Source organism: Periplaneta americana, chromosome 13 (assembly GCF_040183065.1).
Source record: "Periplaneta americana isolate PAMFEO1 chromosome 13, P.americana_PAMFEO1_priV1, whole genome shotgun sequence".
NCBI lineage: Eukaryota > Metazoa > Arthropoda > Insecta > Blattodea > Blattidae > Periplaneta > Periplaneta americana.
The window spans coordinates 28,902,932-30,056,364 of NC_091129.1; the positions used below are offsets into that span (position 1 = coordinate 28,902,932).

At 35.6% G+C, this 1,153,433-nt stretch overlaps 3 protein-coding genes and 2 long non-coding RNA genes across 10 annotated transcripts; 3 read left to right on the forward strand and 2 right to left on the reverse strand.

The window, feature by feature from the left end:
* Nucleotides 1-100,843: 100,843 nt before the first annotated feature.
* On the reverse strand, nucleotides 100,844-859,538 carry galene. 5 transcript variants are annotated; one of them, XM_069842980.1, is made up of 7 exons: nucleotides 859,477-859,538; nucleotides 785,520-785,592; nucleotides 469,798-470,044; nucleotides 193,797-194,025; nucleotides 162,640-162,765; nucleotides 109,217-109,335; nucleotides 100,844-102,085 (listed from the first exon to the last, which is right to left on the reverse strand). In XM_069842980.1, the coding sequence occupies exons 3-7, from the start codon at nucleotides 469,922-469,924 to the stop codon at nucleotides 101,193-101,195; spliced, it is 1,494 nt and encodes a 497-aa protein (XP_069699081.1). In that variant the 5' UTR covers nucleotides 469,925-470,044; nucleotides 785,520-785,592; nucleotides 859,477-859,538; the 3' UTR covers nucleotides 100,844-101,192. The 5 variants fall into 5 exon arrangements, with proteins under 5 accessions (XP_069699081.1, XP_069699082.1, XP_069699079.1 ...); XM_069842981.1 differs by lacking the exons at nucleotides 785,520-785,592; nucleotides 859,477-859,538 and adding an exon at nucleotides 533,316-533,580; XM_069842978.1 differs by lacking the exons at nucleotides 785,520-785,592; nucleotides 859,477-859,538 and adding an exon at nucleotides 493,093-494,056 and having other exon boundaries at nucleotides 100,844-102,082.
* On the forward strand, nucleotides 347,468-457,264 carry LOC138711774 (proline-rich proteoglycan 2-like). Its single transcript, XM_069842976.1, has 4 exons — nucleotides 347,468-347,602; nucleotides 396,302-396,485; nucleotides 410,913-411,288; nucleotides 456,472-457,264. The coding sequence occupies exons 1-4, from the start codon at nucleotides 347,587-347,589 to the stop codon at nucleotides 456,844-456,846; spliced, it is 951 nt and encodes a 316-aa protein (XP_069699077.1). The 5' UTR covers nucleotides 347,468-347,586; the 3' UTR covers nucleotides 456,847-457,264.
* LOC138711778 (CD2 antigen cytoplasmic tail-binding protein 2 homolog) lies at nucleotides 534,472-578,625 on the forward strand. Of its 2 annotated transcripts, XM_069842984.1 has the most exons (7): nucleotides 534,472-534,949; nucleotides 535,137-535,300; nucleotides 543,211-543,376; nucleotides 552,082-552,260; nucleotides 558,455-558,665; nucleotides 561,876-562,085; nucleotides 564,723-578,625. In XM_069842984.1, the coding sequence occupies exons 1-6, from the start codon at nucleotides 534,793-534,795 to the stop codon at nucleotides 562,055-562,057; spliced, it is 1,059 nt and encodes a 352-aa protein (XP_069699085.1). In that variant the 5' UTR covers nucleotides 534,472-534,792; the 3' UTR covers nucleotides 562,058-562,085; nucleotides 564,723-578,625. The 2 variants fall into 2 exon arrangements, with proteins under 2 accessions (XP_069699085.1, XP_069699084.1); XM_069842983.1 differs by having other exon boundaries at nucleotides 534,473-534,949; nucleotides 561,876-578,625.
* Nucleotides 592,234-601,659, forward strand: LOC138711776 (uncharacterized). The gene is made up of 2 exons (XR_011335450.1): nucleotides 592,234-597,013; nucleotides 599,886-601,659. It is a non-coding gene; the product is annotated as an uncharacterized lncRNA (long non-coding RNA).
* LOC138711775 (uncharacterized) lies at nucleotides 610,586-615,773 on the reverse strand. Its single transcript, XR_011335449.1, has 4 exons — nucleotides 615,243-615,773; nucleotides 614,886-615,136; nucleotides 614,064-614,623; nucleotides 610,586-613,820 (listed from the first exon to the last, which is right to left on the reverse strand). It is a non-coding gene; the product is annotated as an uncharacterized lncRNA (long non-coding RNA).
* Nucleotides 859,539-1,153,433: the final 293,895 nt, after the last annotated feature.

A 1,153,433-nucleotide genomic window follows, 5' to 3' on the forward strand; every position in this document is an offset into this window, starting at 1 on the left:
ATAAATATGTAGCTAAAAATGGCAAAGCATATAGATAAATATCTAATAACTAAAATATATGTAGCTAAAATCTAAGCTTTATTAAATGTATTTTTGCACACGATAAGAAAACAGAACTGAAAAAATTACAGGTCCACATGTGATCCAACCTCATTTAATTATTGTTTGGAGGCACAATTAATAATTAAGTATTTTTCCATATTTTCTGCGGTCATCGATTGCCTTCTGTCTGTTAGAATGTTTTTATAAATGAAAAACGACCTCTCAACTTCACACGAAGTAACTGGAGCGTATTTCAGATGAGGAATTATACTCGGAACAATCTCCTCGGGGAACTGAACACACTTACCTTTAAGTATTTTGCGTAAAGTGGAGAAAATTGTGTGTCCTGGGTTCTTTTTCAATACATCATTAAAATATCTTACTAAAACAGACTCACAAATACTCCCTAGCTCGTTAACAACACTGCTACAAATTCTGATCAGTGTTGCCAACAGTTGTTCATATAATCCCGCTAGGTGGCTTTCGAAAACCCGTGATTTTCTATTAAATATATCTAGATTTTAATGTGCACTTATTATTATTATTCAATAAAAATAATATTAATAATAATAATAATAATAATAATAACAATAACAATAATTGTCAATATAGAGCTTCCATCCGCCAATATAACGACATCCGCCCACCAATGCAATGTAACGAATATTGCACACTTTTATCATTGCCATTGTGGCGCTATAAAGCAATTTTGAACACTTTTATCCAGCCACAATATATTTCAATTATTCTTATTGCATTATAGCCTACATGTTACCGTTAAAACCCGAAATCCGACAAAACCAGTTTCAACTAGTAAAACTAGTTTTAAAAATGCAGATAGAAAGTGAATTTTCGTAAGTTCTAGAATCAATAACAGGATACGTTTGGTTTGTTTAGTTCTTTTTTTAGGGTTTTACCAAACAAAAACCTATCTATCTATCTATCTATCTATCTATATTTGCTTAAACTAATTTTTACTAGTTGAAACTGGTTTTCACGGATTTCGGGTTTTAACGGTAACATATATACGGAATTATCACTTCATTGACACATCCATTATTTCACAAAACATACACTGAACGAATTAAATATAATTATGAAAGCCGTCAATAATGGTAATATGAATTTCATTTTAGAAACTTTAAAGATTAAAAACCGCTAGTTTTCCCGCTAAGCGGGATAATATAATTTTACCCGCGAGACGGTTATCCAAAAAAGCTACATTTAGCAGGAAAACCGCTGAATTGGCAACACTGATTCTGATGCTTTCAGGAACAAGAAAGGAAAACGTTTGAAACGAGTCATTGTTGGCGCCAACGAATTCATACTAATAGCGTTCAAATCATGTTTTGTTTCTTGCTACGGTATTGGATAATTCAATATAAACCCAAAATAAACTGAGAAATTATTATTATTATTATTATTATTATTTATATATTCTGTAATAATGTTAATATGTAAAATTATGTAGTATGGAGTGAAATATGTAATATTATACTAAATATACAATTCTGTGGCCGGGAGGAAAAAGTCTTAAGTAAATTTTTTGTCAAAATGAGATTTTTCTATATTCTGAAAGCGGAAACAATTCTCTACAATCTGGTAAAACGGTTAAAGTCAAATAAGACACCTGACTGGCTTTATAGAGCGTTACCAAATGTCCTAAGTACTTTTAGAATCGAGCACACACAGAATAAAGGACTTAAGAATATTTAATACTTTATTCCTTACAAATCATCACATGTTTACTTTCCATTCTTCCCTGTTAAAAAGATCTAAGTTGTATTTTAGCCATTTTATCACATACTGATGCCCTTTCCTTTTAAAACTGTAAGCACCAGGATAAACAGTTCTATAATTGTTTAAGACCCATTTTTAATTCCTAATGATTTACATTTCTCATTTATGTAGACATGAAAAAGATCTTATGTTTAAATAGTCTCTTCTACTCAGTTTGGTTTCTAGTGTTAAAAGGGCTTAAGTGCGGCTATTTTTGGAAATAATCAAGGAAAGTGTTAAATGAGCAACATTACCTATTTTAGAAGAAATATAAACAAATAATATCCAGGAAAAACCTCATAATTAAAAAACTCTATAATTGACACCAATTTCAATCTTTTTACTGCTCTCCTGAAAAGTATAAAATGTTTATTTAAGACCTTTTTCCTCCCGGCCACAGAATTTATGGACAAGATTCTTACATGTGTATCTCACCAACATTTGTCTTTTATTCGTTCATAAATATGTAGCATTAAAATATGTATTTACATAAAATCTTGGCTCTAGTCATAACATTAATTTATTATTGTTACATTGTTTTTCGTTTGTTTTTTCCTTCGTTTTTCTATGTCGTGAGCGAGATTCATGAGATTAGATTTTATCACAGAAAGTTACCACAAAAGGAAGGCGGTCAATTGAGAAGATTGAAGAATGCTGGGTTTGCAAAGAAAGATCTGCCCTGTGGCAGAAAACTATGAGTGAAAAAATTAGTTATTTTTCATAAACAGTGTTCCCAACGAAATATAAAAGTAACTGATTTAATAAGCATATAGTACACACTTTGGAGTACGAGTTAGTATACCTGACTGTGAAATGAGCGGACCTGCATTTAAATCCTGGTTGGGATAAATTGTTTAGTTGAGGTTTTCCGGGGTTTAGCCTCAACGTCCCATTAAGAGCAAATATTCGGTACTGGTCCCTGGACTCATTTCGTTTTCATTATCGCTTTCATCTCGTTTAAACGCAGTTGATAAGCGTCGTAAAACAATCAATTGAAAGTATGCCTACAAATTAGTTGATGAACTTTCGTTTTCTTAATTGCACGTAAAAGGCATTACTCACAACTCGAAAGTAAAATATTCGCCTTAATTTTGAAACTGTGCAGTATACCAGCTCAAGTCTATTGCAGAATGATTCCAGTGGAGAGGCATGTCTAGGGATATTACCTGTAAAGAATTTCTGTTGAGCAACACATTCTGTATATTTTATCATTTTTATAGTCCGAATCAGCTTACTTAATACCCTAAGAGTGAAACCTAACCATTTTCCCTCTATTACTACATATGCTAGTGGATTATAGTGATTTTCTAGATGTCAAGTTGAATTTTCTTTTACCAACTTTGTTTAGAATTTCGAGTAGCCACCGGCGTAGCTCAGTCGGTTAAGGCGCTTGCGCTTGCGCTCGGGCGCGGGTTCGATTCCCGCTTGTGCTATTATCTGGCTGAGTTTTTTTCCGAGGGTCTTCCCAAACCGTAAGGCAAAAACCAGGTAATCTATGGCGAATCTGGGCCTCATCTCGCCAAATACCATATCGCTATCACCAATCTCGTCGATGATAAATAACTAGTAGTTGATATAGCGTCGTTAAATAAGCCACTAAAAAATTCGAGTACGGACAACTGGCAGTTATTTTCTAAATGTTATGTTGGCACCAATAATTTCGATTTGTAGTAAATACAACTGATGAAATGGAAGTAATTAGCTCCTGAAATTTGAAAGAAATTAATAATTAATTAGCAATACCGATATTAATATTAATATAATAATCCAGTTGCGTTGCGTTGTGATTTCAATGCAGCACTATTTTCAGGTAAGTATAATTAAATAAGACCTACTTGAATTGAAACATGCATGTGGCTAACGGATGGAAATATATTTCTTACTGTTCAGATTTTTATTAAAATTCTCGAGAGGAAATAACACAGTCAAAGTATTCTGTTTTCAGAATTCGTACTAATCTTTTCACGTGATTAAAAAAAATACATTTTTAGGTTAGGTCTCATGAATCGTAAACTGTTTAGTCAAAGTAGTGAATTTCATGTCATACGAAGTAAATTTTAATATTAAGTCATAGTAATCTACTAATTATCAAATTAATGCGCGAGAAGTCCAGGAGGAAAATGTACTCTCTCACAAATTATTGTACCATTTTGAAAACGCTTCCCAAGATAAAGATGAGATGTAGTAAGTAAGTAAATAAGCAAGACATTCATATTGTTGTTGTTATAATTACCTATTTTTTATTATTGTTATTATTTCAGTACATGATTTATCTGACTTTACACTCTTTGGTGATTTCTGGCATTATTTGGCAACATTGAAGAGACATTCAAATTAGTCTTTTAGAAATTATTGTGATCCTCACAGTCATTTTTACATTCAGGTAAATCAGCCAAAAGAAAAAAAAAGGAAGGATAGTATATATTCGGTCAGACAGAATTTTATCCCACGTTTTAAAGTAAGAAAAATCGGAATTTATAAATTGGTATTAATACTAAAATATAAAGTCGTTCAAATGAAATTCGTCCATTGCTAATAGAAACAAAGAAATTAAATTTATTGCTTAACACTCTCCACGGTTGTTTGCACACTTCTCCCACTGCACTGTGACACTAGATGCCGGATGTCAGCTTCACAGAATCCCTGTGACTTGGAGGTGAACTAGTGTTTGGCAGCATTTTGTAACGCTTCGATGAAAGTCTGAATCCCTTTAGGCTTTTCTTTAAATCTCTAAATATATGGAAATCGCATGGGGATAAGTCTGAACTGTATGGGAGGTGTGGTAGTGTACCATCTCCTATTAACATTTTCAGTGCTACAGCTTACACGTATTCACAAAATAAGTGGTTAATATGATATACCTGTTTTTCAAGAAGTGGTTATAATATTTATGTTATCAGAAAAGGAGTTTACTGTTAATACTTGCTGTGACTGAACAACTCCAATGACGATGGACAAATAAAATGACAATACTGAAAAGGCGTTTGACAGAGTGGATTGGAATAAACTGATGAGGATCCTAAAACAAATTGGCGTGGATCGGAAAGAGAGAAGACAGTTCAGTAATCTTTATATGAAACAACGAGTGAAAGTCAGGATAGGAGAAGAAATGTCAGAAGGAAGAGAAATAGGGAGACGTGTACGACAAGGATGCCCTTTATCACTTAACCTGTTCAACATCTACTTGGAGCATTTATTGAAGAACATGGCAAGAGTGATAGTAGCAGGAAGCAGAATAAAGTGTGTACGATTTGATATGGCAATATTAGCAGAAGACGAGATGATACTAAGTGATATGCTACTGAGCTAAATGATAGTAGTTAACAGTATGGAATGAAGATTAATGCAAATAAGACGAAGAGCATGGTCATAGGAAGAATCGTAAAGAAGGTAAACTTTCAAATTCTAAATGAGGCAGTAGAGCAAGTGGACAGCTTCAAATACTTGGGGTGTACTATAAGCAGTAACATGAGCTGCTGCTAAGAAGTCAAAAGGAGGACAGCAATGGAAAAGGAAACTTTTAATAGTAAAAGGAGCATCTTCTACGGACCTCTGGAAAAAGAACTGAGGAAGGGACTAGTAAAGTGCTTTGTGTGAAGTGTGGCATTGTATGGGCCAGGAACATGGATATTACGACGAAATGAAGAGAAACGAATAGAAGCATTTGAAATGCGGATATGGGGAATAATGGAGCATGTGAAGTGGACAGACAGAATAAGAAATGAAGTTGTGTTGGAAAGAGTGGATGAAGAAAGAATGATGCTGAAACTGATCAGAAAGAGAAAAAGGAATAGGGTGGGTCACTGGCTGAAAAGAAACTGCCTACTGAAGGATACACTGGAAGGAATGGAGAAGATTTCGTTGCAGAAGAAGATATTAGATGATAGACGACATTAAGATATTATATGGATCATATGTGGAGACAAAGAGGAAGGCAGAAAATAGGAAAGACTGGAGAATGCTGAGTTTGCAGTCAAAGACCTGCCCTTGAGTATAACACTATGAATGAATAAAGTCAATAACTTATAGGCCTAACCGTTATAAATAATCTCGGTTTAATGGAATTGATTAATCTATTTCAAGCTTAAAACTCATTGAATCAATAATTATGGAAAAATATGCTATAGTCGCGACGCTGTTATTCCCGGCGTGACTCCTCCTCTTTGCTTACGTCTTAGGAAGTCAAGGCTCTATAAAGGCTAGGTAGGTATTATCGTTCGCCATTTTTGTTCTTTCGTTGCCGAGCTACCAGACGAGGGATCTATTTGCCACACCGTTAAACATTATCATGTCGTAGCTCCTATGATAATAAATCAAACGCACTGTAATTCAGCAAATAATTGAGCGGCAAATAACGTCCTCGTGTGCTTTCTGCGAACGCCAACGAAAGAGCCAAAATGGCGGGCGATTATATATTATTTATCCAGCCTTAGGAAATGTTTTACATCTTCATCAACGAATCACAAGACGCACACGTTTAAATGTAGCCGACCTGCAACGTGATTGGCTGCCGGAAATTAGAGCGACGGGACTATAACTGTTTGTTTAATCATTCTTGTTTACTTTTCTTCGTAAGAGAGAGGAATTTCGTTTCTTGAGGTTACTGTTTACTATGTTATCGAAGTTGATCTAATTCTTGTATATTCAAGAAATACATTGTTGTTAACCCAGCGATCTGAGACAAAGCAAGATGGAAAGTAACAACGGATTTTCATAATACGAAACAGTGTTGCCAACTCAGAATTCCATTTACCGCTGCACAAGCTTAAAAAAACCGCTAAACTCTAGTTAAAAAATCCAGACTCTTTATTTACCCAGCTGCGAAATTTGAAAAGCAAACTATACAATTTTAGGAATTCTGTATAAATATAGACTAAATTATGGAAAGTGTGTATCACTTTGTAGGCTCTATGTTCTATGCAAAGTCGTCATCCTCGTACAGGAGGGATGCCTGCAACTCACAAGATGATTCTTTTTCATTACCCGACTTGCATGCAACCATTGTACCTAAACAGAATAAATATAGCCTAGCCTACTCGTGTCGTGTTTATTATGGAAATATTTTTGTGATAAGATAACGTTTTAAATTATTATTATCATTATTATTATTATTATTATTATTATTATTATTATTATTATTATTATTATTATTATCAGAAATCAATAGTGTTGCCGACTGTCAATTTCTTCAGGATGACATTAATTCCATTACCAATTGGTCAGTTGATAACGGGATGATGATTAATGAATTCATAACTTACGTAATATCATTTTCAAGGAAAACCTCTACACTAAAATATAATTAACTATCATCTAAAAAATTGTATTAATTAACAGAAAAGATTGTATTAGAGACCTCGGTGTATTAATTGACAATAAATTATATTTTCACAACCACATTGATTATATTTTTTAACCATGCAATAAGAATGTTAGGAATAATTCGGTCAATTACTTATTCTTTTTCAACACCTGACTCTCTTTTAATATTATACTATACATTAGTGAGATCGAAACTCGAATATGCATCTGTAGTTTGGAACTCTATTACTAGTACTGATTCGGCAAAACTGGAAAGTATTCAAAGGAAATTTTTTTTCATTATGTTCGTACAGATTCCTGCCTAATAACTCTGGGTATAACTATGATAAAAAATGCAAGCACTTTAAATGTCGATGCCTGTATGCCAGACGTCATGATCTCGATTACTTATTCTTATGTAAGGTCCTTAAAGGCGACATTAATTGTCAATCTTTCTTAAACAGTGTCAGCCTTCGTTTTCCTATGAAGGACATGAGACATCACAAACTCTTCTATATTAGAAATTCTAAATCTTCCTGGCCGGTCTCCAGATGTATTAAACATGCTAACTTACATGTAGGCGATTTCGATCAATTCAGTGTATAGAAGTATTAGAATATGGCGATGTCTTTGCTAATATTATTAGCATAATCCTTATACACAAATTGGTAGTACGAATCAACTCCTTTCCCTAATAATTTATAGTTTTAATTCTTGTAAATTAATTATTGTAATCTATGTTCTTTATTTTGTTGTTAACTCAAGTATTTAATTTGTACCATACTTAATTACTGGCTTTTAAGGAACCCGGAGTTTCATTGCCGCCCTCACATAAGCCCGCCATTGGTCCCTATCCCGAGCAAGATTAATCCAGTCTCTACCATCATATCCCACCTCCCTCAAATCCATTTTAATATTATATTCCCACCTACGTCTCGGCCTCCCCAAAGTCCTTTTTCCCTCCGGCCTCCCAACTAACACTCTATATGCATTTCTGGAATCGCCCATACGTGCTATATGTCCTGCCCAGCTCAAACGTCTGGATTTTATGTTCCTAATTATGTCAGGTGAAGAATACAATGCGTGCAGCTCTGCGTTGTGTAACTTTCTCCATTCTCCTGTAACTTCATCCCTCTTAGCCCCAAATATTTTCCTAAGAACCTTATTCTCAAATACCCTTAATCTCTGTTCCTCTCTCAAAGTGAGAGTCCAAGTTTCACAACCATACAGAAAAACCGGTAATATAACTGTTTTATAAATTCTAACTTCCAGATTTTTTGACAGAAGACATAGTTGTTCATTTTAATGTATTAATTGTATCACTGTGCTGGACTTTTATTGGCCAATGGCTGTTGTCCAGCACATAAATAAATAAATATATATATAAATAAATAAATAAATAAATAAGTAACTAAGTAACTAAATAAATAAATACATAAATAAATAAATAAATACATAAATAAATACATACATAAGTAAATAAATACATAAGTAAATAAATACATAAGTAAATAAATACATAAGTAAATAAATACATAAGTAAATAAATACATAAATACATAAATAAATACATAAATAAGTAAGTACATAAATAAATAAATAAGTACATAAATACATAAGTACATAAATAAATACATAAATAAATAAATACATAAATAAATACATAAATAAATACATAAATAAATAAATAAGTAAATAAATAAGTAAGTAAATAAATAAATAAGTAAATAAACAAATAAATAAATAAATAAGTAAATAAGTAATTAAGCAATTAAGAAAATAATTAAATAAATAAATAATTAAATAATTAAATAGATAAATAAATAATTAAATAAGAAAAAATAAGTAAATAAGTAAATAAATAAGTAAATAAATACATAATTAAATAAATAATTAAAAATAAATAAATAATTAAATAAATAATTAAATAAATAATTAAACAAATAAATAAATAAATTATAAGTTACCTATTTCCTGAAGTTTGTACATCTTGGGCAATACATAAGTGCAACAACATTTTTCAAATCTTCTCAGTCCTTCTCGAATGGTTAAAATTGCATTTACTATAGGATTTTTGCATCCTGTTCCTGTGCTGATTTCTTACAAGATTCATTTAGCTAAATAGCCTCTCAGTCTCTGCAATTGATAATGGTAGGAAAGAAAATGCCTTTCTCTGGAAGGATGGTCATACTGTACATGCATTAATGAAAATCGCAACCTTTAATATGAAATGAACACTAATAAGATTTAAAATTAAAAACAAATCTAATATTTTTAGTCATCTGGAAATTGAAATAACACTCACCTCTGCCCAGAAGCTTGTAGTGTTGAAAACATTGTTTGTGTTTATCCCTCTCAGCATGGGCAAGTAAATCTGAATGTTTTGCACTCAACATCATCTTACACCATATACACCGAGCTTTCGAACTATCACCGGAAATTTCTTCCACCCAATCTTTCAACACAGTATGTTTTTTCCACACATTTCTAAACTTTTGTACGTATAGATTTTACGTGGCATATTTCTTCAAAACTGAATGAAGTAGATGAAGAATATGGTCTCCACAGACCATGTACACCGGCCACGGAAGCCTATGCCAACAGGTGAAGAATATACTGTACACTTCGGAAATAATCACATCCACAATCACAACATTCGGTTCGACATCTGATTCACACTGAGCTGGAGACGTGCTTGCCAACAATGAGTCTGTTATTAGGTTTTAAGTATGTCTTTGTTACATAAACTGTAAATTATAAATTAAAAAATATATTATCATATATCGTAAAAGAAAATAATAGTTCAGTTCATTATCTATTTTTATAATTAATTAGATCAATTCACTTACAAAAACAATTAATAAATTTCATTAGATTTAGAGTTTAACGAATGCGGCATATTTGTACAACAATGCATGAGACAGGAATTAGACGTGGTTGTACCAAATGGAGTTAACATAAAACGTTGATATTTTATACTGGCACAATGAAAATCTGTGATAATGCCATACTAAACTCTGGTTTATGATTAACTAATAATTGTTGTCCGCAAGTACATATAAAAACAATTATAACATCTTTACAGAAAAACTGAAATCATCTCCCTCTGTTGGAATCATAAAAAAAATAATAATAAATAGCTAGCCGCCTAAGGTAAAATTCTGTAGCTGACCATAGTCCTGAAAACACCAGATTTATCTACAAAACCTCTGACTTGGCAACACTGATACCAGGGCATTCGATAAGTAATAGCAACAATGCTTAAATCAGTGCTCCTAGCGGTGACCATTGAAATCTTGTACTATGTACTATCGCCGCGCTCTCACGGTTAACATGTCGGCATCATACAATAACATGCGGTGTGCTTTTAAAACATAATTTTGACGACCGATTGTTGCTCTGTAGGTTTTACTCTAAGCATCACGTTGTCACGTCTACTTCCTCGATAAGAATAAGCACTAGTTTGTTATATTGGTAAATGGCTATTATTATTATTATTATTATTATTATTATTATTATTATTATTATTTCATATACGAGTACGTTGACATTCTTAACTCTTAATAATAACTCTTTAATAATAATTTTTAATCACATACCTTAATGTTCGTCCTCAGCACAAGAAATTGCAACCTCGGTTTTAGTCCACGTGGACTAGACAAGTAGATGTCATTTAATAATGGAAGCAGCTTATTGGTTGCAATATTGAAATTGAGGCGAGTGATTGGAGCGGCGACATAAGAAATTAAAAACAATAATACAATTAAATTTCAAAGACCTGCCGAATGTTATGCACGAGGCCGCTCAAAGACCTGCCGAATGTTAACCATGAGAGCGCGGCGACAATAATAGAGCAACGATTGTTTCATACATTGCATTATTGAAAGCCTAGGAACAGTGTTGCCATATTTAGCGATAAGTCGCTAAATCTAGGGAATTTTGAATCAGTCTTTGTAAATACGATTACCGACTTTTCTGCTTATTTTTATATTCTTACACTTTTTCTTTCTTCTAAGTTTTTTCTTTTTTTTTTAGTTGGTTATTTAACGACGCTGTATCAACTACTAGGTTATTTAGCGTCGATGAGATTGGTGACAGCGAGATGAGACCGAGGATTCGCCATAGATTACTTACTTACTTACAAATGGCTTTTAAGGAACCCGAAGGTTCATTGCCGCCCTCACATAAGCCCGCCAGCGGTCCCTATCCTGTGCAAGATTAATCCAGTCTCTATCATCATACCCCACCTCCCTCAAATCCATTTTAACATTATCCTCCCATCTACGTCTCGGCCTCCCTAAAGGTATTTTTCCCTCCGGTCTCCCAACTAACACTCTATATGCATTTCTGGATTCGCCCATACGTGCTACATGCCCTGCCCATCTCAAACGTCTCGATTTTATGTTCCTAATTATGTCAGGTGAAGAATACAATGCGTGCAGTTCTGTGTTGTGTAACTTTCTCCATTCTCCTGTAACTTCATCCCGCTTAGCCCCAAATATTTTCCTTAGCACCTTATTCTCAAACACCCTGAACCTATGTTCCTCTCTCAGAGTGAGAGTCCAAGTTTCACAACCATACAGAACAACCGGTAATATAACTGTTTTATAAATTCTAACTTTCAGATTTTTGGACAGCAGACTGGATGATAAGAGCTTCTCAACCGAATAATAACACGCATTTCCCATATTTATTCTGCGTTTAATTTCCTCCCGAGTGTCATTTATATTTGTTACTGTTGCTCCAAGATATTTGAATTTTTCCACCTCTTTACCTGGCATTTACCTTACGGTTGGGAAAAACCTCGGAAAAAACCCAACTAGGTAATCAGCCCAAGCGGGCATCGAACCCGCGCCCGAAAGCAACTTCAGACCGGCAGGCAAGCGCCTTAACCGACTGAGCCACGCCAGTGGCTTTTCTTTTAAGTTAAAACATTCAACTGAAGTCATGCACTTCTTAGTTTTAGAAGAGGCAAGGGTGCATGTTGAGTAGTCTAATGATTCATACGTGAAAGCCCTGATCTCGTATATTAGTGGTAAGTGCTCAGGGTTGAAAGATGCTGATTCAGATTCTCACGGGCTAGGTCTCTGTCTCAATGCTACTGCTCCAACACTGATAAACGGTGGCAACTTTGATTGACACGTGACGAGTCGTGAACTCTAGATAATTCTTGGTTCTTCCCCTCAACGTGGAGATTTCCACTCCGAACCGACCCGAAGCAAATGAGTTTTGGAATTTTGGGCCGACAGTACGTTTGAAGCAAATGATACTGTAGTTTTTGCTGGTTTTAATATATAAGATTTAAAAAGTGTTAGATATCACAAAAAAAAAATGTGGTCAAACGCTTGAGTAAAATTTTCCACACTTACAATTTGCCAGAAAGCGTAGTGTCAGTGATTGGATCAAGTGCAGTGTATTCACAATCAGCTGTTCCCACACCTTCCACCTCAACATCACAGCCGTCAACAATACAACCAGACTCCGCAGAAGAGGATCATGACAAGGAAATTATATTTTCCTCCGCATATGTATGTTTTTCTTATTTTTATTTAGTGATATTTATTTTAGCGACATTTCTGGGGATTTTTTAACAAACTTTGGAGAGATTTAGCTAATTTTGTTGAAAAGTTAGTGAGATTGTAGGGCGATATCTTGGCAACAGTGCCTAAGAAAGCCATATTTTGTAGTAAACAATACAGTCCTAAAGTTACGAAGAATGATGCTTTATAAATATCCAAGTTGCAAGAGAAAAACATGCAACTCAGTGATATTGATATGTTAAGTTTATTGCCGTCTTTTTTAGCTTACCTTAATACACTTTGACTTTCAATCAAAAAGTTTGTGTAAACAAAATAAATAATTTTATTAACAAGTTATTCTTTCATCTTAATCATAATATTATTTACAATCATAATAATAATAATAATAATAGCGACACCACTATAAAAAGGAAACAAAAAGTGAAAAATGAGAAAAAACTATCCAATAATAATAGATATTATTATCATGAATGTTTTATGAAATTATTTTACTGGCGAACTTTTATACAATAGTACAGGGACATCATTTTATTTTTACTTCAATTTTTATTGTACCTGAGTTTTTGAATGTAGTTCACTCCCACCCCTTCTACTAATGAAGTTCCAACTCCACACAGAGCCAAGACAGCAGATGGTAAGCAGTACTGAGTTACTGAGTATAGTACGTTCCAGAAATATGTTCGCGTTTTCCAGTGACGAAAGAGCTTTCAATATTGAATCATATTTTCGCACAGGTACTGTCGTCCGTTTGCATACGTGGCATCTCGATTTCCCCCACCTGCTTCTGTTCGCTCCTCTGTAAAGTCTAGTAGCAGGGCTGTCTTAGCTCTTTTCTGAAAACATTAATTTCTCTTAGGAATTGGGCGTTTACGTAATATTATACAGCTGCTTAATTTAACTTAAATAAAAGGGCCTCATTAAGTAATTAACTGTCACGTGATTTCCTCCCTTTCTACAATCATGCGGCATAACCACTTGGACGGACAGTAGATAGCATGTCTGAGTAATTTTATATTTTCGGGTCGGGCAGAAGTGAAGATTGAATTTACAGTACGTAGAGTAAGTATAGAAATATTTCAACATGAGTTACTAGTACGAAGGACGAAACTGGCAATTGGAATTAGATGCAATAGTCTATAGTGCGATAATATGCACACAAGAACTGAAACCTGTATCGAAATGAACGGCCACCATTTTAAAAATTGTGTTTAAATATTCATATTATGATAATTTTTCAATTTAACTTAGTTCTCTATATTGTACGCTAATGTGCTGTAGACAGTATAATATACACCTCATAATGAATACGTTCGCATGGATAACTCACTTCGTGAGTAAAAACACTTATTCTTAATATTGTACTGCACTTTCATCAAAGAAAAACCTAATGAAATTTATCAAACTCAAAATCGCGATATTTCCTAGTTTACGTAAATGGATGAACTACTTTTCTTCCTTCCTATACCTAGTAGAGTGATTTGTGTTTTACGCCAGTATCATCGAACTCCAGTCTTGGAGGGGGGAGCAAGCGGTGTTTCCGGTTCTCTAAAGATATAGACAGGTTAATATTAAAAATGTTAGTAAAAATAAAATGATGTCCCTGTACATTATGCAACGAGCCTATAATGAAGGTAATTAAGAAGCGAGTATGGATATTTATGAAACAAACGCAAGCGAGTTTCATAATTTTCATACGAGTTTCTTAATTACCATTATAGGCGAGTTTCATACGACTTTTTATGCTCGACCACATTTCTAACTTCATATTATTAATTTTCTTTGTATGTGACCTTGGCCAATGTCCCGTATGTTGTGAGATGTGCGCAGACGCGAGAGTATTGATTTTTTCCTAGGAACAGATGTTCACATTGACCTTGCTAGGCCATAAGAACCTACAGAGATAACATTAAAATTAAATTAGACATTGAAAAACGAGATGACAAATTGAATTTATTTGAATATTATTTACAATTAACGCTAATTATTATAGTAACAGAACATAACCTTCTGGACAGTATTGGATTTCCAGCCTCCGTGACTTTTCGCTAATTCTCTTTCGATTGCATATCCGAGAATAATCGATACTTGTGGTTTTATAACGGTATAAAGCTGACCTGTCATTGGCTGAACAGTTGTAACCTGAGTCGTCATTGGCTGAAAGACCGGACCTTTAATGAGTAGGTGTACTTTAATGACATGCATTAAAGGTCTGCTACCTGGTGTATAATTACTACATTTCGGCATGGTCGAGCATAAATAATTTTAAAGTCTGGTGAGGTTACAGTTCGTAACTTCATCAGCACTTAGCGTTGCTTATTGACGAACACATTGTTCTGTCCAGCGTATAGGGAATTATAAGTATGGACATTTCGCGTCAGTACTTTTGATGTAGCAGAACTGATTTCGATGACCTTCATACCAGCTTGAGGGTGAGATTCTTCTTTTTCCTTAGAGTTGGCGCTGACATCACACCAGCTACCAGTCGACCAGTGTTGCCGATTTAGCGGTTTTCCCGCTAGATCTGGAGTTTTTCAGTGTTAGTTTAGCGGGAAAAGTATGAAAATTTGTATTGCTGATATAGGGATTTGGAGGGTATTTTTAGAACTCACAGCGGGAAAATAATCTCATTATACATTGACAATATAGCAATTTAACGATTTCTGCAATGTTTCTTAGCGGATTTTTAAAAACTCAGTTGGCAACACTGCAGTCGACACAGCGGAATCTAACAGATATACAATTAATACATCTACGTACATTATGTACTCAAATAAAATAAATTGGACCGATGAAATAATAAATCCGTCATTAACTGTAATGTCTAGACCAGGCCTGCACAAGGTTTGCGCTCTCCGAGCCGGCTCACAGCTCATGAGCGGAATGCAGATATTGGTTGCGCTCTGTATAAGGGTGGACTGCAAGAAGGGGTGATCTCGTTCAAAATATACACAAGGGGTGCTATTCATAGACATTTCGCAGCACGCGCTACGAGGGCACTAAGCTAGCCCCGGCTATCCACTGGTTACTAGTACAGAATTCAAATCATATCCTATCGCTAACACTGGTTTATGAATACGAAAAACGCTGATCAACCACCGGAAGCCCGCGCTAAAAATGTCTATGAATACGGCCCAAGGTGTTCATGAAATGAATTCCCGTTCAGTGTTTACAAAACTATCTTGGACTATTATTAATTAATAAAGAAATATTTATTTTACAGAAGTAATAGGAATTCTATAGCTACTTAAATTTGCAATATCATTTTGTTATATTTTTATTTATCAGTACATGAGATTTTATGCTGCTGGCAGCTGAAAGGAAGAGTAGCCTACTGATCGTAATGAAACATCAGTTACAGATGTTCGATGTCTGCCTTTATTAAAGTTGATTATAGAAAACAGTTGCTCACGAATATAAATGTTGAGCCAAAGATAGTAATCATTTTCACAGTCAGCCTGTGTAGTCGTGGATATTATTGCTAATGTTTAGTCTTGTAAAACTCAACCAGACAAGTAGTATTATTCAAACGGTCTTTAGCCCTTAGCTCACATTGAAGATAAATAAGTTCAAGCTGTAAATCGTTAATTGTTAAATTTTGTTTTATTTAACGACGCTCGCAACTGCCGAAGTTATATCAGCGTCGCCTGTGTGCCGGAATTTTGAGCCTGTCGCATTTAAGCACACTTAAATATTATGTATGACACTGTTTCAATTGGTGTTGAAGGAATTTATTATGACAACTTTAAACTTCTTTTCATTTAAGACAAGATCTTGGAACCTAGAATTAAATTCATTTTGTCAATTAATATTTGAACATAATAGTTTAACATGGCTTCATCACGAGCAGTTTCTGTCGTTCGAAAGTGAGCCATATTGACTTTCCGAAACTGACTTACGAAAAGTGTAAGTTTACAACTGAAATCCCGTAATTTATTCAACACATCAACAATGAGCTGGCCTTTTCCCTGAAGAGAGGTATTTATAAATTGTTAAAGATTAATAAATTCTAACGTACCCTACCTCATGTAATAATGAAACTTTCAACTCCTTAACCATTCTACTGCGATCTTCACCAACAAAACCACCGTATCTCTTTGTGTGGACTAGTAATGACGCATTATATTATGTTTTCCTATTTCTTTCAAAATTTTGTGGCTGATAAATATTGACTCCAGGTGCTGTGAAACAATAAGCATTGTCCCATGCAATATTGAAAGAATTTGCCTGATGATCACTTTTCCGTCTTTTAGATTCCCCCATTACGGGGGAATCTAAAAGACGGCCAGCTCATTGTTTGCCGTAGATAGGCAAAGCGAAATAACTACTGATAATACACATTACACCAGATAGCTGCGTGGACTATCCTCTACCTACAGCAGGCATACGTCATTCCGACGTAACTTCCCGGCGAGCTGTTTTGACGGCTCTCCCGCTCGATGAGCGCCGTTTGTGCAGGCCTGGTCTAGACTCTAGAGCTCCTTTATAATGAGAGTTGAGACACTGACTTCATCAACAATTAAATTATGTAATGATTTCGTCGCCTGAATGCAAGAACTAGGTAACTTGATTTTTCATATTTTGTGACATCGCCTATTTACTTATTTATTGCACTAAGGAATATGTCTCGTTTTCTTTTACCTATTTGTTATATTGGAAAATAGATGTCGCTGGTATCGTTCGATCAGTTACCTAGTTCTTGCATTACATTTTGTACGATTTTTGATATGCTATAAAAGAGGTAACTAAAAAACGCAAATTTCGAGTTACCTCGTTCTTGCATTCAGGCGACGATTTGATAGCGCTGAATGTGGAAAAACAAAACTCCTATGAGAAGTAAAACCATATGCCTATTTTATTGTATACAATATAATTTATTGTATATAAAACATAAAAAATTGTTATTACAACTAGTTTTTCACTGAGAAATAAGGAAAAGCTATTAACTTGAATTTATTTAAAGCAAAGCCATTACTGCATTATGCAGTAAGGTAGACGATGTTTGGTTCCTGTGTCTCAACTCATATTCAATCATTATCGAGGAACTCTTACGTGTGCTCGATTACACTAACCTCTAGCGTTTGAAAGTGGAACTAAACGCCGGCGCACAGAAAAACAAAACAGAAAAATTCGCTCACTGTCCATTCTATATAATCCCTATTCGCTGGTCAGAGTATCAGAGTATGACAAAATAATACTTAATTACATTAACACAAACAGCCATTAGTTTAATTATGTGGTTTTGTGCAAGAAACTCCTACATACTTGTTGTGAGAAAATCGAAGTTAAAGAAAATTATAAACATTATACACAATGGTAGTGCTGTTCAGTATGTTGTCATCTCTCTTGTAGCTCTGACGTGGACACTATATGAGAGTAATATGCTCCTAAAATTTTGACATGCATTTTAGTTACACTCTGTATTTATATCCAATGTAGCAATAATTATTTTCTTTAATTGCATATTTCTCTCTCTGCGTACATCTTACCAAAAGCAAAAGTATTTTCGTTTCACTTACTATTTCTTCGTTCTCTGTATTCAATGTTTATAATCCTCAATTAACATCATAAAAATTACAATTTGTCTGTTTTAAATCTACTTTTAAGCGCTACTAATACTTAAACTACAAATATTTATTCATTTAGTGTTCTGCACAAAGACAGGTCTTTGACTGCAAACCCAGCTTTCTTCAGTCTTTCCTATTTTCTGCCTTCCTCTTCGTTTCTTCATATGACCCATACATCTTATTGTCGTCTATGATCTGATATATTCTTCTACACCGAACTCTTTTCCCGTTCACCATTCCTTCTAGTACATCCTTCAGTAGATACTTTCTTCTCGAGTGACTCAACCAATTTCTTTTTCTCTTTTTGACCAGTTTCAGCATCATTCTTTCTTCACCCACTTTTTCCAACACAGCTTCATTTCTTATTCTGTCTGTCAACTTCACACGTTCCATTCTTCTCCGTATCCGCATTTCGAATGCTTCTATTCGCTTCTCTTCACTTCGTCGTAATGTCCATGTTTCTGCCACATAAAATGCCACCCTCCATACAAAGAACTCCATTAGTCTCTTCCTTAGTTCTTTTTTTTCCAGAGATTTGCAGAAGATGTTACTTTTTCTATTAAAAACTTCCTTCGCCATTGCTATCCTCCTTTTCTCTTCCTGGCTGCAGTTCATGTTACTGCTTACAGTACACCCCAAGTATTTGAAGCTGTCCACTTGCTCTACTGCCTCATTTAGAATTCGTACGTTTATCTTCTGTATTTCTCTTCCTATGACCATATTCGTCTTATTTGCACTTATCTTCATCCCATACTGCTCACAGCTGTCATTTAGCTCCAGTAGCATATTCTTTAGTATCACTTCCTCTTCTGCTAATATCGCCATATCATCAGCAAATCTCCGACTATAATGCCTACCATGTTCTGAAAACAGTTCTTTAATAAGTAGATGTTGAACAGAGTTGGTGATAAAGGCCATCCTTGACGTACTCCTCTCGCAATTTCACTTCCTCCTGACATTTCTTCTCCTATCCTGACTAACTCGTTGTTTCATATATAGATTACCGAAAAGTTTTCCCTCTTTCCAACCCACACCAATTTTCTTTAGGATCCCCATCAGTTTATTCCAATGCACTGTATCAAAAGCCTTTCCTAGTTCCACAAATACTACATACACTTCTTAATTCTTCTCTAGGTATCTTCCACCGATTGTCCGTAGCAGTCCAATTGCATCTCTCGTACCTTTTCCCTTCCTGAAGTCAAACTGCTCTTCTTCCAACTGTTCTTCCAATCATGAGAATGTATTGAGATTAGGCAGCAGTTGTTATTCTCTGCGTTCCTATAGAGCGGTGTAGCACAAACCATTTCTACGCCGACCCAAACTTTTGGCCATTCTCCAAGCATCTTAACTTTAAGTAGAGCTATAATACCTCTGCCTAATGTATCGTGAATGTAATCAATGTGATTTATAAAAGATTTTTTCCTTCTTTCCCTTTTTTTTTCGTTACGACCCTTTAGCTTGATTGCATTTTAGTGTATATTATTAATATAATAAAAATATACATAAGAGTTTCCTCCGGAAGAGAAAACAATAGCGGTTATAACGTAAAGTGGGAAATGGCCCAGACTTCTTTACTACTTTCTGAACAGCAAGTTTTGCATATCAGGATAGCTTTAGAACCAAGCAAACACGCCAAGAGTAAAAACATTCAGAACGTTAAGTTAAAATAGAGTAGTAGGTATATGAAATATAAAGGAGAAGGTATCAGTATTAAATGTTTCCTTTTTACGATGATTTTTTTTAGAAGAATATAATAATTCTTCCCAAGTTTTGGTTCTATCATCAGAATCAGAGGTCTGCATCGAACGTTTTCGCTCGAGCGCCACGTACTTCATAGCATAATCCGATAGGTAGCGCACATGTATTTTTTTAGTAGGTTATTTTACGACGCTTTATCAACATCTTAGGTTATTTAGCGTCTGAATGAGATGAAGGTGATAATGCCGGTGAAATGAGTCCGGGGTCCAGCACCGAAAGTTACCCAGCATTTGCTCATATTGGGTTGAGGGAAAACCCCGGAAAAAACCTCAACCAGGTAACTTGCCCCGACCGGGAATCGAACCCGGGCCACCTGGTTTCGCAGCCAGACGCGCTGACCGTTACTCCACAGGTGTGGACAGCGCACATGTATGATGGGTAAAATTGTCACGAGCGATAAATCCTCGAACGGTATAAGCCGAGCGTTCTTGTTACAGTCATGAACTATGTAGTAACATCATAGATGTTTATCATTTCAAAACTTTGCAGTGTTTAACTAACCTCTCCATAGTACAACTACAAAACTTGCTTTAAAATGTAATATAAATGTTGTAGTTAAATGTTTTTTTTTTTCCCCCCCACACAGGAGTGATTTTGTTTTTGCCACATCTGATAGATGTTATTGGATGTAAATGTAATTATTATAAACGGAGAACACAATCACGGTAATGCAAGAACTGTATCCAGTTTTCTAGTAATAATAATAATAATAATAATAATAATAATAATAATAATAATAATTAGTGTATCAATTTTTGCATCTGTAACAGTTGTGCAGCATGATTATTCGTTTTATTATATTTTCTGTGACGTTATCTCTGTACTAATATTGTTATTAATCTACTGCTATATCAATAATATTTTGTAAAACGTTTCTACATTGTCGCAGTATATAGACGGAACACTATGTATGGACCTATCATATTATATATGTGGTAAATCAAATATTGAATAATTATTAATTAGCAATAATAACTGTATATCGAAGTTTTTCATACTATTTTATTTATAACTTCATGTTCCTGTTTTGGTACGGTCCATTGACTGTTCCATTAAACGTTTGTCATAAACGCAGAAAATAAAGCCTTATGTTTACCGTGTGAGCAAAACATATGTGTATCTTATCTGTCGCCTTCCATACAAGATAAGACATGTCGGTGAGATGACCTTGTACTGTGCTTCTATTTATTACGAGCATATCACGACCGATCGTATCTCACTCGAGGGTGCGATACGACCGATCGTATCTCACTCGAGGGTGCGACACTCGACCGAGTTCAAGCGAGCGATTTAACTTCAATGCAGCACTCTGGTCAGAATATTTTCACTCGAGACCTGGAAAGATCAGTTAATTTGTTAGATTTTGTTTTTTTTTTCTATTTATTTATTTGTTTATTTATTTATATTTATCAATCCAACCAATAATTCAACCTCCAACCTATCCACCTGTAGGCGGAGTTATGGGGGCAACTGCCCCCAAATTTGTCTGAACTCTTTTTTTTCTATTAACATTAGAAAAGATTGAATTCAAAAGGTTTTTCTTGCTTTTGTTTATGATTAAGTTTCTGTGCTTAAATAGACGAATTAATGTCTTCAGATCATGTGTCTGGACTATAATATTTATTTTAAATTTCTGAATGTATAAGAATTTCTATACTTAATTTGGAAATGGAAGTACTGTAATATTTCTTTTGTAACAGCCTGTACTCATGTGTTAGAAATCTGTAGGTGTTCAGGCCGCCACTTGGAGAAATATGAATAACATACTGCACAACAATTCAGAAAAAAGAAAAGTGATCCTGGTATAATGTGTAAATTTGAAGACAACAGATTAAGTAAAATAATTATAATTTGTATTTCATATGATATCTTCAGAAGGGTAAGCTTCAGATAAAAAAAATTTGTTAGCACTGTTACATAGTAATATTTATGTATACATGTGTTTGTGTATGAGAGAAAAATTGACATTGTTTTAAGTTATGCCCTATTATAATTTGTAGTACGAGTAGATCTATAGTTCAAGCCCTATTCAATTCGGTCCGAAACATCGCGGATTTGGATGTAACACTGTAAGAAATATACCCTCCGAAAATATCTTTATTAAATGATCATATGAGCCATTCAGAGCAGAAGTGGTGTATGTCAAAAATGGGTAATGAGCGTTAAAGTAAACATCCTCTAAAATACAGCGCAAAGTAGTAGTACCGTAGAAGAGGGTAAAGTCGATCAAAATTTTGCAATTTTTTATGATATTGAGGTTATGCAATGGAGCGAAGTTCCTCAGAAAATAACATTTTGTCGTCATATCCTTCACTTATGAAGGCACCTTACAAGAAGTGAATTACAATCTATCAAATACTGACTTTATTAGTTGACTTGTGATCGAAATTACCTGCTTATATAGGACAAATTCGATCACCATTGAACTTTTAGTTTAAGATCGATTTTAAAATATTGCGGAGTAAAGTCGATCACTGTTTATGTTTTTAAGAAGAAAATTAAGTGTATTACATGTATCTTATTTGTTATGAGGGGTGTAGAAAACAATAATAATCTACAATATATCTGTAGTGCTCGGGAAAAGTGACACAAGTCAGTTTTCACAAACATTTTTTGATAATTTATTGACAACTTACGGAACATCTACTCGCTTGGGAAAAAAATACATAAGTATTCCTCCCATTACAATAATTCATACGGAAAAAAATCAAATCGACATAAACCAGTGTAAGTTGTCAATAAATTATCAAAGAAGGTTTGTGAAAACTGACTCATGTCACTTTTCCCGAGCACTGCAGATATGGCTATAGGAATATATAGAGTATATTTTCTTACCGTGATCATAAAATTCGATACAATTAGGCCTATAGGTCTCCACTGTATAAACGTGACTATGATTGCAAACTTATAAAACATAAAAACACATTTTAATACTTCACATACCAACAAACAAAGATTTAAGAATTCAAAATTTACATTGAAATACCACACTTCAATTATAATCTAAAATGCAATTCAACATTGCTTATGTTTATGTCACATGTTATTCGAAATCTTCCCCTCCTCATGTCAATTTAGAAACTACGTTTTTCCCATCGTCAGGTACGGAGGGGTGTACAAAATATGTTCCTTCGGCAGTGCTTCTCTTACGCAAGAAATTCAGCACAATTTCGTCTTCCTCTTTTCCCACTATCCCATCAATACTATACTATGACACTTTTCTGTTTATTTATTGTTAGTTGGAGGTATTTCGGTGAAAAAATTTATTCTTCCTGCTGGTCCTATCTGCTTCGAGTAGATCGATGACATGATCGACTTAACCTTACAAAGGTACAAGTTTTCTTCAAATAATAAGTTTCAATACTAACATTTACGAACTGTAAAACTATTATTTCAGGATACAATCTCAACGAAAAGTACTTACGTATACTTCCTGTCTCCTTTCACTGCTGACGATAATTTAGAGTTTGTAAAACTTTGTTTTCATTCAAGAGAAAAAGTTGAGAATAACAATTATCACTTCAACGGTAATTAGTGTTCCCATTGTTGGCATCCGCAGGCTTTTTGTTGTCCCTCTCGCTTACATTTGCAATGTCAGGCAATTAAGTCAGCGTAACAAAATTTTAACAAGTAACTGAGAGAATATATAATTTTCAATAAAAATCGCAAATGATCGATTATACACTCACTGATTGACTTTAACCCAGTGGCGGCTGATTGACTGAGGCAAATGGGGCCGGGCCTCAGTCACTTGGCTTAACTGAAATCAAATTTTGTTTTTTATGTAATGTATTAGTTATTTGAATGAAACATATATCTCTGTAGAAGCATTTAAAACTTTGTGATGTAGATAGACCTGTTTTGCAGTAAAATTTGTTCCTGAGGCCAGGATCGCTTGTGCCGGGTCTGCTTGTGAATTTCCGTGTGTCTTCCCGGGCTTTTGAGGTTGCGCTTAAAACGTTGTAACTGAGGCACAATTCGTCTGGCCTGGTCAGGTTTCACTCCTCTCAACCAAGGGCTGGCCTCAAGGGTAGAGTGGGGTGGGAATAGGGTAACTTGTCTTCTTAAATAGGCCATAAATAACCAAATTTCCAGCTCTTTGGCAGGCAGAGACACACACTATTCTCTCCTCTAATGACTTAAGCGAAGGTGTTGTACTATTGTACTTCGTGTAGTGAATCTGGGCCAATGTTGTAATGTATTTCGGGAAAATATAAACAGAAACAAATGTCAGAAATAATGCTGGTGTAGTTAATTCATTGTTAGAGTGTTCTTTTTCGAGAAGAAATAATATTGAAAGAAAGGAAGTTTTAAATAAAGAGAGAGCCGACCGAGATACCTACGACATCGCCGACAATTTTTCTGACAGATAATCTTAAAACGCGAGTTTCTATTGCATCCTGATATGGGCAACATAGATGGTTAAGTGGTAACGTGGTGCAAAATAAACTTCTTTGTTGGCCTTGTTCGTTGCTGTCAAGGGAAAAAATAAAAAGAAAAGAAAGAAAGGGGAATTTCAACACATAATATGGGTTGCCTCCTCACACTGAAACAATCACTGAAACTCGCAGCATAACAGCTTATTTGGTGAGTGAAATTATTATTTTTCATTACAAGTAATAATAGACTAGTAATAATAATAATAGTAATAATAATAATACAGTAATAATAATATTAATAATATAATAACAATAATAATTAATATCATAAATAAATATTTTCTATCGGAGGCACTTAAACTAGTTGCATCTGGCCTCACCGAGGATTTCGATCACCGGCCACTACTGCTTTAACCCACTTTTACGATACTCGGTGGATAATACGAAGGATGTATTAACTGCCACTTTGCGGTGTATTTTACAGAATTTTTACTTTAAACCTCATTACACAATTTTGACTTACACCACTTTTGCTATGAACGGTTCATATTCCGGTATACTGTACCAAGGTCAAGCTATAACGGGGGGAGGAGGTAAATGTCCACCATAAACTTGTATCGGGGTTCTATGGTTTTTCTTTGCCTGCCCCCTCCCCCAAAGAAATCGTTCTCTCTCCGCCTATGCACCCACCCACCTGAGGGAAGAAGACCTTTGGGGAGGCCGAGACGTAGATGAGAGGATAATATTATAATGGTTTTGAGGAAGGTGGGATATGATAAAAGGGACTGGATTAATCTTGCAAATCTTGCTTTCAGGCAAAGCTCCTTGCGAAGCAGATTTGAACAAATTTTTCCTTGAAATTATTGGATTAATTTTGCAAATCTTGCTTTCAGGCAAAGCTCCTTGCGAAGCAGATTTGAACAAATTTTTCCTTGAAATTATTGGATCAATCTTGCAAATCTTGCTTTCAGGTAAAATTCCTTGCGAAGCAGATTTGAACAAATTTTTCCTTGATATTATTGGATCAATCTTGCAAATCTTGCTTTCAGGTAAAGCTCCTTGCGAAGCACATTTCAACAAACTTTTCCTTGAAATTATTGAATTAATCTTGCTCAGCATAGGATCCGGTAGCGGGCTTGTGTGAGAGCGGCAATGAATCTCCGGGTCACTTAAAACCCATTTGTAAGTAGGGTAAGTAAGGTTCCTTATGGAAATATTAAATCCCTATGTCTTACAACCAGAAAAACATACGGTACTTTCACCCGTATTATTATTTGCAGTTCACTGTACGATGAAAGCATACTTTATTTTGTGTAATTTCCTAAATGTAATCAATAAGGATGCTTTCTGCAAATCTAGTCTTTCAGGTAAAGCTCCCTGTAAAGCAGATTTGAATAATTTCAAGGGAAAAATAGTTCCGGGGCCGGGTATCGATCCCGGGACCTCTGGTTGAACGTACCAGCGCTCTACCACTGAGCTACCCGGGAACTCCACCCGACAACGTCTCAACTTTTCCCTTCATATCCACACAACTCGCGTGGGCTGACGAAACGCCATAGACCCACAACGAGTGCACACAATCTTTGTGTGACTTGGAATTGTGGTTTTCTGTTAACGTACACAGTTGAGACGTTGTCGGGTGGAGTTCCCGGGTAGCTCAGTGGTAGAGCGCTGGTACGTTCAACCAGAGGTCCCGGGATCGATACCCGGCCCCGGAACAATTTTTCCCTTGAAATTATTCAAATCTGCTTTACAGGGAGCTTTACCTGAAAGACTAGATTTGCATAATATATACGTTACTGTGTACGTTAACAGAAAACCACAATTCCAAGTCACACAGAGATTGTGTGCACTCGTTGTGGGTCTCTGGCATTTCGTCAGCCCACGCGAGTTGTGTGGATATAAAGGGAAAAGTTGAGACGTTGTCGGATGGAGTTCCCGGGTAGCTCAGTGGTAGAGCGCTGGTACGTTCAACCAGAGGTCCCGGGATCGATACCCGGCCCCGGAACTATTTTTCCCTTGAAATTATTCAAGGATGCTTTCTGTTCTCTCTTGAAGGGTGTACACCATTTTAAAATAATTTAATATACAAACACAACTATTACATGAAATGTTCAATAGTCTTTGTAGCTTTATTCTCTTCAGCTATAATCAACAATAACAACAATCCAGGTTGCCAGGCGACGTTAGAAAACAAAATATGCGAAAACAAATTAACGAGGTGTATAAACAATTGAATATTCTTTCAAATTTAAGTATCACGAAATAAGGATGTCATTTTAAATTTAAAAGTGGGGGTGACTGAGGGTAAGGGGTGAAAACTAATATTCAATTAAGACTGGTTTTAAACTTCCCCCTCAGTACCTAAATTGAGGTGTTCTTTTTTTTTTTAATTAAATCCTATTTAAATTATATAGTTATTTAGACTCACAAGTTTTGAAATGAACGCTCTATATATCCATTCAGAAGCAGTTTTAATGTTAGTACCCATCTTGTAAATATTGATCGTGTAGATAAACGAACTGTGGTTACAGAGATGATAACAAAAACTGTACATTGTTATTTTCCATTTTTCACTGTAGCAACTTTATTTTTGTTAATTTCATAATGAGTGTCCACTTGTTGGATATTCGGAAAATTGGATTCGGGGAAGTGGATTCTGAAAAATATCCATTCGGATTATTGGATTCAAGATATGTTCAGAAACGGCTGTGTCATTATTATTAATTAATACAGGACGTTGTGTAAAAAATTTGCCGCCCTGTTACACTCTTGTATGTTGTTAATTATTTTTATATAGGAACTGCGATTATTTTGCATTTGAAAATATTTCTTTCTTTTTTATCATTAAATTTTTTATCGTTCTTTTACCGCCCTTGACTTTATTCTGAATAGTAATGTGGATTATAAAATATAATATATAAGATGCAGATATAATTTATTACTGAAAAAGATGCCCTAATTTGCCGAACGCAGACGTAGCAGTTTCAGTTCTTCATTGCATCGTACTTCCTCATATACGGAAAAGGAAAGACGTAAATTGCGGACTGGTTTTAACGGTTGCCTCGCGTCTTCGCATAACATCTTCATCTTCTATTTGTTTTTAAAAATAAGAATAGTTCGAGGGTAACCTAATATGCAGAATGAATTTATATCTCTGAAGGCACGGGGGAGCTCGTCTCTGCTGTAATGTAAGAAAACAAAATATCCCTCACCGAATGTGTACTTCAGGATCAAAGACGACTTGAATTAGATTCCACAGAGCTGGTATGTATTATAATGCACAATGTGTGTCGTATATAATACGGTAAAATATCTACAGTAAAGGTACTCGAGCAGAATCTACCCAGAATTTGCACGAGGCCAGACACATGTATACATCAAGCGGTCAACGGCTGTGTTTCAACGAAAAGTCCCGACTTACAATTATGACCCAAAAATAACCCCAGATGATAGTGTTTTTTTGTTCTAGACGTGTTTCACACATTAAAGTCTCCTAAAAGAAAAGGTGCAAACGACTTACTGTCATTTAGGGTAACTTTTATACCGCCAATGTCACTTTATAATAATAATAATAATAATAATAATAATAATAATAAAAGCCGTAAATCCGCAGTGGGGCAAGGCCTCCTGCTTGGGCAGGGGTGGCTCAAGTCTTGACCATCAGAAGAGCCGACCTGATGGTCTATTTGCATTCCTAGTTCTTTGTCCACAATTTTACTAGCACTGGTTGTTGCTCCCGCTCAAAGTTGGTTAACTGCGTCCTTCCACCGTGTTCTTTGGCGTCCTATTCTGGTCCACAGTCCTCCTAGCTGCAACTTTAAGTCGTCCCCCCATCTGGTTCTCGGTCGTCCACGGTTTCTCCAGCCAATTCTTGGATCCCACAGTGTCGCCGTGTGTGCCCATCTGGTAGGTTGCATTCGTACCACGTGTCCTCCCCAGCGCCATTTCGTCCTATTAGCGAGTGTGACCACGTCCTCTATGCCGCTTCGTCACCGTACTTCTTCGTTTCTGATTCTGTCCTTCAGGCTTATTCCAAGTATTTTCCTTTCCATTCTTCTTTGGCATCTTCCTAATTTTAATGCCTAATGTAACTTTATACCTGTTCCCAATTTTACTAATTTAATTTCACATTTTGTAAGTGTGATGTCTTTGGACCGAGCCCATCTCCATAACCTATAATCCCTATGCTTTGCTTTTTATCTATTACGTCCAGTCCCTGAAGATCCACGTGGTTAAATATTGCATTTTGTTTATAGTAGCTAGTTTATGAATGATTTTCAACTTTATATTGTAAGTAGTGGTGTCGATCGATCAAAATATTTAATCGATTAACGATTTAAAGCATAAGGTATAAAACGTTGTATACAGAGTGTTAAAAAAGTTATCCAATATTTTAGGAGGTGATAGTATGCATCAGAACAAGAAAATAATGTCTAATGCTTTCTGAGATCTGAACACTTGTTCATAGGAGGTGCTCAATGTGACGTCCATTCCTGGCAATGCATTCCTCTGCCCCTCGGCGTAAGGAATCACGCACTCTTTGAAATTTGTTTTAATACGTTAATAAGAAAGTCCTGATAACGATCCCCAGTTAATCTCTGTGGTAGCACGTATGGCCCTATTAATCTATCGCCAAGAACGCCTGCCCATTAGTTGATTGACAATCGGTGCTGATGCTTTGTTTCTTCAAATGCATAGGGAGTTTCATCAGTCCACACATGCTGATTACGAAAATTCACAACACCATTATCTGCTGAACCCCGCTCATATCCCCAACCAGACTTTTGTTTTCAGTATTCCTTGCGACGCTTCAGTATTTCATGCCAAGGGTGTCAACTAGGGTATGATTGTCTGGTAGTGAGCTGTATTGTAGGGCAGAGAAATGCATTGCCATGAATGGACGTCACATTGAGCACCTTCTATGAACAAGTGTTCAGATCTCAGAAAGTATGTGTTGTAGAATCCATGTTTATTAGACATTATTTTCTTGTTTTGATGCATACTATCACCTCCTAAAATATTGGATACTTCTTTTAATACCCTGTATATGTATATAGTGTATCGTTGTATTACGAAACAGTACTATTTAAGTTACAGTATTTACTAACATTTTTTATGTAGGCTTATAATTTATTGTGTCAGTTCTCAGGAGATTTTTGAGACAAACAAAAATAAAAGAAGTGCGGAGACTCACCTAGTTCATACTGCTTCATCCATGATTGTAAACATGTGAGTGCATTCACATGCTCCGAATTAAGTGCCGCACTTTTCCACGATCGTTCAATTTAAATCCAAACGTTTCACCGAGTTTACTTCTCAAAATCTTATAGGCATATGATATAATTGAGTTTTCACTTTTTTCACAGACCACAGAAATCTGATTTTTTCTTTAGCAAACTAAACACACAAGCTTCATCTAGAAACTCAGTAAAGAAACTGCAACAGAACAGCAGACTGGCCCCTATTGTAATCGAGTTACAACATTTTAGAAGGAGAAGAAGATAGTTACTCTCTCACTTGCACATAGTGTAGCCATGGCTAAGGGATGAGGAGGGCGAATTCCAGAACATTATGTATTTCATACGTTAGGAAAACGAGCTGACAAACTTAATAAGGGTTTCGCATTGTGTTTCAATAGGGGTAGACCAGATCACTGTCCTCATATCTTAATCTCTTTCTGAATTATTTGTGCAAAGATCTGCCCTATGCTACCTGCTTTGCAGTTACAAAATAACATTATTATCGTATTTGAAGTAAGAAATTTCTGAGAGACGAATATGGTCCGAATTTTTACTCTGTGTTTGCATTAACAAAATAATAATTAATATCAAGAGCAACCGATTAATTTTAATTGACTCGATTATTCGATTAAATATTTTTGATCGATTATTTTTACAATAAAAATTGATCCATTAATCGATCAGATCAATCGATTTAATCCCACAGCACTAATTGTAAGTATATAATTTTATCTTACCATTACAATTCTTCTAAATGTTAATGCTTATCCTCTATTCTTTAAAATATGGTAATAACACCTCGTAACATACATAATCCTGTATCTTGTAAGTTATAAAATTAATCAGACAGTGCTGTTTTGATTGGATTTTAGGGTTACTTTGTACTGTTATAAAGTTGCATGATAACATTAATTCTAGTATAATTATTTTAATTTGATTATAAATAAACATAATTATTTGTTTATTAAATAACATGAGACAATTATTACATAAAATTAGTATAAATGTAACTACTAGTGACACACTAAGTTTATACTAAGAATTATTTGTTTTAACAAGTCCCGCATAGTTGGCTTTTTAATTAAATTTCTTCGATCGTGTTTATTCAACTATTGTTCTAATCTTTACACTCATTTTGGATTTCCATATGCATTGAAATTCTCAGACGGCAAGAGGTCAAAATGATTCTCAAGAGGAAGAAAGTATGCAATGAAGGTAAGATATTCCAGTGAAACGCTATAACAGGCATTAACAAATACTGGAAAACTTGGTCAACAAGAAACTGCAACGTTTATATTTCATCTCAAGACAAACACTAGTGAATAAATTTAAAAATAATGTTGCGAGGTCATATGTTTTCCAGAGAATATTGATGCACTGTGCTATGATGACTTTGTAATAGTCTCATATAAAGGATCATTATCCCCTGATAGGCCTACAGTCAATGACATTGAACTGCATGGTCCCATTTCCAGACACAAAGTCAGTTATAGGGCAAAGGAGGGAATGCGTTGGATGTGGCCTGACCGGATTGAAGTAATAAGGAAAGTTAATAAGTTGATAAATAAAAGGGACACGTATGAATCGATTATGTTAAGACTGTGAAGAATTTGATCAGCGACTTAAAAATGACATATGAAATATGTAAGTAATAAATAAAAATGTTGTTTATATTTTTCTTTTGTAGTGCTAGTAGCCTTTATTTTATTGTTATAACTAGGCTTCGTATTCCAGCTACCTAAAGACTGAAGTTAAAGACACATTGGGTACATAGTATGCCGAACACAGGTAATGCAACGGATAAGGATATAAACAAACAGTTCGTCCATACATCTTGATTACACAACTTTTAACACTATCACTTCGGAATATGTATCTCAACAGACAAACAAATACAACCACACAGGCGTATACAAACTCAAATGTAACACCTCAACAACTTCTACATAGGACAGACAGGCAGATCGTTTCAAACACGTTACAAAGAACACATCACAGCCATAACAAAATTATAAAACACCTCCACATATGCAGAACACATCACAAATGCTAACCACACCCACAGAGACATCAACACAGACATGGAAATACTACACATCCAATCAAAAAGCCAGAAACTAAACACACTAGAACAATACAAAATATACAGACACACAAAAACACACCCCAACGAAATTCTCAACACACAACTCAACTTCAAAACACACACACTCTTTGACTCTACACTATACTACAAGAACACACCCTCACAGGAACAAGAGGCGCCAAGACCAACAACGACCAGTTCTGAAGATGATCCATAAATAGGTCAAAACATGTAAACGAAATACGTTGAAATTTAACACAGGAAAGTCTTACCATACATATTCCGAAACAGATCGTCGTTGCGTGTCCGTGGAGTACAGTCAACTCCGGACATTCTAAAGCTATACTAGTAAACACATGTTTGAGCCGTGATGTTCATTTTCGTCGTGATCTTTGCAGTGAATAATAACGTGCATTCGTAAGTTACGGAACTTGAACATATGCGGATGTCGCTAGAAATGATTTTATACTGCAAAACATTCTTTCAATAGCACATGACGTTATTGGTGTATGATGTAGTACAAGATATTCCTGTTGTCTGATATTTTTTCATGTTGCATTAGGACATTGCATGTCGTTCATCACTGAAAACCCACCAATTTTACATGTATTTTTCTAGAAATTCCTTAAAATGTAGATTATTTAATTCATTAATTGGAATGTTGGCACTGAACAACATGGTAGGCTACACAAATCCATGCTAAACGTCGAGTTAATATCTTCATAATTTTCAGATTTTAACGGTACTGGTTCTTTTTGATTACGTGCAACACACTCTCTGTACCCTTTTGGTATTGCAGTGTCTTTCAGTGCACTGTTTTTGTCACTTTTACGTTTATTTTACACAATTTATATGTAACGTTGTACAGTATATATTGCCAGTGAAAATATAGTTCAAATATCCTCAACTATGCCCTGCAATATTACACGCTTGAGCGTCTTACCCAAGGCATTTTACCTCTGCAATGAACCTTCAATCAGCAACAAAAATGTAGTTATATAAATAATACGACTAGTAAGAGCAGTAATCGATAAGACTACTCACTATGATTGCGTCCCGATTTTGACTTTCTAGAGAAAGAGGGCAGAGGATGCGTAACTATTTTGTACACGAACGTACTTATACCTGCGCTGTGACGTCACACATACTTCGAATGAGGCAACTTCATTCCAGTTTATAGGTAGCTGGAATACGAAACCTAGTTATAATAAATATACTACGTTTTCAATAAACTTTTTTTTCTGTGATTTCGTATGAAATAAAATGTCATGCATTTTTCATTGTACTGTCAGAAGTTACCTTGAATTTGAAGGAAAATAGAGAGATCTGAATTTAATGGGGAAACACATTATGTGGTACAAAGTTTCCCAATTATCCGAGTAACTTTGTACTATCATTAAATATCAAATTTCAGCTATTTAAAATATTATTTTTGTATTTATTATGTCTCAAACAGCAAACGAGTAGTTTTTTTTAATAATTTACTTTTAAGCATCATTTTTAATATACTCTATTTCAGGTAAATATAAAAAATATGACAAGTGGTACAAAGTTACCCCAAATGACTGTATATTATTCTGTGTATTATTTCGAATAAAATATTACGATTTTAAATATTCTCAAGCTTGTACGGAAAAAAAAAAAAACATTTCTATCTCCATCGTGTTGTTTACCTATCACAGAATCATTGAAATAATTAATTTCTTGAGTCTGAGCGATATTTCCTACTGTATATGATTTTTCCCGATTTTGCCGACATCTCAAAACCAAATCTTTAAACCATTCCCAGAAGACATGCGCCACGAACTCACTTATTTTCTCAATTTTTTTTTATCACAACATCAAGTGTTTACTTCGGACGTTGTATTGTGGTATATACCTGAGAAATATACGAGGGCTGCTTGAAAAATTCTTAGCATGACATATATATTAAAGTAGGATTATTCTCAAACAATATTTATTTCTCAACATAATCTCTCCTGAGATTCACACACTAGGTTCACCAGTCCTGTAATGTTGCTTACCCTCTTCGTACACAGTTTCCTCGAGATCTGCAAAAATTCCTTCTGCTGCTACGTTGACCTCTTCATTTGACGAAAATTTATGCCCAGCCAAGTGAATTTTCAACTTTGGGAAAAGAAAGAAATCTGAGGGTATGAGATGTGGTGAGTATGCAGCAACAATTCGAACCTTAGTTCATGTAGTTTAGCAACCGCCATTACAGACGTGTGATCAGGTGCATTTTCGTGATGAAACAACACACTCTTCCTCGCCATATCCGGCCTCTTCTCGCGAATTTTCTCTTCCACTTTCTGCAAGATATTTGAATAAAATTCTCCTATTATTGTCCTCCCCTTTGTTAGAGAATGAGTCACGGTTATCTCATTTGAATGCAAGAACACGGACGCCATGACTTTTCTAGACAATTGAACAGATTTTGCTTTCTTTGGAGGCAGAGATTCACTGGGCCTCCATTGTTTCGACTGCTGTTTTGTCTCTGGTATGTAGTAATGGATCCAGGTTTCATCAGTGGTCGCAAAGAGTCTCAAAATTTTGGGCGTATTTTTTTTCGAATCGAGACACAAATCTCTTAAAATTTGACATCGTCGTGCATTTGTTCCGGTGTTAAACGCGGAACCAATCTTCTGGATACATTGGACACACCCAAGACACTAACATGTGACGCACCCTTTCAGATGAGATACGCATAACCTCGCTAATTTTCCACAGTTTCAGACAACGGTCATTCAACATCATATCGTGGATTTTTTCTACGATTTCTTCACTTGTTGCTGTTATTGGACGTCCACTGCAGGGATAGTCTTCCACACTCTCTGGACCATGTTTAAATAGTATCGTCCATTTTTTCACAGTCGAAAACGCTGGAACGTACCTCCCCAGTGTAACATTCATATCTGTTTTAATTTCTGTTGGACTCATTTCCTTTCCTTTAAGAAATATTTAATGGCAGCATGAAGCTCGAAATTTTCCATTTTTTCCAATTTGTCGGTCAAAATATAGTCAACAGAAAATTACAATTGAATAACATCAAATGGCCAATAATAATGGCGGTATTGGTGTCACGTTTTCAATGTCATCTATGTGTCAGGCCACGAACTTTTCAAACGTACCTCGTAGCGTCAGTGGAATTGGTGTTATCGAAGTGGTATTAGGCAAGATCACATAAAAGATTCATCATTGCATTACCTGATATTCGTCTTACAGAAGGAAAACCTAGCAATATACCCAATTAGATAATTAACCGAAAAGAGAATCGAACCTACGCCCGAGCGAAAGTCCCAATTAGCGGGCAAGCACGCCTACCGCCCACGTCAGTGGTTATTTCTAACATAAATGCAACAAAATTGTAAGGTAGAGTGTGAAATATTCTTGCAAGGGATGTATTAAAATATATCTTAATTAAATAAATATATGCCACTTTATACTAGCCGTTCCCAATATCCAAGCTGTACGATTGTCATCATCCTTCATTGTTTGTCTTCTACAGCCTGATTTATTTCTTTCTTCGTTGATCGCTATAACCTATCACTCTTGCTTCGCCACAGGTGAGGTGCCACTCAGTAGCATAGAGCACTGGCCTATCTTCCTATCATCATGAGCAGCATGTGATCAAACCATGTTGGGCACTAATGTTTAATGATATATTACTACATCCTTCTCTAGACCTCGGCCTGACTTAGCTTTTCTAGGGTTGGACGGCGTGCTTTTGCCCTTTCTGCGCCTTACATACGCGAAAATCGTCCAAGTCACCACGATAATGACCTGGGTGGCATTGGTGAATCCGATACTGAAAGATGAGCCATCCTACCTCAGCCCTGACAGAGCCGGTTTTCATCTTCAGATGAACAGCCTGATAAACCCCAGGGCTCGGAGGCCCAACAATGTGTTTTAACTCACTGGTTACATAATTAAACATATATTTTGTTAAAAGATAAATAATGAAGGATTCTTATAGTATTTTTTGCTGATTTCAAATCTGTTTTAAAAATTGTTCTATCACCGAGGATTTTTGAGTAATTGTGTGAAATATAGTTGAAACTTTTCTAGTATTGATACCTTGTGACATTTTACCTAAAATCATATTTACCTAAAATGTGTCTGAATAGATTTTGGGCTATACTTGGCTTAAGTAACATCTACTTTGAGTGCCCAGCAGTAGTATGCCAAAATATTTGGACTCCATTTTTTCTGGCATCTCCTTTCCATTTCAGAAAAATTCTGATGAAAACGCTTTCCACGTTAGTCATTCACTACCCGAAAGTTTTGAGGACAGAAAAATTAGGTGAGAATCCAAGAAGTTATTTTGAGAGACATATTACATCCCATGACGTTATAGTTCTGAATCAGCTCGTTGACAAGATTTAGATTTTAGATTTAGATTTTATTTAATAATAATATATACATAAAAACGCTACATAAAAATACCCCGAAAGAGCAAAGCTCGTGTTCGGGGACAGTTCCGTTACATAGATACACATACTTTGTAGACAAAATACTTAATAAAAAAAGCGCACATAAGGATGATAATAAAGTTAGTAAAATAATAATACTATTAATAACTGAGTGAAAAAAGACGATGTTGAGATTGATGGATTAATATTAAATTATTATTAGTAGTATAATTAGTGCAGGTCATGTTGATATAGTAACCAAGATAAAATAGAAAAATACACTTAGGATAGAAATAAACTTGTTTTACAATACATGGTACATAATATAAATACAGGGAAGTCTGTCATATAAATTTTTAAATTCTAGATCTGAAAATTTCATTCCTTAAAGTAGTCAATTCTGGATGAAATTTTATTATCAAATTATATAGACGTGGACCATAATTTGTACTGTGTAGTAAAGCAGCAGATGTGAAACATTTAGGTTCAACTAAATTAAGAATTTAATTTCGTCTTGTATTATGATCATGTGGCTGAGCTACAAATTTCATTCTATTTTTATGATAGCATTTCATTAAAGAGTATTTATAAATTTGGTCAATTCTAAAAACATTCAATTCGGAATGGATCAAATTTGTAGGATAATCCAGTCGCATTTTCAAACAAATTTTGATTATAAGTTTTTGCAACATAATTAGAGGAAAAAGAGCAGTTTTTGTAATGCCTCCCCATCCAGTTATACCATATTGGATAACAGATTCAACTATAGCCAAATAAACCAAACGTAATACATAATACATGAGTACGCAAGTAATGGCGAAGGTTTACAAATTTGTAAATTGTTTTACGTATACTGTTACATAAAAAAGTGATTTGTCTAAAAGTAATCTCCTGATCTGTGGTTCCTAGAAAGTAACAGTCTTTTTAATGATTCCCGGCATATCATTGGAACTGGAAAAGCATATGACGGAATTCTTTTCGCCAACCAGTTAATAGAATTACATGGATCACAACAGATATAAGAGCCCAGATCTTGCCCTCACCTATTTTGCAATCAAAAGAACACTCGTAAGCTCTTTTAACTAGTGTAGTAAAATTCGCCTGTTTGCTTTCAAAGTTAACTAACTACAAACGTAACAAAAGTGGTTTATGTGATTTTGCGCAATATTTCGAGGTATATTTCACTTTATAAGATACTTTTACCAGAATATATATATATATATATATATATATATATATATATATATATATTATATATAGCAATAAAAATAAATCAATTTTTCTAAAATTACAAAACATTTTCTAAAATTACAAAAAAAAAAAAAAAAATGCTGGGTGGTACAAAAATTCTCACTTCATTTCTGGAATCAGCAGATAAAGTCGCATAAGAAACAGCAGAGATTTTACATATAACAAAATCATTGTCGACCAATGTTATTGCAGATTATTATAGATGAAATGAGGGATTTTAATTTGATTTATATATCTTCTCACCATTCATGAGCTGCCACAAGGGACAAAGAGTACTTAAACATAGAAATTTTTACAAGTTCATGAAAAACCATTAATTTTGTTTTAACAATGAAATTCTTACAAGTACAGAGCTGCAAATAATTTTTTTTGAGATTAGTGGAAATATGCCTATTTTTAGAAAGGTAAGTGTTACAAAAAAGTAAAGAATGCTACTGAGAGTGTCGGTGCAATGACAATCTAAAAACAGGATTAAAATAATAACATACACAATTAGATAAAAAAGGAATACTTGCTTCTCAGTGAATAACTTAATTAAATCTCTAAATGGTTGTAAAATACCCCCCAAAAATATCACATTTTAGAAAACCGAGAAAAAACCTCTCCAGCGTCTCCTTCATAAAGCACAAATTCCATCTAGACCTGACCTGGGATTGAACACGGAACACCTAAATAGAATACCAGCGCTTTAACGTTAGACGCACAGATGCAGCTCTCCTGCAGACCTACCCTTTTCCTCATATCTCTTTTACTATCTCTATCGATTCTTGAAACTGAAGCGATGCACTGAAGGAAGTCCATTTTCTTCTCTCTTAGTTATTCCCCATCCTACGTTTCATACCTCAGAGTCCTGAGACATTTTTTGTTTCACTTTTAAAGTTCAATATAATACTACACTAAAAAAAAGGCACGGAAATGAGGAAAAATGCTGAAAAAATTCTGCAGATTACAGTTGGGGCACAAATGCAGGTATTTTACACTATATAGTTCGAGTTCTGCACATACATCTGCAGGAAATCAGGAGCAGTCGGAGTCTAAAATCTTTTAAGTACACTCTACTTAGAAATGTTTTTAATGAACAGAACTAGACTCTTGCGGAAGTTTCTAAATAGTCTTAAATGAACAAGTTGTTATTTTTTTCCGCCTCTCTCTTCTTCTTTGCTTTTTCTTCCTTTTTTTTCATTTATTATCTTGATATAGGCCTATTACTTAATCATTTGTATTTGTATGCCATTTACTACGACTTTGCTAATCAACATTTTATGTCTTGTAACCCACATGTATTTTCCTATTAGTATATTAACTGTATAATAGGCCTATATCTGAAGTGAATTAATCGTCGAATTTATCTCGAGCATTGTAGGTCTTATAAATTGTGTGTGTGTGTGTGAGTGTGTGTGTGTATATTCCCCTTATGTTATGTAACTGATTTTGATTATGTGTAATTTTATACTTTATTTTATATATTATGTAACCGATCTTGACTATTTGTAATTTTATATTATGTAACTGATCTTGACTATTGTAATTTTCTACTATATATTATGTAATTTCTAAGATATTTTCTTTTGTGTTGTTTTGTAATCTAATTTTGTATTTCATGTATATCATTGAAACCTGGTAGAGTGGAAGAGAAGGCCTTATGGCCTTAACTCTGCCAGGCAAAATAAAACTACTACTTCTACTACTACTACTACTACTACTACTACTACATCTCATATATCATAATTTTTATTTACCCTTATACATACTTACTAGCAAAAAATTGTAAAAGGAAATGATGTTTTAAAGTGTTATTAATCTATATTGTCGGCCACCGGTGTAGCTCAGTCGGCTAAGGCACTTGCCTGCTGTTACGGAGTTACGATCGGGCGCGGCTTCGATTACCGCTTGGAGCCATTACCTGATTGGGTTTTTTCCAAGGTTTTTACCAACCGTAAGGCAAATGGCAAGTAAACTATGGCAAATCCTCTGCCTCATCTAGCTATAACCAATTCCATCGACGCCAAATAATCTCGTAGTTGATACAGCATCATTAAATAACCAAGTAAAAATCATTATATCCATTATAAATATATTATTATTGTAATTATTATTATTATTATTATTATTATTATTATTATTATTATTTATCCTCCGAAGAGTTGGAAAAATTCAAATATCTTGGAGCAACAGTAACATATATAAATAACACTCGGGAGGAAATTAAACGCAGAATAATTATAGGAAATGCCTGTTTTTATTCGGTTGAGAAGCTTTTATCATCTAGTCTGCTGTCAAAAAATCTGAAAGTTAAAATTTATAAAACAGTTATATTACCGGTTGTTCTGTATGGCTGTGAAACATGGACTCTCACTTTGAGAGAGGAACAGACATTAAGGATGTTTGAGAATAAGTTTCTTAGGAAAATATTTGGGGCTAAGAGTGATAAGGTTACAGGAGAATGGAGAAAGTTACACAACGCAGAACTGCACGCATTGTATTCTTCACCTACATAATTAGGAACATTAAATCCAGACGTTTGAGATGGGCAGGGCATGTAGCACGTATGGGCGAATCCAGAAATGCATATAGAGTGTTAGTTGGGAGGCCGGAGGGAAAAAGACCTTTGGGGAGGACGAGACGTAGAGGGAGGATAATATTAAAATGGATTTGAGGGAGGTGGGCTATGATGGTAGAGACTGGATTAATCTTGCTCAGGATAGGGACCAATGGCGGGCTTATGTGAGGGCGGCAATAAACCTCCGGGTTCCTTAAAAGCCAGTAAGTAAGTATTATTATTATTATTATTATTATTATTATTATTATTATTATTATTCACACATAGTTATGGGGTAAAAATTTCAAGAGGAGATTTTACTTCACTTTGACCTGAAGTATAGTACTATATACTTCAATGTTTCACACCTCTAATCAATTATATTCATCAGTAAATGTATGCCATATAATTATTGTAACATAAAGTTCATACAGTTGAGATGTCTCTCAAATCTTTTTAACATTAAAATGTAACGTTTTCTGTGCACTTCGAAAGTATTTCCTACGGTGCCTTGGCATTGAGTTCCTGGTCGCCATGTTCATTTACAAATAGTTGAAACACGTTTTCCTATGATTGAATCGATCTTCTTGCGCGTTCTGTAAATTCCAAGAGATGTCAGGAGCTTGACAAGTACGATTCCATCTAGTGGCAAATTTGAAACTAAATATATGTATAAAGATAGTATACTATACTGCAGGATCCAGGAGGTTAATAATACAGATTCTACACCAATAACTAAACAGGGAGGTAAGTTCTACGATTAACTTATATTAACGAAATATACATCAAAATCTATGCTATTAAATAATATAATTAAATTATAATTCAGCATATTATGAAGTACCTACTAGCAAACCAGACAGGAGGAACTTGAGGACGTCGATTACCTTACATTACTTTGTGTAACATGAGATCCTCATCTTCGCAATTCATTTATAGTGTTGTTCAAGGGCTGGTCTTTCACTGCAAACCAAGAATTTTTTCAATTTTTCCTATTTTCCGACTTCCTCTAAGCCTCAGCATACGATTTATGTATCTGCTGTCTATTATCCGATAACTTCTTCTGCCCCAAACCTTTCTCCCGTTCACCATTCCTTCCAGTGCATCTTTCACTAGGTTATTTCTTCTTGTTACAGTTACCATCCAATTTCCTTTTCTCTTCCTGATATGATTCAGAATTATTATTTCTTCACCTATTTCTTCTAGCACAGCTTCGTTTTTTATTCTCTGTGTCCATTCATTTCCTGACTTCTTTTTTCAAAGTCCGCAGAAGATGCTTCTTTTTCCATTAACAAATTCCTTTGTCATTGCTATATTCTATTTCACTTCTTGGCAGCAGCTCATGTTATTACTTACAGTGTAGCTGTCCACTTGTTCCGCCAACTCATTTCGAATTCGCAAGTTCTTCATTATACTTTCTTCCGATAATCATGACCTTCGTCCGACTTTATTTGAAATGCATCAAAGAATAGCTCCCTAAAATTAATGACCTTACTTATGGTTGACTCTATATACGTCCATGTATTTTTTTCCGCTATAGCCCATTCTGTTTCATCTGAGTTTCTTTAAAGTTGTATTGTTGTCCTAAAAACATGAAAAATGATTTCATATCAAACATACTTTACTAAATATTATATTACTGTTCTACAAACTACAGCAGTTTCAGATTATACCGAATCCGCGTTCCCTCGTGAATTTTCAGGCCGACATTGCTTTCATCTTCGAGGATTGTGTTCATCGTATCTTCTTCTTTTAAGAATTCTGAAAATAGGCAATTTTTAGTATCGGTATTCTTTACTCGCTTTGTCGTTAAGGCTTAAGATTCACTTAAAATAAGATATAACCAGCAGACAATAATGGTCTCACACATTATGCTTATGAAAGTGATATGCATTTTTAATGACTTGACTGCAATCTAAACTGGAATGTTGTATACAGGACATCGTTTCGTTCATATATTTCAACTTTTTAAAATGAAGAATATTTATGTATGTATTTATTCACACTACAAATGGGTATATACCCGGTGGCAGTGGTAACTAATTACACTCAATAATGACAATTAATAATAAACTAATAAAAAATGAATAATAAATAATATTGTTAACTAATAATAATAATAATAATAATAATAATAATAATGATAATCCTAGATTAAATGAAGCACGATCACTTAAAATAACATTTAAATTAAATCTAATTTGTATCTTAACCCTGAGTTCGAACTAAGAACACGAGTGTGATAGGTGCATACCTGCACAAGTAATTTTCGGCACTACACTTATTCCGCTCTCAACTCACTCACTGCACTGATTCTATCCTGATTTCACTAACACTTCGAAACCATTTCACTGTTCAAATACTTTGCACAGCCACTATGAACTATAGAACTTCGCTGACACAAACCCACTTCACTTACACAATAGACTTCACTGACACTACACATTTCACACTTCACTGACAACATACTTCGTCACTGCTAGAACACTTCAAATAACAAAACATCAATTACACTTTTTAAATAGTGTGCATAATATACTACCGTCTATTAGTAAAGTCCTTAAGGCTATTTTTAAATACATTTTGGTTATTGGTAAAGCCTTTAGTAAGTCTGCAGGTACACTAGATATCTCATTCAAACTTCCTTTGTTTTATTTACACTTCTGCAAATCACTTTAGGGTCTTGTGATGCTTCAGGTGCTGAACATCCGTCTGTTAGCGGTAGCATTAAAATTGAGTAGTCCTGTTCAGAATTCTCCACGCAACTGCTAAATGAGGAATTGTGTCACTGGAAATCGTGAACTGAGAACAACAGTGGTCCAAGCAACAATAAAAAGAAAGAGAGGACTTTTCACTCGCTATAATTCATTAGAACTCTGTACGGAATTAATTTAATATGGCTTTAGACCGGTAAAACCCTCTAACTTTATTCTAGAATGTTAAGAGCTCGTTCACAAAGTAAACATAATAGTCTGTTAACATCATTGCTAATTATTGGGATCGATTTTGAGAAGTCAACTGTTTGTTGTTTCCAAGACGACATGCTTTCGTTTTAAATGAGGAAGAGAGGAATGGTAGGTAATTTAGAAGAGAAGTATCTACGACTTTTCCACTTCCGAAGTAGTACACAAAAAGAAATACAGTATTTCGAAGGTTAGGTATATTTTCGTATTCAGGTGAAAAAAGAAAGATGAGAAAATGTACAGACTATCCAGCTGAAGACCAGGTAAAACCTAACTGAGAAACGTTGCAACTGTTATACAGTGTGTTAATTAAGTATGGAATATTGCTATTATCTCTTTATATATTAATTTTATGAAAAAAATACCAAAAAACAAAAGTTGTTGAAGATACCTAACTAAAAATAATGGCTATGATCTCACAAAAATATTGATTCATTTACAGGGTGTGTCAAAAAATAACACGTTTTGAAATGGCAGCCTACATTAAATTTTACATATTTGAAGTCTCCATTCAATTTTACATACAAATAGAAGTTTGACCCAGCATAAATGATGAATACTCTCTTGTAAATGTTATGGTTCTTTCAAATGCTTTAATAATGTAACACAAAACAAATGAGCGCCTTCATATGGAGTAGACCATGAAACAAACAAAACAATAACATAACTGTTTCAGATAATGTTTAAAATTATAACAAATGTTCAAAAAGAGAATAATTCACAGCCAAACAATGCCCCAGTCTACCACGAAAGCAATCCAAAAACAGTTTCAAGAGTGATCAGTTTCATCTCATTACTTTAATTATTTTAGATCTTCAATACTGTTCGGTTTATCACGATACTCCCCTGGACTTTAAGTAATCCCATAATGAACAGTTTTAAACTCAGGAATGAAAAGGAGTCATTGTCGATTTATGTTATTCTTTTGTTTGTTTCATGGCCTACTCCATATGAATACACGCATTTATTTTGTGTTACATATCAAAGCAATTGAAATAACCACAATTTTAAACATACCGGTACTCTGATACAGTTATGTTATTGTTTTGTTTGTTTCATGGCCTACTCCATATGAATACACACATTTATTTTGTGTTACATATCAAAGCAATTGAAAGAACCATAATTTTAAACATTCTCAGAAACATATTATTGTTTTGTTTGTTTTACGGCCTACTCCATTATGAATACACACATTTATCTTGTGCTACATTATCAAAGCATTTGAAAGAACCATAACATTTACAAGAGAGTATTCATCATTTATACTGAGTCAACTTTTATTTGTATGTAAAATTGAATGGAAGTTTCAAATATGTAAAATTTAATATAGAGTGCCATGTAAAAAAGTGTTACTTTTTTGCCACACTCTGTACTTGAATCAATACTATTGTGAGACCACAGCCATATGTTTTAGTTAGATATTTCCAACAACTTTTGTTTTTGGTATTTTTTCATAAAATAAATATATAAAGAGTTATTAGCAATATTCCATATTTAATTAACACACTGTGTACTCTCCAAACAATTGAATCTATGAGTCCTACAGTTCCAAAACTGTGTCTTTTCTACATTTGATGTTTTTTCACAAACAAGAAGACCACTTTTCCCTTTTTATGTTAAAATAGGAATTGTTTCACCCTTTAAAATAAATATTTTATTATATACAAGTTAGGAACAGAAACTGAGTATATTACTTTGTTCAGTTAGATATTTATTTAAACGTTAAAATTGGAAAAGGCAAGTTTTGGAAACAACATAGTTGGAAAAGGCATGATTCCGAGCAACACAAAAATCTTCAATATAAATTAAATATTGTATTACAAGACTCCAAATCAAAGGAGTTTAAGGTGAATGATTAGTAAAAAACTGAAAGCTTACTAAGAAACTCAAAATAATCTCACAATTTATTATAAAGTCAATGTAAATTAAATTTTTATTACACTTCAAATCAAAAGTTATACTTTACTAATGAAGTAGCTTAAGGTCAATGATTAGTAAAAAACTGACAGCTTACTAAAAGTATTCAAAATACTCTCATAATATTTTCAAATGTTCTCAAGCACAATGAACTGATTCAGAGTCTGGTTCACCACAACAGTGAACATCTGATTCAACATTCTGGACTTCATCAGCACGATTTGCATTCATTAGGTTCATGTAGGAAGATAATCTGGCCTCATTTTTCCATCCATTGATCAAATGTTTTGTTAGATGGTTGTTAACATCATTTAATTTTGCTTATTGAATGATGTTCCCCTTGTGAATAACTTGAGGCAGAATATATAAAAAATGTTGTGACCCTTTTTGACAACACTTCTAAATATTATTTTTAGTATTTCTTACGTTTTCGGAGGACCACGAGTATAATCTTCTGGTACGCACTGCTGAAATTCGCTTGTCTATTACGAAAAATCGTTCTTCACATTTCTTATGAAATTGTAGTCATATTATCCTGACGTCCTTCCAGAAGGACGCACTTTTCTGCAAAACCTAGGAAGGTTATTTACTAAAAACACATACTTATCCATTACTAAGGATCACTAGGAACAATATACACACTATCTTTCGAAATTTCTAACAAAAAAAAATAATAATTTAGGAACATCTTGGTTAAATTGAGTGGGAGAAGATTTTTTTGGATCATTTTGTGACAATATATTGTGTATTGATCATAGAGTGCATTAGTGTACATATCTGAATTTTCGATTTTTCGGGATAAAACACGTTTTGGAACTAAAGGACTTATATCCAAGTAATACTCATTCTGCAGTACGGTTTTATTTACATTCTGTCATGGGTCGAGTACTACTCCGCTTCTTCTGTTAATCTGTTTTTAAAAGCTACACAGACGAGGCAGCAAGTTACAAATGAATAAGCGACTAATGTTTTTAATGAAGCGCCTGAAGCTATCACCGTTAGATGACATTATCCAGGTGTCAAGACGATCGATGTGCGCACAGGCGAAACAAAGAACCAGCTGTTCCAAGATGGCGGCACTCTGCACGAGTGTACCATTGTCGAGCAGCGCTACGTCGAGCGATTTTTCTGGACAAAAGTTCTGGCAGCAAAGGATATTCATAAAGAAATGCTACCCGTGTATAGTGAGCAATGTCTGTCACGTCAAGCTGTCTATAATTGGGTGCATGTGTTCTTTGAAGGGTGGACAAGTATCGAGCTCAGAGTCGGTTGGGCAGTGGAGATTGTCGCGACGGCAAATATGCAACAGGTTCAAGATTTTCTTTTTAATTCGGAGGATGGCTCGAAGATTAGCACCTCAACTTGAGCTAATTAAGTTGTGGGATGATTATTGGAGTTCTTAGGACGCATTCCCGCAAGTAGGTACTGTCGGTGACCCAGGAGAAGACGAGAGCGGACTGAGGAGGAAGGGATATGAACAGATAACGTAAGACAACACGAGCAATATTTGTACTGCAGTAAGCGGAAACATTAGGTCTCCTTCTCTTCAACTTAGCTTTAATTTCCATACTCATTGTTACTCATGTTTCCTGCACGAGTAATAACCTGGCTACTGGGATGCTTATCTGGGCGATGTTTATAATAATCAACAGCGATAGTCAAGAAGGTCACATTGATTTCTTTCCGTTCGTCTTCTCCTGAGTAACGGACAGTACATGATTCACTGCTTGGTTCCATCTTATCGATTCAGTTACAGCATCCAGGTCTGACGGACTCCGCGAGGAAGGAACGCCCTCCGTCCCTCCGCTCATGTCCTGCCGCCTCCTCAGATCGAGGCCATCTGTTCGCAATATCCTGCTGCAATCAGTGTTGCCACTGATCAAAAATAAAATGTACCAGATCTCACAGAATATAGTTTAAGATTACACACAGAATAAATGTAATAAAAAGTGGAATAGAATTAAACGAAAATGTGAGCATGGTAAAGATTGTTGTAACTGTAATTGATATTGATTTACGTAATTAATATGTCAAGTGTGTTTACATGTATGATGCAAGATGTAATAAATGGTACTCTAATAACTTGCTGACAAGAATGTAGCAAGAATTGAAACAGACCTATCTACGTACTGAAAAAAACCGATTCAGCTATTGCAGTCTGCCAGCTAAATGTCAACAACTGCTAACCTGGATGCGGTATGATGACACGGAATGTTAACATGCATAAGTGAACCTATAACTAAACATAAATATGAAAGTTATAGCATAGATTTACCTAGATTATTGAAGTAAAAAAGAATAATTGATTTTAAAAAATGTTTATGGTTGAAAATTGTCAAAAGTAGCAGATAAATAAGTTTTAAAATTTTAATGGTTATCACGATTGGTTTAAACTTGCACTAAAACCAGACGTAAGTGCAAGTTTGAACCAATAAATTACCGAGACTTGCGATAGATTAATTAGTTTAGGAAATTGTACATTTATTATATGTAACTACTTTTTGTACAATCATAGATTACTTTTAATTATTAACTTAGTAGTACTTTTGTGAAATGGTAACAAATCTATATATTTTAAAAGAAAATTGTACCAAATTCTACCAAACTAGGCTATACTTTTTTTCGTTTAATGTACCAAATTTACAAATCTCTTGAATTCGCCCAACAAATTATAAATTCTAAGAAAACGTTAAAAAAATTGAAGAAAACATAATATTTCTCTGTCCCTTTACTATATTTAGAGCAATACGGGTTCAATTTTTTTACATATACCCATTATTGTCCCATGGTGACTTCGATTAATTACATCATCCCGTCAACAATGTAAACATATTTCATGATAACAATAAAGAAGAGTATTGAAGAAAAGGAAAAATTTAATTTTAAAACCAACTAATTTATATTTCCAATTACAGTGGTGCACCCACCGGGAACTAAGGATGCCTAAACCCCACCAAAAAAAAAAAAAAAAAAAAGGATGGACGAAGGAAGGGAGAAAAAGAGAGTTTGACGCTTCTTTATCTATTATTGTGAAAACTGACACTTGTGTGATCTTTGAATAATGTATGTGAATGGGCTTCTTACAATATACTTTTGATTAAAAGCTCGAACTTTCGTTGATGTTCGAAGTTCTGTAACTTTTATTATTATTATTATTATTATTATTATTATTATTATTATTATCTACCAAAGTACATATGATATTTCAATGCAGAAATTCTGCGTCATCATATGATGATGGAAGAGTGGAACAGAGAAACATTCTCTCCGGCACCGGGATTTGAACACGGGTTTTCAGCTCTACGTGCTGACGCTTTATCCACTAAGCGACACCGGATTCCCATCCCGATGTCGGATCGAATCCTCTCAGTTTAAGTTCCACCTCTTGGGTTCCCTCTAGTGGCCTACCCTCATGCACTGCGTCATAGATGTATGACAGTTGGCACAATGTCCACACATGTGCAGAGGTGCATTCGTTATGAGTGACTAACTGGCCAGGATCCGACGGAATATATATTTATTACTTACTTACAAATGGCTTTCAAGGAACCCGAAGGTTCATTGCCGCCCTCTCATAAGCCCGCCATCGGTCCCTATCCTGAGCAAGATTAATCCATTCTCTATCATCACTCCCCACCTCCCTCAAATCCATTTTAATATTATCCTCTCATCTACGTCTCGGCCTCCCTAAAGATCTTTTTCCCTCCGGTCTCCCAACTAACACTCTATATGCATTTCTGGATTCGCCCATACGTGCTACATGCCCTGCCCATCGCAAACGTCTGGATTTAATGTTCTTAATTATGTTAGGTGAAGAGTACAATGCGTGCAGTTCTGTGTTGTGTAACTTTCTCCATTCTCCTGTAACTTCATCCCGCTTAGCTCCAAATATTTTCCTAAGAACCTTATTCTCAAACACCTTCAACCTATGTTCCTCTCTCAGAGTGAGAGTCCAAGTTTCACAACCATACAGAAGAACCGGTAATATAACTGTTTTATAAATTCTAACTTTCAGATTTTTGGACAGCAAACTGGATGATAAGAGCTTCTCAACCGAATAATAACAGGCATTTCCCATATTTATTCCGCGTTTAATTTCCTCCCGAGTGTCATTTATATTTGTTACTGTTGCTCCAAGATATTTGAATTTTTCCACCTCTTCGAAGGATAAATCTCCAATTTTTATATTTCCATTTCGTGCAATATTCTGATCACAAGACATAATCATATACTTTGTCTTTTCGGGATTTACTTCCAAACCGATCGCTTTACTAGCTTCAAGTAAAATTTCCGTGTTTTCCCTAATCGTTTGTGTATTTTCTCCTAACATATTCACGTCATCTGCATAGACAAGAAGCTGAAGAATATATGATATACTGAAAATAATTACTTTGTGATTTAGACCAAAACTGTAGTCTTGCGGACTTATTGCCAATTTTTAAAACCACTATTATACGCAACACTTTGCGGCATTTCAATTATCTATCTGATTAACTTTAATTAATCAATTTATTTGAGAAAGAAATAGAGCCGTAAGAAAGCTAAATAGCCTGTAGAAGTTTACTCTGCTGCAGACAAGATCGGATGAGTTATGTCTTGTTATTCTGTTGATAATTTTGTTAGCACTCTTCGATTATCTGACAGGCGGTTGTTGGGAGTGCACTTTGTTTCTCAGTGCTTGTCGATGAGGCGCAGAAGGAATGATGGATCTTCCAATCTGTCACACGTTAATGTGTGTGTCCTTGTAAGTCCACAACATGCCATTAACTAAATACTGAATCAAAGTAATTGCAGCAACTGAACACATGTGAACGAGTAAAGTGTTTCATGCTTTCTGAGCATTTAGGTAAACAAACTCAGTATCCTGAAACATAAAGATTATTTATACCATGGAATTAAAGGAAACTATCACAATCTAGTCAAAAATAGGCCTCTTAGGATCGATATTGGTAGAGATGGCCGATATTTCACAAATCGATATATTGTCACAGGTATTTTTTGTCACAGATAAACCTGTGACTGATGACGCGAAATATCTGTGATAAAATATCTCTATCGAAATCTGCTCCGTATTCAGTACTCTGTGACTGATATATCACTACAGTAGTGATCGATTCAGTACTCTTATCTCTTAGGACAGTGAGTCGGTGACGTTCTCATAACTTTTTCCTCTACGTCGTGGGTTTGCGCATGCGCATGATACAGTAACAGCAATCGGTCGGTGATATTTGGTTATTTTTTACGTGATATTTTGTTCAATATTGCTTTTTGCAAAGTGATGATTTGTTGCAAAGTTATTAGCGGCATTATAATAATATAATCATGAGTCTGACATTTTCTTTTCATAGTTAGTCTATATATAAGTTTTATAAATATTTTATGTATTCCCCGAGATCTTTACATTTTCATATAACTGTGAATTTATATTAACTTACGAGTTTTCAGTTATACTATTAATTACAAACAGAATAGTGTTGTGTTGAGAATTTCATTTGGATGTCTTTTTATGTGTCTGTATATTTCGTATTGTTCTAGCGTGTTTAGTTTCTGGCTTTTTGGTTGTATGTGTAGAATTTCCATGTATGTGTTGATGTCTCTTTAGGTGTAGCATTTGTGATGTGTTCTGTATATGTGGAAGCGTTTTTCAACACACAACTCAATTTCAGAACACACTCTCTTTGACTTCACATTACACTACACAAACATACCCCCAAATGAAACAAAACAAAAGGCGCCAAGACCAGCAACAACCAGTTCTGATGATGGCCAATAGCAGGCTGAAACATGTTAACAAGGTAATATAAAATTTAACACAATAAAGACAAATAATACGTTTTCCGAAGTGATATAGTGTTAAAAGTTGTGTAATCAAGATGTACAAAAACTTAAATCTAACTATATTTCCTACTCCAATTCCATATATACAGTGACACCTTGCTAAAACGTACCCTGTATAAAAAGGAAACCTTCACAAACGAAAAATAAATTTGGGAACGGAATGATTTCCTATGTAAAATAATACTTTAAAAAGGAAAACTGCCTAGCGTGAAAACGGAATCATTTTTGGACACCATTTAGGTAAAAAAAAAAAAACTGACTAAAACGGATAATTTTAAGTGTAACTGTTGCTAAATTCTTTCAAACCACTTTCAATTTTGCGATAATACTGTACGAAGAATAACAAATTTTTTTGTGTTACTGTACATGCAATGATCTGGAAGACTTTCGCTATTCTTTGTCAGACGTTGGGGGTGAAGCTTCTTTAACCATGTCACTATTCTGTGCTTATTGCCGAGGACCCGGGCAGGTTACTCACCTCCTGTACCGTTAATTCTTCCAATCCTCTTGCATTTTCTTTCATTTATTCTCAGTTTTGTGCTAACAAGCCAATGCAGTAATAAAGGATAGTGCGAGTACAGTAAAACTGTGAATAATTGTAGTGTAGTATCAATTTAATTTCACATTTCCGTTTATTTATTCTGAGTTTTGTATTAATGTGCCAATACAGTGTTAAATAACAGTGCGAATAAAGTAAAATTGTAAGATTTAATAAAAAAAGCCTAGATGACCTATTTTATCATGGAAGAGTGGCTTCATAATTTTAATGGAGCAGTGAAATGTTAAGGTCGTAAGGTAATACTATTTTTAGACAATGCTACCTGCCCTCCAAGGTAGGGCTGGGGACGGAGCGGTTCGGTTCGGAGCAGTTACTGTGACGTCATTACTCGGTTAATCCGAGTACAGTACCGAGTACAAATTTGTGGCGGCAGATTTAAAATTTAGATAGATTGAGTCGATTTTAGAAGGTACTTTGAAAGTGAAACCAAGCGTGTTTTAAAAGCGTTGTAGTAAAACGCTTTCGCTTTGCCAATTGACAAAAAAAAGTGCTTCTCTTCATTGCAAAATGGCGGTTGCAAATTTTATTTGTGTGATTACAACTATTTGCGGAGTTATTTTATATGAAAGGCCTATTTAACCTTCAGTGTCATTATATATGACAGACGAAATAAAATTGATACAGTAATTTATAATACTAATTAACATGTGAGGTAAACGTTCAACGCTGCAGTTAAGTAAAAAAGAAGATGGAAAGAAACGGGCTCCATAAAGCGCTGCCTGAAGCACTTAAAATAACACACAGAATTATTTACTATTATGAAAAGTGGATAAAATAATCAATAAAACGTGGAATCTTAAACTGAAGAACATAATGTTTATTTATTTTATAACATTACTAGCCTTCCATACGACCATACTCTCTTTGGTGATGAGTAATATTATTGATAAATTAAAATAATTAGGTAACATAATTCGTAGAAATAAATACAAATAAAATGATGACTGATGAGGTAACACAAATCCAATAAACACAAATAGAAAAAATATAAATCAATTCATTTTTTAACATATTTCAATATTAATCAAATACTATAATAATAATAATAATAATAATAATAATAATAATATTAATAATAATAATAATAATATTATTATTATTATTATTATTATTATTATTATTATTATTATGTACACTAATATGTTCTGACTGTCAGTGTTCATTAGGCTCACTTGACAGGTCATGTGGAGTAACGGTCAGCGCGTCTGGCCGCGAAACCAGGTGGCCCGGATTCGATTCCCGGTCGGGACAAGTTACCTGGTTGAGGTTTTTCCCGGGGTTTTCCCTCAACCTAATATGAGAAAATTCTGGGTAACTTTCGGTGTTGGACCCCGGACTCATTTCACCGACATTATCACCTTCATCTCATTCAGACGCTAAATAACCTTAGATGTTGATAAAGCGTCGTAAAATAAGCTACTAAAAAAATTGGGTAATTTCATAGAAGACGGGCACCTGGTTGGATGTACTAAGTATTACCAACTTTTTTACTTTAGAGTTAAATGTTAGTGATTTTTAGTGACTTTTATATGTTAGTTCTAGATTTTTATACGAGGTGTCGCATTGATGATGTTCCAATTTGATTGGTTATAGTTGTCATTTGTTCTAGAATTTTCGTTAATTTTGAATGGGTAATGACGTTGTCAATTGTTCTTGGTTGTTTGACGTGAGTGGTGTTATACTGTTTTGCTGGCTAAAGCTATTGGAAGTTTGTCATTTTATGATTTTCCTTCGATTTGATTGGTTATAGCTGTCATGTGTTCTAGAATTTTCGTTAATTTTGAATGGATAATGACGTCAGTAAGTTGTTCTTGGTTGTTTGACGTGAGTGGTGTTATATTGTGTCTGATGGGTAAAGCTATTGAAAGTTTGTCATTTTATGATATCTGTGAAACATGTGTGAACATACACTGGTGTCCATAATTCTGGAAACTTTTTGTTTTTGTACTGAATTATTATAACTTCTGCATTGATTCACAGATTTATACAATTGAAAATGTTACTCGTGATTGATTCGTTAATTATGGGGTTATAATAAAGGTATTATATTTAATCATGAATATTTTAACAATAAATAATCATTACTATGTGGAAGATTATGTTCTTGTCCTTTAAGATCTAAATATTAATTTCAGATTACATTATAATTTCCCATTATTTACTGCAATAGAAACTAGTCCATTGTTGATTTTAAGATTATTGTTGATCGGTAGAAGCATTGTTGAGCACTGTTAGCATAAAATGTGGACATTATTAGTGTGTTTCTATCATTTTTCTGACTTAATATTTCGTTAGGTTAACACCTGATTGCTTTACAACAAACTTTATTGATCATTTTATCACAATGGCTGCACGAAAGTACTGGGCATCTTCTAGGGCAGTCACACTTCGAGAGGAAGGCTACACAATCAAGGAAATTGCAAGAAAACTTGGTAATGGTGCTACATTGTTTGGCGTCCAGAAGGTATGGCACATGTACAAATCTAAAAAATCTTGTAAAACAACGCCTAGGACTGGTAGAAAAGCTAAAGTAAGTCCAAGAGATGTGAGGCAGATTAGTCGATTAGCATTGAAAGATAGAAGGAAATCTTCTAAAGAGATACAGAAAGTTCTACGTAGCAGTGGACTTAGTATTTCTGCGAGGACTATTCGATGAGACACTCAGGATTCAAAGCTTCTCCATTTAGGCGACGAACGTATTTGACTCCATCACTTTCAAATATAGAAATTCTTGTTTCTTCGCTACATATCACTTTCGCCCAGTAATCATTGGTCCATGATTGATGATTTTTGCACCAATTTACACGATTTTCTCGTTGCCCTTTGTTGAAAATGGCTTTTTTCTGGGTGCTCTTGCTTTCAGTTTATTGTCAAATAACTTCCTTCGAACATTCTTTGCAGAAATACTAAGTCAATTGCTATGTAGAACTTTCTGTATCTCTTGAGAAGATTTCCTTCGATCTTTCAATGCTAATCAACAAATCTGTCTCACATCTCTTGGACTTACTTTAGGTTATCTACCAGTCCTAAATGTTGTTTTACAAGATTTTGTGAATTTGTACTTCTGCCATATCTTCTGGACGCCAGACACTGTAGCACCACTATAAAGTTTTCTTGCAATTTCCTTGAATGTGTAGCCTTCCTCTCGAAGTGTGACTGCCCTAGAGGGTGTCCAGTCCTTTCGTGGAGCCATTGTGATAAAATGATCAATAAAGTTTGTTGTAAAGCAATCAGGTGTTAACCTAACGAAATCAAGTCAGAAAAATGATAGAAACAGACTAATAATGTCCACATTTTATGCTAACAGTGCTCAACAATGCTTCTACCGATCAACAATAATCTTAAAATCAACAATGGACTAGTTTCTATTGCAGTAAATAATGGGAAATTGTAATGAAATCTGAAATTAATATCTAGATCTTAAACGACAAGAACATAATTTCCCACATAGTAATGATTATTTATTGTTAAAATATTCAGGATTAAATATAATACTTTATTATAACTCCATAATTAACGAATCAATCACGGGTAACATTTTCAATTGTATAAATCTGTGAATCAGTGCAGAAGTTATAATAATTCAGTACAAAAACAAAAAGTTTCCAGAATTATGGCCACCAGTGTAGAACAGAGTATTAAATTTTATGTCGATTTTGGTTCAGTTCTTTCGCTGGTGAATAAAAATTGTGTCGATTGTTGACGAGAAAACTGTTCCTGTGATTCCAAGGAATTGTTCATTGAATTTTCCGTACAAGTTAAGGTGTAATAAGAGTTCAAAGAGAATTTCATTTTGTGTAAATACATGGTTTAGTTATGTGAAGTTGACTGTACGACAAAGTGGTGGTTTAGTTCTTTGTTGGCTGCATGCTTTAAGTTTAGATTGCCTTGAAGCCTGTGTCATAATGCAAGTGAAGTGGTTGTCTTTGAAGACGTCAATGAGGATTGAATTTTGTTTGATTAGGTGATAAATTATTGTTTTGTGTTTTAGTGATTTGTGGGGGTAAAGTTCGGACGAAAACTGCCAGAAAAGTACTAACAACTATGAAGTTCAAATGCCACCAAACACCATAAAAATCAAAGATGAAAAATTAAACATATTTTCATTTTTCGAAGGGCTTTTTCTTCCTTAAAAATATGAATATATGTTTGATTTTCCATCTTTGATTTTATAATGTTTGGTGACATTTGAACTTCATAGTTGGCAGAACGTTTTGGTAGTTTTCGTCAGCCATGTTGGATTTTGCCCGTCTTCTAGGAAATTACCAAAAATTGACAGGTCATATAATAAGATGAACTCCTCTTCAGTACTAGGTAGAGTTTCAGCCCGCCTTGGGGATAAGGAAATAATTTGTCCTGCAGCAGAAAATATTTTAAGTACAATGGTGCCTACGTTGTTGTCTGCTAGAGCTAAGTGAACCTTGAACGTTTGAATTGACCGGTAACGGCTACGGTTAACCGAGTAGCTTCGGTGCTCCGCTGCCAAGCACATAAACCGATAGAACCGAGTTACTCAACAGTTCTACTCGCTCCGTCCCCAGCTATAATCCAAGGGTTGATTTGTCTAACGTTAAGTTAATCTATTTTCCATCAAACACAACTTCAGTTACACAACCGATGGATCAGGGCGCAATTTACACTCTGAATTAAAACAGGACGCGAAGGAAATCCTACAACGTTCCCTTCAAAAAAAAAAAAAAAAAAAGTCGCGGCAATGCACTTTTAAAAATGTGGGGGCCAAGAAACTAGGGCGCAGAGAGAGGAGGCAGAGAGGGGGAGAGAGAGAGAGAGAGAGAGAGGCTGCAATTACGTACGTTAATAACATTATGAAAATAAAATTCACTTTGCACTTTATTTCAAATTAATTCTTCATTGTGTTCTTCCTACAGTGAGCATAATGCAGTAGTTTATTCTTAGTTTTGCCAAAACTCAACCCTTTGTAAAATGATAACCTGTGAAAACGGAAAAAAAAATCTGGAACTATCGCGTTTCGTTTTAGGGAGGTTTCAGTGCATTTCATTCTTTCAAATGTGTTAATATTAAGATTGGTTTAATTTTTAGGTGAGGGAGTATACCTGGTAAGGTTTATCTTGTCTCAGTAGCAATAAAACCAAGTCCCTTCAAATGAGGGTGGAGATTATAGGAGGGTTGTAAATTTTCAGCATTCCTTTCAAAACCCTGTTATTGTACAGGCTGCCGGAACTCAGTTTCTTAAAAGACAAGCTCAGTGACGGAACTACACAATACGAAGAGAGATATTTTGTTATTTTATTTTGCGCTACAGAATGTATCAATTGGTCCCTTCCGCCACTGCATGGATGGACGGCATCCCCATTGCCATAACAATACAGACGAAGTAAGACATATCTCCTTTCTCTCTCTTTTCACAGTGAGACAAGATACATCACACAGACTCTAACAATGACTTGTATTGTGCAAAATTGGAGAACTGGTGAAAATTTGAGAAGATCGGTACAAAAACCAATGCTAATCATAAATACTAAATTTCTGGAATTTATTACGTTAAATATGTTATAAAATAATGATATTATATTGTCATAAAAATATTGAGATTAGACCTCATTATTTTTTAAGTATAAAATTGGCGACATGGACTACAACAGCACCAAGATTTGGCGACTTTAGGTAAAATAAATCTGGCAACCCTGCCTCGGTGATGTCTACATCAGTAGATTCATTTCCTCTTTCGTCGTCATCCTCATCGTTCCAGAGCACATCATCTTCGCTGCCATCCAAATCATTTGAAATGCAGCATTTCTTAAATGCTTTTAGAATCATTCAAACGCTCTATTCAATAGCAGGCAAACGAATAAATACCGGTAAATAAATAACTGTAACGAAGTCTAGAATCGCAACAATGCGTTATAACGTAACAAACGATGAAATATTTGAATGAAGTTACCGGCGAACTAGGTACGGAACGGAATTGCACTCGAATGTAATGCGCCATCGAATCTAATGCGCACCCCAATTTTGAATACTACATTTGGACAAAAAAATGTGCGCATTAGAGTCGCGTAAATACGGTATTTCTAACGAGCTGTGCATAAATTATGACGAAACCCAGAAATTATTTTACTGTAAGCAATTCTGTTCTCTGTCAAGATACTTGTTATCAATTTAGACAGTAACTTATTTCGCACTTCACATACTGATCCTATGTCACTGAATTTTTTTGTTTATACCAAATGTCAATGCATCATTACTGTTATTGAACGATGTGGATTATACCAAAAGTCTAATAATTGTAAAGATGAGAGACAACATTAAGATATACAGATGATTCAGACCACAAGTAACAGCCATTTATTTCGGAAACTAAGGCATTAAAATTTTCAAGACAAATATATATACTGAAGAACATGTGAACTTTCACTTGAGCTCTATTTCATCAATCAGCCTTAACAGGAAGTAGGGTCAGTGGCGTATTACTTTAAAATTTCAAATGGGAGTCGAGGTCAAATATGATACCACTTGATAGAACTCTTCAAAACAAACAACTTTCATAGGAAACGTTTTTATCAATTCCTATTTTTCAATGAAAAAAACGTACGAAAAGACAATGGCTGATTAAGACCACGCGTACCGTAAGTGGTTTATTTCGGAAACTACAGCATTAAAATTTTCCGAGACAAAAATATTTGTAACTGTATTAATTGTCTTGTTTACATTTTCATTGTAACATTTCTCAATACTGATGGCATTGTCTTTTCGCACCTTTTCTTACTGAAAGGGTAGGAATTGATAAAAACATTTCCTATGAAAGTTATTTGTTTTGAGGCACTCTATCAAATGGTACCTTATTTGATCCCGACTCCCATTTGAAATTTTAAAGTAATACGCCACTGACCCTACTTCCTGTTAAGGCTGATTGATCAAATCAAGCTCAAGGGAAAGTTCACATGTATTTTAGTTACAAACATTTTTGTCTCGAAAATTTTAATACTCTTAGTTTCCGAAATAAATGACTTACGGGTGGTATGAATCACCCTGTATAGATTGTATGCTGAGACGAAGAGCAAGGCAGGAACTAGGAAAGAGCAGAGAATGCTGGGTTTGCAGTGAATGACCTGAACTCGATCAGAAAACTATGAATGAATGATAAATGGGTATAAACGAGTGAATTTCTTTATCTCTGTCAGGAATGTAATCAGATTCCTCTATATTTTAAGGTTGAAATGACACTGAATATACCTAATTATTATGAGTAACTATTTAATTGTGGTCGCTCTTCGAGGAATTACCTGATATAATTCCTTTCACGAACACAATGAAATGTTTCAAAACACTGCATAGTGGAGCAATCGAACCAAGGACCTAGGAACGCATTTACATGCGTAATCCGGCTCCGTGGTTATTACATTAGTTGGTACAATATTCAGCCTGCGAATCGATATTACGCATGTCGCTCTCTAGCGATGTACAATGGCAATTGACGGAACTGCCCGCCTCTCTCGAGACAATCTCTGGGCATAGCAACAACAAATCACCCGAAGCCATCTCCTCGATAGATGGTCGACAGCTTCACTCGATTATATCGCTATGGTTTCGACAAGGTAAATTTCAATTTAAATCTTCTCTCGAACTGCGGTTTAAAATGGCCACCCATTTCTCTATTTTTATTCCACAAGCTGCGTCCTTAAAGTAGATGGTGCTGTTGATGATGGTGATGCTAATAGTAATAATAATAATAATAATAATAATAATAATAATAATAATAATAATAATTCCGGAGGATAACTGTGTTACGTTGCAACCTTTGCAAAGGACAACTACTATGTGCTACTAAAGTATTGAAATTATGTCTCCATTTAATTTCTCCGTTGCTAACAATAAAAACAAAACATAACTACAAGAATCTCAATCAAAGAATCAGCTGAATATCACTTCACGTGAAAGCCACATACAGTGTGATTGACGAAGTTCTCCCCCGGTTTACGGAGATGATTCCTGAGGTTTTTGGAATAAAAACGTAAGTAAATTAGTGTTGTGGGAAGTAATCGATTAATCGATCAATTTCTGTTGTAAGATTAATCGATCAAACATATTTAATCGAATAATCGGTTGTAGTTGGTATTAATTTTTATTTTGTTAATACAGACGTGGACAAATTATTAGCAAAATTGAAGATTTTTATTACATATTTTTACAAAATATGATTCTTCAGCTTAGACTACAATTGATATTTTTGCGTATTTCTAAATTAGTAGCAAAATTGAAGATTTGTATTAAATATTTTTTTTACAAAATTTGACTCTTCAATTTGGACTACATTTGATATTTTTGCATATTTACAAATTATTAGCAAAACTGAAGATTTTTATTATATATTTTTACAAAATTTGACTCTTCAATTTGGAATACAGTTACCATTTTGGATATTTCCAAATTATTAGCAAAACTGAGGATTTTTATTTTATATTTTTACAAAATGTGACTCTTAAATTTAAACTGCAGTTGACATTTTTTGCATATTTACAAATTATTAGCAAAGTATGAAGATTTTTATTATATATTTTTACAAAATTTGACTCTTCAATTTAAACTACAGTGGACATTTTTGCATATTTCTATCTATTGTAATGATAGAAATATGCAAAATTATCAACTGTAGTCTAAATTGAAAAGTCAAATTTAGTAAACAGAATTTTCATAAAAATCGTCAATTTTGTTAATAATTTGTCCACGTCTGTACTAAGTCAAACTAAAAATTCCGACAATATTTCTCTCTCGGAAAGTGCTTACTTAACTAACTGTATAACAGGTAGCGTAGGAAAAATCTTTGCACAAACACTTCAGAAAGAGATGGAGATATGTGGACAGTGACCTAGTCTATTTCTATTGAAAGTTGAAACACAATGCGAAACCCTCATTAAGTTTTATAGTTTTCCAAGAAAACTTCCATCTTGTTGTCAGCTCATCTTCCTAGCATATGAAATACATACTTTTCTGGGATTCGTCTCCCTCATCTCTTATAAAATAGCCATGTCTACACTGTGTGCAAGTGAGAGCGTTATATTCTTCTTTTTCCAAAATCTAGTAATTCGGATTACAATAGAGGCCAGTCTTCTATTTCGACCGCTGTGCTTGCAGTTTCTGTACTGAGTTTGTATATGAAGGTAGTGTGTTTAGTTTGATAAAGAAAAAAAGTTTTCTGTGATCTGTAAAAAGTGTAAACTCCATTATGTCCAGGCTTCGAGACTTGGGACCCGATACAATAAGTTTACTGTGCATATAGTATAGGTTGTTGACTTGCTGCAGGTAGTGAAAGGTAGAGATGTGTTGAGGTAACAACTTGCTGTTTAGAATAGAGTACGGTAGTATGGGGGAACACACACACACATGTACAGCTGTCAAAAGAAAAAGTGGCCGCTCTCCTGGAACAAAGTTCCCTTCGGGTATCTTCGCTATAATTCGGAGACAGGCGATGTTACATGTTGTTGGACCACGTTGCCTGATATCTACAGTTATAATTGAAGTATTCTCTCTGTGATTCGATAGCGTAATGGTAGCATTCAGGCCTCTTATTCATGAGGTCCTGCGTTCGACTACAACCTCGTGCTTTTTATGTTCTTTTTTGTTATGTTTTTGAGAGAGACAAACTATACATAATGGCTCCTTTCTCTTTTACGATTACTTTAGTAATTAACATCAGGTTCATTAATATATTATGCCATGACTTTATCATTATGATATTGTGGCTGCAAATGGAAAGAAAAAAGATTTTATTCTCAATAAAAATATCTTTCGTGGCATAAACATAACAAACTTACTGGCGTCGGCCTTAAAACATTCGAACAATTAAGCGTTCAAAAAACAAAACAAAAAGCCACAATTCAATATTTAGTCTATCTTCCTCTTATCTCGATCATCTTGCAGTCGAGTGGGCATGGAATTGACTAGTCTTTGCAAATAGCGACTGTTCTTAGACACGATATTCCAGGCATTCTGAACATACACACATAAATGTTCTGTCCATGGGCAGGTCTTTCATTGCAAACCCAGCAATCTCCAATCTTTCCTATTTTCTGCCTTCCTCTTAGTCTCCGCATATGATCCACATATCCTAATGTCTTCTATTATTCTTTTCAACCAGAGACCCAACCAATTCCTTTTTCTCTTTCTAATCAGTTTCAGCATCATTCTTTCTTCACTCACTTTTTCAAACACAATTTTATTTGTTATTCTGTCTGTCCACTTCACACGCACCGTTTTTCACCACATCCACATTTCAAATGCTTCAATTCGTTTCTCTTCATTTCGTCGTAATGTCCATGTTCCTTCCCCATACAGTGCCACACTCCACACAAAGCACTTCACTAGTCTCTTCCTTAGTTCTTTTTCCAGAGGTCCGCAGAATATCCTTCTTCTTCTTCTATTAAAAGCTTCCTTTGTTCATGTTTGCAGTTTTTCTTGGGAAGGATAGGCCTAAATGCGGTAACATCCCGTTGCTTTCCGCACACCACTATCTCTTTCGCATCTTATTAAATTCCAGGGGACCCAATCTTGGAGATGAGGAGAGTGGATTTGACTAATTGGGCCCTCCGGACTTCACCGAAAGTCACGGCAAGGGTTAAATATTAATTCTATAAGGATGTTTGACCCGATCAGAGACCGGGAAATCTCAATTAGCCTTTGCCCCCCGCATCCTGGACTAGCTTTTACGAATCATCAGAAAATCTTAGAGTGTGATTGGGCCAATTTTTCCGAAAATGTTTCCACACTTTTGCCCTCGTAGCTCAGCGGACGAACGTCGGAATTTAGGTGTCAACGTCTCAGGTTCAATTCCTCGTTACTCATTTTCATTTTGTTGTGGTTCAAGATAGTATAATGTAATAATACAAAAAGGAAAACTAATACCAGTATTATGCAACTGGATTTTTCCAAACCTAATATTAAATTTATGTTATTTATATCGCTAAAGAACGATTACAATATAAATAACTAGAATATTATTTATACAGTATCACTAAAGAACGATAACAGAATATAAATGATAAATATCGGTTTGTTTAATTAATATAAGATATTATATAATACTTACTGAATTATCTAAATAAAATAACCTATTTTACAAAGAAGGATGGTTATTTGTGTTATAATAATTACTTACATAAAATACAGATTATTTATATTGCGAAAGAACAATAACAATATAAATAACTTGAATATTATTTTATAACGCTAATAAAGGAAAACAGAATATAAATGATAACTTGAATATTATCTATATCGCTAAAGAACGATAACAATATAAAAAACGTGAATATTATTCATATCGGAATTTCACAGATTTATTACAGATATATTTAAGAAATTGTAGAAGAATAGTAATTAGTAACAGTGTCCTATTTATTCTTCTTGGAGCCAAATTTGTAACTTTTAAAAGTGTGGTTACTATGTTGAAGTGTATGTGTTGTAACGGATGCTTGATTTGTTATGTATGTGAGTCAGTTATGTGATGCTTGATGTCGTCGCAATGTCGTAATTATAGTTTGATTGTGTTTGTATGACTATTGTGTATTAATTTATGATGTATGGTACGGAAGGCTGCGTATTTGTGTTATAGAAGTGTTACGTATGTGTGTTGTTAATGTTTTTGTATGTTTCAAATTGATACCTGATATTTATTTTGCATTCGCAATGCCTAATTTACGGTTTGTTTATGTTTAGTTTACATCGCGTAAGCTAATTTAATTTTCTTTTCTATTTCTCTTTATGCTTATCTTTTTTGTGTATGAAACTATAGCCCTAACATACATATGTAAAATAGGGCTAACCACCATTGGAGATACAATAATAAAAATTGTTATTCATATCGTTATAAAACGATAACAGAATACAAATGATGACTTGAATTTTATTCATATCTCTAAAGAACGATAACAAAATATAAATAACGTGATATCCATAAAGAACGATAACTGAATATAAATGATAATTTGAATATCATTTACATCGCTAAAGAACGATTAAAAAATAAAATGAAAACTTGAAGAAGGCCCGAACCCACAAGCTTTGAATCACTAAACAAGCACTCTACCGCTGGCCTACGAGGCGCAGACATGGAACGCTTTCATAGTTCGGGAACTGCTTGTACAAGCACATGCATCGTGTAACATCGCCGCGACCCGAAGTGGACTTTGAAAATATTCGCTGTTCACGAGTGCGGCCACTTTTTTTTTTTTTACAGCTGTACATTCTGAAAGTAAGTATACGTTACACAATGAAAATGTCAAAAGAATGTGAAAAGCATTTATTCTCCTGTCTTTTATAAAAATTTTTGTTTAATTATACATAGTGTTAATGGTGGAAATGAACATGTGGAAATTTTAATTTTTTCGTTTATCCTATTGGTTGTCTTTAGGAAGTGCAGTTACAGTACCGAATTGCATTGTACTACAAGATACATTTTCAGTGCCTCAAACTTAAATATTTTCCGCTTATCTGCCAAACACAGTTTGTACTGTGAAAAGCTGCGCTATGCGTCGCATGACGTGATAGGAGCAAAACGAAGAAACCTAACATCATTGCAATCTCTAAGAGACAGTCCTTTATTCTCGGGTGACTCTATGTCCACTAATTTACTGTTTATATTACACAAAGTTTCATATCCGTTATTTTTACATAAAATTGATTTCCACTTCTGTTTTACACATTCCGTTACCGGTGTACTTGGTGTCTCAATATATCTGTATAATTTTCTCAACTATTTTGAGGGCTTCCGGCATCTCTTGCTGTGACTTTTCTAACCGTGTAGTAGTGTCAGACACAGTTTGAAAATAGGTTTGTATGAAAACCAGATTATTCGTCAGAACCTACAAATCCAGAGCGTTTTCCTTTGCGTATTTGTTGTCATTAATTCTACAGTACCCCCACCCACTGTACGCTTTACCACTATAGTCAATACGCCGTTATGCGCATTTCCCACTGAACTGCTCTATTGGGTCCGAAGCGTCGAAGCCTGATTATGTCATAAGAGAATTTGAGAGGTAAACTAGGTGAAACGTTTGGATTTAAATTGAACGAACTTGGAGAAGTGCTTGACAAAAAAAAAAAAAAAAAAAAAAAAAAAAAAAAAAAAAAAAAAAAAAAAGGTTTTCGTGTTTAGTGATGCAGGAAACATTGTTCCTAAACGTAGAGCGGCATTTAATTCGGAGCATGTGAATGCACTCACATGTTTAAAATCATGGATGAAGCAGTATTAACTAGGTGAGTCTTCATACTTTTTGTTATTTATTTATGTCTCAAAAATTCCCGGAGAAATTGACACAATAAATTATAAGCCTCATAAAAAATTATATTGCTAGGTAATTAAAATAGTTGTTTTGTAGTATAACTATACAATATATACATATATACAACATTTGATAATTATGCTTATCACCGAACACATATTAAATTTAACAATAATTATGTATTACAGTATATTAAAACATTTTTTCAACTCTATCAAAACTCGTTTAATCTATCGATTAAATTCAAATAGTTAATCGATTAAATATTTTGATCGATCGACAGCAGTGAAATAAATTAATAGCACCACATTCATAATTACGTAGTTACGGTAATTGGAAAATGGCAGAAAAAAAGACTGTATTGTACGATTTCACTAAGAGGAATGCAGAAAAAATAATTGAAATGCAAACAATTGATTTTTTATGTATTAGTCTCCTTCGTTTAGAGTGCATTTAAATCACACTTTCGAAAATGACTCCCTGAAACTCAAGGCAACGGTCCGCGCATGTGTGAACCGCACGTGTAGCATTTCGCAGCTTCACACGTTTGTTCCTTATTGTCGCCGCGGCATCCAGAATGCGTTGAAGCAACTCTTCGCGTGTTTGTACCTTAACCTGATACACGATGTCTTTCATCCACTCCCAGATGCACGTACACATAGTTATGGCAACAAACATGCCTAGCGCTCCATACACGATGTCTTTCATCCACCCCCAGATGCACGTACACATAGTTATGGCAACAAACATGCCTAGCGTTCCATACACGATGTCTTTCATCCACTCCCAGATGCACAAACACATAGTTATGGCAACAAACATGCCTAGCGCTCCATACACGATGTCTTTCATCCACTCCCAGATGCACGTGCACATAATTATGGCAACAAACATGCCTAGCGCTCCTTTCACTATGACGCGTTTTGAAAATATGTTCTAACTCTGTAATTATAAATGTGATCCCATTAATTTCATTATATTTTTCGTTCCAAATAACCTCAGGAATCACCTCCATAAACCAACGGAGATCTTCGTGAATCACCCTGTATATATACACAGTAGCTCTGTTTCCACTACACATTAACATCAATTTCCACTGTCGCGCGAGGTCTTCAACCAGGCCCTATATTCTCGATTTCATTTCACTTCCGACATGCGCAGTTTTTTTAATGAATTCTTGCACTCTCAACCACCCCACTTAGCGCATTTCGATAGTATTTTTCTCCGAATTATTTGGGCATATGTGATATGTTTACTACTTCACTCACAAACTAGATCCCATGGACTCTCACTTTGAGAGAGGAACAGCGATTAAGGGTATTTGAGAATAAGGTTCTTATAAAAATATTTGGTTCTAACAAGCAAACGTTCTGATGGGGGCAGATAAAAATGTTAATTTTTTTTTTTTCATCATGTTAATAATGTCAAAAGAAGTGCTTATACAAATTTTGGCCACTCGACCGCAATTACGAGGGCCTTAAAAATTAACTTTGCCAGGGCCGTTAACAGAAAAAGAACACAATTTCATTGGACAAATTTATTGGAAGATACACAGCAATTATTGAGCTATTTTTCAACATATTTTCCATCGGAATTGAGGTATTTCTCATATCATGGGATGGACAGAGAGAGGTCAAACGCTGGTTCCGACCTGAGGCGGCTGACTTCTACGACACAAAAATTTGTCTTATTGTATGAGAAATGTCTCAATTCCAGTGGGGAATATGTTCAAAATAGCGCAACAACTACTGTATCTGTTTCAATAAATTTTTCCATGCAATTGTGCTTTTTTCTATAAACAGCCCCAGGGAAAATCACTTTCTGGACGGCATTGTAATTGCGGTCGAGTGGGCAAAATTTGCATAAGCGATTCTCTTGACATTATTAACATGGTGGAAGAAAAAAAAAATAAATTTTTTATCTGCCCCCATCAGAACGTTTGCTTGTAAGAGGGATGAAGTTACAGGAAAATGGAGAAAGTTACACAACGCAGAACTGCATGCATTGTATTCTTCACCTGACATAATTAGGAACATTAAATCTAGACGTTTGAGATGGGCAGGGCATATAGCACGTATGGACGAATCCAGAAATGCATATAAAGTGTTAATTGGGAGACCGGAGGGAAAAATACCTTTGGGGAGGCCGAGACATAGATGGGAGTATGATATTAAAATGGATTTGAGGGAGTTGGGATGCGATGCTAGAGACTGGATTAATCTTGCACAGAATGGGGACCGATGGCGGGCTTATGTGAGGGCGTAAATGAGCCTGCGGGTTTCTTAAAAGCCATTTGTAAGTAAGTAAGTATGAATGTTTTAATACATCTTGCATAAAATAGTTTATACAGGGATATCATTTTATTTTTACTAACATTTTTAATATCAACCTGGCTATATCTTTGGATTAAAGGTCTAGAACCGGAAACACCGCTTGCTCCCCCTGCCAAGACTGGAGTTCGATGATAATGGCGTAATATACACTCAAATCACTTTACTAGGTATAGGAGGGAAGAAAAGTAGTTCATCCATTTACGTAAACTAGGAAATATCGCAATTTTGAGTTTGATAATTTTCATTATTTTTTTGTTTAATCAAAATACAGTACTGTATTAATACTTAGTCTTTTTACTCACGAATTGAGCTATACATTCGGACGTATTCATTATGCAGTGTATATTATACTGTTACAGAACATTACCGTACAATATAGATAGTGGAGTTAAATTGAAAAATAATCATAATATGGATATTTAAACGCATTTTTTAAAATGGTGGCTGTTCATTTCGATACAGGCTTCAGTTCTTTTGTGCATATTATCACAATATAGACCAATTCCAATTACCAGTTTCGTCCTTCGTACTAGTAACTCATGTTGAAATAATTCTGTACCTACTCTATAAAAGAGTACCTTACGTACTGTAAATTTAATCTTCACTTCTGCCCGATCGGAAAAGATAAAATTACTCAGAAATGCTATCTACTGTCCGTTCAAGTGGTTTTGTCTCAGGGTCGTAGAAAGGTAGGGAAATCACGTGACAATTAATTACTTAACGAGGCCCTTTTATTTAAGTTATTTTAAATAGTTTTATAATATTATGTAGACGTCCAATTCCTAACAAAAATTAAAGTTTTCAGAAAAGAGTTAAGACAGCCCAGCTAACTAGACTTTACAGAGGGGCGAACAGAAGAAGGTGGGGGAAATCGGGATGCGACGTAAGCAAACGGACGACAGTACCTGTACGAAAATATGATTCCATATTGAAAGCTCTTGCGTCACTGGAAAACGCGAACATTTTTCTGGAACGCACTATACTCACTAACTCAGTACTGCATACGCGGCCTCGGTTCTGTGTGGGGGACGCTTGGAGTTTACTAGTAGAGGGGTGGGAGTGAAGTACATTCTAACACTCCGGTACAATAAAAATTGAAATAAAAATAAAATGACCCTGTACAAAAAAACCTATTTATTTCCGGTATGGCATAGTTGCGCCCCGTGGTCAATTGGGAGGCCTAGGCATGGCATAATTTCGTCTCGAAGAAATCAGGTAGCAGATGGGACATGGCATAGTTGCGCCCCGAAGAAATCAGGTAGCAGATGGGACATGGCATAGTTGCACCCCGAAGAAATGAGGTAGCAGAATGGACATGGCAAATTGCGCCCCGAAGTAATCAGGTAGCAGATGGGACATGGTATAGTTGCGCCCCGAAGAAATCAGGTAGCAGATGGGACATGGCATAGTTGCGCTCCGAAGAAATCAGGTAGCAGATGGGACATGGCATAGTTGCGCCCCGAAAAAATCAGGTAGCAGATGGGACATGGCATAGTTGCGCCCCGAAGAAATCAGGTAGCAAATGGGACATGGCATAGTTGCGCCCCGAAAAAATCAGGTAGCAGATGGGACATGGCATAGTTGCGCCCCGAAGAAATCAGGTAGCAGATGGGACATGGCATAGTTGCGCCCCGAAGAAATCAGGTAGCAGATGGGACATGGCATAGTTGCGCCCCGAAGAAATCAGGTAGCAGATGGGACATGGTATAGTTGCGCCCCGAAGAAATCAGGTAGCAGATGGGACATGGCATAGTTACGCCCCGAAGAAATCAGGTAGCAGATGGGACATGGCATAGTTGCGCCCCGAAGAAATCAGGTAGCAGATAGGACATGGCATAGTTGCGCCCCGAAGAAATCAGGTAGCAGATGGACATGGTATAGTTGCGCCCCGATGAGCATAGTACACACGAAAGTGATTGTCATAAAATAAATAAATTACTTAAAAATATTACAGTGATAGCATTGAAATCAGGTAGGCCTAGCGTATGATCAATTTTGCTATTTAAAATAACACTTTTTTATTGATCACACACAATAAATGAACTGCATTCTTTGTTTCTACATCGATATCTAAACCCTACGGTGCAGAGTTCAAAAATTGAAACTTATAACCATCACCATCACCCTTTTCACTAAACTTAACATTCATTTTAAATTAACCTCACTATACGCCACAGACGGTGTGAAAATCACTAATAAAATATCAAGATTGCTAAGGCCCCATATTCCAACTGCTCACTCATTTGAATATGCCAGTTAATAAAGTACTGCCAACTTCATGGTGTTCATTTTAACGGTAGGCTATCGATAATCACTGCATAAACAGTAGAAAAACAGTTAATAAAGTACTGCCAACTTCATGGTGTTCAATTTAACGGTAGGCTATCGATAATCACTGCGTAAACAGTAGAAAAACAGTTAATAAAATACTGCCAACTTCATGGTGTTCATTTTAACGGTATCGATAATGAATATAAATCGAATAAGAAATCAATAAGGTTGGTTGATTACGAGGCTCGAGTTTCCGTAGTGTCTTTTTCTCTACCTATTTCATCGGGGCGCAACTATGCCATGACCTTTTCTCTACCTGAAGGGAACGGGGCGCAACTATGCCCACAAAACAGGGACCCTTTTTTATATGCTGCATTTTATCTGACCGTGTGGTGCAACCAGGACGAATGGAAGAAATAGTGTACGCACTTCTGTGCTTTCCCATTGTCGGTGGCGGACCTGACAACTAGTGGCGCTTCGATCGCTACGATCCATCTGTTGTCTGAAGTCAGATACCTCGAAAATATATTTCTCGCGTAATTACCTGCACAATGTTTAGACCTATTACAGGAATGTAATAGGTCTAAACATTGTGCAGCTCTCACCCAAATCAAAGACTATCGATCAGGTAGGAACGTCAGTTTTTTAAACCATCCCTCCCAAGCTGTATATGACGTACTTATTCAAACAGAATTGAAAATTAAAGAAAAGATTAGCTCAGCAAGTGCAATGTGGGATGAGATCTATCTTGACGCTCTTTCGATCCAGTCTTCGGGAGCAGGTTGTTGCAGAGAACACATCATCGATATTATTACGAAATTAGTCTACCACTATTTCAAGTGCCGATACTTCTTCAGCACAAAGTAAATCCGAAGACTTTTACAAGCTCGTAAATCCGTCAAGTCATCTAGCAAACTCTCAAAGGTAGCAGGCAACTAATCATGGTGAGTAATTTAATTCATTTATAGGCACGTAAAATATCATTCAACTCTTTATTTACTAGCATTTCGTAGGTTTTTCTGTCCCTGAATTCGCATCTTGTTACGAAAATATTATTTAAAAACTGAACGTATAATTGCTTTCACAACGTTTCAGATCCCATTGTATTTTCTGTTACGAACGATCATAATAGTAATACCTGTTAGAATACTATTAATTATGAATAAGAGACTATAAACGTATTTCTTAAGTTACGAATAGCCGGGTTAAATGGAAGAAATTTACTTTTCAAAAAGGACTACTTTCAGCGTAACAAGTCTGTGAATTCCTAGCAGAGTCCGTGCACATCCACGGACTCTGGCGCTTAGCAGTAACAGCGCCGCATTGCGGCGGATCCGTGTAAACTCACAGAGTGCGTACACTATTTTTTCTATTCGTCCTGGTGCAACTATGCCCTGACAATGGTCAATGGCCAATATCTCGAAACAGGTTTTTGGCGCTTGGTCTCTTATTGCGTAACTTCGTCCAATTGTCGAGTAATGGTACAGAGAAATTTTGATTCATGAATTTACTCCACAAGGGTTCACAAAGCGATATTGAATTCTACTTGGTAGAGGGTACATCTTGCTAGAAGGCAGCTGTGCATTTCTCCAGTAAGATCAGACGTACTCCTCTCCGTCTCTACCATACCTAAGCGTATCATAATACTTCGCCCTGTTCTAGTTGATGATGGTCTCTGGGATGAACGCTGGGACCTGTTATTAGCACGGGGACTTGGGCTTGGAACAGTCTTGCTCCCCCCCCCCCCAACCACGACACAGACGCGACAAAAGGGAGCATAAAGGGAACAAGAAACTATAATGTAATAAGTGAAAATATGTCACATGCACTCGGCTGTATGGACCACCAAACTGTACACAATTTAATTTCTAAAGCTTCATTTACTGATGAATTTTAACTGTATGACGAAGGAAAAATAATTGTTTAGTATTTCTGAGTTACACGGGAAAATATTATTTTAATAGATTTTGAAAATATAAATAAACCCGTAGTAAAGTGACCAAACAACACTGTATGCGTATTTAAAGCAAAGAAGCAAGCATTTAATTGTTGCAAATTTTCAATTCTCACTTCAGAAAATGTTACTTTCGTGTAAGAATTTCTTATTGCGAGATGGCCCTATTTAAAAAGGGCATAAATTAGCGTTTAATCTGTAAAACAACAACAGTAACAAATACAAATGACACTCGGGACGAAATTAAACGCACAATAAATATGGGAAATGCGTGTTATCATTCGGTTGAGAAGCTTTTATCATCCAGTCTGCTCTCAAAAAATCTGAAAGTTAGAATTTATAAAACAGTTATATTACCGGTTCTTCTGTATGGTCGTGAAACTTGGACTCTCACTCTGAGAGAGGAACATAGGTTAACGGTGTTTGAGAATAAGGTGCTTAGGAAAATATTTGGGGCTAAGCGGGATGAAGTTACAGGAGAATGGAGAAAGTTACACAACGCAGAACTGCACGCATTGTATTCTTCACCTGACATAATTAGGAACATTAAATCCAGACGTTTGAGATGGGCAGGGCATGTAGCACGTATGGGCGAATCCAGAAATGCATATAGAGTGTTAGTTGGGAGGCCGGAGGGAAAAAGACCTTTAGGGAGGCCGAGACGTAGATGGGAGGATAATATTAAAATGGATTTGAGGGAGGTGGGGTATGATGATAGAGACTGGATTGATCTTGCACAGGATAGGGACCGATGGCGGGCTTATATGAGGGTGGCAATGAACCTTCGGGTTCCTTAAAAGCCATTTGTAAGTAAATAATCTGGAAAACGACTACACAAAACCGTCACGATACTGTAATATCAGGATTTCTGTTATAACAATGTCATCACGATATAAATACAAATTCAAATATTTAACTGCCAAATTCTTCTCACTATAATTCTGTTCATGGGGGATTTAAAATGCCGGAACACACTAAACAAGGAGCACAATACCTTCTTATTGCACAACAATACCATACTTTGTTATTTCGAGGATCACAAAAGTATTTGTATTCCCATTCGTCTTTGTAATGTATCTTTTTACTTTGCAGTGGGACATGATTCCACCACTGATACTCGCAGACTTGTTGTGACAGAGTAGTCCCGATTTGGACGGAAACAGATATAGGGATGAGTAGTCTGCTAGCTAGCAGTGGGAGGGGTTCAATTATGATTGAGGGGAAGGGAACACACTGTGCTACTCTTCCCCATCGCGTAATAGAACACACAAATATGTATTTAAACTAATATTAACTCTTTGCTAAAGTAGCCACTTTCAATTAGTAGGCTAGCGGTGTCAAAGAGGACGGAAGCTTTGTAGTTTGAATAATTTTAATTATGTCGCGCTGTCCATTGTCGTCAAGTCTTTTGAAGGCCGCTCCAATACTCCACGGGGAATGTATATATAAACCAGAGTAACAAATTTTAGCAGTGTGTCTTGTTCCATGTTATATTAATATATAGCAGCAACAAACAAGACGTGAAAACGTCGCATTTTCATTTTATTATCGGTGCATGCAATGAAGACCTACAAATCTTAGAAGGAATGCCGCTGCCTAATAATTAAACGAGGCTACTATACATATATCTACTGATGTAATTGTTTTCGTAATTTTACTAACAATATAAGCAGTATAACGCAAATAAAATAATAAAATAATTTTTTTTTCTGGAAAAACTATCAAGTTTTGACCCTATGTTGTATGGACATTTTTGATTCTGTAGACTTCCTCGACGACTGTTAAAAGGACGGCACTTATACCCCTTACACCCTGTACTTAATATACTTCCATACATAAAATTACTTATTTTTACAACATTGCGCACATTTTGCATTTTTTTGTGATTGCGAAAATCTACCATATCTAGTTATGGATAAAATTAATAAATGAGTGTGTCTTTTTAACAAGTGCCAGTACCTGAAAACTAGATTTGTATAATTACACGTTACTGTTCGTTAACAGAAAACCACAAATTCAAGTCACACAGAAAGTGTGCACTCAATGTTGAGTCTCTGATGTCTTGTGAACCCATTTGAGGTATGTGGATAAAGAGGGAATAATTGAGCGATGTCCTGGTTAGAGTTCCTGGGTAACTCAGGCGATAGAGAGTTGGCGCACTTAGCCAAAGAACTCTGGTTCGATGTCCGGCCCCGGAACAATTTTTCCGTTGAAATTATTTAAATGCTGTACCCTTACAGCTTTGACTTCTCTAATTAAAAAATAATCACCAGTAAATAAGTAGAAAAGAAATAAAACGAGTGCTTTCTGTCCCTATTTTCAACTTCATAAAGTTTTCTTACGAAGTGGAGTAGAACAGGAAAGAACACCTGTTGCAAACAAGAGCGGTAAATCTATTATTAGAAACACATTAATTTAACGATCCTCCAGTTTGATTACGTCGTCGCCTGCTTTATTCTTAGACGAAGGACAATGATATAACCACACACCGAGTATTGTGGTGCAGAGATATGCTGCGTCGGCGTCAAAAGAATCTCTTTGACTTTGACTTCATGAAGAAGACCTTCTTGTACCGTTACAGCTTCATATAAAGGTTCCATCTTTAATAATTCCCTCCATCGTTTTATATATGTTCATAATCAAAAAGATCAGGAATTGTTTCAGATCAGGTTTACCTAATTGAAGATTTCGTGGTATTACCACAGTCTACTATACAGGGTGTTTAAAAATACGGGGCATAATTTCAGGTATGTATTTCCCACGTGTAGACAATCAAAATAGTTCATTACAACATGTGTCCGGAAATGCTTTATTTCCGAGTTATGGCCTTCACAACATTGAAATTCACCGGAACTTTTTTCTTTCCGGAGGTCGTTGCCGTCAAAGGAGACATTAAGAGGGCACTCTTACAGTTCATTCCGAGGCGAAGGTTACATTCAGTGTTGTGTAGGCGTTAGACTGTGCGACATGTATTCAAATCAAACAGACTTACGGGGCAGGCATACACAAACTTCCTGGAAAACGCCATACCTCATGTTTTATAAGACACTCCACTGATCAATCGTCAACACATTCACTTCTTGCATGATGGCGCTCCTGCACACTTCAGTCGTAAGGCTCGCCGGTACTTGGATCGAAGGTTTCCTGATCGATGGATAGGTAGAGGTGGCTCAATTGCTTAGCCTCCACGCTCACCTGATCTGAACCCTCTCGATTTCTACTTGTGGGGGCCATTTAAAATCATTGGTTTATTCGTCTCCGTTGTCTGATTTGGAATCCCTTCGGAATCGAATTGTGGCATGTTCTGAGGACATACGCAATACTCCTGGAGTTTGGGATCGTGTTCGCAGGTCAATGAGACATCGATGTGAGGTCTGTATTCAAGCAGGAGGTGGACATTTTGAACATCTTCTGTAATGACAACGACCTGCGGAAAGAAAAACGTTTCGGTGAATTTCAATGTTGTGAAGGCCATAACTCGGAAATGAAGCGTTTCCGGACACATGTTGTAATGGACTATTTTGATTGTCTACATGTGGGAAATACATACCTGAAATTATGCCCCGTATTTTTGAAACATCCTGTATACAGGCAAGAAGCTTGAGTTTTGAGGGTGCTAGAAAAAACAGACTGTGCCGGCATTATTTCGCATTTTCTGTAATGAGGCGATATTAGCGATCGTAGTGGTGAGCAGCTATCTAATGTTTGCATATTTATTACGTATTGAGCTTCGTGACTGTATATACTAGACTGTGGTATTAATTAGAAACTGTTCCGCTAGATCAGCGATGTCAAGGTCAAAGCACGTACTTGACTCTGCGTGAGATCAAGCGCTGACTCTGCAATGAATCTATTCAGCAAGCAGCAGCGGTGAACAAGAAGGGGTGCGCAAAATGAGCTCTATTGGCCTCTACTGCCAGGTGAGTGAAACTGCTTCTATTAGGCAGTCGATAACATGTCATTCTCATAAAAGACAACAAGAAATCAAAGCATGTTTTGCAGCAGGTGCCTCAGTAATAAATACAATTAATTATAAAATAGTACAATAAATAATAAACATAGACTAGCCTTAACTTACACAGTTGCAGATAATTAGTATCTAATTAATTGTTATATGGGCTGTTCGATCTCAAATCGAACGAAATATAGAGAAAATTGACCTTGCAATTTTTAAATAAAATGAAACTTTTCTGTCCGTAGACAACTGTGATACAATGCTTTGTGCAAAGTTTGAGGCATCAGAACTTCATAGTGTTTAAATTAAAAATATTTTAATTTATCGTATGTTCATAAAATTAGCAATTTTAAACTGTTGTGGCTCCGAAACCCTTTCACGCAATGATCAAAATCATGGTTTATTTTGATGCTGAAAAGTTAAAGTTTATATTGACATGTAAACAGTTTTTCTTACTTTTTATGGAAATGGAGAAATTTAGATTTTTCTTAATTAAGACACCTTTGCCCACGAAAAAAAAATTATATATTTTTTTAAAATATATGGTTAGATTCCGCATTGAAAGCACAAATAAACACGTATTTTTTACTAGTGCAACGTTAATAAGAAAGTATTGAAAAATCAAATAAAGAAAATAAATAGTACGCGCGTGAACTAACCAGCTGACTGTGAAGGCAAGCGAGGCCAGGAGACAAACACGTGATGTTTCGTCTAGTAGCGCATAGCTGGGCTAGCTTTATCACAGGTTTTCATAAACAGGAGTAAAATGACTCCCACCGCTCGCTTATCTTCATCTCTCGGTCAGTGCGTGCTGTGTTGTGCCTTTCAAGTCTAGGCGTGTGAAAATAATTTATTTAATACCCTCGAAACTTATTGCCATGACACTAAGCAAACAATGCCGAATCCTTCTTAATAATGCTAGGTTTTTTCTCAATATTTTTTTACATTTTTACAAATGGGCAAAAAGCCTAAAAGTAAGTAAAATCAGATCATCTGTCACTCTGTATACAATAAAAATAAGGATTACTTCTTAACATAACCTACCAAATGTCAGCTTCAAAATGAGCTCTGTTAAATGTTCTGCAGTAAATGGTTCCAGAGTTCTGAGCGCTGAAAGAGACTTGTTTTTCTAAAATACGCTAAACTTGTCGCTCAACAATACGAAAACCGTTTGACTTTCGATAGTATATTTTTGCAAATGCACTCTCCTCAGCACCTTGTATAAATAGGGAAAAAATTAGAGTATAAAAAAATGCGAGTATTTTTACTGATCGATTTCATATGGAATAGCCCATATGATTAGGCCTATGTAATTATGCAATTATTAGTACATAAACATTGCTGTTGTGTTTCAAATTAATATAAAAGTAAACTAAATCATATAACATTCTGCATCTGTAAAAATTAAATAATAGGCTTACAACAAATAATAAAAATTATTATCTTTAACTTATGCAGTTTAAATAATGAGGCCTATCTAATTAATTATTATATAATCATGCACTTATTCTTCTCATTTTCTATTACTATTATTATTATTAGCCTATTATTATTATTATTATTATTATTATTATTAGATAACGTGTTACACTCACACAAAAAGTCAACAAAAAATCAAAGCATGTTTTGCAGCAGATATCTCTCTAATAAATAAAATTAATTATAAAATACTTCAATAAACGACAAATCTAGACTCTCCTTAACTTATACAATTTGTGATAATTATTAAGTCTATATAATATATTATTATAATTAAAGAATGTAATTATGACTACATAAGCGTGCTCCTGTGTTTATACTTAGACAAATGTAAAAGAAATCGCAAGACATTCTATAGACTATTTCTAAAAATTATTTAATAGGCCTAAAATAAATAAACATATATTACGTTTAACTTACGAGTTTTAAATAATAAAGTCTATCTCATTAATTGTTCTGTAATTGTTATATGTTCATTTACATATTATATGTAGGCCTACACAACACTTATAGAAATAATTTAGATTCCTGACTTCTCGCCTTAGGGTACGTACACTTTGGAGCGACGATAAACGATAAAAGAAGCAGCGATGCTATATCAGAGAGAATTGAAGCATGCATTGTCATTGAGGTGTGCATATTGGAGTAACGATAAAAGCGAAGATACACGATAAAAGCGACGAAAAAGAAAATTACCATTTTCTTCGCTCTTGTCATTTATATGATCTCTGATTAAGATAATATTAATCTGTACAATCACCGGTGGTTATCAATATAACCAAATATTAATCGTTTTATTATTATTTCGGCATATTAAATTAATTATTGTAGATATTGGCAAATTGATCAGTTGTGTATTTATTCGTCATATGTTATGTGATCACAAGAACCAATCACAACACAACGAATTTATACTATCTTTGGGATGAGAAACGGGTTTAATTTTGTACGTATTTAACGTATATTAACCTAGAACTTAGCAGCTGATATTTCCTATATATCTTATTTCATTAAGTGGATGCATAGGATATCTTCTACTGATAAATCAAAATGTTCGCTTCCCGCGTCCTCGTTGCTCCGATATGAACACTTGATTCTTTGATAGTACCAAAGCGTCGCTAGGTCGTTTCTTTTATCGTTTATCGTTGTTCCAACGTGTACGTACCCTAATTCAGAATCGCTCTTCCTGCTTTTAGCCAACACCAATCTTCTTAGTATGTCCGGCGAAACGTTGTTTCCTGCAGCAATACTTAGCATTATCCGCATATTATCACCTGATAATCCTGATCTCAATCTTGGTTTTGTGATGTTCATAAGAGAGAAAAATTGCTCACGTACATACGTACTGGAAATATAGAAATCATTTGCACCGCAAATTTTCGTACTCCTGGATATATTTCGGGATTTAAAGCTTTATAAAATCTGAGAAGATCTTGATATTTGAAGAGTCCAGTCAGCCTGAAAATTTACTGTACGACTTCGTCCGCTCCATCGTCAATATGTAATGTACAACCCTTGTGTTCACCAGTGACTTGTACCTGCGTGCCCTACGTGCTCTGGATAGCGCAAACGGGCGATGAGGCACGCCTGCCCTCTCATTGACATCACTGCGCTAGAATGAAATGCTACTTTAAAACTGCCATGGCCGGTTACGTTTAGAATGTCAACCTCTTTAACAAGTACTTATATACTGTACAGTAATTTCTTTTATGCTCGACCATGCCGAAATGTAGTAATTATACACCTGGTAGCAGACCTTTAATGGACCTCATTAAAGTACACCTACTCATTAAAGGTCAGGTCTTTCAGCCAATGACGACTCAGGTTACAACTGTTCAGCCAATGACAGGTCACCTTTGTACCGTTATAAAACCGCAAGTATCGATTATTCTCGGATATGCAATCGAAAGAGAATTAGCGAAAAGTCACGGAGGCTGGAAATCCAACTGTCGCAGAAGGTTATGTTCTGTTACTATAATAATTAGCTTTAATTGTAAATAATATTCAAATAAATTCAATTTGTCATCTCGTTTTTCAATGTCGAATTCAATAATCAAAGTTATAAAATTATCAAGTTTAACGGGACTATGTCAAGGTCAATGACATTATTGTTCCTCGGAAAAAAATCAATACTTTCGCGTCTGCGCACATCTCACAATTCACGACCTAGAACAAGGTCACTTCCGATCTTGTCAGTTACAAATGAAATGTATACATCTGAATACCGTAATTTCAAGTTAGAAATATGGTCGAGCATAAAAAGTCGTATGAAACTCGCCTATAATGGTAATTAAGAAGCTCGTATGAAAATTATGAAACTCGCTTGCGCTCGTTTCATAAATATCCATACTCGATTCTTAATTACTATCATTATAGGCTCGTTGCATAATGTACTATAATGCACTAACACTGCTGTAAATAAAGATAGTATTATAAAAGATTTCCAGGGCATATCTGCAATTTTTTCACATCTGAAGAGCCAGCTTATTGCACTTTCGTTCCGAAACATATATATGAAGGGTTCATAACCAGAGTGGACCAAGTCCATCTGGAATAGTTCTGAGATATTGAGTCTTAAAATTCCTGGCTCACGCTTAGCAACCTTCACCTACCATAGGAAATGCTGCCCTCTGTGGAGTAACAAATGAGTTATGGACTTTGTTTGTTATGGCAATGAATAAATCAAAGTTTTCTTCATCCGAGATTGTATTAATCCACAAACTGATCACTGGTGGACTGGGTCCATTCTGGTTGTGATCCCCTCATATACAGGATGTTTCTGAGGTGGTGTTACAAACTTTCAGGGATGATGGCGAAGGGCACATGTATCAATTTGAGATAAGGAATCCTGGTCTGGAAATGAACGAGTCGAAAGTTACAAGTAAAAATAGTTGTGTGGAAATTTAATAATTTTATTCCTCTGTACACTTTATTTGTGTATTTATCTGTACATCTTACACATAATGTATTCATCTGACGTTGTTTACGTTGTCTACTTACAGTATTCCATTCAGTGCTCTGTCTAATGGATGGGGACAGGAAACTACACTAAAGCAATGCAGATAGCGTAATGTGTAACGGACATGGTCGGTCCTGATATGCACGTCTGTAGACAGCAGTGTATGTGTACAAGTTGCAGTGTCCAGTCGATCATTCCTAGTGAAATGGAGGAGTACACGAGAGCGGAATAAGCAGACCTGATTTTCGAATACGGATGAGCCAATGGGAACAATAGACAAGCTCACAGATCGTATCAGGACACGTACCCACGTAGGAGACATCTGGCCCATACCATCTTTCTGAGACTGTTCCAAAGATTAAGGGAAGGAGGGCACGAGATGCCAAATTACAATTCCATTTCCACACAACTATTTTTGATTATAACTTTCGACTCAGTCATTTCCGGACCATGGTTCCTTATCTCAAATTGATACATGTGCCCTTTGCCATCATCCCTGAACCTTTGTAACACCACCTCGGAAACACCCTGTATATATAATTCTGTATTACAATAAAATATTGTCCACATCTGTGGAGTAACGGTTAGCGCGTCTGGCCGCGGAACCAGGTGGCCCGGGTTCGATTCCCATATCTGCAATTTTTTCACATCTGCCCCGGTCGGGGCAAGTTATCTGGTTGAGGTTTTTTCCGTGGTTTTCTCTCGATCAAATATGAGCAAATGCTGGGTAACTTTCGCTGGTGGACCCCGGACTATTTTTATCGGCATTATCAACTTCATCTAATTCAGACGCTAAATAACCTAAGTTGTTGATAAGCGTCATACAATAACCTACTAAAAATTAATAACATATTAATTGACTTATAATCTGTCTTGAAAATGTATTATTGTACTATCTCATCATTACAAATATTCCGCTAGATGACAGTAGTGTGCTATAATTGTGTGTTCTCTTGTTACCAGTTGAACTATGTGGACGATTACTAGTTGATTCAGTTTCTTTTTAATAAAAACAGTTGCCTTCCACTTCAATTATCAATATATATTAAACAATCACTGATTCGTGACTATCCGTAATCTCATACAGCAGAAGCTATAACTTAACCTAAATAATATTAACAAGATAAGTGATAGATAAGTTTTAATTAAGAAAGATGAAATAAACATTCATCATTTTGAAAGATACAATTATTGAAAGTACATTTGTGGCAAACGAAGAAAAATATGCTACAGAGATGATCAAAAATAAATGCTAGGGAGGTGATGAAAATTCTAGGACAAGCAGCCATGAGTGGTTGAAACACGTAGTTCCGTACAGTTTTATTGGTCAAAAGCAGTACAACGTAGTAAAAGTGTAATACTCATGTAATCTATACTTCTTCCGATGATGAATAAATTCAGATTTATAAACAGTTTTATCTAGAGAAAATCAAAACTCGAGTGGAATTTAATTGACTATTATACGATTAGAAGAAATAAAGTACATCTATACAATAAAATATTAATTGACTTATTGAAGTTCTATTTCACTAATGTTAGCTTCACCAAAAAGTTTGAAAGGAGCCGCCATTTTCATTTGACTATCTGCGGTAATGACAATCGTATAGCATGTTTTATAATACCGTTAATATTTTGCAGTTCGAAATGTTTGCAAACAAAGAAACAAATGGTAGGGAGGTGATAAAAACAGAAAAAAGTATAAAAAGATTAGAAGAAATAAAGTACTCTAGTACAAAAATATAGACACTAATTGACTTACTAAAATTCTGTTTCATTAATGTTAGGTTCACGAAAACGTTTGAGCGGAGCCACCATTTTCATTTGACTATCTATGCGGGAAACAAATGACGATCGCAAAGCAAGTTTTATATTACCGGTAACGTAAACAATTTGCATTTTGAAATGTTGATAAAAGAAAAACAAATGCTAGGAAAGTGATAAAAATAGACAAATGCAGTCGACCTGGTTGGCAAGTTGGTATAGCGCTGGCCTTCTATGCCCAAGGTTGCGGGTTCGATCCCGGGCCAGGTCGATGGCATTTAAGTGTGCTTAAATGCGACAGGCTCATGTCAGTAGATTTACTGGCATGTAAAAGAACTCCTGCGGGACAAAATTCCGGCACATCCGGCGACGCTGATATAACCTCTGCAGTTGCGAGCGTCGTTAAATAAAACATAACATTTAACATTTAGACAAATGCTAGGGAAGTGGTAAAACTGTAGCAATAAGCAGCTGTGATTGGCTGAAACACGTCCTTTCGTACCGTTTTATTTGTAAAAAGTAGTATGACGTAGTAAAAGTGTAATAACATAATCGTTGTAGAAGAATATTTCGAGAAAGAATTAATGCTAAAGTGGAAACTTCAGTGCAGTTAGATCAAAGATTTAGGATGAGTCATGAGAAACTTGTCGTTTAGTCAACTGTCCGAAGGCAGGTCTGAACCTCACAAGGCTCCACTTATGAGACAACTAGGCCACGAGATAATGGGGTAGATTGGCCATTTTCTTTACCCCCCCCTCTATTGCATATATCGCCGACCAGCTACATATTACACAAATCATACTTCAGATGTATACGAACAATATTGTTTTTCTTCTGACACATATCGTCAAGTGAGATGTACTGCCTGAGAAATAGATGTACAAATCAGCTAGAACCTCAATCAGAGGTTAATGAGAAACTTAACTGCTATTAAATTATAATATAGATATCGTACCGTATTTTATTTATTATTCATCCTATATACAGGTTATATACTGATGAAAGATATGAGCCGTTCAGAGCAAAAGTGGCGTAAGTTAAGCAAAATTGGGTAATGAGGTTTAAAGTAAAAATTCTGCAAAATACAGCGCAAAGTAGCAATTAATATGTCCCTTTTGCGGGTCTATATGATTGTATGATACCGGTAGTGTGTTTATGAGAATATATGTTGGCTAGATTGGAGAATGGGGTGATGGCATGTGGTCGACGTATGTGAGAAGGTTAGTGGGTTAGTTGAGGTGATATCTCAGTGACACGAGGTCGACTTATGTGAGAAGGTTAGTGGGTTAGTTGAGGTGAAATCTCAGTGACATTGAGGTCAACTTATGTGAGAAGGTTAGTGGGTTAGTTGAGGTGATATCTCAGTGACATGAGGTCGACGTATGTGAGAAGGTTAGTGGGTTAGTTGAGGTGAAATCTCAGTGACATTGAGGTCAACTTATGTGAGAAAATTAGTGGGTTAGTTGAGGTGATATCTCAGTGAGTTTTATTTACTCGTCGTGTTGATTTATGTCGGCCATGTTGTGACGTCAGAATCGTTTGTCAAACTTGACGAAAATTAAGCGATTTCCTATAAAAAAGAATCCCCTTTTTGCTATCCACCGACTACTAATAGTTTAAATAAATTGAATATTAATTGCTACTTTGCGCTGTATTTTACAGAATGTTTATTTCAACCCTCATTGCCCATTCTTCACTTACACCACTTTAGTTCTGAACGGCTCATTTGTCAAAGTATGATGATACCTACACAGACATATAAAACATTCATTTACATGATATATTAATACACTGGCAGATCTAAAGAAAATGATGGGAGATGTTTGAGTTAAAAGAAATCCATAGTTATTATTACCTACACTATATTCAGTTGAGAGTTGAAACGGTTAATTTCTGTATTACTGGTACTTTAGAAAATCTAACAAATTCTTACATTTCGGGATATGCAGTTTGTATCAAATCCTTATTTTTCACCTCAGTAACTAAACTTTAAACTAACAATTTTCTTTAAACCTCAAAACCTTTTAATTAAACCAGTCTTACAATGTTGAAGATCAAACAAGCTAAATATACATTTTTTAGCAACACTAAACTCACACCGAGAATTTGTTTTAACAATAACCCCAAGATTAAAATTCAATTATTTAATATCATTCATCTCTTATACAGGGACATCATTTTATTTTTACTTCAATTTTTATTGTACCTGAGTTTTTTAATGTACTTCACTCCCACCCCTTCTACTAATGAAGTTCAACCGTCCTCCACACAGATCCAAGACCGCATATACAGTCACACTAGTCTTACGGTCATAGTAAACAGTACGTTCCAAAAATATGTTCGCCTTTTCCAGTGACGGAAGAGCTTTCAATATTGCATCATTTTCCATTTGCCTACGTCGCATCCCGGTTTCCCCCATCTGCTTCTATTCGCCTCTCTGTAAATGCTAGTGGCTGGGCTGTCTTAGCTCTTTCCTGAGAACATTAATTTCTGTTAGGAATTGGACGTCTACATAATATTATAACCATACAATTGTTTAAAATAACTTAAATGAAAGGGCCTCGTTAAGTAATTAATTGTCACGTGATTTCCTCACTTTCTACGACGCTGCGACGTAACTCACGTAACCACCTGGACGGACAGTAGGTAGCATGTCTGAGTAATTTTATCTTTTCGGATTGGACAGAAGTGAAGATTGAATTTACAGTACGTAAGGTCTCTTTTATAGAGTAGTTACAGAATTATTTCAACACGAGTTACTGATACGAAGTACGAACCTGGTAATTGGAATTACGTACAATAGTCTATAGTGCGATAATATCACATTAGAACTGAAGCCTGTATCGAAATGAACGGCCACCATTTTCAAAAATGTGTTTAAATATCCATATTATGATTATTTTTCAATTTAATTTCATTCTCTATAGTGTATGGTAATGTGCTGTATACAGTATAATATACACTGCATAATGAATACCTCCTCGTGAGTAAAAACACTCATCGTTAATACTGTACTGTATTTTCATTAAACAAAAACCTAATGAAAATTATCAAACTCAAAATCGCGATATTTCCTAGTTTACGTAAATGGATTAACTACTTTTCTTCCCTCCTATACCTAGTAAAGTGATTTGTTTGTATATTACGCCAGTATCATCAAACTCTAGTCGTGGACGGGGGTAGCAAACGGTGTTTCCGGTTCTTAATCGTTGATCCAAATGTATAGCAAGGTTAATATTAGAAATGTTAGTAAAAATAAAATGATGTCTCTGTACCTATATACATTAAGCTCTTGATCTTTATTACTCTGCTAGAATAAATCACAACCTTAACTAATCATTGCAGCGTATAGATTTTCGATGTGGATTCGTTTTAGCCCACAAAATCTTTAAGTGCCACTGCTGATCTCCGAAAAGGAAAAGAAAAACATCATTTTTTTTTTTTAAATTTTAATAACTTCACCAATGGTACCAATATATGCCAAACTAAAAACTCGCTGGGCTATAATTTAATTACTTTTAGAGGAAAACACAAGTATAGTTATCCAGTTTACCTCCACATCATAGGTTGAGATATAGGCCTATGGTTCCCGAACAAGGAAACCAGGCCTTTCCGGTCGCAGCTGATGTCTCCGGCTCTAGTCAACAACACACTGATGCTAACTGCTCCATACAGCTGACGGCCGAAAGGGCCATATGCGCATGCGCGGAGAAACGAAAAACAGGTTCAGAATTTCCCACATCGAAAATCCTTTTTCTGAACGCACACACTGTAAGATTATAAAGATACACCACTCACAGAGTCATTACATCTGGCCGAATAACAAGAAAAATACCTCACTCATACACATATCGTTACAGTGTTCAGTTTTTGTTTACATTATGTGGAATGCCCCTGAGCTCGAGTATGTAATTTACTCTTTCTGGGGACTGCTAGAGTGTTTTTATATTTAAAAAATAAATATGTATTTTTGTTCTGGCAATAAATTTGACATTCTATGTTGTTTTGCGTTCATGGCTAATGAAAGTGTTATTGATATAACTTCAGCAATGACTTTTATGTAAACCACAGCCTACTGTATACAGGATGTAAGGGGTATAAGTGCCGTCCTTTTCACAGTCGTCGAGTACGGTCTACAGGATCAAAAAATGCCCATACAACATAGGGTCAAAACTTGATAGTTTACCCAGAAAAAAATATTTCTTTTCTTATTTAATTTGCGTCATATTGCTTATATCGTTAGTAAAATTACGAAAACAATTACATCAGTAGATATATCTAGCAAAGAGTTACTATTAGTTTAAATAAACATTTGTGTGTTCTATTACGTTTTAGTGTAATTAAATAAAATGCATGCTTAAATTTGTTAATATTCTGGCGTGAGAGACATGGCAACATGTTCAGTAGGCAGTACTCTGCAAAGATACAGGGACATCATTTTATTTTACTTCAATTTTTATTGTACCTGCGTTTCTAAATGTACTTCACTCCCACCCCTTTCACTAATGTCCTTGCTAACGTCAGTCACACAAACTTACGGCAGTGAAATAAACAGTACAGAGTACAGTGTGTTTCAGAAATATGTTACATTTTCTATAGAAGAAAAAGCTTATATTATTGAAGGTTATTTTCACATAGGTATGGTGTGTAGCATAACTGAATTTATCTGTGTGGACTGAGCACAATTGAAGATTAGAGTTACCGAAAGTACGGTACCCTATAATATGGTACGGTACTTAACAGCATTATTTAAACAAGAATTTTGTTTTACTGTTTGTAGGTATGAAGGACGATGATGGAAGCTGGAATTACAATATAACCGAATGTGACCAACAGTTTTTTTTTTTTTTATAATTTCCTGATTATATCATTACGGAATATTTTCGTAGAAATGTAATTAATCTGGTAGATAAATTTAGAGCAACAGAGTGTACAGAAATGAAGAATAGTGTGAGATGGCCAACAAAGGTGACAGAAGATGTTGTGGAAGATGCTAGAGAAAGGATACAGCGAGGTCCTAATAAGTCGGTCAAGAAGTTAGCTGTAGAAATTTGGGTTTCTTACGGAAGTGCTCACAAAATTCTCAGGAATAAATTAGGTTAGTAATATGCTGAATAAAGTAGACATTACATAATGTATATAACCGCCTGAAGACTTGAGTTTGTGAAAAAAAAATTGTTACTATTCTACTGTTTTTTTTTTTGATAAAATACTGTAATGACCAAACTGAAAATCATAATACTATATTTCCCTGTAACATAAATGGATACACTACTTTTCTCTCCTCCTATAGCTAGTAAAATGATTTGTTTACATATTGCACTAGCAACTCCAAACTCCTGTAATGGAAGGGGGATAACAGTGTTTCCGAGTATAGCCAGGTTAATGTTAAAAATGTTAGTAAAAATAAAGTGATGTCCCTGTATAAGTGCCATTCAGCTGAGTTTGTTTCCTGTCCATAGCTCTATTGCCGAGCGGATTGCAGTTCAGTACAGGGTATTCGATAAACAACTTACAAGTTTAGGAATATCGTATGTTATTAATTTATGGAGAAAGTCGTCGTAAGTCAATTGAGGCAAAGAGGATGTACCGTCAACGTTTACCTCAAAAAAGATTACTTAATCGGCGAAATTTTGTACCAGTTTCTCAACGATTTTTAGAAACTAGGAGTCTCTTACTCCGTTTCCAAAATCACACAACCAGAAATTTGTTTCAAAATGATACTGCTTAACGGAAGCGGGAGAGATTAAAATGTTGCATTAGAAAAAAAATCGTTCGATTTTGTGCAGAAAACCATTATTGTTTATTTTTAGACGTATCATAAAAAATGGAGCAATATTGTTACATAAAATGTAAATTTACTATAATGTTCTATTAATGAGATTGAAAGTTTGTATTTGCTGCTCGTTTTTTATGTAAATAAGGACTCCGTGTGGCTTCTTCTTGTGGGAGTTTGTGAAGGATATTGTCTATGTGCCTCCGCTCACTGCTGATCTCCAGGAACTTCGCCACCGGAGTACAGCTGCCGTGGCTCTAGTCAACCGTGATATACTGGAGCGTGTATGAGACGAGATGGATTACCGCATGGTTGTGTGCCGTATTAGCAAAGGTGGAACTTGGAGAGTTTCTCTTTATTGTAGTGTAAAGTAATCTGTTGTTCGTTGTGTAATTTAGTAGTTAAGAATTTCTTAAATGTTTCACGTACTTATGCATTGCCCTGTATTATAAATCTGCTGTATATACAGGGACATCATTTTATTTTTACATCAATTTTTATTGTACCTGAGTTTTTTAATGTACTTCACTCCCATCCCTTCTACTAATGAAGTTCAACCGTCCTCCACACAGATCCAAGTCATAGTAGCCTTACCGTCACAGTACGTTCCAAAAATATGTTCGCGTTTTCCAATGACGAAAGAGCTTTCAATATTGCATCATTTTCGCAAAGGTACTGTCGTCCATTTGCCTTCGTCGCATTCCGGTTTTCCCCACCAGCTTCTATTCGCCTCTCGGTAAAGACTAGTGGCTGGGCTGTCTTAGCTCTTTTCTGAGAACATTAATTTCTGTTAGGAATTGGACATATACGTAATATTATACCCATACAACTGTTTAAAATAACTTAAATAAAAGGGCCTCGTTAAGTAATTAACAGTCACGTAATTTCCCTCCTTTCTACGATCCTGCGAGATAATCTCTTGGACGGACAAGAGATAGAATGTCTGAGTAATTTTATCTTTTCGGATCGAGCAGAAGTGAAGACTGAATTTACAGTACGTAAGGTACTCTTTTATAGAGTAGGTACAGAATTATTTCAACATGAGTTAGGCCTACTAGTACAAAGGACGAAACTGGTAATTGGAATTAGATACATTAATCGAAATGAACCGCCACCATTTTGAAAAATGTGTTTAAATATCCATATTATGATTATTTTTCAATTTAACTTCATTCTCTATAGTGTACGCTAATGTGCTATAGACACTCTAATATACACTGCACAATGAATACGTCCGTATGGACAGCTCAGTTCGTGAGTAAAAACACTCATTGTTAATACAGCACTGTATTTTGATTAAACAGAAACGTAATGAAAATTATCAAACTCAAAAGCTTGATATTTCATAGTTTACGCAAATGGATGAATTACTTTTCTTCCCTCCTATACCTAGTAAAGTGATTTGTTTGTATATTACGCCATCGAACTCCAGTCATGGAAGGGGTTAGCAGCCGTTGATTCAAAGGTATAGGCAGGTTAATATCAGAAATGTTAGTAAAAATAAAATGATGTCCCTGTATTAAATCTGTGAACGTGAACATTTATTTTGTGTCCTATTATGACTGATTGTTTACATGTTAAGGCAAGGAATAATAAATCTCCCATTTCCCTCGATCTGTCGTCCGTGAGTTCGGAACTTACTGCGTTTCTGTACCTCGAATCGACGTCTGATAATGACTACAATTACCGATTTATTATTTATTTATTCATTACCTTATTTGTTTATATGTATTAATTGATTAAGTTATTGTCTTTCGAAAATACAATAATTATTTCCAGTGTCTACGCTCATTATTCATTACACGAAATACTAAAGTACTTAATTCGTGGATTTGCTGAAGATAAGAACGCCTAATTAGCAAATCATAAAAAAATGGAACTTTATCTTTGTTGATTTTTTTATCACAGAAGAAAAACGATTTGCTTCCTTGATTCTCACCTCGGGATGAGTCATGCTTAATTAAAGAGAGTTAACACTCCACTTCGCCGTCTACTTGTCAGAATTAAGTACTTAATTAAAACTGCCTCTCTATATTCAGAGGAATTCGTATAAAACTGAACTTTTTCTTTTTTCCAATATTTTTCAGTATGTACACTGGAGTATTTTTGTTATAAAATTCTGTTTAATGTGAGAACATTACACAAGAACAAGATAATGAAGTCTCTCTCTCTCTCAAAAAAAAACATATCAGCTAGCCGAGCACTGTTAGCCAAACAGCTAGAGTGACTGCTTTCTACGCTTCTAGCCCGGGTTCGATCGTCTCCATGGTGAGTAGCAGACAACGTTACAGAGCAGGTCTTTTTCAAATAATTTAGTGCTGTGAATTATTCTTGAAGAAGGACGCTAGGGTGAATGGTAATCAAGTCAACTATCCACCACTGAATAAAAAAACACATGTAAGTCAAGTTTCCACACTCCTTTAATGAAATGTACACTACCGGTCAAAAGTTTTTTCGATCCACTACGAAAACAACTATAGCCTATACTTTATTTCAATGTACAAACAAATCGGAAAAACTAAATAGGTCAACAAAATAAATATGTTCTCTCTCTAGCATTATGATATGATAGAATATTCAAAATTAAATCCCTGTTTTAACCACAAATCTATAGTTGTGATAGATGATTGAAAACTTTTGACCTGTATTGTATGTCGTTGGTTATAAAGCTAGAAGAATATTTTAAGGATGTACTATGACAAAATGGATAGCTCCAGCGACTTTAGACACAAAGTTCAAGCAATAAAGTTACTCACTCAGAATACTTACTTACTTACAAGTGGCTTTTAAGGAACCCGGAGGTTCATTGCCGGTCTCACATAAGCCCGCCATCGGTCCCTATCCTGAGCAAGATTAATCCAGTTTCTATCATCATATCCCAACTCATTCAAATACATTTTATTATTATCCTCCTATCTAAGTCTCGGGCTTCCCAAAGGTCTTTTTCCCTCAGGTCTTCCAACTAACACTCTATATCCATTTCTGGATTCGCACATACATGCTACATGTCCCGCCCATTTCAATCGTCTGGATTTAAAGTTCCTAATTATGACAGGTGAAGAATACATGTTTTGTAACTTTCTCCATTCTCCTGTAACTTCATCCCTCTCTCAGAATACAGTATTATTAAAGATAGAGTTCCCCAGTGATCGATTTTAGATCCAACTATTGTTTCTAGGTTATATTAATGATTTAGCTTGAACTATAATTATTTTATAACTGGTAATCCCATTTGCAGATAATATAATTAAGATTCCATAAGTAAACAACATGATCACAAAAGCAAAGGTCATATTATTGACCCAACCATCAGGTTTGAAAGTCATCAGTCCCAGTCCTTAGAAGTCCATCAAGAAAAGCACAGCATTTATACATCTACCATTTCATATTATAAAGAAAAATACGAACTCGACGATATAAAGGTAGTGGCTAGAGGAACAATTCCAGGTTTCCTAGCAAAATTTTGAAAATCTCTTTCCCTCCCAACATCTATTTTAAAAGAAATAAGTATTGCCACTATCAGGGGTTCCTTACAAATTTTTAAAAACCATTGCTTTTATTTATCTTAATTATTGAACTTTTGAGGATTTTTTCACTGTTGTAAACTTTGTCTTTAAATGAACATTGTATTTAATGCATTATATAAATTTATTATTATCTCGTATGCTTTGTCTACTGGCAACCTCAAAATTTGAAGAAAGAAAAAAATAGAATAAAATAAACACTTTTATTACAGTGTTGAATATTATATAACGAATGAATGGATAAATGGCTTAGATTATAGAGAAAATAACCTTACATTTAATGTTGATAATAGCAATTTTCAGTATTATGTTTGAAATGTTTGTCAGTGACGAAACAAGAAATATGAAAAAAAAAAAAAAAAAAAAAACAGGATAATTTCTTCTTACGTTAAACACGAGGGCGAAGAATTTATAAATAGGTCTAAATCTTTAAGCATAAATAATGTAAATGAAAACAATTCTTTCACATCAATTTACTGCTTCCTTTAAGACGGTTGTGACTTTACAGGAAAACATTAATGACTCGTGGTGATCAATATGTTAAGTCATAATTTCTAAGTCTAACGTTATATTCAATCCTGAACAGATGGAAAAACTATTTCGGGCAACTACTAAATATACATAGGCCAAATAGAAATGATCGGGACGAAATTCAAATACAAACTGCTGATCTATTTATACCCGAACCCACACTTTCTGAAGTCGAAATTGCGATAGAAAATCTGAAAAAGTACAAGTCTCCAGGTATTGATCAAATTCCAGCAGAATTAATACAAGAGGGTGGAAGGGCATTATCTAGCGAAATTTATAAACTTGTACTTGCAATTTGGGAAAAGGAAATTGTACCAGAACAATGGAAGGAGTCCATAATCGTACCTATTTTTAAGTAGGGGGACAAGACTAACTCTAGTAACTTTCGAGGAATATCACTTTTGTTGACGTCTTACAAAATTTTGTCGAATATCCTTTTGAGAAGATTAACTCCATATGTAGATGAAATTATTGGGGATCATCAGTGTGGTTTTAGGCGTAATAGATCAACTATTTATCAGTTTGTTTGTATTCGACAGATATTGGAGAAAAAATGGGAGTATAAGGGTACAATACATCAGTTATTCATAGATTTCAAAAAGGCATATGACTCGGTTAAGAGAGAAGTTTTATATAATATTCTTATTGAATTTGGTATTCCCAAGAAACTAGTTCGATTAATTAAAATGTGTCTTAGTGAAACTTACAGCAGAGTTCGTATAGGCCAGTTCTATCTGATGCTTTTCCAATTCACTGCGGGCTAAAGCAGGGAGATGCACTATCACCTTTACTTTTTAACTTCGCTCTAGAATATGCCATTAGAAAAGTTCAGGATAACACAGAGGGTTTGAAATTGAACGGGTTACATCAGCTTCTTGTCTATGCGGATGACGTGAATATGTTAGGAGAAAATCCACAAACGATTAGGCAAAACGTGGAAATTCTAGTTGAAGCAAGTAAAGCGATAGGGTTGGAAATAAATCCCGAAAAGACTAAGTATATGATTATGTCTCGTGACCAGAATATTGTACGAAATGGAACTATAAAAATTGGAGATTTATCCTTCGAAGAGGTGGAAAAATTCAAATATCTTGGAGCAACAGTAACAAATATAAATGACACTCGGGAGGAAATTAAACGGAGAATAAATATGGGAAATGCCTGTTATTATTCGGTTGAGAAGCTTTTGTCATCTAGTCTTCTGTCAAAAATCTGAAAGTTAGAATTTATAAAATAGTTATATTACCGGTTGTTCTGTATGGTTCTGAAACTTGGACTCTCACTTTGAGAGAGGAACAGATATTAAGGGTGTTTGAGAATAAGGTTCTTAGGAAAATATTTGGGGCTAAGAGAGATAAAGTTACACAACAGAGAGCTGCACGCATTGTATACTTCACCTGACATAATTAGGAACATAAAATCTAGACGTTTGAGATGGGCAGGGCATGTAGCACATATGGGCGATTCCAGAAATGCATATAGAGTGTTAGTTGGGAGGCCGGAGGGAAAAAGACCTTTGGGGAGGCCGAGTCGTAGGTGGGAAGATAATATTAAAATGGATTTGACGGAGGTGGGATATGATGGTAGAGACTAGATTAATCTTGCTCAGGATAGGGACCGATGGCGGGCTTATGTGAGGGCGGAAATGAACCTTCGTGTTCCTTAAAAGCCAGTAAGTAAGTAACGTTATATTATTGAAAATGGTTAAGTTATAATTAAAGTAAATTAATATTATTAATTTTTTTTCATCATTTCAGATTTTGGTAATAATATTGCATGCTCTGGCATCTTCATCTAATTCTGGTTCCTCCTGAAATATTTTTCCGTATAATTAGAAATCTATCGACTATTTCTATGTATTATTCATTTTTTTTATCTGATCTTGAACAACCTTTCACAGTCCTTACAAAATGTAATTTCTGCCATCTTTATGAATTTTCGCAGAGTCCAACGTCTCTACCTATTATTCATTACATCACAAATACCATTATTAAATGCCATTCACTTTTCCTCCTTTCACAGTTCCTCCAATAATGCAGCATATTCCCTTGAAATTGTTTTATATTAGTTAATTATATAGAATATCCCAGATCGCCCATTAATCCATGCTTATGAAGTGAGTTTTATCATACCTACCTATGTGAATCTACGTAAAGATTAATTTTTGGTCCTACAGAATATATCTGTTGTGGTAACAATTTATATTAGAGAAAAATTCGCTCCGTCGCCGGGGATCGATCAATTCACAGCACCGAATCGAATCCCTCTCCTCCAGTGTTTTTCCCTTTGTGGCCTGACTCCAAGTTCGACATGTATGTTGACATTTATATTAAGCCAACTGCCATTATACAAGGAGCGCACTCAATTGAGTGACTTGGTGGCCGGGATCCCACACTAATATGCACTATTGCTCGATGAATCTACGTAAAAATTAATTTTTGATCTTACAGAATATATCTGTTATGGTAACAATTTATATTAGAGAAGAAAAATTCGCTCCGACGCCAGGGATCGAACCTGGGTCCCTGATTCTCTAACCATTGATCTAAATGTCAACAACATACATGACGAACTTGGAGTCGGGCCACAAAGGGAAAAACACTGGAGGAAAGGGATTCGATACGGCGCTGTGGATTGGACTTCGGCGTAGCTCAATAGTTAAAGCGCTTGGTATGTAGAACCCAGGACCCGGGTCCGATCCCCGGCGCCGTAGCGAATTTTTCTCCTCTAATATCAATTGTGAGCTCACGTGGTCTCGGACACCGTATATATCACGTCACTTTGGATCCAAAACTTCCTCAAGCTCGTAGATTTCATTTATCGAGTGTATTTATTATTAGAAAATATAAACTTACCTCCTTTGTGAAGTTTGCAAGTGTTCATCTAGGCCAGTGATGTCAAAGCAAGCGCATTTTTCTGACCTTGACTTCGTGCGCGGGCATCAAGCGCTAAGTATGGAAAGAGGAAGGGTTGTGTATATGAATATGCAACCTGTTGGATTAAGAAAACAGTGGTGCTCAAACTTCAAACGGAAAGCGAAATTTTATGTCGTTATTTTTATATGGCTTCTTTAATATTATCTGTATTGTCTGTAAAACAGAAGTACTAACACTGATATCTTAATATTGCACTTGTGTTTTAAATCTTAATAACATAATAGAGAGTTAAGAAGGAATATCCACTTAAATTCCATAGTAGTATAAATGATACTGTATTAAGTGGATGAAACCCATCATTCATAAACAAAGCGATATTCCAAAGAAAGAGATTGAGTATGATATGATAAGTTGGAATTTATATTGATGGTATCTTTAGTCTTACAAAAGTAATCAATAAACAAATCAAAACAATATTACAGTACAAAGCAAAGTTACCTAGGTATTGTATCTGTTTTAAGTGTAACTAATATTACATAACAAAACTCTTATCGCATTATGCTTTTAAGGTGATATTGGTGAGCAACTTCCTATCATCAGAATATTAAATTATTTTCTCGAAATCTGCTGAAGCTATAGAGCTGACATTTTTACAACACATGGGCACGTATCTTTTGCTTATGATGTAACAGTAGTTGCTTTGTTAATTCATTTCCTTACAAACAATTTCCATGCGAATATTTTCAAAATTTTCAATACACTATCTTCAGTAATACGTATTTACGGTGTATTAGATTTACGAAAACATTCTGTAAGGCTACTAAATAAATAGGCCTATGCCTGAAAATTTCACTTTTCTATACGAAGAGTTGAGAAAATATTTCTTTTGGATAAAAAAATCAAACTTGTGAAAAATGAGCATTAAAATTAAAACTTACATTCTTATAATGCAGTTATACTTCTCAGACAAATCTAAAAATTAACATGGATACAGTTTTAATAAGTTATCTTCCCTTTATCAATTAAATCAGTGCTGGCCATCCCTGAATATAGCTCGACCAAGCGGCATATACTACCTCTTTCGTCTGTCTCTTTCCTTTCCGCTGTAAAGCGCTCAGGCTGACCTAGGCTCTAAAGCGCGCGCTTGCTCCTGTGGGCATCAATTGACATGCCTGATCTAGGCCACATCATATAGTCAGTCGATTTGGTGATTAGAAAATGCGATACAATTTGGCTGAAATGGGGAAGGGGAAGGAAATAACAGAACAGTTTTCATTTGTAAAATATATACAGTATGTATAACACCTTTATAAATAACATATATTTCCATATCCAAAGATAATAAAGTTACTAAGCAACAAGAGAACTCTCAATGTTTGAGCAATAGACAATTGAAACTATGTTCTGATTACGACTTCTGTAATGATTCCTTATCCATTATTGTAGTTATACATCGTTTAAGTGATAATTGATTTCATGACAGAATATTAGCATAGGAATCTTCATCCGTAAAGTCTGAAATTAATACAATAAAGGAACTGTTATATTTAGTGATCAAAGCCCGAAAATAGGCCTATGTAAACCTTCAGTCTTCAGTAACGTTTGATCGTGAGAAACAATAAAATCGGACAGAGCTTAAGAATTCTTTTCAAAAAGCACTATTCGGACTATTGATGTTTTTGTTCCTTCACTGAGCAGGCCTCTTTCAGAATCTTCAGGCACATTCTTCATTACTTACGAAACCATCTCAATTTCTTTTTGTGATTGTCCCATGTATGTTTACTATAATAAAAATAGGGTGTCCTTCTTGAGGCAGTAACCTTTTTCCTCTTTAATTCTGTATGCTCGACTATGCCGAAATGTAGTAATTATACACCTGGTAGCAGCCCTTTAATGGACCTCATTAAAGCACACCTATTCATTAAATTTCAGGTGTTCCACCAATCAGAAAATACCACTGTAGCAATATGAAAGCGCAAGTATCGATTATTCTCGGATATGCGATCGAAAGACAACAATAAATCAATAAATCACCTATATTTGAAATAAAGTCAGTTCTGTTACTATAATAATTAGCGTTAATTGTAAATAATATTCAAATAAATTCAATTTGTCATCTCGTTTTTCAATGTCAAGTTCAATGTCGACATTTGTTTCTCGGAAAAAATCAATACTTTCGCGTCTGTGCACATCTCACAATTTACGAGGTATTGCACAATGTCAGTTCCGCTCCTCAGTCAGATAAGAATAACATGAATACTTACGAATAATTTCAAGTTAGAAGTATGGTCGAGCATAAAAAGTCGTATGAAACTTGACTATAATGGTAATTAAGACGCTCGTATGAAAATTATGAACTCGCTAGCGCTCGTTTCATAAACATACTCGCGTCTTAATTAGTACCATTATAGACTCGTTGCATAATGTACTATTATGTTTCACAATCAAAATAACAGTCGAAAACTCTATATTAATTAAAAGTTTTCTACTTGATAAGAGAGGTTATCGCAAGTCGTCTTCCTGTTACACGATTTCATCGTTCTAGGAAGATGATTGACTTATGTGCAAGCGAATACCTTATTTTCTTCGTGTCAAATGATCGCCAGGTTCTGACAAATAAGCTTTGAAAATCTACCAAAGTCATCCCCCGTTCTCATTCTGTCGATTCAGGAACAGACTACGAACTTGAACAGCCTATGTTCAAGTCGAGTTGAAAGTGGATTTTTCAGACAGTTATAAAGTTCAGTACAGCAACGGGTTCGCTGAATTTGTTACATAAGGAGATATCATGACTTTCACAAAGATGAAAGGAGAAGCATGGTGCTGAACTCTTCATTCTTTCTAGTACTGCGGTAAAGAAGGAGCGAAAGCTCGCTGGGATACGGTGATTGTTAATTGATTAATTCACTTTTACATATTATGTAAACCAATTCATGGATTAACTTGCGTTACCAGAGAGGACAATGATGAATTCAGGTCGATATTTCTCGACCAAGTAGGTGTGAAGTACTACTTTTGTTCAACTTGACAGGCGTTGAGACTTCAGCTACAGTCTTATATCGCTGGAAGACTTCCAGTTCTCTTTTTCTTCGTTGTCCTTCACAATACCCAGCTTCTTGGCGATAAATTTGATGTTGTTGACAACTTTTCTTTTTACGAGATTGAAGCTCATCGCCAGCAAAGCTATTCCAAAGAAAAGATAAAGTGAACACAGCGGTCTGCTCACGGCAGCATCCTTAATATGTACGCTCTTTGCAGTAACAAATAAACCAGTTCTTGGATTAACTCGCGTTACTTGAGATCACAATAAATTCAGGTCGATTTACTGGGTCGAATAATTACTGCATATGTATAGTTTGACAAGCGCTCATACTTTAGTTATAGTAAAATAATTTCCTTGCATCGCGTCCTCTTCTTCTTCGTCATCCTTAACAATACTGAGCCTTTTGGCGACGGATTTCATGTTGCTGATCACTTCTTGCACGAAATTGAAACTCATCGTCAGCAAAGTTATTCAAAATAAAAGGGAACTGTAGCATCCTCATTCAAGATGTTCTTTGCAGGTACAAAGAGAGGAGTTCATGGACTGATTTGCGTTACCAGAGTTCGCAACGATGGGTTCATGTCGATTTTCAGGGTGAAAAATTGATGCATCTGTACAATTTTACAGGCATCGAAATTTGGTTACAGTAAACTAATTTTCCTTGCATCACTGAACGATTTTCAGTCTTCGCTTTCTTCATCGTCCTTAACAATACCAAGCCTCTTAGCGACGAATCTGATATTGTAGAATACTTCTTCTTGTACGAAATTGAAAGTCATCGCCAGGAGAAGATGAAGGGAAAACAGCGTTATGCTTATGGCAGTATCTTAATTCTCCACGCGCTTTGCAGGAACAAAGAAACCAGTTCATGAATGAACTTATCTTATCTGATATGACAACAATGAATTTATACCGATTTACTGGTTCGATTACTGCATTTGTACAAACAGCCAATGTAAAATATTTTCCCTCGCATCGCTGAACAATTTTTATTTCTCTTCTTCGTCATTCTCAACAATACAGAGTCTCTTAGCGACGGACTTGATGTTGTTGATCACTTCTTCTTGTACGAGATTAAAACTCATTGCCAGCAAAGCTATTCCAAATAGGAGATAAAGGGGACATAGCAGAATGCTAACTGCAGTACCCTTATTCTGTACGCGCTTTGCAAGAACAAAGAAACCCCTTCTTGGATGAATTTGCCTTATCTGAAATTTAATTACAACGATGAATTCAAGTCGATTTACTGGGTCTATTACTGCATTTGTACAAATAGGTATACAGACTTTAGCCAATATAAAATATTTTCCCTTGCATCGCTGAACGATTTTACGTTCTCGTTTCTTCGTAATTCTTAACAATACCTAGAGTCTTAGCGACGGATTTGATGTTGCTGATCTCTTCTTCTTGTACGACATTGAAGCTCATCGCCAGCAAAACTAGGGGAGATGCTAACTGTAGCATTCTTATTGTGTACGCACTTTGAAAGATCAAAGGAATCAGTTCGTGAATGAATTTGTCTTGCCTGAAATTTAGAATTCAAGTCGCTTTACTGGTCGATTATGCATTTTGTCAAGAAGGCTTAGAGATTTTAGCCAATGTAAAATAGTTTCCCTTGCATCGCTGAACGATTTTCAGTCCTCGTCTTCTTCGTCATCCTTAACAATACCGAGCCTCTTAGCGATGGACTTGATGTTGTTGATCACTTCTTCTTGTACAAGATTGAAACTCATCGCCAGCAAAACTATCCCAAACAGGAGATAAAGGGAACACAGCGCTAACTGTAGCATTCTTGTTGTGTACGCAATTTGCAAGCACAAAGAAATCAGTTCGTGAATGAATTTGCCTTACCATAAATTTAGAATTCAAGTCTATTTACAGATCGATTATGCATTTGGACAAGGAGGCATAACGATTTTAGCCAATATAAAATATTTTCCCTTGCATGGCTGAACAATTTTCTTCGTTTTCTTCGTCATTCTTAACAATACCGAGCCTCTTAGCGGCGGACTTGTTGTTGTTGATCACTTCTTCTTGTATGAGATTGAAATTCATCGCCAGCAAAGCTATTCCAAAGACAAGATAAAGCGAACTTTGCAGTATGCTAACTGTAGTACCCTTATTCCGTACGCGATTTGCAAGAACAAAGAAACCAGTTCGTTGATGAATTTGCCTTACCTGAAATTTAGAGTTCAAGTCGATTTACTGGTCGATTATGCATTTTGACAAGTAGGCAAAGAGACTTTAGCCTATGTAACGTATTTTCCCTTGCATCGCTGAATGATTTTCAGTCCTCGTCTTCTTCGTCATCTTTAACAATACCGAGCCTCTTAGCGACGGACTTGATGTTGTTGATCACTTCTTCTTGTACAAGATTGAAACTCATCGCCAGCAAAACTATTCCAAATAGGAGATAAAGGGAACACAGCGCTATAGTACTCACTGTGGCATCCTTATTCTGTACGCACTTTGCAAGAACAAAGAAACCAGTTCGTGGATGAATTTTCCTTACTTGAAATTTAGAATTCAAGTCGATTTACTGGTCGATTATGCATTTTGACAAGAAGGCATAGAGATTTTAGCCAATGTAAAATAGTTTCCCTTGCATCGCTGAACGATTTTCAGTCCTCGTCTTCTTCGTCATCTTTAACAATACCGAGCCTCTTAGCGACGGACTTGATGTTGTTGATCACTTCTTCTTGTACGAGATTGAAACTCATCGCCAGCAAAGCTATTCCAAATAGGAGATAAAGGGAACACAGCGCTATACTCACAGTAGCATCCTTATTCTGTACGCGCTTTGCAAGAGCAAAGAAGGTCTTGGGTGAATTTGCCTTATCTGAAACTTAATTACAACGATGAATTCAAGTCGATTTACTGGGTCGATTATGCATTTTGACAAGTAGGCATAGAGACTTTAGCCTATGTAACGTATTTTCCTTTGCATCGCTGAATGATTTTCAGTCCTCGTCTTCTTCGTCATCTTTAACAATACCGAGCCTCTTAGCGACGGACTTGATGTTGTTGATCACTTCTTCTTGTACAAGATTGAAACTCATCGCCAGCAAAACTATTCCAAATAGGAGATAAAGGGAACACAGCGCTATAGTACTCACTGTGGCATCCTTATTCTGTACGCACTTTGCAAGAACAAAGAAACCAGTTCGTGGATGAATTTTCCTTACTTGAAATTTAGAATTCAAGTCGATTTACTGGTCGATTATGCATTTTGCCAAGAAGGCATAGAGATTTTAGCCAATGTAAAATAGTTTCCCTTGCATCGCTGAACGATTTTCAGTCCTCGTCTTCTTCGTCATCTTTGACAATACCGAGCCTCTTAGCGACGGACTTGATGTTGTTGATCACTTCTTCTTGTACGAGATTGAAACTCATCGCCAGCAAAGCTATTCCGAATAGGAGATAAAGGGAACACAGCGCTATACTCACAGTAGCATCCTTATTCTGTACGCGCTTTGCAAGAGCAAAGAAGGTCTTGGATGAATTTGCCTTATCTGAAACTTAATTACAACGATGAATTCAAGTCGATTTACTGGGTCGATTATGCATTTTGACAAGTAGGCATAGAGACTTTAGCCTATGTAACGTATTTTCCTTTGCATCGCTGAATGATTTTCAGTCCTCGTCTTCTTCGTCATCTTTAACAATACCGAGCCTCTTAGCGACGGACTTGATGTTGTTGATCACTTCTTCTTGTTCGAGATTGAAACTAATCGCCAGCAAAGCTATTTCAAATAGGAGATAAAGGGAACACAGCGCTATACTCACAGTAGCATCCTTATTCTGTACGCGCTTTGCAAGTACAAAGAAACCAGTTCGTGGATGAATTTTCCCTGCCTGAAATTTAGAATTCAAGTCGCTTTACTGGTCGATTATGCATTTTGACAAGCAGGAATAGAGACTCTAGCCAATATAAAATATTTTTCCCTTGCATCGCTGAACGATTTTCAGTCCTCATCTTCTTCGTCATCCTTAACAATACCGAGCCTCTTAGCGACGGACTTGATGTTGTTGATCACTTCTTCTTGTACGAGATTGAAACTCATCGCCAGCAAAGCTATTTCAAATAGGAGATAAAGGGAACACAGCGCTATACTCACAGTAGCATCCTTATTCTGTACGCGCTTTGCAAGTACAAAGAAACCAGTTCGTGGATGAATTTTCCCTGCCTGAAATTTAGAATTCAAGTCGCTTTACTGGTCGATTATGCATTTTGACAAGCAGGAATAGAGACTCTAGCCAATATAAAATATTTTTCCCTTGCATCGCTGAACGATTTTCAGTCCTCATCTTCTTCGTCATCCTTAACAATACCGAGCCTCTTAGCGACGGACTTGATGTTGTTGATCACTTCTTCTTGTACGAGATTGAAACTCATCGCCAGCAAAGCTATTCCAAATAGGAGATAAAGAGAACACAGCGCTATACTCACAGTAGCATCCTTATTCTGTACGCGCTTTGCAGGTACAAAGTCTCCGAATCCGATAGTCGTCAAGGTAATGAAACAGAAGTACGCCGAGTCGAGGAACTCCCATTTCTCCCACTGCATGAAGAGCACGGCGCCGCAGAAGATGTACGTGACGACAAGGAACACACAGAGCCAGATGGGCACAGGCTTGGACCGGCTGGGCTGCATACTACCGGCGTCGTCGTATTCGTAGTCGTAGTAGTCGACGAAGTCGTCGTAGTCCGCGTCCTCCCGCAGCCTGGACAGCCTGGACGTCTTCGACTGCCGCTGGGACTGCTGGCTTCTCATTGCGAAGCCCATGGGCGACATGATCCTGGTCCTGCTCGGCGAGGGCTGATGTGCCATGGCCAGCTGCTCGCCGCCGCGGTACCGCTGCTGCCCGCTACCAGAGTACGACGGCGGGTAGCTGCCACCGCCACCACCGCCGCCGCCTCTGCTCCGAATGCTGCTCTTCAAGGAGTCTCTGGTCTGCGCCATGGGCGAGGGCGGGATTGGTGGAGGTGAGGGGACATCCACCGCCAAATGGTGTTGGCGAGCCGCTTCTTTCTCCGTCTTGGTCGCAGTCGTGGCGGAGTTGGAGCGTCTGGGAGCAGTCTGGCTGCTCCTCTGCTCGCGCTCGATGGCGTACTTGTTGGACAGCACGGGCGCCGTCGAGGCATCTATTCCTTGCAGGAGGTCTTCGCCTCCCCCAGCGCCGACACCTGCTATTAAATTTCTGCCTTTGTTAGAATGTACATTGCTACAATAATTGAGTACCTCCGTGGAATAAGGTTGGATGTACAACACTTGGACAATTTTTCAAGAGAAGAAGAAAAACTAATTTTGGGCATGAAAACATATATGTCAATAAAAAATTGAAGTAATATATCTTGCAGTCAAAAATATACTTACTTGATAATAAAAAATTTTCTCCATGGTAATGTATTTAAAATGTAATATATTATCAAACTTCCAGTGAAACAAGGTTGGATGTCATACATAGTCCTATTATAGCCTTATAAAAATATAATTGTGGAAGACTGTTTGGACGTAACAAATAAGACATATTTCTACAGGAGTTTCATTTCAAAACTTACCAATCTAAATAACTAATTATTGAAATTGAATTCAATTTAAACAAAAAACACGTCAATTTAGATATTGAGGGGGAAGTCTGAAACTAGGCTTAATTGCATTTCAGATTTAACCCACCACCCGCAGTCTCCCAACTTTGAAATTTCAAATGGAATTCCTACATTTTTATACTTAAATATTGTATTGTATTGTATTTATTAACATTCCATGGTATTCATACATTGCTTCACAACTAGAATATGGAACAAGTCAAAAAACTTAATACTATTATAAAGTCTTAATTTATAGTCATAGTCTAGATGAAATATATACAGAAGAGATCTACAATATAATCTACTAGTACAACACAAAGTTTTAGTATCAATTTCATGAAGCGTTATTGAATGTCATGAATTCACCTACAGAATAGAAGGCGTGAGAAATTAGGTAGCCTACTTCTTTAATTTGGCCCTAAATAATCTTATGTTTTGAGTTTCATTTTTTATATCGATAGGGAGGCTATTATAAATTTTTGTGCGAGATCGTGCGTATTTGCTTGTTTTCCGCACAGAACCAATACGCGGTAAATGTGAAATACCACATTCAGTAATCCCAAAGTAACACACATAACAATTTCCTTCTTCTTACCGCTTAAGTGCGACATTCATTTTATTGCTGTAGGATTTTAACATATTATTTTTAGAGACTTTTAACATAGTAATAATTATAAATTGGAAACTTACCACTGCAATTTCACCTAAATTGCAATGTTAATTATTGTTTTTAAATATTTGCAAAAATTAAGTAAAGTCTACTACTCCACGAAACTTATTGCATTCCTGATACAAGCAACATTAAGGAAGCCGTGAAAAAATCAACAAGATTCCAGATGCCGATGTTATTACTGTAATATGTTATATAAATAATATTGTTAAAATATTAAAATGAAAAATAAATCATTACATAACCTTACCGTTTGTTTTAAGTTCGCATTTATAGACTGGGGAAAAAAAAGACAGACGTATATCACGGCCTGCTGGAGTATAGTAAACACAGAAAACATTTTATAGCAACAATGTTGAAGGAAGATATTTTGGTTTTCCGAAGTTGCCGTCATTAAACAGAAACCAACATGGAGATTTCATTGCAACTAATTAGAAATTCGTCTTTCAGTATGTAATAAACGATCTTCGCACAAAATAATGTACGATACACGAGCGGTATGTTTGTTTTCATGTTCTCGGAAATTAAAAAAGCTCAACTACGTTTCGCTTTTTCAATCTTTTCCTCGAACATGAAAACGTCAACATACCGCTCTTGTAACGTATATTACTATTACTGCTATATAACGCACTCCTTTTAAATGAAAGAGCATTCAAGTGTTTACACACCTTATTCATTTGTTTTTGCATCTTTTGTTTTCTATCGTCGCCTGGCAACCTGTATTTTTGTTCTTATCAGTTGATTGTAGGGTAATTTCCTAAATTTAATCAATAAGGATGATTTATGTTGTCTCTTGAAGGGTATACACCATTTTAAATACACAAACACAACTATACATGAAATGCTCAATAAGTTTTTGTAGCTTTATTCTCTTCAGCTCTAATCAACTATAACAAGAATCCAGGTTGCCAGCGACTATAGAAAACAAAAGATGCAAAAAGAAATTAATGAGGTGTATAAACAATTGAATACTCTTTTATATTTAAGTATAAAAATATAGGGGTGCCATTTGAAATTTCAAATTGGGAGTGGCTGGGGTTGGGAGGTGAAATCTAAAATGCAATTAAGCCTGGTTTCAAACTTCTCCCTCAATATCAAAATGTATGTATTTCTTGTTTAAATTGAATTCAATTTAAATAATTAGTTATTTAGACTGGGAAGTTTTGAAATGAAAGCCTTGTATATAATTTCAGAACATCATATTATAGAATGTTTGACTTAATGTTAGGAAACATAACAAAATTTAAGGACTGAAGACTTATATAACGTACAGAGCTTAACAAGCAGACCGAAAGCAAACACAAGAACAATTTCCTTTATAGAAAAATTCCTGTGTTCTAATTAGAATCGAACCGGGGACTTCATGAACTGTACCCAGAAGCTCTGACCACTAGATCACGAGGCTGGTCAGTAGCTGAATATTTCAAACTTGTGTAATTTTGCAATGGATATTGATATAAATTTGAAGAGTAGGTAACAACCAACGTTTTTCTGCGTACCTACCTCAAATGAAGGTCTTTTCTCTTGGACGATATTTCCATTCCGATTAGAATCTTCCTTGTACAGGGTGCGTCAGAAAGAACGGATGGATTTCACATGGCAAGAAAATTGTAAAGATTCATCAAATCAAAAATTTATTGTTATCAACATATTCACCAATACATGCAATTTATTTATGGAAAACAACATTATCCATATGATGTCCTTGGCTTTCAATACAGGCATCGAGGCGTTTTCTGATGTTCGCCATCACTTTCACAGTCATAGCTGGTGCAATTGCCACGATTTCTTCACGAATCGCTGTCTTCAGTTCGTCCAGTGTATGTGATCGATGTTTACAAACTTACGCCTTCAAATGGTCCCAAAGAAAGAAGTCGCAGGGCGCGAGATCTTACCGTAGCCTCGGACAATCTCAGTGCAATAGAATTTCGTCCAGGTGATTTCTTCTTTAATGTTGAACCTGTGATACGAAATGAAGCCACCCACCGCAAAATTGTATTCCGAGTTGGAATCCTAGCGTGACATCCGATGTCGAAATGAGTCCTGAGAGGCGATCACAGACTCTTCATTTTTCAAAAATGTCTCTACGATGAAAGCACGTTGTGCACCAGACCAACATCATATTCTCAACTGAAACTGCATTCTATGGCTGACCCAACAGTCGTGGTCCCCCTCACTATATCTCTCTCTCCTCGTTGCGTATCGATAGTTTGAAATCCATCCGTTCTTTCTGACGCACCCTTTATTATCTTTCAATTCGTCAAAATTCAGCCTATGTTTTCTGCACGAATTTATGTTTTTAAAAGCTGATGGTGCCAGCTTAGAACAAGAAGCCTCAGTCATCTTCTATAACATACAACATTCTTCCAGAGAAGCCAATATTTATATCAAAAATGACTATGATTCAAAACGAAATTTCTCTTAGATTATTTGTTATCTAGTAGAGGGACTAGCATTCAACGTTATTCAACTGAGAACTCGCTATAGTCAAAATTGTTACATCCAATCTTTTTCCACGAAGGTACTCAATTAAGTATACCGTCAGGAAGCTAGAAAGTCTCTCCATAAGAAGGAAATTATTCACTGTAACAACTCATCGTTTAAACCAAATTGATCCTGTTTGTAGCCGAACGTAACTGATAATTTCAATGCATTTTAATACACTCTGATTTTGATTGTTTTCTAGTCTTACAATATTTCCAGCAGTGGAGTGATTTCGTCACAAGTGGTATTCTATATTTTCATTATATTCATGAATAACACTAGTAAAATATTGTCTCATACATATACTTTAATTTTGTCCAATTGTTTATAATACCTCACTATATTACTTTTTTAATTGTTTGGAAACCGATGTAACCGTGAATTAAATTGGAAATCACATTAGCCTACAATTGAAGATTTTGATTATATTTCACTAATTTACATAATTAAAATAAAAGTAACTTAGAAACTAGCAGTCCGATTGAACTCAGAATTTTCATACACCTCAAACAGTTAAAGAATGGAATAAATTGGGTTAAAATTATAAAAACATCAAGACTCAGTACTTGTGTCCCTTAAAATGTTTCGAAATGTTGACGAACTAGAAATTTCGACATATGGTTGTAAAATCTGAAATATATTTGATAAAACTTTTAAATGACATCGTCCATATTCCTCAAATGTTAGAATTAACAAGGCTGATGAGTGATGATCAGACAGAGCATTTTCGTTCAGAAATAAGTTAGAAAAGTTATCGCTTAGTATATCCTGGAGTTTTAGGGTTCAACTTCGGACACTAAATGCTTACGTCAGGACGCTAGAAAGGTATAACTTAGTTCGGTACATAATAATAATAATAATAATAATAATAATAATAATAAAAACAATGGAGCATGACAATAATTGTAAGTGGGATTGCTACTAAATTGAAATGGTCTACCCAGCTACTTTATAAGCATATAAACGCACTAACATTGCGAAAGTAGCACTGTACAAAATATTAGCGCTACATATGACAGAAAATATAATTAGATGATAATAATACTGAACTAGTATATATAATAATATATATTATAGAAAATAATAGTAAACATTGTTCACATTAACTGTAACTATTCTAAAGGAACAATTTTGGGACCTATTTTATGTCTAATATATGTTAATGATCTGCTAAATATAAATTTAGAAAAATTTAATGGATCTTTATATTCATATGCGGATGATACAGTAGTTATTTTCAGTGGTTTTTCTTGGCAGGAAGCATATAGAAATGCTAATATAGGTGCTAACATTGTTAAAAAATTGCTTAATTCCAACTTCCTTTCTTTAAATATATCTAAATCAACTTTAGTACCTTTTTCGTTAACAGCTGCCAGTGTTCAAAATTTAAAATTTAGCGATAAATATAGACTAATAATACACAGTGAAAATTGTTTAGATCCCAAAAGTTGTAAATGTCCACCTTTGAAAGAAGCCACGTATTCATTATTCAGTCTATCATTCAATATGGTATAACTGTTTGGGGTGGAAGTACAAAAATTAATCTTAGTCCGTTAAATTTACTACAAAACGAATAATTAAAATTTGTTGGAAGAAACGTTTCGATTATCCAACTAAATTAATTTATTCTGAATTTAATGTATTTAATATTGAACAAATTTATAAGTATACGCTGTTAAAATGTTATCATAAAAATCGTAATAAGTTTGTATTACAGACACACAATTATGACACAAGACGAAATATTAATTCAACATTAGTAGAACCTAAATGTCTCACATCTGCTGCTCTAAAGCATAGCATAAATTTTGGCCCTCGGTTGTACAATGCTTTAACTAAATTACACCCAGAACTTCTAACATGTAACCCACTAACATATAACAAGAAAATTAGAAATGTGTTAATATCTTCAATTTGATTAAATAAATTTATAGCCTATGTGTATGAATTAATCAACCTATATTATATTTGTATTCTATAATTTTGAAATATATAGTAGTCCTACTTTTCACGTGCGAAATTATTCTTCTCTAGTGTTAATACTATATTATATAATTCCATTGCCGCTGTAATTAAATTTTAGTTCCTATTTTATTTTACTTATTATTATTATTATTATTATTATTATTATTATTATTATTATTACTATTATTATTATTATTATTTATTTTAATATTATATCTGAACTGCGACCGAGCACGAGCGCTGCTCATTCGGTCTCAAATTTTGTTAATACTACTGTATCTTCTTTTTATATTGCTTGTATTATTTTATTTCTATTTCTCTTGTTTGTTTTGTAATTATATTCTTTATTCTGTATATTTAAATTTAAATAAATAAATAAAAAATAAAAAAATAAACTCCGTTACGATTAACAACAATATACAGTATGTTTCCAATGTGGTGTTACAAACTTTCAGGGATGATGGCGAAAGGAACATGTATCAATTTGAGATAAGGGACCTTGGTTCGGAAATGACTGAGTCGAAAGTTATAAGCAAAAATAGTTGTGTGGAAATGGAATTGTAATTTGGTACCACGTGCCCTCCTTCCCTTAAACTTTGGAACAGTAGTGGAAAGATGGTATGGGCCGGATGTCTCCTACGTGGGTACTTGTCCCGATACAATCTGTCAGCTTGTCTACTGTTCTCATTGGCTCATCCGTATTCGAAAATCTGGTCTGCTTATTCCGCTCTCGTGTAATCCTCCATTTCACTAGGACTGATCGACTGGACACTGCAACTTGTACACAAACACTGCTGTCTACAGACGTGCATATCAGGACCGACCATGTCCGTTACACATTACGCTATCTACATTGCTTTAGTGTAGTTTCCCGTCCCCATCCCTCAGACAGCGCACTGAATGTAATACTGTAAGTAGATAACATAAACAACGTCAGATGAATACAGTATGTGTAAGCTGTACAGATAAATACACATAAATAAGATGTACAGAAGAATAAAATTATTTCATTTCCACAGAACTATTTTTGCTTTTAACTTTCGACTCGGTCATTTCCGGACCAGGGTTCCTTATCTGAAATTGATACATGTGCCCTTCGCCATCATCCCTGAAAGTTTGTAACACCACCTCGGAAACACCCTGTATAAGTTATTCAGAAAGCCAGTAAAAATTTGTTTAAGCTAAGAAAATGTTCTTTCTACGTCACATGACGTTACAGAGACAAAATAATAGTAACAAAAGTCAATATAAAAATTACCAATACTTACATTTTACACAATATATACAAATAATTCATTTATCAAAACCTAACACGTTGCAGTGAACGAACACACATATTCTGTGGTTATGAAATGCAAATATTTCCTGAACATCATATAAAATTTGTTTAAACTAAGAGAATGTTTTTTCTACGTCATATGACGTTAGAAGGGCTTATTTATTGTTATTTAATGATCCCATGCGTACCTGCTTGCAATTCTATCCTGCTTATGCATCCACGTGACGTAATAGATGTACCAGAAGAAACTACTCGATCCGCTGTGCGTTTGGGAACAGAAATGCTCTGCCTTGTGCTGACTGATATCGTATTATGCAACTTAATAACCCACCTCGTTCAAGGGCGGCACCGCCACCTGACGACACCTGCAGAACTGTGTCCGAGAAGCGGGAGTGTTGCGATGCCCTGTTGCTCATCATCCCCAATTCGCGATCGCCATCATCGTAGTATCTGTACATAAGACAAGGCTTCATTATTATTTCCTATCCTCTTCCGTTGTGTTTTGTATATGGGTTTTAGGTTTAGGTTAAGGCATTCTTGTGCCCAAATCATGAAGGAGGGTGCAAGTATTGGAGATAATGTATCAAAGTACAAAGAAATCCTATTGTACAGGGACGCGTGCCAAGACTGCAGCCATCCAGAGGCTAGCAGAGGATCCGTCCGGAAACGTGTTTGTCTTGGCGAGAGGAGTAGGAGTTAGTACAAGGGAAGCTTGGAATAGAAACTTTGAGATGGCCATTCTGTCTTTATCCTCACTCTGCTCAATAGGCGTAACGCGGCCGGAGAATATAGGCCTATCAATTATTGATTCTCTTTAAAAGAGATGTCGTAACAGGCTTTCCACAATAACACTTTCTGAAGAAGGAATTAAAGCCTTCGGAAGCATAATTATTATTAGTACTAGCCGTATCCGTGAGCTCCGCTGCACCCGTTAGAAATAAATATAAAGAAATTACATAATTAAAATAGGACGTTTGATCCAGGGAACATTCGTGTTTGATAGAAGGATAAATCGTTTAATATGTTACTTAATTTAAATTGCATCCAAATAATTAAAATGCGATCATTTTGGTCCAGAGACACTCATTTGGTGCAATGACAATTCCTTTAACATGTTTCTTAATTTTTATTACATGCAACCATTGTTTAATGAATATTGACATCATTTAGATTTAATGTGTATACTTTATTTTACTCGCTATATGTTTCCATTGAATTATGGTAATAACTTAATTTTAACCCTTGTATTCTACGTATTCAGTAAATGGAGCTTGGCCCACTATAGTTCTGAACCCTTCAAATAACTTAAATAACTTATATTATATTATATTATATTATATTATATTATATTATATTATATTATATTATATTATATTATATTATATTATATTATATTATATAAAAAGTGTCTTCATAACGGATGTACTCCGAAAAGTAAGTTTTTAATTTGTTGTGGGGCTCTTGAATCTCAGGAGGAACAACTTTTACAACAGCGCAACATAATCTGCTTGGCTCATTACCCAATTTTTTTGCATTGCATTTAATGCATATGTATTTTAACACGATTCAATTGAGCATAGATAAAATTTGGATTATAAAATACGGTAATGGAATGCTAAGCTAACATACTATTACTGCGTACTAAATCAATATACTCTCGTTGTTCGTTAATTCTCTGAGATTAGAATGAATGTGTACATAAACATTAATTTAAGAAATACTGGAAACGAATATATAGAATAGCCTATCAAGTTTTCTGTGCATAAGAAGCTATTTTAATCTTACCTGTCCTCAATTCACTCAGAAGTTACTGTAATAACATTATAGCATTATGTCCATCTAGAGAAACTACAATTTTCAATGGTGAAATAATAATTAATTATACAAATCGGTTAATTTAGCTTCCCATATTACTTCATACAAACACAGAAACATTCTCTGTAGGCTATGTTTCATAGCTTCCGATTGTTGTGTCCAAGGCCCCTTATAGACGAAGTCATTTGTTTTTTAATTCATTACACGGCTTTAGATGGCAGTTAATTTAATTTTAAAACTCATTTATCTCATTAAATATCAGTCCTATCAAAATTTTGCAAAGAATAAAACTTATCGGAAATTATTGTTAAAGAAACTTTTGTTATGTAACATTTTTCACAAAAATCAATAATAAGCGAGATATTTCGATTTATTTAATTCAGGTCCCCTTATAACCCCCCCCCCTTTTAAATAATGTATTTTGAATGCCATATAGCCTAAAATCTAAGTTATAACCAACTTAATTTATATTCCAATTTTCATCGAAATCCGTTCAGCCATTATCGCGTGAAAAGGTAACAAACATACAGACAGAGAGACAGACAGACAGACACACAAACAAAAATTTCAAAAAAGCGATTTTCGGTTTCAGGGTGGTTAATTATATATGTTAGGACCAATTATTTTTGGAAAATCGAAAATTACCAGAAAAATTTCGGCTACAGATTTATTATTAGTATAGATTATTATATTATTATTATTATTATTATTATTATTATTATTATTATTATTATATCTCCAATGGGGGTAGCCCTATTTTACATATGTATGTTAGGGCTATAGTTTTACACAAAAAAAGCATAAAGACAAATGGAAGAGAAAAAATAAATTAGCTTTCACAATGTAAACAAAACATAAACAATCCGTAATTTAGATATTGCGATTGCAAAGCAAAAATCAGGCATCAATTTGAGACATACAGAAAAGCTGTTACAATACACATACGTAATACTTCTTAAAAGCCGTTCTCTATAACACAAAAATGCAGCTTTCCGTAACATACATCATAAATTAATACACAATAGTCAAAGAACACAATCAAACTATAATTAAGACACTGCGACGACATCAAGCATCCCATAACTATGACTCACATACACAACAAATCAAGCATCCGCTACCACACATACGAGTACACTTCAACATAGTAACCACACTTTTAAAAGTTACAAATTTGGCTCCAAGAAGAATAAATAGGACACTGTTACTAATTACTGTTATTTCTACAAGGTCTTAAACACATCTGTAATAAATCTGTGAAATTCCTTTATGCAACATTGCTTCAGAAGAACTTTTGTTATTGGTGGTGAGAAAGTTGTGTCTCACATGCTAAGATGGGTTCCTAGCCGGTATCTCTTGCGTTCTTGTAGCGGGCACTCAAATAACAGGTGGTCGACAGTTTGTGTGGGGTGTTCACATGGACATGAAGAGCCGTTTGGGTTGTCAATTTTGAAACGTTCAAAATATGAATTAAATTTTCCGTATCCAGTCATGAATTGCGTGAATATGTATGATGGTTCATAATTCTTTACGGTTAGTCTATCTTTAACTGTGGGAAAATATACTGATTTTGTGATTTGGTCGGAAGCACAATTCAACACAAACTAGAAGCGTATCAGAAAATATCGTAACTGAACTCGTACTAAGTTTATGTTTTTTTTATACTACAGTAATATTTACGCGTTAAGTTTATGATTTGTTGATACTAATATTTACGCGTTAAGTTTATGATTTGTTGATACTAATATTTACGCGTTAAGTTTATGATTTGTTGATACTAATATTTACGCGTTAGTTTATGATTTGTTGATACTAATATTTACGCGTTAGTTTATGATTTGTTGATACTAATATTTACGCGTTAAGTTTATGATTTGTTGATACTAATATTTACGCGTTAAGTTTATGATTTGTTGATACTAATATTTACGCGTTAAGTTTATGATTTGTTGATACTAATATTTACGCGTTAAGTTTATGATTTGTTGATACTAATATTTACGCGTTAAGTTTATGATTTGTTGATACTAATATTTACGCGTTAGTTTATGATTTGTTGATACTAATATTTACGCGTTAGTTTATGATTTGTTGATACTAATATTTACGCGTTAAGTTTATGATTTGTTGATACTAATATTTACGCGTTAGTTTATGATTTGTTGATACTAATATTTACGCGTTAGTTTATGATTTGTTGATACTAATATTTACGCGTTAAGTTTATGATTTGTTGATACTAATATTTACGCGTTAAGTTTATGATTTGTTGATACTAATATTTACGCGTTAAGTTTATGATTTGTTGATACTAATATTTACGCGTTAAGTTTATGATTTGTTGATACTAATATTTACGCGTTAGTTTATGATTTGTTGATACTAATATTTACGGGTTAGTTTATGATTTGTTGATACTAATATTTACGCGTTAGTTTATGATTTGTTGATACTAATATTTACGCGTTAGTTTATGATTTGTTGATACTAATATTTACGCGTTAGTTTATGATTTGTTGATACTAATATTTACGCGTTAGTTTATGATTTGTTGATACTAATATTTACGCGTTAAGTTTATGATTTGTTGATACTAATATTTACGCGTTAGTTTATGATTTGTTGATACTAATATTTACGGGTTAGTTTATGATTTGTTGATACTAATATTTACGCGTTAAGTTTATGATTTGTTGATACTAATATTTACGCGTTAGTTTATGATTTGTTGATACTAATATTTACGGGTTAGTTTATGATTTGTTGATACTAATATTTACGCGTTAGTTTATGATTTGTTGATACTAATATTTACGCGTTAGTTTATGATTTGTTGATACTAATATTTACGCGTTAAGTTTATGATTTGTTGATACTAATATTTACGCGTTAAGTTTATGATTTGTTGATACTAATATTTACGCGTTAAGTTTATGATTTGTTGATACTAATATTTACGCGTTAGTTTATGATTTGTTGATACTAATATTTACGCGTTAAGTTTATGATTTGTTGATACTAATATTTACGCGTTAAGTTTATGATTTGTTGATATTAATATGTACGCGTTAAGTTTATAAGATCATGAATGAAGAACAGTATTATGCCTGTTTAGCTACAATTAGTTCAATTATTACATAAGCATTTTACTGAAAGAGAAACACATGTGGGTTAAATCGTGGATTGCAAAACGTGATAAGAGAGGTATCCATCAAAATTTATTTAAAGAGCTACAACGCGAGGACTTGGAAAGTTATACAAATTATTATAAATTATTAATTAATATTATATTATACAAATTATTTATTTACAACATTTAATTTCCTTCTCACTCCGATATCAGAATTTTTGTGATAGCAACAGTCCAGTTATATTTGCGTTATGCCATATTTGTTTCAAGGTATAGAAATCTTTTATCTAAGATAACAAGATGCACTTACATTTTATAAAATATCTTTTATCAAAGATATTTTTATAAAAGAAACTCCATTACACTGTCAGTCATATATTTTATAAAAGATCTTTGTCAAAACGCTTTTATAGTGTAATAGCAGCCCAGGAAGTTTAAATAAGAGGTTTTTTGCCACTACGTCTTCTTGGAGGTTCAGAAGCGATTTTTATACACGCTTGCTCCCTATGCCAGTATTGTCTCAGTATTACAGTTTTAAATAAATTAAATTAAAATATTCTACGTGTCCAAGAATATATTTTCTGAGATTTAACTTTGAGAAATGTTAAGTATCTTGAAAATTATGAGCTAAAAATATTATTACGTAAATAAAATTGTCAATAAATTCATATCTGATATTTAAAAATGTCTACTAGCCTGGATATCATGGATTTCTCAACCTTGAAATACTGTACGTGAATCAGGGTCCGTATGAAAAAAGTAATAAACTTCATATATTAAAATGAAATAGATTGCCACTTTACAGAGTGATTAATTATTCCTGAGGGTTGAATGTTTCACTTATTGAATACTGCTTACAAGACTGTTAACACTGGTCTACAGTGATATTGCTACTGAACAAAAACAAGTGTACCAACTCTAATTATTTGAGTGTGATGATTACAGATGTGAAATCCGTTTTTTTCTGTTACATCAAAATTTTAAAATATCATTTTTAAGTTTTATATTTGAATTCACATTAGGAAAGTTCAGGATAAGAGGCAGGGTTTGGAATTGAACGGGTTACATCAGCTTCTTGTCTATGCGGATGACGTGAATATGTTAGGAGAAAATCCACAAACGATTAGGGAAAACACGGGAATTTTACTGGAAGCAAGTAAAGCGATCGGTTTGGAAGTAAATCCCGAAAAGACTAAGTATATGATTATGTCTCGTGACCAGAATATTGTACGAAATGGAAATATAAAAATTGGAGATTCATCCTTCGAAGGGGTGGAAAAATTCAGATATCTTGGAGCAACAGTAACAAATATAAATGACACTCGGGAGGAAAGTAAACGCAGAATAAATATGGGAAATGCGTGTTATTATTCGGGTGAGAAGCTTTTATCATCTAGTCTGCTGTCAAAAAATCTGAAAGTTAGAATTTATAAAACATTTATATTACCAGTTGTTCTGTATGGTTGTGAAACTTAGACTCTCACTCTGAGAGAGGAACATGGGTTAAGGGTGTTTGAGAATAAGGTTCTTAGGAAAATATTTGGGGCTAAGCGGGATGAAGTTACAGGAGAAAGTTACACAACGCAGAGCTGCACGCATTGTATTCTTCACCTGACATAATTAGGAACATTAAATCCAGACGTTTGAGATGGGCAGGACATGTAGCACGTATGGGCGAATCCAGAAATGCATATAGAGTGTTAGTTGGGAGACCGGAGGGTAAAAGACCTTTGGGGAGGCCGAGACGTAGATGGGAGGATAATATTAAAATGGATTTGAGGGAGGTGGGATATGATTATAGAGACTGGATTAATCTTTCACAGGATAGGGACCGATGGCGGGCTTATGTGAGAGTGGCAATGAACCTTCGGGTTCCTTAAAAGCCATTTGTAAGTAAGTAAGTATACATATAGATCCATTTCATTTATTTCATTGTGATTTTACTAGTTAACAAAAACAAGTGTACCAACCCTAATTTAAGTGTGCTGATTACAGATCTTAGGTCCGGTTTTTTCTATCACGTCACAGTTTTAAAATTACAATATTTTTAATTTTTTAAAACAAGGTGCTTGTTGACGAAAAGAAGATATTTCTTGTATCTCTTCACATTAAAATTGACCCCATGAAAAACTTTGTGCGGACTCTAAATCATGATAGTGAAAGCTTTAAGTATCTGAAGGAGAAGTTTGGAAGAGTGAAAATTGATGCATAATTGAAGGCAGGAATTTTCATTGGGCCAGAGATCCGACAATTAATGTGTGACACTACGTTCAGGTCAAAACTGAGTGCTTTTGAATTCGAAGCTTGGGACACATTTGTACTAGTTTCAACTAGGTTTTTAGGAAATTATCGATCTGATAATTATGCTGAGCTAGTATATAACATATATATTATTTAATGTACCGAAGTACATATATTTCCATGCAGATATTCTGCGTCATCATACGATGAAAGAGTAATGGAACGGAGAAAAACTCTCTCTCCGGCGCCGGGATTTGAACCCGGGTTTTCAGCTCTACGTGCTGATGCTTTATCCACTAAGCCACACCGGATACCCACCCCGGCGTCGGACGGCGCTTATTCCGTCGGATCACGGCCAACTAGTCACTCATAACGAGTGCACCTCAGCACATGTGTGGACTTCAGTCCTACGTTCATAGACATCCATAACGTAGTGCAGAGGGCGGCCACTAGAGGGAACCCAAGAGTTGGAACTTAATCTGAGACGATTCTGTCCGACGCCCGATTGGGTGTCCGGTGTGGCTTAGTGGATAAACCATCAGCACGTAGAGCTGAAAACCCGGGTTGAAATTCCGGCGCCGGAGAGAATTTTTCTCCGTTCCATTACTCTTTCATCGTAGTATATAACATACTTAGAGCATTTCAGAATATAGGTTGTTGCATTTCTTTAAAAATGCACTTTCTTCATTCACACCTTGACTTTTTCCATCAAATCTCGGCACTGTAAGTGATGAACATGGTGACTGTTTCCATCAGGACATATCAACGATGGAATCCAGGTACCAGTGTCAATACGGTTCAAGTATTGTTGGGATTTCTGCTAGTGTCTACAGCAATCAACCACATGCCAATATAAGCGGAAAATCAAAGGTCTCAAGCACTTCTAACAGAATTTTTAGTGCTTACTATATATTTTAAGTGTATATCTTCTTATAAATGTATTTAAAATAATATAATATAACAATTTGCCAAAAAATATGAAGAGTCCACTGCAAGAATGATGGATGTCATTTGGAATACATTTTTCAGGAGAAGCAATTGAAAGTTTGAAATGCTTAGCGCTCAAAGCTTAACTTTGATGTTCCGATCATTACTGGACAATGACTATCAGTGTTAATGCTATATAACTCTGTATGTACATTCTATATGTCTTAAGCTATGCATTGACAGTCTTGGTTCATTTTCGACAAGAAAGTGACATCCATCATTCTTGCAGTGGACTTTCCATATAAAACTAGGTTCAATTTACATGTCTGACTTTACGGTACAGGTATGTACAGAATAGTAAGATTTAGAATTAATGTTACAGTCCCTCAAGTGAAAAACCTGACGTGCTATGATAAATCTGATTGCGCATCAATTTCAGTATAAGGTTCCTGAGTAGCAGATAATTTTTTTTTGTAGACCAGTGTAATTCCTCCTATCTAATTGCTCGTGTTCCTTAGCTACCAATATGAGAGACATTTTTCCGCAATTACTTCCGAAATTCTCCCGAAAATGAGAGTGTACTAATTAATTTAGCCTACATGTCCCATTCAGAATGTATCTCGTTAATTAAAAATTGTATTTTCAGATGAAATATTTCTGAGAAACAATAAAGTGTTAACCATTTGTCGAGTTACGGAATTATATTACGGTTTCTCGGAATCGTGTGAAATTCTGAAAAGTAAAGGCAGTATTAATTGATTCAATTACGAGAGGGAAATTATTGAGAGAATTAATAAAAGCCGATTGCGATCAATTCTGTTGTAAAGGTTTTGTAACATCGCTTAATAATTGTATTTTACGTATTTCTCTTCCGACAATACTTTCTGTAATCAAGGATATCGTTAGACGTGTTTTTTAACGGTAGTACTTTCAAATTATGTCACGGGTAGTGAGTGGATGATATAGTTTGTATGTATCTAATCTAATAAATTGTACAGCTCAGTTTCTTTTATCTGTACACTGTCACAGAGATAACTTAGTTGCCTTACGAACATGAACTTTCTTAACCCGATCCATAACATCTAGCGCAGTTATGGCCAAACGGAGAACAAGTAAAACTCGTCGAACTCCGGTTCGAGTCTTGGAAACTACGCCCCCATGGATTGATTGACATGTTTACTATACTGAATGTTGTACGACCCGGAGCGTCTTGTAGGAGGACAGATAGCCTAAAGTTTAACAGTGGAAACGTAACGTTTTGACATACTTCCTCCGTTCCAAAATATGGCATAGTAACTAACAAAACAAGTTTGATTATTGAGCATGCGCGAACGAAATGTTTCGCGGTGTGGAATTCTGTTCAGTAGTGAAGGGATTATCAGACAGTGCAGTTGTGAATGTTTCTAATCTTCCGCAGTGCAGCAAACTATAATATTTCAATAGTTCATTATGAACAGAAATCAAATGGGTACCTGCTGTGGTGTTCCTGTTGCAGAAAATGTAACACCAACCCAGTCAATTTTGAATAGAATATCTAAGCCTCAACAGTCGTACAAAAACAGGTTGTAATTTACTGAAGTATTTATGTTATTTTGCCTCTCTCAAAACAATGTTTGTTTTTTTCTTTTATTAATTGAATCAGGAATTTGCAAAAGAGACCAAGTCCATATTTTTTGCAAATTGAGTTTATACCCGTTTCTGGCTCTCCATACACTCTTACTGGATTACTTCTCATGGAACCAATTCCTACAAAATGTACACATTTAAATTGTGTATCAACATGCTTTGGACTGTCATACATCCAGATCCATACAAAAAGTTTTTTTGTTGTTTTCTTAAAATTTACTTTTTCGGACTTTGTCCCTTTTGAAAATTCCTGATTCAATTTGACATCACACACAATGAAATATACCTGCCCGTACAGCAATTGCCAACCTGCTAAGAAACCGAGGATGGGAAGTACATGAGGAGATTCATTGTGTGTCCGAAGATGATTCTCACAGAAGAGTCGATATAATTGCCATCAATAGAAGAACCCAGAAAGCGATGGTCTTAGACCCTACGATTTGCTTTGAACGAGACACGAAGATAAATATGACAAGCAAGCTAAATATGTACCTTGTCTTCCATACCTCGGTGAAAAATATGGCATTTCGCTTTACAACTGGGATGTTACAGGCTTACTATTTGGAGTGAGGGCTTGTTTACCAAAATGTATATGTAATATCCTTAAATCTTTTAAAATTCCCTTTTATGAGGTTCAGAAGATCGTAATGGAAATTCTGAAGGCCTCTCTTCAAATTCTACACTATCATATATATGTTAACACGTAAATTTTTGTTTTAATGTACCTACAAATCGAATCATTATTTTGCTCGTTTCATTTCCATTTATCTTTTATGTTTGTTAATTCCGGATCCCAGTGGTCAACCTCACTTGAGGACGGATGATTTGAAATAAATCTTAGTAGTTTTGTTTTTCTTATGTTAATTTATCATAGAAATAAGTATAGGCCTATAGAGGATGTATTAAAGTTACATTATATTACTGAGAACTTTAACAAATGTATACCATATTTCGGAACAATTAATGACATCTATCTATACCATATTTTAGAACAGAGACAGTATTAAATTATTCTTATTAAAGGCCATGTCACATCACCTTATAGACGAATATTATGCATTATGTGTCCTTAAAACAATACAAAATAAACTAAGTTAGTCATAAAAGGAAGAAACAAAGATATTTTTCCATACCTAAGGCTTTTTAGCTTTCGTAGTCCCCCAAGTAATTGCATAGCTTCCCAGAATAATACGAGTAGGTACTCTTTTTTTTTCTTGCTTGCAAAACCTCCTTAGAGAGAGAGACATACTGTAATGCCAACATAATTACTGTTTCACCACAGTCTAGTATATACAGTCACGAAGCTTGAGTTGTGAGGTTGCTAGGAACAGTAGACTGTGCTGGTACTATTTCGCATTGTCTGTAATGAGGCGATATTAGCGATCCTAGTGGTTAGCAACTATCTATGGATGCATATTTACTACATATTGAGCTTCGTGACTGTATATACTGGACTGTGGTTTCACACTAAATTTATTTAGGTTACTTTCGACATTACATACTTCAAATACAGTCTTCTGCCATGTTAACAATACGTTGCCAAATTCTTGAAAGATGGAGGACTCCATCTGCAGCAGCATTTCTGAATATCTCTCTCACTGATGAAACTAAAGCTCTTCGATGTCAACTCTTGATTGAAAACTACTGTCTCGGCTTCCATCCATCTTGCAATAGTTCGATATGGTAGAACTTCTCTCCTACAAGCTTCCTGTGTTGCTATGAAGTCCTAAGTTGTATGTTTTTCTATTGCAACTGGGATTTTTATGAAGCACCTTTGTTCATATCTTTAGAGCTGTATTGTTTACTATAAATCAGAAACAGTCGCTGTGTTTAGAAAATAAGGTTACGTCGAGACTTTCAATAATGCAAATTTATTAAAAAAATCGCTGTTCTATTACATACTAAAGATTTCATTGGTCACGGCTAGGAGCAGTGATTTACAGCATTGTTGCTCTTATCGAATGCCCTGGTATTCGTTATGTCTGATTATATTTGCAGATATGTTACCCGTCTACAAAATGACACTTTCGCCAAAACCATAAACCTATGTACTAATTTTGTGGGCTTGGACTATACAGGGTGTTTCAAAAACAGAGGGCATAATTTCAGGTATGCATTTCCCATATGTAGTTAATACAAAAAGGTCATTACAACATGTGTCCGGAAATGCTTCGTTTCCGAGTCATGGCCTTGAAAATAGTGATATTCACCTGAACGTTTTTCTTCCCCCGGGTAGTTGCCTTTACAGTAGATCTTCAAAATATCCACCTTCTGCTTGAATACAGGCCTCACACCGATGTCTCATGGCTCTGCGAACACGATCCCATATTTCAGGAGTAGCCTATTGCATATTTCCTCACAACCTGCCACAATTCGATTCTCAAGGGATTCCATGTCAGGTACCGGAGAAGAATACACCAAAGATATTAAATGGCCCTACAAGTAGAAACCCATAGAGTTCAAATCAGGTGAGCGTGGAGGCCAAGCAATTGGGCCACCTCTAACTATCCAACAATTAGGATACTTCTCCTGGTACAAACGACGAGCCAGCATTGCCTTCCGCCTTACCGTGCATGAAGTGCACATTTTCCACCTCCTGATTTGAGTACATGTCGCACAGTACAAAGTCAAACACAACACTCGATGTACCCTTCGCCTCGGAATTAAATGTCAGAGTGTCCTCTGTTAATACCTTCTGTCATGGCATCTACCTGCGGGAAGAAAAACTTTCCGGTGAATATCAATGTTTTGAAGGCTATAACTTGGAAACCAAGCAATTCCGGACACATGTTGTAATGAACTTTTTGTATTGTCTACATATGGGGAATACATATCTGAAATTTTGCTCTCTATTTTTAAATACCCTGTATAAACAACTTTTTAAATCAATATACCAGAATCTATGTAGTTTCAGTATAAAAATTGCATCAATATTTGGCTCCATGAAGTTTCTTTTTCGCAGATGAAGCTGGCTAAACCAAAATCGAGATCCAGACTTACAAACGAAAATTTTAAGGATCAGCTCACAGTTGCAATGACATATTATTCCAGGTTTCACATCCTCGTAGCTAAACTTGCGGGATGACGATGGGTAATTAGATAAATTTGATGGATTTCTTTCTTCGTAATCTATTTCCCTACAGCAGCCGTGGCCAAAATGTGACTCACGAGCACATTGTGGCTCGCAATGCATTTCTCTTGCTTCCTACCTCCCACAACCCCCACTCTCTCACTCACTGAAGTCAAACTCCGTTCCATTTGTATTTGTCTCTGACCTGCGAAGCGTATCGTCGCAATGCCTCTCTCGAAACCATATACTTACTTACTGGCTTTCAAGGAACCCGGAGGTTCATTGCCTCCCTCACATAAGCCTACAAGTTTCAAGTAGAATGGGAGAACGCATTTTTTGCTGCCAATATGATGGGAATATTAAATGTATGATTTGTTCACAAGTATTACGAGGAAAACGGTTGTATAACATAAAACGGCATTATACTAAATGTTACTGATGAAACATTAAAAGGTTAACTGTTATTATTATTATTATTATTATTATTATTATTATCATCATCATCATCATTATTATCATCTCTGTACGTCGATCATTTTTCAGCAGGTGTACGAATAATGCGGTTAGCTCTTCAATTTAAACTCACAGATTTACAATATGATTTTAAATGAAAGCTAGATGTAAAGACTTGACAAATGTAGAACTTTTCAAATCTTTGCCAAAAAATAAATATCCGAAGCTTCGTTCTTTCGCTAGCTCTTTTGAAGCCATGTTCGCTACAACTTACGTTTGTGAAAAATTAATTTCAACAATGAAAATAGTAAAAAACAAAATTTAGATCACGACTGACAAATACTTTCGTGATCAACTATGACTGGTAGTAAGTGACATAATTCCTGATTTTGAAACTCTGTCGCAGAGACATTCTGAAGACAGGTAATTTTAGATTGTGATAATGTTTTCTTGTTCATTTCTTTCTTCGTTACAAGTACTAAACATTAGTTGTAGCCTTGTACTGTATAAAATTATATTTAAGTGCTTGACGTAAGGAAAATGAAAATCCGTTAATAAGTCAGACAGTTGCTTCACTTCCGCTTCGGGTGTCCGCCTCCCTCCATAGGTGCTATGCATGTTGCAGGTTACACAGTGGCTTGGCGCACTATTACATTTTCGTCACGGTTGCGCTATAGCATATTACTTTGAATTTGTTTCGTATATTGTAATAAATAGTTTGAAAATTTGTAGTTTAAAATGTGTATGTCACATGGTATATAATACTTTGCAGTTCACAGAATACACACTGGAATATATACGGGGATTATTAAAATACACAGTTGCAATGTACATTCTTCGACACAAAAATTACCGAACTGTAGCGTGAATTTCTTTAGTCTACTTTCAACAGCGCCTCGTTCACAGTACTAGGGGATGAATGTTATTTTGTACCTAATTTACCCCTTTGTCTTTGTTCTAAGCTACTTATAACACTTAATGTATAAACAGACAGAAAGAACACATACAAAGAAATCAAAGAAAAAACAGAGCGGAATCTTGCACTCATAACTTCTCTTTTACTATGCCGACACTTCATCTCTAGATCAGCGTTTTTCAACCTTTCTCAACACATGGCATACTAAAGGTATAATTTAAAATCCAGCTGCACACTCACTTCCCAACACAAGGGACGGGAAATTTTGAAGGTTTTAGGAGGGAATATGTTTACTGAATGTTAACTTTTGCCGCGTTCGCTCAAAGTTGAAATTGTGAGCTACTTCTTCTATTGCTCTTCCCACTTTTACTTTTCTAATTTTTGCTACAGCAACCTTTACTATTTTCATTTTCTCGAGGCACACGGTTGGGGAATGGCTGCTCCAGAATGTAGGTATTGAGGTAACAGTTACGTGTTCCTAATACTAATTTGAAACATTGATAATAAATTATTGGAACATTTGTTCACGTATGAAACCAAACTCTCACAAAAACACAAGAATTTTTCCAGTGAGGACTTAGCCTATGTCTGTCGATCATTATTTGTATCTAAAATGATATTTTTAAGCGCCTATAGCTGCCGATCTTCACTCGTATCTAAAATGATACGTTTAAGCCTGTGACTGCCGATCATTAATTTTTTTATCCGTGTCGCTACAGCCCATGAAGGGCCAAGGCCGACCAGCCGGCTGCTGGCCTCACGTCCACATGCCGAAGCAGAGGTGGATGATCATCCAACCAGAATGGAGGTATCGTGTGGTTAGCACGATGATTCCTCAGCCGTAGTATCTGGTTGGCGAAACCGGATTTTCGGTACCTATCGTAGCTCCCTAAGTGCATCACGGTGTTGGATGGACACCGGTCCCATACACTGGAAGAAATTTCATGAGAAAATTTCTTCCACCATAAGAACTCGAACCAGTGCGCATTGTGTAACACAAGTCCTAGGCAGTATGCCTTAGACCACGACGTCACGGCGCGGGACAGTGCCAATCGTTATTTGCATTTAAATTGAAACCATTAAGCCTGTAGCTACCGACTTGTGTCATTTTCCCGAGCACTACAGAAATACAGATTTTTTTCACATATAATTAATTTAGTCTAATAATTTGTCCACGCCTCTATGATAACTCCAGCGAAAATAAGGAGACATAATATCGTGTTATTGTGTTTGTGTTGTGTCAAAATTTTGAATTGTTAATGAAATGTCACACTTCATATCTCGATGACAGAATCAGGGTTTATCCCATTTTATTCTCACAGTGTGATAACGCGAAGGAAAAATCAAAAGATGGAGTACGATTTCGTGGCCGTACCACTCGTGTATGCATTTCTTCCAAGCAAAAACCAAACTCTTTTATGCAAATTGTCTTGTGCCAAATTTTAAACGCTACCAGAATATTCAGAATCGCAATCATATATCCGAAAATACTTCTGTGCGACTTTTAAACGGCTGTCATTAATACAGAAAATTTTAAGTCAAGGCGTGCACAGACGTCTAAAGTCAGAGAGTCTGCAGGAGGCGTACAATGGTAAAGAGAACCGAGAAGTAAAGGGAATTTGTTCATTTGGAGGATGTTAGGGACGTTTTGATGTGTTTACAGATGTAGCACCAGACAATGTGTTAATCGTTTTAGAGTGCTTCGGTCTCAATTTATATTGCAGATCAGCGGGGTAGAGACAGAAGACTTGCCAAACCTTCACGTTTCCCTTCGCCCTTTGACTTTCTGGAGTCAGTACAATGCGAATTGGAAAATAATCACCACATTAGCAATTAGTGCTGCTCATGATTAGGTTTTCTCCGGAGGGTTGTTTGCGCGCTTTCAATTGGAGACCTCCGGTTACCTCCGATTGATGCCGCGCAGGTTGTATATGTGCTGTGGCGCAGACATACACTTTCCGCTGAGCTTTCCTTTAATCGGATCAGGCAGTGATTCGAGTCCGCTGACGTCCACGTATCTTTTAAGATAAGTTGTAATTTGTTGTTGTTTATTCTTTCTTTTATGTTAATCTCTCTCTCTCTTTCTTCGGCTTTTTTTTTCTTGTTTTTCTTGAAGTTCTACGTTAGCGGACAGATTTTTTTCTAGTTTTGAAATTCATAGTATATGCGGAAAGGCATATTAATTTTATGTCATTGATCAAATTAATAACATTCAATCTAACTGCAAAATTAACGCAGAAGTAAAGCTATTCAGTAGCTAATGTAAACATTTATACTTTAATTCTCCTAGAAACTCTCGTTTAATCGCAAACAGATTTTGTCAAGTTTCATTCTAATCGGTTTAGTTTAACGTGAAATATATTAAGGGAGCTTCAGAATGGAACAAAAGAAACGTGGGCTATCAATGGGATAAAGTTTACTGTCCAACATAATTTATTCAGATTCTCCACCGGACAGGATTGTGATTATTGTGTTAAAGGGTGTCAGTATTTGAACTGCGTCCTCTAAAACGCGCCACTCTTTCTCTGTAATAAAAATATAAGCGGATACCAACTTAAGGATAATTGTAATTATATTATTACCACGTGTTTCTTTAGTTTCATTCAGAAACTCAATATTTTAATCCAAACAGCAAAATATAACTCAAGTCGTCTTGTAAATATTTCATATGATTTTTACTGCCTCGAAAGTTACGTTTTAGAGAAATTTCAAGACTTTTTCCTATACTGTGGGCCTTTGGGAACAATAGCACTAAAACAATTTAAAAAGAAATCGTATCAAATGTTTTGCATAATTGTTTTCATCAAGTTCGCGATTATGCTATCGCTTCAAATGGTCTAACAAATTCGAAGTTCCACCACTCTTAGAGTAAATTCGCCCACAAAGTTTACAGAATACGACTTTATTTTTATCTTCAACTAAATTAAAGAATTTCCATGCGACGGATATTTCACTCACAACTACCGTCAGTCCGTACGCGCCGGTCGTCCTAGAGCTAACTGTCGCTTCGCTCCGAACCCCCGCAACCCTCCGTATGTCCCCTGTTCCACCTACGGTAGTACCGGAGATCACCGGTGGAGAGCTTTATTCCTCCGCGGTAGTAGTCACTCCGATGAGCAGCACTGCTAGCAATATAAGAGAGGGATGGCATAACCGTTTTGAAATTCTCGTAGGAAAACATCATCCGAATTTTTATTTCTTCATATTCAATTGGGGTTATCATTTTTCTGGAATTTGTCGTTCGGTGGAAAAGATCTTCGGGGAATGGTAATCGGGAAATCGGTTTCAGGGAAATGTCCATTCTGATGATTGGCTTCGGGTATATGTTCGGGAATCGTATGGGAGTCTGTCATATAAATTTCGCTACACAACAATTAAGTGCCGATAGAAAACTGCAAGTATTATGATTAATGCCCTTAATGATATAGATCTCCAGTCTTTGTAGGAATATACAGTAATGCAGCCAGTTTTTCACACGTGAGTCAGAAAGTTATATTTTAAAATCTCAAATAACACCGAAATTATTTTTCTTTTGTGGGAAATGACACAAAAAAAATCAATTTTCAGAGACATCATTGAGATAGGTCATACTTTTATTTTATTAAAGATCTGTTTGCCCTTAGAAGTTCTATAGTACTAATGATGGGACAAAAAGTACAACAGCAACAACAACAATAACAATTATTTATTTATTTACTTCCCTATTTATTTATTTATTTATTTATTTAATTACTTACTCCCTTATTTATTCATTTTTATTTATTTATTTATTTATTTATTTATTCATTCATTCATTCATTCATTCATTTATTTATTTATTTATTTATTTATTTATTCTCAGTGAAACGTACAGCAGAGTTCGTATAGGCAAGTTTCTGTCAGTTGCTTTACCAATTCACTGTGGGCTAAAGCAAGGAGATACACTATCACCTTTACTTTTTAACTTCGCTCTAAAATATGCCATTCGGAAAGTTCAGGATAACAGACAGGGCTTGGAATTGAACGGGTTACATCAGCTTCTTGTCTATGCGAATGACGTGAATATGATAGGAGAAAATCCACAAACGATTAGGGAAAACACGGAAATTTTACTTGAAGCAAGTAAAGTGATAAGTTTGGAAGTAAATCCCGAAAAGACAAAGTATATGATTATTTCTCGTGAACACAATATTGTACGCAATGGAAATATAAAAATTGGAGATTTATCTTTCGAAGAGGTGGAAAACTTAAAATATCTTGGAGCAACAGTAACAAATGTAAATGACACTCGGGAGGAAATTAAACACAGAAATGCCTGTTATTATTAGGTTGAGAAGCTTTTATCATCCAGTCTGCTGTCAAAAAACTGAAAGTTAGAATTTATAAAACAGTTATATTACCGGTTGTTCTTTATCTTGTGAAATTTGGACTCTCACTTTGAGAGAGGAACATAGGTGAAGTGTGTTTGAGAATAAGGTGCTTAGGAAAATATTTGGGGCTAAGAGAGATGAAGTTACACGAGAATGGAGAAAGTTACACAACGCAGAACTGCACGCATTGCATTCTTCACCTGATATAATTAGGAACATTAAATCCAAACGTTTGAGATGGGCAGGGCATGTAGCACGTATGGGCGAATCCAGAAATGCATATAGAGTGTTAGTTGTGAGGCCTGAGGGAAAAATACCTTTGGGAAGGCCGAGACGTAGATGGGAGGATAATATTAAAATGGATTTGAGGGAGGTGGAATATGATGAGAGAGACTGGATTAATCTTGCACAGGATAGGGACCAACGGCGGGCTTATGTGAGGGCGGCAATGAATCTGCGGGTTCCTTAAAAGCCATTTGTAATTAAGTAACGATGTAGACCTCCAGTCTTTGTAGGAATATACAGTAATGCGGTCTGTTTTGCACACGAGAGTCAAAAAGTTTTATTTTAAAATCTCAAATAACACCGAAATTACTTTTCTTTAGTGGGAAATAACACCAAAATATATCAATTTTCAGAGATACCATTGTGAGTGACAGGTCATATTTTTTATTTTATTAAATATCTGTTTGCCCTTAGACGTTCTATAGTACTAATGATGGTGACAACTAGAGGTGAACAAAACTTACTCCCGCTCTCGGTCGCTGTGTTCGTTGCATTTGTCTTTCGAGTCTCGTCTCGTCATTCTCGTGCGCTTCGAGTCTCGCTCATCACTCTCGAAATAGCATTTGGTCGGCATGGAAAGATTTCGTAACTTTGAATAACATATATCATTGAAATAAATAGAGTTATAAATGTTTAAATGAGACAAAAAGACAAAACAGAATAGTATCTGTTATCAAAATGTACTGGTTCTATTATATTATTTTACCTATGGTTATATAAATATAAAAAAAAATTCTCAAATAAATTTGCATTTGTAAGAAACATAAAAAATAACGTTAATATCTTTTTACTTGAGATTGCACACTTGATCTCAAACATATGAAAAAAAAATTCTAGGCTTTTAATAAGGGCCTAGTAATTAAATAAAGACTGGGGAACGGATTATTATACACTGAAAGGTAGAGATGATGTTTCAAATAGGCTACTTGATTGTTTATACATATATATAACAGTTGTCAAAATAGATCAAAGTTCAATCAGGTATAAACAACTGTGCGATTCAAGGCCGCTTGACGTTCGGGACTTCAGGAGTGATCCATCTCGATGTCTCGAAACACAAGGAGTCTTTACGTCAACGATGCGACGTATAGAACATTGTCGTGCGGTTTTTCGGCTTTGCGGGCGCTCTTAGTCTTGTTTTCTCGATCGTTGTTCATCTCTAGTGACATTTACAACAATAAATTTATTTATTTATTTATTTATCTATCTATTTATTTATTTATATTTATGTTCTTGTAAATTACAGACCAACACATTAGTAAAATAAAAGAAATAATACAAATGTTATTAATATGTTAAATCTTAAATTTTTATACATACTTTATTCATCGTAAAATAGGAACCCTACATGCTACAACGCATTTCCTTATTGAGAACCGAACCTTCTTATTCTGGCCAATTTTTTTTAACAATTAAAACATAATTTATAATTTGTCGGGTAGCTTCTAGAAAATTTTGAAATTTACAAACACATTTTCTGTACAACTATAGAGGCCGAAATACAGGTCACCCCGTCTACCGACTCTGTGAAACATGCGCCAACTTGTTTCACTCGCTATAACGTTGACAACGTCACGCTTGGTCATTATTGGTGCTCGCGAAATGTGATATTTCAACTTCATAGTAGTCAAAATGGCTCCATGAGACGTTAAGATAATGGTTACAACGTGTTCATGGAAAGCAATTGACATACAAGTCGGAAAATACGCCTTAAATCTCATTAACATAAGACCAGAACGAATTCATGGGACCTCATTAGTTTCGACAAAAGGAGTTCATGTGACAACACTTTCATAGCCTACAGATAAAAAATTAATGTATGCATGTATGTATTTATTCACACTGCAAATGGGTATATACCCGGTGGCAGTGGTAACTAATTACACTCAATAATGACAATTAATAATAAACAACTAATAAAAACATTAATAATAAATAATAATGTTAACTAATAATAATAATAATAATAATAATAATAATAATAATAATGAGCATCCTAGATTAAATGAAGCACTATCATTTAAAACAACATTTAAAGTAAATCTAATATTATCTTAACCCTAAGTTCGAACTAAGAGTCCACACCTGTGGAGTCACGATCAGCGCGTCTGGCCGCAAAACCAGGTGGCCCGGGTTCGATTCCCGGTTGGGACAAGTTACCTGGTTGAGGTTTTTTCCGGGGTTTTCCCTCAACTCAATATGGGCAAATGCTGGGTAACTTTCGGTGTTGGACCCCGGACTCATTTCACCGGCATTATCACCTTCATCTCATTCAGACGCTAAATAACCTTAGATGTTGATAAAGCGTCGTAAAATAACCTACTAAAATAAAAAAATGGAACTAAGACCCACGAGTGTGATGTGTTCATACCTGCACAAGTACCTTTCAGCACTACACTCATTTCGCTGACAACTCACTCACTGCACTGATTCTATCCTGATTTCACTAACCCTTCAAAACCATTTCACTGTTCAACTACTTTGCACAGCCACTTCACTGACACAAACACACTTCACTTACACAATAGACTTCACTGACACTACACACTTCACTGACACAACACACTTCCTCACTGATACAACACTTCAAATAACAAAACATCAATTATACCCTTTAAATAGTGTGTGTAATATACTACCGTCTATTAGTAAAGTCCTTAAGCCTATTTTTAAATACATTTTTGGTTATTTGTAAAGCCTTTAGTAAGTCTGCAGGTAAAGCATTCCAGTCCCTGATAGTACGATTGAGAAAAGAAAACTTCTGTCTTGTTTCCCTCAATTTATATGAGTGGTCTTGCCTTGAAGGGTAATTTGATGGCTGCAACCTATTTTATATTTCGCTCCAGGCAGGTTCACCTCTGTATGTTTTGATTTTTTTTATTTTATTTGGTTATTTTACGACGCTGTATCAACATCTAGGTTATTTAGCGTCTGAATGATATGAAGGTGATAATGCCGGTGAAATGAGTCCGGGGTCCAGCACCGAAAGTTACCCAGCATTTGCTCTATTGGGTTGAGGGAAACCCCCGGAAAAAACCTCAACCAGGTAACTTGCCCCGACCGGGACGTATGTTTTGAACATTGCGCATAATCGAATTCGCGTTCTCCGGTCAGTGAGTGTGTCCCATTTTAATGGTGAATTATTACGACAACACTTGAGAGCCCGTTTTTAAATGTGTGGAATTAATTTAAATAATGCCCTTTTTGACACAATGGTAAAATGGCTGTTTCACACGTCAGAATTAGAATTTCCTTTTCGACATGAATAAAGATTTTCATGGAGAAGCAGGCGCAAAGAAGTGATGTTGGTACACGTTCAAAAATATAATAAACTGTACGCTAACGCAAGATAACCTGCAATTGCCTGTGCATGACTGATTGTATTTGCGTTGTTGATTCGTCTAACAGACCCACAATATAATTACCCCAGCTCTGGCATTTCACTTATTTGGTATTTCGAATTGCTCACTACTAAGCGAATTACAATCAGCCGTGGTATTCATACCGATCATACTCGTGAGATAATTGAGCTCCCCTGGAGACAATTATTATGTGGGAATTAACACTAGGAACAAACCGACTTATTTTATAGGTCGTTCTTTTATTTTATTACTTGTGCTGTGATTTATTCTGCAGTATAGTATAATAAGTCATTATCTTCACTTTGAACAACTATGACTAGGTTAATGTTCTGGCTTCTTCATCTCTTTCTCGGAAATCTAGTCTCATTTCTTCTTATCTGCAATTGAGCGGTTTAGTTGCAAACTAAGCTAAGTGACATTTTGATGATTACGAGCGTTATAGGGCTTTTTGGTCCACTACGTTTTGTCCCCCCCTTTTTTTAGTCCACTGTTACATTTGTCTATTTCATGATTTGTCCATTATGTTTCCGTCCACTGACAATTTCGTCCACTATGGCAAAAAAAATAGATGACATGAAACGTATTTCATTTGATAAAAATGTAATTTATTTCAATTTAGATGTGTTGCTGAATGTACATACTATTTAGTATTTAGTATTTATTTAACCTGGTAGAGATAAGGCAGTCAGGCCTTCTCTGCCCCTTTACCAAGGGATTAGAACTATAATATGAACAATAAAATTACAATTATATTAAATTTACAATTACAATTACAATACATACTGTTTGTATTATAAACATGATTAGTAATCATTTCCTTCCTGAAGAACTTCAGGAGGATCAATTTTTCTTCTATAATTCATTGATGTCAACGAGAGAGCAAGCGTGCCTCATCGCCCGTATGTTCTGTTCAGAGCACGTACGGCACGCAGGTACAAGTCACTGGTGAACTCAGGTTTGTACATTACACATTGAGGAAGAAGTCCTTCAGTAAGTTTTACGCTGACTGGACTCCTGACTTCTTGTGAATGAAAGAGGCGAAAATGTTCTTTGTCTGATATATGGATAGCATTTAGTTACGAAGAGGAACAATGTGAAACGCCTGAAATTATTAATTGATGTACATAATGATGTATTGAAAATTTGTTGTTTTATTGACATTAAATAGTAATAAATACATGTTTAGATGTACTGTAGAGGTTCTTCCTCGCTGCATTGCATTTAAGTTTACAGAATAAATTACAAAAAGTGTGGATGTTAATAGAATAGACTCGTTATGAATTCTGTCTAAAAATTGTAAAGATATGTCATCTGTAGATTTTCAGCCCTTACCATCGTGATGTCCTTTGGTTAAGTCGAGGAAAAGTTCTCTCCAGGTTCTTTGATTTGCGTGAACAGAGTCAAGTTGGAAGTTCGCTTTGCCTGGAAATATATCCAGGGTACGAATATTTGCGGCGCAAATTATTGATATATTTGGCAGTAAGCACGTATGTGAGCAATTTTCCTCACTTATGAACCTCACAAAACCAAGACTAATACCAAGATTATCAGAAGATGATAAGCCTGCTATGCTACGTCATGCTGCAGGAAACATAATTTCGCCGGACATAAGAAGGTTGGTGTCGGAAAAAAAAATAATAATAAAAACAAGAAAAAACACTTCTGTATTATTCGAAAAGTCAGGAATTTAAATTTGTTTATAGAAATGTGTTGTTCGTAAAATAAGCATATTATTAAGTGCGTAACAGTTACATAGCAATTAATTAGGTAGGCCTCATTATCTAAACCCTCTAAGATAAAAATATACTATATTTATTATTTGTTGCAATCCTATTATTTCATTTTTCCGAATACACAATGTCCTGTAATTTCTTTCACTTTTGTATTGGTAAGTTTAAAACAGAAAAACAGCGTTTTATACTAGTTGGATTATTAGATAATTATATAAAAATTAATTATATTCTAGTTATTATTTCAAACTATATAAGTTAAGGAGAATCTATGTTTATTATTTACTGTAGCCTAGTATTTTATAATTCATTTGATTTATTAGAGAGGTACACTCTACAAAACATGTTCTGGTTTCTTCTTGTCTTGTATGAATGTAACACGTAATCTATTATTTAAAAACAGTTTAATTCATCTTGCAGTGACAGGCCAATAGAGTTCACTTTGCTCACCCCTTCTTATTCTCTGCTGCTGCCTACAGGATAGATTCATTGCAAGCATGAGCACTTGATCACACGCAGAACCGTCCACGTGCTCTTGACCTTGACATCGCTGATCTATATGAAATTCTTCTCAGATATGTTTCGATATATTCTTGTAATCCTTCTTACCCTGTAACCATTTCCCTGGTGCATTCATGATTATTGATATATATATCTGACTTAATGGTGCACAGACTCGCATGTGTCCTCCCAAAAATTGAGTAATCACCTGCTCATTTGATTCCTGTTCATCCAGTAAAACTTCCAAATGCTGGGATGATGAACAACCATGAGTTTTTTTTTTTAATTTACTATGCCAACCTTCGACGGCATTGTTAGTTCTCTGTTCGCCACTCAAGACTGCTTCGTACACATTCCAAGTTTCCGGTGGAAATCTTGCATTGCGCTTTCCTTCTTTCTTTTCCACGAATCCCTCTCACATAAACGCTTTCTACGAATTCTGTAACTTCTTCAATCTCTTCTGTTGCTCTTACTGCCACAAAAACAAATATTTCGAAAACATCTTGTTTTACCAGCAGAAAATGAACATAAAGATTTAGGTATATTATTTAGGAGTAAATTTACATTTCATAGTCATAATAATAACATTATAAGTTTTTCCTATAAAAGTTTAGGTTTTGTTATGAGAAATTCTTGTAAATTTAAAGTCAAAACTATAATAATTTTGTATAATTCCATTGTTCGATCTAAATCAGAGTATGTTGCTGTTACCTGGAACCCAGTTACTAACAAATATATTCTGTTACTAGAAAAAATTCAAAATAAATTTCTAAAATGGTTATATTACAGACTTTATAATGATTATCCTACCTATGAGAATTATGCTACAATGCTTCAACACTTCCGTTTTACTAGTTTGCAAATTCGACGAAATTGTCAATCTTTAAACTTTCTTTTTAAAATTATTAACAATAAGTTGGACTGTGTTGGTTTATTTTATTATATAACATTATATGCACCTAAGCTTAAAACGAAATTTCGAAATTTATTTTACACACCGAAGACAAATACTGAATCCCAAAAAATTCCCCAGTCTTCCAAATGTTACAGTTATACAATAAATTACAGCCTCATCCGAATGTTGATATTTTCAATATGAATTTCTCTAGATACAGAATTATTTGTTATCGTATTTTACAGAATATTGTTTTTAGTTAATTTAAAGCTACTTTCACACCTTATTTCAATTTCTCTTTTTTTTTTCTTTCTCTTATTTCTATTTTGTTTCAGTTTTTATTAAGTGTATGTTTCCTTTTCCTTGTTTATGTTTTATAAATTAATTTGTTAGTCGTGAACATTGTAATTGGGCTTTGCCTGTTACGTTGAACAACAAATAAATAAATAAATAAATAAATAAATAAATAAATAAATAAAAATAAAGGTGCAAATGGTAGTCCAAAAAACATTGCGGCATCTCGACGACAATCACTACCTGCTGATGGACAAAAGGTTATGGACATAACAGGTGTGGACAAAATATATGAATGGACGTAAATTGTATGGACCAATCGGCTATTGGACAAGAGAACGTGGACGAAAGGTAATGAACGAAAGAAATTGTGGACAGTGACGAAAGGCCTGCAAAGCATTACGAGATATCCAAGTTTAAACATTAAACGTTTATTACACAATCTGGAATTTTTTAATGACCTCTTCTAACCATGTAATGGGACATTGATGCGTGTTTTCTGAACATACCTTGAACGAGTAATTAAAATTATTCCTTTACAGTATATTTTGCACTGTTATTTTACTTACATTACTTTGATATAAATTTTTATGTGTGATAATATTTCTATTTGATTAAAACTCTGATAATAATAATAATAATAATAATAATAATAATAATAATAATAATAATGCTTTTCCTATTCACTGTGGGCTAAAGCAAGGAGGTGCACTATCACCTTTACTTTTTAACTTTGCTCTAGAGTATGCCATTAGGAAAGTCTAGGATAACAGACAGGGTTGAATTGAACGGGTTACATCAGCTGCTTGTCTATGCGGATGACGTGAATTTGTTAGGAGAAAATCCACAAACGATTATGGAAAACACGGGAATTTTACTTGAAGCAAGTAAAGAGATAGGTTTGGAAGTAAATCCCGAAAAGATACAGTATATGATTATGTCTCGTGACCAGAATATTGTACGAAATGGAAATATAAAAATTGGAAATTTATCTTTCGAAGAGGTGGAGAAGTTAAAATATCTTGGAGCAATAGTAACAAATATAAATGATACCCGGGAGGAAATTAAACACAGAATAAATATGGGAAATGCCTGGTAATTATTCGGTTGAGAAGCTTCTATCATCCAGTCTGCTGTCAAAAAATCTGAAAGTTAGAATTTATAAAACATTTATATTACCGGTTGTTCTGTATGGTTGTGAAACTTGGACTGTCACTTTGAGAGAGGAACGGAGATTAAGACTGTTTGAGAATAAGGTGTTTAGGAAAATATTTGGGGCTAAGAGGGATGAAGTTACAGGAGAATGGAGAAAGTTACACAACACAGAATTGCACGCATTGTATTCTTCACCTGACATAATTAGGAACGTTAAATCCAGACGTTTGAGATGGGCAGGGCATGTAGCACGTATGGGCGAATCCAGAAATGTATATAGAGTGTTAGTCGGGAGACCGGAGGGAAAAAGACCTTTGGGGAGGCGGAGACGTAGATGGGAAGATAATATTAAAATGGATTTGAGGGAGGTAGGATATGATGGTAGAGACTGGATTAATCTTGCTCAGGATAGGGACCAATGGCGGGCTTATGTGAGGGCGGCAATGAACCTGCAGGTTCCTTAAAAGCCAGTAAGTAAGTAAGTAAGTAAGTAAGTAATAATAATAATAATAATAATAATAATAATAATAATAATAATAATAATAATACTGGAAAAGTTTACAATATCAATTTTATTACAGCATTAAGTCGTATAGTGTATTTAATAAAATGTGGCTACTTACAGCTTCTACCAAAAGTTTAGGGACACACCTTCAAAAGTTACGACTTTATATTTATGTAAAATCCCCTGATCTGCAGAAAGGGAACAAATTCCTGTGAAAAATGAAGCTTTTATTTTAAACCCAATCTGTCTATATTTCCAACTGTTGATTATTTGTTAGGAAACAAATTAATTACTCTAGAATGAATATTCTTATGTCAATGAATTTTGGGGTAGGGTTAGACATGTTTGAAATGTTTCTTGTGCAATTGGACCGTGATTAGCAATAGTGATCCAAGCGCCAAAAACCTGTTTCGAGATATTGGTAATTGAAATAAATTTGCTTTTTTTTATAAAATATTTTATGCAAGAAGTATTATAATATTCATACTATTACAAAAAAAATAGCACAAATAATATCGAAAAAAGGCTAACCGATTTTTAATAACAGACGAGCAGTTGAATGAATATTTCAAAGCAAAATAAATAAATGAATTTTGTGCAATAAAGAAAATTTTGCTTATACGAGTAAATAGCAGAAAAATTCATATATCCCATTCCTGATTTTTTCCGAGTTAAATTAACCTGCCAACAACAGATTTGTGCTAGTATCTCTATCATTTTCAAATTGTCGGTTGGTCTATTATTGCGTAACTCCGTCCAATTGTCACTTTTCATTTTAAAAATTTGTGACAGCTCGTTAATGCATTGTAATCCAGATTTTTTCTTTCTGTTATTCAGGAAAAATTGCCAGTTTCTAAAATTCTCGGTAAATTGGTTAGTAAGCGCCACTGCTACTTACGTCATAACATTGTGAGTTGGTAAAAACTTGTAAATGAGCTTATTCTTTGCATTTTTAATAAACAGTTGTGGAGTTTGTTACAAGTATAGAAAGGTTAGATTTATTCCTTGAAGAAAAAAGTAAAAATGGGTCGAAATTCAGTGAGTATGGACATGAAGTGATAGATTACTGTAATGTGGAAGAATGACTTCAGATAATATCTAGCTCTATCCCAAAATCCATTGATGTAAGTACAGCCATTCTGGAGTAATTATTTTTTTTCCTACAAAAACGTCACACATCAGATGCTCTTCTTTGTCACTGTTATCAGCTTGCATCATTTACCGCTGATAGCGCCACATACAAACATTGTTGCCACTAATTACTGAATAACCCATGTATTTTCCATCAATGATTTTTAATTCTTTAACTATTCCATACAGATATTTAAAAACTATTTGATTAAGCTAATGTTCCTAAATTAAGCAAGGAGTAATTGCGGGTCTGAATAGGATAAGACTGCCTCTTATCTTATATGAAGTAGAATATAGTGAGGGTCACATAAGAACAGTTCCTAAACAGCAAATATTGCTGTCTTGTCAGTGTTGCCATCTGTTACCAAATATCACACGATCCTACGTACTAAATGACTTATTTACTTACCGTACTTTATGTTGGAAGGTTATTCTAAATAATTAAATAATTTGTAACATATTTTCGTATGTAAACTATACGAGAAAGGGATTAACATGTCAAGTATTTTGTCTCTCAATAATTCATTGGTTTGACTAAACAATTGACTCAGTAAAAATGTATTTTGTTGACCACATGAAATTATTAACTCCGAAAACTTACCTGACTATAGTCTTGAATTATAACCACAACGCTACACATAAAATAACTATTATGTATTAATATTAATACTGATATCAATTAATTATTAGTATGTTCAAATTTCACTAGCTTCCAGTAATTGGCTCAGAAATCTAGTACAATTTCAATTTCATGGAACTCCAGTACCGACAAATATTGTCGATATTTGTATCAGCTTCCAACATACCAGTTACAAAATCACTACCATTTGTAGTATTTGTTAGTATCGAAATCCGAAACGAAGCTGGCAAAAGAAAATTAAACCTGCAAACTAGAAAATCACCACAATCCACTAGCATATGTAGTAATGGGGGAAAAATGGTTAGGTCAAATACCTTACTACAATAATACCGGACAGCTGTATACTAGCAGCATTGGCGTGAGTGCGAAATATCGGGGATCTGACATCTAGCGGAGCGGGATGGAATTACGTCCACATATACAAATATTAACATAGCGGGATTCGGACTATTGTTTAAAACGTGAGTTACAAATGTGGAATAATATATGAAACACTTAAGAAACTTTGAATAATATTTAATGTAAAATTACTATCGTATATCAAAGCTGCATAGGCCCTATTATGAGAAATATTGTATACCTCACATTACTTTCTTTAATTAATTGTTACATATTTTCTCTTTGCTTTAGTGAGACAAAATCAATTCTGACATTAAGAATGAATTTACAATAATGCTTTATATACGCATTGCTGATAGCTGCAAAGATAAAATTGATAGTAATCTGATGCTTGTAATAACTAGTAAAGGCATGTGGACAACAATAAAACTTAATTTGATAAAGCCTTAAAATTTCCAATACCGTACATTTTAACTTTTATTCATTTATTAGGTCTAAATAAAAAAGCTAATTTGTATTTTTCTATCAACACAAAGACGAAGGCATTAGGCCTACTAAAGAATGGTGTTGACTCACGTTTTATGATCCCTCGGAAATCGAAAATACGATTTGGAGCAATTTGTAATGCTGTAATTTTGTAGCAATTATAAGCAGCACATATACACCCTGATATTTTAACACAGCACTAATTAATAAAACTATTAAGGGGAGAGGATGGTATTTTTCAAAACTTTTTTCCTATTTGGTGTAAATTATTAATTTTTTGTATGTAGAGAACTCATAGCTGTGGCAACACAACCAAATAAAAATATTAAAAAATAAAAAATTATTTGGGGGCCAAATTTGAAAAAAAAAATACCCAATGCAGGATTGTACTAAAACCGAAATATCTAAACCGTTTTTTAAGATAGATTCGAACAGTTTTTGCAATGTATTTGCAAAAGTATGTTCTACAAACTGTCTGTAACAGAATTTTGATATTGGTCCCTACGTTTGTAAAATAAACAATTAAAATTTAATAACAATTTTCTGATTTCCTTTCTTGCAAACAAACGGACGTATTTTTAAAATGAAATTATTTAACAAAATTCTGTTACAGAGAAAAGTTTCCTAATAGTCTAAAGAATGTGTGTTCTAAGTTTCATGCATGTATATTTAACAGTTCAGAAATTATATCAATTTTGTCTGGCAATGTAGCAAAAAGAAATGAAGTTACTGGAAACCGATAAAAGCGGGCGTGTGATTTAAAAATCCATAGCGCAGGAAGTTTAAAAATGACGTCTCAACATCCGATAAGGGCACAAATACCCACTAAATATTATGCAATGCATTCCACACATGTCAAAGGGTATTTTAAAGAAAAAAAAAATTGAAAATTTAATTTACCGGAAAAAGCAATAAAACTATGCGAGTGATTTAAAAATCCATAATGCAGGAAGTTTAAAAATGGCGATCAACACATATCACAGAGTATTTTAAAGAATATATATATTTTTTTAATTTAGTCATTTTTCATTAAAAATACCATCCTCTCCCCTTAACTAGCCCAGCAACAATATACATTGCAGTTGATTACAGCTTGTTTCACGAGTATCACCACATCGGCCGCCTAGGTAGCAGCACCAGCGTCGTTCGCACGTAAAATTGCTAGCTGTCCAGTAATATTATAGTAAGGTATTTGGTTAGGTTTCACCCTCAGGGTATGAAGTAAGCTGACCCGAACTATATATTACAGTAGATCAAAGATAAGCTTATTACTTCTTAATCTGATATAAACTCATCTGATGTCTTTTGTTTAACGATACATTGCCCTCGACTAGGTTTGAAGCCGCGTAACCTGCATCATAGCACAAGTACGATAACCATTAGATCACCAAATCGGATGGGAGGAGGCGAGCTGTGCCGTAAAGACCCAGTAGCGTTTAACTTCGCTAGTACCAGAATAGCTAAAGGAAATATCAATTGAGAGTAACTCAGCGTGGGGTTAATGCTGGGCTGTAGCGATGTCAGTGATGAAGCGCCTAACAACAGGAGATCTTCTTGAAGAGATGAATATCCATCGACATCTCAACTAAGACCTCATACCGAGAAGCTGAGTTAAAATTCGTATGTGTATATGCCGCATGTAAACAGTCATAAATTCTACAAAAGTCTGACATCGAATTACAGAAGCCATAAAATACATTCCATGGAGAATATCAGACATCAAGTTATAAGAAAAGAATTGAATCTATTAGCACAGTCTACTATATACAGTCGCGAAGCTCAATATGTAGTAAAAATGCAAACATGGGTAGTTGCCCATCACTAGGATCGCTACTATCGCCGCATCAACACAGATCTCTCTCCTAGCAGACGACAAAATATGTTACACTTTCGTTGTCGTGTTCTTTTGGAAATATTAACACCTTCCTTCCATTATTGGAATATTAAATGCATAAAGTTCATTTATTATTTTAATGAAGTATATTAAATTCCACCATAAACTCGAAGATACCTGCAAGAAATAGGTTAATATTATTTTTGTTTGTGCAAAACGAACTGAAATTTACTATAATCGCTTCACTCATTCAAGATTATAGCGATAATTAACTATGAAACCAATAAATATTAATTTGCATTCCCTTTACAACAATAATATAACAACAATAATGGAAATATGAATTAATGGGAGTAACTTACGTGTACCGGTACTTGTAGTGCAGGCTTACTTAGTTAACAAAGTGGGATGAAGTTAAGTAATAATAATCACACCAAAATTGGAAATAAAACGTGATCAATAAATTTTATTGTAACAGACTTACTTTTTCCACATCTCTAGTAAAGTAACAAATAAAAATAACAACAAAATTAACAGCTATAATTAAAACCATATCCTTTGAAAAAAAAGTAGGCCTAAGTTGTCTGAAAATGTACAATTATTCAAGGAATCAGCTGATGCAGACATAAAATTAGTGCAAAGCTTTTGTTTCTCAGCTGCAGGTAATAACAGAACAGGATTTTTTGAAACGTAAAATAAAGTTGGAACTGCATTCCAGATTAATTTATTTTTGTTTTCATTCATAGATTGTGTGTTTTCGAAATGTAGAGAGCAAAACTTTGTATTATTATAAAGATATGCTTCATTCTTTGTCATTAGATCTTCCCTCCTGCTGTTTATTAACCACTATTTGCATCTAGAAGTAAAATAAGAAATAGATGTTCGGATATTATAAATGTAGGCCTAATAATATACTATAATAGGATAATCCATCAATAAACACTATAACCCTACTCTTTATAATAGTATGTACTTTTTAAAGTATCATAATCAACTACAAATTCGTCATTTATACGTAATTTTTACATTTTTAATGTAGGCGAGATATTAGGTATGTTTTATAAACTCATCTTTCTGAATCTTTCGGAAATCGGAAAAAGGATAACTCTGGCCTCTTTTTCTTACTGTTGCTACAATTTATAGCACTACAAACGTCTCCTCCTTGTTCCATATTATTATTCAAATTATTGTATTTTAGCCATTAACATTTTCATTATAACCAATAACGAACATTTCACAATTCATACCACTTTTCTTCACAAGCATCAATGTGAAATACGCAACGAGCTAGCACTCGATGGAAATACGACACAGTCCACTCCTAAGTCCAAAGTCGACCGTGAACAGTCTATTGTTTCTAGTTGCTAACCGCTTGGAGCGCTTTATCGCGAGATTTGCAAAAAAATCTCCTCAAGCTTCGCGACTGTATATAGCAGACTGTGCTATTAGTTTAAACCAGGGGTTCTCAACCAGTGTGTCGTGCAGCCCCATGGAGTGTGTCGCGAAATTTTGGAATTTAAAAATAAATTTTATGCCATCCAGAAAGTCTCATTACAACGTATTTTGTGCTTTTTTTATTTACAAGGAAGTCTTTGATATGGTACATTTTATTTTGAGAGAGATTTTACAAATGAAAAGTGAAACACCTGCAACAAAGGTTAGTAATTCGTTTCATCTCCCCACCTAGTAATAATAATCAGAGTCTAGAATCGTTAGAAGAACAGATAGTGCGATTATTTTATCGCAAGTGCTATATTTAGATTTTTATGGACAAATTTTTAATTCAAAAAACACAATCTGAATTAAGTTCTGGGTTAGATGACAGCAGTGCTAATTCAAATAATGTGAGCGAAAATTCCCTTCAGGGTTCTAAAAAACGTACTGTGTTTCGTAAATATTATAGTGATGAATACTTGCAACATGGTTTTACTTGGCGTGGAGATTAATATAAACAAAATCCCGAGTGTCTCATATGCGGAAATGTTTTGTCAACGCAGTCTATGGTGCCGAATAAACCAAAAAGACATTTAAAACTATCGTTTTCAACGTCATACTTATGAGAATCAGCATTTTCTACCATGAAAATAGTGAACTCTAAACAAAGTAACAGACTGCTGCATCTTGAAGAGGATTTATGTGTTGACCTGTCAATCATAATGCCACTTTTAGAGAAACTCTATGCAACCCATCAAGCGCAGACGTCACATTGCTTTAAATAGGTGCATTTCCAAAAACGATAATAAAAATCTTTTATCGGATACACAGCATAGACAGGTTGTGATTTTTTACACATACATTAGTTTTTTTTTTTCTAATGCCACTCAAGTTTTTTTTTTTTTAGATTGCGTTTTAAAATAGATCTATTTACAATACTGGATGTCCGACATTACATAGAAATTGTTATAAGTGCTCTTTTCTAATGGAACGCTCTGGAACGGCATTCTGGTACCTTTTTGTTCCTTTTTCATCTTGGAACCGAAATAAGTGTCAATAACTAAATTTTTAATATTATTTTTCTTTGAATTACGCTTAGACCTCGAAAGTCTTAGGTTGCAAACGACAAAATTTCCATGCAGTGAACAGTAAAGATTGGTTCACAATAAACCGGGAACGGAAATGACAACGAGAACGGAAATATTGTTAAAGTAAATGCATTTAAATGAGAGCATTCACAATTAACATTCACGTTCCCGTTACCGGGCTCCGGTAAGCTTCTCGTTCATTATGAATGCTCGCATTTAAATACATTTATTTTAACAATACTTCCGTTTTCGTTCTCGTTGTCATTTCCATTCCCGGTTTATTGTGAACCAGCCTTAACCATCTCCCCGTCCGCTATAAAATATTCTACATAGAGTTCCACCACCTTTTTCTCCACCTTTGTTATTATTATATCACTATTTTTAATAAAAAGAAATAAGTATGTCGCGATATCTTGGGTGTTCAGTAAAGTGTATCGTCAGTCAAAAAAGGTTGGGAACCACTGGTTTGAACGAATGCATTAATAATAATAATAATAATAATAATAATAATAATAATAATAATAATAATAATTTATTTAACCTGGCAGAGTTAAGGCCATACGGCCTTCTCTAAAACTCAACCAGTTGTAAAAACGTTACAAAAAATACTACAAATTTACAAAGTACACTACAATTTTACACACAAAACTGAATAAGATAATAATAATAAAATGTAAACAAAAGTAAGTAGAAATCAGACATAATATATAACATACAGAAAGAAAGAAAGAAAAAAAGCATAATAAAATGTGAACAGTAGGTCAAAATAAATGAGACGTACAAAGTATAAACAAATAAGACAATTATTGATAATAATAATAATAATAATAATAGTAATAATAATAATGATAAAAATAATAATAATAATAATAATAATAATAATAATAATAATAATAAAATAGTGCAATACAAAGCATACAATGAATACAATATTTTTAAGTACACACAGTAAGGAAAATTATGATTATATATAGCTCAACCTATCACATTATAGATATACCATTATCGGAAAATGTGAAAACAAAAATATAAAATAAGTTAAATATCACTAGAACATTTAAAAAAATGTGAATACGTGGAAACATGCAATACAACACTTGTCATAATAGTAAGTTAGTTTGGCAACTCGTCATAGATAATTTTCTAACTTGGATTTGAAAGATTTCAATGGCATTGAGAATAATGTGAGGTGAGATATATTGTGATTGAAAATATCAAGAGACAGATCATTAAAATTTAATAGAAACAAACGTGCGGATATTAACCGTCCAAGGTGAGTGAGGGCCTGGGAGATGAGCGCGACACTTTTTCTGTTTACGAATCATACCGTCCTGCAGGCGGTAGAGTCAGACTATGGAAAACCAAATACTAACGCAACGTCATATGATGCGACCACACGGCGTATTTGTCTGGATTTTATGACATCTTTTTGCATGGCCACTAGACCGCAATTACGAAGACCGTCCAAAAAACTAAATTTCCTGAAGCCGTTCATAGAAAGAAAACATAATGTCGTAGAAAAATTCATTGGGCTAGATACAGCAATGTTGAGCTATGTTTTAACATATTCCCCACCGGAACTGACGCATTTGTCATACGATGAAATACACTTTTATATTCCTGCCTCGTAGAAGTCTGCCGCCTGGAATCGGAACCAGTGTGTGACAGCCGTCTGCACCTCTCTGTCGATCTCGCGGTATAACAAATGTCTCAATTGTGATGGGGAATACGTTTAAAAATAGCGCCATTGCTGCATCTGTTATAATAAATCTTTCTATGAAATTGTGTTTTCTTTCTGTAAACGGCCTGAGAAAAACTTACTTCCCGGGTGGCCCTCGTAATTGGGATCGAGTGGCCAAAATTTGCATAAGCACTTGTTTTGGCTTAATTAACAAGGTGGAAGAAAAAAAATAACTTTCTTTTTATCTTTCCCCCATGAGAATGTTTGCTTGTCAGCAAAATGCACTGTCACCAAAAATTTTACTTGATTAGTAATGAATTGTGAGGTTTGTAATTTTATATCTACAAGATCATGCCTAAAATATAGTCTGATCTGTTTGGGTAAGGATAATATTAATTTATTATTATAAAGCTATTGTGACAGTATGAAAAATGTCTTGCTGGTTGTATTACGATTAAAAGATGGGAGTTTCCATATATGACAATCAACAATGCATAATCGTAAAGAACAAATCAAAATCGTAGATGATTAAAATGGTTACTACAAATTAACAACGGGCACAATGTGTTCTTTGGTATGCTAAATTAGAGGGCGCTAAAAGGGTTAAAGGGAATTTCGATGTGAGTATGGTGTGCGTAATGTACCTAAATATGATTCCATGAAGTTGTGGTATCGAATATTTGTAGAAACAGATTCTTTGTTAAAAAAAACCTGCAGAAGGTCGCAGTCGAAACCCAGTACGAGAAGCAGCTATCTCTTGGCTTGGTCCCCAAACTCCCTAGATCTAACTCCTTCTGACTTCTTCCTGTAGGTTTTCTTAAAGACATTGTCTATTCACAGAAACCCAGGAACATTGATGGTCAGAGAGTAAAAATTACTCACGCTTTCCAACAAATCACCCCTCTTATGTTACAACGGACATGGGCTGAATTGCATCAGCGTTATGAGTTGTGCAGGGTGTATGTATGTGTATGTATTTATTCACACTGCAAATGGGTATATACCCGGTGGCAGTGGTAACTAATTACACTCAATTATGACAATTAATAATAAACACAACTAATAAAAATACAATAATTAATAATAATGTTAAATAATAATAATAATAATAATAATAATAATAATAATAATAATAATAATAATAATGATCATACTAAATTAAATGAAGCACGATCACTTAAAATAACATTTAAAGTAAATCTAATTTGTATCTTAATCATAAGTTCGAACCAAGACACACGAGTGTGACAGGTTCATACCTGCACAAGTACCTTTCGGCACTACACTTATTTCGCTGTCAACTCACTCACTGCACTGATTCTATCCTGATTTCACTAACACTTCAAAAACATTTCACTGTTCAAATACTTTGCACGGCCACTTCATTGATATCAATACACTTCACTTACCCAATAGACTTCATTGACACTACACACTTCACACTTCACTGACACAACACACTTCCTCAATGATAGAACACTTCAAATAACAATATATCAATTACACCCTTGAAATAGTGTGTATAATGTACTACTGTCTATTAGTAAAGTCCTTAAGCCTATTTTTAAATACATTTTTTGTTATTGGTAAAGCCTTTAGTAAGTCTGCAGGTAAAGCATTCCAGTCCCTGATAGTACGATTGAGAAAAAAAAAACTTTCCAGTGTCCGTCCTCTGTCTCCTTTCCCTCAATTTATATGAGTGATTGTTCCTTGAAGAGTAATTTGGCGGCTGCAACCTATTTTTTATTTCTCTCCAGGCAGGCTCACCTCTGTCTGTTTTGAACAGTGCGCATAATCGAACTCGCGTTCTCCGGTCCTTGAGTGTGTCCCATTTTAATGATGAATTATTACGACAACACTTGAGAGCCCGTTTTTTTTTTAAATCTTTTCCAGTGTCTTAATATGTTATAATATGTAAGGATCCCAACATGCAGCACCATATTCCATTACTGGACGAACTAGCGCAATGTTGAGCTCTGAGGACTCTCCCATGTTTCAGTGTTGTATGCACAAAGTTTCATCAAATAAAGTTCAGTAGTAAATGTTTTACGGTGTTTTTGTTTTATGCATACCCAAACGGATCACCCTGTATTTATGAATTTATTTCTTACGATATTTTCATTTGCCATTGCAAACAATTCTGCGCTTAAAACATCACCATCTCTCTGGCGTGAGACGTGAACAGTCAATCATTTTATCTTCAGTGATGGCTGCAGTTATTGCGCTCAACTGTACACCAGCCAGAATGAAACGTAATTTTAAATACACTAGCTTCTCTCCTATGTACGAATATCATCGATATATCGATTATTAGACAATGAAGCATAATTGTTCCGTAGTTTGAGAGAGAACTAGATTGCAGTACAAAGCCGCCGCACAGGGTGAGGCTCTGTTAATCACATCTCCGCTCGTATCTCTCCAGAATCCAATTAGCAGTTAAAAATTGTACCAAACTTCACTGATTGTTCTTTTCGCAGGGCTTTAACCCTCGCTAGCTGTAAGCGATAAACAATTAAGCGGAACCGGGGATGTCCTACATATATTGTATGTACAAAATATAAATAATACAAATCCATTGTTAATGTTAGAAGGTCTCTACTCTGGTTCAAATAGTAGCGCTTTTAGCTATAGGGAAGCTAACGAGCAGGGAAGTAACAACTCTATCTCCATCCCATAATCACTGGTTGAGAGTCCCTTTTCTTGTGTTTGTATTTTACTATCACAGGTGGTAGTTTTCACATTCTGACTACATGTTTAAAGAGTTTTGGTACTTACAAATGACTTACTTACTGGTATACTTGCGGCGGCACTAGGGTAACAGGTACAATTTATAAAACTGTTAATGTGACACAATTTTAAACTGTTAATGTGACACAATTTTAAACTGTTAATGTGACAACAATTTTAAACTGTTAATGTGACAACAATTTTAAACTGTTAATGTGACACAATTTTAAACTGTTAATGTGACACAATTTTAAACTGTTAATGTGACAACAATTTTAAACTGTTAATGTGACAACAATTTTAAACTGTTAATGTGACACAATTTTAAACTGTTAATGTGACACAATTTTAAACTGTTAATGTGACAACAATTTTAAACTGTTAATGTGACACAATTTTAAACTGTTAATGTGACACAATTTTAAACTGTTAATGTGACAACAATTTTAAACTGTTAATGTGACACAATTTTAAACTGTTAATGTGACACAATTTTAAACTGTTAATGTGACAACAATTTTAAACTGTTAATGTGACAACAATTTTAAACTGTTAATGTGACACAATTTTAAACTGTTAATGTGACACAATTTTAAACTGTTAATGTGACAACAATTTTAAACTGTTAATGTGACACAATTTTAAACTGTTAATGTGACACAATTTTAAACTGTTAATGTGACACAATTTTAAACTGTTAATGTGACACAATTTTAAACTATTAATGTGACAACAATTTTAAACTGTTAATGTGACAACAATTTTAAACTGTTAACGTGACAACAATTTTAAACTGTTAATGTGACAACAATTTAAACTGTTAATGTGACAATAATTTTAAACAGTTAACATAAAAACATATGGATTTGTGGGAAGTGGGATATGTTGGTAGGGACCAAAGACGTTATATAGTATACTAGACTCACACAGAGCGCTGGTGTGCTGTCCAAAATTGAAACCAGTCTGCGCATGTTTACGCCGCCATGCTACTGGTAGAAATAGAGCGGTAAACACGATTGTCTTACTTGTCCATTGTTTTGTCTCGGGTGTTTTTAGTGAACAGTGTAAAAGTAATGGCGATAGAATTTTGAAAGATGATATATGATGATATATTATCGCCGCTCTCTCATGGTTAACATGTCGGCATCATACAATAACGTGCGGTGTGCTTTTAAAACATAATTTTGCAGACCGATTGTTGCTCTGTAGGTTTCACACTAAGCGTCACTTTGTCACGTCTACTTTCTCGATAAGAATAAGCACTATATAGTTTGTTATATTGTTAAATTATTATTATTATTATTATTATTATTATTATTATTATTATTATCATTATTATTATTAATATTATTATTATTTCATATACGAGTACGTTGGCTTTCTTAACTCTTAATAATAACTCTTTAATAATAATTTTTAATCACATACCTTAATGTTCGTCCTCAGCACAAGATATTGCAACCTCGGTTTTAGTCCACGTGGATTAGACAAGTGACTGTCATTTAATAATGGAAGCAGCTTATTGGTTGCATTATTGAAATTGAGGCGAGTGATTGGAGCTGCGACACAAGAAATTGAAAACAATAATAAATTTCAAAGACGAGCCGAATATTATGCATGAGGACTCTCAAAGACCTGCCGAATATTAACCATGAGAGCGCGGCGATAATACCATCCCTGTTTAATTTTCCAAGCCATTTGCAAAAGGTACGATATAATATTATCTCTGTTGTTACAATATCAATATCATTAAAAATCAATCAGTAGTTCACGACAATAAAGAATACTTAATTGTTAGTACAGGGATATCAGACTGTAGAGAAATCCCATTGAGTGAATTATTTAGACTTACACATCAGATGTTAAAACATTAGTGGAAAGATAACTTTTTGTTTTTATTATGTAAATGAATTTATCTGCAAGATAATAAACTTTCATTCAAGATCCATATATGGATAAATAAATAGACAGATAATAAATAAATAAATAGCTATAATAGCTAAGCCTTGTTTGTGAACTTATGATTCAGAGTTCACCTATAAATAACTCTTTTACATTTTGCCGGATATATTTTATTAACAAAAGCAAATTTGATTGATATTACATATGTGCGTAAAAATTATGTACCAACACTCTGCAAGCAATGATAATATATATATATATATATATATATATATATATATATATATATATATTTTATTTACTTAAAATAACAATACAACATGTAAAAATCCACACATAAAAAGTATGCGGTTTTTTTATCTTGCACAAACTGATTGTTTAGATTTTGGGTCTTCACGTTACCTGTTGTTTGCAATGTATTAGGTACCGGTACTTTTTATAATTGATAGCATTACCTTATTAATTGAAGAATGAATTCAATGTAATTTGGCTACCTTCGCACATTATATTTTGCAAGATTACCTATGTCCTCTGGTCTAGAAGTACCGGTAATATAATTTTCGATTCTCTAAAACTTAACAACAGGTCTATACTGATTATCACATATTTATTTCACTTAAGAATTTGATTATAATAAGAACTTGTGTAATCAAGGTGCATATATTTATGTCTTGTGATCTAAGAGTAATGTATGTTAATATAATTTTAGATTCTCTGAAACCTAACAAATTGCTGATTATCGTAAAATTATACAATCTATAATGTGTATTGTGTAGGCCTATTTATGGATGTATGAGTATGTTTTCTACAAATTGCTGCGTACGTATTTTCTTTTCTTTAATGTTCTAACGCATATCAATGAACCTTTGAATACGTTTATTTCGTCCTAATTTTACGTTAAACGTCGAAAATGGCCATAATCTGTCAATTTTAGATGATCACAGCGTTAAATTGCGTGATTTACGTTCTGCTATTATGCGTCTGCTCTCCAACAATATGGTGGCAAGCGCAGCGTTCAATTTGCCCCGGTTTCCTCGTTTCGCGCAGCCGAGACTGTAGGGGCTTGGTAGGGACTGGATCAATCTTGCTCAGGATAAGGACCGATGGCGGGATTATGAAAGGGCGTAATGAACCTCCGAGTTCCTTAAAAGCCATTTGTAAGTAAGTTTGTAAATGTGACAACAATTTTAAACTGTTAATGTGATAATGTTAAACCGTTAATGTGACAACAATTGTGAATTGTTAACGTGACAATAATACCGTAAAGTGTTATTGTGACATCAATTTTTAACTATTTATGTGACAACTTTTAAACTATTAATGTGACAACAATTTTAAACTATTTACGAGACAACAATTTTAAACTGTTAATATGGCAACAATTTTTAACTGGACAACAATTTTAAACTGTTAATGTGACAACAATTTAAACTGTTAATGTGACAATAATTTTAAACAGTTAATATAAAAACATATGGATTTCAGGGAAGTGGGATATGTTGGTAGGGACTGGATTAATCTTGCTCAGGGTAAGGACCGATGGCGGGATTATGAAAGGGCGTAATGAACCTCCGAGTTCCTTAAAAGCCATTTGTAAGTAAGTATGTAAATGTGACAAGAATTTTAAACTGTTACTGTGATAATGTTAAACCGTTAATGTGACAACAATTGTGAATTGTTAACGTGACAATAATACCGTAAAGTGTTATTGTGACAACAATTTTAAACTCTTTATGTGACAACTTTTAAACTATTAATGTGACAACAATTTTAAACTATTTAAGAAACAACAATTTTAAACTGTTAATATGGCAGCAATTTTTAACTGGACAACAATTTTAAACTGTTAATGTGACAACAATTTAAACTGTTAATGTGACAATAATTTTAAACAGTTAATATAAAAACATATGGATTTCAGGGAAGTGGGATATGTTGGTAGGGACTGGATTAATCTTGCTCAGGATAAGGACCGATGGCGGGATTATGAAAGGGCGTAATGAACCTCCGAGTTCCTTAAAAGCCATTTGTAAGTAAGTATGTAAATGTGACAACAATTTTAAACTGTTAATGTGATAATGTTAAACCGTTAATGTGACAACAATTGTGAATTGTTAACGTGACAATAATACCGTAAAGTGTTATTGTGACATCAATTTTAAACTCTTTATGTGACAACTTTTAAACTATTAATGTGACAACAATTTTAAACTATTTACGAGACAACAATTTTAAACTGTTAATATGGCAACAATTTTTAACTGGACAACAATTTTAAACTGTTAATGTGACAACAATTTAAACTGTTAATGTGACAATAATTTTAAACCATTGATGTAACAATAATACTGTAAAGTGTTAATGTGACAACAATTTTAAACTGTTAATGTGACAACAATTTTAAACTGTTAATATAAAGTGTTAATGTGACAACAATTTTAAACTGTTAATATGACGGTAATTTTGAACTGTTAATGTAACAATAATACTGTAAAGTGTTAATGTGACAACAATTTTAAACTGTTAATGTAACAATAATACTGTAAAGTGTTAATGTGACAACAATTTTGAACTATTAATATGACAGTAATTTTAAACTGTTAATATAACAATAATACTGTAAAGTGTTAATGTGACAACAATTTTAAACTGTTAATATGACAATAATTTTAAACTGTTAATGTAACAATAATACTGTAAAGTGTTAATGTGACAACAATTTTAAACTGTTAATGTGACAACAATATTGTAAAGTGTTAATGTGACAACGATTTTAAACTGTTAATGTGACAACAATTTTAAACCGTTTATGTGACAACAATTTTAGACTTAATGTGACAACAATTTTAAACTGTTAATGTGACAAAATTTTTCAACTGTTAATGTGAGAACATTTTTAAATCGTTAATGTGGCAATAATTTTACGCCATTTCTTGATTAATCAAATGAAATTGTCATTTTGTCGTTCTCCAACCGCATTCCGCCACAACACACACACAATTAGTGTTCACATGCGAAATCTTCACATAAGTAGTTTTAAGTACCAGTATATAATACCTTCAAGCATAGAAACTGTGCACTTAACTGCGGAATCCCGGCCAAACAAGTCACTCAGCTGAGTGCGCTCCTAATATATTGGCAGTTGACATTGGACATATACGTCAACATATATGCCTAACTTGGAGTCAGACCACAAAGGGAAATAGTGAAGGAGGAGAATTCGGTCCGGTGCTGTGGATTGAATTCGGCGTAGCTCAGTGGTCAGAGCGCTTGGTACGTAGAACCAAGGACCCGGGTTCGATTCCCGGCGTCGGAGCGAATTTTTCTCCTCAAATATTAATAGAAAGTACCTGCCTATAAATACTATATCTTAGGAACATTCAAAGGAAAAATGCAGAAAAAATTCACATAAATTATCCCGAGAGAACTGAGAAATAACGTCCCTCAAAATAGCATTTCCATAAATCATAGGAATAATTTTACAATTAAATATCAGAAATCTTTATAAAGAAATGCTGGCAACATCTCCTTACTAAATTTTTGTGAATAAATGACGTACTAAATAATAGAAAAATTGAACTACCATGCCACTGTTTTATTTATCTTATACCACATCAAAATAGGTGTCCAAATTTTGCACATAATTTTCGTTTATATGCCGTAACCAAATCATATAACAGGAATCAAATGTATAAGAAGATAACATGTGTCCATTAACTGCACAGTTTATTTAATTCGCATAACTGTACCAGCTCTTCTACACTTAAGGGGAGAGGATGGTATTTTTTTTAACTTTTTTCCTATTTGGTGTAAAATATTAATTTTTTGTATGTAGAGAGCTCATAGCTGTGGCAACTCAACCAAATAAAAATATTTTGAAAAAAAAATATTTGGGGGCCCAAATTTGAAAAAAGTACCTAATGCAGGATTGTACTAAAACCGATATATCTAAAACGTTTTTAAAGATAGATTCAAACAGTTTTTTGCAATGTATTTGCAAACTGTCTGTAACGGAATTTTGATATTAGTCCCTACGTTTGTAAATTAAACAATTAAAATTTAATAACAATTTTCTTGCAAACAAACGGACGTATTTTTTAAATAAAATCAATTAAGAGAATTGTGTTACAGGGAAAAGTTTCCTAATAGTCTAAAGAATGTGTCTTCTAAATTTCATGCATGTATCTTTAATAGTTCAGAAATTATATCCATTTTTGTCTGGCAATGTAGCAAAAAAAAATGAAGTTACTGGAAACCGATAAAAGCAGGCGTGTGATTTAAAAATCCATAGCGCAGGAAGTTTAAAAATGACGTCTCAACATCCGATAAGGGCACAAATACTCACAAAATGTTATTCAATGCATTCCGCATATATCAAAGAGTATTTTAAGGAAAGATTTTTTTTTTTTTTTTTTGGAAATTTAATTTACCGGAAACAACAATAAAAGTGGGCGAGTGATTTAAAAATCCATAACGCAGGAAGTTTAAAAATGGCGACTCAACATCCGATAAGGGCACAAATACCCACAAAATGTTATGCTATGCATTCCACACATATCACAGGGTATTTTAAAGATTTTTTTGTTTTGTAAATTTACTCATTTTTCACCAAAAAATACCATCCTCTCCCCTTAACCAGTGCAATGTTGTTTCACAATGGATCTCAATCACTTTTGGCGTGTATGTATGTATGCCTTCAAAGACAGAGTGTGCCGTCAGATTGGTGCAAAGACTCCAGATGGTAGTGATCTTCCTCTTGACTGTTACATGGCGATCAACGTCCTTCACTTGGAATTGGGTATCTATTGTTTATGAAAACAGTCAGCAGTGTGAGGTGAACAGGATGTTGTGATACTACGACACCGTAAAAATAAACCGTGAAGGCAAGAAACACAGTATACTGTACTATATTCCATATCCTGTTTACATTTCCGGGACTAGGCAAAATCTATTTCAATTAAAGCTTCATCCATTGGTAACTCAATTACATGGAACAACAGCACCACCATTATTTATGGGTTGATCCCATGCGAACGTTTCTCAGCTAATGAACGAGTTCTTTGACGCTAGATTGACCTATAAGAATCGAATTACCACTGATAGTTAAAAGTATGGTGCTCAAAATTAATAAGTGATCATTTTTTTCCTTCTACGTTCATTTGTATCGTCTCTGTTCCGATGCATCAGCAATCAAGCAATTACGTGGGACTCACAGTCAGTCTCAACTTGCAACAATAATTAATTACAATAATTTCACAATTAATTACTATAAGTAAAAATGTTTACAATAACATTAAACATGTTGAAAATTATAGATTAGCAATGATAAAAGAGTTTAAAATAAAGTGTTGTTATAATCTCAAATATTCAGTTGTTTTTATTCCAAGGAGCCTTCCATTCTTATCATCTCTGCTTCGATTCGGCTGTTTTTTTTTGGATCTTAATAGTTAAAATAGGCAGCAAAAAGGCAATGAAACGTAAAAAGAAGGAACAATAATCTTTGATAAAGACATTATAAATTCTAAAAAGGCATAATGTATTTTAGCAATAAATTTAAATTATATCAACACAACTCAAATTTACTTCCTAGGTGACACCTGTTGACTTATACAGGGACATCACTTTATTTTCACTAACATTTTTAACATTAACCTGGCTATACTCGGAAACACTGTTACCACCCTTCCATTACAGGAGTTTAGAGTTGCTAGTGCAATATGTAAACAAATCATTTTACTAGCTATAGGAGGAGAGAAAAGTAGTGTATCCATTTATGTTACAGGGAAATATAGTATTACGATTTTCAGTTTGGTCATTACTTTACAGTATTGTATCAAAAAATAGTAGAATAGTAACATTTTTTTTCACAAACTCAACTCTTCAGGCGGTTATATTCATTATGTAATGTCTACTTTATTCAGCATATTACTAACCTAATTTATTCCTGAGAATTTTGCGAGCACTTCCGTAAGAAACCCCAAATTCTACAGCTAACTTCTTGACCGACTTATTAGGACCTCGCTGCATCCTTTCTCTAGCATCTTCTACAGCACCTTTGTTGGCCATCTTACACTTTTCTTCCTTTCTGTACACTCTGTTTGCTCTAAATTTATCTACCAGATCAATGACATTTCTTCGAAAATATTCCGTAATGATATAATCAGGAAATTGTGAAAAAAACTGTTGTTCACATTCGGTTATATTGTAATTCCAGTTTCTATCATCGTCCTTCATACCTACAAACAGTAAAACAAAACTCTTGTTTAAATAATGCTGTTAAGTACCGTACCATATTATAGGGTACCGTACTTTCGGTAACTCTAATCTTCACTTGTGCTCAGTCCACACAGATAAATTCAGTTATGCTACACACCATACCTGTGTGAAAATAAACTTCAATAATATAAGCTTTTTCTTCTATAGAAAATGCAACAAAATTCTGAAACGCACTGTACTCTGTACTGTTTATTTCACTGCTAGCAACAGCGGCCGTAAGTTTGTGTGACTGACGTTAGCAAGGACATTAGTGAAAGGGGTGGGAGTCAAGTACATTTAGAAACGCACGTACAATAAAAATTGAAGTAAAAATAAAATGATGTCCCTGTATAATACTTTTTTTCGTGATTAATTGCCTTTTCACAGACCTTATATAACAAAACTGTTCCATCGGTTGAAAACACATGGGAACCAAACTTACTAACGTAAGCATGAAGTATACTTTGCAATGGTTTACTGAAGTTAGTAGAGATGGGTAAAAAATAACACAACAGTTATTTTGGAACTGTTCCGGTCTCGGAACTGTTGCAAAAATGAACAGTAAGTCGGAACCTCCTGTTCCGAAATAACAGTGTTCCGACTCCGAGCTGCTCACTTGCCCAGCTGTTGCGGGCTCGCACTACCGTGTTGCACAAGGTATGTTCCGACTCCGAGATAACAGTCGGAACGTCGGAGCTTGTTCCGATGATCCAACGACAGCTGCAGTTACACTGTTCTCGTTGTTCTTTATGTTGTACTTGGAACTTCGTTGGATGAAGTTGGTACTTGAAACTCTCACGTGTTTGGAGGGGGGCGCATGGAAATTGAAATCCTTGCGGTGGCGCGAACTTTAATATCAACATTTGTAAGACTGGCCAATCATCTGTAATGTTATAGTAAGTATTTAATAATCTGTAATATTCATTCCCGCTTTATGGTTTATTTCACCATTAGTTGACTAATTCTGTTTTATAAACATTCTACAAAGTCATAAAGTACGCATACTATTATTAATTCATTCATCAGCTGATTCTATACAAAGGTTAAAGTCGTAAATGGTAATGAGTGGTTTAGTTACAATGTCTGTATGTCGTTTGTTGAGGTTAAGTCTGACAAGCACAAGTTTTTGTGCTATCTTCTCTGTTATCAAAGAACGACAAAAATGTTGTAGCATTATTTGTTGGAAATTACCCATATAAGTACTGATTTGGAGAGCGAGGTTTAATGCGAAGTTTAAATTACACTTTGGTAAAGATGCGATTCCAACATTTTACTAACCCACTGCGGGGTTTCCAGGTTTCAGTACTGCCAATATATATCTTTTTTATTTATGAAATTGTAATATTTATTATTATTATTATTATCATTATTATTATAACTGTGCATTAAAAAAAGTAAAAATAAAAATTAACGATTTGTTTTTTTTTTATTGTGTAATAGAGAGAACAGAAATTACATACCATATGTTTTAAATGTTATGTTATTTTTTTTTAGTTGGCTACCATGTCTTTATAACTTTATGTACGAAAACAAAGTGTTGTATTCTGTCCTTGTAGTCAACAGCTGTTTAATTACTAACATTAAGTTTTTGAGTTCTGTCCGCATGCACAGCAATTTTCCAAAATCGATTCGAATGTGCATAGCAGTGCCATCTATAGATAAGAATATGTACTATGTCATGCCTATGAGTGCTCCAGTGTGAGCTGCATGGTGAAGAGGGAGGGTACTGTACCGTTCGTTTGAACGACTCAACGACTCCGACTCATCACCACTGGTGACTGTTATTTCGGAACTGTTATTTGGAACATAGTATTTTTTCGGAACCGGAACCGTCGGAACTGTTCCGGGAAAAGAACAACTTCGCCCATCACTAGAAGTTAGGCATTCTAGCTAACTGATCTTATAGACCTATTGTCACCCGACGATAACAGACTATTACTCACTCTAATTTCTTTATTCTACAATAATAAACACGTATAGCAAAAAATTGTAACAGTAAGATTTGAAAACATGAAAGTAAACAATTGAAAATGTTACTTAACAACTTCTATGAGAACGAGCTTAATATTTAAAATTATAAAGTTGATTGTTGGTATCGTGAAGACATGACAATATTATATTCGTAACTGTGGATTGTCGACCATTATTCATATTACACCAATATTATTAAAGCACGATTATTATCAGATTAAGCACCGAAATAAATTACTTTTATCTACTATTAGCTGGGAACACCCAGCATTGCCCGGGGTTTCATTTTTGCTTTTATTTTTAATTAAATTGGTTTCTAGACTTGTCGGAAATCTCGGAAACTCAACTTTAGACAACCTCGTGATTCTTTACATAGCGTCACTTACATGAATTAATTAATGCCTACCAGGGTAGAGATGGCCGATATTTCACAAACCGATATTTTGTCACGGGTATTTTTTTGTCACATATAAACCTGTGACTGATGACGCGAAATATCTGTGACAAAACATCGCTTGCGAAATCTGCTCCCTATTCAGTACTCTGTCACCGTTGCAACGTCTGTGACTGATATTTTCTCCTCTACGTCGTGGGTTTGCGCATGCGCATGATACAATAACAGCAATCGGGCGGTGGTATTTGATTATTTTTTCATGATATTTTGTTCAATATTATTTTTTTCGAAGTGATGATGTGTTGCAAAGTTATTAGTGGCATTTGACATTTTGTTTTCATATTTTAGTCTGTATATATGTTTATAAATATTTTATGTATTCCCCGAGATCTTTACATTTTCATATTAAGCTTACTGTCAATTTATATTAATTTGTAAGTATTTTCCACTCAATTAAAACCGAACGAGACAAAACTGGCTAATATGATGGGCAACTTATTTGGCTAAACTAACCTTGAGGTAGTTTCCTTTGTATTCCCCTTATACACCTTGCATATACGAATCTGCGACAGGTCAGGTTTGGTTGGTTTAAGCTTTTATTATGCCTAGACATATACGATCAACGACTAAACTAGCGTTGGGGTAGTTCCCTTCGTACTCCGCATATACGCATCTGTGACAGGTTAGGTTTGGTTAGTTTAGGCTTTGTTATGCCTTGGATATACGATCAACTGTATCTCCACAAAAAATCAAATTCAACGATTTTCACTTCCGAAATCACCGAAACTACTTCAGCGCTAGTTTAACCCGAGCAACTGTCTCTCCACAAAAAAAAAATCCTTATAAATGCAAAGATTTTCACATCCGAAATCGCCGAAACTGCTTCAGCGCTAGTTTCACCTCTTACTATAAATGATATAGTGATTACACGATTTAAATAATAATACCATTGGTTACCAATACTTTATCTTGTGTAAAATTCTGTCTGAACAACTGTTTTGTTTTGTAATTATTTTCCATTGTTTTTCCGAATACTTATATTTCGTTAATTTTTATTCTGTCTCAGTATTAAAATGTTAATGCACGACTTAAAATAATTTATCCATTACATTATATATAATAAAAAGGATCAATTTTTAAAACGATTAGGATAATCACATAACTTCAATTTCTCCATACCCAACTACATTAAAAAAATTATCAACTGATTCCATATCTACAATCAACTACGATATAACCTCTTCGTATATGATGTTAACTTTTTACATGTTACTGTTGAGTTAGATTAGTATTTATTTGTTAATGGTACATGTACATAATTTATTTGTTGGATTTTCCCATATAAACCACTGATGTGTGGCGTGTATAGTGACATCGTATTCACATTGCACTGCTCTTCAATATTTCTTGTTAGTTTTTATCGGTGTGACAAAATATCGGTGTAATTCATGCATATTGTGCTTGCTTATCGATATAAAATATCGGTGTGACAAAATCACCGATAAAAGTCACAGATATTTAATTGTCACAGTCACAGTTGTCACAGATACTTGAAAATATCGTTTAAGCTCAACTCTATACCAGGGTTAACTCAATTTAAAACAGCTGTTGTAGATCAGGCACCGAGAAGAAAACTTTGCATCATGAGTCTTGCGTTTAACTGTTTTTTAAATTGAATTATGCTTTTTTTTATTTAATCTGGCGTAGTTAAGGCCACTAGATCATCTCTTCTACATCACCAGAAATAAAATAAAATAATAGAAAAAATCAAACTATAAACAAAGTAAAACCAACGAAAATATATACACGCTACAGTTACACGAACTTTTAGCATTGTCTTGAAGTTCAGCAAAACAAAAACACACCTCTTGATACTTACACATCCACTTAGCGTTGACCCAAAGTACTACAGATCTTACATTTCATCTCTGGTGGTCAATGACTGTTAAATTTCAAGTGGCTTATCTTATTCGTGGGCATTAAAACCTTTCACCCACCTCTTTTCCTCCCCCCCGCAAATGTGACCTTACACAGAGGCAGAGATAAAATGATATAAGACCTGCACATTGATGTGAAGCTGTCCTGACACACATTTCACGTAATTTCATGACTATGTGTGCTTTCATTTGAACTTCAGAGAGAGAGCTGACGATAAGTAGGGAATTCCCGGTGTACCCTATTTGGGGAAGTTTACGGTTGTTCGACGACAACGATGCTTCCAATACTGCTGTATTACGATGAGCAGCATTAGTTTTCACTTTCATGATTTCCTAAAATTAAGATTACAGTATAACTCCAATTATCCGTCAACCTATAACTGATCCTTGGACAACTTTCCTCTCGCTCTTTTGTTTTCTTACTTTCTTTATCTATTTATTTATTTTTACTCTTGAACAAAAAATGAAGTAATGTACATTGTTAGTATATTGTGTGTGTGTGTGTGTGTGTGTGTGTATATATATATATATATATATATATATATATATATATATATTGAGAGTGAATTATTACAAGTTTTTAACGTTACACACTAGACCTATATAGTAGAAAAGCTGCCGCTAACGGCTAGGTAACAGTTACTTGTCGGGTGGGGGTTGTTTCTCTCAACTTGTAAAATGTAAGTAGTGGCCTGTCAGAGGGATTGTTTCTCCAACTTGTAAAGTAGTCTTATTCAAAGGAATGACTCCCCAAGAATTTACAATTACAAATCCGTACACCATTCATTTGTTCTACTACTCGAGTGGCCGTACTCTATTACTTCTATGTGAAAAGTCTTCCACGGATGCCGAAAGAAAACGAGCTAAATATTTTAAAAGTACAAATAATTTAGCACTTTTGGAAGGGAGAAACTGTGGCTTATCTCGTATCAAAATACGAGATTTGTGTTACAATTATGAGCGATTTAATAAGAAAGCAATGATAAATTGTATAAAGAAAGTGAATCAAGAACACGAAACTTTCTTATTTCTATATTTCAGCATACATATCACAAGCAGTTTTCTTGGTCCTTAGAAACTTATCATTGGCAACTAAGACATAAATTAGTGAATTTCTGATCCGGTGATGGACGTCTTCAAGAAAACAAGTACCGATTGGAAAGACAGGAGACTGTTTAGTAACCTACATATGAAACGAGTCAAAGCCAGGATAGGAGAAGAAATGTCTCACGAAAGAGAAATAGGGAGAGGAGTACGACAAGAATGTCCTCTATCATCTACCCTGTTCAACATCTACTTGGAGTATTTAGTAAAGAACTGTTTTCAGAACATGGGAGGGGTAAAAGTAGGAGGAAGCAGAATAAACTGCATAAGATTTGCTGATGATATAGCGTTGTTAATAGAAGAGGAGACGATACTAAGGGACATGCTACTGGAGCTAAATGACAGCTGTGAGCAGTGTGGGATGAAGATGAATGCAAACAAGACGAAGATCGTGGTTGTCGCAAGAAAAATAAAGAAGGTAAACTTGCGAATTCTAAATGAGGCAGTAGAACAGCTTCAAATACTTGAGTTGTACTATAAGCAATAACATGAGCTGCAGCCAGAAAGTCAAAAGAAGGACAGCAATGGCAAAGGAAGCTTTTAATATAAAAAGAAGCATCTTCTGCGGACCTCTGGAAAAATAACTAAGAAAGAGACTAGTCAAGTGCTCTATGTGGAGTGTGGCATTGTATGGAGCAGAAACATGAAAATTACGACGAAATGAAGAGAAACGAATAGAAGCATTTGAAATGTGGATATGGAGATGTAAAGTGTGAAGTGGACAGAAAGAATAAGAAATGAAGTTGTGTTGGAAAGAGTGGGTAAAGAAAGAATGATGCTGCAACTGATCAGAAAGAGTAAAATAAATTGGCTGAGTCACTGGTTGAGAAGAAACTGCCTTCTGAAGTGTGCACTGGAAGAAATAGTGAACGGGAGAAGAGTTCGGGGCAGAAAAAAATATCAGATAATGGACATTAGGATATGTGGATCATATGCGAAGACTAAGAGGAAGGCAGAAAATAGGAAAGATTGAAGAATGCTGGGTTTGCAATGAAAGACCTGCCCATGGGCAGAACACGTATGTATGTACCTAGCATGAATTGGCTGGGTCACTGGCTGAGAAGAAAATGCATACTGAAGGACGCACCTGAAGGAATGGTGAACGGGAGAAGGGTTCGGGGCAGAAGAAGATATCAAATAATAGATGACATTAAGATAATATGGATCCTATGAGGAGACTATGAGGAAGGCAGAAAATAGGAAAGACTGGAGACTACTGGGTTTGCAGTGAAAGACCTGCCCTCGGGCAGAACACTATGAATGAATGAATACCTACACAATACTACGAAGGAAATTACAAAATTGGAAGAAATATGTAATTAATTTATGAAAAAATTGTATGGTAAGGATAATCCGATTTTTCGATTAACCGTTCCGTCCATCCCCTTCTTTAATACGGGTAATAGAGGTTCTACTGATATAAAGAACTTACACGGTATACGGCACTTAAAATATAACATTTAAACATATTTTCTGTATCTATTTTTTTGTTCTCAAAAATTGACACACAGAAGTAAACAGTGATGTATTACAAAAGGCACAGTCTTGAAGGTTCTGGGCTGGGGTAGGATCCATACCTGCAGTCAGTGTCCGAGTACGAGGATCGACACTCCGATAGCCCGATAGCACTGTCAGCGGACCTCTGCGACGTCCGGGCAGATCTGCGAAACGAAGCGGTTCTCGATCTTCCAGAATATCTTCCTCTGAGGAGAAACACCAACAACCACACATAAGATGGTGCCTGCTTCACATTATTCACATCCATTGTGTTTTGTCAAGAAGAATTGAGGAGCGTTTTTTCAAAAACCAATAATTGAGATTTTTATATTTTTGTATAGTTTCGACAGCTGCCTTTCTAATGGCGAGATTGTAAAACGATGTTCCACACGCTTACAAGCTGCTGAATACTAAAAGTTTTTGCAAACTCCGATATCTGCAAATAAAGTGTTATAGCAAAATCCGATATCTGATATTGTTAAGGGGAGAGGACGATATTTTTTGGTGAAAAATGAGTAAATTTTCGAAATTGTTTTTTTCTTTAGAATACTCTGTGATATGTGTGGAATGCATTGCATAACATTTTGTGGGTATTTGTGTCCTTAGCGGATGTTGAGACGCCATTTTTAAATTTTCTGCGCTATGGATTTTTAAATCACACGTTCCTTTTTATTGTTGTTTCCGGTAAATTAAATTTAAAAAAAGAATTCTTTAAAATACTCTTTGATATGTGTGGAATGCATTGCATAACATTTTGTGGGTATTTGTGCCCTTATAGGATGCTGAGACGCCAATTTTAAACTTCCTGCGCTATGGACTCTTAAATCACACGCCCCCTTTATCATTGTTTCCGGTAACTTCATTTCTTTGCTACATTGTCAGACAAAAATGGATATAATGTCTCAACTATTAAAGATATACGCATGAAATTTAGAACACACATTCTTTAGACTATTAGGAAACTTTACTCTATAACAGAATTTTGTTAATTGATTTCATTTTTAAAATATGTCAGTTTGTTTGCGAAAAAGAAAATAAAAAAAGTGTTTTTAAATTTTAATTGCTTATTTTAAAAACGTAGAGACTAATATCAAAATTCTGTTACAGGTAGTTTGTAGAGCATGCTTTTGCACGTACATTACAAAATACTGTTTGAATCTGTGTTTAAAAATGGTTCAGATACATCGGTTTTAGTAAAATCCTGCATTGACTATATTTTTTTCAAATCTGGGCCCCCTATTTTTTTTTTCAAAATATTTATATTTGGTTGAGTTGCTACAGTTATGAACTCACTACATACAAACTATTAATGTTTTACACCAAATAGGAAAGAAGTTAAAAAAATACTATCCTCTCCCCTTAAAGCATTTGGAGCTATTTTTTACGTCTTGGAAACACTGACTGCTTGCGATTTGTTAGTGTTTGTCGAGATGAGGCCGAGGATTCGCCACAGATTACCTGACATTTGCCATGCAGGTGGATAAGATACCCGTTTTATTTGCAAAATGTTAAATATTTAGAGCTGAAAGATCCATGATCCACTCTTGTAACAAAACTACCATTTAATGCGAGAAATGTTTCCAGCGAAAAAGAGGTACCAGTAATAAATTCTATGACATTTTACAAAGTAGGTTGATGATTGTACCATAAAAATGTATTTTGATATTTAAAAAAGACCACCGCCACTGTTGTTCATGCTAGAACGCTGCGCTTATAAGAGAGGAAGCCCGGGTTCAAATCCTGCTCTACTCTTACAAGCAAACATTCTGATGGAGGCAGATAAAAATGTTATTTTTTTTTTCCTTTCACTATGTTAATAATATCAAAAGAAGTGCTTATACAAATTTTGGCCAATCGACCGCAATAACGAGGATCGTAAAAAAATAAGTTTGCCAGAAGCCGTTAAAAAATAGAATTTCTTTTGAAAAATTTATTGGAACAGACACAGCAATTGAAGACCTCCCTCAAAGAACGTTGTATATCAACGGCTTTTGCATATGATATACAACGTTCTTTGAGGGAGGTCTTCAATTGTTGAGCTATTTTTAAATATATTCCCCACTGGATTTGAGACATTTGTGAAGGGATCGACAGAGAGGTGCAGACGGCTGTCAAACGCTGGTTCCGATCCCAGGCGGCTGACTTCTACGACACAAGGATACAAAAATTGATCCCAATGTATGACAAATGTCTCAATTCCAGTGGGGGATATGTTGACAAATAGCGCAACAATTGCTGTATCTGTTTCAAAAAAAATTTCCATGCAATTACGCTTTTATCTGTAAACGGAACCAGGAAAAATCACTTTCTGGACGGACTCGTAATTGCGGTGGAGTGGCTAAAATAATATATATGATATGCGTAAATCACTTCATGATTTAAGACGGCGCTTATTCCGTCGGATCCCGGCCAACTAGTCACTCATAACGAGTGCACCTCAGCACATGTGTGGACTTCAGTCCTACGTTCATAGACATCTATGACGTAGTGCAGAGAGCGGCCACTAGAGGGAACCCAAGAGTTGGAACTTAAACTGAGACGATTCTTCCGACGCCGGGGTGAGTATCCGGTGTGGCTTAGTGGATAAAGCATCAGCACGTAGAGCTGAAAACCCGGGTTCAAATCCCGGCGCCGGAGAGAATTTTTCTCCGTTCCATTACTGTTTCATCGTATGATGACGCAGAAAATCTGCATGGAAATATCATATGTACTTCGGTACATTAAAATAATATATATATATTTTTAACATGGTTGAAGAAAAAAAATTAACTTTTTTATCTGCCCCCTTCAGAATATTTGCTTGTTAGGTTATAACTTGTGTTAGGCAAGTTAGTGGTCAAGGTAACACAGGGATTTTCTTCCGGGTATTCCTGTATCCTTGTGACATCGAATAATTCTCAATCATTAATTACGAATGTAATGTAGACCTATAACCTGTGGTGCACTCTGGATAGTGTCTGATGAACTAAATGGTCTACGCTTCGCGACATTAGCGACATCGGTTAGTAGTCGGAAGAAATAACGACAACTTTTTTTCGGGGTACTCCCGTTTTTCTGTATCATTCCACCAACATTCTCCATCTACCCCTCATTTCTTATGTCATCTGCAATGAGTCCTCAACGAACAACGGGACGATTTAGAAGTGTGGTGACTCAACTCCTGCAATTATAACGAAGTGAGAAAGTTAACCAGAAGAGTGGAAGAAATTTAGTGGAATAGAATTGAACGTAATGGATACAGTAAGCATAAGAGCGAACACCGTTGAATTAAATATGAAGATAGAGACATTACAGGAGGAAAATAGTAAGCTGAAATAACACATTATGCAACGAGCCTATAATGGTAGTAATTAAGACGCGAGTATATTTCTTTATGAAACGAGCGCAAGCGAGTTTCATAACTTTCATACGAGCGTCTTAATTACCATTATAGACAAGTTTCATACGACTTTTTATGCTCGACCATATTTCTAACTTGAAATTATTCATAAGTTTTCATGTTATGGTTATGTAAGTGACGAACGGAACTGACCTGAATTGTGAGATGTGCGCAGACGCGAAAGTATTGATTTTTTCCGAGGCACGAATATCATTGACCTTGATATAACGTAGAGAACATTAGTCTTGATATAACCTGAAAATTGATTTAGAATTGAAAAACGAGATGACAAATTGAATTTATTTGAATATTATTTACAATTAACGCTAATTATTATAGTAACAGAACATAACCTTCTGCGACAGTATTGGATTTCCAGCCTCCGTGACGTTTCACTAATTGTCTTTCGATTGTATATCCGAGAATAATCGATACTTGCGGGTTTATAACAGTACAAAGGTGATTTTTCATTGGCTGAACAACTGAATTATAATGAATAGGTGTACTTTAATGAGGTGCATTAAATGGCTACTACCAGGTGTATAATTACTACATTTCGGCATGGTCGAGTATAAAGAAAATTAAAATACTTGGAAGACGAAAAACGGAAGAGATACTTGATATTCTTTAGCATAGAAGAAAAAGGAAAGGAAGAGTCATGGGAAAGTTACGAAGTGATTGTGAATATGTGTTGGCAATGGTTAGGATTAGACATTGGGAATGGACAAGTGAAGGATGTTTTCAGGACAGAGAGAGAAAATAAAAATATACGTATATTGGTGAAGTTCGTGAAAGTAATGACAAAGGAAAAGATTTTGGGAGAAAGAAAATTACTAAAAGATACAAACATTAATTTAGGAAATGACTTCGAATACGAAGTGAGATGTAGAAGAAAGATTTTGGTACCCTTTTGTAGGTGTCGAGATGAAATGGATATTATGCTGGGCTATATAAAAATAAACTCAAAATTAATGCAGATTTTTTTCTGGAAAGTATAAACCGGACAGAAATAGGAGACAATGTAAATAAATAAAACAGAAGGGACCTGATAGACAAGATAAGAGACGTAGTGAAGAAATATTCAATGGCAGAAATAGTTGAAACAGATGGAGATGGAAGGTCAAGAATACAAGAGACTTCTGAAGTGGATAAATAGCTAGACACAGGAGATTCCGGAAATTCCATAGGCGCGAGGCCAAAAACCCCAGCTTGCGTGACAAATAACGTAATAAGCGGAGGGAGTGACGGCAGGAAAAGAGTGGAATTATTAGTTTCGATACTTGGAGGAAATCATTGATGACGTCATCCCAAGGCCTAGCAAGAGGAGAGGGGAGCGAAGACAACGAGATGGCAAAAGACAGTGGAAATTTCTGCACATCAAGCAAATTAAACAAAAGCAATATAGGTCAGCAGGTGAAGAGTAAAGAGAAGGCCGGGAAAGAAGATAAAGTGAAAAGAAGAGATGAATAGACTACACCTTTTCCAGTTGCATTTCGGAACACATCAATTGTATTTAAGAAATTATCAAATGTATTTCAGATTAGTCAATTTGATTTCGGAAATTATCAATTGTATTTCAGATTTGTCAATTGTATTTCAGATGTTATCAAATGTATTTCAGATTTGTCAATTGTATTTCAGATGCTATCAATTGTATTTCAGATTTGTCAATTCAATTTCAGATAGTATCAATTGTATTTCAGATTTGTCAATTCATTTTCAGATAGTATCAATTGTATTTCAGATTTGTCAATTGTATTTCGGATGTTATCAATTGCATTTCCGATTTGTCAATTCAATTTCAGATAGTATCAATTGTATTTCAGATTTGTCGATTCATTTTCAGATAGTATCAATTGTATTTAAGAGTTGTCAATTGTATTTCAGATGTTATCAAATATATTTCAGATTTGTCAATTGTATTTCACATGTTATCAATTGTATTTCAGATTTGTCAATTCAATTTCAGATAGTATCAATTGTATTTCAGATTTGTCAATTCAATTTCAGATATTATCAATTGTATTTCAGATTTGTCAATTCAATTTCAGATATTATCAATTGTATTTCAGATTTGTCAATTCAATTTCAGATAGTAAGGTATCAATTGTATTTCAGATTTTTCAATTCATTTTCAGATAGTATCAATTGTATTTCAGATTTGTCAATTGTATTTCAGACGTTATCAAACGTATTTCAGATGTTATCAATTGTATTTTAGATTTGCCAATTCAATTTCAGATAGTATCAATTGTATTTCAGATTTTCAATTCAATTTCAGATAGTATCAATTGTATTTCAGATTTGTCAATTGTATTTCAGACGTTATCAAACGTATTTCAGATGTTATCAATTGTATTTTAGATTTGCCAATTCAATTTCAGATAGTATCAATTGTATTTCAGATTTTCAATTCAATTTCAGATAGTATCAATTGTATTTCAGATTTGTCAATTGTATTTCAGATGTTATCAAATATATTTCAGAAAATAAGCAATGCATTTAAGATTACATAGTCACTTTTATTTCACAAAATAACAAATGTAGGCCTACTTGAGATTTTAACATTCATTTAAAAAAATTGAAAATGGATTTAAAAAATCCTCAACTTTATTGCATTTTAGCTTCCGACAGGCATATTCTCCATAGCTAAAGCTGCAGCTTCATGAATTGTACTGTGTTGCACTGCACGAGCACAATCACCGCCAACAATTTTACTCTCTACAGTAGGTAAATTAGCCTGCAACACCAGGAGCTATGACGTCAGGAATTCTGAGATGGGATTTTATGTACGTCTTCACTTTACACCAAATGATCTCGATTGGATTTAACATTGGAGAATAAGGTGCCAACCATAACTTCTGAAATACAAATGATAGTATCTAAAATACAATTGACAAATCTGAAATATAAATGATATTCTCTGAAATACAATTGATATGATCTGAAACTGAACTGACTAATCTGAAATAAAAATGATACTATCTGAAATTAAATTGACAAATCTGAAATACAATTGATGTTTTCTGAAATACAATTGATACTGTCTGAAATTCAATTCACAACTTTGAAATACAAATAACAAATCGGAAACACAATTGATATTTTCTGAAATACAACCGGAAAAGATGTAGAAAAAGTACAGATAATGAGAGGCAAACGGGATCAAATGTCTAATAGTAAAGAAAAATCAATGTACAATGTAGGAAAATGGTGTGTATGTGGTGAATAAGTGGCAAAGGATATTGAAAAGAAAAAGGATGGAGTGTAGTTGGAAAGAAAGAATGAGAAAATCATAATGTTATAAATAATGGAAAGTGTAAGAATAGAGTGTAAAGGTAATAAATTAAATAGTGAAGTGATGTAAGAAGTAAAGTGGACTAGAGCAGGAACTAACCATGATACATGCCAGAAAGGACTAACAATTAGGAAAGAAAGAAATGTAGTATCAGGTGGGATAGAGAAAAATATGTTTCAATTATTATTTTATGTAGGCCTAATATGAGTAAAACGTGACGATTTTCCCAGTCCGATAAGTGGCCTGAGTGACATTAGTGAATCCTATGCTGAAATGTGAGCCATCCTGTGTCAGCTCCTGAAAGAGCCAGGGAGAAGAGAGCAAGTGACAGGATACTCTTCCAGTTGTCATTTTTTTAGTGTTAGAATTTTCGCCGTAGAAATCTGAAACTGCAACTTCGATTTCACACATCGACTTGAAGTCTTCTTAATGCCTTTAATTTCCGGTTCCGACTAAGCATTTAAAAAGTCCCATATCTCTTCAATATGTCACAAAATTGTTGAGAAATAATTTCTGCCTGAAGTCTATAATCTTTCTCTATCTTCCCAAATATCCGATCGGGAGACGTATAACTGTTACCAGGAACAGGAAATGTGTAAGATACCTTGTTAACATTTTTTTTCCCCACAAAATAAATACTTCAGTACCCCCACGTCGTAGGATTCTTGTTCTGACTTGCATAGTTGCCAGAAAACGGTTGGATATTATCTTTCTGAACTCCCTTCAGGCCACCGGTGTGGCTCAGTCGGTTAAGGCGCTTGCCTACCGGTCTGAACTTGCGTGCGGGCGTGGGTTCGATTACCTGGTTGGTTTTTTTCCGAGGCTTTTCCCAACCATAACGTGAATGCCAGGTAATCTATGGCGAATTCTCGGCCTCATCTCACTATCACCAATCCCATCGACACTAAATAACCGAGTAGTTGATACAGCGTCGTTAAATGACAATCTAAAGAAACTCCCTTAAGAGGCAAAACTTCTTCAGTGTGCTGAAGGAAATGTAGAGCACCAGGGTCCTCCTTTCAGACTGCGTCTCAAGCCTAACTTAGCTGTGTAGTTATCGCATTTGGGGGGGAAATCCATAAATTTCCCTTGAAAATAATCACAATGTTTTCCTTTACAACGAAAGAACAGACGTCTTAAAGATGCTGGATTCGATATTCACAATAGCGAAAAAAATGTTAAAAATGTTTACATCTTTCAAGTCTAGAAGAAAAAAAATATCAAACTATATTTGAAGCAAATATCGGTTTCTGAAAAAACGCTCCACAATTGGGACCTTCGATACTTCTCATTCCTGTGGGGAAAACACAAAATATAATTGCACATTTAGTGGATTAATTGGTCATATGTCAAGCATGACTCAACGTTACCTGTTAGGACAAAAACGGACAAACACAAGCCAACAGATATACAAATTGTTTCGAAAACATTGTAAGAAAACATCCAGGTATTCCGAATCTCACCGCACCGGTGGACAACAATGACGTCACGCTGCAGCGAAATAGGAACAAAACTGCAGGAAGGATCGATGGCTGTCATGGCGACTGTATAAGTTGTTGTCTGTGCTACACTAGCAAAATTTTGCGAAATTTCCGTACTGCCATCTCGTTCAAAGAAAAGAGAGCATAAACAATTTATTTCTTGAACCGGTAGTAATAACTGGTCCGTTGACATGTTCGCTCATAAGCCATTAACATATTGTTTTTACGTTGTGCTCATTACAAACAATACAGCAGAACACACCGCCATGACACAACAGTGCACGATGTCATTCGTCTGCTAATTCCCGCCCTATACAAGAAACAATCAGATTCTCTGATGGAGACTCCCACCACCTCTGCAAGCTGATGGCACCGGTGCGACACCGGTGGAGTATCAGTGACTCCATCGGTGAAATTCGGAATACCGTGATGCCATCAGATTGCTCAGCGCTGAGATTCGGAATACGCTCTTCGTGAGGTTGCACAGCAGAGCATTTGGAGCCGATGTCTCCTTACAAAGCTACGTCATTGTAAAAATGCCACAGGTAACTTTTGTAGATAGTTAAGTTGCTGTATTCGTGCAGGAAACAAAGAGCAAGCAATAGTGTAGGCGGGGATTGGGCACATTTGAGCTGTTGTAGTAGGAAAAATAAGGATAAATACAAACTCCACAAACAATATACAAGAAAAATTACCAATCGTTTCAATAATTTAATAATAATATTGGTCTTGTGAACAAAATATTATACCTGGTAAGGTTTATCTTGTCTCAGTAGCAATAAAACCAAGTCCCTTCAAATGAGGGTGGAGATTATAGGAGGGTTGTAAATTTTCAGGATTTCTTTCAAAACTTTGTTATTGTACAGGCTTCCGGAACTCAGTTTCTTGAAAGACAAGCTCAGTGACGGAACTATACAGTATGAAGAGAGATATTTTGTTACTTTATTTTGCGCTACAGAATATATCAACTAGTACCTTCCGCCACTGGCATTGCTTCACTCCCCCCATCGCAATAACAACAGAGACGAGGTAAGACATATCTCCTTTCTCTCTCTTTTCACAGTGAGACAAGATTAATCACACAGACTTTAGGAATATCTTATAAAATTTCAGAGAAAAGATAACATATTTTCATTAATTCCCCATGCGTCAACAGTAAAGCTAACATGTTCGTTTGTTAACCATAGTTGTAGTCTATGTTGACAGTGCACTTTGAAAACATCATCATTGCCCGTTCCACCTTCAGGCCAATAAGTAGTGGAACGGCGACAGGAGAAGAGCTCAACACAGTGAGTTGCTTATATTTAATTTTTTATCAACTGAGATACTTAAAATGTGTTTCAAATTGGAAACGTTGTACATCATTTTATGCAATTTATGAAACGTAATTGTGTAACTTCAGAGTGAATATTCTATTTGACACAATATCACCAATCATATACACATCCACCACGAACGCACTATAAAAAGAAACCAGAAACAGTAATCTGAAGATAGTCATTAACTAAAGTAAACTAGAAGCATAATTTCAAATTAAGAAACTTCTTTATATAACAAATCCCTATCACCACGACATGGCGCGTACTCACGTTGTGGATAGAGGAGACGGCCTCCAGATATGGAGGGTAGCTGCGAATATATTGAATAAGCAGTCGTGGACAGCCGATGAGGGGTGGTCCTCCAGCTTGGGGGTTAGGTAAAGGCTAACAACCTACCAGTGTAAAAAACAGCTTGTTACGAAACCCCCCAAAAAATAAAAAAAAATTACAGTAAAGGGTACAGTACATCAGTTATTCGTAGATTCCAAAAAGGCATATGACTCAATTCAGAGAGACATTTATATAATATTCTTATCGAATGTCAAGATTATTGGTAAAACTATAAACGATAGAGAATACGAAATCTCAAGACAGGAGGTTTTTAGTAATATAACGAACTTGGATTCATTAAGGTATTATAGAGAAATAAATACTTTTTGGGAACAGGAAGAGTATGTCAGATTAAACACAAGAGAAGTGAGAATAGAATTAGCCTGGTGGAGATCAGGTATATGGAGACTCAAAAATAGAAGATATAATGTGGGTAAGGATATTTGAAGGGTTCAGAGCCATAGTGGGCCAAGCGCCATTTATTAAAAACGGAGAAAACAAGAGGTGAAATTAAGTGATTACCATAATATAACGAAACATATAGAAAGTAAGATAAAGTATGCACATTGAAATTAAACGATATGTCAGTCTTCATTAAATTATGGTACTTACTTAACCTTAACCCTTGCTTTCTCCGTTTTTAATAAATGGCGCTTGGTCCACTATTGCTCTGAACCCTTCATTTGTCCCCTATGTGGGTGTTTGGAAGACGCAATACATACAACCTACTATTAAAATGCACAGCGACCATTGACCTCAGAATTAGTGGAATCGATAATAATTTTTTTTAAGATAAACGAGAAAATAGCCTTCACAAAACTAAGTGGGTCGTTAAACACTAACAAGCGTAATAACTTAAATAGAATTTGTCTTGAAATTGGATAGAAAAAAAGATAAAAGAACTAGTTGAAGAGAGATTATAATGTGACAGAATCCTTGACTCTACAAAGGCTATCAGTTAAGGAGTAACAAAATTAGTAACTTGTTAAATAGTTTAGTTACTTACTTACAAATGGCTTTTAAGGAACCCCTCACATAAGCCCGCCATTGGTCCCTATCCTGCGCAAGATTAATCCAGTCTTTATCAACATATCCCACCTCCCTCAAATCCATTTTAATATTATCCTCCCATCTACTTCTCGGCCTCCCCAAAGATCTTTTTCCCTCCGGTCTTCCAACTAACACTCTATATGAATTTCTGGATTCGCCCATACGTGCTACATGCCCTACCCATCTCAAATGTCTGGATTTAATGTTCCTAATGATGTCAGGTGAAGAATACAATGCGTGCAGTTCTGCATTGTGAAACTTCCTCCATTCTCCTGTAACTTCATCCCTCTTAGACCCAAATATTTTCCTAAGAACCTTATTCTCAAACAGCCTTTATCTCTCTTTCTCTCTCAGAGTGAGAGTCCAAGTTTCACAACCATACAGAACAATCGGTAATTAACTGTTTTATAAATTCTAACTTTCAGATTTTTTGACAGCAGACTAGATGGCAAAAGCTTCTCAACCGAATAATAACAGGCATTTCCCATATTTATTCTGCGTTTAATTTCCTCTCGAGTGTCATTTATATTTGTTACTGTTGCTCCAAGATATTTGAATTTTTCCACCTCTTCGAAGGATAGATCTCCAATTTTTATATTTCCATTTCGTACAATATTCTCGTCATGAGACATAACATATACTTTGTCTTTTCGGGATTTACTTCCAAACCGATCGCTTTACTTGCTTCAAGTAAAATTTCCGCATTTTCCCTAATCATTTGTGGATTTTCTCCCAACATATTCACGTTATCCGCATAGACAAGAAGCTGATGTAACCCGTTCAATTCCAAACCCTGTCTGTTATCCTGGACTTTCCTAATGGCATATTCTAGAGCGAAGTTTAGTAAACAAGAGAAAAGATGAAATAGAATAATAATAGTAAAACATTTAGGAAAGGTAAATATAGTGAAGTGAGTTTATAATGGTTTTATAAAAATAATTTATTTATTTATTTATTTATTTATTTATTTATTTATTTATTTATTTATTTATTTATTTACTTATTTATTTATTTATTTACTTATTTACTTATTTATTTATTTATTTATATATTTATTTATTTATTTATTTATTTATTTATTTATTTACTATTAATATTTGTGTGCTGAACAACAGCCAGAGGCCAATTATAGTTCAGCACAATACACAAACAGAAGATACAAAGGTGAAAAAACAAATAAATAATATCTTAAATAACAAAAACATACATAAATAAAATAGATAACAAGAACAGTAAATACTAATAATCAAAACGAAACTATACCTTAAAAGGATCTAAATTGTGCCCATGCAAATTGGCATATTTTATGCATCTAAAGACTGGAGAAAGTGATTTAGAATTTCTGTTATAAAAAATTTTTTGAAATCTTAAACCTTTTGTAGGAATACGAAGGCTGATGTTGTTTATGATAGAGTCACAATCAATATCACCCTTGATAACTTTGCAAAGAAATTGATAATCAAGATTTTGACGTCTAGAATAAAGGCTACAACAGTTAAAATATTTACACGTAATCTCATAGTTAAAGTCAGAGGAATTGGGTATAAATCGAAAAGCACATAAGGAAATAAATTTTCTTTGAATATTTTCCAATTTAACCGAATCTGTTGAAGTAATGGAATTCCAGGCTACAGATGCATATTCAAGTTTAGATCGAACCAAAGTAAAGTATAGAATTAATAGTGACTCTGGAGTAGAAAAGGAATAAGTTATAGACCTTATTAAACCAAGTATTCTTATTGAATGATTATAAATATATTGAACATGATCGTGAAAGTATAATGATCTTTAATAGAATTTTTCCTAATAATACAGACGTTGTTAAGAGAATAGTTAAATTTTATGGAAGTAGTTTTTCGTGAGTACGAAATGACAAAAGTTTTTGTTTCATTAATTTTCATTCCATTATTGCCAGACCAAAGTTCAATAGAGTTAATATCATTTTGAAGAGTTTGGCAATCGGCAGGACTATTTATTGAGCGAAAGATTTTGAGATCATTAGCAAATAACAGGTAGTTTGAACTTATTCTTTTACATATGTCATCTATAAATAATAAAAATAATAGAGGGCCCAATGTAGATCCTTGGGGAACTCCACATAAACAATTAAATGGGTCCGAGAGAGAATCACCTAGACGAACACAACATTGTCTATTAGTTAAATAGTTTTCAAACCAGCTCACATAGTTAGAAGAGAGACCAAAGTTTTCTAATTTATTTATCAAAATATTGTGAGGTACAACATCAAACGCTTTGCTAAAGTCGATGTAGATTGAGTCAATTTGATCTTGCGTTTCAACAACCGGCATAACAAGATTAAGATAATAATAATTATAATAATAATAATTATTATTATTATTTGTTATTTTATATGATTAACTTAATATTACTGAATTCGTGTTGTGTTGTATAGTATAGTACGCTAGATATACAATATTAAATTAAGAAGTAGTTCATACGCAAGTACTTTTGAAACTATTATGTTATACTTACTTTGTATTTGATATGGGAATGACAGATTTAAACTGCAATGCATCAAATCCGCCATGTGCAGACAAGATTCATGAGAAATAAATAATAATAATAATAATAATAATAATAATAATAATAATAATAATAATAATAATGATGATGATGATGATGATGATGATACATACGAAGAGTTGGGCCACTTTAAAAACAATAAATTTCATAAGTTAATGTGTTTACTAAGTTACGTTTAAGTGTTATAAGTCCATAGGTAGGAAGTTCGTAACAAACCAGTAGATTTCAGTTGAGTACAGCGAGGAGTATAGATGTCACCCGCGCCTCACCCTGCTCCCGCTCGCTACAGACGATACACAGTATGTTCACATAAACAACGCATAGTGGCATTCTGTAATAAGATGTATTTCATGAAAATATTTATAACTTAAAACTTTAGGTACGAAAACATACTTCATGTTATAAGACATTGCATGTTGAATATTTTGTTGAAATGTTACACTTTCTGCCTAGAAATCTCTTTTCCACAAGCAATAATAATTATTTCGTGTAATATTCATCTTGATGTTCCTAGTAACGTATATTTCAAAAACGTCGTACGCCTCGGAAAATAGTACGATTTTTACCCACTATGTTCGATATATTTATTGATGCAACTATTATTGCCAATAAGCTTATACCAACATTGAGTGTTCGTTTTATGCCCGTAACAGACTTGAAGAGTTTTCGCTAGCGAGAAATGTGTTGCGAGAGAGGCGAAGAGCCTTCCTCCACACACTTGGCGAGTTCTCGCTATCACAGATCACACCTCGCTATGATCATCTATTCACTGCCTTCATGCAAAGAGCATTTTTCTGAATATAGTAATCACTCGTTGGGGGAAATATTATAGGTTATGTATTTACGTATATTGTTGTACTTAAATATATAACCTGTAAGTATATTGTCGTACTTTACAAATTACGTACGAACGCTATGTTGAATCTGAGTATTCAGATGATGAGGAAATGGAGTTACATGAACATATTTTGTTAATGAAAAGAAAACGTAGGCCTAAAATTAAAGCCAGAAATATCTGAAAATCACATTGTATCTCACGAACATAAGGGCGAGTTTTTGACACTGGTTTCGATTTGAATGATGATACGTTTAGGCGTTATTTTAGGTTGAACGGACCTCAGTTTTTTGCTATTCATGATATGATAGAGGATTCTTTGCTATGTTCTGATTAAAATTATGTTAACTGTTAAGACATATAGGTACGTTATTTCAAATGTTTAATTAATACTATTAAATCTCATCAAAATAAAATATAGCCCTATTTATTTTCAGATAATCTGATATTTGTCTCCAGATTTCTTCTTTAAGTTTCGTGTTTTCATAGTTTTCATCCCGTGTATCATATAAATAGGCCTACGGGTGACATCGTACAAGTTCGATAAGTTTCTGACTCCAATTATGAGCCATCTTTCCTCATTTTCAAATAAAAACAATATAATTCATCGCCACCTGTGATATCTTTTTCTACATTCAATCGTCATAAAGAGTATAAATGTCAAACATATATCATAAATGTGTCAAGAAAATTCGCTGAGCTACCGAGTCCAGCGAGAAACTCGCGCGAGGTTTTTGCCTCGAGCGAGAATCTCTTCCAGTGTGCGGACGTCCATTTAATAATAATAATAATAATAATAATAATTATTATTATTATTATTATTATTATTATTTATTTAACCTGACAGAGTTAAGGCCATATAGCCTTCTCCAACACTCAACCAGGAGTAAAACTGCGTTACAAAAAACACTACAAATTTACAAAGTAAACTACAATTTTACACACAAAACTGAATAAGATAATAATAATAATAATAATAATAATAATAATAATAAAATGGAAACAACGAGTAAGTAGAAATCAGACATAATGTATAACATACAGAAAGGAAAAAGCATAATCAAATGTGAACAGCAGGTCAAAATAAATGAGACATACAAAGCATAAAAAAGTAAGAAAATTATTGATAATAATAATAATAATAATAATAATAATAATAATAATAATAATAATAACAGTAGTAATAAAATAGTGCAGTACAAAGCATACAATGAATACAATATTTTTAAGTAGGCCTACACACAGTAAGGAAAACTATGATTATATGTAGCTCAACTTATTACATTATAGATATACCATTATCGGAAAATATGAAAACAAAAATATAAAATAAGTTAAATATCGCTAGAACATAAAAAATGTAAATACGTGGAAACATGCAATACAACACTTGTCATAATAGTAAGTTAGTTTGACAACTCGTCATAAGGTAATTTTCTAACTTGGATTTAAAAGATTTCAATGTTCGGCAGCCCTTGACTTCAGGCGGCAGAGAGTTCCAGTGACGAGAGGTAGCAACAGTGAAAGATGAGGAATACAGAGATCATGTGTGAAGTGGAATTTCTAGCGTGTTATCGCGTTGTGATCGAGTATTAATATTATGATAGCGAGAGAAAGTTTGAAAACTAGCGAATAAATGATAGGGAGATGAAGTGTGCATAATTCGATATAAGAGAGAAAGTGAGTGCAGATTTCTCCTCTCATATAACCTGAGCCATGATAACTTCTCGAAAGAAGGTGAGATATGATCATAGTATCGAACATTACAAATGAAGCGGACGCACGCGTTATGAACACGCTGTAGTTTCTGAGGGGAATCAATCCTGAAATCACTGAACAAAACGTTGCAATAATCGAAGTGAGGCAGAATAAGTGTCTGTACCAGCGTCTGTTTTAATTTAGATGGATAATGATACAATCTTTTTAGTGAATGGAGAACAGAGAATGCCTTCTTAGATGTATATTTAATATGCGTATCCCAATTGAGATTAGATTCGAAATGCACTCCGAGATTTTTTACGTTAGAGTAATTTGAATCCATGTTTTACCAATCTTTGAATTTTCTCGCAACACTTTTCTCGCTAGCGAAAAACTCTTCAAGTGTGTTACGGGCCTTAGAACGTATTTCTGCAATTCCCCAACATTAACAAGTAGGCTAACTTCCTTATTATATCAGAATGGCACAAGTTCCTCGCCTAAGAAAGCACGGAATGAATTCAAGAGAATAAATATACCAAGAATCGTGCATACAAAACAAATCTCTATTCCCCATTCGAAATAAAACTCATTTCTGTTGATTTGAAGCTATAAATGCTGTCACAGGAGCTGCTATAGTGAATGTTTAATCACAATCTTATGTTTAAATATTTAAATTGCAGCAACCACTCTCATAGACTCAGACTGTATTCAGGTGTTGATAAGTCGTAGAATTTGGTTTCATTGTCTTGAGCGAGACTAAAAATTGTTAACAAGACCTTATTGTATGAAACACAGTAGAACACGGTTCTTGCAGCGAAACAACCTGCTCTTTATGATGTTTCAAATTCAGTCTTTCCTTGTCTTGACTACCTCGATTATAAAGACCATAGTTTGCACCACCATAATCGCCACTATTCTGCTGTGTCTGGCATTCTCTCAGAGATCTTTGTTGTGCAACGATGTTTATTTTCCTTGTCTTCAGTTCCCTGTTTCTCCAAGCTTCAAAGCTTCAATTGCACATTGTTACTGTTCTAGATTCAGAAACTTCAATTCTGGCATTTAGCGTCTTCGAATGAAATATTAACTCCGATTTACCAAATGAATGGTTCAGAGCCATAGTGGGCCAAGCGCCATTTATTAAAACAGGGAAAGCTAGAGTTAAAGTTAAGTGAATATCATAGTATAATGAAGACTGACATATAATTTAATTTTAATGTGTATACTTTATATTACTTTCTATTTGTTTCCATTGAATTATGGTAATAACTTCATTTTAACCCTTGTTTTCTACGAGTTTAGTAAATGGCGCTTGGCCCGCTATGGTTCTGAACCCTTCAAATATCCATTATTTATTGCTTAGGCCTGAAATACATTGGCGATATTTTGCTGTCGAGATGAGAAGCAAAATGCGGTCAGGTTGCAGTTCTTCCGACATCTTTTTTGACTGCATACTACCGTCCATCTCGACTGTATTTGCAGTTTTGCTGACCGTATCGTGTCGTCCATTTCGATTGAAATTTCATTATTTGTATGGAGTTTGAAGATGAAGCCTGTTATTGGTCCTTTTGAAAAGAAGGAAGAGGCGTAGGAAAATTAGAAAGTTTTCGGTACATCCAATTTTACAGAACAGAAGTCCATATAGTCACTTCTATAATTTGTTTTCAGGATTTTGACAGTATGATAACAGATTTTTAACTGTTTTAGGGTGTCAGTTGCTTCTTTTGATGTATTCGTTATCATTTTAAGAGACAAAATTCAACACCAAGACACACCGTTGAGAATAATTCCGTCCTATACTGAAATAAGATTATATAATAATAATAATAATAATAATAACAATAATAATAATAATAATAATAATAATAATAATAATAATAAATTATAATAATTATAATACTAAATTATTCTTATTATTATTATTATTATTATTAGTGTTATTATTATTCATTTATACTGGCAGAGTTAAGGCCATCGGGCCTTATCTTACAGTCTACAACAGCGATGCCACGCTTACTAATAATTTCGAGCGCGAGCTTTTTTAAACTCTCTCCATAAACGCGGAGCTTTTCTGCCCGAGACACAAGGGTGCACAGCACATACAGTAGAACCCCGATTATCAATCACCCTATTAACCGATTGGTGGATTAACCGTCTGTCTTTCTCTTGTTTTTTTTCCTACAGAAATACAGGGACATCATTTTATTTTCACCAACATTTTTAACATTAACCTGGCTATACTCGGAAACTCTGTTACCCCCCTTCCATTACAGGAGTTTGGTGTTACTAGTGCAATATGTAAACAAATCATTTTACTAGCTATAGGATGAGAGAAAAGTATTGTATCCATTTATGTTACAGGGAAATACAGTATTACGATTTTCAGTTTGATCCTTACTTTTACAGTATTTTATTAAAAACAGTAGAATAGTAACAATTTTTTTCTCACAAACTCAACCCTTCAAGCGGTTATATTCATTATGTAATGTCTACTTTATTCAGCATATTACTACCCTAATTTATTCCTGAGAATTTTGTGAGCACTTCCGTAAGAAACCGCAATTTCTACATTTAACTTCTTGACCGACTTATTAGGACCTCGCTGCATCCTTTCTCTAGCATCTTCTACAGCATTCTTCTGTCACCTTTGTTGGGCATATTACACTTTTCTTCCTTTCTGTACACTCTGTTGCTCTAAATTTATCTATCAGATTAATGACATTTCTACTAAAATATTCCGTAATGATATAATCAGGAAATTGTGAAAATAACTGTTGTTCACATTCGGTTATATTGTAATTCCAGTTTCCATCATCGTCCTTCATACCTACAAACAGTAAAACAAATCTCTTGTTTAAATAATGATGTTAAGTACCGTACCATATTACAGAGTACCGTACTTTCGGTAACTCTAATCTTCACTTGTGCTCAGTTCACACAAATAAATTCAGTTATGCTACACACGATACCTGTGTGAAAATAAACTTCAATAATATAAGCTCTTTCTTGTATAGAAAATGCAACATATTTCTGAAACACACTGTACTCTCTACTGTTTATTTCACTGCTAGCAACAGCGGCCGTAAGTTTGTTTGACTGACGTTAGCAAGGACATTAGTGAAAGGGGTGAGAGTCAAGTACATTTAGAAACGCAGGTACAATAAAAATTGAAGTAAAAATAAAATGATGTCCCTGTATATGAAGTACTGTACATTGTATTAGCACGTTATTATTATTATTTTTTTTTGGTAGAGTGTGTTATTACAAGCCTTTTTTCCTTACACAGTATGGTATATTATTCGAATTGTCGTACTGTATAATTTCTATATGAAATGTTTTCTACTGGTGTCAGAAAACACTCATTGTGCTAAGAATCGAAAAGAAATTGAGTGATTTGGGGAAAGATAAACCGTGGTTCATCTCATCAGAATACTAGATCGGAGTGTAGAAAGCACTGTTCTCCAACCAGGAGATTAACCGTGAAAGGAATGTGCTTACTATTGCGTCATCTATTGGAGCGAAGTGGATAGATAATATTACCGTTATAACGTTGGTTTAAAAACCATGCGCCTTCCTGCATATATTATTTCCTGTATGGAGGGATTAAAATACCAGAAAATTAACAGTGATCTAATTTTGTAACTAGGGTAGTATAAATATGTGTGTATCAATGTTATCGTTTGTGCTGTGAGAGCTAGCCAATGGAGATGCGTGTATGAACGTGTGTGACCTTATGACACCAACATTCATTCACAGCATTGTCCCACTGCGTCTCATTCCCCTGAGTCTTTCTCCTGGTTGGAATACAGCATGTAAATCTACAACACGAGACCTCCAAGGCTGATATCTTTCCACAGACAACCATTGCAAGAAGTTTTCTTGGCCCTTAAAAACCCGTCGTTGATAACCAGGCTTAAATTAGTGAAGTTTTGATCCGCTATCTAGCGTGTTAACCGCAACACCGGCAAAACCACGAAGGTAAATACAAAAGTGTAAATATTATTCACTAAATTTACGAAAATCTTTTATGGCAGGGTTTATCCGATTTTTTCGATTAACCGTTCAGCCCACTCCCTTCAGTACCACGGATAATAGAGGTTCTACTGTACAACTTTGCACACCATGACAGATCGCAAGTGAGATTAAAATACAGATTTTAATGATAAGGAGAAGGTTTAGTTTTTATATAATGAACATGGCGGTGAAGTAATTTATGTGTGCTGATATAGTAAATTTAGGGACATGAGACTCAGGACTTATTTTCAAGGGATATTATGATGAAACTTATTTCTTCGAACTATGAGCGTATTCCGAATCTCACCGGTGAGCAATCCGATGGCATCACGTTGTTACGAATTCCACCGATGACGTCATTGATGCTCCACCGGTGTCGCACCGGTGCCATCAACTTGCAGAGGTAGACAGCGTATTCCGAATCTCACCGGTCCGGTGGCATCAATGACGTCACGTTGCAACAAAATTAACACAAAAACTGCTGGAAGAATCGATGCTGTCATGGCGACTGTGTAAGTGGTTATTTGTGCTACGCTAGCAAAATTTTGCGAAATTTCCGTACTGCCATCTCATTCAAATAAAAGAGATCATAAACAACTTATTTCTTGAACCGGTAGTAATAACTGGTCCGTTGACATGTTCGCTCATAAGCCATTAACATGTTTTTATGTTGTGCTCATTACAAACAATGCAGCAGAACTAAAGCAGAACACTCCGCCATGACACAACAGTGCACGATGTCATTCGTCTGCTAATTCCCACCCTATACAAAAACCAATCAGATTCACTGATGGCGGCTGATGGAGACTGCCACCACCTCTGCAAGCTGATGGCACCGGTGCGACACCGGTGGAGCATCAATGACGTCATCGGTGGAATTCGGAACACCGTGATGCCATCGGATTGCTCACCGGTGAGATTCGGAATACGCTCAGTGGCAGTCTCCATCAGCCGCCATCAGTGAATCTGATTGGTTCTTGTATAGGGCGGGAATTAGCAGACGAATGACATCGTGCACTGTTGTGTCACGGCGGTGTGTTCCGCTGTATTGTTTGTAATGAGCACAACGTAAAAACAATGTGTTATTGGATTATGAGCGAACATGTCAACGGACCAGTTATTACTACCGGTTCAAGAAATAAATTGTTTATGCTCTCTTTTCTTTGAACGAGATAGCAGTACGAAAATTTCGCAAAATTTTGCTAGCGTAGCACAGACAACAACTTGTACATTCGCCATGACAGCCATCGATCCTTCCAGCAGTTTTGTTCCTTATTTCGCTGCAACGTGGCGTCATTGATGCCACCAGACCGGTGAGATTCGGAATACGCTGAATGCGTGCCTTGTTACTGTCACTGTTACAACTATGTATTTGATTTTAGGATTAACGTGCCGAGGTTGTAGATCTCTTTGTCATTATTGAGTTTCCCGCCACCCACTGTGAGACATGGCTCTACATTACTCCAAAATGATGGTTACTAATCGAGTAACCATGTCCACCGCTGTAGAGTCCGGTTTCAAATCCTGGTTGGGGTAAGTTACAACTTAAAGGGTTTTTTTCCGAGGCTTTCCCTCAATGTATTAAAGCAAAATTATTGTTGATTAACTTCCGGCGTTCGACCTTAAATTCATTTCGTCATCATAATTACTAGAGTGCGTGGCTCGGCACCCTTATATTCTAGGTTAAGTATGACTGGAGTGTTCTGTGGCGAGTATATTGAATTTCGAGGTAAACAAGACACGGACCATGGACCACCGCATAGACGTATAGTGTTGAGTATAAGAAATGCCTCGATACAATAAACCATACATTTCGTACTTATGTATAGACCATTCTATATTTCGTGAAACTTGTATGCGCGTCAGGGGGAGAAGAAAGTGGACTGAGAAATTTTATCCTCGCTACGCTTCTACTTGTAGCAAGCTACCTCACTTACCCTCACTACAAGGTTCTTAATGTAAGCTACGGCACACACAAGTATTTGGTTTCACGAGATAACCAATGACCTATATCTAGTTCATACGATCTTCGATTTCTTAGCGGTGTCAATATCATCTTCATATTAAGGAATTACATTGTACAGCTATGTACTATGTACATACGTAGATTGTTAAGAGAAAAACTTGTGCTTTATCATTTAGAGCAGTCGTCGTCAGCACTCGCTGAAATGGGTAGAGTGCATGGAGGGTAAGGAACTCTGCTCCATCGTGCACAAGGGATAGAGAGACAGCAGCGACGACTGCACGCTAGGGCCGTGTCTTTCCGCGGGTAAGTGACGCTAGCCCGAGCGTGCAGTGTTTTGATGACCGCTGATTTAGAGTATTTAGACAATTTTTATAATGCGAGAAGCTTCTTTCGGAAACGCATGAAGTGAATGGAGTGTAAGTAAAAAATTCCACATTGTAATTTGCGATTTTGTTCTTTCACAAAAGTACACAACAATGCGTAAGACTAATTTTTTTAATAACACTGTGAAATCTGTCCCGCACCTTATCAATATATCGTTGGCTAAGAAGTAAATTTGTAGTTTAATCAAATTACTGTTCTACAAATTGCTTTTTTTTTTCCAAAATAGAACAAATTTTCTGCTTTGCAAGATCTACACCAGAATAAATAAATAAATAAATAAATAAATGCATGGATGGATGGATGGATGGATGGATGGATGGATGGATGGATGGATGGATGGATGAATGAATGAATAAATAAATAAATAAATACATAAATAAATAAATAAATAAATAAATAAATAAATAAATAAATCTTCTACTCCAGGGCAAAATACGTGGGTGGACCGGAACGTAACGCACAATAATTTTTTTTTCTGCGTTGGTATTGCGGCTGGGACGTTGACATTTCACTGTGATATAGTTCGAAGTTTTCACTAAGGACACAATTTGTTTTGCATGTGCAGCTCTAGCGAGAGAAGCGTCAACTAAGCAACATTGATGGCGTGCATGTTACTGTCAACTTGTAAACAGCAGCGAAATATTGTGCGAAATTGTGAGCTAAAGGACATAACTCGACCGAAATTCATAAGTACATGTGTGGCGTGTACGGGGAAGACTGTATGAACCGTAACAACATCTCCAGGTGATGCGCATTCTGCGCAGATGGCCGTGAGAACCTTTGTGATTCGCCACGTTCCGGGCGGCCGGTAACAGCTGCAACCCAGCGGAATGTCACAGGCATTGAGGCGGCAATTTTGAACGACCGGCGGATCCAACTGCGAACCTTATCTTAGCAATTCAACATTTCATACGGCGCGGAGTACGATATCGTGCTTGAAATGTCATAAAGTTAGTGCCAGCTGGGTGCCTAAGAACCTGACAGACGACCACAAGGGCCTGAGAATGATGACATGCTTGGACCACTTAAGGCGTTATGCTGCAGAACGGCATGACTTTCTAAAAGGAATTGTCACTGGTGATGAGTTCTGGGCGTACCACTACACTCCCGAAAAAAGAAGACCTCTATGGAATGGAAACATGCTGCTTCCCCAGCAAATAAAAATTTCAAAGTGACGCAATCTGCTAAGAAAGTGCTTGTAACAGTGTTCTCGGATATGTATGGTGTTTTGTTGGTGGATTTTTGCTAAACTTGCAACCACTGTAAATACTGCAGCCTACATTCCTCTCTATCCCTAGCCATTCTTCTCAGTTCCCCAATTCCTTTCCCTCTTTTCCTTGCGAACATTCGAATATTATCCATAATATATCGTCCTTGGTCTTCTCTTTCCGCTTCTTCCTTCCGTCATAGCCTCCATTACTTACTTCGGCAATGTTTTTTCAACAAGTTTTACTGCAAACCCAAGCGAATAACCAGTGCACGAACGATCTGCTCACAAGTTTAACCGCCGACATGCCCAAAGAAAAAAGTGTCAGAAAAGATTTACTGAACAAATAGGTTTCTGAAGAAAAATGTTTTTCTATTAATGGGAAAATCGTCTTCTGTACGAAATGATTAAACATATAAAGTGTATTTTTACTGCATATATTTCAATTTTTAATGCACATTTTGAGTTTTTTTAGTGAATAAAGTTCCATGGTCTTATTATTAACCTACCTAATGTAACGATATAACGTAGATACAATCTGCACGGTGAACTTCTGGTAAGTTCTAAGGTGATAAAATGATATGCCACTTTATTCAAGAAGTGGGACCCTTGAGTTGATTATGAATAAATAATCAAAGCATTCAATGTTGAAAAAGAGTATCTTGTAATTAATTTGGTTCTTACGTAAAATAGCGGTTTTATTTGTTAGAGACAAAATATGTAAAGCATATGCGTTTTACATGATACGGTTAGCCAATCGAGTTGCGTAACGCTAATCGATATTAGCGATATGCGTATGTATGCGTTGGATTTGTTTAAATGGGAATCACATCAGAGTCCGACAAACTATTGGTACTTTATCACTGTACTTTTCGTTTACACGGATATACCTTGTAATTTATATACGTTTAGTGTGTTGTGATTAAATAAATGTGCACATTTCCTAACACAGGCATAAAGTTGTGAGAGTGATCGAATAGCGAATTTGTTTAGGTTTCGATACAATACCGCTATTACTTATACCGTTACATTTGTATAACTTCGTGGCTTGGTTCTAAAATGGCCAATGTCAAAAATGGTAGTTTTGAGATAAATGGCTTTCAAGTTTTACTTTTTAGTTAGATAAAATTCTGAAGCTAAAAATGTGTTCTGAATTACACAGTTGCTTCGTACAGATTTTTTTTTTCGATTTTTAACTACAAAATTACATTCTCTTACGCATTTATCACAACATTTCTTACAAATCACGACACTCTTGTAAATTCTTTATGACACTAGGCCTACATTAGGGTGCATAATTAAACTTCAAAGAATCAAGATCCTAATGTCGTATGATTTGTAACAATTTTTGTGATAATTGCGTAAGAATTATGTCTTTTTAGTACAAAGCAATTAACAACACATGTTTAGCTTCAGAACACTAGCCAATTAAATAAATAATCCTTCTGAATAGTTCATTCTCTATTTGTAATATCTTTTTACCCGTAAAACTAAAGAAAAAGGGTATTTTGCTAACAAATTCAAGTTAATATAACTTTGAAAATATTGCGATTAGGACAAATGTTTATATGACATTTTTTGCTCAGAATATCTTCGGAAATAAGCTCCATAAGTAATGGTAAATTCTCATGAATCACCCTATATAAGAGAAATGTATATTATATTATACCCCAATTTTATAGAGAACCCTATTTTACCTGAGATAGATATGTTAGGGTTATAGCAGAAATTTTGGACCCAAAATATATAATACATTAATTAGAGCTTACCCTGAGCTAAGTACACTTAACACACATAGATTTAAGAAACAAATCAGATAAATTATTTAATTGTTTAAGCTAATTGAGTTAAAAATTGTTACTCTAATATTCATGTACTTCTGTATTTTCTATTTGTATATAGACCCTGTTATTACATGCTGTATGTATTTTACCATTTATTAATGTGATTGTGCTCAATGAACTCTCGTAATTTTGTGATATATTTTGTATAACTGATCTGAACTGCGCCCGAGCACGAGCTTCTGCTCTTTCGGGCTGCAATGCCTAATGTAGCTCAAGTGTATAGAATTAATAAATATTATTATTATTATTATTATTACTATTATTAATATTATTAAATACATAATAATAATAATAATAATAATTATTATTATTATTATTATTATTATTATTATTATTATTATTATTATATCATATTGATTAATGAAGTCTCCTATTGAATTAATCTTACGTTTCAATTATGGATTTAATACAATTTTACAAATCTTAATTCAGCAAATCTCTACAAAGTTTTATAATTTATACACATGAATGAATGAAATGCAATGAGATGAAATTAAATATTAAAATACAATCTTATATTTCAATTAACAAGTTTCATGAAATGTATACTATATTATAACCTAAGCAAATAACTAATCCTAATATTCACTAGAATATAGTTTAAATTTCTATGGGTTGATATCTCTGAAGACGTTACACAGTTTTCCGTTAAATAATGTTGTTACAAGCAGTTTCTAAATTTTATACAACACATTTATCGTGAATCTATTTTAGATTATTATCCTAATTTATTTCTATCAACTGTTAATTTAAATATTTATAGCAAAATATATAAGAAAAAACTATAGAAAATAATAATAATAATAATAATAATAATAATAATAATAATTCAGTGGATATATACAAATTGTATCATGTGTTCAGATTAGAACTTTTGTGAACGTAATTTACATATCTCATAAAATCTTGATAACAGCATTAACAGCATTTATTTCGGAACACTTGTATTGGTGGGTAGTACTTGGTGTCGCACCTGTCTAACCGACAAACTAGTTCAAGACGTTGCAGTTCAAATTTGTGACACTCAAATAAATGTTGGACTGTTTGCAGGGAGTCATCACATGCACAAATATTTCCACCTTCTGTTTCTATCTTGAACCTTTCGAAATAGCTACCAAACTTGCCATGTCCAGATATTTTTTTTTATTTTATTGGGTTATTTTACGACGCTGTATCAACATCTAGGTTATTTAGCGTCTGAATGATATGAAGGTGATAATGCCGGTGAAATGAGTCCGGAGTCCAGCACCGAAAGTTACCCAGCATATGCTCGTTCCATGTCCAGATAAGATGCCATATTATAATGTATGTAATTTTGTGTATACAAATATATGAATATCTCAATTCTAAACACTAGTTCAAATACTAATTAATATTGTAAATTTTAAAATGCAACAATTTACCACAGCAATAATCATAAATTATTGAAAAAGTTAAATTTGCAGTTTAATTTATTTTATTTTTTATTACACCTGCGAATTTTCAACGATTTAGCGAGACCAATGAGCATTTTTTTTTTGCTGTTTTGTGTCCGTTAGCTTATTAATACTGTGATGAATTAAAGTGATAGCCAACCGGAGAGAAAAAGTTGCAGACGGTTCCTCTGTTTCGTTTCAAGCCCAGCCATAGCAGAAAATACAGTTTCACAATACAATAGCGTTGATTATTTTTATGCAAATAACACCGTTTTACTTTGTGGTTGAAAAACTGGTATAATAATAATTCAAATAATGGACTTAGATTAATAAAGAAATGGTTTGACATAAATTATCTTTCTATACAGTACCAAGAAATAAACTTTGAGAAGTTTTGAGGAAGAACAATATAAATAAAAAATTAATTGCCGTCATAAGAGAAACATATAATGATAAAGGATCTTATATTAAAATTGGAAAAACCTTTTCACAACAAATAGAAACCTCCAAAGGGTTGAGGCAAGGCTGCAGCTTACTACCAATACTGTTCAATATATACATCGAACAGGTATGGACACAAATCTGTCAAGGAATGGGAATAAAAATAGAAGATAAATTCCTATTTAATTTACAATTTGCAGACGATCAAGTAGTGATTCCCCAAGATCTTTTAGATTTAGAATTTATGGTCAAAAGATTAAACAAATTTTATGAATGCTGGGGTCTTTCTATAAATTATAAGAAGACAGAATATTTGGCCATTAATACTAAAAGTAGTGATAATATTGTTACAGATGATGAAATTGAAATTAAACAGGTTAACCAGACAAATACCTATGTACAATTATAACTAAAACAGAAGGTATTGGCGAAGAGGAAATAAAAAACCGAAATGAACAAAATAAAAAAATTATAACATGTTTAAATTCTATATGGTGGGATAAACATCTTTGGAAGGATACCAAAAACTATATTGGCAAAATGTTAGTTGAAGCTGTATTAAACTAAGTGAAGTGAAACATGGGTAACGGATTCATATTATAGAAAAAGAATTTTGGCCGTAGAAATGGATTATTTGAGACGAAGTACTAGAGTCTCCCGCTTGGACCACATTAAAAATGAAGAAATTAGGCATAGAATTGATGCTGAAGAGACAGTGTTAATTAGAACAGAAAATAAGAGTTTGAAGTGGTTTGGGCGAAGATAGATGGCCTAAACAAATTTACCAGTGGAAACCTCCAGGCAGAAGAGGAAGAGGTAGACCAAAAAGAACTTGGGACAACGAAGTAATGGAAGTCATGCACAAGAGGGAGTTGAGGACTGAAGACGCACAAGACAAAGGCTTTGGAGGATTGGCACAGGAAGACGACAGTAGCTGTAGAATCTTGAATATATATCAACGAAAATAAAACCATAATTATTCCATTTCCATTACATGAAAAATATAACAAACCTCCTACATCTATATTAAGTATTAAATTACATAACTCTAATTGTTGCCTTATACAGTGTAAATGTCCGATTATTAAGATGTCCTCTGAAATTAAATATTTAGGCATAATTTTAGACAGTGATTTAAAATGGAACCAACACATTAATTACTTTTATAATAAATTACTCAATACAATATATTATTTTGTTTTATTGAGGAATTACTTGTCAATAAGTTTATTACGCACAATATACTTAACTTTATTTCAATTGGTAATTACGTATGGAATTATAGGATGGGGTAGCTTATTGAAAACCAATTTTAATTCACTTTATTTATTATAGAAGAAAATAATTAAAATAAGACTTCATAAGCCCATTGATTTTCCATCTCAAAAATTGTTTTTAGACTTTAATGTTCTTAAAACAAGACAAATTTAATATATTGTATTAATAATATTCATACATAAAAATCGAAATAATTTTGAATTGTATTCTCAAACCAAAATGCAACACTGCTACAGTATTTAATCATTGTAGTAATTTAGGCTAAAGAATATATTATAACAAATTTATATTTAAATATCGTATCTTGTCAATTCTAATAGTTCTAGTATTCAATTAAAAAGTTATGCATGGATTTTATAAATAATGAAAAATTGTAAATTTAAATTTATGTATTCTTATTGTGTAGTAGACATAAGACAAATTGCATTATATACTTCTTAATTTAAATTCAGGAATCCGCCCCTGAACACGAGTTCTACTCTTTCAGGGGTGAGTTAAAGTTTTATCTGTTTACATGTTATTTTATGTTGCAATTATTAGCAAAATAAATACATAAAATAAAATAAACAAAGAAATGTTTGGGAAAACAAAGAAATCTGATTGCTATGTCATGCAAGTTTGGATAGAGACAATCTACAGGGTGTTTCCGAGGTGATGTTACAAACGTTCAGGGATGATGGCGAAGGGCAATTTGAGATAAGCAACCATGGTCCGGAAATGACTGAGTCGAAAGTTATTAGCAAAAATAGTTGTGTGGAAATGGAATTGTAATTTGGCACCACGTGCCCTCCTTCCTTTAAATTTTGGAACAGTCGTGGAAAGATGGTATGGGCCGGATGTCTCCTACGTGGGTACTAGGCCTGATACAATCTGTGAGCTTGTCTACTGTTCCTATTGGCTCATCCGTATTCGAAAATCAGGTCTGCTTATTCCGCTCTCGTGTAATCCTCCACTTCACTAGGACTGATCGACTGGACACTGCAACGTATACACATACACTGCTGTCTACAGACGTGCATATCAGGACCGACCATGTCTGTTACACATTACGCTATCTCTATTGCTTTAGTGTAGTTTCCTGTCCCCACCCTCAGACAGCGCACTGAATGGAATACTGTAAGTAGACAACGTAAACAACGTCAGATGAATACAGTATGTGTAAGATGTACAGATAAATACACATAAATAAGGTGTACAGAGGAATAAAATTATTTCATTTCCACAGAACTATTTTTGCTTGTAACTTTCGACTCGGCCATTTCCGGACCAGGGTTCCTTATCTCAAATTTATACATGTGCCCATCGCCGTCATCCCTGAAAGTTTGTAACACCACCTCGGAAACATCCTGTATATCTGTGCTTTTCAACAGAATTACGAAAATTATTTTCCTTAGAATATTTCCGGTATAAAATATTTTTTTCGTGAAAAATGTTTAGAAAAGTAAAACGACAAATTCCAGGAGAATATCTCACGGGTCGGTATAAATGATGTTATGGCCTAGTCTGGCGGTTGAGAAACACTGGCTTAACGGGTAAGTTCCTTCTCGACTGTACGACAGTCTAATATATACAGTCACGAAGCTCAATACGTAGTAAATATGCATCCATAGATAGTTGCTAACCACTAGGTTCGCTACTATCGCCTCATTACAGACAATGCGAAATAGTACCTGCACTGTCTATTGTTCCTAGTACCCTCACAAACTCAAGCTTCGTGTCATCCTCTGAGGAATTTAGTGCTGAGAGGAATGCGGTTCCGACTAGTCTAGCGCGGTACTGGAGTGGGAGGGAACAGTGACAGCGGCAGTCTGGAAGGAAGTACAATCATACTGAGAACATTCGCCCAATTTACGAGAGCAGTTTGCCTATTAGTATTCTAACGTATTTTTGGCGAGATAGAGATACAACCATTCGTACTTACGTGTTCAGAGAAGGAAAGTATTGTAGAAAATTTTATTTATTTACTTTTTATTTATTTATTCATTGATTCATTCATGCATTTATTTATTTATTTATTTATTTATTTATTTATTTATTTGTTCTGGTGAAGTTAAGACCATCACACCACCAGAAATACAAATACAATAAAATAAATAAAAAGAAAAATCATAATAAAACTACAATAATATAAATGAAAAGAAGAATCATACTATAAAATTTAGTGATTAGTAGAATTCAATTAAATTTGTAAAGTAATCAATTTAAATATACTCTACTTCTGAACTCACTTGAAAAGTAAAACTACTTGATTTGTATTTTAAGATATCACCATCACATGATTTTCGCATGACATGATGGGTATCTGTTTTTCACGATACCAATCACACATATTCTAAAATTCCAATAGAATAAATAAAAAACTTGTCCATAGTATGTTTCCTTAAAAATGACTTGTAACGGTGAAATATTTAATATGAATAATTCATATAATATTAACATAGCTAATATCAGGGAGAAGTTTGAGCAAAAATTGCAACAATATATTTAATATGTTAATAATAAAACCATATAGGCCTTGGTAAACAATATGTATATGACATATTCACACACTACTACAAACTGAAGACTGTATATTTTTGGACGATTAATACTTCCCACTCCGCTCGGCTCGGCTTAGCTGTAGCAACAAAAGAATCTACCTGCAACCCCCCCCCCCGCACCGATGGCAAGAATACCTCAGGTCCCAGCGCTAAGCTCGTCGGAGGAAGACAGTATATACTAGACTGTGACTGTACTGTTACAAAATCGTAAGCTCACCCAGACTGTCGGACTGTTCCGCGAATGCTGCGGCCCCTCCTGGAGAGTCCTCTCTTGGGCTTCCTGGTGCACACGTAGCAGCAAACCCGCCAGTACAGGAAGCGGAAGGACTGCGCCATGATGTCGCCAATGTTGGAGAGGCACAGCAGCATCAGTGGGATGCCCAGGATGGCATAGAAGATGGTCACCACTTTCCCCCATTGCGTCTTAGGAGCGATGTGCCCGTATCCTGCAAGAACCATAACAGACTGTAAGGATCTTGGTATTTCCGTATGGCACTAAAACTAATTAAAACAAAGCCATCTCTCCTTCTCTTTTTTCTCGGCTTCACATAACGGGATGGTACACTTTCACGCGATCTAGTAACAAACACACGATAGATCTACTGTCACAGAGTCGGTACAAACTCATGTCTCCACGTAAAGCAACACAGAACGTAATAATATCGATTAAAGTCGAACATTTGTGCTCAAGATTGTATTCGAACTTATGACCTTAGTTTATTAAGAAATCTTAAAATAAACAATCAGGTCAAATTTTTATAATGTTCATACTTAATTATTATAATATTACTAAATACATTTGCTTGAAGACGCAATGATAAAATATAGTTAACTTCACTATGGTGTTTCCAAAACTACTTCCGTCCTGAGAAATGGAGCCTTTAGCACGTTACCATGGCAACCATTCAATTCAACCAATCACAAGAGACTCGTAACCATGGTAGCGGGACGGTGTTGCCATGTCTATGTTTACAAGTTGCACGCGCATATAATGTCCGGGATAACTTTGAGTTGGCTGGTTAGTGCGTGCGTTGTGTGAATAAAAAATATTTATTGTTGTTTTAGTGTATCGATAATTATTGTTTAAATTACATTAAACGTATTACCTTCGTTGTCATTGGTGGAGTGTGGGACTAGTGTGTGTTTTCTAGTTTCTGCGAGAGTTTCTAAACAGGTGACTTGTGAAATGTCGGAAGGAAGGAAAGGCAGACGGAGAACAAAAAATATTGTACAACGTGCCCCGTTATCATGTGTATGTACATTAAGAGAGTATTTTGAGAGGGAAAGAGATAATGGCGAGTCTATTTTACCTTTGGTGCAAGTCGTAATGAGAACTGCTGCTTGTGTTAAAATGAATAAGAGCACTGTTATCGATATTGGAAAAGAAAAAGGCCGTGTAGATGAATATTACGCAGGTCCTCAGGACTTGAAACTCCGGGGAAAAGGGAAAAGTGGAGAAAAGTGTAACAAATATAAATGTTTTCCAGCAAGACGCTTTTCTAACAATATTATAAGAACGAATACTGGCGCTCATAAAACTAAAGGAATACCGGTGCTGCTGCTAAAAATAATAAAAATAATAATGTACACTAAATAGTATTCAACAAATTGATATCAAAGTATACGTTCATGTCAGCTCTTCGTTACTGCACTCTATCGGCAGCGCCCTCGCTTACACGTAAGATGGACAACATGAAAACAATGCTCCCTCTACTCTGTAAGATGTCAAGTCGGAAGTAGTTTTGCTCACACCATAGTTGAACTCGTTTCAAAGCTTCAGTAACATTGTGCATTGTAATAATAAAGTTATGTTAAATTACTAAAATTTAAATAACTAGTGGAGATATTCTCGTATGACAAATATATATCACTGATGTAAATTGAAAAGTTAATGTAATTCACAATATTTATAATTAATTAGAAGAAAATGTTTATGTTGATACAATGATTGAATTAAAATTTAATTTATTTTAAAAGCATATGAATTGAACAAAATATTTAAAATTATGAAATTATAATTTGTTAGATAAATAGTGAAGTGCTGGTCAAACTATGAAAAAACAAAGACACATTAAAATTTCGTCAAAATGGTAGAACTTTTAATGACAGATATATCGGGCAGTCGGCCTGGGTAGCGTAGTCGGTATAGCGTTGGCCTTCTATGCTCGAGGTTGCCAGTTCGATCCCGGCCCAGGTTTATGGCATTTAAGTGTGTTTAAATGCGATAGGCTCATGTCAGTAGATTTACTGGCATGTAAAAGAATTATTACTGGACAAAACTGCGGCACACCGGCGACGCTGATATAACCTCTGCAGTTGCGAGCGTCGTTAAATAAACCATTATTTTTTTTTTTAATTTGTACCATGGGTGCAGGTGTACCTCAGGTTTCAGTTCTTAGACATTTACTTTTTACGATGTACATAAATGACATCACAATCTATTAAATATTCAGACACATCCTATTTGCTGACGACTGTAGGTAAATCTGCCTCATAATAGCGCATATAAACAAATTTGTTAAGCGAAATGGTTGCTATAGAGGACAGAAAAGCTTTGTTTTTATGTGAATATGCAACGCATTACCGAACAAAGTTTGGTGCAGATCCACCCAATGGGCCTACAATCCGTAAATGGTACACTGGTTTTAAGGCAAGATTCTTCGCAAGCGAGTTGGGATTTCATCTATACCGACTACAGTAGCAGCAAGCCCTAAAACCAGGGGACAAAATGCTACGAAGAAATTTCTGTATAAGTATGCAGACTTTAATTGAAAATGATGATGAATTTACTCGTTCCGTGGTGTTTTCTGACGAAGCCACTTTTCATCTTTCTTGTAAGGTGAACAGATATAACTTCAGAATCTAGGGATCGGAAAATCCGCGTACCTACGTGGAACTAGACTATAGGCTTGTTGTGTTCCGTGTTACCAAGGGGGACACATTGAACATCTTTAAGGTAAGGAACTAAACGCTTTGAGTTTTTATTTCCATTAGTACTATTTTCATACACCTCAGATTAATAGAACGTGAATTACATGTGTTCTAAACCAGAAAGCTCTTTTGTAGGTGCCCTGTTCAGGCAGGAATGGTGTCAGTTAATTCGAACCTGAGGAAATACACCGGGTCTTCTGAAAGTTAATTGATCTTATAAAAGTATTAATGTGTTTATTATCTGTAGTAATGTCACGAGAGGTCTGAGATTTATCTGAGAAATCTCAGACCACGAGTGACATTTATTAGGACTATTTCGTGAATAAAATAAAAAATGTAAATAATATATCCCAAAAATTCCTTAATAATCGTATATTTACGAATGTAATGTTATTAATTGTATATTTACGAATAAGTAATCTATTCGGACAATGTGAAGTTGAAATAGATGAATATCGATTACTGCAATAAAGAAATTCGATGTTATTATTCAGTAATGCCAATTGCGAAAAGCGAAATATAGGTTTAACAATGTTAATTACAAGTACTGCACTTTTCTCTTATTATTATTTATAACATAAATACATTTTCATTATCTGCTGAAATCATAATATAATTCTAAATCTTATAATATAATTACAGTAACCTAATTAATACATTCATTAAATCAACAATTGTTGAAAAAGCAGTTCTCATATGTGAATGAAGGAATGTAATTTTTTCAGATAGTCTACAATGGACATGGAATTAGAAGATGAAGATGTAGATGTGGAAGTAGAATTTGGCACTTAATTTAGTACTTAATTGTTACATTACACACTACACCGAGAACTAAGAACTGTGTTGGGTTATGTATTCACAGCGAGACATGTTGCTACACAGTGAAGCCATCTCTGTATAGATAGGCCTAATTAAAACACGAATTTTATTACGCCATACGGAAGGCAGTTTGATCCAAAACCTTGTAGGCCTATATATTACTATAGAAGGTCTTAGGGTTTGTTATGCGATGATGTTACATAAATTTTAACATCTGATTTTCTATTAGTTGTTTAATTTCATTCACAAAATACAAATCTTATAGGCTATAAATATAGGTTAAGTTACCTGTGGGAGTAGGACCAATGTCAGCTGTGCCTTATTTCGACCGTTACTCGTGCTACAGGAAAGCACTTTTTATAGCTCGACAAACGCATTCTCGCTGTAGTGTGTAACGGAACTGAAGCTGCATCTACACAGTTCAATATTCCTATCGCGTATGCGTGCAATCTGGGAAAAATATTGAAAGACTCAAGTTTAAAGGATACGTTCAATTAAGGTGCATGAAGATTTTGTGTCTACATGGTGCGCCGTTTTGGACGTAGTCTTCACTGCGTAAATATATTAATTAATATTGAATATCAATCTTGCATTCATTGCTTTAAAGTTGAAAGAGAAGTTTAACCGTGTATTCTTAATGTATTCATGATCATCAATTTACGGGGAAACAGTTGGAGGCAAAGATTAAACAAAAGAACGACCATGCGATAAATTGATTCAGATAAATCTAGCTGCAAAAATTATCGCAAAGAGTGACTGTGATTGGTTGGAATTCAAAATTTAATTACACTTCATTGGTCGAAAATAGAAGGACGTCATATAAACGAAATAGTCAGTATGGGTCATATTCATAGACATTTCGCAGCACGCGCTACGAGCGTACTAAGCTAGCCCCGGCTATCCACTGGTTACTTGTACAGAATTCAAATCATATCCTATCGCTAATACTGGTTTATGAATACGAAAAACGCTGATCATCCATCAGAAACCCGCGCTAAAAATGTCTATGAATACGGCCCTATAATTTTTAATATCCAGCTATCTTCTACTGCATTATACTTTCCTCATATTTTTTAATTGATAATAATTTATGAATGTAATCAGAATTTTCAAAAATCTATTTTGTCAAGTCAGAACCCACTCTGCATTGGAACAGAACCTATTTTAGGTTAATTTAAGAATTTTGGATACTAAAAATCCGAGATCTGGTAAGAAATACAGTAATGTTCGCGGATAACCACCAATGAGGTGCTGTTTCATTCTAAGACTTCAAGAAACTGATTATACCACACCTCAACCTGTCCTCATTTCGTTCGGAAATCCCCTGATCTCCTTTAAACGTTAGTCACAGCCAAGTTTCACTGATATGAGTCAAATAATGTTACATAACGACCACCAAATGCAGTGGCTGTGGGATAAGTGGCGTGTGTTATAAGTAGATGCGCATAATAGCGGAATTCTCTATGGTGACACACTGAGCAAATCAGCTGCATTGTGTGCCATGGATGGCCTTTTGTGGGAACACAATTAGTAAATGGGCTAATGCGCGGACAAGAATGGTATATATCAACCCCTCTGTGTTGCACTGATGTAATTATGGTACATCCTGCTGCATTTTGATTACGCTGCATATATAAACCTCCCAAGAGAGCGTTTGAAACCAGATTTTAATTTTTAAATTTATAATGCACACAAGGTAAATTGCCGGTTAAGGTCATCGGTTGGTCGTTTAGAGAAACACGGTTTAATTGCTCCGGTGATTGATTTAATATGACGGTTAACAAAGCCGAGTGAGATTCCATACTGTAACAAATCCTAATTAAAAATCAGAATTTAATATCGTTCATTTTATTTTATTTCGAGGACGCTTTACCCTCATGAGAGTTCATATATATGACTTTTTTATCTGATATTACCTATTTTATCGCATAAACCCATCCACTTATAATTTTATCGTATATTTTCCTCCACTCAAAGGACAATGAAATACCTTTCAATCAGTTCGTACTGGAAAGTTTCTACGACATTTATTTTGCATCTCGTAACTTTTCGAGCGTGAAGGCGTAAGGTCAATGATCTGCTATCAATAGACCTAAAGTACAGGGACATCATTTTATATTTATTTCAATTTTTATTGTACCCGAATTTTTTAATGTACTTCACTCCCACCCCTCTAGTAGTAAACTTCCAACCGTCCTCCACACAGAACCAAGGCCGCGTATACAGTGAAAGTCGCCTTACGGTCATAGTAAACAGTACTGAGTTAGTGAGTATAGTACGTTCCAGAAATATGTTCGCGTTTTCCAGTGACTAAAGAGCTTTCAATATTGAATCATATTTTCGCACAGCTACTGTCGTCCGTTTGCCTACGTCGCATCCTCGTTTCTCCCACCCGCTTCTGCTCGCTCCTCTGTAAAGGTTAGTGGCTGGGCTGTGTTAGGTCTTTTCTAAAAACATTAATTTATGTTAGGAATTGGACGTCTACGTAATATTATACAATTGTTTCAAATAACTTAAATAAAAGGGCCTCGTTAAGTAATTAATTATCACGTGATTTCTCCCCTTCTACGACCCTTCGACAAAACCACATGGACGGACAGTAGATAGCATGTCCGAGTAATTTTATTTTTTCGGATCGGGCAGAAGTGAAGATTGAATTTACTGTACGTAAGGTAATCTTTTATAGAGTATGTACACAATTATTTCAACATGAGTTACTAGTAAGAAGGAAGAAACTGGTAATTGGAATTAGGTACAATACTCTATAGTGCGGTAATGTGCACAAAAGAACTGAAGTATGTATCTAAATAACGGCCACCATTTTGAAAAATGTGTTTAATTACCCATATTATGACTATTTTTCAATTTAACTTCATTCACGCTAATATGCTGTAGACAGTATAATATACACTGCATCATGAATGCGTCCAAATGGATAATTCAATTCGTAAGTAAAAACACATCTGTTAATAGAGTACTGTATTTTGATTAAACAAAAATATAATGAAAAATCTGTATATCATCATTTTGTTTCTTCTGTCAGTAGAGATGTATACAAATATTATGGTTAATTGAATCACTTAGCTGATGACAAATTTTTTCAACGAGAAGAAAAAGTAAATAAACAGAGACCCAAAGATCACAACTAACTTTAACGAATCAAATTTATTCACAGTCAACACAAACAGTGCTCATGCCACTAATTATTACATTGGTCACATTTTATCCAGTCGCAGTCAGAAGGTTCCGTATACTCTTCAGAACGCAGAGGACAAGCAATGATGTTCGCCTCGTTAAAAACCTGCGCAATGGGTCTTTTGTTTCACCTCTAGCTAGTCTTTCCTTTATGAACTCCACAATTACTTCCTTAAAAATCAACTTTCTATCGGATTTTCTTTTATATTTCGCCATTGCCCCCTAATTCTTGCAACTCCACTGCAATTTAAAAAAGAAAATCATCTAAGATTCGAATAAATAGGACATAATTAAATGAAATATTAAAATACTATAATCATTTACTTACTTACTGGCTTTTAAGGAACCCGGAGGTTCATTGCCGCCCTCACATAAGCCCGCCATTGGTCCCTATCCTGAGCAAGATTAATCCAGTCTCTATCATCATATCCCACCTCCCTCAAATCCATTTTAATATTATCCTCCCATCTACGTCTCGGCCTCCCCAAAGGTCTTTTTCCCTCCGACCTCCCAACTAACACTCTATATGCATTTCTGGATTCTCCCATACGTGCTACATGCCCTTCCCATCTCAAACGTCTGGATTTAATGTTCCTTATTATGTCAGGTGAAGAATACAATGAATGCAGTTCTGCGTTGTGTAACTTTCTCTATTCTCCTGTAACTTCATTCCTTTTGGCCCCAAACATTTTCCTAAGCACCTTATTCTCAAACACCCTTAACCTAGTATGTTCCTCTCTCAAAGTGAGAGTCCAAGTTTCACAACCATAAAGAACAACCGGTAATATAACTGTTTTACAAATTTTAACTTTCAGATTTGTTGACAGCAGACTGGATGATAAAAGCTTCTCAACCGAATAATAACAAGCATTTCCCATATTTATTCTATCTTTGATTTCCTCCCGAGTATCATTTATATTTGTGTCGTGACAGTGCCGTGTATAGTTCCTGGGGTAGCTCAGCCGGAAGAGCGTTCGCGCGCTAAGCGAAGGGTCCCGGGATCGATACCCGGTCCCGGAACAATTTTTCCTTGAAATTACTCAAACCTGCTTTACAGGGAGCTACTACCTGAAAGCCAGATTTGTATTATATTTGTTACTGTTGCTCCCAGGTACTTGAATTTTTCCACCTCTTCAAAAGATAAATTTCCAATTTTTACATTTCCATTTCGTACAATATTCTCGTCACGAGAAATAATCATATACTTTGTCTTTTCGGGATTTACTTCCAAACCTATCTCTTTACTTCCTTCAAGTAAAATATCCGTGTTTTCCCTAATCGTTTGTGAATTTTATAATCATTTTAACTAATATAAAATAAACAAATGTAACTCCAAACATTATCTCTATAAAAATGAGTCGCACTGTAGCTGCTTTCGAGTCTACGCATGCGAACTCTTGGGCTCGTACTCTTAGCCACTAGCGTAATATTTTACAATTGGCAGTACTGATTCGTGGCTACTCACATCTTGGAGTGGTAGTTCATGCTTTAGTAACAACAGTACCCAGCCGTATTTTAATGTATGATGGAACTGATAACTATTCACCTGTTACCATAGTAACATGAACATTAACAACATTCAGATCAAAGATCGCAGAGGACAAAAATAGATCTCTTACCTTTAAAACAACTATACAAAACTACGAGCGATTCACACTACATCCAACTTGTTTTCCTTCCCTCAAACAACATATGGACAGTCAGTTTTGCCAACATCGAAACTACCATAAAATATTCGGAGGCTGCGTACTCTTGCCCTACTTTCCCCTATCTTTACTTTTAGTTAATCTTTGTTTTTTATTCTGGATCCTAGTGGTCAGCCTTAAATGTCGGCTAGATGTCCCACTTGTAGGATAAATGAAAGAACTGTGAGATATACAGGGACATCATTTTATTTTTACTTGCATTTTTATTGCACCTGCGTTTCTGAATGTACTTCACTCTCACCCCTTCACTAATGTCCTTGCTCCCGTCAGACACACAAACTTACGGCCGCTGTTGCATTCAAAGTCTTCAAGCAGTGAAGTAAACACTGCAGTGTATAGTGTGTTTCAGAAATATGATTGCGTTTTCTATAGAAGAAAGAACCTATATTAATAATATCGTACTAAAAATTATATTCAAGAAACGATAAATTCAATTTCAGAGAATATGCTTCAAAATGTTTTTAAAAATATCCGTAAAGAATTGAAGCCAGCATTGTAATGAACGGCAACCATTTTCAGCAACTTGTTTAAAAAATTCAGATTAGCTTATTTTGAATTGAGGTGGCTAGAAGCAAAGGAATGCTAGTGACATTTGACATGAGTTAAGTGCATCCAGTGTAAGCTAAAGTATCTAAAAATTTTAGTGGCAAAGGGATATTTTAATCGCATCACACATTAAAATTTAAATAAAAATTTTACCGATTTTACGAAAGCTTAAATATTTAAATCCCATTTTCTCAAAAGTAACTTAAGTGCACTTACAGCCCTTTACTTATGACCCCCTCAATTTAAATGCACTCTCTATATTGTATGTTAACACCAATAATTAATATGCTAAATAAAGTAGACATTACATAACGAACATATCCGCCTGAAAAGTTGAGTTTTTGAAAAAGAAAATGCTACTACTCTACTGTATTTTGATAAATTCCGTAAAAGTGATGATCAAACTGAAAATCGTAATATCGTATTTTCCTACAACATAAATGGATACACTACTTTTCTCTCCTCCTATACCTAGTAAAATGATTTGTTTACATATTGCACTAGGAACATCAAACTCCTGTAATGGAAGGGGGCAACAGTGTTTCCGAGTATAGCCAGGTTAATGTTAAAAATGTTGGTAAAAATAAAGTGATGTCCCTGTATAATTCCGCTTATTTCAGTATTATTGATTCAGTTTCTGTAGAGGATTACACTGTCATGTTGTCAACCGAATTTTGTGGCAGCATGGATATAATAAATACGTTGTGAGCGATCTTCGTTTTATAGCATGAAAGGAAATGCTAGTCATTTAGCTAACCTCAAACATCGGAAGCAAGACTCAATGTTGATTAATTGAACCTCTGTTTCCTTGAAACCCCTGGCCTTATACTCTTACCACGGTTACATAATATCAAATAAGGAATTGTTCACACGAGTGCTGGGAAGGACAAGGAAACACAGAGACTCACGTTATATTTACAGTTTCCAATTCATGGAATTTTCTGGACATTTCCGGGTTTGTGTTGCCAAGCATTTAGGTATAACATTAATCGTAAGAATTATTTACGTTACAGAGATGGAACGAGAGAATACAGAGCGTCCTAAATTGATGTATACACATTTTGAAACACTATTTCTCAGCAAAGAGATTAGACAGAAATACAATTTTTGCGGGTTTGTATTCCTTAAGCCCGTACAAGTTCAAAATGGACCACTTCCGCCACAGTACACTCCCAACAACGACGTAAAACAGAGCGACATCAGCGAATAGGGATTATAAAGAATGGACACTGAGCGAATTTTCCTGTGTTTTGTTTCTCTGTGCGCCAGCGGTTAGTTCCACTTTCAAGCGCTAGAGGTAGTGTAATCGAGCATACGCTAAGATAATAATTGAGAATAGAGTTGAGGCACAGGATCCAAACATCGCCTACCTTATTGCATAATTCAGTAACGCTTTGCTTCAAATAAATTCAAGTTAACAGCTTTTCCTTGTTTCTCAGTGACAAACTAGTTGTAATAATAATATTTTATATTTCAGATATAATACATTATATTATAAAATAATATAATACATTATCAAATTAAGTATCGAATTCATTTAATATTTGTATATAATATAATATAGGTATATGGTTTTACTTCTCGTAAGAGTTTTGTTTTTCCATTTTCAGCGCTATCAAATCATTACATATTTTAATTGTTGTTGGGGTCAACGTCTCAACTCTCATTATAAAGGAACTCTAGAGTCTAGACATTGCAGTTAATGAAGGATTTATAATTTTATGGATCCAATTTATTTTGAGTTCATAATGCACCTAGATGTATTAATTGTGTGTGTTATATTTCCGCTGTGTCGACTGCTAGCTGGTGTGATGTCAGCGCCAACTCTAGGGAGAAAGCAGAATCTGACGTTCTAGCTGGCTTGAAGGTCATTGAAATCAGTCCGGCTACATCAAAGGTACCGACGCGAAGTGTCCATTCTTTATAATCCCTATTCGCTGGCAACATACCAACTGGATTATAGCTAATGAAATATCATTGCAGGCATGTTCCATCTAAACTCTCAGTTCCTCCAGTGTTTGTGGTTTTGTGGCGTACACTGTGTCCTTTAGAGCTCCCCATAGGTAAAGGTCTGGAGGCGTTAAATCCGGATATCGAGGCGGGAAATCCGCAGCACTTCCTCTTCGTCCTATCCATCTCTGAGTCTTTCTCATTCAGTGCGTGGACAAGTCCATTTTTTCATTTTTCAGCTCGCAAAATTCGATGAACACTGAATTTATTGGTATCAGTCTCACGAGAACATTGCCTCATTGACTTCTTTGGGGATTGTGCAATAGCCTGCATGACTGCATCAATATTCTCGCTATCAGTGGAACTTCTCTTTCTTCCGCACCGTCCTTTCAACACATCTTGTACCGTTTCGTCGACTTACTTGTCTCGTATTCTTGTCATAGTTAACCTTATTGGTAGTAATGTTCAAAATTCAACCTTCCAACGTCGTTGAACCTCATCAACATTCTCCACTTTCCAATAACAGTTCAGTATCAACTTACGTTCATCGAACGATAATTGCACCGCCATGTTTGTCCATAAACTGATGAACATGTGCCCATGCTTTCCACTGCCTTCTGAATCATAAACCGAAAAAATCGTATTTCTATCGCATTACTTTGCTGTGAACTAGTGTTTTAAAAAGTGTATACATCAATTTGGGACACTCTGTATATAAATGTTACGTCGCAAATTAAATGAAATTGTATTAGATTACTTGGTATTTTCCGCTTTATAATGATAATAATAATAATAATAATAATAATAATAATAATAATAATAATGATAATAAAAAGAAGAAAGTTAGAATTTATAAAACAGTTATATTACCGGTTGTTTTTTATGGTTGTGAAACTTGGACTCTCACTTTGAGAGAGGAACAGAGATTAAGGGTGTTTGAGAATAAGGTGCTTAGGAAAATATTTGGGGCTAAGAGGAATGAAGTTACAGGAGAATGGAGAAAGTTACACAACACAGAACTGCACGCATTGTATTCTTCACCCGACATAATTAGGAACATTAAATCCAACCGTTTTAGATGGGCAGGGCATGTAGCACGTATGGGCGAATCCAGAAATGCATATAGAGTGTTTGTTGGGAGGCCGGAGGGAAAAAGACCTTTGGGGATGCCGAGACGTAGATGGGAGGATAATATTAAAATGGATTTGAGAGAGGTGGGATATGATGATAGAGACTGGATTAATCTTGCTCAGGATAGGGACCAATGGCGGGCTTATGTGAGGGCGGCAATGAACCTCCGGGTTCCTTAACAGCCAGTAAGTAATTATTATTATTATTATTATTGTAGAAGTCTAGCATATAATAGCTAGTACTTTAATTTCGTAATTACTAATAGTTCGAAGTGTTGTAAATTGCGTACTGGTAGTCATTTTAATTTCCATTTTTTCACTGAACGTGTCCAAAGTTGAAAACAAAAAACTGAGTGGTCAAAGCCGGGAGCTGGTGGCTAATGTATTACAGTTTATGAAGAACGAAGCAGATCGTGGTAACTTCAGTATTCCTGTCGCTAAATCACAAGAGAGGACAGCGGCTGCAACAGGCATATAAGAGAGAACGGTGCGTGTGATAAAACAAGAACTATCCGCAATTGAGAAAGGAGAAGCCAGTTCGTTCACAACACCAGATAAAAGTCGCGAACGTTGTAATACTTACGAACTTGAAGGAATAGCAAGACAGTGGTGGTGAGGATGGAGTTGAACATTTGCAATAATCCTGAAAGGAGACGTAGAGGTATGCTTCACTGCAATTTATTTATTTGGTAGACCTACAAGGAGTAATTTTCATATCGCTAAAACCATAATAATGCTTCGTAAGATTGAGCTCTTATAGAGTTAACATCAAAATAATTGTAGGGTTAAGCATTTGGGCGACCTTTTTTTCACAAACTAGTAGAACCGCTGCTTTCCCTCTTCCCCTGTACCGCAGACTATGACGTCGCCCACCGGCAGAGATAAAATTCGAGATCTGTACGACGGGAATCGAACATGGGCTCACAGGATTGTAAGTCCAGCGCTCTATAGCTACTAAAGGTAAAAATAACTGAAGTTTTCTAATGGGCGCCCGTACATAGTAGCCCACAGGGTGTTGTATTTTTGATCACTGAGAATAAATGAAAACGAAGAACACTGTGTAGGTCACCGTGCTTGAAACCTACTATACAGTATCCAAATGTTGATGAAGTGATATAATTCCTAGGACGTATGCAAATATTAGTCCAGGACAGCGCCTAATATTGGTTCATGCAGGATGTGAAATAGGATTCAATCTGGATGCGTGCAATGTTATTTCACTACATGTTATTATACTCACTCTAAATGTCATTTCAGAAAATACTACAGAGCTGTCCGCTAGATTCCCGACTCATGATCGCGACTCTAATGCTCCTGTTACTTGCTCGGAGCAAAGCCGATAGCCCGGATATTTAAGCATTTATAACAGAAAAAATATGCAGGCAAAAACAAGCAATAAAAACGTACAAAAAAGGGCACAATAATCTTTTAAAAAGGCATAAAATATTTTAGCAATAAATTTAAATTATATCAACATAATTCACATATTGACTTCGTAGGTGATATATGTTGACTTACAAAATACCTTCTTTTTTTTTCGTGATTAACTGTCTTTTCACAAACCTTACATAACAAAATTGTTCCATCGGTTGAAAACATATGGGCACCAAATTCACTAACGTAAGTATGAAATTTAATTTTCAATGGTTTACTGAATTTAGGCATTCTAGCTAACCGATCTTATACCTTCTGTCACCCGACAATAACTGACTGTTCCTCACTCAAATTTCTTTCTCATACAATAATAAACACGCGCAGCACAAAATAACAGATGGATTTGAAAATATGAAAGCAAACAATTGGAAATACTACGTGACAACTTCTATGAGAACGAGCTTAATATTTAAAATTATAAAGCTGATTATTGGCATCGTGAAGACATGACAATATTTGTAACTGTGGATTGCCGATCATTATTCATATTACACCAATAGTATTAAACAACGATTATTAGCAGATTAAACACCGAAATAAATTACTTTTATTTGCTATTGTTAGTAAAGTTAGTCATTGTTTCAAATATTTAAATGTCATACACATTACTTACTTACTTATTGGCTTTTAAGGAACCCGGAGGTTCATTGCCGTCCTCACATAAGCCCGCCATTGGTCCCTATCCTGAGCAAGATTAATCCAGTCTCTATCATCATATCCCACCTCCCTCAAATTCATTTTAATATTATCCTCCCATCTACGTCTCGGCCTCCCCAAAGGTATTTTTCCCTCCGGCCTCCCAACTAACACTCTATATGCATTTCTGGATTCGCCCATACGTGCTACATGCCCTGCCCATCTCAAACCTCTGGATTTAATGTTCCTAATTATGTCAAGTGAAGAATACAATGCGTGCAGTTCTGTGTTGTGTTACTTTCTCCATTCCCTGTAACTTCATCCCTCTTAGCTCCAAATATTTTCCTAAGCACCTTAATCTCAAACACCCTTAACCCATTTTGCTCTCTCAATGTGAGAGTCCAAGTTTCACAACCATAAAGAACACATTACTTACTTACAAACGGCTTTTAAGGAATCCGAAGGTTCATTGCCGCCCTCACATAAGCCCGCCATCGGTCCCTATCCTGTGCAAGATTAATCCACTCTCTATCATCATACCCCACCTCCCTCAAATCCATTTTAATATTCTCCTCCCATCTACGTCTCGGCCTCCCCAAAGGTCTTTTTCCCTCCGGCCTCCTATATGCCTTTCTGGATTCACCCTTAAAGAACACATTACATTACAATTAATTAGAAAATTGCAAATAAACAAGAAATATTGCTTTAAAATGAAGAAAGGCATTTATTAATAAGAAACACCTTAAAATGGGAAAAATAGGCAAAATAATATTTGGCCGTATGACTTTGATTATTTCAAATCCCATTTATATCTATGCAAATAATGATTTACTTCCACCCAGTTGAAAAGGGATTTTTCTAAAAATCCAGGCTCTAATTTTTTATTATTATTATAACTACAACTACAACCATTACCACCACCACCACTACCACTACTACAACAACAACCATTATCACTACAACCACCACCACCACTACTATCATCAGCATGCTAAATTGTCATTTCCTCAATTCAAGAAAGCTGCAAGCATTATGTTTAATATCATGTGCTTATGTTGTCTCTGTGGCCTGTATTTACTGTTTCAAGTTTAGTGTCCAATGTAAATAGTGCGAGTAGCGACCTCATCTTCGGGAATCAGTGTTGCCAAGTCAGCGGTTTTGTAGCTAAATCTGGTGTTTTCAGGACTATGGTCAGCTACAGAATTTTACCGTCAGCGGCTAGCTATTTATTTGGCGTTTTTTGATGATTCTGGCAGAGGGAGACGATATTTTAAAATGTTTTTTTTTCTGTAAAAATGTTATAATTGTTTTTATATGTACTTGCGGACAATAATATTAGTTAATCATAAACCTGAGATTAATTTCGATTTCGTGCAACCATGTCCATTTCCTGCCTCATCCATTGTTGTTGTACAAATAATGGTATCCCACATTCGTTAAACTCTTAGTCTAATCATATATGCATTGCTTTTGTAAATTAATTGATATATTTAATCATAGAGAGTAGATAATGAACTGAATTATTATTTTCATTTATAACATATTATGATTCATTCATTCATTCATACAGTGTTCTGCCCATGAGGTCTTTCACTGCAAACCCAGCATTCTCCAGTCTTTCCTACTCTATACCTTCCTCTTAGTCTTCTCATATGATCCATATATATTAATGTCGTCTTATATTATATATTATTTAATTTATCATTCCGCATTATAGTTTATGTAACACAGACATATTTAAAACTTAAAACCAGACTCATTTTTGGCAGGCACGTCTCCAGCTTAGTGTGAAATCAGACTTCGAACGGACTGGTGTGATTGTGAATGTGAAGTGTCCAGTATATTATACTTGATCTACTTCATTCAATTTTGAATAAGCATGCCACGTAAACTCCATATGCTCAAAAGTTTACAGATGTGTGAAAAAACATACTGTGTTGGAAGAAGTTGCCGGTGATAGTTGGAAAGCTCGATGTAAATGGTGTAAGGTGAGATTGAATGCAAGATATTCAGATTTAATTGTCCATACGATTTTACATAGAACATAGAGCCTACGAAGTGATACACACTTTCCATAATTTAGTCTACATTTTTATAAAATTCTCCAGTTCCTAAAATTGTATAGCTTGTATTTCAAATTGGGAAGTGATGTGTTAAGAAAAATCTGGAGTTTTTCAACTACAGTTCAGCGGTTTTTTTAAGCTTGTGCAGCGGTAAATGGAATTCTGAGTTGGCAACACCGTCGGGAATCTATTCGCCCCTTTCGGATAATAGGCCTATAATACTGACATCATAGTAACAATAAAAATGGCGTATTTTTAGTACGTTACCAAGTTATATACTCTAATAAATTATTTCATACCTCATTCAGAGTTGTCGCTTTGATTTTCAGAAGACTTTTCGACAGCTTAAACAACATTACAATGACATGGTACATACGGAGTCGTTGTGGAAGATAGATCTGAGCTTCTGAACTGTTTTCAATGCCTTTAACGTGATGTACGTAAGGAAATATTGCTTAATTTTTTGTCTTTATTGAATTAATTCGTGAACAGACCTACTGCAGTTATTTCCGCAGTCAACTCAGTGATGTTTCAACAGGCAATAAGCTGATTATTTTAACTAAGCTATATAAAGTTCAAACATTGTGCAAAATTTTCGTTGTCTGTTTCCTCAACTCACTACCCTATCCGATCGCCATATGAGCGTTCATAGCTTTTAACTGTTGAGAGTGCCGGATAATAGAACATTCTCAGAATTGGGGCGTTCAGGGCAATAAGGGAGAACCAACATCGGTCAGGATTTTTTTTGTTGTTAGAAAACTGATAGCAGTGAGCATTCATGGTCATGTGTAGAGACCGGATCTTTGACAGAATATATATATATATATATATATATATATATATATATATTATATACTGGACAAATTATTAGACTAAATTAATTATATGTGCAACAAAGCTGTATTTATCGGCAGAAATTATAAACAAAAATGTATTTTGCACAGAAATAATGAACAGAAAATTAAATCTGGAGGTTACTAATATTTTGTGAACATTCACTTATTCTTTATTAACACGTTGATTTTTGTCAGGGATGCTGGAAACCAAAGTTTGACACTTTCTTTGAATATCAGCATCATTTAGCCAGATATCAGACAGTCCTTAAATGAGTCCATGTTTTGTTGTAAGCCTCTTTTTTGTTCACTTTCTTCTTCGGTATAGATCACAGATTTTCAATTTCGTTCACGTCCGGTCTTCTTGCAGGCCATAGGAGAACAGACTGTTGAATATCTTCTGCAGTATATAATTAAAACACCAGTAACACCAACACAGCCAGACAAAATATACTTAACCACTGGAAAAATATACCAGAAGATGTAAATAATCATATTTACAACAATAGAGACTCTGTGAATTATACTGATAGTTGATATATGACGAATTATATTGTGTTTCCAAGAAAAACGTTTTAGTCTAATAATTTGTCCACGTCTGTATATATATATATATATATACTGTATGGAAGTAAATCATTATTTTCATAGATAGAAATGTGATTTGTGGTAAATCAAAGTGATAGGGCCAATTTTTATTTTGTCTATTTTGCCTTTTTAAGTTGTTTCTTACTAATTCAATAATAAATGCCTTTTTTGTCATTTTAAAGCAATATCTCTTCTCTATTTACAATTTTCTAATTAATTGTAATGTAATGTGTACGAAATTTAAATATATGAAACAGTGACTCACTTTACTAACAATAGTAAATAAATGTAATTTATTTCGGTCCTTAATCTGCTAATAATCGTACTTCAATACTATTGGACTGGTGTAATATGAATAATGATCGACAATCCACAGTTACAAATATAATATTGTCATGTCTTCACGATACCAACAATCGGTTTTATAATTTTAAATATTAAGCCAGTTGTCATAGAAGTTGTCACGTATTATAGTCCCGTCGCACTAATTTCCGGCAGCCAATCGCGTTGCAGGTTGACTACATTTAAACGTGTGCGTCTTGTGATTCGCTGATGAAGACGTTATTCATTTCTTAACCCTTTCTTACCTATAGATACCATATGGCAATAATTAACTTTATAGCATTTATATACTTATGTGTTACATATGAAGGTAAATTTTGCTGGATAACTTCTATTTCAATATATTTTCATCAATATAGCTTTGTTTCAAATGTTGCCGCTCCCGTAACTTGGTCACTGAATTGGTCCTAATACAGCTATTCGTTTCAACATGGATTGCTTGTAAATTTAATTTGGGTTAGAAAGGGTTAAAGACCATGTATGGTGGGTCCCTATCACCACGGCATGGCGCGTCCTCAGGTTGCGGATAGAGGAGACGGCCTCAGATATGGAGGGTAGCTGCGAATATATTGAATAAGCAGTCGTGGACAGCCGATAAGGGGTGGTCCTCCAGCTTGGGGGTTGGGCGAAGGGCTAACAACCCATCACCGTAAAAAAACAGCTTGTTACGAATTCCTACAGTAAGCCTCGGAATAGGACTGATTCTCTGGCACGACCACAGCAAAGGAATAAGGTTTTGAGATTTGGCACTTGGAACGTAACTAGTCTTTATAGAACAGGAGGGGTAACATTAGTAGCAAAAGAACTAGCTAGATATAGAATAGACTTCGTAGGAGTACAAGAGGTTAGGTTAGATGGGAATGGCATATCACAAATAGGAGATTACTTGTTGTATTATGGGGAAGGAAACAATAATCACCAATTAGGAACAGGATTCTTTGTACATAAAAGAATAAAATCAGCAGTAAAAAAGGTCGAATTTATCAGTGACAGGTTATCATATTTAGTACTTAAGGGTAGATGGTGCGACATCATAGTTATAAATGCTCACGCCCCTACAGAAGAGAAAGACGACTATATAAAGGATAGCTTCTATGAGGAATTGGAACATACTTTTGATCAGTTCCCTAGATATCATATGAAAATTTTATTGGGGGATTTCAACGCTAAAGTAGGACGGGAGGATATTTTTAGACCAACTATTGGAAAAGAGAGCCTACACGCAATTAGTAGTGACAATGGAGTTAGATTAGTCAACTTTGCCACATCGAAAAATTTAATTGTCAAAAGTACAACATTCCCCCATAAGGATATACATAAATATACTTGGACTTCTCCAGATGGATTGACACACAACCAAATAGATCACATCTTGATAGATAAACGGAGACATACTAGTATAGTAGATATTCGAACTTTCAGGGGTGCAGACTGTAATTCTGACCATTATTTGGTGATTGGAGAATTAAGAGAAAGATTATCAGTAGCCAAGCGAGTAGAGCAACAAGTTAATATTAGTAAATTCAATATTTTGAAATTACAGGACGAGGAAGCTAAGCAAAATTATCAGGTCGAAATTTCGAATAGGTTTGCCACTTTAGAAAGTTCCGACGAAGTTGAGAAGGAATTAGATGTTAATAGCGTGTGGGAAAATATCAGAGATAGTATCAAAATTGCAGCTGAGCAGAGCATAGCTTATTATGAAACTAAGAAAAAGAAACCGTGGTTTGATGAAGATTGTTGCATGGTAGTAGAAAGAAGGAAACAGGCAAAATTGAAATTCTTACAGGATCCAGTTGAGGAGAAGAGAGATAATTATTTCAATGAAAGACGGGAAGCAAGTCGTACACTTAGGAATAAAAAGAGAGGTTACTTGAAGGAAAAACTGAATGAGGTAGAAACAAATAGTAAGAATAAAAACATTCGAGATTTATATAAGGGTATAAAGGAATTTAAGAACGGATATCAGCCAAGGGTAAACGTGATCAAGGATGAGAATGGTGACTTGCTTGCAGACTTTCCATCAATCCTAAACAGATGGAAAAACTATTTTGCGCAACTACTAAATGTACATAGGCCAAATAGAAATGATCGGGACGAAATTGAAATACAAACTGCTGAGCCATTTATACCCGAACCCACGCTTTCACAAGTCGAAATTGCGATAGAAAATCTGAAAAAGTACAAGTCTCCAGGTATCGATCAAATTCCAGCAGAATTAATACAAGAGGGTGGAAGTGCATTATATAGCGAAATTTATAAACTTGTACTTGCTATTTGGGAAAAGGAAATTGTACCAGAACAATGGAAGGAGTCCATAATTGTACCTATTTTTAAAAAGGGGGACAAAACCAACTGTGGTAACTTTCGAGGAATATCACTTTTGTTGACGTCGTACAAAATTTTGTCCAATATTCTTTTGAGGAGATTAACTCCGTACGTAGATGAAATTATTGGGGATCATCAGTGCGGTTTTCGGCGTAATAGATCGACTATTGATCAGATTTTTTGTATTCGGCAGATAATGGAGAAAAAATGGGAGTATAAGGGTACAGTACATCAGTTATTCATAGATTTCAAAAAGGCTTATGACTCGGTTAAGAGGGAAGTATTATATGATATTCTTATTGAATTTGGTATTCCCAAGAAACTAGTTCGATTAATTAAAATGTGTCTCAGTGAAACATACAGCAGAGTCCGTATAGGTCAGTTTCTATCTGATGCTTTTCCAATTCACTGCGGGCTAAAGCAGGGAGATGCACTATCACCTTTACTTTTTAACTTCGCTTTAGAATATGCCATTAGGAAAGTTCAGGATAACAGGCAGGGTTTGGAATTGAACGGGCTACATCAGCTTCTTGTCTATGCAGATGACGTGAATATGTTAGGAGAAAATACACAAACGGTTAGGGAAAACACGGAAATTTTACTTGAAGCAAGTAAAGCGATCGGTTTGGAAGTAAATCCCGAAAAGACAAAGTATATGATTATGTCTCGTGACGGGAGTATTGTACGAAATGGAAATATAAATATTGGAGATTTATCCTTCGAAGAGGTGGAAAAATTCAAATATCTTGGAGCAACAGTAACAAATATAAATGACACTCGGGAGGAAATTAAACGCAGAATAAATATGGGAAATGCGTGTTATTATTCGGTTGAGAAGCTCTTATCATCCAGTCTGCTGTCCAAAAATCTGAAAGTTAGAATTTATAAAACAGTTATATTACCGGTTCTTCTATATGGCTGTGAAACTTGGACTCTCACTCTGAGAGAGGAACATAGGTTAAGGGTGTTTGAGAATAAGGTGCTTAGGAAAATATTTGGGGCTAAGCGGGATGAAGTTACAGGAGAATGGAGAAAGTTACACAACACAGAACTGCACGCATTGTATTCTTCACCTGACATAATTAGGAACTTGAAATCCAGACGTTTGAGATGGGCAGGGCATGTAGCACGTATGAGCGAATCCAGAAATGCATATAGAGTGTTAGTTGGGAGACCGGAGGGAAAAAGACCTTTAGGGAGGCCGAGACGTAGATGGGAGGATAATATTAAAATGGATTTGAGGGAGGTGGAGTATGATGATAGAGACTGGCTTAATCTTGCACAGGATAGGGACCGATGGCGGGCTTATGTGAGGGCGGCAATGAACCTTCGGGTTCCTTAAAAGCCATTTGTAAGTAAGTAAGTAAGTAAGGGTTAAGGCTCGATAAATACTTAATATAATCGCCCGCCATTTTGGCTCTTTCGTTAGCATTCGCAGAAAGCACACGAGGACGTTATTTGCCGCTCAATTATTTGCTGAATTATAGTGCGTTTGATTTATTATCATAGGAGCTACGACATGATAATGTTTAACGGTGTGGCAAATAGATTCCTCGTATGGTAGCTCGGCAACGAAAGAACAAAAATGGCGAACGATACTACCTACCTAGACTTTATAGAACCTTCACTTCCTAAGACGTAAGCAAAGAGGAGGAGTCACGCCAGGAATAACAGCGTAGCGACTATAGCATTTTCAATGAAAGGTTCAGAATCATAGTGGGCCAAGCGCTATTTACTAAAACCGTAGAAAACAAGGGTTAAAATGAAGTTATTACCATAATTAAATGGAAACATATAGCAAGCATTGTCGCCGCGCTCTCATGGTTAACATTCGGCAGGTATTTGAAATTAAATGTTATTATTGTTTTCAATTTCTTGTGTCGCCGCTGCAATCACTCGCCTCAATTTCAATATTGCAACCAATAAGCTGCTTCTATTATTAAATAACACCTACTTGTCTAATCCACGTGGAATAAAAACCGAGGTTGCAATGTCTTGTGCTGAGGACGAACATTAAGGTATGTGATTAAAAATTATTATTAAAGGGTTATTATTAAGAGTTAAGAATTTCAACATATTCTTATATATAGTAATAATAATAATAATAATAATAATAGCCATTTAACAATATAACAAACTAGTGCTTATTCTTATCGAGGAAGTAGACGTGAAAACGTGACGCTTAGAGTGAAACCTACAGAGCAACAATCGGTCGGCAAAATTATGTTTTAAAATCACTGTATGACGTCGACATGTTAAGCATGAAGTCGCGGCGATAATTATAATATAAAGTATATACATTAAAACTCAATGATGTGTCATATTCATTAAACTATGGCATTCACTTAACTTTAAGCCTTGCTTTCTCCGTTTTTAATAATGGCGCTTGGCCCACATGGCTCTGAACCGTTCAAGTGTTTGCTTTCATATTTTCAAACTTTACTGTTACAATTTTGTGCTGCACGTTTTTATTATTGTAGGAGAAAGCAATTTGAGTGAGGAACAGTCAGTTATTGTCAGGTGACAGAAGGTGTAAGATCGGTTAGCTAGAATGCCTAAATTCAGTAAACATTGAAAAGTAAACTTCATGCTTACGTTAGTGAATTTCGTGCCCATGTGTTCTAAACCGATGGAAGAGTTTTATTTATTTATTTATTTTATGTCGCTTTAACTTAGGAAGTCATATCGCGACAATACATAAACAATTTTTACAGTTTACATAGAGTTTACTGTATTAAAATAATCATTTTAGATACATTTGTAAATGTTGACAGCTTTTAGAAATTTAATTAAGTTTGAACTGAATGATGGGTTGTTTAGAACTGTTGATAAGTCTGTTGGTATATGGAATTGATCTCGATGAAGGTGATATAGTGGACATTCAGAAATTAAATGGCGTACAGAGATCCTACGGTGGCAATTGGTGCATGTTGGAGAAAGAGGGAAGAGTTTTGTTATGTAAGGTTTGTGAAAAAAACAGTTAATCACGAAATAAAAAGTATTTTAAAAGTCAAGATGTGTCAACTACGAAGTAGAAATGTGAGTTATTTTGATCTAATTTAAATTTATTGCTAAATATAGTATGCTTTTTTAAAACTCATAATACCTTTTTGAAAATTTATTGTGCCATTATTCCTTTTTATTGCCTTTTTAGACTGCTTATTTAACTGTCATAAATGCCTAAACATCCCCCGGGCTCTACTCATGAGTATATTTCGTGGATTTCTCCCTTCTTTCTCATAAATCAAGTAAGCTTTGAAAAAAAAAAATGAATGACGCGACTATGCTTTCAGAATATCGTATTCCCCATTTAGCCACGCGCCCCTACTAGTCCCTACTTTTCTAACCCAAGGTCACATCCTTCAGTGTTTGGCGCTGTTTCTATAAATGATGTAATAGGGTGACCACACGTCCTCATTTCTACGTGTCTGTCCTCCGTCCGCGAACAAATGTTTAATTTTCCAAAATTCCTCTTTTTTTTATACCTTGATGTTTCACAGTTTGTAATGGGTGCCATAACAACACTCTTAGCTCTTTTCGATGTATGGCATTAAGTTGGCATTGCTGTTGTTTTCATAAAGTCGAAAAATATCGATAACAACACAGATTGAATCCCTATACTGTACAGCTGTCAAAAAAAAAAAAGTGGCTGCACTCGTGAACAGCGAATATTTTCAAAGTCCACTTCGGGTCGCGGCGATGTTACACGATGCATGTGCTTGTACAAGCAGTTCCGGAACTATGAATGTGTTCCATATATGCTTCTCGCAGACCAGCGGTAGAGTGCTTGTTTAATGATCCAAAGGTTCTGGGTTCGGCCTTCTTCAAGTTTTCATTTTATTTTTAATCGTTCTTTAGCGATGTAAATGATATTCAAATTATCATTTATATCCAGTTATCGTTCTTGATGGATATCACGTTATTTATATTTTGTTATCGTTCTTTAGAGATATGAATAAAATTCAAGTCATCATTTGTATTCTGTTATCGTTTTATAACGATATGAATAATAATTATTACTATTGTAGCTACAGTATCTCCAATGGGGGTTAGCCCTATTTTACATATGTATGTTAGGACTATAGTTTTATACACAAAAAAGATAAGCATGAAGAGAGATGGAAAAGAAAATTAAATTAGCTTACGCGATGTAAACAAAACATAAACAATCCGTAAATTAGGCATTGCGATTGCAAAACAAATATTAGTTATCAATTTGAAACATACAAAAACATTAACAACACACATACGTAACACTTCTATAACACAAATATGCAGCTTTCCGTACCATACATCATAAATTAATACACAATAGTCACACAGACACAATCAAACTATCATTGCGACGACATCAAGCATCCCATAACTGACTCACATACATAACAAATCAAGCATCCGTTGCAACACATACACTTCAACATAGTAACCACACTTTTAAAAGTTACAAATTTGGCTCCAAGAAGAATAAATAGGACACTGTTACTAATTACTATTCTTCTACCATTTCTTAAATACATCTGTAATAAATCTGTGAAATTCCGATATGAATAATATTCACGTTTTTATATTGTTATCGTTCTTTAGCGATACAAATAATATTTAAGTTATCATTTATATTGTTTTCCTTCATTAGCATTATAAAATAATATTCAAGTTATTTATATTGTTATTGTTTCTTCGCAATATAAATAATGTGTATTTTATGTAAGTAATTATTATAACACAAATAAACATCTTTCTTTGTAAAATGGGTTATTTTATTTAGATAATTAAATACGTATTTTATAATATCTTATATTAATTAAACAAACCGATATTTATCATTTATATTGTGTTATAGTTCTTTAGTGGTACTGTATAAATAATATTCAAGTTATTTATATTGTACCCGTTCTTTAGCGATATAAATAACATAAATTTAATATTAGGTTTGGAAAAATCCAGTTGCATAATACTGCTATTAGTTTTTCTTTTTGTATTATTACATTATACTATCTTGAACCACAATAAAATGAAAAGGAGTAACGAGGAATTGAACCTGAGACGTTGACATCTAAATTCCGACGTTCGTCCGCTGAGCTACGAGGGCAAAAGTGTGGAAACATTTTCGGAAAAATTGGCCCAATCACACTCTAAGATTTTCTGATGATTCGTAGAAGCTAGTCCAGGATTCGGGGGGCAAAGGCTAATTGAGATTTCCCGATCTCTGATAGGGTCAAACATCCTGATAGAATTAATATTTAACCCTTGCCGTGACTTTCGGTGAAGTCCGGAGGGCCCAATTAGTCAAATCCACTCTCCTCATCTCCACGCTTGGGCCCCCTGGAATTTAATAAGATGCGAAAGAGATAGTGGTGTGCGGAAAGCAACGGAATGTTACCGCATTTAGGTCTATCCTTCCCAAGAAAACTGCAAACATGAACAAAGGAAGCTTTTAATAGAAGAAGAAGGATCTTCTGCGGACCTCTGGAAAAAGAACTATGGAAGAGACTAGTGAAGTGCTTTGTGTGGAGTGTGGCATTGTATGGGGAAGGAACATGGACATTACGACGAAATGAAGAGAAACGAAATGAAGCATTTGAAATGTGGATGTGGAGAAGAACGGTGCGTGTGAAGTGGACAGATAGAATAAGAAATAAAATTGTGTTTGAAAAAGTGTGTGAAGAAAGAATGATGCTGAAACTGATTAGAAAGATAAAAAGTAATTGGGTGGGTCTTTGGTTGAAAAGAATAATAGACGACATTAGGATATGTGGATCATATGCGGAGAGTAAGAGGAAGGCAGAAAATAGGAAAGATTGGAGATTGCTGGGTTTGCAATGAAAGACCTGCCCATGGACTGAACACTTATGTATGTATGTTCAGAATGCCTGGAATATCGTGTCTAAAAACAGTCGCTATTTGCAAAGACTAGTCAATTCCATGCCCACTCGACTGCAAGATGATCGAGATAAGAGGAAGATAGACTAAATATTGAATTGTGACTTTTTGTTTTGTTTTTTGAACGCTTAATTGTTTCAATGTTTTAAGGCCGACGTCAGTAAATTTGTTTTGTTTATGCCACGAAAGATATTTTTATTGAGAATAAAATCTTTTTTCTTTCCATTTGCAGCCACAATATCATAATGATAAAGTCATGGCATAATATATTAATGAACCTGATGTTAATTACTAAAATAATCGTAAAAGAGAAAGGAGCCATTATGTATAGTTTGTCTCTCTCAAAAACAGAACAAAAAAGAACATAAAAAGCACGTGGTTGTAGTCGAACGCAGGACCTCATGAATAAGAGGCCTGAACGCTACGATTATGCTATCGATAACACACAGAATACTTCAATTATAACTGTAGATATCAGGCAACGTGGTCCAACAACATGTAACATCGCCTGTCTCCGAATTGTAGCGAAGATACCCGAAGGGAAGTTTGTTTCAGGAGAGCGGCCACTTCAGCTGTACATTGTGGTTTGAAGTTGGCAATTCTTACTTATTCTTACTTCTTCTTTGAATCTTAATATACTTCTATAATTAATCAAAGTCGAGACGAATGAATACTATCAACTAATGCACATTGTGCATTACTCTTATTTATAATTATTATTTATTAATTCTTACTTGTTTCCTTTCCGGTTCTCTTATGTTAAGCTACCGACCTACCGCTTGAAACACGTGGCGTTGTATTATCGCCGCGCTCTCATGGTTAACATGTCGGCATCATACAAACACGTGCGGTGTGCTTTTAAAACATAATTTTGCCGACCGATTGTTGCTCTGTAGGTTTCACTCTAAGGCAGAGCGTCCATTGGAACGACAAGCGACAGCAACACGACACAGATTTGATGCTTTGAGCGTGTATGTTCTTATAAAGGTTGCGTCAGAAAGAACGGATGGATTTCACAGGGCAAGAAAATTGTAAGGATTCATCAAATCAAAAATTTATTGTTATTAACAGATTCACCAATACATGCAGTTTATTTACGGTATACAACATCATCCATATGGTGTCCTTGGCTTTCGATACAGGCATCGAGGCGTTTTCTGAAGTTCGCCGTAACTTTCACAGTCATAGTTGGTGGGATTGCAGCAATTTCTTCACGAATCGCCGTCTTCAGTTCGTCCAGTGTATGTGGTTACTTACGCCTTCAAGTGGTCCCAAAGAAAGTACTCGCAGGGCGCGAGATCTTATCGTAACCTCGACAATCTCAGTGCAATAGCATGTTTGCGGGCTGATGGTTGAGGTGGCAGGACAACCTACTGCCTGTCTCCACATTTGCAGGAGTACACGTCCAGGTGATTTCTTCTTTAATGTTGAACCTGTGATACGAAATGAAGCCGCCCGAGTTGGAATCCTAGCGTAACGTCCGATGTCGAAATGAGTCCTGAGTGACGATCAGAGACTCTTCATTTTTCAAAAATGACTCTGCGATGAAAGCACGTTGTACACCAGACCAACACCATGTTCTCAACTGAAACTGCATTCTCTCGCTGATCCAACAGTCGTGGTCCCCCTCACTCTATCCCTCCCCTCGCTGCGTATTGATAGTTTGAAATCCATCCGTTCTTTCTGACGCACCCTGTATAACCCATAATATGAAATGAACGGAAGCCCACTCATCTGATCAGACAACAACTCCACACTATCTGTGTTGTGTTGTGTTGTGTCGCTCACAGTGCTGCATGCTCCACTTTTTGTTGTATCAGTTGTGAGTTGATAATACAAGGGTTAAGATGAGAGTCGATCCTGATTCCAATATAGCCTTTATTGAACTTATTAAAGATTTGCCATGTCTTTTGATACTAAATCTATTTTTCGGATTGAAAAATAATAAACCTATTGCAAAATCATTTTATCTTATTTACACAGAATAATTTACCGCTCAATATTATAACAGGGCGAAATATAAAGGTATACTAATAACCTTTGCTCACTTTCCGCTATCTGGAGCTCGGATTTCACACACTATCTCACTCCCATGTGTCGCAATCAGCTCTAGAATATGACTGCTTTCCATTGACTAGCTAAAGAATGTATAAAGGATTCTGTATCAGCACAAAATGACAAAATGTTAGGAGTGTCCGTAAATAGAACCTGTCAGGTAATTGGCCCCTCTACCCTATAAACATATTGTAAACACATGTTTACTTTGATGTGGACGAGAAACGAACAATTATTATTTATCTGATGTATAAATATATAGGCCTATTTACTTCATAGTTATCAGAAGACTTTCTTCAGCATTGACTGAAATCCTGAAGTTAGTGTTCTTTTTATAAATTGCAGATCCAACTTTCTGTACCAACAGATTAAATGTTTCTCTAGTCATTCTGTAAAATATTTTAAATCTTTCTGGGTATATATTTAATTCTTTGAACAGATTAAAAGCACCGCGTTGTTCTAAATTAGCGTGCCAAAAAGGATGCACCCAGAATCGTCTCCTATGTTTTCTGTCACTGCAATTTGATATTAGCTAAATTAACTAGATTGAGAACGTCCTCATCCTCCGACGACATGTTGTATGAATGAATCAGTCCAGTGAGTGCCAGGTCACTTTGCTGTCATGTTGCTATCATAGTTCGTGTTGGATCAGTGTTTTTATCGTATCACCATCATATTAGTGGGCTCTCTGCCTAAGCGTCACGTTCTCACGTCTACTTCCTGGATAAGAATAAGCACTAGTTTGTTATATTGTTAAATGGCTATTATTATTATTATTATTATTATTATTATTATTTCATTTACGAGTACGCTGACTTTTTAACTCTTAATAATAATTTTTAATCACATACCTTAATGTTCGTCCTCAGCACAAGACATTGCAACCTCGGTTTTAGTCCACGTGGATTAGACAAGTAGGTGTCATTTTATAATGGAAGCAGCTTATTGGTTGCAATATTGAAATTGAGGCGAGTGATTGGAGCGGCGACATAAGAAATTGAAAACAATAATGCAATAAAATTTCAAAAACCTGCCGAATGTTATGCACGAGGCCGCTCAAAGACTGCCGAATGTTAACCATGAGAGCGCGGCGATAATACTGTTTATGTTAATGTTACAGTTATCATTTTGAATGATACATTCCTGTATAACAAAATGCCTAAAAGGAAATGTAAATTTACTGATACACTGAAGAATATTCGAGTTTTAACTTGGACGTAATGAATTCGAGGCATATTGTAGAATTTGCCTAGTAGGAACATTGTTATCCGTAGCGAATCATGGTAAGCTAAGTAAGTATTGTGTAAGTTTATATCAATCAATTTAGGGCATTTCAAAACCTAAGAGGTTTTTAGCCTCATTCACGATATATCGCCATTCGTCTCTGTTCTCTGCATCTTCTTGTCGTCCTCCCACTGTATAAAAATTATCTATCATATACTTGGTCCTGCCAACGGAGACGAGGTCTACCAAGAGGTCTCGTACATCTTGGAGAATAGTCGAAAGCTTTTCGTAGAAGAGAGTCTTCATCACGCCGTAGAACGTGTCGAAGCCAACGTAGTCTTCGACTTTTTATTAAGGCTATTATGTCCGGATCTTTATAAATATCCCTTTGTTCCCTGTTGTTCAAAATTCTCCATATGTTAATTTCTTGAATGTGACGAAAAATCTTCCTCAAGATTTTGTTGTCAAAAGTAAAAAGGGAGATTTTATCGTTTTTTTTTGTTTTTTTTTTGTTAATATCCAAGTTTCACAGCAATGTAGAGGAGTTGGTAGGATTATTGTTTTATAGCATCTTAATTTTGATAATCTAGAAAGGAGTTTGGAACTAAGCAATTTATGAAGGAAGTAGTAACACTTATTTGCCGTAAGTTTATATTTTAAGTCTAAATTATTTAATCGCTAAGGTGCTCATGAATTTTGAGTACTTATGTTTATAAATTGAAAAAACTACGCAATACGCACATTAAAAATTTTTCCAAGTTCTCCTTTCTGAGTGTGAGCATGCGCGGTATTTTAAGAAGTCCAACTATAAATGATTGGAATGACCTATCTGCAGCGGTTTTTGAGGGCTGTCTTTCCTTAAGGAGATTAAAATAACTTGAAAGGTTGTGTATGAAATGTAATTTAAAATCAATCTCTTAAAAAACCTAAGTTCAACGATGAAAACAGACACAAGCAATAAGTTCAAAATTTTGAAGTCCTTGATGGACGATTGAATATTAATTATCAGATGATCAAATTCCGTGAAAACTGGAAGTTTTGCTAATACTGAATAGAAATTATATTTCTTCAATCCAAAACACACTATAAAGCCACTGCAAATTCAGACTAGTTTTAGCTAGTTTTTTTTAAACAAAATTATTTCCATTGCTCGTAGAATTTTATATTATTATAAGAAAATAGTTTGAGTTTCCCTCTAGAATTCGTTCCACAGTCGTTTTTCTGATCTCCAGACGTATTGACACATTGACATTAAACAGAGTGTTTCAGAATAATAGCGAAAATGTTTCAGAAATGACTCAGGGAATATACACAAATACTTAGAAATAGGGAATTCATATTTACAGGCATCTGATTTTTATATTACACTGCAAAAACAGTAGTCATACCACCGTCAGGTAGGCCTATACGTATCTACGGCAGTTCTTTGAACTCAGTTTATCACCACTTCTGGACTATATTCTACTGAGGATACGTCAGAATATGTAATTTCGGGGCAATATGGAGGTTCACTGTGCTTTAACCTGAAGTGAACATTTTCCTAAATGTAATGTTTCCTTGTAGCTGGATTGATAGAGGAGGTACTACATCCTGGTCGACACGTTCGCCAGACTTGATACTTTTTCTGTGAGGACATTTCTAAGCCTTTTTGTACAGGACTCCAGCAAATACAGAAAGAACCTAATGGCCAGAATTATCGATGCATTTGACGATATTTGCGATATGCTAAGCATTTTTTAAAGAACTCGTCAGCCGCTGCAATGGCGCTGTCAACTGCGTTTTGAAGCTAACGATCGGAATTTTAACTGCTTTCATTAACAATCTGTCCACCCTGAAGCATGTAAATTATGTTCTAATAAAGGTTCAACGTTCGATAATTTCTCATTCCAGTCATTTACAACACATGTCAACTGATGCTGCAAAGCGATAATTATAACGTACGTACGCAATGATTGCAGGGGAATTCCAATTTATTGTCGATAGCATAAATATTTTTACTATCCTGTAGCATAAAAACTAACAGTTAATGGATATAGGCCTACATTCCCTATGTTAAAATATTTGTATAGGTTTACTGGAGAATTTCTGAAAAATTTTCGGTGACATTCTGATTCACCTTGTACGTTTCACATTAACAGCCAAACTTGCCACAAACTTCTGACAAATGCTCAAACTCTGTGAGTAAATTCTGTGATGTTGTGAGTAGGAAGGCACAGGAAAACTGCTGGAAAATTCCGTTCACATTCGTAATAATATTAAATAATTGTGATACGAGATTGCAGAGACTATTACAATTTTACTGCGTCATACTAGTTTTGACCAATAAAACGGTACGGAATGACGTATTTCAACCATTCATGACTACTTATCCTATAATTTTTATTACCTTCCTAGCATTTCATTTTATCACCTCCCTAGCATTTGTTTCTTTTTATTACCTCACTAGTATTTGTTCCTTAGTTTACCAACATTGTACTTTCAATAACTGTACCTTTTAAATTGATTCATGTTTATTTCATCATCCTTAATTAAAACTTTTCTATCATTTATCTTATTCATATTATTTAGTTTATGTTATAGCTTCTGCTGTATGAGATTATGGATAGTCACGAATCAGAGATCGTTTAATATATATTGATAACAGAAGTGGAATTAAACTGAAACAACAAAGCCTTCTTGACTAGTAATCGTCCATAGAGTTCATTAAAGATTGTATAGTTGGCAGAACTAATAACAAGAGAACAGCTCATCACAACACACTACTGCCATCTAGCGGAATATTTGTAATAATGAGATGGTAAAATAATACATTTTCAAGACAATTTAGGAGGCACTTTAATAAGTCAATTAGTATTTTATTGTATTAGAGTACTTTTTTTCTTAGGCCTATAATCTTTGTATACTTTCTTCTAATCGTGTAATAGTCAATTAAATCCCATTCGAATTTTGATTTTCTCTAGATAAATCTAAACCTCTAGTGTGATTACTGTAGATAAAATTCTTGTATAATTTAGTAATTAGTAAAATCTGATTAGTTTTGTATTACATTTAAATAACTGCTTTTGGACAATCTTGTTAAGGTCCCAACTTAATCTTTACATAAAAAATTTAATTTGTTCTGTAAAGAGATAATTCCAGATTTGTGAAATTTAACGAAGATCTCAGAAATCTCAATTACTCTAACTTTGAAAAACATTTAAGTACCAAGTTCAGCATTTAATGGAAAGCAGTAAATACAGATAAAGAGTTCTGGTCTAATACAACAGATCAAACCTCAAGGTGTCTGTAGCTTCTGCTACGATCCTTTAGAAGTAACACCTCTATATTCTTATATATTCTTATTATTTATTTATTTATTTATTTAATCTGACAGGATTAAGGCCATAAGACCTTCTCTTTCATCCTACTAGATAGCACCATAAATATAAAAAATACAAACACTGATAAAAATTAAACAAAATTAAAGTAAAGCCCTATAATGGGGTTTTGCCTATCACGTATGAAAAATAAATAGCTATAATGATTTGAAGAACTGCCATATACATAAATCAAGTAGGCCTCATCTTTGAAATTGTTTATACAGTAAATAAAATCAAACAGCACTATTTTGTTCATATTCACAATTTAAGATCAACTCATTTCAAATCTCATGTAGAGACTTACAGCGTATTCCGAATCTCACCGGACCGGTGGACAACAATGATGTCACGCTGCAGCGAAATAGGAACAAAAGTGTTGGAAGGATCGATGGCTGTCATGGCGACTGTATAAGTTGTTGTCTGTGCTACGCTACCAAAATTTTGCGAAATTTCCGTACTGCCATCTAGTTCAAAGAAAATAGAGCATAAACCATTTATTTCCTGAACCGGTAGTAATAATTGGTCCGTTGACATGTTCGCTCATAAGCCATTAACATATTGTTTTTACGTTGTGCTCATTACAAACAATACAGCAGAACTAAAGCAGAACACACCGCCATGACACAACAGTGCACGATGTCATTTGTCTGCTAATTCCCGCCCTATACAAGAACCAATCAGATTCACTGATGGCGGCTGATGGAGACTGCCACCACCTCTGCAAGTTGATGGCACCGGTGCGACACCAGTGGAGCATCAGTCACGCCATCGGTGAAATTAGGAACACCGTGATGCCATCGGATTGCTCAGCGCTGAGATTCGGAATACGCTCTTAATTTTTCAACAACGCTTTCTCTTCATATGGAAGTTCTGTCTTCTATGTTGCAGCTCCACATTGTCTGTTTTCAAAGACCAACAGTAGTCAGCCATCATCACTTCATCCCACCTGCCTTGATATCGCTTTTCTATTTCTTTCATGTCTTGATGAACAGTTTCTCCGTGTTCTTCGCTCTGATCTCCAAGACAATCAGCGAAGAAGTCTAGACAATGTCTTTCATACTCTTTTTGTTATGACCGTCGACTTTCACTACATAAAAATAGCAATCATTGACATGGTTTTCTTGCTCTCTTCATACCGTTCGAATGACGAATGGTTAAAGATTTCTACATCCCTTGTGTTCAGTTCTCAACTTGCAACGCATGTATGACACACAGCATTTGTCTTGGTCTCCTAATTTTATGCCAAAATAAGATAGGTAGGTTTTTTGACAAATGAGGTTATGTTCTCTCTCCGACTTTTGAGAGTGAGAGAGTCGCAGATGTAACAAAAACACGTTAGGGTCACTTACACATGATCTTCTTGATGATGTCATCATTAAACCGATATTAAATCATCCGATAACGTTTACACACAAAACATTTCACTTTAAAATTATTATCAAATGATGTAATGCTTCTTGTACTTTTAGACAAATCGAGAAGTATCGGTTGTTTCACTGTCGACCGTGTTCAACCACTTACGATAGATTATATCGATTGCAGTATAAGATTACGCGCGAAATTTAAATATAGTGCACTTAAGAAATTACATAAAAAATGAGGCTGACGAAGACTGATTTCATTTTCTCAGAGAGAATCAAAAAGTCATTCAAAATTACCCTTCGCCATGTAAAGCGACTAAACATGGCAATCCTGTGTAATAGTAATAGAATCGGTAGTAGTACTATCGGCATTAGTAGTGATAGTTACAACACTGATAGTAGTGACAGTATAACAATAGTTGCAGCAATAACAATAGTAGTAATGGTGGTAGCAGCAGTATCAATACTAGTAATAATAATAATAATAATAATAATAATAGTAATAACAATAACAATAATAATAATAGCAGTAATAATATCATCAGTAGTCCTAATTATAATAGCAATAGCAGTAGTAGTAATAATTGCAGTATTAGTAGTAGTAGTAGTACTAATATTAGTAGTAATACGTAATAGAAGCGACAATAGTAATAGTAATAGTCGAAAAATTCAGATATCTTAGAGCAACAGTAACAAATATAAATAACACTCGGGAGGAAATTAAACGCAGAATAAATATGGGAAATGCTTGTTATTATTCGGTTGAGAACCTTTTGTCATTTAGTCTGCTGTCAAAAAATCTGGAAATTAGAATTTATAAAACAGTTATATTACCGGTTGTTCTGTATGGCTTTGAAACTTGGACTCTCACTTTGAGAGAGGAACAGAGATTAAGGGTGTTCGAGATTAAGGTTCTTAGGAAAATATTTGGGGCTAAGAGGAATGAAGTTACAGGAGAATGAAGAAAGTTACACAACGCAGAACTGCACGCATTGCATGCTTCACCTGACATAATTAGGAACATTAAATCCAGACGTTTACGATGGGCTGGGCATGTAGCACGTATGAGCGAATCCAGAAATGCATCTAGAGTGGTAGCTAGGAAACCGGAGGGAAAAGACCTTTGGGGAGGCCGAGACGTAGATGGGAGGATAATATTGAAATGGATGTGAGGGAGGTGGGATGTGATGATAGAGACTGGATTAATCTTGCACAGGATAGGGACCGATGGCGGGCTTATGTGAGGGCGGCAAAAACCTCCGGGTTCTTTAAAAGCCAGTAAGTAAGTAAGGAATAGTAACAGCAGCTGTAGTAATAGTAGCAGTAGCCCTTACAGAACTTTCCGTCCAACAAACTTTGTCCATAGAGTTTATCGTCCAATACGACAAAGTAACTCTGGACGAAATGTACCATTGGACGAAAAACGTTGGACGAAATGTCCGCTAACAGTAGTAGTAGTAGTGGCAGTAGTAATAGCAGTAGTAGTAGTAGTAGCAGTACCAGTAGCAGTAGTACCAGCAGCAGTAGTAGTAGCAGTAGTAGTAATAGTAGTAGTACCAGGAGCAGTAGCAGTAGTAGTAGTAGCAGTAGTAGTAGTAGTAGTAGTAGTAGTAGTACCAGCATCAGTAGTAGTAGTAGTACCAGCATCAGTAGTAGTAGTAGTACCAGCAGTAGTAGTAGTAGTAATAGCAGTAGTACCAGCAGCAGTAGTAGTAGCAATAGTAGTAGTAGTACCAGCAGCAGTAGTAGTAGTAATAGCAGTAGTACCAGCAGCAGTAGTAGTAGTAGTAGTAGTAGTAGTAGCAGCAGTAGTAGTAGTAGTAGTAGTAGCAGCAGTAGTAGTAGTAGTAGTAGTAGCAGCAGTAGTAGTAGTAGTAGCAGCAGTAGTAGTAGTAGTAGTAGTAGCAGCAGTAGCAGTAGTAGTAGTAGCAGCAGTAGTAGTAGTAGTACCAGCAGCAGTAGTAGTAGTAATAGCAGTAGTACCAGCAGCAGTAGTAGTAGTAGCAGTAGTAGTAGTAGTAGTAGTAGTAGTAGTACCAGCAGCAGTAGTAGTAGTAGTAGTAGTAGCAGTAGTAGTAGTAACAGCAGCAGTAGTAGTAGTAGTAGCAGCAGTAGTAGTAGTAGTAGTAGTAGCAGTAGTAGTAGTAGTACCAGCAGCAGTAGTAGTAATAGCAGTAGTACCAGTAGTAGTAGTAGTAGTAGCAGTAGTAGTAGTACCAGCAGCAGTAGTAGTAATAGCAGTAGTAGTAGTAGTAGTAGCAGTAGTAGTAGTAGTAGTAGCAGTAGTAGTAGTAGTAGCAGCAGCAGCAGTAGTAGTAGTAGTAGTAGTAGCAGTAGTAGTAGTAGTAGTACCAGCAGCAGTAGTAGTAGTAATAGCAGTAGTACCAGTAGTAGTAGTAGTAGTAGCAGCAGTAGTAGTACCAGCAGCAGTAGTAGTAGTAGTAGTAGTAGTAGTAGCAGTAGTAGTAGTAGTACCAGCAGCAGTAGTAGTAGTAGTAGTAGCAGCAGTAGTAGTAGTAGTAGTAGCAGCAGTGGTAGTAGTAGTAATAGCAGTAGTACCAGCAGCAGTAGTAGTAGTAGCAGTAGTAGTAGTAGTAGTAGTAGTAGTAGCAGTAGTAGTAGTAGTACCAGCAGCAGTAGTAGTACCAGCAGCAGTAGTAGCAGTAGTAGTAGTAGTAGTAGTAGTAGTAGTAGTACCAGCAGCAGCAGTAGTAGTAGTAGTACCAGCAGCAGTAGTAGTAGTAGCAGTAGTAGTAGTAGTAGTAGTAGTAGTAGCAGTAGTAGTAGTAGTACCAGCAGCAGTAGTAGTACCAGCAGCAGTAGTAGTAGTAGCAGTAGTAGTAGTAGTAGTAGTAGTAGTAGTAGTAGTAGTAGCAGTAGTAGTAGTAGTACCAGCAGCAGTAGTAGTACCAGCAGCAGTAGTAGTAGTAGCAGTAGTAGTAGTAGTAGTAGTAGTAGTAGTAGTAGTAGTAGCAGTAGTAGTAGTAGTACCAGCAGCAGTAGTAGTACCAGCAGCAGTAGTAGTAGTAGCAGTAGTAGTAGTAGTAGTAGTAGTAGTAGTAGTAGTACCAGCAGCAGCAGTAGTAGTAGTAGTACCAGCAGCAGTAGTAGTAGCAGTAGCAGTAGTAGTCGTAGCAGCAGCATTTTGGTGACAGGATATTGGCACTAACACATGAACTTTAATAATAATGAGGCTTGATGACGCAATAGAATTTTGTTTGGCCGCACTGGTCGGTCGCATCACCGAGGCAGTTCCGCTACGTTTCAGCTAGCCATTGTTTATAGGCTGTCAGAACAGAATAGCTACGGGTGGATGAATCGCGGTGCACCTGCTGCCATGGTTACCACGGAGCAGTGAACACGGCAGCTATACTTAAACTCGGGCGAGCAGGATTATCTAAGGAGGAAAAATGGGGTCAAGGAAATATCTCAAGATGCAGACATTCGTGGTAACAAAGGAAGAAGAAACAGAATCTTGAGCAACCAACGGTTCAACTGTGGGTGAGATGGCTACGTCTCCTGAGAGGAAGAATCACCTTGTGTAATTAATGAAATGGACGTGATCGTCACGGGTGGTTATTTCGGGCGTGGGGCCAGAGTCATCCTCGTTCCACATACCTCACGTCACGCACGAATGTCAGCCACGTGTTTGGCGGTAACAATGAATCGATTGTTTGTGGTTTTTTAAATTTCTTTTCCCACACAATAAACTCAACTTCTAACAGAGGCGTTCAATGGCGCCAACTTTTGCAAACATTGAGTGTGTTTAAACACGAGTTACAAGTTAAAATAAGTAAATTAATTTCATAACTAATAATAATAATAATAATAATAATAATAATAATAATAATAATAATAATTGGACCACAAAACTCTTGCAATCATAAAAGAGACATTGACACAAAAACAAATTCTAAGGTTAAGTTTATGGGGGAAATTTCAGAATCTTTCGAAGTAAAAACAGGACTAAGACAAGAAGATGGACTCTCTTCATTACTTTTCAACAATGTACTTGAAATAGTAATATGCGTTACAAGAGCGGTATGTTGAAGTTTTCTTGTTCGAGGAAAAGTTTGAAAAAGCGAAACGTAGTTGAGCTTTTTTAATTTCCGAGAATTGAAAGAAAACATACCGCTCGTGTATCGTACATTATTTTGTGCGAAGATCGTTTATTACATACCTGAAAGAGGAATTTCTAATTAGTTGCAATGAAATCTCCATCTTGGTTTCTGTTCAATGACGGCAAATTTGCAAAACAAATATAACTATCTTCAACATTGTTGCCTTAAAATGTTTTCTGTGTTTACTATACTCCAGCAGGCCGTGATATACGTTTGTCTTTTTTTTCCCCCCAGTCTATAAATGCGAACTTAAAACAAACGGCTTCCTTAATGTTACATGCATCACGAATTCAGCAACTTTAGTGGAGTTGTAGAGTTTACTTAATTTTTGCAAATATTTAAAAACAATAATTAACAGTGCAATTTAGGTGAAATTGCAGTGGTAAGTTTCCAATTTATAATTATTACTATATTGAACGTCTCCAAAAATAATATGTTAAAAGCCTAAAGCAGTAAAATCAATATGTCACTTAAGCGGTAAGAAGAGGGAAATTGTTATGTGTGTTAGGTTGGGAATACTAAATGTGGAATTTTAGTCTTACCGCGGATTGGTTTTGTGCGGAAACCAAGCAAATAACTTACGCACGATCTCGCACAAAAGTAATACAAGAGTTGCGTAAATAAAAACAATCCTCAAAATTAATCAACCCATCATATAATGCAGAGGAAAATTAAAGATATAGGGCCATATTCATAGACATTTTTAGCGCGGGCTTCCGGTGGATGATCAGCTTTTTCGTATTCATAAACCAGTGTTAGCGATAGGATATGATCTGAATTCTGTACTAGTAACCAGTGGATAGCCGGGGCTAGTTTAGTACGCTCGTAGCGCGTGCTGCGAAATGTCTATGAATAGCACCCTAATTGCCTAGCATTTTCAGACGACTTAGCAATGTTACCTCATGACATCGTAACAGCTGAAAAACAGATTGAACTGTAAAAGAAAAAAAAACGCCAAAGAATAAATCGCGGAGAAAATCGGTCTCCAGATATCCTTCGAAAAAATAGAATATATTAACTGGAAGCACCGAAGTACATAAACAAAATATGGTAAAATTAAACGGCTCCCACAATGTAAAATCCTCGACGAAATTATTAGGAAAATGAAGTTGTAACAAAAACGAACGAAATTAGGTGCCAAAAAATGGAGACAGCATTTCGGCTCACTGATAATATTTACAATAAAAAGTACATATCCAAACATACAAAATTTCATTTGAACAAGTAGCAATTACAGAAGGGATCGAGAGATGAAGAAGATACCAAGATAAGAAGACAAGATTCTACAAGAACCGGAAGGGATGAAGTAACATTAGGGACACCGAATAGAGGTTTGTCAGTAGGAAGAAGTAAGGGACAGAAAACTTATAACTTAAGAGGTTGGTGCATGAGTGGCATGAGTGACAAAACGTAAGAAAGTGACAAAGTGAAAAGAGTGATAGTGACAGAAAAGACGGTAAGGCAAGGGAATAATAGTGAAAAAGGATAAGATACAAGTAATAACCAGAGAGCGATAATAAGTAAGTAGTGATACAAATATAATAAAGAAAGTGGGAATGGAAAGGGAATGAAACGGTAGAAACTACTTCGTCTGAAAATATACAGATTAGATTAATGGGAATAAGTGGTTAGTGAATGTTAGTGATTCAAGTGAATAAATAAGTTAACAACTATGGAAGAGTTCAACTAATATAAACAATGTTCGGACCAATTAATAAGAGATTGAGAGAAGTCATTATTTAGTTAAATGAGATTAGTAAGAATAAGATAGATAACTAGGAAAGGGAAGGGCAAATATAAGAAGAAGGGAGGGAAACAGAGGTGAGGGACGTGATAGAAAAGTGATCAGGGTCATTTATATGTAATAGCCGGAGGTTTAGAAAAAGCGTAAGGAGAAATTCATGTATCCAAGGGAGTGATGGCACTGTATACAGAAATGTGAAGAGCCATCACGACCGATGTAAGCTGGTGGAATATCATATCATATCATATCATATCATATCATATCATATCATATCATATCATATCATATCATATCATATCATATCATATCATATATCGTATCATATATCATATCATATCGTATCATATATCATATCATATCATACCATACCATACCATACCACATCATATCATATCATATATCATATCATATCATATATCATATCATATATCATATCATATCATACCACATGATATCATATCATATCATATCATATATCATACCATACCATACCACATCATATATCATATCATATCATACCATACCACATCATATATAATATCATATCATATAATATATCATATATCATATCATATCATATATCATATCATATCATACCATACCATACCACATCATATCATATATCATATCATATCATATATCATATCATATCATATCATACCATACCACATCATATATCATATCATATCATACCATACCACATCATATATAATATCATATCATATAATATATCATATATCATATCATATATCATATCATATCATACCATACCATACCACATCATATCATATATCATATCATATCATACCATACCATACCACATCATATGATATCATATATCATATCATATATCATATCATATCATACCATATCATATCATACCATACCACATCATATATCTATCATATCATATCATATCATATCATACCATACCACATCATATATAATATCATATCATATAATATATCATATATAATATCATATCATATAATATATCATATATCATACCATATCATATATCATATCATATATCATATCATATCATATCATATCATATCATATCATATCATATATCATTTGAACAAGTACGGGCTTAAGAAATACAAAACCGCAAAAATCGTATTTCTGTCTCATCTCGTTGCTTAGAAATAGTGTTTCAAAATGCATATACATCAATTTGGGACACTCTGTATATTATATTTGTTTAATTCTGTGCTACTTCTTTATTGGTTTCGTGCTCGACGCTGAAATCTGATGAAATTATTTAATGACTATAATACAAAACATGCTTCTAAAGCTTGATTATTAAAAACAGAATTGTAATAGTGGCATGAAGTGATATCTGAAAGGAGCGCCCACCGTAAAGCAGGAGGCATTGCACGCCACTGTATTAGACTAGAGACTAAAGAATTTGGCATTTACTTTCGAAATAATTGCCGATAAAAATTTTGTGTATTGCGTTTTATGGCGAATTAAACATATCATCTAAAAATTTCGAATAACTGAAGAAAAGTTTTCTATGTTGAAACGACAGAAATATTTTTTATCTCTTGTTTGTTCTATGACGATAAAATGAACGGGTTATTCCATATGAAATCGATCAATAAAAAACCTCGCATTTTTTAATACTCTAATTTTTCCCTATTTATACAAGGTGCTGAGGACAGTGCACTTTCAAAAATTTACTATCGAAAGTCAAACGGTTTTCGTATTACTGAGCGACAAATTTAGCTTATTTTATAAAAACAAGCCTCTTTCAGCGCTCAGAACTCTGGAGCCATTTACTGCAGAACATTGAACGAGAGCTTATTTTGAAGCTGACATTTCGTAGGTTATGTTAAGAAGTAATCCTTATTTTTATTATATACAGAGAGACAGATAATCTGATTTTACTTACTTTTAGGCTTTTTGTCAATTCGTAAAAATGTAAAAACATTGAGAAAAAAAACCTTGCATTATTAAGAGGAATTCGGCATTGTTTGCTTAGTGGCTCGGCAATAAGTTTCGAGGGTATTAAATAAATTATTTTCACACGCCTAGACTTGAACGGCGCAGTACCGCACGCACTGGCCGAGAGCTGAAGATAAGCGAGCGTTGGGCGTCATTTTACTCCTTTGTTTATGAAAACTTGTGATAAAGCTAGCCCAGCTATGCGCTACTAGACGAAACATCACGTGTTTGTCTCCTGGCCTTGGTTGTCTCGGCTATCTCCCGCCTCACAGTCAGCTGGTTACTTCACGCGCGTACTATTTATTTTCTTTATTTGATATTTTCAATACTTTCTTATCAACGGTGCAACAGTAAAAAATATGTGTGTATTTGTACTTTCAATGCGGAATCTAACCATATATTTTAAAAATATTTTTTCGTGGTCAAAGGCGTCTTAATGAAGAAAAATCTAAATTTCTCCATTTCCATAAAAAGTATGAAAATCTGTTTACATGTCAATATAAACTTTAACTTCTCAGCATCAAAATAAACCATGATTTTGATCATTGGGTGAAAGGGTTTCGGAGCCACAACAGTTCAAAGTTACTATTTTTATGAAAATACGATAAATTTAAATATTTTAAATTTCAACATTATGAAGTTCTTATGCCTCAAACTTTGCACAAGGCATTGTATCACAGTTGTCAACAGACATAAAAAGTTTCACTGTATTTAAAAATTGCAAGGTCAATTTTCTCTTTATTTCGGTCGATTTGAGATGGAATAGCCCGAACATTCAATTGACGCTTTTGTTTTAGTCTGAAACATGTTCTTTATTATAGGATCGATGTTTGGACGCTGAAACTCGTTTCTCCCAAACCATCCTTACATTATATAACTTTCGCAATATTAATATAACACTAGTCAACAAGGTTTTTGTCACAAGGGTGAAAATGATCATTTTAGATCAATTTTTGTGTGCTGATAGTGGATCTAAACTTGAAAATTTTCCATCACGCACTATTTAAGAGGAAAATTGGAAATTGTAAAAAAAGAAGAATGAATTTACTAAAGAACTCGGGTATCGAACTATTGACTTTATTTAAACGGTCACACAGTATATTCATACGTTTTATAACTTATTGTTGCTCAGAATATATTAGAAGTGTATTTTAAGGACTAGATTCTTTCAAATATGTGAGTCTGCATTAATAAGGCGCGTAGTGGGTTATATATATATATCTGTATAACGTTATTGCTTTATGGCGCTAGACCAAGAGAAAGCACTGAGAGGGTGGGCTTTTAGATTGAAATAGATTGCATTTTAGGATTAGTTGAAAATTGTTTGAGCTTGTGACAAGTTGTGTCGCTGGTTTTAAGTGTTTATCTTCGCGTTAATTTACGCTTTCTGAGAATGAAAAAATCTCGTCGTGCATGTGTAACTTCGCCGGACAGATTTTGTTACGTATGTGGAGAATTTACGGCAAAATCCCAACGTCGGCCTTTATCAGATAAGTTGAAACAAGCATATTATTACTATTTCGAAAGTAATGTGTGTGATGAGGACAAATCATGGGCTCCCATGTGTGCTGCATAACATGTTACTCAAAACTGATAAAATGGATGAATGGAGAGAAGAATCGAAGTATGCCGTTTGCAGTTCCAATGATCTGGCGTGAACCGACAGGCCATGCAGGAGACTTCTGTTTAACAAAGATTACGGGATTTTCAAAGAAAACAAGATCTAAAATTGAATATCCTAATGTTCAATCTGCAATAAGACCTGTACCACATGGACCAAAACTCCCTATTCCTAATCCACTTTTGCAATTGGAGGAATAGGTTCTTCTAATATTACAAACAGATGACTTGGCTCAACCATCAACAGGATCTGATCCGTCCTGTAGTCCAAAACATCATAAAGAACCCCATTTAATACAACAATGTGAACTGAACGACTTAATAAAACATCTTAATATCACTAAACAACAAGCTGAGATTTTAGGGTCTAGATTGCAACAATGGAACCCGCTAGCACCAGATACTAGAATTTCATTGTACAGGAAGAGACATGAACGGTTTTCGAAGTATTTTATAATGAAAAAATCTATGTGCGCGTGTGTAAATATAGACGGCTTAATGGAAGAACTAGGATTTCAGCACATCCCAGAGGAATGGAGCTTATTTATAGATTCTTCCAAAATAAGTTTAAAAGCAGTGTCAATGCACAATGGAAACACTAAACCATCAATTCCAGTGGGGTATTCAGTGGATATGAAGGAAACTTATACAAATTTGTCAGTGTTACTAGATGCAATCCAATATAAAACATACTGCTGGAAACTCTGCGGAGATTTGAAAATTGTCGCCTTATTGCTCGGACTTCAGGGTGGATTCACAAAATACTCGTACTGTTGCTTTCTCTGTTTATGGGGTAGTAGAGCGACTGAAAAACACTATATAGTGAAAGGCTGGCATCCCAGAGAAAGCTATGTCCCAGGAGAACATAATATCAAGTACAGTATGTCTTTTTAGTAAAACCGGAAAAAGTACTGCTTCCTCCTTTACATATCAAGCTTGCTTTAATGAAGAATTTCGTTAAAGCTATTGATAAAAATAGAGAAGGTTTTGCATATGTAAGGAATATGTTTCCGAAACTCAGTGAAGCTAAAGTGAAAGAGGGAATTTTTGTTGTCCCTCAATTTAGGAAACTTTTGAAAGATAAGAGCTTCGAAAAAAAAATTAAGTGTTGAGGAACTAGAAGCTTGGAATGCCCTTTGAAGTGTTTTAGTGGGTTTTTAGGTAATAATAAAGTTGACAATTGCCAACAGCTTGTGCAAGAACTCCTGCATAGTTACAAGAAGCTTGGTCATCAAATGTCTTTGAAAATACATTTCCTACATTCCCATCTCGACTTTTACCCGAAGATCTTAGGAGCTGTAAGCGATAAAAAAGGGGAAAGATTCCATTAAGATATACACAGGATGGAACAACAACATCAAGGAAGGTGGGATTCTAGTATGAATTGGGACTACTGTTGGTTTTTGTTCAGAGAAGGTGACTCAAACTACAAGAGGAAAAAATAACTCTAAATAACTAAATATATTTTTTTTTAAATTTAGCTTGAAGTCTGTATATGGTTGTTTACTTAAGTGTAGGGCTTCTAAGTTATTTGATTTGAGATTTTAATCAATTTAATTTATAAATCTTAAAAAATTATAGTTCATTTGATCCAGTTTTAAATTAATAAAGTAAAAGCTTATTTTGAAGGAAAAAAAAGGAATACAATGCTACTTTTTCTTATTGTAATTATTATTTATGCAGCGTTATTATTTTTCTGTGAAACGTCAGTATATTTTGTATATAAATTTTGTATCTTAGGAATTTATTTATTATCACTGTTGTAATTACGTGTTTTGAAATGCACGAAAACGTTTTTTTTAATGAAAATACTTCCCTTCTGTCACACAAAAATGTTACGTGTTACAGATTTTTCACTGCGATTTTCGTAATCAGCAGGGTCGATTTAGTAAAAATCAGCTGATTTCATTTCTGTGACAGACAAAAAGTTAAAATTTGTTGACTAGTGTAATTATTCGTACTAGATACATAAATACCTTCAAGTGCAAACACTCCCTTTCAGATATGCACTGCAACTGTAATGGTGAGACACATTTTCACAACAGAAACTTGGAAAGATTTCTCCCAGAACTAGAAAATAACAATTACGTCTCAAACCCACACATCCCTGTAAGTGTTCCTGATCTTTGAGAACATTAGGTAGAAAGGGTGAGCTGTTAAGTCCTTTTGTTAGACAATGGAATATGTGCTTTAAATCCAGTTTTGCAATGCAAAGATATATGGACGCGTTTGTCAATATCAAAAATGATATATGACAATCGGAATAATTTTGTTCCAATTTTTTTTTTTTTTTTTTTTTTTTTGCAAAAACGAATTATTTCTCTACTAAACATCTTTACTGCGAAAATCTCCGGTAAAATATTGGTATTTACCCTAATATTTCATATATATTTATACAAGAAAATACATTCTGTTCTAAGTCACGATTTATCAAGTTTATCGTTAATGCGAAAACCTGTGACCTCTAATTTACGACCATCGATTGGCGGATGAGGCATACTTGCAGGTGCGAAATGTTTTCTGCAACAGGGAGCGTATTATATCGAGTTCTTTAGGTGGCAATACAATTTGGCTTTTATCCTCCATTAATATGAACACCCTTCAGCCTATCTCTCTCAACAACAAAACAATTCCTTTCAATGCTACTTTAAAAAACCTCGGTATCTATTTCGACTCTAATATGAACTGGAATACGTAAATCAGATATATCTGTAGAAAAGTTTTCTCTATCATGCATTCTTTGAAACGCCTGAAAAATTTCCTTCCTACTAAACTCAAATTCTAGTACAGACCCTTGTAATGCCTCACTTTGACTATTGTGATGTTTTATATAGTGACCTAAGTGCTGAACTTTCTCAAAAACTTCAACGTGTACATAATGTCTGCGTCCGATTTATTTTCAATATCCGCCGACATGATCATATATATATCGGAATATTTTCTACGACTCTCCTGGCTCCGCTTGCAAGATCGACGTTTAGTACATTCTCTTTGCCTGCTATATCGAATTATACATGATTCCACACCCAACTACCTCGCCTCTCGGTTTACTCTCCTAGCTTCACATCATAATCGTAATACACGTTCACAGCACAATCTGTTGCTATCAATACCACGTCATCAGACATCTCTGTACTCAAGTTCTTTCTCAATAGCCACGGTCCGCTCATGGAATTCGCTGCCGCTGGAAATCAGGGGTAGTCTTAGTCCTCAGTTGTTTAAAATTAGGTTGTTTAGAAATATTTTAAATGCAAAGAATTAATTTTTAGGTATAATTTTAATTTATTATTATTATTATTAATATTATTATTATTATTATTATTATTATTATTATTATTTTACACAGTCATTACTTTATTTTTCCATTAACACTTATATCTAGGTAATTGTCATTGTCTCAATGTAACACGTGCTGTGCTGATTATACTAATTCTGCTATTCCTTTAGTTGTGAGATTATATTCATATGTATTGATTCTTTTTTTTTAAGTTAATACTGTATACTAGAATGTATTTTCCTGTTTTTGATTATGTATTCAGTCTCTTTTCTCATTATATATTTTTTATTATTGTTATTTTAAAGTTAATACTGATTGTGTATATGTATTCAATCTCTCTTTTTTACTTATTTGTGTTTTTTATTATTTTTAATTTAATATTTGTATACCGGTATGTATATTTCTGTATGTGATTTGATCCTGATTGAGTGGAAGAGAAGGCCTGATGGCCTTAACTCTGCCAGGGAAAATAAAACTATTATTATTATTATTATTATTATTATTATTATTATTATTATTATTATTATTATTATTATTTGGAGGAACATAAAAACCATTAATAATTTATTTAAACTCAAGGACCATGAAAGTATGAAATATTATGAAGTAGTTTCTAATAGTAGCAAGAACTGTAAATATATAGCAAATACAGAAAAGATAAGAAAATTATCTGTAAATTTGTAGACGAACGAATAGGAAGTACCTAGTCGATCCAAGAGAATGCACAGTTGCGGCCGAGTGCCATAGGACAACATATCAAATTAAAATAATCACATTGCTCCAACTCTGGAATAATTTATCTTTTAAAATGCAGTGGGACCTGATTTTAAATATTTAATACCTGATTTTCTGATTTAAGTTAATGTCAAAATTTCAAATTCAAAATTTATTCAACGTCACATCTACTAAGAGTTCCCTAGAGGACGCTTCTAAATTCATTTAGAATGGGGGTTTTGTACCGCTAATCCTAGTAATGCACCCAAAACTTACAGCTCCTAGAAAGAGCGGATTCCAGTCTTTTCAAGTCATTAAGGACTGGTTTAAGAGACTATAAGAAATTATATATAATTTAAAGGGAGATTGTTATAAATAAGATCAGAATTATTTTATATAGTAAACGTTTAAGTTCGTATATAAACCAATGGTCTCACTAAATAAATGGAAATCTTTCGTACTCCTAAATCGGTTTCCATACACAAATCAACAGACATATTAGGCACTCGATTAAATAAAGAAAAATGGATAGAAACTTGGAGACTAGAACGAACATAGGCCTAAGCGGAAGACTTTAATATATACTTGTTTTTTTGAAAGATGGAACATGACAGGAGCGTTTCGATCGGAAAAACAACTGAATGTCGCATAGCGTGGTAGGCCTGTTGCTATGGTAACAACAGTTGAGTTGCCAAAATTAAGTTTCCACGTGGTGAGTGCTTAATAGCCCTCTTGGCGACATTTATTGTGCACACAATGTTAGCATTAGTACGTTTCGTCTTTGATTCTCTGTCGATTTTTGTATTGTTTTCTTATGTTCGCGTCAATTGTCAATGAATGTTTTAACGTCAGGCATCTTAACGTCAATAGCTGGCTTCCATCAGCTGGCAGCATGGTAGTCCATAATGGCAACATGGCACTGTAGTTCCAAGCTCGGCCGCTTAAGTGTTATATCCCATCTTTCAAAAGAACAAGTATAGTTGTTATTATGACTATTTCGGTCATGTCGCATGAATATGAGAATCAAAGCCAACCATCAACTGAAATCTTGTCGAAACAAATATCTTGGCAACTGATGCGCACTTGTTTAATGTCTTTTCGTACCAGATGTTCAGATGTTAAATATTTTCAATGATACATTATAAGTGGACAGTGGATGCGGGATGATTTATCGTTGAATGTAGGTGCACATTTACTATAAGTTATGTTACATATTTTTTCATTCAGACCATTGGCGCACAGGTTTTAAAGTAAACAGACGACGTCAACATGCTACTGTATCTCTGTACAGTCAGGAGGAAAAGAAAAATAACGTACTGTAGTAGTGTAGCGCATACCTTGCAAGTTCAGTCCTCGTCATCATTGATGCAATTACCAGCGTTGCGGTAAACGACGATATATTCTCGTAAGTTTTCGAAGTTAAATTGTCTTCGCCTATCGCTTAAACAGTTTTTGTATCGAGAGAATTTCTGAAGAAAACCTCTAAAACGGGGATCACTCAATTCCTTTAGAGGAATATGTGTACTGAGCATTATGTTGCACGTGTCGTTAGACACACACAATTAAATGATGATGATGATGGTGGTGGTGGTGGTGGTGGTTCCTCAGATTTCATTTCAACGCAGTTCCTGTGCGACGTATTGTTGCAATGTTTCTCTATAGCCTGAGTTGTTCTGGTTTTTATTTCAATTTTACATATATTACACACGATATTGTCTTCGTTAATACATAAAATGTCACTCTCATACTTCTTAATTGCATTTCGTATCTCTAAGCGAATTTAACGTTTTGACTTCTACATTATGAATGGATCAGCACTACACTATTCAATTCGTACTAAATACTTGAGCAGGATAACACAACTGCACGCATTGCGTTGCAATGTGGACCGGGGTTCCTTCGTTATGTAAGCTGCTGTACTCACCAGGTACACAAAAGACGGACGGCGCGGCACGTGCCATATACCCCGATACGAAACAACTTCACTTTTCCTTAAGTCATCCCACATCCACTGTCTAATTATAAGTAGTATTCTAGTTACATTGGTTTCATTTAGTATCCCGTGATAATGGTGATGACCAAAGCTCGGAACTTGGGGACTTGTGTGTCGTGTGCATGGTAAGGTTACAGGTACAACGCATACAAAGCTCACGCTGTAAGCGCTCAAGGACAGTCGTATGTACTAAGAAAGTGGTCACATCTACGCACGAGGAAACTGTGTCATGTTGAAGCCAATGACAATCAGAGAATTACAAATAAACGGTCTGTTAGAGGAATTAGAAAATACGTGTTATTCGAATGGGTATTATAGAAGTTTGAAAATACATTTTTTAAATGTCAGGTACAGAATTTCGTGGAGAAATTCGGAGGAGATACATTATCTTCTACGAATGGAGAGTTTATATTTTATAAGTTGTGCCACACACAAACTAAAGGCTGGAAACGGCATTCATTGAAAGAAATTGCAGGCCCTTAAATTGGTGGAAAATTTGTCCATAGCCATGGATCAAGTCGTAGAGGGATCTACCTTAGTAGTGACACACAAATTGAAAACTATTTTCGAGAAAAATTTAGGATATACTTATCTTTCTCAGATACGAGATCAGCTAGCAACAGCTGAAAGTCGAACAAAATAGTGACAGTTAAAACATTTATTTTAAGTTTGCTCGCGTCATTTCATGTGACGTGGAAATAGTTTTTCTCGTTTCAAATCATGTTTAAATCACTGACGAAGAAGTTATGGGTTCGAAAATCTTCGAATGTAAGTAGTCATACACTGTAATATAATGTACAGAGCAGAATTTGATATATTGCTGATGTTTATTTTTATTATATATATGCTATAAAATTACGTGTTTCAACCTACCACAATACTATCAATATGTCGCTTCAGCCAAAAACCACTTTTACAGCAGACCAGACAGTACCTCCGTACTGGAAGCGGGAGTTTGTTAACATTGAAGTCCGTCGCTTAGCCACGTGCAAAGACACAAGTCCCCAAGTTCCGAGCTTTGGTGATGACCAGAGCTAGGAAGATGGTACCGGAACTGTTACATGAGCTTAGACTATATCTCCACCGAATGAAAAGTAACAGCGCAGCTCTCAATGCCAATGAATCAGAAAGACAAAGATGTACAGGAGGATGGTAACAAAACTTGTGCTCCAATCAGCCTTAGAACAAGAAAACAATACACGAATAATATAAAAAACTATAATTTGTAATTATAAACTTCGTAAATCCCAATCTAAAATAATTCACCCATACATATAAATATAGCATACAGAATTCTCGCCCGAAAGTGGGTCGCACCTTTAAAAAGTTTGGAAACCACAGTTCTAGACAGAGCCACGACATTTCGAGGGATGGTATTACATGATCAGAGCGGCGAATATTGCAGACGAAACGGACGCACATATTGTGAACACGTTGCAATCTCTGTACCAATGTAACGCTTATGTCAGTAAAGAGAATACCACAGACATGAAAGTGAAGTATCACGAGTGTTTGCACTAAAATATTTTTCAGGGAAAAGGGTAGAAAATTATTTAATCGCCTAAACGAGTGGATTAGTGATAACACTTTCTTTGAATCTGAATGTTTCAATTTAAACAATCCATATATATATATATATGTAATCGAGGAGACGGCCTCCAGATATGGAGAGTAGCTGTGAATATATCGGATAAGCAGTCGCCTACAGCCGATGAGTGGTCCTCCAGCTTGGGGGTTGGGCGAAGGGCTAACAACCCATCACCGTATAAAAACAGCTTGTTACGAAACCTTCAAATAACGGATGACGTGAATATGTTAGGAGAAAATCCACATACGATTAGGGAAAACACGGGAATTTTACTTGAAGCAAGTAAAGAGATAGGTTTGGAAGTAAATCCCGAAAAGACAAAGTATATGATTATGTCTATTGACTAGAATATTGTACGAAATGGAAATATCAAAATTGGAAATTTATCCTTTGAAGAGGTGGAAAAATTCAAATATCTTGGAGCAACAGTAACAAATATAAATTACACTCGGGAGGAAATTAAACACAGAATAAATATTGGAAATACCTGTTATTATTCGGTTGAGAAGCTTTTATCATCCAGTCTGCTATCAAAAAATCTGAAAGTTAGAATTTATAAAACAGTTATACTGCTGGTTGTTCTTTATGGTTGTGAAACTTGGACTCTCACTTTGAGAGAGAAACATAGGTTAAGGGTGTTTGAGAATAAGGTGCTTAGGAAAATATTTCGGGCTAAGAGGGATGAAGTTACAGGAGAATGGAGAAAGTTACACAACAGAGAACTGCACGCATTGTATTCTTCACCTGGCATAATTAGGAACATTAAATCCAGACGTTTGAGATGGGCAGGGCATGTAGCACGTGTGGGGGAATCCAGAAATGCATATAGAGTGTTAATTGGGAGTCCGGAGGGAAAAAGACCTTTGGGGAGGCCGAGACGTAGATGGGAAGATAATATTAAAATGGATTTGAGGGAGGTGGGATATGATAATATAGACTGGATTAATCTTACTCAGGATAGGGACCAATGGCGGGCGTATGTGAGGGCGGCAATGAACCTCCGGGTTCCTTAAAAGCCAGTAAGTAAGTATATGTATATGTATGTTTTTACGGTTCCACTGAGCGGAATTTCGGTGTCATTTATATATTTTAATGGGATGATTTGGTATGATAATAGAGTTTAACATAGGCCTACGTGGATGTTCCACAATAAACTATTGACGAAAACGGTCGTGTATTCCCTGAACAATAATGAACGCAGTTCCAATAGACTTCAATCATCTACTCTCGGCTTACGTAATGTCGTTAAATATTGCACGCACGATACTTGGTGATTCCGTGAGCAAACATGTCTTATGAGATTATCAGCCGTGTTTGCCTCTATGTGCATGTGGGTTCCGCTCTATTACACATGCGTGAGCCGATATGGATCAAATTAATTAATGTTCATCAAGATAACCTCAATGGTGCATCTCCTCTCCCTTAAATGTAAATACTATATCGTATCCCGCGCGTGTTGCCAATAATCTGCCGTGGTATGCGAAACGGCTTAAGGGGAAGCATTGACGTTAGTTGGTGAGTGCGAACATTGCCTGTAGCATGAGGGCTTATTCATTGCCAAAGTGATGTTCCATCTAATTAACTCGGCTGAAGATATGGCGTCATAACAGCCCCAAGTCACGGAAGAATAGAATCCACTATAAACGTTCAATCTCAGTTGGCCGAATACTGGTTAAGACGACCATGGACCCGAGTTCAATTCCCAGTGATGGCGAAGTTGTATTTATGGTAGACAAACCATAGTTGTGATGCTTTTCCTCGAAGCTCTTTCGTTTTTCTCTCTTCATAGGGATGGCGTTTATCGGTTAACCGGTCATTTTTAAATTAATTTAACCTAAAGGAAGTTAATCGATAAAAAATAACCGGTTAAACGGTTATTTCCGATTATTATTTTTTTTTTTAATTTTAAAGTCAGCAAATTAGTCAGGAAAACAAACTGAGAGGTTATTTGCTTTAGAAATCAAAGAACAATTTGCAATTAACTATAAACTAAGCAGAGGATAGATAAAAAACGTCGTTAAATGCTGAAAGTCATCAATGAAGTCCTTAAACAAAATACAACAAATGAATAAATAAATAAGAGGTTATGAAATTGCATTTAGTTGATCACTTCACTCACATTAGCGTTTGAGTAAAAAATAGCGCAAATTAAATAAAGTAACCACGTTCAATTAGTAGGCTAGCGGTGTCAAAGAGGACGGAAGCTTTGTAGTCTCAATAATTTTAATTATGTCGCTGTCCATTGTCGTCGCTAAGTCTTTTGAAGGCCGCTCCAATACTCCACGCGGAGTTGCAAATTTTAGCAGTGTGTCTTGTTCTAGTTCACAGTGAAAATTAATTATATTACAGTTCAGTGTATAATAAAAATGTGGAGGCCGTGAGAAGCGAGTGAAGTGTCGGAACCGATAACCATGAACGTCAATAACGACGATGGTTATAATAATAATAATAATAATAATAATAATAATAATAATAATAATAATAATAATAGTAATAAATCAGAGTTAAATAACAATTCAAATTCAAAAGCTAGACCAAAATTATGTAAGCAGTGTCAAACGTTTGTGTGCAATGCTCACACGCATGTTCTGAAAAACAATTTAGATCAAGGAAAAATTTCGGACACATCTAAAATTCTTAAATTAAATATAAATACTGTAAGTAAAATTGTAAAAAAAGGGACCTAAGACACCTAAAAAGCGTGGACACAAAGTCACAAAATTTAATAGAGTAGATGGTTTTACGTGTGGTTACATTCGCCGTGAAATATATACTTCTTACAATAAGGGCCAATCCTTAACAATAAAATAATTATTACAAAAAGTCAAACTTTCCGGTTTTCCTTATGGAGAAACATTTAATTATTTCTTTAAATAATTAATTTAAAATAAATAATCTAAATAATATAAATAATCTTCAAATTAACTCATGCTTTGAGCAATTAAGCCTAGCCCATATCCATGTTATATTAATATATAGCAGCAACAAACAAGACGTGACAACGTCGCATTTTCATTTTGTTATCGGTGCATGCAATAAAGACCTACAAATCTTAAAAGGAATGCCGCTGCCTAATAATTAAACGAGGCAACTTTAATTTGTAGGTACATTATAACTTTAATTATCATACACTTCGACGGACAATCTATTCTCGTATAACCAATAATACTGAAGTCAACATTTTTCGCCGAATGGGCAGAGAACATCTACGACAATGTCCATTCTTGAAGTCCACTGGTGAAAGTGATCGTTACTGGGAAGCTAGAGACCTAATGGGAAAATTATATAAAAATATAGATAACCTGCACCATTAGAAAAAAGAATTCTCGCTCTTTGAAATGCTCCAATACCCGCAGATATACGGGGTTATTCATAAGTCAGTGAAACATTTTAAAGTTTAATAACAAATAAAGTACGCAACATGTCACGGTAATTGATATGCCGATAGAGAGAGAAACTCTCCAAATTTTTTTTAATAAGAAAAGCCCGCTCTTAGTTGCCATGATTTATCGCTAGATGGCAGTAGTTATCAATAATGGAAAATGACGTTTAATAAACGTGAGCAATCGTTTTGTGTGTTGGAATATGCAAGCACCTCGTCAACGATTTGAAGTAGACGGTTGCGCTGACTTACTCATCGCGGCGAAGCAACTTTTCATCTCTCCGGAAAAGTGAATCGGCACAATGTTTGCATATGGGGAACTGAAATTTCCCGCGCAGTCATAAAGCATGTGTGAGACTCACCTGAGGTGAATGTCTTCTGTGTGATTTCGAAAGAGAAGGTGTATGGGCCATTGCTTTTGTAGAGCCCACCGTCACTGGGATGATTTACTTGGACATGTTACAAAACTGGCTGATGCCTCAGCTGAATGAAGACAGCAATGATTACATCTCTCAAGAAGATGGATGTCCCTGTCACTATCACAACAACGTGCGAGAGTACTTTAATAAAAATTTTCCACACAGGACGAAATGATGACGTTACTGAAGTGGCCACAACGATCCCCGGATTTAACTCCGTGTTTTTTCTTGTGGGGGTTTGTGAAGGATATTGTTTATGTGCCTCCGCTCACCTCTGATCTCCAGGAACTTCGCCACTGGATTACAGCTGCCGTGGCTCTGGTCAACCGTGATATGCTGGAACTGTATGAGCGAGATTGATTACCGCATGGATGTATGCCATATTAGCAAAGGTGGAAATATTGAGCATCTGTGAGGTGTGTAACGAAACTTGGAGAGTTTCTCTTTATTCTAGTGTAAAGTAATTTTTTATTCATTGTATAGTTTATTAGCTACGAATTTTTTTATTGTTTCTCGGATTTATGAATAGCCCTGTATTATAGAAATAATTTGTTCTCGTCATTGTTACGAATTTATGAATAGCCCTGTATTATAGAAATAATTCGTTCTCGTCATTGTTACGAATTTATGTTAAGCCCTGTATTATAGAAATAATTTGTTCTCGTCATTGTTACGAATTTATGTTAAGCCCTGTATTATAGAAATAATTTGTTCTCGTCATTGTTACGAATTTATGTTAAGCCCTGTATTATAGAAATAATTCGTTCTCGTCATTGTTACGAATTTATGTTAAGCCCTGTATTATAGAAATAATCTGTTCTCGTCATTGTTACGAATTTATGAATAGCCCTGTATTATAGAAATAATTTGTTCTCGTCATTGTTACGAATTTATGAATTGCCCTGTATTATAGAAATAATCTGTTCTCGTCATTGTTACGAATTTATGAATAGCCCTGTATTATAGAAATAATTTGTTCTCGTCATTGTTACGAATTTATGAATAGCCCTGTATTATAGAAATAATTTGTTCTCGTCATTGTTACGAATTTATGAATAGCCCTGTATTATAGAAATAATTTGTTCTCGTCATTGTTACGAATTTATGAATAGCCCTGTATTATAGAAATAATTTGTTGTCGTCATTGTTACGAATTTATGAATAGCTCTGTATTATAGAAATAATATGTTCTCGTCATTGTTACGAATTTATGAATAGCCCTGTATTATAGAAATAATTTGTTCTCGTCATTGTTACGAATATTACTGTAATTCTCATATGTAATTTAGTAATGACTCATTCAAAATTACAAAATAAAAGATAAACTAAATAAATAAATAAATAAATAAATAAATAAATAAATAAATAAATAAAGGATTAATCACAAGAAAAATAAAAAATGTCTCAATGCCTAGGCCTATATCTAAGTTAAAAAAATATTCATTTCATTCTATTTCATATTTGAGTTGAAAATAATTTTGTTTTCAGTTCTACTATGTTATCTAGTTTCTTATCGAATTTATATGAAAAAGAATTCGTGAAGCGAGCGGAGAAAAATTATCTCCGGCACCGGGACCCGAATCCGGGTTTTCAGCGCTACCAGCTGACTCTTTATCCACTAAGCCTCACCGGGTTCCAGTTCCGATAACGTATTGAATCCTCTCAGTTTTAAGTTCCACCTCTTAGATTTCCCTTTAGTGGCCTACCCCCATGCACTGTGTCACAGATGTATGACAGTGGCACAATGTCCAACACACTTTGTGTACTTCGGTACATCACAATAATACTATCGAATTTAGTTGGTTACAGTTTTCTGCACATCCATTAAGATATTTTGTATGTACTTAAAATTATGTTGTAATTTCCATGTAAAGGGAATTCATACGCAAAACATGCAAAACTTGTAAAAACACTCATGATGGCGGTGGAATTTAGTAATCAATCCTAAGCTAATAACAGCAAAAATATGATTTCTAAATACTTGCTCAAGAAACCAATAGTTTCGTAATGAGAATATACGAAACAGGCAAAATAACCAAGGTGATTGGAAATTAGAAGGAGAAATGGATGGGACGATAACAAAATAATACATTATAATCCGAGGCACTACATGCCATGAAGGATCATAACCGACCAGCCGGCTGCTGGCGTCACGCCCACATGCCGAAGCAGAGGTGGACGATCATCCAACCAGAATGAAGGTGTCGTGTGGTTAGCACGATGATCCCCCCAGCCGTTATAGCTGGTTTTCGTAACCGGATTTCGCTACCTATCGTAGCTCCCCAAGTGCATCACGATCCTGGGTGAGCACCGGTCCCATACGATGGCCGAAATTTCATGAGAAAATTTCTTTCCCCATGAGGACTCGAAACAGTGCGCATTTCGTAACTCGAGTCCTAGGCAGGATGCCTTAGACCACGACGCCACGGCGCGGGACACGATAACAAAATAGGGAAAACAATAGATTTCCAATACTAGCATACGGATAAATGCAAATCTGATGTGAAGAGAATTAGAACCTGTATTACAGTACGATGGCTCATATTTCATTATATTCATATTATAATCATTACATCCACTCTTAAAACCTCTACAGTTATAAAAATTCGACAGGTGTTTAGCTTTATTAAGATGCATTATCTTTATGTAGAACTGTGTGTTAGTGGTGGGAGAAATACAACTAGCATAGTAAAGAGATACAGGGGCATGGGTGATACAAAGAAAAAATGGGAAGACAGCGAGAACAAGGGGAAAGCAAGAAGAACAAGAAAAAACAAGAAAGACAAGAGAAATATAAAGAGAACAAGGGAAAGAAAATAAAAACAAGGAGAAGAGGAGAAAACAAGGGGACGAGAAAAACGAAAACATAAGAGAAACAACACGAAGGCAAGGGGAACAAAGAGAATACAATAAATAGAATGGGAATAGAAGAACAAGAAAAAGAGAAGAACAAGCGGAATACCAGTTGAAAAAAGAGAATACGAGAAAAAAGGGAGATACAAGGAGAACGGGAAGACAAGAACAACTGGAAGGCAAGTAGAACAAGGAAAAGACAAGAAGAATTTAAAAAGAATAAGGGGAATACAAGAAAACCGAAGAGAAGACAAGGAGGAAAAACGAAGGGCAAGGAAAGACAATGGCATCAACAGTAATACAAAGAGAAGAATGGAAATCATTACAAGAAAAACAAGAGGAATAAAAAGAGAATGGTAACAGAAAAAGAATAACACGAAGACAATAAGGACAAGCGGACAATAAAATCAAGGAAAAAACGAGGAAATCAAGTCCAATACATGAAGAACAACGGGAATACAAGGAGAACGGAAATAAAAGAACAGCAGCCCGAAGGGAAGAAGACAAAAAACAAGAGGAATACAGAAAGAACAAGGGAACAATAAGGAGATCAAGAGGAAAGACCAAGGAACAAGAGGAAAGCGAATAAAGAATCGGGAATACAAGGAGAACAACGGAGATAGAAGAAAAGCAAAGAAAATACAAGGGGAATGGGAAGGCGAAAGGAACATCGCGAAGACAAAGAGAAAAACAAGGTAATTAAGAGGAATGCAAAAGAAAAAGTATAAAGGGAAGAAAAAAGGAGAACAGGAGAGGTGCAAAGAAACAACAGGAATACAAAGAGACCAATGCGAATAAAAGAAAAACAAGGGGAATGTAAGGAGAAGGAAAAGACAAGAAGAACGCGAAGACAATAAGAGCAAGGGAAAAACAAGGATATCAAGGGGAACACATGAAGAGCAACGGGACAATAAGAACTAAAGGAAGACAAGGAGAACTATAGATCTAAGAACACAATAAGAACAAGGGGAAAGCACGAATAATAAAAATACAAGCCGAACAACGGGAATTCAAAAATAATCAAGAAGAATACAAGAAGAATGGAAAGAGCAGAAGAGCACCACAGAGAACAAGGGGAGCAATTGATATTAGAGGAGAAATATTCGTTCCGGCGGCGGGGATCGAACCCGGGTCCTTGGATCTACGTACCAAGCGCTCTAACCATTGAGCTACGCCGAAGTTCAATCCACAGCACCGGATCAAATCCCTCTCCTACAGTGTTTTTCCCTTTGTGCCCTGACTCTAAGTTCGACTTGTATGTTCATATTTATATTAGTCAACTGTCATTATAAAAGAAGCGCACTCAGTTAAGTGACTTGGTGGTCGGGATTACACAGTATATGCACTGTTGGGGAAAGAATCTACGTAAAGGTTAATTTCTCCTCTAACATCAATTGTTACCAGAACAGATGTATTCTGCAGAACCAAAAAATTAATCTTTACGCAGAAATAAGGGGAAGACAAGAAAATCAAGGGAAATACAGGGGGAACTGGAAGACAGAAGAACAACACGAAAGAAAAGAGAACTACGTGAATATAAGAAAAACAAGGGGAATACAAGAAAAACAAGAAAAATACAAGGAGAAGTGAAAGACAAGAATAAAAAACGTGAAAGAAAAAAGAACATGGGGAACACAAGAAAAACAAAGAGAATACACTGAGAGTTGTAAGAGACAAGAAACAACGCGAAAGAAAGGAAAACTAGAAGACAAGAAGAACAACGCGAAAGAAAGAACAAGGGGGATACAAGAAAAACAAACCAAATATAAGAAGAACTGGGAGACAAAAAGAACAACGCGAAAGAAAGGAGCCCAGTGGGAATATTGGAAAACAAAGGAAATACATGAAAACTAGAAGATTAAAAGAACACGAAAGAAAGGAGAACAGGGAGAATACTAGAGAAACAAGTGAAGTAGAAGGAGAACTGGTAGACAAGAAGAACAGCACGAAAAAAGGAAAACAATATAATACAAGAAAAACACGCGGAATACTAGGAGAACGAGGTGAAAAGAAGAAGAGCAAAAGGAAGGTAAAGGAACAAGAAGAATATATGAAGACACGGAGAAGGGGAAAATAAGTAGGCCTACAAGAGCAAGTCGATTAAAAAAGGGAAATACAATTAGAATAACGGAAATACAACAAAAACAAGGGGAAAATAGAAGATAAAGGATGAGTGGAGCGGAGAAAAATTATTTCCGGCACCGTGACTCGAACCCGGGGAGAATTTTTCTCCGCTCCAGTCATTCTTCATCATATGATAATGCAGAATTCCTGCACAGAAATTTCATATGTACTTCGGGATATCACAATAATATGATATGCGTAAAATAATCACTTCGTGATTTAAGACGGCGCTCATTCCTTCGGATTCCGTCCACTTAGTCACTCATAATGAGTGCACCTCTGCACATAGTGTGTTGGACATTGTGCCACTGTCACACATCTGTGACACAGTGCATGAGGGTTGGCCACTAAAGGGAAACTAAGAGGTGGAACTTAAACTGAGAGGATTCAATCCTGCATCGCAACTGGAATTCAGTGTGGCTTAGTAGACAAAGCGTCAGCACGTAGAGCTGAAAACCCTGGTTCAAGTATCGGTGCCGGAGAGAATTTTTCTCTTCTCCACCCATTCTTTATCATATGATTTTTATTTATTTTAGTTGGTTATTTAACGACGCTGTATCAACTACTAGGTTATTTAGCGTCGAATCATCATATGATAATGCAGAATTTCTGCACGGAAATTTCATATGTACTTCGGTATATCATAATAATAGGAAAATAGAAGGACAAAAGGAATGGCACGAAGGTAAAGAGAACAAAAAAAAATTGATATAAGAGGAATACGAGAGAGGGAAGAGAAGGAAAATGAAGAGAATACAAGGAGATTAATGAAAAATGAAGGAGAACAAGGGGATAACAAGGAGAACTAGAGAAAGAGGAGAGCAAAGAAAATACAAAGAGAACAAGGAGGAGAGAAGAGGAAGAAGAAGAGAAAAAAGAGACCACGTAAAAGACAAGAATAACAAAGGAAACACAAGGATATTAAGGCCAATATAAGGAGAACAAGGGGAATACAAGGAGAGAAAAAAGGATACAAGAAGAACAACAGAAAAACAGAGATATCAATGAGAATAGGAGGAGTTGGAGGAAAGAACAAAAACAAAGAAAATAAGTAATAAAAATGAACTGAAGAGAACAAGGGCAATACAAGGAGAAGAAGGGGAACACCTGGTGAAGACATGGCGAACAAAGAGGGGGATTTCAGATTTACGCAGCATTTTTTTTTTCATAGTTCTATGTCAAATAGGATGATAATTCCTACTCAGCTTGTCTCAAGGTCGTTCCTTGAGGCAACAGAGAACAATAAATAACGAGACTGAATAAATCTTTAATCCTACAGGGAGGAGACCCACTTCCACTTTCCTATATTGAATCGAACCCGGGTCTTCAGCATCTGTTGTCATCAACGTGACCGTCCCAATCACAGAGAAGGACATAATTACGTGTAATACCGTATTTATGTTTGTTAATTACTAATTACAAATGTAATTAGATATTATGCTTCCCAATTAGTTACAGAGGTGCATATACGAGTATTAATCAGTTGAGAGAATGGAATATATTAATATTATCCATATAATTATTTGTATTCAGTCATTGGATGTGAAGAAATATATTTACCATTTCCGGTAAACAAATCTGAAGTTTCAGCGGAGTAGGCCTACTGATTAATATTCTTGATGTCATCTTATCATCGCGTAGCTTTGATCGAATGGATTTGAAACATATTTCAGCTGCTCTGTTCTCTGATCGGAATTCCAGTATTTTCTGAATTAAGGGGGATGAGTAGTGATGCCTGTGCGATAAAAAAATTTCAGTACAAAAGCTTACTTCAATATTTCTTGGTTTTTAGTGCTCAGAACGGAATAAAATTTTCCACACTTATACAATCAATCATTCTAAATTCAGTGGTATGCATGTATGTATGTATGTATACATACATGTATGTGCGTCAGCCGTGTCGAAAATGTGACTCACGAGCACACTGTGGCTCGCAATGATAGTTGTGCATTTCTCTCACTTCCTGCCTTCCCCAACCCTCACCCTCTCACTCACTGGAATCAAACTTCGTTCCATTTTCTTATTTGTCTCTCACCTACGAATGAGGTATCGTCCAATGTCTCTCTCGATACCAATGTACCTCCACAAAAACGAAAGTTTCAAGGAGGATGGGAGGACGCATTTTTCTGTTGCCAATATGATGAGAATATGAAATGTATGATTTGTTCACAAGTATTACGAGGAAACGGTTGTACGTGGTACAGTCATTAAGTTCTAATACTGAGCGCATAGTGGCGTTGTGGTGCACTATAGCGCATAGGTGACGCCATGGTATGATACCTTGTCAGTTAGTCTCTCGACCCAACAAGAGACAGTTGAGTGCATGCACTGTAAGCAGAACTACGGTCTTTGTTGTGACGGTGATTTGAATGCGCACGTCGGAACCCGAGATATCACAGTTCGAGCAACGGGAAAACATCAAGTTCTGCCAGAAATTAGGCAAAACTGCTGCCGAAACGTTTCAAATGATGCAGCAAGTTTACGGTGAGGACGCAGTGAGTCGCAGTGTTGTGTTTAGGTGGCACCGACGTTTTTTGCAAGGAAGAGACAGTTTGGAAGATGATGTGCGTACTGGTCGGCCACAAACTGAACGCAAGATCCAAGAAGTTGCAACGTTCCGCGTGCTAACCGCTCCCAATCGGTAGACATATCGCAGCAACAGTAGGGGTCAGCCATGGTACTTGTTACAAAATTCTGTCTGATGACCTGAACATGTCTCGTGTTACCCAGCACAGTGTGCCACGAATCTTGTCGCAAGACCAACGTGATGATCGCATGACGATTTGTGGTGACCTCATCAGTAGTGCTGACGATGATCCGACGTTTCTCAACAGGATAATAACTGGAGACGAAACTTGGTGTTTCCTTTACGATCCGCAACAGAAACGACAATCCGCCACCTGGAAAACGCCGTTATCACCACGACAGAAAAAACCGCGACAAGACAGGTCAAAAGGCAAGGTGATGCTTGAACTGTTTTTTGATTCAAATGGAATTGTTCACATGGAATTCATCCCAGAAGGTGCAACTGTGAACAAAACCCGTTACAAAGAGATCCTTGGCCGTTTACAAGATTCAATTCGCCGTAAGCGACCTGAGCTATGCGTACAAAGAATTGGCTATTGCTACATGACAACGCCCCTGCACATCGCTCTGTCCTTTTCCAAGAGGAACTTGCAAGACAACAGGTGACAGTTCTTCTACACCCTCCGTACTCACTTGATCTCGCACCATGCAATTAGTTTTCTCTTTCCTCGCATGAAAGCAACCCTACGTGGGCGTAGATTTCATTCTTCCGAAGAGGTCATGACTGCCACAAGAGAAGTCATACGGGACCTTCCTGCCAACATCTTTCAACGGTGCTTCCAGCAGCTAAACCAACGTTGGCAAACGTGCATAACGGCCAACGGAGACTATTTTGAGGGAGGATGTGGTTCTGTTTAAATGTACGCCGTGTTATGCGGCATCTTGTGATACATCCAGATTCTTGTCGAAGCCTACCCTCCAGGAGTCAAGTCTTAGAACTTAATGACTGTACCACGTATAACATCAAACAGCATTATACTACATGAAGTATTATTATTATTATTATTATTATTATTATTATTATTATTATTATTATTATTATCTCTGTACGTCGATCCTTTTTCAGCAGATGTACGAATAATGCCGTTAGATCTTCAATTAAAACTCTCTTATTTACAATGTGATGTTAAATGAAAGCTAGATGAAAGGACATAACAAATGTTGAACTTTTCAAATCTTTGCCAAAAAATAAATATCCGAAGCTTCGTTGTTTCGCTTGTTCTGTTGAAACCATGTTCGCTACAACTTATGTTTGTGAAAAATTATTTTCAACAATGAAAATAGTAAAAATCAAATTTAGATCACGACTGACAGACAAATACCTTCGTGATCAACTACGACTGGCAGTAAGTGACATAATTCCTGATTTTGAAACTGTTGCAGAGACAATCTGAAGACAATTAATAGGTTGTGATAATGTGTCCTATGTTTTTTGTTCATTTCTTTCTTCGTTACGTGTACTAAACATTAGTTAGTAACCTGATACTGTATAAAATTATATTTAAGTGCTTGACTAAGGAAAATGAAAATCCGTTAATAAGTCAGACAGTTGCTTCACTTCCCCTTCGGGTGTCCGCCTCCCTCCATAGGTGCTATGCACGTTGCAGGTTACACAGTGGCTCGGCGCACGATGACATTTTCGCCACGGCTGATGTACGTTATGTAGACTGTGTATGGGAGAACGTCACTACAACCTGCGCTACAACCTTATAGATCTATTACGCTTAGAGTACACTCTAGCTAGGCGCATTCCCAACCGACATCAACTGAATATAGGCTACTAAGGTTCGCTAAGTATCAAGGTTTCGGATGGCCACTTCACTCAATCCTAGACCAGCTCTGCAGGACGCCGGCAGTGTTGCCATACCTACTGATTTAGCAGGAGATATCCTGTTTTTCCATTGAATCTACTGCTCTACTGATTTTTGTGTCAAAAGTCCGAATTTCTCCTGCCTTTTTGGCATGCTGCAGCGACCTAGTTTTATGCCCGGATTTTCAACTCATTACTTTAGTACACATAGGGCTATATCACAGTCTACTATATACAGTCGCGAAGCTTGAGGTGTTTTTTTGCAAATCTCGTGACAAAGCGCTCCAAGCGGTTAACAACTAGAAACAATAGACTGTCCATGGTCGACTTTGGACTGTGTCGTATTTCTATCGAGTGCTAGCTCGTTGCGTATTTCACATTGATGCTTGTGAAATGTTCGTTATTGGTTGTAATGAAAATGTTAATGGCTAAAATATAATAATTGGAATAATAATATGGGACAAGGAGGAGACGTTTGTAGTGCTATAAATTGTAGCAACAGTAAGAGAAAGAGGCCAGAGTTATCCCTTTCCGATTTCCGAAAGATTCAGAAATTTTCCTGAGTTTCCACAAGAATGACGTGCAGAAACAAAACTCTTAATTTTGAAGTTCTTTGTGACTGTTAGAATACATTATATCCTTAAACTTCACAATGAAATGTTTTAGTCTAACCGAAAGGACATTAGATACCGGTTAAAGTTCTGTCACTTAGGCTGCTAAATTTCCAGAGAAATAAAAGGTTAGGTCTACTTTTCAGAGGATATATTTTTAATTGTAGCTATTAATTTTGTTATTATTTTATGTGTTATTTTACTAAAGACGTAGAAAAATTAAGTTTGTTTTAATGAAATTTATTGATCACGTTTTATTTTCAATTCTGGTGGGATTATTATTGGTTAGGCCTATTTTTTTCAAAGGATATGTTTTTAATTATAGCTGTTAATTTTGTTGTTATTTTTATTTGTTGCTTTACTAGAGACGTAGAAAAGTCTGTTACAATAAAATTTATTGATCACGTTTTATTTCCAATTCTGGTGTGATTATTATTGCTTAACCTCATCCCACTTTGTTAACTACGTAAGCCTACACTACAAGTACCGGTACACGTAAGTTACTCCATTAATTCATATTTCCATTATTATTGTTGTAAAGGGAAATGCAAATTGATATTTATTGGTTTCATAGTTAATTATCGCTATAATCTTGAATGAGTGAAGCTATTATAGTAAATTTCAGTTCGTTTTGCACAAACAAAAATTATATTACTTATTTCTTGCAGGTATCTTCGAGTTTATGGTGGAATTTAATATACTTAATTAAAATAGTAAATTTACTTTGCATTTAATATTTCAATAATGGAAGGAAGGTGTTAATTTTTCCAAAAGAACACGACAACGAAAGTGTAACATATTTTGTCGTCTGCTAGGAGAGAGATCTGCGATGATGAGGCGATAGTAGCGATCCTAGTGGTGGGCAACTACCCATGCTTGCATTTTTACTACATATTGAGCTTCGCGACTGTATATAGTAGACTGTGGCTATATTATGTCATCATGTCTTATTTTTGCATCTCATACACAAGTCAGTTTTCATTTGTCTCCCTGCTCATATCGCGTCGCCACAATGATGCTTACAAGAAACAAGGAGTCGGCTCTCGCCTGGAGTCCAGCGGCGGATTAAGCAGCACAGAAGCAGATAAAGACCATGTTTTATACACATGGCTCAGAGTTATGGGTTTCTTCAATCCACTCGATAGTCTAAACATAATTACAGATCGATAGAGAACGAATGTTTGAAACCTTAAGGTACGGTCACACGTCGCTACTTTTGCAGCGCTGCAGTACAAAAAACTGCGCAACTCTTGTACTGCGACGTGTGAACAACGGTGCAACCCGAAAAGTAGCGGCTGCCGAACCTGCTGCCCGCTACTTTTCCATGCTGCGCGCAACTTAAAAGTAGCGACGTGTGAACAGGGTTCTCAGGTTTGCAGCCGCAGCATTTTTGATATCGGTTTTGTTGAAACTTTTGCTGCGGTTGCAACCAGTGTTACCACCCAAATGTGTCAATGATACTTTTATTGTTTGGATATATTTTAATGTTAAATGTGATAAAAATAAATTATTTGTAACAGTTATTAAATACACAACACAGTCTGAGCATAATTGGTGACGACATAATTCATTTTTTAAATTTTCCATAGCGTAGTTCCAAACAGGAGGGTTGCTAACATTGATTACGTGAATATACTGTTGGTTATCATTTAAGTATGTTGGCGTTTTTAAAAGCTTTATAGTAAAAATAATGTCAATTTCTGAATACGAGATACGACAGAAAAGCAAATAATAGATAGGAAGCTTTCGCATGAGTTTCTTAATAATGCGAACATAACCACAAAATGTATATTGAGAAGTCAACACGGAGATGGAACCTGCAGCATGACTGCGGCTGCAAAAGTAGCGCCTTGTGTGTGAACAGACTCGCAACCTCCAGTTGCAACTTTTGCAGCACTCGGGTTGCGCAGCACGAAAAGTAGCGTGCAGCGCGCTACTTTTGGCTTACGTGTGAACACGACACGCAACTTTTGCAGCTGCATTACAAAAGTAGCGCTGCAAAAGTAGCGACGTGTGACCGTACCTTTACCACGAAAGGATGCAAAACCCTCTTCCTCACTCACACACATACACAAGTATATAATCTTCATGCAACGCAAGCATGTGACAACTGTCGTCAATTTGCAAAAGGAGACATTTCGGAAATAAAGTGTTGGAAAATCGCAAAACTATAAGTTAAATTAAAATGTTCATAATTTTTTTTTTCTAATTAGATCACTATGGATACATACATTCAGGATCCATGAACATTTTAATATTTTAAGTTTATGATTTTTTGTAGGGATTTTCCAACACTTTGTTATTTTGGACGTATCCCCTTTTGCAAATCGACGACAAAATTAAGTTATTTCATTACTGTTTTGAGGACTCGGGGAACAGAAGAGGAACGAAACTTATTCAGTATAGTGAAGTTTGTTTCTGGTTGTGTGCACGTGAAACAGTGAGAGAGTGAAGTGTAGGTAATGGCATTTTTGTGTTACATATCGTGCACAGTGATCTTTGAAATGAGTGAAAGTGTCCCAGCAGGAAAAAAAAAAGTAAATACTCCCAGAATATTATAAATCAGAGTGGGAAAATGGTGAACAGTTTAAAGGATAGTTATGTAAAAGCAAGAAAGGGGATAATTTTTCGTCTGTTATAGTCGCAGCTAATGCAGTACTGTATTTAATATCACCTTTAAAATAAATCTTTCGTGAATACATGCAAAATTCCAGATTTAATGCGAAACATTGTCAATAAGACATTACTGTGTAAAAACAAAATTGCATGACTTTGATATGTACGCTGAGTAGAGATAACAGTTTATTATATTTAGCAAAATTGTTCCATTTCATTGGTTAGGGAAATGCTATATAGTAATACAACAGTATCATCTTTCTTACAGTACACTGTTTTGTAATTAATATTATAATACAAAGAGGAAATTCATGTTTAATTAATCTACTGTAATCTCCTGTTTTTTTCGATGATTTTCTCCTGATTTTCGTGAGTAGGTCGTGGCAACACTGGACGCCGGTAGCCAGCCGGTGTTCTGGGAATGATTGGAATGGACATACTGTATGAAGGAATGGCATTGATGTCTAAAGTGAAGAATCTCTACAGTCGAGCCGTTCTTATTTTCGGCAGCAAATCACACGACAGCTTCTGGTCAGCTGACACGCTGCTTCACTGGCAGTGGTTGTCGTCAAGGTTATGCAGACGACATACCGCTTCCCGCTCACGGTGGATGTTACTGCGTTGTCAAGTCTACCCTTGTACTCTTAGCGAAGTTTTAGCACATGTCTAGTCTTAAACATCGAACGAAAAATTATTTCCTACGATAAATAACTAGTAATATATGAATACATAATATTATATATTATTGTTATTGTTGATCCTAGCATCCCAGGACACAGAAGACTTACCATGTTGTGCTATAATTGGTTTTTCCGAGCATTTGAAGTAACGATGTTCGTAAATACAGAAACAATATTAGAAATTACTAAAATGGGAGAAAGCTGTAAAATATAATAAATAAACATTTTTATGTGAATGAATAAGTAAAACCACACAACCTGTAAATTAAGTAAAATATGTTAGTATTAAAAATTTTGTCATGATAAGTCATCGCTACATAAAAAAATTACACGAAGAACCTTGCCTAACGGTATTGTTCAATTTAGAGATGCTACTCCTAGATCGCTACAATCATTGTTAGTACCTGCCGCCGCCATAGTTCTCAGTTTATTTTCTTCTTTGCCGGATTGTCCGTACTTCTCTGTCGTTATTTGAGAAACCGTGAACTTGTTCGCACCACACGCATCAGCTGTTCTTTGCACCACTTGCATTAAAGGCAATAAACTACTCTTATTTTAAGTTCATTTTCGAAATAATCTCTAACGCTAAGAATCATTTCTCTGCTTTGCGAATTGCTGGTCTTCCGACTCCTCCGCGGCATTGTGATGCTGAAAACTCAGCGATAACAACAATACCGACTGATTGTTCGACAACCAGCTATTAGAACTGCGTCCGTTCACTATTGGCTTGACAGAGATTTAGCAACACCGCTATTGCCTACCTTCTTCGCGCCAAAAGTCGAGAAGGCGTGGCCACGCCGGAAATAAGAACGGCGCGACTGTAGAAAAGCTCCAACTGCGATCTTGTCCTCCAAATGTGTGAGTAAGGATTTTTCGAAGGAATAAACCAGGGCTACCGGGACTCTAATGCGGACACGCAGAAAGGTCTGACGACATAGTCACCGCAGAGACATACATGCATACATACAGTACTTTATACTCTATTTCGAATGGAACAGAAAACTCTGACGCAAAGGCGCACAGGTTCGTACCCGTGTCGAGATCTGAACTAATGTGAGATCAAAGAACCCCCGTCGTTCGCTCACAGCACGACGGAATGCATGCTGTCTGCTGACGGCATACTGCCAGCAAGCGTTGTTGTTGGGAAACAAGACTAGGCATCACTCAGACCAGCAGCCAACAACACCGAGCAGTGGCGTGCGACTAAAACTGTTGAGTGTGCCTATTAACATAAGGAATTTCATATTTATCTCCTAACATAATCTATACTAATAATAAATCTGTAGCCGAAATTTTTCTGGTAATTTTCGATTTTCCAAAAATAATTGGTCCTAACATATATAATTAACCACCCTGAAACCGAAAATCGCTTTTTTGAAATTTTTGTTTGTATGTCTGTCTGTATGTTTGTTACCTTTTCACGCGATAATGGCTTAACCGATTTCGATGAAAATTGGAATATAAATTAAGTTCGTTGTAACTTAGATTATAGGCTATATGGCATTCAAAATACATTATTTAAAAGGGGGGTTATAAGGGGGCCTGAATTAAATAAATCGAAATATCTCGCTTATTATTGATTTTTGTGAAATATGTTACATAACAAAAGTTTCCTTAAAAATAATTTCTGATAAGTTTTATTCTTTGAAAAACTTTGATAGGACTGATATTTAATGAGATAAATGAGTTTTAAAATTAAAATAACTGCCATCTAAGGCGGTGTATTGACATAAAAAACAAATGACTTCGTCTATAAGGGGCCTTGGACACAACAATCGAAAGCTATGAAACATAGCCTACAGACAATGTTTCTGTGCTTGTATGAAGTAATATCAGAAGCTAAATTAACCGATTTGTATAATTATAGGTTATAGGTTATTCTGTATATTCATTTCCTGTATTTCTTAAAATAATGTTTATGAACATATTCATTTTTATCTCAGAGAATTAACGAACAACGAGAGTGTATTGATTTAGTATGCAGTAATAGTACGTTAGCTTAGCAATCCATTATTTTATATTTCAAATTTTAACTATGCTCAATTGAATCGAGTTAAAATACATAAAATACATATGCAATAAATGCAATGCAAAAAAATTGGGTAATGAGCCAAGCAGATTATGTTGCGCTGTTGTAAAAGTTGTTCCTCCTGAGATTCAAGAGCTCCCACAACAAATTAAAAACTTTCTAATTCGAGTACATCCGTTATCAACACACTTTTTCATAATATAATATAATATAATATAATATAATATAATATAACATAATATAATATAATATAACATAATAATAAATCTGTAGCCAAAATTTTTCTGTTAATTTTCGCTTTTCCAAAAATAATTGGTAATAACAATTAAGAAACATGTTAAAGGAATTGTCATTGCACCAAATGAGTGGTCTCTGGACCAAAATGATCGCGTTTTAATATTTTAAATACAATTTAAATTAAGTAACATATTAAACGATTTATCCTTCTATCAAACACGAATGTTCCCTGGTTCAAATGTCCTATTTTAATTATGTAATTACTTTATATTTATTTCTAACGGGTGCAGCGGAGCGCACGGGTACGGCTAGTTGTTAATAAACACTTCTCTTCTCCGCTGTGGAGTAACGGATAGCACATCTGGCCGCAAAACGAGCGGATTCGGTTTCAAATCCTATTTGGGACAACTCCTGCTTGAGTTTCCTCCGAGGTTTTCCCTCAACCAATTGAAGCAGAATTGCTGGGTAACTTTCGGCGTTGGACCTCGAATTCATTTTACCATCACAATTACATTATCCCTCTTTTATCATCATCTCCGTTTCTTTCCTTGGTTTCGGGCTTGCTCCGATGTAGAGTCACTTGTGAGTCGCCGTCGAACTTGCCCCGTGGATATGTGGTCAGCCGTTGGTGGTATGACGTCATGTGCTGTCAAAGGAACCATTTCGTCCTTCAAATGTATTATGAGAGACAACAGAAAAACTTCTCAGTCTAGAATCTTGAAAAGTAATTGGTCATATCGTCGCTTAAGAACCAATACCGCGTAACTGACATTTTTGGTCAAAACTGTTTTTTTGCACAGATGGTACCTCCACTGTCGTCTGCATGCATTGACAAGCGCGGGAATTTGATTGCATGAATGGCCTGCGTGCGAAGGAGGGGGGTACAATACCGCGTAACTGAAGTCACGAGAGGTCTGTAGGAAATACTGCATATCTGACAACAGATATTACGTCTACTCCCTGCGCGCCCTCAGTACGGAAGCTGGTTCTCGTTACTGCTTTGTAAAATTGTGTCAGCAGTGTGTAATATTCTGAGAAGATTAAAGAAGTATTCAGTTTCAATTATTTAAAAGGTAAATATAATATAATTATTTCACTAATGTCAATTGAATGTTAGTTGAGCTGAATTGCCGCAGAATCTCCAAGTTCATTCACTGAAATATAGTACATTTAATATTTTATTATTATATAGGCCTACAAATACAAGAAAAGAAATGGACAATGAATCAGACGACAGTCAGTTTAGCGAGAACGAAATCCTATCTGTGCTATGTTCTGCATTCAAGACGGGAGAAACTTCTGTGAAGATTAACAAAGGTATGGCATAAGAAGTATCACAGTTATTAAACGTTTATTTTTCTTCAGTTACGGAATCATAACAGCAAACTTAATTTAAGTACTTAATATAAATAATCATGAATGGGCCGCTAAAATAATTTGCGCTACATTTAGTGGTGCTGAGCTTGGTTCCTTCCATTTCCTCCGGTAGGAGGAAGATCTAAATTGATGATAATATTTACTACACATGTTTTTAAGCCATTTATATCACATTTATAAACACTAGTAATCTCACCTTATTCGTAGGTGTACTGCCTGATAATTCAAATGCAAAAGAAAACCGTCCTTCTGGAAATGGGCTGCTGCAGATCAGGGATTATCCGTCCAGTGTTACCGGTAATGTTATGATCGTATTATGCAGTCTGGTATGATTTAAAGCAACGCTATTAAAATAATACAGCTAGAAATAGGATAGGACAGAAACTGAAGACAATACCATGTCAATGAGGGATCTACACCAAATTTCGGAAGCGTCTTCATATGTAGACGACCCCGAAGAATTTGTGAGTGCTACTTATTCTACATCTTTACATTCGTCAGAAAAAGGTAAAGAGAAGAATCTACAAGCGTTTCATGGAAATTTGACAGAAAAGAAAAATAAGTTCAAAGCCACAAAAGGGTAAGTGGAAGAAAATGAAAAATAGAAAACTTAGAATAGAACAGGCAGCTTATCTTAGCTACAAGAGATCGAAAGATGGCAAAGTAACACATGATACGAAAAGAGATGCAAGGAATTTGGGGCCAGAGTGCAGTTATAAAATGTGCCAAAATTCGAAAGTAATGGGCTGTAATTTAATTTATAATGAGAGAAGACATCTTTCAGGCATTCTGGAAATCTATGACTTGGGAACAGAGGACCGTTTACGTATCAAATCTACGAAAAGACCTGACAGTACAAATTCTGAATCGAGAAGAAAGAGAACATTTGTCTACAACCTAAAAGTTGATGAGAAAAAAATTCAGATTTGCAAAAAGATGTTTCTGTGTACATGGGGAATTAAAGAATGAACTGTGCAATATTGGTTAGCTAATAGTACTGATGGCGTCCCTTCAGTAAAAAAAAAGTCATGTTCTCGTGCAAAAGCACAGAACAAAATGGCATTAGTAGCCTGCCTAAATTACAGTCACATTATTGTATATAGAACCGATTGTGCCATAGTTTTTATGATTGTATTCCACACTAGGGTTACTCAAGGATTAGTTTTTGTGATTTCAGCATAGGCCTATAATTATTTCTTTATTGTGTTTAACGAATACTGTGCCTGAAAAATTATCATCATTATTATATTTTTATATGATTTCCTTTTCATTATTCGCAAGTCAGTCAAGTCCATTGTCAATAATAATAATAATAATAATAATAATAATAATAATAATAATAATAATATTATTATTAATTATTTTATTATAAAATTATATTTGTCAGCAACGTTTTAGCAACAATTCTACTTATCTATTCATATACGTAGTGTGAAAATAAAGTACCTGGTATCAGATTGTCATTATTATTATTATTATTATTATTATTATTATTATTATTATTATTATTATTATTATTATTATTATAACAACAATAAACATTGAACTGTGTCTTCTTTTTCCTTTCCCATAGTTTCAGCATTTGATTGACTAAGAATGCAGCAATCATTGTCTGGAACGTAATCTAGTGCTGATTCAAGCTACAGCCTACCGACCTTGACCTCAAGTCAGATGGTAGGACAACAATTCAGATAACACATTGACATATACAAGAGCACGAATAATATTTCCAGAAGGCAGTTTTCACGCAAAGAAAACGCTTGTCAACATGTGTCCTGAAGCTGCTAAAGTTGCCTCACAATACCGCGTAACTAACAAAATGTAGTCAACGGCAGAGTTCCAATACCGCGTAAGTGACATGGCCAAATGTCTACGACCATGATCATCCATTTTCACTCAGTTACAAATTAGTTATGCTATTTCATAGCCATACACCACTTTTCAAGACTATTGCGTTATTTTTATGGTTTTATTCGGTTTTTTCCTTCTCCTGTAAAATTTACATTTTGTCAGTTACGCGGTATTGGTTCTTAAGCGACGATATATTGCAACCAAGAACAGTACTACCACAGTTTAGTATATACAGTTGCGAAGTTCAATACTTACTAAATATGCAACCATAGATAGTTGTTCATCACCAGGATCGCTACTATCGCCTCATCACAGACTCTTTCCCCAGCAGAAGATAAAATGTATTGTACTTTCGATATCGTATTCTTTTGAAAAAAATAACACCTTCCTTCCACTATTGAAATACGAAATACATAAGGTTTATATATTATTTTCATAAAGTATATATTATATTTTATAAACTCACCTTCCTGGATCTTTCGGAAGAAGGATAACTCTGACCTCTTTTTCTTAGAATTTATATTGCTACAAACGTCTCCTTGTCCCATATTAGTATTGAAATGATTGTATTTTAGCCATTTACAGTTATTACAATCGATAACGAACATTTCACAGTTTACGCAACTTTTCACAACAATGCGAAATACGGCACGGTCAATGCCTTTTCGATCTAGACCAGGCTGTAATATATGTTCGGGTTTTCTATTTCAGTGTATGGAGCTCAGTGAATTATCATATTATAACTTTATTGCATATCATAGCTAACTTTTATTTAGTGTAATGTGTCCATAAGTTCCCTTTACTTCTTGTTGCATAATAGCCTATGTGGAAGAAATAATTACAAAACTGTGTTATTTTAATGTGAAGAGAATTTTACATGTTAACATAATCTATTCGCATCAACATTTTAAGTTTAGAATGGAAGCTATTTTGAGGTTTAATAAAAAAGAATTTATATTGTGATTTAATATAGCACATCTACCTTCCTTAATAAAGACAGAAAATTTATCATACCACTGCTATGAAATTAGTGTACGTACGATTGTTACTTCGTCTCCTAGGTAGTAGATAAATACAATAATTCAATACTCAATTGTAGTATTAAAATACAGACAAATTGAATGTGCGGAGTATCATACATGACATTATGTTTAATTATAATGTATAATTGCGAGTTTAGGAATATAAGATATAGTAAACATAACCTATAATATTTCCATATGAATAGCAGGGCATTCGAGACCACTAAAATTAGACAGAGAGGGGCAATGGGATAGTAAACATAACCTATAATTTCAACATATCTAAATATCCGTGAGGTGCAACTGAAAATTATTGAATCGTGCATAAATGAATGTACAAGAATTTCGCAATATTTAATCGAAATAAAGGCAAGTATTACACATATGAACAACGTAATTTTCACACCAATAATAATATTTCATCTTAACTCGCAAGTGATTTTTGTCTGAAGCGTCTCATAATCATTGTTTTAAATTTTATTAATTCAATTACACTATATTTTAGAGAAATATATATGTTACTCTTTATGCATTCCAACTAATTTATATGGTTGAAACGCCGCCCTTCGTGATCAGGTTAAGCCAGTTACTTGGTCTGCCTTACGACACAGTCTATTGTTCCTAGTACTCACAGCGCTCCAAGCGTCTAGCAACCATCGCGAGATTTGCAAAAAATCATCCCAAGCTTCGCAACTGTACATACTAAACTGTGGTACTACTAAATAATGCTGTTTTGTTTGTTTATTAGTTACTTTATAAAATAATTATATACAAAATCACTGCAATTAAAGAAGAATGCCCATCATTCCAAAGAGACTAAGTGCAAAAAACAATTTTCTGAAACATTGATTAAAAACATACTGCCAAAATAATACATGTTGAGAGACCTCAGGCACCATTTTTGGCGCACGACTGAGTCACTTGCAGCTTAGTTACGACAGAGCCCATCGTATGGTTGAATAAAATTAATATTGAAAAAATTTCACATAAGTCTAAAAAAAACAGGCTCTTTGAAAACATAGATCTTCAATTGCTTTGTCTTAAATTCTTCTTGCTCTTACTTTTTGTCCGTTTCTCCTTATTTATATTATTGATCTATTAATTAATTATTATTAATTTGTTTAATGTTTCACTTATTTATTGAATTAGTTATTATTTTATTTGTTTATTTATATATTTAGTTATATATTAAGTTAATAATATATTTATTTATTCAGTTATATATTTAATTACTTAGAGTCCTCCAAAATCTTTATCCAGGTCCATGACTTTTTATTTCAAAAGATTATACAATTTTTGAGGAGTATTTAGTGGAAACTATGTAATGTGAGATCGGCACTACACGGATCCTTCACTTAAGGTAATAAAGTACCTAATATTATCAACAGACTAACGTTAATATCAAGTTCTTGATCGTACGTCGGTTATGCCTTAACCAATGTATAGCCTACATCATGACCATGGATGGGCAACTCGTGCTCCCAAAGTTCTAAAATACTTTGAAAGAGGGAAAGGCAGACGGAGCCAGCCGCAGCAGTTACAAGTTGTTTGTAGTTTCGCTGCAAAAGCCACGGTGCGCTCTGGCGGCTCATGCAAGTGGTCGTGATATCTACTCCATGATTTGAATTTCAGAATGACGCATAGTACAATAATTATAGTAATTTTAGACAGACTGTACCTGAACACATAACAAACTTATATTATTTCCTAGCTTTGTAAATTAGTTTAGTACTGGAATCACAAACTGAATACAACCTTTTCAAGAGACAACAAATATAGCTGCAACACTTATTTATTATTACATAATTGTTAATATTTCTTATTATATGTCTTATTTGAAACGTAGAACGCTAGAATTTACAAGTGTTTATACATTAAAGAGTATTCCTCTGTTCTCAGAAAGGTAATAGTCTGTATTCGCAAACAATAACAAATTCAAGGAAGTATTTTTTACATGTCACGGCAGATGAAATAAGCTTACTCCTGAGCTCTTTCTTTACTTTGAGAGTTTTTACATTTCTTTCTTGTATTAAACTCTGCCTCAAGCACATATGGAAGGAAAGAGTATATTTGGAAATTCTACTTAAGCAACATTACGAACAGTTCGATTCCTGATTTTGCTGGAATCTGAGTGGCGTGCTGTTCTGTAGATTTATTAATTCAAGCTATAAATTTTCAGGATTTTCTATCGGCGTAAGCCAAAAATAATTCAGAAAAATTTCGATTCCTTGTCAATTGTCACGGTTTCTCCAAACTTAGCAGTGAATTATGCTGTAGGTCTTGAAGTAGGGTTTTATATTTGATAAGAAGATTTTCTTATCATTCTTCAAGATAGTTTATAGTCAAAGAAAGTGAAGTTGTCTATGTTCTACATGATACTACCACATTTCAAATTTATCCATAAATGTTCTTAGCTAGTCGATTATATATCGTGCAATTCTGTAACTCGCACGCACAACGTGCTAATGATATTTGATATCAGTCTCACCTTGTTGATATCTCATTTTTACCTTTAGCTGCTCTAAATCAGATGCAGACAGTATTTCTTTACTAAAACCTTCACTGTTTATTTGTAACATAAAATTTCATGCGTAAGAAAGTGTAATAAAATACAAGCTTTACCTCTCTTCTTAATAAAAAAAAATCTCTTTTTACTCGTAACTAAAGGGAAATTATGTGGGAATTATATTGGTTTTCACTTAAAACGAGCCGCCACTTACTGCAGACGCGATCGAAATTGTGTCTTGAAAGAACCGCACACAGACAGTACAGCTAGTACAGAGTCCGTTCTACCTGCATTGAGATTGTGTTGACACTTTGAGAGCACGAGTTACCCACCCATGATCATGACCGATCCGATTTTACCACGTACCTTAAAACTGGACCTACATTAGGAAAATTTGAAGCAGAATGGAGATGCTTAGATTGAAGTTGGTGGCATTTTCTTCATTGCTTAATATTTCTCCGTTCGTAACTATCAGTAGGTCCTACATTTAAGCATCGTTCATTTTATTTTAAGTACTTCGTAAATCGTAAGGCGATTAGAGAAGTCAAGTACTCAGTAACTGTTATCTTTTACTACTTTATTTTATGGCATCTTCGACCCCTTTTGAAACCCATTCGACTCAAAACATCAGTGAATTGAGAACCCGTTTTACTCAGCTGACATACCGCATTTGTGGCCAGATTCCACTCAAACGAATCAATGAGAATTCCACTTCCTGCGTCTGCCAAGGAGAAACTTTCGGTGCGTTATGTAAGAGCAAAAGTATGTTACAACAAAGTGAAGAGGAGAATGCACGGATGTAGAAGAATGATAGGCTGCTAGAAGTGGAATGAACATAATACCTCTGACAGAAAGTGAGTGTTAACACGTCTATCAACTGTGAGGCAATTTCTTGACAGTTTGATATGAAAACAGGGCAAAATCCGACAGTAATAAGAACACGCACGATCTTTCAAATTCAACTGTAGTAGTTACACTGTGTCATTTATCATCTGTATCATCATAATCACAGTTACCAAGTTTTGGATTTATAATTCAATGGTTGGGCCGAATAACGGTCTACATCAGTGATGTCAAAGCAAGCGCATTTTTCTGACCTTGACGTCGTGCGCGGGCATCAAGCGCTAAGTATGGAAAGAGGAAGGGTTGTGTATATGAATAAGCAGCCTGTTGGACTAAGAAAACAGTGGTGTACAAACTTCAAACGGGACGTGAAATTTTATGTCGTTATTGTTATATGGCTTCTTTCTGTTTGATATCTATATTGTCTGTAAAACAAAAGTATTAACACCAATTTATTAACATTGCAGTTGTGTTTTAAACGTTAATAATATAATAAAGAGTTAAAAAGGAATATTCACATGAATTCCATAATAGTAAAACCATACTGTACTAAATGGATGAAACACATCATTCGTAAAGAAAGTGATATCCAAAAGAAAGAGATTGAGTATGACATAATAAGTTTGAATTGATATTGATGGTATCTTTAGCCTTGTAAATGTAATCAATAAATCAATTAAAACAATATTATAGTACAAAGCAAAGTTACCTAGGTACTGTAAATGTTTTAATTGTAACTAATATTCCATAACAAAACTCTTATCGCATTATGCTTTTAAGGTGATAATGGTGCGTCACTTCCTATCACCAGAATATTAAATTATTTTCTCAAAATCTGCTGAAGGTATAGAGCTAACGTTTTTGCCACACATGAGCACATATCTTTTGTTTATAATGTAACAGTAGTTGCTTTGTCAGTTCATTTCCTTACAAACATTTTTCATGCGAATATTTTCAAAATGTTCAATACCCTACCGCGAGTAATACGTATTTACGATATATTAGATTTACGAAAACATTCTTTCAGTACCTGTAAGGCTACTAAATAAACATACATTAAAATTTAACTTTTTTGTAAAAAAGTTAAGAAATTATTTCTTTTGAATAAAAAGCAAACTTATGAAAAATGAGCATTAAAATTAAAACTTACATTCTTATAATGCACTTATACTTCTCAGACAAATCTAAAAATTAACATGGATACAGTTTTAATAAGTTCTCTTTCCTTCATTCATTGAATCATTGCTGCTCATCCCTGTATATAGCTCGACCAAGCGGCATATACTCCCTCTTTCTTCTGTCTCTTTCCTTTCAGCTGTAAAGCGCCCAGGCTCTCCTGAGCTCTAAAGCGCGCGCTTGCGCCTATGGGCATCAGTTGACATGACTGGTCTATGTTACAATCTGCTAACTGTGCAGGAGGAACGAAAATGTTACATCACAATTCCGCTCATAAATTTACTATCGGACGGGCAACATAGACCGTTATTCCATCAATATGTTTTGTACACTAAGCGAAGTATACGATTGTATGTTATTGAAAGTCTTATTACACATCATAGTTGTTTATAACATTTTTAACTTCATAGAAATGTTACTGGGGAATACAGCCAGTGAACAGTTCTATACAATCAGAATATTATGTAAAATATAGAAATTCAATAAAAAAATTAAATTACGAACAAAATGATTATGGCATTTATTTTTAAATGTTATATATTACTATGAATTAAAACCATGTAATTTATTAAAATTATACTCAACATCATATTATGAATAAACATACACTATTGATGAAATCATAACACTGTTATTAGAAAATAACTGCAGAATTGAGATGTAGAGAAACGATTAAATTAATGAAAGTTGTTACAATAACAAATGAATAAAGAAAATTAAATATTACAGTTGAGAAATTGTTAAGGGATAGAATTTGAACCCCTGTCCCGAATATTCAGTATCCATCCCAACAAATGGCTTACCCGTTAAATATACATTCTATTCATAATGAAGACAATAACAATCACAGTTTTTAAATGCTGGCTATAACAGAGTAATACATTTTAAGCAGCTACTTTCTGACTCATCAAGAGCAATTGTCAGCATTTCTTACAAGAATTTATACAAATCTGTTCCTGAAACGAAATACTTTGATAACATTCTAAGATAAACTACAGTGGCAAAATACAATATAGATGAACACTAGGTAAAGTGTAAATTAAAATATAACTAATAAAATACTGCAAGAAAAACTGACAGGAACTTATAATACTTGGGGGATTTTTCGCACTAACTTGCGACTTGCTCTTCCTTGTTGTATAACCTAACCACTACCTCTCAGCGACTTTCGTGACACATCTTTCCACTTATTAATATTAATTTGTGTGGATCCTTTTTTTTTTAGATTTAATTAACCGGTCAATATCTACCATACAAATCGTCACTGTCTTGCAGTCGTCCATTTTACGTAATAGATCACCGAAACCTGATACACAGATTCAAGTACCCAGTATTCGTAAAGAGAACAAACTCCCGTGCAATAACTCCCGATACGATGTAAACAAATGGATACGCTAGAAGTGACTAGTGACGTAGACCGTTTTATCAACAAGAAATTCATGGTTGTAACTCGTGTAGAAGCGCCTCTGATACAGATATTGAAAAACAATTTTTGTGACAGCTGTGTAAGACTATACGGAACATTATTCCATTAAGAAATCGGTTTTGAAAAATTGTAACATAGACTGTTATTCGGCCCAACGCGTCAATTGCAAGTTTCGACGACTCACTTTCCATTACCGTTGGTCATAATTTTATTTTTTGCACAAATAGAGAAAATATAAACTATACAAAAAGCATAGCTATAATTAATTACCGAACACGAGAATGCTCTTTCAGCATTCACTGCAATTTAATGTGCGTATTTGCATTTGAAGGAGGTCGCGATAGCATCTCGGTTAAGGCGTAACGCTGCGAGCAGGAAGTTTGATGGTTCGATTCCCGATAGGGTCATGGATTATTCCATTCATGTAATCCTTCCAGCAGCACTATGGTCCTGGGACAGAGTGCTGCATTGGAGTCAAATCGCTCGCTTGAACTCGGTCGAGTGTCGCATCCTCGAGTGAGATACGATCGGTCGTGATACGCTCGTAATAAATAGAAGCACAGTACAAGGTCATCTCACCGACATGTCTTATCTTGTATGGAAGGCGACAGATAAGATACACATGTGTTTTGCTCACATGGTAAAAATAAGGCTTTATTTTCTGCGTTTATGACAAAGTTTAATGGAACAGTCAATGGAACGTACCAAAATAGGAACATTATTATTACTGTAAAACTTGATACAGTTCTTGCATTATCGTGATTGTGTTCTCCGTTTAAAATAATTACATTTACATCCAATAACATCTATCAGATGTGGCAAAAACAAAATCACTCCTGTGTGGGGGAAAAAAAAAACATTTACCTACAACATTTATATTACATTTTAAAGCAAGTTTTGTAGTTGTACTATGGAGAGGTTAGTTAAACACTGCAAAATTTTGAAATGATAAACATCTATGATGTTACTACACAGTTCATCATTGTAACAAGAACGAATGTCTAACGCTCGGCTTATACCGTTCGAGGATTTATCGCTCGCGACAATTTTACCTATCATGCATGTGCGCTACCTATCGGATTATGCTATGAACTACTTGGTGTTCGAGCAAAAACGTCCGATGTACACCTCTGTCCTGGGATCTACTCAGTCTCTAATGGAAATGAGTACCAAGGGCTCGTAGGACTGGATCCCTACTGCTATTAAATGTTGATTATCTGTAAAGGTAGGAGCCTGAACTTCTCACCACCCTCTGGAGCATTTGGCGTGTCATGGGGTTGACTTTACCTTTTATTATTTTTTCTTGGTTATTCAACGACGCTGAATCAACTACGAGATTATTTAGTATCGATGGGGTTGGTGATAGTGAGATGATACTTGGCGAGATGATTCGCCATAGATTACCTGACTTTTCCTTATGGTTGGATAAAACCTCGGAAAAAATCGAACCAGGTAATCAGCCCAAGCGGGAATCGAACCCTTGCCCGATCGCACCTCTGGATCGGCAGATAAGCGCCTTACCCGACTGAGCTACGCCAGTGACTTTTATTTTTATTTGAATAAATTATTATTATTATTATTATTATTATTATTATTATTATTATTATTATTATTATTATTATTATTATTATTATTATTACACTGTATATTTCAAGTAACATTACTGTTTGTCGTCTCGAAAATATTTTGTGTCATTATTTTGAAAACAGCCAGTGGAAACCTGGTTGAATAAATTCGTATACTATTTTTACAGTCGCGCTCAAACCTCCTGACATATCGTGAGCGCCAGTAACATGCGAGCGCGATTTTGTCACAGGTACTCTCTCCATCTCTGTCTCTCAGTGGAAGTAGTTTTAAAACTGTGGAGCGCGACCTTTTATCCGAGATAGGTTTGATAGAGAGATGCAGAAAGTAATATAATATATATTATTATTATTATTATTATTATTATTATTATTATTATTGTTATTATTATTATTAGACTTCGTGGAATTGCTACGAGAATCGCAAGGTTTACTGCGCACGCGGTATAGACTGTATGAGAAGAGGGCGTGCAAAGGATGGAGTATGCCTCTGATGCAAACAGTGAGCAGTATACTGCGGTTACAATAAAACCTGTATCCTGCATTCAAGAAATATAATGAATGATCATTGAAGTAGGAAATGTCTAAATAATTATTTTATACTAAGATATATTAACTCTTAAAATTTAATGTAAGATACTCACATCATCCTTGAATATGTGCATTGCAGTGAAGAGTTACGTACATTTTGAGTGACTGCAAAGTAACCTCCTCCGATGGTCACTTAAACAGTTTTTATTTTGAGAAAATGTACGTTCAACATCACACGATGTAATAGGTGCATATTTGAAAAACGGAAAGTCACTAATTTTTAGTACACCAACTTCAGATATCTTGTCGTGACCTGATATTACATCATTTATAGTACGAAGTTGTGAATAGGCAGAATTTTTAGCAATAATGTTTCTCAACTTACATTTCATTTTTTGTGAAATTAGTGAATTGCTATTTTGGATAACGGTTTGTGATACTTTATCCACTATATTAAGGGCTTCTGAGAGTTGTAGTTTAGACGATTCTAACAGGATGACGCTTCTGGACACGATTTTAAAATAAGAATAAATGAATTGAATATCTTCCAATAGCTGTTCAGAAGGCAATGATTTTACAACTGCAACAGCGGAACTGTCTGTGCTACCCAATGCATCAATTACCTCCATTCTTTTTCCGTAATGTTCTGCATAATAATTAACAGCATCCAACATGTTTCCCAACGGGTCAAGACTGGCTGCGGGGGTAAGGGTATTCCAGGGGCAATTATTTGGAACAGCAACACTCTCAGTGTAATATGTTTGATTGAATTCTTGTCTGCACTGAACAAATGTTAGGCTTTGACTATTCCAACCACAGTAATGCAAAAACAAGTGCTTACATAGATATACATTAGCTGTAGCTGCTCTATCTATTTGGACCGGTCACAACTCTTAACATGAACTGCTTATACTACGAGACCGGGCGGTCGCTCACCTCCTCTATACTACCGTACATCGGCAACCTGATTCCATGCTGCGTATGGCAATTCAACGAAGTCTAATTATTATTATTATTATTATTATTATTATTATTATTATTATTATTATTATTATTATTATTATCGGATTGCAACGAATGAAATTAAAAGTCACAAAATATATAAAAATTAGTAGAGTCAGACGTAAATAATCTTACTCGCTGAGTTTATATCAGTTTTTGTAATAGTTTTACCATTATTGGAGTTAATAAAGTTGTCGAATGACACAAAGGCGCAGTGTGATGAAATAAACTGAATGATAGGCTTAATTTCTGTACAAATCAATTGACATGGCCCTAAATAGCTTTATGTCCAAGCTGTCAAAGCATATTCTTGCAACAATAGCGGTTACTACATGACTGCACATTTCATATAATATAATGTTTTTATACAATATCCCGTTTGTTGCGCTCAAGTCCCTCACAATACGCTATTTTTGTGGAACATTTTCGATGTAAATTTCAGCAATATACTGTAACATTCTGACCACTGACTGGGCATTTTTTCTGGTCAATTTGTTGTCTTTTTAGTGTATTGAAGTGTGTGTGAGTGTGATTAAAATAAATGTTATACGAAAAGCGCTTTCTGTATCGGAAAAATTGGAAATTTTACGAAAGTAAGATGAAAACAGTAGGCCTACTCCTAATCAGAAACAACTCTGATTCATTAGGAATCCGATCATCGACATTAAGGTCGATAATAAAAAATCGCGACTCAATCACTGCAGCTGCGACGTCGGGAGGATGTAAGCACAGGAAAGTGAAGTGTGGTGAACATGAGGACTTGGAGAACACGCACACGGCAAACAACTATAAATTACTTTTTATTGTTTTCGAAAGAATTAAGTACAGAACATATTGTAATAGTAATATGCGTTACAAGAGCGGTATGTTGAAGTTTTCATGTTCGAGGAAAAGTTTGAAAAAGCGAAATGTAGTTGAGCTTTTTTAATTTCCGAGAATTGAAAGAAAACATACCGCTCATGTATCGTACATTATTTTGTGCGAAGATCGCTTATTACATACCTGAAAGAGGAATTTCTAATTAGTCCCAATGAAATCTCCATCTTGGTTTCTGTTCAATGACGGCAAATTTGCAAAACATAAATATCTATCTTCAACACTGTTGCTTTAAAATGTTTTCTGTGTTTACTATACTCCAGCAGGCCGTGATATACGTCTGTCTTTTTTTTCCCCCCAGTCTATAAATGCGAACTTAAAACAGACTGTGAGGTTATGTAACTTGTTGATTTTTTCACGGCTTCCTTAATGTTACTTGCATCATGAATGCAGTAACTTTAGTGGAGTAGTAGAGTTTTCTTAATTTTTGCAAATATTTAAAAACAATAATTAACAGTGCAATTTAGGTGAAATTGCAGTGGTAAGTTTCCAATTTATAATTATTACTATATTGAACGTCTCTAAAAATAATATGTTAAAAGCCTAAAGCAGTAAAATCAATATGACACTTAATCGGTAAGAAGAGGGAAATTGTTATGTGTGTTAGGTTGGGAATACTGAATGTGGAATTTTATACTTTCCGCGGATTGGTTTTGTGCGGAAACCAAGCAAATACGCACGATCTCGCACAAATATATTTGACGTGCAGTACAGTAATTATATAATTGAATAAAACTGTATTACCTTTCATGAATAATTTATTTCAATAAAGAAAAAAAATGCTAATAGAAACTATATATAAGTCAAAATTAGTATACCCGCCTAATACGCGGTTTACACGGAATCCCTTGAACAACGTCTTATCGGGGTTTTAATGTATTAACCCATAAAATTGGAACCACTGGGGATAGAAATGTGATTTTTGTTTCTGTGTGTTCAGAAAACACTAAACATTCATCACATATATACATGCAGGGTCCCTACAACATACCAATTCTATGAGCGCACTAGTTATTTGATCTTGAGACTTTCTAAGCGGCGAGTCTGCGTGCCCATATTTTGCAACGCAGCGCTGCTGCTATTGGCTATCCTCGATGAGCCAACACATCTGTAAACGTCAGGAGGTTTGAGCGCGACTGTAGACCTATAGCGTCTGTAACTTGTGATTAATGAAAACAGTGTTGGTGTGGGTTTCACAGGTATATATCCTTTCCTATTACAACATTTTTACTGTTTCTTCGTATTTATAAGCATCATCTACATAAATCAAGAGAAACACTGCACGTGTCACATATTACGAGAGGCATATTTTATGAAGAGCGTTTCGAGATGCAGAAGCAGGGAAACCATAGAATCTCTATTTACAATTTTGAGCTGATGCTTACATCTTTCGGTCTGTTACGATGCTGTTGTTGATGATACTGCTGCTGCTGATGATGATGAATGATGATGATGATAATAATAATAATAGTAGTAATAATAATAGTAGTAGTAATAATAATAATAATAATAATAATAATAATAATAATAATAATAATAATAATAAAGTCGGTAATCGTTTATGCAGAGAATTTAATACAACAAAGGGATTATTACAAGGATTTTATATATCACCATTACTTTTTAATATAGGTCTACAGAGTTTTCCATTTATCTTGTGCACATATTATAACTTTTTTGTTTGGATAAGTATTGGAATTTTTGTTTTTGAACGTTATGTTACAACGAGGGGTTAACATGGGTATGGAGATTTCGTGCTTGTAACTACATTATGGTACAAGATACACATGACATCATCAATTTTTCAAATAGCACTACTTACTTTAATCATGTTACATTGATTACACACATTAAGACGAGTTCAAAAATGCATCACAATGTCACCTTCCTAATCAATAACAACAACAAAACGAAACAAAAACGTACTTCCAATGTGATAATGTTATGCTTTGAGAGTCACAGAAGATGTTCCAAATGGTGGCATTCGCATGAATGCACATTCGAAGGCGTTCCCCGAAAGATCGAATGAGTGCCGGGCATATTGCTGGCAGAATGGACACACAAGCCTGTCTAATCTGTTGCTGCATGTCGTCTGGTGTTGTCAGAATGTTCTGGTACATACTGTCCTTTACAGTTCCCCACAGGAAGAAGTCGAGTGGCGACAAGTCCGGAGAACGTGCAGGCCACTACGTGGATTGTGGCGTAGACAGTTGTTTTGGTTTGTTTACATGTTAAGACAGCAAACACACAACACACGACGTGTACGGACGTTAGTCGTCTTTCGTTTTATGTAAGTTAATGCACAAGATGAATGGGGCACCACAACAAACTGCACATTCTGATGGCATTTATTTTCCATTTTGTTGTTGTTATTGATTGAGAAGGTGGTATTGTGATACATTTTTGAACTCGTCTTAATGTGTGTAATCAAGGTAACATGATTAAAGTATGTAGTTCTATTTTAAAAATTGATGGCGTCACGTGTCTCTTGTACCATAATGTAGTTACATGCATCAAATCTCTACATTCATGTTAGCCCCTCGCTCTAACATAACTCTCAAAAATAAAAATTTCAATACCTATCCTTGTTATTCCCAACTATAATGTGTTTATTTATGTACAATAAAGTTTACTTCAATTAAAAAAAATACCTATCCAAACAAAAAAGTTATAATAGGTGCACAAGATAAAAGGGACAGCCTGCATATAAAAGTTATTCCAAAGTAAGTTTCCATTTTGAAATGATAATAAGTTTGTCAAATTTTAGATTCTACAAAATAAAAACACTAATTTCTTCGTAAAGTAATGGGATTTTATTAAAAAACAAAAAATTAAATATGATCACCACCGTGTTGTTCAACAAGAAATAGTCTTTCTTCTATGCTATAAACGGTATTGTTACAAGGATGTCGTATACCACCATCACTTTTTAATATATATACAGGGACATCATTTTATTCATACTAACATTTTTAATATTAACTTGGCTATACTTCTGGATCAACGCCGTTTGCTATTCCCTTCCACGACTGGAGTTCGATGATGCTGGCGTAGAATACAAACAAATCACTTTACTAGGTATAGGAGGGAAGAAAAGTAGTTCATCCATTTACGTAAACTAGGAAATATCGCAATTTTGAGTTTGATAATTCTCATTAGATTTTTGTTTAATCAAAAAAATACAGTACAGTATTAACAATGCGTGTTTTTACTCACGAACTGAGCTGTCCGTGGACGTATTCATTATGCAGTGTATATTATACTGTCTACAGCACATTAGCGTACAATATAGAGAATGAAGTTAAATTGAAAAATAATCATAATATGGATATTTAAACACATTTTTAAAATGGTGGCCGTTCATTTCGATACAGGCTTCAGTACTTTCATGTATATTATTGCACTATAGACTATTGTACCTAATCCCAATTACCAGTTTCGTTCTTCGTACTAGTAACTCATGTTGAAATAATTCTGTACCTACTCTATAAAAGAGTGCCTTACGTACTGTAAATTCAATCTTCACTTCTGCCCGACCCTCACAGATAAAATTACTCAGACATACTATCTGCTGTCCGTCCAAGTGGTTATGTCGTAGGGTCGTAGAAAGGGAGGAAATCAAGTGACAGTTGATTACTTAACGAGCCTCTTTTATTTAAGCTATTTTAAACAGTTGTATAATATTACGTAGACGTCCAATTCCTAACAGAAATTAATGTTCTCAGAAAAGAACTAAGACAGCCCAGCCACTACCTGGCGAATAAAAGCTGGTGCGGGAAACCGGGATACGACGTAGGCAAATGGACGACAGTACCTGTGTGAAAATGATTCAATATTGAAAATTCTTTCGTCACTGGAAAAAGCGAACATATTTTTGGAACGTACTGTTTACTATGACCGTAAGGCTACTATGACTGTATATGCGGTCTTGGATCCGTGTACAGGACGGTTGAACTTCATTAGTAGAAGGAGTGGGAGTGAAATAAATTAAAAAACTCAGGTACAATAAAAATTGAAGTAAAAATAAAATGATGTCCTCGTATAAAGGTTATTCAAAAGTAAGTTCCCATTTTGAAATGGTAATAAGTTTGTCAAATATTTAGATTCCACAAAAATAAAAATATGAATTTGTTTTTTAAAGAAATGGAATTTTATTAAAACAGGAAAAAATTAAATATGATCACCACTGTATTGTTCAATAAGTAATAGTCTTTGTTCTTTGCCATAAACAGCATTAGTAAGCACATTCCTAGGGATGTTTTCAATGGCATCCGATATTGACTGTTTCAGTTGCTCACGTGTAGTAGGTCTACTAAGAAATACCTTTTCTTTCAGGTAACCCCATAACCAGTAGTCACAGCAATGATAATATGTTGATGACGATATAAAATAAAAGTATATTGATTAATTCCTTAACTTTAATGGTTAGACATTTATTTCCACTAACTTCTACTTCTCTGTAAAGAGCCTTGAATTTGAACGGGTTGACGATCAAAGCATGAGTAAGGATAAGGATTTGTACATCAGATGATAATCATCAGACAGTTAGAAGGTTGAGGATGGAACTATGGGAACTCCCACACAAAGAGATACCCTTGGATTGGGTTACTCTGCCATTGCCACCAAATGGTCTGTATCGGCAACCTTTTCTATATAAAACATTAAATAAACATTGTTCAAAATTTCCCATACCCCATATGACCTTTCCATTTATCACACACTGTGTCAGGATAATATATTTTAATTTAAAACAAAATGAAACGATAGGTGAGGCGAGGTGACCGTGACACGGTTTCAACGGCGTGGGTCACCGGACATGTCAATGAAATGGACAGGAAGGCTGGAGCACCGATAGCCGAGACCCAAGTTCACTGCTAGTCAGTCATCGAGACGCTTTGATTATAGCTTTGATCCATCGAGTGACAGTTCAGCTTTGAATGTGACAAGGTTTTCGCAAACAATGAAATGTTTCTAAACGCGGAACTGTGGATTCACACAAAACAACGCCATATTGACAGCCTAACATGTATTCCCAAATACCTAGCTGTAACGCTTCATCTCTTCTATGTATGCATTGCGAGTAATTTTATGGCTGTCGCCGTCTCCCGCTTCTCAACTTCCAGGTACTCCGGTTTTGGAAACTGCACACTTTGATCCGGAAACTGCACACCGCTTTTCGAGGGGCCCACTAATCTTACCCGGATACTGCACACTCATTCACGAGGGTTTTCCTAATCCTACCCGGAAACTGCACAATTTACAAAATATGTTTCTTTTGCATTTGGCTGACTTTACATTGAAACTTCGGTTACTTCCTTCAGGGCTTTCCAGATTAATAATATAGGGGAGAATCGGGTAGTATCGGACATCGGGTAAAATCGGACAGAGAGTTTCTTTCATCTACCACACGATGATAGTACCTGATTGACATGGTTACATTTCTGTGATGTCGCATAGAGAAACGTAACCACGTCATTCAGGTACTACCATATGGTGGTAGATGAAAGAAACGCACTGTCCGTTACTACCCGACTCTCCCCTAAGTCTCAGTTTGTATGTCTAAAAGTTGATCCACGAATTTATACAATGAAAGATTACTGCTGTAAAAATTGAAATTAAAATGCTTGTGAAATGATTCACAGCCATTTGTGGTGCGAGAGGTCGATGCAGTCGGGGCTGCCCCTACAGTAGGAGAGAAAATTGCTTCTTCAGAGATGTACGTTTCTAGTAGGCTAAACAATCTGCAAATTTGTCAAGTCTAGTACCTATCGGTTTTACTTCAGCCAGTTCCATAGCCAAGAAATCCCCGACTTCTTCTCATTGAAAAGAACGAAATCTTTGCTTCGTTAAGTAATAAAGTTCGGGTTGCGATTTAGGTAGAATAGGTTGACGTTTCCTCCACGATTTTTATATTATCTTTTATTCGAGATATGTCACGCACTTTTAGGTTTAAATTATTTTGACAAACAGCATGAAATATTTTTGATGACTTACTGTTAACAACATCGATGGCTTTTCTTTTCTTAGCTGTATTAATTATTTGGCGATTTAATATAGGCCTACTAATGTTCACCACATGTTATGCCCACCGCATTCTCTAATAACTTCCACACTGTTAAGCAAGATATAAATTTTCGCTTTGCATTTTCTAACACAAGCCTCCACAATACTTCATAGTTTTTCACTTCCTTGACTTTATAAAATTTACAGTTGTCATACACCAGTACTAAATTACCCCGTTCACTTACAGATATAAACAGACGTTCCATTTCGAACAAAATTAAAACAGTTTGGTAAATTTAAACTATCTATAGTACTGGCAAAGCAGGTAGAAAATATTTTGGTGTGCAGTTTCCATATGGCCGTAATCCAGGTAGAAAATTTTGGTGTGCAGCTTCCGACGCCCGGCCCATTTGTAGACCCCTGCAGACCATATCCTCCTGAACCTCCTCGCTCTATATTTTCATTGGCCTTCCTCTTCTCTTTTTTTTCCGGGGGAGTCCAGTTGAAGACCTTATTAGGCTAGCGGTTGGCTGACATTCTCTGGAGATGCCCATACCATACCAGGCGTTTAGTTTCCACTGATTGTAAGGTATCTCTTGATACCTGCATTATATTACGGACATCCTGATTCCTAATGGGGTCCATCCTCGAAATTTGACAACTACGGCGCCAGTAATCTATTTCTAGAGCCAACAATTTCTTCTTCATCCTGCCTCTCATTTCCCAAGTTTCAGATCCATAGGTACATATACATTCTATTTTAGTTCTATACAGGGACATCATTTTATTTTTACTAACATTTCTAATATTAACCTGGCTAAACCTTTAGAGAACCTGGAACACAGTTTGCTACCCCCTTCCTCGACTGTAGTTCGATGATACTGGCGTAAAACACAAACAAATCACTCTACTAGGTATAGGAAGGAAGAAAAGTAGTTCATCCATTTATGTAAACTAGGAAATATCGCGATTTTGAGTTCGATAATTTTCATTAGTTTTTTGTTTAATCAAAATACAGTACTGTTTTTAAATCACGAAATGAGTTATCCATGCGAACGTATTCATTATGCAGTGTATATTATACTGTCTACAGCACATTAGCGTAAAATATAGAGAATGAAGTTAAATTGAAAAATAATCATAATATGAATATTTAAATACATTTTTGAAAATGGTGGCCGTTCATTCCGATACAGGCTTCAGTTCTAATGTGCATATTATCGCACTATAGACTATTGCATCTAATTCCAATTGCCAGTTTCGTCCTTCGTACTAGTAATTCATGTTGAAATAATTCTGTACCTACTCTATAAAACAGTACCTTACGTACTGTAAATTTAATCTTCACTTCTACCCGACCCGCACAGATAAAATTACTCCGACATGCTATCTACTGTCCGTCCAATTGGTTATGCCCCAGGATCGTAGGAAGGGAGGAAATCACGTAACAGTTAATTACTTAACGAGGCCCTTTTATTTAAGTTATTTTAAAGGGTTGTATAATATTATGTAAACGTCCAATTCCTAACAGAAACTAATGTTTTCAGAAAAGAGCTAAAACAGCCCAGCTTTTACAGAGGGGCGAGCAGAAGCAGGTGGGGGAAATCGGGATGCGACGTAGGCAAACGAACAGTACATGTGCGACAATATGATTCAATTTTGAAAGCTCTTTCGTCACTGGAAAATGCGAACATATTTCTGGAACGTACTATACTCACTCAGTGCTGTTTACTATATGCGGCCTTCATTCTTTGTGGAGGACAGTTGGAACTTCATTAGTAGAAGGGGTGGGAGTGAAGTACATTAAAAACCTCAGGTACAATAAAAATTGAAGTAACAATAAAATGATGATCTTGTAAATACTTGTCTTAATTTTCCTTGTTACCTTGTCATTCCATGGAAGTGTATTTAATTGTCGCATCGCCCGCTTTCCTTGACCAATCTTATTATTAATATCTTCATCACTTTTGGCCCGACTGTTGAGGGTAACATCCAAATATTTGAATGACTCAGAGTTTTCTATTTGTGTATCCCCAATATCTAAATTTACCTTGCTGCGACTACCCACAACCATGTTATTGTCCTTTTGCGCGCCATATTTCATCTTCGATTTGAACCATCCGTTTCCGAGGCTATTTTGAGAACTTTCGCAAGAAAGAAAATTTTACGAAGGATTCAGAATTGATTTCATGTCCAAAACTTTGAAAATACTAAATATCAACACATGCTGAAGAAATTGAAAAGCTTCTCCTTAGATCACTAATGGTTTAAAGATCGTTATTAAAAGTTCTGTGAGGACATTACTGGAATACTGACTGATGATATAAAATATTCCTTTGTAAAATAAACAAATCAATGTGAAGAAAACGTTTTGAAAGCAATACTGTAACAATACTCATAAGATGATGCCATTGTTTTGGATTTATTTTGATTTTGAGAAGTCACATTTTTTCTCCCTACTAATTAAAAGTACTGGGATATATAAGAAAACACACAAGTTCTATTTTCTTATATCATGTATTGTATACTTAACTTATATTGTGAAAATAAAGTTCAACTTTTAAATTATTTTGTTCGTTAACCCTTATTACCAGACAGTGTATGCGAGATGACTTAAGGAAAAGTGAAGTTGTTTCGTATCAGGGTATATGGCACGTGCCGCGCCGTCCGTCTTTTGTGTACCTGGCGAGTACAGCAGCGTACAAAACGAATGAACCCCGGTCTGTTCATAGTAACATTGCAACGCAATGAGTGCAGTTGTGTTATCCTGCTCAAGTATTTAGTACGCGTTGAATATGTTGTGCTGATCCAATCATAATGGCAAAACGTTAAATTCGCTCAGAGATACGAAATGCAATTAAGAAGTATGAGAGTGACATTTTATGTATTAACGAAGACAATATCGTGTGTAATGTATGTAAAATTGAAATAAAGCCAGAAAACTCAGGCTATAGAGAAACATTGCAACAGTACATCGCACAGGAAATGCGTTGAAATGAAATCTGAGGAACCATCTACATCATCATCATCATCATCATCATCATCATTTAGTTGTGCGGGTCTAACGACACATGCAACATGATGCTCAGTACAAATATTTCTCTAAAGAAATTGAGTGATCCCCATTTTAGAGGTTTTCTTCAGAAATTCTCTCGATACAAAAACTGTTTAAGCGATAGGCGAAGACGATTCAGCTTCGACAACTTACGAGAATATATCGTCGTTTACTGCAACGCTGGTAATTGCACCAATTATGACGAGGACTGAACCTTGCAAGTTATGTACTACAGTATGTTATTTTTCTTTTCCTTCTGACTGTACGGAGATACAGTAGCATGTTGACGTCGTCTGTTTACGTTTAAAACCTGTTGAGCCAATGGTCTGAATGAAAAAATGTAACATATAGTAAATGTGCACTTACATTCAACGATAAGTCATCCCGCATCCACTGTCTACTTATTACTTTTAGCAACCTTAGAAAGAATCTGCAATGTTCTCTTGCATATGAAATAACAAGGTAAGTTGTATCGTATGACTGCAATAACAACTTAAGTTGTATTTTATGACTGCAATAACAAGGCAAGTCGGAGTACTTTATTGTTAATGTATCAAAATAATAAATTTAATAACGAAATTTTGACGAATAATACATGAAACTTATAAATATAGGCTAAACTATCAATAATACTAAGTCAAAAACGCAGATTTGCAAAGGTCTTTCTTTGCTAATGAAAACAATGTCACTTTTACTTACTGCCAAAAACCTACTTCTTAGACATATCTTGTTATTGCAGAGCACCCCTCAATTATATTAAACTTTTTTTGTTTGAAATACCTCAAAGAATAACCCCCTGAAATAAAATTAATGGCATTATTTACGGTTCATCCTGTATATTAACTGCGTTACTATTATTACTATTATTATTATTATTATTATTATTATTATTATTATTATTATTATTATTATCATATTGTAGTTATTGTCACCCTTGATGTTGTGTAGATACCCTAAAATTTTTATACCGAAATGCTTTGAAGTTTTAAAAACACTACAGAATTCAGTCAGTACTCAGTATTCACATCTGGTAAAAGGGTTATGTATATTTAATGTTCATAATAACAACAAGGAAGCACTTGACCATGTAGTGTAAATCGCGCTGCCTGAAGGTTTTTCTTTTTGCGCGATAGCAGAATTATCCAGTCAAGTACTGCACAGCATGTGGGCGCTGTCGGAGGCAGCAAGTGCTTCCTTTCAAATGACTTTTTTCAATCTCTACCTCCACTCTGTTTAAAAATATAACCAGAAGAGCAATTTCTTCTGATAGAAGCCTTCGTAAGACGCGTTAATGGTGGTCGTTCTTCAAAACGGTTGTGTTTCTCGTAATACAGCTCTTGTTTATGGCACTTATCCGTCCACGGACTGGATAATGTATGTGTCAGCAAGTTCAATGATATGAAGTTGAAGGATAGGAGGTTCGAATGAAATATTTACTAAACTTAGATTTTAACGTTCTCTTCATTAGCGAGTTCTTTTCTAATGAGCTCATATATTATTCGTTACTTACCCGTAGTAAGAAAAACACTGTCGTTGACTAGTCACACGGCTGGTTTAACAAAAGGGATCAGAGTTCTATTCCCGCTAGATTTTTTTTGATTGGCTGCAGATATAACGACCCTGAGATACGTTTCCCACAAAGACTTCTGTTTATCCTCCAATTAACATACCACAATAGGTTCATTATCGCATATCTTCATTACAATTAAGAAAGATTCTACTTATAAAATGTCATTTTCACCATCATCATCATCATCATCATCATTATCATCATCCTGTCAAGTACTAGTCCCAAAAGAACTGTTACGGCCAGTGTTGCCAGCTAAGAATTCCATTTACCGCTGCACAAGCTTAAAAAAAACCACTAAACTGTAGTTAAAAAACTCCAGATTTTTCTTAACACATAATTTCGAAATTTGAAATACAATCTATATAGTTTTAGGAACTGGAGAATTTTAGGTTTCAAATTAAAAAAAAAATTATAATATTTATAAATTGAAATGACACTCACCTCTACCCAGAAGCTTTAGAATGGCAATATTATGTTGTCGAACAACAGAATTGTGTGTATAATTATCAGCATGGGTAATTAAATCTGAATATTTTGCATTCAATATCACCTTACACCAATTACACCGAACTATCACCGGTAACTTCTTCCACCCAATCTTTCAACCCATTGTATTTTTAACACATCTTTAAACTTTTATACGTATGTAGTTTCATGCGGCATACTTCTTCAAAATTTAATGAAGTAGATCAAGAATATACTGGACACTTCGGAAATAATCCCATCAGTCGGTTCGAAATCTGACTTCACACTGAGCTGGAGACGTGTCTGCTAACAATGAGTCTGGTTTTAAGTTTCATGTCTATCTGTGTTACTTAAACTGCAATGCGGAATGATAACTTAAATAATAGCCTATATCATATATCATAAATGAAAAATAATAATAATAATTAAGTTCATTATCTATTCTTTATGATGAAATACATCAATTCATTTACAAAAACAATGCATACATTAGATTAAGAGGTTAACGAATGCGGAATGCCTATTTGTACAACAATGAATGAGGCATGAAATGGACGTGGTTGCACCAATTCGAGTTAGCATAAAACGTTGATATTTTATATTTCGCACAATGAAAAAGTGTGTTAATGCCATACTAAACTCTGGTTTATGATTAACTAACATTGTCCGAAAGTACATATAAAATTATAACATCTTTACAGAAAAAAAAAATTTAAAAATATCATCTCTCTCTGCATCATAAAAAACACCAACTAAATAGCTAGCCGCTGACGGTAAAATTCTGTAGCTGACCATAGTCCTAAAAACACCAGATTTAGCTACAAATCTGCTGACTTAGCAACATTGGTTACGGCCTGAAAATGTGATTTTCTTGCCATCTTTTCATAGGTCGTCCAAGTGACCGTTTCCCATTTGGACGGTACTTCATTATTGCCTTAGGGATCCTGGATGAATCCATTCTTGAGACGTGTTCCTTCCAGTTTAACTGATATCTGGAGATGTAGTCCAGTAATGATGACACATTAAATTCTTGAAGGATATCTTCATTTTTCTTTCGAGCCCATTTAGTGTAGCCAGCTGTTCGGCGCATGAATCTCATCTCGCAAGCTGTTAGTCTGCTTTCATCTCTTGTCCTTATAGTCCACGCTTCACTCCCATAACATAAGACTGGTCGAGCTATTATTTGATAAAGACGAGTACGAGTTGACTTTTTGTACTAATGAAGGTTTTAAAACTCTATTAATGATGTCCATTGATTTGTTGAATTTTACAATTTTCTCTGATAAATCCAAATTTTCAACAAAAGAAAGTTTATATCCTAAATAATTAAATTCATTAACTCTTTCCAAAATTGTGTTATTTAAACAAATTTTGCTTGGTATTGGGTATTTACCACAAAAAGCCATTATTTTTGTTTAGTTAATGGATATTTCAATTGAATATTTTTGAGCTATTAAATTTAAATTATGTACTGACCATTGCAAATCATCTTCTTATGTTGCCAGTAAAACAAGATCATCTGCAAACGTTATTACATCTAATTTTAAATTTCTGTCGATAGTGATACTGTATCTCCGTGTTTTATTTCTCTAAAATCTTTCACAATGACATTCATATAAATGTTAAAAAGCAAAGGAGAGAGGCCACAACCTTGTCTGACTCCTGAGTTTATTTCTGTCCAATGAGTTATTTTTTTATGAAAAAAAAAGGCCATTTTAAATCACCAAATTACAAAAAATAACATTATTAATGTGAAATTTGTTTGCAACTTTGAATGTGATTAATTTAAAATCCGATAGCATTCGTTGCTACAAATCCAGGGAATCGACTCGAATTCCCGACAGAGAAGTGGAGCTCTGCCCTCATTCCATTGGACAGGGAATGGAACAGAATTAGGCTAATTGACGTCTGTGTCCTCTTGGGAAAGCAATTTTATTATTATTATTATTATTATTATTATTATTATTATTATTATTATTATTATTATTATTATTATTATCATTATTATTATCATTATTATTAATCATAGGCGGAGATAGAATCTTTCCTTGGGCGAGGGGGTGGCAAAGCAGAACCATAGAATCCCCATATAACGGGGTTATGAGGGACACCATTTACCTCTTCCCCTCCGTCATAGCTTGACCGTGGTACAGTATATCGGAATATGATCATTTATAGTCCCGTCGCTCTAATTTCCGGCAGCAAATCACGTTGCAGGTCGGCTACATTTTTAAACGTGTGCGTCTTGTGATTAGCTTATGATTACGTTACGCATTTCCTAAGGCTGGATAAATACTTAATATAATTGCCCGCCATTTTGACTCTTTCGTTGGCGTTCGCAGAAAGCACACGAGAACGTTATTTGCTGCTCAATTATTTGCTGAATTACAGTGCATTTGATTTGATATCATAGGAGCTACGACATGATAATGTTTAACGGTGTGGCAAACAGATCCCTCGTCTGGTAGCTCGGCAACGAAAGAACAAAAATGGCGAACGATACTACCTACCTAGACTTTATACGAGCCTTGACTTCCTAAGACGTAAGCAAAGAGGAGGAGTCACGCCAGGAATAACTGCGTCGCGACTATAATAAAGGTATTTTCGGGGGCATGTTTCTTAGTGTTGCATCCATATCCGCGATGTTTCGGACAGAGTTATATAGGGCTTGAATTATAGGTCTACTACGAATTATAATGGGGCATAACTTAAAACAATCGCCCTCTTTTTCTCTCTAATACAGAAACACATGCATTACATAAATAAAACTACGCAACAGTGCTATCAGAAACTCTTTTATATGAAGTTTACCTTCCTGAAAATATGATATGAAATTTAACTCAAATTATTTTATTATTAGTCCCGTCTTTAAGTTTGCACATTAAACCGGATCACTTTTCTTTTTTTTCTGCATTGTTGTGCAGTATTCATATTTCTCCAAGTGGCGGCCTGAACACCTGCAGACTTCTAACACATGAGTACAGGCTGTTACAAAAGAAACATTACAGTGCTTCCATTCCTCAACTGAGGTATAGTAATTCTTACACATTCAGAAATTTAAAATAAATATTATAGTCCAGACACATGTTCTGAAGAGTTTAATTCGTTACTTTAAGTATACTTTCAGACTCAATTTGAGCATGAACGGTCCATTACAAAACCGTACTGTCCGAGACAGAATGTCGGATGCAGTATGCTGCCGGTATATATCAAAACTAGTGGCTTGTGAAGCAAATGCTGCAAACTAAGTTCATTAGACGTTCAAATAAAAACTTTCAGATTTATTTTAAATGAAAAATACCAGACATTTTGAAAGTTATTTGCTTCCATAATAATGAAACATACTCCCTCTAAATGGTTTTTATGTCCAATACTTTTTCTTGAACCTAAGTATCCTATGTCTCTTGAGTTTCAACGCGAAAACGCAAGTAACAATGTCAGGGCGATCAATGGGTTTTTCATGTGAGAGTAAAGCAAAAGCTATTTCAGGTCATTGTGGATTGTAAAAGTCAGGTTTGCTATGCTTTCGAACAATAGACATAGCATTTTGGTATAGCTGCTGCATGTAGAGATTGAAATGTAGAGGGTAAAATCATTTTATCCTGCTAAGAGATCTTGCTGAAATGATCGATATATATATGGTAGAACATTCACAAGGCGTCGAACAGCAAAGAAGGAGATATCAGTCAGTCAGTCAGTGCTGTAAGCACCAGATGACGAGAGCCTTTTGTTCCTGAAGGCAGTATGTTACAGACAACTTCCAAATCAGTGAGGGTGTAAGAATAATGTTTTAGAAAGCACGATATGGGATTAATATTTTAATGGTAATTCAACTTCTTGTACGTAATATTTAATGACATTTTAAATGTAAGTGGCTATACCTAAAAGTAAGTAATATTTCCAAACACGCCAGTGACTGTCATTAATATTTACTTTATAATATGCTTCGTCTTGTTGTTGGTAACCCTGAGTCTATGAAATGGAAAGGAAAATGTTAGGCACCTACTTACTATCATGGCAAAGAATTCGGTTGTCTCCCTAAATGGCCACGCACGGAATTCGAATACTTTTGCATTCTTCCCAAATACAGTGAATCCTCTCCTTACGGACACCCCCAAGATACGGACACTCGTCATATAGGGACAAACTTTTATGTCCCAAATGAAATAATACAGAAATAATGATAAATTTAACTCTCGTTTACGGACACTCTCAGACACGGACACGGACAGCTGTTTCACAGTCCTAAAGCTTGCTTTACCTCCCGACTGCGGACAGAACTTGAATTTTAAGACCTAATGTGTTACAAAAATGGAAAATTTAGTACAGAAATTCCTTAACATGAAAGAAGACAATAAGCGTCTCGTATGCTACCACTAACCCAGCCGGGTACACCTTGTTAGCTGGAAGTGGGTGGATAAACAAAATCATACAATTTAACCTGTCTGATGAGTCCAAAGTTTTCGTGATCGTGAAATTGTATTCGACACATGATAAGGTTAGTATATTATTCTCTTCACTTCAATCAGTTGTTCTGTTTCGAGAGACATGGCACCTGAACGTAAAAGTGAATTTGAAAAGTGTAAATTACAGTACTGCATACCTGTAGACCTAGAATAAAACTGCACGGCACAGTACTGCATTTTCCTTTTTCGGTCTTATCTATTGTAATTCAAAGTCCCAAAGAATTTACTGTAGTACAGTATACTGTATTTAGAATTAATCTACAGTAATACATTTCATTTAAAGCGTGAAGGGATACATAATGCATATTATAAATTTACTGTTAGATTGGGGAGCCTCCCTCCCAATAAAGAACACCTCCCAGATGCGGACAGATTGTTATGGCCCTTTGACGTCCGCAAATGAGAGGTTTCACTGTAATAGAATTCTCTGTTTGAAACGCGCTGTAGTAGGTTGACAGCATTATCATGCTAGGTAGCTTGCGCAGTGTTTCACTTCTTCGTAAGCCGTATATCAAAAGATAATTCATCGAGTTGTGGAGGTTATGATTTCCTTATATCTACATTTCCGGTCCATACGAACTTGGTGAGGATGACGGAGGCATAATGTATTCAGAGACTGCGGCCTTACCGTGACTTCCGTCGGCCCTGATGGTCATTGTTGGTTACGGCAACATGGACTATGGATCTATAATTACCTTGTGGGTCTGGCCTCTGTAAATAATACAACAGTTCGTCCGGAAGGAGTAAAATGTAATGGACACGCCTGCTACGTCACAGAAGGGTCTGCAGAACTCAGCTTTACAAGACAGTGAAGCCTTGCTTCCTGAAAGTAGTCCAACGAAGGATTATTCATTATTAAATACTCCTTCATTAAGGGAACGCAAATAAAACTGCCGATGTTCCATTCTATTTGTCTTGAAATAAGTTCCAATTGACAGAAAGGTGGTCTACGTATATTCTTCATTTAACATTCCTTATTACATTTCTTGAGTGAAATATTATATTTTATTTCTTTAGAAATGTCAGAAGGAAATGAAATAGGGCGAGGAATACGACAAGGATGCCTTTAACACCTACCATGTTCAACATCTACTTGGAGGATTTAGTAAAGAACTGTTTTCAGAACATGGAAGGAGTGATTTTATTTATTTATTTATTTATTTATTTATTTATTTATTTATTTATTTATTTATTTAACCTGGTAGAGATAAGGTCATCAGGCCTTCTCTTCCCCTCTATCAGGGGATTACAACTACAATATTAAGAATACAATTACAATTAATATTGAATTTACAAATACAATAAAAATCAAAGTACTAAAAGATTAACAAACTAATAAAAGCTGGACAGTTCATTGTAAAAATTAAGAAGAGAGAAAATTTTTTTTATTAACTAAGTAAAAATTAAACCTACTCTACGCAGTAAGAAAATGCTTAATAAGTTTGCTTTTGAACGCTACTAAATTCCGACTGTCTCTGATGTCACTAGGTAGGGTATTTCACAAGCGCGAGAGCGAGATTGTGTATGATGATGAATACGATGATGTCTTATGTGTTGGTATGGCTAGTTTGAGGCTATTTTGCGTGCGTGTGAAGAGATTATGATATGATGACAGGTAACTGAAACGGGAGGCAAGGTAGGTAGGTGTAGAGGATAGTAGGAGGAAGAAGAATAAAGTGTATAAGATTTGCCGATGACATGGCGTTCTTAGCAGAAGAGGAGACGATACTAAGGAATATGCTACTAGAGCTAAATGACATCTGTGAGTAGTATGGAATGAAGACAAATGCCAATAAGATGAAGACCACGGTCATAGTAAAAAAAAAAATGCGAATTCTAAATCAGGTAGTAGAGCAAGTGGACAGCTTCAAATACTTGGGGTGTACTATAAGCAGTAACATGAGCTGCTGCCAAGAAGTGAAAATGAGAATAGCAATATCAAAGAAAGCTTTTAATAGAAAAAGGAGCATCTTCTGCGGACCTCTGGAGAAAGAACTAAGGAAGAGACAAGTGAAATGTTTTATGTGGAGTGTATCATTGTATTGGGCAGAAACATGGACATTGCGACGAAGTGAAGAGAAACGACTAGAAGCATTTTAAATGTGGATTTGGAAAAGAATGGAACGTGTGAAATGGACAGACAGAATAAGAAACGAAGCTGTGTTGGAAAGAGTGGGTGAAGAAAGAATGATGCTCCAATTTGAAAACGTTAAAATCCAAATAAAGATATTTAGTAGGGTACTCAATATATTTTTTTCAAACAAATTTTGATTATTCTCTTTTGTAGTAAATCCAGCGGCTTTCTTGAGAATTTAAAATCACTGCTCCAACTAAAAATGTCATAACGTAATACAGATTGCACCAAAGGTAAATAAATTAATCTTAAAATATTAATAGGGAGGTGAGAACGAAGTATAACAAATCTATATACAGAGCGTTAAGAAAAAAGTATCCAATATTTTAGGAGGTGCCAGTATGCATCAACACAAGAAAAAAAGTCTAATAAACATGAGTCCTACAACACATACTATCTGAGATCTCAACACTTGGTCATAGGAGATGCTCAATGTGACGTCCATTCGTGGCAATCCATTCCTTTGGCCTTCGGCGTAACGACTCACGCACTCTTTGACCTGGTTGCTCTTGATAACCAACAGTCTAGGGGATTTAGATTTGAGGAACGAGCAGGCCAGGGTGTGGGGCCTCCCCAATCAATCCAGCGGTCCTGAAATATCAGCGTCAGGTGTTCACGCTGACTGCGAAAAAAATGTGCTGGTGTGCCAACATGCATCAACCACATCTGTAGTCTTTGCTGATACGGCACATAGGCCTACTGCAGCAAGGTAGGCAATACGTTAATTAGAAAGTCCTGATAACGATCCCCAGTTAATCTCTGTGGTAGCACATATGATCCCATTAATCTATCACCAAGAACGCCTGCCCATAAATTGATTGAGAATCGGTAGGGATGCCTTTTTTCTTCAACTGCATGGAGATTTTCATCAGCCTACACATGATGATTAAAGAATACGAAAATTCACAACACCATCTCTCCTGAACCCCGCTCATATCCGTAACCAGACATTTGTTTTCAGTATTCCTTGCAAAGTATCAATATTCCACGCCAGGGGTGTCAACTACGCTATGATTATCTGGTAGTCTGCTGTATTGTAGGGCAGAGAAATGCATTGCCATGAATGGACGTCACATTGAGCACCTCCTATGAACAAGTGTTGAGATCTCAGAAAGTATGTGTTTTAGGACCCATGTTCATTGGACATTTTTTCTTATTTTGATGCATACTATCACCTCCTAAAATATTGGATACTTTTTAACACCCTGTATAATTTTGCGTAATTTATTACATAAAAAAGCATTATGTATGTCCCATCTAAGTAGCTGGTTAATTAGCATTCCTAGATATTTAACTTTAGTAGAATTGGTAAAACATGGACCAGTCACAATTTAGAGAAATTGTACAATTAGGATTGTAAATATTAATATTGTGAATACAGTCAGGATATATATGGCATTGTGTGAAGTTAGTGAAAAGGGTACAGCCGTTGTTTTAGAAATATTTAAAGATAGTGGGCGCTATGCATAGACATTTCGTTAGCCCGAGCTAAGAGAGTGCTAAACTAGCCCCGGCTATCGACTGATTACTGGTACAGGATTCATATCACATCACATCATATCATTTCATATGGTATCACATCACATCACATCATATGTCATAACATATATCATATTATCATATCATATCTCATAACATATATCATATTATCATATCATATCGGTAACACAGGTTTATGAATATGAAAAACGTTAGTTCGCTGACCATCCACCGGAAGCCCGCGCTAAGTATGTCTATGAATATGGCCCAGTAAATTTAAATCTAGCCTTTTCTTATTAGATGCATACCAGTGTTTGCTTTCTGATAAGTTTAATTCCATGTTAAACTACTGAAAATAGCTACAGTATCGAATAATTTCGAGGGAAAAATTGTTCCGAGGCCGGGTATCGAACCCGGGACCTTTCGTTAAACGTACCAAAGCTCTAGCAATTAAGCTACCCGGGAACTCTACCAGACACTGATCCAATTTTCCCTCTACATCCACAGACCTCAAAGTGAGCTGACAACCGTCAAGCAACCAACATTGAGTGCACACTAACTCTGTGTGACTTAAATTGTGGTTTTCTGTTAACGAACAGTGACGTGTATTATGCAAATCAAGCCTTCAAGTATAAAGGCCCATTCACAATGAAAATTAAACATAACCGAACATAAACACAGAAGTTTGCGCCCAGACTACCAAATGGGATCATTCACAATGATTCACATAAACACTGACATAAACATTACCGTAAGACGTTAATATGAAAGTCTGTAAACTCCAAACTTTCATGCTTATGCTTACGTGATTTGCAAACAGAACACAATCGTGGAACGCTGAAGTATACGACAGAATATGAGGAAATGGCGTCGTTGTTATGTTTCCATGGTTGCGGTTATGTTTATGTCCCCATCGTGAATGATCTTGATATTACCGTAACGTTTACATTCTTAAGTTAACGGTTACGTTATGTTTAATTTTCATTATGAATGAGCCTTAACTCCCTGTATAGTTGATTTGAATAATTTCCAGGGAAAAATTGTTCCGGAGCCGGGTCGGTGTCTGGTAGAGTTCCCGGGTAGTTCAGTTGGTAGAGCGTTGGTATGTTTAATAACCAAAGGTCCCGGGTTCGATACTCGGCCCCGGAACAATTTTTCCCTCGAAATTATTCAAATCAACTTTACAGGGAGTTATACTTGAAAGCTTGATTTGCAGCTACGGTATCACCCGCGTAAGAAAACATTTTGCCGTTATTTTGTGACAATTCAAGCATTAGTAAGTTATTAATATAGCCTATAATAGAAATAAAATAGTTCCTAACACAACATACGGGCTATTCCATATGAAATCGATCAGTAAAAAACCTCGCATTTTTTTATACTCTAATCTTTTCCCTATTTATACAAGGTGCTGAGGACAGTGCATTTTAAAAAATATACTATCGAAAGTCAAACAGTTTTCGTACTATTGAGCGACAAATTTAGCGTATTTTATAAAAACAAGCCTCTTTCAGCGCTCAGAACTCTGGAACCGTTTACTGCAGAACATTGAACGAGAGCTCATTTTGAAGCTGACATTTGGTAGATTATGTTAAGAAGTAATCCTTATTTTTATTGTATACAGAGAGACAGATAATCTGATTTTATTTACTTTTAGGCTTTTTGCCCATTTGTAAAAATGTAAAAAATATTGAGAAAAAACTTTGCATTATTAAGAGGGATTCGGCATTGTTTGCGTAGTGTCACGGCAATAAGTTTCGAGGGTATAAAATAAATTATATTCACACGTCTAGACTTGAACGGCGCAGTATCGCACGAACTGGCCGAGAGATGAAGATAAGCGAGCATTGGGCGTCACTTTACTCCTGTGTTTATGAAAACATGTGATAAAGCTAGCCCAGCTATGCGCTATTAGACGAAACATCACGTGTTTATGTTTTCTGACCTTGCTTGCATAGGATAGCTCCTGCCTCACAGTCAGCTGGTTAGTTCACGCGCGTACCGGTACAATTTATTTTCTTTATTTGATATTTTCAACCTATTTTCTTAACAACGTTGCATCAAAAAAATATATGTTTATTTGTACTTTCAATTCGGAATCTAACCATATATTTTTAAAATATTTTTTCGTGGGCAAAGGCATCTTAATGAAGAAAAATCTAAATTTCTCCATTTTCATTAAACAGTAAGAAAAACTGTTTACATGTCAATATAAACTTTAACTTCTCGGCATCAAAATAAACTATGATTTTGATCACTGGGTGAAAGGGTTTCGGAGCCACAACAGTTTAAATTGGCTAATTTTATGAAAATGCAATAAATTAAAATATTTTTAATTTAAACACTATGAAGTTCTGATTCCTCAAACTTTGCACAAAGCATTGTATCACAGTTGTCAACGTACAGAAAAAGTACCATTGTATTTAAAAATTGCAAGGTCAATTTTCTATATATTTCGGTCGATTTGAGATGGAATAGCCCATACACTCACGGATAGGAGAACGCGAATTCGATTATGCGCACTGTTCAAAATACACACAGAGGTGAGCCTGCCTGGAGAGAAATAAAAAATAGGTTGCAGCCGCCAAATTACTCTTCAAGGAACGACCACTCATATAAATTGAGGGAAAGAAGGCAGAGGACGGACACTGGAAAGTTTTCTTTTCTCAATCGTACTATCAGGGACTGGAATGCTTTACCTGCAGACTTACTAAAGACTTTACCAACAACCAAAAATGTATTTAAAAATAGGCTTAAGGACCTTACTAATAGGCGGTAATTAAACACAGTATTTAAAAGGTGTAAATGATATGTTGTTATTGAAGTGTTGTATCAGTGAAGAATTATGTTGTGTCAGTGAAGTGTGCTGTGTAAGTGAAACGTGTTGCTGTCAGTGAAGCTTTATAGTTTATAGTGGCAGTGCAAAGGTTTTGAACAGTGAAATGTTTTTGAAGTGTTAGTGAAATCAGGATAGAATCAGTGAAATGTGTCGTAGTTCCAGTGCAGTGAGTGAGTTGACAGCGAAATGAGTGTAATGTTGAAAGGTACTTGTGCAGATATGAACATATCATACTCGTGGGTTTTAGTTCGATCTTAGTTTTAAGATACAAATTAGATTTATTTCAAATGTTATTTTAAGTGATCGTTTCATTTAATTTAGTATATTCCCTGTTGTTGTTGTTGTTATTATTATTATTATTATTCATTATTGTTAGTATTAATTATTAGTATTATTAATTGTATTTTTAATTAATAAGTTTATTATTGTCATTATTGAGTGTAATTAGTTACCACTGCCACCGGGTATATACCCATTGCAGTGTGAATAAATACACACACACACATACGAGTCGTGCTCCACACTTTGTGAACGATTCGCTTTAAGAGTGTAGAGACATTTAACTTCATTGTCAGCGACGCGATTCCACCTTTAAATCACTGTCATTAATCTCAATCCGCGGAGTTTTTTTTTATGCCGTGGCCGCATTACAGAAGCCCGATAACCTTAATCTATGCGCGGAATGACAGGAAAACCCGGCGTTAAGTCAGTCCCCATTATCACTTTCACTGCTCCAGCGTCCGGTCAACGTGTATTTTCCAGTGACTGGACACGAAAGGAGGGATTCCCCAGTTAGTCAAGAACAAAGTAGCGACGGACATGAAATTCAGATGCCGCGCCTTGCGGCTTGCCTAATCGTATGATAATGAAGCGAGTTGCGTTGTACAAAAACAGCGCGCGGCACGCGAAACTTCAGATCCTAATCAAGCCGCTTTGTTCACTTCGCACTCAGCGTGTCTTGCACTTCTCTTCTTTCACTTCTTTTTCTACAGGGACATCATTTTATTTTTACTTGCATTTTTATTGTACCTGCATTTCTGAATGTACTTCACTCTCACCCCTTCACTAATGTCCTTGCTCCCGTCAGACACACAAACTTACGGCCGCTGTTGCATTCAAAGTCTTCAGGAAGTGAAGTAAACACTGCAGTGTATAGTGTGTTTCAGAAATATGGTTGCGTTTTCTATAGAAGAAAGAACCTATATTAATAATATCGTACTAAAAAATTATATTCAAGAAACGATAAATTCAATTTCAGAGAATATGCTTCAAAATGTTTTTAATAATATGCGTAAAGAATTGAAGCCTGAATTGTAATGAACGGCAACCATTTTCAGCAACTTGTTTAAAAATTCAGATTAGCTTTTTTTGAATTGAGGTGGCTAGAAGCAAAGGAATGCTAGTGACATTTGTAATAACATGAGTTAAGTGCATCCAGTGTAAGCAAAAGTATCTAAAATTTTAGTGGCAAAGGGATATTTTAATCGCATTATACATTAAAATTTAAATAAAAATTTCACCGATTTTACGAAAGCTTAAATATTTAAACCCCATTTTCTCAAAAGTAACTTAAGTGCACTTACAGCCCTTTACTTATGAGCCCTCAATTTAAATGCACTCTCTATATTGTATGTTAACACCAATAATTAATATGCTAAATAAAGTAGACATTACATTACGAACATAGCCGCCTGAAAAGTTGAGTTTTTTTTTTTTTTTAATGTTACTACTCCACTGTATTTTGATAAATTGCATAAAAGTGATGATCAAATTGAAAATCGTAATATCGTATTTCCCTACAACATAAATAGATACACTACTTTTCTCTCCTCCTATAGCTAGTAAAATGATTTGTTTACATATTGCACTAGCAACATCAAACTCTTGTAATGGAAGGGGGCAACAGTGTTTCCGAGTATAGCCAGGTTAATGTTAAAAATGTTGGTAAAAATAAAGTGATATCCCTGTATATCCATTATTTTTTGTCCCCGTCCATTTTATTTTCATTTCTCTCCTGTAGCTGTCAATTTTTCTTCATGCTTTTCTTGTTTCTTTCTCCCCCGTTCTCATTCACATAACCTTTTCCCTTATTTCTCCCATTCGTGGCACGCTAAGTATACCTCTTCATAGAACATCTTGTTATTCATCATCTTTTACAGTATCCACCTCGCGTCAATGGAATTCCTTGTCACAAAGTATTAGGGGCTGCAAGACAACAAACACCTTTAAGAACAGCTTAAAAGATAACCTTATTAGCATTTCACTCCAATCATACTGATTTAAACTATCACTGACTACATTGTTACTTTTTTCTTTAGACATCATCCTGATTGTGCTGTATTTTCAAAATTGTCTCATAATAATAATCTCTTTCTATTATCTAATATTATTTGAAATATATTAACATTCTATGTATTTTAGTTTAATTCTGCTACACAGTTTATTTCAGTATTTAATTAATAGTTCATAATATTTTGTTGTTTAATTCGTAAATAACTCTTGCATACATGTAACTCTCATCTAAATCAAATTGTTGAATTCTTTGTAAGTTCATGCATATGTCTATACACTTTTTGCTGGTTGAGTGGAAGAGAAGGCCTTACGGCCTTAACTCTGCCAGCTAAAATAAATTATTATTATTATTATTATTATTATTATTATTATTATTATATTCGTATCCGTCGTCTTTTACTCTTTTCCCATCCTAAAGGCACGTTCACACTTTTCAAGTAACTTGAATTCAAGTCACTTGAAAGACGAACTTCAAAGTGTGAACTATGTTTCAAGTTGACTTGAAATCAATTAACGGCTTGAATTTAAGTTTCAAGTGAAGTTGGATCCCTTTCTACTTTTTTCTTGACTTGAAAGGACACTTGAAGAGTGTGAACGTCACTTGATAACTTGAATTCAAGGAGAAAAGCGCGGGAATTCAAATTAACATTTTTAAGAGCATTAAATTAACAGCTGATTGTTCTTCTGTTCTACTGGGAATGTAAAAATAATAGGAAACAGCAGTAAGTGAAATAATAACCAAGTATTTGAGTTTCTGAAGTTTTATAAAATTCACGAAGGCCTGCGGATTATAGAAACTGCAAAGTTTCGTAATAAAAACGCAAAGGAAGCTGCCAAAAAAGGAAGAGTTCATTGTAGAACTGAACAGCAGAGATTTTAACGTGGACACACGAGATAGCCTATGAAAGGCAATAATAAAAACCATTAAACTGTAGATAGAGAAGAAGTGAGGAAGATAAGAGAGGTTAAGAAAAGAAGAGCGTTGCTTGAAAGGATGACATTTATCGCCGAAACTGGCATGGTTCAGTGTGGTTGATAGATTTTTGTGGGGAATTGTAACAGCTTCAAGATAATCATTTTTAATTATGGTAAATCAGACTTGCTCATATTTTATTCCATTAACATTAAGAATTATTAAATCTGCTTGAAGATTTCACTTATTCCAATTGTAATGGTCAATGGTCGTGTATTTCTCTTACTAAGCTAATTCCTAACCCATACTGAAGAACGCGTCTCATTTCTTCAATATACGGTATTTATCATTTCCCTGTCACGGAGGTTTGCTACTACAGAAATTCCTAATTGCACAACATCCATCGACGCCATTTTATCCTATTTGAAAACAAAATAAATTGAATATGTCTGAACTGAGACTTGAATTCAAGTTACTTGAGAAGTGTGAACGAGCCTTAACTGTCAATCCACCTGTCCGTCTGCCTACAAATCAATCAATCAATCAATCAATCAATCAATCAGTCAGTCCTTCCGCCCGTCCGCCCATCCACGCGTCTGTCCGTCTGCCAATTTATCTCACCAACCACCCACCCATCTGATGTCTGTCTACCCACCCATCCACACAACCATCTACTTCAGCGGTGACCAAACTGGGTATCATTATTACATCCTGTAATCAAAGACATTCATACTAGTAAGGGGAGTTTCCTGTACATTGCTCTCTGTCTCGCTCACGTACTGAAGGTAAGCAGCGTCGGTACCATGTCGCTCTACAAACCCTCTGTCTCTACGAGCAGGAACAGAAGGTTTCGTACAGAATGGGAAGAGGAATTTATTCGCTGTTCTGTCGGAGAAAATGTAATATGTTGCTCTGCTCAACGGTTCAATTAGTAGTACTGTATATAGAAGCGATATTACAGGGCATTACGCTGAATACACAGGCATAATAGGCATTATTATTATTATTATTATTATTATTATTTATCAGCAAGTCTTACCATAATTATTATATACGTGCCTCAATATATAGGCCTACATCTTCCTTTGAATGATAAAATAATTACAACGCCATATCTCCATTTTAATTTCTTTTTTAATCTTTAGGGGCCGTATTCATAGACATTCTTAGCGCGGGCTTCCGGTGGAGATCAGCGAACTAACGTTTTTCGTATTCATAAACCAGTGTTAGCGATATGATATGATATGATATGATATGATATGATATGATATGATATGATATGATATGATATGATATGATATGATATGATATGATATGATATGATATGATATGATATGAATCCTGTACAAGTAACCAGTCGGTAGCCCGGGCTAGTTTAGCACGCTCGTAGCGCGGGCTAGCGAAATGTCTATGAATATCACCCTAGATGACTATCAGTTATTTACTAGTTATTGATTTAATAATAACAATACTGATAGTTTTATCAGTAGCAGCAGCAGTAATAATAGTAATAACAATAATAATAATAATAATAATAATAATAATAATAATAATAATAATAGTATAGAGAAACTGATAGAATATTACGTGCTAGTGTAGTAATGAAACGAGCTATTAAACTCTAAGAACTGAAATCAGCCTTAAATCATCGTCATGAAAAGAAAGATGACATAAATAAATGTAAGGAAGCCAGCTATCTAGTGGCGAACGGAATAGCTCGTTCTCTTAAGCCTTCCAACGAAGGAGAGTTTTATAAAAGCGTAATGATGAAGATGGTCGAAATATTTTGTCCAATGAAAGTTCTTAATTAAGTTTGAAAACCTGCGCATTTCTCGACTGGATATCCAGAAGAGAATTTAGGAAATTTTTTATTGTGTTCATGAGGAATATTTAAAAAAAGCAAGAAAATTTGTATATATTTTTAATTTGTGCTTGATGACAGTAGTGACATTACTGATACAGCAAAGCTTGCGATTTTTATTCGCGGGGTTGATGAAGAACTCAACGTTAGTGCACAAACCACCACTGGTTGTAGTTTTCGCGCCCTGTACCTCTCCTCCGTCTGCTTACCTCTTAGACTGTCTCTCGCTTGTAATCACTGCCGTTCGAGTTTTAGTCACAGCTTATCTATTTACATATAGTAGAACTCCCATTATCCGGACCCCAATCATCCGGATTCCCAAATATCCGGATCGATTTGAGGGAAAATACAAAAATTAATACTGTACAGAAAATAAATTTGTAAGATCGCCATTTAATCAATTACTTAACAGATTAATTACTGATGAATATTTGTTACTTATAATGAAACTAACGTCTGTGCATTCTTATTACCATTAATTTCTCTAAATACAATACAAAACCTCTAATGGCAAAATTTCATTACATAAATATTCTCATTATATAAATATATTTTAGATTTATATTTTTTCTCCCTATAACATAGTTCCAGTGAACTTATATTAAATTAATTCTCATCATTTTACTAGCTATCTCAACTTCATTATAATTGACTGAATTAAATTGGCTCATAAATTAAGTTATTACTTTGTCTTACAGATTTATCTAAATTTAAATAAACATATACTAGTCGCTAAAACTTAACTGAAGAATATTGCTGGGGAATCTTTTAAGTGTATTGTAAATATTCATAATTTAAATATATATTGTAATGATTAAGGCTGGTTGACTGGAAGAGAGGGCCTTATGGCCTTAACTCTGCCAGCGAAAATAGAACATTCTATAACTATAATTTTCTCCATTCTCCTGTAACTTCATACCTCTTAGCCCCAAATATTTTCCTAAGCACCTTATTCTCAGATACCCTTAACCTTTAATCCTCTCTCATAGTGAAATTCAGAAGTTTAAAAACCATACAGAAGAACCGAAAATATAAATGTTTCATTAAAAATTACAAGTTAAACTAAGAACCGGACAAAATTTTGGAGCGTTCGGGAACAAGACTCAACGGAATTAATGGCAACAGAGATGAGTTTCCTCAGAATGAAAACGCACTTTGCTACATTACAAAGCAAATGCAATTAGCAACGAAACCTCACACGAATTCTCGTTAAATTTAATGATGATGTATAGGTAAATGAACATACAGGAATAATTATCAATAATATAGAAATTATAATCCACGAAAATATTTACAATAAACAAAACGAAATTATAAATTCATTAACAAAATTATATAACCAACCAACAAACTTAATTACAATCATACTTGCTTCTTATTTATTCTTAACTGTATTTACAAATTTTATACTACCAACAGAGGCGAAAAAGAAACTAGAAAAACCACTAAAAAGCTTAACACACAATAACTTGATCGACGAAATAAGTGATTCGCCCTCATTCATAAAAACTGTGATTGTGATATGTATTTGTTATGAATTCTGTTAAATATAGAACTAAATTAACGTACATAATTTACTCCAGATTTTCTCTATCTCATATTCCAGTCCAATTCACTGGGCATGAACCTGAAATGTCCAGAGTGGAAAATCAATGCAATAGTCATTCAACTGGTGATATGATTACCTTCTGTATTATAACACTTCTCGAAAACCACTGTAGCTAATATCAGCAAAAATAGTAAAACAATGAGCAACGACAATAAGTCAGGTAGTATTTGGATTAGTGGACCATAACATAAACTGATATACACAGAATGCTGGACACCACGTCCGGTGAAATGTTGCGGTACGGTGTAGAAATTCGCTCACGCAGATGTTGCGTGTCACAGATCTCCACAGAGTACACTGTCGATTTCACGTAGCCCCACAAGGTGAAATACAGTGGACTGAAGTCAGGTGATCGAGGAGTCCATTCCACTGATCATCTGCGACCAATCCACTGCGGGAAGTTGTCATCCAGCCAACGACGCAACTGCATTTCATAATAGGGGGATGCCAAATCTTGCATTAATCACAGCGGCCGAGACCAATTGTGTCCAAATCAGAAATTAACGAATTATGCAACATTTGATTCACCATAAACCGAGAAGGGAAACGGCTATGCATATCGATATGTATGTCAATAACGATATGCAAAATCGATATTACGCATTTAATATTATTTGTGTGTACGTGACCAACGGCTTTCTTTAATGAGTACAAGCCAGTCAACATAAACACAGGTTAACCAACTTCGAAATTTAAGACACAGAATATTTAAGAATTCAATTGACGTGGTAGTCTGGTCAAATATTCACGTAGCATATATGCAAAGTAATGCTACTGAATTTATGGTTTAGTTACAAGGAATGAATGAACAAGAAATTATGTCATGGCCTCCTTGCTACAAAATATACGACGACCAAATAGTTTTTTGATGACAACAGAATGAATATAGTAGACTGTGATCGGAAACGAGAATACCTAACTTAAAACTTGGCCAAGTCTCACGTTCTCGTTCCCGGGCTCTGGCAAGCTTCTCGTTATTTGTGAATGCTCATATTTAAATGAATTTATTATAACAATTTTTCCGTTCTCTTTCTCGTTGTCGTTTCCGTTCACGGTTTATTGTTGACCAGCCTTAGAGGCTGATTCACAATAAACCGGGAACGGAAACTACAACGAGAACAAGAACGGAAATGTTAAAATAAATGTATTTAAAACGACGCTCGCAACTGCAGAGGTTATATCAGCGTCGCCGGTGTGCCGAAATTTTGTCCCGTAGGAGTTCTTTTACATGCCAGTAAATCTACTGACATGAGAATGTCGCATTTAAACACACTTAAATGCCATCGACCTCGGTCGGGATAGAAACTGCTATTTCGAACATAGAAGGCCAGCGCTATACCAACAACGCTACCGAGGGGGACTAAATACATTTATTTTAACCATATTTCCGTTCTCGTTCTCGTTTCCATTCCCGACTTATTGTGAACCAGCCTTAACTCGTCCCAGCAACTCTCTCGGGCGACTGATGAGCTTAGGGATGGTTTGTACTTTAAAAGGCATTGCACCACAAATATTTTAATTATGTGGAGTAAGATTGTCAATAGAGATTTCCATTATGCAAAAATATCGTTAAATTTTTGTAACAAGTGTTTCATTTATAAAATTAAAAATTGTTTTCATTTCTGTATATAATATATTAGGAATTTTCGTACATTTTTTTCATTGTGCTGATTATTTAATATACAGGGTGATTAATGAGGATTTACCATCACTTACGGAGCTTATTTCCGAAGACATTCTGAGCAAAAAAGGCATACAAACATTTGTCCTAATCTCAATATCTTCAGAGTTACATGAATTTGAAGTTGTTAGTAAAATACTTTTTTTTTTAGTTTTAAAGGGGTAAAAAATATTACAAATAGAGTATGGACTATTCAGAAGTGTCATTTCTTTAATTGGCTAGTATTCTGAAGCTAAAAATGTGTTGTGAATTGCTTCGTACAGATTTTGTTTTTCAATTTTAACTAAAAATTACATCATTCTTACGCACTTATCATAAAAATTGTTACAAATCATACGACTTTAGAAAATTGATTCTTTACATTTTAATTATGCCTCCTAATGTATTCTTAAAGAGTGGCGTGATTTCTAACAATTGCTGTGATAAATGCGTAAGGAAATATAATTTTGTAGTTAAAGATCGAAAAAAATTCTGTACGAAGAAACTATGGGATTCGCAACACATTTTTAGCTTCAGAATATTAGCTAATAAAATAAATGATACTCCTGAATAGTTGATTCTTTATCTGTAATATTCTTTTACCCTTAAAACTCAAGAATAATGATATTTCAAAAACAACTTCAAATTAGTGTAACTCTGAAAGTATTGAGAATAGGACAAATGTTTATATGACATTTTTTTCTCAGATTGTTTTCGGAAATAAGCTTCATAAGGGACGGTAAATCTACGTGAATTACCCTGTATACATAATAGCAGAAAATATCTATCAAATACAAAAAGACAGAATTTGGCATTAAACCTTAAAATAGGCAGCAGAAGTAAAAAAGGCAAAAAAAAAAGGTAAATAAAAACTGGTCCTACTATCCCGAAATGTGCGGAAATGTGTCAAATTCTCTATTAAAATTCTTTCGTAAATCAACCCAATTAAAAAAAGGCATTTTTCCTAACTTCCGTGCTATACATATCACACTGTATTACTGTGATATTTGTATATATTAGGGCTTATAGTCTGTCTTTGTGTAAAAATTGAATTTTCACAGCAGAACAAAAAACAGCTCTCACTTTCAATGCGTCTGGTTGTATGCGTGCGAATTGTACGTCTAAAATATTTTCGGAAATACGCAGACCAATTTTGACCGAACGCTCTCACTTTTTCATTTCAAATGTATCATTAAGCTACTTTTGTTCTTAAACATAGACTAGTTACAACATATAAATAAAATGTTATGAGTTTTGTAACTGAAAGTGGCTGCGTGACTTGGCTCAACATGATTAAACTTTATACAGGGACATCATATTATTTTTACTTCAATTTTTATTGTACCTGAGTTTTTTTAATGTATTTCACTCCCACCCCCTCTACTAGCAAACTTCCAACCATTCTCCACACAGAACCAAGCGTATACAGTCAAAGTCGCCTTACGATCATAGTAAACACAAACAGTACTGAGTTAGTGAGTATAGTATGTTCCAGAAATATGTTCGCGTTTTCCAGTACTGAAAGAGCTTTCAATATTGAATCATATTCTCGCACAGGTACTGTCGTCCGTTTGCCTATGTCGCATCCCGGTTCCACCCACCCGCTTCTGCTCGCCCCTCTGTAAAGATTAGTGGCTGAGCTGTCTTAGCTCTTCTCTGAAAACATTAATTTCTGTTAGGAATTGGACGTCTACGTAATATTATGCAACAGTTTAAAATAACTTAAACAAAAGACCCCCGTTAATTAATTGTCACGTGATTTCTCTCCTTTCTACGACCCTGCGACAAAATCACTTGAACGTACAGTAGATAGCATGTCTGAGTAATTTTATCTTTTCGGATCGGGCAGAAGTGAAGATTGAATTTACAGTACTTAAGATACGTACTCTTTTACAGAGTAGGTACAGAATTATTTCAACATGAGTTACTAGTACGAAGGACGAAATTGGTAATTGGAATTAGATGTAATAGTCTATAGTGCAATAATATGCACAAAAGTACTGAAGCCTGTATCGAAATGAATGGCCACCATTTTTAAAATTGTGTTTAAATATCCATATTATGATTATTTTTCAATTTAACTTCATTCTCTATATTGTACTCTAATGTGCTGTAGACAGAGTAATATACATTGCATAATGAATACGTCCGAACTGATAGGTCAGTTCGTGAGTGAAAACACTTATTGTTAATACAGTACTATATTTTGATTAAACAAAAACCTAGTGAAAATTATCAAACTCAAAATCGCGATATTTCCTAATTTACGTAAATGGACGAACTACTTTTCTTCCCTCTTATACTGTACCTAGTAGTGATTTGTTTGTGTATTACGCCAGTATCATCGAACTCCAGTCGTGGAAGAGGGTAGCAAACGGTGTTTCCGGTTCTCAATCATTAATCCAAAGGTATAGCCAGGTTAATATTAAAAATGTTACTAAAATGAAATGATGTCCCTGTATAAATATTTTATGATTAAAGTTACTGGGATATATTCCGCAAGGGTGGATATAACTTTGTGAATATCCTGTATTACTCTACCTACACATAGAACTACTCATTGTTCTGTCCATCCAATGTTTTGTGACGCACGTTGCCCATTTCTTTCCTCCTTCAAACGTACACAGCATGGATAAAAAAGTACAGAGCCTTGTTTCTCGAATGTCAAAACAAATTACCTCTGATCCCATATAAAGACCAAAGGGGTCAAGTCTGACGACCAAGTTGTCAGGCAAGTGGTTAACCTTGCCCTGCTCATCTTGTTTATTAAACTGATATACAATACAGGAGGCAAGAACAGGGTTGCCAGATTGATTGTACTTAAAGTCGCCAAATCTTGGTGCTAGTGTAGCCCAATGTCGCCAATTTTCTACTTTAAAAATAAGTGAATAGTTTATTGCAGGGATGTCAGAAATCAGACTCTGAATGTGCAGCTATGTGTGCGGATCGCCGGTCTATGCGGACTGCATCATTCATGGGTTGCTCTTACCAGTTCTTAGCTGGAGGGGTGTACAATAATCTATTCTACGCTTCTAGGGTTGGATTAAATAGGCATTTGGACATTATAAAAATACACTTAGCAGAAGGGAAAAAACACGGTTAACATAAGTGTCTATATTTGAAAAATTGCAATACAAAAAACTTTAGGCTTACTCAGTTATACTTGACAAAGTAGTGATTTGTAAAGCATAATTTATTAAAATGATTTTATATAGTATTTAAAGAAAAAGAATATTGCAGTAATTTCGAAACAACACAGAACGAACACAGTATTTCATTTTACGTAGTAGGTACAAATTATTTTAAATAATAGACCCTATTCTTTCATTGTTCGTCAAGCATTATTATTTATTGGGACCATTGGTACACAAATGTAGAAGAAAATATACTCCCAATTAATTACATGCAGTAGGTCATTGTGAAGTTTTTACACTGAAGTAATTTCCTTGCTGTATGTTAATATAAATTAACATTAATATTAGTAAATAATATAAATTAAGCTTAGAATTTAAATTCACATAGCCCTATAGTTTATTTAGAAAACGTTGAGAGCAAGTATCGACAAGTTGGAAGCGTTACTGAAAGAAATTAAAAGTGTAGTTCACAAGCTGTGAAGCGACGATATTCTATTTATGTCAGGTTTAAATATTTATTAATGTAAGTATATTAGCATACAATAGTGATGTGAGACGGAAAATTTGGCATTATATATTTTTCCAGAAAATTTTTCCGATTTGCAAATAGTTCCTTACATCCTCAAGAGCCTTAATGTATTCCTCACAATATTCTCATCACTTACCAGTTTATGAAATGAAAGTCGTAAGTCGTCTAATTTTTTATGGCTGTGTTAGAAAAGACTCTAAAACAACGCCATTGTCAAGTTCGTTTTGCCGTGAAGTACTGATTAACTTTGCTAATCTGATCTAAACTGTCACAACACTATTACCTCGACATGGGCTGATCAAAACCTTTCATTTTAAAATAATTGTTGTTAGTTGAGGAAAATATTATAACAATTATGTTATATGATTAATAATTTCCCTTCTTCGTTATCTGTGAACTCACTTTATTTATCATAACTCATTCACAGACAGCCAAATCAGTACCGTACTGAAACTGAGTTACTGAAACAAAAGCTGATATGCTGTTGCAGGTCTGTACAGCCCTGTCGCGTTCCCCTCCAAGGCGATTCACTCCCTCCAGGTAGGGGAATAGAAAGTGCACATTTCACAGAGACTACTGCACAATGTGCGCGACTGCACATTGTGCAGGGTTTTGACATGCTTGGTTTATTGTAAAAACACCACAACCGACATTTTTTACAAAATGCGTTTTTTGTGGATTTTGATTGCCAGCATGAATGCGCATCTTTTGATATAAAAACCTTATATCTAGCATGACACTAACATGTAAGAAATAGGACAAGAAATGTGCATTTATTTTATAAACTCCACAACTAACACCACATATCGTATGGTGTTTTAAATAAACTTGTCTGCCACACCAGCTGACAGCAGCACTGTCGCACCCAACAGCTGATTTCAGTCACAGCCGGATCAGTGTTTTGTTATGTCTAATGCTGATTAAGTGTTGCCCTTATTATTATTATCTGTTTTGAGTATTTTGTTACAAGATGGTTAGTTCAAGTGATGAAAATGTTGCTAATGAGGATTATTGAGAACTCGTATAAGTTCAAGGTAAAACGAGTCACAGCTAATGATGTGGTTAACTTCGAAGCTTGGTGGAGAAAATTTTATAAGCCATCTAGCATGTCTGATTCATCTTATGGCCGTGGTGTACCAAAGAATAAAAAGGTAAATTTTAAAATTTTGAAGGTGAGTGAGTTTTTTCACTGCAATGAACAAAAAGAGTTCATTAACAGCATTGTATCGGCAGAAGTATTCACCATTCGAATTCCTGAGAAAAATGTTTGTGCTGAAAATTTACCGTTTGAACTCCCAACAGACCTAGCTTATAACGCTCGAGGCTACCAATCAACGTTAAAAAATGGAGGACTTTAAGAAAATGTTGCAGTACATACCGGATGAAGGGAAAGGATTCTACACAGAACTGTACACATGGCCTACCAGCAACAAAGGTAGTAATGACAATGGAAGCGAAGAGTAGGGAAATTATAAGTCCTGATAAAAATATCTGTTGAACATTCCGAAAAATGGTACACAGACTACTCAGTATACTAATAAACCAACAGGATTACAACGAAGAACTAAACACAATCAAATACATAGCACAAGAAAACGGATACAGCCCTAACATAATAGACAACATAATACGTAAGACAAAACATAATCACAAAAAACATAAGAATACAACACAAACACAAGAACACAAAAAATACATCTCACTAACATACGAAAACAAAAACAAACACAAAATTGCAAACTCTTTCAAGAAATTAAATTACAACATCGCATACAGAACAAATAACACTCTACAAAAACATCTCAACACACAAACAATACAAACAAACAAATACAACCACACAGGAGTATACAAACTCAAATGTAACACCTGCAACAACTTCTACATAGGACAGACAGGCAGATAATTTCAAACACGTTACAAAGAACACATCACAGCCATAATAAAATCACAAAACACCTCCACATATGCAGAACACATCACAAATGCTAACCACACCCACAGAGACATCAATACAGACATGGAAATACTACACATCCAACCAAGAAGCCAAAAACTAAACACACTAGAACAATATGAAATATACAGACACACGAAAACACACCCCAACGAAATTCTCAACACACAACTCAATTACAGAACACACACACTCTTTGACTCTACATTATACCACACGAACGCACCCTCACAGGAAACAAGAGGCGCCAAGACCAACAAGAACCAGTTCTGAGGATGACCCATAAATAGGTCGAAACATGTAAACAAGGTACGTTAGAATTTAACACAAGAAAGTCTTATCATACATATTCCGAAGAAAAAAAGTACTTTAATTTTTTTATATTTTATACTGTAGTTTGTACATAGATTATAAAGTTTCTTCATACTTACTTTCATTCACTCTGATACTTGAAAAAGACAATGTTTTGCTTAGTTTCAGTTTGTTTGTTGGAAGAACCCCACAACATCCTAATTAATTTAATTCTTTGGGGGACTTTATATATATATATATATATATATATATATTTATTTATTTATTTATTTATTAAAAAACACAATTAATTGTGAATAAAGCTCATATTTGGCAACTAATATCACTTGTTAAATACATTTTGACAATAAAAAAAATTAAGAAAATAAACAGATTTTATTGATTTACCAAAAATTTTGTTTTTGTCACTTATGGAGTTTTAGAAATAAACTATTCAAGTAATTTCAATGTATGCGTTTTTTTATAATAATATAATATCGTTACTTTACGTCATATTTATGTAATAAATTCTATAAGTTGAGTATTTATGACATACGCTTTGCTTTGGTTTTTGTGCCGATCTTCTCAAATTTTCCCCACTTCTCCAATTTTGCACAATACAAGTCACTGTTATACCCCCTACTAATTAAACCAATCTCATTATTAACACCTTTTGAAATAATTAAATATTTAGGAAGCTGGAATAAAAACTAGGGTTAGATTGCTATTTTTCACGTTGTTAGAAAATTCTCTATAATGTTTCGTCTATAAGTTTCAGTATTAATCAGTTTATTGGTCCTCAGATTAAGAAAATATAGCGCAGTATGTCTACACCCTGGGACGAGGAGGAAAGAGCGACATGTTTTTTTAAGCAAGAGTCAAAGATTGGTGACAAGTCCCAGCGCTCAACTGTAATGTTGAGAATAAACTTAAAAAATTATAATAAAGTTTTCTTCGATAAAGAAAACAAGTTCCGGAGTGTCAACAATGATAAGTCTAATATTATCATGTCAATCATTGAATTGGATTAGCGATGTATCAGCAATGGAATACTAAGTAAAATAAAATTATTAAAAACGATGATGTGATTTTTCCTATGTCGCCCAAATTTCGCAAAATTCCGGGCGAAAGTCGCCCAAATGGCGTTAGTCGCAATTCTTAAAGAATAGTTCGCATAATTTCTGTTTATGTAGCCCAAACGGCGAAATATCTGGCAACCTGGGTAAGACCTGTCCTGTAACCTTACCATGTGCCGTGGCTATATCACAAATGGGTATGGAGGGGAAAGATAGTACACGTAGACCTACTACCAAAACTTCCGTGGTTTTGACCTAGAAAATCGAGCGCTAGTGCAGTTCTTATCACCTACCAACTGGGGCGTGGGAGTGCCAAGCTATTTGCAACTGGAGTACGATTCGCATGATTGCGTCAGTTACTGTGTTGCCACGTCTGATGAAATCATAATTAAGGATGGTGAAAACTATGTTATGTCGACCACTAATCGAGAGTAGGTGACAACACTGGAGAAAAATTCAACAAGAGTTCTGATAATGACGAGTTAGAATTTAGCGGCCGGATGATGTCAGTCGATCTACAGTAGTGGTTCGCGTAGTTTTCGAGTGAGAAGTTTTGGCGCATCAGGCAGGGTTGCCATACGTACGACTATAGTCGTACGCATACGACTATTTTGACTAATTGTACGAGGTACGACTGCACTCTATATCGTACGCAATTTTGTACGACTATTTCAGTGAAGGCAAAAAATAATTGGGAACTTATAATGTTGGTTTATGATTAAAAAGAAAATTGATGGTTAATTCATCCCTTTTAGACAAGTTTTCTTCATTTTGTTATGTCCTGGTCTAATATGAAAGAAACATGCTTTTAAGGGGGAGGTGAAAATGCTTTGAAAATCGATCTGTAACTATGTTTGCCATGCAAGTCATAATTTTTCACATATTGAGCTCTAGGTTTCACGTAGACGGCGCAATTACATCAAAGTAATACGCGTTTAATTTTATTAACTTCCTTGTTTGTTCGATAAAGGAAATCTTTTATCAATTAAATAGTACCGCAGTAGCATTAAGAAGTCTAAACGCGCCGACATTATAGAGGTATCGGGCTGAGTCGACAGTAGATGAATTAATCTGATGTAATTTTCAGCCGCCGCATTTATTGGCCTATCTGCCGCCGCGCCGGCCAAAGATCAAATTCTACTGACTTTAAATATAAGAAAGTTGTTTCCAACCAAGCGTCATCGTGCACGCCTTACTGCGATGACAGTGTTAATGATGAAGAAATTGATGATGATTTGTTTCAATGCTCAATATCATTGTAGATCTGAACATTAATTAGTAGTACTTTTAATTGTAACTAAAAATTTAATGGTAGGCATATATATATATATATATATATATATATATATATATATAATTATATAGTTTATTTTGCGATTCTTTATCAACTGCGTAATGATATGAAGGTGATGATGCCAACGAAATGACTCCAGCGCCGAAAGTTAACCAGCATTTGCTTTTAGTGGGTTGAGTATAAAACCCTGAAACAACGAGATAAATCGTCTCATCCGGGATTTTAACGCCGGCTCGCTCGTTTCACAGTCAGACGTGCTAACCATTAGTACACAGCGGTGGACTAGAAGTATATTAGGAAGTTGAGAAATGTACGACAGTTTTCATAAGTTAGTACGACGGTTTCGATTCCTTTATCTGGCAACCCTGACATCAGGGTTTAGTCTGACAAGATATAGGTCTCGCAAGCAGGGAATACCAACAGCAGGAATGAGAATGAAACACTGCGATAAGGAAGAACGGGCGACAGGAAAGGTCACGACATAGCTTGAATAATATTCAAGAGTACAGCCGGAAGAGAAACGACATCGATAGAATCAGTCTTACGTTGTGATAGTTACATTACGACTTTAGTTTGTCCATTGCACGTGAATGCGTGTCTTGTATCGCACGGTATTATTATTTCATTCGTAAACATATTATGTTGCGCGTTTAATTAGCTTCGAATTTCTCTCTTGCTACGTTCTTTATTTCCACAGCGATGTCCTCATTTGTTCATCTTCTTGGAAGAGACAGTACTTCCATCGGCCCGCACCACTCCCCCCTGGGCGTGCCTACGTACAGTATTGCCAACTCGATTCTTAAAAACCCGCTATGAAACTGTGCAGAAACCGCTAAATTCCTATAGTGTTAATGTAAGGTGAAATTATGTTCCCGCTGTGAGTGCCAAAAAACCAGCTAAATTTCTATATCACCAATACAAATTTCATAAACGAACACTGAAAAGTCGACCTGGTTGGCGAGTTGGTATAGCGCTGGCCTTCTATGCTCAAGGTTGCGGGTTCGATCCCGGGCCAGGTCGATGGCATTTAAGTGTACTTAAATGCGACAGGCTAATGTCAGTAGATTTACTGGCATGTAAAAGAACTCCTGCGGGACAAAATTCCGGCACATCCGGCGACGCTGATATAACCTCTGCAGTTGGGAGCGTCGTTAAATAAAAAACATAACATTATTAACACTGAAAAAAGCCATATCTAGCGGGAAAACCGCTGAATTGGCAACACTGCCTACATACACAAGTCAAAACAGAGAGCAACGCCACCATTGCTTTTCGGTAATTGTTCGTTGCGCGAACTATACATTCGCAAAGTGCCTGACTGATAATGGTATAAAATCAAATACGATGGAAAGTTCAGCTGTAATCAATGTTTATACCCAACCAATTGTAGCTGGCCATAGTGATAATTATACAATGTTTATGAGCCTAGATAAATACTGGTATAATCAGGGGCGGACGAAGGATTTTTTTTTCGGGGGGGGGGGATTTGAGGAGATAGTAAAAATGGAGTAATGAGAAGTAAGTTGATATATTCACAATTTGTTTCCGAGTCACAAACATTTACAAGTTGGCCTGAGTAGCGTAGTCGGTATAGCCTTCTGTGCTCGAAGTTGCGGGTTCTACCCCAACCCAGCTCGATAGCATTTAAGTGTGTTTAAATGCGAAAGGCCTCATATCAGTCGATTTACTGGCATGTAAAAGAAGTCCTGAGGGACACACCGGCGACGCTGATATAACCTCGGCAATTGCGAGCGTTGTTAAATAAACCATATATATTTTTTAATTTTAACATTTACAATGACTGCAATACAAAAACAATGACAGAATGACGTTTACAGAAGAAGGCGACGAGGCTTTTTAGACATTTCATCCAGGACTTCATGAGCTTTTACTTCTACATTTTATATATATATATATATATATATATATATATATACACACATCAAGGCCAGTCCATTTAATCTGTCTGCTCCCATCGTGCTCCTCAAGTAAGTCTTCAAATACCGCAATGTTGAGAACGACCGTTCTGGTGTTGCTGTAGTTACAGGCAACGTGCAGAAAAGTTCAGCGCCTTGCGAGTGCAGGGAAAAATAATTTCATTGCACCTGTTCAAAGATGATATAAAATCAGTAGGTATTAGGTGAAGATTTTTCTGATCAAGGGAATTTCTTCTCCACATCTTCAATTCATTGAAGAAAGACTAGTGATGCATCAACATCATTGGGCCACTGATTTACTATAGCCTCAACAGCAGTTTCTAAATCTTCATGTGATGCTCGCACTATGTTTTTAGGCAGAAAAGTTTGTATGGACTTTAGGATTCCCTTATGATTTAAAAACCTGTCCTTGAGCTGACTAATGAAACAGTCTAAGAAGAGAAGGAAAATTAAAAGCCTAAAATACTCTTCATGACTCTCTGTCTTGAAGTAAGAACGCTGTGTTTGTCTTCCTGCAGTTCTTGGAATTTAACACTTTAGCAAAGAGAAGTTACGTGGAAAACTCTCTAGTTCCTATGTACATTCACGAATTAAAATTAATATTATTTTTGTTTCTTGTTTCGTATTTTTCTCAAAATTTCGGGAGGGGATATATCCCCTTAATCCTCCCCCTTGCATCCGCCCCTGGTTATAATAATGAATACGGAAGGAAACTTATCCTACAAATAATAATTCGCGGGTGCTCGTGTAAAGGGTGTTAAGTCAAATTGTAAGGTATGTAAACTTCTCTCCTTTGGTATTGAATAAGACCCCTTTCTCATAAACTATGGAGCACTGTAACTGCATCATAGAAGGAAGAATGACTTAACCCCTTTAACACAAGAGAAAAGTAATTGTGGATAGTTCAAATCTGTACTTATTCCAGTTTAGCCAATTCATACTTAACCCCCTTTACATGAGCACCCGCGAATTATTCTACTAATTTTAGCTGTCCTTACATAATATTTAAACATGTTTCCGGGTCTTGACGTAGAAATCCGTTAAACAAAATAATTAATGTAAGTCACTATAAGCACATTGGATGAATGATACATTTCTGAAGTTGGGAGTTGAGCAACTCGAATCTCTAGTGTCCCAGATAACATTGACAGGAGCTTCAAATGCATCACATTCAACTGGAAAAGTAGCTCTCTTCCAGACGCGCTTAAGCATGGGACTACATATTTGTCCGTTGTGTTGTGACTGTCCTGTGATGTCTCTGCGGTGGTCCTGTGTCATGTCCATGGACAACTCGTGCTCACAAAGTGCTAAAAAACCTTGAAAGAGAGAAAGATAGACGGAGCCAGCCGCAGCAGTTACAAGTTGTTTGTAGTTTCGCTGCAAAAGCAGTTCACTGCCACGGTGCGCTCTGGCGGCTCATGCTGGTGGTCGTGATATCTACTCCATGATTTGAATTTCAGAATGACGCGTGGTATAATAATTATAGTAATTTTAGACAGACTGTACCTAAACACACATAACAGAATTATATTATTTCCTAGCTTTGTAAATTAGTTTAGTACTGGAAACACAAACTGAATACACCTTTTTCAAGAGACAACAAACATAGCTGCAATACTTATTTATTATTATACCATTTGTTAATATTTATTATTATATGTCTTATTTGAAACATAGAACGCGAGAATTTACAAGTCTTTATACATTAAACAGCATTCCTCTGTTCTCAGAAATGTAATAGTCTATATTCACAAACAAACACAAATTCAAGGAAGTATTTTTCACATTTCACGGCAGATAAAATAAACTTACTTCTAAGTTCTTTCTGTACATTGAGAACTTTTACACTTCTTTCTTGTATTAAACTCTGACTCAAGTACATACAGTAGGGAAGAGTCGGGTTAGTATCGGACATCGGGTAATATCGGACAATGAGTTTCTTTCATCTACTACACGATGATAGTACCTAATTGACATGGTTAAGTTTCTGTGATGTCGCATAGAGAAACGTAACCATGTTATTCAGGTACTACCATATGGTGGTAGATGAAAGAAACGCACTGTCCGATATTACCCGATGTCCGATACTACCCGACTCTCCCCTATATATGGAAGCAAAGAGTATATTTGGAAATTTTGACTTAGGTAGCATTACGAACAGTTCGATTCCTGATTTCGCTGGAATCTGAGTGGCGTGCTGTTCTGCAGATTTATCATTTCAACCTATAAACTTTCAGGATCTTCTATCGGCTGTAAGCCAAAAGGATTTCAGAAAAATCTCGATTCCTTGTCAATTGTCACTGTTTCTCCAAACTTACTCGTACCAGTGAATTCTGCTGTAGGTCTTGAAGTAGGGTCTTATATTTGATAAGAAGATTTTCTTATCACTCTTCAAGATAGTTCATAGTCAAAGAAAGTGAAGTCGTCTATGTTCTACATGATACTACCACATTTCAAATTTATCCATAATTGCTCTTAGCTAGTCGATCATAAGTCGTGGAATTCTGTAACTCGCACGCACAACGTGATAACGATATTTGATACCAGCCTCACCTTGTTGATATCCCATTTTTACCTTTAGCTATTCTAAAGCAGATATAGACAGTATTTCTTTACTAAAACCTTCACTGTCTTTATTTGTAACATAAAATGTCACGCGTAAGAAAGTTAATAGAACATAATACAAACTTTACTTCCTTTCTTTATAAAAAGTCTTTCGACTCATCACTAAAGGGAAATGATGTGGGGATTATATTGTTTTTCACTTAAAAACGAGCCGCCACTTACTGGAGACGCGAGCAAACTTGTATAGAGACACTACAGTACAGAGTCCGTTCTACCTGCATTGAGGTTGTGTTCACACTTCGAGAGCACGAGTTGCTCACCCATGGTCATGCCGATCCCATGGTCAGGAAGGGCCACATTTGTGGATGTCTAGTGTACGATAAAAAAAAATCTTCTTCCCCTACCCGCAAACAGGTTAAACAGAGTAAGAAAGAAATAAATATTAAACACAAAAATAAGTCCTAAATGTTAACGAAACCACGAGAAAAAGTCAAATTCCACTTTTCGTAATTTTATGATGAAAGTAAGAAGTCAGGATAGTAATTTGTAGATGAAAACTCTGTTCAGTTAGAAAAGTAGTAAACAGATTTCCCGCTATATTGTTTAAAATTGTAAATGATGTAAACCCAAACACCGACTAATCGATTTATTATTAATAACTAACACATTATCCATCAAAGTTAAAGGAAATAATTATTCCCTTTCTCTTGGATCAACCAGCGATTCCATTAACGTTTTTCTGATAACCAGCACAGTCCCTATCCAGCTTTTGCATGAAATTTATGATACCATATAAAAAGGAGCTTACTTCTGTTTTAGACGTCACATATGCAGACAGAACAGAACAATAGACTTTATAAAGATTATTATTATTATTATAATTATTATTATTATTATTATTATTATTATTATTATTATTATTATTATAACCTTTACTAGAAAAACTTCCTCACTGAAATTTAATTTTTATCTAAATAATGTTCTAATTAACAGAACGGATTGCGTAAAATACTTGGGAATATTCATTGACAGTAAAGTGTATTTTCATAGTCACGGTTATTACATTTACAATCACCAATCAGAATGCTAGGAATAATACGGTCAATAACTTATTCTTTTTCCACGCCCGATTCTCTTTTAATGCTATACTATACATTGGTGCGATCGAAACTCGAATATGCATCTGTAGCTTGGAACTCGATTACAACTACAGATTCGGCTAAATTACAAAATATACAGGGACATCATTTTATTTTTACTAACATTTTTAATATCAACCTGGCTATACCGTTGGATCAACGCCGTTTGTTATCCTCTTCTACGACTGGAGTTCGATGATACTGGCGTAATATACAAACAAATCACTTTACTAGGTACAGGAGGAAAAAAAGTAGTTCATGCATTTAGGTAAACTAGGAAATATCGCGCTTTTGAGTTTGATCATTTTCATTAGGTTTTTGTTTAATCAAAATACAGTACAGTATTAACAATGAGTGTTTTTACTCACGAACTGAGCTGTCCATGTGGACGTATTCATTATGCAGTGTATATTATACTGTCTACAACAAATTAGCGTACAATATAGAGAATGAAGTTAAATTGAAAAATAATCATAATATGGACATTTAAACAAATTTTATAAAATGGTGGCAGTTCATTTCGATACAGGCTTCAGTTTCAATGTACATATTATCGCACTATGAACTATTGTATCTAATCCCAATTACCAGTTTCGTTCTTCGTACTAGTAAATCATGTTGAAATAATTCTGTATCTACTCTATAAAAGAGTACCTTACGTACTGTAAATTCAATCTTCACTTCTGTCCGATCCGAAAAGATAAAATTACTCAGACATACTATCTACTGTCCGTCCAAGTGGTTATGTCGTAGGGTCTTAGAAAGGGAGGAAATCACGTGACAGTTAATTACTTAACGAGGCTCTTTTATTTAAGTCATTCTAAACAGTTGTATAATATTACGCAGACGTCACATTCCTAACAGAAATTAATGTTCTCAGAAAAGAGCTAAGACAGCCCAGCCACTAGCTGGCGAATAAAAGCTGGTGGGGGAAACCGGGTTACGAAGTAGGCAAATGGACGACGGTACCTGTGCGAAAATGATTCAATATTGAAAGCTCCTTCGTCACTGGAAAACGCGAACATATTTTTGGAACGTACTGTTTACTATGACCGTAAGGCTACTATGACTGTATATGCGATCTTGGATCTGTGTGGAGGACGGTTAAACTTCATTAGTAGAAGGGGTGGAAGTGAAGTACATTCAAAAACTCAGGTACAATAAAAATTGAAGTAAAAATAAAATGATGTCCCTGTACAAAGAAAATTTATATCTTTATGTTCATTCAGATTTCTGCCCATTAATTCCGGGTACATTATGAGCGAAAATGTGACTACTTTAATTGTCAAAATCTATATGCTTGACGCCATGAGCTAGATTATCTGTTCTTTTGTAAAGTCCTCAAAGGTGATATATCCTGTGACTCTTTCTTAAACAATATTACCTTACGGATCCCAACAAAAGATATGAGAGCCCATAAACTTTTCTATATTAGAAATTCGAAATTTCTTTCACCAGTCTCCAGATGCATTAAAAATGCCAACATGCATGACTGCGAATTCGATCCCTTCAATGTATAGACTTAGTTTGCTCTTGGCAACGATTTATCATTTATGTATTCTTTTAGGCATTATACTCAATTATCATTGTCTCATAGTATTCTTAGTTATGTATTTTAAAGTCATCCATTATTTATCCATTAATCGTCATTATTGTAATTAATTGTAATTGTGTTTATGTGTAATAATTATTTTTGTATTATTTTTTTGTTATATTCTTTGTGCTGAATTGTAATTGGCCACTGGCTGTTGTACAGCACATTAAATAAATATAAATAAATAAAATAAATAAAAAATAAATTATTATTATTATTATTATTATTATTACTACTATTATTGTTCTTGTTATCTACTAGGAAGGACTATATTACAGATCTCGGTGTCTTACTTGATTCTAAATTATATTTCCATGATAATGTGCAATATATTTATATCCATTCATTAAGAATGCTTGATCTAATTAGATCTATAACTCACTCTTTTTCTATTTCTAGTTTTTTTATTAATTTTATGCTATACATTGGTAGGATCCAAGCTTGAATATGCATCTGTTGTATGGAACTCCATTACTTCCACTGTCTGGCTAAATTGGAGAATATTCAAAGAAAATTCATTTCCTTGTGTTCTTATAGATTTTTACCTAATTCTGATGATTATAAATATGAGATTAACAGCAAATATTTTAATTACTGTAGTTTATTTTCCAGACGTCAATATCTTGATTGTTTAGGTATAGGCCTATGTACACCTTTACATACAAAAAATGTTGTTTTGCATAATTTTGCTCTGTAAAATTTTTATACAATTGAGAATGGTACCAGAAAGAGAATGAAGTGAACAGATCCCTTGAAATTATGTCTAAATTGTTTTTAAAAATTATTTTGTTTATAATTTTGACATGCAACTTGAAACATGATAGCTCATGCCGTTTTTAAGATAGAGCCACAGTTTTTTCACTGTTTTATAGCTAAAACTATTCTTTAGTGCCTGACATAGAGCTATTTTTTATTATTATTTACATTAATTAAATATTACCATATATGTAACTTACAATAATATTTTATGTTGCATAAATCATGTAAACAATCCATAGATAATTATTAATGTTAATTTACTCATTGTCAGGCATTAGGGGACATTTCAAGCTTCAAAATGACACCAATATCTTCTTGGTATCACCATATTTGGCAGAGATAACATGTTTAAAAGAATAATATTCTAAAATTACTATTTACAGGTAATGAGCCACAAACTTTCAGACCTAGAAGACTCCATCATCATATGTCACCCCTTAAGCAGATTCATGTCGGTCCAGTTTAAGCTTCTTTCTGTCTCTCAAATACCTCCTCCTTGTTGTAACTCAGATGTTGAATGTTTTGTTTTGGCATTTTTGTCCCTATTTTCCATTGATGCAACAAATCCTGCGATGGTGTTTGTCCCAGGGTTTATGCCCATCCTCCTCAGAATTGTAATTTCTACTTTTGGACTCTTATTAAAATGACGTACAACATCATTGACACACAAATTTACAGTTTTATGACAGTAAAAGATTATAAATTACTTCATTATGTAAAAAAGTTTTTTTCAATCTAATGATCTTGCCCAATATCTATGCAGCTATTTCAGGACTAGAAAGAAGTTTATTTTACAAGCAATCCTGGACGAGGGGATTGACTGCCACGAAGATCACTCCAAAAGTAAGTGACCGTGGCTGAATTGCAGCATTTTGGAAAGTGGGACTTATCTGAAAAACCATAAGGCATAAATCGAAAATTCTTATATCAAATTAAAGGGGAGAAAATTCTCTATTATAATAGTTATATTTTGAAAATTATAATTTTTCATCATTTTTTGCGTTTTGTGGGTGTACATATACCTCAAGGGTGATATTGATTGTGAATCTTTCATAAGCGATGTCAGTCTTCGTATTCCTGCTAAGGGTTTAAGGTTTCATAATTTTTTTTTACAATAGAAATTCTAAATCTCTCTCTAGGGTCTGTAGGTGTATAAAATATGCTAATTTGCATGGATTGAACTTGGATCCATTTAATGTGTAGTATATACTTTTTGGAGTTTTTATGTCAGTTATTAATTTATGTATTTTGTTTAAATATGTATTATAATATTATTCTAGTTATCTTTCATATCATTTGTATTATAGTTATTTATATGATTCCATCCTTTCATTTTAAATTACAATTATTTTTAATTGTCATTATTTTAATAATTATTTCTATGTACTTTTATTGTAATTTCTATTTTATTAATGTTCTTGTTATGAAATTGTCATATGCTGAACTGTTATTGGCCTCTGGCTGTTGTACAGCACATTAAATGTTAGTAAATAAATAAATTAAATTAATTAATACAGGTATTAATATTATTATTATTATTACATTCATTCATATTGTCCTGCTCAAGGGCAGGTAATTCACTTCAAACCCAGCTTTCTCAAATCTTTCCTATTTTCTGCCTTCCTCTTTGTCTCCTCATATGATCCTTATAACTTAATGTCGTCTATCATCTGATATCTTCTTCCGCCACGAACTTTTCTCCCGTATTATTATTATTATTATTATTATTATTATTATTATTATTATTATTATGCCATTAGGAAAGTCCAGGATAACAGAGAGGGTTTGGAATTGAACGGGTTACATCAGCTGCTTGTCTATGCGGATGACGTGAATATGTTAGGAGAAAATCCACAAACGATTAGGGAAAACACAGGAATTTCACTGGAAACAAGTAAAGAGATACATTTGGAAGTAAATCCCGAAAAGACAAAGTATATGATTATGTCTCGTAACGAGAATATTGTACGAAATGGAAATATAAAAATTGGAAATTTATCTTTTGAAGAGGTGGAGAAGTTCAAATATCTTGGAGCAACAGTAACAAATATAAATGATACTCGGGAGGAAATTAAATACAGAATAAATATGGGAAATGCCTGTTATTATTCGGTTGAGAAGCTTTTATCATCCAGTCTGCTGTCAAAAAATCTGAAAGTTAGAATTTATAAAACAGTTATATTACCGGTTGTTCTTTATGGTTGTGAAACTTGGACTCTCCCTTTGAGAGAGGAACATAAGTTAAGGGTGTTCGAGAATATGGTGCTTAGGAAAATATTTGGGTCTAAGAGGGATGAAGTTACAGGAGAATGGAGAAAGTTACACAATGCAGAGCTGCACGCATTGTATTCTTCACCTGACATAATTAGGAACATTAAATCCAGACGTCTCAGATGGGCAGGGCATGTAGCACTTATGGGCGAATCCAGAAATGCAATCTAGATTTAAAGCGATGCTTGATCTGACCCCAGAAGCAAATTGAGCTATTTTGGCAGCTTGCTTCCACCCATCATTTAAGATGAGATGGTTACCTGACACTGTCTCACCAAATGATAAGAAGAGGATACAGAATGTGTGTGAAATCAGCTGAGCAGTTCTCTGCTACACCTTTGGTTAGTTCAGACCATGAAAACAATTTTGATGTACAACAGACTTTGAAAAGAATTGTCTACTGCGGAGTATGAGCTCATACAATTCTTTAATGGCAAAGGGACAATCCTGTGCACTCTAGAGAATTACCCAACAGTGAAACAAGCTTTTATAAAGTATAATACAAGTTTGTGTTCCTCTGCGCCTGTAGAAAGACTGTTCTGTTTTGCAGGATTTATTCATTCACCGGCAAGGGGATCGTTATCTGATGAACTTTTTGAGAGACTGATTTTTTTGAAAGGGAGAAGAAATTATTCATATATAGCATAATTTCATTGCTGACTGGGAAAAGGAAGAATGTTGAGTTACAGTGTTTATATAAAACTTCGAGATAAAAATACTTTTAATGTTAATATAATAGTTTAGATTTTCAGTAATGTTCTTATTTCTTTATATATTGTATCGAGTATTTGAAATACAAATGTACTTTGGTTAATTTTTTTAAACTATTTTGTATTTCTATTTCAAATATTTGGATGCCGGTATATTGCCAGCCCTGAATAATAATAATAATAATAATAATGATAATAATAATAATAATAATAATAATAATAATAATAATAATAATAATGGTTTAGAGCGCAAAACTGTTGCAACCATAAAAAGGACACCGAAAACTACAAACTTTAAAGTTAATTTTATGGGGGAAATTTCAGAATCTTTCGAAATATAAACAGAAGTAAGGCAAGAAGATGGACTCTATTATTTTTCAAGTAACACAAGAGTGGTGTAAACAAAAACAATCCTCAAAATTAATCAACCAATCACATTAGGCAGAGAAAAATTAAAGACAGAGTGCCTAACAATTTCAGACGACTTAGCAATTTTAACAGATGACATCATAATAGCTGAAAGACATATTGAACTGTTGAAAGAAATCTCGGATAAAATCGGTCTCCAGATATCTTTCGAATAAACACAATACATTAACTGCAACAAACAAGCGCCAAAGTGTATGGAAACCAAATATGGTAAAATTAAACGAGTTTCACTATTTGAATACTTCGGTAACATGATTCAGGAAAATGAAGTTGAAACAAAAGCGAACGAAATTAGATGCCAAAAAATGGAGCATTTCGGCTCATTGAAAATACTTACAATAAAAAGTGCATATCCAAACATACAAAATTAAGACACTGTAGGCACTGCAGTGAGTATGAAACTTTACCACATGTGCTTGGGAGTTGCCCACAGGGAGAAGTACTCAGAATAAAACGTCACAACATCATACGTTCTATGATCGCAGATGCACTTCGATCCAAAAATCTAGACATTCACGAGGAAGTTCATTGTATTGCTGATGGTGGGAGCAATCGTAGGATCGATATCATAGCTATAAATAGAAATAAACAGACAGCCGAAATGATTGATCCTACAAGCAGATTTGAAATCTCAGCCACTCAACCATCTGAAATGAACGAAGAGAAAAAGAAAATCTACGAGCCCACGATTCAGTACCTATCGGCGAAATACAACATTGAAAAAAACACAGTTACCGGTCTCTTCTTCAGAGCGAGAGGCACCATTCCGAAACCCTTTGTAAAGTGGAGGGAAAAATTCAAACTGACGAGAGGTCTTCAAGATGCCATCGTGACCGCTATAATAAAATTTCCTGTAGCGATATTTCGTCAGCATCTTTATGGTGTACATTCAATTTAAATTATATTTGGTTCTATTTTTTTTTCTTATGTTGTTGTTCACTGTTGTTTATTGTTAATAAAATAACATTGACAGAAATACAATCTTAGTTCTTCCCTGAAGGAGTAAAAACTCGTGCTCAGGGAGATAACTAAACACAAAGATAAACACAAAGATAATTTTTTGACACAAACTGGGTCAAGAAAAAAAAATTACAGGAATAAATTAAATTTAAAAATACAATTTCAATTTTAACAATTTAAGTCATACAAGTACATATACATATTAAATCAATATATATTCTTTAAAAATTAAATTCCTAACGCTGTTTTTTAAATTTCTGATACTAAAATTTTCCAAATTTGGGTATTTATCAATTATTTTATTGTATAACCTTGGACCAAAGTACGTACCATGGCTCAGAGCTGTGCTTGTGAAACACTTTGGTTCCTCTAGTCGTATAAAATCGGATCTTTTAGTTCCATATTTATGATGATACAGTATCTTAATCACTTTTGTCTGAAACCAGTTTATATAATTTTTCATTTTAAATTTTATTGTGAGCTATTCTGTGTCGCAGGGCAAACCCAAAATATAAATTAAATTAAACACTCGTTAAACTAGAATGTATCTATGGAGCAGAAACGGTAATTTTTAATAAAAAAAGTAGTTGTCGAAAACATTGAGAAGAAAGAAGGAAAATTTTAGGCCCAAAAGTCATAGGTGAACAATGTAGACTGAGAAGTAAACAAGAAATAAAAAATAGACAGACATTCATAGTGACATTAAGAAAAAGAAGTTACAATTTTACAGATACATCCAAAGAATGAACCCCGACAGACTCACAAAACAAATTATTGAATTTTATGAAAATAGAAGTAAAGCATAAACAGATAGCCTACTATAGGATGGATTGACGAAATAAAAAAATGACTTAAAATAGCAGGAATCACACAAGAAGACATCTTAAACAGAGAGGTTTTTGGAATCTTACTTTTACTTTTGAGGGCCTCTCCACTTTTTAGTGGTTACCCTTCATTCCCATTTTCCATCTGCGTCTGTCATTCCAATCCTGCTCATTTAGTCCCTTATCATTCATCATCCTCAATATTCCAGCCCTCCATGAATTTCTAGGCCTTCCTCGTTTCTTTCTACCAGCTGGAGACCACTGAAGTAGCACGTTTGGCCATCTCTCCTCATCCATCCTTCTTACATGACCATACCACTGAAGTTGTCTACTCTCAATTCTTGCAATCACCGATTCTTCCATGTTCATTATCCTTCCAACATCCTCGTTTCTTCTCTTTTCCAGCCTGGATATTCTAGCACCTCTCCTTATGCCGTCCATTTCAACTGCCTGTATCTTACGTTTTTGGCCTTCCGATAGACTCCAACCTTCAGCCCCATATGTCAATATACTTTCCACTATAACCTCAAGAATTCTCTTTTTTGTTTGCATTGTTATTGTCCTGCTCCATAGCACTCCATTCAACATCTTTATTGCTCCTCTACCCTGCATTATCCTATAATCTATATCCGCTTTACAATTTCCAGTCTCATGCAAAACCGACCCCAAATATTTAAACTCCTTCACTATTTTAATCATTCCTTGGGGCAAATCAAAGATCATAAAATGGCAAGTTGACAAAGAGGAAAAACCGACGAAAAAGACTGGAACAACGTGGACTGAAGAGAGAAAAGAAGCCCACAGCCAAAGAATGAGAGAACTAAGGGTAAAACTAGAGGCAAAGAAACGCCTCTAAGTACTTTGCATAGTTTTAAATGGGCTTATTCGCAACTAAAATAATAATAATAATAATAATAATAATAATAATAATAATAATAATAATAATCATCATCATCATCCTTGCATGTATTGGGCCCAGTGGCCCGTTACGGTCTCTTGCCAATGCTTGAACGGTCTGCCCAAGGATCTCTTGCCCACAGGATGGTAATTTAAAATTTGGAGTGGAATTCTAGAACGAGGCATTCTGATGACATGTGATCTCCAGTTTTGTCTGTATTTCTGCAGGTATTCCGTAATCGGTTCAATCTGCAGTTCTTTCATAATGTCAAAATTTTTAATGTGATCCATTCTCGTGTATCCCGCTGTACGACGCATAAATCTCATTTCTGCCGCCGTTAATCTTTGTGAATCAATATTACGAATCGTCCAAGCTTCACTACCAAAACAGAGTATAGGTCTGGCCAATGTTTTATAAATTCTGGTGCGCGTGTGTTTTTGTACAAAGGTTGGTTTGAATATCTGATTGATTATCCCCATTGCTCTGTTGAATTTAATAATTTTCTCCTTCAAATCCTTTTCTTCTTCATATGAAATTTGGTAACCGAGATAACTAAAATTTTTGACTTGTTCGATGATCTTATTATTGATGCATATTTTGCTACGGACTGGTTCCTTTCCTAAAATAGCCATCACTTTAGATTTGTCAGTTGAAATTTCCATATTGAAACTTTCTGCAATTTGATTAAAGTTGTAAACCAAACGATGTAAATTATCTTCTGAAGTTGCCATAAACACAATATAACTTAATCAGCAAATAGTAAAGTATCTATTTTGGACAAACGACTTATCGATATACTTCCATGTGGTTTCAATCTCCATTCCTTAATAATATGATTCATGTATATTATAAATAATAGGGGAGATAAACTACAACCCTGTCTCACTCCTTGATTTATTAGTTTCCATTCTGAATATTTGTTTTCAATCCTAACCTGTATAATTATTATTATAAATATTGTAAATAGCTGTTATTAATTGATTTGGAATACCATCATGTGCTAAAATATTCAATAATTTGTTTCTATCTACTCTGTCGAAGGCTTTCTTCTCTATGTTTTTCGATCAAAAGCTTCGGTGTAAAATATCCATCTGCACATGATCTACCTTTTCGGAATCCATTTTGTGCTTAATAATAATAATAATAATAATAATAATAATAATAATAATAATACGATGTAAGAGTAATGGAACGGAGAAAAATTCTCTCCGGCGCCGGGATTTGAACCCGGGTTTTCAGCTCTACGTGCTGATGCTTTATCCACTAAGCCACACCGGATACCACCCTGGCGTCGGACAGAATCGTCTCAGATTAAGCTCCAACTCTTGGGTTCCCTCTAGTGGCCGCCCTGTGCACTACGTCATAGATGTCCATGAACGTAGGACCGAAGTCCACACATGTGCTAAGGTGCACTCGTTATGAGTGACTAGTTGGCCGGGATCCGACGGAATAAGCGCCGTCTTAAATCACGAAGTGATTTACGCATATCATATATATTATTTTAATGTACCGAAGTACATATAATATTTCCATGCAGATATTCTGCGTCATCATACGATGTAAGAGTAATGGAACGGAGAAAAATTCTCTCCGGTGCCGGGATTTGAACCCGGGTTTTCAGCTCTACGTGCTGATGCTTTATCCACTAAGCCACACCGGATACCACCCGGCGTCGGACAGAATCGTCTCAGATTGAGCTCCAACTCTTGGGTTCCCTCTAGTGGCCGCCCTCTGCACTACGTCATAGATGTCTATGAACGTAGGACCGAAGTATCCGGTGTGGCTTAGTGGATAAAGCGTCAGCACGTAGAGCTGAAAACCCGGGTTCAAATCCCGGCGCCGGAGAGAATTTTTCTCCGTTCCATTACTCTTACATCGTATGATGACGCAGAATATCTGCATGGAAATATCATATGTACTTCGGTACATTAAAATAATATAAATAATAATAATAATAATAATAATAATAATAATGATAATAATAATAAAACGACAAATAATCATTGGGTGGGATCGGGCCCCACGGGCCCATATAAGTTGGCTCCATTGAACGAGCCGGTCTCTCTTTGATAAAGTGCACAATTTTTAATGTCAGTTTTGTGCACTGTAAATGTTAAGCATCATACTAGATCTACTTGAATGTTCGTGTTCGACCTATCCGCTGGTCGAAGTCGAGTCAGCTATATCTCCAACGCCACAAAGTACGATCCAAGCCCGGGTAGAAGGCGGGCTGATTCAGAAGGGTTCCTCTAAACTCTAAAATATAGTGCGTCTCTCTAGGGGATAAGAGACGATCAGATAATGGTGCAAAGATCCATAAAGCATGAGACCTTTAACTCTCTGCTTCCTATAAGCCAAAAGGGCGTATTCATTGAAACTTTACCTGTAATTTGTCTTTCGAGCATATTATAACAGGTGCCGTTTATCTCATTCATCTAGGTCTAGCCTACAGTATATTGTTTGCGCATTTCTAACTTCTCTATATATAAAGTCTGCCGAGGTAGCTCTGTGGTAGCGTGTCTGCTTCCAGACAACTTTTCTTAAATTACAAAAAAAAAATGTTGGGCGGTAGAAAAACTCTGACTTTATTTTTGGACTCAGCAGATGAACTTACATAAGAAACAGCAGAAATTTTTCATTTAACAAAATCACTGTTGATCAGTGTTATTGAACATATGCAGTCGATGCCCTGATTTATTGTTGTACGCACAAAGTCCATTAACACACTGTGTAACCAGTGTTGCCAACTCAGAATTCCATTTACCGCTGACAAACCTTAAAAAAAACCGCTAAATTGTACAGGGACATCATTTTATTTTTACTTCAATTTTTATTGCATCTGAGTTATTGAATGTACTTCACTCCCACCCCTTCTACTAGTAAACTTCCAACCGTTCACGACACAGAGCCGAGGGCGCGTAAGCAGTACTGGGTTAGTGAGTATAGTACATTCCAGAAATATGTTCGCATTTTCCAGTGACGAAAGAGCTTTCAATATTGATCCATATTTTCGCACAGGTACTATCGTCCGTTTGCCTACGTCGCATCTTGGTTTCCCCCACCTGCTTCTGTTCGCCCCTCTGTAAAGTCTAGTAGCTGGGCTGTCTTAGCTCTTTTCTGAAAACATTAATTTCTGTTAGGAATTGGACGTCTACGTAATATTATACAACTGTTTAAAATAACTTAAATAAAAGGGCCTCGTTAAGTGATTAACTGTCACGTGATCCCCCCCTTTCTACGACCCTGCTACAAAACCACTTGAACGGACAGTAGATAGCATTTCTGAGTAATTTTATCTTTTTGGATCGACCAGAAGTGAAGATTGAATTCACAGTACGTAAGGTACTCTTTTATAGAGTAGGTACAGAATTATTTCAACATTAGTTACTCGTACGAAGGACGAAATGATTATTTTTCAATTTAACTTCATTCTCTATATTGTACGCTAATGTGCTGTAACAGTACAATATACATTGCATAATTAGGCCTAATACGTCCGAATGGAAAGCTCAGTTCGTGAGTAAAAACACTAAGTGTTAATACAGTACTGTATTTTGATTAAACAAAAACCTAATGAAAATTATCAAACTCAAAATTGCGATATTTCCTAGTTTACATAAATGGATGAACTACTTTTCTTCCCTCCTATACCTAGTAAAGTGATTTGTAGTTTACGCCGGTATCATCTAATTCCATTCGTGGAAGGGATAGCAAACGGTGTTTCGTGTTTCAATCGTTAATAGAAAGGTATAGCCAGATTAATATTAAAAATGTTAGTAAAAATAAAATGATGTCCCTGTAGTTAAAATACTCCAGATTTTTCTTAACACACCACTTCCAAATTTGAAATACAAATTATATGTACAGTTTTAGGAATTGGAGAATTTTATATAAATATACACTATATTATGGAAAATGTGTATCACTTTGGGGCTCTATATTCTATGCAAAATCGGCTTCACCCTCCAGGAGAGATGATGTACCGTACAGCCCTGCAACTGACGAGATGATTCTCCATCATTATCCGACTTATATGCAGCCATTCTACCTAAACAGAAGAAATCATAGGCGTGTCGTGTTTATTATGAAAATATTTTTGTGATAAGATACTGTTTTTAAATTATTATTATTATTATTATTATTATTATTATTATTATTATTATTATAGCTGGCAGAGTTAAGGCCGTAAAGTAAATCAAGAATATACTGGACACTTCGGAAATAATCACATTCAAAATCACACCAGTCGGTTCAAAATCTGATTTCATACTGAGCTGGAGACATGGCTGCCAACAATGAGTCTGGTGTCTGTGTTACGTAAACTATAATGTGGAATGATAAATTAAATAATAATATATCATAAATTAAAATAATAATTCAGTTCATTATCTATTCTTTGTGATTAAATACATCAATTCATTTACATTAGATTAAAGAGTTTAACGAATGCGGCGTACCTTATTTGTATAACAATGGATGACAGGGGTGGTTACACCAAATCGAGTTAACAGAAAACGTTGATATTTTATACTCGTACAATGAAAAAGTGCGAAAATACCATACTAAACTCTGGTTTATGATTAACTAACACTGTTGTCCGCAAGTACATATAAAAACAATACAAATCTTTACAGAAAACAAATTAAAAATATCATCTCCCTCTACCGGAATCATAAAAAAACTCCAAATAAATAGCTAGCCGCTAACGGTAAAATTCTGTAGCTGACCATAGTTCTGAAAACACCAGATTTAGCTACAAAACCGCTGACTTGGCAACACTGTGTGTAACTCGACAAAACACTGAGCTAAACTACGGGTCACTGTCTTAACGTAAACAAAACGCACTAGCGAAGCAACATAGCATTATACTATTATCTATTAGTGGGATGCCTTCGACTGTAGCTTAACTGTAGGACGTACTCTAAGCATTAGTTTATGAACGTCACTAATATTCCTCCAGAATGTTAAACGAAGTCTGAACGACTTGTGCGCTCCATATTAATACAGTATTTCGTTACATGCAGAAGTATGCAGTGTTGCCAAGTAACTATGCGAAAAATATATTTTTTGCACGAATGTGTTATTGTTATTAGGACTTGAAAGGTAGAATTCTCACAGAGAAACCTGTTGCTAGGGAAACCATTCTTCGTAACATAAAACTATACTGAAATAGCTCCATTACAGTACAGTTTTGCGAAGGCTATGGAATACCGTATTTACGCGAATCTAATGCGCCATCGAATATAATGCGCACTCCAAATTTGAAACTTAAAATCATAAAAAAAGAGTTTGTTTTGAATGTAATGCGCATCAATGGCAGTATACACGGTATTTATTTAAATTTATATTTAATACAACAATGGCTCTGTACGTAAATTATCAGAACACAGATTTTATACAATTGGACCATTGTTACATGACATGCCTAACATTCGGCAAGTCTTTGAGCGGCCTTGTGCGTAACATTCGGTAGGTCTTTGACATTTAATTGTATTATTGTTTTCAATTTCTTGTTTCGCCACTCCAATCACTCGCCTCAATTTCAATGTTGCAACCAATAAGCTGCTTCCATTATAAAATGACACCTAGTCTACTTGTCTAATCCACGTGGACTAAAACCGAGGTTGCAATGTCTTGTGTTGAGGACGAACATTAAGGTATGCGATTAAAAATTATTATTAAAGACTTATTATTAAGAGTAAAGAATGTCAACGTACTCGTATATGAAACAATAATAATAATAATAATAATAAAATTAATAATAATAGCCAATTAACAATATAACAAACTATAGTCGCGACGCTATTATTCCCAGCGTGACTCCTCCTCTTTGCTTACATCTTAGGAAGTGAAGGCTCTATAAAGTCTAGGTAGGTAGTATCGTTCGCCATTTTTGTTCTTTCGTTGCCGAGCTACATACGAGGAATCTATTTGCCACACCGTTAAACATTATCATGTCGTAGCTCCTATGATAATAAATCAAACGCACTGTAATTCAGCAAATAATTGAGTGGCAAATAACGTCTTCGTGTGCTTTCTGCGAACGCCAACGAAAGAGCCAAAATGGCGGGCGATTATATTAAGTATTTATCGAGCCTTAAGAAATGAATAATAAATCACAAGACCTACACGTTTAAATGTAGCCGACCTGCAACGCGATTGGCTGCCGGAAATTAGAGCGACGGGACTTTAGTCTTATTCTTATCGAGGAAGTAGACGTGACAGCGTGACGCTTAGAGTGAAACCTACAGAGCAACAATCGGTCGGCAAAATTATGTTTTAAAAGCACACCGAACGTTATTGTTTGATGCCGGCATGTTAAGTATGAGGCCGCGGCGATATAAACATTTGTCTCACCACTATTCACTAATGCTTCCATCACTGGAATCCTCGGAGATGTCTACGTCAGTAGATTCATTTCCTCTACCCCCGTCATCTTTGTCGTTCCACAGCTCGTCTCTTCGCTGACATCCAAAGCAGTTGAAATCCAGCATTTCTTGAATGCTTTTACAATCATTCAAACGCTCTAAGCAATAGTAGGCCAACGAATAAATACCGGTAAATGAATAACTGAAACGAAGTCGAGAATCGCATAAATTCCTGATGTTGTAACAAACGATAAAATATTTGAATGAAGTTACCGGCGAACTGCGGAACGGATTTGCACTCAAATGTAATGCACCATCGAATTTAATGCGCACCCCAATTTTGAATACTACAGTTGGACAAAAAAGATGCGCATTAGATTCGCGTAAATACGGTAATATTGGTCTAAATTTTCAATGCAATATATATTGTATTTGCAATTTAAAAAATATGATGCTACAAAATATGTTTTACAATACACATTTGTGAAGTCCTTCATGCCTGCTCGTTTTTTAAACTTTTCCTCGATTTTGTAAAAAGCATTTCCCAACCTTGTATCGTAATATATACTGTTGTGTTAATGTAACATTAAAATTAGTGGTACCGGTAATACTGAAATTTGTGCTAATGCAATATTAAAATTTCCTACTTTTTGCGCTAATGTAGGTTACCTGAACCCTTGAACTTCGGATCCTTGACTACTATGACAACCAGTAAACCACTGAGAACAATTGAAGGTAAGTATTTTTATGGAATATAATGATAAAATTGACTAAAAGAGAAAATAAGCATTCATTTTGATTTAGAATTTTTGTTTTTCATGCATTATGTTCAGAAAAAGCAAATACATATCATAATTAAAATAAAAGTTTTATAACAAACTTTAACGAAAATAATCACATCAGATATCTCGCTTTGGAACATCAAATATTATTTGGTCTAGGTTGCATTACCTGTAGAAAAATTTCATTTTAAATTTCACTTAAGATCTTTTGTTACTAATTTCAGCTTCAGTTGTTACTGAATTATTATGAAGTCTTTAACATTAAGATACCGATCTAGAAGAGGTGGTCTTGGATTCTAGGATATCTGATTTGATAAATCTCTAAACCACTTAATTACATGAAGATAATTGAAGACTACGTATATCATGTAATGATACAAGTATAACTTATTATGCTTCTATTCTTTTCGAACGTATAATCACTTTGTCACTTACATTAGAGTCATAAAGCGGCAAGATTTGGGAGAGAATAAAACGTTGAAGCAATGCTTAACAATGGCTTGAAAACATAAGGCCAATTTGCTGAGATGACTAACGGAGGATTGCAACAGTGGTTGTGTGACACATCCGATTCATTTACATGTTCAGGATGGAATGATACAAAAATTACGAAATATATGAGCCATTTTCCTACCTGCGTAGTGGTAGCATGTTTGCCTGCTTGTTCTAGAGCTTCATTCGGGAGTGGGTTCGATTCCCGCTTGGGTTGATTAGCTAGATGCCTTTTTACCGAGGCTTTCCCAACTGTAAGTCGAATGTGAGACAATCTACAGGGAATCTTCGGTCTAATTCATCAAATACCGTACCATCTCACTGTCATCAACCCCATCGATGTTAAATAACTTAATAGTTAATACAGCGTCATTAAATAAACGACCTATCTATCTTCCACGTCTGTTTCTCTACCGCTAGCGCGTTGGTCTCCTTCCAGTTGACCCGGATTCGATTTCCGCCCAGGTCGTGGTGCAAATTGTGTTGGAAAAAGTAGACGATGCAGATGATTTTTCGCGAGGTACTCCCGTTCCCTCTTTATTCTACCAAGACTCTCCAAGTTCCTCTCAATTCGTTGTTATTTGCAGTAGTTAAAAAGAGGTAGGGTGAATTCTTGGAGGTAGTACGGATTTCCGGAGCTGGAGTTGGTGTTGAAGCTTGGAGTTCCGGGCCTTGGGGTTTATCAGGGATTCGTCTGAGGATGTGAATTGGCTCTGTGAGGGCTGATAGGCCGCACAATCCAACGGAGATTCAAGCCAAGCCAACCAACTATCTACCTATTTGTGTAATACAGTACATTTTATCTTTCCACGCTCGCATGTGTGCAACTGCGCTGTGCACTGCCACTTCTACCCTACATCCCGCCGCTTCGCCTCTACATTCGCGAGCGTGGAAAGACAAATTGTATGCACTATATTATCTCTTTACGACCCACACCGGACTCTCAGATATGAAGTCAAAATAACACCGGACTTCCATCTAAAGTAAATCAAGGCAATGTAATTATAACAGAAAAAGATATACTATGGACGTGCTCCGAACTCATTACCTTTTTCATCTCAAAGTATCTCAATTCTGTTCTTTTTTCGTACGTTATTTTACGACGCTGTATCAACATCTCAGGTTATTTGGCGTCTGAATGAGATGAAGGTGATAATGCCGGTGAAATGAGTCCGGGGTCCAGCACAGATAGTTACCCAGCATTTGCTCATATTGGGTTGAGGGAAAACCCCGGAAAAACCTCAACCAGGTAACTTTCCCTGACCTGGAATCGAACCCGGGCCACCTAATTTCACGGCCAGACGCGCTAGCCGTTACTCCACAGGTGTGTACTGAATTCTCTTGATAAGTTCTAGACTGAAAATATATGACACAATTTTAATATAAATTCCAACTTATCTGAAATCAAACCTCAATATGACCTTCAGATCTACTGATGTTCTATGATTTACATATCTTTATTCTTTCGCTAGACAGAGTATGTACAGCCTTAGATACAAAAAAGAGTAATCTTCTGTAGCGTGAAATTGTCTAATTGTAAGTCCAAATGGGCAGCACTTGGTTCACACAACTAGCAAAATGATTTTTATTTTACACCTAATTTATGCCTTGATTATATAATAAATTGTTATTGATCACAACTAAATCACGGAACTTCATGCAATTACATGTTTTTGTTGTTACATACTGAGAAAGCAAAACTGGATCTTAGCCAATTTTATGTTCGAATGAAGTGAACTTTATTTTGCATAAATGCATATTTCCAGGGTTTTCCGCTTTAATTGCATATTAATTTTTAGTTTGCTTATTTTAATTCATATATTAATATCTTTCTTTCTTTTTCCCTATTTATTATATAATTTTACCATTTTCTCAGTGATAAATAAGAATAATTTCCAAACATAAAACCAATGTTGATGTCATGAAATTGCTGCGTCAACAATGGATACTTCTGGATAGTGCGTTCTGATTTCGTAGAACCAAAACAAGAACCTCAGAGTAAAAACTATCCAAAAATACTTAAATTCTTGCGACAATGAAATAACGTATTGTTGAGGTCTTGAGATTGCTGTGACACTTTGATTTCATGGAACCGAAACTAAATGTATTTAAACACCTGCAACAATGAAGTCAAGTGGTTTGTAATTTTTCATTTCAACAAGAGAGAATTTAATCGCCAACGAATTATACTGCACAATCAAGCGAAGAACCAGTGTATGCTCGATCTGCTTACAAGTTTAACCGCCACCTATCTTATGAAGGATTTTGGGGGAGGAAGGAATGTGTAAACAATATCCTATTTAAGCCACTGGTGTGCACACTGCATAAAGTTTGTTGCCTAATTAAAAGAAAGCATGTCATACCTACATTATTTTACGTGGAACGTTTAAGTGGGCACCTATTTGGTAAAAATGTTCGTTGCCATAATTTTTTCTTATCTATGCGTACCTATCTTGCCTTGTCCCTTTCTCCTACCCAGATTTAAAAGCTCCACTGATGTACAGAAGATCTAAAGTAGCTTTCAATTCAATCATGTTCATTTTGTTCACAAGATACTGTTTTTTATCAACAGTAATCTCACTAGAGGTTTTGATTTATCTAGAGAAAATCAAAACTCGAGTGGGATTTAATTTACTATTACACGATTAGAAGAAAGAATATAAAGATTAGAAGTAACAAAGTACTCCAATACAAAAAAAAAATATTAATTGACTTACGAAAATACAACTGTCTTCAAATGTATTATTGTACCATCTCAACATTACAAATATTACGCTAGATGGCAGTAGTGTTTTATGATTAGCTGTTTTCTTGTTATCAGTTGTGCCAACTATGGAATCTTCATTGAACTCCGTGGACGGTTACTAGTCAAGAAGGCTTTGTTGATTCAGTTTCATTTTTATTAAAACAGTTGCATTCCACTTCAATCATCCGGATCCCAGTAATCAACGTCACTTGACAGATGATTTTCAATAAATATTCATATTAAACAATCTCTGATACGTGACTATCCATAATATCATATAGCAGAAGCTATAACAAACATAACCTAAATAATATAAACAAGTGTTAGAATAGTTTTAATTAGGGATGATGAAATAAACAAGATACGTTTTAATTAATGATTATGAAATAAAAAATAAGCGTGAATAATTTTAAAAGAAACAATTTATTATTGAAAGTACAATTTTCAAATTTGAATGTTTTAGTGGTTGGTGGTTCAGTTGATGTTATATTGGACGTGTGCGTAAAAGAAGTGAACTCATTGATGTACATGGTGTATCCCTCAACCTATTCAGGATTTCCGAATGGTGCTCTTCATTTATTTGTAAATAGGGTCTCAGGGAAGATGCATAGCTATGACCAATGATCTTTATTAATTCTTGTTCTTGAATGCCAATGCGAGTCATATTTGAAAGTGCTGTGCATCGACTGGAGTGGTTTGTAATTTTCTGTTTTTTGACGTCCAGACCAGTGCAGTTTGAAATGCTGGCAAACAAAGAAACAAATGCTAGGGTAGTGACAAAAATAAACAAATGCTAGGGATGCGATAAAATTGTGCGATAAGCAGTCATAATTGGTTGAAAGACGTCCTTTCATACCGTTTTGTTGGTCAAAAGTAGTGTGACGTAGTAAAAGTGTGATAGTCATTAGAAAATCTCTGTTGAACACTAACAGTTTTTTAATTTGTTCTCAAAAGCATTTTATTGGGCATTAATACACTAAAAATGCAGTTCCAAAACTCTACAGGCGTTGCTTTTTTCTCAAGAGCCTTCGCTTTTCCAGTCAGACCAGGTAGTTTTATTTTCAAAATGTTGTTTACTGGCGCACGAACACACACGGCAGGAGGTTCGCTTGACCATCTGAATTTATTTTTTGCAACAAAATATTTTCCTGAAGAACTCATTGAAACATTATTAAGTTCATCATCACTGTCTATTTCTTGCTCACTTTCAGAGGAATGTTGACTTCCTTCAGTTTCATAGTCCACTTCTCCGTCTGAATTCTCACTAACAGCATCATCAAATATACTCGTAACAAAATTTATCCGGATTGGAATCATCTGCACTTACGTTTGTTCTATTATTAATTTTTATCGCTGTATTAATAAAACATTTACCAACCGTGTATTATCAGCAGATTGGCTAGACACCAATAATAGATTGACAAGGAAAGCTCACCAAATGATAATGGATTTTCAGAACAATTTTTCGTTCCATTTGAAATAAGAAACCTCCCCATAAATGTCTACATCCGGAGAAAGCCTAGTTATCGAGATATGATTCTCTGTTATTCTTCAATCCAGAGCTATAACAGCTAGTGCAAACAGTGCTATGTGCTAGACATATCAGATAATAGATCTCATCTAGCTGTATACCGTACTGTCAACATCTCCTTAAATAATACTCTATAAGTTATGAAAACGATATCAGACACATAATATTCATGAAATTGACTTCCAATAGCGTAGAAGGAATGATAAGGAAATATAGGCATACATGCAATTACTCACTGTACTGATCACAGTAATGGAAACCGTAAAAATGCTAAAAAAAAAAAAAAAAGAAGAACAGTGGAACTTTGCATCACGAACATTTCAGAAAAATAAGGTTCTCATATTCAGCTATAGAGCAGTTATGCACACAAATGTGAAAACTGAATTCCACAGGAGTGACAAATTTATCAGGTTTGTTATCAAGGTACCCGGCTTTATGTAAACCATATTTAAACATATTTACATGTCTAGGACATGAAAGCTGATTATGCGTTAAGGTTAAGGACTGAAATTTTACACATTATCTCTCTGATGCGATAAAATATTCGTATAAAGTAACAAAACACTATCAGAGAACTGAATTTTTCCAAGGCCTAAGGCCATAAACGTCAAGACGCTGAACAATCGAAGTTGTGTGCTTTGGAATTGTTAACAATTCCTCCATTTTACCAGCGTATTGATAATAATACAGTATGGGCACTTCGCGTCGGTACCTTTGATGTAGCAGGACTGATTTCAATGACCTTCAAACCAGTTTGAGAGTGAGATTCTGCTTTCTCCCATGAGTTGGCACTGACATCACACCAGCTAGCAGACGACAAAGCGGAAATATAACGCATACAATTATCTAGGTACATTATGTACTCAAAATAAATTAGACCGATGAAATAATAAATCCCTCATTAACTGTAATGTCTAGACTTTAGAGTTCCTTTATAATGAGAGTTGAGACGTTAACCCCAACAACAATTAAAATATTTAATGATTTGATAGCGCTGAAAATGGAAAAATAAAACTCCTACGAGAAGTAAAACCATATGCCTATATTATATTGTACGCAAATATTAAACGAAATTGATACATAATTGTATAATGTATTATATTATTTTGTAATATCATTTATTATATATAAAATATAAAAAATATTATTACAACCAGTTTGTCACTGAGAAATAAGGAGAAGCTGTTAACTTGAATTTATTTGAAGCAAAGCGTTACTGGATTACTCAGTAAGGTAGGCGATGTTTGCATCCTGTATCTCAACTCTTATATTCAACTAGCCGTACCCGTGCTCTCCGCTGCACCCGTTAGAAATAAATATAAAGTAATTACATAATTAAAATAGGACGTTTGATCCAGGGAACATTCGTGTTTGATAGAAGGATAAATCGTTTAATATGTTACTTAATTTAAATTGCATTCAAATAATTAAAATGCGATCATTTTGGTCCAGAGACACTCATTTGGTGCAATGACAATTCTTTTAACCTTTTTCTTAATTTTTATTACATGCAACCATAGTTTAATGAAGATTGACATCATTTAGATTTAATGTGTATATTTTATTTTACTTGCTATAGGTTTCCATTGAATTATGGTAATAACTTAATTTTAACCCTTGTTTTCTACGTATTCAGTAAATGGCGCTTGGCCGACTACGGTTGTGAACCCTTCAAATAACTTATATTATATAATATTACATATATTATATTATATTATACTTACTTACTTACAAATGGCTTTTAAGGAACCCGAAGGTTCATTGCCGCCCTCACATAAGCCCGCCAGCGGTCCCTATCCTGTGCAAGATTAATCCAGTCTCTATCATCATACCCCACCTCCCTCAAATCCATTTTAATATTATCCTCCCATCTACGTCTCGGCCTCCCTAAAGGTTATTATATTATATTATATTATATTATATTATATTATATTATATTATATTATATCAGAAGTTACTGTAATAACATTATAGAGAAACTACACTTTCCAATGGTGAAATAATAATTAATTATACAAATCGGTTAATTTAGCTTCCGATATTACTTCATACAAACACAGAAACATTCTCTGTACGCTATCTTTCATAGCTTTCGATTGTTGCTGTCCAAGGCCCCTTATAGACGAAGTCATTTGTTTTTTAATTCATTACAAGGCCTTAGATGGCAGTTATTTTAATTTTAAAACTCATTTATCTCATTAAATATCAGCCCTATCAAAATTTTTCAAGGAATAAAACTTAGCGCAAATTATTTTTAAAGAAACGTTTGTTATGTAACATTTTTCACAAAAATCAATAATAAGCGAGATATTTCAATTTATTTAATTCAGGCCCCCTTATAACCCCCTTTTAAATAATGTATTTTGAATGTCATATAATCTGAAATCTAAGTTACAACGAACTTAATTTATATTCCAATTTTCATCGAAATCCGTTCATCCATTATCGCGTGAAAAGGTAATAAACAGACAGAGAGACAGATATACAAACAAAAATTTAAAAAAAGCGATTTTCGGTTTCAGGGTGGTTAATTATATGTTAGGACCAATTATTTTTGGAAAATCGAAAATTACCAGAAAAATTTCGGCTACAGATTTATTATTAGTATAGATTATTATCTTAGCGTATGCTCGATTACACTAACCTCTAGCGCTTGAAAGTGAAACTAAACGCCGGCGCACAGAGAAACAAAACAGAAAAATTCGCTCAGTGTCCATCCTATATAATCCCTATTCGCTAGTTTTACCTTCTGGAGTTATTCTTTCTATAGCCTGCCTACCTCAGTAACTGATCCACAAGTCTGCCAAAAGGATGCTATGATCACTTGGTAATTGATGCCCATACAAAATTAGGATGTTTAATCAGAAACACAAAATAATTTAGAAATATAAATACTAATGATAATCTATATAAAACTCTAGTTAGAAGTAAACTAGAATATGCGTCTATAATATGGTCACCTCAGTTCCAGTCCCATCAAGTGCAAACAGGAATACAGAAAATATTTTTACGAAACTTATATTAAAAAAAAAAAAAAATCACGTGTCGTCTTATGAAAAGTAAATTTCATATAACAGTTACTTTTTAATTTAATTATAAAACTTAAAAATCTATACGATTAAAAAACAGCCAAATTTTACTCTACAAGACTGTTAACGGTATATTGAATAACTGTGATTTTTTTTAAATTCCTTCATTTCAATGTAAAAAGAACAGAATTATGTAAGGAAAACTTTCGTTAGTCCAATTCCTAGAACTGTTTTCTTCAAGAACTCCCCATTGCTTGTTATATGTAATACTTACAACTCTCTATCTTTAAACTGTGATTGTTAATTAGATTTCAGTTTATGAACTAAAAAATTTCATATAACTTAAAAAATTATATTTCCTTAAGTATTTAAATTATGGATTAATATATTCACATTTGAGACTAATAACTTGCTAACTTGTCTCGTAAGGCAGATTTTTGTCTGTTGCAGTGAAGATATTCTCATCCTTACCTTGCATGCTATAATTATACTTGTATACTACAACTATACGCAAATCTATGGTCTGTCAAGGACACGTATCTACAAGGCAGCTAGGTAAGCAAGTGGTATTTTCTTACTTCATATCAGTTATGATTTAATAGCTCAAAATAACTAAATATACAAGACAGTTCGCGACAGTCCATAAACCTTCAGGCGACACCCAGTTTGGAAAGCTCTGCTGTAAACCGTCCCCGACGACTATGAAAAGAACGGCACTTATACCCCTTACACTCTGTATAACCTTCCATTACGCTAATTCCTATGTAGGTCTAGACGCTACAATTAAGGATTTCTTCAAATCTCCTGTTACAATTTGTGCGTTTTGCGTTGAAATCGTCTGGTAATTTATTCTCTTCATGAGGCTGCATATCAACCAGAATCTTTATTTGCTCTTCCATAAATTTTAGATAGTCATACACGTGAGAACTGATGTCAGGGAACTACAGTGGATTTTTTTCCGCAGTAACTAAGAAATGTGACTGCAGTTTTACAGGAAGTAATACCTGACAATCATGAATTATCGTGCTTCACAATGAAGCTATTTGTAATTCTGTCGCATCGTCTCGTCGGTCAGAAATTACCTAACGCATTGCTAATTGCAGTGTATCGAAGTGACTCATTAAACACGGAGAAGAGAAGCCGCACCAGAGCTGCCGCCTACCATACAGTCCGCTCTATCGGTGTCATGGCTCTCGGTGCGAAACGGCCCAACAGAAACTGACCAATAAGGAGGAAGCATGCCAACAATCCCACACATACTCAGGATTACGTGTTGGTAACAACCCCACCTCTTCTTCCATGGCATCCCGTGACCACCGAAATGCATAAAAACACAATCACTTTCACCCTCAAGCGGAGTTTGTTACGTATTAAGACAAGGTGTTTGTTGTGTCTGGTGTTCTGGTGATCACAAGTACTATGACGGATAAAGACGGTGAGCTCTTGTCTTGAATACTATCGTCAAAATATAAAACATAACTGATAGATTACATTAAGACATCATTTTGGAGTATCTCGAGTGTAAATATAGGTGCAATACGGAGAATAGTTTTCGTTTGTTGTGATTGGTGAATATATTTCTTTTAGCAATGGTGTTATTTAAGTTGAAGTGTTATATATCTGTACGTATGTGTGTGTACCGGCACGGCATAGTTGCGCCCCGAAGAAATCAGGTAACAGAATGGACATGGCATAGTTGCGCCCCGACAAAGTCAGGTAGCAGAATGGACATGGCATAGTTGTGCCCCGATGGGCATAGTACACACGAAATTGATTGTCACAAAATAAATAAATTAGGCCTACTTAAAAATATTATAGTAGTAGCTGCTCTGAAATCAGGTAGCATATGATCAATTTTACTATTTAAAATAACATTTTTTTTATCGATCAAACACAATAAATGAACTGTATTTTTTGTCTGTACATCGATATCTTAACCCTAAGGTACAGGGTTTCGCAAATCGAAACTTAGAACCACTGTGAAGTATTAACTCTTGACCCTTTTCACTAAACTTAACATTCATTTTGAATTAACCTCACTACACGCCACAGACTGTGTGAAAATCACTAATAAAACGTCAAGATTGCTAGTAAAGTCCCATATTCCAACGACTCACTCATTTGAATATGTCAGCTAATAAAGTAGCCTACTGTCAACTTCATGGTGTTCATTTTTACGGTAGGCTATCGATAATCACTGTATGAACAGTAGAAAAACAGTTAATAAAGTACTGCCAACTTCATGATGTTCATTTTAACGGTACCGATGATGAATATTAAATCGAATAAGAAATCAATAAGGTAGGTTGATTACGAGTCTCGAGTTCCTGTAATGTCTTTTTCTCTACCTATTTCATCGGGGTGCAACTATGCCATGCCCCTTTTCTCTACCTGATGGGACCGGGGCGCAACTATGCCCACAAAACAGGGACACTTTTTTTATCTGCTGCAGCTTACCTGACCGTGGGGCGTAACTTTGCCCTGCCCGTGTGTACTTGATGTTCAGAATATTACAGTCGAAACCGGTTATAACGACTCCGAAAAGACCGCCAGTTTACGGTCGTTATAGTCGATAGTCGCACAAACCGGTTTTTTTTATTTCTGCTAAAAATTTCATATCTGTTAATTTTAGGCTGCACACTTACATGATTAATAAAAAGTCACACATAATATGGCGATTATAAAATAGGGAAACAAACGTCAGCATCGCGAAGGAATGGGTGTATCACACTCAACGATTTCTACAATTTGGAAGGACAGAGAGAAAATGCAGCCTCTTTTCGAACACAGATGATATATTCAACGCAGATGAAACTGGCTTGTTTTACAATTATGACCGCAGATAAGACACTGAAATTTAAAGGGGAACAGACCACCTAAGAAGTGGCCTGCTTTGTATGAAGGTTACATACAAGCCGCGAATTTTCTTAAGGTAGAGTATCAGTGACGGATCATCAGTGCGGTTTTCGGCGTAATAGATCGACTATTGATCAGATTTTTTGTATTCGACAGATAATGGAGAAAAAATGGGAGTATAAGGGTACAATACATCAGTTATTCATAGATTTCAAAAAGGCATATGACTCGGTTAAGAGGGAAGTATTATATGATATTCTTATTGAATTTGGTATTCCCAAGAAACTAGTCCGATTAATTAAAATGTGTCTCAGTGAAACATACAGCAGAGTCCGTATAGGTCAGTCTCTATCTGATCCTTTTCCAATTCACTGCGGGCTAAAGCAGGGAGATGCACTATCACCTTTACTTTTTAACTTCGCTCTAGAATATGCCATTAGGAAAGTTCAGGATAACAGGCAGGGTTTGGAATTGAACGGGTTACATCAACTTCTTGTCTATGCAGATGACGTGAATATGTTAGGAGAAAATACACAAACGATTAGGGAAAACAAGGAAATTTTACTTGAAGCAAGTAAAGCGATCGGTTTGGAAGTAAATCCCGAAAAGACAAAGTATATGATTATGTCTCGTGACGGGAATATTGTACGAAATGGAAATATAAAAATTGGAGATTTATCCTTCGATGAGGTGGAAAAAATTCAAATGTCTTGGAGCAACAGGAACAAATATAAATGACACTCGGGAGGAAATTAAACGCAGAATAAATATGGGAAATGCGTGTTATTATTCGGCTGAGAAGCTCTTATCATCCAGTCTGCTGTCCAAAAATCTGAAAGTTAGAATTTATAAAACAGTTATATTACCGGTTGTTCTGTATGGTTGTGAAACTTGGACTCTCACTCTGAGAGAGGAACATAGGTTAAGGGTGTTTGAGAATAAGGTGCTTAGGAAAATATTTGGGGCTAAGCGGGATGAAGTTACTGGAGAATGGAGAAAGTTACACAACACAGAACTGCACGCATTGTATGCTTCACCTGACATAATTAGGAACTTAAAATCCAGACGTTTGAGATGGGCAGGGCATGTAGCACGTATGGGCGAATCCAGAAATGCATATAGAGTGTTAGTTGGGAGACCGGAGGGAAAAAGACCTTTAGGGAGGCCGAGACGTAGATGGGAGGATAATATTAAAATGGATTTGAGGGAGGTGGGGTATGATGATAGAGACTGGATTAGTCTTGCACAGGATAGGGACCGATGGCGGGCTTATGTGAGGGCGGCAATGAACCTTCGGGTTCCTTAAAAGCCATTTGTAAGTAAGTAAGTAAGAATATCAGTTACAGGTTAGGTCTGGGTTGTTCAACTTTTGATATGCCCAATATATATATACGCTTTTTGGTAGTATAGCGAATCTCTCGCGTAATGCAAAATGGTAGTGGTACCACTGGGTTTCGTCATCAAAATCATTTTTGTCTGAGAAAATTATCCGTCGGGTATACAAGAAACGAAGATATTTGGGATGCATTTACAGCCAATTGGCTATCTTTTCTTTTGCGACATTTTCCCAGGGATGTTTGCCTTGACTGTTTAACAGACTTACTGATTTGAAATCTACAATCTAACTGAAAACAAGAGCTTGAAAGTAAGTGTTACATTGTTGTCAGCAGTGCTGCCATATTTAGCGATAAGTCGCTAAATCTACGGAATTTTGAATCAGTCTCTCCGACAAATATTGTAAAATACGATTAGCGACTTTTCTGCTGACTTTTATATTCTTCCACTTTTTTCTTTCTCTTAAGTTAAAACATTCAACTGAAGTCATGCACTTCTTAGTTTTAGAAGAGGCACGGCTGCATGACTGAGTAGTCTGATTCATACGTGAAAGCCCAGATCTCATATATTTGTGAAAGATGCTGATTCAATGATTCTCACGGGCTAGGTCTCTCTCTCAATGCTACTGCTCCAACACCCGTAAACGGTGGCAACTTTGACTGACACTGACGAGTCGTGAGTTGCAGCTGATGTAATCTTGGTTCTTTCCCGTAACGCGGAGATTTTCCACTCCGAACCGACCCTAGGAATTTTATGCCAAGCAAATGAAACTGTAGTTTTTTTTTATGGTTTTAATATATCTTAGGCCTAATATATATTTTAAAAGAGTTAGTTTTCACAAAAGAAATTGTGGTCAAACGCTTAGGTGAAAATTTCCACACTTACAATTTATTAGATTTCACAAAAAAAAAAAAATTGTGGTCAAACGCTTAGGCGAAAATTTCCACACTTACAATTTGCCAGAAAGTGTAGTGTCAATGACTGGCTCAAGTGCAGTGTATTCACAATCAGCTGTTCCCACACATTCCACCTCAACATCACAGCCGTCAACAATACAGCCAGACTCCGCAGAAGAGGGTGACGATGAGAAAATGGTATTTTTCTCGGCATATGTATGTTTTTCTTATTTTTATTTAATGATATTTATTGTTAATTTTTAGCGACATTTCTGAGGATTTATTGACAAACTTTGGAGAGATTTAGCTACTTTTTATTGAAAAGTTAGCGAGATTGTAGGGCGGTATGTTGGCAACAGTGGTTCTCAGTAATCCCCAAATACGTAACAAACAAAAATCAACATTGGACGTTATAATCTATAAATTTCTCCGAAAATGTGATAAAAATACGTCGTTTTATACCATAAGTAGTAATAAGCTATGTCGTACTAAGCGATTTTTTAAATACTATGTTTATACAGGATTTAGACGGGACCGTTACATTTCGCCGTTATAGCCAATACGTCGTTAAAAGCGATATCGCTATAAATGGTTTCGACTGTATATCCATGAAATTTTAAAAGAAGTAAGCCGTGGTGGACGGTAAGGCCAAGAGGAGCACGGAATCTACGGCATTTGCTTCAAATTGAACGGAGATATGCAATAATAGACCAACTTAAAAAATGTAGTTATTTGCAGAAATATGTTGTTGACTTGAATATTTAACTCGGAAAAAGTCAAGAATGCGATATCTGCACTCTGCTGACATTTATAAGCAGAATTCTTTTATTGCCTAAAATTCATTTATTTATTTATTTTCTTTTGCAATATTAAATCAACCGGTGGTCTGTTATTAAAAATCGGTTAGCATTTTTTATTATCATTTGTGGTATTTTATATTAATATGAGTGTGTTTTTTAAGTTGGTTATTTAACGGCGCTGTATCAACTACTAGGTTATTTAGCGTCGATGACATTGGTGATAGCGAGATGGTATTTGGCGAGATGAGGCCGAGGATTCGCCATAGATTACCTGGAATTCACCTTACTATTGGGGGAAACCTCGGAAAAAGCCCAACTAGGAAATCAGCCCACGTGGGGATCGAACTCGCGCCCGAACGCAACTTCAGATCGGCAGGCAAGCGCCTTAACCGACTGAGCCACGCCGGTAGTTAGTATGAGTATTACAATCAGTGTTGCCAACCGTACGATCTTTTTTTTTTATTTATTTTTTTAATTGGGTTATTTTACGACGCTGTATCAACATCTAGGTTATTTAGCGTCTGAATGAAATGAAGGTAATAATGCCGGTGAAATGATTCCGGGGTCCAGCACCGAAAGTTACCCAGCATTTGCTCGTATTGGGTTGTGGGAAAACCCGGGAAAAAACCTCAACCAGGTAACTTGCCCCGACCGGGATTCGAACCCGGGCCACCTTAATCAAAACCTTCAGTTAATAAATAAACAAATCACGAATCCTCAGAACCCTCTTTGTCAGCTGTCACGAAAGAACTTATTTTCGATTACTTCCGCCCTCCCTTCTCTTCCATTGGTTTCGTAATCCCTTTTGTAAAACCACAAATATCTAGTCAATTGACATACAGAAAACATCTCCTTTCAACAAACCGTAAGTAAATCTCTAGCTACGTTACATTTTTTCAACAGCTTAATTAAAATATCTACAGTCACAAAATCAAGTAAGTTTTGTCGTCATTTCAGATGCCTCTTACAAGCAAACATTCTGATGGGGGCAGATGAAAAGTTATTTTTTTTTCTTTCGCCATGTTAATGTCAAAACAAGTGCTTGTACAAATTTTGGCCACTCGTACCCAATTACGAGGGCCGTAAAAATAAGTTTCCCTGGGCCGATTACAAAAGAAAACACAATTTCATTGAAAACATGTATTGGAACAGATACAACAACTCTTGAAATATTTTATAACATATTCCTCAATGGAATTGAGACATTTGTCTCACCATGGGATCAACAGAGGTGCAGATGGCTGTCACACACTAGTTCCGATGCCAGGCGGCATAGTTCTACGACACAGGGCTATAAAAGTTGATCCCGTGGTATGACCAATGTCTGAATTGCGGTGGGGAATATATTGAAAAATATCTAAAAAAAAATTGCTGAATCTGTTCCAATAAATATTTCCATGCAATTGTGTTTTCTTTCTGTAAACAACCCCAGGGAAACTTATTTTTACAGCTCTCGTAATTGCGTTCGAGCGATAAAAATTTGTATAAGCACTTGTTTTGACATTGTTAACATGGTGGAAGAAAAAAATTACTTTTTATATGCCTCCATGAGAATGATTGCTTGTTAGATAGAAACATCAAGGTTACGCGGGTACAATGGAAATCTCCGAATACAATTCAACCCAAAAAACCTGAACCAGATAACTTTCTCCGACCGGGATTCGAACCGGGGCCACCTAGTTCGCGGTCAGACGTGCTATAATTCCGATTGACACAAACTAACCAAGTTGAATGACGTTTATACCAACATGTAATAACTATGTCACGAGAGGTTTTTAATGTTTGTTTTAACTCTTGTTTTTAATTTTGTTATATTGTTAATAATGTATGCTCTTAATATTTTAAAATTTAACATATTGTAACATAGTGTCTTGCTTCAACCATGTGTACCATGCTTCAATGGTTTTTGTGTTCATATATTTGTTCATAACAACCTGAAGATGACCTAACAGGGTCCAAAACGTTTGTTAATTAAAATATTTTGTTACAGAACCAACTTTGAATTTAATCGCTCGTGATAACTCGGCATGTCCATATTTTTTTTTCGCCAATTACGTACTAATTAAAAAATAATACGAAGGTTTTAATGCATGCACAATTAGATGTCCAACCGGCACCCATCCAGAATAGTAAACTACCGGTACGGAAGTTTTTCTCATTAGTTACGAGTAGTTCGACTTCGAATTCGTAATGATATTTGTATCGTCTCTACTGTCATAGACACAGAGCAATGATTAGCTACTTGTTTTACCTGAGAGATTATTCCTTCTCATGCTCCTACTGGAGTGACATCTCAATCAGCTGTACCTGACCCCTTTGGCCTCTGGCCTCCGCGTTAACTGCTAGTCTCTTAAACCATGTCGTCAGGGACGCCTGCATATTGCACGCACATGCGCACAACCAAATGTTTTGCCTTCAAACAATCGTCAGTGTCAAGCCTCGTTCACACTTTTCAAGAACTTGAATTCAAGTCACTTGATTCGACGAACTTTAAAAGTGTGAACTATGTTTCAAGTTGACTTGAAATCAATTAACGGCTTGAATTCAAGTTTCAAGTGAAGTTGAACCTCTTTCTACTTTTTACTTGACTTGAAAGAACACTTGAAATAACTTGAAAGCCGGAAACATTATTGCCACGGCATGTGTTCTCCTGTGAGGTCATATAAGTTGGAAGGCACGTGCTATGTCGCGTTGTGTGCACATTATCGCCACGCCATGCCACTTCACACTAAACTTACAATCTGTTCAGTCGCTATTTTATTCAGTAGCTTTCTGTAGCAGAGATGGAAGGTGAATGGGTTAGTAGTTCCAGTAGTTCTTCAGAGTTTGAAGAAGACATCGAAAATGCTCTGGTTGATGCGGATTATAAATTTATTACAATTGATGTAGGCTCTTGCGGCAGAAACAGTGATGGGTGTGTTTTTGCTAATTCACGCTTTGGGAAAAAACTGGAATCTAATACTTTAAATGTGCCACAAAATACTCCATTAGTTGAAAATGGGGAGCCAAAACCACACATAATTGTTGGGGATGAAGCATTTCCACTAAAAAAATATCTTCTGCGTCCATATGGCAGGCACCATTTAGATGGAGACGAAGCAAAAGAGACTTTCAACTATAGACTTTCCCGAGCGAGAAATGTGGTCGAGAATGCATTCGGAATTTTGACTGCTCGGAGAATTTTTCGAAGATATATGGAGGTACAACCGAACATGGTCGATAGAATTGTACTTGCGTCATGCTGCCTGCATAATATGCTATGTAAAGACAATATGTTTGAGCCTGATGTGCAAGCACTTTCACTACCAACCTGTGCCCTAACAAACCTAGACCACTTGAGAAGAAACAGTACACGCGAGTCTTTTCAAGTGCGAGAAACCTTGAAGGAATATTTTAATTCTCTAGGCTCAGTGCCTTGGTAATTAAATGTTGTTCGTCGAGGTAGATCGCAAAATTAAGATTAATGTCTACAGTACAGCTGTTGTAGTCATTGTTAATATGGACTTTTATGTGTATGGTCGCATCTACACTGATGTACCTCCTAAAAAAATAATAATAATAATAATAATAATAATAATAATAATAATAATAATAATAATAAAATAGTAGTAATAATGAGGTTAAGTTGAATTGATGATTTACTTATGGGCTATTCCATATGAAATCGATCAGTAAAAAACCTCGCATTTTTTATACTCAATGTATCACTGTTCTCTACGTACAAAAAAAAGTTTCATTGTATTTAGAAATTTTAAGGTCAATTTTCTCTATATTTCGGTCGATTTGAGATGGAATAGCTCTTGGAAATAAGTTAACATACAGTACTCACCGCTTATATTCATCTCTTTTCCTATTTCCTCCCAAGCTTCTTTTCTTATGTTTAAGTCTCTGTAATTGGATGACTTAAAATTATGCATAAATTCATATTGCCTTACTTTTTCAATGATATATTCCTCCATAATGAACCTGCACGTGCTCTCTACAGTCTAACAATGTCCGGTGCGATAGAAAATCTAACGTGATGGCACGAGTGCTACACAGGAGAGGACGTGGCGTCCGTGGCGTGGGAATAGTGTGATTCTAAGCAACGTAAATAAATGGAGAAAACGAATACCACACATTGAATGCAGAACGTGACAGCACAGGAAATCACATTTCGTGCCGTGCCGTGGCAATAATGTGTTTCTACCTGAAGAGTGTGAACGCCACTTGATAACTTAAATTCAAGGAGAAAAGCGCGGGAATTTAAATTAACAGCTGTTTTAAGAGCGTTAAATTACAGCTGATTGTTTTTTTTTTTGTTCTACTGGGAACGTAAAAATAATAGGAAACAATAGTAAGTGAAATAATGACCAAATATTTGAGTTTCTGAAGTTGTACTCACGAAGGTCTGTGGATTATAGAAACTGCAAAGTTTCGTGACAATGCAAAGGAAGCTTCCAAGGAAGGAAGAGTTCATTGAAAAATTGAACAGCAGAGATTTTAACGTGTATACAGATGAGATAATATCAAAAAGCTATACATCGCTTTAGCAATTTGCTCAATCATTCTTAAACTTGCTTAATCGTGCTATACATCGCTATAGCAATTTGCTCAATCATTCTTGAACTTGCTTATCGTGCTGTACATCGCTTTAGCAATTTGCTCAATCATTCTTAAACTTGCTTAATCGTGCTGTACATCGCTTTAGCAATTTGTGCAATCATTCTTAAACTTGCTTAATCGTGGTGTACATCGCTTTAGCAATTTGCTCAATGATTCTTAAACTTGCTTAATCGTGCTATACATCGCTTTAGCAATTTGCTCAATCATTCTTAAACTTGCTTAATCGTGCTATACATCGCTTTAGCAATTTGCTCAATCATTCTTAAACTTGCTTACTCGTGCTATACATTGCTTTAGCAATTTGCTCAATCATTCTTGAACTTGCTTAATCGTGCTGTACATCGCTTTAGCAATTTGCTCAATCATTCTTAAACTTGCTTAATCGTGCTGTACATCGCTTTAGCAATTTGTGCAATCATTTTTAAACTTGCTTAATCGTGCTGTACATCGCTTTAGCAATTTGTGCAATCATTCTTAAACTTGCTTAATCGTGCTGTACATCGCTTTAGCAATTTGCTCAATCATTCTTAAACTTGCTTAATCGTGCTATACATCGCTTTAGCAATTTGTGCAATCATTCTTAAACTTGCTTAATCGTGCTGTACATCGCTTTAGCAATTTTCTCAATCATTCTTAAACTTGCTCAATCGTGCTATACATCGCTTTAGGAATTTGCTAAATCATTCTTAAACTTGCTTAATCGTGCTGTACATCGCTTTAACAATTGTGCAATCATTCTTAAACTTGCTTAATCGTGCTGTACATCGCAATTTGCTCAATCATTCTTAAACTTGCTTAATCGTGCTGTACATCGCTTTAGCAATTTGCTCAATCATTCTTAAACTTGCTTAATCGTGCTATAAATCGCTTTAGCAATTTGTGCAATCATTCTTAAACTTGCTTAATCGTGCTATACATCGCTTTAGCAATTTGTGCAATCATTCTTGAACTTGCTTAATCGTACTATACATCGCTTTAGCAATTTGTGCAATCATTCTTAAACTTGCTTAATCGTGCTGTACATCGCTTTAGCAATTTGTGCAATCATTCTTAAACTTGCTTAATCGTGGTGTACATCGCAATTTGCTCAATCATTCTTAAACTTGCTTAATCGTGCTATACATCGCTTTAGCAATTTGTGCAATCATTCTTAAACTTGCTTAATCGTGCTGTACATCGCTTTAGCAAATTTGCTCCATCATTCTTAAACTTGCTTAAACATGCTGTACAACGTTTTTGTAATCGTGCTAGATGAGTGTGCGGTATTCATATAAGTTATTAATCATTGGAAAAACATGTTTAAGCAAAAACATTTTCGCTTAAACATGTTTTGCTAGGTACGTGTTTGCCCAGCCTCATAAGCATTGCTTTAAAATGTGATTTCGTTAGTATAATTTTATCTATTTGTCATATATTTTAAGTGTAAATCACGTAGTGATATATTTTTCTATAGAGTACTCTTTGATATTAAAAGCTTTTAACCAAAATGTCGCAATCCTGTGTAATTGCTGTAGCTGTGCTTCCTGTGCAACACTTTTTACTGATTCGTACAAAGAATCCCGTCTTATACATTTCTCGTAATTCTGAAAAAAATTAAGCACAATTCAGCAGATCATTTATTTTATCCTTCCTAACTTTTATGAAATATCTATAAATGCAAATACACTGCCGAGCAAAAAAACACGCAGCACTTGATTAAATTTGAAATATCAAACTATAATACAAATTATAACATTACTGTGTGCTTCTACGGACCTGTTTGTCTTAAGCAAGTATTAATTCATGTTTTGGAAAGTAAAGTATACTCATTGGGTGGTTTATGACACCCTTTTTGCCACTTCCAGTCCCTTACTCTATATTTATTGCTGTGTCATTAAAATTTACAACCCTAAACACAAGCAGCCAAAACAAAGCTACAACACTATTGTTTTCTTTTTATGCTTATAATGGAATTCTGTCATAATGAACTCAGTTTTAAACAATATTTAAGAGAGTTAAGACGCCGTTAAGGCCCAAGAACGCCACTAGAGTGTAGCGTTGGTAGAGAATGACAACAGTTTACGTTATGTGACTCAGGTGTTGCATACATGGCCGCGTAGCTCTTGAAGAGTGTCTGAACCATGGTGACGGACATTCTTTCCTAAAATATCCCACAGATGATCAATTGGGTTAAGATCCGGAGTACGTGATGGCCATTGCATGAGTTGGATCCCTACTTCATTGAGGTACTGGAGGACGTGTACTGTCTTCCAAGAGCACGAAATTGTCACCAATAAATGATGCAAAAGGAAGAATATGTTCCCAAAGGATTTTTTTCATGTAGCGATGGGCAGTAAGAAACTCACCCTCCACAAAGACAAGGTCCATTCGTAGAATAAAACTGATGCCTGCCCACATCATCTCTGAACGGCTATGAAATGCTGTCCTTGATGAAAATTTGCATGGAGAATACCTTTCTCCAGTCCTCTTCAACACTTTTTCTCTTCCATCTGGGGATCTGAGGCAGAACAAAACTGTTCTCCACTGCTCCTCAGCCCATTCCTGATCTTCCTGATGGTGTCACAAACCACCCAATGGGTAGACTTTTCTTCCAAAAACATGAATTAACACTTTCCTAACACAAAGAGGTCCATAGAAGCACGCAGTAATGTTATAATTTGTATTATGGTTTGATATTTCAAATTTATTCAAGTGTTAGAGCAGGTTCGAGTTTTCTAAGTCGAAATCAATAGAAATTTGAGCTTCTATTTTCTAAACATAGGGATCAGTTTATTCCAATAAGGCTTTTTTTCTCTCCTACGGAGGAAAAGCCCGAAGGATTAGACAGCGGCCTGAGAATTATTGTACTTTGCCACTCCTGTTCTGTGAATGATATTTGTAGCCGAACGGTCAACGACTGTAAATGTACTCGCACAACACATTGCACCGTGAAATTAACCCGGGCTACGATATTGACGTTAATGACTTGTTGATTCTCTAACTGAAGGCCAAAAAACTGAAATAACATAAATAACAATAAAAACAGCAGTAGTAAAAGATAATATTCATAATGAAAACAAGTAACCACAAATTCCACAACTAAAATACACCTGAAACGTCTGCAGGAATGTTTCTGACAACGATTTTCTCTCGAAGCACCACTTTTCTTAAACTTCCAGTATTTTTAAGCTCTTTCCTGAAAGAGCATCTCTACGACTGAATTTTCTTCGCAATAAACTCACGATCAACTTTAGAGTCCACCTTACGACAAAATTCCACCAGAGCATCATATCCTGCATTCTTCAGATTTCTGTTCACATAATCCTTTGATTTCACCTTTCACAAAGCCGGATCTATAAATGTCAATAAATTCCGACAAAAAACTCTCTATTAGCATGACGAATGTCGGCCATCAGTTCTTTAACTTTAACATACGTATAGTCTGGGTCAGCTTACTTAATACCGTAAGAGTGAAATGTAACCATTTTTCCCCTACTACTGCATATGTTAGTCAGATAGTGGATTATAATGATTTTCTAACTCTTAGGTTGAATTTTCTTTTACCAACTTCGTTTCGAATTTCGAATACTGACAAATACTACAACTGGGAGTTATTTTCTGTTATCTTGGCAGAAATAACTTCGGTTTACAGTAAAGTAAACTGATGAAAATTCAAGTACCTAGGCTTGTGAATTAATAATTAATTAGTAATACCGGTATCAATTTTAATATCAATTCAGTTCTGTTGCGTTGTGATTCCAATTCAACTCTATATTCAGGTATGCCTAAGTGTAATTAAATGAGAAATATCTTATAGACCTACTTCGTATGAAACATGCACTTAAATATATTTGATATTTTAATTAAATTCTTTCATGTTTAGATTTTTATTAAAATGTCGAAAAGGGAGAAAATACTGTAGCATGGTAGCGACTTCCCCAAGAAAGAAAGTGCTTGTACGTTTTTAAGTAAGCTGTGCATTTTAAAGTGGTGTTCTGTTTTCGGAATTCGTACTAATCATACCACGTGATCAAACTACATTTTTAGGTTAGGTCTCGTGAATCAAATACTGTTTAGTTAAATCAATGAATTTTATGTAGGCAGACAAAATAAATTTTAATATTAGATTATACTAATCCTCATTACCAACATAATATGCGAAAAGTCCAGGAGGAAAATATACCATTTCATAATTTATTGAACCATTTGGAAAACACCTCCTAACATAAAGATGAGATGTGGTAAATAAGTAAGACATTACTTACTTACGGCTTTTAAGGAACCAGCCCGCCATTGGGTCCCTATCCTGAGCAATATTAATTCAGTTTCTATCATCATCATCCACTTCCCTCAAATCCATTTTAATATTATACTCCCATCTGCTTCTCGCCCTCCTCAAAGGTCTTATTCATTCCGGCCTCCCAAGTAACACTCTATATGCATTTATGGATTCGCCCATACGTGCTACATGCCCTGCCCATCTCCAACGTCTGGATTTAATGTTCCTAATTATGTCAGGTGAACAATAAAATGCGTACAGTTCAGCGTTGTGTCACTTTCTCCATTCTCCTGTAACTAAATCCCTTTTAGCCCCAAATATTTTCCTAAGAACCTTATTCTCAAACACCTTTAATCTCTGTTCCTTTCTCAAAGTGCGAGTCCAAGTTTCACAGCCATACAGAACAACCGGTAATATAACTGTTTTATAAATTCTAACTTTCAGAAATTTTTTGACAGCAGACTAGATGACAAGAGCTTCTCAACCGAATAATAACACGCATTTCCCATATTTATTCTGCATTTAATTTCCTCCCGTGTGTCATTTATATTTGTTCCTGTTGCTCCAAGATATTTGAATTTTTCCACCTCTTCGAAGGATAAATCTCCAATTTTTATATTTCCATTTCGTACAATATTCTGGTCACGAGACATAATCATATACTTAGTCTTTTCGGGATTTACTTCCAAATCTGTCGCTTTACTTGGTTCAAGTAGAATTTCCGCGTTTTTCCTAATCGGTTGTGGATTTTCTCCTAACATATTCACGTCATCGGCATAGACAAGAAGTTGATGTAACCCGTTCGATTCCAAACCCTCTCTGTTATCCTGAACTTTCCTAAGGGCATGTTCTAGAGCGAAGTTAAAAAGCAAAGGTGACAGATCTTCTTGCTTTAGCCCGCAGTGAATTGAAAAAGCACCAGATAGAAACTGGCCTATACGGACTCTGCTGTAAGTTTCACTAAGACACATTTTAATTAATCGAACTAGTTTCTTGGGAATACCAAATTCAATAAGATTATTATATAAAACTTCTCTGGTAACCGATTCATATGCCTTTTTGAAATCTATGAATAACTGATGTACTGTACCCTTATACTCCCATTTTTCTCCAATATCTGTCGAATACAAAAAGTCTGATCAATAGTCGATCTATTATGCCTAAAACCACACTGCTGATCCCCAATAATTTCATCTACATATGGAGTTAATCTTCTCAAAAGGATATTCGACAAAATTTTGTAAGACGTCAACAAAAGTGATATTCCTCGAAAGTTACTACAGTTAGTCTTGTCCCCAATCTTAAAAATAGGTACGATTATGGACTCCTTAAATAAGTGAGACAGTGTTATTATTATTATTATTATTATTATTATTATTATTATTATATTTCAGTACGTAGCATTGTGATTTTTTCCCTCTTCGGTGATAAATGGTTTTAGTTGACAACACTGAAGAGACGGCCAAATTAGACTTTTAGGGCCGTATTAAGAGACATTTTTAGCGCGGTCTTTCGGTGGATTATCAACGTTTTTCGTATTCATAAACCAGTGTTAGCGATAGGATATGATTTGAATTATGTACTAGTAACCAGTAAAATTGCCGGGGATAGCTTAGTACGCTCGTAGCGCGTGCTGCGAAATGTCTATGAATACCACCCTTAGGAACTAGACTACACTTACGTGATCCTCACTTTAAATATAAACAACTCTTAGCACGTGGTTTGGCGTGGCGTGTGGCTACTACGCGTCAACTGGTGGGCACATGCCACTCCAGAGGATAGAGCGTCAAAATATCTCTCCGCATTTTATCATGGCGCGTGGCGATAACACTAACAGACACTTTTTCCGCGTGGTTCGAGACACGCCACGATTTTACAGAGAAATGAATGTGTGTGTATGGCTGGCCGGCTATAGACCACATAATCACCGCAGGAATTACATGGATATTAGTAAAAAAAAAAGTCATTACATTTTTTGGGAACTTACAGAGCAGACCTACTGACAATTTATTTTCAGAATAACGTATCGTATGAAGCAATGGGGTGGAATATGAATGAATGAATTATAAAACTATAACATTTAGAAATTCTAATTATTGATTTAATTTGTAGAATTTTTCTTTCTTCTTTTATTATCACAGCAATATTATTACTATTCCTACTACTTACAAACGGGTTTTAAGAGGGTTCGTTGCCGCCTTTACATAAGCAAGCCATCGGTCCCTATCCTAAGCAAGATTAACCCATCATATCCCACCTTCCTCATATCCATTTAAATATTATCCTCCCATCTACGTCTCGGCCTTCTCAAAGGTCTTTTAACCTCAGGTTTTCCAAATACCACTCATCGCATTTCTGGATTCGGCCATACGTACTACATCCCCTTTCCCATCTCAAACATCGGGACTTAATGTTCCTAATTTTGTTAGGTAAAGAATACAATGCGTGCAGTTCTGTTTAGTGTAACTTTCTCCATTCTTCTGTAACTTCATCTCTCTTAGTCCAAATATTGTCATAGGCTTCTTGTTAAAACCCTAGCATATCGCTTGTTAAATTAGCGTTCTCTTGAGTGGACATTTAATAATAATAATAATAATAATAATAATAATAATAATAATAATAATAATAATAATAGTAATAATAATAAGTCACCTTATTCTCGAATAATCTTAACCTCTGTTCTTTCTCAAAATGAGATTCCAAGTTTTACAACCATACAGAACCGGTAATACAACTCTGTTACTATTACATTATTGCTATTATTATTACTATTATATATTATTATTGTTATTATTATTATTATTATTATTATTATTATTATTATTACTTGGGAAATGCCTGATATTATTCGGTTGAGAAGCTTTTGTCATCCACTTTGCTCTGAGAAAACCTGAAAGTAGGTATTTATAAAATAGTTATATTACAGTACCAGTTGGTTTGTATGGTTTTGAAACTTGGACTCTCACTTTGAGAGAGGAACAGACGTTATGGATGTTCGAGAATAAGGTGCTTAGGATAATATTTAGGGCTAAGAGGGATGAAGTTACAGAAGAATGGAGAAAGTTACACAACGCAGAAGTTCACACATTGTATTTTTCACCTGACATAATTAGGAATATTAAATCCAGACGTTTGAGATGGGCAGGGCATGTAGCACGTAAGGGCGAATCCACCAGAAATTCATATAGAGTATTAGTTGGAAGGGCAGAGGAAAAAAGACCTTTGGAGAGGCCGAGACGTAAATGGGAGGATAATATAAAAATGGATTTCAGAGGTGTGGGATATGATGATAGAGACTGGATTAATCTTGCTCAGGATAGCGACCGATGGCGGCAATGAAACTCCAGGTTCTCTAAAAGCCATTTGAAAGTAAGTATTATTATTATTATTATTATTATTATTATTATTATTATTATTATTATTGTTTATTTAAATCCACCACCAACAGAAGCAGGCTTCCAATTACAGGTGACTTACACAGATACATACACAAAATACATAATAATAAGAAAAAAAAGAAACAAACAACACAAACGAAAGAAAGAAAATACATAACGGTAATAGATGCTAGAATATATATTCCAGTTAATATAATGCCAAATGTCAATATAATGATGCAAAATTATTTAAAAACTAGAGTAAAAACATTATAATACACATCTTCATAATTTAAATATCTAAGGAAATACAATTCTTTTTAATATTAGGCCTATATGAAATATGTCAACTGTTAAACTGAAATCTAATTGAGAATCACAGTTTAAAGACAGAGAGTTGTAAGTATTACACATAACAAACAATGGAGAGTTGTTGAAGAAAACTGTTCTAGGAATGGGAATAACAAAAGGTTGCCTATGACGTAATTGTTTTTTTTTTACATCGAACTGAAGGAATTTAAGAAAATCACAGTTATTCAATATACCGTTAAGAGTCTTATAGAGTAAAATTTGACTATTTATTAATCGTCGAGATTTTAATGTTTTGTAATTAAATTCAAAAAGTAACTGATTATATGAAATTTGCTTGTCATAAGACGACACGTGATGTTTTTTAAAATATAAATAACGTAAAAATCTGTTCTGTATCCTTTCTATTTCATATTATTATTATTTACATCATTATCATCATCATTATACATCATACATGACATTAGCCATAAAAGAACATTAACTGAGTTTTTGTATTTTTTTCCATATTGTATTACGAGTACATAATTAAAGAATTCAAGTACGGAATTTTCTGTATTTATTCATGTTTGAAATTATGACTTTGCCTCGGAAAATATAATATCATTGTGCAATATCGCAGTTAATTAAACCAATAAATAAGCCGAACCTGGTCTGGTTAAACGGCTGCAAGGACTACCAACACAAGCAATTGGTTTCGCTGGACGGGATGAATATTTTAATGTACGACTTTTTGGGCTTAAATGAACTTGCCCTGCCGTAATGAGAGTGTTCATTTGATAAACACGTGACACCCTGCGGACCTTTTTCCCGTCGGCGCTTTAAAACTACCTTCACCGCAACAAATATGGTTAGTACAAGTGATGCAACGACACGGATTCAAAAACTCAATTTAGTTTAGTGTATGGGCGGCCAAAGCTTTCGGTAGCAACTGCCACCTGCACAGTGCGTACGTAATTCCTTCAGAGAGTGTGCAGCGTGTTGACACAGATAACGCCTGAGAACTTTGGGGGAGGGGGGGATTTGTACTGATATCTCTATAATTACAAGCTTAACAAAATGTTAATGTATTCATTATTACGTCATCGAATATATTTAAGTTCCTATCAGTGATTTTTCATAATCTTGCAATGTTTTAACGCTAAGCTAGGATAGGCAGTTTTCCAGAAAAAAAAAAGGCACACTTATTAAAGTTGACATGAATCAACATTTTATCTAACGTTCATTATTACTTGTATTCATATAATGTCAGTGAGAAATAAGGTCCAGTTTTATTTATTTTAAAGTAATAAACAGGTTATTTGAGAAACTCATGTCCAAAAACTTAAAATTTTTAGGAGAGATACAAAAACTAAATATTTCCCATGTGAAAATAATTTTATGGAAATATAGCCTATATTTTATTTTTCCCTTGGTTTTACGTTGTAACTACATGTTTCAAGTTCATAATTGACGTTTTAACACAAGTCAGTTCCTCATAAAATTATTTAAATACTTGGGACTTGAGGGCTTGCTCAAATAAAAGATTAAATGTGGAAAGTTATGTCCTTGTTATTGAAGCAGAATGCGATAGAAGCTATTCTATTGTTATAAAGTATTAAAACACATATTATATTTTGATGTCTACAAAAATTATTGGTATCAGTCAATAATAATAATAATAATAATAATAATAATAATAATAATAATCCGTGGCGCTACAGCCCTTGAAGGGCCTAGACCGACCAGGCGGCTGCTGGCCTCACGCCCACATGTCGAAGCAGAGGTGGACGATCATCCAACCAGAATGGAGGTATCGTGTGGTTAGCACGATGATCCTCCCAGCCTTTATAGCTGGCATTCGTAACCGGATTTCGCTACCTATCGTAGCTCCCCAAGCGCATCACGATGCTGGGTGGGCACCGGTCCCATACACTGGCCGAAATTTCATGAGAAAATTTCTTCCCCCATGAGGACACGAACCAGCGCGCATTCCGTAACGCGAGTCCGAGGCAGGATGCCTTAGACCGCGACGCCACGGCGTGGGACATCAGTCAATATTGAAAACAGTTTGTTGATTAGAATTTTCTATTAAATCATTCTTAGGTAATGTTACATAATACAGCACTGTCCAGTTATATAGAATCATACAAATGCTACCAACATATAAATATATAACTTTTAACATTACTTACGTACTGGCTTTTAAGGAACCCGGAGGTTCATTGCCGCCCTTACATAACCCGCCATCGGTTCCTATCCTGAGCAAGATTATTCCAGTCTCTACCATCATATCCCACCTCCCTCAAATCCATTTTAATATTATTTTTCCATTTACGTCTTGGCCTCCCCAAAGGTCTTTTTCCCTCCGGCGTCCCAACTAACACTTTATATGCAATTGTAGATTCGCCCATACTGCTACATGCCCTGCCCATATGAATTTAATGTTCCTAATTATGTCAGGTGAAGAATACAATGCGTGCAGTTCTGCGTTGTGTAACTTTCTCCATTCTCCTGTAACTTCATCCCTCTTAGCTCCAAATATTTTCCTAAGCACCTTATTCTCAAACATCCTTAACCTCTGTTCCTCTCTGAAAGTGAGAGTCAAAGTCTCACAACCATACAGAACAACCGGTAATATTCGTCTGATATTACCTTTGAACTATTTTAACGTATTCCATGGAGATCAACTGTACAATCTGCATAATATTTCTTTGATGAGTGAATTTGCTCTGGAAGTGTTGTTCTTTCCTTCAGGAAACTATAGAGGTCCATGTAAGACAGATTTTTGAAATGATATTTTGATTTAACATCGTCTTTATGGTTTTAACTGAAAACTGATTCCTTTCCAGGTATTCCTGACACAAAACTTACAATCTGAATTATGTTCGTAAAACTAATGTATTTGTCTTTCATAATAAAATAGGAAAAAAAAATAAATATTTTAACAATAATTTAGGCTAACAGGACGCCATTTAAAAAAACGGGACATTTGTCGGCCCGAGCATCCTTTTCTCGGAACAGGGTACAAGAGACTGAAAAAAGGGACAATCCCGTTGAAAACGGGACGTCTGGTCACCCTAAGCCCATCTTAATATCTTCCAAACGGATAGTAAACGATACACGATGTTGTTCCCGTGGAAAATCAAGAGGACAAAGCATGTACTATTATTATTATTTTAGTTGGTTATTTAACGACGCTGTATCAACTACGAGGTATTAGGCCTATTATTATTATTATTATTATTATTATTATTATTACACCGTCTGTGCCTGTATTCTCTCGTGCATTCACTATTCAACATTATATTATTATTTTCGCCTCAGTAAATTCATATTCTGACAATAAGTAAAATGGACATCCTTATGACATGTTAATAGGTTGTATATCCCTTAGAAAGTAACGGTAAATAATGTTTTGTAAGACAAAAATTCCAATGTGAACAATGGGTTCCAATTTATTAATTGTGATTTCAAAGAATCAGCCAACAATATTGATGCAATAAAATGTGCATGTAGGTGAATTGTTCAGTCTTTTCCTTCTCACTTAATTGGGTCTTAGAAACAATTGATGACGTGAATGTCTTGATGCCCCGGTACTCACTGCAGTTGTATTGCATTGTATTTATTAACATTCCATGGTATTTATACATTGCTTCACAGCTAGAATATGGAACAAGTCAAAAAACTTAATACTATTATAAAGTCTTAATTTATAGTCACAGTCTAGATGAAATATATAGGTACAGAAGAGATTTACAATATAGTCTACTAGTACAACACATAGTTTTAGTATCAATTTCATGAAGCGTTGTTGAATGTCATGAATTCACCTACAGAATAGAAGGCGTGAGAAATTAGGTACTTCTTTAATTTGGCCCTAAATAATTTTATGTTTTGGGTTTCATTCTTTATATCAATAGGGAGGCTGTTAAAAATTTTTACTGCCATATAACGCACTCCTTTTTGATAGCACGATGGAGTATGAAAGTCATTTTTTGACGTGTATTTATGCTATGAACTGTTGAATTAGTTACAAAGTTTTCACGATTACGTAAGTGGAGGATTATTAATGAAAAAATATACTGACAAGGCATGAGCATTATTTGTAGTTTTTTTTTAAATAGTCCTACAAGATTCCCTATATTTAGCACCTACTATTATTCTAATTACTTTTTTTTTGTAATAGAAATATACTGTTACTATCTGTGGAATTTCCCCAGAATATTATTCCAAAATTCATTACCGAGTGAAAGTATGCAAAGTATATTGTTTTTAAGGTATTGATATTTACTATCTTTTGCATAGATCTAATAGCAAAACATGCTGAATTTAATTTGGGGCTGTTGTGAGAAGTCAGGGCTATCAGGGCATTCAGGCAATCCTATAGCAGTTTGGATTTTGTCTGGTCCGAAGAAAGTTTCTTTTAAAGCAGAAGTACAGTACAAATACCGCAGTTTTTACCACAGAAGATAGAACTTTAGTTGATGATTGCACCAGAATCTGATAGATATGCAACTGAACACGCTAGTATCTGAGCCTTAACGAGGACAATGAAACAAATTGATTAATTAATTTTCAAAATGTGTGCGGGATAATCCATTTTATTATAACACTTAAAGACCTGGAAAAGAACGAAAAAACATTAACAATAAAAATATTGGCATGCAGATGAAAAAACTGCGCACTGAACCGTTATGACAAAGCGCAAAATTAGACCCCAGCTAAATTAAAATTGTAATGTTAGTGGGCGGACACAAATTGATACATCGCATATCCAGAGCAGCAATTCGCAGCAACTAAATATAAGCTACAGTAAAACCTAGGCTGTACGTAACTGAGGAGAAATAATTTTAAATTACGCACAACTTAGAATTACGTACATTTGGTCTCAAAACTATTCGTCCGGTCACTACTTGCAATGAAAAGGAAGGTGAAAAGTATGGAAGTTAATAAAAGATCATTTTAAAATTAAAATCTGCATTGATTACCATATTAAGACATGACAACATAATGAATATCTCTTAAACAGTGGCTTGTGAAAAACAAATGAAACAAATAACATTTCCTTGGAAAAAGCAGTGTCAAAAATTAATCGTCCACTATAATAAATAATAAATTCACAAGCCTTTAAGGGGAGAGGATGGTATTTTTTGGTGAAAAATGAGTAAATTTAAAAAAATCCTTAAAATACTCTGTGATATATGTGGAATGCATAGCATAACATTTTGTGGGTATTTGTGCCCTTATCAGATGTTGAGTCGCCATTTTTAAACTTCCTGCGTTATGGATTTTTAAATCAGTCGCCCACTTTTATTGTTGTTTACGGTAAATTAAATTTTCAAAAATTTTTTTTTTCTTCTTTAAAATACCCTTTGATATATGTGGAATGCATTGCATAACATTTTGTGGGTATTTGTGCTCTTATCGGATGTTGAGACGTCATTTTTAAACTTCCTGCGCTATGGATTTTTAAATCACACACCCACTTTTATGGGTTTCCAGTAACTTCATTTTTTTTGCTACATTGCCGGACAAAAATGGATATAATTTCTGAACTAGTAAAGATACATGCATGACATTTAGAACACACATTCTTTAGACTATTAGGAAACTTTTCTCTATAACAGAATTTTGTTAATTGATTTAATTTAAAAAATACGTCCGTTTATTTGCAAGAAAGGAAATCAGAAAATTGTTATTAAATTTTAATTGTTTATTTTACAAACGTAGGGACTAATATCAAAATTCTGTTAGATAGTTTGTAGAACATGCTTTTGCAAATACATTGCAAAAAACTGTTTGAATCTATCTTTAAAAATGGTTTAGATATATCGGTTTTAGTACAATCCTGCATTGGATATATTTTTTCAAATTTGGACCCCCAAATAATTTTTTTTTTCAAAATATTTTTATTTGGTTAAGTTGCCACAGCTAAGAGCTCTCTACATAAAAAAAATTAATATTTTACACCAAATAGGAAAAAAGTTTTAAAAAATACCATCCTCTCCCCTTAAATGCATATCAGTACTCTGTGGACTGTCCTTTGGAAGCAATGACTGCTTGAAGTGTTCTTGGCAGTGATTGTCACTTTTGGTCCTATTGTGTTCCATTTTTCAGCGAAACATTGTCTCCAACTGTCTGTACTTGCAACCTGCCTTTTGCTCATTTTGTTTTAAGTTCCGTCCGTAAATGCTCTATCGCATTTAAATCCAAAGACTGGGGAGGTGCAGGGTAGAGTAGCATAAATCGCACTGTTTCCTAAATCCACTGCTAGTTTAAAATAAATTACTGTAGTAATATTGTTACAATCTACCACATGAACTTCCACCATGTCACTTGATTTCTATCACTTCCTTGTGTCAGCAGCGTGGTGACAGTGTATCTAATATAATAGCTCAGGTGGATGTATATTTAGCTAACATTTTGTATATATTATTTTTTTAATATTATTTTAATGTACCGAAGTACATATGATATTTCCATGCAGATATTCTGCGTCATCATACGATGTAAGAGTAAAGGAACGGAGAAAAATTCTCTCCGGCGCCGGGATTTGAACCCGGGTTTTCAGCTCTACGTGCTGATGCTTTGAGCTTAATCTGAGACGATTCTGTCCGACTCCGGGGTGGTATCCGGTGTGGCTTAGTGGATAAAGCATCAGCACGTAGAGCTGAAAACCCGGGTTCAAATCCCGGCGCCGGAGAGAATTTTTCTCCGTTCCTTTACTCTTACATCGTATAACATTTTGTAACTAAATAACGGATTTGTATGCAAAGGAATCCATAATCTTAAGATGTTATTCGTTTAAAGAGATATTAAAGAACATTTAACTTAGTAGGATTTTCGAACATGTGGTGATTATAGGCTAGAATGAAGGAAATAATAACTTATGTTGTAGTTTCTCAATTCGCACCACTTTGTAGGTGCCTAATTCGCACCGGTGCGATATGAGCAACTTTAGCAATTATAGCCGTAGAAAATAAGGCCCCAAAAATTTTAACTGAACGAGGAATGCATCAGGTGGATGCAATATCAAGTGGTGAGAAGGGTGTTAATACACCAAGTGTGTGTTGTACAAGTTCACCAGGTATTTTGTGCCCCCCATGATAATTTTGAAACGTCAAAACAGTGCATCCTACATTGTCAGCTGTTGCTCCTCCAGGATCGTTAGTTGTTTGCTCTGAGTTAGGTTACATGAACAGTGAACTATTTGTCGAATAGCCCAAACATTTTATTTGTCACTCAAAGCTGTCATAGAAAAGAGTGCTGCTTCTGTATATCCACCTATACGGCTCATTCCAAAAATATAGAAGCTAGATTATCTCGAGAAAATGGTGTGCTCCTGTTTCAGCTTCCTCGTCATTATACTCGTAGGCCCAGCCTTTAGATATTTCTATCTTCAAACCATTTCAGACAGCGTATATCATGAAGCAGTTCTTAGATGGCTTCGAAATAATCGCGGAGAAAAGGTGACGCAGTTTACAGTCTGAACTGCCTGGTGAAGCACATGTTAAATGTGTAACAATAAAAAATAAATTGAGGCAGTTTAAATGTTAGGTAATTTATGCTCTATTTTTTAAATTTCATTTGAAGGTGCGTTACTCTCTTTCATTAATTTCAATAAACTTGTAATTTGCATTCATTACATTATTCATATTAAATACTGTTCAATATGTTCAATATTAAAAGCTTTCCTTCATCCTGTTCCCTGCAGTTAAAGAGGTGCGATTTAAGAAACCGCAGGTGCTATTTAGGAAACTAGTTGCTTAAATGGCACCACTGGCAAGTGTTTCGAAAATGTAATTCTAATTAAAAAATATTAAATCAAATTCAAAGATTCTTTTTTACATGAAAAGTAAATGTTCTGGGAATGTATCTCTCTAAAGGAATGCAGAAAATAAAAACTGTATTGTTCAATAAAAATTATAAATGCTAAAGTGGTGCGATATAGGCAACCTTACCCTACTCCGTAGCAGCCATTCCTTACAACCCAAGCAGTGTGCTGAAAAAAGAAGTCGCCATCGTTGCCTAATTTTTGCACACTTGGCGTCACATGCTGTTTTAGGATGTTTAAATACTTCACCTTAGCAATAGTTGTAGCCATTTCATGGTATTCACCTACCCCAGTCTCCGACATGCACTCCCATATCATTATGTATCCTTGCCCTGTTTCATTGAAGGTTGTAGATTCTTAGACTGGAGCTCCTCGTTCTTCTTTCTCCGTACCTGTCACTTGTCAGAGGAATCAAATAAGGGAAAAATTACACTCATCAGTAAATAATACTTGTTTCCAAAATTCAGGTGGCTTGCTAACATATTGCTTTGCAAAATGAAACCTCTTCTTACTGTTCACTTTACTTACCCATGGCTTTTTCCCCGCTTATACGTCCATTCAAACCAGCTTTATGTAACACAGTCTAACTGTTTCGGTGCTGATGTTCTTACCAGTTGAAGATATTACCTCCGACTGAAGTATAGGGTCAGAAACATGAAGGTTTTTCTGCACAGTCCTCACAATGTTTCCCTCTTCACGCGTGTCAGCTTCCTTTGTCGTCCTGTTCTTGATGTAGGCCTATTGATTACGGATGATGTCTTATATCTCACCGGTACTGGTTATTGTTGTTCGCGGTATTCCTGTTTTATTGGCAATTTCTCTTTGACAGTTCCCTTCTTCATGTAGTTGAATAATTCGTTCGCTTCAACAAAGATCCTTTTCTTTGTCTTCATCATTTCGACTCTATTTACTTACAGACATTACTGTCTGACTCACAGACTAGTAGGCTACATCATGAACTAATACACTATATAGCAAACAAGCATAACGAATACTTTTGTGGTACTATACCCTGGAGTATTTAGTGCTTTCTTTATTAACTTTTTTATCAATAGGTCGGATAGACGAATACTTTTGAGACCAATTATATAAATAAGGTTTGAATCTAAAATAATTTTCCAGTGGGTAGGAATCAATTTAACAGAACGTAGGCAGATGGAAGCATTTAAGACTTCTTTTAACTTGTCCAAATATTTTAATCAATAGAAAGTGACCAGATTTGCACTACACATATTTAATGTGCATTTTTTCTTCGATCATGAACTGAGCTTTTAACAAATGTCAACTATTAGTTTTTATATTATTCATGTTTATTACAAACATCTTGCAATTTCAGTTTTTGTTTTGTTAAAATTTTCCTTAACATACTTCACAAATCTAATTTTGTTTTCTAGGGAGTAGCTCTTCTTTTTTTACTTTCACACACATGTTTGCTAGACAGATACTGAGTAACCTGCAAACTATTTTCAAATGTTACTATAGCGTGTAAATTATTTCAGATATACACAAACCGATAATTCCAAGTTAAATTTCATCAGAGCGGACATCTGATACACGTAATGTATTTTTTTTACATTAAAATAATTTTCAAAATATTAGAGTCAACTTTCTTTTTTTGTAATGGGATCCAACTATGTTTTGTATTGCAAATGTTGCGTTAGCTCTGTCTAATAACAATTGATTACTTTACAGACTGTTTCAATGTCACCGGTAAGTGTAAACATAAACAATGTCTGTCGCATCCTTCCTTATGTCTACTTCTTGATGTTGATGTAATTGAAGATCGAAAACACCCATACTGCTGTACACTACCCAATATAACGCTTATTTCTTCAGTTCTGCTAGACAATTGGACGATAACACATCGGCGAAGTATTTCGGAACTCTCTCTAGATGGTTTACGTGTGTGGAGATACATTAAGCTACATTTCACTAGTGTATTGTACAATTAATTGGCATGATTTTTTAAAATATGAAATCAATTTAACCTGTCAATCATTTCTAGACATTTGATTGCACATATTGTTTCTAATTGCACTCCGGATATTTTGTGTTTTGTTTTTGAGAATATTGTAATTGTTAATTTCTCTTATTGTACACTGTTTTATGTCTCACTTCACCATGTGTAACATTTCCACAGTATCAAAATGTACAGTACATTGTGATTGTGATTTAATTGCACAACTCTAACCACAATGGTCCCTTCTCTGTTCGATCCTTGGTCAGACATCGTTTATGTTTACTCTTACCGGTGACATTCAGCAGTCAGTAAAGTAGTCAATTGTTATTATAGACCAGCCATGGCGAGAATGTGACTCGCGAGACATTGTGGTTCGCAGTGATAGCTCTGCATTTCGCTTGCTTCTAACCTCCGCCAACCCCCACCCTCTCACTCACTGGAGTCAAACTCCGTTCCATTTCTATTTGTCTCTGACCTGCGAGTGGCATATGTCTCTCTCGAAACCATATACGAAAGTTCCAAGTAGGATGGGAGGACGCATTTTTTGCTGTCAATATGATGAGAATATTAAATGTATGATTTGTTCACAAGTATTACGAGGAAAACGGTTGTATAACATAAAACGGCATTATACATGTTACTGATGAAACATTAAAAGATTAAGTGTTATTATTGTTGTTGTCATCATCATCATCATCATCATCATCATCATCTCTGTACGTCGATCATTTTTCAGCAGATGTACGAATAATGCGGTTAGCTCTTCAATTTAAACTCACTGATTTACTATGTGATGTCAAATGAAATCTAGATGTAAGGATTTGACAAATGTTGAACTTTTCAAATCTTTGCCAAAAAAATAAATATCCGAAGCTTCGTTCTTTCGCTTGCTCTGTTGAAGCCATGTTCGCTACAACTTACGTTTGTGAAAAATTATTTTCAACAATTAAAATAGTAAAAACCAAATTTAGATCACGACTGACAGACAAATACCTTCGTGATCAACTACGACTTGCAGTTTGAAAGTGAAAGTGAAACTTTGTTTTATTAATCTACTATTGATTATCTTTTTAAGATCGTGATTTACTCTGAAACGGTTAGACATTCTTGTATACCTTTTATATTGATTATTCCTCAAACATCTCATTTATCTTTAACATTAGCCATTCTTTCACTAATGTGCACGCTTCTACATAATTCATGTGAATTGTAACTGTGACCACTATTTTATGTTATCACTTTACTATTGTTTATTGGTTATAAAATATGTATTTTGATGCCAACTATAACCCTAATAAACCTCAGGGTGAAATAGGGTTTATTAAATTGGATAATAAAAAAAAGTGACATAATTCCTGATTTTGAAATTTTGACGCAGAGAAATTCTGAAGACAGTTAATTTTAGATTGTGATATTGTTCATTTCTTTCTTCGTTACACGTACTATACATTAGTTTGTAGCCTTGTACTGTATAAAATTATATTTAAGTGCTTGACGTAAGGAAAATGAAAATCCGTTAATAAGTAAGACAGTTGCTTCACTTCCCCTTCGGGTGTCCGCCTCCTTCCATAGGTGCTATGCACGTTGTAAGTTACATAGTGGCTCGGCGCACGATTACATTTTCGCCACAGCTGTTATAGACGATTCCACTTTAAGGAAATAGCATTGAAATTTTGGAGGCTGTTCCATCAACTATTTATAAGTATTTTTTTTTTTTAGAAATGGGAATTAATTAGTTTCATTCAATTCTTAGAACATAGTTTCATTGAGTAGCCTACTAGATCGATTTCGCATGCTAAAATTGTGTTACACCTCTAAAATTACCATATATTTAATTTACGAATAACGGGGTAACAGCTAAATTGATGAAATAGTCTTCCGCTCGCTTGTCGAACTTATCCGCTGAATAACGTAACAGACAAGCAGGGTTGATACAGTTGAAGCTAAGATTTCACACTGTTAAAACATGTACACTGTCTGCGCTTATTTGTAGAAGTACACAAAATTTGGTAGTGTCATTCATAAGTAGGGCCGTGATATCGGTATATTTGTATTAGTTTGAGATCGATTGAAGTTCAACGCACGACGCCGGACGTGTTTCAAGTATAGGCAGCGGAAGCGAATTTGACACACACCTAAGCAAGCACTTTCCGTGTTTTGTATACGATTATTGCGTATTATAAAATCGAGACAATACAATATATAAGGATAGAAGGAGTCATACAGATGTTTGAAGGAAACGATGTAGTTTTTTCAAGAGTTTTGTCAGATGACAAGTGTGATTGTTATCAACTTGATGTAGAAATGGATGATGTGAAATATTTTACATATGCGCTCTTGGTTTCAGCCAATGTTGAACGCAGTTTTTCTGCATACAAGGTTATACTATCCGACACTCGGCGGTCCATTTTCATTTGAAACTTTGAAAATAAATGTTGTTGTTTATTGCAGCAGGGCCGAAACTAAGCGAACAACATGCAAGAAAGTAAGGCAGAGAATAGATGTGATAAATAAATTAATGTAACAGTTAAATATAGAGAAAGCAAAATTCTACGCCATATACGTTCTCGGCTTTCTAAAACTGTAATCCAAAACTTTAAATGTTAAAAAAAAATCTTTTCCGACTTATGTTTTACCACATTTGTGACAATTTAAGTAGGATTTCCAACAATTATTCTCAACCTCACCAGCATTTTAAGCCTTTCCGATATTAACCCTTATATACATTATTGTATTGTCTTGATTTTATAATACGCAATAATCGTATACAAAATATGGAACGTGCTTGCTTAGGCGTGTGTCAAATTCACTTCCACTGTCTGTACTTGAAACACGTCGACTACATTCTGTCCGGCGTCTTGTGTTTACCTCAAACTAATACAAATATACCGATGTCACGGCACTATTCATAATATAGTAACATTTCTTATTGTTTGTATTATGATATGAAATAAGTTTTATTGAGAATTATCAAGTAATACCTCCAAAGAAATAATATTTAATATGATTGTGGAAACATATTTTCTAGTAGGGCTATGTATAGCCTAGTACAGAGACATCATTTTATTTTTACTTCAATTTTTATTGTCCTGAGTTTTTGAATGTATTTCACTCCCAGCCCCTCTACTAGTAAACTTCTAACCGCTCTCCACACAGAACTAAGGCCACGTATGCGGTCATAGTAAGCAGTACTGAGTTAGTGAGTATAGTACGTTTCAGAAATGTATTCGCGTTTTCCAGTGACGAAAGAGCTTTCAATATTGAATCATATTTTCGCACAGGTACTGTCATCCGTTTGCTTACGTCGCATCCCGGTTTCCCCCACCCGCTTCTGCTCGCTTCTCTGTAAAGGCTAGTGGCTAGGCTCTCTTACCACTTTTCTGGAAACATTAATTTCTGTTAGGAATTGGACGTTTACGTAATATTATACAACTGTTTAAAATAATTTAAATAAAAGGGCCTCGTTAAGTAATTAACTGTCACGTGATTTCCCCTCTTTCTACGACCCTACTATTTAACCACTTGGACTGACAATAGATAGCATGTCTGAGTAATTTTATCTTTTCGGATCGGGCAGAAGTGAAGACTGAATTTAAAGTACGTAAGGTACTCTTTTATAGAGTAGGTACAGAATTATTTCAACATGAGTTACTAGTACGAAGAACGAAACTGGTAATTGGAATTAGGTACAATAGTCTATAGTGCGATAATATGCACAAAAGAACTGACGCCTGTATCGAAATGAACGGCCACATTTTAAAAAATGTGTTTAAATATCCATATCATTATTATTTTTCAACTTAACTTCATTCTCTATATTGTACGATAATGTGCTGTAGACAGTATAATATACACTGCATAATACGTCCGAATGGATAGCTCAATTCGCGAGTAAAACACTTATTGTTAATACAGTACTGTATTTTGATTAAACAAAAACCTAATGAAAATTATCAAACTAAAATTCGCGATATTTTCTAGTTTACGTAAATGGATGAACTACTTTTCTTCCCTCCTATACTTAGTTAAGTGATCTGTTTGTATTTTACGCCAGTATCATCGAATTCCAGTCGTGGGAGAGGTAACAAACTGTGTTTACGGTTCTGAACCTTTAATCCAAAGGTATAGCCAAGTTAATATTAAAAATGTTAGTAAAAATAAAATGATATCCCTGTATTAACTTTACATTGCTATAGTAACTTATTCCCTGACCAACATACATTTCTGACTGAGGGTTTCTGTTACGCTCACTCAAACCAGAGTGCTCGCAAAGTCCACTCTGACTAACAACTTTCGTCACCTTGACATGCCTGCCGTACATGGACGTAACGCTAAAGTTGGCTACTCCCTTAAGGTACGTTTTCCTCGGTGCGACTATCGCGATGATCGATCATCGTAGAGCACTATTTCTTTGTTGAACGATCATCGCAATAGTTGCACCGAAGAAAACGTACCTTAAAGGATGACATAGCTGTAGGAAACTTGTCCCAACACTCTTGTCAACCACAAACTTCGCTAGGGTTCACCGAGATTCGAATTAATGTCCTCAACTTAAAAACTAGATGCTCTAGGCATTTACCCAGCGCCTCATTCAGTTCCAATTCAGTTTTGCTATAATGTTATGTAACTTAATGACGTTTTAACTTTCATATACTCACATTTATAAACAGAAAACACCCACTTGTACCCTTGATACTGTTATGTGAAAGCGGTCCTTAAGCTGTCTTACCAAAAGGAGGAAATTCGCGTGGGTCAGACTGGGTCAGTATATATTCGCAGTAAAATTCTTTCTTCGGACAGCTACGACCTTGACCTATTGGCCTACTTTAAAGAAGACTCACTTTTACGCGTATCTTCGGAAACGAGTAAAGTTAAAGCTGCCTGCCAACTTGCATGTAATGTGAATTACTCAAGACAGCTTAAAAGCTAACTTGTGAACGGAACACGTATATAATGGCCCACAGATGGAACAACATGTTGTAGGATACGTCGTACTAGAAGTTGGAAATAAATTCGTTTAGACATGTCGTTCGCTGCTTTTTCCACAAACCTAAATAAGTATAGTTCGTCAGGTATAGTCCCGGTCAGCTTACTTTGTACCCTAAGAGTGAAAACTAACAATTTTTCCCCCATTACTACATATTATTCTAGTTGATTGTTGTGGATTTTCTAATTGCAAGTTGAATTTTTTTTTGCCAACTTCATTTCGAATTTCGATACTGACAAATACTACAAATGGTAGTGATTTTGTAACTGTTAATGTTGGCAGCTGCGAAAGACTGAAATTCCACGAAATTAAAATTGTCCATCTTCAATCTTGCGTACACTAGTTTTAACACTTAAATAAATGACAAAAATTAAAAAAAAAAAAAAACGGCAAACTTACTAGTGTTAATTATATAAGCACGTGTGGCTTACAGCTGTTTCGGTGTATTTTTTTATTTTTATTTCAGTTGATTATTTAATGACGCTGTATCAACTACTAGGTTGTTTAGCGTCGATAAGATTGGTGATAGCGAGATGAGGCCGAGGATTCGCCATAGATTGCCTTGCATTCACATTACGGTTGGGGAAAACCTCGGAAACAGCCAACCAGGTAATCAGCCCAAGCGGGGATCGAACCCGCGTCCGAACGCAACTTCAGACCGGCAGGCAAGCGCCTTAACCGACTGAGCCATGCCGGTGGTTGTTTCAGTGTATACTGTACACTATCATCAAAGCCTATTAGATCCTGGCGTCATCTAGATGTCGCTGCCTGTTGTAGGGGTGTGTTTGCGTGTTGAAAAGTGGAGTCAAATAGTGAGTGTGTTCTGAAATTAATCTGTGTGTTGAGAATTTGATTAGGGTGTGTTTTAGTATGTCTGTATATTTCGTATTGTTCTAGTGTGTTGAGTTTTTTGTTTTTGGGTTGTATGTGTAGCACAAGAAAATGATTACAATCCAAACATAATAGACAACATCATAAGGAAGACAAAACAAAAACTTAACAAACACAACACAAACACAAGAACACAAGAAATACATCACACTAACATACGAAAACAAAAGCACACATAAGATCGCATCTTCATTCAGAAAGCAGAAATACAACACAGCATACAGAACAGAAAACACACTACAAGGACATCTCAACACACAAACAACACAAACAAATAAATACAACCACACAAGTGTATACAAACTCACAAGTTGCGACAAGTTCTACATTGGACAGACAGGCAGATCATTCCAAACACGCTACAAAGAACACATTAAAGCAATAATCAGAGGACACAAAACATCATATACCGAACATATAACTGATGCTAACCATACATACAATAACATAAATACAGATATGGAAATCCTACACATACGACCCAAAAACCAGAAACTCAACACATTAGAACAATACGAAATATACAGACACACTAAAACACACCCTAATCAAATTCTCAACACACAGATCAATTTCAGAAGACACTCACTATTTCACTCCAACACGCAAACACACCCCTACAACAGGCAGCGATATCTAGATGACGCCAGGATCTAATAGGCTCTGATGATGGTGTACAGTATACACCGAAACAGCTATGAGCCACACGTGCTTATATAATTAACACTAAAAGTTTGCCATTTTATCAAGAATAAATTGTACTGGATTTCTGAGCCGGTTACTGGAATCTAGTGAAATCTGAACAAACTAAAAATTAATTAATATCCGTATTAATAGGCCTATTAATACATAATAATTATTTTATGTGTTGCTTTGTGGTTACAATTCATAACTATAGTCAGGTAAGTGTAAATAAATAAATATAACATACATGGGTGTGATAATGCTGGTGAGTAATCGATAGAAATACCATTTCACATTTTAATGAATTTCTTTCGTCTTTAGATTTTTATTACAATAATGTCAAAAAGAGGAAAAAGCATGGCAATGATTCTACCAAGAAAGCGCAAAGCGTGCTGCGAGAGTGAGGATAACTTCCCCTACTGGCGTTCTGTTCTTTCAGATTTAACCAAAAGAAGATAATGATGAAGGAATAAAATTATACTCACGGAGACAGCAATTATAACCAGAATAGCAAAATTATTAGGAGTTAAGTATTCTTAAGCATACATTTCATGGTGATATTCAGTTTTCAAAGTTAGTACTAATAATTTTATGTGGTCAAACAAAATACATTGTTAGGTTAGGTCTAGTGAATCAGTTGTTTATAGTCAGACCAGTGAATTTCACATTGTCAGACGAAATGCCTAACATGTTGATCTCTTTCTCGTAGGCCTATAGTTTGCTTACGAAAATATGTTACGAATTATTGAATTACTTAGAATATTCTTCCAACATAATGGTGAAGTACGGTAAGTAAATAAGTCATTCAGTAAGTTGCATCGTGATTTTACTTCATATGGTGATATCTGGTAACAATTGCAACACTGACAAGGCGGCAATATTTGCTGATGATATGGCACTGATAGCAGAAGAGGAGTCGATGCAAAGGGATATGCTACTGGAGCTAAATGACAGCTATGAGCAGTATGGGATGAAGATAAATGCAAACAAGACGAAGACAATGGTTGTCGGAAGAAATATACAGAACACAAACTAGCGAATTATAAATGAGGCAGTAGAGCAAGTGGACAGTTTCAAATACTTGGGGTATATGATACTACAAGCAGTAACATGAGCTGCACAACCAGGAAGTCAAAAGGAGGATAGCAATGGCAAAGGAAGCTTTTAATAGAAAAAGGAGCATCTTCTACGGATCTCTGGGAAAAGAACTAAGAAAGAGACTAGTGAAGTGCTTTGTCTGAAGCGTGGCATTGTATGGAGCAGAAACATGGACATTGCGACGAAATGAAGAGAAGCGAAGCGAAGCATTTGAAATGTGGATATGAAGAAGAATGGATCATGTGAAATAGACAGAATAAGAAACGAAGCTGTGTTGGAAACTGATCAGAAAAAGAAAAAGGAATGGTTAGGTTACTGGCTGAGGAGAAATTGCCTACTGAAAGATGTACTGGAAGGAATGGTGAACGGGAAAAGAGTTCGAGGCAGAAGAAGATATGAAATGATAGACGATATTAAGATAAGCGGATCATATGCGGAGAGTAAGAGGAAGGCAGAAAATAGGAAAGATTGCAGAATGCTGGGTTTGCAGTGAAAGACCTGCCCTTGGGCAGAACACGTATGTATGTATGTATGAAAAATATATTACATAAAATTTTATGCGCATTTATTGCCTTGTCAATTACTGTGACGCCATTTTTAAAGCTCTGGTGCAGGGGGTTTAAATGACACTGAGCTTTGATTGTAATTACACTGAACTTTGATTCTCTACTTTATTCTCATACATAAAATTAAATATATTCGCAACTATTAATGCTACACACCTTATATTTGGAACAGACATTCTTTAGATTATCAGGAAGGTAATATATAGGGTGTTTCCGAATTGGCGTTACAAACTTTCAGGGATGATGGCGAAGGACACATGTATCAATTTGAAATAAGGAACCATGGTCCGGAAACGACTGTGTCGAAAGTTATAAGCAAAAATAGGTGTGTGGAAATGGAATTGTGATTTGGCACCACGTGCCCTTCTTCCCTTAAATTTCGGAACAGTTGTGGAAAAATGATATGGGCCGGATGTCTCCTACGTGGGTACTTGCCCCGATACAATCTGTGAGCTTGTCTACTGTTCCCATTGGCTCATCCGTATTCGAATATCAGGTCTGCTTATTTCGCTCTAGTGAACTCCTCCATTTCACTAGGACTGATCGACTGGACACTGCAACTTGTACACATACACTGCTGTCTACAGACGTGCATATCAGAAACGACCATGTCCGTTACACATTACGCTATCTGCATTGCTTTAGTGTAGTTTCCAGTCCCCATCCCTCAGACAGCGCACTGAATGGAATACTGTAAGTAGACAACGTAAACGTCAGATGAATACAGTATGTGAACGATGTACAGATAAATACACACAAATGGGCCAGAAAGTTTGGTTTGACTCTCAATGCAAGAAAATCACAAGCAATCCTAATGGGACATCAACGTCTATTAAGCAATATTACTCCTGCTCTTCCAGTCAACTTAAACGACACAATAATCCCTTTTGCTTCCTGTGTTAAAAACCTTGGAGTTTACTTTGATACGTATTTAAACTGGAATATCCAAGTAACCCATATTACCAAAAAAGTGCTTTCCATACTACATTCCTTAAACAGCATTCGAAAATTCCTTCCGTTATCACTCAAGAAAATACTAGTGGAAACACTAGTAATACCCCTCTTCGATTATTGTGATTTTCTACTGACTGACTTCAATGTCAACCAGTCGCAAAAATTACGTGTTCATAATTCTGGTGTTCGCTTCGTCTGCAATGTCCGTCGCGCTGACCATATTACCCCATCCTTCCAAACTCTAAACTGGCTACTGCTTAACGAACGTAGAAATTTTCATTCTCTTGTTCTCCTTTTCCAAGTCCTTCACACTTCTACACCTACCTACCTTGCCTCCCGTTTCAGTTACCTATCATCATATCATAATCTCTTCACACGAACGCAAAATAGCCGCATACTAGCCATACCAACACATGAGACATCATCGTATCCATCCTCATAAACAATCTCGCTCTCGCGCTTGTGGAATACCCTACCCAGTGACATCAGAGACTGTCGGAATTTAGTAGCGTTCAAAAGCAAACTTATTAAGCATTTTCTTACAGCGCAAAGTAGGTTTAATTTTTACTTAATAAATAAAAGAAATGCTTCTCTCTTCTTAACTTTTACAATAAACTGTCTAGCTTTTATTATACAGTTATTCTTTTAGTACTTTGATTTTTATTGTATTTGTAAATTTAATATTAATTGTAATTATAATTGTAATTGTATTCTTAATATTGTAGTTGTAATCCCCTGGTAGAGGGGATTACAAGGCATAATGGCCGTATCTCTACCAGAGTTAAATAAATAAATAAATAAAAATAAATAAATAAGGTATACAGAAGAATGAAATTAGGCTATTTCATTTCCACAGAACTATTTTTGGTGTAACTTTCGACTCGGTCATTTCCGGACCAGGGTTCCTGGTCTCAAATTGATACATGTGTCCTTCGCCATCACCCCTGAAAGTTAGTAACACCACCTCGGAAACAACCTGTACGTATGTATGTATGTATGTATGTATGTATGTATGTATGTATGTATGTATGTATGTATGTATGTATGCATGCATGCATGCATGTATGTACGTATGTATGTATATATGTATGTATGTATGCATGTATGTATGTATGTACGTATGTGTGTATGTATGTATATATGTATGTGTGTATGTATGTATGCATGCATGCATGTATGTATGTATTTTTTTAATATTAGTTGAACGGCATGTCCCATTACCTGTATGTTTACAATATAACACATTATGTCTCGTTTCTGTCACCCTCTAGGCGTATGTAGGTCTGTTATTCTGTTGTGAAAATTTGAGTCTTTCATTATATCTATTGCCTACTCTTATCTATCCTAGATTAAATTATCCTACGTTTACTCATTTAAATTTATAACATTGACATAGTCTGTGTATGTATGTATGTATGTATGTATGTATGTATGTATAGGGACATCATTTTATTTTTACTAACATTTTTAATATTAACCTGGCTATACCTTTGGATTAAAGGCCTAGAACCGAAAACACCGCTTGCTCCTCCTTACAAGACTGGAGTTCGATGATATTGGCGTAAAATACAAACAAATCACTTTACTAGGTATAGGAGGGAAGAAAAGGAGTTCATCCATTTATGTAAACTAGGAAATATCGCACTTTTGAGTTCGATAATTTTCATTAGGTGTTTGTTTAATCAAAATACAGTACTCTATTAACACTTAGCGTTTTTACTCACGAATTGAGCTATCCATTCGGACGTATTAATTATGCAGTGTAAATTGTACTGTTACAGCACATTAGCGTACATTATAGAGAATGAAGTTAAATTGAAAAATAATCATAATATGGATATTTAAACACATTTTTTTAAATGGTGGCCGTTGATTTCGATAAAGGCTTCAGTTCTTTTGTGCATATTATCGCACTATAGACTATTGTACCTAATTCCAATTACCAGTTTCGTCCTTCGTACGAGTAACTCATGTTGAAATAATTCTATACCTACTTTATAAAAGAGTACCTTACGTACTGTAAATTTAATCTTCACTTCTGCCCGATCCGAAAAGATAAAATTACTGAGAAATGCTATCTACTGTCCGTTCAAGTGGTTTTGTCGCAGGGTCGTAGAAAGGGGGGGGGGATCACGTGACAGTTAATTACTTAACGAGGCCCTTTTATTTAAGTTACGGACGACATTACCTGTGCGAAAATACGATTCAATATTGAAAGCTCTTTCGTCACTGGAAAACGCGAACATATCTCTGGAACGTACTATACTCAATAACTCAGTACTGCATACGCGGTCATGGTTCTGTGTGGAGGACGATTGGAAGTTTACTCGTAGAGGGGGTGGGAGTGAAGTACATATATATATATATATATATATATATATATATATACAGGGACATCATTTTATTTTACTTCAATTTTTATTGTACCTGAGTTTTTTAATGTACTTCACTCCCACCCCTTCTACTAAGGAAGTTCCAACTCCACACAGAACCAAGACCGCAGATAGTAAGCAGTACTGAGTTACTGGGTATAGTACGTTCCAGAAATATGTTCGCGTTTTCCAGTGACGAAAGAGCTTTCAATATTGAATCATATTTTCGCACAGTTACTGTCCGTTTGCCTACGTCGCATCCCGATTTCCCCCACCTACTTCTGCTCGCCCCTCTGTAAAAGCTGGGCTGTCTTAGCTCTTTTCTGAAAACATTAATTTCTCTTAGGAATTGGACGTTTACGTAATATTATACAGCTGTTTAATTTAACTTAAATAAAAGGCCCTCGTTAAGTAATTAACTATCACGTGATTTCCTCCCTTTCTACAATCCTGCGGCATAACCACTTGGACGGACAGTAGATAGCATGTCTGAGTAATTTTATATTTTCGTGTCGGGCAGAAGTGAAGATTGAATTCACAGTACGTAGAGTAGGTACAGAATTATTTCAACATGAGTTACTAGTACGAAGGACGACACTGGCAATTGGAATTAGATGCAATAGTCGATAGTGCGATAATATGCACAAAAGAACTGAAGCCTGTATCGAAATGAACGGCCACCATTTTCAAAATTGTGTTTAAATATTCATATTATGATTATTTTTCAATTTAACTTCTTTTCATTTGTACGCTAATGTGCTGTAGACAGTATACACTGCATAATGAATACGTTCGCATGGATAACTCACTTCGTGAGTAAAAACACTTATTCTTAATACAGTACTGTACTTTGATTAAAGAAAAACCTAATGAAAATTATCAAACTCAAAATCGCGATATTTCCTAGTTTACGTAAATGGATGAACTACTTTTCTTCCATCCTATACCTAGTAGAGTAATTTGTGTTTTACGCCAGTATCATCGAACTCCAGTATTGGAGGGGGGAGCAAGCGGTGTTTCCGGTTCTCTAAAGGTATAGACAGGTTAATATTAAAAATGTTAGTAAAAATAAAATGATGTCCCTGTGTATATATATATATATATATATATATATATATATATATATATATATTGTTGCATTTGAAAAATACGCCTCCTTATTTCCATAGATATTCCTTTAAAATTCATTCTTAAAATGTAATCGATTACCTTAAAATTTTGAAATCAATATGTTACAGACATTTGAAAAAATGTACCACATTTACCTCATCTGCCGCTTGAGCCACGAGCCGCTACTGTCTAATTAATTAATGAAATCTTAGTATTATGCTCTATAATTTACAGGAGTGGTGAACAAACCAGTCCTGCTCTCCTAGTCTGTGTGGGGCGATCTGCTCCGCTGCCGCACAATATTTTGTCCCATGCCGTCACAACTCGCAACGCCCGCTCTCATGTGCCATGCAGATGGTTATGGAAGAGATGTCTGTCGTGTCTGAACCCTTTGTTGGATTTAATTTTTTGTGTGGATAATCCCTCAATGTGCGCCGGCCATGTTGGTCTTTCAGACGCACGTGCTTCGCTCCAACTTTTTTTCATGTTTTATAAAAACACAAAAATGTGACGCGGATACGACTCCAAAGCCCCTCATTATAATTAATGCCGTCGTTCTTCTTATTAGCCGAGCTTTAAAAGACCTAAAGCAGAGATACTGCCATCAACTTTTTTAAATACTGGTAAGGATATGTGAAGTTTTCTATATTGCTATCATCCTACCTGCAAATACAGTTTACAATTTAACACTGAACTGAAAAATCCAAATAAACAGACTTTCTGTTTTAACTGAACTCGAAATAATAATGATTTATTTTAGCTGGCAGAGTTACGGCCGTAAGGCCTTCTCTTTCACTCAACCAGCAAAACGTATACATATATATACATATATATATATATATATACATATATATATATATATATATATATATATATATGTATGAACTTACACGCTACAAAGAAAACAACAATTTGATTTAGATAAAAGTTACGTGTAGGCTATACAAAAGTTACTCATGAATTAAACAGTAAGGGTGCTATGCATAGACATTTCGCTAGTCCGCGCTACGAGCGTGCTAAACTAGCCCCGGCTATCGACTGATTATTTGTACAGGATTCATGTCATATCATATCGCTAACACTGGTTTAAGAATACGAAAAATTTTAGTTCGCTGATCATCCACCGGAGGCCCGCGCTAAGAATGTGTATGAATATGGCCCTAAAATATTATGAACTATTAATTAAACAATGAAATATAAACTGTAAACTAAAATGCATAGAACGTTAATATACATATATACGTATTTCGAATAATGTTATATAAGAGAAAGAGATTATTGAGAGACAATTTTGAAAATACAGCGCTATCAGGATGCATGTCTAAAGAAAGAAGTTACAATGTTGTCAGTGACCGTTAAGTCAGTATAATTAGAGTGAATTGCTAAGAAGGTTATCCTTTAAGCTACTTTTAAAAATGTTTATTGTCTTGTAGCCTCTATGTAATACTTTGTGACAAGGAATTCCATTGTCGCGAGGTGAATACTGTAAAAGATGATGAATAACGAGATGTTCTATGAAGATGTATACTTAGCGTGTTACAGATAAGTGATCTGGTATTTTCGTCGTGGTTAGAGTATAGATAAGAGAAACGAGACGAAATGTAATTTGGTGTTGAGGTGTGCAGAATTCGAAAGAGTAAAGACAAAGAGTGTAAAGTTCCACGTTCTTTGAGTCGGAGCCACGAAAGACTTGCGAAGGATGGTGATATGTGATCATATCGTCGGATGTTGCACATGTATCTGAGGAACATATTTTGAACTCGCTGTAACTTGACTGACAGTTCAGAAGTTAGGTCACTTAACAGAACTTCACAATAATTGAAATATTTCTGGCTACAAATGTAAAGCACTGTTCCCAACAAATGTTTTGGTGTGAAAGTTATTCATTCAATGGTGTTCGACGTCTCTACGATTTTGAATCTACCTTGAATGCAAAGACTAAAAACAAGTGGTAGAGAAGAATATGTTACCATCAGGAAGGGATTTCTTTACTGGACAGCCTTTCTTTTTGAGGACACGCCATCAATCTAAGCTAATCAAATATCTTATACAGTACGAGTTAAAAGATATGACACAACATTGTTTAAAGCAGGACATTCTTAATATTTAAATCATATTTAGGGAAGAAAGCCACTGTTGTACCCTGAAGTGGCTGAGTAGTGAGACCTTCAGCCTGTCACGCAGGCGGCCCGGGTTCGAGTCCCGGTCAGGCCTGGGATTTTTCAATCATAGTGACAATTATGGCGGACAAGGTCGCAGTTGGGGTTCTTCCGTTCCCCCATATTAGGCATCTACATGATTCCGTAAACATTTCTCCATTTCGTCATCATTCCATAGCATTCCCCGAACGCCGGCTGGCGATGCATTGAGGGAGCTGACCTACAGTCGAGCCGTTCTTATTTCCGGCAGCAAATCACACGACAGCTTCTGGTCAGCTGACACGCTGCTTCACTGGCAGTGGTTGTCGTCAAGGTTATGCAGACGACATACCGCTTCCCGCTTACGGTGGATGTTACTGCGTTGTCAAGTCTACCCTTGTACTCTTAACGAAGTTTTAGCACGTCTAGTCTTAAACATCGAACGAAAAATTATTTCCTACGATAAATAATTAGTAATATATGAATACATAATATTGTATATTATTGTTACTGTTGATCCTAGCATCCCAGGACACAGAAGACTTACCATGTTGTGCTATAATTGGTTTTTCCGACCATTTGAAGTAACGATGTTCGTAAATACAGAAACAATATTAGAAATTACTAAAATGGGAGAAAGCTGTAAAATATAATAAATAAACATTTTTTATGTGAATGAATAACTAAAACCACACAACCTGTAAATTAAGTAAAATATGTTAGTATTAAAAATTTTGTCATGATAAGTCATTGCTACATAAAAAAATTACACGAAGAACCTTGGCTACCGGTATTGTTTAATTTATTGTTTCTTAGATCGCTACAGTCATTGTTGGTACCTGCCTCCGCCATAGTTCCCAGTTTATCTTCTTCTTTGCCGGATTGTCCGTACTTCTCTGTCGTTATTTGAGAAACCGTGAACTTGTTCACATCACACGCATCAGCTGTTCTTTGCACCACTTGCATTAAAGGCAATAAACTACCCTTATTTTCACGTCCATTTTCGAAATAATCTCTAACGCTGAGAATCATTTCTCTGCTTTGCGAATTGATGGTCATCCGACTCCGCGGCATTACGATGCTCAAACCTCAGCGATAACACCACACTAACAACAATAACACTGCACTACCGACTGATTGTTCGACAACCAGCTATTAGAACTGCGTTCGTTCACTATTGGCTTGACAGAGATTTAGCAACACCGCTATTGCCTACCTTCGTCGCGCCAAAAGTCGAGAAGGCGTGGCCACGCCGGAAATAAGAACGGCTCGACTGTAGGGACGAGGGACTTGTCTGCTCGAATCTTGAGCACGCAACGAACCTTAGTGTAGTCAGCCGGTGTGGATTTGGGAATGCGCCTAACTTGAGGGTTAACGCAATGGACCGTAAAAGGTCGCAGTGCTGGGCCACAATGCCCTCTCCGGGAAATTCCGTTCCATTTCAAGCCACTGTTATTCATGCTAGCGGCAAGGGATGTAAACTGAGGAGAACGAAACGAAGATTCTGTTATGTAGCCTACGACAATCATATCTCGTAAGAGAATACTGATCTGCTTCGTAATTTAATACCTCTAGTCTATGTACACAACGAGGTTTTGTGCGTGTTAATGTATAGTATATGTATTTATGTTTACTCAGAAGCACAAATCTTCTTTCTTTGACTCCTGAAGATGATGTTTCGTTGTCTACCTCTTTTAATTCACTTGAGAGACTGGAAATGTCATTCTCATTGACTGCTACTTTGGTCCCTTCTGGTTCTCGCTGAAGTTGCCAAGAAAAAGACGCGCTTTCTCTGCGGCAGTTTTCTTTTGTTTAAGACACAATCAATTGCCTCTTTCATATAACTCATATTGTATTTCTTTCCATATTTGATTATTTGCCATCTGCAACAGGCACGAAATGCACAATGTATCACAGATGCTATGAATACACACATAAATATTTTACGGTTCATGCATTTGATATTTATTCCACCAGAGAGTGTTGTTATAGCATAGAAAAAATTTAAACAGAAAAATGGCCTCGTGGAATGAGGAGAACGCTAAGAAAAGGCTCTGTTACATAATCAGTGTATTGATAAGCAAATATTTTTCGCCGAGAAGTATACAATGTCAGTACTTATCATTGAAAACAATTTGGATCACAAAACATAGCAAATACTCGTCTTTTAAAAAAGGAAATCGGATGGTATATTCACTCACAAATTTCAAAGCTACAGATCTCACAAGCATCTTCTGCAGTCTCAGGAGAAAGAACTAAGGAGTCCACACCTGTGGAGTAACGGTCATTACGTCTGGCCGCGAAACCAGGTGGCCCGGGTTCGAATCCCGGTCAGGGCAAGTTACCTGGTTGAGATTTTTTCCGGGGTTTTCCCCTCAACCCAATACTAGCAAATGCTGGGTAACTTTCGGTGCTGGACCCCGGACTCATTTCACTGGCATTATCACCTTCATTTCATTCAGACGCAAAATAATCTCAGATGTTGATACAGCGTCGTAAAATAACCCAATACAACAACAAGAACTAAGGAAGAGACTATTTTAGTGCTTTGTGTGGAGTATAGCATTGTATGAGGCATAAACATGGACATTACGACGAAGTGAAGAGAAGGGAATTGAAGCATGGACAAGGATGTAGCATATGAAATGGACAGAGTAAAAAATAAAGCTGTGTTGGAAAGAGTGGATTAAGAAAGAATGATGCTGAAACTGATGAGAAAGAGAAAGAGGACTTGACTAGATGACTGGTTGAGAAGAAACTGCCTACTGAAGGATGCACTGGAAGGAATGATGAACGGGAGAAAAGTTCGTGACAGAAGAAGATATCAGATGATAGATGACATTAAGATATGTCGGTCATATACGGAGACAACATAGGAAGGCAGAACACAGGAAAGACTGGAGAATGCTGGATTTGCAGTGAAAGACCTGCCCTTGGACAGAACATTATGAATGAATGAAAGCTCTCACAACTCTCCAAGTAGTTTCTAAAAATCCGCTCGCGTCATTGCAAGAGCGCAGTGGACGAAATCTATGTTACAGTACATCTTCTGTTATTTATACTATTATTATATTTGTCGCTGGTATAATTTCGTGGTCAATTTAAAAATAAATATCACGAAATTAGCTTAGTTTGCCCTACAACTACAGCACGCCACACAGTGAACTTAACCCGGACTATGATATGGATTTGATGATGGTGGTGGTGATGATGATGATGGTGATGATGATGATGATGATGATGATGATGATGATGATATGTGAATTAATTATGGCGAAATGAGTTCTAGGTCCAACGCCGAAAGTTACTCAGCAATTCTATTTCAATTGGTTGAGGGAAAACCACGGGGGGAGGGAAACCTAACCAGGTAACTTGTCCCAACTAGGACTGGAACCAGTGCTAACCGTTATTCCACAGCAGTGGACAAAGTAAAGCTTAATTGAAGTACTGTTTGAAAACACGCTTTGGTTCCGTGGACCCCTTTCGAGTCTGTGGTTCGTGGACTACAGGTTGGGAGCCGCTGGCAAGCCACGATATTATTACACTTACTATTATTAGCACAAAGATTTGTGAATTAAATTGAGTATTCGTACAAAAACATCGTAAATATTTTTCTTTCCGAAACGCATATTAATTAAGCACAAAATAAAATAGACGTGTATTTCAATGAAGTTAATCATACTTAAAATAGAACTACTCCATTACAAGAGTTACCATGTAGGGACATAACAAAGTAATAGTACATTATGCAACGAGCCTATAATGATAGTAATTAAGACGCAAGTATACGAGCGTCTTAATTACCATTATAAGCAAGTTTCATACGACTTTTTATGCTCGACCATATTTCTAACTTGAATTTATTCAGATGTATACATTTTATTTGTATCTGAGAAGATAGGAAGTGACCTTGTTCTAGGTCGTGAATTGTGAGATGTGCTCAGACGCGAAAATATTCATTTTCTCCGAGGAACAATAATGTCATTCACCTTGATGTAATCCCGTTAAACTTGATATAACCTTGATTATTGAATTCGACATTGAAAAACGAGATGACAAATTGAATTTATTTGAATATTATTTACAATTAACGCTAATTATTATAGTAACAGAACATAACATTCTGCGACAGTATTGGATTTCCAGCCTCCGTGACTTTTCGCTAATTCTCTTTCGATTGCATATCCGAGAACAATCGATACTTGCTGTTTTATAACGGTACAAAGCTGACTTGTCATTGGCTGAACACATGTAAGCTGAGTTGTCATTGGCTGAACACCTGTACTTTAATGAGTAGGTGTAGTTTAATGACATGCATTAAAGGACTGCTACCAGCTGTATAATTACTACATTTCGGCATGGTCGAGCATAAAAGTAATTTAAACTTCACTATGATCACTAAAACGCTCATCTACCACGAGATGCGGAAAGAAACAATAATTCAATTAAAAGTTACACTTCAATTCCAATCCTCAAATAAGATTTCATTGAACTCACTGAAGACAGTGAAGTGACGTATGTTGCAACGGTATCAACTGTGAGATAATCTGTATGAGAGACGCCGATTTTTTTTTTTTCGGATTGCCGTTACGAGAACTGCTTATTGTTCTGTCACGCGTATACATTTTAATAACTGTGTACGGTATCTTGAAGAAATGCAAATTAAACACATTTCACTAGAAGTAACAATATGCTTCCTTGTTGCATATACATATACATCTCAAATGTAGTAAGATATGGCTATGTTAAAATATGCAGTGCAGAAAGCGTTTAGAGACCAAGGACAAACAGATACCATCTTTAATACTGCAAATGTTATGCAGTGAAAGTGAGAAACAAGATACTACTGTACTGGATTTCAACAAGTAAAATTCACAGCGGAATTAAGAAAATTCCAATTATTTTATCAAACATTTATACGCACTCGAATTAAATTAATAAATAGTACATTATGCAACGAGCCTATGATGGTAGTAATTAAGACGCAAGTATGATTGTTTATGAAACGAGCGCAAGCGAGTTTCATAATTTTCATACAAGCGTCTTAATTACCATTATAGGCAAGTTTCACACGACTTTTTATGCTCGACCATATCTCTAACTTGAAATTATTTAAAATTAGATCTTCTTATGGTTATGTGCGAACTGACCTGAATTGTGAAATGTGCGCAGACGCGAAAGTATTGATTTTTTCCGAGGCCGAATGTCATTGACCTTGGCAGAGAATAAGATGAAGATTACTCTGATATAATCTGGAAATTGATTTAAAATTGAAAAACGAGATGACAAATTGAATTTATTTGAATATTATTTACAATTAACGCTAATTATTATAGTAACAGAACATAACCCTCTGCGACAGTATTGGATTTCCAGCCTCCGTGACTTTTCGCTAATTATCTTTCGATTGCATATCCGAGAATAATCGATATAACGGTACAAAGCTGACTTGTCATTGGCTGAACACCTGAACTTTAACGAGTATGTGTACTTTAATGACATGCATTGAAGGACTGCTGCCAGGTGTATAATTACTACAGTTCGGCATGGTCGAGCATAAACAATAATTACATTCTCTACTTATTTACTTACTGGCTTTTAAGGAACCCGGAGGTTCATTGCCGCCCTCACATAAGCCCGCCATTGATCCCTATCCTGAGCAAGATTAATCCAGTCTCTACCATCATATTCCACCTCCCTCAAATCCATTTTAATATTATCTTCCCACCTACGTCTCGGCCTCCCCAAAGGTCTTTTTCCCTCCGGTCTCCCAACTAACACTCTATATGCATTTCTGGATTCCCCATACATGCTACATGTCCTGCCCATCTCAAACGTTTGGATTTAATATTCCTAATTATGTCAGGTGAAGGATACAATGCGTGCAGCTCTGCCTTGTGTAACTTTCTCCATTCTCCTGTAACTTCATCCCTCTTAGCCCCAAATATCCTCCTAAGAACCTTATTCTCAAACACCCTTAATCTCTGTTCCTCTCTCAAAGTGAGCTTCACAACCATATAGAACAACCGGTAATATAACTGTTTTATAAATTCTAACTTTCAGATTTTTTGACAGCAGACTAGATGACAAAAGCTTCTCAACCGAATAATAACAGGCATTTCCCATATTTATTCTGCGTTTAATTTCCTCCTGAGTGTCATTTATATTCGTTGCTGTTGCTCCAAGATATTTGAATTTTTCCACCTCTTCGAAGGATAAATCTCCAATTTTTATATTTCCATTTCGTACAATATTCTCGTCACGAGACATAATCATATACTTTGTCTTTTCGGGATTTACTTCTAACCCTATCGCTTTACTTCCTTGAAGTATAATTTCCGTGTTTTCCCTAATCGTTTGTGGATTTTCTCCTAACATATTCACATCATCCGCATAGACAAGAAGCTGATATGACCCGTCCAATTCCAAACCCTCTGTGTTATCCTGAACTTTTCTAATGGCATATTCTAGAGCAAAGTTAAAAAGTAGAGGTGACAATGCAGCTCCCTGCTTTAGCCCGCAGTGAATTGGAAAAGCATCAGATAGAAACTGTCCTATACGGACTCTGCTGTAAGTTTCACTAAGACACATTTTAATTAATCGAACTAGTTTCTTGGGAATACCAAATTCAATAAGAATATCATATAAAACTTCTCGCTTAACCGAGTCATACGCCTATGAATAACTGATGTACTGTACCCTTACACTTCCATTTTTTCTCCAATATCTGTCGAATACAAAAAATCTTATCAATAGTCGATCTATTACGCCTAAAACCACACTGATGATCCCCAATAATTTCATCTACATATGGAGTTAATCTTCTCAAAAGGATATTCGACAAAATTTTATACGTCAACAAAAGTGATATTCCTCGAAAGTTACTACAGTTAGTCTTGTCCCCCTTCTTAAAAATAGGCACGAGACTGTAGTATTTGATATTCGTGTATGAATAGGGGAAATGAACTGCCACATTATCTCGTGGCTTAATTGCGTCATGAGTGATGACTTGTTGGTGTCACTTGCGGAGTTCAGATCTGTCTTCCGACAATTGACTAAACAACAAAAAAACAATTACGAATACTGTACTGTGTAAAGTGAGAGAGCTTTCGTGTTTCGCAGTTAGCCATCTTCGATGGCAGCTGGTGTCACTGGCCGCTGTGATGTTTACCTTCTCCACGGCGCGGGCGGAACCGGAAAACAAGTGGGTCTGGTCGGGCAGCGGCAGGAACATCGGCGGCACCGCTCCTTACTACGCAGAGGACGTGGCTCGTCCGCTCTACCGGCCGGGAGGCAACGGTTACAGGTATGAGAAAGCAGCGTGTAATGCTCTATGTTGCGTAACTACGCGTGCTGTTCGGCTTCCGGTCGAGTGGTCATGTGCCGGACTCGGCTACTGGGACGGACAGAATAATCTTCCTTTTTCGCAGCAAGTATTGTACGAAATGGAACTCTAAAATTTTGAGATTTATCCTTCGAAGAGGTGGAAAAATTCAAATATCTTGGAGCAACAGTTAATATAAATGACACTCGGGAGGAAATTAAACGCACAATAAATATGGGAAATGCCTGTTATTATTCGGTTGAGGTGTTTTTCTCATCTAGTCTGCTGTCAAAAAAATCTTAAAGTTAGAATTTATAAAGCAGTTATACAGAGTGGTTCATAGGAACCAAGTGTTTTTAAAATAATCATAAAACAGTTAGTTTTTATTTTCAACACATTTTATTCGTAGAACAACGTTTGTGAGAACATACCATTTCAATTATGAGCGGAAAATTACATCTGGCATGTGATGTCCGTCTGTGTTGACGCATTGTTTAAGGAGCTGACGAAAATTCACCTCTATTCTTTCCAGGGGATCTCTGTTGATTTGGGTGATGTGATGACGTACTGTGTCCTTTAATTCATCTAATATTCGGGGCTTATTCTCGTGAACACGTGCCTTTAGGCACTCACATAGAAAAAAATCACGTGGACAGGTCAGGGGACCGAGGGAGCCATGGAACATCACCAAATCTCGAAATTAGACGATTGGAAAACAGGAGGCAAAGAACTGCCATTAACGCTCTGGAGATATGCGCAGTGGCCCCATCTTGCTGAAACCACCCATCTTGTATAGGTGTACATGTAAATCGCCATGCAAAATCCGTCTTACCGTACGATTACTGATTCCAAGAGCAGCTGAATGTCTTCGAGCAGAGAGGCCTGGGCTGCGCAGTATCGCTTATGTGACTGAAATTTTTCTGGAGTACGCACTCTGTGTTGGGGGCCGGGCGATTTATTCTTCAGTATTGCGCCTTTTTTTTTTTCAAGATTTTTTAACCCAACATAAGATTGTGTCACGCACGGGAACAGAATCATTGCGATTAATATTGAATCTGTAGCAAAACTCACGCCGTATCGAGGTCACCGACTCGCCATTTCTAACAAAACAATCATTCGCAAACATGCGTCCACTGCTCCATGATGCCGACTGCAGGTGAAATGCTATGAGCCACGGAATGGAATGTCACATGCCGCACGTCTCTCCCTTTCATAATGACCGAGTACAAGCCATTTAAAAAACACTTGGTTCCCATGCCCCACTCTGTATTACCGCTTGCTCTGTATGGCTGTGAAACTTGAACTCTCACTTTGAGAGGAACAGAGATTAAGGCCCAATTGTATAAAACTCCCTGACTAAAGATCAACTTTGATCGAAGATCGAAAAGTAAACCGAGTTCAGACACTTCTTCTATTGTATAAAACTTTTCTGCGATCAAATTACCTTGGTTCAAATGCAATCTAAGTTCACGTGAAAAGGATTTGGCAACATCGCATAAACAGGTGAAATACGTGATGCGCGGACCATGTTATACAGGTTTGTTCAGTGTTGCCAATCTAGCGATTTTAACTCTTTTTCAACAACAATTTCTTTTAACTTTTATATTGCTTAAATAGGGATTTAGTGACCTTTTTAGCACCCCATAGTGACAAAATTTAATCTTTCTTTGTTGATAATGAGAAATCTAGCGGATTTACAACTACTTTTTCGCGACTTTCCGTATTACACTCTGTTGGAGACACTGGTTTTTTTTGCAATGTAAATAATGGCGGACAATAAGAAGAAGGTTGACTGTTCACCAAATTGTTATCATGTTATGGTGTTTGATACTGCTAAACATAATAAAGCTTTATAAAACGACAATTTTCGTTTAGTAATACAGTTAATTGAACATTTATGAATATAGCTATCATATCCATTAATAATTAATGGTTGTTATAAACATAATATAATTATAGGTTATGTTATTTGATACTGCTGAACACGATAGAGCCTTATAAAAATATAAGAATGTTTGTGTATTAAGGCAAGAAATTGAAAGAAATATATATAAATGTACCTAACATATCTATTAATATTAATAATACTGGATATTTTATTTGCACAATCTGTCACTCGTATATTTCAAACAGAAAAGAAATAACTGAACTTGGATCATCTAACTTAATCGGAGAAATTTCTTCAGTCAAAGTAGACTTTAGTTTGAGACAAATTAATCTCAGATTAGACTTTATACAACACAAAATTCCAAGTTCAGCTGAAACAAGGATCAATTTAACCTCTGATCTAAGATTAAATGGTTTATACAATCGGGCCTAAGGGTGTTTGAGAATAAGGTTCTTAGGAAAATATTTGGGGCTAAGATGGATGAAATTGCAGGAGAATGGATAAAGTTACAAAACGCAGAACTGCACACATTTTATTCTTCACCTGACATAATTAGGAACATTAAATCCAGACGTTTGAGATGGGCAGGGCATGTATAGCACATAGAGTGTTAGTTGAGACCGGAGGGGAAAAAGACCTTTGGGGAATCCGAAACATATATGGGAGGATAACATTAAAATGGATTTGAGGGAGGTGGGATATGATGATAGAGGGTGGATTAATCTTGCACAGGATAGGGACCGATGGCGGGCTTATGTGAGGGCGGCAATGAATGTGCGTGTTCCTTAACAGCCATTTGTAAGCAAGTAAGTTGTATAGGGAATGAAGTACGCCATGCGCCGAAACAAAAAGTACTGACATTATCGCTCATCTGCTGTCCATATTTCCCAGCAACAAAGTATTTATTTATTGTATACTAGCCGTACCCTTGCGCTCCGCTGCACCTGTTAGAAATAATTATAAAGTAATTACATAATTAAAATAGGACATTTGATCCAGGGAACATTTGTGTTTGTTAGAAGGATAAATCGTGTAATATGTTACTTAATTGAAATTGTATTTAAATAATTAAAATGCGATTATTTTGGTCCAGAGAGCACTCATTTGGTGCAATGACAATTCCTTTAACATGTTTCTTATTTGTTATTATATGCAACCATAGTTTAATGAAGATTGACATATCATTTAGTTTTAATGTGTAAACTTTATATTACTTTCTATAGGTTTCCATTGAATTATGGTAATAACTTAATTTTAATCATTGTTTTCTACGTCTTCAGTAAATGGCGCTTGGCCCACTATGGTTCTGAATCCTTCAAATAACTTAAATAGTGATACAGCATAAACAGTGATATGTAATTATATTTCTTTCTTTTTGAAAATGTAAGAATTCACGATCTTCTACGCACCATTGCCATGGAATGAATAAATGTGTTTTTTCTTCCTACTCAAAAATTTTATATTTTGCACATAGGAATTACTGCAGGAACAACGGTACAATCTGAGGCGGCGGTGAAAATGTATTGTTATTTTGAAAGTCTTGTATATCCTTAAATATCAATCGTATCAAAATTTTGCATAGAATGAAACTTATCGGAAATCATTTTTAAATAAACTTTTGTTATGTAACATTTTTCACAAAAAAGCAATAATAAGCGAGATATTTCGATTTATTTAATTCAGGCCCCGTTAAATGAAATATTTTGAATGCCATATAGCCTAAAATATAAATTACAACGAACTTAATTTATATTTCAATTTTCATCGAAATCCGTTCAGGCATTATCGCGTGAAAAGGTAACAAACATCCAGACAGACAGACAGACAGACATACATACATACATACAAACAAAAATGTCAAAAAAGCGATTTTCGATCTCAGGTTGAATAATTATACCTGTTAACACCAATTATTTTTGGAAAAGCGAAAATTACCAGAAAAATTTCGGTTACATATTTATTATTAGTATATATTATATTATATTATATTATATTATATTATATTATATTATATTATATTATATAAAAAGTGCGTTGATAACGGATGTACTCCGATAAGTAAGTTTTTAATTATTTGTTGTGGGGGCTCTTGAATCTCAGAAGGAACAACTTTTACAACAGCGCAACATAATCTGCTTGGCTCATTACCCAATTTTTTTGCATTGCATTTATTGCATATATATTTTATGTATTTTAACACGATTCAATTGAGCATAGTTAAAATTTGAATTATAAAATAATGGATTGCTAAGCTAACGTACTATTACTGCATACTAAATCAATATACTCTCGTTGTTCGCTAATTCTCTGAGATTAAAATGAGTGTGTACATAAATATTATTTTAAGAAATACAGAAAACGAATGTGCAAAATAGCCTATCAAATTTTCTGCGCATAAGAAGCTATTTTAATCTTACCTGTCCTCGATTTACTCAGAAGTTACTGTAATAACATTATAGCATTACGTCCATCTAGAGAAACTACACTTTCCAATGGTGAACTAATAATTAATTGTACAAATCGGTTAATTTAGCTCCCGATATTACTTCATACAAACACAGAAACATTTTCTGTAGGCTATCTTTCATAGCTTTCGATTGTAGTTGTCCAAGACCCCTTTTTCGATTGTTGTTGTCCAAGCCCCCTTATAGACGAAGTCATTAGTTTCATATTTCATTGCACCGTCTTAGATGGCGTTATTTTAATTTTTAAAACTCATTTATCTGATTAAATATCAGTCCTATCAAACTTTTGTAAAGAATAAAACTTATCGGAAATCATTTGTAAAGAAACTTTTGTTATGTAACATTTTTTACAAACATCAATACTAAGCGAGATATTTCGATTTATTTAATTCAGGCCCCCTTATAACCCCCCTTTTCAATAAAGTATTTTGAATGTCATATAGCCTAAAATCTAAGTTACAACGAACTTAATTTATATTCCAATTTTCATATAAATCGGTTCAGCCATTATCGCGTGAAAAGGTAACAAACATCCAGATATACAAACAAAAATTTCAAAAAAGCAATTTTCGGTTTCAGGGTGGTTAATTATATATGTTAGGACCAATTATTTTTGGAAAATCGAAAATTACCAGAAAAATTTCGGCTACAGATTTATTATTAGTATAGATAATTGTTTGACAAATTGTGAATTCAGTGTTGTGTTGATTTCTGTAATTATGGTTCTCACAACAGAGGAGAAGGAGTTTATTGTGAAACATTATTTCCGGTCATACAGATTACTGAAATTATAAACATACTCTGCAAATCAAGAAACGTCATTATAACTTGCAAGACGACATACAATTCATCCCGTACAACGGAATTTCTCGACGACAGCTAACATTGCTGTGTTATTTGATGCAGCATTGTTAAATCGCTCTTTAACGTGGTGCAAGCTCTGCCCATTCTGACGCCCCACTCCGTATGGCCGGAAATAATGCTCGACAATAAACACTTTCTCGTCTGTTGTGGGAACCATAGTTACAGCACTGACTCCAATACTGAATAATATACAATATATCAAACTATCATCTATACTAATAATAAATCTGTAGCCGAAATTTTTCTGGTAATTTTCGATTTTCCAAAAATGATTGGTCCTAACATATATAATTAACCACCCTGAAACCGAAAATCGCTTTTTTGAAATTTTTGTTTGTATGTCTGTCTGTCTGTCTGTATATTTGTTACCTTTCCACGCGATAATGGCTGAACGGATTTCGATGAAAATTGGAATATAAATTAAGTTCGTTGTAACATAGATTTTAGGCTATATGGCATTCAAAATACATTATTTAAAAGGGGGGTTATAAGGGGGCCTGAATTAAATCGAAATATCTCGCCTATTATTGATTTCAGCGAAAAATGTTACATAACAAAAGTTTCTTTAAAAATAATTTCCGATAAGTTTTATTCTTTACAAAATTTTGATAGGACTGATATTTAATGAGATAAATGAGTTTTAAAATTAAAATAACGCCATCTAAGACTGTGCAATGAATTAAGAACAAATGACTTCGTCTATAAGGGGCCTTGGACAACAACAATCGAAACAGGGGCCTTGGACATCAACAATCGAAACCTATTAAACATAGGCTACAGAGAATGTTTCTGTGTTTGTATGAAGTAATATCGGAAGCTAAATTAACCGATTTGTATAATTAATTATTATTTCACCATTGGAAAGTGTAGTTTCTCTAGATGGACGTAATGCTATAATGTTATTGCAGCAACTTCTGAGTAAATTGAAGACAGGTAAGATTAAAATAGCTTCTTATGCACTGAAAACTTGATAGGCTATTCTGTACATTGGTTTCATGTATTTCCTAAAATAATATTTATGTATATATTCATTTTTATCTCAGAGAATTAACGAACAACGAGAGTGTATTGATTTAGTATGCAGTAATAGTACGTTAGCTTAGCAATCCATTATTTTATAATTCAAAGTTTAACTATGCTCAATTGAATCGTGTTAAAATACATAAAATATATATGCAATAAATGCAATGCAAAAAAAAATTGGGTAATGAGCGAAGCAGATTATCTTGCGCTGTTGTAAAAGGTGTTCCCTGGATCAAATGGCCTACTTTAATTATGTAATTACTTTATATGTATTTCTAACAGGTGCAGCGGAGCGCACGGGTACGGCTAGTATAAAATAAATAAATATTTGGTTGCTAGGGAAACGTGGACAGCATATGAACGATAATTTTAGTATTGTTTGCTTCGGCGCATACTGTACAATTAACAGAAATTAGGTTGGGTATATTATGCAAAATCTTAAACATAAAAGTAACATTAAATTCTATAAGAACACGGTTGCCAATAGCCTAACTTTCAAAGGTTAAATTACCGTCCGGAAGAAATTTTCAAATCCAGCACAAATGTCCGAAAATTGGACCTTTGGATATAATTTTTTAAAATGCTTGACTTTTAAACAATGAAAGCTAAGATTCTCGTGAGGAGCTCAGAATGACATTCAACACTTTTTGAAAATGTGTAGTATAGAGCCAATTTTACTTCCATTTCCGTATCCTTACTGCTTTAGTGGTCGTTTCGCACACGATTCACACGAGGTTTCGTTCTCTTACCTCAATTTTCTTACGTAATTGGTTCACATAAGCTTTCAGGCGAGGATCGTGAGTTCTTTGTCACGCTCACCGAGCATTATGCCACTGATCTAAGGAGAGGAATCCCCATGTTGTGGAGTCAGTAATAGGACTAGCTATAGTGAAGTACAACTTTCGTCATTTCATTTGCGTAGCATTTCATTCGTACTTGCTAAAATTTCCTGACATTTCAAAGTAAATCAAATCAAATCTATATATATATATATATATATATATATATATATATATATATATATAATAGGTTATCTTACCACGCTGTATCAATATCTCAAGTCCGTTTTGAGAAGGATGATCAACAAGCCAATAACGTTAACGATGAAAAGAAGTCCATTTACAACCCATGTATTCCTCACTTCAGTGAGAGATACAAAATGAATATTAATACATGGGAAGTGAAAGGACTTCTTTTTGGCTCTAGGGGAACTTCATTTAAGTTAACCAAAACCATTCACCTTTCTATTAAATTTTCTAATGAGGACATTAACAAAATTTTTCTAATGATATTGAGAGATTCATTATCCATTTTACACAATCACTTGTATAATACTACGTAATTTTTTTTTCACTTCATTTCATTACTCTTCAAAGTATTTTCATCTCATGTTTCTTCGAAATCAAATTCTACTTTATTTTTAAATTTATCATTGTTCCGCATTCTCTCCGCAATCATATTGTATTTTTAATTTAACCTCTGCTTTGTATTATGGATCCTAGTGGTCAGCCGTAGATTTCGGCCATATGTCCCAAATTGTGGAGTTTATTGTAGCATCTGAATAAGATGAAGGTGATAATGCCGGTGAAATGAGTCCGCGGTCCAGCACCTATAGTTACCCAGCATTTGCTCATATTGGTTTGAGGGAAAATCCAGGAAAAAACCTCAACCAGATAACATGCCTCGACCGGGATTCGAACCCGAGTTACCTGGTTTCGCGGCCAGACGCGCTAACCGTTACTCCACAGGTGTGAACAATAGAGAAATATCCATGGGCTATTTCACTTAAGTTATCTTCTATTGGAAAATGAGTGACTGAAATTTGATTGAACAGTGTTATAGTTTATCCTATATGAATATTCAGAGTATAATAATTTAAGAATTATACATCAAAATATGCAGCATATTAACTGCTTGAAATTTAATGACTTTACATCTTGATTACACAACTTTTAACACTGTATCACTTCGGAATATGTAAGATAAGACTTTCTTGTGTTAAATTCTAACGTACTTTGTTTACATGTTTCGACCTATTATGGGTCATCCTCAGAACTGGTCGTTGTTGGTCTTGGCGCCTCTTGTTTTGTTTCCTGTGAGGGTGTGTTCGTGTGGTATAGTGTAGAGTCAGAGAGTGTGTGTTCTGAAATTGAGTTGTGTGTTGAGAATTTCGTTTGGATGTGTTTTTGTGTGTCGGTATATTTCGTATTGTTCTAGTGTGTTTAGTTTCTGGCTTTTTGGTTGGATGTGTAGTATTTCCATGTCTGTGTTGATGTCTCTCTGGATGTGGTTAACATTTGTGATGTGTTCTGCATATGTGGAGGTGTTTTGTAATTTTGTTATGGCTGTGATGTGTTCTTTGTAACGTGTTTGAAATGATCTGCCTCTCTGTCCTATGTAGAAGTTGTTGCAGGTGTCAGATTTGAGTTTGTATACGTCTGTGTGGTTGCATTTGTTTGTTTGTGTTGTTTGTGTATTGAGATGTTTTTGTAGAGTGTTATTTGTTCTGTATGCGATGTTGTAATTTAATTTTTTGTGTGTTTTTGTTTTCGTACGTTAGTGTGATGTACTTTTTGTTCTTGTGTGTGTTGTATTCTTATGTTTTTTGTGATTATGTTTTGTCTTACGTATTATGTTGTCTATTATGTTAGGGTTGTATCCGTTTTCTTGTGCTATATATTTGATTGTGTTTAGCTCTTCGTTGTAATCCTGTTGGTTCATTGGTATGTTGAGTATTCTGTGTACTATTGTTCGGAATGCAGCTTGTTTGTGTTGTGTGGGGTGGTTGGATGTGTTGTGTATGTATGTTGTTCTTGCTGTGGGTTTTCTGTATACTTTGAATGTGTGTTTGTTGTCTACTTTTGTTATGACTGTGCCTCAGTGTGTGAGTTTGTGTCTCTAAAATATTATTTAGGAGTTAGTAGGGTCCGATTGGTACGGTGTGCTCAAATTTGTATTAAAGATATCGACTGTGTTGAACAGCAACCTCGTATGTAAAAAAAAATTAACAAAATGGGATTTAATTTTATCTCTAAAGTTTTTCTGAATCTTATGCAAACATATGTCATGGATATAAACTTTTCAAGAAGATATTTAAATAACTTCTTATGTCAGATATTTATTTGTTATCAAGGTATTGAAATGTTTTTCGCTCTTCTGTAAAATTGAATATTTTGACATATAAGACTGCTATTCAACACCATCGATATCGTAACCCAGCCGTGGCGAGAACGTGACTCGCGATACATTGTGGCTCGTAGTGATAGCTGTGCATTTCGCTTGCTTCTAACCTCCGCCAACCCCCACCCTCTCACTCACTGGAGTCAAACTCCGTTCCAATTATATTTGTCTCTGACCTACGAGTGGCATATGTCTCTGTTGAAACCATGTACGAAAGTTCCAAGTAGGATGGGAGGACGCATTTTTTTGCTGTCACTATGATGAGAATATTAAACGTATTATTTGTTCACAAGTATTACGAGGAAAAAGGTTGCATAGCATAAAACGGCATTATACTACATGTTACTGATGAAACATTAAAAGGTTAAGTGTTATTGTTGTTGTTATCATCATCATCATCATCATCGTCATCATCTCTATACGTCGATCCTTTTTCAGCAGATATACGAATAATGCGGTTAGCTCTTCAATTTGAACTCACTGATTTACTATGTGATGTCAAATGAAAGCTAGATGTAAGGACTTCACAAATGTTTAACTTTCAAATCTTTGCCAAAAAAAAATAAATATCCGAACCTCCGTTCTTTCGCTTGCTCTGTTGAAGCCATGGTCGCTACAACTTACGTTTGTGAAAAATTATTTTCAACAATTAAAATAGTAAAAACCAAATTTAGAACACGACTGACAAAGACAAATACCTTCGTGATCAAATACGACTGGCATTAAGTGACATAATTCCTGATTTTGAAACTTTGCCGCAGAGACATTCTGAAGACAGTTAATTTTAGGTTGTGATATTGTTCATTTATTGTTCATTTCTTTCTTCGTTAAACATACTAAACATTAGTTTGAAGCCTTGTACTGTAAAAAATTATATTTAAGTGCTTGAAGTAAGGAAAATGAAAATCCGTTAAAAAGTCAGACAGTTGCTTCACTTCCCCTTCGGGTGTCCGCCTCCCTCCATAGGTGCTATGCACGTTGCAGGTTATACAGTGGCTCGGCGCACGATTACATTTTCGCCACCGCTGTCGTAACCCTACACTCTTACTTGCTTACCAAATGGATTTTAAGGAATCCGCAGATTCATTGCCGCCCTCACATAAGCCCGCCATCGGTCCCTATCCTGCGCAAGATTAATCCAGTCTCTATCATCATATCCCACCTCCCTCAAATCCATTTTAATATAATATTATCCTCCCATCTACGTCTCTGTCTCCCCAAAGGTCTCTTTCCCTCCGGCCTCCCAACTAACACTCTATATGCATTTCTGGATTCGCCCATACGTGCTACATGCCCTGCCCATCTAAAACGTTTGGATTTAATATTCCTAATTATGTCAGGTGAAGAATACAATTCGTGCAGTTCTGCGTTATGTAACTTTCTCCATTCTCCTGTAACTTCATCCCTCTTAGCCCCAAATACTTTCCTAAGAATCTCAAACACCCTTAATCTCTGTTGCTCTTTCAAAGTGAGAGTCCAAGTTTCTCAACCATACAGAACAACCGGTAATATAACTGTTTTATAAATTCTAACTTTAAGCTTTTTGACAGCAGACTAGATAACAAAAGCTTCTCAACCGAATAATAATAGGCATTTCCCATATTTATTCTGTGTTTAATTTCCTCACGAGTGTCATTTATATTTGTTACTGTTGCTCAAAGATATTTGAATTTTTCCAGCTCTTCGAAGGATAAATCTCCAATTTTTTATTTCCATTTGTTACAATATTTTGGTCACGAGAGATAATCTTATACTTTGTCTTTTCGGGATTTAATAATAAAACTCCATATATTTCGGAAACGAGACTGCTTTCCACTTTATGGTTATTGGGATTTTTAGTCTTGTTTCATTGTCCTCTACTCAACCCTGCGGTATGTACCTATAATAATGAAACACCCTGTAAACAGGAACTATCATGGACTCAACTACATATTCAAAAGATATATACATATATAAAGGACAACGTATTAGTATATCAGAAACCAGTTTAGTCTGTATTAATTATAAGCCAACTGGAAAAAATTCGCTTTCTTCAAATTTTGAATTTTTTTCCCCCCTATGAGACTTTTTCGCTACATGTGTTTTAATGATTGCTTCAATAATGCATTGATAATATTTATGGCCTCTCGAGGTTTGTTAATTATTGCATATTAAAATAAAAATTACACGGCACTATGAAAATATCACACGGATTAGACTTTATTAAGCAAGCTTTACTAAATTTCGAACTATGTTATTTACATATATATTTCTAGGAATTTTATCCAACTGACCACATATTTTTAATGTATGAAGCGATTTAATTCCGATTGCATATTTAAACACATGACCTCTAATTTTCAGCACTGAATATTGATCACATCGTCATATCACACATACAACGGAGACAGAATTTTGAAGTAGCTACTGCAGCTAGTGTATTACCGACACAAGTGGCGGTGAAACAGGGACGAGATTTACTACACATCAAGACTAACAATAAATCAACAATAACGTTTGAAGTATATATAATCAGAGTGGCTATAAATTGGCGTAAATCACAGCGACTAGAAACTGTAAATAAAATGTAAAATAAAACATTTCTGTACATGCTAGCAGTTTTCAATGCCCGTGTTATTTCTGATATTTCCTGGTTTAAAATCTATGGGTGCTATCATAGACATTTCGCTAGCCCGCGCTACGAGCGTCCTAAACAGGATTCACATCATATCATATCATATCGCTAACACTGGTTTATGAATACGAAAAACGTTAGTTCGCTGATCATCCACCGAAAGGGCCCTAAGTGTCTGCTCTATCGAGTTTTAAGTTTAATAAAAATTCCAAATTATGGAGACGATTTTAGTTTTGTCCTTCAAATGTGCAGAAATTTGTTACGAATAAATGTAACTTTTCGCTCTGCAAAGGAATTTTACAACGTTACATTTCGCACACCTAGTAAATATTACTTTTGTAAATTATTTTCAACGCTGTTTTACTAAAGAGTGAGGCAAAACATCCTCCCTAATTTAAAGTTTAAATAAAAAACAGATGAATCAAAATAAGGAAACTGTATTAATATGAACTGTATCTAAACAGTGGGAAATTTAGGTTTATATACTTTGCCATAGCGATATTAAATGACATGCGCAAAACAGCAACAATTGAATAGGACATTGAATACACGGAATTGACATTAAATTAGTGCAAATTGTAATCTGTAACGAATCCCAACTATGCCGTGGACGGGTGAAGAACGTGCTTACGCTGTGGTATCGTTTCTGGTAAGTGGTAATTCCGTTGTCGCTGCTCAGATGTTTCCCGGACGCTTAATTTCTTCACGTGGAGACGTCCCGTGGCCAGCACGATCACCAGACCTTGCATCCTGTGATTTTTTTTTCTATGGGGAATCTTAAGGCGAGGTGTTCAAACATCGTCCGAGGACTTTGCCAGACCTAGGAAATGCAATACTGGAAGAAATTGGTCTCATTCCTCAAGAAATGCTAGTTAGAGTGATGCAGAATTTCCGAAATCGCATTCAACAATGCATTGATAGTGAAGGACACTACTTGAGAGACACGTTATTCAAAAAAATGAAAAATTCCCACTGTTAAGATACCATTCATATTAATAAAGTTTCCTTATTTTGATCCATCTGTTTTTTATTTAAACTTTAAATTAGGGAGCATGTTTTGCCGCACCCTTTATATTATTAGAGAAGAAAAATTCGCTCCGGCTCCGAGGATCGAACCCAGGTCGTCGGTTGTACGTACCAAGTGCTCTAACCACTGAGCTACGCCGCAGTTCAATCCAAAGCATCGGACCGAATCCCTCTCCTCTAGTGTTTTTTCTCCTTTGTGGTCTGACTCCAAGTTCGACGTATATGTTGACATATATTAAGTCAACTGTCATTATACAAGGAGCGCACTCAATTGAGTGACTTGGTGGCCGGGATTCCACAGTAATATGCACTGTTGGGGGAAGAATCTACATAAAGATTAATTTTTGGTCCTACAGAATATATCTGTTATGGCATAGATCAGTGGTTAGAGTACTTGGTACGTAGAACCAAGGACCCGGGTTCGATTCCAGGCGCCGGAGAGAATTTTTCTCCTCTAATAATCATTGTTACCATAACAAACTTACGTGCTTAAAAAGTCTGTTCAAAAGCAGAAAAGGGCAAACATGCAATAGATAATAAAAGATCGAGAATTGCAAAAGAAAAAAATGGAAAATAAAAGTAGGCTATCTCGGTTCGTGTTGAAATGAAACGAGTTTACATTGCATGCTGCATTGTCTGTGATGTCTCAGAAAAAAGATATTTCATCAGTTTCCGAGCACTAGTGATGGTTAATGATGACAATGGTTTTGTTTGTCAGTGGTACTTTTGATTTGTTAGTTAACTGATTCGTAGACTGATTGTTGAGAATTACTTTAATAACTGATTAATAATTCCATTCGTTTTACTTTTTGACATTCGTAGTTTAACTCCAGCAGCGTCAGTCCGTCCCCCATTTCTTCGACCCTTTTTTTCGTTTCCTTTCTCTCTGCTATCAATTTTTTCTCTTCTCCTTTCGCTTGTTCGACTTCTTCATTTAAATTGAGTGTCGTTGACAAAACCCGTACAGGTCATTTGTAGGCGGAACTTGTACCGTTCTTCCACGGATCTTGGAGTATTTGCATAAGATACTGACTTCGGGCTATTTGCAGCGACATGAAGGTCTGCCGACTACATACGTTAGGAATCAATAAGGGCTGGAAAATCACTTTGTACACCGGCCACGTCTCTTTGAGCCATGAAACGTTAGCGAGGGGATTTCGGGTAAGCGAGGCAGAGGTGGAGTGACATTTACGAACAGGCTCAAAATTACACGTTTAATTGGATTCTTCCATTTTATTTACTTTGTTAATGTGTCAGATTCGCATCGGCGATGAAGATTATGGTCATTTGGAAGTGAAATCAGATTAAGCTGGAACGGTCTATTAACTTGGTGGCCTGCCATGTTTCAGGCCGCCGGCCCCGGTTTTTGAAGTCACTGATTTCACGAATCCGCCCCCGCTGCTGCAACCTTCCCGACCTGTGACCAGGCCGCCCAACAATTATCGACCAATCGACGGCCCCCGACCTGGAGGTCCCGGCATCTTCACCGGACCGGACGGACCACGGCCTGTGGGACCCGGAGTGCTGACCGGGCCAGATGGACCCCGACCAGGAGGCTCTGGAATCTTCACCGGGCCGGATAATCAACGTCCTGGAGGCTCCGGGATCCTGACTGGTCCGGTTCCATCGTGGGAACAACGTCCAGGCGACAAGTATGCGTACAAGGATTATGAGCACTGCAAGTGCGTCTTCGCGTTCAACTGTCCCTCCCCGGGGATCAAATTCGTAAGTATCCTTGTAAACATGTATGCAAAGGCAAGTACAACAGTATGCACAAAAATGTATTAAAGATGCAAGTAAAATTTATCTGTTGGTCAGCATGCTGGATTGCAGATCCGGAGGTCCCGGGTTCGATTCCCGGGCTCGGCTCCCAGCGAATTTTTCTTGAAGAAAAATTACCTGGGTGTCTAGAGTCTGGAAATTTGTATGATTGTGAGTGTGCCGGGTTAATATTAATTAGCCAATCATTAAAATACAAAATACATCAGGACTGTCGCTGGGCAGTAACCTGAACACACGCTTCAGCGTCACATTGTTGACAAGTAACTCCATCTGTTAGCACAACCATAAAGCATCTAATAGATGCTATAGAGTTACTAACAACGAAAAAAAAAGTAATATTTAATTTGCATATTTAATAAAAGCCTAATGATAATGATCCAAAACAGTAGATTTCAGTCGAGTACATCGAGGAGTATAGATGTCAACCTCACCTCGCCCTATTCCCTCTCGCTACAGACGATACACACTACGTTCACATAAACAACGCATAGTGACATTCTGTGGAACTGTGTAGAGTCGTGAAGACAGACAGATAGATAGAGATAGATAGATGTTTTTTTTATTTTATTGGGTTATTTTACGACGCTGTATCAACGTCTAGGTTATTTAGCGTCTGAATGATATGAAAGTGATAATGCCGGTGAAATGAGTCCGGGGTCCAGCACCGAAAGTTACCCAGCATTTGCTCGTATTGGGTGGAGGGAAAACCCCGGAAAAAACCTCAACCAAGTAACTTGCCCCGACCGGGATTCGAACCCGGGCCACCTGGTCGCGGCCAGACGCGCTGACCGTTACTCCACAGGTGTGGACTAGATAGATAGATAGATAGATAGATAGATAGATAGATAGATAGATAGATAGATAGATAGATAGATAGATAGATTTTAGTAGGTTATTTTACGACGCTTTATCAACATCTTTGGTTATTTAGCGTCTGAATGAGATGAAGGTAATATTGCCGGTGAAATGAGTCCGGGGTTCAGCACCGAAAGTTACCCAGCATTTGCTTATATTGGGTTGCGGGAAAACCCCGGAAAAAACATCAACCAAGTAACTTGCCCCGACCGGGAATCGAACCCGGGCCACCCGGTTTCGTGGCCAGACGCGCTAACCGTTACTCCACAGGTGCGGACTAGATAGATAGATAGATAGATAGATTGATAGATGGATAGATAGATATAGATAGATAGATAGATAGATAGATAGATAGATAGATAGATAGATAGATAGATAGATAGATAGATAGATAGATAGATAGATAGATAGATAGATAGATAGATAGATAGATAGATAGATAGATAGATAGATAGATACTGTTGTCGCGCCAGGAGAAGGCGGCTGAAGTACTTGGACGGGGCGGAGGGGAAACAGTCGCGCATGCTCACCGCGCTGTTCACTGCAATATTCCTGTTTCACAAACATCTACTGCACGTGTCTATGAGTCTTTGCGACTTTGTGAAAATAATAGTGGGGTTTTTACTGTAGTGTTTTATTAGTTTCAACAAGACAATTATTTTCAGTATACCACAAATCTTGTATTGCTTTAGTTATCCTTTGCTTTTCGTGTTAATAGTGTTGATAATAAAATAGTTAATAGAATTTATGTTATTGTATACTGTTATTTAGATTTATAGCAGTTTTTTGTTTATTGTAAATATGTCGACAAAGAGGAATCAAGGATTGACAATCTATAGCGAAGAAAGGAATATTATTAGAAGTGCAAAATAATTCTGTGATGAAGAAAAAGAACAACAGTGCCTTTGCATTCCTCTTACGAAACCTACAGAAAATGTAGAAAAGTACTCTAATCTATCCACAAGAACAATACAGCGTATAAGGAATGAAATGAAAGACTGCACAGAAGAAAGTGCGTTGTCGACACCTGAGGGAGAAAAAAAATGTAAAAGTCCAGACTACCGAAACGCAAATGCAGACGACTTCGACGGGAGATTGACAAAAAAGATATAATTGAGAATTTTTATTTGAAAAAGAAAGAGAGCCACCGGCGTAGCTCAGGAGGTAGCGCGTTTGCCTGCTGATCTGCAGTTGTGCTCGGGAGTGAGTTCGATTTCCGTTTGCGCTGACTACCTGGTTGGGTTTTTTTCCGAGGTTTTCCCAAGCGGAAGGCGAATGTCAGGTAATCTATGGCGAATCCTTGGTTTCATTTTGCCAAATACCATCTCGCCGTCATCAATTCAATCGACACTGAAGAAGCTAGTAGTTATTACAGTGTCGTTAAATAACAAGTAAAAAAATACTACCAAGCTGCAACAAACGTCTACCCTTTTACAAGAGAAAATTGATTTGAAATCAAAGGAAACATTAAGACGAATACTGAAGAAAAAGGATTTCAGGTAGAAGAAGTGAGCCGCAAAAAAAATTGAGGAAAACACTGTAAATTAGAATACGTGAAGATATCTACAGCAAATAAGAAAGCTTAGGAAAGTGGAAAAACCGATTTTGTATCTGGACGAAATGCGGATAGATAGGCCTACCAAGGTCTGGCACGATAAAAATGTTACGGGAGTTTTGACTACCGTAAATGTGTCCAGAACATTCATTGTTGTTCATCAGGATGGGGGCTGTGGGGCTAATGGCTTTGTTGAGAGATTCGAAATGATATACACGGCTGGAATATAAACAGATGATACTCCAGAAATTTTGAAAAATGTGATAATGATAGTCATAGCGACAACACCAAAGATGCGGAATCTTTTATGTCTGACTTCGTTCCCTTGTAGCCAAGTAAGTGGACTGAAGTTTTCAGGCCAGAGTGTAGTGTAAAGTTCCCCCGTCCCGCCTATCTACTCCCCGCGCCAACTCGTAACGCGAAGACAGTAGATAGACTGGCCTAAATTTCATGCGAAAATTTCTTCCCCCATGAGGACTCGAACCAGCGCACATTCCGTAACCCGAGTCCTATGCAGGATGCCTTAGACCACAGCGCGGGACAGTCAGTAGATTTACTGGCATGTAAAAGAACTCCTGGGGGACAAAATTTCAGCATACTGGCGACGCTGATATAATCTCGCCAGTCGCGAACGTTTTTAAATAAAACAATTTTACATTACATATTATTCATTATGAGGTCTCGCCTAGCATTACCAGAGGGGTTCGGCCGGCGCCGTGTATCGTGTCCCGGCATAGCTCAGTTGGAAAGAGCGCTCAGCGCGCAGAGCTGAGAGGTCCTGTGTTCGATTCCCGGTGCCGGTACGAATTTTTCTCGTATTAAATAGTAATAAAACAATTTTAATTTCAACTTACATAGAGGGAGTTGCTTACCAAAAGCGATTCACGACTCGCTACTTAATGTCTGGTAATCTATGGCAAATCTTCGGCCTCACCTAGCCAAATGCCATCTCGCCATCACGAAATTTATAGACGCTAAATAACCCAGTATTTTATATAGCTTCGTTAAATAAGCAAGCAAAAAATTACTTCTCTTTAAATAAGGAAATTAACTCCTCTTTTTGTCCATTACTTTAACAAAGATTCCATTAAGCAAAACTCGATATAGAATGCTGAAAGGAAAATTTTGTTAGGAGCTAGAAGTAAATGGCACTACACAACTTTTCTCCTCGAACTAAACTCTTTCTCAAAGGCCATTCTTTGCTTCTTTTAATAGTTCTTATCTCCACTTTCCACATACAAAAAAAAAAAAATAAACAAAACTAAGGCAGATGACGGATGAAATTTTGTTCATTTTTAGTCAATAATCGCATTTTCGTTTTCTTGTAAAAATTGAATCAGCGATCTCTTATTTAGAAGTTGAGCAAGTTTTAATGCTCTGTGGTGATCGAAAGCATAAACATTACGCATATATAAATGGCTGTACCCTTGAACTTCAATTTCATGCAAATCACACAAGCTTTTTTTCTTGCACTTCTTTTTCCTGCACATTTCGTGAGGTCTGAAGTGTAAATGCTCTTACAATTTTGATGCTAAAAACATGAAATGAAATTTTTTCTGCATGTTCTATACACTGTGGTTAACAAAATAGCGCATGGGTTTTATGATTAATTGAATACTTTCTTAAATTAAAAAATGAAATATTTATAGTGGTAATGGAAAATTTATATTTTTAGGTATGCATAGTTATAAAAATCTTTTCCCTCTTTTTGTATTAAAGATATAGGAAAACTAATGCCTGGTGCTTTTCTAAATATGCCACTGGTCTTGTAAAATGAAAAAAAGTTCAAACATTTTACCGAAAAATTGAGCGACACATTTCATTTTGGAATATGCAAAGTTTGCAAAATATTCTGTTAATACCTCAAAAACTAATTAACTCATAGAAATTAAATTTCATAACATCATTACCAGTGTTAGGGCGATGGTACGATCATCCACTCCTCCTCTTTATCTTTCTTATATTGGCTGCTTTCGCCAGGTGGACGGCACATTGAAAGGATTGGGTGTGCGCAGTGGAAGACTTTTAGAATGAATAGTGTGAATTTGTAAAACAAATATAATTAACAATAATAAGTAACAATGTACATAAATGAAAAATGAAATAACAATGAACATGAAATAGGTGAGTGAAAATAGGACAAACTAATCTGAAATGATATCCCCAGGATATGTAAATCATGTAAGTATCACAAGGCTGAGGCCAACACACTTATAAGTGATTAAACCATCTAATATGGCCGTCTCTCGACCATCAATGACTAACTTATTAACCATATGTTTATGAACCACTCTTTAAATATATATATATATATATATATATATATATATATATAAACTATCTGAGTATGAATCTGAACACAACACCCAGCCAGCACATTAACTTAATACATGATCCATTCGACCATAGATACCACTCAGTCTGACTAACCAAACTAAAAATACAGGTACACTCAATAAGAGACAATCTCTACCCAGCATAAGGCATTACATGACAGATCACTATACATTACCCATTGCACATATTGCTCACATAAACTGTGCAAATAGCACTAACACAAATCTCTGCACTTTACAAAATGAATACCCAACGGAGAGAGAGAGGGATGGAGACAGATGCACGTAATAAGTAACGGACGATAATTCCAATTTCAAGGATCATTTAAATAGCAACTAAACTCGACACACATAATAAGAAAATAGCGGCGAAGGAAAGCAACAATCAAAATGGAGCAGGGAAAACACTAAAACCATATGTGAGACCGTAATCGCTGCCTTATCACTCTAACCGTCTCGGAACATGAACTCACATTTCAAATCATATCTCCTTACATAATTCCCAATACAATTTACCTAAAACACATATATCTCACAAATATGTTACTCGATGCAAATACTAAAACTTGCCCCCAAGACGTATCACTAGCAAGCGATATTTCAAACTACGATCCACTAAAATCCCAACACACACGACGCAATTTAACTACTCCACTGATCTATCTCCAGCACGTACAAAGCCCGAGTCACGTTGTCTATATCTGCCGCGTACCAAAATGCTAAGTCTTGTTAAATGTTTCTGTCGCGTACGAGAGCTTGAATCTGAGCCAATTGTTTCCGAATATCTCCCGCGTACGAGAGCCTAAATCTTGTTAAGTGTATCTGCCGCGTACCGGAACCCAAGTGACGTTCCGTGTATCTCCGTTAAAACAGGTAAACTCTCTCCCCCTCTATCCTCGTGATATGTAATGACCCGGCCAATAGGATTATTAGTAAAAGAACAAATTAAGGGATTGATAGCGCTATCTATTCTGTGACGTCTGAGAGCGCTCTGACGGATGAAGTGACGTACTAGGTAAACGGCCGTGGTAGTAGGCACGGCTCACCAGAGACCGGACATTTAGGCATTATGAATCATTAAAATAAGCAGGCAAAAAGGCATCATAAATAGCTAAAATAGGCTGGCATAAAGGCATTATAAATAGCTAAAATACGCAATAAAAGGTAATTACAAAAGCCTTGCACTAGATCCACAACCTTGCACTTTCCACAAAGGGATTTCGGCAGCAGGAAAAGCTTTAAATAAGTCGAATGCAAATTGAGATTTTCGACTCGATGTTGCAATTACTGTTGGAAGCAAAGAAATCTTCCCAGTAGCCTTGGAAAGTGCATTTTTGTGTTTGGTTGTACTGATATGTTGCGATATGAAATATTTAGCTAGCTACAACAACGTCGCAATGAAAACTGAAAGAAAAATAACCGTTAAAAATAACATTAGACCCGCACTCATTGTTGCCTTGTCAAATAAACACGAGCGATAAATGAAACGCTTACTGTTATACATTTTTGCACGGCAGCACCCAGAATATGAACTGACTGATTATACATTCGGTGTAGCGGTTATAGAAATAAATTAAAATATACCTGTAGGCAATTTTTAATAATAAATTAATAAATAATAGATAAATAATCAAATAAGGGCAAAAAAAAAATTTAAGTTTGTAAAATAGGCATTTATATTTTAAAAGGCAGAAAAGGGCAACATAAAACTGTGACGTTTCAATCACAAAGGTATAATTTGTACAGATTTACTTTCAAAATGAAGATAGATTTACTGTGCTCCAACCACGAGAAAGTCTCTGCGGAATGAAACGCAGCGGGGTAATGCTGTGAATGAATGTTGATGTCATAATGTCACACACGTGGGTACTCGTATCTCTATTGGCTCGCTCTCACAGCACAAACAATAACATTGATACACACATATTTATACTACCCTAGTTACAAAATTAGATCACTGTTAGTCTCCTGGTCTTTTAATCCCTCCATACAGGAAATAACACATGCAGGAGAGCGCGTGGTTTTTAAACTGACGTTATAATGATAATATTATCTACTTTTCTCCAACCAGGAGATAAACCGTGAAAGGAATGTGCTTACTATTGCGTCATCCATTGGAGCAAAGTAGATATATAATATTAGAGTTATAACGTCAGTTTAAAAATAGTTATTTTAAGGACTTTCTGGAAAAATATACACAACGAATCGTTCGCTAAGTGTTGCAGGTCTTGGTAGTTTCAGGGTTCTCGAAAACAATTACACCTTTAGAAGCTTGCGATCTGAAAATGTCAGACGCCCTTAATTTAATAGAAGCACTTGAAAGAAACGTGAATGTTCTAGATGTACAAGGTAATACTGTTGGCGAAAAAGTTAAGAATAAACTTACAGGCGTCCTACACAAGATCCCTGGATATTCGGCATTGTGTTCTGTCAGAGATGCTTTATGTGGCAAAAAAACTGGAACAAGGTGGAGTAAAAGACAGGAACGTTCCTTATTTGCTGTTTGCTCCAGTAACGTCTTGTGGTGTTGAGAGAAGATTCTCTAAATACAAACTGTTGTTGAATGATCGCAGGAGAAGCTTTAATTTCGATACTTTACGCATGCACTTAGCTATAAATTGCAACAGTTGAAGTTAATTTGTTTCGCTCAAGATTGATTAACAGAAGTGGCTCACCTTTATATTAATGCGAGTGTACGTGTCCAGTGTGTCCCAACGGGTACTCCACCCCTTGGATCTGATGTCAATAAACAACGACGTGAACTCCATGTGCACACAACTAAAAGGTAAGGGGCTAAACATGAATGCTCTATATCACTATAGCGCGGTAACAAAGATTTCATAGTGCGCAGAAACTAAATGCTACAACCGGTCAGACTGGAGTGGGGATTAAGCATTGAATTCTATGAGCGTATTCCGAATCTCACCGGTGAGCAATCCGATGGCATCACGGTGTTCCGAATTCCACCGATGACGTCATTGATGCTCCACCGGTGTCGCACCGGTGCCATCAACTTGCAGAGGTGGTGGCAGTCTCCATCAGCCGCCATCAGTGAATCTGACTGGTTCTTGTATAGGGCGGGAATTAGCAGACGAATGACATCGTGCACTGTTGTGTCATGGCGCTGTGTTCTGCTTTAGTTCTGCTGTATTGTTTGTAATGAGCACAACGTAAAAACAATACGTTAATGGCTTATGAGCGAACATGTCAACGGACCAGTTATTACTACCGGTTCAAGAAATAAGTTGTTTATGATCTCTTTACTTTGAACGAGATGGCAGAACGGAAATTTCGCAAAATTTTGCTAGCGTAGCACAGACAACAACTTATACAGTCGCCATGACAGCCATCGATCCTTCCACCAGTTTTGTTCCTTATTTCGCTGCAACGTGACGTCATTGATGCCACCGGACCGGTGAGATTCGGAATACGCTGTATGCTAGAACAATGACGTCATGTGCGAGTCGACAACGGAAACGCTATGTTTTGAATGTTGCCTGGCTATACCGACGGATAAATGTTTCCACTGCGTATTATACGGCTTTTACACTTGACGTGGAAGAGTCTATGAATAGACGCCAGCCACTCATCAGAAATGTTTCCTATCTGAGGCATGATCCCATTTACATTTCACAATTTTAAGGCAAATATGTTGGCGGATTAAAAAATGGGACTATAAGGGTACACTACATCAGGTATTCATAGATTTTAAAAAGGCGTATGACTCGGTTGAGAGAGAAGTTTTATATAATATTTGTATTGAATTTGATATTCCCAAGAAACTAGTTCGATTATTTAAAAATATCTCTCAATGAAACGTACAGCAGAGTCCGTATAGGCCAGATCCTCTCTGATGATTTTCCAATTCATTGTGCGCTAAAGCAAGGAGATGCACTATCACCTTTACATTTTAACTTGCTCTAGAATATGCCATTAGGAAAGTGCAGGATAACAGAGAGGGTTTATAATTGAATGAGTTACATCAGCAGCTTGTCTATGCAGATGAGTGAATATGTAGGAGAAAATACACAAACGATTAGGAAAAACAGGGGAATTTTACTTGAAGGTAGTAAAGAGACAAGTTTGAAAGTAAATTCTGAAAAGACAAAGTATATGATTATGTGTCGTGACCAGAACATTGTACGAAATGGAAATATAAAAATTGGAAATTTATCCTTTGAACAGGTGGAAAAATTCAAATAATTTGGAGCAACAGTAGCAAATATAAATAACACTCGGGAATAAATTAAACGCAGAATAAATATGGGAAATACCTGTTATTATTCGGTTGAGAAGCTTTTATCATCCTGTCTGCTCTAAAAAAAACCTGAAAGTTACAATTTATAAAACAGTTATATTATCAGTTGTTCTGTTTGGTTGTGAAACTTGGACTCTCACTTTGAAAGAGGAACAGAGGTTAAGAGTGTTTGAGAATAAGATGCTTAGGAAAATATTTGCGGCTAAGAAGGATGAAGTTTACAGGAGAATGTAGGAAGTGATACATTGAAGAACTGCTCACATTGTAATCTTCACCTGATATAATTAGAAATGTGTAATCCAGACTTTTGAGGTGGGCAGGGCATGTAGCACGTATGGACGAATCCAGAAATGCATATAGAGTGTTAGTTGGAAGGCCGGAGGAAGAAAGGCCTTTGGGGAGGCCGAGACGTAGATGGGAGGATAATATTAAAATGAATTTGCTGGAGGTGGGATATGATGATAGGGACTGGATTAATCTTGCTGAAGATAGGGACCGATGGCGGGCTTATGTGAAGGCGGCAATGAAGCTCCGGGTTCCTTAAAAGCCGTAAGTAAGTATGTTGACATATTATGATGATACATTCAAATTAATCTTATAATAACGCCCCTAAACTAATCTAATACGAATTTAAACATAAGCAAATAAAGAAAAAATACAGTGTATTTTGTAATTTGTGGGGTCCACTTCATTGGTGGACAGGAAACACAAAAACTATGCAAAAAGTTCATCTAAACATTATTTGATCCTGGTTCCAAGCTGTAATCATATCTGTGCATCAATAACGTGGACCTGATTACCATTAAGGGAAGTGTCTGTATGCAAGCCTGTAGTCATCGTGTTGTAGACAGCAGTAATCTTTCAAAAAATACCAAGCGTTTTTCAGTAAGTTGGCTACTGTATTGGATACGCACACGAAATAGCCTATTTGAATGTTTTGAATGGGTTTCGAATAAACAATTTTCAAGTACTCCACAAATAAGAGTCCAATGTATTTAGGTCTGGAGAACGCGCAGGCCAGTCAAAGCATAACTAGTAAACAGGTCGAGATATAGTCCGTATATAGGGTGTAGAGCTTAGTTGGCTGTAACTCGGAAAAATAGGATAGGTGTGTGTATGAAATTTTCCATTGTTTAGTGATTAAAAACTTTGTTTATACGATTAAAAAATCATGAAAAAATCATAACCACCAAGCTTGAATAACTTAATGAACCGCAAAGTGGCACTTCTACACGAAATGCAGGTAGGCCTACTCACAAATCGGCTCTCGATAGATCGATAGGGTTAATGTCTAGCTATAGATGCCGTCATCCTTGTAGTCTAGTACTGCATTCTAATATTAGGCCCAGCGTTGCCAATGCTTGTTAATGAAATTACCCACACATAATCCTGAAATTACCCGATTTTGCTCCAAAATACCTACATATAATTCTGAAATTACCCGATTTTGCTCCAAAATACCCTCTGTTCCAAAAATAATTATAATTAAATATAAAAATCAGAAATATCAAATAGATGGACACCAAATTACATATTAAGTTAAAATTTAAAAACTATTAACTTATCTAAACACAAGTATCTGGCATTCTACCGTAGCTACCACACACTGCTCCTCATCATGTCTTTAGTTGGTTCAAAGGAAACACATCCTCCCTTGGCTTCAACCCCCCCTCCCTTTGCAGCCATCAATGCTACCATTGTTTCTGTTTTCAGTGTGTTCCTATATGCGGTTTTCAGTTTCTTTAAGACACTATAAACTCTCTTTCAACCGATTATAAATCGTCATGCAATGCTCACGCTTCCGACTGGCTAGTGGCTACAGCGAACTTGATCATGTGATTAGGGGTTATAGCAAGGGAAATAAACTATCCACGTTATCACGCTTCATGAGCGATTTATCATTTCCCATGTCATTACTTTGGACGAGTAGTATTGAGGAGTCAATATGCATTTATTTATTTATTTATTTATTTATTATTAGTAATTCCTCAATTTGGGAAACATTGTGAATTATAGAATTAGTTGCATTGCAGCTCTCCGATCGCAATTATCGCATGAATATGCACCAACGCGAGCTAAAATTGCGTCGTCAGCATGACTCAGAACTCTAGTGCTCTGGGGTGAAGGAACATTTATTTTAAGGTGAAGTTGCGAGCAAAGATGCTAGGGATTCCCCGGGTAGGAAGCCCTAAATTGTACAGAAGAAAGTTAGAAATAAATTATATGTTATATATAATGGAGGATAGATTAAATTACGGTACTAATTCAAATTTGGAAATGATAAAAGAATTAAATTACCCGAAAATACCCGAAATGTGTTCATACCCTCTGAAATACCCTCCGACAACTTATTTTACCCAAAAATCGGGTAATTACCCGCCGATTGGCAACACTGACTACGTCTATTCAGTCTCATCGATGTTGACAGAGTTTGAACTTAGTCTTTCAGTTTGTGATTGGCCGCGTGGAGCATGTACTCTCACGCACAAACAGGTCACTCTCTAATTTATCAACAAGACGTTTTTAACCTCGCACCAACCTAAAGAATTCAGAGTTATCTGCGAGTGTCATAGAAAAATGACCTACTTACAATCTTAAATGCCGTGTGACACATATAAATAGCTTGGAATTTAAATAGAGCCGGCTGTGGTGTATGCAACGGCTATCGCGCAGCCTTGACGTTGTGTGGAAGCGACTGCCGTAGGTTGGAATCCGGTTTTGACGTGGATGTTTGTTGCCACTGTAATATTCTGTGTGGTTTTAAATGGAGGTTCAGTATCTCAGTATCAGACCACTGCACTGGAACAGCGTGTTTGCTTGTGTTTGATTTTGAAATTACCTGAAAAGGAAGTGAGGACTTCTACTGAGGACACTGTCACTTGAAGGAGAGGCGCTACAGTCTACACGATATCCATCTCTACCTACTCCAGGAGTAGAGTCGACGGTATTTGGGAAGGCGGTCGTCTGCTATATGCGCCGTAGCATTTGACATGTGACGTCACAAACTTGTACAGTAGAACCAATCGCAATCAGTCTACAACAAGTGCTTCCCGAGTTCGTTTGTTCATGTGTGAGTATTTCAATGCATTGAATATTCATATTCATATTCATATTTATTGTCATCAAACGTCTTTCAGGTAATGGTTTCCCTCACATTTCTACAATGTGTTGAATAAGTAAAACTAATATATAATGTTCGTAAGATAAGTAAATGGAAGGACAGACTCTAAAAAGACTATTTCGTTTATATGACGTCATTCCATTTTCGGCCAATGAAGTGTAATGAAATTTTGAATTCCAGCCAATCACTGGCATACATCGCAATAATTTCTGCAGCTCGATTTATCACTATCTCGTTATTTTGTTTAGTCAGTGTCGCCAAATGTTTCCATGTAAATCGATGAGCATGAATCCATTGTACTAAATAAAGTGCGAAAACCTACTTCCACATCTACATCTTCATCTTCTAATTTCATGTCCATTGTATCTAAAGAAAATGATACTCCTTTATAACAATAGTTCATTTAATTAATGTATTAATCAGGTTATTTATAATTATACTATAAAATGTTTAAATTGAATTATAATTTCAGCAGATAATGAAAACATATATATCTGTTATAATAACAAGAGAAAAGCGCAGTACATATAATTAATATTTTTAAACCTATATGTCCCTTTTCTCAATTGGCATTACTAAATAACATTCAATTTCTTTATTGCAGTAATCGCTATTCTCCTATTTCAACTTCACAATGCTGAATAGGTTAAGTATTCATAAATATAATTATTAACATTTTGTGAGCGAATTTTAGGGATATATTATTTACATTTTTATTTTATTCACGAAATAGTCCTAATAAATCTCAGACCTCTTATGACATTACTATAGACAAGTACTACACAAGCAGAGGCGGGAAATACTGTGTAAGGTATATAATCATTTTAAAACAATGACGAGCGGAACACTGGCGACCATCATGGTGCTGCCTGCAACGTTGCTGTTAGTGATTTGTTTAGTGTTATGCTTAACTAATCAACGGGTAAGATTATTATTGTCTTTTGAGAATATAAATTCTCTCCTACGCTATTTGTATTGTGTTTGCGCGTGAAGTACTATGTGGCAATATTGTATGCTCCCTTGCTCTATCTGTCTCTCTCGACGCAAACTCTAGCAGACGACCGCCTTCCCAATTGCCGTCGACTCTAGTACCTGACAAGGGTTTGTGAGCACGGCTCTCAAGTCATGGTCATGAGAACTTGATTCGAAAGAGGAAAACTTCGAAATTAAGGGGACACTATACAAATATTACTAATTTCCATGTTTTAAAACTAAATTCACAAAACTTTTATCACTGGTGTAACTGGTTGATAATAATACATGTGCAAAATTACATCCCTTTATGATTAGTGGTTTGCATTTTATTAATATCTTAATAAAATATTTTATCGTTTTATATAAGAAGTTCTTTTTGTCACAATTTACATCCTTTTTAATTGTTATTCACTTATATGATTCTTTATATACATTGGAACAAACATTACTATTGGGTTTTTCTGTAGATTGAATCGGTAAATTACTAAGAATTGTTTTATGGTTATTAAAATTTCTATTTTTTATTCTTTTAGAATAAAAAATTCTAATTTGCTGATCAATTTTACAGCAAAACCCTATAGTAAGTTTTCATCCTATGTATATAAGGATCCATATAACTGAATATCAGTTAAGAATAATGCAAATTGTGGCGCAAGGGACTTTTTATTTAAAGCGATTCAGTATTTTAATAAAATATTAGTAAAATGCAACCCACTTATCAGAGGCGGATGAAATTTTGTAAATTTATCATTATCAACCAGATATACCAGTGATTAAATTTTGGTGAATCTAGCTTCATAAGTATAGTAGTTATTGATTTCACTATTTTGAGCCCTTAAAAATATAGAACTTCGAAATTTCAATATAAGCGTCCCCTTAAACATGATCAATATATTTTGTGCGAGATCGTGCGTATTTGCTTGGTTTCCGCACAAAACCAATCCGCGGAAAGTCTAAAATTCCACATTCAATATTCCCAACCTAACACACATAACAATTTCCCTCTTCTTACCGCTTAAGTGACATATTGATTTTACTGCTTTAGGCTTTTAACATATTATTTCTAGAGACGTTCAATATAGTAATAATTATAAATTGGAAACTTACCACTGCAATTTCACCTAAATTGCACTGTTAATTATTGTTTTTAAATGTTTGCAAAAATTAAGTAAACTCTACAACTCCACTAAAGTTACTGGATTCGTGATGCAAGTAACATTAAGGAAGCCGTGAAAAAATCAACAAGATTCCAAACTCATCATAGACTGGGGGGAGGGGGGGAAGACAGACGTACAGTATATCACGGCCTGCTGGAGTATAGTAAACACAGAAAACATTTTAAAGCAACAATGTTGAAGATAGATATTTTTGTTTTGCAAATTTTCCGTCATTGAACAGAAACCAAGATGGAGATTTCATTGCAACCAATTAGAAATTCCTCTTTCAGGTATGTAATAAACGATCTTCGCACAAAATAATGTACGATACACGAGCGGTATGTTTTCTTTCAATTCTCGGAAATTAAAAAAACTCAACTACTTTTCGCTTTTTCAAACTTTTCCTCGAACATGAAAACTTCAACATACCGCTCTTGTAACGCATATTACTATTGTGCGAGATCGTGCGTATTTGCTTGGTTTCCGCACAAAACTAATCCGCGGAAAGTCTAAAATTCCACATTCAGTATTCCCAACCTAACACACATAACAATTTCCCTCTTCTTACCGCTTAAGTGACATATTGATTTTACTGCTTTAGGTTTTTAACATATTATTTTTAGAGACGTTCAATATAGTAATAATTATAAATTGGAAACTTACCACTGGAATTTCACCTAAATTGCACTGTTAATTATTGTTTTTAAATATTTGCAAAAATTAAGTAAACTCTACAACTCCACTAAAGTTACTGGATTCGTGATGCAAGTAACATTAAGGAAGCCGTGAAAAAATCAACAATATTCCAAACTCATCATAGACGGGAGGGGGGAGACAGACGTACAGTATATCACGGCCTGCTGGAGTATAGTAAACACGGAAAACATGTTAAAGCAACAATGTTGAAGATAGATATTTTTGTTTTGCAAATTTTCCGTCATTGAACAGAAACCAAGATGGAGATTTCATTGCAACTAATTAGAAATTCCTCTTTCAGGTATGTAATAAACGATCTTCGCACAAAATAATGTACGATACACGAGCGGTATGTTTTCTTTCAATTCTCGGAAATTAAAGCTCAACTACGTTTCGCTTTTTCAAACTTTTCCTCGAACATGAAAATTTCAACATACCGCTCTTGTAACGCATATTACTATTGCAGATGCAAGAGGGCTTACGGCCTAAAAAGAAAAGAATGACATATGCACTAGGTGTTAAAAATGGTTTAAGTCACACATTCATTTCATTGGAAGCAGAGAGAATGGCTGGATGAAAAATTATTCTAGAATATGGATTAGAAAAGGTGTTTGTTGAATACATTTTGGAGATGGAAGAGAAGTTTTATGGCCTAACAAGAAGTAGAACAAGATGAATACATGAAGAACAAGAGGAAGACAAAGGTAACGATAACAAATACAAGGAGGAAGAGAGGAATATAAAGATAACGAGGGCAATATAAGGAGAATAAGACGAAGACGTTGAGAAGAAGGAGAATGCAAGGAGAACAAGAGGAATATAAACCGAACAGGGAACAAGGAAAATAAAGGGAATACAAGCATATAACGAGAATACAATGAGAACAAAGGGAATACAAGAAGAAAATGTGAACGACAAACAGAAAAAGGAGACAACAAGGAGAAGAAAGGGAGACAATACCTGGTAAGAAGGAAGAAGTAATTCTACTTCAAAAAAGGGAATAAGAAAAGGAGAAAAAGTTAAGGAGAGAATGAAGATAATTAGAAGTAAAAGAAGCAGACGAAAAGGAAAAGAAGACACACTGGCGAAGTGCCAAACATTCACTACAGTAAAAAGTAAGATGGAAATCACATGAACGAAAGGGAATAATAATCGTGGAATATTTTAAAAAGAATGAGTATTGGCGAGAATCGACTAGTGTGAGTGCAGTCAATAAATTAGCAATTCTAAAGTCCCGTCACGAGCCGGAAGTGATCCGTCCCATTGTGTTGTCTGAAGCGTTTTACACGAGGGAGCAAGTAAACAATCAAACAAGCACAAACTTTGCGCTCCTTCTATAAACGCCTCGCTCTCTTCCCAACCATTAAGCGTTTAAGTATGTTTACTAATGGAACTTCCACCATTTGTTGATTCTCTGACAACAAAGAGAGCGAAATTCTTAGATTTTAACGATTGATGGATTTTTACATAGACTCAGCTATCGGACAGAGTTGTCGGTATTTTTACATTGTATAAATATTATAAGTTAATCCCCTCCTACATTTTTATGCTACAGAGAAGTGTTATCCTTAGGGAACTCTGGTTTCGTTCCCGACATCTATTGAAATGATACTTTTGACAGATAAGATCTAAGTTTGAGGAGTTTTTTCAAGGTTATCCTGCTTTAAAAATTGTCATTCTACCAACACTATTCATTTCACTTCATTTCGCATAATTAAGAAAGAAAGTAGAGGAAAGAAAGAAAGAAAGAAAAAAAGGAGAAAGAAAATAATAAACAAAGGACTACGGCAAGCGTTAGTGTATACACATACACATCATAATGACGTCTAGGTTTGTTGCTGTTAATACCCATGATGCTATCTAGCGGTAGCCGATAGTACTTTCTAACTGCACTACTAGGGCCCAATTGTATAAAACTCCCTGACTAAAGATCAACTTTGATCGGAGATCGAAAAGTGAACCGAGTTCAGACACTTCTTCTATTGTATAAAACTTTTCTGCGATCAAATTACCTTGGTTCAAATGCAATCTAAGTTCACGTGAAAAGGATTTGGCAACATCGCATAAACAGATGAAATACGTGATGCGCGGACCATGTTACAGAGGTTTGTTCAGTGTTGCCAATCTAGTGGCTTTAACTCTTTTTCAACAACAATTTCTTTTAACTTTTATATTGCTTAAATAGGGATTTAGGGACCTTTTTAGCATTCCATAGTGACAAAATTTAATTTTTCTTTGTTGATAATAAGAAATCTAGCGACTTTACAACTACTTTTTGGCGACTTTCCGTATTACATTCTGTTGGAGACACTGGTTTTTTGTGCTATGTAAATAATGGCTGACAATAAGAAGAAGGCTGACTGTTCTCCAAGTTGTTATGTTATGGTGTTTGATACTGCTAAACATAATAAAGCTTTATAAAACGACAATTTTCCTTTAGTAATACAGTTAATTGAACATTTATGAATGTACCTGTCATATCCATTAATAATTAATGGTTGTTATAAACAGAATATAATTATAGGTTATGTTATTTGATACTGCTGAACACGATAGAGCCTTATAAAATATAAGAATGTTTGTGTATTAAGGCAAGAAATTGAAAGAAATATATATATAAATGTACCTAACATATCTATTAAAATTAATAATAATGGATATTTTATTTGCACAATCTGTCACTCGTATATTTCAAACAGAAACGAAATAACTGAACTTGGATCATCTAACTTAATCGGAGAAATTTCTTCAGTTAAAGTTGACTTTAGTTTGAGACAAATTAATCTCAGATTAGACTTTATACAACACAAAATTCCGAGTTCAACTGAAACAAGGATCAATTTAACCTCTGATCTAAGATTAAATGGTTTATACAATCGGGCCTAAGACAGTATTAGACTTCGAGACTTGGGACCCGATACAATAAATTTAATGTGCATGTAGTATAGGTTGTTGACTCGCTGCAAGTAGCGAAAAGTAGAGATGTGTTCAGGTAACAACGTTGCTGTTTAGACTAAAGTGCGGTAGTATGGGGAAACAGACACATATGTACATTCTGAAAGTAAATATACATTACACAATGATAATGCCAAAAGAATGTGAAAAGCTTTTATTCTCCTGTCTTTTATAGCCATTTGTGTTTAATTATACACAGTGTTAATGGTGGAAATAAACATGTAGCAATTTTCATTCCTTCATTTATCCTATTGGTCGTCTTTAGGAAGTGCAGTTACAGTACCGAATTGCAATGTACTACAAGATACATTCTCAGTGTCTCAAACGTAAATCTTTTTCGGTTATCTGCTAAACGAAGTTTGTACTGTGAAAAGCTGCGCTCTACGTCGCATGACGTGATAGGAGCAAAACGAAAAAACCTAACATCATTGCAGTCTCTAAGAGACAGTCTTTTATTCTCGGGTGACTCTATATCCACTAATTTGCAGTTTATGTTATGTGAAGTTCCATATCCGTTATTTTTACATAAAATTGATTTCTACTTCCGTTTTACACGTTCAGTAACCGGTGTATGTACTTGGTGTCTCATTAAGTGTCTGTGTCATTTCCTCAATTAATTTGAGGGCTTCCGGCATCTCTTGCTCTGACTTTTCTAACCGTGTAATAGTTTCAGACACAGTTTTAAAATGGTTTGTATGAAAACCAAATTATTCGTCAGAACCTTCAAATCCAGAGCTTCAATTATTCTGATTGCAGAACAGTCGTCACTCAATGTGTTGATTGTCTGCACAATTGTACGGGAGTATTTGGCATAATAAATAGCTGCATTAAGCTATGTACCTCATCCAGTAACAATGGGCTCTGGAGGTAGAGGAAGAGTGTGTGCTAGTCTCTTGAATTTTGCAACCGTCTTTGCGTATTTGTCAGCATTCATTCTACAATACCCCCACCCACTATACGCTTTACCATTATACTCGGTACCGGTACGTCGTTATGCTGATTTCCCACTAAACTGCTCTATTGGGTCCGAAGTCTCGAAGCCTGGACAGTATTATTAAGATGTACGCGACTTTTGGATCGCTCTGTATTTCATAACAATTGAGGGGTTAGCTGGATTAGTTTTCAGCTAATCAGCAAAAACTCTCTGTACCCTGCATCTCTTGCTGGAATATGACACTATTCATATATATTACAGGGTAATACGTTCTCTTGTGATTACAATGAGTTCCATGGTTAATGTTTAAATATTGTACGAGAACGAAGCATTCAATTTTTTTTAATTACGCCCTTCTTCCATAGAAGAGGGTTAAAAATACTCCAACACTGGTAACTTTTCTATATTTCTAATATTCCTGTAGGAAAGGCTAGATATAGGTCTATACAACAATAATGAAGATACAGTGGGTGATCAAATTATTAGGGACACTTGGTAAAAGTAGGAATTTCATCTTCAAATTCACATAAAACACAAGTAATTTGGATTTTCTCAACTGGAAAACTTTATTACACTAAATAGTGTTTTATAAATAATATTAATATATATTTAATTATGTAGTTATGAATATGGAATGAATTAAACAAGAAAACTAATATTTTGTCACTCATCCCTTTGCAGCAATTACAGCTTTAACTCTATTTGGCATACTAGAAATGCATTGGATACAATTGTTTTTAATTTCTTGGCCGTGATGCCACACATTGATAAGTTTTTCTACTAAAGATTGTTTATTTGTAGTAATTTCTGAATGAACTTGCCTCTTCATTAGCTCCCAAATATTTTCAAGCATCATGGTGTGGTCTGTGGTTAATGGTCATGGAACTGGTCGTCTGTATTTTGTTCAAGGAATGATGAGACATTATCAATACATAAAGGTTCTGAAGGAACGGCTTCTTCCACAAGTCCGTGAATGGTTTCCAGATGGTGATTTTGTGTTCATGCACAACTCTGCGCCCTGTCACAAGACAAATAAGGTGATCAAATTTCTGTCTGACAACAAAATTAGGGTTCTGGATTGGCCTGGTAACTCTCCGGACCTTAATCCCATTGAAAATATTTGGGAGCTAATGAAGAGGCAATTTCATTCAGAAATTACTACAAATAAACAATCTTTAATAGAAAAACTTATCAATGTGTGGCATCACGGCCAAGAAATTAAAAACAATTGTATCCAATGCATTTCTGGTATGCCACATAGAGTTAAAGCTGATCTAAATGAGGGGTTGGAAAGCAATGGTGGATTGTTAATGTTTAGGTGAGGGGTTTGGACTTTTTCCATTGCTGGTTGTCACAATCAAAAAATTAAGACACGTTTCGAAGGGTGGTTCTCCCTTCGTCTTCAGGTGGAAGGAAGTAAGGAAGAGAAAAAACCTATTGTTGGGATCGTTACGTACAGCTACTTCCTGCCACCTGAAGACGAAGGGAGAACCACCCTTCGAAACGTTGTGTCTTAATTTTTTGATTGTGACAACTAGCAATGGAAAAAGTCCAAACCCCTCACCTAAACAGAGTTAAAGCTGTAATTTCTGCAAAGGAATGAGTGACAAAACATTAGTTTTCTTGTTTATTTCATTCCATATTCATTACTACATAATTAGATATGTATCAATATTATTCATAAAACATTATTTAGAGTAATAAAGCTTTTCCAGTTGAGAAAATCCTAATTATTTGTGTTTTATGTGAATTTGAAGATGAAATTCCTACTTTTACCAAGTGTCCCTAATAATTTGATCACCCACTGTAATTACAATATATGTTCCACAATATAATGTTCTTTTAATAAATTATCACAACATTAAAAATAATAATCCCACTTATTTCACGTTATCATTTTAACTGAAAGTACCTAGAATAAAGGCTTACAAACATTATACCTCTTTAAGTGATTTAATAACCTAACATAAAAAGCATCTAGAATCTTGTGAGGGCTATTGGAGTGTTTGCCTCTCATATCTGTAATTACAGTATCACCTAGATTCACTATATTTTGTACAGTTATCACTCGTTTCTTAGATATTTTAAACAATAGCAGAATAATGGACTTGCATAAAAATTCTTCTCAGTCATGGTTACTATATACCCAACAACATTCTTGGTGCTGTGATTTTACAGTTGTTTAACGTCGCTTAATGGTCCTCCCCTCCAAATATCCCATAAGAAATGTATCCTGTTGGTTTTTTAGTCCAGTTTTCCAAAACCGTCAATGGAAAATGGCTTGTTCCTCTGTAGACATCTCATATTTCTTCTGGCAGCAACTGGCTTAAATGTTTTGCTGCTAACTTGTCAGAAATATGGTCGTACCGAAATGACTGACTGCTAGCCTGGATCTAACATTTTATAACACTGCATACGCCTATATTATTATATTCATTCTCCATTTACAAACATAAATAGTAATACTGTATTTCCTTCATTTTTCCTGACCTACTTGCGTGAACTTTGCCGTAATTTCGTTGTCGCTTTCTAAATTCATTCATCCATAGTGTTCTGGCCGTGGGCAGATCTTTCACTGCAAACCCAGTATTCTCCAGTTCTTTCCTACTTTCTGCCTTCCTCTTTGTCTCCGAATATGATCCATATATCTTAATGTCATCTTACTTCCTTACTTAGTTACTGGCTTTTAAGGAACCCGGAGGTTCATTGCCGCCATCACATAAGCCCGCCATTTGTCTCTATCCTGAGCAAGATTAATCCATTCTCTATCATCATATCCCACCTCCCTCAAATCCATTTTAATATTATCTTCCCATCTACGTCTCGGTCTCCCTAAAGGCCTTTTTCCCTCCGGCCTCACAACTAACACTCTATATGCATTTCTGGATTCGTCCATACGTGCTACATGCCCTGCCCATCTCAAACGTCTGGATTTAATATTCCTAATTATGTCAGGTGAAGAATACAATGCGTGCAGTTCTATGTTATGTAACTTTCTCCAATCTCCTGTAAATTCATCCCCCTTAGCCCCAAATATTTTCCTAAGCAGCTTATTCTCAAACACCCTTAATCTCTGTTCCTCTCTCAAAGTGAGAGTCCAAGTTTCACAACCATACAGAACAACCGGTAATATAACTGTTTTATAAATTCTAACTTTCAGATTTTTCGACAGCAGACTGGATGATAAAAGTTTCTCAACCGAATAATAACAGGCATTTCCCATATTTATTCTGTGTTTAATGTCATCTATCATCTGATATCTTCTTCTGCTCTGAACTCCTCCCGTTCACCATTCCTTCCAATACATCTTTCAGAAGGCAGTTTCTTCTCAACTAGTGACCCAACCAATTCCTTTTCCTCTTCCTGATCAGTTTCAGCATCATTCTTACTTCATTCACTCTTTCCAACACATTCGTTTCTTCTTGCTAGATTATTCTTTCATAATAAGTTAAATTGTTTCTGTTTTCTACATTTCCGTATGTAATTCATTTTCACTGATACTTTCAAGATGAGAAAGGTTATATTCGCTTCCATTAGGCGAAAGATGGGATAGATCAGAACATTCGTCAGACAACGCGAACACTCTTGCAGTTACCTTTGCAGGTCCTCGAACCACAGTAGTGAGATGGAAGACGGACGCAATTCAATAATACCTCTCTATTGCGAACTATTGGGAGTAGAGGTGGTTGTGGAAACGCCGTCAAAGAACGCATAGGGGAGTGTCGGGCAGTATCGGACATCGGGTAATATCGAACAGTGCGTTTCTTTCATCTTCCACCATATGGTAGTACCTGAATGACATTGTTACGTTTCTCTATGCGACATCACAGAAACGTAACCATGTCAATCAGGTACTATCATTGTGTGGTAGATGAAAGAAACTCACTGTCCGATATTACCCGCTGTCTGATACTATCCGACTCTCCCCTATAGCCATTTTACGGATAAACTCCTTAATTCGAATTACGCCCTTCTCCCAGCTAACCCCTCAATTCGCCACTCTTATGTTATTATTGTTGAATATTCATAAAATAATTATAACGCCGTTGTCAAGGAATGAAATAAATTGTCAGTTATCTTGACAGTGAATTCCTTTTCTGGTTACTCCTCTGCCAGTCGAAACCTATTCACGTAATGCTCGAATCGCTCCAATTAAAAATTTTAATTGCTAGTTGTTATAAAATGCATGGGGCGTACAATACGATTTCTATTTCATTATCACTGCACACATTTGATTAGGATTGATATTTGCTAATTGTGGGTTTCGTCCACAACCTAAATTTCATTACAATCCTCGTATCATTCATTCAACGTCAGATCTTTTTGTAAAAGAGCAATCGCTTACAGTTACAGATTTTTATATGCAGTTTGTATTGATATAAGAAAGTTTCTTTATAATAATAATAATAATAATAATAATAATAATAATAATAATAATAATAATGATTTATTTAACCTGGCACAGTTAAGGACATGCGGCCTTCTCTAACACTCAACCAGGAGTAAAACTGCGTTACAAAATAATACTACAAATTTACAAAGTACACTTCAATTTTACACACACTGAATAAGATAATAATAATAAAATGTAAACAACAAGTAAGTAGAAATCAGACATAATATATAACATACAGAAAAAAAAAAGGAAAAAGCATAATAAAATGTGAACAGCAGGTCAAAATAAATGAGACATACAAAGTATAAAAAATAAGAAAATTTTTGATAATAATAGTAATAATAATAATAATAATAATAATAATAATAATAATAATAATAATAATAATATAATAGTGCAGTACAAAGCATACAATGAATACAATATTTTTAGGTACACACAGTAAGGAAAATTATGATTATATATAGCTCAACTTATAACATTATAGATATACCATTGTCGGAAAAATATGAAAACAAAAATATAAAATAAGTTAAATATCACTAGAACATAAAAAAATGTGAATACGTGGAAATATGCAATACAAAACTTGTCATAATATTAAGTTAGTTTGGCAACTCGTCATAAGATAATTTTCTAATTTGTTTTTTAAAGATTTCAATGTTCGGCAGCCCTTGACTTCAGGCGGCAGAGAGTTCCAGTGACGAGAGACAGCAACAGTGAAAGATAAGGAATACAGAGATGATGTGTGAAGTGGAATTTCTAGCGTGTTATCGAGTTGTGATCGAGTATTAATATTATGATAGCGAGAGAGAGTATGAAAACGAGCGAATAAATAATAGAGGGATGAAGTGTGCATAATTCGATATGAGAGAAAGTGAGTGCAGATTTCTCCTCTCATGTAACCTAAGCCATGATAACTTCTCGAAAGAAGGTGAGATATGATCGTAGTATCGAACATTACAAATGAAGCGGACGCACGCGTTATGAACACGCTGTAGTTTCTGAGCGGAATTAATCCTGATATCACTGAACAAAACGTCGCAATAATCGAAGTGAGGTAGAATGAGTGTCTGTACTAGCGTCTGTTTTAATTTAGATGGATAATGATACAATCTTTATTATTATTATTATTATTATTATTATTATTATTATTATTATTATTATTTTAATCGTTTACACAGTTCAAATTACAAAATGAAAGTTACAAGTGACTGATATTAACACACAACCAAATACAGTAGATCACATCTTGATAGATAAACGAACACATACACTAGTATAGCAGACATTCGATCCTTCAGAGGAACAGACTGTGATTTTGACCATTATATGGTAATTGGAGAATTAAGAGAAAGACTATCAACAGTCAAGCGAATAGATCAACAAGCTAATATTAGGAGATTTCAATATTCCTAAAATAAAAGACGAGGAAACTAAGCAACATTGTCAGGTCGCAATTTCAAATAGGTTTGACACTTTAAGAAGTTGAGAAGGAGTTAAATACTAATAGCGTGTGGGAAAATATCAGAAATAGTATCACAATTGCAGCTGAGCAGAGCATAAGTTATTACGAAACTAAGAAAAAAACGTGGCTTCATGAAGATTGTTCGATAGTAGTAGAAAGAAGGACACAGGCAAAAATGAAATTCTTACAGAATACAGTCCAGACGAATAGAGATAATTATTTTAATAAAAGACAGGAAGGAAGTCCTACAAATAGAAACAAAAAGAGAGATTACTTGAAGGAAAAACTGAATGAGATAGAAACAATACCAAGAATAAAAACATCAGAGATTTTAAGAAAAAATATCAGGCAAGGGTACACACGATTAAGGATGAGAATGGTGACTTGCTTGCAGACTCTCATTCCATACTGAACAGATGGAAAAACTATTTTGAACGACTATTAAATGTAGGGTAGAGTAGCATAAATCGCACCGCTTCCTAAATCCACTGCTAGTTTAAAACAAATTAATGTAGTAGTGTGGCATCTAGTGGTATTGTTACAATATACCATATGAACTTCCATCAGTGAATAGGGATTATAAAGAATGGACACTTCGCGTCGGTACCTTTGATGTAGCCGGACCGATTTCAATGACCTTCAAGCCAGCTAGAGCGTCAGATTCTGCTTTCTCCCTAGAGTTGGCGCTGACATCACACCAGCTAGCAGTCGACACAGCGGAAATATAATACATATAATTAATACATCTAGGTACATTATGTACTCAAAATAAATTGGATCCATAAAATAATAAATCCTTCATTAACTGTAATGTCTAGACTCTAGAGTTCCTTTATAATGAGATTTCAGACGTTGACCCCTACAACAATTAAAATGTGTAATGATTTGATAGCGCTGAAAATGGAAAAACAAAACTCTTACGAGAAGTAAAACCATATACCTATATTATATTATATACAAATATTAAACGAATTCGATACTTAATTTTATAATGCATTGTATTATTTTATAATATAATTTATGATATCTGAAATATAAAATATTATTATTACAACTAGTTTGTCACTGAGAAATAAGGAAAAGCTGTTAACTTGAATTTATTTGAAGCAAAGCGTTACTGGATTATGCAATAAGGTAGGCTATGTTTGGATCCTGTGCCTTAATTCTATTCTCAATTATTATCTTAGCGTATGCTCGATTACACTACCTCTAGCGCTTGAAAGTCGAACTAGCCGCTGGCGCACAGAGAAACAAAACACAGGAAAATTCGCTCAGTGTCCATTCTTTATAATCCCTATTCGCTGCTTCCACCATGTCACTTGATTTCTGCCACTTCTTTGTGTCAGCAGCGTGGTGATAGTGTATCTAATATAATCGCTCAGGTGGATGTATATTTAGCTAACATTTTGTAACTAAATAACGGATTTGTATGCAAAGGAATCCATAATCTTAAGATGTTATTCGTTTAAAGAGATATTAAAGAACATTTAACTTAGTAGGATTTTCGAACATGTGGTGATTATAGGCTTGAATGAAGGAAATAATAACTTATGGCGTAGTTTCTCAATTCGCACCACTTTGTAGGTGCCTAATTCGCACCGGTGCGATATGAGCAACTGTACTTAACCGTACAAAAGAAGGCCCCAAAAATTTTAACTGAACTAGGAATGCATCAGGTGAGTGCAATATTAAGTGGTGAAAAGGGCGTTAATACAACAAGTGTGTGTTGTACAAGCGCACCAGGTATTTTGTGCGATCTGTGATAATTTTTAAACGTTATACAGTGCATCCTTGATTATCAGCTGGTGCTCCTCCAGGATCGTTATTTGTTTGGTCGGAGTCAGGTTACATCAGTGAACTATTTGTCTAATAGCTCAAACATTTTATTTGCCACTCAAACCTCCCATAGAAAAAAAAGTGCTGCTTCTGTATGTCCACCTATATACCCACTCCAAAAATGTAGAAGCTAGATTATCTCGGGAAAATGGTATGCTCCTGTTTCAGCTTCCTCGTCATAATACTCATAGGCCCAGCCTTTAGATGTTTCTGTCTTCAAATTATTTCATACAGCTATATCATGAAGCAGTTCTTAGGTGGCTTCGAGATAATCGTGGAGAAAAGGTGACGCAATTTACAGTCTCAACTGCCTGGTGAAGCACATGACAAATATGTAACAATAAAAAACGCATTCAGAAAGTTTAAATGTTATGTAATTTACGCTCTATTTTTTCAATTTCATTTGAAGATGCGTTACTCTCTTATAATTTATAACTTATAATTTGCATTTATTACATATTCATTCAAATACTCTTCAATATGTTCAATATTACAAGCTTTCCTTCATCCTGTTCCCTGCAGATAAAGAGGTGCGATTTAAGAAACCGCAGGTGCTATTTAGGAAACTAGTTTGCCTAATTGGCACCACTGACATGTGTTTCGAAAATGTCATTTTAATTAAAAAATATTAAATCTAATTCAAGGATTTTTTTTACAAGAAAGGTAAATGTTCTGGGAATGTATCTCTGTAAAGGAATGCAGAAAATAAAAACTGTATTGTTCAATAAAAATTATAAATGCTAAAGTGGTGCGATATAGGCAACCTTACCCTACATAGGTCAAATAGAAAGGATCGGGACGAAATTCAAATACAAGCTGTTGAGTCATTTATACCCGAACCCACACTTTCTGAAGTCGAAATTGCGATAGAAAAGATGAAAATTTCTAGTCTCCAGATATCGATCAAATTCCAGCAGAATTAATACCAGAGGATGGAAACGGAATATGCAATGAAATTCATAAGCTCGTGCTTGCTATTTGGAAAAAGAAAATTGTACCAGAACAGTGGAAGAAGTCCTTAATTGTACCTATTTTTAAAAGGGAAAAAGACTAATTATAGTAACTATAGAAGTCACTTTTACTCACGTCATACAAAATGTTGTCCAATACTGGTTTGAGAAGTCCACACCTGTGGAGTAACGGCTAACGCGTCTGGCCGCGAAACCAGGTGGCACGAGTTCGATTTCCGGTCGGGGCAAGTTACATGGTTGAGGTTTTTTTCCAGGGTTTTCCCTCAACCCAACATGAGCAAATACTGGGTAAGTATCGGTGCTGGATCCCGGACTCATTTCACCGGCATTATCACCTTCATATTATTCAGACGCTAAATAACCTAAGATGTTGATAAAGCGTCGTAAAATAACCTACTAGAATAAAAATAAATTTTGAGAACATAATTTCGTATATAGATCAAATTATTGGGGATGATCAGTGTGATTTTAGACGTAATAGATTGACTATTGATCAGATTTTTTGTATTTGACAGATAATGGAAAAAAAATATGAGTGGAAAAAAATGAAAGTATAAGGTCACGGCATAGTACATCAGTTATTCATAGATTTAAAAAAGGCATATGATTCGGTTAAGAGAGAAGTTTTATATAGGCCTAATATTCTTATTAAATTTGGTATTCTCAATAAACTAGTTCGATTAATTAAAATGCGTCTCAATGAAACTTACAGCAGAGTCCGTATAGGCCAATTCCTGTCTGACGCTTTCCCAATTCACCGTGACTAAAGCAAAGAGATGCACTATAACCTTTCCTTTTTAACTTTACTCTAGAATATGCCATTAGGAAAGTTCAGGAAAACAGAGAGGGTTTGGAATTGAACGGGTTATATCAGCTTCTTGTCTACCCGGATGACATGAATATGTTAGGAGAAAATCCACAAACTATTTGGGGGGGGGGGAAAGAATTTTACTTTAAGCAAGCAATGAGATACATTTGGAAGTAAAACCCGGAAAAACAAAGTACGAGGCGCATCCAGAAAGTAAGTTTCCCGATTTTTCCCCTTGAAAGTAAACGTAATTAGCCGTGTCAATTGCGCATGCGTAACAGATCTATGACGTATCAATCATATGCCAGCCGGACAGGTCCCGTCTGGTGCCAGTAGCGTGGCAGCAGTGGTCCGAAATGGAAGCTATTATTCGTTCTCCCGCCGCCTGCGAGGTTCGGTCGGTGATAAAGTTCTTTAATGCACAAAGCATTGCGCCAATTGAAATTCATCGGCAGCTCTGTCAGGTCTATGGGCCGAACATCATGAGTAAGCAGATGGTGCGTCGCTGGTGTAGGCAGTTTTTCGAAGGTCGTCAAAGTGTCCATGATGAAGAGCGCAGTGGGCGACCGTCTCTCATCAATGATGATCGTGTTGAGCTTGTGCGGCAGTGCATCATGGAGAACCGTCGCTTCACGATTACGGAGCTGAGCAGCCATGTTCCGCAGATATCGCGATCCTTGTTGCATGAGATTGTCACTAAGCACCTGCTGTTTAAAAAAGTGTGTGCCAGGTGGGTGTCTAAAAACCTGACACCCGAACACAAAATGCAACGTTTAGGAGCAGCACTGACATTTCTGCAACGGTATCACGATGGCGGCGACGAGTTTCTCGACAGGATCGTCACGGGCGATGAGACTTGGATTTCGCACTTCACCCCGGAAACCAAGCAGCAGTCAATGTATTGGCGGTATAGTGGATCTCCGGTCAGGACGAAATTCAAACAGACGCTGTCGGTACGGAAAGTGATGTGCAAGGTGTTCTGGGACAGGAAGGGCATTCTGCTCATTGACTTCCTTCCAAGATGTGAAACAGTGAACGCTGACCGTTACTGTGAAACACTGCGAAAATTGCGACGTGCCATTCAAAACAAGAGGCGCGGAATGCTTACTGCAGGTGTTGTGCTCCTCCATGACAATGCTCGTCCACATACGGCTCGGCGCACAGCAGCTGTTTTGACGGAATTTGGTTGGGAGTTGTTTCATCAACCACCCTACAGTCCTGATCTTGCTCCCAGCGATTTTCACGTTTTCATGCACCTCAAGAAATTCCGGTGAGCGTTTTGGCAACGACGAAGAGCTGAAGACGTCTGTCAAACGTTGGTTCCATTCACAGGCGGCAGAGTTCTACGACAGAGGGATACAAAAGTTGATCCCACGATACGACAAGTGTCTCAATTCTGATGGTGGCTATGTTGAAAAATAGCTGAAACATTGCTGTACCTGTTGTCAATAAATGTTTTCCTGAAAGTGTGTGTTCTTTTTTTTTTTAATAGGGAAACTTACTTTCTGGATGCGGCTCGTATATGATTATATCTCGTGACCAGAATATAGTATGATATGGAAATACAAAAATTGGGCACTTATCTTTTGAAGAGGTGGAAAAATTCAAATGCCTTGAAGCAACAGTAACAAACATAAATTACACTCGAGAGGAAATTAAACGCAGAATAAATATAGGAAATGCCTGCTTTTATTCTGTTGAGAAGCTTTTGTCATCTAGTCTGCTTTCAAAAAAACTGAAAGTTAGAATTTATAAAACAGTTATATTACCGGTTGTTCTGTATGGTTGTGAAACTTGGACTCTTACTTTGACAGAAGATGACCCTGCCGTTTGTTGCCAAATTGAGATCATTCTCATCAACTGATAACCGTTTGTTTAACACGCTCCCAGACCATGCTTTGATATTATTTCGGCTATTCTCATTGTGTGGTTTAATGTAGAATCCGTACTAACCTCACTTGTTTGGTTCAAATAAAAACTATGAAATGAAATAGAACTACAATGAATTGGTCTTTTAATACCCCCTGCAAGAGAACAGTGATGTCATATTCTACAACTTAGCTACTGACTATGACGCAATCTGATTTTAAGTGTTAATACAACGTGATTTATGTTGCCATTTAAATGCGCTAAACTTCCACCACAATATTTACTCACATGTATTTACTCCTTTAATAATTTTCTTTTTTCAGTTCATTATTTACAGTGAAATGAAGGAAAGGACCGATTTTAAATTCTGAGAAGTTGAAAGACTAAAATAGGCTACAATTCTAGAAATAAGCACTTTCCTGCAAAATGAGCAATCTTAGGCACTTTAGAACTTTTATATTATCTTGATCCTAAGGTTCTATAATGGATATTTAATTAAAGAGCCTTTAACTTTTGAGTAAAGCAACAAAATAGGCTAAAAGGGCAAAGTCACAGCTCTAGTTATGTGCTTGCAATGCACTCATCTTTGTAAAACGCTTTCCAAAGCTTGATAAGTTATCAACTGTCCCAGTACGTAGTTTGATTCAGTTCATCAAGAAGTTTAAACTACTGGGCTGATAGGATGCTATGACGGGGAAGCGCAATAGATCTTTTAGATTGCAGTTATGGTGCTGCCATAGTCCCCCATTTAAATTAAATACAATTGAAAAATCATAATTATCTATTTGCGACAAAAGTATTAAAATAATATTTTATCCTGTAAGCAGGGATGTTTGTGAAAACAGGCCGATGGCCGAGTGGAACAGATCTGCGAACAAAATAATATCATTTTTGACATGTCTGTCGTGCACTGTTTTAGACAACCAAACGTCCATACTGTTATAAGGGCAAAGCCCCCGATTTCTCCAATGCTGTAATCTTCCTTATTAACCTATAATAGTGAAATTTAGCACGTTAAAAGTAGCCGGTGTTGAAGTGAGTGATACAGCATTCTACTGCAAATCGAGAGGTTGTCGCGAACCCTGATGCCTCTTAATTTTTAATTACAATTAATTCATAATTGTGGAAAACAATTGAAGGGGTGAGAATGAGATAGTTCAAAGCCACACTTAAAAAAAATCGTTTTTGTGCGAGTATTTTCTTACACATACGGGGAAGCTACAAGTAAAATATTATAAAAATGACCCAACAAATGATGTAAGTTGCCGAAGAAATTATGACATCGCTCTAATAGCATTGGTCTCTGAATCTCTATTACACTTTCCTGTAAAATTCTACCTGTGTGGCTTAAGACTATCACTCTGATCCCTTCAAGTGACAATCGACGCCGACAGTTGAAAGTTACTAAGTTAGAAGTACTTCTCGCATGCTACCGCATAATAAATTTTTAACATGCTTGTTTAGCGTTAAAAGATCTACGTTTAAAAATGACTATATAAAAATATATGTTCGAATGATGGAAAAGACAAATTTCGGTGAAACGAGGAACAGAGATAGGCCTATCCCTATGACTTTATAAATTTTATTGAAGGAAAGAAAGAAGAAAAGAAAAAAGAATAGAAAGAAAGAAAAAGGGAAGAAAGAAAGGAGGAAGAAAGGAAAGAAATAAAGAAGGAAAGAAAAGAGAAAGAAAGAATAAAGAAAGAAATATAGAAGAAAGGAAAGACAGAAAACAGAAAGAAAGAAAAAGGATGAAAGAAAAAGAAATAAAAAAGAAAGAAGAAAGAGAAAAAACGGAAGGAAAAAGAAAGAAAAAAGAAAGAAAAGACAGAAAACAGAAAGAAAGAAAAACAAAGGAAAGAGAAAAGAAAGGCAGAAAACAGAAAGAAAGAAAGAAAGAAAGAAAGAAAGGAAAGTAAGAAAAAAGAAAGAAGAAAGAACGAAGAAACGAAAACAGAAAAAGGATGAAATGAATAAAGAAGGAAGAAAGGAAAGAAAGACAGAAAATCGAAAGAAAGAAGAAAGAAAAGAAAACAGAAAAAACAGAAAGAAAGAAGAAAGGAAAGAAAAACAGAAAGAAGGAAGAAAGGAAATAAAAAAGGAAAGGGGAAGAAAGAAAGAAGAAGAAAGACAGAAAAACAGAAAGAAAGAAGGAAGGAAGAAAAGAAAAAAGAAAGAAAAGAAAGACGGAAAACAGAAAGAAAGGAAAAAGGAAGAAAAAAGAAAGACAGAAAAAAGAAAGACAGAAAACAGAAAGACAGAAAACAGAAAGAAAGAGAAAATAAAGAAAAAAGAACGAAGGAAAAAAGAAAAAGGAAGAAATTAATAAAGAAGGAAGGAAATAAAGAAAGAAAGAAAGAAGAAAGGAAAGAAAGGCAAAAAAACAGAAAGAAAGAAGGAAGGAAAGAAAAATAAAGGAAAAAAAGGAAGAAAGAAAAAGGGGAGAAAGAAAGACAGAAAAACAGAAGGAATAAAGAAAGGAGGAAAAAAGGAAAGAAAGACAGAAAAGAGGAAGAAATAAAAAATTAAGACAGAAAGAAAGAAAGGAAAGAAAAAAGGAAGAAACTAATAAAGAAAGAAGAAAGGAAAGAAAGACATAACAGAAAGAAGAAGGAAGAAAGAAAGATAAAAGAAAAAGGGAAGAAAGCAAAGAAAGAAAGAAAAACTGAAAGAAATAAAAAAGAACGAAAGAAAGATATAAAGAAAATAATAAAAGAAAAAAATCTATAAATAGGGAACCCCTGAAATACAAAAATGCAGATATCGAGTTATTTTCAAAAAAACTTCTATCGCTCTGGATATTCCCAAATATAGAGCATATATGGATCGTCTCGTTCAAAAGTGCGACAACTCAAAAAAACAAGTTTTGAGATATCTTCAGTTGAAAGTTTCAAATAAATCACTCAGGAAGGAAAGAGTTCAGGTTCATAACCACGACAATTAGAAACGAGTCAGTATTCAGGACGAGTATATCACAATCATCCAGTTCATTATTAATACATTTTGAAATGTACTAATAATGAATTAGTAAAGTCCATAGTTATAATTATTTCTAAAGCAGTTTATTTAGTTTTTTTTTTTCTTTTTGGTTGTAAATATGACATCTTAATACTGAATCGGAAAGAGCTCTGAAAGGGGATTTCAGTAGTATAAATAACTAAAAAATGGCAATTTTTGAGTTGTCGCACTTTTGAACTGGACGATCGATATGTCTATCGAGGTATCAGAAGTTTCTAGAACCCAATTCTAATAAGATTCCTTATTGTAAATATTAATAAGTTATCTATTCATTAGTAGTGTAAACTTGATGGTGCATCATATGATTGTTGAAAAAATTGTTTTACTTCACATGAATGAAGTCAATCTTTCTTTTAAATTTTATTTACGTTTTGAACAATCCTCAAACCGATATGAACCATTTCCATCTCTTCTACTCCCACGTAGTCATAACAAACTACATTCTAATTCAGTAACTTCACGCTGTTCCAAGTCACACGCATAAATTCACACCACCAGGCAGGTCTGCATCCAGTTATTAAATTCGTTTGCTACGTTATGAACTGACTATGAATCCAGTTCGTTAACGTGAAGTCTGTAAATTCCACGCTATTGGATTCGTATATATCAAAATTATAGCCTTAAAATGTAACAATTCACAGTTTTAAATTAAGAGAGAAATACTCTATTTCGTCAATTTATAGCACCCAAAATAATGTTAAATCAGGAAAAATTGCCGTCAAATAGTTCCTCGTCCCATAGGATCTCTGTGAGCAACATCACGATTTAGACTGCAAATATCTTTGCAGGATAATGTTTAGTGAGACTTTCGAAGCCTTTGACAGACAGAAAAGGTAACGTAGAAAATGAGTGACGAATTACGTCTATAGACACCCTGACGATTAAGGGGGAATGACGAATTACGTCTATAGACACCCTGACGATTAAGGGGGATATATAGGTCACTACTATAAAGGATTTAAAACCTAAATTTTAGAAAAGTATGTATATACACATATTTATTGCTAAGAAATTGAGAGATATTTAAGGCTTTAGAATATTCAAAATACAACGTTTAGAAAGGAAAGTATTACTAATTTATTTATGTACTATCATATACAGGGTATTTCATAATCATAGGTACAAACTGCAGAGGTAAGTAGAGGACAATGAAACAAGATGTATTATACAGGGTACGGGGACTAGCTGTTTCCGAAATCTATTGGATTTTATTATGTGTCATCAATACAGTTGTTCTGGGGTAACATAACATCCGATATGCACTGGAGAAAGACAGCGTTTAACATGTGCTCTAAATGATCACCGGATAAGACAGGCATCAACACGTTTCTTCAACGATAATTTAATACTTTCGAATTCGCCATCGTTTCTCTAATGCGTTAACAATTGACAATGTGTTCCAGGAGTTCTTTAACATCATAAACACAGCTGGAATATACACAACATTTCAAATTTCCCAAAATATTCTGAAGATTAAAGTCGGGGGACATAGGAGGCCATGGTATTGCTAAGTAACGGCCGATACACCTGTTCTGAAAGTTTGTGTGTAAGAACTTTCGAAAATTCAAAGGAAAGTGAGTTGGTGCTCTGTCCTATATGTATCAAAGTAACTAACGTTCTCAATGAGGCAAAATATTCAGAGGATTAAAGTCGGGGCACATGGGAGGCCATGGTATTGCTAAGTAACGGCCGCTACACCTGTTGTGAAAGTTTGTGTGTAAGAACTTTCGAACATTCAAAGGAAAGTGAGTCGGTGCTCTGTTCTACATGTATTAAAGCAGCTACCGTTCCCAACGAGACAAAATATTCAGAGGATTAAAGTCGGGACACATGGAAGGCCATGGTATTGCTAAGTCACGGCCGATACACCTGCTGTGAAAGTTTGAGTGTAAGAACTTTCGAACATTCAAAGGGAAGTGAGTCGGTGCTCTGTTCTACATGTATCAAAGCAGCTACCGTTCCCAACGAGGCAAAATATTCAGAGGATTAGAGTCGGGACACATGGGAGGCCATGGTATTGCTAAGTATCTGCCAATACACCTGCTGTGAAAGTTTGTGTGTAAGAACTTTCGAACATTCAAAGGAAAGTAAGTCGGTGCTCTGTCCTGCACGTATCAAAGCAGCTACTGTTCCCAACGAGGCAAAATATTCAGAGGATTAAAGTCGGGACACATGGGAGGCCATGGTATTGCTAAGTTACGGCCGATACACCTGCTGTGAAAGTTTTTGTGTAAGAACTTTTGAATATTCAAAGGAAAGTGAGTCGGTGCTCTGTCCTGCTTGTAGCAAAGCAGCTACCGTTCCCAATGAGGCAAAATATTCAGAGGATTAAAGTCGGGACACATGGGAGGCCATGGTATTGCTAAGTCACGGCCGATTACCTGTTGTGAAAGTTTGTGTGTAAGAACTCTTGAACGTTCAAAGGAAAGTGAGTCGGTGCTCTGGCCTGCATGTAACAAAACAGCTACCTTTCCCAACGAGATAAGTCATCCAAAAGTTCGCGTAACTTATGTTGCGAAGAACGGAGGTAAGCACGGTCATTAAGTATGCCAGATAATAAATGAGGTTGCAAATGTGTGAATTGTATTCAATTGGTGACCATAATGATGACATATCTCAGAACCGGTTGGTTTTCGGATCTATAGGCTATTTATTAGGACTTTTTATCTTATTTCATTGCCCTCTAGTAATCCCTCCATATTGTACCTATAATTATGAAACATTCTTTATAGATCATCAGGTTATATTTCCATACCAACAAAAATTGTGTGTTAGATTGTTATTATAAACCATGACATAATCTGACACTTTTATTTGCCACAGAATACGTGTTTGTGAGCACCTGGTATGGGATGGGTCGGATGTGACGAAAAAGAGTGGGATTTGAAACGCTTGTACCTCGACATGTAATAGTCGAAGGGGAACGGCAGTGGTATCACGCGGTAGGGCGAGGACGTACGCGTGCTGTAATGGGTGATTTATCGGAATCAAGTGCGTGAGATAAGAGAGCAATGCTGCAGAACGCGAGATAAAAATTACCAAGTTTCATTCCACTCCAACAGTCGTAACTCAGCAACTGGATAAGCTACACGCGTGTGTTTGAACACTCAAACGATTAGTTATGAATTAATATACAAAAGATAAGTGCAGAAATATTGAAGGGGAAAATATTATATGAGCAGCTCGGGTGAAGACAATATTAAGTGACTAAGGGTCGTCACATATAACATGAGGAAACACTTAAGTAATGAGCATTTCCTTAGCATTTATTTCAGATCGTGTTGCAGAGACGCTACTCATTCATATGCCCTGAGCATTCCCTTGACATCGAAAGAAATATGGCAACATGACTAGACATGAGCGCTTTACTACATTCAATTGTTTTCCAGCGCCTTCAAATTGTTAAATCGGCATTATTGTCATACACAAATACAGAAGTAAACATTACAGAGCTAAAAATTATACAAGATGTCCAGAAAGCATTTTACAGATAAGAAAGAAGTGAGCTAAGATAACTAGTTATGAAATATGGAGATATCGTCAAAAGTAAAAAAAAAAAAAAGTTGATAATTGTTCTCTCCAAAAGAAGAAATTGATATGGAACAAAATTGTAGTTGAGTTTAATGCAAACTCCGGAAATATTCCTGTAAGTAAATCATTTTAATTTATTTTTCAGTTATTTTTATGCTAAACAAAGTGGAAGTGATATAATTACGCAAATTTTAACAGCTTATTCCTTGGGTAGAATACAAACAAAAATGCAAATAACACTTTGTTGGGACGTGAATACTTTTCGAAAAAAAAAAATGCCACTTAAATCTAACTGAAATGCTCCTGTATCATAAAATCTCAAAGCAACCAGTACTGTACTTTCAGCAGTGGCGAAATCGGTAAGCCTCATGGTTGTATTGTGAATTGAAATGAGAGACACCAGAATATTCACAACAGTGTTCTTGTCGAAACGGTATCTCCTCTTAAATTGTTGATCATTATACATCTCTAAAGGGTTTTCCATATCTCTGATATATCTTTTGCTTGCCGAAACTCATTTTCATTTTAATTACAGAACTCAATAAATTAAATTAAATCATAATCATCATCTACTGTATACCGAATCAGCTGATTACAATGCATATGAGGAAACACTTGAGTAAGCTGACAAGCTACCTTATTTGAATAAGTGTTCACTTCAGTGGGATTTATGAACTGGAAATTATTATAAGCAACTGCTTAAGTGTTTCCTTACGATAAGTACTGACTATGAATTGGCCCTAAAACTACATTTTGAAATACTGTACTCTTGGTTTCACAAGTAAAGAACCTTCCTTGCAGGGTTGGGTTCAGGAAGCCATAAATCTGACTGACACGCTCCCCCAATTAGTGAAACTGTGGACAAAGATACCGCCAGGAGACCGCCGAGAATGCTGTGTTGTGAATTTTCCATTTTTGAAAGAACCCAACCAGTTGCAAAAGAAAATACATTTAAAGAGTCCAGCCAAGAGCAAACGTGGCAACAGCTTCCCCTAACTGGCCTGTCAATCACTGTCATCTGTGCAGAAGTGGTGTGAGGCCAGGGTTCTTTACTTGTGGAGCCGAGAGTAACTTTAACGTTTGAAAAATTCATGCTCAAATAGCACTGACATGTATTGCCAACATTTGACCTTCAATATAAAACGTCTCACATACAAAAGACAAACAGCACTGAAAAGAGCATGTGACGTAACATTATATTTATGAATAATGAAAATGTCACTTAACATTGTGTTCACCCGAGCAGCTCATATAGTTAAAATTTGAAGAAAAAAAAAACAAATTCGGGCTTCATTTCAAAATATCGAAAAATGAAGTTTTCTGGTACATAAAAAAGGCAAAATTCCGGACAAAATAAGGGGCCACTCAGCGGTTCAGGGCGAACACGGAAGTGGCGAAAGGCCTGCAAATAGGCCGAATTACAGAATTAATGGCAACAATTTCAATTCCACAATCAGTCGAGACAAATGACGGACGAGTATGTGCAGAGCGACATCGACAGAACCCCGTGTTTACATGAGTCTCAATCCGAAATGTTAGCAATCTGTGAAAATAAATACAATTTTAATGTAAGCCGTTGTTTCATTTGCAAGTACGTTCTTGACGGACCTCCGGTACAATCTCTTGATTTTCTCTCACAATTTTTAGTAACTTGATACATTCATGCAATTCATAGTATTAAACATTTTATGCTCGACCATGCCGAAATGTAGTAATTATATACCTGGTAGCAGCCCTTTAATGGACCTCACTAAAGTACGCCTATTCATTAAAGTTCAGGTGTTCCACCAATCAGAAAATATCATTGTAGCAATATGAAAGCGCAAGTATCGATTATTCTCGGATATGCAATCGAAATACAACAATAAATCAATAAATCACCTATATTTGAAATAAAGTCAGTTCTGTTACTAAAATAATTAGCGTCAATTGTAAATAATATTAAAATAAATTCAATTTGTCATCTCGTTTTTCAATGTCTCATTCAATTTCAAGGTTATATCAAGATTAATGTTCATTTTACTCTCTAGATTATATCAAGGTCAATGTCGACATTTGTTTCTCGGAAAAAAATCAATACTTTCGCGTCTGCGCACATCTCACAATTTACGAGATATTGCACAAGGTCAGTTCCTCTCCTCAGTCAGATAAGAATAACATGAATACTTATGAATAATTTCAAGTTAGAAATATGGTCGAGCATAAAAAGTCGTATGAAACTTGACTATAATGGTAATTAAGACGCTCGTATGAAAATTATGAAACTCGCTTGCGCTCCTTTCATAAACATACTCGCGTCTTAATTACTACCATTACAGGCTCGTTGCATAATGTACTATTTTCCTACAACAGACAATACCTAAAAATTCCAACTAAATAAACTATTAAATGCTAAAAATTAGTGTGTCAATTGTTTTCAAAAGAAGAAAGATGCAATCAATATAAAGTGAATATAGCCTACATTTTTCTCCAGAAAACAGTAATAATAAAGCACAATTCATTAAGTTTTATTTCAATTGTTATAAGTAAGATAATAATATCAAACATTTCAAAAGTAACATTATTAGTCACATATTATAGTGGTGACAAAGTTCAGAAGTTTAAATTGAAGGGTTCAGAACCATAGTGGGCCAAGCGCCATTTACTAAAACCGTAGAAAACAAGGGTTAAAATGAAGTTATAACCGTTATTCAATGGAAACATATAGCAAGTAATATAAAGTATACACATTAAAACTAAACGATATGTCTGTCTTCATTAAACTATGGTATTCACTTAACTTTAACCCTTACTTTCTCCGTTTTTAATAAATGGCGCTTGGCCCACTATGGCTCTGAACCCTTCAATTGTTTGAACCACTTTCAGATTCAGAGTCCTGATCAAGCCGCTGGTTTTGGTGGGAATATGAAAGAACCAAAGATCTTATTCTTTAATAAACTTTGATAGCTCACGCATATCTTTCCTCTAGTCTGTTACTGAGTGGAGATTTTCATGCAAATTTTCTTGGCACTCTGTCAGATGTAGTTGGTCTTCCTGATTTCCCTTCGTAAAATAACGCATACTGAAGAATTTTTTCTTGAACGGAATTACATCTGCCTGCCCATTTATACTTCAAATCTTTTTCAATTGTAACTAATTAATTTTATTTTGACTTTCAGACACTTGCCTACTAATAGCTTCATTTCTGTAAAGACATTGCAGAGGGAAAGTCTTCTCTTTACGTTTGTAGCACAATTAACGTAGTTTTCGTTTAGGAGTTTTCTACAGTCGTGAGCTAGTCATCAAGTATATACGAAATTGATTTTTTTTAACCTTAACTCGATGAATTCTACTCCAAGCTGATTTAACCCTCACCAAGCTGGGCGGGGTCCATTTTGTACCCCATACCGCATTTTTCTTTGGATCTTGAAAACAACCGAAGAAATATGGATTGTTCCTTTTATAGCTGAATATTCAAATTTTCCTTATTTTATGGTAAAATATAATTACCAGGGAAAGGATTTATATGTAAATACATATTTACTTATAAAGCTAATATAATTTATATTTTGCATTATCTTTATGTTTCACAATGTGTAGGGTTGAAAAATCCTACTTTTATTTTCCATATTTTTCCATATTTTAGAGTTTAGTACATATTTTCGTTAATTTCCATATATTTTCCATATTTCATATAAAACAGTCCATATTATATTAGGTTTAACAATAAAACAAAACAAAATTCCATTAACTTTTAAAAATACATTTCAACAATAGAGATTTAAACACATGTTCAGTAATCCCTTTAACATCAGAGTTATTTGAAAATTAGCAGTCCTATCAACAATGGGAAAGTAAGTTACAAAACTGTATTAATTTAATTTAAAATTTTTAACAGACTTCAGTTGTGCAGCTCAACAGTTAAATGCCAGTCAGAGTACACATAGGTTCAGTTTTGTAAATCATACTATAAAGACGGTAAATATGCCAAAAGTACGTCATTCAGTCAATTTAAAATCAAAACTAACAAGTTACATTTCAGAATTTAAAGAAGATGGTTTATCAACTGACAATAAAATATTATTTTGTAATTTGTGTCAGTGTGCAGTATCATCTACACAAAAGTTCCTGGTGCAACAACACATTACAACTAGTAAACATCAGGCCAACAAACAACTAAATTCCAAGCAGAGACAATTGTTTTTAACACAACCAACAACATCGAATGTAAGATCTGAGTTTAACATCGATCTGTGCCGTTCTCTCATCTCTGCTGATATTCCTCTCTACAAACTAAAGAATAAGGTCTTCAGGGAATTCCTTGAAAAATATACTCAACATACAATCCCGGATGAGTCAACACTTAGGAAGACGTATGCTCCATCCATCTACGATGAGACAATACAGAAGATAAGAGATGAAATTGAAGATAGTTCAATTTGGGTTTCCATTGATGAGACTCCCGACAAAGAAGGTAGACTTGTTGGTAATGTAGTTATCGGTTTGTTAAGTGAACAATATTCTGAACGAATTCTTTTACATTGTGATGTTCTAGAAAAGTGCAATAACAAAACTATAGTTAAACTGTTCAACGAAGCTATGGGTATCCTGTGGCCAAAGGGTATTATGTACGATAATGTGTTATTCTTTATTAGCGATGCTGCCCCTTATATGGTCAAAGCTGGACAAGCATTATCTGTTGTATATCCTAAATTGACTCATTTTACTTGTGTGGCGCATGCATTTCATCGTGTGGCAGAAGTGGTCAGAGACAATTTCCCTAAAGTAGATTTGTTGATTTCATCAGTGAAAAAAGTATTTCTCAAAGCTCCCAGTAGAGTTAACGTGTTGAAAGAAATGTACCCTGAAATTCCATTGCCACCAAAGCCAATTTTAACTAGATGGGGTACATGGCTAGAAGCAGTTGAATATTATGCCGAACATATAGACTCTATTAACAATGTTCTCCTTGCATTGGACTCTGAAGATGCAGTCTCAATTGATACTGCGAAAACAGTTACCTGTGACATAAGTGTGAAGAATGACTTAGCTCACATTCAGCATACATTTTCATGCATCATAAAAACGCTCAAAAGTCTCCAAAATAGGCACCTTTCACTATCTGAAAGTTTTGAAATTATAAATAGTACTGTGGAACAACTGAATCGTGGTAGAGGTAAAGTTGCAGATGCAGTAAGAGCTAAGGTGGACACTGTACTTTCAAAAAACCCTGGATATGAAGAACTACAAAAGGTTGTTGCTGTGATGAGTGGTGAATCAACAGTGAAGATTAACTTGGACTTATCCCCAGCAGACATTGTGAAATTGAATTATGTACCAGTTACTTCTTGTGACGTCGAACGCTCTTTTAGTCAGTATAAATCTATCCTCAGAGACAATAGAAGAAGATTCACTTTTCAGCACTTGAAAGAAATGTTTGTAACCTATTGTTATGGTAACAGACAATAAAAATTGTGTTTTGTTGAAACTACATTGGAAGATAAGGTACGTCCATTATATTTTTTGTTTAGTTTGATTAAAATGTACCAATATTTAACGTACATAGTCATTTTTTTATAATTTTAAGTCCATATTTAATTCCATATTTTGGTAAAAATAACTACATATATATTTACATATTTCATATATTTTTAGTCCATATAAATCCGTTCCCTGATAATTACAAATATAAATAAATATAAATACAAAATTATCTAACATTCCGATGATTCGGTTTTGGAGATATATATATATATATATATATATATATATATATACATAAATATATGCATATATATTAAAAATATATCTCAACTTCATCTAAAGGAGCTGTTAGACTTCTGCGATTAAAAAAAAATTAAATTGGTTTAACAGGATTTAGTTAAAAAATGAAACACAATATTATGTACTGTACAAAGCCGTTTCACAGAATGGCGAGTTGTTATATTTGTGTGGACAGTTAAACACACAGACAGACGTGCTGTTCATTAATAGGTAGTTTTATGCAGTTTATTTTTGCACAAGCGCCCAAAATTAAATTCAAACACAATTCAAAGAAAATAATGTGGGGTACATCCCTGTAGCTTACATACACATAGCGTATGCATTTCAGGTCAGCTTACATCTATTTCCACACAAAATACAGGGTGATTCACGATGATTTACCGTTCCTTAAAGAGCTTATTTCTGTAGACATTCTGAGCAAAAATTGTCATATAAACATTTGTCCTAATCGCAATATTTTCAGAACTACACTAATTTGAAATTGTTTGCAAAATACCATTATTCTTGAGTTTTGAGGGTAAAAGAATATTACAGATAAAGAATGAATATTCAGGAGTATAATGTCTTTAATTAGCTAGTATATACTGAAGCTAAAAGTGCGTTGTGAATTCCATAGTTGCTTCGTACAGATTTTTTTTTTCGATTTTTAACTACAAAATTACATTTTCTTACGCATTTTATTATACAAATTGTTACAAATCACGCCACTCTTGTAAATTTTTTAAGACTGTACATACATTAGGGTGCATAATTAAACTGTAAAGAATCAAGTTCCTAAAATCGTATGATTTGTAACAATTTTTATGATAACTGCGTAAGAATGATGTAATTTTTAGTTAAAAATTGAAAAATAAAATCTGTACAAAGCAATTAACAACATTTTTTTAGCTTCTGAACACTGGCCAATTAAAAAAAATGACACTTCTGAATAGTTCATGCTCTATTTGTAGTAATTTTTTCCCGTGAAACTAAAAAAAAAAAAAAAAAAAAAAAAAGCTATTTTGCTAGGAAGTTCAAATTACTGTAACTCTGAAAATATTGAGATTAGGACAAATGTTTATATGACACTTTTTGCTCAGAATTTCTTCGAAAATAAGCTCCGTACGTGACGGAAAATCCTAGTGAATCACCCTCTATACAAAGTATAACGCATGAACTAAATGGTTTGATTCAAATGGCCACTACAGAAAGATCTTTCAAAATAGACAGCAGCATTGATGAAGTCACTTACTGCAAACTAATAAAATAATGACTTAATTGATTGAATTTTTTCTATGAATATCGTTCGTGTGTGTGTGTGTGTGTGTGTGTGTGTGTGTGTGTGTGTGTGTGTGTGTGTGTGTGTGTGTGTGTGTGTGTGTGTGTATATATATATATATAATAAATTTACCACGGGGAATGGGAAATTTAAATTTTGCTTACTTACAATGATTGGCTTCTGAATATTGTGTTTAATGTGTGTGTATGTATGTATGTATGTATGTATGTATGTATCTATGTATGTATGTATGTATGTATGTATCTATGTATGTATGTATGTATGTATGTATGTATGTATGTATGTATGTATGTGGGAAATGCGTGTTATTATTCGCTTGAGAAGCTTTTGTCATCTAGTCTGCTGTCAAAAATTCTGAAAGTTTGAATTTATAAAACAGTTATATTACCGATTGTTCTGTTGGTTGTGAAACTTGGACTCTCACTTTGAGAGAGGAACAGAGATTAAATATTGTAAAAAATTGCACAAAATTGTAAAAATTGTAGAAAATTACTAAATTGTAAAACTGTAAAAATTGTAATTGTAATATTGTAAAATTTTGACTTGTTCCACATCTTAAAGCTTCATTGCTCATGTAAGATCTATGGAATAAAATGAATGAATGAATGAATGAATGAATGAATGAATGAATGAATGAATGAATGAATGAATGAATGAATGAATGAAGGTTCTTAGGAAAGTATTTGTGGCTAAGAGGGATGAAGTTACAGGAGAATGGAGAAAGTTACACAACGCAGAACTGCACGCATTGTATTCTTCACCTGACATAATTAGGAACATTAAATCCAGACGTTTGAGACGGGCAGGGCATGTAGCACGTATGGGCGAATCTAGAAATGCATATAAAGTGTTAGTTGGGAGGCCGGAGGGAAAAAGACCTTTGGAGAGGCCGAGACGTGGATGGGAAGATAATATGAAATTGGATTTGAGGGAGATAGGATATGATGATAGAGACTGGATTAATCTTGCTCAGGATAGGGACAATGGCGGGCTTATGTGAGGGCAGCAATGAACCTCCGGGTTCCTTAAAAGCCAGTAAGTAAGTATGTATGAATGTATGCATGCATGTATGTATGTATGTATTTTTTTATATTAGTTGAACGGTATGTCCCATTGCAATAAAAGTAATACTACATGCCTTGCTACCTGTATGTTTACAATATAACACATTATGTCTCGTTTCTCACTCTCTAGGCGTATGTAGGTCTGTTATTCTGTTGTGAAAATTTGAGTCTTTCATTATATCTGTATGTATGTATGTATGTATGTATGTATGTATGCATAAATATATGAAGGTGGAAACAACTTCAATTCTAATTCTTATTTCAAAACGTCTTCATTTCAGGGACAATGTGATGCTGGGAAGCAATATTGTTGCTTCAGCCCCAAGCCTAATGGAAATGGAGGACTTCCTCCAGTGAACAGAGGTCCTGGTGTCGGATATGGAGATGCCTCCATAAGGCCAACCTACGCTCGACCTATCTTAGTCGGTCCCGGTGGTCCTACAGGCATCGTTAGTGAAGGTGGTCGTCCTTTTAAGCCTCCTGGAGACCTATACAGACCTCTAGGAAGAGAAGATATCGACGAAAATTATCGTCCAAACGGAAGGCCTTACCAAGGGTATGGGACCATCAACGATGAACGTTTCCCAAGGCCTCCCTTTGATCCTTACGCAAGAAGTGCTAATCTTGAGACGAAGAAGAATGGAAAGAAGCTGTAAATAAAATATGAACTTTAAGAGCGAAATAATTTCTAAGAATAGGTGACAAGCTCGAATGACTGCCACGATGACATGGATTTTGAAAGTTTTTTCTGTATCCAATCGATGAAACTGGTAATCCTGTAAAAGAAAGGAGTTAAATCTCATATATCAGAATGAACAGTTTATTCGAGTACCAGGGGAAGAATATCTCAAATGTGTCAAATTGAATAAATAATAATAATCCTTGAATCGTTACCTTTAGCACAAGAACTGTAACGATATTATGTGTTCTTGCATTTGTATTTTTGTGTTGAAGTGTTTATTTACTTTTAAGTTGTCAGATTTAAAGCCACTAGCAGTATGTGCCGAAATATATGTATTGTAATTACACAGATAAAAGTCAATGACATTAAACATACATGTACATAGAGAAAAATATGTTTTAATTGGAACCTTTGAAAATGTATTAGCATATATTCTATCGAAAGCCAAGTGAAAATCAGATGACGAAAGGTGACAGATGACAGAATCCCTATAACTGTGTGAAACGTTTATGCTGTTCGAGATTGTTAGTGTGAGCATGTCTGGGATTGTAAAGATACTCGTATTTGGAATTTGAAATAAAATGTTGATATTTCTTTCGTTTCTCTCTTTATATTCCCTGCATTTAAATTTAAAAACATGGAGTCTTTTCATTAATTACTTCATAATTTATTTCTCATTCCACGAGATCTAGTCTCGAGGCAACAATCCAACTGATAGTATAAACGATTCACGTAAAGATTCGATCTTTGATCTTCAATCGTCACAGTACTCGAGACACGTGTAGGCTCCATTTCTAGCTCTAGTTACCTAAACACAAGAGTATGCTATGGGCGAAATGAACACACGTGCTTCTTCCTCAATCCTTCAACTGTATCTGACGTAATTTTCATTGGTGTTGCATCATCCACTTCACAGTTATGCCAACCTGTGCATTATTTATGAAATGACCCTCGCATTAATATTATGAAATGATCCCAGTTGTCAAATAATATAAGAAATAGACTATGAGTTCCATTTAAAGAAACACAATTGTTAACTTGATTCTGTAAATTGTTATTGAATGTATGACGATTTTATTTAATTCGAATGTTTTGTATATTTTGTCCGTATTCCCGTCATTCATTTGTTATACAGTAGAGCAGACCTGCACAAGGTTTGCGCTCTCCCAGCCGGCTCACAGCTCATGAGCAGATATTAGCTGCGCTCTGTATAAGGGTGGACTGGAAGAAGGGGTGATCTTGTACAAAATATACATAAAAGGAAGTACTATTACGAGTGTTTATGAAATGAATTCCCGTTCAGTGTTTACAAAACTATCTTGGACTATTATTAATTAATAAAGAAATAGTTATTTTACAGAAATAATAGAAATTCTATAGCAACTTAAATGTACAATATCATTTCGTTATATTTTTATTTATCAGTACATGAAAAACGAGGTTTTATACTGTTGGCAGCTGAAAGGAACAATAGCTTATTGATCGTAATGAAACATCAGTTACAGATGTTCGATGTCTGCCTTTATTAAAGTTGATTATAGAAAATACACAAATACAAATGTTGAGCCATACATAGCAATCATTTTCACAGCCAGCTTGTGTAGTCGTGGATATTATTGCTAATGTTAAGTCTTCTAAAACTCAACCAGGCTAGTAATATTATTCAAACGATCTTTAGCCCTTAGGTCACATTGAAGATCAATTAAGTTCGAGCTGTAAATCGTTAAATGTTATGTTCCGTCTTTTAGATTCCTCCATACTGTGCTGTATCAGTAGGTAAGCAACGTGAAACAGTTACTGAGATTAAGGCCTACACACTGCATTCCACTAGATAACTGAGTGGTCGTTTCCCTCTCCTCTACCTATAGCAAGTCTATGTCATTCTGACGTATCTTCCTCAACGTTTCGGCGAGCGGTAAACACAGCTCTCCCGCTCAGAGGGAGCGCGCGCGCTCGTTGAGGACTGTTTGTGCAGGTGTGCAGCAGAGTATAACACAGTGATAACACGTTAGTCATATATTATAAATGGCAATTATATGTTATTTTTTGGTCTATATAACTATTTCAATCCTACAATACGCTACTACAGATCTCGGATTATATCTCTGCCGGTTAGTTACCGTTGAATTTCAAATGGTTAATCTTACAACGTGGGCGTCAGCGTATTGAAAAGCATTAAAACTTTCCTCCTATCTCCTCACTTCCTCTCCGCAAATTTGACGTTGCAAACAGGCAGAGATGAAATCCGAGATCTGTACGAGTATTAAAAGGTTGTGTGCGTATTGAATGGACAACCAAAAACAGCTCTTTTTAAGGCTACATAATTTTAGCAAAATTTATTTAAGAAACATAAAATTCTGAGTAACATATGTTCAAATTGCTTATTTGTAATAATATACCCTAATAGAAAAATAGGCACAACAGGGGGACGAACACGGAACATTTTCTTAGCAGGCTAACGTGTTATCCGTTCTGCTATCAAAGACATACAGAATACATGAATATAATGCTGAATTTGATTGGCATCTTATACAAATTTTATCCATAATGTGTATTTTTAAATCAACAAGCATTTACACATCGTTTCCCTCATGCCAAAACCATGAATGTGCATTTTCCCAGAACAAAGAAAATGCACATTCATGGTTTTGGCATGAGGGAAACGACATATAACTGCAGCTTCATAATCAGGCTTCGAGACTTCGGACACAATAGAGCAGTTCAGTGGGAAATCCGCATAACGGCGTACTGTGTATAGTGGTAAAGCGTACAGTGGGTGGGGGTACTGTAGAATGAATGCCAACAAATACGCAAAGGAAAACGCTCTGGATTTGAAGGTTCTGACGAATAATTTGGTTTTCATACAAACTGTGTCTGAAACTATTACACGGTTAGAAAAGTCAGAGCAAGAGATGTCGGAAGCCCTCAAATTAATTTAGAAAATGATGCAAAGAATTAATGAGACATCAAGTACACCGGTTACTGAACGTGTAAAACAGAAGTGGAAATCAATTTTATGTAAAAATAACGGATATGGAACATTGTGTAACATAGACAGTATATTAGTGGACATAGAGTCACCCGAGAATAAAGGACTGTCTCTTAGAGACTGCAATGATGTTAGGTTATTTCGTTTTGCTCCTATCACGTCATGCGACGTGGAGCGCAGCTTTCTACAGTACGAAATTTGGCAGATAACCGAAAAAGATTTACGTTTGAGACACTGAGAATGTATCTTGTAGTAGGTACATTGCAATTCCGTAGTGTAACTGCACTTCCTAAAGACGACCAATGGGATAAATGAAACAATTAAAATTGCTACATGCTTATTTCCACCATTAACACTGTGTATAATTAAACACAAATGTTTATAAAAGAGAGGAGAATAAATGCTTTTCACATTCTTTTGACATTATCATTGTGCAATGTATATTTACTTTCAGAAAGTACATATATGTGTTTCCCCATACTACCGTACTCTACTCTAAATAGCAACCTCAACACAACTCTATCTACCTGCAGCGAGTCAACAACTTATAGTGCACGCACAGTAAACTTATTGTATCGGGTCCAAAGTCTCGAAGCCTGTTCATAATAGTCTAAATCTTCAATACTGTACATGTTCTTGTATATCATAACATCAGGATTAGTCTTAATTGTATTATTGCGATTTATATGCATATTGAATTTATGCCGACAACTGTACTGTATGACGCTCAATTAAAAAACCACGGCCGGCCACTTTTTGTTTCCGTAAGTGTACGTACAGTTTCCCTAGAACAGGATGAGACGATTGAATATTCCTAAGTCTCAGATGTAAGACACTGCGCATGATCGGAGACCAGAGCACTGATACACAAGATAACGAATATTGAGTTACTTAAATTCAGGCTATTTGGTTTCTTACTAGCATCGTTCCGAAATTCACTTCAAAAACTGCAAAAATATGATAATATTACGTAAATAAAAGATAAATATATACATAAATCGCATAGTTAAATCGACCATGGACCTTCATGACTAGATCGACACTCCGCACAGAAAGGAAAGCTTTCGTGTCGTTTCCATAGCTCAGGATCTAAGACTTCTGCGTCTCGTGTAGAAGAGTGCGAGTTCGATTCCTACTCTACACAACGATTTTTTTTTTTTTGTTTAAATAACTTTGAAATAGAGTTTTACAAGTTTTAAGTGTTAATGATCACAGACAATACAAAATTACAAGTTATAATATTGTAAACGTTAATCTAATGAATGCATTTATATATACACACATACAATGTAAATGCATATATATATTAAAAACTAACAATTAAAATTAAATTAAAAAATATTCCTAAGCCACACAGACAAACTTTTACAAAGGTTTAGAGTCCTTAGGCTATGTCATTTGTTGAGTAGTTATTACAATATTTTATTAGTAGCTTTCCCATATGTGTAAGAAATGCACTCGCACAAAACAATTTTTGTTAAAACTGTGGCTTTGGATTATTTCATTCTCACCCTTTCAGTTGAATTTAACTATTTTATCTACGTGTTTGCAACGGTGTTTAATTTAATGTTCATTCAATTTTATTCATGTTATGATTGAATGAAAAAGCGCTGTTGCAGTTATTGACTAATTAGATATATTAATACTAATTATTAAAATGCATCTCTTAAATAACCAATTGCAGTATCTTTTGCAAAATCTTGAATGTTTAAGTTGTCAATAATATTTCTGTACTATATACTATAAGACATTAAAAGAATTTGCAATAGATTTGGGGTCCTCTAGTTTATAATCATTGGTTTTAATGAAAAAATATTTTCTTTCTTAGAATATCTACAAGTTTAACTTCAATAATATTCCGAATAGCCTTAATTGCATTATCTGAATGTTGTACTTTTCTATTCGAATATACTCTATTTCCCTCTTTCATAATTTTTTTTATAAATTACACCATACTTCTTGTAGTATTTAAGAACATGAGGATCATTACATTGCAACTCATTACATATAGATTCTTCTTTTTAATACATGAGATTTTGAAGTCCCTGCGTTATCTACATGTTTTTACTTTTGAATTTTTTCACAACATTGAGTGGAGAACATCCACTAAAGTGATTCTGAAATTAAAGTGAAAAATACAATACATTTACTCTTAATATCAGTAGTACCAGTATCATATACGTTTTTCCAAGATTCATTTTGTAGACATAAATGTGAATAGTCACTAGATACAGCATTTACGACCCTTTTTTAGTTTTTAAATTAATATTTTGAAATTGTTCAGTGACATTGGAAACACTTAGGATTTATTTATCATGTTCAGATAAGCCATTGATTATAGGTTCTGTCGAATAGAAATTCAGTCTAATTCTGTGTACAAAACTTTTATCAATGGCTGTGCTACTTCAGCTTGTATACTGGTGGGAAAATGGCTCTACGACTAAGGTTTCCAGTTTCAAGGAGTGAATTTAATTTACTTTTACGGAAAAGTTCCGAGAGATAATCCATGTTTATGTCACTACAGATCACAAATTCCATATGAGATATCTAAAGTCTTTTCTTTACAAATTCAATGTTGGCTATAAATATTAATAAATAATGTAAGAAATATGAATGATTGCAGTTAGAAGTCTGATTTACATTATAAAAAGCAAAAAGTTACATTCCGCGGCAACATTCGAACTTTCGATGTTTGGTTCTGTCGTTCAACGCATAAGCACGGACCTATTCAATGCTTATGTTAATAACATAGAATTTAGCTATAGCAATATGGTGTCATAACTTGGGATTTGTTTACTTAACGTAATTAGATTTATTTTGATTAGTTTCGCAACAATAATTGGACTTCCTGTTATATCCTGTTATTTAAATATTTAATTTAGGGCTGATTTATTAACTCTTACTGTACAAAATGCCCCTTATTTCAATAATTCTATATCACGCTAAATAGTCATTGTCTACAATAAAGTATTATCGTCATCCCTCATTTCTCCATATTTTTCGACAAATTATACAGTCGAGGAACTCTGAACAAATTAATTACACCTCAATAAGAAAAGAGTTTTACGTGGGATCGAACACGAAACATTTCGGTTATACGGTGGAACCGGCACGCTACTATATGAGCTACCGAGACAAGACAGTGACAGCAGCAGTCCAGAATGTAGATCCGATAGCAAGCATTTGCCATTCGGTACAGAGAAGCAATGATATTTTGTTACCCGAGCTATGTTGTGAAATCGTGGCCTTAAATGGTTATCTTCTTCGTCATCCTTATTCTGATTCTTGTCCTTGTTGTGATCCTTGTAACAATTCTTGTTCTATTTGTCATGGTACTTATCGTTATACGTCGATATCGAGTGAATCGCGCTGTAGAACTTTAACTTCCGACAACCAAGAATCGTCTCATTCTTTTTAAGGGTAACTGTACATCCACATTTTATAACGCAGTTGTTCATCCGTATCTTGAATTTTATATGAAGAAGTTGTTGCGAAGTACCAGAAGCATTGTAATCTAAATCTGAATGCCGTAAATATACCATGGCTGATTTTAAATTTTTGAAAGTTTGTATTATTCCAGTATATATAATTTCTATTTTCTTAATACATATTCTTGTGTACATAATATGTTATTATAAAATAAAAATAATGCTTATGAAAATAACATGCAAAACACATTATTTAATGTAGAAATTAGTTTATTTTATCGCCCGATAACTTCTCATCTAATTTATGGAGTAAAATACTGGGAATTGCACAAATTGATATAAATAAATTTTTTAGTACATGCTCTCTAAAATAGTTGTTTTTCGGACTGTTTTCAGCCCGAAAACTTGAACTTTAGCGGCGTTTTAAACAAAATCAACGCAGCACGCCTAAATCCGTATTCATACATAGCCTATAGGCTACGAGATTCGGATCCAGACGGCAGTGACAATCGACATACATACTTACTTAATTACTGGCTTTTAAGGAACCCGGAGGTTCATTGCCGCCCTCACATAAGCCCGCCATTCGTCCCTATCCTGTGCAAGATTAATCCATTCTCTATCATCATAGCCAACCTCAGTCAAATACATATTAATATTATCCTCCCATCTACGTCTCGGCCTCCCCAAAGGTCATTTACCCTCCGACCTCCCAACTAACACTCTATATGCATTTCTGGATTCGCCCATATGTGCTACATGCCCTGCCCATCTCAAATGTCTGGATTTAATGTTCCTAATTATGTCAGGTGAAGAATACAATGCGTGCAGTTCTGTGCTGTGTACCTTTCTCCATTCTCCTATAACTTCATCCCTCTTAGCCCCAAATATTTTCCTAAGCATCTTATTCTCAAACACCCTTAACCTATGTTCCTCTCTCACCATTCCGAGGCTTATTTGAAGGTTTCGTAACAAGCTGTTTTTTTACGGTGATGGGTTGTTAGCCCTTCGCCCAATCCCCAAGCTGGAGGACCACCCCTCATCGCCTGTCCGCGACTGTTTATTCAATATAGGCCTATTCACAGCTACCTTCCATATCAGGAGGCCGTCTCCTCGATCCGCAACCTGAGGACGCGCCATGCCGTGGTGATAGGGACCCACAATACATGGGACAATCGACGTACCATCTTTAATAGGGTTTTAAACAAAATACTTCATCATATAACAACAAATAAAAGCAAACATTGTTTCATTATTTTTAGTAGGTTATTTTACGACGCTTTATCAACACCATAGGTTATTAAGCGTCTGAATGGTGATAATGCTGGTGAAATGAGTCCGGGGTCCAGCATCGATAGTTACCCAGCATTTGCTCATATTGGGTTGAGGGAAACCCCCGGAAAAACCTCAACCAAGTAACTTGCCCCCACCGGGAATGGAACCCGGGCGTGTATAAATGTTTGTGCGAGATCGTGCGTATTTGCTTGTTTTCCGCACAGAAACAATACGCGGTAAGTGTGAAATACCACATTCAGTATTCCAAACGTAACACACATAACAATTTCCCTCTTCTTACCGCTTGAGACGTTTAACATAGTAATAATTATAAATTGGAAACTTACCACTGCAATTTCACCTAAATTGCAATGTTAATTATTGTTTTTAAATATTTGCAAAAATTAAGTAAAGTCTACTACTCCACGAAACTTATTCCATTCCTGATACAAGTAACATTAAGGAAGCCGTGAAAAAATCAACAAGATTCCAGAAGCCGATGTTATTACTGCAATATGTTATATAAATAATATTGTTAAAATATTAAAATGAAAAATAAATCATTACATAACCTTACCGTTTGTTGTAAGTTCGCATTTATAGACTGGGGGAAAAAAAGACAGACGTATATCACGGCCTGCTGGAGTATAGTAAACACAGAAAACATTTTATAGCAACAATGTTGAAGAAAGATATTTTGGTTTTCCGAAGTTGCCGTCATTAAACAGAAACCAACATGGAGATTTCATTGCAACTAATTAGAAATTCGTCTTTCAGGTATGTAATAAACGATATTCGCACAAAATAATGTACGATACACGAGCGGTATGTTTGTTTTCATGTTCTCGGAAATTAAAAAAGCTCAACTACGTTTCGCTTTTTGAACCTTTTCCTCGACCATGAAAACGTCAACATACCGCTCTTGTAACGTATATTACTATTATCTGTCTAATAAGTTCAAAACACTAAAATGTCAGTTACCATGTTTTACTCCTGAATCCCTCAATTATGATTAGTTTAGGCGTGTGAATTGTTTTCGCTGGGTATGTGGAGAACGTAATGAGATTACTTCAGATTTTCACTATCAATGTCCTAGTTGCTTTGATTCTGACTAAATAATGTTATAAATTACTGTGAGTTATTTATTTTTTAAAAAGTTGTAATTTCATGTAATTTCAAAACTCTGTGTTGTAATTTTGTATAATGACTTCATTATTTCCATTGGATATTATATAATATTCCAACTCACTAACAGGAAATGCTTAATTAATAAAATTATGAATTTTTTTATGTACTTAGTTGCCAAAGTTACACATATTAAGCATATTTTGTTCAAATAAACCTTTGAAATCGACCTGCCGAAGTTACTCGTTCACGGGATAACATAGGCAAGTTAAAAAATTATATATATATATATATATATATAATTATTAAAATAAATGGAAGAAAAATAATTAATGAGGAAATCAAAGGAAGGTTTGAATGTCATATTTAATTGCATTATAATAGGAATTCTTGTAAGTGCATTTAGGAAACTTTGGAGAAAAAAAAAAATTTTAAGAAGCCTGTTAATGTTCTCCTATTTTACGATCTGTACCAGAGTGCTGCATTGGAGTTAAATCGCTCGCTTGAACTCGGTCGAATGCCGAACGCTCGAGTGAGATAAGATCGGTCGTGATACGCTCGTAATAAATAGAAGCACAGTACAAGGTCATCTCATCTACATGTCTTATCTTGTATGGAAGGCGACAGATAAGATACACATACGTTTTGCTCACACGGTAAAAATAAGGCTTTATTTTCTGCGTTTATGACAAACGTCTAATGGAATGTACCAAAACAGGAACATGAAGTTATAAATAAAATAGTATGAAAAACTTCGATATACAGTTATTATTCCTAATTAATAATTATTCAATATTTGATTTACCACATATATAATATGATAGGTCCATACATAGTGTTCCGCCTATATACTGCGACAATGTAGAAACGTTTTACAAAATATTATTGATATAGCAGTACATTAATAACAATATTAGTACAGAGATAACGTCACAGAAAATATAATAAAACGAATAATCATGCTGCACAACTGTTACGGACACAAAGATTGATACACTAATTATTAGAGATTATTATTATTATTATTATTATTATTATTATTATTATTATTATTATTATTATTATTACTACTACTACTAGAAAACTTGATACATTTCTTGCATTACCGTGATTGTGTTCTCCGTTTATAATAATTACATTTACATCCAATAACATCTATCAGATGTGGCAAAAACAAAATCACTCCTGTGTGTGTGTGGGGGGGGGGGGAATTTACCTACAACATTTATATTAAATTTTAAAGCAAGTTTTGTAGTTGTACTATGGAGAGGTTAGTTAAACACTGCAAAGTTTTGAAATGATAAACATCTATGATGTTACTACACAGTTCATCACTGTAACAAGAACGAATATCTAACGCTCGGCTTATACCGTTCGAGGATTTATCGCTCGCAACAATTTTACCCATCATGCATGTGCGCTATCTATCGGATTATGCTATGAACTACTTGGTGCTCGAGCGAAATCGTCCGATGCAGACCTCTGGTCTGTACTGTCTGCCTTTTCGAGTATTCGGAAATTCCGCAATAAACTCCGTATGGACCCGGCGAGCTGATTCATACTTTTCTCTTGCACACAGACACTCTTCTACAGTCTGCATCAATTGAGTATGCACTTCAAGGTCAATGCATAGTTGCCGCTTCGGTTCAGTCATAAGATGTTTACGGAAGAGAATTTTCTGCAAACTTCATGCACAGCGTGCTACACCCCTGAATGAAAACATTAACCTATACTAATTTTTACTACAAAAGTGATACCTGCATAAAATAGATTAATCTCCAGTACAATACAACGCATGGAATGTACCCGTTATGAAAACATTGACCCCTAATGTTTAATACTGTATAATATATTTGCATTAAATAGTGTAATAGTTTAATACAACCATTCTTTAAAATATGAGAAATATGCACATTATACAATCATTGGCTCACACATGTTTAATATACGCTTCCACAAAATAAATTAACCCTCAGTACAATACAGTCATTCTTTAAAAATCAGAAATATGTTTTCGAGATATTCGTCCATATAAGATGTTAAATATTCGTATAATATGACTGCGCAAAATAGATCAATCTCAATAAAATATAGTCATTCTTTGAATAAATGAGAAATATACCCAGTACGAAAACATTGGCCCATACATGTTAAATATATATTGCATAAATATTATCTTTCCACGCTACCGGACGTAAAGCAGAAACGGCAAAGCACAGCGTAGCTGCCGACATGCGAGCGTGGAAAGATAAAATGTATTCATTGTAATATGCCTGCACGAAATATATGTATTCCCATTGTAATACAACGGTGCAACATGTCCTTATCGAAGTCATTGAGATTTGTCACATAACGATGTCGTTTGATTGCTTCCCTAGAAGAAGAAAATTTCACAAGATGTTCTGTAGATTTTAGCTCTTTCTCGAAACCTTGTTTACATTTCGTTTGCAAATTCCACACATATTTGCAGTCAGATCATGAGATTTTCTAAAATCGATGGTGGCAATTTTTCGGAATGTTCCGCAAGATCTTTAAGAAAGTTATAACACTGTAAGCAGTCTTTTGCTGTGACTTCGCAAATCAGATAGTCCCATTCGTTTGCTTTTTTTAATTGGTGTAGGCCTACTTTAGATAGCAGATGATCCAGCCTCACTCTCCATAATGCCAAAACGAATAAACGAAATGAATAATAATAAAACAATACAATATACAATAATTTAAAGAGCAATGACACTGCATAATTAACACGCTGCTTTCGATACGGCTATCGGTAAAATACCGATGTTGCGTTTAAAATCGTAATGAAACAGAAGTGCTACGCATTCTCATACGCACCACCATTTGACACCGCGTGACCTATGCTGATTGAAGACATGCGTGGGCTGAGGTAGAGATAACACATTGACTCGCAACATCGCGCGAAGTTTTAAGGTTCGCGGGGCGGAGGGAAAAGACATTCGATTTGATCTTCGGATTCATTTTCTACTGAAGCGGAGTTTAGTCACATAGTGAGCCCTTCTATACGGTATCTCATACGAAACTGCACTCAATACAACCGTACAATTGCACAACACGCATGGGATCCCCAAACGTGAAGGGGAGAGGATGGTATTTTTTGGTGAAAAATTAGTAAATTAAAAAAAAAAAAGTTCTTTAAAATACTCTGTGATATGTGTGGAATGCATAACATTACATTTTGTGGGTATTTGTGCCCTTATCGGATGTTGAGTCGCCATTTTTAAACTTCCTGTGTTATGGATTTTTAAATCACTCGCCCACTTTTATTGTTGTTTCCGGTAAATTAAATTTTCAATTTTTTTTTCTGTGGAATGCATTGCATAACATTTTGTGGATATTTGTGCCCTTATCGGATGTTGAGACGTCGTTTTTAAACTTCCTGCGCTATGGATTTTTAAATCACACGTCCGCTTTTATCGGTTTCCTGTAAGTTCATTTTTTTGCTATATTGCCAGACAAAAATGGATATAATTTCTGAACTATTAAAGATGCATGCATGAAATTTAGAACACACCTTCTTTAGACTATTAGGAAACATTTCTCTATAACAGAATTTTGTTAATTGATTTCATTTTAAAAATACGTCCGTTTGTTTGCAAGAAAGGAAATCAGAAAATTGCTATTAAATTTTAATTATTTATTTTACAAACATAGGGACTAATATCAAAATTCTGTTATAGACTGTTTGTAGAACATGCTTTTGCAAATACATGAGAAAAAACTGTTTGAATCTATCTTTAAAAACGGTTTAGATATATCGGTTTTAGTACAATCCTGCATTGGGTATATTTTTTTTAAATTTGGGCACCCAAATAATTTTTTTTAATATTTTTATTTGGTTGAGTTACCACAGCTATGAGCTCTCTACATACAAAAAATTAATATTTTACACCAAATAGGAAAAAAATTAAAAAAATATATCATCCGCTCCCCTGAAGGGGAATCGGAGATCAGAGTGGGCGGCAGACGGAGACTAACATCGACCGGTCCACATGATGTAGGTCGGTAAACCAAACCAATAACAACTCTGTACATAAAGGAGAATAAAATTAAATTGTGATTTGAATAACACATATGAGAATTTACTCACCTATGGTTGTGATAACGATGATGGAATAGAACAGGGCTCCAGCGAAGGACCACTGCACCACGTTCTCGTCCTCGGAGCCGTCCCAGCCGTCGGACTTCATGGACCTCAGAAGTTCCTGCTCGAACATCTTCAGGTTCTGCCTGACATCAGACGTCCATTTCTCCTCTTGCAACACTTCTGTCGTTTGGAACAATTTCCACAAGGCCTCTGTTACGTTCAAACGTATTTTGCTGATATTCTGTTTCACCTGAAATACAGAAAAACGCAATGTGTGTTCATCGTTATTCAAAATTAGAGGTTTCAGCATTTTCTACAGACTATCCACTATACTGCCATTCATGAGACTTTTTCCTACGTCTCATCTTCTTCGTGGCTACAATATTTTGTCTGGGTGCATGTAATATTTAAATCATCACCTCTAATAGTAACCTAGTCTTAAAAATACAATTATTAGGTGACGTTTCTTAAGCACAAATCCTTCTGGGTCGCTAAATGCCCCGCACTCCATGAATTAAGTCGCATAAAAATAAGTATAGTTCTGGATACACTCCAGCCTATTGCTGTACTCTACTCACCCTAATGAATTTTAATCCTTTTGACGTGAATATTTACGTCTTTAAAATCGGAATATTAGAAAAAGTTGGGCGACAATAAAAATGGTATAGAACTTTAGCTAATATCTAAAAAATTATAGCAAGAATGTGAAAACTGACTTCGATAACCGCAAAACAGAAAATAACAATAGTTATTTGAAACCCACGCGCATACGCGAGAAGCGGGAGGGGCATCAGCCATTTTTTGTTCTTTCGCTCTGAGTCATGTGCCCAGTGTTGACAAATTAGCCGTTTTCCAGTTATATCTAGCTTTTTTTAAGCACAGATAGCCGAAAGAAATTTAATCTAGCCGTCACACAGTGGTCCAAAATCCATATTAAGGACAAAAGTAAAAAAAGACATGTAAAAAATGAAATAAAACCCTTAAATTATTTTTCCTATATAACTGAGTGGGCTGCCTCCGTGGTCTGTTGATCAGCATGCTGGCTTCTAGATCAGGAGGTCCCGGGTTCGATTCCCGGGCTCGGCTCTCAGTGAAGAAGAAGAATTCCCTGGGTGTCTAGAGTCTGGAAATTTGTATGAATGTGTGATTGTGAGTGTGCCGGGTTAATATTAATTAACCAATCATCACAAATATAAAAATACATCAGGACTGTCGCTGGGCAGTAACCTGAACACGCGTTTCAGCGTCACATTGTTGACAAGTAACTCCATCTGTTAGCACAACCATTAATTATCTAATAGATGCTATAGAGTTACCAAGAACGAAAAAAATATAAATGTATATAACTGAGTAACGCCCAATTGATTTTCTTAATCAGCGTAGGTGACTGCAGAGCGAGATAAGAAGCCGGTAACATGCCACATTTCGCCACCAAGCATTCTTACTCAGCAAGTGCCGCGAGTCTGCCGTTTTCTTTGTGCTGTAACTCTGTTGTAAGTGGTCGATTCCATTCATATTTGGTATCAATATGTCAAGTAATTCTTTAGGTATGTAATACTGTTTGTTTTTGTTACATTTAATGTTATTATAGCATTTCAAATTAGCGACAAAATATAAATATAACCATTGAGTACAAACTTGGCTAAGGTAGAGAAAAAAAAATATCCTTTGTTCCGTCCCAAAATTATTTTTTTTTTCACTTCCTCGAGTATTTACCTCTATTTTAAATAGAGTCTTAAGGTGCGCAGATTTGCGGAAGTAATAAATAATGCTCACTATTATTTCCAGGTACAGTAGTGCAATATTTCTCGATTGCAATTATTTAAATATCTGAGAACCGAATCTGCTTCCCAAGTACAATTCCGGCAACTCAATGTGAAAGATTGTTAATTTGTATCAAATAAGCTTCCCGAGTCCCCAAAAAGGTGCAAGAGTACCTAAAATGTTTCATTTTCCCCATATGATAATTTATAGTTGGAGAGCAAAAGGATAAAGAATGAGTTTTTTTTAAACGAAATCATCATTGGCTTAGAGCAGGTATGCTCATTCTCTGACTCCCGATTACGTTCTGTAATCACAACCTTCGAATGTAGAGCGTGCTGTTCCTCGTTCGAAGCTCGATGGATGACTGCGGAAGGCAGTTCAAGTACTTAGTAAACGTACGAACATTGAGGGACAATGACACAGTCAAAACCTTCTGTAAGCAAAGAGTTTGGGAGAAGACTATTTTTCTTGTGCGTTCGGTGAAAACGTAAAGTGTTTAGTATGTTGTAAAGTAGGCCTACTGTAAAGAATACTACTGAGCAACATAAAACAACATTATAGGGTCTGCCACCCAGAACATGCCGAAGTAATACAGAAGTTTTTTCTGTAATTGTATCCATATACCAACTTTATTATTATTATTATTATTATTATTATTATTATTATTATTATTAGGACTATTATTATTATTATTACTATTATTGTTGTGATTTTATTCCAGCAGAAATACATGTTTTGATAAAATGGTCAGGGGTCCAACGTGCACTACAGTTTCAAGAATTGAAAGCACTTCATGAAAGGTCAAACATTGAAGACAGTCGAACAATTCAGAGTCTGTGTTTAGGAGCAAGTTATGTAGTATGTTGGGAAGGCACTAAAACCCTTCACGGATGGTTAACTTCTAAAGAGATGTATGGTTTTTTTTAGTTGGTTATTTAACGACACTATCAACTACTAGGTTATTTAGTGTTGATGAGATTGGTGATAGCGAGATGGTATTTGGCGAGATGAGGCCGAGGATTCGCCATAGATTACCTGGCATTCATCTTATGGTTGGGGAAAACCTCGGAAAAACTCAATCAGGTAATCAGCCCAAGCGGGGATCGAACCTGCGCCCGAGCGCAACTTCAGACCGGCAGGCAAGCGCCTTAACCGACTGAGCTACGCCGGTGGCTGAAAGAGAAGCATTGTGCTTGATCAAAATATAGTTAATTATATCTCTGTAGCCTACTGGAACAGTTCAAATGTGAATTCACAGAACATAGATTTAGTGATTTTCAACGTATGGAGAATGATATTAATCTTTTTGTTAATCCTTTCATAGTAAATTTAGTACAGTCCGTGAGAGTGCAGTTCCAGGACGAGTTAATTGATCTACAAAGTAACGTAGAATTCTGAACTAAATGCAGAGAATATGACTTGACAAGCATTATTAAAAAAATGAACAAAACGAAATATCCCAAGATGAGCTTATTCGCTGCCACTATATTAGCTACCTTCGACTCGACATACAGTATGTGTGCGAACAATAAAATGATTTTCGAGAATGAAGGTTGCTAAATCGAAACATAGATCGCGATTAACAGATGAGCATCTTTTGAGCCAGCTACACATTGCAGTAAATTCGTTGGAAATAGATTTCCGATTACTTGCGAAAAGAATGCACATGTTGAACAGACCGTAATGTATGGTGAAATATGAAAATAACATTATCTATGATATAATAATATCATAACTATATTAAATACTGTTTAAAAAAATGTAATAACTAATATTACAGTGTATACTCTTTTCTTTTTCAAATTAAGTTTATTATCAGTATTTGTAAGAGTGTAAGAACTATGCCACAGGCTGTGCTGCAATGTACAATGCAATGTAGTTGCGGAGCCCAGTCCGTACGCTGTGTGTGTTTTGCAGTGCAGCATCATCCGTGTAATCGGTGCTTTTACAATTTTGAGCATACCTGGCTTAGAGAGTTACTTATTAAATTAGGTTCTCATCGTGATAGTAATGAAAATTTAGAGAACACTTACCCCAAGAAAAAGTCGTGGCTGTCCAAGAAAGCTTTTCCATTACAGCAAGTATGAGGTCGAAACAAAGACAATCCAGAGAATTAGAGCTTGTATATAAAACAGGTTTACTACCTATAACCACTGTATAAAGTTTCACGAAAATCTGTTGGACAGAAGAAAAGGTACTAATTTTGTCTAAATGCATCCTCCCATAAGAGTCAGTTCCCCTTATACCAACGTAATCAAAGTTTGTATACAAAACAAATGTACTACGTGTAACTACTGTATAAAATTTCGTGAAAATCTGTTACATAGGAGAAAAGTTACTAATTTTGTCTAATTTAACTCCCCTATAAGGGGTAGTTCCCCTTACACCAACGTAATCAGAGTTTGTATGCAAAAAAAGAAATGTATTACCTGTAACTACTGTATAAAATTTCATGAAAATCTGTTATACGAATATAGGAGAAAAGTTACTAATTTTGTCTAATTGCGCCCCCCCCCCCCATAAGGAGTAGTTCCCCTTAGACCAACTTAATGAGAGCTTGTAAACAAAACTTACTTGTTATCTGTAACCACTGTGTAAAATTTCATAAAAATCTGATACATAGGAGAAAAGTTATTACTTTTGTCTAATTGCACCCCCCCCCCTATAAGGAGTAGTTCCCCTTAGACCAGCGTAATGAGAGCTTGTATACAAAACTTAATTCTTACCTATAACCACTGTGTAAAGTTTCATAAAAGCTTCTCAACCATATAATAAGAGGCATTTCCCATATTTATTCTGCGTTTAATTTCCTCCCGAGTGTCATTTATATTTGTTACTGTTGCTCCAAGATATTTGAATTTTTCTATCTCTTCAAAGGATAAATTTCCAACTTTTATATTTCCATTTCGTACACTATTCTGGTCCCGAGACATAATCATATAATTTGTCTTTTCGGGATTTACTTTCACACCTATCTCTTTACTTGCTTCAAGTAAAATTTCTGTGTTTTCCCTAATTGTTTGTGGATTTTCTTCTAATATAGCACGTCATCCGCATAAACAAGGAGCTGATGTAACCCGTTCAATTCCATACACTCTCTGTTATCTTGGACTTAAATAATAATAATAATAATAATAATAATAATAATAATAATAATAATAATAATAATAATAATATATTAGGCCCACTTGACAGGTCATATAATAGGATGAACCCTTCTTCAATACTAGAGGCTTTTCAACCCGCCTTGGGAATAAGGAAATAATTTGCCCTGCAACAGAAAATATTTAAATACAACAGTACCTACGGTGTTGTCTGCTAGAATTGCGTAAAACACGTGAACTCTGTTTGAATGTTTGAACTGACCGGTAACGGCTACAGTTAACCGAGTAACTTCGGTGCTCCGCTACCAAGCACATAAACCGATAGAACCGAGTAACTCAACAGTTCTACTCACTCCGTCCCCAACTCTAGTAGGTACACTTTTCTCTGAAACTATATAGGTCTATCAGAACTTCACAAATTTTTATACTAATGCTTTTGATAAGTGTCTTGATATAGCCAGTTAACCATTAGGACATTTCAGGGCATAATTTGTGTTTTCTAATTCATAGTTCATAAAAATCGTTTGCTGTAATTTTTTACATTTAGAATTTGTTTTCCTTGGGAATGGTGTAGTTTTCTATCAAACTCTTTCACCTATTGTATATAGTTAAACGTTCTGTACCTCCACAAAAAATTTCAGACTCTAATTGAATAGTTTTTGAGAAAAGTGTACCTGAAATGTAAAAAATCAAACTTTCGGGAGATGGCAAAAAAATTATATAAATGGTTATTTTTAAATACTAGCTATAAATATTTGATAGTACTGGGCTCAGAAACCATTTCATAATGGGCAGTGAAAAATTTGTTATCGTAGGTAATGTAGTTCTAGAAAAAACTGACTTTCTTTTCAACAATGATTAATCATAAAATTGACCTGGGAACTCCACCAGGTGTCCTTAAATAGTATTTCAAGTAAATTAACTGTAACTATGCAAATATTCGGAGCGTTATAATGGTAAAAGATACAATTATTGTTACGAAACATGAACCGATTGTAATAAAGATGCTCACCCTCAAGACACTGATGTTCTTCAAATTTCTGATAACTTCTTGTAATATTTATTTAAATTTTCTTAGCTATCAATGTGCCTTATCTTCAAAATAGCACATCCAATATCCAATTCCTCAATATTTTGTTTCAATTACACATCAAATTACAGAATTTAGAAAATTTAATGAAAAGTACGTTTTCCTAAACATAGGTTCGTTAAAGTTGTTCATCAGAGACTGTGAAAAATTACACACTTCCGGTTTTTGTGTAATGACAAGCATATTGCAGTACTTAGCTTTGAATGTACTGCTGACGACTTCGTGGCTATAACATATGATCAGAACTCTATGACAGAAAGTTTCATTCCTGGTTACCCCTACTGTCACGACATGCACAGATTTAGAGTTTTCAAAGCATAAAACGGCTTTAAAATGAAGTCACGATAGAATGCAATCAATTTTAAAACGAAATTTAGTTGAACACGCACACGGACTACGTGTAAACACAATCTGTCTCCGACGCTTTCACTAGAATTAACTGATGTGGAGTTCTGTTTACTTTAATCACAATACAAGCATAAATACTGTAGCTCCAGCTACACAGTTAAGTTACACAAAGCATAAGGAAATTCGCTGGCCGGATGAATAAGCTTCTTCTTTTCACGTCAGAGTATCGAATCGGTTTCAAACTTCGGAGAGTTGTTAGGGTATTTTTCAAACAGTATTCATGCTTTCTTGCCATTATTTCAAAACTTTACATAATTCATAATCACTCTTATCAGCAGAGCAAAAATTAATGGATAATTAATTACTATGCCTTATCACCAGACATCGAGATTTTGGACCCGATAGAATAAGTTTACTAAGTCCATACTATAGGCAGCTTTGTCACTGAGTATGAGGTGGATGGGAGTCGGCAGAAGGAGAGACATGTGTACATGAAACCAAGTTCAGTCCAGTCTGCTGGTGCTGTACAGTCACATTCCAAAGAAAGACAACTAATTTATCAAATATTAAAATAAAAACCTACAATGCGAAATTTTCAAAATAAATTAATATGCATTTCCTTTCGGCTTCTTTCATAAGCACATATACAATACTTACACAATATACATAATAAACATACATAATAGACACAACTTATGATGCACAGTACATGATATCCCCACATTATATGCAATATACGTAAATTACCCAATATATTTACAATATAATGTAATGAGAATTATTTATGTTCTGCTCAACTTGTTTATTTTCCAGTTTTCTCTTCTAGAATACTGTTCGAACTGTTTACAATGTACTACAACACACATTATCAAGACCTCAAAACTAAATTTTCTTCGGTTGTCGGCAAGACAGAGTTTATATTTGGAAAAGTTCCGCTCTGCATCACTTGATGTAATGGGTGCAATACGAAAAAAAAAAAGAAAAAACACTAAGGGTGCTATTCATAGACATTTCGCGCTACGAGCGTACTAAGCTAGCCCCGGCTATCCACTGGTTACTAGTACAGAATTCAAATCATATCCTATCGCTAACACTGGTTTATGAATACGAAAAACGCTGATCATCCACCGGAAGCCCGCGCTAAAAATGTCTATGAATACGGCCCTAAGTCTCTTGGTATATTTTTCCATGAAAGCTTTGAAATTAGGGTTGTTTACTTTTTTAAGTGGTATGTTTATAGCTACCATCATTTCACATAGATCTAAGAAGAACTCAGATTCTTTATTTGTAAGCGAATCTGACACAGGTGGAATTTCTTCCCTCTTAAGAGACAAAATATTTACGTGTGAAATGTGTTGTCGGGAGTTGCAATGGGTCTCAATGTATCGTGTTTTGTCTCCCCTTAGTTATATGTAACATGGTCCCCATTAACTTCAAAATAATCACTTCCGAATTATGCACAAATAAATGCGTCTTAGAGCCTTTCACTTTTGGCATACATACTGTTAATTATATTCTTCGACTAATCAGATAGATAACCACATGCACCCATCAAAAATAGACTACTATCTCCTGCCCTCTTTCTGACAAAGTGGACTAGGTTTACGGGACTGTTTTTATTATCAGAACAGTACCTCCAATCCCTGCCTTATGAGTATGACTGAGTAAATAAAGCACATGGGATAACAGGTAGGTCGCTACCCTCATTGCCCCCACCCACTACCGTCCTGATTTCCAACTTGAAGGCTCACTGTTTTCATCTATTGGGTCTAAAGTCTCTAAGCCTGCTTATCACATTTTCACAAGAACATACTTCACAAAAAAAAAAAATAACAGAATAAATTTGCAGAATTATTGCTGAGGCTTTAGATCAATGTCTTTTTACTCTGTACTCATATTTTCTCGGAGACTCTTCTTCGATCCTCTGATTCATTCATTCATAGTGTTCTGCCCAAGGGCAGGTCTTTCACTCCAAACCCAGTTTTCTTCAATCTTTTCTACTTTGTGCTTTCCTCTTTGTCTCCTCATAGGCACTTTCCAATAATGTGGCCTCCGCGATCTCCAGATTTCAATCCGGCCGACTTTTGATTGTGGGGTTACCTTAAAAAATGACTTTTCCTGACACATTCAACAATCCTACTGCAACTGAAAGATGCCATCTCGCAAGAAATTGCCAATATTCCAAGACATTATCTACAAAATGCTGTGCATGGTGTCGCAGACAGAATGCTATACGTTGAACAAGAGAACGACGGACATCTTCCCAATGTTTTGTAAACCCCGTTGTTTGCCCAACGTTGTGATTTTTTGTTTTTTCCCTATCTCACATATAGTATTTATGGTGGTTTAATGTTTGAACTGTCTTTTGAAATACCCTATACATCTAGGTCGTTAGTCTGTTGTGTCGTTTCTGGCTGAGCTGTACTGCGCTTTGCCCTGGCATTACTGTGGCCTGCTGAGTGACGCGTGTCAGGTACTCTGCTTGTAAACATTACTATAATACAGAGCGTTCGCCTACGGGTGGGGCCGGGAAAGCAACATGTGCTGATACGCCGCTTTGTGCGCGCAGTTGTTGAGACACGCTCGACAATCAAGGTCGACAAGTTATCAGTTGTGAACCAGCTGTTGCAGTGTTGTTACGTACAGTGCAGTTTCTTGACACAGTTGCTTAAATATTCAGCGTGTGTGTAAAATTTGTGAACAATGCAAAACGCAAAATTCACGCTTGAACAAAGAGTTTTTATGTATGATGCTTATGTGAAAACAGAGTCATGTAGAGAGGTGCGTAGGCAATTTGAGTTTGAAATATCCGGGTGCTCCAATTCAGGGTAGAGAAACTGTTAGACGTCTTGTTAACAAATTAAGGACAACAGGGTCGCTGAATGCTACAATTCCTAAACGAGTATTGACGGAAGAAAAAAATTGATGAAATCAGTGCACCATTTACACGCTCTCCTAATAAACCTCTAAGACGTGTTTTACAGGAAGTTAGTGTTTCAAGAACATCGGTCTTTAATTACTGCTGCTAACTTTAAAATTAAAACCCTACACAGTGAGTATCGTGCATGAATTACGGCCTGGAGACAACGAAAAACGAGTTCAGTTTTGTAATTGGATTTTACAAAGTATTGCGGACGGTATTGTGAATCCTCGTTTAATAATTTTTTTCTGATCAGGCGTGGTTTCATTTACGAGGTAATGTTGCCTCACAGAACAATAGGTATTGAAGTACAGAGAATCCCCATTTAATTCATGAGGTTCCATTGCACGACGAAAATATTGGCGTTTGGTATGCTGTTACAGCGAAGCGAATTATTGGGCCCAATTTCTTTCAGGATAGAGTAAATCCACAAAGATATCGCACTCAAATACTCGAGCCATTTTTCTAAATATTATCAGATGATGAGAAACTCAATGCATATTTCCAACAAGATTCAGAAACAGCCCATGAATCCATGAACGATATAAGTGACGTTTTTGGAGAAAGGATTATTTTTCAGGACATGGCCGCCACGTTCCCCCAACCTTACAGTGTTATTTGTAGGGAACTATAAAAAAATAATGTCTATAGGAATAATCCCCACAGCATAGATGAACTGCAGGCGAATATAACAAGAGAAATTAGGAAAATTACCGAAGATGAACTTATTCTTGTGAATGTTAATTTTATTAAAAGATGCCAGAAATCTGTGGGTTCAGATGGACATCATTTTCAACATCGCCTATAACAAGGTTAGTACTACGTAGAAAAATTCTCATGTGCGTGCTATTAGTATAGAAAGCGGAAGCTTAGGGAAAGATGATTCCCGCAAGCGACAACGTAGGCAGGCCGCTTTCCTGGCCCCACTCGTAGGCGAACACTCTGTACATCGCAAGGCTAAACTTTGAGCAATACTTTTTCCTAACTGATTCTTAGGAACTTACAGTGCTAGTTTAAAAAAAATCCCTCCAAATGTAAAGATGTATATCGTATAGTCCTCGAAGGAGAACGTAGCACGAGACAAATTACACGATATACTACGGTGCAATTAAATTAATCAGGTACGTATATAAGAGAGTTTCTGTATATATTCCGTCAGTTGCAATCTGTTTGATTTTGACAAACATGGACTATGTATATCCTGCTAATTAGAACCATGTATACACATCGGATATATTAATTAACGACTAGCATCAGACTCCAATCGCGAATTCTCCTATGAATTATTTTCCACTTCAATATTGCCATTTATCTGCATGATGGATCTCATCTCATGAAATCGTTTTACCATCAGAAAGGACCAATTGTTACTAACCTGATAAGAGGCTGAGATCAAATACAAAACTACAGGGTGTAAGAGGTATAAGTGCCGTTCTTTTCACAGTCGTCAGGGACTGTCTACAGCAGGCCTGCACAAACGGCGTTCATCGAGCGCGACCGCCTACCGGAGCGGGAGAGCCATCCAAACAGCTCGCCGGAAAGGTACGTCGGAATGACATGTCTGCTAAAGGTAGAGGAAAATCAACGAGCTATCTGGTGTAGTGTGTATTATCAGAGCTATTTCACTTTGCCTATCTACGGCTACATAATGGAGGAACCTAAAAAACGTAAAAGTGAACATCAGGCAAATTCTTTCAATATTACATAGGAAAATGATTATTTTTTTCACAGCAGCTGAAATCAATACTCATCTGCCACAAAAGTTTGAAGGAAAGAGGAAAACATAATATAATGCGTCATTACTAATCCACATATAGAGATACGATGGTTTTATTGGTGATTTTTATTGGGTTATTTTACGACACTGTATCAACATCTAGGTTATTTAGCGTCTGAATGAAATGAAGGTGATAATGCTGGTGAAATGAGTCCGGGGTCCAGCACCGAAAATTACCCAGCATTTGCTCGTATTGGGTTGAGGGAAAACCCCGGAAAAAAACCTCAACCAGGTAACTTGCCTCAACTAGGAATCGAACCCGGGCCACCTGGTTTCGCAGCCAGACGCGCTGACCGTTACTCCACAGGTGTGGACTTTGTTGGTGAAGATCGCAGTAAAAAAGGTTGAAGAGTTGAAAGTTGCTTTATTACATGAGGTAGGGTACGTTAGAATTTATTAATCTTCAACAATTTAAATATCTCTCTTCAGGGAAAAGGCCAGCTCATTGTTGATATGTTGAATAAATTACGGGATTTCAGTCGTAAACTTACACTTTTCGTAAGTCACTTTCGGAAATGAAATATGGCTCACTTTCGAACGACAGGAACTGCTCGTGATGAAGCCATGTTAAACGATTATGTGCAAATATTAATTTAAATTAAAAATTAATTTAATTCTTGGTTCCAAGATCTTGTCTTAATTGGAAAGAAGTTTAAAGTTATCATAATAAATTCATTCAACATCAGAAGAAACAGTGTCAAATATAACATTTAAGTGTGCTTAAATGCGACAGATTCAAAATTCCGGCACACGGGCGACGCTGATATAACCTCGGAGTCGTTAAATAAAACATAACATTTAACATTTAACGATTTACAGCTTGAACTTATTGATCTCCAATGTGACCCAAGGGCTAAAGACCATTTAAATAATACTACTGGTTGAGTTTTACAAGACTAAACCTTAGCAATAATATCCATGACTACACAGGCTGGCTGTGAAAATGATTGCTATGTTTGGCTCAACATGTGAGCAACTGTTTTCTATAATCAACTTTAATAAAGGCAGGCATCGAACATCTGTAACTGATGTTTCATTGCGATCAGTAGGCCTACTGTTCCTTTCAGCTGCCAACAGCATAAAACCCAGTTTTCATGCACTGATAAATAAAAATGTAACAAAATGTTATTGTGAATTTAAGTAGCTATAGAATTTCTATTATTTCTGTAAAATAAATGTTTCCTTAATAATTAATAATTGTCCAAGATAGTTTTGTAAACACTGAACGGGAATTCATTTCATGAACACCTTTTATGTACATTTTGTACGAGATCACCCCTTCTTTCAGTCCACCCTTATATAGAGCGCAGCCAATATCTGCATTCCGCTCATGAGCTGTGAGCCGGCTCGGAGAGCGCAAACCTAGTGCAGACCTGGTCTACAGGATCAAGAAACGTCCATTCAACATAGGGTTAAAACTTAATAGTTTTCCCAGAAAAAATATTTTTTCTCTTATTTTATTGGCGTTATACTGCTTATATCGTTAGTAAAATTACGAAAACAATTACATCAGTAGGCTTATCTAGCAAAGAGTTAATATTAGTTCAAATACATACTTGTATGTTATATTACGTTTTCGTGAAATTAAATAAAATTGCATGCTTAAATTTGTTAATATTCTGGCGTGAGAGACGTGGCAACGTGTTCAGCAGGCAGTACTCTGCATAGACGTACGTACATGTCAGCTGAGTTCAAGCTCCCTGTCCATAGATCTACTGCAGAGCGGATTGAAGTTCAGTACAGGGTATTCGATAAACAAATTACATTGTCATTTAGAGCTTAGGAATATCGTATGTTATTAATTAACGGAGAAATCGTCGTAATTCAAGTGAGGCAAGAAGATGTACTGTCAATGTTTTCCGCAATGAAAGTTACCTAATCGGCGAACTTTTATAGCAGTTTTTCAACTATTATTAGAAACTAGGAGTCTCTTACCTCGTTTCGACAATCACACAAATAGAAATTTCTTAAAAAAATTACTGCTTTATGGAAACGGGAGAGATTAAAATGTTGCATTTAAAAAAAATTCGTGTGATTTTGTCCAGTAAACCATTATTGTGTATTTTTTAGACGTACAATAAAAACTGGACCAATATTGCCAATATCAGTCCACACCTGTGGAGTAACGGTTAGCGCGACTGGCCGCGAAACCAGGTGGCCCGGGTTCGATTCCCGGTCGGTACAAGTTACCTGGTTGAGGTTTTTTCAGGTTTTTCCCTCAACCCAGTATGAGCAAATGCTGTGTAACTTTCGGTTCTGGACCCAGGGCTCATTTCACCGGCATTATCACCTTCATCTCATTCAGACGCTAAATAACCTAAGATGTTGATAAAGCTTCGTAAAATAACCTACTAAAAATAAATAAAAACGCCAATATTGTTAAATAAAATGGAAAATTACGATAAAATTCTGTTAATTAGATTTAAAGTTTGTATTTGCTGCTCGTTTTATGTAGACAACGGTCCGTCCCCGCATTAGAACAGAGCATCTGTTTGTACCGGTATGTCTGTACCGTATACTTGTAAATTCCCTCCTCCCCATCCAGCAACGTTTCCAAACGCCTAATATTGTAAACTTTAATAATTAGTTAAACATTTCGATTAGAAAAAAATTATGAGGACTTTTTTCTTCCTTATGACATGAACAATCATCAGTTAAAATAATGGCACTCTGTATATGTTAGGGTTCGATTACTTGCAGGAAGGAAGATTATATGACTCATAAAGAATTTATTGTGAATTAAGTTCCGGTGTAAGTGAAGACCTAGTCTTGATTCAAATTCTCGTAAGTAGCGACCGTACTTTGTCCCTCGACGCTACAAGGTTTAATATTACTGCAGTTTTTAAGTGGAATAAGCGCTGGCTTCTCACGCAACTTATATTTTTGGTCAAGTTGGGCAGAGCAAAATATGGACCGCTTTAACAATTACACTAATATTTAAAATATAAATTATTTACACTATGATACGCTATTTTTACTATTTACACTAACATAAAAAATGTCGGCCTACAAGCATACATTATTTACACTTTTATGTACAATGCTGTATATTGTAATGCAAGGTATTTTATTTAACACAATGCAATACCGTACTTACTTACTTAAAAATGACGTTTAAAGAACCCGAAGGTTCATTGCCGCCCTCACATAAGCCAGCCATCGGTCAATATCCTTAGAAAGATTAATCCAGTCTCTACCATCACATCCCACTTCCCTCAAATCCATTTTAATATTATCCTCCCATCTATATCTCTGCCTCCCCAAAGGTCTTTTTCCCTCCGGTCTCCCAACTAACTCTCTATATGCATTTCTGGATTCGCCCATACGTGCTACATGCCCTGCCCATCTCAAACATCTAGATTTAATACTCCTAGTTATGTCAGGTGAGGAATACAATGCGTGCAGTTCTGTGTTGTGCCACTTTCTCCATACTCCTGTAATTCATCCCTCTTAGCCCCTAAGCACCTTATTCTCAAACAACCTTAACTTCTGTTCCTCTCTCAAAGTGAGAGTCCTAGTTTTACAGCCATATGGAACAACCGGTAATATAACTCTTACATAAATTCTAACTTTCAAATTTTTCGAGAGCAGACTGGATGACAAAAGCTTCTCAACCGAATAATAACAGGCATTTCCCATTGTTTAATCTGCATCTAATTTTCTCCCGAGTGTCATTTCTATTGAAGGTACTTGAATTTTTCCACCTTTTCAAAGAATAAATGTCCAACTTTTATATTTTTCCATTTCGTACAATGTTCTAGTCACGACACATAATCATGTAAGTACTCTGTTTTTTGGAGGTTTACTTCAAAATCTATCTGCTTACTTACTTACTTCTTCAAGTAAAATGTCCCTGTTTTCCTGGAATTTCCTAATGGCATATTCTAGAGCAAAGTTAAAAAGTTAAGGAGATAGTGCATCTCCGTGCTTTAGCCCGCAGTGAATTGGAAAAGCATCAGACATAAATGGCCTATAGGGACTCTGCTGTAAATTTTACTGAAACACAATTCAATTAATCGAACTAGTTTCTTGGGAATACGAAACTCAATGAGAATATTATAGAAAACTTCTTTCTTAACCGGGTCATATGCATTTTTGAAATCTATGATTAACTGATGTACTGTACCATTATACTCCCATTTCTTCTCCAATATCTGTCGAATACAAAAAATCTTATCTGTAATCGACTTACTACGCCTAAAACCAAATTGGTGATCCCCAATAATTTTATCTACATTCGGAGTTAATCTTCTCAAAACAATATTGGACACAATTTTGTATGACGTCAATAAAGTTGATATTCCTCAGAAGTTACTATAGTTTGCCTTTTCCCCATTCTTCAAGATATGTACACTTAGGCTATGGACTCTTTCCATTGTTCTGGTACAATTTCCCTTTCCCACATAGCATGTATAAGCTTAAAAATTGCATTAGATAATGCGTTTCCACTCTATTATATTAATTCTGCTGGAATTTGATCGACACCTGAAGACTTGTACTTCTTCAGATTTTCTATTGCAATTTCGACTTCAGAAAGTGTGGGTTCAGGTAGCCTCTATAAATGGCTCAGCAGTTTGTATTTGATATCGAATAGCCTATTTATTTTGTAAATAGAGTATAATAGTGTAAACCTGCTTAATCAATGTAAGTCCTTTATAAAAGTATAAATAGTAAAAATAGCGTAGTCTACAAAGTGTAAAGGGACTGTCAGATATTTACTAATTTCAAATGCCGATTGTCAAAAATCTGCTTTTTGTCTCTAGAATATGATCTTCCTTGAAATATTACTTTTGTAGAATATTGTTCTTTTTATTATAATACATTTTCCTTCATTATGTCAATCATTTCTTTGATCCATATTATCTTTTTAACACTAAATTTAACTTGTTTAATTCCTAGAATTACATGTATCTAAACATCTACATTTTGCTCTTACCATTATTATTATTATTATTATTATTATTATTATTATTATTATTATTATTACTATTATTATTATTACTATTATTATTATTACTACTACTACTACTACTACTACTACTACTACTACTACTACTACTACTACTACTACTACTACTACTACTACTACTACTATTATATTGTTTTCTTTATTACTGTTATTTATATAATATTTTCTATGTATTTATAAACTGGCTGAATGAAAGAGAAGGCATTAAGACCTTAACTCTGCGAGTAAAAATAAATCTATGAAATAAATGAATTAACAATAATAATCCGTGGCGCTACAGCCCGTGAAGGTCCTAGACCGACCAGCCGGCTGCTGGCCTCACGTCCACATGCCGAAGCAAAAGTGGACGATCATCCAACCAGAATGGTGGTATCGTTTGGTTAGCACGATGATCCCCCAGCCGTTATAGCTGGCATTCGCAACCGGATTTCGGTACCAATCGTAGCTCTCCAAGTGCATCACGATGCTGGGTGGACACCGGTCCCATACACTGGCCGAAATTTCATGAGAAAATTTCTTTCCCCATGAGGACTCGAACCAGAGCGCATTCCGCAACGCGAGTTCTAGGCGGGATGCCTTAGACCACGACGCCACGGCGCGGGACAAATAAATGAATTAAGAATTAAAATTGTAGGAAAGGTCATCGTGGTGTCACTAGAATGCATTGTGAACAGTCTGCGGAGTTTAATTTTGAATCATGAAGAGAACGTCAAATGCACACAAACAAGATGCGAATATCCCCTAATAGCAGGGCCTACCTGTGCAGCACGCGAAACATGACGTCACGCCAACATAGTCTATGAACAATTAACCTTATCTCCGTACGCCCTGGGACAGAACACGGTCCCTACTCATAACAGTGTCACATCATCAAAGACTAAAAAATAAATGAGGTTTACACATAACGGCATACTAGTCCATTTCCATAACAGAGTCAGACGATATATTATAACACCGGTATGTAATCTTCGATGTATTGGACGGGGAGGTCCTATACCATGGCCTGCTTGTTCCCCAGATCTTAATCCCTTGGATGTTTGGTTATGGGAACACTTAAGACGTTAGTGAATGCTACAGGTCATATTGAAACTAAACGTAAAGAATTAAATTTTAAAACATAAAAAATCTATTGGTTATTGGGACCTAAATCAAAACTGTCATTATGCATTAAATTTTCTGGATAATAAGAAGACTTAAAATGACCAATGCTCTTGACCTTCCATTCATTTCACTACAGCTATTTGAAACATTGTTATTTTTCTTTTGGAGTGTTGTCATGGGATAACATCTCTCTTTTATAATATTTACTTATTGTCTACTGTAGACAGATTGTAAATGTGGCATAAGTGTTAAATAAAAAAATGCTACAGGAGCGTGTCTTCAACACCTGTAAGCATATCAGAGACCAAGGATGGTTGAAAGATTACGTGGTTCCTTAAGACGTCGAGCAGAAGGATTTGTTATGAATACAGTTTCTACGTTTGGTTACTTCGAATACAAATTAGGCTTACATCGAACATAGCGTCGCACGGAGAATAAATCAAGACTGGTTCACAGTAAACCGGAAACAGAAACGACAACGAGAACGAGAACGGAAATAATGTGAAAATAATGTATTTAAATATGAGCAATCACAAAAGTTAATTGTGAAAGTTCACATTTAAATACATTTATTTTAACAATATTTCCGTTCTCGTTGTCGTTTCCGTTCCCGGTTTATTGTGGACCAATCTTTATAAGTCAACATTTCACGCTCCAGTCTTTCATAATGCACTGGTACTGTGTATTTACATCTCTTTATTCGTGTACCTGTGTGTGTAAGTCAGTGAACAACAGGAATACCACTTGGATTTAATAACAACAATAACAAAGTTGTTATCGCATCTTGTTCCCAAAAGGCGAACTTCTCATTAATGCTAGACATCACAGAGTTAGAACCGCATTGGCCTCTATCCTAAAATCCTTAGGATGGCAAGTTCATGAAGAAATCCTCTGTCTCTCTACTGATGGTTCACATCGCAGAGCCGATATAATTGCAATAAACAGATGTACACAAAAAAACAATCATTATGGATCCGACTATCAGATTTGAGAGAGATTTACAACAGCTGATGAAGTGGATAAAGAGAAGAAGTCAATCTATGGAGCCCTACATCCCTTATCTGTTATTTAAGTATAATCTTTAAGAAGACAATTTATTGGTCAGTTAATGGCTCATTATTTGGTTGTAGAGGAGGAATTTCTAAATTATCATGGGCATTTCTAAAAAATCTTAAAGTTCCTCTCAACTGGTTCTGTGAAACTTCCGTTTCAATAATTAAGAACTCTGAAGATTCTTCACCATCATTCATATTTCAATCAACGTAGCAATAAATGAACTATTAATAATTCTCTTTTTTACAGACTTTAAAATCCCAGTGAAAATTATTTTGTAAAATCCATATTATTTCATTCTATGTTATCTGCTTGAATTTTTTTTAATCACTTACTTTGTAAGTAGTTTTCTGTAATTCAGGATCCCTGTGGTCACCGATGTTCTTCGGCCGATGTCATTGTGATTAAATATTTATTATTTAAAGGTAACTTATATGCATTGAAAGGTAACTTTTATTAGGGATAGATAGATAGCTTTATTGATATTGTTCACAAAAGTACAAAACTTAATAATTTAACAAAAGATCTATATACAAATGTAGTTCTACATAATAAATATACAATTTCCTAAACTAATTAATCTATCGCAAATCTCAATAATTTATTGGTTCAAACTTGCACTTACGTCTTGTTTTAGTGCATGTTTAAACCAATCGTGATAACCCTTAAGACTTTAAACCTTAATTATTTGCTCCTTTTCAAAAAATCTAATTGTAATATTTAGGTCTTATTTTACATAATAATTTATTATTCCAATTAGATGATCAGATGTCGACATACTGTAAGTCATGAACCTGAAATAGCTGAATCGGTACATTCCATATGTAGGTTAATCTTTCTTTCTTACAATATTTTCATGTCAGCAGAAACGTTTGCGTAACTTCTACGAAGACTACCGCATGCCTGCTTAAAAACAAGCTTGACAAATTGCTTACATAATCAACCTCAGATTTAGTTTCATCATTATGTCGCATGTACTCATTATCGAGTCATTTCTATTATGATTTCTATTATGATCTAATAAATTTATTATAATTGCATTCTTATTGAAATTAAAATATATTAGTTAACCAATTTATAAAGTCAAATTTTCTTCTGAACTTTTACTAATTAATATAACTATCGGAATACCTTAATAACTACCTTAGTTCTCTATTTTCAATTTTTTTTATTATTATTTAAAAAAAAACCTTGACGTAATTCTATCTTATTTCCAAAACCTGTCTTCTTACCTTATTTAATTAATAATAAGTTTTTCTGATTTTAGGAAAATTTAATCTTTGCTGATGCCTATCTCTTAGTAGGTAATTTCGTTCAGTATCTATAGTTTTGATTGAATCTACTTTATTTCTGTTAGAGTTTCTATTTGTCATTTTACCTCTTATTAACTGTTCGTCACCTGCTTCTACTTCATCGGTCGGTATCGCACAGCTCCTCCAAATTGTAACTTTTATTAGGGATAGCCCCTTTATTTTCAGGAGACGTCACATTTCGTTCACACATACAATGAGGAAAGCATTAGAGCTAAAATAAAGATACATTTACTGAAATATTTTAAAAAATATTTAGTCATACATCTTGATTAGACAACTTTTAACACTGTATCACTTTGGAATATGTATGGTAAGACTTTCCTGTGTTAAATTTCAACGTACCTCGTTTACATGTTTCGACCTATTTATGTGTCATCTTCAGAACTGGTCGTTGCTGGTCTTGGTGCCACTTGTTCTGTTTCCTGTGAGGGTGTGTTCCTGTGGTATAGTGTAGAGTCAAAGAGTGTGTGTGTTTTGAAGTTGAGTTGTGTGTTGAGAATCTCGTTGGGGTGTGTTTTTGTGTGTCTGTATATTTCATATTGTTCTACTGTGTTTCGTTTCTGGCTTTTTGGTTGGATGTGCAGTATTTCCATGTCTGTGTTGATGTCTCTGTGGGTGTGGTTAGGATTTGTGATGTGTTCTGCATATGTGGAGGTGATCTGTAATTTTGTTATGGCTGTGATGTGTTCTTTGTAACGTGTTTGAAACGATCTGCCTGTCTGTCCTATGTAGAAGTTGTTGCAGGTGTTACATTTGAGTTTGTATACGCCTGTGTGGTTGTATTTGTTTGTTTGTGTTGTCATATGTTATGCGGTTAAAAAGTAGCTGACAGACCATTTCAATTTAGTAGCTATCCCAGTTACAGTTGTGATGCTCCATTATTATTATTATTATTATTATTATTATTATTATTATTATTATTATTATTATTATTATTATTATTATTATTATTATTATTATTATTATCGTGCAGCGCCGTGGCGTCGTGCTCTAAGGCATCCTGCCTAGGATTCGCGTTACGGAATGCGCGCTGGTTCGAGTCCTCATGGGGGAAGAAATTTTCTCATGAAATTGCGGTCAGTGTATGGGACCGGTGCCCACCCAGCATCGTGATGCACTTGGGGAGCTACGATTGGTAACGAAATCCGGTTAAGAAAACCAGTTATAACGGCTGGGAGGCTCATCGTGCTAACCACACGATACCTCCATTCTGATTGGATGATCGTCCACCTCTGCTTCGGTATGTGGCCGTGAGGCCAGGAGCCGGCTGGTAGGTCTTAGCACTATTATTATTATTATTATTATTATCATTATTATTATTATTATTATTATTATTATTATTATTATTATTATGTACTGAACTAGGTTTTATCTTTAGTAGCGTCCTAACGAGCATTTAAGGTTAGAGTTAGAACCCTGAAACTCCAGGATATACTAACCGATAACTTTCTTAACTTGTTTGGGAACGAAAATGCGCTGTCTGATTTTATTAGAGAAAAGAATAATAATATTGTATCATATAATTAAAGATTAAGATTTAACAATTAAGATACTACGGGCATGAAATAACTCTAAAAGAAAAAGATTGTTGATGGATATATGAAGACTGATAGACAATATAAAATCAAAAACAGACATAACTATAAAAGAAACAAAATTTAAGGGGAGAGGATGTTATTTTTTAAAACTTTTTTCCTATTTGGTGTAAAATATTAATTTTTTGTATGTAGAGAGCTCATAGCTGTAGGAACTCAACCAAATATAAATATTCTGAAAAATATTATTTGGGGGTCCAAATTTGAAAAATAAAATGTACCCAATGCAGGATTGTACTAAAACCGATATATCTAAACTGTTTTTAAAGATAGATTCAAACAGTTTTTTGCAATGTATTTGCAAAAGCATGTTCTACAAACTGTCTGTAACAGAATTTTGATATTAGTCCCTACGTTTGTAAAATAAACAATTAAATTTTAATAATTTCAGGGAAAAATTGTTCCGGGGCCGGGTATCGATCCCGGGACCTCTGGTTGAACGTACCAGCGCTCTGCCAACTGAGCTACCCGGGAACTCCACCCGACACCGTCTCAACTTTTCCCTTTATATCCACACAACTCGCGTGGGATGACGGAACGCCAGAGACCCACATCGAATGCACACAATCTCTGTGTGACTTGAAATTGTGGTTTTCTGTTAACGTACACAGTGACGTATATATTATGCAAATCTAGTCTTTCAGGTAAGGCTCCCCGTAAAGTAGATTTCAATAATTTCAAGGGAAAAATTGTTCCGGGGCCGGGTATCGGATTGTGTGCATTCGATGTGGGTCTCTGGCGTTCAGTCAGCCCACACGAGTTGTGTGAATGTAAAGGGAAAAGTTGAGACGGTGTCGGGTGGAGTTCCCGGGTAGCTCAGTTGGGAGAGCGCTAGTACGTACAACCAGAGGTCCCGGGATCGTTACCCGGCCCCGGAACAATTTTTCCCTTGAAATTATTGAAATCTGCTTTACGGGGAGCCTTACCTGAAAGACTAGATTTGCATAATTAAATTTTAATAACAATTTTCTGATTTTCTTTCTTGCAAATAAACGGACGTATTTTAAAAATCAAATCAATTAACACAATTCTGTTCCAGAGAAAACTTTCCTAATAGTCTAAAGAATGTGTGTTCTAAAATTCATGCATGTATCTTTAATAGTTCAGAAATTATATCCATTTTTTGTCTGGCAAAGTAGCAAAAAAAAATTTTAGTGGGTTATTTTACGACGCTTTATCAACAGCTTAGGATATTTAAAGTCTGAATGAGATGAAGGTGATAGTGCCGGTGAAATGAGTCCCGGGTCCAGCACCGAAAGTTACCCAGCATTTGCTCATCTTGGGTTGAGGGAAACCCCAAGAAAAAACCTCAACTAAGTAACTTGCCCCGACCGGGAATCGAACCCGGGCCACCTGGTTTCGCGGCTAGGCGCGCTGACCGTTACTCTACAGGTGTGGACTGTAGCAAAAAAAAAATGAAGTTACTGGAAACCGATAAAAGTGGACGTGTGATTTAAAAATCCATAGCGCAGGAAGTTTAAAAATGACGTCTCAACATCCGATAAGGGCACAAATACTCACAAAATATTATGCAATGCATTCCACACATATCAAAGAGTATTTTAAAGAATTTTTTTTTTTTTTTTGAAAATTTAATTTACCGGAAACAAGAATAAAAGTGGGCGAGTGATTTAAAAATCCTTAACGCAGGAAGTTTAAAAATGGCGACTCAACATCCGATAAGGGCACAAATACCCACAAAATGTTATGCTATGCATGCCACACATATCACAGGGTATTTTAAAGATTTTTTTTTTAATTTACTCATTTTTCACCAAACAATACCATCCTCTCCCATTAAAAGAGTAATTGAAGGAAGGGTAGTTTTGAAGAAATGTATAAAGAAAATTCAATGACAGGCTCCTTTGCTTTTGAAATAGGAAGCATTTCAAACATTGAAACTGACATATATAGTTAAGCATAAAAATTACCTTAATTATTTTATTTATTTAAAGTAACTTATACTTCCGAAAAAGAAGTAAAGTTAATATAACAATTAAGAGGATGTAATAAACATTTTTCCGAACTTTTGTAGCAGGGATCCTGTACAGTTTGTGTCTTAATATGTTTTGAAATTTGTTCAGCAGCATTGTATATTTTGACTAGTCTGTTTGTATATTGATAATGTCAGGCTTCTCTAAAGTCTGCTCATCTTCACATTTCATACTTAGACTGATAAATTTTACAGCATTCATATCTTTTGCATAACTTAAAAAGAAATAAACCCTAAAGTAGGAAAAGAATAAATATTAATCCTAATTTACCATTTTTTCGTTTGTTCCTTCCAAGCTCTGGAAAGTGAACGCCCCCATGATGCAATACGACACGACCAGGGATACGAGAATCACATGGGAGAAGAGACACGTGCAAATCTTCCATGAGTAGTGGAGGAAGGTGCTGCACCTATTGGGTGCGATATCTTCAGGGTCGTCCAACATACTGTATATTGATTTTAAACCACTATACACTCACGACGATCAAATTCTTGTTTTCTTTTCCCCCACACACTGATCACTTACTTCCAACACTTGTACTTGTAATTACAAGCTTCAAGTACAGACAGTGGAATGTTCTGGATTGAACACACTAGCAAATATTACACACTTTAAAATTTAGTATTAAAAAATATTATGCGTTCTGGAAAGTTCCATCGTCCGTAGAATTCGGTACGACTGTGCAACGTAATTCATCCAAATACTTTTTATAAAATTCATTTTAGAGAACGGGTTAGTTAAAAACAGTTGCGTATTGGCAAAACACACTAGAAACGTGGAAAGTATTTCTGTCTTTTATTTTAGGTCACTTCCATCCATCACCTTCAAAACTCTGACGTCATCACACGTGTAAGTGACGTAGTCGTATGACGTAGGTTCCGACAACCGAAACTCCTCTCGAGGCCATTCTTCCGATCTCTAGCCTTTTTTTATTGTTATTATTATTATTCTGTTTACCTCTCACGTTCGCACAACAAATTGATCACTCGACAATGTGACATAATTTAAGTTATTCTCGAGAAGGGCAGTTTTCTTTTGTCTCTTTCAGATTCCGCACAATTTCACTTGCAGCTCACAACAAAAACACACGCGTGTACGAAATCTCTGCCGCACATTCATCTCTCTGGACCGTTGTCGGCGCTCTACATGTTGTAATGTTCTGTTTTAAACTTTTCTTTTCTACTTGGCTCCATGGTACCAAGTCTAAAAAAGCTCACAGCCTATTCCAAGAACTTCTTCTTCTTCTCTGCAGGGTTCCTTCCCCGTTCACTCCATATTCTCTCCCCACCATGAAAGACCTCTCCTCTTCGCTTCCTCCCCCATCTTTACAATCCATCTATTTCTCTCCCGTTTTCCTATTTTAATACACTTCCCCTCATCCTTTCTACTCCATCATCTTGGAAATGTTGCCAAAAGCATTTACTCCCTCTCCACTGGCATCGCGGCGAAGGAAACCCTCGCATATGGCTCGATTTCATGGTTCAATATACCACATCGCGCGTAAAAACGAACTTCTGAAAACTTTTAACCCCCCAGTGAGAATTATATGATGGATGGTGATTTGTAGAGTTTATTACATAAACAGTTCTCATTGTGAAGTGCCTCTAGTAAGAAGGTCAGGAAATTTAATACAAGATACATTCCCTTGCGAACTGACCTAGTCGAATTTATTTACAAATGCCGCTGATTACCAAACGGCTAAAATGCCCAATCCCGTGTAGGGGTTACGGCTTACATTTCAGAAAATCCCAATGAAATTTGTTGTGAACAAAGACGCTGTTAGGACAGATTTCCGTTTTATTATTCAGCTTCTCTTACTTACTTACTGGTTCTTAAGAAACCCGGAGGTGCATTGCCGCCCTCACATAAGCCCGCCATTGTCCCTATCCTGAGCAAGATTAATCCAGTCTCTGTCATCATATCCTATCTCCCTCAAATCCAATTTCATATTATCTTCCCATCCACGTCTCGGCCTCTCCAAAGGTCTTTTTCCCTCCGGCCTCCCAACTAACACTTTATATGCATTTCGCCCATACGTGCTACATGCCCTGCCCATCTCAAACGTCTGGATTTAATGTTCCTAATTATGTCAGGTGAACAATACAATGCGTGCAGTTCCGTGTTGTGTAACTTTCTCCATTCTCCTGTAACTTCATCCCTCTTAGCCCCAAATATTTTCCTAAGAACCTTATTCTCAAACACCCTTAATCTCTGTTCCTCTCTCAAAGTGAGAGTCCACGTTTCACAACCATACAGAACAACCGGTAATATAACTGTTTTATAAATTCTAACTTTCAGATTTTTGGACAGCAGACTCAACTGAATAATAACAGGCATTTCCCATATTTATTCTGTGTTTAATTTCCTCCCGAGTGTCATTTATATTTGTTACTGTTGCTCCAAGATATTTGAATTTTTCCACCTCTTCGAAGGATAAATCTCCAATTTTTATAGTTCCATTTCGTACAATAGTTTGGTCACGAGACATAATCGTATACTTAGTCTTTTCGGAATTTACTTCCAACCCTATCGCTTTACTTGCTTCAAGTAGAATTTCCGCGTTATCCCTAATCGTGTTCCAATTCCTCATAGAAGCTATCCTTTATATGGTCGTCTTTCTCTTCTGTAGGGGCGTGAGCATTTATAACTACGATATCGCACCATCTACCCTTAAGTACTAAATATGATAACCTGTCACTGATAAATTCGACCTTTTTACTACTGATTTTATTCTTTTATGTACAAAGAATCCTGTTCCTAATTGGTGATTAATGTTTCCTTCCCCATAATACAACAAGTAATCGCCTATTTGTGATATGCTATTCCCATCTAACCTAACCTCTTGTACTCCCACGAAGTCTATTCTATATCTAGCTAGTTCTTTTGCTACTAATGTTACCCCTCCTGTTCTATAAAGACTAGTTACGTTCCATGTACCAAATCTTATAACATTTTTCCTTTGCTGTGGGCGTGCCTGAGAATCGTCCCATTCCAAGGCTTATTGTTAGGTTTCGTTACAAGCTGTTTTTTACGGTGATGGGTTGTTAGCCCTTTGCTCAACCCCCAAGCTGGAGGACCACCCCTTATCGGCTGTCCACGACTGCTTATTCAATATATTCGCAGCTACCCTCCATATCTGGAGGCCGTCTCCTCTATCCGCAACCTGAGGACGCGCCATGCCGTGGTGATAGGACCCACAATACATACAAACGGCTAAAATGCCCAATTCCGTGCAGGGGTTACGGCTTACATTTCATAAAATCCTAATGAAAATTGTTGTGAACAAAGACGCTGTTAGGACAGATTTCCGTTTTATTATTCATCTTCTCTTACCATTATTTAACTACATCTCCACAATTGAAAATCATTCTTATCATAGATGCGAAAGCAATGGAAAACTATCCCACTGTAGAGTATGATGTTCCTATGACACCCGCTCCTTCGGATTCTAAAGCGAACTTTTCGAAGACCAGGTAACCATAGGAATCCCTGAAGTGCCGTCGACTTTAAGCTCGTGTTATGGCGAATGACATTGATGCCCACGTGTATCAACGTCGGTTAGTGTAAACACCGGTTAAAATTGTCACCTAACCTCTGGTTAAGCATTTTTACAGTGGATCGACCTCGGTTACGACTTAAATAAGAGGTTAACCACAGTAATCTCTAACCGGCCATATTCGAGCGGTTAAAGGATATAACCAGTGATTAGTAGAGCAAATAAAGCAAAATGGCGGCCAGAGCCACAGATGTTTATTTCGAAGACTATTATTATAATACAGTACTTGAATTACTTGATAGAGCGTGAGCGTGAAGGTTCTATAGTGGAAAGAGAGAATTCTTAGGAGGAATTAAGTGACAGAAAATTTCAGGAGGGATTTCGTTTATCAAAATCTACAAATGGACCACTTGAAATAACACAGAAAGTCATATTTCTCCTATGGTTCGGCTGCTTATATTACGATTCTATGTAACTGTTATTTTCTGTATTTTAAGAGGCAATACTCTAATATCTCTTTCTCTATGTCACTGGCTGAACAAAGAGAGGTTATGGATGGATCATAGGATAATGAATAGTTCCCTCGTGTAAATGGGGTCCTGGATCGTATACACATTCCCATTAATCTTCTGCGTCCTTTTCCTTTATAGATATCCCATCTGTTTATATAATATATTTAAATTCTAGTAATTAAGTCTAGCGATACTTCAACCACACAATGGGATATAATCATTTTTGCATTCAATTTTCTATTTTGTACGATTTTAACCTAACAGCAAGGAAATGCAACTCACAAGTATAACAGCGCCCAAAGGCAAACAAATTCAAAGCGAAAATGTAGGACACGTTCATTTCGATGTAGAACGGAGTGAGCGCAGTCATTTTTAGACGTTGACTATTATCTTTGTAGCGGTATGGATGCTTTCCTTTAGTCATTTTGTAGAAACAGTGTACCATCATAGACTTTACTCTGGTTAAATGAGGTATCAGCTAGCCATGTTGAAGTAATCGGTGATTATGAATGGTGCACACAAATTACATTTTAACTACTGTTACTGTTTAACCGTCGTTTCATAATCTACGATTACTGCGTTTTTAACCGATGTTGATACACTTCGCCATGAATGTTAATTCTGTTAGTACGTCAGAAAAGAATAGCGTGTTCACAATACAAGAAAATTATAATTATTTTACTTAAAAAAGGTTGACAATTTTTTACTCCTCTTTCACATTATGCCTATAGTATTACTACTAATTTATGCTATTGATGAGGGAAAGAAATTTGTGATGAACGAACGAACGAACAAAGAAACAGTTGAATTAGGTAACATGTCGGCTGTATTTAGAGTAAACACTCCACGCAGATAGAAGTTACTGGTTCAACGGCCATTCGCCGTTAAATCAACAAACAAGATAAACACTGAAAAATACGTTGCAAAAGGTAGTACCAATTTGAGCAGCACGTTAGTGTGATTGGACTACAGTACATTCGTGATTAGAGTCCTTGTTGTAAAGAACAGGTAACTATGATTTTCCTCGTCAATTTTTTTAGAATCCTAGACACAACTACAGTGAATCACTAAATTCTTCGGACAATGCCCATTTATTGCTAAATAATACGGTCAAATGTGTAAAAAGTATTAATAAAGAATTTTAAGTGAGCTGTTGGAAAGTTTACTTTTCAAAGATTATACACAGTGGGTTTAATGTATATTTTTACTTTGATTAGGAAGCAGTAGTGGGGTTCGAACCCATATACGTCATAATGTGACATCAACATAAGTTTTCGTACACCAATCAGAGACCACAGGTACGTTGTCTGCAGTCTATAGAATAGTGTAGTCCAGCCGCGGCGAAAATGCGACTCACGAGCACATTGTGGCTCGCAGTGCTTTTCTCTCGCTTCCTACCTACAACCCCCCACCCTCTTACTCACTAGAGTCAAACTCCGTTCTAGTTGTATTTGTCTCGGACCTGTGAGTGGCGTATCGTCGCAATATTTCTCTCGAAACCATGTACCTCTATAAAAAACGAAAGTTTTAAGTAGGATGGGAGGATGCAGTCTTTTGCTTACAATATGATGAAAATATTAAATGTATGATTTGTTCACAAATATTACTAGTAAAACGGTTGTATAACATAAAACGGCATTATAAGTTACATGTTATTGATGAAACATTAAAAGGTTAAGTGTTATTATTATTATTATTATTATTATTATTATTATTATTATTATTATTATTATTATTATCATTATCATCTCTGTACGTCGATTCTTTTACAGCAGATGTACGAATAATGCGGTTAGATTTTCAATTTAAACTCACAGATTTACAATGTGACGTTAAATGAAAGCTAGATGTAAGGACTTGACAGATATTGAACTTTTAATATCTTTGGAAAAAAATAAATATTTGAAGCTTCGTTCTTTCGCTTGCTCTGTTGAAGCCATGTTCGCTGTAACTTACGTTTGTGAAAAATTATTTTCAACAATGAAAATAGTAAAAATCAAATTTAGATCACGACTGACAGACAAATACCTTCGAGATCAACTACGATTGGCAGTAAGTGACATAATTCCTGATTTTGAAACTTTGTCGCAGAGACATTCTGAAGACAGTTAATTTTAGGTTGTGATAATGTGTCCTATGTTTTCTTGTTCATTTCTTTCTTCGTTACACGTCCTAAACATTAACTTCCCCTTCGGGTGTCCGCCTCCCTCCATAGGTGCCATGCACGTTGCAGCTTACACAGTGGCTCGGCGCACCATGGCCTTTTCGCCACGGCTGGTGTAGTCAGATACACGAATAGTCAGTAACAGTGTGTGCCTTCAGTAGCTCAGTATTGTGTAGTGGATAGAAACAAATGGGGCGTAGAGGAAAAGACAGTATGTTCGAGCAGCGTCAGTCAGTGGTCTTCCACCATGCAAGGGGAAATCCTACCGATAGCCTACATAGCCGATATTACTACACATGAAGAAAAGCACAGTGGCAGATATTGTTCAGAGATATTCAGAGATGAAGACAGACTTGAATCGTATCCTCACTCAGGACGTCCAAGGACATTTTCCATGCGAGAAGAAGCGATAATAGTACGGAGGGTAAAAAAAATCCTAGATTAAGTGCTCCAAGAATTTCTTCTGGAGTCAGTGAAATATTAGGGAAACATGTCCATCCCGACACTATTAGAACAGTTCTCAGGAGAAACAATTTTCATGGTTGAGTGGCAAGAAACAAGCCCTACATCAACGAAAGAAATAAAAGTAAAAGATTACTGTTCGCAAAAGAGTACCTAGAAAATGATCAGGATTGGTGGAATCGAGTTATCTTTTCAGACGAGAGTAAATTTAATATCAGCGAATCGTATGGCCAGATTACAGTATGGTGAAGACCCAATGAGTTTGGCGAGCAAAATATACAGAGACATCATTTTATTTTTACTAACATTTTTAATATTAACCTGTCTATACCTTTAGAGAACCGGAAACACCGCTTGCTCCCCCCTCCAAGACTGGAGTTCGATGATACTGGCGTAAAACACAAATCACTCTACTAGGAGTCGACCTGGTTGGCACGTTGGTATAGCGCTGGCCTTCTATGCCCAAGGTTGCGGGTTCGATCCCGGGCCAGGTCGATGGCATTTAAGTGTGCTTAAATGCGACAGGCTCATGTCAGTAGATTTACTGGCATGTAAAAGAACTCCTGCGGGACAAAATTCCGGCACATCCGGCGACGCTGATATAACCTCTGCAGTTGCGAGCGTCGTTAAATAAAACATAATATATATTTATTTACTCTACTAGGTATAGGAAGGAAGAAAAGTAATTCATCCCTTTACGTAAACTAGGAAATATCGCGATTTTGAGTTTGATAATTTTCATTGGGTTTTTCTTTAATCAAAGTACAGTACTGTATTAAGAATAAGTGTTTTTACTCACGAAGTGAGTTATCCATGCGAACGTATTCATTATGCAGTGTATATTATACTGTCTACAGCACATTAGCGTACAATATAGAGAAAGAAGTTAAATTGAAAAATAATCATAATATGAATATTTAAACACAATTTTTAAAATGGTGGCCGTTCATTTCGATACAGGCTTCAGTTCTTTTGTGCATATTATCGCACTATAGACTATTGCATCTAATTCCAATTGCCAGAGTCGTCCTTCATACTAGTAACTCATGTTGAAATAATTCTGTACCTACTCTACGTACTGTAAATTCAATCTTCACTTCTGCCCGACCCGAAAATATAAAATTACTCAGACATGCTATCTACTGCCCGTCCAAGTGGTTATGCCGCAGGATTGTAGAAAGGGAGGAAATCACGTGACAGTTAATTACTTAACGAGGCCCTTATATTTAAGTTAAATTAAACAGCTGTATAATATTACGTAAACTTCCAATTCCTAAGAGAAATTAATGTTTTCAGAAAAGAGCTAAGACAGCTCAGCTATTACAGAGGGGCGAGCAGAAGCAGGTGGGGGAAATCGGGATGCGACGTAGGCAAACGGACAGTACCTGTGCGAAAATATGATTCAATATTGAAAGCTCTTTCGTCACTGGAAAACGCGAACATATTTCTGGAACGTACTATACTCAGTAACTCAGTACTGCTTACTATCTGCGGTCTTGGTTCTGTGTGGAGTTGGAACTTCCTTAGTAGAAGGGATGGGAGTGAAGTACATTCAAAAACTCAGGTACAATAAAAATTGAAGTAAAAATAAAATGATGTCCCTGTACAAGCAACAGTTAAGCATGGTGTCGGCAGTGTAATGGTATGGGGGTGTATGTCCGCAAGCGAAGTTGGCAATCTAGTGTTCATTGACGGAAAAATGGACAAGTATTCATACCTTCAACTCCAGAAGGATAATCTACGGCAAAGTGCGGAAAAAATGGGGATTCATGACCGGTTCGCATTCTACCAAGTACAACTCTGGTCGCTGAATCACTGCCCAAGGTACTCCAGCCTCCTCCGCAGTCTTCAGACATCAATGTGATTGAACATTTATAGGACAGCTTTGAAAAACAAGTGAGGAAACCCCCAATAAAATCAAAACAACATCTTAAGGAGAGGCTTCAGAAAGAATGGCGAAACGTGTGCAAAGTTTACACAAGAAAATTTGTGCAAAGTATGTCTGAATGATTAGCAGAAGTTATAAAAATGAAAGGGAGGCCAGCCAGGTATTGAATATTTTTATAGAGGTACAGAACTAATTTTATTTAGAAAGGTGTCCTGTGTCCGAATAATTTTTAACCAAAGAATGACTTACATTTGAATTTATTATGAATTTTATTTCTGTTTATAACTATTAACGTATATGTTTCATTAAGATATGATTGTATGTACGTGACAAGAGTAAAGAATTTTACTTTTCCTTTCAAAAGTTATGTGTAAAGAGACAAATGTCCTTTAGTGCACTTATACCCTTCATGTCCGAATAATTCAGTGACTCTCTGCATGAACATCTGTACTAAAATGATTTTTATATAGGAATAATATCTTACTTGTCATTACATCCGAGACATTCCAGTTCAAATCTCGCCGATACAATGGATTTTTAAGGGGGGGGGACGTATGCGAAGATCTGGTAAAATACAACTTCTTTTATAACTCAAATTATTTTCAAAAATAATCTAATCAAATGTTGCACACATACAAATAAATGCTTAAGGAATGTGTCCTACAACTTTGAAGAAAAATCGATTAATAATTTGCATAATTAAACTATTTTTTTTTTGTGAAACCAATTAAACCATAAAGAACGTATTCTCAAAATCTACCGCTGCTATGGACCTAAATTCTTTTACAGTAATTAATCGGAAAATATTAAATGATCCTGTGGAACAGAATTTCTCTAGGTATCTTATTTTAAATACTAGGTCTACTTCTTTTATGTTCACAAAAAAAAAATAAATAAACATGTTAAACTGAATATTTCATTCTCAATATACTTAGAAAAAATTGTTCCACAGAAATGTTCAATGTATTATCTACACCAGCTGTGCCAAATTTTATTTAAATAGCTGCAACAGATTTAGAGAAAATGTTCTTTATATCGATAAAGAACGATAACAGAATATAAATAACTTTGTTATTTATAACGCTAAAGAACAATAACAGAATATAAATAACTTGATTATTATTTATAACGCTAAAGAATAATAACAGAATATAAATAACTTGATTATTATTTATAACGCTAAAGAACGATAACAAAATATAAATAACTTGATTATTATTTATAACGCTAAAGAACGATAACAGAATATAAATAACTTGATTATTATTTATAACGCTAAAGAACGATAACAGAATATAAATAACTTGATTATTATTTATAACGATAAGGAACAATAACAGAATATAAATAACTTGATTATTATTTATAACGCTAAAGAACGATAACAGAATATAAATAACTTGATCATTATTTATAACGCTAAAGAACGATAACAGAATATAAATAACTTGATTATTATTTATAACGCTAAAGAACGATAAGAGAATATAAATAACTTGATTATTATTTATAACGCTAAAGAACGATAACAGAATATAAATAACTTGATTATTATTTATAACGCTAAAGAACGATAACAGAATATAAATAACTTGAATATTATTTATAACGCTAAAGAACGATGAGAGAATATAAATAACTTGAGTATTATTTATAACGCTAGAGAACGATAACAGAGTATGAATAACTTGATTATTATTTATAACGCTAGAGAACGATAACAGAATATAAATGACAATTTGAAATGTTATGTTTTATTTAACGACGCTCGCAACTGCAGAGGTTATATCAGCGTCGCCGGATGTGCCGGAATTTTGTCCCGCAGGAGTTCTTTTACATGCCAGTAAATCTACTGACATGAGTCTGTCGCATTTAAGCACACTTAAATGCCATCGACCTGGCCCGGGATCGAACCCGCAACCTTGGGCATAGAAGGCCAGCGCTATACCAACTCGCCAACCAGGTCGACGACAATTTGAATATTATTTATATCGCTAAAGAACGATTAAAAAATACAATGAAAACTTCAACAAGGCCCAAACTCACAACCTTCGAATCATTAAGCCAGCGCCCTACCGCTGGTCTACGAGACGCAGAAATTGAATAATTCCATAGTTCCGGAACTGCTTCTACAAGCACATGCATGGTGTAACATCGCCGTGACCCGAAGTGGACTTAGAAAATATTCGCTGTTCACGAGTGCGGCCACTTTTTTTTTTCCGACAGCTGTACCTATATAATTGTACGTTAAGTAAAGGTTGGATCCAATCAATCACAAGCAATATGCTCATTGCTCAACTCTTACATTCACTTATTATCGAGGGACTCTAGGTTCGTCACATTACGTTAAATATGACATTGGATTCCACATTCTAAAATACATATATTACATTATTTATTGTTACCAGTTATGAGAATTGTTATTAGTGCCAGAAAACTTTCTGTACAGACATGCTATTTTGTCATTATAGCGCTCAAACCACCAGCGTGGTGCCCGGGGCACATGCCTCCCCCCCCCCCCAGTCATCCCTAGTACAGGGACATCATTTTATTTTTACTAACATTTTACGAATTGAGCTATCCATACGGACGTATTCATTATGCAGTGTATATTGTACTGTTACAGCACATTAGCGTACAATAGGCTATAGAGAATGAAGTTAAACTGAAAAATAATCATAATATGGATATTTAAACACATTTTTGAAAATGGTGGCCGTTCATTTCGAAACAGGCTTCAGTTCTTTTGTGAATATTATCGCACTATACACTATTGTACCTAATTCCAATTACCAGTTTCGTCCTTCGTACGAGTAACTCATGTTGAAATAATTCTTTACCTACTTTATAAAAGAGTACCGTATTTGCTCGCGTAATTTGCGCCCCCGCGTATTTTGCGCACCCTACTTTTTAAGGGATTATTTTGAACTTTATTTTTGCTCCGTGTATTTTGCGCACACATTTTACGTACATATTTTTTTTCAATGTAGGAGGGATTACGTACATATTTTTTTCAGTGTTGTAGGAATTTTCCTTCCCTACAGTCCATCGTAGGTCATTCACCAGCAACTGAAGTACCTGCTTCAGAAAGAAACCCCAAAGTCCCGCTACTTTAACAATACTTGTCCTTTGTAGAGACAAGTTATCGGTATAGAAAATTAGCCCTACCGTAAATACTTACCTATACATATACTAATTGAGATAAACTCAGAACAGGACCTATTATTTGAAAAATCAGCATATTTTACGCATCCCAATTTTTCAGTGGCCAAAGTTAATTAAAAAGTGAGCAAATTACGCGAGCAAGTACGGTACTTTACGTACTGTAAATTTAATCTTCACTTCTGCCTGATCGGAAAAGATAAAATTACTCAGACATGCTATCTACTGTCCGTTCAAGTGGTTTTGTCGCAGGGTTGTAGAAAAAGGGGGAAATCACTTGACAGTTAATTCCTTAACGAGGCCCTTTTATTTAAGTTATTTTAAACAGTTGTACAGGGACATAATTTTATTTTTACTAACATTTCTAATATTAACCTGGCTATATCTTTGGATTAAAGGGCTAGAACCGGAAACAACGCTTCCTCCCCCTTCCAAGACTGGAGTTCGATGATACTGGCGTAAAATACAAACAAATCACTTTACTAGGTATAGGAGGGAAGAAAAGTACTTCATCCATTTACGTAAACTAGGAAATATCGCGATTTTGAGTTTTATAATTTTCATTAGGTTTTTGTTTAATCAAAATGCAGTACTCTATTAACAATGAGTGTTTTTACTCACGAACTGAGTTATCCATGCGAACGTATTCATTATGCAGCGTATATTATACTGTTACAGCACATTAGCGTACAATATAGAGAATGAGGTTAAATTGAAAAATAATTATAATATGGATTTTTAAACGCATTTTTGAAAATGGTGGCCGTTCATTTCGATACAGGCTTGAGTTCTTTTGTGAATATTATCGCACTATGGACTATTGTATCTAATTCCAATTACCAGTTTCGTCCTTCGTACGAGTAACTCATGTTGAAATAATTCTATACCTACTCTATAAAAGAGTACCTTACGTACTGTAAATTTAATCTTCACTTCTGCCCGATCCGAAAAGATAAATTACTCAGACATGCTATCTACCGTCCGTTCAAGTGGTTCTGTCGCAGGGTTGTAGAAAAGGGGGGAAATCACGTGACAGTTAATTACTTAACGAGGCCTTTTTATTTAAGTTATTTTAAACAGTTGTATAACATTACGTAGACGTCCAATTCCTAAGAGAAATTAATGTTTTCAGAAAAGAGCTAAGACAGCCCAGCTACTAGACTTTACAGAAGGACGAACAGAAGCAGGTGGGGGAAACCGGGATGCGACGTAGGCAAACGGACGACAGTACCTGTGCGAAAATATGATTCAATATTGAAAGCTCTTTCGTCACTGGAAAACGCGAACATATTGCAGGAACGTACTATACTCACTAACTCAATACTGCATACGCGGCCTCTGTTCTGTGTGGAGAACAGTTGGAAGTTTACTAGTAGAGGGGGTGGGAGCGAAGTGCATTAAAAAACTCGGGTACAATAACAATTGAAGTAAAAATAAAATGATGTCCCTGTATATTACATTTACGGCGATTTCTATCGTCGATCTTCATCAGTTATAATATGGAACTTGCATAATTGCATTCCTGAAGATGAAATTAAAGAAGCTGTGAAGGAGAAAACAGTTTCAGTTGCATTACAGACAAACTGAGCTTTCTGCAAGTGGACAGCTTCAAATACTTGGGGTGTACTGTACTCCAACTAGTAACATGGACAGCAGCCAGGAAGTCAAAAGGAGAACAGCAATGGCAAAGGAAACTTTTAATAGAAAAAGGAGCATCTTCTGCGGACCTCTGGAAAAATAACTGAAGAAGAGACTAGTGAACTGCTTTGTGTGGAGTGTGACATTGTATTGGGCAGAAAAATGGACATTACGACGAAATGAAGAGAAACAAATAGACGCAACTGAAATGTGGATATGGAGAAGAATGGAGCGTGTGAAGTGGACAGACAGAATAAGAAATGAAGTTGTGTTGGAAAGAGTGGGTAAAGAAAGAATGATGCTGAAACTGATCAGAAAGAGAAAAATAAATTGTTTGGGTCACTGGCTGAGAAGAAACTGCCTACTGAAGGATGCACTGTTAAGGAATGCTTAATGGGAGAAGAGTTCGGGGCAGAAGAAGATATCAGATGATAGACGACATTAAGATATATGGATTATATGTGGAGACAAAGAGGAAGGCAGAAAATCGGAAAGATTGGAGAATGCTGGGTTTGCAGTGAAATACCTTCCATTGGGTAGAAGACTATGAATGAATGAGATGGTGTCCAAATTATATTTTACATATAGGTGCTTCATTAATAAATTGTAATAGTTAAGTAAATTTAACGTTTTAATTCTTCTGATATATTGTTTTTTAATGTTGATAAGTCATTTTGACGGAAACTCATTAAATTCAACTCTTATATTTGACTTATCTGAATAATATTACAATGTTTTATAAGATAGAAAAATAAGCCTTAAACTTGTCTCCAACCTCCATTGCTGATTGATTCAGCAGAATTATTGCCTCCAAACTTTTTTCTATCTAATTTTCTGATAGCATAATACTTTCGATAGGAAAAACGACGATGTACACTATAAAGAAAACAACTCAGCTGATGTTGTTCGCTCGGCGATGATCGCCATAGCTGAACTATAGTTTTAGAGTCATGAAGAGTAATGATAAGTACGTTGCCATTGTATACAGTATTATAATAATTACAAAATGCGTGTATAGTGTGTAGCCTTAGGATTGTCTACGTCCATAGTCCCAACGATCACATTTGCAGCATGCCGTCCTATGAAATCCGTTGTATCTATTGAAATCCATGTACAGACCAGTTACTTTATGGTGACAGCTCTGGCCTGGAGACGCAGTGGTTTGGGCGAGTTCACTGTTTGTTCGAAGGGATGTTCCTTTTAGTCTTCCCCTGGCTGCGCTAGCGTTCACATCTCGGGAGCGTTAGTGTGGGCGTACAGTCGCGCTAAGGACGTACTACACCATCACTGTCTTGTATACTGCAATTTAGTGTGTTTGTTACGTACATTTCATTTAGTTACTTAAATAATTGTAGTGCTTCTGTTTTGTATTGTTTAGTGTGTAGTATTTATTGTCTAGATTCACTGCTATTTTCTGTTTGTGAAAATGCTGCCTGTTAGAAGCAAACTGAAAGGTCGGGTATTGCATTCGCAGTCGCGAGAAGTCGTGAGCAACGTGTAGCGCTTTATGAAGATAGCGTCGGAAGAAAAAACGTAATAAATGTTGGAAAACTTGTAGCAGAGTTTACCGCTGTGTCTGAGAGCTGTGTTAGCCAAATAATACGGGAGACTAAATACATTGATATAATCGGCGCCAAAATCAACTGAGGACAACTTTAATGAAGCTGTCATAAGACAAACCATAGCACGAGTTCTATATTTCACAGAACAGCGGCCCACACTTAAACAAATATATATTATTGAAATTGAAAGACTATCGATTTTCAGGGAGGTATCTCGACTTTGAGGAAAGTTATTATGAAATTAGGATTTTATTAGAAAAAAACACAAAATAATCGCTAAATTCTGGTGGAGCATCACAGCATTAGGGCCAAAAGTTTGCAACATTGGAGCACTGATGAACATTACCGGTATTTCCGCATGAGTATACATACTAGGTTCAAAAAGTTCCCGGAATTTGCTAGTATCATAGAAACAAGTACCTTAAACACTATTCTACAGCATTCCTTTCAAAATTGTTGCCTTCCGCAACAACACACTTTTGCCAACGCGTGTAGAGTTCCTGGAAGCAGGCCTGGAAGCCATTTTGTGAAACCCGTCTTAGTGCTCTCGTCGCGTTTGCGATAACCTCTTCAGCATTGAATCTCCGTCCTTTCAGATGACTTTTCAGACGGGGAAACAGAAAGTAATCAGGTGGTGAGAGATCAGGAGAGTCTGGTGAGTGATCCAAAGCAGTTATGTTGTGCTGGTAAGAAAATTCTTTACAATAATTGCGCGATGAGCAGGTGCATTGTCATGCATAAGGAACCAGTTGTTTTCTACCCACTTTTCTGGACGTTTCCTTCTCACTGAGTCCCGGAGGCGAAGGAGGATTTCTACGTACAATTCTTTCATTACTGTACGACCTTCTGGAATGAACTCATGGTGGATGAGACCCTGAGAGTCGAAGAAAACCTCCAACATAACTTTGCCTTTGGAAGTGTCCCTAGGAAATTTTTGCTTCCGAGGAGATGTTTTCAATTTCCACTCAGATGACTGTCGTTTAGGGACTGGATCGTACAAGTAGCACCAAGTTTCATCACCAGCAATAATTTTGTTTAAGAAATCTCTGCAGGAGTTTTGTGTAACAAAACACAGAACTTGATGTTTGTACGTTGCTCTGTGGATATAATTACAAAGTGCGACGAACAAACAAAACACTATAATAAACAATTGCCTACAACTCAAAACCAACAATCGCCATTATCAACAAACTTTAACGAAATGACATCATAAATGTTACCAACAAAACAAATGTATAATATCCCTTGTTATATATTAATACGAAAAATGGTAGTAAAATTCCGGGAACTTTTTGAACCCAGTAGTATATCATTGTTAATTAGTGATTAACTGTTAAATATAGTGATTCGATTCCTGCTCATTGTATTTCCACATTAGTGTGTATTAGTGACTATTGTTCCGAACTGCTGCTCATTGTATTTCCACATTAGTGTTTATTAGTGACTATTGTTCCGAACTGCTGCTCATTGTATTTCCACATTAGTGTTTATTAGTGACTATTGTTCCGAACTGCTGCTCATTGTATTTCCACATTAGTGTTTATTAGTGACTATTGTTCCGAACTGCTGCTCATTGTATTTCCACATTAGTGTTTATTAGTGACTATTGTTCCGGAGTATGAAGTGAACACAGTCACAGGAGCTCAAAATTATGCAGACGCTGCAACGTGAGACTTCATTTCTGATATGACTGTATTCCCCTCCCTCCATTCGCTCCGGTCGGATCGGTCTCCCTCCCACAGTCGAACCTTCTCCTCTCTCGCGTCGACGAGCTGTCACCATAAAGTAACTGAGCTGTACTGCTATCGTTAATGTTTTCCGCCATGTCATCAATGCACTGATCGTAACATTTCAGTATTTCATATTTTCTCAAAGTTGAGAGATCTGGGATTTACCTTCGAGTATATTTACTAAAAATTCTATTTCCCGATCAACAGTTTGTTCAGATCAACGAGTTAGAAGAGAGATTCTAACCCTTTGGTTTAGATGGATGCTGTAGATGCAAATGCCGCACACACTGAAAAAAAAAAACTACTCGTAAGTTATTACGCAGGCTTCGAGACTTCGGACCCAATAGAACAGTTCAGTGGGAAATCCGCATAACGGCGTACTGAGTATAGTGGTAAAGCGTACAGTGGGTGGGGGTACTATAGAATGAATGCCAACAAGTACGCAAAGGAAAACGATCTGGATTTGAAGGTTCTGACGAATAATTTGGTTTTCATACAAACCTATTTTCAAACTGTGTCTAGACTATTACACGGTTAGAAAAGTCAGAGCAAGAGATGCCGGAAGTCCTCAAATTAATCGAGGAAATGACATAGAGAATTAATGAGACACCAAGAACGTCTAAAACAGAAGTGGAAATTAATTTTATGTAAAAATAACGGACATGGAACATTGTGTAATGTAAACAGCAAATTAGTGGACATAGAGTCACTCGGGAATAAAAGACTATCTCTTTAGAAACTGCAACATAAAAGTTTTTCGTTTTGCTCCTATCACGTCATGCGACGTAGAGTGCCAATTGGATAAATGAGGAAATTAAAATTGCTACATGTTTATTTCCACCATTAACACTGTGTATAATTAAACACAAATGCTTATAAGAGACAGGAGAATAAATGCTTTTCACATTCTTTCGACATTGTCATTGTGTAATATATATTTACTTTCAGAATGTACACATGTGTGTGTTTTCCCATACTACTTTACTCTACTCTAAATAGCAGCGTTGTTACCTCAATACATCTCTACCTTTCACTACCTCAGCGAGTCAACAACCTATAGTATATGTACAGTAAACTTATTGTATCGGGTCCCAAGTCTCGAAGCCTAGTTATTAGTGTAATATTCAGTCCTTGACTCTTCATTTTGTTGCAATCTTCCAGGAGCGCTCTTGTGTTTTTCTATGTTTACGTGCTGTGTAACACTAAGTTTATACAGGGACATCATTTTATTTTTACCAACATTTTTAATATTAACCTGTCTATACCTTTAGAGAACCGGAAACACCGCTTGCTCCCCCCTCCAAGACTGGAGTTCGATGATACTGGCGTAAAACACAAATCACTCCACTAGGTATAGGAAGGAAGAAAAGTAATTCATCCCTTTACGTAAACTAGGAAATATCGCGATTTTGAGTTTGATAATTTTCATTGGGTTTTTCTTTAATCAAAGTACAGTACTGTATTAAGAATAAGTGTTTTTACTCACGAAGTGAGTTATCCATGCGAACGTATTCATTATGCAGTGTATATTATACTGTCTACAGCACATTAGCGTACAATATAGACAAAGAAGATAAATTGAAAAATAATCATAATATGAATATTTAAACACAATTTTGAAAATGGTGGCCGTTCATTTCGATACAGGCTTCAGTTCTTTTGTGCATATTATCGCACTATAGACTATTGCATCTAATTCCAATTGCCAGAGTCGTCCTTCGTACTAGTAACTCATGTTCAAATAATTCTGTACCTACTCTACGTACTGTAAATTCAATCTTCACTTCTGCCCGACCCGAAAATATAAAATTACTCAGACATGCTATCTACTGTCCGTCCAAGTGGTTATGCCGCAGGATTTTAGAAAGGGAGGAAATCACGTGACAGTTAATTACTTAACGAGGCCCTTTTATTTAAGTTAAATTAAACAGCTGTATAATATTACGTAAACTTCCAATTCCTAAGAGAAATTAATGTTTTCAGAAAAGAGCTAAGACAGCTCAGCTATTACAGAGGGGCGAGCAGAAGCAGGTGGGGGAAATCGGGATGCGACGTAGGCAAACGGACAGTACCTGTGCGAAAATATGATTCAATATTGAAAGCTCTTTCGTCACTGGAAAACGCGAACATATTTCTGGAACGTACTATACTCAGTAACTCAGTACTGCTTACTATCTGCGGTCTTGGTTCTGTGTGGAGTTGGAACTTCCTTAGTAGAAGGGGTGGGAGTGAAGTACATTCAAAAACTCAGGTACAATAAAAATTGAAGTAAAAATAAAATGATGTCCCTGTATATTCGTTTGCATGAATTTTAAATTTTGCTAAGTTTACACATAAAAGTATACTGACTAATAGACTCCAGATGCTCACCATATCTTGATATAACATAACCACTTCTCTGGAGAGGCTGTTTCTTTCAGCATTTTCAAGCACACTTTGTAACTGAATCGTACTCGAAAATGGTTGTACTGAAGACTTCTGTCATGCTTGTACTAACAGCGATGGTTTGTTTCCTCCGTCTGTAAACACTGGTAGGTAACAGTGCACAGTGTCTCGTGAATTGAACTAGATTGTGAGCAGGGGTCGAAGCAAGAACCGCACGGGGCGCATTTTCAGTGCGCTGGCATGTTTGTCATGGCCTTAGTTATCAACAAGCGAAAGTTAAAGAAACCTTTAAAATCAGGTCAATTTCTCAAGGTAACATAGCATTTTAGAGACAACATTTTCAATGACTATTTCGTTTATATGACGTCATTCCATTTTCGGCCAATGAAGTGTAATGAAATTTTTAATTCCAACCATTCACAGTCATACATCGCGATAATTTCTGCAGCTCGATTTATCACTATCATTTTATCGCATGGTCGTTATTTTGTTTAGTCAGTGTCGCCAACCGTTTCTACATAAATCGATGAGCATGAACCCACTGTACTAAATAAATTGCGAAATCCTACTTCCACATCTACATCTTCATCTTCTCTAAAGAAAATGACACCCTTCATAACAATTGTTCTTAATGTATTAATCAGGTTATTCGTAATCTATACTAATAATAAATCTGTAGCCGAAATTTTTCTGGTAATTTTCGATTTTCCAAAAATAATTGGTCCTAACATATATAATTAACCACCCTGAAACCGAAAATCGCTTTTTTGAAATTTTTGTTTGTATGTCTGTCTGTCTGTCTGTATGTTTGTTACCTTTTCAGGCGATAATGGCTGAACCGATTTCGATGAAAATTGGAATATAAATTAAGTTGGTTGTAACTTAGATTTTAGGCTATATGGCATTCAAAATACATGATTTGAAAGGGGGTTATAAGGGGACCTGAATTAAATAAATCGAAATATATCGCGTATTACTGATTTTTGTGAAAACTGTTACATAACAAAAGTTTCTTTAAAAATCATTTTCGATAAGTTTTACTCTTTGAAAAATTTTGATAGGACTGATATTTAATGAGATAAATGAGTTTTAAAATTAAAATAACTGCCATCTAAGGCCGTATAACGAAATAAAAAACAAATGACTTTGTCTATAAGGGGCCTTGGACAACAACAATCGAAAACTATGAAAGATAACCTACAGAGAATGTTTCTGTGTTTGTATGAAGTAATATCGGAAGCTAAATTAACCGATTTGTATAATTAATTATTATTTCACCATTGGAAAGTGTAGTTTCTCTAGATGGACATAATACTATAATGTTATTATAGTAACTTCTGATATAATAATGTAATGTAATGTAATATAATATAATATAATATAATATAATATAATATAATATAATACAATGTAATACTATATAATATAATATAATTTAATTTATTTGAAGGGTTCAGAACCATAGTGGGCCAAGCGCCATTTACTGAATACGTAGAAAACAACAAGGGTTAAAATTAAGTTATTACCATAATTCAATGGAAACATATAGCGAGTAAAATAAAGTATAGAGATTAAATCTAAATGATGTCAATGTTCATTAAACTATGGTTGCATGTAATAACAATTAAGAAACATGTTAAAGGAATTGTCACTGCACCAAATGAGTGTTTTCTGAAACAAAATGATCGCATTTTAATTATTTAAATACAATTTAAATTAAGTAACATATTAAAGGATTTATCCTTCTATGAAACACGAATGTTCCCTGGATCAAATGTCCTATTTTAATTATGTAATTACTTTAGATATATATATATATATATATATATTTCTAACAGGTGCAGCGGAGCGCACGGGTACGGCTAGTTATACTAAAAATGTTTAAATTAAATTATGATTTCAGCAGATAATGAAAACGTATTTCTGTTATAATAACAAGAGAACATATAAATAACATTTTTAAACCTGTATTTCGCTTTTCTCAATTGGCATTACTGAACAACATTCAATTTCTTTATTGCAGTAATCGTTATTCATCTATTTCGACTTCACAATGTCTGAATAGGTTAAGTATTCATAAATATACAATTATTAACATTTTTGTGAGCGGATTTTAGGGATATATTATTTACATTTTTATTTTATTCACGAAATAGTCCTAATAAATGTCACTCGAGGTCTGAGATTTCCCAAATAAATTCACTCGCTTCCCTTGTGGATTTATCGGCAAATCTCAGACCTCTCGTGACATTACTATAGATAAAACTGCAACTTATCTGTAGTAATGTCACGAGAGGTCTGAGATTTGGAGTGGCATTTATTAGGACTATTTCGTGAATAAAATAAAAATGTAAATAATATATCCCTAAAATTCGATCACAAAATGTTAATAATTGTTTATTAACGAATACTTAACCTATTCAGACATTGTGAAGTTGAAATACTCGTAGATGAATATCGATTACTGCAATAAAGAAATTCGATGTTATTATTCAGTAATGCCAATTGCGAAATACAGGTTTAACAATGTTAATTACATGTACTGCACTTTTCTCTTGTTATTATAACATAAATACATTTTCATTATCTGCTAAAATCATAATTTAATTTAACAGTAACAGTGGGGACAGCTATACTTGTATACCATTGTTTATGTATTCACGGCGAGACATATTGCTACACAGTGAAGCCATCTCTGTATAGATAGGCCTCATTAAAACAAGAATTTTATTACGCCATACGGAAGGCAATTTGATGAAAAGACCTTATTATTACTATGCAAGGTCATTGGGTTTGATATGCGATGTTGTTACATAAATTTGAACATCTGACTTTCTATTCGGCCTAATTGTTTCATGTCATTCACAAAATACAAATTTTATAGGCTACTTATTGGTTGTTACCTGTGGGAGCAGGACCAATGTCAGCTGTGTCTTATTTCGACCGTTACAATCTGTGCTACACGAAAGCATTTTTTATAGCTCGACAAACGCATTCTCGCTGTAGTGTGTAAAGGAACTGAAGCTGCATCTACACAGTTCAATATTCCAATCACGTATGCGTGCAATCTGAGAAGAATATTGAAAGAATCAAGTTTAAAAGGTACGTTTAATTAAGATGAATGAAGATTTTGTGTCTACATGGTGCGCCATTTTGAACGTAAATATATTAATTAATATTAAATATCAATCTTGCATTCATTGCTTTAAAGTTGAAAGAAAAGTTTAACCGTGTAGTTGCATCTTAATGTATTCATAATCATCAATTCACGGGGAAACAGTTGGCAACAACGACTAAACAAAAGAACGACCATGCGATAAATTGATAGCGATAAATCTAGCTGCAAAAATTATCGCAAAGTCTGACTGTGATTGGTTGGAATTCAAAATTTTATTACACTTCATTGGTCGAAAATGGAATGACGTCATATAAACGAAATAGTCTATGTAACTTGCATAAGAGTTGAACACATCATGACATTCTTTTGTAGACATAATTATTGTAATTCGGATTATATATCCTATTTAAACACTAATGCACCTGGAATCCAAAAAAAAAAAAAAAAAAAAACTCATTCCTTGTTCAAGCTGACCTTTTAAATTCTTCACGGATTGTTAGTGAATTTTGTTGTAAAGGACAGTTTTTAAACATGTATATTAAATGTTGGAAAAAAGTATAGAAACATTTCTATAGCAGTTTTCTCTTTCCTCGAGTCTGACTGACTCGCCAGTGAGGTTATTTTTGATAAAAATTGGACAATCATCAATGATAGTAAAATAGAAAACTATATTTAAAGTTAAAACACACATGTTGAGTCAATTATTATAATTATTGACAATTGACTGTATAATACAGTGTTCATAGATTTGATAAGAAACATTAAAGATTATACAGGGACATCATTTTATTTTTACTAACATTTTTAATATTAACCTGGCTATACCTTTGGATCAACGATTAAGAATCGGAAACACCGTTTGCTACACTCTTCCACGACTGGAGTTCAATGATACTGGCGTAATATACAAACAAATCACTTAGTAGGTATAGGAGGGAAGAAAAGTAGTTCATCCATTTACGTAAACTAGGAAATATCGCGATTTTGGGTTTGATCATTTTCATTAGGTTTTTGTTTAATCAAAATACATTACAGTATTAACAAGGAGTGTTTTTACTCACGAACTGAGCTTTCCATGCGGACGTACTCATTATGCAGTGTATATTAGGCCTATACTGTCTACAACACATTAACGTACAATTTAGAGAATGAAGTTAAATTGAAAAATAACCATAATATGGATATTTAAACACATTTTTGAAAATGGTGGCCGTTCATTTCGATACAGGCTTCAGTTCTAATGTGCATATTATCGCACTATAGACTATTGTACGTAATTCCAATTACCAGGTTCGTACTTCGTACTAGTAACTCATGTTGTAATAATTCTGTACGTACTCTATAAAAAGAGTATCTTACGTTCTGTAAATGCAATCTTCACTTCTGCCCGATCCGAAAGGATAAAATTACTCAGACATGCTATCTACTGTCCAAGTGGTTATGCCGCAGGATCGTAGAAAGGGGGGAACTCACGTGACAGTTAATTACTTAACGAGGCCCTTTTATTTTAAACAGTTGTATAATATTACGTAAACTTCCAATTCCTAACAGAAATTAATGTTTTCAGAAAAGAGCTAAGACAGCCCAGCTTTTACAGAGGGGTGTGCAGAAGCAGGTGCGGGAAATCGGGATGAGACGTAGGCAAACGGACAGTACCTGTGCGAAAATATGATTCAATATTGAAATGCTCTTTCGTCACTGGAAAACGCAAACATATTTCTGGAACGTACTATACTCACTAACTCAGTACTGTTTACTATATGCGGCCTTGATTCGTCTGGAGGACAGTTGGAACTTCATTAGTAGAAGGGGTGGGAGTGAAGTACATTCAAAAACTCAGGTACAATAAAAATTGAAGTAAAAATAAAATGATGTCCCTGTATATTACAGTTATATGAACACTAATAATTAGTGTTCATATAACTGTAATATATAATCTTTAATGTTTCTTATAGAAAATTATACTGGAAAGATTTTTGAGTAACGTGAAGATCATTTAGGCCTACTTTTTATTTCAATTTAAATCTTTATTGTTTGGTACACTCTTTTAACAGTATAATCAGTGATTAACAATAACTTCTTTACTGCGTTAATATCATAAAAATACCTGGCCGATTAGTTTCGACGTGGTGTTCCTCATTGTCCGAAGCCTAAAGCGCTTTCAGAATAAGAAGGCATGTAAGGAGGAGCTAGTTTAGGCCGGTCTATCTCGACTAGCCAGTGACAGTGAAGCGGTGTTGCCTAGTTAAATCGTCGCGAAGTCTCGCTGAAGCGTCGCGTATTAGTTTCTTTCTTGCGCGCACAATACTTACGGCTAGGAATCAATTTTAAGCTGTGCCATTCGATAGAGCTGCGAATTCTGAATCCAACTGTACAAGAATGGCAATTGTATGTCAACTGGGTCACATGTTATCGCTTTAAGACTAAACAGAAATATCCAACCTACAATATACAGATTATTTTGCTCTGAAGTCCCTCTCTGTAAACGAAGATAAATTCTGTTTATTTTCAAATTCAAACGTGCACTGTTTTTTCTTGTGTGATGTGTAACTTACCGTAACAGTGTCTCTTGAAGGTATTGCAAGTGGCTTTGGTGTTTCATCTGTTATACGCAAAAGGATAGTTCTACACTCACAGGCAAGGAGTATTGTGTTTTCTGTATATACTTTTTCTAAAGGACAAGCTTATGAATTTATGATGCAGTGCGTGTCAGTTTTTTACAAACAAAGAATCTGACTGCAGAGGCGTGTGGTTTAAAAGTGCATTGGTTATCTCGTATTCTCGGACAGGGCAAAGAGACAATTCAAATAGGTGGTATACCAGTATTTACCTCTCCTTAAAAATAACGCAAAACGTGTTAATTATTTGGACGATTTTCAGAATCGTGTATTACTTCATCGTATGATCTTTTAAATAGACTATAATAGTAGTAGGCCTATATGTTAGCAGTGCCATTATAGAACGCGGAAAGCAAGAAGAAAGCTGAGAATAACCACAGATGCGATTTTCACTTTTCATTGGAACATTATACATGGTATAAGACGAAATATTGCTTAAACGTATGAGATATTTGGTTGATATTGTAAATATAAGCATTCCTGCCTCTTTTTTCGAAGAGTTATACGAAGAGTATTAACATTCTTCCTTAAGATCATTAAAAAACTTTGTAAGATGAAGCAATTTAATTATATTCCACTTTTAAAATAAATACAGGCATGCTAGAAACGAGATTTTACAATTCCAAAACTCAATTTCTATTTTAAAAACCTCGTGTTATATATAATATATTACATTTTATACTTTTTTCTAATATACACATTTACCTTCAATATATTAACGATATTATTGGGTTTTCATATTCACTTCTATATAACTACCTTCACTCGTAAGCTTATACTGTCACAAGCCAGAGTGATAGAACATAGAACCCTGGACCTCTAGGTAGGTATAAGCTTGAGGATTAAATTAAATTAAATAGGCTTGATTTAACAAAGTTAAAGAAAGTAATCTTCAATTTCAATATGAGTACTGAATTAGGCCTACATATGAACAGATATGCTTATATTCTTATAGCCGGATTCTTAGCCAGATTATAGAACTCTGAACCTCTAGATACGTAAAAGTTAGGTAATAAAATAAAATTAGATAGACTTAGTTTAACAGAGAAAAATAAAATAATCTACAGTTTCAGTATGAATACTGAATTATGTATGAACACATATTATGCTTACTTTGCATTATAGCCAGATTCGTAACCAGAATATAGAACCCTGGACCTCTAGGTAAGGTATAAGCTAGAGAATTAAATTAAATTGTATAGGCTTCATTTAGCAGAGGAAATATAAAATGCTTTTCAACTTCAATATCGATACTAATTACGTTTCTACAAACATGTTTACGTTTTACTATCGCTAGGCTGCACCTACAAACAAACTCTGGAGAAATAAACAATAATAAATTCAGTACTGCTGTACAAGGAAGTCTGAACATTTGGGTGAATTTTCTCGGCCTTAAATTTTTCAGGAGAGAATTTCCATATGTCAGATAGTGCAATACAAAATCCAGCATTCTTTTTTTTTTTTTTTTTTTTTTTTTTTTTTTTTTTTTTTAATTAAGACATTCTTTGTCTGACATCAGCAAAGTAAATTTCTACATATCTGTCACTTTATTTCGCAAGTTAGTGATTCCAAGATCTACTGATCTGCGAAGCGAAGAAGTAATAAAAATTGGGTGAAAATTACTTCAATAAGAGTAATTATATTTAAACATTACACAATGAAGGAACAAAGTCTCGACCCGTCCGCTCCGCTCGCACAGCGACTGATAGTTTCTGTCCTTATCTGTTGTATCTGTCTTCCACGTCTCGTGCAGCGTGCAAGTGTGACAACGTCGAACTGCTGCTAGCACTCGATTGGCGTAGGCCATATGCCTTCTTATTCTGAAAGCACTTTAGTGAGGTCTAGCGCGCTATCTTCTGGTTTTCTGTTGTGGTGGAGTGTGTTCATGCTTGTGTCGAAAAGGATGTGTGTATTGAAATTCTGTGTGTTAACACACAGACAAGATACACAAACAAATATAACTTAACAGGAGTATACAAACTATTTTGCAATAGTTGCAACGACTTCTACATTGGACAGACTGGAAGATAATTTCGATACTGAGACATACTACAATTGATAGTGATTTCCTAACTGTTATGTTGGCAGCAGGAACAGTCGGCAGTGTAAATTCTGAAAGTTCAAATAGTTCTAGATTTCAGAGCCGATTACTGGAAGCTAGTGAACTTATTTTTTATTTTATTTATTTAAATCCACCACCAACAGAAGCGGGCTTCCAATTACAGGTGGCTTACACAGATACATACACAAAATACATAATAAGAAGAAAAACAAAACAAAACAAACAACACAAACGAAAGAAAGAAAATACATAACGGTAATAGATGCTAGAATATAATATTGCAATTAATATAGTGCCAAATGTCAATATAATGATGCAAAATTATTTAAAATCTAGAGTAAAAACATTATAATACACTTCTTCATAATTTAAATATCTAAGGAAATACGATTCTTTTTAATATTTTATGAAATTTTTCAACTGTTAAACTGAAATCTAATTGAGAATCACAGTTTAAAGACAGAGAGTTGTAAGTATTACACATAACAAACAATGGAGAGTTCTTGAAGAAAACAGTTCTAGGAATGGGAATAACAATAGGTTGCCTATGACGTAATTCTGTTTTTTTTTTACAATGAACTGAAGGAATTTTAGAAAATCACAGTCATTCAATATACCGTTAATAGTCTTATAGGGTAAAATTTGACTATTTATTAATCGTCGATATTTTAAAGTTTTATAATTAAATTAAAAAAAAAACAGATTATATGAAATTTGCTTCTCATAAGACGACACGTGATGTTTTTTAAAATATAAATTAACGTAAAAATCTTTTGTGTATCCTTTCTATTTGCATCTGATGGGAGTGGAACTGAGGTGACCATATTACAGACGCATACTCTAGCTTACTCCTAACTAAAGTTTTATATAGAGTATCAATATTATTTATATTTTTTAATTCTTTTGTATTTCTGATTATAAATCCTAATTTTCTATATGCATCAATTACCACGTGATTTAAGTGCATTTTAAAACATAAGTTGTGTGTAAAATAAATACCCAAATCCTTAAATGATTCTACTCTAGGTAACTTCACACCATTAATTTCCTACGAATTTTGAGCAACTGTCTTATTTTTAGAATACGTCATAAAGCAACATTTATTAAGATTTAACAGAATAAAATTATCGATACTCCATCTAACTTATATAGTCTGTCCAAATCATGCTGTAGATCAAAAACGTCTTAGTAATAATTAATATCAGTATTATATTAATACATAATAGTTATGTGCTGTGTTGCGTTGTGGTTACAATTCAAGATTATAGTCAGATAAGTGTAAATAAATATAACTAGACAGTGGATGCAGGATGACTTAAGGAAAAGTGAAGTTGTTTCGTATCGGAGTATATGGCACGTGCCGCGCCGTCCGTCTTTGTGTACCTGGCGAGTACAGCAGCGTACATAACGAAGGAACCCCGGTCCGTTCATAGTAATATTGCAACGCAATGTGTGCAGTTGTGTTATCCTTTTCAAGTATTTAGTACGCGTTGAATATGTTGTGCTGATCCATTCATAATGGCAAAACGTTAAATTGCCTCAGAGATACGAAATGCAATTAAGAAGTATGAGAGTGACATTTTATGTATTAACGAAGACAATATCGTGTGTAATGTATGTAAAATTAAAATAAAAGCATAACAACTCAGGCTATAGAGCAGGGATGTCAGAAATGAGGCATTCATTGTGCATTTATGTGCGCTGATCGCCGGTCTGTGATTACTGCATCATTCAGGCGTTGCTCTTACCAGTTCTTAGCTGGAGTGGTGTAAAATGATCTATTCTACGCTTATAGTGTTGGATTAAATAGACATTTGGACATTATAAACACACGTAGCAGAAGGAAAAAAAACACAGCTATTATCAGTGTCTATTTTTGTTAATTGTTAATACAAGAAACATTAGGCTTACTCAGTTATACTTCATAAAGTAGTGGTTTGTAAAGCATAATTTATTAACGTGATTTTTATGTAGTATTTGAAGAAAAAAATATTGCAGTAATTTCGAAACAACAAATAACGAACAAGTATTTCATTTTACGTAGTAGGTACTAATTATTTTAAAGTAATAGACCATACTCTTTCATTGTTTCTCTAGCATTATTATTTATTGGAACAATTGGTACACAAATGTTGAAGAAAATATTATACTTACAATTAATTACGTGCAGTAGAACATTGTGAAGTTTTTACACTGAAATCATTTCCTTGCTGTATGTCAATATAAATTAACAATAATAGTAATAAATAATATAAATTAAGCTTAGAATTTAAATTCACATATAGTTTATTTGGAAAGCTTTGACAGCAAGTATCGACAAGTTGGAAGCGTTACTGAAAGAAATTATAAGTGTAGTTCACAAGTTGTGACGCGATGATATTCTCTTTATGTCAGGTTTAAAGATTTATTAATGGAAGTATATTAACATAATATAGATGGAAAATTTGCCATTATATATTTTTCCAGAAAATTTTTCCGCCTTGCAAATAGTTGTTTTCTTCACTCCTTACAACCTCAAGAGCCTCACATGTATTCCTCACTATATCCTCATCACTTAGCAGCTTATGAAATAAAAGTAGTCAGTCGCCTAATCTTTGATGCCTGTTAGTACAGACTCCAAAACAACGCCATTGTCAATTTCTTTTTGCCGCGAGAGTACTGATTAAGAAATAAGCGCTGGCGAATATATTTTGAGAACTTTATTAATCTGATCTAAACTGTCACAAGGCTCTTACCTCGACATGAGTTGATGAAAGCCTTTCATTTTAAAATAATTAATGTTGGCTGAGGAAAACATAACAGTTATGTTATATGATTCGTGATTCCTCTTCTTCATTATATCTGTGGACTCCTCGCTTTATTTTTCATAACGCATTCACAGTCACAGCTCAATCAGCACCCGTACTGATCTGTGTTACTGAAACAAATGCTGGTCTACTGCCGCAGATACTGTATAACCACAGTCTACTATATACAGTCGCGAAGCTTGAGGTGTTTTTTTGCAAATCTCGTGATAAAGCGCTCCAAGCGGTTAGCAACTAGAAACAATAGACTGTCAATGGTCGACTTTGGACTATGTCGTATTTCTATCGAGTGCTAGCTCGTTGCATATTTCACATTGATGCTTGTGAAATGTTCGTTATTGGTTATAATGAAAATGTTAATGGCTAAAATATAATAATTGGAATAATAATAATATGAGACAAGGAGGAGACGTTTGTAGTGCTATAAATTGTAGCAACAGTAAGAGAAAGAGGCCACAGTTATCCTTTTTCCGATTTCCGAAAGATTCAGAAAGGTTCCCAGGTTTCCACAAGAATGCTGTGCAGAAACAAAACTGTTAATTTGAAGTTCTTTGTGTGACTGTTAGAATACATTATATCCTTAAATTTCACAATGAAATGTTTCAGTCTAACGGAAAGGACATTAGATACCGGTTAAAGTTCTGTCACTTAGGCTGCTAAATTTCCAGAGAAATAAAGGCTAGGTCTACTTTTTTTTCAGATGATATATTTTTAATTGTAGCTATTAATTTAGTTATTATTTTTATGTGTTATTTTACTAAAGACGTAGAAAAATTAAGTTTGTTTTAATGAAATTTATTGATCACGTTTTATTTTCAATTCTGGTGGGATTATTATTGCTTAGGCCTACTTTTTTCTTTAAAGGATATGTTTTTAATTATAGCTGTTAATTTTTTGTTATTTTTATTTGTTGCTTTATTGGAGACGTAGAAAAAGTCTGTCACAATACAATTTATTGATCACGTTTTATTTCCAATTCTGGTGTGATTATTATTGCTTAACCTCATCCCACTTTGTTAACTACGTAAGCCTACACTATAAGTACCGGTACACGTAAGTTACTTCATTAATTCATATTTCCATTATTAGTGTTGTAAAGAAAAATGCAAATTAATATTTATTGGCTTCATAGTTAATTATCGCTATAATCTTGAATGAGTGAAGCTATTATAGTAAATTTCAGTTCGTTTTGCACAAACAAGAATTATATTAACTTATTTCTTGCAGGTATCTTCGAGTTTATGGTGGAATTTAATATACTTCATTAAAATAATAATTTAACTTTATGCATTTAATATTTCAATAATGGAAGGAAGGTGTTAATTTTTCCAAAAGAACACGACAAAGAAAGTGTAACATATTTTGTCGGCTGCTAGGAGAGAGATCTGCGATGATGAGGCGATAGTAGCGATCCTAGTGGTGGGCAACTACCCATGTTTGCATTTTTACTACATATTGAGCTTCGCGACTGTATTTAGTAGACTGTAGTATAACCCTGACGCGCGCCCCTCCAACTGATTCACTCCCTCCAGGTAGGGGAATAGGAACAAAGACAGATGAACAATGTGCAGGGTTTTGACATGCCTGCTATAGAGAAACATTGCAACAGTACATCGCACAGAAAATGCGTTGAAATGAAATCTGAGGAACCAACTACATCATCGTCATCATCATCATCATCATCATCATCATCATCTAGTTGTGCGGGTCTAACGACACGTGCAACATGTTGCTCAATACAAATATTCCTCTAAAGAAATTGAGTGATCCACATTTTAGAGGTTTTCTTCAGAAAATCTTTCGATACAAAAACTGTTTAAGCGATAGGCGAAGTTCATTTTAAAAATAAGTACGACCTTCGCAGTAAAGCGTACACCGTAGGACATCTTGCAGTTCGTTTCGAAGTGTTGTGCAGAGGGCCGTGTTTCACGTAATGTACAGGGACATCATTTTATTTTTACTAACATTTTTAATATTAACTTGCCTATACCTCTGGATCAACGCCGTTTGCTACCCCCTTCCACGACTGGAGTTCGATGATACTGGCGTAAAATACAAACAAATCACTTTACTAGGTAGCCTATAGGAGGGAAGAAAAGTAGTTCATCCATTTACGTAAACCAGGAAATATTGCGTTTTTCAATTTGATCATTTTCATTAGGTTTTTGTTTAATCGAAATACAGTACAGTATTAGCAATGAGTGTTTTTACTCACGAACTGAGCTGTCCATGTGGACGTATTCATTATGCAGTGTATATTATACTGTCTACAGCACATTAGCGTACAATATAGAGAATTAAGTTAAATTGAAAAATAATCATAATATGAATATTTAAACACATTTTTTTAAATGTGGCCGTTCATTTCGATACAGGCTTCAGTTCTAATGTGCATATTATCGCAATATAGACTATTGTACCTAATCCCAATTACCAGTTTCGTCCTTAGTACTAGTAACTCATGTTGAAATAATTATGTACCTACTCTATAAATGAGTACCTTACGTACTGTAAATTCAATATTCACTTCTGCCCGATCCGAAAAGATAAAATTACTCAGACATACTATCTACTGTCAGTTATGTCGCAGGGTCGTATAAAGGGAGGAAATCACGTGACAGTTAATTACTTAACGAGGTCCTTTTATTTAAGTTATTTTGAACAGTTGCATAATATTACGTAGACGTCCAATATCTAACAGAAATTTATGTTCTCACAAAAGAGCTAAGACAGCCCAGCCACTAGCTGGCAAATAAAAGCTGGTGGGGGAAACCGGGATACGACGTAGGCAAATGGACAACAGTACCTGTGCGAAAATGATTCAATATTGAAAGCTCTTTCGTCACTGGAAAACGCGAACATATTTTTGGAACGTACTGTTTAATATGATCGTAAGGCTACTATGACTGTATATGTGGTCTTGGATCTGTGTGGAGGACGGTTGAACTTCATTAGTAGAAGGGGTAGGAGTGAAGTACATTCAAAAACTCTGCTACAATAAAAATTGAAGTAAAAATAAAATGATGTCCCTGTACTTTATCTTCATTTGAGTTATTAATACAGCTTTTTGAGGTTTTTTGAAGGTCATCAATAGTGTCAGTAATGTGGGGCTTTGTGTATAGGAAAGGTTACGTTTCAAATAATGAAATTTCAAACATCGTGCTTCCTTAAAACATTCACAAATGTATTTATCGAAGCGAGAAGTACATGCGAGATGTTGACGTCACAATATCATGCTTTTCGAGACCTCGATTGTGTAATAATGGTTTGTTTATCTTTCAACTGTCACGTATTTTTTTCGTGCCTCAATATTGTACGTATGTTTTTTATCTGGTGTTTATAAAAAATAATAGTGTTGTTAAGTTGTGAATTTAGTTCTTCTTCACGAGTTCATTAATATGAATGTAGCTGGTCGACCAAGAAAATGTGGTAGAACGTTTAGAAATGTAACTGCATTAAGAACTCATAAACGAGTAACCTATGTAGACAATGATGTTTGTAACAACGTTTCAAGAAGTGAAATTTTGCATGAAGACAGTATTACATATTACGATGTGAAATAATTTAAAAAATATGTGTGTCCATCGCAGCAAAAACGTATACCGTAGGATATCTTGCAGTCCATTTCGTAGTGTTGTGAAGAGGGCCGTGGTTCACGTAATTTACTTCATCTTCATTTGAGGTATTAACGCAGCTGTGTTAGGTTTTTTGAAGGTCTTGGATAGTGTTAAGTAATGTGGGACTTTGTGTATAGAAAGTTTATTATGATTTTCATTCTCTATCAAGCACCAGTTGCTGCTACAAGCCACTATTAATTTAAAGGAAAAGTAAGGTTTATTGAACTTTTATTTATTCTCGCAATATTTTGAAGGAAAACTAAGATTTATTGAAATTTACTTATGCTCACAAGTTCTTGAACAAAAAAAAAAACTTACATGTGACTTCAACAACCAAATTTCTTGGTTTGCATATTAATAATACAATAAATTGGAAAAATCATATCAAAGAAATAACCCCCAAACTTAGCTCAGAATGCTTCGCAATTAGGTCGTTACAACAATTTCTAAACAGCAGTATCTTAAAGACAATATATTTTGCCTATTTCCATTCCATTATGTCCTACGGAATAATATTTTGGGGAAATTCTGTAGATAGTAAAAATATATTCTTATTACAAAAAAGAGCCATTAGAATAATAGTTGGAGCAAAGGCTAGAGAATCATGTAGATTATTTAAAAAAAAAATTAGAGATTCTAACCTTAACAAATCAATACATATACTCTACAATAAATTTCCTCTTATGTAATAAAGAAAATTTTCCAACTAACTCAGCCATACATAGTATAAATACCCGCAGAAGGATTGATTTTCATACGCCATCATCAAATTTATCATGCTTTCAAAGGGGAGTACGTTACATACATGGCGATAAAATTGTTCAATAGTCTTCCTGAAGACATTAAGAATCATAGCCAAAACCCTGCATTATTCAAGACAAAACTAAAAAATTACTTAATATCTCACACTTTCTATTCTATAGATGAATTCTTGACATTTCACAGTACTGTGTAAATATTATAATACTATTAAATGGTAAACATATTACATTGTATAAAATATTATTGTTATTAAGGTATTAATTCTGTACATATTTCATATTTGCATTTTATATGTATTGCATTTTATTGTTAAACGTAAGAATTGGACATGTTCTTTATTCTATGCTGTAAAGCAAATGTAAGAATATTATGGAACAAATAAATCTATCTATCTACCTACCTACCTACCTACCTACCTACCTATCTATCTATCTATCTATCTATCATGGCCAGCCACTGAAGCACAGATTTTAAGGTGTTTCGAATCCATTTCTTGGTTTGTGTTGCACAATGGGCAGTTAGGGGACTGATATATTCCAATTCTATGCACGTGTTTGGCCAAACAATCATGGCCTGTTGCCAACCTAAATGCAGCCACAGACAAGTTTCGTGGTAAATCGGGAATTAACTGTGGATTATGATGCAGAGAGTTCCATTTTTTCCCTTGGGATTGTGTTATCAATTTTTGTTTGTTGAAGTCTAAGTATGTAGATTTAATAAATCTTTTCACGGAGTAATATGTAGATTTAGTAACAGGTTTGTAAGTAGCAGTGCTGCCCTTCTTTGCTAAAGCATCCGCATTCTCGTTTCCCAGGATTCCACAATGGGATGGTATCCATTGGAATGCAATTCTTTTATTGGGTGATATTAATAGAGTGAGCATTTTAGTTATTTCTGCTGTTTGAGATGAAGGTGTGTGTTTAGAGACTATTGATAGAATAGCTGCTTTGGAGTATGACAATATAACTGCATTCTTAAATTTATTGATGTGGCATAGAAGATTCCAGAGGCTTTCACTTATTGCAATGATTTCTCCATCAAAACTTGTTGTTCCATATCCAAGAGATCTATAAAGTGAGAAGAGACAGCACGTAACACCTGCACAGGCACCTTGTTCTCTGGAGATCAAGGACCCGTCGGTGTATAAATGAAGCCAGTTTTGTGGAGGGGTAGCTCAGTTGGTAGAGCAGCTGGCTACGGACTGGAAGGTCCGGGGTTCGATCCCAGGTGGTGACAGGATTTTTTCTCGTTGCCAAACTTTCAGAACGGCCCCGAGGTTCACTCAGCCTCCTATAAAATTGAGTACCGGGTCTTTCCCGGGGGTAAAAGGCGGCCAGAGCGTGGTGCCGACCACACCACCTCATTCTAGTGCCGAGGTCATGGAAAGCATGGGGCTCTACCTCCATGCCCCCCAAGTGCCTTCATGGCATATTACGGGGATACCTTTACCTTTTTTTACCTAATATTAATTGTCTCTAAAGACAATTGTTTCATAATAATAATAATAATAATAATAATAATAATAATAATGATAATACATTTTACGTCGGTGTATTCAGCGTGACTTGTTTAATGTCTTTTGTTGCTTCTAAATACTCTAATTGAACCGTTGAGCAAGAAATTATTTCTCTTCCGATTCTTTATGAAACTTTCTGTTCCTGCTTATAGAGACAAAAGGTTTGTAGAACGACATGATACCGCCACGGCTGTTTTCAGTACGTGAATGGGACAGACAGCAATGTACACAAAACTCTCCTTATCCGTTTGAATGTGTGTGATTACACGGTGTATCACGATACCAGTTTTGGTCATAGCTGCCATAGACCTACATAAAAAATAACGGAACTATTATCTTCTAAGCCTAGTAAAATCTGTTTCATTTTTACAGGATGTAACATTGTTTCAGGTGGAAAGTGAGCTGTCAAGCTTGTTATTATTTGATTCACTACCTCACAATATAAATCGCGTAACATTTCCTGAAAGTCTGGGAAGTTACATGTCTCACTACTTCCTAATTTTAATGGGATTTTTCTTGGTCGTGTAAGTTTATGGGGGCTTGAGTGCAGTGTATAAGATTTTTCAGTAACATATTTCCGAAGTGATAAAAATGTCTCAGGATTTCTGGTTCCTTTCATAGAAGACAAAACAGTATCTACAGAAGTACAAGCTAGACAATAATTTAATGAAACTTTTTGAATAACTGCCATAATAAGCAGGCCCGGATGTAGGTAAAATGCCGCCCCCAACTCTCACAAACAGTTTATGAGCAGCTATTTTACATGTCATGTTTAGTGTAAATTAGTTTTAAATGAAATGTTACAATTCAGAAAACAATAAATTATTGGAATCAAAATACGAGTACATGCATCTCACTTGTGAATTATAAAGATTTCCTTTGCAATTTCTTCACAGAGAAAGCATTGAAGATGTCATCGAAGTCGATCTGACGAAGCACATCAGACTCGATGCAAAGAAATATATTCAAACTTATTCATTGTTGAAACAAAATTGATTTGTGAAAGGCAAGCTGTGGTCAGTGTTGACAATTCAGCGGTTTTTCAGCTAAATCTAGCTTTTTTGGATAACCGTCTCGCGGGTAAAATTATATTATCCCGCTTAGCGGGAATACTAGCGGTTTTTAATCTTTAAAGTTTCTGAAATGAAATTCATATTAGCATTATAACTGGCTTTCATAATTACATTTAATTCGTTCAGTGTGTGTTTTGTAAAATAATGGATGTGTTAATGTCGTCATAATTCCATATTATACATGTTACCATTAAAACCCGAAATCTGTCAAAACCAGTTTCAACTAGTAAAAACTAGTTTAAGCAAATAAAGATAGATAGAAAGTGAGTTTTCGTATGATCTAGAATCAATGTCAGGTTAGGTTTGGTTTGTTTAGGTTATTGTTTGGTAAAAGCCTAAAAAAACCTAAACAAACCAAACCTGTCACTGATTCTAGATCTTACGAAAATTCGCTTTCTAGCTATATACTTTTAAAACTAGTTTTCACAGTTGAAACTGGTTTTGTCGGATTTTGGGTTTTAACGGTAACATATGTAGTGCAATAAGAATTTAAATATGTTGTGTCTGCGATAAAAGTGTTCAAAATTGCTTTATAGCGCTCAGTGGGAATGATAAAAGTGTGCAATATTCGTTACATTGGCGGGTGGATCCTCTATCTTGACCATTATTATTATTATTATTATTATTATTATTATTATTATTATTATTATTACTGAATAATAAGTATACATTAAAATCTAGAGATCTTTATTAGAAAATCGCGGGTTTTCGAAAGCCATCTAGCGGGACTATACGAACAACTGTTGGCAACACTGGCTGTGGTTTATTTTTAAGCATTGGTTTTGTTGATGGTATAATTATTACGAGTATTTTTTACTTCGACAGAAATTATAAAGTAAATTAAAAAATGAACTCCAACTCCTTGCGGAATAAACCTTTCATATCTAATTATATAGTTCACATGCTGGGAAGTGATTAAATAGAATTGTTGACGATATAATATTATATTGGAAATGTGACAGAGTTGTGGTTATTATTCATAGCGATAAAATAATAAATACACATTCAATCTGGCTTTCAACAATGCATTCTTGTTTATAATAGCAGTTCAATTTAAGCATTTTCATAGTATAATAACGTGATACCAGCATTACAATATAACTATACAGCTGCACACTTTCCTTATCGAGGAATTCTAAACATGCATCTACAGGGTGCAATTTTCCATGCGTTTACTCCTCCAATCTGGGGAGAACATTGAAATGATCAAGTTGAAAACGAATGTTCAATTAAGATGCATGCAGATTGTGCGCCATGTTGAATGTCATATTCACTACGTACAGTACATATATTAATTAATGAATATTAAATATCAATCCAATACTTACGCCTACTTGATTCGCAAAATTGTGGTTGAACACTCCATAGGCAATCGTATTTGCGATAATCTTCACTAAACCTAATCGTACTGTACTTCCCGCCATTTTCAGCTTAAAAGGTCTACTATCATCAAACGAAAGAATTTTCACTTTATACACGGCTACCTAAAACAATCAGCTGTTCGCTACATGCTATTGTTGAACGAAATACACGATATCTGCATCTACACGGTTCAGTTTTCCATGTGCGTACGCATGCAATCTGGAAAAAATATTGCAAGGATCAAAATTAAAATGCGCGTTCAATTAAGATGCATAAAGATTTTGTCTCTACATGATGCGCAGTTTTTAGCGCATTGACTACGTATATTAAATATCAATCTTGCATGCATTGCTTGAATGCGTTAAGTAGAAAGAAAAGTTGAACAGTGTAGCTGCACCTGAGGAGTAGCTTTCAATTGCTGCATGCGCTCTCATTATTACTGGAAAAAAGCATGCACAGTTGAATGCGTTTCGTTCACTCTTACATGCATTGCTTGAATGCTTAAAATTGAAAGAAAAGTGTAGATGCACCTTAAGTTCCTCTAGAAATGTATGTATGTATGTATGTATGTATGTATTTACACTGCAAGTGGGCAAGCACCCGGTGGCAGTGGTATATACAATATAAACAATACACAATAAAATGATAAGCAATACACAATAAAATTTACAATACACAATACAATTTTACAACACATATACAATTTTATACACAATACAATAAGAATACACAATACAAATTAACACAATAATAATAAAACATAAATAAAATACCTAATTTTACAATACAACATACATAATTATGTATAGGCTCTACATAAGTTTCAATAGTCTTTCACTTTACTCTCATCTCACTCACTGTAGTGGCACTATGACGCATTTCACTGACACTTTAGCACACATTTCACTGACACTCTGTAACACATTTCACTGACACTATAGAACACATTTCATTGACGCTATAAATTATCACTGATCGGAACTGTTCACTGCACTGTAAAACCATAACTTCACTGATTCACCTCGCTTCACTGATACAACAGTTCAAATAAGTCAAATAATTACACCCTTATGCATACTTATAAACAGAACTACATTTAAACTAAACATTTCTAGCCTAAGGCCCTCTTACACGCTATTTTTTAAATAATTTACAATTCAAACCAAGGAAGTAAACTCGTCAGGTTAGATAAATACATGTCACCTTAAAAAATTAAATGTTGAATGTCACCTTAATTTTAATTTGCACTTTATACACAATTTTTTAAGTTATTCTTGAATCTCCTTAAGGAAGGACAGCCCTCAAAGACCGCTGCAGGTAGGTCATTCCAATCATTTATAATTCTATTTAAAAATGAGAATTTACTTACATCCGTTTTCTGTTTCCTACATTTGATTTTAAAATCATGATCGTTCCTACCATAGTACGTTGGCTTTTCTAACCGAGCCGTTATGTCTACCCATGCTTTCTGACCTAGATGTGCTCTATACAATGATGTTATTCTAGTTTTCCTACGTCTGTTTTCCAAAGTTTCCCATTTAAGTTCTTTTATCGTATCGTTTCTATCTTCTCTTTTACCTTTAACAAATTTAGCTGCCTTATACTGGATTCTTTCTATGGAATTAATCTGATATATTCTATAGGGATCCCAACACGTAGTTCCGTATTCCATTAACGGTCGCACTAACGACATATTCTCGGAAATAATCTAAAAGTCTCGGGTTTCAATTGTAAACCTACTGTATATTAGTCAGGATCACACAATAAAATAAATTCTTCAGTCAGGTTTTGGTTTTCGACTATTCCATTTCACATGCAGTTTAAAACGCTGCAAACAATAATGACAATAAACAAAGTAATTACTACGAGCAGAAGGCAAAAAGAACTTGGTCGGAACTCAGAAATATGTTCCATGTAGTGTACGAGTACCGGTAGCCTACATTACTTCCTGATCATACACAAGCCTCATGTCCAGCAACAAATTTTTTTAGTGAATATTTGTACCTAGATACTATGGATAAATCCTAAAGATAGGATTCTTAAGTTTATAAAGAAATGCCCAAAAATAGTAATCCATTTTACGTAACTTTTACGATCACTTATTTAAAACAAAATCCACTTTTTATATGTCCTGTTCAAATATCAATGTTAGGCCTGTCTTTAGGATATTTAATCTAATCTAACCTAGCCTAAGATAAACTATGCTGAACTAAGCTTATGGGGATTTCGCCTCCTAAATGTGAGAAGATTTTCCCGCTCAATTCCACAAAGTTAGTTGATGATACTTCGAAAATGAACTATAGGTCAATGTTACTTATGTCCCGCCCACTATAGAGACATAGGCCAATTTTACACATATTTAGTTTAACTTGTTGCTTCTTTGACAGGTTAGGTTTGGTTAGTTTAGGTTTTTGTTATAGCCTACTTGCATAAACGATTATAGCGCAATATTGGCAGTGATAAAAGTGAAATATTCGTTCAGTGGGCGTTGGATACTCTACATTCACCGAACTATATAATAAATAATAATGTATACAAGAAAACATAAAAACATCACCTTACCTCACTGATCTGTAGGATAAAGTGATGCTGTAGACGTAAGAAGACTCACACATTCTCACACGCCCTAATGTGCAATGCACTTAAACATTATTCAGACAAATATTGAATAGTACCGGTATATAATTAGTGAATTCTTCCAAACTAGTTTATATATATATATATATCGACTATGAGTAACCTACTGGCAAATTTTCATAACCAAATTCTTCTAAATCCTACGACCAGATAATATTTCATAGATCATAACATCATTAATTGAATACTCCACAATTTGTTCCTCTGTAAATGTTACTCACTGAAAAAAATGTGTTAACACAACCAGTAAAACTCTCCAACATCCGCAATTTCAAAAGAAAACAATGGAAATCAGCAAGAGTTATAAAGACCCTAAATATGCTGACGTCAACTTCACTCAAGACCTAGCACAGTAGTATTAGGAGCACAGATCACGTTAGGAGATCTCCATATATACTGTGGATCTAGCTTCACTTCAGTATTTCGATATAAATCGACACTACACAATTGCAGAATCATTGACAATCAACAACATTCACGCAAGATTGACTCAATAATAAATACATCTCTGTTCAGTAGCTCTGCCTCGCTGAACATTCAATGCTAAAAACAGCCGGCGATAAAGTCCTAATATTTAAAAAATTGAAAACTCAACGATGAAAAGACACCGAAACACAATCTACACACAGAGAAGACAAGAATTAAATATCGTGTAATATAAGATCGTCAATATTTCTAAAATCAATCGATATCTTCCTTCGTTAGTTGTAAACAATAAATTGACCAATAAAAACAAAGCAAAAATTATCTGTAAATTGACCTCAAGATTAAGTAATGTAAGTATACCATATATGGTGTTTATTTAATGTTCAAGTAAAATGATACAAGCACAATGTTTTTTAGGCTCAACTTATAATCAAAGGCGTGATAATATTGTATTACTTTTAATACACACAGTAACTTTCGATATCAGTGTCATCTAGACAAATATTCTCGCTACTAGAGAGAGAGAGAAAGAAATCGTCCGGCGAGACTGTAGAAATTCCCGGTAGATGTCAGTGAAGTGATCTAGTGTTAAACTAGCGTACGATCGATGCGAGCTGGCGGTGAATAACTAAAATAGCTTTCATAGTCACAATTAAAAATAAAAAAAACGCCTGACAGTCATTCTTAGCTTCTTTTCGTGTGTAAAGTATCATCAGCAAGAATCGTATGATTAAAACGATATGTATACATTTTTGTAATTAGAATCCTGTTCCCAAGTTTAAAGTTTGTATCTATCGACGCGGAAAGTTGCGATATCTCGAAATGAAGTGTGTATATGTTAATGTTTGTTTTGTTTTTCAAGGTTGGAAAGCAACATTTTTATTTCATAGCACTGTTGGCTATCTGCTGTTAGAAGTAGTAAAATTATTGGCATTTTAAAAACTAATTTCTAATATATAGTTGACATTCGTGAAAAATGCCCAAGCGGAAATTAGAAGATGAGTTAGAAGAGGACTGGGCTGAAACAGGGACCAAAATTAAACCAGGCACCAAGAAGAATTCACTCGATTCTGACGAGGAAGACGATGGTGAAGAAAAGGCATACGATATTTTGGCAGAAGATGAAATTGAAGGTAATAAATGTGAAATTAAGAGGTTATCGGTAGCCATCATGTTCCATCAAATAACGTACTGTAGTATGTAACTTAGACCTAATGCATTTACCTGTACGGTAGGCCTACTCTTTTTCCCATTAGAAACCATGGTACAGTAAAAAATAAATATAAACGTTAATTTTATTTTATATATATATATATTCAGGTCAGGAAGATGGAGCTGGTGGTTTTGATGGTGAGGTTCGTATTACACCATTCAACATGAAGGAAGAATTGGAAGAAGGGCATTTCGATACAGATGGCAATTATCACTGGAAGAAAGAAGGAAACATAAGGGATAATTGGCTAGAAAATATTGACTGGGTGAAGGTAAGAAGTAGTACAATTTATTTACCCGTAATACGTAATTTTAATTAAATTATTCGTTTTTACAATAGAGTAATTTTGGCTTTTGTTTCAGACTGACATGCTTAAACTTATAGGTCTAGGCTATCTATTTTACGAAATGTCGGATGCTTAATGGCCCTAAGGTGTAATGCAGAAGTATTGATTTTTAGAGGTCTATATTCATTAAATGTGAAATGTTAGAGCTATTTAAAGTTCTTGGTAGGCTAATTCCCAAGGAAAGTTATCTTGTCCGTCCTCACCAAACATAACCAAAAATTGAACAAGATTAGACTAGGTTAGGTTCCCTAGGTTTATTTACTTTAGGTTAAATTTGTTGATGAAGGCAGAGTACTTCTATTTGGAAATTCAGCTTTGTTATTTTTGTTTAAAACAGTTGGAAAACTAGCCTATAGCTGCAGACAGGTAAAAATATTGCAGTGGTGTCATTTCGTTCATACCAGAATTAATGTAACTTGTTAGTAAAAATTAGCAATGATAGGCCTAGTTTAAATTAAGCACACGGTTTTCACAAATAAATACTTAGCATTTTCCTTTATAATGTCAATAACTAAAATAACTTAAGTTATATCTCCTCTGAAATTGTGTTAATCCTTTATGCAAAACAATAATAGGCCTAAATGAATGAAGGAACATAAAGTACCATGAAGTACAATTGCAAGAAGTGTATATGTATTCAAAATTAACATGAATATGGATATTGTCAAAATAAATAGTCTGTATTTATGATGGACTTTTTCATTCATGTCAAATAAACAAAAATTGGTCGAAAAGGGAAATAAAGCTAAAATTGCATCATCTTGCAGCAGGTGTTCTGAGTATGTTTGGCCCAATATATGTTTATTTTCCATGGTGAAATTTATTAAGCCACGCCACCATAACATACTCGTGGATGAGAACTTAAAAGCATCACTGAGGATCAGCTGTGCTGCTTCACCATTGCATTTCTTTATTGTATTTTAATTTGTCATTAGCATGACACATGTCATATAGTGGCACTGCAGGTTATATTTTCTCATCATAGCCTATTGAAAATCTTCTTGCAAATTAAATATCTCGAAACATTTTCAAACTTTGTAAAAAAAAAAAAATGCCTCCTCGCATGAATGTTTTTTTTATTGATTTATTGGGCATGCTTCCGAATAGGGGCAGCGGCATTTCCCTTAAGGTTAGAGCTCAGTTTACTGTCTTCCTCCAACGAGTTTAGCACTGGGACCTGAGGTATTCTTGCTATCGGTGCGGGGGGTTGCAGGTAGATTCTTTTGTTGCTACAGACAAGCTGAGGTGAGCGGAGTGGGAAGTATTAATCGTCTAAAAATATGCAGTCTTCAGTTTGTAGTAGTGTGTGAATATTTCCTATACATATTGTTTACCTAGGCCTATATGGTTTTGTTATTAATATATTAAATATGTTGTTGCAATTTTTGCTCAAACATCTCCCTGATGTTAGCTATGTTAATATTATATGAATTACTCATATTAAATATTTCACCGTTACAAGTCATTTATAAGGAAACATGCTGTGGAAAAGTTTTTAGTTTTATTCTATTGGAATTTTAGAATATGTGTGATTGGTATCGTGAAAAACAGATTCCTATAATGTCATGCGAAAATAATTTGTTGGTGATATCTTAAAATACAAATCAATTAATTTTACTTCTGAAGTGAGTTTAGCAGTACAGTATATTTAAATTGATTACTTTACAAAAATTAATTCAATTCTACTAACCACTAAATTTTATAGTATGATTCTTCTTTTCATTTATATTATTGTAGTTTTATTATGATTTTTCTTTTTATTTATTTTATTGTATTTGTATTTCTGGTGGTGTGATGGCCTTAACTTCACCAGAACAAATAAATAAATAAATGAAATTTTCTACAATACTTTCCTTCTCTGAACACGTAACTACGAATGGTTGTATCTCTATCTCACCAAAAATACGTTAGAAAACTAATAGGCATACTGCTCTCGTAAATTGGGCGAATGTTTTCAGTATGATTGTACTTCCTTCCAGACTGCCGCTGTCACTGTTTCCTCCCACTCCAGTACCGCGCTAGACTAGTCAGAACCGCATTCCTCTCAGCACTAAACTCCTCAGAGGATGACAGTAGGTGTGTGTGTATTAATCGAAAAAATGTCATATAAACATGAGTCCTATTCTCAATATTTTCTAGCCCCTAATTTTCGATTAATACACACCTAAACTGAGCTCTAACCTTAGAGGAAATACCGCTGTCCCTGATCGGAAGCACGCCCGATTTATTTTACGATGCTTTATCAACTGTGATGGCTATCTAGTGTTTGAATGAAATTAAGGTGATAATGCCAGCAAAGTGAGTCCAGGGTAGCCTACAGCACCAAAAGTTACCCGTTAATGGGTTGAGGGAAAACTCTGAAAAAAGAAAAAAACCTCAACCAGGTACAAATCAAGAAAAATTGGCTCAGTATCTGGTGAAGTTTCCGGGTAGCTCAATTGGTAGAGCGTTGGTACGTTTAACCAAAGATTCCGGGTTCGATGCCTGGCCCCGGAACAATTTTTCCCTCGAAAGTATTCAAATCAACTTTACAGGGAGTTATACCTGAAAGCTTGATTTGCATAATACACGTCACTGTATGTTAACAGAAAACCACAATTTAAGTCACACAGACTTAGTGTGCACTCATTGTTGGTTGCTTGACGATTGTCAGCCCACATTGAGGTCTGTGGATACAGAGGGAAAAATTGGATCAGTGTCTGGTGGAGTTCCCGGGTAGCTCAATTGGTAGAGCGTTGGTACGTTTAACCAAAGGTCCCGGGTTCGATGCCCGGCCCCGGAACAATTTTTCCCTCGAAATTATTCAACTCAACCAGATAACTTGTTCCAACCAGGATTTGAATCCTGAACTATGAAGTGATAACAACATAAGGGTAGAAGGCCTTTGTAAACCACTATCTGAACTTTCAGCTGTCATGTTCACATGCTACTCACAAATGTCTACTGACTACTCTCCACTGGTCAATCACCTACATCAACTAAGGCAGTTTTCTTCCTCTCCTTCCAGCACAGTGGTGCATACTCTGTTCAAATACTGTCCAATAATAATACCACAGTCTAGTATGTACAGTCACGAAGCTCAATATGTAGTAAATATGCATCCATAGATAGTTGCTAACCACTAGAATCGCTAATATCGCCTCATTACAAACAATGCGAAATAGTACCGGCACAGTCTATTGTTCCTAGCACCCTCACAACTCAAGCTTCGTGACTATATATACTAGACTGTGATAATACTGGAAATTTCACGGTAAAAGTGGCGAATAACTCGCCAGTGCTATCTACCAGCAGGAATTGTAGGCAGTGAGTATGACTTGACGGATAGCATAGCACAGTGAACTTTGATGTGAGTTTTGTTGCAGAGGTCCTGAATCATTCTGCATAGGCTGTGTCAATTACGATGATAATTTATTACTAAATTATGTACTGCAATACATGTTTATAAGCATAAAGTTTTAATATACAAATAAAAGAGCTTAATAAGTTCCTATTGAATTGAAAGGATTTCTTTTATTTTTTTCATACTTTACTGATGACGTGAAACAACATTAGAAATAAATTTATCTGTTAGTTTCTTATTAAATCTATACATTAAAGTAGTAAGCATAGTCATAATATTATGTCTGATCCTCTTAGCTCTCAAGAAAAATTCCAATTACTTCAGGAAAATGATGGTCTATGCTTTATAGACTAGAGCAGCCAAAGTTTCAAATCTGCCTCATTGTGCATGTGTAATACTGATGATGGATATGGATTAAATTAATTGTTCTCTGTTTAAAAAAAAATATGGTAATTTCTAGAAGACAGACAAAATCCAACATGGCTAACGAAAACTACCAAAAATATTCTGCCAACTATGAAGTACAAATGCCAGCAAACATCACAAAATAAAAGATGTAAAGTCAAACATATATTCATATTTTTAAAGAAGAACAAGCCCTCCAAAAAATGAAAATAGGCCTATGTTTAATTTTTCACCTTTGATTTTTTTATGTTTGGTGGCATTCGGACTTCATAGTTGACAGTTTTCATCCACACTGTTAAGACTATTGTAATAAATAACTGATGTTGTCGTTTGGTAATGCCGAATTTCTGACAATGAAATCATTAATTCTCTCGCTCTCTAGTATTTTTCACTCAAGGACGCCAAGTTGATAGTGGCTGGGAAGTGTTGAAGATGATTTTGATCCATTTCCTCTTGAAGATCACATAAGAGAGTGATGAAGGAGATATTCCAATCCTGTGGAGATGCTTGGCCAAGCAGTCGTGGTCCGTAAGCAGTTTAAAAATTACAACTGCATTCTTCCTCGGGTATCCAGAGGCGTTTTGGGTTGATTCCCACCTTTTATTTTTGGAAATTTGGAGATGATGATTTGTTATACTTTTGTGGTATTGTGAACTAATTATTCATTTTGTTGTATAATAGGATAATTGTGAAGCAGGTTTCTATTCTAAGTTCACACATTTTTCACAAATATCATAAAATGACAAACTTTCAATAGCTTTAGCCATCAGACACAACATAACACCATTCACGTCAAACAACCCAGAACAACTTACAAAGTCATTATCCATTCAGAATTAACGAGAATTCTAGAACAAATGACAACTATAACCAATCAAATGGAAAGAAAATCACAAAAATCATAAAATGACAAACTTCAATAGCTTTAGCCATCACAGACAGTATAACACCACTCACGTCAAACAACCCAGAACAACTTATAAAGTCATTATCCATTCAAAATTAACGAAAATTCTAGAACAAATGACAACTATAACCAATCAAATGGAAAGAAAATCGCAAAAATTATAAAATGACAAACTTTCAATAGCTTTAGCCATCACAGACAATATAAGACCACTCACGTCAAACAACCCAGAACAACTAACAACGTCATTATCCATTCAAAATTAACGAAAATTCTAGAACAAATGACAACTATAACCAATCAAATGGAAAGAAAATCACAAAAATCATAAAATGACAAACTTTCAATAGCTTTAGCCATCACAGACAATATAACACCACTCACGTCAAACAACCCAGAACAACTAACAACGTCATTATCCATTCAAAATTAACGAAAATTCTAGAACAAATGACAACTATAACCAATCAAATGGAAAGAAAATCACAAAAATCATAAAATGACAAACTTTCAATAGCTTTAGCCATCACAGACAATATAACACCACTCACGTCAAACAACCCAGAACAACTAACAACGTCATTATCCATTCAAAATTAACGAAAATTCTAGAACAAATGACAACTATAACCAATCAAATGGAAAGAAAATCACAAAAATCATAAAATGACAAACTTTCAATAGCTTTAGCCATCAGACACAACATAACACCATTCACGTCAAACAACCCAGAACAACTTACAAAGTCATTATCCATTCAAAATTAACGAAAATTCTAGAACAATGACAACTATAACCAATCAAATGGAAAGAAAATCACAAAAATCATAAAATGACAAACTTTCAATAGCTTTAGCCATCACAGACAATATAAGACCACTCACGTCAAACAACCCAGAACAACTAACAACGTCATTATCCATTCAAAATTAACGAAAATTCTAGAACAAATGACAACTATAACCAATCAAATGGAAAGAAAATCACAAAAATCATAAAATGACAAACTTTCAATAGCTTTAGCCATCACAGACAATATAACACCACTCACGTCAAACAACCCAGAACAACTAACAACGTCATTATCCATTCAAAATTAACGAAAATTCTAGAACAAATGACAACTATAACCAATCAAATGGAAAGAAAATCACAAAAATCATAAAATGACAAACTTTCAATAGCTTTAGCCATCACAGACAATATAACACCACTCACGTCAAACAACCCAGAACAACTAACAACGTCATTATCCATTCAAAATTAACGAAAATTCTAGAACAAATGACAACTATAACCAATCAAATGGAAAGAAAATCACAAAAATCATAAAATGACAAACTTTCAATAGCTTTAGCCATCACAGACAATATAACACCACTCACGTCAAACAACCCAGAACAACTAACAACGTCATTATCCATTCAAAATTAACGAAAATTCTAGAACAAATGACAACTATAACCAATCAAATGGAAAGAAAATCACAAAAATCATAAAATGACAAACTTTCAATAGCTTTAGCCATCAGACACAACATAACACCATTCACGTCAAACAACCCAGAACAACTTACAAAGTCATTATCCATTCAAAATTAACGAAAATTCTAGAACAATGACAACTATAACCAATCAAATGGAAAGAAAATCACAAAAATCATAAAATGACAAACTTTCAATAGCTTTAGCCATCACAGACAATATAAGACCACTCACGTCAAACAACCCAGAACAACTAACAACGTCATTATCCATTCAAAATTAACGAAAATTCTAGAACAAATGACAACTATAACCAATCAAATGGAAAGAAAATCACAAAAATCATAAAATGACAAACTTTCAATAGCTTTAGCCATCACAGACAATATAACACCACTCACGTCAAACAACCCAGAACAACTAACAACGTCATTATCCATTCAAAATTAACGAAAATTCTAGAACAAATGACAACTATAACCAATCAAATGGAAAGAAAATCACAAAAATCATAAAATGACAAACTTTCAATAGCTTTAGCCATCACAGACAATATAACACCACTCACGTCAAACAACCCAGAACAACTAACAACGTCATTATCCATTCAAAATTAACGAAAATTCTAGAACAAATGACAACTATAACCAATCAAATGGAAAGAAAATCACAAAAATCATAAAATGACAAACTTTCAATAGCTTTAGCCATCACAGACAATATAACACCACTCACGTCAAACAACCCAGAACAACTAACAACGTCATTATCCATTCAAAATTAACGAAAATTCTAGAACAAATGACAACTATAACCAATCAAATGGAAAGAAAATCACAAAAATCATAAAATGACAAACTTTCAATAGCTTTAGCCATCAGACACAACATAACACCATTCACGTCAAACAACCCAGAACAACTTACAAAGTCATTATCCATTCAAAATTAACGAAAATTCTAGAACAATGACAACTATAACCAATCAAATGGAAAGAAAATCACAAAAATCATAAAATGACAAACTTTCAATAGCTTTAGCCATCACAGACAATATAAGACCACTCACGTCAAACAACCCAGAACAACTAACAACGTCATTATCCATTCAAAATTAACGAAAATTCTAGAACAAATGACAACTATAACCAATCAAATGGAAAGAAAATCACAAAAATCATAAAATGACAAACTTTCAATAGCTTTAGCCATCACAGACAATATAACACCACTCACGTCAAACAACCCAGAACAACTAACAACGTCATTATCCATTCAAAATTAACGAAAATTCTAGAACAAATGACAACTATAACCAATCAAATGGAAAGAAAATCACAAAAATCATAAAATGACAAACTTTCAATAGCTTTAGCCATCACAGACAATATAACACCACTCACGTCAAACAACCCAGAACAACTGACAACGTCATTATCCATTCAAAATTAACGAAAATTCTAGAACAAACGATAACTTTAACAAATCAAATTAAAAGAAAATCACGGCGACACCTAGTATAAAAAAAACCTAGAACTAACATATAACAGTAACAAAAAATCGCTAACATTTAACTCTAAAATAAAAAGTTGGTAATACTTAGTACATTCAACCAAGTGCCCGTCTTCTATGAAATTATCAAAAACGGAATAAATATTAGAAATAACATCTTATTTGAGTCTGTTTCTTTCTAATAGATTAAGAAGAAGGATGAAAAGCCAGAAGGTGCAGAAGGTGATGAAAATGATAGCGACAGTGATCATTCAAACCCTGGAACTCCATTTGATGACATTGCTGTCTACAGGCAAATGTTAGAATTGATGAAGCCAGGTGAAACTGTTGCGAAATCTTTACGAAGGCTGGGTAAGTTGCTGAAATATAGTAATAATTGTGGGCCACATTCTGGCCCAGGGCATACGGAAATAAGTTCAGTTGTTCATAGATTATATTGACGTGACGTCATGTTTGACTCGTGCCACATGTACTATAACGAAACACTTGCATCTTGTTTGTGCTGCAGTTGCCGTTCTATTCATGATTCAAAACTAGACTCCGCTGACTGTTCACAATGCATTATAGTGATAAAAACTGATACTATGATGACTTTACCTAGGATTTAAATTATTTATTCATTTATTTTATTTATTTATTTTGACTGATTGAGTTAAAGGCATATAGTCTTTTCTTTCACTCAACAAATATAAATAACAGCAATATGGAAAACAATCTAATAATAATAATAATAATAATAATAATAATAATAAAACTTACACATACACTCACCCTAGTACATAACATAACTTTTCACAGATACATATCATGTACAGCGTGGCCTGCCGAAGTGCACAAATTGAAAATGGGTCACAGTCCTGCCATCTATCCGCAATATGCAGAACCCGAATCACGCAAGTGAAGTGGGTAGGCATTAGACACACACAATTGGATACTTTAAAGTAGAAGGGTGCAAAGTGCCAAAATGAAACATTTGAGATAAGATAAAAAAATGTAGCTATAAGAATAATTGTACACATATTTGTGTCTTTTTTTTTTTTTTAGTGATAGAAAACAGCAATAGTACAGTGTTTACTCATTAATAATAGTGGTATGTAAAAATATTATTTCTCCATATTTAATTACATAACACAGATTGTGAAAAGAGTTAAGTAATGGGTACAGTTGCAATAGAATGGTGCAAAGTCCAATACCTATTTTTTCCTATTCTGGAGCAATTTTTACTCACATATCTGCCTGTAGAACTGCCTATGCTCCTCATTTGGAAGCTAGGAAGTCATTGCTAGTAGATCCCCTTTCTTTTCTTCAGTAATTTCCCTATTTTATGCTTTAACTTGAAACAATGCTGACTGCACATCTTTCATGTTTTTTTCCCCCTTTTTAAGCACTTTAATGGTATGTACTGCTTCATTATCATGGGACTGTTTCACAGAAACACTACCTGCTTTACTAACATTATGGAAATTAGTTGCTCAGCAACATCTTGCATATTAAGGAAATATGACTCTAGCATTGAAACGGTTTGAAATGGTTTTACAACTTTAGAGTCTTGTACGATTTTAAGCAGGTCACTAGGAATGAAAGCTTTTGTCACATTCTGTCGTTTTTCAATCAAAGCGAAATCAGAATCACATTGCAAGAAACTGTGGCTGCTGAGAAGGAAACATTGTTCTATGTGCTCAAATAAACCAATGACAACTAAAAAGAGGCACATGAAAACCATTACACGATTTTTGTTTTCAGCTGCACAGTTATCAGATTCTTCTTGTTTGTTATGTCCATATTCATCAGTTTTAGTACACACGAGGCAATCTCATTGGCACCTCTACTTGCGATGCTTTCATCCCACATACACATGTAAGACTGCATTGTATCACATGCACAAACTCCAAAGTTATAACGTGAAAGCTGACATCTGTAAAACATTTTGCTGTGTGTAAGTTTGGGCACAAACATGACCTGTTGAAGATCCATTGCATTCTATGATGCAGCTCAACAGGGCGCTTACCGTCTGAAACTGCATGGTGCTGGCAACATAACATCTAAATATCTCGCTTAAGAAACACAAGTGGATGTAGCCTCTTTAATACATCATCCTCTTAGGCACTTTGCACTTTTCTGCATAATAATTTCGTTTTCTATGATTTTGGCACTTTGCACCTTTCTACTTTAAAGTATCCAATTATAATAATAGTAAGAGCAAAATGGAGATGTGTTTAGTTTAGTTATGTGTAATTCTAAGAGTTAAACAATTACAGCCACCAGCATAGCTCAGTCAGTTAAGGCGCTTTCCAGCCGATCTGAAGTTGCGTTCGGGCGCGGGTTCGATCCCCGCTTGGGCTGATTACCTAGTTGGGTTTTTCCGAGGTTTTCCCCAACTGTAAGGGGAATGCCAGGTAATCTATGGCGAATCCTTGGCTTCATCTCGCCAAATACCATCTCGCTATCACCAATCTCATCGACGCTAAATAATCTAGTAGTTGATACAGCGTCATTAAATAACCAACTTAAAAAACAATTACAATGTAGTATTAAATAATATAACTTGGACCTAAGGAATAATTAACATAATGAAGGAAAATTGATACATTAAAAATGAAAATCATGTTCTACAAAAGTAATATTTGAAGAAGTATCTTATTCCAGAGACGAAAAGCAGTCTTTTTGACAGTCTGATTTTGAAAATAGTCAATGTCTGACAGCCCCTACACTAGAATTACTACTTACATTATTATAAAGAACGTAGGCTTAAGCTTACATTTATTAAACATAGAGTATTTACACTATTACACTCTATTTAAAAAGTAAGTAGGCTATAGTATTATTAAATAAATACCTTCCATTAGAATACACAACACTGTACATAATAGTGTAAATAATGTTTGATCAATGTAGGCCTACATTCTTCATAATAGTGTAAATAGTAAAAACTAGTGGCTTGTGCATCAAACGCTGCAAACTAAGTTCGTTAGACGTTCAAATAAAAATATTTCAGATTTATTTTCAATGAAAAATACCAGACATTTTGAAAGTTATTTGCTTTCATGATAATGAAACATACTCCCTCTGAATGTTATTTTTATGCCAAATACTTTTTATTGAACCTATCCACCTTGAGTTTTTGAGTTTCAATGCGAAAACGCAAGTAAAAATGTCAGGACGATCAGTGGGTTTTTCATGTGGGAGTAAAGCAATAGCTATTTCAGGTCATTGTGGATTGTAGGTGAAAGTTAAAGTCTGGTTTGCTATGCTTTCGAACAATAGACATAGCATCTTGGTGTAGCTGCTGCATGTAGAGCTTGAAATGTAGAGGGTAAAATCATTTTATCCTGCTAAGAGATCTTGCTGAAATGATCGGGATACTACAAAATTTTCTAGGCCTCTTATTTTATCAGTAAGTAATACCGTCTTTCCTTAGGAACTGTAATTTTTGGGCTCTCTCGAGCCAATACACCACACCACCATTAAATATATGAAAAAGACCCAACCCACTTGATTAATAACTATAAAATATTTGATTTTTAATAATAATATTATCATCTTACGCAAGTTTCGTAGTTTATATATTAACAGCATGGCATTAACTATATTAATAATTAATTTCTAATGGTAATGATGTCATCAAACCACCTGAAGTTTTGTAGATTTTAATATTCAATACACAGCTGTACTCAGAAAATTACACACTGCAGAATCAGACCTGTAAATTATTTTTAGTAAGTCTTGAAGCTTTTAATAACCAATTGAATTTGAACTCTAAATATGTCAGCAATCCTGCAGGTCATGGCCTTCGTGTAATAGCCTATTGTTTATTGTAGTGTGTGTTTTGTTTTATTTTGAAATGCAATTAGTTCTCAAAACTGACGAAAGATGGATTTCGGAAAATAGGAAAATTATGTAGGAAAACTGACATTTCACTGAAAACTACTATTTTTCTGAAAAACTTTGGATTCCAAGCTTCAAAATGAGAGGTCATTTATTAAAATCCATTCAGCCATTGTCCCATAATTTCCATTACCAGTTCAGAATTATATAGATATTGTAGTTTAGTATACATAATGTAAATAATTTAAATTGTAAATATTAGTGTAATTGTTAAAGTGGTCCACGTTTTGTTCTGCCAAACTTGACCACAGTCACGTGAGCAATTAGTCAAGTACTTTGCTTGCTAGATGCACCCGCATTGTCTGGTTAAAATTCCAGTAACACTTAACCTTATAGCCTCGTTGGACAAAGTATGGTCCCTTATGATAATTGTACTACATCATAACATTTTGTACTTTATGTAAGTATACATATAATCAGAAAATGGAAGAACAGTTGAAAGAAGAGCAGTTTGGCTTCAGGAAGGGAAAATGTACGAGAGATGCAATTGGACTCCTATGAACTATCAACAAAAGTTACCTAGAGAAGAATAAAGAAGTGGTTATAGTATTTTTGGACCTAGAAAAGGCGTTTGACAGAGTGAATTGAAATAAATTTATGGGGATCCTAAAGAAAATTGACGTGGATTGGAAAGAGCGGAGGCTGTTTAGTAACCTTTATATGAAATGAGTCAAATCAGGATAGGAGAAGAAATGTCAGAAGGAAGCAAAATAGAAAGAGGAGTAAGTCAACGATGCCCTTTATCACCTACCCTGTTCAACATCTACTTGGAGGGTTTAGTAAAGATCTGTTTTCAGAACATGGGAGGAGTGATAGTAGGAGGAAGAAGAATAAAGTGTATAAGATTTGCTGATATGGCAATGTTAGCAGAAGAGGAGATGATACTAAGGGATATGCTATTAAAGCTAAATGACAGCTGTGAGCAGTATGGAATGAATATAAATGCCAACAAGACGAAGACCATGGTCATAAGAAGAAAAATAAAGAAGGTAAACTTGCGAATTATAAATGAGGCAATACTTGGGGTGTACTGTAAGCAGTAACAGGAGCTGCTGCCAAGAAGTCAAAAGGAGAATAGCAATGGCAAAGGAAGCTTTTCATAGGAAAAGGAGCATCTTCTGCATCCTCTGAAGAAAGAACTAAGGAAAGAGACTAGTGAAGTGCTTTGTGTGGAGTGTATCATTGTATTGGACAGAAACATGGACATTACGACGAAGTGAAGAAAAGTGACTAAGAGCATATGAAACGTTTACAGTTCTTGTATCATGTATTTGCACCATTATAAATTGAATGTAATATTCAACCAATCAGACACTATGTATTACAAAAGGATCTAAAAATACATTTAAAATTACAAGCTTATCCAGATCTCAGATGTTCTTCAAACTGTCAGGTAATATCCTATATTGACTACACCCCAACTCTGGCTACTAGCAACAGGCATCTATAATGAACATTGGTCAAAATACCCCTCATTTCTCATGAAAAACAAAAACTGAATAGAATACAGTGACTATAATGGACTTCATGTTGTCAGCAAACAGCTGGATACATTAAGAAGACTGATTGATTATGATATAGTGAGTCCAGCTTAGGTTTTACATTACAGACATTTATAACTTTAGTTGTATTAGAATTTAGATTCTGACTCGTAATTCTTGTATATATGAGTAGCTTAATATCAAAGACGGACATCTGACCTCAATCGAAATTTAGGTAGCTGTGGATTTTTATGCAATTTTTCATGTTCTTTCCAGGTATAGTGAAACCATATGCAAACTCTAACACATTTATAAAATAAATTGTGTTAAATATTACAAAGAACATTGTGAATTAAAAAATTGCCTCTAGATCAAAACTATGGAGACGACAGATGTCCGTCTTTGATATTAAGCTACTCATATGATGATATCTAAGGCAGTTCATGAAAAATACCACATCATCGCACTGGCATAGTGTGCTTGATTAGAATGCACAAAAATGTCGATTCAGATGCCTCAACAGAATTTTAAAAGTTACCATAATTTAATGGCAGCCCTGGTGTATTCTGGCAGAGACTGAAGCATTTTGTGTCACACTCAAAGAACTTCGATATGAAGAGGTGGATTCCAAACTGGCATAAGTCCAAATGACAAGTTATGAGAGAACTGACGAAAACTGGTAAAATAAATTTAACGCTCTTAGATCCGTTTGAAAAAAACATATGCAGACACTAAGTTAAGACTTAGGAGAACTGTTAAATAAACTTAGACAGTTATAGCACAGTCTAGTATATACAGTCACGAAGCTCAATACATAGAGAATATGCATCCATAGATAGTTGCTAACCACTAGGATCGCTACTGTCGCCTCATCACAGATAATGCGAAATAGTACTGGCACAGTCTATTGTTCCTAGTACCCTCAACAACTCAAGCTTCGTGGCTGTATATATTAGACTGTGGTTATAGCCTATATAGGCTTGAAAAGGATTAATTAAAACGTGAATAAAGCAAGTTAAAATCTTAAAAAAAAGATCAATTTCATTTTTGTTTTGTTGCCGATAAGCTGCTGTAATTTAATGTGTAACACTTTTATTAAGCCGCCAATGCTTATCTAGTACAATAGTCATTTACATGAGTAAGGTTTCTACATGAACGTTTTCGATACTATTATGTGTATCATCTTCAGATGCATTATAATTATAAACTAACAATTAAATTTGTAAATGATTGAAAACCCAGAATTTTATTATTAAGAAGTTCTTAACGTCATCATTCCAGTTTTAAATAAAAACAAAGAGAGAACAGTTATAATCGCCCCATTCAATGGCAAGACACTAAAGAACTCAAATGACAACAAAAGAGACCAAACGAGTGTCCTTTTATAAGAGTTTTTATATTTTTATTGTTGTAATATTATAAGTTTTATATTGCATTTTAGATATTGATTGATATTAAGTTAGCTTAGTATAACTATTAGCACTAATTACTAGAACACATATGTACCAGCGACAATCATATATGTATCATACACTTAACCACGAAATGGAAGTTCACAGAACACACATTCCAATGGCTAGGTTTTCAATCATTTACAAATTTAATTGTTAATTTATAATTATAATGCATCTGAAGATGATACACATAATAGTATCGAAAACGTTCATGTAGAAACCTTACTCATGTAAATGATTATTGTACTAGATAAGCATTGGCGGCTTAATAAAAGTGTTACACATTAAATTAAAAAAAAAGAACTTAGGACACTTTGGAATCCACTTCTTCATATGTTCACCCCCCCCCTCCCCTCCCGAGTGGCATGGCAGATCTCAAACCTGTACTCCACCTCCAACCAGATATTCAGAAACATTTGTGCTGTGGATAGCTTGACGAATTTTGTGTCACAAATCGTTGAAGTTATCCTGATACACTTGGTCCTTCACAAAATTTCACAGGAAAAAGTTCAGATGAGTAAGATCCAGTGAGCATGGAGGACAAGTGAATACTTCGGCTCGAATCGACTTCCTCAGGCTTCTTGCAAAGATAAGTTAAATTCTTTCCACTTTTTTCTCAAACACCGTCCTTTTACTATCACAATAAAGCCCATTTCTCGTAATTGCTCATCCCATTTAATTATGCTCACATCTAGGTAGGAACATCTTTGTGATGCCTAAAGTTAAATTCATTCTGAAATGCACGTTGCCTACTTGAATTTCATTTCCATCAGTGAAAGAACACAGAACAATTTCTGTTGAGGTGTTCATATTGTCATCTTTGCTCATTCTGATCATGCACACCACACCAGCACCAGAGTATGGTATTTTCCATAAATTGTCACATATCATCATATCTACAACAATTTCGAATTGGAATCTTAATGCAGTGAAAGTTATAAAAGGTCGTAATATTAAACCTATAAGCCAGACATGTAGTACAGTACTTATATAATGTATTATGATCTTAAATTTTTCCATAATTTCGTAAGAGTAACATCATACAATATTGTATTAATTGTATTGTTCATGAATATAATTCTAGCTGTATTCTCTTTCATATAATAAGCATTAATATCCATGTTGAATCTTTCATACACTACTTTTAACACTTGAATATAAATAATTGATTAAATGGCGATCTTACTCGTGTTGATTATGTAAGTATGTGCTGCTTACAGCTGTTTCGGTGCTACTTGACACCATCCTCAGAGCTTCTGCAATTGAGATGACGCCGAGACACAGAAGGCACCGAAACAGCTGTAAGCCGCACATACTTACATAATTAACACGAGTAAGATCGTCATTTAATCAATCATTAATATCCGTTGTAGATCACAATTCAGTCACATTTTTCTTTTCATTTTTATTGGTTCTGAAATCTTGCTATTATCATGCTATTCTTAAATTATTTACGGACTTCTGTTTTCCTGTTTTTAACTTGTTTATATTGTCGTTTCTCAGAATTATTGGGAATATTATTTTGTAAAATTTTTTTAAGTATTAATAACTTACTGTTCATGTTACCTTAAGCTTTCTCACAACCAACAAAATATGGTATATGGTGATAAAAGTCGTTCTTTTACAATATTGCGTATACAACTTGTGCTCTTCTTAAAGCGACACTTTTCTCTCTCTAAGATATTCTCAAATCATGTTTGAATCCATTTTGTATGATAATTCATTACTATGTTTTTCTTTTACCTTAATTATTATTAATGCAGTTCTTATTTTCAATTTCTATATATCTGTTTGTCATTCATTCGTAGTTGTCTGCCCAAGGGCAGATCTGTCAGTCCAAATCCAAGTTTCTCCAATCTTCTCTCTTTTCCTCCTACTTCTTAGTCTCTGCAAACAATCTATATATCTTAATGTTGATCTGCTTATTATTGTTGTTTAGTCAACTGTCCGAAGACAGGTCTGAACCTCATAAGTGACACCATAAAGCATCACTCATGAGGCAACTAGACCATTGCATACATTGCTGACTAGTTACATTTACACTAATCAGACTTCAGATGTATACAAACAATTGATCTTCCTCTGATACATATCATCAAGTGATGTACTGCCTGATAATAGATGTACATATCAGCCAGAACTTCAATCAGAGGTAGATCTGTTTATTATTCTTCACTAATTATGGTCTTTTAAATTTTTTAATGCAAAATACAAATTAGAACTGTTACTTCCTCAGGAGGCAACAAAACTATGTCAGCATCAGAGCGATGGCGGCGAAAGAAAGCTGGACAAGATGATGGTCAGCAGGGAAACCAGCAGCAAGTAACGGATTTGACAGAACTGGCTAATCGTCTCCTGACCGAAACTGGTAACATGGATATTTACCAGGAAAGCTATGAACATATATCGAAGTTGGTAAGTTTATTTAGATAAATATCTAGAATGGCTTTCTTACATAAATTTCAGAGATATCTGGTCTTACTAATAAACTATATGTAGTTTTTATATGAGACTAATGTAGAGTTGGGACAGAAAACATGCATCATTAAATGTGAGTACAGCATCTAGTATACTAAATTCCAACGTTGACATACCAACAGACACATTTTTTTGGGACTCAGTGCGAAACAACATTATTAAATGATTCATTAATATTGTGAGTTCATCAGAATGGGCAAAATCTTGAAACACAGGCTTTATGAAGCATTAATTTTACTATAAAACAAGCCAAACCACAGCCTTCTAAGAATTAGTTCCTGAGATAATAATTTTTTTTGTGAAAAGTGATAATTTTTTTTTCTAAAACACAAATACACTAATATTTAAAAAAATATATTTAAAATAGCTAATATTTGAATATTTTAATAAACCGAACACCAAATTAAGCAGAATGAACCATACTTTCATAAAGTGTAAAAAAATTAAAATGTTAATTTTTTTTCCCCTTAATTTAACAATTCTGGCCATGGGTTCAACCATTCCCACTTCTAACATTTTCTTATGATAGTATGGTCTCATTCTGAGTCTCATGTAAACACTTCCAATAGAACTCCAAAAGGAAATAACATTTCAATGGATACCTAGTCATTGTGGTATACCTGGAAACGAGAAAGTCGATAATATTGCAAAACAGGCAACATATTTGCAACCAAGACCTCTTCAAGTGATATCTCTATCCAGTGCTTTTGCTTCAGTAAAGTCTCATTTTAGAAACCTATGGATCAACAATTGGCTCTCTTCTGACAAAGGAAAAATTTTGCAGTCTGTACAGAAGAAACCAAATGACCTGGAAATGTACAAAAACTTGCCCAGACATGTTCAAACATTTTTAACAAGAGCCAGAACAGGTCACATTGTCACTCAATTGTACCTACACCAATTTCACATTTCTGATAATCCTACTTGCCTGTGGTATAATAATCATGATGAAGATCTGGAACACATTCTTCTATACTGTCCATCCATAAACCACAAAAGAAGTAAATTAAAATCATCAGTACCAGTTGCAGAAGACACAGCCCTGCAGTATATATTGACTACACCCCAACTCTGGCTACTAGCAACAGGCATCTATAATGAACATCGATCAAAATACCCCTCATTTCTCGTGAAAAACAACAATTGAATAGACTACAGTGGACTTTATGTTGTCAGCAAACAGCTGGATACATTAAGAAGATTGATTGATTGATTGATTGATTGATTAAACACTTCCCATCATGAGAGTGAACTATAGCAACTCTCATGAGAGAGCTGTTACTGTGTAAAAGAGGCTTTAATGTACAGTATGTAGTGTAAAGTAGGTTCACTTTGTGTTTCTCAATGTACCATAACTGACAACTCAGGTAGTGCTAGCTACCAGGGATTTCTTCAGTTATTTGTTCCATAGACCACTAGGGATTTCTTCAGTTATTTGTTCCATAGACCATTTATCACAAAAATCTCATGGCATTGGTCTCCTGGAAAAATGATAGGTACAATGCAGTAGATTTCCATTGATTTCTGCAATAGCCATAAGGATGATTGTGTCAATTATGAAGCAGTGGTGGAATGACAGCACAGAAAAAGGGAATATTTTGGAAAAAACTTAATCCGACATCATCATTTCCCTTATAAATTTTACTTATACTTGCCTGTATTGGAAAGTCTGTGCTCTAGTTGTTTGGGAATGAAACATCAGATTCATCTCACATCTCCTGAAAAGAAGATTCTGAAATGTACCTCTCAGCCATGATAATTCCAAGCTATAGGCGTATTTATAAATAGGGATTGGATTTCTATGACATGTCATATTTTTATCCTGGTTTATTTTTATAAGCTTAAGTTAAATTAAACATATTTCTAGCTCTTCTAAACATGTCACGGTGTTTACTGATTATAAAAATGCATATTTTACCATATTTTAGAATTAAATCATATTTGATCAAAAATGGTAGAAAAGCATATTTTTAGTTATATTACAACTTATGCAACAAAAAGAATGATTACTTCACAATACCACAAAATTATAACAAATCATCATCTCCAAATTTCCAAAAATAAAAGGTGGGAATCTGTCTCAACCCAAAATGTCCCTGGATACCCAAGGAAGAATGCAGTTGCAATTTTTAGACTGTTTACGGGCCACAACTGCTTGGCCAAGCATCTCCACAGGATTGGAATATCTCCTTTACCACTGTGTCCCTTATGTGATCTTCAAGAGGAAATGGATCAAAATCATCTTCAACACTGCCCAGCCACTATCAACTTGGCGTCCTTGAGTGAAAAATACTGGAGAGTGAGAGAATTAATGATTTCGGTGTCAGAAATTCAGCATTAGCAAACAACAACAACACAACAGTCTTAACAGTTCTCCAAACATGTTTTGTGTCAGTAATGGCAAGAGATTTTGTTTATGTTTGGCTATTTATTTGGATTTATTTTCCTTAGAAATATTTTGTGGTTAAGTGAACTTTGATTTGCCAGCAGTAAGTTGTCAAAACACAAAGGACAAAAGAATGTTAGGATGGATTATGGTCAAATTGTTGCTGATCGGTCTCACCTTCATCCTCTTCAACCCTTCCAAACATGTGACACTTAAAAGGTTCTAACTCTACTGTTGCCATAATAGTCAGTGACCCTGTTAACATAGCTGTAACAAAATTAGTCACGCAGAGGACAGACATTGGATATTTTTCATCTGTCTTTTACCCCTGCTACTTTTATAAGCTGAACAGTTTGCTATGGCCAGTATAAAAAGTTAATATTCACGAAAACAATTTTGTAGATAGCCAATACAGAGTTTTTAAAGTAATTTTTAGGCTATATTTAATTTGTTTTGCGTCATATTTCCAGTTTTTTTTTTGCCATATTTTAGTATTCTTATGATATAAGTGCATAGATATTTCCAGAGTTTTTAGTAATAGAAATCCGAGCCCTACTGCTGATTATAAGCACTTTTGGTGGTCTAGTCACTACCAGTGGTCACAGGAGAGTCAAATCCTAGCAATTCCTCATCATAGAATGTTGAGTTCAGTGTTAGAGAAGATTCTATGGCCTTAACTCTGCCAGGTTAAATAAAACCATTATTATCTTTATTATTACTATTCATTCTCTTTTACTGTCTCAGTCCCTTGTCAACAGAATTCTCTACTCAGAATATTAGGACTACCAGACAATAACTACTTTCAAGAATAGGCTAAGCAATTTCTTACGAACATAGTCAAATTGAAGTTATAATTATTGTAATCATGTGATTGAGTTTAATCATTTCATTATATTGTAGGTATAATAATAATAATAATAATAATAATAATAATAATAATAACAATAATAATAACAATAATAATAATAATAATAATAATAATAATTATTATTATTATTATTATTAATTACTATTACATAATTATTTTATTGGTATTTCGGGATGACAAAAGAAACTGTTTTTATTGCATTACATTAATGATTAGGATTTTTTACCTATTTTTTTCCTTGCTTCTAACTCCTAATTTCTTCAATACTTTTCCGAATCATGATCGTAGGAGTTATGTGAATTCTGTTGAACCTAAAAAAAAAACAAAAACCTAAATTGGACCTTAGTACCTAAAAAACCTAAATCATTGTTGATAAGCATTGTCCTGTATTTACTGCGTTATGTATATTATATATATATATATATATATATATTATTTTGAAAGTAATATCAGTACATTTCGAGATACGAGTAAAGAGAGAGAGGAAAGAACACTCTCGATGTGGAGGAGGCTGCCTCAATCCCTAAGGCAAAACCTCTACTTAGCAGTGATAACATCTATACATCTATGACTCCCTTGCTTTCCTCAAGGCACATTTCAGCGACCTTCCAAAATATATTGAGTACTTGGAATCTTCGTTGTTACAACCGAAAGATGCAATTGGTGTCATTGACTCTCTTCTACAGAAAGAAGTACCAGGACCCGTGGGTGAAGCCGTCACATTAAAACTGAAGAAAGTATTGCAGAGGAATCCAGGGTTTGAAAAAGTGAAAAATGTGTGCTCAATTCTCCAGGGGGAAAAGCTTCAATTGTCAGTTACTGTGGGTACCTGCTGCAGTGGCAGCGATGAAATTTGCACCTTTGATATCATGTGCTGTCAAAAGAACATTTTGTGCGAGATCGTGCGTATTTGCTTGGTTTCCGCACAAAACCAATCTGCGGAAAGTCTAAAATTCCACATTCAATATTCCCAACCTAACACACATAACAATTTCCCTCTTCTTACCACTTAAGTGACATATTGATTTTACTGCTTTAGGCTTTTAACATATTATTTTTAGAGACGTTCAATATAGTAATAATTATAAATTGGAAACTTACCACTGCAATTTCACCTAAATTGCACTGTTAATTATTGTTTTTAAATATTTGCAAAAATTAAGTAAACTCTACAACTCCACTAAAGTTATTGCATTCGTGATGCAAGTAACATTAAGGAAGCCGTGAAAAAATCAACAAGATTCCAGATGCCGATGTTATTACTGCAGTATGTTATATAAATAATATTGTTAAAATATTAAAATGAAAAATAAATCATTACATAACCTTACCATTTGTTTTAAGTTCGCATTTATAGACTGGGGGGGAAAAAAAGACAGACGTGTATCACGGCCTGCTGGAGTATAGTAAACACAGAAAACATTTAAAAGCAACAATGTTGAAGATAGATATATATATATATATTTTTTTCCCAAGATTTATTTTAGGTCGCATAACTGCATGGTCTTTTTGCGACCACAATATTCATATACAGAACAATGCAAGACAAGCAGTGATGATTACAAACAAGGTACACAATATATTACAATGTATCTGGATGTAAAAAAAAAAAAAAAAAAAAAAAATATTAATATTTTTGTTTTGCTAATTTGCCGTCATTGAACAGAAACCAAGATGGAGATTTCATTGCAACTAATTAGAAATTCCTCTTTCAGGTATGTAATAAACGATCTTCGCATAAAATAATGTACGAAACACGAGCGGTATGTTTTCTTTCAATTCTCGGAAATTAAAAAAGCTCAACTATGTTTCGCTTTTTCAAACTTTTCCTCGAACATGAAAACTTCAACATACCGCTCTTGTAACGCATATTACTATTTCGTTCTTCAAATGTATTTTGAGAGGCAATAGAAAACATCGAGAATCTTGAAAAGTCATATATTGCAACCAGGAACAATACAAGTAAATAATGTTCTTTTATTTGTTTGTTACTTTTTAAAATAATTCTTGATCAAGTCTGAACAAATTTAATTCAAGAGTTGTGTGTGTACTGTACCTTTTATCTATTAAATTGAAATTTATGTCGTTATATCAAGGCAAATTATATTAGATAAAATGTTAATTGTTATAATAATTTATTCAAACTACAAATAATGTTAAAGGGGAAGGAGCAAAAATTTCGAATGTTGTCAATTTTGTTAAATAGTTTGGTTCTTGAAAAGGTCAGGTTCGTGGTCCATGTTGCCTTAATAAATATATATTTATGTTTTAAGAATAACTGTAAGGATACATTTTTAATGATTGGAGAGTTTTTGCGATCCCTTTTGCAAGTTGGACATAAAATCTAAAAAAAACCTAATTCACCTATTTCAAAAACCTAAAATGGTCTTTTTGAAAACCTAAAAATCTGGTACCTATTAACGATATATTATGCAACTATTATATTATATTGTATTATATTAATTATGTTTTGTTTATAGCAGTGTACTAATTTTACATCATATTGATTGAGTGGAATAGAAGGACGAATGTCCTAAACTGTCAATTAAAATAAAATATTACATTACATAAAAGGAATGGTATTTGGAAAAATTTTAGTTGAAAATACATTTTTTAATTATTTTAAGAGTCGGCCTGGTGGCACAGTCGGTAGAGTGCTGGTTTTTCTGTGCCCAAGGTTGCTTAAATGCGACAGGTTCATGTCAGTAGATTTACTGGCATGTAAGAGAACTCTTGTGGAACAAATTTCTGGCACACCGGTGATCCTGATATAACCTCAGCATTTGGGAGTGTTGTTAAATAAAACATAAATTTTAAATTATTTTTAGAATTTTAGTAACTTGTAATTATTATTTATTGCATTTATGTCCATTTCAGATTGAGGATTCAGAACGTAAAAATGTCAAGAAAGAGAGTAGATCAGCAATAAATTATGATGATGCATTGGATATGTATGCTGAAGACTTTGACGAAAAGGAAAAAGCAAGACTTGAAAAGAAAAAGGAAGGAGTATCTAGTGCTGGTACAGGAGAAGAAAATGGAAATAGAGTTGATGATACATCCAGAAGTGCACACAAGGAGAGCGAAGGTATTTATAATGCCATAGTCAGGCATTCAAATTTATAATAATAATAGAGTGATAGTGATGGTGTGTGTTCATGTGTACATACATGCACATGTGAGTGTGCATGTGTTTTCTTTTGTTCAACTGCTGTAAGCCATCAGAATTTTTATATGTGTCAGTACTTAAGATCTGTCTGAAATGTTTAGAGGCACTAATTAAAAGAAAAAAATAGCATATATCATAGTGAGGATCATTTAAGAGCAGTTCTTAATAATTTGGCCGTCTCTTTAGTATTGACAACTAATACCAGATATCACCAAATAATAATAATAATAATAATAATAATAATAATAATAATAATAATAATAATATAGTATTAACAATAAAGATGTCTTGCTTATTGTACAGTAGTGGCAAAAAAAACCGGACCGACTCTTGTAGCTGATTTCAGAGCCTTGTTCACTCCAGAGCACGATAGACTGGTAACTAAGACTTTAGTGGTTCGAATCCTGCCTGGGAAGGAAACTTTTTTTTGTCTCTTATTCAAATTTATTCTCAATACTTTTTGATTGCTGGTAAAATTCATGTTCTGGGAATAATAAGTTAATTAAGTAGTAAAATATCGCTCCAATTCAAAAAGTGTTGGGAATAAATTTGAATAAGGAACAAAAAAAAGTTTCCTTCCTAGGCAGGATTTGAACCACGAAAGTCTTAGTTACCAGTCTATCGTGCTCTGGAGTGAACAAGGCTCTGAAATCAGCTACAAGGGTCGGTCCGGTTTTTTTTTGCCACTTATGTAGCACATCTCATCTTTATGTTGGGAGGTGTTTTGTAAATGGGCCCTGGTTCAATAATTTCTGAAAGAGTATATTTTCCTCCTGGACCTCTCGCACATTATGTTGATAATTAGTAGATTAATATGATCTAATGTTTCATTTTCAAAATGAAAATATTTTACAAGTTTTTGGGCATTGAATCTTAGTTGTCTTAGCTAGGTAATAGGTGCTGTTTTGTTTCCCTAAAGTTTGCAGCATTTACTCATAGAGAGATCAGCTGTTAATGTATGTTTTTCAAGGAGCTGTTGTTGAAGAAATATTTTGAGACTGTGCACTGTTAATTCCAGGATCAACTTTTTACTCTGTACTATATTCTTTCTGCCATTTATTTTCAGTAGTTCGGGTTAATAACAATTAATCTTACAGTTCAAGTGAATATTTTGACTTAGAAAAGAAATGTCACAGTTGTTTTGAAACTTGAAAAATTAAGGACATTAACTCATCTGTAACATCCATGACAAAATGTGTGTGACTTCCGTGACATGGAAGAAACCGCTTTAAAATATTTAGCGATTATGTTTTTGTGAACTAATTAGATGCCATGAGATTTGCATAGTTTTCTCTTGGACACTATTAGAATGAATATCTTTTTGCTTGAAGCAGAGACCTGAGTTTTACACTTTTAGTTAATAAGATGTGAAGTCAGTTCACAAATCTTCTAACATCCGTGATGGAATCTTTTCTTTATTTTCTGCAATAATAATAAATATTATTCAACAACCTTTTTTTGTAAAATGATACTGATCTTCTAAATTGATTCTAATAATAAAAATTGACAAAAGTTACTTCATTTTCAAGATATAGAGTTTGAAAATAGTAAAAATGTAACATCTTTGACAACTGGAATGGCTGTTATCAGAATTTCCCAGTGTTGTAAATTTGAAGTTACTTGAACTTAACATTGTATTTAATGCATTATCTTAATTCAGCGTTTCTCAAACTTTTTTGAAGTTGGGGACCACTTTTTTAAGTCAAACAGTTCCGCGGACCACCTTACTCTTGTTCCCTTCGAAAGTAAATTTATGATTTTTGTAGCATATTTTAATACCAGTATACTTATATTTTAAAGTAGAATTAATTAATTAAAATTAATTTATTTCAATTAATTTTATATTAGTATTAACTAAATAAGTTAATGTTAATAGAAGAATATTCATTTTTTTTAATAATTCAAGTCTATTAGAGTTTGGATAATCTTTAACTTATAAATGAAAAAAAAAAAAAAAAATGTTGGTACTCACATTAATACTGCAATTCGAATGGCTTACTTTTTACACGAGTGTTTTATCTCTAAGTGCTGTTTCAATTTCACGAGTTTCATACACCCGTTTGAAAGTGCTTCGTAACAAACAATGCACCGAGGTTTTGGTTCACTCTCACTGCCACACCAAGTAAATCCAACTTCAAAATAACTCTTGTCTTATTTACGAAAATGTTTTTTTCTTTGAACAGCTACCACTAGGACTAGGTATGTCTTTAATGACACTAGAATCACTGAATATCTTCACACACAGCTCCTGAACTATTAGCACTGCCTAAATGAAGCATTCCTTTCTGTACAAAGATCTATAATGGACACTATTTAACAGAGACATAGACAACTACTAGCATGTAGCACATAAGAAGGATTTCAAACAAGTAACTGCTAACAGGTAAGTGATGAATCAACAATGCACAGAATGTGTTATAAGTTACTTGTGATTGACTGCAGAAAATATAATTAGAAAAGTATTGTAATTTGAATTTCTGGATCTGATTCGCCCGAATTTTAAAACAGATGGAGTCTAAAATTTCTTGTATCATCATCTGGAAAAACAGAAATAAAAGAAATTAATGCAGAAACATGCCCGATTTTCAACAAGTAAAGATGCAATTTGGCATGTTTTATTATTGGTGTACGACGTACAGTACGTGACCATTTCAATGTGCAGACTGGATGTCGGCAAAAATATTAAGAAAGCCATAAATACATGAAAAGGTTCGGTACTTTGGTTCTCTGTTGTGAATTTGGGTGGTCCCTGGCTGGATTACAGGTGCAGCACCAAACTCTCTTCTGTTGCTGAGAGTAGAGTGAGAATTCGGTAGACGATTAGGGTAATAAAATTCATAACACGTCAGTACTGGGAGAAAAAGTGAAAGGCGATTGCCATGTGTCATTTCCAAACTCTGAGATTTTCAGCTAAAGTGTGGTATGCAATTCGTTTGAATTTTATTTTTTCTTCTATCTTTTTTGAAGGACCACAATGGCAGACCTCGAGGACCACAGGTGGTCCACAGACCATAGTTTGAGAAACACTGTCTTAATTTATTATTTGCATGTCTCTGGTATACTTTGTCTACGGACAACCTCGAAATTTGAGGAAGCAGTAAAATAAAATGTATACATTTCTTTTAACAGAAGTAATGTGGGAATTTAAATGGGATGAGAAGAGTGCAGACATACATGGACCACATACAACAACTCAGATGCAGGAGTGGGTAGAGCAAGGCTACTTCAAAAACCCTGTATACGTACGTAAATATGGTACAGATGGCAATTTCTACAACTCTTCAAGAATGGATTTTGAATTGTATTTGTGAACATCCTATGACATTGTTCACGATCTTTGTAAGTAGCTATACTTCTTACGTAGCTCAGGAGACTTGACACGGTTTTACTTTCTTCACATATGTCTTTCTGCAAGGCACAGAAATATTTTAATTTTCTGATGGGTTAAAATGTACTTGATTCTGATAATATTGCTTTAATAATCTCCCTATTGGAAAAGAGAGAGAATAGACAGAGAGTGAATGAGTTACAGAGAAGGGACAAGAAAGGAGAGATCATGTACGTTATTTTTCTTTTGTCATGTATTTGGTTTGTTCTGAGTCCTTTTAAACAAATTGTTTCTTCTCTGATAAAGTTAAGCATAGTAATAATGTTATTGTTAATTCATAAATTTCTTAGTTACGGAAATTTTTTAAGCTTTTCCATCCAGTCATGTATTAATGTGTTTATACTTTATTTTACAAAAACAATCAAAAGAAGCAGTGGTATTTTTTCTTCGTTTTTTAAGAATCTGGGAAATTTTCATGAAAATATAAAAGTAGACCTGTTACTTTGGGTAAGGAATAAATTATGACCAATTCATTAATTTCAAGGGGTTATTCTTTGAGATATTTCAACCAAAAAAGTTAATACAATTTTTCTCGTTTTTGCTTCCTTTTCAAGATAAAAACTGATTTATATGAAACATTTCATAGCATGTTTTTGGAGAGTCTTTGATTTAATTCCCAATATGCTAAGTCAATTTAAGAGAGCAGTGTATTATGATGAGAGGTAAGAAGTTTGTACCGAAACTGTTAAGTTGTGTGAGCTTGAACTATATATCTACTGAATGAACAGTAGTGATGGAGCTCTCAACATCAACATACCAGCAAAACAAACATGTACAGTCGAGGGGTAACCAAACTTATTTTTGTGCCAGTGATTCATGGCCTCAGAATAAATAAAATGAACAATTATGTAAAAAAAACAATAAATGGCAGTTACATTCTTCGTAATTTTCAATATAAAATAATTTACCCATGCATATAAGAATAACAAACAAAATACGTAATAATAATAATAATAATAATAATAATAATAATAATAATAATAATAATAATAATAATAATAATGTGTCTAGCCTTGTTACCCTAATAATAATGTACATTTTCAGTTTATCAAAAATATACTTTTCTATGTTCAGAAAAATAGTATTTTTGTACCCTGAAAATGTTCGTTCTACATCACAAGACGTAACTAGAGCAAATCTGAAATATGATACAGTATTTCTTGCTATATCACCAAGTGAACAACAGCTTTATGAATCTAATATGGCACATCACTTTCAACCCATAATTCATTTCAAGAACACTTTTAATTTTTGCTTTAATGACTACTGGGACTTCTGCAGATTAGTATATTTGAACAATAATTATTATTCCACATCTCGCGACATCAGTCATTTCTATATTTCTGAACTGCAGCAGAAGGGACACTGAAACATACCAACATCACAGATAGGTCGAGAAAACATAAAATTATGACTATAGTAGAGCGTCGATTATCCGAATACCAATCAACCGAAACATGGGTTAACCAAAAGCATTCCAGTCAGCAAAATTGAATTTGCGTGCATGCCATGTAGAAGTTTCGCAGTGCTGTTTGCGAGATTTAGCGGCAAAAAACGAATCTCAGCTCTGAAGCAAAAAATAAAAAGTTTGGACTTCTTTTCCTAACTGTAAGCCTACTTTAATGGCCATATTGAACTTGTCAAACTAGGCTAGTCAGGTTTCTGTGTTATTTCTAAGACGTGTGATACAAAATATATACTGTATGTACAGTTTTGTGTTTAATATCAGTGTGTCTTTGTTTCATACTGCTCCTATGACACTGGTACAATTTGTTTTGGTAAATATCGGATATCTGAAAAATCAGTTATCTGAACACACCCATCCCCAATTGTTTCGGATAATCGATGCTCTACTGTATTTTGAGTCAAATTTTGAACTATAATGTTGCTCTTGATTGCTGTATACCCCATGCAAAGAAAAGTATTCCATATACCAGGGCATACGATAAGCAATGGCAATTGCTATAAATCAGTGTTCCAAGGGTGACCATTGGAATCTTGTAGCATGTAATAGAGCAGGGATTCTTCATAAACCTGCAATATAGAAAGCCTGGAAGTAACCATATTTTGTAAATACTGTCACTATTTCTGATAATTAGTAAGTAATACAGTCCTAAAAATTGTTCAGTAGGTACAAATAAAGGTGCTTCATAAAATCCAAGTTGCAAGAGGAAAAGTGCAACTCAGTGCTTTAGGGCATTACAAAAAGTTTGTAGGGGAGAAATCCTACCATACCGAACTATTGCAAGATTGGATGGAAGCGAGGCAGTCAATCAAGAGTTGGTATCTGAAGAGCTTTAGTTGGATCAGTGACAGAGATATCCAGAAATGATGCTGCAGATGGAGTCAACCATCTTCCAAGGATTTGGCAACGTATTGTTGACATGGCAGGGGACTCTATTTGAATTATATCATGTCAAAATGAACCTGAATAAATTTAGTGTGAAACAGTAACTATGTTGCCATTACTTTTCGAATGCCCTAGTAAATATTTCGTAGCACATTGTCCCTGACATAATATTCGTTCTCTATATTACGTATACAAATTACATAATTTTCAGCTAATGTGTTTCTCCATTTGTTGATAGGCTTGTATAATTACCAGTGAATCTTCGAGTATTCATTCAACTTCGTGTGATTGGAAGATTTAATGCTAAAAACCTCTCACTAAACTGTACAACTCTACTGTGCATATTGCTGTAATGTAGTTATGGCAGTCATCATTCCACACTTGAGGATATACTGTGAGTTGGTTATGTGAACAGATTACAATATACACAGAAGACAACTAGTGCAATAGAGCCTGCGTGATCTATATGTGTGGCTGCACTCAACCTGAAATCTGTGTTTTGGCACCAGCTTCCTACCTTTAATTATGATTAGACAGAGGATTTTGGGTCCTGATACTCAACACTATACTAGGGGCAGAAGAAATCGGTGGGTCTGGCGAACCCCTACTTCTCTACCCCGACTCCTACATCCCTCAGAACCTGCTTGGTGTATGGTCCTGTCCCAAATAACTCCATTGATACTTTTTCACTGCAGGAAAGCTTAGAAAATAAATAAAATAATAACGTGATTTGTAGTAACTACAAATAGGGCCTACGTTCTTTACTCAATATTATCATTATAATATTTTGCAAGTTAAGTCATTTCACTAATGAAAGTGTAATGTAAACCTAATATAAATCAAATATTTAGCATTACACAAATACTTTGTATTTATGCATTTTCAGAGTATTGTGTTGAAATAGAAAATACTAAATAATGTGTATGCAGTATACTTACCAACTTTATAAATCACGATAAAATTAAACATTAAAGTACAAAATATTAATGTATGTTTACTGATTGTGGAATATGTATATTATTATAACATGAACAAGTTTCGTAATGAAAGCACACTTCCGAATGCTTAGCTTAATAAAATAAATAACATAATAAGTATGACACAAAAAGTCGTTTTATAAATTGAGTACTCAGCACTATTCTGATTCTATGCGGTGAGTTTTATTCAGTCTTGTTTATGCGTCTGTATTATTGAAGTCCATGAACAATTCAATACAAGAAGTGTTGAAATAGCATATATCCAAAGAAAAAAGTCGATAAAATAGTCGCCAGTCACAGTTATATCTACTCAAGTTAATGTATCATTGACAAGTTATTAAATAAAATTTCATTTTATGATCCTAATAATATTTTATTCCCAAACGTAATGTATTTTACCTAATTATAACTAACACTGGAGCTCCTAAGAATTTAGCAGTCGAGAATATGTAGTAGACTACAATATAATACTTCATTTGACAGAGATATAATTAGAATATCAATTAAGAAATTTACCTTATTCCATGAACAGTTTCTAAAAAAATTAAATTAACTTAATAATGGTTTTCAACAATCTGAATAAGAAACAATTTTTCATTGTTAATGTCTTAAATAAACAACTTAATATAGCATAAAATAAAATGTTACAATATCTAAAAAAAATATTAATTTAAATGTAAAATTCCATATTATCTACATCTGTCCGTGTATTCTTTAAATAAATATGTGTAAAATTAGGCTTCATAGGATCATTGCTTTACTGCTATTCGTCTCCATTTTCTGTAAATTCTCTGGACCGATCGTAAAGAAGCTCCACTGGTCTTTGACAGTGACTGTCTGCATTGATGATAGGACATTTTTAATGTCCTCACAGTTCTTTCAAGAAACAGTGAAGTTGATAAATGACACCTTTAGTAAGGCTTCTGATATCAGGACCCGATTGAGACATGATAGCGATTACAGTACTCGGATGACTAGTAGTTGTTTAAAAATACTGTTTATTATGAGATATATTGTATTTAAGAACAAACTGTAGCACAGTAGTATCACAGACAAGCACTTGTCAATAACTAACATTCGAACGGAGCGACAGAAAGGTCTCTTTGTTCAGGTCATAAACCGCTAGAGAAAGTGTGGAGTGAGTTGTTTCCGTACCAAACCAAAAACCCGCCTATTGATTCTGCCTGTACTATAGGTGTACATCAGTTGCAAGGAGGCAATTGAACTCATTGTTATGCCCCCTCTGTAAGGAAGGGACATGACGTCATGTCGTTGTGTAGGGACCTAAACTCCGCTGTCTGATTATGATAATAAATTATTGAAAGAATTTTAGTTTGGTCCTTTAAATGTGCAGAAATTTGATCTGAACAAATTTAATATTTTAAAATTCCTTTTTAGAACGAAATGTTACATTTGTTCAAATAAAAGTTCTGCACATTTAAAGGACAAATGTAAAATTCCTTCAATCCTTCATCATCACAATACACTGCTCTCTTAAACTGACTGAGCATATTGAAAATTAAATCAATGGTTTTCCCAAAACACACTAAGAAGCAAAAAAAAAAAAAAAACAAGGAAAATTGTGTTAAACTTTTTTGTTTGAAATATCTCAAAGAATAACACTCTGAAATTAATAACATTCCTCACATTTCACTCTGTATATCCTTGTTTCATTTAAGAGCTAGGGTATGTTAAAAGTATAAAATAATTGTATCTCCTTTTCTTAAAAATCAATGTGAAAATTCATACATAAGATAATTTTGCACCTTTGTAACAGGCATACATAAAGTCAGTTTTTCTAAAACTTATTTCTTTCGTTATTTATTGAGATATTTATTTGGATTTATCACAGGTTTCGTTTTTCTTGATGGTTGTTCTTAGCATGTTTATGTTAAAATTTGTTTTCTTCTAACTTAAATATTGTCACAAGCATAAAATCTCAACACACTGTGCAATTTATATAGAACTTTCCATTTCATCATAAGATGCATTATTATTGATGGTTTTCCCTCAGGCCTTAACATGAATTGCAACGAATTATTTGAAATAATTATTTAGCTTTTAATTGATGTTTAATTCTTTTGTTGGAATGAATTCCTGTTCTTATTTCGCTTACTTTCAAATACAGGCAACTTTGGAAAACATATTGTATGTTTTTCATGTGTTAAATTTTGTGTTACCTTATTAACACGTGAAAGACATACAGTGAAACCTGTTCAAGACAGAAGTGACATGGTCCTATTTTTTTTCCCGTTGTGGACAGGTTTCCATATTATTCAGGTGTTACATTAAAATGGAATATTTTACCATTCGTATACATGAAAAACAAAATGGCATGTCGCAAACTGCAAGGAGTACAAAATATTCCATTTAACACTACTCACATTAAATCAGCCTTCTGTCGCTTATTCCGTTGGTGAATCATCTTGATGAAAATAGTATCGTAACTCACTTATTGGTAATTAAACACTACTAAAGTTTACTAATCTCATTCAATTTAATATCCAAAACTATACTATAATACTGTATTGTATATGACTGCACATTTTTAATTAATTGGACTAGGAGCCATCTATTAGAAGCTTTGAATTCTGCTTTATGTAATTTCTTTCCCAGTACATTGGCTTGCTTTGCAGAATAGATTTAGAAATTGACATGTTCTTTGAAACCTGAACCTACTCACACAACACTTTATTTATTTCTACATAAAGAGTTGCTTTCTGGTTCCTTTTATGTCACCAATATTGGCCGCAAGCCACTCACTCGTTATGATCATTATCTTTAAAGTGTCACACCTGAGTTTTCTACAACTGAACTTCAACATTATTTTACATACACTTCGTTTCTAATTTTTCTTTAACTCGATAACTTTTACTTCATCACTTAATGTTAATACTACATTTTACGCAACTTTTTTTTACCAGGAAATCACTACACTTGCGCTCTGTTTAGCTACGACAGTATACGGGTGTGAAGCATTGAAAATCTTTGAAGGGACTCGTCTGCCTAGTCAACAGAGTAATACAATTTATGACCGACAGGCCAACACACCCTCGTACTCTCTAAAATTTTGCAAAGAAAACTTGTTTTTATCTTAGTGACCTATATATTTCGTATATTCCTTGAAATTACACACTGTTTCAAAATATAGTTACAGAATATAGTGTGCCCAAAATATTATTTCCGTTTCAAACAATAGCAGGCAGTTTCCATTTTATACAGGAAAAATTGCACTTAATACATACGAATTTTGCCGGGACCAATAAATTGTTCCGAAATAGACAGGATTCCGGATTATTCAGGTTCCGATCTGAACAGGTTTCACTGTAATATGTTTTCCAAAGTGATATAGTGTTAAAAGTTGTGTAATCAAGATGTATATACAGGCAACATATTACGTAGGTGGATTAATTGATTTCATTTCAACTAATTCAAATGAAGAATGAAAAATAATTCGTAATGTAAGAGTATACAATTACGCGGTCAAAATTCGGTATGGAGATTATTATTTCAAGCAAATATGATGTATTTAATTTGTAGTCATGAAGACATTAGGTGGAATATATGTAATTGTGCTTAGTGTTTTCTGGAGGATTGTACATCTCTTCTTTTTGCATAAATCTCTTTCCATTTCACAAAAACGTCTTATATATGCTTTCTAATTATGAATTTTGTATGATAGAAGTCTGTTTCCTATTTTGAACATTTGAGAATATTTACATCTATATTAACCTAATAAAAATGTTCTTATACTTTACTTCTAAATTTTTCCTTACTTATCTGTATGCCTTGCTTTATATTTCGAGATCATTGTCAAGCATCAGGTATTGTAGTCTGTTGTACAGATTCTTTGTTTATACATTTATAATATCAGGAGTTGATGTTGATAGATATGTCATACCAGTATATTCGTAATTATTATTGGATTTAGAATACATTCTATATCTAATATATATTTCTGGTAATAAAAATACAAGTTTGGGATGTGTAGTAACTCCATTTAATGGATATCAAGTACACTCACTTTATTTTCTTTTATGTTAATTCAATTTTATTTTATACTGTGTTTTTTCATTGTTCTCCAATGTTATATTGTCGTTGTTAGTAGGTCCCGGATTTTTATGTAATATCAAAGTGCGAAATATGTACATAAAAATGTAGTAAATCGGGGAAATATGTAATTAATATTATTTCAATATACAATTTCTTGAACCCTATTTTACCGAAAGTACATTAGGGTTAAAGTTATAGCCTGAGTTTATATTATTATAATGAGAATTCATTTGATGTGGGTAACCCAGTTTTGCTACTTAAAATTAACACTTATATCTACTACAATAATCTGAATTATTTACAAGTTCTGAAATATATTACATATAAAATTACAAAACTCTTTATAACAGCACGTTTTTGGGAACATATTGAACAGTGGTTTGTCATATATTACATTACAAAAATGTAAATGTCCGACCAAATTAAATCTTTTATTTTCGAACACTGGACAATGAAACACAGTTTGCTGTTCCTCACAGATACATAAATAGCCATTGTCCTTATGTACTTTAAATCGTTCTAGATAAGATCCAAATTTCCCATGATCCGATAAAAATTGCGTTAGTATAAAATCTGGTATCATTTGATTGCTATTTAAGTGGGTGTCGACCCTAGGAAAGAAGATTTCTCTCGTAACTGAACCCTTTGTACTGCATAGCCACTGATTGTTCCACCTATTCATTATGTGCTCATTTATTTTTCTTTTTGCATATGAATAAGGACATAGACTATAGCTCAAATTGAAGTTCGAAACTGCAGCACTGTTTGCCAGTTCATCAGCCCTTTCATTTCCTGCTGTTCCACTGTGTCCTTGCACCCATGAGAAGCAAATGTGTTTGTCGCAATGTATTACATTTCTTCTGATTTCCACTGCCAGAGGATTTAAGTTAAATTTATTACCTATAGATTTGAGGGGCTGTTTGTGAATCACTGTGGATGCAACAATTGTAATTATTAAGTTTAGTCCATATCAGTGCCTCATTAATAGCTAATAATTCAGCTTGCACAGTGGAGCATCTAGGTGAAAGTTTGTTCCTCTGTGTGTACACTTCTTGGCCAATATGTAATATTAATAAAATATGTAATTTAAAATCATTATTTTTAATGCATTAAATTCTCAAAAGTGTCGTCACAATTTAACTGGTCAGTTGAAGTGCGAGTATGCACCCTGGAAAGTCGATTTGCCATTTCCACCCCATTGTATAGCTTGCAAATACAAATTATCTCTGCTACAATCTATGCTTTTTCTTTTATCGTAATTTTTCGTAGAAAAATATTTTTGTGTCGCACACAGAATGGTACTTTGACTTACCTGACACCCGACCCAAACTCCGAATTACTGTGTTTTACAGACATAGGGTTGGAATCCTCAGTTTTAAGTTTACTTTTATTTTTAAAATAATTACTCTCTCTCTTAAGCCAACTTTAGAAATTGAAGTAAAATATTTTCTATAACTGTGAACAGAATATAACGACGTCAGTTGCAGGCCCTCCCTCTTTACTAGCATCGTGTACTATAGTGAGAACCAGAGTGTTGCATTGGAGTTAAATTGCTCGCTTGAACTCAGTCGAGTGTCGCACCCTCGAGTGAGATAAGATCGGTAGTGATACGCTCATAATAAATAGAAGCACAGTACAAGGTCATCTCACTGACATGTCTTATCTTGTATGGAAGGCGACAGATAAGATACACATATGTTTTGCTCACATGGTAAAATAAGGCTTTATTTTCTGCGTTTATGACAAACATTTAATGGAACAGTCAATGGAACTTACCAAAACAGGAACATGAAGTTATAAATAAAATAGTATGAAAAACTTCGATATACAGTTATTATTACTAATTAATAATTATTCAATATTTGATTTACCAGTCCACACCTGTGAAGTAACGGTTAGCACGTCTGGCCGCGAAACCAGGTGGCCCGGGTTCGATTCCCGGTCGGGGCAAGTTACCTGGTTGAGGTTTTTTCCGGGATTTTCCCTCGACCCAATATGAGCAAATGCTGGGTAACTTTCTGTGGTGGACCCCGGACTCATTTCACTGGCATTATCACCTTCATCTCATTCAGACGCTAAATAACCTGAGCTGTTGATAAAGCGTCGTAAAATAACCCACTAAAAAAAAATTGATTTACCACATATATAGTATGATAGGTCCATACATAGTGTTCCGCCTATATACTGCGACAATGTAGAAACGTTTTACAAAATATTATTGATATAGCAGTAGATTAATAACAATATTAGTACAGATAACGTCAGAAAATATAATAAAATGAATAATCATGCTGCACAACTGTTACAGACACAAAGATTGATACACTAATTATAATTAGAGATATTATTATTATTATTATTTTATTATTATTATTACTAGAAAACTTGATACAGTTCTTGCATTATCATGATTGCGTTCTCCATTTATAATAATTACATTTACATCCAATAACATCTATCAGATGTGGCACAAACAAAATTACTCCTGTGTGGGGGAAAAAAAAAACATTTACCTACAACATTTATATTACATTTTAAAGCAAGTTTTGTAGTTGTACTATGGAGAGGTTAGTTAAACACTGCAAAGTTTTGAAATGATAAACATCTATGATGTTACTACACAGTTCATCACTGTAACAAGAACGAATGTCTAACGCTCGGCTTATACCGTTCGAGGATTTATCGCTCGTGACAATTTTACCGATCATGCATGTGCGCTACCTATCGGATTATGCTATGAACTACTTGGCGCTCAAGCGAAAACGTCTGATGCAGACCTCTGGTGAGAACAAAAGGTGGCCCTCCAGGCGGTGTTATGGGACAGGGATGTTAAGATTTATTTCCAAGTATATATGAAAGAAAATTCAATACTTTACTCTGAAAAATAAAACGAATTTAATAAAAATATTAAAAACTCGATAACTGTTTAGATATGTACAAAAATGTTACATTCTTTGCATAATATGTAAAATATGTAATATTTCTAAGAATATGTAGAATGAAACTCAACTATAACCATATCAGAACCACAAATCGCCAACATTTGTAATTTTCAGTAGTCCACAAGTAAAGGAATGCAATATGTAATTACATAAGAATCTGGGCCCTAGTTACTAGTCTAAGAACATTCGAGTCTGGCAGCATGAATTAATGTCTGTATTGTTTCATTGTACAGAGGATAATTACTATGATTGTATACTATGCACATGTTTGTACATTCTGTTCAGGAATTCTTACTGTTAATTTTTAATTAAAATTAGGCTTTTAAATACAAGAGGCAATCAATAAATTTCCGGACTGTCCTGGAATGTAGGCAACACATAGGACATATGAAACGAAGAAGTTCTCTAGAACCAGGGAAACGCCTGGAATCTATACTAATGCATTACTTGAAAGGCAGAGAAGAAGACTAGCCATAAGGCGTATATGGAGAGATTCCAGGAAAAATCGCATGTCAGTGTTTGAATAAAATCACGTGTAGAAGCTCAGTTCTTAACCCTTCAGTACTCACGTACTTTTTTGTAACGTATTCAGTCGCATGTGGGACAGCTGTCACCGAAGTTATATTCTTGCTTTAGAGAATGAAGTTGAACATTATTTTCATTGTGAATGGTTACATAAATGTGTTACTACGAAGTATACAGAATTGATTTATAAATAAATGTAAAAATAGTTTTGAAACAGAAGAGGTACCGCTACTCTCTTCATGAAAGATGTGTTTAAGAGGCTTGGAATATCTACATCTATTATTCCGGTTGTAACCTTAGCTGCATTGAAAGGATCAATTGCTCTCCTGAAGCATCACCTATATTCAAAATGAAACTAAGTTCATTAGCATTCTTTATTTTTTTGTAACACCTCTTTAAAACTAAGTATATTTCCACTAATCTTAAAATGTATTTGCAGCTATGTACACTTGTTTAGGAGTTTCATTGTCAAAACAAAATCAATGGTTCACTGAACTTGGAAACATTTATATGGTGAAATACTCTTTGTCCCTTGTGGCAGCTCACGAATGGTGAGAAGATTTCTAAATTATTATTTATTTGTAATTAATGGATACAGTAATTGAATGGGTGAGTGAAAAAAGAATAACATTCCAAAAAATTGAGAAATGAAATGCTTAAGCTATTCAATGAGTGTAAAAAGGGAAATATTCCACTCTCATATTATTAAAACCAGCATTGAAGTTTTAGTTGAGTGAAATAAGGATAACATTCTGCCATTTGACAGAACATTTTTAGTTATTAAACGACAAGTTCGAAGATTAGATCGGATTTACTCTCCAAATCAGTATGATGACATCATTCGAAATGCCAGGAAACTCAACCCCCCCCCCCCATATCAAGTAAAGGGGCTTCGAAACAACTGGGTATTCAACTTCAAACACTGTGGCACAGTATTTCAAGAAAACATGTAAAGATATTGAGAATAAAAACCTGACATTCAACATCAGTAAGTACAGGAAACTTATAATCACTCGGAAAGATGAAAGGCTGTGTCCAAGCTTCAGAGTACTTTGATGATTTGCACCATGGAACATTCAGGTTGAAGGAACAAGATCATGTGGAGCTTCCCACTACTGCAGCATATAATGGGAAACTTGGAATCAACATCAAAAAGGTAGAGAACATCTCAAAAGTCACGCACTACATACCTGATGAGTACAAGTCACTCTATGAAGACATACTTAAATATTCAACTACAAATACAGCAGACAGTGATAAGGATGAATAAAGTCTCATATTATGGTCATCACTGTACAGAGTAAAACCATTTTAAAGTGTGTTTTGTACTATTAAACATTTCATGTCACAAAAAAATATTACAGTTAATAATTTTATCTGTTGTGAAAACAATGAGTGGAAAAAGGATAATATTCCAACATATTTAATTATTAATAATTATTAAAAAAAATAAGTATTTGACTTCGAGATTGTACGAGTGAATATAGAATGACTAGTTCTACAATTGTCTACTAGTAGCTTTTCCAATAGAACCCTTAGCTTTTTCTGTAAACTTGTTTTCCCACAAACTAGGGAAGTTAGAATGTTATCCTTATTCCACTCACCTGTTCAATTATTTATGTGTAAATTTCAAATGCTTTCTACAAAATTAACACTGGAAACACATTTATAATCCTTGCTTTGTTGTGAAAATCTTTCTTTACAATAATACCTTAATAGCTTGTGTCCTATTGTCCTATTTTTCTTGGATTATCCTTCTAATGCTGGCATGTAAAAGAACTCCTATGGGACAAAATTCCGGCACATCCGGCGATGCTGATGTTACCTCTGCAGTTGTGAGCATCGTTAAATAAAACATAACATTTAAAACATCCTTCTAATGTCTTTATTCCTGAATGCTTTCTGCAGACATGTCTTTGCAGTACCTAGTTATTTACAAGCAATTTACACAGATATTCCTCAAATGGTCGACACATGTCTGTTTTGAACATTTCACACATCGTTTCTAGTCTTTTGTCTCTATCTATCTTCGTAGCGTATCCAGCTATTTGCTGACAACATGTGTTCCACTATGTTTCACTATGAATTTCCTCTTCTTACAAATGATGGGTAAAAAGCACGATGCTGGTTGTATATTTCAGCAGCCACATTCCAAAGATGAGGTGTATTCAGCATATATTGGAGAGAATTGTCCAAGGTTACAGGGATTGCAGATTTTAGATTAGTTCTATGGATGTTTGTGACAGGGCAGTTTAAGAGGACATGTTCCAAGTCTTCTTCGTTATTGTTGCACCAGCAACAACTACTAGAGTCAACAAGATTAAAGAAGTGATAATATGGCCTGTCCTGGCTCTTGCTAAGAAAGTTTGTATGTGTCTGCGAAAGTTGCGGAACATTTGTAAATCATTAGGTTTCTTTTGTATGTTTTGAAGAACTTTGCCTTTATCAGAAGAAAGCCATAATTCGACCCATAAATTTATTAAATGAGAATTAACTGCAGAATATGCGCAGGTTAAAGAAGTTGTTTGCATAGGTTTGGGCCCCAAAGATGTTGCCTGTTTGACAATATTATCTACAGTCTCATTTCCAGTAATGCCGCAATGACTAGGTATCCATTGGAATATTATTTCTTTTTGAAGATTTAGTTTATTTAATATTTTCTGTATAGAGATTGTAATTTGTGCATAGGAAGTTGGAGTATATTTCATGATATTTAGAATAGCTCCCATCGAGTCACTGAAAATACATACAAGTATATCAGATAAGGTAGAGACATGTAAAAGAGCTGCCTATATGGCCAGTAGTTCTGTTTCGAGACTAGAGGGAGATGAACATGATATATAATATTTCTCATTATACAGACATCTCCATCGCTGAAAATTAAGTGGCTGAATAAGTCATCGTTGTCTGCTGCCTGTTGTTGTAGCTGGCAAGAAAACTCGTAGCACTTGCGTTTGTCATCCTCATTTAGCATATGCAGAAGCTGCAGTGTGTATGCTTTCATAGTCAGCCTCTTATGCAAAATCCTCCACACAGTCATTGAAGGAAGTTGGAGCTCACGGGACGCTCTATGGACTGATTTCCCCGGGCTCCTTACGAATGCTTTTCTGACTCGCTGAACGTTCGCTTCACTCACCCTGGGACAGCCACTCCTCTTTTGCGGACACAAGACAAGATCTCGATGATGATTTCATCTTTCAGGAAGATGGGGCTCTGCCACATTTCCACAATGCAGTTTGTGCTTACCTGAATACGGAGATGTCTGATCATTGGATAGGACGTGCTGGAGTAAGGGACAGATGTTTCATGACATGGCCACCAAGGTCACCCGATATGACTGCATGTGACTTTTTTCTATGGAGGTATCTAAAGGACCGTGTGTTTGTACCGTCTTTGCCACGTGATTTAGAGGAACTAAAAACCAGAATTCGAGACGCTGCCACCACGGTCACAGAGGATATGTTGAAAAGGGTATGGGAAGAGTTTGATTATCGTTTGGACATCTGCCGAGTCACTCGTGGTTCACACATTGAATCTCTGTAAGTTGTAAACAGAACTTTGAGAGTTTGACTTTAAACTGACGTGTGTTTGAAGTGCTATCATTAGTAGTTTTTGTGTAATAAAATATTGAAAGTGTTACCGAACTTTTGATATGCCCTGTATTTTGGGATATAATACTCTGCGCCTGAAAGTCCATCATCAGGATTCCGTGACCCATCAGTATAGATATGAAGAAAATTTTCATATTTGTTACAGATTAGTTCCATGGCACTAGATTTTAAAACATGTGGTGCATCATTCTTAGTATAATCACCAGGTAACAACGGCCCCTGGATCCATTCCTTTGTTCTGGGACTGGCATATCGGTTTCTTGATTTCCCAGTAATACATGAGAACGTCTTCTAATCTCTGAAGAAATCTGATAAACTTAGATCCACAATCCTTCGAAGTTCAATAGAACAAATTATCCCTAAAGATACAGTATATAACTCACAAAAGTGATAATGAATATTTACCAAAACTTTACAGAAACTGTAATGTAAAAAGTCGCGTGGTTGACAATTGCCATCCAGAAAAATAAAACCTTAGCTACGCAAGTTATACGAGGAACTTCAAGACTGGAACTAAAGAACGTGAACTTGGTTTTGAAGGTACCTAAAGTCTCACCACTGTAAACACTTTCTAGAAAATACAACAATGAAAAGAAACATGCTGATTGACAGATGTTCCCCACACGAGTACTGAAGGCTTGAAGACAATCTGACACTGTTTGATAGATTGACTCAACAGGCATGAAAGCAGCAATCTTCAGTGACACACACATATATGTTTAACGGTATAATAAATACGAGCACAGTTTGGAAATATGTTGACTGCACCTTGTATCTTGCAGCTTAACATAAGATTCACATGTAATTTCCTATGTAACAGTTAGAATATCTGTAATATATGTTTTGTATTAGTTCAAACATTAACATTGAAAAAAAAAATTAAGAATTGAAGTGAATATTTGTAATCACTTGTGGTGCTCCACTACTGTTTTCGAAATATAATGATGCTCATTACCTGTATTGTTATCAAATATATAGTTATAAAATATATTTTATGGTATGGTAGCATTTAAAATACTTTTCAATGAGCTCCATGATCACAAACTTTACATGAATTTCTTTATAGAAGGGTAAAAGATACATGAGAGAGGAATACGCATCTTAGCTTCCATGTAAAAGTAACATTTCGGAAGAGTTTAACATATTACTTGACTTTTTATGCTTCTAAAGTACACATATGTCTTTGTAACTGTGGCATAGTGTCCTTCTTCCTGCCGAGGACATGACAGGATACAGAACATGATGACATAATAAGTAAGCTCTGAACTGTCTCGGGATTTAACAATAGCAAATAAAACGCTAACAAACTTGTACTAATAATGACTACTATAATAACATAAAAGTCAATCTTAACAATATAGAAAGTAGTCCTTAATTTGTGTAACAATTAGGCAAGGTACATCTATCCTCCACCGACCAAAGGGATAACAACAACTTACTAGGAAAGCTAAACATAAAATAGTTTCTCCTGGCAATGAGGTAAAACCAATAAAAGAACAAGAGTGACTGCAAATAACTAACGTGGCCTAGAAATAAAGATACATAATAGTGAGATAAATGATATTCTAAAATGCCCCTTATATTACTTGTCTGATGAATGATTATCTATGGCAGCCAAGACAACTGCTCGGAATGAAGTGTGTGACAATCTCTTATCTCAGGTGTAGCGGTACAGTGCAGTCTAATTTTCACATCAATGCAGTGTATCGTTGTGACAGTATTAAATTCAACTATTGCTCAAGTACAGTGAATATGCACCCTCTCAGTACCGATCATTGTCGTTGGCGAGAGTAGTAGACAGATAGCACTATTTACTAGAATTTTATTGGCGACATTGCAATTCGTGACTCATACAAAAATATTAATTCCTCCTCTGAAACAATAATAAACAGAGGCAGAAGCTATGATGCAAATTCTTGTTATCAGCATTCATCGACATTCACTTAATCAGCCATTTATGCCCACTGGGTCATTTTCGACCCACCCATAAATGTTAGTTTCCTTTCTATTATTAAAGGTCTTTGTTTCTTTTATTGTTGATGAAATTGTTATTTACACTACTGCAGATCATTTCTTCCTTCCTGCGCAATTTTCTCCTTAGATGAGCATTGTTGTGGCTGACATAATTTATTTACTTATTTGTGATATTTATTTATTTATTTATTTCATCAATCTTTGTTCACGTCATGGCGGATTAGATGTATTCCAGTTCTTAATCCGCCATCACTCTCTATACAAACATTACAAGAACTACTACATATTGAACCTATAAGTGTCCTCTGTACACAATAATAATAATAATCAACTAATAAGTATACCTCTTTTATTTAAAACTTCTACTTTAGCTTATTCATTTTTATGCTCAATCTCTTAAGAATTATTCTGTTAACTTCATTGTCTGCTCTTCGTAGTTTCTTATCATGTGACTACTCAACATTTATAAATCCATCTCCATTAGAGTTTTGACTCTCTCTTCCCATCTAATTTTAACTCTAAAAAGAAATTTTCCTAATTTATGCAGATTGCTGGCGTTTAGGTGACCATTCATTTTTTTATAAAACTACTATAGCGTTTATTTGTAGAAATTTTTTATCCACCCAACTGTTTCTCAAATCATTTGTTGCCTGACACTTTAACGCAATATGCATTGCGTCTTCAGCTAGTCCACACAAAGGACATTTATCTTTCTCTATGTTCCCTCTCTTATTCTTGAGTCTCCAGATACCTAATTTCCACCATGCCATTCCCATTCTCTCTTCCCTTGAATTTAGTCTAACATATTCTTCCTGTTCCCAAAACTGCTTCACCTCCCTATAGTATTTTAATGATCCTAGGTCTTTAATATTACTAAAAATATCTTGTCTCGAAATTTCGTTTGTCCTCTCTTTTACTATTCTTCCAATGGTTTTCGTGTTTATAGACACTAGTTCTCTCCATAGCCAATTTAGACCTAATCTGTTTATTTCTCGTTCCAGTTCTTTCAGCCAATTCGATTTCCAATTAGCAGCTTTCATACAAAAGATACAGGGTGACATAATTACACATTGCAATTAGTGCTACAGATGAACCCAAATAATCCAAAGTTGGTAACAAACCATGACACATTTTGTTCAAATTAGTACAGACTTTTGAGCTAAGTCATGTAAGACTATATGTACCTAGGTTAGAAATAATCACATGGTGTTTTCTGCAATGCAGGGAGACTGATAACAGAAGTGAGTCGTTTTTGACCCAGTGGCCACATTCATTGCAGTGTTTCACTTTCTTCACATATGTCTAAAATCTAATTTAGGCTGGTATTCATAGTCGACACTTTCGATTAAAGTGTCCTTTGGAAGACGCAAAGTATCACTTTTCCGTTGCACAGTCGACACTTTGGTGCAAAGGAACACTTTGGATGAAAGTGTAGTTCCGACCACACTTTGAGCCGAAAGTGGCACTTTGTATAAAAATGGCGGACGTCTTGGAAGTTGTCGAATTATTAGAACGTGCGGAAGAGATGGCACAATTAGTGGACAATGTACAAATTAGAGATAGGCCTAAAGACAATCCCGTGGAATTTTATAATGATATAGAATTAAAAAAAACGGTTCCGATTTGATAAAGAAACTTATTGAGATTGCTTATATTTTCGATGACTGGTTGACAAAAACGAATAATAGAATATATATATATATATATATATAATATTATAGTTCAGGTATTTCTGTAGTAACATTCGTATATTTATAACCTCAATTCGATGAAGTGATATGTAGGTAGATATGCCTATATAACCTACTTTTTATTACTGAAACGAATTTTTTAACTTAAATAATATTAAACTAACTTCAATCTAATGTAGGCATAATTATTTTAAATTAGCATTGAGAGACCTCACGTGCCTGCCTTCTAAGCAGATTCCATAATTATATTGGGTTTAAAATGATTTTGATTTTTGTTGACTACCTGTATTTTGAGATAAGATTTATCTTGATGTTGATATAATCATTACTGTTTTGATACCGGTAATATATATTTTCACGCCGGTAAGCAATACATCTACTGTCTCTAGTTCATGTGCAGTCATAACCTCACCATGAAAAGAGATCTCATACTATTAGGCCTATTTTGTTTTGCATTATAGAAACATTTGGCATTCAAAATATTCCTGAAGGGCAGGCAATAATGGAAACGAGAGAGAGAAAATAGTAGTAGTAGTAATAATATAATAATAATAATAATAATAATAATAATAATAATAATAATAATAATAATAATAATAGCAGTAGTAATGTGTTTATCTCATTCTTTTTTTACTTCTATTCACTATTCACGAAAAAGACAAAAATGAAAATAACGGAAATAACACGATATATCAATGAAGCAGATATGTATAAAATCTAACCTAACGATATAAATTTAATGATTATATATATATATATATATATATATATATATATATATATATATATATATAAACTTAACCTACTCAGTCCAACTTAACCTAACTATATAAACTAATAGAAGATATGTAGGCTACAAAATCTAACCGAACTGTATAAATCAGTGGAACGGATACATACATAATCTAACTTAGCGACATAAATCAATGAAAAAGATATGTACAGAACCTAATCTAACTATATAAATTAATGGATCAGTTATGTACTGTACAAAACCTAACCTTATTTCACCAGCAGTATCACTAACTATTTAATAAAATGTTATATATCTGAACTGACTGAAATAATCTAAACTATCGGCAACAAAAACTAGAAACTGAAATAAAACAATTTTAAATATTTATTTTCTTCCTCGCGCAATCAATAGGCTCCCAATTCAAATCACAAGCATTGTAATTTGTAGGTTATACGTCATTAATTTGTTATTGTTTGTTCACTTGTTTTGAAAGGCATTGTGGGACTTCTATTACCAACCAAATTTTAACTCTACACTTTGCTGGCGTAAAGTGACACTTTGTGAAGTGCACTTCTTCAATCGTCTATGAATACCACTAATATGAAAGAGCCACTTTCGTCAAAAGTGTCACTTTGCAAAGTGGTGATATAAAGTGTCGACTATGAATACCAGCCTTATTGTCTTTACTCTTTGGCCTGCCAGTGTAAATACGTACAAAATTTTGTATAATCTAGAAGAGAAGGGGTTTACAGTAACTTGAGAAAATATTTTCATTATGCCTACTTTCTCCAGCTGATAATGTTGATGATACTGGCCATGACTCATTGAAGATGGTAATAACAACTCGATCATTTATGCCTTAACCAACTAAATACAAGTGCTGAGATTGGCATTCAGGGTAATGAAGTTGGGAAACCTATTTGGTTTGGCTATAAAATTTGGGTTATGGCTACAGCTAAGGTATTGTATATCTTTTGATATTCATCAAGGCCATACTGATAATACTAAAAGTAATAAGCTTGAGCTCGGAGAATCTACCATTTATTACTTAGTGAGACAACAAACAGAAATTTCCCAATCAACTCTTCTCTTTGTACCAGTACTTCGACAATTTTTTACGTCTGATAGACTCATCTGTGACAATTTCAGTGCTATCGGTACTGTAACAGAAAATAAGACTGTAATTTCTAATCGGCAATGTATGCAATGAAGGTGGAAAGGAACTAGCCACTCTAACCCATTATCTTATGGCCTAGTTGCCTCATAAGTAGTGCCTTGTTGGTATCACTTGTGAGGTTCAGATCTATCTTCAGACAGTTGACTAAACAAGAACAATTTCCCATTGATGAGATCCAACAGATGAAGAATATGGTTTGCAGAGTTTATGAATGCCTCGTATGCAAAGAGAATAACATTGCTGCAGTCAAATGGAAAGACAATGCTATGGTCACAGTAGACATTGCCACAACGAGGTTAAAACTCTTGCACATGTCCTGGGATCCTGTCCACATGGCGAAGGTCTGCAAAATGCTAGACACCACCAAGTACGATCAATTATAGCCAATGCCCTTAAAGATGCCGATTACAACACCTTTGAAGAAGTACATGGTCTCTCCGTCACTGGCAGTACACATCGCATAGATATAATAGCTTTCAAGGAATCTACAAGATCTGGATTCATAATTGATCCCACTGTGCGTTTCGAAATGAATGAGGAACAGCCAGCAGAAGTGGATAAGGAAAACAAGAATATCTACAATCCTACCATTCCAGATTACCTCCAAAAGTACCAGCTAGAAGAGCTTGAAGTAATCGGACTTCTGGTTGGAGCAAGAGGTACCGCTATTCTCTTCATGAAAGATGTGTTTAAGAGGCTTGGAATACCTACATCTATTATTACGATTGTAATTTTAGCTGCATTGAAAGGATCAATTGCTCTCCTGAAGCATCACCTATATTCGAAATGAAATCAAGTTCATTAGCATTCTTTACTTTTTTGTAACACTTGCCTCTCTAAAACTAGGTATATTTCCACCAATCACAAAATGTATTTGCAGCTAATTCAAAATTAATGGTTCACTGAGCTTGTAAATATTTATATGGTTAAGTACTCTTTGTCCCTTGTGGCAGCTCACGAATAGTGAGAAGATTTCTAAATTTTTAAATCAAAGTGCAGTTGTATGTGTTCAGAAGGCAAATATTTCCTTGAAAGAGAAAAAAAGGATAGAAATACCTTCAGCCTAATATTATTTCCAACTACAACCAAAATATTGGGAGAATAGACGTAATGGACAACAACATTTCAAATGAATTATAGAATTGTAATCCAGGGCAACATGCCAATATTTTGGAGAAGTTGTGTTTCAGCACCACAACAAGTATGGCACAGTTCCTTTCAAATAGGACCAACAGTACACAGACCAAATGAAATAACATATTTCTCAATTTGTGAGAGATGATCGTAGAGGATATATGAAAGACATGGCAACTTCGTCACCAATGTGTAGGATGTTGCAATGAAACAACCAAGCTATACACTTCATGTGAAATACCCCTACAAGAAAGTGTTTTTCTGAATTCCATGTGGTTAAGAAATAAGTCACACGCTCTTTTCTTTTATAACATACATGAAATATTGCATTACTCATTATATTGCATGAACTATAATGACAGCTATGAGGTTCAGAAAATAAATAGTTTGAGTATTATATGGCATTACTGCACCTGATTTGCCCACTGGGTATTTTCAACCCAACCTGTAAATAAGTGTCCATGCATTGGAAAAGTCTAAGACAGCATTTGGCATTAATTTTGGTATAATAGCTTATAAATAATCGGTTTTCGTCAAATTTTTACCAAAAAAATGTTTTGGGCATAATTGGGTTAACCACTCGACATTACGCATTTTGAATATTGTAAACACATGATTTATTTCACTTTGAATGCAGGACTATATGTCAGTAGATAATATGCCACAGGACTATACAGCGTGTTTAAAAAATACGGGGCATAATTTCAGGTATGTATTTCCCACATGTAGTTCATTACAACATGTGTCCGGAAATGCTTCATTTCCGAGTTATGGCCTTCACAACACTGAAATTCACTGGAACGTTTTTCTTTCCACAGGTCGTTGTCATTACAGAAGATGTTCAAAATGTCCACCTCCTGCTTGAATACAGACCTCACATCGATGTCTCATTGACCTACGAACACGATCCCAAACTCCAGGAGTATTGCGTATGTCCTCAGAACATGCCACAATTCGATTCCGAAGGGATTCCAAATCAGGCATCGGAGACGAATAAACCAATGATTTTAAATGGCCCCACAAGTATAAATCGAGAGTGTTCAGATCAGGTGAGCGTGGAGGCCAAGCAATTGGGCCACCTCTACCTAGCCATCGATCAGGAAACCTTCGATCCAAGTACGCCTACACAACACTGAATGTAACCTTCGCCTCGGAATGAACTGTCAGAGTGCCCTCTTAATGTCTCCTTTGATGGCAACGACCTGCGGAAAGAAAAACGTTCCGGTGAATTTCAATGTTGTGAAAGCCATAACTCGGAAATAAAGCATTTCCGGACACATGTTGTAATGAACTATTTTGATTGTCTACATGTGGGAAATACATACCTGAAATTATGCCCCGTATTTTTTAAACACCCTGTATAACAATAGATAAGAGCTAATTACAATTAGCTATTGGAACACATTACATGAATGATTTCACAGTAAGAATATATAATTTTGTAAAATGAAATAAACTGAAATATTGTAAGTAATATTTCAGTTCAGGCGCTGGTATCAATATAATAATTTTATGGTATTGTTATATTCGTACCAAGTGCAGGATAGCATGTGGTTATTTGTGCTCATACAACAGTCATGCTAATAATGCTTTGATGTGGAATGTACATGCCCTCCCTCTTGTTCCGCACAGTCCCTGCAGTGCCTACATACAGTTGTCAACAAACGACAGTGTGCTCACTGGACAGCGGTAAAGAAATTTCCGACAACTAGTACAAATTAAGTCAATATATAATCAAACACAGTCATACTTATAACTTGTACTGTCAAGCATTACTTGTGGATCACTCCAGCCACTGAATTAATATCCACGAGTCCAAGGAAGAGTTACCAAGTCAGCTCCAGCAGACTGAAAACCCGTGTAACACAGGCGAAACTATAGTGTAGTTACTAATCACTTGCTGCTGTATAGCTACATATCTCGTCGATTGACCCCTCGCATGATGGACAAACAACCACCACTGTTGTCAGACACCAAATCCCGATGTGGGCTTGGCTGCACATCGCAGGTCACTGTCCCATGATGCACCACCACTCCAGTCGAATGCTGCCCGACAGTCATTTCCAACCGATAATGTCCGAAAAACAGGAGTAGGGATATTAACTGATGAATTTGAAAAGACACCCATAGTAGAAAAATCACACAACAAGACAATGGTCAATCAACATGCATAATTTGCGGGTGCTCGTGTAAAAAGGGTTAAGTCAAACTGTAAGATATGTAAACTTCTCTCCTTTGGTACCAGGGCTGGGCAAAATACTGACATCCAAGTATTTCAAATACAAATACAAAATACTTCAAATAATTGTATTTGAAATACAAATACAAAATACTTTTAAAAAATTAACCAAAATACATTTGAATTTCAAATACTCAAAATACATTTGTATTTCAAATACTCTATACAATATATAGGCCTAAAGAAATAAGAATATTACTGTACTGAAAATCTAAAATATTATATTAACATTAAAAGTATTTTTACCTCGAAGTTTTATATAAACACTGTAGTTGAACATTCTTCCTTTTCCCAGTCATCAATGAAATTATGCTACATATGAATAATTACTGCTCCCTTTCAAAACAACCAGTTCTTCAAATGTTCATAAGATAAGGGTCCCCTTGCTTATGAATAAATAAATCCTGCAAAACAGAACAGTCTTTCTACAGGCTCAGAGAAACACAAACTTGTATTATACTTTATAAAAGCTTGTTTCACTGTTGGGTAATTCTCTAGAGTGCACAGGGTTGTCCCTTTGCCATTGAAGACAAGCAGCAGACAAGTTCTTTTTTTTTTTTTCCTTTTCAAAGTCTGTTTTACTTGAGTTGAAAACATAAAAATTGTTTTCATCGTCTGAACTGACCAAAGATGTAGCAGACATATTCTGTGTCCTCTTCTTATCATTTCGTGAGGCAATGTCAGGTAGCCATCTCATCTTCAATGATGGGTGGAGTAAGCTGCCAAAATAGCTCAATTTTCTTCTGGGATCAGATCAAACATCGCTTTAAATCTTGATGAAAGTGAACTTATTAGGACTAGAGTTACTTGGAATAGATGGCGTAGATTACTAGGTAACAGAATATATAATCTGTTTTTAAGGGAAATTAATGTGGACAAAAGTTGGCCGTAATAGCACGTCTTCTCATTTTGCATTAAATTAAGGGCTACAGCAATGGGTTTCAGAACTGCACAATATTCTTCAAGGTACTGAAACTCAACATATTTTAAGGTTGGCAATCCCAGTTTTTCACATATACTGGTTATACCATGTTTGAATTGCAATATTTGAGAGATTGAGTTATAAAGAGAATTCCATCGAGTTGGGCAAGAAAACTTTAATGAATATTTCAAGACATCTGTATAATTTCGAGTATTTGAATCTCCTAGACACATTCCATAATGCTAAACATTTAGCAAGTGTTGGGTGATGGATCCTTGATGCTGTTGGAGATTTCTTTATGGCATTAAGGAAATCAGTTGTGGCAAGAAAACTAAGTGTATGGCTAGCACAACTGAAATGGGTAGGCAAATAAGACAAAAGTTCATTCTCCAAATCCAAATCCAAAACTTGAAGAACAAGAAGAAGAAAAAAGTATTTTGAGTATTTCAAATACAAAATACATCAATTTTATGTATTTAAATACAAAATACTTTCGAAAATCCTTACAAATTACAAAATACAAATGTATTTCAAATACTGCCCAGCCCTGTTTGGTACTGAACAAAACCCCTTTGTCACAAAATACGGAGCACTGTAACTGCATCATGGATGGAAACATAATTTAACAGAAGTAATCGTTGAGGGTTCAAATCTTTACTTATCCCACTTTAAGTTCATACTTAACCCCTCTACACAAGCACCCGCAAATTGCTACCCTCATTCGAAGTGCCAATTGATATAATCAAAAGCAAAGATGATAAGCCACTAGGACTGCCATCTATGTAAAAGAAAGAAAACAAACAGAAATATATGAAAAAAGAAACAAGAGGGGAAATGGAAAAAAATGGCATTAGAACACAATACCACATAATGTACATCATAAATTTAAACTCTGATGATGCTGGTTCCACTTATTGAATTTAATTTGAAGAGCATCAGTATTTGTTAGGAAGTGGTTTGTTATTTCGTTCAGAAAACTCAATGGTGATTTCCAAGATCTAAAACCATAAACGTCAAGAGGTTGAACAATCGGAGTTGTGTGTTTTGGAATCTTTAACACTTCCACCGTTTTGCCTTCTGGAGTTATTCTTTCCATGGCCTGTCTACCTCAGTAACTGGTCCACGAATCTACCAAAAGAATGCTATGATCACTGACAGATGGAAAGCATAGTTCTTCAAATAACTTGAAGAGGTCAGTTTTCATAAGCTTCCTCGATTTTGAGGGCAGTGCATAAACATTTGGGACCTTAAACTTTTTCTTCTTCATGATGGCAATGGAGATAGACATATCAGTGTCAGGCGATTATTTTGAAAAATCATATCTTAAAGACTAGGTCTTCTCTGGCTGTAGAAAATTTATAGGGAGATTTCTTATTTCAAATGGAACATATGGGGGAAAAATCGTTGTGAAAATCCATTATCATTTAGTGAGCTTTCCTTGTCATTTCACTTTCTTCTTTCCCTTATGCGCAGGTAGGTTTCACGAGACAACGAATGACCTATAACTATATTGAAAGAAGAGACTACACATCCTACACGTGGTCTACACTTTTAATATTCATCCAATAATGATTAACATTCAGATTCAATAAAACTAAAGCAAGACTCCCATGTGCAAATTGTATCTGAACAGCAACTGCAAATGCCAGTTAGAAAAGCAATCAGAATGACCAGTACCAGAAATAGTAAGAATGTAGACTTATGCTCGTCATCTTCATACTAAGATATTCTCACTGAGTGTCAGAGGGAATAGAATTGCTACCAGTTGAATATTTGCTAATAAAATCGGGAAATTTTACATAGGTACCTATATTTACTTTACTTTGCCTATCACATAAATAATATTATCTTATGTAGGCTGACCAGACGTCCCCGATTTCCGGGGACAGTCCCCGGTTTTGCGTTGCTGTCCCCTGGGTGCACATGTCCCCGTTTTTGTCCCTGGAAATTAATTTTGTCCCCAGAAGTTTTGATTTTGTTTCAGTAACATTTTGCACGTGAATATTTAAGTATCGTGTTGAAACTCCTACGTTTCATGCACATTTCTGAACGGTTCTCAGTATGAGACAGAAGAACCAGCAAGCACAATATGAGATAGTCTGCACTCTTTGAGAAGAACAGCATCTTCGCCTTCATTCACGTTGTGCAGAAGCGTTAGAACTGCCGCAGCATCCATTTCTAAGTAAGTAAAACAATGAGGAGTTTTGTGACAAACAAACAGGTGAAAGTGGTATGATGTTTTTTAACATTTCAAAAAAAAATCCATTACATTTGAAAATCTTCTCAAAATAGTGTCCTTAATCATGTGTCTTTCAGTCAGTAATTCATCAGTTGAAAGACTTTTCTCCACATTGAACTCAATCTGGACTGATGAAAAATCAAGAAAGAAAATTGAAACAAGTGAAAACAAACTTTCATTTCTCATGTGAAGAACTTAGTGTGAAGCTGTATGGGAATAAACAGATCCTTAAAAAAATACATTCTTCAGACAAGTACTTGTAAACTGTGTGTATTAGAGTTCAGTGTTTACAATATTTTGTGAAAGACTTCCATGCATGCGTCAGTACTGAAATTGAATTCTTAGTGGCCATAATTATTTATAGGAGTTACTTGTGTTTATGCATTTAGTTCAAAAAGTTAAGATACTCTACAAATTTAGTGTGCAAAATTCTGTCATTGTATCTACTGTTACATGTATCTTCTGCAACATTTCAACGGATAGTGACTAGGTAAGTGGTTGTGTTTTCTTTTTAAATTGTCGATGTCCCCTGCTGGACCATAAAAAATCAGGTTAGCCTAATCTTATGCTTTAGAGAAAACTGGGACATTTGACATCCTGGACACACTCTTTCGCGACAGGGGTACAGATATTAGAAATTCGAGTTTATCCTGGCTAAACTGGGACATCTGGGGATCCTACTAAGGTAGCAAGAAAGGTTACCACATAGAATAGAAAAGTTACTTATGTCCAAGAAAATCTGACAATGACTGTGCATTTTATGGTGATTTGGTGATGCATACACTATCCACAATATCTCGTCACAATTTCCTAACAGTTTATAAGTGTTACTGTTCCTGAAGCGTATCAAGTTCTTAACCCTCCCGCTATCAAAATTTTTCACAACTTACTATTACAAAGGAGGGGTGATAAAAAATTACCGTCATCAAAATCATATACAGTACCGATATTTGTTAAGCATTTGTAATATAAACAGTTGATGTATTATTGACTTACAAAAAATATAAAAATATGAAATAATCATCCTATTTCTAAAAATACAGGGTGATTCAAAAGTTCTGCTCCATTTTGTTGAAAATATAGTATACTAAAATTAATGAACTTTAGATATGTTACCGGCGACACTATGAGGCAACATATACAGAAAGTTTAAATTTCCCTTCCTTCCATTTCAAGACAAACTGCTCAATGCTATATAGTTTTGACATGGTAGAAAACACATTTACAACCAATGAAAGTCACAGTACTATAATATAAATTGAAAATCACTTCAGTTAATTCTTTAAATTTAAATACAGTGGGGTTAATTGGGGATGCTCGGGTTTTGCAGGAGCCGTTCCCCGCCAAGAGATGGCATGATCACCGGGAATAGTGCGTCCACATTCTCGGCACGCAAGCAATGAACGACACTGCAGTTTCGCTTTAGTTGTGTTGTGTTGTGAGAAGTAAGTTGGCTGTGAAAGTTATAATCTTAAAAGTTTAAGTTAAGTTTAAAGTGCACCGTGTAGGCTACTGTTGTATGACTTATTCATTATGTGAACGTACTTATCTACAGTCTATACAATACATGCATACAGAAACGAAAATCTTGTGTGGCAACAAGATGCAAATTTCGGGAAAAGTTTCCAGATAACCTGTTCCAGCTGCCAGTACAATAAGAAGACTTTATAAGAAATCCATTTGGACAGCTTCGGTAAACGATGAAAAACCGAAAAGAATGTCCTGTTCTGTCGAAAGAGAAATTAGACGAGATTGATGAAGAATTGGAAGACATCCCTCAAAAATCCCTCAGAGTTTAGTGCAGGAAACTGAAATAAGTAGAAGTTCTGCTTGTGTAGTGACAACATTACTTAAATTAAGGCCCTACAGAATGCAAGAAAGTCACGCTCCATAAACGAAATTGAACAGAGATGCAATAAATTCTATCAGTGCTGAAGAACTTGCGAGAGTGACTGCAAAATTCGTAAAAAGATGTGAAATGTATGTTGCAGTAAATGGAGGACATTTTGAACAACGAATGTGAGCTTGGTAAGTACTATAACTTTTAAACTTTGTAACAGTAGGATTGTAGGCCAGAATGCCGGAGATGTGTATGTGTTTCCTGTGATAATCAACACATTGATAGCCACGCTGGTTCTGGACGACAACCCAAGCATCCCCAAGTAACTTCACTGTATTAGAACAATATATAACTTATACAACCATGAGCATCTCAAAAACATTTGTTTATAATAAAATAAAATCCCCCAAAAAAAGTTTTGAAGTTATAAAAATAAATAATTAAAAATATAAAACTAATCAAATTTTAGTTCTTTGTTGAAATTCAAATATTCGAATACCATCTATAGTACAGTGAGCATATAATGATAATATAAACAACAATATAAAAATTGGTATAAATAACACAAAATAAAATAATTTGGAAGCAGACTAACTTAGAAATGAAGAAAATTAAGCTGTAGATCGAATTTTATACCCTGGAATTTTCATGACACAGACTATCAAGATGGGTAACAAGATCACCCCACATGAATAATGTGAATTATATCTTAAAGTAGATTATTATTTTTCAGTCACGAATTATGATTTTTGTTTATGAAAGTCTAATTGTTTGTTCATGACTCCTTTTAAGATTTTGTCTCATTTTTACAGCATGATACCTAAATTTCCAGATATGAACTGTCCACTTGAGAGGACAAGGTGGCTAAAAGGACCTGTCAACAGCTGTCCATGAAGTGGTATTGAAGTTGCTGTCCTCTTAGACCTATAGGCCTACCAGTATTTAGATATGGTATGTAGTAGGCTGTATAGCAATGAAATGATTCAGTATAAATTAATATAGTGCAATTGAAAGCTATCACATTTTTACATGTCGTGTCATTCAGTCAGATCACTGCTTGTTTAATTTGTCCACAATGTAGAACTGGTTGTTAAATGTTTTAGATTAAAAAAAAATAGCATTTACAGGATGGAAGAACACTGACAATACGATATTATCAAGCATTTTAATATTGCACAAAACATAATGTAATAGTTATTTAGATACTAACGTCATAACATTTCATTTTACAATACGAGATTTTGTCAAACAAGGCTGCAGGCCGAGTTTCATAACCAGTCTACTATTGTAATATGAAGTTATGACATGTGTATCGTACAAAGTTTTATCCGCTTTGATAAAAAAATAATGTAAAATTGAATATTGTCTAAATGTAAAATTCTTATTGCCAGCTATATACATTTGCTTTGTAGGTGATCGATTTATATAGAGGGCCTTGTACGGGAAACATTTGAAGCTATATACATTTTCTTTGTAAGTGATTGATTCATATAGAGGGCCATGTACAAGAAACATTTGAAGAATGTTAGTATTGTCGGTATTGTCACCATGACTATTTATAAATATAAGTGTCAATGGTATTGCATTAACAGCTGTACTGATTTATTAATTCCAACAAAATCGCGACAGAGGTATGAAGAAGAATATAAGAAGGTTGAAGAGTGGTGTAAAAAAAAGTAGGGAATATTTCTGAAAAGTTTATGCTGGAATATTTTTCAATGAAAAGTGAAAAGAAGAAATCAAGTTCTCTGTGGATTCATTATTCTATGCTGCGGTGTATGGTATCACTGAAGAAAAACGTGGACATCAATCAGTAAGTAGACACAATAATTGTTAGCTTTTTAAAGCAAAAAAGTGAATTGTGAAAATGTTACCATTAATGTGTATAACAAATAAAAAGCTTACAAGGACAAGGATCCCGCTGATCCAAAGTTGCACTCGGGCATGGGTTCGATTCCAGCTTGTGCTCATTACTGGTAGTTTTTCCGAGGATTTCTCCAACCATAAGGCGAATGCGAATGTCAGGTAATCTATGGCGAACCCTCGACCTCATCTTGCCAAATACCATCACACTATTACCAATACAATCAATGCCAAATATCCTAGTAGTTAATACAGGGTCGTTAAATAACCAACTAAAAAAATTGCAGAGAGCAATCAGAGTAGTATAATGAAGCATTAATGGCTGAAGTGTTAATAAAATTTTTTAGTGGTGGTGGTAGCAGTATGTGTAAGGAAAGTAAATAGTTGGTGTACTATGGTTGATGTTTAAGAAAGTGCGAAGTTAATACAGTGCTAATAGTACCTCCCTCATGCCAATAACTGCTACAGAAAAGAATAATAAAATTATGCCTTAATAAATTCTTGATTACCCTTCAGAACTGTTGTATTCAGGATTTAAAGTATTTGACTTCCATCAAATTCATAACAATGTATTATTGAATTTCGTACATAAAAACCGAAATATATTTAATTTATATTCACATAAATCAGTGATGTCAATTGATGCCCACAGGAGCAAGCGCGCGCTTTAGAGCTGAGGAGAGCCTGAGCGCTTTACAATGGAAAGGAAAGAGACAGACGAAAGAAATAGTATATGCCACTTGGTCGAGCTATGTTCAGGGATGGCCAGCACTGATTCAATATATAAAGGGAAGAGAACTTATTAAAACTGTATCCATGTTAATTTTTAGATTTGTCTAGAAGTATAAGTGCATTATAAAAATGTAAGTTTTAATTTTAATGTTCATTTTTCACAAGTTTGATTTTTTTTGTTCATAAGAAATACCGTATTTTCTCAACTTTCTTTATAGAAAAGTGAAATTTTCAGATATAGACCTATTTATTTAGTAGCCTTACAGAATGTTTTCGTTAATTTAATATACCATAAATGCGTATTACTGAAGATCGTGTATTGAAAGTTTTGAAAATATTTGCATGGAAAGGAATTAACAAAGCAACTACTGTTACATCATAAGCAAAAGATACGTCCCCATGTGTTGTAAAAATGTCAGCTCTATAGCTTCAGCACATTTCGAGAAAATAATTTAATATTCTGATGATAGGAAGTTGTTCACCAACATCACCTTAAAAGCATAATGCGATAAGAGTTTTGTTATGGAATATTAGTTACACTTAAAACAGATACAGTACCTAGGTAACTTTGCTTTGTACTGTAATATTTTTTTGATTAGTTGATTGATTATTTTTATAGGGCTAAAGATATCATCAATATCAATTACAACTTATCATGTCATACTCAATCTCTTTTTTTTGGGATATCACTTTCTTTATGAATGACGTGTTTCATCCATTTAGTCACTAAGTATAGTTGTACTACTATGGAATTTATGTGAATATTCCTTCTTATCTCTTTATTATGTTATTAACATTTAAAACACAACTGCAATATTAAGAAATTGGTATTAGTACTTTTGTTTTACAGACAATATAGATAATATATCAAACAGAAAGAAGCCATATAAAAATAACGACATAAAATGTCACGTTCTGTTTGAAGTTTGTACACCACTGTTTTCTTAATCCTACAGGCTGCTTACTCATATACACAACCCTTCCTCTTTCCAACTTAGCGCTTGATGCCCGTCCACGACGTCAAGGTCAGAAAAATGCGCTTGCTTTGACATCAATGACATAAATATAAAACCAAAAGATCAGAAAACAAATATTATGCTTAACAGAACCTAAATGTATCACAGCTGTAGCATATAATCACAGTAGCAACTTCGGTCTAAGGCTTTATAACATGATAACTTAATAGCTAAATTCCTAAGTATACAATTTACTAATGCTCCTTATTGAAAAAAAAATCAATTAAAAATTGCTGTTTAGAGAGAAAATTTAAAGTTCAATTATTGTGATATGTGTCTTTTCTTCTTTTTTCTTTTTCTTTTTTTACTTTTTACTCTGTTACCTATTTAATAAAATGTCTTAACATTATGTGGAATGTGCTCTGAGCACGAGTGTGTAACTTACTCTACTGGGGATGCTAGAATGTTTTTATATAAAAAAGCAGTATGTATCTTTGTTCTACGAGGGCTATTCATAAAGTAACTTCCGTTTATTTTTTACAAACCTGTGAATGACGTTACAGAATTCGGTTACAATACATTTGAAAGTATACACTCTAGTTTATTTTTCCACATAGTTTCCAGTCACATTGAAACACATGTAGCATTTGACGAGCTTTGAAATTCCGCAGTCGTAGAATTCGGCCACCTGCGACTGAAGCCAATCTACGATGTTGGTTTTCAACTCTTCGTCATCGTCAAAGCACTTCGAGCCAAGCTACGTCTTCATGTGCATGAAGAGATGGTAATCGCTAAGTGCCAAATCTGGGCTATAGGGAGGATGATCCAATACTTCCCAGTTGAACTCTTGCAGTTTGGTTGCAGTACGACGCGCTATATGCGGCTGGGCGTTGTCATGCAGGAAAATCACCCCAGAGCTCAACATGTCACGTTTGTTTTGAATGGCCCTTTTCAAGTTTGTTAGTGTGTTACAGTAATGCTCAGCGTTAATTGTGGCATTCCTCTCCAAGAACTCCACTAGCAAAATTTATTTTCTGTCCCAGAAGACAGTTGCCATAAGTTTCCTCGTGGAAAGTGTTAGACGACACTTTGTGAATTTTTTCGGGGAGTGAGTATGGTCCCACTGTATTGATTGAAGCTTTGTTTCTGCATTCACATATTGCACCCAAGTCTCATCTCCTGTCACAATCTGATCGAGAAAAGCATCACCTTCTCTTTCGTAACGCTCAAGAAAGAACAGTGCTGCCGTCATCTGCTGAGCCTTTTGTTACTCAGAAAGGAGTTTAGGCACCCATCTGGCAGAAAGTGTCAAGTAGCCCAAATCTTCGGTAATCACTTTGTACACAAGAGTACGACTAATCTGTGGAAAATCCTCACTAAGCTCTGACATGGTAAACCTGCGGTTAGCTCTAACCTTTTCGTCAAACAAACAAATCAGATCTGCATTCACGATACACGGTCGAGGTTCTCTCTTCATCATGGACATTGGTTCGCCAATTTTTGAACATACGGCATCATCCAATTTTCAAGTCTCCCGACTTCCACATTTCTCTTCTCTTCGAGCCTTTTTCTACTTTATTTTTGCATAATGTGAAAATTTATTTGAAACATTTAATTTGTACATGGTTGAAGGTGATTTATATGATGGATTCTATTGTTCCAGAGATGCACTGAAATGTGCAGCTAAGCTCATACATAGAGTGTTTTCTGTTATGAACAGTAAGTGAACAGATATATACATACATCCGTATATAAGGTCTCGCATCCTCATTGAATAATCAAGACTACTATTTTTTGTTAGTAGTCAACATGTAGGATAACAGGCAGGGTTTGGAATTGAATGGATTACACCAGCTTCTTGTCTATGCAGATGACGTGAATATGTTAGGAGAAAATCCACAAACGATTAGGGAAAACACGGAAATTTTACTTGAAGCAAGTAAAGCGATCAGTTTGGAAGTAAATCCCGAAAAGACAAAGTATATGATTATGTTTCGTGACCAGAATATTGTACGAAATGGAAATATAAAAATTGGAGATTTCTCCTTTGAAGGGGTGGAAAAATTCAAATATCTTGGAGCAACAGTAACAAATATAAATGACACTCGGGAGGAAATTAAACGCAGAATAAATATGGGAAATGCGTGTTATTATTCGGTTGAGAAGCTTTCATCATCTAGTCTGCTGTCAAAAAATCTGAAAGTTAGAATTTATAAAACAGTTATATTACCGGTTGTTCTGTATGGTTGTGAAACTTGGACTCGCACTCTGAGAGAGGAACATAGGTTAAGGGTGTTTGAGAATAAGGTGCTTAGGAAAATATTTGGTGCTAAGTGGGATGAAGTTACAGGAGAATGGAGAAAGTTACACAACGCAGAACTGCACGCATTATATTCTTCACCTAACATAATTAGGAACATTAAATCCAGACGTTTGAGATGGGCAGGGCATGTAGCACGTACGGGCAAATCCAGAAATGCATACAGAGTATTAGTTGGGAGACCGGAGGGAAAAAGACCTTTAGGGAGGCCGAGACGTAGATGGGAGGATAATATTAAAATGGATTTGAGGGAGGTGGGATATGATGATAGAGACTGGATTAATCTTGCACAGGATAGGGACTGATGGCGGGCTTATGTGAGGGCGGCAATGAACCTTCGGGTTCCTTAAAAGCCATTTGTAAGTAAGTAAGTAAGTAAGTAAGTAAGTAAGTAAGTAAGTAAGTAAGTCAACATGTAGATACCTATTAATTTGAGAAAATTTCGTTCCAGCACCGGAAATTGAACCCAGAACTTCTCTGGTCTGTGTGCTGAGTGCTCTTTCGAGCTGAACTATGCCAGGACACAATCCACGGTGCCAGCCGAACTCTCCTCATTATAGCATCAATGGCCTTCTACCTGCATTTTAGACATATACCGGTAAGTCATATAAGCAGGGGCACATATTTAAATGACTTTATGGTTAATTTTAACAAGCTTTTTTTTAATACTGTTAACATTGATATATACCTATATTCACATATGAGGTCTCGCCATCCTCAGATGTTCGAAACAGGAGTGCGACACATCTAATCAAATCAGAACTGCAAATCACAGTCAACTTCAACTACTCATGTAGGAAATGTTTACAATTTGTTTGAAACTACAGTATTACACTAGGTAAAATATCTCAAAATACTTTAATTTAAGCCTAACTGCCAAAATGTAGAATAAAATTGTTTTTAGTACCGCTAACTGAATTCAATATTTTTCAATTTTTTATGTGAAATATTGTAGACCACTTAGTCTCCCGTATTTTCTTCAAAAATAGTTGGCAACCCTAGCACCAACAGTATTTCTACCCAAGTCTTCAACAGAAATCAGAGTGAAAAGTAGTCCATGTGCTTGTGTAATACTCATACATGTTTTCCATCTATTAGGAATATTCACAATTTGTCATATCTTCAAATGATTCTTCGGACATTCTATAATATTCTGCGAATTTGTCTGGATGCTGTGCTAACTCTACCAATAAAACACTACAAGAACCATGATTTTCAACGTTTTGAATAAATGAATAAAAAACCTATGCTTTCATCTTCGCATTCTTATTATTGAAAATAGCAGAAGATCTCCATCTGATGACTCCATACTGAATGACTCATTACATCAAATAACATGGCGTTATGTGTCATGCTCCATGTGCCATGCATCATGTTTCTTGCATCATCCGGTGTGTAACATGCAGGGGCGAATCTAGCTACTTGGCGCCTCTAGGCAGAGAAAAATATTTCTGCCCCTTATTTCGCCCTATATGCGTAATTTGGATCAATAATTGATTCCACATTATTATTACTGTTTCCAATATCAGAAACGCCTGACTCAGATAAACCACACACTGCACTATTTTCGATAACTACTGTTCATCACATTATTACACTCTGATGTATCTGGACTCGAACTGGAACAAGCTGGCTATGTTTGTTTTTTAAATAACACATTTTTGCACTTTTTCCCACAATTTCCTCTCTTTTTATTGCCTTGTATTTTGCGAGTTTCCGGTATTGTTGTTTAGTCAACTGTCCAAAGACAGGTCTGGACCCCACAAGTGACATCATCAAGGCATCACTCATAAGGCAACTAGGCCAGGAGATAATGGGGTAGGGTGACCAGTTCCTTTCCACCTCCATTGCATACAACGCTAACTAGCTACATATTACTTACTTACTTACAAATGGCTTTTAAGGAACCCGAAGGTTCATTGCCGCCCTCACATAAGCCCGCCATCGGTCCCTATCCTGTGCAAGATTAATCCAGTCTCTATCATCATACCCCACCTCCCTCAAATCCATTTTAATATTATCCTCCCATCTATGTCTCGGCCTCCCTAAAGATCTTTTTCCCTCCGGCCTTCCAACTAACACTCTATAATAGGGATTCGTAACAAGCTGTTTTTTTACGGTGATGGGTTGTTAGCCCTTCGCTACATATTACACTAAAGAGATTTTAGATGCAGTTCTTCCTCTGACACATATCGTCAAATGAGATGTACTGTCTGGTAATAGATTTACATATTGCCATAACCTCAATCAGAGGTGTTTCCGGTGTTGAGAACCACTGAGACTTTTCCGACTGTCACTCATTATAATGAATATTAAAATATAAATCTCCTAGGTACAAAACAACTGCACTCTTTACTGTTTCAAATTAAACTGAACTCCCAAGCGTCCTGCTGATACAATGACTGGCGGTATTTTCTTTGAATTTAAGTCTGAATGGGGATTGCTGAGTGTTGATACTGGCTACTCTTATGACAGAGCGGAGGCTCTCATCATTTCATTACAAAGCTTATGATTGCGAGCAACGAGATTTGCCTTCCTAACATATCATAATATAATACCATAAGTTCTTTAATGTTATTATGTGACACTCTCACAGTGAGAGGGCATAACACTTTTTCTGTGCGTTTTCTGACCATTAGTTAATGGAGAAAATGGTGTTAAAAGATAGAGAGAAAGACTCTGCGCTACACTACTACATTTCCAGAAAACTTTAATTTTTCTCTCTGAGTTAAGAACACGTCTGCTTGTCATGTGGTTCTAAAAATGGGTATATTTCCTGCTTTTGTTGTGTTTATTTAATTTATGGGATAACGCAATAGTGTGTTTGTGTATTACGCTGTGCTAAGTAGGCCTCCTTGAACTTATATTTTTGTAGTGAGTTATAGCAAGGCAATTCCACACCACTCTGGCATCTGCCGAGTGCACAGGTAATGTGTCAGAAGTCTACAGATAGGTGTTCTAATTTTCTACCAATATATAAAAGGTTAAGTAACACCATAAAACACTATTTTTAAAAATGAAGAAAGCCTGAAAATTCATATCCACATCTTGCCAATTGGACGTACTTGATGCTAGAAAAATTTGAGTTTTAATTGAGTGTAATCAGTGCAGTGCTTGACAAGGTCAGGAGAATTGAAGGAACTCTCTTAATATGGTAACAGGCATTGTGATGGATGAACATTACAGTACGATGTTCAGAACGATGTATACGGTAAACTGTAGAAAGAACTGTTTATAATAGCATGTTGGACTTTGCTCTGTGTTATGGATGAACATTGCTACATCTTTTAGCTATAAATTTCCCGAAGATCGGCATTCATTCTCTTCATATTGCCTTGCTGCAGATGCCATCAAACTTTCAAATATGCCATATTGAGTCTCTATTCCTTGATTCTTCGCTTTTTAGAAATGTAGGGTGGATATAAGGCGTATTGTGTTTATTATTGTTGTTCTTTCTGTTTCTTTTTTAGAAGCAATGGAAACCAGGAAAGTTCGATGGGTCCACTCTGTATTATTCTATCTGTGGCATTTGAAGAGTCAACTTAAAAAAAAAAACTTTTATTCATTTGGAACAACTGGATAATGCATACCATACAGTAGTGCCAAATATGCTCGCCATTGGGGCTCATGACAGGAAGAACTTGACTCTGAGATCAAACTGCGCATGCACAGACTTCTCTTGTAGTGTCAGCGTGATCCTTATCTGGATTTATTTTCGCGTGTACATTCCTAATCAAATGAAGTTCCCTTTGTACTCCAGTTACACATCTTGTATATACGAAGGTTAGGTTTGGTTAGTTTAGGTTTCTATTAACCAAGTCCGCGCATGCGTAGTTTGATCTCACAGTCAAGTTCTTTCTGTCGTGAGCTGCATGTGTCATTAGTGACCAGGCCATACTAAGCCATGTGAAACAAAAGAGAATCGAAATGTTGCTAGTAAAATTGGTGATGATATTCTTTAATACTAGGTCCCTGCACTTTTAAATGCAAGATCTATGGAGTATAATGACGCCTTTTTTAATACACTGAAAGAAGATATCATAACACTTTAACACGGCGAAATTAATGAGAAATATGATGTGGTCCAGGGAATAGCGTTGAAATCAACAGTGTGTGTAATTGACATTCATACATTATCTCCTCGTCAAACCCCAGCCAACCTTATTACTGGCAAAGTGTGCAATTAACACTATTGTACTTATCTCCTTATCTAACCTTGTTGCTAAAGTCTATTTTATATCATGTAGTGCAGTTTGGTGGCTCCTTTGAACACCCACTTACAGATTTATGACTTTCTACACAAACACCTCTGACCAGTCCATCGTCCCAACATTGTACAGTTGCCACAATCTTGGCGACCTTCGAAATGAGAGGATTAGTGGCCGTCATCCTCATCTGGACGCCACGTGTTTTGAAAAAAAAACAACGTAATATCACGAGCTGATCGCTCAATGAATACTACAGAATACACTCTCAATTATACTTTCATGTTAACTGATGGGATTCTTGGAATTCAGAAAATCTTTGGCAACTCTGCCTCCACGTGGATTTGTCAGGATCCTGTCAATTCTTCTGAACGAGGGTTGTGATTGGTTACTAACAGGCAAAGACAAAATTTTCGTCACAGTAAGAACACATTTATGACAGCCAATTAGTAGGGGGCAGAAGAAGGTCTGTCAGCAAAGTCCTTTCTATGAAACTGCACTCCATGGACTATAATAGTGAAGCTATCTCTCAGTAATGTTGAGAATGAGGGAGCGAACGAGAAAAAAATAAATTTCTCCTGGTAATGACGTCATGCCCTTATGTTGGCAAGCTGCGGTACCTAATTCTCCAGTTTAGTGATTTATTTTTTTCTGTGGTGCTTTAAAATTATTCAATCAGTTATTTGAGAAACTACACATGTTCCTTTCTGCTAGTTTTGAGAAAAGTGTAAAAAACTGTCAGCTATATATGATTTCCAATATTCTTGACATTCTTAAGAAACTTACTTTGTAATATGAAGGCGCAATGGGGCCCAAAATGTCCAGTGCATGTGTGATTTCTCAAATAAAATATTAGTAGCAAAAATTCGGTATATTTTGCTTTAAGTACAATACAGTGTTGTTAAATTACATTTATATGTCATGATTGAATTATATATTTTAAATTTTCCTTTACAATGCAAAAATGAAAGACAAAATTCTATACTTTTTGTAGCTACAAACATTCATATATTATTAAAGGTCTTCAGATGCTGTAAAAGATTTTGATGTCATCCTCATTGGGAAAATACTTTGTAACTTTTTCACATCATCTCCAACACAACATTATATTTTACATTAGGATATGAATAATTTTGCAACCAGCATACAGTACATGTGCTTACTTTTGTCATTATCCCAGTGAATGTACGCATGTTACTTTAATTTACATTATGTTATCTCAAAACCCGAAATCCATCAAAACCAGTTTCAAATAGGCCTAGTAAAGACTAGTTTAAGCAAACAAAGGCATAAACAAAAAGCGTATATGCAAAGCGAGTTTTCGTAAGGTATAGCCCAGCTCTGGGCACAACAGGGAAGTGAAACGGAACTCTGAAACCCCCACCCATGCCTTTTTCACTTACACTGCCTTATAAACAAACACACAGTAGGTGCTATGCATCAGTGATGGATTGCAGGTAACCAGCGAGAGCTGAAAGTTTGTAAAAACTATGATGCCTGCCTTATACAATCTGTCACTGAGCAATGCTTTTCTTCCTGTCTACTCGTCTCAGCTGGGGAAGGTGGAGTGGGGAGTTAAGGGGAAATCTGCAATGACTCGATTGAGTTACTAGTGCCCAGGCCTGGTCTGGCCTAAACAAACCAAACCGAACCTGTCACTGATTCTAGACCTTACGAAAACTCGCTTTATATCTATGTACATTTGTTTAAGCAGGTCTGCCAAGTTAGCTCTGTGGCAGCACGTCTGCCTCCAGACTAGCCGGTGGGTTCGATTCCCAGTGGGATCAGAGATTTTCATGTAAAATTTGTGGTGGTGCAAAACTTCTAACCACTAAATTCTGCACCAATACGCCTGGGTTAAATCCCAACTCTCTGCAGTGGATATGAAGAGAAGGCATATGTCACTGTTGATAGTGATTAGACCATTGGATGAGGACGTTAAGCCTGGTGGCCCCCTTGTTGCTATTCGACAGGAGTAGGCTATGTGCCGGCACCATATTTCCCCTTCTCCCTTCCTCTTCATTATCATCCTCACTCATTCCCTACATTACACATACACTCACCCTAGTACACGACATAACTCTTCACATGATACACATCATGTACAGCGTGGTCCGCCGAAGTGGTGTACAATTAAAAATGGATCATAGTCCTGCCATCTATCCGAAATATGCGGAATCTGAATCATGCAAGTGCACAGTGGGCCAGACTGAATAAAAAATGGGACAAAATTGAAAAAATGAACTTTTTTTTACAATACTTTTGACAGTGTATACTCATAGTAGGGATCCTGGTGAGCACTGAACTCATGATGCATCATCGATAACATGTTTTAACAGCTGTGGCTACAGCCTTGAAATAGAGCTATTGTAACCAGGCGATAGCGCACCAGTCAGTCCTAGGCCGTGCGTTTGAGACAGTGGTGTGTGTTACATGGTCATATTCGTGAATAAAGAAATAACAATGGCTGATAATGTTAGAACAAAGGGTAGGTTTTATTAGGAATACATGTAATTTTGAATTGGTTTATATAGAGTGTAAATATTTGTGATAACTCGGAGGAATGCAATTTAAGCTAATATATTTTAGTTTTCAATATTTAAAGAGGGTTATAAAGTGTGTGTCACTCGATGTTACGAAAACTTTTGTGTCTATGGTTTAAACAGATCCTATAGATTGCAGAAAAGTCGTATTCAGCTGCAGCTACTGCACTTTTCTGATTAATGTGCGAAAATTCAGATACCTACGTACAGTATTATTCATTACTATTCCAGATGACTGCTGTTCTTTACATCGTGAAATCATGGAAGCCTTGCTACAAAATAATAATGATAAGACAGCTGTTCATGAGTTTGTTATTTCCTAATCAGGATTACGTGAAAATTGTCAACAAGATTTTTCTTCAGAACTAAAGAAAAAAAAAATTCATTCTGCAGTAATTTGAATAAAAGGTAGCAGTATTGCTACAGAAAGAAAAATAAATAGGAAGAAAAATATGGCAGTTCATTGGATCAAGAATTTAACCTGCCCCATGTAATAAATTTCATGTTGAACATGTGGCTGGATGTTCATAGTTGTATAGTCATTCTCGTCATCCAAGAAAATTGTTCTCTGAATCACCTAAGACCAAGAGGAGGAAAACTGACCATCTCAGAGAAGCTGCTGATCCTGCTGCGCTTGTTCTTGCTACTCAGATAAGTATGAAGGCTTCTGGTAAAGAGAAGCAGCTAAACTAATGGAAAATGCTGTAAGTACACCAACCCATGTGGCAAAAATTCCAACGAGCATATAACGAGCATAGTGGTTCCTGCAAAAAATGTTGCAAAATATAGTGGTGATGACGTTTAGCCCTGATAATGGATACGAAATTATTTAAGTACCAGTACACTTTGAGACTACAAGAAAAATGTAGAAATGTAGATTTACATCCAGCGTACAATGAAGTTCGAGAAGCAAAGCTGCATTGCTATCCATGTGATATTACTCTGACAGAAATAAGTGAAGAAGTGAAGTTACAGAGTCTGTTAGATCATACAGCCAGACGAATTTATGAAAAGGAGAAAGGAAGAAATTCAGAGTCGGTTTCCAAATGAGGTGGGACTTCTTGTGGACAAACCTAAACCAGGAGGGAGTGGAACCTCAAACAACGGGAATACTCCTACAAGATTCTTCTCAAATCCCGAATTAACATATTCATCACTGGGATAGATAAAGATTTAATTATACGTTTTGAAGTTGTTCGAGTAATTTCTAACGGAAGAGACATTAAAATTGATTCTTTGGATCAATATATGCTAGAAAATGCAAAATTGTTCATTCAGAAGTATCCCTAGTTTAACCTCCCAGCTAGCATACACAAAATTCTCATCCATGGGTCTCAGATTATTAACTCAGCTCTGCTTCCAATTTCACAGTTATCTGAGGAGGTTCAGGAGGCTCACAATAAAGATATTAAAATATATCGAGAGCCCCACACAAGGAAAAGTTCTCGTAAAAATACAATGACAGATTTAGTCAACAACCTTCTCATATCTTCCGATCCTCTCATTTCAAATATCAAGAAAGTCACATAAAAATACAAAACTTCCTTGTGGAAGGAAGGATTACAGCTATTGAAAGACTCTAGTGAGGAAGAAGAAGAAAGTGCCATTCATGAAGAAAATGTCAGTAATGAAAATGTAATGATGAGGAATCAGATATTGAATAAAAAACTATTATGTTGCGAAAGTGCTTTTAACTAAAAGAAAAAGCGAAAACTATTGAATAAATATTGATTTTATGCATCCAAGAAAACAATAGAGACATAAAATAATTTTGTCCCATTTTGAGTCAATTCTGGCCCACTGTGAAGTGAAATGAGTAGGCATTAGATACACGCACACATTTAAGCTAGTTTTTACTAGATGAAACTGGTTTTGACGGATTTCGGGTTTTAACAGTATTACCGGTAACATATACCAGTACATTTTCAAATTAACATACACATACAGCCTACACAGCATAGATTTACCTCTAATAAATAAGGTTTCTTTGCAGGTAGATGAATGAAAGTTATTTAGAATCATATATTCATTTCCTGCTGCCTCTAACTTTTTGCTTTCATTGCCAGACTCTTTCAACCTTCCCTTCTTAATGACTGGTTCAGGAATTTGAAACAATGTATTATACGCAACTACCTAGTTATACTCGCTAAGCTATAACACCAAATACAGCAGACCAGCTGTTACAATATGTTGAAGGAGGGCAATGCACATGAAAATCATTGCTACTTGACATATTTGTAAGGAAACTGGCGTGGTTAACTGGGTTGTGACGTCATTGAAGCCATTTGATGCTCATACATCACTTCTACTTGAGATACGCTACTAGTTAGACGTGTGCAAGTGGTTCTATATTTTTATGTAATAGTTTGTAGTAGAGAAGTGACTAGATTCAGTGACAGTGTTTCAGTGTCTTTATTAAGCCTTTTTTTTTTTCACGCTTTCATATTATTTATTCTTTGTTCGATAATCTAGAGCCCCTTCGGGGGTCTCTTACTACTCATACATGGAAAACATTCCGGAAATCATGGAGGAAGCTCTGCCCATTACATCATTTCCGATTGAGCAACAATCACTGACCAGTACCAAGCCCCTTTCATCACTTAGATCTAACGAAAACCAGGATAGGTCTGATATAATGAAACCTCAGTTATCTTATCAATATATATTTTCAGATTCTGGACCCTTCTTTGTCACTATTAGAAGCAAGACTGCGAACATCAATACATTTATACATATTTTACTACCTGGAGGAAACAACTTTTTTATCATCTCTTCAAAAATATTTTCAACATCAATGGCAACCCGTCATATGTCCAGATGGAACAAACTTTTCCGTTCTTTGACAAAAAATACCGAGAATTCCAATTGGCAACTAAATTCATTGTCAGACTGCTTTCACACACATCTACCCCGCTCTTCCACAAACTCAAGCTTTTATCCGAAATAGCACAGGCTCAACTGGCAAACGGTTTCACTCAAAATATCCTGCTTTTAAAAATTTTTTGAGCTTACTTACTACAACCAAACATCTACAAAACCCCTATTTTTCTTCGCTACCTTATAGACCAGCAAGAAATAGACGCCTCAATAGTTGACACATCTTTTACACCACAAACAACCCATTGTATCCCCCAAGAATGGGAGGAATATCTCAAAACTTTTTCTCCAGGTCCCGAAATCAAGCACATATACTTCACGGATGGATCTAAGAAACAGGAGCTTGTTGGAGCAGCCTATTACAATTCCAGTAACAATTACCTCAAGGGCATCCGACTGCACAATAACACATCACTCTTCAATGCTGAGATCCTGGCTATGTATACTGCTCTGAAGGACATTCAAAAATATAAATATTCGCAATCAATCATATGCACGGACAGTAAATGCACTTTACAAGCTTTACTTAAACCTTACTCAGATACCAAACAAAATATAAATATATATCATCTTTTTAAAATCACTTACTTACAAACAACTTAAAAATGGCTTTTAAGGAACCCGAAGGTTCATTGCCGCCCTCACATAAGCCCGCCATCGGTCCCTATCCTGTGCAAGATTAATCCAGTCTCTATCATCATACGCCACCTCCCTCAAATCCATTTTAATATTATCCTCCCATCTACGTCTCGGCCTCCCTAAAGGTCTTTTTCTCTCCAGCCTCCCAACTAACACTCTCTATGCATTTCTGGATTAGCCCATACGTGCTACATGCCCTGCCCATCTCAAACGTCTGGATTTTAAGTTCCTAATTATGTCAGGTGAAGAATACAATGCGTGCAGTTCTGTGTTGTGTAACTTTCTCCATTCTCCTGTAACTTCATCCCGCTTAGCCCCAAATATTTTCCTAAGCACCTTATTCTCAAACACCCTTAACCTATGTTCCTCTCTCAGAGTGAGAGTCCAAGTTTCACAATCATACAGAACAACCGGTAATATAACTGTTTTATAAATTCTAACTTTCAGATTTTTGGACAGCAGACTGGATGATAAGAGCTTCTCAACCGAATAATAACACGCATTTCCCATATTTATTCTGCGTTTAATTTCCTCCTGAGTGTCATTTATATTTGTTACTGTTGCTCCAAGATATTTGAATTTTTCCACCTCTTCGAAGGATAAATCTCCAATTTTTATATTTCCATTTCGTACAATATTCTGGTCACGAGACATAATCATATACTTTGTCTTTTCGGGATTTACTTCCAAACCGATCGCTTTACTTGCTTCAAGTAAAATTTCCGTGTTTTCCCTAACTGTTTGTGTATTTTCTCCTAACATATTCACGTCATCTGCATAGACAAGAAGCTGATGTAACCTGTTCAATTCCAAACCCTGCCTGTTATCCTGAACTTTTCTAATGGCATATTCTAGAGCGAAGTTAAAAAGTAAAAAATCACTTATTAATAAAATGAGACAATCACAAATGAGTTTGCAGTTTCTTCGGATACCCGGTCACAAAGGCATTAGAGGCAATGAGAAAGTCGACCAACTAGCACAACTAGCCACATCATTCCCAAATGCCGCAACCAATTTTCTGCTTACTTCACAAGATTTGGGACGCCATTTTTTATCTTATCCTATGGAAGGATGTCAAGAAGAGATCCATTATAAAGAGGAGGAGGATAAAATTCGAGTCATTAAAAACTTCACAACATCCTATTCAAAATTGCCTCGAAAAGCAATCGTCATGCACTGCCACCTGGTTATGGGAACTTTTGCAACTCCGCAATACCTTTTCAGCATTAAAAGACGTGCTAACAATTTATGTGAATGTGGTGAGATTGGGACCTTGAACCATATTTTTTTCGGATGCACATTTTTCCAAGCCAGCTAGTCAAAAATTATTATCAGAAATACATGACATACTACCTATTGAAGGCCCTTGGAGTATACATGATCTACTTAATCAACATTCCCACTCTATAACTAAATGTTTATTTAGATTTATCACTAGAACTAGGATGAAATGGTAACCAGTGGAATTGCCATTATTGCATATACTACGTGACTAACAGAAATTTATATTAAAGTCTTCTTGACACAGCAGCTCAACTAGGTTGGCAACAGTGTCGGTTAACCAGATGTGAAGTGAAGTGATGCTCATAGCAAATACCAGTACTTACTAAGTTACGAATTTCACTTAGCACTCTTGTAGGGAAATGCAGAATATGAAATAACTTCATTCTACAATAAAATATGAATTGTACATAAGTGTTCGCGTAGGCTTCCGCGGCTGGTGTACATGGTGTGTGGATAAGCTTCAGGGCTTCTACCGCGTTGTAAGGAGAAGGAGAACCTACGACCTATCACCGCAAGTACTCCCCCCATCGAGACTACTATATATATACGAGCTCGCAGACTATTTCCTTATCCAACAACTGCTCTGAAGATGACCACAACACAGCAGTCGAAACGTCAGCCACCAACACCAAGACAACGCAGTAGAAGCCCTGAAGCTTATCCACACACCATGAATTGTAGTTCTTTGTTTACTTGTTTCCTTGTTTGTTTATTTATTTTTAATTTTGCTCTTTAGCCCTTTTGTAAGGTTAAGTAGGTACTCAATTAAAAGTGAGTTACCACAGTTTTTTTTTCCATAATGAAGGATGGATTCCTTAGCAAAATAATTTCGCGTGAATATCTTTATGAAATTGTCATAGGAAATGGAAATTTTGTGCTCACACTAAAATATGTTTAAAATGTGACAGCATCATGCATTATACAAGTTGGTATTTAAATAAAATTGAACTATCGCTTTATGACCAAAAGATGTTAAAGCGAGTATAAATAACAGCGAGGGGGGGAAAAAAAATTGAACTTACAGTGTTTAATCCTTCTCGAGGCTTGTCCTTCCATAGAAACGGCAAAGTCTTGAATACAAATCGTGTATTCTGATATATTATATCGTCAGTTCCAATAAATGAAACTTTTGAAATAAATAATATGTAAAAACATGTATATAGGCCTACCAGTATTTAGATATGGTGGTAGTTTCCTTGTACCGGGTACTCGTTACATAGGTCGTTTTTATGTTAACACAGTGGCTTCTTTCTGGAAAGAATTTTAATAGTTCGTTACTAGATGTGATTCTAGTCAGTTTGTAATATATTTTTGGTCCAGGGCAAATATACATCTTTTATGATTATACAACAATGGCTGACTTAACAGCTTATGCAGCGAGTACCGGATACTAGGAAATTTCCAATAAAACGTTACAACATTACTTACTTACTCGCTTTTAATAGTTTGTTACTAGATGTGATTCTAGTCAGTTTGTAATATATGGTCCAGGGCAAATATACATCTTTTATGATTATACAACAATGGCTGACTTAACAGCTTATGCAGCGAGTACCGGGTACTAGGGAATTTCCATAAAACGTTACATTACTTACTTACTTACTCGCTTTTAAGGAACCCAGAGGTTCATTACCGCCCTCACATAAGCCCGCCATTGGTCACTATCCTGAGCAAGATTAATCCATTCTCTATCATCATATCCCACCTCCCTCAAATCCATTTTAATATTATCCTTCCATCTACGTCTCGGCCTTCCCAAAGGTCTTTTTCTCTCCAGCCTCCCAACTAACAATCTATATGCATTTCTGGATTCGCCCATACGTGCTACATGCCCTGCCCATCTCAAACGTCTGGATTTAATGTTCCTAATTATGTCACGTGAAGAATACAATGCGTGCAGTTCTGTGTTGTGTAACTTTCTCCATTCTCCTGTAACTTCATCCCTCTTAGCCCCAATTATTTTCCTAAGCACCTTATTCTCAAACACCCTTAACCTATGCTCCTCTCTCAAAGTGAGAGTCCAAGTTTCACAGCCATACAGAACAACCGTAATATAACTGTTTTATAAATTCTAACTTTCAGATTTTTTGACAGCAGACTGGATGATAAAAGCTTCTCAACTGAATAATAACAGGCATTTCCCATATTTATTCTATGTTTAATTTCCTTTAGTGAGGATCACGTAAGTTCAGTTCCCAAACAGCAAATATTTCCGCCTTGTCAGTGTTGCCAACTGTTACCAGATATCACCACATGTAGTAAAATCACGATCCTATGTACTGAATGACTTCTTTACTCACAGTACTTTACCTTAATGTTGGAAGGTTATTCTAAATAGTTTCAATAATAATGAGAAATGTATTGCTATGTTCTATTCTTTTATTCCTTTACATTATTATTAGTATTAGCATTAATAGGTTACTAGACGTAAATATACAACAAAGTATAGTATATAATATTCAAGAATCAAATCTGTTCCAAGACCAATTAAATTATTGTCACTTCACTTCAAAGATTCCAGCGTACATATACTGTACTTCCTAAAGGTAGATAAATTAATAACCAATTGACTTTTGGTTGGAATTCGAATGAACTTCTGATTATCTTTTGAAATTAGTAAGGAAATGTATAATACAACTAGGCTAAAACTGAAATAATAATAAATCAACTTAAAAAATTATTTTGGTCCTTAAAAGCCATAAGTAATTTCACTTCTAGATACCTTTTTAAAGATTTCATTTGTTTGTAAATTGCTTAATAATGCTACACTTACACTTATTATTTCTGCAACTCCACGTCTGTCATTGAAAAAATGTATGATACATAACTGTGAAGTCTCTTTTTGGCTCTTGTGTCCTAAATTTAAATAAGAAAAAACAAATGATTCAAGAAATGTGAGCTGGTGAAAATTAAATACTCAATTAATAAAATAATTACTACCAAAAGAATATTTTATTAATTCTATACAAAAGATGGATTACACAGAACAGATGGCCAGAAATCATAGATTTATACACAACATACAGCATGAAACGATCATCAAAAAATGCTTTTTGTACACAATAACATCTTTCAAACGAAGTGAAATAGCCAATAAGTTCAATAAATATTATGCTAATAAGTAATAACTACAATTAATAATTATCTACAAGCTGTAAAAGGGAATAAAATAGTATATTGTTGAAATTAGGGGGTTATGGTTTATTACGTGTATTTATAATTTTAATTACTTTTTCTACATTTAATTATATTTTAATTTCTATTAGATTAGTTGGTGGTGTGGTTGTTAGTTTTATCTGTGTACGTCAGACTATTAAGGAAAAACTGAAAGAAATATTAAATCTACTATCTACTTTATATAACAATATTTAATCAAGAACTGAATATTACTATTAATTTAATAACATAAGACCCAAAACATCTCCAAGTCCAGACAATACACATGCTGATTTTCTTAAACATGTTGGCAAACAAGCAAACTCACTACTTTTATCTTGTAATCTCATCTAAAATACAATATCTGTCTGGAGAAAATCTACCATAACATCAATTTTGAAAAGCAATTATTCAACTAATATCTTTTCGAGTTATCGACAGATACCACTTACTAGTATGATAGCCAAAATTATGGAAGAGATGATTTCATAGATTGAATTGGTTCCTGGAATCTAGTAACTAACTTTCATTTTATTGGGTTGACTTTAGAGAATTGCATTCAACAAATGGACAGATTTTAAATTTTAGTCAAGATATTAAAGATATTTTAAACAGAAAACAAAACAACTTAACAATTTTAATTTATTTTCAAGGATCATATGGCTCTGTAGATATAAATCACTTAAGAAATTGCAAACTTAGGGTGTCCATGATAAAGTGTTACACTGGGTCAGTGACTTGATTATTTGATTCATTGTCACAAATATGTAAATAGAGACAGATTCATCTGGGCTTCCCACATTGTTGTTTTCAGGAATACATTTTCCAATATTAATGTCGATGGTCTAACTAAAGAAATAGATCTTATGATAATCTCATCATTTGCAGATAATATGGTTGTCTAGAACAAAAAATCACAGTCTACAAATATTAATAAACTGAGCCAAAATCCCAACAGACTTTTTGACTCTACTTGGAGAACTCAAACTTGCTCAATTAAGGGAAACTTTACTAATAAAACACAATCCCAAGTTATTTCAAAATGAATAGTATATAAGTTAACTTTAACAGATGATGTTAAGAAATGTGATACTTCTCCAGACATTTTAAAAATCATTAGAAACGATAAATGATCTGGTCAGTGAGTGACTACATACAGTATTTTTTATAGATGGATCCTGTTTACCAAGCCATAGATGTAGTGGTGTTGTAGTACAATACCAGTATATTCCCTTTTACAGGGAATTATATTCAAACACTTGTTTGCCCCATTTTAACCGTGACAACGCTTTTTAGCATTTTAAACATTCCGGTTATTGTATTGTGTTTAGTGAAAGATTTTAGATAAGGGTGCAAATAGCCATAGTAGCTGACGCGCCCTTTTTAAACGCCACTAACTAACTAACTTCAAACACTGACTAATTTTGATAGTGAAAATTTAGATACACTTTTAAGCTTACAAAATCTCCAGTATCGACTTCATAAATCTGAGAAGGCTGTCATACTATCAGATTCAAAATCAGATGTTCTTGCTGCAGTAATGGACGTAACAGCATGAAATCTCAATATTTTACAGTGTTTTAATATTTTAAGCAAAATGGTCGAATTACATCGATGACTGGTACTTCCGTGGATCCATGAACTTTATGGAGTGGGAGGTAATGAGGTAGCTGAAAGGTAGCAAAATTACTGTAAGGTTATCTATACCTGCATCTTACCACACTGTTAAAAGAATAACAAGATCAGTACATGACAATGTGGTAACAAAAATCGGAATGATTCTAAAGCAAATGAAAAAATTGCAATAGGCCATCCGGCATCTGCTCCACGATGGAGGAAAATCGTCAGAAGAAACCAACTAATCAGACCAAATGGGGGATCCAAACTACCCTCGAGTGCAGCTCTGAATTTGCAGGCCAACGAGTCTACCGACTAAGCTACATTGGTGGCTCCACTAAAAATATGAAGTACATGGCACTCAGATTATTAAATTGACAAACCTAAACAATTATTCATCAGTTAAGCTATAAAATATAATACATAGCAAGCAAGTTAATTCAATTTAAAAGTATAAACAATTCAATCAGTTGAAATATATAGAAACTGATAATAAATATCATGCAAATTACTTCACATTACAAGCATAAACAATTCATCACTTGTGGTATACAGCCTACTATTTAATTTACAGCACATACAATTCATCAGTTAAGCTATAGACCTACAGTCTACTATTCAATTTACAGCATATATAATTCATCAATTAAGCGAAACAAAAATATAGTACAATACATAGTAAAAATAATACACCTAATTTAATAACTGAACTTCTATGAAAATCTACAGTGGCAGTACTCATATTATCACAGGCCATGATTGTCTCAAATATTTACAAAGAACTGATATTTCAGAATCTCCCCATGCCATTTCTGAAATCTCAATGAAGATATGGATCATTGTCTTGACTGTTTAACTTTACATAGCTTTCAATCATCTGGTTAAATATTGGAGTGCAAGATAACAAATGACATCAACTGCTGAACACTTGGTATCAATCAACCAACAACTTCATTACATTAAAGGGGAAAAAAAACTGAAAGAATTAATTGTATATAGACACAACACATAAGACAAGGCCGCTTCAGAACAGTAATTGGCAAGGCTCTGTTGTTTTAGGATTCTTATGTAGATTCAATTTCACCTGAAAGAAAAAAGTAGCATCTATAAGTAGTAGTAGTAGTAGTAGTAGTAGTAGTAGTAGTAAAGATAATAATAATAATAATAATAATAATAATAATAATAATAATAATAATAATGACTGTAAAGTATGGAAATTAATATTGCAATGTAATATCAAAAGGTGATTTCACACCATCAACTCTTATCATTTAGTACAACTCTTATCATTTAGTACAACAAATCTATTATATTCAGTTGCAATCACCAGTAGCTGTTCTTTCCTCCATTTTGTTGTTGGCTGATTTTTCACAAGTCTGCTATGATATGCAGCACTATCCATGACAATAACGCATTGCCCTAATGTTCTCAGGTCAACAACTGTGTTTGCACCCACTTCTCAACTACAGGGCTATTCATAGCACTATGGTAGTCCTGACTTTTCTTTCAATTGCATGAAAAAATTAAATCAGCACCTGCAATAAAAATTATACCTGGGCATATAATTACGTCACATGAATTCACAGCATTTAAATAAAGAAAATAAAACATAACATAACATAACATGACATGACATGAGATCCTCTTTGGTGAAAGGCTTTCCCACGTTTTTATTTAGTCACCAATTTTTATATTTTTGTACCCTGATTTAAAAAATTACTCTTGCCAAATTTATGTAAAATATAAATCAATATAACTTACCGAGTATAAATCCACCTTTCGTTCCGGCATCTAATCTTCCACCCTCATTTGTTGGTCTATGAATAACACCATTCATGTCACTGGAAACTTCACCTGGTTTATTTCATGAATAAGTGGGTGATCATACTTAAAAAAACAGAGAGAGAAAAGCAATTCACATTGACACTCTAAGAGACACAAAAATTTTAAAGACAGGAAAACCGTTCAAGAATTTTATAACTAACCTCTAGTTATAATATGAAACTATTAATTGCAAAACATGTTGTTCCCACCTGAATTCATTACTAGTAGCCTATATTAATTGCAATTTCATATTCCACATAAGTGTTAATCTATTTGTTAGTAAAAAATTCAATCACTCAATGTCTCACAATACATTGAAATTTACCATTCATAAAAATCCAAGTCTCATCCAAGAATACTACGGGTTTAGGGTTCTCATGCTCCACATTTCTTATATATTCTCTTAAAAACGAATAACATCACTTTCTCATACATGTGTATAAGGATCCCCTTTGCTCCATAGAAATTTCATCTCTTTCAAAATTTTTTTCACCGATGATAAGGATACTCTAAATAAATATGTTTCATAATCATCATTCATATGTTCCAGAACTTTTGCTGCTGTTAGTACTTCCCCTGTAACAGTAAATGAAAATTATGCCATATTTTTATACATAGGCCTATGACTAATATCAGAATTACATTGCATAAATCAACACAATAATTCCTGTAACTTCCCTACCTTTATGTAACTTGTCATAAATAAATCTCGCAATTGCATCTTTCGTAAAATCATCAGCATCAGTCACTGGATGTTTACGTAGTCTATGTTTTCCTGGTGTCACGAGTGGGGTCCCCTTGTGTGAATTTATCACTTTCGTGGCTGTAGTTAAGCCAAGCTGTAATAACAAACAATAACATAATACTTCTAAAAATTGTTATATCATAAAATTCATGCATAATACCAACATTTACAGCTATATGAATAGAAAATGATCAACATGTTAGGTTGGGTCTACGATAGGTTTAAGTAGGCTAATATTTAGGTAATTCTCCAGAAAAGCTACACCAAAGAAGGCATAATTTTATTTTGTTTAATTGATTTCTGTGATATTTACATAGTGATGAACACGTGGTTTTAGTGCACAGCCACAAATACTTTCAGCACAAAAATCCTTTGACACTTACCTGTATATTCTAATGCATTGTTGTAGTCCCTCCCTCAAACTTGTTACTAATTACCAATATAACATGCGAGAGGTCCAGGACGAAGAGAAATGGTTAGTTTCCCAGTAGTGCGTCCTCGTCCTCTCGAGTGTTATATCTTAACAAGTACTTTGGGTGGGGTAGCTTTTCTGAAGAAACACCATATTTAATATTACTTAGACCAGTCATGAATAAATTATTCAGCCAGAGTCAACGTTCCTATGCTTTATAGAGTATGTTATATAGTTATTATATAAAACTGAATTATTTTTAAGCACCATAACAGGCCAACATTCATGTAATATTTGCTGCAATATCAAGTTAATAATTACAATATGACTTGTATTTTCTTCGGCCGATGTGGCATGTAAATTGTGATCTGAACGGTTAATTTAATACCAAAAGAGAAAACTGGAAATTTACTTTCGTGCTGTTTGATTACTTGTTCGTCTAATTTGTAAATGTATTTAAGCTATCACCTACTGCAGTATTACAGTATCTTAAATGTATTTAGTTTGGCAATATGAAAATCACTGACTTGATTAAACATTAGGCCTAACCTAAAAATTTGTTTTGTTTGACCACAATCATGAAATTATTAGTGCAAACTCCTAAAACTGAATACCACTTTGAAATGTATGCTTAACAATACTTACTCCTAATAATTGTCCTATTCTGGTTGTAATTGCTGTCTCCGTTAGCATAATTCCTTCTTCATTATCTTCTTTCTTCAACTCATTATACACGTGAACTACAGATTTCTGAAGCGTACTCTGAATGCCACACATTTTCTTCCTTGGAGGAGTCACTGCAACACTATTTCATTTTTTTGACATAGTAATAAAAATCTAAACACGAAAGAAATTCATTAAAATTTGAAATAATATTTCTATCCATTACCCACGTGCATTATCACGCCCAAGTATATTATATTCATTCGTACTTATCTGACTATTCTTGAATTATAACCACAACGCAACACATAACATAACTATTATGTATTAATATTAATACTAATATTAATTAATTATTAATAAGTTCGAATTTCACTATCTTCCAGTAACCGGCTGAGAAATCTAGTACAATTTTAATTTCATGGAACTCCAGTACCGGCAAATATTGTCGATATTGTCAGCTGCCAACATACCGGTTACAAAATCACTACCATTTATAGTATTTGTCAGTATCGAAATTCGAAACGAAGTTGGCAAAAGAAAATTCAACCTTCAAACTAGAAAATCACCATAATCCACTAGCATTTGTAGTAATGGGGGAAAAATGGTTAGGTTTCACCCTTAGGGTATCAAGTTACCTGGTCTTCCCTTATATCATTTATATTTGTTACTGTTGCTCCAAGACATTTGAACTTCTCCACCTCTTCAAAAGATAAATTTCCAATTTTTATATTTCCATTCGTACAATATTCTCGTCACGAGACATAATCATATACTTTGTCTTTTCGGGATTTGCTTCCAAACCTATCCTTTACTTGCTTCCAGTAAAATTTCCGTGTTTTCCCTAATCATTTGTGGATTTTCTCCTAACATATTCACGTCATCCGCATAGACAAGCAGCTGATGTAACCCGTTCAATTCCAAACCCTCTCTGTTATCCTGGACTTTCCTAATGGCATACTCTAGAGCAGCAGTTCCCAAAGTGTGCTCCGCGGAGCCCTTGGAGCTCCGCAAGTGAGTCTCAGGGAATCCGACCGCGGCAGTTATGAAAATGACAAAAATTTCTGCTTTCATCTAGTCTCTAGTGCGAAAAACGTAAACCACTTCCATCAAGCGAAAAGTACTTTCTCAGAAAGTACTTTGATATCTTCTTGCTAGATAGAAACAGCAATAATAGATCTACTAGAGTCATTAGCCATCAACCATTGCTCAATCAAAGGGGGATAATAACAGCCTTACTTTCGAAGAAGGTAGTCCGAATTCATTGGGATTGAGTTCAGAATATGCTGCACATGATCCTGCTTCAGAGTTTACGATGCCTAGTGTAGAGGTACCGAAAGGAAGCAAAAAACTAAAATATTGTGATTCACTTTTGGATATGGGATTCACTGATGGACGTCCACAGTGTGTGAAATGTAACAAAGTTTTGCCGAATAGTTCTATGTTACCTGCCAAGCTTAGACAGCATTTCGAAACTCATCCTGACTTCACAAATAAAACTGCAGATTGCTTCAAAAGAAAATGGGACAAAAATTTTATCTCGTGTAAAGACAAATAACTATAAAGCACTGGAAGCGTCGTACTTGGTTAGTCATGACCAGGGTCTTACTGGTAAACCTCGTACCCTTGCCGAAATTCTTATAAAACCACTCTTAGTGAAGGTAGTGGAGTGCATGGTGGACGAAAAACTACAAACTTGATCTCCAGCATACCCTTATCAAATAACACTGTGCCTACTTGGATCCAGGATCTATCAAATGATGTTAAAAATACCATAATTTCCCGTGTCAGTCAAACGAAATTTTTGCTACAACTTGGTGACACCACGGACGTTGCCGGATTAGCTGTGCTAATGACATTAGGCGGTACAAATTTTCAGGTTCTTTTCATGAAGATATTTTGTTTTGCAAGCCATTGCCATCCTCTACAAGCGGTACTGAATTTTTTTCCCTGATAGATGTCTTCATTGAAAACTCGACACCATGGTATTATTATGATGTACCGAAGTAGTACATCATAATAATATGATATGCGTAAGTAACCACTTATTGATTCAAGACAGCGCTGATCATGTCGGATCCTGGTCAATTAGTCACTCGTAATGAGAGCACCTCTGTACATAGTGCATTGGATATTATGCCACTGTCACATATTCTGTGACACAGTACATGAGGGTAGGCACCAAAGGTAAAACTGAGAGACAGAACTTAAACTGAGGGGATTCGATCTAGTATCGGAACTGGAATCCAGTGTGGCTTAGTGGATAAAGTGTCAGCACGTAGAGCTGAAAACCCGGGTTCGAGTCCTTGTGCTGAAGAGAATTTTCTTCTGTTCTATCCTCCTTCATCAATACCATGAGACAATTGCACAGATGAAGCAAAGACCATAGTAGGTCCTGTTGCTGGCACTGTTACAAGGATCAAGAAAGTTTTAAAAAACTGTACAAGTAGTCATTGTGTACTACACCGACACGCCCTCGCAAAAAAAAAAAAAAAAAAAAAAAAAACATTATTAAAGCAAGTACTAGACAACGTCGCCTAAATTATCAACTTTGTTAAGGCACGACCTTTGCAGTGTAGGCTACTCAAAATTATGTATGAAGATATGGGAAGTACACACAAGTCATTGTTATTAGTTATTTATTACACACAGAGGTGCGGTGGTTGTTGCTTGATAAGCGTTATCTTCACTTTTGAATGATCAAAAGAGTTTGCTAGCAGATTATTTTAATGATTAGGAATGGTTGTGCAAATTATGTTACTTGGCACACATTTTTTAAAAAATTAACGAATTCAGCAATCCATACAAGGGGAACAGAAGACTATATTCAATGCTAATGACAAAATTGCCGCACTGAAGAAAAAAATAACGTTCTACATGGAAAGAGTCTAGAATAGGATGACATGTTTCTCATTGACTTCAAACTTTATGGAAGAAAATAACATAAAATGAATAACTCATTCATAGCAATAATAAAGAACACCATGATAATTTGCTTCAAAATATGAATTCATACTTTCCAAGGGACACTCAGGAAACGATTCGAAACAAATATGAGTGGATTGTAGATCCATTTTCAGTGAAGTCAAAACCAGCAGCCCTCACTGCAGCAAGAATATGAGGTCCTTATAGACATGGTTTCGGACGGCCACTGTCAGGCATCATTTCAAAGCAAACCACTTCCCGAATTTTGGGCTGTTAGGGGAAGATCATTCCATATTAAGTTCAAAAGCTAAATTATTTGGATGCAGAAGACGATATGCGTTTTCAACTGACTTCTGTGACACCAGACATTGACAAACTCTGTCGTAAGAAACAGGCACATTCTTCACATTAATTCAGGTATAAATGTAACATTTTCTAAATATCTTAACTACCGGTACTACTTATAATTATCATTTTATAGATTTAAATAATATTGTCTCCAGTTCGTTTTTACTATTGTTTCCTTTATATATATATATATATATATATATATATATATATATATATATATATATATATACCTTATTATTCATACTTCCATATATATATCATGTGTATTATGCTTCATAGAACATATACAGACAGAACTAAACACCAAACATTTCTTGGGGCTCCACGAGAAAATTTTGCTTCAAAAAGCGCTCTGTGGCTCAAAAAGTTTGGGAACCGCTGCTCTAGAGCAAAGTTAAAAAGTAAAGGTGATAGTGCATCTCCTTGCTTTAGCCCACAGTGAATTACGACATTAGTATCTAAATAAAACTATTACATTATGTTTTGTGCAATATTAAAATGCTTGATAATATCGTATTGTCAGTGTTCTTTCATCCTGTGTAATATGAAGTTACGACGTGTATCGTACAAAGTTTTATCCGCTTTGATAAAAAAAAATTTAATGTAAAGTTGGATATTGTCTAAATGTAAAATTTTTATGGCCAGCTATATACATTTGCTTTGTAGGTGATCAATTCATATAGAGGGCCATGTACAAGAAACATTTGAAGAATGTTAGTATTGTCGGTATTGTCACCATGACTATTTATAAATATAAGTGTCAATGGTATTGCATTAACAGCTGTACTGATTTATTAATTCCAACAAAATCGCGACAGAGGTATGAAGAGGGATATAAGAAGTTTGAAGAGTGGTGTAAAAAAAAAAGTAGAGAATATTTCTGAAAAGTTTATGCTGGAATATTTTTCAATGAAAAGTGAAAAGAAGAAATCAAGTTTTCTGTGGATTCATTATTCTATGCTGCGGTGTACGATATCACTGAAGAAAAACGTGGAAATTAGTAAGTAGACACAATAATTGTTAGCTTTTTAAAGCAAAAAAGTGAATTGTGCAAATGTTAGCATTAATGTGTATAACAAATAAAAAGCTTACAAGGACAAGGATCCCGCTGATCCAAAGTTGCACTCGGGCATGGGTTCGATTCCAGCTTGTACTCATTACTGGTGGTTTTTTCCAAGGTTTTCTCCAACCATAAGGCGAATGCGAATGTCAGGTAATCCATGGCGAACCCTCGGCCTCATCTTGCCAAATACCATTATGCTATTACCAATACAATCGATGCCAAATATCCTAGTAGTTAATACAGGGTCCTTAAATAACTAACTAAAAAAATTGCAGAGAGCAATCAGAGTAGTCTAATAAAGCATTAATGGTTGAAGTGTTGATAAAAATTTTTTAGTGGTGGTGGTAGCAGTATGTGTAAGAAAAGTAAATAGTTGGTGTACTATGGTTGATGTTTAAGAAAGTTCGAAGTTAATATAGTGCTAATAGTACCTCCCTCATGCCAATAACTCTGCTACAGAAAAGAATAATACAATTATGCTTTAATAAACTCTTGATTACCCTTCAGAACTGTTGCATTTAAAGTACGTGACTTCCATCAAATTTATAACAATGTATTATTGAATTTCGTACATAAAAACCGAAATATATTTAATTTATATTCACATAAATATAAAATCAAAAGATCAGAAAACATACCGAGGGTGCCAAAAAATGTACACACTCTTCAATAGCTCATAAGTAACTCACTTTTTAATATTTTTTTAAGTGTGACCACTTAAAATAATGGCTGAAGTCAGACTAAACTTTGAGGAAATAAAATTCATTCTGAAGTGCTACTGGAAGACTGAGAACATAAGTGAAGTGCAAAGACGGTTTAGAATGGAGTTTCAGCAGATTCACCAACGCGACTCACAATTGCTCATTTGCGAGATAAGTTTGAAGATGAAGAAACTGTTCACAATGTCCATAAGAACAATTCCGGAAGACCACGAACATCCACCAGCCCCACAAGAGAAAGAGAAGTCATCGAAAGGTTTCAGCAATCTCCTAGAAAATCTGTTCGGCAAGCGGCTTGTGAGACAGAACTTTCAAAATCGAGTGTCCATCATGTTTTCAAGCGTGCTCAATGGAAAAGTTTTATTCCTAGATTAGTCCACGCTCTCTGAAGATGATCATGACCGGAGAATTGAATTTTGTGGGTGGTAACTTACCAAGCAAAATGTGCGTAGGACAATCAATTTCCATACAAGATTGTTTGGAGTGATGAGGCCACGTTTAAATTAAATGGCTCAATTAATCGTCACAATTGCACCTACTGGGTATCTAACAATTCTCATGTGACAGTGGAACACCATGTGAACTTACCACAGCGTGGTGTGGTTTGTCAGCATTTGGTTTAATTGGATCTTTCTTTTTTGGTGGTATCGTGACTGGTGCAATTTACCTCAACTTGCTAAAGGAATCCGCCATGCCATGCATCGAAGAGACGTTTAGGAATGAAGAATGGTACTTCCAGTAGGATGGAGCATTTCCTCACTACCATGCGACGTGAGGGCCTATCTTAACGGCCACCTGTAGAACAGATGGATAGGATGAAGAGGTAGTACCGAGTACTCCCCTCGCTTACCGGATTAGACTCCGATGGATTTTTTTCTGTAGGGACATGTCAAGCATAATGTTTATAGCACAAAACCAGCTACAATCGATGAGTTGAGAGCAGCCATTGAAAGAGAATGTGCCCAAATACCAATCGAAATGATTAGCAATGTTTTGGATTCCATCGGTCAGCGTATCAGCTGTGCGAGGACCATAATGACCAACAATTTGAACACTTTCAATAAATGACTGGTTTCTACATTGGTTTACATTATTTTTAACTTTGAAACTTTTCTGTATCATAATAATTCTTAATGTTTTAGTCATTGAAAGAGTGTACCGGTATACATATTTTTGGCACCCTCTGTAACTTATATTGTGCTTGACAGAACCTAAATGTATCACAGCTGTAGTATATAATCATAGTAGCAACTTCGGTCCAAGGCTTTATAACATGATAACTTAATAGCTAAATTCCCAAATATACAATTTACTAATGCTCCTTATTTAAAAAAAAAAATCAATTAAAAATTCCTGTTTAGAGAGAAAATTTAAAGTTCAATTATTGTGATATGTGTTTTCTTCTTCTTTTTTCTTTTTCTTTTTTCACTTTTTACTCTGTTATTTAATAAACTATCTTAACATTATGTGGAATGCCCTCTGAGCACGAGTATGGAACTTACTCTTTCTGGGGATGTTAGAATGTTTTTATATAAAAAAAGCAATATGTATCTTTGTTCTATGAGGGCTATTCATAAAGTAGCCATTTATTTCTTACAAACCTGTGAATGACGTTACAGATTTGGGTTACAATACATTTGAAATTATACACTCTAATTTATTTTTCCACACAGTTATCAGTCACATTGAGACACTTGTCGTAGCATTTGACGAGCTTTGAAATTCCGCAATTGTAGAATTCGGCCAACCTACAACTCTGGTTTTCAACTCTTCGTCATTGTCAAAGCGCTTCGAGCCAAGCCACGTTTTCATGTGCATGAAGAGATGGTAATCACTAGACGTCAAATCTGGGCTATAGGGAGGGTGATCCAATACTTCCCAGTTGAACTCTTGCAGTTTGGTCACAGTATGACACGCTGTATGCAGCCGGGCGTTGTCATGCAGGAAAATCACCCCAGAGCTCAACATGCCACGATGTTTGTTTTGAATGGCCCTCTTCAAGTTTGTTAGTGTGTTACAGTAACACTCAGCGTTAATTGTGGCATTCCTCTCCAAGAAATCCACTAGAAAAATTCCTTTTCTGTCCCAGAAGACAGTTGCCATGAGTTGCCTCGTGGAAAGTGTTTGACGACACTTTGTGAATTTTTTCGAGGAGTGAGTATGGCCCCACTGCATTCATTGAAGCTTTGTTTCTGCATTCACATACCATACCTAAGTCTCATCTCCTGTCACAATCTGATCGAGTAAAGCATCACCTTCTCTTTCGTAACGCTCAAGAAAGAACAGTGCTGTCATCATTTGCTGAGCCTTTTGTTACTCAGAAAGGAGTTTAGGCACCCATCTGGCAGAAAGTGTCATGTAGCCCAAATCTTCGGTAATCACCTTGTACACAAGAGTACGACTAATCTGTGGAAGATTCTCACTAAGCTCTGACATGGTAAACCTGCGGTTTGCTCTAACCTTTTCGTCAACCAAACAAATCAGATCTGCATTCACGATACTTGGTCGACCACTTCTCTCTTCATCATGGACATTGGTTCGCCCATTTTTGAACATACAGCACCATTGTCTTACACCACCTTCACTCATTACGTCTGGCCTATAAACTTCACAAAATTGGCGATGAATTTCACTGGGTTTACAGTTTTTGGCCACAAGAAATCTTATTACAGAAAGTACCTCACACTTGGCGGGACTTGCGATTGCAGCACACATTTTAACAGGAACAAAGACACGACCTTGACTCTACCACTGCTTGACGCGTACTGCTTCAAGGTACACTCCACCTCAAGAGCGGCGCCACTGTCTCTGTTGTTACGCACGCTATATGAAAACGGAAGTTACTTAATGAATAGCCCTCATAGCAGTAAAGTATTATTATTATAATATTGTTGTTTCAGTACATCTCTGCCACTTCTTATGAATGCCATAGTGTATTTTTGGTCTAGAGTAGGGTGACCAGATTTACAAAATAAAAAAACGAGACATTTATTAAAGTTGACATGAATCAACATTTTATCTAAACATTCATTATTACCCTACTTGTGTTTATATAATGTCAGTGAGCAATAAGGTCCAGTTTTATTTATTTTAAAGTAATAAATACTACACTGTTTACAATAACTAGGCTATAATAATTGTTGTTTTCTAATGCCAGGCGTTTGACAATAAAGTCATTTGACCTCTTGCACTCCAATATTTTTCAAAGATATTATCATGACCAGCCACTGAAGCACAGATTTTGAGGTATTCCGAATCCATTTCTTGGTTTGAGTTGCACAATGGGCAGTTAGGGGACTGATATATTCCAATTCTATGCAGGTGTTTGGCCAAACAATTATGGCCTGTTGCCAATCTAAATGCAGCCACAGACAAGTGTCGTGGTAAATCGGGAATTAACTGTGGATTATGATGCAGAGAGTTCCATTTTTTCCCTTCAGATTGTCTTATCAAATTTTGTTTGTTGAAGTCTAAATATGTAGATTTAATAAATCTTTTCTCAGAGTAATACGTAGATTTAGTAACAGGTCTGTAAGTAGCAGTGCTGCCCTTCTTTGCTAATGCATCCGCAATCTCATTTCCCAGGATTCCACAATGGGATGGTATCCATTGGAATACAATTCTTTTATTGAGTGATATTAATTGAGAGAGCATTTTAGTTATTTCTGCTGTTTGAGATGAAGATGTGTGTTTAGAGACTATTGATAGAATAGCTGTTTTGGAGTCTGACAATATAACTGCATTCTTAAATTTATTGATGTGGCATAGAAGATTCCTGAGACTTTCACTTATTGCAGTGATTTCTCCATCAAAACTTGTTGTTTCATACCCAAGAGATCTATAAAGTGAGAAGAGTATGTAATAAAGTAGTATGGATACTTGGCTTAAGTCATTGTTGACATTTTTTATGTGACAGCTAGTCTGAATTAAATAGGTTAACTTATCTGTTTAAAAATACTTCAGGTTAATTGGACCTTACAATCATATTCTTGTCACTGTATTCTGAATTGTTTCATAACAAAATTTTTTGCCTCATATTACCTTTTAACCAGTGGTGATATTCAAGAAATTTAACACCAATTCACTCATGTGTACCTATGTTAAACATATACAGTATATGTCCATGGGAAATGCAAATATTACTGAGAAATAATAAGTATTTTAACATTCTCCATGAAGATCAACTGTACAATCTGCATCATATTTCTTTGATGAGTGAATTTGCTGTAGAAGTGTTGGGGCCTTTCCTTCAAGAAACTATAAAAGTCCATGCAAGACACATTTTTGAAATTACATTTTGTGATTATGGTTTTAACTGGAAACTGATTCCTTTCGTAAGACCAAATTGAATTCAACAACGAAAACGCTCTTTCTGATGATGCATTGGGACCAGGTATTCCTAACACAAAACTTACAATCTGAATTATGTTTGTAAAACTAAGTTAATGTATTTATCTTTCATAATAGAATAAAAGAAAAATAAATATCTTAATTATAATTTAGGGAAATGTGGTGCCATTTAAAAAAAACGAGACATTTGGCACACCGAGCATACTTTTCTCGGGGGCTGCAAAAGGGTAGGCTATCTGTCGGATACAGGGGGGAGAGCCATTAATCCTTCCCATTGAAGGCCTTAAGGAACCAACCTGGACAAATACCTAATGTCCCATCCCTACCTTCCCATGGTGCAGCTGTTAGTAAGCATAATTTTACAAGATGAACTAAAGGGAGGGGCTACTCATCAATTAGCACTGGTCAGCTTGATGAGTTAATGACTGAATTTGGTATAATTTTCCTCTATTCAATACCTAATTCCCTCTTTACCCTTTCCTATCCAGTCCTCTGACTGAACTCTTACTTTCTTCGACCCTGACGGCATTAGAGCATTCGAGGCCTAGGGGTTCATTTCACTTTCCTTCCTCCTCTTTCTACTTTTCTGTTTCTAGTGCTGACCTGCTATGGCACTAAAATCGTCCTCCAGTGGCTTAAGGAGGGAAAGCTGGTGATCAACATGATCTCCCAGCTAGGTCCAATGGACCCGTCGACCAACAGCAGGTGTAGTCCTCCAGACACTGGGGGTTGTGTGTGAATGAAGTAGCCACCAAAACGTTAAAATAAAGTGTTCACTTAAATCGGCTACAACTTGCCATTTTCAAATATTAGAGTGCAAGAGGTCAAATGACTTTATTGTCAAACGCCTGGCATTGGAAAACAACAACAACAACATATACTTTTCTCGAGACAGGGGACAAGAAGCTGAAAAAAGGGACAATCCCATTAAAAATGGGGCGTCTGGTCACCCTAGTTTAGAGAAAATATTAATACTTTCTTACCAAAACATTCCTATTTTTTACAAGTATTATTGTAAATGAAATGTATTTTCCCTGGACCAAAAATACAATATGGCATGCTAGAAAGTGGCTGTGATGTGCTAAACATTTAATGTTAAACTAACTTTAACAGTAAATGATATAAAGTACTCTGCATATATATTCTGTACCGGTACTAGAGTGATACATTGCGATTTTCCTTTATTTATAGCTGCTTATTATTACCTTATTTACAATTTTTATAATAACATTTTGAAATTTGTAGTCATTAGGAGAGAGAACCAAATGTTAGGAAATTAGAATATCACCACTGCATTTATACATATCTGCTTTCGTTATTCCTGTGGTTTTCTTTAGTTTTGCTTTCTCCCCTCACAGAGATGGAAGAATGACGGTCATTTTCTTGTGGTATTCCTCAAAGTTTTGTTGGAATGCCTTAGATATTTTGCATTCTACAGAATTTCTCTTATTATTCATTAAAGTGTGTTGTATTTTGTTCAATGCACTCTATGTTCACTGTTGATGAAGACTGAAATAAAGGTTATATGCACAACCACACTTAATGCAGTTCGAGCATGCTAAACCCCTTTTGATGTCACGGCGAAAAACCGACAAGCTATGGAACACAGCAGTTCAAGTAAGACAGGATACACACCAGTGGCGGTTCCTCGGGGGAGGGAAGGGAGGAACGTCCTCCTCACATTTTTCTTCTTTCGAAAGTAAATACCAAATAAAATATGTGCCTTGAAATTCAAGGAAGATTCGATAATTTTTAAGTTCACAGCTATAAGAAAATCTCAGTTGATCGAGTTTTAAACGATGCGCGCTCATGTGCTGCTAGAAAACTGTAAGAAAGATGCGAGATTGTTTGTGTGGAGGAAAGCCAAGCCATTCCTCCTTTACTGCAGTTAACACACATAGACAACAGCGCACTAGTGGCCAGAGAAAGAAGCAGAGTTTTAAAGCGAGTAAATGAATGGAGAAGGAGGAGATCCTCCTCTGAATCAGCGCATGGGCGGGAAATAGAAACCGACTGGTCATGCAGCAAGCTTGCTACCACTGCCATCTAACGATCTTGCATTCAACCAGACTGTAACACATTTACGAGGAGGCACAATAAAATAGTTTTAACGCAATGCTATGAAAGACACTGTATAAACTTTTTTTTCTAAATTTATAAATCAAAAATATTATTCATTGCACTTTATATAGCCTACTATTCATGGTTTGAAACTTTCAAGGATATTTGAAAGTTAAAGTCGTCATCATCATCATCCTTCACGAATTAGGCCTCTGTAGACCTGTTTCGGCCCCATCTAGCAGTCTTCTTAAAGGTCTTCCTGGTCGACGATGTCCTCTAGGTTTATATTGCATCATAATTTTTGGGATTCTTGAATTTTCCATTCTTCTTACATGATCTAGCCAATTGAATTTGAATCTGCTGATTTTTTCTTCTACTGACTCTACTTCTAATTGCTCTAAAATTTCTTCATTCCTTTTTCGGTCTAAAAGAGTATATCCTGCTGTCCTCCTCAAAAATTTCATTTCCATTGCTTTGATTCTGTTCATGTCTTTTTTCTTTAATGACCAAATCTCGCTTCCGTATAAAAGGGTGGGTAATGCTAGTGTATTATATATTTTTATTCTTGTAGATTTTTGTACTAATTTAGCTGTTAATGCATTGTTTATTATTCCTAGAATTTGTGTAAATTTGGTAATTTTCTTGTTCACATCTTTTTCATTTTGATAAGATATTTCACAATCCAGATAATTGAAATTTTGCACTTGTTCGAGGCATTGGTTATTGTGTATTATCTTACTTCTGACTGGGTTTTGCCCTAAAAATGCCATTACTTTTGATTTTTGTGCTGAAATTTCCATCCCAAAATCTTTTAAAATTTTATTTAATGTATACAATCCTCTTTGTAAATTATCCTCTGAATTGGAAATTATGACTTGATCATCGGCATAGAGTAAGATATTTAATGTTAGAGCATTGGTTATTTTGATTCCTGATGTGTAGATTTGGTTCCATTTTAAAATAATTTCATTTATATAAATATTAAATAAAGTTGGTGATAGTGGACAACCTCGTCGAACTCCATTATTAACTAATTTTCTTTTGGATATACAGTTATTTATTTTGACACTTATTTTGCTGTCTGTGTAGATTTCTATTATATTTTGCAATAGCAAATTTGGAATATTTTTATCTTGTAATATGTCGAATAAAAGGTCTCTTCGGACTTTATCAAAAGCTTTCACAAAATCAATAAAAGCTATATGGGTTTCTAAATTAAATTCTCTTCTTTTTTCTAACAATAGTTTGATACTAAATAATGGATCTACACATGATCTTCCTTTTCTAAAGCCATTTTGACACTCCAGAAGGAAAGTTTCAGCATGTTTTTTTAATTTTTCATTTAAAATCCTACTAAATATCTTATAACATGTGTTGAGGATACTAATCCCTCTATAGTTTTCAACATTCTGTTTATCTCCTGTTTTATATATGGGAATAATTACACTATTTTTCCATTCTTCCGGTAAAGTGGCAGTCAGATATATTCTGTTTAGAAATCTTAATAATCTTTCTTGAAATAGATCTCCTGCATATTTATTTATTTATAAAGTCGTGTTTATATAAAACAAAGAGGAAGTAGTTCTACGTTGGTATCGCAGATCTTTTTGGGCCCTGAAATTCACTTCTATTCATTGTTTATTAGATAGGGCAACAGCCAAGTTGTCAGTTTTGTACAAATATATTTGAAATTGAAAGTAGGTACTCCAAACTACATTATTTTTAACATAAAAAATTGGGCACCGGCAACTTTGAACAATAATGATAGTATGACTTTACAAGAACTGATATTCTTCAAAAGCATGGTCGCCCTGGTTGGCAAGTTGGTATAGCGCTGGCCATCTATGCCCAAGGTTGCGGGTTCGATCCCGGGCCAGGTCGATGGCATTTAAAGTGTGCTTAAATGCGACAGGCTCATGTCAGTAGATTTACTGGCATGTAAAAGAACTCCTGCGGGACAAAATTCCGGCACATCCGGCGACGCTGATATAACCTCTGCAGTTGCGAGCGTCGTTAAATAAACCATAACATTTAACATTCAAAAGCATGTGATACTGAACTTGTAAAATGTACATGTGGCAACACAGACCACGTGGGTGCAGTGTTAGTCTCTTCCAACACGTGTGATGCTGTAGTGTGCTCGAAAAATGCTGCAAGGTGAATATCCTTGTAATTGTTAATTTGTGCAATTATTCAACAATGAATGGAAGTGAAAACATATTTTATGGAAAATTTAGGAAACTCAGTTTACAAGAACAGATTATTGCTATACAGAAGGGAAGGCCAACGCCAACACTACCTGGCCTTACATGTGTGCATGTTGGCTAATTTGTAGCATGTTTCATTCAAGAAGGTGTCATTTCGTCCTGTTACCTTCTTTCCTCCTCTTAAGAAATACGCAGGAGCCGCCACTGATACACACCAGTCGATACAGACACATGAAGCAGTATGCATGGAACATTAAGCATGCATCAAAGGAGAATAAACGAACGCCTTTAGGTGCTACTAGTCAGGCCAGATAATGCAAGACACAAGCAACATAATGCATGTGCCTTGCATCATAACCAAGATAAAACATGCTGATTCTTTGTGTCGTACTTCATGCAACCTGGCCACTACAGCCCAGAGTTCAGTTGTCACTGTACACTTTCCGATCATGATGGACTACCAGAAATAATGTGATGGAGAGGTATCCAGTTATTATTCAAGGAAGAATCTCACAGATAAAATTTGGGCGGAGATAGCTGCTGAAGTAAAACATAAGCTGAAATAGGATTGTCCGGGAAAGTAGCTATTTAGTTCTCGTACATGTATTCATTCATTTATTTATTTGTTTTAAAATATAAATGTCCCACTTCATAATAAGTTTTATTAAGTCACTGGGAATTAATTGCCAAGGAAGAGCTATGCTAGACTTAAAAAAATAAGAAACTGACCTATCCCTCGTATAGACACTTTCATCTGTAGGTCGGTCATCATACGGTGTGTGGAAATCATTTCGAACTTCTGTGGCATCAAAGTCTGGAATATTTTCCACTGTAGGTTGGCACATTTTTCTTTCTCTTGTTTTCAAAAAGTTGTGCAGAATACGTGCACACTTGATAATGATACCAATTGACAGTTAAATGCTGTGTCCAGGACTTTAAATTTAGAACATAACATCCAAAATGCACATTCTACATTCTTTCTAGCCCGGGATAGCATATAGTTAACAATTCGTCGCTCCTTTGTCAATATGATCTTAGGCAATGACCGCATCATATGCTTCAACAAGGGAAATGTCTCATCAGTGAAATAGAAGAAAGTTTAGTTTATCTTGTGTTCGTAATGGGCAGCACAGCACCAACTAGTGTTGCCAACTCTCCCGTATTCAGCCCCAATTTTTAACAGTCTCCCAACTTCCGTATTTTTCTTCTCTTCGATCCTTTTTCTCCCTTATTTTTGCATAATATAAAAATTTATTTGAAACATTTAATTTTTATATGGTTGAAGGTGATTTATATGATGGATTCTGTTGTTCCAGAGATGCACTGAAATGTGCAGCTAAGCTTATACAAAGAGTGTTTTCTTTTATGAAAAGTAAGTGAACATATATATATATATATATATATACATACATTCATATATGAGGTGTCGCCATCCTCATTGAATAATCGAGACTACTATTGTTTGTTAGTAGTCAACATGGAGATACCTATTAATTTTGAGAAAAATTAGTTCCAGCACCGGGAATCGAACCCAGTACCTCTCAACTCTGCGTGCTGAGCGCTCTTTCCAACTGAGCTATGCTGGGACACGATCCATGGTGCCAGCCGAACTCTCCTCATTATATCATCAATGGCCTACTACCTGCATTTTAGACATATACCGGTAAGTCATATATGCAGGAGCACATATTTAAATGACTTTATGGCCAATTTTAACAAGCTTTTTTTAATACTGTTAACATTGATATATACCTATACTCACATATGAAGTCCCACAATCCTCAGATGTTCAAAAAAGGAGAGCGACACTTTAATCAAATCAGAACTGCAAATCACAGTCAACTTCAATTACCCATGTAGGAAATTTTTACAATTCATTTGAAACTATTACACTAGGTAAAATATCTCAAAATACTTTAATTTAATCCTAACTGCCAAAATGTAGAATAAAATTGTTTTTAGTGCAGCTAACTGAATTTAATAATTTTTCAATTTTTTATGTCAAATATTGTAGACCACTTAGTCTCCCGTATTTTCTTTAAAAATAGTTGGCAACCCTAGCACCAACACTATTTCTACCCAAGTCTTCAACAGAAATCAGAGTGAAAAGTCCATATGGTTGTGTAATACTCACACATGTTTTCCATCTATTAGGAATATTCACAGTTTGTCGTATCTTCAAATGATTCTTTGGACATTCTATAATATTCTGCGAATTTGTCTGGATGCTGTGCTAACTCTACCAATAAAACACACTACAAGCACTATGATTTTCAAAGTTCTGAACCAATGAATCCGAAACCCACGCCTTTATCTTCGCACTCTTATTATTGACAATAGCAGAAGATCTCCATCTGATGACTCCACACTGAATGACATTAAAACAAATAACATGGCGTTATGTGTCACACTCCATGTGCCATGCATCATGTTTCTTGCACCATCCGGTGTGTTAACGTGCAGGGTCGAATCTAGCTACTTGGTGCCTCTAGGCAGAGAAAAATATTTCTGCCCCTTATTTCGCCCTATATGCGTCATTTGGATCAAATGAAATAATTGATTCTGCGTCATTATTAATGTTTCTAATATCGGAAATGCCTGACTAAAATAAACCACATGCTGCACTATTTTCGGTAACTACTGTTCACCACATTATTACACTCTGATGTATCTGGACTCAAACTGGACCAAGCTGGCTATGTTTGTTTTTTAAATAACACATATTTTTGCACTTTTTCTCACAATTTCCTCTCTTTTTATTGCCTTGTATTTTGCGAGTTTCCGGTATTGTTATTTAGTCAACTGTCCGAAGACAGGTCTGGACCCCACAAGTGACACCATCAAGGCATCACTCATAAGGCAACTAGGCCAGGAGATAATGGGGTAGGGTGACCAATTCCTTTCCCCCTCCATTGCTTATATTGCTGACTAGCTACATATTACACTAATCAGATTTTAGACGCAGTTCTTCCTCTGATACATATCGTCAAAAAAGATTACTGTCTGATTATAGATTTACATATCAGCCATAACCTCAATCAGAGGTGTTTCCGGTAATGAGAACCACTGAGATTTTCCCGACTGTCACTCATTATAATGAAAATTAAAATATAAATCACCTAGGTACAAAACAACTGCACTCTTTACTGTTTCAAATTAAACTGAACTCCCAAGCGTCAGGTTGATACAATGACTGGCGGTATTTTCTTTGAATTTAAGTCTGAATGGGGATTACTGAGTGTTGATACTAGCTAGTCTTATGACAGAGTTAGCTGCGTTCTCATCAGTTCATCACAAAGCTTATATTGCGAGCAACGAGATTTGCCTTCCTAATGTATCGTAATATAATACCATAAGTTCTTTAATGTTATTATGTGAGACTCTCACAATGAGAGGGCATAACATTGAAAAAAGTACTAATGATTGCATTGTGACACTAATATTGAAAAACTGTCATTTTTCCTTGGCAGACTGTTGATTAAATTTTAACTGATTGTTGCCAATGTTACTGATATCTTTTTCATTGTGCGTTTAAGTTCATGTACTCTTTTAAAGAATTATGAATAAAATTTTAAAAATATAAAAAAAATTATCAGTAATAGCCACCCTAGGCAGCTGCCTAGTCTGCCTAGGCCTAAATACGCCCCTGGTAACATGCCTAATCGATTTTATTGAAGCTATAGACTCGGGTTGTGCACCCAAGTTACAAAGTACAGCCCACATAGGAACGCGGCATGTTTACAGCATGAACTTTGATTGCAAGTCTGGTTGCAGTGTAATGTTTACCTTTCTGAATGTTGCATATTTTTATACTTAGATTGTACAGGTGATATATTGTTGTTGGTCCAGTCCCTAGGCCAGTGGTCCTCAACTCAGAGCACTGTGTCGTCATCAAGTCTTGCCTGCTCGCCCGCTGGGCAAGGGAAAGTCATAACAGGGCAGGTAAGATGTTCAGCAGCGGGACCACAATATGAATAATTTACTGCATAGGTTTATGATTGTTTTCTGATGAAAAAAGATCTGGGCTGAATAGAAATAACTAAATAAACTATCTTAAGCAATTTGAAAAAAAAAAACATTGTAGCTTATTTTCAACAAAGTTAGAAGTTAATAAATTTATAATTACTTTCAGAAATGTAATACATATTTCATGTTAATTATTCGGGCAATGCATGGCAATTACTGTAAATGTATAAACTGCTTCTGTTAAAGAAAATGTTGAACAAAACATATTATATAAACCCTAGGAATAGTAGGCCTAATGTAGAAATTAGTTCACTCAACACTGGGATTAGCTCTGATTTTTCAGGATTTGTTTAATTCTCTTTTCCCGCAGTAATTTCTCAACGTTTGGAACTATTATTTGTATAGTGCATAATGTGACAGCACATTTTAAGTTGTGATCCGATACTTGGCTTCCATGACATGGCTTGTTTATCTTCATCATACGAAAAAATTACTGTTCGCACAGATATGTCTGTACAATCGGGGAAATCTAACTCATGAAAAGTTCATATAAAAGTCAGATAACTTCTTTTATTTTTATATTTACCCTTCAATTCGCTATCGTAAAGTAAATCAATAAGTTTCAATTACAAATAATAATCGAAAATCAAATTGAAAATTTTCCTAGTCCTTAAATCTAGAATCAAATTCCTGGCACAGATCGCATGATGTGTGAATATATTCTTTGAAATCCAAAGTCTTAAGAAACTAGTATGCCTATATCGTTGTTAATTTTGAAAAATGTGCTGTAACTTATCCTTTTAGTTAAGCTAACATTCCACAATTAGAGGTGGTTTCATATTAAATGCCTTCACTCTGTCATATAACTGTATAATAATCTTGTTCTTACCTTGTCGAAAACAATTTAAAGCATTCAGATAATTCCATTAAGAAGGCGAATTCACAAATCCATTTTGTCATTTTCCACTTATGATACAGGCTTTTCTTTTTTCTCCATGAACAATGCCAAGTTGCCAGGGATATAAAGGAAGTCCAAAATAATTTCTACAACCTCTACATGAAAAATCAGAACCAGTAGTAGTATCCTTTATGAAAACAATATGTAAGAGCTCTCCTTAATCTGAAGGTTTTCAATAACGCCTCTTACAAAAATCACCAGTTGGGGATTATCGCTTACATAAGTATTTTCATCTACTGTCAAAGAATAACAAATGAAAGACTGACAAATAATTACTAGTTGCACCTGAATGTCCTCGGCTAGATCTCGGATGGGACGCATCATGGTGGAAGGAGACAAGCTGATAGATTCAAACTCCTACACTTGTGAGAAGTTCTTCAGTTGTAATTAAACATTCTTCAAATTTTCAATCTTTAAAAGGTTTGTAATATCTTACTATTACAAGTGAAATTTTATAACTGAGTCGCACAGCTGATTCACTAGCATTGTGATCTTAAACAGCAGCTCATTTTCCTTCAATTGTTAAAGTAATGCTGCACGCTCTTCATCTTCGTATCTGCCATATTCGTTACTGTGAGTTGTATAATGTATCTGTAAGTTGTATTTCTTGAGTGTGGCCTACGTTTTGAAGTGTTTTCTGCTCCTCACATCTTTTGTTTGAATGGATGGCAAGAACCGCCTCTGTTCACTACAACGCAACATCACAAACCGGTCCTCTGTCCGGTACAGTAAGCACGCGTCAGCCAAGCATTGCCCGCGCCCGTTCATACGCGAGTTGATGATCACTGCCCTAGGCACTTGACAATAAGTCAATCGCTGTCTTGTACCCCAATATTTTTGTATGATGTTATCTTGTTGTAGCAATGTTTTGCATCCCTTGATGTGTTCGATGTTCATTTCTTCAATTGCATCAAACAATACCGTACACGGGCTGATGTATGGGAAATTTCTATCCTGTGCAGGTGGCTTGTCAAATAATCATGACATGACTTGAATAATTTCAAGAGAAAAAGTGTTCCGGGGTCGGGTATCGATCCTGAGACCTCTGGTTGAACGTACCAGCACTCTACCACTGAGCTATCCGGGAACTCCACCCGACACCGTCTCAGTGGTAGAGCGCTGGTACGTTCAACCAGAGGTCCCGGGATCGATACCCGGCCCCGGAACAATTTTTCCCTTGAAATAATTCAAATCTGCTTTACAGGGAGCTTCACCTGAAAGACTAGATTTGCATAATATATATATGTTACTGTGTACGTTAACAGAAAACCACAATTCCAAGTCATACAGAGATTGTGTGCACTCGTTGTGAGTCTCTGGCATTTCGTCAGCCCACGCGAGTTGTGTGGATATAAAGGGAAAAGTTGAGACAGTGTCGGGTGGAGTTCCCGGGTAGCTCAGTGGTAGAGCGCTGGTACGTTCAACCAGAGGTCCCAGGATCGATACCTGGCCCCAGCACAATTTTTCCCTTGAAATTATTCAAATCTGCTTTACAGGGAGCTTCACCTGAAAGACTAGATTTGCATGACATGACTTGTTATCAACCTGATTTATGTGGCCCATGAGGGATTATCTCGGGGTTAATCATTCAAAATTTCCAGGTTGTATCATTTGCTCCATCTGAATTTTATTGTTTTGGGCAGATCTGAATTTACTTCTGCTTAGTTGTTCTACAGAATAAAATGGAAGTCTGTTATTGGATTGTTGTAAAATTTCTGTTCCCTTTTTAGCCAAAAGTCTGCTGTTTCATTTTCCTTATGTAACCACGGGAAGGAATCAACTATTTTTTTCTGTAGTTTAGTTAGATAATGCATCTTTTTTATAATCACGTATTTTAGCTTTTTTTGTGGTCTGTTGCAAGGTTATAGTCTGTATGGCTGCCCTTCAATCTGATAATTAGAATTTATTTAATCTGTATAAGAGATTTTGCAAACATATATGTAAATAGCCAGAAATGCATATAGAGTGTTAGCTGGTAGGCCAGAGGGAAAAAGACCTTTGGTGAGGCCGAGACATGGATGGGGGATAACATTAAAATGGATTTGAGGGAGGTGGGATATGATGGTAGAGACTGGATTAATCTTGCTCGGATAGAGATCGATGGCGTGCTTATGTGAGGGTGGCAATGAACCTCCAGGTTCTCTAAAAGCCATTTGTAAGTAATATGTAAATAGCAGTAACTTAAAAATTTATTGTATAACTTATTCTCCTACAGAATAGTAAAATGAAAAGACAGGGCATATTCACCCAGTTCCTGCACCTCTTGAATATGATATGAGAGATCCATCTGTATAAATTTGTCAACACTCCGTACGTGTGTATCTTGTCTCAATTGTTTCTATAGCCATAGTCTTCAAACCTAGTTTATCTGTAGCCTACTTGTTTGTATTTTATAGACATTACTTCAATAGTTATTTAAAGCTGTAATGATATGTATTGAAAACTCAATTTACAGCATTTTTTGGTGTGTAAGAATTGCATTAATATTACTGCCAGGATACAAACGAACGTATTTTTCATAATTACTTGTTAATTGTTTCGGAACCCTACATAAGAAGTTGAATGTCTTAAGAGGTATGTGATGGAATAAAATGGTGAAGTGTTTGGCAGCGAAAATATTTATATTCTTCTTGTTTTGTTTTTTCCTCCCAATGTATAAAGACCATTATTTCGATATGTAGACAGTGTATATTTCATATGATATGCAAATAAGTTACTTTCGTTCCTTCACAGTTTATGACATTGTCACACAGAATATATGATGTTTCTTTCAAATAATTCACAATTTAATGCACATTAATTTTTTATCTTCCGTTGTTTTATATGAAACTTTTCATAGCCTATTTTGGGAAATCTATTGATTGAATTCCCAATATGCTCAGTCAGTTTAAGAGAGCAGTGTATTATGATAATAGATGTTTGAAAGAATTTTAGTTTTGTCCTTTAAAGAGAAAATTTGGTACAAACAAATGTAACTTTTTTTCCTAAATATGCAAGGAGAAAATAAGGAATACAAAAACAAAGAAAATACAAGACGATCAAGGTAAAGACAGATAGATGGACAGACGGATGGATGGGCAGGCAGGCAGGCAGGCAGGCAGGCAGGCAGGCAGGCAGGCAGGCAGGCAGGCAGGCAGGCAGGCAGATAGATTAATTTTTTCCATAATATTCTTACAGTTGCTTTATAGCATAGAATATAGCCTAACATATCCAATTCTTACGTTTAACGTATAAAAACGCAAATATTAAATATATACCGGTACACAATTAATATGGGTACCTTAATAACAATAACGTATTATACAATGCAATATGTTTACCATTTAATAGTACTAAAATATTTACTCAGTACTGTGAAATGTCAAGAATTCATCTACAGAATAAAAAGTGTGAGATATTAAGTAATGCAGGGTTTTGGTTATGATTCTTAATGTCTTCAGGAAGACTATTGAACATTTTTATCGCCGTGTAATGCACTCCCTTTTGATAGCATGATAAATTTGATGATGGTGTATGAAAATCATTCTTTCTGCGAATATTTGTGCTTATGTATGGCTGAATTAGTTAGAAAATTTTCTTTATCACATAAAAGGAAATTTATTAAAGAGTATATGTACTGATTTGTTAAGGTCAGAATCTCTCATTAAAAAAAAAAAATGATCTACACAATTCTCTAGCCTTTCCAACTATTATTCTAATTGCTAAGGAGACAAGGAGAACAAGTGTGGGTTATTATTACTACTTATTTATTTATTCTGGTAAGGTTAAGGCCATCAGGACTTCTCTTCCACTCCACCAGGACAGTGACAGTTAATTCCAGAGTTAGTCCACTGTTGTGGCTGAGGGGTTAGCGAGTCTAACTCTAAACCCAGTGGACACAGGTTCGATTCCTGGTCGGGACGAGTTGCCTGGGTGAGGTTTTTCCGTGGTTTTTCCCTCACTCCTATGGTTGAATATCAGGTAACTTTATCAGGCAATTGGAACCCCACTCAACTTCGCCACTTCCTTTCCTCCCCTATCATCCTTTCGTTCATCATCCCGTTACTTCTTCTGGTTTTCAGATCGCTCTACAGTGGCCCTCCGAAGCTCCTGGCTCTCTCAACCTGCCTCTGTGGATTGTATTCAAGTGATGATGGATAGCTTCTGCAACGGAACCCGGGGCAAACCTTCTCTGTCGAGGACTTCCGCCTCGGACCGTTAAGGAAGCCTTGGAGGGGTTGCTGGAGCGGGAGTGGTACATGGACTTTGTTGGCTGTAGTGACCGGTCGTTAAGGGGGTCAAGAGGTTAGGTCAGTGCACGTAGGGAACCGATCGGTGGGCACGCAACTCATCCCATATATGGGGTGTACAATAGACCTCAGGTCGTAGTGCGAGGGATGTTCGCTCCCTCCCTCCTAACAAGAAAAAAAATTCCAGAGTTATCACTCATAGGAACCTCCTGAGGAGAAAGACGTAGTTCTACGTGGACATTGGATAAAAAAGAGAACAAGAGGGCATACACTCATTCATTCATAGGATTCTGCCGGGAGCCTTCGCTATAAGTTCTTTATCAGGCCTGGATAGCAGAATCGTGACGTCATACAAACGGGGCATGCTCTGCATATTTAATAATAGCGGTGCTCGGCGTTATTTACTCTAGTTAATAGTAAATTATATTAACAAGACAGTAATCAGCATAATAATTATTTTATCTACTACTACTACTACTACTACTACTACTACTACTACTACTACTACTACTACTACTACTACTACTACCACCACTAGTAATATTGCTACGTACTCCGGTTGTTAAACGAGTGTTGATTGACTTCTTTTCCTATTGCGGATATATGCATGTTCAGGAGTCTTACATGTCGTACCAACATAACTTACGAGACATTACAAACATTTTACGCTAGTTTGCAATGTTCTAGCGGCATAGAAATTCGGCCATTTTCATACCTCAGGGAGGTGTGTAGGGGTAAGAAAATGGAGTATTATGACAGGCTAGGTTAGTTTAGACTTTTATTATGTCTTACATACTTATCGGTGACAGGTTAGGTTACGGTAGTTTAGGGTTTTGTTATGCCTTGTATAGGTAAATCTGTGTTAGGTTAGTTTAGAATTTTAGTGACAGGTTAGGTTAGGTTAGGTTAGGTTAGTTTGGAATTTTAGTGTTAGGTTAGGTTAGGATAGTTTAGGCTTTTGTTATGCTTTGTATAGGCGAATCTGTGATAAGTTAGGTTAGGTTAGTTTAGGCTTTTATTATGCTTTCCATATACGAAACTGTAACAGGTTAGATTAGGACAGTTTAGGCTTTTGTTATGCTTTGTATAGGCGAATCTGTGACAAGTTAGGTTAGGTTAGATTAGCTTAGGATTTTGGTGACAGGTTAGGTTAGGTTAGTTTAGGCTTATTATCGTCAAGATGAAGGTGAAAGAGATTGAGTGTGGCGCTCTTGAACAGGTAGTGATTTTTTGTTTTCTATGTTGGCAGTTCAAGTCAGTCGATGTCTATTCCAAATTCGGCGGAAGTCACTCAACGCTCGTTTCTTACTACTGTTAGTACAGAAAAACGACAGTTAAGAAAGCAGAAAACTGACAGGAATGCGCAGTTCTCTAAAGAAGTAGAAGCAGTAAAGTTATTCATCAGATGTCATTTAAATACACACTGTTACCGGTACCTGTTTTTTTTTATGAAAGTCTGCAATTTTCTTCTTGTTCCTGAAGCACTGGCAATACTATCTTGTTTCATTTTAGAATATCATCCAATATAGTTGTGGCTCTAGAAACTAGCATACTTGTGGAATGTCCGCAATCACACACTGTAAGTCATCACTTTTATCAACACTTTCACATATTAATGTTTTTAAGAGACGCCTTTAAGAGACGTGATTTTGTTGCACCGACGAAGACAGAGTCGAAGAAAATTTAAGAAGTTGGTATCTCTGAGTCTATGGCGCCAATAAAACAGCTGAACTTTATTTGAGAAAATAACTCATGCAGTAGGGGGTTAATTAAGTCACTCTCATATTTGTCTGAAATTAAACACTTTATTTGCAAGTACAGTTACATTTGTTACGAATTGTGTGCGTCACAAGAGTCCTCCTCTATCTATTATTCTTAAATATTATTCAATTCTACTATATAACCGGAATATTCTAATGTCTGATCACTGTATAAAACATGTCGACATCCTACACACTTTACTGCTACACTTACACACTTGGCAACATAACCTGCAACGTAGTAGGCCTATATCAGCGCCATCATATTATTTTCCTCTACCTCAACATCCTCACAATCAAAAATAACATCTTCACAACCACATTCCACAGCAGCATCTAAATCTCCCCTGTAGTTACCATCATCTCCACTTCATAACATAATTTCTCTAGCATGTTCCAGTTGATTCTGATATCTGAAATGAGAGTGATAACTTGAAATCCGCACTGATTCAGGATATTTAGAATTGATACTGCGAACTCGTAAAGTTTTCCTGAAGTCAAATTCTTTACGGGAAAAAGACTTTATGATGTATCTTTATTGTTTGACAGAGTGACGTAATCATAAGTTCTTGCATTGTGGTAGCAGGTTCAATGTATCTGCGAAATCCTGTATTTTGCCACCCTTGTAAGAAATTGCAGGTTTAACATAAATTTCATCCAATAATAAGTTAACAACTTTCTCATGATCTTCTAATGTCAAATCTTTTTCAGAAAGATATTTTAATCAATAGGAATTTGAGCTTTCTGGACTCAAGGAGTGGGATAGCTGTCGTAGATAGTTAGGATGAGGAATGGTGAGCACATTGGAACTCCATAATTGTCTATAGCAGCCGTGGCAAAAATGTGATCATACGCCGAACCACTGTGTAACCTGCAACGTGCATAGCACCTATGGAGGGAGGCGGACACCCGAAGGGGAAGTGAAGCAACTGTTTGACTTATTAACGGATTTTCATTTTCCTTACGTCAAGCACTTAAATATAATTTTATACAGTAGAAGGCTACAACTAATGTTTAGCACGCGTATCGAAGAAAGAAATGAACAAGGAAACATAGGACACATTATCACAACCTAAAATTAACTGTCTTCAGAATGTCTCTGCGATAGAGTTTCAGAATCAGGAATTGAGTCACTTACTGCCAGTCGTAGTTGATCACGAAGGTATTTGTTTGTCAGTCGTGATCTAAATATGGTTTTTACTATTTTCATTGTTGAAAATAATTTTTCACTAATGTAAGTTGTAGCGAACATGGCTTGAAAAGAGCAAGCGAAAGAAAGAAACTTCGGATATTTATTTTTTGGCAAAGATTTGAAAAGTTCAACATTTGCCAAGTTCTTACATCTAGCTTTCATTTAACATCACATTGTAAATCTCTGAGTTTAAAATGAAAATCTAACCGCATTATTCGTAAATCTGCTGAAAAAGGATCAGTGTGCAGATATAATAATAATAATAATAATAATAATAATAATAATAATAATAATAATAATAATAATAATATAACTTAACCTTTTAATGTTTCATCAGTAACATGTAGTGTAATGCCGTTTTATGTTATACAACCGTTTTCCTCGTAATACTTGTGAACAATTCATATATTTAATATTCTCATGATATTGGCAGAAAAAAAATGCGTCCTCCCATCCTACTTGAAACTTTCGTTTTTGTAGAGGTACATGGTTTCGAGAGAGACATTGCGATGATACGCCACTCGCAGGTCAGAGACAAATACAAATGGAACGGAGTTTGACTCCAGTGAGTGAGAGGGTGGGGGTTGTGAGGGGTAGGAAGCAAGAGAAATACACAGCTATCATTGCGAGCCACAATGTGCTCGTGAGTCACATTTTCGCCACGGTTGGTCTATAGGATGGCGGATTTGAAAAATAATTCAGGGATGCTCATACTAAAATATTAATTGAGTATTTCGGCGCTTTTGTTGTTAACAGTGATACTTGCTCCCATAGGCGGAGAGAGAACCGTTTTCTTGGAGGGGGAGGGGGGCAAAGCAAAACCATGGAATCCCCATATAACAGGGTTATGGGGGACATCATTTATCTTCGGGAGCATGTATCTTACAGAGTTACATCCAAATCCACAATGTTTCGGACCGAGTTGTATAGGGCTTGAACTGTAGGTCTACTACAAATTATAATAGGGAAAACTTAAAACAAACTCCCTCTTTTTGTCTGTCGTACAGAAATACATGCATACATCAATAAAATTACGTAACAATGTTAACAAAGTTTTTTTATATGAAGCTTACTTTCCTGAAGATATCATAACAAATGTAAACTCTATTTTATTTAATCTCGTCTTTAAGTTTACACATTATACCGGAATCACTTTTCTTTTTGCTGCGATGTTGTGCAGTATGTTATTCATATTTCTCCAAGTGGCGGCCTGAATACCTGAAGACTTCTAACACATGAGTACAGGCTGTTACAAAGGAAACATTACAGTGCTTTCATTCCTCAAATGAATGGGAATATTGCGAAACCCCACATGTCCCCTTTTTTACGAAATTGAGTTACATGCCATTTTGTATTCTACACGCCAGGACGCATCATTCTGAAGAGAGGCACTACCAGTGGCGACTCGTGATATTTTTTGTTTGTAGGATATGAGATTGACGACTGATGACCAAGACAGAAACTAATAATAATAATAATAATAATAATAATAATAATAATAATAATAATAATAATAATAATAATAATAATAATAATAATAATAAAAATAGAGTATGAGCAACTAATTTCTTGCTACAGTTAAATTCTTCTGAATGATCAAATACAACTTCAGATATTCTTTCAGCAGTCCTGTCGTCTGAAAATCCTGTTAATTCTTGTGTTTTTTAGCCTATAGCTTATTTTATTTATTTTTATGTAATTTTGGTTTTGATTCATTTTATTTTTTATATCATTTTAAATTATTATTTCGTTTATTGCGTTCTTTTAAAATGATCAATGAACTGCATTTAAAGAGGCTACAAGGGTACTTGAAATTCGTATTGTAGTATCTGACAGGGTTTCCTCACCACCACCCAGAAAGAAGGGTCGTAGTATTAGGATATACGGTCATATCCTCAAATGCGGTAGTCGACCTGGTTCGCAAGTTGGTATAGTGCTGGCCTTCTATGCCCAAGGTTGCGGGTTCGATCCCGGGCCAGGTCGATGGCATTTAAGTGTGCTTAAATGTGACAGGCTCATGTCAGTAGATTTACTGGCATGTAAAAGAACTCCTGCGGGACAAAATTCCGGCACATCCGGCGACGCTGATATAACCTCTGCAGTTGCGAGCGTCGTTAAATAAAACATAACTTTTTTTTTCAAATGCGGTTAAAGGCAAGCCATACCCCACCCTCCGCACTCACCCCTGTCCGTAACTTCACTGCTAGAAAAAACCGTTTGCTGTAAGATACTTGGATGGTTCCTCGGAAAGTTTTCCTAAGGTCTGAGATGTGCAGTGGCGACAACTCACGACAGAAAGTGAAAGTTTGAAGAAAATTATTACATCGGGAAGCATTAAAAATAAAATCTGTAATTAAAATGTTTTCTATCCTCAGAGGCACGAAATTAAACTGTAGGATCATCCTCATATCCTTTATGGAGGAATCGCCACTGGACACATCTTCCATCATATCCTATGCCAGAATTCAGCTCAACTTATCTATACTAATAATAAATCTGTAAGCGAAATTTTTCCGGTAATTTTCGATTTTCCAAAAATAATTGGCATTAACATGTGTAATTAATCATCCTGAAACCGAAAATCGCTTTTTTGATATTTTTGTTTGTATGTTTGTCTGTCTGTCTGTCAGTCTGTCTGTTTGTTACCTTTTCACGCGATAATGGTTGAACGGATTTCGATGAAAATTGGAGCATAAATTAAGTTCGTTGTAACTTAGATTTTATGCTATATGGCATTCAAAATACTGTATTTAAAAGGAGGGTTATAAATGGGCCTGAATTAAATAAACCGAAATATCTCGCTTATTATTGATTTTTGTGATAAATGTGACATAACAAAAGTTTCTTTAAACATTATTTCCGATAAGTTTTATTCCAGGCAAAATTTTGATAGGACTGATATTTAAGGATATACAAGAGTTTTAAAATAACAATACAACACATTTTCAACACCGCCTCAGATTATAGCGTCGTTGTTCCGTAATTCCTATATGCTAAATATAAACTTTTTCAGTAGGAAGAAAAAACAGATTTATTCATTCTATGGCAGTGGTACATAGGAGATCGTGAATTCTTACATTTTCCAAAGAAAGTAATATAATTACATATAGCCTATAGGAGATTGTATTATTTGCTGTATAACTATTTAAGTTATTTAATAGAGCAAAAATCTGAAAACCGATATGTCACAAAGGAGTTATTGCAGGAACGACATCAATGGCTATAATGAAATTAAAACAAATGACTCCGTCCATTTAAGGCGGTCTTAACGTTTATCAGTATTAATATACAGAGAATATTAAATTTGTCTGTTTGTATGAAGTAATCTCAGAAGCTAATTTGGATAATTCCTTCACTATCTGAAATTTGTGGTTTCTCTAGATGGATGTAGTACTACATATAAGGAATGAGGTAAGATGAAAATAGATCTTTACGCACAGAGAAATAATCTTCATACACAATCCACTCTATTAATTTGGAGTGATTTATTAAAGATGCATTCAAGACTAATTAAAAAAAAAATGTTAAACGGATTATCGTTGCATCAAAAACGGATGTTCTCTGAACCAAATGATCATATTTTAATTATTTGCAAATAAGAAATATGTTAAAGGAATTATCATTGGATCAAAATGTTCGCATTTGAATTACTTAAATACAATTTTAATTATGCAATTACTTTATATATATTTCTAACAAGTGCAGCGGAGCGCATGGGTATGGCTAGTTTCCAGTATAAAGAGAAACCACATATGTTCAGGACTTGTGAGGTTTCTAAATATTTTAGATTCTTAGATTGGCAGCACATGCATAAGATTTACGATCAATTAATTAAAAATAATTATTATAGTTTGGTAACATTGTATATTAAATACAATTTTCCCCAGCACAGGGGAGGTTTGAAACAATCACACATTACTTCCCCATAAGAGGCCATTCCTTCCTCCCCTCCGACCGTGATTTTGGCGTCATGGAATGGAAACTGAAAAAGACAATCTAGTTCAAAAAATTACGTTAAGTTACAGTTCCAGAAAGAACTGAAATATTGATTTTAAAGAATGGTGGCCTCGCCATTATTGCAAGAATAAATTGTCTCTGGAAACTCAAGTGAGAGGAACCCCACGTTCTCAGTAAGAACCATTTTCAACTGAATTCCATCAGTTTCATTACTCCAGTGAAAATCCCGGAGTTGTAAAAGCAAAAGTACACATAGATGGAAGAATAATGGAATATACTTTTGTATTACCCACATTAAGACTTGTCCAGCGCTTTCATCTGTCAGCTTTGTGGATAGGTACTGGCAGGCCAGAGAAAGAATGCAGCAGTGTTGACATCCTCTCCTTCATAGTTTCGCTTGCACATTGTTCAATTTATTTCGTTTTCTCTCCTTTTAGTTTTTATCGCCATTGTACGGCCAATGACTCTACATTGCCACTACATTGAATAAAAAAAAACTTTTGTATTATCAGAACATTCATTGATTCCTCATACCATATAAAGGAAGTTTGCCAATTAAAAAAAAAAAAAAAAGACGGATCATCTGAAAAAGTGCCACAGATTCATTCCAGAAAACGAAGGGGTGCAGGAAGTGTACATTATGATTACACATGAAAATGATTGAGTAATAATATGATATTGATGATTTGTGAAGGATTTGCAATATGTACCCTTTGTTCTGAGGAATGCGCGCTTCCTCCTCATGGGGGAAGAAATTTTCTCATGAAATTTCGGCTAGTGTAGGCCTATGGGACCGATGTGCACCCAGCATCGTGATGTACTTGGGGAGCTGCGATAGGTAACGAAAATACGGTTTCGCAAACCAGCTATAACGGCTGGGGGAATCATCGTGCTAACCACATGATACCAGTCCACACCTGTGGGGTAACAGCGTGTGTGGCGCGAAACCAGGTGGCCCGGGTTCGATTCCCGGTCGGGACAAGTTACCTGGTTGAGGTTTTTTCCGGGGATTTCCCTCAACCCAATATGAGCAAATGCTGGGTAGCATTCTGTGCTGGACTGCGGACTCATTTCACTGGCATTATCACCTTTATCTCATTCAGACGCTAAATAGCCTAAGATGATGATAAAGCATCGTAAAATAACCTACTTAAAAATACCACTCGATACCTCCATTCTGGTTGGATGATCGTTCACCTCTGCTTCAGCATGTGGACGTGAGTCCAGCAACTGGCTGGTCGGTCTTGGTCCTTAATGTGCTGTAGCGCCACAGACTTACTTTTTTTATTATTATTTTAGTAGGTTATTTAGCGTCTGAATGAGATGAAGGTGATAATGCCGGTGAAATGAGTTCGGGGTCCAGCACCGAAAGTTACCCAGCATTTGCTCATATTAGGTTGAGGGAAAATCCCGGAAAAAACCTCAACCAAGTAACTTGCCCCGACCGGAAATCGAACCCGTGCCACCTAGTTTCGCGGCCAGACGCGCTAGCCTTTACTCCACAGGTGTGGACGGTTTACTTTTTACTTTTACCCTTTGTTCTGAATAAAAATCTAATTTTAGTGTTCTATTCCGACATTTACTCTGAGTGTACATAAAAATAAATGAATATTCTCTTATATTGATGATCTATGAATGTTTCGAAATAAGTAACAATTTTTCCTGAATAAGAATATCATTTTAACGTTCTATTCCGATGCTTAAAGTTTGTCTAGTCATGAGAATGAATGAATATTTTATTATATTGATGATCTGTGAAGGATTTGCAATCGCAAATAACAATTTATTCTGAATAAAAAATTTTTTTTTGTTCTGTTTTGAAGTTTACAGTAATAGTACACAAATGAAAATGATATATTGATGATCTGTGATAATTTTGCAAAGTAACGATTTGTTGTGAGTAAAGATGTAATATTTTATTGTATTCTGCTAATTAATGTATGTTCAAAATATTGAGAAACAACACATATCCAATGGATTTATATATTTTTTCTCGGAAAAGAGATGTAGCATAGGGATGAAATCTACTCTAATCTTTAACTTACTGTACTTCACCACATATATTTTTTTACGGGGTCAAAGTAGTAGGTAAAAGTACTGTGTGGTTTTTGTCGTTCCTGAAAATTTTACTTTTATGGACGTGTGTGGTTTCTCAATATTCCCATTCAAATGATGTATAGAAATTATTATACATTCAGAAATTTAAAATAAAATATATTATAGTCCAGATATATGATCTGAAGACATTAATTAGTCAATTAAGCACAGAAACTTAATCATAAACGAAAGCAAAAAAACATCTTTTGAATTCATTATTTTCTAACTTTAATATACAGAGTGATTCAAAACCTCAGCGACAAACTCTGAGGGGTGATAGATCTCTTTTTGTTAAATAACCTATGTCTTTTCAAAGTTACCGTTGAAAATGTTTTTGCGCGGGCGTACGTCAATGTATGAGAATGTGTGCACCCTTGTTTGTTGAGATGTTTGTAAGAGAAGAGAAGTGTTATTGTTGTTTGTTTACGTTTAATGTTCAATGCCTTTTCATTTCAGCTCAGTGTAATCATCAATTTAGAATGGATGTCTACGTGGTCTTCCACCAATGCGCCGGAGATGAAGAGACCCATTGTCTCGAAGGCGCTGATAAAGTAGAGCAAACATTGTGTGGTGAGGGTGATTTCTGTTTTGAAACTGTTGTTGGTACATGTGGAGAGCTCTTCTTCCGTTTCTGCGAGCCTCCCCATAACACATTACCATGTCGGCTAACTTGGGAAAAGTGTAGACATTCCATTCTCAATTGATGATTAGACTGAACTGAAAGGAAAAGGTATTGAATATTAAACGTAAACAAACAACAATAGCCCTTTTCGTCTCTTACATACATCTCAACAAACAAACAGGGATGCACACATTCGCCTACACTGACATACGCCCGTGAAAAAACATTTTCAACGGTAACTTCGAAACGACGCGTCAAAAAACATAGTTTTTTTTAACAAAAAGAGTTCCTTATTGTTAGATCTATCACCCCTCATAGTTTGTCGCAGAGGTTTTGAATCATCCTGTATAATGGAAAAGGAGTTGACACAATTTTTGGGGTGTAGTGTTCCCCATTCCCCCCCATAACTCCGCCTATGCTTGCTCCTTCAAAAACTTAACCTTACTGTATAGTCCAGGACTTTCGTCAATTTCATCGCAGTACTGTAGTTGCGCTACAAATTTGAAGCTAGTTCAATTTTCTCGTTTGGTGATAAATTCCAAATTTTGTAAGACTTCAAATGACTCAAAAGAGTGTCGAATTTAGACCACTTACCATATCTTTGCCAAGCAGTCATTTAAATTTAGAACTAGCAATGGAAATGTCGTTGTTTGAAATATTACTTCTAAGTTCGTTAATTACTTTTAAATTCGCGATAATTTTGGCACAACAGAAGTACCGGCAATTTTAAAAAATACAACGTTCAATATTTTTTTTATTGCGTTATTTTACGACGCTGTATCAACATCTAGGTTATTTAGCGTCTGAATGATATGAAGGTGATAATGCCAGTGAAATGAGTCTGGGGTCCAGCACCGAAAGTTACCCAGCATTTGCTCGTATTGGGTTGAGGGAAAACCCCGGAAAAAATCTCAACCAGGTAACTTGCCCCGACCGGGATTCGAACCCGGGCCACCTGGTTTCGCAGCCAGACGCGCTGACCGTTACTCCACAGGTGTGGACTCGTTCAATATCATTTACTATTACTTTGAACCCATCAATTTTCATATTTTCGATCCTGCTTTTGTACTGGTTAAAATCTGAAATCACGTCATTTGCCAACCACTTGCTAAACGCATCTTCATCTCTCGCCTCTGCTTCTTTTCGTCTTTCTTCTGGTTCTTCATGGTTTTGTTTACATTCAGAGAACAAATATGATGGCTGATTTGGAAGTTTTGAAGGGACTGCATCATCTGTGAGTTTAGGTATTTTTCTGGGCATTACAAGAACACTACCGTCACTTCGAACTGCTCTTCCAGATTTTAATCAGTTCAAAAGTAGGATCGAAAATAAAAGTGTCTCTGGTAATCGACTTGGATACCACGAAACCTGCGACATGAGTAGCACAAAGGAAACTGGACTCTGTTCACTATGTGAAGATGGTTGTGCACCACTCAATGACAGTGAAACGGTGTGTGAACTAGATCCATATAATGGAAGGACTATTATGAAATTGAAATGTGTGGAATACTGCTAAAACGTGTTAGAAATGCTCTATGCCAACTAGCAAAATCAAACAATCTAGGTTGTAGAGGGCGGCTAACGCACAAACTTATCGACAACCTCCAGAACTACTTTGGCATTGCTTTGAGGGCCAATACTGGCAATGTAGAAGATAATTGTAGAGCAATCTGGGCTTTCTTGTTCCATATCGCAGCAGATGATGACCAGCCTCTCCATGCTAAGCGTCCATTGGGTGAAGGGAGTTGGTGTCCTTACGAAGTAGTGAAAGCCAAAGGAGAAACATACAAACACAAAGGACCTGGCATGAAAATAGATATCGTAAGAGCGATTAAATCTGTATATGAGAGGTTGATCGACCTAAAGTTGTTGGCAAGGTGCTTACATAGAAAAACCCAAAATGTGAACGAGGCGTTCAATGGAACAATATGGAACAGGTGTCCCAAGGAAGTTTATACAGCTCAGGTAAACTGTAAATGTGTGTGTCAGTAATGCTGTGTGTCATATTATTTTTGGATCCAGAAGTAGAAATTGAAATTCTAAGGAGGATGCATGTAAACCCTGAAACAAACACCATCGCAGGAGTTGCTGCATCAATGGAAAATGAGGACAAAAGCCGCATCAATGGAAAATGAGGACAAAGTCGCATCAATGGAAAAAGGGGACAAAAGTGCCAGAAAACATCAACATCTGAAGTTAAAACAAGGAGGAGGTATCTGAGAGACAGAAAGAAGCTGAAACTGGACCAACATGAAGCTGCTGAAGGGGTGACATATGAAGCTGGAGGCTTCTATGCTCTGAAAGTTTGTGGCTCATTTCCTGTAAGTAGTAACTTTAGAACATTTAATTTTTTGAGACATGATATCTCAGCCAAATATGATGATTAAGGAGCGGATTCCTATGTAATTAAATATTATTTTTGCGTGTGATAAAACACAGTTAACAAAGTTAAACATTCCGAACATGAAGTTTCAAGCTTAAAACCCTAATTTTATTTCACATAAAAACACATATTTTTACAAAAAATTATGTAAATACATATTTTCAGGAAATCTATTATAAACACATAAATCTTGGAGTTTTTTTACTTAAATAATTTTTTACAAGAATTTTTAAACATTTTAAAACTAAATCAATTATGTAATTCAGAAGGACGTTATCTTTTTAAGAATTCTTGGCTGCTTTGTGTTTCTAAGTGCTGTGTGGTGTATCCGTGATCCATTTTTGTAATAGTCCTAGTTTCGCCTCAAGTTCTGAGAACTGCTAGGCAGCATATCAGTGTTATTATTAGAGAATAAATTAACGTAGATAAGGAGGAGAGATCTTGCAACACATAATTAGGAATGTTTATTTTTGCTGAAAATGATTTCATTCAACGCTTTGCTTGTGAAACACAACAGATAAGAGCTCGGGTATGAATATTATTATTTTTTTAAATTTAGACCGGCCAGAGGCCGTTTACCAAAGTTATCTCTTTTGTTTTCTGTTTTCGTTTTTCATTTGTTTTCCTTTGTTTTACTTATACTAATACAAACACAACACCCATGCCCGAGACGGGACTCGAACCCACAGCCCTTCGGAGCAAGCGGTAGAAACAGTCCGTGCCTCTAGTGCTTGTGCCACCCAGGCCGGCTAATTTAGACAAATCTCTCGCCTCTTGCTCGGCAATACGTCTTGTTGTGATTCCCTGTTATCGGCTTCGTCTATCGATATCCTTCAAGATATACTGAAAGATGGTTGTTTAGAAAACGATTTGGCTTTCCTATTAGCAAATCTAAGCTTTTTGTGTGACACCACAAAAAAAAAACTCGAAACATCCAAAAACCTGTTGTCTGAAACAGGGAGGTGCGTGCCGTGAAAATTAAACTAGACTCGCTACCAGGTTCAGAAGTACAAGTACTAAGGGACAAATTCCAGAATGTGTTTGGGAAAAACAGTAGATATAAAAAAAAATGTGTAAAGTTGCTCAAGTATTGGAGGGTGTGCCTATAGATGAAGCTGACGGTGTATGTGTTTGTGACATTCCTCTCTTTAAATATGCACGTCTGACGTCCTGTGATGTGGAAAGATCGTTTTCACAGTATAAGTCGTTGTTCAGAGATAATCGGCAAGCATTTGTGATGGAGAATTTGGAGATGACCTTTGTTGTTCACTGCAATTCTCGGCCAACTACTAGCACTCAAGTGTGGTTGGTGAGTATCTAGTAACATTTTTTTATCCCAAGCTAAGTAAGGTATTTTTGTCATATTAAAAAAAATATTTTTTTAATTTTTAGCAAATATTTTCGTACTTTTTAGCACATAAAAATAAATATATTTAAATTTTTTAGCACATAAAAATTCGCTCCCTAATGATGATACCAAGAAGATATTGGTATCATTTTGAAGCTTCCTTAGTGCCTGACAATGAATAAAATTACAATAATATAGTTAATATCTTTGGATTTTTTTACATAATTATGGAACATAAAACACTGTCATATGTTACATATATGGTAATATTTAATTAATGTAAATGAAAATAAAAAATAGCTCTATGTCAGGCATTAAACAATAGTTTTAGCTATAAAATAGTGAAAAAAACTGTGGCTCTATCTTGAAAACTGCATGAGATATGTTTCAGTTTTAAGTCAAATTTTAAAACAAAATAATTTTTAGAAACAATTTAGAAACAATTTCAAGGGATCTGTTCAGTTCATTCTCTTTCCGGTACTATACTAAAATTTTATAGGGCAATATTATGCAAAACAAAATTGTTTATATGTAAAGGTGTACATATACCTAAAGGCAATTTATTCATTTTGTTTGTCTGTAGTTGAGTTGAGATTTCTGAAAAGTCTAACCAGTTTAATTAAAAATAGAATCAAGAAGGTGCTTTCAGATGGTACAACATAAAGACATAAAAATTACATTATTTTGTTTTGTTATAAAATAAAATTAATTGCTCTATTGAAGGACAACGTTTTATAGCTTCTTCTTCTTCTTCTTCTTCTTCTTCTTCCCTTCAAGTATTAGGCCAAATGGCCTGTTACGATCTCTCGTTTTATAGCTAAAAGAAAAAAATAATGACATTTCATCAAATACTCTAGGATTCCAGAATCACAATATTTTCGTTGAAATTTTTTAATTTTCCGAAAACGTAAGCTACGAAAATAATTGCAATGCAATGTTCATTACAGTGGTCAACAGTCATTTTGCGCCAGACATAAAACTAACAAATTGTTACTAATTTCGACCTCCTGAATTAAAAAAAAATAACAAGAAAAATGTTCCATCAGTTTGGGTTTTCGAGGTTAACAATATAATTTTCTATGTATTTTATTTTAAAAATCACCGTATTTCTTGTGAAACTATTTGTGATGACCTATTATGTGGAAAACAATGTGTTAGAAACACTTGTAGAAATGTAAATTATTTTATTGCCCTTTCACGAATCTATTTGGAGGAGGTGAAACTGGTTCGCGATATGAATTCGCTTGAGTTTACATGATTTTACTTGAGATGTGTATTTATATCACTGTGAGCTTTGATGACATTACTGTAGTTTATATTTTTCAATATACTACTCTGTAAAAACCATTTATAGAAGCAGAAATTGTTTTAATGCCCTTTTCGTTTCCATTTGGAGGGGGAGATTCAGGTTCGCCACATGAAATCACTTCAGATTACCAGGAGATTTCCTTGATGTTAGTATTCTGTATAAGACGTGTATTACTTTAAAAAGTGCTTTAATGATAACATTCAAAGTACGAATGTTTAAATGTGCGGATTTTAAGGTTGTAGCATTGTTTCTTAGAATGCAATTATGGCTACACAAAATCTTTCTGTCCGAATGGGATATGCTCGAAATGAGCATTATAATATAAAAGTGTGGCCAACACAATTACTAGAGCCAGGGAAGAAAAATATTATACAGCAACTCATTGCACCTCAAAGTAAAGTAATTTCATCCCGTTTACACATTAAGTTAGGGTTAATGAAGAATATTGTTAAAGGGATGACTCATGAAACTGATGCATTTAGTGACTCAAAAATAAAAGAGAAAGTTTTCAACGGACCACAAATTACAGTAATAATGAAAGACAATCACTTCGAATCTTTGTTGGAAGGAAAAGAGAGAGCCGCATTCACGAGGCTGTATTAAATTTTCTGGGTAACCGTGGAACTTTATTTTTATTTTATTTGGTTATTTTACGACGCTGTATTAACATCTAGGTTATTTAGCGTCTGAATGAAATGAAGGTGATAATGCCGGTGAAATGAGTCCGAAGTCCAGTACTGAAAGTTATCCAGCATTTACTCGTATTGAGTTGAGGGAAAACCCCGGAAAAACCTCAACCAGGTAACTTGCCCCGACTGGGATTCGAACCCGGGCCACCTGGTTTCGTGGCCAGACGCGCTGACCGTTACTCCATAGGTGTGGACACCGTGGAAGTGAGTACTACGAAGAACTAGTACAAAATTTACTGTTGGCGTTTAAAGCTATGGGTTGTAACATATCCCTTAAAATTCACTTCATTTACTCCATCTTGACTTCTTCCCCGAGAATTGTGACAAATTCAGTGATAAGCATTGTAAGCAATTTGATGAAATTTTATATATTTAAAAAAGATACCAAGAACAGTGGAGTACCAATATGCTAGCAGACTATTGTTGGACCTGCTCGTGATGTACCCAATGTCCAGTAAAAAAGAAAATGCAGAAAAATAAATCTGTAATCTTCTGAATAGTGAGTATTTAACATTACGGTCTTTATATAAAGCAATATTTTGAATAGACATAAATTCGAAAATTTCTAAAAAAAAAAAAAACGTAACCTAAAACTGCTTTTTATTGTCATATTCGTATTCAGGAGGTTCAAATTATATAGAAAACATTTATCACATGCCCAATGCAAAAAAAAAAAAAAAACAACAACACACACGTTAAAATTTGTTACGCAGGGATTAACATTAGTTTTAAAAGTAATTACTAGGAATTAGACATTTATTTCAATGATCGAATGTCGAATTAACCCATCTCTATTGTATTATTATTTGGAAAAGTTTTGACTCCTACAGATGTTTCTAACCTATGTCTTCTATCAGTAAGTTCATTACCACATGATTGACATAATGTAGTATCACAGACTGTGGTAGTATGATAAAAAGACGGTGAAATTTCATCTGTCTACTTTCACTTGTTCAAGAGAAAATGGGGACACATGCAAATAAATGTAATTTTTTAAAAACCAAATACACAGTTGAACACGTGGTAAGAACTATATTTCCTTAACTGCACAGTCGCAACATTGAAGTTCATCTCCTATTATGAAAACGCAGCCAACATAGTATAGAATGAATTTCTGCTACAAAATTAATAAAACAAGAGGAAGAAGATCTCCAGACCAAAGAGTGAATTTTATAATGATAAAAATCAAGTAACATGAGTGCAATACATAACTGCATCATAAAATGTAAGTTATATCAGTTTCTTTACAAAACTTAAAAATACGGTTTAAATATAAAATACGAAAACGACAATATTTAAATTCCATTGCGGCCGGTTGACTACATTTAAAATCAGGTCGAAAGTTCTCAACCCAAGTAATGTACCATCAATTTTCTTACCTACAGCTTCTATTCCCTGACGGTAGTTCCATTTTTTCATTCTCTATGGAATTCGCGTTCATCGCTCAACGCGTAACAAAGCCCTCTTCAACAATGCAAATGACATATTGGACCGCCATTATGAGTTTTGATTTCATTTAAAGCAAGAAAAGATAGCGCTTTATGTGTATTGAGGAGCTCGGTTCGATTCTCATGGGACAATCAGGATGAAGCTCTTTCCACTGAGGTAAGCTTTCTAAGTTATATTAAGATTCCTGCTTGAAAACTACAACAGTAAGTAGGGAATAAAACATTTACGTTTTGTAGCGTCAATGGCTATTCTAGGAATAAATGTGTATATTATGGGGCTGATAATTAAGACTCGATTGGACAGGCATATTTAAAAACACTAACGAATGCACGACGCAGTTTGAAAATTACTGAGGACAATGAGGTTTTATGGTTTTCATACATTACACTGTTTTATGACCATCCTATCTTACTAATAAATAGTAATAAAATAAATCATACAATGCTACACATGTGAAAGTTTGGAAACATGTGAATCGTAAATAGTATTTAAACAGTATTTTAAATTTGGATAATACTGCGAAATGTATACAAACTTACAAAAGTACGAATCAATAAAAACATGTAATATCACCAATAAAAATTATTATAATATAATTGTAATAGAAAATAAATAGGTAGTTTCCTAGTACCCGGTACTCGTTAGATAGATCATTTTTGTGTTTACACAGTGGCTCCTTTCTGAAAAGAATTTTAATACGGTAGTTTGTTACTAATTTAATCTTCATCTTACGATGTTTGGATGACGTATATACGTCCGTCGATGTGACATATTAATGAATTAAATACTATTATAGTCACAATCATGCCATGGTATGAAAGAAAAATTTCACAACCTCGAGCGGGAATCGAACAAGAAGTCGCAGGTTCGATTCCCGCTCGAGGTTGTGAAATTTTTCTTTCATACCATGGCATGATTTGACTATAATAGTATTTAATTCATTAATAGTTTGTTACTAGATGTGATTTTAGTCATTTTGTAATATATTTTTGGTCCAGGGAAAATATGCATCTTTTATACTTATACAACAATGGCCGACTTAGCAACTTATGTAACGAGTACCGGGTACTAGGAAACTTCCAATAAATATTAATAATAATTATCAATATCATTAATACAATTAAAGATCTAATAAGATATATAATAATTATCAGTTCCATATCTGGGTTCTCTGCGTATTTATCCATGAAAACAGATTACCGAAATAGGCTAAATGAAGATGCAGAAATGAGGCTACACCTTCCCGCCCTGAAACCAAATAATTATACAAAAAAATTTGTAGCCTTTAAAAAAGAACATATTCACCTCACCAAACAGAACAATTCAGTTCTATATTTTATATAATTACGTATGTCATTTTTAAATACTATTAAAATATATTAACATTTGCATCATAAGCATTATTTTTTTATTCTATTAAAGATCTTACGACAGTTCATAGTAGGCCTACTGAGTAAAGCGAATGTGCACTTTGAACTAAACTGAAAATATAAGTTTTGACAATGTATGTGAATTATTAAATAGTTTCAATCTACAGCTACACCCACTTCAATAAAATGTGTAATAATACTTACTTACAAATGGCTTTTAAGGAACCCGGAGGTTCATTGCCTCCCTCACATAAGCCCACCATCGGTTCCTATCCTGTGCTAGATTAATCCACTGTTTATCTTCATATCCCACCTCCCTCAAATCCATTTTAATATTATCCTGCCATCTATTTCTCGGCCTCCCCAAAGGTCTTTTTCCCTCCGGTCTCCCAACTAACACTCTATATGTATTTCTGGATTCGCCCATACGTGCTACATGCCCTGCCAATCTCAAACGTCTGGAATTAATGTTCCTAATTATGTCAGGTGAAGAATAATATGCATGCAGTTCTGCCTTGTGTAACTTTCTCCGTTCTCCTGTAACCTCATCCCTTTTAGCCCCAAATATTTTCCTAAGAACCTTATTCTCAAATACCCTTAATCTCTCTTCCTCTCTCAAAGTGAGAGTTCAAGTTTCACAAGCATACAGAACAATTTGTAATAATAATAATAATAATAATAATAATAATAATAATAATAATAATAATAATAATAATAATAATAAAAATAATAACCCTATTCTTGCGAGGGTTGTGAAGGACGAGTATTTTCCCTGGACCAAAAAATGAAATACAAATTAAGTAACAATTAGCATTTTATTGTGGACCTACTACTGAAGTTGTTCATTTTCATTCTTTAGGTTATCCTAGTAGTTAAGAAAACAAGGTGCCACGAAATGCCGTTTCTGTGGTCATCATTTACCAACATTTGCCCCCTTTGTTTCTTAAAATAATACTTATGTTATATGTTAATTTTTATTTGTTCTTGTTTACAACGTAAATAATGATGCACAAATCGGTCAACACAAAAATGACTTCGTAGGTTACACAATGCACGTTATTGAAATTGGTATGGAGTGATTTATTATGGATAGTATACAAGACTGATTTAGAAACGTGTTAAAGGAATTATTCTTATATCAAATGTATGCTTTATGGACTAAAATTATCGTAGATATAATTAAGTTAAGTTGAATTCACAAACATGTTGAAGAATTTCTTCTTGTGCAAAGTCGGATGCAGCCTGGACCAAATGATCATATCTTTATTATTGTAATTTACTTTATAAAGTTTGTTCAGGCATGGTTCGGAATAGATACTGAACTACCTACTCATGCACAGGGTACGATTAAATATAAACTTAAGATTAAATAAATTATTAAGGGAAATTAATATAGGGTTTAATAATTAGTTGCTATGTATTAGTCTCATTCATTCATAGTGTTCGGCACAAGGGCAGATCTTTCACTACAAACCCAGCATTCTCCAGTCTTTTCTATTTTCTGCCTTCCTCTTTGTCTCCGCATATGATCCATATATCTTAATGTGGTCTATCATCTGATATCTTCTTCTGTCTTGAACTCTTCTCCCGTTTACCATTCCTTCTAGTACATCCTTCAGTAGGCAGTTTCTTCCCAACCAATGACCCAGCCAATTCCTTTTCCTCTTTCTGATCATTTTCAGTATCATTCTTTCTTCTTCCACTCTTTTCAACACAACTTCGTTCCTTATTCTGTCTGTCCATTTCACACGTTGCATTCTTATCCATATACACATTTAAAATGCTTCTCTTCACTTCGTCGTAATGTCCATGTTTCTACCCCATACAATGCTACTTTCCACATAAAGCACTTCACTAGAGTCTTCTTTAGTTCTTTCTCCAGAGGTCTGCAGAAGATACTCCTATATTCGTCTTATATCCTTGTGAATATTGGTTATAAATTTTTTCAATTGTGATCCCTTTATGTCATAATTGTTGACTCTTGTTTTTGTAATTTCTGCTACTTTACCCTATTGCTTATATTAATTGTTTATTTTGTCTTCTTCTTTCAGCTTATCTACAGCGCGGTTTTGATCTCCCGACCATGAGCATTTGCTCATATGAGAGACAAATTCTTTAATTTATATATCTGTTTTTTTTTTTTTTTAATATTTGACATGTACATTTTTGTTCGACGATGTAATAGCTCTTTTAATGAATTTTTATGTCTTTTGTATTTAACACCTATTTTTGTAGTTTCCTGGTTCCAATAATTGTAATCGTTATTGTAACATGATTGTATCCCAAATAAATTGAAAAAAAATTACAAAAATATAATAATAATAATAATAATAATAATAATAATAATAATAATAATAATACAAATGGCTTTCAAGGAACCCGCAGTTTCATTGCCGCCATCACATAAACCCGCCATCGGTTCCTATCCTGTGCTAGATTAATCCAGTCTCTATCATCATATCCTACCTCCTTCAAATCCATTTTAATATTATTCTCCCATCTATGTCTCGGCCCTCCCAAAAGTCTTTTTCCCTCCGGCCTCCCAACTAACACTCTATATGCATTTCTGGATTCGCCCATACGTGCTACGTGCCCTGCTCATCTCAAACGTCTGGATTTAATGTTCCTAATTATGTCAGGTGAAGAATACAATGCATGCAGTTCTGTGTTGTGTAACTTTCTCCATTCTCCTGTAACTTCATCCCTCTTAGCCCCAAATATTTTCCTAAGCACCTTATTCTCAAACACCCTTAACCTATGTTCCTCTCTCAAAGTGAGAATCCAAGTTTCACAACCATAAAGAACAACCGGTAATATAACTGTTTTATAAATTCTAACTTTCAGTTTTTTTGACAGCAGACTGGATGATAAAAGCTTCTCAACCCAATGATAACAGGCATTTCCCATATTTATTCTGTGTTTAATTTCCTCCCGAGTATCATTTATATTTGTTACTGTAGCTCCAAGATATTTGAACTTCTCCACCTCTTCAAAAGATAAATTTCCAATTTTTATATTTCCATTTCATATAATAATCTCGTCACGAGTCATAATCATATACTTTGTCTTTTCGGGATTTACTTCCAAACCTATCTCTTTACTTGCTTCATGTAAAATTCCCGTGTTTTCCCTAATCGTTTGTGAATTTTCTCCTAATATATTCACGTCATCCGCATAGACAAGCAGCTGATGTAACCCGTTCAATTCCAAACCCTCTCTGTTATCCTGGACTTTCCTAATGGCATATTCTAGAGCAAAATCAAAAAGTAAAGGTGATAGTGCATCTCCTTGCTTTAGCCCTCAGTGATTTGGAAACGCATCTGACAGAAACTGACCTATACGAACTCTGCTGTTTGTTTCACTGAGACACACTTTAATTAATCGAACTAGTTTCTTGGGAATACCAAATTCAACAAGAATATCATATAAAACTTCTCTCTTAGCCGAGTCATATGCCTTTTTGAAATCTATGAATAACTGATGCACTGTACCCTTATACTCCCATTTTTTCTCTATTATCTGCCGAATACATAATATCTGGTCAATAGTTGATCTATTACGCCTAAAACCACACTGATGATCCCCAATAATTTCATCTACATATGGAGTTAATCCTCGATTAAATCTTTAAAATTCATTATTCCACATTTCTGAAATTTTCTAGGAACATCAGGAGCCCATGCAGTTGGAAGGCATCACTCCAAAATGACATGCAGCCCATGGAGTGGGAGTCTGCAACTAACCCAGTCGAACATCTGGCTACAACAGAATACCAGACAATGGAATGGGACACCCAGTGGAAGTAATGCTAGTGAACTAATCGTTTCGCCAACAAGGTAAGACCTTGCGGCTTTCATCTTTTTTATTACATCACATAACTTAATTAGCATGAACTATTACTCCAGCAGTATTTCTGGTCCGCATTGCACTAGCGGGAAACTGAGGGTTTAAGGTTATTTACCTACAGAAATATAAGGCTTTTGTTTTGAGAATTATTCTAATTCAGTGGTGGGCAAAATGAACGCAACCCACAAGACAGGATTTAAATGGCAACTATATACTGTGGGAGGGGTTGCACTTTATAGTGCAGTGACGGATTTACAGACAGTTGCGCCACTACACTCCTACCTACCATATGTAATTAGAATAGTCCATTCACTTGATATTTAATTAATCATTTTTCAAAGTAATTTCTTCGAAATTGGGATTTATACCTGTGTATGCTATTTTCAGTTGCGCAAGAAGATGAGCATCGCTTAAGGGGAGTCTGTACTGCCTATCCCAGCAATGTAAATTTCATCTAATTTAGGTGCACTTTTCTCAGGACTTACATAAGATACACATTTGAAATTTTTAGGAGTTATTCTTCAAGTATTATTGTATGTAACAGGCTAAAATTACGGTCTTTATCTTTTATTACTCTGCTTTACATTGATGGGATGGCAGTACAGACTCCCCTTAAGCGGGATCTGTGGCTGGACTTTATAAATTTCATTTTAGAAAACAGCTGTTCGCACTGGTAGGTTGATGAATACATACCGTCATTTCCCACAACTATGGTCCTGGAACACAACTATGGTCCACGATACAACCATTCAAAGATCAATTTAGAAGTAACATAGACCGTTCGTAGATAGCTGCAGTGACTTGAATTCAAACTACAGTACAACAAGAATATAGATAAACGAGGTACTACGTTATGGAGTACAAAGTTTGAATAGTTGTATCGTGGACAATAGTTATGTTCTAGGACCATAGTTATGGGAAATGACGGTACTCATTATTTTTGAAGCAAACTGTCTGAGCAGTGGACATGTAGTACTGGACATCTTTTAAAAAAATTTAGCCTTCAGTAGACCTTCACATTCTGCTTTCAAGAAGCTATTATTCTGCAAATCCAGTACCTCTAACTGCAATTCTGGGATAACATTTTCAATTTAAACATGAAAACGAGCGGCAAAAATATTGAAATCTTTCTCCATCCTTTGAAAATCACTGATTCTGTGTTCTTTGAACTCGTATAACAGGTGATCTATTTTAAGAATGTACATATTTAAGTTCGCGTCCTGAATATTTGTAACTAATCCTAAACATGAGAAATGAAAGAACCGCCTTTCTTGCAAGAGTGATATCCTCTCGATTCATATGATTCTGCGAAAGACATTGTATCACTAATGAAGCTCCGAAGTACAGCAGTCCAGTATAATCTGCCACGTACACGCGCAGTATTTTCATGGATTGGGGGAAGGGGAAGGTAGGGGATAAGTTTGATGTTTCGCTGAGATCTGACGTCACTGCGGCAGTGCCGCAGGAATGCCCACCATTGTTCTAGTTAAATGATTGCATTTTCATAACGTCTTGAACGGGCAATTTTAACGAAGTTAGAACACTATGTTTTTTCGTATAGGTTTTGTGTCTTTTGGGATTTAGGCAAAACCAACTGTTACAGATGGCATACAAAAGTATCAATCACAGATCTACGAGTATGTACTGTATAGATATGGAAAAAGATTTGGAGCTTCCTTATTGTTCAAGTTTCGCTTACAACACACTGCGCATGTGCAGTAAACAAGTGCCCCTGTAATATGCTACTTGTGGACAGTCGTGCGAAACTGTTGCCTACTTACCAGTGGACTTCCATCAAGACTCGCTCCATGAAAGAATTTCGAGAAAGATAAGTAGTCAGTGCGTATGAGAATGCGCAGCATTTCTGTTTCATTACGATTTTATTGAGACGGGCTGTTCGCTCTTAGCAGCGCCTGTTCGGTCTGCTTAACTATGCTTTTTCTACTTGAATCATCAGAGGACTGAAAGCAAGTAATGGTCTCTTAAACCAAATTATAGTAATTTAGCAATTCCTTCTGATGAGAAAACATAGGAACTTTACCAATTTTAATACCTTGCATAGTATGTATTGAAACAATTAGAAACATAATTCGACCTGGTGTATACAACAAATACAGAAAGGCGGGAGTAAGATTATTCCAATATTCATGTTACACAGTGTGACGTACAATATGAATAACACTGAGCAATTCTGTAAAGCATAGCCCAGTGATGTCAAAGCAAGCGCATTTTTCTGAACTTGATGTCGTGCACTGGCAGCAAGCGCTAAGTATGGAAAGAGGAAGGGTTGTGTATATGAAGCAACCTGTTGGATTAAGAAAACAGTGGTGCACAAACTTCAAACGGAACGTGAAATTTTATGTCGTTATTTTTATATGGCTTCTTTCTGTTTAATGTTATCTATATTGTCTGTAAAACAGAAGTACTAACACTGATTTCTTAATATTGTACTTGTGTCTTACATCTTAATAACATAATAGAGAGTTAAGAAGGAATATTCACTTAAATTCCTTTGTAGTATACTGTATTAAGTGGATGAAACACATCATTCATAAAGAAAGTGATATTCCAAAGAAAGAGACTGAGTATGACATGATAAGTTGGAATTTATATTGATTGTATCTTTAGCCTTACAAAAGTAATCAATAAACTAATCATGTTCAATTTATATTGTGATGAGTAGTCAGACCAAATGAAAAAAATACTGAAGCTCCACTGGCAGTACCTCAGTCTGGTAAGATACTGATTTTACTGCATCTACAAAGTCTGCAAAATCATATACTTTATATCCACGTCTTTTCACTGACTGTTCTACTTTGTGATGAAAGGATCAGAAGCCATTAACGAATGGCCTGGTTCAAAATATCTCATCAAAACTTCATTAGTATTTACTTCATTTGAATTAACAATGAAAATAAAAAATGAAAAGAATGTCCAGTTTTTGTTCTGGACCATGCAGTTGTCCAACCATAGAGTAATTTTGAACAATCTCTCTTGTACTTGAAAAAATTGTAGAAAGTACTTACTATTTCTTCTTTGCTCCTTTTAAAGAGAGCCTCGTGCCGGACAGCTGCAAATGGCTTGCACATTTTTTTCCCCCAACAGGAACGAAGCTCTCATGTAGACAGTCAAACATTTGTGAATATAGCTACCTTAAATGTGTCCAGTCTTGGCAACAAGATAACTTTTTGAAGATCTGCATAATAAATTTGTTTGTTAACCTCTTCAATATTTTCAGCATCTTCTCTGTATTTGGCCCGAGATTTTGATGCTTTCTCAATATGTTTTCCACATTTTACAAGTTTAAAAATTAGTGTCCAAATTTTCCTTTGTGTGGCATTGAAGATTTCACAGTTTATCAAAAGATATGTCCAGTTCACTGGCTACCGTTCTGTACTTTTCATATGAACATTTTTAATTAACATTCTGAGTAATAAAATCATGGTGCATGGCAGTTAGATTTATATCACTTGGTAAATAAAGACAATTAGATGCATGTTCCCTCCGGTAATGTACTAATGTAATATGGTAGGATTAAATGAATGTATGTATCTACGAATAAATTCATTGTCCATTTCATTGTCTCTGAACATATGTGCATATGAACTATCGGTCCAATAGTGATAAAAATATATATTATTTTACTTACATGGTGATTATAATGGTGTTTCTAAAATAAGGTTGAGTAGAATCAATATTCTGCATCTTGGCTACATAACAACTAAGAAGCAAATGAAAATTGACATGTTTTCAATAATAAGCTAGAAAAATTAATCGGAAAACACCTTGCATATTAATTTTCATGATCAACAATGAATTAATTATAAGAACTATGTTTAAACTATGGGAACTGAGCATTCGGGTAGTGGCGATTACATGCTGAGAATGGATTAAAACACGAAGGATTTGTCACTAATGCAGTTACGTCTAATTTGACTAGAATGGTAAATAGGAAATACTAAGCGAAATGAACGTATGCCTGAGAAACGGCCTTTTTGCTTAGAAAAATGAACTTCCGCCAAATTCGCTTAGGAATTCATATTAATTTTGAGATACGGCTTTCATTAAATCACATCTTAAAGGCACAATTTATTGAGAAACGGCCATTTCCTTTAGGAAATATATATATATATTAGCATCAGAACTATTCAATTATTTAAAAAACTGATTTTCAGAAAATCCTTGAGATACGCCCTTTTGGCTTGGGAGGGCAGAATATGCAAGCTTAATAATGAACTGATGGTGTGGCTGTGTTTTCTTTGGGATATGGGATTGAAATTGAAGTAACAATATGTATACTTATTACTAATTTCGGAAGTTTCCTAGTACCCGGTTCACGTTGCATAAGCCATTAAGTCAGCCATTGTTGTATATTCATAAAAAGATGTATATTTTCCCTGGACCAAAAATATTTTACAAACTGACTAAAGTCACATCTAGTAACAAACTATTACAATTCTTTTCAGGAGAAACATTAAATAAATTAGGCGTTACATAAACCCTGATATGAATCCGAAAATTAACCTACAACAAAACTGTTTTATGTGGAAAATGAAGATACTATGTGCTACGTTAGACTTTAATCTCTGAGTATTATGATAATAATAAATCTCTTTTATTAAACCCTTTTATACTCGTAATATGACGGTCTTTCCCCAGTAATTGGGAGATCATTTTAGGTGAATTAAAGGTAAAGCTTTCATTTTATTAGAGTGTAATTATTTTATTTTTTCAGAAAGTAAAATAATTTAATTTGTGACGGTTTTCCACATAAAATTAAAATTATGGGAAAATAAAAAATGATGATTTTTGAGTTGTGACTATCTTATTCCAAGGCAACGATTTGTCACCAACAGATGTTTATAACGGTCATTATGAAAATTGTTTATAATTTACATTATCGTTATTTTAAATGTTATGTATTATTATTATTATTATTATTATTATTATTATGTTACAGTATTATTTATTTTTATTATGTAGCACTTATGGCCGAATCCAGAAATGCATATAGTGTGTTAGTTGGGAAACCGAAGGAATAAGACCTTTGGGGAGGGCGAGACGTAGACGGGATGAACTTGAGGGAGGTGGGATATGATGGTAGAGACTGGATTAATCTTGCTCAGGATAGGGATCGATGGCGGGCTTATGCGAAGGCGGCAATGAACCTCCGGGTTATTTAAAAGCCATAAGTAAGTAAGGTATTTATTTATTAATATTGTACTGTTTTAATAGAACATATTCTTGAATATCCTTATAAAATCTTTGAATCGTAATTTTTTCACAGTTATCTAATTTTTAACAAATTTCAACTTCTGTTTAATTTTGTATAATAAAAAATACTTGTGTTATTATTACACTTTCATTAAAAGTTTAAATTAAAAATATGAACTGTCAAATGCACAAAACGTTAAACGAACGTTTCACAATAAAGTCAGAACTCTAACTAACGAACAGGTGAATACCACTCTTAAGATTAATTTAAAATCGGCAATGCACAATATTTAACATCTGCACTGTAAAACTGACAAAACAAGCTTTTCAATATGTTTCACAAGAAGTTAGATTTCATATTGTGTTGGCTTTATTTTATTAGGCTGTAGGTCTCTTTATAATAAAGATAGCATTATTATAATTCGTACGTGCCGCGGCATCAAGCACAGGGATTATATTGAACAAAGGTTAGGAGGGCTATGTCTTATGTCGATGTAGATTTTGTTACTCTGGCAGTGAAAAATTAGACAAAAGAAAACGATTATGGATACAAAAAATACTCAAATCTAAATATGCCATTTTTTAAGTTCAGGGGGGGGGGTTAAAATCCCATAACCCCCTCTTACGTACGGCCGTGTTAGGACCTGATGATGCTCGACATAAGTGAAGACGTTAGTTCAAATGATATAACATTGTATTAAACATGAGTTATTGACGGAAATAAAAACTTGTAAGTAAGATTATTTAAGTTATCGGAACCACAATATCATCAAACTATGACTCATTCATTCATTCATTCATTGTTCTGTCCAAGGGCAGATCTTTCACTGCAAACCCAGCTTTCTCCAATTGTTCCTAATTTCTGCCTTACTCTTAGTCTCCACATATGATCCACATATCTTAATGTCGTCTATCATCTGATATCTTCTTCTGCCCCGAACTCTTCTCCCGTTCACTATTCCTTCCAGTACATCCGTTAGCAGACAGTTTGTTCTCAGCCAGTGACCCAACCAATTCCTTTTTCTCTTCCTGATCAGTTTCAGTATCATTCATTCTTCACCCACTCTTTCCAACACAACTTCATTTCTTATACTGTTTGTCCATTTCACACGCTCCATTCTTCTCCATATCCTCATTTGAAATGGTTCTGTTCACTTCTCTTCACTTCGTCGTAATGTCCATGTTTCTGCCTCGTACAATGCCATCTCCATGTAAAGCACTTCACTAGTCTCTTCCTTAGTTATTTTTCCAGGGATCTGCAGAAGATGCTCCTTTTTCTATTAAAAGCTTCCTGAGCCATTATTATCCTTCTTCTGACCTCGTGGCAGCAGTTCATGTTACTGCTTATAGTAGCCTGCACTCCAAGTATTTGAAGCTGTCCACTTACTGTACTGCCTCATTTAGAATTTGAAAGTTTACCTTTTTTATTTTTCTTCATTGGTATTTTAAATTTTGTGTTTTGTTGTTATTATTATTATTATTGTTATTATTATTATTATTATTATTATTATTATTATTATTATTATTATTATTATTATGTTGGTATTATTTATTAATATTGTACTATTCTAGTAGAACATATTCATGAATATCTTTATAAAATCTCTGTAACGTCATTTTTTCATAGTCAATTGTTAACAAATTTTAACTTCTGTTTAATTTTGTATAATAAATATACTTGTGTCATTACTATACTTACATAAGAAGTTTATACTGTATTAAAGATATGAACTGTCAAATGCACAAAATGTTAAACGAACTTTTTATAATAACTAAGGAACAGATGAATACCGCTCTGAAAATGATTTTAAAATCGACAATGCACAATATTGAACGTCTGCACTGCAGAACTGTCAAAACAACCTTTTCAGTATGTTTAACGAGTTAAATTTCATATTGTGTCAGATTCATTGTATTACAAGGTCGGTACTAGTCGGTATAATAAGGATAGCATTGTTATAATTCGAACGTGCCGAAGCATCAGCACAGGGATTATATTGAAGGAGGGATAGGAGGACTATACCTTATGTCGATGTAGTTTTTGTTACTCTGACGTGAAAAATTGGAGGGAAAACGATTATGGATTAAAAATACTCAGACCTAAATATGTCTTTTTTTTAGTTTAAATGGGGTTCGAACCCTCTCCACTCTTTGCGTACGTCTCTGTTAGGACCTAATAATAATGACATCAGTGAAAACGTTAGTTCAAATATAAATTTGTATTAAACACAAGTTATGAAGGAAATAAAAACTTGTAAGTAAAATTATTTAAGCTATCGGAACCACAAAGTTAATCAAGCTTTGATTAAAGAGTCTTTATTGGTGTAATGGAAGCGAGAGGATTACAGGATGATGACTGGGAAGGTAAATTGAATGTAGGAAGAAAATTTCAATTGTAGTATAACAATAAGGCACAGGGAGATGATATATCTGTATATATAATTTGAACTGGTAATGGAAATTACGGGAAAACGGCTGAACGGATTTTAATAAATGACCCCTCATTTTGAAGCTTGGAACCCAAAGTTTTTCAGAAAAATATTAGTTTTCAGTGAAATTTCAATTTTCCTACATCATTTTCCTATTTTCAAAAATCAATCTTTCGTCAGTTTTGAGAACTAATTAATTGCATATTAGAATGAAACAAAACACACACTACAATAAACAATAGACTATTACACGGAGGCCATGACCTACAGGATTGCTGACATAGAGTTCAGATGGCTCAGATTATTTCACATCATAATTCAATATGTCTATCTTCATTTGTGTAATTTTTTGATAACCTATAAAAAATAATTTACAGGTCTGATTTTCTGGTCTGTAGTTTTCTGAGTACAGCTGTGTATTGGATATTAAGAACTACAAAACTTAAGAATGTTTTATGACATTATTACCATTAAAATGAAATATTATTATAGTTAATGCAACACATAATGATATACTGATAATATGAAAGTGAATCCTTTTGGGGCTTTAAGTAAGTAGACGCAGAGAGAATATTTTATATTAGATCTTCATTTTTATAATTTACAGAGTAACGGCTATATATGTTACTGAAAACTATAAAACTTACGTAAGGTAACTATATTGTTAGTAAAAATGAAATACTTTTATAGTTATTAATCAAGTAGTGTGGGTTTTTTTCATATACAGTGTTTAATGGCAGTGTGGTATAGATATGTATAATTATGATGTCTGATTCTCTAATTTTCCTTGGTAGCTGCATCTTTAAACTGCATAAAAATTAATTTAATATTTCTTTGGTTTAATAGATTAGATTTGTGATCGCTGCCAAGCATATTTTGTTATAGGGAAAATAGAATGCCATTTCACTTCTTGCTACCGTGATGAGTAAGTTTATTTCCCGCAACCAGCAACGAATGAAACACTGAAACTGCTAACGATTTACGATGGACAATTTTATTTAGGGCGCATATAAGATTCTACAACTCTGACATATCATTCGCCTCATTTTCCGCATCTCAGCAATAGATTCCTCACAACAGTCTATATTACAGAAAATATACGGGATAACATTCATTGTTACACAAATTAATCCAGCAGTATTTGGTAGATCAGTATTGTCTGGAGGAAGCGCAAAAATTACAATTCCTAAGAAAAGACCAAAAGGTAGTACTTACTGGTAAAATAAGAGGCCTACAAGATTTTATAGTCTCTTGATCACCTCAGCAAGATCTCTTAGTGGGAAAAAGTGATTCTGCCCTCTACATTTCAGGGTAGTTCACGAAACATGCAGTAGCTATACCAAGATGCTAAGTCTTTTGTTCTAAGCATGACAAACCTTACATTTTCTTAAGTTTCACCTACAATCCACAATGACCTGAAACAGCTACTTCATTACTCCCACATGAAAAACTCGCTGATCGTCCTGACATTGTTACTTGCGATTTCGCATTGAAACTCAAGAACTGGAGACGGATAAGTTCAAGAAAAAGTATTTGGTATAAAAAGAAACATTCAGAGGGAGAATGTTTCACTATTATGGAAGGAAATAACTTTCAAAATGTCAAGTATTCTTCACTGAAAATAAATCTGAAAAAAATTTATATGAACGTCTCACGAACTTAGTTTGCAGCAGCATTTGCTGCACAAGCCACTAGTTTACATTTAAACCCGTGTAATGCTGTTTAACATTGACGGTAGTGCAATGACGTGCACTTTCGGGTGGAAAATACATTTGTGTCGACATTTCTTACAATTTCGTAACGTGGCGAAGGGTCGACGACTGCACAGGACTGGCTTTATTCCGCTGCAGTCTCGAGTTATCACGGCACTGCAGCTGCTCGCACCACGAATCGATTATTTGTGTAATTGTGCACCAATGCGATATTAGGATGACACATATCTATTCAAAAATCTGTTTTCTATTTATCAGTTTCAACGTTAAAATCTTGCGCTATTTTACATGATTTCATGCAGTCAAAATAAAACTGGAGTTTTTGTTCAGAGGTTCTGCAGTAATACGGAGGTTTGAGAGACACTGGGACTGAGTTTTGAAGCTTTTAATGTTTTTGATTAATTTATTTCAAATTCGGCGAGTTTGTTGTGTCTGTACATTTAAATAACAGTACCAAATTTCATCAAGTTTTATTCATTAGTTACTAAGGGTGCTATGCACAGACATTTCGCTAGCTCGCGCTACGAACATGCTAAACTAGCCCCGGCTATCGACTGGTTACTTGTACAGGATTCATATCATATCATATCCTATCGCTAACACTGGTTTATGAATACGAAAAACATTAGTTCGCTGATCATACACCGGAAGTCCGCGCTAAGAATGTCTATGAATATGACCAATAGACATTAATTTTCATTTATTTTAATAATATTAAATTAATATTAAATATGACTCGGTTAAGAGAGAAGTTTTATATGATACTCTTATTGAATTTGGTATTCCCAAGAAACTAGTTCGATTAATTAAAATGTGCCTCAGTGAAACTTACAGCAGAGTCCGTATAGGCCAGCTTCTGTCCGATGCTTTTTCAATTCACTGCGGGCTAAAGCACTGTCACCTTTACTTTTTAACTTCGCTTTAGAATATGCCATTAGAAAAGTTCAGGATAACAGAGAGGGTTTGGAATTGAACGGGATACATCAGCTTCTTGTCTATGCGGATGACGTGAATATGTTAGGATAAAATCCAGAAACTATTAGGGAAAACACGGAAATTTTACTTGAGAAAGTAAAGAGACAGGTTTGAAAGTAACTCCAGAAAAAAAAAAAAAAGTATATGATTATGTACGAAATGGAAATATAAAAATTGGAGGTGGAAAAATTCAAATATCTTGGAGCAACAGTAACAAATATAAATGATACTCGGGAGGAAATTAAACGCTCAATAAATATGGGAAATGCCTGTTATTATTCGGTTGAAAGGCTTTTGTCATCTAGTCTGCTGTCAAAAAATCAGAAAGTTAGTATTTATAAAAGTTATATTACCGGTTGTTCTGTATGGTTGTGAAACTAGGACTCTCACTTTGAGAGAGGAATAGAGATTAAGAACAAGGTTCTTAGGAAAATATTTGGAGCAAAGAGGAATGAAGTTATAGGAAAATGGAGAAAGTTACACAACACAGAACTGAACGCATTGTATTCTTCACTTGACGTATTTAGGAATATTAAATCCAGACGTTTGGGATGGGCAGAGCATTTAGCATGTGTGAGCGAATCCAGAAATGCATGTAGAGTGTTATTTAGGAGGCCAGAGGGAATAAGACTTTTGGGGAGGCGGAGACGTAGATGGAAGGATAATATAAAAATGGATTTGATGAAGGTGGGATATGAAGATAGAGACTGGCTTAATCTTGCACAGAATAAAGACCGATGGCGGGCTTATGTGAGGGCGGCAATGAACCTGCGGGTTCCTTAAAAGATATTTGTAAATAAGTAAGTAATTTTAAATTATGCGTAAATCCTAGCTGACGGCTTCAGAATTGTTTTTGCTTTTAAACATTTTCTGTGAGGGACTTACATTCCATGATAAAGAAAACTGCATATGGATTTTTAAATCTGAGAATTGGTTCACGAGATAAACATTTTCTTACAAATAATAATTTTTGCTTAATAATTTTCTTCAATTTTTTTAAAGTTAAAAATTCATGTTATGAAAAGTTTTCGATAAAAAACTCATTCCATACACAGCTTTGTCTATTAGACTAAGCTGAGTATTCTTGCAAAGTTTCATGTAGATCGGAGCAAACGGAAACCTTCAACATAAATGATCGCATTAAGTTATGCAACTCCTGAAATAATAGCCATTCTATGTTGACCAAAGCCCTAGTTTTGAGAAAACTTTATTTTTAGTGGGTGTGGTAGGTTTAAGAGAGCTGCGCGTAGCATCTTAAAAATGGTCGCCAGAGCTTTAAAATTTGTAGGTGGGGGTTAAATATAGGACAGAATGTTAAACAAATTATGTTGTTGTTTAGTCAACTGTTCGAAGACAGGTTTTAACCTCAAGGCACTGAGGCAACTAGACCAGGAGATAATGGGGTAGAGTGGTCAGTTACTTTTCCCCTCCATTGCATACATATTACACTAGTCAGACTTCAGATGCATACAAACAATTATTTTTCCTCTGACACATATCAAGTGAGATGTACTGCCTGATCACTGGTCAACAAAATTTAAACTTTTGTCTGTTAAATGGGAAACATGGGTGATTCTAAGTGACTTTTTTGTTCTGGTTTCAAATCTTTTTACAGAACTTTTCCATCACCCAGAGTTTTAGAGTAATCACATGAAAAACATTTTTCGTATCTATACAATATAGTATTACGATATCTTAGCTGAAATTACATTTATTGACCTAAAATGTATGTGAAGCATATTTTCGGCTGTACTTTGCTTGAGGAAAATCTCTCTCCATTATCCAACAATAGTCTGCCAACATATTTGGACATCATTTACCCTGGTAGCACCTTTCCATTTCCATGATGTCCTGGTGGAAATGCTCCCCGTGTTCGTCGCTCACAGCCCTAGGTTTTCAGGGGAAGAATTCGATATGGGATGCAGAAAGTGTATTTTTAAGATATATTACGTCGCATGATCTTGTAGTTCTCAATCATCTCACTGACAAGTTCTCTATAGTTCTCAGACCTGAAGTTTCCTAATAAGTTCGTGACAACATTTTTTAAATACAACAATGCAGCTGCTTATTGCATATTTAACTGGTTTTCAAATTGCGTATCTTTCATCAGTTTCCTTTTTGAGGCCAACAAATATTCCTTCTTTTAGTTCAGCTTCAGTGATTCTTGGGAATTTATCACAAAATTCTTAATCAAGCCTAGTTTGATATGCAGTGGAGGGAATAAGATTTTTTTTAGAACTTACAAGTTGTGGTTGGTGAAGAACATTAACTTGTCCTGGATTAAATTGACTCTCTCTTTGGCCAGTTCTTTTTTATGTAATGATTACTTTTATGATTGCTATCCAACTTGCACAAGAAGCAGCAAAATTTAGTATAGCCAAGCTGTAACCCAAATGAGATAGCTATTACTTTCAAATCCCCACATATCTGCCAAGAAAAATTGTCACACTTGATAGTGGATAGTAAGAGCTTCATATTATCATAATTTTCCCTCATACCAACTGCATGACCTAAAAGAATGGATAGATATACATTTTTTTTCATTATGTAGTAACGCTCCTTTGAAACTTGTTTTTGAGAAGTCTATGAATAAACGCCAATCCTCAGGTTTATGCTCAACACCCAGTGACTCGAACAAATTCTCAACATCATTGCAGAAAACTAGGTGTTCCTCTTTAGAAAACAAATGCTCAAATTCCTTTTGGCATTGGCGAAAGTAATATACTTTGGTGTTACCTGCAGCAGCTTCCAGCCTTTCAATCATGAGGCGAGTAATTCTGCCTTGCTTTTACTTAAACCAAGATCCCGAACCAAATCATTTAAATCCTCCTGTGTTAGAAAGTGAGGTTCATTTATAGTATCATCTTCCACAAAATCTGAATCATTTTGTAATTCATTCTGAACGTCAGGAACACTTTGAATTACTTCAGTCAAAGTTATATCATCTGGTGCAGTTGGTATGGGAAGTCCTGGCTCATGAAGCACCGGCCGAATTGCAGAAATTAAAGATTGATATTTAACAGTGTCTGGACTTCAAAACTTATTCCAGATATATTTGTCAATCAGAAGTAGCAGTCTGTCAAATGATCCTTAGGTTCGCGCCATATCATAGGGACTGCAAAAGACATATGACAGGATCCTTTTAACCAACTAGTTAATAGTGTTACACATTTAGCACAACAGATTTCCAGGGCCCATATCTTGTTCTGGTCTATTTTGTTGTTAAAATAACAGTCATAAGCTCTTCTAACTAGAGGAGTAAAATTTTGCCTCTGCGGTTTTGAAGTGAGCTCACCACAGACTTAACAGAAGTTGTTTCTATCAATAAGACACTTTCAAGACATGTTTCTTATACATTATACTCTTATACACTACTCCTTACAATGCACTATTAGGTATAGTATTATACACTTCTATCACAATTCAATTGACAATGGAAGAGAGCACAGAATAAGTTTACTCATATTTCTTTAAAGAAAGCGCCTATTCATCTGGAAAATTTACCTTACAATCACAGTGTTGTGAGGGAAATATTATTGTTGTTATTCTTGAATTCACAGGCAACAATATCAAACGTTACAAGTCAATTTTTGACACAATTTAATGAAATATAAATGTAAAATACGCCTTCTAATCAGCATGTTATATACCACAAATGCTAATAAACAGGAACAATTTTATTTTCAAAATAAAAAAAAAATGGTGGGTGATGGAAAATTTCTGACTTCATTTTTGGAATCAGCAGATGGCAATACATAAGAAACAACCGAAATTATTTATTTAACAAAATCATTGTTGACCAGTGTAATAGATAGGCTATACATATCAGCAAAAAATTCAGTCAGAGGATATAAACAATTGTATAAGATAATTATTTATGGAAAGAAACAAAAATGTTTATTTTTACTATTTTGGCCAAAAATTCAGTCCTAGTGTCCCTCAAGGAGGAGTTTTCATGTAGATCCTAAATAAAAAAATAGTGCAATAAATAGTTAAAATATTTTGTATATTTGTTTCATTTCAGTAAGAAATCTTTACCAATATTCCTCTCATAAAACATAGAAAAATTTGTACGGAAGTGTGTTTAAAAATATCCTAATTTAGTCTATTTATATTTTGGTTATAATAAGATTTTCTGTAAGTTATAGAATTGGGAAATTTTGAGAATTGAACTTGGTTCAATTTTTCTATATCTGAGGGAATCTCCTTATATGAACGATATCATGTTTTAATATGCTAATGTACTTTTTGTTTTACACTGAGCTATCCGATGCGCAATATGCTATATTGAATTAACATGATATTAGTGCTATAAAGCAGAATTGATATATCTAAAAGAATATTTGTCTACCTTACACAGCCCTATCGGAAGATAGGCAGAGGTACCTTCAAGCGGCACGTGATGTGTAAGAGATGAATGCCTTGTAACAATATTCGAGGAGAAGAAACAAACCAACTCTTGACTTTCGGTACTTGAAAAGCAATCCTACAAAAAACAATTGCACTTTGTCTACGTGGTTGTCACCTGGTTCAAGAATTGTAAATTTGTTTTGTTGGGTTTTTAGCTTTTCAAAGTGTAGGTAAAATGGAAGCTGTTTTGGTTACATTAATCATTTTCAGAAAGAGTGTTGTTTTATTGGAGAGATTATGGATGACTAAAAGGGGAATTTTGAGGAATTTTGAATGAAATTGGAAGAAAATTAGGTGGAAATAATGAAAAACTTCTCATAAAAAGAAAGTGCGGCCGTTTGCAGTAACGACGAAAAAAACACACTGTTGTGTAAAAACATCATTTACAGGACATTTCTTTCATAAACGGTGTCAGTGTCCATATAACGATATAAGACCATATGTCCACATCTGTGGAGTAACGGTTAGCGCGTCTGGCCGCGAAACCAGGTGGCCCGGGTTCGATTCCCGGTCGGGGCAAGTTACCTGATTGAGGTTTTATCCGGGATTTTCCCTCAACCCAATATGACCATTTGCTGGGTGACTATCGGTGCTGGACCCCGGACTCATTTCACCAGCATTATCACTTTCATCTCATTCAGAAGCTAAATAACCTAAGATGTCGATAAAACGTCGTAAAATGACCTACTAAAAATTAAAAAAATCAATTTAAATATGTAGGTTTGTAGAGCAGGTACATCCAGTAAATATATAAGTGCACTTGTACGAGGTGGAGATAATTATTTTTCTCAGCTAAGAGGTGTAGGGCTCATCAGTAAGGTCTACATTGTGTTACGTTACATAAAGCATTGAAGATTTTACACTATTTTGAATATGGCAAATGTGATACCTTGGGGACAAGAGATGACTACAACAATATAGCCTATCACAAAATTACGATATTCAAATTGTACATTCATTCATTCATTCATAGTGTTCTGTCCAAGGACACGTCTTTCACTGCAGACTTAGCTTTCCCTAACCTTTTCTATTTTCTGCCTTCTCTTTGTTTCCACATATGTCCATATATCTTAATCATCTGATATCTTCTTCTGCCCCGAACTCTTTTCTCGTTTACCATTCATTCCAATGCATCATCCAGTAGGCAGTTTCTTCTTAGCAAGTGACCCAACCAATTGCTTTTCCTCTTCCTGATCAGTTTCAGCATCATTCTTTCTTCACCCACTCTTTCCAACACAGCTTCATTTCTTATTCTGTCTGGCCACTTCAACCTTCCATTCTTTTCCATATCCACATTTCAAATGCTTCTATTCACTTCTCTTCACTTCGTCGTAACGTCTATGTTTCTGCCGTCAAACAATGCTACACTCCACACAAAGCACTTCACTGGTCTCTTCCTTAGTTCGTTTTCCAGAGGTCCGCAGAAGATGCTCCTTTTTCTATTAAAAGCTTCCTTGGCCATTGCTATCCTCCTTTTGACTTCCTGGCAGCAGCTTTTACTTTAATATGTACAAATTATTTACCGAGTGACAGATTTGTTCCGGTTGTCAAACTGCATGCTGCGTGCTGTTCAGTTTTGCGTTCACTCTGATGTTTTATGAATGAATCAAAAACCTATTTCGTTATTTCATTCAGCTGTGCCCTCCGCTGAGTTGCTGTACAGGAGAAGCTCGCAGTCGCTCCGTTGGCGACTGTAAACTTCCCAAGTTTCCTAGTTTTCACGTTATGAAGTATACACGAATGTGATGTTCATGAAACCTAATGCATTTCCTCAAAGTTTCATGGTACGGACAAGAGACTTTCACACGGATAGTAGCAGTGCTGATGCCTCTATTCGGTGCTCAGAGTTAATTGGCCTGATACGTGGGAAATGCTACAGGCTTTCCTACAAACATTGCTTTTGGCAGAAAATTGCGGTTAAATAAATAAGAATGTGTGAAATAGTACGTACTTTCTTCTTAAATATTTGACGAAGTAACTAAAAGTAGCTCTTTAAATAAAATTTTGGTAAATTAATTTTTCACGATAATTTCTACATGCTCTTCTTAGAAGGACAATAATTGTGTGCTATGTATGAGAAGGAACTAGATACATAGGGAACCTATTACAATATTCACAGAGATAATAGATCAAGTCATGCGAACCAGTTTTGACAGATAATTTTCTTGATACGTCAACAGTTTTGGGAGTACGAAACGTAATGCTCCTTGTCATTGCTCCGCAGTGGGGACGAGTGTAACTCCAAGACTTGCGAGAGGAGAATGTAAACAAAAACCTCTCATCACATACGTTTCGATCAAATTACTGTACTATCGTAACACTTAACACATTATTTAACAATACTGTAAACTTAATTTCTTTTCTACGTTAATTTATTTTTAATTCCTTCAAAGATAATAACTTCAATGAAGGTTGAGTTATAGGATGTGTATTCGTAATAATGTTATTTTGAGTTTACATCTAATGCAAAGGAATCTTTAATGGAAATACATACAGTGAATGTTAAATTAAGTTTCATGACACTAAACTTAAAGTTAAAGTGGTTATAGCGTCATAAAGAATATTATTTTGATGTACCGAAGTACGTGCTGTTGGTGACTGGTAAATCCGGCCCTGTAACGAATTTCATCCACTTCACTTCTAACAGTCCGCAAGCTGTCAACAAACACGTGACAAAACCTAGGTAGAAGGTAGAGAAGAGACTGCCCTGCTACTGCTACTATTGATAAAGAAAACATATTACTCACTGGTGAATCATAATGCTGTTGCTTCAATTACATTAGCCTCAGAAACCCTTTTAGCTGTATTTGATAACAGCCATCCCATTAAACTGAACACATTCACCTGTTCAAATATTATTTACTATTACATATTACATGCCTATTTTCTGTTACAAAATAGGGCGCTGTTTAAAAAAAAAACAGCACTATATGAACGGTTGGATACACTTAGATAAATCACACGAGAAATGCCGAAATTCACACATTAACCAAAATAACATATTGCAACAAAGGGATGAATTCGCATTGCATATTTCTGACAACAAAATCAGAAGGAAAATAAGTTTGAGAAGATTTCTGGTAAATTACTACGTGCATTAGTTCGCCGAAATTAACTATTTCATCAAACATTTGTGACCAATTGTAATTAAAACATTATTGGAAACTTAGGACTGCAGTGTCCTAAATGTAATACATCAAATAGCAAATACACATTAAAGCGATCTGAGGGTATTCTGAAAATGACTATAACTACATCTAAATAGTAAATACTAGTTCGCTATTATGTAGTTTAATTAGTAACGGGAAAACGTTTTGCCTATCCAGTCGCAGTCCTTTCAACAGCTGTAAATGAATTAACATACTCCTTTAATAAATTGCGAGTTAATCACACTCTTCAGTAATTTCAAAATTGTTTCGATAAGCTAACTGCAAATTAAGAGAAAGTGCCAGCCAGCACTTTGCTGTAAAAATAGAATAAAATAATACTTTTAAGAAGTCGCGTTGTGAAAGTAGCTAGCAATAAATTTTCACAGGAAAGAAGTGTAGGATCCGCAGTTACGACAGCTTGTGCTTCACAACTAGGCAGTCCGTGGTTCCATTCCTGACGTGGGGTGAAATTTATCTCTATGCCACAGGACTCGGTAGGTCTTGCACTTGTCCTGTAATGTCTCCACGATGGTCCTGTATTGTGAAAGATATGCCATCCCCTACATCTCGTTGGCTTGTTAAGGTGGAGATAAAACAAGACAAAGAAAGAAGTTGTGTACGAAGGCCTGCCGAAGGACAGCGAGACTCCCTTGAATCGTTAAAAAGTGGACAAAGGGCTAAAGTAACGAAGAAGTTCATTACCCGTCATCATAAGTAATTATCAAATCAGGCTTGGCATTGAAATCAGATTCCCGCTTTCAAACTAGGCAGAGGGAGTCGGATGTTAACACAGAATGAGTAAGTCCAAGGCGACATTTATTATAACTAAAAACTTGAAACAATTATAAAGAAGAACACACTAACTAAACTAAAATGTTATAACAAAAACTAAAGAACTAGTAATATATTACAGAACGCGAAAGCGAAAGATCATCAAACCAAATGTTTTCAACACGTAGAACACACAGGCAGGCAGGATGTGACCACCTGACAACCATAAACTGACTGACAAACTCTTGCTACTGAAGCGTGTGGTGGGTGGGGAGCAATTTTCACCCCTAACTTCTCCAAGTTCTAGGGTCGGATTTACCAGTCACTAACAGTATGATATTTCCGTGCAGAAATTCTGTGTTACCACATGATAAAGGATGGATAGAACAGAGAAAAATTCTCTCCGGCACCAGGACTCGAATCTGCGTTTTCAGTTCTACGTGCTGACGCTTTATCTACTAAGCCACACCGGATTATAGTTCCGATGCCTGATCGAATCCGTCTCAGTTAAGTTCTACCTCTCAGTTTTCCATTGGTGGCCTACCCTCATGTACTGTGTCACAGAATATGTGACATTGACATAATGTCCAACGCACTGTGTACAGAGGTGCACTCATTACGAGTGACTAAGTGGCTGGAATCCGATGGGATGAACGCCATCTTGAATCACTAAGTGATTATTTACTCATAACATATTATTATGATGTACTAAAGTACATAATGGTATTTCCATGCAGGAATTCTGCGTTACCATGTGATTAAGTAATAAAGAATGCTAAAACCAAACAATTTGCGTACTTAATTGATTAAATACTTTGTTTTCATCTACAGTAATTTTATTGAAATGTATTTGATGAGACGGTTTTGTTTACATTCTCCTCTCGCAAGTCTTGTGGAGTGGATGACTGCAGTTACACTCACCCACCCATACTGCGTAGCAATGACCTCAAGGAGCGTTGCAACATCTCACATTTCTTATTCTCAAAACTATTGGACGTATCAAAAACTTATTTGACAAAACTGGTTCGCATTGACTTCATCTATTACCACTGTGATTTAGTACAATAGGTTCCCTTCCACCCTGTATAATGGTATAATTCGTTCCATGTATGCGAAATATGTATTTTATTAGATGGAATTAGATTTAAATACTACAAATACAGCAGTGTTGCCACTTTTAGGGTAATTCTGTACTACATAGAGTAATTCTAAGGTAAGGTTACTCTTAGGGTAATTTTAGGGTAATAATGAAAAAACTAGAAGCTTTGATATGGAAAAAGAAATTGCTTATTAAAGCATTATTTTACTATTAATATTGAACTATATCAGTCTTATTTCCAGTTCTGCTGTAACAGTTTTTGAGGGTTCAAATTTAACACAGTCCTGAACACCATTTTTGGTAAGCATAATTTCACTCATCGTGTCTGTTTTTAGCTGATTTCTGTGACGAGTTTTTATTAGCTTTAGCTGGCTAAAAACTCTCTCTACTGATGCATTTGACGATGGCAGACAGAAAATAGTCTTCAGATTCGGGAACACCTGATGGTCTGCAGCATTTTGCAGAGAAAAAAAACATTTCCCAATAATCTAAAACACTTATATCAGGGTTTAAACCTAAAGATTTAGGATCAATAAGGCTATGTTGCCTCAATTCATTGAAAGTATTTTGTAATTCGACATCACGCAAATACCGATAAGTGTGAAACTGAGATGAAATTATTCTCTTGTTTTAATATTCATGTATTTCTTTTAATATAGTGTAATTTAGGATAAATCTTTGATAATGTCGGATTACAAGCAAAACAATTTAAGTAAAACATATTTATTGATTTTGAGAAACGGCGTTTGTATGTTCTTGGAAAAACTGAATCCTCAAAGTATTATTTTTAGTAACTTGTTCTCTTTATGTGTATATGATTGTTCAATTCTAAGTTTATACACACAGACTGCATTGTGCATATTATATACGCCGTTTTCTCAGAAGTTATATTTTTTACTTAATGTGTTTTATTATTTCAATGTACCGAAGTACATATGATATTTCCATGCAGATATTCTGCGTCATCATACGATGAAAGAGTAATGGAACGGAGAAAAATTCTCTCCGGCGCCGGGATTTGAACCCGGGTTTTCAGCTCTACGTGCTGATGCTTTATCCACTAAGCCACACCGGATACAACCCCGACGTCGGACAGAATTGTCTCTGATTGAGTTCCAACTCTTGGGTTCCCTCTAGTGGCCGCCCTCTGCACTACGTCATAGAGGTCTATGAAAATAGGACCGAAGTCCACACATGTGCTGAGGTGCACTTGTTATGAGTGACTAGTTGGCCGGGATCCGACGGAATAAGCGCCGTCTTAAATCACTTCGTGATTTACGCATATCATATATTATTTCAATGTACCGAAGTACATATGATATTTCCATGCAGATATTCTGCGTCATCATACGATGAAAGAGTAATGGAACGGAGAAAAATTCTCTCCGGCGCCGGGATTTGAACCTGGGTTTTCAGCTCTACGTGCTGATGCTTTATCCACTAAGCCACACCGGATACACGTAGAGCTGAAAACCCGGGTTCAAATCCCGGCGCTGGAGAGAATTTTTCTCCGTTCCATTACTCTTTCATCGTTTAATGTGTTTTGCTTCTAAACCGACGATATAAAGAAAACGAATCAGGAAGGTTGTTCTTTCACACATTGTTAATATGATTCTGTAACCCAGTTATGTCAGATTGCATTACTTTCTTACAATATCGGATTGGCACTGCTCCAACCCCACATAATATGAGATTTGCAATATCTGAATTGAATTGCCTCCTTCCAAGACAATTACTTGATTAAATTACGTTAACGCGTCAACCTAGAGCCCTAGTACATAGCCTAACACAGCGATCATCAGAACACTGCACTCTCTGGCTAGCGTCTCTTACCCGCGGACAGACACTGCCCTAGCGTGCAATCGTCGCTGCTGGCGGGTATGCTGTCTCCCTATTCCTTGTGCACGACAGAGCAGAGTTCCTTACCTTCCATGCACTCTACCCATTTCAGCGAGTGCTGACGACCACTGGCCTAACAGAATTGGAAAGCCTATACCGTTTGTGCAGCAACATTTAATGGCATCCCTTTGATGATGCGGTTGTTTGTAAATTTAACTGCATTATTTCTCGATATAAGTACTGAATTTTATGATCTTCGAAAATATTCTCGTGTGTTCCACAGTTGTAGTTTGAGTGTTCTGGTTTGAAAAACACTCGTTTTTTGATAATTTCAATATTAGTCTATTATTATTATTATTATTATTATTATTATTATTATTATTATTACTATTATTATTATTATTATTACCTATATACTGTATTTTAATTGGCCAACGGGTGTTGACCAGCACATAAATATAAATAAATAAACAAGTAAATAAATAAATAAATAAATAAGTAAATAAGTAAATAAATAAAACAGACGAACGAACGAACCAAGGAACCAACGAACGAGCGAGTGAGCAAGCATTGAGAATATCCCTCACTACAGAGGTTCTTCTCCTGCCAGAACAGTATGACATTACAGCCACACAAGCTTCACTCATTTTTTTCCATTTATTAACTGCCTCCATCAACCTCTATCTTTAGCATGATCCTCTGTGATCTCAATATTCCTCATAGGTTGCTGCATATTCTGTTTCCAGTAAGCCTGTAGTCGTTGTCTTCTTCTTCCCTCCCACTTCCATTCATACTCCATTTTAGGAGTACATGTCTCATCCATTCTGCATAAATGTCCATACCTACCACTTAAATCGTCCTCTTTCAATTTCCACCATTATATCCTCTTCATTTTCATATTTCTCCTTATCTCAGTATTCCTGATGTATTTTTAGCAGTGGTTTCCTGCTGATTTTCTCCAGAAGTCCATTTCAACCGTAATTGACTCATCAAAATATTTCTTCAGCATCGTCCAGCTCTCTGTCCTATACAGGGCGAGGCTTATTACAGTATTATTATTATTATTATTATTATTATTATTATTATTATTATTATTATTATTATTATTATTATTAGAGATGGGTCGGCACCACAATTTCTCGAAACTCGATATATATTTATATTAGAGCTTCCATATACGAAACTCGATAGAACTTTAAAAGTTGGGGGGATTAAAGAACTACAAACAGCATTAGAATTGAATTAAATCCTATTTTTTTAGGTTACTTGTATTGTGAGGTTTTCTCGTCAAAATATTGTTGAATCTACTATCAGCGCGGTTCATATCGTTCGAATCCACTTGAAAAAACTAGAACGTACTGAATAGCTCTGTCACTTAAAAGCGAAAACTGCAGAAGGATTCTTTAAGCCACAAGTACTTGTTTAAGAATTACTTTATTATTGTTTTCTTTAAATTTTCATTAGTCCCGCATTCAAAGCAACGAAAGGACTTTGCTCGGCGTAATAATAATAATAATAATAATAATAATAATAATAATAATAATAATAATAATAATAATAATAATAATAATGATAATGATAATAATAATAATAATAATAATAATAATAATAATAATAATAATAATAATAATAATAATAATTAGGGGGCGGATGTTGATGACCTCAAAATTTACATAAAATGATCATTAAAATGCCCTTCAACTAATGGAAAAATGACATGAAATTAAAAGAAAATGACATTAAAATATTATTCACCGTACTCACACCACAACTTCTTAAAAATTAGTCACTTTGTTTCAATGACTGCCCTGAAAATCTCGGAGAGAGGAGGCAACTTCCTGCAATTTGGCTAAGATAAAGGAAAAGAACATGCAACAAAATGAAAGTTTCAAGGGAAAACTATAGATTTTAATGAGGGTTTACACTGTGTTTCAATCAGGGGTGGTCCATGCCAGTGCCTTCATTCTGTCTCCTCCTCCTTCCGCACTTCACTTTTGTTACCAGATCTTCCAGATGAGGGAGTATGAATGACGAAACAAATTGTGGCGCAGCGTGCATTCTTGCAATCTTTGTTTTAAAAATACTGTCTACTACAGTAGACATCCCTTCCGAACCATGTTGAGGACACAGCGTCTTGTTCAGGACATGGTGGAAGTGTCCCCCGTTCCAAACATAAATTCTAAAGACACCCTCGTACCGACAAAAGAACAGTAGCGATCAAAGTCCTCACTTAAACTAAGCTGCTATCAAGCATTTGATATTACTTCCGTGGTGTGAGGTGAAGCCTTCAGTGGAATGAGGGATGGACTTTAGAGTCTGTTCCAAACTATAAAACTCAAACTCCATTGTTATTCACTTATTCAGTAGGTAATTGCTACTGATCTATTTGATTAGAAAATGATATAACAGACCTATCGGTAAAGAAGAAAGTAAAATGCATTCCAAATTATCTCAAAGTTCTTCAAAGTATTAAAATTGACCAAAAATGCCGAAAAAATATAAAAATGACCTGTTAGTTAAAAAGGTAAAAAAATGTAAAAAAAATGTAATATAAGAAATTACTTTTTTACGTTGATATTAACATAGTAAGGATTTCTATATTAATAGGTATCGTCCTAATGTGAAAATAAGAAGATGACTTTTCATAACATCGCCCGCCAATAATAATAATAATAATAATAATAATAATAATAATAATAATAATAATAATAATAATAATTCTAAACTTACATTAGACATTCACAAATAGAGCCACTCCCTGACGAGGATTGAACCCGTGTCTGCTAGACTTTAGTGAACATACTGTCAATTTAATCATGGCAAAAGAATTCTAATGTGATAGAAGTTCACACTTGACTAAAGACTCGCGTTAAGCAAATGACTGACATCGACTTCCCAAGTCGTTGGAAAGATGAGTTCGTCATACAGCAATAAAACCAAAGACGTTGTAGTTATATATCATAAACTAAGATTCGGCACCTGCGACTATTGTATGTGAACAGATAAGCTATTCTTCTTGCGAGATAGACAGTCATGCTCCACTCCCTGCAGAGATTTTCCACGGAACGTGCCATCCAGAACGACTTAGGAATTCTAACGGATCAAGAGACGATGCTGAGTGACCTCGTTAAATAACAGACTTACAAGCTGCCGGAAAGAAAAAAAAAAGTGGATACATTTTATCTTTCCACGTTCGAATGTAGAAAGTTGCACTGTCTGTACTGCATTTTAGGCACTGCCTCTGAGAGCGTGGAAACAAAATATAGGTTATGCACATAATTATAATCAATCAGACGGAGTGTAATCTAACTCACATCCCAGTACACGAGTCTCTTTCCTAGTCCATCTATGCCGATTGTCACTAGCTGTATTACATTAAATTAAAAATTTTAGGCGGCTTTTACAAGTCTTTCAGAACTTTCGAAACAATTCCAGGAATTTTCAAGTAATTCACTGATTCGATTATTATCGAAGTTACTTGCAGTATTGTAGGTTTACAGAGATATCTGCTTGCGACAGAGAACATTTTCAGACAAAGTGAACTCTAAATCTTCCATAGAATCCTCTCATTTAGGTGAGACTAGTCTAATGTAATTGCGTCAATCTAAATCATGGGACACATCACTTACTTTTGTTCTAAAGTGAGACAAATTACGCCGTTTATAGTCTTTAAAACTTCACCATCGTCGATTAAAATTTTAACATTTATTATTCCACATTTCTGAAATTTTCTAGGAACAACAGGAGCCCATGCAGTGGGAAGGCATCGACGCCGACAGTGACATGCAGCCCATGGAGTGGGACCCTTTAACTAACCCTGTCGAACATCAGGATAACAGACAATGGAATTAATGATGGTGGACTAAACGTTTCGCCAACAAAGTAAGGCCTTGCGACTTTCATCTTCTTTATTACGTCAAATAATTGAATTAGCATGAACTATTGCTCAAGAAATATTCCTGGTCCGCATTGCAGTAGCAGGAAACTGAGGGTTTAAGATTATTTACCTCTAGAAATGTAAGGCTTTTGCTTTGAGAAATATACACGTTAAATTATTGCATGTTCATAACGTATTGAACGGGCAATTCTTCTTAATTCTTGAAATGAGTTTGTAGAGATTTTTTGATAGCTTCTATGTTCAAATGTGTGAAAACATGTCCATTTCAACGACGATAAAAGAGTATGTTCTTCCTTATAGCGTTTTGTGTCTTTTGGGGTTTAGGCAATACCAAGACTCAAGGGGTTTTAGTAGCACAATAAAAATTATCTCATGCATACCTGTGTGTCCCCCACTCCACAAGAATATGAAAATTAAAATTAAAACTTTTTTTTTAGAATTATATCAATCCTATAGTTATTAATTTAATGAATTGTATTCAGTTCACGATTTTTCCTTTGTATGTTTCACAACTTTTCTTATCACTGCATAAATGAATAATATTGAAGTGTTAGTTTGCTTAATCTTGATAGACATTTGACTTCATCTTGTTTCTGCTTCGCATCTAGGTAATGAGCAAACTAAAAATTAATTAATAGTATTTGTGAACTTAAAAATGGTGTCGTTCTAATAACAAATAAATTATGTTTTATTTAACGATGCTCGCACTTGCAGAGGTTATATCAGCGTCGCCGGTGTGCCGGAATTATGCCCCGCAGGAGTTCTTTTACATGCCAGTAAATTTACTAACATGAGCCTTTCGCATTTAAGCACATTAAATGCCATCGACCTGGGCCAGGATCAAACCCGCAACCTCGGGCACAGAAGGCCAGCGCTATACCTATACCGCTTGCGCCACGCAGGTCGACCGTTCTAGTAATCTTACCTATTAATGTAGACAGAACTTCACGTTTATTTCTTAGTATGTATGTATTTAATGTCTACCCACTTCACTTTACGTGATTCGGGTTTCACATATTGCGGATAGATGGCAGAACTGTGTCCCATTTTCTAGTTGCACACCACTTCGGCGGGTCACGCTGTACATGATGTGTATCTGTTGAGAGTTATGTCTTGTACTAGGGTGAGTGTATATGTAAGTATAGTATATGGAATGAGTGATAATGATGAAGATGAGAAAGAGAGAAGGAGAATCCCGGTGCCGGCACGTAGCCTACTCCTGTCAAATAGCACTAAGAGGGCCGTCAAGCTTAACGCCCCTATCCGACAGACGAATCCCTAACAACAGTGACATATGCCTTCTCTTCATGTGCACTGCGGAGAGATTTGAGATTTAAGATTTATTTCTTGTAATAATGTTAATTTTACATTCAATGTTGTAACTTTAATCTTAAATCCTGGAACACTAACTTTCTTGGTGTTATGTTCGATAAGTATCTTAGTTATTCTTTCGCATGGATGACCTTTATGGGGGGCAAAGGCTAATTGGGATTTCCTGGTCTCTGATCGGGTCAAAAACCCTGATGGAACTGATATTTAACCCTTGTGGAGAATTTCGGTGAAGTCCGGAGGGCCTAATTAGTCAAATCCACTCTCCTCACCTTCACGCTGGGGCCCCCTGGGATCTTTTAAGATGCGAAAGAGAGAGTGGTGTGCGGATAGCAATGGGAGGCTACCGCATTTATACATATCCCAAGAAGATAGTTTATGATATGATAAAAATGCCATGATGAGTCTTTCCCTGGTAAAAAATTCCGGACGTAAACTATCCCCCCAATCGGATGTCCGGGTGGGGGATACTGGGGAAGGACATGTCATGACGAAATCCAACGGAGAGAAGAAAAGAAGATGGACAAGAAGATGGACAAGATGGACAAGAAGATTGACAAGAAGATCGACTTCAACCTGGCATGTGAAGACTCCACCTGTATCAGGTAAGTTGGAAAACTTGAAGGAAACAATGAGAGGAATCAGAATGGATGTGATGGGAATATCAGAAGTGAGGTGGGAAAATAGTGGTGAGTTGATGAGTGATGAATAGGGCTCGGAGTTATGAAATATCATATTTTTCCTTAGACATCACAAACAATGCAGGATACAATATAAACTCGTTTCACGTCAACATAAATCAATATACTCTACTTTTACTTGCGTTTATTTGTATTTTTTTGGTCTTTAAATGTTTACTGGCCATATTTAGGAAATGTTATACTTTTTGTTGCATTAGTGCCATTTTCTTCTTTTTAACGGACTTTTTTACGATATAATCATAGTCTACATTCCAGAATCGAATCAATTTCATTTTTTAATACAAGTCTAAACTTGATTTCAGTTCCCTGAATTTATCTTTCTTTGAGGCTATACCTATATTAGAAGTAACCGTTACTACGTGCTTCATCTTTTGATTCGTTTTCAGACTTTACTCTTATGATTAAATTTGAAAGGCATGTTGGTCCGACAAGTTAACATATTTAAAGAAACAAATATCAAAAGTCCTTCAATAACTGTCTATTCAAAATACAAAATATTACATAGGTTACATGAACATATTCTGACTAGTGCTTTCGCTATTATAATAGCATCTTCAGGTCAGACTTGCGTGATATTAAGCTTTTCATATAAAGACCAGTGGCGTCTCCTGACTTTGATCTTAAGGCGTTGGCAAAGAAAAAAATTAAATAAAACATACTCTATTAACCTTTACACATTCCCTCATATTTTTTTTGTGAACAAATAATAGGAAAGTCATTCATAAAGGTAATTAGCGTAAATTTTTTAAACATCAGTAAAATTGAATCAAACTGACAGAGTAAACATCGATTAAGATAAATCTAAACAACATATAAGTATAATTAATTGAAAACCAAAAGCACTGAAGCTGTCTCGTTACTCACAGTTATTTGAATTCGAAATCCACTCTCCTTTCCTTCTGCAAGAATTTCTTGATTACTGCTTCGTAGAACCTGGATTTGTCCTCTCGTAAGCTGGCAAGTAATTCCTTCTCAATTGAGATAAGGCTTAAGTTAGTCATCCGGTTGTGTGTTTGAGTGGAGCGGCAGTAGGTGTGGATCCTCTTCAATGATGAGAATGACCTCTCCACAGATGACGTAGTGCAAGGAATTGTAGAGACCAGCAATGCTAATTTGTATATTTCCGTAAATCCACTCATTAAATTCATGTCCAATAGATAATTTACAATTTGAATTGGCGTTTTGTCCGTCCCTTCATTAGAAGCATACCATACGTGAAGTTCATTCTGGAGTTTGCTTACATTGAAAACACTGGCATAAATATTTTGCACTCTATTTAATAAATCATTTGGGAAGTTTTCTCTTTTATTGAAGTGGGCCATTTTTGTTGGATTTATCAAATTAAAATACTGTAGCTTTTCAAATGATGCAAATCTAATTGTTAACTGGTTGCTAACATTATCAATGATTTCGAAATAAAGTCGCTTGAAATAATCTCGCTGTGACTCAGTGTTCAATCTCCTCTTTTTTACTTCAATCACCTCTTCATCTTCCACAGTATCATGAATAGAAGACCACACTGCTTCGAAATTCTCTCTTTCCTTTTGCAGCTGCTGTTGAAATGCTGTAATTTTAGTACTGGCATACAAAATATCAACATTTTTTGACTGGAGTATAGTGAACAAAACATCCGAAAAAGCAAGTAGGTTAGATAGAACCTTTATTAAAAATATGTTCTGGAAATCCTTGAGGAAGCTAGAAAATCCATTTGCGGTCATTGCAGTTATATGATCAAAGTTTCCACTTTCCTTAACATGTTCAAAGAACATTATCAATGCTTCTCTGTTCTCACTGACTGTATGGATAAGTCTAGAGGTAAAATTCCATCGGGTATTAGACAATGATGGTAGCTTTCGGGACATGAATGCTGAAAGCTCATGTAACCTCTTAGAAGAATGAGAAAAAAATGTAGGCAGTGATTTAAGACCGGAAAAAAATACTTTTAGGTCCTTGTTACATTCTAATGATTGTTGAAGTACTAGGTTCATAACATGAGCATAGCAGTGCGTAAAGAGAGCTTTAGGATATTTTTCCAGAACTTTGCTTTGAAGTCCATTGAGGTGGCTACTCATCACGGCAGCGCCGTCATATGTTTGAGCGACTAGTTTTTCCCCACAGTTATATTGTTCTATTATTTCATTGACATGATCAAAAAGAGCTGCTGCAGTTCTGTCAGCGCTCACGTCACGAAACCCAAGAAACCGTTCTACTACTTTCTTCTGTGAAACTGAAAAATAACGAAATACTGTTGATAACTGTGACTTATTGCTTATGTCTGATGTTTCATCAAGCATAATAGCCACAAAATCCGTATTCTGAATTTCGTTGTAGATTTCATCTCTCAGAACATCGGCTACTGAATTGATTAAATCATTTTGAATGCTTGCCGAAGTACCGCGGAAAACTGTAGACGTTAGTAAATGTTCTTTCAATGGTGAATCGAACTCTGCACTTGCAAGAAGAAATTCCACGTAATTACCTTTGTTTATAGATTCTGAACTTTCCTCGTGGCCTCGAAATGACTGTTCCTGTTTCGCTAAATAGCAAACAGCATTAATCAATCTCTTTAATATTTCCCTGTTCTTTTTTACTTTTTCGTTATGCAGTTCTATTTCAACCTTTCGTTGAGAATCCAGAAGAACATCAATTCTAGTAGGGGATGCAATAAATCTGTTGAACGTTAAAAAACTAGCGAGATGAATTTCTGACTCACCATGTTTCTTCACAGCAGTATTGAGGTGATTTAAATCACCATACCCTTGCTGATTCCAAACAGTTTTCTTTGTTGAGAATAACAAACATGTCCAACAATAAAATCTGTTCACTACATCACAGCCGCAAAGCCAGTTTGAAATCTCATATAGCTCTTTACGAAAATGTCTCTCGAACCCCCTTCCAGTTCCAGTAGCACCACATTTGCCCTTTACAGACGTTGATATTATTAAATTAGGACATGGTCTGCCGCTGTCAATAACTTGTTTTTTCTGTGCGTAAGGAAGCGATGAAAAAGGACTATGTAATAGTTTTTGTACAACGCTTTCATTAGCCATCTTAAAACGATATATACCGCAACATACGCAACATCAGCGATAGCTGCTCATGCCGGTACTGGCGTGTGGCGTTGGAAGTAATTTCAACGTCCTGAGGAGCTAAAAGACGAGGGAGAGTGTGAGAGGGCGCATGCGCAATGAGTCTCTTACAGCGAGGGTTCAGCAAGTAACTCGTTGCAACGCCATGGCAAAGTTTAGCGCGTTTCATACTGCTAGGCTAGGCCGCTAGACGATAGATAGCAGTAGCAGTTCAGGTGAAGCGTTAATAATCATTATTAAAGAAAAACACTGATGTAATGTACTTTATACGGATTAAAAGAATAATACCATAATTTCCTAATTTTATTTGGGCGTTGGCGCACGACCCGCACACCCCCAGGAGACGCCACTGATAAAGACATAGTTGGACAAGTAACGTCGAAATGTGTTAAGGTACATGACGTGAAGATATAAAAAATACAATGGTAAGAAAAACAAGTAAAATTTGACTTATGAACAGTCTAATATATATATATATATATATATATATATATATATATATATATATATGACAGTAAAACCTTCATGAGGTCTCAAAAATTAATACATAAAAGTTTTTGACATGTGTGCAGCTTATAGATCAAAATTTGTTTAAAAATTGAGGTCTGCAAGATATATATGCAGCTTAAAATAGAGACACAGACAGATTAAGTTTTAATGTTAATAGCTTGGTGACGTACATGTTGTCATGCTACTGTCCGTCCAATTGGTTATGTCACACGGCCGTCAAAACTAGGAAAATCATATGACAGGCCTACTTGTTTAACGGGGCCCTTTTCTTTAAATTATTTAAAACAGTTGTATAATATTACGTAAACTTCCAATTCCGTAGAGCAAATATTTTGTAGAGAAGAGCCCAACACCTCAGCAACTAGCCCTTACAGAGGGGACAGGAGGAACGAGTGTTACAAACCGGGATGCGATTTAACCATTTGGCTGGACAGTAACAAATATAAATTATACTCGGAAGGAAATTAAACACAGAATAAATATGGGAAATGGCTGTTATTGTTCGGTTGAGAAGGTCTTATCATCCAGTCTGCTGTCGAAAAATCTGAAAGTTAGAATTTATAAAACAGTTATATAATCGGTTGTTCTTTATGGTTGTGAAACTTGGACTCTCACTTCGAGAGAGGAACATAGGTTATGGGTGTTTGAGAATAAGGTGCTTAGGATAATATTTGGGGCTAAGAGGGATGAAGTTACAGGAGAATGGAGAAAGTTATACAACACAGAACTGCACGCATTGTATTCTTCACGTGACATAATTAGGAACATTAAATCCAGACGTTTGAGATGGGCAGGGCATGTAGCACGTATGGGTGAATCCAGAAATGCATATAGAGTGTTAGTTGGGAGGCCGGAGGGAAAAATACCTTTAGGGAGACCGAGACGTAGATGGGAGGATAATATTAAAATGGATTTGAGGGAGGTGGGATATGATGATAGAGAATGGATTAATCTTGCTCAGGAAAGGGACCAATGGCGGGCTTATGTGGGGACGGCAATGAACCTCCGGGTTCCTTAAAAGCCAGTAAGTAGTAAGTAAGTAGTATATTTGTTTTATATACAAACTGAATACGTTGGTAGAAGGGGAACTACACCTTAAGGGTGTGTATTTAGAGAAAAATAAATAACTTTTCTTCTATCTAACAGGTTTTCATGAAAAGTTGTACAGTAGTTATAGGCTGTACAATTGGTTTTGTATACAGACTCCGATTATGCTTGTATAAAGGAAACTACCCTTTATAGGGGCTAAATTTATAGAAAAATTAACAACTACTCGTATTATTAATTTTTCTCCTATTTAAGAGATTTTCATGAAACTTTGTACAGTAGTTACAGGTAGTATATTTGTTTTGTACAGCAACTCTTGTTACGTTTGACGGAAACTACCCCTTATAAGGGGCGCATTTAGAGGAAATTAATAACGTTTTTTCTATCTAACATATTTTCGTTAAAATTTACACAGTAGATATAGGCAGTATATTTGTTTTATATGCAAACTCTAACTATACTTGTGTAAAAGAAACTGTCACATTGTAGGGGTGAATTTAGATAAAATTAGTACCTTTTCTCATACGAAACAGATTTTCATCAAAATTGTACTATAATTAAGGGTAACATACTTGTTTTGTATACAAGCTCTAATTATATTTGTGTAAAGCAAACTACCCCATTATAGGGGTGAAATTAGATAAATTTAATAAGTTTCCTTCTATCTATCAGATTATGATCAAACTTTGTACAGTAGTTAGAGGTAAAATATTTATTTTGTAACAAGAGGCAAAAGTTAGTGGAATAGGCTTTATGGCAGCTGACATGTACGCTCTTTTTATTTTGTGGCACGTTTCGGTGTAGTAATTGTAATTTCCTTGACAAAATTAGCAGTATCTCTCTTTCTCTGATCTATCAAGCTTATCTGTGTAAGAAAGAGAAGTTACTCCGTTTTTAGGACTGCAGTGTGTGTGGTAATTTAACGACGCTGTATCAACCACGAAGTAATTTAGCGTCGATGGGATTGGTGGTAGCGAGATATTATTTCACGAGATGAGACCAAGGATTCGCCATAGATTACCTAACATTCGCCTTACGGTTGAAAAACCTCGGAAAAAATCCAACCAGGTAATCAGTCCAAGCGGAAATCGAATCCAGGCCCAAGTGCAACTCCAGATCGACAGGCGAGCACCTCAGTCGACTGACGCCTGGTCACTTTTTCCAACAGATGATCGAATGATAACCCTGACATTCTGAAATAGTGAAAAAAAATTATCTCCATAGGCACGAAGCTCGTGAAAAATACAGTGAAATTGGCCATACTGCGCTCAATGAATGAGAATCCGATGTATCCTATATTTTCTATGTTTAACAGGTATTTTTCTAGGACGGATAAGAAATAATAAAAGTAGTTCTTCCTCGGCGTGCATTATTATAATGCGAGTGAAAATGACACACCTTTTGCAGTTCGACTGCCGCCGGAACCGACGACACACAACGCCCGTATCGACTGTAGAGTCGCTCATGTCAACTGTGTCTGCCGTCGAAGAACAGCTCATGTCGGCGGCAAACCCACTGCTTTTTGCAGTCGACCTTGGCGGCTAAAAGTCGCTCGTGTGTAAGGGCCCTAAGGAACGATCAAGGGATAAACACTTAGCTCAGTTGCCAATTCTTGAAGTTATTGTCATATTTCATTTCTGCCACGTGCCTAAGACTTGAGGAGAAGATGGGAATTTACCAATTTTTGGAAGAAAGGCCGTCATGTTTTGGAGCAAGATATCCCTCATCATTATTAAAATCTAAAAAGCGTCACATTCCAGTAAAATGCCCCGAAATTTTCGCATATTATGCATCGTGTGAATATTGGATGAAAGAGTTATAAGAGTTATAGTGACAAAATTTTCTCCGAAGAACTTTTAATTGCACAACTGAACAACACTGCACAACACAGCATGTCTTAGTGGTCTACTTTAGTGTAACGTTTATTGTTATAATTGGAACTAGCAAACAATAAAATTACAAGAAATGGATAAGAAATAAAGAAAACTGAGCGACTTGGCTCAAACGGTAGTGTTTGAAACTAGTATTCGGAAGGCCCCGGGTTCAAATCCCGTGCTCAATCAATCGTTTTTCATGCTTTTCCCTCCGTCACGAAGGCACATGCCAGATTGGAAATTTACATAGGCCTGCCATGATTCATGATCTCCTTAATTACTAATATTATCAACATTAAAACAAAATGTAAATCAGTTACATGAACATAAGCCATCTATAACACACGACAATAAAAACAGACACAGAACAAAAATCCACGAGCTACTGATATAGCCAAACATCCTACACACGCGATATGACGAAATTAACACAGGAGTAAAACAGGATTGCGGCCTTTCCCACCTTCTGTTTATAATGCACAAGAATGAAATTATTCAGGAATGGAGACAAATGCGACATGATCAGTTGCAGATACACAGGAATTTAAAAATAGGTTCATTGATATTTGCAATATTTGCAGATGACCTGGTTTCAATAGCACCTACAGAAAATGATTTACAGTATTCAGTGCATAATTTAAATATAATTGCAAAACAATATAACATGGAAATAAATACAGAAGAAAAGCAACAAAATTATGGCCTGGGAAAAATATTCTCTTCCACGTAAAATACGTTTAGAAGGCAAAATGTTAGAAAGACTTAAGGATTTTACATATCTTGGCTACAAATTAATATTTGATATTGGTTTGAATATGACCGAATTTGTAAAATACTCCAAAAGTATGGGAATAATCAACAGGGTAATGAAACCTTCCATGGCACAGAAAATCACTAGAATACGCCTTTAATAAACCTTGTGCTCTGATATAGCAGTGAGGCATGGGTATTAAGGCGGGTGGCTGAAAGCAGAATAACAGTAACTAAATTAGGCTTATGCGAAGAACAGCCTGATGTACAAAATGGAACCATAAACGCAACGACAAAGTATGGAATAACTCGGTCTGGAATCAGTATTCCATTTCATACAGAAATAACAGAGCTGGATGAGCCATTTGCGATGAATGAGAGCCACAGAATGCGAAAAGCTATACTTCACTATCAGTCCCATGGGAAGAGATCTCTGAGACGTCCCAAAGAGTTGAAGAGAAAATTCCTGTTTATTATGAGATCGTAATAGGCCACATGGCCTAATTGGCTAAATTTTTGGATGAATATGATGATGATGATGATGATGATGATGATGATGAAGTCAGGTAGGTAGTGGTGTTTGGGAATGTTTCTTGTTGTACAGTAACTAAATGTAACAAAAGCATAGTGTGATTGTTTCGGTTTTTCCACACCCACATTGCATATGCAAGGAATTTCCCGTCATCGGGTACAGTTAAGAGAAAAAATATTATGTGATTACAAATAATTTAGAATATTGTTGTTTTTACAAAATATTCTAATTTGAGGCTTGATGCCACAAAAATCTAAAAATACGTTACATTGCATGCTCATTAGTGTATTATATACAAGATCGCCTGAAATATGCAAAAATATGTACAATTAATTTGGAATATTCGTCATTACAATCGTTCAAAATGTGTATAAATTGATTTTGTATTACTTCCAAACGAACAGCAAAAATATACAGTTGCATACGAATCCTCGTCCTATTAATAAGCCATTCACTGAAAGCCAGTGAATACATTGACACATGCTTAACGATCACATTTATTTTGCTTCTTGCAGAGGTGAAGGAAGCCACGGATGACTATCGAAATATCTCCATCCTGAAGGCCATACCATCCATGCCAAATCTCATGGCAGCTCGCATGCCAGCACTATCATTGGAACACCTACCAGCAGAAGAAGAAAAAGAAGAAGTAGAAGCTGAGGAAGGAAAAACGAAGATTGGCTGCTGGTCCTTTTTAAGAAACGTATTTCGTAGACTTCGTCTTTTTAGGCGTAAGTAAATATGAATTTTATGTCTCAGAGCCATTTTCAGATTGATCGCCCTCGGCGTCTTCCTTTGTTTCCCTTATCACTTGTTCACAGTGAAGCAATTCTGTTACAGTAATAGTACTTACATTATGTGCACTCCTTAAAGTTACCAACAATTAAAACTTTCATTTTGTTTGAATATATGAGTCATTCCACGTCAAATCGCACAGCCATAAAACACTACCTTCTCGGAAATGGTCGAATTTTTTTTCATGAATTCCAGACATCAAATAAAGAGACCCGTATTGTTTTATTTTCACAATTATTAATTATTTGTGTAGTTATGACTATCTGAAATTACGCAAATTATGCGCGCACTGTTACATAAACTCACTTGGAACTCTGTGTCTACAAAAAATTGAGATTTGCGGTTTGGCGCATTTTAAAGACTAAATACAACACTTTTTATTACTTTAGGCCTATCACTAATAAATTTAAAATTTGGCGTATTTTTTTAATCATTTCTTTTTCAAAGCATAATTACTATATTAAATAGCCAAGTTAAAAATCTGAAAAAATTATAGACTTTTCCCCTGATGTATTATCTGTAAACTACGGCATTTAGAAATGTGGGATCTCCACACATACATTTGTAACAATTTATTTTCGCGAGCATGCACGCGCTCGCGATTCCCAGCTAATGTACTACTTGCAGCCATAGATAGACTAGAAGGCTGTTGGCGGAAATTTTTACGAAATCCCCCGTTGGATGTAATATCTGATCTCGCAACACTACGAAAGAAATGCATTCATTCATCAAATGATCAATACCTTAAAGGAGCAGTCCGCGATAAAATTAAGTTGGCTTTAATCAAACACGTTTTTCAATCTAAGTAGAATGTAATTTGCCGTATGTCAATGCGAGACATGGTTCTTGACTTACTGACTCCGCACAAAAACTTATGACGTCACAGCCACTGAAGTGGTGTGATTGCGTAATAGACCGAGAACATCGGAGAGTGCAGCGCAGCGCTTTGTATTAAAATAAATAATCTTCTCTCGCCGTAGTAAACGTGAACAGAATTTCGGACTTAATTATGATTATGTGAAGTCATGTTTTGCTTTTCATTTAATCATAAAACCAGCACATACCAATGTTGTAGTTTTATGTAGACGTATTTTCTTTTATATGAACGATATTGAACTAGACTAAACAGAAGAAATTGTATCGTAATACAGTTTAAAATGCCGTGGTGTTGTAATTTTTCGTGTTCAGAGGGAACAACAAAAACAGAACATGAAGAAGGGGTATCATTTCATGTATTTCCGAACAGAGAAAAGTTACTGCAAAGATTTAAAATATGGGTGAAGAAAATCAACAGAAAAGGTTTTACACTATCGAAAACTACTGTTGTGTGTTCCAGTCATTTCCGTGAAACTGATTTTGAAGAATCGTCTTTACTAAAAAGACGTTTAATGAAAGACAATAGAACCCCTGTGAAAATTGAGAAAACTTCTGTCCCTTTCCTATTTTTGAAAGGAGAATCTCCCCAAGACAATTCTGATCTACGCGCTCCTCTGCTTATAAATGAAAGAAGGTCGTTGAAGAAGCAATAGCAAGTTGCAGTGATGCACCTATAGCTGAAAATATTGACGTGTGTAGTTCTTGATGAGGCTGAAAATTCACAGGAACCTAATATAAACAAAGCTGTGCAGTGTGAGATAGGGTGCGAGACGCTAAGAAATGTGTGTAGTGAATCAGATGTGGGGGAGCAGAAACTGACTTAGAGACATATTTTCAAATAGAAGAAGAAACTTCAAATTCTAATTCATCAGGTTCCGAGGACGCTGCACATGAAACAGAAAGTAAATAGGAAGTCAAAAAGTTTTTTTTTTCCTGGTCAGCGTTACAAATTTTGTTTTTCTTCTGTAATATTTGTCATTCCTCTTTTACAAATATTTGGTAGAAACAATAGGATCATTGCTGAAAGTTAATTCAGTGTGCCAGAATGCCCGTAATTGGGAGTGGAAGTCCTAACAGACGTGAAGCATAGCAGTGAGTTCTGTGTTATACTTGTGCGATATAAGATACAAATTGTTTGAAAAATTTTCAAAAACTTTACAACTATGTTTCATCGGCAAGACAACATTTTATAAAATAATTTCAAAATTCGTAGAACCAACAGTCAGATGTACTTGTTTTCAGATTCATGAACAACTTATCAATTCCCTAAAAGATAAAAACGTGCGAATCGCAGTGATGGCCAATTTGACTCACCAATTACAGTGCAAAATATGTGACTTACAGTGTAATGGACCTCGATTCAGATAAGATTATAGACTTCGTAGTTCTGCAAAAAGGTCTAATTGTAGGCGAAGCAGCATGCGAAAAAGTTCTAGATCGCCTAAAAGAAAAAATTAACATTACCCTCTTTCTATCGGACCGCCATAGAGGAATTAGGAAATTGATAAGGACCAAATATGAATGGATGGGCTATCAATTTGACATTTGGCACATAGCAAAAAGCTTAAAGCCGCTGCACAAATGTGGAAAGAGAGCATCATAAATCACCTATGTGGTCTTGTGCTACATGTGAAGGTGATTCTGACGACTTAGAAGACAGATTCATTTCTGTATTAAATCATGTTTGTAATATACACTAATGGGGAGAAACAGAGACATAATACAAAATGTGCACACATTCACCCATGCAATAGTGAGAGGTAATAGATCGAACCTGGATCCAGCGATTACAATGCTCTGAAAAAAGTTGTATGTAACCCTGCCCTTTTAAAAGACCTAAATCAGACTAATCAATTTTGTCACACCAGCAAATTTGAATCATACCATAACGAGAGATTGCTTTACACTCCTAAGAGAAAACACTTTCCATATGGTGGAATGGTAACAAGAACTATGATTGCGATAATGGACCATAATTACAACGTGAAAAGAGATGTAACTGGCTCCAGACTCCAGTACTCTAGAGCCACTAAACGATGGGTGGAAGACAAAACATACAGCTGGAAGAAAAATGCGTGGAGAGAAGATACTATACAGAAAAATGTCTTGGAAGTAGTTCTGGTTATCAACTGCCGCAATTCGATGATCCACATGTTTTAGAGGTTCCCCCAAACATAGCTTCGTGCCTAAACCGTGTGACTCAACAACTATGACGCAATAGAATAATATAAACCATGTACTAATTTATTGCTGACGTGAGATAAACACGTATTTACAGTCCATTTATAACGAATATTTCACGTCTCACATACATTCACTCACTCAGTGAAGGCGTTGAGTTAGGTTATAATGGATCGATATATTAAACCTTTTCAGTTTGAACCCTTGCCAGACCCAAGTTGTTCTAATCACTATGAGTACGAAATTCAAAATGGGTAAGTTATTATTATTATTATTATTATTATTATTATTATTATTATTATTATTATTATTATTATTATTATTATTATTGTTATTATTGTTACAGTATATGCATGTGATAGGTCCTAAGTGTGTAATAACTGACTGTAACGTATGAATATATATTTACTCGTTCTGCGCTGTATATCAAACTGAACTACAACGCAGTCTTATGAAGAGATCAGTGGTTATGACGTCAGAGCCTGCTGTAAGACCTTTAATATTTCGCAAACTAAAAGGCGTAGAGCGATGCGACAAACGCCGTTAATCCAAGGATTACTTTGGTAAACATCCTATAATATAATCGAAATATGGAATTTTATCGCGGACTGCTCCTTTAAGGAACAGTAAATATCTAAAGTTATCTTATTATTGTCAGAACAGATAAGAGGGGGTGCCCTTCACAATGCTGTGTATGTTTATACTGTAATATAGCCAAGTGTTTAAAGATAGCAAGGCTGGGTAAGGCAGTAAACTTTATGGCAGTAAGCAGATGGCAGGAGACAAAATATAGAAGAGAAAAATAATCAGTCAGGGTTTGAATTTCACGGAGTAACGTGACTTCTATACAACATCAGTGACGGTAAAGAATGCGTAATATGTAACAAGTGTTTAAATCCATTTGACCTTTCTAATCACGCTTTTAAAAAGAAAACACTAAGACGCATAAGTCGCGATTTATTGATAAAGCTCAATTTAAAGGAGTCTTTGAATGTGCGAATATGTGATTCGTTCCGTAAAAAATCTATCAACTTCCAGATAGGTCAGATGAAATTATATGTGAAGCCGGTAGTTCTTGTGATATTATTAAACATGAATCAAATAAAAGTGCGGGCAGAGAGAGTGATTATCCCAGTTCTTATTCTAGCAGATCTATGGATACAGCGCTAGAAATCACCAATATTGAGGAATTAAACAAGAGTTTGATGTCAATAGAATCCCCTATCAAGAAAAGAAAACTACAACGAAAACGATACCCCCGTGAAAAGTTTAAAAAAATAAAAGGCTTCCAAGCAAGTAAAGTTTTTCATGTAGAAGATGCATCGTCATCCCTTCAAAAGTCGCCATATTTTATTTTTGACGGAATGCAAAGAAAATGTACAACCTGAAAATTACATAGTTAGGCCTATTGCAGACTTTTCTGAAAATTATTCATTTGTAATACAAGATTGAGTACAAGGTGTGCATTGGAAAAAATGCCAAGACACAATACATCCTTTCGTAGTATATTTAAAAGAAGATACAGAAATTCGTCACAAAAATATTGTCATCTCAGAAAGCATGAAACAAGACACCGATTCCTTTAATTGTTTTCAATCCGAAGCAATCAACTTCTTAAAGCAAGAATTCAACGATATGAAAAAAATCATTTACTTTTCCGAAGGATCAAGTTAACAATACAAAAACAAAAAGAATTTTAAAAATATAATTGCTTACATGAAGACGATTATGGAATTAGTGCTGAATGACACTTCTTTGCAACGTCGCATGGTAAAAGTCCATGTGGTGGCATTGGAGGAACTGTTAAAAGACTTGCAACGAGAGCAGTCTATACAAGATCCTATAAAACATCAACAAAAAAAAATGTTTGATTGGTCACAAAAAACATTTCTAACGTGTCATTTATATTTTGTCCATTGAATAAGCACAGAAACCACACTGAAAATTTGCAGGCCAGATACCACAATCTTAAACCAATAACTGGTACATTAAAATTACATTATTTCATTCCGTTGTCAAAAACTGAAGATTTAGGCCTAGTAAAACAATTTTCTTTCAAGAAAGAAGGTAGGCGAATGAAAATTTAAAGTGTAGTGTGAATGAAAACAAACGTTTAAAAAGCATAATGTACAAATATTTGAGGATATCATAATAAGTAAATTAGCAGTGTTTTCTCGAGTGACTTGATCCGTACTGTGTGTAATCTTGCAACGTTCAGTCGATCATCCAGCGCCGGTAAACCTCCCAGCGCGCTTCAACGCTTCCCGTCCACTGCTGCTGCACCGACCGCTACACATTGTGTCGTAAGTAATTAAATTTCCATTAAACTATTGGAGATCCCATTGTGATTTTTTCTGGAATTATTAAGAATACTTCAGTGCACCTAGTAGGCATTTTTTTTTTTTTAGATTTTTAATACGGCTATTTCACATTGATATCTAACTTTTAAAAATTGAATCATAAAAAAATATTTGTAATAATTATATTAAAATTAGTTAGTAAATATTTAACAAAAGACAGTACTTTAAGCTTTTAAATGCATTTTTTTTTAATTTAACATAAATATCCTCGGATATATGACGCTTTAAATGTTGAATTGTGCGACATTTTTAACGAATTTTAACATGCAATATTTTAAAATAATGTGGAGTTAGGAGGAAATAAAAATACACTTGTTGGTTTATTATACCCATAGAGTGGTAAAAAAATATAAACGCAATCAGAAATATGAAGGTCAAAATTTGTATAATTTTGTGCGATTTGACGTGGAATGACTCATATCTGAATCTCACACTCGGTCCCTTCATTTCACTCAATGTGGCGACAATTAAGCACGTGTGGTTGTAATTTTCATTTAATTCATTCGTTTCCAAACAAGTACATCATGCTTAGAAATATTTGGAGCTGTATATTGTGAATTAATCATATTTTTATTGCTAAGCAACAGGAAAGGGATGTTCTTTCTTCTGTTCTTATTTTTTGACACTTTCGTCGCAACAAATCTCTCGTAAAATGTTTAGACGGTAAAATTTTAGAAAGACTTAATGATTTTACATATCTTGGCTAGAAATTAATATTTCATTTGAATATGAGCAAATTTGTAAAATACTCCAAAATTATGGGAATAATCAACAGGATAATGAAAACTTCCATTTTACGAAAGTCCCTATTACACGCCTTTAATAAACCTTGTTCACTGTTATGCTAGTGAGGAATGAACATTAAGGCGGGTGGATGAAAGCAGAATAACAATAACGAAATTAGATTTATGCGATGAAAAGGTTGCTGTACAAAATGGAACCACAAACACAACGACGAAGTATGAAAGAGCTTGATCTGGAATCAGAATTCCATTTCATTCAGAAACATCAGAACAATTGGAAGAGCCATTTGCGACGTATGAGATCCCACAGAATCCTGAAAGATACACTTCACTACAAGTCTATGGGAAGAGATCTCTGGGACGACCCAAAAAGAGGGGGAGGGGGGAATTCATCTTTATTGTGAGATCGTAATAGGACACATGGCCTAATCGGCTATTTGTATAGCTGCTGATGATGATTAATTCAGGTAAGTAGAAGTGTTTGGGAATGCTTCTTGTTGTGCAGTAAAAAAGCAGTGCGGTTGTTTTGATTTTTCCACACCAACATTGCATATTCAAGGAATTTCCCGCCACCGAGTACAGTTAAGACGAAAATATGTGTTAAACAATTCAGAATATTTTTTTTTTACAAAATATGCGAATTTGGGGCTTTGTGCCACAAAATACTAAAAATATTGTTTGCTCATTAGTCTATTGTGTACAACAACGCCTGAAATATGCAAAAATATGCATAATTAATTTGGAATATTCGTCATTACAGTAGTTCAAAATGTGTATAAAATGATTTTGTATGACTTCCAAATGGACAGTAAAACTATGTAATTGCATACGAATCGTGGCCATATTAATGTTATTCCTGAAAGCCAGTGAATGCAATGACACATGCTTAACGATCAAGTTTATTTTTATGTTGCAGGGTTCTCGAAAGCCAGACCAGCTCCCATACCACCCATGCCAGCTGTCACACCACACCCACGAATTACATTAAAAAAATTCCATCTATTTCCCAAAAATTCTCCCATGCCAACTGGCCAGCATTATATCATGCCAGATAGCATTCCACATCCCGTGCCAGATCGCGTGCCATATCCTTTGCCAGATCGCATTCCACCTCCCGTGCCAGATCGCGTGCCATACCCAGTGCCACATCCAATGTCAGTCCCAATTGCAAAACCCATCTCAGCTCCCATACCAGATCGCATTGCCAGCTCCCATTCCAGATCCCATGCCATTACTCCCATGCGAGCTCCCAATGCCATATCCTTCGCTTGCGCTCCCATGTTAGATCCCATTCCAGATTCCTTCCCTGCTCCCATATCAAATCCAATATTAGCTCCCATGCAAGGTCTCACTGCTATGTCCCATGTTAGCCCCCATGTCACCGATGTAATTTCGCATGACAGCTTCCATGCCAGATCACTTTCAAAGTCTCAAGCGAGCTCCCATGCGAAATCCATTGCCAGCTGCCATGACAGCACACCCGTGCCAGCTCCCATGTCAGATTCCTTGACAGCTCCCATGCCAGATTCCATGCAATCTCCCATGCAAGATCTCATTTCCGGCTCTCTTGCCAGTGATCCCATGGCAGATCCCTTACCAGCTCCCACGTCAGATCCAATACTACCTCCCATTGCCAGTTCCCTTGCTAACTATACCATTGCTGTTCCCATGCCTGATTCGATGCCACATCCCATTGCCCGTTCCTATGCCAGATATATTAGGAGGAACCTTACCAGATCCCTTGCAAGTTGTCGAGGGAGCTCTCATGCCAGCGATTCCATGTCACCTACCATGCCAGAACTCATGTCAGTTCTAATTGCCATCTTCCATGCCAGATCCGATGTTAGATCGCATGGCAGATATCATGCTAGATCGCATGACAGATCCCATGCCAGATCGCAAGCCAGCTCCCTTTCCAGATGCCATGCCAGCGGTCCCATGCGAAATCCCATGATACCTTCCATCCGAGATGCCATAACAGCTTCCATTGCCACCTCCCATGCTAGCACCCATGCAAGATTCCTTGCAAGATCCCATGCCAGTGCCCCCATGCGAGGTCCCATTGTCATATCTTTCGCTTGCGCTCTGATGCTAGATCCCATTCCGGATTCCTTGCTAGCTGCCATACCAGATCCAATATTAACTCCCATGCAGGCTCTCACTGCTAGATCTCATGTTAGCCCCCATGTCACCGATGTTAGTTCGCATGACAACTTCCATGCCAGATCCCTTACAAAGTCTCATGCGAGATCCCATGTGAAATCCCTTGCCAGACGCCATGCCAGCACACCCGTGCCAGCTCCCATTTCAGATTCCTTGACAGTACCCATGCCAGATTCCTTGCAATCTCCCATGCAAGCTCTCATTTCTGGCTCTCGTGCCAGTGACCCCAAGGTAGATCCCTTATCAGCTCCCACGTCATATCCTATACTACCTCCCATTGCCAGTTCCCATGCCAGCGATCCCATTGCAGATACCATTCCTGATTCCATGCCACGTCCCATTACCCGTTCCTATGCCAGATATATTGGGAGGAACCTTACCAGTTCCCTTGCAAGTTGTCATGCGAACTCTCATGCCAGCGATTCTATGTCACCTACCATGCTAGATCTCATGCCAGCTCCCATTCCAGCTGACATGCCACTTGCCACACAATGTATCATGCTAGATAACACACCACCAGCCATGCTGGATGCCTTGCCAGCTGACATACTAGCTGCAATTCTAGTTAACATACCAGCCTCGAAACTAGATGCCGTGGCTGCTCCCATGCTAGCCCCCATGCCACCTTCCATGTTAGCCCTCATGCCAGCTATCATGGCAGCTCCCACGCCAGCCCCTATTCCAGCTCCAATGCTAGCCCTCCTGCCAGGTCTCACACCAGCCCCCATGCCATGTCCAATGACAGCCAATCTGCCACTTGACATTCAATTTGCCATGTTTCGTGTCAGGATAAGTGCCTGTATTAGTACCTTAGATGTCATGCGTGGTCCCAAGCCATCCCCCCTTTCAGCTCCCATGCCAGCCTCCCTGCCAGCTCACATGCCAGAACCCATGGCAGCACTCCTGCCAAGTCCCATGCAAGCCCACTTGCTAGGTCCCATGCCTGGCCCCATGCCACTTGAAATTCAATTTGCCATGCTTCGTGCCAGGATAAGAGCGTGTATAGGTGCCTTAGATGTCATTCTAGGTACCATGTCAGCTCCCATTCCATCTGATATGCAAGCCTCCACGCCAGCTTCCATGCCAGCCCACATTCGAGATCCTATGTCAGCTCCCATGCCAGATAAATTACGACCAGCAATGCTGGGTGACATGCCAGCTGACAAAACAGCTGCCGTTCTAGTTAACATGCCTGCGTCGATCCTAGCTGCCGTGCCAGCTTCCACGCCAGCTGCCATGCCAGCCCCCCTGCCAGGACACACACCAGCCCCCATGCCAGCTCCCACGGCAGACACCATGACACTTCCCATGACAGACTCCATGCCTGCCCCCATCAGAGGTCGCAGGGCAGCAACCCTGCCAGGTCCCACAACAGCCCCCTTGCCAGCTCCCACGCCAGTTCCCATGCCAGATAACATACCACCTGCCAAGCCAGATCCCATTGCCAGCTTCCATTCCAGACACCTTGCCTTTGCTCCCATGCATCCTCCCAGTGCCATTACCTTCGCTTGCGCTACTATGTTACATCACATTCCACATTCCTTGCCAGCTCCCATATCAGGTCCAAAATTAGCTCCCATGCAAGCTCTCACTGCTAGGTCCCATGCTAGCCCACTTGTCACCAATGTTATTTCGCATGACAGTTTCCAAGCCAGATACACTAAAACGTCTCATGCGAACTACCATGCGAAATCCCTTGCCATACGCCATGCCATCACACCCGTGTCAGCTCCCATGTCAGATTCCTTGACTGCTCCCATGCCAGATACCTTGCAATCTTCCATGCAAGCTCCCATTTCCGGCTCTCTTGCCAGTGATCCCAAAGTTGATCCCTTATCAGATCCCACGTCAGATCCTATATTACCTCCCATTGCCAGTTCCCATGCCAGCGATCCCAGGGCAGTTCCCATGCCTGATTCCATGCCACGTCACAATGCCCGTTCCTATGCCAGATATATTGGGAGAAACCTTACCAGATCCCTTGCAAGTTGTCATGCGAGTTGTCATGCCAGCGATTCCATGTCACCTACCATGGTAGACCTCATGTCAGTTCTAATTGCCAGCTTCCATGCCAGATCCGATATTAGATCGCATGAAAGATCCCATGCTAGATCGCGTGCCAGATATCATTCTAGTTCGGATGACAGCTTCCATGCCAGTTCCCTTAAAAGGTCTCATGCCAGTTCCCATGCGAAATCCTTTGCCAGATGCCATGCCCGCACACCCTTGACAGCTCCCATGCCTGATTCCTTGCAATCTCCAATGCAAGCTCTCATTTCAGGCTCTCTTGCCAGTGATCCCATGGCAGATCCCTTACCAGCTCCCACGTCAGATCCAATACTACCTCCCATTCCCGGTTCCCATGCCAGCTATACCATTGCTGTTCCCATGCCTGATTCGATGCCACATCCCATTGCCCGTTCCTATGCCAGATATATTAGGAGGAACCTTACCAGATCCCTTGCAAGTTGTCAAGGGAGCTCTCATGCCTGCGATTCCATGTCACCTACCATGCCAGAACTCATGTCAGTTCTAATTGCCAGCTTCCATGCCAGATCCGATGTTAGATCGCATGGCAGATATCATGCTAGATCGCATGACAGATCCCATGCCAGATCGCAAGCCAGCTCCCTTTCCAGATGCCATGCCAGCGGTCCCATGCGAAATCCCATGATACCTTCCATCCGAGATGCCATAACAGTTTCCATTGCCACCTACCATGCTAGCACCCATGCAAGATTCCTTGCAAGACCCCATGCCAGTGCCCCCATGCGAGGTCCCATTGTCATATCCTTCGCTTGCGCTCTGATGCTAGATCCCATTCCGGATTCCTTGCTAGCTGCCATACCAGATCCAATATTAACTCCCATGCAGGCTCTCACTGCTAGATCTCATGTTAGCCCCCATGTCACCGATGTTAGTTCGCATGACAACTTCCATGCCAGATCCCTTACAAGGTCTCATGCGAGATCCCATGTGAAATCCCTTGCCAGACGCCATGCCAGCACACCCGTGCCAGCTCCCATTTCAGATTCCTTGACAGTACCCATGCCAGATTCCTTGCAATCTCCCATGCAAGCTCTCATTTCTGGCTCTCGTGCCAGTGACCCCAAGGTAGATCCCTTATCAGCTCCCACGTCATATCCTATACTACCTCCCATTGCCAGTTCCCATGCCAGCGATCCCATTGCAGATACCATTCCTGATTCCATGCCACGTCCCATTACCCGTTCCTATGCCAGATATATTGGGAGGAACCTTACCAGTTCCCTTGCAAGTTGTCATGCGAACTCTCATGCCAGCGATTCTATGTCACCTACCATGCTAGATCTCATGCCAGCTCCCATTCCAGCTGACATGCCACTTGCCACACAATGTATCATGCTAGATAACACACCACCAGCCATGCTGGATGCCTTGCCAGCTGACATACTAGCTGCAATTCTAGTTAACATACCAGCCTCGAAACTAGATGCCGTGGCTGCTCCCATGCTAGCCCCCATGCCACCTTCCATGTTAGCCCTCATGCCAGCTATCATGGCAGCTCCCACGCCAGCCCCTATTCCAGCTCCAATGCTAGCCCTCCTGCCAGGTCCCACACCAGCCCCCATGCCATGTCCAATGACAGCAAATCTGCCACTTGACATTCAATTTGCCATGTTTCGTGTCAGGATAAGTGCCTGTATTAGTACCTTAGATGTCATGCGTGGTCCCAAGCCATCCCCCCTTTCAGCTCCCATGCCAGCCTCCCTGCCAGCTCACATGCCAGAACCCATGGCAGCACTCCTGCCAAGTCCCATGCAAGCCCACTTGCTAGGTCCCATGCCTGGCCCCATGCCACTTGAAATTCAATTTGCCATGCTTCGTGCCAGGATAAGAGCGTGTATAGGTGCCTTAGATGTCATGCTAGGTACCATGTCAGCTCCCATTCCATCTGATATGCAAGCCAACACGCCAGCTTCCATGCCAGCCCACATTCGAGATCCTATGTCAGCTCCCATGCCAGATAAATTACGACCAGCAATGCTGGGTGACATGCCAGCTGACACAACAAATGCCGTTCTAGTTAACATGCCTGCGTCGATCCTAGCTGCCGTGCCAGCTTCCACGCCAGCTGCCATGCCAGCCCCCCTGCCAGGACCCACACCAGCCCCCATGCGAGCTCCCAAGGCAGACACCATGACGCTTCCCATGACAGACCCCATGCCTGCCCCCATCACAGGTCGCAGGGCAGCAACCCTGCCAGATCCCACAACAGCCCCCTTGCCAGCTCCCACGCCAGTTCCCATGCCAGATAATATACCACCTGCCAAGCCAGATCCCATTGCCAGCTATCATTCCAGACACCTTGCCATTGCTCCCATGCATCCTCCCAGTGCCATTACCTTCGCTTGCGCTACTATGTTACATCACATTCCACATTCCTTGCCAGCTCCCATATCAGGTCCAAAATTAGCTCCCATGCAAGCTCTCACTGCTAGGTCCCATGCTAGCCCACTTGTCACCAATGTTATTTCGCATGACAGTTTCCAAGCCAGATACACTAAAAGGTCTCATGCGAACTACCATGCGAAATCCCTTGCCATACGCCATGCCATCACACCCGTGTCAGCTCCCATGTCAGATTCCTTGACTGCTCCCATGCCAGATACCTTGCAATCTTCCATGCAAGCTCTCATTTCCGGCTCTCTTGCCAGTGATCCCAAAGTAGATCCCTTATCAGATCCCACGTCAGATCCTATACTACCTCCCATTGCCAGTTCCCATGCCAGCGATCCCCGGGCAGTTCCCATGCCTGATTCCATGCCACGTCACAATGCCCGTTCCTATGCCAGAAATATTGGGAGAAACCTTACCAGATCCCTTGCAAGTTGTCATGCGAGTTGTCATGCCAGCGATTCCATGTCACCTACCATGGTAGATCTCATGTCAGTTCTAATTGCCAGCTTCCATGCCAGATCCGATATTAGATCGCATGAAAGATCCCATGCTAGATCGCGTGCCAGATATCATTCTAGTTCGGATGACAGCTTCCATGCCAGTTCCCTTAAAAGGTCTCATGCCAGCTCCCATGCGAAATCCTTTGCCAGATGCCATGCCCGCACAACCTTGACAGCTCCCATGCCTGATTCCTTGCAATCTCCAATGCAAGCTCTCATTTCCGGCTCTCTTGCCAGTGATCCCATGGCAGATCCCTTACCAGCTCCCACGTCAGATCCAGTACTACCTCCCATTGCCGGTTCCCATGCCAGCTATACCATTGCTGTTCCCATGCCTGATTCGATGCCACATCCCATTGTCCGTTCCAATGCCAGATATATTAGGAGGAACCTTACCAGATCCCTTGCAAGATGTCAATGGAGCTCTCATGCCAGTGATTCCATGTCACCTACCATGCCAGAACTCATGTCAGTTCTAATTGCCAGCTTCCATGCCAGATCCGATGTTAGATCGCATGGCAGATATCATGCTAGATCGCATGACAGATCCCATGCCAGATCGCAAGCCAGCTCCCTTTCCAGATGCCATGCCAGCGGTCCCATGCGAAATCCCATGATCCCTTCCATCCGTAATGCCATAACAGCTTCCATTGCCACCTCCCATGCTAGCACCCATGCAAGATTCCTTGCAAGATCCCATGCCAGTGCCCCCATGCGAGGTCCCATTGTCATATCCTTCGCTTGCGCTCTGATGCTAGATCCCATTCCGGATTCCTTGCTAGCTGCCATACCAGATCCAATATTAACTCCCATGCAGGCTCTCACTGCTAGATCTCATGTTAGCCCCCATGTCACCGATGTTAGTTCGCATGACAACTTCCATGCCAGATCCCTTACAAGGTCTCATGCGAGATCCCATGTGAAATCCCTTGCCAGACGCCATGCCAGCACACCCGTGCCAGCTCCCATTTCAGATTCCTTGACAGTACCCATGCCAGATTCCTTGCAATCTCCCATGCAAGCTCTCATTTCTGGCTCTCGTGCCAGTGACCCCAAGGTAGATCCCTTATCAGCTCCCACGTCATATCCTATACTACCTCCCATTGCCAGTTCCCATGCCAGCGATCCCATTGCAGATACCATTCCTGATTCCATGCCACGTCCCATTACCCGTTCCTATGCCAGATATATTGGGAGGAACCTTACCAGTTCCCTTGCAAGTTGTCATGCGAACTCTCATGCCAGCGATTCTATGTCACCTACCATGCTAGATCTCATGCCAGCTCCCATTCCAGCTGACATGCCACTTGCCACACAATGTATCATGCTAGATAACAAACCACCAGCCATGCTGGATGCCTTGCCAGCTGACATACTAGCTGCAATTCTAGTTAACATACCAGCCTCGAAACTAGATGCCGTGGCTGCTCCCATGCTAGCCCCCATGCCACCTTCCATGTTAGCCCTCATGCCAGCTATCATGGCAGCTCCCACGCCAGCCCCTATTCCAGCTCCAATGCTAGCCCTCCTGCCAGGTCCCACACCAGCCCCCATGCCACGTCCAATGACAGCCAATCTGCCACTTGACATTCAATTTGCCATGTTTCGTGTCAGGATAAGTGCCTGTATTAGTACCTTAGATGTCATGCGTGGTCCCAAGCCATCCCCCCTTTCAGCTCCCATGCCAGCCTCCCTGCCAGCTCACATGCCAGAACCCATGGCAGCACTCCTGCCAAGTCCCATGCAAGCCCATTTGCTAGGTCCCATGCCTGGCCCCATGCCACTTGAAATTCAATTTGCCATGCTTCGTGCCAGGATAAGAGCGTGTATAGGTGCCTTAGATGTCATGCTAGGTACCATGTCAGCTCCCATTCCATCTGATATGCAAGCCCCCACGCCAGCTTCCTTGCCAGCCCACATTCGAGATCCTATGTCAGCTCCCATGCCAGATAAATTACGACCAGCAATGCTGGGTGACATGCCAACTGAACCAACAAATGCCGTTCTAGTTAACATGCCTGCGTCGATCCTAGCTGCCGTGCCAGCTTCCACGCCAGCTGCCATGCCAGCCCCCCTGCCAGGACCCACACCAGCCCCCATGCGAGCTCCCACGGCAGACACCATGACGCTTCCCATTACAGACCCCATGCCTGCACCCATCACAGGTCGCAGGGCAGCAACCATGCCAGGTCCCACAACAGCCCCCTTGCCAACTCCCACGTCAGTTCCCATGCCAGATAACATACCACCTGCCAAGCCAGATCCCATTGCCAGCTACCATTCCAGACACCTTGCCATTGCTCCCATGCATCCTCCCAGTGCCATTACCTTCGCTTGCGCTACTATGTTACATCACATTCCACATTCCTTGTCAGCTCCCATATCAGGTCCAAAATTAGCTCCCATGCAAGCTCTCACTGCTAGGTCCCATGCTAGCCCACTTGTCACCAATGTTATTTCGCATGACAGTTTCCAAGCCAGATACACTAAAAGGTCTCATGCGAACTACCATGCGAAATCCCTTGCCATACGACATGCCATCACACCCGTGTCAGCTCCCATGTCAGATTCCTTGACTGCTCCCATGCCAGATACCTTGCAATCTTCCATGCAAGCTCTCATTTCCGGCTCTCTTGCCAGTGATCCCAAAGTAGATCCCTTATCAGATCCCACGTCAGATCCTATACTACCTCCCATTGCCAGTTCCCATGCCAGCGATCCCAGGGCAGTTCCCATGCCTGATTCCATGCCACGTCACAATGCCCGTTCCTATGCCAGATATATTGGGAGAAACCTTACCAGATCCCTTGCAAGTTGTCATGCGAGTTGTCATGCCAGCGATTCCATGTCACCTACCATGGTAGATCTCATGTCAGTTCTAATTGCCAGTTTCCATGCCAGATCCGATATTAGATCGCATGAAAGATCCCATGCTAGATCGCGTGCCAGATATCATTCTAGTTCGGATGACAGCTTCCATGCCAGTTCCCTTAAAAGGTCTCATGCCAGCTCCCATGCGAAATCCTTTGCCAGATGCCATGCCCGCACACCCTTGACAGCTCCCATGCCTGATTCCTTGCAATCTCCAATGCAAGCTCTCATTTCCGGCTCTCTTGCCAGTGATCCCATGGCAGATCCCTTACCAGCTCCCACGTCAGATCCAGTACTACCTCCCATTGCCGGTTCCCATGCCAGCTATACCATTGCTGTTCCCATGCCTGATTCGATGCCACATCCCATTGTCCGTTCCTATGCCAGATATATTAGGAGGAACCTTACCAGATCCCTTGCAAGTTGTCAAGGGAGCTCTCATGCCAGCGATTCCATGTCACCTACCATGCCAGAACTCATGTCAGTTCTAATTGCCAGCTTCCATGCCAGATCCGATGTTAGATCGCATGGCAGATATCATGCTATATCGCATGACAGATCCCATGCCAGATCGCAAGCCAGCTCCCTTTCCAGATGCCATGCCAGCGGTCCCATGCGAAATCCCATGATACCTTCCATCCGTAATACCATAACAGCTTCCATTGCCACCTCCCATGCTACCACCCATGCAAGATACCTTGGGAATGCCAGTGCCCCCATGCGAGGTCCCATTGTCATATCCTTCGCTTGCGCTCTGATACTAGATCCCATTCCGGATTCCTTGCTAGCTGCCATACCAGATCCAATATTAACTCCCATGCAGGCTCTCACTGCTAGATCTCATGTTAGCCCCCATGTCACCGATGTTAGTTCGCATGACAACTTCCATGCCAGATCCCTTGCAAGGTCTCATGCGAGATCCCATGTGAAATCCCTTGCCAGACGCCATGCCAGCACACCCGTGCCAGCTCCCATTTCAGATTCCTTGACAGTACCCATGCCAGATTCCTTGCAATCTCCCATGCAAGCTCTCATTTCTGGCTCTCGTGCCAGTGACCCCAAGGTAGATCCCCTATCAGTTCCCACGTCATATCCTATACTACCTCCCATTGCCAGTTCCCATGCCAGCGATCCCATTGCAGATACCATTCCTGATTCCATGCCACGTCCCATTACCCGTTCCTATGCCAGATATATTGGGAGGAACCTTACCAGTTCCCTTGCAAGTTGTCATGCGAACTCTCATGCCAGCGATTCTATGTCACCTACCATGCTAGATCTCATGCCAGCTCCCATTCCAGCTGACATGCCACTTGCCACACAATGTATCATGCTAGATAACACACCACCAGCCATGCTGGATGCCTTGCCAGCTGACATACTAGCTGCAATTCTAGTTAACATACCAGCCTCGAAACTAGATGCCGTGGCTGCTCCCATGCTAGCCCCCATGCCACCTTCCATGTTAGCCCTCATGCCAGCTATCATGGCAGCTCCCACGCCAGCCCCTATTCCAGCTCCAATGCTAGCCCTCCTGCCAGGTCCCACACCAGCACCCATGCCACGTCCAATGACAGCCAATCTGCCACTTGACATTCAATTTGCCATGTTTCGTGTCAGGATAAGTGCCCGTATTAGTACCTTAGATGTCATGCGTGGTCCCAAGCCATCCCCCCTTTCAGCTCCCATGCCAGCCTCCCTGCCAGCTCACATGCCAGAACCCATGGCAGCACTCCTGCCAAGTCCCATGCAAGCCCACTTGCTAGGTCCCATGCCTGGCCCCATGCCACTTGAAATTCAATTTGCCATGCTTCGTGCCAGGATAAGAGCGTGTATAGGTGCCTTAGATGTCATGCTAGGTACCATGTCAGCTCCCATTCCATCTGATATGCAAGCCCCCACGCCAGCTTCCAAGCCAGCCCACATTCGAGATCCTATGTCAACTCCCATGCCAGATAAATTACGACCAGCAATGCTGGGTGACATGCCAGCTGACACAACAAATCCCGTTCTAGTTAACATGCCTGCGTCGATCCTAGCTGCCGTGCCAGCTTCCACGCCAGCTGCCATGCCAGCCCCCCTGCCAGGACCCACACCAGCCCCCATGCGAGCTCCCACGGCAGACACCATGACGCTTCCCATGACAGACCCCATGCCTGCCCCCATCACAGGTCGCAGGGCAGCAACCCTGCCAGGTCCCACAACAGCCCTCTTGCCAGCTCCCACGCCAGTTCCCATGCCAGATAACATACCACCTGCCAAGCCAGATCCCATTGCCAGCTACCATTCCAGACACCTTGCCATTGCTCCCATGCATCCTCCCAGTGCCATTACCTTCGCTTGCGCTACTATGTTACATCACATTCCACATTCCTTGTCAGCTCCCATATCAGGTCCAAAATTAGCTCCCATGCAAGCTCTCACTGCTAGGTCCCATGCTAGCCCACTTGTCACCAATGTTATTTCGCATGACAGTTTTCAAGCCAGATACACTAAAAGGTCTCATGCGAACTACCATGCGAAGTCCCTTGCCATACGCCATGCCATCACACCCGTGTCAGCTCCCATGTCAGATTCCTTGACTGCTCCCATGCCAGATACCTTGCAATCTTCCATGCAAGCTCTCATTTCCGGCTCTCTTGCCAGTGATCCCAAAGTAGATCCCTTATCAGATCCCACGTCAGATCCTATACTACCTCCCATTGCCAGTTCCCATGCCAGCGATCCCAGGGCAGTTCCCATGCCTGATTCCATGCCACGTCACAATGCCCGTTCCTATGCCAGATATATTGGGAGAAACCTTACCAGATCCCTTGCAAGTTGTCATGCGAGTTGTCATGCCAGCGATTCCATGTCACCTACCATGGTAGATCTCATGTCAGTTCTAATTGCCAGCTTCCATGCCAGATCCGATATTAGATCGCATGAAAGATCCCATGCTAGATCGCGTGCCAGATATCATTCTAGTTCGGATGACAGCTTCCATGCCAGTTCCCTTAAAAGGTCTCATGCCAGCTCCCATGCGAAATCCTTTGCCAGATGCCATGCCCGCACACCCTTGACAGCTCCCATGCCTGATTCCTTGCAATCTCCAATGCAAGCTCTCATTTCCGGCTCTCTTGCCAGTGATCCCAAGGCAGATCCCTTACCAGCTCCCACGTCAGATCCAGTACTACCTCCCATTGGCGGTTTCCATGCCAGCTATACCATTGCTGTTCCCATGCCTGATTCGATGCCACATCCCATTGTCCGTTCCTATGCCAGATATATTAGGAGGAACCTTACCAGATCCCTTGCAAGTTGTCAAGGGAGCTCTCATGCCAGCGATTCCATGTCACCTACCATGCCAGAACTCATGTCAGTTCTAATTGCCAGCTTCCATGCCAGATCCGATGTTAGATCGCATGGCAGATATCATGCTAGATCGCATGACAGATCCCATGCCAGATCGCAAGCCAGCTCCCTTTCCAGATGCCATGCCAGCGGTCCCATGCGAAATCCAATGATACCTTCCATCCGTAATGCCATTACAGCTTCCATTGCCACCTCCCATGCTAGCACCCATGCAAGATTCCTTGCAAGATCCCATGCCAGTACGCCCATGCGAGGTCCCATTGTCATATCCTTCGCTTGCGCTCTGATGCTAGATCCCATTCCGGATTCCTTGCTAGCTGCCATACCAGATCCAATATTAACTCCCATGCAGGCTCTCACTGCTAGATCTCATGTTAGTCCCCATGTCACCGATGTTAGTTCGCATGACAACTTCCATGCCAGATCCCTTACAAGGTCTCATGCGAGATCCCATGTGAAATCCCTTGCCAGACGCCATGCCAGCACACCCGTGCCAGCTCCCATTTCAGATTCCTTGACAGTACCCATGCCAGATTCCTTGCAATCTCCCATGCAAGCTCTCATTTCTGGCTCTCGTGCCAGTGACCCCAAGGTAGATCCCTTATTAGCTCCCACGTCATATCCTATACTACCTCCAATTGCCGGTTCCCATGCCAGCGATCCCATTGCAGATACCATTCCTGATTCCATGCCACGTCCCATTACCCGTTCCTATGCCAGATATATTGGGAGGAACCTTACCAGTTCCCTTGCAAGTTGTCATGCGAACTCTCATGCCAGCGATTCTATGTCACCTACCATGCTAGATCTCATGCCAGCTCCCATTCCAGCTGACATGCCACTTGCCACACAATGTATCATGCTAGATAACAAACCACCAGCCATGCTGGATGCCTTGCCAGCTGACATACTAGCTGCAATTCTAGTTAACATACCAGCCTCGAAACTAGATGCCGTGGCTGCTCCCATGCTAGCCCCCATGCCACCTTCCATGTTAGCCCTCATGCCAGCTATCATGGCAGCTCCCACGCCAGCCCCTATTCCAGCTCCAATGCTAGCCCTCCTGCCATGTCCCACACCAGCCCCCATGCCACTTCCAATGACAGCCAATCTGCCACTTGACATTCAATTTGCCTTGTTTCGTGTCAGGATAAGTGCCTGTATTAGTACCTTAGATGTCATGCGTGGTCCCAAGCCATCCCCCCTTTCAGCTCCCATGCCAGCCTCCCTGCCAGCTCACATGCCAGAACCCATGGCAGCACTCCTGCCAAGTCCCATGCAAGCCCACTTGCTAGGTCCCATCCCTGGCCCCATGCCACTTGAAATTCAATTTGCCATGCTTCGTGCCAGGATAAGAGCGTGTATAGGTGCCTTAGATGTCATGCTAGGTACCATGTCAGCTCCCATTCCATCTGATATGCAAGCCCCCACGCCAGCTTCCATGCCAGCCCACATTCGAGATCCTATGTCAGCTCCCATGCCAGATAAATTACGACCAGCAATGCTGGGTGACATGCCAGCTGACACAACAAATGCCGTTCTAGTTAACATGCCTGCGTCGATCCTAGCTGCCGTGCCAGCTTCCACGCCAGCTGCCATGCCAGCCCCCCTGCCAGGACCCACACCAGCCCCCATGCGAGCTCCCACGGCAGACACCATGACGCTTCCCATGACAGACCCCATGCCTGCCCCCATCACAGGTCGCAGGGCAGCAACCCTGCCAGGTCCCACAACAGCCCCCTTGCCAGCTCCCACGCCAGTTCCCATGCCAGATAACATACCACCTGCCAAGCCAGATCCCATTGCCAGCTACCATTCCAGACACCTTGCCATTGCTCCCATGCATCCTGCCAGTGCCATTACTTTCGCTTGCGCTACTATGTTACATCACATTCCACATTCCTTGTCAGCTCCCATATCAGGTCCAAAATTAGCTCCCATGCAAGCTCTCACTGCTAGGTCCCATGCTAGCCCACTTGTCACCAATGTTATTTCGCATGACAGTTTCCAAGCCAGATACACTAAAAGGTCTCATGCGAACTACCATGCGAAATCCCTTGCCATACGCCATGCCATCACACCCGTGTCAGCTCCCATGTCAGATTCCTTGACTGCTCCCATGCCAGATACCTTGCAATCTTCCATGCAAGCTCTCATTTCCGGCTCTCTTGCCAGTGATCCCAAAGTAGATCCCTTATCAGATCCCACGTCATATCCTATACTACCTCCCATTGCCAGTTCCCATGCCAGCGATCCCAGGGCAGTTCCCATGCCTGATTCCATGCCACGTCACAATGCCCGTTCCTATGCCAGATATATTGGGAGAAACCTTACCAGATCCCTTGCAAGTTGTCATGCGAGTTGTCATGCCAGCGATTCCATGTCACCTACCATGGTAGATCTCATGTCAGTTCTAATTGCCAGCTTCCATGCCAGATCCGATATTAGATCGCATGAAAGATCCCATGCTAGATCGCGTGCCAGATATCATTCTAGTTCGGATGACAGCTTCCATGCCAGTTCCCTTAAAAGGTCTCATGCCAGCTCCCATGCGAAATCCTTTGCCAGATGCCATGCCCGCACACCCTTGACAGCTCCCATGCCTGATTCCTTGCAATCTCCAATGCAAGCTCTCATTTCCGGCTCTCTTGCCAGTGATCCCAAGGCAGATCCCTTACCAGCTCCCACGTCAGATCCAGTACTACCTCCCATTGGCGGTTTCCATGCCAGCTATACCATTGCTGTTCCCATGCCTGATTCGATGCCACATCCCATTGTCCGTTCCTATGCCAGATATATTAGGAGGAACCTTACCAGATCCCTTGCAAGTTGTCAAGGGAGCTCTCATGCCAGCGATTCCATGTCACCTACCATGCCAGAACTCATGTCAGTTCTAATTGCCAGCTTCCATGCCAGATCCGATGTTAGATCGCATGGCAGATATCATGCTAGATCGCATGACAGATCCCATGCCAGATCGCAAGCCAGCTCCCTTTCCAGATGCCATGCCAGCGGTCCCATGCGAAATCCAATGATATCTTCCATTCGTAATGCCATAACAGCTTCCATTGCCACCTCCCATGCTAGCACCCATGCAAGATTCCTTGCAAGATCCCATGCCGGTGCCCCCATGCGAGGTCCCATTGTCATATCCTTCGCTTGCGCTCTGATGCTAGATCCCATTCCGGATTCCTTGCTAGCTGCCATACCAGATCCAATATTAACTCCCATGCAGGCTCTCACTGCTAGATCTCATGTTAGTCCCCATGTCACCGATGTTAGTTCGCATGACAACTTCCATGCCAGATCCCTTACAAGGGCTCATGCGAGATCCCATGTGAAATCCCTTGCCAGACGCCATGCCAGCACACCCGTGCCAGCTCCCATTTCAGATTCCTTGACAGTACCCATGCCAGATTCCTTGCAATCTCCCATGCAAGCTCTCATTTCTGGCTCTCGTGCCAGTGACCCCAAGGTAGATCCCTTATCAGCTCCCACGTCATATCCTATACTACCTCCAATTGCCGGTTCCCATGCCAGCGATCCCATTGCAGATACCATTCCTGATTCCATGCCACGTCCCATTACCCGTTCCTATGCCAGATATATTGGGAGGAACCTTACCAGTTCCCTTGCAAGTTGTCATGCGAACTCTCATGCCAGCGATTCTATGTCACCTACCATGCTAGATCTCATGCCAGCTCCCATTCCAGCTGACATGCCACTTGCCACACAATGTATCATGCTAGATAACAAACCACCAGCCATGCTGGATGCCTTGCCAGCTGACATACTAGCTGCAATTCTAGTTAACATACCAGCCTCGAAACTAGATGACGTGGCTGCTCCCATGCTAGCCCCCATGCCACCTTCCATGTTAGCCCTCATGCCAGCTATCATGGCAGCTCCCACGCCAGCCCCTATTCCAGCTCCAATGCTAGCCCTCCTGCCAGGTCCCACACCAGCCCCCATGCCACGTCCAATGACAGCCAATCTGCCACTTGACATTCAATTTGCCATGTTTCGTGTCAGGATAAGTGCCTGTATTAGTACCTTAGATGTCATGCGTGGTCCCAAGCCATCCCCCCTTTCAGCTCCCATGCCAGCCTCCCTGCCAGCTCACATGCCAGAACCCATGGCAGCACTCCTGCCAAGTCCCACGCAAGCCCACTTGCTAGGTCCCATGCCTGGCCCCATGCCACTTGAAATTCAATTTGCCATGCTTCGTGCCAGGATAAGAGCGTGTATAGGTGCCTTAGATGTCATGCTAGGTACCATGTCAGCTCCCATTCCATCTGATATGCAAGCCCCCACGCCAGCTTCCATGCCAGCCCACATTCGAGATCCTATGTCAGCTCCCATGCCAGATAAATTACGACCAGCAATGCTGGGTGTCATGCCAACTGACACAACAAATGCCGTTCTAGTTAACATGCCTGCGTCGATCCTAGCTGCCGTGCCAGCTTCCACGCCAGCCCCCCTGCCAGGACCCACACCAGCCCCCATGCGAGCTCCCACGGCAGACACCATGACGCTTCCCATGACAGACCCCACGCCTGCCCCCATCACAGGTCGTAGGGCAGCAACTCTGCCAGATCCCACAACAGCACCCTTGCCAGCTCCCACGCCAGTTCCCATGCCAGATAACATACCACCTGCCAAGCCAGATCCCATTGCCAGCTACCATTCCAGACACCTTGCCATTGCTCCCATGCATCCTCCCAGTGCCATTACCTTCGCTTACGCTACTATGTTACATCAGATTCCACATTCCTTGCCAGCTCCCATATCAGGTCCAAAATTAGCTCCCATGCAAGCTCTCACTGCTAGGTCCCATGCTAGCCCACTTGTCACCAATGTTATTTCGCATGACAGTTTCCAAGCCAGATACACTAAAAGGTCTCATGCGAACTACCATGCGAAATCCCTTGCCATATGCCATGCCATCACACCCGTGTCAGCTCCCATGTCAGATTCCTTGACTGCTCCCATGCCAGATACCTTGCAATCTTCCATGCAAGCTCTCATTTCCGGCTCTCTTGCCAGTGATCCCAAAGTAGATCCCTTATCAGATCCCACGTCAGATCCTATACTACCTCCCATTGCCAGTTCCCATGCCAGCGATCCCAGGGCAGTTCCCATGCCTGATTCCATGCCACGTCACAATGCCCGTTCCTATGCCAGATATATTGGGAGAAACCTTACCAGATCCCTTGCAAGTTGTCATGCGAGTTGTCATGCCAGCGATTCCATGTCACCTACCATGGTAGATCTCATGTCAGTTCTAATTGCCAGCTTCCATGCCAGATCCGATATTAGATCGCATGAAAGATCCCATGCTAGATCGCGTGCCAGATATCATTCTAGTTCGGATGACAGCTTCCATGCCAGTTCCCTTAAAAGGTCTCATGCCAGCTCCCATGCGAAATCCTTTGCCAGATGCCATGCCCGCACACCCTTGACAGCTCCCATGCCTGATTCCTTGCAATCTCCAATGCAAGCTCTCATTTCCGGCTCTCTTGCCAGTGATCCCAAGGCAGATCCCTTACCAGCTCCCACGTCAGATCCAGTACTACCTCCCATTGCCGGTTCCCATGCCAGCTATACCATTGCTGTTCCCATGCCTGATTCGATGCAACATCCCATTGTCCGTTCCTATGCCAGATATATTAGGAGGAACCTTACCAGATCCCTTGCAAGTTGTCAAGGGAGCTCTCATGCCAGCGATTCCATGTCACCTACCATGCCAGAACTCATGTCAGTTCTAATTGCCAGCTTCCATGCCAGATCCGATGTTAGATCGCATTGCAGATATCATGCTAGATCGCATGACAGATCCCATGCCAGATCGCAAGCCAGCTCCCTTTCCAGATGCCATGCCAGCGGTCCCATGCGAAATCCCATGATACCTTCCATCCGTAATGCCATAACAGCTTCCATTGCCACCTCCCATGCTAGCACCCATGCAAGATTCCTTGGGAATGCCAGTGCCCCCATGCGAGGTCCCATTGTCATATCCTTCGCTTGCGCTCTGATACTAGATCCCATTCCGGATTCCTTGCTAGCTGCCATACCAGATCCAATATTAACTCCCATGCAGGCTCTCACTGCTAGATCTCATGTTAGCCCCCATGTCACCGATGTTAGTTCGCATGACAACTTCCATGCCAGATCCCTTACAAGGTCTCATGCGAGATCCCATGTGAAATCCCTTGCCAGACGCCATGCCAGCACACCCGTGCCAGCTCCCATTTCAGATTCCTTGACAGTACCCATGCCAGATTCCTTGCAATCTCCCATGCAAGCTCTCATTTCTGGCTCTCGTGCCAGTGACCCCAAGGTAGATCCCTTATCAGCTCCCACGTCATATCCTATACTACCTCCCATTGCCAGTTCCCATGCCAGCGATCCCATTGCAGATACCATTCCTGATTCCATGCCACGTCCCATTACCCGTTCCTATGCCAGATATATTGGGAGGAACCTTACCAGTTCCCTTGCAAGTTGTCATGCGAACTCTCATGCCAGCGATTCTATGTCACCTACCATGCTAGATCTCATGCCAGCTCCCATTCCAGCTGACATGCCACTTGCCACACAATGTATCATGCTAGATAACACACCACCAGCCATGCTGGATGCCTTGCCAGCTGACATACTAGCTGCAATTCTAGTTAACATACCAGCCTCGAAACTAGATGCCGTGGCTGCTCCCATGCTAGCCCCCATGCCACCTTCCATGTTAGCCCTCATGCCAGCTATCATGGCAGCTCCCACGCCAGCCCCTATTCCAGCTCCAATGCTAGCCCTCCTGCCAGGTCCCACACCAGCCCCCATGCCACGTCCAATGACAGCCAATCTGCCACTTGACATTCAATTTGCCATGTTTCGTGTCAGGATAAGTGCCTGTATTAGTACCTTAGATGTCATGCGTGGTCCCAAGCCATCCCCCCTTTCAGCTCCCATGCCATCCTCCCTGCCAGCTCACATGCCAGAACCCATGGCAGCACTCCTGCCAAGTCCCATGCAAGCCCACTTGCTAGGTCCCATGCCTGGCCCCATGCCACTTGAAATTCAATTTGCCATGCTTCGTGCCAGGATAAGAGCGTGTATAGGTGCCTTAGTAGTCATGCTAGGTACCATGTCAGCTCCCATTCCATCTGATATGCAAGCCCCCACGCCAGCTTCCATGCCAGCCCACATTCGAGATCCTATGTCAGCTCCCATGCCAGATAAATTACGACCAGCAATGCTGGGTGACATGCCAGCTGACACAACAAATGCCGTTCTAGTTAACATGCCTGCGTCGATCCTAGCTGCCGTGCCAGCTTCCACGCCAGCTGCCATGCCAGCCCCCCTGCCAGCCCCCCTGCCAGGACCCACACCAGCCCCCATGCGAGCTCCCACGGCAGACACCATGACGCTTCCCATGACAGACCCCATGCCTGCCCCCATCACAGGTCGCAGGGCAGCAACCCTGCCAGGTCCCACAACAGCCCCCTTGCCAGCTCCCACGCCAGTTCCCATGCCAGATAACATACCACCTGCCAAGCCAGATCTCATTGCCAGCTACCATTCCAGACACCTTGCCATTGCTCCCATGCATCCTCCCAGTGCCATTACCTTCGCTTGCGCTACTATGTTACATCACATTCCACATTCCTTGTCAGCTCCCATATCAGGTCCAAAATTAGCTCCCATGCAAGCTCTCACTGCTAGGTCCCATGCTAGCCCACTTGTCACCAATGTTATTTCGCATGACAGTTTCCAAGCCAGATACACTAAAAGGTCTCATGCGAACTACCATGCGAAATCCCTTGCCATACGCCATGCCATCACACCCGTGTCAGCTCCCATGTCAGATTCCTTGACTGCTCCCATGCCAGATACCTTGCAATCTTCCATGCAAGCTCTCATTTCCGGCTCTCTTGCCAGTGATCCCAAAGTAGATCCCTTATCAGATCCCACGTCAGATCCTATACTACCTCCCATTGCCAGTTCCCATGCCAGCGATCCCAGGGCAGTTCCCATGCCTGATTCCATGCCACGTCACAATGCCAGTTCCGATATTAGATCGCATGAAGGATCCCATGCTAGATCGCGTGCCAGATATCATTCTAGTTCGGATGACAGCTTCCATGCCAGTTCCCTTAAAAGGTCTCATGCCAGCTCCCATGCGAAATCCTTTGCCAGATGCCATGCCCGTTCCTATGCCAGATATATTAGGAGGAACCTTACCAGATCCCTTGCAAGTTGTCCGGCTCGCTTGCCAGTCATCCCATGATAGATCCCTTATCAGCTCCCACGTCAGATCCCATAACAGCTCCCATTGCTAGTTCCCATGCCTTGTCCCATGCCAGCGATCCCAAGGCATTTCCCACGCCTGAATCAATGCCACGTAGCATTACCCGCACCCATGCCAGATATATTGCGGGGTCCCATGCCAGAGCCCTTGCAAGGTACCATGCGAGCTCTCATGGCAGCGATTCCATGTCAGCTACCATGCTAGTTCTCATGTCAGCTTCAATGCCACATCCCATGTCAGATCCCATGCTAGATCGCATGATAGATCTCATTCAATGTTGCATTCCAAATCCCTTGTCAGATGCTATGCCAGCGATCCTGTGCGAACTCCCATGGTAGCTTCTATCCGAGATGCCATACCAGCTTCCATTGCCAGCTCCCATGATAGCACCCATGCAAATTTCCTTGCAATATTCCATGCCAGTGCTCCCATTGCCATATCCGTCGCTTGCGCTCCTATACTAAATCCCATTCCAGATTCCATGCCAGATCCCGTACCATATCGCATTTGCAGCTCCCATGCTAGAACCCGTATCAGCTCCCATGCCAATTTCCTTGTTAGCTCCAATGCCAACGCCATTGCCAGCTCCCATGCGAGATCCCATGCCAGCGCTGCAATGGTATATACCATATTAGCTCCCATGCCAGTTCGCTTGTTATATCCCATGCTAGCTCCCATTGCTAGATCCCATATTAGCTCCCATATCAGTTTCCTTGTTAAAGCCCATGCTAGCTCCCATTGCTATATCCCATATTAGCTCCAATGCCAGTTTCCTTGTTAAATTGAATGCTAGCTCCCATTGCTATATGCCATATTAGCTCCCATGACAGTTTCCTTTTTAAATCCCATGCTAGCTCCCATTGCTATATCCCATATTAGTTCCCATGACAGTTTCCCTGTTAAATCCCATCCATGCTAGCTCCCATTGCTATATCCCAAATTAGCTCCCATTACAGTTTCCTTTTTAAATCCCATGCTAGCTCCCATTGCTATATCCCATATTAGCTCCCATGCCAGTTTCCTTGTTAAATCCCATGCTAGATCCCATATTAGCTCCCATGACTGTTTCCTTGTTAAATCCCATGCTAGCTCCCATTGCTAGATCCCATATTAGCTCCCATGACAGTTTCCCTGTTAAATCCCATGCTTGCTCCATTGCTAAATCTCACATTAGCTCCTATGCCTGTTTCCTTGTTAAATCCCATGCTAGCTCCCATTGCTATATCCCATATTAGCTCCCATGTCAGTTTCTTTGTTAGTTCCCATGCCAACGACCATTGCCAGCTCCCATGCTTTATCCCATGCCAACGCTTCAATGCTATATCCCATATTAGCTCTCATGCCACTTTCCTTGTTAAATCCCATGCTAGCGCTCCCATGCTAGATCCCATAATACCTCCAATTTCAGTTTCCTTGTTAGCTCCCATTGCAACGTCCATTGCCAGCTCCCATGCGAGACTCCATGCTAGCGCTGCAATGGTATATCATATTAGCTTTCATGCCAGTTTCCATATTAAATCCCATGCTAGCTCCCATTGCTACATCCCATGCCAGCACCATTGGAGACCTACCAGCAGAAGAAGACGAAGAAAATGTGGAAATTATAACGAAGATTGGCCGCTGGTCTTTTGTACGACATGTATTTTGTGGGGTTCGCCTTTTTAGGCGTAAGTAGATATAAATGTTATATCTCAGAGCCATTTTCAGATAGAGCGTTCTCGGTATGTTCCTACGTTTCCCTCACCACTTGTTCACAGTTAAGCAATTCTGTTACAGTTTTTTTACTTGGTTATTTAACGACGCTGTATCAACTACGAGATTATTTAGCGTCGATGGATTTTGGTGATAATGAGATGATATTTGACGAGATGAGGCCGAGGATTCGCTATAGATTACATGACATTTGCCTTAAAGTTGAGGAAAATCTCGGAAAAACCCAACCAGGTAATCGGGAATCGAATCCGCTCCCGAGCGCAACTCCGGATCGGCAGGCAACGCCTTAACCGATCGAGCTACACCTGTGGTTCTCTGTTACAGTAATATTGTAGTAGACTACTTACATGTGCGCACTCAACGTTACAAACAATGAAAACTTTCTCTCTTTTTTTAAATTGAATACGGAACAATGTTATTCCATTATATGACTTATTTTTAATGAAAATTGTACACTTATCAATTTGCGTTATATTATTAAAAATGTTAACGTTTTCACCATACAGTATGACATCTTCAGATACGAGTTAGAGATATCTAATGAAAAACAACATAATGCAACACAAAATGTGAAGAAAATACGTGTTACAGTGTGGTTTAGGATTGTCAAGATTAAAATGTTAAAAACCGTGAAACACTTAAGCATACTTGAACAATCAAAATGTTGTAAATTTGCATATTTAATTGAACTAACGATGTTAAGTATGTTGAAGTGTGTGTGCGTAAATGCTACTAGGCAAATAGTTATATTTCATAAAAGGACATATGGAAACCTTGAACAAGGTGTAGTAATTTTGTGATACTGAGATAGTATTAACCATAGACAAGTAAATAGAAGTATTAATATAAAACGTATTAAATATGCATATTTAACCAATATATGACACATTAAAAACAACAATAATGTTATTTGAAAAATATGTGATTATACTGTGATGTGAGTGCAATGAGCGATGAAGAAATTTATTTAAACATTATATTAATTTTTCGCAAAATAATCTGCCCTCAATGAGGGTGACCATAAAGATCCAGAATAAAAGCACTACAGAATAATTTAGAAAGAAAAAAAGATTAAATACACGAATTGTTCAGTATAAAAAAATCCAGAAAAATATAAACCCAATAGGATCATCAATGGCCAAAATATAAATGGTAATGTAATATTTGGATTGAATCCTTAAAAATATTCAATAAAATTTTTTGAAGATCAAGAAATCGAAGACGGAGTGTTTTCAAAATACTACATGTGAATTTAGGAAGTGTGCTACGTGCTCAATAATTAATTAAAAGTGATCATAAATACTGCATTTGAATATACATTGTGTAATTGAATTTGGTTACCATTTTTTGTAATACGTTGTAATAGGCTATAATGGACATCAACTTAATATGTACATGCAAGAAAATGATTAAGTTTGTTATGCCTATTTCAATTTTTATGTAATTTGATGTATAAATGTATATGCCGAGGGTTGTTTAATGTAAATTGAATAACCAGTAATATAGATTATAAAGTATTGTTTAATATGCCATTACACAAATGAGTGAATGCACTAAATATTATTTTGTATTGCATAAATATCAAATATTTAGTTGAACTCGATACATTACTTACATACGTTGAAGATATTTAGAATTTGCCAGTTACTATTATGATGTGCTTGAAGCTTAGTGAGACTGTTCAAAGGTAAAGTTGAAGATGTACACACGAACTTATAAGAAGCAATTAATTATGTTGATATATTTGATATTGATGTATATCGTCGTTGAGATTGAAACTTTATTATGTATCATAAGCAGGCTTCGAGACTTTGGACCCGATACAATAAGTTTACTGTGCATGCACTATAGGTTGTTGACTCGCTGCAGGTAGATAGAGATGTGTTGAGGTAACAACGTTGCTATTTAGAGTAGAGTACGGTAGTATGGGGAAACACACATATGTACATTCTGTAAGTAAATATACATTAAACAATGATAATGTCAAAAGAATGTGAAAAGCATTTATTCTCCTGTCTTTTATAAGCATTTGTTTAATTATACACAGTGTTAATGGTGGAAATAAGCATGTAGGAATTTCAATTTTTTCATTTATCCTATTGTTCGTCTTTAGGAAGTGCAGTTACGGTACCGAATTGCAATGTACCTACTACAAGATACATTATCAGTGTCTCAAACGCAAATCTTTTTCGGTTATCTGCCAAAGTTTGTACTGTAGAAAGCTGCGCTCTACGTCGCATGACGTGATAGGAGCAAAGCGAAAAAACCTAACATCATTGCAGTCTCTAAGAGACAGTCCTTTACTGTCGGGTGACTCTATGTCCACTAATTTGCTGTTCATGTTACACAATGTTCCATATCCGTTATTTTTACATAAAATTGATTTCCACTTCTGTTTTAAACGTTCAGTACCGGTGTACTTGATGTCTCATTAATTCTCTGCATTATTTTCTAAATTAATTTGTGGGCTTCCGGCATCTCTTGCTCTGACTTTTCTAACCGTGTAATAGTTCCAGACACAGTTTGTATGAAAACCAAATTATTCGTCAGAACCTTCAAATCCAGAGCGTTTTCCTTTGCGTATTGGTTGGCATTCATTCTACAGTACCCCCACCCACTGTATGCTTTATCACTATACTCAGTACGCCGTTATGCGGATTTCCCACTGAGCTGCTCTATTGGGTCCGAAGTCTCGAAGCCTGATCATAAGTGATGTGTGTAGCAATGTGTTTCGCGATGTATTTTAAAAGTATAAAATTAATACTTTCCTAATTCTACACATTATATCCATAACTGGATCGAAGAAGATGTATAATTATATACTCCTCACGGAAGTTCATGTAAGTCATGTAGTATCGAATTGGGTTGTCTTGAGAGGCAATGTATGTTGTTACGACGTAACATACGCAATTGTTATATTCTGGATTCAGGATTCTGTAAATATTATATAAAACTAATGAAAAAACTATACCGTTTAAGAAAGAGTGTGTGCTATGTGAAGTTAAGAAAAGTGAAAACAAAGCGAAAATAAAAGCCAGAAATAGGCCTACTTTAATTAATCAAAAGAAATTTACATAAAAAATTAATCATATGATGGAATAATATTCTTCTCGTTTTAATTTGATACTTGACGTATTGGAATTCCGAAAAAATGAACTCAAAATCTCAATTTGCTTTGCGGCCTCTTTCGTTATGTGCATAGAAATATGTATGAATCTCACTCTCGGTCCCTTGGTTCCACTCAATTTGGCGACAATTAAGCTGCATTTTCCATTTAATTCTTTCATTTCCCGTTAGGTACATCATGCTTAGGAATATTTAGAGCTGTATATTATGCATTAATCATATTTTTATGGCCAAACATGAGGAAAGGAGTGTACGTTTTTTTTTGTTTCTATTTTTTTCACACTTCCGTCCCACAAATCTCTTTTTCTCTTGCTGCCACTAGACTGCAATGAAATTAATGTGGGAATGGCAACAGACTTGGTGCAAGCTAAGCTCATGCATTTGATTCGCATGTTGAATGTAGTTAGCAATTAAGGCCAATGCAACTGATTCTGTGAGAATATCAATTCAGTTCCGGAGAGAGACGGAGATGAGAATCACAACTCAAAAGTGGAAATTAAAAAAAAAAAAATGTTATTAAATACACAGTTGGTGAATATTTGTGTAAGCGCTTTCGGAAATCACAGCGTACTTAAATTTTAAGCAGAGTGCAGGAAAACGTGTTATTTTAATATACAGATACTTCTTTTAGTTTGGAATATTGAAATTGTTAACTATCTGAATGTGGCTCCTGAGACGTTTCATTGTAAAAACCAATAGAAAGCAGCAACAATTCATAATACAGCATAGTATAGTATATTAATAATAATAGTAATACTAATAGTTATACTTGTAGTTATACTTATAGTTACAGTTACAGTAACAGTAACAGTAATTACTATAGTAATAGTATAGTATAATATAGTAGCCTATAGTGTATAGTATATAGTATAGGCCTACTGTATGGTATGGTATAGTATAGCATACAGTATACGTCTCTCTTTCTAACTAATTTGTATCAATCAGTCTTTCTTGGAGTTCATGTTTTATAGGCGCAATAAAGATAACAAAAATGCATAGAAGTTGTGTGATATTTGGTTCTTCGGAAAAACAAAGAATCCATTTCCATAGTTAGACCTAAGTTTATTCTGCTTGTGTTACGAGAAAACCGAAAGTAAACGAAGCGATACTGTAGGCCTAGGCTAGTCATAGTTCGTTTAAGTAATTCTGACCAGGTAATATATTCATTCTACGAGGTGTAATTAAGTAAAAGTTTGTCCTGTGAAACTGCCGTTAACTGAGGGAGTAAGAACTTGCCACCTTGCGACATTTTATAAATGCACGAACACTATAAATAGCGTTAGAAATACTTACACAGCTAAATTAAATTTAAAACTAAGCTCAAAATAATTCTACCTCCATCAACATAAAATAACTACGAAAAGAATAGCCTGACAGAACACCAATAATTGCTGTACCACAGTAATGACGATTCAATTCTTCCGAACAAAACAGCTGCCTACCACTGATAATGTGAAAAAGTCGCTACTTGTCAGGATGTACTCTGGGTGCTGTTTCAGCGGTTGCCATGGTGACGACTTGAAGCTGTTGCAGTAGATCTATACTGTATCCACAAAAACCTGGTTTCTATTCACAAAAACTTGAGGTTTACAATGGGGGTCGAAACACTTCTCTGTACCAACGAAAGTTTTATGAACGCTGTCCTACTTTTCTACGGATCGCATGAAGATTTATTAAGGGTAACTATCTCGTAACAAACACTGGAGCATCGAATCTAAATATTTATACTTCATAATTTGTATAAAATACTAACCAAAAGGTAAAATTTAAATAGCTAATAGGCCATCCCCTTTTATAAATAAATAATGAATAAACAGTTCAATAGCTAAATGATAGCTGTGAGCAGTATGAGATGAATATAAATGCAAATAAGACAAAGACCATGGTCGTAGGAATAATAATAAAGAAGGTAAACCTGCGAATTCTAAATGAGGCAGTAGAGCAAATGGATAACTTCAAATAATTGGGGTGTACTACGAGAGAGAAGCTGTGTTGGAGAGAGTGGGTGAAGAAAGAATGTGCTGAAACTGATCAGGAAGAGGAAAAGGAATTGGTTGGGTCACTAGCTGAGAAGAAACTGCCTACTAAATGATTCACTGAAAGGAATGGTGAAGAGGAGAAGAGTTCGGAGCAGAAGAAGATATCAGATGACAGACGACGTTAAGATATAGATCATAATATGAGAAGATAACGAGGAAGACAGAAAACAGGAAATATTTGAAAAAGCTGTGTTTGCAGTGAAAGACCTGCCCTTGGGCAGAACATTGAATGAATGAAAGAGTTCAATTTGAAATAGACCTTGCATTGCGAGGAATGACGCTTAGTACATTTAAACGAAGTACTTTACTAAGGCAGGTTACCTCTGAGGTACCCTCGGATGTCGAATAACTATTGTATATTTTACAACTGGAATGTTAACTTTATACACGAGTAGTAGGTCAATACCACAAAAAGTATGATAAACTCGTTTGAATTAATGTGTATGTTTTAAAAATATAACAAGATGAAAACGAGTACAAAATAGAGGCCTAATTTTATTATGGCTCCTCTATTTTCGTGATCCAAAAAGATTCCATCACAATCTATCTGAGGAAGCCAAATTGGAACAAAGTGACCAATTAACTAGTATTTCATAATATTATTATCTCTCTTACACAAACGCAGAACGGGTTAACGAAAATTCTTAAACGTTTGGTCTGACTGGTTTCTTCCGAAGATATCCTCAGACGTGGGGAGGATGCCGAGTGATCTATAGCCTCACCTCACTTCATCAGCGTTTGGTCTGATTACGTGGTTGGTTTTTCCGAGGTTTTCCCCAACCATAAGGCAAATGCCAGGTAACCTGTTTGCGAATCCTCGGCCTCATCTCACATCTCGCCAAAAATAATTGTAATCTTGTAAAATTTTGACTTGTTCCACATCTTATAGGTTCATTTCTAATGTAAGATCTATGAAATATTATATATACATACATACATACATACATACATACATACATACATACATACATATATACATACATACATACATACATACATATATGAATGCATGAATGAATGCCACATTTGTATCAGTAACTTAAGCGGTGTGAAAGCTACACTATGAAAACATGGACTGCTATGATCTTATAACCCAACTTTATGCTTTGCAGAATATAGTTTCCAGGCAACTGTACGCACTCAATGTAGTCCTACTTATCTTTGGTTTTGGAAATAACCCAGTCATACCACGTTGCATTTTACCATACACACCCATACATACGCACGGACACGCAGACACGTATCCATGCATAAAATCTGAAACTAGTAAAAATTCGAAGATAAATAAATTTAAAAAAATTACTGTATTATACCTCTTTATTTAACTTCAAAGAGCTCTATTTTTAAACGGTTGTGTTACATGCAAAGAAATGCATACATGATACTGAACTAACATTCTTGTTCTATCATTTATCATAGTTTTAAATAGCTAAACTAGCACTGAAGTAGTTCTCTTCGTACTCTCGATTAGGCCTATACACTTTGCATATATCAATCTGTGACAAGTTACGTTTGGTTAGTTTATGCTTTTGTTATGTAGTATATACCATCAACCAAATATCCACAAAAATCCCTTCTAAATTCAAAGATTTTCACTTCCGAAATCACGGGATCAACCTCAACCCTAGTTTCACCTTTAAAATTACCAACGCAAGATTTTGACAAACAATCATCTATAGAAAATGTCAAATATAGTCTAGGCTATAATAAAAGTGTGTCACTAACCTTTCAACTCGTGAAGATATTATCAGGCTGTACATTTATCCGTATTCCCAATATCCAACACAAAAATTAATCCACGCACTCAACACTTCACCGGTTAAAAACAACCATGAACTGCACATCTGCGATCCCCACTCGAAATTAAAATCAGGAGCGTTCGGTATATCATCATTCAGCAGTACCAATAGTGTCATGCTTCTAATAAAACAATAAAATTGCACTGCGATGCGCTTAGTACGTCCATGTGAAGCAAATTGGTATATTTAGAGCAGTTAATTCCATTTATGTCTGTTCCTATTCCTTTACTTATTAAATATTCCAGAAAACGTGAAAATTTACTAAGTGCCTGAATTGTTTTCAAATACATTAAGTTGGGTATATCTTTCCACTCCCTCTACTCCATTCCATCAACCAATGAGGAGCAACTTTATACTCACTCTGTGTTCTTTTTCTTGCAAGTAAAAACCGTCGCGTTGCTTACGAATAATCAGTAAAAACATACACAATGCAATATTAGAAGTGAAGCTTTAGCAAATAATTAACAGATTAACCCTATAGATACACAACTTTTAAATGAAAATGTATTTGCTGGGCATTTATTCATTACATTTAGAAGTTTAAAAATAAAATTGTTTCGTAGATACAGCGAATAACAGAATTATTCTGACACTTAATATTCCAAATTTTTATGTGTATGTTACTAAACATGTTTGCAAAAACGCAGAAATTACGCTTGCGGTTACGTCAAATAAACCAATTTGCATAACATGGACATAAAAAGAGCCTCCTAGTGAAATGGTATGTTGATATATTTATATAAAAATAAAAAAATATACAATTTACTGAGTAACAAATATATTCGGACATTCCTGTTGGTCCTATTCTGTACACCCCTGTTGATCACTTACATTACACAGTAGGTGGAGATACCGAGTTTCAATAATAAGCGAGAGTACTTAGTCTTACTTGTGCTGTCGTTTCAGCAAGACGGAACACAAAATGGGGCGTAAAGGTAAGTAAACAACATTTAATCAGAGGCAGTTAGTGATATTCCATCACGAAAAAGGAAAAACCATTCGAAACATTGCAGATTTACTTCAGAGGAATGAGAAGTACAGTGTCTGACATAATTCTCAGATATAAAAACGAGAACAGAATAGAGTTGAGAAAGCAAACAGGTCGCCGAAAAGTCCTCACAGACAGAGAAGAATCTCTTATTATCAGATTAAAAAGAACCCTCGTATAAGTGCCCCGAAGTTAGCTTCTGAAATTGAATCGGCTACGGGTAAAAAAGTGCATGCCCAAACAATTAGAAGGGTAATACATAAACGGGGCTACAACGGAAGAATAGCACGAAAAAAGCCTTATGTTTGTGAAAGGAACAGACGTAAACGACTTCAGTTTGCTAAGGAATATGAAAATAAAGGCGAAGATTGGTGGGAAAAGGCTCTTTTTCCTGATGAGAGCAAATTCAATGTTTTTGGCAGCGATGGTAGACAAATGGTGTGAAGAAAGCCTAAGGAGAAAAGAAAACCAAGAATTTGCGAGCTACTGTTAAACATGGTGGAGGAAATGTGATGATATGGGGGTGCATGTCAGCTTCTGGGGTTGGTGAATTGGTGTTCATCGAGGATATCATGAAGAAGGAAGACTATCTACACCTTCTGCAACATAATTTAGCGAAAAGTGCAGAAAAGCTTGGAATTGAAAAGGAATTTATATTTTACCAGAACAACGATCCCAAGCATGACTCCTATATCGTACAAGAATTTCTGCTCTACATATGCCCTAAAGTGCTTCATCCTCCTCCACAATCGCCGGATTTGAACTCTATTGAACATTTATGGGAAGAACTTGACAGGAGGGTTGGATCAAGGCCTATTTCTTCTAAAGAAGAATGGGTGAAAATTCCTATAGACATAACAAAAAAATTAGTAGAATACATAGCATGCCATGCCGAGTGAAAGAGGTTATTAAACAGAAGGGTGGTCCTACAATGTACTAATAATAACGAGCTGGAATAATATTATTTGTTTTCAAAAAGTGTCCGAATATTTTTGTTAGTATTAGAAATCAAATGTTTTCCTTTATGTTTTAATAATTAGAAGAAAATTTAGTTAATTGGAATTGTGTTGAAAATGTTTATATGAAATGCGATGCTTTTAGGAAAAAAATAAGAAAAGCTTATTTTTAAGAAAAGCTTATTTTTATATATTTATATGTAAATATATGTCATTGAATTGTTAGTTGACGGATGTCCGAATATTTTTGTTACTCACTGTACCAAAACAAACAAAATAATAAGCAGGGAACGGATTTATATGGACTAAAAATATATGAAATATGTAAATATATATGTAGTTATTTTTACCAAAATATGGAATTAAATATGGATTTTTACCAAAATATGGAATTAAATATGGACTTAAAATTATAAAAAAAAATGACTATGTACGTTAAATATTGGTACATTTTAATCAAACTAAACAAAAAATATAATGGACGTACCTTATCTTCCAATGTAGTTTCAACAAAACACAATTTTTATTGTCTGTTACCATAACAATAGGTTACAAACATTTCTTTCAAGTGCTGAAAAGTGAATCTTCTTCTATTGTCTCTGAGGATAGATTTATACTGACTAAAAGAGCGTTCGACGTCACAAGAAGTAACTGGTACATAATTCAATTTCACAATGTCTGCTGGGGATAAGTCCAAGTTAATCTTCACTGTTGATTCACCACTCATCACAGCAACAACCTTTTGTAGTTCTTCATATCCAGGGTTTTTTGAAAGTACAGTGTCCACCTTAGCTCTTACTGCATCTGCAACTTTACCTCTACCACGATTCAGTTGTTCCACAGTACTATTTATAATTTCAAAACTTTCAGATAGTGAAAGGTGCCTATTTTGGAGACTTTTGAGCGTTTTTATGATGCATGAAAATGTATGCTGAATGTGAGCTAAGTCATTCTTCACACTTATGTCACAGGTAACTGTTTTCGCAGTATCAATTGAGACTGCATCTTCAGAGTCCAATGCAAGGAGAACATTGTTAATAGAGTCTATATGTTCGGCATAATATTCAACTGCTTCTAGCCATGTACCCCATCTAGTTAAAATTGGCTTTGGTGGCAATGGAATTTCAGGGTACATTTCTTTCAACACGTTAACTCTACTGGGAGCTTTGAGAAATACTTTTTTCACTGATGAAATCAACAAATCTACTTTAGGGAAATTGTCTCTGACCACTTCTGCCACACGATGAAATGCATGCGCCACACAAGTAAAATGAGTCAATTTAGGATATACAACAGATAATGCTTGTCCAGCTTTGACCATATAAGGGGCAGCATCGCTAATAAAGAATAACACATTATCGTACATAATACCCTTTGGCCACAGGATACCCATAGCTTCGTTGAACAGTTTAACTATAGTTTTGTTATTGCACTTTTCTAGAACATCACAATGTAAAAGAATTCGTTCAGAATATTGTTCACTTAACAAACCGATAACTACATTACCAACAAGTCTACCTTCTTTGTCGGGAGTCTCATCAATGGAAACCCAAATTGAACTATCTTTAATTTCATCTCTTATCTTCTGTATTGTCTCATCGTAGATGGATGGAGCATACGTCTTCCTAAGTGTTGACTCATCCGGGATTGTATGTTGAGTATATTTTTCAAGGAATTCCCTGAAGACCTTATTCTTTAGTTTGTAGAGAGGAATATCAGCAGAGATGAGAGAACGGCACAGGTCGATGTTAAACTCAGATCTTACATTCGATGTTGTTGGTTGTGTTAAAAACAATTGTCTCTGCTTGGAATTTAGTTGTTTGTTGGCCTGATGTTTACTAGTTGTAATGTGTTGTTGCACCAGGAACTTTTGTGTAGATGATACTGCACACTGACACAAATTACAAAATAATATTTTATTGTCAGTTGATAAACCATCTTCTTTAAATTCTGAAATGTAACTTGTTAGTTTTGATTTTAAATTGACTGAATGACGTACTTTTGGCATATTTACCGTCTTTATAGTATGATTTACAAAACTGAACCTATGTGTACTCTGACTGGCATTTAACTGTTGAGCTGCACAACTGAAGTCTGTTAAAAATTTTAAATTAAATTAATACAGTTTTGTAACTTACTTTCCCATTGTTGATAGGACTGCTAATTTTCAAATAACTCTGATGTTAAAGGGATTACTGAACATGTGTTTAAATCTCTATTGTTGAAATGTATTTTTAAAAGTTAATGGAATTTTGTTTTGTTTTATTGTTAAACCTAATATAATATGGACTGTTTTATATGAAATATGGAAAATATATGGAAATTAACGAAAATATGTACTAAACTCTAAAATATGGAAAAATATGGAAAATAAAAGTAGGATTTTTCAACCCTACACATTGTGAAACATAAAGATAATGCAAAATATAAATTATATTAGCTTTATAAGTAAATATGTATTTACATATAAATCCTTTCCCTGATAATAAGATTAGTTCAATTCAGAGATTAGAGAATACTTAACATATGAAGACCAATTCTCTTGACTACAAAAAATTCCATGAGATTAGTCTACGTGTGTGTCTGTGCTATGCGACACGAAGTAACTGGACATGCAGACTTACAAAATAAAGAATAAAAATAGCAGGCACGTAAACAATGCCAGCACGACAAGATTACAGTACGCCGGCATCTCAACTGGCTAACATTAGTCGTCTGACTTGCTCAACATTATCATCGCAACTATTAATAATAACGAAATAATATCAGTATTATTATTATTATTATTATTACTACTCAGAATTAAACTTTCCTCGTTTAAGGAGGCTATCCCAAGATCTTCAAGCCCACTGCTGTGGAGTAACTGTTAGCATGTCTGACCGCGAAACGAGCGAACCCGAGTTCAAATCCTGGTTGAGAAAGGTATCTGAATGAGATTTTTTCCAGTTTTCCCTCAACCCATTAAGAACGAATGCTGGTAACTATGGGCGCTGGACCCTGGTCTCATTTCTCTGGTATTATCATATTCATCTCACTCAGACGCTAGATAATCATAGCAGTGATAAAGCCTTGTAAAATAAACCAATTAAATAAACAGATCCTGAGTCATTTTATACGACCCTCTTCTACTACCAAATCGTACATATTAGCATGTTTATTTTTATAGTGGCGCTCCACATTATATTGGCCATGAAGTACCGCATATCAGGCATCTCGATCGTTCATCTATTTTAAGAAAGGATTTTTTTTTTCCAATCTATATCCTGGGTAAAGGAACTTGCGCGTCTCCTCTCCAATCTGGATTGTTCGAATCCATATTATTAGAGCGATCGGTGTTCAGAAAACACCATTTGGTAATTATATACTCTAGGAGTTTTCTTAGCCAACATCCGCCTCTTTCTATATTTCTATAATTTAAATAAGTTATTTGCGTACTTTCTAACGTTATAAAATATCATAAGTAAATCTGTTTCATTTATTCGGTTATCGGAAGTACAATAGTAACATATAGGCCCACGTATATTTATGAACATTATAAAGCGTTTATATTTGAAGCAATGCTTAGAATGTATTAGGTTTACTTCTGTTGTTTTATATAATTTAAGTTAGAAATCTCTCAATTAACATCACTCAATAAAAGAAATGTATTCCAATGGATACCATCCCATTGTGGAATCCTGGGAAACGAGAATGCAGATGCATTACCAAAGAAGGGCAGCACTGCTTCTTACAGACCTGTTACTAAATCTACGTATTACTCTGTGAAAAGATTTATTAAATCTACATACTTAAGACTTCAACAAACAAAATTTGACAACACAATGTCAAGGGAAAAAATGGAACTCTCTGCATCATAATCCACAGTTAATTCCCGATTTACCACGAAAATCGTCCGTAGCTGCATTTAGATTGGCAACAGGCCAAGATTGTTTGGCCAAACACCTGCATAGAATTGGAATATATCAGTCCCCTAACTGCCCATTGTGCAACTCAAACCAAGAAATGGATTCGGAGCACCTCAAAATCTGTGCTTCAGTGGCTGACCATGATAATATCTTTGAAAAATATTGGAGTGCAAGAGGTCAAATGACTTTATTGTCAAATGCCTGGCATTAGAAAACAACAGCAACATACACGTTGGAAAATACTTAATCAACTTTTTTAGTTATATATTACAAAAAGAGGGAAAGTCCGTAATGTACTACGTCCGCCACATCACGAATCTCTCTATATTCCCTGGGAGCTGAATGCCCCCAGTAAGCAAGCTTGTTCTAAGGCAGTAGTGTCAGAGTTGTAAGCTCCGAAACCGGTAGTGGAGGTAGAGACGTGCAGTCGGAGCGTGAACTTGCTTATGTCTGTGGAAGCACCGGAGCACGCAACGAGTCATAGTGGAGCGCTCCGCTCCGTTTAGGCTGTGTCAGACAACGCTGTTCTAAGGCATCATGCCTGAACTCGCGTTACGGAATGAGCGCTGCGTAGAGTCATGAAATTTCGGCCAGTGTATGGGACCGGTGCTACCCAGCAACGTGATGTGTTTTGGGAGCTACGATAAGTAGCGAAATCCAACTGATTACGGAAATCAACTATAACAGCTGAGGGGATCAGTGAATTTGGGGACCTATGATAGGTAGCGAAATTCGGTTGCGGGAACTAGCTATAACGGCTGGAGAGATCATTAAGGTAACCACACGACTGGTTCAATGATCATTCATCAAGCTGAAATATGTGTACGTGAGGTCAGCAATCTGCTGATCAGCCTTGGTCCTTCATGGGCTGTCGCGCGCAGGATCAATTTTTTAAATTTTAATACAGATATAGGCTAAGTATATAATAAGTAGACTTCCAAATTGAGACACATTATCTCTTAAGTTATAGGCCTATGCACACAGGATACAACAGTGTTTGCAAAGCAACTGGCAATGCAGTCATCTGCTCTCATAATAGCTATACATACCATGTCAGCTGGAGTTGGTGCAATACGTAATACAGGACACCAAGAGGAAAAAATAATCTTTCGCATAAATATTATGTTGCAGAGAATACGATGCATTATCATTCTGCTTAGGTCTATAAACAGTTCTCTAGAACAATACTATTTAAAATAAATGGTACTTCGTAATAATAATGGTAATAATAATAATACTTCATTATCTAACAAAATATCAGAACATGCATTTATAATGCATATGAAATGTTAAAAGATTGTACTATTAAAAACCATGTAATGTTTAAAATAATAATAATAATAATAATAATAATAATAATAATAATAATAATAATAATAATAATAATAATAATAATATCACGAGAAAATCTTCAAGCAAAAATAAAAAAATGAAATAGTGTAAGTTCTTACAGTCAATTACTTAAGAATATTACATGCATTGAACCTTTATGTTATTACATGAAGTAATATTTACAAATTATGACAAACGTTTTCACCAATAAATTTGGCATCTTCAGGTCACATTAAAAACATATTAACATAAAATGGACACTTAAGATAATCCAGTTAAACACAATCGTTAAACATTAAAAAATAGTATAATAGGCAGTCTGAGCAATATGCCATTAAAATACGTGTAGCAGAATGATGTAACCTAGATATAGTGGGATATGCTGATGACACTGTATTAACATAGAAGTGTACATATCGAAGAAAGAAGGTATGACAATCTTCAAGTTTATGCAGGTGCAGTTCCCAAAGTGATGTAAATATGTTACAATATATAGGACGATCGTGTTGCTGTTTATGGACGTATGGAATTAAAGCCCTGTAAAGTATAAAAGGGTATTGTGAAAGAATTTTTTAATAGAAAATTTAGAAAGGAAATCTGTAATCGTCGCGCAAATGTTGCTAGGAATACAATGTAGCCAACATACCTTGCAAATTTGTAATCGCCGCACATCTGTTGCTGGGAATACAATGTAGCCAACATATCTTCCACCAATCAAATTTTTAACACAGACTTAGTAAATAACCCCTAGCCCGCTCACTGGCGCTAGTGTTATGCTCCCAAATTGAACAGCCGACGAGTGGCCATTTGTTTGGTAGAGCTGAATAAGTATGGTTCTTTCGTGTGCTGACTTTAATTACAGCAATGCACACGGATGTAAAGATAAAGAAGGAAGGAATGTTATATTTTACTGGTTAGTTAATCCATAATTTCTGCGACGAATTTTTCTCCATATTATATCCATATATTTTTCTGTCAGAGGAAACTTGAAGCATGAAGAGTCGCATGGAAAGTACAATAGTTTGTCTTCTGTAACATAATATGGAGAAAAATTCGTCGTAGAAATTATGGATTAACTAACCAGTTAAATATAACAGTCCTTCCTTCTTTATCTTTACATCCGTGTGCATTGCTTCTGAGTAAAGATTAACCGAAAGTGGATAGGTGCAAACCGCAGATACAACTTCTACTCTACAATGAATCATTCAAAATAGTTGTTACCTTTCAAACTACGTTATTACACATTGTTATTATCCTTCATTCACTCCATATCATTCATTTTCTTCAAACAGCTGTTGTTTCAGTGCATACGTGAACAATTATTCACCGAATTTAAAGATACCGAAACTGCATGAATTATAAAATGGTATTTTTTTAATATAATGGTTGAAAGTAATTCTTGTTAGTAATGGATTAATGAAGCATTTTCTTCTACTGCTGCTGCTGCTGCTGTTGTTCCTACTGCTAATAATAATAATAATAATAATAATAATAATAATAATAATAATAATAATAATAATAATAATAATAATAATAATAATTGTGGTGTAGTGGATATTCTTTTACTATCTTCGGGATTGTGGGTGGGGTCCTTGGACCCAAGGAGACGAAATAACGTAGAGTAGAATTTCTAAGTTGAGTAAATAAATGTAAGATGGTTTATTCTGGTATATAATCCTGGTACGTCTGTCACAGGATCACAGATGTACCTCACACAAGCAATGATACAGAAAGACATTATTTTCCCCTTTACACTGATATTTATAGACTAACTCTCAAAGTCACCCAAGGATTAGATCAAAGTACAATTCTGATGAAATGATCTCAAAAGTTTCGTGGAGATCTTTCGAGAGTGTTCTATCAATAGCTGATGCAACATACCGACTCAGTATCATCATTGTCTGTGATTCAGGGTTCGATATTACGCTGGAAGAATGATTGAATTTCGTAAGAATATATACTAAGTTGAATCTGGTTCTCTTTTTTTGGTACCTCATTCACAGTAGATTTTATGAATTTTCAGGACGCAACATTGCAAATGGAAATAACCGACCTGAGATACGGCTGTAGGCTTCCTGAAAAGTTCATCAATGCATCAAGTACTGATCTAATAGAAAGTTACAGAGCACTTCCGGACTCACAATTCGCAAAGCTGAAGAAAATTGCTGCAAGAATAATAGCCATGTTTGGAAGTACATACTATAAGCCTATGAGCAGGCATTTTCTGTTACGAAACTTCTAAAAATTCAACAAGATGGAGAATGAGTGACAATAATCTGAGAAATAGTTTGTGTATATCTGTTGCTAATAATATTCATCCCGACTTCAAGAGCATAGTAAAATAAAAACGAATAAAAAAAAAGTGTAAGAACAGAAAGGATCAGTCAAAACACGGCTCTCGCCTACAGTGACAACAGTATCCCTGTTGGATAGATAACCGCGCACATCATATAAGTTCACCGACATGCCATCTGTACCACATAGTCGTACGGGTGGCAGGAACGTTGGCATCACTGCTGTATTTGAATTGTAGAGCTGCAGAACAGCGCTTATATCGGTTTGTATTCGACCGGTCACAGAACAACGGGCGAGGGTGAGCATCCGACCGAATATCCGGATTTCAAGCGCTTGTGTCTGATGTCTTGCTGGCTAGACAGAACCACAGATATATAGGACAGAACACCAAGTGCACTTCATCATACAGGAACTCTGATGATATTTTGTAACTACGAGAACGGAGTAACAATTGAAGGAAATTTAGTTTTAAATGTGTTAGCTTCAAATAGGATTATATTTGATTGGACACTTTGGTACATTTATCTTCAACTAATGGACACCGGTAACAACAAAGGAAATAAGCGTAATGCATAGAGGAAGTCTGACATGTAAACAAATACAAGAAGAAAATAAATTTCAATTACTTACAAAATAGAAGAGCAAATAAGTAGGCCTACTATTGTAACTTTTGTAACGTTCATACTTCAAACTCAAAATGCTTTGGCTGCCTCTGAAAAAGTAGTTGTTAATATAGTCTGTCTTTTAATTAATCCAAGTGGATGAATTATTATTTCACTAATAAATCAATTTTAAGGACATAAAAAGTTATTAGCGAAAAATAAAAGCACCCTCAAGCTCTAACGATTGCAGCTTCATGATGCGTGCTGTTCAATACCTGGACTGCTGAATAAATGAATGAATGATGAATAAATGAATGAACGAATTAATTAATCCAATCAATCAATCAATCAAGCCGACAGGGAGAGAGGAGGATATATCAATCGAAAGGTACACGATGATAATCGCGTCCTTCCAACGATTCTTGGAACTCAATATTATCTGTCTTTCATGTTCCAGAGCCGTCCACCCGAGAAACATTCGGACATTCGTTAAACCGAACACTGGACTACTCCGCGAGACGGAAGAGCTTCGCATACTGTCTACAGCGCCGGGCGTTCAGTAGCAATATATAAATTATATTTTCCCTCGAAATTATTCAAATCAACTGAAAGCTTGATTTGCATAAAACACGTTACTGTTCGTTAACAGAAAACCACAATTTAAGTCACACAGAGTTTGTGTGCACTCAATGTTGGTTGCTTGACGGTTGTCTGCCCACTTTGAGGTCTGTGGATATAGAGGGAAAAACTGGATCGGTGTCTGGTAGAGTTCCCGGGTAGCTCAGTTGGTAGAGCGTTGGTACGTTTAACCAAAGGTCCCGGGTTCGATACCCGGCCCCGGAACAATTTTTTCCCTCGAAATTATTCAAATCAACTTTACAGGGAGTTATACCTGAAAGCTTGATTTGCATAATACTGAGTTTGTTTTGAGAACAAACTATAAAATTCGCAAAAATCTAAACAGATTTTTAATATTTTCCGAAAGACACTAAAAAATACAACAGTCACAGATGGATAGTAAATCCATTTTTAGACAATTGCGTTCAACTGGCTAAAATATTATATATATTTATAACTTTTTATTTACGCAAAATAAACTTCTCGTCTGTGATTGATATCAAAACAAAAACGAGAACTGATAAGCAGGCATATTTCTGTAATAGTATTATTTTCACTTTAGTGTATAACTAGGTGTCCTCCCATAAAAAAGTGACAATCTTAAAAAAATATATACTAATATATCATTTCTACTAATTCATTCTGTAATAAAATATATTAGGATATTGTAAGAACTGAAAACAAAATTATGGTTTACTTCTATTTTCATTGACTTTATACATAGGTATTTGAAGTTGATGGCCGGTGTATGACGGCTTTAGGAAAAGTCAATTTGGCATACCTATCCAACTTCCCATAACTTACTTACTTACATAGGCTATGGCTTTTAAGCAACCCGAAGGTTCATTGCCGCCCTGACATAAGCCCGCCATCGGTCCCTATCCTGTGCAAGATTAATCCAGTCTCTATCATCATATCCCACCTCCCTCAAGTCCATTTTAATATTATCCTCCCATCTACGTCTCGGCCTCCCTAAAGGTCTTTTTCCCTCCGGTCTCCCAACTAACACTCTATATGCATTTCTGATTTCGCCCATACGTGCTACATGCCCTGCCCATCTCAAACGTCTGGATTTAATGTTCCTAATTATGTCAGGTGAAGAATACAATGCGTGCAGTTCTGTGTTGTGTAACTTTCTCCATTCTCCTGTAACTTCATCCCGCTTACCCCAAATATTTTCCTAAGAACCTTATTCTCAAACACCCTTAACCTATGTTTCTCTCTCAGAGTGAGAGTCCAAGTTTCACAACCATACAGAAGAATCGGTAATATAACTGTTACATAAATTCTAACTTTCAGATTTTTTGACAGCAGACTAGATGATAAAAGCTTCTCAACCGAATAATAACACGCATTTCCCATATTTATTCTGCGTTTAATTTCCTCCCGAGTGTCATTTATATTTGTTACTGTAGCTCCTAGATATTTGAATTTTTCCACCCCTTCGAAGGATAAATCTCCAATTTTTATATTTCCATTTCGTACAATTTTCTGGTCACGAGACATAATCATATACTTTGTCTTTTCGGGATTTACTTCCAAACCGATCGCTTTACTTGCTTCAAGTAAAATTTCCGTGTTTTCCCTAATCGTTTGTGTATTTTCTCCTAACATATTCACGTCATCCGCATAGACAAGAAGCTGATGTAACCCGTTCGATTCCAAACCCTGCCTGTTATCCTGAACTTTCCTAATGGCATATTCTAAAGCGAAGTTAAAAAGTAAAGGTGATAGTGCATCTCTCTGCTTTAGCCCGCAGTGAATTGGAAAAGCATCAGATAGAAACTGGTCTATACGGACTCTGCTGTATGTTTCACTGAGACACATTTTAATTAATCGAACTAGTTTCTTGGGAATACCGAATTCAATAAGAATATCATATAATACTTCCCTCTTAACTGAGTCATATGCCTTTTTGAAATCTATGAATAACTGATGAACTGTACTCTTATACTCCCATTTTTCTCCATTATCTGTCGAATACAAAAACATCTGATCAATAGTCGATCTATTACGCCTAAAACCGCACTGATGATCCCCAATAATTTCATCTACGTACGGAGTTAATCTTCTCAAAAGAATATTGGACAAAATTTTGTACGACGTCAACAAAAGTGATATTCCTCGAAAGTTACCACAGCTGGTTTTGTCCTCCTTCTTAAAAATAGATACAATTATGGACTCCTTCCATTGTTCCGGTACAATTTCCTTTTCCCAAATAGCAAGTACAAGTTTATAAATTTCGCTATATAATGCACTTCCACCCTCTTGTATTGATTGATTGATTGATTTATTGATATAGTTCACAAGTACAAAACTTAATAATATAACAAAAGATCTATAAACAAATGTAGTTCTACATACTAAATATACAATTTCCTAGACTCATTATTTTAACGCAAATCTCAATAATTTATTGGTTCAAACTTGCACTTACGTCTGGTTTTAGTGCATGTTTAAACCAATAATGATAACCATTAAGACATTAAACCTTATTTATCTGCTCCTTTTCACAATTTAATTGTATTATTTAGGTCTTACATTACATAATAACTTATTATTCCAAAAAAATGTGATCAGATGTCGACATAATGTAAGTCATGAACCTAAATTAGCTGACTCGATACATTCTATATGTAGGTTAATCTTTAATTCTTACAATATTTCCTTGTCAGCAAAAACGTTTGCGTAACTTCAATGAAGACTATCACATACCAGCTTAAACACAAACTTGCCAAGTTGCTTACATAATCAACCTCAATTTAGTCTCATAATTGTGTCTCATGTACTCATTATCAATTCATTACTATTATAATGCCTACTAAATGTATTATAAATGCAGTATTATTGAAATAAAAACATATTAGTAAAGCAATTTATAAAGTCAAAATTATCTTCTGAACCTTCACTAAATACGAGTAATATAGCTATCGGAATACATTAATAACTACCTTAATCCTCTATTTTCAATTTTTATTATTTTAAAACTTTGACGTAATTCTATCTTATTTACAAAACCTGTCTGCTTATCTAATTTAATTAATAATAAATGTTTCTAATTTTAGGAAAATTCCCTCTTGTATTAATTCTGCTGGAATTTGATCGATACCTGGAGACTTGTACTTTTTCAGATTTTCTATCACAATTTCGACTTCTGAAAGTGTGGGTTCGGGTATAAATGGCTCAGCAGTTTGTATTTCAATTTCGTCCTGATCATTTCTATTTGGCCTATGTACATTTAGTAGTTGCGCAAAATAGTTTTTCCATCTGTTTAGGATTGATGGAGAGTCTGCAAGCAAGTCACCATTCTCATCCTTGATCACGTTTACCCTTGGCTGATATCCGTTCTTAAATTCCTTTACACCCTTATATAAATCTCTATTGTTTTTATTCTTATTATTTGTTTCTACCTCATTCAGTTTTTCCTTCAAGTAACCTCTCTTTTTATTCCTAAGTGTACGACTTGCTTCCCGTCTTTCATTGAAATAATTATCTCTCGTCTCCTCAACTGGATCCTGTAAGAATTTCAATTTTGCCCGTTTCCTTCTTTCTACTACCATGCAACAATCTTCATCAAACCACGGTTTCTTTTTCTTAGTTTCATAATAACCTATGCTCTGCTCAGCTGCAATTTTGATACTATATCTGATATTTTCCCACACGCTATTAACATCTAATTCTTTCTCAACTTCGTCGGAACTTTCTAAAGTGGCAAACCTATTCGAAATTTCGACCTGATAATTTTGCTTAGTTTCCTCGTCCTTTAATTTCAAAATATTAAATTTGGTAATATTAACTTGTTGCTCTACTCGCTTTGCTACTGATAGTCTTTCTCTTAATTCTCCAATTACCATCACCGTAAAAAAAAAACAGCTTGTTACGAATCCCTACAATAAGCCTCGGAATAGAACTGATTCTCTGGCACTACCACAGCAAAGGAATAAGGTTTTGAGTTTTTGAGATCCAACTTCCTATACAACGTCAAAATTGTATACTTTATATAGACCTACACGTGTTGTTGTACATAGTTTTAACTCATCACTCAAGCAATAAAAAATTGTTCAGGTAAGTTTCTTTCCTATGATAGCAATTAATAAGTTAGTAGACTATGTATTAGTGTCACACCCATAACGAAAAATGTGATTAAGTTAAGTTTATAACCTAAAATTAATAAGTTTGTTAAAATTGGCAACAGTAAGGCTAGAAGTGAGTTTATCACCCCGAAAAAAATGAAATGTCAAACTTTTTAAATGTTTCTTACCATATATTTTCTGTCATACCCTTAACAAGAAAGCCCAGGAGGAATGAATTGTTGCTTGCCTTGTTGTACTATCCTCATGTCAGTAGGCCTAGGTTGGCCTAGCTACCTAGGCCTTTGAAATGACTCTCTATATATTTTTATAAGTGTAGAAAAGACTCTTCTTTTTTCTTTAAATTATAAATCTGTTTGTTTAATGCTACTTTTTAAAAGGTCTCTGATATTCTAGGAATTTAGTCTACGGATTTAAGCATAAACTTAAAATGTTTTGTTTCGTTATTAATCGTAATAGACTCATTGCAGAGTAGGTGATGTAGATTTATTCAATAAAGTCCCTACAATAATGCAACTTGTCGTGGATATTTCTGCGTGTAGATGCCTCCTGTAAAAGAGTCGTTGATTGGAGGAAGAAAATAATGGCTGATTCGGACTTGAAAGGAACTTTCATATTGACAGGAAGAAAAAGGGATGAAAAACAAGAAAAAAGTGAATTGTTATCTAATTCTAAAAAGTTAAAAGATTAGCGAGCAAGAGACAATGCTCGTCAGAACAAATGTCCAGAAAGAAAAAGACTTTATTCCATGCAACAGCCAGCTTAGCGAGAAATTTCGCCATGGGTTGGTATCAGTCCATTCAGTTACTCAGAAAGGCTGTCAGCAGTGTAAGTCAATGCTCGAAAGTCCATCGAAGCAGCAAGCTGTTCTCATGAAATAAACTTCGGAAGTTACATGTGCTTTTAAAAAGACTGAAAGCAGTAAGCGTAGGTCCTAAAGAGCTATTAGAAAAGAACAAATTTAACTTGCTTACAACTTTTATTGCAGAGGTGACAGTTACCAGGCCCCGGGGAAAAGAGATACAAAGTCTGTCAAAGATCCAAAAATAGGCAAGTGACATATTCTCCAGAAGAAATACATGTTTGTCATTGCGTCATTTGCAGAATTTGTGTAACAAAAATGACGTCCATCAATTCATACCCTTTCCATTGTTGCATTTATAATGATAGAGTTATAAAATTCCTAACAGTGAGTAGTTACAATACTAATGTAGTAAAGGTCACAAGAATTATTTCCTTTATGTGAAATATTTCACGAGAATAAAATAAAATTCTTATAGTGACGTCTAAAATGTCGTGTCCATACTAGTTAAGAATTTAAAATGGAGCATGATTATGTTCATATAAAGATTTGTTTAATAATGTAATTGAGAAAAAAATTAAAGAAACATTTGATATTACCTATCAAAACTTCATTTATGTCTGATTTTATATATCCTTAAATATGATTGCATAATTACTCTAGACCAGTAAATCAGTCAGGTCTGTTACACCATTCTGTTCCTATAGATACAAAGTTGAAAAATAAATCCTACAGATGTCAGCACAAGCCATGATAATGCACAAAGAGTCATCTTGATTATACCACAGTCTATTGTATACAGCTACCAAGCTCAATACGCAGGGAATATGCATCCATAGATAGTTATTAACCACTAGGATCGCTACTATCGCCTCATTACAGACAATGCGAAGTAGTACCGGCACAGTCTATTGTTCCTAGTATCCTCAACAACTCAAGCTTCGTGACTGTATATTCTAGACTGATTATACTGCTATGTTCACCCATTTTAATTTGGCGATTTTGTGTGCCATAATTTTGTTTTGTGTTTTAGTCTAAGCGTGCATTTTTACTCTGTCAAATCTGTTTGTGTTGTGTTTTCCACAAATAACAACATATAAAGTCAATATCAAGAGGACATAATAATATACGTGTGCAGTAAAATTCCTATTTTGAAGATTTTTAAGCAAAAAATTTCAGGTTATGACATGCTTATGTTTGCTTTGTCATGTCTGATACCTGTCAGATTTGTTACTCCATCTCACGTCCGTTACATTATTCAACCCGGAAACTCGGGCACAAAAGAACAGCAATATACCGACTGCGCCACCCAAAATGACTTTTTTTTTTACTATTAGTCTCTTAAAGATGATAGACAAAATGATAGGAAGTGGAAAGTGTTGGTGGAATGAAAGAGGTAAATGGGAGTACTCCGAAAAAATACTGTGCAATGTGTATTTTTTTCCACCACAAATTCCATCCAGACCGGAACAGGATAGAAGGCCAGCACGGTAGTACTGTAGCCATAGACGCGGCATTGCAGTTCTAAACAGTGGAATGCAGCCATGTGAAGTCTGTGGGTGGAGATCACATAAATTAATATGCAGTGACAAATGAAAGCTATTTCTTTCAATAATATTCATGTTTAAAAAATTGAAGATGAAATCTGGATTTACACTAAAGCTCCTAATCTCGTAGTTCGCCTGCAGTATCTAGCATTATTCTTCAACAGTGAAATAATAATAATATTACGAGGATAAAATACAGTCTGTGTGACAATAGTAACAACATAGTTAATCACTTTCAATACATTTTTCAACTTTCTGTCATCCATCAGATTTTAGATCATCCTGCTCTTATGTGTTCTTTAATACACTGTGCTAATATTCTGGGCATTAAACACAATCGGAATTATTATTATTATTATTATTATTATTATTATTATTATTATTATTATTATTATTATTATTATTATACAGTATTATTACTAACAAGATTGCATTAAATTTTGGCATTTCCATGTTTTTGGCCTTCAGAATTCACATAAATGTTTTAACACCGCCTTGTACTTTCCCATACCATACAGCCGTTCTCGAGTTACGAAGCACAGGTCACTTCAACCAATCAGACAGCCTTGTCGTCTACGAGCGGCTTGAAAACATAGGCTTTCTGCTACTCAGCCTGTGAAAAACGACAGTGCAAGTGGCACGGCCTATAATAACAATGAAAACCAAGCCACGATTTTTTCTTCGATTTTGCATTATCTTACTTGGAGTTCAATAGACCTCCTCGAACATCAATATGCAAAGACAATTTTCAAAACCTTACGGCATTCTCAACCGTAGCCCTCAGCAGATTTTCTCAACTCTATGGTGCAAGGATAACCCATGGGTCACATGCGACGAGCGTCAACACTACGTTTTTCCTTCATCTAAGACAGCCGTGGCTAGAACGTGACTCGCGAGACATTGTGGCTCGCAGTGATAGCTGTGCATTTCGCTTTCTTCTAACCTCCACCAACCCCCACCCTCAAACTCACTGGAGTCAAACTCCGTTCCATTTGTATTTGTCTCTGACCTGCGAGTGACATATGTCTCTCTCGAAACCATGTACGAAAGTTCCAGGTAGGATGGGAGGACGCAGTTTTTTGTTGTCAATATGATGAGAATATTAAATGTATGATTTGTTCACAAGTATTACGAGGAAAACGGTTGTATAACATAAAACGGCATTATAACTACATGTTACTGATGAAACATTAAAAGGTTGTGTTATTATTGTTGTTGTTATAATCATCATCATCATCATCATCTCTGTACGTCGACCCTTTTTCAGCAGATGTACGAATAATGCGGTTAGCGGTTATCTCTTCAATTTTATCTCACAGATTTACAATGTGATGTCAAATGAAAGCTAGATGTAAGGACTTAACAAATGTTGACTTTTCAAATCTTTGCCAAAAAATAAATATCCGAAGCTTCGTTCTTTCGCTTGCTCTGTTGAAGCCATATTCGCTACAACTTACGTTTGTGAAAAATTATTTTCGTAATCTAAATTTGGTTTTTACTATGAAAATAGTAAAAACCAAATTTAGATTACGAGTGACAGACAAATACCTTCGTGATCAACTACGACTGGCAGTGAGTGACATAATTCCTGATTTTGAAACTTTGTCGCAGAGACATTCTGAAGACAGTTAATTTTAGGTTGTGATATTGTTCATTTATTGTTCATTTCTTTCTTCGTTACACGTACTAGACATTAGTTTGTAGTCTTGTACTGTATAAAATTATATTTAAGGGCTTGACGTAAGGAAAATGAAAATCCGTTAATAAGTCAAACAGTTACTTCACTTCCCCTTCGGGTGTCCGCCTAGGTCAGCGGAAGACAGTTTCAGACTGTGTGACGTTTGTGGAGGAAGAGCACTTCCGTCATTTCGTGTGACGTCAGGCGAGAGCACGTAATGCAAAGTTGCCTACATAAACGGCGTTTCTTTGAGTTAAGAAAAGAAATAGCATTATTCATGACTAGTCTAAATCAGCCTGTCCCCGAGTTTTAAGAAAAAACCTGAATTTGTGACTTGGCTTTCCATGCGGATTTAACAGATCACTTAAACGATTTAAATACCTCACTTCAGGGCAAGGGTCTCATCGTAACTGATATATACTATAAAGTTGAAGCGTTAAAATTGTCTTAGGCTCTATGGATAAATCAACTGCTGGCTGGAAACTGTGCATTTTTCAAAGTTATCGCAAGTGCGTGGTCCGGACATGTCTCTCATAAGAATATGTGCAAATTATACAAGATCTTCTTCGCCAGTTGAGTCGAAGTTTCAAGATGTAGAACAGTTTCTACTATATTTCAGCTCTTTGCATCCCCTTCCTAGCAGGTACCAATTGGACTGTTAAATTTACAAAGTGACGATTTGTTGAAGGACAAATATAAACACAACAAGGACTTGGTTGACTTTAACAGGAATTTCTACCAAGCCAGATTCCCGAGATTGTATGCATTTGCTGCACAGGTATTATGTATGTTTGGTTCGTATGGTTGTATGCGAACAATTTTTTCTGTTATGAAACTTGCTAAACCTAAATCAAGAAGTACCTTGTCAGATCACACCCTAACATGCAATCTTAATTACATATTGCCCAGTCATTATGTCCCAATATTGATAAATTAGTTAAAGAAAAAAGAAACAAGAAATGCAGAAAAAGTCAACATAATTAATCGTTCTGTGCCTTTTTCCAAATTACAGAGAAAAGGAAATGTAGTTTGTATGTATTTTTTCATAAAATACAGCAAAGGTTAATTTATTTCTAATTATTTTTAAACGCGTTGTGTGATTGCAGTCATTGTAAATAAAGGCTAGCTTGACGTACAAATGAACGTGCATAATAAAAACTTGTATTATTTTACTATATATTTGTTTCGCTAAATTAACTGAAATGAAATACTACGTGACTATTAGATACAGGAAAGTGTCCAGCATATGAGACTGTCTTTGCTATAGATTGATTTTCGCATAATAGAGCAGAAAATGAATTATTTATAATCGGTACACAAGATGTTCAATTGAGTTAACATTACCATTGGGATATCCAGGCATTTAACTGTGATATTAACGCAGATCACTTTTATTTATCGCCTAAATCACTGCTACCTGCACGCCAAATACCCTCTCCACCCCCCTGCAAACTGCTGTCCACATTTCACAGACCTGCACAGACGTCGAATGCGAGACGGCAGAGCGGAGAGAGGTGACGTCACAGTGCTGTATCCTGTCCTGGTGTGGCTATGCACGTTGCAGGTTACACAGTGGCTCGGCGCACGATTGCGTTTTCGCCACCTCTGATCTAAGACAACGCGTGACATTAGGACGGGATAAACAGCCTTGCCTAGGCGGGATCTGAAAGTCAGCGAATTCTATTCCATGCTTGAAGTACCGAGCATTAGCTGCTGCGTACACCACGACTAGCCCGGAGAATAAAATAACTTAATCAAAAACAATATTTTGTACATTCTTACTACAGATTTGACCCTTAAGACGCATGTAGCATTCGTCATTCATAGTCGTCTCAATACACCTTTCTTAAAAAACTAGTCCACACCTGTGGAGTAACGGTTAGCGCGTCTGGCCGCGAAACCAGGTGGGCCGGGTTCGATTCTCAGTCGAGGCAAGTTACCTGGTTAAGGTTTTTTTCCGGAGTTTTCCCTCAACCCAATATGAGCAAATGCTGGGTAACTTTCGGTGCTGGACCCCGGACTCATTTCACCAGCATTATCACCTTCATTTCATTCAGACGCTAAATAACCTAAGATGTTGATAAAGCATTGTAAAATAACATAAAAAGAAGCTACTCAATGAATAGCACATAAAATATTATTGCATGACTGTTATTCCGTCGCATGGGAAAACGCAAGTACTAGATAATGCTAGGTTTACACGGCGACAGTTTAGAGCCAGAGAAGATCTAAAGTATCAGGAGAGCTCTCTAAAGGAGTGTTTACACGGTGACAGAATATAGCTTCTCTAAACCCATTAGCGAGCTCTCATGAGATTTATATAACTCTAAACTCTAATGTTACTCTCCGGACCGTTTACATGGTGCAGACAGTTTAGAGTGTGAGAAAGTGTTACGAGCATATAGAAAAGAACAGGCTGGTCAGTGCGTTTAAAACTATGGCAGAAACACAACGTTTTTCTGCCGCTGTAGTGTGCAGTTCTTCTGAATTGAAAGGAGAAATAGATCTACGTGGGAAAAACCCTGGATATCTCGTGGGAACACGCATGGAACTTACACATCGGACCTGTAATTGGCGAAAAAGATACAACTATGAGGATGGTCATTAGTATAAAGGAAAGGCTGTTGGTCACATTACGCTTCCTAGCAACAGGTTTATACCCTAAACACATTATTTTGTTGTTCTTAACAGAATAAATTATGAATAATAATAATAACAATAATAATAATAATAATAATAATAATAATAATAATAATAATAATAATAATAATAATAAATAAACATATGAAAATGGTAGATTACATAGCTCATGTAAAATGTATTAAGTTTCTTTCATTATGTTCGAAAAGGTATGTTACTTGTATGTATGTATGTATGTATGTATGTATGTATGTATGTATGTATGTATGTATGTATGTATGTATGTATTTATTTATTCACACTGCAATGGGTATATACCCGGTGGCAGTGGTAACTAATTACACTCAATAATGACAATAATAAACTTATTAATTAAAAATACAATTAATGATAATACTAATAATTAATAATAATTAATAATAATATGTTCATATCTGCAGAAGTACCTTTCAACATTACACTCATTTCGCTGTCAACTCACTCACTGCACTGGAACTACGACACATTTCACTGATTCTATCCTGATTTCACTAACACTTCAAAAACATTTCACTGTTCAAATACTTTGCACTGCTACTATAACCTATAAAGCTTCACTGACAGGAACACGTTTCACTTACACAGCACATGGTGTATGAATTGAACAACAGGAAGGCAGTGTCTGAGTTTATAATATGTAATATCTTTTCATATAAAAAATGACAACCATTTATTTTAATATAATTGATACGTGGAAGTTTTGAACTTACGTCTATTGACCATAAAATATTGTACGAAGCATTTAATACGCAACGATGAGTCCTTTAAATGCCCCAAATGTCAATGTCAATAAGTGTTCTGCTACAAATATCTAGAACCGAACGGCGCTCTGAGCGGCGGAATTGCGTCTCTGCATTTACACGGCGAGAGTTTAGAGAAGGGAGAGCTAGAGATTATAGCTGAGTATAGCTCGTGCGGAACCTGGTGAAACTTGGAGGGAGAGAACAGTATTGTGGTGTGGGATCGACTACCGACCGATGTTATGTGACGAGATGCAAGCGAGACTGAACAAGCGTTACCCCCTCCACTCTTAACCGCCCGTAGAACTGGTTTCTCCATCAAGGTTCACCAGGTTCCTTTCGAGATATATCACCGTGTAAACGGTTTTGAGAGTAGGTATCTCGTTGACTCTAATTAGATATTAGAGAGAATAAATAGAGCGGCCTTGAAAACTGCTCTCGCCGTGTAAATACCCTGGACAAAGAACTCGCATATGCTCTCAACTCTCATTATAGTTATTCTAAATTATTCAACTCAGTTGAACTTTTTCATATACTCTAGCGACAGAAGCAGTATAAATGAAGGCCAAAAACATTGGAGTGTCGAAGACAAGAAGATTGATTGAAGCATATGAATGGGAAAGTTGTTTGTGGAATGTGTTTAACAAGAATTACAAGAATAAGGACCTTGAGAAATCGGCATTGTCAAAATTAGCTGAGACTGTTGAGGCGTCTGAATTTGGCTTTTAGTTTTAATTCATTGTAATTTGGCGTAATTTTAGCAAGGTCCATTGTTTTAGTTGTTAATTATTTTGTGGGTTTTATTCTCGCTTATTTATTTGCTGGAGGAGGTACAGCGAAAGGTCCATAACCTCCAGTATGTGCGAACTGTAATAATAATAATAATAATAATAATAATAATAATATTAATAAAATAGTGATAATAATATTATATTATTATTATCATCATCACTATTATGTTATTATCACTATTGTTTTATTATTATTATTATTATTATTATTATTATTATTATTATTATTATTATTATTATTACTGCTGTGCCATTATCTACATTCACTTGATGTGGAATATTTTCTATATTCCTTTAATATTGTTGATAATGCATCATATTAATAATAATAACGCTCACCTAGTGCATTATAAACAAATCACATAACTGGTACAGTGGGGTCTGTACCGGTATCTGTTAACAAGAATATAGTTATAGTTTAACAAAACGAAATAGCCACAACTATTACACTGTATTAGTAGAGCCATTATAAACACAATATTATAATGAAAGAAGATGAACAATGTTATGTGAAAAACTGTTTTTTTTTTTCTTTGAACACTCGGTCTCTTTTAAGGAACTTAAACGCAATCAATCATTTTCATCGCAAATTGTGCACACTTTTGTTTAACATTGGAGGTAAATTGAACTTCGGCCCTTGTAGCAAGAATATTTTTTTCCTCCTTAATTTTGGGGTGCACAAAGCATATCTTCTTCTTTTTCTTCTTCTCAAGAACCACTTCTTCAGCTGCATCCGTTGCCTTTCTTTCATCAGGAAGCCTGAAAATTGTCTTTATACAGGGTTCCTACAAAAGACCTTTCCGGTTTCGAACACATGTAATTTACGTGCTATGAATCTGAGGTGGATGAAAATAGTACCAATGGAAAGAGAAACTCCAAACGTTTAGTTCCTTGACTTAAAGATGTTCAATGTGTCCCCCCTCCTTAGTAACACGGCACACATCAAGCCTATAGTCAAGTTCCACGTAAGTACGCGGATTTTCCGATCTTCAGATTCTGAGATTATGTCTGTTCACCTTACCAGAAAGTTGAAAAGTGACGTCGTCAGAAAACACTACGGAACGAATAAATTCATCGTCGTTTTCAATTAAAGTCTACATACTTGTGCAGAAATTTCTTCGTAGCACTTTGTCCTCTGGTATTAGGGCTTGCAGCAACTGTAGTAGGTATGGATGGAGTCGCAACCTTCTTGCGAAGAATCGTGCCTTTAAATCTGTGTACCATTAACGGATTTTAGGCCCACTGGGTGGATCTGCACCAAACTTTGTTCAGTAATGCTTTTGCACATTAATAACCGACTGGTTCACATGAAAATTAAGCTGTTCTGTCGTCTATAGCAGCCATTTCGCCTCAACAATGAATAAATTTGTTTATATGCACTATTATGAGGCGTGTTATCAAGTAGGGAAACAATGTTAACACAACTAAACTTTTTGAGTTTCTCTTACCATTGGTACTATTTTCATGCATCTCTGATTCATAGAATGTAAATTACATGTGTGCCGACTTGAGCTATAATTTGCACATTTTTGATCAAGACTATCAACTCCGTCCTTCGTGCAATTATAGTATTCTATATAAATAATGACTCACCCAACAATATTAGTAACGCAAGTGCTATGCGCGGTCAGGTTACACAACTGCTGACACACTGCTCAGAAGTTAGATGGGTGATGATGTCATAAAAACGCACTGACCAGCCTATTCTTCTCTAAATGCTCTCTCTCAACACTTTCTCTCACTCTAAACTGTCTGCACCATGTAAACGGTCCGGAGAGTAACTTAGAGTTTAGAATTATATAAATCTCATGAGAGCTCGCTAATGGGTTTAGAGAAGCTATATTCTGTCACCGTGTAAACACTCCGTTAGATATCTCTCCTGATTCTTCAGAACTTCGCTCTGAACTGTCCCCGTGCAAACGTAGCATGATTGTTACTTTAGACCTGTATTTCAAGAGTTATGCGCAAGCTTGTATAATCTCGTACGCAACAGTCGCGAGAGTTAATGAAAAAGTTCAACTTAGCTGACTAATTTAGAGTAGCTATAATGAGAGCTGACAGTATATGTGAGTTCTCTGTTCAGGGTGTTTACACGGCGAGAGCAGTTTTCAAGGCCGCTCTATTTAGACTCTCTATTTAGCTATTAGAGTCAACGAGATACCTACCCTCACAACCGTTTACACGGTGATACTCAGCTATAATATCTAGCTCTCTTCTCTAAACTGTCGCAGTGTAAACGTAGCATTAGATGTTGTGCTTGCGGTTGCAAACGTTGTCAAAGAATTAGAGCTCTGGAGGAGAGAACACATAGAAAAAAGAAAGAAGTGTGGGTGAGAAAGTGAAATCCACGTAGAAAAATACAAAAGTGCATCAGAAACAAGATGTTAAAGATATCTGAAAACATAAATTACCTATGAAACCAAAATTCAGAGAATCCCTGATAAAATGAATTACCATCCCTGCACATATAAATAATTGAAAATAGTGAAATGAAATGAAAGATCCTTTATTGGTAATATATTTTTATTCCTACTCAGAGAGATGACATTGGAAGATTCTCGGTCATTTAGCAATTTTCTAGGAATTGATGAGAGTACGTTCAACAAACTTCTAACACGATATAAATCATTTTAGTGCCGTGAAATCAATACGTTCACATTTGGAAACAATTATTATACTTTAATTGTCCGCGTTTCTATTATAATATAATATAATACGTCTAAACCCCCTCAATAACATATTTTTCATGTTTTTTTCATCATTAGATACAAAGAGAAAACCATACTGACCTTTATTAAACTTTTTAGCAAACTAATACTCTCTTGAATGTATAATGGCTACATTCACTAAAATGCGCTCTCAAAGTAGAAAGTATCATAAAATTCATACAGTATTTGCAGTTCTAAATATATGATCGTGCAAAAATAGTTTACAATACACGTGTGTTAAGTGCGTAACACACTCTACTTCGTCTCGTCTTTCTAACTTTTCTTTGATTCTGTTATAATGCGTCCTTCAAGAGAAGGAAGACAAGAGATGATGCCAAGTCTAAAATCTGGCGATATTTGTCCCGCAAGTAGTGATACTCGCGTATAATTAATAGAATTGTCCTGTTTATGTGTAAGTGTAAGTGTGAAGCAGTATGTGCTAGGTATAGATTTTTGCTCATTTTTTCGGCGATGTATGTAATGGAGGGGGAAAGGAACTAGCCACCCTACTTCATTATCTCCTGGCCTAGTTGCCTCATAAATGGTGTCTTCTTGGTATAATTTGTGAGGTTCAGACTTTTCTTCGGAAAATTGACTAAACAACAATCCTATAATATTGTATTTAATATTTAAAAATGAATTGCAAGTCGGTTATTTTAACATTATGTAGACAAATATTGCATAATAAAATAAAAATATTAGCTTAAGTCCAAAACATTACCAAACGCGAGTACTAATGTTAGGAGATACAGCGCGAATCCGTAAGGTTTAATGAAAACAGTTATAATAGGTCTATTTATGTTTATTGAAACAACTCTTCTGTACTAGCTAATACAAAAGTTCCTAGAGTATTTCATAGGAATAAAATATGAATGAGATTAGCTTTGTCACACAATTGCTATTAAATATAGGCTTATATGTTTGCTTTCAAGAATGAAACTTTCCCTAAACTAAGAAAATAATTAACTTTGAATTATTAAACCTTAGTAAGATGTCAAATGACGCAAAGTTCATATCGGCAGGTTCTCTAGAAATATATTTCTGTACGAAGCATGCCATGACATTCTGAGGGACTGATAAAAGTCAACAAAGATGCGAATATGAAATCATTCCTTATAGACAGGCCGTATGTAGGCTAGAATTTTTCTCTTAAGATATTGTGAATTTTTTTCAACTCAACAGTAGGATTTTATTCTTCCAACAATAATTCCTTTCTACAATTCACCTTAAACGCTCTCGTCAACAATAGGATTTTCACTCAACACAGTATTCGTTATAGCACTCAACTGACGGCAATGACAATTTACTTGGACTATTACGAACAACAATGAACTGTTAATCTTAACTAATATTTACAAAGCACTATTTACAAATCAGAACTGTCAGTTCTCAGTTCACAGTTCTTCTAGCTCAGTCACTAGAGTTCACAGTATCTCGAACCACAGACCTTCACAGACAGTTCACTGTACTCGAACTCAGGTCCCTCCAACTGCGGTCCACTGCACTCGAACTCAGGTCCCTCCAACTGCGGTACACTGCACTCGAACTCAGGCCTTCGGATGCTGACACAGTCGCGGACGCACACTCGAGTCGACCTCCGGTACACAAGACTGGCTTGCTTGCTTGCTCTGTCTTACTCACTGAATGGCTGAATAAACTGAAAAACTCCTCGCGTTCACTTGCGCGCGTAATTTATAACCACAGCAACGTAACCGAGAAACTTCGAATTCGCGATTTTTCCACTTCGACGGGCTTCTGGAAGAGTCGGGAAGGTCCGTTCCCCATTCACTGCGTAAGTAGTAGCTGCGCGCGCAGCCTCCCCTCGCGTGTAGGCCCTTTCCCCACTTCTCTCCGCCGCGCGCCGTCCCTCCGTGCTCCGCGCGATCTGCTCTCTTGCGGAACGCTGGTCGTGAGTTCGAATCTCACGTCGCTGTCACAATATGTTAAAGATGTGAACAACTTACCACTTTCATTAAATTCTAATTCAATTGCATCTCATATTGCCCTTTTTCCTTACTTACTTGTAATCCTCTAGAATAAATCGTATAAAACTGGATGTTTCCTTACAATTTCTCACAGAACACTATCAAAAAATTCGCGGCGCCAGCGAAAAAAACCGCGCAGGCGGCGAATCTAAATTTCAACGCTGCAGATTCGCAGACGTCCGGCGATACTTTCGCGTCGGTGTGGGCACACTCGTATACCGCAATGTACACTGAGGCAGTGGTAAAATTTGCGAAGTGAAAAATTCGCCACCGGTGCGAATATTTCGCTTCGGTGTGGGGAGGCCTTAATACTGGTAAACGAAATCTTGAAAAGAGATGGTCTTGATTCTAGAGCATCAACGTAACTACTTAAAGAAATTTAAAACTCTTCCTAGTCTTGAAACAAATTCAGCACCATAATATACGGTGATAATTAGACCGCGGGATTGGGGGCCCTAATACGGCGATTGCAGTTGACTATGCAGACGGGTATTGAGTATGACGTAAGTCTCTATCGCCTTTCGCCGTACTGTTCCGTACATCGAACTCGAAACATTCAGAGTTTGTTTAGCTGTCATACTGAAGAGTTGCGTGTATGAAATGCCATATTGCAATGCCTAAAACAACTCGTTCACGAAGTGCAATACTAAATAATTTAGTCGAACAATTCGGACGCGATATATTTAAGCTATTATAGAAGGAGAAAGTGTTGTATGTGTCGTGTGTACTTTCAGATTATTGCGAACTAAGAAGTACTGTTTTGAAAGGCACTGTAATAGTAAAGCACACAAGAGTCATTCCACGTCAAATCGCACAGCAATAAAACACGACCTTCTCGGAAATGGTCGAATTTTTTTTCATGAATTCCAGACATCAAATAAGGAGACCCGTAATTTTTTATTTTCACAATTATTAATTATTTGTATAGTTATGAATATTTGAAGTTACGCAAATTATGCGCGCACTATTACATAAACTCGCATGGAACTCTGTGTCTACATATAATTGAGATTTTCGGTTTGGCGCATTTGAAAGACGAAATACAACACTTTTTATTACTTTAGGCCTATCACAAATAAATTAAAAATTTGGCCTATTTTTTAAATCATTTCTTTTTCAAAGCAAAATTACTATATTAAATAGCCAAGTTAAAAATCTGAAAAAAAAAATATAGACTTGTTCGCTGATGTATTATCTGTAAACTACTGCATTTATAAATATGGGATCGGCACCCATACATTTGTAACAATTTATTTTCCGGAGGCATGCACGCGCTCGCGATGCCCAGCTAATGAACTGCTTGCAGCCATAGGCTAGAAGGCTGCCCGTGGAAATTCCCCGTTGCATCTGATGTCAACATACTAATCATCAAATGATTAATACCTTAAAGAACAGTAAATATCTTATCTAAAATTATTCTATTATTGTCAGCTTAGCTAAGAGGGGAAGCCATTCACAGTTTATACTGTAATATAGCCAAGTGTTTGATGATAGCAAGCCTGGGTAAGGCAGTAAACTTTATGGCAGTAAACAGATGGCAGGAGAGAGAAATAATCAGTTTGGGTTTGAATTTCGCGCAGTGACGTGACTTCTATACAACATGAGCGATGGTAAAGATCGCGTAATATATAACAAGTGTTTAAATCCATTTACCTTCCTAATCACGCTTTTAAAAAGAAAAGTACACTAAGACGCGTAAGTCGCGACTTATTGATAAAGCTCAATTTAAAGGAGTCTTTGAGTGTGCAAATATGTGATTTGTTCCGTAAAAATCAATCAATTTCCGCATAGGTCAGGTGAAATTATATGTGAAGCCGGTAGTTCTTGTGATATTAATAAACACGAATCAAATGAAAGTGCGGACAGAGAAAGTGATTATCCCAGTATTTCTTCTAGCAGTTCTATGCATACAGTGCTAGAAATCAGTAATATTGAGGAATTAAACAAGAGTTTGATGTCAGTAGAATCCCCTATCAAGAAATGAAAGATACAACAAAAACGATACCCCCGTGAAAAGTTTCAAAAAGTAAAAGGCTCCCTAGCATGTTAAGTTTTTCATGTAGAAGATGCATCATCATCCATTCAAAAGTCAGCCATATTTTATTTTTGACGGAATGCAAAGAAAATACAACCTGAAAATTACATAGTTATTGCAGACTTTTCTGAAAATTATTCATTTGTAATACAAGATTCAATAAAAGGTGTGCATTGGAACATATGCCAAGCCACAATATACAATACAATTTTAATTTTACTTCCTACTTTATTTTATTTTATATTCTCTTATAGGCCTATTAATATTATATCTGAACTGTGACTGAACACGAGCGCTGCTCATTCGGTCTCAAATTTTGTTAACACTATTGCAATTCCTTTTTTATATTGATTGTAGGGGAGAGTCGGGTAGTATCGGACATCGGGTAATATCGGACAATGAGTTTCTTTCATCTACCACACGATGATATTACCTGATTGACATGGTTACGTTTCTGTGATGTCGCATAGAGAAACGTAACCATGTCATTCAGGTACTACCATATGATGGTAGATGAAAGAAACGCACTGTCCGATACTACCCGATGTCCGATACTATCCGACTCTCCCCTATTATTTTATTTCTATTTCTCTTGTTTGTAATTATATTCTTTATTCTGTATATTTAAATAAATAAATAAATAAATAAATAAATAAATAAATAAATAAATAAATAAATAAATAAATAAATAAATAAATAAATAAATCCTTTAGTAGTATATTTCAAAGGAGATACAGAAATTCGTTACAAAAGTAATGTCATCTCAGAAACCATGAAACTTGACACCGATCCCTTTCACTTTTTTCAATCCGAAGCAATCAGTTTCTTAAAGCAAGAATTCAACGATATGAAAAAATCATCTACTTTTCCAATGGATCAAGTTCACAATACAAAAAAAAAAACGAATTTTAAAAATAATTGCTTACATAAAGACAATTATGGAATTAGTGCTTAATGACACTTCTTTGCAATGTCGCATGGTAAAGGTCCATGTGTTGGCATTGGAGATACTGTTAAAAGACTTGCCACGAGAGTTAGCCTATACAAGATCCTATAACAACACCAAAAAAAAAAACTGATTAGTCACAAAAAACATTTCTAACGTGTCATTTATATTTTGTCCATTCAATAAGCACAAAAACCACACTGAAAATTTGCAGGCCAGATACCATAATTTAAAACCAATAACTGGTACATTAAAATTATATTCTTTCATTCCGTTGTCAAAAACTGAAGATTTAGTAAAACAATTTTCTTTCAAGAAAGAAGGTAGGCGAATGAAAATTTAAAGTATGAATGAAAAGAAACATTTGAGAAGCATAATGTACAATTATTTGAAGATATCATAATAAGTAAATTAGCAGTGTTTCCTCGAGTAACTTGATCCCTACTGGGTGTAATGTTGCAACGTTCAGTCAATCATCCAGCGCCGATAAACCTCCCAGCGCGCTTTAACGCTTCCCGTCCACTGCTGCTGCGCCGACCGCTACACATTCTGTCATAAGTAATTAAATTTCCATTAAACTATTGAAGATCCCATTCTGATTTTTTCTGTAATTATTAAGAATACTTCAGTGCACCTAGTAGGCATTTTTTTTTTTTTTAGATTTTAATAGGGTTATTTCACATTGATGTATATGTTTTAAAAATTGAATTATAAAAAAATATTTGAAATAATTATATTAAAACTAGTTAGTAAATATTTAATAAAAGACAGTACTTTAAGCTTTTAAATGCATTTTTCAAAAAAATTTTAACATCAATATCGTCAGAAATATGACGCTTTAAATGTTGCATTGTGCGACATTTTTAACGAATTTTAACATGTAATATTTTAAAAACATGTGGACTTAGGGGGAAATAAAAATACACTTGTTGGTTTATGAGACCCATAGAGTTGGTAAAAAAAATATAAACGCAATCAGAAATATGAAGGTCAAAATTTGTATAATTTTGTGCGATTTGACGTGGAATGACTCACAAGGAAAATATTGAACGCAATTCAAACAAGAGCAATCGAGTCCAAATAATCGGTCACAATTCAATATGGGTTTATTTGACATGTTGGTACACACAAACATTCCATTCAGAACTTTGGACAATCCCACTTTAGATCATTTCTGGAAAAATACACAAATCAACATATTCCAGGAGAAGCAAAAATACGTAAAGAATATTTACCAATTACCGACACGTACCAGAATACGATTGGCAAAATTCGAGAAAGAATGAACGATTAGAAAATATATGGGATTCAGCTGACAGACGTACGTGTCAGATATGTGGCAAATGTGGTGGTCGGTAAACTTTCCGAGAACTCTGCAGGGAAAAAATTTGTGCTAACTTCAGAGAAATTGGAAAAGGTAAACCATGCAACTATTGCCCAATTTTTTATAAGACTATGCGCCTTTTATAGACGGAAAGGATTAAATATGATAATGTACTTCTTTTCGTCATTGATGCAGCTTCATATATTATTAAGGCAGAAAGCAACTTAAAGAGCGGTATTCCAACATGGGGCATTCAACTTGTCTGGCGCACAAACTGCATAGAGTTGCTGGAGCTATTCCTGCTTTATATAGCGATGTGGACTGTTTTATAGCGCATGTGAAAAAAAATTCTCAAAGCCCCTTCAAGAATATTAAAATTTCAAGAAATTACACCAGATCTCTCCCTTCCACCTTAATCCGTAGTTACAGGATGGGGCACCTGGCTTGAAGCTGCCTTATGTTTCGCAGAACATTACAATAGTTATTCATGCTTTAGATGGCAAAGATTCAGCTGCCATCACAACAGCAAAATCCCTGATTTCAGAAAATATGCACCAAAATCTACAATTCATAAAGACCAATTACGGAAACTTGCCACAAGTTATAACTCAACTGGAAACGTCTGGTCTACAAATGTATTAAATTAACTGAGAAAGTATCGGAAATAATTAACAAGGTACACCAAGAACTGCTTCCTGATAAGGTAAATGACAAATTAGGTAGTGAAATAAAAAATTAACGGCAATGCAGTGCTGAAGAGTTTGGTGAAAAATCAGGACAAAAACTTAAATGAAAATGTAAACCTTTTCACGTACGCTTCATTAACCTCATGCGATGTCGAAAGAAGCTTTTCGCAGTACAAACATATTCTAACTGATAAACGCTGAAGTTTCTCCTTTGACAATCTACGTTGTACATTGTAATTCCTTATTGTAAAGAAAACGATTCCGTCAATATCGCATCAATTAGGTAAGTACGAAATGTATGATTATTGTATGTATGCAATTCATATACTCAAGCCTGTACGTCTGAAGCACGCACAGTGAGTTGCTTACCTGAGAGTTCAGTACACTCGCCACGGAACGCTCCAGTCATACTTAACTGGACGGTGAAGGGCCAGCACTCCCGCGGTTTAGTGATAATGTGTACGTTACGGCACATACTTCAATCGAACGCAAAGAAACCACACAGGCGAAATACTGTAAGCTAGGAAGTCGCTGTGTAGAGATGGCGTTGATATCAGGTTACCAGAAGAAGGCTCTGCCAATAGACATACGAATTCACAAACTGTTTCAAAAGTCATTAAACTCGAAATATTAACAACTGAAATGTTACATTACATCTATTGTCTATCATTTGATCGCCAATGATCAGAATAACGTCAATATCTTTTAGTATGTGTACGGATATCAGAGTGAATAGAGAAATATAGAAGTACTAGCGGATACATGCCTGGTATAGGTTGCACAAAATTAACAACCCGACTTCTTACTCACTGGCAGAATTATCTTAGCGGCAATTTAAGATGTATCATAATGAGATGTCTAGCCCAGTCACTTGTACCTGCTTATCACGGAATTCTATTACGTCACAGGAGTAATTCGCCTGCCTGCCACGCACACTCATGTCACTGTCGACTTTGACGGTATGTGCGCATAATAACAATGAAGCAATAAAGTTATAATTAACTTAACATTGTAAAGTAAACAACTTTCGACGTTAATACGTCTATAATTTCGGTCCAGTAGTAGGAGGCCATTCCAGAATGTCGACTAACACATTTTCAGGTCATCTTTGTCGCGCCTATAATTCGTGAACTACAAGACATATTCCAATAAGGTAACCGGCGATCGATAGCCGAAGAATCAATGTATCCAACATGATCTTAAGTTTGAGAGAGTGACGTCATCTAGCAATACGCGGAAGGAACGAAATTGAGGCAAGAATTGTCGGGTCGCACGGCTACCGAGGCAGTGTAACTCGAGAATGCCAAGTGGTAGGACATTCGCAGTGATGTCAAGCTAATTGTAACGAAGCAGGTTAGAATAACAGTTCAGCCATCGGCGTAGTTCAGTCGGCTAAAGCGCCTGCCTGCCGATCATGAATTGCGCTAGGGCACGGGTTCGGTTCCTGCTTGGACTGATTACCTGATTGATTTTTTTTCTGACGTTTTCACCAACCGTAAAGTAAATGTCAAGGATATAAACTCTGGAAACTGTAAGCCCTATCCCTTAAGTAAGAAAATCTAAACCCCCTGGGCGTAAAAGCAAACAGCGGACGTCCTATCGCCCCTCACGACGCGATGTCAACGTCCTTGTTAACCTATAGATCTAGCTTACTGATGCCGATAACACAAATTTTATTATTAATGGTACAAATCTTATAACTTCATCTTACAACTGCGAATATGTCGAATAAATGCTTTCAATGTGACCAAGTTTGAAGAAGCAATTAAGCTTGAAATCTCACAACTTACATTACGGCCATGTATAGATCCAGAAGGTATTACTCCAATACACCTTGCACCAATCAAATTTGTAATAGCCGCGCAAATGTTGCTGGGAATAAAATGTACCCAACAAACCTTGCATCAATGAAATTTGTAATCGCCGCGAAAGTGTTGCTGGGAATAAATTGTAGCCCACTTATATTGCACCAATCAAATATTTAGTCGCGGGGCAAGTTTTGCTGAGAAGTCAATGTATCCAACAAACCTTGCACCAATCATATTAAGTAATCGCCACGCAGGTGTTGCTTGAAATAGAATGTAACCAACATTCCTTGCAACAATCAAATTTGTTATCGCCGCGCAAGTGTGGCTGGGAATAAAATGTAACCAACATATATTGCACTAATCAAATTTGTAGTCTCCGCGCAAGTGTTTCTGGGAATTCAATATAATAATTATCCAACAAACACCAATCAAATTAAGTAATCGCCACGCAGATGTTGCTGGGAATACAATATCTAGCACCAATGAGATTTGTAATCGGCTCGCAAGTGTTGCTGGGAATAAAATGTAGTCAACATACATGGCAAGAATCAAATATTGCTGTGTCAGTGTTGCTTCGAATTCAATATATCGAACAAACCTTGCATCAACCAAATTTGTAATAGCCGCGCAAATATTCCTGTGAATACAATTACTGCTAGTTTCTCTAGGGTTGTTGTTGTCTGAATGCGTACTTCACTTATGGCAAAGAGGAAGAGAAGGCTTCGTGGCATTAACTGTACCGGAATAAATAAATAGGTAGATAGATGGATAAATAAATAAATAAATAATTAAATAAATAAATAATAAGGTAGATACGTAAGTAAGTAGATAAGTAGACAGACAGGCAGACAGATAAATAAGTTAATACATAAATAAACAAATATACAAATAAATAAGCAGGTAAATAAGTTAATAAAAGAATTAATAAATGTACAAGCAAATATACAAATAAATAAATAAATTCAAAACTAAGTAAATAAGTAAATATAAATAAATAAAATACTAGTGGCTTGTGCAGCCAATGCTGCAAAGTAAGTTCATTAGACCTTCAAATAAAAATTTTTCAGATTTATTTTCAATGAAAAATACCAGCCATTTTGAAAGTTATTTGCTTCCATAATAATGAAACATAGTCCCTCTAAATGGTTTTTATGCCAAATACGTTTTCATGAACCTGTGTATCCTATGTATCTGGAGTTTCAACGAGAAAACGCAAGTAACAATGTCAGGGCGATCAGTGGGTTTTTCATATGGGAGTGAAGCAATAGCTATTTGGGGTCATTGTCGATTGTAAAAGTCAGGTTTGCTATGCTTTCGAACAATGGTGTTTTGGTATAGCTGCTGCATGTGGAGCTTGAAATGTAGAGGGAAAAATCACTTTATCCTGTTAAGAGATCTTGCTGAAATGATCGAGAGACTGCAAAATCTTGTAGGCCTCTTATTTTATCAGTAAGTAATACCGTCTTTCCTTAGGAACTGTAATTTTTGCGCTTTCTCGAGCCAATACTGAAGAGAATGGCGCATATAAATATCTACACCACACCGCCATTAAATATATGAAAAAGACCCAACCCCACTTGATTAATAACTATAAAAATATTTTATTTTTAATAAAAATATTATTACCTTAAGTAAATTATAGAAATGAAGATCTAATTTAACACATTCTCTATATCTACTTATATAAGCCCAAAACGTTTTCACTTTGATATCATCAGTATAACATTAATATGTATAATTAATGAAGAACAGTCACATCATGGCATTAATTATAATAATATTTCATTTCTAATGGTAATAATGTCATCAAACTACTTCAAGTTTTGTAGATATCAATATCCAATACACAGCTGTAATCAGGAAATTACACACCGCAGAATCAGACCAGTAAATTATTTTTTAGTAAGTCTTGAAATTTTTAATAACCAATTGAATTTTAACTCGTCAGCAATCCTGCAGGTCCTGGCCTTCGTGTAATAGCTATTGTTTATTGTAGTGTGTGATTTGTTTTATTCTGAAATGACGGCCGTGCTGAAATGCAATTAGTTCTCAAAACTGAAGAAAGATGGATCTTGGAAAATAATGTAGGAAAATTGATATTTCACCGAAAACTACTATTTTCCTGAAAAACTTTGGGTTTCAAGCTTCAATATGAGGGGTGATTTATTAAAATCCGTTCAGCCGTTTTCCCGTAATTTCCATTACCAGTTCAAATTATATATATATATATATATATATATATATATATATATATATATATAGAGAGAGAGAGAGAGAGAGAAGATGAATAGCGCAAGTTCATACTGAAAAGATATTATAATAAAAAAATACAGTTTATATACTCGAAACTTTGTAGACCTACATGAGATATGAAGCAGTTCACAATTGCCTAATAAAAATGCGTCGATATTTTGCTCATTGTGTCTCAGTAGCTAACAATATAGCACATTATACTGAAATTGCAGTTTAAATTTTCTTGTAGGCCTATATCGGACGACAATTGTGGTCCTTTATTCTAAACTCGTTTTGGTGTATCATCGTTGTAACGGAGATTCCGTTGTACCGAAACTTTTCGGTTGTTGCCGAAGAAAGTATGTTCCTAGTTTTTGTGTGAATTCGCCCATGGGTTGACCAGTTGCCCTCATTTGCAGCCGATGATGGGGGTACATTCAGAAGTTTAAATGCCAGAGAACTTTTCGGTTTTTGGCACACAATCCCTTCCACGAGGTAGAAGGTGAGACACGTTGAGCAGCAACCCAAAAATTGTCTCGTGAAAAATTGCCTTTGCTTTCTTTAAATTCGGCTAAGTTAGCATAGTTATTCCACTGTCATGGCCTAGCACGTTGCTACATCAGTGACGTAGTCGAATGCTTCGTTCTCCTGATTTGCAATCCGTGGATCCAAAAAGTTCTCTGCAGCATGAACGGGCTTACATGTGAATTCCTTTCTGTTCTTAATTGCAGCCTTTATAATTAACTGATCGGACGGAGAGAACATTGAGCTATGTCATAGTACTAGATCGGCTGATTTGAAATTTGAGCGAATTGCTCGTGCACATCAGACAAAACAGCATTATCTGCGTCAACAGAGCTGCAGACAAGGGTTCTTTCAGACAGGTTCTACTGTAGAAGCATCTTACTACTTGAAGCAAATACCTAATTCTCAATTTGAGACAAGTCGCCTGATGTTTATGCACAACGGAGAACGTTACGGTATACAAAATTGCGTCGTTTTATACGTGTTATACCATGTTTAATACTGTGTCATATAATGCTTGTTGATATTATAGGGTATTTTTACAAGTGTAGCCCTACCTATTACATTAAGTTAACATTGCGAATACACCTTCTATTTGCTCGCTGTTTTCTATTAGTTCACTGTGCCTCTTTCTGCCTTGCTATATCATCAGTTTGCTGGTACTGCCGTCAGTTATCTTGTTTCAGGTATCTTTTCCCTTCTCCCTCGGTGCAAGTGTCCCATCCTCTCTGCAGTTGGTCCACCGTAAGCCGCTACTGTCTGTGCGCATCTCCGCACCTGTACTCGACTACGCTGGTACACCCCTGCACATCATAACGCGGCTGCATAGATTCTATTCCTGGCATCAGGATTTGGATTACTGTAGGATGCATTTATACTCTATCTATTGAGTATCTATAATAAATCACTGGCCATGCGTCTAACTTCATCTTATGACATTTTCAGGTTGAAATATATGAAACTGGCAGTGGAAGTGTTACTCCTACTGCGAGGGTTGGAACAAATTACTGTTGTAAGAGAGATATTGCACTGTTGCATGCAAATATTTACTTATAGCCCTATATCTGCAGTGCTTGGGAAAAGGGACATAAGTCAGTTTCCACAAACCTTTTTTAATAATTTATTAACAACTTACGGAACATCTGCTGGCTTGGAAAAAGAGACATAAGTATTTCTCCCATTACAATAAATCATACAGGAAGAAATAAAATCGGCATAAACCAGTGTGAGTTGTCAATAAATTATCAAAAAAGGTTTGTGAAAAAAAAACTGACTTATGTCACTTTTCCCAAGCACTGCAGATGTAATAATACAGTAGTTTGAAGCCTTATTTTTCTACAATTAAATTGATGCTGAAAATATCTTATATTCCTGTTTAACATATCTCACATACCAACATCGTCAAAACTCAAATTTTTTGCACCATAATATTATGTACAGACCCTGAACACACTTATGAGAGGTCAGTCAATTTTGTATCTTATTTTCTCTTCTAGTTTATAAACTATTACATCACTGCTGTTGTTTGCATTATTAAAAGCTTACGGCAATCCTCAATAAGTCTATTAGTTTTCTTCTTATTCGAGAACCATGAAAAAATAAGCATAGTATATATTATCTATAACTTTGTCGATGAAGAGACAAATGAACTTCTCCGTTCTAATTATTGTGTGACAACTAATTGTTTGCTTATTACACATATAGTAACAGCTGTTAGTGACTGAGTCAGAGCTATACAATAAAGTGAATTATACCAGTTGGATATCAGAGATTTTCCCTGCACTGAAATGTAAAATGCAGGGACGATACGTAGTGACTGATGAAAATTACGAATTAATTACGATAAAGGTTATGAGATTATGAAATTAATATTACTGGCCTACTGTATTTGCTGTAAGCTTCATCTGAGTGGCTTTAAATCCTGTCAGTTGATATGTGTACCTTATATTCCCCCCTTTTACCCCAGGTACGATTTCCTTGTCCTTTGAGCCAATAGCATCGGTGTCAGACACTATTGGTATTAGAGGAGTTGTACTCAAGCCTTTTCGTTCATATTTAGAAAATATATATCAAAAAGTTATAATTGACAATTATAATAACAATTATAAATTGATCGTTATTGGAATTTCACAAGGTACAGTATTAGAACCAATCTTATTTACAATATATACGAATTAATAATTTGTTGAAAATTGTTCTAAAGAAATAAAGTGGTAATCTATTTTGTTTTGCAGATAATAATGTACTAACATTTAATGGGGAAAATTGGGATAACACTTATTTCAATGCTAGCAATGGAATTAACGTAGTGAAAAATTGGCTTGACTTTAATCTCCTGTCCTTAAATACCAATAAAACTACCTATATTCCATTTTCTTTAACGGAAGGTTTACCTTCACCTATGAATAATTATCACTTAGTAATACATAATATTACGTGTAATGAATTAACAAATAATGATTGTAAATGGCCACTTCTAACACCTTCCACAGAAGTCAAATATTTAAGAAATATTGTAGATCAACATTTGCGTTGGAATAAACAAATTGATTTTATGTGTACAAGTATAAGAAAGACAGTTTATTAATTCATAATCCTTCGAAATTTTATCACTAAGGAGGCATTGAGAATAATATTTTATTACACAGAAGATTAATAAAAATTTGTCTAACAAAAATATGGATTGCCCAAAAAATTTAATTTATTCAGATTTTGAAGTATTAACTATTGAAGAAATTTATAAATATAGCTTACTAACTTACTACCACAGAAATCAAATAAAACTTAAATCTAATCGACACGAATATCGTACACGAAGGCAAAAGTTTACTTTCTCATTAATTGAACCTAAATGTCATACAAGTGCAGCTCTTAAACATGGTGCTAGTTTCGGCTCAATAATTATAACTAATTACAAACCATTTTCCAAATTTGAAATATTAAAAAATTGAAGCTTTTAAAAAAGAGATTTATAAAATTATTCATGATATGTAATATAAAAAATGTGTGTATTTTTTCACCTTTTATTTCTGTCGACTATATTCATTTCTTTATTGAATATCACTGGCTTCTGTCTGATTGTCAACTTATATTAAATGCTTTTTTTTTTCTTTCTCTCTTTCTTCCTTTTTTTGTTTTTGTGTGTTATTTAATGACCTGAATTAAGTTGCTTATTTAGTAAACTGCCCTTGTAAATTTAATGTTACATTATTGACTAAGACCACACCGTACACGAGCCTGCCCCTTAGGGTAGTTGCTAGAAACATTTTTGTTTTATAATTTTAATTTGTACTCACTAGCTACCTAGTTAAATAAATTATTACTTGACTATTTTGAATCAATAATTACATACACAGTATTCAGTATTATTATTTCAGTACCGGTATTTCTTGCAGTGATTTTTACAACTTTTCTCATACATAATTAGGTTATAGTTAATACTGTAATGTAAAAAGGTAGATAAATAAATAAAGGTATGAAAAATATAATTACTGCCTGCAGAACACTGTGTTCATTAATGCTGTTCTTTCTGCATTTCCATTGTAACGGCCAGGCTCCACGGCACATCTGCCACCTCATTAGATATGTTGTGCAGAACTGCTGTCGCTACAATGGTCGCCAATGTTGAGGAATTTTCGCCCTCATTTCTAGTGCCAGAACAGGACATTTCCTCTTCCAAACTTCAAATAATCTCTCTACTGGGATTTTGATACTATGTAAAAAAATAATTGGAATATTCATTGATTTCCAAATTTGCACACTGAAGGCAGGTATCAAATATAGTACTGTCATGTACTGACCCAGACTAATGTGCAGTTACATTAAGAATCCTCCGATTTTTGGTGCAGATATATATATATATATATATATATATATATATATATATATAATATTTATATTTTATTTATATTTTACTGTGTTATAAAGTGTATACAGGCCTATGCACTTAAACTATAATAAACGTGTTTTATTATTATAAACGGAGTTTTAATGCACTTTCTACTGTTCTTTTAGGTTATTTTACTTAAACCGGTCAGCTTATATCCCAATTAGTCCGGATCAACGAGGTTTTACTGTATTCATTTTGAGTTAAAGCTAGGTTCTCATCAATAAGGTGTTAGCTATTAACTTGTGAAGTGAAGCGACATAGTTTTATTTCAAAGATTTTCCAGTAGAAAGAGCTTAGATCTTCTTACACCAACTGGAATCGCCGCACCACTACCGGTGTAGTCGTATAACTCACACAGTGGCCATTCCTCCATGAAGGACATGAGAATGATCCTACAGTTTAATTTCGTGCCTCTCAGGACAGAAAACATTTTAATTACATATTTTGATCTTCAATGCAGCTGACGTAATAATTTTATTTAAGCTTCCAATTTCTGTCGTGAGTTGTCGCCACTGCACAGCTCAGAAATAATTTCTGAGGAACCATCCAAATATCTTACAGCAAACGGTTTTTTCTAGCAGTGAATTAAGTGGGCAGGGGAGGATGCTGAGGGCGGAGTATGGCTTGAATTTAACCGCGTATGAGGATATGACCGTGAATCCTAATACTACGACCCTTCTTTCTGGATGATGAAGACTCTGTCAAAGATTACAATAAGAATTTTCAAGTATCCTTATAGCCTTCTTAAATGCATTTCAGTGGTTATTTTAAAAGAATGGAATAAACGAAATAATAAATAATTTAAAATGATATAATCATGTAAAATTTTCACTGCTTGTTTACTTTGTGACCTGGTAGAGTGTAAGAGAAGGTCCTATGGCCTTAACTGTGCCAACATAAATAAACAAATTATTATTAATTTATTATTATTATTATTATTATTATTATTATTATTATTATTATTATTAAATATAAAAAGAATAAAAATAAATTACATAAAAGTAAACAAAATAGGCTATAATAAATACAAGAATTAACTGGATTTTCAGATGACATGACAGCCGAAAGAAAATCTGAAGTTGCATTTGATCATTTAGAAGAATTTAACTATAGCAAGAAATTAGTTGCGCAAACGTACGACGGAGCATCGGTAAATATCGGGCAGTACAATGGCTTAGGAGCCATCTTCGCAAGTAAAAATGGGAGGAGAATCGAACTTCGTTACAAATAAATTGCCAGTTCAAGAATGGTGAGTCAAAAACTAACATAGCCCTATTTTATTGCATTTGATTGCTCTATTATTATTATTATTATTATTATTATTATTATTATTATTATTATTATTATTATTAATAATTTCTGTCTTGGTCATCAGTCATCAATCTCATATCCTACATACAAAAAAAAAAAAAAAATCAAGAGTCGCCACTGAACTCCCAGTGTCTGCTAGTAGTTTCCCCATCAGTCGTCTGCTATCGCTGTTATTGTTTAGGTCAGTAGTGTCAGAGTTGTAAGCTCCGAAACCGGTTGTGGTGCTAGAGACGTCCAGTCGGAGCGTGAACTTGCTTATGTCTGTGGAAGCACCGGAGCACTCTACGAGTTATAGTGGAGCGCTCCGCTCCGTGTAGGCTGTGTCTGACAACGCTGGTTTAGGTTAAGTTCTATTTGTTTACATCTACAAAATTGCTACCTATTTAAATGCCACGATGGGTCACGTCTGCTCCCTCTGCAAGGCTTCTCCTCTTTTTATCTCAAAATTACTGTGGTTTCCCTTAATTTTCTAATACTTGTTCGCACAATGAGACAAAGAGTCCGTTTCAGTTACTACATATATGAGTCCAAGTGATACCAGAGTTTCAGGATGTATGTAGAATGCATTTAAATTTCAGCGACTATTTTCTGGATTTAAATGTTTTATACGCAATCATTTTTTTCAAAACTTATCTACTCCCACATTTATTGACACATCGTTCTGATTTTTTTCCGCTGTTTTAGTATATTCCATTATTTGATAATTAACATTCAATATTATGCAATTGTAAAGTATAATTGGGTCTAAAATATTTAATTCCCTATAATGCATGATTTCTTTTTAATTTTCAAATGATTAAATTCAATAATTTTCAATTCAAAACATGATTAAAGCTTCAGCTAACTAAAGGCAATTATATTATCCCATGCCATAAGATAGCTTGAGAATAAACTTCATTGAAAAATTTGTGAAATTATGGCAAAAGACAGGAATTATATTGATAGAAAAATATTAATATAAAATTAATATAATTAATTAATAATGCCAATATTAGCCTACTTGCACTAAAGCTTTGAAAATCTGCACTGTATGTACCAAGTAATGCTCAGAACTAGTATGCAAAAAAAACACAGTTTTATAGTTTAGAAATTATAAAAATTCAGTTCAGCTCCTCCTTAACCACCATATCGAAACAAAACTAAGAACAAAGCCCTAACATGTAATATCTTCATAAACAGTACACTCGACTATGCCAAACTTGTTTTCGTTAGTATAGTGCCGGTAAAGTAGAGCAGAGTAGAGTAGAAATCAGTGGTGGGGTAAGGCGACTGGTAGAGTTACTATCCCACTCTGCAATCCTACTCTACTCTACAATGATCAAGTACTCTACTCTACCAATTACGTTTACATTGGTAGAGATACTGTAAAAGGATAGTTAGTACTTGCCAAAGTTACACTCCTGCTAACTCTACTAATGAAAACTAGGCCTTAGCTCTCTTTTTCCCAATCCTTCACACCTCTATATTATCTATCTAACTTGCCTTCGCTTCAGTTACATATCATCGAACCACAATCTCTTCACACGCACCCAGAATAGCCGCATACTAGCCATAACAACATATAAGACATCATCGTATTCGTCGTCATACACAATCTCGCTATCGCGCTTGTGGAATACCCACCCAGTGACATCAGAGACTGTCGGAATAAACCAGTATTAAAAATAAACTTAGTAAGCATATTCTTGCTGGGAAGAGTACAATGCACTAAACTGAGTATTCTAACTTCATTGTAAAAGTTTCGAAATTGTTACTGTTTCATTTTCATTAAAATATTACTTATTCAAACCCGTTTGCGTCCAATAACGTGCATTCATCGTCGTCTCTACACATTTAATATTTCGATAATAAAAGCTGTAGTATGCCAACACTCCCTTGTCAGTATAAAATATCTTATGGAACAGCAGAATTAAACAACAGAGAAATTCTCTAATATTTATCACTGTATGAAGTCAAAACGAGTAGTAACCCACCCTGAATACTACCTATGTATAAGTAGGCAGATTGCATTCTAATAAAATATTATATTTTCTACATGTTTGTGTGTCAGCATTTAGTACTCGTCTAGCTATAAAATAGCAACCAATTTTTAAGTATCAACGAAGTGAATAATATCTTAAGGATAGAAGACGTGAAAACGTTCACATCTTTTATTGTATCGGTATTTCAACGTACCCGCGCGTTTGGGTATTGTCGTCCGACGTCATCAACAATGGCCGACAGACACGACAAGACGGATCGTTTCCATGGAAACACTGTGGTTTGCCATTTTCTGCGAAAAAGTTAGAAATGATGCGAACGGCGCTTTCGGTTTTGAAAGGAGTATCTGCGATTGCGGGACGCCGAGAATTTTCGGGAGGCGCAACGCGGTTCTCCTTAGGTAGACCAGAATTGGTCAGAATTGTGACGATGCTTGGGACGGTGGGCGTAGGAGGCTATTGTCAATGGAATAGTCGTAGCCTAGCGGACAGGAATGATTCCAAGATTCCTGATCCAACTCCCTCCTCACCCACGTCGTCACAACCAGAACACCCCCGGTATGTCACCCAATTTAAATATTATTACGCACCCCCTACACCAATAATCACAGCCAAAAGACAGTCATTCCTCCCATCCCCATTACCTTCCTCATCAAAATCACCTCCATCCCCATCCCCACCGCCACCTGCACCTTCACCTTCACCTTCACCTTCACCTCCACCTCCACCTCCACCTCCAACTCCCCCCCGTTCTATCCTTAAGAAAGATAAAAAGGAAGATCGGGATCCCGACCGCCCGCAGAAGACGGTGACATTTGACCTCCCCCAGATGTCTGAAAAGACGAAGGGGAAAGGCAAAGCAACCCCGGGCATGAGCAAACTCAAGACTCCCCGTCATCGTCCTGTTCCTCCGTGTAAGAACGACGATTGGCGCCAGAGGGTCAAGGAACCTTCTGAGTCGGATGACGACGACGACGACGACTTCGAGTACATCGACGCTTTTATGAGGTATACGAGGGACCGAATAACGACTTGGGAATTTATTCGGGACCTACAAAAACCTTTCGATGGTGACGATGTACCCGGACCATCGTCTAGACGCGGGCGGAAGTAGGGGAGCAAAAGAAGGTAAGAGTCAATTCTACTTCTTAATTATTACTCTTATTACGTGAAACATTTATTTATATATATATATATATGTTTCACATAATAATAAGTGTAATATATATACATATATATATATATATATATATATATATATATATATATATATACATATACCAAATTTTTAGTGAAAGTCTTTCTCTATCATTCCAAAAGTGACTTTTATAAAAGAGACAAAAACAATATAAAATGGAAAAGCAAATATTGATTCAAACCACAAAAAATTAATACTCGATTGCACTTGCCCATGTATGGTAGGGTGGTTGGGATGGGCAGGGCGGAACTCGACATGCAGCCACCTCCACGTGGTGAGTTCTGGGTTGTTTCAATTCATACAGAATGAAACAAGCAAAGAGCTGCATCTCAACGGTGAAAGGTGGTAAAAAAATTTATACAGGGTGGAAGATGTTCAATAACAGTAAGTTCACGCACTAAATGCTTGAGATAAAAAGAATGGAATCTTCCTTCTCCATTTTTTTTATCTTTATTTAGTAAGAAATCGATTTTGTTTCTAGGAAACATCGCTATATCGCAGTGAATTCAGTAGCAGTTGCCAACAGACGGAAACACTCTTCCCTGTAGCACAGATGGCAGTCATGAGGAGATCGCCCTTACACCCTGTACCCGCCGTGCTCTGGCTTAAGATGAATGTAACAAAAACATTATCGTCGTTGTTCCTACAATATCTCCTATGTGCAAAACATAAATTTTTTTCAGTAGGAAGAATAAACACATTTATTAGTGGGATTTTGTTCATTTATTTATTCTACACATTTAAATAACATCTATGTGCAGTCGGACTACATAATTCATAACAATAATCTACGCTTAATAAGCCAGTGTGTCACAATTACAAAATATATGATAATATTCACATAGGAGTTTACTTGTACCTATTATTATTATTATTATTATTATTATTATTATTATTATTATTATTATTATTATTAGTGTCATTAGCAGGAAATCGTATAGATATATTAACGAAAATATAACATTGAGAGAAATGATACAATGTACTTAGACAACAAATAAATTTGTTTTAAAATACATGATACATAATATAAACTAGGGAACTCTGTCCTATGACTATTTTAATCTGGAATCGAACATTTCATTACTACAAGACGGCAATTCTAGCTGAAGTTTTATTATCCAATTATATAGACATGAGCCATTATTTGTACTACAGGTATGTGCAGTTGTCAAAAGGAAAAGTAGCCGCTCTCCAGAAGCAAAGTTCCCTTCGGGTTTCTTCGCTACAATTCGGAGACAGGCGATGTTACATGTTGTTGTACCACGTTGCCTGATATGTATGGTTATAATTCAATAATTCTTTGTGTTACTTAATAGCGTAATGGCAGCGTTCCTGTCTCTTATGCATGAGGTCCTGCGTTCGAATACAACCCAGTGCTTTTTATGTTCCCTTTTGTTTCGTTTTTAAGACAGAGATACAAAGCATACATAATTGCTCCTTTCTCTTTTATGATTATTTTAGTAATTAACATCAGGTTCATGAATGTACTATGTCATGACTTTATCATTATTTATTATGACATTATGGCTGCAAATAAAAAGAAAAAAAAAATTATTCGCAACAAAAATCTGTTTCGTGACATATACAATACAAACGTACTGGCGTCTACCTTAGAACATTAAAAAAATAATCGTTAAAAAAAACAGGAAAAAGCCACGATTCTATCTTCCCCACATCTCGATCACATCTTGCAGTCGAGTGGGCATGGAATCGACTAGAATCTTTTCAAATAGCGACTGTTCTCAGCCACGACATTCCACAAGCAACCTGGACATACATGTGTTCTGCCCATGGGCAGGTCTTTCAATGCAAACCCAACATTCTCCAGTCTTTCCTATGTTCTCTCCTCCTCTTACTCTCCGCACATAATCCACATATCTTAATGTCATCTATTATTTGATATATTCTTCTGCCCCGAACCCTTCTCCCGTTCATCATTCCTTCCAGTGCATTCCTCAGTAGGCAGTTTCTTCTCAACCAGTCATCCAACCAATTCCTTTTTCTCTTTCTAATCAGTTTCACCATCATTCTTTCTTCATCCACTTTTTCCAACACAACTGCATTTCTTATTCTGTCTGTTCACTTCTCACGTTCCATTTTTCTCCACATCCACATTTCAAATGCTTCTATTCGTTTCTCTTCATTTCATCGTAATGTCCAAGTTTTTTCCCCATACAGTGTCACACTCCACACAAAACACTTCACTAGTCTCTTCCTTAGTTCGTTTTCCAGAGGTCCCCAGAAGTTGCTATTTTTCTGTTAAAAGCTTCCTTTGCTCATCTTTGCGATTTTTCTTGGTAAGGATAAATGCGCTAACTTCCCATTGCTTTCCGCACACCACTGTCTCTTTCGAATCTTAATAGATCCCAGGGGGCCAAGCGTGGCGGTGTGAGAGTGGATTTGACTAATTGGGCCCTCCGGAATTCACCGAAATTCACCGCAAAGGTTAAATATTAGTTCTATCAGGATTTTTGACCTGATCAGAACCGGGAAATCCCAATTAGCCTTTGCCCCCCGCATCCTGGACGAACTTGTACAAATCGTTAGAAAATCGTGGAGGGGGAATGGGCTATTTTCTCCGCAAATGTTTCTTTACTTGTGCCCTCGTAGTTCAGTCGGAAAAACGTCGGAATTTAGATGTAAACTTCTCAGTTTCAATTCCTCGTCACTGATTTTCATGTTATTGTGTTTGAAGATAGTACTTATAATATAATAATATAAAAAGAAAAAAACTAACACCAGTATTATGCAACTGTATTGCTCCAAACCTAATATTAAATTCATATTATTTATGTCGCTTAAAAACGATAACAGAATATAAATGATGACTTGAATATTATTTATGTCGCTAACGACAATAACAATATAAGTAACTTAAATATTATTTATACAGGATCACTAAAAAAACGATAACAATATAAATGGTAAATATCGGTTTGTTTGATTAATGTAAAATATTATATAAAATATAATTAATTATTTAAATAAAATAACCTATTTTACAAGGAAAAATGATTATTTATATTAAAATAATTATTTGTATAAAATATGAGTATTTATATCACTAAAGAACGATAACAGAATGTGAATTATAATTTGAATATTATTTATATCGCTAAAGAACGGTAACAGAATATAAATGATAACTTGAGTATCGTTTATATCACTAAACAAAGATAACAGATTACAAATGATGACTTCAATATTGTTTATATCACTAAAGAACGAAAGCAGAATATAAAAAATTATAACGTGAATATTATTTATATCGCTAAAAGAACGATAACAAAATATAAATAACTTGAATATTATTTATATCCATAAAGAACGATAACAGAATGTAAATAATTATTAACTTGAATGTTATTTGTAACGCTAAAGAACGATAACAGAATACAAAATATAATTTGAATATTATTTATATCACTAAAGAACAATTAAAAAAATAAGATGAAAACTTAAACAAGGCCCGAACTCACACTCTTTGAATCATTAAGCGAGCACTCTACTGCTGGTCTATGAGACGCAGACATGGAATAATTCCATAGTTCCGGAACTGCTTCTACAAGGACATGCATCGTGTAACATCGCCGTGACCCGAAGTGGACTTAGAAAATTTTCGCTGTTCACGAGTGCGGCCACTTTCTTTTTGACAATTGTACAGGGGCATCATTTTATTTTTACAAACATTTTTAATATTAACTTGGCTATACCTTTGGATCCACGCCATTTGCTACCCCCTTCCACGATTGGAGTTCGATGATACTGGCGTAATATACAATCAAATCACTTTAATAAGTATAGGAGGGAAGGAAAGTAGTTCATCCATTTACGTAAACTAGGAAATATAGCGCTTTTGAGTTTGATCATTTTATTAGGTTTTTGTTTAATCAAAATACAGTATAGTATTAACAGCGAGTGTTTTTACTCACGAACTGAGCTGTCCATGTGGAGGTATTCATTATGTAGTGTATATTATACTGTCTAGAGTACATTAGCGTACAATATAGAGAATAAAGTTAAATTGAAAAATAAATAGGCTAAACATGGATATTTAAACACATTTTTGAAAATGGTGGCCGTTCATTTCGATACAGGCTTCAGTTCTAATGTGGATATTGTACCTAATCCGAATTACCAGTTTCGTCCTTCGCAACTAGTAACTCATGTTGAAATAACTCTGTACCTACTCTATAAAGAGTACCTTACGTATTGTAAATTCAATCTTCACTTCTGCCCGATCCGAAAAGATAAAATTATTCAGACATACTATCTACTGTCTATCCAACTGGTTATGTCGTAGAGTCGTAAAAAGGGAGGAAATCACGTGACAGTTATATAACGAGGCCCTTTTATTTAAGTTATTTTAAGCAGTTGTATAATATTACGTAGACGTCCAGTTCCTAACAGAAATGAATGTTCTCACAAAAGAGCTAAGACAGCCCAGCCACTAGCTGGCGAATAAAAGCTGGTGGGGAAACCGGAATACGTCGTAGGCAGAAAATGGCAAACCACAGTGTTTCCATGGAAACGATCCGTCTTGTCGTGTCTGTCGGCAATTGTTGATGACGTCGGACGACAATACCCAAACGCGCGGGTACGTTGAAATACCGATACAATAGAAGATGTGAACGTTTTCACGTCTTCTATCTTTAAGATATTATTATTCACTTCGTTCATACTTAAAAATTGGTTGCTATTTTATAGCTAGACGAGTACTAAATGCTGACACACAAACATGTAGAAATTATAATATTTTATTAGAATGCAATCTGCCTACTTATACATAGGTAGTATTCAGGGTGGGTTACTACTCGTTTTGACTTCATACAGTGATAAATATTAGAGAATTTCTCTGTTGTTTAATTCTGCTGTTCCGTAAGATTTATACTGTATATGTGTATGTATATATATATATATATATATTCGCCGGAATTTTGTCAAGCAAGAGTTATTTTAAATGTCAGTAAATCTACTGACATGAGCATGCCGCACTTAAATGCAATCGACCTGGGCCGGAATCGAACACGCAACCTCGAACACAGAAGACTAGCGCTAGACCGGCTGCTCTACCCAGGCTGAGAGAAATGAAAAAAGTTCATGAAAACAATTATGGGTTTAATATTATGTGGCACATACGAGATACATTATTAGATTCAGAAAGTATTTGTTCACCTGATGATAGTAAGAAATAATATATATCGGGAAAAGTGGCAGAAGTCAAAATGTTAATTTTACAAAAGAAGAAAAAAACTGTCTTCACACTGGTTTATGTCGATTTGATTTTTTTCTGTATGAAATACTTATGTCTCTTATCCCAAGCAAGCAGATGTTCCGTAAGTTGTCAATACATTAATGAAAAATGTTTGTGGAAAATGACTTATGCCACTTTCCCCAAGCACTGCAGAATTCTTATATTAAGGTGTTCGTAAAAATTCCTGTCCGACTTAATTTTTGCAGGGAGAACTTCCCTGAAATCTCTTTATCCCAGGAACCAAGTTTTACCTGCTGGGCGTGCGTGGATTAAAGCTGTTCTCTTTTATTCTGGCAATTTTAGTGCGATTAACAAAGCTGTTTACGACTAAACCCAAGTGTTACTTTCTTGATTCAACGTACACAGAATATTTCGAAAAGTAAGCATTGCAGAGAAACTTCAGTTTAATACAGGCACAATTATAAAATCCGCTCCAAGCAATACAGAAACTAGAAAAGTGTGGATTGTCGCTTAATGATTCTACATCAATCTTTGAGAAAGTGAAGTGTGAACTTAAGTGTGCTGCTCTAAATATAAATATTGAGTGAAAAACTGTGGAGAGTTTTACCAGAGAATCCTTATTTTAAAATTGTATGTACTCTCTGTGAATGTTTTTAATTTTTATCGTCTTTAACAGAGATCTATAGACAAGCTACGACAAAAGATGAAGCTACTAAAAATAGGCTATAATTGAGCTTCTTGCAGTAAATTTAAACTCCAAGTTTTCTACGCACACAATATCCTTAATAAAACGAATATAAATTTGTATGTAAAATAATATTCCTTACCTTTCGTTGTCAGGTCCTCCGTCTTTCCTCCACTGAACCCCTTCTACGTGCTTTCCATGAGCGATGTGGGACACTGAAATGAAGTACGAAAATATTAGTGGTCGCATAAAACATAAAAAACTGGAACATCAACGGCAGAAGTAGAAATATCATTCAATGTGAATAATGATTGGCTACTAATGATGAGAAATGTCAAGACTCGTGAGTGATTTTCGAACTACAATCATAAAGAGACAACGTCAGCTTATCATATCAGTGGCAGAAGTGTTCGATGCACGCACGTCTGTAATAATTTTAAGTTTTAACTGTGAATTTAAGTGAAACTTACTGGCGTCAATGTAAATGTTGTACAAAGAATAATTTTCTAATATTATTTAAATATTTGAACAATTCCGCCTTCGGAATCTAGCTAATCATAAATAGACAATACAGCCATGTTAAAGACCACATAAGCTGAATATGAAAGCTTATATGCTTAACACTTCTAGGTTTTAAATCAGTACTTTCAATTTTTCTATTTATGAATCCGTTTCCTAACATTCGATATTTGAAGACATGAAGTAAATATAGGTTTGAAGTGGCATTTTCGTGAAAATTGCAGTTTTACTGGAATAACAACTTACCGTATTATCTAACCCTTTAACAAAAATAAAAATCTAAATCCAGATTCGTTGCTTTATCGTTTTATTTGGCGTTCGTATACAGCGGGACGTGTATTTTCCAATAGCTTCAACGTATGTTAAGACTCAAGTTCCTCCAAATTGTGATAGTAACTCTTAAATCCTTACTTGCTTCAAGTCTTCAATTTCATATTGAAATTATATGTTAATAAACTATAGAAAGATATTGAATATAAATGAAATTTAGTACCAGTAATGTGGTACATTTACAGTTACATAAGATGTTGATAATGGAAACAAAATACAGAGATTCGACCATAATAGGCTAATTCATACCTAGGAGTTGGCCGAGGTTCACTCAGCCTCCTATAAAATTGAGTACCGGGTCTGTCCCGGGGGTGAAAGTCGGTCAGAGCGTGGTGCCGACCACACCACCTCATTCTAGTGCCGAAGTCATGGAAAGCATGGGGCTCTACCTCCATGCCCCCCAAGTAGGCTACCTTCATGGCGTGTGACGAAGATACATTTACCTTTTTACTTTTACCTAGAAGTTGATGTCCCTAGGCTGGATATTCAGTTAGACGGGCACTTTCTTTACAAGAAACAATTGAGGGAAGGGGACATACCACAAATCCTGATATGTATTGTTGTTGTTTAGTCAACTGTTCGAAGACAGGTCTAAATCCACAAGTGACACCAAGAAGACACACCTATGAGGCAACTAGGCCAGGAGATAATGGGGTAGGGTGGCCAGTTCCTTCCCTCCTCCATTGCATACAGCGCCGACTAGGTACATATTACACTAGTCAGTCTGCAGATGCATACAAACAATTGTTCTTTCTCTGACACATATCATCAAATGATTTTAATTTCGTAGGTTATTTTACGAGGCTTTATCAACATCTTAGGTTATTTAGCGTCTAAGTTGAATGAGATGAAGGTGATAATGCCGGTGAAATGAGTCCGGAGTCCAGCACCGGAAGTTACTCAGAATTTTCTCATATTGGGTTGAGGAAAAATCCCGGAAAAAACCTTAACCAGGTAACTTGCCACGACCGAGAATCGAACCCGAGCCACCTGGTTTCGCTACCAGACGCTAACCGTTACTTCACAGGAGTTGACCGTCAAGTAAGATGTACTGCCTAATAATATATGAACATATCAGCCAGAACCTCAATCAGAGGATGCTATCCAACAGCATAATTCACATCCCTAACATTTGGGATTTATGAGTACATAACAGCAGAGCTCTACAATTTACTGTGCCTTACTATCAGTCCCTCAATTGATGTAATATTGTAAAGCTGTATAAACTGCACTTAACTGTGACATACGCATTCATTTAGTTATACTCGTAAATGAAGATCATTAAGAAGGTGACACGGAAATCACGATTCAAAATGATGTAAACATGATGTGCCTCGATTCTTAGCTAAATTGTAAAAGATTCTATTTTAAATATTCGGGAAATTTGTTTCATACTTGCGCCACTAGGGGATAAAAAGTGCAAAAATGCTGTTTTCACAATACAAGTCCTTTACGTTTTTCAACTAGCAAAGACAAACTCTGTAACAGGCGTCGTCAACCGACCGCACAGTCGTGCTAGCAGGAGCTGCACAGTGCACAAGTCTACACGTGAATCAGACGCTGTGCAGGATCAGGGAAGGGATGCTAGTTGAATCCGGGTCAGTGGCGGTCTACCAGTACAGTCATTCAAGAGTTGTCCGCATCCCTTATACTCTTATAGCCTATTGGTTATGCACAATTCCATGTGTTTCTATTTGAAACATACGTAATAAAATTTATCCTAGAACTTAAAGAATTTAAAACATGCCATCATTAATTGTTTCTGGCAAATTAGTAAACAAACCGTGCACATTAAATATGTTGAAATTAGCCAAATAATACACTGAGTTTAACGACCCATTTTGTTCAAAAAGCTAGACACAGTTTCTTCAGTTTTATGTTTAACATAAATTATTCCTTCTTTCAACAACCGTAAATTAAATTATTACATGAAAATAAAGGCCACAAATATAAAGTAATAAAAATTAATAAACTATATTCAATATTTATTCTCCATCAAACTACAATCTATATAAGGGATTTGTTTTAATGTACAGTATATCTAACAAACATTTTTTCTTTCTAGAAACATAGTAAATGTCAAACGAGCTTATTAATCTTACTTTAAGATAACGAAATGCAAAAATTAGTTACTTTTGTACCGATAGAGTTAGGGAAAGAATGTTTAATATTTAGTTTATTATTATTATTATTATTATTATTATTATTATTATTATTATTATTATTAATATAATACATTAGTTATTAGTAATTTTTGGATGAAAGTGATTCGTTCTTCTCCCTTATATTGTTCATAATCATTTGAGTGATAGGACGAATAATAATGTTGTGAGTTGAAATTCCTTCTGTTATTCAGAATTTTACCACAAACCAAACACGTGGGCACTGCCGACTTTTCAACAAATAGAAATGAATCTTTCCATAATAACAAATTCAATGGCGTGGATGATCTATCGGACATCGCTTCTTCTGACATTTCTGGTCCGCCACTGTGTACTACAGAGAACGAACTGTGTCCGTGCGCCTGCACAGACATCGCTACACAGCAGGCGAGACGCTGCACGTAACTAGCGCCACGGTCAGTTAAGGACGCCAGCTCAATAACAACAATGCAAAGGTACGTCTGTACTTTCTCCGCTTTCCAACAATACAGCTCTAGACCTCATTTCTAAAATGAAGTCCGCATTTCTCTCATTGGACATCTGCTATATCGTTGGAATGGAAATGCTATCTACTGTCACTGTCTGGCCTACAGCGCACGGTTGACCTCTCAGGTCACCAGACCTGACTCCATGCGATTTCTGTCTTTGGGGATGAAGGATGCCGTCTGTGATTGTACACTATAAAACAAACATTAAAGTAAGGCAAAGGAATATCGCTGTGATTGTATCTATAAAGAGTAAATATTACGGAGAGTGCGACAAGAATTTGACGATCGGACTGATAACTACGTGATGTGCCAAGTGGCACAGAGTACTTACATCCAGTGTCTGTAAGGAGCCAGTTAATACATTGAAGGTTTAGCCAACAGATGCACACCATATTATTGCATTGTTCTTTATAGTAAGTGTACACAACAAATTTCCATCAGTTTGAATCACTCTGTACTTTCACATTTCAAGAGTTTCGAAGCAGGTCTGATTCATTTGAAAATCGCATCACTATTTATAGTTTTTCTTGACCTATTGGTCAAAATCATATAATTTACTAGGCCTACGCAGCAAAATGACGGAAAAATTAGTAGGCCTATATCAGGGCCGGGCATGAGAGCGGCTCAGTCTAGCCGGCCAGAGCTGCTCTCGCTCCGCAAGGTACTTCAATTCCAAGCCAGCGCAGAACGCTCACGCAGTGGCGGACTCGCATTACAGCTACCTTCCCTGCATTAATATAACAAGAGCCACGGTTGTTATAATCATTCTGTCAGTACATAATAGTTTATAAGGATATTACATCAATCCATTGTACAGTACAGAATTTATAATACTCTTATTAATTTAGTGAAATAAACTTCCCTCTATGCACACACACACAAATCATTAGGCTTATTTACATAACCCATTCTTACATACCGCAATCTCCTCACCACGGTTCTACGAGACAGGCGCATGGCTTCTACTTCCCCTACTTGCTGTGGGCAGAGTTCATCTGCCAGTATAATTAAACATCGCTTGATGAATTCACCTTCGTTGAATGTTTTCAATTCCTTAGCAATTTCGTGGCAAATTTTGTAGCTAATTCTCACAGCCGATTCACTAAATGCATTATTGTCATCCTGTTAATACATAATACATAATATATAATATAATATAATATAATATAATATAATATAATATAATATAATATAATATAATATAATATAATATAACATAATATAATATAATATAATATAATATAATATAATATAATATAATATAATATAATATAATATAATATAATATGATACAGCTTCTTGTCTATGCGGATGACGTGAATGTTAGGAGAAAATCCACAAACGATTAGGGAAAACGCGGAAATTCTACTTGAAGCAAGTAAAGAGATAGGGTTGGAAGTAAATCCCGAAAAGACTAAGTATATGATTATGTCTCGTGATCAGAATATTGTCCGAAATGGAACTATAAAAGTTGGAGATTTATCCTTCGAAGAGGTGGAAAAATTCAAATATCTTGGAGCAACAGTAACAAAATATAATTGACACTCGGGAGGAAATTAAACGCAGAATAAATATGGGAAATGCCTCTTATTATTCGGTTGAGAAGCTTTTGTCATCTAGTCTGCTGTCAAAAAATCTGAAAGTTAGAATTTATAAAACAGTTATATTACCGGTTGTTCTTTATGGCTGTGAAACTAGGACTCTCACTTTGAGAGGGGAACAGAGATTGAGGGTTTTTGAGGATAAGGTTCTTAGGAAAATATTTGGGGCTAAGAGGGATGAAGTTACAGGAGAATGGAGGAAGTTACACAACGCAGAGCTGCACGCATTTTATCCTTCACCTGACATAATTAGGAACATTAAATCCAGACGTTTGAGATGGGCAGGGCATGTAGCACGTATGGGCGAATCGAAAAATGCATATAGAATGCTAGTTGGGAGGCCAGAGGGGAAAAGACCTTTGGGGAAGCCGAGACGTAGATGGGAAAATAATATTAAAATGGATTTGAGGGAGGTGGGATATGACGGTAGAGACTGGATTCATCTTGCTCAGGATAGGGACCAATGGCAGGCTTATGTGAGGGCGGCAATGAACCTCCGGGTTCCGTAAAAGCCAGTAAGTAAGTAATATAATATAATATACTCGTATGATATGATATATGATATGATATATGATATATGATATGATATGATATGATATGATATGATATGATATGATATGATATGATATGATATGATATGATATGATATGATATATGATATGATATGATATATGATATGATACATGATATGATACGATATGATATATGACCATGAATTAATACAACTTAAAAAAACATGTTTCTCAGGTACATTATATTAGAGTATCTATTCGATATTTATATTGCATTATAAGTTATTATAGTACATTTAGTAATATATAATTTTAAATTATACAAGTATTATGATTAGTATAGTATATTACAGTTCATGATATATAGTATGATATATGTTATATCATGAACTGTAATGTACTATACTATAATATATCATAATACTTGTATAATTTAAATTGATATATTACTAAATATATAATAACTTATAATGCAATGTAAATATCAAATAGATACTCTAATATAATGTACCTGAGAAACATTTTCTTTAAATTGTATTAATTACCATCATATTTGTCATATTCTGTAGCATGATGTTAAGAATAATGTCGTTGGATATTGAACTTCTTAACCAGTTGGAGTTGTTTTATGCCAAATTAAACACTTTGCTAATCCACTGCTCTCTACCAAAAAGAACTCCTCCTCCCATGATACATTAAAAGCATTGGGAGTAGCGGGCCGCTTTAGTGTATGAGCGGAAGCTCCGTCTTCAAAGTTCGTCTCATACTGCAGAGTCACCACTGCACCGACACTGAATGCTTACGTCACAGCGCTCGCAAGATGCACTCTTTAAAGCTCACAGCGTTCATTTCTCAGAATCACGTAATGTGCCCAGCCCTGGCCTATATTCTGGATTGCACACAAAATTTGATTTTATTAACTCATCAGTAAAACATTATGTTTTGACGTTTTCTAAACTGTACGGATTAACTAGCAATTAACATTCCAGTTGGCATTCAGAAGTCATACGCATCTAAAGAAACATATTAGTGAGTTACAATGTTTGAACAAACACTAAAGAGCAAATTCCTTTTCACTTGGACATTGTTTCCTTCTATGTAAGCTACACGTAACAAAAGAGGTTTGTAACTGGTAGCAGACACTTCTTTAAGAAGCGAGTGTTAATTCTTTAATTGGTTATTTTACGACGCTTTAACAATTGCTGTGATTATCTAGAGCAGGCCTGCACAAGGTTTGCGCTCTCCGAGCCGGCTCACGGCTCAAGAGCGGAATGCAGATATTAGCTGCGCTCTGTATAAGGGAGGACTGGAAGGAGTGATCTCGTACAAAATATACACAAAGGAAGTACTATTACGAGTGTTTATGAAGTGAATTCCTGTTCAGTGTTTGCAAAATTATCTTGGACTAATATTAATTAATAACGAAATATTTATTTTACAGAAATAATATAAATTTTATAGCTACTTATATGTAAAAATATAATTTCGTTATATTTTTATTTATCAGAACGGGGTTTTATGCTGTTAGCAGCTGAAAGGAACAGTAGCCTACTGATCGTAATGAAACATCAGTTACAGATGTTCGATGTCAGCCTTTATTAAAGTTGATTATAGAAAACAGTTGCTCACAAATATAAATCTTGAGCCAAACATAGCAAATCATTTTCACAGCCAGCCTGTGTAGTCGTGGATATTATTGCTAATATTTAGTCTTGTAAAACTCAACCAGGCTAGTAGTATTATTCAAACGATCTTTAGCCCTTAGGTCACATTGAAGATCAATAAGTTCGAGCTGTAAATCGTTAAATGTTAAATGTTATGTTCCGTCTTTGAGATTCCTCCATACTGTACTGTAGCAGTAGGTAAGCAACGTGAAACAGTTACTGAGAATAGGCCTACACCACAGTCTAATAGATACAGTCGCGCAACTTCAACACTTTTTTTGCCAACATTCGCGACACTAGCGCCCAAGCGGCAGGCAAGGCACTGGTCATAGGATTGATACAGCCAGCACATGCTTTAAAGGGATGCAAGCTGTTATAATAACGTTTTAATCATGCGTCGGAATAAAGGCAATGTGTGCAATGACGAAAATTGCAGTAACAACAAGTTTAAATCTCCGAATTTGTCTTTTTTCAGATTCCCTAAAGACCAAGAGAAAACCATAACTCAGTCATAACCAATAATCCACGTTGTAGGTAGCCTACGTATTGTGTTCTATAAAACATTATTTTATTACTTATCAGTTACCTATTTGTATGTCAGGAAGGACAGTTTAAATAAAAACAAAGTAAATACCTGTTACAGTATATTATTTTTTTGCAGAGATCATATGTGTAAATGTGTAACCATTCCGATTTTGGGTAATACATCTACAGTTTTTAATGCAAGTAATTCCATAATTTTTGTATTCCTGTTTTTTTCTTTATATTTTCAAAAGTTGAATGTTATATAGCATTCAAGTAGGTACCATGGTGTTAATTTTGCAAGAATTCATGGAGTATAGTAATCCCTTTGCAAAATATTCACTCCTTGAATAAATCCAAACTGTGTCGATAAATTTCTGATGTGTTCGTGTAGATTCATGTGGCAGACGTATTAAGTTCTCAAGAAATAAAAGAGCCTTTTTAAATTTAATATAAAAAGCAATCTTTTCTGTAATAATTTGCATGACTGTTATTGGTGTTGATTTTACATTCCCGGTGATTATTTGAGCCATTCAGTGCAGAAGTGGTGTAAGTCAAAATCGGGTAATGAGGTTTAAAGTAAAAATTCTGTAAAATACAGCGCAAAGTAGCAATTAATATATCTTTCGTGCTATTCACTGACTATTAATAATTTAAATACATTCAATATTAACTGCCGCTTTGCGATGTATTTTACAGAATGTTTACTTTAACCCCTCATTACCCATTTTTGACTTACACCACTTTTGCTCTGAAAATAAAATTAGGCCTACATTTTCTGAGTTAATTGAAGTTACAATTTTTTCAACAAAATTGTATGTTCATTTATTTGTTCTCACCTACGTCATATTAACAGTAAGTGCATGTAAATTACGTATTTATAGGTAGGATATGTTAAAATTGGGCATTATGTGTGAAAACTGGAAATGTAATGTAAAATGCGGTAAACTTGCCATAAAAATTTAAACCATAACATCAGCACTATTTGTGACTCAAAATAATGAAGGAAATACCGGTTGTTAAGAAATGGAAAAATAATGAATTTCATATTAATGTTTAAATCCTCCCCTTTTCTTTATTTTCAAGTTTACCTCAGCGGCCGAGTTTACCCCAATTTGCGGTATGCAAAATCGTTAATTTCTCAGGAAATAGGGAGAGGAGTTCACCACGCGATGTACCCTACGAGATATTCCCTACAATTTTGAAGCTGCTACGTAATTTTTACTCTTCTCACAGGAAATACGAAGTTCCAATGATTCATAAATATATTTAGGAATGAACTGAATTAACCGACCACGCAACGAACAATTATATCATTTCAAACCATGATACGAGATCAGGGCCATGATTCAGTTGTAAGGAGCAGAAAGAATTACGTTTATTCCCAGCTTCTGAAACTTGTAGATTAACTGCGTGTGAAATTCTTCTAGGATTCTAAAGTAGAATTAATAAGAACCATATACACTTATTGTATAGCATAAAAATATAAAATAAATTACGCAAAACCCGTCTTCTGATGTGTTATCATATGTCGTGTGCACACTTTTAACTTGCCTGCCGCTAGAGGGCTACTGTCGCGCCAGCTGTCAAATGTTGGCATATTTTATACGTATGAGTTGCGTGACTGTATCTATTAGACTGTGCCTACACACTGCACTCCACTAGATAGCTGAGTGGTCGTTTCCCTCTCCTCTAATGTAAGTCTGATGTATCTTCCTCTCCGTTTCGGCGAGTGGTAAACACAGCTCTCCCGCTCCGACGGAGCGCGCGCGCTCGTTGAGCGCTGTTTGTGCAGATATGATCTAGAGTCTGAATGAGATGGCGATGATACCAGCAAAGCGAGTCCACGGTACAGCACCTAAAGTTACCCAGCATTTGCTCTTAATCAGTTGAGTAAAAATGCTTAAAAAACCTCAACCAAGTAAATTGTCCCAACGAGGAGTCATTTGGTTGGACGAACTGCAATAAAAAGAGGCAATAAATTCACTACTACATACAGAAATACTACACACAATAATTAATTCTTCTCGGAACATCGTCTTTGTTCGGGGTAAGCCAGAGAGTTTCTAATTATAATTATCAGTCAAAATCGGAAACTCATACTACTCGAAGACATCACCCCAGCCTAGTTTTACTTCAATTTTAAATTGTTTAATTTAACGACGTTTGCAACTACCGAGGTTATATCAACATCGCCGGTGTGCCGGAATTTTGTCTTTTACATGCCAGTAAATTTGCTGACATGAACCTGTCGCATTTGAGCACTCTTAAATGCCATCGACCTGGGCCGGGATCGAACTCGCAAGCTTGTGCACAAAAGACCAACAATATACCGACTGCGCTACCCAAACGACTCCTATTTTTTAACTATTACTCTCTTAAAGATATATATATATATATATATATATATATATATATTTAGGATTCTACAGATACTGCCGTCTTCCTGTGCCAATCCTCCAAAGCCTTCTGTCTTGTGCGTCTTCAGTCTTCAACCCTCTCTTGTGCATTACCTCCATTACTTCGTTGTCCCAAGTTCTTTTTGGTCTACCTCTTCCTCTTGTTCATGGAGGTTTCCACTGGTACATTTGTTTAGGCCATCTATTTTCGCCAATTTTCATCAGATGACCAAACTCTTATTTTCTATTCTATTTAACACAGTCTCTTCAGCATCCATTTTATGCCTAATTTCTTCATTTTTAATGTGGTCCAAGCGGGAGACTCTAGCACTTAGTCTCAAATAATCCATTTCTACGGCCAAAATTCTTTTTCTATAATATGCATTCGTTACACATATTTCACTTCCGTAGTTTAATAAAGATTCAACTAACATTTTGCTAATATATTTTTTGGTATCCTTCCAAAGATGTTTATGCTACCATACAGAATTTAAACATGTTATAATTTTTTTTACTTTGTTCAACTCGATTTTTTAATTCCTCTTCGCCAAAACCTTCTGCTTTATGTACCTAGGTATTTTGCCTGGTTAACTTGTTTAATTTCAATTTTATCATCTATAACAATATTATCATTACTTTTAGTATTAATGGCCAAATATTCTGTGTTCTTATAATTTATAGAGAGACCCCAGAATTCATAAAATTTGTTTAATCTTTTGACCATAAATTCCAAAACAAAAAGATCTTGCGCAATCACTAGGCCTACTTGATCGTCTGCAAATTGTAAATTAAATAGGAATTTATCTTCTAATTTTATTCCAATTCCTTGACAGCTTTGTTTCCATTGTTTCAATACCTGTTCGATGTATATATTGAACAGTATTGGTGATAAGCTGCAGCCTTGTCTCAACCCTTTGGATGTTTATATTTGTTGTGAAAAGATTTTTCCAATTATAATATAGGATGATAAACGAATTTATAGGAAATGGAAAGTGTCGGTGGGACGAAAGAAGTAAATGGGAGTACCCAGAGAAAACCCTGTGCAATATCTCTTTAGTCCACCACAAATTCCATTAGACCTGAACAGGAATCGAACCCGGGTCGCTTCCAAATCTCATAGATTACCTGCAGCATCTAGCATTAATCTTTAACAGTGAAATAATAATAATAATAATAATAATAATAATAATAATAATAATAATAATAATAATACTTACTTACTGGCTTTTAAGGAACACTAAGGTTCATCGCCGCCCTCACATAAGCCCACCAGTGGTCCCCATCCTGAGCATGATTAATCCATTCTCTATCATCATAGCCCACCTCCCTCAAATCCATTTTAATATTATCTTCCCATCTACGTCTCGGCCTCCCTAAAGGTCTTTTTCCCTCCGGCCTCCGAACTAACACTTTATATGCATTTCTGGATTCGCCCATACGTGCTACATGCCCTGCCCATCTCAAACGTCTGGATTTAATGTTCCTAATTATGTCACGTGAAGAATACAATGCGTGAAATTCTGTGTTGTGTAACTTTCTCCATTCTCCTGTAACTTCATTCCTCTTAGTCCCAAATATTTTCCTAAGCACCTTATTCTCAAACACCCTTAACCTATGTTCCTCTCTCAAAGTGACAGTCCAAGTTTCACAACCGTTCTATAAATTCTAACTTTCAGATTTTTTGACAGCAGACTGGATGATAAAAGCTTCTCAACCGAATAATAACAGACATTTCCCATATTTATTCTATGTTTAATTTCCTCCCGAGTATCATTTATATTTGTTACTGTTGCTCCAAGATATTTGAACTTCTCCACATCTTCAAAAGATAATTTCCAAGTTTTATATTTCCATTTCGTACTATATAATCTTCACGAGACATAATCATATGCTTTGTCTTTTCGGAATTTACTTCCAAACCTATCTCTTTACTTGCTTCCAGTAAAATTCCCGTGTTTTCCCTAATCGATTATGGATTTTCTCCCAACATATTCACGACATCCGCATAGACAAGCAGCTGATGTAACCCGTTCAATTCCAAACTCTCTCTGTTGTCCTGGACTTTCCTAATAGCATACTCTAGAGCAAAGTTAAAAAGTAAAGGTGATAGTGCATCTCCTTGCTTTAGCCCACAGTGAATTGGAAACGCATCTGACAGAAACTGACCTATACGAACTTTGCTGTACGTTTCACTGAGACACATTTTAATAAATCGAACTAAATGCCTGGGAATACCAAATTCAGTAAGAATATCATATAAAACTTCTCTCTTAACCGAGTCATATGCCTTTTTGAAATCTATGAATAACTGATGCACTGTACCCTTATACTCTCATTTTTTCTCCATTATCTGTCGATTATTATTATTATTATTATTATTATTATTATTATTATTATTATTATTATTATTATTATTATTATTATGAAGATAGAATACAATATACATGACAACAGTAACAACATATTGATGACTTTCAATACCATTTTTTAAATTTGTCATCCCTCAGATTTTAGACCATCCTGTGCTTATCTGTTCTTTAATACACTGTATTAATATTCTGAGCAATAAACAAAATCAGAATTATTATTATTATCATTATTATTATTATTATTATTATTATTATTATTATTATTATTATTATTATCATCATCATCATCATTAAAAAGCTTGCATTACATTTTGGCATTTCTCTGTTTTTAGCTTTCAGAATTCACATGAATGTTTCAACATCGCATTGTACTGTCCCACACAGCCGTTCTCGAGTTACGAAGCACAGGCATTTCAACCAATCAGAGAGCTGTGTAGTATACAAGCGGCTTGAAAACATTACGCTACTCAGCCTATAAAAAACTACAGTGTCTGTCTGCTTCCTCAGTCTTCTTACTCTCCCTTGCATTTATGTCAGCAACGAAAAAAAATATAGGCCTACTGAAAATATTGAAGTATTGCAGTAGGCCTAGGAGTCTAAATATTAGAAGACAAGGAGGGTAGTAACTTCATTATTAAATTGTGACCATTAAATTTAATGCCAGAGAGCGGCGTAGCTCAGGCAGTAGCGCGTTTGTCTAGTCATCCGAGTTTGCGTTCTGACTTGGGTTCGATTCCAGCATTGGGCTGATTACCTCGTTCGGGTTTTTCCAAGGTTATTCCCAATCGTAAGGCGAATGTCAGGTAATACATGGTGAATCCTCGACCTCATCTCACCAGATACCATCTCGCTATCACCAATTCCATCGACGCCAAATAACCCAGTAATTAATATACAATAGTTAAAGAACCAAATAGAAAATTAATAGTGTACATTCGAAAAACAGTGTAACAAAAACTCACAATGAATTTTAATTTTAAATGAAACTCAAAATGTAAGCTTCACCAATGGTGTGTTTCTAAACAAAAAAGTTCCCTGGCTCTGCAATTTCGAATTTCCGTAGTGCCACCACCACCACCACCACCACCACCACCACTACCACCAACACCACCGCCACCACAATCATTTCCCCAGGAATACTTGTGGAATGTCAGAAGGTAATGCACGGGTTCAAATTTAGATAAAGTTGTAGTTTACCCTACTTTGAAATTGTTTAACTTAAATATGAATAAAACATGATTTTTTAATATAATTGCAAAATCTTACGGTAATAGAAAATCCGAAAAGTGCCCTGGCGCTGCCAGACCTTGAAAAGTAGTACCTTGGCGCCGTCAGAGCCCCCCAAAACTGAAATAGTACATCTCAGATCTCTACTATCGATATTGACGCTATTTTTAGTTAATTTTCTTACGTATTGGTTTTATCATGACTATCAATTCAAGTATGTTATAATTTAATTTGGTTAGTTTTTATTTTTGTACTATTTAAACATTTTGTTGAACAGACGTTATCAATAGTAAATAAAATGAAACTTGAATATATGTAAGCGCCATCGTGGCATATGAAAAATATCATTTAATCATTAAATATGAAAATAATAACCAATGAAAGGCGCTGTGTGGCGATCCTTCCTCCCAAATTATTTCGTTTCTTAAATAGGAAAAATTCGTACAGCATGCACATTGCTACGCGATAACAAATTTCGGACACATTAGGCCGCCTTTCTAACTCTGCCAACCTATGAAGAGTAGATATCCCACACTGGAATAGGCAAGCGAATTACACAGAACTAGTGTGTTTTTCATAATAATAATAATAATAATAATAATAATAATAATAATAATAATAATAACAATAATAATAAATCATATTAACAATAATAAATAATAAATAAGTAAGACATATAAATGACACTCGAGAGGAAATTAAAAACAGAATAAATATGGGAAATCCCTGTTATTATTCGGTTGAGAAGCTTTTGTCATCTAATCTGCTTTCAAAAAATCTTAGAATTTATAAAAATTATATTACTCGTTCTCTTGTATGGTTGTGAAACTTGGACTCTCACTTTGAGAGAGAAATAGAGATTAAGGATATTTGAGAATAAGGTTCTTAGGAAAATATTTAGGGCTAAGAGGGATGAAGTTACAGGAGAATCGAGAAAGTTATACAACGTAGAGCTGCACCCATTTTATTCGTCAACTGACGTAATTAGGAACATTAAATCCAGACGTTTGAGATGGGCAGGGCATGTAGCACGTATGGGCGAATCCAGAAATGCATACAGAGTGTTAGTGGGAAGCCGGAGGGAAAAAGACCTTTGGGGAGACCGAGACGTAGATGAGAGGAAAATATTAAAATGAATTTTAGAGAGGTGGGATATGATGATAAAGATTAAATTAATCTTGCACAATATAAGGATTGATAGCGGACTTATGCGAGGGCGGCAATGAATCTCCGGGTTCCTTGAAAGCCATTTGTAAGTAAGTAATAATAATGTCGAAGATAGAAACACTGACAAATTCATTCCTAAGAAAATTTAGTTGTAACTTATTATTATACAACTGACAACAGTGGGTAAAAACGTTCTGTAAGAGTGGCTGTCGTACCTTGCCTGTTTCACAGAGATGCTATTCTACAATAACAGTGTAATGGCCAGACAAAGATGTCTACCTATCTGTATCAAAGATTTTAAGGATCAACCACAGTCTACTTTATACAGTCACGAAGCTTGAGTTTTGAGGGTGCTAGAAACAATAGACTGTCACGGAACTATTTTGCATTGCCTGTAATGAGGCGATATTAGCGATCCTAGTGGTGAGCAACTACCGAATGTTCGCATATTTACTACGTATTGAGCTTCGCGACTGTATATACTAGACTGTGGATCAACTGTGTTCAATAACAATAAGCAGTGGCTGTAGGGCTACGTAATTTATTCTAATAAATATAAAACATTATTCCATATTTACTTTGTCTCATAAATTTTAGAAAATATTTCATTAAAATAAACAAAAATATTATTTGAAAACATATATTAAGTCACTTAAAACTCACTTGAGACCTGTAGGTACATATTTTTTTAACTAATGTGTCCACAATATTTGACGTGTATTATAAAAGGAGAGAGACGGCTGTGTCTGTAACTGTATGCCTTTAAATAATACACTTCATGTCTCAATCCTAATTTGGATTGTATACGTAACAAAAACGCCTATTTTTTTTTTAATTTCCTGGCGGGAGACATAACGTAACGGCTAATGCCAATTTTCAGATAGATTATTGCCAATAAAAATTAAGGAGAAATCAGCACAGGTACTTCTGGTGATTTTTGAAGTGAAAGACGAGGAATTTGTAAGGGGTTTTTTTTTTGTGGAAATATAGTTGGATATATATGCATTTCATAGCGATACTTATTAGGAAAAAAAAGAATTGTTCGAGAGTGTAGTAAATTACGTTTCAAATGAGAAGTGCGTCATAATGAAGGTGAGTATGTGTATTTAATATTTATTTATTTAACCTGCTAGAGGTACGGCAATCAGGCTCATAATGAAACAGCAATATAAAATCACATACCTCATCATTATGAAGACTGATTTTATTGCAACATAGCAGTGTTTCGTTAAGAATACCTAAAAGCCTGGGTATATAGATAGTTTTTTGCTTCTCTTTTAAAATTTTGATTTTCGGAGTTACGAGTCATGCAACATGTAAGTCATAGCAAAAGTCTAAACCAATGGTCGCTGAAATGTGTAAAGGGTAAGCGGAGTCGTCCCGTGTGCACCGTCGTGCAGCAGGAAGAGGTAGAGAGCATACCCGCTAACAGCTACGAGTGCACCATGGTGCAGTGTGTTCTCCGCGGGTAAGGGACGCTAGCCCCAGGGTGCTCTGTGCTGACGACCGCTGGTCTAAACTAACCTGGCCTGTCACATATTCGTAAATTCAAAGCATATGAAAAGCTAACCTAACCTAACCTGTCTCAAATTCCCGCACCTCTCCGCCAGCCACCACTTTCACAGCAAATTTAGACCCTCATTTTCGGTGTGAAATTGGAGTCGGAAGATTTTTCTCTCTTTTTTTTATAATATGTATGACTCGACTAGAAACCAAGAATGTAAATTACCTTGTACCTTAACGTGGTAACGCAATAATACAGAAATATCTAAACTAACCAAACCTAATGTAATCTATTCAAAGCTAGTAATCTAACAAAACATAACTTTAAAAAATCCAGTGTACACTAGCGTGGAACTTTCGTAATGTCACGCTTAGTTATGTTGGTAAGCCTGAAGAAGCAGCTGTAAAACAATAGAGTTGTATTAGCGGAGTACGAATGGAACTACCTGTGCGCTATTTTGGCCAAAATTAATTGACCCTGAAATCTTACTTGTCCTCAAATTAGTATCAATGGCATTAAAATGGCAATGTAAATAACTGTAAACAAAAAAATTACATTGTTAACCCTCCTATAGTTTATATACCTCTGATTGAGTTCTATCTTATATGTACAGTAGGCCTACAGCCTATCTATTATCAGGCAGTACATTTCACTTGATATGTGTCAGAGGAAGAACAATATATAAACCCTTGCCCTTTAAAAGAATTCCTGCGTACGCTATTATCTTTTCTATATACAGTATTTTTACATAAAGAATCTCGTATAAACTCTATGCCAGGTCTTTCCCTGAGGACAACATAGTACGGTACTAAAAAGAATACGAAAATGACATCCAGTTCATTTAAAGTTTGCTGGGAGTCAAATTCGACGTCGCTAGGTTTCGTACACACTATTTCATTAGAAACCATGTTATTTTTCTTCGTAGGTCTACCGGTAGGCCTATTTAATATTTTTGTGATTTCATTTACTCCAAGGCTGATAACTTGGTAACTTCCATTGACATTATATAGAAAACATTAACAGTTTGGAGTTCCGCAAATAATTTTGAAGATTACAATAAACTGATATTGTATAACGTAACATTTATAGCAAAAGAGACAAAGAAAAAACTCTGTTAGAAGAATTCGCGTCACGCTTTTAAAGCATTGAGTAGTGCCTCCTGTTTAATATACACAGAGTTCACTGGGCGGAACTGATCAACTGACAATCTCGTAATAATTTGTATCATACGGAATCTGACTATAATAATAATAATAATAATAATAATAATAATAATAATAATAATAATATAGTATGAGTGAATGCTAATATGATACATAGTGTGTAACCAATATAGCCTTTGCCTATGATATAAACCGTAATCAAGAATTCCTGCTAATAAATTTGCAGTTACCAAGGAGAGATGCACGGACAATCTCTGATCAGCTAATAATGTCTCGTAATTTATAGAAGTGTTAGGGCTACATAAATCAGAATGTTACAGTGTAGTAAACAGTACAGAAAAATAGTGGGGTGTGTGGTTTACCCGAACTAAGAGTTTCAGATAATTTTTTCACTTCGTTATTTAACGACGCTGTATCAACAACGAGATTATTTAGCGTCGATGGGATTGGTGATAGCGAAATAATATTTGGAGAGATGAGGCCGAGGGTTCGCCATAGGTTATACAACATTTGCCTTAGGGTTGGGGAAAACCTCGGAAAAAACGCAATCAGGTAATCAGACCAAGCGGGAATCGAACCCGCGCCCGAGCGCAACTCCGGATCGGCAGGCAATCGCCTTAAGCGACCGAGCAACGCCGATGGCTTTCAGATATTAGCCTAGTATCAGTAGGCCTAATAATGACGCGGAATCAGGCCTACTTCAGTTTATCCTGATGACGTAAATATAGCGAAAGTTGATAGTGATGCTACAAGGTAGATAATAAAATTAATCCCTTCACGATCACATCGCCAAATAAAATTAAGCAATTCAAAATAAGGAGACTGATTTTAAAATTTCACGCAGGTAATATTTATTTTCCCAAATATAATTAAGTAATTACGAAAGCCAGCTATAACGGCCGGGGGATCATCGTATTAACTACACGATAACTCTATTCTGGTTGGATGATCGTCCACCTCTGCTTCGGCATGTGGACGTGAGGCCAGCAGCCGGCTGGTCGGTCGTGGTTCTCAATGGGCTGTGGTGCCTCGGATCATTATTATAATGAAGTAAAATTTTGTTCTGTGAAACTGCCGTTAACTGAGGGAGTAAACACTTACTGCCCTGCGATATTTTATAAATGCACGAACAATATTAATCGCGTTAGAAATACTCACACAGCTAAATTAAATTTAAAACTAAACTCAAAATAATTCACCTCCATCAACATAAAATAACTACGAAAAGAATAGCCATGACAGAACATCAATACTTGCTGTAAAACAGTAACGATGATTCGATTCTTCCGAACAAAACAGCTGGCTACCACGTGCTAACGTGAAAAAGTAGCGACATGCAAGCATGGACTCTGGGTGGCTGGTTTCAGCGGTTGCCAGGGTGACACCTTGAAGCCGTTTAACTGTCAATACTTTCTAGTTCTGTATAGAATAGACTGTATGTACGAAAACCTGGTTTCTATTCTGAAAAACTTCAGGTTTACAGCGTCGAAAAACATGACTTTACCGTCAAAGGTTTTATAAACGCCGGACACTGAGGCTCGAAAGCAACCCTACTTTTCTACGGACATATGGTGGCCTTAATAAAGCTTTATTAACGGTAACTATCTCGTAACAAACACTTGAGCACTAAATCTAAGTAAATATTTTTCATAAGGAGTATAAGTTCAGATGTTGATACAGCGTCGTAAAATAACCCAATAAAATAAAAGATAAACAGTCCAATAGCTAAATGACAGCTGTGAGTAGTGTGGGATGAAGATAAATGCAAATACGACGAAGACCATGGTCGTAGGAAGAAAAATAAAGAAGTTAAACTTGCAAATTCTAAATGAGACAGTCAGTAGAGCAAATGGACAGCTTCAAATACTTGGGGTGTACTAGGACTTTAATCTGTGTTGGAAAGAGTGGGTGAAGAAAGAATGATGCTGAAACTGATCAGAAAGAGGAAAAGGAATTGGTTGGTCACTGGCTGAGAAGAAACTGCCTACTGAAGGATGCACTGGAAGAAATGGTGAACAGCAGAAGAGTTCGAGGCAGAAGGAGATATCAAATAATATACGACATTAAGATATATGGATCATATGAGGACAGAAAGAGGAAGACAGAAAATAGGAAAGATTGGAGAAAGCTGGGTTTGCAGTAAAAGACCTGCCCTTGGGCAGAACACTAAATGAATGAAACAATTTGATATGAAATAAACCTTGCATTTCGAGAAATGACGCTTAGTACGGTTGAACGAAATACAGCGGTATCAAAAACATTTCCCTTACATTTTTATTGTAGGCCTACCTTGTTTGTTGGAATAGTCACGAAGCTCAATACGTAGTAAATATGCATCCATAGATAGTTGCTAACCACTAGGGTCGCTAATATCGCCTCATTACCAGAGTCCGTGGATATACCAGAGTAGCGCAATCACCGAGTCGGCCGCCATTGTTATTCTTTTTTAACACGCGTGGGATAGGAATATTTAAATTAAAACTCAGATATTTTTAATTTGAAGGGCAAAAACTTCTAAAGGATCTTCTTACATTTTAGAACATTATTGTCAGTCAACGTACTAATGTATAAAAACTTCATTTAATAATTATTACAGCATAAATATACATTTAAGTGTTCAATATACTCCTTCATAAACGTCACAGTTATAGGTATTATAGCAACATGAACTTAATAAATTACAAGTAACAAATGAAAACAACAATGTTGCAAATAAAATAACAATAAATCTAAACATTTCCAACTGCATTCCTCGTGCAAACTCTCCGACTTCCGCATATAAGGGGACACTATACTGAAATTTCTCGAAGTTCATTAGTTTTAAGAGTTCACAACAGTGAAATCAATAACTACCATACTTACGAAATTCACCAAATTTTGATCACTGGTATATCTGCTTAATAGCGACAAGTGTACAAAATTGCATCTGACTATGCTACGTGGTCTGCATTTTATTAATTATTTTATTAAAATATTGAACTGCTTTATATAAAAAGTCGCTTGCATTACAATTGACATTATTCTTAAGTGATTTTCACTTATATGGCTCCTTACATACATGGAATCAAAGCTTACTATAAGGTTTTGCAGTAAAATTAATAAGTGAATTATTAGAATTTTTTATCTAAAAAAATATAAAAAAATAATAATCATAAAAATTCCTAGTAATTTACCCATTCGCTGTACAGAAAATTCCAATAGTAATGTTTGTTCCAATGTAGCCTATATAAAGAATCTTATAAGTAAATATCAATGAAAAATAATATAAATTGTGACGCAAGGGACTTTTTGCATTAAGCAATACACTATATAATTAAGTTATTAATAAAATGCAAACCACTTATCATAGAGAGAGACGAAATTTTGTACATGTGTTATTATCAACCAGATATACTAGTGATAAACATTTTGTGAGTTTAGCTTTAAAAATATGGAAGTTAGTAATTTCAGTATAATGTCCCCAAGGATACACTGATGTGAGATTTTGTCATTTTTGGTAAAAAAAATCGTTTCTTTGTTTTTATCTTTAAAAATTCATTTATGACCTAAAGATGCCCTCTGCCAATTTTCATGACCATACGACCGGTCTATCAGCTGTTTAGGGTCACATTTTTAAAAGGCTGCGGGCTCTGACTGTTAATTTAAATTCTTCGTTCACGACCTCCACTCTGAATTCTGCGACCATTTTGGAAATTACGCTATATTTCATGCATTATTTATTATATTAGATTTCCGATTGAGCCAGTGTAGCTTATCGAAATATTTCTTCATAGAATTCAACAGGTGTTAGACCTACTTCAAAGACTGGTTTCCTTTAAAAGATATTCAGTTACAAAGGAGAGCACAACTCTTATGCATGATTTTTTTAGAGGTTTTTGAATATGTTCTTAACAAAACTTACTATCAGTATTATACCTAACACTCATTTTTTGTTGTTTAGTCAACTGTCCGAAGACAGGTTTGAACCTCATAAGTACTACCAACAAGGCATCACTCATGAGACAACTAGGCCAGGAGGTAATGGGGTAGGGTGGCAAGTTTCTTTCCCCCTCCAATGCATACTTCGCCGATTAGCTACATATTCCACTAAATCAGACTTCAGATGCTTACAAACAATTTTCCTTCCTCTGACACATCTCATATTATATATACACACACACACATATATATATATATATATATATATATATATATATATATATATCAGCCAGAAGAGATATTTTTTAATATTAATTTTTTACGCTCGAGTTGAATTTTTTCTGTTTTTACACTTTTAGTGCATTGAATATTTTTAATTATTTGTTTAGTAAAATAGAGAGGAAAATTGTATAGTAAGTTTCGTTTCTGAAGGTCTGACACGTATGTAGACAAAAATTCTGGCCAAAATAGTAGCAATTTTTGAAAACTTAAATTTACACAATTTAAAATTACAAATTAAAAGTACAAAATTTCATATATCTACCTAGAATAGTTTAGAAAATTGAAATTTCACATCAGTCTAACCTTAATAGGGTTTCTAGTTTCTACGGTCTCTGTATTTTCCAGTCGAGCCAAACAATACAATCTTGTCTCAAGAATGAATTCAGAACTTCACAAATATATTATGTCATTCTTGCAAATAGCAAATAGGATTAAATGCATAAATGCTTGATTTGAAAAGGAGAAGACGGTAAAAATTTGACAATGATCCTAATTGTACATGATTTTCATTTGTTTTATGTAGAAATATCATTGCTGAAACAACTAAAATTCTAGATTAGATTTATAAAAATATTTTGGGGCCCAAATTTTGAAAAAATAAATATCAATATACAGTCATTCATTAATCTTACAATGTATGCTCGCTTAGGTAGCGGATCGTTCCTTTTTATATTTATAGTCACTTCTTTCCTTTTTCCTTATTTCTTTCACCTTGTCACAGAGAAAACAAATGTGCGCTTTTTTTCAGTTCTCTGTGAACAGTTCTGAACACAGCAGCACTACATTTTTTCGCATTTAAATTACATTCTTTCCCTATACAACTGTATACTGCATAGTGCGCGCTGGAATAACAATGGCGGATTTGTCGGCATTTGCCGGCTCAAACGATTGCGGTACTCTGGATATCCACGGACTCTGCTCATTACAGACAATGCGAAATAGTACTGGCACAGTCTATTGTTCCTAGCACCCTAACAACTCAAGTTTCGTGACTGTATACACTAGACTATGACTATACCATGCAGGCTTTGCTTAAACATGTTTTAGTTGCCATGGTAATATTTTACAGTGCATATAGGTACAATTAGGACATATTATGTAGTTACAAATGAAAGGAAAATATTTTTGACGTCACTTTACTTCATTAAGACTTTTTTTTTTATTTTAGTTGGTTATTTAACGACGCTGTATCAACTACTAAGTTATTTAGCGTCGTTGAGATTCGTGATAGCGAGATGATAATTTGGCGAGACGAGGCCGAAGATTCGCCATAGATTACCTTGCATTCACATTACGGTTGGAGAAAACCTCGGAAAAAACCAAACCAGGTAATCAGCCCAAGCGGGGATCGAACCCGCGCCCGAACGCAACTTCAGACCGGCAGGCAAGCGCCTTAACCGACTGAGCTACATCGGTGGCTCACTAAGATGTTAAGGTGAAACGAGCGCATCTCGAATAACAATTGCATTATATTTTACAAATAGAATGTTAACTACATAATATATACACGAGTAGTAGGCCAAAACCACAAAAATTATAATAAACTCGTTTGAATTAATGTGTATCTTTTAAAAATATATCAAGATGAAAACTGGTACAAAATAAGGCCTAATTTTATTATGGCTCCCCTATTTTCGTGATCAAAGGATATTCCATCATAAGCTATCTGAGGAAGCCACATTGGAACAATAAACTGACCAATTAACTGGTATTTCATAATACTATTATCATTTCTTACACAAACGCAAAACTGGCTAACGAAATTTTTTAAACGCTACATTGTGCAGCAAAGTAATGCAATACATGATACTGAACTAACTTTACCATTCTACCGTATCACAGTTTTCGTGAGATTTTAAGAAACACTCATCTTCAGAAAATATCAAATATAGAGTACAATAAAATGTGTAACTAACCTTTCAACTCACGAAGACATTCTCAGGCCGTACATTTATTCATATCCTCCATTATCCAACACAAAAATTAAACCACACGCACAACATTTCACTGTCACAATCACGAACTGCACATCCACGATTCTCCCTCGTTCGGTATGACATCATTCAGAAGTACCAATAACGTCATGCTTCTAATAAAATAATAAAATGGCACTGCGCTGCACTAAGAAAATTCATATGAAGCAAATTAGTATAATTAGCACAGTTAATTCCATTTATGTATGTTCCTATTCCTTTAAACATCCAAGAAAACTTGATAATTTACTAATTGTCTGAGTTGTTTTCAAATATATTAAGTTGGCCATATCGTTGCACTCCCTCCACTGCATTCCATCATCCAATGAGGTGCAACTTTATACTCGTTCTGCGTTCTGCTTTTTTGCAAGTAAAAACATACGCAATAGCCTACAGTCAATATTTTAAGAAGTGAAACGTAAGCAAATCATTAATAGATTAACCCAGTAAATACACAAACTTTAAATTAAAATGTAATAGCTGGGTATTCATTTGTTACGTTAGTTTTATAAGTTTAAAAAGAAAATTGTTTCGTAGATACAATGCGGAAGCAATTAATGAAACATATGTGGCTACCACAGCCACGATTGTTACGAGCGTCAAATCATAGCATGGGAGAGAGGAGAATCAGCTGTAGCGTGCAGCATTTAACCTGTTCGCAGCTTCTAAATATCAAATTATAGACCAATCATATAATAAATAGTATCTTTATTAGCTATTTAATTTACCTTTCAAGGCTATAACTATGAACGTTTCATTCTATTTATTCGTTCAAATCGATGCTTAAATAATACAAATCTTTCTTATCGCATATTATCACTAAGTGTCTGCCGTTGTGACTATATGTATAGCGCATATGCTTCCCAACACAGGACTGGGTGTTTATCCGTTGTCTTGTGATTGTTCTGCGATACCTCTGCGGTGGTGGCTCTGCGTCACGCCGATACCGTTTTCAGGAAGGTCCGAATTTGTGAACCTACCCGCAGTGGTGTGTAACTCGGATATAAGGGAGGTTTAGCAGAATAAAAAATAAGTTTATCTAAGTGAAGGTATTCCGCGAATTGCGATAGGCAACTTCTTTACACCAAATCACGACAGCAGGCACTGCACGTAGACTGAAAGGTGAAAAACCGTCTGTCTGCCAGTCTTGTTTCAGTGCAAAATGCAATTATGGAATAATATTATTACGTGAAGCAAAATTATCGTAGATGAAATATTATGATATATCAGTATTGTTTACGTACAGTGTATGAAGTAACTAATATTAAGTAAGTAACTATAAAATGAAATGACCTGGGCGGGCTCTAAGCCATTTGCACCAATTGTCTGAATTGGGCTCCACGCCTATGGAGCCCTCGTACCTAAGCACAATGATTTTTATTTTCAGGACCAATCTATGAAAAATTAAATTATGGTATATTTAACAACGCTCACAAGTGCAGAGGTTATATCAGCGTTGCCGATATGCCGGAATTTTGTCCCGCAGGAGTTTTTACATGCCAGTAAATCTACTGACATGAGCCTGTCGCACTTAAACACACTTAAATGCCATCGCCCAATCTACGGATACTATAGGAAAATGCGTAGCAGATCTGGAAATGGCAATGACAGATGTGAGGATAGAACAGAAACAAGAATAAGTGAAGTCGCCCTCGGTAGCATAGTTGATATAGCGCTGGCCTTCTATGCTCGAGGTTGCGGGTTCTATCCCGACCGAGGTCGATGGCATTTAAATGTTTAAATGCGACAGGCTCACGTCAGTAGATTTACTGGCATGTAAAAGAACTCCTGCGGTTCAAAATCCAGCACACCAGTGACGCTGATATAACCTCTGCAGTTGCGAGCGTCGTTAAATAAACCATAATTTATTTAAAAGAATAAGTGAATATCATAAAGTTGTTAATTTAAATTATTACAGCTTGTGGAATGAGGTACTGAAGACAATTCTTCCAGCAGAAATTAAAGTCCATATGAAAATACTTGAGTATCTCGCTTCCAATAGGTTTGGTACTACATTTCATAAATTTTCTTTTTTCATTGTCCTTAGGATCCTCCTGACAATCCTAGTGACTCTTGAGTAAGAAGAAATGTTTTTCCATGTTTATATGGATCAAAATTTATTTCACATCAAAGAAAAGAACCACAATCCAACAGAGATATCATTTTGATATATCGTATTATTGAGCAAAATTATAAATAAAGAAAATTACAAACAGACAATATTAAATAATAATAATAATAATAATAATAATAATAATAATAATAATAATAATAATACTTATTTACTGGCTTTTAAGCAACCCGGAGGTTCATTGCCGCCCTCACATAAGTCCGCCACTGGTCCCTATCCTGAGCAAGATTAATCCAGTCTCTACCATCATATCCCACCCTCCTCAAATCCATTTTAATATTATCCTCCCATCTACGTCTCGGCCTCCCCGAAGGTCTTTTTCGCTCCGACCTCCCAACTAACACTCTATATGCACTTCTGTATTCACCCATACGTGCTACATGCCCTGCCCATCTCAAACGTCTGGATTTAGTGTTCCTAATTATGTCAGGTGAAGAATACAATGCATCCAGTTCTGTGTTGTGTAACTTTCTCCATTCTATATATTATTTTAATGTACCGAAGTACATATGATATTTCCATGCAGATATTCTGCGTCATCATACGATGAAAGAGTAATGGAACGGAGAAAAATTCTCTCCGGCGCCGGGATTTGAACCCGAGTTTTCAGCTCTACGTGCTGATGCTTTATCCACTAAGCCACACCGGATACCACCCCGGCGTCGGACAGAATCGTCTCAGATTAAGTTCCAACTCTTGGGTTCCCTCTAGTGGCCGCCCTCTGCACTACGTCATAGATGTCTATGAACGTAGGACTGAAGTCCACACATGTGCTGAGGTGCACTCGTTATGAGTGACTAGTTGGCCGGAATCCGACGGAATAAGCGCCGTCTTAAATTACGAAGTGATTTACGCATGTCATATATATATTATTTTAATGTACCGAAGTACATATGATATTTCCATGCAGATATTCTGCGTCATCATACGATGAAAGAGTAATGGAACGGAGAAAAATTCCCCTCTTTCCATACTTAGCGCTTGCTGCCCGCGCAAGACGTCAAGGTCAGAAAAATGCGCTTGCTTTGACATCACTGGGCTATGTATTTCCACATAACAACGAGATAGGCTTGATCGTCGAGTAATTGAGGACTGAATATGGTAAACGATGAAAGTGTCACAATGTCAATTTCTGTTTCTTTGCATCAAACAATAGTAGGCTTACCTATGTGCCGTGCTTTGTAACCTGATAAACGTGGAATGTGCCAGATCCATCCGGTTTAGTCATAATTTTTGTCGTAAGATTTCCCTAATGATGAAAAGGCCTATCTCAGTCGAGTGACACTGGGAAACGCTGGAAGTGCCTCTGCTAGGCGTGATGCCGTTTGTAGTTGAAAGGGCGGCCGGCTTCTTCTTATTTTATTGTGTGATTGATGTTTAAGAAATCCAGCTTTTCTTACATCCTTATCCAAATTGTCGTGTTTGGTTTTGAGGGATATCTGTTATTTTTTTAATGTAGCCTAATAGCCTACAGAATTTTTAAGTCTAATACAAAATACAAATTTGTAGGCCTAATAAGGTAAAATAAAGGTTTCGAAAAGTAAAATAAAAAAATTTTGTAGAATAAATCTTAGTACGTAGGCCCTAATTCATTTATCCCTAATGCTCATTATTTTTTCATAACAATTAGCCTATTCATTAGCCTAATTCTACCAATATACAGTAGGCCTATAAGTTATAGGCTATTATTTCAGTGCAATAAAATATGGTTCTTAATAAAATATGTAGAAATGGTGAACGGTGAAAGTGCCTTAATAAAATATGTGGAAATGGTGAACGATGAAAGTGCCAGAATTATGGAAAAATACTGTTTGACAAGATTCCCACACTTTTTGTTTGAGACACTTTAATCGTTTACCGTATTGAGTCTCCAATTATTGTGTACAGCCTATGTAATTAGGTCTAATATCAAGCATAAATGATTGTGATTTGAACTTACACTTCTACCTGCTAGGAGAGACACGAAAATTTCTATTCCGCTGAATGTGCCGACGTCAGTATTCTGTACGGACATGACTTTCTCAGTAGCGTTTAACTTATTTAAGTTATTTATTTATTTAGGCCTATTTATATATTAAGCGGAGCCGTCCCATGTGCCCCGTCGTGCAGCAGGAAGAAGTAGAGAGCACACCCGCTAGCGCCTACGAACGCACCATTGTGCAGTGTGTTCTCCGCGGGTAACAGACGCTAGTCACAGAGTGCTCTGTGCTGATGACCGCTGCTCTAGAGCGAAGTTAAAAGTAAAGGTGATAGTGCATCTCCTTGCTTTAGTCCACAGTGAATTGGAAACACATCTGATAGAAATTGACCTATAAGGACTCTGCTGTACGTTTCACTGAGACATTTTAATTAATCGATCTAGTTTCATGGGAATACCAAATTCAATAAGAATATTATATAAAACTTCTCTCTTAATCGATTCTTATGCCATTTTCAAATTATAAATAGGCCTAACTGATGTACTGTAATTTTATAGGTTAACTTACTCCCATTTTTTTCTACAATATCTGTCGAATACAAATATGTGGTCAATAGTTGATCTATTACGCCTAAAACCACATTGATGATCCCCGAGAAATTTCATCTACATATGGAATTAACCTCCACAAAAGAATATTCGACAAAATTGTGTATGACGACAACAAAAGAGATATTGTCCCCCTTCTTAAAGATAGGTACCTACAATTATGGACCCCTTCCATTGTTCTGGTACAATTTCCTTTTCCCAAATAGCAAGTAAAGTATCACTATTGATGTTAATAAATTTTGAAGGAAACCGAAGTAAAATAACAGTAACTACCAGGGATGAATCAGCCGATATGTGTCTTTTACTTCAATACAATTCCCGTAACCTATGCAAATAAATACATTACGTTATTGTGATATACCTCTTTATAATCATATTTGTTAATTTGACTAATTCTGCATTAACGAACAAAGTACTTCTGTGTACGATGACAGTGAGAACTTTATTTATGAAAGCAGAAATATAATGCAACTTAACAAGTTATCGTCTTGCGATGAAGACTAAATGCCTGGCAGTTATCTCTATCCCTGTAGTTTAGAAGTTGCACCACAGACAGCGAAATAAGACGAATCCCAGTTGTGCAAGCTGCAAGGTCAACTTTTCCCATAAAAACTAAAAGGCAGGGAGGGAGTTTCGTATGTCAGGAATTATATTGGCATTCTCCTCACATCTGTAGCGTGTTCGGTGTGGTGCGCGGAGTGTTTAATTATTCTTAGAATAAATGTGCTTGTAAAGATTTGAATTCTGTGAATTTTGTAAGTAAAATTATCCAGTAGCAATCTGTGATGCGTGTGTCGCCATAAAGGATATTGATTTATAATGTGCTAGATAACACAGACTGTTCTATGTGTATTAATATTTGAAAATGGAAGGAACGAAGATTCCGGATCTTAAAAGGTAATAATGCAATGCCTTGATCATTATGCTTATAGATAAAAATTATATTGAGTGTTAAAATACAGCATAAAAATGTTGTGTCATTAGGATATAGGCGTAGTGATGTGTAGTATTGTTAATGAATATCATAAATAACTACGTTGCAATTTTAGTATTGCGTTTATAGATAGATACTGCGTCCGAATTTTAGAACCAAGCATTCTACTTCTTCCACATGTAATACATTGCTAGTGGTTTCAGAAAAGCGACGAGTATATTTTTAATAATATAGGCCTAATTCTTTGTATAATTTATTAACTTTTGTTTAAATTTTTATCTCTGTATTTATACGAAAATAAGATGAGTATTCCAATGTATTGCAATGTTCCATTATTAACGATAGATGTGTAGAAATTTAATGTGTCTTATTATGTGATATATTCTACAAATGTTTTCATAGTTTGTTAGCAATTCGTAACAGTCTTACGTTGTAGGTTGCAGTATTCTCTTCACTGTTTACGTGGAAATATGAGATAATATTGGGTAGCGCGGTGTGATGAAATCTAAACATAATGTTCGCGTTCATACGGTAAACACAGAGTGTGTCACTATTTTAACTGATGATTATTCATGTTATGGTAATTGTGAATTACAGGAGCGCCACTTCTTACCTTTTTCAAAATCGCTGAAATAAACTATAAAATTAAAGTATTAAAAAAAATCGTGTTAGAAGATTGAATTTGTGTATTTTTGGTCTAGGGAGCATCCGCTTTTTGGTGCAAAGATAATTCGTTTGGCGTGTTTCTCAATTGAAATTATGAAATGGCGTTCCTATGCTTCACATTTAATAAGTTTACAATAATAGACGTTTTGCAACGTGGATGGGGAGGAGGGAGTTTAGAAGTACATAGTACAGCTCTAGCGGGTGGAAGGTGGTTTAGAAGTACACAGTACAGCTCAAGCGGGGTGGAGGGGATCCAACAGATGCTTTGTTCTAATGCAGGAGCGACCGTGACAATACTGTTGTTTACATAAAACGAGCAGCAAATACAAACTTTCAATGTCATTAATAGAACATTATGGTAAATTTACATTTTATGTAACAATATTGCTCCTTTTTTTATTGTACGTCTAAAAAATAAACTAATGATTTTCTGGACAAAATCACACAAACATTTTTTCTAATGCAACATTTTAATCTCTCCCGCTTCCGTAAATCAGTATCATTTTTAAACAAATTCCTGGTTGTGTGACTTTGGAAATGGGGTAAGCAACTCCTAGTTTTGAAAAATCGTTGAGAATCTGCTACGAAAGTTCTCCGATTAGGTAACCTTCTTTGAGGAAAACGTTGACGGTATATCTTCTTGCCTTACTTGAATTACGACGACTTTCTCCATAAATTAATAACATATGATATTCCTGAACTGTGAATGACATTGTAAATTGTTTATCGAATACCCTGTACTGAACAGCCATCCGCTCTGCAGTAGACCTATGCACAGGGAGCTTGAACTCAGCTGACTCGTACTTCGTCTGTGCAGAGTACTGCCTGCTGAACACGTTGACACGTCTCTCACGCCAGAATATTAACAAATTTAAGCATGCATTTTTATCTAATTTCACGAAGACGTAATGGAACAAACAAATATTTATTTAAACTAATATTAACTCTTTGCTAGATATACCTACTGATGTAGCCTATTTGTCTTCGTAATTTTACTAAAGATATAAGCAGTATAACGCAAATAAAATAAAAAAAGAAATATTTTTTCTGGGACAAATATCAAGTTTTGACCCTATTATGTATGGACATTTTTGATCCTGTAAACCAGCGGTCCTCAGCGCAGAACACCCTGGGGCTAGCGTCTCTTACCCGCGGAAAACACAGTGCACCATGGTGCACTCGTAGCTGCTAGCGGGTATGCTCTCTACCGCTTCCTGCTGCACGACGGTGCTCACGGGACGGCACCGCTTACCCTTTGCACATTCAGCGAGTGCTGACGACCACTGCTGTAAACTGTCCACAACGTCTGTGAAAAGGACAGAACTTATACCCCTTACACTCTGTATTGATATTGCGTCCGAGGTTTAGAACCAAGCATTCTAATTCTTCTCTTCATTGTTTACGTGGAAATAGCGTATGAGATAATTTTGGGTAGCGCGATATTATGAAACAACCATATTAATGTTCGCGTGCAGTGTATATATACATGACACATTACACACAGGCTCGATTGACATAGACTAACAAAATCGCAAAGCAAGGAGTAGAACTCTTCTAAAAAACCTTGCTAAACGTGAAGACTTCATATGACGAATGTAATGCAGATACGCGGAAATTTTTTAAATCATAATTGTTGTTTTTGTATAACATTGCTCGACGTAGCCTACATTTTGACAGCGAAAGGTTAATATCGAATAGCAGCAAAACTTGCTTTCATGATTATCTTTTTAAAATACTTCCTCATAATATTGTCGTGAGAGTTCTTATGACTAGGAGTTTATATCTCGTAGTACATTTTAAGCTTTACTATTAAACAGAACTATGATGCAGTTTATTGTAATGATGTCATTTTGCTTGAAGCGTGATACTTTCCCAGTAATTTTGTACGAAGTCCGAAGAATAAAATACTGGTGGTACCTTTAGATCATAGTAGGCTTAAGTGCACAATACCGGAGCGGGCGTCTGGTAATTGCGTAGAAGATGCCAGCTGTTCACATGTGCCACTTTTGAACTACTCTCAAATCTCGTAGGCATTATTGTTTTTTTTTATTACTGGGTTATTTTACGACGCTGTATCAACATCTCAGGTTATTTAGCGTCTGAATGAAATGAAGGTGATAATACCGGTGAAATGAGTCCGGGGTTCAGCACAGAAAGTTACCCAGCATTTGCTCGTATTGGGTTGAGGGAAAACCTCGGAAAAATCTCAACCAGGTAACTTGCCCCGACCGGGATTCGAACCCGGGCCAGCTGGTTTCGCGGCCAGACGCGCTGACCGTTACTCCACAGGTGTGGAAGGCATTATTGTTAACTCTGACAATTTTATCTATGTTTGTTATGCATTATGTTGGTTTTTGACGTCTGTATAGAAGGGTTATGGCGAAGGTATCTTGGGGGCAGCGGAGGCTTGCCCCAGTTGTATCGTAAATGCAATGTGAATATCGTCTTTGCAGATAGAGGAAGCATTGACACACAAATATATAGGCCTATAGATAATATTAATTTTAGTGCCAGATAATATGTAGTTTTAGTGCAAGATAATGTCATTTTAGTGCTCACCTTGTATCTAATTCACGTCTTCAGTCGTACTTTTGAATTGTCGATGTGATATTTTGTAGTAATAAAACACTATTAACATTAACCTATACGGATATTGTTCGTAAAATTGAAGTAGGTACACTGGACTGACGGTTCACTGCTCTCTGTTTACTGTTGATTTCACTCAATGCTGGTTAATTGTGTCGTGTTGAGGGAACGTCTGCTTAAACCCTGTTTTCAATGCTCGGAATTAACATCGTTGTTGATGCCATCTAGTGTGGAGTTTCTATTACTGAAGGTGTATTTATGTAGGAGATTTAGAGCAGGGTTGGGCACAATTATGCACTCTGTGCTTGCACCACAGTCTACTATATACAGTCACGAAGCTTGAGTTTTGAGGGTGCTAGAAACAATAGACTGTGACGGTACTATTTTGCATTGCCTGTAATGAGGCGATATTAGCGATCCTAGCGGTGAGCAACCATCTAATGTTTGCATATTTACTACGTATTGAGCTTCGCGACTGTATATACTAGACTGTTCTTGCACGGTGCAGGCCCTACTACGAGAAAAGTGTGCCTATAGAGTGCACGAAAACCGGTTTATTCAAGTTGCGTACGTACTGTATGTTTCAAAAGAAAATGTTATTCTACCAAACTGAATAAGAACAGAAAGTAGTGAAACACTTCCTTAAACACAAAACAAAACATGTCTGTTGCACATTAATTCATATTACTCAATTTCTCAAGATTTGGAGAAACTGTATTAGCACAAGCTATGCGAAGAACTGCCGTTAAAAGCCCATCATTTCTTGTTTGAGATTTGTTTATTTTCGTAATAGAAAATAACTGTTCACATCTATAAGTGGAACCAAATAAACACAAAACATTCTCACACAGCTTATGCAGATACTATCAGTCCGCAAGCAATGATACGTATTTATTTATTTAAAATAACAATACAGTATGTAAAGAAATTCACTCATAAAAAGTAAGTTTTTTTTTTTTTATTTTGCATAATGTGATTATGTTTAGTTTTTAGGTCTTCATGTTACCTATTATTTGCAATGTATTAGGTACTGGTAGACTACTTTTTATAATTGATACATTCCCTTTATTAATTGAAGAATGACTTATAAATGCAATGTAATTTGGCTATCTTTGCGCATTATATTTTGCGTGGTTACTTATGTCCTGTGGTCTAAAAGTACCGGTATAATAATTTTCGATTCTCTAAAACTTAACAACAGGTCTATACTGATTATCACATATTTATTTCACTTAAGAATTTGATTATAATAAGAATTTGTGTAATCAAGGTGCATGTATTTACGTCTTGTGATCTAAGAGTAATGTATGTTAATATAATTTTCGATTCTCTGAAACCTAACAATATGCTGATTAACGTAAAATTATACATTCTATAATGTGTATTGTGTAGGCCTATTTATGGATGTATGAGCATGTTTTCTATCAATTGCCGCGTACGTATTTTCTTTCCTTTAATGCTCTGACGCATATCAATGAAACTTTGAATATATTTATTTTGTCCTAATTTTACATTAAGCGTCGAAAATAGCCATAATCTGTCAATTTTAGATCATCACAGCGTTAAATTGTGTGATTTACGTACTGCTATTATGCGTCTGCTCTCCATCATCATGGCGGCAAGCGCAGCGTTCAATTTGTCCCGGTTTCCTCGTTCCGCGCAGCCGAGACTGTAGGGGCTTGACTTAAACTAATCTGTTGTCAAGCATTTTATATTAGGGGAGAGTCGGGTAGTATCGGACATCGGGTAGTATCGGACAGTGCGTTTCTTTCATCTATAACCATATGGTAGTACCTGAATGACATGGTTACGTTTCTCTATGCGACATCACAGAAACGTAACCATGTCAATCAGGTACTATCATCGTGTGTTAGATGAAAGAAACTCACTGTCCGATATTACCCGCTGTCTCCCCTACTTCCGTTGTGTGAAGTGAAGCCTTCAGTGGAATGAGGGATGGACTTCAGAGTCTATTCCAAACTACAAAACTCAAACTTCACTGTCATTCACTTATTCAGTAGGTAATTACAACTGACCTATTTGCTTAGAAAATGAATTAACAGACCTATCGGTAAAGAAGAAATTAAAATGCATTCCAAATGATCTAAAAGTTCTTCAAAGTATTAAAAATTACCAATAAATTGCGAAACAAATTTAAAATTGACTTATCAGTTCAAAAACATAAAAAAATGCAATATAAGAAATTATATTTTTACGTTGATATTAACATGGGAAGGATTTCTATATTAGACATCGTCCTAGTGTGAAAAATAAGAGGATGGCTTTTCATCAACATCCGCCCCCTACTTATATTCCATGATCACAGATTACTGCAGCACTAAAGTCCTCAGCATACGACAGGCAAACACCACCCCTCGCTGGCCTTCTACAGTCTACAGGCAGAAGTTATCAACACAGACATTATGTAAACATCACCCTCTCGCTGACTCTATACAAGCAAAGGGAATCAACTCGGACGTTAGGTAAACATAGGTAGAAATCAGATCTGGAATCCACTCAGACGTCATTCATGAGGATTTGGGCACAGTCTACTATATACAGTCGCGAAGCTTGAGGTGTTTTTTTGCATATCTCGTGATAAAGCGCTCCAAGCGGTTAGCAACTAGAAACAATAGACTGTCCATGGTCGACTTTGGACTGTGTCGTATTTCTATCGAGTGCTAGCTCGTTGCGTTTTTCAAATTGATGCTTGTGAAATGTTCGTTATTGGTTATAATGAAAATGTTAATGGCTAAAATATAATAATTGCAATAATAATATGGGACAAGGAGGAGACGTTTGTAGTGCTATAAACTGTAGCAACAGTAAGAGAAAGAGGCCAGAGTTATCCTTTGTCCGATTTGCGAAACATTCAGAAAGGTTCCTGGGTTTCCACAAGAATGCTGTGCAGAAACAAAACTGTTAATTTGAAGTTCTTTGTGACTGTTAGAATACATTATATCCTTAAATTTCGCAATGAAATGTTTCAGTCTAACCGAAAGGACATTAGATACCGGTTAAAGTTCTGTCACTTAGGCTGCTAAATTTCCAGAGAAATAAAGGTTCGGTCTACTTTTTTTTTTTTCAGAGGATATATTTGTAATTGTAGCCATTAATTTTGTTATTATTTTTATGTGTTATTTTACTAAAGACTTAGAAAAATTAAGTTTGTTTTAATGAAATTTATTGATCACGTTTCATTTTCAATTCTGGTGGGATTATTTTGTTGTTATTTTTATTTATTGCTTTACTAGAGACGTAGAAAAAGTCTGTTACAATAAAATTTATTGATCACGTTTTATTTCCAATTCTGGTGTGATTATTATTGCTTAACCTCATCCCACTTTGTTAACTACGTAAGCCTTCACTACAAGTACCGGTACACGTAAGTTACTCCATTAATTCATATTTCCATTATTATTGTTGTAAAGAGAAATGCAAATTAATATTTATTGGTTTCATAGTTAATTATCGCTATAATCTTGAATGAGTGAAGCTATTATAGTAAATTACAGTTCGTTTTGCACAAACAAAAATTATATTAACTTATTTCTTGCGGGTATCTTCGAAATTATGGTGGAATTTAATATACTTCATTAAAATAATAAATTAACTTTATGCATTTAATATTTCAATAATGGAAGGAAGGTGTTAATTTTTCCAAAAGAACACGACAACGAAAGTGTAACATATTTTGTCGGTTGCTAGGCGAGAAATCTGCGATGATGAGGCGATAGTAGCGATCCTAGTGGTGGGCAACTAACCGTGTTTGCATTTTTACTACATATTGAGCTTCGCGACTGTATATAGTAGACTGTGATTTGGGGATCAATCCGGACGCGGTCCTCAGAGAGAGGGGAGGCACCACAGTCCCGGACCCGTGCACGTCCTGTCCCTACGAGCCTGCTGTCACGGCGGGCAAGATGAGCCCACAGTTCCGCTCTCGGTTCCAAGTTTGCGCGCATTGTAGAATTTCATACGGAAAGTTTTTTTTTAATTGCTTATTTAACGACGCTGTATCAACTACGAGGTTATTTACCGTCGATGGAATTGGTGATGGCGAGATAATATTCGGCGAAATGAGGTAGAGGATTCGCCATATATTAACTGACATTCACTTTACGGTTGGGAAAAATCTCTGTAAAAACCCAATCAGGTAATCAGCCCAAGCGGGAATCGAACCCACTCCCGAGCGCACTTCGAATCGGCTGGTAAGCGTCTCAGCCATCTGAGCTACGCCGGTGGCGATATGAAGTTCAAGGAATAATATAATACTCGTTTTATTTGGTTATTTATCGACGCCGTATCAACTACTAGGTTATTTAGCGTTGATGGAATTGGTGATAGCGAGGTGGTATTTGGCGAAATGATCTCAAGGATTCCCCACAGATTACCTGACATTCGTCTTACGGTTGGGGAAAATCTCGGATAAAACCAACTAATCAGCCCAAGCTGGAATGGAACAGAGAACAGAAGAGAACAACGGAAAACTAAAAAAATGCCGAAAGTCTTCGTAAATATTTAAAAGTAAATACGAAACAGGTTATACAGGAAGGCCTATATACAGCACTACAACTTATTTTATCACTAATGAATGAATGTAAGTTCTTGTTTGCTATAATTTTATGATAATCTGTAGGCTAAGCTTCTTCCGAACATGAAGCTGAACAGAGGGTGATCGGTGAAGGGTGGGGAGGGGATGGATAAGGCGTGGTTTCCCTACTTGGATTCCTGTCCCTCACTTAATCCCAAATTTCGATAATCCGAACAGGTCCCTGTCCCAATTGGTTCGAACTAGCGAGATTCTACTGTATAGCAGTAGCGGCCATTCAAATGAAGAAGGTGAAGAACATTTCACTTGTTAATTTGCGAATCATTAGATTTATATTTCATGTATTAAATTATTCAATTTAAAAACTATAGCGCTATAAAACAATAAATGTCAAGTACAGCATCACCAGGCTGTTTTAATATTCCCGCTGTTCACGTCTCAGTTCCTTGAGCGGCAGCGACGAGGCAATGATTCTCAGATTTAAAATATTATTTTGTTCTTCTATGTTAGGGTGGTTGCTATGACAACGACTGAGACATTTCCCTCCGTACTTCCACATTCTTCAAGAAACGGATGTTGCTGTGACGAACATGTGTTTGGTCTTCAGCCCTGCCCATGCGCTTTCTATAATGGGTGACACGGAGATTTACGACTACTTGTCTGTCCAGCAACATGGCCCGTCCTAAAGAAAATTCTTTCCTAAAAATTCTGCTTTGTCAATTCTTCTTCCTATATAGGTCCTATTATGTTTTATGATTTTAATTTTTATGCTGATATCTTCATTCCTTTCATTTTTTATTCTTCTGGCCACAATTTTACTGTTCCTCATAGGAAAATTCCATTACAAATTAATACTTTGAAAGCAATGGAAAGAAAGTTTGATATTCTGAACACAGCCTTTTTAGTGGAAGTTTGAATGAATCAAGAGGGCTTGAAGGCCTCTTGGAATGAATGTTTGCCTTTCCTCAGTCTGTTTTTCGTCGTGTTTTGTGTCGGTAGGCCCATGTCGAGCTATTCAGTTATGATAGGCCTAATTTTTAAAATATAATTTATTTTAATTATCACTTCATTAGGTGAAGATATTAAGTGCATTTCAGTTTTTAATTAATTTCTAATAAGTGTGTTAGGACCTACCATATAAGTTTTTGTATTGTTATGTTGCAATGTGTAAATGAATCCGTCCAATGACACAGTGTGTACATTAATTCAAACCTCGTTTAGTCGCTGGTGTGAGCAGTATAAGAGATATCTATTGTTTTTAGACAGTACTCAACCAATTTTAGACATAAACTGTAAAAAGTTAAACTCACAAGCTGGTAAATCATACGAAATTAATTTTAAAACTTCATAGTACTGCAAGCATCAGTGAGTGGTTGTGTGGGAGCCACTACATTGAAATACTATTTTGTTAGTCATGCCTACTACTTGAGTTAAAAAAAAATGTGTGGAATGAAACTGGATTCAGTGGTTTTCTAAAATAATGTTAGTCTTGCTCTACAAAAACATGAAAATTCGGCGGAACATTTTTTAAAGTGCGTGCTGCAGTTCAAAAATTTACAGAAAAATATGAACACTATTGGGAATAACCTGAAAAAAAATGCTAGGCTATTGTTAGTGCAATATATTGAAAATGTTCGTTTAAACAGACATGTTATGCGGTCAGTCATCGACACTGCTTGTATTTAAGCGAGCAGGAATTATCATTTCGGGGCCATGACGAAAGAACTTCATCGCTTAATGTGGAAATTTCAGATGGCCTACTGCACTATGCTAGAATTTTGAACGTAGCAAAAAGTAGAAGTGAATTCTCAGGGAGAAAGTACAGACTGCGGCTACAGTGGAAAAAGTGTTGTAGAACATGATCGTAATTACAAGATATTGTTCTTTGAGATCATTGACAACATCATCATGCAGATCGATAAAAGATTTTGGGGATTTAGAAAAACTTCGTTTCGTCAGCCATGCTGATACTTCCAAATTTGACAATTATTACCTATAGTAGAAATTTCCCACATGATCCGCTTTTTTCACTATAAGCTAGCTATTTCAACATATTAAAAAAGACGCAGGTTCCAAAAACTGAACTTGAGTTTTATACCAGAACAGTGAATATAGGAATATACCAGTTAAGAAAGTGCTAGACTTCTTCGTGACACAAAGATGTATTTGGAGAAGTGTATAAGTTATATTCCCTCATTTCAATACTACCGTCTTACTAGCGTATCGGTCGAGAGGAACTTCTCGTGTTTAAAGCGAATAAAAACAAAACAAAGAAACTCAATGTCACAGTAGATATTGTCAGCGTTAGGGAATATTTCGCTCCAAAAAGATATGTTGGACAAGATGATGGAATCACGGCCCCTCCATGAGAACGTTATTGGCAGATTCGCAGCCCTGAAGGAACAGAGAATCAACTTAGTGTACAAGATAGGTAAGCAATAAGCATATGAAGAGTCCACTGCAAGAATGATGGATGTCACTTTCTTGTCGAAAATGAACCAAGACTGTCAATGTATAGCTTAAGACATATAGACTGTACATAGAGAGTTAGGCCTATATGGCATTAACACTGATAGTTATTGTCCAGTAATGATCGGAAAATCACAGTTAAGCTTTGAGAGCTAAGCATTTCAAACTTTCAATTGTTTATCCTGAAAAATGTATTCCAAATGACATCCATCATTCTTGCAGTGGACTCTTCATATCTTAATTTGCATGTACCGGTAAGTGCATTGATAACTGGCAGAAATAAATGCAATGAAATCACTTTCACGATTGAATATCATGGGAATTTATGGGAGGGAATTACTTTAGTTACACAGAGTTCCGATTATCAATGCAACTAGCCTACATGGGCTTTGAAAACCTTGCAACAATTTTGTGCTTCACCTACTTTTTCAGGTACGAGCCGCTACTGCTGTATACACCCCATAATAATAATTATGGCTTTGTAATTCAGCTACCTATAAACTGGAATGAGGCTGTCTGATACAAAGTATATGTGACGTCACAGCGCAGGTACAGGAGTTACGTTTTGCAGCTTAACAAGTATTTGTATATCGCGAACTTGAAGCCACGGTTCCGTTGGTTCACTTCGCGCTGTGTGATATCTTATTCAACCGAAATGAGAAGCCAGGTTTTATGATACTTGGTTTATTTTCAATCCTGTATAGCCGGTTCTGAAATGTACAATTCCCTTAGACTGAACTACATGTCAGCTAGGTAATCAGTCAGGGTTTGAACCCAAGACTTGAGACGTGAAGCCTGCTGGTCAGTTATTACAATTTCGACGACAGCTAAACGAAAGAGGGTGAGAGGCTGAAAACCCTCAGTTTTATTGAATTCTTCCAGGCTTGGGTCACGTGTCAATTCTGGTGTCAAACTTACACGGTCTGACAGAATGACGTTGCATATTGACAGTCATGGCCCCGTGAAGGGATGTCATCCTATATGAGCCCAGCTAGGGTGAACTGTGACTCGTACCCTCGTGAGGCGATAAGACGCATGACTTAAAGTCATGAGTTATTTTCTTAGTGATAAATCCCAGACTATATGTCTGGCCAGAATGATTCTTACTCGTGTATTATAATGATATTAATATTAAATTATTAGAACCCTAAGTTTTGGGCCTCTGGGACTCGTAGCTCGACCACTGGGGTCGGGATACATAACTCAGGTACGTTGGTATACAAAATAGTTACGCATTCTCTCCTCTCTTCCTCTAGAACAGCGGTGACCAAAGTGGGTGTCGTGATTACATCGTGTAATCATAGACATTCAAACGGGTACGAGGAGTTTACTGTACATTGCTGTGTGTTTCATTCACGTACTGAAGGCAAGCAGTAGCGGTATTATGTCGCTATACAAACTCTGTCTCTACAAGCAGTAAGAGGTAGTATCATAAAGAATGAAGAACTTTTTTCTTGTTCTTTCGGACAAAATGTAATATTATGTTTACTTTGCTCAACGGTTCAATTAGGAGTATATAGAAACATTAATTGTCATGCTTAATAATGTATTATTATTATTATTATTATTATTATTATTACTGACCACTAAGTATGTGTTTCTACAATTCTTATGTACGTGCACGAATATTGATATTTTTAGATCTTCTCCCTAGAAGGGTAAAATTATTAGGTTTTATCTCAATTTTAATCTTCTTAATCTTTAGATGAGGGTAACTGTTACAACTCTAAAAATTTCCTACTAGGACATAAATGCACATATAATAGTTTTAAAGTTATGCTATTTAGTATTTTTTTTCAATTGGAAAGTGTTATATTTTACGTTGTAAGAATTTTCCATTCTCAACTGTTGCTAAAAGCAATGTTCCATTTTGACTTGTAACACTTTCGCACTGAAAATATCCATGCTTGGAGTTTAAATTTTGCACACCTTGCACTACTTACAATAATGGTAGCATAATGCTGCCTGCATTGTTTAAAAACAATGTTGTTATTAATTTTGTCTTCACCATCGAAGTAGTATTGAAATATTAATCATCGTGCATGTTCTTACACATCAGTATTTAATTCACTTTAATCCTTCACATTTTATATCCCTAAGAAAGATCAATGTTGTGCATATATACTGCATATAAGAATAGTACAGAAACAGAGAAATTAAACCTGCAAGAAAGTTATAATAGAGATATAAAGGAAAGAAACATCAAGGGCTACAAAGACTAAAGATATTAAATCAGCAAAACAGGCTCCAAGCAAAGTTTTGTGCTACTCTGATCTTCAGGTAGTAGGCTACTTCTTTCATCTTGTGGTGAGTGTTCATCTTTATATTATAAAAGAAAACTGTCCTGTTACAATCTCACAATATATGAATATGACCACCTCTGTGGTGTAGGGGTCAGCATGCTGGTCTCTTACGGAGAGGGCCCGGGTTCGATTCCTGGTCGGGTTGAATTTCAGGGTTTTCCCTCAACCGTAAGCCAAATGCCAGGAAATTCGGGCCACAATGTCTTTGAAAATCACCGGCCTCATTCATCATCTAAATCGTATTCATACCAAATCAGTAATACATATACAGTCGCCATCTAGTTCACAACAATAGAACCAGTCTCAACAATAGTACACAGACCTTCGGATTTCACCCAGATGATTAACTCGCGATGTCACCAAATATGTTAAAGCGAGTATAAATAAGAGCGGGGGGGGGGGAGAATTTATATATATGAGGCGTTCAGAAATCAACCTGATTAACTCCACTTCTGGTTATTTCAGAGTTTCTAAGTTGGCAATGTATTAAATTGACCATTATTTTCAGTGGTCAAAGTGATTAACTCCATAGTTCAGTAAAAAGCCCACAGAATGCAATATTATTCTTGACTACAACACAGAATCAATTGTGTGTATTCAACTTTAACCTTGAATATCTCAAAATCTTTGGAAAAGGAGTTAATCATGTTGACTTCTGAACGCCTCATATATGAATGACATCACAAACAGCCAGGGCCAGTGGCGAAGCGTCCATAGACGCGCTAGAAGCGGCGCTTCCTCTTCTGCTTTGTAATACTGACGATTTCATTTCATTTATTTTTAGTTTGTTTTGTCCAATAACATAATTCTCTCATTGCGGAATTGCGTCTATTTCCGTTAAATATGAATTTCGTTCGCGGAATGGAATCTAGAGTGAGACCGGTAAGTTAGCCGAGTAGCCACTTTTAACCTAGCCCACACTCCATTGCCCGCGCCTCCCTGCATTTCCACTATTCGCCACTGCTAACCACCCTCACTTCTCCACTGCTCGCGTCTGCCTAGTTGGAGACTTGGAGACGCTACAGCAAGCAGAGAGTCCCCATTCGCAGTGGCCAGTTCACGTGTTGGTGCTGTAAAGTGTTAATTTTTCGTGGTTATTTAGATGTCTGCGTGTTGAAGTGAAGAACTTTATATTAATATGATTTCACCTGTTCCATCCATATCCTAGTATTGACTGAAGTTCTTCTGAATTCATGTTGTGAGTGATCATAGTGTTGTTTGATATGGAGGCAGGAAGCTCAGATGTCGGCAGCGTGCTTCCAGCATGTAACAGTAACTCACTTCCCCGTCTCACTTCGCCTTCCACTCCCTGCTGTTCAGTTGACCATCTTATTGAGCAGAAGAGTTTCAGTTCATTATGTTACCAAGATAAAGTGAATATTATTCAAAGTGGTAGGCCCTTGGGTAATCTTAAGCTAGAAATTCAACAAAACGGACGTAAAGTATTTACGCGCCACTTTAATATGAAAATGTACGATTCAACATCGTGGTTATGTGGTTGTAGTAAATTACAAAAGTTGTTTTGCTGGCCCTGTCTATTGTTCTCCAATGAGAAAAATGTTTGGTCTAAAGCAGGTTTCGATGACCTGACTAATTTTCATAAAGCTCAAAAAAGACATACACTTTCTCAAAGTCATATACAAGCTCAAATCCAGTTAAAACAGTTCGGAAAAGTACGAATAGAATGTAGCTTGAATGAACACTTACGTTCGTCTATTGAGGCCCACAATGAAACTGTTAGAAAAAACAGGAGATTAGTTACTCATTTTATTAAAGTTGCGTGTTTCTTGGGGAAACAAGAACTAGCTTTTCGCGGCCACGATGAGTCAGCAAACTCTATAAATAGAGGAAATTATGTTGAATTATTACACGAAAGGGCAGAAATGGATCCCGAACTACAAGCTCATTTAAATAATTCAACAGTTTTTTCAGGATTGTCAAGTGTTATTCAGAATGACATCATATCATCCATTTCAGAATACATGTATCGAGAAATTAAGAAAGATGTAAGTCAAGCCCCCTTTGCCGCTGTTATCTTGGATGAAACGACAGATATCAGTACAAAATCACAACTGTCGACCGTAATTCGGTATGTGAACATTGACGGTAGTATTGAGGAAAGATTTCTAGGTTTTAGGAACATAAGTGAGGACCGTTCCGCGAATGCCCTAGCTCAGCATGTTTTCAATACTTTGATGGACTTTGATTGTGAGAAAAAGTTAGTTGCTCAGACTTACGATGGAGCAGCCGTTATGGCAGGACAACACAGCGGGCTTCAAGTTCGGGTGCGCGAAAAATGTCCCCAAGCAATTTTTGTGCATTGCTACGCCCATAGATTGAACTTTGTTCTATCACAAGCTGTTAGTTACATCAAACAGTGCAAGATATTTTTCATCACTCTCACAGGTTTCGGGACATTCTTTTCCAAATCTACAAAGAGGACAGAAGCACTAGATACTGAAATAAGAAAACGATTTCCCAGTTTAGCTCCCACAAGATGGAACTATAACAGCAGGTTCCTAGAAACTGTGTATGAATACAAAATTGAATTACGCGATTTATTTGTGTCCATAAATGAAAATTCCGACAAATGGGATTCTGATACGATTATTTTAGCTGCAAGCCTGCTTTCAAAATTGCAAGACTTTGATTTCAATTTCCTTCTTGTAGTATTCGCTTCAATTTTCCCCCACTCTGATGCACTCTTTCAAGTTCTTCAAAAAAAATTCTTGATATTAGTTTCTGCATAAAGAGCATTGATAACTTCACTGCTCATCTTACACGGCTCAGAGAAGATTTCGACTCTATATGGTGTAAAACTGAAATCGTCACCTCTCAGTTAGAAAGTGACTTGCTGCCCACAAACCGCACAAAGAGAGCTAGACTAGAAAATGTTTCAGGCGATGATAGGAAATCTTTATATAGAAGATTGTTTTTCGAAATAATTGATGTTATGAATGCTAACATTAACCACAGATTCAGTGACATTTCCAAGCTAAAGTTCCTCCCTCTTTTAGATGTCAGAAATTTTCACAATTTTGAAAAAAAGTTTCCGGAAGATGAACTTTCAAATCTAAAAGAGAGTTATGGTAACTTCTTTGACTTCCCTAAATTGAGAAGTGAGCTATCTGTACTGTATAAAGAACCACATATGCACAAAGAGAGTATCGTTGAATTGTATAGGTACTTAATAAATTCTGATCTTACGGACGTACTCCCAGAAGTATACAGGCTTGCCCAACTCATTATAACCATCCCAGCATCTAGCGCTTCTGCTGAAAGATCTCTTACAACGCTGAAGCGCATAAAGACATATCTTCGAAACTCTCAAGGTCAAGATAGATTGTCGTCACTTGCTCTTCTTAGCATTGAGAAGGCTTTGCTTGCAAAACTACGGAGAATACCGACATTTAATGATGACGTCATAGATATCTTCGCCAACAAAAGTCGGAGGATTGAACTCAACTTCAAAAAACAAGGTAAGGATTTTCAGGTTTTATAAAAATGTTAACATAATTCAGAATGCAATTAAATTTATATAATCTATGGCAAAAGTTGGAAAAGACCCTTCTATAGACGAGCTTCCCCTACTCTTGGACCCACGCCTCGCCACTGGTGTACAGCCTATGTAATTAGATCTAATATCAAGCATAAATGATTGTGATTTGAACTTACACTTCTACCTGCTAGGAGAGACACGAAAATTTCTATTCCGCCGAATGTGCCGACGTCAGTATTCTGTACGGACATGACTTTCTCAGTAGCGTTTAACTTATTTAGGTTATATATATATATATTTTTTTTAGGCCTATTTATATATTAAGCGGAGCCGTCCCGTGTGCCCCGTCGTGCAGCAGGAAGAGGTAGAGAGCATACCTGCTAGCGACTACGAACGCACCACTGTGCAGTGTGTTCTCCGCGGGTAACAGATGCTAGCCCCAAGGTGCTCTGTTCTGATGACCGCTGCTCTAGAGCGAATTTAAAAAATAAAGGTGATAGTGCATCTCCTTGCTTTAGTCCACAGTGAATTGGAAACACATCTGATAGAAATTGACCTATAAGGACTCTGCTGTACGTTTCACTGAGACACATTTTAATTAATCGAACTAGTTTCATGGGAATACCAAATTCAATAAGAATATCATGTAAAACTTCTCTTTCAACCGATTTTTATACCATTTTGAAATTATGAATATATGAAATTATAGGCTAACTGATGTACTGTACTTTTATAGGCTACTCTAATTTTTTCTACAATATCTGTCAAATACAAATATCTGGTCAATAGTTGATCTATTACGCCTAAACCCACACTGATGATCCCCAATAAATTTCATCTACATATGGAATTAAGCTCCACAAAAGAATATTGGACAAAATTGTGTACGACGACAACAAAAGTGAAATTCCTCGAAAGTTACTGCAGTTAGTCTTGTTCACCTTCTTAAAGATAGGTACAATTATGGACTCCTTCCATTGTTCTGGTACAATTTCCTTTTCCCAAATAGCAAGTACAATATCACTATGGACTTTAATAAATTTTGAAGGAAACTAAAGTAAAATAACAGTAAGTACCAGGGATGAATCAGCCGATATGCGTCTTTTACTTCAATACAATTCCCGTAACCTATTCAATTAAATACATTACATTATTGTGATATACTTCTTTATAATTATATTTGTTAATTTGACTAAATTAACATTAACGAACAAATTAATTTTGTATACGATGACAGTGAGAACTTTATTTATGAAAGTAGAAATATAATGCAAGTTGATAAAGTTATCGTCTTACGATGAAGACTAAATGCCTGGCTGTTATTCCTATCCCAGTAGTTTAGAACTTGCACCACAGACAGCGAAATAAGACGAATCCAAGTTGTGACGGTGCAAGGTCAACTTTTCCCATAAAAACTAAAAGGCAGGAAGGGAGTTTCGTATGTCAGGAATTATATTGGCATTCTCCTCACATCTGTATCGTGTTCGGTGTGATGCGCGGAGTGTTTCATTATTCTTGGAATAAATGTGTTTGTAAATATTCAAATTCTGTTAATTTTGTAAGTAAAATTACCTGTAATGCGTGTGTCGGCATAAGAGATATTGATTTATTATGTGCTAGATAACACAGATTGTTCTATGTGTATTAATATATGAAAATGGAAGGAACGAAGATTCCGGATCTTAAAAGGTAATAATGCAATGTCTTGATCATTATGTAATGATAATTAACTTATTTCACAGGCATTATGGCAGTTATGTAATCGAACTCATTATTTCATCAGACTATGTAAAAGACCTCGAAAGGCTGGATTGTGAAATGTCAAAATTTATGTTCCAATTATTTTGTTTTCTGAGTCCGTTTTGCTTCATTTAAAATTGTAACGCTAGATTGAAAATCTTTGCTTCATTTAACCGATTCGGTCCATTTATAAAATCATAAGAAGTAACGATCACATACAAGAATACTGTTCAATCCTGACCCCCAAGGTCAAGGAAGACGATGGTCAAAAGGTTACATGAGCTTGGTCAGCGACCTATCGCTTATCAGCCTTCCGATGTCTATATAAACCCGCAACGCATTGCAAGACGCGCTTGCCTGTCGGCACTTGGTAGGCTAATAAAGCTTCATTGTCTCTCGCACCTAGGACTTAGTTCCTGCACGAACCTTCATCTCTAGTCCTGTTCGAAGCTCGAGGGCAACGGACACGACAATTATGCTTAAAGATAAAAATTATATTGAGTGTTAAAATATAGCGTAAAAATGTTAAGTGTCATTAGCACATAGTGATGTGTAGTATTGTTCATGAATATCGTTAATAATTTCATTGAAAAAAAATAGGTAACTTACGTTGCAATTTTAGTATTGCGTTATACATAGGTACTGCGTCCGAATTTTAGAACCAAGCATTCTAATTCTTCCACATGTAATATATTGCTAGAGGTTTTAGAAAAGCGACGAATATTTTTTTAATAATATAATTATTTGTATATCATTTATTAACTTCTGCTTAAATTTGGTGAATGTTACTTATGTCCCGCCCACTATAGGAGACATAGGCCAGTTTTACACTAATCCTAAACATTTAGTATAACTTGTTGCTTGCGTAGGCAGTCTTTTACATTAGATTTGCGAAAATTGGTTTATAGCGCAACATTGGCAGTGATGAAAGTGTGAAATATTCGGATGAAACGAGCGTTGAGCGACTTCCGCCGATTTTGGAATAGACACTGACGCACTAAAACTGCCAACATAAAAAACAAAAATCACACTCAATCGCTTTCACCTTCATCTTGACGGGCTAACAAAAGCCTATCCTAACCTAACCGCGTCGGTGTCTATTCCAAAATCGGCGGAAGTCTCTCAACGCTCGTTTAACCAATATTCGTTCAGTGGGCGGTGGATAATCTACATTGACCTTAAATTTTTATCTCTATATTTATACGTTCCAATGTATTGCAATGTTCCATTATTAACGATAGATGTGTAGAAGTTTAATGTGTCTTATTATGTGATATATTCTACAAATGTTTTCATAGTTTGTTAGCGATTCGTAACAGTCTTACGTTGTAGGTTGCACTATTCTCTTCACTGTTTACGTGGAAATATGAGATAATATTGGTAGCGCGGTGTGATGAAATCTAACCATAATAATGTTCGCGTTCATACGGTAAACACAGAGTGTGTCATTATTTTAACTGATGTCATAAGAAAGAAAAAATGCCCTTACAATTTTTTTCTAATTTCAATATTTAACTAATTATTAAAGTTTACAATAATAGACGTTTTACAACGTTGCTGGATGGGAAGGAGGGAGTTTAGAAGTACATAGTACAGCTCTAGCGGGTGGAAGGAGGAGTGGATCAGGAGAGCACGTTTGCACATCTCCTTTTTATGTTATGTTAGGTTCTTTTCAAACTGAAATGACGAGTGAAGATTTTGTCACAGTTAAAATTACTCTAACCTAACCTAACATAACATAAAAAGGAGCTTTGAAAGTATTTTGGCTTATATTTCCAGTGTTCTTGAGCATCTTGAAAAATATGTAAGAATTTAAAATATACAATCTGGATATCCCTGCTTTGTTAAAAAAAAAATATGCATATTAAACGGTTAGGTTAGGTTAGGTTAGGTTAGGTTAGAGTAATTTTAACTGTGACAAAATCTTCACTCGTCATTTCAGTTTGAAAAGTATCTAACCTAACATAAAAAGGAGATGTGCAAACGTGCTGTCCTGTTCACTCCTGGTGGAAGGTGGTTTAGAAGTACACAGTGCAACTCAAGCGGGGAGGAGGGGGTCTAACAGATGCTCTGTTCTTATGCAGGAGCGACCATGACAATACTGTAAACAGACATGGTTAAAAATATGTCACCTAATCAAAACGGCTAATTGCTCCGTTGCGTCAGATTTGTAAATAAAATTAACTAAACGACTAAAGATAATGACAATGTTTGGGAGGAACTTCCAACACATAAGCTTTAAATAATCAAAACGGCTAATTGCTCCGCTACTGTAATTAATCAGTTCGTGTTCAATATAGACCTACTGCTCTTCCTCTTATTTTTTTTTTTTTATTTTCTGGATTTATTTTATTTTATTGGGTTATTTTAATACGCTGTATCAACATCTAGGTTATTTGGCGTCTGAATGAGATGAAGGTGATAATCCCGGTGAAATGAGTCCGGGGTCCAGCACCGAAAGTTACCCAGCATTTGCTCGTATTGGGTTGAGGGAAAACCCCGGAAAAAACCTCAACCAGGTAACTTGCCCCGATCGGGATTCGAACCCGGGCCACCTGGTTTCGCGGCCAGACGCGCTGACCGTTGCTCGACAGGTGTGGACTCTTTTCAGGATGTTCTCATGACTTCGAAGCTCCACGTAAATGTCACATTGAATTTCTTTTAGAACCTCAATGACGTGAAAAATGTTCGGATGAAGTGAATAGAATTCTGCATTCAACTTACTGCGAAACGCTTCACAATTTGTAGTGCGTTCTGTGTTTGAACTAAATGCTGCCTACATTACAGGTGGATTTATTTTACTTGGTTATTTAACGACGCTGTATCAACTACGAGGTTATTTAGTGTCGATGAGATTGGCGATAGCGAGATGAAATTTGGCGAGATGAGGCCGAGGATTCGCCATAGATTACCTGGCATTCACCTTACGGTTGGGGAAAACCTCGTACAGGTGGAAATTCGCAATTTTCTTCGATGAAAGTATCCAGTAAGTAATCAAAAAAACTCATCCAGCTTGTCATTCACGGGTTTACGAGCCATAAGATCAAAAGTGAAACAGTCTGCCACTTCAACCGGTAAAAGTACGTTTAAACCAAATACAGTAGAATTCCTCGTATCCGGCAACTGTGGGACAAAGCCAGTGCCGGATAATTGGAAAATACGTTTAGGCCTACAGGTTATGTAAAGACATGCTGTAGTGCACAAACATTTTTTTTCCTTGTTGAAATTTAGTATTTTCATATAGATATTTAAAAGTAAAGTTTTGAAATACGTACAACGTTTATTTGTAGTACTGAATACGGTAAAGTACATTAATCAGTTCATAAATATTGTAATACAGTAATACATAATAGCGTAAAAAATACTGAACGTTTTCGTAACCTTATGACAATTTTAAATGGCGGGCATGTGACATGAAGAGCAGTGTAACCAACGTTGCAAGTATGAAGTAGCGTTCGATGATTTATGTGTGAGAACATTTCGCTTGTGTTTCGCAGAATCCATTGTGCAACAGCAGCGCTTAGCGGTAATAACCATGATACTATCTATCACTCGAATGAAACTTTTACGCGCTGTGGGAACAGAGAATTTCACACTTTCCTATTTAGACTCGTCCAACACCCCTTCGAAACGGGCGAGTTCAAGTGGTAAATTTAAAGATATCGTCTCTGCGCATTGCTGCAAGGTCCAAGTGAAGTGACAGCTTACCGATGATACCCGATGTACTCCAAGGACATAACGGGTTTTTTGTCTATGTTTTCACGCGTGAACAATATAAACAGTAAACACATTATACGGCATGTGCTATCCACGAAAACCACTCACATCTTTGGCTGACTCTTCCCTCTCGAATGAATAAAAATCTCATGTAAAACTAAGAGGTCTCACTAATATTCAAAGTAGAAATAGTAATGACCCCAAATTAATAGCTCACTTTAAAAAGTACATTCTAAAATATTACACAAAGTAATCTTAAAAGCCAAAGAACTTTACTATAACGGAATTATTCTAAACTCGAATAATACAAACAAAACAACTTAGAACATAATAAAAAAAGAAAGCGGAAAGTTTAGAAGTAAAGAACAAGGTTACACTCTTGTAACAAATAATTGAAAAAATCAGATACAACAGAAGTTGCGAACATACATATTCAACAAACATTTTCTCTCAATAACTGATAACCTAAACATCCCACAGAATAATAATAATAATAATAATAATAATAATAATAATAATAATAATGACATCGATTGTTTGAAAATATCTATTCCTGTAACTTTCCCAAATATTAAAATTTTTCCAACAAATCCACGAGAAATAATTACAATTCTAAAGCAATTAAAGTCTAAAAATTCCTCGGGATATGATGAAATTACTAGTAAAATATTAAAAGCCAGTTCACAAATAATAGCCCTGTCTTATTTATGTAACTTTTCAATGTTTAATGGTGTATTTCCAGAGCGACTGAAATATTCAGTTGTTATTCCTTTATTCAAGAAATGGGACAGAACCTCGCCCGAAAACTACAGGCCCATATCCCTTCTACCAGCCTTCTCAAAGTTCTTCGAAAAAGTTATACATAAGAAAGTATATCATCATCTTGATAAATACAACATTCTCATTCCGGAACAATTCTGATTCAGAAAGAATAAATCAACTGGGCAAGCGACGTTTAATTTAACTGATAAAAGTCTAAATTTTCCAACTAACTCTGCCATACATAGTATAAATACCAGCAGAAAGAATGATTTTCATACGCCATCATCAAATTTACCATGCTATCAAAGGGGAGTACGTTACATGTTCAATAGTATTCCTGAAGACATTAAGAATCATAGCCAAAACTCTGCATTATTTAAGGTAAAACTAAACAGTTACCGTACTTAATATCTCACACTTTCTATTCTGTAGACCAATTCTTGACATTTCACAGCGCTGTGTAAATATTATAATACTATTAAATAGTAAACATATTACATTGTTTAAAATATTATTGTTATTAAGGTATCAATTCTGTACATATTTCATATTTGCATTTTATATGTATTGCATTTACATTTAAACGTAAGAATTGGACATGTTCTTTATTCTATGCTATAAAGCAAATGTAAGAATATTATGGAACGAATAAATCTATCTATCTGTCTGTCTGTCCATCCATCCATCCATCCATCCATCCATCCATCCATCCATCCATCCATCCATCCATCCATCCATCCATCCATCCATCCATCCATCCATCCATCCATCCATCCATCCATCCATCCATCTATCTATCTATCTATCTATCTATCTATCTATCTATCTATCTATCTATCTATCTATCTATCTATCTATCTATCTATCTATCTGACTATTTCTTTTTGGCCTAGCCAAAAGTGCCGTTGTTTTGGTATTGCAGATTATTTGGGTGCTGGATACGAGGGAATTTACTGCATACAATTTAAAAGTCTCCCAATATCAGAGTCCTTATTTTTAAACTCATTTGACAAGCACACAGCCTTTATTTTCCTCCTCTAACATTGCGCCAAATGGAACCTGCAGCTTTTTACTCGTAGTAGAGCTTCTGGCCAAACAGAGAACTGCTGAGTGAATGCTTTTCTCAAAATCAGCTAAAACAGCATTGGGATTTATATGATATTTTAGTACTTGAGGAGACATTTTGTATATTTCGACAGTTTTACCTGACAGGAAGAAAGAACTAGAGGAACGTAATGATTATTCCTTGATCCATGCACTATGAAAATCTGATAAAAAAAAAAAGACGGACAGGATGTGTCAAGCATTTTATACAGGGTGTTTCCGACGTGGTGTTACAAACTTTCAGGGATGATGGCGAAGAGCACATGTATCAATTTGAGATCAGGAACCATGGTCCGGAAATGACTGAGTCGAAAGTTATAAGCAAAAATAGTTGTGTGGAAATGGAATTGTAATTTGGTACCACATGCCCTTCTTCCCTTAACTTTTGGAACAGTCGTGGAAAAATGATATGGGCCGGATGTCTCCTACGTGGGTACTTGTACCGATACAATCTGTGAGCTTGTCTACTGTTCCCATTGGCTCATCCGTATTCGAAAATCAGGTCTGCTTATTTCGCTCTCGTATACTCCTCCATTTCACTAGGACTGATCGACTGGACACTGCAACTTGTACACATACACTGCTGTCTACAGACGTGAATATCAGGACTGACCATGTCCGTTACACATTATGCTATCTGCATCGTTTTAGTGTTGTTTCCTGTCCCTATCCCTCAGACAGCGCACTGAATGGAATACTGTAGGTAGACAACGTAAACAACGTCAGATGAATTCAGTATGTGTAAGATGTACAGATAATACACATACATAAGGTGTACGGAGGAATAAAATTATTTCATTTCCACAAAACTATTTTTGCTTGTAACTTTCGACTCGGTCATTTCCGGACCAGGGTTCCTTATCTCAAATTGATACATGTGCCCTTCGCCATCATCCCTGAAAGTTTGTAACACCACCTCGGAAACATCCTGTATTACTTCCGTTGTGTGAAGTGAAGCCTTCAGTGGGATGAGGGATGGACTTTAGAGTCTATTCCAAACTACAAAACTCAAACTTCACTGTAATTCACTTATTCAGTAGGTACAGTAGGTAATTACTACTGGCCTATTTGCTTAGAAAATGATTTAACAGACCTATCGGTAAAGAAGAAAGTAAAATGCATTCCAAATGATCTAAAAGTGGTTCAGAGTATAATGTCGAAAAAATATAAAAATGACCTTTCAGTTCAAAAACGTCAAAAATGCAAAAAAAATACAATATAATAAATTATTTTTTTACGTTGATATTAACATAGAAATGATTTCTATATTAATAAGCATCGTCCTACTGTGAAAAATAAGATGACGACTTTTCATCAAATCCGTCCCCTACTTATATTCCGTGATCACAGATTACAGCAGCACTAAAGTCCTCAGCATACGACAGGCAGACGCCTTCTACAGACTACTGGCAGAAGTTAGCAACGCAGGCATTATGTAAATATCATCCTCTCGCTGACTCTGTACAAGCAAAGAGAATAAACTCGGACGTTAGGTAAACATAGGTAGAAATCAGATCTGGAATCCACTCGGACGTCATTCATGAGGATTTGGGGATCAATCCGGACGCGGTCCTCAGAGAGAGGGGAGGTACCATAGCCCAGGACCCGTGCAGTCCTGTCCCTACGAGCCTGCTGTCACGGCGGGCAAGTTGAATCCACAGTTCCGCTCTCGGTTCCAAGTTCGCGCGCATTCTAGAATTTGATATGGAAAGTTTCTTTTAATAGCTTATTTAACGACGCTGTATCAACTACGAGGTTATTTACCGTCGATGGAATTGGTGATGGCGATATAGTATTCGGCGAAATGAGGTAGAGGATTCGCCATAGATTAACTGACATTCACTTTACGGTTGGGAAAAATCTCTGTAAAAACCCAATCAGGTAATCAGCCCAAGCAAGAATCGAACCCACTCCCGAGCGCAATCCAAATCGGCTGGTAAGCGCCTCACTCGCCTGAGCTACGCCGATGGCGATATGAAGTTCAAGGAATAATATAATGCACTTGTTTTATTTGGTTATTTAACGACGCCGTATCAACTACTAGGTTATTTAGCGTTGATGGAATTGGTGATAGCGAGATGGTATTTGGCGAAATGAGTTCGAGGATTCGCCACAGATTACCTGGCATTCCCTTACGGTTGGGAAAAATCTGGGACAAAACCAACCAAGTAATCATGTCGTTATTTTATATGGCTTCTTTCTGTTTGATATTATCTATATTGTCTGTAAAACAAAAGTACTAATACCAATTTCTTAATATTGAAGTTGTGTTTGAAATGTTATAACATAATAAAGAGTTAAGAAGAAATATTCACATAAATTTCATAGTAGTACAACTATATTGTACTAAATGGATGAAACACATCATTCATAAAGAAAGTGATATCCCAAAAAGAAGAGATTGAGTATGACGTGATAAGTTGGAATTGATATTTATGGTACCTTTAGCCTTATAAAAGTAATCAATACCCTAATCAAAACAATATTACAGTACAAAGCAAAGTTACCTAGGTGCTGTATATGTTTTAAGTGTAACTAATATTCCATAACAAAACTCTTATCACATTATACTTTTAAGGTGATATTGGTGAGCAACTTCCTATCATCAGAATATTAAATTTTCTCGAAATGTGCTGAAGCTACAGAGCTGACATTTTTACAACACATGGGCACGTATCTTTTGCTTATGATGTAACAGTAGTTGCTTTGTTAATTCATTTCCTTACAAACAATTTCCATGCGAATATTTTCAAAATTTTCAGTACACTATCTTCAGTAATATGTATTTACGGTTTATTAGATTTTTTTTTGAAAGCATTCTGTAAGGCTACTAAATAAATAGGCCTATATCTGAAAATTTCACTTTTATATAAAAGAAAGTTGAGAAAATATTTCTTTTAAATAAAACAATCAAACTTGTGACACATGATCATTAAAATTAAAACCTACATTCTTATAATGCACTTATACTTCTCAGACAAATCTAAAAATTAACATGGATACAGTTTTAATAAGTTCTCTTCCCTTTATCCATTGAAACAGTGCTGGCCATCCCTGTACAGGCTATAGCTCAACCAAGCGGCATATACCACAGTCTACTATATACAGTCGCGAAGCTCAATATGTAGTAAAAATGCAAACATAGGTAGTTGCCCACCACTAGGATCGCTACTATCGCCTCATCATCGCAGATCTCTCTCCTAGCAGACGGGAAAATATGTTACTTTCGTTGTCGTGTTCTTTTGGAAAAATTAACACCTTCCTTCCATTATTGAAATATTAAATGCATAAAGTTAATTTATTATTTTAATGAAGTATATTAAATTCCACCATAAAGTCGAAGATACCTGCAAGAAATAGGTTAATATTATTTTTGTTCGTGCAAAACGAACTGAAATTTACTATAATCGCTTCACTCATTCAAGATTATAGCGATAATGAACTATATATTAATTTGCACCCTTTACAACAATAATATAATAACAATAATAATGAAAATATGAATTAATGGGAGTAATTTACGTGTACCGGTAGGCCTACTTGTAATGTAGGCTTACGTAGTTAACAAAGTGGGATGAGGTTAAGCAATAATAATCACACCAGAATTGGAAATAAAACGTGATCAATAAATTTTATTGTAACAGACTTACTTTTTCTACGTCTCTAGTAAAGTAACAAATAAAAATAACAACAAAATTAACAGCTAAGTTATAATTAAAAACATATCCTTTGAAAAAAAAAAGTAGGCCTAAGTTGTCTGAAAATGTACAATTATTCAAGGAATCAGCTGATACAGACGTAGAATTAGTGCAAAGCTTTTGTTTCTCAGCTGCAGGTAATAACAGAACAGGTTTATTTGAAACATCAAATAAAGTTGGAACTGCATTCCAGATTAATTTATTTTTGTTTTCATTCATAAATTGTGTGTTTTCGAAATGAAGACAGCAAAACTTTGTATTATTATAAAGATATGCTTCATTCTTTGTGATTAGATCTTCCCTCCTGCTGTTTATTAACCACTTTTTGCATCTAGAAGTAAAATAAGAAATAGATGTTAGGATTTTTCTTCACAAGAATCAATGCGAAATACGCAACGACCTAGCACTCGATGGAAATACGACTCAGTCCACTCTAAATCCAAAGTCGACCGTGGACAGTCTATTGTTTCTAGATGCTAACCGCTTGGAGCGCTTTATCGCGAGATTTGCAAAAAATCACCTCAAGCTTCGCGATTGTATATAGTAGGCTGTGCTACTGTTGCTATGTTCCGAGTCCACCGACTATATGTATGAACCCTCAAGCATGACGTCATAATCGTCTGCTAGTGAGATGCGCTCGCTGCCACTAAAGTTGCTGTTTGTCAATAAACATAATTCTGCACGGGTGTGTTCTAGATTATACAGGGTGATTCACGAGAATATACCGTCACTTACAGAGCTTATTTCCGAAGACATTTTGAGCAAAAAATGTCTTATAAACATTTGTCTTAATCTTAATATTTTCAGAGTTACACTAATTTAAAGTTGTTAGTAAAATATCATTTTTCTTTAGTTTTAAGGGTAAAAGAATATTACAAATAGAGAATAAACTATTCAGAAATAGCCTATCATTCCTTTAATTAGCTAGTGTTCTGAAGCGAAAAATTTGTTGTTAATTGCTTTGTACAGTTTTTAATTTTCAATTTTTAACTAAAAATCACATCATTCTTATGTACTGAAGACAAAAATTGTTATAAATCATACGACTTTAGAAACTCGGTTCTTTACAGTTTAATTATGCATCCTAATGTACAGTCTTAAGGAATTTACGAGAGTGGCGTGATTTGTAACAATTGTTGTGATAGATCAGTGTGAAAATATAATTTTATAGTTAAAAACCGAAAAAAAAAAATTCTGTACGAAGCAACTATGATATTCACAACAAATTTTTTGCTTCAGAATATTAGCTAGTTAAAGAAATGATACTCTTGAATAGTTCATTTTAATTGTAATATTATTTTACCTTTAAAACTAAAGAATAATGGTATTTTACAAAGAAATTCAAATTACTGTAATTCTGAAAGTATTGAGATTAGGTCAAAAGTTTATATGACTTTTTTGCTCAGAATGTCTTCGAAAGTAAGTCCCGTAAGGCACGGTAAATCCTCGTGAATCACTCTGTATTTTAAATGTGGAACAAACATGCCGAAACATATACAATACATTAAGAAAATGTGATATTTATATCATAATATGTAATTGGAATACTGATTGTTATTGTTGTAATGTATTGTTAAAAATATTATAGGCATGGATACTATGGTTACCTATTGTACTCGGTTATCTTAGAGAAGGTAAAAGGATTTTGAGTGTGTGCATATAAAAAGGTATAAAGTTATATAAAAACCTCAACAAGAACATTGAATTTCTATTCAATATTATAATTGTTCAAGCGAGACCTGAGAAGTGAAGTAAATCCGTTCTCAATTAACACCAAAGCAAAAGAATGTGCTGCTTACGGAATTTCACGCGATGTCTCTGGCGAGAGGTAAATATTTATAAACCTTAAACAAAATATTCCACATCGATTTCTAAAAGTAATGAGTGCCTACCTGTTACTTCAAAGAAAACGTAGGTTTAATCAATTTGTAATTCTTCGAAGCTAACTTTTTTTTTTTGCACGATGGATTTATACATGCATCACGAAAGAAATATCTATACTAATAATAAATCTGTAGCCGAAATTTTTGTGGTAATTTTCAATTTTCCAAAAATAATTGGTCCTAACATATATAATTAACCACCCTGAAACCGAAAATCGCTTTTTTGAAATTTTTGTTTGTATGTCTGTCTGTCTGTCTGTCTGTCTGTCTATATGTTTGTTACCTTTTCACGCGATAGAGGCTGAACGGATTTCGATGAAAATTGGAATATTAATTAAGTTCGTTGTAACTTAGATTTTAAGCTATATGGATTCAAAATACATTATTTAAAAGGGGCGTTATAAGGAGGCCTGAATTAAATAAATCGAAATATCTCGCTTATTATTACTTTTTGTGAAAAATGTTACATAACAAAAGTTTCTTTAAAAATATTTTGCGATAAGTTTTATTCCTTCAAAAATTTTGACAGGACTGATATTTAATGAGATAAACGAGTTTCAAAATTAAAATAACTGCCATCTAAGGCCGTGTAATGAATTAAAAAACAAATGACTTCGTCCATAAGGGGCCTTGGACAGCAACAATCGAAAACTATGAAAGATAGCCTACAGAGAATGTTTCTGTGTTTGTATGAAGTAATATCGGAAGCTAAATTAACCGATTTGTATAATTAATTATTATTTCACCATTGGAAAGTGTAGTTTCTCTAGATGGACATAATGCTATAATCTTGCTCAGAATAGGGACCAATGGCGGGCTTATGTGAGGGCGGCAATGAACCTCCAGGTTCCTTAAAAGCCAGTACAGTAAGTAAGTAAGATATGAAATACTTTATACTGAGTGGCCAGTGAGTATTGTAATTACTCTTATTAAATGTATAATATTAAATTCTGTTTATTTTCAGAATAATAATAGACACCAAAGAGCCAGTAACAGTGAAGATAAGAATAAAAAGGTATGGTCATCATTTTACAATGTAACTTAATTAAGATTCCTTAAACAGAGCTATTGGTTAATGTTTTATTAAGATGCAAAATAAGAATATTAAAAATTACAAACGTAACTCCAAATATTAAATGAAGGTGTCATGCAAATTATATATATTTTTATGTTAAATATTTTCCCATTGTAATGTTTTCTCTCTTTGTTGTAATTCTTCTCCGAGGTGAATGGTCAGAAAAACAGATGGTTCGTTTTTTAGTCTTCCCAAAAATATTTATAGAATGCTAAAATTTGTGTCATTTCAGTAACCAAAAAATTTGTCAGAGACCTCTAAAAATACAAAAATTGATTCATAGAAAATCTTATAAGTTATATATTTTGCGTAAATTATGTAGCATTAGATTGCTACGTGGCATATATACACAAAAACATTATTTTCTGTGAATTTACAAATGTTTATAATCAATCCATTCCCATTGATATAATTGTATCATGTACAGTAATTGTAATTAGTTCATTGACATAATTGTGTACTGTTGGCAAATTGCACTGTGCAACAACTTTTATGTTATACCTTGTTACGGCAACGAAAATAAGTTTGCTTAATTGTTTTGGACTGCTAGGCAGGAATGTGAGATAAATTTTACGAATTGACTCCTGTTAAAAAGTCACTTTTCCACATTTACATACCCCTGATTGAGGTTCTCCTCCTATATACCAGGCATGCCAAAACCCTGCACATTATGCAGTTGCGCACATTGTGCAGCTGTCTCTGTGCCATGTGCACTTCTATTCCCCTACCTGGAGGGAGTGAATTGCCTTGGAGGGGAACGCGACAGGGCTATACAGTGCCTGCAGCAGCTTTTGTTTCAGTAACAGTTTCAGTATGGGTGCCGATTTGGCTGTGTCTGTGAATGAGTTATCTATACTAATAATAAATCTGTAGCCAAAATATTTCTGGTAATTTTCGATTTTCCAAAAATAATTGGTGTTAACATGTATAATTAACCATCCTGAAACCCAAAATCGCTTTTTTGAAATTTTTGTTTGTATGTCTGTCTGTCTGGATGTTTGTTACCTTTTCACGCGATATTGGTTGAACCGATTTATATGAAAATTGAAATATAAGTTAAGTTCGTTGTAACTTAGATTTTAGGCTATTGGCATTCAAAATACTATATTTAAAAGGGAGGTTATAAGGGGGCTTGAATTAAATAAATCGAAATATCTCCCTTATTATTAATTTTTGTGAAAAATGTTGCATAACAAAAGTTTCTTTAAAAATGATTTCCGATACGTTTCATTGCAAGCAAAATTTTGATGGGACCAAATTGAACCAAAAACGGATGTTCTTTGAACCAAATGATATTTTAATTATTTGCATGTAATAACAATTAAGAAATATGTTAAAGGTATTATCATTGCACTAAATGAGTGGTCTCTGGACCAAAATGATCGCATTTTATTTATTTAAATACAATTTAAATTAAGTGACATATTAAACGATTTATCCTTCTATCAAACACGAATGTTCCCTGGACCAGATGTCCTATTTTAATTATGTAATTACTTTATACTTACTTCTAACAAGTGCAGCGGAGCGCACGGGTACAGCTAGTGATAAATAAAGTGAGGAATTCACAGATAAAGGAGAAGAGAAATCACGAATCATATAATTTGTTATAATGTTAATAATTATTTTAAAATGAAAGGCTTTCATCAGCCCATGTCGAGGTAATAGTGTTGTGAGGTGACAGTTTAGATCAGATTAGTAAAGTTATCAAAATATGATATTGTCAGCACTTATTTCTTAATCAGTACTCTCACGGCAAAACGAACCTAACAATGGCGTTGTTTAGGAGTCTGTAATAACATAGCCATCAAAGGTTAGACGACTTACGACTTTCATTTCATAAGCTGGTAAGTGATGAGAATATAGTGAGGAATACATGTGAGGCTCTTGAGGTTGTAAGGAGCGAAGAAAACTATTTGCAATTTCTGGAAAAATATATAATGGCAAATTTTCCATCTCACGTCACTATATCAATTTAAGACACTTACATTAATAAATCTTTAAACCTGACATAAAGATAATATTGTCGCTTCGCAGCTTGTGAATTACACTTTTAATTTCTTTCAGTAACGCTCTCTACTTGCTCTCAATGTTTTCCAAATAAACTACATGTGAATTTAAATTCTAAGCTTAATTTATATTATTTATTAATATTAATGTTAATTTATATTGACATACAGCAAGGAAATGATGTCAGTGTAAAAACTTCACAATGCCCTAGTGCACGTAATTAATTGGGAGTTTAATATTTTCTTCAACATTTGTGTACCAATGGCCCCAATAAATAATAATGCTTGACGAACAATGAAAGAGTAGAGTCTATTACTTTAAAATAATTAGTACCTACTACGTAAAATGAAATACTTGTTCGTTTTTTGGTTTCGAAATTACTGCAATATTTTTTTTCTTCAAATACTATATGAAAATCATATTAATAAATTATGCTTTACAAACCACTACTTTGTGATATATAACTGAGTAAGCCTAAAGTTTCTTGTATTACAGTTGTCAAGTGTAGGCACTGATAATAACCGTGCTGTTTTTTTCCTTCTGCTAAGTGTGTTTATAATGTCCAAATGTCTATTTAATCCAACCCTAGAAGCACAAAATACATTATTGTACACGGGCAAGAGCAACGCTTGATTGATGCAGTCTGCACAGACTGGTGATCCGCGCACATAACTGCACATTTAGAGTCTGATTTCTGGCATGCCTGCTATATACAGATAACTCAAGCTAGGAAGCTGCCTGGAGAGGGGAGGTAGTACAGCTAACGAAGGGGCCCACCTACGATCCGATACCCATGTACAGTCATATTATCTGAAAATTGATCTCTTGACAATGTATTCAAGATGCATCGTCCCTATACTATATTGAGCAGTATTTTAATACATAATAATTCGTTTAATGTTATAGTGTTAATGATTTATTTTCTAATTGCAAAAATATATTCATTAGTAGCCTATAATTTATGACTGACCTAAATGTTCCATCATTCTTCTAGTTATATGTGACCAAATTGTAGATTATAGCGTTGTCAATAAACTTCAATTTTGCACTATAAATCAAGGAAAACAGATCACTTATTTATCTGCACATTATGAACAAAACAATAAAAGGAAGAAGGTCAATAACAGACCGAAACATGTTAACCAGGTACAGTAATATTTAACACGAGAAAGACATATACTGTAATACATATTCCGAAATAAAAGGAAGACACAATCGAGTTTCTATTTAGTCATTCCAAAGGGATTTCCTTTACTCCCGATAAATCTCCATCTGAATCGCTGCTCACTTCTTCTTCTTCTTCTTCTTCTTCTTCTTCTTCTTCTTCTTCTTCGCTAGACTCGCCACCTAAATGAATAATGCAACTGTCTACGGCTTCTTCTATTAGAGGAATCTGCTTCACATACTCCTTTTCATATTTCATGGATTTTTCACACTTCTTCCAAGAATCTTCCGTGATTTAATTATTTTTTTTTTCTTGTCAGTGATATTACGTCATCCATTTTGAATGTAGTGTTGTTTGCAGCAATCCTAGTTAACGTCATCTTAGAAACTCCTCTTTCCCTCACCTTCTTAATATCCGTGAGTAATATCCAGGCTTCACTAATTTCTTTTTTCATGAATCCCACCACATTATAAATAAACTCGCGAGTATGAAGAACTTTGCCCGATAATGTACAGTACTACTCATCATAATAGAATAAATACTTCTATCACAAACGACAGCCACACACAGACACGTACTTATACAGAATACAGCCTTAGCAACTGTTATTAGAACTGTACTGCACTGTTCTAGTCCACAATGCATACAGTAGGCGGACAGAGATAGGGGAGATGTCCTCTATGTGCCTGCGCGAACAAGACAGCTTGCTAGTTTGAGGCATCTGTAATTACATCTGTTATCAGACAGTACATCTCACTTGACGATATGTGTCATAGGAGGAACAATTTTTTGTACACATGTGAAGTCTGATTAGTGTATGTGATAACAGTCAGTCATTTATGCAATGGAGGAGGAAGGGAACTGGAAACATACCCAATTATCTCCTGGCTTAGTTGCTTCATGAGTGATCTTATTGGTTTCACTTATGAGGTTAAAATATTCTTCGGACAATTGACTAAACAACATTTTTACTTTACATGTGCAGGTTCCTAGTGCAGCTTTTCAAGCTTGCAAAGAGACAACAAAGAAGAAAGTTCTTGAAAGTGTGCCACCCCGTGTACGTGCTGATGAATATGAACAGCTAAAGCAAAAGATTAAAAAACTAGAAAGAAAATTACAGGATTATGATGCAGTAGACATAGAATTTCTCCGCAGTAAGGCCAAGGAGGCAGACCAACTGAGAACGCAATGTAACTTCTTGAAAGAGACGGTAACTGAAATGGCTGGCATACAAAAAGTGTGCATTGATTTGCGGCAGAAGATCAGGAAGCTAGATGGCATCAAACTAGAACGAGATTTGTATAAAAAGAACATAATTTCTTTGAAGTCAGATAATGATACCCTGAGAGCCTGTGTTGAACATCTGCAAGGATCTCATACAGAGAATGCTCTGTTGAAAATAAAGATCACAGAGCTTGAATGCGTGATTGCAGATAAGGAGAACGAAATAAAGAGACTGCTGACGCATACAGACGGACTCTCAATGGATACTGATGGGAAACAAGTAAGCAATGTCAATAAGGGAAAAGTTTAGATCATTCGTTATCTCGTAAAACCATATACTCTCGTGCGCCATACTTCATGGTAAAAACCTTATTGTGGGGGTAATCGAGCAAGCTACCTTGTGAGTCGAAGCATAGCAAGAGAGGAAAGCTTCACAGTCCACTTTTTCCTTCCCCTCACGTGCAGGTAGGTTTCACGAGATGCCGACTGACCTATACACACATTTTCTTTATTTTATGCCCTGAAACTTCTTTCTGCATTATTGTACTCATAGTATCATTTTAAGGAAATAAACATTGATGTGGATCCCATTGAGTTAACTGAAAGGCTATAAATTACAAGGGAAATTTTGTTACTTTGTACCTGGCCTGTTCTAGTATATAAAGAAATTCATTAGAGTTAGTAATATAATCTAATTTTTCGATTTAAACTAAGTTGTTACCGGTATAATTTACTGCAGGCCTAGTATTTTAAGCACAAGAAAGAAAGAAGATAGAAAATATCTCTTTCCAAACTTCATAATTGTATTTTGACTCATTACACCTGTAAAAGGGGGAAAGAAACTGGCCACCCTGTCCCATTATCTCCTGGTCTAGTTGCCTCATAAGTGATGCCTTGTTGGTATCACTTGTGAGATTCAGTCCTGTCTTCGGCCTGTTGACTAAACAACACCTTCAAACTGCGGTAAAATATTGTCATTCGTGACGTTCACCATTGCTATATAAGTATAATAATAACAGTAATAATAATAATAATAATAATAATAATAATAATAATAATAATAATTTATTTGAACGATCATAATAATGATACACTTTTGGTTGGCACTCCCGATGAAGCAAAAGCTTGTGGCCAGGAGTGGACTTTACATCGAATAATGAAAAAGTAATATTATAAGTTTAAGCCTACACTAAGATAATGCTTTAATTGTTTAATTTAAATAATCAAATATACTCGTATGTAAGCAAAAGTAAAGTGATGAATATCAAAATAATAATACAAGAAAGAATAATATAAGTAAACAATGAAATTATATCAAATATATGTAAGCAAAAGAAAGTAATGAATATCAAAGTAATATTACAAGAAATAATAATACAAGAAATACAATGAAATTATATCAGGTAAAAACATAGAAGATTCGGTTAACTAGAAAGTATAAGAGCTGATGGCACCTTTAAAAAATAATAAAATGAAATGAAAAAGTATTAAATAATACAATTTTATTGTAAAATAAATACAAAATATTATGCAATAATTTAATGCAGTAAGATATTATATACACAAATGATATTTTAGTTGTAACTGATTTATTGAATTTTGAAAGATTGAAAGATTCCTAACTTAGGAAAAAAAAATATATATATATATATATATATATATATATATATTTTAAATTTCATGTAATAGAGAGAAAAAAAATGAATATATATATATATATATATATATATATATATATATATATATATATATAATTGTTAGAATACTAATCAGTGTTTAAAATCAGTTGAAGAGCTTGCTTTTTAAATGATTTAATATTGGAAGATGCTAATTTTGAATGTTTTTAATGAAGTTATTACACAATCTCGGGCCGAAATTTGAGGCATGCCTTAGTCCTGCTTCAGAATTGTATTTGGGTTCAAACAAAGGACATGATATATTGTGTCTTCTTGTACTGTATCCATGGTCATGTGGTAGTATTTCAATAGGGTATGTATGTATATTTGCTTAATATTCAGTACATTGAATTCCTTGTAAATTAGGCACGTATGATAATCCATTTTTTTCTTAATACACATTTTTATTATTCTCCTCTGTAAGAATATTAATGGCATGAGTGAAGACTTCATTGCCCCACCCCATTCTATAATGCCATATTGCAGGATAGAATGAACCAGACTCAAATATATTTGTCTTAATGTTATTTTTTCCATAAAATGTCTTAGTAAAACAAATTTATAAATTTTTTTACGTAGTTTAAGGCACAGATAGTTTATATGGCAATCCCATCGTAGATGTTTGTCTATATTAATACCTAGTCACGTTTATATTTTTTTTTACTAAATTAGAATAGAGATGTAACGTCCCTCTTATTAGGCATTGACAACATGCCAACAGCAAATAAAAACAGAATAACAAACTGTACTACTGTACTTAAAAGCAACCGAACTGCCATGAATTCAACAATTACATATAATGTTGTATTCACAACAGACTAGCACATGAGCTCTAAATGGAATTTATGCCAATAACTGTAGAGCTGATGAAATATTAAAGTTGCACAAAAAAACTAACCAATTTCAATTAACGGCAAAAACATTCAATATTACCTCCATAGAAAAAAACTAAATCTCAAACTAACTCTAAGACGTAAGCTGGCTGTATATAATAAATGCATCGAACATTTTATGAGCTTCAGTTATCTTGGAACAAAGATGAGAAGCAACGAAAGTTCAACAGAAGAAGTACGTGCACAAACTATGAAAGCATATAACACGTTAGGATTCTTAAAAGACGTAGTTTGGAGAAATAAATATTTGAGTATAGAAAGTAAAACTAGAATCTACAAGACATCCTCACATATGCTACAGAAATTAGGGCAGAAACAAAAATAACACAATAATTGCAGAGAACAACAGAAATGAAGACACTACGAAGCATCGTAGGATATAGTCTATTTGACGGGTAGGCAAATGAAGAAATCAGGAACAAATATGAAATAGATGATGTGGTAAAATGGGCTATAGAAGGGTGAGACCACACTTTAAAGTAGCTGGCAACTTAAAATGAACATATAGGCTACAGGGTGATTCAAAAGACACGCGACTTAAGACAACTCAGTTATTGGTACAGATAGCGAAAAATGGAAAATAGGGAAAGTTGTTGGAAATAGGTAGTTTTCAATCTAATGTGCTTGAATTTTCAGCGTAGAATACACTGTTGAGGCTGTACACTAGTACGACACACCCTCCAGTCGAAATGTTGCGAAATTAGTGGATTTTCCGCTATTTTATCATAGTTCAGATATGTAGTGTATCGGGTAAATTATGAAATGATGACGGTGATTAGCAGTGTTGCCAATACAAGTTCAGGGAAAACCGCCAAGCAAGAATGATATTTCCCTGAATTCTTATGCTATCAATGCAAAGAAATGCTTGTTTGCACTGTGAGAAGTTAAATAACAGCTAAACTCTGCATGTCAACTATTCTTCTCTGTTATCGGTAAATAATACATACCTAAAATCCGGTAGAACTAGCCGAAAAGCCACTAATATGGTAACATTGAAACTGGCAGGTGTGTCATAGTAATGCACAGTCTCAACGGTGCATTCTACGTTGGAAATTGAAGCACACTAGATTGAAAACTACCTATTTCCAACAACTTTCTTTTCTTTCCATTTTTCGCTATCTGGACTAATAACGGAGTTTGTCTATGTCGCGTGACTTTTGAATCACCCTGTATATTAAATTATGCGCCGTGATGGGTGTATTCTAGCTGTCAAAATCCGAGCTTCATGCGACATCCCGTTTTCTAGATAAGTTGATTTTAGTAGAAATGGTTGAAGATTGTGACATCACAGGTGGCGTGCCTGACATGTGCCAGTCTTGTCCTGGTGCTCATCTCGTGGGCAAGTCATATTGTTTTCAATCACATCGAGAAGGTGCTGTGTGTATGGTTTAAGTACAGACTCCACCAGCAATAAGAATGTATCCGTCCATAAATTTCCCAATAGAAATCTCTGATTCGATTAAACCAGTGGAAAAATAAAATTAACAAGGTAGCCTATATTCGTAAAACGATTACAGACTTCTATCTTCATTTTTAACAGGCAGATAGTTCTTGGAAAATATGAAGGATATTAAACACTGTTTTCATAAAGGGAAACCAGAAACATTTCATAGCATTGCACTCAAATACAAACCTAAAAAAAAGTGATTTTACTAACATATGATGACCACAAAACAATTTTATATATTTTTTAATTTCAACAATAATATATAAAGAGAAGAAAAATCCAAGAAGTTAAAGTTCTTTAAGTTCCTAAAAAATAGGTATGAGTGCGTATCTAGACCTATGGCTGCAAAACTCATAAATGGCAGAGAGAAATTTTCAGAAGTGTTAAGGCTGTGGCCGGGAACAGTCAACTTTGGAACTAGACGAGAGTACTTACCAAAATGTGCTTAGGCCTGAATCAATAGGAAAGATTTATTGTTAGTTTGTAATATCAGTTTTTAAATATAAAATTTCCCAACTAAATGTAAATTAATCTTACATTGAATGTGTCACGTCAACTGATCATGCAAGAAAGACAAAAATTTTAATGTAATTAATTCTATTGTTTTCATTAAATTGTGTACATATTTACGATGCCAACAAAATGCAACGCTTAATTCTGGGGACTCGCAACTGTAGCCAAGATTAAAAAGAAATCGTCTCTCTTGTATTTGTGACTGCCGTTATTTTTAGTTGCTCAAACTACTTCAGAAATTGAAAGAAGCTTGATTTTTTAAAAATTACCTCTTATAATCTAGAGGTCTTAAGGTATGCATCGACTCTTGAAATAAAAATTTACAATTTCCCCTCAATTTAATTCAAAATTCATTTACCTCTTTCTTACAGTTAAATGAAAGGAATGCAAAAGGAAACAGAAAAAAAGGTAAAATTTTAGGGGTACAGAGCTAAATTTCGTGAAAAAAATCGTATATTCTTTCGGCAAGCATTTCTTTGCTTCCAATGGACCTATATAATTCATTTTTTCACCAAATTGATATCAAAACAGTGAAGAATGTTGTAGGCCTAGTCTAGAATAAACTTCATAGCATTTCTCACTTATATTATGTATAATTTTTTTCTAAGATATCAAAAAGTCTTATTTTTTTTTATAGGGAGCCAATGCTTTTGCTTTCAACTAAATTACTTTTTTTATATTACAACATAGCACTATGTATATGCTTCAATTTGGTGTTTGAATGAAGTCGATAGCTCAATTCTAAGCATATTTTTTTACTTGCTCAAAGAATGAAAAATATTGAAAAAACTGAAATAGGATAAAAAATGAAGATAAAGTTGAAGTTCAAGCTAGGTAACAAATAACTTACTTTTATGCTCCTAAAACCCTCCTGTAATATAAGTGAGGCCCTCTTCTTGTGTCTTGAAGTCAACTTTCATATTTTTCACAACCCTCTGGTACCATCTTCACTGCTGTTGCTCAAGCGTGCACTGTATGTTGGCCGTCAGGGTTCGAGTCTCGTCTGCAGCATTCGCACCAGCCATTGTGTGTTTTGCTGGGGTGATACTCATCTTCCGAAATATGTCCAATTCAACTTCGTTGCCACAATTGAAGTGGCAAATAGCATCCATGACCCCAAGTTTCAGGGTTGTACGACCTACATACGTTTCTTTGGGGCAACGTCTCCAAACCAAACCATTGAAAGACTGGTCTGCATTCTCAGTCTTGTCATGCAGCATGTTATATATGTTTGAAAACTAGAATAATATAAGGAATATGTACGATAAGCCTTTCTTGTGTTAAATTCTAACGTACCTTGTTTACATGTTTCGACCTATTTATTGGTCATCTTCAGAACTGGTCGTTGTTGATATTGGCACCTCTTGTTGTTTCCTGTGAGAGTGCGTTCGTAGTGTAGAGTCAAAGAGTGTATGTGTTTTGAAATTGAGTTGTGTGTTGAGAATATCGTTAGGGTGTGTTTTCGTGTGTCTGTATATTTCATATTGTTCTAGTGTGTTTAGTTTCTGGCTTTTTGGTTGGATGTGTAGTATTTCCATGTCTGTGTTGATGTCTCTGTAGGTGTGGTTGGCATTTGTGATGTGTTCTGCATATGTGGAGATATTTTGTAATTTTGTTATGGCTGTGATGTGTTCTTTGTAGTGTGTTTGAAATGATCTGCCTGTCTGTCCTATGTAGAAGTTGTTGCAGGTGTTACATTTGAGTTTGTATACGCCTGTGTGATTGTATTTGTTTGTGAATTTAAATACTATTATAGTCACAATCATGCCATGGTATGAAAGAAAAATTACACGGCATGATTGTGACTATAATAGTATTTAAATTCATTAATATGTCGCATCAACGGACGTATATACGTCACCAAACATCGTAAGATGAAGATTACATTTGTATTTGTTTGTTTGTGTTGTTTGTGTGTTGAGATGTTTTTGTAGAGTGTTATTTGATCTGTATGCGATGTTGTAATTTAATTTCTTGAATGAGGTTGCAATTTTATTGTGTTTTTGTTTTCGTATGTTAGTGTGATGTATTTTTTGTGTTCTTGTGTTTGTGTTGTATTCTTATGTTTTTGTGACAATGTTTTGTCTTACATATTATGTTGTCTATTATGTTAGAGTTGTATCCGTTTTCTTGTGCTATGTATTTGATTGTGTTTAGTTCTTCGTTGTAATCCTGTTGGTTCATTTGTATGTTAAGTAGTCTGTGTACCATTGTTAGGAATGCAGCTTGTTTGTGTTGTGTGGGGTGGTTGGATGTGTTGTGTGTCTGTGTTTGTTGTCTACTTTTGTTATTATGATGTCTAGAAAATTTATGGATTTGTTGTTTTCAATTTCTAATGTGTAGTGTAGCTTTGGGTGTATTTTGTTTATGTGTTGATGTAGGTTTTGGATCTGTCTTTTGTTCCCTTTGTATAGTATTAGTATGTCATCTACGTATCTGTGCCAATATATGATGTTGTCTGCGTGTTTGTTGTTGTCTTTGTTTAGTATGTATGTGTGTGTCTTACATCACATAGAACAGACATACATACTAAACAAAGACAACAAACAAGCACGCAGACATCATCATATATTGGCACTATTGGCAATCAAGATGTATAATATAAGGCTATAATATGACACAAAAACGAAATTTTCATTTTTTGAAGAAAGTTGCTATTCCAGGAGTCGATGCATACCTTGTTAAAAATGTTGTTTTATTTAACGATGCTCACAACTGCAGAGGTTATATCAGCATCGCCGAATGTGCCGGAATTTTGTCCCGCAGGAGTTCTTTTACATGCCAGTAAATCTACTGACGTGAGCGTCTCATTTAAGCACACTTAAATGCCAGCAACCTAGCCCAGGATCGAACCCGCAACCTTGGGCATAGAAGGCCAGTGCTATACCAACTTGCTATCCAGGTCGACGATGCATACCTTAAGTGACAATACATACAGTAATTTATTTAAAATGGGTATAAATCTACATTGAAGTAAATCCAGTTTAAATTTGCACCAAAACGATGGAAAATCTTTCGTAAATTTACAAAGAAACCACATTGTCCATCCCGGCTACAACAAATGTTGTGTGATATTTTATGCTCAGACAAGGGCAACAATCACAAAGAATAATAATAACATCTCCAGTGTAACAACACTACATATAAAAAGCCTACCCACCTCGATGAGATGCAGTGACTTCGAAAACAACTTCATTTTAACCTTCAGGTGTGCACGTTGAGTCACTTCCCACAGACTGTCATGTTAGATTTACAATCCCACAACATTTGTCTGTATGGAGCTTAGGCGAAAAAATTTCACCTGCTGACTTACTTTTGCCTCCTCTTTCCAAAAATATATGGCATTACCGCCTTTTCAATTCACCATGAAAGAAGGTTCCCTTATGAGATTGTACTCCTGTGAGTGTTATCAAAACACAGCCAAACACATGCCTCCACCTGCTGATAAACACAGCAGCATGACGAGGTAAGCAGCCGATATATGGCTGCCAGAGATTGATGAAACTTGTGAAGAGCTGTGCTCTGCAGACACCTGCCAATGTCTACCCCTACTAGTTATCCTAACACTGGTGATAGTAGCTACACCTGTACAGTTCTAGAATGTTCCATAGGATGATAGTAAAATAAAATTTTCATCACTGACTTTTCTGCTGCAATCATCAATGGAACGCAAAACGACATAACCTATAGGGCTATCCTATAACAAGATTGTGTTTTGTTGAGACCGTAGATTAACAGAAGTCTGTTTTAATGTAAATTCTTGACATATTTTTGTTATTATTATGATTCTCATTCTTCTTTTTAATATTAGCTAGTAATCTCCTTCATCATCTGTGATGTAGCCATGTTTGTTTATTAATACGTGAGTGAGCACGACTATATACGCAACTTATACATACATAAACAGATGAATATCAGCTTTCTAGTTCTGGTCATCAGAATTTCTTGCATTCTCTATCTTAAACTTGGAGATTTTCCATGTTCCTGAAGCACAACAGTTATATGATTCTGAGGATTCACCGTGGAATTAACCCTAACATTTGTCTTGCATCTGAAAAAGACCTTGGGGGGGGGGGACTCCATCAGGTAACAGCGCAACCCATATCCAAGCACAGCCTCAGATGTCGAGTCCGGCTTGCAATGTCGAGCTAGAACAGTTGTCTGTGTACAGATCTTATAGTAATTTCTAGGTGTTATAATCCTACAGCAGAGCATAACACACCTTACATGAATTGAATTGAATTTAATTGAACTTAACGAAGGGGAACACTATGGCCCAGCACTGCGAACAAAGGTCTATTGTGCTGACCCTTGGGTGACGCATTCCCAACCACACCAGCTGACCCAGCTGACTGTGTGCCCAGGTTTCGAACAGGCAACCCCACTCGTCCCTAGGCCTCCATGTGTCAGCACCTGGCGTTTGGGGAATACTACAGAATGATAATGAAATGGAGAAATGGTGATGGAATGATGTAAATGCCTAATTTGGGGAAAAACAAAAGAACCCCGGGAAAAACCCCAACCTTGTCCGCCACACGTGTCACTATGGATTTTATCCCAAATCCCAGACCTGACCGGAAATCGAACCTGGGCTGCCTGTCTGACAGTCTGAAGGTCTGACCATTCAGCGTTCACAGAGACTCACCTCACATAGTTTTATTTATTTCTAATTTTGACACTACCAGTATAATAAGTTATTAGTGAAGTTCAGACAAAAGGAAGCAGGATGAAATAAGTCCACTCTGTATACTACAGAGTATGGTATGAATATAAGAATGAAGGCTTGTACAATCTCGCACTATTGTTTTGTTGTACAGTATTAGTAATCTTGAAAGCAAGAAACTAAATCTAGAACTTTACTACTTCTTCAAGTTAATCGAAAATTACTTTACAGGACAGATCAAGGAAAGAGAAGGAAGAAGCAGTGGTACATATGGAGGCTTCGCAAGATAAACCAGGCTTCGATATGAAACATAAACTTGGTGCTGCTGAAGTTCAGATGACAAAAAGTAATATATTTTCGGATGAAGCATCAGCACAGCATAAGCAAGAGTTGCGGAGACTGAAAAAATATTTCAAAGTCATTGAAGAAGAGGAAGGTAAGTTGGCTGGAAAATTGGCAGTGTTACAGTCACATGTAAATGACTTGAACAAACAAAATCAAGTTCTAGAAAAACAAAAAAAACAGTTACAACAGGAGTTGTGTCGCAGTAAACAGGAAGACGCTGCACTGAAGAACAAAATAACTGATTTGGAAGGAAACCTTTACCTACTGGGAGGCATCAGGGAACAGAGAGACAAACTACTGAATGAAAATGTTGTTCTTAAAAAGCGTCTTGGTGGCATATATGACGAAATGAAAAAGCAAGATGATAACTACCAGAAAATTGTACAGGAATTAGAAGACAAAGAACAGTTAGGCCTACAAAATTTAAGGTTAGAAGTTGAAGAACTAAGAAAAAAATTGCAATTGTACAGTGGCATAGAAGATAATTTGATTGCATTGAAACAAAAAGCAGATGAGGCCGAAAGATTAAGAAAAGAACTGGACAATTTTCATGGTCGTGGTGCTAAGCCATTAAATTTTTGTTCCCTTTCTCCTAACTAATAGGTCATCTCTCTCTCTCTAACACATTCAGATATATAAATTCTCGTGATATTTCAAAAGACCATATTCATTTCCCATCGAATAGCATAATTTAAATCTCATCCTAACACAACTTACATATTCCTCGTACCACTGTCATCACCAATAACAACTCCACACTATGTCAAACTACAAACACTATGTCTGCCAACCTGACTACATCCGCGATTACATCTTCACACTATGACTGCCAACCTGCCCACATCGGGAATTACATCTCCGCACTTATCTGCCATATTGCCAACATCGGGAATTACATCTCCGCACTTATCTGCTATACTGCCAACATCGGGAATTACATCTCCGCACTTATCTGTCATATTGCCAACATTGGGAATTACATCTCCGCACTTATCTGCCATATTGCCAACATCGGGAATTACATCTCCGCACTTATCTGCTATACTGCCAACATCGGAAATTACATCTCCGCACTTATCTGCCATATTGCCAACATCGGGAATTACATCTCCGCACTTATCTGCTATATTGCCAACATCGGAAATTACATCTCCGCACTTATCTGCCATATTGCCAACATCGGGAATTACATCTCCGCACTTATCTGCTATACTGCCAACATCGGAAATTACATCTCCGCACTTATCTGCCATATTGCCAACATCGGGAATTACATCTCCGCACTTATCTGCTATATTGCCAACATCGGAAATTACATCTCCGCACTTATCTGCCATATTGCCAACATCGGGAATTACATCTCCGCACTTATCTGCTATACTGCCGACATCAGGAATTACATCTCCACACTTATCTGCCATACTGCCGACATCAGGAATTACATCTCCGCACTTATCTGCCATACTGCCGACATCAGGAATTACATCTCCGCACTTATCTGCCATACTGCCGACATCAGGAATTACATCTCCGCACTTATCTGCCATACTGCCGACATCAGGAATTACATCTCCGCACTTATCTGCCATATTGCCAACATCGGGAATTACATCTCCGCACTTATCTGCTATATTGCCAACATCGGAAATTACATCTCCGCACTTATCTGCCATATTGCCAACATCGGGAATTACATCTCCGCACTTATCTGCTATACTGCCGACATCAGGAATTACATCTCCACACTTATCTGCCATACTGCCGACATCAGGAATTACATCTCCGCACTTATCTGCCATACTGCCGACATCAGGAATTACATCTCTGCACTTATCTGCCATACTGCCTACAACGCGAATTACAACTCGGTATTATGTCGTGGAATGCTGCCTCCATCGTCGTTCACCATTCACCGTTATGATACTGTATTAAACCAGAAATTATTTAGAATGTAAGAAGAGTACATTAAATTTCCTGTTATAAATAAAAATTGAATGCAATAAGTGTTTTTAATTTTTTATAATAATATTACAATAGTGATAATCGTGCTAATTTTTTTAAGACCTGAATTGTATTATAATTGTAGAATTAATTCCTAATGAACTAATATAATTTAATTGTGGGTCATATACACACGCTAGTTAATAGCAAACTTGAGATAAAGTAGTCGTAGGCCTATGTCATTTTTAAATATTTTCATCCTTCTTTGCTATAGGAAGTTTGCATAGTATATTATGGAAATCTGTTGATGTAGAGACTTATCATTTTTTTGTCGGAATAGGGTTGAAGTTTCTAATTTGGTCTTCTATGTCATTTAGGTACTTCTTTTCTTGCAGATTCTGGAAATTTTTTTCATTAATTGAAAATGTACTGGTATCTTGTAGAAGATGTTCTTAAGTTACATAATATTGTATTGGTACAATGAAAGTCAAACCTAATTTGCTGTCATGGTTCTGATAGTACTCGCATAGTTTGTTTATAGCTACTGTGTCCATTACTTGCATCACACTCCCATTTATGAAGGATATATAATTTATTTCTTGTCCAGACTAAGCATAATTTAACAAAGTTTATGAACGTTTCCAACACCCTATTCAAAATAGCCAATAGAATTCCTGTAACTTCAACATAAACTCTCCTTCATATATACACATACAGTATTTACCATCACTTTGTCAGAGTCAGTCCTTGAATTATTATCATATGGGATAATTATCTGGGGGTCTTCATAAAAACTTGCACAAGTGTTTAGACTGCAAAAGAGAATATTGAAAATTATAAAGAAAGTACCTATTCGCTCGGATAGTAAAAAAATATTCAAAGAGTTTGATATTTTGTCCCTACCTTGTATTTACATTCTTGAAACAGTCTGTTTCATCCACCAAAATTATGATAGTTTTAAAATAGACTCTGATTATCACAACTACAGCACAAGAACATGCAGTAATTTACATTTGAATCATCATAGGTTATCCAAAAGTCTCAGTAGCTTATCACATACAGGGATAAGACCTTACAACAAACTCCCTGTTGAAACCTAAGCCCTTAACTAAGCTAGATTTAAAAAGTCAGTGAGACATATTTTACTTTTCCACATGCCTTTTACTGTCAATGAGTATCTTAGTTTAGCACTCCGAATTTAACTTACAGTAGTTAGTATCTTCTTTTCTGTTTGCTTCATGTTGGGGGGTGAGACTGCCCAAGAAGATAATGATAACCAAGAACTTTGTACAACTAATGACTGTGGAGAACTAACTTCATTGCAGAATGTGTTGATTGTATATTATTTTGTATATTATTGTTGAGATCTTGTATGTTAGAATAACACGCTATGTAACCGCATATTTATTATGTATTCACTCTGATGATGCCATGAAATCATTGTATTTCCTAAGGCTAATAAATATCTATCTGTCTGTCTGTCTGTCTGTCTACGGCTACTGGGAGACGGTGCTAAAACCAACTAATATCAAACATATGTAAGTTCATTTGTCTTAAATATTTTTATAACATCATGAAATTAACATGACTGTCTTCACTTTAATACTCCAATATCCAATTTCAAATTCTATTCATTACGTTTACGGAATACGTCTCCAAATCCTACATCATGACTACACAGTGGCGTAGCCAGCAGGTAGGCCAGGTGGGCCCAGGCCCACCCAAAAAATATGCGAATTTTTGCGTTTTTTATGAAAAATGCTCAAAATTAAAACTAAACTATGGATCCAGACCAATAGTTACAGTCGATAGCATTAAGGTAAGAAATCAAAAATGCGTTCATTTCTTTAAGAGCCAATTTAACTATGTTGGGTTGGGCCTAAAAAATTGTTTGGCAGCGAGGTTACTGAATTGTTACATCAGATAGAAAAATTTGACACCTTATTTCATTTGGTATGTTTAGACGATATTCTTGCTCTTGCAAATTCATTATCGGAAGCACCTCAGTCTCCAAAATGGATATTAGTAAATGTTCGTCCTTCATTAAGGCAATGATATAAAACTTTTCAAATCTCTGAAATGAAGAAAAATTCGACAATCATGTCAAGCACAAGGCTTTGTAATCTATCAATTCTATCCATTGAGAGGGAGAAAAGTTGGGATTTATTGAAGGACCTATCATCAGCAATCGACAGATTCATTGCTAGGAAATCTCAACAGCTCCAGTTCACTTTATGAAGCGTTTGTATAGGTATGTCTTGCATGATTGTTTATCATAATTTTGCATGTTATTAAATAAGACTTCCGAGAATGAGTTTCAAGAGAGTTGACTGTAGCGACATTGTCAGGAGATGGGTCAGGTACTTTCTAAACCCTGCATATCTGGCCCACCCAAAATAATTAGTCTGGCTACGCCACTGGGCCACACCATTTTACTGGCCACATTAAAACCTACCCCATATTGTTGCTGTATACGTAATGATATTTAAATCATATCTTATGCATATTATCTGCTGCAATTATTACACAAATGAATAGTTTTTTTGATCACATTACAATTTTAGATGTTTAATTGTCGCAATATTTTAATTGATATGCTCTTTTTACTTTTTAACCTTCATCCGCTCGCATGGGTGGCCATCTTCTGCCCTTTTGAAAAAAGACGCTTCAGTGAGGGAGGCTGGAACATCTGGAAATGATAGTATTCTCTAGTTACACATCATCCGATAGATAACAGGACATTACAACATTTATCCAGCGTTGTTCGGGCTCAGGTCAGTTGTGAAGTTCAAAGTGGCAAGAGTGTATGGCTATCTGCTGTCTTGCGAGTGGAAACGTGAATATTTGTCGATCTTCTAAGGGAAAATGTAAGTAAACATTTCACTAGTTCCAGCTCATATTTCGCATGGATTTAGAAAATAAATATGTATGTTTCACCAATTTACGAGCTTTAGCTAGGTATTATTTACATAACTCTTGTATTAGCCCTACCACTGTGATTATAGTGAACATGGTATAGTTTATGCTGGTGTTTATTGTTGTTCTGTAGGGTGTATGCAGGAATTTTTTTGTTGTTTTTGCATTGATTTCTTTTAAATTTATTAATCAATTTTTTCTATGAAGATTCGACATTTTTATCGTACAAAACACTAGCAATGAGTTGTCTGTTCCTTTTTCTAGGGCATAATTCCTCAATTCTGACGACATTTGTGAACCCTTTAAGAATTGAATAAGGAAAACGAACAAGAAGAACCAATTCACAATCCAGATGATATCGACTTCAAGCCTCAGCACATTGAAGAGGAGGATCATAGCAATGACTCTGAAATAGAGTTGGATTCTGATGAAGAAGACAATAGCTATTGACTACATTGATTATTTCGACAGTTCGAAATTTTTCGTTGAAAAAGTTGATGAGACATTTTTGTTCAGTTAACTGTCAGAGGACAGGTCTGAAACTCACAATTGATACCAAGAAGACACCACTTATGAGGGAACTAGGCCAGGAGATAATGGGATAGGGTGGCCAGTTCCTTTCCCCCTGGACAAATATACCTGTCGTTAAGAAATATAAATCTAAAAACATAATGAAAATCATCCCTGGTCCAAGCGGGCGAGCTCGCCATAGAGCCATTTGTCACATACATTTGTGAATCGAAGAAAAATCACAGAACACAACTGGCATGTAACGATTGTGGAAAATATGGTTGCAAAACCACTACAGTATTATATGCAATATTTGTTTCAAAGATAGGGAAGAAGGTAGTGATTTGGAGTAATCTCGGAAACGAACTACTAGAATGATTTCTTTTTCTGGGTTTTTCATTATTCTTCTAAAGTTCTTTTCCTTTCTAGTTTTGTATTTTTCGACTAATGTGTCTCTTGTTTTTACAAATTTACACTAAGGTATACTTATGTAAGAGTGTAAGAGATAATGGTAATGACGTGTTGTGTTCTGCATTTTAAACTGTTTTGTGATTTAAGGATTAAAGTTTTGTGTTCAGAAATGTGTATTTGAAATTATTTGAGGGTTTACCAATCAGCCTGCCATCATTTAAGGGACTCAACTAGAGGAATCCATAAGAAAAAAAACGTGCAGCCACCTTGCGAGGGCTTGTGTAATTTAAAAGGGCGAGAGCAGATGAAGGTTTATCTATGATCTTAAACATGAAGTTTCATGAACTTTATATCTTTTATGACAATTCTAGCTACAAACTTAATTGTTTTAATTTAATTCTATTTTGATATAATTAAATTAATTTTATGTAATATGTTTAGTTTTATAGACTATGAAGATAATTATTTAATATTGTACATATTATTAACGTTCATGGGCCATTGTCATGAAACTCGTCACTTTTTGTACTAAAAAATGGCAACAATTGAAATTGTGAAGAGATTAGTTTTTTCATAGGTATTGGTTAAAGGTGTGAAATGTAAGTCAGGTGTGTTAGTGGTCATATCTAAATCTTCGTGTGCTACAAGAAATAAAACAGAATCAATTTTCAGATTCCACGGTGTCCACAGCATCTCCATGATGTCTACAATAATCCGTGGATTATTCCTATGACTTGGTGAAGGCAATTTGATTTACACACCGACTTGAAATAGATAAGATAACTGCCTCCCATTGGAGGTAGCCCAAAGGACTCAGTATACTCTCCTACATGAATTTTACAATATTAAATGTTTACATAAATTTTGTAGAAAGGAAATTAAAATAAACATATATGAATATAAAGTGAATAAAAAAAAAATTAAACATAGTGAATATGATGACTCAGAATTTGGCAAGAGCGTTTCAAAACTGAAGTTATGATGTCAGCAGTAAGTGTCTGTGGTAGTTCAAAAGTCTTCCTGAAGCTTTCAAAGAACTTGGGAATCACACCACGACCTCCAATAAGAAGACCAATCACCTCAATGTCTTCAAGCTGGTATTTTGCCTTGAAGTAATCAACTGTTGGCAGATAAATGTTGATCTTTTCTTTATCGACATCCTCCGGCTGGCTACTCCCCGTTTCAACCCTTATGGTAGGATCAATTATATATCCTTTCTTGGTAGTCTGGGAATACGCTATGATGTCAATACATGTAGAGGAGCCATTAGTAGCAAGGCAATGAAAATGAAATAAGTCACAATTTATTATTCATAATAATATTAACTGATTTGTATTAGATATAATGTAATTGAGCCATATTACAAAATGAAATAAATATTTATGTTCGCTTGCAAACATATTTAATTAATGTCCACACCTGTAGAGTAACGGTCAGCGCGTCTGGCCGCGAAACCAGGTGGCCCAGGCTCAAATCCCGGTCGGGGCAAGTTACCTGGTTGAGGTTTTTTCCGGGGTTTTCCCTCAACCCAATATGAGCAAATGCTGGGTAACTTTCGGTGTTGGACCCCGGACTCATTTCACCAGCATTATCACCTTCATTTCATTCAGACGCTAAATAACCTAGATGTTGATACAGCGTCGTAAAATAACCCAATAAAATAAAAAAAATAAAATATTTAATTAATAATGTGAATAGTATCATTAACAGTGATACACGCATTAATTTACATGTTCATAAACAATAAAACAATATTGGATTTCATTAATTTTTTTTAGTTGGTTATTTAACGACGCTGTATCAACTACTAGGTTATTTAGCAACGATGGAATAAATTGGTGATAGTGAGATGGTATTTGGCGGGATGAGGCCGGGGATTCGCCATAGGTTACCGACAGTCGCCTTACGGTTGGGGAAACCTCGAAAAAAACCCAATTAGGTAATCAGCCCAAGCGGGAACCAAACCCATGCCTAAGAGAAACTCCGGATCGGCAGGCAAACATCTCAGCCGACCAAACTACGTCAGTGACTGATTTCACTTATTCCATGAAGATATTATTTAAATAGAAATAAGAAATTTAATAACAATAGCAATAATGATAAATATTTTACCCCTTAATTCTGATTCTTTTATAAGTACATACACACTTACACCCCACAAAAAAAACAAGAAGCACTTCTGTAGAAGACAAAAACCAAGTCCTTTACACAATAGGAAATTTTCAATGACCCATACCACAGTGAACACATTGAAATTTACAGATACAACAACTAAATTCATTGAAAATTAACAAACTTGGATTTTCTTTACACCACTTATACTGATGTGCCTTTATTGTATCATGGGATGCTTGTACTCTAAACTGGGGCTACTCTTCTGTCTCTAGGAATTATTATTCTGATGAACAGCTGTGTGAGAAACTATTCCCTTACAGTGCTGGAGCATTTTATACTTCTTAATTATTTTGCCACATATGATGCGTCATACTATTTATTACTTTTATATCCTACAGAAGAAAATTAAGATTTTAATTGTTGTTCTAGCACCTCTCCAAGGATCAGTTTCTTTTTTATGTCAGGAGGAACTGGACGCCCTTTTAGCAAAGTGCGAACATTACGAACTGCAGTGCGTCAGGAAGTTTGATTTGATTTTTTCTTCTCTGTGATACGAGATGAAGTAGAGCATAGACCTATTTCAATTTATTTTACAAGTGAATAGTGCTTTTTTCCATTTCTCTGTTAAACGTTTAAGCTTAATGTTTTCGATTAATATTTGAGGAGAAAAATTCGCTCCGGTGCCGGGGATCGAACCCGGGTCCTTGGTTCTACGTACCAAGCACTCTGACCACTGAGCTACGCCGAATTCAATCCACAGCACCGGACCAAATCCTCCTCTTTCAATTTTCCCTTTGTGGCCTGACTCCAAGTTAAGCATATATGTTGACGTGTATGTCCAGTGTCAACTGCCATTATACAAGGAGCGCACTCTGCTGTGTGACTTGTTTGGCCGGGATTCCGCAGTTACGTGCACAGTAATCTGCACAAATATATGCACTGCAGCTATGAGAATATTATAGATTTATTTTATTAATTTGCCCTACAGAATAATATCTGTGATATTGACAATTAATAACGTAACTGCGGAATCCCGGCCAAACAAGTCACTCAGCAGAGTGCGCTCCTAGTATAATGACAGTTGACACTGGACATATACGTCAACATGTATGCTTAACTTGGAGTCAGGCCACATAGGGAAAATTGAAGGAGGAGGATTCGGTCCGGTGCTGTGGATTTAATTCGGCGTAGCTCAGTGATCAGAGCGCTTGGTACGTAGAACCAAGGACCCGGGTTCGATCCCCGGCGCCGGAGCGAATTTTTCTCCTCAAATATTAATTGTCAATATCACAGATATTATTCTGTAGGGCAAATTAATAAAATAAATCTATAATATTAATGTTTTCGGCTTTTATTTTTCGAATAACTTCACTACTTTTTATTAGGAGGAGAGCTTTTTGCATCCTTTCCCAAATTACTATGATTACATTGTTGAATATATTAATTTGTTCTCAATTTTCGTGCAGTATTCTCTCATCCATTCTCTTTGTTTTTCCTTCACTCTTTTAATTCTCTATTAGCCATGGCCGAAACTGTCTTCATTTTTCTTTGCTTCTTAGCCTATCTCTTACTCTCCGACGCTATGTAAGCAGCGTGCTTTTAAGGATCTGATTTCACCATAAACGCTCGGTTCTATTTTCCCTGCAAGTTGTACGTTTCGACTTTTGACATTTTTTGAAACGTCAGATTTCTTACTTTTATAAATTTTTGTCTTTATGCTTTTTTCCTCGTCCTTCCCTTATTCTGATATTTTTTCAGTCCTCAGTCAGTTTACTACCATTCATTGTGTAATACAGATATATGATACAGTCGCAATATTGTATCCATATAGAACTACGTAATCTTAGAGACCGTATTTTTCCACCTACATCATAAACATCACATCAATAATAAATATCATGGACGACCATGAACTAAATATTCCGTTCTAAATAAATGCTCGGTGTTTATGGCCACGGTGTCCACGTTTGAGACTTTGCGCTGGTGTGTTCTAATTACTTTTAAGCATATTAATTTTTCTGATTATATTTGATAAGCAGCCTATGAAGTCATTACTCACCCAGCAGTTGGTAATTAACCCTTGTGTAGTTGAGCTGACACTTCATCCATGGTGTCCACTTGAAAAAATGAACACTTGCTATTCGATGCTGCTTTTGAACTTGACACGCAAGTGCAGATTTCTGTTTGTCTGAGAAAGCACTGGCAATTCAACGTCTTTATCTCCCATATGTTCTGGTAGCGCTACATTGAACTTCTCCTCCCATTAGGGACCAGCATACTTTTCTTTAAACTATGAGTCGAAACTTCGTATTTATGATGTGGAATACGTACAAATCACTTACATATATTTACGTTGCCGAAAAAATTTTTTGGAGTAATTTACGTCTTCATTTGAGGACAGTGGGTTCTAATGATACTTTTATGACACATACTGCCGTAATTTGGTACAGACATTATTTTAGTACAGTATAACTGATGAGCAAGACTCTTATACAACAACAATACTATGTTTTTAACTGTCTTTTGTGCAATTTGGTGCTATTGATTGTTCATTTTACTTGTTTCGGAGATGAAATATAGGAGAACATTGAAGGAGAATGCTCCAAGCACTTTGTTAAATGAAAAACCACATTAATATATTGATCACTTGGCTTTTGAACAGTCTATAATATATAGCTTTTGTTTTAATGCTACAATTTTATCATACATTTCGGCAATTATCATACCTTAACTCTAATGGGGTATTTCCAAGTCGTTTAACTGACCTATTACATTTGCCCTGTAATAAGCTAGTTGAGCTAGTTAATCTGTAAACTACCACAGTTATCATTTTCTTAGAACACCCACACACCACATCACCATGTCTCTGTCTATGTTCTCAGTCGAGCTTAGACTGCTCTTACATCACAAATTTTTTAGTTGACGCTGTCTCTTTTACAGACATATGATCTTCGGAACACTATATTACTAGGGATGGAACTTCAGGCACCAAACACTTGAAGTTAACTATGTCACGTGTTATACAAATCGTGTTGTTTACAACAACTTAGGGCAGTACAGGGATTTCTACCCAACACTACTATGCTTGAATCAAAATATTGCTCCGTATATTTAGGTGACTAAAACAAATGGGGTATAACACACATTTGTAAAAGCGACTTACCCCATTCTCTTCGTTGTAGAAAATGGTGATATATTTGAATTAAAAATGAATTGTGTACTTTCATTCATTCATAGTGTTCTGACCAAGGGCAGGTCTTTCACTGCAAACCCAGCATTCTCCAGTCTTTCCTATTTTCTGTCTTCCTCTTTGTCTCCACATATGATCTTAATGTCGTCTATCACCTGATATCTTCTTCTGCCACAAACTCTTCTCCCAGTCACCATTCTTTCCAGTGCATCCTTCAGTAAGCAGTTTCTTCTCAATCAGTGACCCAGCCAATTCCTTTTCCTCTTTCTAATCAGTTTCAGCATCATTCTTTCTTCATTCACTCTTTCCAACACAGCTTCGTTTCTTACTCTGTCTATCCATTTCACATGCTCCATCCTTTTCGATATTCACATTTCAAATGCTTCTATTCGTTTCTCTTCACTTCGTCACAATGTCCACATTTCTGCCCCACACAATGTTACACTCCACACAAAGCACTTCACTAGTCTCTTTCTTAGTTCTTTCTCCATAGGTCCGCAGAAGATTGTCATTAATTTTGTTTCAATATACAACTGCATACATTCGTAAATTGTCAAATATATTTGTTGCATAGTTAATTTTTTACTTCCCAGGCAGGGAATTTTTAAAAACATAAATGTATTAAAAGAGCAAAGTATATTTTAATGATATAGAGAATTTTGGTACGAAATTATTCTAAATGATTGATTAAATGGCAAACTTACTAGTGTTAATTATATAAGCACTTGTGGCTTACAGCTGTTTAGGTGTATACTGTACACCATCATCAGAGCCTACTAGATCCCGGCGTCATCTCAACATCGCTGCCTGTTGTAGGGGTGCGTTTGCGTGTTGAAAAGTGGAGTCAAATAGTGTGTGTGTTCTGAAATTGATCTGTGTGTTGAGAATTTGATTAGTGTGTCTATATATTTCATATTGTTCTAGTGTGTTGAGTTTTTGGTTTTTGGGTTGTATGTGTAGGATTTCCATGTCTGTATTTATGTTATTGTATGTATGATTAGCATTATAGTCCTGACGCTGTTATTTCCGGTGTGACTCCGCCTCTTTGCTTACATTTTAGAAAGTGAAGGCTCTATAAAGTGTAGGTAGGTATATCATTCGCCATTTTTGTTCTTACGCTGCTGAGCTACCGTACGAGGAATCTATTTGCCACACCGTTAGCCATTGCCACTGTTGTAGCTCCTATGATAATAAATCAAACGCAATGTAATTCAGCAAATAATTGAGCGGCAAATAACGTTTTCATGTGCTTTCTGCGAACGCCAACGGAAGAGCTAAAATGGCGGGCGATTATATTAAGTATTTATCGAGCCTTAAGAAATGAATCAGTGAATCACAAGACGCACACGTTTAAATGTAGCTGACCTGCAATGCGATTGGCTGCCGGAAATTAAAGCGCTGGGACTATAGTTATGTGTTCGACATATGTAGATGTACCGGTATTGTGTACTCTGGTTATTGCTTTAATGTGTTCTTTGCAGTTTGTTTGGAATGATCTATCTGTCTGTCCAATGTAGAACTTGTCGCAACTATTACATGTGAGTTTGTATACGCCTGTGTGGTTGTATTTATTTGTTTGTGTTGTTTGTGTGTTGAGATGTCTTTGTAGTGTGTTTTCTGTTCTGTATGCTATGTTGTATTTCTGCTTTCTGAATGAAGAAGCGATCTTATGTGTGCTTTTGTTTTCGTATGTTAGTGTGATGTATTTCTTGTGTTCGTGTTGTGTTTTGTGTTTTTGGGACGTCTCTCCCGAAGAAACATCTTAAATGGTGCTGTGCTGTAAATGAGTTTTACTGCTTGGTGGTAAGTGTCGTCTTCATGGTGTCACTGTTAAATTTCGGTGGTTCTTTTCCTATAGCGAGAGCTCTGTTATAGAAGCACCATGCCACTTGAAGTGTTTTGGTTTTTCATCTGTAGATGTACAGTCTACATTTTACCATTATTTCTTTTTTCAAATTTCCTGACATTCTACCACCTAGTTGTTGTTGTTTAGTCACCTATCAACACATGAATGACAATACCCATACCATAGTGAGAAGTGTGGCCACTCACTTTTGTGCCGTGTTCCATCGTATGAAACAGAAGTGGTTAAGATCTCCTCACTGGCTAGATCTGAATTCAGTTCAATTTGGCCAATCATATAGCTGCGTGTCTCAAGACTTCTACTTTGAATTTCACATTTTCAAGTGATAAACATTTCACAGGATCATTACAGGTAGAAGAACTCTTTCCAAATAAACCCATTAACATTGAAAATTGCTCAATCACTGAGAACCCCCCTACCAATTTATAGAAATGCATTTACTGTTTTTCGTTTCACTTCGAATCCATCATCATCCATAGCACTACAGCCCGAATTGAGCCTCGCCTTCCTTAAGAATTCTTCTCCATTGGTCTCGATCTTTAGCCACCGTCCACCAGTTCTTCACTCCAAGCCTCTTAATGTCGTCCATAACACAGTCCATCCATCGTAGCTTTGGCCTTCCAACTCTTCTTCCTCCAGCAATCCCATATTCCATAACCTTCCTAGGTATTTCACATTCATCCATTCTCTTAACATGTCCTGCCCATCTCAGACGAGCAATCTTAATAGATGTTATTATATAGGGAGACTCATAAAGCTGGTATAATTCGTTATTATATCTTATTCTCCAAGTTTCACCATCCCTTATGGGTCCAAAAATCCTTCGCAATATCTTCCTTTCGAATGCGACCAAGATAAATTTATCCCTTTCACTAAGAGGCCATGTCTCTGATGCAAAGATCAACACTGGTTTTATTAGGGTCTTATATAGTCTACATTTTGTTCCACGAGATAGTAATCTTGATTTAACTTGTTTTTGCAGCCCATAATAACACCTATTGGCGCTTTGTATTCTTCTACTTATTTCCTCTGAGATATCATTGTTACTATTAACTAGTGATCCAAGATATACAAAGCTCTGGACTGTCTCAAATTTGGCATCATCAGTCTCAATGTACTTAGAAGTTTTATTATTATTTTTTTCACTTCGAATGGTGATCTGTATTATTCACCACAATGCACTCTTGTACTTGTGTACATTTCATTGCAAAAACATAAGCATGCCTCTCCGTTTGTTTTATATGGCTCTTTGTAGTATTCACAATGTTTCACAGTATCCATCCGCATTAATTGTAAATTGGCTCCATAAAGTCAATCTGTAACACACCTTGCTGGTCCCAAAACACTGTGGCCATCAGCTTCTTGTTGCTGAATGTGTTTTTAAGGTGTTTCATGCAGTAGCGGTTGCACTTTTTACAAAATAGCAAATAACTTGACTACCATTTCATGTATTTTCTTCCAATTTTGCACACTTATTCTACATGATTTTAGTTTCAATTCGATATATAATACACCTAGTAATCATGAATATATTTGAAAGTATGAATTTTTCAAGAAAAAAAATTGTGTCTTACAAAAAACATGATTTAACCTAAACTGAGGAAATAATAGCTATTTACTATTTACTACTATTAGTTGAGCTACTTCCACAATCATAATCATAATCATAATCATTTATTACATCCACTGATCATATACATGATATGGAACATGTCATATTTACAAACTAATAATTAATTACATAATATACATAAAAGTAATAACTATAATTAAATGCAACACAAATACAAATATAAAAAGCTTGGAATTTGATTGAAGAAAACCACAGGTCCGTCGATTTCGGCTATAAGTCCTGTTTGCAGTATTTCTTGAAGTCAGGAGTCAATTTCAACCATCGCGTCTTTCATGAGAAGACATACTTCTCGTAGTCAGGATCTGGAAAAGAGGAAGTAAAGTTTTTTGAAGTAAGGCGTTCTTTCTATTCAGTTATGACAATTTTCAATAAATTCATTCATACTGTAAAAGCAGTTTTTGATTAAAATTTTATAAAGAGCTTTCTTAAATTTCTGATGTGCAGATATTTCTTTAAGATAATTTGGTAGGCTATTGTACATAAGAAGACCAGCATGAATGAAACTGTTTTTATATAGAGTTGTGTTAAAACTTTCAATAAAAATATTATCTTTATTTCTTTATTGTACTGGTGTGTGTCTGAATTTGTAGGAAAGCTGTGCAAATTATATTTGATAAAATGTAAATATAAATACAGGGTAATGGCAAGATACGTAATTTTTTGAAGAATGGTCTGCAGCTGGTAGTTTGAAATACTTGAACTATGGCTCTAATAGCTCTCTTTTGTAGTTTAAATATTTGGATTGCATTGGGTGAATTACCCCAAAAGATTATACCATACGTTAGGATAGATTGAAAGCATGCAAAGTACAACCAACATATCCAATTTCACTGCCGGAAATTAGATGTGAAGAAGAGCTAGTAGAACATATTACTGCCAAACGCAACATTATCCCTCAAATACTGAACGAACTAGCACCTGAAACCATACATACACGATATCTCAGCCCTAAGTGGTTACATAATTATATACACAGACGGATCTCTCCTAGACAAAAATGCAAATGCTGGGGCAGGAATCTACAGCGATATCCTCCACCTCCACCTATGAATAATTATCACTTAGTAATACATAATATTTCATGTAATGAATTAACAAATAATTATCGTAATTGCCCACATCTAACACCTTCCACACAAGTTAAATATTTAGGAATTATTATAGACCAGCATTTACGTTGGGATAAACAAATTGGTTTCATGTGTACAAGTATAAGAAAGACAATTTATAAATTCATAATACTTCGAAATTTTATCACTAAGGAGGCAGTGAGGATAATATTTTTAGCTTTGGTACAATCATTAATACAATATGGTATAATAAATTGGGGTGGAGTAGCATCATCTGTACTTAATCCATTAATTTTATTACACAGAAGAATAGTAAAAATTTGTCTGACCAAAAATATGGATTACCCAACAAATTTAATTTATACAGATTTTAATATATTGCCTATTGAAGAAATTTATAAATATAGTTTACTATGTAACTTACTACCACAGAAATCAAATAAAACATATATCTAATCGACATGAATATCGTACTCGAAGACAAAAGTGTACTTTCCCATTAATTGAGCCTAAATGTCATACAAGTGCAGCTCTTAAACATGGTAATACATATAGCTACTCTATAATAAATTTCCTCTTATATAATAAGAAAATTTTTGCAACTAACTCAGCCATACATAACTCGCAGAAAGAATGATTTTCATACGCTATCATCAAATTTATCATGCTATCAAAGGTGAGTACGTTACATGGCGATAAAAATGTTCAATAGGCTTCCTGAAGACATTAAGAATCATAGCCAAAACCCTGCATTATTTAAGGTAAAATTAAAAAATTACCGTACTTAGTATTTCACACTTTCTATTCTGTAGATGAATTCTTGACATTTCAGAGTACTGTGTAAATATTTTAATACTATTAAATGGTAAACATATAACATTGTATGAAATATTATTGTTATTAAGGTATTAATTCTCTACATATTTCATATTTGCATTTCATATATATTGCATTTATATTTAAACGTAAGAATTGGACATGTTCTTTATTCTATGCTATAAAGCATATGTAAGAATATTATGGCACGAATAAATCTATCCATCTATCTGGTGCTATTCGGCCCAAGACTTTATAATAAAATTACAAACCATTTTCCAAATTTGAAATATTTTAAAATTGAAGCTTTTAAAAAAGAAATTTGTAAAATTATCCATGATATATAATATTAACAAGTGTATTTTTTTACCTTTTATTTCTGTCGACTATATTCATGTTTTTATTGAATATCACTGGCTTCTGTCGAATTGTCAATTTATATTAAATGTGTAGGCCTATTTTTCTCTCTTTTTCTCTTTCTTCTTTATCCTTGCTCTTGTGTTGTATTTATTGGTTTGAATTAAGTTACTTACTGTATTTAGTAAACTTCCTTGTAAATTTTATGCTATATTATTGACTAAGACCACATCGTACACGAGCCTGGCTCTTATGGTAGTGGCTAGAAACATTTTTGTTTTATAAATTTAATTTGTACTCACTAGCTAGCTAGTTAAAATAAATAAAGTATTAATATCTTCTGTTTCTATATCACACTGCGTCCATTACCAACGCACTATTATGGATAATATAGGCAATTAACACAGCCCTTCAACAACTCATGAGCCACATTAACAATTTCAGAAAAGTTGTGATACTCAGGATTCCAAGGCAGAATTACAAGCAATAAGATCACTACACCTGAAAATTCTAAAATAAGAGAAATATACACCCTTGAAAAATTAATTCAAGCATTACATAAGGAAATTGTAATGCAATGGATACCAGCACATTACCAAATTGCAGGAAATGAAACAGCTGACCTTCTTGCAAAAACAGGAACAACCATTAAACAAACTACTAATCCTAAATTATTCTTCCAAAATACTACAATCTGGATCAAACACAAAGTCTATCAAGCCTGCAGGACAAGACATTCTGAAGATAGCGAGAACAAATCCTGGAGCATACTGTTGAAGGACAAGTCTATGATTCCTGATCTACCCCAGAAGAAGAAATCTGTGGCACTGTTTCGCCTCACTACCGGTCATGACTGCTTGGCCTCACACCTGCATAGGATTGGTATATTCTCTTCGCCACACTGTACTCTCTGCTTGGACGTGAATTCCATCATGAATAAAGACCACTTAGTGCAGTGTCCAGCGATTACGAAGATTAATGCTGATATAGCATCTCAGCTTACAAGTTACTACTGGGACGCCCGTAGGAGAATGGAGGAAATCCAAGTTCCATAAGCATTGGCAACAACAACTACAACAACTATTTTTTTCTTAAATCTGAGATCATAATCTAAAGATTGGTCCCCAATGAGCATCACAGCTGACTTCATACTAAATTTATATACTTTTAAATTTGCATTAAAAATGTTTGTTTCTTTTCAATGTATTTTTACTGGAAAATTGCTCATTTTTCATTCAAATTTAACCATTGTGGTCCAACTTCTCGAGATTATTACAAAGGACAGGTGTACGAAGTTTGAACGAAATCAAACTGTTCTTGAGATATCAGGTTATTTGTATAAAAAAATGTAATGATCTGGAAAATGAGTCTAAAATTGGGACATGCTTGTGCTTACATCCTGCACTAAAAAAGCACCTGCTGCATATGTTACACCCTCCCTGTCAACACGCTGAGTGTGTTCTTCCATTTTTAATCTTCTCCTAGTCCTTCTGGCCTCCAATGTCGATTCTCGTACCATTTTCTCTGCTGCTTTAACTCATAAGGTATTGCGAGAACTTACAGATTTTTTTTTTGAAATAGCCTATTTTCGTAACTAATTCATTGAGTACCGGTACTGCAATCTTTCTATTGTCTTATTGTACCTTCAATGACGGAGACAGATTGCTTCACACACACAGTGATTTTGACTACTTTCATGCCACAATAACTAGCAGTCTCAAGTAATTTTAGACATGAAGGTAGTGTCAGGTTGCAGGTCTCTTGCCTAGTCAATGCATAACTATAGAAATAAATTAATGTTGACGCCAATAATTGGAATCTACAGTATATCTGAAAATTTGGAAATACATACAGAAAAGTATACTCAATCGATTGAGACAATAAAAAAAGTTTTCAAAAATTTTCCCGATTCTTACTGTGTAAGCCCCCTTAAACTTTTTGGGCTTGTTTGGGGAATTGGGGTGCATCCACTATTGTGACTGCATGCTGTCTTCTGATGTTGTCTTGCTTCATGACAATGGTCATCCGCATTCTGCTACATCAACCAAAAACTTCTTCACCTTATCTCACTACATCTCGCCAAAATATTGTATAAAATTGCAGAAAATTGTAAAAATTGTAGAAAATTACTAAATTGTAAAACTGTAAAAATTGTGAAATTTTGTAATAATTGTAATTGTAATATTGTAAAATTTTGACTTGTTCCACATCTTAACGCTTCATTGCTCATGTAAGATCTGTGGAATATAATGAATGAATGAATGAATGAATAAATGAATAGGAAGTGTTTGATCACTTCAAAAGTGGTTGACAGAATAGCACTCTCACTCCAGTGAGGAGCTTTGAGACACCGTGCAGACTTGGCTCAACAGACAGATGAAAACTTTTTTGCAGAAGGCATTGAAAAGCTGGTGCATCGGTATGACAAATGTTTCAATCTTCATGGTAATTATGTTGAAAAGTAGCTTAAAGGTGTACTCAACTTTTGTCAATAAAATCATTTTGCTATTCACTCTGGTTTTCATTTCATGCCATATCAAAAGTTGAAAAAAATAGCCCTCATATATTGCTTACCTTTTAGATACGTGTCGCATGGAAAAATGTGTACACTTCACATGTTTTATAAAATTTCCACTACATTTACACACTTAATATTGCGATGTTTTGGTACATGTTTTAGGAGGATATCGATGGTCTAGATCTAATACCACATGATTTTTTCAAAAATTTCAGGAGAGATTTAAAACTGTTTATTATTTATACATTCTATCTACCGTATTGGCCCGAAAATAAGTCGTCCACAGATATAAGCCAAACTCTTAATATTCGAAGGGGAAAAAGAAAAAAAAAAAGGTTTATGCACGAATATAAGCTGCACTTGGATTAAAGGAAGAAACATTTATTTTCTTGTACTTACATGTAAAAATTTTTCCTAATGGTACAGCACACTCGCACCTAACACATTACCATTATTGTCTTATTCACTGTCGTCACTGCCAGTATTCACTTCATCACTCTCATTCTCACTATTTTCTTCAGTTGGATTATTTCTCGTGTGATAAACATCCCATCTTTCCTCTTATTTTGCAAGTAGGAAAGAATTCTAGCTTCAAGTTCCGGATATTTGCCACATTTTGATCCCCTGAACGATTTTCTCGTTGAAACTGCTTTTTTCCATTTTTCCATTTTTCTTCTGAAGCAACCCAACGTCGCAATAAGATTCGTCCAATCCATACTTTCTTTCGACCTCTCTGTTGGTTGTAGTTTTGGCACAACGCACAACTGCAAGTTTGAACTTGCATCGTAGCCATGCCAAATTTCTTGGCATGAGATGCTTTTCGCTCTAAATGATCATTCATATCGGCTTTCTTACCAGGATCCAACTTTTTACTGAAACTGAGCTGAAATATACAAGCTTATGAAACAATAATTAAACACAATTTTAACGCCATGTAGAAGTTCGCATTGTTGCGTCATACCATAATTTTTAAACAGCACATGGTATGTAAAAGTGTATGTAGCGAATATAAGCCACACCCTGATTTTTTTCAGTTGAAAATTGGCTAAAAAATGAGGCTTATGTTCAGGTCAATATTTTATTTTATTTATTTATTTATTTATTTATTTATTTATTTATTTATTTATTTAACCTGGTAGAGATAAGGCCATCAGGCCTTCTCTTCCCCTCTACCAGGGGATAACAACTACAATATTAAGAATACAATTACAATTAATATTGAATTTACAAATGCAATAAAAATCAAAGTACTAAAAGATTAACAGACTAATAAAAGCTAGACAGTTCATTGTAAAAATTAAGAAGAGAGAATTTTTTTTTATTAACTAAGTAAAAATTAAACCTACTCTACGCAGTAAGAAAATGCTTAATAAGTTTGCTTTTGAACACTACTAAATTGCGACAGTCTCTGATGTCACTGGGTATGGTATATGAACACTTGAAAAGCACAAAAATCAATAAGAATGTAGTATTCTTACTGATTATTATGTTTTTTAGAGGTTCAAATAGATAAACTGTATAAATAATAAACAGTTTTACGTAAGTCTCTCCTGAAAATTTTGGAAAATTCACATACATGGTATTAGATCTAGCCCATCGATATACCATTTGTTGACCCATGTTCAAAACTAAAATTCACACTGGGATAGAGTGAAAATAAACTTTAATTGAAACTACTGCGGAATTAGTCGAGTCTCCCCTATATCAACACAGTTTTTCATATTTGCCACTTGATTTGTGGTCTGCATACCAAGTTTTAAATTCTTCTTTGGTCCATATCAGTTCATATTGGGAACAGAAACTACAATAGGGTATTTTGAAAGAATTTTAAAATCAAATTATTAACCGAGTCAAGATATTTAAAACTACCGGTACCTATAAAATACAATGATGAATGTCTTCGCATCATACAAGTACCATTGTAAGTGCAGTGGAGTGTGTACAATGTCATTTTACTCATCAACAAAGCTCGGAACTTGGGGACTTGTGTGTCGTGCGCATGAGTAAGGTTACAGGTACAACATACACAAAGCAGTAGTGGCTCGTGCCTGAAAAAGTAGGTGAATCACATAATTGTTGCAAGGTTTTCAAAGCCCATATAGGCTAGTTGCATTGATAATCGGAACTCTGTGTAACTAAAGTAATTCACTCCCATAAATTCCCATGATATTCAATCGTGAAAGTGATTTCATTGTATTTATTTCTGCCAGTTATCAATGCATTTACCCGTACATATAAATTAAGATATGCTTATTGCTTACCTATCTTTTGTACACTAAGTTGATCCTAAGTTGCAAAATTAAGGGTTGCGAACATGCCAATAACGTTCTCATGGAGGGGCTGTGATTCCATCATCTTGTCCAACATACCGGTGTCTTTTTGGAGCGAAATTTTCCCTAACGCTGACAGTCTCTTCTGTGATACTGAGTTTCTCTGTTTTGTTTGTATTCGTTTTAAACACAAGAAGCTCTTCTCGGCCGATACACTAGTAGATGGTAGTATTAAAATGAGGGAATATAACTTATACACTTCTCCAAATACATCTTTGTGTCACGAAGAAGTCTAGCACTTTCTTAACTGGTTTATTCCTATATTGATTCACTGTTCTGGTATAAAAGCTCAAGTTCAGATTTTAGAACCTGCGCCGTTTTAAATTATGCTGAAATAGCTAGCTTACAGTGAAAAAAGCGGATCATGTGGGAAGTTTCTACTATAAGTGTCAAATTTGGAAGTGTCAGCAAGGCTGACGAAACGAAATTTTTCTAAATCCCCAAATCTTTTTATCGATCTGCATGATGATGTTGTCAATTATCTCAAAGAACAATATCTTCTAATTACGATCATGTTCTACATCACTTTTTCCACTGTAGCAGCAGTCTGTACTTTCTATCTGAGAATTCACTTCTACTTTTTGCTACGTTCAAAATTCTAGCATAGTGCAGTAGGCCATCTGAAATTTCCACATTAAGTGAAGAAGTGCTTTCGTCATGGCCCCGAAATGATAATTCCTGCTTGCTTAAATACAAAGCATGCAAGCAGTGTCGATGACTGACCGCATAACATGTCTGTTTAAACGAACATTTTCAATATATTGCACTAACAATAGCCTAGCATTTTCTTTCAGAATATTCCCAATAGTGTTCATATTCTTCTGTAAATGTTTGAACTGCAGCACACACTTTAAATGTTCCGCCGAATTTTCATGCTTTTTGTAGAGCACGACTAATATTATTTTAGAAAATCACTGAATTCAGTTTCATTCCACTCATGTTTTTTTTTACTCCAAGTAGTAGGCATGACTAACAAAATAGTATTTCGATGTAGTGGCTCCCACACAACCACTCACTGATGCTTGCAGTCCCATGACGTTGTAAAATTAAGTTCTTATGATTTACCAGCTTGTGAGTTTAACTTTTTACAGTTTATGTCTAAAACTGGTTGAGTTCTGTCTAGAAACAATAGATATCTCCTATACTGCTCACACCAGCGATTAAACGAGGTTTGAATTAATGTACACACTGTGTCATTGAACGGATTCATTTTCACATTGCAACATAATACAAACACTTATATAGTAGATCCTAACACACTTATTAGAAATTCATTAAAACCTGAAACACACTTAATGTCTTCACCTAATAAAGTAATAAGTAAAATAAATTATATTTTAAAAATTAGGCCTATCGAATAGCTCGACATAGGCCTACCGACACAAACACAACGAAAAACAGACTGAGGAAAGGCAAAAATTCATTCACAACTTCCTCTAACAAGGCAGTGTTCAGAATATCAAACTTTCTTTCCATTGTTTTCATAGTATTAAATTTTAATGGAATTTTCCTGTGAGGGACAGTAAAATTGTGGCCAGAAGAATAAAAAATGAAAGGAATGAAGATATCAGCACAAAAATTAAAATCATGAAACATAATAGGACCTATATAGGAAGAAGACTTGACAAAGCAGAATTTTTAGGAAAGAATTTTCTTTAGGGCGGGCCATGTTGCTGGACAGACAAGTAGTCGTAAATCTCCGTGTCACCCAATATAGAAAGTGCATCGACTGGGCTGAAGACCAAATACGTGTTCATCACAGCAATACCCGTTTCTTGAAGAATATGGAAGTGTGAGGGGAAATGTCTCAGTCGTTGTCATAGCAACCACTCTAACATAGAAGAACAAAATAATATTTTAAATTTGAGAATCATTGCCTCGTCGCTGCCGCTCAAGGAACTGAGATGTGAGAGTTACACACCAGCAGGAATATTTAAAGACACTGGTGATACTGTACTTGAGATTTATTGATTTATAGCACTATAGTTTTTTAAATTGAATAATTTAATATATGAAATATAAATCAAATGGCTTGCAAAATAACAAGTGAAATGTTCAACTTCTTCACTTGAATAGCCACTACTGACAAAAAGCTCACGCTGCAAGTGCTCAGGGACAGTGTGGTGTGTACTAAGAAAGTGGTCACATCGAATGACAAGAAGGACAACGAAACTGTGTCATGTCGAAGCCAATGATATTAAGAGAATTACAGGTAAATGATCTCTTTGAGAAATTAAAAAAATGTATTTTCAAACTTCTATAATACCCATTCGAATAACACGTATTTTCTAATTTTAGGTACAGAATTTAGTGGAGGAATTCCAAGGAGATACATTATTTTCTTCGAATGGAGAGTTTATAATTTGTAAGTTGTGTCACACACAAACTAGAGGTTGAAAACGGAAATTCATTGAAAGACATTGCAGTCCTTTAAATTGATGGAAAATTTGACCATAGCCATGGATCAAGTCATAGAGGACCTGCCTTAGTAGTGATACACAAAGTGAAAACTATTTTCGAGAAAAATTTAGGATATACTTATCTTTCTCAGATAGCTAGCAACTCCTGAAAATCGAACGGAAAACAGTGACAGTGAAATCATTCGGTATTTTAAGTTTGCTCCCGTCACTTCATGTGACGTGCAAATAAGTGTTTCTCGTTTCAAATCACGTTTAACTAACAGGCGAAGAAGTTATGGGTTCGAAAATCTTCGAATGTAGTAAGTAGACATACACTGTAATAAAATGTACAGAGCAGAACAGTAAATTTGATATATTGCTCATGTTTATTTTTATTATATATATGCTATAAAATTACGTACCTACCATAATATTTTCAATATGTTGTTCCAGCCAGAAACCACTTTTCTAGCAGACCTGGCAGTACCTCCGTGCTGGAAGCAGGAGTTTGTTGACATTGAAGTTCTGTCGCTTAGCCATGTGCAGACACAAGTCCCCAAGTTCCGAGCTTTGCTCATCAGAGACCTCTGCTACAAGATTTTGAATAACAAACAGTAATCCAACATGCAAAATTAATCAGACTATCAAATACATACTATTGGAGAAAGTACAATGCTATACCATCTAAACTATTTACACAGAAATGGTTCATTCAAAAAGTGCAAAAAGTTAAAAATCACCTCAACTTTCCCACTCATACAGAAAGTTTAAAATAAAAAGGAATCCAATAGAATTTGTTAATATCAACTCTGAAAACAATAAAGACGCTGGAAAAGATTAAAAAACGGGCTCTCAAGTGTTGTAATAATTCACTATTAAAATGGGACACACTCACGGACCAGAGAACGCGAATTCGATTATGCGCAATGTTCAAAACATACAGAGGTGAGCCTGCCTGGAGAGAAATAAAAAATGGGTTGCAGCCGTCAAATTACTCTTCAAGGAACGACCACTCATATAAATTGAGGGAAAGAAGACAGAGGACGGACACTGGAAAGTTTTCTTTTCTCAGTCGTACTATCAGGGATTGGAATGCTTTACCTGCAGACTTACTAAAGGCTTTACCAATAACCAAAAATGTATTTAAAAATAGGCTTAAGGACTTTACTAATAGACGGTAGTATATTATACACAACTATTTAAAGGGTGTAATTGATATCTTGTTCTATCAGTGAGGAAGTGTGTTGTGTCAGTGAAGTGTGTAGTGTCAGTAAAGTCTATTGTGTAAGTGAAGTGTGTTGGTGTCAGTGAAGTGGCTGTGCAAAGTATTTGAACAGTGAAATGGTTAGAAGTGTTAGTGAAATCAGGTAGAATCAGTGCAGTGAGTGCGTTGACAGCGAACTAAGTGTAGTGCCGAAAGGTACTTGTGCAGGTATGAACCTGTCACACTCGTGGGTCTTAGTACTGCCACCGGGTATATACCCATTTGAAGTGTGAATAAATACATACATGCATACAAATCAGCCTTATGAAGAACTTAAGAAAGGAGATATTAATTTCAGTAGAAGCAAAACAACTAGCAATAGAAACAATTCATAATAAATATTCTTCTGAAACCTGGCTTCAGACTAAATGTACACTGATGGCTATTTTCTGGACAGTCATGATAATGCAGGAGCAGGAGGCGTATGTATCGGTAACTTTTTTCATTTTATAAAGCAGTTGAGAAGGGTACTACAAGCTTTGCTGGGGATGTGGGAGTCATAGACACTGTTCTTAACAACTTAGTTCGAACAATCAAAACATTCTCCGGTGCTGTTATTTCTACTGAGTCCAAAGCCGCTATCCAGGCAATAGTGAATAATGATTCACTTCATATATTCAAAGCATACTGGTATCAATGTAGTTACATGATGAAACAGCTCCAAAATCTTAATAAGAAAATAGTTTTACAATGGATTCCAGCTCACTGTGGAATTGAAGGCAATGAATCAGCAGACCAGTTTGCTAAGAAAGGTTATTCCCAACTACAGCATCATATTACAACCCAACCTTTCATTTACAGTGAAGGAATTATCTAAAGATCGTGCATGGTAGCAATTTCTACTCAATCCCAATCTCATACTAGATCAGCGTTCCTCAACTATGGTCTGCAGACCACCTCTGGTCCTCGAGGTCTGTCCTTGTGGTCCTTCAAAAAAGACAGAAGAAAGAATAAAATTCAAACGAATTGCGTATCACGCTATAGCTGAAAATCTCAGAGCTTGGAAATGACACATGGCAATCGCCTTTCACTTTTTCTCTCAGTATTGACATTTGATGAAATTGATTACCCTACCAGTCTACCAACTTCCCACTCTACTCTCAGCAACAAAAGAGGGATTTAAAGCACTATGAACGTGGCTTTTTTCGCAATTTTTTCCCTGCATATCAAATGCAAGTCTGTAACCCAGCCAGGGACCACCTGAATTCATAACAGAGGACCAAAGTACCGAACATTTTCATGTATTTATGACCTTCTTAATAGTTTTGTCGACACCCAATCTGCACATTGAAACGATCACGCGTACTGTACGTCTAACAGCAATAATAGAACGTGCCAAATTGCACCTTTACTTGTTGAAAATCGGGCAAGTTTCTGCATTTCTTTTTATTTCTGTTTTTCCAGATAACGATATAAGAAATTTTAGACTCCGCATATTTTAAAATTCGGTTGAATTATCCAGAAATTCAAATTACAACACTTTTCTAATTATATATTTTGTAGCTAGTCACAAGTAACATAAATTCTGTGCATTGTTGGTTCGTCGCTTGCCTGTTAGCAGTCAGTTGTTTGAAATCCTTCTTATGTGTATGTACACACCACTAGTTGCCTATGTCTTTGTTAAATAGTGCCCACTATACATAATGGAAAACTGGCTTTGATCCGAATCTTTGAAAAGAAAGGAATATGATGGTATGCTTCATTTAGGCAGTGCTAATAGTTCAGAAGCTGTGTGTGAAGATCCGTGATTTTGGTGCCATTAAAGAAATTTGTAGTCCTAGTGGTCGCTGTTCAAAGAAAAACTAATTTCGTAAATATGACAAGAGTTATTTGGAACTTGGATTTACTTGGCGTGGCAATGAGAGTGAACCAAAATCTTGGTGTGTTGTTTGTTAAGAAGTGCTTTCAAAAGAATGTATGAAACCTGCGAAATTGAAATGGCACTTAGAAACGAAACACGCAAGTGTAAAAAGTAAACATGTCGAATTATTTCAACGATGTGTTGAGTGAGGTGGTCCGCGGAACTGTTCTGACTTAAAAAAGTGGTCCCCACTTCAAAAAAGTTCGAGAAACGCTGTACTAGATAATACTAAGTTAAGGAATTCTAATGTAGCAGCTTTTCGTCTCCTGACTGGACATGACTGCGTGGCGAAACACCTGCATAAAATTGGCACTATTCAATCACGAAATTGTGTTTTTGTGGAAGAGATGAAGCCATGGACAGAAACCACCTCGTTAACTGCAAGTTTCTCGTGAACATTCATAACATTATTCAAATACTGGACTACTGCAAGACAGCTGATGGCTTCATTGCTAAAGAGCACTGAATAACAGCAACAGCAATGCCAATACCACTCGGTAATGAGTTTTGGAATAATATTCTGGGGAAATTCCACAGATAGTAACAATATATTTCTATTACAAAAAAGAGTAATTAGAATAATAGTAGGTGCGAAATCTAGGGAGTCGTGTAGGACTATTTTCAAAAAACTACAAATAATGCCCATGGCTTGTCAGTATATCTTTTCATTAATAGTCTTCCTCGTATGTAATCGTGAAAACTTTGTAACTAATTCAATAGTTCATAGCATAAATACACGTCAAAAAAATTACTTTCATACTCCATCGGCAAGTCTATCGTGCTATCAAAAAGGAGTGCGTTATATGGCAGTAAACATTTTTAATAGCCTCCCTATCGATATAAAAAATGAAACTCAAAACATAAAATTATTTAGGGCCAAATTAAAGAAGTACCTAATTTCTCACGCCTTCTATTCTGTAGGTGAATTCATGACATTCAATAACACTTCATGAAATTGATACTAAAATTATGTGTTGTACTAGTAGACTATATTGTAAATCTCGTCTGTATATATTTCATCTAGACTGTGACTATAAATTAAGATTTTATAATAGTATTAAGTTTTTTGACTTGTTCCGTATTCTAGCTGTAAGCATGTATGAATACCATGGAATGTTAATAAATACAATACAATACAATACAATATAATACCAACACAATATCATCGTTTTTTAATATCTGCTTGAGAATGTGCCCAGCGAATAGGGATTATAAAGAATGGACACTTCGCGTCAGTACCTTTGATGAAGCCAGACTGATTTCAATGACCTTCAAGCCAGCTAAAGCGTGAGATTCTGCTTTCTCCCTAGAGTTGGCCCTGACATCACACCAGCTAGCAGTCGACACAGCAGAAATATAACACATATAATTAATATATCTAGGCACATTATGTACTCAAATAAAATAAATTGGATCCATAAAATAATAAATCCGTCATTAACTGTAATGTCTGGACTCTAGAGTTCCTTTATAATGAGAGTTGAGACGTTTATTGACAACTATTAAAATATGTAATGATTTGATAGCACTGAAAATGGAAAAACAAAACTCTTACGAGAAGTAAAACCATATACCTATATTATATTATATACAAATATTAAACGAATTCGATACTTAATTTTATAATGTATTATATTATTTTATAATATAATTTATGATATCTGAAATATAAAATATTATTATTAAACTAGTTTGTCACTGAGAAATAAGGAAAAGCTGTTAACTTGAATTTATTTGAAGCAAAGCGTTACTGGATTATGCAATAAGGTAGGCGATGTTTGGATCCCGTGTTTCAACTCTATTCTCAATTATTATCTTAGCGTATGCTCGACTACACTAACCTCTAGCGCTTGAAAGTGGAACTATACGCTGGCGCACAGAGAAACAAAACACAGGAAAATTCGCTCAGTGTCCATTCTTTATAATCCCTATTCGCTGATGTGCCTGTCAAACTGCAGCATGAGTTTCACTTCATTACTGAAATCGAATATTTTTTTCTGATACTGTATTTTACTTACCTAGGATACATGGCTGCTATAAGCAGTAGAAGACAAGCTTGATATGCCTGTAGCAACAGAAAATATTTCCTTGTCTGCATGTCCTCGACCCATATTTAAAATGTGTTCACAATTAACTTCAAATAGGACCCTGGTACTTACATCGGTGCACACACAAGGACTGGGTGCAATTTCTTTCATATTACATTTTATCAATGCTTTTCTTCGGAGAAAAAGGTGGTGGAACTCTGTGTAGAATATTTTATAGCAAATGAGGAGATGATTACTGTTCAGTGCAAGGGAATTTTCTCGTTTTTAACCTTCCTTTTCCTCCATCTAAAACTTTCAAGGTCTAAAACAGAATTTTAAAAAAATTATGATAAAAAAACAATTATTCACACATTTTTCGGTTTCATGGTGAAAAATGCAACAATGAGGTGCCAGAACTCTGACAGATTACTAATATTTTAAAGGTAAAGCTTGATATTACCGGTATCAGTTATTTTTGTCTTTAGAGTTCCCTTACCACAATGAAAACACAACATTGCTTTGCACAGTCAAGATCTGTTTGAATTATGCCTGGATCTGTAATAATCTCGAAAGCTCTATAATTGGGATTTTTATGACTAGCACTTGTAGATGAAACAGATTCTACCACAGGTGAAGTTCTTTGTCATAATATTTCCATATATTCAGTTTAAACCCATTCTTCGCTGTTTTTTAGGTTAGGTTTTCACCATTTCTTTATCAAAACCCTAGATTTATTACTCTGTTTAAAGGGTCTTTTGTCCTTGATACGGGAATTTATCAATCTTTTCATCTAATTTTACAATTACTTACTCTATTAACATAATATATTCTATTTTCACTGAACCAACGTGTATTATACCAGTAGGCTGTATTCACTTATTTTCATATATATATATATATATATATATATATATATATATATATATATATATATAACTTACAGAGAGTTCTTATACAGAACAGTCCCAGGTAGTAATGTTTCAACGTCTTAATGACAGTAGTGCAGAGCACCTGTCCTGAGGGAGTTAAGCGGTAAGGAGTGGTGTGGGACTTGTCAATGTAGAGAAGTATGCACAGACTTGTCAGGACACCTGACCGCTTGCCATCCTACAACAGATTTGTTGGAGGTTGGGGTGGGACTGGTCTGCATGGGAACTCTCTGTAGGCCTATACATTTCTTTATACTACTTACAAACTGTGAAATACACTAAAATAATATTATTCTATTTACAACACGTACTAACAGACGAAAGTTTTGTAAACATACCAGTGACAGATCACACACCATCGAACTCAAACCCCAATATGTTTTCCTCCATTGCTGGACAGCACAGGATTATCTTGTTATGTAGGATTACCATATATTTTTGGTTGAAACCCTGAATACATTCATTATCGATTTATTATACCAGTACTGCTGAAATTCTGTTCTAGGCTATATATTTTTTAATGCTCATACTGATTCTCCTAATATTACAAAAGTAACTTAAAATTATTTTAGGGGGAACTTCCAGCTTAACTGATACAAAAAAACAGATATATTTTATTTTGTCCAAAATCTGGAGTACAGAATTTTCTCTTTTTGTCTGTGAAAGAATTTGATAAATTCCTAAATTAGTTTCCGAGCTATGGCTCAAAATATGCACCAAGAGAGTTCTAGTCAACACCGCCTGTTTGTAAGTTTGTCGCTTGTTCTCTGAAAGTTAAAATTTTTTAAAATTTTCAAACCATTTCCCTCATAATGAAGAAACTATTAAAGATAATTGCATGAAATTTTGCGTGGATAATATATATATCATGATCCACAATGTGAATTAATATCTTTGTCTTATTACTAATAGAAGAAATAAAAAAAAAATATTTGAATGAAAATTTTCAGGAAAATTAAAAAAATTAAAAAATTACTACTACAGTAACACTACAAATAATTTGATGATATTAATTCACACTGCTGCCACAACCTACTGGAACAGGATGGACACAAGAGTTTAAAAATATTTTTAAAATTGTGGGAGCTAATGGGGAAATGATGTTTGGTTGTACAAAAAAAGATTCCAAAATTTCGAAATTTTAAGATATGGCAGAAAACATTTTTATTTCAAGTAGTGATTCTTGTGAATGAAGATGTGAATAAAAACCTTGTAAATTTTCAGCTTATTTCATTAAGGGATACATCAATCAATCTTCTTAATGTATCCAGCTGTTTGCTGACAACATAAAGTCCACTTTAGTCTATTCAGTTGTTGTTTTTCACGAGAAATGAGGAGTATTTAGATCGGTGTTCATTATAGATCCCTGTTGCTAGTAGTCAGAGGTGGGGTATAGTCAATATATACCCGGTACTGCAGGGCTGTATCTTCTGCAACTGGTACTGATGATTTTAATTTACTTCTTTTGTGGTTTATGGATGGACAGTATAGAAGAATGTGTTCCAGATCTTCATCATGATTATTACACCACAGACAAGTAGGCTTATCAGAAATGTGAAATCGGTGTAGGTACAATTGAGTGACAATGTGACCTGTTCTGGCTCTTGTTAAAAATGTTTGAACATGTCTGGGCAAGTTTTTGTACATTTCCAGGTCATTTGGTTTCTTTTGTACAGACTGTAAAATTTTTCCTTTGTCAGAAGAGAGCCAATTGTTGATCCATAGGTTTGTAAAATGAGACTTTACTGAAGCAAAGAACCATATAATGAGACAAAGAGGCAAATATAATACCGGTACCAATAGGATTGAAGTGTGGGTCAGTCCAATGCAGAAGCAAAATCCATTCTCTGTAATATAAAAAATGAGGCTAAAAAGAATAAATTCATTAAGGGATACAAGAGAAAATTAAAAAAAACAAACAAACAAACAAACAAAACGTTTACTGGTACAACTCTCGCAAAAGATTTGACAGCCTCGCAACTGTTGAGATTTAAAAGGCTGGTTCCTGGTCAGGCATAAAGTCCACTTGCAAAACATTTCTCTCTGTCAGTCGTTCGCTCGCCAATAGGTACTTGTAGTAAATCTCTTTGTGTTCCTTTAGGGAAGTTTTATGTATAGATGTTCGGTGATAGCATTTATAAGTGTATGCATGTATTATTATAAATATTATTGTTTATGATAATTTGAATTACTAATGTAATCACAATTTATTTTTACCTGAAGGGAATATTGATAATGTGACATAATTAGGAATATTAAATCCAGACGTTTGAGACGAGCAGGGCATGTAGCACGTATGAACAAACCCAGAAAGGCATATAGAGTGTTAGTTGGGAGGCTGGAGAGAGAAAGATCTTTGGGGAGATCGAGACGTAGATGGGAGGATAATATAAAAATGAATTTGAGGGAGGGGATATGATGGTAGAGACTGGATTAATCTTGTTCAGGATAGGGACCAATGGCGGGCTTATGTGAGGGTGGCAATGAACCTCCGGGTTCCTTAAAAGCCATTTGTAAGTAAGTTGTTGTTGTTGTTGTTGTTTTTTCTCATGGCAGGTGTTTGACAATAAAGTCATTTGACCTCTTGCACTTCAATATTTTTCAAAGTTATTCTCATGGTCAGCCACTGAAGCACAGATTTTGAGGTGTTCCGAATCCTTTTCTTGATTTCAATTGCACAATGAGTAGTTAGGGGATTGATATAGTTCAGTTCTATGCAGGTGCTTGGTCAAACAGTCGTGACCTGTTGCAAATCTAAATGCAGCTACAGACGATTTGCGTGGTAAATTGAGAATTAACTGTGGATTATGATGCAGAGAGAGTTCCATTTTTGCCCTTGACATTGTGTTATCAAATTTTGCCTGTTGAAGTCTAATTTTTGTGAAACTAAAAAGTAAGTGAAATTAGGAATGGTCAGGGTCCGTCTGTGCTTATCTGCTTAACAAATATTAATTATTACAATACTTGTCACATTATTTATTCAGTTTAACGTTTTCGGCTTAAATAAGCCATCTTCAGAAGAAATTATGCCTTAAAATACATGAATAGAATTGGTACATGCGTGTGTATGGTACAATATGGATAAATTAGTTGATTATGAGTCTCTACCGTGACAATAGTGAACTTAAAATTAATTAAAATGTTAAAACAAGGGCTATATGAGCCATGGTCATAGATTATTAAAATACTAAAATGTTAAAACATATTTTATATTCATTGTATTAGCTTATCTGTCCTCACCATGTCTTTCAAATTTAAAAAGTAAGTGATGACAGAAATCTGACAACTCAAATTTTTTTAAAATATGAACAGTTATATTCTCAATACAAAATCATTAATCATTACCTTCTGACATGATAATAATATAGGAAAAAATCTTTGAAACAATGATAATATGAAAATAATATACTGTAACCTATATTAGTATGCATACTTACACAAAGTGAATTAAACTAACATCTTAAGAAGCTGAGTGAAACAAACTAATGATTCTGTTTTTAGTATTCCTTTAACTTATTGTGACAGCATTAAACAAATACATTTAATTATTACATTGTGACATAAAATTGTAAGAAAGGTATGAAAATAATAAAACATAATAGATTAGTACCGGTATGCACACTCATACAAAATGAATAATAAAATGAACATCTCAAGGAAATTGTATGAAACAAAGTAATGATACAGCTCTCAGTACTGCTACAGATTAATATTATTTCATCATAATACAAATAGTAACATGAAGTGAACACAATACAAAAGCAACATCTAAAATCTCATTTTTATACAGACTGAACAGAACCAAAACATTTTCGTCTAGGAAATTTAAACATAACAAATTTTGCACTCAATCTGTTAACTTAATATGTTTACATAACATAACTGAGGAAATTAATCAGTGGAATTAATTGATGTTCAAACCAATAAGTGTTTCCTTAATTTCCTTCATTCTCTTTGGCCTCTTCTTAGTAAGCTTTCAAAGAAGGACCTATCAACCTCGGGCATAAACTTGAACATTGCTTTGAAAGATTTGACCTTATTATCTGCCAGTTTTATTAAAGTTTTGGCTGGTTTTGATGTTGGAATTATCCCAAACTCGGTGGATTTTCTCGAAACCATTGTTAAATATTTCAGATTAACACAATTAATTATACTCCCTGTCACTGTGGCAGGGGTTCCCAACCGGTGTGTTACCAGTGTGTCGCACAGCCCCATGAATGTGTTGCGGAATTTTCGAACTGAAAAATAAATTTTATACCATCCAGAAAGTTTTTTACAACGCATTTTTTATTTACAACGAAGTCTTTGATATACCGGTAGTACATTTTATTTTGAGATAGATTTACTATGAAACGTGAACATCTACAACAATGCTCAGTTTAATTTTTCTGCCTGGCAATTTGCAATGAAAGTGAACACCTGCAACAATTCTTTGTAATTTGTTTACTCTTCCCACTTAGTAAAACATAGAGTTTATAATCGTCAGAACACATTGGTCAGTTTCAGTATGTAAGTATGAGCGAATGATAGTGCGACTATTTTATCAAAAGTGTTTTATTTAGATTTTATCATGGACAAATTTTTAATTCGAAAAAGGCAATCTGAATCAAGTTCTGGGTTAGATGACAGCAGTACTAATTCAAATAATGTGTTAATAATAATGAATTTAACACGAGAAAGACATTTAATACACATTCCGAAGTGATATAGTATTAAAAGTTGTGTAATCAAGATGTACAAATAATGCGACTGAAAATTCCCTTCAGGGTTCACAAAAACGTAATGCGTTTCGTAAATATAGTGATGAATACTTGGAATATGGCTTTACGTGACGTGGAGTTGAAATAAACAAAATTCCGAGTGTTTTATATGCGGAAATGTTTTGTCAAATAAGTTGATGGTGCCAAATAAACTAAAAATTTATTTAAAACTGACGTTTTCAAATTCATATTTATGTCAATCAGCATTTTTCTTTAGTGAAATCTAAAAAAAGAAACAGGCTGCTGCATCTTGAAGATGATTTACGTGTTAGCCTGTCAATCATAAGGCCACATATAGAGAAACTCTATGCAAGCACCAAGCGCAGACTTCACATTAATTTAAATAGGTGAGTTTTCAAAAACGATAATAAAAATCATTTATCTGACATCTAGTATACACAGGTTGGAATTTTTGACAGACAGGTATTGTACCTTTATTTTTTTCTAAGGCCACTCAAGTTGCTGCTTGCTTGCCTTTTTTTTTCCCCCTTCTTCTTCGATTGTGTGTTAACATCGATGTAACTACAACACTGGATGTCCGACACTGCATAGAAGTTATCAGTGCTTTAGTTTCTGGCGGACCACGCTGGAACGGCATAGGCCTTGAAAGTCTTAGTTAGACGAAAAGAGGGTTAAAAACGACAAAATTCCCATGCAATGAACATTAATCATCTCCTCGTTCACTATAAAATATTCTACATAGAGTTCCACCACTTTTTCTCTAGAAGAAAGCACTGGTAAAAAAAAAAAAATGTAAAAAAAAATGTAAAAAAATTGTACAACATTGTAAAAATTGTAGAAAATTACTAAATTGTAAAACTATAAAAATTTGTAAAAATTGTAATTGTAATATTGTAAAATGTTGACATGTTCCACATCTTAAAGCTTCATTGCTCATGTAAGATCTATGGAATAAAATAAATGAATGAATGAATGAATGAATGAATGAATGGTTGTTATTATATTATTATTATTATTATTATTATTATTGTTATTATTATTATTATTATTATTATTATTATTATTATTATTATTATTATTATTATTATTATTAAAAACAAATAAGTGTGTCGCAATATCGTGGGCAGTCTGTAAAGTCTGTCGTCAGTCAAAAAATGGTTGGAAACCACTGCACTATGGCATTCCTTCCATTATATAAATGTGAGTGACTTAGAAAATTTAAGGGCTGCTACTTTTGTAAATGGTACTGGTACTGTTTTATAATTGAACAGTTTAGAGCATGCTTGAAAATCATGAGACAGCATCTGCAGAATTTTGTACGATTTTTTTTTACATGCTGACTTGAGCAGGCGCAACAGTGAAACTGGTGAATAAAAGTCTCTCTTTGCAAACATTCTGTCTAAGCAGCTATGTGCAGCATCAATTTCTTTGATTAATGAATGGCCTGGAGTTTGCTGTGGTTTTTCAGAAAGTGCATTGTGTAGAATGACATACAGTAATTGAGTTCCTGTTTTGAGGAACACAAGAATCGCTCCAAAGTATTAGTTCTGTCTGGTGTTGGTTGTCATTTGCAACTTTTCTAAAATTTTAAATAGAGCACTAGTGATATCATTACCACTTCTACCCATCATGTTCTCATTCCATATACAACAGTAAACTTGTTCATTAGTCGATAAGTGGGCAGTGAAATTATATAATTCAGCCTGCTGTGACAAAAGAAAGAGCTTACTTCTGCTTCTGGGCGGAGATATGACATTATGCACATCAAAGCATAATACAGGTGTTTTGTTTTCCCTGTCATTTTTCCTTTCTTCCCTTCCCGATTGCTTTTGGATCAAGTATTGATTGAAAGTATCTGCAGCTTCGGGTAAGAATTTGTTTTCTGCTTTAGACACACATTTGCTTCTTCGCAGAGATCGCACCTGCCTTTCTTCGGTTTGTGAAAGAACAAATTGTACTCAGTGACAAATATTTGTCATTCTTTCACAAATTCTTCACTTTTATTTTCTCTTTCTTCTTTTTACATTCTGTACATTTCAGAAATTGTTAGGGATAAGTTACATTAAATTCAATTACACTGATTCAATATGAAAAACTTATCAGATTACCAACAAACAATTGGCATTTATACAGTCCTCTCTGTAGATTGAAAACTCAAAAAAGTTTCATATCCATGGTTCAAGAATTAAAACTGAAAATTAATATCCCGAATTTAAAGGAAAACTTACAAATTAAACCAAACCCTTTAACTCTATTAAATATAGAATATAATCTAAATTTAACAGAAGAAATACTGGAATCGGAAGTAAACATCGAAATAATGAAATAATTGTTTTTAGAGACAATTAATATTAGGTACCCTCCACAAAACTGACTTCATTTATAATTGATCTCCAGAGAACAAGATGCCGGTGAAGGTGTTACGTGCTATCTCTTCTCACTTTATAGATCTCTTGGATATGGAACAACAAGTTTTGATGGAGAAATCATTGCAATAAATGAAAGTCTCAGGAATCTTCTATGCCACGTCAATAAATTTAAGAATGCAGTTATATTGTCAGACTCCAAAGCAGCTATTCTATCAATAGTCTCTAAACACACACCTTCATCTCAAACAGCAGAAATAACTAAAATGCTCTCTCAATTATCACTCAATAAAAGAATTGTATTCCAATGGATACCATCCTATTGTGGAATCCTGGGAAACGAGAATGCGGATGCTTTAGCAAAGAAGGGCAGCACTGCTACTTCAGACCTGTTACTAAATCTATGTATTACTCTGTGAAAAGATTTATTAAATCTACATACTTAGACTTCAACAAATAAAATTTGATAACACAATCTCAAGGGAAAAAAATGGAACTCTCTCTGCATCATAATCCACAGTTAATTCCCGATTTACCACGAAAATCGTCTGTATCTGCATTTAGATTGGCAACAGGCCATGATTGTCTGGCCAAACACCTGCATAGAATTGGAATATATCAGTCCCCTAACTGCCCATTGTGCAACTCATACCAAGAAATGGATTCGGAACACCTCAAAATCTGTGCTTCAGTGGCTGACCATGATAATATCTTTGAAAAATATTGGAGTACAAGAGGTCAAATGACTTTATTGTCAAATGCCTGGCATTAGAAAACAACAACAACAACATTAAATTACTGAATAATTCTTACCTTTCAATGTTCTCTCTGTCTTTATGACCCACATCCTTGCTCTTGGTGACTTAAAATTCTTTAATATTGGAATGTTCATTGATGTTAATTACATTTGGGCTATTATTTGAAATGTAACATTCCGGACAAATATTACATATTTAACACGAGTAAGTCCACTAGTTCATCAATGAAATATATTCAAGTGTTAAAAGTGGTGTACGCAAGATTCAAAATGTAACATTCCTTTTCATCCATGACTGCTTATACTATCTTCCCACTGAATATAAACTTTAATACTACAAAGGTGTATATAAAAACATAGAATCATTCAACTTTAAAATCTCTAATATTATGTTATTACAGGGTTCTATGTATACATAGAACTTTGCAACTGAAAGAGAAGAAAAAATTCGACATACAACTTATTAGCATCAGCTGTTACGCTCATCCCATTGGTTCCTGTCATCTAGTGAAGATATTAGGAGGTAGATACCACTGCATAGAACCTTGCAACACTAAAGACTCAATTTTTTAATTTTCCTGACATAGAACCTTGTAATATTGGGTCAGTGATACGTATGTGTTTTTTTATAGCCCCTACATATGAGTTATGCTCGTTGAGGCATACTCAATAAATGTAAAAAAGTAGGCAAAATTAAAAGATTACACAAGACACATTTGCAGTTGTTCATAGTGAAAACATAAAGAAATACCGTACACAAGGCAGAGCCCATTTTTCATTATTATTATTATAATTGAAGAAGTACTGTTCTTTTATTATATCTCTGCCTATGTGCAAGTCACAGTTTGTGGTATTGTATTGTATTGTATTTATTAACATTCCATGGTATTCATACATTGCTTTACAACTAGAATATGGAACAAGTCAAAAAGTTAATACTATTATAAAGTCTTAATATATAGTCACAGTCTATATGAAATATATATACAGACGAGATTTACAATATAGTCTACTAGTACAACACATAGGTTTAATATCAATTTCATGAAGTGTTATTGAATGTCATGAATTCACCTACAGAATAGAAGGCGTGAGAAATTAGGTACTTCTTTAATTTGGCCCTAAATAATCTTATGTTTTGAGTTTCATTTTTTATATCGATAGGGAGGCTATAAAAAATTTTTACTGCCATATAACGCACTCCTTTTTGATAGCACTATAGACTTGCCGATGGAGTATGAAAGTCATTTTTTTGACTTGTATTTATGCTATGAACTGTTGAATTAGTTACAAAGTTTTCACGATTACATACGAGGAAGACTATTAATGAAAATATATACTGACAAGCCATGGGCATTATTTGTAGTTTTTTGAAAATAGTCCTACAAGATTTCCTAGATTTGGCACCTACTATTATTCTAATACTGTTACTATCTGTGAAATTTCCCCAGAATATTATTCCAAAACTCATTACCGAGTGGAAGTATGCAAAGTATATGGTGAGGGGAAAGAGATATAGCAGAAGTACTGTAAGTATGCAATATTTTTTAATGATCTGACGACCACGACCAAGATAAGTCACTTGAAATTTACTGGTCACTCACTGGCAGAGATATAATAAAAGAACTATATACAAGATTAGGCACAATCGAGAATTTTGTACAATTGCACAAATGAACTCTAGAAAGGCAAAATTAAAGAGACATGCTCTACACAAGAAAACACAAATTTTCAGTGGTTACTCCAATCAATATCTGACATAATTTGAATAAATTTTGTTGTAATATCTTCTCCTGTGCTCTTGTTTTTTTTTCCTTAAATGTAGTTTTTCCTAAGATAATTTACAAAATCCTTTTGCCTGTTGTATTCTAGTAAGGACGTTTTAACGTACTTCCAAGTAGGCCTACTTTCTGTTGTATTTATATGAGCACCTGTAGTCTCGTTGACAAATTCGTCTTTGTGATTCACCGTTAAATGTCGATAACTGTGTTTCGATAAATTTTGATATCTTTTCCAGCAAACCGACATAATTTGCCTTCCTGGCGCAATCCATTCTTCGATAAGTCCAATAAGAGTATATTCACATCTGTCATGCACAGCTACCAAAAAACAATTTCCACTTCCCATCTCGACTCCACCAAAAACCCATTGTCCTTCCACAAAATGACTTTGATTGTATTTCCTTTTACCCATTTTTGATTCGTCAACCTTAACAATTTTACCAATTCTTCCAATTTTATATGTAACTCAATGTATTCAGCTATTACTTCTTCAATAAATTGTTTTCAGTCAGTGACTGTATGGCTAGAAAAATAATATTCACTCATGAGTTGTGTGTTAGTAATATAGTCATGCAGTAAATCATAAGTTAACAACATAATTACTGGCATTGTTAATTTGCTCAGCAGAATCAGGATGTCTAGTATGCCTTTTTAAATTCTTACAGCCACAAACCCTGTTCATTATTATTTTATTACAACGCCACATGAAATCATCTCTTTTATCACTACATTTCTTTAAAGTTATTTAAACATTACATTTCCGCACATCATTTCATTCTTGATGAGGCGACAATCATACAAAAATGCATTGAATAAATTTTGACTCATAATTGGTAGTTTCGTTGTACCCGGTACTCGTTACATAAACCATTAAGTCAGCCATTGCTGTATATTCATAAAAGATGCATATTTTCCCTGGACCAAAAATATTTAAAAAACTGACTAAAATCACATCTAGTAACAAACTATTAAAATTCTTTTCAGAAAGGAACCACTGTGTAAACACAAAAACGACTTATGTGACGAGTACTGGGTACTAGGAAACTATCTCATAATTAAATACATTAAAAATGCTCTATTTATGATGCCATACTCTCCATGCATAGATATGCATTTCATACCTGCAGGCATTTTTTATTTGATCAAATTGTGATCCATTTTGAAATACAAGTCTGCAATATAAAACTATTAATTTAGAAGTTGGTAACATATTTTATATCGATTGTAACAACAATACACATCGATAGTAATATTCATATGGTTTAACCAATCAGGAGGTTGGCCCCTATAATGCATCTGTTCCGGATGTTTCCTGATAGCAAAATTGCAGCAAAATATTCCAGTGCACATACAAAAACGAGTTGCATAATAAACGATTGTTTGGCATACCGGTACTTATCAAATTAACAGCTTGTAAAAACGATGATTGAACTTCCATTTTCTCTAGCTATTGACGGAAGTAACGATCTCGTGATGACAATAGTAGTTTAATTGGTTCCCCGCTCATTTATTTATTTCCTATTGTTTCATCATTTCACTATTTCCACTGTTGATTATTAGTGTCTAATATTCCTTGTTGTTGGTGTTATTGTTTCATGTAATTAGTTTAGTTACAATCACGAAATTCTTCTTTCCATTCATTTTTTTTATTCTATATATTTCACGTTACAACAGCTTATCACATGGTGTGTTCCATCTTTATATTTCGCACCTGACGGTCGTCGATCAGTCAGACAGACTAGCCAGCATATAGATAATTATGCAGTATGGACACTTAGCGTTGGTATCTTTGATGTAGCAGGACTGATTTCAATGACCTTCAAACCAGTTTGAGCGTGAGATTCTGCTTTCTCCCAGGAGTTGGCACTGACATCACACCAGCTAGCAGTTGACACAGCGGAAATATAACACATACAATTAATACATCTAGGTACCAGTACATTATGTACTCAAATAAAATAAATTGGATGGATGAAATAATAAATCCGTCATTAACTGTAATGTGTAGACTCTAGAGTTCCTTTGTAATGAGAGTTAGGACGTTGACCCCCAACAACAATTAAAATATGTAATGATTTCATAGTGCTGAAAATGGAAAAACAAAACTCCTATGAGAAGTGAAACCATATACCTATATTAAATTGTATAGAAATATTAAACGAATTTGATACATAATTTTATAAGGTATTATATTATTTTATAATATAATTTATTATATATAAAATATAAAAAATTATTATTACAACTAGTTTGTCAGTGAGAAATAAGGGAAAGCTGTTAACTTGAATTTATTTGAAGCAAAGCGTTACTGGATTATTCAATAAGGTAGGTGATGTTTGGATCGTGTGTCTCAATTCTATACTCAATTATTATCGTAGCATGTGCTCGATTACACTAACCTCTAGCACTTGAAAATGGAACTAAACGCTGGCGCACAGAGAAACAAAACACAGGAAAATTCGCTGTGTCCATTCTTTGTAATCCCTATTCGCTTGGCTAGCTGTTTGTAATGATCAGTGGCGTATACTGGTTAAAGGGTTTGGGCTACCGCTGACCCTATTATTACACAAAATATATCTCACAATTACTTTAATTTTAATTACTATGGTAAAACTAATAATACAAAATTATTACATTATGTTATATTATAAACTTTTTCTTTTGTAATTTCCTTGGGCTAGCCCCGGTAGCCCGCAAAATACGCCCCTGGTAATGATCCCTACAGTAGATTTTTACCTGAAGACGAAGAGAGATCCATTCTTCGAAACGTTGTGTTATAATTTTGGCAATTGAAGCGTTGGCTGGAACAACGTTATAAGTTACATTTGGTAAAATTTATAGGAGCTGCAAAAATGTGTACATGTACAACGTTGTTCTTATAGGGTAGCAAACTTTTGAGCGGACAAATTTCACGTACTGCATTGATGGACAGTTGCAAGCGAAAGAGTATAGCAAGGTAGCATGGCATATAACATTATTACACGGAAACACGCCAAATGAAAATTTTGTAACTTACAATGCTATTCCAGCCGACGCTTCAATTAGCAATGTAAAAAGTCCAAACAGCTCACCCTTGAACAATTCACTGTTGCTCTTCCCCCCTTCATTCAGATCATATAGATATCGTTGGTCTGCTTCCAGTTGTCAAAAGTTTTTCAATATTGCCTAACAATGATTGATAGATTCACAAGATGGCCTGAAGCACTCCCGATATCTGAAGTTTCTGCAGAGATTATTGTAGAAACATTCTTCAGGACTTGGATTACAAGATTCGGCGCACCTGCGAATATTACCACAGATAGGGGCTCGCAATTTGAATCTACTATTTTTCAAGCATTCTGTAATCTCATTGGCACTACAAAAATACGCACAACAGTTTTTCATCCCTCCTCAAACGGCATGATAGAGCACTGGCATAGATCACTGAAAGCCGTTATCGTGTGTCACACGGGATTTAAATGCTGGGTCAACATCTTTACCAGCTGTCCTACTTGGATTATGCTCCAGCATCAAAGAAGACTGTGATGCTTCACCTGCAGAAATGGTTTAAGGAGTAACGCTAAGACTCCCGGGAGAGTTTCTTGTCAACGACCAAATTGAATTGTTTCAACGAGCTTTCACTGAAAAACACAGGCAGTGCACTGTCAGATCCACCCCTGTTGCTCACCACTGTAAAAGAAGAACTTTTGAGCAAAGAGTTATACCACCTTATGAAGGACCTTATAGAATTCTTAGTAGGATATCTGACTACATGTTCGAAGTAGATATTCACGGGAGTCCTAAAACAATTTCCACAGAGAGACTTAAGCCAGTCTTTTATGAAGTTTTCTCTGGAGATGATGAGAACAAGACCTCCGATCATCAATGCGAGGTTCTTCAAATGCCCACCATTCAGAATTTATCCTGGTGCAAGAAAAGTTTCGTGATTCAACATCACTGGAAGGGGAATACATGTAGGGTTCTGAAATCACAACTGGCTTATGTTTATGTTAATTATACAACAAACTGGGCCATGAAAGTTTAACTCTCTATGGCAACTAGTTATTACTTGATGTATATAATTCTTATTGTGACTAAAACCATTCTTCAAGTTTGATTCACTGGTCAACAAAATTAAACATATTTGTTGTTACAAGATAAAGGATGGGTGATTCTTGTAGCATTTTTCGTGCTGATTTCAGATCTGTTTACAAAATTTTTCTATCACCCAGGGTTTTTGAGTAATTATATGAAATGTAATTCAGACTTTTCTAGTAGGTGATATCTTGTAACATTTTACCTAAAATCACATTTATTTGCCTAAAATGTGTGTGAAATAGAATTTAGGCTATACCTCGCTTGAGAAACATCTCTTTTGAGTGTCCGGCAGTAGTTTGACAGAATATTCGGCCTCCATTTTTCCTGGTAGCGACTTCCCATTTCAGAAAAATCCTGGTGAAAACGATCCCCATGTTCGTGGCTCACTACCCAAAGCTTTTGAGGAAAGAAAAAAGTAGATGAGAATCCAAGAAGTTATTTTAAGAGATATGACACCCCATCACGTTATATTTTTTAATCAGCTCGCTGACAAGTTCTTTGTAATCTTCTGATGTGGTTCCCAGAAAATAACAGTCTTTTGAATGGCCCTTAAGTTCCCGGCATGTCATTGGAACTGGAAAAGCCATATGAAGAGATCCTTTAGTTAATAGAATCGCATGCAGCACAACAGATTTCAGGGGCCCAGTTCTATTTTGCAATCAAAAGAACACTTGTAAGCTCTTTTAACGAGTGTAGTAAAATTCAAAGTTAACTAATCACAAACGTAACAAAAATTGTTTGTGTGATTTATGTAGTATTTCGGGTATGTTTCACTTTATAAGATACTTTTGCCACACTTAAAATTAGGACATAGAAAATACAGGTTATGAAACTTCTTTTATGAATGTAAGTTCCAACTCAACTGCGAATTAATACTAACTCTCACAGTCTAATGAGGAATTAAATACATTTTTATGAATTCTGACTTTATAGGCAACAATGATCTAAAGTTATAGGTCAATTGTTAAAGCAATAAAATGAAATATTTGAACATTTTCTTTCCATTAGCATGATAAGGACTATATATAGGCTAGCAATAAAAATAAATCAATTTTTCTAAAATTGCAAAACAGAGGCGGGTGGTAGAAAAATTCTGACTTCGTTTTTGGAATCAGCAGATGAAATTACATAAGAAACGACAGAAATTGTACCTTTAACAAAATCATTGTTGACCAGTAATTATTTATTATATTGTATTTGCTCTACATGATGCACCTCTGTGAATCACTATGTCATCTAGTGGTCATGTATACAACTAGTAAGGATTAATATCTTGCGAAAAATTTCCTGTTGGTTTGTAGTGAAAATGAGAACCAATCCAGCATTGACATTTTAAGTACTGACAAGTAGATGTTAACCGCGAGCAGAACAGCCAGCCCAGAATTTCAATCTGCGACCTCCCGAATACAAATCCAGTGTTTCACCACAGAGCCACCTTGCGTAGTAATATCTTCTTGTGTTGGGTCACATTATCTTTAGTAAACTACAATTTGAATAGCATTTATAATTTATAAGCAGCCTCACCTGAATTACTTCAGCAATATTAAGCTTATCCAACTCAGCACTTGACCTCTCCTACTGCAACAGAGAATACAACTCGTCAAAGTTATTGCGCTCTCTCAAGAGGTCACTCTCAAGTTGGCATGTCTTTGCTTTTTCTTGTTCCAACACAGAACTGTAAGGAAGAAATAAAATATCATCTGTTATATTTTTATAAAAATAATAATAGTAAACTGCCCCTCATTGAGGGTAGCCCTTACGGACTCAGTATATCCTCAAAAAAAAAAAAAAAAAAAAAATATTATACATATGTAAACATAGATATTAAATTTTAAAGAAGGGAAACGAAGAAAAGGGTGTGAAAAATTACAATTGCTATTAATGTGGCACCATGTGATTAATTAGGATTTGGCAGGATTTTTTTAACACAATTATCACAATATCATCCTTCAGAGATGTTGGCAGAGCAAACTGCCGTCGAAATTCTTCGAAAAAAGCTGGTATAGTGCCTCGAGCACCTATGAGCAAGCCGAATACCTCAACGTGAATTAAGGCATATTTCAGCTTTAAATAGTTGACTGTAGGCTCATAGATCTACTTCTTCTCAAGGTGGACCTCGGCTGACTGATGACATTCTACTTCAAAACGTATCGTGGCATCCACAATGATGCCCTGTTTAGTGTCACCATTGTACGCTAAAATATCTACTTGTCTCGTTGACCCATTTTCAGCTAGACAGGAGATTTCTTCTTCTACTATCCAGCCCTTATTTCTTAATGCGGCAGCAATTTTGGATCTTACAAGATGATGTCTAGAGTTCCTCAAGAGCAATCCCTGTTCATAGAATCCCAAGACGTGTGCTAAAGTTTCAATCTCCGGGCAGTCATGTCTGCACCAGGTACCGTCCAGAGATCTGCCGGGAACGGAATGAACAGCTGCTAAATTTAGTGTCATGGTGCAATTTTTATGTATAACAAAGTTACCTAAATTGTACAGTTTATGGTGTAATTAATTTTGTTCAGCTACAAATAATATAACATGCTCAAGAGTATATTTAAATAAAATAATAATGCAATGCGATCATAATATCTCTAAAGGAACAGAAATATCACTGATGCTAGACACTTGTCCCAAACAGAACAAGAACGTTTTTACGCCACTTATTTATACATTTAAATATTACATACATGAAACGTATCTTGAATATTGTACTGAGAATTTGTATCAATTCACTGGTCAACAAAATTAAACATATTTTTTGTTAAAAGATAAAGCTTGGGTGATTCTTATAGAATTTCTAGTGCTAATTTCAGATTTGTTTTCAAAATGTTTCTATCACTCAGGGTTTTTGAGTAATTACTGTATATGAAATGTACTTCAGACTTTTCTGGTATTGATACCTTGTAACATTTTACCTAAAATCGTATTTATTTATCTAAAATGTGTGTGAAATAGATTTTAGGCATTGGCCTAGGTATTCGGCTTGCTCATAGGTGCTCGAGGCACTATACCAGCTTTTTTCGAAGAATTTCGACGGCAGTTTGCTCTGCCAACATCTCTGAGGGATGATATTGTGATAATTGTGTTAAAAAAATCCTGCCAAATCCTAATTAATCACATGGTGCCACATTAATAGCAATTGTAATTTTTCACACCCTTTGATTTGAAATTCAAAAAAATCATCTCGCAAATTCTCAAAGATTCCCTGCAGATTATACAATTTCATTTATACCACTCAGAAGGCCTTAATTAAGGACATGCTAATTTTAAATAAAATCTTTTTTTTATCAGTATATTTTGTAGTCATCTTCTAAGATTTTATTTTATAATTGATAACACCATTCTGCATTTCAAAACTTATTTTCTGTTGTTTTCAATCTGATCGGCGATTCTAAACGGATTTTTTATGCTGAATTCGAAAATGTTCTCCATTTTTCCCCATCACGTCAGGTTTTCAGACAATTCATGAATAACTATAAATGAAATTATTGCTTTGTGAAACGTCATAAAAATTATTTTCAACAACAATTTTGTGAGAAAAACTAGACCACAATTTGCCATTTGCCACTAATTAATCATTAATTAATATTAATTAATATTTATAAACACTTTCATAACCTTACCTCAATATTCCACTTCAAATTTTCTCCTCTTTGACCTCCTCGCATGTTGTTCAGAGCAGTCCCTTTTTAACATCCAGCAATAGTCCGCAATGTTCCCATTATGAAGCAAAACACCTCTAAGAATTTTCTGAGAATAATCTATGAAGAACCTCCACTCTTTGGAATTATAGTTTATGTTATAAAATTTTAAGACGGCAATGATGTCTTGGCAATACACTAAATTTTCGTCTTCAACAAAAAAGGGACAAGTTCCTTCTCACGATGCCTGTACCATGAAAAATATGTACCTTGAGCCAATACTTTATTTTCTTTTAACTTAGAACCTAATAGTTTTGCTGATTCTTTAGGCAAATTTTAATCCCTTGCTAAATCATTAAGCTCATTTTGATTAAAACATCTATCGTCACCAGTATTGTCTGGTTCGTAAGTATGATCCACTGAAGATTCAGGTTCAGTGCTACTGGATGCAGATGGCAAAGTATCTGATTCAGGGGATAGCGGAACGGGAATATCAGGACCATGAGGTACCGCCAGAATGGCAGAGGGAATGTTAGGATATAGAATCTCTATCTTGTTTTTAGCAGTGTATCCAGCTACCTTAACTGTACAAAAATAACAATCGTCTCCATGATTTGTAGATTCCCTCCAAATCATTGGGACACCAAAGGACAATGACTTCCTTTTTCCATTTCTCCAACTCATCAACTCTTCAACACAACTACGACATACTTTGTGGGGGCACTAGGATTTGTGCTGGTCTCCTAACTTAATGCCAAAATATTGAAAGTAAGTATTCTTTACAAAAGTTGTTATATTCTGTCTCTGTTTTACTAACGTATATGACCCACATATATAGCAAAACAAATCTGAATCATTTATACAACCACGTTTCGACATTTCTATGAAACAACGCAATTATGTTACACTCTGGAGAAAAATGAGAACTCACAGACTTCACTTTTACACGACAACCAACAACACAAAACTGAGCCTCTAATTTTAAAACAACTTTTGAAAGGGGATAGGTTTATTATCTCAGTAAGGAAATCTGTAGCCTCATAAGTTCGATTGCACTTTCATAAATAAATATATATACAGGGACCCTATATCATTTCTCTAATTCATTGTTAGTTTTAATAGCAATCTCTAAGAGTAAATATTTTCTTCACAATTTTTTGTGACCTGAGATACTAAACATTTCAACTTTCTGTTTATAGATAACGTTGGGTGCAGACAGATAAAAATCTCCAAAAATAAACAACGGATGTCTTAACCTCGGTTCATTTTAAGGGGGAAAATACAATTTTGTACATCCCTCAAGGGCGGACATACTGTAGTCAGTAGATTTTAATAAATATCAAATACAAACTTAATAAAATATATTATGTCACATTTTAAGTAATAAATTTTAAATTATAAGTTGTCGTGCCTTTTTAACAAACGACAAGCACACTGTAATATTACTATATTACGAAAAATATTGAAAACATAAAATTTTGAATTGTAAAAAATTCTGACGTGGTACGCGAAAACGGATTTCATTTTTGCAATTAGTGTGAAATTGTGGTTCAAAAACACTCATTTATTTCAAAACAACAAAATCCATGCAGAACGGTGCAGAATGATCCTTAATTATTACACTTTATTTTTATAACAATATTCATATTTAATTAATTGTATTTGTTTGCTATTCATTTCCGGATCCTCGTGGTCATCCTTAATTAATGCCGGATGAGTTTTTTTCTCTCTCTCTCACTTGAGAAACATCTCTTTTGAGTGTCCAGCAGTAGTCTGACAGAATATATGGGCTCCAGTTTTCCTGGTAGCGCATTTAAATTTCAGAAAAATCCTGTGAAAACGCTCCCCATGTTGTCACTCACTACCCGAAGGTTTTGAGGAAAGAAAAAAATAGATGAGAATCCAAATTTTGAGAGATACATGACATCCAATCACGTTATAATTCTGAATCAGCTTGCTGAAAAGTTCTCTGTAATCTTCTGATCTGTAGTTCCTACAAAGTAATAGTCTGTTGAATGATCATTAGGTTCCCGGCATATCATTGGAATTGGAAAAGGCTTTTGACGGGATTCTTTTAGCCAACCAGTTAGGCTAATACAATTACATGGAGCACAACAGATTTCAGTGGTCCAATTCCTGTCCTCATCTGTATTGCAGTCAAAACAACACTGGTAAGCTGTTTTAACTAGTGTAGCAAAATTCACCTGTGTGCTTTCAAAGTTAATTAACGACAAACGTAGCAAAAATTGTTTGTGATTTACACAGTATTTCGACGTATGTTTCACTTTATAAGATACGTTTACTACACTTCAAATTAGGGCAAAGCAAACAAGGGTTATGAAACTTTTTTCATGATTATAAGTTCCAACTCAACTGAGTCTTATGAGGAATAAAATTTTATTCATTTTTATGAATTCTGACTTCACACGCAACAGAAATCTAAAGTTATGGGTAAATTGTTAAAGCAATAAAATGAAATATTTGAAATATTTTATTCCCATTGGCATGTTAAGGATTGTATATAGCAATAAAATTAATCAATCTTTCTAAAATTACAAAAAAAAAAAAAAAAAAAAATGGTGAGTGGTAGAAGAATTCTGACTTCATTTTTGGAATCAGCAGATGAAATTACATAAGAATGACAGAAATTGTACAGTTAATAAAATCATTGTTGACCAGTGTTATGTTACATGCAAATTTGTGAGGAAAGTAACTAAATAAATATGAAGGTGCTTTGGGAGACATGGAGGTAGAGCTTCATGCTTTCATCACTTTGGAGTGTGGTTTGGCTTGACTTCGCTTTTTGAGGGCTGGACCCAGGAAGGTTCCTTGCGCTAGGCTTGCTTTGGCTCATTCTGTGCCCTATATATGTGATGATTGTCCACAGCTGACCCATGTGAAATTCGTGAATCCAGTTCTGACAGGTTGTTCATCCTGCCTCAGCCCTGATAGAGCCAAATCTCATCACAGATGAGTAGCCTGAAAGTTCTAGTGCCTGGAGCCCTAAACTATTCCTAAATCAGCATCAGAAATGCATAACTACCCCCAGGACTTCACTCCAGCTTTTTTCAACAAATGCTGATGATAGACGAAATTAGTGGGAGGTGGAGAGTGTTGATAGAATGAAAGAGGGAAATGGGAGTACCCCGAGAAAAATCCTCTGCAATGTCTGCATTGTCCATTACTAATTCCATCATGATCTGACCGAGGATCGAACCAGGGCTGTCTGAATGGAAGACCAGAATGCCACAGACTAAGCGACCTTGGCAATAGAATGATTTATTCTGTATGATGCTCTGGTAACCTTTGCTCCCTAAGAAAAACCTAGTACTCAATTTCCTATGAAGGAGGCTGAGTAAATGTCAGGGCTATTCTGGATGTTTTCACAACGAGAAAAATCTCGCCATTTCCGAGGATTGAACTCTGGACATTCCAGTCCATAGCCAGTTGTAAATAAATAAATAAATAAATAATGAAGACTTATGCAAATAAAATGAACTATTTGAGTAAATGAACTAATTACCGGTACTTCTGTCCTACACAACTTACACAAATCACTGCCTTTTTATTTTTTATACACTGTGTCCCATTTAAAACACCAATAAAATAAATCGTTATAACTCCAAATATATATGGCAAAGAGAAATATATCTAGTCAGGTTTGGTAGTGCCACTGCCTGCTGGATCGCATCTTATGGCTGCTTACACTGCCTGCTCAATCAGCTCTTACGTGCGAGTAATGAAAGTAGTTATTTTGCTGCTAGGTATAAAATATAAAAAAATAGCAGGTAGTGCCCACTACTATTAACATAATCAGTATATGCAAAGTATCCTAAAATAACTATTGTTATACCGTCCATAAGTACCAATGAGTCGGGATCGAACCCGCACCCTCGAGCACAGAAGGCCAGCGCTATACTCGACTATGCTTCCCAGACCAATGTGAAGAATGAATGGAAAGGAGATCATGATTTAATCTATCGTTATAAGGAGATGAACAAAGTGAAAAGTTATGAGTGCTTTATACAATAATAATAATAATAATAATAATAATAATAATAATAATAACAATAATAATAATACCGTTAATATTATATTAGGCTATAAATTCTATGACACTAGTTGATGGTGGTCCTATAACTCGGCTACTTCATAGGCCTACTCTTCATACCTTGTTAAATCTAAAATATTTTTCATTACCCTACTTCGTCATTATTATTACACGATGAGACTTCTACATAATTATGTAATATTTGATTTGTAATCTACGGCAATGCAATGTTTATAACTTCACTTTCTCTTCCCATCTCACTCTAACTATGAACGGAAATTTACCCGACATTTTTTCAAACTATTTTCACTTACAGTTCTGCACCATTTCTTATATGTTATTTTGTTGTTAAATTTCAAAATTTTTCTTCTGTAAATAATAAATTATTTTCTGGAATTTTGAACGTCCTTTACATTTATTTTTATACTCGTATGGACTTTTACAAACTGTAAAATTTGGGAGTGTGTGCCACGTTATTAAGTCAATACTGATAATTTTGTCTTCAGCATAATTAAACAATAGGATTTATCAATATCTTGAAACAATCATAAACAAAATTTTGGATTTAGTAGTCCATTTTTGTTTCAACTCTAAGGCAGCCTTAAGTATATCATTAATATTAAAAAAAAAATAATGGCTAATATTGAACACTCCTATGTAACTCGTAACATCAGCATGATTTTAGAACTGTAAAAACTTTCGAGATTGCTTGTAAAGGGTAATTCACTAAGGAAATTCATTCGTACAAAAAAAAATATATAGGGTAAGGTTGCCATCATTGGACCAGCGCCACGGTTGGACCACTTCTGTAACTTTTGTCCTTCTGATAATTGCTGCGATCTGGTGAGTTTATTTAGTACTTCCGTGTACAAAGAAGCTGCCATGTTAGTTACGAGGCTCTGGAAGAGTTCAGACGCACGTGCTGTGTTCGTAAAGTTATTTCAACATTGTGATATTGTGTCGAGCATAATTTTGAAGTTCATACGACAAGAAGATACACGTTTTTATAGCGCTCAACTTACATCTTTGCTAAGTGTGATTTATCTGCTTTGCATTGATATATTTAGATACGTTGTTGAATTTTCAGCTTTGCCATACACAAGCAGAGAGTAAAAACGTGCACTGTTTCCACCATTGGACCACTAAGTGATTCCATGAATGGACCACTGGTCCATCCATGGGCACGCCTTAATATAAATGAACAACATGTATATTTGAGCTTTATCTTGACTTATATAGCTTATTAACTAATAATTAAACAAAAATATATTTTATTGTGGTCCACTCAGTGGCCGAGTGGTTAGAACGCGTACTTTTTACCGCTGGGGTTCCGAGCTCGCGTCTCGATCACTCATGGTACATGGTACGGGCATTTCCACGGTGCAGAAGAGGATCAGAAAAGTAATAGCCAAGAAAGGAAAACAAGTCGGGTCCATTGCAAGCGGAGAGAGACTACTACTGCTGTCTGTTGTGCCAGTGCTGCTGGCCAATATAGGCCTATTCCACCGATGCGGATATTCAAGCGTACTCGAGCTAAGGATGAACTAATGGATGGAGCACCACCGGGAACAGTGTTTGCATTCAACCCAGATAGTGGCTACATAAACGAAGAGTTGTTTGTAAAATATTTACATCATTTTATAGACACTTTAAAACCATCGAATGACCATAAAGTACTACTTCTCTTGGATGGTCATACAACACCCACTAAAAATCCTGAAGCACTGGATCTTGCTCGCCAATGTAGGGTTGTACTACTTTCCCTTGCAGGCCATACAACACAAAGACTCCAACCCTTAGATGTCTCTTTCTTTAAGCCATTAAGCTGCTATTACATTGATGAAATGGAGAAATGGTTGAGGTTACATCCAGGACGAGCGGTAACCCAATTTCAGGTGGCTGAATTATTTCGGAAGACATATGGAAGAGCAGCTACTGTTGGTACAGCAATTAATGGTTTTGCCCGTGCTGGAGTGTGGCCTGTAGACAAAGATGTCTTCAAAGATCATCATTTTTCTACTTCAACTGTACTGCAATCCAGTCCAGTGGTCGAGGAAATGCCAGTAGCAAAAGATACATCAACAGGAACAAAAACAACAGCATCAAGAACCACAGTAGCGACCAGTTGAATCACAGAGAAAATTTCAGCAGTAGAACCAACGACTTCAACACAGAAGACATCGACTGTAGGAGCAGCAGCATCAACAAATACAGCAGCAATCAATCCGATGTGTGAGAAAGAGCCAGGAGCAGAAATAACAGGAAATGAATCAGCTGGAGGAGCAGCAACGCTGATAAAAGTAAACGAAGGTCCAGGGAAGGACAACAATTTCACTGACTCTTGTAGTCCGACAAAGTAGACCTAGGCCTAATTATAATTTGGTCGTTCCTCTCGCTGAATTATCTCCTTTGCCAAAAGCAGCTACTACTGTTGCAAGCACAAGAGGAAAGAAAGGCACACAAAAAGCTCTCGTCCTGACAAGTTCTCCGTACAAGCAGCAGTTAAGCAAATCATCAACAGGTTTGAAAAGAAAAAAATTAACATATCCTTCAAGTGAAGATAAGAAAGTTCGTCGGAGTACCAATAATGACTGGTATTGTGAAATGTGTCAAAGTCAGTCAGTGGAAGACATGAGCCAGTGCATGACATGCAGGCAGTAGGTATATGAAAACTGTGCAGGAGTGAAAAAGAATGTGAAAAAATATTTTTGTTTGAATTGCATTTAAGGAACTGTACAAACGTGAAAATATTGTAAAAAAATATTCTTGTTTGAATTACATTTAGAAAAACTGTTCAAGACATCAAGGTATAAATAGAATTTATTTACTGCCTACTACATGATTCAAGTTACAGTGACAACATGTTGTTTATTGTTTTCAAAATGGCGGCCAGTCAGATTGCGTGTACTTGTGCTTACAGGAATAATCGTAATATTGAAGGTAATCAAGATCATCAGTGTACGTCTTGTGCATTCTTACAATTGGAATTGTGTAAAGTTTCCGCTGAATTGAAGACTGCGTGGGAAATTATACGGATTCTCCAAGAAAATGCAAACCAAATAGCTACCAACCAAGCCCACACAATGGCGCCTAGGCATAATGTTTCCACTGTTGAAACTTGGTCTCAACCTGATCGAAAAAGAGGTAGAAATATTCGCACCAGCCTTGTGGAAAATATACCCACAAGTAATAGATTTACTCCTCTACAATACGAAGAACGGCATCAGATGAGTGAAGAAGGGAAAAAAGTTGATGGAGAAGGAAGTAGGCCAATAGCAGCGAAAGCAGTGAAGCAAACCAGTTCCAGTAGGCCTAATTTTAGCACACGTAAAAAACATAAAATACTGGTAATAGGTGATAGTCATGCCAGAGGGTGTGCATCTGAGCTAAGGTTACATGTGAATAAATATACGGAAGTGAGTGGTTTAGTAAAGCCTGGTATGTGCCTGGACGTTATAACAACTTCTGCAAAAGAAGAGATGAAGAAAATGACCAAAAAAGACACGGTAGTGATCTGGGGAGGTTCCAATGATATAGCCAGGAACAACACAGACAATGGACTACGTCATCTACAACAATTTGTGGAAAGAAATGACCAAACCAATATCATAGTAATGAACGCTCTACATAGACATGACCTTCCTACAACATCATGTGTCAACAGTGAGGTTGTAAATTTCAATAGGAAACTGAAAAAGAGACTAAAAGTGTACAATCATGTAAAGGTAAATGAAATAGACTTAAATAGAGACAATTTCACTAGACATGGCTTACATTTGAACGGTAAAGGAAAGGAGGCAGCAGTGAGAAAAATAGCAGCGATATTACATAGCAAGTTAATACTCCCGAGTACCCCCATTGCTCTTCAGTGGAATGACGATCAGTCCCAGGGATTGGATCAGCCAAATGATGAGACCTGCACGAGAGCTTCTTCGCGATCTAGTAAAGCACCTGCTCGTCTTCAGGATTCTTTATGTCCAAGTTTATCCCGGAAGAAGAGACAAAGGAGTCTGTCAGAGGAGAAGCTGTCGTCACCTGGACTGGATTTGAATTTGGGGGAATTGGAACTACCTCTTCAATGGAAGTCCGACTCGATGGTAGATAATGAAGAAAATCGATGCCTCCAAGAAAGTCTTCAGAGCCCGGAAGCGGCAACTAGATCCTCGGCTCGACTTGTGAAGACGCCTGCCCATCTACGTGATTTTTTATACCAGGGCCACTCACGGAGATTGGAACCACAGACCTAAATAGTGCATGTAAACTTAGCTCTTTCTCATTTGCTGATAAAAAGACTTCTTATAATGCTAACAAAATGGCCTCTGTCACATTAATGCATCAAAATTTTCAGTGCATTAGAAATAAGCTGTATCAATTAGAAATAATCATAAACCATGATTTAAAGAAGTTAGATATCTTATGCTGTACAGAGCACTGGCTAAACACAAAGGAAATAACATACTGTCATATTCCAGATTTCAACCTTTCAAGTTACTTCTGTCGGGACACTTACAAAAATGGAGGAACAGCTATTTTTGTGAGACAACATTTATCACATATAGAAAAAAAGAATACGTATTATCTAAACCAAGACAAAGTATTCGAACATGCTGTGACTGAAATTAGCGGTCAGGATTATAATTTAACTGTAGTGTGTGTCTATAGGTCCCCAGATGGCTGTATAAAAACCTTTTTAGAAAAGTTTGATCTTCTTTTAAATCACCTAAAAAGCAAAAAGAAACAATTAATTTTGTGCGGTGACTTCAACATAGATTTTTTAAATAGTGATGCTACCATAACAGAATTCAGATCGCTAATTCGATCATATAATCTGATAGAAACAATAGACACTCCAACTAGAATAGCCTCTAATTCTAAAACATGCCTAGACCAAATAATTATTGACCATGATTCTTATCCATTCTCAGTAGGAAATATTGATATGGGTATCGCAGACCACAATGCTATATTCTTAAATATTTATGCATTTGAAAACCCTAAACCAAATAGCATTAAGCCAATTATGTATAAAAGATCTTTTAATGATGAAAACGTTGAATATTTTAAACGTTTGCTAAGCAAAGAAAATTGGATTGAAGTAACCAACTTAACAGATGTGGATGCGAAAACAAACGAATTTATAAACTCAATAACTCATTATTTTGATGTTGCTTTTCCACTAAAAAAATGTACACTTACAAATAAGCAGTTCAACAATTCAAAAAATTGGATAACGAAGGGGATTGTAACTTCTTGTAGGAGGAAAAAGGAGTTATATAAATTGTGCCAAATTACAAATAGCCTAGATCTTAAATTACATTATAAACGATATACCAGCATATTAAAGAAAGTTATACATGCAGCTAAACTGAAATTCAATGGAGAATTCATTATGAAAGCACAGAACAGAGGTAAAGCTATATGGGAAGTTGTAAAGAAAGAAACTTGTAAAAATACCAAAGTCTCAAATCAAGACTTTTCAATAATACATAATGGTCAAACAATTCAAAATTCCTTCGAAATAGCTGAAATTTTTAATAAATTTTTTGCAAATGTAGCAGACAATCCTAATAACCAGGTAACAGGTAGTCAGGAAACAACCTTACATGGAACAGGAAATGTAAACACCATATTTCTATCTCCCGTGACTGCAGATGAAATTCTCGATATAATAAAAAAACTAAAAAATAATCTTTCCTGTGGACCTGATGACATTCCGGATGGTATTGTAAAGAAATGTGCCGTACTACTAGTAGCTCCACTAGTAAACATCTGCAATTCATCTTTAATTAGTGGTAAATTTCCTGAACAATTCAAACTCGCAAAAGTATGTCCTATATTTAAGAAGGGAGATAAACAAAATATTAACAACTATAGGCCGATATCTCTATTATCTACATTCTCCAAAATCCTTGAAAAAGTTATGTATAATAGATTAGTTCGGTTTTTAGATTGCAATGGTGCACTATCTAATGCTCAATTTGGATTTCAAAAAGGCAAAGGAATTAATAACGCCATATTCACTTTCACGGAATTTATTCTAAATTCAAAAGACAACAAGAATCAAACAGTTGGGCTATTCCTGGACCTGAGCAAAGCATTTGACACAGTTGACCACATGATACTGATCCAGAAACTACAATGGTTTGGCATAAGGGGGTTAGCTAAAAGTTGGTTTGTTTCTTACCTAAGTGCAAGGCAACAATTTGTTGAAATAGGCTCAATGAAATCATATCCCACTATCATGAAAAGCGGGGTGCCCCAGGGTTCCATACTTGGCCCAATTCTATTTCTCCTGTATATAAACGACCTTCCCTCAAGGATAACACAAGCTAAAACCGTTCTCTTTGCAGATGACACCAATATTGTTTTCAATGCTCTTGATAAAAATAATTTACAGGAGAAAATAAATGAAACCTCAAGACAACTAGAACAGTGGTTAGCTAGCAATAGACTAAAACTGAATGTCAGTAAAACCGTTTGTATGTATTTCAGTCAGAAACAACTACATGACTCCATTGAAATACTACTTAATAATACTGGAATAAAGGACGTCGATTGTACAAAATTTTTAGGGATATGGATTGATTCCAACCTCACGTGGGAAAGTCATATTCAATTCTTAACTGATAAACTAAGTCGTTTGTGTTATGCTTTCCGTGTCCTAACCAATATAACTCCCAAGGAACTACTTAGAGCAGTTTACTTTGGCTATGTTCACTCTGTATTATCATATGGGATAATTATCTGGGGGTCATCATCAAAACTTGCACAAGTGTTTAGACTGCAAAAGAGAATATTGAAAATTATAAAGAAAGTACCTATTCGCTCGGATAGTAAAAAAATATTCAAAGAGTTTGATATTTTGCCCCTACCTTGTATTTACATTCTTGAAACAGTCTGTTTCATCCACCAAAATTATGATAGCTTTAAAATAAACTCTGATTATCACAACTACAGCACAAGAACATGCAATAATTTACATTTTAATCATCATAGGTTATCCAAAAGTCTCAATAGCTTATCACATACAGGGATAAGACTTTACAACAAACTCCCTGTTGAAACTAAAGCCCTTAGCTATGCTAGATTTAAAAAGTCAGTGAAACATATTTTACTTTTCCACATGCCTTTTACTGTCAATGAGTATCTTAGTTTAGCACTCCAAATTTAGCTTACAGTAGTTAGTATCTCCTTTTGTGTTTACTGCTCTTCTTTTCTATCTGATTCATGTCTGGGGTGAGACTGCCCAAGAGGATAAGGAAACCAAGAACCTTGTACAAGTAATGGTCTGAAGAAAACTGTGGAGAATTGACTTCATTACTGAATGTATTGATTGTATATTATTTGTATATTATTGTAGATATCTTGTATGTCGGAAAAACATGTATGTAACCGCATATTTATTATGTATTCACTCTGACGATGCCATGAAATCATTGTATTTCCTAAGGCTAATAAATATCTATCTATCTATCTACCACTGTGAGATGCGAAACCAGTAATTTTATAACCCATATTTCTGAACACATGCAGGTTTATTCATCTTCGAACTTTTTTAAAATTCAGTTCCATTGGGTATGATTGTATTTGTTTATCTAACCATCTGTATCATTTAAAATAAACCAAATGTCAAATATTTTGTTATATACATCAGTCAGAGTGTGTTTAGGAAGAAATGTTTTCATGAAACCCGATGGTCCATTCATAGAACCCAACTGGTCCATTGGTGGAACTAGGTCTCCATGAATGGACCGCTAGGCGAAAAATTAAAACCGTTCATTGTTTTTTTTTCGAAATTGTATTCCGATATTGATTATTATACAGTTGATAGTCCTTCATACCAGGAATTCATGAAATTTAAAATCATAATATTTGACTCAATAGTTTTTCTTAAATTCCATAAAGAAGTTATGTGGTCCATTGATGGCAACCTTACCATATATATATATATATATATATATATATATATATATCCTGCGCTCTACCAGGCACACACAAGAACGTAGAATACATCACCCAGTCTAGGGGTTGAAAGTACAGTTGTATTGGTTTGCGTATTTTATTTTTTGTTTTGGGTTTACAAATGGAAGTAATGTCCATTTTGAACTTAGAAATTACAAGGAATAAAGAAAAGTAGGGTCAAGGAAGATTAACTGCAGAAAATCCGAAGAAATATTCAGCAATGTTATGGAAACGCATCACAGAAAAGGAAAGAAATCCTGGGACAAATTTCTTTAAAAAATGCAGGATATACTGTAATTATGACTATTACAATTTTACTACGTCATACTAATTTGGCTAATAAAACGGTAAGAAAGGACGTGTTTCAACCAATCATGGCTCTTTATTGTTACAATTCTATCACTTCCCTGGTATTTGTTTATTTTTATCACTTCCGTAGCATTTGTTTGTTTTTATCACTTCTATAGCATTTGAAGAGTTCGCGGGAAAATCGATGAATGTCACATTTCTGTTAAGGATTAGATAAGGATCTAATTGAGTATATAACTGCAAGATGTAGTGCTGTTTCTATAGAAAATAAAGGAAAGGATTACTTACTGTATTCGTGGTTATAATTCTCCTTTTTACCATTTTTCATAACAACATTAAATTTCGTAATGATCCATTGAATTAGATAAGGACATCAATCTTAACAAAACTGTGACATTCATCGTTTTTCCTGCGAACTCTTAATTTGTTTCTTTGTTTGTTAACATTTCAACTGCAAATTCTTTACGGTACTATAAAACATGCTTTGCGATTGCCATTTGTTTCCCGCATAGATAGTCAACTGAAAATGGCGGCTCAGTTCAAACGTTTTGGTGAAGCTTTGTTTTCAGTAGGTTATTTTACGACGCTTTATTAACATCTTAGGTCATTTAGCGTCTGAATGAGAGGAAGGTGAAATGCCGGTGAAATGAGTCCCGGGTCCAGCACCGATAGTTACCCAGCATTTGCTCATGTTGGGTTGAGGGAAAACCCCAGAAAAAACTTTAACCAGGTAACTTGCCCAGACCGGGAATCGAACCCGGGACACCTGGTTTCGCGGTCAAACGCTCTAATCGTTACTCCACAGATGTGAATTCGGTGAAGCTAACATTAATGAAATATAAGTTTAGTAAGTCAATTAATACCTATTTTATTTTATTACTTTACTTCTTCTAATCTTTATATGCTTTCTTCTCTTTTTATCACCTTCCTACTATTTGTTTCCTTGTCTGCCAACATTTCAAACTGCAAATTATTTACGGTACCAGTACTATAAAACATGCTTTGTAACCGTCATTTGTTTACCTCATAGATAAATAGTCACCTGAAAATGGCGGCTCTGTTCAAACGTTTTGATGAAGCTAACATAAGTGAAATAGAATTTTAGTAGTCAATTAATATTTTATTGTATTAGAGTACTTCATTTCTCATAATCTTTATGTACTTTCTTCTAATTGTGTAATAGTCAATTAAATCCCACTCGAGTTTTGATTTTCTCTAGATAAATCAAAACCTCTACTGAGATTACTGTTGATAAATCATTTAAGTTACGTGAAAACTAGAAACTAAGTCTTCAATATGAAATTTACATGCGACGTAACGTGTGTGCGATACTTAAGAATAAAACGATATTTTTTCTCTCTTTTTACGTACTTTTGTTTGCATATAAAGCAAGGGCAGTAGTTCGTCATTACTGTGGCTATAACCATACATAATTTATTCTCTTACTTTGAATATATTACACGATAGGTGTCAGAGGAAGAAAAATAATTATATCTGAAGACTGATTGATGTAATATGTAGTCGGCGTTGTATGCAATGGAAGGGTAAAGGAACTGGCCACCCTACCCCAACCTTCTTAATATCACTTGTGAGGTTCAGACATGTCTTCGAACAGTTGACTAAACAAACAATGAATCAAAACAAGAATCTACGTGATTTTAATACGCATGTTGGATACGATAAGCTGTGTTGATTTATTAAATGTTTTTCACAAAAGACCGTCATAAACTTATCTGATTTTGATATAATAGCACAATATTTTATTTCATTTCATGATAAACATTTTCGTTTTTTTCTCCATAGAATTGGAATATATCAGTCTCCTAACTGCCCATTGTGCAACTCAAATCAAGAAATGGATTCAGATCATCTCAAAATCTGTGCGTCAGTGGCTAACCATGACAGTATCTTTGAAAAATATTGGAGTGCAAGAGGTCAAATGCCTGGCATTAGAAAACAACAACAACAACATTTTCGGTTTTTTAAAAAACCATCATCAGATCATCATTAACCCTTAAATTGAACAGTTGTTACATTATAAACATTGAAAGACAATGGGTTACAGTACATAAAAGCAAATTATGTTGAAAGTATAAAATCATACAAAGGAATGAATGTAATCAAACATTAAATGTATATACAAGTTTAAAATTGTTAAAATATTGAAATCAAGCAGTAGGTCCAATATGAAAATTATGTGAATTAACAGCATGCGCTTCCTTGCAATTAAGTTATATCCTAGATCATAAATACCCAGATAGCTCGGCCTTATTGGCTTTGAAATTAACAACTTTTGTTAGGTTTACTACGCTGCCATCTAGTTCTTACATAAGGAGTCACGTCATAATTCCCATTTGAATTGCATTACACTTTACTCTTAGTGAAAGTGTTTGAATGTAAATTGTATTTTTATACTGAATCATGTACTATGTTACATACATCTTGTAAAAGGCACGGGTCCATTTTGCGACCTGGTACTTAAATAAATATACATTTCTGGGGGGGGGGGATGAATTGCATTAGCGACTGTACTGCCATCTCGTGTTCGTTTACGGCGGACGGGTGGCGATCCTGGCGGTTGTTCTCTTCAAAGTGCTGCCGATTTTAACATGCGATGAGTTAAGGTAAGCGTTCACTACATCGTATCGCACTGCTCGTACGAATCGCACGCAACGGATATTTTAAGTACATTGCGTTCACTGTAACGGCTTCACCTCATCGCCTCATCGGATTCCCTTATCAGCTGTTTAAAACATGACGTCGTACGATATTGACATTACTGAAAGCAAAGGAGTTGAGGTTAGGTCTATTAATTACGTCTGTAATAGCGAATAAGAATTTGTAATTGCTTCATGCGTCTTAATTGAAGAGGAAGAAACGAAAGAAATATTGGTTACATAATATATTTGCAAGAAATGACTTGATTACTGTAATGGGAACACCTCAAATTACATAATTCTTCGCAATTTTCTACACGGACCATATTGGACCTACTGCATGATTTTAATATTTTAACAATTTTAAACTTGTATATACATTTAATGTTTTAATATATTCATTCCTTTGTATGATTTTTTTTACTTGGTTACCTAACGATGCTGTATCAACTACGAGGTTATTTAGCGTCGATGGGATTGGTGATAGTGAGATGGTATTTGGCGAGAGGAGACCAAGGATTCGTCATAGATTACCTGACATTTGCCTTACGGTTGGAGAAAGCCACGGAAAAAACCTAACCAGGTAATCAGCCCAAACGGGAATCGAACCCGATCCCGAACGCAACTCTGGATCGGCAGGAAAGCGCCTTAGCCGACAGAGCTTTGTATGATTTTACACTTTCAACATGATTTGCTTTTATGTAACCCATTGTCTTTCAATGTTTGTAATGTAACAACTGTTCAATTTAACGGTTAATGACGATCTGATGATTGTTTTTTTTAACCGAAAACGTTTATCATGAAATGAAGTAAAATATTGTGCTATTATATCAAAATCAGACAAGTTTATGATGGTCTTTTGTGAAAAACATTTGATAAAAGAATCCACGTATAAAACACTACAGAATCGTCTGCAGCATACCAAAGTCACGTGACTTACGTTTCCAATTTTGATACCTGCGCAGTAGACCTACAGCACTCTGTGTATTTACTCTGTGGTTATAACTGCGTATCCCTGTTTACGAGGAATATCAATATGAAGCCTTGGTCCTCCAGGTTAGCAGTTCGGCGTCAGGCTAACAATCCCACCCTGAAAAAATTAAACGGTTTCAGGAACCTAATGAAAGATGCCAGAGTGCTTTTCGAATCATTGAATCGCAAACAATGGACATCAAATATAAAGGAAGCCAATGCTGAACATAAAAAGCCGTAAAGTTCTAGAAGAGAAATAGAGAGGAAGAGAGACTATTATTTTCTTTACTGACTTCGAGAACATTAATTTGCCATATCGAGATCATTTCTCAGTCTGTACCTAGTGTTCTGCTCTAAATTTTCCGAACATTCATGACGCAGAGTAGTATCGGAAAGACCCTGAAGAGTGGAGATAATTGGCGAATTGTGGAATGGAGTTACATATACTACTAATGCAAGAAATACATGTCATAAAGCTTCAAAACCGCAGCTCCTCTCACGAGCAGTTCAGAACCGTTGCGACATGCATCTGAAACAACTACGTTCATGTACCAGTAGGGCAGATTCGGCTAATTTCGTGATACTAAGGTTTTGGTGTAAGAATAAGGTTAAAAAAATAGTGTTCTTAATGTGCGTACATTATCAGATTTCAGAAAGTTACCTGTCAGCATTTTTACCTCAAATAACTTTATAAAACAATTATAAACAAGCAATACATATAAAAAATAGCATTCTAGAAGGGTTGGTATAATTTCGTGATAGTACAAGGGTATTTTCGTGATAGTCCTTAAATTCAAAATATTTAAGCATATTCAATCAATTTTAAATTCCACAGTCAGATTCATATCTACAATCCAAACAATTAATGTTCTTTCGATAGTTTGGAAGGCCTTGACATGTATAATGAAACAACTGATCACAAGTGGTACACTGAATCCATTTTTCACCATGCTTGCCGTCCACGAAATTTATTGAGCAAGATCGCAACAAATCATTAGGCTTGCCATTCGGCTTTTATTTAAGCACACGTTATATTCTTTGTTAGGACCCTGAATATAATGTTGCTTTGATATCTATCTCTTTCAACTCACTTGAAAGGTTGGAAATATCATTCTCCTTGACTGCTGTTTTGGTCTCTTCTGGTCCTCGTCGACTTTCCAAAAAAAAAAAAAAAGACGAGGTTCCTCAGCGCCAGTTTTCCTTTGTTTAATACACAATGAATTGCCTCCTTCATATAATTTATATTGTATTTCTTTCCACATTTGACCCCGATTATCTGCCATCTGCAACATGCACGACATGCAAAATATATCAGAGATGCTATGAACACACACACAGATATTTTACGTTTCATGCATTTGATATATAATCCACCAGAGAGTGTTGTTATATCATAGAACATTATGCTCAAGACTTTTTTTTTTGTTGAATATTTTCATAATTTTTCCACCGCTACATGAAATTGAAATGGAAGTTAATTATTGTTCTGCAGGCTCCTTTGATTCTTCTAGTATACATAACAATGAAATAAAAGTTAATTTTGTAATTCATTCCTTTGCATTTTTGCAGAAAAATAGCTAATGCAGACTGTTGCGAAAACGCAACACTAGGCAGATATGGGTTGAGAAAAAAAATGAACTCGTAAAATGAAAAAAAAAAAAAAAAAAAGCCAAGAAAATAACCTCCCAAGATAAGACTATGTTAAATAATAAGTGCATTGATAAACATAATTTTCACAATAAGAATACAATGTCAGTACTTACTATTGAAAACAATTTGGACATCAAACACAGGAAAAAAACTCTTCATTTAACAATGGAAATCAGATGTTGTATTCACTCACATACGAAGCAACAGATCTCACAACTCTTCTAATAATTTTAAAAAATCCACTCACGTCATTGCAAGAGCATAGTGAACAACATCTATGTTGTAGTAGCCTACATCTTCTGCCAATTATAATGTACCATCAAAATTACATTTGTTGCTGCTATAGTTTCGTGATAAATTTAAATAAAAAGTATCACAAAAGTAGCCGAGTTTGTCCTATTCATTTTGTAACATTTCTGTGTGTGTACAGAATGCATTCCAATATTTTGTTGCAAATGTTACGGAATTGGATGATTACAATTTCACAGTGTTTACTGTACTCCATTATTTCAAGACTGACTCTCCTTACCTTTTTCGGCGCACAGATCTCCTCTATCGAGACCTTAGAATTTGTAACTGTTCAGTAATACCACAGTCTAATATTATACAGTCACGAAGCTTGAGGTGATTTTTTTGCATTTCTCGCTATACAGCTCCCCAAGCGGTTAGCAACTAGGAACAATAGACTGTGCCGATACTATTTCGCATTTTCTGTGATGAGGCGATAATAGCGATCCTAATGACTAGCAACTAAAGTTCAACTGTCATTGGATGCATATTCCCCACGTATTGAGCTTCGTGACTGTACAAGACTGTGGTAATACCACAGTCTATACCCTGAGGGTTAAATCTAACCATTTTTTTCACTATTACTAAATATGCTACTGGATTATAGTGATTTTCTAGCTCTCAGGTTGAATTTCCTTTTACCAACTTCGTTTCGAATTTCGGATACTGACAAATACAACTGGCAGTTATTTCCTATCTGTTATGTTTGCAGCAATGATTTCGGTTTACACTAAAGCAAACTGATGAAAATGAAAGTAAGTAAATACATTTTTAGGTTAGGTCTCATGAATCGTAAACTCTTTAGTGAAAGCAATAAATTTCATGTTGCCTGACAAAATAAATCGTATTATTAGATCATACTAATTCCTCCTAATTACCAACATGATATGCGAGAAGTCCAGGAGGAAAATATAATACTTCATAAATATATTTTTGAACCATTTAGGAAACGCCTTGCAACATAAAGATGAGATGTGGTAAATAAGCAAGACATTGTTATTGTTAACACTATATTATTATTATTGTTATTATTATTATTATTATTATTATTATTATTATTTCAGTACGTAGCGTTGTGATTTTACCATATTTGGTGATATCTGGTTTTAGTTGGCAATACTGAAGAGACGGCCAAATTAGCCTTTTAGGAACTACTCTTACATGATCCTCACTATATACAAATACATTTTTACATATATATTGTATATGTGGGAGGTTATGTGTATATACAGACTGTAACTAATATAAGAAATAAGTTGTTAAAATCTCCACATTTATATAATATAACTGTGGAGATTTTAACAACCTATTTCTTGGACAGAGTACAACAGAAATTCTAATACCATATTAGGCCCAAATGAATAATTTTCTCAGACAAAATAATTTTCTCCTAAATGTTACTATTGTTACACTCGATAAGTACTATCCGTACAATTACGATTTTTATTCTTATAATTAGAGAAACTGATAAGGAATTATTTATCCCTTTACAGTTTAAAATAAAATGGACGGTTCACTTGCGAATTAAATAAAAAAATAAACACATGACGGCGAGATTGTACAGATCTCGTATTATACCCCTGCCTCTGTGCAACGTTATACTTTACGGTGAGGAGGAAGAGGTATAGCAAAAGTTTGTACTAATCTGTGAGAAAAAGTCTGTCTAAACTCTCAGCTTACACACAGGCAAATAGTGACCAGATCATTGGAATGAAAGCAATCAAATATGTTTTGTTTTGCTTATAGCCTGATGCCCAAGGCCAAGATAAGCCAATAATATAACGTCTGTATTTGGCGAGATGAGGCCGAATATTCATCACATGATTATTCGACATTTGGCTTATAGCTGGGAAGAACCTCGGAGGAAAAAAAAAAACTCTATCAAGCAAGAAATAAACCAAGTTCGAGCGCATCTCTGGACCGGTAGGCAAACTCGCCAAACGTATTCCATTTGCCTGTAATTATATGATTTGTAATGTAGTGTTCTACCAGAAATACTGTGCTGTTCTTTATTTTCACAATATTTTAACGATTTAATTTTGTATTTTTCAGTTTCATTAACGACTGGCTATACTGAATTATTCTCAAATTAGTTCAGTTTCTCTGATCCACAAATATTCATCCTACCGTTTTCTGAAGAAATAAAATAAATGCATTGAACATATTTCATTCCCTTTGTTCAGTCACAGGATTGGGAAAGGCAAGTATGTATGTATGTACTTATTCACACTGCAAATGGGTATATACCCGGTGGCAGTGGTAACTAATTACACTCAATAATGACAATTAATAATAAACACAAATAATAAAAACAATAATAATTAATAATAATAATAATAACAATAATAATAATAATAATAATAATAATAATAATAATAATAATAATAAGGAGCATCCTAAATTAAATGAAGCATGGTCACTTAAAATAACATTTAAGGTAAATCTAATTTGTATCTTAACCCTAAGTTCTAACTATGACCCACGAGTGTGACAGGTTCATACCTGCACAAGTACCTTTCGGCACTACACTTATTTCGCTGTTAATTCACTCACTGCACTGATTATATCTAATTTCACTAAAACTTCTAACTATTTCACTGTTCAAATACTTTGCATAGCCACTTCACTGACACCAACACACTTCACTTACACAATAGACTTCACTGACACTATACACTTCACTGACACAACACACTTCCTCACTGATAGAACACATCAAATAACAAGATATCAATTACACCCTTTAAATAGTGTGTATAATATACTACCGTCTATTAGTAAAGTCCTATTTTTAAATACATTTTTGGTTATTGGTAAAGCCTTTAATGAGTCTGCAGGTAAAGCATTCCAATCCCTGATAGTACGATTGAGAAAAGAATACTTTCTAGTTTCCGTCCACTGTCTTCTTTCCCTCAATTTATATGAGTGGTTGTGCCTTGAAGAGTAATTTGGCGGCTGCAAGCTTTTTTTACTTCTCTCTAGGCAGGCTCACCTCTGTATGTTTTGAACATTGCGCATAATCGAATTCGCGTTCTCCGGTCCGTGAGTGTGTCCCATTTTAATGGTGAATTATTACGACAACATTTGAGAGTCCGTTTTTTAATCTTTTCCAGTGTCTTAATATGTTCTAATCTGCAAGGATCCCAACATGAAGCACCATATTCCATTACTGGACGAACTAGTGATTTGTATGCAATCTCTTTGGATTTATCAGAGCCTGTATATTTTACTGTCAGTCTTTTGACTAAATTATGAGGTATTGATATGCTGTTAAATACTCGTAAGTTGTGTGAATTTCGTAATACAAGCATATTTTTATTCATTCCTTGAAATTACTGGACGTGTCATAGATCATATTAATTTAAAGTTACAGCAGTGGATAAATCGATAATAATAATAATAATAATAATAATAATAATAATAATAATAATCCGAGGCACGACAGCTCATGGACCATGATCGACCAGCCGGCTGCTGGCCTCACGTCCATATGCCAAAGCAGAGGTGGACGATCATCCAACCAGAATGGAGGTAACCTGTGGTTAGCACGATGATCCTCCCAGCCGTTGTAACTGGCTTTCGTAATCGGATTTCGCTACCTAGGCCTATCGTAAATCCCCAAGTGCATCACGATGCTGGGTGGACACCGGTCCCATATATTGGCCGAAATTTTATGAGAAAATTTCTTCCTCCGTGAGGACTCGAACCAGCGCGCATTCCGTAACGTGAGTCCTAGGAAGGATGACTTAGCCCACGATGCCACGGCACGGGACTAAAATATGTATTGTAGGCTGTAATGTGAATAGAAACGTGTAATATTAGGAACTCATTTTCTGTACTAGAAATGCACTGTAGATACTGTATTTAAATTGGTGAATGTGAACATTTTTTTTGTGGTATACTGTGACTGAATGTTTACATGTTACAGTAGGATTGCCAACTTTTTCTGAAGAAAATACGGGAGACTAAGGAATCGACAAAATTTCACATAGGAAATTGACAAATTATTCGGTTCAATTACTAAAAAACAACTTTATTCTACACTTCGCCAGCTAGGCTTAAATTAAGAGTATTTTGAGGCAGATTTTGTCTCGCGTAATAGTTGAAATCAATAATTGCAGTTTGCAACTCTGATTTGATTAAACGTGTCGTGCTCATAGACTTACTAAATAACCGCTAGACCGCTCACTGGCGCTAGTGTTATGTTCCCAAATCAACGAGATAGAAAGAGAAGAATATAGAGTGGCCATGTTGTCCTGTACAGCGCTCTTTGCGGTACCACCGCGAAACACGGCAGATCTGAACTAAGCGCCAACCTCTGTAAAAATTCGTCTGCTTACAATGTTGTATAACGGAGGTAAGAACTACAAAAAAAAACAAAGAAAAAACATGCCTGTTGTGTGTGCTGCATATAACTGCAATGTCAAAAGGAACAAGACAACTTATATATCATATTTCATGTAAATTTTATGAAGTTAAGTCCATAGTTTTGTTAATTAGCAGCATTTTTTTCATGCATAAATGTGTAACAACTCCCGGCATAAACAAAATAAATAGTTCACTGGTAATGTACTTAAACTAAATACGGATAAAACCACTACAATTCCGTTTCAGACCCAGTGAAAAACAAATACCAATATAATATTAAAATTGTATTTCGACACCGGCATCCTTTATTTCTGCTCCTTCTGTCCTTACTGCTTATAGAAGACGATGAGCTGTAGCTTATAAAAAGTAGGCCTATTTCGAAGACAAACGATTACTCAAATGGTTCACTAGTAATAAAGTTAAACTAAAGACGGATAAAACCACTACAATTCCGTTTCAAACCCAGTAATAGCAATCAAATATTAAAATTGTATTTCGACACTCGCATCCAAAATAACGCAAAACTCTGGGGTAGGTCATATTGTTGTTAATACTCGTATTTTGACTGGAAAGACATGAAATAACATAATTGAGCACCCACGTGCAATAATGGGGTAAGTATGAATATATTTCGTAACTACTTACCCCATTATTGTACGTGGGTGCTTAATTATACACTAATAATAATCTGTGGTGCCACAGCTCTTGAAAGGCTCAGACAGACCAGTCGGCTGTTGGCCTCACATTCACATTTCGATAATTATACTATACTATAACAAAAAAAAAAAAAAAACTGAAAGCGTGTTTGGTCATGTTTTACCTAAATTACAAGCTTGGCGGTGAAGGTTGTTTAGTACAGTTAGGGCCTACTTTCATTCTATATCTTATGGTATAATAAATAGTGTTGCAACGTGTAGAGACTGGGAAAACAATATAATAAAATCATCCGAATCATACTCGTTCATTTTATAGGCAATCTTGCAGGTCGCATTTAAAAGAACCTAGGAATATTAACATTTTCTTCAGTATATTTGCTAGGACTTCTTGTCATACTACATGATAATTTTGCTTAAGTTATTCTTTTAAGCATTCCTTCTAGGAATAGCTCAAGTGTTTTAAATTTAATGTACATAAGTTTAGATTAAGTTCCTAGCACGTATTTGACGAAATAGTAGGTTTTTCCACTTCAGTTTAACTGATTTATGCAAACGAAATTTTGACAGCAGACGATTCTAATGTCACTTATCGCCACGCCCCCTTTGTTTTGGGCGCATAAGTTCATGGCGGACGGTCGTTCAAGTTTCTTCAAACATGGCGGCGCAATGACCACTCTATATCTTTCTCTTTCTAACTCGTCCCAAATTGAACAGTTCACGAGCGGCCATTTGTTTGGTAGAGCTGAATAAGTATGATTCTTTCGTGTGCTGCTTTTTATTGCAGCAATGCACACGGATGTAAAGAAAAAGAAGGAGGGAATGTTATATTTCAATCCTTAATTTCTACGACGAGTTTTTCTCCATATTATGTTACAGAAGACTAACTATTGTACTTGCCATGTGACTCTTTATGCTTCAAGTTTCCTGTGAGTAAAGATTCCCTTAACCGAAAGTGGATAGGTGCAATCCGCAGAGAGAATTTCTACCCTACATTGGATCATTCAGTGTGTTAAACTCATTTCGAAGATAGTAATTACCAGGGAAAGGATTTATATGTAAATACATATTTACTTATAAAGCTAATATAATTTATATTTTGCATTATCTTTATGTTTCACAATGTGTAGGGTTGAAAAATCCTACTTTTATTTTCCATATTTTTCCATATTTTAGAGTTTAGTACATATTTTCGTTAATTTCCATATATTTTCCATATTTCATATAAAACAGTCCATATTATATTAGGTTTAACAATAAAACAAAACAAAATCCCATTAACTTTTAAAAATACATTTCAACAATAGAGATTTAAACACATGTTCAGTAATCCCTTTAACATCAGAGTTATTTGAAAATTAGCAGTCCTATCAACAATGGGAAAGTAAGTTACAAAACTGTATTAATTTAATTTAAAATTTTTAACAGACTTCAGTTGTGCAGCTCAACAGTTAAATGCCAGTCAGAGTACACATAGGTTCAGTTTTGTAAATCATACTATAAAGACGGTAAATATGCCAAAAGTACGTCATTCAGTCAATTTAAAATCAAAACTAACAAGTTACATTTCAGAATTTAAAGAAGATGGTTTATCAACTGACAATAAAATATTATTTTGTAATTTGTGTCAGTGTGTAGTATCATCTACACAAAAGTTCCTGGTGCAACAACACATTACAACTAGTAAACATCAGGCCAACAAACAACTAAATTCCAAGCAGAGACAATTGTTTTTAACACAACCAACAACATCGAATGTAAGATCTGAGTTTAACATCGACCTGTGCCGTTCTCTCATCTCTGCTGATATTCCTCTCTACAAACTAAAGAATAAGGTCTTCAGGGAATTCCTTGAAAAATATACTCAACATACAATCCCGGATGAGTCAACACTTAGGAAGACGTATGCTCCATCCATCTACGATGAGACAATACAGAAGATAAGAGATGAAATTAAAGATAGTTCAATTTGGGTTTCCATTGATGAGACTCCCGACAAAGAAGGTAGACTTGTTGGTAATGTAGTTATCGGTTTGTTAAGTGAACAATATTCTGAACGAATTCTTTTACATTGTGATGTTCTAGAAAAGTGCAATAACAAAACTATAGTTAAACTGTTCAACGAAGCTATGGGTATCCTGTGGCCAAAGGGTATTATGTACGATAATGTGTTATTCTTTATTAGCGATGCTGCCCCTTATATGGTCAAAGCTGGACAAGCATTATCTGTTGTATATCCTAAATTGACTCATTTTACTTGTGTGGCGCATGCATTTCATCGTGTGGCAGAAGTGGTCAGAGACAATTTCCCTAAAGTAGATTTGTTGATTTCATCAGTGAAAAAAGTATTTCTCAAAGCTCCCAGTAGAGTTAACGTGTTGAAAGAAATGTACCCTGAAATTCCATTGCCACCAAAGCCAATTTTAACTAGATGGGGTACATGGCTAGAAGCAGTTGAATATTATGCCGAACATATAGACTCTATTAACAATGTTCTCCTTGCATTGGACTCTGAAGATGCAGTCTCAATTGATACTGCGAAAACAGTTACCTGTGACATAAGTGTGAAGAATGACTTAGCTCACATTCAGCATACATTTTCATGCATCATAAAAACGCTCAAAAGTCTCCAAAATAGGCACCTTTCACTATCTGAAAGTTTTGAAATTATAAATAGTACTGTGGAACAACTGAATCGTGGTAGAGGTAAAGTTGCAGATGCAGTAAGAGCTAAGGTGGACACTGTACTTTCAAAAAACCCTGGATATGAAGAACTACAAAAGGTTGTTGCTGTGATGAGTGGTGAATCAACAGTGAAGATTAACTTGGACTTATCCCCAGCAGACATTGTGAAATTGAATTATGTACCAGTTACTTCTTGTGACGTCGAACGCTCTTTTAGTCAGTATAAATCTATCCTCAGAGACAATAGAAGAAGATTCACTTTTCAGCACTTGAAAGAAATGTTTGTAACCTATTGTTATGGTAACAGACAATAAAAATTGTGTTTTGTTGAAACTACATTGGAAGATAAGGTACGTCCATTATATTTTTTGTTTAGTTTGATTAAAATGTACCAATATTTAACGTACATAGTCATTTTTTTATAATTTTAAGTCCATATTTAATTCCATATTTTGGTAAAAATCCATATTTAATTCCATATTTTGGTAAAAATAACTACATATATATTTACATATTTCATATATTTTTAGTCCATATAAATCCGTTCCCTGGTAATTACCTTTCAAACTACGTTATTATACACTGTTATTGTCCTTCACTCACTCTATATCATTCATTTTCTCCAAACAGCTGTTGTATCAGTGCATACATGAATAATAAAATTATTCACCGAACTGAAACATACAGAAACTGAATGAATGAATGAATGAATAAATAAATAAATAAATAAATAAATAAATAAATGAGTGAATAAATAAATAAATAAATATTTTAAATATAACTTATTGAAAGTAATTCCTATCTTAGTTACGGATTAATGAAACATTTTCTTGTGCTATTGCTGCTGCTACTGCTATTATTACTACTACTATTCCTGCTACTGCTGCTACTACTTTTTTGACTTCATACAGCAGTTTAACCTACAGATTGAATTAAAAAGTTGACATATTAATTCTTTTATTAACTGTGGTTATGAATGTTCACATTCAGAGTTCCTATGAAAATGATGCAAGTCTGAACATAGTACCTACGTCTGACATCCAGGGTTGTCGGGTATCCCAATTTAGGCGGGATTCTCCCAATTTCCTGGTTGAGTCCCAATTAAAGGGAGTCGGGATTGACAAAAATCCCGATTTTACAGATATTAGCCTTGAACATATTTAAACAAATTAGTCTGTATTTCCTATTATCCGATATTTTTATTTATATATTGACTCAAATGGTAACAATGTAAACACAGATATAACCTGCGGATATTTAGTAAGTCTATGAGGTAGCCCAGCTGATTGTCGTAAGGCAACTATGTAAACTCGCAAAATAATACTTCTTCTAGTTCTACCGCATTGTTGATTATTCCGTTCTGGCCCCTAGTCGCTGTTTACGCAATTAGTAAACACTGTGTATTTCAAGTGCACTGACTGGCAAGAAAGATAGCGTTTTGATATCGTACTTTACACTAATAACAGAGACATACAATTGCTGCGTTTTGTAATTTAATGAACTATGTTTAAACATGGATTTATCGTCAGATAGTGAAACTGATGCAGTACCGGTTCCAAAATTAATTTATTAGCAAATTGTTAAAATATAGGCTATTCGCGGTTAGTAAAAGAAAAAATTATTGTAGTGTTCACTGTACTGTGTGTCCGTCGTATTTTAGTGTTTTTCATGGAGGCGAATAGGCCTATTACATTAAAAAGCAAGTGAACACTGCAGAAAACTGCTATAAATCTTATGATAGATTGTTGACAAGTCTAATGTCTTAGGTTAGCTTCTGATATCCTGATTTCCCTCGCAGAAAACCTAGCAACTCTGCTGACAGCAGAAACATGGTATTAAAGGTATCGCAAAGGAAGTATTGTTCCTTTAAACAAAAACATTTAGCTTTCGGATACGCAATACAACGCGTATTCAAGTAGCGGTTTCGAAATCCCGCGCGTTTTCTACCTAACAAATGGCGGCTTTCTGCTGCTTCAATTTGGGAACATATTCCTCGCTTCTCCGCTACCGCGTGGTAGGGGCTCGGTCGTGCTCGTGTTTCTAACATCTATCCAATTATTTTTCATGAGATAAAACATCCTCTTTGTATGAGCATTACAACTTGGTATGCATAGAACAAATTAGCCAGTTTTTAAAATTATAATATTGATATTGTTTGATTTTAAACTGGTGAGCACTAAAACCCATTTCCGGCAAGCATTACCTTCCGAAAAGACCGCACATTTCAATACATCTCTTGAATATCAAAATTCATAGGCGTACAGTCATCACTGAAATGTTTAGAATAATGATTTTTACATTGCATAAATAAGGGAGAAAAGTGCTCGAAGAGAAGAAAAAAATACGGGAGCCGGGAGACTGTTAAAATTAGGGGCCAATACGGGAAGTTGGCAACCCTATGTTACACAACACAATCGCCGTGCGTTCGTAACTTAATGAGTTTCGCTACCCTGGACCGAGGCGTGCTCATAAGTGACACAAATAAGACATCATTCATGAGGTAACTAAGCCAGGAGATAATGGGATATGGTGGTCAGTTCCTTTCTTTTTTTAGTAGGTTATTTTACGACGCTATATCAACATCTTAGGTTATTTAGCGTCTGAATGATATGAAGGTGATAATGCCGGTGAAATGAGCCCGGGGTCCAGCACCGATAGTTACCCAGCATTTGCTCATATTGGATTGAGAGAAAATCCCGGAAAAAACCTCAAACAGATAACTTGTCCCGACAGGGATTCGAACCCGTGTCACCTGGTTTCGCGGCCAGACGCGCTGACCGTTACTCCACAGGTGTGGACTGGCCAGTTTCTTTCTCCCTCCATTGCATACATCAGATGTATACAGAGAATAATAATTGTTCTTCCTCTGATACATATGGTGAAGTGGGATGTACGATACTGCCTGATAATAGATGTACATATCAGCCAGAACCTCAATCAGAGCTAGTTTTGTTGTAATAGTTATAGGCCTATATTAATAGTAACTTAGTAGTAGTAGTATTAGTAGTAATAGTAATAGTAAGATTGATTAATACATAGTTGTATAGTAATAACAGTATAGTATTAGTAGGGCCTAGGAATAGTAGTTGTGTTATAGTAGTAGTATTAGTCCACATAGCAACTGCAATATACTAGTATATTATTTTATTTATGAAAGGTAACTATATACTTGAATGAGCGTGAAATTTTTAATTTACTTGTTGAATGGCTGATTTCCAGATCATTTTCCCATCTTCATTGCCATAGGCGGAGTTATGGGGGGGCATGGGGGGCACTGCCCCCCCCCCAAACTTTTCTGAACACTTTTTTTTCTATTGACATTAGGAAATATTGAATGCAAAAGACTTTTCTTCCTTTGTTTATGATTAAGTTTCTGTGCTTAAATTGACTAATTAATGTCTTCAGATCATGTGTCTAGACTATAATATTTATTTTAAATTTCTGAATGTATAAGAATTTCTATACCTCGTTTGAGGAATGTAAGCACTGTAATGTTTCTCTTGCAACAGCCTGTACTCCTGTGTTAGAAGTCTGCAGCGGCCATCTACTGAGTTAGGTGTTAGTGAAAAAAAAAAAAAAAAAACACCATAGTCCCATGTTAAAGGAGTGGAAATTTTCAGTAGTTTTCATAAAACAACCATAGTCCAAAGATTTTTTTGTGAAAGCAGCCATTTTCCAGGAAGGTGGTACGATTGTAGCATTTACAAATAATATCCCGTTCACAAACAAAAGCAAGAAAAGTCTTTTGAATTCAGTATTTTATAATGTTAATAGAAAAGAAGAGTTGAGACAAATTTCGGGGGGGGGGTAGTGCCCCACATACCCTCCCATAACTCTGCGTATGGTTATGTTACCTGGTTGAGGTTTTTTCCGGGGTTTTCCCTCAACCCAACACGAGCAAATGCTGGGTAACTTTCGGTGCTGGACCCCGGACTCATTTCACCGGCATTATCACCTTCATTTCATTCAGACGCTAAATAACCTAGATGTTGATACAGCGTCGTAAAATAACCCAATAAAATAAAAAATAAAACCTACAGTTGAAGGCCTATACAACTCGGTCCGAAACATCGCGGATATGGATGTAACACTGTAAGAAACATGCACCTCAAAAATACTTTTATTAATGATCATATTCCGATATACTGTACCACGGTCAAGCTATAACAGGGGAGTAAGTAAATGTATCCCCCGTAACCTCGTCATATCGGGATTCTATGGTTTTGCTTTGCCCCCTTCCCCCAAGGAAACGGTTCTCTCTCCGCCTATGTTCATAGCGTATACAAAGTTCAAAGCGAAGAAATCCTAGAACAATACAGCCATTACTATAGATAGATAGATTAGATAGATAGATTTATTGATATTAGTTCACAAAAGTACAAAACTTAATAATTTAACAAAAAGATCTATATACAAAAGTAGTTATACATAATAAATATACAATTTCCTACGTTAATTAAATTTATCGCAAATCTCAATAATTTATAGGTTCAAACTTGCACTTACGTCTGGTTTTAGTGCATGTTTAAACCAATCATAATAAGCATTAAGACTTTAAGCCTTATTTATCTGCTCCTTTTCGCAATAATTTAATTGTAATTTTCAGGTCTTATTTTACATAATAACTTATTATTTGAAATAGGTGAGCAACAGTCATTACCATTACTCTGAATACAAGCATTAAAAGCTGAAAGTTTCGTCTCTTCAGTGAAAAGAATAAAAGGCTAAAGATCAGAGTGTAATAACAATTATCTTTTTAGAATGGTATATCTTTGCGACACAAATATCTTTGATCAGCATAGCGCAGGCGCCTAATGCAATTCGAATTGATGAGTAAAGGTGCCGCTGCGCCTAGACAGGGTTGCCACGTCAGACAAGCGTCCCGACGCCAGCTGTTGAACCAACGAGTGATTCATAAGTAATTACAACAATATCACTTCACCCTCTTTTCCCGTTTGAAAAACGTGTTAGACTCATCTATTCATCAAGCATAAGAAACAATTTTATTATTCAGAATTCCCCCCAATTTATAAGCTGGATGAGATAAAGATCTTCCTACTTTTCCCTTGCCCGCCACTAAGTCCCCCTGTCAGTGTAGAGCTGTATATTTGCTTAGCATGTGACACACATTCAATTACGGTCTGGCTACTTTCGTGTCGTGCATAGGAAACTTCCGGAATAACACAGGTGGTGGCTCACACGGTTAAATTTGAAATCTACCTCTGGATATTCTTCTGACGTAGGTTACATTTGAAAAACAATAAATTGTCTTAACTCTTTAACAGTTAACCCTGCGCTGTTGACCTGAAAGAAAATTACATCAGTAGTGATGTGGGGTTTGAGATACCCCATTTCATTTTTTGGCTTTTTACTGAATATGGCATGGAACATACTGAAGAAAGTATTGCAAGCAGCTAGACGAATCCCCACGTAACAAACCAGAGTGATCTAGTAGCAAACAAAAAACAAAGCAAGGTGGGGTGTGTCAAACCCCACGTCACCAACGCAGGGTTAAGCTGATCAATTCCCAGAATCCTAGTTCTAAACTCTGTCCAGATTTTGTGGAGTTTGATTTTGATAGACGAAACCAGTTTTTAAATTAATATGGTTAAATGCTGTTCGTTCAGCTTTGTGTAGATTTTGTATTGACAGATTTCAAAGTTACCTCATTTTTAAGATGCATTTTTTAAAATGTGCTGTACTGTAATGTAGCTTATTTTCTTGTGAATATAAGCGTAGTAGCACCACTAGTATTCTATTTTTTAGTTTGTTATTTAACAATGCTGTACTCGGTTATTTAGCAACGATTGGATTAGTGATAGCGAGATGGTATTTGGCGAGATGAGGCCGAGGATTCACCATACATTACCTGACATTCGCCTTACGGTTGGGGTAAACCTCGCAAAAAAACCGGAGTTTACTAGTTCCGTCCCATGGTCAAAAATATATACTAGTTCGGTCCGGAGCCAAGAAGTAAACAATACTAGTTCGGTCCCGGGTCATTAAGGTAACAGTAATAGTTCGGTCCCGGATCGAAAACAGAGCAGTACTCGTTGGAAATCAACATTTTTCTTCCCATTCCATGCATGCTTAGGACTGTCATAAGGCAGGGACGGACAAATTCGTGACTCGAGATAGAAAACTACGAAATCAACAAAAATACATAAAAACACATCACTATGGATATCATACCATCATGAAAATATGTCGGATTCGATACGGCAGCTAGTTCATAATGTACATCATCAAAGCACGTCAGTATCGAGTTCATACCAGCACGTCATGTCGGATTCGATAGGACAGCTAGTTCATAATGTATACTGTACCAACATCAAAACACATCACTATCAATATCATATCAGCCCGGAAACATGTCGGATTCGACAGCTAGTTCATAATCATATACTATACCAACATTAAAACACGTCAATATCGATATCATATCAACATGAAAACATATCGGATTCGACAGGACAGCTAGTTCGTAATATATACTGTAACAGTCTCTTTGAAGGCGAGTCAAAAAGTAACCTTAATAATTGTTTCGTTAATTGAGTATGTACAATAAGACTACAAACACTTCATCATTTTTCAACATAGTCCCCACTACGTTCAATGTAAGTGTTCCTTTTAACTATGTTGAAAAAAACATATATATATATATATATACCTTGGAGCAACAGTAACAAATATAAATGACACTCGGGAGAAATTAAACACAGAATAAATATAGAAAATGCGTGTTATTATTCGGTTGAAAAGCTTTTGTCATCTAGTCTGCTGTCAAAAAATCTGAAATTTGGAATTTATAAAACAGTTATATTACCGGTTGTTCTGTATGGTTGTGAAACTAGGACTCTCACTTTGAGAGAGGAACATACATTAAGGGTGTTTGAGAATAAGGTTCTTAGGATAATATTTGGAGCTAAGAGGGCTGAAATAACAGGAGAATGGAGAAAGTTACACAACGCAGAACTGCACGCTTTGTATTCTTCACCTGACATAATTAGAAACATTAACACCAGACGTTTGAGATCGGCAGGGCATGTAGCACGTATGGGCGAATCCAGAAATGCATATAGAGTGTTAGTTGGGAGGCCGGAGGGAAAAAGACCTTTGGGGAGGCCGAGACGTAGATGGGAGGATAATATTAAAATGTATTTGAGGGAGGTGGGATATGATGATAGAGGCTGGATTAATCTTGCACAGGATAGGGACCAATGGCGGCAATGAACCTCCGGGTTCCTTAAAAGTCATTTGTAAGTATGTATATATATACAGAATGTTTCAAAAATACGGGGCATAATTTCAGGTATGTATTTCCTACATGTAGACAATCAAATTAGTTCATTACAACATGTGTCCGGAAATGCTTTATTTCCGAGTCATGGCCTTCACAACATTGAAATTCACCGGAACGTTTTCCTTTCCGCAGGTCGTTGCCGTCAAAGGAGACATTAAGAGGGCACTCTGACAGTTCATTCCGAGGCGAAGGTTACATTCAGTGTTGTGTAGACGTTAGACTGTGTGGCATGTATTCAAATCAAGAGCTGGCAGAGATAAACTTCATGTACGGTAAGGCGAACGGCAATGCTGCGCTGGCTCGTCGTTTGTACCAGGAGATCTAGATCGGAAGACATTTGTACGTCTCCATTACCGTCTGTGCGAATATGGAAAATTTAACTCTCCTGGTTTGGGAAGGGGACGACCAAGATCTACAACTCCAGAAGTACAGGAGGAGATTCTGGAGGCTGTGAACATGACTCCTTCTATCAGCACACGAAGGGTAGCGTTGCAAGTCAATGTTCCTCATACGACTGTCTGGAGACTGTTGAAAGAGTATCAATTGTATCCTTATTAATTGCAACGTGTACAGGCCCTGTCACCAGCAGATTACCCTGCACGAGTTAGGTTCTGTCAGTGGTTCTTGCAACAGTGTGGTGTAAATCCGAACTTTCCTGCCTTAGTATTATTTACAGATGAAGCACATTTCACACGAGACGGCATAACAAATTTCCACAATCAGCATGTATGGGCGTACACAAACTTCCTGGAAAACACCATACCTCATGTTTTAGAAGACACTCCACTGATCAATCGTCAACACATTCACTTCTTACATGATGACGCTCCTGCACACTCCAGTCGTACAGCTCGCCGGTACTTGGATCGAAGGTTTCCTGATCGATGGATAGGTAGAGGTGGCCCAATTGCTTGGCTCCACGCTCACCTGATCTGAACCCTCTCGATTTCTACTTGTGGGGCCATTTAAAATCATTGGTTTATTCGTCTCCGGTGCCTGATTTGGAATCCCTTCGGAATCGAATTGTGGCATGTTCTGAGGACATACGCAATACTCCTGGAGTTTGGGATCGTGTTCGCAGGTCAATGAGACATCGATATGAGGTCTGTATTCAAGCAGAAGGTGGACATTTTGAACATCTTCTGTAATGACAACGACCTGCGGAAAGAAAAACGTTCCGGTGAATTTCAATATTGTGAAGGCGATAACTCGGAAATGAAGCATTTCCGGACACATGTTGTAAGGAACTATTTTGATTGTCTACATGTGGGAAATACATACCTGAAATTATTCCCCGTATTTTTAAACACCCTGTATATATATATAACTTGTCTATACCTGCATAGTTCGGACCGAATTAGTACTGTACCTTTCTGAACCCCGGATCGAACTAGTAATGTATATTTCAGGTGTGAATCTGATGGGACCGAACTAGTATGCACCAAAAACCCAACCAGGTAATCAGTCCAAGCGGGAATCGAACCCACGCCCGAGCGCAAATCCGGGTCGGCAGGCAAGGATCTCAGCCAACTGGCTACGTTGGTGGCTATTAATATTCTTGTTAAATGGGAAATTTAAATACCATACTGGCCGCAACCTTAAAATTCGAGGGATGGAAAAGAAAAAAAAAAGGCAACCATTAGAGCAGCGGTCGTCAGTACTCGCTGAAATGTGCAAAGGATAAGCGGTGCTGTACCGTGTGCACCGTCGTGCAGCAGGAAGACAGATAGCATACTCGCTAGCAGCTACGAGTGCACCATGGTTTACTGCGTTTTCCGCGGGTAAGAGACGATAGCTCCAGGGTGCTCTGTGCTGACGAACCCTGAATTAGAAAAATTGATGGGAAGAAAAATTACCGGCAGCAATATTATTCTATCTTATCCGTCTAGTATTTGTAAAACAAAATAAGCTATACTAGCACAGGATTTCCCTTCAACACATTTTTCTTATTAGACACAATAGGAATCATTAACTTCAGTAGTAACAAGTAAGCATAACGTCACAGTGTTGTTAGGTAGGCTACCTATCATTTTCATTGTCCTGTTCATGGTAATCACTGTTGTCATTAGCCCTGTTGACTTCGCTAAATTCATTTCATCACTCTCACTCATTCGCCCTCCTCCCATAGTAGCCTACGTTGTTCTTACTAGCATCGGGCATTACAGGCGCTATGTTCGGTTCAAGTTTGTCGGGTATGGTGAAGTTCGATATTCGCCGATGTTCGCTCTGCAGAAGGAGGTCCGTCAAGTTTGTTACAACTTGTTATAAGAATATTCGCTGTCCTCCACTCATGTATTAATCACTTGAGAATTTTAGGACAAAATTTGCGATTAGTTTTTCATATTTATTTATTTTGCTAATAATTATAACATCAAATATAATATGAACAGATAAAACTTCAGCTCACCCCTGAAAAGGGCGGATTCCTGAACTTAAATTAAGAAGTATATAATACAATTTGTCTTATATCTACTGCACAATAAGAATGTCATCATCATCATCATCATCATCATCATCATCATCCTCCTTGCATGTATTGGGCCTAGTGGCCCGTTACGGCCTCTTGCCAATGCTTGAACGGTGTGCCCAAGGATCTCTTGCCCACAGGATGGTAATTTAAAATTTGGCGTGGAAGTCTAGAACGAGGTATTCTGATGACATGTGATCTCCAGTTTTGTCTATATTTCTGTAGGTATTCCGTAATCGGTTCAATCTGCAGTTCTTTCATAATGTCAGAATTTCTAATGTCATTCTCGTGTATCCCGTTGTACGACGCATAAATCTCATTTCTGCCGCCTTTAATGTTTGTGAATCAATATTACGAATCGTCCAAGCTTCACTACCAAAACACAATAAGAATATATAAATTTAAATTTATAATTTTTCATTCTTTTTGAAATCAATACATAACTTTTTAAATTTAATACTAGAACTATTAGAACTGACAAGATTAGGATATTTAAATATAAATTTGTTATATATTCATGGGTCTATATTACTACTATGATAAAATACTGTAGCAGTGTTGCATTTTGGTTCAAACAATCTTAAAGAATTCATTCCTTTTGTTTCATAACTATGAGAATATAATTCAAAATTATTTCGTTTCTTATGTATGAATTTTATTAATACAATATAATAAATTTGTCCGCTTTTAAGAACATTCAAGTCTAAAAACAATTTTTGGGATGGAAAATCTATGGGTTTATGAAGATATATTCTAATTATTTTCTTTTGTAATAAATAAAATGGATTAAGTTGATTTTAAATAAGCTATCCCATCCTACAATTCCATACATAATTACCGATTGAAATAAAGTTAAGAATATTGTGCGTAATAAGCTTATTGACAAGTAATTCCTCAATAAAACAAAGTAATATATTATTTCACGTAATTTATTACAAAGATAATTAATGTGTTGGTTCCATTTTAAATGATTGTCGAAAATTATGTCTAAATATTTAACTTCAGAGGACTCTTTAATAATCGGACATTTACATTGTATAAGGCAACAATCAGAGCTACGTAATTTAATACTTAATGTAGAGATGTAGGAGGTTTGTTACATTTTTCAGATAATGAGAATGGAATAATTATGGTTTTATTTTCAAATATGAAATAAGACTAACTTTTTAATGTCTTGGTTGCTTCTCTCATGTTCGAACATTGGAGGACACTAGTTCTTACTGCCAGCGTCGCGCACATAAGCCTCACCTTAACTTTTCACAGTTAAATTTGAATAAAAATTGCGGCTTATTTTCGAGCCAATACGGTGCTTTGCGTAATAAATTTTCTAGGACAATTTTTTTTTCATACTCTTCTTTTCATGTCTAGCGGAAACTAGAATTATATTATGAACAATAATTATTAGAACAATTTTTATTTTATTAATCTTATTGATAGAATTATCACGAATGAAATCATGGTTGAGCACAGATTTTTAGTTGAAAATAAACTGCTTGAAATTTATATGCATAGCGACATGCTTTGGGAAATAGTCCATGAATGAGGGATGAGAAAGGGGAAATGAACTAGCCACTATAATCTCAGTATGCTTGTTTATTTTATACATCCGATAGTTATGGTGTAGTTATCTATTGCTAGTTACCTTGGGGTCGCAAGCACGGAATATCTATTGACGGAAGAAAACTGACCAATCTACGCTTCGTTGATGACGTGGTTCTGTTTGCCAGATCCAGGAAACGATTGGAAGTGATGCTGAACGATTTATGCGAAGGAAGCATGGCAGTAGGCCTAACAATGAACACCAGCAAAACCAAAGTATTGACTAACGACGTACAAGTAGAAGGACAGATGATCGGCAACAATGCGAACATCGAAATTGTCTCTTGGTGAGACCATATCATTTCAGAACAGCATGGATAAATAAATCGATAGACTAATAGCATCAGCATAGAAAAAGTTTTGGAGTCTGTCCTTCCTAATGGACAAGAGCCAGAAATCGCAGAACAAGAGGCAGATCTTCAACAGTTGCATTGCACCTGTACTTCTGTACGGGGCGCAATTCTGGTCACTCATCAAGAAATAGATATTAAAATTAGAAAGATGTCAAAGAATAAGCCTGAAGGACAGAGTTAGAAACGGAGAAGTACGGCGAAGAAGCGACATAGAGGACGTGGTCACACTAGCTAATAGGATGAAATGGCGTTGAGGAGGACATGTGGTAAGAATGCATCCTACCAGATGGGCATACACGGCGACACTGTGGGATCCAAGAATTGGCCGTAGAAACCGTGGACTACCGAGAACCAGATGGGGGGGATGAGTTCAAGTTGCAGCTAGGAGGTCTGTGCACCAGAACAGGACGCCAAAGAACATGGTGGAGGGACGCAGTCAACCAACTTTGAGCGGCAGCAACAACCAGTGCTAATGTAATTGTGGACAATAAAACTAGGAATGTGAATATAGACCATCAAGTCGGCTCTTCTGATGGTCAAGACTCGAGCCACCCCTACCCAAGCAGGAGGCCTTGCCCCAGTGGGGATCTACGGTTTATATTATTATTATTATTATTTTTATTATTATTATTATTATTATTATTATTATTATTAGTGAATAGAGAAACATAGAGAACATAATCTACCAACATACTTAATTTTTGTAGATTATGAAAAAGCATTTGACAATGTTTGCAGAAACAAACTATGGATCATAATGAAATAGAGAGGTATTCCACAACATTTAATATAAGCAATTAAAAGTTTATACGTTCAAAATAAAATTGTAATTGGAACGACATCAATGGAAAGAAAGAATACAGCAGGGACAATAAGTAAAGGAGTAAGACAAGGGTGTCCACTTTCAACGTCACTTTTTAATATTTATATTGACAAAATCATAACGGATTGGCAGATGGATTTAAATAAACATTTTAAAATTAAAAAATATATATATTTTTTAGATATTCTCTTTTCGGACGACCAAGTTTTAATAGCCAGTTCTGAAAACGGGGCACAGAGGGCTCTATTCCAATTAAATAATATAAGTAAACGTTTTAGCTTAAATATTTCAATTAACGAAACAAAAGTTTTAGCATTTAGAGGAGCAGATACATTAAGAGCCAAAATTGTCTTGGAAGGAAAAATTATTGAACAGATAAATTGTTTTAATTATCTTGGGTTCAACATTTCTTATATGAAGAATTAAGATATTCAAAACAAGATTAATAAATTGAGCTATGTATGCGGTGCCATTAATAGATCCCTAAAAAGTATTAGACAAGAAACTAAAATTAAATTTTGTAAGGTAATGGCAGTGCCAATGTTGCTTTATGGGTCTGAATTTTGGATCCTGACTAAAAAAGATGAAAGAAGAACAGAAGCAGCAGAGATGAAATTTCTGAGATCTGTTGCAGGTTACACCTTATTGGAAAGAAAAAGAAGTGAAGATATAAGGGGGGACAAAGCATTTTTAATTAATAGACGGAACAAAACAATATAGAATCGATTGGAAACAACATATACGAAGAAGGAAGCAAACTGCATACCAAAACTGATGATGAACTATAACCCAATAGGTAGAAGAAATGTTGGTAGACCGAAAACAAGAAGGGCTCAACAGTGTTAAAAAAAATGAGACCGGAACGAATCTTATAAGGCTTAATCCATAACGCTGATGATGATGATGATGATTATTATTATTATTATTATTATCATCATCATCATCATCATCTGTTGGTAATGTCCACAACTTTCTATCCATCTTCCTTTAAGCTTTCTGGTACTTTTTTTCTTTTGGAATCCTCATACCTTATTATAGTTATATTATTCTGTTAATATCCGTTCTATTGACACAATTCCTCCAATAATTTCCTTTTTCCTTTTACAAATTACACAGTATCTTGGATCTTACAACATACATTTTATTTAAGTATCACAAACTATGTGCAGTAGGAGTCCAGGCAGCTTTTCAAACGCTTCGTGTTGTGCCTGTAATGTATCACTTAAATCTCTTCTTGTGATAAAGTGAAATGAAGCCAAGCAGTGTTTTGATCTCTGACGTTCGCTAATTGGAAAACAAGTGCAGGTCACAAACAGGGTTTCGCTCCTGCTTTTGTTTACGTTATGCATAGCAATCCTGCTCTGCTGCAAAATTTAATCCGTTTTCCGATATGTGTCCATACTGGAAATCCACTTTTGCTTTCCTACTTTTCAGTGTGAACTTGTTTTTCGTTAAGATGTAAAGTATTATTATTATTATTATTATTATTATTATTATTAACTACTACTACACGTCAACCAAATGAGCAATAACAGATTACCAAAGACAATGTTAAATTATCGACCGAGAGGAAAAAGGTCCATTAGCAGACCTCAAAAGAGATGGGACAGCAAACAAGACCACAACAGGCCACTCTGCCTAGACTTGTGAGGATGATGATGATGATGAACTAAATTATTGATGCAATATTTTGTTCAATTATTTATGCATCACTCGATTTTAATCTCTTATTTCAGTTAATTTTAATTAAATTCAATTGCATTTCAATAAAAATGTAGAAATACCCTGAAGTTTGTAAAGTTTTGTTCTGTATTTTGAATGATTTAAAAGTATATTAAATATTGTGACTTTATAGTATAGGGTAGAGTCTCTCTATTATAATATTTAAGAGGAGAGTTGAGACAATAGAACCAGACTTTGCCTACTTTAATGCATAATCCAGTAAGCATTTACAATGGCTTTTGTTATAGTAAACACAAGATAAATAGGATTACTATTCGTCTGTGATATAGTAGCTGTTAAAATCAATTATTATTTTATATAATACATTATATTACACAATTATTTTATGTAAAAAGTTTATAATATTTTACTATATTACAAGAGTCAATATTTAGGGAACGAGCAAAGCGGGTTTCCTTATTTTGGCGATTACAACAACTGTATAACATTATAAACGTGTTTCATATATACTATTTTTTAATGACAGCATTGTAAAGCAATAAATAAGTAAATAAATAAATAAATAAATAAATAAATAAATAAATAAATAAATAAATAAATAAATAAATAAATAACATTAAATTAGTAATGATGAGTAGTTTGATATCGTGATCTATGAAGAAAGGGGTTGCTATGATAACAATTATATATTAAATAGATATAGCCTATTATAGCAGGGCAATTATATACTTCTTAATTTAAATTCATCCTCTGATTGAGGTTCTGGCTGATATGTACAGTAGTGGCAAAAAAACCAGACCGACCCTTGTAGCTGATTTCAGAGCCTTATTCACTCCAGAGCACGATAGACTGGTAACTAAGACTTTCGTGGTTCGAATCCTGCCTGGGAAGGAAACTTTTTTTGTTCCTTATTAAAATTTATTCCCTATATTTTTCGATTGCAGCGATATTTTACTACTTAATTAACTTATTATTCCCAGAACATGAATTTTACCAGCAATCGAATAAGGAACAGAAAAAAGTTTCCTTCCCAGGCAGGATTCGAACCACGAAAGTCTTAGTTACCAGTCTGCTCTGGAGTGAACAAGGCTCTGAAATCAGCTACAAGGGTCGGTCCGATTTTTTTGCAACTACTGTACATCTATTATCAGGCAGTACATCGCAATTGGCGATATGGGTCAGAGGAAGAACAATTTGTTTGTACGCATCTGAAGTCTGATTAGTGTAACATGTAGCTAATTGGCGATGTATGCATTGGAGGAGGAAAAGAACTGGCCACCCTACCCTATTACCTCCTGGCCTAGTTGCCGTATAAGTAGTGCCTTATTGGTATTACTTTTGAGGTTCAGACCTGTCTTCGGACAGTTGACTAAACAACGATATAAATTCAGGAATATGCCTCTGAGCACGAGTTCTATTCTTTCAGGAGTGAGCTAAAATGTTATCAGTTATATTATATTTTAAACCGCTGAGTTAGCTCTGTGATAACGGCCCGAGTTCGATTCTCGGCGGGATCAGACATTTTTTTGTAAAATTTCTATCTCGGGACTAGGAGAGGTAGCGGTGCACAACTTCTAATCACTAAATTGAGCACCAATATGCCTCGGTTAAATCCCAAATCTCTCCTCAGTGCATTGGAAGGGAAGTCATATGTCACTGTTGATAATGATTCGTCCATCGGATGGGGACGTTAAACCTTGCGACCCCCTTGGTGCTATTCGACAGCAGTAGGCTACGTGCCAACACCTAGTTTCCTCTTCTCCCTTTCTCACCATCATCATCCTCACCCATTTCCTACACTACACTTACACGAACACTTGACATACACTCACCCTAGTACACGACATAACTCTTCACAGATACATATCATGCAGAGCGTGGCCCGCCGAAGTGGTGTGCAATTTAAAAATGGGTCACAGTCTTGCCATCTATCAGCAGTATGCGGAACCCGAATCACGCAAAGTGGGTAGGCATTAGACACACACACATGTTATATTTTATGTTACAATTATTAGCAAATAAATACAATAAAAATCGTGTCATAATATTAACTTTATGGCACATGTTATGTCAACATGACGTTTTAGTTGGGATGGTAATATTTTACGGCACTCGCACAATAATGTGACATGTTATGAACGATTTTCAATAACAATTAAGACTGTTTATAATGCTGCAACAGTTATTTACGATACTAATGTAACGTTTCATTTTACAATACGAGATTGGAAATTTGTCAAACGAGGCCACAGTTACGACGTGTGTATCGTACGAAGTTTTATTCGCTTTGATAAGAAAAAATTAATATAAAATTGAATAATATATATACAATTTTTATGGCCGGCTATATACATTGTTGTATGTTCTGCTATAGCACAGTCTATAGTAGTATTATCGCCGCGGCCTCATGGTTAACATGTCGGCATCATACAATAACGTACGGTGTGCTTTTAAAACATAATTTTGCCGACCGATTGTTGCTCTGTAGGTTTCACTCCAAGCGTCACGTTGTCACGTCTACTTCCTCGATAAGAATAAGTACTAGTTTGTTATATTGTTTAATAGCTATTATTATTGTTATAACTATAGCCTAATTATTATTATTTCATACTTACGAGTACGTTGACATTCGTGACTCTTAATAACAATTTTTAATCACATACCTTAATGTTCGTCCTCAGCACAATACATTGCAACCTCGGTTTTAGTCCACGTGGATTAGACAAGTAGGTGTCATTTAATAATGCAAGCAGCTTATTGGTTGCAATGTTGAAATTGAGGCGAGTGATTGGAGCGGCGACATAGGAAATTGAAAGCAATAATACAATTAAATTTCAAAGACCTGCCGAATGTTATGTACGAGGCCGCTCAAAGACCTGCCGAATGTTAAGCATGAGAGCGCGGCGATAATATATACAGTCACGAAGCTCAATACTAGTAAATATGCATCCATAGATCGCTAATATTGCCTCCTTACATACAATGCGAAATAGTACCGGCACAGTCTATTGTTCCTAGCACCCTCACAACTCAAGCTTCGTGACTGTATATATTAGACTGTGCTTATAGTTAGCACATAATAATGTGTCCACTAGAACTAGAGGACAGATATAGCCTACACGGTGTTCCATTCGAATGAACCTAATTTCAATTGCCTGTAAAACGTTAAAAGTTAAAGATATAATGAAAGAGAAGATGCCATCTGAAAGGAAAACTCATCAAGTTTTGTAATGTTTTCAATTTCCAACAGAAGATGAGCTGAGGTCGGGTCACGAGCTTCCGTGACAGTCATGGCGTCGCCACAGGAACGCGTGCATGTAGTGCTTGGTTTGCTGAGTTAATTTTTATTTTAGTAGGTTGTTTTACGACGCTTTATCAACAGCTTAGGTTATTTAGCGTCTGAATGAGATGAAGGTGATAATGCCGGTGAAATGATTCCGGGGTCCAACACCGAAAGTTATCCAGCATTTACTCATATTGGGTTGAGGGAAAACCCCGGAAAAACCTCAACCCCGTAACTTGCCCCGACCGGGAATCGAACCCGGGCCACCTGGTTTCGCGGCTAGACGTGCTAACCGTTACTCCACAGGTGTGAACTGCTGAGTTAAAATGCCTTGTTGTACGAGTATACGAAGAAGATCGACAGAGTGTTTAACCGAGATGCACCGACTCCTTAAAGCATGAAGAAATAACGTGATACATTTCAATATGTTAAAGAAGCATGGTGGCTCAGTGATCGAATTGGAAATAAAATAATTACTGCCGGTATACACAAACTTGTCTTATGAATAGGGCCGTGACATTGGTATATTTGTGTTAGTTTGAGGTCTACTGAAGGCGAACACACGACGCCGGACAGAATGTAGTCGACGTGTTTCAAGAACAGGCAGCGGAAGCGAATTTGACACACGCCTAAGCAAGCACGCCGTGTTTTGTATACGATTATTGCGTATTATAAAATCAAGACAATACAATCATACATATATAAGGGTTAATATCGGAAAGGACTAAAATGCTGGCGAGATTGAGAATAATTGTTGGAAATCATACTTAAATTACCACAAATGTGCTAAAACATGTCTGAAGTTTTTTTTTAAATGAGTTTTGCATTAGGCTACAGTTTTAGAAAGCCGAAAACGTGTATGGCGTACAATTTTGCTTTACCTATATTTAACTGTTGCATTAATTTATTCATCACATCTATTCCGTGCCTTACTTTTCTTGCATGTTGTTTGTCTGGTTTCGGTTTCTGCTGAAATAAACAACAACCACCGAGTGTCGAATACTATAATCTTGTTTGCGGAAAAACTGTGTTCAACATCGGCTGAAACCAAGGGTGCATATGTAAAACATTTCACATCATCCGCTTCTACATCAAGTTAATAACAATCGCACTTTCACTTGACAAAACTCTTGCAATTTTGCATAATGAATTGAAACCACCGTTTTTTTTTTTTTTTTTTTTTTTTTTTTCATTATTGTGTTCATTTTCGCACACATATTTTTGCTTATATCATCTTGCAGATCATTCACTTTTGAGATGAGATTTACTATCGAAATTTTTTCTTTAGTAGGTATTTTACGACGCTTTATCAACATCTTAGGCTATTTAGCGTCTGAATGAGATGAAGGTGATAATGCCGGTGAAGTGAGTCCAAGGTCCAACACCGAAAGTTACCCTGCATTTGTTCATATTGGGTTGAGGGAAAACCCCGGAAAAAACCTCAACCACGTAACTTGCCCCGACCGGGAATCTTACCCGGGCCACCTGGTTTCGCGGATAGACGCGCTAACCGTTACTCCACAGGTGTGGACTCTACTATCGAAATTTGCTCCACCAATTTCACACCAGTCATTTCGAGGTAATCTATTGTAGAGAGGATAAATCCAAAATTATAATAAATATATTTACACTATTTTTTAATATTTGGGTCACCAAGAAAAGTTTGGGCATTACTTATGAGAGATGCAACGTTTCTGTATGACTCCTTCTATCCTTAATATACAATGATTGTATTGTCTTGATTTTATAATACGCAATAATCGTATACAAAACACGGAAAGTGGTTATTTAGGCGTGTGTCAAATTCGCTTCCGCTGCCTATACTTGAAACACGTCCTGTTTCGTGTGTCCAGCTTCAATCGACCTCAAACTAATACAAATAAATCGATGTCACAGCCCTACTTATGATACAACTATTTCGAGCATTTCTTAAATAAGATATTGCTTCTGCTTGCGAACTAAATAACGTAAAAAGACATCAAACACTACTGCAGGAATGTCTAAGTCCTTAGAGAAGGTTCAGAGTATGATGGCCGTGTCTTGAAAGAAAATATTATAAGCAAACCAATACTCTAATTAATAAGATTACTAAAAAAAACTGGAGTCGCATTCAGTAATGTTTCTAAATTCTAGTGTTCCCAGCATATTGGAAAAAAAATACGGTACACTTATCAGTTTTCACTAAGTAAGTTTAGTATGCGCACCCATCAAATATGCCAATCTTTCAAAGTACGTATGTGTGTGTAGTAAACTTTACTACACAAACACTTTACTGACTAAGGGTAAGTAAACAAATAGTAAACATAGGGAGTATATTTTGCATTAAGTTTAAGCTTCTTTATGTAAGTTGCCTTCAAATTGTTTTAATAAGTTATTACAGAAATAGCTACAAAATACACTACTCACGTGACAATATTGTTATAAATCAATTCGCTTTGGCCTTTCAATATTTCTCTGAAGAATTAATTTAACTTTACAATTGTTTATTTTGAAGAGTTATGCCATGAAAAAAACACAATTCTCGCTGAAGAATGATTTTACAACAAGCATTGATTTAACAAACAATTTATTTTTATCATCAGTCCATAGATCGTTCATGTGAGAAAATAATCTTTCGATACACTTATTTGTTCCAGGGATACACATAATGAACTCCACTACTCTCTTCAAATTTCAGAGTTTTCCTTCAGTACTTTTAAAAAGATCCACCCAGACTTCATCTCAACGTTTGGTGTTGCCATCACTCGCCTTCAGAAATTAATAACTCACAATAATTATTGTTTCATAATAGCGCATCTACAATGCAATGATGAAGTGCGATGTTTGTAATTTGTAATGCAGACTAGACATTGTGGGCCGTATTCATAGACATTCTTAGCGCGGGCTTCCGGTGGATGATCAGCGAACTAACGTTTTTCGTATTCATAAACCAGTCAGGGGGAGAGGTTACCGAGTTTGAAGCCCCCTTTGAACGTTTTGAAAAAAAAAAAGACATATTTAGATTTAAATATTTTTTTTAACCATAATCGTTTTCCCCTTTCTCAGAGTAAAAAAATCTAAATCGACATAAGGCATTGTTTTTCTACCCCTTGTTCAATGTAATCGCTGTGTTTGGTGCTGCGGCACATTCGAATTATAACAATGCTATCTTTATTATAGAGAGATCGACCGCCTAGTCCACACCTGTGGAGTAACGGCTAGCGCATCTGGCCGCGAAACCAGGTGGCCCGGGTTCGATTCCCGGTCGGGGCAAGTTACGGGGTTGAGGTTTTTTCCGGGGTTTTCCCTCAACCCAATATGAGCAAATGCTGGGTAACTTTCGGTGTCAGACCGCGGTCTCATTTCACCGGCATTATCACCTTCATCTCATTCAGACGCTAAATAACCTAAGCTGTTGATAAAGCGTCGTAAAATAACCTACTAAAATAAAAAAATAAAAAAATCGACCGCCTAATACCGACCTTGTAATAAAATGAAGCTTAAAGCAAACTTTCTGATGGGGGCAGATAAAAAAGTTAAATTTTCTCCTTTCACCATGTTAATAATGTCAAAAGAAGTGCTTATACAAATTTTGACCACTCGACCGCAATTACGAGGCCGTCCAGAAAGTGATTTTCCCTGGGGCCATTTACAGAAAAAGCACAATTACATGGAAATATTTATTGAAACAGATACAGCACTTGTCGCTATATTTGTCAACATATCCCGCACTGAAATTGAGACATTTGTCATACCATGGGATCAATTTTTGTGTCGTAGAAGTCAGCCGCCTGGGATCGGAACCAGCGTTTGACTGCGTCTGCACCTCTCTCTGTCGATCCCATGATATGAGAAATGTCTCATTTCCAATGGAAAATAATGTTGAAAAATAGCTCAACAATTGCTGTGTTCCAATAAATTTTTCAAATGAAATTGTGTTTTCTTTTTCTGTTTACGGCCTCTGGCGAACTTATTTTTTTACGGCCCTCGTAATTGCGGTCAAGTGGTCAAAATTTGTATAAACACTTCTTTTGACATTATTAACATGGTGAAAGAAAGAAATTTAATTTTTTTTTCTGCCGCCATCAGAATGTTTGCTTGTTAGACAATATGAAATTAAACTTATGAAACATATTGAAAAGGTTGTTTTCACAGTTATGCAGTGCAGATTTTAAATATTGTGTAGATCTGTTGTCGATTTTAAACTCATTTTAAGAGCGATATTCACCCGTTCGTTAATTTGAGTTCTGTTTTCATTTTGAAACGTTCGTTTAACTTTTGTGTACTTGACAGTTCATATTTTTTATATAAACTTCACATTATTGTTCCGGATTCTTTGATATGTCTAAGAAACCGCTAAGCTCAATTTTACAATTTTTTTTCAAAAAGTCGCGTAGTGATTCGTGTGACAACAATATTGTCACGAACATTTCATCTCGGAACTATTTTCACACCCCCTGTGAAAACTCAGCTGATGATGATGATGATGATAATAATAATAATAATAATAATAATAATAATAATAATAATAATAATAATAATAATACTTACTTACTGGCTTTTAAGGAACCCGGAGGTTCATTGCCGCCGTCACATAAGCCCGCCAGTGGTCCCTATCCTGAGGAAGATTAATCCAGTTTCTATCATCATATCCCACCTCCCTCAAATTCATTTTAATGTTATCTTCCCATCTACGTCTCGGCTTATCTCAAACGTCTGGATTTAATGTTTCTAATTATGTTAGGTGAAGAATAAAATGCGTGCTGTTCTGTGTTGTGTAACTTTCTCCATTCTCCTCTAACTTCATCCCTCTTAGCCCCAAATATTTTCCTAAGCACTTTATTCTCAAACATCCTTAACCTATGTTTCTTTCTCAAAGTGAGAGTCCAAGTTTCACAACCATAAAGAACAACCGGTAATATAACTGTTTTATAAATTCTAACTTTCAGATTTTTTGACAGCAGACTGGATGATTAAAGCTTATCAACCGAATAATAACACTTATTTCCCATATTTATTCTGTGTTTAATTTCCTCCCGAATATCATTTATACTTGTTACTGTTGCTCCCAAGTATTTCAATTTTTCCACCTCTTCAAAAGATAAATTTCCAATTTTTTATAGTTCCATTTCGTACAATATTCTGGTAACGAGACATAATCATATACTTTGTCTTTTCGGGATTTACTTCCAAACCTATCTCTTTACTTGCTTCAAGTAAAATTCCCGTGTTTTCCCTAATCGTTTGTGGATTTTCTCCTAACATATTCACGTCATCCGCATAGACAAGCAGCTGATGTAACCCGTTTAATTCTAAACCCTCTCTATTATCCTGGACTTTCCTAATGGCATACTCTAGAGCAAAGTCAAAAAAGTAAAGGTGATAATGTATCTCCTTGCTTTAGCCCACAGTGAATTCGAAACGCATTTGACAGAAATTGACAATAATAATAATAATAATAATAATAATAATAATAATAATAATAATACACAAAATTATAAATACCGGTAATGAATATTGTAGACAATTTTAATAATAACCCTACTTGACAAAATTCTGCGTATACCATTGGCACCTTCAGTTTCATTATATCTTTAATCTTTAACTTTTTACAGATAATTGAAATTAGCTACATTTGACCGGAATACTCTGTATTTGGAATGGAATGGAATTTAAATGAGGGGAGCACGGACGGGCCAACACTGCGACCTATTGAGATCTATTGCTCTAACCCTCGATATGGAATAAGTTGCATGCCACAGGTCCCCTACGCGCACCGCCCTAACCACATGACTCCCTTAATGACCGGTCCCTACAGCCGACAGAATCCATATACCATTCCTGCTTCGGCAATTTTTCTCAAGGCCCCCCTGTCCGTCCGAGGCGAAACTCCTCCCCCGAGTAGGTCCGCCTCGGGTGCCATTTCAGAAGCCATCCAACGTCGATGAGCTACATCCACGGAGGCCGATCGAGAGAGTCAGCAGTTTGGGAGGCCCCCTGTAGAGTGATCTGAAAAAACCAGAAACGGGATGATGAGGAAAGGAAGTGGCGAAGATGAGTGGTGTTCCAATCACCTGATAAAGTTACCTGATATTCATCCATAGGAGTGAGGGAAAAACTCCGAAAAAACCTCACCCAGGCAACTCGTTCTGACCGGGAATCGAGCCCGGAACCGCTGGGTTCGGAGGTAGACTCGCTAACCCCTCAGCCACAATGGTGGACTACTTTGTTATTTAGATGTAAGAATCATTTTATGTGACACTGTGGGATTATTCTGACTTCCACACGGACACGCTGTGTTATTATCGCCGCGCTCTCATGGTTAACATTCGGCAGGTCTTTGAGCGGCCTCGTGCGTAACATTCGGCAGGACTTTGAAATTTAATTGTATTATTGTTTCCAATTTCTTATGTCGCCGCTCCAATCACTCGCCTCAATTTCAATATTGCAACCAATAAGCTGCTTCCATTATTAAATGACACCTACTTGTCTAATCCACGTGGACTAAAACCGAGGTTGCAATGTCTTGTGCCGAGGACGAACATTAAGGTATGTGATTAAAAATTATTATTAAGAGTTAAGAATGTCAACGCACTCGTATATGTTAATGTTATGTTTTATTTAACGACGCTCGCAACTACAGAGGTTATATCAGCGTCGCCGGATGTGCCGGAATTTTGTCCCGCAGGAGTTTTTTTTACATGCCAGTAAATTTACAGACATGAGCCTGTCGTATTTAAGCACACTTTAATGCCATCGACCTGACCCGGGATCGAATCCGCAACCTCGGGCATAGAAGGCCAGCGTTATACCAACTCGCCAACCAGGTCGACTACTCGTATATGAAATAATAATAATAATAATAATAATAATAATAATAATAATAATAATAATAATAATAATAATAATAATACTTACATACTTACTTACAAATAGCTTTTAAGGAACCCGAAGGTTTATTGCCGCCCTCACATAAGCCCGCCATCGGTCCCTATCCTGTGCAGGATTAATCCAGTCTCTATCATCATACCCCACCTCCCTCAAATCCATTTTAATATTATCCTCCCATCTACGTCTCGGCCTCCCTAAAGGTCTTTTTCCCTCCGGTCTCCCAACTAACACTCTATATGCATTTCTGGATTCGCCCATACGAGCTACATGCCCTGCCCATCTCAAACGTCTGAATTTAATGTTTCTAATTATGTCAGGTGAAGAATACAATGCGTGCAGTTCTGTGTTGTGTAACTTTCTCCATTCTCCTGTAACTTCATCCCTCTTAGCCCCAAATATTTTCCTAAGCCCCTTATTCTCAAACACCCTTAACCTATGTCCCTCTCTCAAAGTGAGAGTCCAAGTTTCACAACCATAAAGAACAACCGGTAATATAACTGTTTTATAAATTCTAACGTTCAAAGTGAGAGTCCAAGTTTCACAACCATAAAGAACAACCGGTAATATAACTGTTTTATAAATTCTAACGTTCAGATTTTTTGACAGCAGACTGGATGATAAAAGCTTCTCAACCGAATAATAACACGCATTTCCCATATTTATTCTGTGTTTAATTTCCTCCCGGGTATCATTTATATTTGTTACTGTTGCTCCCAGATATTTGAACTTCTCTACCTCTTCAAAAGATAAATTTCCAATTTTTATATTTCCATTTCGTACAATATTCCCGTCACGAGTCATAATCATATAGTTTGTCTTTTCGGGATTTACTTCCAAACCTATCTCTTTACTTGTTTCCAGTAAAATTCCCGTGTTTTTCCTAATCGTTTATGGATTTTCTCCGAACATATTGACGTCATCCGCATAGACAAGCAGCTGATGTAACCCGTTCAATTCCAAGCCCTGCCTGTTATCCTGAACTTTCCTAATGGCATATTCTAGAGCGAAGTTAAAAAGTAAAGGTGATAATGCATCTCCCTGCTTTAGCCCGCAGTGAATTGGAAAAGCATCAGATAGAAACTGACCTATACGGACTCTGCTGTATGTTTCACTGAGACACATTTTAATTAATCGAACTAGTTTCTTGGGAATACCAAATTCAATAAGAATATCATATAATACTTCCCTCTTAACCGAGTCATATGCCTTTTTGAAATCTATGAATAACTGATGCACTGTACCCTTATACGCCCATAATAATAATAATAATAATAATAATAATAATAATAATAATAATAATAATAATAATAATAATAATAATAATAATAGCCATTTAACAATATTATAACTAGTCCTTATTCTTATCGAGGAAGTAGACGTGACAACGTGACGCTTAGAGTGAAACCTACAGAGCAACAATCGGTCGGCAAAATTATGTTTTAAAAGCACACCTCACGTTATTGTATGATGCCGACATGTTAAGCATGAGGCCGCGGCGATAATACAACAAATTGGATCTGCATAACTTCGGATCTAAACCTGCTGCAGTAAATAACATCGTATTCACAATAGAAATTCACAATTTAGGCGGGATTCGAATCAATGACCAGCTACAGTTACGTACAGAAATTCACACAAACAAAATTCATCTCGCAAGTTTTGGTTTCCTCTGGTAACTGACCAGAGAGAAAACAGTGGCATGTTTTATGTATTAAACCCAAAATGAATTATTCTGCGTATCAAATTGCTTGCTGTTTTATTCATTTTAATACGTGGATGAGCTCATAGGGGAGGACGAACTGACCGCGCAAAACAAGAAGTTTAATGACAGATGGACCGCAGTACTAATTTTTACCTTCTAGTATGTCTTTTACCACAACAAACAAGTCCTGTTTTTGTCAAGCTTGCGATGGATTTAATTACAAAGTCTGTGCGGGATATCACTCCATACAGTTTTTGCACGGGATTGAATTAATTTTTTATGAGAGCATCTTTCCATGCTACCACAGCAGAACGGTGGAGAGCGGTACAGAACAGAGAAGGTTGTCCCGTGGATTAGTAGTCATGATTTCTACAGAAGCTGGCACAAAATTTAATGTTGACGAATAACATTTCCAAATATATCATTTTATAACCACAATCGGCAGTGCAAATGCTTCATACAAATAAATGACACATTAGCAGAGACCGGAATCATTAAAATAGGCAGGCAAAAAGGCATTATAAATAGCTAAAATACGCAATAAAAAGCAATTACAAAAACCTTGCACTAAACCCAAAACCTTTCCACAAAGCGATTTCGGCAGCAAGAAAAGCTTTACATAAGTCGAATGCAAATTGAGATTTTCTACTCGATGTTGCAATTACTGTTGGAAGCAAAGAAATCTTCTTCCCAGTAGCCTTGGAAAGTGCATTTTTGTGTTTAGTTGTACTGATATGTTGCGATATGAAATATTTAGCTAGCTATAAGTCCCGTCGCTCTAATTTCCGGCAGCCAATCACGTTGCAGGTCGGTACATTTAAACGTGTGCGTCTTGTGATTCGCTGATGAAGATGTAAAGCATTTCCTAAGGCTGGATAAATACTTAATATATAATCGCCCGCCATTTTGGCTCTTTCGTTGGCGTTCGCAGGAAGCACACGAGGACGTTATTTGCCTCACAAATTTTTGCTGACTTATAGTGCATTTGATTCATTATCATAGGAACTACGACATGATAATGTTTAACGGTCCGGCAAATAGATTCCTCGTCTGGTAGCTCGGCAACGAAAGAACAAAAATGGCGAACGATACTACCTACCTAGACTTTATAGAGCCTTCACTTCCTAAGACGTAAGCAAAGAAGAGGAGTCACGCCGGGAATAACAGCGTCGCGACTTATAGCTACAACAACGTCGCAATTAAAACTGAAAGAAAAATAACCGTTAAAAATAACATTGGACCCGCACTCATTGTTGCCTTGTCAAATAAACACAAGCGATAATTAAAACGCTTACTGTTATACATTTTTGCACGGCAGCACTCATTGTTGCAAAGAGAATATGAACTGACTGGAAGATAATAATATACATTCGGTGAAGTCACTTTCAATGTAGCGGTTATAGAAATAAATTAAAATATACCTGTAGCCAATTTTTAATAATAAATTAATAAATAATAGATAAATAATCAAATAAAGGCAAAAAAGCATTGATTTTGTAAGGTAGGCATTTATATTAAAAAAGGCAGAAAAGGGCAACATAAAACTGTGACGTTTCAATCACAAAGGTATAATTCGTACAGTTTTACTTTCAAAATGAAGATGGATTAATACATTTAAAAAGGCATTCTGCCAAAATTTCGGTCTCTGCACATTCGTATGCTACTTTTTCTGACAGATCAAAGAAACTGAGATATGTAAACTTTATAGGATACAATGTTCTCAATGTTACATGAAAAGAATTAATTTATCAACTCACTCATCAGATACTCATGAACTCCTATGTGTACTATGATCTCAATATCTAATACTCTTTGACATTTTTATGCAGAGAAACTGTTTCAATCCCTTTTCTTGAATTAGCACGAAGGAATGGACTCCGGTATTTGTTCAACATTGAATAATTCGTACATTTCATAACTAGTGCCCTCTTACTGACCGTGTTCTACTTGAGTCACCATAGAGCCAAATGGCTGATCTCTCCTTTGAGACAACACATTTGGACTGAAGTCACAGATTCAATAGAATCCCTTCCAAAGAGCCAACTGGCTAATTTCTTAAGGGATTAGGTACAAAATTTTGGAAACATTCAACATTTTTTCCTCCATTACTGTATCTTGTACAATAATGAAAATTAGTATGTGTAAAATACTGTCCCCCTGCTATATGAAAAAAAAATATATATATATTTTTTTACGATTAAAAAGAAATTACATTTTTCTTTCAAAATTCAGTTCACTCTGCAGTGATGAAGCGTTTTCCACTTAACTGGAAAACTATCTAACATTCTGTGATGAAATTTTTTGTGTGTATTTATGCATGTCATATCTACAGGGACATCATTTTATTTTTACTTCAATTTTTATTGTACCTGAGTTTTTTTAACGTACTTCACTCCCACCCTCTCTAGTAGTAAACTCCACCGTCTCCCACATAGAACCAAGCGCATACAGTCAAAGTCGCCTTACGGTCATGGTAAACACAAACATTACTGAGTTAGTAAGTATAGTACGTTCTGAAAATTTTCGTGGTTTCCAGTGACGAAAGAGTTTCAATATTGAATCACATCCTCACACAGGTACTGTCGTCCGTTTACCTACGTCGCATCCCGGTTTCCCCCACCCGCTTCTACTCGCCCCTCTGCAAAGGTTAGTGGCTGGGCTGCCTCAGCTCTTTTCTGAAAACATTAATTTCTGTTAGGAATTAGACGTCTACGTAATATTATACAACTGTTTAATATAACTTAAATAAAAGAACCTCGTTAATTAATTAACTGTCACGCGATTTCCTCCCTTTCTACGACCCTGCGACAAAACCACTTGGACAGACAGTAGATAGCATGTCTGAGTAATTTTATCTTTTCGGATCGGGCAGAAGTGAAGATTGAATTTACAGTACGTGAGGTACTCTTTTATAGAGTAGGTACCGTACAGAAATTATTTCAACATGAGTTACTGGTACGAAGGACGAAACTGGTAATTGAAATTCGGTACAGTAGTTTATAGTGCGATAATATGCAAAAAAAAAAAAAAAAAAAACTGAAGCGTGTATCTAATTGACCGGCCATCTTTTTCAAATTTGTGTTTAAATATCCATATTGTGATTATTTTAAAATTTAACTTCATTCTCTATATTGTACTCTAATGTGCTGTAGATAGTATAATGTACACTGCATAATGAATACATCCGAATTGATAGCTCATTGATAGTAAAAACACATATTGTTAATACTGTACTGTATTTTGATTAAAGAAATACCTAATTAAAATGATCAAACTCAAAATTGCGATATTTCCTAGTTTACGTAATGGTATAGCCAGGTTAATATTAGAAATGTTAGTAAAATTAAATGATATCCCTATACAGGGTGTTTCCAAAATACGGGGCATAATTTCAGGTATATATCTCCACATGTAGACAATCAAAATAGTTCATTACAACATGTGTCCGGAAATGCTTTATTTCCGAGTTATGGCCTTCAAAACATTGAAATTCACCGGAACGTTTTTCTTCCGCAGGCCATTGCCGTCAAAGGAGACATTAAGAGGGCACTCTGACCGTTCATTCCGAGGCGAAGGTTACATTCAGTGTTGTGTAGGCGTTAGACTATGCGACATGTATTCAAATCAAGAGCTGGCAGAGATACACTTCATGTACGGTAAGGCGGACGGCAATGCTGCGCTGGCTCGTCGTTTGTACCAGGAGATCTAGATCGGAAGACATTTGTACGTCTCCATTACCGTCTGTGCGAATATGGAAAATTTAACTCTCCTGGTTTGGGAAGGGGACGACCAAGATCTACAACTCCAGAAGTACAGGAGGAGATTCTGGAGGCTGTGAACATGACTCCTATCAGCACACGAAGGGTAGTGTTGCAAGTCAATGTTCCTCATACGACTGTCTGAAGACTGTTGAAAGAGTATCAATTGTATTCTTATCATTTGCAACGTGTACAGGCCCTGTCACCAGCAGATTACCCTGCACGAGTTAGGTTCTGTTAGTGGTTCTTGCAGCAGTGTGGTGTAAATCCGTACTTTCCTGCCTTAGTATTATTCACAGATGAAGCACAGTTCACACGAGATGGCATAACAAATTTCCACAATCAGCATGTATGGGCGTATGAAAACCCACGTGCAACTGTTCCATCTCATCACCAGGTGCGGTTCTCCCTCAACATGTGGGCCGGTATCAATGGTGATCGATTAGTTGGACCCCATGTACTTGTAAACAGACTTACGGGGCAGGCGTACACAAACTTCCTGGAAAACACCATACCTCATGTTTTAGAAGACACTCCACTGATCAATCGTCAACACATTCACTTCTTGCATGATGGCGCTCCTGCACACTTCAGTCGTACTGCTCGCCGGTACTTGGATCGAAGGTTTCCTGATCGATGGATAGGTAGAGGTGGCCCAATTGCTTGGCCTCCACTCTCACCTGATCTGAACCCTCTCGATTTCTACTTGTGGGGCCATTTAAAATCATTGGTTTATTCGTCTCCGGTGCCTGATTTGGAATCTTTTCGGAATCGAATTGTGGCATGTTCTGAGAACATACGCAATACTCCTGGAGTTTGGGATCGTGTTCGCAGGTCAATGAGACATCGATGTGAGGTCTGTATTCAAGCAGGAGGTGGACATTTTGAACATCTTCTGTAATGGCAACGACCTGCGGAAAGAAAAACGTTCCGGTGAATTTCAATGTTTTGAAGGCCATAACTCGGAAATGAAGGATTTACGGACACATGTTGTAATGAACTATTTTGATTGTCTAGATGTGGGAAATACATACCTGAAATTATGCCCCGTATTTTTGAAACACCCTGTATAGTATGATGAGAGATCACTTCTCTACCTTTGATAGATTGTGTGATAAAAAATAAATTCCTTTAAAAATGGTCAAATATGCAGTTATTGTAAACATGAGTTTCAGCATTAAAATAAAAGAGATAGAACATGAAAAAGTTAACAAGTTTATGAGTTATGAGGGAAACGCTTCGTCACTGCACAGTGAACTACTACCATTATGAATTTTGAAAAAATATATAAAAATAATTTTTTAATCGTAAAAATATGTATATTTTTTCATATAGCAAAAGGAAAGAGTTTTACACATACCAATTTCCATTATTGTACAAGATACAGTAATGGAGAAAATAATTGTTCAATATTTCCAAAAATTTTACTGTTGTAAGCTGTACCTAACACTTCTAATTGAAAGAACTCATCCTGCCTAAGATATTCCGTGGTTTTCCTAAGGCGCTAAGGCAGATGTTGGCATGAGTCTTAAAAGAAATGGGTCACGGATCTAAATGCCTTTTCTATAAAGTTCCCAAAACTTTGCGAATTAAATTGTCGACATAAATGCCCTGGTTCAGCTTCCATAACTACCCGTTTCATGAGCGAGGCTACTCGTCTCTATTCTCATTGTGAAAGGACAGAGAACCTTTCAATTTGCAGACTTAGAATTCGCGGCGTTTCTTCCAGCGACCTTGCCTAGCCTTAGCCATCGAACATCACACCTGTTACACGAGTGAGTTTTCTCGACCCCACTTGCACTGCGAAAGAACAAAGTTTCTTTCAATGAGCAGGATCTTCTGCCAATTTCCTTTCTCCGTCCTACAGTCGTGCTTTTCAGCATGGATGAATATATAATAGGATGCGAAACTTACTGAGTTTCCCGTAACACATACTAGAGGCGCTGTTGTAGAAATTGACCTTGCTGCCACCTGTTGGGGGGAGGGGCGTTATTACATCTAGCAGCGAACCAATTAGCGAAAAGAGTAATTACTTCATGCATTTAGCAGCGCACCTGGTGACGAAAATGCTAAACTGTGCAGAAAGTATTCCCTCCCAGCCTCATCGATATTCAAAACTAACCCAATTTAATATAAAACATTTACATTTTTATTCCTCACAGCATCTTCTACTGAAAATTCTTACTGCAGCCAACAGGAAGATAATAGAGACGATCTATTTTACACTACTCGATTAAAATATAACCAGACAGAGACAAAAAATAAAGCAAAAGGTTAGATAATTGGGATTGTATTCTTTGGGTATTTATTGTACAGCGCAATGGAAAAGTCTGCAAGAACTACTTAGATAGTTCAATTGATTATATTACTATTACTTTACATTACATTCAACAACACTATTTTTACAATGTCCATAAACATCACTGTTTAACATACACTGCTTATATACACACGTATCACTTCATGTTCTTATTAGCAAGTTTCTATCTGCCATTTCGCTCCTCGAGCATTATCTCGAACGGATAAATAGAGAACTCTGGGTAATGTACCCAACACGTAGTTCTAATGTTCACCACCTACGACGTTGGGATCATCTTATTTCAGCCCTCCGCCCCCAGATGGTGCTGACCGCAGTTTCGCATCCTATTATATATTTATCCATGCTTTTCAGCGCATCCCTCTCTCCTCCATATGTGGTACCTAAGAGGTTACGTCTACTTTCGGCTTTCGCCTTCAAAATTTTCTAGAGCTCCTTCAGTGGAGCAGCGTATCCCGGAGTGAGGCAAATGGCCAACAGGCTTGGAGCTTATATACTCAGTTTCTCTCAGCTCCAAACTCCATTTGCAAGGACTCTTTTCGCGTTTCTTTCAAATTTCTCCTCCCATTTCCCCCTCTCTTTCAATTCAAAACCTCCAGTCGCTAGTTTACACTGAACACGGAGAACTTTTTACATGGCTAGAAGCCCGAGAAAGTTTCGAATCATCACGTCGCCAGGCAAGCTTTGAGAGTTGCGTGCATTGACTGATAAGTAACACAGCGTAAGATAACGCCTTGTTTGTACATCGTCAACAGTTCGCGGTTTGGTAGAAACCCTATCATATACAACTGTTGCTCCACTACTCTATGTACTTGTGGTCACTGCAGGTGATTAATGAAGTATGCAGGAGATATTTGGTATGATCCTGTATATTATTTCTGTTTGACATTGTCAACGAATTTGTATATATAATCTGATACCCGTCTCATAAATTTGGACAGTCAACTTCATTATGTCAGTAATTTCACCCTGAAGCATATCAGTGTTTTGCATAAGTGTACCTAAGCAGGGATTAGCATGCACGTTCCAATGTCATTTGCACCAGCACGTCGTGAAACAAGCTTGATTAATAACGTTTCGTCGGTCGATTACTGTAGTCAAGAGCGTGGAATATGGTGTCATCTCTCCGATGGGAGACTATGATGCTTGTTTGTTTTGCTATTAATATGGACATATATCTCGATGCAGAAATGTCAGTGTTTAGAATCAACGCAGATATGGAAGAGAATATTATAAAATACTGAATAATAAAAAATTAATGTATCCTCTTGAGTCCTGAAACATTTATTATTTTATTTTCAAGTTCTAATATACAGTCTGATAAGTTTGGGTATGGATAATATTAATTTATTATTATAAAGCTATTATGATAGTAGGAAAATTTCTTGCTTGTTATATCAAATACTTTACTATAATAATACCGGACAGCTGTATACTAGCAGCATTGGCGTGAGTGCGAAATATCGCGGACTTGACATCTAGCGGAGCGGCGTGGAATTACGTCCACAAATACAAATATTAACAAAGCTGAAATCGGACTATTGTTTAAGACGTGAGGTACTAATGTGGAATAATATATGAGACATTTAAGAAATGTTGAATATTACAGTATTTAATGTAACATTATTTTATATCAAAGCTGCATATTATGAGAAATATTGCATGCTTCATATTACTTTCCGCAATTAATTGTTACATAGTTTTTCTTTGCTTTAGTGACACAAAACTAATTCTGACATTAAGAATTAATTTACAATAACGCTTTATATATCCATTGCTGACAACTGCAAATATAAAAATGGTAATAATCTGATGCTTGTAATAATTAGTAAAGGCATGTAGACAACAATAAAACTTAATTTGCTAAAACCTTAAAATTTCCAATATATTTTAACTTCTATTCATTTATTAGGCATAAATAAGAAACTAATTTTTGTTGTTCTATTAACACAGAGACAAAGACATTAGGCCTAATAAAGAATTTTGTTTTTTTTATTGGGTTATTTTACGACGCTTTATCAACATCTAGGTTATTTAGCGTCTGAATGAAATGAAGGTGATAATGCCGGTGAAATGAGTCCGGGGTCCAGCACCGAAAGTTACCCAGTATTTGCTCGTATTGGGTTGAGGGAAAACCCCGGAAAAAACCTCAACCAGGTAACTTGCCCCAACCGGGATTCGAACCCGGGCTACCTGGTTTCGCAGCCAGACGCGCTGACCGTTACTCCACAGGTGTGGACAAGAAGTTTGTTGACTCATGTTTTATGATCTGTCGGAAATCGAAGTACGATTTGGAGCAATTTGTAATGCTTTGATTGTAGCAATTACAAACAGTACATATACACCCTGACATTTTAACACAACACTAATTAATAAAACTACTAACTAGCCCAGCAACATTACACATTGCAGTTGATTACAGCTTGTTTCGCGACTATCTCCACACCGGCCGCCAAGGTAGCAGCACCAGCGTCGTTCGCGCGCGGAACTGCTAGCTGTTAGGTATTATTATATAGTAAGGTATTTGGTTATATTATGATTAAAAGATGGGAATTTCCATATATGACAATCAACAATGCATAATCTGAAAGGACAAATGAAAATCTTAGATGATTAAAATGGTTACTACAAATCAACAGCGGGTACATGTGTTCTTTGGTATTCTAAATTTGAGATTGTTAAAAGAGTTCAAAGGGAATTTAGACGTGAGTATAGTGTGCGTAATGTGCCTAAATACGAGTCCATAATGTTGTGGTATGGAACATTTGTAATCCCCATTTCAGTTTGGTTGAGAGGCTTTCCCCTCTACTCACACTCTCTACCGTCAGTGAAGGGGAAGGTGCTACAGTCCGTCGTAAAAACGTTCGACTAATTGACTTACAACACAAAGTGTCAAAATCTATATTTCGAAAGTCTATACCAAGAAGTCAATTCTATTTTTATTACTGTCTATATCAATAATTTGCATATTAAAAATATTTAATGAGTTCAATATACGACAGTTACTTGTAACGTAAGAAGAAATAAATACTAAAACAGGCGTACAACTGACATATTAAATTTAAGTATTTCGATCTTAATAAGCATAGGTCTACTGAACCAGTAGTGATGCGTTTCTACGTTCAGCTACACAAATTATAGTACTATGCAGTGAATTTAAGTGGAATTATGAATAATAACATTATAATACAAAGCCTGTATTATGACATGCATTATAATAAAATTAGAACTAGAAATATTTTTATAGACTTTCATAATCTCTTTTGTGCGGAAATCGAGAATTAATTTGAATTAACATACCTCTTTACGTCTTATTTTATCACTATTATCACTATTATCTTCATCACCGTTCACCGCAGCTAATATTTTGTCCAAAGTTGGCAGTTCTTGACGAAAAAAGAATTGGTGAACTTTAGATCTTATTGCTGATTTTGTGAATTTGTCGTATTTTTCTAATAGTGGAACAGTTTTGCGAAATTTCACCGGACTCTTTAATTTATTGTCATTCATCTTCGCCTCTCTTCTGATGCGATAAACACTTGCTTTTCCCACTCCCGTCAGTTTCCCCGTCATCTCAGCCACCTTTTCTAAACTGTAAGTTGGATTTTCAGCACGTAACGTTTGAAATAAATTCAACACACATCTCTGCTGACCACTTCGCATTGGTTTACCTTTTTTATGTTTTATAACACTGCTGGAAGCCATAATGTTCGTTAAATAATTTACAACCTACGATAAAATACGGTCCTAATCCTAAATAAAAAAACTATGTACTTATATAAGAAATTAACACTATACTAAGTACACTATTTCCTATACCGATATTCACAAAACACTACGAAGTAAACTGTAAGGACGAAACAAATCTCAAACCACTCAGGGCAAAAGATAAATGTTTTCTCCACCGCTAGTTGCTACACTGCGACATACACACTGGGACAATCTGCACTGTGTCGCTCCCTAACATTCAAACTAACATTCGTTAATTTTATTTGTAGCCAGTTGAAAATATTATAACAATCACACTAAAATATACTGAAACAAGTCATTGTCAAACATCTGTATGGCTGCATTTTATATCCCCTAGTGTACTTTAGTAAATATTTTATTTTGTTCTGTGTACAGAGTAGGGGGTGCAGGTATAAGAAGTAACAGCTACTGCTCGGTCGCTAACGGTATCTGAGGAATAGGGAGGGGGGAAAAGAATGTCTTCGCGCCCTCTCAACTTGCAAGAAATGCCGTTTAGAAACAGGTTCTGTGTTAAAAAAAAAACACGTAGGAGTTCACAGGCGAAACTCAGTACGAGAAGTAGCTATCTCTTGGCTTGACCCCCAAACTCCCCAGATCTAACCCCTCCTGACCTATTCGTGTAGGATTTTGATAAAGACATTATCTATTCACAGAAACTCAGGAACATTGATGATCTGGGAGTAAAAATTACTCAAGCATTTCAACAAATCACCCCTCTTATGTTAGAACGGACATAGGCTGAATTGCATCACCGTTATGAGTTGTGCAGTATGCACAATGGGGGTCATGTTGAGCGCTGAGGAATCTCCCATCTTTTTGTGTTGTATGCACAAAGTTTCAACAAATAAAGTTCAGTAGTAAATGTTGTACGGTGTTTTTATTTTATCCGTACCCAAACGGATCACCTTGTATTCTATACTTAAAAAAGTCACTGACATGAGGAAAAAGACTGAAAAAATTCTTCAGGTTACAGTCAAGGCACAAATGCAGGTCTATTATACTTTACTTCAGGTGTCTACACATACAGGGTGAACCAGCCAGGGTTAGACTCCTAACCGCACTCATGGTGGCTGATTCATACTAACGATGCTCCATATGCGGAGGCTTCGTTCCGCGCTTTTGCGGTTAGTATGTGTAATGATGAATTCACTATTCATATTTGAAATTACGTCCTTTGATATTTGGCAGGCTGCACATCTCCTGAAGATATGTCCAGAAACTCGACGCAGTTCGTTCTTCGAAATGGCTCGAATTTCGTGCCAGATATTTTGTTTGAGTTCCACAAGTGAATGTGAGTTATTTACGTAAACTTTACTTTCATCCACAGAGGTTGAACCATGCTTCGTCACTATAAAAAATTAATAATAATAATAATAATAATAATAATAATAATATTAATAATAATAATAATAATAATGGTTTATTTTAACTGGCAGAGTTAAGGCCATTCGGCCTTCTCTTCCACTCAACCAGATGATAGAAAATTACTACAATGCTATGAATATAACATAATTAATACAATACAATTCAAAGCAATACAATACTGCAATACAAGACAATATAATACATAATTAATATAATACAATGACAATTCTTTTCATCTTCACAACACCAATAAAATAATTATGTAATAATAATAATAATAATAATAATAATAATAATAATAATAATAATAATAATTACATTAAAAGTAATGATAGTCATACCTAAATTAAATTAAATTATTAAACTAGATCACAAATATAACTTCAATTTGACTGCGCCCGTAAGAAATCGTTTAGCCTTTTCTTGAAAGTGGTTATTGTCTGGCCCCTTATTTTCTGAGGTAGAGAATTCCATTCACGGGGGACTGAGACAGTATAAGAGGATGTGGGATGTTCTATGGACAGGAATTGCTAGGATTTGGCTCTCCTGTGACCTGGTGTTTATATTGTGATTGGTAGTTAAACCGGAAACGAAGATAATTTGGAGTAGAAGTGTGGAGAACTCGAAACAGAAGAGAGAGCGAATGAAGTGTTCTACGGTTACTAAGTTGCAGCCAGGATAAAGATTTGAACGAGGGTGTAATGTGGTCAAATTTGTGAGCATTGCTGATGAATCTGACACACATATTGTGCACACGCTGCAGCTTGTTCGAAAGGTCAGTTGTCAAGTCTGTAAGTATTACGTCGCAATAGTCAAACAGTGGTAGTATGAGGGTTTGCACTAAAGTCTGTTTTAATTCTGGCGGGAGGTGGGATCAAGTAGTCCATCATACACTGACTGTTGGAAGCACATGCAAAACCTAAGTCTGCTCTGATAATCGGGTTCCGTTAACCTCTGAACTACACGAATTTTGTAAAGTTTTAATTTTTATTTGTTTTGTACCCCTTATCATTGAAGACTGTGACGCCCCTACCTGCTGATCTACACAGTGGGATGATGTCGTAGGACTTCTCTCTAGTCGGTGGCCAATTTCATCTAACATCTCCTCAGTGAGAACACGCTTCACACTTGTTCGTTTTTTATTCAATAGTGATCCAGTTGTACTAATTTCTTCATTAAATTATGAATCATTGCTTTAGAAGTTTCTGGCGAATCAGGGAATGACTGACGGAAGTTTGTTACAACTCTTCTTCAAGATTTGTATTTCACAAAGTTGTCGTAATTGTTCAAAGCTGTATTTGATACCTAATGGACACACTACTGCACTCTAAATGTACTGTATACAGCTGCACCCTCAATGTGTGAATGTGTTTACGTAACTAAACACGAAACGTACGCGACCAAGAGGTCTGATCACTGTGATTGCGCAGCAGTTACTACGCTGACGCCGGTCTAGCCCTGGCTGACTCACTCTGTACATCTTATATCATAATCATGTATGAAGGTTAGTATACTACATCTCAGCTCTCAGGAGGGTATTAGTTACCTCTTATGATACCACACTTAGAATAAAGAACGTACTCGCTAATCCAAACGCAATTACTTGAGTTACGCACGCACTGAGTCATACCCCTGATCACATATAACAGACTGATCAGCCTAATGGACTATAAAGACAATAACTTTTATCAACTTCACTATGCCGCCATCTAGCGACTGCAGAAGAAGCCACGTTAAAACTTTTATGAAATTTTAAAGGCATGTTGGGTCCAATAAGTATAATATAAGTATCAAATGTGCGTAAGTTTATTACAGTCAAATTACTTATCAATAGTACACACGTTGAACCATTATGATATTACATGAATTGGTATATAAAAGTTTTTGACAAACGTTTTCGCCATAACCATGGCATCTTCAGGTCATATTAAAGGAGAACACAATAACACATGATGAACACTTAAAATATTCAGGTTGAAACAATCGTTAAAAGTTTAAAAACAGGTGTGGTAGACAGTTTGAACATATGCCATTAAAAATATACATATAGCATGAAATTAACACCATGAAGAACATAGAATAGGTAATCAACACTGTACTAATTGATAAGTGTACAAAGAAGTGGAATAAAAGCATAACAATCTTCAAATACAGGCAGATGCAGTTCCCAAAATAACGAAACAAGCTACAGTATGTAGGTCGGTCGTGCTGCTGTCCTTCATGGTGTTTTTTTTTTTAGTAGGCTATTTTACGACATCAACATCTTAGGTTAGTTAGCGCCTGATTGAGATGAAGGTGATAATGCCATGTGAAATGAGTCCGGGGTCCAGCACCGAAAGTTACCCAGCATTTGCTCATATTGGGTTGAGGGAAAACCCCGGAAAAAAACTCAACCAGATAACTTCATGGTGTTAATTTTTTACTATATGTATATTTTTTAATGGCATATGTTCAAACTGCCTACCACACCAGTTTTTTTTTTTTTTTTTACTTTTTAACGATTGTTTTAACCTGAATATTTTAAGTGTTCATCATGTGTTATTGTGTTCTCCTTTAATATTACCTGAAGATGCCATGTTTATGGCGAAAACGTTTGTCAAAAACTTTTGTGCGAGATCGTGCGTATTTGCTTGCTTTCCGCACAAAACCAATACGCGGTAAGTGTGAAATACCACATTCAGTATTACCAACGTAACACACATAACAATTTCCCTCTTCTTACCGCTTAAGAGACATATTCATTTTACTGCTTTAGGCTTTTAACATATTATTTTTAGAGACGTTTAACATAGTAATAATTATAAATTGGAAACTTACCACTGCAATTTCACCTAAATTGCACTGTTAATTCGGGGGTTTAGAGTCATAACGACGTATCTACGAGTGCTATGCATAGACATTTCGCTAGCCCGCGCTACGAGCGTGCTAAACTAGCCCTGGCTATCGACTGATTACTTGTACAGGATTAATATCATATCGCTAACACTGGTTTATGAATACGAAAAACGTTAGTTCGCTGATCATCCACCGGAAGCCCACGCTAAGAATGTCTATGAATATGGCCCTACAAAATTATTTTTTTTATGATAAATGCAAAAGAAGTTTTGCAACAACTGAAACACTATCACTGTTACCGCCTATGTTATTCTCGTGCGACATATGTGATAACTCGTTGTTATTAGAGTAGGTTTACAACAATTTTTTTGTGTTTAAGCTAAACGTTACGTAAGAAAAATAAAGATTGTGTTGTAGATACGTTGTTTTGACTTTAAGTAAATTGTTCTTTTTGCAAGTTACACTTGATTTTAATATTAATGACAATAGAAATAATGCACTGCAGTATTTATATATTATTGTTTAATTACATCTAATTATTGTGAAACAAACAGTTTTATAAGTATTTCTACTAATATTGATTCGCAAGATGCTGGATAATATGTCAACATGTTTAAAACACTAAACTGATGGCAATATACCATAATTTATCGTAACTAATTGTAATGACTTGTACACAAACCGGTATCACTGAAACAATGGTAAAGAATTATTATATTGAAAAAGGAATAATCCTCAGCAGCATAATTCGTAGCGCTACAGCACTTTAAGGGTCCAGACCGACCAGCCAGCTGCAGGGCTCAACCACCGATGCCTAAGCAGAGATGGAATCTAGCTAGAATAGAGATATCGTGTGATTAGCACGATGGTCCCTCTATTAGCCGTTATAGCTTGCTTTCTTACGAATTTCTTTACTTATCATAGAACTCCAAGTGAATCACAATGCTGATTATCATCATCATCATCATCATCATCACCATCATCACCACCTTCATTAACTTTTGCTTCTTTCCAGTCTGTAACGTCATTTATTAATAGCTTACAGCATTGTGATGATACTGCTCAAGAATAACCCCCATATTGCGTAGATCTAGAAGATCATTAAGTTTTGTTTCTGAATGGGAACTGGAGAAGAAAACAAAGGCTGAAGTGTGAAAGAATCTCGCATTCTCCTTTTAGTTCTGCGGATTAGTATTCTTCTAAGCCCAAATTCTTGAGAAGTCCTGTTGCTGTATTTAAAATAAATGCGTTCTAAGTCTTTTTCCTGTACTGAAACCAGGCCATCTTGAGCCAATTGACATTATTTACATCACTGAAAACTTTTCTGTCCTTTCTCATGTGGCGCCTCAGTTCTTCAAAAATTCGGTGCATGCTGAATTTCAATTATATGGTATTTTTTGTCTATCATTCTGACAGTAGTGAATCATCCCGATGTGAAATAATTTTGTTCTTTTCTCTACTGAAATATGATTAGAGTCGCACTCTATTTGTGAGTGGCCTGACTTAAAGGACATATCATTGATTACAGGATGCTAAGATGCTCAACAGCATGCAGAAACATAACAGACATATTTAAATTTCTGGTTTGTCCACCGCATGTGTTGAAAAAAGAATTCCAATCCTTACCATTTGCATTTTTTGCAGGAAATTAAAAAGACATGAAGCAACTTCTGCAGATCCACGTTTGGCAATTCTTTCACTCGACATAACATGCGACTTCTCTATAGAAGTTGTATACAGTTAAATTGTATACAGCCAATCTTCGCCCATAAAATAATGCTTGAGCATCTGTTTTGGGCCAGTAGCAGACAGTCTCCAGATCAAATTCAGCTAAATGGATTTTCCAGTTGCAGCTTGCGCCTCAATGTTGTCTTTTCTAGCCCTCGCTAAACATTTCTGTTCATTGTGAGCATCCTGATCTTGACGGTGAATTTCCTTGTCTGTGGCATTCATATGAGAAAATCTGTAGCATGTATCGCACAAATCATTTTTAGGCAAATGGAAGGACAAGTTAAATTCTGTGTTGTGAATATATTTGATAAAATTATTCTTTTTGAGTAGTTATGCCATCATTTTCACATTTTTCAACGTACAGTTTGAACATTTTCCTACGATTTAACTAATGAGGCAAGTACTCTTTCTCTGAATATTTTCGGACATAATGTGATAGTATTTTTGAAAAACCATTAATATGAAATGTAATTCTTTCCATTACAACATCTGACTTAGCCAAGCTGGTTTGTGCTGTCCTCTTTGATCTCTCGAAATTATATTATGTTCATTCCTTTTATGCATACAGCATTTCACGTATGAACGATTCGGACAAATCGATTGTTGCAAGAAACAAGGCCTGACAAACTTGCAATTTTTCACCATCTACCTTTGGTTAGAAGCTACTTATCTGTGTCATTTTAATTCCAAAATTCTTCATGAATTGCTAGCCACTCAGCCTGAGTAAATTTGAAATTGGATTTCCTTACACATTTTGAGCAATCTTTCGGTTTAACTGACCATCCAGCAATTGATTTGCCTTTGGTCGATATTCTGAAATTTCAGACTATGGAATATGGCCGTAATTTTCTAAATGTACATAAAGGGATGGTTTTAATTTGAAATATGTACGTAGTGACTAATTTTTAAGTAAAATGGTTTATAAGCAATTATAACGCACTTGACATCTGTTGATTCTATCAAAATTCTAAAATTGAATATTAACGACAAGTAATGGAAAAACATTACCGGTATATAATCGTACCATTGCAGGCTTCAGTATTGATCCTTGATGTTGAAAAGACATTGAGGAAATTAACTGAATCTGAATTCTTTTCAGTAACACATCTTTCATTTTTCAGAAGATCAAGAATTTTTATTCCTCTAAAAAAACACGTTGACTGCTCAGCACCAATTCATTGAACGATATATTTATATGACTGATAGTACCGGTAATATGTATAATTGGAATGCACGAGGGATAATCATTTTTAAAATCCTTTATTTCAAGGATTACGCTAACAATGAGTGAATATAAGCATGCAGATATTCTGTATTTTGGTTTCGTATCTACAAATAAATGATATTCATTTAGAGACAAAACAACGGATCTGCACATACGCTGTTCTGACATTCAACACCATAGCGTAATATGAGCCAAATTAACGTATAAGGTAATACGTTGTTCTGGCATTAAATAATCACGTGCATTTGTAGATACGCAGCACACTATTTCCGTAACGGTTAAAGATAGACGTTCCGTTGTTTTGTCATTAAATAGTTTAGTTCCCCAAGTCAGTAATGATGTACATATGTCAAAATGGCCAATTTTGTAGATACGCTGTTATGACTCTAAACCCCCGAATTATTGTTTTTAAATATTTGCAAAAATTAAGTAAACTCTACTACTCCACTAAAGTTACTGCATTCGTGATGCAAGTAACATTAAGGAAACGTGAAAAAATCAAAAAGATTCCAGATGACGATATTATTACTGCAATATGTTATATAAATAATTTTCTTAAAGTATTAAAATGAACAATAATTCATTACATAACCTTACCGTTTGTTTTAAGTTCGCATTTATAGACTGGGGGGAAAAAAAAAGACAGACGTATATCACGGCCTGCTGGAGTATAGTAAACACAGAAAACATTCGTCTTAGTATTTATTTTATTATTGTAAATATTTCTGTTTTATCATTTGATCCCTGTAAAATTTTATGTAGACTACTGGACTGTACCCGAGCACGAGCATATGCTCATTTCTGGTATCTATTCACATGTATTCATTTCAAATGTAAATTGTAAATAAATTCGAATTGAATTTGAATTGAATTTTATGGGAACAATTTTGAAGATAGATATATTTGTTTTCCAAAGTTGCCGTCATTGGACAGAAACCAAGATGGAGATTCCATTGCAACTAATTAGAAATTCCTCTTTCAGGTATGTAATAAACGATCTTCGCACAAAATAATGTACGATACACGAGCGGTATGTTTGTTTTCATGTTCTCGGAAATTAAAAAAGCTCAACTACGTTTCGCTTTTTCAATCTTTTCCTCGAACATGAAAACATCAACATACCGCTCTTGTAACGCATATTACTATTATAAGACTTATACCATTTCGTGTAATATCATAATGGTTCAACGTGTGTACTATTGATAAATAATTTGACTGTAATAAACTTACACATATTTGATACTTTATGCAATTGCATGTAGCAACTGTACTTCCATCTAGCGGGCGTTCCAAAAAATACGTTTTCGACAGTGGAGGCTATGGTTGCTACCCCAAACATCGTTTTGGTTATCAAACTGTCTCGTTGAAAGAAATGTTAGAAGCACAATAAAGCATAATTTTAAAAAATAAAGCATAAAAGCATAATATTTAAAATAGAGCATAATTCTTGCAAGTTGTAAGTGAGACTGTAAAATTTCTTCTGTCAGACATGAAATGGGTTTATACAATACCGGAGGGAAAGGTGGAACCGATAGAAAAATAAACAATAATTCAGACCTTACATAACAGCAACAGAGGTAGCCTATGTAAAAGGAAACATAGAACATTTGGGTCAAGTAAAGAAATAGATCTACATAAAGATTAATGTTTTGGTCCTACAGGATTATCTGTTATGGTTACCATTGGCATTAATGCACTGGGCGCTCTAACCACTGAGTTACGCCGAGGTTTAATGCACAGCATCGGATCGAATCCCTCTCCTTTGGTATTTTTCCTTAGGGACCTTACTCCATGTTCGACATTTTGACATACGAGTATATTAAGTCGACTTTCATCACACAAAGAGCGCACTCATTTGAGTGACTCGGTGGCAGGGACTCCACTCCATAAAATACCAAAGGAGAGGGATTCGATCCGGTGCTATGGATTGAGCCTTAGCATAGATCAGTGGTTATAGCACACAGTGCGTAGAACTGGAGACCCGGGTTCGATTCCCGGCGCCGGAGCGAATTACGGTAACCATAACAGATAATTCTGTAGGACCAAAAAAATTAATCTTTAGTAGATCATTCGCCCAATAGTGCATACATACTGTGTAATCACGGCCACCAAGTCACTCAAATGAGTGTGCTCCTTGTATGATGGCAGTTGACTTAATGTACAGAGTGCTTCAGGAGAAATAGGAAATATTTTAGGGGTGATAGTATGGACTATTCTGTTCTGTTCATATAAACATGTGTCCAATTTTTATTGGGTACAGAGATACAGCTGTTAGAATGTAACCCAATAAGGTGTTAATCAAAGGCAAATGATTACGTTCAAAGTTGATTTTCATAAATTCCACCACCGACTTCAATTCACTTTCGACTTCTCTTGACAACATCACGTGTAGCTCTTCTGAGGTCATCTTGGCGTTCTTTTATGAGGGCAGCATTATTCATAATCCAAACGATTAAATCGGCTCTTGTGTTTACTTTTTCTTTGTGGATTTCGCCTTTCAACCATTCCCACAGGCAAAAATGTAAAGGGGTAAGGTCCGGGGACCTTCGTGGCCATGAAACGTGACCATATATGCCAATTCATCTTCCGGGGAATGTTAGGTTTAGACGGTATATCACCTGACGACTAGAATAGAATGTGCAGGGGCTCTGTCATGCTGGAAGAATATACCCATCTTTGTGGCCTAAGGAACCTCTTCCAATAATGCTGGAAGCTTTATTTTGAAGAAAGTGTAGAGAACGGGGCCCTGTAAGACGACGCGGTAACACAACAGGCCAAAGCAACTGATTGTCTATCATATCACACCACACATTTACAGAGAAGCGTTCTTGAAAAATGTCTCCCCACAATAGCATGTGTGTTTTCTTTGGACCACTGTTGTGAGTTACGAGTGTTATTGCTTTTAGGTTAAATCGTCCACTTCAAAATGACCAGAGGAAAAATGGCCACAAACAAAAATGTCCAGAGCAAAATGTCCAAGGGAAAAAGTCCAGTAAAAATGTTCACATACAAAAATGTCCACAGCAAAATGTCCAGTATAAAAAAGTCCGCATTGAATTTGAAACATGTATATGTTGAATCTACAAGAACACCAACTAACAAACAATACAGTGGAAGCATTTCACAGTAAATTTCAGAAGATGGTCGCTGCTCATGATGCGAGTGTTTGGAGGTTTATTAAAAAAGCAAAGATGAACAGCATGAGAACAAACTCTCATACATCAAATTCGAGTAGGTCATTGAAATAATAGGTCTCCAGTTAATAAATATAGGCTACCAAAGAAACAAACAACGGATAAAGGCAATCGTCAGGAGATATCATGAATACAAAGACAGGAATGATATAAAATGCTACCTTCGTGCAATATCTTGTCACTTAAAAATTCATGGACAGCCAGAAGAGGAAGGTCAAGATCAAGAGATGGAATAACAAATTCATTGTAAATTGGAGATTCCTGTGTGTTTATACGTACATAAAAAGTTATGATCTCATTTTTAGGACATTTTAGTAGTAGTAGTAGTAGTAGTAGTAGTAGTAGTAGTAGTAGTAGTAGTAGTAGTAGTAGTAGTAGTAGTAGTAGTAGTAGTAGCAGTAGTTTCATTTTGCCTGGCAGAGTTAAGGCCATAAGGCCTTCTCTTCCACTCAACCAGGTTTCAATAATATTACAAGAAACACAAAATTATATGATAGATTACAAAACAACATAAAAGAAGATACGTTAGAAATTACATAAGAGATAGTGGAAAATTACAAATAATCAAGATCAGATACATATTATAAGAAGAATAAAAAATAAAGTAGAAAATTACATATTATCAAAATCAGTACCATAACATAAGGGGAATATATATATATATATATATATATATATATATATATATATATATATATATATACACACACACACAATTTGTAAGACATAAACTGCTCGAGATAAATTTTTAAGATTAATTCGCTTGAGATATAGTATGTTAATATACTAATAGGAAGATGTATGTGAATTATAAGACATAAAAAGTTGAAAAGAAAAATCGTACTATACACATACAGATACAAATGATTAAGTGATATTTAAAAAAAAAATAAAAAAGAGGGGAAAGAAAAGAAAAGACAGGAGAAAAAAATAACAACTTGTTCATTTAAGACTATTTAGAGACTTCCGCAAGAGTCTAGTTCTGTTCAATAAGAACATTTCTAAGTAGAGTGTACTTAAAAGATTTTAGACTCCGACTGCTCCTGATTTCCTGTGACAAGGAATTCCAGGAACGGGCTGTGTGTATTGTGAAGGAAGCGGAGTAGAGAGATGTTTGATGATATGGAATTGATAGAACAAGGTTATGCTGTGAACGTGTATCACGGTTGTGGTGGGATGCTATAAGTGTGAAGTGAGGAACTAGGTAAATAGGTGTGGAATTATTTAGAATCTGATACAGCAAACAGAGTGAATGAACTGAACGTCTCTCTCGTAAACGAAGCCAAGATAATTGTAAGAAATACTCGGAGACATGATCATAGCGACGGCTGTTAAAAATGAAACGGACACAAGCATTATGAACACGCTGAAGACTCAGTGACATATTTACATAAAAAAATAATTGTAAATATGAAATTTCTGTGTGTTTATATATTAAAAATTATGATCTCATGTATAGGACATTTTACGTTTCTAGACATTTAATTCTATGGATATTTATATAAGTGGATATTTAATTTTATAGACATTTATGTGAGTGAACATTTTGCTAGTGGACATTTCTGTTTGCGAACGTATTGAAATGAATATTTTAATCTCCAATCTTGTTATTGATACCGTCACGTGTGAAGAACAATCCTGATATGATATGTCGCTCCATATTTTTACGACTTGAGATAATATTTTAAAATAATATTACATTCATTTTGAATAACTGTATAGTTACATTAGCATATAAAATTTCAGCTCTTTATCTTAAGTAGTTTCTGAGTAGATAAAAGGTACCTGAATTTAGAAAAATAGAAATTATGTTTTTCAGTACTCTTTTTTTGCCATTTGTGCATTAAAACAATAAAAGATCATTTGTTTCTTTGACCAGCTCATAACTCAACGGGTTACATCAGCTTCTTGTCTATACGGATGATGTGAATATGTTAGGAGAAAATACACAAACGATTAGGGAAAACACGGAAATTTTACTTTAAGCAAGTAAAGCGATAGGTTTGAAAGTAAATCCGAAAAGACAAAGTATATGATTATGTCTCGTGACCAGAATATTGTACGAAATGGATATATAAAAATTGGAGATTTATCCTTCGAAGAGATGGAAAAATTCAAATATTTTGGAGCAACGGTAACAAATATAAATGACACTCGGGATGAAATTAAACCCAGAATAAATATGGGAAATGCCTATTATTATTCGGTTGAGAAGCTTTTATCATCCAGTCTGCTGTCAAAAAATCTGAAAGTTAGAATTTATAAAACAGTTACATTTCCGGTTATTCTTTATGGTTGTGAAACTTGGACTCTTACTTTGAGAGAGGAACAGAGATTAAGGGTGTTTGAGAATAAGGTGCTTAGGAAAATATTTGGGGCTAAGTGGGATGAAGTTACAGGAGAATGGAGAAAGTTACACAACGCAGAACTTCACGCATTGTATTCTTCACTTGACATAATTAGGAACATTAAATCCAGACATTTGAGATGGGCAGGGCATGTAGCACGTATGGGCGAATCCAGAAATGCATATAGTGTTAGCTGGGAGACCGGAGGGAAAAAGACCTTTGGGAAGGCCGAGACGTAGATGGGAGGATAATATTAAAAAGAATTTGAGGGAGGTGGGATATGATGATAGAGAGTGGATTAATCTTGCACAGGATAGGTACCGACGGCGGGCTTATGTGAGGGCGGCAATGAACTTTCGGGTTCCTTAAAAGCCATTTGTAAGTAAGTAAGTAAGTAAGCTCATAACTCACCAACATTTGTTTATCACACGGTGCAAAGTATATTAGGGGAGAGTCGGGTAGTATCGGACATCGGGTAGTATCGGACAGTGCGTTTCTTTCATCTACCACCATATGGTAGTACCTGAATGACACGGTTACGTTTCTGTATGCTACATCACAGAAACGTAACCATGTCAATCAGGTACTATCATAGTGTGGTAGATGAAAAAAACTCACTGTCCGATATTATCCCATGTCCGATACTACCCGACTCTCCCCTAGTATGTGTCTGATAGAAACAGAGGGGAAAAAAATTACATCTATTCATATTTATGCGCGAAATTACTGTTATAACACTCTACTCAGTAACCTTAATAGTTTGCCATGACAGTCTTCACTGTTACAGTTTATTTGTGGAATAATTGTATATAGGCTGTGAAAAATATCGAATAGATGTAACGAAGAATACGATTATGATGATTACGATGATGCCTTTGAACCGTCAAGTCTGCATCCGCTGTATTCTGTAACATAGATCACTGTTCGGTTTACAAGAAGCCATTTTTAGATCTATGAAAAATTGTTCTGTAATATAGTTGGCCTATGAGTATAAATATGCTGTATACAGGGCATAAAAGGAGTGAGAAATAGGTACTGTACAATATTGTAATTCATGCTATCATGTATGTAAGCTAATTAAGCTTTCTATGCAATTAAATTAACCGCATAGCATCATGTCTAGTCAAACAAATTATCTAATTAACTGGCACTTATCGAGCTAACTACTCGTTCACCTCAACTCTGTATTTAGCTGACAACTATCTAATACAGTTACCTGTCGGTGCATTCAACTTTCATATTCGCTTACGAAAATTGTTGTAGAAGTTATGTTGATGGTTTGTTTCCTGTGTCAAACACTTGACAATTAAGTCATTTCCTCGTGTCGGCTGGTTAATTGGTCCCGTTTAAAAATGTATACACCTTTTACATAAATGTCGACAGATTTCTTCATAAATCAGCGACATTTTTTTTTCTATTGGAGGTACAGTATACACATTCGTCTTCATAGGGACATCTGTCACCAAAATAGCGGTACTGGCATAGACTTTTCCCTTCATTAATCTTTAGTATCATTGAAAGAGTAACATTTTAGTTGCTCCCGGAGAATGCTGCCTTGTGATGGCAGTGGGGTTCAATACTCAATGATAAAGATGCTGACAATGCGACACTGTTGCCAACATTTCGCCCTACAATCTCGCTAACTTTTCAACAAAAAGTAGCTAAATCTCTCCAAAATTTGTTAAGAATTCCCCAGAAATGTCGCTAAAAATTAATAATAAATATCACTAAATAAAAATAAGAAAAACACACGTGCGGAGAAAAATATCACCCTCTTCTGCGGAGTCTGGCTGTATTGTTGACAGCTGTGATGTTGAGGTGGAAAGTGTGGGAACAGCTGATTGTGAATACACTGCGCTTAATCCTACAATTTATGGCAAATTGTAAGTGTGGAAAGTTTCACCTAAGCGTTTGACCACAATTTTTTTTGTGTGTGAAATGTAACACTTTTTAAATATATATTAAAATATATTAAAATCAGCAAAAACTACAGTCTCATTTGTTTCACACGAAGTGTAGGCACAAAATTCTAAAACTCAACTGCCTCAGGTCGGTTCGGAGTGGAAAATCTCCACGTTGCGGGGAAGATCCAAGATTACATTATAACCTGTTTTTTTAAGATGGTACATGACAGGAGCGTTGCGATCGGAAAAACAACTGAATGTCACATAGCGTGGTAGACCTGTTGCTATGGTAACAACGGTTGAGTTGACAAACTTACCGTTCCCAATTGGCGAGTGCTTAATATCTCTCCTGGCGACATTTATTGTGCACACAATATTAGCATTGGTACGTTTAGTCTTTGATTCTCTGTCGATTTTTGTATTGTTTTCTTACCTTCGCGTCAATTGCCAATGAATGCTTTAACATCTGCCATCTTAACGTCAATTGCTGGCTTCCATCAGCTGGAAGCGTGGTAGTCCATATTGGCAACATAGCACTGTAGTTCCAAGTTCGGCCGCTTAACTGTCATGTCCCATTTTTCACAAAAACAAGTATAGCTGCAGCTCGCTTCTCGTCACGTGTCAATCTAAGTTGCCACCGTTTTTGGATGTTGGAGCAGTAGCGTTGAGAGAGACATGTAACCCGTGAGAATCGTTGAATCAGCACCTTTCATCCCTGATCACTGATCAAAAATATATGAGATCAGGGCTTTCACGTACGAATCATTAGACTACTCGTCATGCACCCATGTCTCTTCTAAAACTAAGAAGTGCATGACTTCAGTTGAATGTTTTAACTTAAAAGAAAGGAAAAAGTGGAAAAATATAAAAATCAGCAGAAAAGTAGCTAATCGTATTTTACAAAATTTGTCGCCGAGACTGATCCAAAATTCCCTAAATTTAGCGACTTATCGCTAAACATGGCAACACTGCAATGCGAGTGTTAGGTACCAATCGGCAAGAGGGGAGGGAAAGAGAAGAACATTTCATAACGGACAGATGACGGATAATCCAGTAAGGGCCAATTGTATAAACAATTCATCTCAGAATCATTCATTCATAGTTCTCTGCCCGAGGGCAGGCCTTTCACTGTAAACCCAGCTTTCTCTAAACTTTCCTATTTTCCGACTTCCTCTTAATCTCCGTATGTGATCCACGTATCTTTTCATCTATCATCTGATATCTTCTTCTGTCACGAACTTTTTTCCCGTTCACCATTCCTTCCAGTGCATCCTTCAGTAGGCAGTTTCTTCTCAACCAGTGACCCAACCAATTCATTTTCCTCCTCCTGATCAGTTTCAGCATCATTCTTTCTTCACCCACTCCTTCCAACACAACTTCCTTTCTTATTCTATATGTCCATTTCGCTCGCTCCAGTCTTCTCCATATCCACATTTCAATGCTTCTAGTCGCTTCTCTTCACTTCATCGTTATGAACATGTTTCTGCCACATGCAGTGCCACACTCCAAAACACCTCACTAGTCTCTTCTTTAGTTCTTTTACCAGAGGTCCGCAGAAGATGCTCCTTTTTCTATTAAAAGCTTCCTTGGCCATTGCTATACTCCGTTTGACTTCTTGGCAGCAGCTCATGTTACTGCTTATAGTAGGCCCTACATCCCAAGCATTTGAAACTGTCCGCTTGTTATATCGTGTCTCATTTAGAATTCGAACCTACAATCAAGACATCATATTAATCTTCAGTTATACTTAGCAGCGAATTTTTAGTTGTGTAAGTATTTATTTTTTATTAATTTATTTACTTGTTTGTCTATAAAAGAGCTAAAAACCATAAGACCTTTCAAAGAAAGAAAGAAAAACAATAATTAAAACAGGGAACAATAATTAAAATAGATAAAATTATTAATACAATAAATAAGCACCAATGTAAACCCACATATATTTCATCTAAATTGTAGGGACAGAGGTTTGTTAATATTCTTTTGATATATGTTCTAAAACACCTTAACTCATTACGTTTTGCTGGTTGAGTGGAAGAGAAGGCCTTTCGGCCCTAACTCTGCCAGCTAAAATAAATCACTATTATTATTTCGATAAACATGGTTCTTATTAAAATTTATTAATTCCATAAGCTTAAAAATACCTAAAGCACAAACTATTGAAATATTATTATTATTCTTGTGACTTCCTTGTTTTTCTATTTCCGTTCACGTTTCTAAACGTTAAAATATTAAAAGTCTTAAAATATTCCCTAAATTATGTACGATTATCAACACCTGCCATGCATCTCACAACACGCTTCTGAGCAATAAAAACATCACTCATCTTCTGATTTGACCCCCAGAAGTATAAGACACATGATAATCTCGATTCTACTTCGGCATAATAGAAGGACTGAATGGTTCTATGATACAAACAAGATCACAAATTTATAATTTGGTAAAAGATAACATTCATTTTCTAAATTAAATGTGAACAATCTACGTAAAGATTAATGTTTAGTCTACAGAATTTATCTGTTATGGTAACAATAGTTATTAGAGGAGAAAAATTCGCTCCGGCTCCGGGGATCGAACACGGGCCCTTGGTTCTACGTACCAAGTGCTCTAACTACTGAACTACGCCGAAGTTCAATCCACGGCACCGGATCGAATCCTCCTCCTCTAGCGTTTTTTCCTTTGTGACCTTTCCGTGGTGTTAGTATTCTGTATAAGACATGCATTTATTTAAAGTGTGCTTTAATGATAATATTCAAAGCACGAATGGTTTATATGTGCGGATTTGAAGGTTGTAGCATTGCTTTTTGGAATGCAATCAGGCTACACAAAATTTTGCTGCTTTCTGTGAAAATGGGACAGTCGCGCTCGAGATAAGCATTATAAAATAAAACAACAGTCACTAGAACCAGAGAAGAAAAATATTATACATCAACCCCTTGTACCTCAAAGTAAAGTAATTTTATTCCCTTTACGTTTTAAGTTAGGGTTAATGAAGAATTTTATTGAAGGGATGAATACAAAACTGAAGCATTTAAACATATTCAAGAAAAATTTCCTGCTATTAGTGATTCAAAAATAAAAGAGGGAGTTTCCAATGGACCACAAATTAGAGAAATCACTTCGAATCTTTGTTGGAAAGCCGCCTGGGTTGCATTCAAGGTGGTTGTATTAAATTTTCTGGGTAATTGCAGAAGTGAGAACTACGAAAATCTAGTGAAAAATTTACTGTTGACGAATGAAACTATGGGTTGTAATATGTCCCTGAAAATTCACTCCCATCTTGACTTCTTCCCCGAGAATTGTAGCGGTTTCAGTGACGAGCATAGTGAGCGCTTTCATCAAGAAATTTCAACTATGGAAAAAAGATACCAAGGACAGTGGACTACCAATATGCTAGCAGACTATTTTTGGACTTTAACTCGTGATGTACCTGATGCTCAGTATAAAAGAAAATGCAGAAAAAGAAAGTTGTAATCTTCTGAACAGTGAATATTTAACCTTATTGTCATTATATAAAGCAATATTTTGAATATATATAAATTCAAACATTTCTCAAAAAATGTAACCAACAACTGTTTTTTATTGTTATATTCGTGTTCAGGAGGCTTAAATTATATAGAAAACATGTATCACATGCCCAGCGCAATATGTCTGACATCCTTGATGCCTTGGTACCACATAGGCAAGTGATTCTGCCTCTACTTACCTTAACTATCTCCTGCATGTTCACCGCGGTGGAGTAACAGTTAGTACAGGGACATCATTTTATTTTTACTTCAATTTTTATTGTACCTGAGTTTTTGAATGTACTTCACTTCCACTCCTTCTAGTAGCAAACTTCCACACACAACCAAGCCGCAAAGTCGTCTTACTGTCAAAATAAACAGTACAGAGTGAGTGAGTATAGTATGTTTCAGAAATATGATCACATTTTTCAGTGAAGAAAGAGCATTAATTCACTATTGAATCATATTTTCGACAGGTACTGTGCGTCCGTTTAGTTACATTGCATCCCGGTTTCCTCCACCCGTTTCTGCTGGCCCCTCTGTAAAGGCTAGTGGCTGAGCTATCTTAGCTCTTCTCTGAAAACATTTTCTGTCAGGAATTGGACTTCTACTTATTATTATACAACTATTTAAAATAATTTAAATAAAATGGCATCGTTAAATAAGGAATTTTGACGTGATTTCCCCCATTTCTAAGACCCTCCTACATAACCACATGGACGGACAGTAGACAGCATATCTGAGTAAATTTATCAATGCGGATCGGATATTGAATTGACAGTACGTAACGTACACTGTTATAGAGTAGGCACAGAATTATTTCAACAGGCGTAAGATTATGGCTCCCCCATGTCGCCTGATTTGAGTGCTTTGCATTATTATGAAACAGTTGTGTTTGCTAAACATCCTACAACAATAGAAGAATTAAATAATTACATTCAAGAAACCATGCATTCAATTTCAGAAGATATGCTTGAAAACGTTTTTGATAATATGCACAAAAGATTTGAAGCCTGTATCGAAATGAACGACCACCATTTTCAACAATTTGTTTAAATATCCATATTTTGATTATTTTAAAAATTTAAATGCACTGTAAATATTGTATGCTAATGTGCTGTAGACAGTATAATATAAATTGCATAATAAATACTGTTAATACTGTACTGTATTTTGATTAAATAAAAACCCGACGAAAATGATCAAACCCAAAATCGTAACATTTCCTAGTTTACGTAAATGGCTGCACTACTTTTCTTTCCTCCTATACCTAGTAAAGTTATTTGTATTCTATTTTACACTAGTGTCGTCAAACTCCGGTCGTGGAAGGGGGTAGCTGGTTCTCAACCGTTATTCCAAAGATATATCCATTGAAAATGTTAGTAAAAATAAAATGATGTCCCTGTATATCTGACCGTGAAACTAGTGGGCCCTGGTTCAAGTCCTGATTTGGACAAGTTACATTGTTGGTTTTTTTCCGACGTTTTTCCTCAACTAATTAAAGTAGAATTACTGGGTAACTTTCGGCATTAGACCTCGAATTCATTTCGCCATCATTAATAAAATTCACATGTCGTCATCTTTACCGTAGTCCGGGTTAAATTCACGGTGCAGTGTGCTGTATTCGTACAACTGCGCGACAAATATCATTTACAGAATAGGAGTGGTAAGCACAATAAGCATTAGGTTGCGGTTCAAGTCTTTGGACCCCTCGTCTGTAAAAACGAAAAAAAAAAAAAAAAAATCTCTTGCAAGAAATCTCAAATCAGAGATGATTGACAGCAACTGTTGTCCTAGCAAGAGCTGCTGTGGTTGTCTAAGTTTTATGACAGATTTGAATCCTTCCCCTTTGCTTATTTTTTTTATAGAGAAAGCTCAATATAGCTCAAGATGTCATCACCCCGGCTAAGAATATTGAGGAGATGTTTTCCAAAGGAATACCACAGTCTAGTATATACAGTCACGAAGCTCAAAACGTAGTAAATATGCATCCATAGATAGTTGCTAACCACTAGGATCGCTAATATCGCCTCATTACAGACAATGCGAAATAGTACCGGCACATCTATTGTTCCTAGCACCCTCACAACTAAAGCTTCGTGACTGTATACTGTATATTAGACTGTGGGAATACTGTCATTATCAGGGGTGTAGACTGTCTTTTGTCTTTATGGCTTCGATGGGTGTGTTGTGCACGAGTGAGGTAGAATTTATTAGATTAAGGGAAGAAGAATTGCGTGAGTTCTTAACTTATCATGGTGTGCTATCTGATAATTGTGCGTGCGACAATTGTGGAGATATTATTTTGAAAGCAGATTGAGAGACGCTCTGTTCACCACTTCACGTCCAATTAGTAAGTTGTACAGTTTATTCCCCTGTAAATATGGGTTTTGGACTATTTTTTTCAAACTTTCATTTTCGCTGTATTTTTATCCTAAAAACCAAAGAAATACTTTCAATTATCGAAAATGACCTATAATAACTAGAGCCCGGATTTTATGTAATATGAAAAAGGGAAATACGTACATAATTATGTAGCTAAAAATGAAGAAATAGGCTATGTAGATAAATATGTAATAAATAAAAAATTTGTAACTTAAAAATCTCAGCTTTATTAGATGTATTTTTGCACACTGATAAATTACAGGTACACATGTGATTCAACCTCATTTAATTATTGTATGGAGGCGTAATTAATATTTATTTATTTTTCCTTATTTTCTGCGGTCATTGATTGTCTCGTCAACGGCAACCCATACGTAGGAATCACCAAGTTCAGCTCTATTCTTTTCCGTTGTGTCAGACTAGCAGGAGTGCGAATAATTTTTCCGAATTTTTTACTCATCAGGAATATTGAAATTGTTTTATTGTCGTAGGAATGCTTGAAACTTTGGCACTCCAAGATTATGTACAACGGTATGTTTGCAGCAACCATTGATTTGCACAAATTTTTATTCAATTCAATGGTAGAAGACGAAGAAGATTCCAGCACCATTTGTGTAAGAGAACTTGCTTTTCGACTAAGCGTGTTTTTTATTTGTCACATGAAGGTCAGTTTTTAAATGGTTCTCTAATTGTGACTTCATGGTATTTGTTCCTACTTTATCGTTACTTCTTAAGGGATACACAAACTATCTCTCAGTGACTTCCGTTTCACAGCTATCCACTTATTAATATTAATTTGTCTAGATCCTTTTTTTTTTTAGATTTATTTAGCCGGTCAATATCTACCGTAGAAATCGTCACTGTTCTGCAGTCGTCCATTTTACGTAATAGCCAACCAAAAACCTGATACACAGAGTTCAAGTACCCAGTATTCGTAAAGATAACATTTAAAATGGGACAAGCATATCTCCTTCCTGTGTAACAGATTGAGTAAAACAATCCACAAATTTTCCATTCTACGCTCTTATTTACCTGTTTATGTTGTGAGTACTGTGTACTTAGCTCTATTTCAATCAATAATTCAGTATGGTATATTAGGTTGGGGAGGAATGGCAAAATCGACTCTCCATCCTTTAAATTTTCTCCAAAAAAGAATTATCAAAATTTGTCTACATAAACCTTTTGATTACCCTACAAAATTAACTTTTCAGGAATTTGGTGTATCAAATCTAGAACAAATTTATAAACAAACATTGCTGATTTACTTCCATAAAAACCACAATAAATTTAAATTTGATCCTCATGAATACCATACGAGACAAAACTACAGTTGTTTTCTAACTACTCACAAATGCCATACAACTGCTGGATTAAAACACAGCATAAATTTTGGACCCAAAATATATAATACATTAATTAAAGCTTACCCTGAGCTAAGTACACTGAACACACATAGATTTAAGGGTAATTTCATAGAAGACGGGCACTTGGTTGAATATAGTAAGTATTACCAACTTCTTTATTTCAGAGTTAAATGTTAGTGATCTTTTAGTGACTTTTACATGTTAGTTCTAGGTTTTTTGTACTAGGTGTCATCGTGATTTTCTTTTAATTTTATTGGTTATAGTTGTCATTTGTTCTAGAATTTTCGTTAATTTTGAATGGATAATGACGTTATCAGTTGTTCTTGGTTGTTTGGCGTGAGTGGTGTTATGTTGTGTCTGATGGCTAAAGCTATTGAAAGTTTCTCATTTTATGATTTTTGTGATTTTCTTTCGATTTGATTGGTTGTAGTTGTCATTTATTCTAGAATTTTCATTAATTTTGAATGGATAACGACGTTGTCCTGTTGTTCTTGGTTGTTTGACGTGAGTGGTGTTACATTGTAGATTTGTCTGCATTTGTCGAATGCGCATCATCATGCTTACGAAAAGGCACTTTTCAGTGCCAATAATTTATTTTGTGTGCACAAGAGGGAAAGCAAGGAAACCGTGTTCTGAAATTTATCTATTAAATTTTGTGTCGATTTTCGTTTAGTTCTTTCGCTGGTGAAGAAGGATTGTGTTGAATATTGAGAAGAAAACTGTTTTTCTGTGGTTTAAAGGAATTATTTACTGAATTTTCTGTAGAAGTTAAGGTGTAGTAAGTGTTCGAAGAGAATTTCATTTAGTGTAAACACGTGGTTTATTTATGCAAAGTTGACTGTACGACAAAGTGTTGGTTTAGGTCTTTGTTGCCTGCATGGTTTAAGGTTAGTTTGCCTTAAAGCCTGTGTCATTTATACTGGAAGTGAAAAGGTTGTCGTTGAAGACGTCGATGAGAATTGAATTTTATTTGATAAGATGATAAATTATTATGTTTTGTTTTGTGTTTTAGTGATTTTTGGGGGTAAAGTGCGGACGAAAACTACCAGAAAAGTACTACCAACTATGAAGTTCGAATGCCACGAAACGCCAAAAAAAAATCAAAGGCGAAAATATTATATTTTCATTTTTTGGAGGGCTTGTTCTTTAAAAATATGAATATATATTTCATTTTTCATCTTTGATTTTGCGATGTTTGGTGACATTTGAAAGTCATAGTTGGCAGAACGTTTTTGGTAGTTTTCGTCAGCCATGTTGGATTTTGCCCGTCTTCTAGGAAATTACCGATTTAAGAAACAAATCAGATTAATTATATTTTAATTGTTTAAGCTAATTGAGTTAAAAATTGATACTCTAATATCCATGTACTTTTGTATTTTCTATTTGTATATAGACCCTATTATTACATGCTGTATTATTTTACCACTTATTAATGTTATTGTGCTCAATGAACTCTCTTAATTTTGTGATCTATTTTGTATAACTGATCTGAACGGTGCCCGAGCACGAGCTTCTGCTCTTTCGGGCTGCAATGTCTAATGTAGCTCAATGTAAATAAATAAATATATAAATAAATAAATAAATAAATAAATAAATAAATAAATAAATAAATAAATAAATAAATAAATAACAAACTCCCGCGCAATAACTCCCGATACGATGTAAACAACTAGATACGCTAGAAGTGACTAGTGACATAGACCGTTGTTCCAACCATGGTTGTAACTTGGGTAGAAGCGCCTCTGGTACAGATATTGAAAAACAATTTTTGTGGCAGATGTGTAAGACTTTATAGAGCATTATTCCATTAAAAAGTCGATTTTGAAAAATTGTAACATAGACCGTTATTCGGCCCAATGCTTCAATTAGAAAAAAATTGTGCGGACTTTTTTTCTTCCTTATGACATGAATAATCATCAGTGAAAATAATGGCACTTATATCCCTTACACCCTGTATGTTAGGAATTATTAGATATGTATGCCTGAATTGTAATTAGAGATGACAATGGTAAGTCGTATAATAAATGGTATTAGTATTAATAATATCAATTATAACAATAGTAATAGTTATTATGTATTTAATTGAAACGCATACGGCGCTAATTTTGTTGATAAACGTATTGTTATTCTGTAATATTGTTAATATTGCACTTAGACAAATTTGAAGCGTAAATGGTGCGTGCTTTGAGTTGTCATTAGCAGGATTACTGCGTATCATTATTTGGAGTGAATCTCTCAACGCAGACTCTTTGGGCGCAGGTTTGACGCGGTTCATCCACTCCGCTAGTCGGTTGGTCCGCCCGCCCCTTCAGTCTGCCCCGTGACTCCTAGGGGATCGCTCGCATATACGTTACGCTTGCTGTCGCCCCGGCAGGACAACTCCCATCTGCACAACCCTCCCGCAGCCGGACTAAAGGTAAGAAAGCACAACTTATTTCACTTCACTCTAGTTTTAAAAACCAGCGTGTGACTTATTAGCTTCTAAAAGAAGTATTCATGATGAGTTCCATAGTGTCCACACCATGTAATGTGAAGTATAATGTAATATCAGTTACTAATACGATATATTCCCTAGTTGTTGTTTTTGTGAAATTAGATCATCGTTTTATTTGACCATCAGTTGAAAGTTAATTGCGAAATGGTGACCCTGGTCACTAAAATAGTTGTTTAGAATATTGGTAACCTATGTTTTGCGATCGAATTTTTATCCGTAGCGACTTCTGCTGATGCATTTAAAAGTTGTTTTCTAATTTATTACATATATAACTGAAAATTAGACTACTTCGTTGTTAAAATATCTGCGAGATTAATTTATATAATTGAAGTTCCTACGAAACAAATTTTGCTGATATTATATTCCAATCTTATTTAGAATTTAGAGAACATTGTTCACTGTATTTTATTGCTTTGGAATTGCACAATAACGTTGTATAAAACATCTGTGCTGTAGAGTAACTTTTTCTTTCGATTGACGTGGCTCTTAAACTGAGTCAGGCGATCCGTTTTCAACATTGTGACTAGTTGCAGGAAATGGGACCTAAAGTCGGATTTTTTTTTTTTTCAAAAAGAGGATGAAGTACTGAACATTTAAAAAAATTCATGGTTCTATGTGCTGTAGTTTTTAATATATTACTTATTGAATGTTATTACATTATGTACTTCTCGAGAAAAATGCAATTAAAGTTTTCATTTGTTTTCTTAGCAACTATAAGAAAGATTTATGTATTTAAGAAGCACTGTGTAAAACTACGTCCTAGTTTAGTATGTAATAAAGCCTACAGGTAGCGCAAGATGTCAAAACATAGAAATGCAGTTTTTACACCGCAAATTCGTTATTTTATTTTCCTGTAAAATTTCCTTTCACGACTTTAGGTCCCTTTTCGCGCAACGATTTAATGCTTAATATTTTCAGTCACGCTCGATTGTTTTATAATTGCGTAATGTGGAAAAAGTTATAAGTACATTTTGACATGCAGTTAACGTTCCTCCATAAATTAATCTTATTGATCTATGAGTCTAAATTTGAACTCTTAAAATTTTTCTTTAAGTTTTATTGCATTACAATTACAATTTTGTAATTAGGAAGTGTGGAAAATCTTACTACAGTATATTTGACAATCAGTTAACTCATTTTCGGCTGTTTTCTCCATAAATGAACCCTGTTGAATTACGAATGTAAAACTAAATTTAAATATGAACTCTTACTTTTACTTAAATTTCATTGCCTCATAATTAGAAAATATCAACTCATTTTAAACTTAAAAGTTAAAATAAATTTTGGAATTAATAGTCGAGAGTATGTGTTGCAAATAGATGTTTATAGTTTAAAATAATTATACTCTGTTTAGTAAATGAATCGCATTGCTCTCGACCTCGATTGCATGAAGATGACCTGGTCGATGTTTTCGTCATAATAAATTATAGCAGGTTTTGCGTGGTCACCAATTAACAAAAATTCTGTAGCGTACATGCAAATAATGCAGCAGAGTTTACGTCTTATTCAAGCAAGATATTCTGAGTTTTGTTTCCACTCCCTACATATTTCACTGGAATAGCGCAGTTACTACAGTTTGCGTTATTTCTACTTCGTCTTTATTTTTTGTCATATTTACCACACTCTAGCAGACTTACATTCCATGACCTTGAGTTGCCGATTGCAGTGTCTTTCCAAGCCTGACAATTCCAATTCCTCCTTAGTGGGGTTCGCCAATGGAACATTATTGCTTATGAAGGGTGGGGAGAATTTGATTTCAGAGTTTTCCGCGTCGGTTGTTAAAGAACGGGTCTTTCGTATTTTGTGTGCAAAAGTGAAGTGTTCTACACGTTTCATTTATCTGTATTTTGTGTGAAGTTAGATTGAAGATTATCTCGGATTACATTGCACTACCAAGCCAGGGAAATGTCCACAAATAAAGGTATGTTACCGGAATCATAGTCCTGATATTAAACTGCAGTAAATATTATTATAGGCCTACAGTGGAAGTTAAATTACGTAATATTTGTAAGATTACGTTTACACCAGCATTCTACATATTTAGTACGGTAATTGTATGTCTTTAATGCAGGTAGCGGTAACAAAGCAGCAATAAATATTACTCTCTGCCTACATAATTACAAAACCTTGTTTAGAATTTAGACATGACATTTTATGTAACCTCTTTGCAATAGAATGTCTAAGTACTGTTCTGATTAAAGTAAGCCTATTTGTCACGCAGCGTATCGTAGTTTCGATGGTAGACATTTATTCACATATTCTGCTAGTACCACCTCTGATTGAGGTTTTGTCTGATATGTACAACTATTATCGGACAGTATCTACAGTACATCTCACTTGATATGATTGTGTCAGAGAAAGGATAAATTATTATTTGTATCAGTGAGGGAAATGGGGGGAAAAAACCAGAGTCGGTATGCTAGCCCAAGATTTTCCCCTGGCACACCTCGATTTAAAAAAAGGCGTACCCCCTTTTTTTATAACATATACATACATGATGTATACAATAAATTGTTTCGTGCAGTCAGTAACGCCAATCTTTGGAGCTTACGCAACACATTAAATTTCTTAATAAAATAATTGTAAGTTACTTCAGTTATTTGCTAGATTATTTATGCAATGTCCATTGAGACTAATCATTCAAATAATATTAAAGCGTCAAAGTGCCTTACTTAACTATAAATAAAACGTCCAACAACAACAACAACAACAACAACAAAAAATGAGTCGCTAAATTGGCAATAATGGCCACCACAATCTACAGACTAATGATGGAAAAAATAAATTAAATACCGGTATACTGATATTGCAATGTATTGCAAACCTAATTTCGATAAACTATATATATATATATATATATCGCAGAAAATATATCGAAAGATTATCGATATATTGCTATTCTTTAAGAAAATTGCATTTTCAGGCGTACATTTACTGTATTACAATAAAATTACTTAAATTTTAATATTCCTTTTTACCATCTAAATTAACATCACAACAGTCAAAAGCATAAATGTAAAATTGTAACAATAAACAATACATTTTCAATACCGTATTCTAATGTTATATACGATTCAATCCAGGACACAGATAGGCTATAATGCTATTTTCTACCTAAAAACTTAATCACTTTTAAATGTTAAGTAAACAAACTTTTAATTACTTTTAAATATAAGTAAACCACACTTAGAACGTTACAAGTTTTAACAAACTTCACAGTTGATTTGATACAATCCTTCTATAGTATGTTCCCATTGCAAGTTATTGTTACACTTTAACATTCCAAATAACAATGGTGATTATTAAAGGAATAGAATTTTTATGCACTAAAAGATATAATAAGAAAACAGAATGTCAGCACTAGGTTGTGCATAGAAATCATAGACGTAAACAAATGTCACATCGGTATTAAATCCTTGTTTCTCTTTCCATTTCAGAATATAGAAATAAAAGTTTTGATATCCGTTTTGAGGTCAGAAGGTTCCCTTTCAGGGTGGAAATTGCTCTCCTGCCTTGGAGAACATAACAATATTAAAACAGTAGTAGATAAACCTCCCGTTTGTCTCACGTTCGCACACGCTGCATTTTGAATTTTGTGCTGTATATTTGAATTCGAATTCCAGTCCAGCCAATTAGAACAAGGTATTGAGTGAGGTTGCACAATTATGTAACTGTCCACCTTCAATAGCGCTATCCTTTGGGAATTATCGGAGTTGCCTAGTGTGGATTTTGTTGTTGTTGATAATGATAATGATTCAACAAAAAAATCGATAAATTTATGAGAAAACCGATATATTATACGGTATATTGAATCAAAATATCGATATCGATATATCGCTATATCGAAACGAAAATATCGGTATTTCGTAAAAACCGATATATCGTTCCCATCTATACTACAGACCACAGCCTTCTATATTTGTAAGCATTCCAGGGATTGAATTATCAAATAAACGTGTCTAAATACATGTTGAATACAGTTCCTGAAGGCTGTGGTTTAGATTTACGAAGCAAACAAATAGTATTCATTGTTGTAAAGAAATGTATAAACAAATTTTTATGGATCACATTTTTTCATGATGGTATGTCATTTTTCACTAATGGTATGTCTTCTGGCCATAGAAACCAGTGGCGGTATTCAATACCGGCGCATACAGTCTCACTTCCCTCACTGGTTTGTATACATCTGAAGTCTGATTAGTGTAATATGTAACTAGTGAGCAATGTATACAATGGGGGGGAGGAAGTAACTGACTATCTTACCCCATTATCTCCCGGCCTAGTTGCCTTATAAGAGGTCCGTTGTTGGTATCACTTGTGAGATTCAGACCTGTCTTCGGACAGTTGACTCTACTACTACTACTACTACTACTACTACTACTACTACTACTACTACTACATACGCATTTTTAATATGAACTTAGGTTTGAACATTTTTTCACTTATTCATAATTTTTAATTCTAAATTGTCACGTAACTGAAATGCATAGGTATATGTGGATGCAATTAACCTACATTAACTGTGAAGTTTTTTCATATGGGAAATTTATTCACCCGTAATACAAAATTTAGTCGGGATTTAAAGTTTAAAATTACATTTAATTGTGTAATCACTGTAAAGTATAGTTGATTTTATCATTATTGAAATATGTATGACGATCAGCTCATAAAATTACTGCGATATAATTATTTGCCAAATAACTGTTTCAGGTTCATCGTAATTGCATTTCGTTGGTAATTTAAACACTCAACATTATTTCTGATTATAACAATTTATTCTATGCACCACTGTAATACTTTCTGTAAAAAAAAATATTGATAAATACTTTTCAAACATTCAGCCATATGTGCGCCAAAAGCTTTTGGAAGAGCGTAGTAACTATAACGTAATTTCAATAAGAATACATGCGGACGTTGATTAACTGAAGCATACGCTCCGATTTTAGGTGATTGTTGCTATCAATTGAATCGTGAACAGCTTCAATTTAAGTATTTTATTTCATTATGACAGCTCCTATGCTTGAATAAGTTATATTTCCATATTTAGTTAATTAAATTTTCACTAAACGTACGGTCGTACCTATTTCCTTATTGTAAAAATATATGAACATAACGATGAAAACTGAAAATAATAATAATTGTTACAAACATTACAGTAGGCCTACTTCTATTATCCCATAGTAACAAAATTATATATTTTTAATATATAGATGCTGTAGCGTCGCGGTTAAGGAGTTACACTGCAAGCCTGAAGGTCATGGGTTGTATTCCCAATGAGTTATTGAATTTTCTTCATTGATACAGTCCCTCCGATAGCATTATGTTAGCCACCGGCGGCGGCGTAGCTCAGTCGGCTAAGGCGCTTGCTTTCTGACACTGAGTTGCGTTCGGGCGCGGGCTCGATTCCCGCTTGATCTGATTACCTGTGGCCTATTCCACAAATATATGTACAGTACATTACAATAAATTCTCGAGTAAGTATTAAACATATTAAGTTTGTTTCACAAAAGACTTTTCTACAGTAGTACTTTACCACTCCATACTTAAGTTACAAATTACCAATTAAGTTTCATGATTTTGTCACAGTTTTCTATATACAGTCACGAAGCTCAATACGTAATAAATGTGCACCCATAGATAGTTGCTAACCACTAGGATCGCTACTATCGCCTCATCAAATACAATGCGAAATAGTATCTGCACAGTCTGTTGTTCCTAGTACCCTCATAAACTCAAGCTTCGTGACTGTATATACTAGACTGTGATTTTGTTCCACAAAAGTAAAAGTATTTGTAACTTACTAGTGAATTGTCAAGTATTCTCTACCAATGAAAGGAAACTAATACATACATGTACAAAAGCGATTTAAATATATTTCATAAAATTAAGATACATTTTGATAATGTGTTGCAGAATATCTTTTCTTGCTTCCATTTCCTTCAAAGCAACAATATCATGTTGTTTGACACTATGTCAATAATTTTGCAGTGTGTATTTTCGTAACAATTAACTTTGGGTGTGAAGATGTTGACTAATATGGGAAACTATCAAGGAGCATTATGCAGGAATCGCGAAAGAACACAATAATAAGGAAATACCTTTTCATTATTAAAGAATTAACTAATAGTACATTATGCAACGAACCTATAATGGTAGTAATTAAGACGCGAGTATGTTTATGAAACGAGCGCAAGCGAGTTTCCTAATTTTCATACGAGGCATACCATTATAGGCAAGTTTCATACGACTTTTTATGCTCGATCATATTTCTAACTTGAAATTATTCCTAAGTATTCATGTTATTGTTATGTGAGTGAGTGCAATAGCCTACCTCATAAATTGTGAGATGTGCGCAGACGCGAAAGTATTGATTTTTTCCGGGAAACGAATGTCGACGACCTTGATATAATCTAGAGAGTAAGATAAAAATTAATCTTGATATAACCTTGAAATTGAATTCGACATTGAAAAACGAGATGACAAATTGAATTTTTTTTAATAATATTTACAATCAACTCTAATTATTATAGTAACGGAACATAACCTCCTGCGACAGTATTGGATTTCCAGCCTCCGTGACGTTTCGCTAGTTGTCTTTCGATTGCATATCCGAGAATAATCGAAAACCTGAACTTTAATGAATAGGTGTACTTTAATGACATGCATTAAAGGGCTGCTACCAGGCGTATAATTACTACATTTCGGCATGGTCGAGCATAAAATAAATAACATTGCAGGGTTACAAAATTGATAGAAGCTACGAATCTTTGCTCTATAATCTACCTTAAAATACATTAAAGAGGTAAACATAACCTAATTCGATGAATGAAATACGAAGATGTTATGACGTAGTATGTTTATTGATATGACGTCACTAGTAGAGATTCATTTGCAATGTACGACAAACTCTAAAGGCTCATTCACAATAAAAATTAAACATAACGTAAGCGTTAACTTAAGAATATAAACGTTACGGTAAAATCAAGATCATTCACGATGGGAACATAAACATAACCGCAAACATACTTGGTAACCATGGAAACATAACGACGCCATTTCCTCATATTCTGTCGTATACTTCAGCGCTCCACGGTTGTGTTCTGTCTGCAACTCACGTAAGCATAAGCATACAAGTTTGGAGTTTGCAAACTTTCATGTTAACGTCTTACGGTAATGTTTATGTCTATGCTTATGTGAATCATTGTGAATGATCCCATTTGGTAGCCTGGGCTCAAACTTCTGTGTTTATGTTACGGTTATGTTTAATTTTCATTGTGAATGGGCCTTAATCCTTTCGTGGAACAGAAAGATACGCCTCCATACTTTACATCTTCTTTAATTAGTAATTTGTGATTACAACACCATATTTTTGTGGAATGGGGTTTCTCCTAGGTTTTCCGCAATTTTAAGGCAAATTTCAGATAATTGATACAACGTCATTAAATAACTAATTCAAAAAATAAAATGTAAATATCTCTTACATTTTTCTCTGATCTGGTCAATCTGGAAATACGGTTGTTCTCTACAGGCTTCTCCTTTTTATGTCAGACTACTACACCAATGGAGCAACAAGGTAATTTGTTTGGGGATTTAAGAATTTTGTCGTGTGCAATTTTCATGATAAGTTTTATAATAATAATAATAATAATAATAATAATAATAATAATAATAATAAATATTATTATGCGATGGGGGAATTGACTATACTATACTATGAACTAGCTAAAATTTATGACATAAGTGTACTAAAGAAAGGCAATAAGGACTAATACAATATTACCATACGTAGGAAGTTCATACCAAAACAGTAGATTTCAGCTGAGTACAGCGAGGAGTATAGATGTCACCCGCGCCTCGCTCTGCTCCCGCACACTACAGACGATACACAGTATGTTCACATAAACAACGCATAGTGGCATTCTATGGAGCTGTTTAGTATCGTGAATAGTTTGAAGAATAATGTTAATTTACTGTATATTAATTTTTAGGCTCTGAACAAAGTGAGGATTCTGTTATCGTATTATTTACGTAGAGTTAATATTATGCATGATTCCAAAAAGTAAACTCTGTTATTAAATATGTAATTACGCAAACAAAAGTATGCACCACGTTTATTTTGTCCCGGATTATTCTTCGTTAAATGTTGACGTCTCGTGTTGCTATGCATTCGGTTGCGTTACAGTCTAAGTTCAACATCGGAATTACGATACGAACTTCCTAGCTGTCTTTACTGTACGACAGAAATTAAAAAAAAAATCTTGAAAACGATTATTATGGGTTTAAGGTTATGTGTCACATACGTGATGCACTTATTAGATTCACAAAGTAGCTGTTCACCAGATGATAGTAAGATATACTGTACCATATTTCAGATTTGCTCCAGTAATGTCTTGTGACTTAGAACGAATATTTTCTGAGTAAAAATATTGTTTTTTTTTTCTGAAAATAAAAGGAGTATCATTTTTGATGAAATGAAAATTTTTATTGTTATTTGATATAATGAGGCTTAGAATCATAATGTTATATCTTCTAATGAGGACATTAACAAAATTTGTCTAATGGTATTGAGAGATTCATTATCCATTTTACACAATCACTTGTATAACACTACGTAATATTATTATTATTATTATTATTATTATTTTCTTTTTTACTTCATTATTCTTTATTGTACTTTCATCTCAAGTTTCTCCGAAATCAAATTGTACTTTATTTTTAAATTTATCATTTCTCTCCTCAAATCGTATTTAATTTTATTTTTAATTCTGCGGCCGGGAGGAAAAAGGTCTTAAGTAAAAATTTTATACTTTTCAGGAGAACAGTAGAAAGATTGAAATTGGTGTCAATTATAGAGTTTTTTTTTTAATTAAGAGCTTTTTCCTAGATATTATTTGTTTATATTTCTCCTAAAATAGGTAATGTTGCTCATTTAACAATTTTCTTGGTTATTTCCAAAAATAGCCGCACTTAAGCCCTTTTAAGACTAGAACCCAAACTGAGTAAAAGGGACTATTTAAATATACGACCTCTTTCATGCCAAAATAAATGAGAAATGTAAATTATTAGGAATGCAAAATGGGTCTTAAACAATTTATAGGACTGTTTACCCTGGTGCTTAAAGTATTAAAAGGAAAGGACATCAGTATGTGATAAAATGGCTAAAATACAACTTTGACCTTTTTAATAGGGGAGCATGGAAAGTGAACATGTGATGGTGTGTAAGGAATAAAGTATTAAATATGCTTAAGTCCTTTATTCTGTGTGTGCTCGATTCAAAAAGTACTTAGGACATTTGGTAACGCTCTATAAATCCAGTCAGGAATCTTATTTGACTTTAGCCATTTTACCAGATTGTAGAGAACTGTTTCCGCTTTCAGAATATCTAAAAATCTCATTTTCACAAAAAAATTGACTTAAGACCTATTTCCTCCCGGCCACAGAGTTTAACTTCTGCTTTTTATTCTGGATCGTAGTGGTCAGCCGTAAATGCCGGCCAAATGTCCCCAATTTGGAATTAGTAGTTGTATTTTATTTTTATTTGTATGGGTAAATTAATTTAGAGTGGGAGTTACGAAGTATAGAATTACAAATTATTGTTTTTATGTTGTTAGTTTATTATTTTGTAGTTCTAGGACTGTGAACGATTGGAGCACATGTTGGATTACCACCCGGTTGTACAGATGTCAAAAGAAAAAGTGGCCGCTCTCCTCAAACAAAGTTCCCTTCGGGTATCTTCGCTACAATTCGAAGCCAGGCGATGTTACATGTTGTTGGACCACGTTGCCTGATATCTACAGTTATAATTGAAGTATACTGTGTGTTATTCGATAGCATAATGGTAGCGTTCAGGCCTCTTATTCATGAGGTCCTGCGTTCGACTACAACCTCGTGCTTTTTATGTCCTTTTTTGTTCTGTTTTTGAGAGAGACAAACTAGACATAATGGCTCCTTTCTCTTTTATGATTATTTTAGTAATTAACATCAGGTTCATTAATATATTATGCCATGGCTTTATCATTATCATTATGATATTGTGGCTGCAAATGGAAAGAAAAAAGATTTTATTCTCAATAAAAGTATCTTTCGTGGCATAAACATAACAAATTTACTGGCGTCGGCCTTAAAACATTCAAACAATTAAGCGTTCAAAAAACAAAACAAAAAGCCACAATTCAATATTTAGTCTATCTTCCTCTTATCTCGATCATCTTGCAGTCGAGTGGGCATGGAATCGACTAGTCTTTGCAAATAGCGACTGTTCTTAGACACGATATTCCAGGCATTCTGAACATACACACATAAATGTTCTGTCCATGGGCAGGTCTTTCATTGCAAACCCAGCAATTTCCAATCTTTCCTATTTTCTGCCTTCCTCTTAGTCTCCGCATATGATCCACATATCCTAATGTCGTCTATTATTCTTTTCAACCAGAGACCCAACCAATTCCTTTTTCTCTTTCTAATCAGTTTCAGCATCATTCTTTCTTCACTCACTTTTTCAAACACAATTTTATTTCTTATTCTGTCTGTCCACTTCACACGCACCGTTCTTCTCCACATCCACATTTCAAATGCTTCAATTCGTTTCTCTTCATTTCGTCGTAATATACATGTTCTTTCCCCCATACAGTGCCACACTCCACACAAAGCACTTCACTAGTCTCTTCCTTAGTTCTTTTTCCAGAGGTCCGCAGAAGACCCTTCTTCTTCTATTAAAAGCTTCCTTTGTTCATGTTTGGAGTTTTCTTGGGAAGGATAGGCCTAAATGCGGTAACATCCCGTTGCTTTCCGCACACCACTATCTCTTTCCCATCTTATTAAATTCCAGGGGGCCCAAGCGTGGAGATGAGGAGAGTGTATTTGACTAATTGGGCCCTCCGGACTTCACCGAAAGTCACAGCAAGGGTTAAATATTAATTCTATCAGGATGTCTGACCCGGTCAGAGACCGGGTAATCTCAATTAGCCTTTGTCCCCCGCATCCTGGACTAGCTTCTAGGAATCATCAGAAAATCTTAGAGTGTGATTGGGCCAATTTTTCCGAAAATGTTTCCACACTTTTGCTCTCGTAGCTCAGCGGACGAACGTCGGAATTTAGATGTCAACGTCTCAGGTTCAATTCCTCGTTACTCCTTTTCATTTTATTGTGGTTCAAGATAGTATAATGTAATAATACAAAAAGAAAAACTAATACCAGTATTATGCAACTGGATTTTTCAAAACCTAATATTAAATGTATGTTATTTATATCGCTAATGAACGATTACAATATAAATAACTTGAATATTATTTATACAGTATCACTAAAGAACGATAACAGAATATAAATGATAAATATCGGTTTGTTTAATTAATATATTGCGAAAGACCAATAACAATATAAATAACTTTAATATTGTTTTATAATGCTAATGAAGGAAAACAGAATATAAATGATAACTTGAATATTATTTAAATCGCTAAAGAACGATAACAATATAAAAAACGTGAATATTATTCATATCGGAATTTCACAGATTTATTACAGATGAATTTAAGAAATTGTAGAAGAATAGTAATTAGTAACAGTGTCCTGTTTATTCTTCTTGGAGCCAAATTTGTAACTTTTAAAAGTGAGGTTACTATGTTGAAGTGTATGTGTTGTAACGGATGCTTGATTTGTTATGTATGTGAGTCAGTTATGGGATGCTTGATGTCGTCGCAATGTCGTAATTATAGTTTGATTGTGTTTGTGTGACTATTGTGTATTAATTTATGATGTATGGTACGGTAAGCTGCATATTTGTGTTATAGAAGTGTTACGTATGTGTGTTGTTAATGTTTTTGTATGTTTCAAATTGATACCTGATATTTGTTTTGCAATCGCAATGCCTAATTTACGGATTGCTTATGTTTTGTTTACATCGCGTAAGCTAATTTAATTCTCTTTTCCATTTCTCTTTATGCTTATCTTTTTGTGTATAAAACCATAGCCCTAACATAGGCCTACATATGTAAAATAGGGCTAACCCCCATTGGAGATACAATAATAATTATTATTCATATCGTTATAATACGATAAGAGAATACAAATGATGACCTGAATTTTATTCATATCTCTAAAGAACGATAACAAAATATAAATAACGTGATATCCATAAAGAACGATAACTGGATATAAATGATAATTTGAATATCATTTACATCGCTAAAGAACGATTAAAAAATAAAATGAAAACTTGAAAAAGGCCCGAACCCGCGACCTTTGAATCATTAAACAAGCACTCTACCGCTGGTCTACGAGGCGCAGATATGGAATACTTTCATAGTTCCGGAACTCCTTGTACAAGCACATGCATCGTGTAACATCGCCGCGACCCGAAGTGGACTTTGAAAATATTCGCTGTTCACGAGTGCGGCCACTTTTTTTTTTGACAGCTGTACATGTTTCTTATTCTGGTTCATGACATGAGAGCTGCGCTATTAGCTATTTTTAATTCGGTAGAGATATAGTCCAAGCTCACACAACTTAACAGTTTTGGTACCAGCTTTCTAGGTCTGATTATCATTAACATTTTATTTCTTCTGTTTGTGGTTTTAAGGGTATTTATTGATATACAAGTATCTATATTAATTCAAAATCTAATAATTTAGGAGGGTAAAATCTAAACTATTACTTCCATTATTCCCCAGCTGTTTGTGCCACTGTGCTAGACAACAGGAATACCTTGGTGCATACGAAATACAGCCCTATATGCTGATCTGGTTTTCTGGAGGTGCGTGCAACCCCCACATAATCCTCTGGTTCACCGAATTCCTGAAAATTATCCTCCTGACCCACTAACGAGAAGATTAAAAAAGAAAAGACTTACTTATTTAAGGACAGTTTTGTTCTGATGTCTGGAACATCTCCAAGAATACATGTTTCATATTTTAGTCATTTATAATTTTTATTTTGAGAACAGTTTTATTGTAATGTAGAATTTAAGTAACTTACTTACTTACTGGCTTTTAAGGAACCCGGAGGTTCATTGCCGCCCTCACATAAGCCCGCCATTGGTCCCTATCCTGAGCAAGATTAATTCAGTCTCTACCATCATATCCCACCTCCCTCAAATCCATTTTAATATTATCTTCCAATCTACGTCTGGGCCTCCCCAAAGGTCTTTTCCCCTCTGGCCTCCCAACTAACACTCTATATGCATTTCTGGATTCGCCCATACGTGCTACATGCCCTGCCCATCTCAAACGTCTGGATTTAATTTTCCTAATTATGTCAGGTGAAGGATACGATTCGTGCAGCTCTACGTTGTGTAACTTTCTCCATTCCCCTGTAACTTCATTCCTCTTAGCCCCAAATATTTTCCTAAGAACCTTATTCTCAAAAATCCTCAATCTCTGTTCCTCTCTCAAAGTGAGAATCCACGTTTCACAGCCATACAGAACAACCGGTAATATAACTGTTTTATAAATTATAACTTTGAGACTTTTTGACTGCAGACTAGATGACAAAAGCTTCTCAACCGAATAATATAAGGCATTTCCCATATTTAATCTGCGTTTAATTTCCTACCAAGTGTCATTTAAATTTGTTACTGTTGCTCCAATATATTTGAATTTTTCCACCTCTTCGAAGGATAAATCTTCAACTTTTACAGTTCTATTTCGTACAATATTCTGATCACGAGACATAATCATATACGTACTCTTTTCGGGATTTACTTCCAACCCTATCGCTTTACATGCTTCAAGCAGAATTTCCGCGTTTTCCCTAATCGTTTGTGGATTTTCTAACATATTCACGTCATTCGCATAGACAAGAAGCTGATGTAACCAATTCAATTCCAAATCCTCTGAGTTGAAAAAAAAAAGCTATTGATTCAGATTTAAATACTGCACAAACAATTTGTCTGCTGTACAGAGTGGAGCGGTTGTTTCACAAGGACGATTCTATGTTGCGGTATATTGATTTTAAGTTCAACCTAGTGATATCAATATCTTGTGGTGTAGGCAGGGTTGGGCGGGTAAATTTCGTGTGCGTATTTTACTTGTAATTTACGTGTAAAATACGTAATATAAGAAACTGTTTTATACACGGAGTAATAAACTAACATTTATTGATTTTGTCAAACTAAATATCAATTAGGCCTACTTCATTCATTTAAGTCCTGTTAAGAAAAATGTCTGATGCAGAAAAAAAAAATTTTTGTGATTTTATGCCGCAATTTTTACATACATTATAACATTTGTTCATACTTACTTTCATTCACTCTAATACTTGCTTTGCTTACTTTCAGTTTGTTTGTTGGAAAAACCCAATAACCTCCTAACTAATTTAATTTTTGGGGGGACTTTATATAAATGATAAAACACAACTCTTGTGAATAAACCTAATATTAGCAACTAATATCAATTGTTAAATACATTTTGACAATTAAAATAAAATTAATTAAACTAAACAATTTTTATGGATTTCCCGAAAATTTTCTTTTTGTCACTTGTGGAGTTTTAAAAATACGGTAAACGATTCTACTGTTAAAGGCTTTTTATAGTACAACCGTTTAAGGTAAATATTATATTTGAACATAATTTCTCATTAAATGTAATAATTTTCCAAATTTTATTTGATAAATGACTATTCATCAAAGATTTGGGAAGCATGGCTGAATAGACTTTTTGTATATCAGAACATTAATAAACTTATTTTTTCAATCTTCGCTTCACTTGTTGGTCGTAGGAAATGTGTACAGTTCGGTGTAGAAATCTTTCCCTTGATCCGTTATGAATTGCAAAAATCTTCTTAAGGTGTCCAATTTTTAACATTAATTGGTAGCCTCGAGTTATAAGCTAGGTTTGTTGACTGCTCAAACGGTAAATTTTCATCACAAATATCACAATATCTGCCCTTCCCAAAATCATTTCGTTCGGCGTCAAGTAAATTTTCATAACGAGTTTCTACTCTTCTGGCTATAATTCTTGTACACATTTCATACTCCTTATTCAGATGACATTTTCAGGTTTTTCCTTGAAGATTGATATAACAAGAGATTCTGTCAATATTCTGGCATATCTCTCCTGCCGTATTCTGTTTACTAAATCAAGAATTTCAAAACTCTGTTCTGAATATTTTAATAGTTCAATATGAATTGATCTGAATGAAGGGGGGAGAGCAACGGTGAATAGTTTAATGGTTGAGTTGTTTGGATTTTTCCATTGTTAATTTAAGAAAATTGTAGCACAACGTTTCGAAGAGTGGATCAGTCAGACAGGCTAGCTGTTTGTAACGACTCCTCAAAGTAGGTTTTCACCTGACGACGAAGAGAGATCCACTCTTCGAAACGTTGTGCTACAATTTTGAAAATTAGCAATGGAAAAAGTCCAAACGACTCATTCATTAAAGTTCAATATTAAGTACATTTTCATTATGTGTAATCAATCAAAATTGTTAAATGTGCTTATACTTTAGCTACTAACAAAATTGCCACTTCCTCTTACGCCGCCGTTTTGTGATTGGCTTGTCACTCATAGGGAATGCATTAGAAGACGTGAATATTTGTATCAATGACATAATATATTGTCTCTCAGACCCGATGGTTAAAGTTTTCCTCTGAAACGTGTTTGACTTGTGTAATTGCTGGGCATGCAGTGAGCATGGAACATTTTTTACAAATGCAGGCATGGGACAATTAGATAAAGATAAAGATGAAGATAGTCTATTGTGTCCCATGAAGGTCAAAGGCCTCCTTAAATGAGGGAAAGCTCTATTTGTCTAACGTGATGAGCTAGTTCACGTTAGACGTGATATTTAAGTCTAAGAACTTGAATTTTTTTTAACAGTGATTCTCTCACTGCCTTTCACAACTTCCTGTCTATGCACAAATGTCTCTCGAGTAGTTTCCACTTTCTTCTGTCTCTTGCCTCTCTGGACCATTGTTGACCTGCCTGTTCTCTGAAGTCTGCCCTGAAGTCTCGTTCCTATACGGGGGTCCCACATGGTAGCTCGGTGTGTCCATCTGTCGCCTGATAGCCTGGCCACGTGTCCACCCCATTTCCATTTGGATGTAATGGCTGCATGTGTGATGTCCTGTGTATCTGCTAGTTAGTGCAGGGTCGCATTTGGGATTTTCTCCTTCAGTGATACGCCCATAATTTTGCGCATCATTTTCCTTTGACACATTTGTAGTTTAGTCCTGTTACTCATAATAAAAAAAAAAAAGATGTGTACTCGTTGCCTGCAGTAAAACCAGAATTCTCTGCACTTTGAACTGCAATGTTGCAACGTTCAATAGCAGTAGAAGTCATCTTTTTGAATAGTTTTTCACATCTCTAACTGAATTTTGCTGTATATCCATAATTTCCATTTTTATTTATATTAAGCGAAATAGAACTCTGGTAATGTGAGATTATATTTTACGAAGTCTTCATTTGAAGCACTTGACAGTACGTTAAAACGGACAAACATTCATGCTCTAGGCCAGTGGTTCTCGAAGTTGGGTCGCGGACCCCCGGAGGTGCCCGAAGCCCATTCTGGACGTCAGAGTAATATTCTCGATACGGAAATTTTTTCTTTCTTCAAAAGAGTTCTTATTTTATTCCCTTTATGTGGCATAAATGCCCTTTTTGTGTGTCATTAAAGTGTGTATGACGTAATGGTTTTTATTGTGTGGCAATAATATCTCAAGCGTATTGGCCGTTGTTGGTACAACTTATAAATTCGTTCGATTTTTGTTCACAGCCCTCATGTGTTATTAAAGTTATTGAACATCGTGGGACTGTAAGTTTAAACACAGTAGCAACAAACATTTTCAAGCTTTGTCTATACTGGATCGTTGGCTTAAATGTCAACATTTAATATGGATGATGACAGTCTCAGATCATTTTCTTGTTCCTAATCCTATCAATACGTAAATTAAATTCAATTTCTCTTAATCAGCATGGAGGCTCACAATCTCGCCGAAAAGTAAGTTCAGCTTGTTGAGTTATCGTGTGATGCTGCAAAAAAAAAGTTTAAGTAAATGCAAGTTTTTCGAATTTTGACTAGAGGTCCAAGCGGAACATGTAGAATTCTCAGAATGAGCGTTGAAACTTTTAATGTCATTTCCCATGAATTGTCCAAGCAGCCATTTTCTACTCTTTCCTGTATCAAAACTGTTACAGGAAATCGAATAAATATGGCGGCACACTTAACATTCAAGATAACTAACCCTAATACGAATCCATTAATTAATTAATTAATTAATTCATTCATTGTTCTGCTCAAAGACAGGTGTTTCACTGAAAACCCAGATTTCTCCAATCTTTCCTATTTTCTGCCTTCCTCTTTGTCTCCTCATATGATCTATATATCGTAATGTTGTCTATCATCTGATATCTTCTTCTGCCTCGAACTCTTCTCCCGTTCATCATTAATTCCAGTGCATTCTTCAGTAGGCAGTTACTTCTCGGCCAGTGACCCAACCAATTCCTTCCCCTCTTCCTTATCAGTTTCAGCATAATTCTTTCTTATCCACTCTTTCCAACACAGCTTCATTTCTTATTCTGTCTGCCCACTTTACGCGTTACATTCTCCATATCCATATTTCAAATGCTTCTAATCTCTTCTATTCAATTCGTCGTAATGTGCATGTCCCTGCCCCCATACAATGCCACACTCCACACAAAGCACTTCACTAGTCTTTTTCTTAGTTCTTTTTCTAGAGATCCGCAGAAAATGCTTCTTTTTCTATTAAAAGCTTCCTTTGCCATTGCTGTCCTCCTTTTGACTTCACCAGGACGATAGTGTTTTACACATACTAATTTTCATTATTGTAAAAGATACAGTAATGGAGGAAAAAGTTTTTGAATATTTCCGAACTTTTACTGCTATAAGCTGTACCTAACCCCTTAAAACAGCACACATCGTCACATAGAAATTGCAAAAAAAACTTGCATAAACCAAAGTACTTCATGTTATATTGACGCCACTTCTGATTTTTGTTTTCATGAAATAAACGTACAAAGTCTTCCTGAATATTATTTTATCTTGCTTTACTAGTATGCTATACCTATATACTACTCGGTTCAAAAACTTTCAGAAACATATTTTTTCGTCGAAATTTTACGTGGTATATTTATGTTTCCGGTGTTGGTATTATTCACGACGTCATTTCCGTAGAATTTAACAATCATAGTCGTTGTTGTGTGGCAACTGGCTGTTGTTTGATATTAGTTCGTCGCATTTGAGATACAAGTCTCCTTCAGACATATTAATCTCTATAATTTAAAAACGTTTAATGTCATACCTCTTGGAATTGTATACAGTGACACTGTTTTGTTTAGCCGCGCGGTTTTCGTTTTCCTTCGCCCGCCGCAAGGAGCTTAACTGCGGCCAAGCAGCCAACTGGTTTGCGGACACTGAAACATTTAATATATAAATTTGTACTTACCCAGCTAAAAGTAGGTGTTGAAAATGTCTTCAACTGCTACACACTGTTGACCCCTTCTTATGAAATTAATTAATTTAAGATGTTCTGCTCCACTGATTGACTCGATTTCAGCTCTTACATAATCTTTAAGCTCATTTATTGTATGCGGGTTTTTCGCATAAACCTTATTTTTGCGGGGTGTGCCCTAGTTTCTGTCCTATCTCGTCTAACTTCTCTTCTGTAAGAAATGTCTCTTCCTTTGTATTTTACGATCGTTTACTGAACCTGTCTGTCTGAATTTTTTGGCTAACCTTCTTATTGTAGTGGTATTAGGCACGGGTCTATTTAGAAATTTGTTATGGAAGTTACGTCGTGTTCTCGCACAAGATTTTCTGTATTATATGTACGTAGTAAGCATGCACACATGTTCACGAATGAAAATCGCGTTGCAACAACGCCGAACGCACGCACACAACACGACTAATTCAACCTTCACGCACGAGTGCAGATGATAAATTCGCAACTATGAGTATCACTGTATGGTGGGGTGTTCGTTAGTGGAAACAGGCGGGAAACACACTAGTTGCGCGGGCAACGCGGCAAATGAAAACCCCGCGCCGTAACAAAAGTGTCACTATTATATTAATGATCTAAATTGTTAAAGCACGTGTAAAATATAAGAGTATAATTATATCACTTTCACAGTGGCGTAACTTTTTATAGCCCCCCCCCAGCAAAAATGATAATATGGGACCCTTCCCTTACTGCCATTTTTTTTTTTTTCATATTTTCATAATTTTATTTTTTACATCTAATTTGAATAAAACAATTAGCATAGCAAAATACTCCATTTTTTAACAAAATTAAGTGAACAGAACTGAAAAAATTAAATGATATTAGTCTACTATTTTACTAAGGCTATAATTACACAATAATAGTCCTATCTAATGTAAATGCAATGTGAAGCTTAGTTCAATAAGCGATTTTTCTTTTTGTTCTTTTGAGAAGCAAATTAATCAAATCCTGTAGATCTAGTCTTTGAGCCATTTCACATTCAATACTTCATACTGTGACACCCGTCTGGAACGTTCTGGTGGAGTCTGGTTGCCTTGGGAGCGTGCGCGCGCATCCAGCGAGAAGGAAGGCGCGGGAAACTGAACTCGAGCTTCGTTAGGCGCTTTAGCGCGGCACGGAGCGAGGGGAAAGAGGACTATGGTGACGGCACGGAGCAGAGAAAGCATGGGAAACACCTAGAAGGTTATCCCTCTCAAAGGTTCGGAGAGCCACGCGAATAGAAGATTAGAGATGTTACGGTTTAGTAGTGATGGGCTAAGTTGTTCTTTTCCCGGAACAGTTCCGACGGTTCCGGTTCCGAAAAAATACTGTTCCAAATAACAGTTCCGAAATAACAGTCACCAGTGGTGATGAGTCGGAGTCGTTGAGTCGTTCAAACGAACGGTACAGTACCCTCCCTCTTTACCATGCTGCTCACACTGAAGCACTCATAGGCATGACATAGTACACATTCTTATCTATAGATGGCACTGCAATGCACATTCGAATCGATTTTGGAAAATTGCTGTGCATGCGGACAGAACTCAAAAGCTTAATGTTAGTAATTAAACAGCTGTTGACTACAAGGACAGAATACAACACTTTGTTTTCGTACATAAAGTTATAAAGACATGGTAGCCAACTAAAAAAAAATGACATAACATTTAAAACATATGGTATGTAATTTCTCTTCTCTCTATTACATAATAAAAAAAACAAATCATTAATTTTTATTTTTACTTTTCTTAATGCAGTTATAATAATAATAATAATAATAATAATAATAATAATAATAATAATAATAATAAATATTACAATTTCATAAATAAATAAAAAAGATATATATTGGCAGTACTGAAACCTGGAAACCCCGCAGTGGGTTAGTAAAATGTTGGAATCGCATCTTTACCAAAGTGTAATTTAAACTTCGCATTAAACCTCGCTCTCCAAATCAGTACTTATATGGGTAGTTTCCAACAAATAATGCTACAACATTTTTGTCGTTCTTTGATAACAGAGAAGATAGCACAAAAACTTGTGCTTGTCAGACTTAACCTCAACAAACGACATACAGACATTGTAACTAAACCACTCATTACCATTTACGACTTTAACCTTTGTATAGAATCAGCTGATCAATGAATTAATAATAGTATGCGTACTTTATGACTTTGTAGAATGTTTATAAAACAGAATTAGTCAACTAATGGTGAAATAAACCATAAAGCGGGAATGAATATTACAGATTATTAAATACTTACTATAACATTACAGATGATTGGCCAGTCTTAGAAATGTTGATATTAAAGTTCGCGCCACCGCAAGGATTTCAATTTCCATGCGCCCCCCTCCAACCACGTGAGAGTTTAAAGTACCAACTTCATCCAACGAAGTTCCAAGTATAACATAAAGAACAATGAGAACAGTGTAACTGCAGCTGTCGGTTCATCGGAACAAGCTCCGACGTTCCGACTGTTATCTCGGAGTCGGAACATACCTTGTGCAACGCGGTACTGCGAGCCCGCAACAGCTAGGCAAGTGAGCAGCTCGGAGTCGGAACACTGTTATTTCGGAACAGGAGGTCCCTACCTACTGTTCATTTTTGCAACAGTTCCGAGAGAGTCGGAACATACCCTGTGCAACGCGGTACTGCGAGCCCGCAACAGCTGGGCAAGTGAGCAGCTCGGAGTCGGAACACTGTTATTTCGGAACAGGAGGTTCCGACCTACTGTTCATTTTTGCAACAGTTCCGAGACCGGAACAGTTCCAAAATAACTGTTGTGTTATTTTTTACCCATCTCTACGGTTTAGTAATAAAAGCGCGAGCAGTCGCGAGTCAGTCAGTCTTCAGTCAGCCTTGAAGTCTTGGACAGTAGTTAGCAAGGTGGACCTGAGTTCGATGTGCAGTGAACTTGAGTGGGTCCGTAACTGTGGCAGTATCCAGGCGAGTGCGACGTATCCGGATGCTTGGGTTCGATGTGCAATGAACTGTATCTGAAAGGCCTGGGTTTGACGTGTAGTGAACTTGAGTAAGTTAGAAGAACTAGCCAAGGCCAACGAACTGTGAACTGAGAACTGATAGTTTTGTTCTGCACATAGTGCTCTGTGAACATTAATTGAAATTAGGAGTACATTGTTGTTCTCAATAATACCCGTGTATTGTCATTGTCCTTCTGTGGAGTGCAATAACGACTACTGTGTTGCTGTGTTGAGTGGAATACACATTGTTGACGGGTGTGTACTTAAAGATAGAAATAAAAGTCACATTGTTGTATAAAAGTTACAATACACTGAGAGCACTATGTCTTCCTTCAGTCATGATACTGAAACACTGGGATTCGTTCCACTATAGACAGTTTATTTTTGACTGTTTGGTCGAAATACTGAGTATTTTTGTCAATTTCCAAACATATTTTTAAAGTTCTTTCTTTTTGAGTTTTTCTGCACAACTTAAATGTTCATAATTATTTTTAAAAGGTTTCATTGTCACAAAACACGAGAAAAATGAATTAAATCTAATAGCAAGCAGACGTGTTGCTATACAAAACTTCTTTATTTCAATATGCGTTTACTGTTTTTATACTGCGACTACGGCTGGCAACCTGATGACGTGAAAATACACCATGAGAAACAATGTATCCAACTATAAAAAATAACTGTCTCGTTTTCAACGTTGGCATCATTGCAATATGGTTGTGGGCGAGTCTACTGAGGCAATCGACGGGGGTGTATGATGTGAACTACTGCCAGTTGGATCATTATATGCGCATCATCAGGTCCGGTGATGGTGGTCGTTACCACAGTTTTCCATATGCCAGAGAGTAAAAAGAGTGGCTAAGCGTTATAAAAATTAAATAATGTGGGCATTTAACTGTAATTCGAACTCATTTCCAAATATGCGTCAGTAACCACTGAACGTAAGTTACGCCACTGCACCTTCATGATTTAAATAATTAATTAATTTATTTAAATCCACCACCAACAGAAGCAGGCTTTCAATTACAGGTGGCTTACATAGACACATACACAAAATAAATAATATTAATAATAATAATAATAATAATAATAATAATGATAAAAAGAAACAAAAGTAACAACAAAAACGAAAGAAAGAAAATACATAACGGTAGTAGATGCTAGAATATAATATTACAGTTAATATAGTGCCAAATGTCATTATAATGATGCAAAATTATTTAAAAACTAGAATAAAACATTATAATACAGTTCTTCATAACTTAAATATCAAAGGAAATACAATTCTTTTTAATATTGTATGACATTTTTCAATTGTTAATCTGAAATCTAATTGAGAATCACAGTTTAAAGACAGAGAGTTGTAAGTATTACACATAAACAATGGAGAGTTCTTGAAGAAAGCAGTTCTAGGAATGGGAATAACATAAGGGTGCCTATGACGTAATTCTGTTTTTTTTTACATTGAACTGAAGGAATTTAAGAAAATCACAGTTAATCAATATACCGTTAACAGCCTTATAGAGTAAAATTTGATATTTATTAATCGTCGAGATTTTAGTTTTATAATTAAATTAAAAAAGTAACTGATTATATGAAATTTGCTTGTCATAAGACGACACGTGCTGTTTTTTAATAGGCCTATATAAATAACGTAAAAATCTTTTCTGTATCCTTTCTATTTGCATCTGATGGGACTAGAACTGAGGTGACCATATTACAGACGCATACTCTAGCTTACTCCTAACTAGAGTTTTATTTAGAGTATCAATAGTATTTATATTTTTTAATTCTTTGGTATTTCTGATTATAAATATTAATTTTCTATATGCATCAATTACCACGTGATTTAAGTGCATTTTAAAACATAAGTTGTGTGTAAAATAAATACCCAAATCCTTAAATGATTCTACTCTAGGTAACTTCAAACCATTAATTTCATACGAATTTCGAGCAACTGTCTTATTTTTAGAATACGTCATATGGAAGTGAAGATTTTTTGTACTTAAGTTAATTGAAATTATAATCTGAGGTGTTAAGTGTGAAGCATTTCGCTCGTAAGAGCTGCGAAGTAAAATTTGACTTCTTAACTGACATATCGTGAATGAATGCATACTAAATGATTGCAGCATTATTGAAAGCAGGAAGGGAATAAGTAATTGATGCCGACGTCCACATCTATCACCCATCTCGCATCGATTTCCAGTCACGCAGACTTTCATCGCAGGCTAGATTTTTCTAACCTAGAGCCAAGGTAACGCCATCTATCAAATTCACAGCTGCAGTGAAACGGATTGCCGTCGTGAGATGGTAAATTAGTTCCGTTGAACGCCCCCGCAAAAGTCGATGAGGCCGATATTTGGGTTCCGAGATGGTCATTGGACAGATGACCTCCAGTGCAGTTCCACAACGTGCTCACTTTCGACAAACGTCGCATGAAACGTGTTGTAACCATCGCACGCCGGAAATTGCCCCGTGTGCAATAATACTGCGGTGCGTGAATTTCCGGCTAAGTACTGTCAGGGGAGGGGAACCGCAGCTTAAATACGGCAACATGAGACGACATCGCTGTTGTGACTTCGACAACCGGGCATTAATTAACATACTGCGCACTTAATAACTTGTTAATGTACGCCTAACCAACCTTTTGAACTATAGTTAGGACCACATCATTAGAAGGTTGATGTGGCAGTCGGTGTTGCCACTTAATGGGTCAAGTGAAACTCATCTACGTATCCAAATATTGAATACAACATAACTGCATATCAACGTTTCACACTTATTTCCACAGAGCTATCCACATAAACATTTACAGTTTTAATGATTTATAACTATACTGTTTTCGCTGTAAGAAAAGTCCTAATGTAAACATAACCACGTTGCTGTCATACCCGTGATTGGCTCTCAGTCGAAACACTCACATGACGCAGGAAAATATAGTTCGTATTTGGAAACTACAATCTTGTATTATTTCAGAATAAAAAAAATGAATTCTAGTTGTTAAATACGATGAAACGTTTAACTTCACTCATATGTAAAACACTATGTAAAAGAAAAGCTACTTTTATATTATGTTATGTACTATGAACGCGAATGAATATCAACATAATATCGAGGTAGTCTGTTTTGTAACAAGCTGGCGTCACTTCCGCTCGTAGTTGTGCACGTAAGTACATGGTACTGAAGTATGGCTTCTGCATCCTCAACTGTCCTTTGTGAAGATATAAGATTAAAAAATAATTTAATTACAGTAATTATAAAGTAAATATTTCCTAAGAAAACGAATGCATAGTAGTGAGGTTAGGCCTACTTAACGAGTGACAGGAAATGTTTAACATGACACAGAGTGTACAACAGTAGGTGGGAAACACGTACTGAGAATCTATGGCGCCAAACAGTGGCCAATGAAACCTCACTTCAGTCACGTGCTATTGTTTACATTAGGATTTTTCTTACAGCGAAAAGATTATACTTACTTTACTTACTTACTTACTGGCTTTTAAGGAACCCGGAGGTTCATTGCCGCCCTCACATAAGCCCGCCATTGGACCCTATCCTGAGCAAGATTAAACCATTCTCTATCAACATATCCCACCTCCCTCAAATCCATTTTTATATTACCCTCCCATCTACGTCTCGGCCTTCCCAAAGGTCTTTTTCTCTCCGGCCTCCCAACTAACACTCTATATGCATTTCTGGATTCGCTACATGCCCTGCCCATCTCAAACGTCTGGATTTAATATTCCTAATTATGTCAGGTGAAGAATACAATGCGTGCACATTATAGGGACCAGATTTTTATGTAATTACATATTATATTCCTTTCCACCTAATCTTATATAAATAACAAATCTTTGCGAATCTTGTAATTACCGTTAATGTATTAAAATTTGATACTACATATGTTTACATATTTGCCCCACATTACATATTATGGCTTGGTATTACATAAATCTACATATTTAGGGGTTTTATTCATTTTTACTTCTCTAAAAAAAAAAAAAAAAAAAAAAAAAACTTCTACTGGGGAAATCTAATCTTTCAGGTAAGGCTCCCTGTATTCTACTGGGGAAGTTTACAATATGAAATACGCAGATTTAAAAAGCCTTTTTACCTACGCAAGGAAGGACATATTTCGGGACGAAACATAACATTCTTATATCCAGGAAGTAATAGAGGCATTCACCCCATACCGCCCACTATAAATATGAGTGAACAAAAGGCAACCTTTCTCATACAACTACCTTGTATTGTAAAAATCCCTCAGAAAGTAGCGTTGCCTTACGCCATCATATTTATAATGCTATGAAATGGGAGTACGTTACATGGCAATAAACATTTTCAATAGTCTTTCCGAAAACATTAAGAATCATTACAAAATCACTGCGTTATTTAAGATAAAACTAAAAAATTACTTAATATCTCACACTTTCTATTCTGCAGATGAATTCTTGACCTTTCACACAGTACTGTGGAAATGTTCAGTACTATTAAATGGTAAACATATTGTTTTGTATAGTGTGTTATTGTTATTAAAATATTAATTCTGTACATGTTTCACATTTGCATTGTTATATGTTAAACGTAGGAATTGGACATGTTCTTTATTCTATGCTATAAAGCAAATGTAAGAATATTGTAGAAGGAATAAATCTATCTATAGATTACCTGACATTTGCCTTACGTTTGGGGAAAATCTCTGAAAAACCAAACCAGGTAATCAACCCAAGCGAGAAATTTTATATACAATATGTTGTTTTTTAACTGATAAGGATATTATAAAATAGGTATAGCCTGATCTAATATTCAAATAAATGTTCTAATATATCTCAACAAGTAGTGAGGAAAACGTTGGGTTTGGTACTTTCGTACCTATAACCATTACTGAAATAGCCAAAGATGTATGAAAAATTATTAAAAATTTGTTCTTACCACTTATGGTAATTCATTAACACGGATAGATAAGAAATAGTGAGCTGGAGGTGTTAAAAGTTGTTGGAAAGATAGAATCCCAGCTTTCACATTAAATGCACAGCGCATATTCATGAAAACACTCACTGAACATGCAAATGTTCGGCTATAAAAATATCTATAAAACAGTGTCGAGTCCCCCGTCAATTAGTGATACCTTTGCGCGTCATGTCCGTAATTGCACCGTCACGCTATGGCTCCCTGTTTAGAGACGCTCTGCATGCATCGATAACAAATTTGTAACCCAGGACACTTCACTAAAATGCATCGCCTTGATTGACATCACAGTTACAAACTTAACAGAACATGTAATTGAAAATGCTGCTACTTTGGGCAACATTGGACGACTACCACTTACTTTCTCTTCGGAAAATGTTAATTTATTACTAATGTCTTATTTATTTTGTAGGCCTACATAAGCAAATGCTCGAGCGCTAGTAATGGTTGATTACAAGGAACGAAATATAATTCACAGTTGTGGTAATCAATGACTTAAATAAAAACCTAAAGATCGTAAAATTTTAAGCTCAAAAAGTTCCACTTTCGTCTAAGAACTTCGGCAACAGTGTATGATTCAATGATTTTTATGTGTGGTGTTTTTTTAATTAGGTGGCGTGACGTAAGAATACGTACCTTTCAATATTAGTGACGTTGTAGAGATATGAGTGTCAATAATAATAATAATAATAATAATAATAATAATAATAATAATAATAATTACAAATGGCTTTTAAGGAATCCGGAGGTTCATTGCCACCCTCACATAAGCCCGCCATCGGTCCCTTTCCTGTGCAAGATTAATCCAGTCTCTACCATCATACCTTCATCAAGTTCATTTTTATATTGTCCTCCCATCTACGACTCTTTCTCCCCAAAGGTCTTTTTCCCCTCTGGCCTCCCAACTAACACTCTATATGCTACATGCCCTGCCCATCTCAGACGTCTAGATTTCTAATGTCAGGTGAAGAATACAATGCGTGAATTTCCGCGTTGTGTAACTTTCTCCATTCTCCTGTAACTTCATCCCTCTTAGCCTCAAACATTTTCCTAAGAACCTTAGTCCCAAACACCCTTAACCTCTGTTCCTCTCCCAAGTGAGAGTGCAATTTTCACGACCATACAGAACAACCGGTAATATAACTGTTTTATACATTTCAGGTTTTTTCAGAGCAGACTGTATGACAAAAGCTTCTCAACCGAATAATAACAGGCATTTCCCATATTTATTCTGCATTTAATTTCCTCCGGAGTGTCATTTTTATTTGTTATTGTTGCTCCAAAATATTTGAACATTTCCACCTTTTCAAAGGATAAATTTCCAATTTTTATATTTCCATTTCGTACAATTTTCTGTTCACGAGACATAATTATACACTTTGTCTTTTCGAGATTTACTTCAAACCTATATTTTTAGTTGCATCAACTAAAATTCCCGTGTTTTCCCTTAGTTTGTGTATTTTCTCCGAACACATTTACGTCATCTATATAGACAAGGGGCACATGCATGCCGTTAAATTCCAAACCCAGTCTGTTATCGTGGACTTTTCTAATGGCATATTATAGAGTAAAGTTAAAAAGTGAAAGTGGTAGTGTACTTCCTTGCTTTAGCCCGCAGTGAATTGGAAAATCATTATATGATGATGATGATGATGATGATGATGATGATGATGATGATGATGATGATGATGATGATGATGATGATGATGATGATGATGATGATGATGATGATGATGATAATAATAATAATGCAAATAAGACTAACACCATGTTCATAGGAAGAAAAATAAAGATGGTACAATTTGTAATTCTAAATGAGGCAGTAGAGGAAGTGGACAGCTTCAAATACGTGGGGTCTACTATAAGCAGTAACATGAGCTGCTGGCAGGAAATCAAAAGGAGGATAGCAATGGTCAAAGAAACTTTTAATAGAATAAAAGAGCATCTTCTGCAGATCTCTGGAAAAAGAACTAAGGAAGAGACTTGTGAAGTGCTTTTTATGGAAAGTGGGATTGTAAGGGTCAGAAACATGGACATTATGACGAAGTGAAGAGAAGCGAATAGAAGCTTTTGGAATGTGAACAGCCTATGGAAAAGAATGGAAGTTTGACGTGGACAGAGAGAATAAGAAATGAAGCTGTGTTGGAATGAGTGGGTGAAGGACTGATGCTGGAACTCATCAGGAAGACTTAAGGAATTGATTGGGTCACTGGCTAAGAAGAAATTACCTACTGAAGGATGTACTGGATACTGGAACAAATGGTGAACGGGAGAAGAGTTCTGGGCAGAAGAAGATATCAGATAATAGACGACATTAAGATATATGGATCATGTGAGGAGACAAAGAGGAAGGCAGGAATTAGGGAAGATTGGAGAAAGCTGGGTCTGCAGTGAAGGACCTACGCTTGGGCAAAACACTGAATAATAATAATAATAATAATAATAATAACAATAATAATAATAATAATAATAATAGTAATAATAATGAAATAGGGGTGAAGAGAAATACTGTAGTTTCCAGTGTTGTCCAGAAGAGAGCAGAAATAAAAGTTTCGAAAGTATTGTACTGATGTACGAGATTTAACGGAAGATTATAGAAGAGTGTGTTTCTTCACTAAAATATAGGAATATTATACGTCCCGAAATGAGCATGTTTATTTATGAAATTAGTTCACGGAACTGTGGGCGTTTAGTTAATTTCAAAATTAGAACGTTTTTGATTTTATTTTTTCCATTAGTGTAGGTCGAAAGTAGGCGTCACACGTGAAGTTATTGTATATTATGGGATGGACAAAGTAACCGGTATTATCATACTTAATATAATGTGGAAAAGCTTTGCATTTACACTTATCCAATAAATTAGTGACAATTAAGGAAGAATGAGACTATAGAGATAGTTCTACTAATTGTACGTGTTAGTACGAGGTTCATCCAGGAAGTAAGTTCCAATAGCGTCCAGAAATGGCATGACTAGTTGGACGGGAATGCGCATGGGTAGCAGTTCAATGTATCGCAGTCTTCTGTTTACAATTAGCTGTGATTTAGTCATCGAGCAGTACAGAAGGAGACAGACTATATCAGGGGAATGCTGTTTCATCCTGTACTGCTCAATGACTGAATCACAACTGATGTGAAAGCCGACTCCGTAGAACTGATTGTAAACAGAAGACACACGATATCAGGGGACTGCAGAAGTCGCCCTCAGCCAATTATGTTTGCGTACCGTGAAGCGGAGGATTTTAAATCGAATTGATCTTCAAACTTATTTTGCATCGGAACGATACATTTCCGAACATGGGTTCCTAATTAAAATGTTATCTACTTAATTCCTTCCTACAATCCCTAGAAATTTATAATAGGAATTATGAGACACCCTGTATAGTCAGTATGCCATAGTATAGCGTTTCTCAAACTATGATCCGCGGACCACCTGTGGTCCTTAAAAAATAGGCAGAAGAAATAATAAGATTCAAACGAATTGCGTATCACTTATAGCTGAAAATTTCAGAGTTTGGAAATGACACATGGCAATCGCCTTTCACTTTTTCTCCCAGTACTGACATTTCACTCCAATCATACTGATTTAAACTATCACTGACTATATTGTTACTTCTTTCTATAGACATCATCCTGATAGTGCTGTATTTTCAAAATTGTCTCATAATAATCTCTTTCTATTATCTAATATTATTTGCAATATATTAACATTCTATGTATTTTAGTTTAATTCTGCTACACAGTTTATTTCAGTGTTTAATTAATAGTTCATAGTATTTTGTTGTTTAATTCGTAGATAACTCTTGTATACGTGTAGCTCTTATCTAAGTCAAATTGTTGAATTCTTTGCAAGTTCATGCAAATGTATGTATACTTATTGCTGGTTGAGTGGAAGAGAAGACCTTACGGCCGTAACTCTGCCAGCTAAAATAAATAATTATTATTATTACTATTATTATTATTATTATTATTATTTTATGAAATTTATTACCCTATACTCTACCGACTTCCTACTCTAATTTCAACAACAAAAGAGAGATTTAAAGCACTATGAATGTGGTGTTTCTCGCCATCTTTTCCCTCCACATCTGGCGCCCCGCCTGTAACCCAGCCAGGGACCAGCCAAATTCATAATAGAGGACCGAACCTTTTCATGTATTTATTATTTTCTTAATAGTTTTGCCGACACCCAGTCTGCACATTGAAATGGTCACGTACTGTACGTCGTACACTAATAATACAACTAAATATGACGAATTTTCATGGGTTCGTGACCACTTTCATTGCCATATCGAAACTAACAAACTTTCATTGAGTGAAAGAGAACAGTTAATTGAAATTTCGAATGAGATCTGACTTAAAAATGAAATTTCAAGCGGAACGAATGGTTAATATCTGTACCTCATCACAAGTGAAGAGAGAATAAAGTGAACAGTGCAATGGTGCTTTAAAGATTATAATTCAGTTTGCTTCTACGTATCTGTGTGAGAAAGGGTTTTCATCACTAACTCTAATAAAAACACTGTAGGCTACCGAAATCGACTCGATGTATGTGACGATCTCAGACTTGAGCTTACCAGCATAGTCCAAATATAGAACTGTGCAAGAATCGGCAGGCTCATCCATCTCATTAATGTATCAACATTTATTTTTTTAGTTAATAAGTTAAAGATTATCCAAACTCTAATAGCCTTGAATTACTAAAGAAATAAAATAAATTTTCTTCTATTAATATTAGCTTAATTAGTTAATACTAGTATGAAATTAATTTAATTTCATTACTTTTAATTAATTAATACTATTTTAAAATATAAGTATACTGGTATTAAAACACGCTACAAACATGATAAATTTCTTTTCGAAGGGAACAAAAGTAAGTTGGTCTGCTGAACTGTTCTGACTTAAAAAAGTGGTCCCCACTTCAAAAAAGTTTGAGAAACGCTGCCATAGTATGTTCGCAACACTCCAAATCACCTATTTTTACAAGTAAACTTTAACATTTAAAGAACTATCATTGAAGCCTGTGCTAAAGTCACCCCGGAAATGCTACAAAATATTCTATCCACATTCTCAATTTTCTCTTCATATATCAAGCTTTTATGTAGCTGCAAAAAATAAAACCAGGGGGTGTTAAATATGGAGACGTGGCCGGCCATTCTACTGGTTCACGCCGAGCAATCCAATGTCCAGAGAACTATTCGTCCAGTCTGCTGCAACATTTCTGTGGCTTAACCTACCAGAATGAAGAATGATATCAATTTTTTCCTCCTTTGATAATGCCATCACGAAAATCAAGAAATTTGTTACATGAAAGCTTCAAAATATAATCACAAGAATGGATAGAAACTGGCATAGTTCAACCAAATATTAAAGCAGGGAAAGTTAATTACCAGAAGTGCATAAAACACCTTTTCCACAGATGCCTCAATACCGTACCATGTTACAAAATATCTGTAGATGCAGTAACTAATGTTTGTCATTATGACAGTTATCTTTAAATAACTTGAAAACAATTAGAGATATCTCAAAACGGATCGCAACATTGTTTTTCTCAGAAAATTTCACATGATTCTGAGTACTTACATAACCCCCTTTCCATTTAAAATTCCAAAGTTGCATTCAAAATGGCGGCTTTATAGATAGCTGAGGGCTAGAATCGAAAGTCACTGGTAGAGCATTTGGTCTTACAAATACTAGTAAGACCTATAGTAATCGAAAATCACGCATATGGAAGATATTTATATGGTTCTAGACTTTTGATTCACCCTGTATATTACTTTCCAATATTTATTGTTGAATCTGTTCTTTGTAGTCACCTCCTATTGTCCTTTGATTTTCAATATTTGTAATGCGTTTTTTTCGGTATTCCTGCGATTAATTCAAATCTAGAGTGTCCTACAGTCTTCTGTGCACAATCACAATATTGGGACAGGTTCCCTTGCAGATATTTCAATTTCCTTTGCCATAACGTCTTAAATTTGTAACTATTTTCTTGCACCATAAAGAAGTACTTGACCTTCTCAGTCAGCATTTCAACATTTACTTTAGCACACAATAGAAGTGTCGCATTTGACTAATATAGTGACCCGACATTGAGAAAAAAAAAAAACTTTATTTGAAACAGTAAACTTCCTCCCAAGCAGACTGGATCTATACCTTTTATGATACAGATTTATACCATCTCGAAAGAAAGCGTATTTTTATATAGGCTACCGCTGTAAATTATTTTTGATCTAGTAGAATATTTTTCCAGTTCGGCGCCATCAAAATCTTATCCAGGCACTGCTCCTTAAGGTTGTAGCAAGTTTGCGCTACATCTAAAAATACAAGTTAAATTATTGTGATCTAACAAGTAATTACACGATTGGTATGATCAGCTGTAGTAAGTTCCTCATCCATCTACAGTATAATCGTTTGTAAGAGCCTCATCGTTGACTTTCCAAAGTAAACGACCGTACTTCTTATGGAGACTGGCTTGATCTTGGGTATCTCTTCGGGGCGAGGGGATGTTGTCCAGCGTGGATTTTAAGTTGTTGATAAACGAACAGGAAGGTAAACGAGCTTTAAAAATGGAAACAGATGGTAATAGCTCAAAGAGTTACAAGAGCTACTGATGAGTGACAATGAATGAGTCAGAGACAGAACATGCCAGCCCTGCGACTGCAGTTAGGCGCGAAAACAAGTTTTTTTTTAGGGTAGAGGGTGAGCTTGTATTTTATTGGTGTTTTTGCTTTCCGTTTCACTGCAGTTAGTAGAGTCGAGTTGGTTGAGAGCACGTAGTGGCGTAAGAAGCTGTTTTAATAAATTGTGTTGTTGTGTCATTCTACTATATTAAATAGTAGACCCTACTTAAGATGAATACAATTCAGTATTTTATAGAACATCCATTTTCATCGCGCAGCTTAGAAGAGAAGTGTGAGATTACTTGGTAGATCAACTCCGAACCTTGAAATTTCGCAGTGCGTGAAAACCAAAACCAGGTCGTTTAATAGAGAATTCAATTCTGACGCGTACGAGAAGTTTCAGTGGTTATGTGATTGTGAAATAAGAAAATATTTGTCCTGTTTTCCTTGTTTTGTTCGGAGGAGAGTAGGAAGACACCTTTCAGCCCCTGAAGTCATCATAGGGATTGATGGTAAAATTTCTAGTAATTTTGATCACTCGCCGAAAGTTGAACATAAATTGTCTCTGAAAAATTCCATTACAGGCACAGAGCCTGAAATCTTTCTGAACTCGTCAGTGCCATAAATAACTGAAAGTTCAGTGCGAATATTCCTTTATTTATGAACGGATACGCTCTAATGACATTACGAAGGGATTCTTCTGGGAAAATGTTGTGGAAATAAATAGGTGCGTTTTTGCAAATTTTTACGACCGTAGCATGATAGACCTAATATTTTGGAGTAAGAATGTAAACGAACAAAATTTTTAAGCACCAGCCGCCACTGATCTTATATAACTTTCCGTACAAGAATATTTTATAGTAGATCAAAATGATGGAGAGTGAAAGGGTGAGACCCACCCTGCTGAAGTGTAACAGGGAATGTTACCCGTCACAGTCGATATGGTGGGCGGTGTTACATTAACATGCAAGATGAAGTCTACTCCGTCTATCTCAGGTGGAATTCCTGGCACTAGTCTCTTGAGATTCTGCTGGGTAGCAATGTCAGCCTCAGAATTTGTTTCCAATTTCTCACTGGTAAATAGAATCACCATATTCGTTTCTCAGAAGACAGCGACGATGTTTCAATGGTTTGTAACGAAAGGTTTCCTTGCTTTTTTTGACGTCTTCGTTGGTGAACGCTATGTCCAGACACTCCTCAAATTTGTGTCAGAGGATTGTTTGAGTTCATAATCTGGCATTGAAATTAAACTAGGATTATTCAGAAACAGTATTTTTTTCCAACATAATCTCCCGCCGAGATTCACACATTTGGTCCACCGGTGCAGTATTGCTGCTATAGCCTCCTTGTACACAGATTCCTCGAGGTCTGCAAAAAAGCCTTGAAGAAAATTTCTCTCCAGCTAACTGAATTTTCAGCACTGGGAAAAGGAAGAAGTCTGAGGGTGCGAGATCTGGTGAGTAGGAGGGATGCGGCAACAATTCGAACCGTAGTTCCTGCAGTTTAGCAACGGTGATTACAGAAACATGAGTAAGTACATACTCGTGATGAAAGAACACTTTTTTTTCGGCCATATCCGGCCTCTTCTCGCGAATTTTCCTTTTGTTTCTGCACAAAACTTGAATAATTTTCTCCGGTTATTGTTCTCCCCTTTGTTAGATAGTTGATAATGATTATTCCCTTAGAAAGGGACAAAAGTTATAATTTAAGAGGTTGGTGCATGAGTCACAAAACATAGGAAAGTGATGAAGTGAAAAGAGTGACAGTGACATAAAAGACGGTAAGGCAAGGGAATAATAGTGAAAAAGGATAAGATACAAGTAATAACCAGGGAGTGATAATAAGTAGTGATACAAATGTAATAAAGAATGTAGGAATAGAAATGTAATGAAACTGTGGAAACTACTTCGTCTGAAAATATACAGAGTAGATTAATGGGAATAAGTGGTCAGTGAATAAATAAGTTAACAACAAACAACTATGAAAGAGTTCAACTAATGTAAACAATGTTGGGAACAATAAGAGGTCGAGAGAAGTGATTGTTTAGTTAAATTGAGATTAGTTAGAATAAGATAGATAACTAGGAAAGGGAAGGGTAAGTAGAAAAAGAAGGGAGGGAAACAGAGGTGAATGACGTAATAGAAAAGTGATCAAGGTCATTTATATGTAATAGCTGGTATTTTAAAAAAACCTAAGCAGAAAATTATGTATCCAAGGGAGTGATGGCACTGTATGCAGAAATGTGAAGGGCCATCACGACCGATGTAAGCTGGTGGAATAAATATATCATATCATAAATCATCATATGGTATCACATCATATATCATATATATCATATCACATCATGTATTATATCATATCATATATCATATCATATATCATATATCATATCATATTCCCTTAAAATCCCGAACACTAACGCCATGACTTTCCCAGCCGATGAAACAGTTTTAGCTTTCCTTGGAGGTAGAGAATCGTCATGTTTTCATTGTTTCGACGGTTGTTTTGTTTCTGGTATATATTAGTGGATACACGTTTCATCAGTGGTCACAATCGCCTCAAAATTCGAGCGCATATTTCTCGAATTGAGCCAGATAATCCCTTGACATTTGACACCGGAAGTGTTTTTGTTCCGCTGTTAACAAACTCGAAATCCACCTTGCATAGACCTTGGACATGCCTAAGACATTGACTAAGATGTGACCTACCCGTTCAGTTGAGATACGCATAACCTTGATAATTTCCCGCACTTTCAGTTGACGGCCTTTCAAAGCCATACCGTGTTTTTTTTAATAAGATTTCTTCACTTGTTGCTGTTACTGGACGTCCACTGCGAGGTCGTCTTCCACACTCTCTGGATAAAGTTCCATTTTTTCACAGTCTAAAACGCTGAAGCGGATTTCCCCAGTGTAGCATCCATGTCAGCTTTAATTTCTGTTGGGCTCATTCCCTTTTGTACGAAATAATTGACAGCATGAAGCTCGATATTTTCATTTTTGCCAATCTGTTCGGCTCATTAACTTAAAAATTAAACTATACAGAATGTAGTAAACAGAAAATTGTGATTTTTTTTTTTTTTGTGTTTGAACTGATATAAAATGGCCGCTATCAATGGCTCTTTTATTACGTTTTTAATGCAATCTTTGTGTCAGGCCACGAACTTTCAAAAGTATCTAGTTTTATTTTTTTAATGACACAGTATTTTCGATGAAGACATTTTATATTGGGCTGATGCAAAAGTTCGTAATTTTTAACCGAGATGAATGTAAGACTGAAATTAATCAGTCGTAATATTATCGTACATTATTTGTTACCTCTGCCAACGCTGGGGTAGTTTTTAAATATTCCGCATCTGAAGAAATGCGCTGATTTGGAGTTAAATAAATCAAGCGAAGCATTTTCGTTATGAGAGGATTTCCCTTGAAGATTGTTCGATAGAGAACGGATAAGGTGGAAATCTGAGAGGGCACAAGGTGGGGAGAATATGAGGGATTACCTCCCAACCAAGCTTCTGGATATCTGCTTTCGTCATGTTAGTGAAGTGCTGGCGTGCATTATAGTGTTGCAGCAGTACTTGATGCAGTCTGTCGTTTTTCTTAAGTTACGGCTGCAAGGAGTCTTCAGTTGTTGACAGTAAATGTTAGCAGTTATGGCTACGTTCCTGGGAACTAATCGGTATTACAGGATGCCATCCTTATCCCACCAGACACACAACTTCTGTGAATGAACACTAGGCCCCTCAATTTTGTACAGTTGTCAAAAAAAAAAAACATTTTCAAAGTCCACTTCGGGTCGCGGCGATGTTACACGATGCATGTGCTTGTACAAGCAGTTCCGGAACTATGAAAGTGTTCCATATCTGCTCCTCGCAGACCAGCGGTAGAGTGCTTGTTTAATGATTCAAAGGTTGTAGGTTCGGGCCTTCTTCAAGATTTCATTTTATTTTGTAATCGTTCTTTAGCGATGTAAATGATATTCAAATTATCATTTATATCCAGTTATTGTTCTTGATGGATATCACGTTATTTATATTTTGTTATCGTTCTTTAGAGATATGAATAAAATTCAAGTCATCATTTGTATTCTGTTATCGTTTTATAACGATATGAATAATAATTATTATTATTATTGTATCTCCAATGGGGGTTAGCCCTATTTTACATTTGTATGTTAGGGCTATAGTTTTATACACAAAAAAGATAAGCATAAAGAGAAATGGAAAAGAAAATTAAATTAGCTTACGCGATGTAAACAAAACATAAACAATCCGTAAATTAGGCATTGCGATTGCAAAACAAATATCAGGTATCAATTTGAAACACACAAAAACATTAACAATACACATACGTAACACTTCTATAACACGAATATGCAGCTTACCGTACCATACATCATAAATTAATACACAATAGTCACACAAGCACAATCAAACTATAATTACGACATTGCGACGACATCAAGCATACCATAACTGACTCACATACATAACAAATCAAGCATCCGTTGCAACACATACACTTGAACATAGTAACCACACTTTTAAAAGTTACAAATTTGGCTCCAAGCAGAATAAATAGGACACTGTTACTGTTAAATATATCTGTAATAAATCTGTGAAATTCCGATATGAATAATATTCACGTTTTTTATATTGTTATCGTTCTTTAGCGATAGAAATAATATTCAAGTTATCATTTATACTATTCAAGTTATTTATATTCTTATTGTTCTTTCGCAATATCAATAATCTGTATTTTATGTAAGTAATTATTATAACACAAATAACAAACTATCTTTGTAAAATAGGTTATTTTATTTAGACAATTAAATACGTATTATATAATATCTTATATTAATTAAACAAACCGATATTTATCATTTATATTCTGTTTTCGTTCTTTAGTAATACTGTATAAATAATATTCAAGTTATTTATATTGTAATCGTTCTTTAGCGATATAAATAACATAAATTTAATATTAGGTTTGGAAAAATCCAGTTGCACAATACTACTATTAGTTTTTCTTTTTGTATTATTACATTATACCATCTTGAACGACAATAAAATGAAAAGGAGTAACGAGGAATTGAACCTGAGACGTTGACATCTAAATTCCGACGTTCGTCCGCTGAGCTACGAGGACAAAAGTGTGGAAACATTTTCGGAAAAATTGGCCCAATCACACTCTAAGATTTTCTGATGATTCGTAGAAGCTAGTCCAGGATGCGGGGAGCAAAGGCTAATTGGGATTTCCCGGTCTCTGATCGGGTCAAACATCCTGATAGAACTAATATTTAACCCTTGCTGTGACTTTCGGTGAAGTCCGGAGGGCCCAATTAGCCAAATCCACTCTCTTCATCTCCACGCTTGGGTCCCCTGGAATTTAATAAGATGCGAAACAGATAGTGGTGTGCGGAAAGCAACGGGATGTTACCGCATTTAGGCCTATCCTTCCCAAGAAAAACTGCAAACATGAACAAAGGAAGCTTTAAGTAGAAGAAGAAGGATCTTCTGCGGACCTCTGGAAAAAGAACTAAGGAAGAGACTAGTGAAGTGCTTTGTGTGGAGTGTGGCATTGTATGGGGAAGGAACATGGACATTACGACGAAATGAAGAGAAACGAATTGAAGCATTTGAAATGTGGATGTGGAGAAGAACGGTGCGTGTGAAGTGGACAGACAGAATGAGAAATAAAATTGTGTTTGAAAAAGTGAGTGAAGAAAGAATGATGCTGAAACTGATTAGAAAGAGAAAAAGGAATTGGTTGGGTCTCTGGTTGAAAAGAATAATAGACGACATTAGGATATGTGGATCATATGCGGAGACTAAGAGGAAGGCAGAAAATAGTAAAGATTGGAGATTGCTGGGTTTGCAATGAAAGACCTGCCCATGGGCAGAACACTTATGTATGTTCAGAATGCCTGGAATATCGTGTCTAAGAACAGTCGCTATTTGCAAAGACTAGTCGATTCCATGCCCACTCGACTGCAAGATGATCGAGATAAGAGGAAGATAGACTAAATATTGAATTGTGGGTTTTTGTTTTGTTTCTTGAACGCTTATTTGTTTGAATGTTTTAAGGCCGACGCGAGTAAATTTGTTTTGTTTATGCCACGAAAGATATTTTTATTGAGAATAAAATCTTTTTTCTTTCCATTTGCAGCCACAATATCATAATGATAAAGTCATGGCATAATATATTAATGAACCTGATGTTAATTACTAAAATAATCGTAAAAGAGAAAGGAGCCATTATGTATAGTTTGTCTCTCTCAAAAACAGAACAAAAAACAACATAAAAAGCACGAGGCTGTAGTCGAACGCAGGCCCTCACGAATAAGAGGCCTGAACGCTACCATTACGCTATCGATAACACACAGAATACTTCAATTACAACTGTAGATATCAGGCAACGTGGTCCAACAGCATGTAACATCGCCTGTCTCCGAATTGTAGCGAAGATACCCGAAGGGAACTTTGTTTCAGGAGAGCGGCCACTTTTTCTTTTGACAACTGTACAGGATGTTGTGTGTTGAAACGAGAGAACTTTTAATACCTAGCAATGCTTTCTCGATATAATTCTTCCCGTACTCGGCACAAATGCTCCGAGCCGCCTCCACTGTCTTTAGCCCTCTATTAATCTCAAACAGAAGTATTGTAGTTCATTTTGAAAATGTTTTTCAGATAAGTCTTTGAAATACAATAAATAAATTTAACGTTGTTCCGTCAATGACTTAATATGTTATATATGAGGTATAAAACTTTTATACTGTATATTTAATTGTTGGTACTAAGGTTTTCGTCGCTTTTACTTGCGATATCATCAGATACCATATTTTACATTCATAATATAATAATCTCTGTTTTGTATATACCATTGATAACAATAAAGTTAAAAATTTAATATAAATATATACAGTTTGATATAAAATTACAAGTCTTCATTATTTGAAACTAAATTAAAATATTTGGGAATAATCATTTTAATATACTCGTACTAAATACGAAGACTTGTTTACAATCCAAATTTAACAGTTGTCATACAAAATTTATTGTGAGTGTATTGAATTGGCCATGTGAGCCTAATATTATATTGACTATTACAGTTTTACTACGTCATACTACTTTTGACCAATAAAACGGTACGAAAGGACGTCTTTCAACTAATCACGGCTGCTTATCGCACAATTTTATCGCGTCCCTAGCATTTGTTTAATTTTATCTCTTCCATAGCATTTGTTTATTTTTATCACTACCCTAGCATTTATTTTTTTGTTTGCCAACATTTCAAACTGCACTGGTCTGGACATCAAAAACAGAAAATTATAAACCACTCCAGTCGATGCACAGCAGTTTCAAATATGACTCGCATTGGTATTCAAGAACAAGAATTAATAAAGATCACTGGTTATAGCTATGCATCTTCCCTGAAATCCTATTTACAAATAAATGAAGAGCACTATTCGGAAATTCTGAATAAGTTGAGGAATACACCATGTACATCAACGAGTTCCTTCTTTTACGCACACGTCCAATATAACATCAACTGAACCACCAAGCACTAAAACATTCAAATTTGAAAATTGTACTTTCAATAATATTGTTCCTTTTAAAATTATTCATGTTTATTTTTTATTTCATCATCGTTAATTAAAACTTTTCTTGTTTATTTCATCATCCTAATTAAAACTTTTCTAACACTTGTTTATATTATTTAGGTTATGTTATAGCTTCTGCTATATGATATTATGGATAGTCACGTATCAGAGATTGTTTAATACTAAGATTTATTGAAAATCATCTGTCAAGTGACGTTGATTGCTGGGATCCGGATAATTGAAGTGGAATGCAACTGTTTTAATAAAAATGAAACTGAATCAATTAAGCCTTCTTGACTAGTAACCGTCCAGAGCTCAATGAAGATTCCATAGTTGGCACAACTGACAAGAAAACAGCTAATCATTACACACTACTGTCATCTAGCGTAGTATTTGTAATGTTGAGATGGTACAATAATACATTTGAAGACAGTTGTATTTTCTTAAGTCAGTTGATATTTTATTGTATTAGAGTACTTCGTTACTTCTAGTCTTTATACGAGTATACAGTCTTCCAATCGTATAATAGTCAATTAAATCCAACTCGAGTTTTGATTTTCTCTAGATAAATCAAAACCTCTAGTGAGATTACTGTTGATAAGTTTATGTCGACTCACAGGCATTAAATTTGTGTTAAAATTAAAATTATAATTCTGGCGTTGTTGCGCTTGTTGAAGAAGACAATATTGACTGCCTCCATAGTCTGTTGGTCAGCATGCTGGCTTCCAGATCAGGAGGTCCCGGGTTCGATTCCCGGGCTCGGCTCTCGGCGAATTTTTCTTGAAGAGGAATTCCCTGGGTGTCTAGAGTCTGGAAATTTGTAAGATTGTGAGTATGCCGGGTTAATATTAATTAATCAATCATCACAAATATAAAAATACATCTGGACTGTCGCTGGTTCAGTAACCTGAACACGCGTTTCAGCTTCACATTGTTGACAAGTTACTCCATTTGTTAGCACAACCATAAAGCATCTAATAGATACTATAGAGTTACCAACAACGAAAAAAAAAAGACAATGTTGGTAGTAAGAGTAATGCGTCAAATGTTTTTATTATACACGTATTCTTCTGTATTGGAATTAGTAGCGTAGGATTGGATATTGTAACGTTTTAAACTAGACAACAATGAAATTTTATTATCTCAACAATAATTCCTTTCTAAAATTCACCTTAAACGCTCTCGTCAACAATAGGATTTTCACTCAACACAGTATTCGTTAAAGCACTCCACTGACGACAATGACAATTTACTTGGACTATTACGAACGACAATGAACTGTTAATCTTAACTAATATTTACAAAGCACTATTTACAAATCAGAACTGTCAATTCTCAGTTCACAGTTCTTCTAGCTCAGTCACTCAAGTTCACAGTATCTCGAACCACAGACCTTCAGAGACAGTCCACTGTACTCGAACTCAGGTCCCTCCAACTGCGGTCCACTGCACTCGAACTCAGGCCTTCGGATGCTGACACAGTTGCGGACGCACACTCGAGTCGAACTCCGGTACACAAGACTGGCTTGCTTGCTCTGGCTTGCTCACTGACTGAATAAACTGAAACTGCTCAAGTTCGCTCGCGTTTCTTCTTTTATAGCAAAATCATAGTTGCGAGAAATTTCTACGGGTGTGCAGAGATAGCTCTCTCGAATTATCTGGATATCTCCACTTCGACGGACTTCTGGAAGAGTCGGGAGGGTCCGTCCCCCCTTCACTCCGCACGCAGCAGTTGCGCGCGCACCCTCCCTCGTCGCGTTGACGTAATACACCCCCTCTGCCCTTCAGTATGCAGATGCTCACCGTACCAGCGTTTCGTCTGCCGCGCGCCCTGTCGGACGCGTGTTCAAATCCCGTTGCAGCTGTCACAATATTATCAACGTATTCGAGACTTACTTAACTTCAGTCTTCAATCTAGGAGTGTTGTATAATATTATGACGCCAGAAAATTTTCAAAGAGATACTTTGTGTTATATGAGGATGCCCTCAATGTAAAAATGACGTTGAATGTCATTATGCTGCAAATTTAGTTTTTTAACAGTTTACAAGACAGTGTACTTACGTGTTGGTTAGACGAGAGCTGTGTGACGAAGTTTTAAATAATACTTGTAGTTTTATATCTAACTGTTTATGTTTATTTTAAGCTTTTAACTATATTGGTATCAATGGTAGTCTATATAAAAAACAGAGGTTATTATATTATGAATGTAAAATATGCTATCTGATAATGTCGCAAGTAAAAGCGACGATAACATTAATACCAACAATTAAATATGTAGTATAAAGGTTTTATACCTTATGTATAACATGTTAACTCATTGACGGAACAACTTTAAATTTATTTAATACCTATCACAATGTTATAATTAATATAAAATAATGGTGATATTTCGATAATGGTTCACATGTAATATAGAAATGTCTATTCACTCCTAATCATAATTTACTTTTTATCTTGCTTTCCAGACCACTTTCTTGTTTTTTCTAATTCAATACTTAAAATCCATTGTTGTTATTTGTTACACTAGTATTGTCAATTTAGTCACCGTTACTATTTATAATAGAAGCATTGTTGTAACACTTCATCACCCCACACCACTTAACCCGTTATTAACTCTAGTATGCGAACCTGTTGACGGTTATAGTTGCCTTACCAATTCTAAGAAAGGTACTGAAAGTTTTAGAAGTACAGGCTAGCTCGATAGTTAACAGCTCCGTATATGTGACTGGGGTGTTGACAACACTCCATGCGACTACTAAAGGTTTAATATACGCAAATGCAGGCTCTAAACCAGTGGTCGGCATTTCTTGACTCACGAGTCAACCTCCTAGCACACAAGCAGGATGGAGGGGTAAGGCAATAAAATATTTTATATAGATTACCGGTGTTTTATAAATAAACAAAAACAATATTTTAATTTGATGAAGGTTGGATAGAACAGAGAAAAATTCTCTCCGGCACCGGGACTCGAACTCGGGTTTTCAGCTCTACGTGCTGACGCTTTATCCACTAAGCCACACCGGATTCCAGCTCCAATGCCGAATCGAGTCCCCTCAGCTTAAGTTCTATCTCTCAGTTTTCCCTTTGGTGGCCTACCCTCATATAATGTGCCACTTGGAAAGATTTCGTAACTTTGAATAACATATATAATTGAGATAAATAATATTGAAATGAAATGATTAGCCTAAAAATGTCCCGTTAAGGGCAAAGGCTTCCTATAGAGGGAGAGCTCTATTTGTCTCGCGCGGTGAGCTACTCCGCGTAAGAGATGTTTATAACCTTGGAATTGTTCACTTGTTTCACATTCTGCACTGTTTTGATATTGTTCGCTTGTTTCTGTCGCACTGGTTTTAGTCGCTGTTCACTTGTCTTCTTAGGTTTTTCCAGTCTTCCCTATGTCTTGCTCTGCTTGACCAATGGCTTCCTACACGTTCACTGAAGAGGTCGGCCCATCTTCTTCTTGGTCTTCCGCGTGATCTCTTGCCAATGCGGGGACCCATAGTGTGACTTTCTGCGTCCATCTTCCATCTCTAAGTCTTGCAACATGGCCTCCCCACTTCCATTTGGTGTTGGTGGCTTGCAGTGCTGGATCTTTAATTGCTGACATCTTTTGTAGTACTTCGTTTGGAACTCTGTCCCTCAGTGATAAGCCTAGTATCCTTCTCAGCATCTTTCTTTGGCATATTTGGAGACTGTTACGAAGTTTGATAGTGAGAGACCATATCTGACACCCATATAACAGTACAGGAGTTACGCAGGTCTCCAATATTTCTATTCTGAGTTTCTTGCTGAGTGTTCTCTCCAGTACGATGAACTTAAGAGTCCAGAATGCCTTCCACGCGAGAGAGATCCTTCGTTTTATTTCCTTCTCTGTCTTAGAGATGTTCAATTGGTACAAAAAGGCAAAAGAAAACAGTATCACAATTATCAAAATGTTCTGGTTCTACTATGAAATATTACCACCTATGGTTAAATGAATAAAAAATTCTCAAATAAATTTTGAATTTCTACGAAACCTAAAGCATAGCGTTAAATAAAGCGTTTTTTTTTTTTTATTTTTATTTTTTTTTATACTTGAGATTGTGTACTTGATCTCAAACATACGAAAAAGAAATTCCTAGTCTTTTAATAAGGGCCTAGTAATTAAATAAAGATTGGGAAACTAATTACTACACTGAAAGGTAGAGATGATGTTTCAAATAGGCTACTTGATTGTTTATACATATATAACAGTTGCCAAAATATATAAAAGTTCAGTCTAGTTTAAACAACTGTGACTATTCAAGCTGATTAACGTTCGAGAATTGATCACTCCCGAAGTCCCGATGTTTTGAACGTTTGATTACAAGCAGTCAAAGACAGACAATACTGTCGTGCGGGTTTTCGGCTTTTCGGGCGCTGTTAGTCTTGCATTGTCTGTCGTTGTTCACCTCTAGTACAGACACGCTAGTCTGTTGAGCTAATTTTTATAGCGATTTCTGTGGTGAACGTTCGACAATAGCATCGATGTCTTCGAATCTAGTCTCTGTTAAGACTGGTCTGCTTGTAGGGCGTTTTTTTCAACACCGAGCCCGTGTTCTCAAATAATATATTCAGTAACTTATGTATTGCTGCCTCGTCGAGTATTCGATACTTCCGCAATAAACTGCATATAGACTCGGCGAGCTGATCAATACGTATTGCGCACACACTCTTCGTTGTAGAAAAAAAACAGCCATTTCATGCGGTATCTCACACGAAACTGCACTCGCATCAATCGAAAAATTGCACAACACGCATAGGCGCGTCCAACATGAAGAGGAATCTGGAACAGTGAGCGGTAGACGGTAGATTACAGTCGGCCGGTCCAGGTCAGAGGTCGTCAGCACTCGCTGAAATGGGTAACGGGTAAGAAGTATATCGCAATGTGCACCGTTGTGCAGAAAAGAGAGAGTGAGGAAGCATACCCGCCAACAGCAACGGATGCACGCCAGTGCAATGTCTTAATCTGCGGGTAAGAGACGCTAGCCCGAGGGTGCATTGTGCTGATGACCGCTGCCGTAAATAGATAAACCAAACGATCGAGAAAGCATGACTAATAGCGCCCTCAAATCGAAAACCAGCACGACAATATTGATTACATCGCGTCGTTGACGTGAGCGTTTCAAGGCTTCGGGAATTGTCGAGTCTCGAACGTGAGGCAGCCTTGAATCGTCACAATTGTTTATAATCACGGACCAGACTGAACTTGTAGCTGTTTTGACAACTGTTATATGTGTATAAATAATCAATTAGCCTGTTTTAAAATCATCTCTACCTTTCAATGTACAGTAATTCATTCTCTAATCTTTGTAACCAGGCTTCGGCCTAGAGACATAGAGTAACTAGTATGAGGTTCAGAGTACACGGAGTATAAATGACGTCATGACCCGTGTGGAAGGATGATTGCAACAGCACAGATGGGTCCGTAATGTGCATTACCGTTGTGTGTATTGCTGCTTGGCTGCGATACGTGTAACAGGCTTCGGCGTAGGGACATCTGATTGAAGGTTACAACTCACTTTAATAATTTAATGGTAGACATTTATTGTCTAGTCTACACCTGTGGAGTAACGGTCAGCGCGTCTGGCCGCGAAACCAGATGGCCCGGGTTCGATTCCCGGTCGGGGCAAGTTACCTGGTTGAGGTTTTTACCGGGGTTTTCCCTCAACCCAATACGAACAAATGCTAGGTAACTTTCGGTGCTGGACCCCGGACTCATTTCACCGACATTATCACCTTCATTTCATTCAGACGCTAAATAACCTGAGATGTTGATACAGCGTCGTAAAGTAGCCCAATAAAATAAAAAAAATTATTGTCTACACTAGAAATGTACTGTATATACTGCATTACTGCATCTGTACAAGGTGAAATATATTTTGTGCCGTACTATGACGGACTGTTTACATGTTGAGACACGAAATAACTGCGCGATCCATCTCCCAGTACACTCGACCAACACAACACTATCTTCCGTGCGTTCTGAACTTCATGCGTTTCTGTGCCCAGGACCGAAGCCTGATAATTACTAGGCCCGTATTAAAAAGCTAGAATTCTTCTTTTGGTACGTTTGGGATCAAGTGTACAATCTCAAGTAAAATATATATATATATATATATATATATATATATATATATATATATATATATATATATATATATATATATATTAACGTTTTATTTAGCGTTATGTTTTTTGTTTCTTAGAAATGCAAATTTATTTGAGATTTCTTTCTCTATTTATATAATCTTAGGTAATGTCTGATAGCAGAACCAGAACATTATGATAACTATGATACTGTTTTGTTTCGTTTTTTGTCTCAAACATTTCTAATGTTACTTATTTCAGTTATGTATACAATCGAAAGTTACGAAATCTTTCTACGCCGACCAAATGCTATTTCGAGAATGATGAGCGAGACTCGAAGCGCACGAAGTTAAGAGATGAGACTCGAAAGATAACTGCAATGAGCACAGCGAGCGAGAGCGGCAGTTGGTTTTGTTCATCTCTAAGCCAAACCAATAACTCTGTGTTGTCCTATGTACATATTCTAATTGTTTGTTTTAATATAGGCCTGTACACTAGAACACTTGACAATTTCCGTAACGTGTGATCAGCAAGGCGCCAGCCTTCACAAAGGATAAACATACGTGTAATACTGTATGACACTAAACTACTCTAGAAGTTTCATCTGTGTCAAGCTGCAGTTGTATTTTTCCTAGAATCCTTCAATTTTAAAATAGAACGTTTTAAGTGTCTCACAAATTTTAGATAAAGAATCTCTTCATTTTGTTCTTATAAAGAAAAAGCCTAGTTAAGTTCATTTCCCCTTTAAAAATCGATCTCCCTTACTCAGTTTAAAACAGGGAAGCGCAATGTCTACTTCGGCCGTGGACATAATTTGCCGTTATGTGAGGCAAAGAATATACAATATTGTTTTCTAGGAGAATTGAGTAAGAAGGGAAATGTAAACTGTGATTGTATCGCAATCGCTAAGGAAATAAGTGGCACATTGTTAGGTCGCCAAGTGGTGTTAAATCAGAAATTATCGAAACTGAGTATACTAGTGCCATCGCATTCTCCATACGGAGAATATTAATTTGACAAATTAAATAAGTCCATAGTATATTTGCGCCAAAACAAACGGTACTGAAAATATCTGTTGTACTGAAAATTGATACAGTATCTAGGCCTATACAGTATATGGGCATAATAAATATGAAAATTGCTCACTTTTCTCTAACGTTCTCTATAAAAATATGTTTAAAATGCTTTCCATTATGTTGCAAACAAAACTCATAACTAACTAGTCATGATATTTAAGCATCTATAACAGTTAAATTAAGCAGGCAAAAAAAGAAATAAAAACCCACAACCACAACACACATACACAATTCATCAAACCATCCCATACAACATAAACATGCAGCTTTCCGTACAATGACACACAGATTAATTAATATACCTATGAATAATGACAACTACACTGAAGAATTAAACACAATAAAATATATAGCACAAGACAATGGATATAACCCTAACATAATAGACACACTAATAAAAAAGGCAAAACAAAAACACAAGAAACCAACACAAACACCACGTGAGAATAAATACATTACATTAACACATCACAATACCAATACTCACAAAATTACAAATTCATTCAGAAAACTAAAATACAAGATAGCATAAAAAACAAATAACACAACACAGAAATATCTAAATAATCACATTAAACATTCAAATAAATGCAATTCAACTGGAGTTTACAAACTAAAATGCAATAGTTGCCCACATTTTTACATAGGACAGACAGGAAGATCCTTTCATACAAGATATAATGAACATATTAAAGCTATAACCAAACCCTACATCACATCAAATTATGCAGACCACATTATCAACAATAATTATGACTAAAATAATATAGAAACAGATATGGAAATTTTACACATCACACCAGAAAGTTCACAGTTAAACATCTTAGAACAATACGAAATATATAAACATACAATAACATACCCACAACATATAGGCCTACTTAATACACAATTACAGTTCAATACCCACACATTATTCGACGTCATGATACGTCATAACACACAAACAACCAGCCCCCACCATAAGAGCAACACACCCCTACCGCTACAACCGACAAATGCACATGGCAGAATTCAAGATCACCAGTAGTTCAGGAGACACTGATGAAGACGTAACATCACGTCGAAACGGGCCCTGTGTCCAAGGTATATACCTTTTGTAAAAGTTTTAACACTTTTTAACGTGTGACTAAACAAGTTTATGTTTTTAAGAAATAAAAACTTATAAAAAGGCACAATAATCTTTGAAAAAGACATTATAAATTTTAAAAAGGCACAATATATTTTAGCAATAAATTTAAATTAAAGCAACATAACTCACATATTTACTTCGTAGGTGACACATGTTGACTTATAAAAGACTTTTTTTCCTGATTAACTGTTTTTTCACAAACCTTACATAACAAAAACTGTTCCATCAGTTGAAAGCACATGGACACCAAATTCACTAACGTAAGCATGAAGTTTACTTTTCGCAAGTTTATCTTCTGTATTTTTCTTCCTATGACCATGGTTTCCGTCTTATTTGCATTTATCTTCATTCCATACTGCTCACAGCTATCATTTAGCTTCAGTAGCATTTCATTTAGTATCATTTCCTCTTCTCCTAACAACGCCGTACCATCAGCAAATCTTATTTCCGGTTCTCTATAGTTAATTCAAAGGTATAGCCAGGTTAATATCAGAAATGAAGAGTCCACTGCAAGAATGATGGATGTCATTTGGAATACATTTTTTAGGAGAAGCAATTGAAAATTTGAAATGCTTAGCGCTCAAAGCTTAACTGTGATTTTCCGATCATTACTGGACAGTGACTATCAGTGGTAATGCCATATAACTCTCTTTGTACATTCTACACGGACATCATTTTATTTTTACTTCAATTTTTATTGTACCTGAGTTTTTTAATGTACTTCACTCCTACCCCTCTATTAGCAAACTTTCAACTGTTCCCCTCACAGAACCAAGCGTCTTAAGATCGTAGTAAACACAGTATTGAGTTAGTGAGTATAGTACGTTCTAGAAATATGTTCGCGTTTTCCAGTGGCGAAAGAGTTTTCAATATTGAATCATATTTTCGCACAAGTACTGTCATCAGTTTGCCTACGTCGTATCCCGGTTTCCCTCACCCACAACTGTTTAGAATTACTTAAATAAAAGTAATTAACTGTCACGTGATTTCCCTCCTTTCTACGATTCTGGGACATTACCACTTGGGCGGACAGTAGATAGCATGTCTGAGTAATGTTATCTGTGCGGGTCGGATTGAAGTGAAGATTGAGTTTACAGTACGTAAAGTACTGTTTTATATAATAGGTATAGAAATATTTCAACATGAGTTACTAGTACGAAGGACGAAACTGGTAATTGGAATTAAATGCAATACTCTATAGTGCGATAATGTGCACAAAAGAACTGAAGCCTGTATCTAAATGAACGGCCACAGTTTTCAAAAATGTGTTTAAATATCCACTTATTATGATTATTTTTCAATTTAACGTCATTCTCTAGGCCTATATTGTACGCTAATGTGCTGTAGACAATATAATATTTACTGCATAATGAATACGTTCGCATGGATAACTCAGTTCGTGAGTAAAAACACCCAATGTTAATACTGTACTGTATTTTGATTAAACAAAAACATAATAAAAATAAACTCAAAATTACGATATTTCCTAGTTTACGTAAATGAATGAACTACTTTTCTTCCCTTCTATACCTAGTAAAGTGATTTGTTTCTATTTTACGCCAGAATCATCGAACTTCAATCGTGGAAGGAGTTTCCGGCTCTGAACGATTAATCCAATCCAAAGGTATAGCCAGGTTAATATTAAAAATGTTAGTAAAATAAAATGATGTCCCTGTATATGTCTTAAGTTATGCATTGATAGTCTTGGTTCATTTTAACAAGAAAGTGACATCTATCATTCTTGCAGTGGACTCTTCAAATGTTAGTAAAAATAAAATGATGTCCCGAGATTCGAACCTGGGGTTTCAGCTTTACGTGCTGGCGCTCTATCCACTAAGTCACACCGGATTCCAATTCCGATGCCGGATTGACTCCTCTCAGTTTAAGCTCCACCTCTTAGTTTACCTTTAGTTGCCAACCCTCATGCACTGTGTCACATATGTGTTTACTGAATTTAGGTATTCTAGCTAAACGATCTTATAGGCCTACCTTCTGTCATCCGACAACAACTGACTGTTCCTCACTCAAATTCAGTGTTGCAAACTCAGAATTCCATTTACCGCTGCACAAGCTTAAAAAACCCGCTAAACTATAGTTAAAAAAAACTCCAGATTTTTCTTAACACATCACTTCCAAATTTGAAGTACAAACTGTACAGTTTTAGGAACTGAAGAATTTTATATAAATATAGATTCAATTATGGAAAGTGTATATCACTTTGTAAGCTTTGTTCCATGCAAAATCGTCTTCATATTCGTAGAGAGTTTTACGAAGCATATTTCTTCATAATTGAATGAAGTAGATCAAGAATATTATATTGGAACTTCGGAAATAATCACATTCACCAGTTGGTTCGAAATCTGATTTCACACTGAGCTGGAGACGTATCTGCCAAAAGTGAGTCTGGTTTTAAATTTTAAGCACGTCTGTGTTACATAAACTATAATGCGGAATGATAAATTAAATAATATGTCATATATCATAAATAAAAATAATTAATTTCATGATCTATTCTTTATGATTAAATACATCAATTTACTTCCAGAAACAATGCATACATTAGATTAAGAGTTTAACGAATGCGTCATACCTTGTTGTATAAAAATAACAATGGATGAGGTAGGAAATGGGCGTGATTTCACCAAATCGAGTTAACGTAAAACGTTGATATTTTATACTCGCACAATGAAAAAGTGTGATAACACCATAGTAAACTCTGGTTTATGATTAACATTGTTGTCCGCAAGTACATATAAAAATAATATAATATCTTTACAGAAAAAAAAAACTTAACAATATCATCTCCCTTTGCCGGTATCATCAAAACACACCAAATAAATAGCTAGCCGCTGACGGTAAAATTCTGTAGCTGACCATAGTCCTGAAAACATCAGATTTAGCTACAAAAGTGCTGACTTGGCAACATTGATGATTATTCCTCAGATTTATTTCTCCTACAATAATAAACACGTGTAGTACAAAATTGTAACAGTAAGATTTGGAAATTTGAAAGTAAACAATTGAAATGCTACGTGACAGCTTCTATGAGAACGAGCTTAATATTTAAAATTATAAAGCTGATTGTTGATATCGTGAAGACATGACAATATTATATTTGTAACTGTGGATTGTCAACCATTATTCATATTGCACCAATAGTATTAAAGCACGATTATTAGAGTCCCATCGCTCTTATTTCCGGCTACATTTAAACGTGTGCGTCTTTTGATTCGCTGATGATGACGTTATGAATTTGCTAAGGCTCGATAAATACTTAATATAAACGCCCGCCATTTTGGCTCTTTCGTTGGCGTTAGCAGAAAGCACACGAGGACGTTATTTGCCGCTCAATTATTTGCTCAATTACAGTGTGTTTGATTTATTATCATAGGAACTACGACATGATAATGTTCAACGGTGTGACACATAGGTTCCTCGTCTGGTAGCTCGGCAACGAAAGAACAAAAATGGCGAAAGATACTACCTACCTAGACTTTATAGAGCCTTCACTTCGAAAGACGTAAGCAAAGAGGAGGAGTCACGCCGGAAATAAGAGCGTCGCGACTATAGCAGATTAATCAGCGAAATAAATTACTTTTATTTACTATTGTTAGTAAAAGTTAGTCATTGTTTCAAATATTTAAATTGCATATACATTACATTACAATTAATTAGAAAATTGCAAATATACAATAAATATTTCTTAAAAATAACGAAAAATGCACTTATTAGTAAGAAACAGCTTAAAAAGGCAAAGTGGGCAAAATAAAAATTGGTCCTATCAGTTTGATTTACTCCAAATCACATTTATATGTATGAAAATAATGATTTACTTCCATCCAGTAAAAAAGCCATTTTGCCAAATATCCGGGCTCTACTCATAACGTTCGTGTAGATTTCAAAACATGTTTGCAAATGTAGGTTGTTGGAAGTGGCGAAAAAAACTCTACGATTTTTCCTCGTATTTCTAAAATTGTCGACGGGTTCTGCCGAAAAATTTATTCCTTCAACATACTCCATACATACGCATCGGGTTGTGTAAGGTCTGGTGAATGCGTCCCACGGGAAATTATGCGTTCACCAAAATGTTCCCGGAGAAAATTGAGAGAGTTCCTGGCAATGTGGCAGATGGTTCCATCTTGCTGTAACCATTGAGTATGATGTGTGATGTTTTGTGTACGACAGCTTTCGCAGATCCCTCAGAAATGCTGTTCGCCGAAGACATCTTTTCGCAGACTGTAACACCTGGGTCAGGAGCCGCCCATGATTATCATTATTTGTCACACTAACAGGCCGACCTATGCAGTCTTTTTTTTTTTTTTTTTTTTTTGAGCGAGGACGCGTTTTGTTTATAACATAACCGCGTTACTCGGCGGAGCTTTGTGAAATTTATTACGAAACTCTTCTCAAAATTGCTTCAAACTAGGGCCATTTTCGCGTCCTAGGCCGTATGAAAGGAAATAATACTCTACAATAAACACTTTTTCCTTAGTTGTGAGAACAATTTAGCAAATCTTCATTATAGTACAGGAATGTCGAACAGCGCTCTCGAGCTGTGAACTGCTGAGCCTTGACTCCTCCTTTATCGTGCAACGGTTGAACACAGATAGCAGACAGACCGGCCGAATGATCGTAAACAAAAGCGAAACTACTAATGCGGCGGCTGGTACTTGGATAGCTTTTATACATCTTACTAATTGATTAGGAGCTCATTTCAGATTTGCACTTGATAAACTCTGATGAACAAAGAATGTAGCCTACATGAGGATGAATGTTAATGATGATATTATTATTATTATTATTATTATTATTATTATTATTATTATTACCAGGACGAATAGAAGGAATAGTGTACGCACTCCTATGTTCTCTCATTGTCAGTGGCGGAAATGAGAACTAGTGGCGCTTCGATCGCTAAAGTCCATCGTTTGTCTGAGGTCAGACACCTCGAAAATACAATTTCTCGCGCGTTTAATGGTGAAAGTTGTTAGAGGTTGTTAGTATGCATTGTTGTTTGGGTTTGTGTAGAAGTCTTCAATTTGTTGTGCTTTGAATTAACCAGAGACAAAAGAATATTGTGTGGTGGTTTACAAAATAATTGCAAAAATGCCGTACTGTTTTGCTCCGGGTTGTAGATTGGAATACGGTAGAAATAGTGACAAAATACATTAATACGTAACAAGGTAGTTAAGAAGTCTGTAGAAACTTGTATAAAAGAAAAAATTGTTCTTTGTGAAGAAATGCATGGTCAAGGCTGGGAAAGTGCTGTGCCCGAATTGGTAAATACCACTCCTGCCGTTTTGATCGACAGATTTTTAGTGTATTATGTGGCAGGTTATGTCGTAAATCATTCCTCTAAGTTTATTGCGTGTACCCTCTGTGTCCATTCCCTTCGACAGAAAAGTAATGTGTCTAAACATTGTGCAGCTCTCACCCAAATCAAGGACTACGGATCCGGTAGGAACGTCAGTTTTTTTAACCCATCCCTCCCAAGCTGTGTACGACGTACTTCTTCAAACAGAAATGAATATTAAAGAAAAGATTAGCTCAGCGAGTGTAATGTGGGGTGATATCTTCTATGACTGTCTTGACACTATTGACGCTCTTACGATCCAGACTTCGGGAGCAGGTTGTTGCAGAGAACACATCATGGATATTATTCCTAAATTGGTTTACCACTACTTAAAGTGCCGATTCTTCTTCAGGACAAAGGAAATCCGAAGAGAATTGCAAGCTCGTAAATCCGCCAAGTCATCTCGCAAACTCTCGAAGTTAGCAGGCAACTAATCATTCATATGGCGAGTAATTTAATTAATTTATAAGCACGTAAAATATCTGTCAAGTCTGGTTTTATTTAACATTTTGTAGAGTTTTCTGTCCCTGAATCCGCAACTTGTTAAATACTGAACTTACCGCTTTCATAGCGTTTCAGATCCAATTGCATTTTCTGTTACGAACGTTCATAATAGTGTTAACTGAGAGAAGGCTATTAATTATGAATAAGGGACTATGCAAGTATTCCTCAAGTTACGAATAGACGGGTTAAATGGTAGAAATTTTCTTTTAAAAAGCACTACGTTTAGCGTAACAGGAACTGCGAACTTCCTCCAAGTCACGATCCTAGCGATAGAAGCGTCGCGTTGCGGCGGACCCGTGTAAACTCGCTGAGTGCGTACACTATTCCTTCTATTCGTCCTGTTATTACTAACAATAGCGTTTTATCTACTGGGTCATTTCATGAATGTTATTCGTTAGTGACAGAAATAAATCATAATAATAATGTTGTTAATATCATGTTTAAAATATCAACTTAGTGTGTATGTGTTGTAGCAGTAAAACTTCAAATTCAGAAACATAAACTGTTTTGATGTATAAAATAAATTACTTTTAGCGTGACTTGAAATTTGTTCATAGTTTTTGTTGTAGATTCAAAAATATCTTCTCCTCGAGTTCGATCCTTTAGTGAAATGACATCTACAAGATCTCCATGAACATTGAAATCTCAATCGACATTCCTCATGAATATAGCTAGCTGCGCCGTATCTTTGCGGTCGGTACTTTCATCAAGAGCTAGTGAGAAACAAGTAAAAGTTTTCATTTTTGCTATCAGTTGTCCCGCCAAATTATCTCTCAATTCTGATATGCGCTCCGCAATAATATTACGAGACAAATTTACAGATTTAAAATCATTAATGTGTTCCTGACATATCTCTTTTGTAACAGCTATGGGCCAGTCTTTCACAAATTCTCCGTCAGTGAATAGCTTTGAAGCCGTTGCAATAATTTCACAAATTTTGTAGCTAGCAAGAACCAAGCTTGTTCTATTAACGCCCGATGATGATGATGATGATGATGATGATGATGATGGATAACTTCTCTGGTCCATAAGCTTCAGCATGTGTTGAACTAAAATGCCTCTTAATATTATGATGGCTTAGGTATCCAAGTTCCTTTCTACATATTAAGCAATGTGGCTTTCCGTCGGTTAAGGTAAAGAAATATTTATCTATACACTCACTATTGAATCGTCGTTCCATATCCATACCAGCCTCCAGAGTAGATAAACACACTGCTACAGAACACTGCTACAGCGATCTCAGGTTGACCGTACTGACTGTCGTTTCAGCTCAGCTATGGTAGGAAACAGTATTAATCGTTTCACAGTTTGAGAGCGCTGTTCGACATCACTGTTATAGTAAGTACTAACAATAGAACAATGAGTTCAGATAAACTTCACCATGGATACGATACGTACATGCGCAGTTTTAGTGCGAGAATTTCTGTACTGTTTGTTTTGGCGCATACCGTACATAAATCTATCAACCGAACGCATTAGAAGTTTGACCACAAAATTATTTTTCGCCTCGCGTTTTGTGCCTAGTGAAGCAAGTTAGGTATAGCTGCTGCACTTGGACCAATCAGACGTGTGTTAACTTCATTGCATAATTATATTTCAGCAACAATATTCATTTTATGGAGGGTGATGAGTTTCAGCATTATTCTTTTTCATCCACTCGTCTAGCACAGCTTAGTTTCTTATTTTGTCTGTCCATATCACATGCTCCATTTTTCTTAATATCCATATTTCGAATGCTTCTAATCGTTTTTCAGTTCGTCGTAATGTCCGTGTTTCTCTCCCATATAATAACACACTCTACACAAAACACTTCACTGGTCTCTCAGAAACTATGATTAGCAATAATGGGAATTGTTACTAGAATTTGTTTGAAAACGACGAAAACATTTGACGACAAAACTGGCCGTATATAATATACGGGAAGCGACTTAAAAGCCTTTAATTTCTCAGCAGACATAAGTGTACAAAAACTGATAATACGTATGCGGACACTTACATAAACAAAAGGAAATAAGCTATGGCATATAAGAAGACTGAAATTAGCCTGAATTATGTATTTATTCATGTATAAGAGTCATTTGCAGAATTTGTATAACGATAGAGTTATAAATTCCTAAAAGTGAGTACTTTAAATACTAATGTAGTAAACGTCATAAGAATTATTTCCTTCATGTGAAATATTTCACGAGAATAAAATAAAATTCCCATAGTGACAGCTAAAATGCCGTGTCAATACTAGTTAAGTTTTTAAAATGGACCATGATTATGTCCAGATAAAGGTTTGTTTAATAATGTAATTGAGAAAAAATTAGAGAAACATTTGGTATTATGAAAACTTCTTCATTTATGTCTGAGTTTATATTTCCTTAAATATGATTACATAAGTACTCTAGTCCAGTAAGTCAGTCAGGTCTGTTACACCATTCTGTTCCTATGGATACACAGTTGAAAAAGAAATCCCACAGATGTCAGCACAAGCCAAGATGATGCACAAAGACCCATTTTGATTGTACTGCTATGTTCACTCATTTTGATAAGGTGAGTTTGTGTGTCAAACTCTTGCTTTGTGTTTTAGTCTAAACGTGCATTTTTACTCTGTCAGATCTGTTAGTGTTGTGTTTTCCACAAATAACATATACTGTAAAGTCAAGATCAAGAGGATATAATAGTACACGTGTCCAGTAGTTAAGTTGCTATTTTTAAGATTTTTAAGCAAAAACATTTTAGGTTCGCACATGCTTGTTTGCTTTGTCATGTCTGTTACCTGTCAGATCTGTTACTCCATGTCATGTCTGTTACATCATTCATAACATTGCCTTAATATTCATTGATACTTGTAGCGAATGCTGTAAAGCAAGGTGAGTGTACAGTGGCTGATTACTGTGGCAGAGACTTTGCACTGTATTAATACACGCAGAATATGCACTAAATAGTACTTCAATTTTGACGTTCTCAATCGTCCATTTGTTTACAATTTTTGCAAGTGACCCATAATTGTGAGGAGACTATGGAGGCGAAAAATAGAAAAAGACCTGGCCTTGGGCAGAAAACTAAACATGAATGAAATTACTACTGTTATATTAATATGAATTGTTTAATTTTTATCGTAGTTCTCATTGATATTCATTTCTTGAAATACAGCGGCTTCAAAGTCAGATTCAGAATAGCGAAAGAAGAATTTAAATACAAGATGTTTCAGCAAGCAAACTACGTCGACATCGATTTCGTATATCTTAGACCATATAGTCTGTGACATTCTGAATCAAACTTTTTCTTGGTCTCCCCAGGGTTTGGCGTTCTCATGGTAGTGTCACTAGGAGTGACATAATTGAAATAAATTGGTATATTCTGTTAAAATTATGGGCTGTCTATTCTTTAAAGATGTGTTGCTTATTCCGAATGAAGCAAAAATAAATTAATTCCAAGGATTTGATATAACTTACGTTTTAAGAAAACGATGTTATGGGAAATATAAGAAGAGAAAATTACTCGATAAAAATGATCCAAGACTGGAATAAACGTTGGAAAGGACAAAGAAAATAAACAATTAACATAAAAGATTCACAGCATGTGTTTAACATAAAATTATCATACGAAGACTAAAATTCGTAACATTCACGTGATGTCTGTGAGAATTACACACATCTCTGATTCCGTCCACGAAACCATTAAATACCATTGTTATTTGGGCTGCCTAAGCAAAAATGAACGGTTTAAGCCAGACACTATATATTTGGCGATAAAAATAAGAACATCTAAACATGCTAGCTTCTTGAAAGTTCTTTTATTTAACTGTTTTAATCGTAGTGGCCCCCATTCATAAATCGTTACAAATTAAACTGTCTCATTCCACTCTGTAAACTGAATACATTACTGTCAAGGTCGGTGAGACACATGTCTTGAATTGGGACACCAAATCCATGTCTGCGTTGAGCATCAAAAATGTATACTCAATATATAAATTAATTTTGTTCGACAAATTTATTTATTTATTTAAATCCACCACCAACAGAAGCAGGCTTCCAATTAGATGGCTTACATAGATACATAATAAGAAAAAAAAAAACAAAACAAACAACACAAACGAAAGAGAGAAAATACATAACGGTAATAGATGCTAGAATATAATATTGCACTTAATATAGTGCCAAATGTCAATATAATGATGCAAAATTATTTAATAACTAGAGTAAAAACATAATATACTTCTTCATAATTTAAATATCTAAGGAAATAGGATTCTTTTTAATATTGTATGACATTTTTCAACTGTTAAACTGAAATCTAATTGAGAATCACAGTTTAAAGACAGAGGGTTGTAAGTATCACAAAAAAAAAAAAAAAAATGGACAGTTCTTGAAGAAAACAGTTCTAGGAATGGGAATAACAAAAGGTTGCCTATGACGTAATTCTTTTTTTTTTACATTGAACTGAAGGAATTTAAGAAAATCACAGTTATTCAGTATCCCGTTAACAGTCTTAGAGTAAAATATGACTATTTATTAATCGTCTAGATTTTAAAGTTTTATAATTAAAGTAAAAAAGTAACTGATTGTATGAAATTTGCTTGTAATAAGAAGACAAGTGATGTTTTTTTAAATATAAATAACGTAAAAATCTTTTCTGTATCCTTTCTATTTGCATCTGATGGGACTGGAACTGAGGTGACCATATTACAGACGCATACTCTAGCTTACTCCTAACTAGAGTTTTATATAGAGTATCAATAGTATTTATATTTTTCAATTCTTTTGTATTTCTGACTATAAATCCTAATTTTCTATATGCATCAATTACAAAGTGATTTAAGTGCAACTTGAAATATAAGTTGTGTGTAAAATAAATATCCAAATCCATAAATGATTCTACTCTAGGTAACTTCAAACCATTAATTTCATACGAATTTCGAGCAACTGTCTTATTTTTAGAATACGTCATAAAGCAACATTTATTAAGATTTAACAGAAGAAAATTATCGATACTCCATCTATATAGTCTGTCCGAATCATGCTGTAGATCAAAAACGTCTTGTTGTTTGTCATTGACTTTATACAATTTAACATCATCAGCATGTAGTAAACATTTAGTGTGCAAAATCTGTTTAGGTAAGTCATTGATATAAAGTAAAAAGAACAAGGGACCAAGATTGGATCCTTGGGGTACACCTGAAGTTACTGTGAATGGTTTCGATTTTACTTGATTGAATGAAACATACTGCTGCCTGTTTGTAAGATGTGATGTTATTAACTGTAAGTATGAAGAAGATAATCCAAAACTTGAAAGTTTATTAATTAAAATTTTATGGCCAATTTCATCAAACGCTTTGGAAAAGTAAAGGTACATCACGTCTAAATTTCTGCGATTATGTAATGTATTAAATGCCTTTTGTGTAAAATTAATTAGATTTGTTGTGGTAGACTATGGGTGTAAAATCCATGCTAATTTATATCAATTGCACTATAAACATGTTGAAATATTCATGTATATAAAACCTGCTCAAATACCTTGGATGGACACAAACTATTGCAATGGGTCTATAATTTTCAATTTTACTATTATAACCAGATTTAAACACAGGGCAAACATTTGTTAATTTACACATTTTCGGGAAAGTTTTTGTTTTTAAAATTAAATTATAGACCTACAACAAATATAAAGGATTCGTGAGTACTTCGAAACAAGCTTTCAATACATAAGGAGATAAATCATCTGGGCCACAAGATTTTTTAGGCTTTAATTTTTTATAGCAGTCAAATATTGTTGTCTAGTTATAGGCTCAGTTGTTAATGGGTAATTAATATAATCCGTTATTACCGTATTTTCTTTTTGAGGGTTGTGTGATATGTTTACAGAGTAAACCGAACTAAAGTAATCAGCAAACGCTTCCGAAATAGAATAATTACTATAAAAAATGTGATGTTGCCTAGTCATTAAATTTGCTGTGATATTTTTGCTAGTTCTATTTTTTTATAGTTCCAAAATACTTTAGAGGCGTTTTTAGAAGTATTATCTATCTCAATAACATAACTATGATACGCATTATTTACCATAGTTTTAACTCTCTTTCTAATTTGTTTAAATTGTTCTTTATTTTACTCAAATAAATGCATCCTTCCCCTGAAATATTCTTTCAACTTGAGATTATTTATAATTTCTTTTGTAAACCAGGATGGATATTTCTTTTTAGCTGAAACTCTTTCCTTTGGAACTGTAGACCCCATTACAGAATATATGACTGAGTAAAAGTAATCCGTAGCAACATCAATATCAGTGAACTCTGATAGCAATTGCCAGTTAACATTGGAAAACAATTTATACAATTCTAGGAAGTGAGTTTTCTGGAAATTATACACATGAGTATAACTCTGATTAACAAACGATTTTTTGTCTATTTAATGATATATTTAAGGCAGGGTGGTAAGTATCAACAAATATAAGGGGAGAATCACCTTGTAATACATGGGCAATTCTATTGAAATTAGTTAGAATCAAATCAAGTGTTTTTCCATTAGAATTTAAAATATTATTTATAGATTGTAATTCATGCATAGAAAGAAAATGTGACAAAGCTCTGTAACAAGGTCCAGCACATAAAAGATTATAATTTTTGCTTGTAATTAGAGGTAAATTGAAGTCCCCTGCGATTAATAAATGCTTATTTTGAAGATATGTATTATTTCAAAAACCCTATAAAATGACAAATAATTTTCTAACTTGTATTATGATAACCCTGTATTATGATAATAGGGGAAAATAAATATATTGTAAGTTCACAGGGCTAACGGCTGGTTCTAATGAAATGCACTGGTAGCAATCTAAAACATGGGGGCATGAGATAGTTACTCTGCCTGCCATTAAAATTCACTTCAACTAAATCCCCAAGGAAAAAAAAAAAAAAAAATAAATAAATAAATAAATACTTTGAGCCAGGCGGAAAATACACTCCAATAATAATATATGCCTGGTCATGAATAATTGTTCGAATAATGCTCCAATGTCACCAAATGGTAAATGGATACTTTTTGAGGCTACGTCCGACGAAATCGCAATGAGGACTCCACCACCTCTTCTGCTCTGTCTATCGATAAACATTATAATTAGAATTAAACAAATCTGTGTTATATACGTCATGATGTAGCCATGTTTCTGTCAATACTATAATTTCATGTGAAATTACAAGACTATTTAAATATAAATCAGTTGTTTTTGTGTTGAGATCTCTCACGTTTTGGTAGTAAATGTCGCAGTATTAGAGATTAAAGACCTTGGAAAAGCTCTTTTTGCCTAATACGACCTTCCAGCTTAATCTGCATCGGATGTTCTTCCTTTTTAAACAATACGAGAACTTTCCTTCCCATTCCTCATGATATAGTAGTTTTTTAAAACTCATGAACACTCCTTTGATAAAGGAGGGGCTCACTACAGGAAGAAAACTTAACTGTGAGATCAAACTGCGCATGCACGGACTTCTCATCCACTGCCAACGTGATCCAGAGTTGGATTTATTTTCGCGTGCACATTCCTGATCAAATCAAGAAGTTCCCTTCGTAATTCGGTTATACACCTTGCATATAAGAAGGTTATGTTTGGTTTCTCTAGGTTTTTAGTAACGAAATCTGCAAACACTAAAGTTTGCAGTAATATATTGAATTAGATATCATCCTTATGATAATTGTGACTTTCATTGTTTTTCCCCTGCACTCTTCATTTATGTATAGTAGTAGTTATACAGGGTGGACGAGAAATCTACCGACAAACTTTCACAGGTTGTTCAGAGATGTTGGCTGAGTGTTTTGATATAATAAACCTATGGTTTCCGGTGACTTACTACTGAGTAATGTGCTAATTTTTATTTCAGCATCCGCCGTATTGCACGACATGTCAACGTAAGCCAATCGATTGTTTTGAGACTACAGTCGCTGTACAGTTTGTAGAGATCGTGGCGATCTACATTTTGAATAACTGCTTTAAACGAAATGAAGAGTACACAGTCTACCAGAGGTCTGCATCGGACGTTTTCGCTCGAGCCCCAAGTAGTTCATAGCATAATCCGACAGGTAGCGCACATGCATGATGGGTAAAATTCTCGCGAGCGTTAAATCCTCGAACAGTATAAGCCGAGCGTTAGACATTCGTTCTTGTTACAGTGATGAACTGTCTAGTAACATCATAGATGTTTATCATATCAAAACTTTGCAGTGTTTAACTAACCTCTCCATAGTACAACTACTACAAAACTTCCTTTAAAATGTAATATAAATGTTGTAGGTAATTTTTTTTTTTCTCCCGCACACAGGAGGAATATGGTTTTTGCCACATCTGATAGATGTTATTGGATGTAAATGTAATTATTATAAACGGAGAACAGAATCACGATAATGCAAGAACTGTATCAAGTTTTCTAATAATAATAATAATAATAATAATAATAATAAGTGTATCAATCTGTGCGTCTGTAACAGTTGTGCAGCATGATTATCGTTTTATTATATTTTCTGTGATGTTATCTCTGTACTAATATTGTTATTAATCTACTGCTATATCAATAATATTATGTAAAACATTTCTACATTGTCGCAGTATATAGGCGAAACACTATGTATGGATCCATCATATTATATATGTGGTAAATCAAATATTGAATAATTATTAATGAGCAATAATAACTGTATATCGAAGTTTTTTATACTATTTTATTTATAAGTTCATGTTACTGCTTTGGTACGTTTCATAAAACTTTTGTCATAAACGCAGAAAATAAAGCCTTATTTTTACCGTCTGAGCAAAACATGTGTATCTTATCTATCGCCTTCCATACAAGATAAGACATGTCGGTGAGATGACCTTGTACTGTGCTTCTATTTATTACGAGCGTATCACGACCGATCTTATCTCACTCGAGGGTGTGACATTCGACTGAGTTCAAGCGAGCGATTTAACTCCAATGCAGCACTCTGCTGAGTCTACAGTACAATGAAATGTTTAACAAACAATTTATAAATTTTGTTCTAAGGTTTGTTTCATTACTAATGTAATTTTTGTTTTCTATTACAGTTTGATATTACAGTACCTGCTTCAGAACTTAGTTGATTACTTTCTAATTTTTCCTTGTAATCTATCAGAACCCATCTTATCACTGTCTAAACGACATGCTACAAGTAAACACAACAATACATCACTCAGTCGCCAGAGACCATAGGTTCCTTATATCGAAACACACAGCCAACATCCATGTACAACCTGTGAAAGTTGTCAGTAGAGTTCTAGTTCACCCTGTAGAATATGCTCACTGTAAGTTTTTCTTTATTTTGAGAAACTCTCGAGAGTTGAAATATTTTGTATGATGTGTAATAGGACGAAAAATATGAATTCATTCTAAAAAAGAAAAAAAAAAAGAGCTCCCCATCCTGATTGCATTATACATAAAACAATATATGGTGAGATACTAAGGATCAAATATGGTTGGCACTTCAGTGTTACACCTGATCACATATATATTAGATCGGCCATTCCCATGTTATGAAATGGCAACATAAAAGAGAACTGCCAGTGCCTCCACTGTCGAAAAAACATTTCTTTTAGTAACAACCGCTAGATGGAAGTACAGTTTCAAGCGATTAGTCCATGCAATTCCATGAGAGTTATAACGTGATTTATTTTGTAGTCACTAGATGGCAGAATAGTGAAATTGATTAAAGTAGTTGTCTTGAAAGTCCGTTAGGCTGATCAATATGTTATGTGATTATGGATGTTATCAACCTTGAGCCAAAAGCACTAGATGTTACTAAATCTTATTCATGGCTTAAAAAAGCCATTTTTTTCCGCAACATCGCCTTACTTGGTAATAATATATTTCCAAAATATATTATTTTGTATTATCGTGATGTACACGTTATGTGGTTTTAATTACTGAATTTTGTTTCTTACAGTAGTTTGCTTGTAAAACTCTCAAATTATGCCAACCCAACAGTTACAAAATTATTGACTATTGTGATTAACATGCTTGTGTTCGAGAAAGTGTTGTCAGTAGTGAAATGAGCCTAACAGCTTGAAAATTACTCAATTTAAACATGTGGTCAATTAAGTGGCAGAAAATGTTGAAATTGCTACTTTGAATCTGGCGATACACTGTACTAACTATAATACTGGGTTGTTTCCGATCTCTGATAACGAATTTGAATGACATCATGTGCGTCAGGAGTCACACGACAGCTGAACTGTGACATGAGGTGACAGACCAGTAGTGAGTGATCTCTTAGAGTGCACGGCGACTCACAGCAGAAATTCCCAAGAAAATCGAGCGTTTTTCGTAGGGGTACATTACGACCCTTTCCGATGCCAAGTACAGTTAAGTGAAAATAAAAGTAGCCTGCAACAAACGAGGTTTCGTTATTTTAAAGAAAGGCATCTTCTATGTACTTAATAATATTGGTAATGCTTGAATGGAATTAATTTGTATCATCAAGTGGGGTGCGGCGACTTGTGACGGGGGGTAGATATGCTTGCTTTTTCCTCTCTGGAATTAATCCCATCCGAGCTTTGCCAGTCTTATTAGGTACACACAAGATGCCTTTCTTGGAAATAACGAAACCACGGTTTTTGCAGACTCCTGTGTTTTTCACGTAACTGTGCTTGGCATCGGAAAGGGTTGTTATGTACTCCTCCCAAAAAGGCTTGATTTTCTTGGGAATTGCTACTGTGATACACTGTACACTCTGATTATGAAATCACTTACTACAGATCTGTCATCTCGCCGCAATTCAGCTGTCGGTGTGATTCTTGACGCACATGATGTCATTCAAATTCGTTATCCGAGATCGGAAACAACCCTGTAATGTTAAAAATATGAAAATGATTATAATTTTCAATATTTTGTTACTACTCACTAATTTGTGTTAAGTTTCTCTTCAAGAGACAACGTGCTAGTGTGTTGTGTCGCTACTTCGGCTCGCTAACCATACTCGATTTCACTTCATTTTCCCTTGAGGCAGATCAAATGTCTATTCTGAGAGACCTGTAGATACAGGAAATGTTCGGTTGACAGGTCTCTTGAGGCACCGTCCTCTAGGGAGTGTGAGATATAACTTAGTACGTGCGTCCAACATGGGTCACCTAAACGGGGAGCTGAGCGGCCTTAGTGTATAGTTACGCACTTCCAAACAAAAACACAAATTGCATCTTGGATATGAAGTTGAGAATAGTAGGCCATGGCAGAGAAGATATGAATATATTAAATCATTAAGTAAGTAGTGTATATCAAATTCAGAATTATGAAGATAATGTGTTGTCTAACTCGAAAAATAAACTATAATGGAGAAAATATTCCTGGCGTAGAAGTAGGAGCTACAGAACAAAAAATATATAAAGCTGACACTGATAGAGTTGTAATGAAGGTAGATATTACTTCAATCCTTCATGGGCTATAACGCCAGTAATGAATGAATGAGGGATTGAAAGAAAGTTCAAAGTTAACTACGGCATTGTGATAAAAAGGCTTCGAGACTTCGGACCCAATAGAGCAGTTCAGTGGGAAATGCGCATAACGGTGTACTGAGTATAATGGTAAACCGTACAGTGGGTGGGGGTACTGTAGAATGAATACCAACAAATACGCAGAGGAAAACGCTCTGGATTTGAAGGTTCTGATGAATAATTTGGTTTTCATACAAACCTATTGTGAAACTGTGTCTGAAACTATTACACGGTTAGAAAAGTCAGAGCAAGAGATGCTGGAAGCCCTCAAATTAATTTAGGAAATGACACAGAGAAGTAATAAGACATTAAGTACACCGGTTACTGAACGTGTAAAACAGATGTCGAAATCAATTTTATGTAAAAATAACGGATATGGAACATTGTGTAATATATACAGCAGATTAGTGGACATAGTCCCCCGAGAATAAAGGACTGTCTCTTAGAGACTGCAATGATGTTAGGTTTCTTCGTTTTGCTTCTATCACGTCATGCGACGTAGAGCGCAGCTTTTCACAGTACAAACTGTGTTTGGCAGATAAGCGAAAAATATTTACGTTTGAGACACTGAGAATGTATCCTGTAGTACATTGCAATTCGGTACTGTAACTGTACTTCCTAAAGACGACCAATAGGATAAATGAAGAAATTAACATTGCTACATGTTTATTTCAACCACTACCACTGTGTATAATTAAACACAAATGCTTATAAAACACAGGAGAATAAATGCTTTTCACATTTTTTTGACATTGTCATTGTGTAATGTATACTTACTTTCAGAATGTACGTATGTGTGTGTTCCCCATACTACCGTACTCTACTCTAAATAGCAACGTTGTTACATCAACACATCTCTATCTTTCACTACCTGCAGCGAGTCAACAACCTATAGTACATGCACAGTAAACTTATTGTATCGGGTTCAAAGTCTCGAAGCCTGGTGATGAAGATTCATTCTCTGCAAGAATGAGAAAGTTTTTAAAGTGACGGAACAAATGTATGCCTGTAAGGAGGAATGTATCGAAAAGTGACAAAAATTTGCAGCTTTCTAAATTATTACATCAATATAGTACTATAAAGGTCTTAAAAACATGACATGTACATGTGCGTTTAATGGATAGATAACTCGAGACTATTATTGAAGTAACAAATTGTCCACCGCTGTGGAGTTATGGTTAGCATGTATGTATGTGAAACGAGGGGTACCGGGTTCAAAACCTAGTTGGGACAAGTTACGCCTACCTGGTTGACTTTTCTCGGAGGTTTTCCCGAACTGTAAGAAGAATGTGAGGTAATGATATAGCGGATCGTCGGCCTCATCAAGGCAAATACAATCTCTCATCACCATTTATCGTCGACGCTAAATAACCTAAGTCTAGTAATTGATACAGCGTCGTTACATATCAGAGGTATGCATCGGACGTTTTCGCTCGAGCGCTAAGTAGTTCATAGCATAATCCGGTAGGTAGCGCACATTCATGATGGGTAAAATTGTCACGAGCGATAAATCCTCGAATGGTATAAGCCATGCGTTAGACATTCGTTCTTGTTACAGTGATGAACTGTGTAGTAACATCATAGATGCTTATCATTTCAAAACTTTGCAATGTTTAACTAACCTCTCCTTAGTACAACAACAAAACTTGCTTTAAAATGTAATAGAAATGTTGTAGGAAATTTTGTTTTTTTTTTTGTCCCCCACCCCCACACACAGGAGTGATTTTGTTTTTGCCATATCTGATAGATGTTATTGGATGTAAATGTAATTATTATAAACGGAGAACACAATCACTATAATGCTAGAACTGTATCAAGTTTTCTACTACTACTACTACTACTACTACTACTGCTACTGCTACTGCTACTGCTACTGCTACTGCTACTGCTACTGCTGCTGCTGCTGCTGCTGCTGCTGCTGCTGCTGCTGCTGCTGCTGCTCTCTATTAATTAGTGTATCAATCTTTGCGTCTGTAACAGTTGTGTAGCATGATTATTCGTTTTATTATATTTTCTATGACGTTATCTCTGTACTAATATTTCTATTAATCTACTGCTATATAATATTTTGTAAAAAGTTTCTACATTGTCGCAGTATATAGGCGGAACACTATGTATGGACCTATCATATTATATATGTGGTAAATCAAATATTGAATAATTATTAATTAGCAATAATAACTGTATATCGAAGTTTTTCATACTATTTTATTTATAACTTCATGTTACTGCTTTGGTACGTTTCATAAAATGTTTGTTATAAACGCAGAAAATAAAGCCTTATTTTTACCGTGTGAGCAAAACATATGTGTATCTTATCTGTTGCCTTCCATACAAGATAAGACATGTCGGTGAGATGACCTTGTACTGTGCTTCTATTTATTACGAGCGTATCACGACCGATCGTATCTCACTCGAGGGTGCGACACTCGACAGAGTTCAAGCGAACGATTTAACTCCAATGCAGCACTCTCTTACATATCAAACTAATAAGGAGGGTTTTCAGTAGAGCACGATGGATTTGCCTGAAAGTATTTGTGTAGACTGATTTAAGATTCCTGAAAACGATGGTGAAGGTCTCGTTTCGGAACTGTATATTTGTGAAAATACAGCTGGACAGCATGCCGTTCTTGCGCGCAATCTTGCTCATGCTCAACTTGCAGAGAGCACTTGAGGCGAAGAAACTAATTTATTCCATCCCTTTTAGAAATCTAGAAGTGGAATATGTTCACATTTGCATTTAAGACGAAATGGATAATATTTAGGGTAAACTCACCTGTTATGTTCACATATGATAATACCGGTTCATCAAAAATGTACCTTACTATTGCGTGTGGAGAAGTAGTGTTTGTTTTGTCTGAGTGTGGAGAAGCAGCCATTATAAGATGTCTGTATAAAGATGCTGTATCCTGAACATTTATTGGTGAACCCTCATGATCATATATGAACGTAAGAGGTGAGTTCACCCTAAATATTATCCATTTCGTCTTAAATGCAAATGTGAACATATTCCACTTCTACAGAGACATCAGTTTATTTTTACTAACATTTCTAACATTAGCCTGGCTATACCTTTGCTACCCCCCTTCCACGACTGGAGTTCGATGATACTGGCGTAAAACACAAACAAATCACTTTATAGGAGGGAAGAAAAGTAGTTCATCCATTTACGTAAACTAGGAAATATCACGATTTTGTGTTTGATAATTTTCATTAGGTTTTTGTTTAATCAAAATACAGTATAGTCTTAACAATAAGTGTTTTTACTCACGAAGTGAGCTATCCATTCGGACATATTCATTATGCGGTGTATATTATACTATCTACAGCACATTAGCGTACAATATACAGAATGAAGTTAAATTGGAAAATAATCATATATGGATATATAAACACATTTTTGAAAATGGTGATCGTTCATTTCGATACAGGCTTTAGTTCTTTTGTGCATATTATCGCACTATAGACTATTGTACTGTACCTAATTCCAATTACCAGTTTCGTTCTTCATACTAGTAACTCATGTGGAAATAATTCTGTACTTAATCTATAAAAGATTACCGACGTACTGTAAATTGAATCTTCACTTCTGCCCGATCCGAAAAGATAAAATTACTTAGATATGCTATCTACTTTTCATCCAAGTAGTTACATCGGAGGGACGTGGAAAGGAAAGAGATCCTTTTGTTTAAGTTAATTTTAAACAGTTGCATAATATCACGTAGACGCCCAATTCCTAACAGAAATTAATGTTTTCAGAAAAGAGCTAAGACAGCCCAGCCATTAGCCTTTACAGAAAGGCGAGCAGAAGCAGGTGGGGAAAATCGAGATGAGACGTAGGCAAACGGACGACAGTACCTGTACGAAAATATTATTCAATATTGAAAACTCTCTCGTCACTGAAAAACGCGAATATATTTATGGAACGTACTATACTCACTAACTCAGTACTGTTCAGTATCACCGTAACACACTTTGACTGCATACGCGGCCTTGTTTCTGTGTGGAGGACGATTGGAAGTTTACTAGTAGAGGGGCTGGGAGTGAAGTATATTCAAAAACTCAGGTACAATAAAAATTGAAGTAAAAATAAAATGATGCCCCTGTATATTTGTAACAGGGATAGAAGAAAATAGTTTCCTCGCCTCTAGTACTGTCTGTAAGTAGGTTATGAGCAAGCTGCGTGCAAGAACGACATGCAGTCCAGATTTTTATAATTGCTGTATTTTCACAAATATGCAATTTCGAAACAAGAAGTCTTCACAATCGTTTTCAGGAACCTTAAATTATTCTACATCAACACTTTCAGTTAAATCCCTCGTGCCCTACTCTTGTAAATAATCGTTCTGCAATAAAGCGTGCTAGGGTCTGTCGTCTTTTGCCAGTAAAATGGTGACTGAAAATATTCCTGGGCAATTTTTATTTCACCTTGGCAGATATTACGAACCTGCTTCTGTCTCAACCTTTAAACATTCTGTATTTCTTCTTTCCAACTGTCGTATATTGAACGGATATTTTGGAGTAATTTTTGGGACCCATTCTTTGTTTTTATTTTATTTAAATATAGACTGTACATTAAATCCAGACGTTTGAGATGGGCAGGGCATGTAGCACGTATGGGCGAATCCAGAAATGCATATAGAGTGTTAGTTGGGAGGCCAGATGGGGAAAACACCTTTGGGGAGGCCGAGGCGTAGATGGGAAGATAATATTAAAATGGATTTGAGGGAGCTGGGATATGATAATAGAGAGTCGATTAATCTTGCTCGGATAGGGACCAATGGCGGGTTTATGTGAGGGCGGCAATGAACCTCCGGGTTCCTTAAAAGCCAGTAAGTAAGTAAGTAAGTAATTAAGTAAGGCTGTACATTTAACTTTTGATGAATACATTCTGTTCTTAACTTTTGCATGATCGAAAATCTGCTGCTGATCTTAGACGTTTAAATTATTTTGTATGCAACAAGAAATATTATAACACTCCTTCACTTTTGTATGAAGTATAGGTACACCGTAAACCTATAAAGATTTTTGTGTCAAATTCCATAATCTTCCTCGGGGATGATCAGTATATCGGTTACCGCACATTGAATGCAATGTATTAATTTCGATTTTGACATAGTCATCGTCATACGTAAAATTGTGATTATTTTCTTTAAAAGGTTCAATAAAGATGATGTTGATTTTTTTTTATCTTTGATGACATTTTTGTTGTTCATGTGAAACAATTTTAAAATATCACATTTATAAGCTATACATCAATAGAACTCCACACTTTTAAAGGAATCTACTATAAGAAAATTCAGAACACTGAGCTCTGTTGTAACGACTGCAGATTTGTTGAAACGTTTTATAATACCATTAGAATATTTAAAAAAAATATGTTTAATAACGCAAAACGGGTGGGGTACTTCGTAGAAGGACACTGTGTTGTAAAATTATTTGAAAATCATATTTGTGTAGATCTACTTTTCGTAAAACTTGCCGAAATGCAGCACCTGATTGCAGAAAGAAGTATTTTTCGGTTTATGTGACCAGAAGTGTCGCTGGTACCGAAATTAGGGACGGGAGTCGCAGGACGGTCAGCGAGATGCCGAGCCACAGAGATTCGTTCCGGTTCCGGAGTCCTCCAGTGGGTCTACGTCCTGAAATTTGTCAGCATCTGATTGATGTACGCTCGCTTCATGAATGCAAATGCTTCGATTTTAGTCGTCCGAATGTTTTCATCGTTATAAACAGAGTCAATAGCAAAAATCGGTACAAAACATGAAACATGTTATCATCGCTATGAAAGGAGCCAATTGAAACACAGAGCATGGAACGTCATTCCATCGCTATAAACAGAGCCAATTGAAAACAGGGTAGAAATCATGAGACAAGTTATTATCACTATGAGGAGAGCCTACTCGAAACTAGGTAGAAATCACGAGACAAGTTCTGTAGTGCTCGGGAAAAGTGGCACAAGTCAAAAATGTTAATTTTACAGGAGAAGGGGGGGGGGAACTGTCTTCACACTGGTTGATGTCGATTTGATTTTCTTCTGTATGAATTATTGTAATGGGAGAAATCCTTATGTCTCTTTTCCCAAGCGAGCAGATGTTCCGTAAGTTGTCAATAAATTATTAAAAAATGTTTGTGGAAACTAACTGACTGCCACTTTTCCCAAGCACTGCAGAGTTAATTCGCTACGGGCAGAGCCTATTTAAATCTCGATACAAAGCCTGAGAAATATCATCACTATAAACAAAGCCAATTCAAAACTCTGTACAAAATATGAGACATGATTATCGCTATAAACATAACCAATTGAAATTCTATGCAAAACATGAGACATGTTATCGATTTAACAGAGCTAGGTGATACTCTTTACAAATCATGGTACACATTGTCATCGTTTTTAACAGAACCAATTGGAAACTCTGTAAATAGATTTAAATATGCAACTATCTTTATAAAAAGAACGAATTGGATTCTGTGCAAGGCATGAAACATGTTTTCAAAAGTTATTACTATTGTCAATTGGAAACTCTGTACAAAGCATGAGACATGTTTTCGCACTTAATGAAGCCAATTTAATCCTTTACAGAGTATGAGACATGTTATCATCGCTACTAACAAAACAGAGCTAATTGAAACACTGTTCAAAGTATGAAGCATGTTTATCATCGCTTTTAACAGAGCCAATTGAAGCTCTGTACATAGCATGAGACATGTTATCGTCGATACTAACAAAACAAATCCAATTGAAATTCTGTACAGGGCATGAAACATGTTGCCATCACTACGAACAGCCAATTGGATTCTGTACAAAGTATGAAGCATGTTTATCATCGCTTTTAACAGAACCAATTGAAACTCTGTACATAGGCCTAGCAAGAGACATGCTATCATCGCTATTAACAAAACAGAGCCAATTGAAATTCTGTACAGGACGTGAAACTTGTTATCATCGCTACCCACAGCCAGTTGGATTCTGTGCGAAGTATAAAACATGTTTAGCATCGCTTTCAATAGAGACAATTGAAACTCTGTACATAGCATGAGACATGTTATCATCATTACGAATAGCCAATTGGATTCTGTACAAAGTATGAAGCATGTTTATCATCGCTTTTAACAGAGTCAATTGAAAGTCTGTACATAGCATGATACATGTTATCATTGCTACTAACAAAATAGAGCCAATGTCATCATCGCTACAAACAGCCAATTGGATTCTGTACGAAGAATGAAACATGTTATCATAGCTACAAACAGCCAATTGGATTCTGTACAAAGTATGAAACATGTTATCATCGTTACGAACAGCCAATTGGATTCTGTACAAAGTATGAAACATGTTATCATCGTTACAAACAGCCAATTGGATTCTGTACAAAGTATGAAACATATTGTCATCGCTACGAACAGCCAATTGGATTCTGTATGAAGTATGAAACATGTTATCATCGTTACGAATAGCCAATTGGATTCTGTACAAAGCATGAAACATGTTATCATAGCTACGAACAGCCAATTGGATTCTGTACAAAGTATGAAACATGTTGTCATCGCTACGAAGAGCCAATTGGATTCTGTACAAAGTATGAAACAAAAGTTTTGCAAAATCAGTTGAGAGAGGTCGGCCTATTCTTAATGTGACGTCTGTTATCAACATTGATTACGAACTTAGAAATATAGGCATTCTGGAGATCATAATCACCCAACTCCCAGAAATTACGAAATACAGGCTGTATTTTCTCCATATCTAATGCGTTCAAGCACCCACAAGTACATGGCGGACCTATACCGCGAGCTTGCACATGTCGAGATGTTTTCGTACTAATGTACGATTCACCTTTGTTCCTTTCAATCTTTGCTTGTACGTTTATCCATTTTTCGACATACCTCTGATGATTCCTAAAATAACCAGATATGCCTGGTTGATTATTACTGTCACTATTGCTCATCCTGAGATTTTACAATGTCCACAAGTACACGTAATTCCTCCCTACGGTTGTACTCGTGTGTGTGGTTACAACAACACTGAGACCATGAATGACGCGCGCCTTCAGGAGGAGTGGCGTATTCGCCCTTCTCGTATGGAGTAATATGAATATTATGAACCTGTTACAGACTACGCAGTTTCTCCAACCTTACAAACAATGATAATTTCGAAGTAGTAAGGGAGAGCCTGCCAACGTCTGCCAGGCTTAAGTTGCAGATATGTGTCTTAAATATTCGGAGGAGTAAAAAACACAAAATTCGACCCTTGGCGTGCTCGCTCTTCCCTTACGGAACGCCTCATATAATTATATTTCTTTCGAAAATGCAAGAATTCACGATCTCCTATGTACCATTGCCATAGAATGGATAAATGTTTTTTCATCCTACTGAAAATTTTTATATTTTGCACATAGGAGTTATTGCAGGGACAATGACGGTATACTAATTGCGACATATTCTTAAATGCTTTATTTCCAAATGATCAGGTTTTATTTCTAGCTACTGGAAAGAAATCAGAGCAAATTGCATAAACTAAGGAATTACGACGAGGCATCTCTTCTTGTATTCCAATATGTATTTTTTCATTTCTCTCTTAATATATAAATATGTACAATTAACGGCAAAAATAATGGGTCTGTCTCAAAATTCATCGGCTGTCCCGAACGGGTGGTTGTTCTGCCCAATTAGAGCGTAGGATCCGTTTGACTCTAGCCCACAAATTTTCAATCGGATTGATATCTGGTGATTTTGGAGGCCAGTCGACTAGGTCGACATCAGGCCTCCTCGTAAACCATCTTTGAATCCGGTTGGCGGTGTGTACCAGGTGATTATCCTGCTGAAATAAAAGTGTTCCTTCTGGACATCATTCTTGGGAGGAAGGGATCATTACATTTGCCAAAGTGTTCGTAGACATCTGCCGTAAACCGATCGTGGATGCGTTCTAGAAGTCCTACCCCATCGTAAGACATCCACATCCAACACGCGACGCTCACGCGACTCGATCTGTTAAGTCGTCCCACGAAGCGTTCATTGTATCGGTGGCCAAGCATACGATAAACGGGCAGGACCATCGTTGCTATTTACCTCATCGGAGAAAATGACATTTCTCCAATAGAAGTCCTGTCCGAGAGTAGCATACGCTAGACTGTCCACGGCATGCTTCATCATCAAATGTTCTCTCCTCACAGGAGACGAGACATAATGACGAGACAGAAAGTTTTATTAACAGACAGGAGTATTGCTTGGAAAAGAGAGGGAGGTTTATTATTTATTAGAGTTTGGACATATTCTATGAGATGTCGCAACATAAATATAGCTTTGCGAGACGTATATGATGGCAAATTTGTAATTAAAAAGAAGAAGAGAGTGTGGGAGATTCGATCCTTGAGCTGTTACTAGTAACTCGTTCAACAAACCAATGCCATAACGACTTACGCTACTCAGACTGTTAATATCATTTCGGCATAATACTCGGTTTTCCTGTTAATATTCGCTTCGGTTGATTTTGTATTTATGAATTTTACTATTATTTCACTTTTCAGAGGCCCTGATGTGTCTAGAATCAACCCTCCATTCGATTTTATAACATATTTTAGACTCTTAAACAAAATACAGCAAATTTAAATGGTTTAATTATGTGTTACCTGGTGAACTACGGCTTTGACGAGACGAGCATGTGCAATGTTATGTCTCTGGGGACTTAGAAATTGTCAGCGGCTCATTCTTTTTGCCGTTAAGTGTACATAATCATTCATGGAGTTATAGCAATGTTTTATGCACTGAATAGTGGCAGTGTTAATTCATGCGATTAAATTGTGGCCTCATTGAACAGACTTAATAATCAACGATCTCGATCTCATAAACACATCCCTATAGATATAAAGTATATTACGCCAGGGATGTATACAACTTCTGAATAGCCAGTGGCTGAGTTAGGAGGAGGGTAATTGTATAACTATCTGGCTGTGTAATCCTTTGCTGCACTAATAGCAGCCCGCCATAATACCCTGTTCTGTTATTTCTTTTCAATCTTGAACCCGTATTTCCTTCTGAGGCTTCCTTCCTTTCATTCAGAATCTTTTCCTCGGTCTCTGCGGATTTGGTTACGGTCTTTCCTCTCTTTTGGAGTCATTAATCATGGTCTGTCGACCAAAGTAGAAACCATCTCATGTCTGTAATTTTGGCTTTCATATACGTAGTTCAGTATCGGAAAGTTTCAGGTCGTGGTTGAGATATTAAGAGGCTGTTCCAACATTGTAGGTCAAAGATCTGGCCACTGCTATAGAAGCGGTAGGAGAAAAACCGAGGAAAGGGAATAATGGTTAAGGGTGTACAACCCGGCATTTTTCAAAATGTACATACAGTACATTTATACAGTAAAAACTTGAGAGATTCTGACGGTATGTGTTGATTTGGAGAAATGAACAGCACAATACTTCGTATCCGATGTGTCGTCCCAGCGGTTACTCAATGAATGTTTATTAACAGAGGACACAAGCGTCATTTGTGCGGTAGAATAAATGAGTGTATGAATATTTAACAACTACTAATGGTTTTTTTATCCGGTTGTACTTACAGATAACAAAAACATAAATAAAAAGTAAACAAAAAGGGAAGTAATAAGTACATATCTAAATACTTACGAAGTCTGCATTCCAGCCAATGTCCATATCAGCACCACACTATGATGCAAAGGAAAAATAGAAAACTTTTCTGTCCTGGTCTATAATAATTTGAGGTACAACTCTGGTGTTTGGTATGACTGAGGGATAATTGCGTACATAAATTGGCTTTTAGAGAACCCGGAGGTTCCTTGCCACCCTTATAGAAGCCGCCATCGGTCTGTATTCTGAGGAAGATTTATCCAGTTCCTACCATTATATTAAACCTCCCTCAAATCCATTTTAATATTATCCTCCCATCTACGTCTCGGCCTTACATAAGGCCTATTTCCCCCCGGCCTCCCAACTAACACTCTATATGCATTACTCAATTCGCCCATACGTGTTACATGCCCTCCCCATCTCGAATGTCTGGATTTAATGTTCCTAATTATGTCAGGTGTCCCGCGCCGTGGCGTCGTAGTCTAAGGCATCCCGCCTAGGACTCGTGTTACGGAATGTGCGCTGGTTCGAGTCCTCATGGGGGAATAAACTTTCTCATGAAATTTCGGCCAGTGTATGGGACCGGTGCCCACCCAGCATCGTGAAGCACTTGGGGAGCTACGATAGGTAACGAAAATCCGGTTCCGCAAACCAGCTATAACGGCTGGGGGGATCATAGTGCTAACCACACGATACATCCATTCTGGTTGGATGATCGTACACCTCTCTTCGGCATATGGACGTGAGGCCAGCAGCCGGGTGGTCGGTCTTGGCCCTGCAAAGGGCTGTAGCGCCACGGATTTAATTATGTTAGCCGAAGAATGCAATGCGTGCAGTTCTGCGTTCTGTAACTTTCTCCATTCTCCCGTAACTTCATCCCCCTAAGCCCCAAGTATTTTCCTGAGCAACTTATTCTGGAATATCCTTCGCCTCTATTTTTATAAGTGAGAGTCCAAGTTTCACAAACATACAGAACAACCTATAATATAATTGTTTTATAAATTCTTACTTTCAGATTTTTTTGGAGAGAAGATTGGATGAAAAAGGCTCTCAACGGAATAATAACGTGCATTTCCCATATTTATTCTGCGTTTAAGTTCCTCGAGAATACCATTTATATTTCTTACTGTTGCTTCAAGATATTTGAATTCTTTCCACCTCTTCAAATAATAAATTTTCAATTTTTGTATTTCCATATCGTACTATGTTCTGCTCACGAGACATAATCATATACTTTGTCTTTTCGGGATTTACTTTCAAACCTATCTCTTTACTTGCTTTAAGTAAAATTCCCGTGTTTTCTCTAATACTTTGCTGTGGCCGTACTATAGAATCAGTCCCATTCCGAAGCTTAAGTTGGGGTTTCGTAACGAGCTGTTTTTGTATGGCGATGAATTGTTAGCTCTTCGCCCAACTCCCAAACTGGAGGACCACCCCTTATTGGCTGTCCACGACTGCTTATTCAATATATCCGCAGCTACCCTCCATATATGTAGCCTCTCCTCTGTTCGTAACCTAAGGACGCGCCATACCGTCGTGATACGGACCCACAATACATGGATGACTGAGGGATACTTTGGAAAATTTGAATCCGGAATGACGGACTAGGTAACCTCGTAGATGATATAGCGTCGTTAAATAACCAAGTAAAAATGACGGACTAGGGGATCGAAAACGGGACGTTCTGATTTCAGGGCACTCTGTCTCCAAGATTATTATGCTCCATAGATCTTTATAAAAATATACATAAATTATATTCACAAATTATACATACATGCACAGTACACAGGTATATTAAGCACAAATAATCATTTGTCACACACATTTCACTCTCAATCTCGCTAACTGCGCTGACACTTTCCACGGTCACTTCATAAACATTTATTTGCCACTATAACAACATAACTTCACTGTTAGAACACACTTCACTGTCGGAATAGTTCAAATCTCTTTGGGGTCGGAAACGAACTTCCTGATTTCATGGTACTTAGTCTCAAGTAGCTACCATACTCGGTATATCTTACTACATATACAATTTGGAAGTAACATAAGTGGTCAGATTTTAACAGTTTACTCTTTGGATAGAACACACCAATTCATTCTAATATACTCTGCCCCAAAGAACTACTACTTCTCTCAGAGAAAATAATTTTCTCCTACAATTTGAGGCAGTTTTACTCAGTAAATAACATCCCTACGATTCTGATTTTTTATCTTATCATTAGAGAAACTCAATAGGAATAATTTATCCCTTTGCAGTTTTTAAAAATGAAATGCACTGTTTTTACAAATTAAATAAGACGTTAACATGTATCGTTATTTCCTGCCATGAAAGTCCGGCAACCCTACTACGGTGATAAAGGACGCAATGCTGCTACACAGATCTGAGCTAGTGTGTGTATTCGTATGTGAGCCGGCAGTGCGCTGTTGCCAAACTGCGCAGATTTTTAGCCAAGCACTTAATTACAAAATGGAAAATAGGTTTTTATTTATTTTAATGTTTTCTATTGCTCCTTCAATATGCACAGTTACCGCTATACCACTTATATCTTGTCTACTTGAACCAGATTAGCATTATCCAAACATGTACAGTATGTGTTTGCACAGATAATCATTTTACACTCTCATTTTCTACCTTCTGTTAAGGTTCTGGCTGATATTCTCATCATATAAAACAGATTGATCAGCCTAATGGACTTCAAGGACAACAACTTTTATCAATTTCACTATGCTACCATCTAGCGATTGCAAAAGAAGTCGCGTTATAACCCTTATGGAAGAATAGCATGGGGTAATAGCTTACAACTGTACTTCCATCTAACGGTCGTTACCAAAAAATGTATTTTCAACTTTGGAGGCTCTGGCTGTTCTCTTTTTATGTGAATATTTCGTAAATTGGGAATGGCCAATCTGATATATATATATATATATATATATATATATATATATATATATATTGTGTGTGTGTGTGTATGTGTGTGTGTGTGTGTGTTTTCAGAGCTGATGTGTACATCTGTGAGGCAGTACATATCACTTGACGATAGGTGTCAGAGGAAGAACAATTGAATCTGTGTTCTTTTTTAAGAAAATGCATAACTAAAATGTTTGCAAACTCAAGTTTATTGCTAATTCTGTTCTATAGGTATAGATATACTATTTTTACCCCTGAGGAATGTTGTGGCTGATATGTAGATCTATTATCAGGCAGTAGCCTACATCTCACTTGACGATATATGTCATAGGAAAGAACAATTGTTTGTATGCATCTCAAGTATGATTAGTGTAATATGTAGGGCAGTAGTGTCAGAGTTGTAAGCTCCAAAACCGGTTGTGGAGCTAGATCGGAGCGTGAAATTGTTTATGTCTGTGGAAACACAGGAGCACGCAACGAGTCTAGTGGAGCGCTCCGCTCCGTTTAGTCTCCGTCTGACAACGCTGATGTAGGGAGAAAGACACTTGCCACTCTATCCCCTATCTTCTGGCCTAGTTGCCTCATGAATGATGCCTTATGGGTGTTAATGAAGAGGTTCAAACCTGTCTTCGCACAGTCGACTAACCAACAATACCATTTTGTAGAAAAAATACCACAAGTCAAACGGTATTTCTTCTGTGATATGTGCGCTTAAAACTTACGTTTCATGGAGAAGGCCCATAAGTCAGTGACAAGCTGACATTGAATGAACTGAACTATAGTCTAAGTTGTTTGGTAAATTAATTATATTTTTGTGTCTGAATTTTGGATTTGGTAGAATAACGTTGTTGTGTTTTGTGTAATGTCTTATTGCATTTGAATATTTCATGCAAAGCTTTATTATTTATGTCCTTAGTGACATTTCATACAGTTTAGAGTAAAATTTGTTCATATGAAGGAAAAATTATGAAGTCAGCTTCTAAATATTGATTTTGAGAAACAAATTATTGTTTACTTTGAAAGAAATTTTCAATTATTTTATGAAATAAATACATTGTTTTATTAAATGTTTACATCAGATTTTGAGAAAGGCCCTAAGTCAAACATTTTCAAATATTAATATTGAATCTTATTCTATTAAAAAAATATTAAGGAGTTTCTCAAAAAACAAATTCAATTGTTTGTATATATCTGAAGTCTAATTGATATGTTATTAATGTATGCAATGAAGGGGGAAAGGAACTGGCTACTCTACTGCATTATCTCCTGCCTTAGTTACATCATGGGTGATGCCTTATTGTGCCACTTTTGAAGCTCATACCTGTTCTCGGACAGTTGACTGAACTACTATTCTCATTTTACTTTCACCATACTCAGTGCACTGGAAAGAGGATATATTTTTAAACTGTCACTGCGACACTATTCACTGTCACTTTACAAAACTTTTAATTCATTCATTGTCACTATAACACTGTAACTTTTCACAACACTCTTCGTTTTGTAAAAATAGTTCAGATCTCGGTAGATAGAACTCTGGACCTCCTGATTTCAAGGCACTCTGTCTTTAATGCTTTCACGGTCGGTAGATCTTAATAAAAATAAATAAAATAAAATGTGAATGTTTTGTTACAAGTGACACTATATGGCACCACTCATGAGGTAACTAAGCCAGGACATAATGGAGTAGAGTGGTCAGTTCCTTTCCCCCTCCATAGTTTAATATTGAGAACTATTTTAACCAAAATACCTAATCACATTTTAATTTTGATTCTACATTATGACGATCAGCTTCTGAACTCGGCGTCTTCAGTAGCCTATCATATCGTTGGGTGTATTGTAAAAGTTTCTGCAAGTTCTCCAGTTTTTTCTTATTTATTGGAATCTTTCTACGAGGAAATACCGCTGGCCTTCTATGCCCGATGTTGCGGGCCAGATCGATGGTATTTAAGTGTGCTTATATGCGACAGGTTCATGTCTGTACATTTACTAGCATGCAGTGGCGATTTCTCTTAAGGAGCACAAGAGCAGAGCACCACCTTTTCAAATAACACATGTTTTTAAAGTTATATCAATGAGCTGCAGTAGACTATGTGAGCGACATAATTATTTATTATAATGCGATGTAAAAATAACACTGCACTTGTACTGGTCTTGCTGACGCCTGGAATTATGTTTACCGCTCGACACCTGGGGCACACTGTTCCATTGGAGCATGCGCAGTAGTGCTGTTTCACTGGCAGGCTTTGGAGCATGGTAGGGAGGCAGTACATTGTGCATAGGAGGGGTTAGGAGCACTTTCAGATCTGTTCTCAAGCTGTCTGCAGTAGTCGTTAGATCGTTACATCACAAATGTTACAATGAATAGTGTGCAAAGTCTTTTAAATATGTAATTTTCTGTAAGACCTTTACACGAAAAGATCAAAATAAAGAAGATGGGTACACCTGCACATGAATTAAAATTACAAGTGGCGAAGCATAGTAATAGAGAAGAGAAAAGAAAATTGAACATTCGGACTTACGAAAAAGCAATATGCGGCTACAATATAAAAGACGCTGTATTTTGTTTTCCTTGCCTATTGTTCGACGGCGATAATTTATTGACAAAAACAAGTACGTTTTATGAATTTTATTTATTTTTCTGTTTGAATTTAGGATTGTACGTAGTAACTAAATAATTTTGATTATCGTTCTGCAGATATGATTGATTTGAATCACATGAATGAAAGAATTAAAAAACACGATTCTTCAGCTGCACACATCAACAATAATGTTAAAGTAGCAGTATTGGGTCAAACAAACATACAGACACAATTGGATGTAATATTGGATTGTTGAACTTCACAATGATAAAGTTACCAAGAACAGATATGTGCGTGCGGTTTTGTGGAGCTTTTGAGTTGGCTTTAAGAGGTCACGAAGACGGAGACTCATCTTTAAACGCTAGTATTTTTCTTGGCCTCATCAATTTAAAAGTTCTGAATTAGACGCACTCTTAAGGAACATTTTAAAAGAGCAACAGTGTTTAAGAGCACATCAAACACTATACAGAACGAAATCCTTCAAGCCATTTTGAATGTATGCCATGATGAGATTTCAAAGAAATAAAGAATGCTGTTGACTTTTTAGCAGTTAAGGCTGATGAGACGACAGACGTATCGAATGTTTGTGAAAGTGTGAACTTTGTTATAAAACGCAATATAGCTAAAACAATATTATTTACGGTGTGTTGCAATAGAAATTCAACATTTTACTTTGCTATTACTGGACCTACATAGAAACTGATTAACTGCAATTTCTTGACTAACAAAATTATGTAAATCTATACCTTAATAATATATGTTAATAGTTATGGAGTAGTTAGTGCAAATAATGATAATAATAATAATAATAATAATAATAATAATAATAATGATAATAATAATAGGGTGTAATAATAATATGATAATCATAATAAATATTTGTGCACCACCAGGATTATTTATCACCACACGCCACTGCTAGCATGTAAAAGAACTCCTGCGGGAAAAAATTCCGGCACACTGGCGACACTGATAGAACCTCGGCAGCTGCGAGCGTAGTGCAGGAACATTACTATTCTTCCGGATACTAACGGTAGAATAAGACAAGTCACCAATGAACGACTTTACGACAACTTGACCACTGTTGACCATCTGTTTGAAAGGTGACGTCTTGAATGGAGTTCTCCGGTCTTCTGATATATCTCTTCCAGAAGTTTAATCAGTTTGTCATTTTCTTGTACCAGTCTTTGAAAGATAGGATTTCATCAGTGGACACCTAATGAACGAAGAAGTGACTGGCTTTTCTTACCTTCACTACGATTTATGTATGTTATTCAAGAGTATAAATTCGGTCAGCTTTCCTCAGATTTCTATTGATTGAACCAAAATATTGGTCACAAGAAAGGAACCATTGTCCGTAAACAGAAAAGTAGTGGCTAACTGCCAATAGAAACTCTGTATGTTCAGGCAGTTGAGGGATTTCTGCACCAAGCTCGATTTTCAAAGCAATGAAGCAGGAGTATAGTGAATGATCACTAATGTATTTCTGCACTAAACGATGCGTGTATCTATAAACAGTATGAATCTAAACCTCACTCCATTTTGCTTATTTTGGTCGATACGGGGTTTCTGAAATAAACGATTCGATTGAATTGAATTTAAATGAGGGCCGTGATAGCCCCAGCACTGCGACCTAAAAGATCTATTGCGCACCCCCTCCGCCATAATGTCCTATCAATTCAATAGTTTGAGATTTTTTATGAACTGAATCAAATTGGACTGGGGCAGTTGATAGCTCATCAAGCTTTGTAAAATGTTTTTCAAAGGTGAGAGCTCTTTCATGAGCGAGTGCATCCAATCACAAAAGCTGAGCTACAGACTCATCTCCCTGTAAACGAGTACAAGCTGGGTTAATGCTTTGTTCCATCCTGCGTAGGATCTTCTTGAGAGCACAATGTCCTGTAAGGAATCCCAGTAGAGCGGTTTCTTGCCCAATTTAACAAGTCGATTTGCCTGCTTATATCACATTTTCTTATGAGAGCCTTTCAATGTCTGCAACCCTCACTTGAGTTCCAGTGGTTTTTGTGTTTCTTAAAGAGTCCAGTCCCTGATAATTTGAACAACAATAATTTTGTTCCGACTTAAAACAATGTGTCCCTTATGGTTTGATGTGCGCTGAATCCGAAAATGCATCTCTTTTCTTCGTATCACGTAAGGATTTTAAGATATACTATGATTTCTCTTTTCGATAAGCGCTCTGGCGCGGGTTAGGGTTGTAAACCAAACAAAAGCTAATGCATTTTATGAGTTTAAGACCTATTTCCAGTTTGATAAGATAAAGTTTGAATGGGCCGTCAATGCTTATCTGTTATTTGTAAAGATGTTACAATTTATTAATCACATAAACGTTTTCGGCACATGTGTGTGCCATCTTCAGATGTTGAAGAGATCTACTACATGTTTGACAATGCCATAATGGTTACACTTGCTGTCGACATAACCGTTATATGTGTACGTAAATGACCTTATTGCAATATTCCCATTATCCCGTTAAAATGATTATAGCATACAATACTAAGTAAAACAATTAAAAACAGTTAATTAAAAAATTATCCCTTCGTGATGGATTATAGTTCACATAATTAATAAACATTATAAATAAAGGCTGACAGCTTTGACAATATCACATGATGTTGAATGACTTCAAATATCATGTTAATTACCTAATTACACATTAATACCATGTAAGATAGATCTAATCAGAATAACGAGTAGAATGTGAGCCATGAATTTCGTCTATTAATGGGTGATGTTCACTGATTGCTTAATGTCATTCACTGTCACATATAGTAAACACTTAGAAAGGTTGATCATAGCGTGTAAGATGCTTGCGTATTATGAATTCCAGTTATTAGGTGTTTTAGTACTATAATTCATCACGAAGGGATAATGTTTTAATTAACTGTTTTTAATTGTTTTACTTAGTATTGTATGCTATATTCATTTTAACGGGACAATGGGAATATTGCAATAAGGCCATTTACGTACACATATAACGGTTATGTCGACAGGAAGTGTAACCATTATGACATTGTCAAACATGTAGTAAATCTCTTCAACATCTGAAGATGGCACACAAATGTGCCGAAAACGTTTATGTGATTAATAAATTGCAACATCTTTACAAATAACAGATAAGCATTGACGGCCCATTATCTTATTGTAGCTTGCTTATCAGACAAACTCCCAACAAAATGAAATATTTCCAGTTTGTTATGGTTATTGGCATATTCTTTTCTATTTCTAATAAGTAAACAGATATTGGTCCCTTTTTTCAGTAAATTTCGTAACAGTTCAAAGTGAGGTCTACGCAATGAACAAACAATGGTGTAGTTTTTTTGTTTTTGGAAGAATAGTTTACCAGTTTGAGTGAAGGCAAATTAAAAGAGGGCATTTTCATCTGTCCACAAATTCGCAAATTTATGGCTGACTCTTTGTTTCAGGAAAAACTTTTCGTTAGTGAAACAATAGTGTGGCTCGCTTTCAAAGATGGTTGCTTAAATTTCCTTGGAAATTCTAGGATAAACAACTACATCGAAATTTTGGAAACCATGTCAAGTACATATGATAAAATGTGGTGTAATAGGTCTCTCAAAATACACTTTTTACATTCTCATTTGGATTTCTTTCCTCTTAACCTTGGAGCGGTAAGCGACGAGCATGGGGAATGATTTCATAAAGAAATATCTGAAATGAAAAGGCGATATAAAGCAGTGGTCGTCAGCACTCGCTGAAATGTGCAAAGGGTAAGCGGTGCTGTCCCGTGTGCACCGTCGTGCAGGAGGAAGAGATAGCATACCCGCTAGCAGCTATGAGTGCACCATAGTACACTGCGTTTTCCGCGGGTAAGGGACGCTAGCCCCAGGGTGTTCTGTGCTGACGACCCCTGACATAAAGGAAGATCATCCAGCATGCTTGCAGACTATAGTTGATTTCTTGTAATAGACAGTCCTGGGTCTAGTTATAAACGGAAGCCAGCTAGAAAATTCTTTTAAATGGCAAGTTAAAATTCAGAGATTTTTCTCATTATAGGCACAAAATATTTTTTTTCATAAAAGAATTCTATTCACTTTCCCCGAAAATGGTACGTGATGAGGCAATTTGTATTTTTAATTCAGATTTGGGGTACACATATTAGTAATATTCACCTATTTTTATTTCGGAGCAAGACAAAAAGTAAAAATTCATTGTTCAGTAACCTGCTTAACTGGTCTCAGTTCCGTCTTTGGTAGTCTCATCTACTATCTCATACTTTGAATTCTTGCATGTTCCGGCAGTTGAATTGTGTTATGTTCAGACAGTGTCATGAATAGAGTCCTGCGTTTGGTTACTTTGAATACAAGTTAGGTGTACCTCGATCATACTAGCTGCGGTCTCTCCCCGCACACTCCAGTACTGTGTTTACACAGATTCGTGTACCTGTGTCTATATGTCGGTGAACAGGAATAGTACTCATGTTCGAAATGCCACTTCAATTTAATAACAATAATAACCACTGAAGACATAACAGATTGGTCAATCCCATCTTAAAAACGGTAACATGTGGGAAAGAACAACCATCAGGATCACCACCGTCGATTGGGAACGACTACCAGATGGAAGTACAGTTGCTTCAATTCAAATGGAAGTTCTAACTTGACTTCTTATGCTCTAGCTTCAACACTGATGAGATTGGCGGATTCTACCGAGGAAGATGAAGTTGAGGACGATCACTTAATTAGAGCTAAAAGGCCATATAGGAACATTAGCAGAAAAAATTATGAACAATCAAATACAAATAATGATAGAAGTACTGAACAAAACTACTGGGTGTTCAGTTCAAAGTGTGTCATGGCTCGCTGTATGTCGTCATGTGGCTAGCCGATGAGCCTAGAGAATTCAATCTTCCTACATCTTCGCAAAGGCGTATTACCTATATGCAAGAGAAATTGCCTACCAAGTACGGCTTTCATTCTGAAGAGTACTTACGTACGGTAACGCCTGTAGTGGCAGGAATGTGAACTGTTTGGAAACACGTCCTGAGGTGAGTTTTTTTCTTACTGTCGGGATATGGGGAGAGGGTTAAGACGATTACTTACGTACAGTATTTGTTGACATTAACTTCGACGGTCAACATGGACAAGGAGCATTTGATTTGTATTGTGGAATGTTGCCGTACACAACCGATGATAACAAATACCCTGGGTACGACTTGCCCGCGCAAAACACAGTTCGAAAAAGGTTATGGTAGCACACAGACCGTACAGACCGCCATCTGTTGCTACGACGTTCAAGTTATACCGTACACGTTCTTAAGTTCAGATTGAACGCCTTGATTAATAGGCAATTTCTCTGACATAAAAGCTGAACCTCGCTTCAAATCGCTGACTCACCAACAGTAACGTCATGACACACTTTGAAATGAACACCCAGTATTTACTAAGAGGTAGGCAACAACAAAAACTTAATTTTCCTATAATCAGAATATCAAAAAAAATCTGAACAAGAAAGATGTATTTAGTAGTACAATTCTTTGTTTATAAAGAAAACATCAAATTAATTTGTATATTTCAAGATTTCAAATTTCAATAAAATAACACATAAAATAAAATTAATAAAAAATGGAATAGAATTAAACGAAAATGTGAGCATGGAAAAGAATGTTGTAACTGTAATTGATATTGATTTACGTAATTAATATGTCAAGTATGTTTACATGTATGCTGCAAGATGTATAAATAAGCAAATAACTTGCTGGCAAGCATGTAGCGGGAATTTAGACTGACCTACTGTACGCACTGAGAAATACCGATTCAGCTATTGCAGTGTGCTGGCTAAATGTCAACAACTGCTAACCTGGGTGCAGTGTGATGACACGGAATAATTAGTTAACATGCATAAGTGAACCTATAATTAAACATAAATATGAAAGTTATAGAATAAAATTAGATGTTTAAAGTAAAAATAAAAAGAAAAAAAGAAGAAAAATTAATTTAAAAATGTTCATGGTAGAAAATTTTGAAGAGGAGCAGATAAATAAGTTTTAAAGTTTTAATAGTTATCACGATTGGTTTAAACATGCACTAAAACCAGGCGTAAGTGCAAGTTTGAACAATTAATTACTGAGATTTGCGATAAATTAATTAGTTTAGGAAATTGTATATTTATTATGTATAACTACTTTTGTATATAGATCATTTTTTAAATGATTAATTAAGTTTGTACTTTTGTGAACTAATATCAATAAATCTATCACTATCACTATTCTTATGCACTAGCTTTATGGATAGCAGCATAGCCGAATTGATAAAAGTTGTCAAAGCATAATAGGCTGAGCAATCTGTTATATGTGATCTGGATATTAACGAAGTATTTATTTAGAGACAGCTGATATACAATAAAACTTTTTTTTTTTTTTTTTTTTTTTTTTTTTTTTTTTTTTTTTTTTACAACGGTTAGACAAAACTAAAAATTTTCAGAAACCTTTCCCTTTATTTTTGGTAGCCACCACATTATGCCCACACAGGCAATGAGAAAACCATTCGAGCTAACAGTGAGATGCTATTGAACACCATTAAATATCTATGCAATGCAAACATACTCTCTATCATAGACGCTCTGTGCTATGTAGTGACAATATCTTGTATGTATGTATTTATTCACACTGCAATGGGTATATACCCGGTGGCAGTGGTAACTAATTACACTCAATAAAGACAATAATAAACTTATTAATTAAAAATACAATTAATGATAATACTAATAATTAATAATAATAATAATAATAATAATAATAATAATAACAACAGGGAATATACTAAATTAAATGAAACGATCACTTAAAATAACATTTGAAATATTCTAATTTGTATCTTAAAACTAAGATCCAAATAAAACCCACGAGTATATGTTCATATCTGCACAAGTACCTTTCAACATTACACTCATTTCGCTGTCAACTCACTCACTGCACTGGAACTACGACACATTTCACAGATTCTATCCTGATTTCACTAACACTTCAAAAACATTTCACTGTTCAAATACTTTGCACTGCCACTATAACCTATACAGCTTCACTGACAGGAACACGTTTCACTTACACAGCACACTTCACTGACACGACATACTTCTTCACTGATACAACACACTTCACTGACACAACATAATTCTTCACTGATACAACACTTCAATAACAACGTATCATTTACACTCTTTAAGTACTGTGTATAATTACCGTCTATTAGTAAGGTCCTTAAGCCTATTTTTAAATACATTTTTGGTTGTTGGTAAAGCCTTTAGTAAGTCTGCAGGTAAAGCATTCCAGTCCCTGATAGTACGATTGAGAAAAGAAAACTTTCCAGTGTCCGTCCTCTGCCTTCTTTCCCTTAATTTATATGAGTGGTCGTTCCTTGAAGAGTAATTTGGCGGCTGCAACCTATTTTTTATTTCTCTCCAGGCAGGCTCACCTCTGTATGTTTTGAACAGTGCGCATAATCGAATTCGCGTTCTCCTGTCCGTGAGTGTGTCCCATTTTAATGGTGAATTTTTCCGACAACACTTAAGAGCCCGTTTTTGAATCTTGAAATGCACAACAAATGTAACAATACTAATCTAAGAAGCAGTGTTTAAGCCACAGTCGCATTTGTCGCATTTTGCTACTCCACTTCTAAAAATGCAACAAACTTTCAATGTAAATGTGCAAAAATGCGACAACCACATTGGACCTCAGAAACGAAGATTGTAATGGGGAAAGTGAAATCGAAGATGTTTGAACTAAACTGAATTTAAATGAAATGCTAATGGCATGAGCAATGTTCGAAGAGGTATTGAGCAGGAATTGATTTCAAAGAATTGGTGCAGTTCATGTACGTTAAGTGAACAATTTCTTCGAATTGATTTACATAATTCCATCTCATAGTCTAAATTGTGAGCGAGGATTCAGTTGCATGAATCTTGTAAAAAGTGCAATTTAGAAACCGCCTTTCAGTGAAAGAGTTAGCACTTCGCTAATAATAAATCTTGAAGGGCCTACTAGTAAAGAATTTCAATATTTAGAGTGCCCATAAAATAACGTGTTTTAATGTGATGTAATTTCAACAGTAATTTGCTAATAATTATTTTTCTAATAATTGTAACATAAAATATAATATAAACAGAAAAACTTCAGCTCGACTCTGAAAGAGTAGAACTCGTGCTCAGGGGCGGATTCCTGAGTTGAAATTAAGAAGTATATAATACAATTTGTCTTATATCTACTAGGCATTAAAATATATAAATTTAAATTCAAAATTTTTCAATTTTTATAAAATCCATACATAACTTTTTAAATTTAATACTAGAACTATTATAATTGACAAGATTAAGATATTTAAATATAAATTTGTTATATATTCTCGGGCTTAAATTACTATTATGATTAAATACTGCAGCAGTGTTGCATTTTAGTTCAAATAATCTTAAAGAATGCATACCTTTTGTTTCATAATTATGAGAATACAATTCAAAATTGTCTAATTTTATGTACGAATTTTATTGAATACAATATAATAAATTTGCCTTATTGTAAGAATATTAAAGTCTAAAAACATTTTTTTTGAGATGGAAAATCAATAGGTTTATGGAGAGACATTTTAATTAATTTCTTCTGTAATAAATAAAGTGGATTAAAAAAATTGATTCTAAACATACCTACATCTAATGATTTACTTACGTAAGTATATCTAGAATGTGATAAGATGGATTGAAAGTAATAAAACTCCAAGAAACTAATTACATAACTTATTGTTTCTGCATACTTTATTAATTTTATCTTTCTGTACAATTATTCATAATATTGCACAAGCATTTCGCAATTTACACAAATATAATTTTTCATTTGTGCATTCTTGCAACATTTATTTATTTTCTAGCTTAAACCCTGCTAAGAAGCATATCGAATTTCTTCCCACAACCGATTTTGTTGACATTATGTATTAATTGTAGTGAGATAAAAGAAATCGAAATCTAAAAAAAAATTGAACTCTATGAACAATTCATGCACCACATAATTTTTAGTCGCTATGGCTACATACTGCCCGGAATTTGTCTACTCCTGATTTTTACAATAAGGAAAACGCATTAAGATACCTTAAAATTGATTTAAGGTTGAAATAAAAATGAAAAACATAAATGTCAGAACAAACTTGTAATAAAACAAATGATGTGTGCATACTTCACGAGTCTCTAAACATTACGATGCATGACTATAAACATTTAATGCGTTTCAAAAGAAAAATTTCTCCACATGTTATTCTTTCTTAATGAAGTGCTCGATACCAAATTCTCCTGTTAGAGTACTGATCGCAAAGCGCCTTGTTTTGTTTCGGCATGTTCGCTGAACAGCAAATCTGAACTGTGTAATAGGGTCGGATGACCCGATCTATACTCCATACATACATACCTACATTGTTGCGGGTCGCTTAGGGTGCTATTCATAGACATTTCGCAGCACGCGCTACGAGCGTACTAAGCTAGCCCCGGCTATTCACTGGTTACTAGTACAGAATTCAAATCATATCCTATCGCTAACACTGGTTTATGAATACGAAAAACGCTGATCATCCACCGGAAGCCCGCGCAAAAAATGTCGATGAATACGGCCCTTAGAGACTATACGTAACAAAACGCAGGATTCTAGTCATGAAGAACTCGCGGCATTTCGAGGCCAGTTTGGAATTACACAAGGGTCCTTAAATGCCGCTTGACTTATCTGAAAGTATAAGAATGTGTCTACGATTGTAGCCATTCTGAATACTTTCCCTGACAGTAGCTAAGATAGCAACAATTCACGCTGTTCTCGGAAAAGAAGAGATTGGAAATATCTACGGAAAAAGAAAATCTTGGAAGAGTGGAACTAGACAATGTGAATAAAGGTAGTTGAAACCAGTACCAGACTCCGGCGTATATTTTAATTTGATTTTTTAATAAAATTCTTAAAGTAACGGGGGACAAGATGGCGCCCGCGATATATTCGATTCCGCGGTATAACGAGGTTCTACCACAGTCTAGTATATACAGTCACGAAGCTCAATATGTAATAAATATGCATCCATAGATAGTTGCTACCCACTAGGATCGCTACTATCGCCTCATTACAGACAATTCGAAATAGTATTTGCACAGTCTATTGTTCCTAGCAACCTCAATAACTCAAGCTTCGTGACTGTATACACTAGATTGTGGTTCTACTCTGACATAATGGCTATAGTACAGCGTTTCTCAAACTTTTTTGAAGTGGGGACCACTTTTTTAAGTTAGAACATTACGCCGACCATCTCACTCAACACATCGTTTAAAAATTCGGCAGGTTTACTTTTTACACTTGCGTGTTTCGTCTCTAAGTGCCGTTTCAATTTCGCGGGTTTCATACACTCGTTTGAAAGCACTTCGTAACAAACAACGCACCGACGTTTTGGTTCACTCTCATTGCCACACTAAGTAAATCCAAGTTCCAAATAACTCTTATAATATTTACGAAAGTATTTTTTCTTTGAACAGCTACCACTAAGACTAGATAGTTCCTTAATGACACTAGAATTACTGATAAGTCTCCCCTTTATCTTCACACACAGCTTCTGAACTATTAGCAGTGTATAAATGAAGAGTATCATCTTGTTCCTTTCTTTTCAAAGATCCGTATCGAAGCCAGTTTTCCAATATGTATAGTGGGCACTATTTAACACAGACATAGACAACTAGTAGCGTGTACCACATAAGAAGGATTTCAAACGACAGGCAAGCGACGAATCAAGAGTGCACAAAATTTGTTATAAGTTACTTGTGATTGGCTACAAACATATGATTAGAAAAGTATTGTAATTTAAATTTATGGATCTGATTCGCCCGGATTTTAAAATAGGCGGAGTCTAAGATTTTTTATATCGTCATCTGGAAAAAGAGAAATAAAAAAGTTAATGCAGAATCATGCCCGATTTTCAATAAGTGAAGATGCAATTTGGAACGTTCTATTATTGGTGTACGACGTACAGTACGTGACCATTTCAATGTGCAGACTGAGAGTCGGAAAAACTATTAAGAAAGTTATAAATACATAATTTGGTCCCCTGGTGGTGGTTCCTGGCTGGGTTACAGGTGCGGCGCCAGATATGCAGAGAAACACCACGTTCACAGTGCTTTAAATCCCTCTTTTGTTGCTGAGAATAGACTGGGAAGTCTGTGGAATGGTAGGGTAATAAATTTCATAAAATGTCAGAACTGGGAGAAAACGTAAAAGGCGATTGCCATGTGTCAATTCTAAACTCTGAGATTTTCAGCTTTAATGTGATACGCAATTCGTTTAAATTTTATTTTTCCCTCTGTCTTTTTTGAAGGACCACAAGGGCAGATCTCGAGGACCACAAGTGGTCCGCGGACCATAGTTTGAGAAACGCTGCTCTAGTATAAGCCTTGGTTAAAACGAACTCGTTCGTAGCAACGTAATTTTTTAAGAAACTTGGATAAAGTTCTATTCTATTTTAATTTTGATGTTATTAAATTATTTATTGCACAATCCATTGCCATGATTCTCTTTCTTGATATTTTAATTTATGTGTGAATTTAGTTGTGAATATGGTGAGATAAATTGTAGCCTAGAATAAATGAGAACATTTTAATAAGAATATAGATCTAAAAGCATTTACGTACTATAATCTTTTCGCTGTAAGAAAAATCCTAATATAAACAATAGCACGTGACTGAAGTGAGGCTTCATTGGCCGCAGCTTGGCGCCATAGATTCTCCCACCCACTGTTGTACATTCTGTTTCATGTTAAACATTTTCTGTTACTCGTCAAGTAGACCTAACCTTACTACTATGCATTACTTTACTTAGGAAACATTTACTTTATAGTTACTGTAATTAAATTATTTTAAACTTACGTGCAAGGTCAATCGTTGCCGGACAAAGGAGTTATTCCTTTCAGGATGCAGAAGCCATACTTCAGTACCACGTGCTTATGTGAACAACTACGAGATCAAGTGACGCCAGCTTGTTACAAGAACAGACTACTTCGGTATTACTCTTGGTATTCATCCGCGTTCATAGTAGATAACAAAATATAAAAGCAGCTTTTCTTTTACATAGCGTTTTACATATGAGTGAAGTATGTTTCATCGAATTTAACAACTAGAAATCATTTTATTATTTTCAAATAATACGAGGTTATGTTTTACAAATACGGAACTATATTTTCCTGTGTTGTGCGAGTATTTCGACTGGCAGCCAATCACGGATATGATAACCACGTGCTTGTGTTTACACTTGGATTTTTCTTACATCAAAAACAGTATAGTGATCAGCAGTGTAATCAATATCGTTGGAATTTTGTTCGAAACAATTGAAATATTATACTGGTGACATATTTATATTGGATTATTCTGGCCCTACAACGAATATTATACTTATTATTATCCCTATAGGTAACGTGATTTAAAGGAAATGGCATAGAAAGTGTTACACTGGAAACTCAGTAATTTTATTAATGCCACTATCATGACGGACAAAAATGTTATGCATCTCATGAATATGGAAATATATGCAGAGTTGTCAGTCAGTGAATTAATTTCCATGTATCTTCTCCGAGATTCAGTTTACAGTGTTCCATCTAATGCTCCTATTATTTCTCTGTAATACGTAAAGCAGTTTAGGGAGAATGGGGAAATAACCTGCTAGAAATATCCATTCCTGATGAGTAAAAAATTCCTGCTTTCTGTAAGGGAAGTTTTATTTTCTGCATTTGAATTTCGCACGGAATACATTTGCGTGGCCAAGTGGATTCTACGTAATAAATTTCAGTCTTCTTTATTTGTTGCCGAAAAGACTTATAAATTATGAGGCGGGTTTGAAATCTAAGATAAATTATTGCCGTAAGGGAAGAAATGCCCTTTTAATTATACACTTTCGTATAAATTTACAGTTTAACTACCTTATTTCCGGGCTTTGGTTAAGGGGAGAGGATGGTATTTTTTGGTGAAAAATGAGTAAATTAAAAAAAATCCTTAAAATACTCTGTGATATGTGTGGAATGCATAGCATAACATTTTGTGGGTATTTGTGCCCTTATCAGATGTTGAGTCGCCATTTTTAAACTTCCTGCGTTATGGATTTTTAAATCATTCGCCCACTTTTATTGTTGTTTCCGGTAAATTATATTTTCAAAAAAAAATTTTTTTTCTTCTTTAAAATACCCTTTGATATATGTGGAATGCATTGAATAACATTTTGTGGGTATTTGTGCCCTTATCGGATGTTGAGACGTCATTTTTAAACTTCCTGCGCTATGGATTTTTAAATCACACGCCCACTTTTATCGGTTTCCAGTAACTTCATTTTTTTTTGCTACATTGCCAGACAAAAATGGATATAATTTCTTAACTATTAAAGATACATGCATGAAATTTAGAACACACACATTCTTTAGACTATTAGGAAACTTTTCTCTATAACAGAATTTTGTTAATTGATTTCATTTTAAAAATACGTCCGTTTGTTTGCAAGAAAGGAAATCAGAAAATTGTTATTAAATTTTAATTGTTTATTTTACAAACGTAGGGACTAATATCAAAATTCTGTTAGGTAGTTTGTAGAACATGCTTTTGCAAATACATTGCAAAAAACTGTTTGAATCTATCTTTAAAAATGGTTTAGATATATCGGTTTTAGTACAATCCTGCATTGGGTATATTTTTTTCCAAATTTGGACCCCCAAATAATTTTTTCAAAATATTTTTATTTGGTTAAGTTGCCACAGCTATGAGCTCTCTACATACAAAAAATTAATATTTTACACCAAATAGGAAAAAAGTTAAAAAAAATACCATCCTCTCCCCTTAAGTGAATCGGTACAAGACTGCACCGAGCGCTTGTGACTTGCAATTGGAATATGATAACCTGTGTGCAATACATGTAAGTGTAAGTCATAATTATAGCGCAGCCTTGTCAGGGTGCAGTGCACGTCTAGCAAGTCGCGAGCACCGTAATGCTACCATGAGTACCTGACCTGACGTAGGTCAGCGTGTCCAGCGCAAAGGAAGAGTTGAACAGCTGTCAAAAAAAAAAAGTGGCTGCTCTCTAGAAACTAAGTTCCCTTCGGGTATCTCCGCTACAATTCGGAGACAGGCTAGGTTATATGTTGTTGGACCACGTTGCCTGATATCTACAGTTCTGATTGAAGTGTTCTTTCTGTGTGTTATTCTTGTAGCGTAATGGTAGCGTTTCGGGCTGGTATTCCTGCGATCGCGCGTTCAAATACAATGTAGTGCTTTTAATTTTCTTTTGTTTTTAAGAGAGACAGGAAATATAATTGCTCCTGTCCCTTTTATCACTGTTTTAGTAATTAACATCTGTTTCAGGAATGTATTATGCCATGACTTTGTTTAAAATATTGAGAAAAACTTTACATGGGTTGAAATTCTGAAATATCTAAATTATACATCTGTTGAAATTCAAATATTCAATATCCGATTTGACACTGAAGAGCAAAGAAAATATCTAACTTTTCTGCACGAGATTAAGATCCTGAAATCTCTTGTTAAGCTCATCAGTCAGTTCACTTAGTATGTGAACGTAGTCCTATGGATTCACAGCAATGTTTTGGGATCATAATCTTGAAAAGTTATAGAAATTTCTCTCTGCAATTTGGTTGTTCTACTAGATTAACATAATTTTACATGCTTCCACAGGTTCACTCGTTTCTGCTATGAGACAGCATTCCTCTTAACTGAAAATTTAAATAATTAAGGTGGCTTGTAATATCGGTCAAAATAGCCAAATCTGAGATCCATTTTATGTCATAAAGATCAGTGAAGTCTTTTTGATTTTCCTTTCAAAAACTCAGAAATAGTCTGGAAAAAAAAAAAAAAACTTTGAAGGATTTCCCCCCGGCGTAACCACGGCACAGCATAGTAATAGGTAGATCTAGGATTGTCTAAGTCTTAAAATCTCAGGCTGGAGACTAGCTTAGTTTGATTTGTACGAACTGTAGGTAGACAGTATGAGAGGCCGGGTACTGTGTACTGCTGATACTGGTGCAGTTGAGCATTTGCATGGATACGGTACAGTCGTGTGCATTATGAGTGTTGTCGTGAAAAATGCCGAAAAAGAAACTAAATCTAGGTGAAAAGTTGAACGAATATGTATTAAAGTATGGTGAAAAAGTGTGTTCGAAGTGAAAGAAGAGAGTAAAATAAACTGCTGGCTTTGCCACACTGAAATTAATGGAAAACAATATTTCAATATAGAATTATTTATGAATTTGTGAGCTTTTCAATAAATTATTGAAAATACTATGGCCTGAAAATATCAAATCTGAAAATATACTGCTATTTGTAACAGATGCAGAGTCACATAAAGTTAAGGCTGGAAAATACCTGCGAAATACATACGAAAAAATATGATACATATAACCTGCCTTGCGCATACATATCACAGAATTTCAGAGGAAATAAGAGGTTAATTTCCAAACGTTGACAAACGGATTGAAAATGTGAAAAATAGGTTGTGAAAACCCTGGCTCGTGTTCATGAATTTAAGAAACAGTATCCAGGTATTCCCTTACCACCCGCCCCTGTTCTGTTCTAAGTCAATGGGAAAAATGGCTGGAAGCCTGCAGTTACTACTGCAGATATTATAATGAAGTCAAAAAAATTATCAGTTCTTTTAATAATAATGATAGCACAGCAATAAAAATTTCAAAACAACTTTTCGAGGACGAATGTATTGAGAATCAGATTGTCTATTTTCACTCTAATTTTTGGTTTTCTATCCAATGCCATTTTAGCTCTAGAAAAGTGTGATTATAAATTAACCGAACGAATATCTGTGCTAAGGGAAATTGTAACAAAGTTCCAACATTTGAACGATGACCTAGGAAAAATAGTTCAACAAAACTGAGCAAGTGCTAAATAACAATCCTGGATATAATACACTGAGTAACATTGTTGATTCCCCGACAGGTAATTGACGTAAATTCCAGTGGCAGTTTATTTCAATTATGCTCCAATAGGATCTGCAGGCGTTGAAAGAACTTTTTCCATCTATAAGATGATATTATCAGATCGTCGAACATCTTTTACTTTTCAAAATCTGCAGAAGATGTTGGTTCTTTATTTGAACACTGGATACAAGAAGATGAAATAAACTGTAAGTAACACTTACCATACACATGTTTATCATAAATATGAACTTGATTAGGATTCATAATTAAGTTCCTATTTCGTGCCTCATGTAGTTATATAACACTCGCAATGAATTTAAAACTTATACAATAAATATCACAAGTATAGACCACAGTTTTTCTGCCGTCATAATGTTCTTTTGGAGTACACTGTACTTCGCTATTCACGTAACGATGTATATAAAGTGTAGGGTTCGTGACCAGTTCAGCAGTAAACACTATCCGGTCTCTCATACTGTATACCTACAGTTTGTACTGTACACATCAAACTAGGCTAGTCCCCAGCATGAGATTTTAAGACTTAGAAAATCCTAGGTCTAGTAATAGGGTATGTTTTTATAATCTCTCCCAATCGAGGCTGGAAACACTTTTTGAAGCGTCTGTGAGAAGACCATTACGCTCTTAACAAGTGACAATTTTTAGTACTCTGTCCATTACATGATTCATTTTGATGGACTTTGCACACAGGGTTTCTTGGTGAATTAAACAATGTATTGCAATAATGGAATTGTTGTAATCCATTTGCATTTTCGTGTTATCTGCCAATATAATCTGTTTTCGCATCTGTCATAAAATGAGCCCCGTCTGTAGCCACTAATACCAGATCCTCCAAACACACACCCATGCCTTAAATATGTCCAGTCCTGTTGTCTTAGTTTCGAGTGGAATTAAGTCTAACCGGTTACTTTCAATGTGCTATCAGCATCATCCGTGTCTTAGTCTATTGCCATCGAGAAAGCTATAAAATCTTTACTGAATTCTTTAAAAGCTGAATGATAATATTTTCCAGAAGTTCTTCTATTAAAACCACTGTATTCCGTGCTAGACTTAGGCATTTGTACTTCTCTATATCGTTTGTGGACAATAATGTTGCTGCAGCTACAATACAGTATTTGTTTATACTGCGTTCCGTGAAAGAATCATTACTTAATGCGATTGTATAAGACACTTCACAACTAACCTCAACAAGTCATCCTTACAAACTTCAAGAGCAGAATTCGGTTCATTCTGTGGAATACGAGAAAAGGAAAAGAAATTAAGGTCCATAGTCAGTGTTTCGAAAATTTAAAATTAAATTCTTTTGAAATTATTGTCTTTTTTTTTTTAAGTTTTCAAAGGTCACTATTTATTTATTTCTACTTACATATATTCAGCATATACAGGATGATTCAGTAACTATGTTACAAACTTTGAGAGATGATAGAGGAGACAGTTATGAGACCTATGTCCGGAAACATTCCTTTTGGTAGTTAAAGCCTAGATATTATGTTAGTCAGTGTAGCCAGCTATAATGGAGCTCAAGGCCATCCTTTTGAGGTTTGGTTGCAGACGACCTATTTCTGTAAACGTTGGTGATTTCTCATAAACATTGGATATGCTAGTTGGTATCGTAAATACTATTATGACTCGTTAAACCTTGCAACTTGCTGATATGCATTTCATTTATAGAAGAGCAAAAGGAAATGCAAGGAAAGTTGAATTGTTTAATGAGTCAAAATTCCGTTTACGATGTCAACTAACTTATTTTATATTTATGAGAAATCACCAACGTTTGCAAGAACAGTTCGTCTGCAACAAAACTTGAAAAAGATCAGCTTGAGTTGTATTCTAGCTGGTTACAGAGACTAACATATCTAGGCTTGTAACTAGCAAATGGAACGTCTCCGGACATAGGTTCCTATATAAAAGTAGTTGCAAAAGAATTGATTTGGTCTATAATCAAATTATTTCTTTCTTCAGTGACGCCCTCGCATTGACATGCACGATACACATCATAATTTATATTTATATTTATTTTAGTGCTAGTAAATTTCAAATGAATACAAGTTAATACAGGGTGTAACAACTTTAATGTTTAGAATTTCTGGAACATGTTCTCTGACACGTTCTACGTCGATTAATCCTAACATACCTATATCCAAAGTTCTATAGGTTTGGAGTATTTGTACCCCAAAGTTAAATTTTTGAGTTTAATTTTATCGCTGAATACTGAAAGTAACACCAATTTCCGAAAGTGACATGTCTGTCATTATTTTTATTATTACCATATTACATTTTAATATCAACTACTTGTGAGTATGAAAGAAGCAGTGCAAAGTTGAAAAAAAATTGTCCTTAAGATTCCAAACACTGTACTTCTTGAAATTTGCCAATAGGCACGTGAAAATACCTGTGCACTAGGAATCCTACGATTTGGGACCCGTTCTTGATATGCCAAAACAGCTGCTGTTGCATTGCCATCACACAGTCCATACACATAAACAATGTCGGCGTATTCCTGATGTGTGTACACAAAAGGCATGTTTTAATGGTCAAAACTCAATAAAAAGACTAGTCACAATACGGTTTATTTTTCTCACAACTGTTATTTTAAACTGTTGTCTGTTTCGTTTGCTTAGCAACATAAACAATTTTAATTTAATTTCTCTTAAAAGTAAAATTTCCTTCATTCACTGCTTTTCAAATGTTTCTTATGTATCTCTACTTAGTAATGTCATAAAATAGGCCTTGTATAAACGGTATAATGCTTGGAGCTGCAAGAAGTTCTATTTTTTCCAGCTCTGTTATCTCTGTAACCTCTCAATTTCGGATATAGGTATGTTAGGTTTAATCAACGTAGAACGTGTCAGGGAACATGTTCCAGAAATTCTAAACATTAAAGTTGTTACACCCTGTATAATATAATATAAACTAGTCCACTCCTGAATGAGTAAGCCTCGTGCTGACGAGGGGATTCCAATACAAACGAAAATAAGAAATAAAAAAAAATAAAAAGTCTCTTAATATTAAATCTACCATAGACAACGTACTTTCTACAAACCATACAATGTTCTTCGCCTCCATGTTCACGACGTAAGTATACCCTGGACCATTCTAGGTTGTATGAACAGTAACGTCTACGTTTACCGCCGTTGTCCGTCATGATCTCGGTCACAAGTGAATGTGTACCCACCTATGCTACACAAGACCCTTATTATCCCTCTTCTTTTTTATATACTAACTAGTGGCTTGTGCAGCACATGCTGCTGCAAACTAAGTTCGTTAGACGTTCAAATAAAAATTTTTCAGATTTATTTTCAATCAAGAATACTTGTCTTTTTGATAGTTATTTGCTTCCATGATAATGAAACATACTCCCTCTCAATGGATTTTTTTAGGCCAGATACTTTTTCTTGAACTTCAGTTTTTGAGTTTCAACGCTAAAACGCAAGTATCAATGTCAGGACGATAGCAGTAGCTATTTCAGGTCATTGTGGATTGTAGGCAAAAGTTAAAAAAATGTCAGGTTTGCTAATCTTTCAAACATTTCTACTTGAAATGTAGAGCGTAAAATCATTTTATCCTACTAAGAGATCTTGCTGAAATGATCTGGAGACTACAAAATTTTCTAGGCCTCTTATTTTATCAGTAAGTAATACCTTTTTATCTTTCCTTAGGAACTGTAATTTTTTCGCTCTCTCGAGCCAATACTGAAGACAATGACACATATCAATATCTACACTACACCGCCATTAAGTATATGAAAAAGACCCAACCCCACTGGTTTAATAAGTATAAAAATATTTGATTTTTAATAACAATATTATTATCTTAAGTTTTGTAGTTATATATAGCAGTCACTCAGTAAATTATAGAAATGAAGATCTAAATTAAGATATTCTCTACATTTACTTACATAACCTCAAAACCTTTTTCTTTCATGTCATCAATATAGCATCAATATTAAGTACAATTTATGAAGAATAGACGCATTATGATATTAACTATAATAATATTTAATTTCTAATGATAATAATGTCATCAAACCACCTCAAGTTTCGTAGATTTGAATATCCAATACACAGCTGTACTCAGAAAATTATATACTGCAGAATCAGTTTTTAATAACAAATTGAATTTGAGCTCTAAATATGTCTGCAATTCTGCAGGTCATGGCCTTCGTGAAATAGCCTATTGTTTATTGTTGTGTGTGTTTTGTTCTGAAATTCAATCAAGTCGGCCGTGATTCAGTAAAATTAGTTCTCAAAACTGACAACAGGTGGATTTTGGAAAATAGGAAAATTATGTAGGAAAATTGACATTTCACTGAAAACTATTATTTTTCCGAAAAACGTTGGATGCCAGGCATGAAAATGAGGGGTCACTCATTAAAATCGTTCAGCCGTCTTCCCGTAATTTCCATTACCAGTTCAAATTATATATATAGATTTTGGCCCACAGCCTGAGGCTTATCGTACCTAGACCCACAACTCTACTGAACACACGCACACACTGCAGGACTCCCCCGTGTACTGGGTCAGGGTACCCGGGGGCCACTGCGAGACACCACACACACTGGGACAATGGACAGACAACCAGTCCCCGTGAAGAGATCCGAATTAATATCCCCTGACTTCACGACCAGGAATCGAACCCGGGCCACCTTGATCAGGAGTCCAAGACGTTATCTCGAGATCAAGGAGTCGGATTGTTGTCCTTCTTACAAGCGCGGGAGATGAAGCGAACTGTGTACCTACGAGCAAGGATTGGCTAACACGAAGAAATTCCTATAGCGAGAACTGATTGACATGCTGATCTGTTATTTAATTACTTTAATTTATCAATAATATTACTCTTCACCAAAGAGAATATGGTTGTATGGAAGGCTGGTCATGTTATAAAATAAATATGTGTTATGTTCTTCAGTTCGGTGTTCCACGTTTTATTATTTTATCCACTTTCCATAATACTAAACAATTCTGTGTGTTATATTTAAGTGCTTTTTGCGGCGCTTCATGAAGCCCGTGTCTTTCTATCTTCTTTTTCTTTACTTAGCTGCAGCGTTTAACGTTTACCTCACATGTTAATTTATTAGCTGTTAATATTATATATTATTTTACCAATATTATTCCGTCTGTCATATATAACAACACTAAAGCTTAAATAGGCCTTTTATATAAAACAACTCCGAAAATAGATGTAACCACGGAAATAATATTAGCAATCACTATTTTCCAATGAAGAGAAGCACTTCTTTTCTCGTCAATTGGCAAAGCGAAAGCGGTTTACTACAACGCTTGTAAAGCATGCTTGGTTTCATCTTGAAAGTACATTCTAAGATCGACTTAATCTATCCAAATTTTAAATCCGCCACCACAAATTTGTACTCGGTACTGTGAGCGTATTCCGAATCTCACCGGTGAGCAATCCGATGGCATCACGGTGTTCCGAATTCCACCGATGACGTCACTGATGCTCCACCGGTGTCACACCGGTGCCATCAGCTTGCAGAGGTGGTGGCAGTCTCCATCAGCCGCCATCAGTGAATCTGATTGGTTCTTGTATAGGGCGGGAATTAGCAGACGAATGACATCGTGCACTGTTGTGTCATGGCGGTGTGTTCTGCTTTAGTTCTGCTGCATTGCTTGTAATGAGCACAACGTAAAAACAATATGTTAATGGCTTATGAGCGAACATGTCAACGGACCAGTTATTACTACCGGTTCAAGAAATAAGTTGTTTATGCTATCTTTTCTTTGAACGAGATGGCAGTACGAAAATTTCGCAAAATTTTGCTAGCGTAGCACAGACAACAACTTGTACAGTCACCATGACAGCCATCGATCCTTCCAGCAGTTTTGTTCCATATTTCGCTGCTACGTGACGTCATTGATGCCACCGGACCGGTGAGATTCGGAATACGCTGTGTACTCCGATCAAACGAGTAATGACGTCACAGTACCTGCTCCGAACCGAACCGCTCCGTCCCCAGTCCTAAGGTAAGGGTATGTGATTAAATTACGTTAAATATTCAGTAGGCTATATATCACTTTTACATTGAACCACCGCATATTCTATCTACACAAAACTTCGTAAAGGGTATTCTGTTTCTCGAACATATGCAATTCTATGAAGATCATAAAAAGAGCGGAAAAATTTAATTACTCGTGTTATGATTCAAGTTCATAAGCTGAACTGTGTTAACGATGTTAACAGTAAACCTCGCATTCAGAATAATAAAAGACGAGTCTGGACCTAGTAGTTCAATATATACCTGGAACATGGTTATGTGCCACTAAATTTAACATAAAAAGGATTAATATGCTTACAGAATGAAGTTACTGTAATATCACATATCATGCTGATCTGAAAATAGTAAGATACGTGACTAGTTCTTAAACTCTATTAATGAAGTACGTGTTGTTCTAGCAGCATAGGCCTATACTTATATTTAGGTATTTAATGTTTTAACAGTTCTACCTGCGAGTCAATACTTGAAACCTTTATCTGTGAGTGTGTGTCCTTCAGCAATAAACTTAAATCATCTGGCATATGGTAAGTAAAAGTGTTAAATCTAACCATGAAACTATAATGATATAAATACACTTGAAGTTGCAATATATTCTCGGGTAGGATACCAATAAAGGGGAAAGGAAAAATCTAGTTTCGGCAGGTAAGCCCCTATAGCTGATCTTCGTTTTCTACTTATTAGCATAAGAATGTATAATTTATTTTCGAAAAGTTATCTACCAGGCATTCTGAGTTGCGAAAAACACAACCTAATTTACAAACAAGAAAATGATGAAAATGACAATAAGTAACTGAGACAAGTTTATGTCAGGTGAATACAAGAAGATAGAGTTCATATTCATATAATAATCAAACACAAACTAAAAGTAAGGGACTGTAATGTTTTGTATAAATAATTTTCGAGAATTTCTACAGACTCCTTAATGGTTGAAGTCATTGTATTTGGAATGATGTCATTGATTCCAAAGCTTTTAAAAATGAAATTGTAACATTTAATTGTGAAATGGCAACCTAGCAAACAGAGTGCAATCTTATGAACTTATTTTTAATACGATTAAAGAGGAGTAGGCTAAATAAGAGTACAGAGGTGTGAAAATTATTAGAATAATCTTAATTTTGAAGGTTTTTTAATAGTTCCTTCACAAATATGAATTGAATTGATGAATATTGGTATATAATATTACTATACTGATGTAGGATATATTTACTACTAACAATGCCGGAAAGCATTGTTGTACATTGGTATTTTTCTTATTTTACAATTGTTATGGGAATTCAGAAATTATTATATTATGTTGGCGGAATTGGAAACATAAAAAATTAATTAAGAAATGCTTTAAACAAATTGTTCTTTGCGTTTACATTGTTGTGAAGGTTCAAATGAACGTATACATCTGTTTTGTGCATATAATTTTTTATGTTTCCAATTCCGCCAACATAATATAATAATTTCTGAATTCCCATAACAATTGGATAATGAGAAAAATACCAATGTACAACAATGCTTTCCGGCATTGTTAGTAGTAAATATATCCTACATCAGTATAGTAATATATACCAATATTCATCAATTCAATTCATATTTGTGAAGGAACTATTTAAAAACCTCTAAAATTAAGATTATTCTAATAATTTTCACACCTCTGTACAAAAACAGTTGTTGCCGCACTTTATATCGACTGATTACGAGGCAACCGTAATGGCCGTAATTTCAAATACGTTTCCACAAGCGAAGCTGCCCGGTTGTTCATTTAACTCGGGCAATGTTTCTGGAGAAGACTTCAGTGTGATGGACTCGTTGAAGAGCACAACCAGGAAGAAAATGTAAATTTACGGTCCACGTTCCATTCGCTAATTGCAATAGCATTTGTTCCCGAGGAAGACGTTGCCTCCGCTTTCTAACTACTAAGAGATACCATACCAGAAAACCTTCTTAATCTCGACTATGTCGAACACAACTATGTAATAGGCGGGGAATACACGGACGCGCCGCGACATTAACGCGGCATTGCATTGCATGCGCGCAGTAAATTGTGCAGTCTCGAGCAAGCGGCGCGCACGGGACGAACCATCTGAGCAGGGCGCGCAAGCCGCGAACACGACTTTAGTTCCATTGTATCTGCCACCCAGAACGCACGTCAATGGACAAGGAGGAAGCTTTGTTAACTGCTGCTGGTGCTTTAGCAGTACATTCTGAACAAGAAGAGACGTAGGCCCGGTTGCAGAAACGCAAATCAAATCAGTCCCTGATCGCCAATCAGTTGATGTCTGATTTATTTGATTGTTCATTGCGTTGCACAAACATGAATCTCCAATCAACTTGTCTCAATTTACTAATTGGTGATTTAAGAAAGAAATACATTTGACAACAGCGCTATTTAGCAACCACAGCCAATTTGATGCTCTTTAAAAGTCGCGAAACGAATGCATCAAGTGGGCGGTGACTAGGAAAACAAGTGAATGTTTTGCTGTTTTGTTGCTTTTTGTAGACAGGAAACAGGCGGTTTCTATTTGTATATAGACTACAATATAGTGAAAGAAAATGAAGAAAAAAAAAAGTGAGGGGGCTTCTGCTGTGGGATTTGCTATGGGAATCGACAAGAAATTGGAATATGCATAGCCTCCATAACCCAAAATAATTCCATTTCCCATCTCTCTGTTTACAAATGGAGCTCGTAACCTACTCTTTAAAAATATTGTGTTGTCATGTGTAGAACCCTGCCAACGGACTACAACATTCCAGAGTTTCGATGATGGTGTAGACTACATATTGCCTGTATATTCACAGAAAAGAAACCTTTCCTATTTCGATAAAGTTCGGCATCATTTCAACCAGGTGATTGGATGGGGATGTGAGCAGTCTATACAACCAATATTAGGCTACTCTTGGAAATCCTGACATGGCTGAAAATTCTCTCTGGATTTCAAATCGTTCCCTGTTTGAAGTTTGGGGATTTATGAGACCCTGCCATAACAAAGCAATTTCATACGTAACATTCCTAACTACTCGGCAAATAGTTGATTTGTGGACCCTAACAAGATAACCCAAGAGCGTCTGAAAAATTCCAACAGCATAAAATCTCAGCATTATTAGAACTTGGTTCATAGGAGAAAGTGGAAGGTTTCGATTTGTCTGTCTGCATATATTTGTTTCAATTTTTGAAAGTAACAAAACGCAGGAATCCTTACTTAACCTAAATCTTTGCTCAAATTCTCTGTCATTGTACATAAAAACAATTCATGTCTATCACGGAAACGCCTTCTTCTTAATAATATTTTTTTTCATTTAAAATTTCTTCATCAGAGGAATCCATTATGTCGAAAACAATATTGTTACGCTGTAACTATTTACTATATAATACTGCATTATAAACAGAACAACATAAACAGCCTGCTTGATCGATGATCAGTGACTTAACCAGCAAAAATCTGTTGATCAAATCTGATGGAAGACTGATCTCCGATCAAACACTGATTGTTCTTTCTGCAACAGAAATAGAACTGATGGCCAATCAAACCCTCCTTGATCGCCAATCATATTTTGATCGGTGTTTCTGCAACCCGGCCGTAGACCTCGTCGATGGTGGCGTACGGAGCTGTATAGAAAACGGATAGGGAGTAATTTATTGGGGGCAATAAAATTTCAGGAAGTCAGCGGCCAGTATTTTAAATAAGCCAAAGAAAATGATTTTAAAATAAAACATAGGAATGCAAAATATATACAACAAATACTACAAAAATTGTTATTCAATTCATTGAAAATAATAAGAAAAAAAAAACAGAAGACATTAAACGTGCTGGTTTTGACTATCGGAGTAGCCTATGTGATTAACATTCTGGGGACGGAGTTTTGACTGGATGATGTTGGGGAGAGCCAAGAGAGATTGATTCAAATCCGAAAGTGACAGGGTGTAGTGTAGTAAGAATGGGATTGGAGATTTTGTCATTAAAGTCGGCTGAAGCATAGTAAGTTGAGGGAGTAATTGAATAGGTTGTCTAGGGTAACTCATTTGGGAATAAGACATCAAATGAAGGTGCAGATGAATGAAAACGTTCTTGTCCATATAAGTTGGCATTTCAAAGAATGAAGTAAATAATTCATTAACCTTCTTAGATATAAAAATAATAAAACACAAAACCAAATTGGTGACAGGGGATTCGTTTACAAGCCTTCAATACCTTTTGCGAATTTCAAAATAGATTATAGGAGAAATAATTCCAGAAGTTTGCCCAGCAATTGTCAGCGCATTAAAGAAAAATATCAAGATGAGTTAAATCATAGTACCAACATAAGGAGCTTCTTTAATGGGGATATTTTAATTGCAATACAAATAATGAGACATTGAGAGAATTACAGTTTAAATAATTCGAAATATCACACGAAGAAAAATCAATAATATTTCGAAGTCGCATTGTAATAAAGAAACACATACAATGAAGCTACAAACATTTTCTTTTTCGAGTAATCAAAATTGGATTGCCAAATAAAAAGAAATTATGGTTTATTTAACGACGCTTGCAAACTGCAGAGGTCATATCAGCATCGCCGGTGTGCCGGAATTCTGTCCCGTAGGAATTCTTTTACATGCCAGTAAATCTACTGACATGAGTCTGTCGCATTTAAACACGCTTAAATGTCATCGACCTGACCGGGATCGAACTCGCAACCTTGAACATAGAAGGTCAGCGCTATACCAACTATGCTACTCAGGCCGACTTTGCCAAATGATGTTTTTAATTTAAGTGTATTCAAAACGAGTATTTTCGTTTTGCTTTCACCTGAATGTCATAAATAGCTTGCTGAATTCCGTTCTTAGTAGTCGCATGATTATGCTATTATTTTCGATAAAAGAAAGTACAAAATGATTTGACTTTACACAGTGATCTTTAACCTCCCAGAAACCATAGGCGTGGTTCATGCGGTAGCGCGTTTGCCTGCTGATCCGGAATTGCGCTCAAGCATGGGTTCGATTCCCGCTTGGACTGATTACTAATTGTGTTTTTCTGAGGTTTTCCTCAATCGTAAGACGAATGTCAAGTAATCTAAGGCGAATCCTCGGCCTCATCTCGTCAATTGCCAATTCGCTATCATAAATTTCATCGATGCTAAATAGAACCTAACCTAGTAGTTGATTGAACGTCACAAAATAGCTAATTAAAAAAATTAACGTCCCAGCAGCGGCTTGCATAATTCCAACAGCGTCTGTCAGTAATTCTGTACCATCATCCTACTTCCTCGCTCGTTTTGGAGCCCTGTCTCATCTTGCGTATTCCCTGGCACGTTCCGTTGTTTTATTATAATAGTCAATATCACCAGGATTCTACAAGACAGGACATAATTTATGAGGTCCAGTCTACTTCAGACCACTCCATGCTTGCGGTGTGCGCTCTTCACGAGACAAACGGCAACGAACCCGTCCACACTGCGGCAACGAATCCCTTTGTGTTCGCGAGAAAAACCGACAAGAAACGGATCGCTGCGCGGCATTTGAGGTGCGCGCGTTCTGGCCGCAGCGCGTGCTTGAAATCGCGTACAAACGAGCGAACGAGGCCTCGAATTCTGTTCGATCCTTTTTGCACTACTGCCGCAGCGCGCCCGTGTATTCCCGGCCTAAGAGAACGAAGGCGTGGCAGAGGAAGACAGGTGCCTGTATTTCCTCCATCCACCAAGAATTGTTACATTCGAACACTAGAAAATCTTCCAAGGACCACGAACACTTGTGAGGCTTGACACCGACGCCTTAACATCGGAAAGTTTCATTCGTCATTTTACCATGTTCTCGAGCCTCTGCAGGCTGAAACTGCAAAAATTCACAATGATATTGAAAAATTTGAAGGTGGACAGTCGCCACCACGTAAAAGGAAAAAAAAAAAAATATATATATACACAGATCTCGATACAAGATTGTCACTAATTGTAGAAAGATAACAGGAGTATAAAGCCGACGAGAACGTCATAGGTTACCTTCGAGCAATTGAGCATGGTGCCACTAGACACTTTGGTTCAATTACTTATTTTGAATATATGCACTAATTTCGAATAAAAATGTGTATAAAATTGATGAGTATTCAATACGTAATAGTGAAAGTAATATTGTGACGAAACATATTCACTGTGGCGCAAAGGTACGTATGACGAAATGCTATCTGTGACAAAACATGTCCATATGACGAAAACGTCCGTGATGGGATGGCCGAAACGAAACATCCCGTTGGCGAAAACACCGGTTACGAATACGCCGGATCCCATCTCAAACCTAACAGTTGGATCCAATATAAAACCTTCACTATTTGTCTCACCTAGAGCCACGATATCCGCTCTAATAATTCTGCCGCCATCAGATGCAACGCAGTGCAGTTCTTTATTGACCTCAAAGGACCTCGTCCACACCTCTGGAGTAACGGTCAGCGCGTCTGGCTGCGAAACCAGGTGGCCCGGGTTCGAATCCCGGTCGGGGCAAGTTACCTGGTTGAGGGTTTTTCCGGGGTTTTTCCTCAACCCAATACGAGCAAATGCTGGGTAACTTTCGGTGCTGGACCCCGGACTCATTTCACCGGCATTATCACCTTCATATCATTCAGACGCTAAATAACCTAGATGTTGATACAGCGTCGTAAAATTACCCAATAAAATAAAAAAAAATCAAAGGATCTCTTTTTAAGGACCTGTACTATTAGTTTTCGGATGTTGAGATGGTATGAATTTCTCAGTAGTTCCCCTTCTTGGTAGAATCCTAGGACGTGTGGTAAGGTTTCTATCTCAATCGTCCAAAGATCTTCCACGAAAATTTCGCGCTAGTGCTACGTTCGCATTAATCTTCATTGTATTTCGCACATGCAGAAAAAGATAGACCCTCTTCAGAAAATATTCATCCATACTATATTTTTGAATTAAAATAACACCTCTGCCTGGAAGCGCACACCATTTATCATACTTGTACTGCCTAAGGGCTTGTTTAAGTTCATGGCAGAGTCTCTGTAGATAATAATTATTGACATCACTATTTGAGTAATGGACATATGGATACATCGAATCGCCTCAACTCTGCTAAGCTAATTTTTCTCATTTTATAGCCATCAGCGCTCAAAAAGTTTCTAGAATTCTTTAAGTTTTATGCAGTCAGCAACGTCTAATGGTCTTCAAAACTCGAAGTACGCTGTGAACTAGAAGTGCCACTTACGCGTAGCTAGAGAAATTCATTACGGGGCTTTTAAATGAGATAACTTAATTCTTAAAAATGGCCGACCATTTACTCTTTCGACCTAGTATATTACTACTTCTGCGATATTCTACTCATATCTATGTATAACTTGGTACAGATTTCAACAATATATTGCGTTTACGGGTCGTAAATCTCTTGTAAACTGGAATGATAGACCTAAAGCAGTAAAAGGGGTGAGCTTTGTTCTACTTCTTTGTAGTTTATTTATGATCTAACCCTTCGTTACTTGCGTTAAATTCCGTAACACCAGTACTCGCCTGGATTACAATGGTAATCCACATTTGTTTTTGTTTGCAGACATGGTTTAAACATTGCAATTAGATTTAAATGTTAAGAAATATATTGTTTTCAGTTATTACAGTAATGAGAATGGATATGTTACGCATAACGGAACGTATTAAATATAAATATTGATAATGAAATATATTATAGTACACAAATTGCATTCAAGTGACATGTTTACATAATGTTTCCACGCAGGACGTGTCTATGAGTCATAATTTATTGTTGCACCATAGTTATGAGTTAGTTCACTATCATCATAATTATGTAGGTTATCTAGAATTGTTGCCCATTCGCTGTTTGAAGGTCACCTGATCTCTTGATGTAAACTCTCCCACAGGAAACGCAAGTTCACTACTGCTGACCTTTGTTACGTCATATTTGATAACTAAATACCTCACTCAGGGGTGTAGCAATGAAAAAATTCAGGGATGTAACAATCATTCACACTTCACATATAATATTTTACAGATGTTTTTGCAGTTCAGATTTAACGCACATGATAGCCTAATCTACATCTGATTCAATTATCTAAGTAGGCCTACGCATTTCTTCCATACAGTTCAAACAAATTACATGTTTAGTAAGTCAAAGAAAATAGAGGCCAGCGTCGTGAATTTCTGCTTACATCATAGGCTGAGCATAACTGTTCCAGGACATTCACAGCACATTTAGTTCTATTATAAAATGATATTATTTCATGTTTCTAGCTGCCTCCCGTTTCCTCATCCATTGCCTTATCATAATGCATGGTTGATAATGCTAACAGTGTTTTTTTTCTTTGGTACATACGAAAGAATTGTGCAGCGTTCATTGAATCCAAACAATGTACTGTTAACTTGCCTGTCTTAGTAGTTGTGAAATGAGGAGGGATTTCTCTTTTGTTTTCTTTCTATGTTCCTACAAGTGTAATTTTGTCATTTTCTAGAAGATCTAAACACAGAGGTATGCTCATGAAACAGTTATCGGTGGTCACATTTCTTCCTGTTCCTTTGATGGGATGAACCATCCTCTTCACCACTGCATGTGCATTGTTACTTCGGTGAAATGGACAGTCTGGTTGAATACCAGCATAAATTTCCAAGTTATGAGTGTAATATGTTTTCACAGCCACCTTAGCAAAAATTTTGATCCAACATTTTGTTGGTTTAGTAGGTATATACTCTTCATGGGACATCGTCCTCTGAATGCAACCAACTGCTCGTCTATAGTTATATATTCGCTTGGACTACAGCACTTTTGTGAGTTATGAACAAATAACTCTAATACTTCACGTATAGCAGCCAATTCATAAATTTCTTTCCTTTCCTTTTGTCATAAATTTTATCAAAGAGTAGACATCGTAACAAAAATTAGAATCTATTGTAGGTCATTGTCAGGGAAATTGACTCTATTCCTGTGCCATTTTTATCCCATAGTTCTCTTACGTTCAGTCTTCCCGATTTCAAGGCGCCAGCAAAATACAAAATACCCAAGAGTGCCTCAATTTCTACGTCATTTGTTAATTTGCAATCTCTGTCACGTCTGTAATTACGCTTCACTTTTTCAATACAAATATTAGTACCCTTACAATTACATTGATTATTGTCTGATCAATAAAGCAGTCAAAACTCTCTGTGTGGGTCCGCGCAATTCTTGCAGCCCTTTTAGGGCTCGATAAATGAATCACTATATTTTGTGCTCGTCTTCTCCCTCGTTGAGCTACTGGTTCTTCCTGCCAAATTGTAGTCTTTTTTCTATCCGTATAGCAGTTTCCATCATTTATAGACATTAGTCTTTCATCATCACCACCACCATCATCATCATCATCATCATCATCATCATCATTGTCTTGTTCTGAATTAGAATCGTGAACTTCATTCTAAAGATCTCCCCTGTTGCTTTCATCATCACTTTCATTTTCAATGCCATCATCCATATCTTCATCCAGCCATTTGCAAATGTTGTTTGTAGTTTCCGTACCCATTGGAGCAAACTGCGAAGAGGATGGAACGATGTCACACATTTTTTCATAAACTTACTGCATTGCATCACTTATAACCATATTAAAAACTATTTCACTTACCTGAACAAAAAACTGACGTCAGTACTCGCGTGGATTACAATGGTAATCCACTCGGAAAAATTGTGCATCACTTTATAAAACTTCGTATAACTTTCCAAAGGGTTGCGACAAATACGTCTAAACACCAGTAATGCCTCACTTAGACTGTGACGAGAAATTGCATTGACGCTCAACTACGCAGTGCTGCAGGCAGTGACGTAATAGAGGATTAAATATCAGTGGATTACTATTGTAATCCACGCGAGTACTGAAGGGCTAAGTGAGACTTCTAGAAGTAAGTTGTTTGAGTAGGCCACCGTTTTTTCCATTGTAAAAATCTGCATTTTCTTCTAGCTATAAAAAACTCTTTCTATAGAATTAAGAATGTTAAAGAATAAAGAAATGTAAGGATTTAAAAACGCTCTTCGATGTTTAAGCTGTTTGAAAGACAGCAACTAATGTACGTCGCATTCAAGATTTGTTTTCTTGTTTCGATGATTATTTTTTTAGGTTTATAGTTGCATTTAACTCTTACTTGGAAAGATTGAAAAAATGCGTGGCATATGTATGTGTCCCATTCTGTCGAAATGGTTGTCTGTTACATATTTATAAGGTAGTAGCTCATTGTACATTTGAACGAACGTCTGTTTCCCCCCCCCCCTTTCCGATGAACTTCAACATACTAGCATATAATTTGAATGCTTAAATTCAGTTAACCCTCATTCTTCCTATTCGTTGGCACACTTTAATGCATTATATGGTAAACACAAAAATCGCAGACATTAAGAGATTTCTGCAAACTAGTTGTGGAAATGTTTCATAGTAACATTACTTACGGAGAGTTTGAAATTCGAAAATAATGTTAAATGTACCCAATTTCTTATATTAATTCATTCATAGTGTTCTGTCCAAGGGCATGTCTTTCACTGCAAACCCAGCATTCTCCAGCCTTTCCTATTTTCTGCCTTCCTCTTTGTCTCCACGCATGATCCATATATCATAATGTCGCCTATCATCTGATATCTTCTGTTCCGAACTCTTCCCCCGTTCACCATTCCTTCCAGTGCATCCTTCAGCCGAGAGTTTCTTCTGAACCAGTGATCCAGCCAATTCCTTTTCCTCTTTCTGATCAGTTTCAGCATCATTCTTTCTTCACCCACTCTTTCCAACACAGCTTCGTTTCTTATTCTGTCTGTCCATTTCACACGTTCCATCCTTCTCCACGGCCTACAGTATTATAGTATGATAGTTCATTCAATGTAATTCACTGAATGTTATGAGATAGGTATGCTTAAAGAATTTCTGGTTCTATGTGAGAAGTAGTTAATGCTGCAGAGTTCATTTAAACACTAGATATGAGAGATTTGTTTTTCCTTTTCGACCTTCTTTTATTTCGTCCCCTTCCTTTCAGTTTTCCCGAGGTTTACTTTTTAATTTTCCCCCTTGTTCAAATTTTCTTTTTTAATTAAGTCATTCATATTAATATGATGTACCGAAATACATTTACTTCCGTGCAGGAATTCTGCGTTATCAGATGATGAAGGATGGAGAGGAGAAAAATTCTCTCCGGCACAGGGACTCGAACCCGGGTTTTCAGCTCTACATGCTGACGCTTCATCTATTAAGCTACACCCGATTCCAGTTCCGATGCCGGATTGAATCCTCTCAGTTTAAGTTCCACTTCTCAGTTTCCCTTTAGTGGCCAGCCCTCATGCATTGTGTCACAGTGAAAATGTGATAACACAATTCCTGCACGGATATATCATATATACTTCGGTACATCATATTAATATGATATACGTAAATAATAACTTAGTGATTCAAGACTGCGCTCATTTCGTCGCATCCAGGCTATTCAGTCACTCCTAATGAGTGCACCTCTGTACACAGTGTGTTGGATATTGTGCCACTGTCACACATCTGTGACACAGTGCATGGGGGTTGGCCACCAAAAGGAAACTGAGATGATTCAGTCCAGCATCGGAACTGGAATCCGGTGTGGCTTGGTAGATAAAGCGTCAGTTGAAAATCCGGGTTCCAGTCCCGGTGACGGAGAGAATTTTTCTCCTCTCCACCTATCCTTTATCTTTCATTCATGTTTTCTACCCTATTCTCTTTTCTTCCTTTCCTTCGGTTCTACTTTCTCTTTCTCAACAAGAAAACTATTGTGATGTTTACAAAATCATCCGATATGTTCGCGAAATTCACCTTTTCTGCATCACTTATACAGGAAAGTGGTTTTTCCCATACAATCTGTCCATGTGTACTTGGTAAATGTGAAACTAGCCGGCCTCTTATGCAGTACATTTTGTCAAGATTCTTGTTCGCGTAGTGTGAGCTTCCTTGCAGGCAATAACAAAAGACATTGCTGGTGGCAACCTAACAAAGTGCTTGGAATATTCTATACGGGTCGTCAATAAACGGACCTCGGTCTGAATCCGAACAGCAAAGCCTGTCTTTCCTGACTGGTTAAACAAAAAGTAAAAATTAAAGCTTCATCTTCACAATCCTCTGATTGAGGTTCTGGGTGATATGTACAGCTGCCAAAAGAAAGTGCCCGATCTCTAGATAGTAAGTTCCCTTCGGGTACCTTCGCTACAATTCGGATACAGGCGATGCTGCATGTTGTTGGACCACGATGCCTGCTGTATATATTTATAATTAAATTATTCTACGTGTTACACTTATAGCGTAATGCTAGCGTTCCGGGCTGGTATTCGTGAAGTCGTGCGTTCGAACACCGAGTCCTAAAAAGTGGTGTCTCTTTTAGTTTTTAAGATGGAGAGAAACTATAATTACTGCTGTCTCTTAGTAGGCTAATTAACAACAGGTTCATGAATGTATTATGCCACGACTATATCATTATTTATTATGACATTATGCCTGCAAATGGAAAGGAAGAAAGACAAATATTTTATACTCAACAAAAATATCTTTTGTGACATAAACAAAACAAGCCTACTGGTGTCTGCCTTAGAAAATTAATAGTACATTATGCAACGAGCATATAATTATAGTAATTAAGAAGAGAGTATGGATGTTTGTGAAACTCGCTTGCGCTCGTTTCATAATTTTCATACCAGCTTCTTAATTACCATTATAGGCGAGTTTCATACGACTTTTTATGCTCGACCATATTTCTGACTTGAAATTATTCAGATACATTTTATTTGTATCTGACAAGATCGGAAGTGACCTTGTTCTAGGTCGTGAATTGTGAGATGTGCGCAGACGCGGAAGTATTGATTTTTTTCCGAGGAACAAAAATGTCATTGACCTTGTGTAATCCCGTTAAACTTGGTATAACCTTGATTATTGAATTCTACATTGAAAAACGAGATGAGAAATTGAATTTATTTGAATATTATTTACAATTAACGCTAATTATTATAGTAACAGAACATAACCTTCTGCGACAGTATTGGATTTCCAGCCTCCGTGACTTTTCGCTAATTCTCTTTCGATTGCATATCCGAGAATAATCGATACTTGCGGTTTTATAACGGTACAAAGCTGACTCGTTATTGGCTGAACACCTGTAAGCAGAGTTATTGGCTGAAGACCTGTACTTTAATGAGTAGGTGTACTTTAATGACATGCATTAAAGGACTGCTACCAGGTGTATAATTGCTACATTTCGGCATGGTCGAGCATAAAACAATTAAAAGTAAAAAAAAAAAAACAAAAAAAAAAAAAACAAAGCAAAATCCACGATGCAGTGTTCTTGCCAAACTGACTGAGGAGAGTTAAAAATGCGGAAGGCTATTAGAGTTGTAATTGAAGTTGTGGCTTTTTTGTTCCGTTTCTTTTTCTAAACTTATGTTATTGATTATGGTCAATTTATGTTCCCTCCTGAAGTTACGTTTCAGTCAAAGATAGAAGCCGAATAGTAAAATACAAGTTATTGTAAATATAAAATATTAAATCACAATTCATTCCTTATTAATCTACTTAAAAAAAAAAGTAAGTTCATAGAAGCCGTACCTCATCCAAGATGACGCCCGGAAAACCTGATAGGTAGTACCAAATTTGCAATACCACTTTACACTAAATTAAGCAATTACATTTATTTTATTCTCCAAAGACGCAACGTCACCTCCTTTATATTTACACCATAACCATTATGCGTTGTCCAAACCGTCTATTCCAGCCCTGGGCATAAGGGGGAAGAAAAAAGGAAAGGAAATACCCCCGTCAATGTCCTTTTCGCTTCACCGCTTTAGAAACAAACACATCGTAGTTGTTCCTGCAATAACTCCTATGTGACATTTTTATCGATTTTCACATTTTTGCTCTATTAAATACCATAAATAGCAATAGAGCAAATAATAAAATCTCCTGTATGTAATTATATTTCTTTGTTTCGAAAATGTAAGAATTCACAGTCTCCTATGTACGGCTGCCATAGGCTGAATAAATGTGTTTTCTTTTCCTACTGAAAAATTTTATATTTTGCACTTAGGAGTTATTGCAGGAACGACGACGGCATAGTAAAGCATTGTGCATCACTGGTGGATTTTAGACAACCAGCGACAGCAAAAGCTAAGATGCTTGCCTTATACAATCCTACATTCAGCAATGCTTGAATTCAGATCTACTCGTATCGATCGAATATACAGGGACATCATTTTATTTTTACTTCAATTTTTATTGTACCTGAGTTTTTGAATGTACTTCACTCCCACCCCCTCTACTAATGAAGTTCCAACTGTCCTCCACACAGAACCAAGGCCGCATATAGTAAACAGCACTGAGTCAGTGAGTAGGCTATAGTACGTTCCAGAAATATGTTCGCATTTTCCAGTGACAAAAGAGCTTTCAATATTGAATCATATTTTCGCACAGGTACTGTCCGTTTGCCTACGTCGCATCCCGATTTTCCCCACCTGCTTCTGTTCGCTCCTCTGTAAAAGCTGGGGTGTCTTAGCTCTTTTCTGAAAACATTAATCTCTGTTAGAAATTGGACGTTTATGTAATATTATACAACTGTTTAAAAGAACTTAGATAAAAGGGCCTCGTTAAGTAATTAACTGTCACGTGATTTCCCCCCCCCCCCCTCTTTCTACGATCTTGCGGCATAACCACTTGGACGGATAGTAGATAGTGTGTCTGAGTAATTTTATCTGTGCGGGTCGGGCAGAAGTGAAGGCTGAATTTACAGTACGTAAGGTACTCTTTTATAGAGTAGGTACAGAATTATTTCAACATGAGTTACTAGTACGAAGGACGAAACTGGCAATTGGAATTAGATGCAATGGTCTATAGTGCGATAATATGCACAAAAGAACTGAAGCCTGTATCGAAATGAACGGCCACCATTTTCAAAAATGTGTTTAAATATTCATATTATTATTATTTCTCAATTTAACTTAATTCTCTATATTGTACACTAATGTGCTGTAGGCAGTATAATATACACTGCATAATGAATACGTTCGCATGGATAACTCAGTTCGTGAGTAAAAACACTTATTGTTAATACAGTACTGTATTAAGATTAGCAAAAACCTAATGAAAATTATCGAACTCAAAATCGCAATATATCCTAGTTTACGTAAATGGATGAACTACTTTTCTTCCCTCCTATACCTAGTAGAGTGATTTGTTTGTGTTTTACGCCAGTATCATCTAAGTACAGTCGTGGAAGGGGGTAGCAAACTGTGTTTTCTGTTCTCTAAAGGTTTAGCCAGGTTAATATTTAAAATGTTAATAAAAATAAAATGATGTCCCTGTATATCTCTATCTGCCGGAGAATGTGGAGTGGTAATTTAAAGGGTAATCTGCAGTACCTCAATTGAGCTATTTACGCCCAGACCTGGTCTATACTGTATAATACCACGCTGCGTCAAATCTACCGAAATAACTAAGTTGTACTTTTTTTAATAATTCACACAAATTTTACTTCACATCATCTTCAACAGAGATTTATTTTTTCAGCACCATTGAAATAATGGTTGTGAACCATTCACTCCATACCAAGGATACTCTCTTGAGATATCAAGCTGCAAATTTGAAAAAAAATCAAGTTAGGTGTTTTCAGCCCACGAGTTTTCAAAGGATCAATGTAAATAAACTGAGATATGAAGTTAGGTGTTTTCAGCCCACGAGTTTTCAAAGGATCAACGTAAATAAACTGAGATATGAAGTTAGGTGTTTTCAGCCCACGAGTTTTCAAAGGATCAACGTAAATAAACTGAGATATGTACATTTCATCGTGGCCAGAAACACCAACTCTTTTAACGGTACTTTTCACGGACTTCCATAACTTCTCAGCATGTTGGGAATGTTCCGTAGCGTCAAATTTTCTCACAAATTCTTCAACAATGATTAAGTGTTTCGTGCACAAATCTTTCCTCTTTCAAATCTTTATAAGACTTGCATTCTTCACTCACAATTTTAGTTCCAGGCAAAATGAAATGTTTGATAATATTCAAGTAGCTTCATATTGTGAACTCACTCTAATTATAAAACAATCACCAGTTTCTCTTTCAATGCCTCCAAAAGCTCAAATTTTTTTCCCCTCAACCTTCAATAACATCCCATGTAATTATGAATCACAAGCTGGGACTCGTCTACTTTACAACTTTGCCAGGACCTCCTATTTGAACGGAATTAATTGAAACAATGTAATCTTCCAAATAGAAGACAGAATAGTGAAACGCAGCCTTAAAATTTTCATCAAATTCGGCAGCAGCCACTTCATTAGTCAGTCCATATAATAATAATAATAATAATAATAATAATAATAATAATAATAATAATAATAATATGATAATGATGTATTTAACCTGGCAGAGTTAAGGCCATACGGCCTTCTCTGACAGTCAACCAGGAGTAAAACTACGTTACAATAAACACTACAATTTTACACACAAAACTGAACAAGATAATAATAATAATAATAATAATAATAATAATAATAATAATAATAATAATGTAAATAACAAGTAAGTAATCGGACATAATATATAACATACAGAAAGAAAGGAAAAAGCATAATAAAATGTGAACAGCAGGTCGAAATAAATGAGAGATACAAATTATAAAAAATAAAGCTGATAATAATAATAATAATAATAATAATAATAATAATAATAATAATAATAATAATAATAATAATAAGAAAAGTAATGATGATGATGATGATGATAATAATAATAATAATAATAATAATAATAATAATAATAATAATAAAATAGTGAAGTACAATGAATACAATATTTTTAGGTACACACATTAAGGAAAATTATAACCAGCAACAAATCAAACCGATATTTTGCTTGACAGTTTGGAATTTTCGAACCACGTATTTATGCACAACGAAATCTCCTTGATAAAGCAGTCTGCTTTGTAATAACCTAGTAAATAATCCCCAATCTTCTATGTGTCAATGAGACAAGCAGTATGCAAAACTTTCTTTTTACATGTGCGTTTTGCTGTGAATCAATACATATGCATCATAGACTGGGTTGACATCATTTTGAAGTGTTGAATATTTATTTCACAACTTTTCATGGAAGCAAAAAGCATTGGAGCAATACCACTTCAAACCTTACACATACAGGTTGATTCAGAACATATGTCACAGAAGAATATGGTAGATAGAGGATACTAAAAGAAACATGTTTTATTAAGCAATGTGTGTCCTATCTCGCACCGGTGCTGCACTGCACTTGTTTCAGTGTTGTGGCTGGTAGGTAATTATTGATGTAAGGGTCAATGGCTTGACTCTCTGCTGAACGAGCTTTCAATGAAAAACAACAATGACACTTAACAACTTGTGCATCACAGAAGAGCTTGGAACCGATGCCCTCTTTCTTGTAAAAAAATACTGGCATCGCCGAAACATTGACTGCTACATCCGTTCAAATATGCCAGGTGTAAGTATGGTGTTACAGGCGTCGACAATTCGTAGAAGAAAATCCTCTACCTGGTCCACAGGTGTGGCATATACTAGAGTCTTCAGTTGTCCCCACAAGAAGAAGTCAAGGGGATTAAGATCTGGCGATCATGCTGGCCATGGGACGGGACCTTAATAACCAATCCGTCACCTAATTTTGCCATCTGCTTTGCCTTTCCTCAAGTCTGAAGTGTTCAGGAACTCCGTCATGCTAGAACCATATCCTGGTACGTAATTCAAGCGGATTTTTTTTCCAATAGAACGGGCAGTATGTTTTTCAGAAAGTTCTTCTAATTTTCTCCCTTTAGGCGATTTGGCATGACATGTGGACTGAGACAATGACACATCAATGCGCATAGCACAACAAACAATCACGATATGGCAGTCACAACACTAAAACAAGTGTAGCGCCGTACCGGTGCGAGATAGGACACACATTGCTGGATGAAAAATGTTTGATTTAGTACCCTCTATCTACTATATAACATAACTTCTGAATCACCCTGTACATTTACTCATACAACAAAATATCAAATGAAACTTTAGAACTTAAAAGTGTTACTTACTTACAAATGGCTTTTAAGGAACCCGCAGGTTCATTGCCACCCTCACATAAGCCTGCCATTGGTCCCTGTCCTGAGCAAGATTAATCCAGTCTCTATCATCATATCCCACCTCCCTCAAATCCATTTTAATATTATCCTCCAATCTACGTCTCGGCCTCCCCAAAGGTCCTTTTCCCTTACGGTTTCCCGACTAACACTCTATATGCATTTCTGGATTCGCTCATATGTGCTATATGCCCTGCCCATCTCAAACGTCTCGATTTAATGTTCCTAATTATGTCAGGTGAAGAATACAATGCGTGCAGTTCCGCGTTGTGTAACTTCCTCCATTCTCCTGTAACTTCATCCCTCTTAGCCCAAAATATTTTTCTAAGCACCTTATTCTGAAACACCCTTAATCTCTGTTCCTTTCTCAAAGTAGGAGTGCAAGTGTCACAACCATATAGAGCAACCCGTAATAAAACTATTTCATAAATTCTAACTTTCAGATTTTTTTACTGTAGACTAGATGACAAAAACTTGTCAACCGAATAATAACAGGCATTTCCCATATTTATTCTGCGTTCAATTTCCTCCCGAGTGCCATTCATATTTGTTAAAATAGTTAAAAGAAAAAATGTAGGCCTAACTTAAATGTCAGACGGCTGTTTCTAAGTTGTTATGCGTCATCGTCATCAGTCTTACTGATACTTAAGGCCTTGTTTTCGGTAACATTGTCTTCTGTGAGTGGTAGTATATGGGCCTGGTGTTGGGAGACTTGCCATTGTGTTGTTTAGTATGGCCACTTAATCATTCGAACTGGGATTGTAATTCAGAGTTGAAACTCCAACTACCACCACTTTAACCACTTCCAGTGGTACAGTGAACGTGACATAAGGCCGACAATAGATAGGAGATAGACACAGGGCGAAGAAACCGCAATGGAAATACACCGTGTTTAATAATTTTGGTAATGGTTTCATGTGATTAATAAGTTTTAATGAGACAGTAACTTGAAGCATATAATTTAACAAACTCTCAAAGATGTTATTGGCACTTTACAAACACTGAACATGAAAAACTCTTGTTACACGATATACATCAACACGATAGTCAAATTCTTGTTACTTTCTCTCCAATAGGCCTATATCTCTGTTTATAGATGCAATCGTAGCAATAATGTCTTACTTCTTAAAGGTCTTGGGGTAGAGATGGCACATAATTAATAAAAAAAAATTCTCTCTTAACTTTTACAATAAACTGTCTAGCTATTATTAATCAGTTAATCTTTTAGTACTTTGATTTTTATTGTATTTGTAAATTTAATATTAATTGTAGTTGTAATTGTATTCTTAATATTGTAGTTGTCGTCTCTACCAGCTTAAATAAATAAATAAGTAAGTAAGTAAATAAATAAATAAATAAATAAATAAATAAATAAATAAATAAAGAAGTAAAGAAAGAAAGAAAGAAAGAAAGAAAAAGAATGAAAGAAGTAAGTAAGTCTTCGAAACAACCTTTACAGCTATTGTTACTGAACTTGTTTTCGAAAATTGCAAAACGAATTTGTACTATGGAGTTGCCATTTTTGAACACTTTCTCCCATTGCAACAGAAACATGTTTTCCGAAACTAAGAATTTGAGACTTTAAATATTTGGCTATGAAGTGTCTTGCAGCATGTTAATTTGTCAATAATAATAATAATAATAATAATAATAATAATAATAATAATAATAATAAATAACTTATAAATTATACTCACAAGTAATCACATGAACGTTGTACCCACATTTTGAAACACGTTCTAGACCAGCGGTGACCAAAACTCGAGCTGCAGTGATTACATGTGACAGACAGCCTATGAAGTAAGGAGACAGAAGAAAGGTATTTGGCAAGAAAACTACAACCATTGGTGGTTCCTGTACTAAAATCTTGATCAATCCCGCGGATAAAAATCTCAAGCTTTGCTGTATCAGTAATGTCACTGCTGTCATCAAGAGCCAGTGAATAATATAGGATTTTTCTTGCTTATTTTTTTTTAACCTTCCTCTTGAATATAATCAGGAATTTTCTAAATCCTTGTCTCCATACTTGCTCGAGAAATTCGTAGTTTTTCAAAATTAAAAACTTCTTATGGACATGTTATTTAACCTATTTTAATCATTACTCTTTTCAGAAATTCTGTTCTATTAAAAGGCTTTAGAGCACGAGATAATTCAAACTACATTAGGTAGCTGACTTCTTTATATTTATTTATCTAATCTTTCTTTTCATGGCTGTGATTTAAGACATGTCAATTCCTAGCGTTTAACAGTTCGTTGGCACATAATATTGACTCAGTTTTCTACAATATTATTATTATTATTATTATTATTATTATTATTATTATTATTATTATTATTATTATATGAATAACTAATAAATAGTTACCTACCCTCATCTAAAGATTAAGAAGATTAAAATTGAGATAAAACCTAATAATTTTATCTTTCTAGGGAGAAGATCTAAAAATATTAATATTCATACACGTATAAAAGAATGATAGAAACACATACTTAGTGGTCAATAATAATAATAATAATAATAATAATACATTATTTAGCGTGGCAATTAATGTTTCTATATACTCCTAATTGAACCGTTGAGCAAAGTAAACATATATTTGTCCGAAAGAACAACAAAAAATTTCTTCTTCTCATTCTTTACGAAACAACCTCTTACTGTTTGTAGAGACAGGGTTTGTAGAGCGACATGATACCGCCACTGCTTGCCTTCAATGCGTGAATGAAACACACAGCAATGTACAGGAAACTCCTCGTACCTGTTTGAATTTCTGTGATTACACGATGTAATCACGACACCCGCTTTTGTCACTGCTGTTCCAGACGCTCAACTTTTTTAACCAGATGTCGAATCCAAATTTGTTTCATTGGTTCCTTGTCTATACTCAGCGTATTTCTAATTGGCTGATCAAGGTCAAGCAATGGACTGCATTTGCCACGTGTGCTTACTGCCAATTCTGGACTGAATTCTTCAACTGAAGTGAGCTGGGATAGCTGGGACTACCAGTGCTTCAGTTTACACTTCAGTTCAGTGACTCGTGCGTGGTTTGTACGTGACCTTGATCCGCCAGTTCGAAATGCCCTGAGTATAGGAAGAGTTGTGACGTATCGACACATTCCCAAAGAATTGACACAAAAGAAGTAATTCATTTACTGGAAAAAGGAAAGCAATTACGTTTATAAATTAGATTCAAATAAAAAATATCATAATTTTCTAAATACTATTAATAGAGAAAAATTCGTTCGGCACTAGGAATCGAACCCAGGATCCCTCAGATTGACCCCTCCTCGACGGCCGGCGCTGTGGATCGGATCCCGGCATAGCTCAGTTGGTTAAGAGCACTCAGAGCGCCAACCTGGGGGATCCTGAGCTCGATTCCCAGTGCCGCGACGAATTTTTCTCTACTAATAGTATTTACGTGATGACTACACAAAATCATGGAATACACAATATCAGTAGAGGACGGCGAGGTTCTCAAATAAAAATATAATTTTCTGTGTTAGATATATATTTAGTAGTAAGTTATACAGTAGAACCCCGGTTATCCTTCTCCCTATTAACCGATTGGCGGATTATCTGACTGTCTTTTTTCTCGCTCTTTTTGTTTGTTTGTTTGTTTTTTTTTTTTGCTACAGAACAAATGAATTACTACTGTACGCTAATATTAGTAGGCCTACATATTTTTTCTAGAGTGTTATTACAAATCTTTACACTTACACAGTATGGTCTACTGCTGAAGTTGCCGTACTGTACTACTTAAAGACAAAATGTATTTCATAAGTGTCAAAAGAAAGCCTGTTCTTGCTAAGTGTCGAAAAAAGTGCAAATACTTTAGTGGTTTGGGGAAAGAGAAACTGGCTTATCTTGCATCAGAATACGAAACTGATGTTACAACTGTGCTCGATGTAATAAGAATCAAGGATGAAATGTGTTTAAAGTATGTAAATCTATAACATGAGACCTCCACTATTCCAATCTTTCCGCTGAAAGCTATTACAAGGAGTTTCCTTGTCCCTTAAAAACACGTCGTTGACAACCGAACTGAAATTAGTGAACTTCTGATTCACTATCTAGCGTCTTAAAGACAAGACCACGGAGAAAATTCCTAAAGTTCAATTATTATTCATTTAATTTACGAAAATATTTTAGGGTACAGATTATCCGATGTTTTCGATTAACCGTTTATTCTATCCCTTTCATTACCACGGATAATAGAGGTTCTACTGTATTTACTTTTTTGACTGGGTGTCTGGAGTCTGGAAATTTGTATGAATATGAGTATGATTTTGAGTGTGCCGGATTAATATTAATTAGCCAAAGATATAAAATATAATATATCAAGACTGTTGCTGGGCAGTAACCTCAACACAAGTTTCAGCGTCACACTGTTGAAAAGTAACTCAATCAGTTAGCACAACCATAAAAGCACTAGGCCTAATAGATGCTATCGAGTTAACGAAAAATAATTCTTTAATCATAGGAAGAGGGGTTGTGAACGGATGATAAAGGAAGCGTCAGAGAATGGTGCCAAGAAATTGGCCCACACTTCTCACTTGATCTGATAAGGAGAATAGTACGGTCTTTGATGTTCCTTATCGAGGACATTTGGCAACTGGATGGAATAAAACTTAATATTCCGTTTAATGTCGCCATGTAAACTCTTTTTGTGCGATAATCCAAGAGATTTCACATGTAGAAGTTTCATGTTCCCAACCAGCTAACGATGATTGCTATTTCAAGATATGTTTTGGTGTTCGCTAGTCCTCTACGGATTAAATATTAGTTTTTAGCATATTTCAAATTAATGTGTCTTTAAATACCGTAGAAATGGGTAAAGTCAATCAATGGGTGTAAAATCGATCATTTGCGACTTTTATTAAAAAATTATATATTTTCTCACTTACTTGTTAAAATTTTGTTATGCTGACTTCATTGCCTTACATTGCAAATGTAAGCGAGAGGGACAACAAAAAGCCTGCGATTACCAACAATGGGAACACTGTGTAATTACAGTTGAAGTGAAAATTATTTTCAACTTTTTCTATTAAACGAAAACAAAGTCTTACAAACTCTAAATTATAGTCAGCATTGAAAGGAGACAGGAAGTATACGTAAGTACTTTTCGTTGAGATTGTATCCTGAAATAATAGTTTTGCAGTTCGTAAATGTTAGTATTGAAACTTATTATTTTAAGAAAACTTGTACCTTTGTAGGGTTAAGTCGATCATGCCATCGACCTACTCGAAACAGATAGGACCAGCAGGACGAATAAATTGTTCACCGGAATACCTCCAACTAACACTTATAAGCAGAAAAGTGTCATAGTATAGCTTATATTGATGGGATAGTTGGGAAAGAGGAAGACGAAATGATGGTGAATTTCTTGCATAAGAAAAGCACTGCCAAAGGAACATATTTTGTACAACCCTCTGTACCTGACTATGGGAAAAACGTAGTTTCTAAAGTGACAGGAGTGGGGGAAGATTTCAAATAACATCTGATATAAACCTAAGCAATGTTGAATTGCATTTTAGATTATAATTGAAGGATGGTATTTCAATGTAAATTTTGAATTCTTAAATCTTAGTTTGTTGGTATGTGAAGTATTAAAATGTGTTTTTATGTTTTATAAGTTGGCAATCATAGTCACGATTGTACAGTGGAGACCTATAGTTCTAATAGTATCGAATAGTATGATCATAGTAACAACAGGTACACTATATAATGCTATAGGCATATATTGAAAATTATTGTTTTTTAAACCCCTCATAACAAATAAAATATATGTAATACACTTAATTTGTTTTTTAAAAACATAAACAGTGATCGGCTTTACTCCGCAATATTTTAAAATCGATCTTAAACTAAAAATTCAATGGTGATCGAATTTACCCTATTTAAGCAGGTAACTTCGATCACGAGTCAAATAAAAAACAGTTTTTTATAGATTGTAATTCAATTCTTGTAACGTGTTTCATAAGTGAATGATGTGACGACAAAATGCTATTTTCTGAGGAATTTCGCTCCATTGCATAACCTCAATATCATTAAAAAATTGCAAAATTTTGATCGACTTTCTCCTCTTCTACGGTACCCTACGATTAAGTTACTACATAGAACTGTAATAGGCCTTTTCGTCTAGCCTATATGTAAGAACTAGTAACACTGAAATGATTCAGGTTCTGAGTGCGGTAGAAGCAGGGAATTTTTCATTTGCCGTTAATGTATTTTATTCTTTCATTCTTTGGCAGAGCCAGCATATAAATGACTATACAGAATATGCAATTTTTTTCATTTCCTCGAAAATATATTATTTTTCTTAACCCAATGATAATGAACGTTTATTCAGTATGAGAACTTCAAATAAACTACGGAAGGAAATGAAGCAACAAATAACAAATTAATCAAACAACACACAGTAAACGATGTCATGTTAATGTCACCTGCTTCCTCACTATAAATCTTACGCAGTGACTAGTAAATGTAGTGTCATACATAGATTTGTGACTAACTGTGCTTGCCAAAACCCGAAATTTTTATTTCACTTCACATACAACATATGCAATAGCTATTTATGCAACAAGTCGCGAAATGATAGCGTTTTCAGCACGAGAAGTGAATATTGCTCACCGATACGAAGGGGAGATGGACAACACGGCGAATACTTAAAACGCTAGTTTTGCACGTGCTTCATACAAAATTTTTTAAACAGCCGCTCGAGAATCCCTAATGTATTTATATTTTATAAAGATAATAAAATTGTTGATCCGTTCTCTCGCTTTGGCGACTTCCGATGTTAAAGACGAAAGAGTATTACATTCGTATGGAAAGAGAGAGATTTCACGGTCTTCGGATATATACAGGGAGTTTCCGAGGTGGTATTACGTACTTTCAGGGATGATGGCGATGATGCTTATAACTTTCGACTCAGTCATTTCCGGACCATGGTTCCTTATCTCAAATTGATACATTTGTCCTTCGCCATCATCCCTGAAGGTTTGTAACACCACCTCGAAAACACCTGTATAGCAGGCTGTGGTGATTGGTTTGCTGGTTGTTGGGAATAAATAAGTAAATAAATAAATAGTTGGAATTTATGTTTTCAGTATTTCTAATTAGCGTGCTTAAAAGTACTTTCAGGCACGAAAATTTACTTTCAAGGCTATGGGAATCGAAGACTTCTTTGTTACTAAATGAGAATCGAAAAAGTCACCATTATGAAACGACCATCTAAAACTTATTTTAACACATACACGCCAAAATTACAATTGAATTTCAAAGAAGTAAGAAACAATAGGACGCTCTAATTCAGTAATCCGGTGCCATTGATACAAACACTCCTCAGAATTGTTCGGTAGTAGATGATGTCTGATGATAGACAAACTTTTGATATGAATCGTATGCGAAGACTAAAAGAAAGGAAAGATGGGAGAAGGCAGAGTTTGTAGTGAATAACCTATCCTAGGGCAGGAAAATTCAATACTGTTACACAAGATTTAATTTCTTTTAATCTCTTCCAGCTGGGATTATATGAAATAGTTTCTAAAAAAATCTAATCTTTCACAGACTTTTGTCAATTTTGGGTTGTTTACGGAAAACGTATTATGTAATATGCATGTATTTGGTTGTAATTAAGATATCAGAAATGTTTAAAAATAACATACCGGTATCCAATTGTATACATAAGTAAGTGTAAGATGTATACTCAATTTACATTTTTTTTTGTGTTAGGTCTACTTTTATAATGATAAAAGTCGTAATATAAATTTATACACTCGTTTAATTTAAGTTAAAATAACTACCATACTAGTAGACAAAGGTAATCGTAGAATCGAATCAGAGATCAGTATCATGTATTTTGTTGAGAACAGAGAGAGAGAGAGAGAGAGAGAGGATTGGGGAACGAGAGAGATATAGATTTAGAGAGAGAGAGAGAGGATTGGGGAACGAGAGAGATATAGATTTAGAGAGGGAGAGAGAGAGAGGATTGGGGAACGAGAGAGATATAGATTTAGAGAGAGAGAGAGAGGATTGGGGAACGAGAGAGATATAGATTTAGAGAGGGAGAGAGAGAGAGGATTGGGGAACGAGAGAGATATAGATTTAGAGAGAGAGAGAGAGGGAGAGAGAGAGGATTGGGGAACGAGAGAGATATAGATTTAGAGAGGGAGAGAGAGAGAGGGAGAGAGAGAGAGGGAGAGAGAGAGGATTGGGGAACGAGAGAGATATAGATTTAGAGAGAGAGAGAAGGAGAGGGAGAGAGAGAGAGGATTGGGGAACGAGAGAGATATAGATTTAGAGAGAGAGAGGGAGAGAGAGAGGATTGGGGAACGAGAGAGATATAGATTTAGAGAGAGAGAGGGAGAGAGAGAGGATTGGGGAACGAGAGAGATATAGATTTAGAGAGAGGGAGAGAGAGAGAGGATTGGGGAACGATAGAGATATAGATTTAGAGAGAGAAAGAGGGAGAGAGAGAGAGAGGATTGGGGAACGAGAGAGATATAGATTTAGAGAGAGAGAGAGAGGGAGAGAGAGAGAGAGGGAGAGAGAGAGAGGATTAGGGAACGAGAGAGATATAGATTTAGAGAGGGAGAGAGAGAGAGGATTGGGGAACGAGAGAGATATAGATTTAGAGAGAGAGAGAGAGGGAGAGAGAGAGGATTGGGGAACGAGAGAGATATAGATTTAGAGAGAGAGAGAGAGAGAGAGAAGGAGAGAGAGAGAGAGGGAGAGAGAGAGGATTGGGGAACGAGAGAGATATAGATTTAGAGAGAGAGGGAGAGAGAGAGAGGATTGGGGAACGAGAGAGATATAGATTTAGAGAGAGAGAGAGGGAGAGAGAGAGAGGATTGGGGAACGAGAGAGATATAGATTTAGAGAGAGAGAGAGGGAGAGAGAGAGGATTGGGGAACGAGAGAGATATAGATTTAGAGAGAGAGAGAGAGGGAGAGAGAGAGGATTGGGGAACGAGAGAGATATAGATTTAGAGAGAGAGAGAAGGAGAGAGAGAGACCTACTAAATTCTTCCACTTATTTTACCTACACTTCTTAACTGCAGTGTATGTATCCACAGTCGCCTCTCTTGAAATTCTTTCTCAAAAACAAAGATTATAATTAGGCTTCGTATTCCAGCTACCTAAAGACTGAAGTTAGACACATTGGGTATATAGTACGCCGAACACAGGTAATGCAACGGATAATATAAACAATCACGTCGTCGCTGCGTGTTCGTGGAGTACAGTCAACTCCCGACATTCTGAAGCTATACTAGTAAACACATGCTTGAGACATGATGTTCATTGTCGTCGTGATTTCTGCAGCGAATGACTTTATATTGCAAGACATTCTTTCCATAGTATATGACATTATTGGTGCATGATGTAGTACAAGTTATTCCTATTGTCTGACATTTTTTCGTGTTTCATGAGGATATTTAATATTTCGCCCATCACTGAAAACCACTAATTTTCGATGTAGGCCTACTTTTCTAGAAATTCCCTGAAATAAAGATTATTTAATTTATTAATTATTGGGACGTCGGCAATGAACATCATGCTAGGCTACACAAATCCACGCTAAACGTCGAGTTAATATCTTCATACTTTTCAGATTGTGATGGTACTGGTACTTTTGGATTACTTTCAAGACACTTTCTGCGCCTTTTGGTGTTGTAGTATCTTTCAGTGCACTGTTTTCGTCACCTATACGTTTACTTTAAACAATTTATATTTAATGTTGTCTATATTCACATTGAAAATATAGGCCTACGTTCAAATATCCTCAACTATGCCCTGCAATATTACACGATTAAGAGTCTTACCCAAGGTATTTTACCTCTGCAATGAACCTTCAATCAGCCACAAAGATGTAGTTATTTAAACAATACGACTAGTAAGAGCAGTGATCGATAAGACTACTCACTATGACTGCGTCCAGAAGAAGGCAGAGAATGCGTAACTATTTTGTATGCGAACGTACCTGTACCTGCGCTGTGACGTCGTCACATATACTTCGAATCAGGCAACCTTATTCCAGTTATACGTAGCTAGAATACGAAGCCTAATTATAATCCTTTGTGATACAGCGTCTTCACATTAATGTAAAAAGTTTCTTTTAACAATTTATTAACATGGCTGAAGTTGACATGATGTATAAGGAAATGTTGACATTTCGCTGAACAGTTCGTTCGGAGGTGTTGACCGTTCGCCCAGGCAATTGAAAATTATCCTGCACAAACAGTGCTCTTCTTGAAGGTAGACCAGAGTCCATATGATATCCAATGCTTACATTGGACTCGAGTGGTCCCATATGTAAGGCTGCTCAGAATACGTTGTAAAGTAGTTCATGAGAATGCACGTGAAATGTCCCTGCAAGGTTATTTCGCTTGGAGCTAAATGAATTATCACTCCTGCAATTTTTTTCGTCGCCCACTTAAGCAAACATAATACAACTCGTCAAGTAACATACTGGACAGGCAAGAAGCTCGCTACACGACGGAAATGAATGAGATGTAATTTTATTCAAAGAGCAAACTTAATTATATTTTCTCATCGCAGCGACCTGAATGTAGACTTCCCTTTTTTCTGTGTTAGTTATTTACTTGCTTAAGATTTCTTTTTGATATTAAATATAATTTATTCAACTGCCATCTGGTTTTGAGTGATCCATTTTGAAGTTAGTACACTCGTATTTGTACTTAAGTTTCTTTGAAAATAACTAACTTACTTAGCCTATGGCTTTTAAGGAACCGGCAGGTTCATTGCCGCCCTCACATAAGCTCACCATCAAATCCATTTAATTATTATCCTACCATCTAAGTCTCTGTCTTCCCAAAGGTCTTTTTCCCTTCGGCATCCCAACTAACACACTATATGCATCTGGATTCGCCCATACGTGCTGCATGCCCTGCCCATCTCAAACGTCTGGATTTAATGTTCCTAATTATGTCAGGTGAAGAATACAATGCGTGCAGTTCTACGTTGTGTAACTTTCTCCATTCTCCTTTAACTTCATCCCTCTTAGCCCCAAATATTTTCCTAAGAATCTTATTCTCAAACACCCTTAACTCTGTTCGTGTCTCAAAATGAGGGTCGAAGTTTAACAACCATGCAGAACTGGTAATGTAGCTATTTTATAAATTCTAACTTTCAGCTTGTTTCTTTAAAATTAATATTTGGTAATAAGATAAAAGTTAATTTTCTTCTTCTAGCAATGAGTTATTATGTTAATAGTACATTATGCAACGCGCCTATAATGCTAGTAATTAAGACGCGAGTATGTTTATGAAACGACTTTTTATGCTCGACCATATTGATTTTTTCCGCCTATTGGTGAAATGAATTTGCGGGAATGTGTTTTGTGAAAGGCTGGAAGATGACTGTGAATTGATTTTAATTTGTGTGTTGTTTTTTTCGACTGAGTTTAATATTGTCTAATCTCGCGCTAGTTGTCTTTTGATTGCATATCCGAGAATAATCGATACTTCCGCTTTCATATTGCTACAACGGTATTTTCTGATTGGTGGAACACCTGAACTTTAATGAATAGGTGTACTTTAATGAGGTCCATTAAAGGGCTGCTACCAGGTGTATAATTACTACATTTCGGCATGGTCGAGCATAATAGTACATTATGCAACGAGCCTATAATGATAGTAATTAAGACGTAAGTATGGATATTTATGAAACCAGCGCAAGCGAGTTTCATAATATTCATACGAACGTCTTAATTACCATTATAGGCAAGTTTCATACGACTTTTTATGCTCGACCATATTTCTAACTTCAAATTATTCAGATGTATACATTTTATTTGTACCTGACAAGATCGGAAGTGACCTTGTTCTAGGTCGTGAATTGTGAGATGTGCGCAGACGCAAAAGTATTGATTTTTTCCGAGGAACAATAATGTCATTGACCTTGATGTAATCCCGTTAAACTTGATATAACCTTGATTATTGAATTCGACGTTGAAAAACGAGATGACAAATTGAATTAATTTGAATATTATTTACAATTAACGCTAATTATTATAGTAACAGAACATAACCTTCTGCGACAGTATTGGATTTCCAGCCTCCGTGACTTTTCGCTAATTCTCTTTCGATTGCATATACTAGAATAATCGATACTTGCGGTTTTATAACGGTACAAAGCTGACTTGTCATTGGCTGAGTCCACACCTGTGGAGTAACGGTCAGCGCGTCTGGCTGTGAAACCAGGTGGCCCGGGTTCGACTCCCGGTCGGGGCAAGTTACCTGGTTGAGATTTTTTTCGGGGTTTTCCCTCAACTCAATATGAGCAAATGCTGGGTAACTTTCGGTGCTGGACCCCGGACTCATTTCACCGGCATTATCACCTTCATCTCATTCAGACGCTAAATAACCTGAGATGTTGATAAAGCGTCTTAAAATAACCTACTTAAAAAATAATTGGCTGAACACCTGTAAGCTGACTTGTCATTGGCTGAACACCTGTACTTTAATGAGTAGGTGTACTTTAATGACATGCATTAAAGGACTGCTACCAGGTGTATAATTACTACATTTCGGCATGGTCGAGCATAAAAGATTTTTATGCATGCAGGTATGATGCTTAAAAATTAATCACATTTTCATTTCTTCTTTGTTAAACTATTTAGGTTAAGAATTACACTAGAAATTTATTTTATGTAAATTCGTTTTTTTTTTCAGTTACAATAGGAATACAAACGAAAATGGAACTAACATTTTGTAAGCTTTATATATATTACTTTTTGGAATGGTTCTATTTGCTTAATTATCTGGACTGTTTTGCAAATAATACAGGCTAAATTAAGGAATAATTATACTGAAATTGTTTACTAAAATTCACATTTTTTTCCGATGTTTTTTTCGCTTGAAATAATCTTTTTACTGTAGAGGATATATTACGAATAAAATTTATGCCCTAACGCAATGCTATGACATTTAATGATGCCTTTTTAAAACTCTGTTAGCTGAGTATTTAACAGGCTAAACCCACTTCATTTTCCAATCTCGTTTGTTTCAAATTTACCACATTCTCAATCAGATTTCGGTTGTCTATTTTATAAAATTTCATTCTTCAATAGTATGGCAGCACTACATCCAATACTTTTTCGTTGTATTCACTAGATAGCAGGAAATGGTATTATTCCTCAAGTTGGTTTTGTTATACATGCTTGAAAATAATTGTTTTGATCTGAAGTATAGAAATGTGGTTGTTACATCTTGACAGAAATACCTAGTCATTGTAGTGTCTGACACACACAGTACGCTAAATAGTGTGAATTATAGGCCTATAAGTTGCAGTTTATGTAGCTTTGTGTTTTGTAGTGAGTTTATATGTACAGCGTGGAAGTGAAATAGTCTTGCAGATTTCCAGAGCGAATAGCTCATGTTATATGTAACAAAAAAAAACTATAATATCATATTGTTGGAAAGTTCGTCTTTTTTCACAAATGTTTAATAATTTCTTATTTGGTAACTGTTGCGAGTAGGATCGTGATTTTTGTCCATATCGATAGGATATCTAAAAAATAGTAATTTTTCTCTCTGGCGTATTTCATTGACGTACGCGGTTTTTAATGTAAATTTAATTTTAAAACCTCTAAATTCAAGCCATTAGAAAATGCGAGCAAGTGGCAACGTCTTGGCAGAGAGCAACTCTCCTACCGAGACACAAAGAGTTCGTTCACCTTAAATCTGCATCAGGAGTAGTGTTTGTTAGCGACAATGTTGCCGGACTGCTGAAACTTAAAAGCCAATTTTCTAATTAACCATGCATTAAATTAGGTTATAAGCCTATATTTATCAGAATTTAGTCACTCAGTCTTTTCTTAGGCCTCCCAGTGACGCAATTCTCACAATCCTAAAATATTCTTTTCTCTATAGCCTACATGTCCATTTCACTCTTCCCTTTTTTACGAACTCAGTCTTGTGTTATTTTTATTAATATTGTCATCTCTGTTTCTAAAATTTATTTACTGTTGGATGTTTCAGGTCTTCTTTGTAGTACGTAAGTGAGCATAGGTTTAGTCAAGTTTTTATATCCTTTTTCTTACATTTTGTTCTTGGAGTATTTAGTTTCTTCATATCTTATCGTTTAAGCAACCAGAGACTTTGTTGGTTGAAGTTATGGCATAGTAATCATTATACAAATATTTTTATGGTATGAATATTGTTAGGCCTAAATATGCCATTTAAAACTACTATTTCATTTATATGACGTCATTCTATTTTCGACCAATGAAGTGTAATGAAATTTTGAATTCCAACCAATCACAGTCATACATCGCGATAATTTTTTAATACGATTTATCACTATCAATTTATCGCATAGTCGTTCTTTTGTTTAGTCAGTGTCGCCAATTGTTTCTCCGTAAATCGACATTGTACTAAATAAAGTGAGAAATCCTACTTCCACATATCATCTAATTCCATGTCCATTGTATCTAAAGAAAATGACACTGCTTAATAACAATTGTTCATTTAATTAATGTATTAATCAAATTATTTGTAATTATATTATAAAATGTTTAAATTAAATTATGATTTCAGCAGATAATGAAAATGTATTTCTTCTATAATAAAAAAGAAAAGAGCAGTATATGTAATTAACATTGTTAAACCTGTATTTCGCTTTTCGCAATTGGCATTACTACTAACATTCAATTTCTTTATTGCAGTAATCGTTATTCATCTATTTTAACTTCACAGTGTCTGAAAAGGTTAAGTATTCATAAATATACAATCATTAACATTTGTGAGCGAATTTTAGGGATAGCCTATATTATTTACATTTTTATTTTATTCAGGAAATAGTCCTAATAAATGTCCTCGAGGTCTGAGATTGCTATAGATAGATTATTTTGCGACCAAATTTGGGAATTAATAATAGTAATAGTAATTATAATAGTTTAGTCTCAATTCATTGAGGAAGAAGCCCAATTCTCTATTAAATCATGTTAATTAGTGTGGGGGGAAGGAACTGGCCACCCTACCTCATTAACTCCTGGCCTAGTTACCTCATAAATGGTACCTTCTTGCTATCACTTGTGAAGTTCAGACATGTCTTCGGACAGTTGACTAAACAAACAACAATTAGAGTGAATTTCCAAAAATATAAAAATGGAACACTTTTATAATGTAAATACATTTAAATAATGCTATTTTTAGTGAAATGGTATGAGGAGAAATATGGAGTAAAATCAGTAGATCATGAACCTGAATTGACAGAATGAAATCTGATCGTTAAGTCGCTTTGTTTACTATATTATCATCTCGTATAATCTAACGAGAATCTAATCCCAGCAACTTTGGTGGGAAACCACCGGCTAACTTGAACTTTGGCTGCAACAGCGGCTTTATTAGCCTTGGGAGTTCAGAAACCGATACCAACGAACAGTAAACTTTCTCTAGTAATAATTGTATTACATTGGGTTTGTTTAAAACTACCTTGTATTCTAAATCTTCTTACGTTTTGCGAGAGCCAATAGCGTTCAAGCGCTACGAGTACAGTATGTTGCCCAAGCTAAAGAACAAGTCAAATGAAGAGACGCGGGCAGTACTGCCGCGAGCAGACTGTTGGAAATTCTACAGGAGTGATTTTGTTTTAGCCACATCTGATAGATGTTATTGGATGTAAATGTAATTATTATAAACGGAGAACACAATCACGTTAATGCAAGAAATGTATCAAGTTTTCTAGTAATAATAATAATAATAATAATAATAATAATAATAATAATAATAATAATAATAATAATAATAATAATGATATTAATAATATCTAATAAATAATTAGTGTATCAATCTTTGCGTCTGTAACAGTTGTGTAGCATGATTATTCGTTTTATTATATTTTCTATGACGTTATCTCTGTACTAATATTTCTATTAATCTACTGCTATATCAATAATATTTTGTAAAACGTTTCTACATTGTCGCAGTATATAGGCGGAACACTATGTATGGACCTATCATATTATATATGTGGTAAATCAAATATTGAATAATTATTAATTAGCAGGGAAAGGATTTATATGTAAATACATATTTACTTATAAAGCTAATATAATTTATATTTTGCATTATCTTTATGTTTCACAATGTGTAGGGTTGAAAAATCCTACTTTTATTTTCCATATTTTTCCATATTTTAGAGTTTAGTACATATTTTCGTTAATTTCCATATATTTTCCATATTTCATATAAAACAGTCCATATTATATTAGGTTTAACAATAAAACAAAACAAAATTCCATTAACTTTTAAAAATACATTTCAACAATAGAGATTTAAACACATGTTCAGTAATCCCTTTAACATCAGAGTTATTTGAAAATTAGCAGTCCTATCAACAATGGGAAAGTAAGTTACAAAACTGTATTAATTTAATTTAAAATTTTTAACAGACTTCAGTTGTGCAGCTCAACAGTTAAATGCCAGTCAGAGTACACATAGGTTCAGTTTTGTAAATCATACTATAAAGACGGTAAATATGCCAAAAGTACGTCATTCAGTCAATTTAAAATCAAAACTAACAAGTTACATTTCAGAATTTAAAGAAGATGGTTTATCAACTGACAATAAAATATTATTTTGTAATTTGTGTCAGTGTGCAGTATCATCTACACAAAAGTTCCTGGTGCAACAACACATTACAACTAGTAAACATCAGGCCAACAAACAACTAAATTCCAAGCAGAGACAATTGTTTTTAACACAACCAACAACATCGAATGTAAGATCTGAGTTTAACATCGACCTGTGCCGTTCTCTCATCTCTGCTGATATTCCTCTCTACAAACTAAAGAATAAGGTCTTCAGGGAATTCCTTGAAAAATATACTCAACATACAATCCCGGATGAGTCAACACTTAGGAAGACGTATGCTCCATCCATCTACGATGAGACAATACAGAAGATAAGAGATGAAATTAAAGATAGTTCAATTTGGGTTTCCATTGATGAGACTCCCGACAAAGAAGGTAGACTTGTTGGTAATGTAGTTATCGGTTTGTTAAGTGAACAATATTCTGAACGAATTCTTTTACATTGTGATGTTCTAGAAAAGTGCAATAACAAAACTATAGTTAAACTGTTCAACGAAGCTATGGGTATCCTGTGGCCAAAGGGTATTATGTACGATAATGTGTTATTCTTTATTAGCGATGCTGCCCCTTATATGGTCAAAGCTGGACAAGCATTATCTGTTGTATATCCTAAATTGACTCATTTTACTTGTGTGGCGCATGCATTTCATCGTGTGGCAGAAGTGGTCAGAGACAATTTCCCTAAAGTAGATTTGTTGATTTCATCAGTGAAAAAAGTATTTCTCAAAGCTCCCAGTAGAGTTAACGTGTTGAAAGAAATGTACCCTGAAATTCCATTGCCACCAAAGCCAATTTTAACTAGATGGGGTACATGGCTAGAAGCAGTTGAATATTATGCCGAACATATAGACTCTATTAACAATGTTCTCCTTGCATTGGACTCTGAAGATGCAGTCTCAATTGATACTGCGAAAACAGTTACCTGTGACATAAGTGTGAAGAATGACTTAGCTCACATTCAGCATACATTTTCATGCATCATAAAAACGCTCAAAAGTCTCCAAAATAGGCACCTTTCACTATCTGAAAGTTTTGAAATTATAAATAGTACTGTGGAACAACTGAATCGTGGTAGAGGTAAAGTTGCAGATGCAGTAAGAGCTAAGGTGGACACTGTACTTTCAAAAAACCCTGGATATGAAGAACTACAAAAGGTTGTTGCTGTGATGAGTGGTGAATCAACAGTGAAGATTAACTTGGACTTATCCCCAGCAGACATTGTGAAATTGAATTATGTACCAGTTACTTCTTGTGACGTCGAACGCTCTTTTAGTCAGTATAAATCTATCCTCAGAGACAATAGAAGAAGATTCACTTTTCAGCACTTGAAAGAAATGTTTGTAACCTATTGTTATGGTAACAGACAATAAAAATTGTGTTTTGTTGAAACTACATTGGAAGATAAGGTACGTCCATTATATTTTTTGTTTAGTTTGATTAAAATGTACCAATATTTAACGTACATAGTCATTTTTTTATAATTTTAAGTCCATATTTAATTCCATATTTTGGTAAAAATAACTACATATATATTTACATATTTCATATATTTTTAGTCCATATAAATCCGTTCCCTGTTAATTAGCAATAATAACTGTATATCGAAGTTTTTCATACTATTTTATTTATAACTTCATGTTACTGCTTTGGTACGTTACATAAAATGTTTGTCATAAACGCAGAAAATAAAGCCTTATTTTTACCGTGTGAGCAAAACATATGTGTATCTTATCTGTCGCCTTCCATACAAGATAAGACATGTCGGTGAGATGACCTTGTACTGTGCTTCTATATATTACGAGCGTATCACGACCGATCTTATCTCACTCGAGCGTGCGGCATTCGACCGATTTCAAACGAGTGATTTAACTCCAATGCAGCACTCTGATTATTGTCCACATTGTAAGAAATATGTGGTAAAATTTTCAGATTAATTTGTGTAAAAATGTAGAAGTTAGAAATTTCACAGATCCATAGCCTTGAGGTAGTAACAGTGCAGAAGTTTACCACTCTCAGCCTGATGTAATGATGAAGAACACTAGCAAACGCGACTCTGCATCTCGTGACGAGGTTAAAATATGGAAGCTCTGCCTGGCACATCATACTTCTTGATGACTCGAAACAGGGAATTTCACTTCACGTATTAAGATTATACGTCAAAATGAGCTGAGATGAATAGCGTGGTGGTAATGAAGGGTCTTTCCGTGTTACAGCTTACGCCTTGCATGTATCCTTCATGCATACATAGTTCGCTCCCATGTCTGTAAACTTCGGATGTTTTCTGTGTGCTGGAATATGAGGACGTCAAACCAGGGTATTCAGTTTCTCCAGATTACTGTACCGCGCTATCATTAGGGACCGGATTTTTATGTAATATCAAGGTGTGAAATATGTACATATTTATGTAAGAAAAATAAGCTGAATATGTACCAAAATATGTAAAATCATGAAAATATTTAGTATCAACATCTGGCAGGTACAGAATAGGTAAAACTCTCCAGTTGTGATTTCATAGAGGACCCGACTTTTTTACCGCACACTTGACACTTATTATTTTTCCATCTGTAGTGAAAGCTTCGTCCATCGCAATCAGTAATTTTATATTTGTCGTTAGGGTTGAAGATACAGAGGCCATTTTAGTTAGTTAAAAGCAATAGATAAACTCACTTGCACTTTATACTGTAAGTACTAAAACTAGAGAACTGAGTGAAATGAATGACACAACAGTACTGCATGCTCTGTTTCGCTTTACTGGATTAGGAGAAAATAATAAGAGGAGATGTGGGACACATGCATTTTAGCTGCTCCCTGTAAGAAACAAAGTACCTACTAAAACTCAAACTATAGGCATTTACAAACTGTTGTTTGAAAAGTGACATTCCCGTCTCATTCAGAAGAGTAGGATTATTCCAGCCGAGAACCATACTTTCTAATTCCTCAGAAAATCCCATATCCGTCTAAGTCTGCTAAATTTAAAGTAAAGAGATCAAGCAATAACTTGAAAAGCTATTTATTTTATTCTTTCAACATCTTTCCAGTTTGTACCTTTACTCCAGCTTCTTTTCAAAAGTCGGCTATTTATTGCGGCTCATGTCAGACTTGACAAGGGTTTTCCCTGGAAGGATTAGGAAGAAGGTGGGTAAGGTTGCAAATTGCATGTTAAGACGTATGCAGAACAATTATAGGTTGAACAAATCATGTCGTCCTCGTCCCACTCCACCACATGAAGGCAACGCTACTTTCTGAGTGATTTTTACAATTCAAGATAGTTGTATGAGAAAGGTTGCCTTTTGTTCACTCATATTTACAGTGGGCGATATGGGGTGAGTGCCTCTATTAATTCCTGGAACTAAGGACGTTATGTTTCGTCCCAAAATATATCCTTTCTTGGGTAGGTAAAAAGTTTTTTTTTAATCTGTGTATTTGAAATTGTAAACTTCCCCAGCAGAAGTTTTTTTTTTCCTTTTAGAGCAGTAAAAATGTATGAAACCCCTAAATATGTAGATTTATGTAATACCAAGCCATAATATGTAATGTGGGGTAAATATGTAAAAATATGTAGCATCAAAAATTTTAATATGTTAATGGTAATTACAAGATTCGTAAAGATTTGTTATTTATATACGTTTAGGTTGAAAGGAATATAATATGTAATTACATAAAAATACGGTCCCTAGTTATCACAAACATTCTACGATCTGTCTAATGGATACAACAAATCAAAATATAATATATTTATCTTAAAGTAATATAATATAACAATTTTAACAACACATTGATTTAAAATTTATTAAAAGTTAATTCCAACTCTTTTGGTGACTAGATATGTTTCAAAACCTTCAGCCCATTAACAGAGTGCATAATATTTTAGAACAAGTTAAGAAATTCTGCTATCTAGGATTGCAATATCTCTTACAAAGGTGAAAATGACATAAACAAGAAAATCACAAAATTTTTGCAAATATTAGGACTCTTAAATTATACACTTAAACTACTTCTAGTACAACATTCCAGATTAAAATTGTGTAAAAATTAGCCCTCCCGACTCTTCTATATGGAAGTGAAATTTGGGTCAAGAAGAAGAAGAAGAGCTGCTGAAATGAGATATATACGCCGATCAGCTGGGTATACTCTGCTCGACCATCAGAGAAATGAGGATATTTTAGAGGAACTCCACATGGCAGCCATTAGAAGAAAAACTTTTCAATTATAGGAAAGGTGGCTCGAACATTTATCATGAAAGCCATCAACTAGGATACCTAATGCTGTATTACAGTATACCATCCACAAGGAAGACGTTCACCTGACCGTGCACAAAAACGACTCCGAATCAGTGACGTCGCTAGGATCAGAGCAAAGGGGGTGCGGATGGGGTGCGAGATTTAGAAATGAGGTGCGAGCTGTAAAAATGTGGTACATAAAAAATCCAAAATGTTTTTCATGCATTTGCGCGCATACTATACATCTGTTTATTATTATTATTATTATTATTATTATTATTATTATTATTATTATTATTATTATTATTATTATTATTATTATTATTATTATTATTATTATTATTGCTCATCACACCCATTACGATACACTATGGGACGTAGTTTTTTCCCATCCAAGAAATTGTTTGTTTGTTTTTGTTCTTCAAAATAATTTATGCCTGGTTTTTTGTTAATAAATTGCCCTTTGGGGTGCGGAAAGGAGTGCTCCGACTTTGTATGGGGTGCTTCGTTTTTCGTGTATGATGATGATGATGATGATGATGTTGATATATATTTACTATGGAATCAATTTTACTTTTATACAATTGAATAATTTGTAATTATATTAACTTGAATAATCCTAAAATTATGTAATATGTTACAATCGAATCTTGTTTTATGGTTTATAATTATATTAACATTGATAATCTGAAAGTGAACAGCGTCTATATCAGTAGCCTACTCATCAAGATCAGCTACCGGTATGTTGACGTACGTCAGAAGCGTACATCTCAATCAGAGGGCCTTTTTGTTTATATTTATATTTGATGTTCTTTTTATCTTTTAGGAAGCGAAACACCGTAATTTTTGTTTATACAGCCAGGTCTCATGTGTCAATGTTCCACAGATGATAGACAGTATTCTTACAAGCAGGTATAACGAAGTTGTTTAACAAATACATTTTAATATTTTAAATTAATTAATTTTAATTATAAATTGAAATAGAGTAACAAACAATTTTACTCAACGGGGAGACGAACTCAACTTAGAGTACAGTAAGCAGACACGTTACCCTTATGCCACACACGCGGTAGTACTTTTCATTTATAACGACCAAGAATCGACTCATTCTTTTTGCCGCAAGGTATACGTGCACAAGAGGTCTGCACGATGTGAAATTCTTAGAACCGGTCCTGTCCAAATTGAACCAGAATCTAACCTAACCTGAGACTCGAAATTAGTTTATATTTATCACCCGAGCCCGACCCGAAACCCGAAGTCTAGAAGATATAGCAGAGGCCACAGGGGTCAGGAACAGCTGCGAGAGATGTCACTACAATAATAATAATAATAATAATAATAATAATAATAATAATAATAATAATAACAATAATATTAATTGGTTTATTTTAACTGGCAGAGTTAAGGCCATTCGGCCTTCTCTTCCACTCAACCAGTATGATAGCAAATAACTACATTGCTATGAAGATAACAATTAATATAATAAAATACAATACAATACAAAGTAATACAATACTACAATACAATATAATATAATACATAATTAATATAATACAATGGCAATTATTTTTATCTTTTCAACACTAATAATAATAATAATAATAATAATAATAATAATAATAATAATAATAATAATAATAATAATAAGTCATACCTAAATTAAATTATTAAACTCGGTCACAATTATAACTTCAATTTGACTGCGCCCGTAGAAATCGTTTAGCCTTTTCTTGAAAGTGGTTATTGTCTGGCAGCCCCTAATCTTCTGAGGTAGAGAATTCCATTCACGGAGGACAGAGACAGTAAAAGAGGATGAATAGTGGGATGTTCTATTGGCAGAAATTGCTAGGATTTGGCTCTTCTGTGACCTGATGTTTAGATTGTGATTGGAGGTTAAGTAGTTAAACCGGGAACCCAGATAATTTGGAGTAGAAATGTGGAGAACACGAAACAGAAGAGACAGCGAATGAAGTGTTGTACGGTTATTAAGTTGCAGCCAGGATAAAGATTTGAACGAGGGTGTAATATGGTCAAACTTGTGAGCATGAAAAAGAGTATCTCCCAGTATCCCAGGCAAAACAAATAATGTTCTGTGTCTATGAAGGAATAGAACCGAGACGAATGCTGTTAGGACTACCGCACACATGAGACAAACAGCCAGACGACTGTTTAGTCGTCGAGACGAATTGTTGTAGATTACTTCTGCAAACAGCTCTGGATTTTTTTGTCGGCCAATGACCTTCAAAATATATGAAAGAACGCACACAAACGACCTTTCAGTCGTTCTAGCTTTCATTTCGTGAGAGCATTTGCAGAGAGTAGAGGATTGCCAAACATGGATTTTGTGGAAATTGTTACAGTATGTGCACTTGTGATTCGCCTCAGGAAAAAGAATTGCTGGTGCACCCGTTATTGAGAGACATTTCAAAGGAAAATCCCATACTCTGTACGAAACACAAAGGAATTGCCCCCCATTTTTTTTTTTTCATTTTCTTCATATTATCGCATGAGTACACATAATTTTGATGAATTTATTATTGTTGAGACCGAGCTAGATGTTAGCATCGACTTCTGCGACTGCATAATTAAGGCGTGTTATGTACTCCATAATTTTGCTCGCTCTAAGGATAGCATACGTTTAGTTGATACTGTGTATGAGTGTTCTCTTCAAAGTATTGCTGAAAACAACGTAAGCAATTGTGGAACAGATGTTACGAGATTCTTGTCGAAGTTTTTATTTTACCTCGAGAATCGGCACCACGTCAATACGAAAAAAAGTAGTAGGCGAGCCATGTGAAAACAAGAAGTATTTTATAAAAAATTATGGATTTGATAGTTTATGAGATAGAACAGATTTAATTTGATATAAAATAATAATTAAATAATCAAACTGGCGTGAGATTGTTTATAAATCATAATATATTATCAAGTAAATAGACTTACAAGTAATGAGATAGATTTGGAAGTAAATCCAGAAAATATAAAGTTTATGGTTATTTCTCGTGAACAGAATATAGTACCAAATGGAAATTTAAAATAGGAAATTTAACATTTGCAGAGGTGAAAAAATTCAAATATCTTGGAGCAACAGTGGCAAATATAAACGATACTCGAGAGGAAATTAAACGCAAAATAAATATGGGAAAAGCCTGCTATTATTCCATTGAGAAGTTTTTTTTCGCCAGTCTGCTTTCAAAAAGCTGAAAGTTGGAATTTATAAAACAGTTATATTACCGGTTGTTCTTTATGGTTCTGAGACTTGGAGAGAGGAACACAGGTTAAGGTTGTTCGAGAATAAGGTACTTAGAAAAATATTTGGTGGTAAGAGGTTTTAAGTTACAGGAGAATGGAGAAAGTTACACAACGCAGACCTGCAAGCTTTGTATTCTTCATCTAACGTCATTCATTCATTGTGCTCTGCCCAAGGGCAGGTCTTTCACTGCAAACCCAGCTTTCTCCAGTCTTTCCTATTTTCTGCCTTCCTCTTTGTCTCCGCATATGATACATATAATTTAATATCTTCTATCATCTGATATCTTCTTCTGCCAAGAACCATTCTCTCGTTCACCATTCCTTATAGTGCATTCTTCAGGAGGCAGTTTCTTCTTAACCAGTGTCCCAGTCAATTCATTTTCCTCATTCTGATCAGTTTCAGCACCATTCTACCTTCATTCGCTCTTTCCAACATAGCTTCGTTTCTCACTCTGGCCATTTCACACGTTTAATCCTTCTCCATATCTACATTTCATATGTTTCCATTCGCTTCTCTTCACTTCGTCGTATTGTTCATATTTCTGCACCATACAATACTACACTCCATACAAAGTACTTCACTAGTCTCTTCCTTAGTTCTTTGTCTAAAGATACGCAGAAGATGCTCCTTTTTCTATTAAAAGCTTCCTTGGTCATTGCTATCCTACTTTCGACTTCCTGGCAGCAGCACATATTACTGCTTATAGCACATCCCAAGTTTTTGAAGCTGTTCACTTGCTCTGTTGCTTCATTTAGAATTCGCAAGTTTATCTTCTTTACTTTTCTTCCTATGACCATGATCTTCGTTTTGTTGGCATTTATCTTCATCCCATATTGCTCACAGCTGTCATTTAGCTCCAGCAGCATATCTTTAGTATCATCTCCTGTTCTGCTAACAACGCCATATCATCAGCAAATCTTATACACTTTATTCTTCATACTCTTACTGTCATTCCTCCCATGTTCTGAAACAGTCCTTCATTAAATCCTCCAAGTAGATGTTGAACAGAGTAAAGGCTGGTTCACAATAAACCGGAAACGAGAATCGGAACGAAAACGAAAGCGGTAATATTAATATACGTTACAAGAGCGGTATGTTGATGTTTTCATGTTCGAGGAAAAGATTGAAAAAGCGAAACGTGGTTAAGCTTTTTTAATTTCCGAGAACATGAAAACAAACATACCGCTCGTGTATCGTACATTATTTTGTGCGAAGATAGTTTATTACATACCTGAAAGACGAATTTCTAATTAGTTGCAATGAAATCTCCATGTTGGTTTCTGTTTAATGACGCCAACTTCGGAACACCAAAATATCTTTCTTCAACATTGTTGCTGTAAAATGTTTTCTGTGTTTACTATACTCCAGCAGGCCGTGATATACGTCTGTCTTCCCCCTCCCCAGTCTATAAATGCGAACTTAAAACAAACGGTAAGGTTATGTAATGATTTATTTTTCATTTTAATATTTTAACAATATTATTTATATAACATATTGCAGTAATAACATCGGCATCTGGAATCTCGTTGATTTTTTACACGGCTTCCTTAATGTTACTTGTACCAGGAATGCAATAAGTTTCGTTGAGTAGTAGACTTTACTTAATTTTTGCAAATATTTAAAAACAATAATTAACATTGCAATTTAGGTGAAATTGCAGTGGTAAGTTTCCAATTTATAATTATTACTAATTGAACGTCTCTAAAAATAATATGTTAAAAGCCTAAAGCAGTAAAATGAATGTCGCGCTTAAGCAGTAAGAAGAGGGAAATTGTTGTGTGTGTTACTTTGAGAATACTGAATGTGGTATTTCACACTTACCGCGTATTGGTTCTGTGCGGAAAACAAGCAAATACGCACGATCTCGCACAAAAATGTTAACATGTGTACATTTAAATGTGAGCATTCACAATTAACGAAAAGCTTGCCGGAGCTCGGGATCGTGAACGGAGAGTTGGCCAAGTTTCAACTTTGGCGTTCACGTTTCCGATCACAGCCCACTAGATTCATCCTATTGTCATCTGAAAGCTATTTTGTCGTCGTACATTTTGTAGCAAGAAGACAGTGACATAACCTATACATTATTTTGTTCTGTGCTGTGCATCATGGAGCAAGTTTTATTTGATGAGATTCTAATATTGAGTGTTGAGGAAAATCCTCACGTTTACGATAAGCGGCGCGCCTCGTATAAAGATGAGAAAATGAAGGAGAATACATGGCTTTCAATAGCTGTATGTTTGAACACCGATCGTAATTGAATCATATTTAATTACTGCATTGGTTGTATTACACACTACATATTCATGTTTGAATTCAATAACTACTGTTGTGTTCATTTTTGTTCTATTACAAATATTTCTTCTCTAATTATTTTACGTTATGGTAGACTTAAAATAGGTTGTGCTGATAAAGAAGCAGGGGCATATTTACAGTACCGTACCTAATGAAATGTTTCAGTTGAAGTTGGTTAACCTGTGTTTGTTAGCTGCCTTGTAATCATGAGAGAACGCCATTGGCCAATCATACACAAATAACATCAGAATGCGTAATATCGACTTTACATATCGTTATTGACATGCATATCGATATGCATAGTCGTCTACGTTCTCGGTTTATTCTGAACCAAAAATTTTCTTATTCACGTTCTCTGCTTCTCGTTTTCACTCTGGTTCTCGTTCCCGGTTTATTGTGAACCAGTCTTAAGTGATAAAGGGCATTCTTGTCGTAATCCCCTCTCTATTTCACTTCCTTCAGACATTTCTTCTCCTATCCTGACTTTGACTAGTTTCATATAAAGGTTATTGAACAGCCCCCTCTCTCTCCAAGCCACGCCAATCTAACATCATGAGGAACATTAAATTCCAGAAGTTTGGGATGGGCAGGGCACGTAGTGCGTATGGGTGAATCAAGAAATGCGTATGGGTACGTACAAGAGGAAGCTTGGCTGGTCACCGAGCTCGTCGCTCGTAGCCTAGCTGGTCGCTGGGTAGAAAGTCGGGGTGATCAAAACATTGCTTCTTTGTATCTGCCAGTCAGTGTAGCAGAAGTGAGTGCGTCGCACATGGATTCCAACAGTAGCATTGACGAGGCAATGGTTTTTTTTTTAGACAGTTATGCTTCTGAATGGGTTGTATCACAGTCAATTTCCTCAAGAGCAGATATCGCCAATTCATGATTTCATGTGCCGGTGCGCTGCAGTGACGAGTTCAGTGCTACTTAATGTACTTCACTCCCACCCCCTCTAATAGTAAACGTCCAACCATTCTCCACACAGAACCAAGCGTATACAGTCAAAGTCGTCTTACGGTCATAGTAAACACAAACAGTACTGAATTAGTGAGTATAGTACGTTCCAGAAATATGTTCGCGTTTTGCAGTTACGAGAGCTTTCAATATTGAATCATATTCTCGCACAGGTACTGTCTTCCGTTTGCCTATGTCGCATCCCGGTTTCCTCCACCTGCTTCTGCTCGCCCCTATGTAAAAGCTAGTGCCTGAGCTGTCTTAGCTCTTTTCTGAAAACATTAATTTTTGTTAGGAATTGAATGTCTACGTAATATTGTACAACTGTTTAAAATAATTAAATAAAAGGGCCTCGTTAATTAATTGTTACGTGATTTCCCTCCTTTCTATGAACCTGCGACAAAACCACTTGGACGGGCAGTAGATAGCATGTCTGAGTAATTATAACTTTTCAGATCGGGCAGAAGTGAAGATTGAATTTACAGTACGTAAGGTCTCTTTTGTAGAGTAGGTACAGAATTATTTCAACATGAGTTACTGGTACGAAGCACGAAACTGATAATTGGAATTAGGTACATTAGTCTATAGTGCAATAACATGCATAAAAGAAATGATGCATGTATCGAAATGGACGTCCACCATTTTCAAAATTGTGTTAAAATATCTATATTATGACTATTTTTCAATTTAACTTCATTTTCTATATTGTACGCTAATGTGCTGTAGATAGTATAATGTACACGGCATATTGAATACATCCGAACGGATAGCTCAGTTCGTGAGTAAAAACACTTATTGTTAGTACAGTACTGTATTTTGATTAAAAAACCTAATGAAAATTATCAAACTCAAAATCGCGATATTTCCTACTTTACGTAAGTGGATGAACTACTTTTCTTTCCTCCTATACCTAGAAAAGTGATTTTTTTGTATTTTACGCCAGTATCGTCGAACTCCAGTCGGGAAAGGAGGTAGCAAACGGTGTTTCCGGTTCTCAACCGTTAATCCAAAGGTATAGCCAGGTTAATATTAGAAACGTTAGTAAAAATAAAATGATGTCCCTGTACTTTATTCTTGAAATTCGTAGTGTAGATCCATTATTCTTATAGACATGGAAATGGGATAATGAAGCTAGATTTTCTCTCGGGTGAATCCTTGTTGAAAATCCCATTCAAACTGAGCACTCTAGTCGAGATGGGGAAGGCTACGAATTGGACCAGTCGTGCAATCCCCTTATCCTGTATGGGCTTACCTGAAACTTTGTTCTTTTCCGTAACGGGATCTAAATTGGGCATTCCGCCGTCATTGTGCCAAGACTGTTCTTGACTTCGCTCTAGAGACTTGAACCTACGCACCCTAAAACCAGAGGACGTACATTTGTGTAATTAATACCACGTCGTGCCACCTACATCAGAGCTATGCAGTCTTAACGAACAGGATGAATTATGCCTCTCTGATATTTTGTAACGGGACTGCTCACGACAGCACGGTGCAATATATGGTTGGTTATCTAAATATCGTCAGCAGGATAACTATCTTGGTATTGTAGTTTCATGGCCGTTACCGTCGCACAGTGTGCAATTTTCTTAATCTAGCTGGACAAAATTAATAACTTCTCTGTTCTTAAACAGAATTTCATGAAACTTTATGCTGAACTGCAGGGTAAAGTATTTGATTTCAGGACAAACTCTGGTTACTTTTGCTTAAGGGAAAGCACCCCTTTAGAGGGGATGAATTTACACAAAATTAATACCTTCTTTTCTATTTAACATATTTTCATGAAACTTTATGCAGAACAGATAACACATTTTATTTATGTACAAACTTTGAGTACGTTTTTGTAAGGGAAACTACCACTTCATAGAAGGTGAATTTAAACAAAATTAATAAAATTTCTCCTATCTAATATATTTTCATGAAACTTCATGCAGAATTTAAAGGTAGCATATTTAACTTGAGTTTAAACTCTGATTAAGTTCATGTTAGGGAAACTATCCTTTTATAGGGGGGTAATTTATACAAAATTAATAATTTCTTTCGTATCTAACATATTTTCATGAAACGTCCTGGAGAATTTAAGCCTTGATTTTTCTGAAGCGACGCATGCGACGTGCGAGGTGCGAGGCGGTCTCGCACAAATCAGGACTACACGAGAGATAGTGAGTGGTTTCTTTAACTGAGAGATACGAGGTGTGCGTACCTCGCAGTTACAGAAACCACTCGCTATCTCTCGTTTAATCCGGATTTGTGTGAGGTAGGCCTCGCATCTCGTACGTCGCATGCGTCGGTTCAGAAAAACAAAGGCTTTTGGAGTAGCATACTCGATTTGTGTATAGTACGTTTAAGTTAGAAAAAAAAAACCGTTTTGTAGGGGCGCAATGAAACAAAATTAGTAACTACCAATAGGGATGAAAATATGAAAAATATGATATAAATATGTACTTTACCCTGTTGAATTCATGGTATATGATGTGAATTGTTGAAATGCACCCACATTTATGTGAAATCTACACGATAATGTTTGCAGAATCACATAGAATCGCTGGATAAGGTCTTCATTTATTCCTGTTGTGTTAACGCTTTGAGTGGAATTTTAAAAAATCTTCTTGCCATATTGCTGTCATTAGTGGTCCCACATCAAAGTTTGTCTAACAACCAGAATACTCATTTCACTTTGGAATTTTTCTCTGATTATTTTCTTCCTGGATTCACTTTTCGATTTGTCAGTTCCATCCCTGATCTGGCATTTTTAAATCTCTATTCTCTAGGCCTAGGTGATATGTAGAAGTTATTCGAAACAACAAATCCAGGCGCGAAGTGTGGAGAGACTGAGAAGTTGCGGTGTCCACAACGGTTGTGTTCTTCGTCGCTGGATCCTTATTGAAATCTTTGGACAGTGCGACCCAAATTATTATTTCTTAGAGTTTTGTTCTCGGTTTGGGTAACCATCTCGATAGGTTCCAGAACATTGATTTGCTGTTCAGTTCCGTAGTGGAGAGCGGTTCTTGCTGACGAAGTATTACTGCCGGCTCTTACGTCTGCAGCCAGAACGATGTAAGCTCAAAGTCTCCCTTTTGAGATATAATGGGATAAACGTTTCACTCTGTACACAGCTTTATGACTTACGTCTATGGAATATCAGGGACTGGAATGCTTTACCTGCAGACTTACTAAAGGCTTTACCAACAACCAAAAATGTATTTAAATACAGGCTTAAGGACTTTACTAATAGACGGTAATTATACACAGTATTTAAAAGGTGTAAATGATATGTTGTTATTGAAGTGATGTAACAGTGAAGAATTATGTTGTGTCAGTGAAGTGTGTTGTGTGAGTGAAGTGTGTAGTGTAAGTGAAACGTGTTCCTGTCAGTGAAGCTTTATAGTTTATAGTGGCAGTGCAAAGTATTTGAACAGTGAAATGTTTTTGAAGTGTTAGTGAAATCAGGATAGAATCAGTGAAATGTGTCATAGTTCCAGTGCAGTGAGTGAGTTGACAGCGAAATGACTGTAATGTTGATATGAACATATCATACTCGTGAGTTTTAGTTCGATCTTAGGTTTAAGATACAAATTAGATTTATTTCAAATGTTATTTTAAGTGACCGTTTCATTTAATTTAGGATATTCCCTGTTGTTATTATTATTATTATTATTATTATACATTATTGTTAATATTAATTATTAGTATTATTATTAATTGTATTTTTAATTAATAAGTTTATTATTGTCATTATTGAGTGTAATTAGTTACCACTGCCACCGGGTATATACCCATTGCAGTGTGAATAAATAAATACATACATACATACATATCTAAAAAAATTCATATTTGAATATCTACAATAAAAAACTATAATAATTCAAAGGCTTTAAGCCCAGGAAATATTTGTCATAATTTCTCTTAATAAATCATCTTCAAAGTAACCAATAAAATCTATGAAACAATTACTTATATGCATACTTACGAAATTTTTTAAGTTTTTCATTTTATATATGCTTTTTTTAAATATGTAGAACTATGGATCTCGTCATGTTCATTCTAAGTGCTATCGTACTGCAATCAAACGTATGAATACAAATCTGATCACGTGACAAAGCAAACATGCTCTCTCAGCTGCCACTCTCTAGTCGGGTCCCGCACTAGTCTATACCGCTCACTACTTTTACGTATTTTCTCCAGTTTCCGGCTCTGTTTTAATTGAACTGTTACACATTTACTACGTCATACTACATTTGACCAATAAAACGGTACGTAACGACATGTTTCAACCGATCATGGATGCTTTTCCTATAGTTTTTATCACTTCCCTAGCATTGTCTTTTATCACCGCCCTATAATTTGTTTGTATTTATCATCTCCCTGACATTTCTTTCTTTGTTTGCCGACATTGAGCTTTCAATAATTGTACCTTTTTTAAATCCTCCTTAATGGAAACTTTTTTTAGAATCCATCTTGCTTATATTATTTAGGTTATGTTTTTAGCTTCTGCTGTGCGAGATAATGGACAGTCATGTATTAGAGATTGTTTAATATATATTGATAACTCAAATTGAATGAAACTGTTTTAATAAAAATGAAACTATCAACAAAACCTTCTTGACTATACTTCATTCCATATTGTCTGACAGGTGACGTAAACATTTGCGGCAGAGGTAGGGAGAAGGATAATTGGTATTGAACCAATGGCAGAGGTCTTATTCCACGGTTATCTTGAAGTTGAGTGGTCTGAAGCGTTCCACCCCCGCCCAACTTCAAGACAAGCGTGGAATTGCCATTGGTTGAATAGCAATTATATTGCTCTCCTCCTTTCTCGGCAATATTTACTTCGCGTGTCAAACATTATGGAACGAAGTGTAGCAATCATCCATATAATTAAATAAAGATTGTATGGTTGGCACATCAAGTAACAAGAGAACAGCTCAATATAACGCACTACTGCCATCTAGCGGAATATTTGTAATGATGGGATGGTACAGAAGTAATTTATCAAGACAGTATGTTTAGTATTTTAATAAGTCAATTAATATTTTAAAGTATTAGAGTACTTTAGTCTTCAAATCTTTACATACTTTCTTCTAATCATGTAATAGTAAATTGAATCCCACTCGAGTTTTCATTTTCTCTAGATAAATCAAACCCTCTAACGAGATTATTGTTGACAAAAATCAAAAGACCAAAATTGATGTTTCAGTGAGAAACCAATGCTATTCTACAACAATCTGGCTGTTATAGTATAAATATTATTGTTAAAATCCCTTCCGGAAGAGTCTGATAACATCGTAAAGCTGTGGAATCTTTATTGCCTGTTTTCATCCGTCCTGTCAGTTGAATTGTGCGCTCGGTTTGAGTTGCGTAGTTGTAGACAAACTAACGCAATTATGGGGAAAAACAAACTCTAAAAGTTAATTTTAACGTTATTACGATCTTAAAGTAATCTGGCCAGCGTAAGTCAGTTTGTACTCGTAGGCGAACTTGCTCCATGTATTGTGGGTCCCTATCACCACGGCATGGCGCGTCCTCAGGTTGCGGATCGAGGAGACGGCCTCCAGATATGGAGGGTAGCTGTGAAAATATTGAATAAGCAGTCGCGGACAGCCGGTGAGGGGTGGTCCTCCAGCTTGGGGATTTGGCGAAGGCCTAACAACCCATCGCTTAAAAAAAAACTTGTTACGAAACCTTCAAATAAGTCTCGGAATGGGACTGATTCTCCGGCACGATCACAGCAAAGGGATAAGGTTTTGATATTTGGTATTTGGAATGTTACAAGTGTAGAAGAACAGGAGGAGTAATATTAGTAGCTAAAGATCTAGCGAGATATAGAATAGACTTTTGGGAGTACAGGAGGTTAGGTTAGATGGGAACGGCATAACACAAATAGGAGAATCCAGAAATGCATATAGAGTGTTAGTTGGAAGGCCGGAGGGGAAAAAGACCTTTGGGGAGGCCGAGACTTAGATGGGAAGATAATATTAAAATAGATTTGAGGGAGATGGGATATGATGATAGAGACTGGATTAATCTTGCTCAGGGTAGGGACCAATGGCGGGCTTAAGTGAGGGCTGCAATGAGCCTCCGAGTTCCTTAAAAGCCAGTCAGTAAATAAGTAAGTAATTAAGTGAGGCGAACTTGCTAATAGATCGATATAGATAGAGTTAGAGATATAGATATAGATGCAGATATATATATATATATATATATATATATATATATATATATATATATATATATATATATATATAGAGAGAGAGAGAGAGAGAGAGAGAGAGAGAGAGAGATTAAGATAGATAGAGATAGATGGAGAGATATAGATATAGATAGATTTATTGAGCAATATTATACATACAGATGTACTATATTGTCAGAATTTTGTATTAAATTCAATGCACGAGTCTTTTGACCGTACGTGCTGTGTAAAACGAATCCTACTTTGTAGGTTTCACTCCTCTCACCTATAATTAGAAGCAACCACTCTCCAAAAGAAAACGCAGATTAATATGAAAATGGCACAAACGAAACCAATTATAAATACATCCTAAGCTAACATACAAACAGGCATAAAAGTATATAATTCACTAGTTACATGTATCCCTTCGTCAGTTCGCATCATAAACTTCAACAGCTGAATTTCTAATCTTTCTCGCCTTCAAGAGGAACAAGCCAATCTTTTGTTCGCATTCTCTATTCCCCAGGAGGTCAAGACATGCAAGCGAACTCCTATTCTTACTTAGCTTCGTGAGTGGTAGATATTTTCTCCGGATATGTTCCGTTTCGACACACTGGAATAAAATGTGTCTCCAGGAGTCTTTTTCTCCGCACAGTGGACAAAGGCGCTCTCCTCCATCGTTGACAATTTTATTACCATTCCATGCCCCCAATCTTAGCCACACTAAACCTGCTCTACTGTCATTGTTAGAGAATTTATGTAGTCACAACTCCCCCAATTATGAGATCTGATGAACTTGCTAATAAGTTAATGCCTCCAATTTCGTTTCTTAGATTTCTTGCTGCTTTCCCAAAACTTAAAACGGTTTCCTATGACGTTCCTCTTAAGGGACCAGGTGTCAGTTCAGGACAAGATACTAATGTTTCACAAGGTTTAATTGCATTTAACACATTTTCCGGGAAACTTACATTACAATGTAATGACTGACTGTTCTTACAATTTATTAGCTAAATCTTTCCTAAGAGTTCGATTACGTTCAGTCTTTCTTTTTAAACACACAGTTAAAATCGTTATTAATTTGCCTCAAAATAACATATCAGTACAGTTCATTAAATCTAGTTTCTTCAGTATATAGCTAAGAACTTGATCTTTCCTTAAAAGGAAAACGCTTTATCCTCGTCAGATATGTAATGACTCCTCTGCGTCATTTGCAACCGTAAATCTCAAAATAAATGTACTTTCGAGAGTGACGAAAAGATTCAGCTGAATTTACTACCGCTAACACTTGTAACACCTACCTCTGTGGAGTGACAGTTATCATGTCTGACCGTGAAACTACCGGGCCCGGGTTCAAATCCTGGTTGGAACAAGTTACCTGGTTGAGATTTTTTTGCTGAATCCGTTAAGACCAATGCTGAGTAATTTTTGGTGCTGGACTTTGGACCTTGGACTTATTTCGGTGGCATCATTCAGACCGTGAGTTAACCATAGCAATTGATAAAGCGTCGTAAAGTAACTACTTAAAAATGTATAAAGTTACTTCAAGGTCAAGTCTAAATAACCCAAAGAATTTGGGCAGTACTTATTCCACTTTTTTTTAACACAGAAATATCGGTCCCAATACATACTGTAAACCCCCATTTTAACGCTACTCGGAAGAAAACTCCTGGTTTAAACTCGATCTTGCTCCCTTCCGCATAACAAGGAGACGGCGAGCCATCTTAGCTGCTGTGACAACACGAAAGACCACGCTTCTGAGCTTCACGCCGATCACCTTGCGAGCGCTATGAAACGATTTCTAAGAGTCCCATTACTTTCATCTGGTACTGTACATACTTTCAAGAACACTCTCTCATTTTCAATGCAAAGGACATGTTCTGTAGAAAGATTAAATGATCTCTGTAAATATAACTTGGAGTTATGTGTAGGAGAAAGTAATATATCAAATCATAAAATGACATTTATGAACAGTTTGATGGCTTGATAAATTGAGGTAATTGTACTCTTTATCAGATATAAAACTTGACGGATATCACATGCAATTACGAGCAATGACATGTTGCAATAATAGGATGTATTGTGCGCAATGCTCGTTGACGTTGAAAATACAGTCGTCTGTTTTGCAGATCAAATATTTAATCGAACTGTTCTATTTCTGTTTTCGATAATATTAATGTAGCTGCTGCTTTCTACACGGAACTACTTTTGTAAACTGTGGTGTGGTATCCGACCTTTCTAACATTTCCTAGAATTCGTTCGTAAGAAATATGAAAGTTATAAGTAGGTCTGAGAAATATATGCCGTTATACTACCAGTACACTTCGTGCGCCTCTAACTTTGAGTACGTCTCAGAGTTGGGGTGAGTTAACGCAGTGTCTTTCGTTCGTTTGAACTCATGCTTATCATCACGGTAAGATAGTCCTCAGCATTTGGGTGGTTGAAAGTCACTCCTTTGACTTCGGAACACAACTAACTGCTAAAGAAAAATGTAAAGACATAATTTTCTTTGTTCAAGAACTATTGCACTATTTTAAAGACATTTTATTTTGTATCTGTAGAAAATTCACTTAATTATAACATTCACAAGTATCAACCTTTTTATTTCACTATGTTAAAATGATGGTGTAGTACGTTTTTGTTTTATAAAATTTTTCATTTCATATATTGTTGCAGTGAATAACAAACCACAATTTCAAATTTTCAAAGGAGAATGATTACCTGTTGATAGAAAACAGAGCCTTACATCTAGAAAAACTTCGTTCCACTTCTGCAGAAACAATAACGACATATTTGAAATATTTTATGAAAGCATTATCTATCTCAAAATCTGTATCATTATTAATAAGTTTCCTCATTTGAAATTGTCACACATTTTACATAGAGCTAAATATCCATAATGTTTATCTACTATTTTTTTCATCTTGTTTGCTACATTTTTTCCTATTTCGTGTTCCAACTATTCAGTTTTGTCACAATATCATTGATTATATGTTATGTCTGCAGAAAAGACACCTAATATAACATTGACAAATATCAGCTTTATTATTTCACTATGTTTATATGATAATGTATTACGTTTTTGTTTTACATAATTTTTCATTTCATATATTGTTGCAGTAAATAAACCACATTTTCAAATTCTCAAAGGAGAATGATTGCTTGTTGCTAGAAAACACAGCCTTATAGGCTATATAGAGTAATTTCGTTCCACTTCTGCAGAAACAATGGGGGCATATTTGAAATATTTTACACACGCATTATTTATATCAAAATCTGTATCATTATTACAAAATTTCTCATTTGAAACTAAGTTACAAATTTCGTACTCGGCACCTTGCTATTATTCTTCCTTAAAAGACGTTAAATGTTGCTTGTTAAAAATAAGAGTATTCAGTCGTAATGTAACCGATCAACTGAAGTTCAATGCTCAACGAAACATATTGAAATCTTCCACCCCAGGGGTGCATGAAGCGCAATGGAATGGCATACAATTCTTAGCCCTGGTTATGATTAAAAAAAATCCGCATTGATGACGAAGGATGTGTGTACTGTTGCATCAACTACGTAATAGGGCAAAAGGATTGCTCATATTAAACAAACAACTATTTCTCGACTCTTCGGAATTTTTATTTGTGTTGTATTGAAGCGAGTAAAATGAAGTTCTTGATCCAAGAACATATGGGGAGAAGTAACTTTCGTTCAAATGGAAGTCATGACTTTGAAATTCACTTTGAGACACAACTAAATTGTTCATCAGCTCAGTATCCAGGGGCGAGCAGCTGAAGGCTTCGTGGAGCAGCGGAGAGCAGCTCTTGCTCACGAAAAACTACTGTCAGCTCTCCAGTACAAAACAGTTATGCAGAAGCGAATTACAAATGACAGATGTCTATCGCGCATGGTTATAATTAGGATCGTAACATCGGTATATTTGTACTAGTGTATAGACAATTCGTGAGCATACCTCATACTGCACCGTCATGCACTGACTGTCTCTGTATACCGTTCGCTCGTACAGTTAGAATCAAGCAGTTTGCCGTGCTCCCGCTCGACTAACAATGTTGAGGAATGAGTACCCTGGAGTGCCTGTTCCTCCTGTTCCAATTTTAACGCGATGGGGATCATGGATGGAAACTTGCACATACTTTCACAATAATTTTGCCAGCGTAAAAGGAGTCATACAGATGTTCGACGGAAACTGTGCAGCTTCCATAATTGAGCCGTTCAGAGCAGAAGTGGTGTAAGTCAAAAATGGGTAATGAGTGTTAAAGTAAACATTCTGTACAATACAGCGTAATGTAGCAATTGATATTAGTAGTCAGTGGATAGCAAGAAGGACATATTAATTGCTACTTTCCGCTGTATTTTACAGAATGTTTACTTTAAACCTCATTACCATATTTTGACTTACACCACTTTTGCTCTGAACGGCTCAATTAATGTCCAAACTCTTCTCCCCTTTCACCATTCCTTCCAGTGCATCCTTCAGTGGACAGTTTCTTCTCAGCCAGTGACATAACAAATTCCTTTTTTCCTTCGTGATCAGTAATTGACTATGTGGGAAAACAAATGACGATCGCAAAGCATGTTTTATAATACCGTAAAGGATTTGAATTTTGAAATGTTGGGAGGAAAAAAGAAACAAATGCTAGAGAAGTGATAAAAACATGCTAGGGAAGTGATAAAAGCAAACATGCTAAGAAAGTGATAAAATTGTAGCATGAAACAAGTTCTTTCGTACCGGTTTATTCTTCAAAAGTAGTAAAAGTGTAATAGTTAACATAATCCTCAGTGAGATTCACACACTTAATGAACCTATGCCGAAATGCTGCTATATTTTCCTCGAACACAGATTCCTCGAGGTCTGCAAAGAAGCCTTCTGCTGCTGGAACAACCTCTAAATCAGACGAAAATTTCTTAATGCCAAGCGAGTTTTGAGCTTTAGAAAAAGAAGGAAGTCTGAGGGTGCGAGATCTGGTGCGCAGGACGTACGCCAACTATTCGAACCGTGGTTTCTTGTGGTTTTGCAACCCCGAATACAGACGTTTGAGCGGGTGCATTGTCGTGATGAAACAACACTTTCTTCTTGAACATTCCCGGCCTTTTGTAGCGAATTTTCCCTTTCAGTTGCTACAGGATATCTAAATAATATTCTCCGGTTATTGTTTTCCCCTTTGCTAAGTAGCAGAATCGAACAGCGTGCGCATTCATTGTAGGTCCCATTGTTTCGACTGCTGTTTAGTTTCTTATATTTTGTAGCAGTGGATTCAGGTTTCATCATTGGTTACAAACAGCCTTAGAAATCTGGAGTACTTTTCCCCAAACGAGCTAGACAATCCCTCAAAATTTGACATCTGAAGTGCTTTTGTTCCAATGTTAAATGCGGAGATTCTGGACATGGCCAAATCATGGATTAAGATGTGGCGCACCCATTCAGTTGAGATACGTATAACCTTACTAATTTCCCGCACTTTC

What these genes read in the sequence shown, in the direction of transcription:
- LOC138711778 (XM_069842984.1), top strand. Translation starts at nt 534,793, where the DNA reads ATGCCCAAGCGGAAATTAGAAGATGAGTTAGAAGAGGACTGGGCTGAA. An exon ending in GGCAGAAGATGAAATTGAAG is followed by an intron (nt 534,950 to 535,136) that starts GTAATAAATGTG and finishes ATATATATTCAG; the next exon opens with GTCAGGAAGATGGAGCTGGT. An exon ending in ATGAACATATATCGAAGTTG is followed by an intron (nt 552,261 to 558,454) that starts GTAAGTTTATTT and finishes TGTCCATTTCAG; the next exon opens with ATTGAGGATTCAGAACGTAA.
- galene (XM_069842977.1), bottom strand. Translation starts at nt 493,266, where the DNA reads ATGTTGGACGACCCTGAAGATATCGCACCCAATAGGTGCAGCACCTTC. An exon ending in TACTCGGACACTGACTGCAG is followed by an intron (nt 109,336 to 162,639) that starts GTATGGATCCTA and finishes TCTTATGTACAG; the next exon opens with ATACTACGATGATGGCGATC. An exon ending in CGGTGCCGCCCTTGAACGAG is followed by an intron (nt 102,086 to 109,216) that starts GTGGGTTATTAA and finishes GAAATTTAATAG; the next exon opens with CAGGTGTCGGCGCTGGGGGA.
- LOC138711774 (XM_069842976.1), top strand. An exon ending in CCGGGAGGCAACGGTTACAG is followed by an intron (nt 396,486 to 410,912) that starts GTATGAGAAAGC and finishes GCCATGTTTCAG; the next exon opens with GCCGCCGGCCCCGGTTTTTG. An exon ending in CCTCCCCGGGGATCAAATTC is followed by an intron (nt 411,289 to 456,471) that starts GTAAGTATCCTT and finishes TCTTCATTTCAG; the next exon opens with GGACAATGTGATGCTGGGAA.